The 1,108,677-nt window shown below is 44.5% G+C and overlaps 3 protein-coding genes and 1 pseudogene across 13 annotated transcripts; all 4 read left to right on the plus strand.

Annotated features, from left to right (window-relative positions):
* Positions 1 to 93,740: 93,740 nt before the first annotated feature.
* PTPRM (protein tyrosine phosphatase receptor type M) lies at positions 93,741 to 760,204 on the plus strand. Of its 6 annotated transcripts, XM_070778532.1 has the most exons (34): positions 93,741 to 94,400; positions 257,316 to 257,438; positions 338,683 to 338,954; positions 352,119 to 352,197; positions 366,102 to 366,217; positions 386,124 to 386,298; positions 392,346 to 392,639; positions 472,104 to 472,412; positions 476,961 to 477,070; positions 485,422 to 485,623; positions 488,428 to 488,530; positions 511,809 to 512,082; positions 513,065 to 513,101; positions 520,714 to 520,788; positions 539,941 to 540,073; positions 620,514 to 620,665; positions 625,422 to 625,496; positions 625,728 to 625,754; positions 630,499 to 630,686; positions 676,371 to 676,458; positions 689,265 to 689,338; positions 693,480 to 693,516; positions 717,252 to 717,349; positions 728,725 to 728,841; positions 729,520 to 729,570; positions 734,068 to 734,222; positions 734,460 to 734,595; positions 735,743 to 735,892; positions 736,832 to 737,005; positions 738,072 to 738,203; positions 741,540 to 741,665; positions 743,741 to 743,904; positions 751,486 to 751,621; positions 759,341 to 760,204. In XM_070778532.1, exons 1-34 carry the CDS (start codon positions 94,328 to 94,330, stop codon positions 759,392 to 759,394), a joined length of 4,509 nt encoding a protein of 1,502 aa, XP_070634633.1. In that variant the 5' UTR covers positions 93,741 to 94,327; the 3' UTR covers positions 759,395 to 760,204. The 6 variants fall into 6 exon arrangements, with proteins under 6 accessions (XP_070634633.1, XP_070634635.1, XP_070634634.1 ...); XM_070778534.1 differs by lacking the exon at positions 729,520 to 729,570; XM_070778533.1 differs by lacking the exon at positions 625,728 to 625,754.
* An 86,192-nt stretch (positions 760,205 to 846,396) lies between these two features.
* On the plus strand, positions 846,397 to 866,959 carry RAB12 (RAB12, member RAS oncogene family). The gene is made up of 6 exons (XM_070778930.1): positions 846,397 to 846,877; positions 857,113 to 857,173; positions 861,649 to 861,787; positions 863,780 to 863,869; positions 864,557 to 864,661; positions 865,770 to 866,959. Exons 1-6 carry the CDS (start codon positions 846,412 to 846,414, stop codon positions 865,881 to 865,883), a joined length of 975 nt encoding a protein of 324 aa, XP_070635031.1. The 5' UTR covers positions 846,397 to 846,411; the 3' UTR covers positions 865,884 to 866,959.
* A 34,358-nt stretch (positions 866,960 to 901,317) lies between these two features.
* MTCL1 (microtubule crosslinking factor 1) lies at positions 901,318 to 1,014,767 on the plus strand. 6 transcript variants are annotated; one of them, XM_070778933.1, is made up of 16 exons: positions 901,318 to 902,696; positions 912,828 to 913,052; positions 915,116 to 915,274; positions 969,160 to 969,219; positions 970,431 to 970,505; positions 974,190 to 975,365; positions 976,351 to 976,506; positions 984,731 to 984,961; positions 986,070 to 986,255; positions 995,547 to 995,714; positions 999,406 to 999,660; positions 1,004,566 to 1,004,862; positions 1,006,389 to 1,006,420; positions 1,007,542 to 1,009,018; positions 1,011,333 to 1,011,384; positions 1,013,624 to 1,013,759. In XM_070778933.1, the coding sequence occupies exons 1-15, from the start codon at positions 901,644 to 901,646 to the stop codon at positions 1,011,369 to 1,011,371; spliced, it is 5,589 nt and encodes a 1,862-aa protein (XP_070635034.1). In that variant the 5' UTR covers positions 901,318 to 901,643; the 3' UTR covers positions 1,011,372 to 1,011,384; positions 1,013,624 to 1,013,759. The 6 variants fall into 6 exon arrangements, with proteins under 6 accessions (XP_070635034.1, XP_019842426.2, XP_070635035.1 ...); XM_019986867.2 differs by lacking the exon at positions 970,431 to 970,505; XM_070778931.1 differs by lacking the exon at positions 1,011,333 to 1,011,384 and having other exon boundaries at positions 901,319 to 902,696; positions 1,013,624 to 1,014,767.
* A 53,377-nt stretch (positions 1,014,768 to 1,068,144) lies between these two features.
* On the plus strand, positions 1,068,145 to 1,068,420 carry LOC139179348 (small ubiquitin-related modifier 3 pseudogene; annotated as a pseudogene).
* Positions 1,068,421 to 1,108,677: the final 40,257 nt, after the last annotated feature.

The following is a 1,108,677-nucleotide window of genomic DNA, read 5'->3' on the forward strand; positions in this document are numbered from 1 at the left end:
TTAAAAAATTAATTAATTTATTTTAATTGGATTATAATTACTTTACAATATTGTAGTGGTTTTTCCCATACATTGACATGAATCAGCCATGGGTGTACATGTGTTCCCCATCCTGAATCCCCCTCCCACCTCCCTCCCCATCCCATCCCTCAGGGTCATCCCAGTGCACCAGCCCTGAGCACCCTGTCTTATACATTGAACCTGGACTGGTGACCTATTTCACATATGATAATATACATGTTTCAATGCTATTCTCTCAAATCATCCCAGCCTCGCCTTCTCCCACAGAGTCCAAAAGTCTGTTCTTTACATCTGTGTCTCTTTTGCTGTCTCACATATAGGGTAATCGTTACCATCTTTCTAAATTCCATATATACGTGTTAATATACTGCATTGGTGTTTTTCTGTCTGACTTACTTCACTCTGTATAATAGGCTCCAGTTTCATCCACCTCATTAGAACTGATTCAAATGCGTTCTTTTTAATAGCTGAGTAAAATTCCATTGTGTATATGTACCACAGCTTTCTTATCCATTTATCTCCCAATGGACATCTAGGTTGCTTCCATGTCCTAGCTATTATAAACAGTGCTGCAATGAACATTGGGGTACACTTGTCTCTTTCAATTCTGGTTTTCTCTGTGTGTATGCCCAGCAGTGGGATTGCTGGGTCATATGGCAGTTCTATTTCCAGTTTTTTAAGGAATCTCCACTGTTCTCCCAGAGAAGGCAATGGCACCGCACTCCAATACTCTTTGCCTGGAAAATCCCATGGACAGAGGAGCCTAGTAGGCTGCAGTCCTTGGGGTCGCTAGGAGTCGGACACGACTGAGCGACTTCACTTTCACTTTTCACTTTCATGCATTGGAGAAGGAAATGGCAACCCACTCCAGTGTTCTTGCCTGGAGAATCCCATGGACGGGGGAGCCTGGTGGGCTGCCATCTATGGGGTCGCACAGAGTCAGACACGACGGAAGCGACTTAGCAGCAGCTTCCACTGTTCTTGTAGTGGCTGTACTAGTATGCATTCCCACCAACAGTGTAAGAGGGTTCCCTGTTCTCCATGCCCTCTCCAGCATTTATTGTTTGCAGACACAACATTTTAAAGCCAGTGTTTCCATTACCAGTGAGGAATGAAGGAGTAACACAGAGGTATAAAGAACCTTCAAGGTTATTTTGAAAGATCATCCAGGATCTATGTCATGCACAAGTGTTATTCACAAAAGACTAAGGGGGCACCCTATATATGCTCTTTCATTTGCCTAATGCCTGGGAGGGACAGACAGGGCTGGAGTTGCCATGGCTCTGAGTATTTGAAAGAAAAAGAGGCAAGTGGGGAGACCAGATAATCGCTCTCCCACTTTCTGGTACTTTGGTGAGTGCAGATCTGATAGCTAGAAGCGTTAGTGCACGTGTGTGTGCTGGGGGCGGGGGAGAGAGACTTCCGGGCTAAGCCAGTGGTTTCTACCTGTGTGGTTTCAGGTAAGTGATGCTGCTCCGAATCTCTTTCACTTCTCCAGTAAAGTGAGAAGGCAGGACTGAAGGCTCTCTAAAGACACTTTCAGGTCTACAAATCAGTGTTCAGTCATAAACAGGACTGCTTTTAAAAATTAATGTATTTATTTTAATTGGAGGCTAATTACTTTACAATATTGTAGTGGCTTTCGCCATACATCGACACGTATCACCCACGGGTGTACACGACGTGTCCCCCATCCTGAACCCCCCTCTCACCTCCCTCCCCATCCCATCCCTCAGGGTCATCCCAGTACACTGGCCCTGAGCACCCTGTCTCATGCATCGAACGTGGACTGGCGGTCTATTAAACAGGATTTAAAACACCACTGACTGTGGGTTGTTTTAATCAGTTGGAATAAACACAGAGAACTGAAACTGTGTAATAGAAATACTTTGCAACTCTCTGTATCTCTTGCAGAAATGATCCTCTCACCTGGGTGATCTGGCATAAGCATTAGTTCAGTTGTCTCTTGTAGCTCTTTTTAACTTTTATTTTAATGATTCTGTCATTGCAATCTTACTTTGAGACTTAAGAGGAAAACACATAAAAAGTAAATGACATCAATGACTCTGTGTCTTGCTGCAGATTATTGTTTTCCTGGAGGAAGTATTATGTTTACTTTTAAAAAACTGTGATATTTTAACATAAGTTCTAGGTTACTTTCATTTAAAGAGGCTTTTGAAACTAATTAATACAAAAATTATAATGTTCTACACCTGATTTTAGCCATGAGAAGAAAAACCAAAAAATACTTGAGTTCTTTCAGAATATTCCAGATTACCCATAGACGTGACTGTAATACTGCTTCAAGTTGAGTTATAACATTTATTTTCTTATAATAAGAAAAATATTCGGGGGATGGGCAAGTCAAACTTCAAAACTACTTTTCTGCTTTTCAGAGATAATTTGACTTTTTTCTTCTAATTCGTACATAATGGGTACATGAATCCTGCAAATGTTAAACTCACCTATTTTGGGGTTTCTGATCCAGTTTGTCGATTATATCACATTCTCCCTGCCTCTTTATGATTACCCTCTGATACCTCAAATAAAAACTCAAGTCCATTTTACTACTTATTATTGCAGATGGAAGAAACTTAAGTCTTTAAATTACAATGAAATTCATGAATTGTTGGCAGCAACTTTAATGGAAACAAAAGAAGTCATGTGGGTTTCTTAGAGCCTCTGTCTAAACTAAATGTAAATGTCATAACTTTTTAAAAATTTAACCCAATTCAGCAAACTGAAAATAATGAGAGAATACATTTTAACTGTAAATAAATTTGAATCTTTTCTCGTATAATTTTGGAACATGAAAATAAATTCTGAACCTGAACCAAACTGATAGCTAATTGATTTGCCTCTCAGCTCTATAAATCTATAATTTTATCTTTTCATTATCTCATTTAAAAATTATCATGAATATATCATTTTCAAAAGTGAGCCATATAAATTTTATTTAAATTATTCATGTTAGTGTAGATTGTGTTCATACAACAAAGCTGTATATTGTTTCAATAATTTAAACAGATATGTACATATGTGTATATATAGACATATGTATAATGTACATATCTATAAAGATATAATGTAATGATGCAATATATATCATAATGTAATATTGTTATACCTTACAGGTAGCTTAAAAACCATGATACAAATATTTTAATCATTAAATATTTATAATATATTTATATATATAATTTTTTCTTTGTTTATATATTTTCCTTTTTTAAACCTTTCTTTCCCTGGTGGCAGGCTGTGGAGTGTGTTCTAAATTTTCAGTTAAATTCTTACGTGTCCATTAGTTCATTTTAGATCAGCTCAATTTCAAATCCTGAGCTGATCAGCCTCAGCTAATTTGCATAGCTGTGCATGCCTTCTTAAATGTGAAGGAGATTAGTGGTAGGAAATTGCAGTGTACTGGAGGAGGGGTCAGCAACTTCGCCTGGTCCGTTACCCCTGGGACGAGGGACAGAGGTGTCACAGGTGTTGGATGTCACCTCTGTGACCGGCTGAAGACAGACATCGGCTGAACCCTCACCTGCCAGCCGCTTCAAGTCCCACAGTCACAGGCCCCAACAATGCCTTTATTCACGGTTCCACACACTAAGCGGGGACAAAGTTGCGCTAAAGGTCAAGAGGGGCCATCACAGTCAAGACGGACCAGCTCAAGTGTCACATTGAAGCCAAAAACTTGTACCTGCTGCAATTACAGTGACCAGGGCAGGTCCCCGTGCTGGCAGGGCCTCCGTCCTGAGCGGCACCTTGTGAGGTTCTCTTGTGGTGCCCGGTCTCTGGTTCCTCGGCCACTGCTGATGGCGTGGTTGAGGCAGTATTTAAGCTGTCAGGGAAGAGAAGGGGTTCATTAGAAAACCAGGAACATTCTCTCAAGGTGCTCACAACCTCTGTGCAATGTGTCTGGATAAACAGGATTTAGGCTTTCTGGAATGCATATGGCACATGTGATGAAAAAAATCAATTAGATTTTTCATAGAACTATGTATTGAGTGTTTGCTATAAAATGAGAACATTCATTGGGTATTGGCTATAAAATGTGAACTCCGGGACCTCCCTGTTGGTCCAGTGGCGAAGACTCCATTCTCCCAGCTCGGGGCTGAGTTCAATTCCTGATCAGGGAACTGGGTCCTCCCACATGCCGCAACTAAAGATCCCACATGCTGCCATGAAGATGGAAGATCCTTTGTGCCGCAACCAAATAAATAAACTTGTTTTTTTAAATGTAAACTCCATGAGCTTCTGTGATTGTGTGTGCATGCCTGTGTGTGTGTATGTGTGTGCATGCCTGTGTGTGTGTGTGTGTGTGTGCATGTGTGTGCATGATTTCTGACCTTGGCCTACTGCTGTTTCCCAAATGCTAAGCCCCTGGCCCATAAGCACAAAGTAGATGTTTGTTGAATGAGGGATTGTTCTGAGCACTGCCCATAGGATTTCATATTTTACATATATTATGTCACTTAAATTTCAACAACTTGAATAATACAGTGTGCAGACCTCAGCAGGCAGATGAGGAAACCAGTCCCAGGGAGTTCAGTGGCTTGCCCTCCATCCATACGCAGAGGTGACAGGCTCAGCCTTTGAATCCTGGTTTTCTCTTTACAGGGAGAAGGCAATGGCACCCCACTCCAGTACTCTTGCTTGGAAAATCCCATGGATGGAGGAGCCTGGTAGGCTGCAATCCATGGGGTCGCTAAGAGTCAGACACGACTGAGCGACTTCACTTTCACTTTTCACTTTCATGCATTGGAGAAGGAAATGGCAACCCACTCCAGTGTTCTTGCCTGGAGAATCCCAGGGACAAGGGAGCCTGGTGGGCTGCCATCTATGGGATCACACAGAGTCGGACACGACTGAAGTGACTTAGCATAGCATTTCTCTTTACAGAGTCTGTTCTCTTTATCATATCTCATGATTTCAGAGAGTTGAGGCTTCACGCTTATTCAGCACTAAATCATAACCAACCTTCTTCCAAGTATCTCAGAGCCAGACTGGTTTACCTGCTTCTAGAATGTTCTGACACTTGGGAAGTATTTCCTTTCAGTTTTGTAGTGCTTGTCTGTCTGTTCCTTTAGCTGGCCATGTCTGAGTCTGCTGGAATTGATCAACCTGACAAGGTCAGCCTGCAAAAGCCAACTAACGATAGACCTTAGGATATGGGCAAGCCCTGCACGTGTGGGGAGCCCTGATTCCACCTGCATTACCAGTGTGCACAGGAGGATGACAGCTTACTTTTCTTTCAGTGTCTCTGAATGAGTTTTGCTCCCAAGATAGATATTGTATTGAAAGCCCTGGAGAAACAATTTTTTCAGTTCATGCTTACAGGGCAAGCACCTCGGCTCCTAGGACTGCTTCCCCCTGAGCCAATGGCTTCTGTAAATGGGCGTTTGAATTAGAAGTTGGGCTGAGACCAGGGAGACAGCAGAGTGGCTGTAAGACAGTGTGATTACTTTCAGCTGTGAGAGGATTAACTCTTTCACCCATTAGTGCTTCTCGATTTTATCCATTTTCCATATGAAGGTCTGGCTAGCTTTTTCAAAAATTTTTTCCTTAAAAGATTTCCTTTACATTAATATTGTCTTTTTAAAAAAGTTTTATGGCTGTCTCATTTGCAGTAAACTTCCTTTATGTTCCAGGGTTGAGCATAATAATACAGAATGAAATGGAAGGTAAGGATTATAGTCTACCACAAGGACTCTTTTTGAGTCATAGACAAGAGATATATAGAGAGAAATAGGCTATTTTCACCCACAGAATTCATGCCCCACTGGAAACAATATGAACTGGGCAATAATGCTCACAATAACTATTTGTATTTTGGACACGTTCAATGCATAGAGATTAGAGAAGAAAAATGGATTCCAATTTAGCAGCCCATAGCCATTCAAATAAAGTGTTCTGTCTGAAAGTTGGCCTGAACTATTCTTTTCTATCTTATTTCCCCCAACTGCCTAAAAGTCTAGGAGGGCAATTTAGAAAGTTAAGCTAGAGAAGGGCTAAAGTGAATTCAAGATCTTATGAAATAAATATTGCAGGAACAGTGACAAAGAAACATGGGCAGGCTTTCATCCAGACATAATTACTTGCCTACCAGAGAAAACACAACGCTTGCCATCTTGAAATGGCAGTGTTAGGTGCAGGGGTTCTATGAGCAGTTTTCTGCGGAGAGGATTCATAATTTCATCAGGCTCCCATCGGTCGGTATAATTTATTAGGTTATGAAACATTGTCCTAGCAAAGCATTGAATCTTTCACACTGTGACAACATCTGCTTTCTGGTCCTTTAACTGAATATCTGAAGGTTTAGATTTCCCAGGGCTCCTAACTTCTTCTGGGAAGAGAGTCAGATCTGGTCTGGGTAGGGGACAAACTAGACCGTGGGAGTCGCGTGATGTCAAATGAGGCAACACAAGTAAACTTCTCAGGCTGCTGTTCAGCAAACAGAGGAAAATGTGTTGGATAGTAGTCTATTGCCTAGAAAAGTGTATTTCCTCATCTCATGAGCAGGTCACTCAGAGACGCTTACGAGTCTCATTCTGACTTAACCTGTACAAAGTGCAAAGACGTCTGGAGAGAGGAGGAGTTCTTCTCCCAGCACCACCTGCTCTCTACTGAACTGCAAGGGCCGCCCCACGGTCTGCTGGATCTTCCAGGCCGTCTTTCTTTGTCTTGTTCATTACCTGGTCCATCTCACATCCCCCAAGGCATTGAAGACACAAAACCCCACGTAAGGAGCAGTCTCACTTTGTATCAAGACACAGCTAGAGCAAGGATGAGAACTGATCTGGAACCATAGACCTCTCTGAGCATCCACTGATGGTCAGGGACACTTGCTGCAGAGAAAGGGCACACTTGCCTCAAGCAGACCATGTGATATTTAGGTGGGTTCGTAGATCCCCATAGCCCATCTCTGAATCTGTGAGTCTCAGGCTCAGAAGCCCTAGTTTAAAAGACAAATACCGTACGATATCACTTATGTGTGGAATCTAAAACACAGCACACATAAACATGTCTGCAAAACAGAAACAGCCTCACTGACATGGAGAACAGACTTATGGTCGCCAAGGGGGAAGGGTCTGGGGAAGGGATGGACTGGGAGTTGGGGATTAGCAGATGCAAACTATAATATGTAGGATGGATAAACAACAAGGTCCTACTGTAGAGCACAGGGAACTACCTTCAGTATCCTGTGATAAGCCATTCTAGAAATGAATATGAGAAAGAACATATATATGTATAACTGAATCACTTTGCTGTATAGCAGAAATTAACACTGTAAATCAACTATACTTCAATAAAACACATTTAAAGCAACAAGAAGCCCTCGTCGAGAGAAGGAGTTTTCAACCTCAACACCCATGGTTGTGGCTGGAAGACTCTTTGTGGGGGGCTGTCCTGTGCCTTGTAGGATGCTTAGCAGAATCTCTGGTTTCCACTCGCTAGATGCCAGGAGCCCCTCCCTCCATTTGTGGCTATCCAAAGTGTCTCCAGAGACTGCCCTCCCCAGGTGAGAACTGCTAAGGTGGGCACACCCAGTAGGGCTTTCTGAAATCAGCCCCCAAGCGAAAGGAGGCCCTCTCATACTCTCAAAATGGGCAGACTGTCTGGATTCACAAGAGGAAAAAGAGCCCACATTCGTGACATATTTTTACCTTCATGTACTCACTTAGCCACACAGCTACCCAGTGAAATAGCAGCCACTAGTGTAATAAGCAGAAGGTTCAGGTTTAAAACTGAGTCTTCTGATGTCAAATCCAGTGCTCTTTCAGACGCACAGTAAGGTAATGGGAGTTCTGGCCCTTAATTCAAATTTCTATTGGGATCTGGCCCTTAATCAACCACGGTGTGTGTGCTCAGTCACTAAGTCATGTCCAACTGTTTGTGACCCCATGGACTGTAGCCCGCCAAGCTTCTCTGTCCATGGGATTTTCCAGGCAAGAGTACTAGAGTGGGTTGCCATTCCCTTCTCCAGGGGATCTTCCCGACCCAGGGATGGAAACCATGCCTCCTACATTGGCAGGTGGGTCCTAAACCACTAGGCTACTAGGGAAGCCCTAATCAGCCATGGAAGCCCTTAAATTGTCTGCAACTCATCCTGCATAGCTCAGCTGTGTAACAGGAAGGATACCTCCAAGTGTTTCCAGGGAAAGTTGGAGGAACAGACAAGAGCCTGCTGAACAATTAAAGATGACCCACGCCAGCTTAAATGTAAGGTGTTATTAAATTGAAAAGTATCCATTCATCTATAAGAATTACATGGACATCAGCACTCTGAAATCTTCCTTTTGAATAGAATCTTGAAAAATGATGATGCTCGTGGAATATTAAAAACCGAGATGGGCGAGGGATTGGCTGTCACACTTGACATTAATTTCCTTTTGTGCAGTCCAGTAGAGCAGGCGTATTCAAAACCAGTCCTTCTGCGTTCCAAAAAGAAGCCACTCTAAGAAGAAGTAAGATGAGTTAACAATAAGAGACTATTATTTTTCTTGTCGATTTCCAAACCCTTCAATTGAATTTGCAGCCCAACAATGGTGCTGTTTGAGTAGAATAAAAATACCCTGACTTGAATCTGTGAAGAATTATAAGTGAGTTACATCTTGCTCTTGCTTAAAAACAGAAAGCCCACACTACTGTGAAATGGATGGAAAGGAAGATGAACTGGTAGTCTTGGGTCATGGCTTATATCACCTCACTCCTTGTTATGGAGTCACCAATGACGGTAATTGGTTCTTCCCCATGAAACATGTGGGTGGGAGGCAGGAACGATCGCATCCCTTATTAGCTTCCTGGGTTCGGTGGATGGAGGGCACCAGCCGCCATCCAGGCATCAGATATCGGTCCCTCATCCTAGAGCTGCAGCCTCTTCAGAATGATGATTAGAATAATTCTTTTTCAAATGCTCTTGGGAACCCATGAGGACAGAAAAATTATGCTTAGCTGCAGAGGTCACTTGCTTGCCCAAGTTTCCACTAATTATTTCTTAGTTGCTTTTTTTCCAGAACAGAAAGAAAAAAAGAGTTCACTTCTAGGGTTTTATGAAGAAGGACTTAGAGCCTTTACAGCAGTGCAGGATTCATAAGGCTAGGGCTTTTTAAAAAAGGTCAGGACGTACGTGGTCCTTGATCAATTGATCAAGACAGCAGCACACCTACAATGTACTTTTTTAAAAGATGAGACTTCAGGGGTGAGAGATGGCACGGCAGATGAGGGGTGATAAGTGGCCCGGTAACAGTGTGGGGAGGGGCTTGGTCCAAAGATGGCCACGGGGCTAATTAAGTAGTAATCAAAGGACCCTAAGTGACCTGGATTCTGAGGTTTATTGAAACACTGATGGAGGAACACTTAGTAGGGACTAACTAATCTGAGCATCATGCAATACCACCTGAGCTATTTGTATCTTTGTGTGTGTGTGTGTGTGTGTGTGTGTGTGAGTTCAGTCATGGCCGACTCTCTGCCATCCCATAGACTGTTGCCCTTCAGGATCCTCTGTCCATGGAATTTTCCAAGCAAGAATACTGGGATAGTTTGCCATGTCCTCCTCCAGGGGATTTTCCCAACCCAGAAATAGAACCTGCGTCTCTTGCTTCTCCTGCATTGGCAGGCAGGTTCTTCACCACTGCACTGCCTGGGAAGTCCCCATATCTCTCATAAATTGTTATTTAAGACTTAACAACCCAGACTTTGGCACTTGTCCTGTTATCAGATTGGTACGATTCTACTGTTAGGAACACAGGGTCAGAGGAACCTCTAAGGAGTGAGGATGAAGGGTTCCCTCTATTGATGGTCTTGCTGTCACTCACCCAGCAGGGGGCCTCTCCCGGAGCAGAAAACACAGGACCAGAGGGAGAAGAGGAACCTCTTGATCTCCCTGGCACCAGGAGTGAGTTTGGCGCTGTGCAGCTGTGTGGCACACGGGGTGGTGGCCACCAGCCGGGGGAGTGAAGGCCCAGGAAGTTGAGTCGGTGTAAGTCATACATGGTCATGCTCTTCTGCTATCTTTGAAATTTCAATAAAGCCTGATGGAAAGCATGGCAGGATCAAGTTTTGAGAAAATAAGAACTGTTTCCCCCGCCACATCGTCTCCTGTGGTGTTCACCCTCAATCCATTCCATCAGTGACATCCTCTGCACTGGGGAAAGGCAGACACACCAAGAACAAAGACGTCAGTTGGATGTCTGAATAGAAGTTTTTTCTCTGATAATGGAGATGCTGATGGCTGAGGATATCTATTTCCAGAGCTAGGTTGTTTGGAGGCAGAGAAGGGCTTGTGAGCCCCACTGACTGGGACAAGTCAGAGAGAACAGGAGGTGACATCTCAGCAGTGCTCTAAGCCAAAAGAGAAGAAAGACGGAGCAGCTGATGGGAGGGAAGTTTCCAGAGTGGAGAATGGCCAGGGCATGTGTGACCAGGGATGCCTGGGGAAGGCTCCTTCTCCTAGACCCTCTCTGCTAGACTCCAGGAGAAGAGAGAATGGACCACCTGAGGGTGGGGGCATCTGAGCAGTAGAGCATGAAAAGTAGATGGTCTCGAAGTGAAGGACCAGCCCACAGACAAGGTGTGGCTGGTATTCAGTAGAATCCACAGAGCAGGTATTCTAAGCAGAGGAGCTGAACATATACCTCTTTTCTGCTCCAAACCTTTCCCAACTCCAGAGCAGTAAGAGAGTCCAGATGATTGTATTATTTGCTCAAAATATTTACACTCATAGAGGCTGCCCCTTTTGCCTGGATCCCAATGGTAAGAGGACATTGATCAAAGTCGCAGTTGATACGTAATGTGAGTGAGAATAAACCATTATTATTGCAAGCCACTGAGATTTTAGGAAGGAGGTAGCTTTTCATAAGCTAATGCAGGATGCCTATCCAAAAGATTTCCAAGGGACTTCCTTGGTGGCCCAGTGGTTAAGACTGTGCCTTCCAATGCAGGGGCTGCAGGTTTAATCCCTGATCTGAGAGTTCAGATCCCACATGACTCAAGGCCCCCCCCCCCCAAAAAAAAAACACAGACAGAAACAATATTGTAACAAATTTAATAAAGAGTTTAAAAATGAAAAAGATTTCCAAGACCCAAGGATCCCCAAGAAGGACTGGTGGGCAGGGGGCCCTTGAAGAGACCTTGTGGTTTTGAACATGGTTAAGATGACCTAGAGCCAGACATCCTGGAATGTGAAATCAAGTGGGCCTTAGAAAGCATCACTACGAACAAAGCTAGTGGAGGTGACAGAATTCCAGTTGAGCTATTCCAAATCCTGAAAGATGATGTTGTGAAAGTGCTGTACTCAATATGCCAGCAAATTTGGAAAACTCAGCAGTGGCCACAGGACTGGAAAAGGTCAGTTTTCATTCCAATCCCAAAGAAAGGCAATGCCAAAGAATGTTCAAACTACCACACAATTGCACTCATCTCACACGCTAGTAAAGTAATGCTCAAAATTCTCCAAGCCAGGTTTCAGCAATATGTGAACCGTTAACTTCCTGATGTTCAAGCTGGTTTTAAAAAAGGCAGAGGAACCAGAGATCAAATTGCCAACATCCACTGGATCATCAAAAAAGCAAGAGAGTTCCAGAAAAGCATCTACTTCTGCTTTATTGACTATGCCAAAGCCTTTGACTGTGTGGATCACAATAAACTGTGGAAAATTCTGAAAGAGATGGGAATACCAGACCACCTGGCCTGCCTCTTGAGAAATTTGTATGCAGGTCAGGAAGCAACAGTTAGAACTGGACATGGAACAACAGACTGGTTCCAAATAGGAAAAGGAGTTCGTCAAGGTTGTATATTGTCACCCTGTTTATTTAATTTATATGCAGAGTACATCATGAGAAACGCTGGACTGGAAGAAACACAAGCTGGAATCAAGATTGCCGGGAGAAATATCAATAACCTCAGATATGCAGATGACACCACCATTATGGCAGAAAGTGAAGAGGAACTAAAAAGCCTCTTGATGAAGGTGAAAGTGGAGAGTGAAAAAGTTGGCTTAAAGCTCAACATTCAGAAAATGAAGATCATGGCATCCGGTCCCGTCACTTCATGGGAAATAGATGGGGAAACAGTGAAAACAGTGTCAGACTTTATTTTTCTGGGCTCCAAAATCACTACAGATGGTGACTGCATCCATGAAATTAAAGGACGCTTACTCCTTGGAAGGAAAGTTATGACCAACCTAGATAGCATATTCAAAAGCAGAGACATTACTTTGCCAACAAAGGTTCGTCTAGTCAAGGCTATGGATTTTCCTGTGGTCATGTATGGGTGTGAGAGTTGGACTGTGAAGAAGGCTGAGCGCCGAAGCTCAGTGCTTTTGATCTGTGGTGTTGGAGAAGACTCTTGAGAGTCCCTTGGACTGTGAGGAGATCCAACCAGTCCATTCTGAAGGAGATCAGTCCTGGGATTTCTTTGGAAGGAATGATGCTAAAGCTGAAACTCCAGTACTTTGGCCACCTCATGCAAAGAGTTGACTGATTGGAAAAGACTCTGATGCTGGGAGGGATTGGGGGCAAGAGGAGAAGGGGACGACAGAGGATGAGATGGCTGGATGGCATCACTGACTCGATGGACGTGAGTCTGGGTGAACTCCAGGAGTTGGTGATGGACAGGGAGGCCTGGCGTGCTGCGATTCATGGGGTCGCAAAGAGTCGGACACGACTGAGCGACTGATCTGATCTGATCTGATCTGATCTGAAGATGACACAGGGGCATCCCAGGCAGCTCATTGGTAAAGAATCCGCCTGCCAATGTAGGAAACTCAGGTTCAATCCCTAGGTCTTGAAAATCCCCTGGAGAAGGAAATGGCTATTCACTCCAGCATTCTTGCCTGGGAAATCCTATGGACAGAGCAGCCTTGTGGGCTACAGTCCATGGGGTCGCAAAGAGTTAGATACAACTTAGTTACTAAACAACAACAATAACAAGATGACACGCAGTGACCTGGGTCAACCTGAAGACCAAACCACAGTAGAACACAGGACCCTCAGCAGTAGACCAAACATAGGATAATTTAATGGAAAAATGTTCAAATGGATGTGACATTGGCCATAACCATATTGAACCGAGCAGAATAAAGAACAAATACATGCTCCCTGCTGTTGAAGCTCAAGGATTCTTAGAGGACCTGCGGGGAGAGATAATAAGGGAAAGGAGAACATCCCAAATGATGTACCCAAAATAGAGCAAGGAATCCTTAGAACACATTCTTTTCAATCAGCAATAACAAGTTTTCTGCCATGCATGGAAATGGGGCTCACAATCTTCATTTATAGAGAAGTCAAGTTTCATTTTGACACACTTGACTTTGTGACTATGGGATTCAGACCCTCGCACGTATGTCTGCACCGGGAGTGAATCCCCTGAGGAGAAGAGAGATGCAGACGAGAAAGAGGGCCGGGTTGCAGCTGGGCTCGGGGAACACTGCTCACCACCAGGCCGTGGAGGCCACAAGCAGGGGTGGTGCCCGATCGTGTTCCCAGGGACCCCGCATATCTTCATGGAACGTCTTGAGACCAGTTCCTAGCAATCAGGCTACTGGGGTGGGTGCCACAGTAACTCACGGCAATCCGGTTGGCAGAGTGATAGCAGCCATGCTTTATGAAAGGTCTGCGGAGCACCATCAACTCTGAATACAGAGCCGGTTTGCATCATCTGGCCATTCATTCAAGTATGCAAGACATTGAGCAGGCTTCATTATTCTAGAACTCAGCCTCTTTTTCAGCCCCATTCTGCCTGATGGCAGAAACCATCATCGCAGGCAAAGACAGCTCTTCTCCATCACTTCAGGCGTGAACTTCCTCCCAGTCCCCCTTTCCTTCCCAGGTGGCAGCAGCCATGGTCATCCCTCCACTTTGGAACCCTCTCTGATATGTCCCTCTAGATCTCCCCACTTTCTCCACATTATTTCTGGGGCCCCTGCCCTCTCTCCACCAACCTCTTTCTAGGGCAGAAGAATCCACTTATCCACAGAAGATTCAGGGGGCTGGCCTGGGTCTTCAGCATCCAGACCCACCTGGCCACAACTTGACCTCTACAGTCTCCTCCATGTGCGCACCCAGACAAGAAAGACACGGGGGCGGGGGGGGGGGGGGGCTGGGGCTGCAGTTGCTTTGCTTTGAGATAAAAAGTACGTGTGTGGCTATGTGTGTGTGTGTGTGTGTGTTTTGTGTGTGACAGAGAGGGAATTTGGGAATATACGTCAACTAATACATCTCAAAATAATTTTCCACATATCATATTATTTAATCCTCACTGAAACGCCAGAAGGAAAATATTATTTCTCTAATTTTACAGAAGCAAGAACTGAGGCTCAGTGATACGAAACTGTCAGTCGCTCAGTCGTGTCCGACTCTTTGCAACTCCAAATAAGCATGTGAATAAACACTTCTAAACAGGTCACAGAGGTGGTAGATGGTGTACCCAGACCCCAAGCTCAGATCTGTCAGATTCCAAAGCTTTTGTTTTTTTTTTTTTTTTTCCCACACCCCCAACAGTAGCACATTTCAGTCGTTCCCTTTCCTGGGACGCTTCTTCCGTGGTCCAGAGAGCATGTTGGTACTTCATCTGCCTCCTCCTATTACCTTAGCCTCACCAGCTAGTAGATGGAACATACATCAGAGACCTCACTACCGATGCCATCAGAATGGCCAACAGGTTGTTTTTAGGGAGGAGCACTGGGAATAACCTCTAGCAGGGGTGAGATGGTATTTTCTGCTTAGATCCTATAGCCAGTCCTACAGAAATTTCCTGCAAGGGCCCAGGAGTCAGTGACCACAACTGGTCCAATTCTATAGCATAAATAGTGTCTCAGCTCCCATCAGCGTTTGCTGCCACACACAGGGACACAACCAAAGCCGGCATTCATTCATCCTTTAATCCATCTGCTTGGCAGTCCTTTCTCCTGCAAGAGCAAAAAGACCATCTTAGGTGTCTGTTCACGTTGCTGACACTGAGAGTGATTCGTCCCTGTGAAAATTCTGGGGCACCCCCGAGATGCCACCCACCCGTCTGGAGCAAAAACACCACATTTGCAGACACCTGTGGTTTGCCTAATTACATTTTCACAAACCCTCGGAAACCACTGAGGGCTTCAGCTGCACCACGCGTGTGGTCTAATGAGGTTTCCGAACTCCGTGTTATGAAATTGTCGCAGGTTATTTGTCAGGAAGCAGCTGTCTTGTGAACAGAGAAGACTTAAAATTTGGGGGTACCCACACTGTAATAATAATTCTTCATGGTTACAAAAACATCACATGACTTTAGTTACCTGCAACAAATGTTTTCTGGGCATTTGTTTCGAATGCACCTGAGTTTCCCACGTTTTGTGTTCCTCTGCACATTTCTGAGGGATTGAAAATGACAGGTAGTGCTACTCTCATCCCTAAATTTGAGAAAGAAAGAACGGTTTTCTCACGAAAACAGAGATCTCAACTTGAATTGATCAGTGTTGATTTCCTTTCCTTGTAGATGGATTAACTACTGCTTGCTCCTGTGTTCACCCTTTTCACAAGTTATTGTATTTTATCAGTCATTGCATTCAGTTTTTTCTAAAGCGCATTTAATGTAAGCACATCACCACTTGATTATTACGCAGTGATGATATGGTGAGTGGATTATTCTTGCCCTTGGTGGGTAGGTTGTTTCTCTCCCCTTCTTTCTCTCTGGGCTCCTTGCTCTGTAACCCCGCTGTTGCTAATTATGAGTTCTCTACACCAGCTGGAGCATCGCTACGGCATCATCCATCCCTGCCCATGTCTAATAACAGCTCTGTGGCCAGGGGAGCCTCCGATCACCTGGAGCCATGGAGCCTGAGCCAGGAAGCTTGGTACCAGGGCCTCTCACCCGCTAGCAGGTGGGGCTTGGAAACAAACTTCCACCCGGCTTTGTCTTCAGGCCAGACTGCCTGGGCTTATTCAACTCTCATGGTTCACAAAGCCCCGGTGTGGAACTTACCCAGCCTTTGGAGGAGGGCCATCTCATTGTGCATCTTCCTTCTCCAGGAGTCTCTAGGTTTTCTCTGTGCTGCTATAGGGACAACGCAATCTGTGTACTGGAAATTAAGTTAAATTATTGACACATGTTTTGTGCACCGTGCTCAGTCATGTCTGACTCTTTGTGACCCTGTGGACTGTAACCCGCCAGGCTCCTCTGTCCATGGAATTCTTCAGGCAAGAATACTAGAGAGGTTAGCCATTCCCTTTTCCAGGGGATCTTCCTGACCCAGGGATTAAACCCATGTTTCCTGCATTTGCAGGTGGATTCTTTACTGAGCCACCTTGGAAGCCCAATACACATTCACTGTACAACATTTGGAAAACGAAGAAAAATAAACACATTTGCACAAAATAAGTATAATGTCATGATCCAGAGATATCTCCAGTTTTTAATCTCCATGTGTATGTCTATGTCTATTTTACGTAAAGGGATTATACCATAATACCATTTAATTAACTGATTTCTTAAATTAGCGATAATTAAATAATTAAATAATAAAAATTACTATTATTATTATCACGCAGCATGAAACGCTATGTCAGATAATTGATAAGTAATGCATTGTATGACTGTATCATTCCCTACTTAGCAACTCTGCTAAAGCTGATGACTTAGAGTGATTTCTCTTTTATTATAAACAATGGGCAGTATAAAGAGGTTTCTGGGCTTTCCAGGTGGTGCCAGTGGTAAAGAATCTGCCTGCCAATACGGGAGAATGTAAGAGACTCGGGTTCGATCCCTGGGTCGGGAAGGTCCCCTGGCAGATCCCTAGAAAAGGATGCACACCAAGCCGCACAGGGCCATGTGGGGAAGAATCAGGGTCCATCCAGAGAGAAGAGGACTGGGCAGAGCGTGGCCCAGACCCTGGAAAATAAATTACTAATTCATGTTTCATGAATTCTGCTGAATTCTCCTCTATGTCAGCTCACCCAACGTCAGAGTTTATTCGGAAAGGAATGGCAAGGTGGGGTAAGCCACAGAGTAGACTTAGGGTTGGCCAGTTTGAACAATTTTGGTAGCCCATGGACTCCAGGGGTGGTCTCTAATGGACTGGTGCCTGTTCTGGACTAATTCAGGTCAGGAAAGACTATAGGATTACAGCCTCTGTTGGGAATAAGTATTTACTAGAATTGAATTTGGAGAAAGCAGTGGCACCCCACTCCAGTACTCTTGCCTGGAAAATCCCATGGACGGGGGAGCCTGGTAGGCTGCAGTCCATGGGGTCACTAAGAGTCGGACAGGACTGAGAGACTTCACTTTCACTTTTCACTTTCAGGCATTGGAGAAGGAAATGGCAACCCACTCCAGTGTTCTTGCCTGGAGAATCCCAGGGATGGGGGAGCCGGGTGGGCTGCCGTCTATGGGGTCACACAGAGTCGGACACGACTGATGCGACTTAGCAGCAGCAGCAGCAGTAGCAGAATTGAATTGGACTTCCCAGGTGGCGCTAGTGGTCAAGAATCCACCTGCCAATGCAGGAGACATAAGAGACTTGGGTTCGACCCCTGGGTTGGGAGGATGCCCTGGAGAAGAACACAGCAACCCACTCCAGTATCCTTGCCTGGAAAATCCCATGGACAGAGGAGCCTGGCAGGCTACAGTCCATGGGGTAGCAAAGAGTTGGACACGACTGGAGCAACTTAGCAAGCATGTGTGCGCACGCGCACGCGCGCACACACAAACACATAGAATTGAGTTGGAATTTTGCCAACCTCTCCAGATTTAATTACAGCCCCACCCTCTCAGGTTTCCTAACCACTGACTCTAGGGCTCAGTCTCTCATAAGGCCCAACAGGGTCTCCTGACACCCAGAACAATCCCTAACAGAGTCTATCTCCAGCTGAAACAAGATCGCCATGACTGTGCTGAATTCTTCTCTGTGTCAGCTCACCCAACATCAGGCACAAAGAATGCTAAAGCCTCCGAGCCCAAAACAGGTTAGCTTAGTTCAGCGCTCTATATAGAAAGGTCTGCTGGGAAAGAGGCTGAAATTCTTGGCAAGATAATATTTATGAATTAGCTGTGAATTTCAACTACCCCTGCATCCATCTCACTTCATTAGTATGGAATCAAAAATTATAATTATGGAGTAAATGTTTTTCCAAGACGAGAGAAAAAGAGTTTTTGCCACAGTCCTTGTTATTTCTCTTTTGTAGGGAAATCTAAAATTGGACCAGAAAGAAATGGGACTATGAGCTTTCAACATTCTCCTTGTGATGGGATTACTACATATTATTATTTCTATTCATAGTTTCATTGCTTCTGATAGAGCTGTTATTACTGGAAACAAAACACAACAATAACCCTTTGAAATCTCTTCCAGCAAATTCTCTAAATAGGTAGGCATCTTCCTACCTCATCTCAGTTCTTTTCTAGGGGGTCAGCTAATTTTACCTTTTAAAACCATTGGTATTCAAATCCACTGTTTCTTTAATATCTAGTGGCTTGCTAAGAATTGTCTGATCTCTTCTTGAGCACATGAGCAAAAATGTTCTTATCCACCACTGAGGAAGCACCCTCACTGGGAACGTGGGGCGCTTTCCCCTCTTCATCAGCATCCTAGTCATAGGCTGCGTTTGTTCCTGCCTCACCTGACCCTCCTCAGATGTGTGTAGGAGCATGACAGCCCCAGCTGGGAGAGACATCACTTGCACGACTGCAGGGAGGTTTGGTCCTTATTAGGCTTCTCAGAGTTCCCAGCTCAATTACCTGCCCTTTGGTGTCCAGGCAACAGGTGACATCCTGCCATAGCCAGGGCTCTGAAAGTACTCCTTTCTGAGGGCCACTGTTGTGGCCCTCCTGGTCTCTCACTCTGGCATGGATCACACGGCACAGTTTTTCTTCCTAAGACCTGGGCATCGATTTCATGTTCTGGTCCAGCCCTTTCAGGCCAGGCGCTGGGCTGGAGCCATTCCCCCTCCCCACTCCACCCCCACAACCCTGCATGGAAACCAGAGCAGCAAGGAGCAGAAGGAGCAGCCAAGATCCATTTTATTTTAGCTTTTATTTAATTAATTATTTTTTTGGCCGTGCCGTGCAGCCTGTGGGATCTTGGATCCCCTGCAGCAGGAGCAGTCTTAACCACTGGACCACCAGGGAAGTCCCCAGAGACCCATTTTAAACAAAGCTGAGTTGATGTAGCAATATTCCTGTCAGAGATCAGCTTCTCAGGTCCCTTTGTGTACCCATGGAAAGTTCTGGAACAGTCACCCCAAGAAAGCTTTTCCCTCTGCTGGCCCCCGCCAATCGTCATGTGGATCCCTGGGGTTCTTCTGAGGCTTGGTCTCTCTGTCCCTTTGATGGCCTGCTGAGTGTAGATGCCTCTCTATTCCAGCTGCCCCCTCTCTCAAGACTTTTTCTAACATACTGAATGCTGAACTCGAGCCAGCATGATGCTGTTTCATTTTGCTTCAGCCAGACCCCAAATACTAAAGCTCCGACAAAGACCTTCAAACTGTGTTTTAGAAATGAGAGGAAGGAATCCAAGCTTTAGAACCCTGTGTGGGAGTGAAAGTTAGCTGTTTGCAAAGTTAGGTTTGACTTGTACTCAGAGTGGACACCTTTATTTGGAATTTCTAAAACAGCATGGAGAATAGTCCTAGCAGACTTTCCCCACTGCTTATAAGTACCCCACGCCAAGAGGAAGGAAGGAGAGCAGGACCACTTCCTCTGTCTCTTCACTCTCTTTTTGATGTTTGGCTCTGCAAACACCAGCACCGTGTCAACTGCTTGTTCTTCAGTGAGAAACGCTCTGTACAGATTTCATTGGCGATGTGTATGTACGTGCCAAGTCGCTTCAGTCATGTCTGACTCTGACCCCAGGACTATAGCTCACCAGGCTCCTCTGTCCATGGGATTCTCCAAACAAGAATACTGGAGTGGGTTGCCATTTTCTTCTCCAGGGGATCTTCTCAACCCAGGGATTGAACCCACATCTCTTTACCACTAGCACCATCTGGGAAGCCCAACAAGTCATCAATCAGTTGGCAAAAGCGGGTGCTCCCCCTAATCTGTGCAAGACTAGTTTCTCTGTCTCCTTTGAAAGAATCTCCGTGCTCAGAGAACTCTCGGGTCTCGGCTGCAGCCTGTGTGGACAGGCACACATGTAGAAACAATACATTTTCTTCAAACAGGTGACAAAATTGAGTGATGCTCTGAAGATTGTGCTCAGGCTGGAAGGCGGATTGCTGAAACATTTCCTTTCCTAATTCTGTGGCTTAAGAGAAAGGGCCAGACTGCAGGAGGAAGCCTCTTTCTCTGGAGCTCACTAGTTTGCCAGCCTTGCAATGCAGAGTAATGTTAGTGATGCGGAGTAAGAAACAAGTACTGGGACACATGACTTTTGCAGGCATCCTGATTGGGGAGGGCTCTCCAGCACTCTTTGTCCCCTGGGCTTTTACAGTGGCTCAGCTGTAAAGCATCTGCCTGCAACGCAAGAAACAAAGGAGACTCAGGTTCGATCCCTGGATGGGGAAGATCCCCTGGAGGGGGAAAGGACAACCCACTCCAGTATTCTGGCCTGGGAAATCCCACGGACAGAGCAGCCTGGTGGGGTTGCAAAGAGTTGGACGTGACAGAGCACATACACATGCATATATAGTGCCTTCGAGATTGTCATCTTTACCGCCCAACCCAGCTGGTCCATAAACATGTTTGGATCTGAAGTCCTCATTCTTTTATGCTGTGTTTGGTTACTGGCTGTCTCCATACTCCTGGAGGAAGCCATGCTAAGGAACTCCGTGTTCCTGACTCCAGGAAATACAGCAGGAACTTGCATTTTGCAGCAAGGGTTTGAATATGAAGCAAAAACAAAAACCGAACATGTATTTTCTAAAACTACGTGGTTATGATTTCCATTACTGTAGCAGACTCCAATTATTTTCTTTTTCTATGAATAATTTAAAAAGTGTGTTGAAGAATGGTATCATTTCTAGTATTGTTTTAAAATTTTTCAGATTCAAAACTGATGAATATTTAAATGATGTGATGGCATTGATGATGCATATTTTGTCAGATGAAAGGCGTGAGATTAAGTGCATGTGGTTTTCTCCAGGCAGTGAGTAAACCACATCGTGTCTAGCTGGGAAAGCAGAGTCATTCACATTTCATGGTACCAACCACCACTGAGCACAGTGCACTCTGTGGCCCAGGGTATACTATGGGGTCAGGGCGCCTGCTGAGTGACTGGAGCTCCCACTCAGAGCTTGCAAACGAACCTTCAAGAATGGCAGCTCCATCAGGAGACTGGAGACAACCGGAGGCAGGGGCTCAAGTGTGAGCAGTGCATAATTTGCAGCCAGAGTTAAAAGAGTTTCATTCTATGTCAATTACACCTCTGTTAAAATAATTATAACCTAATACACTGGCAGGATTATGGAAAGAGTGAATGATGTCTGATGTACAAAAATGAGCACCTAGAAGCCAGTAAAAAAGAAATTTAAGCTCTTAAGTTCACAGAAATCAAACCGAAATCATCCAATTGTGTCTTTGAAGGTGTAACCATATCAACATAGTCTGTCATATTTTTTTTAAGTTCAGGAAAGGTTCCTTTGTGTGTTGTCAAAATAATCCAACTAACAAACACTACTGTGGAGTTTTCTATGTATTTGTATTGTTTGGGTTTGTTCTCACACATGAGGCAGAACATATACACAGAATAAAGACGACTGATAGGTTTTAAGGATTTAGTTTAAGAAGTGTGAAAGTCACTCAGTCGTGTCTGAGTCTTTGTGATGCCATGGACTGTAGTCAGCCAGGCTCCTCTGTCCATGGGATTTCCCAGGCAAGAATACTGGAGTGGGTAGCCATTCCCTTCTCCAGGGGATCTTCCTGACCCAGGGATTGAACTCGGGTTTCCTACATTACAGACATTTTCTTTACAGTCTGAGCTACCAGGGAAACCCTTAAAAAAGGGAGTTTCAAAATGTTTGGCAATGGACAGGACAGATTCTCATTTACAGCATCTTCATATCACCTGTCTCCCTTTAATGTTTCCTGATTCGATCTAAATTTGGAACAGGATAAAGACAAAAGAGGGAAATAGGGGATATGTCTAACAACTGGACTGTGTTTTGACAAGTTAATTCTGCTCAGATCTCTGGACTGGCAGTCTGGTTGCTACCTGGCTTCCTTTCAAAGTGCAGTCCCCAGGAAGACCCTCTCTAAGGACAAAACAGAGTGTCATCTTAGAGCTGAAGAAGCAAAGACCTGTCTCTCAAAGCTGCTTTCTTTAGGGACAAAGCAGCTTTATACCCAGGGTTGGAAACACCAGACAGGATTAGGAAATGAATAACTTTTTCCTCCACACAAAAGAGCATGTGACTGTGAACTGCTTCACAAGGCTTAATTTTCGGAGGCATAAATGGAATTTAAACTGTAGGCAATAAATCAGTGACACCTTTGATTCATTATAGATAATCACAAGGAAGCTCTTCTGATGATCAGTGCTAACAGAGTCATAGCTCCTGTTTCCTTCAGACTCCACCATCGGTTGAAAGAAGGGATTGGTCTGGGTGTGGAGGTGGGGGAGTGGTTGGCTGCAGCCCTGAGTGATGGATGGAATTTCCCTCCAGGGTGCAGGCGATGTGACCTGGGCAGTTGTTTACCTTCCTGAGGCCTCTTATGCCTGCCCAGGAAGCAGCCACGTCCAACTCATCCTAAAGACTGCTTGCCACTCTCCCCACTCCCAGCCTCTGGCTCCCTAAAGCCCCTGTTGCCATCAGCAGGTGAGTGGTCCAGCCCCCACCCTCATGCGGGCCTGTCTTCCTCATCACAGGCACAGACTGATAGCACTTGAGTGTGTCCACAACCCCAGAGCTGCAGCCCACTGGGGCCCACGTGGCCCCGGTCCCCTGCTCTGACCCTTGGCCTTTGACTCTTGGCCAGAGACCCTCATGCCACCCTGTGGATTCTTTCTTGGGGACCCCATGGTTTTTCCTGCCACTAAATGTTTGCCTTTGAAAGCCCAGGCCATGCTAAAGTTCCTGCCCCTTTTCTTCCACAAGTTTTCACAGACCAGCTTAAGTTCTATTTTCCTCTAAGATGTTTCTCCACTTCTCCCTGTTTCCATGTGTTCACATCTCTGACAGCTGGTGTGTCTTAGCCTTGGTGGTATTTTATGGTTAGGCCTGGCAGCAACTTTTAAAATCAGTGCTGTATTAAATAACTGTGCATTCTACAGTTGAGGCATCTGTTGTTCAGTTGCTCAGTCGTGTCTGACTCTTTGTGATCCCATGGACTACAGCGCACCAGGCTTCCCTGTCCTTCACCATCTCTTGGACTTTGCTCAAACTCATGTCCATCCAGTCGATGATGCCACCCAACCATCTCATCCTCTGCCACCCCCTTCTCTTCTTGCCTTCAACCTTTCCCAGCATTAGGGTTTTTTCCAATGAGTCAGCTCTTTGTTGCAGATGGCCAAAGTATCAGAGCTTCAGCTTTAACATTAGTCCTTCCAAAGAATATTAAGAGTTGATTTCCTTTAGGATTCTCTGATTTGATCTCTTTGCTGCCCAAGCGGCTCTGAAGAGTCTTCTCCAGCACCACAATTCAAAAGCATCAACTCTTCGGTGCTTGGTCTTCTTTGTGAAAATGTTAGTCACTCAGTCACTCTATTACTCTGTAGCCCACCAGGCTCCTCTGTCCGGGGAATTTCCAAGGCAAGAGTACTGGAGTAGGTAGTCATTCCCTTCTCCAGGTGATCTTCCTGACCAGGGATTGAACCCGGGTCTCCTGCATTAGAGGCAGATTCTTTATCTTCTTTATGGATTTAAAACATCCATCAACTTAGATGCAAAGAAGATGCAAACAGAGACTGGGGCAAAGACCTGCCCCTGTATCACTGGTACAGAGCAGCCAGACCCCAGCACAGCTGTGGGGTCTGGGAGTCACTGCCTCCCACCACTACTCATACCCTGCAGGGCATGAGAACCTCTGCCTGGCAACCAACGTTTCCCCTTATTTCCTTAGGAATTCTGGGCCTGTGAGTCTAGCTATCATCACAAAAAGGGGGAAAGTTGCTATCTAGACAAAGACTATAATTACCAGTATTATTCAAAGTCACTGAAATGCCCGAATTGCAGAAAGGAGCAAAGGGGCGAATGCAAGTCAGAAGCTAATAACAAACACCCAGCAAACACCTCCCTGGGGGATACGACATCTACTCCAGGTTTTGCAGACTTGCTTGCTTGCTTCACTTCAGTTGTGTCTGACTCTTTGTGATCCCACAGACTGTAGCCCGCCAGCCACCTTGGTCCACGGGAGTCTCCAGGCAAGAATACTGGAGTGAGGGGATCTACTCCAGGGCATCTTTCCGGCTTTGCAGGGGGTGCTGGTAAAAGAAGCTGACAGCATCTCTGAGAAGCCTGTATTGGATAAAGCTACAAGAAGAGCTTCTCTAGTAGTGCAGTGGTAAAGAATCCACCTGCCAATGCAGGAGACACAGGTTCGATCCCTGGTCTGGGAAGATTCCACATGCCTCCGAGCAACTGAGTCCATGTGCCACAGCTATTGAGCCCGTGCTCTAGAGCCTGGGAACCACAGCAAGCGAAGCCACCACAGTGAGACGCAACAAAGAGTAGCCCCTGTTCACCACAACTAGAGAAATGTCCTTGCAGCAGTGAAGACCCAGCATGGCCAAAAAAACACCACTATAGGCAGTACTTCTTTAGTAAGTTTTTTTTTCCCTCTTGTATGTGTGCATGCTAAGTCACTTCCGTGTCCAACTCTTTGCAACCCCATGGACTGTAGCCCACCAGGCTCCTCTGCCCGGAGACAGTATCTTAGGTGACCCTAAGAAAGCTGACTCGAGGAGGCAGGGGAGGAGCCAGGCTGTATACAGATTTGCAGCCAGGGGCAGGTAATGTGAATGTTAAAAGATTACTGTTGATAAGGAGAAAACTAAATCTCTCACACGAAGAGATTTCCAGTCAATCCTAAAGGAAATCAACCCTGAATATTCATTGGAGGGACTGATGCTGAGGCTGAAGCTCCAATACTTTGGCCACTTGAGGAGAAGAGCCAACTCATTGGAAAAGACTCTGATGCTAGGAAAGATTGAGGGCAAGAGAAGGGGGTGAAAGAGGATGAGATGGTTGGATGGCATCACTGACTCAGCGGACATTAGTTTGGGCAAACTCTTGAAGATGGTGAAGAAGAGGGAAGTCTGGCATGCTGTAGTCCATGGGGTCACAAAGAGTCGGACATGACTGAGTGACTGAACAAAGACAAATCTCTCACATGAAGAGATTTAGCGATCTTCTGTGTGTGGAAGATGCAAGCATCCAGGCTTACTGAAATCATTTCTTTCATGTGAATCTAGCTATCTGGGGCCAATCCTGCTTCCTTCATTGTTCACATACTAATTCCTTATTTACCTTAAGAGATGGCTGCCTCTCACATCCTCCCTGCTCCTCAGCACTTACCAGGAGGAAGTAGCTGATGGCTTGCAAATAGCTGGCTTTGTTTCATCTAGGCTCAGATATTTGCATTTTGAAGAGGCTTGTTGACTGTAGTCAACAATTCCAGTTGAGCTATTTCAAATCCTGAAAGATGATGCTGTGAAAGTGCTGCACTCAATATGCCAGCAAATTTAGAAAACTCAGCAGTAGCCACAGGTCTGGAAAAGGTCAGTTTTCATTCCAATCCCAAAGAAAGGCAATGCCAAAGAATGCTCAAACTACCGCACAATTGCACTCATCTCACACGCTAATAAAGTAATGCTCAAAATTCTCTAAGCCAGGCTTCAGCAATACATGAATTGTGAACTTCCAGATTTTTAACCTTGTTTTAGAAAAGACAGAGGAACCAGAGATCAAATTACCAACACCTGCTGGATCATGGAAAAAGCAAGAGAGTTACAGAAAAACATCTATTTCTGCTTTATTGACTATGCCAAAGCCTTTGACTGTGTGGATCACAATAAACTGTGGAAAATTCTGAAAGAGATGGGAATACCAGACCACCTGACCTGCCTCTTGAGAAACCTGTATGCAGGTCAGGAAGCAACAGTTAGAACTGGACATGGAACAACAGACTGTTTCCAAATGGGAAAAGGAGTACTTCACGGCTGTATATTGTCACTCTGTTTATTTAACTTATATGCAGAGTACATCATGAGAAACGCTGGGCTGGAAGAAGCACAAGCTAGAATCAAGATTGCTGGGAGAAGTGTCTATAACCTCAGATATGCAGATGACACCACCCTTATGGCAGAAAGTGAAGAGGAACTAAAAAGTCTCTTGATGAAAGTGAAAGAGGAGAGTGAAAAAGTTGGCTTAAAGCTCAACATTCAGAAAACTAAGATCATGGCATCTGGTCCCATCACTTCATGGGAAATAGTTGGGGAAACAATGGAAACAGTGTCAGACTTTATTTTTCTGGGCTCCAAAATCACTGCAGATGGTGATTGCAGCCATGAAATTAAAAGATGCTTACTCCTTGGAAGGAAAGTTATGACCAACCTAGATAGCATATTCAAAAGCAGAGACATCACTTTGCCAACAGAGGTTTGTCTAGTCAAGGCTATGGTTTTTCCAGTGGTCATATATGGATATGAGAGTTGGACGGTAAAGAAAGCTGAGTGACGAAGAATTGATGCTTTTGAACTGTGGTTTGGAGAAGACTCTTGAGAGTCCCTTGGACTGCAAGGAGACCCAACCAGTCCATTCTAAAGGAGATCAGTCCTGGATGTTCATTGGAAGAACTGATGTTGAAGCTGTAACTCCAATACTTTGGCCACCTCATGCAAAGAGTTGACTCATTAGAAAAGACCCTAATGCTGGGAAGGATTGGGGCCAGAAGGAGAAGGGGATGACAGAGGATGAGATAGCTGGATGACATCACTGACTCAATGGACATGGAGTTGGGTGAACTCTGGGAGTTGGTGATGGACAGGGAGGCCTGGCGTGCTGCAATTCATGGGGTCCAAAAGAGTCAGACATGACTGAGCAACTGAACTGAACTGTTGACTGTAGAGCACAGAGCAGAAAACATTCCATCTCACAGAAGGAAAGGCCACATGGGGCCCTGTGCTATCTCTGTTCCCCTAGAGCTGTCACTTCAGCCTCAGACCACGAGACCACAATGGATTCCCTTGGGCCAGGGCTTTCCACCTCCTGCCCAGTGAAAAACTTCACACCCCCATTTAGGAGCTAGATGGCCCGTTTTAGCCATGAGAGATCCAGAGTGCACCAAGCTGAAACTAGTCCCCAGAGCACACAGGGATAGAACCAAGGTTTCAACTGAAGTGTGCCCAACAAAAAAGCTGGCACTCCATGGCATTATAAACATTAACCTGGCATCTATCAAATGGCTGGGTAGACAATACCCACTGGTCTTTTCACAAAGCTGAGAACTCCAACCTACAAAAATAATCTCCAAACCTCTATTTCCCTGCTCTTCCAACTGTTCAAGAAAATGTCAGAAAGCAGAGTCCCCTCCCAGAATCAATACAAAAAAGATAGGGAACTTCCCTCTGGAAAAGCTAATATGAAAAAAGGACTTCATGAGTATAAACTTTAATATTATGAGTGTCATGGATAAGGTTGAGGAACTTTAAATCAACCCTGAACATTCACTGGAAGGACTGATGCTGAAGGTGAAGCTCAGTACTTTGGCCACCTGATGATAAGAGCTGACTCACTGGAAAAGACCCTGATGGTGGGAAAAGACTGAAGGCAAAAGGAGGCGGCGGTGGGGTGGGGTGGGCCGGAGGATGAGGTGATTGCGTGGCATCACCAACTCAATGGATGTGAGTTTGAGAGAACTCCAAGAGATAGTGAAGGACGGCGGAGGCTGGCGTGCTGTAGTCCATGGGGTCGCAAAGAGTTGGGCTCCGTTTATCGACGGAAAAACAACAAACTGAATATAATCTTTAATATTTTGGGTGTCATGGATAAAGTTGAGGTGCTTTGAAACTTGAGACCAATTAAGAAACAAGGAAGTAGAATGGTGGTTACCAGAGGCTGGTAGAGGGTACTGGGGAGGTGCTGTTTAGGGGTGCACACATGGAACTGGTAGATAAGTCCTGGAGAGCTAATGCAATGTCGCAATTACAGTCAACAACACTATAGTACAGACTTCAAAGTTGCTAAGACACTAGCTCTTAATTGTTCCCGTCACAAAATAAAAATGATAAGTATGTGATATGACAGAGATGTTAGCTATGGTGTAATCGTGTTTCAACACACAAATGTATCAAATCAACAACAGTTTACAACTTCAACTGATACAATGCTATATGTCAATTATATCTCAATCTAAAAAGAGGAAAGAAGAGGAAGGAAGAGGTCTTAGTCTGTGACATACAATTAAGGTTAAAAGGTGAGAGTGGGAAGGAGAGAGAACAGATTTAACCTCTTGGACACTTTGAAGAAACTCATGCCTTAGAACCTATTTGCCCCTGTGAGAATGCAATCATGGGCAGGAAGATTTGAATTCAGCAAGATCTGCATCTGAGTCCTATTCCTTATTTAAACATCTCTTTACTCACCCCAGTCTCATTGTCAGCAAATGATTTGTTTCCCTCTGCTCTGAAGACTGGCTTCATTTAATTTGTAAGGAATTATTTATTCGCATCCTTTCTGTTGCTACTTGATAAAGAAATACTGCATCTTTTAAGAAACGGTTGGGAGCTCAGACAACAAAACAATAAAGAGAATAGAAAAATAGCAGGAATGCAATCGAAGTAATTAGACTTGAACCCGACATCACTTTCCATCGCCAATACCATATATTAGTACAAAAGGGAGAATAATAGTTTTTCATTTACCTTCATATTTATGGTCATGATGAAAAAAATCACATAACTTATTTAGGGAAATCTTTGGTTTAAGCCAGTGTATAAAAAGCTTTTTATTTGAAGTGCATTACAGTGGTCCGTTTCTGTGCAAGTAATTTTTCCTGCATAAGAAAAATAGTTTTGGAAAAAAAAATGTTACAAGCATCGTTCTTTTTTATTTTAGAATTATATGTTTTCAAATAATGAATACAGTATCTACTACTATTCCGCAATATTCTCATTATTTCTATGTCACCAGAGGGTGTCCTTTGTGGGTAAAAATTCAGAAATTACCAGAACACTAGAGGAACCCTTTGTTGTTTTGTCGTCCTTTAAACACATTTGGTTGCGTAAGATACAATGGAATCTGGCTTGTTTTTGCTTTCCTTAACTGGACCTGTATTGGGAAATGAGGTTTGCTTCTTACTAGCTCTTACTGGTGTTTTCTTTAATTTTTTTTTTAATTCTAAGTTTATGAATTGAATTATAAGCAGCATAACTAAAACGAGGCAAGACATTATTCCTCAAAGCATTGTGGTGCCTCAGTTGGGGAGCTCCACATTTCCTGCCTGAGAAGGGAGAAGGGACAGACACATAGCTGGCCCTGAACTTACCGTCGAAGCCGCCATGTTGGATGCAGCCTGGCGCTTGTCAGGTCCTCAATCCCAGACTCATCCCCACGTCATCCCCCGCCTGCCCGGGAGCAGCCATCAGGTGGACACGTCAGGCGGCAGCCATTCTTAAAGCCTCTGAGGCCCACGAGTGCCCAGGAACCCAGGACCACTGCAGGCTTGTGGGCGATCGGGACGCCCCACCCACATGCCCCAGCCTCTCTTGTCCCTGACTGAGCCCATGACCACGTGCAGCTCAGAGCCACCCTCTAGACAAACACAAGTTTCGGATCTTCCTCTCTTGACCAGGCGTGGCTGGTAGAAATGTGCCAGCAACAGGGAGGAGGGGAGGAAAAGGGGGGTTCTAGCCTCAGCAGGGTGTTCCCCCACCCTGCTCAGGGTGCTGTAGAGATGAAGCAGCCATTAGCCACCATAGCTGTTAAAATTTAGTTATTAAATGTAAGTAAAATTTAAAACTCTAAGAAACATAAATAGAGTTACAGATGTAGAAAGCAAACTTATAGTTACCAGGGACGAAGCAGTAGAGGGGAGAGAGAGGATAAATTGGGACATTGGGATTGACATATACACGACACTATGCATAAAATGAGTAACTAATAAGAACCTACTATAGAACACAGGGAACTCTACTCAACATTCTGTAGTGACCTCCATGGGAAAAGAATCTTAAAAAGAGTAGATTCATGTATACATGTAACTGATTCACTTTGCTCTACACTTGAAATTAACATTGTAAATCAACTCTACCCCAATTTAAAAAAAAATTGTTTTTTTTAATTTTAAACTCAGTTCTTCAGTTTCACTCTGCCACATAGCTAACACTCACACATGGCCAGTGGCTACCACTCTGGACAGCAAAGGGTGTGGAAGATCTCGGTCATTGCAGAAAGTCCTCATGGGCAACCCTGCTCTAGAAAGCTTCAGATATGCCCCCGCTGTTCTCGGGGAGGAGTTCCACTGGGTCAGTTTGAGTGGATCTTGTTCTGGTCCTGTCGCCAACCTGCTGCACATTGGGTCAGGTCACCTCCTTACCTGTGAGGGCATCCTGGAATTAGATTCTGGTCTATGATAGAAGAAGGGCAGGCCTCACATGACCCAAGGGCTTTAGATTACTCGCTTCTGTTTTGTCTTTTGTGCAATTGCTTTTACTGAACTGTAGTTCTGAGCTTCCCTGGTGGCTCAGTGGTAAAGAATCCGCCTGCCAATGCAGGAGATACAAGTTCCATCCCTGGGTTGGGAAGATCCCCTGGAGAAAGAAATGGCAACCCACTCCAGTATTCTTGCCTGGGAAATGCCATGGACAGAGGAGCCTGGCAGGCTACAGTCCATGGGGTCTCTAAGAGTTGAATACATCTTAGCCACTAAACAGCAATCACTTCTTCTACCTATGAAAGGACAGTCGCATGCAATTCAGTACTGCTTTCATTTTGGGAATTTTGTGGAACATTGAAAAATTATATTACAAACTTTCCTATTTATAATACGTAATTGGAAAACTTCTCTTAAGCCTCAGGACCAGGACAGAATGTGTTCCTCATAAGCAAGTAGTGGGCGGTTAGGTTTTAAAACAACATGAATGTTGTAACTAATCTCATTTTCCTCTTTGTTTTCACGGTGAGAAAGCTCAGAGCAACACCATTAGAAGCAGTTAGACTGACTCTTATGATACTCATTTTTCTTCCTAATTGTATCTCTAATAAAAGCTTTTGGGAAGTCATCAAAATATTTTGGGGAATGAATTGGAGTTGGAATAAGTTATTTTATGAATTGAGGGAAATATATGTTCAGAACCCCCAAACCTTTAAACACATCATGAAAATGCATAACTTAAATCCAGGCTAAGAGAATCCATGTCATGGGATGATATTCTTAGGAAGATGTCTTCTATCCAGACTTGACCTTGGGGTCTGGAAATTTAGTAGACGTGCATTTCTGGAGTATAGCAAAAGACTAAAAGAAATTAGGGGGCTGGGAGTTATAAACTCAGATGTTCTGAAGACTGAAAAATGAAAAGACATCACTGTTTTTAAGCAGAAGGCTTCACTGTTGCTGTTGTTGTCTTAAAAAAAATTTGGAAGTTTCCAAAACTGTCACATTAACAGACTTCTCACTCCTCCTACGTTAAGCATGACTCTATAATTGAAAAACATCTCTTGATCGAAGAATAAATTAGTAAAAGTAAAAGCATCTCATCCTTCAAAACACTTCCATCCTGTTTTGTTTGTTTGTTTTGATCACTGTCAAAATGTACTTTTTCTGTAAAAGGATATTTTTCAAATAAAAAAGTGTTCTTAGAAAATTATAAATATGACAGCTTTCTTCTTTGAAGTTAGTTATATTGTTATGGTATCAGACTTCAGGAAGAAGGAAAACTACATGTTTTGAAATCAAAATGTGAAAGTCCAAACTAGAGTGCACCCAGATATGGTCCATAAGAATCATCTGGACATTACTATTGATAGATATGTGCTTATTCGCAGTACAGGGCCCCAAAAGGATCGAGGGGTCAAAGAGAGTGTAGGGTTCCATCACGAACACGTGCTCTGGGGTAATCGTGTAACGGGGCTGTTTCCAAGAAGCAGTGGTACTCTGCCCTACGTGTGTGCATGCCCAGTTGCTTTAGTCTTTTCTGATTCTTTGGGACCCCATGGACTGCAGCCTGCCAGACTCCTCTATCCAGGGGATCCTCCAAGCAAGAATACTGGTGTGGGTTCCCATGCCCTCCTCCAGGGGATCTTCCCAACCCAGGGATCAAATCCAGGTCTCCCGCATCACAGGCAGATTCTTTACCACTGAGTCACCCGAGAAGCCCACGCTGCCCTGTACTAAAGCACAAAAAACATCCCTGAGTATTCTTTTCACTCAACATCTGAGTCTCTCGCTTCCATACATGTCACACAAATATATGACTCTTAGTATATCCACATCGTCTCAATCATTCTTGCAAGTAAAAGGCACAACAGGGACGATTATTGAAATAATAATAAATGGTCTTTATTGGAAATTTACTATGTACCAGGTACTCTGACCAGCGTCCTGATGGACTCTTTTATCAACAAACTTTGGGGTAGGTACTGTTTCCGTCCTCAATACACAGTGGAGGAAACTCGGGGGGTAAATTTCCAGGCTCCACAGGCACGCAACAATGGGTGGGACCCCAAGCTGAGTCTGCCTAGACAGGACCCTGTAAGTCCCCTGCAGAAGAGAGAGGACCTGGCTGCAAGTTAGTGGCAGGACTGAGAGAAGACCCCGAGAAGGGCACCCAGATGTCACCAACCCTCACCACGAGACCCTTCCAAGCTCCGTCTCTAGCAGCTAGAGAGGACGAGAGGGACCACAGAGCTGGAAGAACGGGACATGAGGACCAGGACAGATGGCTTTCCTAACATCTGTGAGAGAGAATTCAGGCCTGACACCCTATCAGCTAATGTCTTTCATTTTAGTTCTCTCTGAAGAGAGGACAAATTTGTTTTCACGTACACATGATTAATTTGCCGAGAGAGTATTTAATAAACATCACTCTAATTATCTGAGTATTCTGACACCAGATTGCTGTGACCCTGAGAAGCTCAGCTCTCCTATCGCTCTGCTTCCCATTCTATTAAACGAGGATGGATAAAAGGCTTTCTTATCAAAGTACCTTAGGATTTGATGATGAGTGTAACAAACAGCCACTGAGCTGCCTTTGTATCCAGCTTAAAAGGCCAGGCATTTTCCACTGAAGGCTCCGTCCACACTGAAATGCCTTATCCTGATACAGTTTTATACAGAGTAATTAAGATATCATATTTGGGACCAACATTCTAACATTCATAAGTAATTAAATGCTAACAACTGGGAGTTCCCTGGCAGTCCAGGAGTTAGGACTCTGATCTTTCACAGATGTGGTCAGGGTTCAATCCCTGATCAGGGAACTAAAATCCTGCAAGCTGGGTTGTATGGCTAAAAAAAGAAAAAAGTACTAGCAACTGGCTGTGCATGTTCTATGGTTTGCAGTCACTTCAGTTTAGAAGATGCCCTAGTAACATACATATACTATGTATAAAATAGATAGCCAACAAAAACCTATTGTATAGCACAGGGAACTATACTCAGTATATTGTAATAATCTATAAGGGAAAAAATCTGGGAAAGAATATATATATATATATACACACAAGCTACACACACACACACACACACACACACACACACACACACGTATGGGGCTTCCCAGGCGGCACTAGTGATAAAGAATCTACCAGCCAATGCAGGAGGCATAAGAGACATGGGTTCCATCCCTAGTTTGGGAAGAGACCCTGAAGAAGGGCATGGCAATCCACTCCAGTGTTCTCGCCTGGAGAATCCCATGAACAGAGGAGCCTGGTGGGCTATGGTTCATGGGTCCCAAGGGGTCGGACATGACTGAAGCAACTTAGCATGCACACACGCACAATATACGTATAATATGTATGCATGCATGGGTGCTAAGTTGCTCAGTCATGTCCAACTCTGTGACTCCATAGACAGTAGCCTGCTAGGCTCCTCTGAACACAGGATTCTCCAGGCAAGAATACTGGAGTGGGTTGCTATGTCTTCCTCCAGGGGATTTTCCTGATCCAAGGATTGAACCTGTGTCTCTGGCATTGGCAGATGGGTTCTTTACCACTAGTACCACCTGGAAAGCCCTATAATATGTGTATAGCATATATAGATAGATAGATAGATAGATAGATAGATATAGATATAGATATAGATGTGTATCTCCCTGGTTTAGAAAATACATCACAAGTAATTGATATTTATTTGATTAATATGTGGGCTTTCTTGACATCTATTACTTTATCATTCTCTCCTGCATTCCTTGGGCTTCCCTGTTCTTTTGATCTGGTCCAAAAGGAAGCATAACTTGGTTCTCACTGACCAGCTACTGGCTTCCTGGGCTTGCTGATGTGATATCCGGTCCACTCCTCAGCCTCCCACCTCCTGTCCTTGGCCTACACCAGCCGTTTAAAGACAAGTGTGTGGACAAACAGGCCTGGGCTTTCCCTGCGTTAGTGCTGTGTCAAGTCCGGCAGGTTTGTCATAGAGCGAGGCATGATGGAATGATGGGCCAAGGTAAACAAGAGCTAGAGGGTCCTAAGAGGGTCTTCTCGGAGGGTTTGTGGTCCAAGGCCCTGGGCAGACTGGGAGGGCTCCTTCCAAGCAAACGGACAGATCAAAAGCAAAATGATCAAACGGAGTCTTAACAAAGACCTTGAGCCGGAGAGCAGTGAAGTGTGAACTGCAGGAGCTCCGCGTCTGTTCCTGCTCCCCGGGGAGTCAGGTACAAAGGCAGATGTGATTGTGGTCATGAAAAAAGCCTTGGATTTACATGGTTCTGGAAATTCGTCCAGCCAGATGAAAGAGCACAACGGAAACAAGAGCTAACCTGCTCTCCACCCAGCTCCTCCCTCCCCTCGCCTCGTGGATGTGGATTTACGAGAAAACATGATTTGCGGATGTGGCAGAGCACGGAGCCGAACCTCACAGGCTGCCTGGTTCCGCGCCATGGAATCACCCTGCTGGTCGTCAATATGGACCGAGTAGCATGCTGACAGCCTCTTGCCAAGTCTCGCCGCCCTTATCCCAGGTCCTAGTCTGCATTTTTGACAATCACTTGGATAAAGATATAAAAGGCATGGAGAGTGTGCATTTGTCGTTTCTCCCCCTGCTTGGTGTCTGAACCTCCTTCTTGTGTTTGGAGAATTGCTTATAGAACCAGCCCTGTGGGGAGCACGGCTCACCTCCAACATCAGATCCTGAGAGAACCAGAGGTCTGTGTTCCAGGCTGTCCTTGCCCTGGGGTGTGGGGAGGTGAGTGAGGCAGCCATTCAGGCTCACACAAGCCCAAGTCTGAACCAGAAGGCGGGGGTTCAGAGAAGAGACCCAAACATATCCCCACTGGCAGCAAGAGATGGGTTGGAGGACTGGTTCCAGGTTCCTGGGCCACACTAGCACTCCCGCCGCACACTGGGACTGTGTCTCCAGCCCAGGGCCAGAGGCCTGGGAGACTGTACATCCAGGCACAAGGGGCAGGACTGTCCTCCCAGTGGGGTTTCGTGCACTGGTTTGTGACAGCCTCTTTCCTGCAGCTCAGCCTGCCCTTCCCCTGCCTCAGCCCAAGGTTCTCCTGTGACCTTCCCAACAGACTCAGTGGTAAAGAATTTGCCTGCAAATGCAGGAGATGCAGGAGACTGAGGTTTGATCCTTGAGTTGGGAAGATCGCCTAGAGAAGGAAATGGCAACCCACTCTAGTATTCTTGCCTGGAAAATCCATGGACAGAGGAGCTTGGCGGGCTACAGTCCATAGTGTTGCAAAGAGCTGGACATGACTGAGCAACTAACACTTCCTCTTTTTACCACATTTCTAGTTGAATATAAAGAAACATAAAATTAGGTATAAACTCCTTATGATTGTGACTTGTTTACAGTTATAAAACCAAAACAAATTTACCAATTAATTACCAGCAGAACTACAAAAACAATAACATTCAAATTAACCTCATTAATTTAATGTGAGAGAGGATGATGTTTTGCCAGAACTGGATCATTGCTTGCCCCACGGCTCAGCACCAACCGCTGGGGCTCAGGGGGTGTCAAGGCGGGGGCGGCCCCTCTGAAGCCCTGGAGCCAGGAATGCATGGACCCCAGGAGCCCTCCCATCCATCACTCCTCAGCTTCCTCTGGATCTTCAACAACCAGAGGGTTCTCTCCAGAGAGCAGGGCTTCTGTCTCATCACTCTGACTTAACTGCCCTGAGATTCTTTCTTCTTCCAAATCAATCTATTCTTCATCGAGTCCTGACACCCTGGGATTGAAGTCACTGGCCCAGCGTGAATTCAGTATTGACCCCTCGTCAAGCCCAGTGAGGCCGGGAGGCAGCATCGAATGCTACTGAGGTGACGGCTCCCTCAGCATCCATATTCACAATGCAGGGCTGGGCGCCCCTTCAGAGAGTGACTGCACGAGGTGAAGCCCTCCTTTTCTCTTGTTGCTGTTCACTTCCTAAACTGTGTCCAACTCTTTGTGACCCCATGGACTGTAGCCCGCCAGGCTCCTCTGTCTACGGGATTCTCCAGACAAGAATACTGGAGTGGGTATCCACTGCCTTCCCCGGGAGATCTTCCTGACCCAGGACTCGAACCCCTGTCTCCTGCAAGTCTCCTGTATTCATTGGCAGGTGGATTTTTTTTTTTTTTTTTACCACTGAACCACCAGGGAAGCCCCCTCCAAAATTAAGATGCAAACCTATCAGGGGCATATCTGAGGGTGTTCAGTGAAACATTGTTTATGGTGGCAGGAGGCTGGAGGTGACCTGGTTCCTTCACTGGGAAAGTGACCTGTGGTAGATGCATGGTGTGGTCTACCGTGCAACAATTAGACTCCATGGAAGTTCACATATCAACCTACATGGGCCTAAAATATAAGGTAGAATGAGATTTAAAATACTATTTACATTAGCTAAGGACACCTATGAAAAATAATACGTGTTTTGCAAGAAGGCATGCAAATGCAAAGAGGCATGCTACATTCAAATATTTGCCTGTAGGGACTTCCCTGGCAGTCCAGTGGCTAAGACTCTGTGCTCCCAACTCAAGGGGTCCAGGTTTGATCCCTGGTCAGGGAACCAGATCCCCAATGTTGCGACTAAACATCCTGCACATTGCAACTAAGACCTGGAGCAGCCAAATAAATAAATAAATATTTGCTTGCAATAGTATGACAGGAAGGATGCTGATACAAGAGACGAAGTAGAAAAACAGCCAAACTCACTCACTCATGGGCCAATGATCATGTCCATGAACAGTAAGGTTTAATAAATCCTTAAGTCAAAATTCTGTACCCAAGGCAAAAGAAAAAAGAGAGAGAAGGAAAAGAGAAGAGAGGGAGGAAAAAATGAGTGGAAAAAACGCGTGCCGATGCTACAGGTATCTGCCACACAGGCAGATTACGAAGATCCTTTCAAAACTCTTATTTCACATAATGAGAAATTCTTCTGAAAGTCACAATTAGAAAATCCAACTTTAAAAAACAGAATATTTTTTGATGCAGAATACAGAATAGCTATTAGGACTTCAGCAGTGCCTCCCAGAAGACACCATCTGTCCCACAAAAAGTAACCCAGCCTTTACCCTGATTTCAGCTTATCCAAATGCAAGTCTCCCAAGCGTGAGTTGAACGTAATGAACATGGCGCTGTTCTTTACGGCATAATAAGTTTGCACACAGCTTATCTTTTCAAGCCAAAATAGGCTGTGCTACTTCAGTTACATTTCAGTGAAATACCCGTGTCATGATTCATGAAAACATTTCATTAACTGATTATAGATCTTGTCGCTTCAGCGGGGAAGATGAGAAGAGCACCTCTGACCTGAACATCCTTCTGCAGAGACTAAATGACATACAAAGAGTCAGAATTCCTTGCCCAATTGCTAGTCAGAGAGGCTAGGAAAGTGACATGTTTTTCTAACCAGGCGTTGACCACATATTTTAAAAAGAGGTGATTTCCATTGTCATCTTGGGATATGTGAAAATCCTTTTAAGACTTTGCAAATAAGTTTTTAAAATACTGGTTTGGCATCCACAAGAATCAACAACTGTTGATTCTTAACTCCAAGGCATAAAATAAGCTTGTTATGGCTTGGTGTTGAATTGAGCTGTCACCTTAAATGAAATCACAGTAATAAGATACTTATTCTCAATTCTGTAAATAGATGATGTGACATCTCTCAGTGGTATGAAACAGCTACTATCTTGAAACTTACCTACTGTCTGATCCATCCTAGGTGAGGTCAACCAATTTGTGTGACTGTCTGTGAGTTATTCACGATACAAATTTTTCACTTCAATATCTATGTGTTATCCCAAATTTTGCAGTTAGGTAAGGCCATGGGAGTTTCTCTGGGCAAAAGCCTATGAGTGAGGGTGATGAACGTCACATCTGATCTGAGGAACTTAGGCCCTGGAGTGAGTCCCCCACGCTCTCAGCTCCCCACTACGATGACCAGGAAGCTCACCTGTGAAGTGTGCAGCATCTCTTAGCCAGCTCTTTGGGGGATGACGAGGGGCAAGCTCCCCAGAGACCTGAACTGGGTGAGGAGCATGGACCAGAAAGTGCCTGCTCCATCAAGCCACTGAGATCTGAGGCTCACTTCATCGCTGCAGTGTAACCTAGTCTATACTGACTAATATCCATATTGAATGTTTTAATTAACAATAACTTAATTTATCACATTTGGCAAGAACACGAACAAATTTAAAAGATAACTGTCAATGGAGTGTTAAGCAAAAAATTTGTTTAACACAGAAGAATTTCCTGAGGCTATATCATGGGATGAGGAGAGAAGTGAGTGATCCCAAGATAGTAAGGGCTCCTAATTCAGAAGGGGTGTCACTGGGCTGTAGGATTAATAGAAGAAGGTGGGCCCTGAGCCAAGCCTTGCAATTTGTGCCCCATTTGAAGAAGCTGGAGCAAGAATGTTAGGAAGGAACTGGAAATAAGTTTGGACTTGGACTAGTCCAAGTCCATGGAAAGAGAGGTGCAATTAGGAGAACAATTAGAAATAAAATTTGAATATTTTAACCCTATGATTTGAAAGTCATTGAAAGTCAAGCTAAGGATTTTATACTTATATTAAAGGCAATAGAGAACAACTTTTCTGTTTTTTTTTTTTAGAATACTAGGTTATTTTAATCTTTTTAAAATTTATTTTAATTGGAGGATAATTGCTTTACAATGTTGTGTTGGTTTCTACTGTACAACAATGTGAATCAGCTGTAAGTATATATGTATCCCCACCTCTTGAGCCTCCCTCCCACCACCCCTCAGTCCCACCCCTCTAGGTCATCACAGTGCTTCGGATTGAGCTTCCTCTGTTATACAGGAACTTCCCACTTGGCTTTTCAATTACTTGACTGAAGAGAGAAAGACAGACAGAGAGAGGCAGAGAGGTGTGACATCAGCTCATGTCAGTGTTCAGTGTGCATCTGACAGCAAAACGAGGGGAAATTAAGAGAGGCCTGTCTCCAGGCAGAAGGTGCACTGGGTTTTAATGATGACCAGGGAAAGGAAAGGAAAGGCTCCATGAAGAATTTGCAGACATTGGTGAGTAAGTAGATGCAGAAAGCCAAGGAGAAGGATGGCTAGGGAGTCATTCATTCATTCTGCAAATACATACTCAGTACCCACCACGTGCCAGGCACTATTCGAGGCTCCTGGAACACAACAGCAAACAAAATCAAGTTCCTGCTCTTAAGGAATTTAAATATTAGTCAGGAGATGCAAATGATAAACAAATAAGGTACCAGAGGCTAAGTCGGGGAGAGAGAAAAGAACTAGATTGGGGTTGATGAAGAGCAGAGAGAAGCAGGTCTCCCAGGAAAGGTCACAGAGCAGAATCTGCATAAAGTAGGAAGCAAACCATGTGCCTATCTTGGTTGGGGGGTGTATTGAGGAAAGAAAATATATAGATCACCTAGTACTCTGTAGGAAATTACTTCACTGCAGAGGTATTCTGTGCACGTGGATGGGGGTGCATAAGCCAGCATCCCCATGAGGGGCAACCAGTACAGAGAAATGAATGAATGGGTGAATGAGTGAATGGATGCACACATACTTTTTTTTTTTCTGACAATACTTTTCTAATGGAATTTTAAAAAATTATATTCATTTCCATATGAAGGAGGAGGAAGAAAAGAAGGGAGGGGAAGAGAAGGAAGGGGATGGGAGAGAAGCAGAACCCAACCAGTTCTTTCCTCTTCCTGGTTCCTGGAAGCTTCAGGAAATGCAGGCAGGACCCCGGCTTCCCCCGACAGACACTGAGAAGAGGTAGGGGCTCACTCTGGCCTAGAGCTTCCCAGACCTTCCAATTTCGGGGAGGTGGCTGGTCAGAGACCTTTCCAGATCTCCCTGCAGACAGGATTTTGGGGTGAATCTCTCCCCGAAAGACACAGGTTCTGAATCAATTGTTCTTTTAGTAACGAAATAGGAAAAGGAGTACGTCAAGGCTGTATATTGTCACCCTGCTTATTTAACTTCTATGCAGAGTACATCATGAGAAATGCTGGACTGGAAGAAACACAAGCTGGAATCAAGATTGCTGGGAGAAATATCAATAACCTCAGATATGCAGATGACACCACCATTATGGCAGAAAGTGAAGAGGAACTCAAAAGCCTCTTGATGAAAGTGAAAGAGGAGAATGAAAAAGTTGGCTTAAAGCTCAACATTCAGAAAACGAAGATCATGGCATCTGGTCCCATCACTTCATGGGAAATAGATGGGGAAACAGTGGAAACAGTGTTACACTTTATTTTTTTGGGCTCCAAAATCACTACAGATGGTGACTGCAGCCATGAAATTAAAAGACGCTTACTCCTTGGAAGGAAAGTTATGACCAACCTAGATAGCATATTCAAAAGCAGAGACATTACTTTGCCAACAAAGGTTCATCTAGTCAAGGCTATGGATTTTCCTGTGGTCATGTATGGATGTGAGAGCTGGACTGTGAAGAAGGCTGAGTGCTGAAGAATTGATGCTTTTGAACTGTGGTGTTGGAGAAGACTCTTGAGAGTCCCTTGGACTGCAAGGAGATCCAACCAGTCCATTCTGAAGGAGATTAGCCCTGGGATTTCTTTGGAAGGAACGATGCTAAAGCTGAAACTCCAGTACTTTGGCCACCTCCTGCGAAGAGTTGACTCACTGGAAAAGACTCTGATGCTGGGAGGGATTGGGGGCAGGAGGAGAAGGGGACGACAGAGGATGAGATGGCTGGATGGCATCACTGACTCGATGGACATGAGTCTGGGTGAACTCCGGAAGCTGGTGATGGACAGGGAGGCCTGGCGTGCTGCGATTCATGGGGTTGCAAAGAGTCGGACACGACTGAGCGACTGAACTGAACTGAACTGAACATGGAGTTTCTCCCTTACTGTAATAGATGCTCATTAGTTTTTATTTTTCTTAATATATATATATATATATATATATATATTTTATTGATATATAGTTGACTTACAATGTTTCAGGTGCACAAGGTAATTCAATTACACCTATACACACATATTATTTTTCAGATTATTTTCCATTATAGGTTATTACAAGATATTGACTATTTCCCTGTTCTACACGGTAAACCCTTGTTGCTTGTTGCATATCTGTTTTTTTAAAAATTAGAAAGCTAGCATTCTATTCATGCTAAGTCAAACAAGTGGAATCAAAATGGCATAAATTTTTTAGTTAGGCAAAAATTCATAAGTTTTCTAAACTATATACATTTTATATATATATATACACATATATATACACACTCACACAAAAGCTTTTCTACTATACTTGATAAAGGCTTGAGAAAGAACATTAAAAAAAAGAAGAGCTGGAGAAATTGGGAAACATAGACTAAATGAAATGGGAGTCCTGAATATGAAATAGAAAAAGTGAAACAAAGTAGATAAAAATTCAAAAAAGGCAGAAAACATCAGAGTATGAAAGGTACGTGTTATTAACTAGTTGTAAGTCTACCATTTACATAACTGTTTCATATTAAACAATATTTACTTAAATATTGCTATGGCTATGGAGTTAACAGTTGAAAATCAATGAAAGCAAATTAAATGGGAAGGTTAATATCACATTTAATCATCACAGTGAAGTTTGAAATAAAAGTGAAGGTTGAAATGTCTCCATGATTTTCAGTAATTACTAATATGACTTAATAAGCAGGATTTCAAGATGATATTCGGATTCACTTAAGTTTACTGGAGCTTTTGTTGACTAGGATGTAAGCATTAGGGAGTGATAAATATACTCCTTGAGGGATGGATTTTAAAGCAAATCAGCTATGGCAAATAATTTATGGTGTGTGAAGATGGGCCTGTATCTTTAATTGCTGGCATTTAGTTTGCTCTTCTCCTTTACAGAGCTTGCACTCGGGGCTTGCTCCTCTTCTCTTTCTTTGTCTCTGTCCCTTTTCATTCAGAATCAGAAATGAAGATTGTCACTTCACAGGGAGAAAGGAGACAAGGAAGCCAGACCACAGGAAATCATTGTCTGTTTCAAAACTGGGATTAAGTGCAGACAGTGGTGACTTTCCACAGAAGTCTGTCTCCTTTTACTGCTAGTACAAATTAATAGCAGGCAGATAATTCTTATGTGTTCATTGAAAACAACTTTTTAAAATCCTCATTTATGTTATGCAATATATTTGTCTTAGTTTTAAATTCATTTAAAATGAAATGTTTTAGGTTTTTCTTCCAAGTCCAAAATAGTGAGATCTTAGTGTAGCAAATTGTCCAGGAGTTTGCCTTTCTCTTTGTAGTATATATTATACTATATATTCACATCATGTATAAATATATATTTAATAAATATATCATATAATATATTTAAATATTTATATATATTTAATTACACAGATATGTGTTCATTATAGAGAAATAGGAAATATAAGTTTTAAGACATGTAAAAGATTTGAAGGTCTGAACTTGAACTATAAGTGAATAATTGAGATTATTTATAATGAAGATATTCATAAGAGATATTAAAATTAGATTTGAGTTCATCCTCCAGGATTCAGTTAGGTAATTTGAGCACATAAATCCATCTCTGACCTTTATTTTATTTAAAAATGAATGCATAGTGACTGTGACACTCAAAGTTGCTATTAGCTTTTTTCCTCTATTAACCAAACAAGAAGCTATTGTCTAATTCAACCCATAGCTGAACTATACCTAACCGGTCAGAAATAGGGCTTCCTTGGTGACTCAGTGGGTAAAGAATCTGCCTGCCAATGCAGGAGACCCAAGTTTGATCCCTGGGTGGGGAAGATCCCCTAGAGAAGGGAATGGCAGCCCACTCCAGTATTGTTGCCTGGAGAATCTCACGGACAGAGAATCTTGGCGGGCTACAGTCCATGGAATCACAGAGAGTCAGACATGACTGAGCAACTAAGCAATCTATTACCTGTGATGTTCACTCCTCTCCGCGCCTTTGTCTTGATTCCTAGGCTCTTTTGGTTTTTCCTTGCTTCTAGTGAACACATGAGTTTGAGCAAGCTCCAGGAGTTGGTGTTGGACAGGGAAGCCTGGCATGCTGCAGTCCAGGGGTCGCAGAGAGTCAGACATGACTGAGCAACTGAACTGAACTGAAGTGAACTGAACTGAATGCACTCATGGCATTTGTTTGTGACAGCTGTTTGTGTACCTGTAACACATAGGTACAAGTACACACATCTTCAAACTCAATTTCTAAAATGGTTATGATGAGGACGGGGGCACTTTTTGGGTAAAAATTTGTTAGACCTTGTGAAAATTATATAAGAAATGCCAAATACAGTCTTCCTGTAAAAGATTTAAAAAGATAGAGTAAAACACGAATACTTGCTCTCACCTAGCTCTCCACAGACTTCCTGTCCCGCCTCTTCACTGTCAATTGCTTTCAATTACTCGGCATTCTGTTGGCCTATGTTGATTTTTTCCCCCAAGATTCAATTTAGCTTTATTTTCTCTGGGTTACAGTAGAAGAAATACAAAACCATAGAATCAGAATAAATAAAGTTAATCATCAAGGAAAAGGTCCGAGGATAAATTGCTTAGACTTTGTGGGCCATATGGTCTGGGTTGCAATGATTCAACTTTGCAATCTTTGAGAGTTTGAGAGCAGCCATAGGTAGTATACAGGGCTTTCCTGGTGGCTCAGTGGTCAGGAATCCTCCTGCCAATGCCAGAGACTCAGGTTTGATCCCTGGGTTGGGGAGATCCCCTGGAAAAGGAAATGGCAACCCTCTCCAGTAGTCTTGTCTAAGAAACCCCATGGACAGAGGAGCCTGGCAGGTTATAGTCCATGGGGTCACAAAGAGTCAGACACGACCTAGCTACTGAGATTGCATGCATAGACAGCATATACAGGGATGAGCATGAATGTGGACCAATAAAACTTTATTTGTAAACACTAACATTTGAATTTATGTAATTTTCATGCATCACAAATATTATTTTTTGATTTTTTAAAACCATTTAAAAATATAACAATTATACTTAGCTTACATGCTATACAACCTTGGGACAACTTGGTCCATGGCCCATGGTTGGTGGATCCCTGAGGCATAAAGAATGTGATGGTGAAGCTGAGTGAGACTTCCTAAAATAGGAGTAATATAGGAAAGTGCTGTTTTCCAGGATAAATTTTAATCTTAATAATATGATGAATACTTAATGCTCTTCATCAAGTAATCAAACCTCGAAACATAAGATCCCCTAAAAATGTTTATAAGCAACTTTAAACTCCTAATATTTTAGTTAATTGGAGGAAATGGAATCAGACAAGATATAGAGGGGACTAAGATTTAATTCGGGGAAGGCAATGGCACCCCACTCCAGTACTTTTGCCTGGAAAATCCCATGGATGGAGGAGCCTGGTAGGCTGCAGTCCATGGGGTCGCTAAGAGTTGGACACGACTGAGCGACTTCACTTTCACTTTTCACTTTCATGCATTGGAGAAGGAAATGGCAACCCACTCCAGTGTTCTTGCCTGGAGAATCTCAGGGACGGGGGAGCCTGGTGGGCTGCCGTCTATGGGGTCACACAGAGTCGGACACGACTGAAGTGACTTAGCAGCAGCAGCAGCAAGATTTAATTAAAAATTTATATCATCTTTTAAAAACAAAAATCAAAGAGTTCTTTCTTAATTGCTGTACAAATATTTCATTCCATCAGATTACTTGTTGAGAATACTTTTCCCATCTTTTAATAAAATAATTAACAAATAATTTGACATATAATTAAAAGGATGTATACAATTTAATCCCTGGAAGAGGGCATGGAAACCCATTCCAGTATTCTTGCCTGGAATCCCTATGGACAGAGGAACCTGGTGGGCTACAGTCCACAGGATTGCCAAGAGTCAGACATGACTGCAGTGACTGAACACTCACTCACACAATTTAAGCCCAGCGTATTTCACTAGGGTAAGCGAAGACAGCTGAAAGAATTTGAGATTAAGATCTAATTTTTAAAGAGCTGAAGGTTTGAGACCAATGCAATTTCCCAATAATACATGCTGTATTCCTGAACCATTCTTAGAAAAGTCTAAATAACAGAAAGGGCAAGATCTGGTGCTGACCATGATCAAGCCTGTGATGACTCAGAAGAAAGTTAGTGCTGAGGTCTGAACTCTTGCTCTTTGAAATTTTATTTAATCCTTGAAAAGGATGAGGCATACAATTAGGACAAATTATTCTACATATTATTTGTGTTTTCCAAATTGGAAAAAAATTAAATCAGTCTGTTTCCTTTAATGATTACTTAGATGTCATTGCAAGAGCAGGCTGAATGCAGGTCCCTTTAATACAATAATGGGACATAAGCCATCTCCTGGGGAGTGTCTTCCTAACTACTCATGGTCTCAAAGCACAGCGTTCTGAGCTGGTCCCAGGGTCGCTCAACTGATAATGTCTGCAATGGGCCAGATCATCACAGGACCATGCTGCTCATTTCTCAGTCTTGTGAACACCTTACTTTCTGCTTCATCCAGCCACACAAATGTCAGCAGTGGATGTTCTGGTATTTTCCTGATCCCAAGCTCCACGTAAGAGATCTTCTCCCCACTGCTTTTATGGCTGGATCCTAGCAAGGCTACAGAGCTCCTCACCTCTAAAGATTTTCCTCCATTTTGCAGTCAGAGAAACTTAATCCCTTTGTTTCCCCTGACATTTATAATAATAAAACATGGCACCATTTTTCATTCACTTTATGTTTGTTGCTTTCAAATGTATTGTAACAGTATAAGTAGCAGCTGAAGCCAAAAAAAATAAAAGAGCCCAAAAGAACATTCTCATACGGATTAAGAAATTAACCTAATATTTATTGTACAGAAAGAGTTGTTTGTTTGTTGTTCTTGTTGAGTCACTAAGTCATGTCTAACTCTTTTTGCTACCCCATGGACTGTCAGGCTCCTCTGTTCATGGGATTTCCCAAGCAAGAATACTGGAGTGGGTTGCCATTTCCTTCTCCAAGGGATCTTCCTGACCCAGGGATCAAACCCGCATCTCCTGCATTGGCAGGCAAAATCTTTATCACTGAGTCACCTGGGAAGCCTCCCTAAAGAGTTGCCAAGCAATACCTCTGTAGTATTATTAAATTAGGAAAAAACCCCAACGTGGTGCTTTTAATAGTTGCCTTTTAATTACTTCAAAATAGGGTGCTGTGTAATAAGGAAAATACATTTCTGATTTGCATCATTGCATGGCATCCTTAGTTCAGAAACGTGCTCATTCATGGACCGAAGTACTGCCTGGATACAGATTCCCCGGGCTGTTCTCACTTCTCACACCTGGAAACCCAGCGTGGCATTTCAAAGACACGAGAAAAAGTGCCAGGCAGATGAGAAGAATTTGTTCGTACACTGTACAACCATTGTCCGTGATCAGAAGGAGTTGTTTTCGTTGAAGAGACATGCCCAAGAGAGAGTTCTTGATTTTTTACTGATTTCATTCGGTCAGAAGATACACTGCTCTCTGAACCACTGCTTTCATTCTTAGGAGGGAGCGAGATTAGTTAGAAAGAAAAGAAGTATACTCCCTAAAAGACAGATCATAGGAAGCAACATCCCCTTGCTTGGATTACTAACTATCCATTAGAGATCTAATAAAAGTTGCACTTATATATGATGTCTGAGCTGGGGGCCCTTTTGTATCATCACTGCCCTGGATGCTCCCCATGTTCCCACTCAAATCTGTGTGGTCGTTAACTGAATTAACTGAATGTTCTCCATCTCAACCCTCTTTCTGCCCCACTCTGACCTCTGGAAAATTAAGTCTGTTAATACTTTAGGACATTTGTCAAAAGGATAGTTGGAAACTGATTTAATAAGAAAGGACACGCATAATTTTCAAAGATTTCTTTTCTAGGCGTGATGTATTTATCCATAGTCATAAGTGAGTGGAGTGTTATTTTCAAGCAAGGAAAAAAAAAAAACACTTTCCTTAGCGAAAAAATGGGGATATAAATGGTAAGCACCTAATTGTGTAGCAAAGAGACTTGCACAATCTTATTTCCTGTCTTGGAGAAGCTGCCCGTTCAGAGTAGAAATCATGTAAATGAAACCGAAACTTCAGCATAAAAGCAATAAACCAATGCATGAATATTCAGTGCCTTATTTACATCAAATTCAAGTCAAAAATGATTTAACCATAGTGATTAAGAATAATAGTTTTTCTGGGGTGGGACTAGTGAGGTGGAAGATACAATTTCAATTTTAGTCAAGAGGGAGAAGTTTTAACCTCTTCTTAATCCATACAGAATTTTCCCTATGTACCTAAAACTAGCTATAGAAGGGTGTTAGGAAAACTGGATGGCCACATGCAAAAGAATGAAAGTGGACCTCTACTTGTTACACAAGAAATGAATTCAAAATGGATTAAAGACTTGAACTAAGATCTAAAACCATAAAACTCCTAGAAGAAGCTATAAGGGGTGAGATGTTTGACGTCAGTCTTGGCACTAATGTTTTGGATTTGAACACCAAAATTAAAGGCGAAAAAAAAAGCAAAAACAAACACGTGGGATTTCATCAGCCTAAAAAGTTTCTGCAAAGCAAAGGAAACCATCAACAAAGCGAAAAAAAATCAACCTACCAAATGGGAGAAAATACTTGCAAATCATGTGTCTGATGAGGGGTTAATATTCAAACTATGTAAAGAAGTCATACAACCTAATAGCCAAAAAAGAAAACAAGTGATCCAAGTTTGAAATGGGCAGAGGAGCTAAATGAACATTTTTTAAAGAAGACATACAAATGGCGAACAGATAAATGAAAAAAGCAGTGCTCAATATCACTAATCATCAGGGAAATGCAAATCAAAACTGAACGAGAGGAGGAGGAAATGGCAACCCACTCAGTATTCTTGCCTGGAAAATTTCATGGACAGAGGAGTCTGGTGAGCTACAGTCCATGGATTGCAAAGAGTCAGACTGCTGAGCACCGATGAAGACACCACAACAATACATCTTTGTATCCTATGGAGAAAACTGAAAGAGATATCACCTCAAACCTGTTGGAAAGGCCATCACCAAAGAGACAAGAGGTAACTAGGGTTGGCAAAGATGTAGAGAAAAGCCCTTGTGCATTCGTTGTTAGTGGGAATGTGAATTGGTATATCCACTAAGGGAAGTAGTATGGAGGTCCCTCAAAAAATTAACAACTGAACCATCGTATGATCCAGCAATTTACTTTGGAATATATTTCCAAAGGAAACACAATCACTATCTCAAAGAGATATCTGCACCTCCATGTTCATTACAGCATTATTAGAAATAGCCAAGATGTAGAAACAACCTAATTCCATGGTTAGATGGATGGATGGATAAAGAAGATGTGATGTACACATATAATGGAATATTATGCAACCATAAAAAGTAGGAAATCCTGCCATACGAGACAACGTGGATGAACCTTCAGGACATTACGCTGAATGAAATGATAGCTAAAGACAAACTCTGTACGATCTCACGTAGATACGGAATCTAAAAAACCAAACTCATGGGAACAGATTGGTGGTTGCCAGAGGCAGGACAAGAAGGGTTGGGAGAAATGGGTGAAATTGGTCAAAATGTACAAACTTTTAGTTATAAGACAAATGAGTTCTGGGGATGGAATGCCATAATTAACAATATTATATTGTATATTTTAAAATTGCTAAGACAGTAGATCTTTCTTCGGTTACTTTTTTTGGAAGGCTGCACCAGGAGGCTTGCAGGATCTTAGTTCCTACACCAGGGATCAAACCCGTGTACCTTGCAGTGGAAATGTGGAGTCTTCACCACTGGACCCCCAGGGAAGCCCATTCATCACAAGAAAAAAAAGTTGTAACTGTGTGGTGAAGGATGTGTTTAACTAAACGGTGGCGATCATTTTGTAACATATACATATATCCAATTATTATGTTGTACACCTAAAAGCAATACAATGCAATATGCCAGTCACATCTCAATAAACCCTGAGAGCACAGGAAGTCCTTTCCTTGCCTGCTAATCTGCCTTGAAGAGACCAAATTGCTCAGCTGACAGACTTGCTTCAGTTTCCATGGAAGTTTCTTGTGCAGGTTGAAGACATCTTTTACTGAGATTTTCAGCCCATTAGAGCTTAGGGAAGTAGGGTGGATGGGTACCAAGAGTGGTGGTCAGAGTCAGTCCCACTTTTTACCCTTAGCTTCTGAACCCATGAAATCAAGCTATCTTTATATCAGCCAGTAATTCGACACACAAAGCCCATCCTGAAACACCGTACCCCCAAGCTCATGTTTTTCTGGAGCGTTTAGTAAGCCAGTCCAACAAGCTTACTGCTTCCAGGTAATGAGATGTATGCGAGGACCCACTGCATTCCATGGTCACACGCCCACTGTCGTATATCTTTTGCCATATAAAAGGGTTCTTTGGTGCATGACAATGCTATCTGGGACTCTGTGCCTGTAAATGAATCACTCTGTAAGCTCTCAGGGATGCTTGCAGATATACTGCAGGCGTGTATTGCAAACCCAAATCTGAGATAGATGTCGGTTCTAATAAGGACAAGTCACTCCCCCTTCCAGAGTTGAATGTGTCCAATGTAACTAAGCAGCCATCAAATGGCTGGCAGCTCCAACATATCAAAAACAGAGCTCCTAATATTCTCCCTCAAACCTGCTTTCCGTCAATCTTCCCCACCATAATTAATGGCAACTCCATCCTGCAGGCAAGAGATTGAAAATACCCTGGGACTTCGTTGATGGAGGACTATGAATTTCAGAGGGGGTTTGGAATGATTTGGGAGAATGGAAAGGGTGGAGGGTGAGGTCAGATTAGGGCATATTCAGGACAACCTGGCCAGATGGTGATCCTGAGGCTTGGAGTTTCAATGGGGACGGAGGCAGCTGGGGAGGTGGGAGATTCCGTGGGCTGAACCCCAGGATGCTGCAGGTTGGGGTGGCAGTACGTGGGTGGAGGTGGCAGCTGGTGGTGCCAACAGAAACCGAAGACCTTGGAGGGTTTACTTTTACTTGACCTTGGTAGATGCAGGGACATGCAGTCTTGAAGACCCGTGTGGACTGGGCTAGCTAGCCTATAGTCTGGGGGAAGGGCAGCCCCTGGCGAGTGCCCAATTCCTGGAATACAGAAGAAAGAGAGAGGAAGGAGAGGGAGGAGAGAGAGGGCAAAGGCAGGCAGGCACAAGTCATCTGAATAAAAGTTAAAATGGTAACTCTGGGTTATATGTATTAGTTCTAGAAATTCATAAACCAGATAAAATATTAACATGCTTTTCATATTAAAAAGTCTCTTCATGACCTGAGATAATCAAAGTAAGAAATCTTATTATCAGTGCCAAGATCTCTTCCGGGTCCTAAAAATCCATGGTTCAGTGACAGCAAGATACACTGTGCATCTTTTTTTTTCTTTAAATTGAAGCTGATTTATACTATGCTAGTGTCAGGTGTACAGCACAGTGATTCAGTCATACACACACACACAGGCACACACACGTGTATGTACATACATATACGTATGTGTACGTGTGTGCTCAGTTGCTTAGTTGTGTCTGACTCTTTGCAACTTCATGGACTATAGTCCACCAGGCTTCTCTGTCCATGGAATTTTCCAGGCAAAAATACTGGAGTGGGTTGCCATTTCCTTCTCCAGGGGATCTTCCCGACCCAGGGATCCAACCTGCATTTTTTTCATTGGCAGGCAGATTCCTTCCCACTGAGCCACCATGTGTCTATGTATGTGTATATATATATTCATTTTCAGGCTTCCCAGATGGAGCTAGTGGTAAAGAACCTGCTTGCCAATGCAGGAAGATTATAAAAGACATGGGTTCTATCCCTGGATTGGGAGGATCCCCTGGAGGAGAGCATGGCAACCCACTCTAGTATTCTTGTCTGGAGAATCCCGTGAACAGAAGAGCCTGGCAGGCTACACTCCATGAGGTCACAAAGAGTTGTATATGACCGAAGCAACTCAGCATGCACACAGATTGATTTCCAGATTCTTTTTCCTTACACGTTATTCCAATATACTAAGGGTAGTTCCCTGTGCTATGCAGTGGGTCCTTGTTGATTATCTCTTTTACATATAATACGGTGTATCTTTTAGTCCCCAAATCCCAAATCCTAATTTATCCCTTTCTCCTACGCCTTGCCCCTTTGGTAACCGTACATTTGTTTTCTACCTGTGTGGCTGTCTGTTTTGGAAATAAGTCCATTTGTATCTTTTTACACGGTGAATCTCAACTCAGTATTCTTCTAATCAACTACCTACAGCCCTCACTGGTGATTAGAGCATTTAAAAAAAATTTACCTGGACTCTCCTGTCAGAACTCTTGCCGGGTGAATGAGTAACACTTGGCCGTTGGCGAGCTCTGGTGGGGACTTCTCTCCCTGTTAATGACGTCTACCTGCTGAGCCACGGGCAACCTTCCCCATCTTCCATCAGAACAATGACGGGAAGACATTTCCTCTCCCATCTCCGCTCCACTCTGCTAAGATCCACGCCCTGCTGCTCCAAGTCCTCCTCCTTTCCGGCTTCCCAGGAGGATGTACAGTTGTGTTATAGCCTCGAGAAACTTAGCCCAAATTCCCAGTAGGTCGTCAGCAATTCTAGAACATTCCACCAGTTAATGACTGCATTTTAATACATCTCCTTTTCATAAGAGCAGAACAGCCTTCCTCCCTACTCTTTTGGTCTGGGAGCTGCCTGCCTATTTGCAAACTGTTAAATATTTCTCAGAGCTGATGCCTTCAGCAAACAATTTTTTTTTTCTCCTTTATTCTGTGTAAACGTCCTTCTACCAAGGGGCCACCCCTAACAGGAAAAAGAAAAACAAGATTCTCAAAAGAAGATTTAATAGCAATTCCGAGCAGAGTTGATCTGGTTTCATCACAGAATCTCTGACTTTCCACAGGGAAGAAACCTAATTTAAGGGTGGAGAGGGGAGGAACTCTGATAGCCAAAAGTTCTGAGAGCCAGAAATGACATCTAAAAATAATATTTGTCAATGTACCCAGAGGCTATTGCATGATGGGCGCCCACTGGAGCAGGGCCCCAGGCAGCTGCCTCTGCCTCAGGCTGCTTATGTTGATTCGCCAAAAATAGCAACAGTGAGCTCTCACCTAAGGCTCCTGCCCTCATCCCCCTCAGCAACAAATGTAACTCTCAACCCTAGGATCAGACCCCTTCTCTTACAAAGAATGTCTTCCATCCCCTCCGTGGGCAAGTCTGTGTGTTGCTGCAGAGCTGTCTGTTCTCTTTAGAATCAATGAATTTCTATCATTCTAGCTGCCACCTCTTGTGTTACTACATTTACTTTACCTCCTCCTTTCTGGGTGCTTTCTCTACTCTTCCTGCCTTTATTTATTCCTCTCTCTGGGCTCTGGAACCCCGAGATGCTGCAGTTCCAATAAGGGAGCTCTCGGAAAGACTTCATGGAATGTTTGAACTTCTAGGGAAAGAAACAGTACAATCAAAGCCACTTGGGGCCCTTCTGTGCCTGACAGTCTCAGGGACTCTTATCCACAGAGAAGGAGGCCCTAGCAGGAGATAAGAGTTATAGTTGGTAAAGAAGAAGCAGTCATTCATTTTGGCTAGCAAGGGTCAGGGTGCTTGGTACGTTGTGGTGGCACCGTGACCTTGCTTTTGCCTGTTCTTCAGCAAAATTATGAATTGACCTTGTTTTGGCTCCTTTTATCAGGAGCTCTGAGGGCTTCCCAGGTGGATCAGCAGTAAAGAATCTGTCTGCCAAGCAGGAGACACGGGTTCGATCTCTGGGTCAGGAAGATCCCCTGGAGAAGGGAATGGCAACCCACTCCAATATTTTTGCCTGGAGAATCCCATGGATAGAGGAGCCTGGCAGGCTACAGTCTTACTTCCTAGACTTGATGATTATCTATCATATTGGCTTGTTCTGAGGATTCAGGAGTTAACATACATGTATTTAGGACAAAACAGGCATATGATTATTATCATCTATAATCCTCGAAGGACCAATTTTCTCAGAGTGGTGGAAGCCAGCAACCAGGCTGTAATGGCCAAAGATAAATAGCCATTGGTTAGGCAAGTTCAGCATGTTCTGAATAAGAATTCAAGAGAGTCTGATGGAAAATTCTGGAAATCATGCAGATTCAGGAAGGGAATTGGTTTATCTAAAGTCATAGTGCTTCTCGAAGAGTGTTAGCAATGCAAAATTCCAGCCCTCCAGGTGATTCTTTAAAAAAACAGCAGAATTTTGTCAAAGGCTTTCTCTGCATCTATTGAGATAATTACATGGTTTTTGTCTTTCAATTTATTATGTGGTGTAGCACATTGATTGATTTGCAAATATTGAAGAATCCTTGCATCCCTGGGATAAAGCCCACTTGGTCATGATATATGATCTTTTAAAAAAAAATCAGCTGAACTATAATTGATATACAGGAAACTGCATTGACCTAAGACGTACAGTGTGGCAAGTTTTGACACATGCACGCCACGTGAAGCCATCACCACAGTCTACATATTCATCACCCCTTGGTAACCCCTCCCTCTTCTCCCCACCCCCACCATCCCCAGGTGATTTCTGCTGCCAGTGTGTGAGAACCACTGGGATCTTGAGATAAAGTATGCCCTTGGGAGGACCTGAAGTCATGGTCCCCAAAATAGCAACGACGATGAAATGGTAACAGTGGAGAAGGGAAGGAAGGGGAGGCAGCTGGTAAATCGGGGCAGGCAGCCGGGGGCTCAAGGACCAGGCTAAGGAGGATTGTCAGACCCAAGGCCGTGAACAAGCAGATGTTCACTTCTCTGACTGGGTGACAGCGACTGAGGACAGCGGGGATGTAGGGCTTCTCCACCGCCACCATCTGATACTTAGGCTAGGAAAGTGTTTCAACTCCAGGTCTCTGATCATGGCACATCCCTGCTCAGAAACCCTTAATGGATTCCCTTTTCTATAAGATGCAGTAAAAACAGACAGGCAGGGACAAGCTGCAACAGAACCTTCTCAGTTTGGCTTTCAAGACAGCCTACAGTCTGGCCTGAAGCACCCTCCAACATCATCTTCCCTCTTTCCACCCCAGTTAGCTCTGGTTCCGTCCCAGGGGCTTGTTCCTGTTCTGCCTAATTGCTTCTCCCTTTCCTCCCTTCCGAGAGCCGGTCCTCCTCCACCGGTCCACCACCCGCCCTCTGAAACACTGCCGTATCCTGAAATCTCCTCTGATGGTGCACCTGGGCTTAACCTCTTTTTGCTCAGAATGTTTATACCATAAATAGCGGCCTTCATGTTGAAAGTGGCAAATGCTTAAAGGCGAGGCTCTGTGCATCTTACCTTTGCATGCCCACACCGGGCATACACTGAAGCAGACACCAAATGTTTGCTGCTGAATGGAGGAACAAATGAATTTGCCCCCAATTCTTCATCTTTCATTTATATGACTGGGTCAGTGTACCAGGGGCTTCCCTGTTGGCTCAGCGGTAAAGAATCTGCCTGCAATCCAGGAGACCCGGGTTTGATCCCTCGGTTGGGAAGATCCCCTAGAGGAAGGCATGGCATGGCAGCCCACTCTAGCATTCTTGCCAGAGAATCCCATGAACAGAGGACCTGGCGGGCTGCAGCCCATAGGGTTGCAGAGTCCCACACAACTGAAGTGACTAAGCAGAAGCAGCAGCACAATGCCAGGGTTTGTCAGCCACGGCACTTTTGACGTTTCAGTCCAGGTAATTCCTTGGGGTTGGGGGCTGTCCTGTGCATTGTTGGGTGTTTAACAGCGTCCCGGCCTCTGCCCACTGGTTGTCAGTAGCATCCCCTTCTTGGTGTGACAACCAATAAATTTTTTCAGTCGGTGCTAAATATCCCCCGTGTCCCCAGTGTAATGAGGTCAGGAGAGGGTTTGAGTGGGGAAATAACTCTGTTTGAGACACTTGAACATTAACTCCCCAGGTCTTCCTATTAAATATTCATTAAGAAAAGGATAATAGTTATGATCAAATTCAGGTCAAGGAATAAAGGAAAATGATTAACCCTTGGAACTCCTCCTAAATCCTAGGAAACACTCTTTGTGTTCTAAGTGGCTTTCCCCCTCCATCCCTCCGTGTCCTCCTTGTTCCCTGCTACTTTGTTCTTTATTCCGATAGACTGTCCATCAGTTCCTATTCACAGCAACAGAAAATATGTCCTGGATCTGAATAGAGAAGCTTTAAGGATGGAATGACTTCAAGTTGGTCAGCATTTTGAATAGGGTTCTGTGAAATGAAGTATTTCCTGCCATATTGGTGGGCAAGAAAAGTCATAGCCAGGTCTGAAATAGAGACCTTCAGATGTGAATGAGGACTCCCAAATGGGAACACAAGGCCTTCAATCCAGCAGATGCCACGCCCCCATGGGGACTGCTGAGGAGCTTGGGGTGAGAGAGGGGGTGATACAGGAAGCAGCCAACTGCCACACCTGCCACCCCTTATGGTGGACAAGGAACTAAGTGTAGACAATCAAGAAATAGGATTTGGCCCCAGATAGCTGCGGTGCATATGAAAGAAATGAATTCAGTGAGTCTAGAGGCTAATATCTTCCCTAGCCTGCCAGGCTTCTCCATCCATGGGATTTTCCAGGCAAGAACACTGGAGTGGGTTGCCATTTCCTTCTCCAGGGGATTTTCCCAAACCGGGTGTCGAACCTGGTCTCCTGCACTGCAGGCAGACTCTACTGTCTGAGCCACCAGGGAAGCCCTTCCCATACCCAGAAGAACACTAAATTCCTTAACTTGATATCAGGTTTTCCTTACTTAACATCTTTGACCTTCAGACTGCTCATCCTCTTCATTGCAAACTCGTATATAGCCCAACTCCCTCTCCTGCCTCCTGGGAGCAGTTTTCTCAGGACTACTGAGATGCTGTCTCCATGGCTCGGAGTCCTTAACAGTCCCACCAAATAAAATAGCTCTCCACTTTCAGCTTGTGACTACATTTTTTTCGTCCGCAGAACCATTGTGTTCTCCAAACCGAGCCATCCAGGTACCTCTTACTTTCTCTCCTCATCATGCCCACTGTGTATGATCTACAACCATCTGTTCTCAGGAACTGAGGATGCTAAATCACTTCCCCACATTTGTTATGAGATAAAACGTTTACCATCTTGACTTCATGTGGACAAGTTCTGAAAGTGAGAAAGTCAGGAAGTATGATTCATGCTCTGTTTCCCTGAGCTCTCTAGATGTTTACAATCTTAAGTATTTCCCCCTCCATCTTTCAGATGCAGTCTCAGTTTTAATACACTTTCTTCCTTATTATAATATGATCTATGGTGTTCATTTTGCAAGTCTAATTCAATGGACCATTTTCTCAATGCGCTATTAAAACAGAAGAGTGGCATGTAATCTTAAGCCTCTGTCCAATCGGGCTGAGCTCTCAGCGTACCTCCTGTGGGTACCACCCGCTGCCCCGTGGCTTCCCCCTCCCCTGCTCTGGGCAGGTGGCTGCCTCTCTCCCTCACAGCCTCTTCTTCTTCCCACTCCTTCTCTTTCTTCTCCATCTACCTCACGCTGACATTTTCCTTTGATCCTTTCGTGCTTTATAGACCCTTTGTCTCTGTTCTCACACTCCGCTTCTGTCTGTGCTGTGTGCTTCAATTTCAAATCACTGGGAACATAAGCTGTATATCACTCTTCTCCTCCTTAAGTCACAAAAGCAGAGGAAAAAAAAAGTGAAAAAGAGCTCATCTTTCTGCCTGAGCGAAGCCTTCGTCATGCAGTCAGTAGGTCTGTTGCTCAGTACCAGCTGAAGCGGACTCTGGACACGATCCTCTTAATGAGAGAACTTCTGATGCAAGTGAAAAGCATATGCTTGTAGGAAACAGCCTGGAAAATGTGGTAAGATAGCTAGCATCATGGTATTCTTACGGTTTTGATATCGTAAGGATACTTAGCTTTCCATAAAATTCTAGAATGTGTCCTGGAAACAAGGACTTTGGATTTATGTGTTAATTTTGAGTATGTCTTGCACAAATGGGAACTATCTTTGACTTTGGTCCTTAAAAATCAGGGAGAGATTCAACAACGTTGCCTCCAGGAAGTCGGCCCCAGGGTGAGGGATTCTGCCATTCTGTGTGGGTCACTGTGGCTCCATCTGTTCGGAGGACCATCTGTAGGTGCAGATAAACAGAAAAGGACACAAAACCAGGGGGGCGAGTTTGAGCGTACCTATGATAGCGACTCAGCAAATGCTACAAACCAGTTTGGGGAACAGTGATCCCCTATTCCTTCTTAGAAAATCATTTAGCTCTTTTCTGCCTTGGTCTTCTGCTCTCTTTCAGACTCTCATCCACTTGTCCTGTTTCCTGATTTCACATGCAGCCTGCAAACTTAGAAGGAAATACAGTTCAGGTTCTTAAAAACAAACAAAACCTGCTAATTTCTATCTTCTCATCCCAGGGAAAGATGAGAGCTTGACTGATAAGCAAGCTGAGAAAGGCAAGCACACTTGGCCTAAGACAGAAAGGTGCTGGCAACTTTTGCAAAACTGGAATTAGAGACTAGAGCGATCCGAGAACCAGAGGTAAAATGTGGAGACCTTGTGAACACCTTCTGAGTGGCTCTTCATAACTTGGCCTTAGTATTTCATTTGATATGAATTCATTGCATAACAAAGTGAAAGTCGCTCAGTTGTGTCATCGTGTTGACTCCTTGTTACACTACGAACTATATTCTCCAGGCCAGAATACTGGAGTGGGTAGCCATTCCTTTCTCCAGGGGATCTTCCCAACCCAGGGATCGAACCCAAGTCTCCCACATTGCAGGTGGATTCTTTACCAGCTGAGCTACTGGGGAAGCCAGTACCCCAATTCATATTGCCATCCAAAATGTATTTTCCAAAGCCATAGAGAAATAATCTTGGATATCCACAACTCTTTTATTTCTTGATAAAAATGGATATACTCTTCCTTGTGCTTTTATTAATCAAGACATTTAAACCAATCAGACTGTTCTTTTTTCAAATTTTTGATTTCATAACATAATATAAAAGCAGTATTCTTCTGTAAAAGATACCTCATCTTAATTATGACATTGACTTTTCTCTTCCTGAAAAAAGGAAAGATAATGTCAATACTGTTTTAGCCTTCCTCCGTTATGAACTCAATGAATTCATAAAAATAAATGTCATAAACAGAGATCAGCAATCAGGCAATATATATTACAAGGGATTTCATTTTGATCTGGCAAGAGGTATTGCTTTGCAATATTTTAAAAATAATTATAAAATTTTGGAGGTTTCTTGTTTTTAATGTAACTCTTTAGCTGATGCAACATTTTCTTTCTCTGTTCTCTTGCAACTTTTCTCCTTTTTTATTCTCTGAATCATATATGTTGTAACTGCATCTCCATCAGATGTCCATAAATGTATTATCTATGTTTTTCTCCATTTTCAGCCGTAATGGATACTTGAATTGTAACCTTTTGGGAGATAAGATTCACCAATCCTTAATCTCAGGTAGTTTTCACGATATTCTGAAGTAAAACATGGCAACTTGTCAGATCTGGAAGTGAGAGTCTTTGGACAAAATCCAACACTATTTCATGATTAAAAAAAAAAAAAAAAAAAAACTTGATAAATTAGGAATAGAAGGGAACTTTCTCAATAAGAAAAAGACCTTAACTGAAAAACTTACATGTAACATCACACTTAATGATGAAAGACTAGATGTTTTCCCCACCATGTCGGGAACAAGATCAGGACATCTGCTGTCACCTCTTCTGTTCAACCTTGTACCTCATCACAGCCAAAGGGAGGAAACAACCCAAATGCTTATCATCATTTGAATGGATATAAGGAGAATGGATAAACTGTTGTTATATATTCATGCCTGCATGCTAAGTCGCTTCAGTCTTATCCAACTCTTTGCAACCTTATAGACTATAGCCCTCCAGGCTCCTCTGTCCATGAGATTCTCCAAGCAAGAATACTGGAGTGGGTTGCCATTTCCTTCTCCAGGGGATCTTCCCTACCCAGAGATCAAGCCTGCCTCTCTTAAATCTCCTGATTTGGCAGGCGAGTTCTTTACTACTAATGCCACCTGGGAAACCCAATCTCAATAAACCTATTTAAAAAAAAAGAAAAGAAACCTACCCTCCGGAAAAACAAAACAAACAGAAAAACAGCTTAGCATGAGATTAGTACAGCTGCTGCTACTGCTGCTGCTGCTAAGTCGCTTTAGTCATGTCCGACTCTGTGCGACCCCATGGACTGCAGCCTACCAGGCTTCTCCGTCCATGGGATTCTCCAGGCAAGAACACTGGAGTGGGTTGCCATTTCCTTCTCCAATGCATGAAAGTGGAAAGTGAAAGTGAAGTCTCTCAGTCGTGTCTGACTTAGCGACCCATGGACTGTAGCCTACCAGGCTCCTCCATCCATGGGATTTTCCAGGCAAGAGTACTGGAGTGGGGTGCCATTGCCTTCTCCCTAGTACAGCACTAAAAGTTTTACAAAACAGTATTTCATTTCTATGCTCCCATTTTGCAGATGGAGAAACTGAGGCTTCAAATGTTTAAGCAGCTATTCCAAGGCCATCCTGTGAGGAAATGGCCGGGCTGGCATTAGAATAAGAAAACTACCTCCCAATTCACCGTCAGATTTAGTATTTATTGGATGCCATTATGTAGTGAGCTGCTTTTCAATGTATACCATTTAATTCTTGAAACACTTGCTGTGATGTAAATATTACTTTTCTCACTTTAGAAGTAAGGAAGCTGATATTCCTAGAAACTGTGGAAACTGGCAAAATTTCAAAGCTAGTCTTTTTATTGAGATTCCCATGCTTATTTTTCACCTCACCAGAACTAAAGGTCACCTGCCTCTACAAAGGGCAACAGGCACTAGCTGAGATCCAGATACTCAGACCCTCAGAGTGTAATACTCAGATGAAATGGAAATTTTCAACCACATGCAAAAGAAAGACTAGACCCAAGCCCAGCAAATAAAGATACATCTGCAACGGAAACAGTTTCACCAATGTATTACTTCAGTTTATTTATGATTTTTGGTCTCAGCTTAGTGGACCATGTAAATTCAAAGACCACCTTCCTAATAGCCAAAATTTTCAAAGCATTAATTTGATTCAAGAGTAATGTGTTTTGAGGCCGCCTTCTCTCACCACTTATTATTTTTTGTAAAATTTTATTTTATTTTTAAACTTTACATAATTGTATTAGTTTTGCCAAATATCAAAATGAATCCGCCACAGGTATACATGTGTTCCCCATCCTAAACCATCCTCCCTCCTCCCTCCCCATACCATCCCTCTGGGTCATCCATGTGCACTAGCCCCAAGCATCCAGTATCGTGCATCGAACCTGGACTGGCGACTCGTTTCTTACATGATATTTTACATGTTTCAATGTCATTCTCCCAAATCTTCCCACCCTTTCCCTCTCCCACAGAGTCCATAAGACTGTTCTATACATCAGTGTCTCTTTTGCTGTCTCGTACACTGGGTTATTGTTACCATCTTTCTAAATTCCATATATATGTGTTAGTATACTGTATTGGTGTTTTTCCTTCTGGCTTACTTCACTCTGTATAATAGGCTCCAGTTTCATCCACCTCATTAGAACTGATTCAAATGTATTCTTTTTAATGGCTGAGTAATACTCCATTGTGTATATGTACCACTGCTTTCTTATCCATTCATCTGCTGATGGGCATCTAGGTTGCTTCCATGTCCTGGCTATTATAAACAGTGCTGCGATGAACATTGGGGTACACGTGTCTCTTTCCCTTCTGGTTTCCTCAGTGTGTATGCCCAGCAGTGGGATTGCTGGATCATAAGGCAGTTCTATTTCCAGTTTTTTAAGGAATCTCCACACTGTTCTCCGTAGTGGCTGTACTAGTTTGCATTCCCACCAACAGTGGAAGAGGGTTCCCTTTTCTCCACACCCTCTCCAGCATTTATTATTTATAGACTTTTGGATCGCAGCCATTCTGACTGGTGTGAAATGGTACCTCATAGTGGTTTTGATTTGCATTTCTCTGATAATGAGTGATGTTGAGCATCTTTTCATGTGTTTGTTAGCCATCTGTATGTCTTCTTTGGAGAAATGTCTATTTAGTTCTTTGGCCCATTTTTTGATTGGGTCGTTTATTTTTCTGGAGTTGAGCTGTAGGAGTTGCTTGTATATTTTTGAGATTAGTTGTTTGTCAGTTGCTTCATTTGCTATTATTTTCTCCCATTCTGAAGGCTGTCTTTTCACCTTGCTAATAGTTTCCTTTGATGTGCAGAAGCTTTTAAGGTTAATTAGGTCCCATTTGTTTATTTTTGCTTTTATTTCCAATATTCTGGGAGGTGGGTCATAGAGGATCCTGCTGTGATGTATGTCAGAAAGTGTTTTGCCTATGTTCTCCTCTAGGAGTTTTATAGTTTCTGGTCTTACGTTTAGATCTTTAATCCATTTTGAGTTTATTTTTGTGTATGGTGTTAGAAAGTGGTCTAGTTTCATTCTTTTACAAGTGGTTGACCAGATTTCCCAGCACCACTTGTTAAAGAGATTGTCTTTAACCCATTGTATATTCTTGCCTCCTTTGTCAAAGATAAGGTGTCCATATGTCTCACCACTTATTTATTTAGCTGAATTGCAGATCAGCTTAAAAAGTCCATTGATGATGAAATAACCTCTTTCAGAAAGGCGATTGTAAAATATGTGTCCGTTCATTTATAGAAAACAAATGCTTAGTAAGATTTGCCTTCAGAGATTTCTGAAATTTGAGGCCTATGGAGGCAAGGCACGTCTGCCAGTGAAATTCACCAGGTCCACGCCTACAAGACTTTCTAGAGTTTTGTTGAGTAGAACTCAAAAGAGGACCTGAGGCTGGGAGTATGGGGGTGGTGGTGGTGATGGGCTGCTGGAAGCCGCTTCCAGGATAGAAACAGATAGGGTCCTCTCTTACCTGACTTGCTTCCTCCTCCCTCCCCACCCTGAGAAATGAACAAAGAGGCAGAAACAGCATCACCCTCCAGGGAAGAGAACAAAAACTATACCTAAGAGCAGAGGAGCTACAAATTCTACCTGAATCCTTCCTAATGTAGGTCTTGGGCAAGGACTCTTATTGTCTCAGGGTATTGTTCAAGGTATGAAAACACTGGCTTCTGTTTAAAAATAAAATATCATAGGTTTCCGTAGAAGAGTATAAGAACATTATTTAAGGGGCACCAGTCTGAGAGAGTATTTCTGAGACTCCATGGGTGGGCTGCAAGAGAAGACTCCACAGGAGCAGAGTTCTTTGTATGCAAAATATTTTTTTTTTAAAGATTCTATTCTTTTTAGATTCTAGGAATGCCAAATGTAATACAATCCTCTGAGAAGAGGGGAGAAAACCATCAGGAGAGCTGATTAAATGCCCGTGTAAGTGTGATCTGAGAGATTTAGGGTTATTGGTCATTTTCCCCAAAACAGTCAGTCCTCCAGGACTGCTGGCTGGTCAGATTTCCAACCTCAGATTATCCCTGGGGGAAAATGAGTAAAAGTGGTCAAAAGGTAGAAAACAACTGGAAATGTTACTGTACAGACTGGCATCGATGACTGATAATGTTGCATTGTGTATTTAAAAGTTGCTGAGAGAGTAGATCTTAAAGTTCTCATCCTAAGGAAAAAAGCAAACAAACTCTAACCACGTGAGGTGATGGATAGTAAACAGATTTAGTGTTGTGATCATTTCATACTATATACATAGATCAAATTGTTATGTTGTACACCTTAAGCTTGTGTGTGTGTGCAAAGTTGCTTCAGTCTTGGCCGACTCTTTGAAACCCTATGGATTGTAGTCCACCAGGCTCCTCTGCCCATAGGGATTCTCCATGCAAGAACACTGGAATGGGTTGCCGTACCCGCCTCCAGCGGATATTTCTGACCCAGGGATCCAACCTGCGTCTCCTGCATTGCAGGCATATTCTTTGTCACTGAACCACTGGGGAAGTCCCACACCTTAGGTTTATACAATGTTCTTGGTCAATTGTATCTTAATTAAACTGGAAAACTTTTAAATAATACAAAATAGACCTTGAAAACATTCAGAGAAAGATTCACAGCCACTTAAACTTAACCAAACCGAATTGCCCAGGTTACCTACTCTTCTCTGTATTGGTAACAGAAGCAGTCAGAGCTTTTTCTAAGACAAAGACACAATGCTTCTTCATCAGTGCACATACAAAGTACCCTGTGCAAGCACGTCTTTTGCTGGCATCAGCTTCAGCCCTGATTTTGAATAACTTTGAGAGAATAGATGTGCAGGAAGCCTTTCGAGTATCTGTGACTCAGTCAGTATAGGCACTGCACTTGCTGGAAAAGAATGTCTTGCAATCTTTAATAATGGAAAAGAAGCTGGCTTGGCTTACCATCCCTCCTTCTCTCCCAGAACTGTCTCAGTTTTTTTGCAGATGTTTTAACACAGCTTATCTAGACAGCAGCTGACACAGGCCACTGATTCACTCTGGGTTGAAAAAGTGATCTCTTGAAGATAACAATCTCTTTAGTCTGTGATGGAAGAATGGTTACTGGCTCTTTCTGTAATACAAAAAAAAGAAAACTCAACTTGGAAACATATATATATATACATATATATATATATATATATATAGTCAGTAATAAACCTCCAAGGCAGTTGGGTTTCTCTTATTTGTAATTTTTAACATGATGGTTAAACATGACTCGGTTGAGGGGGTGATGTAACTTCCAGCTAATAGCCATTGTTTTCCGGGCTCGTCCCAGCTTGGGCTTCTCTCTTTTTTTGGTTAGACAGCGATTAGTGTGAAAGTGAGCTTCAGTTTCCAGGCCTTCTTTCCACATGTCCTGACACTCTTTGTCCTGATGTCCCCATGAAGGAAATCCATCAGAGTGCAGCTCGGGGCTGCTCTGCCTCCCCCACCTTCCTTCCTTCCCAGGGAAACCTGTCATGTCTTTGTGCTCAGCTGGGAGGGAAGGATGAATCATTTGAACATGCTCAGGGTAGGATCTGCCCATCCACGGAGGCGCTTAACCAGCACCCTAGCTTTCTGGGTGGTTTGCTTCTGTTGAGGGCGCCAACAGGACCAGGAGGATCTGTGATCTGCAAGTAGTTGAATGAGTTGAATTCTAAAGAGTTATTTAGAGTTAGGAAGTCTGTTATGTCCATACGCCTAAGTTCAGCCTCCAATCCAGCATTTATTTATGATAACAGTGATTGAAAAAAAAAAACTCCTTCTACCACAGTCAAGCTCATAGAGACAGAAAGTAGAAAGGTGGTCCCTAAGGCCTGGGTCAAAGAGGAGAAGGGAATGGGGACATTGTTAGTGTTTAATGGGTATATATAGTGTTTAATGAGAATGCGGAGTTAGTGTTTAATGGATGTATAACCTTAGTCCCAGGTTTCCAAGATGAAATGGGGTCTGGTGATGATGATTCCACAATAAATTGAAGTTCTTGGATATGTAATTCCACTGAACTGAACCCTCAGAAATGGCTAATATGGTAAATATTATGTGTATTTTATCACAATAAAAAACTGAGGTGAAAAGTCCTTCTAATACCTATGCCTGTGTTCCCCAGGATTACGTTGTTGTTTAGGCACCAAGCCATGTCTGACTCTTTGCGACCCCATGGACTGCAGCACGCCAGACTTCCCTGTCCATCACTATCTCTCAGAGCTTGCCCAAGTTCATGTCTGTGGAATCCGTGATGCTGTCCAACCATCTCGTCCTCTGTCGAATCCCAGGTTTATATTTAACTGTTAGTTCCCGTGACTTACAGGAATCAAAAGCTGGAATGCTAAAATCAGTTGGACATCCCACAGTGTTTGGTTCTATGAGGGAACTTCCCCCCAGAATAACATTCTAGTGTCTCTCCTTTTTCTCACACGCCCTTTTCCTTGGGAGGAAAACTGTCCTATTAATGCTAGAGAAGCTTTCTCTTTCTTAGGAGCACCCTGACTGGAACAGGCAGACACAGAAGGAAGATCTTTCATCTCTACAGAGAGGTTTGCATTGTGCAGATGAGCCTGGGATTGGATGGGTTACTTTATGTAGAAATAAAGTATTAGGAAGCCAGTGTGGTTGTACATTATTATGTTTTCCAATCTAGCTTTTATTCATTTGTTCATCCAACTATTTAAGGATATCTTTACGTTCCAGGCACCCTCCTACTCACTTGTGGCAGTGTAACAAAGCTGTGGTTTTTATCTCTATTTGCCTAGTTCTTAAGTTGTTGTTTGTTTTTTTTTTTTTTAATTTGGGGCTGCACTCTGTGCCATGTGGGACCTTAGGGATTGAACCTGCCCTCTCTTCACTGGAAGCAAAATCTTAACCACTGGACTGCCAGGGAAGTCCCCTAGTTCCTAGGTTTCAGTGTTTCACTGGGGAAGGAAAAAAACTGTGGGAGGAAAGAAAAGAGAAAGACACTCTGTACTGACCTCCGAGAACCTCTGCAATGAATAGATTCTCACTCTAATTAGGCCAATATGGAATACACATCAAATTCTCAATATACCCCAAACGGAAGTCAGCACACCCTACCACCAAATTCTGGCAAATGCTAGAGATATGGAAATTTAGAAAGGAAGGCTAAGAAAAAAGCAACACCTAAAATTAGGACAGAGTCAGATATTCCCGTGCTCAGAGGTTAGCACGAACAGGAATCAACATAAAATGGCTAAGATTAGCCATCTGCAGAAATCAGCCCAGGAAATAAGCCACCCAAGAGATGATTCACAAACATATTGCTAGCAATTTGAGGGTGCTTTTTAGTCTCACCGGGGGTCTAGTAGGCTCCTCTAAAATGGAAGTCATCAGTTTAAAACGTAACTAGTGGAAGATTAGCAGTAATTTGAGAAATTGCAAACTGTCATAAGGAAATGATAGAGGTTTCGGATGACAGATACAGAATATAGAAAATGAATAGCACAGTAGAATTTGTCAATGTGCCCTCACAATCTGCAGGGAAGGAAATCCGCTGACTCTAAAGACTCCTAGGGAGTATTTTAAGAATATTCCTAGGATCAAGAAGATCAACTCTTCTTGTTTGATAGTTGGATAATTACAGCCAGATCTATCTGTTCTTATTCTGTGTTCACTAATTAGTCTGCTAATCCAACTGTTACTGCTGCCACTGCTGCTAATTCACTTCAGTCATATCTGACTTTTGGTGATCCCGTTGACTGCAGCCCACCAGGCTCCTCTGTCCATGGGATTCTTCAGGCGAGAAAACTGGAGTGGGTTGCCATGCCCTCCTCCAGGCAATCTTCCCGACATTTTCTGCATCTCCTTGCATTGCAGGTGGATTCTTTACCACCGAGCCACCAGGCAAATAAGTTGGTGAAAAAATGGTAAAGGTGGGGGAGGAGGAGTCTGCAAGGAAGAGATAAAACTGTGAACAAGCAAATGACCCAAATATTTAGGGATTGTCAAATGATTGAATCAAGCCCAAGCTGAGTTCTTAGCAGCTGTAGATGGGACAAAACTTTGACCTAGGACTGCAGACTTTGGAAGTAAAATTAATCTGTGAGTCCACAATTCTCTTGGAAACTATATAACTAATTCCATTCTAACTTACATGTGAGTCACTTATTCATTGTTGTTGTTCAGTCGGTAAGTTTGTCAACTCTTTGCAACCCCACAGACTGCAGCATGCCAGGCTCCTCTGTTCTCCACTATCTCCCAGTTTGCTCAAACTCATGTCCATTGAGTCCGTGATGCTATCTAATTAATGCATTGTTTTTCATTTATTTATGTATTTCCATTTACTTATTCAGCCAGTGTATGGATTTTCTACTTTTATGGTAGCCAGTAAAACAAGTTTAGCTGCTGAAATCAATGCAAGTGCATTATGTCAGTTAGGTAGGTTAGAAATACAGGTCAGAATGAAGGCATCAACCAGCCAGGTTCTTATCTGGAGGCTCAGATGGGAGTTTATTTGTAAGACCATTAGGGTTGTTGAGCTTCCCTGGTGGCTCAGGTGGTAAAGAATCCACCTACAATGTGGGAGACCTGGGTTCGATCCCTGGGGTGGAAGATCCCCTGGAGGAGGGCATGGCAACCCACTCCAGGATTCTTGCCTGGAGAGTCCCCATGGACAGAGGAGCCTGGTGGGCTACAGTTGATGACTAAGCACAGCATAGCACAGGGTTGTTGGCAGAATCCAGTTCCTTACAGATATAGAACCAAGTCCTCATTTCCTTTCTGGGTGCCAACTGGGGGCTGCCCTCAGCACCTAGTGCCCCCTTGCAGTCCTTATATGTGAGCCTTTGAACTTCAGAGCCAACAAGAGGACATTGATTCTTCTCACACTTGGAATCTCTCTGACTTCTTGTTACCGAAATAGTTCAGAACAGCACCCACACTAACTTGAGATCCATTACCTTCATTATATCTGCTAAGTCTTTTCTGCCATGAATTGTAACACGTTCACAGGATCCAGGGACCTGGGTGTGAACTTCTTCATGGGGACATTCTGCTTACCACAGCCAACAATAATTACTGTTGATCAGACATATTTTTGCTTTTAATAAATTCTGTACTAAGTGAAAATAGCAAAAAAAGGTGATCATTAACCTTGTTGAAACCCTGCCAAGAAGTGATCTTTTAGTAACAAGGTTCATGAACAACCTAATTTTTTAGCCTTAAAAAAATATCATTTCCAACCCTTAACTGTATTAGAGGTTCTTCACTGGTTACTTTACAGATTATCAAAGTGTGCTTTTTATGATGAAATCATGAACAGTGTACAGAAATTGCACACAAATATATAGCAAGGATATGATCTGTATAACTGATTTACTGCTGAATTTTCTACCATGTGGGGAAATGAGAATTCACATTCAAACTGGTGTTGAGAAATAAATTTCTGGAGGGTGATTTGACGACATATAGAAGAGCCTTAAAATATGCATATTCTTTGACACACAAATTGCCCTTCTAGAAAATTCTCTTAAATAAATAATAATGGAATGGATGAAGCTTTTACTACAACGAGAGCATAACATGATAGTAAAGGATTGCAAGCATGCAAGCTAAGTTGCTTCAGTCATGTCTGACACTTTGCAACCCCATGGATTGTAGCCCACCAGGCTACTCTGTCCATGGGATTCTCCAGGCAAGAATACTGGAGTGGGTTGCCATGCCCTCCTGCAGGGGATCTTCCTGAGCCAAGGATCCAACCTGCATTTCTTATGTCTCCTGCATTGGCAGGTGGGTTCTTCACCACGAGAGCCACCTGGAAAGTCCAGTAAAGGATTAATGCAATCTAAACATACAAATGAAAAATGGTTAATTATACTTATTTCATACAATTAAATGTTTTTTGATAAAATTCCTGGAGGTATTTGGAGATATGACTTCCAAGGTGAGGGCCAAACCTAGAAGAACTAGAAAGGGCTTGGATTTTTCCACACCTAATAAATGCAGAGACAAGAAAAACAACTGCACAATGAGTCCAGGCCAAGTTCCAACACGGAGCAGGGAACATCACATCCCCTGTTCCTGGGTGGTCTTAGTTGTGGGGCAAGACCTCGTAAGGTTTCCATAATTCCAGAGCAACACAGACAACCTGCCCAAGGTTCCTGAGACAGAGTCAGAGCTGGAGATACTGTGGTGGGTGGGAGCATAGGTCCGAGCAAGGTCCCTAGAACTCTTACATCAACCCCACGGCTCTGGAGGGCTTCCCAGGTCGTGCTAGTGGTAAAGAATCCACCTCCCCTGCCCAACCAGTGCAGGAGACACAGGTTCGATCCCGTGGTCAGGAAGATCATCTGGAAGAGGAAATGGCAACCCACTCCAGTGTTCTTGCCTGGAGAACCCCATGGACAGAGGAGCCTGGCGGGCTATAGTCCACGGGGTCGCACAGAGTTGACATGACTGAATGACTACACAGCTGCAGGGCAGGGGAATATCATGAATTAGATTAGTTTCTGCTCCCAGCAGACTGGGAGTTGGAAATAAAAAGATGAACTTTATTCACATGTCTAACACATCTGAGATGTCAACACGTAGCACGTGAACATAGACGGTCTAGATGACGTATACTAGTCATAAAATCCTTCCAGATGTTACATGGTGAGTGGTCCTAACTTGATCCTTTGAGATTTTTTTCTAATATCCATTTGTTAAGATAATGGGATAGGTATGAGTCTTAAATAGGGAAGAAATACAATAATTATTAATTTCTAATATAGAGTCTAAAGAAAAGTAAAAGTGTTAGTGTCTCAGTCATGCATGACTCTTGGAGACCCCATGGACTATAGCCCACGACGCTCCTCTGTTCATGGGATTTCCCAGGCAAGAATACTGGAGTGGGTTGCCATTTCCTTCTCCAGGGGATGTTCCTGACCCAGGGATTGAACCTGCATCTCCTATACTGCAGGCAGGTTCTTTACCACTGAGCCACATGGGAAGCACGTACAGAGTCTAAGCACCAGCCTTATCTAGTGGGCAATTCTGCCCCAACTATTCTAGAACTCTCTCCTACATCTGATTAGGCTTTTCTGGGGCTTATGCTGTGTTGAGGTGTGTGAGTGCCTGGGGAGAAAATGGTCTTTCTTTTTTGAAAATATTTATTTGGCTGTGCCCAGTCTTAGTTGCAGCATGTGGGATCTAGTTCCCTGACCATGGCTCAAGCCCGGGCCCCCTGCATTGGGAGCATGAAATCTTGGCCACTGGACCACCGGGGATGCCCCCCAAATCACCAATCCTATCTATATGTCTGTCCGCACTCGTTCCCACGTGTCATGAATGAGGCGGGAGGCTTGTGGTCTTCCCAGTTACCCACGACTGAACGTGAAAGTCGCTCAGTTGTGTCTGACTCTTTGTGACCCCATGGACTATACAATCCACGGAATTCTCCAGGCCAGGAATACTGAAGTGGGTAGCCTTTTGCTTCTCCAGGGGATCTTCCCAACCCAGGGATCGAACCCAGGTCTCCAGAATCGCAGGTGGATTCTTTACCAATTGAGCTATCAGGGAAGCCCCACCCACGACTGGAACAGGTCTTAAAAATGTGCTTGTCCTAGGGAGACATCACTGAGTAGCTGGGGGCACTTCATGAGTTCTAGATTCTGTTCCAGGAAGAAGCAAAGAGCCCCTCTCCAGCTGATACTATGACTTAGCCTATTTCAGTAACAAAGACTATGACTTAAAATTACAAAAGATGACTTAGGTGGAAGTGTGCCTTTTACAGATGTGGTAGGGATGGAAGTCAGGTTTAATCTCTTTTAATGTTTGCACTGAACAGAAGCTTCTCTTTGGATTCATGCCACACGGCACACTTTCCTCTGTGCTGCAATGAGCTCTTATTTCACACGAGAGGTCTACTGGTTTGCAGATCTGATCAAGTGGAAAAGAATAGATTCTGAGTTAGGATGTGAAGGTTGTAAGAACAATGCAGAAAATGGTCAGAGTCAGGTAAAAATTGTGTTCCATCCTCTGCAAACCTGGGCCTTTTCTGATTAAACAGATCACAGAGAAGGAATTACTAAGATCCCTTCGCTGTGGCTTAGAGTCCACACAGAAAAAAACAGAAAAATTAACTACACTCCACCTCTGACAGGTGGGGACATCTAAGAAAAAGCAATAATACAGGACATGATATATCTAATTGTGATCTTTCTTGATGCAAATAACTCCATGAAAATAATGGCATAGATCTGAATACCTGTCTTTAATTTCTCGGTAGACAAATGTGATAAAACATGAAAAAAAATTTTTTAAATACTTGTACCAAGGCAGAATAAAATTTATAACCAATGCACTTTGATGGCCATTTGTGCAATTAATGTAAATGGATTTTTCTCATGGGGGCTAAATAGAAAATACACCTTCACTCAGTTTGAGTCTATATACACACTCAGAACTTTCTTGGTTCTGTTTGCTTATTATGCTATCTTTGAAGACTTCAGAGCAATAGGGAATAAAAATGTGTCACTTTGGTCTCTTTTGCCTTCAAATGACAAAACCTGTATTATCTGCTAATTTTAATTACTGTGTGTCAATCCTTATCTGGCTGATCTTATGCCTCTAGTCATGGTCTTGGGTGACACTGGTCAACATTCAGAAGACACTCAATGTTTTCTTTTGAGGGCCTAGAATTCCTCTACCCAGATAACAGGGCAACAACCCAAGAAACCTCTCCCTGGAAAGTCTCTCTCCTCCTAATTGGCCTGCTTACTAGGCAACTGCATGCATGCATCACACTTTCACTAGAACTGGACTTAACCATTGGAATTGCTCTGTTCTGTACACTTAAAAATTGCACAATGAGAGAATTTTGAGTTAAATTTTATTTGGAGTAGAATGAGGACTATAGACCGGGAGACAGCATTTCGGCTAGCTCTGCTCCAAAGAGGTGGGGGCGGGGGGTAAGTCAGTACAGGTCTGATTTTGGTGGAGGAGTATGTGCAACCCAACACATACTTTTTGCAGAAGGCTTTCTGCTTTTCACAAGGAGCCGTCATCTCCATGAAAGATTTTAGTGCTTTTCTAAGATATGAGGAGAAGCAAGAACCAGGCTCCTAAAATTGGCTCCTGAAAATATCTAACCATCTGAAGACCTGTCCTGCCAGTTTTCCCCAGAGCACAGACGCCTCATTTCTGCTCTCCACCCTGAACTCCTTTGATGGGGTATTGAAAGTCAGCAGCTGCAGCATGATTTAATCATTGTAGAGGTAGATGGCAAGTGCCCATGGCAAGAGCCAATTTGTAGCTGACAGTTCAATGCTGAGTCCCAATATTTTATAGTCATTCACACTTTTACACAAATCACTTTTTATCCTAAGGGAGGTTTTCTATTTTGATGAATTTGAGCCTTATTTTTATTATTCAAATTCAGAGATGAAACATGAATATTCTACTTTCTCCTGTTCACATTCATTTGTGAATTCCAGATACTTTTGGCTGTAGTCTGAATGTCTGTGTGTCCGTGATACTAGTTTCTCATTATTCAAAGACTCTTTCATATCAAGTTGGCTGTTAGCAGCAAAGTCAGACTGTCAGAAGAGCCAAGAGAAAACGCTAATTGGTGTTCTTTTAATTAATGTCAGGACTTCCTGGTTGGTGGCTCAGATGGTAAAGAATCTGCCTGTAAGGCAAGAGACCTGGGTTCAATCCCTGGGTCAGGAAAATTTCCTGGAGAAGGGATTGGCTACTGACTTTAGTATTTTTGCCTGGAGATCCCATGGAAAGAGGAGACTCGTGGGATGTCAAAGAGTTGGACACGAGTGAGCAATTAACACTTTCACTACTTAAAGTTATTCTTGCTTCTTGTTCATGTCAGCCTTTCAATATGGGTGCTAGAACACTACAGATTTTGGTGAAACCTGGAACTGAGTCAAAAGAATGACTTCTTTGCTAAACAATGTAAAAAAAAATAGATAACTGGGAAAAATAGGTATAAATTTCTAAAGTAATGCCCCTCCTCCATGAATACAAATGCTTATTAAGTAAGGGATAATTGCATTCTATCTCATGAATATGAAACTGTAATTAAATAGTTTTCTGTTCTTGGATATATTTCCAGTTTTAACTATAAAACTAGAATGGCAATGTAAATTCATGATTGTTGTTTCTCTTTAAAAGTTCTTTCTTTCTTAAAATATTAAGCAAAATTTTCATATTATGAATATGACATTTGTTAAGTATAAAAATTTGTTTTAAATGCCTAGGAAAAATTTTTTAATAAGTCATAATTCTGCTACTTTCAAAATTTGGAGGTTTGGAATATCTATTTCCAGAATGTATAGTATTCACAGGTGAAAGCTTGTGATACTTCACAAGGTATAGATTATAAATATAAGATGGGTAAAATTCCCTATTAAATAGTAAATTCCCATTATTTAAATTTTGCAAACATTTCAATTATACCTGTGAAGGTCATCTCTCTGTATTTCATCTCTATGGCTCCCTGAGTCCCTGAAGCTCAGTAAAGTCTAGTCATTTTAGCTGTGGTTTATGTTTGGAATGACAATACCCTGAATATCAGTAGATATTCACTAGGTAACAATGGTCAAAAATCTAATGTTTATGAGGGCTCTGCAAACGAATTCTAAACTTTCTGGGCTATCATGGGGTGATACAAATGCCCCAAACTTGCCCAGCCTGGCCATCAATTTCCAAAACGTCCCTCGGAAACTCAGAGCTGCTGTGGCATCACTTCCCGGCAGACACATCAGTTCAAGGGCAATGAATCAGGGGCTAATCTGTGCCCTAACTGGGGACTCTTTTCCCCATTGATCAAGCAAAGCCAACTTTCCCCTTCCCTCCAGCAAAATGTGCATAAAGAGAGATTATGCCTGACTCATCTACTAGTGTTGAGAGTAAATAATGAAATAGCAAAGGCAAAACTAATAGACTCAATTAATTTAAACCTTCCAAATAAAATCTGACAGTTTCAGAAGAAAGGCAAATGAGCCATCCCAGGTAGGGGAGAGGGCTATGGTACTCGGTCCTATCAGAGACAGTTTGCTAGTGTGGTCATTCTTTGGGAATAAACAAGCAGGTAAATTTCTGCCTGGTTCAACTCTGAAACTGGTATTATTTTCAGTTTTACAAAGTTTCAAAAAAGAGGGGAGAATATGGTGAAATGTCCAAATGTGCACTTGACATTGGGCTTTCCAGCAAATACATGGGCCAAGCCAATAGAAATGACATGTAGACCTTTAAAAAAAACACTTTTTAATTTTATATTGGAGTATAGCCGATTAACACTGTTGTGATGGTTTCAGGTGAACAAGGAAGGGACTCAGCCGTACATATACACGAATCCCTTCTCCCCCAAACTCCCCTCCCATCCAGGCTGCCATATAACATTGAGTAGAGTTCCCTGTGCTCTACAGTAAGTCCTTGTTAGTTATTCATTTTAAATGTAGCAGTGTGTGCACGTCCATCCCAAACTCCCTAACTCCCCTTCCCGTCCTCTTTTCCCTTTCCACTGTAACTGTAACTTGGTTCTCTAAGTTGGTGAGTCTGTTTCTGTTTTGTAAGTCAGTTCATTTGTTTCATTTCTCTTTATATTCTGCATATAAGGGATATCATACACGATTTCTCTTTCTCTGCCTGGCTTGCTTCACTCAATACGACTATCTCTAGGTTCATCCATGTTGCTGCAAATGGCATTATTCCACTCTTTTTAATGGCTGACCTTTTGAAGTGGAGATGAGTCACTGAAAGGGCTTTGGTGTGGATAAAAAGAGGTCGGAATTGTAGGAATAAAATCTAACTTGTGCTTATTGATTACAGATTAATAACACAACATTACTAGCATCTGTTAGATGCTTTCACACCTATTTTTCAGATAATCTTCAAAACAAATCCTGTAAAATGATGATCCTCTTTTTATGTGTGGAGAAACTGACATTAGGAAAGTGCAAGTGACTTAGCCCAGGTCCCTGAGCTCATAAGAGGCAGAGCCGTTCCTGACTCAGTCTGCAAAGGCTGGGCAGTTATTATGCAAGAAGTGGTGTAGAAAGTCATGTGGAGACACATCATTGACTCTGGCACAAGCTCCTACTGTGGCAAACATTGTTAATGCAAGGTTTTGGACGTAATCAGAACATTAAAAATAAATACAAAATATTACCCTAACTTTATATCATAATTCATACCTGTTTGGAATAGTATGTGTGATCTTTATGTCCAGCTTTTCTAAATGGAGAAAGGTTAGAGCTGGAGAAGGTCCAGTTGTTATTGTTCAGTTGCTCACTTGTGTCTGACTCTTTGTGACCCCATGAACTGCAGCTTGCCAGGCTTCCCGTCCTTCACTATCTCCTGGAGCTTGCTCAAACTCATGTCTGTTGGGTCCAAGTGACCGGGATTAAAAACAAAGCTGCTCTGAGTGAGTGGTGTCTGTGCATCTCAGTGTGTCCCTGGGAAGACACTGTCATCACAGCCATAGAACGAGTTCCAGTGCACTGATGTTTGACGTCTTATGTGCTTTAACATTGTGTGCATTAACTTTGTACTCACTTCTGTCTTCTCCTTTCAAACAGGAAGCAGATATCTGCGATCTTTTGCCCCCTCCCTCCCAACCCTCATCCTTTTCTAGTTGTCTTTCCCTTTTGGGGGAAACCTCCTCTTCTTGCGCTTGGAGTACATTAGCCCTTGAAAGGCTCTGCCCATGCTCCAAGGATGAGAAGAACAAACCGATTGACTTGTCAGTGCTCAGTGATTGGCTCAGAGCTGGTCATGTGACTTAGGGTAGGCTAACCAGAGTAAACTGCTTTATTTGACATATTAGCTTCCTAACCAATGAACACAAACCTGGTGGTTGAAAACAGAAACGTGCTCTCTCTCAGTCCATGAGGCTGGAGTCTGAGATCTGTATTCCTGAGCCACAATCCAAGTGTCAGCAGGGCTGCAGTCCCTCGAGTGGCTGCTGCAGTCCAGTGGCTGGACTCCTGGCTGCATCACCTCCCCACCCCACCCCTGCCGTGGTCACACAGCCTCTTCTTCTTCTGTGTGTGTGCTGTCTTCCTCTGCTTCCTCTTGTAAGGACGCTTATTATTGCATTTGAGGTCCACCTAGATAATCCAGGATAATCTCCCGCGTTCAGGTTCTTAACCTACTCATATCTTCAAAGACCTCATAAGAGGACACATACTGGTCTGAGGGGTGAGGACCTTTCATCTTGGAGTGATCACTACTCGGCCTGCTACATGTGGGTAGAATTAAAGAGAGGAAATGTGTCTCTTTCATTCTGGACTTAGGCTTCTGGTGGGTGAGCCTGTAGACTTCTTGCCTGAGAAGGGAATTCAGGAAGAAGTGGAGCAGAACAGAGAGAGAGACAAGATCTGCTGACATTCTTTCAGGATTCAGCCAGGCCCCAGGCGAGGCCAGCCTCTGGATACAGGTTCTTTTAGCCTTTAAATTCCCTTTTTGCTTAAGACAGATTTTTTTTGGTCTACAAATAGACCAATATAAATTTTGTCTCCACTACTAGAATACATCTTCTGAAATAGAATCTCAGATTGGTCCCATTTCATAATCTAGGGGATTGGAAATTTTCTACTCAAAGCCGATGCTTTGGAATATCCATGTATGCATTTTATGATCAAAGGTAGAATCAAGTTGTTTCTGAGAATTCCTGGTATTTTGCGTGTTTTTTCCATTGTCCAGAGATGTTTCTCATCCCCTCCTTCCATGCTGCTTTTCTTTCCACTTCACCTGACTCTCACTCTATTTCTTTTCCTTTCTCACTTCAAAGGTTTCCTAATTGAAATGTGCTGAAGCAATTGAAATGTGGTACCTTGGTGAGTTTCTGCCAGACACCATAACCTTTGGACCTGCTAGCGTCTTGCTGTGAGAAGAGACAGTGTATATTGATGGAAGCTTAGAAAAAAGAATCATAAGAAAGTTCACACTGGTAAAGTTCTCCTATGAAGAGAAAGTAAGAGAAAAGAATTAAGTTGTAAAATGGGCAATGATCTGTCAACAATTAAAATATTTGGTATAAAATATTCTGAGCATATAAAGTGAAATACATGTCACAGATACAGAAATGTGGGGCCATGAAACCAAGTAGATTTCAAGATCAAATTTCAAGAAGGTGGCTTTCAAAAACGTGTTTTATAGTGTTTCTACTAACAAGGTGGAAAAATCTGGGCTGAACAGCTGAATACCTGTTGGGTGTATGGCCAGGTGAAAATTAGATTGAAAGGAGTCATGACCCATGTTTATCCAGAGGGAGGTCTTTGGAAGATTTGCCAAAGGCTGTCTTTCATCTGATGTGTTTATTAGTAACTTCAATCAGGCCAGAATGACATGTTTGTCAAATTCAAATATGACATGAGCTGGAAGAGACAGAGATGAATATACTGAGTGATAGAATCGAAAATGAATCCCCTCAAGCTGGATCTAAATCTAAGGAAACCAAAGTTAAATAGCTTCTATATTAGGATCACATTCAAGTTTACAAACTCAAGATGAGGGAACTACAGCTTAACTGCACTTTAAAGGGAAAAAAAAGTTATTTTTGGCTAACAGCTAGATCAACATGAGCCAAAAATGTTTTCAAGTTGCCAGAAGAGTTCCCTGAATCTTGGTTGTCTGGTGACCAACAGAGTCCAGAACCAGGGAGATAACCAAGACCTTCAACCCAAAGCAGTTGCTATACTTGCAGTAAGAACCAGGTAAAGTTGTTTTGGTCCAAAGGACAGGATCCAGGTGATGAATGACAGGAGACCATGCGACCTGAGGAAGTATTGCAAGGACCCTTAGTGAGCAAAATTAAAATTCCTAAGTCATAAAGATGTGTCTTCAACATTTAAAATGATACAAAGTCCCAGGCTCCATTCTGAGAAATTTAGACTTGGTAGTTAAGAAGGAGACTTCAGTCATTTACCTTTTTACAGATCTCTCCAAGTGATGATCAGACAGATTAATTTTTTTCTTTTGGCCGTGCCATGCAACCTGTGGGATCCTAGTTCCCTGACCAGGGATGGAACCTGTGCCCACTGTATTGGAAACATGAAGTCTTAACCACTGGACTGCCAGGGAAGTCCCCAAGACAGATTAATTTTTTAAACACAGATTTTAGATCCCAGAGCAGCTTCCAACATATTTTATATGCCTGAGAATTTTTTCTTTCCAAATTGTACATATCTTTTAAAGTATTCCTTAAAATTGACCCATCCTCAAACATATATTATGTGTTTATCCTTTGCTAGATATCAGAGTTGGGTGACACAGGAGTAACTCCTGCTGTCAACTCAGCCTGGCCCCCAAGTTCAACCACATCAGGAGCTTTGGGAAATGCCCCACCCCCACCTTCAGCCTCAGGGGCTGTAATTACAGGGAGGACCTGGGCATCTCCTTCCTAAAAATTTTCCCTGATGCACTCACTGCCTGTGACACTCAACAAGCCCTTTCTTTTGCTCCAGAATTCTGTCTTTTATAAATTGACATTTTATTTCAGGGACTGCCAGGGAAGGGATGATGTAGGTAGAAACAAAGGCTATAAAGATGAACCGACGCCTGTGGGCTAATCAGTTATGATTTTGCCTCTCCAGATGTGCAGGAGGCACCCCACCCTCTGCACATCTGCCTGTGACACAGGAGGCCCTGGGGAACCAGACCCATCATTTGTGCCCATAACAGTTGCTCAGAATTTCACACGTGTCACCCCATTTCGGATTGTGTGCACTCAGCCAGGGACACGAGATCTCTAACTGTGGGATTCTGTGTTTGAAAATAAAAGTCACATTGAGTGTTTCAGACTTTTGTGAAACCTTCCTGGCAGCCTTATTAATTTACTCTTATTTTGGTACTCACTGTTCTTTCTGTCTGGGTGGTTATTTTAAAATGGGAAAGGAACCTAAATTAGTATTATACATTTTAAGGCATACATTTGCATCCATCATGAACTTTAATTTATACTTCGGCCAAATAATTTTAACAGTTGCTATAAAATCAGTTATTTAATAATAGTTTTTACTATCATAGTGAATGCAGCAGTAGACAAGCTTAATAGCCTCGTGTCCACAACAAATTTCCAGCTATTACGTTTACATCCCCCACGCCTTTGACAACTCCATGGACCAGTCAAATCCCCACTGATTGCATTATTTGAATCTTGCTAAAATCTAGTTCACCATGTGCCCACAGTAGTTTTTTAGTGAATACATCTGCTTTTCCAACCTCAATCTCTTTTGCTTTCTCCGATTCACATCATTATAAAAACGACTGTTATTTTCAATAGAATAATTTTCTGTAATCATACATGTACCCCTTCATAGGACATCTGCAATTCCGTTCCAAGGCACAAAGAAGAAAATGTGCATAAACGAACTACAGTTAATATTTATACATGTAGTTGTAAACACAAGAGGAAATTTCAAGGGGGTTAAAAAAAAGCATATTTTAGACATATGCCAAGGTAGTTAAGTAAGAAAATTTAAATCGGGCAATTGGAATGTAAAATTAAAAAGGATAAAAATATAACACTAACTTGATCTCTCTTTTTGGCAACTTGCTTTTTAAAATCATGTTCATTTTCTTAAAAGTACGACTATGACTTTTAGTTCCTTAAACTTGAGGTAACTTTGATTATCTGAATTTAAGAAACTCTAAAGCTATCTAATCTAATTAAGTTAAATACTAAATTTATCTAATTTATATTTGTGCACGAGTGCTCAGCTGCCTCAGTCATGTCCGACTCTTTTCGACCCATGGACTGTAGCCCACCAGGCTCCTCTGTCCATGGGGATTCTCCAGGCAAAAACACTGGAGTGGGTTGCCATGCCTTCCTCCAGGCAGTTTTCCCAACCCAGGGACTGAACCCGCATCTCCTGAGTCTCTTGCATTGCAGGTAGATTCTTTACCTGCTGAGCCACCTGGGAAATTCCAATTTATCTTTGTATCAACCTCAACTAATAAGACTTGTTTTTTTGCTGGCTTAATTTTCTATTTATCTAATTTATATTACCAATTTATTCCAAACTCTACCTACAAATATCTAAATCTCCTCCCAGTATGTTTAAAGATGGTGAAGCACAGAAGAGCCTGGTGTGCTGCAGTCCACGGGATCGCAAAGTGTCAGACATGAGCTGGCGACAGAAAAACAACAGTGTTTTATTAATTTCATCTTCTTGCAGACATTCCTCTTGGACTCTTCACTTTGTGCATCTTTCTCTGGATCTTCTACACAGATGTTCTCTTGTGATCTCCTGATGCTTTAATCCTGAGAAGTCTGTCTTTCTCTGTTGCTTCTCTTGTTCCCCGATTCTATGCTGTTTAAATTATTGGTTTACTTATCTGTCTGCAGTTTCCTCAGAAGGAGTTAATTTTTTCTGAAACTTTGCATACTCAAGTAAGTTTTTCTTTCGACCTCATAGTTTACTGCAGTATGGCAGAGAATGCATTCCAAATAGGAAATAATTCGCTTTCGGAATGTTGACAGCTCTGCTCTGTTGCTTTCCAGCCTCCTGAGCGCTACTGAGAAGTTGAAGTCATTCTGCTTCAACGGTCCATTTTCTGAAGCCATTTCTTCCTGTCTGGAAGCTTGCAGGGGTATTTTCTTGATCCCATTGTTCTGAAATTTCACAGTAATGTGCTGTGGTTTGAATTGATTTTCCTCGATTATGCTGTACACTCAAAGAACACTTTCAATCTGGAGGACCTTCTTTCCTGGGAAATTTTCTTGGTTTATTTCCTGATTATTTCTTTCCCACTGTTTTTTCTTTTCCCTTAGAGCTTCATTTTCTGGAAAATAACTATTCCTGGCCTAATAAAGATGATTTTCTCATCTTTCCCCCTGTTTCTCATTTCCTTGTCTTTTTTGTTCTACTTTAATGGAAATGAAATTTGTTTTACTTTAATGAATAAATTCATCAGTTTTATTTTTCATCCTTTCTACTGAATCTTTCATTTCTGCTATTATATTTTTTATTTCTCAGAGTTCATTTTTATTCTCTAGATAGTCTTTCTCTACAGCATCTTGTTCTTATTTAAAAGAAGTGCTATCTCATTGCCCCAAGGATGTTATTCATAGAATTTTTTTTTTTTTTTCCGGCCACATCAGACCAAAGCATGTGTGATCTTTCCCGACCAGGGATCAAACCTGTGCCCCCTGCCTTGAGAGCATGGAGTCTTAACCACCAGATTACCATGGAAGTCATGATAGATTTTTTTTTTTTTTTTTTGTAGATTTCATGTCTCTGTTCCATACCTGGGTTATTTTTCTCATTATTATTAATGGGTTTCTTAGTAGAGGTTTTCCCCTATTTGCTGGTGTTCTCTACTCATTTTTAAAACTGGGGCTTTATCTTATGATCATTAAGTTATACCTCAGTAGAGCTCTAAACAGATAAAAGAGAAATAATGGGGTATTAGGAGGCTGAGGGGAAGTTCCAAGCCCGTGGGTGAGGCTTGTCAAGTTCAGTGAGCCTCTGGTTGGTTTCACTGGACAATTTCAATGTCAGGCTCTAGGGCGTGTCTCCTGGGCTGGTCAGATTGTCCAGAGATTACTCTGGAGGGTAAAAGCCTGGTCATCAAGTGTTCTAGGAGCTGAGTGGGGAAAAATGGTTTTGGTGTTTCAAAATTCATTATTTACACCGTTCCTTAAACTCCATTTTCAACCTGGGACTCCCAACCTCAGTGGTGCTGGATGTCCTCAGGCACTGTCACCTCCTGTCACCACCTTGCCTGAGCCTGACCCTCCAGTCTTCCTCCAGAACCGACGAAGGGCCATCACCTGGGTGAACGGACAAAGGATGGTTTGATTGAGAGGGTCGTTACTATAGTTGAGCAAACTTTTAACCAATCCATCTGCTTGCAGCCCACCTAGACCCCTGTTTCCTAAGTCCTCTGGGACTTCAGGTCCTTCTCGAATTTCTTAAATGCCAACATAGTGTTTGTCCTTGTTCTACTGGGTAGATTGTCATTCTTCCTTCTGCTTTTCCATTTTCAAAATTTTGTTGCCCTTGCGCCCCTCCTATTTATTGTCTTTGTGATTTACTTCTTTCCCCCCAACCTTATCCCTTTTTAAAAAGATTTCCATATTTTATTCTCAAGTCTTATTTTAAGTGATGCTAATTACAGCATTTGAAGGGGAGGATCTAATTCCATACAAAATGGAAGACGCTAAAATGTGCCCATTAAACTGCTAAAAAATAAACTGATGGTGAGAATACACCAGAAGTCCAGTTTAGATTCTGCGTGTTGTCACCACATGATTATCATTATCTGGGCTTTCAGGAGGAGCCAAAGGTGCATGGGTGGGTCCAATACACTGATTTTAACCCAGAGTGGTGATGAATTTATGGGTCTTTCTGCCCTCAGTATTTTTTCCTGTAACAGGGGGATAAAGGCAGGCTCATGATACTATTTATAAGATACAATCATTTCGTCTGTGTACCACTTTACGCTATACAAAGGGTTTTACATGCATCTCCTTTCATCCTCCTGATACATTTATAAGTCAGTTAGGGAAGGTATTGTGAGTCCTTTTACTTCTGTAAACTGAACATCACAGAGGTTCCTGTGCTGGAGGCCACATGCCAGCCAGGGATGGGGGTGGAAACGCAGTGCTTCTGGGTGCCTGGGGGCCTGATGGAGCTATTTGAACAGAACAGATGACAAGGAGAGCGTGAGAGCTGATTCTGGAAGCTGATTGAATGTCTACATAATTTGGAAAAAATGAATGTATTAGGCAGGGATAAAAGACCTCAGTTTCTACCAAGCAAATGGCTAAAAAAAAAAAAAAAAAAAAATTCCAGGTAAACCTACGGTTAGGGAGACAGAATGAAACCCAGAAATTTAATCAAGATTTCAAGAGACTGAATTAGATTCCCTGGTACAGATGCGTATGACACAAGCCATTATCTCAGCACAAAGCCCTGTTTCTTAAGGTTAAATACTGATGTTCTTATCTTGGATGTCCTCTGGGAATCTTATTACTTTCATGGCTATTCTTCTATATTAAAGGAGCACAGAAACACAGAAGGCAGCACACAGTATCTGCAATCACCATCTACAAGCATCTCTCTTCTCTGCTGAGCTGTACGGCCCATTTGGAAGAAATATACTAGAAACCTTGGGGCTTATCGTCCTTTGTTTCATCCTAATTCTGTCATGTTTATCTTTAGCCCCTATTTAATCAATTAACAAATAGCCATGGAGTCCCTTGGCAGGGGGCCCTAGATAAAATACAAAGAGGGAAGAGGCGGTCTCCACCCTGGAGAACTCATTGCTTTTGATGGAGTAAGACATCAAGACATCACGTCATAGCAGTGAGGTCCAGGTCTCAAATCTTACTGAAATAGGGGATACTCACATTGTGTCACAATATGTCATTCAAAATAATTCATTCATTGAACATGATCCAGCTACTTTCCTGGGCAGCTATTGAGTGATGCTGGCTGACCTGGTGGGATTTCAACAAGAGCCATGCCATCTTCTTAGACCATCCTCTGAAACTGGGCCACTGACCCCACTGTTCTTGGGCAACTCTGCCATGAAGTCCAGCCTCTTGGTTCTACTCTCATGTCCTTTTTTCTTCCAGTGTATCACTGTGGCAGGAAGAGGGTGGCTCTCTGCCTTCTGTTCTCTTTGAGATGGACTCTCAAGTATAACCTGCTCCCTCCCAAGGGGACCGCATCCTACCCTCATTACAGAGGACATAATTGGGTACCACCGGAAGGGAGAAAATTCTGCTTAAAATCATCTCTCGTACCCTGCCCTTTGAATTAAGCATCATGAAGGACATACACAGAGTACAAAAAATGGGGATAAGAGGTGAGACCTGGATTCATTCACTAGAGAATTCCTTCCCCAGTGAGGCACTCACTGCAGAAGGCACTCACTGCAAACTGAAGGATGAGAAAAAACCAACATGAAGATGTATGTTCCCAGGCAGAGAGAACCATAAATTAGGTCCAACAGAATAATAAGTCATGTTTGATAAGTTGGTAACGAGAGAGGACAAGCAGGTGGGAGGTGAGCTGGGTCTTCTGGGTGTCCCCAGGGATAGTTCCTCCTTCATGGATCATAGCCTTGCTGTGGTGAAGGAGCTTGCTGGGAATAACTCTTGAGAATCCTTTGGACAGCAAGGAGATCAAACTAGTCAATCCTAAAGGAAATCAACCCTGAATATTGAGTGGAGGGACTGATGCTGAAGCTGAAGCTCCAGTACTTTGGCTACCTGATGGGAAGAGCCAACTCATTGGAAAAGACCCTGATGCTAGGAAAGATTGAAGATAAAAGGAGAAGGGGGCAGCAGAAGATGAGATGGTTAGATAGCATCACCGACTTAGTGGACGTGAATTTGAGCAAACTCCAGGAGACAGTGGAGGACAGGGGAACGTGGTGCACTGCAGTCCCTAGGGTTGCAAAGAATTGAACAGGACTGAGTGATTGAAAAACAGCAACAACTGAGATCAATTCACCCAACAACCATTCCCAGCCACCGTTCCCCTGCCTTCTTCCACGGGAGAGGTAGGAAAACATGCCACTGAACCCCCAGTGCCATGGGAGCAAGGCATGGCTGCAGGACATAATTTTTGCTGACAGGCTGTTGAGACAGTCCTTTTGGGGGCCTTCTCTTCCCATGTAAATGTCAAAATAACCCAAGAAGAAGTCATCTTGCTCCTTGCCATTTCTCTTCCTTCCTACCTGGAATGCAGAAGGAAACACTCACGTTTTGCGAGACTGAGGATGAGCAATAAGACCAGTAAGACAGGAGAAACATGAGCCCTGGATGGTATGGTAATAGGGTTGCCCCATCTGGGCTGGTCACCTCCGGGAGAGAAACAGAATGGCAACTTTTCTTTTTTAAGATGTTCTGAGCAGTTTAATTCATAGTTAAACTTGAATTCATAGTTAATTCTCATGGGAACTTTAAAAAGTAAGTACCTTTGCCATCGCAGTTTTTAGATGAGGAGATTGAGGCATGGAAGGGTTAAACAATTCACCCAAATGACTCATTCAGTCAGTGGGAAAAGCTGGACTTTAAACACAGGCAGTGGGGGTCCTGCCTCCCAACCCTTGACCACTGGCTACGTGGTCAAGCATGCCAGCGCTGGCCAGGTTTTCTGTTACTCACAGATGTTTACAACCCAAACCTATCCATCCTTAAAGGATGAGTAAAGTTTAGATGGGAGTTTTCAGATGATCATATCAACAAATGTTGGTGCAGTGTGTGCCAGAGGGCAAGTGAGACAACTATTTGAAGAATTTATGCTAGATAATGAATCAAAGGTGAAGACAGAAAATACAGCAGAGTGGAAAGACACATACCATAGATATCACTTACATGTGGAATCGAAAATATGGCACAAATATCTATGAAACAGAAACAGACACAAACATTGAGAACAGATGGTGGTTGCCAAGGGGAAGGGGTGATGAGGGAGGGATGGATGAGGGAGTTTGGGATGAGCACGGCTTCCCAGGTGGCTCAGTGGTTAAGACTCTGCCTGCAATGCAGGAGATCTGGCAGGAGCCACAGGTTCAACCCCTGGGTCAGGAAGATCCTCTGGAGAAGGAAATGGCAACCCACTCCAGTATTCTTGCCTGGGAAATCCTATGGACAGAGGAGCCTGGAGGGCCACAGTCCATAGGATTGTTAAGAGTCATACATGACTTAATGACTGAGCACACAAATGAAAACTATTAAACATTAAACAAGAAGGTCCTACTGTATAGCACAGGGAACTAATATCCCGGGATAAACCATAATGGAGGAGAATAAAAAAGGAATATATTAACATATGTGTGTGTGTATATATATGAAGTGAAGTGAAGTCACTCAGTCGTGTCCGACTCTTTGCGACTCCATGGACTGTAGCCTACCAGGCTCCTCAGTCCATGGGATTTTCCAGGCAAGAGTCCTGGAGTGGGTTGCCATTTCCTTCTCCAGGGGATCTTCCCGACCCAGGGATCGAACCCAGGTCTCCCGCATTGTAGGCAGACGCTTTACCATCTGAGCTACCAGGGAAGACCTTTGTATATTATATATGTATATAAAACTGAGGCACTTTGCTGTAACTGGATACTAATACAACACTGAAAATAAACTATACTTCAATAAAATAAGTTTTTAAAAAAGAAAATATAGCAGGATGATCAAGAAAGGGAACTCTGGGATATCTGTTTACCAATCACAGATCTACCAGCTATGACTAGCTATGGCCTAGTTATTAATACATCACATTATCTTTATTAGATGTAAGTCAGTCTGTCTTTGAGCCTCAGTTTCCTCATCTCTCACATGGGCATAGTAATCAAACATGTCTTTTAGAGTTTCATTCCCCTAGCAAAATGCTCTGCTCATAGAAAGACTTCTGCAAATATAGTGAGATCCCCAAACATAGTGAGATAAATTCAAATGTTCTCCTCTATGGCTCGTCTCCTCTTCACAGTAATGATTGGAATCTTCAATTCAAAATGCAACATTTGGAAACTTTAAAATATTAAAGATGAGGAGAAAGTGAAGACGATCTTTTCTTTGATGTTAGCAATGAAGTGTTTTTTTTTTTTTCTCTTTTTCTTCATAGTCTAGTGAAAACCTGGCCTTATTACAGATCACAGGCCCCTGCCCACCATTGTTGCCGTAATTTAATCCGAGAGAGGACTCTGACATTGTCAGAATCAGGTTTCTTAATAGTATTAGTCAAGCAGAGCTTGAAGGAAGGTACCCAGTGACTTCAAAGGATATTTTTAAGAAAGTGAAATAAGGAGGAAGTGAGAATCCATGGGAATGTTACTGGGTACCATGGTTTCCACCCTGAGTTTTGGAAAAGCCGCATAACCTCCAAACTGTGTTCTGAGAAAAACAGTTGTCTGGTACAAAGGCATGACAACTGATATAAAACGTTAGTTCAAAGCCTTTGGGGGAAAAAAGAGGGACCCAAAGACAGTCACTGTCTCCTTTAAAGAACCACCACGTGGAGAGGGGCTGCTGCATGGAGAGCTGGTGCCTTTGAACTGTGAGTCAGACAACGGGGTGCCCCCTCACGCCCTCCGACTGGGCCGAGCCCCCAGACTTCCCAGCTCCGAGAAGCGCCTGCACAAAGCATCTTCTCCCAGGACTCACTGGGGACTTAAACAGAAGACGCAGAGGGGGACTGCACAGTGACTGCCAGTGGATCCTGATAAAATCCTCATAAATCAAGTGTTTCTTCCTTTGTCTTTTTTCCATATTCGATGAAGCAGCTTGCAAATTATGGCTGATGTGTATGTAGGAGGCTGTTACTGTGTCTCTAACACGGCTCTCCCCCCGGGGGCAGGGCGTACAGGCCATTGTGGTCAAGGGGGTGCTTTTGTGTGGGTGGTTGTTGCCCCTGGTCCGGGAGGCAGAGGAGGAGGGGGCGACAAGGATGAGATGCTTGGATGGCATCACTAACTCAATGGACATGAGTCTGAGCAAGCTCCGGGAGATGGTGAAGGACATGGGAGCCTAGCGTGCTGCAGTCCATGGGGTTGTGAGGAGTCGGACATGACTGAGCAGCTGAACAACGACAGGAGGCAGGGCTGGAAGGAAGGGGGACAGCGTGGCCTATTTCCGCACAGGCGCCCTCCCTGTGCACCGGCCCCAGAGTCCAGCCGTGCAGTGCAGGGAAGACCCCAGAAGCTGCATACAAGTTTGGACACGGCCTTAAAACCATATTTTCTAGCATCTTAACATCACCATGCGGGGACTCCATGACTAAGCAGGGAACTTTCTGAGAATATCAATCTACCTAATCATTTTACCTAAAATCGGCAAGAGGAAAAAGCTCCACAGAAACATATTTTTATAAAAATAATGACCTATTTGCAAATTGTGAGCATCTAGTCCCAGCTAGTAAGATGAAATACAAGAGCTACATAGTAAACTGAAAGCTTAGTCACTGGAGGACTGTTTGTAAAGAACTCTCACCCACGATGTTGTTGACACTCTTACAACGCAATAGGGTAGATGGAGCAGAAATTATTATTCACATTTTTCAGAGGAGCAAATGAGAAAGGACTGCCAGGATAAATCTCATGGTTTCCTTGGATGTGGCCTTGTGTTGGGTCTGGCAGCTGTTATAAACTCAACGTGCCCAAAAAAAGAGCTTGGAAGAAGAAAAAGAAGAGAAAGGACGGAAAGGAAACCCTGCTGAAGGTCATCCCATGTAAATGGTGCATGCCTTCCTGCTCATTCACTTCAGTGGTGTCCGACTCTTTGCGACCCCACGTACTGTAGCCTGCCAGGCTCCTCTGTCCATGGGATTTCCCAGGCAAGAATACTGGAGTGGGTAGCCATGCCCTCCTCCAGGGGATCTTCTAGACCCAGGGATCAAACCTGTTTCCTGCATTCGCAGGTGGATTCTTTACCACTGAGCCACCAGGGAAGCTCCCCAAACCTATTACCTCTCCCCTCTTAATTAGGCCTATAGAAGGAATTCCTGGGGCATCTAAAGATTCATCCTAGTGGTTTAAGCCTTTATATGCAAGTGGCTTTGAACTCTGCTTGGAGGAGCCTTGCTTTTTTCCTGTGACAGGTTCTGGCCTCAGGCAGGATCTGAGCAACTTCAAAAGAGGGCACCTGCTCCATTCTTCTGTGCAGGTGTGAACTGGGTTTCACTGGCGAAAGTTTAAATGGCCCGGTTTCTTCTGGCCCCCGTGAACCGCTAATGATGTATTTTCCATTTTCATCCCCTTCTCCCCGGTTTCATGTACACATATTCACAAGGTGAGTGAAGCTGTGAAGTCCTGGGCGAAAAATTCTATCTGCTCCCATCATGTCTGAGACTAAGCAGACTCTGACGGTGAGTGCATGCACCGGGCAGAAATCTGCTTATCACTGGGGCCACGCTCCCCACTGCTACCTCACTGCTCAAGGCTTCTCCAGGTAGAGACAGGTGGGGGCCAGGGGCGGGCGGGGCAGAAACTGTGATGCACGCTGCACACTTAGGGCTTTGCTTCACCAGACAGGTTTGTTCAGTGCCACCGATGCATGCAGAGCCTCCACATTTCTGCAGGAAACGGAAGTTAATTTAAATCATACAGTTGGGACTCAATCAACTGGACTCCAAATTCCAAGCCAGTTCTGTCTCTAACTCCCTCTCTTTCCTCCTTCTCCTTTTCTTCCTTCTATCATGCCTCCTTCCTTACTTTTGTTCTTCATTTTCTCAACCACACACTATCTTTGATCAATGAAAGATAATACATCATTTGATACCTCTGCAAGGGGGCTTATTTATATTTTCCATTTATTATCTCAAAATATGCTTCCATGATCTCAATGTGTCTCTAAAAATGAGATTTCACGATTGCAGCAGAGCCTAGAGAAGAAATTGTGAGTAACAAAAACAGCAACAATCTTCCTTTTCTGCTGGGTCATGTTAGCTCCAATTAAGCCACCCTGGGAGGTATTTAAATGATCTTTTTGTCTACGGTTTTTCAGCAGGTGCTATACTTCTAGTGGATCAGGAAGCTTTTGCCTGTGCATGCATGCTAAGTCACTTCAGTTGTGTCCCACTCTTTGTAACCCCATGGACTGTGGCCCACTGGGCTCCTCTGTCCACGGGATTTTCTAGGCAAGAATACTGGACTGGGTTGCCATGCCCTTCCTCCAGGGGAATCCTCCGGACCCAGGGATCAAACCTGCATCTTTTATGTCTCCTGTATTGGCAGGCAAGTTCTTTACCACTAGGGCCAACTAAGAAGCCATTCTGCCTGTGGTTAACCTCAAAATTCAACCTAACATTGAGGATAGGTAGGAATGGGCTGTGGTCAGATCCGTGTTCTTTTTTTAATTTACATTTTGACTTTCATGGGGTTGGACAAGTGTCATAGGCTTACTGATGCCCAAAACACCACGACAGTACAAACGGTGGGCAGTGTGGGCTCCTACCCTGGGCTTGGACCTTACAGGGTTCTGAGCATTACTAACCTACAAAAACAAACATATCATGGGGCCCGTGGTCATCTTTGTCCCTCGGGACCTGATGCTCAGTGTTGAGAGACCATAAAGCATCCCCCTAAACATCAAAGCTCAAAACCAGCTCTGGTCAGACTCCAGAGAAATGCTTCCCCTTGGCTTTTGATCCCTGGTCTTGGAAGGGAAAGACACTGTCAAGACTTCCAGGGTGGACTGCCACTGCCACGGCAGATGGACACACCTCAGTGTGTATGTGATGTCACCGGCAGAGCCACTTCCTTAAAGGAAAAGTCAAATCAATTAAAAATCAAAACCTTGGGACTTCCCTGGCTGTCCATTGGCTCTTCTTTGTGGAGCAGTATAATTTGAAATCTAGGTTGGATGGAGAGGAATGTGACTACTCAGACCTCAGTCCTGGACAACCGAATTTTTGCCAGGATCCGGCCAAGCCTTTTGAAGTTATGCATCGGGATTTGGGTCAAAACCAAAGGTAGGGACTTCCCTGGTGGTCCAGTGGCTGAGACTCTATGCTCCCAGTGCAGGCGGCCTGGGTTCCATCCCTGGTCGGGGAACAAGATCCCACATGCTGCAACTAAAAATCCCTCTGGCCCCAGCGAAGATGGAAGATCCTGAGTACCACAGAGAAGACCCGGTGCAGACAAATAAATAAAATATTTAAAAAAAGAAAGGGGCTTTCCACAACTGTGGGAAGATTTTTAATTTTCAGATTTCAAGAACCTGAGGTAACATTTTTGACGAAAATATATCCTCAAGTTTGCAGAATCTGAGTACACGAATCCTTTCTCAGTGTTTTCCCAGAGAGCTTTCCGTGATGATGAAACATTCCGTATCTCTGCTGTCCACATGTGGCTACTGAGGACTTGCAAGAACCACTAAGGAACAAAACCAGGTGAAATGTGGCTAGAAACCTTCCACACAGAACAACATAGTTTCCGATCATTGCTGTCACCAGAACACAAATTATGTGATAATCTCCATGATGACAACATTTGAATGATTTTACTAAAATAAAGGGGAAATTATATTTATGGAATAAATACCTAATAATGCATGAATTATGTATGTCTTTATTTTATTACTGATCCATACAGCCAGACTATCAACAGGAAATCTAGATACATACAGTGATATATTCAGTTGTCTTTGATACTTTGCTAACTTTTGACATATGAAAATTATAGGCTTTCTTTTTTTAATATTTATTTGGCTGCACTGACTCTTAGGTGTGGAACTCTGACTCTTGGCTGTGGAATTCGAATCTTTAGTTGCCATATGTGAGATCTAGTTCCCTGACCAGGGATCAAACACTGGCCCCCTGCAGTGGAAGCCCAGAGTCTTAGCCACTGGACCACCAGGGAAGTCCCTTGAAATCTTTAGATATATGATAGGTGATGGCTTTACAGCACCCCTAACTCTGACCAGCCATTCTGCAAATATCACTGCTGTTTCCAGAGAGACAGGAGTGTCATGTGGTTGGATTAAAAAAAAAAATCTTCTCTGCTTGGGGGGAAAAAAAAGTGACAGGAAATATCCCACTGGTAGGACTCCTACAGTATCGTTCCTTAGAGGAAGTCAAGTCCATTCCTTCTGATACAGGTCTTCCATCTGGGCTCAGTGCTGCTTTGGCCAGTTATCTGGAAGAGGGAGCGAATAATCAGTAGCTGTTAGAATGGCCAGGGATTGAGCTGCTGGCAAAAACCCCATCACTGTTTGCAATGTGGATTGAAGGCTAATAAGGGCAGAGTCGGCTTAACACTGTAATATTTAGAGATCAGAGATAATAGAAATTCACTGGGCCTCCTGCTGTTTTAAGTAACCAGGGGAAGGGACGTGGCACTTTCAGGACAGCAGCCCTGGGAGGCCCCTCAGGGCTTTTCTCTCCAATGCTGCGGGACCCCTCTCTGTGTACCTGCCTCCCACGCCCCATCCCCCCAGGCACCTAACACATCCTTGCCCCAGGGTGGGGTGCTCCATGTTTTCTCCTGGAAGTCCCCGAGGGAGTGAGTCCTAGGGTCCCACAGTGGTAACCTGCTCATTCTCTACATTGACTTTTGCTGATTTTCCCCTCTGTCTTACTTTCCTATGCTTTTTGTCCTATTTCCTGGGATTACTTTCTCAATAGAACCTAAGACCACTTACACTTAAATCCTTACCTTCAGGCCTGTTCCTGGGGGAGCCCAGGGTTAAGACAGCCTCCTGCACAGAGCACAGTGCCTGGGAGATACATGCCTTCAGAGATCTTCAAACAAGTTCACATACTACTGTGCAAATGATATCCTATCCTAATATTAACATCTTCACTCAAAGAAATTACTTGGAAAGAAAATGACTAGATTGATGTCTCCCTCCTTATCTGGGTCCATTTCACATTTATTAACGTAACAGCTCCATTGGAAAGCACCATAACCATTTTTTAAAAAATCAAATTTGGGCTCCATCACAGTGCAGGCAGGACCTGGGTGCCAGGGAAACAGACTCTCACTGCTGATCCTCAGAGGTATGTGACTTGCCTGCTTCTCCAGACTTCAAATGTTATTTTGCAATCGAGATAAGATAAGGCTCAACAAGTACAGATTTGCAAGAAGAGGTTGGGTGATGTAATGTCCTTAAGAAGTAAATGATTAATACAGAGCCCCTGAAAAGGCACTTGTGATATATAAGTGGAATATAATAAGTGGAATTGTGTAATATATAATATTATAATATAGGATATAATAAGTGGAATTCCACAAGAAAGAGGGGCTGTTGGCTGGGGCACAAAAGGCAAAAGCCCAGTCCATCAGTTGGCCCCGGGCACGTGATAGCTATGACATATCCCTGTTTGTTGGTTCTAGGGTCCACTGGAGACCTCAGGGTCAAAGTGAGCGTGGGATCAACTCACCTTTTGGGCCTTTGTGAGGAAGGGGCTCGGGGTAGCCCCCGGTACACCTGACTGAGGGGTGTGTCCTCTTGCTGCAACACCTGCTACTCACCGGTCGTTACTTGGTTTCTAATTGAACCTCTACACAGGCCTTCTATCTTGTTCATATAGGTCTCTACAGACGCTCGGTGCTGGCTCCCTGTATCTATTCAGAGGAAAACAGAAATAGTTCTCCTCCCGCCCCGTCCTCCCCTTTTTTTGCAGTCTTACAAAGTGAACCTCTTTACTGAAGCATTAGAAGCTTTTTTATCCACTTAATCAAATAGGCATTCCAGACCCCAAACGGTAAATTATATATTTCCAGACATCATTTGATTCATTCCCCACGCCTCTTTCTCCCGCGTTTCCCAACACTTCGCACCAGGTACAGAAATCACAGGTTCCGTAGGTCCGACCCCTCGTTTCGGTGTGACCACCGCCTCCGGTGCACGGCCGGCGGGTCGCTCGGGTCCCCCACCCCCCCATCCCGGGTCGGCGGGGGCGCCATGAAGGGGCCCGGCGCGTCCCGCTCGGCGGGTGCTGGGCTCCGGGGCGCGTGTGTCCCGCGAGGCCGCTGCGGAGTCTGGGTGCCCGCGGCCGTCGCTCTCCGCCCGGGCGCCTGCCAACTTCGCGTCGCGGAGAACCCGCAGCCCTTCTCAGCGCTCCGGATCTGCCGGCTCGCCCGGCCCGCAGCCGCAGGGGAGCGCCAGCCCCGCGACTCCCGGCCCCGCCGGCCCTGCCCGCCGACCCTGCCGTCCGGCGCCGGGATCGGAGCCGCCGTCTCGCCCGCCCCGCTCGCCAACTCCCGGCAGCCCGTGACCCAGGACAAACTTCTGGTCCAGGCGCGGCCCCGGAGCGGTCACCCTCCCGGAAGCCGGCCGCGAAACCGGGGCCGGGGAGGGAGCGGGCGGGAGGGAGCGGGTGGTACCGCCCGGCCGCCGCTCCCGGCGCGGTGACGCCGCCCCCGCGGCCGCCCCCCGCCCGGCTCCCCCGGAGGCGCCGCGGCCGCCGAGCACCGAGTGCGGGCCGGCGGGGCCGGGCGCTCACGCCCTCTAGCGGGCCGCGGCAGCCGGGCGGCCGTGACGTGGGCGCTCCCTTCAGCCGGCCTGCGGGGCCCCGCCAGTCAGTCGCGGAGCAGGAGCCCCGCGCGCAGCCGGCGCGGGCTCGGCCATCGGCGCGCCGCCGCCCGGGGGCTGGCTCGTCTGCCCGCGCAGAGGCGGCGGGCGGGACGCGCGCGGCCTCGGCCCCGGCCCCGGCCCCGGCCCCGGGCACCGCGGCGCCGGAGGCTCGGGTCCCGAGCCCAGGAAGAAGAACCAAGCCAGCGCAGCCGCCGGCACGGAGGGCGGATTTTGGCTCCGCGGGCGCGCCCTCCGCTCCCTCTCGCAGCCGCGCCAGCTTCAGCGGGGCCGGCGACAGGACAGGGGGACCCTGGCCCCTTGCCCCCCCGGCCCCGGGAGCCGCCGGAGTTGAGACTTCTGCAACTGTTGGCACTCGGAGCGTCTGGTTCTGGTTTTGGCTGTTCACCCTCTTCTCGCCGCCTTGGAGGCACAGCTCCCGGCCGCCCTCTGCCCTCGCGCCCACCCAGCGCCGCCGGGGAGCGGCCCGGGGCGCACTTGGCACCATGAGCCGACTTGGGACTTGCCTGGCCACTTTGACTGGACTTTTGCTAACTGCGGCGGGGGACTCGTTTTCAGGTAAGCGGGGCCTCGCCTGCAGGGGCCTGGGGCGCGCGGGCCGGAGGGGGGCTCTGAACACCGGTAGCTCCGGGGTGGGAGAGCCCGAGCGGCTGACGGCGAGGCCGGGCAGGGGGTGCGGCGGGCTGAGCACAGCGGCTTCCAGTCCCCGGCGCGGGAGCGGGGCTGGCGGGAAGGGTGGGCACCTAGCGCTCGGGCCGGCCGAGCGGAGGAGCCCCGGGGGCTGGCCCAGGAGCCAGGCTCTCATCTCCGCCCCCGCCCCTCCGCGGCCTGGGCGTGTGTCCGCGAGGACGGCGCCACTCGGAGTCCCCGGTCGGCTCCGGGAGCAACAGCGGAAAACTTTGCCTGAAGTTGGGAGCTGCAGCCGCCGGCCGCCGGGCGTGGGCGCTGCGCGGTCCTTTTCGCCGCGAGCGGCTGCCGGGCCGGGTTGCCGTGCCCGCTGCGCCCGCGCGATCGGTGGACCCGGCGGCGGCGATCTCCAGTTCCCTGCCCTCCCGCCTCCGCCCGGCCCGCCGAGGCCGTGACCTCCGCTCGTATTGGCATTCGGGAGGCTGCCCGGGAGAGCCGAGGCGGCGGCCTCGCAGGTTACTGCAGGAGGATCGGGCCCCAGGGTCCGGGCAACCGCGGCTCTGGCCCTCCGGGCTCTTCCTCCGTACCTCTGGCCCAGCGGAGCACCCGGCCAGGGGCAGCGGTCAGCCCGCCCCGCGGCCCGCGGCCGGGGGTGGGCAGGAAAGGGAGTGCGGGGAGGTGCCCGCTGCGCGCCTGCAGTCGGAGCCCGGAGAGCTCCTTGCGGGAGGACGCGTAGCCGGGAGTTGGGGGTCAGGAGGGGCGCGAACCCTGCCTGGTGTTACCTGGAGCACACACGTGGATGGACAGCCAACGCTTGCACACCTGCACACTTGTACACTTTCTCGCGTGTGTGTCAGTTTCATTAAGGTCTACGTAGAATGGTGGAACTGGGCTTTTTTTTCCTTTTAATATAAAGCCTGTTATTTGGCCTTGAACTTGGGCTGCAAAATAGGTTTCTATGTTTATTCGGGAGGAATGAGTAAGTTGATTTTTTTTTTTTTTAATTTGATGAGGGAGAATTTCACAGATGGTAAAACACATATTTTAAAACGTTGGAGACTTTTCCGTCTGGCCTTCCGACCAGAGAAAACTTAAATCTTTACTTCCTGGAGTCTGGGGGACACGCAGGCGCAGAGGCCATGCCCCACGTTGATGAGCCCCGAGACCCTTGACCACAGTTGGACTCCAAGGAAGCCGAGCGTGGAGTTGGCTGCTCGCTGTATGCTGTCAGTTTCAATACAGAAATACCCTTTCCCGAAGTTTAATATGCCCTTAACTGTCTGGTAATTGCACGTGCGCCAGAGGACTTAACAAAACAATCCACTGCTGTCTGCTATAAAATTGATGCCGATTTTGGCCTGCGTTCTTTTTTACTGGTGAATTATGGAGTAGACTCGCTAGTTTTAGAGCCTTGTAACTCATTAGTGTTAGAAGCCAAGGATGAGGGCCTCAGTGATGGTTTTCTCTTTATTAAGATCCATAGCTCCCTGCCTGGGATTTGTTTCAAGTTAAGCTGTGTCAGAAAGCGTTTGGATGGATTTTCAAGAAGTGGGTAAGGGATTGGGGTGGAGGTGGGGAACAAACATTTACGTAGTTTATTTAAATGATCAGTTTCTCATCATTAAAAGGAACTTCAGCCTAAGTAGTACTGACCTATGTCCTTGTTAATGCTTATGTAAATTAATAGTCAAACCAAAGAGACTTTGCTTTTACTAAATTTTATCCAGGTTTTTCTTTCAGAGGAAGTACATCATTCTATTTGTTATCCTACCAGTAATTGAACTGTGCCTTCATTTTTTCTTTTTCTTTTTTTTAATTTGGAAAGCCAGAGTTAACCTAGTATGGAGGAACTGAAGGGCAGTATCCCAGAGAATGCTTAGAAATGATGAAATTAAAAAAAAATTGAAGTTGGCAAATTTTGTGTGTGCAGGGATCAGATAAATTACAGTGTATCATGGTTTTGCCCTCCACTTTGGGTTTTAGGTGGGAAGTACCTGTGGGAAGCGCTTAATGCTTTGGAAAAGTCAGTTTTTTATTTTTGAAAATTTTTTTATGTTGGGAAAGTTAATTCTGATGTTATGAGTGATACCGACACTTATTTCTCTTTATGAGTCTTCTGGATATTTGGTTGCTGGTCACCTGACATGAGGATCCTTTTAGAGACAGAGGAAGTAGATTGTAAGTGGCTTGAGGGCAAAGTCAGTTATTTTTTCTTCTTGATTCCCATAAAACACCTACATAGAGCCCTAGACCCAACAGACACTCACATTTGTTGAATAAATGACTGATGTGAATTCTGATCATTTGCAGACATTCAAATTGTACATGAACTGGCTGACACAGCAGGGAGGGAGAGGAAGGACTATCAGGCATCAGACTGGCTTGCATTGTCCCGGCTTTTGAAATTGACATTTTCATCACAGATTCTTCTCAGCCTCAGTGCAACCAGTGGACTGAATCAGGAGGCTTTATGTAATCAGTGGAGAGGTGTTTTTTTTTTGTAACCAAGATTTGTACACAAGACACTTTGCTGTTTCCCCTCTTTTGGAATGCATTCACAATTGATGTGATTGCTGATTAATCATTTCTGGAGGGTACTGCACATAATTTAGATGCTAGATATAGGAACTAAACACTTTGGAAGAAAACAGAAAAGATTTAGGTTTTGTTGTTGTTGTTGTTCAGGAGGCCTTTTATTTAAACATTTCATTTTAAACGTCACTTTCCGTTTTTACAATTTCTAAGTTGTTAAGCAAGATATTGGAGGCTCACTTTCTGCCTTCTATCTAGGCTCTGTATGATCATTCAGAAGAACTTTTGCAAAAAAGTATGCAAGTAAGAAGCAAGGCAGAAAGTAAAATCATTTTTGCTTCTGCTTAATACTGTCTTTTCCATAGTGAAGCCAAGTAGCTGGCAAGTCATACTTCTTTGACCCATTTTCTTAAAAGCCAGGTGGTAATATATACTATACAAGAAAGTGTTTGGTTTTATATAATAATGAGATTGATGTGATAAATTCTAGTAAGCAAGCCTTGGTTTGCAGAAATAGAAATACAAACAGATTTCCACTACACTGTTTAGAACAGATTAAACCTTAATATAATTTTGTGAGTTTGAAACTCTCCTGAAGAAATGTATTCTTTAAAATACTCTTTTAAGGACAGTTGGGGGGAAACAGCTGAAATCTGAATGGAGTCTGTAGTTGAATTAGTAGAATTGTACCAACATTTAGTTTCTTCATTTTGAATAATTTGAGTAGTTAAGTCAGATGGAGAAGGCAATGGCACCCCACTCCAGTACTCTTGCCTGGAAAATCTCATGGACGGAGGAGCCTGGTGGGCTGCAGTCCGTGGGGTCACTAAGAGTGGGACACGACTGATCGACTTCACTTTCACTTTTCACTTTCATGCATTGGAGAAGGCAATGGCAACCCACTCCAGTGTTCTTGCCTGGAGAATCCCAGAGACCGGGGAGCCTGGTGGGCTGCCGTCTATGGGGTCGCACAGAGTCCGACACAACTGAAGCAGCTTAGCAGAAGCAGCCGCAGTTAAGTCAGATGTCCACACAGGGGAAGGTGGGAGAAACATGTACTTGAAATCTTTGTACTATTTTTGCAACTTTTCTATAAGTTGAAAGTCATTTCAAAATATAAGATTTTACAGTACCCTTTACAGAGACTGTGAATAGATTTGTTAAGCAGTTTGTTTTATTTTTTCTTTTTCAGATAACTAGAGTCATGACATTTTACATTTTTCTGTTGCTTCAATGAGATTGATAATGGATGTGATGAAAAGATTGTAAATTTAAATCACTGCGTGTGAAAGAATATGCCAAGAAATCACTGTACATTTTTAGTGTTATATGGATGTAAAGAAGTATTGCTTGAGCTTAATCAGTTGTTCTGATCTGCAAAATCACAGGTTTTAGTCTCTGATGTTTTCAAAGGGTTGGTTCACAAATTTTCAGTAGAAAAGTTACTTACATATATTGATATATAGATAAGCGTGTATATAATTTGCGTAATTCTAAATGAACTTTCCCTAATGAGCAAGTAATCTGAATTATATCTTCAGATGATATAAAACCATGTATGAATGAAACACAGCCTTTTGTTTTGGGAAAAGTTGATTTTTGAATTTAGGTATTTCTCTGACAATTCTATGGAAGTCGGTAGCTTTATTTAAAAATTTCATAGTTTCATAACAATTGTACATTCTAGGAATTGATAGGCTGTATGTATCTGTTTCAGTAGAGGCACTGTTTGGGGTTAAGTAGTGTTTTTCTCAGTTTTTGTTTTAGGTTTAGTTTTCTAGAATGAGTGTGTCTAACCTGAATATCCTAAGACATAGTTTTCAGTTAGGGGACAGGCATTTTAATAAGTACTTACATACTTTTTCAACAGTATAACATTTCTTAAGGCAGTGTCTACTGTGCTTTGTAATTCTAGGAGTCTTCTCTTTGAAAACCAACTTTCCCACAAACTTTTCTCAGGCTTCTTCTTATCTTTAGGACTATAGCCTGTTAATCGGCTTCTTTTGTAAGTGAGAGAAGGTTTCATTACTTATGTTTTTCAAACTCATTAGTGAAAAGTTTAAGGAGGATGCACAATAACACAGACCTCCCATCATAAGAGGATGCTGTTTCTCCAGTTCCTAAAATACTGCAGTGGTTTAGCATTTAGTCTGATCAGAAAGACTGCTTTTACTCTGTTGCTCTGAAAAAGAACTCAGCGGAGGAAAACAGTATGTAGGGCTGGTGTTAGGTGGGAGGCAGGAAAGTTTTAGTCATCACCTCCATAGCCTGTGGCCCCCTGCCTTCCAGGGGCCAGCTGGCAAGGTCAGGATCTGATGAAGAGGTGGGAACGTGGGGAGGGAAAGAGAAGAACACAGGCCGAGGAGGGTGGGGGGTTGTGTGTGCTCACGTGTAGGAACACAGGTGTGCAGATCTTGTTAGGATCGTGTGCAGGTTAAGGATCCAGAGAGGATCAAGTGTGCAGGAAGATCGGGCTGATGTCCTACACCTGGGTGGCTTTAGGTTGCCTGGGGGGTGGGGCGTGGGAGTGTTGCGCCAGTGCTTCCACTGAGCTGTGTTTATACCCATGCTGCTCAAAACCAAGTGTGCTCGAGGGTCACCAGGAGCAGTCCTTCGCAATCTTGGTCTCTATGGCCGGCCGTGGTGATTCTTTTGTCCAGGCCCCCAAAGCATCCACAGGTGATCCTGGCCACCTTTTGAAAAACATTATTCTAAAAGAGTCATCCTTGGATGAACAGCCTCAGCATCACTCAGGAACAGGTAGACAGATAGACTCCTGGCCCCACCCAGAGGGATAAAAATCTGAAAGTCCAGGGTGGGGCTGGAGGCATGGGGACAGCAGTAGATGCTAGAACTAACCCTCCAGGTGCTTGGGATGCTGGACAGAGCGTGAGTTCTGAAAGGCCTGGGATTCTCAGCCTGCACTTTTCAGCCTCCCTTGACAAGAGCAGAAAGTACTCGAGATGCAACTGAAACTCACATCCATGCACTTAGTAACCCCCACCCCCACTGTGAACACAGCCCAAATTACGAAGCAGGCTGATGTGATGGTGTTGTGACTCTCAGTCTCTTAGCGCGACATTTCAAATAATGTTCTTATCTGCAGAAGATATTGGATCCAGCCAGTTGTAAAATGACAATGAAAAAAAATTTCCTTTAATTTTACTTACCGCAATATAAAGTTTTAATTAAATTTTGCAGTCACTGAAAATTAGCCACTGGAAATTTCTGTGGGTTGACACTGTGTCAAAGATATTTGTTGACTTGTTATAATAAGCACATAGCCCAGTGCACCTATTAAAATGATACTTTCTATTCAAAGTGGATATTGAGCATTACTGCTGGGAAAACCCCTTTAGGGGATTGCAGAAGGCATTGGGGGTGGTCATGGGCAAAGATCAGAAGGATACAGTTACAGTACTTTGGAAAGTTGTCTAATTATTTAAAGTTTCAAAATCTACTGAAATAGAAAGAAACAAGGAATTTCTTAGGCAAGAATGAGGAATTAATGTGCATAAAATTTGGAATTTTAATATGGGAATGTGACACTTTGCCTTTGGAAATGAAGGAGCTTTTTAATATAGATCTTTGTAAAGTATTGATAATGTACTGTTATGAGTCTCCTAAGATAGCACCTCGTTTTTCTATTTTCCGCCAAAGACCATCCCTGCTTCTCTATCCTTAAATACTCCAGGTAAACAAAATGGATTGTGATGTCATTTAACGGATTTATCTTGAAACATTATCAGCAAACTTTCAGAGAATACGTGGCGGGCAGAGTGCTTTCCATACGGCAGGCAGGCCTCCAGCTCCCTACTCCTCTGGCCGCTGTCCCCAGCCCATCAGCAGGTGTAGCTGCCCAGTGGGTATGTAGGCAGGGGTATCACCTAGCCTCACCTGCACAGCTCCCTGGATGCATCCACTGAGAGCTGAAGGAAGGCAAGGTTTGGAGGGAGCCTGCATCTGCTGTGATGACTCGTTCACATCAAATGAAATTCTTCAGTGGAAGTTGCTGCTTTACTTGTAATTCACTTTGTTTTAGTTCAAAACTGACCCCAGGACAACTTCAGACTCTGTGGTGATTATTTCTCCTTTGTTCCTCTTTTTGGTTGTATCCTGTGTGAGTATTCAGTGGTGTCTGACTCTTTTCGGCCCCATGGACTATAGCCCACCAGGCTCCTCTGTCCTTGGGGTTTTCCAGACAAGACTACTGGAGTGGGTCGCCGTTTCCTTCTCCATGGCTGTATCCTAAGTGGCCGCTGTTCTGTATATAGCAGTGGCACTGGGAGAAATAGATTATCTGGCAGCTATCTAAGAGTTCAGGGTAACTTACGGAACTTTCTCCATCAAGTCTTTCGGTAATCAACCAGAAAAGTGGCCACGTGCAGATGTGTGACATAGATATGAAGAGCGTGGGCACCTCGCTTCTGTCTGCAGGAGACTCCTTTCCCAACATTGCTGGTTCAGGTATATAATGCAGGCAGTCATTAAACTTTGCATGGATACCTCATAGCCTGCCAGGCTCCTCTGTCCATGGGATTTCCTAGGCAAGAATACTAGAGTGTTACCTGAGTTAGTCCATTTTTCTGCTTAAAACTGAGAAGAATCCCAAGTCCTTAAAAACTTTTTCTGTGATGTGAAAGGTTTGGGCCCTGAATTGGAGGCAGAGGGATGGTGGAGGATCAGATGGAAGGATCTTACTTACTTTCACGCTGGGGCTGCAAGGGAGGGAAACTGTTATGGTCAAGAATCCAGGACCTGCAGCTGAGAGAGAATGAGGGTCAAATTGTCAGAGGCTTGTGAAAACAGAGTTTTTAGACTCTCCCTTGAAGGAGGGAGCTAGCATTTAACAGAATGATTTATTTAAAAATACAACAGCTAGGCAGAAGCAAAGCATGTGGTTTGTATGGGCCTCAGAACAGAAACACTTAGAGAGCATCCGTTTGTTTTCAGATGGTTGAGTATTCCCTTTCATCTCTTTCCTATTCAATATGCAGAAAGCAGATTTATTGCAGACAGTGAGAATATGTTTTAGTTTGAGTTACCATGGAAGGCAGAGGCCTGGTACTTCTCCCTGATTCTAGTGGTGGAATCACAACAGGGTCTAACATGGGCTTCTGACTGTGGATGGGATGGGGAGGCGCTGGATCACACCCTTCCTGCAGTCCATTCTGAGGGTTTCTGTTTGATCTGTCTTCTCTGGTGTAGTCTGAGATGTTTTAAATAATGTTAAAACCACAAGTTTGAAGTTGCCTCATTGTGATATTCTCCCTAGATACAAATATAAAGTTGTCTAAAGCATTTCTTTTAAAATAAATACTCATAATGTATAGAATCAAGTTACAGTGTTTTGCATTTAGTAATCACATAATCTTTTTATACAGTTCTTGGGGTTGTCATGGCAAGTATACTGGGGTGGTTTGCCATCTCTTTGGATCCTCTAATGGATCACGTTTTGTCAGAACTTTCCACTAAGACCCATGCTTCTTGGGTGGCCCTACACAGCATGGCTCAAAGCATTATTGAGTTACACAGCCCCCTTTGCCATGACAGAGGGGTTACCTGATGCCAAGAGTGGACTCATTGGAAAAGATCCTGATGCTGGGAAAGACTGAAGGCAGAAGGAGAGTAGGGCAACAGACGAGATGGCTGGATGACAAAACCGATGCAATGAACATGAACTTGGGCAAACTATGGGAGATGGTGAGAGACAGGGAGGCCTGGCGTGCTGCAGTCTATGGGGTCACAGAGTCGGACATAAGTGGGCAACTGTACAACAACAATCACATAGTAAATTAATAAACTCAACAAATATTTTGGAATGAGTGAATGATTGAATAAAGTTCTCTTAGGGAAGAGAAAACACAAATTACTTCTGCTTACTGCTGATTTTTTTTCCTATGAAGTTTGATTTTTTAAAAGCATTTGTAGTAATCTTAACGGTATGCTCAGGTGGTGGGTTTGGTGCTTGATACCCTTAGAAATTAATAGGCACATAGAGATTCAGTTGCTAAATTTAAAGGAAAAAGGTTACCTTTTGTTAATTAAATGTGTAAAAATGAGCCTATAATTTTTATCATATGTAATAAAAATTTATAAATCAGTTAGTGCCATAAAGTAGAATTTTGGTATTATACTGATCTCTAAGAAAGAAAAAAGAAATTCACTATGTGGTAGATAAGCATGATTTGATTTTAGTTTCTGGTGTATTAAAAGAACCGTGTATCACCAGGAAGAAGCTGCCATGACAGGGAGTAATAGATATCATCTCCTGCTTTATTTCTGATATAGAGTGAAATTGATTACACCTGCTCAGAGCTCAGCCCGCGCATTCCCATTGCTCGTCTGCGGTACAGCAGGCAGGCTCTCCTTGCTTCTTCATTCACTGTGGCGTATTCTCAAGTGAGGAAACTTAATAAAAAGAGGCTGCTTTGACAACAGTCCCGTGACCTGTGTTCTCCACTGCCTTGACTTTTCGCATCCAGGCATCTGAACGTGGTGTGATGTCTCCCCAACCGTCACTCGTTGGCACATGTCCCGTGTGTATGTTATGGGGATCCTTGCCGTGTTGTCTCTGCTTGTCAGTGACCATTTCATCCTGTTCGGGTGGCTTTTTAGAGAGCCCCTCCCTTTTGTTTCCAGCCCCTGTGGGGAGCTTGCTGAGAGGCCTGTGTTGCTGACCCTCGGAAAGTTTGGAGTGGGGTCTGGCCAGTCCCAGTGGGGCTCGGATCAGTAGAGGGTGTTGTTAATTAAATGGCCTGATGTCGGCTATGGGGTCCTGGAGGGGAGGAAAGAGGGCAGAGACCGCCCCCCAGCAGATCAGGTGTTCCTGATTTTGAAATCTCTTTCTACCACTGAACAGCAGTGTGGCCTTGGACATGGTATTTGATTTTTGAGTCTCAGTTTTGTTTTTTGGAAAAACACTTTGTAGTATTATGGTGAAGACTAAACAAGCAGACCAGCTGTATGAGGTTGGGAGGCACCCACATCCCTTGGGTATAACCACATAAGCTCCCTACTTTTATGTCAGAAAGCCTTGTATATTGACAATTTCATATGGTTCAAACTTCTCTGGGTCCAGGACTTTGGTATTTGAGTGTCCTGGGGGCTCAATGGGTGATGTGTTTGTAGAAGTGCTAAAAAAATATGTATGTTATAAACATAAGGCCAGTATTATATTTTAAAAGAAAGACACCCTGAGAATCACAAAATGACCCCTCAGAATTGGCACCATGAAAAGCCAGGACTGCTCAGTTCCAGAAGGCAGTTCTGGACACCTGCACTGGATTCACCCAAAGCTCTTCTTAAAAAAATAACAACGAAGATTCCTGGCGCTGCATGGGTACTGAGTCACAGCCTCTGGAAGGGGCCACCGAAACTGGTAAAGAAACACCCCGGACCCCGAGATCTTCATACTCGCTAAAGTTGAAAGAGTACCAGCAGGACATTAGCAGGGACTCAGAGACCCTGCCCTTTGGAAAATTTATCACGTCTTTTCTGACTAGTGTTCAGAAAGCGTCTGCGGATCGTGACATGAAGTTTCACGTACCATACTGTAATTGACTGGAGACTGTTTCTCTTAGGAAGCAGAGGCCTTCTGGTGTCGGCAGAGACAATGATTTCTGAACCAAGCTGCTTTGTAGTCGTCTTTCAGAGCTTCCCTGGTGGCTCAGCGGTAAAGAACCTGCCTGTCAATACAGCAGATGCAAGTTCGATCCTGGGTCCAGAAGATTCCCTGGAGAAGGAAATGGCAACCCACTCTGGTATTCTTGCCTGGAGAATCCCATGGACAGAGGAACCTGGCGGGCTACAGTCATGGGGTTCGAGAAGAGTCAGACACGACTTAGTGGCTAACACAACAGCAACAACCCATCTTTCAATCTGATGAACTCCAGTAAATGTGACATCAGTCTGGAATTTTTAGGGTATAATAAGAGAATAAAGATATTTCAGAGAATCAGAACACAGATCATTTTCGATCTCTATATTTGCAGCTGTGAGCCAAAACTTGAGATGACTCATTCAGAGACGGTAACAAGACACGATGATACTGGAGAGATAATTTTCCAGCACTTATTTCTGTCTGATGTTCATTGAAACATGGACACTGGAGAATAATTGGCCTTAGGGGTCCCCTGAGCAGGGACCAAAAGCGTGACATTTTTATTGCAGTAGTTCCTAAAAGACGACCTAACCTCAAGCATGGGCATCCCCCTCTATTAGAGCGCTTGAAATTTCCACCAGCTCATCATTTCGACCAAGGAGGAAAGGTGCTTGTTGAAATGTCATCTCTGGGAGCAGTGGCTCATTAAGTCATCTCAAGTATGACATCCCCAACTCGCTGTCACCTCCCTAAGTTGACATCCTTAGATGTCAGATCTCTCACTTCTAAAATGAAGATGTTTGATTCAAGAATCTATAGGTTCTCGCCAAATACTTAGAAAGCCTGAGGACTGTTACCTGAGTTCACTTGAGTTTGTCAGGTAGCATGGTGTAAAGGAATGAGACCTGCATCCGTAGGTCGTTTTTGATAGAGGAGGATAGGAGAAATGTCTCGAACAGTGGATCAATCTGAGATGCTGCCTCATACAGCAGGAAGGTGCTTGTTACAAGAAAGTGGGTATAGCAGGCATGCTGGAAGGATTTTAGGTGCTTCCTATGATTGTTCAGCTTTTGTTTCTTCCTGCCTCTGCTCAACTATGCACAGATAAAACCCACTTTTTTCCCCCTCGATATTTGGGGAAGAAGCTGCCAGCCATAGCAGCCACCCAAGTCTGCCGCAACTACACCATTTAGGCTGATATTTTTTGTTTAACTCTTGGCACCGTGGGTAGGCCTTATTTCAGGGATTTATACTGGGCACTTATTGTGTGCTGGGTACCATGCTGTTTGTTGTCGTTCAGTCGCTTGTCGGGTCCCACTTTTCACGACCCTGTGGACTGTAGCCCGCCAGGCTCCTCTGTCCATGAGATTTCCCAGGCAAGAACACTGAAGTGGGTGGCCATTTCCTTCTCTAGGGAATCTTTCTGATGCAGGGACTGAACTTGCGTCTGCTGCTTTGCAGGTGGATTCTTTACCACTGAGCCATCAGGGAAGCCTGGGTACCATGCCAAGAGGGTATGGTATTCTCAAAACTGTCCATGCTCAGTAGCTCATCAGAGCTTAGCTGAGATCACTGCTGGGAGCTTTGGTGGGTAAAGCTATCTCTGTTCCTAACAAAGCCAGGCCCCCTGAGCAAGGGCTGTGTGCACTGTCTTCTCTCTCCTCTCCCCACCCCTCCCTGTGCACACAGATGAGTGTGTGATAAGCTGCTTCAGCCATGCAGAAAAATCAGGTTGTCTTTTCCTGATTTATGCCTCGATGCTATCCACCTGTACTGAGATGTGCTCCATGCAAAAGCATTCCAGGTGGAGTGTTGGGTCTGTTAGGAAGGTGCTGAGTGTTTTATTATGTGATGTAGAGTCTTTAGACTTGGAGGAGGGCATGGCAACTCACACCAGTACTCTTGCCTGAAGAATCCCCATGGACAGAGGAGCCTGGTGGGCTACAGTCCTTGGGGTCGCAAAGAGTTGGACACGACTGGGCGACTAAACAAGCACAGCACAGAATCTTTAGAATGACCCTCTGGGGAGCTGTCCTGGGTCTCACTTCCAGGAAAAGGTGTGACTTCCCTTATGAACGTACTTTCTTCTTGTGGGCAAGGCGAATTGTATAACCCATCAAGTTTTCCTCTCTATGTTGGCTGTTTGGATGCCGGATTCAGATGTGTGGGCTGAAGGAGTTAGAACTTTTTTGAACAGAAAGCCTCAGCCAAACTGGACTTCATCAAACAGGATTTGTTGGCTTGTGCAAAGAGAAGGCTGTGGGTGGCCCGGTTGGTCCTGGTGGCTTGAGCCTTTCTCTCTAAGCATCTTTGCTGGGTGTTTCTAAGGAGTTACAGGCTGAATCCTCCAGCCCCAAGCCCCAGGGAAAGAGATAGTCCCTCCTCCAGCAGCACAGACCACGCCTCCCTGTGGTTCATGGCGTCAGCTCACATCACCTGTTCCCACTTTAACCTCGTGCCCTGCTTGGCCAGCACACTGGACCAGGCATGGGGTCAGCCCTCAGGAGCCATGGGGAATGAGAGTGTGGAAACTGGGGCTGCTCCATGGAGGCGTGGGTTCTGTTACCAGCTGGAGGGAGTAGCTGCTGACTGGGCCTAAAACAGAAAAATGCCCAGAGCCACCATCTCTGCAATAGAACCTGAATTCTGGTTCCTTTTCTTGGTCTTGGTCTCCTCTTCACTCATCTTGTGCATTCGTGCTAAGTTGCTTCCGTCATGCCCGACTCTTTTGTGACCCATGGATTTTAGCCCGCCAGGTTCCTCTGTCCTTGGGATTCTCCAGGCAAGAGTACTGGAGTGGGTTGCTGTGCCCTTCTCCAGGGGGATCTTACCAACCCAGGGGTGGAGCCGATATCTCGTAAGTCTCCTGCGTTGGTAGGTGGGTTCCTTATCGTTAGGGCCACCTGGGAAGCACTTGTCTCACCTTATTCTAATTTATCTTGCTGTTTTACGCATCATGATAAATTGATTGAATCTCTTGGAACTGGGTGGTGATAGCTGAAAATAATTGAGTTCCAAAGTCTTAGTGTCTGAGTCAGTCAAAGGCAGCTTTTGTGTGTGTGCATTTCTTTACATCCTGGTGACACGTGGAACAGTCTCAGCTCACTAACAGTGAAGAACATGGGTGTGGGAGGAGGCAGGGAGGGTTTTAGAGCTGAGCTCAGTAGTTTCTCAACTTACTTTTCAAAGCACCATGTTTTTTAGTAAAGTAAAATCTTACATAGGTAGAAAAGCATAAATATCTGTTGGTTAACAAAATTTGTTGTGGGCAGGTTTAAAAAGTGACCCTTCAAATTGGAGAAATAAGTGTTTGATGGACTACTACCCAGTAACAGATGCCCCCATATCTGATGGCAGAAACCAGGGGACCCCAACCTCATTGATCTAATGCCTGATGATATGAGATAGAGCTGATGTAATAATAATAATAGAAATAAAATACACGATGAATGTAATGTGGTTAAATCATCCTGAAGCCATGACTCGCCCTCCCCACCTGCCCCCTGCCATTGTTGATCAGTCGCTCAGTCGTGTGTAACTCTCTGCAACCCCATGGACTGCAGCACGCCAGGCTTCCCTGTCCTTTACCCTCTCCCAGAGCTTGCTCAAACTCATGTCCATTGAGTTGGTGATGCCGTCCAACCATCTTGTCCTCTGTTGCCCCCTTATCTTCGTGCCCTTCAATCTTTACCAGCACCGGGGTCTTTTCCAATGAGTTGGCTCTTCTCATCAGGTGGCCAAAGTATTGGATGCCCCCAGGTGTCCTGTCCACCAGGTCTGTGGAAAAATTGTCTTCCACATAGCTGGTCCCTGCCACCAGATAGGTTGGGGACCACTGGTGCACACTGTTTTTTGCACCTACTGTTTTTTGTGTTCTATGGATGGGGAGCGTGCCTGCTGGTCTGAACTGGGATTGTATGCTTTCTGTCTGTGTCTCTACTCAGCTGACCTTGGCTGGCCTCTCTTGACACTCTAAGGTTGGCTGGCTGCAGGCTGGTCTAGGTTTGGCTTTGGCTGGGGTGGCTGGGCTCCCCTCCCTGGGGTCCTCTGCAGGCAGGGTTTCCAGAGAGACAGCAGAGGGGGCCAAGGCCTCTTGACTTACTCTTGGGGAGGGCACATCGTCACTCCTGCCTCACCCTCTCGTCACAGTCACATGGCTAGCCTTGAATCAAGGGTGGGGGAACATACCTCCCCCTTGATGTATGGGGCAGTTGGGCCACATTGCGAAGGGTAGACGTGGACACAAGGGCAGGGCAGAAGCGGGGCCCCACACAGGGCCCCTGGGCCCTGCGTCCTAGGTGTTTCTTTGCAGAGCACAGTTGAGAAATCACTGGCGCGTGAAAAAAGGAAATATGGGATTGCAAGCCCTGCGTTCCAGGGCCCCTCCGCCACTGGCCATCCTCCGAGGGGAAGCCATTGAACTCGTGGAGCTCAGTTCCTTATCTGTAAAAAGGGTCATTCTGGGATGCTGTGGTTCAGAGGCTGGCCTCAGAGATCGCCTATGATAATGGATGCTCTGCAAAGAGACAAACAACTGTGTCCCGAGGTGTATTCTGGAGGGACTGATAGGCTGCTTGTACCTGAGTCACCCTGGCTGTGTCATTCATCCCTTGGGACAGTCCCCTGGCCTCTCCAAGGCTGGTTTCTTCATCTGTGGAGAGCAGTCCTGTGTCACCCCTGGTCACCCTGTGGACAGCACAGTGCCTGGTGTGTGAAACCAGTGGCCCTGTTCTTAGAGGCCAGTGACGATGGGATAAGCTTGAGGCTGTGTGCTTCCTTTAAGGTCTGAAAACCCCAAGGGGTGTGGTTCTGCAAGCCCCAGGTTTTCTTCCATTTCTGATCCAATTTATTAGCTTATTGCTCTGTCCTCGGGCTTCCCAGGAGGGAAAAGTGAACAGGAATATCACTGCCACACACTGCGGGTCCTGTATGTTAGTTACCTCCCGAAACTATCCTGTGGGGGGCGCTGTCACCTGATGGAGTTTTCTGGAGTTGAGGCCCCAACATTTCAGGATGTGGCACAGACAGTGGGTACAGCTCTTCGTGGACCCAGAGGACTCCATCCGTTCAGAGCCTCTGGGGCCCAAAGCACAAGTCGTCATTTTTAAGTGTGCTGACTTAGCGACTAAATGACAAATATTTGGTACAGTTTCTCATTTTGGTGTTAAAAGGGATTGTAAAGTTGGTACAACCCAGCAATGCACAGTAGTTTATAGCCTCTAAAATAGTAAATTAGAAGGAAAAGTACTCAGCTTTTTAGTGCCTGCATGTTAAGTTGCTTCAGTCATGTCTGACTCTTTGTAACCCTATGGACTGTAGCCCTCCAGGCTCCTCTGTCTGTGGGATTCTCCAGGCAAGAATACTGTAGTGAGGTGCCATGTTCTCCTCCAGGGGATCTTCCTGACCAGGGACTGAACCCATGTCTCTTTTGTCTCCTACATCGGCAGGTGGGTTTTACCACTAGTGCCCCCTGGGGAGCCCTTCTTAGTAACTTGTATGAAATGAATGGATTAGAGACATTGTCTGTACTTTTCACAAGCAGAGGAGGGGTGAATGCTTTCATCTCCAGGGTTTCAAATCCTCTAGAAAGAATTGTATTGTTGTAATATCCTATGTTTAGCATTTGGGGGTCGGATGGAGGTGAAACGTGTAAAGTCCTTTGCAAAGCTCTCGTCTGTGTGCACTCGTGGTCTTGGGCAAAATGCCACGAAGGTCAGTGAGGATTTCAGACCTTTCACTCCAGGTGCAGGTGAACAGGCCTTTGGACATTGATGTTAGTCACCTTTAGAACAAATTGCATTTGCTTTTAAGATTGGACAGAGACACAGAGAGCACACAGATCTGTATTTGAAGGGTTGAACATTCTCCAATGAGTCATCATGGCAAAGGACTATTTGGTATATGAAGTTTACAAGGGTGAGGTAGTTTGCTTATTTGAATCACTTTTTTTGCAATATTATGGGGGAGAATTATGCTGAAATAAACTGTGCATTGGGGTTTCCCTAGTGGCTCAGATAGTAAAGAATCTGCCTGCAATTCAGGAAACCTGGGTTCAATCCCTGGGTCAGAACAATCCCCTGGAGGAGGGCATGGCAACCCATTCTAGCATTCTTGCCTGGAGAATCCCACGGACAGAGGAGCCTGGTGGGCTGCAGTCCATGTGGTTGCAAAGTTGGACAGGACTGAATCGATGTAGCATACATGCACAGTTGCTTTACATTGTTGTGTTAGTTTCCACTGACAGCAAAGTGAATCAGCTATTTGTATACATACATTCCCTCTGTTTTGTACTTCCTTCCCATTTAGGTCACCACAGAGCACTGAGTAGAGCTCCCTGTGGTATGCAGTAGGTTCTCATTAGTTAGCTGTTCTATACATAGTAGTGTGTATATGTCAATTGCAGTCTCCTGATTCATCCCACCCCTTCTCCCCACTTGGTGCCCATATGTTTGTTCTCTATACCTGTGACTGTTTCTGCTTTGCAAATAAGAATAACTTCTTGTTTATTCCTACACTTGGTGTCATGCTCCTGGGGTTTCTTTTCTTCCTTTTCCTCTTTCCCCCTCCATCTCCATCTCCTATAATGGGTGGGTTTTAAAAGAAGATGAGCCATCTTCTTTTATCTTCTGGGCCATCAGCCCTCTTCCTAAGGAGGTCAGGCTGCTTGGCTTCCTGTTTCTCCTCTGAAGGGTGAAGACAGGACAGAGTGTTGGTCCCAGCGGTGAGTGTGAAAGCACAACCACTGCCTTGCCTGTCAGGCACTTGTGGGTGCATTTATCGGCTTTATTTCTAATCAGCACAGCAGTACTTAAGGGTAAAAAGATTATACTACAACAAAGGGACAACTAATGCTTATTGAATACTTAAAGTGTCTAGGCATTATTCTAAGTGCATTTTATATGTATCACCTGGTTTAATGCTGATAAGCACATAAGTGACCCCCATTTTATAGGCTGGGGAATAAGCTCAGGGACTAAGCAAAGTGGCCCATCTTAGGCAAATTGCAAGGGTAAAGCTGGAATTTGACCTTGAGCAGCCTGAGTCTGAAACCACCAAGACCCAGAGCCTGCCAGTTCTTCATGTTGGAGGCAGTCACTCTGAACACCCCGTGGTTGTATCCTGCTTCTGTCTTGAACCTCTGGATCTCTTTGTGTCCCTTTGATTGGTCGGCTGGGAAGCCAGGAGGGTGGGTGGATGCTTCAGGTAGACAGGGCAGTGGCCCTGAATGACAGGATGAAGGACCAGGGGGGAACCCCAGCTCTCAGCAGGACTTTCCAGTCACTGGGTGGGCTTCATTCTGGAGACTCTGTTGTCATATCAGTGGCACAACTGGTAAAAATCAGAAACAAAACAAGGATTTGTTGCTGTTGTTTTTGACTCAGTCGCATCTGACTCTGCAAGTCCAGGGTCTGTAGCCTGCCAGGCTCCTCTGTACATGGAATTTTCCAGGCAAGAATACTGGGGTGTGGGTTGCCATTAGCTCTTGCTTTATAAAATCTTATTTTAGGGAAGTGTTTTCCCTGAACTGGGAGCCAATGCCAGTAAGTTCCAAGATCTGTGAAGCTCATGTGTTCAAAGAATTAAAAATAATCAGACACTTCCTTGTATGTTGATAAATTCACATCTGAAAAAAAATTGCATCATATGTTCATATAGTCAAGAAGGAGAGAATTTATTACCTGTGGTAATTACTGACTTTTACAAAAATCTTATAAAGACATCCATCAGAGACAGAATATAAATACCAAAGGGATTTGATACTGTCCATTGGCCATTTAAAACTCCATGAACATGCTTTTCTTTAATTGAGAGAAACTTGACCTACCTACTTTTTCTTTCTGAGCTGGTTATTTACATTTTATTTTTCCATAGAATATCATCCTGTTATAATATGTTTGAACTTGAGAGTCTTTTAGTGATGACTTACCAGACTTCTCTGCAACAAAAAATATGTATAAGATTGAAAGTTTAATTCTCTGTATTTTAATTTAATTCTATTTTAATTTTTAGCAACAGAAATTATGCTTACTGACCTATATTATTAAGTTGACAGCTTGATTACTTTCATTCCCAAAATGGGTCAGAGCAAAAAATTGGAAACCAGCTAGTCTCTAAAGGATTTATCGTCCAGTCCTGCACCTTCCCATTTGCTGGGAAGTAAACTGAGTGGATCACACCTGTTGTTTTTTAAAGGTCCCTTGTTTAAGCAAAATTAGGGAAATATTCAGAAGTTGTTCTGAAAGCAAATACTATTCATTTAATATACTTTAGTCAATGCATGCTTTAAATATACACATATATATGTAAATACACACATATATACATACTTTTTTTTGGTCAGACCTTAAAAATTTAACCCAATTAGCGAGTGAAACATATCTGTCATATGGATCAAAGCTGTCATTCAAATCAGCCTTACTTTCTATCAGGAAAGGTCTGCTGGTGCTGCCGCTAAGTCGCTCAGTCGTGTCCGACTCTTTGCGACCCCATGGACTGCAGCCTACCAGGCTCCTCCGTCCATGGGATTTCCAGGCAAGAGTACTGGAGTGGGGTGCCATTGACAATTTTTAATTTCAAGTGTGTTAATTTCCATTTTGAGGAAAAGATTTAAAAACAGTACAAAGAAATTATATGACAGATTGCAAAAAGCAGTTTAGTCAAGTTTAAAGTGATGTAGGTTTAATACAATTAATTATATTTTGTTATAAGTTATAAAGCCATGGCAAATCTATACTGCTTCTCATTAATTTATAGGAATGTAATATAATAGACACCCCAAACTGTGAGGTATTATAAATAGAGGATTAGGGTTAGAAAAGCATGCTGTTTTTCTGGTAAATGTGTGTGAATCTGTGTATTGAACTCTGGTGTTTTACCTCGGAATAAAGAACTGTGGACGTACTTTCAAAAATAACTACATCAATTTCTGAAAATTTCAGATTTTCCTGTGGATGTAAAAGAGAGAAGTATATGCTACTTGAAATTGATGCAGCAGCAAACTAAAACAATACATGTTTTTGTTAAGAGAAAATATTAAATATTTTGTTGGGATTGACTTTTATTGGAAACATTGCTTTATGAAGAAATGTTTGATAAAATGGATATTAACTGTTTTACTGTGTAATACAAATAGACTCTAAACTAAATCTGATGGATTTTTATTTGTAAATTTTTCCTGTATAATTTGAAAAATTTAGAAAACGTTAAAATTATATTGAAAAGAATCAGTGCCAGAAATGTCCACACTTTTACTTGTTTGACTATTGTTTTATTTCCAGCTAATGTCATGCTTGAGTGTGACTACATTTGCTAAAAAAGAATCATTACATTTAAGTACATTTAAAAGTATTTATTGCATTATTATTTACTGGTATAGTTTTTTGTTTTTTTTTTTTTAATTTCACTAAGTTTTGGCTCTAAAGTGAGTTCTCTATGGTCAAGGGAAAGAAGTTGTGTGATCATTAAAAGTTTATAATATATCTGATTTTATAACATTCTACAAGGGCTAAACTATTCTCTCTCTAGTACATTGTTTTACTTTTAAATGAAATGTGGATACAACAGGGGAAGTCATAGAGCGCTCCAGAGAGTGGCTGGGGTTTGATTCATCATTAAAAGAAGGCTTCCTTTCCTTGACAGTCACAGCTCACATTGTTTCTTTGAAGCGTGGATGTCTTTATACTAGAAAGATGCGCCTTCCTTTGGTAAGGTGTGACTCTGGAGAAAGGGCAGGCAGGAAGGAGGACCTACATGACGCTAGAATGGCTGTCGGTGCCCTTTTCCCATCAGTGCTCTGTACCCCTTGGTGCTCTGTGGCCTTAGCTGGCAGGGGGTGGGCTGGAGGGCTGGGGTCCCTGCTCAGTGACTCTGTCGGGATTCTGACACTGAGACTGAACAAATGATGGGGCCAGGCCCCATGACTGGGGTTCTGTAGCCTTTATCTTTCTAGATAGAGATATTAATTTTTAAAAAAGACAACATTTTTGTTTTTATTTTTTAATTAATTTTTATTGGTGTATAGTCTGCTTTACAATGTTGTATTCATTTCTGCTGTACAGCAGAGTGAATCAGCTATGTTGTTGTTGAGTCACTAAGTCATGTCCCACTCTTTTGTGACCCCATGAACTGTAGCCCACCAGGCTCCTCTGTCCGTGGGATTCTCCAGGCAAGAATACTGGAGTGGGTTGCCATTGCCTCCTCCAGGGGATCTTCCTGACCCAGGGATCGAACCCATGTCTCCTGCTTGGCGGGCAGATTCTTTACCACAGCGCCACCAAGGGAAGCCCAAATCAGCTATGTTTGCATCTATCCCCTCTTTTTTGGATTTCCTCCCTATTTAGATCACCACAGAGCACTGAGTAGAGTTCCCTGTGCTAAACGGTAGGTTCTCATTAAGTTATCTAGTTTATGCATAGGGGCTTCCCTGGTGGCTCAGCCAGTAAAGCGGCTGCCTGCAGTGTGGGAGACCTGGGTTTGATCCCTGGGTTGGGCAGATCCCCTGGAGAAGGAAATGGCAACCCACTCCAGGACTCTTGCCTGGAAAATTCCATGGAGGCTACAGTCCATAGGGTCATAAAGAGTCATACATGACTGAGTGACTTCACGTTCACTTTATGTGTAGTATTCATACGCATTTCCCAATCAAAAAGACAATGTTTTAGAGCAGTTTTAAGTTCACAGCAACACAAAGAGGCAGGTACAGAGATCTGTCCTATGTTTCTGTCCTTGCACATGCGTGGCCCTCCCTTGGCTCCCACCCAGTGGTACTTTTGTTACATTGGATGATTTTGCACAAACAGATCACTATCACGCAAAGTCCGTAGTTTACACGAGGATTCCCTATTGGTGTTGTGTGTCCTGTGGGTTTTGACAAATGTGTGGTGACATGCTTCTTGCAGTTACAGCATCACTGACCTAAAAGTCCTCTTTGCTCTGTCTTTCTCTCCTTCCCCCAACAGGAAGAGGTAGAAATGTGGCTGGTGAGCTTGGGTTTACAGTAACTCCATCCTGGTCTTGACTGAGTCTGTGACTTGACAAATATTTTATGTCTCTCTGCTTCAGCTCCTCCTCTTGAGATGCAAACAGGTCATTATGACTTAAAAATAATTCAGATGTTAGGACTTGAGCTTCTGAGTCATGAATAATTATACATGAAAACCAAACAGTCAACTCGTGATTTGACCTGAAAGAATCTTGCAAAAACATTACTTTCCCATCGTGTAACTTAAATTTCCAGATGATTGGCAGTTTCCAGTTGAATTCTCACAACTTCGAGGGAATAAGAGGCCCCGGGGGTCTGTGGCCGTCCTTCTGACAGCCTGTGTGTCTCCAAGGCTCTGTGTTTATTTGAGATTTCCTTTCCACTTTATGTGGTCTTTTTGATGTTTCTTTAGTGGGACATGGCTGGGAATTGTCTTACTACTCAGACCTTGAAGCGCAGGTTAAATGGTTTGTTCAGGCCCTAGAGAAAGCCAGGGGCCTGATCTCCCTGAGTTCTAAAGCCAGGTAGCAAAGCTTTTGTGAACCTGCTATTTGGGAAAATGATAAGCATATTATCCCTTTACTAAGAGGAAGACAAATTTCTCGTTGAATTGCTTTCAGAAAATAGAACACCAGCAGCTAGTCATTTTTTCAGTGATTTTCTTCTGTTGTCGTTCAGTCGCTAAGTTGTGTCTGACCCTTTGCGACCCCATCGACTGCAGCATGTTAGGCTCCCCTGTCCTTCACTGTCTCCCGGAGTTTGCTTGGATTCATGTCCATCGAGTCGGTATTTATAATGTCCTTTGAGTGGGACTGGAAAACATGGTAGAATGGCGGGCTATCTGAGGTCAATCCGTGGGCCCCAGTTGTTTCCAGGTGGTGCTCCTCTAAAGCACAGGTCTCTAGAATGTGTACCCTTGAAGTGTGGAAAGATGATGCATTGGGATGCAAAAAGAGGGGACATAATTAAAATATGAAAAAAAATCAATCCTAAGGGCATGAGTAGCAATATATGGAGAATCCCCTGAAAGCAGATTTGGTAAAGCATTATTTAGAGTTGTGAAAAGTTGGGAACTGCTGAAATATCCAACAATAGAGATTGATTAAGTCATGATCTATTCCTGTGATAGGATGTCAGATAGCCACTAGGAGCGATGACAGAAAAGAATGTCTAAAGACGTGACATGATCAGAGTATGGAGATGTGAGACAAAAACCAGTGGTAAAATCAGAAAGTGCTAGTCGCTCAGTCATGTGCTACTCTCTGCACCTCCATGCACTGCAGCCTGCCAGGGTCCTCTGTCCATGGAATTCTCCAGGCAAGAATACTGGAGTGGGTTGCCATTCCCTTCTCCAGGGGATCTTCCCAACTCAGGGACTGAAGTCAGTTCTCCTGCATTGCAGGAAGTGACAAAATCGTGTCTATAGGATAATGCTGATGTTATCAAATGATTCAAAATATTTATTTTTCAAAATTTTTATTAAAAAAAACCCAAACTATGGGAACGTAAAAAAAGAAACACAAGCCAAGATGTTAATAGTGGTTCTTTCTGGATAGTGGCTATATTGGTATTTTTGCTTTCTTTTAATTCTTCTTTGTTTACTTTATTTCCTTAGATGTATTTATATATCCTCTTGTGTTGGGAGAAAGTTATTGAAAATAGTCGTTAGGTAAGAGTTGATGCCATAAGTAATGAACTCAGTAAAGAAGTGTGATGATTTGGAAAGTATGAACCGGCAGAGAGGAACCGAACAGGGAAAAATTCTCAGAGGACGCCATCTACCTCCATTCTTCCTTGCTCTAAAATGTACACAACGCACACGGTAGAGAGGTAGGTGTGAGAATGTACCGCAGTGTGATTTTTAAAACAGATCGTACCCATAGCCAGCTGTCTCCTAATCCACACTTGGCTGGCTTCTCCCCTGGAATTGTTTCTTTGCTGGAGTGTTAATGGATTGGTTAATTTGTGAGCAACATTCCTAATTGTATTAAATCTCTACAACCTTATTAAGCATTTGTGCAGAATTAGATCAGAGAACTTGGGGAAGCAGTGTGCCAGTGGTCGGAGGGAGGGAGGGAAGGGGAGAGGGAGAGAGAACCGGGCTAACAAGTGGGTCTCCCCCCAAAATAAAACAGCACAGAGAGAAAACCCCACTGCTGTAAGTTCAGCAGGATTCCAAGGCACATGAAATAGCCTCCTTGGTGTAATACCACTAACGCGAGAGAGAGACAGAATAGAACACCAGAGCCAGCTTGTTCTTTTTATTTAGATCTGTTAGGGTTTACTTTTATTTGGGGAAAAAGAACAAGAACTAACAAACTTTGAGGAGTCTTAGGTTTCCTGGTTGCCTGTGTTTATATTTAGATACCAGGCTACATGTATTCTGTGCTTAAAAAGAATCAGTTTCAGAAAATAGAGCTGGACCATGTCTATTTTGAAAACTAAAGCCTCAATGGACTGAAATATATGGCTTTTTAAAATTTTGCATTGGAATATAGCTGATTAACAATGTTGCGGTAGTTTCAGATGCATAACAAAGGGACTCAGCCATACATATGCATGTATTTATCCTCCCCTAGACTCCCCTCCCATCCAGGCTGGCATCCAGCATTGAGCAGAATTCTCTGTGTTACACAGGAGGTCTTTGTTGGTTATTCATTTTAAATATAGCAGTGTGTGCATATCCATCCCAAATTCCCTAACTGTCCCTTCCCCCATCCTTCCCCCTTGCTCAGCAACCCTAAGTTCCTTCTCTAAGTCTGTCTGTTTCTGTTTTGTAAATAAGTTCATTTGTATCATGTCTTTTTAGACTCTGAATATGAGATGTCATACAATTTTTCTGCTTCTCTGTCTGACTTCACTCAGTGTGACAAGCTCTAGGTCCGCTCACGTTGCTGCAGGTGGCATCATTTCATTCTTTTTGATGGCTGAATAATATTTCATTGTCTATATGTACCAAATATGTGTGTGCATGCCCAGTCGTGTCTGACTCTTTGCAACCCTATGGACTATAGCCTGCTAGGCTCCATGGGATTTTCCAGGCAAGAATACTGGAGTATGTTGCTATTGCCTCCTCCAGGGGATCTTCCCTACCCAGGGATCAAACACACGTTTCCTCCTTAGCAGTTGGATCCTTTACTACTGTGCCATCTGGGAAGCCCCTATATGTACCATATAAACTGCATTTTAAAAACCATGGTTGGCAGCTAGTTTCTGCCAACCAGGGAGATGGATTTGGCTTCTGAGAATGCTTAGTGCACCTTCCAGCAGTGGCTTTGGGGAGGATGGATGAGGAAGCTTTAACATTGACTTCCAGACATACTGACTATGTCCCATTGCTTATCTGGAACAATTGGTTATCTTTTCCCCCCAATGTTGAACGTTTATTGCTTAGAATTATTGCAATAGTAATGGAAATCCAAGTAAAACTTTTTAGCAGCCTTTGGTTTGATTTCAAGCTATTGATATCCTTATGTACTTTAGCACTTTCAAAGTGAGAAATAATGATGTACTTTTTAGGATGAAGATGATTCAAACTCAGAAGCAGTCAGAATTTTTACTTCATTGATGGTCCCACAGTACCTCACTCAGAGTGTTTGTGGTTTTAAATTGGATGGTCCCACAGGTTTTAAGAGTCACCTGAAAAGCAGAAAAATAAAGGCTATCATTCATTTTAGAAGTTTGCATAATCATGGTTTTGCTGAAAATAAGGCAGAATAATAAGGAAAGAAAAGCGTGTGGGAGGCTGCCTCCCCAGCTCCTGGGAGCTCAGCAAGGTGTGTCTGTTGCACTTGTTCGGTTCCCGAGTCCGACGCTCTGCGACCCCGTGAACTGCAGCACACCAGGCTTCCCTGTCCTTCACAGTCTCCCAGAGTTAGCTCAAACTCATATCCATTGAGTTGGTGATGCCATCCAACCATCTCATCCTCTGTCATCCACTTCTCCTGCCCTCGGTCTTTCCCAGCATCAAGGTCTTTTCCAATGAGTCTAGCGCCTTGCATCATCAGATGGCCAAAGTATTGGAGCTTCGGCTTCAGTATCAGTCCTTCCAATGAATATTCAGGGTTGAATTCCTTTAGGATTGACTGGTTTGACCTCCTTGCTGTCCAAGGAATTCTCAAGAGTTTTCTCCAGCACCGCAATATTAAGCATCAATTCTTTGGCACTCGGAGTCCTTTGTGGTCGACTCTTAACATCTGCACATGGACTACCAGAAAAACCGTATCTTTGATTATATGGACCTTTGTTAGCAAGTGCTGTCTCTGCTTTGTAGTCTGCTGCACACCAGGTCAGGAAATCTGCAGGGGTGCTCCTGAAGTGTTTCTCTCTTCCCCAGGCAGGCTGTGCTGTTTCCTCTGCCGGGATGCTGTGGGGATGGCCCTGCCTTGGTTGCTGTGAGTGCCAGGTAGCCTCGTGGCCCCTCTCTTCACCGCCTGTTCATCCTACCTACTCTGGACCATCTGGACCTTCTCTGCTCCTGACATGGGGAGCATCACACCCAGCTACTGGCTCACACCCATCACAGAGGCCTGGGAAGTGGCTTTATATTTCAGCCCCTGCTCTGGGGCTGTCGGTGAATTGGCCTGACCTGTGCAGTCAACAGGGTCCTAGAATCAGGGAGTTAAAAGATTAGAGAGTGTGTTGTAAAACAGATTTAATTAGTAAATGCAAAGGGGTGTGTGTGTGTGTGTGTGTGTGTGTGTGTGTGCGCGCGTGCGCGCGTGCACTCATGAGAGAGAGCACGTGCTCTGGAGAAAGGGTTTTAACTGCAGATAAAAGGGCCATTTGCTTAGGAGCCCTTCTCTGGAAGGATGCAGAGGCAGAGAGATGCTGGCAGAACTTTCCATGTTTGTGAGAGGTCAGCAGGGGTGTGGCTTCCCTAAGCACCTGGATCTGAACGTTTCCCAGACATGTACAGCAGGTTCCGTCTGGTCCTTGCAGATCTTCTAGGTCCTTATAAAGATATGAACACATTTCATGTTGTTGTTCAGTCAAATATACAGGATGCTTCCTGGAATAAAAGCGGTGGCAAGGAAAGAGTGCTGACCGACCGCTTGGTTAATAATTGCTGGTATGGAGCATTCTGTTACTTTGCCTTTTGCCTCTTAATTGGCTGAGAATTAATAAACTCCTGGTTGGTTTCAAGGGCACAGCCGGTTTTTAATGGTCATGCAGAAATTTCAGAAAGAAAGCTACAGAATTAACATAATAAATAATTATTGCTTCCAGAATTTTTTTTGTTGTTAGGATTATAAAATGTTAAAAAGCAAAGCCTCTTGAGCGGAAAGTAATGGCCCTGACAAGCAGGGCAGCGGCAGCATTCACAATGAGGCCGATCTTCCCTCAATGTCAGGCAGATTTGCGTCCCCCGGAAACGTTTCCTCACATTATGGAAATGTTCTCTTCCCATCAACAGTGGAGAATGAAACTTCAGGCTTCTAATTAATCTCAGCTGACGTTTGATTTCATATCCAAGTTCAAGGCAGGAGGTGGAGTGGTCTCCCTCCTCCCGCCATGTCCATGACCACAGGCAAATTTCTCCATTAATGTCAGACTGCATCTGTATGTCTCATTGTTACTGTCACACGTCAGTCCTTAATGCATTAGCAGTCACTTCCGCCCACTTGCTACCCGCTCGCTCCCTGCTGGAGGAAAAGCATGGCAGGAATCTTATTTTGGAGGCCTTTAACCTTGAACCTCTATGTTCACGGCATAAAGAGCTTACTCAGATATAATGCATTATAGATGATAACTTGCTCATACATTTTCTTCCAGCTGTGAATCACAGCAGTTTGGTGAGAACGGCCCTACATCCATAGTTCACAAATGTGGGAACCAAGATTCAGAAAACCTATGGGCTTATCGGGACTTCCCTGGTGGCTCAGTCGGTAAAGAATCTGCCTGGAACACTGGAGACCTCAGTTCGATCCCTGGGTTGGGAAGATCCCCTGGCGGAGGGCATGGCAACCTACTCCAGTGTTCTTGCCTGGAGAATCCCCAAGGACCGAGGAGCTTGGCAGGCTGCAGCCCACGGGGTTGCAAAGAGTAGGACATGACTGAGCGACTAAGCACAGCACAGCACAGCATGGGGCTTATCTAAGGTTTCCTGGTAAGTAAGTGGTGGACCTGGGATTTGAACATGTAATGTCTCGAATCAGATGGAATGCTTTTGTTCCTAAGAGGGTTAGAGAGCGCCTTCGAGGATAGAATTATCTTCACCATGTCTGTTTCTGATAGCCCTCTCACCTCTTCCCAAGTCTAGTTCTTGGATATTAGGGAAGCACTAGACATTTTTCATTGTCCAAAGGGGAAAAAAATCAGATGTATAAAAGAAATGTTAAAATCAATTCATTAATTTGAAGTAGGACATTAAAGGATAAGAAATTTACTAATGTAAGAGGGAAAAAGAAAGATGGATGTACCATAAGCTTAGTGTTGTGAGTTCCCTGGCTGTCAGGGAAAGAGGGAAACTCAGGTGGTCTTGATCTGGAAGAGGAACCTTTCTTCTGTCCTGCTTCTGGATTTCTTCCGAGGGCTCCGTGTCAGCAGACCGAGCGATGCAGCAGGACCATCCTTCTCATGGACAGTTCCAATGTCTTTCTGGCAGCATGGAGCAACAAGTATAGTTTATCAGCCTGACCTCCTGATTGAAGGAATAACTGCAAACAAGCCAGAGAAAGCTACTCTATGGGAGGTGGAGATGATGTCTGGCTGATGTGAGTGAGGGTCAGATCATCAGCATCCCTCGCAGAGGGAAAAGTAGCTTCTTTCTCAAGATGATCCTTGAAGCCCTCTTCTCTGTGCTGGGTTTTGACAGCCATGAGCTCGGCAGCTCTGTGGCTGTGGGCTGGCCTTCTGGAGCCTTCCCGGTCTCTGAATGGCCAGGCTGGACTTGGGTGGGAGCCGGGGTGCCCTAGAGGGGCAGACAGGGACTTGGCAGTGATCCCAGATCACCCCACCACTGCAGATGGCAGGGCTGGGTTGGCCAGGAGGGCTGGGAACAGGCGGTCACCCCCATGAAGTGTCAGAACTTAAGGCAACAGCAATTCCTTCTTGATGGGGCTCTAGGGAGGACTTGGCTGCAGACAGCCCCTCCAGGAACAAAACGGTGACCTGCGTGTGGAACGGCTGTTTTACTGGCTCTTTAAAAGTGTTGTTTAGCGGCTAAGTCGTGTGTCCAACTCTTTTGCAACCCCCTGGACTGTAGCCCACCGGGTTCCTCTGTTCATGGGATTTTCCAGGCAAGAATACTGGAGTGGCTTGCCATTTCCTTCTCCATTATGTGTTGGGGAATGTCTATCAAACAGTGACTTCTGTTCTGGCGTAGTTACTGTTGAGTGCTTTTGGGAGGCATAATAATTAGGCGAAGGTTGTTTGGGAACACCTGTGGGTGTCAGTGTCATCCTAGGAGATACAGCCTTGCATTTAGATGCTTTTTATCCCACAGTGAAGTCTCTGGTTGGGCTTCTCTGGTGGCTCAGCAGTAAAGAATCCACCTGCCAAACAGAAGACGCAGGTTCAATCCCTGGGTTGGGAAGATTCCCTGGAAAAGAAAATGACAACCTATTTCACTGTTCTTGCCTGGAAATCCTGTGGACAGAAGAGCCTTGCCAGCTACAGTCCACAGGGTTGTGAAGAGTTGAAGACGACTTAGCAACTGAGCACGCACGTTTGAGAGTCTCAGGTGGTTACATGTGTAGAAGGGTGTGGGGGCCAATACTTTCAATAGCAGTGTTACTCTCTCTGCATTTTTCATATGTTCACTGTCAGTCATAGATGGAGGGCCTCCCATGACTGTGTAATAAATGCTTCTGGTCACGTTTTGGGGCCCTCGCCCTGTTCTGCTATTCATCTCTGAATATTTGAATTACGTCTCCTATCCTGAGGCCGCTTGAAGCAGTCTAGTCTTCACTTACCAAGGTAGTAATTAAACGTAATGTTTTCATGGTCTTGCAGCTTTCATTTTTTCCTTTCCCCCCAAACTAATTGTGCCCTAAAAAAATAATTCCATGAGATTTGTAATAGCTCTCACATTTTACATTAGGGAAATATACTTAGGCCTAGCAGGTAACTGGTAACTGGCAGAGCCCAAGATGTGAACACTGGCTTTTGGGGGCCACACCCAGTATTCTTCCCTGGGCCCCACAGAGAATATATCAAATAAAGATCACGGGGAAATTTTCCCCGTTCTCCGTTACAGACTAGTAGAATTAATGCTCATGAGTTAAAGTGTCAGATTCAAGTATTTTACTTCTAAATGATTAAAGATACTGAAATGGAGACTCAAAAGTGAACAAAAGTAAATTGAAATGTAATAAATTATTTTGAGTTACTTAAAAAAATTATTGTATTTTCTTTCTAGATGTCCAGTTATGGAATACTTTTCCACTTCCTATTTAGCCCTCAATTGGGAGTAAATATATAAAATATTGTTATAAATATATAAATATCCTTGATACTTGAGGTAGATAAGCTTTTTTTTTTTTTATCTTACTGACAAAGGTGACTTAGTTAAAATCCCATTTGCCATTTTTAGAAAATGACCTGATTTCTCTCTCTCATTTTGGAGATAAACTCTAGAGTATTGTTATTTCTTTCCATCTGTAGACGTTTTCCGAGGTGTTATGTTTCTTCCCCTAATAAGTAGGAGGGTGCTTCTTGGTCATCCCAATGCAGGTTCTCACCAGACAGTCACCTCGTTTATAATTAGGTTAATTGTTTTTAATTCAACTTGATCGTCTTGTGTCCCTAATCCCTAGAATGACGTGTAGCATGGATAGGAGACTAATTTCTTCAATAAGTGAATGAGTTTCATAAATTATTGCATTGGGCAGCTCCCCCTTTACCCTAAAACATCTCTAGTAGAAATTTCATTATGTAGATAACCTTTTAAAATGCACTTGGCACACATACTTTGAATTTAAATCTTCTAGGAACATTTTTATTAGAATAATTTCTTTAATTTATTTCTTGACTCTTTATATATTGTACAGTTTCTTTCCCCTTTAACTTCTTTTTGTTAAAAATAATATTTCTTTTTTCACAGAGCAAGTTTGGAAAACAGTCGGAATTACAGGAAAAAGAAAAAAGTTTATAATGTTGCCACTTATCCTTACCACAATTCAGTATTTTTCTTTCTAGTTTGTTTGCAAATTGTGAGTGTGTTTTTAAGGATTAGAGTCATGGAAATTCCATCTTTTTTTTTTTTTTTATCTTAACCTTAAATGTGTTAACCTTAGTGTTAGTCACTCAGTCATGTGATCCTATGGACTGTAGCCCACCAGGCTCCTCTGTCCATGAGATTCTCCAGGCAGGAATATTGGAGTGGGCTGAAATTTCCTTCTCCAGGGGATCTTCCCCTCCCAGCGATTGAACCTAGGTCTCCCACATTGTAGGCAGACTCTTTACTGACTGAACCACTAGGGAAGACTTAAATTAGCCTTAAATAATCTTAAACTATTTTCTATATATCCTTAAAACTTAAGACAGGGGATTAATCCCCTGATGGTCCAATCGTCAAGACTGCAAGGGTCAAGGGTTTGATCCCTGGTCAGGGAACTAAGCTCCTACATGCCATGTGGCATGACTAAAAGTAGGGGAAAAAAAAAATTAAGGAGACACTTGAGAGCCTGTTTCCACAGCTTCATACTACTCCTTGCTATTGAAGTGTGTTTTTACACATTCGTGAACACCAGCATGTTCAAAACCTGGAACAATGTATTTCTAAATACACTGCATTTACCAACAGGGATATTTTTCATTTTCAAAATTAGCCTTTATCAAAAGGCTCCTTTTGAAATTAATGAGTTTTAGATATCACATTAGATCAGATTTTTAAATGAAACAAAAGCTTGTATTTGAAAAACTTCTATTTATACCAAAGTAAAACAAAATGATGCGAAGAGCCTACTCATTGGAAAAGACCCTGATGCTGGGAAAGGTTGAAGGCAGGAGGAGAAGGGGGCAACAGAGGGTGAGATGATTGGATGTCATCACCAACTCAATGGACATGAGTCTGAGCAAGCTCCAGGAGATGGTGAAGGACAGGGAAGCCTGGCATGCTGCCGTTCATGGTGTCGAAAAGAGTCAGACACAGCTTAGCGACTGAACAACAACAACAAACAAAATGAAATTCTTTTTATCTTAATCAGAATATATATAGGCTGATGGTTTTTGTTTCTGAGCTCAGAATCACCAAGAAAATCTCTTGGTTTTGCAGAGCTCAGAATGTGTATTTCCCACAGCCAAGTGCCTTCTCGTGAACAGCAGGGCTCAACACTGTGTCCCTGTGTTTATCTAACTGGAATCTGAGTGCGGTGCTGTGATGCGCTTCCAAGTTGTGCATACTTTCATAGGAATGAACACAAACATAATTATGAGGTTAAGATAAACCTGTTTGGTGTTCACAGAACTGTCTCTACTCATCCTGTCTACATGTGATTATTGAGCGCCTGCTATATCCTCAGTTCAGTGCTTAGTTCATTCAGGGGAGAGAGAGGAAATTAGGATCTCAGAATTTTCCAGAATTAAGTAACATTATCTTTCAGTCTTTTTTGCTTACTCAACTTTGGCCTCGTGTTAACTTTTTTTTTTTTCTGCTAAACATTGCTATTATCTTAGCATTGTTTTTTGTTGACTGGTTCTGTGGCCTGAGAATTCAGTTTGGAACCTTTATTTATTTATTTAAGCAACCTAGGGCAAAGCAAACAACTGTGTGTCCAGTTGGTATGGTCACCAATTTAAGATAATTTATACCCACTTACTTCCCCTAGTGGGGAAAATGGCAACCCACTCCAGTATTCTTGCCTGAAAAATCCCATGGACAGAGGAGCCTGGTGGGCTGCAGTCCATGGGGTTGCAAAGAGTCAGACATGACTGAATGACTAAGCACAATCATACCCACTTACTTAGCCGTCAAGTCTCTTTCTTAAAGCTCTGTATTCCTTGTAAGGGACCTTCACGTTGTTGGAACTCTGCACTTGTTAAATCATTAAGTTTGGGGCCAAACAGAAATATTCTGTCTAATTTTTGCCATTCCCAAACACAGTGGCCTTCTGTGGCTCAAGCAGTTTAATCAAGTGTTTAGAATTTCTTGGCTTCAACCTGTTTCTGAGGAGTTTAACTCAGCTTTTGTTGAGAGAGGTCCTTCTTTAGTCACTATGCGGCTTTTGTAAGTCTGATAAGAGCTGGTAAAGAAAAGGAGCTTTGAAGTCTTGATTAGAAAATAAGATGCCTCCTTGTGCTTTAGGTTTTCAGAGGTAACTAAAATACATATTTTAAATTGCTGCAGGGCCTTATTCAAACTTGAAATAAAAAGTGGCTCCAGGGGGTGGGAGAGAGGGATAACTTAAGACGTTGGGATTAACATATACACGCTGCATGTATGCTCAGTCCCTAAGTCCTGTCCGACTCTTTGAGACTCCGTGGACTGTAGCCTGCCAGGTTCCTCTGTCCATGGGATTTTCTAGGCAAGAATACTGGAGTGAGTTGCCATTTCCTTCTCCAGGGGATCTTCCCAACCCAGGGATCAAACTCGTGTCTTCTGGTTGGCAGGCAGATTCTTTACCACTGAGCCACTAGAGAAGGACCTACTATATTGCATAGGAATACCTGTTATATTACTATATTGTATTCCATTAATAACCTATAATGAAAATAATCTGAAAAGAAATATATATTTATTTATATAAAACCAAATCACTATGCTATACATTTGAAACTCTCATGACATTATAAATCAACTATACTTCAATTAAAAAAACGGCTGTACTCCTAGACAGATTGAATTTGTAATTAGGAGCTGAATTGCTAAAGGTATAACATGGCTTGTATTATGAGAATTAATGCTGGTCTGATTAGTCTCAAATGTTCCTTCAGGTTGCCTCTATGGTTGTAAGTTTAATAACAAGTACTAATATGAAGGTGGGGGGAGGAAGGAGAAGGTGGGATGTAGCATGGCGTATGTAAAATAGATGGCCAGTGGAAATTTGATGTATGACTCAGGGAACTCAAATGGGGGCTCTGTAACATGCTAGAGGGGTGGGAGATTCAAGATGGCGGGGACTTATGTATACTCATAGCTGATTCACACTAATGTCTGGCAGAAACCAGTACACTATTGTAAAGCAGTTATCCTTCAGTTAGAAACACATACATTTAGAAAAGAAGTACTGTTAATTTACGGAGATTTCACTGTCTAACTGGGACCCTCCCATCTTTTCCTGGACCATTGCAGCAGTTGTCCCAATTCCTGGAGCAGAGTTTCTCCAGCCTCAGGGTTCACAGTGTGATCTGGGGAACACGGAGTGCTGGACCGCTCTGGATTCAGGAGGCTGGGAGGGGACCCTGGAGAAGTTACAGCTGTAAAAAGCAGTCCAGGTGACTGTGAAGCCCTCTTGAGAGTAAGCGACGGTGTTTTCGTGGTCAGAGTCCAGTCCTGGCCACCCCTCCCATCCTACCTGGAACATTTCAGGGCTCCTGACTGATGGGCTGGGCTGTCCTGCTGCGAGGCTAGCTTCCCCCTTGCCCTGTTCTCCTGTGCATGTTCCCATGTGGGGTCCACCCTGCCTTTGTCCTGGCGATCTTCCAAAGATCTTCCTCCTGCCTTCCCTCCAAAGATCTTCCAGGGTCTAATCTCAGGTCACTGTCACTGGACTTTTCTCCTCCAGCACGCCCCGCTGTGATGGGAAGTCCATCACTCCCTCTTCTCTATTCCCAGATTATTTACCCAAATCTCCAGTCCCGTTTAGCACCTATTACAGTGCCTGAAGGCAGGACTCTGGAGCGTGAGTACCTGGATTTGAAGCCTGCTCCTTTCTAGCTGCTTGACAAAGGATAAGTTCCTTAACCTCTCTGGGCCTCAGCTTCTTCATGTGTAAAGACCACACTGTCTGTTCCGACAGCCGGAAGAAACAAGTGTATAGGATGGAGGGCAGTGACTTGTTGAAGTAGAGCCTGCTGTGAAGGTCAGCCGTGTTGTTTTTTTTTTTTTGTCTCTGATGGTGTCATTTCATCACCATCCTGAAGGGCACACTGGCCCCAGAATCCAGAGGGCAGGGAGATCCCCTCCATTTCCACACACCTGCACAGCCCCAGACCCCCTTCCCAACCCCACACTGCCCCCACACAGCTTGATGTTTTGGGTTTTTGACTTCGAGGCATATGGAATCTTAGCTTCCTGACCAGGGATCGAACCCGCACCCCATGCATTGGAAGACAAAGTCTTAACCACTGGACTGCCAGGGACGTCCTCAAGATCTCTAATTCTATCCTGAAAATCCTTTTTCCAAAGAAGGAAGCATTTTCAAGTTCCAGGGATTAGAGCTTGATAGCTTTGAGTGGCCACGATTCACCCTCTTACATTTAGGTGCCAGGAGTTTCCACGATCGTCATACCAAGTTTATAAACTAGCGTCTGTTAACGATGCTAATCTGGTTGCTGCCAGGAATTTTTCATATTTGAGGGAGAGAGACTAATAAACTACAGAAACAGTACTTTTTTTTTTTTTAAACCCTTTCCTGTATGCTGTTGCTGTGACATGTACTGGCTTCACTGCCCTGGAAGAAAAGAGTTACCATGGTCCCCATTTTGTTACAGAGAAGAACAAAATCTAACTACAGGTTGGATCTGTTCCTTTTTCTTTAATCTTTGCTTCCTGTTGCTTTTGTTACTGTAAGGATACTGTCTATACATAATGGCCTGCCTCAGGGAGCCCTGCTGCTCTGCCTGATTGTTAAACCAAAATGCTTTTGTTCAGGACCCTGTCCACCTGTGGGTGGCTACAGGAAGGAAGAAATTAACACATCCCCTCCCCCGAGCTTGGCCTCTCCAGGAGATAGTTGCAAGAGTTATGGATCTCCTCACCTCCTCCTCCTTTCTGTCCTATAAAAGAAACTGACATCCAGATAGATTCCGATGAGAGGGTTATTTTGAGATACCAGTCTGCCATCTTCTTGGTCTCCTAGCTTTCTGAAAAAGTCGCTATTCCTTGCTGACACCTTGTCTCTGGATTTATTGGCCTGTCTGTCGTGTGATGAGCAGAGGGAGCTTGGACTTAGTGACAGTTTTCCCGATGAGGTGACAGAGGCCTGGAGTGTTTAAGTACCTTGCTAAGGTCTGATCAGCTAGTTGGTGGCAGAGTGGGCCCTCAAGTCCTGGGAGCAGCTCTCAGAATCTGTGCTCTTTTAGATGATCAGGGCTGTAGAGGGTGTGTGTGTATGTGTGTGTGTATGTGTTTGTGTGTCTGTGTGTGTGTGTTATAGAGGTGTGTGTGTGTGTGTGTGTGTGTGTGTATGTATGTATGTGTGTTCGTTCAGTCGCTCAGTTGTGTCCAGCTCTTTGGTACCCCATCCAGAGGGGGGTGTGTGTGTGTGTATGTATGTGCACATGCGTGCGCTGTAGAGGTGTGTGTGTGTGTGTCTTTGTGTGTGTGTTCGTTCAGTTGCTTAATCGTGTCCAGCTCTTTGGGACTCCATGGACTGTAGCTTGCCAGGCTCCTCTGTCCATGGGATTCTTCAGGCAAGAATACTGTAGTGGGTTGCCATTTCCTCCAGGGGATCTTCCTGACCTAGGCATGGAAACTTATGTCTCCTGCATTGACTGCTGCTGCTGCTGCTGCTGCTAAGTCGTTTCAGTCGTGTCCGACTCTGTGCGACCCCATAGACGGCAGCCCACCAGGCTCCCCCGTCCCTGGGATTCTCCAGACAAGAACACTGGAGTGGGTTGCCATTTCCTTCTCCAATGCATGAAAGTGAAAAGTGAAAGTGAAGTCGCTCAGTCATGTCCGACTCTTCGCAACTCCCATGGACCACAGCCTACCAGGCTCCTCCATCTATGGGATTTTCCAGGCAAGAGTACTAGAGTGGGGTGCCATTGCCTTCTCCGCCTGTATTGGCAGGCAAGTTCTTTACTACTAGCACCACCTGGAAAGCCCTTAAGCACTATACAAATGTTAACTGTTTCAGTTACTCAGTTATTCCGGTTTCTGCTTGTACTGAGTTTGGAACCTTAAACTTGTTGGAAAAGAAAGCGTGTTAGTACTTCAATGAGTTTAAGTATACATGTTGATATTTGACATCAAAACTATTGGGAGAAAAAGTATTACAAAAATGTCGAGAACAGTGTCTTTTTTATTGATGCTTAAAAATATTTTAATTTTATTAGAGTATAGTTGATTTACAGTGTGATGTTAGTTTCAGGTGTACAACAAAGTGATTCGGTTATACATACACACATATTCATTCTTTTTTAGATTTTTCTCCCATGTATAGATTATCACAGAATACTGAGTTCCCTGTGCTATACAGCAGATCCTTGTTGGTTATCTGTCTTATATATAGCACTGTACATGTGTTTATTCCAAGCTCATAATTGATCCCTCCCCCTCACATTTCTCCTTTGGTAGCCATAAATTTGTTTTAGATCTCTGTAAGTCTGCTGCTGGTTTGTAAATAAGTTCATTTGTATCTTTAAAAAAAATTAGATTCCACATATGAGTGATACTATATATTTGTTTTTATCTGACTTACTTCAATTCATATGATCATCTCTAGGTCCATCCATATTGCTGCAAATGGCACTATTTTATTCTTTTTATGGCTGGGTAATATTCATATATATACATACGTATATACACATATACCACATCTTTATCCACTTATCTGTCGATGGACATTTGGGTTGCTTCTATGTCTTGACTATTATAAATAGTGCTGCTATGAACATTGGGATGCATATATCTTTTTGAATTATGTTTTGCTCCGGATATGTCCAGGAGTGGGAGTCCTGGATCATAGAGTGACTCTATTTTTAGGTAAGGAATCTCCGTATTATTCTCCATAGTGGTTGCACCAGTTGACATTCCTACCAAAGTGTAGGAAGGGCCCCTTTTGGGAGCAGTGTCTTTGAAGTAACTTTTATAACTTTCGTACATGGTCCCCTTTAATTTTATGGTGAAGAGATAGTTAGGGTTTTCCTTAACTGTAGAATTTGTTTTATGGGATTTATTGCAGAACTCCAAATGTGCCTCCTTGCAGCTTCACCTTGGGAGAGCCATTCTGCATCTTCTTGGGCCTGTGTGATTTGGCGTTAAGCTGACTGGCTGGGAGCCTGTCCCAGTTCTCGTCTGCCGGGCCTCAGGCTGCCTGTCATCGGTTCTTCCCCTTCTCTTAGGCCGAAGGTGTGAAAGATCAACAGGAGATGCTGAGGGTCCAAACCTCCCATTTCTGCCTGCCTCTCTGTTTTGCTCTAGGACACTTTGTCTGGGCCCAGAAATCCTCTCCCTTCCTCCATCTTCCTTTCTTTCTACTGCTTGCTGGTGGGTTTGGCTTTCAAATGGACAAACTGCTCCCCTGGCTCAGAGTTAGTGATTTCTGTCCTTTCAGGGAGCCTCTGTGAACACACAGTGGCCTGTTGAGTTTCTGCTAAGCCTGCGGGTTCACAATGAAGCATTGATCGCGGGGCTGCGGCAGCCCAGCCTGAGCTCCAGCCGGACGCACTTCCAGTGGGTGTTTGGAGCTGTCACGTCGGCTTTTGTTTGTAGTTAAACGGGGGCATCTCCATCCTTTAAAACATGACGATCAGCCACCTTTTAGACTTTTAATGCCAACATAATCGTTTATGAAATCTTCACATCACACACGCTGATTTTATTCCTCACATGAGCAATGGTTTTCAGTGGATGTATTGATTGGTGTAGCTCCTGCATACTGAGCCTGATCTTTTGAGATTTACTAAATCGGCGCTCTCTTTGGGAGGCCGAAAAATGATCCAGGTTGCAAATGCATTGTTCCAATTCTTTTCATGCCGAGCAAGTCCCCATGCTAAATTTGGGGCCTCAGGAGACGGATACGGGATCCCAAGAGTTTGGAGTGAGACACGGGGGCTGCCTGGCCACCTGCCAGATCCTGGGGAGGTAAGGCTGATGGTCCGTGGCAGAGTTTGGATGTCGTGGCAGGGTTTGGACATCATGGCAGGGTTTGGACGTTGTGACTGCTCTGTCAAAACAACAAAAAACAAACTCTAACTTGATTCCTGTGGTGGTACATGCATACTTAGTCATGTCTGACTCTTTGCGACCCTGTGGACTGTAGCCTGCCAGGCTCCTCTGTCCATGGGATTCTCCAGGCAAGAATACTGGAGTGGGTTGCCAATTCCTTCTCCAGGAGATTTGCCCGACTCAGGGATTGAAGCTGTGTCTCTTGTAATTGGCAGGTGGATTCTTTACCACTAGCACCACCTGGAAAGTGCTAAAGTCTAGAAAACCGAGATCCTCTGGTGTAGGAAATGCTGTGGTGTTCCCAGCATTCGTGGAGCATCTAGAAATACTCATTTCCATTCATGGACCTGAAGTAGGCTCTGTAGGGGCTACAGGGGAAATTTGCAAGTGGTGTTCGTTTTGGGAATATTAACTTTTTATGGTGAAGCCAAAAGTAGGGATATTGAAGGAACATGTGTACTCAGGAGGAGGAAATAAGAGGAATTTAAATTTCATTTTGACATTACCATCCTAAGAGATGCAGAGTTGAGCAGAAACTGAAAACAGAAATAGAGGCCTTGACTCCTGGAAGATGCCCAGGAGGTGTCTTGTCCACCTGGGTCCACATTTGTTTCCTTGAGAATGGTGGGAGGTGGGACAGGTATGAGCCAGATAAGGTTTCCTTTAGCCTCAGTTGGAGGAGAAATATTTCTTCTAATTTAGTTTTGGATGGAATGATAAAACAGTTCGAATACACTCATATTTCTCAGTGCTATTATGCAGTACTTTTCAGTCTATATTCCATGAAAGCTGTCCTAGGCCCCCAAATAGAGTTTGGTTTTTCTCTTTGGTGCTGATGTGTTGGTAATGTTCAGAATACCAAGAAAAATCCCACAGGTGAATTTTTAGTGTGATCAACTACTTCAGTTTTATGCACCAGAATCTTAATAAATATGGTACAACAAAAAGGCTGTGCTTATATACAACTTCAGTGATAAAGTATGAGAAATCAGGTGTATATATCACCCTGTCTTTTTCTGAAGAAATCAGTAAAAATGTCCCTCTTCCCCTTTTTCTTTGGTAGCGTGCTCCATAATGAAACATTATAGGAAAGTGAAGGTATTCTTGTTCATAGCGTCAACATCCTTTTCTCCAACAGAAGAAGGAGGAAGGCAATGTAAAAATCAGATTGTCTTTTCAAGACCTGGCAGGAGATCAAGCCAAATCTTCTCTGTTATTTTGAGGATTCGTTCCTTGGTTTCTTCATGCAGTTGAACAGCCCACAGTGAGTTGATGTTGACCAGGCCTAGCTCCTTGTGGTACTGCCTCCTCTGGACAGCATCTGAGGCCTGCGCTGGGGATTCTAGACAGGGTACTAAAAAGCAGAGACATCACTTTGCCGACAAAGGTCCATATAATCAAAGCTATGGTTTTTCCAGTAGTCATGGAATATGAGAGTTGAATCATAAAGAAGGCTGAGTGCTGAAGAATTGATGCTTTTGAACTGTGGTATTGGAGAAGACTCTTGAGAGTCCCTTGGACTGCAAGGAGATCCAACCAGTCCATCCTAAAGGAAATTAGTCCTGAATGTTCATTGGAAGGACTGATGCTGAAGCTGAAGCTCCAAGACTTTGGCCACCTGATATGAAGAGCTGACTCACTGGAAAAGACCCCGATGCTGGGAAAGATTGAAGGGAGGAAGAGAAGAAGGCGACAGAGGATGAGATGGTTGGATGGCATCACCAAATCAATGGACATGAGTTTGAGCAAACTGTGGAAGATGGTGAAGAACAGGGAAGCCTGGCATACTGCAGTCCATGGGGTCACAAAGAGTCAGACACGACTTAGTAACTGAACAACAGCAACTGCTGTGTTGGCATGCCAGCTCCTTAAGGTCTATTTGGGTCCAGACTGAGAGATGATATGCGGGGAGATGGTGTGTGTGGGCATCTGGTCCTCATCTTGTGATGAGCCTTTCAGAACAGAAGAGATAGGAACCAGGGCAGTGTATTGGGGGTGAGCAGGGCTGGGGATTCAAGACAGTGGGATCTCTTCTGGACCCACCCGTGCAGCAGCCACTCACTTTACTTGTCCTTATGGATCAGGGTTGGGGTAGGCCTTCAGCCCCCTCCAAGGATTGTAGGGAGGGTAGCCGCCTTGCTGCTGGATACCTGCCCTTGGTACCTACCTACCCAGCCTTGCTGGTACCTGCTCTTTTTCTGGACTGAAGTCCTGGACCGTCCTTAAACCCCAGGATCTGATAACCTGCACTGAGCATTTGGGAAGAGACTTTGCTGGCTAATGGTGTTCAGACTGGAGAATCAGGCAGTCACCACCCCTAGTGTCCTGGGCACGGGTGATCTGGGGGCCTTTGGTGTTGGCACAGCTCCAGGAAGAAGACGCACCCTGTCCCTGGTTGCTCCCTGGCTCATTGCCCTCCTGCCTGGAAAGATGCAGATCAATCTTAGGCTCTCGTCCGGGATGGGTGGGGGCCAGCTAGGAAGGGGCAGCGGGAACCTACTTCTTGTTCTCCACTAGCCACAAACCAGATGTGCAGGTGAAGAGCACCTGCTTGTAGGGTTCTGATGTCAGTGGGCTTCCCTGGTAGCTCAGCTGGTAAAGGATCTGCGAGCGATGCAGGAGACCCCAGTTTGATTCCTGGGTCGGGAAGATCCCCTGGAGAAGAGATAGGCTACCCACTTCAGTATCCTTGCCTGGAGAATCCCCATGGACAGAGGAGCCTGGCAGGTTTCAGTCCATGGTTTCGCAGAGTCGGACACTACTGAAGCAGCAGAGCATGCACACACGCAGAACACAAGGAGGCTCTTCGCATCAGGTGGCTAAAGGATTAGAGCTTCAGCTTCAGCACTGTTCCTTCCAATGAATATTCAGGGCTGATTTCCTTTAGGATTGACTGGTTTGGTCTCCTTGCTGTCCAAGGGACTCTTCAAGAGTCTTCTCCAGCACCATTGTGGCTGACTAAACCAATCATTTTGAGTACAGTTCTAACAGTCTCCTAGCAGAAAAGGAGTAATGATCTCTCTTGCCTGTCCAGCCTGTCTGGCAGAAAACGGGGCTGCAGGGCTTCCTCTGGGGCAGGCTCTTGACTGTTCAGTGTCAGGTTGCTGACTGCCTGCTAAAGGCTAAGATGTCACTGTCCTAAAATAAGAATCCTGGATGCCCTAGGTAGGTTGCTCTTTCCTGGCTCTGCTGTCCTCAGGGAACTGATCGTCCTGTCCACATATATCAGAGTCCCCCGGGGATGCTTCAACCCCCCCACCCAACCCCCAAAACGTGATTTTCTTCTGCCAAGCCTCTGACATTTAATCCCAAATGGCCTGGCAGTGGTGGTGGGGGGGTGGGGGTGGATAGCCCCATCGCTGGCCTGTTACCATCCTAGCCTGACCAGCTGCCCATGTGCTGGCCTTTTAGGGACATCGGGCCCTCTGGCTCTGCAGGCTTTGACCCCCACCTGTTCAGTAATGAATGAAACCGTAAAGCCTTCATTCCCTAGTTAAAGAAGAGGCTGGGCAGGCCAGCACTCCTGGGAGAGGCAGCATATCGACTGATAGTCACATCATTGGAGCACAAATCCCTTTTGCTTCTAAGTATATTTTTCTGGGGCCCACAGGATAGAAGTGCCCCAGGAATATCAAGAAGGAACAGGCAAGGGAGGTGGGGAGAGCCTGGAGTGACGAAGAATCATTTCTCCCTATTCAGGTTTTCTTTCAGGCTGGCAGGCCTCTCCTGAGGTCACACCAATTTGTGTACAGCTTGTCCAAGATGAGAAAGGGTTCTGCTAATTTTTGTATTCCATTGTAATGGAAAATCTAAGAGTTGCAGGTGTAAGACAGTCTTGTTGATCCGTAGGTTGCATTAACAAACCACTCTATTGCTTATCTGATTTTTTTTCTTCCCCTGAAGCCCCACATTGGTCTCTGGAATTAATGTCTGAGCTTTCTGAGGTTCCTAAAATGATAATGGGATGGAACTGGCTCTTTTCCATTCCTTAGAAGGTGACTGTGGTTGGTGGTCTGCAAAATTCATATTTTCCTTCCGATTTTTCCTTTAACCCCTTGAGTCTAAAAGTAATGAAAATTTCCATATAGGGCTAAAGTCAAGGTGTCAAAGTGTTAGTTGCTCAGTAATGTCTGACTCTTTGAGACTCCCTGAACTATAGCCCTCCAGGCTTCTCTATTCATGGGAGTTACCAGACAAGAAAACTGGAGTGGGTTGCTGTTCCCTTCTCCAGGGGCTCTTCCCAACCCAGGGATCAAACCCGCATTGCAGGTGGATTCTTTACTGCCTGAGCCACCAGGGAAGCCCATATAGGGCTAACGGACTAGAATTTCCTTCTTAGCTCTCATGCTTGAGCCACACAGATTTGAGAATCAGTTGGAGTGCAAAACAGTGGAGTAGTGTTGGCGGCTCTGAAACAGCCTGGAGAACTTTGAGAACTCTCTTGGGAGTTGGGGTGGGGCTGTCTGATTGAGGAGTAACCTCTCCCAGTTAGAACAGACTAAGAAAAGAGAGCAAGTCCAGAAACATCTGGAAAACCCTGGAAGTGCAGACTCATCCCCGAGGGCCTACAAGGTCGGTGTATCAGAGGCTATGGAGGCAGATGTCAAAGTTAGCTATCTGGGAACCTCTTCACCATCCCTGTTTATGCCCCCAGAGTCCACTGATGCTATTATTAAATGATGACATATTTGTTCATGCCTTTCTCCAGTGTACTTTCTAGCTAATGTCATTTAAAACTAAAAATAAGTCTATGTACTCCTTAGATTTGCTGAGATTTTTTTTTTTTTTTTCCTTCTTGGCCCTCTTTCTTTTTCAGAGATTTTGGTCTTCTGAATCATAGTGAATTTTGACCTTATGATCTTTTTTGGCCTTGCTGTAAACGATAAGAGTTTCTGTTTTAAAAAATAAGTTATTTTAAAAATATTTTTATTTATTTTAGTTAATTTATTTTTTATTGAAGGATAATTGCTTTACAGAATTTTGCTATTTTCTGTCAAACCTCAATATGAATCAGCCATAGGTATACATATATCCCCTCCCTTCTGGAACTCCCTCCTATCTCTCTCCCCATCCTACCCCTCTAGGTTGATACAGAGCCCCTGTTTGTGGCTATCTATTTTACATATGGTAATGTAAGTTTCCATGTTAGTCTTTGCATACATTTCACCCTCTCCTCCCCTCCCCCGATGTCCATAAGTCTATTCTCTATGTCTGTTTCTCCATTGCTTCCCTGTAAGTAAGTTCTTCAGTATCATTCTTCTAGATTCCATATATATGCATTAGAATACAATACTTGTCTTTCTCTTTCTCTCACTTAACTCTGTATAATAGGTTCTAGGTTCATTCACCTCATCAGAACTTACTGACATGCATTCCTTTTTATGGCTGAGTAATATTCCATTGTGTATATGTACCACAACTTCTTTATCCATTCATCTTTTGATGGACATCTAAGTTACTTCCATGTTCTAGCTATTGTAAATAGTGCTGCAGTGAACAATGGGATACATGTGTGTCTTTCAATTTTGGTTTCCTCAGGGTATATGCCTAGGAGAAGGCAATGGCACCCCACTTCAGTACTCTTGCCTGGAAAATCCCATGGACGGAGGAGCCTGGTAGGCTGTAGTCCATGAGGTTGCTAAGAGTCGGACACGACTGAGCGACTTCACTTTGACTTTTCACTTTCATGGATTGGAGAAGGAAATGGTAGCCCACTCCAGTGTTCTTGCCTGGAGAATCCCAGGGACGGGGGAGCCTAGTGGGCTGCCGTCTATGGGGTCACACAGAGTTGGACACAACTGAAGTGACTTAGCAGCAGCAGCAGCAGGGTATATGCCTAGGAGTGGGATTGCTGGGTCATATCTTGGTTTTATTCCTAGTTTTTTAAGCCATATCCATACTGTCTTCCATAGTGGCTGTATCAATTTACATTCCCACCAGTAGTGCAAGAGTATTCCCTTTTCTCCACACCCTCTCCAGCATATTGTTTGTAGACTTTTTGATGATGGCCATTCTGACTGGTGTGAGGTGATATCTCATTGTAGTTTTAATTTGCATTTCTCTAATGTTGAGCATCTTTTCATGTGTTTGTTAGTCATCTATATGTCTTCTTTGGAGAAATGTCTGTTTAGGTCTTTTTCCCACTTGTTGATTGAGTTGTTTGTTTTTCTGGTACTGAGTTGTATGAACTGTTAGTATATTTTGGAAATTAATCCTTTGTCAGTTGTTTCACTTGCTATTATTTTCTCCCATTCTGAGGGTTGTCTTTTCACCTTGCTTGTAGTTTCCTTTGCTGTGCGAAAGCTTTTAAGTGATATCAGGCCCCACTTGTTTACTTTTGTTTTTATTTCTGTTACTCTAGGAGTTGGGTCATAGAGGATCTTGCTTTGATTTATGTCATCTAGTGTTCTGCCTATGTTTTCCTTTAAGAGTTTTATAGTTTCTGGTCTTATATTTAGGTCTTTAATCCATTTTGAGTTAATCTTTGTGTATGGTGTTAGGAAGTGTTCTAATTTCATTCTTAAAATAATTAACTTATTTTTAATTGAGGGGTCACTGACATACAGTATTATATTTAGTTAATTCCCTGTGATCATTATAAATTAAGAAGAACCTTTAATTTAAGGGTTAAACACAATTGAACCCTTAATTATATACTGTCTTAGTCTCTTTTGCTTCATTCAGTAGGCACTCAATAAATAATGTTTGCAGCTGAGGCCGACCTGGTCACCTTGTCTCTTCCAAGGAATTGAAACACCCCTGAGAGCTGGGGCTATGTTGCTCATGCAATTATTGATCAGGACGTAAATGCTTGGTTGATTTCAGTGCAACAGAGAGGTGACCTTGTTTGATTAGTCTCCTGGGACCAGCAGATTACTACTGTCAACTTCAATAGGGCTCACTCATAAATTTTTTCACTTGGACAAGGTGAATGAATTGCAGTGTTACTCAGATGGTAAAGAATCTGCCTGCAATGCAGGAGACCTGAGTTTGATCCCTGGGTTGAGAAGATGCCCTGGAGAAGGGAATGGCAACCCACTTCAGTATTCTTGCCTGGAGAATTCCATGGACAGAGGAGCCTGGTGAGTTACAGGCCTGGGGTCGTGAAGAGTCAAACATGACTGAGTGGTGAACACTTTCACTTTTAGATGGAGAAGACTATTGAATGGAAATCTGAATTTTCCCTGGTAACATTGATAGCTTTATTGGGGCTGCTGCGTGGTTACTGGAAGATGTCACACAGAAGCCTCAGTAGGAGATTGATGGGTTTGGCTCACTGGGGCCATAGTGTTTGTGGTAGGGAACGCATCACAGTGAAGAGCAACCTCTGTTCTCTGCAGAATAGTTTAGGGCGAGAAGCAAAACCAAAGAACATGCGTTAAATAGAATCTACATCAGACCTACCAATTGTGCAGATCATTTAAGGGTTATTGTGGAAATTTACTTAAACCACCAACTCAGCATAAAATAGCATAAACAGTAGGCAAAGCTGGTGTTGCTATAGTGATAAAGTACTCACAGGGCAGTAAGCCTGCGGCACATGTAAGGCAGTTGAGTGCATCTGGAATGCTGGTTTCCAAAACAGAAGAGGATGCTCCAAGTTTGATTTGTGTGATCAAAGATCATTTCAAGGCCGAGGAGACGAAGGAATATTAAAGAACCCGGGAATGTTCATGTTTGAGGCAATTAGAGCTTCTTGTATGCTTCGAGGGAGGGAGTGAATGATAAGTGAGCCTAAAAAGAACAAAGTAGCTTGTTGTCACTCTGAAGGGATGTCTTTTTCTTCAGAGAAAATTGGATCACTTATAGGCAATTGATCCAGTTAATAATCTGAATTTTAGCTGCTGCAACCAAATCATATGGATGAACTTTTCTTGTCTTCTTTCCCACCTTATAGGAAACATTAGCTCAGGGTGCTTCTCATTTCTCATAAAGAAATTGTCAGCCACTATTGACAAGCAGCTAATGAGTTTGACACGGGATCAATATTGCCATCAGTCTTTAGCACAGACATGTGTTTATCCGGTAATGTGGCTTTTAAAGCACGGACTTAAAGAGTTGTTTTCTACTCCAGGGGACACATAAACAAATTTCATCCTAACCACTATTTTTGGAAGATTCATCAGTTTTTTTAAAGGGGGTGATCGGTCTTTGAGAATTTAACTCTGACCCTATTTGGCATTCCTTGGCCAACGGAAAATATTATAACAGGATTCAACCAGTGGCCTCTTTTTCTCTTTTAAACTTTGGGGTTGATGTTAACGTTGAGAATTTTAAGGAACTTTATCTTCAAAACCCTTTGTGGTTTAACTCTGATAAATTTTCAATTTGGGGAGCTGGTTTGATTTTGCTTGAAAAACACACCCTCATTTAGATGCACTTATTTTAAATTGTAACTTTAAGGTAAGAGTAGAGAGAATTTGGGAACTCTAAGAGGAAAAAAGAAACATCAGTCATGATCTTACCACTGTAATGAAGTCACCACGGTCATTTGTGAAAGTGAAAGTGATAGTCGCTCAGTTGTGTCCGTCGTTGCCTGCCAGAATCTGTCCGTGGGATTCTCCAGGCAAGAACTGGAGTGGGTTGCTATTCCCTTCTTCAGGGGATCTTCCCGACCTGGGGATCGAACCCAGGTCTCCTGCATCACAGGTGTATTCTTTACCATCTGAGCCACTGCGGTCATTTGTATTCTGGTATTTTTAGGAGGATGGTTTATTTCGTATTTTGTGCTCTTTGGGTTCATTTGTTCTCAGTGTACCTGTATAACATTCAGTGACTGGGTGTCAGGTGTAGCAGTGACGCTGACCTTGTGGATTATCTGTGATTATGTCCCTTCACATATGGCTCAGGAGTGACAGAATTCATAGCTGAAGGGGTCTCTGGCATGTTCTGGAAGCCACCTAGCCACATCAGCAGATATGTGGGGATCACAGTTCTGACAACAGGATCTTATATGGAGATTTTATGGTTTTTCTTTTTCTTTTTTTTTACACTTTTAATTGTTTGGCGCCACCATGCAGCATGTGGGATCTTATTAGTTCCCTGACCAGGAATCAAACCTGGGCCCCCTGCATTGGAAGACTGGAGTCTTACCCACTAAGTTCCAGGGAAGTCCCCAAGGGACTTTTAGTTTTAAGGTGAGTTTGGGAAGGAAAATTTGGGAAACTTGAAGCGATGGGAAAGATATTTTTATTAGTAAGTTGAAGAATCAAAGTTGTCCTCAGTTTTCAAGTCTTTGATAAAAGTGCCACGTCTTCCCTGAAGCCTCCCTGGATTCCCCCTGATTAGCACTAATATCCCTCTGATTTTCAAGTGCCCAGAATATTTGACCATTATACATTGCAGCACTTAAGTGTCATTTGTCACTTCTCCATTTTATCTGTAAATTCTGAGGTATAACACCCCCCTTTCCCACTCTGTTTCCCTGAAACATAATTATGTCCTCAATAAAGATTTATTTGAATCAAAATATATCAGGTAGTATTTCTCTTTCTGTGTATGGTAAAAATGTAGTTTTCCTGAGTAAATTTAGAAGACACTTGTTTCAATGAAAGAACATAGTCCATGGAATTCTCCAGGCAAGAATACTGGAGGGGGTAGCTATTCCCTTCTCCAGGGGATCTTCCTAACCCAGGGATTGAAGCCAGGGATCAAACCCAGGTCTCTTGCATCGAAGGTGAATTCTTTACCATCTGAGCCACCAAGGAAGTGAAGTCACTCAGTCATGTCTGACTCTTTTCGACCCCATGGACTAACCTACCAGGCTCTTCCATCCATGGGATTTTCCAGGCAAGAGTACTGGAATGGGTTGTCATTTCCTTCTCCAAGGGATCTTCCCAACTCAGGGATCAAACCCAGGTCTTCCACATTGCAGGCAGACATTTTACCATCTGAGCTACCATGGAAGCCCAGAGCCACAAGGAAGCCTGGAAAAAAAAATACATAAGCCTTAATTAAATGACTTTCTTTCAAAGAGGCTTTGTGTTTGGCTTTGACACTGGGTGTATATATCTCTATGTCTGTTTCACCATAAGCCGTTCATGAGAAGAGGACCATCCTTCACCACGTGACTTAGTGTGTGTGGTGGAATGTCTGGGAAGTGGGAGGTTCAGGAATGCCACCGCGATGAATAAATTGTGAACATTTCTGGTTTCAATTTGGTTTACCTACTCTTGGTCTGGAAGATCTGGCAAGCTGCCCTAGACTTTGGGTTCTGTGTGCATTGGCTCTGAGGAGGAGGAAGAGGAATTCTGAGCTTCGGGGCTGGGATCATGAGAAGTAAGTGGACTGGAATCTGTTCTCTAAAACGATGCCAATGGAGTCTGCCTTGCTGATGACAGCTGGGGTTGGAATGATTTTTCCACCGTTCATAAAAGATGTTTTATTTTCACATGTGACTTGCTCATTACACAGCTTAAAACCCTGCAACCAACCAACAGAAACAAATCCCACAAAACTTTTTTTGGAAGCTCCCATTGCATAGACAGTTGAATACAATACTATGATAAAGAAAATGTTAGGCGTCCCTGGAGCCTTAGTGGTAAAGAATCTGCCTACCAGTGTAGGAGGTAAAATCTGGTTAGATCCTTGGTCTGGGAAGATCCCACATGCCTTGGAGCAAATAAGCCCACACGCCACAACTACTGAGCCTGTGCTCTAGAACCCGAAAGCTGCAGCTACTGATGCCCACGTGCCCTACAGCCCATGCTCCACCACAGCAGAAGTCACCAAAATGAGAAGCCCCCCTCACCGCAAATAGAGAAAAAGCCTGAGCAGCACTGAAGACCCAGCACAGCCAAAAATAAATAAATAAAATTGTTAAAAAATACATTGTCTTTCTTCCCCTGAGGGAAATGGGGAAGGGGGTAACGACCTGAAATCCGTGAGGGTGTCACAGTCAAGTGTGACGCTTTTAAACTTTCCCTTCCTTCTGCTCAGAATCTGTTCACCACTTTTCTTTTTTGTTTTAAGATTTTTTTAATTTTTTGGATATGGACCATTTTTAAAGTCTTTATTGAATGTGTTACAATATTGCTTCTGTTTAATGGTTTGGTTTTTGGCCCTGAGGCATGTGGGATCTTAGTTCTCTAACCAGGGATGGAACCCGCACGCCCTGCATTGGAAGACAAAGTCTTAACCACTGGACTGCCAGGGAAATCCCTCCATTTCCGTTTTTCTGATTTATTATTTATTGCACGAGAACAATTCATTTTTAAAGTGTATTTTTTTCCCTTGTTTTCACTCTGACTTGACACATTTTGGAACTTCCGTTTAATGTGTTCCTAAACACATGTCAGGTGTTACATCCTGACGAGTCCTCAGTCTAGGATGTAACACCCAGGCAGAGTGAGTGCATCGGTTAAGAATGGTGCCCGGAGAGTTGGTGCTGTTTTGCTCTTGGTTATACTTCTCAGGCTCTTATACAGGAAAGCAAGGCCTTTTCCTTGGCTCCTTCCCAGATCTCCCCTCTTTACTTCTCTGTAGCACGGTGGCTAGCAGAGTCAGGTGGGTGAGGCGAGAGGTGGCCCCCTTCCCGGCAGGAAGGTCAGTGCTCCCCAACAAGGGTAACACACCATGAAGAATGACCACCAGAGCCCTCAGCTACAGAGGGCTCACACACCTCCTGAGTTATTTCAGTGTGGTCTCGTGTTCAAATGATTTTGTCACACCAAAATAGATTAAGGAGAGAAGAATCCCCACATGTGGTAAATGAGCAGGAAAAGGCAGATGAGGATTGCAAATATATCTTGAGGGCATTATGCTAAGTGAAATAAGTGAGACAGAGAAAGATAAATATAATATTGCTTCTATGGGGCTTCCCTGGTGGCTCAGATGGTAAAGAATCTGCCTGCAGTGCAGCAGACCTGGGTTCCATCCCTGGGTTGGGAAGATCCCCTGAAGAAGGGAATGGCAACCCATTTCAGTGTTCTTCCCTGGGAAAGCCCATGGACAGAGGAGCTGGCAGGCTACAGTCCATGGGGTCTCAAAGAATTGGACATGACTGAGCAATTAACACTTTTACTAAATGGCTAACAGCAATAACTGCTTATTGAGAGTTATTTATCTTAATGGAGTAAGAGTAACTTATCCATAAAATAAGTAACTTATCTTATGAAGAAAGACACTAGGTATCCTCTCGTGTAGTTAGGAAGAGCTTGGTTACCTGGTATATAAGGAGTCATCTTCATAAGATGTAGGAATGTGAGTTGGAAAATTCATCACTGGTTGTTCTCTCAATAATCTTGCTCCAAGGTTTTCCATGAAGGAAGTAGTATCTTGATGACTGCAGTGGGTGGTGGTTTATGGTCATAGTGGGTTATGTATGTACTGGAGATCTTAGGGCTGTTGAAAACCTTTGCTTTAAGGCACTGGTTTTTCCAAGTTATCCTCTACTGGTTCTCAGAAGTTTTATAAGCACCTATACTACCAAAGGATAAAACAAAACAAAACAAAAAAGAGTAAAAAAAAAAAATCCAAAAGAAATACCAAATCTTTGGAGCCCATTGCTACTGTCTTTCAAAACCAACTAGTAAGAACTATAGTTCTGCAACATCCTTCTTCATCCTTCTTCATTTTTCTTTTCATAGTTTGGTGTCACCTTTGAGTTCATAGCTAAATGTTGAATGACAGCTTCACACACACACACACACACACACACACACACACACACACACACACACACACACACACACACCGGAATTGTTATTTTGAATCACCTTAGAAAAAGCCTCGTAAAAAACATCAGTATGGTCAGACTTTACCCCTGTGACAGTTAGGTTGTGTGTCATACAAAATCCAGGAGCTGCAGATGAACTCCGTAGCCCTTGTTAAGCCTTTTCTATTCTGCAGGGGCAACAAACTCTGAAATGCAGAAGTGATTGCATTAAATCCTTGGCTGGCAATTTTGTGTGGGATTGGGTATTGAAATGCAGCAAAGCAAATAATGAAGGCATATGTTTACCTATAATTCTTTTTACCTTGGGAGAAGGATTAAATAGGAACAGTTTGGTTGTTGTCAAATTCTTAACAGTTGCTTTCAAGCATGAAACAGTCCCTGGGCTCTCGGAGGATTTACTTAGCAGTTTGAATAGAGAGGTCTTTACTGCTAATGGAACTGAGATGGCAGGCTTAAGCAATGGGGTGCTTTATAGCCTCTTTAGCCACTTGAGAAGATGTAACATCAATAGCTGAAACCAGCCCAGTCTCCATTGGTGTTTAGGAAGTTGTGCAAAATTGGTGAATAAATAATGCAGGGTTGGACGAATGTCTGGATGCCCAAAGTGTGGAGAGTATCTAAAAGCTCGATTCAAGGAAGGTTTCGTTCTGGGAGGAAGTCTGGGAGCGTCTGCTTGAGCATGGCCCCAGGGAGCAGTTACAGATGATGACATTTTCTATGAAAGAAAGAATTTTCGCTTGGGATTGACTGAGCTTTGTAAAGAAACATTTCGCTGGGGACTCCAATCCTGGAAAAGCATTATTCATAAAAAAAAAGAATACTTTATTTTCAAGTGCAGATGGTTGGCAATGACTGCTTGGGGATGGAAGCATGGGTGTATGTTTAAAGTAAGGATAGTGATGATGGCTTGGAGTCTTAGGTAACTGCTGAAGCTCTCTGTTATTTGATGGTTAGGCTTTAAGAAAATACCTTTTGATGGGGTGGGGGAGAATGAGTCACATTTCGTATCGTGGTAACTGGTGGAAGCTTCTGCTTCAGGCTGTAGTCAGGCTGTCTGTGATCATGATGTTCCTGGAACGTGTTCCCTAATGAGTGGTGGAAGACAGGTGTTGGGGACCAGCTGGATGGATGCATGGATATTTGCAAACAGTCCGACTTTCCTTCTTGGCAGAGTAGGTAGGACTACGTGTCCATGTCCTCTTGAACATACCTGGGCTTCCCAGGTAAAGAATCTGCCTGCCAGCACAGGAAACACAGAAGATCCTTAAGGGTCCGGAAGGTCCCCTGGAGAAGGAAGTGGCAACCGAGTCCAGTATTCTTGCCTGGAGAATCCCATGGACAGAGGAGCCTGGCGGGCTATGGTCCATGGATAGGGTCGCGAAGAGTCAGACACGACTGAGCAACTACGCACACACGTGGCCAATTACATGTCACTTCTGGACAGAACCGAGGATACAGTATAAAGAAAGAAGGCCTGGAGTGATTTGCCTGAGACCACCTAACTGGTTCTCTGTAGCTGTGAGAGGACTGCAGTTCAAGGTTGGTTCCTTCCTTCCTGGGTACTGGGCTCCTCAGGCTTCCTGCTGAATAAACAGCTAGGATCTCAGTTCTCTGTTCACAAGGGGGCAGATGACACCTGTGTGAGGACTTCTCCCATGTTGCCGAGTTTGAAATCAGTATCTTGCCAACTTCAAGGGTGGCCAGCCTGTAGCCTGGCTAAACTGGAATTCCAGCTGTACCTTTTCCTGGCCCCGTGGCCTGGGAAAATTGTTTCATTCTCTGAGCCTCAGTTTCCTCTTCTGTAAAATGGAGACCGAAAGAGGATTCCCACGTGGGCTTGTTTTGAAAAGAACACCAGAGACAGGACAGTGGAAATTTTCAAGGACGTTGAAGACATTGTTTTTTTTTTTTTTTTTTTTTTTGCCTCTAACAAAATTTATAGAAATTCTGCAAGGGCTTGAAATACGCCTATAGCTGTCATTGAGAGTATATATTTAAGGAGAGTAACATGATAAAAGTATTTGTGAAAAAAAAAAAAAAAGCTTTTAGAAGACTAAGAAAACTCCCAAGTTCAAAGATTATTTTTAAGCTGGCAGTAGAATGTCATCTCAAATAGGCTTCCTTTTTTTTTTTCCCCCTTATGAAAGTTGTTGGAAAAACACAAAACAACCTCATCCTGTATTGATAAGTCAGAGCTTTCCAGATTTCCTGATCTGATTTCACCTACTAGTAATTTTCCAGCTCTTGGAAATTGAAGGTGAATAAATGTTTTTAAAAGTCTAGCTTCCCACAGGATTTGATTCAATTTGCTATTTTGAGTGTAGAAATGAAGAAGGAATAAGGCCTAATCCTGGCTGGCTGTTGAAGATATACTGTAAAGTCAGAGAAGAGGAAATGGAAGCTTCCACTGTAACTGCTCCATGCCTCCTCCCAGGATGGAGACCCTGGGCCACAGCCAGGGGGCAAGGGGCACCAAGATGCACTTATTCTGTCTTTGTCCGTCACTGGCGGAGTGGCAGTGACACCAGCGGTAGTGGCGGTCAGTGTGTGACCTTGGCAGTTGGAGACCTGGGTTTGAAACTCAGGCCTGCAGTGTGCATTGGGGTGACCTAGAATGGGAAACCTCCATGCATGCCTCCCAGCTTTGTTTTCTGTACGAGAGAGTCCTTTCTCCCAAGAGGACCGAACAAGTTAACATCTGTGAGAGCATCTGGTGGAGGGAGGGCTTCTGGGATTCCCCCTTTTCCTCTGATGATGTTCTTCACCTGGGGAAGGGGGCCCTGTGGGTCAATCATCAGAACTTCATTCTCCACATCAGGACCCAATTCTAGGTTTCCTTTTTTTTTTTTTTTTAATTTAGTGAGGGAAATAATTTTTTTAACTGAAGAATATTATTTAGTTATCATTGAGTCAATAAGCCATGTCCAACCTTTTTGTGACCTCATAGACTGTAGCCCGCCAGGCTCCTCCGTTCATGGGCTTTTCTAGGCAAGAATACTGGAGTGGGTTGCCATTTCCTCCTCCAGGGGATCTTCCTCACCTGGAGATCGAACTCATGTCTTCTGCATTGCAGGCGGTTTCTTTACTCCTGAGCCACCAGGGAAGCCCTAAATGGTGTACATTTAGTTGATGTACACTATTATATAAGTTACAGGTGTACAACAGCGATTTTTAAAGGTTATACTCCATTTATAGTTATTATTTATAATACCTTAATATTGGTTAGGTTTGCTTTTAAACCAGATTCTTTTCTTATACTATCCAGGCAGGGGATGTGAATATGAGTCGGCATGCCCTCTGTGAGACAACCACTCACTCTGGAAACGAATTTCCCCCCAGCCCCTTTTAAAAGGGCTTAACCATCCTTGGACTTTGGCAGGTCCCAGGAGCATATAGAGTATAGGCTTGATGTACAGAGTTCAGGCAGTGAGAAGACTTTCCATCTCAGGCTCATAGGTAGGGGCTGAAAAACTGCAGCTGGCAAACGAAAGGCGGTAGCCGAGGAGCACGTGGCGGGGACGTTGTGGAAAATGGGGGAGGGGAACCCCCCATCCCCATGGTAAAGCTGGGGGCTTCATGAACCTTAGAAGCCTGCTCATCGTGAAGGGAGTCAGATCTGTCCAGTCAGATCCTCCCCTTGCCTCCCCCCCACCCCCCGGGAGGAGTTGATGGTCCTCTGCTGCCCCTCCCTGGAAACCAGACTCTGGCCTCCCCACCCTGTGTGGGCGGCTTAGTGTCCTTCCTCTCTGCGGGGAGTGGAGGGGGGTGTTCTGGATCCCCTGGTCTTCTGGTGGCTCTGGGATGACTCACACTGCAACTCCAGTGGAATTAGGATTCCTTCTGGAAGCTGTGGTCTCCATCTGACACCGTTTCTGCCACTGCCCAACCCCACTGACCCACACAGCCAGCCACTCCGTCGCACCCTGGGCAGGGCCTGCTTCTTCTCAGTGTTTCGGCTGCCAAACATCACAGTCGATTGGAGGCTCAGGCTTGGCCTTGCCCTTGTCAGGGTCACAGCTCCCTCCCTCGAGGCCTGGAAAGCCCCGAAGCTGGACAGGGAGGTGATTTACTCCTCACTTACGTGGCTCCTGTGTCCTGTCCTTGGCCTGCCAGCCCTTGGGAGTGGGATCCTGCCTGCCCAGTGCCGGCCCCTCCCTGTGCACACACTCCAGGCCTTGGGGTCCCCTGGGAGGCAGCCTTTGGGGTGCAGAACGTCCAGGGGCCTGCGGTGATGCTGGCTTCACTCCAGCCAGTGTGTCGGAAGCACCGGCTCTCTGCTGGGCCTGTGCTGGATCCTGCGGGAGGACAAGGATGAGGCCCCTGGGTGGGTCCCAGACGCCTGAGCCTCCCCACGTGTGTGGGCTGTGCTGATCTTAAATGTCATCAGAAATGTTTTAAGCTGGAGGGATTTTGGTGATGGGGGTAGAACTGAACTTTAACCCAGTTATTTTCCCTCTAAAAGGAGCAGTAAGGAAACCTACAGTACTGCTTAGTTAGGAAACAGGTTAGGGAGGAAACCCTGCTCCAGTGAGCAGAGTTCCATTTATTCCAAATCAGAGGCCTTTATTTCTGTAAGTGGGGATCCTGATATGGACAACTCCCCTGGCTCCTCTCTTTGAAAATAAAACACCGACTTATTTTTTTTTTCTAAAAGAGTTTGCAGTATTTTCAAATGGCCCTGTGGCAAGTCTACTAAACACACTTCAATAGAAATGTAAAGAGTGTGTGTGTCCACATATGTGTTCGAAGAGTCACTATTAGGTCTCTGTCGGCCAGACTGGAGTTTTTTCAAGTGTCTGAAGCATTTACTGTTTTTCACTTTAATATCGAAACATTAAAATCAGTCAGAAACAAAAAATGTTAAGTCATTTAATGATCCTACTTAAAATTAATGCAGCCGATTTAATGTATTTCTGTTCGTCCCTGGTGCCCTATTGTTGCGCAGTAGTTATTATCTTTGAAATGAGAGTTGAAAAAGATACCATCGTTTTCTGTGTCTTTCATAACATTGCAGATATGGTGCAAAATCTTGATTCTAAGTCAGACATGTTTTATTCCATTTTATTTAAAAGAATAACATATTTAAATCACTGTGTGGTATGCCAGAACCATTAGTTGGCATTTTAAGTGTCATTTAAAGAAAGTACTTTAATTTACATCAGAAGGAAAACTAAATTAGAATTCAATTACATCTTACTTCTGCCTTTTTTCTTTTACTGTATTCAAAATGAAAATTTTTCTTGTTTTAAATTTTAGTTTTGTCCATGACTATTCATGCCGGTCGTTCAACAAATCATTGGGTGCCTCGATGCTAGCAGTGCTAAATAAACAAAGCCAAGTTGACCCACAACTTGGTCTTCAGGGAGTCCCCATTCTATTTACGTACAGCTCTGTGTGCCAGGCACCAGGCTGTGTGCGTTCCCTGCAGGAGCTATTTTAACCCTTCCATCAGTGCAAAGAGAGCAGTATTATTATTTCAGTTTAAGGAATTAGGACACAGAGCCTTGATGCAGTCGGCAGTCTTGACCTCATGGGTGACAGACTGGTTTTCAGGCTGTCTCTCTGTGTCCTCATGCTGCTTTTGTGATGTGGGTTAGAGTCAGGAAAACCTGGAACCACTTAGATTCGGTGTTAGGAACTAAGCTTAAAAAGAGTTTGGGAAGGTCATGTTCACACTGCTATATTCAAAATGGATCACCAACAAGGACCTACTGCACAGCACTGTAGAGCACAGGGAATTCTGCAGAATGTCATGTGGCAGCCTGGATGGGACAGGAGTTTGGGGGAGAATGGATACATGTATATGTATGGCTGAGTCCCTTTGCTGTTCATCTGAAACTACCACAACCTTGTTAATCGGCTATACCCCAATACAGAATAAAATGTTTCAGTTCAGTTGCTCAGTCGTGTCCGACTCTTTGTGACCCCATGAATCGCAGCACGCCAGGCCTCTCTGACTATCACCAACTCCAGGAGTTTACTCAAACTCATGTGCATCGAGTTGGTGATGCCATCCAGCCATCTCATCCTCTGTCGTCCCCTTCTCCTGCCTTCAATCTTTCCCAGCTTCAAGATCTTTTCCAGTGAGTCAGTTCTTTGCATCAGGTGGCCAAAACGTTTAAGTTTGAATAAAAAGAGGGGTAGACTGTGCACTGCAGGTGTCAGGATGTGTCCGTGCAGGTCATCAGGCAGGGATATTGATCATGGGCTGTCACATGTGGAGGCGGGAGACCTCTGTACCTTTTCCTCAATTTTGCTATGAACCTAAAACTGCTCTAAAAATGGAAATTCTTAAAAAAAGAAAAGAAAAGAAAGTCTGGAAGTAGGCTCAGAGGAAGATTATTAAGATGCAGAGGGAGCCAACCGCATCCTATGAGGGGATTTTAAGGGATTATGGAACTAGGATCTGTGGGTAGAAGGCTCTGGGAGTCTGGATCCAGGTCAATAAGGAAGAGCCATTTTACCTGCCCACAGATGGATGGCTCATGAATGGAGACCCTGAACCAGTGGGTGGGGTCAGGGCTCAAGTATCAGTTGGATGACCTTTTATGTCAGGTCTCCAAGCTGCTCCTCGGAGTCATCCAGCCACTTGTTGGAAGGCTGCATTCTGACCTCCTGGTATCAGTTTTAATGCTTTTAGGATTAGGTCGGCCTGATCCTCTGAATTTCCAGTCGACCCAGGAGATGACCCATTTGTGGGTTGGGAGTGGTGGGGGTGTGGCAGAGGTTACAGAGGTCCAAAGACCGTTTTTTAAAGAGGGTGAAAGTGAAAGTTGCTCAGTCGTGTCTGACTTTGCGACCCCACGGACTATACGGTCCATGGGATTCTCCAGGCCAGAATACTGGAGTGGGTAGCCTTTCCCTTCTCCAGGAGATCTTTCCAACCCAGGGATTGAACTCAGATCTTTACCAGCTTTACCAGATGAGCCACAAGGGAAGCCTTTGAAGAGGGTACATGGATTTTATTAGAAACTGAAAGGCCAACGTGGGGAGCATTGAGTTACAAAAAAAGTAGAGGAGTAGGTGGCAGAAATGGGAGGGTTTCTTGAACCCTGGGAGGAGTCTTCCATGCAATTGGAAGTCTTTTAGCCTCAAACAGCTCAGGATAACAAGATTAAATATATATGTGTAGATGTGCAAACATACACAGAGTATTTTTAAAGTTCATTTGGACTGTGAAGAGGACGGATTTAAAAGTGCCTGTGGGAACTTCCCAGGTGGTCCAGTGGTTAAGACTTTGCCTTTGAATGCAGGGAGTGTGGGTTTGATCTTTGGTCAAGGAACTAAGATCCCACATGCCTCGGGGGCAAAAAACGAGAACATAAAATGGAAGCCATATTGTAATAAAGTCAATTAGGAAAAAAAAAAGTATGGACACAGAGGGGCTGGATGGATGGCTACAGGTGATTCTATAGACTGGGGAAGCACCCCAGGTGAATGAGGATGGAGACTGCGGAGGGTTTGGGAACCACAGTCAGCAGGACTTGAGGACAGATGTGAGTGAGGGAGAGGGGAGAATGAAGGGTGGTGGCTGATGGCAGTTAGTCATGGAGGGAACCCTGGAGGGTTAGGGGACTGTGTTGAATGTAGGGGTTCTGAGATGATAGCGGGAGCTCAGGACAAGAGGTCAAGTGATGGAGGCCCTGGGGGCAGGATGTAAGTGGGGAGTTAGGAGAGCTTTACAGAGGACCAGGAATGGAGGCAGATGCACCTAACGCTGCCTGCCTGGTTTCAAAGTACTGGAGCAGAGAGAGTGAGTCAGGACAGGAAGGAGGGGAGGCCCGGGGGAGGTGGCCTTCGACCCTCCCGCCTTGAACTGGCCAGGGCTTCAGGGACAGTCCTTGAGGGGCAGTGTGCAGGCTGCAGACGCCGGCGCGGACAGCAGCGCGGACAGAAACGCCGAGGACTCTCCTGAGACCCTGGGTTACAAAGGGGATGGAGAAGTAGGGCAGTGGCTTGAAGGGCATGTGGCAGCGAGGTTTCAAAACAGTTTAAAAAAAATGGGACAGACTTTTGGCCTCTTTGCTGATTTATTGGAGAATTGGGAGTGAGGGAATTAAAGAAATTTGGAATAATACTTTTAAAGTATTTTGTCTTTGTTCCTTGAAAATGTTTTCCATCATGGACTCTGAAGCCTGCTTAGAGGGGCTGATGGATTTCTGTCTCTAGACTCTTACTCAGGTGAGCCCTGGAGAAGGGACTTTTTTAAGACCAAAGCTTGGTTTTTCTCTCCTGAGAAAGATAAAGGCACCATGGAACACTTTGTTGTCTGAGGGTGGTCCCAGCGCATATTGTGGTGCTAAGAGGTGCCAGTGATTTTGCTTCTGGACCCTGAGACCAGCTCATGTTACATCCTCTGAAAGGGAAAGCCCACAGCCAGGACCTGATTTTCCTCTTTAACTGAGCATCCCATTTAATTCCAGAGCCCTGGGGACCACCATGCAAAACCATTTGCCCACGTCCCAATTTGTTTTTCTGCTCTACAAATCTATGTCTTGTTTCATTTAAAACAAATGGGCGTCTTTAATTAAGATGGTTTTAAAGTCGTGAGATTACAAAGTAATCTTGAATCCAGTCCTCTGGAATTTTTATCCAAATCACTCAGTATCTTTAAGCTCAAAGAGTCTGTTCAGCTTTAAATTGAAACTGAATCCCACAAGAAAGTGTCACCCAGTCTCATCAAAACCTGTGTTAATTTCCTCCTTTGTTTCCTTGTTTCCTTTCTTAAATAATCAGTGAGCTTGCCTCTCTATGGCGGTGAGTCTCAACTTTGATAACTGTGATGAGATGTAATTCTTCACAATATCTTCACTGTAATAACAAATTTGGGGCTTCCCTGGGGGCTCAGTGATAAACGCAGGAGAAGTGGGTTCGATCTGTGGGTTGGGAAGATCCCCTGGAGAAGGAAACGGTAACCCACTCCAATATTCTTGCCTGGGAGAATCCCATGGACAGAGGAGCTTGGTGGGCTACATTCCATGGGGTCACAGAGTCAGACACAACTTAGTGACTAAACAACAGTCTCTCAAGGGTGAGGCAGTAACACTAGCTATGGATCTTAGTGGATTTTTTCACCCAGCTTTATTGAGGTGTAATTGACAAATAAAAATGGTGTGTATTTAAGGTCTATGCATACATGTACATTTGGTATACACTTTAGAAAAGGCAGAGGAGCCAGAAATCAAATTGCCAACATCTGCTGGATCATGGAAAAAGGAAGAGAGTTCCAGAAAAACATCTGCTTTATTGACTATGCCAAGGCCTTTGACTGTGTGGATCACAATAGACTGTGGAAAATTCTGAAAGAGATGGGAATACCAGACCACCTGACCTGCCTCTTGAGAAACCTGTATGCAGGTCAGGAAGCAACAGTTAGAACTGGACATGGAACAACAGACTGATCCAAATAGGAAGAGGTGTACGTCAAGGCTGTATATTTCACCCTGCTTATTTAACTTTTATGCAGAGTATATCATGAGAAATGCTGGGCTGGAAGAAGCATAAGCTGGAATCAAGATTGCTGGGAGAAATTTCAATAACCTCAGATATGCAGATGACACCACCCTTATGGCATAAAGTGAAGCCTCTTGATGAAAGTGAAAAAGGAGAGTGAAAAAGTTGGCTTAAAGCTCAACATTCAGAAAACTAAGATCATGGCATCTGGTCCCATCACTTCATGGGAAATAGTTGGGGAAACAGTGGAAACAGTGTCAGACTTTATTTTTCTGGGCTCCAAAATCACTGCAGATGGTGATTACAGCCATAAAATTAAAAGACGCTTACTCCTTGGAAGGAAAGTTATGACCAACCTAGATAGCATATTCTGGAGAAGGGGATGGCACCCCACTCCAGTACTCTTGCCTGGAAAATCCCATGGATGGAGAAGCCTGGTAGGCTGCAGTCCATGGGGTCGCCCAGAGTCAGACACGACTGATCGCCTTCACTTTCACTTTTCACTTTCATGCATTGGAGAAGGAAATGGCAACCCACTCCAGTATTCTTGCCTGGAGAATCCCAGGGACGGGGGAGCCTGGTGGGCTGCTGTCTATGGGGTCCCACAGAGTCGGACACGACTGAAGCAGCAGCAGCAGATAGCATATTGAAAAGCAGAGACGTTACTTTGCCAACAAAGGTCCGTCTAGTCAAGGCTATGGTTTTTCCAGTGGTCATGTATGGATATGAGAGTTGGACTGTGAAGAAAGCTGAGTGCTGAAGAATTGATGCTTTTGAACTGTGGTGTTGGAAAAGACTCTTGAGAGTCCCTTGGACAGCAAGGAGATCCAACCAGTCCATCCTAAAGGAGATCAGTCCTGGGTATTCATTGGAAGGACTGATGCTAAAGCTGAAACTCCAATACTTTGGCCACCTCATGCGAAGAGTTGACTCATTGGAAAAAACTCTGATGCTGGGAGGGATTGAGGGCAGGAGGAGAAGAGGATGACAGAGGATGAGATGGCTGGATGGCATCACTGACTCGATGAACATGAGTTTGAGTGAACTCCAGGAGTTGGTGATGGACAGGGAGGCCTGGCGTGCTGCAATTCATGGGGTTGCAAAGAGTCAGACACGACTGAGTGACTGAACTGAACTGATACACTGGGAAATGATTACCACAGTCAAGCTAATTATAGCACACCCATCACCTCACATAATTACCATTTAATTGTTATTGTGGTGAGAACATTTAAGATCTATTCTCTTGGCAAATTTCAGGTATATGATTGTTGTTTTGTCGAAAAGTCGTGTCAGACTCTTTGAGAGCCCATGGACTGTAGCCTGCCAGGCTCCTCTGTCCATGGGATTTCCCAGGCAAGAATACTGGAGTGGGTTGCTCTTTCCTTCTCGAGGGCATCTTCCCAACCCAGAGATCAAACTTGTGTCCCTTGCTTGGCAGGTGGATTCTTTACCACTGAATCACTAGTATTATTAACCATAGTTGTTGGGCTGTAGGCAGATCTCCAGAACTTATTCATTCCATGTAGTTGAGACTTTGGACCCTTTGACCACATATCCGCATTTTCCATCCCCACCCCACCTCACCCTCCTTCTCGCCCAGACTCTGAAAAACACCATTCTATTCTCTGCTTCTGTGAATTGGACTCTTAGATTCCGATGGAAGTGAGACTGAGGGGGTATTTGTCTTTCTGTGCTCAGCTTATTTTATTTAGCATAATGCCCTCTGGGTTTTGGACGTTAATGAAATTTGATTGTCAGTATATACTGTGCTGATCTTGCTCAAAGTTAAACAAAATCGTAAGTTGCAGATCGAGAAAAACCCAAATGTCAAATGCTGGCTGATCAGTTTGCAGTGAGAATGTGATGGACCCTCGTACCCAGATCTAAACAGAGAAGTCCAGAGAGAAACCTGGGTGCCTGTGGAATCAGCACAGGGATGTCAGTAGCCACTTGTCCTCAAGCTCTTTGACCAGTGTGACCATTTCTACTGTAGTGACCTACCAGTGGCAAGAGCCAAACCAGGACACTTCTATGGTGGTGCCATTTTCCTAGCATGTTTTATATGCAAAGACATGAAGTGATGTCTTCAAGTTTATAGATGAGGAAAGTGAGGCTCAGAGAGGTTGTATATTGGCCTGAAAGTTGCACAGATCTTAAGAGTTGGAATTAGAATTGCAGCGCATGTTTAATTCTAACGGCTGTGATTCTGTTGTTACTCACTGCACTGTACTCTTAAGATGTGGGGGCCTGTAGGTCCTCATTGGCACAGATCGTCTCAAAGAAACCTCAGTGTCTCACCACCTGGTGGCCTTTCTAGGAGCAGAGCATCCGGTTCACTCTGCTGAGGCCTTTTCTAAGTTGGGGCAGCTGAGAAAGGCGGCGTGACTGCCACTGGGGGCCATATCTGCTCTATTCAGGGATGTGTGAAATTCTAGCTGTCATCTGTACCTGGAGTCTGGATGCAGTGAATGTCACAGGTGATAAATGATCCCAGGCAGTGTACCCAGATTCAGTATTTGGGAAGGAGTTGTAGAGAAGAAGCAACAGAGGTGTGTCTTAATGGTCTCTCTCACCAAAGCGGTGTGCTGTGTACTGTTGGAATTAGCATGACTGATTAGTGCAGAGCTCTGAAAAGCTGTGAAAATGGCTAGAAAAATTCTGTGATTGCCTCAGTGCCCTAAATAGTCTTATGTCAGCAATTAGCATTAACAGTCCTTCATTAATCCATCAGATTTCTGATGCCGCATGTCCTAAAGCAGAAGATAACAGTGAATGAGGATTAGCCAAGGATGTGTCCCAGGCAGCGGTGTTGAGGCAGCATGTGGATGCCTGTCCCAGAGCAGCAGTGCCCCGCTTCCTTCACTCAATCCAGGGATCCAGAGAACACGGCACGTTACTAAACAGTAGTCTGTAATATTGGAGGAGGGCATGGCAAGCCACTCCAGTATTCTTGCCTGGAGAATCCCATGGACTGAAGAGCCTGGCAGGCTACAGTCCATAGGATTTCAAAGAGTTGGACATGACTAAAGCGACTCAGCAGACATGCACAGTCTGTAATATCAACTCTATATCACGGACCCCTAGACTCCTGTTATAAAGACTACTGTTGTATTAATAAGATGTTGTTATAGAAACAACATTCCAAGTTCCTCCATGGAAAATGGACTCTTGATGCTAAATTGCCAGGGGTTCACTTCTTGTGATGCTGGGTTGTGTCTGCAATGCCCGGCTCCCTATTTAATTGAGGCGGTGACACTGAGCACCCCAGTTACACCCAGGTGTCTACAAAACTCCAAGTTTGCCTCGGCTGAGTGTTTGTTTCCATAGCTGTGAAGGTCTTTCCTCATTTTTGCTTGTTGAAGGCCTAACTCAAATTACCACACACAGATAGATGTCTTAGTTCCTCCAATAAAATTTCTCTCTCCTCGGAAGTCTGCTGTCCCTTATACAGCATCTGTCCCACTGTATAGCATCTATCCCACTGGTCCTCTGGGAAGTGGTGGGTGAGCAGCTGTCTCCTTGGTATATTTGAAAGCTCCCTGATGATGGACTTAGTTTCATTTCATGTTTGAATCTTTTATCTTTAGCTGTCACCTTGTGGGCTGTGTTGACCTAACTTACTGATGAGAAACAGCTCTTAGTTCATATTTCAGATGATCTTAATGAGTATGAAAAGTGCTTGAATTATTTACTTGAACAAGAAATAACATGCATATAATAAATTAGAATGTATTATTTTCTTCTTAAGTATCTTAGGATAATAAGCAATGAATTATTAATGTACCACATCAGCATGTATTTTATTCCATTTTTGTGTGTGTTTAAAATATAAAAACAAAAATTAAATTGGGTTGGTTATTGGTCCTAATAGGGTGTTTTTAGGATTTCAGGGAAAATGACTATTTTTACTTACAAAGGAATCACGAGTTAAAAAAAAAAAAAAACTTTGCACCATGCCCTCTAAAATATTACCATGTATTTGGAATGTATGCTTCAAATATATTTGGAAAGAACATTCAGTGTATATTAGAGTTTTAAATATTTTTACAGAAGTATTTAAAAAATAGAAAAAATGGTCTTTGTTCATTGTGAAATCAACATTTATTTTATCTTCCTAAATTTTGACTTCTCCTGATTTGAATGGCAAAGATAATTTTGTAATGCTGGATCCAAATCTCATTTTCTTATATTTTCTCCCACCACATAAGTAGTACCTCGTGATGTAATGCACTAATATTTGGCATAAATTCAGGTTAGTATAGTACTATCTGCTTAATACATAGTAAGTGCTCTATAAATGTTAGCTTTTATTATTCATTAAAAAGTGACCTTCCCTTTCAGACTCTTTCTTGCCTTAGCGTTCATCGTGTACAGCCTTATATGATACTTATTTTAGTATGTCTCTTCTAACTATCTAATCTTTAAGATGGTAGAGAGTTTTGTACATGGTAAGAGATGAATACATAATTTATCCACTGAATACATAATGAACTTGTGAACATTCTTTTAAAATTTCAGTCGCTTTGATGACTTGATGTTCCATAACACGGAGCCCAAACATGGTGACACGCCTGAGCGCAGACAAGTTAATTCCTAAATGATCCCAGAAAAGCCACTGGAGGCCGAAGCTGCCCCTGGGGACCAGCCAGGAGTCCCATCGGCCTGGCGACGGCTTCCTGGCTGAGAGTTTTCCTAAATTACCAAGGGAAGTGTTACAGTGCGCAGAGACCTCTGAGAAACCGTAAAACCCACAGAAGCCCTCCTCAACTGAATCTGATGGAGTTACCCATTTGGTTAAGATTAGTTACTCAGTTTATTTATGGTGAATGACTCATTTCGCTTCTGTTTGTGCTGGCAAGGTGGGAGGGAATGTCAGAGACGAACAGCAGACAGCGGCTTCTGTTTTCCAATTGAGCAGTTGCAGGAAGGAAAGGGGTCCCTTTCTCAGAGCTTCTGCTGGGGTCCCTCACATTTCAGATGAGAGCTGTTGATCATTCAGAAGTACGAACTGTTGTTCTCTGTGTGTGTGCTCATTAAGCATCGCAGGGCTTCATAGCAGGCATTCAGGGCATCCAGAGGAGACAGGATTCCACGACGGCTCACCTGTTGGAATTGGTCTGTGGGAGGCTTCATTTGGTTCTCCCAAGGCTCTGTTTGGCCTGCAGGTTAAATCATTTTCAGATCAATGAATGGAATTGATCATTGCATTACATTAATTGTATTGTAATGTACCATTTATTTGCAAGTCAAAGCAGTCTTCTCTGTCATTAATTTTATTTATTCTCTTTAATGATTCAAAACTTCTGGGCATCTCAGAATTGTAAGTTACTCTACTGGGTGATATCATGGTTTCCACATGCCCTAATGGTATCTTCTGAGCTGTTTGCAGCCCAGCAGGAGATCAGACCTGCTGAAGTCGCTCATCAGGACAGGATGGCAGGCCCATGATCTGCTGAGAGGTTTAAGAGGAAGGAAAGTTTATGTAGAGCTGGAGAAATCTGGAGGACTTCAGAGAAGAAGGTGCGTTTTGTTCAAGGCTTTGGAAGAAACTTTGGACTTAATTAGTTGGGAGATTTCACGTGTAGACATCATAGTTAAGAGAAAGCAGCAGGCATGGTTATTAGTAACTGTGTGGTCGTGTCAATGCATTTATGGTCATTAAAAGTGTTAAACTTTTAAACATTAAAAAACAAGTTAATTCTTCATCCATATGTCAGTCTCTAAGTACAGTGGTGTATTTTGTCAAATTTAAGATAAATGTAATTTTTCCCCTTCAGTCTTCTTTTGCTGCAGGGTATATTTCAGAATACAGTTTTGAGTTGTTCAGCTTTTTGTGATCTTTTACTGTTTAAGTATTGGGATTCTTCATAATCAAAATGGGAAAGGAACTCTCACGTCCTGTGCTAGCCTTTGAAGGGATGTTGCACGGCATCCCAGGTGGAGGTAAGGACGTTGGTGTTTACTCCATAGTTAGAGCACCCTGCCTCTTCCTCACTGGCCTTGGAGCCATTGCATTCATCTGTTCACTCATTCAAAAAATATTTATTAGGCACTTACTGTGTGCCTTAGGCACTGTCTGGTGTCTGTGAATTGTACTTGCATGCTTTATGGTATGTTTTATAGTCTTTTTCTTTCTTCTCGTTCATTAATGGGGCTTCCCAGGTGGCTCAGTGGATAAAGCATCCATCTGCCAATGCAGGATATGCTGGAGACTTGGGTTCGATTCCTGGGTCGGGAAGGAAGATCCCCTGGAGGAGGAAATGGCAACCCACTTGAGTATTCTTGCCTGGAAAATACCATGGACAGAGGAGCCTGGTGGGCTGCGGTCGATAGGGTTGCAAAGAGTCAGACATGACTTAGTGACTGAGCATATTCCATTAACATTTCTTTGTGGAATATAGTAGGTTCTTAATAATCATCAAATGAATGGTGCATATCAAAAAATCTAGGAAGGGAATTAGGGTGTTAGTGAGCAGGATGGACCTGTTGAAAATGCCAGTCCTATTTTGAATCCGAGTGCAAACACGAAGCACTGTGTTTCATAGAGGTGCATTAGCACAGGATGCGTTGACTGCTTTTGAAGCATTTCTGGTACTTTGCTTTAATTTAGCAGATAATTCCACAGATGAATCAGATCAATGTTCAAAAACTTAATTTTTCATTTTTCACTCATCTTCCTACCTACTGCGGAGAAGGCAATGGCACCCCACTCCAGTACTCTTGCCTGGACAATCCCATGGATGGAGGAGCCTGGTAGGCTGCAGTCCATGGGGTCGCTAGGAGTCAGACACGACTGAGCGCCTTCACTTCACTTTCATGCATTGGAGAAGGAAATGGCAACCCACTCCAGTATTCTTGCCTGGAGAATCCCAGGGACGGGGGAGCCTGGTGGGCTGCCATCTATGGGGTCACACAGAGTTGGACACAACTGAAGCAACTTAGCAGCAGCACCCGAAGAACAGATATTTAAGTTTTTTATACATTTTTTAATGCCAAACTTTCTTTAGCCCATTTCAGCTCTTTGCTGATTTGAAGGTGAGTCACAGACCATTCAGCCAACCGGACAGAAAACAAGAGGTTGGTGAGTTAAAGCTTCATGGGCTGTGTGTCCCCTCAGCTCTACCCCCATGCACCCAGACAGTCCCATTCCTGGAGAGGCCCGGCCAAACCAGAGTAGTAGAAGGAGGTCCAGAATAGAATGTCTGACAAAGAGTGTTGTACCTATAAGAAGAAACTCTTTTGGAAGGCAGAAGTTGAAGGGTAATACCTTTGACTTCATGTGATTAATCTAGTGTGTGTCATTAAAAAAATTTGTGCTTCTTGATATTTTCATCTAGAGCTCACATTTTTGGAAATGCAGAAAGGAAGTATGTGATACAATTAAAGGTTCAAATTCTGTTGTACTAAATGTTTTGGCTGCCCTGTGTTGTATAAACTTCTCAGTGACTTGCAGTTTCTTAAAAATGGGTCTAATGACATGTGCTTGGGAGACACCTTTGTGTCTATTGCAGTTTTTTTTTAAATGATTTTAAGTTCATTTTTATTGATTGAGAATGAGACTGTCTTTTGAGGCAAAATCATATAGTAGTACATGACTCTATTAAGTTATTTAAATTAGAGTCACAGTTTAATACATTTGCTATTTGGGTATTACTAGGTTGATTCTTATGTTAATTCTAGATTTATTAACAGATATGCTTGAGTCTGACAATTATTCATCTTTTTCTGTTGATTCAGCAGTCATTTCTATAGTCCAACATGCAGATGGATTTCTTACCTTCTTTTAAAAAATGATTTTCTTTTGATTTCATCACTTGCTACAAGACATTTCATTTATAACATTTCTAAATTCAATAAAATATTGCATTATTCCATAAGCAATAATCACTGCAAACTCTTTTCTCACAGTGGAAAAGTTTTCTTCTTAAATACACCTCACCATGTTTGTTTCTCTAAAATGGTAGTATTTTACTTTGTAAATTTTTCCCCAAGTAATGCATTTAAAACTAGGTCTCTCATTTCCACTTAAAAAGCATTTTTAAAAAATTTAATCAACTTGTATTGCTCTAAATGCTTTTAAATCTTTAGATGTTGAGCTAGCAAATATTATCCTTATATTGTGAGGGATGCAATTTCTTGCTATTTCCACTGACTGATTTCCTGTGAACAAATAAAATATCCTTGCATTAGTGTTCTTGTTCAGTTAGATTATATCTGTGCTTGAACACTTAGGCAGAAAATGCTGCCACTTTTAACAAGGGAATCAGTAACATAGGAAACAGCCTTGTTATCAGGCTTTATTTCGCTTGTACCCAGATAAAAGTTCTTTAGTCATTCAAAAGAAAGAAGTGAATAACCAGTCTTTTCCACAGAATTTATTTAGTGGGAATAGTGGGAGTGGAGGTGATCACCAGTTAAAGATGAATGAGAGAATGTAAGAATAATTGGCCGTGATGGATATTGACCTAAGAAAGGAAAATGATGCTTCAAATAAGTTCCCTGTATCTTCAAATGTCAAAAAAATGTTATATACTTTATACTTTTTTATACTGATGATAGTGAAGGACAAGGAAGCCTGTCCATGCACTGGAGTGCAGTCCATGGAGTTGCAAAGACAACAGTAATACTGATAATTAGCATTTGGGACTTGTCTTCTGCACTGGTACAGATAAGCAAGGTTGAAAACCCAAACTCGCTGCATTAAGCAGCTTTTTCCCAGTGTCCAGTTGAAGGAATTGATTAATTACAAATATCTATACCATTCCAAATTATCTGATAGTTACCTAATTTGAAACAAATAATTGTATGGAAGAGGCTTAGAGATTATTTTATTGGGAGGAATTCTGTGATCAGGAGGAAAACCGAGGTCCAAGGAAGCTTATTTTTTACAGGTGTTTGTGTATTAGAATGTTTTCGGTTGCAAGTGACAGAATCCCTAATTGAAGCTAGTTTAAGCAAACTGATAACAAAGAGCTGTTGAATTACGTGGCTGGGAAGTCTTTGAGTGGATTTGGAACCTTGACAATATTTCCAGGACGTGTTCCTGCATCTCTTGGTACAGCTATTTTATCCGTGTTTCTACCACTGTCTCATCGGTGACACAAGAAAATTACAAGGTAGTAATTGTGCATCTTGTATTTTCTACACCAGGTCCCTGAGACAAGTATGACTTTTAATAATAGTGGCGATTGTAAGCCAGTTCCAGACTAGCCATTCCAGTAAGGGAGGAGAGTGGCTTTTTCTCTTGTATATTGTAGCTGTGTTTAAATTATCAGGAAATGCCCCGATTTTCCTGCCTTGGGTTGTCTGTGGATCTCCTCGGCAATTGCCATGGCCAGGGGTTGAATGTCATAATTTTAGGCCGTGCCCTCATTCCTGAGAAGGCTTGGGGAGAAGGACACGTAGGTGATGGCAGGACCGCTAGAGCCACCTGGAAAAGGAGAGGCAGGTCTCTGAAAAAGGCAGCGCAGCACCCGGTGCAGTGATGTGATGGCGGATGGAGTCTGGCCTTTCAACTTCCAAGCCAGTGTCGCTGCTGTCAAAACCTCGATACATGGCCAAAGGGATGGATAAATGAGAATGCCTGACTCTTAGTGGAGATTGTTGTCTATTTCATTCTCACTTAAAGGGCGCCCAGAAGTTTGAGTTCCAAAATCTTGACTCGAAGCCAATAAAGCTTGTAGTTACAGTCTTTTGGAGCATAGAGCTTTTGTAAAACAAATTCAGTGTCAGTGATGTGATAAACATAGACCCAGAATAAAGTTTGAATCTGCTAAAAAAAAAAAAAAAAAGTTTCTTTTTCTTTTTTCTAAATGAGAGTGTAAATAACTCCTGAGGGCATGTAAACTGCTCTGTTCAACAGGCAGATCCCTTCATCCTTTCTTTGCTGAGCACACCTGGGCCTGGCCCCAGGTATCTTCTAGGGGTGATGGTCCTTTCATGGTTCACATCTTCATGGGCTACAGCCCACCACCCACACTTTCCTGCTCCAGGGCCCTTTTATTATCTTCCCCACCACTTTCTGTTCATTTCAGTAGATGTTCCTGTTTCTTTTACCAGATGTTCAATTCCTCAAAAGCAAGTGCATCTTGAGTTTTTCTGTAGTCCTCATTTTTCCCAGGGAGGATGCTGAGAATGAATGAGGAGTTTTCCTAAATATTTGTTGTGTTTCTTACTTACCATCAAAGGTCCATATAGTCACAGCTACAGTTTTTCCAATAGTCATGTATGGATGTGATAGTTGGACCATAAAGAAGGCTGAATGCCAGAGATTTGGTACTTTCGAACTGTGGTGCTGGAGAAGACACTTGAGAGTCCCTTGGACAGCAGGGAGATCAAACCAGTCAATCCTAAAGGAAATCAAGCCTGAATCTTCATTGCAAGGACTGATACTAAAGCTGATGCTCCAGTACTTTGGCCACCTGGTGCAGAGAGCCAACTCACTGGAAAAGGCCCTGGTACTGGGAAAGATTGAAGGCAAAAAGAGAAGGGGAAAACAGGATGAGATGGTTAGATAGCATCACTGACTCAGTGGACATGAATCTGAGCAAACTCTGGGAGATAGTGAAGGACAGGGAAGCCTGGTGTGCTGCAGTCCATGGGGTCGCAAAGAGTAGGACAAAGCTTAAAACTGAACAACAACAACATCGGAATCATCTTGTAATTCAAGGGCCCATGCTAGGCTGAATTATATTTAACTGGTTCTTCTTTTCCTTAGTCATATAAAAGTTCCTATGTTATTAATCTACAAGGAAGTATGAATTACTAAGGAGAGTGATTATCCAAAATGGAATTAATAGATAGGTTTCGTCTCAACCAGTAGATTTGTCTTTTAGTATTAAATACTGTGTTAATGTATGTGTATATCTTAAATTTACATTTGATTTTGCCTCACTGTTCACAGTGGGTTTTTATAAATGTGATCAGAAACATTCCATTGTTATCAGGAAGGAGGGAAAGAGACAAGAAAAGCTGCAGTTAATCCCCAAACTGCATAATTTATCAAGATAGGATTGCTATCATGTAAAAAGAGAATGTTTAAGTTCTCACTCAAATGTACATATCATTCAGATATTATTTACAGAAATGTGTATACTTTAATCATACTCTGTATATAAAATCAGAGGAAGAGTGTGAATCTGAAGAAGAGGGTAATTAACCAAGACTGTATTCCTCTATCAGATGGGCTACTCTAATCACTAAACATTCTTATAGGATTTCATATGAATGTAGTGATTAATCAAAGGTAATTTTAAAAATGTAAGCATATCTGAATTACAGTGTTCTGTAATTACTGCTGTACAGCACAGTGACTCAGCTACACACACACACACACACACACACACACACACACACACACACACACACACACACACATCCTGGAGAAGGCAATGGAACCCACTCCAGTATTCTTACCTGGAGAATCCTAAGAACAGACAAGCCTGGAGGGCTACCGTCCATAGGGTCGCAAAGAATCAAACAAGACTGAAGCAACTTAGCATATATATGGCTTCACAGGTGGCTGTAGTGGTAAAGAGTCTGCCTGCCAATGCAGGAGATGTAAGAGACTTGGGTTTGATTCTTTTCATATTCTTTTTCATACTGTTTTCCATTATGGTTTTTCACAGGATATTAAATAGTTCCTGTGCTGTAAAGTAGGACTTCCTTGTTTATCCACTCTATCTACATCAAAGGTAGTTTTAAAGTGGAAAATGTTATTTATAGACATTAGATTGTTGGGATCAGAGAATAGAGTGGTAAAAAATAGGCGAAACTTGTATTGAATGCTTGCTCTGGGTCCTGTACTACGTTTTCATGCACGTGAGGTAATCTTCCCTTCCATCCATGAGGCGAGCACTGTTGCAGATAATACTCCCCCTTACAAATGAGGAAACTGAGGCTTCAAGGGGTCAGCAAATGGTGTAAGGTGGATCCAGCCTTGACCCCTGGCCCTTGGGGGAACGATGAGGGATGTTGAGCAGTGTCTTGGAGCGCTGAACACAGAAGGTGCATACTAAGGGAAGGTACCTGACTTTCCAACCACCTGTTCTGTCTGTACCTATGGCACACATTTCCCCAAATACCTTAGGATCTAAAAGCAATTAGGTCTGCTAGGCTTATTGACTTGGTTCCGTGAAGAAAAGAAAAGTAGACATTTGTCTACTTTTGTCTGAGAAAGATTGCACCGAAGTAGAGAGTGCCCTTAATTTGCATCAACTTTTAAGAAGTGTTTTAGGCATGAGGAGTTTCCAGTTTTTCCCCCTAGGAAGGCTGCATGGCATCGTACCCGGGGAGGAGTGGAATATACATTAACCTCCTTCCAGACGACCATTTGTTCTCTTTTAGAGACGAGGTCTGCTCTTAGAAGTTGGGCAGACTTCACATCTAATTATTCTTCTGTCGTTACCATTTCCTCTTCTAATCCTAAACCCCGTGGAGGTTTTATTACTTGGGTTGGTGGCATTAGCCTGTCAACAGCTGGATGAGACAGAAGTTAGAAAATGGACTTTTCGAGGTCAGGAAGCTAAGCGGCCAGAAAAACCAATTTGTCAACTTAAATCATCTTGGGAATGGAAAAAATTATTCCACAGCATGGGGGAGAAAAGGCTGCTGTGAGCACCTGCTTTGTTTTGTGCTGTCTTCTGTTGGTGTTTTTATTTAAAAAAAAAAAAATTTTTTTTTTTTTTTTTTAATAGCAGCATCATGTCTGCATCGCAGAAGCTTTCTGTGTTGACTTGATTTGTCAGAAGCTGCGGTGGGGTGGTCACTTGGGCTGCTTATCGGAATGTTTATCATGAAAATCATGGTCTCCTTTACCCTCTGGCTCAATTACCTGCAGCCACATCAACCTACAAACACGTAAAAGGTAGAGGGGCCCGAGCGTTCAGTCATAGCCTCTCAATCCACATTTTATTACTTTTAAAAAGACTGTCATCTTTGTAGTCACTATCTTTTAATAATGAGATATGAATGCATTTTCCTATATTTGGGGTGATGGCATATCAGGAATGAATTTCACTTCCTGGCTTTATGAAAATTATGATTTCACAGTATTTAGGAATATATGTGACATAGTGTTTTATAAAATTTGAATGTAATCTCTTAAAATAGATATTCTTTTGAGCTCTAAGAGCAAAGACATGGATTCCTTTTAGAAACTATGAGGTGAGGGAATGCGTGACAGCAGAACACATGTTCCCTCACGATGCTGCCTTTCGGTTACTCGTGCTTTTTTTTTTTCCTTCATGTGAGTCTTTATGAGATAAAAATGTCCATACGGCCGTGGCCAGAAGTAAAAGCCACCATTGGAAAGCCTCTGTTTCTTAAGGCTCAAACCTGTATTTCTTTATTTTCAGTGTGAAATATTTTCAGTTTTTTGGGTTATTTCAATGGACTGAGAAATCCCAATGACTGTAATCCGGGCTTATTGTTTTAGAAGCCCAAAGAAAAGTTATTAGTTTTTACTCAGCTTATCTCTTTCTTTTCCTTTCTTATGTTGCACTTATACACAGAAGTTCATGAATGGATAATCTATTGATTAATTTCAAAATGTTATTCTGTTATTAAAACAATTTAATATTGAGGAAATAAAGAATTTTTGAAAGTTACAAGGCAAGAAAACTTGTAATAACCAGGCAGCATGTAATAATTGTTGGAATTTGTTTTATTTTTAATTGCCTGTACACTAGTATTACATAATTTTTTTAAATTAATTAATTTATTTTAATTGGAGGCTAATTACTTTACAATACTATAGTGGTTTTTGCCATACATTGACATGAATCAGCCATGGGTGTACATGTGTTCCCCATCCTGAACCCCCTTCCCATCTCCCTCCCCATCTAATCCCTGAGGGTCATCCCAGTGCACCAGCCCTGAGCACCCTGTCTCATGCATTGAACCTGGACTGGCTATCTATTTCACATATGATAGTATACATGTTTCAATGCTATTCTCTCAAATCATCCCACCCTAGCCTTCTCCCACAGAGTCCAAAAGCCTTCTTTACATCTGTGTCTCTTTTGCTGTCTCGCATATAGGGTCATCATTACCATCTTTCTAAATTCCATATATATGTGTTAATATACTGTATTGGTGTTTTTCTTTCTGACTTACTTCACTCTGTATAATAGGCTCCAGTTTCATCCATCTCATTAGAACTGATTCAAATGCATTCTTTTTAATAGCTGAGTAGTATTACACAGCTTTCTTATCCATTTGTCTGCTGATAGACATCTAAGTTGCTTCCATGTCCTGGCTATTGTAAACAGTGCTGCAATGAACATTGGGGTACACGTGTCTCTTTCAATTCTGGTTTCCTCAGTGTGTGTGCCCAGCAGTGGGATTGCTGGGTCGTATGGAAGTTCTATTTCCAGTGTTTTAAGGAATCTCCACACTGTTCTCCATAGTGGCTGTACTAGTTTGCATTCCCACCAACAGTGTAAGAGGGTTCCCTTTTCTCCACATCCTCCAGCATTTATTGTTTGTAGACTTTTTGATAGCAGCCATTCTGACTGGTGTGAGATGGTACCTCATTGTGGTTTTGATTTGCATTTCTCTGATAATGAGTGATGTTGAGCATATTTTCATGTGTTTGTTAGCCAACTGTATGTCTTCTTTGGAGAAATGTCTGTTTAGTTCTTTGGCCCATTTTTTTATTGGGTCATTTATTTTTCTGGAATTGAGCTACAGGAGCTGCTTGTATATTTTTGAGATTAATTCTTTGTCAGTTGCTTGGTTTGCTCTTATTTTCTCCCATTCTGAAGGCTATCTTTTCACCTTGCTTATAGTTCCCTTCATTGTGCAAAAGCTTTTGAGTTTAATTAGGTCCCATTTATTTATTTTTGCTTTTATTTCCATTACTCTGGGAGGTGGGTCATAGAGGATCCTGCTGTGATTTACATCAGAGAGTGTTTTGCCTATGTTTTCCTCTAGGAGTTTTATAGTTTCTGGTCTTACATTTAGATCTTTAATCCATTTTGAGTTTATTTTTGTGTATGGTATTAGAAAGTGTTATAGTTTCATTCTTTTACAAGTGGTTGACCAGTTTTCCCAGCACCACTTGTGAAAGAGATTATCTTTTCTCCATTGTATATTCTTGCCTCCTTTGTCAAAGATAAGGTGCCCATAGGTGCATGGATTTGTCTCTGGGCTTTCTGTTTTGTTCCATTGATCTATATTTCTGTCTTTGTGCCAGTACCATACTGTCTTGATGACTGTAGCTTTGTAGTATAGCCTGAAGTCAGGCAGGTTGATTCCCCCAGTTCCATTCTTCTTTCTCAAGATTGCTTTGGGTATTTGAGGTTTTTTGTATTTCCATACAAACTGTGAAATTATTTGTTCTAGTTCTCTGAAAAATACCGTTGGTAGCTTGATAGGGATTGCATTGAATCTATAGATTGCTTTGGGTAGTATACTCATTTTTACTATATTGATTCTTGTGATCCATGAACATGGTATATTTCTTCATTTGTTTGTGTCATCTTTGATTTCTTTCATCAGTGTTTTATAGTTTTCTATATATAGGTCTTTTGTGTCTTTAGGTAGATATATTCCTAAGTATTTTATTCTTTTCGTTGCAATGGTGAATGGAATTGTTTCCTTAATTTCTCTGTTTTCTCATTGTTAGTGTGTAGGAATGCAAGGGATTTCTGTGTGTTAATTTTATATCCTTCAACTGTACTATATTCATTGATTAGCTCTAGTAATTTTCTGGTTGGAGTCTTTAGGGTTTTCTATGTAGAGGATCATGTCATCTGCTAACAGTGAGAGTTTTACTTCCTCTTTTCCAATCTGGATTCCTTTTATTTCTTTTTCTTCTCTGATTGCTGTGGCTAAAACTTCCAAAACTATGTTGAAGAGTAGTGGTGAGAGTGGGCACCCTTGTCTTGTTCCTGACTTTAGGGAAATGCTTTCAATTTGTCATGATTGAGTATAACGTTTGCTGTGGGTTTATCATATATGACTTTTATTATGTTGAGGTATGTTCCTTCTATGCCTGCTTTCTGGAGGGTTTTTATCATAAATGGATGTTAAATTTTGTCAAAGGCTTTCTCTGAATCTATTGAGATAATCATATGATTTTTATCTTTCAATTTGTTAATGTGTAGTATTACATATTATAAGAAGAGTGTTTTTCTCTTAAAAGTTGCATGTTCATTGGCATGGTATAAATAGGATATTTTGTAATACTTTGGGGATTTTTGTGACAAAAGATGCACTGAGATTAATTCTTTTGCAAAACGAAGACTGGGTTTTTTAAAATAAACACTCTTTTTAATTGTGTTTATAAATTTAGATTGTTTTATACTGGATTATCTTTTCTTAAGAGTTATGAGCACTTTTATTTATTTTATTTTCAAATCAGAAAATTCTTTATTTACTGTGGAAATTCTTTCAACTAACACAGATGACCAGTGGATAAGCTCCCTTACTTCTGTAAAATATGCTAACTAATGTCCTTCTTATTCTCAACACAGAATTGTATGTACCAAAGAATCACTTATGTATATCCTCAACCCTGTTTTTTTGTTTAGTTGCTAAGTCATGTCTGACTCTTGTGACCCCATGGAGTATAGCCCTCTTCAGACCAGGCTCCTCTGTCCATGGGATTCTCCAGGCAAGAATACTGGAGTGGGTTGCCATGCCCTCCTCCAGGGGATCTTCCTGACTCAGGAATGGACCTCACATCTCTTAGGTCTCCAGCATTGGCAGTCAGGTTCTTTACTGCTAGCACCACCTGGGAAGCCCATATCACTTAATATATATAAATACAATTTAAGTGTTAAAGTTATATATTTTTGTATGTATATATACATATTCCTCTATAAATAGTTAAATAGATTTGTATACTTACAATATAAAAGTAAAATTTTAAATTATAAAATTTAAATTTATATAAATATATAATTAAATAAATTTAAAATTTATAGACATTTAAATATGTATTAGTATAACTTACTATACATTAAAATATATAAATATATTTAAAATAACCATATATTTGATTTCAGTTAATACATCTGTATACAACTTTTGTCAGCTCTTTCATATAATTATACATCTCTTTAATATTAAATTAGCTAATTGGAAGCAGAATGTGTTTCTGCTGAAAACTCTCCAAAACCTTGTGTGGTAACCTTTGGAGTAGTTTTGTTAGAAATGTTATCTTTATAAGTGAAAGCCAGCAAGTATTTAATTAAATATTAAATATTTAATGGGGATAAAAGCCAGCTTTAATTTAATTATATAAAATCAGTTTTTAAATAACCCACGTCACTTGACACTATTTATTATCAGGTGCATTAGGGGGCCTGTGATTTAATCATGTTCCATTCTACTAGTGGAGCCATTTCAGCCGTTCCAGGAAAATACTTAGTGATTAGAAATGAAATTACTTCACGACCCACTTATTTTATCCAAAATGGGAAGCTTTGTTTTCCTTTTGTTTGGTGCACTTTTAATCACGAGAGAGAGAGAGAAAAAGACACTTTGAGAAAGTGTGCAGAAATAAAACTTAAAGCCATTTTAGTGGTAGGATGCTGACAAGCTTCTTGGCAAAGTATTAAAATGCACACGTGCTACTGTAAGCCATGTGGTAGCGGTGACTGCCTGAACTTCGTCCATGCCCCTGCAGAATGCTGCGCATTTGGCTGTCAGATGACTCAGGAGACAACGCAGAGGAAGGCAAGTAAATCCCTTGTGGATTTATAAATTGCTGAATTTATAAATTCAGAATTTAAATTTCTGCCCCTGCAGAAATTAAAAGTCCTCTAGTGAGTGACATTGTAGAGGACTAGACCATTGGGCTGCCCGGATGATCCTGTGGACAGCATCTCAGATAGAGAGCCTGGCCTTTGATCTTGGAAGAAGCGTTAAGTCAGGTTTTGTCAGTTCCCCAGGACTGTGTCTGTTCCAAGCTAGAGTCATTTGGGTATTTTGTTACTTATCATGAGCAAATAAGGCAGACTTGAAAAGAACTGAGTGCCCACGCCCTTTAGCCAGGGCGGCCTTTGTTGGCAAGCCCTGTGTTGCAGACACGTTAGAATCACACTGTTCCTGGTGGGGCTGGAAGCAGGGGGTGGAATGTGCTGTAAGGCTTAGCTTCCCTTCTGCACTCACAGGCCAGGTTTACAGTGGCCATGTGAACGTTAGCAGGGATGCGTCCTTGTCCCTTCCCTGTGTCTTGCATAGACGAATAAGCTGTTTCAGGCATGTGTGTGTTAGTTGCTCGGCCGTATCAGACTCTTTGTGCCTACATGCACTGTAGCCGACCAGACCCCTCTGTCCATGGGATGGATATTTGAGGTGAGAATACTGGAGTGGGTTACCATTCCCTTCTCCAAGGGATCTTCCGACCCAGGGATCAAACCCCATCTCCTGCATCATCAGGCAATTCTTTACCTCTGAGCCACCAGGGAAGCCCCATGTCATGTATATTTTACCACAATTTAAAGACAGGGAAAAAAATGATCGGATCAGTGAAACTGCCCTAATCAAGGATGTTTAACATTACACATTTGCCAGAACTCGTTGGTTATACATTGCAGAGGGAGCGGTAATGTAAATGTGGACTTAGTTAATAGTAGTGTGTCAGTTGTTAATAACAGTGTGTCAATATTAGTTCTTCAGTTGTGCAAACGTAGCACACCATGGCAAGGTGTTCATAATAGGGGAGATGGAAGGTGGAGGAGGGAAAAGGGACTAGGTGAGAACTGTGTATTTTCTGCTTGATTTTTTTCTGTAAAACTAAACCTGTTCTTAAAAAAAAAAAAGAAATCTATTCATTAAAGCCTTCCCAGATGGCTCAGTGGTGAAGAATCTGCCTGCTAATGAAGGAGATGCCGGTTCAATCCCTGGGTCAGGAAGATTCCCTGAAGAAGGAAATGGCAACCGACTTCAGTATTCTTGCCTGGTAAATCCCATGGACAGAGGGGCCTGGTGGGCTACAGTCCACGGGGTCGCAGAGAGTCACACTTGACTGATCCTGCATGCACGCACTATTCATTAAAACAAAGAAACTTAAAAAACACATGGGGCTAAAGAAGCAAGTAGTACAGCTGAACTAGCTTTTGAAGTAATTCACATACTGGAAAGAGTCCTGGTAAAATCAAGTACCCGAGATCACTGGGTTGTTAATACGAATATATTGTTAAAATGAATATATTGTTAACATGAATATATTGCCAATATGAGTATATGGTTAGTCTTCATCTCACCCTTCCTGCTGCTGTCACTGCACAGATGCCCTGGGAAGAATTTGGTGCCGCGTTGGAAAGAGAACAAGGGCTTGGTTTTCGCCGACGTGCTAAACGGGGACATATGTTTGGAGCACAGAGTGAGAGCTGCTTGGTGGTGCCACTGTTTACCTGCCTTCTTTTTCAGGGCTAATTGGCTGGACCTCCCGTCTCCCTTTCTTCAAGAGAACTAGGAAAGATTTCCTGTTTGCTTATTTCCTTATTTGTGGAGGGGATTTACCCATGTGGCGATTTTGTCTTCCCTCCCACCCGACATCGTGTCCCCGTCCTGCGGAGAGCTGTGGTCCTGCCCCAGCAGCATAGTCATCATAGGGCCGTGTCTGGTCCTCTTCCCATCCTCCCACCGCCCCTCCACTCTCTCAGGGGACCTGAGCTTAGGAAGCAGACGCAGTCACGTTTTCTTTCCATTTCCCTTCAGAATCTTCCAGCTTCTTAGCAGCCTCCCATTTTCAGACTCAACTTTGGATTCTTAGCTGAGCAAGAGGTGCTAGTTGTGTCCATCTCTGTTTCCAATTCTTTGAAAGATGCTGAACACGACCACCTTTATCCCAGGAGCCCAGCCATCCCAGATCGTCGGAAGGTTTGAAGGCCAGGCATCTCCGAGCGCTGCTATTTCTGGATTTCACATTGACAGCCGCCAGATTTCAGTGAAGGCCGTAGACTGACAATTCCTGGCAGGCCTGCGATTGCCGTTGGCAGTCAGAGACAGCGGGCCCCTCCGTGCTCCTGACTCAGGACAAGCATTCCTCCTGAGGTGCCTTGTCCTTTCTGATGATGGATCGAGCGAGACAGGCGGCACATGGGCAGACAGACACCCGCCCAGGCGTTTGGTGCCATTTAACAGCTTCCTCCCACTCCTGACATTTTCATTCCTCTCCTTTGCCCCGTGCATCACTAACTGTTTGCGTCTTTTCTTCTTTACACAGCAGTAATGCAGAATGACAGGAGCCACGTCCAGCCTCAGTTCCTGTCCTCTGCTCTGTTTTAGTCCAATTATACAGTAGGTTTTTACAAGTGCTGAGCCACGCAAGGCATGCTGCAGTTTTGATTGTACCTGACTTGCGTGTTTGGTGGGGGGTGGTGGCAGGGGGAGAGTCATTCAAAATGGCTTGAAATTTACATGAAGCTCAGAAGTGGTAGAACAGGAAAGCGTTTCATCTCTGAATGGCTCACGCCGGCTTGGGCTTGCCTTGCTGGTCAGGAGGTCTCTTTCCCAGGGAAGAAGAATGAGCCTGGATAGTGTAGGGCTTTTCCTCACATACAGAAAGCCATTGCTTTGGAGCCCAGTGCTGTACAGTCTGGCTCACTTTATAAAAAGATCCCTCTGCATTTTTTTTAGAGAACAGATTATATAGGGACATAGGTGGAAGCCGGGTGACCCATTAGGAATCTACTGAATTATTCAGTGCAAAAAGTGTTGATGGTTGATTGGACTGGTGACCACGAGGCAGGTGATGGAATGATCAACCTCGGGGTGTATTTCTCATGGTAGAACCAGAGGATTTGATGTGTTGGATTTGAGTTAGAAAGGACTGGGTCAAGGGTGACTGTAAGGTTTCTGGTCTGAGCAGCTGGAGTGATGGCATTGCCAGTAACCAACCTTCTCCCCACTCTTTCCCATGTATGTACACTTTTCATAGCCATTTACACAAGTCTTGGAAACCTTATTATATTTGGAGGTTCCGATGCAAGTCAGTGTTTTGAGGGGATGGGGTGCTGGGTCAGGGTAGGTGGGAAAGTATTTAGAGGGAGTTAAAAGCAGGGACTCATGATTCTGTTTCTGGGTTGACCTGGGAGGCGGTCGGGGAGGCAGGTATATGGATCTAGGCCAGAGTTCAGGTGCATGCTCATTATTTAATATTGAAGCACATTTTTAGTCAATAATACCAGGCACCAACCCTACAGTATAGCCAGCTGAGAGGAAATGAAGCTCATTTACTTGACTGATAATGTTACCAAACAGTTTCAGGTGTTAGAAGTTCATTAAGACGGCATGTTTCTCTCACTGTACCGTTTACATTGTGTGGCAGGCATTTCACATTAATCTCGAGCATAATTAATAGTTGTAGCAATTAGATTACCATTTGGTGATGATCTGCAGTACAACAGAGAATGGGAGGACACAAGAAAAATGAGGACCTCGCAGATCTGTGTCATTCATGTCCTCAATATGAGAAACTTATCAAAACGGGTCACCTCCGAGCACTCACGTGTTGATGCTTCACTGCAGGTTGGTTTAGTACAACAGCTCAACAGAGAGACAGTTTCAACATGAAGTGGAACTCTCCTCGGGCCCTTGGTCCCAAGCCACCAAAATGGAATTGTTTTATGAGGATATTAATACTGTAACAATAGTCCTTGTTGAAGTATGGGTTACTTTTGATAATATTAGAGAAGTATTAGAGAAACCATAACACAAAATATATGGTTTTGTGTTAAGGATCAATGTGTGTAATTGAACCAAAAAAAAAAAAAAAAGAAGTTTGGCATTTTACAGCTTTAATAAATTGTTAAACATATTTAAGACAGAAGAGTGTTAGAGAGTGTTTTGAATAGCTTTTGTTAACCTAGAGAGACACTTGAAAAACTATCCATAGGCCAGTAGGAAAGGGTATTTGCATAGAAGTCCCTTTTCTGCCATGGTTGGCCCTGGAATGATTTTGGAGGATTGTGTAATGAGGGCAGAAAGTTGCAGGACTACATAGAAACTGCATGCTGCTTAATAAATTATTCATGTTTGCCCAAAGGTGTAATTATTCAGTGAAATGAGAACGAAAAAATTAGTTCTGTATTAATGTTTATTTATACTGGTATGTTTTAAAACATACTCACGTTTTCCTGCTAGACATAGTCCAAAGGCAATCCACATAAAGTGTTGAATCAGGTTGGAATTCCCAGGATCACTTGTGTTCATCCTTTTCTATTTCTATTATTGCATTTTGTGTGCTTTCATAGAAAGTTTCTTTCGTGTAAAAGGAAAATTCAAACTCTGATTAAAGCTATTCTGTAGCTTTAATGAAAAGCTAAGTGAAGGAGGAGAGTGGTAAGACACTTAAGTGCAGTGTGCCTGCCGCCCAGGTCTTACCATCTGCTCTGGGGTGACGAAGGTCACAGTGACACTGTTCTGTGTCTGATGGAGGTGGGGTGTCCTCTTCTCCCCTCTTCCTGGAGTCCAGGTCAGGAACCACGATTCTTTCCCTTTTTGTCTCCACTGTTGTTTCGCTATTCATTGCCACAGTGTTTAACACATTTTAGTTCAATAGTCTGTGCTTGCACCCTTGAACCTGGAGTATCCAGAACCACAGGCTGGGTGGTTTCTACAAAGCAGATGTCAGAGCAGATCTTTCCTCCACTTGAAGCTTTCCAGCAGGTTCTCATCTCAGAGCAACCCATGGCCCTGAGTCCTGCCTGGTCTGGGATTTTTCCTCTGCATCCTTCTGTCACTCGGCCCCTGTGGCCACAGCTGTGGCTGCCGTCCTGCGCATGGACCAGGCTGGCCGTGCTGCTCCCCACAGAGGCCCTGGGGGCCCGAGCCCACACCAGGGTGCCTGTTCAGCTCACTTCCTCACCCTGGACCCCGGGAGGCCAGTGTAGACGCTGCCTTCCCAATGAGGCTCATGCTGACCACTCTCTCCCTATAACTACTGTTCTGGGCATCCTTGGTCCCAGGCCCCCTTATCTTTGTCCTGTGCTAAGATTTTCCTGTTCAGCATTCAGCAATATTGCTCAAATGAATGAATGTATATATATATCCTGAAACTCCTCTGTGGAAAGGCTAAGAATGCTGTCCCCAGTGTTTATTAGAGAGCATCCAGTGCCCTGCTGTGGATGCCCCATGGCCACCAGGAATGTCCAGTTAGAGTAGAAAAGTGGGGAGGCAAGGACAGGAGGGTAGGAGGCAGTTGAAGCAGTGGAGAGTTTTCATAGGCTTAGGGCTGGGACTTAGCCCTTGACCATAACCCAGTCCCCTCCCCACCTCTGTTTGGTGGTCATGATTGCAGGATGAGAACAGCACAGGTGGCTTGAGTGAGTGGCCTGACCTATGTAGACATCCTGCTTATGTTTAACCCGACATAATTTTATGCACAGGTGTCTGTCCCTTCCCAGACCTGTTTGAATACCAGTTTCTAGAGCAGGGGTGGCTGCCATAGCTTGAGTGCATACCCCCTGGGAGACTGGGTCACCAGGCTTTGCTTGAAAGCTTTCACAGCAGGAAGCAGTGAAGCAGAGGAAATTTTTGGAAGATTTAAATGTCAAGAGATGAGGCTAAAGGCAACGAGCTGAATCTTGTGTTTCAGAGACCTTCCTGATGGGCAGCTTTGCAATTCCAGCCCCCTGCAGGATGTGCACACACACACATGTGCACACAAGAAAGTTAGGGACAGAATACATGTTATCTTATACTTTCGCTGGAATTAGTGGATGGTTGACTTGCATCTTAGACTATTTCAACTCTGTCCAATAGAAATATTTTGTGAACCACAGTTACAATGTAACATTTTCTGGTAGCTGCATTTAAAAAAGTAAAAAAGATTTAATATCCTTTCATTATATATTTTAATATATTTTATTTAACCAAAATATTTAAATATTGTCATTTCAACATGTCATCAGTATAAAATTTATTAATGAGATCTCTTACATTTTCTTAGACTAAGTTTTCAAAATTTGGTGTGTATTTTATACTTGCATCTCAATTTGGACTAGCCGCTCCTCAGGTGCTCAATAGCTGTATGAGGCTGGTTTCTTCTCTATTGGACCATATTGGCAGCTGTGAAGAGTTGGCTGTAAGACAGGAAGCTTCCTATGTATGGATTCTCTTTTAAAGTGGATTCTGTCACTCCTTTAAAATGTTTTTTTTTTCTTAAAGTTTGTTTTGATCCAGAGTATATTTTCAGTCTATTAATTGTGTTGTAGCATGCTCAATGTTATGAATCAGACTGTGGAAGACAGAAAAAAACATTTATTTACATATGATCATGAACATGGTCCCTGATGGTGGAGATGGTAAAGAATCCACCTGCAATGCAGGAGACTCGGGTTCGATCCCTGGGTTGGGAGGATCCCCTGGAGAAGGAAATGGCAACCCACTCCAGTATTCTTGCCTGGAGAATGCCATGGACAGAGGAACCTGGTGGGCTACAGTCCATGGGGTTGCAGAGTTGGACACGACTGAGCCCACAAGCACATGAACATGGTTGTTAGTGGTGATGATTCTATTTCGTCTTAATCGTTGGTGAATCAGGTAGCAAAGATGTAGACAATAGGAACAGAGCAGCTAAGAGGGGATCTACGTGCACGTTCACGTAGGTCTGATATGACTTTCTGTTTTAGTACATGTGAATTTATATGGGTCTGGCTTCAGAAGTTGTGTACCAGTGCTCTTTTGTTTACTGCAAGATTATCATCTTTCAAAACTGAGCTGAGGCTTATATAAAGCAGTGACATTTTGGTCCTCTTCCAAGGAATTTTAACTACTAAATACTCCATATGAATTCTGAAAATAATATTCTAAGGATGCGTGCAGTACTGAAATAACTTGAGGGACTTTGAAAGATGATTGGAAGGTGTAACACATGCTAAGGATCTTAGGGTGGTCGTGGATGCCTGTGATATGAATAAGACGCAGAAGGTAGATCTTCACATCAGGAATAAATGGCATTATAGTTTTGTTCTTAACATTCCGAGCAAAACAACGGTAATAGTTGCTATACTTTAAAAAACCGTCACTAAAGGATGCAAACAGTAAAAAAAAATTAATATTGGAATGAATCCCCGAGTCTCAGCAACTTTCAGTTCATTCCCTTCTGTGGACGCTTAGCCCCCCTTGTGCTGTCTTCCACTCCCCAAACCCAATTCAGACAGACAAGTAATTATATACACACCAGCTAAATGTCTGGTAAAATCTCTGGGCAAAACCGAGTTGACTTGTGTGGAACTGAATTTAAAAATATTTGATGGAACGTTGCTTCAGTCTCTGCCTCCTTGTCAGGTTGCATTTCGTGCCTTGCCTGGTTCGCAGGACCTGTGTCTTGGTCCTGAGAGTCGGCCATGGCCTGTCTCTCCTCTTTCCTGCCTCCTGACCGCGTAGTGCTGGCTTCTGAGGGCTCACCACCCAGCACCTCTTCATTTTGTCACTCTCAGTTAGAAAAAAATATACTCATAGCCTATCTGAAAATTTTGTTTCATACCTAAACACTGTCTTTTTAGGAAGAAAATATTTACCTAGTAAAATAGAGGAGTGTTTCATTATTGTGTAAGTGGAATGAAAATAATGCCCTGCATTAAAATTCTGTCTCGATCTGCATGTCTACTTTGGTAAGCTCTTCGTTCTGTTTCTGTAGATGCATAGAGATGCAGCCAGACACTGTCCTTTAGCTCAGTGTCATGGAAAAGAAATGACTTTTAGTTCTAGTGGTTCAAAAACCCAACTAGGAGTAGTCAGAGCCCTGGCTCTCTCCCTAGAGTGACCCTTTTTGTCCTCGATCTAGTGTGTGATTTGTACTAAAGAGCATTGCATGTTGTGTCATCCTGGTGATAATTACATGTTGAAACACTGTACATGCCCACACTGTATCTAGAAAAGTCATTCTCATCAACCTGGAGTAAAATAGAAGCAATAACAGCTTTAGTAAAAGAATTCTGCCTTGTCAGTATTGCTAATGGAAATATATTCTTCTTTTGGGGCAGGGTCCTTAGAGATTTTCGTATTAATTTAGAACCTTCATTTTTTTTAGTGTTTTACAAACACTATTTCACTTGTGCATGTAGTTTGCATTTTATTTTATTTCATTCCGTTCCATTTTATCTTAGTTTTTCATGTATTTTTTTTTCTTCCAGTTTTATTGAGATACAGTTGACCTTCAGCCCTGTGTAAGTTCAGGGTGCCCAGCATAATGATTTGACTTACATATGACATGAAATGATGACCACAGTAAACCTAGTGAACATCCATTGTCTCATATAGATACAACGTTAAAGCAATAGAAAAAAAAATTTTTTCCTTGTGACAAGAACTCTTAGGATTTACTCTTGTAACTTGTTTTTTAAAAAATTTTATTGAAGTACAGTTGATTTACAATGTTGTGTTAAGAATGACTCAGTTATACATTCATATATATTCTTCTTCATTCATAACTTTCATATATAACATATAGCAGTGTTAGTTACTTTTATCCTATGGTACATCACATTCCTAGTACTTATTTATCTTCCAGCTGGAAGTTTGTACCTTTTGACCAACTTCATCCAGTAGTTTGCATTTTTTTTTTATTATTCTTTAAAAAAAATTTTAACTTTAGGATAAAGTTTGTGTTTTAAGTCATCTCACATGACTTGTTGGAAGCTGTGATCAGTGCTAAGGGAGCTGTAACATTTTAAGGGAAAACTGAACAGCATCCAATATGTGAGGGGAGTCTGGTCTACAGACCCATGAGAAGAACATGGTGCTTAAATTCACAGCAAAGAGCCCATTGAGAGCCCAGGCCTTTTTAGGACAACAGAAGTGTACCTAAAAGTTAAATCGAAAATGTGCATGTGGTGTCAAGGATCTACAGAAGCTTCTTGATGTCCCAGCTGCTTTTCATCCCAGTGCTGAGGACAGAATTCAGTTCAGTTCGGTTCAGTCGCTCAGTCGTGTCCGACTCTTTGCAACCCCATGAATTGCAGCACACCAGGCCTCCCTGTTCATCACCAACTCCCAGAGTTCACTCAAACTCACGTCCATCGAGTCGGTGATGCCATCCGGCCATCTCATCCTCTGTCATCCCCTTTTCTTCCTGCCCCCAGTCCCTCCCAGCATCAGAGTCTTTTCCAATGAGTCAACTCTTCTCATGAGGTGGCCAAAGTACTGGAGTTTCAGCTTCAGCATCATTCTCTCCAAAGAAATCCCAGGGCTGATCTCCTTCAGAATGGACTGGTTGGATCTCCTTGCAGTCCAAGGGACTCTCAAGAGTCTTCTCCAACACCACAGTTCAAAAGCATCAATTCTTCAGCGCTCAGCTTTCTTCACAGTCCAACTCTCACATCCATACATGACCACTGGAAAAACTATAGCCTTGACTAGACAGACCTTTGTTGGCAAAGTAATATCTCTGCTTTTCAATATTCTATCTAGGTTGGTCATAACTTTTCTTCAAGCATTAGCTGTTTGGCCATGTGTTCAGAACCACTTGCTTATCCTCTTGTCAACTGGTGAAGAACCACTGACATGGTCCTCCCTGCCTCCAACCCTACCTGTGTAGATAACCAGCAGGACACACACTTTGCCAGCTGGTAGGATGATGTCATTTCCTTTTTCACTCAGTACACTTTTTTTTTTTTTTTTTAGTTATGAAATTGCAATGTGTGTGGCTCTGTGCCAGGCATATCAAGGGGCGAAGAATCTTATTTTCCAGAACTAGGTTCTAAGCTTTTAGACACTACGGGAAGCAGAGGCATTTTTCTTCACTTACTTCTTCAGTGTTTCCACTCTATAGCATTCTTGGCTTGGAGAAAACAGAAATTATTTATTGTTGCAATAGCTAGAAAGATCCCTTAGTCTCTCCATGTGCTTCTTTAGTGACAGGTCAGCAGATAGATAGCCTCTTGGTCACCTCAGGGCCCTGGCATTTGGGAAAGAAAGGTATGGTGACTGCTGATCACCACAACCGTGGGAGCATAATCCTCTCCATTTCCACGGCTTTGATGACTGTGAACTTCCTGTCTCATCCTTTGTACTGTATCTGGCTTGCAAAGGTCAGCCATGAAGGATTAATACATAGCTGAAACCAGTATTAGTGATTTTTGTAACTAAACTCTCATTTCCACCCCTCACCAAAATTTCACACCCTCCAAATGGTTGGTTGGTTGATGTTCCCTTTGGGCAAGTTTTCTATCAGCTGGAAGTTGATTGTAGGCCAGTGTGTGTGTGAAGGATTAGTGTTAAGATAAATCTAAAGCGTTAATTGCATAGATCTTATTGAGAGTGTATTTCCTGTTTGAATGTGTAAAAGTCGAACAATATAAAAAACATTTTTATCTTGAAATGTGAAAATATTTTTAAGTCGCACTTTTTTGGGGTTCTTTCAGAGGCTCTTATAAGTCTCTGTATGCATGCTTAGTTGCTCAGTCATGTCCGACTCTTTGCTACCCTGTGGGCTGTAGCCCACTAGGCTCCTCTGTCTATAGGATTTTCCAGGTAAGAATACTGGAGTGGGTTGCCATTCCCTTCTCCAGGGTGTCTTCCCAACCCAGGGATAGAACTCACATCTCCTGCACTGCATGAGTATTCTTTACCTGCTGAACCACACAGCACATCACTTCCCAGGCTTCCCAGGTGGCTCAGTGGTAAAGAATGTGCCTGCAAGGCAGGAGACACCAGTTAGATCCCTGGGTTGGGAAGATCCCCTGGAGAAGGGAATGGCAACCCACTCCAGTATTCTTGCCTGGAGAATTCCATGGACAGAGGAGCATGGCGGGCTATAGTCCATGAGGGTCACAAAGAATTAGACATGACTGAGCTACTAAGATCTGTAAGTCTCTGAACTCATATCAATTTTCTATGCTTTGCACGATTTTGTCTATGAAGTCATTGCTAAGCCAAGTCTAGGGCCAGCTGTAGATACTATTTAGGGATTTAATTTGGGATTTAAAGAGAGTTCTTTTTCTCTTAATTTTACTCTAGTGGACGCTTTCTAGACAGACAACATTTACTGTTCTACTTGTCCCAAATACCCTTAACTTCTCTTATGATCTTTCTCTTTCCATTCTGATGAAGCAGTTGTATAAACCTATATATCATTTCTAGAACTGATTCGGGGCATCTGGCGATTACTCTTTTCCTGACAGTTTATAAAACTCCACCAGAAGCTTCTCTGAACATGAGCTTTAGAATTGTTTGGAGATTAATACATGCACTGTGTCATGGAACTACTTAACTTTTTACTATTAATATTGGATATTCACAACCCAAAATGACAAGTGATAACTGGTTTAACAGCTGTATGTTTCAGTGTACATAGCAAACCAGTACATTTCAGTCTCTACATGAAGATGGCAGTCCATCAGAGCTTAAGTTTTTTTCCCTCTTATCCTTAGCAGGAGAAGCAGATGGACCACAGTTTAAAAGGGAGCTGATGAGAGGCGCCTTCCTTAGAAGGTCTTTTTTTTTTTCGGGTTGATTAATATCTCACTGCCTGCCCTCAGACGCTAGTTCCATCAACACAGAGGCTGCTCTGTTTCTGCTCACCAAGTGGCAGCGTTCTTGGCACATTTACTTGGCTCATGTCTTGGAGGAAAACCCAAAGTCTTCCCTACGCAAGCAGGCCCACTGCTTCTCGGGGCTCACTCTGTGCAATCCGGGGACCATGCTTGCCTGGCGAGCCCCTTCCTGTCTTTTCTCTGGCCAGAAAGGCCCCGCCCCCTTTCCTTGAATCTCTGCTGAGATGCTAACACATCAGAACCCTTCCCACACCCCATATTCAAGAACTACCTTCATCTCTGTGCCCCTGCTGCTGCTGCTGCTAAGTCGCTTCAGTCGTGTCCGACTCTGTGCGACCCCAGAGACGGCAGCCCACCAGGTGCCCCCGTCCCTGGGATTCTCCAGGCAAGAACACTGGAGTGGGTTGTCATTTGCTTCTCCAGTGCATGAAGGTGAAAAGAGAAAGTGAAGTCGCTCCGTCGTGTCTGACTCTTAGCGACCCCATGGACTGCAGCCTACTAAGCTCCTCCATCCATGGGATTTTCCAGGCAAGAGTACTGGAGTGGGGTGCCATTGCCTTCTCCGCTCTGTGCCCCTAACTGGTCTTATTTTTCTCTGTGTGACTTACCACTCAACGGATGACAAACTGATTCCTTTCTTTATTGTCTTGTCTACCCCAAGCAGAAAAAAAAACCCAGATGCTGGGAAAGATTGAGGGCAGGAGAAGTGGGCAGCAAAGGATGAGATGGTTGGATGGTATCACCGATTCAATGGACCTGAGTTTGAGCAAACTCCAGGAGATAGTGAAGGACAGAGAAGCCTGGCATGCTGCAGTGCATGGGGTCGCAAAGAGTCGGACATGACTGAGCGACTGACAACAACCACCCCACACAGAATGTGACCTCTACTGAGCCAGGGTCTCTGGACTTTGCAGTTTCATCTCTGGTACCTGGGTGCATGGTAGGTACTTGGTTATTCATCTAAGGAACGAATGAAGGATTAGGGGTGTTCGGTGTGTATCTTGGGATGAATGAGGGATGCTGGATGTGTCCCCTGGTCTCTAGTGGGTGCCGACATATTTGGGTCTTGGGGTCCAGCATGAAAAGTTTGATGGCGTTGAAGGGACACATGTGTGAACTGGATCCAGAGTGCATCCTTCAGTTCAGAAGAAAGACTGGCCACTGTGCTTTAGACACCCTTACGTCTTTTAGGGTCAGCGTGTGCAGATAAGAAGGAATTCATCTTGAGGGTGCTTTCCCCTTATGTGAAATAGTTCTTTTTTTATTTAAAGTGAATCTCAGAATTGCCTGGATGATAATAATAATAATGGATAAACTTAATGAGCCCTTCTGATTAATTGTTGTGTATTATCTCATTTAATCCTCATAACTCTGAGACGACGTTCAGGGGGTCCATTTTGTTATTGAAGACACAGATTTAATGATGTTTAAAGTAGATTGCCAAGTTAAGTGTAGCTAGAAAGTAGAGGGTCTGTCTGCCTAGACAGACCCTCCATTTTATAGGACTTTGCAAAAAGCACTTTTTCTTAATGAGTGCATTTGTAATTGTTGGTTAATGGGTAAGTGGAGCCTATTGTCAGATGCTGTCAAATCCCTCTTAATAGTTTTGTTTTTAGCATCGGTTGGGTAATGCCTGTCTCTGCCCTGTAACCTCTTACTGCCTCCGTTTTGAAATTGAAATGGAGTTACATTTTGTAAAATAATGCTTATTTGTGTTCAGAAGTGGTTCCCAAGTGCACTGCTGGTGTAACTAGTCAGTGTTGCTAATTGGTCCTGCCTCGTGGATGGCTAGTCTGAGCAGACACATCACCCACTTGGTCTTGCTTACTTTTCCTTGCATAACAGCTCTGAAGTTTTTAATATTCATTTTACATTCATTCTGAGTTTTCATGTATGTGCTAAAAATGATGGTCTCTCCTCCCAGTGACTGGAGATGAGTGCATTTGTGGTTTCATTGGGTGGATGTAGGGATGGGGGACCCTGGAGGAGAAATTGCCAGAAGTCTCTCTGATCCCTTCTCCTGTACTGTGGAGGAGAGTCTGTGAGTGTAATGGAGCAGAACATTCCGGAACTGAGGCTTAGAACCGTGCCTGGCACCTGGTGAGCCCTGTTACTGCTCACCTTGCTTTCTGCACCCTGCGGTGCTGGGCCTCTTGGGAGCTTCACTTGCCAGGAGAGGAAGCAGGTTGTGTGTCTTTGGAAGTGGCAGAGCTGAGATCCAGTTCAGTTTGGTCAGATACTTGAGCCTATGGTTGTAACCATAGGTTTTTTGCCTTATCCTGGTTCACGTGTATTTATTTTTTTCCAGTAAAACTTTATTTAAAAAAAAATAGGTGGCAGCTGAATTTGGCTTACTTGTCAGTTTTGCCAATCCCTGGAATTTACCTAGCAGCTTTAAAAAAATTTTATTGAAATATAGTTAATTGACAGGGCTTCTCAGGTGGCGCTAGTGGTGAAGTGTCAGCCTGACAGTGCAGATGTGAGTTTGATCCCTGGATCAGGCAGATCCCCTGGAGGAGGGCATGACAGTCCACTCTAGTATTCTTGCTTGGAAATATCCTGTGGACAGAGGAGCCTCACGGGCTCCAGTCCATAGCTTCACAGAGAGTCAGACACAACTGAAGCGATTTAACACACACACATACAGTTAATTGACAATGTTCGGTTAGTTTCAGGTATATAGCAAAGTGAATCAGCTATAACATAAAATCTTTTAAAGATTTGTTTCCACCGAAGGTTATTACATGATACTGAGTATAGTTCCCCATGCTATACAGTAGGACCATGTTGGTTATCTATTTTATGTACGTGAAGTGAAAGTCACTCAGTTGTGTCTGATTCTTTGTGACCCCATGGACTATATAGTCCATGGAGTTCTCCAGGCCAGAATACTGGAGTGGTTAGCCTTTCCCTTCTCCAGGGGATCTTCCAAATCCAGGGATCGAACCCTGGTTTCCCACACTGCGGGTGGATTCTTTACCAGCTGAGCCACCAGGGAAGCCCATTTTATATATAGTAGTGTGTTTAATTGGAGAAGGCAATGGCACCCCACTCCAGTACTCTTGCCTGGAAAACCCCATGGACAGAGGAGCCTGGTAGGCTGCAGTCCATGGGGTCGTTAAGAGTCTGACACGACTGAGCGACTTCACTTTCACTTTTCACTTCATGCATTGGAGAAGGAAATGGCAACCCACTCCAGTGTTCTTGCCTGGAGAATCCCAGGGACAAGGAAACCTGGTGGGCTGCCGTCTATGGGGTCACACAGAGTCGGACACGACTGAAGTGACTTAGCAGCAGCAGCAGTATGTTTAATACCAGACTCCTAGTTTATCTCCCGCCTCTTTCCCCTTTGATAACCATAAGTTGTTTTCCATGTCTGTGAGTCAGTTTCTGTTTTGTAAATACGATCCTCATACTTAAATATTCTTACTGGTATCTCACGTAGAGATACCACAGATCTCATACAGAGGTGTATATATCACATAGGGTATCTCACACAGAGCTATTTTGAAGGAATGTCTAAGAAGATATACGAAACATCTTGATTGAAAAACCAGCATTAGAAACACACAACTGGCAGTTGTATTTGGAATCATTTGGCTGTGGGCTATGCGTCATCAAGATCATACGCTTTCTTGGAAGCAAAGGGAAAAAAGCCTATAGCATCTTTAATTTCACTCAGTGCTGCTCTCTGACTTCTATTGAACTATCTCTGATTTATTCTAGCTTTTCCAGAATATAGGGCAATTACATGATTGGTACAGTGTCTCCTTGGTTTGCATTTGCCAGTAGAAAGTATTTCAACAGCTCTATTTGTTAAAGATGCCAAAAAACAAAAAAAAGACCCATTGTGGTGTAATTGTAGGGTTGATGAGATATATGCCTTCAAGTTTAGTTTTAAAATGTATCTTAAAATTAGTCCTTAGTTATTTATAAGAAATTACAAATTTTTAGGGTTCACAAATACTTTGCTTACGAGCTTAGGTACCATTTCATTTTAAATGGTACCATGAAGCTCCATTTTCCTTCAGTCTGAGGCATTGTGAGTTGCGAAATATTAGCCAGGGGGCCCTGGGACTGAGACATACTCTTTGGGCTTCTTTATTTTCCTTGTGGGTCCGTGTTCTGCAGTAGTTTTTGGGTGAATGTAATTTGGGATCAGTTTAACAGTAAAAACCCAGTTTAGGGACCAGGTATTTCTAGTTTGCTTTCATCTGCTGCCATGTGACTTCGAGGTCCTATGTAACTTACCCTCTGGGGGGCTTAGCTTCTCCTTCCATTTAACAAAGATACACTCTCTGCCACGAGGGTGCTCTTGCAACATCTGGACCCTGAAGCACCGCTCCTTAAGTATGGCCATCCTTCCCCTCATCTCTTCCCTGCCAGTGATAACTATCGTGTTGGGTGTAGGAGACTGGCAGAGGAACTAGGGGAGTGATTTCCCGGAAGAGACCTAGAAGCTGTGGTTTGAGAAGTAAATTTCACTGACCCAGGGTTTCCTGATCCAGGGATGTTTTCACTTGCTCTGGTTGCCTAGCAACCACTGGCTCAGCAGATGAAGACAACCGGCACTTCTTAGCTCATCTTTCTCCGTCGGAAGACCACTTAGGGCATCACCAGGCCGAAATCAAGGTGTTTCCTGGCCGAACATTGGTCTGGAGGATCTGGGGAAGAAGTCACTTCCAGGCTCATTTGTGTTGCTGGCAAATTCAGTTGCCTATGGCTCTGGCCTGAGGTACCCATTTCCTGGCTGGCATTGGGCAAGCAGTGCTCTCAGCTTTTCTAAGCTTCTCTGCATTCCTTGTCATGCCCCTCCAGCTTCAGGGCCAGCAGTGGCTCATTCTGACAAATCCCTCTGACTTCTGCCTTTGCCACCAGCCCTAGACAGCCCTCTCCTTTTAGGACTTAAGAGGATGTGCCATGTAACAACATGGCATCAGCATGTTACCATAATCATCATCGTGTATATCTCGATAAACCTAACAGTGAGTATAATCCCAGGAGTGGCATGTCTTCATATTCACAAGTTCTATACGGTATGGAATCTGGGAGTGGGTACACTTGTAGTATCCCATCCTCCATGAGATGAAGGCTATCTCTGAGCACCCCTGGCTCCATCTGCACCCTGCTGGAATAAGCACCAGCCTGGGCCATTATTCAGTGACCCAGCAAACATCTTATTTCAGTGTGTGTGTGTGTGCTAAGTCACTTCAGTCATGTCCAGCTTTTTGTGACCCCCTGGACTGCAGCCTGCCAGGCTCCTTTGTCCGTGAGATTCTCCAGGCAAGAATACTGGAGTGGATTGCTATGCCCTCTTCCAGGAGATCTTCCCCACCCAGGGATCAAACCCACGTCTCTCGCGTCCCCTGCATTGGCAGGCAGATTCTTTACCACTAGTGCCATCAGGTTTGGCTAATTTCATTTGGTTTTAAGAAGTCTGCAGTCAGAAATTTCAACTAAAGTATGATCATTTTATCTTGATGCCTCAATAGGTATTGGAAGTTCCTGATGGTAATATAAACCTATTAGAAAAGACCGCATCATTCAAGGCTTTTAGTACTGAGGATATGCAGACTCTTAATGTGTCTTGCAGGTGAGACAAAGACATGGGTCAATTCACCGCTCGTTTTATTGTGGGAATGAGTCTGCGGAACTGGCCCACTCGGGGTTCCTGCAAATATAGTTGAGATTAGAGGTCATAAATTAGAAATTAGAAGGTTATATAAATGGGCAGCTGCAGTGTTACCTTGTTGATCAGGTACCGAGTCTTAGGGCGAAAAGCAGCAACAACCACCTTGGATTCAGTTCACCGAAAGTTATTGATTTTTTTTTTTTTAAGTTTGCCTCCTAAGGAGTCCTCAGGGCCACCAGGCAAGGTCAGGCAATAATTCACGTCTGGGAAGAGCCCCTAGAATAGAGTCAATGTCTGTTACTTTATCAGAGAGATAATCTCAGGAAAGGGCACCTGTATCAGTGAGTGTTCTCAGGTTGCAAGCACTAAGATTGGACCCCAGTTAATTTAAAGCAGAAAAAGAGTTTATTGTAAGGGCCTTGGAAAACTCACAGAATCTAGTGGCAGACCAGAGAGCTGGGCTGGGGATAAAGGTCAGGAGAGATACAGAGTAGTTTCAGGGGAAGATTTATTACCTAATGACTGCCCTGTCTTTTGGGGGTAGGCTGTAGGGAACAAGACCGATTTTCTCTCTCTCTCTGAGCACCACACTAATCAAGACTGAAAGCCCTGGAGAGACCCTCCTGTGGACCTTTCCAGAGAACCAGGGACCCAGAGCCTGTGAAGGGGGATGCACACCTGTGGAGGTGGAGGATGCAAGCAAGGAGGGAGTAGATGCTCGGGGAAACCCTAAAACAAAAACACCAACCTTCACTCTGGAGTCTTTGTGCTTAAAATGCTTTTGTGAAAACTATTCTAATAAAACGTATTGGGTGGTCATTTCAAAAACACACTTTTGCCTTAAACGAGATTGCATTTATTGCTCTGTGAACGCTGCCTTTAATCATAGAAACCCAAAAGCCTCATGAAAGCTATAAATTAGACTATTTCAGGCATGTTCCCGTATTTGCATAATATCAATGAAATCCTTTGACTAGGTGGATAAGAAGGACCCACTTAGCATATCACAATGAATACCTATGACTTAAAAAAAAAAATCTGCAAACAAATAACACGGAAGCAGAAATCATTGTTGTCCTGGAATGGTGTTTACTGATTATTTGTAAAGTGAATACAAACTATGAAGAATAATCCACATTCTATTTGTTGCATGATAATAGCTTTTAAAATGAACAACATTTGTGTCTCACATATAAAACCCTCTGTGTCTGACAATTTATGGGTAAGCGATCATGTTGTAATAGCATTGTATCAAAAGCTGCTTTTCTTTGTAAACCCTTATATTTAATCCTTGCGACCAGCCAACGAGCTACATGCTTCCCAGGGAATTAATTTAAGATTGAAGATAAAAAAAGAGGGCAAAGTTAATGACATCAAAGAGAAAGCTCCTGAAAGAAGTAATAGTTTCAAAAAGATTTTGACTGTTCTATAAAACAAATATAAGCTGCTGTAGAAAGAACTGGTGTAAAAGGAGGTTATTGCTTCTGACTTAGTCAAAATTATTTTTTTCTAGTTTATAACCTCAAATAATCTTGTAATAAATGTTTTAAGGTAAAAATTTTAATGGAAGCGTTGGGAATGACACTGACCAGTTTTACTGTTAGATCACAAAAAAGTGTTTTAAATATTGATCATGTAATTTTGGCAAGAGCAAATCATCACTTTTGATAGCATAAAATTTTTATACTAAATATGAGATTTCTAAATTAAAGCTTAGGCAAACCAGGGTTTCTTGGTGAGTTAGGTAAAAATCTAAGATTGAATTATTTACTAACAAGGAAATAAAATAATGGCATGAAAGCACCAGGGGAAAATTAAAAAATGATACTTTTGGTGAATGTTTTCCATTTTAAATAAAAATCTTGCCATGTAATGACTTACACCTATAGTGGAATTGAAGCAACATATTATTTACACATTTAATCTTATTTTGATTTACTCTAATTTATCTGATATTGGCAGCCTGTTAGATGATAATTTAAAAATCCGCTGCTTCCGAAATTGCTTTAGGAAACCTTCCTAATGGTAATTTTATTCCCCAGAATAATTTAACTTTCCATTTAAAATGCACCTGTAAACACAGTGAAGTGTGTATTGGCAACAGAAGATGTTTATGTTCATGTCGAATGATAATCTCCTTAATGGACAGCAATACTCTGCTTCATATTTTATGGTGATGGAGAAGGACTAAAATTACTGTTTATGGCAGGTTCTCTCTGGGCTTCCCTGGTGGCTCAGATGGTAAAAAAGTCCTCCTGCCATGCAGGAGACCTGGGTTCGATCCCTGGATCAGAAAAATCCCCTGGAGAAGGATAATGGCTGCCCACTCCAGTTTTCTTGCCTGGAGAATTCCATGGACAGAGGACCCTGGTGGGCTACAGTCTTTGGGGGTTGCAAAGAGTCATACACGACTGAGGAACTAACACTTTCCCTTTTTTCATAGGTACCTTCTATGTTTTGTGTTAAAACAAGGAGTTTTAAGAGTTTAAAACTTTAAAAGAAAAAATTCGCAGTAGTGCCTTCCTGGAGGCACACTGAGATCATGACGTCACATTTCATCAGCTCTCACTCATATTCCAGTCCAAGCTACTTGCCCAACATGGTTGCATTTTCAAAAACCTACATCTGGCTTTATCCTGGGAAGGTGGGCAGCACTGGTTCTTTCTTGGAAGCATGGTGATCTGTTCCTGAATCTTTGCTGCATGCCTGAGAGATGGAGCCCGCCCCTGCCCCAGGTCCTTCATTGACTTCTCTGCTGGAAGCTTTATTCCACAAGGAGCTAATGCTGGCAGAGTCCTCAAGTCTGCCATCTGTTGAAGAACGGAGAGGGGACGATGGAGAATCTTCCAAGGAAAGATGGTGTTAGGAACACAGAGCTGGCCCTTCCAGAAAAGTTCCGGGGATGGGATTACCTCCAAGCCTCTGAGGGTGCTTTCTGACTTGTTGTTCGGTCCCTACGTTGTGTCCAACTCCCTGTGACCCTGTGGACTGCAGCACTCCAGGCTTCCCTTTGCCTTACCATCTCCCAGAGTTTGCACAAATTCTTGTCAATTGAATCAGTGATGCCATCCAACCATCTCAGCCTCTGTTGCCCCCTTCTCTTCCTCCCCTCAATCTTTCCCAGCATCAGAGTCTTTTCCAGTGAGTCGGCTCTTCGCATCGTGTGGCCAAAGTATTGTAGCTTCAGCATCAGTCTTTCCAGTGACTATTCAGGGTTGATTTCCTTTAGAATTGACTGGCTTGATCTCCTTGCAGTCTAAGGGACTCTCAAGAGTCTTCTCCAATACCACAGTTCAAAAGCATCATCAGTTCTTCGGTGCTCAGCCTTCTTTATGGTCCAACTCTCATACTATAGAAAAACCATAGCTTTGACTATCCTGACCTTGGTCGGCAAAGTGACGTCTCTGCTTTTGAATACGCCGTCTAGGTTTGACATCACTTTTCTTCCAAAGAGTAAGCTTTCTGAATGTCCTCTGCCAATCTTTACAGGACTGAGGCGTCTAACTCTATTCCTGCAAATGTTGGGAAAGGGTTCAGATGTTGGGGATAAAATAAATTCCAGATGATACAGGAGAATCCCAGGGTCAGCCTGTGATGGAGGAAGGTTGAGAAGACTTCATGCCTAAGGTGTCTACTGTAGATGCTTAATCAAATTCGGAAGAGAGGAGCCAGCACTTCCAAATCATGGGGTTTTACTGTCGATTGGAGGCAAAGGATAATAGTGGCCCCGAGAATCTCTCACCCTGTGCTTTTTATTTAGTTGGAGCATTGCAGCCCAGTTGGTTATGGCCCAGTTGGTAGGATATGTTTATCCTGGGAATTTGACTTTGTGGACTGGAGCAAATTTATGCAGATAAAACTGCTGAGGCAGAAACCCTTCTGAAGCGGGCCAGGGCTCCTGGCTGGCCCATGGGCATCGTAGTTGTCCAGCACAGGAAGAAACCTTCAGCTGTGGTGACTGGAGGCGGACTTAGTGACAAGATGCAAATTAGCATACTTCTCCATCCCAGACTTTTAGCATAAAGTCATTTCAGAAGTTATTTGTGAAGTGTTTTTTTTTTTTAAGCCATTCGTCTGACCAAGATTTGAACCAAGAGTATGACACATATCTGTCTTCAAGCATGTCATAATTTTATGGAAAAAAATAAGTTAGAGATTGAGGCAATTCCAGTATAAATGTTATATTCATGGAATATAAAGAAAGTAGAATTCATGTGAAAAAGAGAGCTATTTCCCGGTTGAAGTGAATTGCAAAGAAAATGTATTAGGGTTTCTGCAAGAAACAGAAGGTACCTTTGAAATGGGTGATTGAGGAGGATTTAATAGAGACACTGGTTACAGAGGTGGAGCCGGGGTTAAGGTACGCGGACCGGGAATGCGGGAGCACCCGTCCACCCCTGGGAACTGGAGAGAGCTGTGAAGGGAGTCAGTCATAGGAACATCTGCTTTCTTTCTGTTTGTTTTCCTTTTCTTTTTTCCCCAAGCTTTAAATGTTTTCTTTTGTATTGGGGGATAGCCGATTAACAATGTTACGATAGTTTCAGGTGGACAGCAGAGGGGCCCAGCCATACATATACATGTATCCATTCTTCCCCAAACTCTCCCCCATCCAGGCTGGCGCCTGACACTGAGCAGAGTTCCCTGTGCTCTATAGTAGGCATTGTGGGAACCACTACTACCTTAGATGAATTCAGCTGGTGCTGAAGCAGAGCCTTCAGGAATGGAGGCTGTGGATGAAAATGCCATACATCTCTGTCCCTGGTCCTTCCGACCTCCTCCTGATGCCCTTGCCGAGCCACTCAACCAGAAGGAACCTGTGAGAACTCCTGTGTGGTTGGCTTCCAGGTCATGGAGGGTGGGTTTGGAGGAGCTGGTGGAGAATATCTAGCACAGGGGGTAAGTTTTTATTGATTTATCTGGCTGCACTGGGTCTTTGTTGCGGCAAGTGGAATCCTTGGTTGTGGCACATGGAATCCTTAGTTGCGACAAGTGGGATCTAGTTCCTTGACTATGGATTGAACCCAGACCCTCTGCATTGAGAGTGCAGAGTCTTAGCCACTGGAAAGTCCCTTGCACAGGTTTTATATAAATGTTTGAAGTGCACAAAAAATTTGCATTCCATTCCATGTGATGATGAACGGTTAAAGGCCCAATGGATCATACGTGAGTTGTGCAGATAATGTTCAGCTGGTAAAACCTTAATCTTGTCTCTCATTCTTCTGGCTAGGTAATCAGAGGGATTTGTCATCCAGTGTTTTTCCTGACACTGCAAAGCTCTTTGAGACTCTGTAGCGATCCTAAGCACGTATAGAATTTAGGGTGGAAGTCTCCTGACATTCCTCGGTGTAGGGAAGAAGGATGGGTACTGGGCTAGCTACAGAGATATTAAGCTACAATAACCTCTCTTCATTTTTTTTTTTCTGCATTCTACTCTTAAAAGTTGTGAAGTTACTAGAAGCTGTGCCATGGTAAGCTTTAAAAACGCCGAGGAATCTTATGAACAGACTAGGGCCATGACATTTGAGTGGAATTGAAGACCTCAGACAGAGGCAGAGAGACCGTATAGCTCCAGGTGGTTGTAATGTTCTCCTTTGAGTGTGGTGACCTCATGAATTGTTCATATATAGAGATTTTTTTCTCTTTGCCTCTGTTATTTATAGGCAGGCTGTTAACTCATAGTTTTAGTACGTTACTCAGTGGAGTATCGTGGGCTACTTTAAATTTCAGAGACGCTGCAGAAAGCCATTTTTAATTTCAGAAATAAGATATAAAGTGTACCCAATGTAACACAAGGGAGAAATGTTCTTAGGTAAATAATTTAAGTATCCTGAGAAAATAACTCAGGACATGATAGAACAGTATTAAGGTGCTGGAAGAACGTTTTTATTATTCAGAATAACTTCTGAATAATATCATTTTATGTGTATCTCTTAAATATGCAATAATAAAAATATGACCTTTAAAATATGTGACAACGGAAATGAGGCTAGTGAGCAATCATGCAAGGAAGCCTTGTAGTTTCATGTGGACTGAATCCAACAAATACTGATACCAGGCAGGGGTTATAAATACAGTTATTTGGTTTTAGGCATAAAGGATACTGTTACTGAGGAAGGCAGCCATGCATCACCTTTATCCTAAAAAGAAAATATTACAAAATATGCTTTTAATTCAGCTCAGATACAGTTTGTGTGCTAAATCAGATATTTGTGCTAAATAATGTGTTAGTTGGTCAGTCATGTCCGACTCTTTGTGACCCCTTGGATAGCCTGCCAGGCTCCTCTGTACGTGGAATTCTCCAGGCAAGAATACTGGAGTGGGTTTCCATTTGCTCCTCTAGGGGATTTTTCTGACCCAGGGATCAGGAACCTGGGAACCTGACCCAGGAACCTGGGTCTCCCGCATTGTAGGCAGATTCTTTACCATTTGAGCCACGAGGGAAGCCCAAAACAGAAAGTTGATGCTGATTAGCTTCTTAAATCTTAGTAATCTGAAGCCGAAATAATTGTTGCACTGTGTTAATTTAGTCAGTTCAATTCAGTTCAGTTGCTCAGTCGTGTCCGACTCTCTGCAACCCCATGAATTGCAGCACGCCAGGCCTCCCTGTCCATCACCAAATCCTGGAGTTCACCCAAACCCACGTCCATCGAGTTGGTGATGCCATCCAGCCATCTCATCCTCTGTCGTCCCCTTTTCCTCCTGCCCCCAATCCCTCCCAGCATCAGGGTCTTTTCCAATAGTCAACTCTTCGCATGAGGTGGCCTAAGTACTGGAGTTTCAGCTCTAGCATCATTCCTCCCAAAGAAATCCCAGGGCTGATCTCCTTCAGAATGGACTGGTTGGATCTCCTTGCAGTCCAAGGGACTCTCAAGAGTCTTCTCCAACACCACGGTTCAAAAGCATCAATTCTTCGGCGCTCAGCTTTCTTTACAGTCCAACTCTCACATCCATACATGACCACTGGAAAAACCATGGCCTTGACTAGACGGACCTTTGTTGGCAAAGTAATGTCTCTTCTTTTGAATATGCTGTCTAGGTTGGTCACAACTTTCCTTATAAGGAGTAAGCATCTTTTAATTTCATGGCTGCAATCACCATCTGCAGTGATTTGAGCCCTAAAAAATAAAGTCTAACACTGTTTCCCCATTTATTTCCCATGAAGTGATGGGACCAGATGCCATCGTTAATTTAGCAAATTAGATGAAAAATGTTAGGGTGTGTGTGACAACTGAGATCTAGTCATCCTCTTCCTTATTGAAAAGGGTTGTGAAATATATAAAAGGACACAAACTTGTGCCATAAATAATTACTTAAGAAAATTCTGTGTGTATGTGTGTAACAAAGTGAGCCAAATGATTTCCTTGGATTATTTTCTCACTTTCATCTAAGTCAGAGCCAGTTCAGTAACAGTGTTTGTACTTGCAGTCCTTTCGTTATCATCTGCTTCTATCAGAAGTGTAGACATAGACTGGGTCACATGTTGTCCTGGCCTGATTTTACTCTCTTTGAAGGTTCTAGGGAACAGAGAGCAATATTCAGTGCTATGAAGGTCAGTCAGTCAGTGTTAGCCACTCAGTCATATATGATTTTGCAACCTCATGGACTGTAGCCCGCCAGGTTTCTCTGTCCATGGGATTCTCCGGACAAAAATACTGGATTGGGCTGCCATTTCCTCTCTAAGCGATCTTCCCGACCCAGGGATCGAACCTGCAGCTCCTGAATTGCAGGCAGATTCTTTACCATCTGATCCACCAGCAAAGCCTGCTCTGAAGGTCATGGTCCTCTAATTCATACAGTGCAGATGGTGAATTGATGTGCTGCGGAGACATTTCTGGAGAAAAACAGAAAATACCCAAACTCTCTTTTTCAATTGTTCATGCCGTCGTGTCTGTAAGCATGAAATACTACTTTATAATTCTCAGTGTGAATAAAATATAATGATCAGAGTAGCTTTCCTGATTATATGTAAGTAAATGATGTATAGGTTTTTGCTTATCTTGTTTACTTGGACCAAGCTTAAATGTGCCAGTGTGTTTTAATTAAATGAACATTTAATTAAATGTTTTATTAAATGAACCCCTGCGCCTCATTCTATTTAAATGTTGCTGTGTATGGTGAGTTTCTGGGGGGACCTGTCCATTGAGAAATAATGGATGTCAAGAAGAGAATGGCTAAAGGAAAGAAAATTTACTGAATTTTTAGAGGGAGAAAAACTGTTTCTTCCACGCCTCTCACTGATGATCCCAGTGTGACTGAATTCAGGGATAATTTCAGTGGGATTCAGAGACGACTTCCTGCTCTCTCTGCTGCTCTGGACACACACTGACAGTTTCCATCTTGTATTCTAACCATAGTCTGACTGGAATAATTCGTAAGTACAGATACAGCCCCACAATGACACAGTCAGAACCACTGGTTAATAATATCCTGAGATGTTTCCACATTTACTTGCCAATGAATGAATGCATCTTTAATGTTGATTTTCATCCTATTCTGTTCTTAGATTTTGAATACCAGGTTTTCAAAACTGCTAAATGCTCTGTAATTTAAATGAATTTAAATACTTGGAGATATTTTTGTCTTTCTGTGTTATGTATGTTTAGTTGGATTAGTTGCGTCTGGCTATTTGCAACGCCATGGACTGTAGCCACTAGGTTCCTCTGTCCGTGGGATTCTCCAGGCAAGAATACTGGCGTGGGTAGCCATGCCCTCCTCCAAGGAGTCTTTCCTACCCAGGGATCGAACTCAGGATCTCCTGCATTGCTGGCAGATTCTTTACTGTTTGAGTCACCAGGGAAGCCCTTTCTGGGTTATACTTTGAGGTAAACTTAATAAGCATTAGCTTAACAATGCAAGAGGCTTAGTCTAAAATGTCCTGACTTTAGGGTATAAACCTGGAAATCAGTTTCTCAGTCTGTTCCACATGGAGCACTGAATAGGTATTTCCTCACTGTGTACAATACACAGACCATTTTATTAGGTACAGTGAGGTACAGAAAATGAATTGGACTGATGTAACTTACAACCTAGTCTGTGAGACAGGTTAAGTATGAAGCTTTTATAATTTGAAATAGTAAATTCCAGAAGAGTTAAAGATACGGTTACTCGCTGAACATGCCTGCCTAATGAGGATGCATTTTGTGCAGCACCCTGCTGGACATATAGGAATTGTGTTTACATGGCTTTGGGTGTCAAGAAGTCTGGGGAAGGGTTCCTGAAGAAGGTGATGGTAGACCTGAGCTGAGTTGAACCACGGTGATGGTGAGCCTTTGGGGAAGGGACCAGATGCCAGGGGCTGTGCTCTGTCAACCAAGTGCAGGGGCAAGAGGGCAGGGCGAGAAGAGCACACAGGGAAGATGAAATTGTCAAGTATGCTTGGAGATGGAATGCCCAGGGGAGACTGGACACGTATCCAGAAAGGTCACTTAGAGGCACGATTCAGAAGAAAGCGAAGGGAAATATCATATATTATGTACTTAGCAGACTTTAATATTAGTAATATTTAGTAGACTATAATAGTTGTTATATAATATTATATGCTATAACTGTTTATACAGTAAGGAGTTTAGACTTTAAAGGCAGTGGGAGGGGGGACACTGGATTCTTGAGCAAGATAGTGACGTGATCTGAGAAAGATTAATCTGGATATCCCAGGCTTCCCTGGTGGCTCAGATGGTAAAGAATCTACCTGCAATGCAGGAGACCCAAGTTCGATCTCTGGGTCAGGAAGATACCCTTGAGAACAGAATGGCAACCCACTCCTGTATTCTTGCCTGGAAAATTCCATGGACAGAGGAGCCTGGCAGGCTACAGTCCATGGGGTCGCAAGGAGTTGGACACGACTAAGCATGCACGCATATACATTTATATTGTACTCATTAAAGTTGTAATTAGTAGCAAGTACCTTTTTGTTAAAAGCAATCATTTTCTTAGTTCATATGGGTGGTTTATTCTCAGTGTTTTTACATGAATAATATGCCTTCCTAAGAAGGATTTATTGACCTTGATGGTGATCAACTGTTACCCTTTATCATTGTACCACGAAGAGCCCAATTAATTGTCAGCTCTATTATTTTTCTACATTCGGGAATCTTAGATTTTACCAGATGAATTGACATGCTGTTTGTTGAACCGTTGGCCCCATGGGTGCAATCAGGATCTTTTATTTACAGCTGTGAAATGTCATGTCAGTCAAAGTAAAGTCTGAGTTATGATAGATGACCAAAAGCAACAGGCAGCCAGACAGCCGTCTGCTCTTTCTATCTGGAAAAGCACGTGTAAGGAGATGTAGATTCAAAACGGCCTTCTGGTCACTGGTGGCCCCCAGCATGGGGCAGAAGCTGCATTTCTGTAAGGCTATGTGTTAGTTGTTGAGAACGGGTTTTGAAGGAAGATCATCTTTTAAACTGTGGTTCGGTTCTGAGGCCGGCTCCCAAAGTGCATGTGTAACCACTGTGCCTCTTCCATTGCTCTGCCCTGTATGTTACTTATATTACTACATTCATCACATTGCATTATTCCTGCTTTCATTGGTTGGTTTTGTTTACTGGCTGAGAATTCCCTGTGAGCAGGATGGTGTGTTTTAGGAAGGACTCAGGCCTATTCCTGGAACCTAGGATTCACTGTGAATTTTCCTTTTAGTGAATGAAAGTATAATGTTTAGTAGGTTTTATGGATGTGAGAATTGGACCATAAAGAAGGCGTAGCACCAAAGAATTGATGCTTTTGAACTGTGGTGCTGGAGAAGACTCCTGAGAGTCTCTTGGACAGCAAGGAGATTAAAACAGTCAAACAGTCAATCCTGAAGGAAATCAACCCTGAATATTCATTGGGAGGACTGATGCTGAAGGTGAAGCTCCAGTGCTTTAGCCACCTGATGGCAAAGAGCCCACTCATTGGAAAAGACCCTGATGCTGGAAGAGATTTAGGGCAGGAGGAGAATGGGGTGACTGAGGATGCAATGGTTGGATGGCATCACTGACTCAATGGATATGGATCTGAGCAAACTCTAGGAGATGGTGATGGACAGGGAAGCCTGGAATGCTGCAGTCCATGGAGTTGCAGAGTTGGACATGACTGAGCCACTGAACAACAGCAAAGGTTATAAATAGAGTAATTAGGGATGTTCCTGGTTGTCCAGTGGTTAGGACTCTGTGCTTCCACTACAGGGGGTGGGGGTTTGATCCCTCATCTGGGAACTAAAATCCTACATGCAGCACTACGTGTCCAAAAAATAATAATAGATAATAAAAAGAATAATTGCACCAAAAGTCTAGGAAGGTTTGTAGAGGATGTGGCATTAGCACTGGACTTTGAAAAACCAGGTGGACTCAGGTTGGGGGCAGGAAGAAGGAATCAGGCTCAAAGAGGAAGGAGACTTATATGAGTAGGGAGAGGGAAAGGAAGAGAGGGATTGAAATTTTCAAAAATGAGCAGTGCAGGGACTTCCCTGGAGGCCTGGTGGTTAAGACTTCGCCTTCCAGTGCAGAGGGTGTGGGGGAATGAGAGGTGTAATTGGAACTGTAGTGTGTTCTAAAGAGAGACGTGGTGGTCACGCCAGATCTTAGAAAGCCTGAGGACCTGGGCAGTTTTCGGTAGGCACTGTGTGTCCCAGAAAGCCTTGGGGTTGAGTTGGCTCAGGCACAGCTGGTTTCCACTGTGCCGTCTAATGATGGAGCCTGGGGCCTGAGGTCCCGGAGGCCTGGTGACTTGTGTTCTGGGGGTGGAGTCTTCCCCAGGCTTGTAGGACTCCTCCTCTTGCCATATTGCCTTTCCTTTGTGTTGTCAGCTTCCCTTAAATCTGAAGACTCATCAGCCCCAGATCACAGGAAGTGTGTGCATTGTTGTCTTAATAAATCCCATATGTCTCGTGTTGCTAGAGTCATTTTCCATCTTGCAAGATGTCACCAGAAAATGCACATGATGCTGTGTGACGATGACTCTTCCTCATGAAGAATGCGCTTCGGATAACACTTTGAATTTGATCAGGTGGGGACAGCGAATCATAGAGAAAGCCTAGGAAACTGCTTTCTATAGCAGTGTTAAATCCAGAGGGAACACAACAGTACCTGAGAACGTGTTCATGGAAGGTTGCAGCTCTTTTATAGAATGTGGTAAGTTTCCAATGGCCAGAATAAATATGTTTAAAACAGTATTTTAAAAATTGAGGTTGAAGAAAGAACTTAAAAAAAAGGAGACAGAAGTGAAGCTGTCCTGAAGCCTTCCTGAGAACAGCTTTTGTGCTGGGTTTTTCCTAAGTGTTTTAATCCAGGCAGTAGTCCTGTGCTGGAGGGTTGCATTATCCCCATTTTGCAGATGAGGAAACAGAGGCTTTGAGAGTTTGAGCAGCTTGACCAGCAGGAGGGAAGCACTCACAAGAGGCAGAGTCAGGGCTTGAACCCAGGTCAACTGACTCCAGAGGATACTGTTCCCTAGTTAATTAGACAGCCAGAGTCCATCCTGTCAGTAAGAGTTCCCAGCAAGACACAGAAACCAAAACAGGTCCCACACCCTGTGAGTTATTCAAAAAGATACACGCACCCCTATGTTCCCAGCAGCACTGTTTTTTAATGGCCAAGTCATGGAAGCAGCCTAGGTGTCCTTTAACAGATGAGTGGATAAAGATGATGTGAGATATATATATATATATATATATATATATATATATATATATAATGAAATAATGCCTTTTGCAGTAACATGGGTGTACCTAGAGATTATTCTATTGAGTGAAATATGTCAGACAGAAAAAGATAAATATCATATAATATCACTTATATGTGGAATCTAAAAAAAAAATGATGCAAGTGAACTTCTTCAGGAAGCAGAAATAGATTCACAGACGCAGATAACAAACTTACCTAAGGGGAAAGGGGGGAGGGGCAAACTAGGAGTTTGGGATTGACATATCCACACGACAATGTATGAAATAGACAACCAACAGGGACCTACTGTATGGCGCAGGGAACTCTACTCCGTATCGTGTAATAATCTATAATGGAAAAGAATCTGAAAAAGAAAATGTGTGTGTGTGTAACAAAATCACTGTGCTGTACGCCTGAAACTAACAGCACATTGTAAATCAACTAGACTCCAATCTGAAAAAGAAGAAAAGTGATTTTTAAATGTCAGGCTGGTTTTACTAATGCTGTCCCCTTTTCTGTTGTGGGTTGTGTTTCCAGGAGCCCAGTGAAGCATGAGGTAAGGGCTCCCTCAGTGGATAGAGGTGGCTGCCCCCAATCATTTGTGCCGCTGTATCGCGTGTCAGTCGGTGATGCTTACACTCGTATGGGATGTGCTGGGGCTGTTGGGGTGTGTACACTGTTGTACAGTCATTTCTGAAAGTTTTGAGTGCATTTAGCTGTCCGGTACTCTTGCCTGGAAAATCCCATGGACGGAGGAGCCTGGTGGGCTGCAGTCCGTGGGGTCGCTAAGAGTCGGACAAGACTGAGCGACTTCACTTTCACTTTTCACTTTCATACATTGGAGGAGGAAATGGCAACCCACTCCAGTGTTCTTGCCTGGAGAATCCCAGGGATGGGGGAGCCTGATGGGCTGCCATCTATGGGGTTGCACAGAGTCGGACACGACTGAAGCAACTTAGCAGCAGCAGCAGCAGCTATCCGGTAAGTTTATGACAACTTACCTGATCTTTCTATGCATCGTCATGTAATTTTAAGCTTTAAGAATGCCCTGGTATATTGACACCGTTTATTTTTTGATTTCCTTGGTATTTCTTCTTTAGAGTTTACCTACTTCATAGGGCTTTCATTTAAAGTTAGCGTCTCAGAACGTCGGCTTTTGGAAAGTTAAGAGGAGTGGTGTTCGGCGCCACGCTACCAATAAGGTGGCTCAGGTCTGTGGTCCGTACCTAGTGGTCACCTCCCATCAGAGGGCGGCTTCACTGTATACCTTCACTGAAGTACCTGGGTTTTGACAGGAGTATTGACTTTGCTGTCATGATGGTTTGAAGATAAATAGGTGAAAGTGTTGCTTTAACTCCTTAATGTAAAATAGTTCTTATAGAAGTTCCTTTCTTGGCTCCGATGACGCTGACAGCATTATTAATACTTTCAATAGTCTACTGTCAGCAGTCATTTGATATCAGTTTAATCATTTCACTGGTTATGCTGCCTTTTTAGCACAATCATTTAAATATCCCAAAAGACTGGGTTGATTATTCCTCACCAAGGAGATTCATTTTAAAGTCAAGAAAATTGCATCACTTGTAACATCAGCTATGCCTTTTCCAGGATTCTCCTTTAAATCAAGTCATTATAACTTATTGTTCTGACACTTAGTTATAGATCTATTTTGACTTGTTTTGTTTCTTAACAGAATCATGAAGAGTCCTTTTGCAAAGTAGGCCTTCAGAAAATGAAAACAACCACGTTTCCCCAATTCTAACAACACTCAAAAGTTTAGCGCACAACATCTCGATTTTAATTTTCCTCTATAGAATCAGATTTCCAGACTAGATTTCTTTTCACGCATGATAGTCTGTTGTATCTGTGCTACAGATAATTGTTTGCATCAGATTTGTCACTTTCTGGCATATTTTGAAATAGTAAGGCATTGGAATGTGTAAATGTTTCATTAGCTACAGAAGGTGCAAATGTAGCGTGTAAAAATGATTTGAAAACTTCTAAGAGCATCTGTGTTTTCATAGTTACCAGTTCACGCTGGTCAGCCTGTTGCTGGGTCTTCTTTATGCCTGTTTCTATGCAGAGCCCGTTCACGGGGCTGTCCTAATGGTGCAGGCTTTATGTTTATGGACGATCCATAGACACACAAGGAATTGTAGCAGCAGTATTTCATTCTTAAGGCTGAATGGTGGCAGGCATAATTACTGAGGCTAACATCTGGAGTAGTTTGTTGAAAGGAAACCTGCCAAGATTGTTAGCATATACCAAACAGCATTATCCATATGTGCTGTTTAATCTCTGTTGAATGCCGGGGTGTGTTCATATGAAAGGAAATGGCTAACATCCAGCAGAGCATCATGACCAACACGATACCTTTCCAGAGCAGATTTTGCTTTAGCTCGATGGAGCAGTTTGCTAGAGATTTTCAAGATCATGAGCATAACCCATCTGGAGGGTTTCTAGATAGGCCATAAGTACCTGGTTACTTGGTCTTCCCAGAATTAAAAGGTACGCTTCCTTGAAGTCCTGCATGCTCAGTTGTGTCCAACTCTTTTGTGACCCATGGACTGTAGTCCACCAGGCTCCACTGACCATGGCATTTCCCAGGAGAGAATACTGGAGCGGGTTGCCATTTCCTCCTCCAGGGGATCTGCCTGACCCAGGGATCAAACCCACATCACCTGCGTCTCCTGCATTGGCAGGCAGATTCTTTACCACTGAACCACCTGAGAAGCCCATAGATATCTATATCTGTATTTATTTCTATTGTTGTTGCTTAGTCACTCAGTCGTGTCCAGCTCTTTGCGACCTCATGGACTATAGCTGATGGGATTCTCCAGGCAAGTTTGTTGGAGTGGGTAGCCATTGCTTTCTCCCGGGGATCTTTCAGACCCAGGGATTGAACCCAGGTCTCCTACACTGCAGGCAATTCTTTACCATCTGTGCCACCAGAGAAGCCAATTTATGTGCCTCAAAGTGGTTGTACTTGGGCTGTTAGTACTGTGTGGTTTCAAAATATTCTTCTTCATTGTCTCTATTTTGTTATATTTCCAAGGTTAGATTATAATATTTTAGAAGAAAAATAAGAAAACATCATGTTGGAGGAAACACCCAAGACACCATTGTGAGTATTATGTAGTATTGACCTGTATGTAGGTCAAAAAGCAACAGTTAGAACCAGGCATGAAACAATGGACTGGTTCCAAATTGGGAAAGGAGTACATCAAGGCTGTATATTGTCACCCTGCTTATTTATATATGCAGAGCACATCATGCGAATTGCTGAGCTGGATGAAGCACAAACTGGAATTAAGATTGCCAGGAGAAATATCAATAATCTCAGATGTGCAGATGACACCACCTTTATGGCAGAAAGTGAAGAGTAACTAAAGGGCCTTTTGATGAAGATGAAAGAGGAGAGTGAAAAAGTTGGCTTAAAATTCAGCATTCAGAAAACTAAGATCTGGCATCCAGTCCTATCACTTCCTGGCAAATAGATGGGGAAACAGTGCTAACAGTGACAGACTTTATTCTCTTGGGCTCCAAAATCACTGCAGATGGTGACTGTAGCCATGAAATTAAAAGATGCTTGCTCCTTGGAAGAAAAGCTATGACAAACCTAGATAGCATATTAAAAAGCAGAGACATTACTTTGCCGACAAAGGTCTATCTAGTCAAAGCTATGGTTTTTCCAGTAGTCATGTACAGATGTGAGAGTTGGACCATAAACAAGACTGAGTGCCAAAGAATTGATGCTTTTAAACTGTGATGTTGGAGAAGACTTTTGAGAGTCCCTTGGACTGAGAAGAGATCAAACCAGTCAATTCTAAAGGAAACCAATACTGAATATGCATTAGAGGAACTTATTCTGAGGCTAAAGCTCCAATATTTTGGCCACCTGATGCAAAGAGAAGACTCATTGGAAAAGACCCTGATGCTGGGCAAGATTGAAGGCAGGAGGAGAAGGGGACGGCAGAGGACAAGATGGTTGGATGGCATCACTGACTCAATGGACGTGAGTTTGAGCAAGCTCCAGGAGACGGTGACGGATAGGGAAGTCTGGCATGCTGCTGTCCAATGGATCGCAGAGTCAGAAGTGACTGAGTGACTGAACAACAACAGCAACGAAAATGTAGTTGATCATGTGCAGCAATTTCACGGTACTGGTGATTGGCAGAGTGCAGTCAACTGTCTCTAGTTTTTTCATTGATTGTAAAGATTAAGTTGGAGTTACTTCTGCATTTTAAATTCCAGTAAATAATTTTAACTTTGTAAATAAGTTTCTTTAAAAACTCAAAAGGATAGAAGAGTACTATATTGATCATTCCATATATAGAATGCATGAATCTCATTTCTGTTTATAATTCTCTACTCCTATAATTCCTTATGTGCTTTTTTCTTTCTCCACACCAAAGGACATTGATTTGGGTCCAGATAATGGAAAAGTGACATATGGTGATCATATAGTGATTATAGGCATTAGGGTGTGAGAGATGTCAAAAACAGCGGCATTAATTGAGGGGTTGTAGTTTTTTTTTGGTGAGGGCTAGATTTTTTTTTCCCCTCACTCACATTTTAAAATAATTCAAGAGAGGTGCCTGTTGCAGATAGAAGGTAACTTTAAAAGGGTTGGAAGCCAAGACTCTAATGTGGAGAGACAGACTGTCCCAATGGAACAAAATGCAAACTACACCCTTGTTCTTGCCAATAAATAAGCAAGATTGCTTCTAGCTGTGTAAAAAAGATTATCCTGAAAATAGATGCTACATATACTGAGAATTTTGAGAGTGTTAGGAATGAGTTATGGTCTAAAACAGAAAAAATATGGAAAGGAACTATAAATTATTAGCCATCTTTGCCTTCAGACTTCCCAAAGAAATATATATATATATTTGAGGCTAGCCATGTAAAATGTTTTCAGATTTGGGAGTAGAGAAGAAATGAAGTAGTCAATATAAAATTTGACTTTTAAGGCAGTAATTTGTAAATCATTGGTAATTGGTGACTCCAGATGCCTGAATTCCTTTTGGAGATTATTGTGGAATCTGTTTTAAAAATCCACCTTGTGTCTGAGCAAGCATTTGTAAATCTCCTTGTGGGCAAATACAAAGCACTATTAATTACTTGAGGCCCTATCCCTTTGATTTTATATTATCCAACTTAAAATTATGAAGGAAAGAAAAATATATTTTATCTCCTGCAAACTGCTTTTTAAAACAACTCACAGGAACTTTACTTCTGGGTCTTTAAGGAAAATGTAAATTGACATCCAGTGCCAGAAGGCAATGGCACCCCACTCCAGTACTCTTGCCTGGAAAATCCATGGACGGAGGAGGCTGGTGGGCTGCAGTCCATGGGGTTGCTAAGAGTCGGACATGACTGAGCGACTTTACTTTCACTTTTTACTTTCATGCGTTGGAGAAGGAAATGGCAACCCACTCCAGTGTTCTTGCCTGGAGAATCCCAGGGACGGGGAAGCCTGGTGGGCTGCCGTCTATGGGGTTGCACAGAGTTGGACACGACTGAAGCGACTTAGCAGCAGCAGCAGCAGCCAGCTACCTAAAAATATACTGTGTCATTCTTTTCAGGATATGTCTCAAATTCTTTGTGTTAACTGTGATTTAGAGAGAGAAACAGAAGAAGTGGCGTTCATTCTTGACTGGGAAACCCAAAACTAATCTGGCTCTGCTGAACATTAGACATATGACTTGGAAAATTGCTTATCTTCTTTGAGTTCAGTTTTTTCCTATTATGTGAGAGGGTGGAATTTATTGGTAGGTGATCTTCAAAGTCCTTGCTACTGCAATATTCTATTAATATTTGTGTTTGAACACAGTGATCCCCAAAATTGATACCCTATCTATTTTCCGGCAAGAATTACCTTAGCACTAGAATATTGTTCATCTTCTTTATTCAGCTTTTGAGTTGGCTTTCAGAAAGCATAAAGTAAGATTTTTAAATAGTGATTATCTGGACTATAGAAATATAAATTAAACAAGGAGTCAAGAGTATATATATTTTGGTAGTATATCAGACTTTCACAGTATCATATTGAGAACCTTAATTGTAATCAAATAATGTTCCCAGCCTATGTTTAACTATACATCAGCTCAGTGGATGGTTCGTAAAGGGTATAATTGACAGCTAGTAAAACCCTTGCAAAAATGAATCAGCTTTTAACTTCGTATTAAATTATCCTTTTCTAGAAGACTGAAAACTATAATCAAGTCCTTTCTGTGTAATTTGCGATAGATTACCACTCTAAGAGAATAACATCCTTTGTTAAAAAGGCTTTTCTATTATTGGCTGTGGTGTCCCCTCCTCTCACTGAATTAAAGTGTTAAACCTGCAGTCAGATGCCCAGAGCTTTTCACCTGAACGCTTTTACAATGAGGGCATAATGAATGTTGAAACTGGTACAGTTTATTTAAAATAAGCTTAGATTAGCTCACTACTGCTGTTCTTGACCTCCAGAGAGAGAAAGGAAAACAAGTTCCTTCGTAGAGATGGAATTTTTATCAAACGCTTTAGAGCTTAAACTGTACAGGTGATACTTGTAGCCTCCTACTGCTAGTTTTTTTTTATTTCTCAGGTCTACTTATTAGGTGAGCAAGTATGGATATTCTGACAGTTATAATGTGCCCACTGTGTATCATATACACTAGAAAACAATATAACAATCAGTATGCTATATAGAAGAATTAGGAACTTAGAACTACTATTCATACATTTATCAAAAATAATATTAAACTTTATGTGTTTAGTATTGAACATACTATAGATGGAATGTTGAAAAATGCAACCAAGTTCCCTGCCTTCATGGAGGCTTTTCACAAAATTCAGCACCAATTCCTAACTTTAAGAAAAAACTCAATAAAATACGCACTGGTGATCAGTTATTTAACATGAGCTAAGGCAATGGCACCCCACTCCAGTACTCTTGCCTGGAAAATCCCATGGATGGAGGAGCCTGGTAGGCTGCAGTCCATGGGGTCGCTAAGAGTCAGACACTACTGAGCGACTTCACTTTCACTTTCCACTTTCATGCATTGGAGAAGGAAATGGCAACCCACTCCAGTGTTCTTGCCTGGAGAATCCCAGGGACGGAGAAGCCTGGTGGGCTGCAGTCCATGGGGTCGCACAGAGTTGGACACGACTGAAGCGACTTAGCAGCAGTAGCAGCAAACTATTTAGAGTGAAGAAATAAGGTCTACATCTTACCTCATGCTAAAGTGTAAAGAAGTATGCCACTAGCCTCCAAAGAAGGGAAGGGTGACGCCATCTTCACCTGTTTACCTTTTTATTGGTGGTATTAGCCAATGAGATTAGGACAAGGAAAGATAATTAAAGGCAGAAGATCTGTACATGAGGAAGTGAAGGCTAGCTCTTTGCAGGTGATACCTGGAAAATCCAAAGGAATCAATGAGGAGACTAACACAAACAATAAAAAAAAATTATTAAAGTACCAGGATATATAATTTACTTAAAAAAATCAGAAACTTGCTCATCAGAAGATAACACAGAGAACATTTTATTTATGACAGCAACAATGTGCTTGGTCACTCAGTCTTGTCTGACTCTTTGTGACCCCATGAAAAGCAGCCCACCAGGCTCCTCTGTCCCTGGGATTCTCCAGGCAGGAATACTGGAATGGGTTGCCATTTCCTTCTCCAAGATGACAGCAACAATAAGAACAAGAAAATAAAATATCTGGGACTAATATTAAGCATATGTCTAAAATCTATATAAAGGACATTATAAACCTTTCCTGGAAGGGCAGCAAGTAGATTTGAATAAATGGATAGTTATAATCTGTACTTGGAAGGATTGTTACTGCTGTTTGGCTGCTCAGTCGTGTCTGACTTTTGGGACCCCATGGCCCACCAGGCTCCTCTGCCCATGGGATTTCTCTGGTAAGAATACTGGAGTGGGTTGCCATTTCCTTCTCCACTTGGATAGGATAACTAATCATAAAGATGTCATTTATGTTCAAGTTAATAAATTGAATGCAACCAGAAAAAGTGACTCATTTTTATTTTGAGCTGAACAGTTTGATCATCATATTCACATAGAAACTAAACATACAAGAGTATCTAGGAAAACCTGAAAGGGGGAAAGAGTCATGGGGGATTTCTTTTTTCTGATATTAAGCCTCCACAGTGAAATATAGAGGTGCTAACACACCTGTTGGCTGCTGGGGGCGGGGGGGGGGCAATAAAAATAGATCCTAGAACACATGATAATTCAGGGTTCTGAAAGTGGATTCTCCAATCTGGGAAAAGATAGACTTAAACATTTTAGACTTTATTTACATTGTTTTTAATAGTGGTAAAATACACATAACATAAAATTTACCATCTTAAACATTTGTTTGGTGTATAGTTGAGTAGTGTTAAATGCATTCACACTGCTGTGACCAGTTGCCAGAACTCTTCATCTTGTGAAACTGAAACTCTGTATACGTTAAGTAATAACTACTTATCTCCCTCTTCCCTCGCCTCCAGCCCCTGGCAACCACAATTTTTTGTACTTTCAGTCTCTTTTGAATTTGGCTACTCTAACTGCCTCATCTAAGTCGAATCATACAGTAGTTGTCTTTTTCTGATTAGTTTATTTTGCTTAGCACAATGTCCTCAAAGTTTATTTTTGCTATAATGTGCATTAGCTTTTTGAAGACTGAATAGTACTCCGTGACAGATTTTATTTTCTCAGGCTCCAGAATCACTGTGGACAGTGACTGCAACCATGAAATTAGCAGGCACTTGCTTCTTGGATGAAAAACTATGACAAACCTAGACAGCATATTAAAAAGCAGACACATCACTTTGCTGACAAAGGCCCATATAGTTAAAGCTATGTTTTTTCCATTAGTCATGTATGGATGTGAGAGTTGGACTGACCATTAAGAAGGTTGAGTGCCACAGAATTGATGCTTTCAAACTGTGCTGTTAGAGAAGACTCTCGAGAGTCCCTTCGACAGCAAAGAGATCAAACCAGTCAATCCTAAAGGAAATCAGTCCTGAATATTCATTGGAAGGTGAAATGAATATTTCAGATGCTGAAACTGAAGCTTCGATACTTTGGTCACCCCATGTGAAGAGCTGACTCACTGGAAAAGACCTTGATGCTGGGAAAGATTGAGGGCAGGAGAAGCGGGCGGAAGAGGATGAAATGGTTAGATAAATCACCAACTCGATGGGCATGAATTTGAGCAAACTCTGGGAGATAATGGAGGATAGAGGAGGCTGATGTGTTGCGGTCCATGGGGTCCCGAAGAGTCAGCCATCCCTTAGCAACTGAACAACCACCTTCAAGGTTGACTGCTCCTGGTATATATATATATTTAAAATAAATTTTAAAAATTGTAGGATGATGGGACCCTGGCTCATTTTTAACTAATAGTTGTGTTCCTGAGAATTAAAATGTTCTTATTTTTCATATACTTTCAGTATATGTCAGTTACCCAGGTTGGTAGTATTTTAGGGTTGCATTTGACCCTAGATTTCAACAGACCCAAATGACTTCTGTCAACTAGAGGCTTTCCATCTATGTATGGAAGCTGGTCAGGAGCTTATTGACTCAGCTTCTCCCTGAACTTGTGGTCTTCAGTGGTGAGATAGCTCATTCTGGTCAATGGCCATATCTGAATGATGGACTGTCCTCTAACTCTGTTCCAGATTTAACTTTCTCATCTTTTAGGCATTAATGCTTAAGTCTCTCTTCTGAAATTATAAAGTGCCGTTTTTTGTTCTTAATAAGACACAGTTTTATTGATATATACTCCACACACCATACAATTCACTGATGTAGAATGTACAGTTTGGTGGTTTTTGTATATCCAAGGAGTTGTACAACCATCACTACAATCTACTTTTAAAGCATTTTTCATTACCCTTACAAGTTCTGTACCCATTTTTAGCAAAGAATCCCCATTTCTGCTCCCCAGTCCAGCCCTAGGCAACTGTTGTACTAATGTGCAAAGTACTAATGATTATACTTTGTGTTTCTATGGAGTTGCTTATTATGGATATTCCTTATAAATTGAATTATATAATACCTAGTCTATTGTGATTGGCTTCTTTCACTTAGAATACTGTTTTCCAGTTTCATCCATATTATAGTACTTATCAGTACTTTATTCTGTTTCCTAGCTTGATAATGTATTGTGTGTATATACCACATCTCAATATCTTATACATCTGTTCATCAGTTAACAAGCATCTGGGTTCTTCTCACTATCTGGCTATTTATGGACATTTGTGTATACAGTTTTATATGAATGCATCTTTTCATTTCTCTTAGTGATTTACCTAGAAGTAGAATTCCTGAGTCACATATGACTCTATGTTTATATTTTAGAAGAAGGACCAACCTTTTCCAAAGAAGCTGTAACGTTTTCTTTTTCACTTGCAGTGTACGAGGGATCCAGTTTCCCCACGTCTTTGCCAGTGCTTGTTATTGTTACAGTTCAGTCGCCATCGTATTCAAGCAACCCCATGGACTGGAGCCCACCAGGCTCCTCTGTCCATGGGATTTCCCAGGCAAGAATCCTGGAGCAGGTAGCCATTCCTTCCTCCAGGGGATCTTCTCAACCAAGGGCTGGAACACGCATCTCTTGCATCTCCTGCGTTGGCAGGCAGATTCTTTACCCTGTGCCATCTGGGAAGCTCAACCTCTAATTCTATTCTATGCCAAAGATACTTATGAGAAAGACCAGTTCTTTTTGTGTTTTTGTGCTTTCTGGGATGATATTTTCGTTGTACCTTTTCATCGGATACTTTTTAACCTCAAAAGATTGCTTTTATTCTTCACTGAATTATTTTGGCTTGTAAGGAAAATGCACCATTCTTTGTATTAATCCTTGATGAACTTAAGTGTATGCTCAGATAAATTTTTGCTTAGTTGTGTATTCTCACTTTGTTTTTGTTGTTAAGTCTCGCAGATGTATTTAGTAAAGTCTTTTGAGAGACAGCAGAGTCAGCTGACGTTTTTTGTGGCAAGCCAATAGCGTGTCAAATCTGAATTTATGTTGTAAAGCTGTTTTACAGACATAGAAGTCCAAATAAACAGCCAAATTACTATTTCTTCCCAGTTTGGATGTGGGAAAGTGAGTATGTATTTGGTTTTTGCTTCTAAAATAACTTGAAAATGGATAAATAGGTTTTTCTGTGTGCTGTGTTAAAAATTTGCAATTTTTCAGCAAATCCAAATGTGAAAAATTTGACCCCAAAGAATTATGTTAAGTGGTTGAAAAAATGTCTATTACTTAGGGTCATCTGCTGTGTGTTGTATATTTTACAGATGTTATTTTTTCAAATGTAATCCCCAAAATAGCGCTATAGGTATTACAATCATTTCTATGTTATAGGCACTAAAACCAAAGGCATCAGAATCAACAATTAGAATTTAAGGTTATTTGGTTAAGGTCACAGGGTCATTAAGTATGAATAACAAATCTGAGATTCAAACCAAGATCTGCTCAGCTCCAACCTCAGACCTTTTCTTAAAGCTTCCCCAAGTTATTCCAGTTTCTATTCTGTTGTACCATAACATGAGCTCTTTTAACATTCAGATATTTTGCTATTTTATTTTATTTTTTAAATTTTTTTTCCTTTTTATTTTTTTAAAAAATTTTATTTTACTTTTAAACTTTACAATATTGTATTGGTTCTGCCATATATCGAAATGAATCCGCCACAGGCATACACGTGTTCCCCATCCTGAACCCTCCTCCCTCCTCCCTCCCCTACCCTCCCTCTGGGTCGTCCCAGTGCACCAGCCCCAAGCACCCACTATCGTGCATCGAACCTGGACTGGTGACTCATTTCATATATGATATTATACATATTTCAATGCCATTCTCCCAAATCATCTCACCATCTCCCTCTCCCACAGAGTCCAAAAGACTGTTCTATACATCAGTGTCTCTTTTGCTGTCTCGTATACAGGGTTATTGTTACCATCTTTCTAAATTCCATATATATGAGTTAGTATACTGTATTGGTGTTTTTCTTTCTGGCTTACTTCACTCTGTATAATAGGCTCCAGTTTCATCCATCTCATTAGAACTGATTCAAATGTATTCTTTTTAATGGCTGATTTTAAAATATTTCAAATTCATTACTCTGTTTTTTCATGACTATCCAATATCCAAAATAGCAGCATTTCTCTTGTTTATGGGCTTCCCTGGTGGCTCAGACAGTAAGGAATCTGCCTGCAATTCAGAGACCTGCGTTCTTTCCTTGGGTCAGGAAGATCCCCTGGAGGAGGGCTGGCAACTCACTCCAGTATTCTTGCCATCCCATGGACTGAGGAGCTTGGAGGGCTACAGTCCATAGGGTCAAAAAGAGTCAAACATGACTAAGGCACTGACACTTCAATTTGATTTTTCTCTTATTTTAGTTGATAGAAGCAGGAAGGATTTATTTGTATCCTGGAGTCTTGGTGACTCCCACCTCAATTCCTATGTTTATTCATAAGTTAACAAACTGAAGATTCATCAAGAAACTAGCTATTAAGCATTTTGAAAATGAAGTTCTCTCCAACTTTCTGAGTGTGGTTTTCGTGAATGAAATGCCTTTCTGTTTGTTGTACATCAGAGAAATGGAGAAATACTCCGTTATATAAGCTTAGCTTGTTTTCCCAGAGGACTGTGCAAGGATGTCTGTGTCCCTAATCCAGGGCACACAGGTCCCTTTTGGCAGTAAAGTGGACAGTCATCATAGGGTAGATTATGGACTCATGCTTGAGGCTGATCCCTGGGTACAATATTATTTCTTTCCCAATTTTCCCCTTATTCTTTAATTTTCTGCTACAGCAGAACTTCCATTGTACCTAAACAAAAAACAAAAAACAACAGCATCTATTTGCTAGTAAGTCGAAAAGAAAAGCAAGCAATGAAAAGCAATGGAAAGAAAGTAGTCAAGACAGAGTTCATGTTAGAAAAAAGGTGTAGTATTCATTGAAGAAAAGCAATTAAAAATGGTCTAGGGACTCTTAGTTTTATTTTCCATACTGTTTGTTCTAAAACCACTCTTAAGTGTTTACCCCTTATCATCCCAAAGCACACATTTGAGTTCCTTACTTAAATTATTATCCTTAATAGCTGCTTCGATTTTTTTTTAAATACTTGCAACTTCAAGGATTTTTCAAACCTCTAATCATATGGACCCGATAAAGCTAACCTAACTTTAAATCCTGGCCTTATTTTTGTCTTAATGGTGAAATAATGAATTAAAGTCAAGCTTTGGACATTCTGTGTTGTTGAAGCTGTCTCTTGTGTATTCTCCATGAATGAAACACATATACTCTAAACGTGGTGGTGGTGGTAGTCACTCAGTCATGCCTGCCTCTTTGTGACCCCGTGGACTGTAGCCCTCTGGGCTCATCTGTCCAAGGGATTCTCCAGGCAAGGACACTGCGATGAGTTGCCATGCCCTCCTCCAGGGGATCTTCCCAACCCAGAGATGGAACTCAGGTCTTCCGCATTGCAGGCAGATTCTTTTCTGTCTGAACCATCAGGGAAGCCCACACTCTGAACATGCCTTAATGTTTATATGAAATACCTTTCAAGTGTCAAATATATATGGGAAAATCTTATTTTGACCCTGAATCTTTATTGTGCCTGAAAGCTCACTGTACCATTATCTTTAGATTGTGTAGACATGGAGGGCACTTTATACAGTAACTCTGTTCTCTGAGGACCAGGATGGACCCTTGCCCAGGAAAGTGGGCTGTTAGTATTACACCGAAACATATCACTTTAAAGAGTCTGTATTCCCAGCTCTTTTAGAGTATGTCATCTTTGGATGATTCATGCTGAAAATGAGCCGTGTCTTGCTCACTTTTTCTCTGTTGAGCATTTTAAAAAAACCTATTTAGACATTTGGCACATACATTATTTTCTTAGCTATTTGAATATTTAACTGTCAGTCATCTCTCTGTTTGTTTCTGCGTTCCGTCCTGAAGCTGTAAGTTTGTGTTTTCACAGAGTGGCAGAGAAGAGTCTCTATTATACCTTGGTTTAGTTGCTCAGTCATGTCCACCTCTTTGCGACCCCAAGGACTGTAGCCCGCCAAGCTCCTCTGTCCGTGGGATTTCCCAGAAAAGAATACAGGAGTGGGTTGCCATTTCCTTCTCTGGAGGATCGTCCTGACCCAGGAATTGTCCCTGTGTCTCCTGCTTGGCAGGCAGATTCTTTACCACTGAGCCACCTCTATTACCTTAATTCAGTTCAGTCCCTCAGTCGTGTCTGACTCTTTGTGACCCTATGGGCTGCAGCATGCCAGGCTTCCCTGTCCATCACCAACTCCCAGAGCTTGCTCAAACTCATGTCCATAGAACCAGTGATGCCATTCAACCATCTCATCCTCTGTCATCCCCTTCTCCTCCTGCCTTCAGTCTTGCCTAGCATCAGGGTCTTTTCCAACGAGTCAGTACTTTGCATCACATGGCCAAAGTTTTGGAGCTTCAGCTTCAGCATCAGTCCTTCCAATGCATATTCAGGACTGATTCCTTTAGGACTGACTGGTTTGATCTCCTTGCAGTCCAAGGGACTGGCAAGAATCTTCTCCAGCACCACTATTACCTTAAACTACACATAATTAGAAACACATATGTGCTTAATACACACAGATTAAGTAAATACTACATTGTTACTGTAAGTCCAAATGAGTATCTTGGGATTATATACAGTTTCGCTGATTTGTGATCCTCTTCATTCAAATTTAGGTGGGTGATTAAAAGTCACTTATCTGGGGCTTTTGTATGACTCAGGAAATAGCGGACATGAAACATCAAGTTTCTGTCCCAGTTCCTCACAGTAAATTCTTTCCCTGAAGACAAATAATTACAGAGCCAGAAGCACTTTTTTCCCTGGGGGAGTGGGGGAAGTTTGCTGAGAAAGCTTACTTAGAAGTCCAAAATACTGCAAATTTGTTGAGACAGTTTCACTTCGCTGACAGGTTGATTGCGTGTCCCATCACACACAGTACCCAGGGACTTACTCTGTGAGGTTTCTGGCTTTCCCCTTTATCATAATTGTGGAGTGTCACACAGATCTGATGGAGACAGATTTAGAACAATTGTTGATTGGAAGCTCTTGGTATAGACAGGGAGTTCAAACACAGGCCCTGCCTGGAAATTTAGCAGTGAACATCACTCATCCATCATAATTTGGCAAATGGAAATATCAAGACAACCTGCCATCCATCATATCCGTTTAACTGTACTCCAGAGTGGATTAAATTGTATTTAACAACTTTTCTCATACAAGATTTACACACTCCGAAGAGGGAATAAGACTTCTTCATCAAGCTTTTGCTTTCTGTTTATCAACGAGAGATTTTGAAATTTGTCCCAGAACATTGTCTGGTAAATTCTTTTCAAAGTCTTTACGGCTGTAATTTTCTCCAAATTTTGTTTCTAACAGTAAGCATGAATATCAAGTTAGTAGAGTAGCAAAGGAAACAGATTCTTAGCATACAGTGGTTAAACTAGTAAGTCATTCTCAAATATCAGTGTTCTGAATTGAAATAACTTTGGTATTGCAGGTATTAATTTGGACCCCCTGAAGCTTTGATGGTGGAGGTTTAGTCATTAAGTCAAGTCTGACTCTTTGCGACCCCATGGATTGGAGCCTCCTAGGCTCCTCTGTGCATGGGATTTCCCAGACAAGAATACTGGAGTGGGTTGCCATTTCCTTCTCCAGGGGACCTTCCTGATCCAGGGATCGGACCAGCATCTCTTGCATCTCCTTCACTGGCAGGCAGATTCTTTACCACTAAGCCACCTGGTGAAGAAACTTTAAGGAGTATCATTTTAGACCATAGCATCCTCGTGTTAGAGAAAGCATGCGGCTCTCATCATCCAGTCTCTTTAGTTCACAGATGGGAAGGTGAGGCACTAAGAGGTCATGACCATCACAGCAGGGTCATCTTGACTTCGGCAGTAATGCCAGGATAACAATGCAAGTTTTCTGACTCTCAGGAATAGCATTTCTTTTCATTTTTACTGTACGTCTTCACATGTCAGTTCTACATGGATCCTGTGAACCTCAAGTCTTATCAGTACCTTGGGGATTTAAGGGTGAGGGGACAGATGATAGTGGTGAGAATGAATCTTAAAACCTGATACTATCAGTTTGAATCAAAGAGGAAATGTATTGGAGAATGTAGGGGAAAGGAAGGCATTCTGTTCTTGTGTGTCTGCAGCTTACTTAACACTTGGGAGCTGATGAAAAATTTATTCATGAGTTGTGCTAATGGAGTTGCTGTGTGTTGCCCTCTTGGATAATTTCTACATCTGCAGAGACAAAGACCAAATACTTGAGGCTTTTTTTTTTGAAGAGCAAGAAAATTTGAAAAGAAAACATTTTCTAACATCTTGATGGATGTTATTGGTATGAAATGTTATGTACTAGTTAGGATGAGATCCAGCCCAAGGTGGTGGAAAACACAAAATGAGAATGTTATAAGCATATAGAATTTTATTTTCCCCTTCGAGTAAAAGGAATATGAAAGTAAGTAGACTCTGGTGGTGGTGGTGGTGGTGGATGGGCAGCCTCTTCTTTCTGGTTCCCTATACCATCCTAAAGTGGCACCTCAAAGCTCAAGATGACTGCTCAAGCTCCAGCCATCACATCCTAATTTTAGCTAACATGAATTAAGTGATGAAGAAGAGAAGCAATAAGAGGGCAAAGGGCCAATGTGTGCTGGTTTATAAGGTAGTTTCTGGAAGCAGCCACATAATACTTCACTTGCACTTCATTTTCATTGATCATTGATCTTATATTTCATTGATCTTATAACTTAGTTATAAGAATACTTCTTGCTGCAAATGAGACTGGAAATTTTGGAATGATTTTGGAAAATTCAGTCTATATTTTGGTGGCAAGCAGTTCAGCTGAATCAGAGTTGCATTATTCTATTTGATTTTGATAAATTGCAATTTTTGAATTTGAAAGTTCTATCTGCCTTTTTAAAAGTTGGCTTAAGTTTAGCATGTCAGGTGGGAGACTGACATTTGTGTCCAATGGTGTCATAAAGCTTGGACTGTTAATCGCCTCCTCCCTCTCACGTTCTGAGTCTCTCTGTAAAGTCCATGTTTATAGTCAGTGCATTTTCCCTTGACCAGTACATTCGCCACAGTGGAGAAAGTGAAAGTGAAAGTGTTAGTCACTTAGTTGTGTCAGACTCTGCGATCCCATGGTCTGTAGCCCTCCAGGCTCCTCTGTCCATGGAATTCTCCAGGCAAGGATACTGGGGTGGGTTGCCATTTCATTCTCCAGGGGATCTTCCCCAACCCTGGGGTTGAATCTGGGTCTCCTGCATTGCAGGCAGATTCTTTACCATCTGAACCACCAGGGAAGCCCAAAGAATGAAGAGTATTTGGTAAATGTCCCAGGACTTCTAAGAAAATGGCTTGAAGAGAAAAATTTTGGAACACCTGTATTTATTCTTCAGTTGTCTTTGTGACTTGAGATGAATGGTACAAGCTAATGAGAAGTCAGACTCTGGAAAAGATTTCTGGGTCCATTCCTCTCCCACCCCACACTGGTACCAGCCCATTAGTAGATGGACCCATGCACACAAGATACAGGGCTGTCATACAGAGGGGGACTCTCTTTGAAGCTCTGCTCTGTTATAAAGTATATCCGTTCTGGCTTCCTGTCTTCATAACCAGACCCTTGGTTCCTCTGTGTTCAGACGCTGCCCCTTCTGGCTTCCCAGTAGTTTTGACCTTGCTGCCTCCTTGAAAGAGAAGGATCAGTGCAGCTCAAACCAGTAGAAGACATTGCTTCTTTAATCCATCTGATCTTTAGAAATTCCCAAGGGACATTTTTGCAGTGTGGCATCTTGGGTCTCATACCTGACACTGAATCAGAACCTCTGGGCATAAAGCTTGTGGGTTCATTTCCAGGGTTTTCCCAGGACTTCTCAGGCAGCCAGCTTCCTGCCGTGTTTAGGAATCTTTTCACAACAATACAGGAACTGGACATAGATCCCCTCCTTCCAAAGATAAAAATATTCTCCAGCTAAACATTTCATACCTAGGAAGGGCTTGAGACCCCTATGTACCCAACCTGCGCCAAAGCCAGAGGAGGCCCAGTCCAGCTTTGCATTACAAGTGCCACAGACTTTTCTGAGCCATCTGTGCCCATGAGTCTGGAGGACACATGCTTAGTGTTAACATCCAGAGCCGTGAAGAAGGGCAAGGATGTGCTGTGCTTAGTCACTCAGTTGTTTCCGACTCTTTGCGACCCCATGAACTGTAGCCACCAGGCTCCTCTGTCCAAGGGATTCTCCAGGCAAGAGTACTGAAGTGGGTTGCCATTTCCTTCTCCAGAAGATCTTCTCGACCCCGGGATCAAACCTGTATATCCTGTGTCTCCTGAATTGCAGGCAGATTCTTGGGTGCACCCCAAATCTGCATGCTTCCAGGGTGCTGTGGTTTGGGGAGGGCTTTGGAAGGGGCCCATAGGGAAAGAGGGACCAAGGTAGTGCATTGCTTCTGTCCCAGGCGAACAAGGTTTCAGCGTAAATGCAGTGCATTTGCCCAGCCTCTATATTTCAGCTTTCAATTAGGTTTTGGCTTAGTTAATAAATCTGGAATATTTTTAGGTAATTCTGATTTTAGGTATCCTTTAGAGTTTCATGTTTAATTAGGTCACTATGCATTCATGCTAAGTCACTTCAGTTGCGTCTGACTTTTTGCTATCCCATTGACTGTAGCCCACCAGGCTCCTCTGTCCATGGGATTCTCCAGGCAAGAATATTGGAGAGGGTTGTCATGCCCTCCTCCAGGGGGTCTTCCCATCCCAGGGATCGAACCTGGGTCTATTATGTCTTCTGCATTGACAGGTGGCTTTTTTACCACTACCACTCCCTGGGAAGCCCAATTAAGTCTCTACTAGTGCTTTAAGTACTAAATCAAGAATATCATAAAATTCTGTTGATAGATAAAAATTTGTGGGGAGAGGGCAGGCATGTCTGGATTGTAGCAGAGCTGATATTAAAAATCTAGCAGTGTTTTAGTTTCTTTCTTAAGAAGTGAGGCCGAGTTCAGATCTATTGTGGACGTTAATTAGAAAAGGAGAGAAAATGGTATATGGGGTTTTACTACTGCTTGAAAAAGCCTTAATGGCATTAATGTTCTGGGAAGTATTGTGACATTGCTCAAGTTCAATTGAAAACAGTCTGTGGCGGCCCCGCCGGCGTGCGGGGTAAAGTTAATTGTCTGAAGAGTGATGGTTCTAAATTCATCAGGACAGAACCTTCCTGCGGTCCTTTGGGCATTTATTTCGACTTCCCCTGAGCTCCTGTCTTAGCCATTGTGCTGCTCTGTAGCAAGGACACCTGACGTCTGTTGCAGGGGCCCCAAGCCCAGGTGACTTCCTGGGGGAACAAGTGACACGAGTGGGTGAAGCCTCAGAGAAGAGGCCTCTGCTCAGCTCCAGGTAGGAATATGCACCCAGTTTTGCCAGATCTGCTGAGTTTTCATAAAAGCCCCATGTCTGGAATTTTCAAAGTGAAAATATCCTGATCCATGTGGCCAAGCCATTCAGATGAAATTAAAAAAAAAAAAAAAAAATTGTGTGGACTTCCCTGGTGGCTCAGTGGTGAAGAATCTGCATGTCAATGCAGGAGACATGGGTTCGAAGAGAACTACTTTGCCATATACCCCAAACTAACATGACATTGTAGATTAGCTGTGCTCCAATACAAAATAAAAATTAAAAAAAAAAAAAAAAAAACTAACCCAGAAGCAATGAGCCCCTTTAACAACTAATTTCTGGCCTTGAAACACCATTTCACCACTAAAAGAAGCCAAGTTCTTTAGAGAAATGGTTGATTCTTGGTCTGAAGAATGAGATATGTGAGAGGAGCTCGGAACATCTTGTCGTATCAGATAGTAATTAATATTAGAGACTAATAGCATGGTGTCCGAAAGACTCAAGAGACAAATGGGAGAGAGTTCCACAGGCCAAAGACGGAACATTTTGAGGGTAGTTACTGCAATGGACTGAAACACGTAAAATGCGATGAAATCAGTGAGCGTGTAAAGATACGAAAGGAAAATAACAAATCATCTTGAGAGGATAATAACCCAAAGGATTATTTTGAAAATTAGAAAATGAAGGTGATGTGTTTTTATCTGAACTGCGGTGGTGGATACACCAATCTATGCATGTGATGAAACTTTTCAAGTAAATGTATAACGACTCAGTGGACATGAGTTTGAGCTAATTCCAGGAGATAGCAAAGGACAGGGAAGCCTGGAGTCCTACAGTCCGTGGGGTCTCAAAAGTCGGTCACAACCTAACAACTGAACAAACAACAGCAAGCGTGCAAACACACACACACACACACACACACACACACACACACACGTATAAGAAAACTAGGGAAATCTGAAAAAGAAAAAAAAACTACAATATTGGCAGAAAGACATTTGTTTTCTTGTGCCCTGAAAAACTTATTTTTCTGTTTTTTTTTTTTTTTTTTCCCTAGAACGTTATCTTTGTTGGTCACTAATATTTTCGGTTAATGGAAACACACAGGAATGGCTCTGTGTTTCCCCTTTGGCTTCCATGAAGCACCAAAGGCAGTCATTTCTGATAAAACCGTTAAAACTCTTTAATAAGTGGCTTGACCTTTAAGGTGGGGAAACTGCATCTTAAGGGGTTTTCATCTCGATAAGGTGCCTATGCCTCTGATTAGTTTGGATTCATCCTTCAGGTTCTATTCGGAAAGAAAGCATGAATTCCTTTAGTGTAAATGAAACATTATCCCCAGCTTCATCTCACCAGATGCAGGGGAAATCAGCCTTTTTGTCCTGTAATTGCTTTCCGCAGCTCTCTAAGGCAAGAGCCAAATTATAGATCCCAGGGGAGGAGGTTTTCCTGCAGGGAAGTTCCTGTTTACAGGAATGGCTGTGCACCCATTTGTCAAGAGCTGTTCTTCTCCTGACGTGTCACCTCCATTCCTCCCAGTTCTATAAAAAACACATGATATCTTTTAGAACCCAATTACTTATGTCATTAACACATTGTTTCCCCATTGAAGTTGCCTAGGGATCGGAGGAAGACAAGCTATGAGTGTGTGGGAAATGACGGTCAGAAATCTTCGGATATCTAAAACTGAAGGGTTTAAACTTGGAATTACTGGGGAAAAGATGATGTGTAATAGCACCCAAAGGAATCTCACATGCAGTTTTCATCTTCCCGTTTTTAAGGCACCGTATACATTGGGATTCCCAGGTGGCGCTAGTGATAAGGAACCCACCTGCCAATGCAGGAGGCTTAAGAGATGTGAGTTCAATCCCTGGGTCCGGAAGAGCCCCCCGAGAAGGAAATGGCAACCCACGTCAGTATTGCTGCCTGGAGAATCCCCATACACAGAGGAACCTGGAGGGCTACAGTCCATAGGGTCTCAAAGAGTCAGACATGACTGAAGGGACTTAGCAGCAGCAGCAGCAATGTCAATACTCGATGTGCTTTTCCTGATTTAATTCTGATAAAACTGCCATGAAACCAGTGATTATATTCCCATTTGACTGATGGGAAAAGAGAGGGCAAAGATGTTAAGTAGCATATCCAGTTGTCACCTCACCCTAAGCATCTGAATACAGATCAGAATGATGAGAGTCCAATATTTAGGCCCTAAGTTATTCTGCGCAGTAGAGAGAATGATCCAGGTATCAGTTCTGAATTATCAACTGTGTGGCCACTGATGGTCACCTAACTTTTCTTTGCCTTTTATCATCTACATGAATGGGAACTGGATTCCTTGTCTTATGAAATTGAATACACCATTTTGGTTGTGGGGATGTCTTGGAACAAAACATGTAAAACCTTTGGATGTAACGTCTCCTGTTATAGCAATGAAAGTTAACATACTTATTCCATCACATTTTTGCGTAGAATCTTTCACAACAGTCTAGGAAATTCTTCTGTCCTGGCTCATGGCAGTGACTTGTCAGTTTCCAAAGGTTTACTGGGTGGGAACTGTCAAATACCACCATGGTAGGAATGGACAAATTTTGAATAATGCCATATTCTTAAAAGAAAGGCTGGTGGAAACCTGATGCTTTAACAAACTAGACAAATGGAGCTCTTGCCTTATTTAAGAGGTGCATGGAGGTCTTGCCCCCTATAGGATTAAGTATGTAGCTGGGTGATGTCCATGAATCTCCCCTTGGATATTTTGGACAGAAATTTATATATAGTATAAAGTATTCCTTAGGGCTTCCCTGGTGGCACTGGTGGTAAAGAATCAGCCTGCCAGTGCAAGAGACGTGGGTTTGATCCCTGCTTTGAGAAGATTTCGTGGAGAAAAGGAAGTGACAACCCACTCCAGTATTCTTGTGTGGAAAATCCAATGGACAGAGGAGCCTGGCAGGTTACAGTCCGAAGGGTCACAAAGAGTCGGACCTAACTTGGGAATTAAACAACAACAATAAAATAAACTATTTCTTGCAGATATTTTGGCTTGTGAACTGGTTTACATAGAAATTTATGCTCTTCTTTTAAACTGAGATTGAGTATCCATAGAAGATATCAAAATTAATAGTACTTTCGTTTACATGAAAGCAGGTATACATTATTCAGCAGCTCTTATTCTGGGCTTAGTGTGTTCTTATCTGAGAAGCTTCATGAGCATTCGAAAATTACTGTAAAATTCATCAGACAAATGGCAATGATTACCATGAAATCAGGCTTCTGACTTGGATTTTTCTGCAATTAGTGGGAAAGCCTCATACTTGGATTTATGTTATTTAGATTGACTGGGGAAATCCTTTTTAAAGCCTAAACCACACTATATGTTTTCAAGAATTACTCAGTAGAGCTTCTTTTAAAGGTTTTGTGCAAAATAAGTAAAATCTGATTTGGAAAAAAGTCTCACTCCATTTGCCTGCAGATTTGGGGGCTCAAAAAGGCCTCAGGGTGGAGAATAGCAGATTCTTTTGCAGAAGGATAATTTATGTATTTATTTTCCCCAAGTCATAAAGGCAGGGTAGTTACTCAGAATGGATATTGAGTGCTAAGGGTTTTGCCCGAGGACATTCAGAAAACTGAATTGGCAGGTGAAGAAAGGTGCAGTTACTGTGTAAAGAAGCATATCTTTATGAAGAATGGAGTGGGAGTGAGGTGGAGTAATTATCAACAGGGTTTTAGAAAATCTTTTGTAAAAGTAAATCCTACAATGTGCCCCATATCTCCTGCCCTTTTATATAGCTCTGTTTTCCCCTGTGGAACTTAGGAGCTATAAAATTGTCTTATGTGTGATGTTTATGTTTATATTTTGTCTCATCTATTAAAATATATCCAAGTGCCTAGAAAATTGCCTGGCATGTAGTAGGTAATAGATATATATGCGTGCTCGTACCTCTGTCCATGAGATTTCCTGGGCTGGAGTGGGTTGCTGTTTCCTCCTCCAGGGGATCGTCCCCACCCAGGGATCAAATCCACGTCTCTTACATTTCCTGCATTGGCAGGTGGGTCCTTTACCATTAGTGCTACCTGGGAAGCCCACATCATGGTCAAATTGCTGAAAATCAGAGACAGAGAAAGTGCTAGAAGTGTTCAGAGGGTAAAAAGACATCTGATCTTCAGAAAGCAGCAATAAGGTTTCAAGTTGATGTCTCAACAGAAACAGTGGCATCCAGAAGATTGTGACATGGTGTTTTTGAAATCCTAGAAGCATTCTGCCAATCTGGAATTCCACATCCAGTGATGATAGCCTTCAAGAGTGAGGGTGTGAATCAGCTATTTTCACACATGTACAGACTCAATGGACATGAGTTTGAGCAAACAAAACTCTGGGAAATGGTGCAGGACAGGGAAGCCTGGTGTGCTGCAGTCCATGGAGTCACAAAGAGTCAGACCCAGCTTAGCGACTGAACAACAATTCTGTCAGTCCAAATTCTTTAGAGCCTGGAATACACCCAAAATAGAATAGTATTTTAGTTGTTAGAACCTGATTGCCATAAGCAGTGATCCTTCTGTAAAATGGTGCTCAGAGTTCCTACTTTGGGCACTGGAATGCCTCTTCTGCCTTTTTACCCCATGACTGCCTTGACGGTAGGGTGATACCCCTCTCCTTCCCACATCTTTTTTAACAACTGGATGGGGAGTGGCTGGTGACTATTTCCATGGAGACCTTGGTCCAGCCAAGGAGGATGGAGGCATGTAGAAGGGCATCAGTAGCTGTACCTGTGTGTTCAGGGACAGAGGGAAGATGATGGAGACCTCGGTGACTTCAGGGCCTCTTGCAGGCTTCGCCTTCAGTTGAAATAGTCGCATCTGGCCAGTATCCCAGGATTTGAATGCCCTTCTCCACTGGCTCCATCCATCCATCAGGGATGAGAATGAGCCCAATGGATGAAGTCTGATGAAATGATGTGAGGTCAAGCTCCCTCTTCAGACCTTGGAAGCATGGACCGGATGAATTCGGGTCTCCGGACGTTATGGAGCTTAGATGTCAAATTGGCCCCGGCCACTTACACAGACTTCATCTGTTTTGTTGGGAGAAGCTCTGGTGTCTTGTTAACCCACTGACACTTGACTTTTCTTGCCCTGTTTGACTCATCTAATCCCCATTAATACAGGAGGCAAAAGCCAAGTATAATTCCCCAGCCTCATTAGAGATGGTAACAGGGTACTGTTTTATAGCATCCAGCATCATTGGGGTCACCATGAAGACAAATCAGCTTGCAAACAGGAGGCAGAGTTCTTGTATGGGGACCCTAGGCTTCGATTCCCAGGATTGGAGAGGCTGCTGTGAAGGGAGCCCCTTCCCCCCACCTTGGAAATAACCCCTACCATGGATGTGATATGCTAGAAACTTCTCTTCAGCACAAAGTTCAGAGCCGCTGGCCAGTGTTCCACTCTAAGATGAGGTTAGAATTCCTCAGTGGATATTTCTGATAACAAATTAAATGGCCCATGTCCACTTAGAATGAGACCTTTTCTAGTGAAGAGTCGTTTCACCGAGTGTGATTGCTTTGAAAGTCTTCCAGCCACTCTCACATCTGCCTTTACAGTTCCTTGCCTAAAATCTGCCTCCCTCCAATGGCCTTGTTAAGAACAGGTGTCTCTGCAGGGAGGAGACGGGATGTGGCCAAGTGGATTGCCTCTGGAGGCGTGTCCATGAGAGGGGGCGGCGAGCATCGTCTTGCCCCATCCCCATCACAGCCCCATTAGAGCTGGCATCATCACCACCCACACTTTTTGTTGGCAGCACTAGGGCAAGCTGTGCGTGTGTGTGTGTGTGTGAAAAACCACCATTTTTTAGTCAAGCTATTTTGACATGGGTTTGGTCTTTAAATAGTAATTGCTCATTAATTGCATTTCTTCCTACAGTCCAGAACCTGCCTCATCTCCTTGTATTCTTTGAAATATTCGGGTGTAAACTAAAAAGATTTTTATTTGAACTGAGATGATCAGCATGTGTAAAACCATTCCATGGGCCATGTGGGAAACGCATGGGAGAACTTGGAGCTGTGTTTGGGTATAATCCAGTCTGACCACATTTGATCGTGTTAGCCTGCGCCGTGGTCGTGGGGTGGCACATGGCACACAAGTTTGTGCTTACAGGATCGCAGACAGCAAGATGGGGTTTGCTAGAGAGCCACTCACTTTAATGCTTATTTTCCTGAATGTAGTGTTTTGTGGTTTATAAAGCCTAGGTATATTTTCTCATGCCCTATGTCAGGAATATAAAAAAAAAATCTTTTCAGAAATCCCTTAGGGTTAAAAAATTTTGGTTTTTAGGTGAAGTTTCCTGTAGAGGTCGGATCTGCTTTGCTTTGTCAAGCATTTCCAAAATTCATTTAAAGCAATCGGATAAAAGCCCGTGTTTGCAGAGGGCTTAGAAAGCCTGGTGTCTGGTGTTGCGATGCCTGAAAGTCAGTTCACTGTTGCTTTTTTTACTTCTAAGGCAAGTTCTGAATTCACTTTAGGTTTTAAGACCTGGTATCCTACATGATAGGGTTTCTGTGTAAATCCCCCAATATATAACATCTTTCAAGGTTTTGCTGAGAAAATTGGAATTACAGGATAGTTTTGTGACTAAAGGATATTTTTCTCTGTTACCATTCTAATAAATGTAGAAGGAAATACCATGGAGATAAGTTGAGTTATGATAAGCTAAATTTAAATTTATATCCTTTGTGCACTTTTAGATTCTGTTGTTTTATTTATTTTTTTTTAAAGAACATTCAGATGATTTCCAATTAGTCAACCAAGCTTGCTATAGTTTTTTAACACACCATCTTTTATATTGCCAGACCTTTCTCCAAAGTTCTTTGTGGATCTGACCCTTTCTTCTTATCTGGAAGATGCCTGTGTGTTCTGGGCTATGCCGAGTCTCTTTTTTGTTCTGTTTCATACCGTGTAGCTGCAAGTTGAATACTATTCCTTGCATCCGTCTCTGGGTTTCCAGAATGGCTCTTTATTGGCCATGAGAGCAGATAAAACTCTTCTGTTTGACATGTAAGACCTTCTAGCACTCTAAGACTTGACATTCTTGGACCTGGACTAAGCTGCATACCCATTTTCTCCTGCCCACCTGTTGGTCACTCCTGGAGCAGTTCTTCTCTCCACAAGTCTGGATGGAATGTGTGTCATCTCGTGACTGCATCTTATTTCATCTGATTTCTTCGTTTGTGGATGAGTGCATTTCCACTAGAACTGCAACCTCTGCCCCCAACAAAACTGAACTCGAGTATAACCGAAATGTTCTATGTGCAGGATTGAACGTCCAAGGCCAGAAGTGAGAAAATGGAAGCATGCCCCCTTGGACGCAAGTGTGTTTGGTGAATGAGTGGTTTTTTCCATCTGGCATTTACCAAGCCTAGTAACAACCTTTAGTTTCCTCCCTCCTGTTCTTCCTCCTGATTCCCCTTTGACTATATTGTTGTTGTTGTTCAGTTGCTCAGCCATGTCTGACTCCTTGTGACCCCATGGACTGCAGCACTCCAGGCTTCCCTGTCCTTCACCATCCCCTGGAGCTTGCTCAAACTCGTGTCCATTGAGTTGGTGATGCCGTCCAGTGATCTCATCTTCTGTCGTCCCCTTCTCCTCTTGCCTTCAATCTTTCCCAGAATCAGGGTCTTTTCTAATGAGTTGGCTTTTTGCATCAGGTGGCCAAAGTATTGGAGTTTCAGCTTCAGCATCAGTCCTTCCAATGAATACTCAGGACTGATTCCTTTAGGACTGACTAGTTTGATCTCCTTGCAGTCCAAGGGAGTCTCAAAGAGTCTTCTCCAACACCACAGTTCAAAACCGTCAATTCTTTGGCGCTTAGCTTTCTTTATGGTCCATCTCTCACATCCATACGTGACTACTGGAAAAAACATAGCTTTGACTATACAGACCTTTGTTGGCAAAGTAATGTCTCTGCTTTTTAATATGCTATCTAGGTTTGTCATAGCTTTTCTTCCAAGGAGCAAGTGTCTATTTCATCACTACTGTCAAAACAATCTGCAGTGATTTTGGAGCCCAAGAAAATTAAGTCTGTCACTGTTTCCATTGTTAAAAGTTAATAAAACAAGTTGAATTCTGCTGAATGCATTTCTGTGTTTTCGGGATATTGTCATCTTTGTGGTGTGACTCTGAACATTGTTTGTACTTGGCCTGTATGACATTCTGGAATACTACTTAGAGTGCTCTCTTTTCTTTTTATATTTCTGTGATTTTTTGAAGTAGGAAGCGTGATGTGCTTCAGTCGTGTCCAACTCTTTTCGCCCGCATGGATTATAGCGATCAGGCTACTCTGTCCATGGATTCTCCAGGCAAGAATACTGGAGTGGGTTGCCATGCCCTCCTCCAGGGCATCTTCCTGACCCAGGGATTGAACCTGCATCTCCTGTGTCTCCTGCACTGAAGGCGGATTCTTTACTGTTTAGCCACTGGGAAAGCCCAGGAAACATGACATGTGTGTATGCTAAATTGCTTCGGTTTTGTCCGACTCTGTCCAACCCTGTGGACCGTAGCCCACCAGGCTCCTCTGTCCATGGGATTCTCCAATCAGTATACTAGAGTGGACTGCCATGCCCTTCTCCAGGGGATCTTCCCAACCCAGGGATCAAACCCCTGTCTCTTACATCTCCTGCACTGGCAGGCAGGTTCTTATCACAACCACCATCTGACAGTAATGGTTTCTTTTAGGGTTTATTAAGGTTGGACATGAATGTGTGGGCCTCAGAAAATAATCCTCAAAGAAAACTACCTACTCAGCTCAGATGTCCTTTGGCCTCTTAGCTGTGACCACTTGGCAGAAAGTGATCTTGCTAACTTTATCAGTTACTTAGATAGATGCTCTTGGCTTCAAATCTTTCTTGTTTATCTTTTGTCAGTATTCTTAATTTTCTAACACCTCTTAATCTTTGGTTTAGTAGACAGTTGAAGCTGGTTTGGCCTAGAATACAGCTCTTTTTTCTGGGCCTACAGTCCATGGGATCACACAGAGTCAAACTCCACTAAGCATCTGAGCACAGCTCTTTTTCTACCTATATAAATATGATTGAACATGTTTGGAAATCAGTGATTTTGTAAAACATCCTTGGAGAGGTAGCCAGTGATCTCTGTATCCATCCAACACTCATGAGAAGAAATAAAAAACAGAGTGGGTAAGTTTTGAAAACAGACACGTGTTGATTTGACGGCTATTTCCTGTTATTAACTTGCTCATACATCTCGAGAACTTACCCCTGCCAGCTTTCCTTTGCTCCTCAGTTGAAGGAGCACCGTCCCTCCTGATGGGAGGGTTGTTGAGCATGAGTGTTCAGTGAGGTGTGTCAAAGTCAAAGCCACATAGCAGGGGATCAGTGGTATCAAATTCCCTTCTCATTCCCTGTATGTAATATAACCAGGGTGTAAATCCACAGAGTGAGTTACTTCATATATGGCTACATACCAGCTTTGTGGCCCAATCTTTAAGACATTTCAAATGGTTAGATTTGCTTCTCTTTAAATTGGCATTTTGTTATTTTTTTTTAAACACCGTTCACATAATTTTGTTTTGGCTTTACGCACTCATGTTTTTGGTGGAACCCCACCGTTTTCTGTTAGCTTAATTTATAAATCTATTTTCTTTTTGGCTGTATGCATACTCTTTCATTTTGGGAGCCGTTGCACTGTTGGATTTTTGGCTGCACTCACTTTTTTTTTTCCTTTCCTTCTCTTTGGCCCATCTCCTCCTATTTCATTTTGGCACAGCTAACAAAACTGTTCATGCATGAGCTGTAAGTCTGCCCAGTAGGTCTTTAATGGTGCAGTATTCCTTTTTATTCTTTTTTATTTTCCAAAATGACAAGCTTATATTTCAAATGTGTGAAAATGTCTAAGAACATCATGTTGAATATTGATTAGTGGACATTTAAAGTCTTAGCCAGGGTTGTAGGTTATGTTTTGGTTTTCTGTTTCTTCTTTATCTTTTTTCATCTTATACCAGGTAGTTTTGTCAGCAATGAATGACCACTAAGGATCTTTCTGTGTGTGACACTGTGCAGAGTCTCGAATGAAGTATTTTAACGAGACCCTATACCATTCATCCCCACTTCCTGTGTGTTATTTGTAGGCAGAGTTTCATCGAATATGGTGGTTGTCATCTTCTGGGTGGTTGAATCTAGAACAAATACAGGCACATAGTCCAGGTGAATATTTGAATGAGAGTGTAAATTGTGGGCTTCCCTGGTGACTCAGGCGGTAAAGAATCTGCCTGCAATGCAGGAGACCTGGGTTCAATCCCTGGGTTGGGAAGATCACTTGGGGAAGGGAGTGACAACCCACTCTAGTATTTCTGCCTGGAGAAATCCATGGACAGAGGAGCCTGGCGGGCTACAATCCATGGGGTCACAAAGAGTGTAAATAGTGAACAAATAGACACTCGCATCACTCACCATAGACCATACTCCGGCTCCTCCCTGGGCTTCCTTTCCTTGAAGGCCTGAGACGCCAGGCTGCTGTCCACACCACCTGGGGTAACTGCTAGGCAGCTGTGCCACTTGAAGACGAGGCTACACGTCCTTCGGCTGGTCGGGGAGTTGCACTGCCTGTGATGGACAGCCTTTGCTGCAGTGCTGCTTTACTCTTTCCAGTTTGTTCTCTGGAGAAATAAGCAGCAGGAGTGGACACCGATGGTTCGGGGGGATCTCAGAGCAAGAAGGAGGCACGCTCCCCTCCCTAGGATGGGGAAGAGGGCCCCTGTCCTCCCCTGGCAGCTGAATGTGGACATAATGACATGTAGCCAACTGGAAGCTTATCACAGGAAATGTGAACCTGAAGGGAATGGCCAGGGGTGGGCAGGTGTGGCTTGGCCAGAGGGCAGAGGGCGTAAGAGTCCAGTGGTCCTCGGCCGACTGCCCCGGCATCTGATCCCATCTGTGTCACCTCTCTAGGTCACTGTCAGAGCCTGGCTCTCCCAGATATCCAGTCTTAGTTACCTTTCTCATGAGTTGCTCTTCATTTAAATTGACCATGCTACGCCTTGTAATATTTAGAATCAAGAGTCTGAACATGGTAGACAAATCCAACCATTGGTTGCAGTGGAGGACATGTCCCTCCCCTACAGCAAGGGGTAGAATTGTCAGTAAAAAATAGACAAATCAGATTAGCCTGGGTAACACGGAGAACATCCAGATAGTCACAGTGGGCCCATGAGAGGTGAAAAGGGAAATTTAGGGCTGATTTAGGGAAATTTAGGACTTAACAAAGTCCTGAAATTTAGGACTTAACAAAGAAGACATGTTTGGTTTTTCAGCTCGAAGGTCCTTGGAGGAGGTAGATATTGTGATCTTGTCAATCAGCATGTTTTTTTTTGTTTTTGTTTTTTTTCCTATAGTGAGAAGGACCAGAAGTGAGAAGAATAAGGAAGTGGCAACACACTCTTTCAGAGTAGGGCTTCCAGGTGGCTCCGTGGTAAAGAATCCACCTGCAATATAGGAGACACAGGTTCCATCCTGGGGTCAGGAAGATCCCCTGAAGGAAATGACAGCCCACTTCAGTATTCTTGCCTGGAAAATCCCATGGATAGAAGAGCCTGGCAAACTACAGTCCTTGGACTCACAGAGTTGGACACAGCTGAGGGACTGAGCATCCAGACATACCTTTCAGAGTGTGGATAGAGGTGTTCTTACTGCTCTCGAGAGAAGGGCCCACATGTCAGAGAAATGGGTCCAGAGCTGACGCAGGATTTGAAGACAGTGCAAGAGTTTGGTGCTGTGTGTATCATTTGGTTTTTAAACTGATTCAAAACAGAATAAGGTGAAAATACTCTACACTGTCCCCATCTGTTTTTCTTAAATATCGGTGGCCCAGTTTTTGACCAACCGTTTTATAATGTAGAAAATCCTGCCTTACCAAATGATAGGATGCAATTAGTTATCTTTGTGCTCTTCCACAATTTTGCAAAATTTTGCAGTCCCTTTGCAATTATCTGCCCCTTTCTATGTGGAAGGCTAAGGTAAGAATTTGAAGAATAGGAGTTTTGAGATATTCTGGTCATATCCGTTTCAACACAAACATAGCTCTCTTTAGAGTTTCGCTTGCACAAATTGTTCCATTTTGGGTTCTTTGTAAGATCTGTCTTCATTTCCTCTGTCACTATTAGACTGCCATATTTTCTTGTCTTTTTTTGGCCAAGCGTCATCATTTTCTTCCTCCTGGTGAAACAGTAGCTGCTCTTTCAAGCTCTGATGTTAATTTCCTTTCTCGAATCCCAGCATCTCTTTCCAATTTTGAAGGGAGATTTGATCTCTCAGCACCCTGCCACTGTGTCTGTGTTTTCTTGAGGGTCTTCGTGGCTGCTTCCAGTGCAAGATCTGATTTCTGATGCAAATGGAAGAACAAACAAGCAGTTAATTCTGTGCATCTTTGTATCTTCCTGTAAACACGCCTGCTACCACGTTTTTACCCCCTAAGCACTCTTCCTTAACATACTTCCGTTTGTCACAGATTGATTTGCTCAACAGAATTATTGGTAGTTGATTCTAGGAGTGAATTTTCTCTGGTGTCTGTTTGTAGAAATAAATCTCACTTCTCCGTGTCTTTCTTTACTTAACTTGTTTCTGTTGTCATCAAATATTTATTTAATGAGTCTATAAAAGATCTTCAGTGCTCTTTGGGGATAAAATCCAAGACTGACATCTAACGTGTCCATTTTAGTAAAGATGCAGTTAACTTAAATAGTGTAAATGGAAGGTGTATCTATGGAGCAGTCATTCTGCTATAATCATGTGTTACAATTATACGTTAAGGACACCTGCCTTGAGGAGTTGGGAAATGAAGGGTCATGTTCACCTTTGCTGTCATCTGCCTCTGTCAGAGCAGTGGCCCACCTCTTCCGTTGTCTGTGAACTGGAATAATGGTTTTTCCTTTCTTAGTGGTTGTATCGACCACATGGAATCATGAATGTGGCAGTGTGGTCATCCCATTCTTGCCCTGGGAGGACCCCAGTCTGGGGTTATTCTGCTCTGCTTGGCCTCTGTAGCCTGGGCTTCAGTCCTCCTTTATGCTCTTCATGCTGCAGTGAACTTGAGTCCATGCGCATTTAGTAAGAGACCTTCTTGCTGGGCCCCTCCCTCTCTGGGTTTGTGTTTTTCAGAAGTCCTCTAACTGCCCCTCAAGACTGGAGCCATCTTCCCAGCCACATCTTTAAATGTTTTTTTTCCTACAAATTCTCTCTTGTCCTTCCTGATTTGAAATAACCTCTGAATGATCATAGTCCTCCATCACCTTAGTGATCTCTGGTCCTCCATCACCTTAGGGATCTCTGGTCCTCCATCATCTTAGTGATCCCTGATCCTCCATCACCATAGTGATCTCTGGTCCTCCATCACCATAGTGATCTCTGGTCCTCCATCACCATAGTGATCTCTGGTCCTCCATCACCATAGTGATCTCTGGTCCTCCATCACCATAGTGATCTCTGGTTCTCCATCACCGTAGTGATCTCTGGTCCTCCATCACCGTAGTGATCTCTGGTCCTCCATCACCATAGTGATCTCTGGTTCTCCATCACCATAGTGATCTCTGGTCCTCCATCACCTTAGTCATCCATGGTCCTCCATTGTTACAATGGTGAGTTGTCATTGGTCACATATGTGTCCTGTATTGTTAACAAGATTAAAATTGAGGGTCAGGATTCTGATTCTTGCCTCTCAGTGTCCACGCTGCACAGAACCCTGGGTATGGATTTGGGGTTGCTGGAGGGTGTTTCATAAATTAGGCAAACCCCCAACCTCAGTTTCCTTACTTGCATAGTACTTTGAGTGATCTGTGGGCCTGGGTAGAAATGTCAGTTGGCCATCCTTCAGTCTTACTACAGATAGTTAAGGGGTGGCCACCCTAGGCAGCCGGCTGCCAGGCCCCTGCTTCTGTAATAAGGTCGATGTGCTTGTCACGTGGTTAGGGAGACCAGTGCACAAGTGTGTGCTGTCCAGAGAGCAAAGGGAGGTGGCTTCCTACAGGGAGGTGTTGTGGGCATTCAGTGAAGAGCTAGCAAGCCAAGAATGGTGGGCGAGGGGGAGAACTGGGACCCTGGGGAGCGGTGGGTCTTCATGGACGAGTGACAAGAGTCTGCCGGGAGGGTGGGCAGGATGTGTCCCCTGAGAATGTTCACTTGAGTCCAGGAGCCTGCTATGTGTGGGGCCAGGTGGTCGTGTGTACCAGACCTGGCGCGCAGAGCAGGTGACATGCACGCAGAGATGCCCTTTGGTTGTGTGGAAATGACCATAGAGAACTGGGCTCCTCAGGAGAGAGGCAGGTGAAAGCCAGGGGAGTATGGACTTCAGAACCAGCCGATGCCAGGACAGGCAAGGAAAGTGGCCACAGCAGGGGGTCTTTCCTGCCCTTCAGACTGTGGTGGTGGCATCACCAGGAAGATTGAAAATCCAGTCCCGTTGTCACAGCCTGAGGTTCTGATTCTGTAGGTCTGGGTGGGGCTCGGGGTCTGTGCTTTAGGAAGCTCTCCGGGTGATTCTGATGCTGGGTCAGTGACCTACCCTTTACCCAAAGGATTGTATGCTGGATTGTAAACCCAGGGAGTGATCAGATAGATTTGCATGTCCTCTGTTTGTCCAGGCAGACAGCTCATGGATAGCTCTGTTCAGAGTCTCAAAAGGATCCATAAGTTCCATAAACCTTAAGAATCACTGAGCTAGAAGAAAATAATGTTAAACAAGAACAGTGCTGTAGCCAGAACGTGGAAGAGCAGTAACCTTTTTTTTTTTTTTTGGTGTGTGAACTTAGTTTCTCAGAATCTTTGCAACCCTATGGACTGTAGCCCGCCAGGCTAGTTCTGCAGGCAAGAATACCGGAGTGGGTTGCCCTCCCCTCCAGGAGATCTTCCCAACCCAGGGATTAAACCCTCAACTCCTGTGTCTCCTGCATTGCAGGTGGATTCTTTACCTGCTGAGCTATTGGGGAAGCCAAGAAACATTTTGTGACATGGGGGAAGTTTACATTTACAGGAACCTGGCTATGGCATGTGAGGAGAGGGAAGTCTTGTCACCGTCTTTGTATTAATAATTCAGGATTTATGTTTGGGTGAATATCTCAGGATTTAAAGGAGATACAAGGCATGATGGATCTAGAGATTTCATCAGTTCAGTTCAGTCGCTCAGTTGTGTCCGACTCTTTGCGACCCCATGAATCGCAGCACGCCAGGCCAGAGATTTCATAATTTATCTATAATAGGTTTTTTTTTTTTTCCTAAAGACAGTTTTCCCCTGACCTAATTAAATCGTCTGGTTTCCCCTGAGTTTTATTTTTTTAATTTTGAAGTTAGCAGTGTATTAAAGTTCCATAGAATGGAGGTCTTCACTGAGAATTTTTAGTAACAGTGCCACAAGTTGCTCTCCTGCAGCGAAGGTCATGTCTACATTTGTTTGATAAGCATCTTTCTGAAATTTATGAAGAAAAAATTGATATTGATGCAACCTGGTTTTTACTCCCAGCCTAACAGCTTTCATGTCAGTCAAGTGTACAGGTGAAAAGTGGTACTTCCTCCCTCTTTTCTTCCTGAACTCAAGGGGAAGTGGGCATCTGGTTGATCTTGGCAGCATAAGTGCCATGAGTGGTACGCATTAACTCTGAGGGGAAGGGAGGTCTGATCAGCAATGTATTTCCCAGCTGGTCAAGGCTGAGGGATCCACCTGTTACTGCAGGTGTTCTTGACAGTGAGGTTCAGCTCCTGAAGTCCCATATTTAATTGTTGGCTTCAACGTTACAGAAATTAAACTCGTCTGTGATGTTTCCTCTAGGCAAACATCTGGTCCCATGAAGGATTACTCTTTTGTAAGCCCAGACAATATTCTGTTGATCCACAAGAGTTTTATTCTCCATTCATGGGGTACCTATTCCTATGTGAGATATTGTCTGTATGGCCAAGTGCCAAGGCCAACAGTTAGCTTACTGAAGAGCATCCCATAAGAAAGAGAAGCCCAGGCCACGTGTGATTAAGTGCAAAATTACACACTCAGATTATTCAAAACAACTCCACACAACACTTTAACTAATCCCAGTGATCACAGCTTCTTAAGATAACTCATCCAGATTGAAAACAAAATGTCTCATGAGAAGCAGAATTCTCCACTCTCCTGCATTTATATTAAAAATATCCCAATGAATCATTTCTAAAGCAAATAGGGCTCATCCCAGGCATATTATGGAGTCATTGACCTTGATATTACCTTTTTTTTTGGAACATTTCCCCATCAGCATTTTCCATTTCTAATGTTACCTTTATCAAGATAAGAAATATCTCACATTTTACTATCTGTACTTGTGGATTTTTTGCTTAGGCTGCACGTGATAGGTCTCAATAAATATTTTTTGGAGAGGGTATCGTTAGAGAACCAGTTGTGTGATATGTGTTGGTTAGTGTTTGCTTGAGTTTTAGATTTTGAGCCTCTTAGACTGAAGAATATCCACTGGTTCAGATAATTTTAGACATGAGTCTGCAGATGCTGCAGATAGGGGCTGTTGAGGAGAGTCCTACTAAAATTACATTGGTTGTTCTCAAATGATTCTTTCAGCACAGATGATGTAATCTTTAGGGGGGGTTTGCTTGAATAGGAACAACACCCCAAATCCATCCTAGCCCACAAAGAGTTGAGAATAGTGGGTGCCTGGTCCTGTGATTTTGTGTCTTTGCTCTTCCCAGCCCTCACATACATGTTCACATCAATGGGGCTTCTTCTTCCTCATTTCCTTTTCCTTAACCTTCTCTTCTCTCTTTAACCTTGGCCTCAGCCATCCTTTCACTTACATTACTTAACATGATCTTATTTCATTTTATATTATAATCACCGCTCCCACCCCCTCTCCCCAGCCAGACACCTTGGATATACACCAACACATTTAAACCTCCATTGTGTTCCTGATAAAGAAGTATTATATTTGAGAAGAGCAAGAAGTAATAGAATGTATACTTTTATAATGGAAATACAGCTGACCCTTGAGTGACATGGGCTGGTAGGTGGTTAGGGGCACTGACCCTACACACACTTGGAAATCCAGGTATGATTTATGGTGGGCCCTCCATATCTGGGGATCATCTGTATATGAGGTTCATCTATATCTCTGGTCCCCTAGATTCAACTAGCCAGGCCAGATCATATAGTGCTGTAGTAATTGCTGTCATTGTTTAGTTGCTAAGACATGTCCAACTCTTTGTGACCCTATGGACTATAGCCCACCAGGTTCCACTGTCCATGGGATTCTCCAGGCAAGAATACTGGAGTGGGTTGCCGTTTTCTTCTCCAGGGGATCTTATCCACCCAGAGATCAAACCCATGTCTCCTGCATTGGCAGGCAGATTCTTTACCCCTGAGCCACTGGGGAAATTGTAGTATTTACTACTGGAAAAAAAATCCAGGTAGAAGTGGACCCACACAGTTCAAACCTGTGTTGTTCAAGGCTCCATCCACTGTGTTATCTTAGGCATCATTTTGACCTGGATTTGTTAAACAGTGTTAAACAGTTTTTGATCATACAAGTCTTTTTAAAGTTGAAGCCCCAACATTTAAAATAAATGAAAGTTGAACATAGCAGGCTGAGTCAGGGTTTTAGAAAGACCTGGAGTGGGTCTGGAAGAACCTTCACAACCTAAGGGTTCTGAGGATCACAGTGTGAAAAACCAGCAGTCTAATTCCTCCAAGCTACGTTATATAGATCAGGACACTAGAGAAAGGGAGCCGACATTGACTTGTTTACCTGATAGGAAGGTAGGTAACTGGATAGATAGGTAGATAGCACAATATGTATGTGTATGTATATAAACATGCACTTATATACAAAGCTGTTTAATCCTTATAATGTACTAGAGGGTAGTTGAGTACAGCAGAATAGATGAGAAAAGCTCCTAAGTTGACAGAGTGGGAGCTCACCTTAGGTCTTTCTGGTGGCAAATGTACATTCTTTGCCTCATGTCTCCACACTGCCAGCTGGCAGTTTTCCTGAAGCCACACAGGCACACACAGAACTGAGCCCTCCCAGACCCCCTGCCTCCTAGTCCAGGGCTCCCCCTTTAAACCGCCTTTTCACTTTAGTCCGTACCCGTGGAAAGAATACATCGTATATTGAGGAAACAGTTTAAAAAGAAAGATACTCCAGTTGTGTTGACCTTGAGAAGGGTTAATGTGCTTAGTTCCCTGTGTTTTAGCAAATAACTGGTCACGTAGAATGACGGGGGAGAATCACGGTGCTTTCTGTGCTCTGTACGTCTCATTCTTAGAGAACTTTGCAGGGAGTTTCGCAGTTTCCCAATTTAAAACATTATATGATGAATTAGTTTTCTTCAAAGTGTACTTTCTTTATGGCCTGAGAATTGAAGTTTGATGTTGAGTAAGTATTCACCGCTTTTATGTTTCATAAATTTGAAAGATACAGAACATGTAATCATTAACATTCTTTTTATGTTTGGAACATAAAATCAAACACGAGCGACTGAAGCATTAAACCAGAGTTCCAGTACAATACCCAGAAAATCCCTTGGCTTTTTTGTTGACTTACGCTGAGGTCTGCCAAATAACAGCCTTATTATGCAGATTCTTAGAATAACAGGCCCTGGATAGCTCAGCTTCTTGCCTTTTGTCGAGGACTCCAGTTTTCTTTTTCTGGGACAGGATGTCTTCAGGATGAATTTTTGGTTCTTTCTCTTGGCTCCTGTAGCAGTGTTCATCTTTCTCCTTTGTAACTGCTTTCTGTTCCCCTAGTGACCTTCCTGGAGGATCGGGGCATCTTTATCATCATCCACGTCTTCCCTGTAGCCTTCATTTCTCCTCCACACAGGGTCTGACATAATGCCCAGCACAGAGTGAGATGAGAAGAGAGATCCCAGGACTCAGATCAGAGAGGTGGGAGCTTCCCAAAGCAGCATGTCTTCTTCCTTTGGTGCAGCCATAGTACTTAGAGTGTAGAGTCCATTTGCATATGTTTTTCTGCTTTGCAAATAAGTTCACCTGTACCATTTTTCTAGATTCCACATATAAGCAGTATTATATGACACTTATCTTTTTATGATTTACTTCCCTTTTCATGACTTACTTAGCTCTTTATGATAATCTCTATCTATGTCTCTGCAAATGGTGCTATTCCATTCCTTTTTATCAGAGTAATATTCCACTGTACATAGAGTCATAGATATAGAGAATAAATGTATGGATACCAAAGGGAGAAAGTGAGGTGGGATGAATTGGGAGTTTGGGATTGACATATACACATTATTGATACTAGGGATTGGGGGCAGGAGGAGAAGGGGACGACAGAGGATGAGATGGCTGGATGGCATTACTGACTCCATGGATGTGAGTCTGAGTGAACTCCGGGAGTTGGTGATGGACAGGGAGGCCTGGCGTGCTGCGATTCATGGGGTCGCAAAGAGTTGGACATGACTGAGCGACTGATTTAATCTGATCTGATAAAATAGATAACTAATGAGAACCTACTGTATAGCACAGACACCTCTACTCAGTGCTGTTAGGTGACCTAAATGGGAAGGGAATTTTAAAAAGAGATGGTATGTGTATATGTATAAATGATCCACATTGCTGTACAGCAGAAACTAACACAGCATTGTAAAGCACCTATGCGTGTTCAGTTGCTGTCATGCCTGATTCTTTGCAACCTTATGAACTATAGCCCACCAGACTCCTCTGTCCATGAGATTTTCTAGCAAGAACACTGGAGTGGGTTGCCATTTCCTTACTGGGGAGCTTCCTGACCCAGGGTTTGAACCCCCGTTTCCTGAATTGGCAGGTGTGTTCTTTACCACTGAGCCACCAGGGAAGCCCCAAAACACCTATACTCCAAAAAAAATTTTTTTAAGCATTTCTTTTTCAATGTTTCTGATGAAGATAGAAAAGTAAACAGCTTTCCATCTTGCTTTTGTTACAAAAATCTTTACGAGATTCTGTTGAACCCATCAGGTCTGTAAGGAGTAGGAGGCATCTTTGTAGGACTGGGAATGCAGAGATGACAAGAGCTTCCCAGGCCCATAGAAGCTCACAATCCAGCAGAGAAGACACAGAGGCCACAGTCGTATTGGCCTGTGGGCAGTATGACCTGTGACCTGTATATCTCACAGTTATGGTACCCAGGAAGAGGTGATTGATTTTTACCCCTGAAACAAGCCCCCAGGAGAGGTGACCTGTGAGCTAGGATTTGAACAGCCATGAATGGAGTCTGGCATCAGACTCTGGGATGGGGATGTAGGGACTAATGTGGGACACATGGGCAGCAGCATCGCTTAAGTGGGTCAGCAGATAGTCAGGAATTGCAGGATTATAAGAGCTGACTCACTGGAAAAGACCCTGATGCTGGGAAAGACTGAGGGTAGGAGGAGAAGGAGATGAAGGAGGATGAGATGATTGGATGGCCATCACCGACTGAATGGACGTGAGTTTGAGCAAACTCCAGTAGATGGTGAAGGACAGGGAAGCCTGGCATGCTGCAGTCCATGGGGTCATAAAGAGCCAGACACGACTGAGTGACTGAATAACAAACAACAACTCTGGAAGGGAAATGGTGGCAGGAAATGAAGATAAATAGGTAGATGGGGGTCAAGTCTGGAAAACCTCCTTGGTCACATGATAACATTTGCACATTATCCTATGGGCAGCGAGCTGCCCTGGAGTCGTTTAAACAGGGAGTTTGAACAGCCGTTTTTAGCCATGTGTTTTATGAAAGGCCAGCTTGTTGGCTGTGTGTGGGATAAACTGGAGAGGGCAGAGTCCAGACACAAGAGGGTAGGCCAAGTTTAGTGGGAATGTGAGCTGAAACTCCAGGTGTGGTGTGCAGGGGATGGGAGTTGCATAGGAGAAAGTTTCAGGAAATTGTTTGGAAGGGAAGGTGTTGGGAGGATGCGTGGTTGACTCACAGGGTTTTGGCTTGAGCCTCTGGCCTGTGGTCCATCAGCCAGCATTGGCAGCATCCACACAAAACTGCCTGGCACTTTCATTTCCTGTTTCAGATCCCAGGCCCACGCATGGCCGTGGTCCCTTTTGATGTTCATCATCTTATCCTAACAGTGAGTGCACTTTCTCATCCGCCAGCAAGTCCACCCTCTCCCGGGGGGATGGATAATAAACATTATGAAAGTGTCATGTCTTCTGTAGGCATGAATAAATCCTCGGGGATGTGCTCAGGGGCAGAATTGCCCCCTGGACATCCTTCAGGAACTTCTAAGTGGAGGACCAGCATCCTGTGGCTCAAAGCCTGCGCATCTTTAAACATGAGGGTGATGCTGAGCCCAGTGAGATGCGTGCACTTAGGAGGTGTACAGGATGAAGGAACAGTGACTGATGTTCACCCACTGAGGCACCTGCTTCTGAGGCTCCTGGGCCGAAGGAAAGACTTCTATTTTCATGGTTGAAACTGTGCGTGCTCATTGTACCTATGATGTGTGTATTTCCTTTTTACACACAATCTACACACACAATCTGTGACGTGTCCAAAGATAGAAGAGGTAGCTGATAGGTCCAGGACTTCAAGAATCTGGGCCTCAGTTTCCAACTGAGTTGAATGAGCCTCACAAGTTCCCAGTTTTTGTTGTAGAATAAGTACTCCTAACGACAGGAAATTGGGATGAACATTTTACCAAGAGGATAGAGGAAATTGTATTGACTTTTTCCTTATACATGATTTGATTCTACCCAACAAATGGGATCTGTAGAAAAAAATGTTCATGGAGGGAAATATATTTAGTTGAGTTTGGGTTAATCACTGAAAATAAACCATTGGCTGGCTGTTTTAAGCTGGATAATACAGCTTGGCTGTACTGCCTGTGGGTGAGTTCTGGAGTTTATTTTATCAGCTGTCCCAGATAATGATTTTATGCTAATAAAATCATCAAGAGATGGATTTGTAAATCATACTAAACTGGCAGGAGCATTACGGGGCATAAAATTAAATTCTGTCCTTTATTAATTTCCTGGGTCTCTCTGACCAACACCCAGGATCGTTTTCCACCTAGGGTATCTTCTTGTTGAGTAGTTCCACTTAGGAGAAAAATTACAGATAGAGAGTTTCTTAGCATGAAATTAGAAAATAGAATTCACCACTTTGATCAAGCAGTGTTATTCTGTTGCCCTTATTCACCTGAGAGACATTTATGACTTAAAAAGACTTATTTAGAGCAGTGATCTCTGAAAGGCTTTCTCCATGCCCTTTGAGGCATATAATACACAATCTGTTGATGTATGGAAGAAAATAATTGAACTTCAATTAAATTAATTTTGTAGTTTGTACTTTAAAATGTCAATTATATGTGTGTCTAATAATCTGAATATGTGGAGTACTACATGATATAATTTATAAATAAAATGAGATGATTGTACCTTTTTTTATTTATGTTTTAAAAATCTTAATATTCAGAATGTCTATTTAGCTTATAAAATGAAGCATAGTTAAGTTATAATGTTGTGTTTCATGCGTACAGCAAAGTGATTCAGTTATATAATATATACATTTATGTAATATATATTCTTTTTCAGATTCTTTTCCATTATAGGTTAATACAAGATATTGAGTACAGTTCCCTGTGCTATAGGGGAGATGCTATACAGTAGGTCCCTGTGCTATCTAGTAGGTCCTTGTTATTTGTATATTTTATATATAATAGTGTGTATACATTAATCCCAAACTCCTAATTTGTCCCACCCCCCTCCCCTTCATTCCCCTTTGGTAACAGTAAATTTGTTCTCTATGTCCCTGAGTCTATTTCCATTTTGTAAATAAGTTGATTTGTATTTCTTTTTTAGATTCCACATATATGTGATAACATGTATCATTTTCTCTGTCTTTGCTCTCTATGACAATCGCTAGGGCCATCCATATTGCTGCTAATGGCATTATTTCATTCTTTTTTATGACTGGATAAAAGGTTGTGGCTTTTTGAAAAACTGAAGTTATCTTTACCTTCCTAAAACTGTTTGAAACTACTGATCTAGAGCACTTTTCTAAAATGGGTCAAAGATTAGTTTGTTCTGAGACCTTTTTTCCTAAGAACACAGATTCCTGAAGATTCTGGTTAAATAGGTCAGACTAGAACAATGATTATCAAACCTAAGTGTGCATCAGAATTATCTAGGGGTCAGGCAGAGGATGAGATGGTTAGATAGTGTCACTGACTCAATAGACATACATTTGAGCAAACTCCAGGGGATGCTGGAGGACAGGGGAGCCTGGCATGCTGCAGTTCATGGGGTTACTAAGACTCAGACATGACTTGGCAACTGAACGACAACTGGCTAGCTAAAGCACAGAGTGCTGATTCTGGCCCCAGCCCAGAGTTGCTGATTCTGTAGGTCGGAGGTGGGCCCTGGGTATTTCTAAGTAGAGGGAACAACTCTGAGAACCTCAGTCCCCACGTGGGACTCCGGACACACGTGGTTCCAGAGATGAGGTGATAACTACTGATCTGGATTTTTCAATCTGCCCTGGCCAGTTCTTGCAGATATTTTTCATCATTTATTTTTCCTTTCCTACTCTTGTTGCATTGGTAGAGGCAGACAGCTGCTTTTCACGTTGTATTTTTCAATATCGGTGTGGAGGATAGAAGCACCAGTGTGATATTCAGGGAGATTCGAATTTGCAAAGAATTCGTACAAGTGATTTAATTAAGTCCTCTCTGAGCTACTTATCTGTACGTGGAAAACCGAGACAGTCAGGTCACAAATGAGTTGGCTGCATCCGTACAATATTTTGGAATGGAAATAACACTATTAACCCATTTTTTAAAAAAACAGATTTTGAGATGAATAGGAAAAATACATGGTTGTGTTTTACAATCAGTTCTTTTTAAAAAATAAGGAACCAATAGATTGATATGAAATGAAGAATGCGATGTCATAAGCTATAGAAACTTTAAGAACAAAACGACTCATTTCCTTTGAACTATATAAAATACATCCATTGGCAGATAACACTTCTTATGATAGAGTGTGGCATCAGCCATTTAAATGCCTGTGCAATGTGTAAAAGCCGCTTGCTAGATTAAATTATGTAGAAGTGCATTCTATAATGCTTACTGTCCGATTCACTAACCATCAGTGGGGCATTCAGAGTTTAAGAGGCATTATATACTTTCGTTGTTGGCAGGCAATTAAATGCAGAAGTCACTGGGATTGATTTAGAAGAGGAAAGCAGTGGCTTAGCTATATTGGTGCAGATTTTTTTCCCCACTCTTAAAACAATTATGTATATTATAGCTCGCTTCTGTTTATCCTTTGAAAATGTAGTTTACAGCCGTTTATCTCACAGCTCTAAATTTGAAATAAATGGAAAGGACCACCTGAGATTACATGTATTTTAGGAAAATAGAACATATAACATTAATTCACTTAGTTTTTGGTTTGCCCTCTCTGTAGAGAGTCCCATTTAATACTTTATGCATTTTATAAAGGCTGCCTTAAATGGGGTCATTCTGTATTTAGAACAAATGAGAAAAATGTTCCAGAAATCTCCTCGAGGAGTATTACAGTCTTTTTACAAAATGACTTTAAAAGGACTGTAATTATAACAAGGAGAATGATTGCCTGAGTATATAAGTCAGTTTAACCTGTTAAAGTCAGAACAGTTGAAAATGTATGTGTATCTTCAGTTCAGTCCAGTTCAGTCACTCAGTTGTGTCTGACTCTTTGTGACCCCATGAATCGCAGCACGCCAGGCCTCCCTGTCCATCACCAACTCCCGGAGTTCACTCAGACTCATGTCCATCGAGTTGGTGATGCCATCCAGCCATCTCATCCTCTGTCGTCCCCTTTTCCTCCTGCCCCCAATCCCTCCCAGCATCAGAGTCTTTTCCAATGAGTCAGCTCTTCACATGAGGTGGCCAAAGTACTGGAGTTTCAGCTTTAGCATCATTCCTTTCAAAGAACACCCCGAGCTGATCTCCTTTAGAATGGACTGGTTGGATCTCCTTGCAGTCCAAGGGACTCTCAAGAGTCTTCTCCAACACCACAGTTCAAAAGCATCAATTCTTTGGTGCTCAGCGTTCTTCACAGTCCTACTCTCACATCCATACATGACCACAGGAAAAACCGTAGCCTTGACTAGATGGACCTTTGTTGGCAAAGTAATGTCTCTGCTTTTGAATATGCTGTCTAGGTTGGTCATAACTTTCCTTCCAAGGAGTAAGCATCTTTTAATTTCATGGCTGCAGTCACCATCTGCAGTGATTTTGGAGCCCCAGAAAATAAAGTCTGACTCTGTTTCCACTGTTTGCCCATCTATTTCCCATGAAGTGATGGGACCAGATGCCATGATCTTCGTTTTCTGAATGTTGAGCTTTAAGCCAACTTTTTCACTCTCCTCTTTCACTTTCATCAAGAGGCTTTTTAGTTCCTCTTCACTTTCTGCAGTAAGAGTGGTGTCATCTGCATATCTGAGGTTATTGATATTTCTCCCAGCAATCTTGATTCCAGCTTGTGCTTCTTCCAGCCCAGCGTTTCTCATGATGTGCTCTTCATGTAAGTTAAATAAGCAGGGTGACATATACAGCCTTGACGTACTCCTTTTCCTATTTGGAACCAGTCTGTTGTTTCATGTCCAGTTCTAACTATTGCTTCCTGACCTGCATATAGGTTTCTCAAGAGGCAGGTCAGGTGGTCTGGTATTCCCATCTCTTTCAGAATTTTCCACAGTTTATTGTGATCCACACAGTCAAAGGCTTTGGCATAGTCAATAAAGCAGAAATAGATGTTTTTCTGGAACTCTCTTGCTTTTTCAATGATCCAGCGGATGTTGGCAGATATTAACATTTGGTTGTCCTCCATTAGCTTCTTAGAAACGTTACTTTCAGGAGCTTATTTACAATGCAATTCATGTAACAGTCATTACATAAATATTTCAGGTTGTTATTTGCTTACTTTATGGAGGTGGGTTAAGGGTGAGGATGAAGTGTTAGTTGCTCAGTCCTGTCCGACTCTTTGCAATCCCCTGGAATGTGGCCCACTAGGCTCCTCCGTCCATCGGATTTCCCAGGCAAGAATACTGCGGTGGGTTGCCATTCCCTTCTCCAGGGGATCTTCCAGACCAAGGGACTGAACCTGGATCTCCTGCATTGCAGGCAGATTCATTACCCTCTGCGCCACCAGAGGAGCCTGAAGGGTGGAGATGTGTAGACTTGAAGGAGTGTGAACTCTGGATGCATATCTGGCTTGGACTGCTGGCCCCACACCAAGCTCTCTGTGATGTGGGTGAAATGTTTGGCCACGTCAAACTGACATTTGTAAATATAGGGATGTATCCATAAAGAGTATAACAACAGATTAGAATGGAGAGGTTGGCAAATAGGTAGAGTGTTCTGAAGAGTAGAGAAGTAATAGCACGTTTGTGAGGCAGCCACTGTTCCCGAGCAGAAATGAAGTCCTAGGAGAATTTCCCCCCAGAGCTGAGATCCAGGACGTGGTGGACAGCAGGGAAGTCCCTGTGGGGCCACAGCCATGGAACTCAGAGGAAGTGTCCTCTAGGGTGGCCAGGAAAGCTATTCATGGGAGGTGAGCCACCGAGAGGTGCAGGGGTGAGTGCTGTCTGCTGGACCCTATTGGCTACCACATGCTAGAGGAGCCAGATAGCCCTGACCTTGTGGATCTGGGGCTCCTGAAGCTGTGTGTGCTGGGAGCCTTCTGGGAGCTCTGGAAGCCCCCTCTTTCCTCCTGCCCTGCCTCTCCAGGACCCTCTGCTGGCCAAGCTTAAAGTCTTGTCAAGTGGAACAGAGCATGTAGTCAGAGGGTCTGCATACATTTTCTCAGAGCAAGCAATGAAAAGTGAATTTAGGGCTGAGAGGTAATACACTGATACCTGGGGAAAAAGATATTGATTCTTGACTTTAGGCTTTGTGAGACAGACATTTGCGTGGGGTTTGTTATGTGACGAGTTCTTTGATCAGACATTGAAACTATTGGCTTTCCAGATGGTGCGAGTGGTGAAGAACCTGCCTGCCAGTGCAGGAGATGTAAGAGACACGAGTTTGATCCCTGGGTCAGGAAGATCCCCTGGTGGAGGAAATACTCCAGTATTCTTGCCTGAAGAATCCCATGGACAGAGGAGCCTGGCAGGCTACAGTCTATGCAGTCTCAAAGAGTTGGATGCTACTGAAGTAGTTATGACCAACCTAGATAGCATATTGAAAAGCAGAGATATTACTTTGACAACAAAGGTCCATCTAGTCAAGGCTATGGTTTTTCCAGTGGTCATGTATGGATGTGAGAGTTGGACTGTGAAGAAAGCTGAGCACTGAAGAATTGATGCTTTTGAACTGTGGTGTTGGAGAAGACTCTTGAGAGTCCCTTGGACTGCAAAAAGATCCAATCAGTCTATTCTAAAGGAGATCGGTCCTGGGTGTTCATTGGAAGGACTGATGCTAAAGCTGAAACTCCAGTACTTTGGCCACCTCATGCAAAGAGTTGACTCATTGGAAAAGACTCTGATGCTGGGAGGGATTGGGGGCAGGAGGAGAAGGGGATGACAGAGGATGAGATGGCTGGATGGCATCACCAAATCCATGGACATGAGTTTGAGTAAACTCTGGGAGTTGGTGATGGACAGGGAGGCCTGGTGTGCTGCAATTCATCGGGTCGCAAAGAGTTGGACACGACTGAGCAACTGATCTGAACTGAACTGAACTGAAGTGATTCAGCATCCACACACACATTGAGAGTATAGTCTTATGCTGGTTGTGAGGATTAGATGAAATAATGACTCTGTTTTCTGAAGCAGAACCTGGCTAGCATGTGATGGATGTTCAGGAAATTGGGGTCTTTGCAGATCACAGGTCACTTCACAGAACACAGGGCACTCACATCATAGAGTTGAGTAGTAACTTCAAGCTAAACGAAGGGTCCCAGGTAATGGTTTTTACCCCCACACCTTAAAGGCCACAGGAGCACCTTTTGAAGGATCATAGAGTCAGTTTTCTAAACCCAGACACCACCCTTTTCAAAATCAGATAGAACAGAAATGAAAAAGGCCAGTATATCTCAGTAGAGATAAATGTGGTTTATGAAGTGTGTGTATACATGTGATGGGTTACGGTGTCATGACTATGGGTCACAATCAAAGAATATTTAGATACTGCTCCAGAGGGTGGGTTCTGATCCCTGACGGTTTGGTTTCTTTTGTCTTCTCTCCAGTTCTGGAGCTTTAGTAGGATATGGAGTGATCTTGTGAAAGAATTTTTAAGTTTCCTTTGGGGAAAAAGTGGACCATCCACTCAGTTATAACCTGTGTCTTAATGATGGCATACTACTCTTGGTCCTACTGAATAATTCTCTGCTGTTCCAAAGAAGGGCTTCCCTGGTGGCTCAGTGGTGAAGAATCTGCCTGCCATGAGATGTGGGTTTGATCCCTGGGTTGGGAAGGAAATGGTAACCCTTTCCAGTGTTCTTGCCTGGCAAATCCCATGGACAGAGGAGCCTGGTGGGCTACAGTCCACAGGGTCGCAAAGAGTCGGTCATGACTAAGTGACTAAACAACAGCAGCAAATTCCTAAGAAAGAAGAAAGATAAATCCCCTTCAATATGCAAATGATAATATTTTATTTTCATAAATCATGAATGACCTTTATAGACAACTAGCTTTACTATCTTAATTATTGCCAGAAAGAAAAAAAAAAGACTAACTTTTCTAAAATCAAAAACCATAATTTGAAAGGAGACTTCATTAACATTTAGCTGGCTTATAGTTTTCAGCCATAATAAAAAAAACGAACATGTTCAGTGATTTTGTCACATTTGGAGCTGATTCATCTTGGAACACATCAGGACAGGGCTGGGTGTTTTTGAAAACAATTGAGATTGTTTTCATTGTTTAAGTGGATATTACAGTGAGAAAAAAATGTAGGCAAAATTATTGTGGCCAGATTCTGCACAGAGCTTTGGGAAATTCATCATCTGTGTTTCTGAAAAACCATTTATTGGGTGCCTACCATGTACAGACCAGCCCTCTGGTGACTCAGACAGTAAAGAATCTGACTGCAATTCGGGAGACCCAGGTTCAATCCCTGGGTTGGGAAGATCCCCTGGAGAAGGAAATGGAAGCCCACTCCAGTATTCTTGCCTGGGAAATCCCATGGACAGAGGAGCCTGGTGAGCTATAGTCCATGGGGTCGCAAAGAGTCAGACATGACTGAGTGAATATCACTTTCACTTTACCATGTACTAGCTCTCAGGAATATCAAGATGACTAAGAGTTATAATGATCTAAATGCTTTTTGAGGGGATTCCCTGGTGGTCCATTGGTTAGGACTCTGTGTTTTCACTGCCAAGGACATGGGTTCAAGCCCTGGTTGGGGAACAAAAAGATCCCACAAGCTAGGGCAGCATGACCAAAATAATAAAAATAAAATAACTTTTGAGAAGAATTCCTAGGCTTCTGGACACCTGTTTCTTTTAAACTCTGAAGTTTTTATAAAACAACAACAACAAAAAACCCATGGTTCCATCTTATTTCTAGAACCTATCGTGCATTGCTTCAGTAACAGCACAGGCTGGCTTCAGGGCTTAGTTGAGGAGTAAACATATAAATTCATGGCAGTCCACTAAGACTTTTTTGAGAGAAGCAATATTCATAAAGACCATTTTGAGGGAGGTTACAGTTTTATCCGAGGATGCTCTGAGCTCCCACTTGATCAAGTTTATCTAATTGAAGTTGGATGACATGCTGTCCTGACATGTTAACAAATGGACCCTAGAATCTGTGGCTCCATTGCGGTGGTTGCTCCCGAGAACTGTGTTCATTAATGCATATTGATTGCTTCATCCTGGTGCCCGGGGAAGAGAGGTCCCTCCCTCTGGATGTAGGATTAGGAGTTGTGTTTCTTTCCAGTTTTTAGTTTGGGAGATACTGTCACACAGTGTTAAGAATGTGGGTTTTCAAGACAGGATGCCTGGGTTCAAGTCTCTGCATCACTGTCTTCCACCTTTGGAAACTTCTGTGCAAGCTCTCAACCCTTCTGTGCCTCATTTTCTGTAACTGTAAAATGGGGATCATGGTACCTATGTTGTTGGGTTGGTGTGAGCGTTGAACAAGTCCTTAGAAATTGTGAAAGTGAGAAAGTAAAAGTGCTAGTCACTCAGAAGTGTCTGACTCTTTGCTACCTCACAGACTGTAGCCCACCAGGCTCCACTATCCATGGAATTCTCCAGGCAAGAATACTGGAGTGGGTTGCCATGCCCTTCTCCACTAGTAAATGGAAACCCCTGTTACTAGCTTTAGTATGTATATTATCATCTCCTAGATACTGTGGATTGTGTAATCAGTCATTATTTCCTCTTGGCACTGGCTACCCCAAAGCTCAGAGTGAAATACATGGCCAGTGAATGAGCCTAATGACTTTTAAAAAAATTATTTGGTGATAATGGGGGAGTCCTCTCCATAATCCTGATATCATCTTATTCTTACTTCCCCCCCCCCCCACTATTCTTGCTTTTCAATTTTCACTTTTCTTTAATTGTATTAATTTAATTGGCATGTTACTATGTTGCATTGCCTGTCCTGGAACAAGCCTTATCATCCTTGTTGTCTGTTACCTGGATATTGACACCCGCTGACGCTTCCTTTCACATAATAGCTCCTTATTCCCTCACAGGTTGTGTGTTGTATGCAGATTTGCTAAGGAAAAGCTTTTCTCAAGGTACAATGGAGGCGTGTGTGTGTATTGATGTAAGAGAGAGAACAATAGAGAAGCAGATCACCACCCATCTGGCTTGCATCACCTTTCCTTCATCACGTATTTGACCTTGGGTTTAGTCCTGATTCGGAGAAGGCAATGGCACCCCACTCCAGTACTCTTGCCTGGAAAATCCCATGGATGGAGGAGCCTGGTGCACTGCAGTCCATGGGGTTGCTAGGAGTTGGACACGACTGAGTGACTTCACTTTCACTTTTCACTTTCATGCATTGGAGAAGGAAATGGCAACCCACTCCAGTGTTGTTGCCTGGAGAATCCCAGGGATGGGGGAGCCTGTTGGGCTGGCATCTATGGGGTCACACAGAGTCAGACACGACTGATGTGACTTAGCAGCAGCAGCAGCAGTTAGTCCTGATTCCCCTTCTCAAAAGAGAAATAATTTACCTTGACTGGTGGATGAATATGGTCCAGCTGTGGGCTGTTGGGTGTTTGTCCAATGCCCAGAGTTCTGGAGAAAACTTGGCAATTTGTTGCCAGCAGTATTCCTCTACATGATGGTAAGCTGTCTGTGTTATCCTGAAACTGCAGGTGACTTATTTTTGGAAAGTCTTCATCTCATGATGTTTCTGGGATTTTGCTTCCTTGTCACATTCTTCACTGGCCCCAAGGCACTCACTTGATAAGCTCAGCAAGCTCTGTTCTTCGCTCTTGTGGTGCCATGGAGAAGTCCACACTGTTCATTTCCCTACAGAGTACATGTTACCATTTCTAATTATTTATTCCAGCCACTTGCAGTGCAGTGAACTCCTGAGAGTCCTTGTAGAAGATACAAATGGTAAGGAAGATTTGTTGTTCAGTCACTCAGTTGTGTCTGACCCTTTGCGACCCCATGGACTACAGCACGCCAGGCTTCCCTGTCCCTCTCTATCTCCCAGACTCTCTATCTTCACTCAAACTCATGTTCATTGAGTCGCTGATGCCATCCAACTATCTCATCCTCTGTCACCCTCTTCTCCTCCTGCCTTCAATCTTTCCTAGCATCAGGGTCTTTTCCAATGAGTTGACTCTTTTCATCAGGTGGCCAGACAGAGTATTGGAGCTTCAGCTTCAGCATCAGTCCTTCCAGTGAATATTCAGAGTTGATTTAAGACCTTAGCTTAAATCCTAGTAAGATTATTAGTAATAGCTTTTACTAATTAGTAATAATAATTATTAGTAGTAGTAATAGCTGATACTGGTGGACTTGCTAACTCTGTTAGACCAGCCACACTTGCTGCTGAACTGACTTATCAGAAACACCAAGTGAGGTACATGTTATATTCATTTCGTTGGTAAAGACATTGGGGTTCAGAGAGGCTAAATGATTTGTCTACAAACACAAAGTCAGTGGGACAAGAATAAGGAAGTGCCAGGTGTCTGACCCTGGAACCTGTTCACATCATGTCTACCCAAAGTTGCCTTGAAATCGAAAAGCTTCACTGTGCTCTCTGTCCCATTGCTGTTGACCTGACTCTTGGCTTATTTCATCTCAGTGGACTACCTTTGCTGTTTTAGGGTTCTGTGTCCGTTGGATGAAGGCCAGTGATGGGTCCCTAGGTGTGTAGGGAGACATAGGTTGGGGCAACAGGAAATCCAGTCTGTGCGACTTCCTGGTGGTTCCATAGTCCTGTGTGGATTCTCTGTTTTCCTTCAAGTGGTAAAAGCAGCTTTATATAATAGGGATATTATATCCTTGTACCAGCATTGTATTAGTCGTTGGGGTTTGCTTCAGCCATACCACCTCTCACCATTGTATTTGCTTATTGGAGAAGGAAATGGCAACCCACTCCAGTATTCTTGCCTGGAGAATTCCAGGGACAGAGGAGCCTAGTGGGCTGCCATCTATGGGGTTGCACAGAGTCAGACATGACTGAAGTGATTTAGCAGCAGCAGCAGTGCCAAGAACTGGTTCCTAAACCACATCTTTAACCAGCCTTTCGTTGTTTTGCTGATGCCCCAAGCTATTTCTCACTGCGTAAGATTGCACGGCAGGACTTTCATCAAAGTACTGTCTGTGCTTCCACTGGGGGTCCCTTTTCTGTCAAAATTCATGCTTCTTTCTTTCTTTTGAATATTACAAGTGCTACTGCTGTTTGGGTTTATTCCTGCAGCAGTAAGGCTATTTTCTATATCAAAATTAGGGCTTGCAACCAAGAGAAAATATTTCTCATAAATGTTTGCATAGTCTTCTAACATTTCTTACCCGAAATTGTAAAGTTGTTAGTATTACATGCTTGAAACAAAGCCACTCTGTTTCTGAACTTGTTAAAGCTGAATAAGAGGGAAATATAAATTACCAGTTGTTGTCAAGGTGAAGTATTGAGTTAATGCTGTGTCTTTATAATGAGTTTTCTGTTCCCAACAGAATGTTTAATTGGGCAGTTCTGTTAAAAGCGTTACAGAAGATGGTGTCCAGGGCCACTGGAGCTAGTGACTTAATACAAAGAGTGAAAGAGGAGGGACACTTCTTAAAATGCCCCTATGTCCCTTGAACATCTTTTATCAGTGATTTGGAGGCTGACAGCAAGCATGCTTCATCAAACTTGCAAATAACCCAGACCTAGGTAGGATAACTTAACACCCAAATGACAAAATCAAGATTGCAGAAGCTCTCACCAGGCTGGAGAGATGTACTGACAACAGAGATGGGGTTTAGAAAGGGAAAATGTAGAAAGTCACTTCCCTTATTGCAAAGGGGAGAAGGGGCTCGATGGCAGAGGTATGAGGAAACGTGTGGGATTCCAGGCTCCAGGAATCCCAGGATGGGCCAGCCCTCAGCTCAGGCTGTTGACAGAGCAAGAGGTCAAGGGAAGTAGTCAGTCGAATTGGGGCTGCAGTACTGGGAGTCCCTGGTTTAGATGAGTGTTGATAAACTTGACCGTGTTTAGAACACCTGCCTCCATGGTGAAGGTCTGAGAGCCTTCTAGTGGGAGGGAGGGAGGGAGGGGAGCAAAACATGTTTTGCCTGGAGAAGCAAAAACATAGAACTTGACAGCTCTTTTTAAATAGCTTTCTTGTGTAAGAACGGGGATTTTTCACTGTTTCTTCACAGGGAAGAGCTAAGATAGATGGGTATACATTTCAGGAAACTGCATTTGGGCCTTTTTAAAGGAATCGTCTACAATCAGAGGGATGTTTTCTAAATTCTGGGTGCCCACCTGTTCAGAGGGCTTCCCAGATTCTGCTTGCTGATACAAGGGATGCCGGAGGTGTGGGTTCTATCCCTGAGTTGGGAAGATTCCCTGGAGATGGAAGTGGCAACCCACTCCAGTATTCTTGCTTGGAAAATCCCATGGACAGAGGAGCCTGATGGGCTACACTCTTTGGGGTCGCAAAGAGTCAGACGGGACTGAGCATGCACGCACCTGTTCGGAAGCTGTCTGTCTGTCTAGAAGGTTGTAGAATTGATGTAAGCAAGTGGATGGAAATTGGACTAGGGGACCCTATGTCTGAGTGTGTGCAACTACTTTATTATTATTATTTTATTTATCTTTTTGCTGCCAGGGCATATGGTACAGCCACAGTGAAATTATATTCTTACACTTGTGTTTTCTTGACCAGACCCTCAATTCTCGTCATTGGCAAGTGATTATAATTAATCTTTTAAATTGATATAATTAATAACATTCTATGATAATGGGCAGTAGAATTTTCATGATAATTAAGATGATTGATATAATCCTTCACTTTGGCAATGTGAAACTTGACGCTATAATGATTCAGGGTAACAAGAGACATTTGAGAGGATGTGGGTGGGACTTTTTGAATCATCAGTGTGTCCCCAGATGCTGAAACAGCGGACCTGCTTTGCATATACTGCATTTTCTTTTATTCTTTGTTTCTTTATTTAAGTAGCTTCATTTTTAGCTTCAACATCCAGCAGATGTTTGCCCCATGTTTAATTTTGAATTTATCCTTGCCTTTAAAAATTGTGTGGACTGTAAGCAAATTTTTAATCTCTTTTAATTTTGAGACCTCGAATCTCCAAAGTATTAAAGCAAAACCCGTTTTTGTGTTAGATTTAGAATAATCCTTAGACAAATATTTTTCAAGCAAGGTCTACAATCTCTACTGTTTTGTCCCTGACCAGCATGCCAGTGTTATGATGGAAGTATTTCTCTTTTCATTTTTTGGACAAATTATAATTTTTTTTTCTTTTGAAGACATGTTGAATACCTAGGATGGTTCTATTAAAGTTTTGAACACAAGTTAATTATGCCAACTTCATATGAATCTGGAAAATATGAATTATAAATTTGCTTCATTTTTACTTTCAACTGGGCTGCCCCAGTGCTTTGCGGGTAAAGAATCTACCTGCAATGCAGGAGACACGGGTTCAGTCCCTGCGTCTGGAAGATCCCCTGGAGGAGGGCATGGCAGCTCACTCCAGTATTTTGGCCTGGAGAATCCCATGGCTAGAGGAGCCTGGTGGCCTTCAGTCCAAAGGGTCACAAAGAGTCAGACACAACTGAATGGCTATTACAAAGATGTCAGAGTCTTTTGGGGAAACAATATAATTTAGAATTATTGACAAGGCATGTCTAGTACTCAGACAACACTTACTTAGGATGCAGTGGGGTCAGGGTCAAATTGAGTTGAGCATCAATTGTGGGTTTACGGTTCTCTGCAGTCAATGTAGCTTATCCCAGAGGTCTAGTCATTATTAATATCACTCTCCTTTCTTTTACGTTTTAGGTGGTTGCCTCTTTGATGAGCCTTACAGCACATGTGGATACAGTCAGGCTGTAGATGATGAGTTCAACTGGGAGCAAGTGAACACTTTGACCAAACCAACCTCTGACCCGTGGATGCCATCAGGTTTGCTTTTAGTTTTAAGTTCTCTTTTTATAAACAAAGGTGCAGAAGAGTCTTAATATCACAGTCAGTGTCCCCTGGGTGTTGGTCGAATGAGGGAGGGTATTGGCTTTTGATTTTGGTGGCGAAGGCTGGTTATCTTATGAGGATGGTTCAAGAGAACCAATGACAGAGAGTTGACCCTTGTATCTCTACCTTTAAAGTCTAATTAAAGTTTACTTCCTTTATCTTTGGATTCATCCTTGCTAGATTAATGAGCATCACCCAATGGGATCCTTTCCCAGGAAGCAGAAATTATGGGAAATAGATTGATGTCTCTTCTGGCGAATGTGTCTGGTAGTTAGAACTCTAGCTGGGGAATCCAGATAATAAAGCCTCCATCACAAATAGGAGACCTGGGAAAGTGACTCACCTTGCACCTGGGGAATCTAGGAGGATGCTCGTGGTCTTGAAAGCATTTGGATAAAAAGGTCTGCATACATGTGGATCCTTTTTCCACTGTAGAAACGCTTAGTAAGTTTTCTGATGAGTGAGAAACATTTGACCAGCTAGATTCTACTTCTTTTTTGCAAGGAAGAGCAGGAAGATGATGACTTACAGACTCTGATCAGTTGGAGGTTGATCATTTTAATAGACACCAGTTTTAGGCTGTGCGTTGCCCATCCCTTTAAAATGTTAGATTTGCAGATTCACTTAACAAATGGGGTGATGAGCATACCCCATTCGGGATTCAAGCTGGAAGAGATGTTATTCTATATTGGGTTTCAGATAAAGCACAATTTTTATACTTTTTAAGTGGCTATTGAGGTCTTCATTCATGTATCTAGATTTAGCAGTATTTACATTTATTAAGTAGTCTTGGAAAGGTAGCTTGTGAACATGAAGTAGGTTTAATGGTGTTTGGTGATGCTTTTACAATTATGATGCCCACCACGTTCTTCCCACCTCCTTCCCACATTTAACTCCTTATAACTTCAAAGAGAGGAACCTTGAGCTCCTGAGCCCTGTGGTTTCAACTGGACCTCAAATCTATGCTAGTTCTTGGTGACTTCCCCACAGCTGACCATCTCCTCTCCTGTCTCTCTCTTTCTCGTGTAAGTGCGTGCTTTTGAATGTTGTGTTTGAGTCAGTGGTTCTTTAGTTGTTTTTCCAGTCTAATCTGGTTTCATTCTTGTCAGTGATGGGGAGCTGGATGGGGGACATAGCAGCCCCCCTCGGGGGAGCTGACCTTTCCCAAGAGGCTTCTCACCCTGAAGGCCTTTGCTCTCACCTGCTCTTAATGAAAGAGTATGTGTGTGTGGAGTTAGGTGCTTGGCCCTCAAAAGCCAGTAAACAGGCCAGGTTGGTGAAAAGGAAAGTTTGCTTTATTTAAGCAGCAGCAGCAGCAGATGCCAGCAACTGGGAGGAGGAGGGGGAAGGTGGCGGACATCTGTCCAAAGACTGACTCCCCACCCCAACAAGCAGGGGGTGAGAGCTTTTATAGATGGAGTTGGGAAAGGGGTTACATGCAGAAACAGCACAGTCCTCTCTAACAGTCATCTTCGAATCGGTCATCAGTGGTCTGACCAGCAACACTGTGGTTGTTTTAGGTACAGTTCATCTCAGTTCCAGGGTCCATTTGTTCCCATTTCTTTGCAGTCAGTTCTCAGAAGTGTGGCAGCTCATGTCCTGGGTACAGTCTGGTCATCATGTAGTTAACTTCTTTACCCAGTGCTTTGGTATCTGTAAGACAACTCCTAGGATATGGCTCAGAATATTATCTATAGCCCCTGAGAAAGAACTGAAGGTCCTTGACTATGCTTAATGACTACATTATTATTATTTAGTCCAAGGAGACTGTTTTCCTTTGTTTCAGCATCTCTCACTGCTCTGAATAAACGTATCCTTTGCCTGAAGTTTCCCACAGACAGAAGGCAGGCAGAAGACATGAGACGGGAGAGGGGAGGGGAGGCAAGGACATAGGGTCCTGCTCCATTTCAGTCTCTCTCTCGAGCCTGGGTCCAGGGAGGTTGGGAGGATACTCAAATTCAGTCTTGGGAGTTTTCTCCACAAGAGTGAACCTGGGTTTTCTTTGTTTATTATTTTCAAATTTGGTGAACATTTTGTAATTCTCCACAGTAGGTACTTGGTTTCATCTTCGTGGTCCTTTAGATTGAAGCCTGACTTGAAAACGCCGACTTTTACAAAAGAGCCTCAGTAATGCTGGATCTTCAGCAGCCTCCGTTGGCTCTATTTTTGTTACAGGATGACCTGCCTCTCTCCGCAAAGGAGTGCAAGGAATAGCTTCTTGTTACCATTCATCCTTTTCTTCTTTGTGATGTCCCGTAAGACCATCTCACACCAAGCTGTCCAGGCTTTAAACACAGAAAGGGTGGGTTTCTAGCTGAGGCCATTACAAAGATGATAACACACTTAAAGACCGTCTGTGCTCTGGAGCAATCGGTTTGTAATTGAAGCAACACAGGTGAAGTGACTTTGCAAAGTTTTGGCCTTTGAAGGCCCTTCTGCCTTTGGAAGCATGAAGTGGAGGCATTTTAAATATTCTTCCTGAATTTATTCTGCTTCTGTTGATTAATAGAAAACTTGGGGATTCATATTAGGACTTCTGCGTGTGGGCTCTTAGCTACCCAACTAGGGATGAAACCCACGCCTTCTTCATCAGAAGGCACAATCCTAACCACTGGGCTGCCAGGGAAGTCCCTATAGCAGGTTCTTATCAGTTATCCATTTTATATTATAGTAATGTGTGTATGTCAATCCCAATATCCAAATTTATCCCTCCCCCTCCTCCACCTTGGTAGCCATAAAGTTTGTTTTCTACAGCTGTGACTGTCTTTCTGTTCTGTAAATAGGGTCATTTGTACCATTTTTTTTGGATTCTGCATGCAAGTGATATCATATCCAATCACTTTATGTATTGCAGTGCATCGTGTGGTTTCACATGTAGACTAAAAGGTATTGATTATTTCATGGTACAGAAACATCCACACAAGTTGACAATGGTTAATGTTTTTTTTTTATATTGTTAAAGTATTTGTATTTGGACCTTAGGGCTCCAGTTTTATGAAATGAATATTTGACATGCTCCATATCTTATGTATTAGAAGTGTGATTCTGTTTATAAAAAAATTTAAAGAATAAGTTCATCCTTGGGGCTTCCCTGGTGATCCAGTGGTTAAGAATCCACCTTGCAATGCAGGGAACGTGGGCTCAATCCCCAGTCCAGGAGGATCCCACATGCCATAGAACAGCTAAACCCATGTGCCACGACTACTGAGCCCATGCCCTGGAGCCTGTGCTCCGCCACGGTGAGAAACCCGAACTAGAGAGTAAGTCCCACTCGCTGCAACTAGAGAAAGTCTGTGTGCAACAACAAAGACCCCACGCAGCCAAAAACAAACAAATAAATAAATAAAATTTAAAATAGAAAATAATTTCATCCATAATATTGAAAAATTAAAGGCAGCTTACAACCATAGTGAATAGTGAAAGTCGCTCAGTCATGTCCAGCTCTTTGTAACCCCATGGACTATACAGTCCATGGAATTCTCTAGGCCAAAATACTAGAGTGGGTAGCCTTTCCCTTCTCCAGGGGATCTTCCCCATCCAGGAATCAAACCAGGGTCTCCTGCATTGCAGGTGGATTCTTTACCAACTGAGCTATCCGAGAAGCCCAAGAAGAAAGGCACTTATATCCCCATGGTATAAATAACCTCTAAAAAGGCTGTAATGAAACAAATGGGGCCTTAGTACTGGGAAAACCTCGGTGCTCTTCCAGCTTGTGCAGTGTGCATCCTGGCAACCTCGCGTGGCCCCCACATCTTCTTTTTACGTAACTCAAATTGGGAATGACAGGCTTGCCGATCTTCACGCAGGTGCTGTGAGTGAGGATTAAGTCATTTCCGTGGCTGCCCATGTGAAAGGCAGAGAGAGGCCCGTGCAGGATGTAGGAGCAAGGTAGACTCTTAGCACGATGACCCAGAAAATAGAAAAAATTTGCCTGCATATATTTGTTTTGGGAAAGATGATAGATTGACAGTCAGAGGAACTGCAGTTTCCTCTTGGGGCACATTCATCAGGCATACTTTCCTCTTATTAGGGAAGATGTCCCAGTGTATTCACACTTCAGAGCTTTTACAGGGCTCAGTGAGTGACAAAGACCAGACGACTTTGGGCTTGAAAAGACATGTTTCCTCCTTAAATTTCAATGTGTATCTAGTGGGTAATATTTTTGGCACAGAGCAGTCACACAGTTGTTTAATTATCTCATTCATTCTTTGAGTCTGTCAACATTCACAAATATTTATTGAACACCTGCTATGTACAAGGCATCGTTCTAGAGGCTTGGGCTTTGACACTGAGTGAACCCAATAAGGATGCTTTCCCTGACAGTGCCCCCACATTCTGGTGAGATGATTCTTGCATTGCCAAAAGACCAGATCCTATCCCTCACTCGTTAATGACTTTCTGGATGTAAAAACGTAAAAGGTAATAAACAATTCAGTTCATCAGACTCAGCACAGGGTAGCATGAAATTGAGCTTTCTTGGCTGTGCTGTCTCTTAAAAAGACACAAAAAACAAAAGCCGAGCCCCCCCCCCCCCGCCCCCGCCAACAAAAATAAAAATCTCAGGCAAGTGGCAGCACAGTGTCTTCTCGTAATTCTCCCTTATCAACCAAAGTAATCTTGTGCACCCAGATAACTCCTAGCCATTGCTAGCACTTACTTCTTTGCTGTGCATCCTCTGATTTTTGTGATGGCCTTGGGAGGTCAGATGGCATTATCTCTGTTTTACACCTTATTAGGACTCAAGTTCGGAGAAGGCAATGGCAACCCACTCTAATACTCTTGCCTGGAAAATCCCATGGATGGAGGGGCCTGGTGGGCTGCAGTCCATGGGGTCCCTAGGAGTTGGACACGACTGAGTGACTTCACTTTCACTTTCATGCATTGAAGAAGGAAATGGCAACCCACTCCAGTGTCCTTGCCTGGAGAATCCCAGGGACGGGGGAGCCTGGTGGGCTGCCGTCTATGGGGTTGCACAGAGTCGGACACAACTGAAGCGACTTAGCAGCACCAGCAACAGGACTCAAGTTCAGAGGAAGTGCCCCTGCCCCAGGCTTATAGGTGAGAGGAAAAAAACCCTGTTTGCTGTTTTGAGTGTTGGGGGTAAACGTCCCACCAGAGCACTTGCATCTGGGGGGGTGGGGGCAGCCTTCAACCCAGGTGGGCGCTGTCTGGATCACCTTGAAATGGGCACGGAGGTTCTCCTTGTGGGGCTGTGCCCCTTCTGGGTCAGATTCTGGCTCTGGGTCTTCACAATCATGGACCTCACCAGGCTCTTTAGCTCTTGGGTCCCCAGTCTCCTCACGGGTGTAGGACGAGTTAGTTGTCCGCGTTTGTGGCGTAATGGCCAGGGGCCTGACTGTCGAGGCTGCAGCGGCAACAGTGGAGTCTGCCCTCTGCTGAATGAGTCCCCCAGAGGCAGAAGGCAGGCAGCTGATAAGCGGACAGACTTGGTGGCTCAGATGGTAAAGAATCTGCCTACCATGTGGAAGACCTGGGTTTGTTCCCTGAGTTGGGAAGATGCCCTGGAGAAGGGAACGGCTACCCACTCCAGTATTCTGGCCTAGAGATTTCTGTGGACAGAGGGGCCTGGTGGGCTACAGTCCATGGGGTCGGACACAGCTGAGCATGTTTCACTTTATAGCACCATGGGGAGACATGCTAAGAGCTGTGAAGGAAAACTGAACCAGGACAAGGGCTTAGCGAGGGATGGGAGCAGCAGATAAGAACAGCTGCTCTGTGAGCAAAGATGGGGTGCCCTTGGGATCAAGGAGGCCAGGAAGGTGAGTGACCTCCCAAAGGGAAGAGCAGGGACAAAGACCTGGGGGCAGGTCTGCGGGGAGGGGACCATCAGCTCTACAGAAGCCCCAAGGCCTTGGGAAGGCATCTAAAACCCGCCTCCTGGGGTGATTGACCAGGGGAGCCCAAAGGGTCCACTTCAGGAACTTTGCCTCCTACCTGGCCCAGCACCGCGTTCAAGAAAAGCCCTCCTTTTATCATTATTAAGTGACCTTTCAGGAGCAGTAGGCATGAATCCGTCTCTTAGCTTAATTTGAACTCTGAAGTGGGCAGTTTCTGCTGATTTCTTATTTTCTCTTCTAAGTGATACCAAATAAGAAACAAAAGGTATAATTTCTGTATGGATTAATTAGAAAGCTGAAAGAAGCCCATTAAAATGTAAACCTATTTTGCCAGGATGGTGGGATTTGGGATAATTGTCCTGTCACGTATATATCACACATTTTTCTTTATAAGTTTAACTTCATGGTAAAAAAGATTATAAAGTACTTAAAAAGTCTTCTTTTGAAAAGTGTCTGGATTTTTAATAATTAAGTGTTCCAAGGGGGCCAGTGTATTCTGTAAGACTACTTATTTCAATAATTTATATTCAGTGTTCCCATGAATGCTTTCCTTTAGATTTATTCTAAATTCCTGTCTTGTCTGATTGGAAACTGTTACAAAAAGTTATTTCTGGCTATTTCTTAAATATTTGCTAAAAAGTATGCAAGTCAGCCTGTATCTATAAATATATATATTTTTAACATAGGTTTATTTCTTGGTTAATTTCTCGTAAAATTGTACAGGATGACATCATGAGTTATGTGAGAGCAAGTAATGGAATAAACAGGCAGACCAGTGGTGACAGAAACTGTAAATCTCTCTGAGTCTGAGTGGAGGAAGGGCGAGAGGGGCAAGGGCTGGGGTCCAGGGGGATGGGACCACCAGGCAGCTGTGGTTGCTGGGCTGAGAAATGCCCATCCAGGGGCTGGCGGGCACCCACGTTTCTATGTTCTGTGTGCAGGTGCCCTGGAGCTGGGCCGGGCCCTGTTGTCGGAATGAAGGAGGCTGGAGAGAAGGAATAGTCTTACAGTCTTCCAAGCTACCTTGGACAGCAGAGGGGCAGCGGGTGGGGCTGGGCTGAAGACCCGAGAACCCCTAGCCTGAGGTAGTCTTGCCCTCGGGTCCAGCCGGCGGCAGCCTCTCTTGATGGAGGGTAGGTGTTTGGGTTAGAGGGGTTTTGGGTGGGCTGCTGGGGTGATGGCTGGCAGGTGAACAGTGGCGTGAAGCTGCCCTCACACAGACACTGGCGTGGGAAGCACCTGGGCCATTCTGTGTGGCCAGGGGCTCTGGTCACCCCCGTCTCCAGCCTGCGTCAGGCCAGACCATCACAGGGGCGAGGTCTCCTTTTAGCACCTTCGGGGCCTTCCGTGGTTCAAGAAACGGAAGAGAATAAATATATTCAAAGATGAACTAGTTGAGCATGGGTTGTTCTTTTCATCATAAGCCCAAGAGGGAGATGAAGTCCCTTCCCTTTTTGGGGCTGTAGCCTGTGAGGCCCTGGGTGCGCTATGGGCACTGGATGTAGTGATGACGTGGGGCCAGTCTCCCAGAGCTTCTGCCAGCTCTAGTGGGGGTCTGGCTGCTCCCCAGTCAGAGGCCAGGGGCTGAAGGCCAGCGGAAGGCCTCCAGGAGGAGGCAGCACCCTAGAGGGTCCAGGGGAGCATGAGGAGCAGGCCAGAGCAGGGGGCAGGCCGGGCGGAAGGAGCACCCTGTCTGAGGCAGTGCTGGCCGAGGGCAGGGCACGGGAACTGCAGATGGTTGGGACCGCAGGCATCATGGACAGGGAAGAGGGGACTAGGGGGCGAGGCTGGAGTAAGGACCCCCCAACCCCCACAGAGGCCGCCCTGAGCTGGTGGAGGATTCCCAGGAAGGAGGCAGTGTGACTCTCGATTTCTGATTAGAGACAGCAAGAAGCAAACTGACTATGCACAGAGGGAAAGAATCTCTCATACGAGGGAGCAGAAAAAGATAGAAGAAGAAAACTTGGTTAGTAAGTAAGTATCACAAAGCAGAGAAATGTGTAGGAGAATTCCCTAGTTCTTAGAAGATTAATGTTACAAGTGTGTGTGTGTTTATGTGTGACAGAGTATGTGTGCACACGTGGTAACATCTTGTGTGAACATGCTAAGTTGCTTTAGTCACGTGTGACTCTTTGTGAGTCCATGGACTGTAGCCCGCCAGGCCTCACTGTCCATGGAATTCTCCAGGCAGTAATACTGGAGTGAATAGCTGTTTCTTTCTCCAGGGGATCTTCCAGACCCAGGAGGGATTGAACCTGCGTCTTTTGCATCTCCTGCATTAGCAGGCAGGTTCTTTACCACTAGCGCCACCTGGGAAGGTATTAACAGTTGTCAAATCGGGGTGAAGTCTATATGAGCATTTATCACGCTACTTTTTCAACTTTTTCTATAGTTTCAAAACTAAGCAAAATTTGCAATATAAACAGGAAACAAAAGAAACAGAGAGCTTCTCTGACTTCATACCAACATGATTCTTATCCATGAATGCCTCTTTGGCAAAAAGCTATCCTGTCGAATCTCATTGAAAATATTTATATTTAAAAACCCCAAGTTGACCCCTGTCTTCTCTTCTGAGCATCTCTGGATGATTCCTTGGTCTTTCCTGGAGAGGTTTAGTGGAGCTGACGGGCCGATATAAGTGACACACTTCAGGGAATTAATTTTAGGGCTTTCTAAAATGGGATGGATGCTTCACGCTGCAGTCTCATGCCTCAGTGGGTGAACCAGCTATAAAGATCGTTATCCCATTGGCAGCTATTTTGGTGGCTAACTGGAACTTTGTAAGAAGACACATAAGGAGTTATTACATTTTATTTTTGGATACATACTTGCATTCATTTGTATCCTGCCCATAATCTGGGACTGAGCACAGAAAAATTCATAAAGAATTTCTTGGCAAGCTCTGTGAAATGATTGTGCAGATCATTATTTTAAATAAGTGGCCTTTAATGCATAGTTGACTGAGATTTTATCCGAGGAGATGATGATAAATTATATCTTAAAGTGAAATTTAAAAGCTTAAGTGGCTGAAAGGGAAATAAATACGGCTATTTAATTAATTGTCGGCTGGACATCCTAGCTCCCCTCGGTGGTGGGTGACACATCCAGATAATTCATTACTCTGCCAACTCTATGCCAGATGTACGGGGTCACACGTGAATACAGCGGCCCCCTCCTAGAGGATGCCCTGAAAAGTTGGTTTTTCCAATATCCTGTTCTTATTTGAGTGCTTCAGGTTTTCTAATACAGAGCTGCTTCTTAATTTGATTTTTTCCCTGGCGCCTTCTAGAGAGCATCTTTTCTTCTGTGACCCAGAGAAAATGTACAGAATATTGAAATCTTTGGCATAAGGCTTGGAGGCATAGACTGGGTTTGGTCCAGGCAATTTTGAAGCAAATAGGAGGAATCAATGAGGTCTTGGCAGATGCAGGCGGGCCGGGAGGGCGGGGGGTCGTCATCTTGGGAAGGGATGAGCCCGCTCCCACAGTCAGCCCTTTCACGCTGCTTCCTCTTCCCATCTCTGCTGACCATGACACCTGTCCTGTTAAACACACACCTTGCGGAAATTGTGTCCCATCCCCGATTGTACTGTGTAAGCACAACGTGCCTGAGCTCCCGCGTTGGTCCCCGCACACTGTGGAGTGACAGGCAGCAATTTGCCAGCAGGTCAATGACTGAGCTGATGACAAGTGACCTTTCTAACACTGCAATCAATGCTTGTTATTTGGAAAACAAAATGATACAGTTTGTATTTTTCAGCGGATGGGTCATGGGAGCAGCCCACCATTGACATGTGAATTTGTTACTGGGTCTGGATGAGTCAGTTCAGACAGGAATGTTAATTTATTTGAATTGATCTGGGTCTTGCTCTTATAAAAAGGTGTTGGACATTGGGTAATGGCACAAATGATTATGAATAATTGGTTTTACACGTCAGTCAAACAGGCATTTAGAACATTCGTTTTACACAGTAGTACTGTATACTAGCTTTGGCAACATATTTTGTTCAGGTTTGATGTTTTTCAGTTGTTTTGAAATTAAAAATGATTGAGATACGTGAATGTGTGTGTTTTTTGTGTGGTATTAAATGCCACATGTGTGTGGTATTTAAATAGCATCTCTCTGCATGTTTCCTGAAATGGTTGTTGAGGCCCTGTGAATACATGGTCGGGAGGGCACATAGCTTTGGGGAGAGATACTGGGAGGAGACTGGCTGCCAGCTCTCCTGTTCTGGAAACAGGGCGGCGTGTGCACCCCTGTGCCCTCTGTTGTGAGTGTGGCCGCACCTGCTGTGGCTGGCGGATGTGTGTGCAGGTGACACCTGTCCCTTTTAGGCAGAAGCTTCTAGAATCAGATTCCCCGTGATGTCTTCCCTTTGTCTTGCCTTGGTGATTCAGGTGCTTTTAGCCCAAGTGACAAAATGTAGAAACGATGCCCCTCCTCCAAAAGGCCTCTGCTGCCAACACACTCAGACATACATGGGCACCTGAGCGCTGGGGGCAGATGCCCGAGTGAGAGAAAAACTTCCTGTGTGAAGGCCCTGAGATTTGGGTATCGTGGGTTTTTTTTTTTTTAATATTTTTTATTTAATTCATTTATTTGGCTGCACTGAATTTCAGTTGCAACATGTGAACTCTTAATTGAGGTACATGGGATCTAATTCCCTGCTGCTGCTGCTGCTAAGTCACTTCAGTCATGTCTGACTCTGTGTGACCCCAGAGATGGCAGCCCACCAGGCTCCCCCGTCCCTGGGATTCTCCAGGCCCCTTGCATTGGGAGCGCAAAGTCTTAGCCACTGAACAGCCAAGGAGGTCCCTTGGGGTTGTTTTTGAATGATTCATAAACTTTTTGGTCTGAGGACCCCTTTACACCCTTAAAATTTTTTTTGAATACCCAAAGAACTTTTGATATTCCTATTTTCTGGATTGAAATGTTAAACTGAATAATTTTGAAAACAGAGTACATCAGCATACATTCCATTAGTCATCAGAGCAGTGATGTGCAACTCTTAGTAGTTGAGTGTGAAATAGGAATAATAAAATCGAACAATGCCCTATTATTATCAGGAAAACGGTTTGACCTTGTGAACTCTTGGGGATTTCAGGGGTCCCTAGAAGATGCTCTGAGAACCACCAAGCTAGACCATCTTATGAGATACATCTCCCTTGATGATTGACAGTTAAAGGCTTGGAGGAGTCTGGAAAGAAAAGAAAAAGAGGGAAGGATTTTGTAAATACAGTTGATCCTTGAACAACATGAGTTTGAACTGTGTGCTTCCACTTATATTCAGATTTTTTTTTTTTCAGTAGGAAACACTACAATACTGCAGGAGTCAAGATTGGTTTAATCACTGATTCTGACCTGAATGGCATATACAGAAGGGCCACCTCTAAGTTATACACAGATCTTTTGTCTGAGTGGAGGGTCCATACCCCTAACCCTTGCATTGTTCAAGGGTCAGTTGTATTGCAAAAAAAGCTATCCCTGAGTGTCACAATTCACATTTTATTTCTGAATAAAGACAGTGTAACTAGTTTGTTTCTATTATTGCAGAATATTCTTTCCTTATTCTAATAAATACTCATTCAAAATGAAATAATGTACACAAGTTGCATTGTATAAAGCCACATAACTGTGAATGTTACTAGTTCTCTGAAGTTGGGTTTATGAAGTGTCATGCTGTAGAAAAATTTAAGAGTAGGGTTCATATTCATATATTTGAAATTGTTTGAGTATAGGTTTTCTGAACTGCGGTGGGTTGGATAAAGTGAATTATTTAAACTCTTTATGAGTAAGCCTGTATAAAGTCATTCAGTAGTGCCGCTTCTGAGATTTTAAACTGTTGTATATATTGTTGTGATAAAATAATTTCAACCCCTTTATTATGAAGTGCATAGTGACACAGTGATATAAAGATGGTTGAGCATCATTCAGGGTGACTAGGAATTGTGCTGGATAGAAATGGCATAGGAATTGATGACAAATTCGTAGGTGAACTTACCAGTCACACAGCTCCTATCAATAGCCCTGCTATGTAAGGGGATACATTTATTTCCAAAGACATGAATTCTAACAAGAATTTGGTAATATTTAAAAGGCATTGACTGACTCAATGGACATGAGTTTGAGTAAACTCCGGGAGTTGGTGATGGACAGGGAGGCCTGGTGTGCTGCAGTCCATGGGGTCGCAAAGAGTTGGACATGACTGAGCAACTGAACTGAACTAAAAGGCATGATGGAGAAACATATCCTAAGTTTAATGTTAATATAGTCATGGAAAGAGTTACCAGGGAAGTCTAGTGATCTTTATAGGTTTTTACAACTATGAGAGATAGTTAATACTTAAGCTTGAGGATTCTTTATTAGCTGAGCCACAAGGGAAGCCCAAGAAAATTGGTTGAATGGGTAACCTATCCCTTCTCCAGTGGATCTTACTGACCCAGGTATTGAAGCGGGGTCTCCTGCATTGCAGGCGGATATGGGAGACCTGGGTTTGATCCCTGAGTTGGGAATATCCCCTAGAGAAGGGAGAGGCTACCCACTCCAGTATTCTGTCCTGGAGAATTCCATAGACTATATAGTCCATGGGGTTGCAAAGAATCGGAGATGACCGAGCACTTTTAAGCTTGAGGAAGAAGACAGATGTGGATGACCTTTCTAGTTCTTTCTAGCACTAGAAACTTTTCTCCTTTTTCAGTAAATCCTTAGGAAGCACCTGCTGTGGGCAGGCACTGTTTTTGTGTCCCAAGTGATAATGTCATGAACAACCTCAGTGTGAGGAGGCGATGTTTTCCTTGACAGAAAGTATTTCCTTGATGAAGTTTTAAAATAGAATAACGCACTGAATGGAAGACAAGAAAATTAAACTCGTGCAGTGGCAGGGACTCACTAAGGATTAATTTAATCACTAATTGCCTACCCATTATGGTGGCTTTTGAAGCCTGGGACTCACTTTAGAAAGTCCTTGTTATTCGGAGTCCTGGCAGGCTGTGAATGCTTTAACAGGCTTCCTAGGAAGATCTGATGCAAAGAGCTGACTCATTTGAAAAGACCCTGATGCTGGGAAAGATTGAGGGCAGGAGGAGAAGGGGACAACAGAGGATGAGATGGTTGGATGGCATCACCGACTCAATGGACATGGGTTTAGGTAGACTCCAGCAGTTGGTGATGGACAGGGAGGCCTGGTGTGCTGCAGTTCATGGGGTCGCAAAGAGTTGGACACGACTGAGCAACTGAACTGAAGAAGATCTGATGGCTGTGATGTACAGTCAGAAGCGGCCATCTGCCCACTGGCTGTGGCAGGCACCAACAGCTGCCCTAAGATGCCAAGAGACACCCATCTCCTTTCTTAGGTAGAACTGTATGGAGGGAGGGCTCCTCCACTGATGGAGTCCTCTCTATAAAATGCTTGAGCTTGACTCACACTGATCCAAGAAGTGGAGTGTTTTCTTTCATTTCAACCTTTAAGTAACAGAAGTATATACTTGTGACTGGTGCGGCCAGTCACACTTTCTTACCCCTGAAATAAAGTGGGATAATATTTTGTCTTCTTACTAACGCATCTTTTTAAAGAACTTTAAGTTTTATTTTATATTGGAGAATATTTGATGTCCAGTGTTCCATTAGTTTCAGGTGTACAGCAAAGTGATTCTGTGTATCTTTAATAAGATTTTAATCAACTTGTCGCCAAATCACTTTCTAATTCGGGCAATTCCTCAAGTCCCCCAGCAGGTGGAGACGTGCGGTTTTTTTGCTCTTTGTAGGGGCTGCTTCTTGCCCCTGTGACCAGGCTACACTTCAAGATGCAGAGAAAATGCAGTGTCAGGTTCTACAGGTGAGCTAGCAGCCATGTTCTCTGCTCCCCATCCCCTCCTTATGCCTGGTTAAGAGCTCCTATTTATTTCTGCGTTTTGTAAGGTCTTCATCATTAGCAACCTTCCCCAGCATGTAAGAACAATATTTTCTTGGATGACATACGCACAACAAAGCCAACAGCAGAGAAGCCCCTGCCCCCCAGGGAGGAGGTTTAAACCTTCTGTGATCTCCCCACTGGCCACACCCTGCTGTGTGCTGACTCAGAGTAAACCCCAGAGGTCAGATCTTGTTCAGCCAGCAGGGTTGACGTTGGTCAGAGATTCTGTGAGCTCAGCATCCAGAGTACAGACAGAGTATCCTCATTTGCATCTTTCCACACCCACCCAAACAGTTCAGTTCAGTTAAGTCGCTCAGTCATGTGCTACTCTTTGCAGCCCCATGGACTGAGCACGCCAGGCCTCCCTGTCCTTCATTATCTTACAGAGTATGCTCAAACGCACGTTCGTTGAGTCAGTGATGCCGTCCAACCATCTCATCCTCTGTCGCCTTCTTCTCTTCCTGGCCTCAATTTTTCCCGGCATCTGGGTCTTTTCCAATGAGTCGGCTCTTTGCATCAGATAGCCCAAGTATTGAGGCTTCAGCTTCAGCAGCAGTCCTTCCAATGAATATTCAGGGTTGATTTCCTTTAGGATTTACTGGTTTGATCTCCTTGCCCACACAAAGGAGTGGTAAACAGTCCTGGTTCCAAGGAGTCTTCTGATTCAAGTAATTTGTTTCTTTTCTTTCCTTCTTGATTAACTTATACCATTCCATTCAGGAGTTAAAGAAGAGATCTTTCATCTAAGACAAACTCCATGAAACCTTCCAAAAATATTAACTGTAGGAAAGCCCTTTATGACACTTATGACAAGGCCTAAATCTTGACATTTGTTCATTTCCTGCTATTTCTACTAATCAGTGGGGGAACATGATTGGTTTTCAAATTCTTAAGTCCAGTGCTTTCTGAGCTGTTAAATTTTCCTCCAGTACATTAGAAAGGAAAGAAAGGTAACATTCTGGGGTCATTCATGGGAGCAGCTGCTAATGTTTGAGAACTGCAAGTGAGAATTTGGTTAACAAAAATATCAATAGATGGAAAACAACTCAACAACCAAACAAGTAAAAGAAAAAAAAATCCAATTGTGACCAAAGGCTTTGTTCTTTAAGGAGCTAGTAGTTTATCATATTTTTGTATTATTAGACTTTCTCTATAATTTGAAGATGCAGTTTACAAATAGGTTGTTTTCCAAGGGAAATCATTAATTTCATTCATAAGAGGTATTTTCATTTACTTTGTAAGTCTTTGTACAGCAAATGCAATGATGATTCCATAAATGTCTATTGAATTATTGAATGAGTTCCGAGAATAGGATTCATCCCAACTCAATAGGTCCTGTGATCTACTTCCTTATTTTCAAATTAAAGAACTTTCTAAAGAAAATGAAGCTCTTTGTGTGTGTTTTTTTTTTTCTTTTTTTCTGAAAATGCATAGAGTACAAAGATGTACTAGATACTATGACAAATAAATCTCAACATCTCAGTGTTTCAATACTGGGGGCATTTATTTTCCTTGTATATAATAGTCTAGAGTGGCTCCAGTTTGGAGGTTTGGGGCTTGGGAACTTTGTTGTAGACAGACATTCAGGTTGAAAAGGATCTGCCATCTTTAGCATGTGTTCTTCAAGATTTCCCTCAAGTGAACATCTAGCTGAAAAAGAGCAAAGTCGTGGAGGATGGATGAGGGAGGCTTTTATGGACAGATTTGGAATGGGAGAGGAAAAAGTCATGGGACCTTGATGACCTGCAAATGCCAGAGGGTGTACCATTTAGTGAGTGTCACCCACAAAAGAAAAAAAAAGAACGCTGAATACTCACCTGCAGTCCCTGCCACACTTGGCCTTTTTGTTGTTGTTGTTCAGTCGCTAAGATGTGTCCAGCTCTTTGTGATCCCAAGGACTGCAGCACACCAGGATCCTCTGTCTTGCACTGTTTCTTGGAGTTTGCTCAAATTCATGTCCATTGATTCAGTGATGCTATCTAACCATCTCATCCTCTGCTGCCCTCTTCTTTTTTTTGCCTTCAATCTTTTCTAGCATCAGAGTCTTTCCCAATGAGTTGGCTCTTCACATCAGGTGGCCAATGTGTTTTAGCTTGTGTCGGCATCAGTCCTTCTGTTGCAGGAAGGGGGACCCCTTCCAGGGCCAAAACTGGGCTCTTGTCTAACACTCGGAGATGAATTGTCCAAGGAGACACATGTGCTGACAAAGCAAGAGATTTTATTGGGAAAGGGCACCCGAGTGGAGAGCAGTAGGGTAAGGGAACCCAGGAGAACAGCTCTGCCGTGTGGCTCGCAGTCTCGGGTTTTATGGTGATAGGATTAGTTTCTGGGTCGTCTCTGGCCAATCATTCTAATTCAGAGTCTTTCCTGGTGGTGCATGCATTGCTCAGCCAAGATGGATGCTAGTGAGAGGGATTCTGGGAAGTGGATGGACACGCGGGGTCTCCTTCTGACCTTTCCTGAACTCTTCCGGTTGGTGGTGGCTTATTAGTTTCGTATTCCTTATCAGGATCTCCTGTCATAAAACAACTCATGCAAATGGTTACTATGGTGTCTGGCCAGGGTGGGCGGTTTCAATCAGTGTGCTTCCCCTAACACTTCCAGTGAATATTCAGGGTTGATTTCCTTTAGGATTGACTGGTTGGATCTCCTTGCAGTCCAAGGGACTCTTGAGAGTCTTCTCCAGCACCACAGTTGGAAAACATCAATTCTTTGGCACTCAGCTTTCTTTAAGGTTCACTTGGCCTTAGAGGGTTTTATTTAAGAAAAGGTCATAATCCTTCCTGGTAAATTATTATAAGAGAAAATCACTTTAAATTGAATATAATGATGGATTTCTTTTCCTTTAAAGGAGAAGTTAATTTATCAAGAGTAACTAAAAATTCCAGTTAATTGATCAAAAGTAACTTTGGGGAACTTAACTTTATGGTGTCTTAATAGAAAAGTCAGTGAAGAATTAATCCATAACTGGTAGATCTTGTACATCACGGGCCTTTCCTAAGCCCTATGTTATTAAACAAGATCTTAATATTTCTCTAAAATAGATATTCTCTTACCTTAACTGTGAGAAGATAATTTCTCAGATACAGCAAAGATATATGAGCATATATTGCTACTTAATTCAGTAAAGTAAATATCATTGAATAAATGTCAGCTTTTCCAGGGAAATCACTGTATATAACCTCTCTGGATAATATATTTATCAAAAAAAAATCGATACTGAGAGTAAACAGATTCTTAATACATCTGAAGGAGCTTCCTAATAAACCTGAATGCCAGCTCATAATTTAAAGCTATTGATACCAATGGGTGTTTACAGATGACATCATCGTCACTTTAGCAGATTATTCTTCATGGTAGTCGGGTGCGATGTATCAAATTCACTTTTAGCCTTGGGCTCAGGAGAGGTGGTGTGTTGTAGAGGTGTGTCAGGACCACTCTGGATTTTCTTTCTGCGCAAGAAAACTCTAGTGGGTGCAGAACCCATGGGCACTTCCGTTCCCTTTCGTTCTGTTCTTCTCTGACAGTGCTTCTCTGGGGTCTCAAGGCTCAGCCTATCAGTCCTCTGACAGCAGCTGTGCTCAGCTTCCTGGGGCTCGTTTGTCTCATTATATGGGCTTGTATTTCACAAACTTTTGGTGCCCACGATTATATGGCTGACACACAATACATTTTTTTGAAATTAAAGGTCATTCACAAATTTTCTTTTCAATTTTTATTTTATATTAGAGTCTAGTTGATTTACAATGTCATAGTAGTTTCAGGAGTACAGCAAAATGATTCAGTGAAACATACACATATTATATCTATTCTCTTTCAAAGTCTTTTCCCATTTAGGTGATTACAGAATCCTGACTACAGAAGGTAAATGTTAAAAGGTTGTATTTTACATTGGCAAAAATAAAAGTGGTTTCTTTCCTGATGTCTTTGAAAAGACATTTGTTTTCCACTTACCTACAAACTTTGCCCTTGAGGTTTCTTCCTACAGACCATGCTAGGACCGTATCAAGGGACATCTCACACCCAAAGTCTGGAAGTTTGGATATTTCAAAACTTGGAGATAATAATAGGTAGATCCCCAAAGCATAGTGTGGTTGCACTCAGCTTTAGAAAATGTTTTCTGATTCTATTGAAGTATCAGGAGTGGGTTTATTCTCTCTATATTACACCCAACAGGCAGGCAGCTGTTAGCATGCTTTGAAGACTTTCAACATTATCTTCAAAATAGGATAAATTCTAGCACACAAAGACACGTGAACAAGAGTGAAAATAGACTCTATTCTTCATATGGCCAAATCTATATCTCACTGCTGGATCACATGGCTTACAATGTACCTGAAATTAGTATTTTTAATCTATTTTATTATCTTATGAATAACGTAACTCTACTGCATTATAATATTTTTAGTGTTTGAAGTGTTCACATGTAAACATTTAAATTAACACCATCGAAAGATTATATCTTAGCATCTCTGCATTTTTTTTAATGGGCCAAGGATCTTAAAAATAGCACTGCACTCGTTGACTCTGAGTTTCCGGTGCCATCTGCCTGTGAGTAAATCAGGATGCGGGTTGGTCACCCGAGGAAACTCCCAGCTCCTTAATGGAAGCCTGGCCAGGCCTCTGGTAGGATGACCCGAGCACTTTTCCACTTCTACACCCTGTCTTACAAAACAAGCCTCAAGGACTTCCCTAGTGGTACAGTAGATAAGATTCCTCCTGCCAATGCAGAAGACCTGGGTTCAATGCTGGGTCCAAGAAGATCCCACATGCCGGGGAGCAAGTAAGCCCATGCACCACAACTACTGAACCTGTGCTCTGGAGCCTGGGAGCCCCAGCTACTGAGCCCACACACGCTAGAGCCCATGCTCCACAACAAGAGAAGCCTGCACACCTGCAGGCTACCTGAGAGTAGCCCCTGCTCGCTGCAACTAGAGAAAACCTGCTCAAAAGCAATGAAGACCCAGCACAGCCAAGAATAAATTAATTAAATTAAAAACAAGCCTCAAAAACATCAACCTCAGTGCTTCAACCCTGAAGCTGTAGACTGCCAGGCTCCTCTATCCACGGAATTCTCCAGACAAGTGGGTTGCCATTTCCTTCTCCAGGAGATCTTCCCGACACAGGGATCCTGCATTGGCAGGTGGATTCTTTACTGGCTGAGTCCCTAGGGAAGCCCCAAAGTTGTAGGAAATTCTTCCTGTAACCCAGTCTGTTCTAGAGCTGTTTCACAGGCTGCCTTCAGTGGTTATCTCCCGGCAGGTACTGTGGGCAGCCGTCATCCTTCTCCACTTGGGTTTTCTGTAGCCTTTGTGTCTTGGTATTAGCTTAGTGGCCAACAGTGTCATTAGACGCAGAGATTCTCTTCTGCTTTCTCTCCAGTCGCTAGCCTTGTGGCTGGCTCCTGGAGGACCTCAAAGTGTGATAATGAGACAGTCAATTCCTAGACAGGTTGATAAGAAGTCTGGGGTGCCCAAGGAGGAGAAAAGGGTGTCTGGAGCTCTTGAAGGGGAGATAGAGGTCTGGAATTCTCAAGGAGGAGGAAAGGACAAACATCGTTTTTTTTCTCTACATTTCTTAGTCTTAGTCACATAAAACGTTTTTCTCTTTAAGCCCAGAACTGATGATTACACAACAAACAACTCAGTTCAAACTCTGTACTAGGGATTATACAACAGCAATGTATCCTGCTTGGACAGTTTCTCCTTCCTGAAAACCTGGCTAACCCTGTTATCTTAAAATGTAAATTATGGGAGTGGGTCTAGTAAGATCTTTCCAACCTTGAGACATTCTTTTGATTTGTTGTAATAACTAATTATAAAAGTATGTAACTCCCTTGCTAACACTAGCAGGGGGGCACTCTCCATCCCCCTTCTGATGTCTGTGTCAGAAGCTTTCTGTGTCCCTTTTCACTTTAGTAAAACTCTGCTGCACAAAAGCTTTGCATGCAGGTCAGGAAGCAACAGTCAGAACTGGACATGGAACAACAGACTGGCTCCAAATAGGAAAAGGAGTACATCAAGGCTGTATATTGTTCCCCTGCTTATTTAACTTATATGCAGAGTACATCATGAGAAACGCTGGGCTGGAGGAAGCACAAGCTGGAATCAAGATTGCCAGGAGAAATCAATAACCTCAGATTTGCAGATGACACCACTCTTATGGCAGAAAGTAAAGAAGACCTAAGGAGTCTCTTAATGAAAGTGAAAGAGGAGAGTGAAAAAGTTGGTTTAAAACTCAACATTCAGCAAACTAAGATCATGGCATCCAGTCCCATCACTTTATGGCAAATAGATGGGGAAACAGTGGCTGACTTTATTTTTGGGGGGCTCCTAAATCACTGCAGGTGGTGACTGCAGCCATGAAATTAAAAGACGCTTACTTCTTGGAAGGAAAGTTATGACCAACCTAGACAGCATATTAAAAAGCAGAGACATTACTTTGCCAACAAAGGTCCATCTCATCAAGGCTATGATTTTTCCAGTGGTCATGTATGGATGTGAGAGTTGGACTAAAAAGAAAGCTGAGCACCGAAGAATTGATGCTTTTGAACTGTGGTGTTGGAGAAGACTTGAGAGTCCCTTGGACTGAAAGGAGAGCCAACCAGTCCATCCTAAAGAAGATCAGTCCTGAGTGTTCATTGGAAAGACTGATGCTGAAGCTGAAACTTCAATACTTTGGCCACCTGATGCGAAGAGCTGATTTATTTGAAAAGACCCTGATGCTGGGAAAGATGGAAGGCAGGAGGAAAGGGGGACGGCAGATGATGAGATGGTTGGATGGCATCACCGACTCAATGGAGATGAGTTTGGGTAAACTCCAGGAGTTGGTGATGGACAGGGAGGCCTGGTGTGCTGTGGTCCATGGGGTTGTGAAGAGTCAAACATGACTGAGTGACTGAACTGACTGACTGATAAAAAATCTCTTGAGTGATCAAGCCTGATCTCTGGTCCCAAAGTTAAATCTCCTTAGGAGATCACAAATCTGACACCGTTCACCGTAAGATATCAGTAATCATTTGTTTTTTTCCTGTGGGGATCATTTTCTGTGGAACCTCTGTAACTGGGAGTCTTTCCTTCTCTCAGGACAGCATCATTGATGTTGATAGAGGACATTAATGTGCTCATTCTGGAAAATCCCTGTTGGGTTACACAGAGATGCCACATGGAAAATTTTGCACACTTTTTGTCACTATTTGTGAGAGGTTTATGATGGCCTCCTTCCTGAGAACTGGGGGACAAATGCATTGTGCACAGGACAAGTCAGAGCTGACTTTTCTCTGCAACTGTGCATCTCCATGGACCACTTTGGTGGCCTACCCACTGGGGATCACCAGAGTTCAGTGCTCTCTGAGGCCAGCTGCCATGGGCAGAATCATGACCACTCATCTCTTTATCCCTTTCTACCCTCAGTCCCTGGGGGTCTAGTTTCTCTGCAGTGAACGTGGACCACCTTGTACATGAGCAGAGTGCCCAGGACTGGGTGTTGTTCTCCCTCCTCATCCTTGCTCCACTGACCTGATGCACTTGCAGGTGGCTGGTCCATCTCCAACGCCTTGGCTGCTGGAGACACCCTTGCCCATGAAGCCCCCTTCTCTCCCCATGGCCCCCAATGTTTGCTCTTAGTCCTATGGCCTCCTGCTGCTTGTTGTGGGGGTTTCTGTGGCCCCACTGTTCTTTCTCTGGATAGTGTGATGGCCCCCATCTGATATAGTCTGCCCCCGAGACCCGAGGTGCGTCTCCACTCAGAGCAGCCCCATCTTTGGCCTTCAGGTGTGTTTGTTTAACATGCAGTGGTCCTGTCATTGCAGATGTCAGCATGGAGGAGTGTTAATGAGGCAGACATCGGGGGACATGGAGAGAAGGGGGCTTCATAGGCAAGGGTGTCTCCAGCAGCCAAGGCGTTGGAGATGGACCAGCCACCTGCAAGTGTGTCAGGACAGCGGAGCAAGGCTGAGGAGGGAGAGCAAAACCCAGTCCTGGACACTCTGCTCATGTACAAGGTGGTCCACCTTCACTGCAGAGAAGCTAGACCCCTAGGGACTTAGGGAAGAAAAGGGATAAAGAGATGAGTGGTCCCTGTGGCTTATGAGCTACTCAGATGCATGTGAACTGCTGTAGGTTTGCAGGCTGTTGTCTGGTGCCTTGGAAAGTACTTAATTGGGCATAGACCTTGCTTCCTACCACAGGGAGGATGCCTGTGATCTCAAAAGCAGCGCGAGACCTGGGGCTAAAGCCCCCAGAAGGCAGCCTTTTACTGGTAAAGGCGCAGGGGCTCCTGCAGTAGTCTGAGCAGTTCTGTGGTTTTAAAGCTTCAGTCTTGGGAGCACCTAATCCCAGCTTCAGGGTCTACAGGTCCTATTGTGGTGGCCACTGACAACAACTCCCTCCCGCTGAGGAACCCCAGCAGGGTCCCTGGGCTTGATTTTGATGTTGACTCCCTGTGCTGCTTCCTCTGAAGCAGGGGAGGATCCTCCCATTCAAGCACCGACGTGAATTAGATTCATTAGAAGGTTATCCTATTGTCTGCTGGTTAGAATGGTCTTTCTTAACAAAGAGACAGAATGATTGAAATGAATGAGTTTATGATGCACTCTCAACAGCATATTAGAAAGCAGAGACATCATTTTGCCAGCAAAGGTCCATATAATCAAAGCTATGGTTTTACCAGTAGTCATGTACAGATGTGAGTTGGATGATAAAGAAGGCCAAACGCCGAAGAATTGATGGCTTTCAAACTGTGGTGCTGGAGAAGACTTTTGAGAGTCCCTTGGACTGCAAGGATATCAAACCAGTCAATCCTAAAGGAAATCAACCCTGGATATTCATTGGAAGGACTGATCTTAAAGCTCCAGTACTGTGGCCACCTGATGTGAAGAGCTGACTTATTGGAAAAGTCCCTGATGCTGGGAAAGATTGAGGCCAGGAGGAGAAGGGGCAGGGGGACAGAGGATGAGAGGGTTGGATGGCATCACTGACTCAATGGACATGAGTTTGAGCAAATTCTGGAAGATAGTGAAGGACAGGGAAGCATGACCTGCTGCAGTCCATGGGGTTGCAAAGCGTCAGACACAACTTAGAGACTAAACAACAACATTTAGCATAAAAGGGGAAGTTAAATGTCCATGAAGGTTGGTAGTTTAAGAAAAAATCATGGCGATTGGTTGAACAGCAATGTGAATTATATTTAATACTACTGAACCACCCACTTAAAATGGCCAAGATGGTAAACTTTATGTTAATGTGTATTTTATTGCAATATGAAAAGTATTTTTAATTTTAAAACTCATCTCCAGATCTCTTCCAGGCTTCTGAAGGTTGGTGATGAATGAGGATTTAGAAGGATATTTATTAATCATTTCAGTAGGCTAAAAGAGACTTCTCCAGACCCAATCAATACACATTATAAAAGTTAATTTTTCTACCATTTACTCATATTAATTTTGATGTTTTTGTATTAGCGGGAATTTATGTAATATTTCATACATATTCATTGTTCTTTTACCACAAGTTGGCTTCTGGTGTCTGGTTATAGATATTTAGGCTATATTTCTCTCTGTAATCAGACATTTTTAGTTGCCTACTAGACACACAATTCAAACTCAAGGTGTTCAGTGTTGCACTTGCGTTCATGTCTTACGTTTGCCAGTCTCTGATCCATTCGCTGAAAACAGCTAGTAATCAAGACAACAAAGTGGTTAAAAAGGAATATCTGAAGTACCCAGGTTTGGTTTTGATTTATACAATTAGAGGAAAATTAGAGCACTTGGCAGTATTTTTAGTGGGAGATTTTTTTTGTTTGCTTGTGTTGAAGCTCTAGTATTCATAGTTTTTATTGTGGTAAAATGCATTCACAATCTGTCCATCCATCACTGCTGGCTAGTTCCATAACTTTCTCTTTACCCTAAAGGAAACCCTGTGCCCATCAATAGTCACTTCCCATCCCCTCTCCCACACTGCCTGCCCCTGTAAACCACTAGTCTTTCTGTTTCTGTAGATTTCCCTATTCTGAACATTGCCTATAAATGCATAGTATTAATTTTTAAACAAAATTGAAATCAGACTTCAGGTAGTTAAACCTGTTCTCAATCAGCTTGTGGTTTGATGTTTAAAGAAATCTCAATGTCCAGCTATCTGGGGTTGATTAAACTTGGGGTCTCCCTGAATTAGAAGGTGCCAAAGCCATTAGAGGGCTTCCCAGGTGGCAATAGTGGTAAGAACCCACCTGCCAATGTGGGAGTCATAAGAGATGTACATGGGTTTGATCCCCGAGTCGGGAAGATCCCTTGGAGGAGGGCATGGCAACCCACTTCTGTATTCCTACTTAGAGAATCCAATGGAGAGAGGATCCTGGCAGGCTAAAGTCCATAGGGTCGTAAAGAGCTGGACACTACTGAAGTGACTTAGCATAGCACAAAGCCATTAAAGTGGGCTGTAGGCACACATTTGTTGACATTTAAAACTATTTATATTATTAGCCAAGGTAAAAGTTAGATTACAAAATGATATGGTGTGATTGCATTCTGCAAAAGTTGCAGACACACAGATAGTATCCAGAAAGAGATAACCAAGGTCTTGACGATGACAGTTTAAGGTAGATAGCTTGCTTTTTTTTTTAAACGACCTTTCTGTAGGTCCTTAATTCCTCCTTTGTGTGCTTAAATGAGAAATAAAGGCTTATCTGTTGCCTTAACCAGCACGAAAATGGTTAGTGTAAGACTTCTTGGTATTTTAAAAATCTATTTACAGTATATTACTGTTCATTTGGAAGGAATGATGCTAAAGCTGAAACTCCAGTACTTTGGCCACCTTATGCGAAGAGTTGACTCATTGGAAAAGACTCTGATGCTGGGAGGGATTGGGGGCAGGAGGAGAAGGGGATGACAGGATGAGATGGCTGGATGGCATCACCCACTCGATGGATGTGAGTTTGAGTGAACTCCGGGAGTTGGTGATGGACAGAGAGGCCTGGCGTGCTGCGATTCATGGGGTCGCAAAGAGTCGGACACGACTGAGCGACTGAACTGAACTGAACTGTTCATTTAATTAATATCTTAGACAAAAATTTATTGCTCATACAATCTTGAAAATGAAAATACTGCAAGTGAATTAGTATTAACCATATCAGTCTGTCTTCACGAATGCAGTTGTAGCAAAAAATCAGTGTTTGAATATTTTAAAGTGTTTTAGAAATGGATGTATAGATTAGCTTGACTAATGCAATTGCTAGAAAAGGGCAGACAACTCAACCAAGCAGTAAAATAAAGAAGTTGGACCAGATATATTAAAGCTCTTTAATTCTCCAACTATTTGGCATAGTGATGTTAATACTCATGTTATCTGCTTTTATGACTGTAAAAAAATAATCTTTTAAATAGGTGCCTTATACCATAGTCATAAAACTGGAAAATGATTGAATTGAAAAACAAACTAGTTGAGAAACATATTAAATGACCCTTTTGTGTTATCTTGTTGGAGAAGGCAGCATCTTTTCATAGATTTGAGATGAAAAATCTATTCTTGTCTAAATTCTTCTATCCGTTGTTTGTCTTTAAGATTATTGTAAGTGTTCTCAGGTTCTTGACACAATCTTAGTATTGAACAAACACTAACCATGCCTGTCTTCAGCTAATTTAAATCAATCATGTGCCATGTTCCAATGTGGATTATTTTCACCATATAATACTTGACAATAATGATCATAAGACTGACATATTTCAAGATTTCTGTGGCTATGTATTCACTACCTCTAGTTTGCCTTCCTAAGACTCACATTTCAGCCACTTCTTAATTATGTCCTACCAATGAGCTTATTTAACTTATATGCAGAGTTATGCTTATATACATGAGAAACGCTGGACTGGAAGAAACACAAGCTGGAATCAAGATTGCTGGGAGAAATATCAATAACCTCAGATATGCAGATGACACCACCCTTATGGCAGAAAGTGAAGAGGAACTCAAAAGCCTCTTGATGAAAGTGAAAGAGGAGAGTGAAAAAGTTGGCTTAAAGCTCAACATTCAGAAAATGAAGATCATGGCATCCAGTCCCATCAGTTCATGGGAAATAGATGGGGAAACAGTAGAAACAGTGTCAGACTTTATTTTCTGGGGCTCCAAAATCACTGCAGGTGGTGAGTGCAGCTGTGAAATTAAAAGACACTTTCTCCTTGGAAGGAAAGTTATGACCAACCTAGACAGCATATTCAAAAGCAGAGACATTACTTTGCCAACAAAAGTCCGTCTAGTCAAGGCTATGGTTTTTCCTGTGGTCATGTATGGATGGGAGAGTTGGACTGTGAAGAAGGCTGAGTGCCAAAGGAATTGATGCTTTTGAACTGTGGTGTTGGAGAAGACTCTTGAGAGTCCCTTGGACTGCAAGGAGATCCAACCAGTCCATTCTGAAGGAGATCAGCCCTGGGATTTCTTTTGAGGGAATGATACTGAAGCTGAAACTCCAGTACTTTGGCCACGTCATGAGAAGAGTTGACTCATTGGAAAAGACTCTGATGCTGGGAGGGATTGGGGGCAGGAGGAGAAGGGGACGACAGAGGATGAGATGGCTGGATGGCATCACTGACTCAATGGACATGAGTCTGAGTCAACTCCGGGAGTTGGTGATGGACAGGGAGGCCTGGCATGCTGCGATTCATGGGGTTGCAAAGAGTCGGACACGACTGAGCGACTGGACTGAACTGAATGATCATAGATGAAGATCACTCATTTTTGTTTATTTGTAATAACTTTATATATATTTGTAATAACTTTTAATGTGGAAAGTTGAGGAAACAATATCCAGTATTCAAGCTGCCTCAGTGTAGGCTCTCATTGAGATATCCTATGTATTTATTTATGTGATATTGAAGTTTTGGTGTCTCTAAGACATTTTTATTGTGAAATATACTTACAATAAAATGATTAAAATATGAATGTATCATTAAATATGGCTTCCCAGGTGGTGCTAGTGATAAAGGACCCACCTGCCAATGCAGGAGACATGAGACGTGAGTTCCATCCCTAGATCTGGAAGATCCCCTGGAAGAGGGCATGGCCATCCACTCCAGTATTCTTGCCTAGAGAATTCCATGGACAGAGGAGCTTGACTGGCTACACCCCAGGGATCGCAAAGAGTCGGACACAACTGAAGTGACTTACCGTGCAGCATGCAAGTACCATTTAATACCTATGGTACTTAGCCATAACTCAGAAACAGAGCATTGTCCAAATCAAAGAAATCTCATACCAGAGCACTTATCCTTTCCATTCACAACTGCCTTCCCTGTCCCTGGATGTAACAAGTGTCCTGAGTTTAGCTTCTCAAGTTTATTGCTTTTATAAAGATAATTTTAACACACGCACACCTCAGTCCATTTCAATTTTGTCTGCTTTTGAGCTTTGTCTAAATGGAATCTTCCACTCTGCTGGCTTATATACTAGATTTTTTTCTCAACATTAACATTCAAGATAGTTATGTAACTGTAGTTAGTTCATCTACATCGCTTGAAGATCCTCCTGTATGAAAATACCTCATTTTGTTTATCCATCTTCCTCTTGCTAGATGTTTGGGTTATTTCGACTTTTAAGCTGTCATGGAATGATGCTGCTACAAATACCCTTGTGTCCTACCCTAATGGGCATAATTGTGCAAAGACAGAGTGCCAGTATGTGTGACTTCTGCCTTCTTCTCAGCACTGACCAGCATTTTCTAAGCCAACCAGCACCAAGCGGGGGACCAAAAGTTCAAGGAGAAGCCCTAGTATTGAGTCCCGTGCTCTTTGCTGAGCCCATCTCTGTGGCCAGGGACCACATGTGATACTCAAGCAGGCCAGAGTCATAGTTGTCTACTCTGATTTTTAGACGATGATGTTTTGAAAGTTTGCTTCTGATAGTAACAGTGTGTTTTGAGAGTTGTGAGGAGCTTTGTCACCATATTTCTGTTAAACCAGCTCAGATGGGTGCATTGCTTGAATTTCTTTATCCTGTGTTATCATCAATGTGAATCTGAACTCTCATATTTATTGCTAGTCTCTGATTGCCTTCTGACTCTTTATGACCCTCGGAACTGTTGCCCACCAGGGTCCTCTGTCCCTGGGATTCTCCAGGCAAAAATACTGGAGTGGATTGCCATGCCCTCCTCAAGGGGATCCTCCCAACGCAGGGATCAAACCCTCATCTCTTATGTCTCCTGCATTGGCAGGTGGGTTCTTTACCACTAGATTGCTTTCTACAAATGGACCTGGATTTGAAATCTTAACATGTCCACACTTGTATCCTTTAAAATCAGCACCAAGGCTTTTGGTAATGAATATCATTTGCCTGACATTGAAAAGGGAAATATTTAATTAAAGTTCCTATAAAAGTGAAATAAAATCATGCTTTTATTTGAGATCGCTTTCTTCCCTTAAGCAACTGACGGTCTCTTTCAGTCTCTGTCAGCAGATTTAATCTCACTTCCAGTAAATCCTTCTCAGTCATATTATCTTCATTTAAATACAGATGTGCTTTAGGATAATTCCATGCTCTTCGTACATTGAGGACGTAATGACATCCTGCTCCCAGCGCTTCTGCCGTTTGTGCTTTCACGTTTGTAAATGGGCCATCTCGACTCTTCTAAGGGCACGATTTCCTATTGAGCAAATGGAAAATATACTAGACTGTGGTTATTTCTCTGATTGGTTTTATTTATGTGAAAGTGACAGAAATACTTGAAATCACTCCAGTCTTTACCATCTTCTATTGGGAAGCTCTGCTTTTCCCGACTCAGCCTTCATCCACGTTTCTCTGAAAATGACTCTTAGAAAAACAGCTCTGAATCTGACACCTTTCTCTCGTTCCACGTTCCCAGCTTTTTGTGTGTGTGTGTGTGATATGTATTTATTTATTTGGCTGGGCTGGGTCTTAGTTGCGGTATATGAGATCTTTAGTTGCGGCATGTAGGAACTTAGCTCCCCAACCAGGGATGGAACCTGGGCCCCCTGCTTTGGGAGCTCAGAGTCTTAGCCACTGGACCACCAGGGAAGTCCCCACAGCCTTGGTTTTTAACGTTTAACTCTGGCTAAGGCTTCTTCTGTAAACGTAGCATCTCTGAAACTGACCTCATCATCTTAGCTTCTCCGCTGTGCTCAGTCCCCCTGTTCTGAAGTCACCAGGGTTCCTCATTTACCCATTTCTTTCCAGAATGATTGCTACCAACCTGTTTGACTTTTTAGATTTTCTGAACCTCTTCAATAACCTGCTGTGCTTTTGTCTAAATCTCTTTCACATCAATCTCACTACAACGGAAAGAAAAACTTTCTGAAACATTATTAAAGTCCAAATAGTTTTGAGAATTGAGCTTGTACCCCACTCTTCCTCTTGGGGACACGTTTAAACACAATTTTTCTGAACTTCTTAGCCCTTGTGCGTTATTTGATGACACTTATTCGTTCCGTGTCTTTTTAATTTTTTCAATTTTTATTTTCTTTATCTGCAATATTGTGTTTCAGGTGTACAGCAGAGTGATTCAGTTATACGCACACATACGATACCTGTAGGCTTTTAAAGAGCTTGATTGCTACTGATCCACATGCTCTGCTCTCTTCTCCTATCTTATGTATTCCTCTATCAAGAATGCTTGATTAAAATCTTGATTAAAAGGTGGTGATAGTGGTAAAGAACCCGCCTGCCAATGGAGGCGACATAAGAGATCTAGGTTTGATCCCTGGGTCGAGAAGATCCCCTGGAGGAGGAAATGACAACGCACTCCAGTATTCTTGCCTTGAGAATCCCATGGATGGCCAAGCCTGCCTGGCTACAGTCCATAGGGTTGGAAAGAGTCAGACACGACTGAAGCAGCTTAGCACACACTTATATATTGAAAAGGCATCTGAGAAAAAATTTATCCTTTCCTAAAAGGTGGTTGCCTGATTTTTTTCTTTTTTGTTGTAGTCTTAGTTATTTTTGTGATTTTTTTACCACCCAGAAAGCCCCCCAAATGACCAAAAACGGCACCACTCTGTTGAGAAGTGAAAAATCAGTGCAGCCTGAGCTACTGAGACTTTGATTGTTGTGTTTGGGGGGGTTTATGTGCTTGAGGAAATAGATATAAATATTTGACTGTGTGTAATTTTTGACTTTGTTTTTACATTTGACTCCGCGTGGGTGAAGTCTGCACAAGTTACTGTCTGTCTCATGGGTGTCAGTCTTGCCTCACATAATTAAGTACTCTAGAGGTACAGGCATTGCCTTTTATTTTTCTGTTTCAGATTCTTAACATTCTTTTCTAAGTTTAATGATTGACTAGTAAATTTTTGTGGCTCTCCCAGGAAAAGATGGGTTTTCCTGTGTCCCAGGGCCCCATTCACATTCATAACATGCTGGGAGTCGGTCTGTCGAGGGTGTTGGGAGGAGCTTGGATGGTTTTATTAAAGGCATTTCCCCTAAACCTCCTAATTGCCAGTATTTCTTCCTTCTTATCTATTTCATCAAATCTGTGCCGTAAAAATAAACTTGACAGAGTGGAATTTCATGTTCCCTTTTAATATTTTCTTACACTCCCTTGAAGAATGAGAAATGTATCAGGAAGTGTTTCTAAAGCCGAGAGGAGAAGAGAGGTGGGCGGACAGACCAGGAAGCCACCATCCCTGGTGGCAGAGAGGCGACTGGTGCCTGTGGGGAAGTAGCTCTTCTTCACCGGGAGATTCTGGGGAGAGATTCCAGGAAACTCTGTGTTTCCAGGTAATTGGACGAATGTGGAAAATGTAGAGAAAATGCTGCCTGCGCTTCTCAAGAGAATTCTGTGAGGTTTAAAGCAAGAAGTTGTGTAATTTTTAATTCTTCATTGAGTCTTCTTGGACTCAGGTAGAAAATGGGCCTGAATTTGGTGGAAAGACTTGTGATTCTGTTCCTGCTCTGCTTAATCTTCCTGTTTGACAAAGGACAGAAGTTGAATGGTTGAAAATACATCTGTTGTTTTAGTCTCTTGAGTCACGTCTGACTCTTTTGTAATCCCATGGACTGTAGCCCACCAGGCTCCTCTGTCCATGGAATTCCCCAGACAAGAATACTGGTCTGGGTTGCCATGCCCTTCTCCAGAGAATCTTCCTAAACCCGTGTCCCTTGCATTGGCAGGTGGGTTCTTTACTGCTTAGCCACCAGAGAAGCCCGAAATTATATTTTGCAGCAGCAGATGATCTCAGGTGATCCTACAGCAGGTTTTCTGTCAGTTGGGCATGCAGTTCAATTCTAAACATGAGAAGTGAGAAATTTCTTTGAATAAAGAATATTTTCTTAGCTTTGTTACTATTATGTCTCTAATATTCTATGATATTAAAAGTCAATATGAACTATGTAGAAAGATATTCACATCTGATTTATAGTATTTTCTTCATTGGAAGAAATGGAAGCTGTTCTTAGACGCTCAGATTTAAATAATAATAATAGTAGCCAATTATTAGAATGCCTGCTCTGAGTCTGATGTGCTGTTGTTTTCCTGCACATTTAATTCTCTGTAATCATTACCTACCTTGAGCAGTGAAGGGCCCCAGGGCTTAAGAGGTAGAGGAACAGTCTCAGTCCCTAGAGCCTGTTTTCCCTGACTTCATCCTCCAGGAATCACCCAGTCTTCTCTGGATGCCTCCAGGGCAATGTGGGGGAGGCAGCCTGCTCTGAAGTGGGTCTGGGTTCAAGTTCCTGCTCTGTGGCTCCGGCAGGCTCCTTGGCATCTCTGGGCCCCATTTCTCATCTGTTAGTTATAGCCCTGTCTCTTCCCTGGGGTCCAGGGGGCTAACATACAAAGAGAGCTTGGAAGGGTGGACAGGTCCTATGAAGCACTCTGTCCTCTAGACAGCTGCTCTTGGGCACCGTGTTGCTCTCCCGGGTCTGGGCAGGGCGCACGGAGGTGGAATCTGAGAGTGGGGAATAAAAATGGCAGCTGGAGAAGCAGCTGGAATCAGAAATGCCTACTTTTAGAGACCCACAAGAGCAAAAACACCTCCCACCACCCCCCCGCCCTGCAACTCTTTTTGTATCCCCTCCCTCAGCTCTGGTCCCTGCCCCTCTGGCCTCGGGGACTGCCCTGTGCAAGCAAGCGTTGAGGTGTGGATGGAGCCAGGTCCCCCGAATGCAAGGGCACTTGCCCGGTTGGCATTGTCACTTGGTGATCACGTTTAGTGATGAGTGTGTGACAACACTAACCCTGGGGCACACAGTGGGTCATGTGAGTCATGGTGAATTGCCTGGGGATGCAAATTACCTGAAATACCTAGTTTCCCTAAGAACATTTGTTATGATCTCTAGGTACCTGCTCACAAATGAATTTTCTTGGGCAAAGCCTGTTTGTAAGCAGTTGGCTATGTACTTTAGCACTTGACTCATAAAGCTTCAGAGGTGCCAGCAATAGTGTGAACTGAGTTCCTGAGAAAGACACCTACTTAGTAATGTATGAGTTTGTGTGTGTGTGTGTGTTTGTGTGAGTGTGCAAGAGAGAAACAGAGAGGAAGAGAGGCTGCAAATTGAATAGACTTTGGGAGATGCTGTCTCTGGGATTTGGTGGGGGGCATTACAACTGTGGAATGATTTTAGCAAATTTTCTAAACTACGTGACTCAGTAGAATGCATTGTTCTTGTCAAGCCCATCTTGTTTGAAATAGGCTTCAACCAGAGGATATATTTTCCTAAGCAACTTTTTTTTTCCTATGAAAAGTTTAGATTTTTTATCAAAGTCCACTCTGTTTTTCAATACTTTTTATATTTTATGCTATTTTTCAATGGAGAGAGAAATTTAACTTCATTTTTAATGAATAAAAATCAATACTTATCCACAGTTCACATTTTTTTTTTCCTGAACAATTGAATACTTTGTTCAACTCTGCCTTTGCTCAGCATTTTTTTTCGATCAGTATTGGGCCAGAATTGCCACAAATCAGGTTGCAGCTTCCGGAAACGGTTCTATAGAAATAAAATATGCAAGCATCCATCAGGTTGCATGAAGCATTCTGCAGGGAGCAGGGGAGAAGCAAGAGGGGCCTCTTTGCAACTCCATGGACTGTAGCCCACCAGACTCCTCTGTCCACGGGATTTCCCAGGCAAGAATACCGGAGTACCTTGCCATTTCCTTCTCCAAGGGATCTTCCTGACCCAGGGATTGAACCTATGTCTCTTATGCCTCCTGCATTGGCAGGTGGGTTCTTTACCACTAGTGCTGCCTGGGAAGCCCAGTCATGCATGGCATGCAGTACCATTTAAAAAGCCAAGGTGTCTGCAGCATGGCTGTAGCCAGGCCCAGGCTGCCAAGTGTGGGCTGAGAGCTAAGGCTGAGGGCCCAGGGCCTGTCTTCCCTGTGGCATCGTGACACCAGCAGTGATTTTTTTTGACAGGGAGTACTATCCTCCAGTTATAGCACTTGAAAGAATTTATATAGCCAGGATTTATATAGCCAGCACATGTTTGGCTGTTACCCCCAAACTGGGTTCCCTTTGTTGCAGATATTGACCCAGTAGACATAACCAAGCCAAATCAGGAGAAGGAAGGAATTATTTGCCGCAAGTAAGGAGAACACCAGAGATCTCTCTCAAAGCGGTATCTCCCCGAATGGCGAAATAGGGGAAGTTTTAAACTAAGGGAACATGCATATTCATGAGGGGCCTTGAGCAGAGAATTTGGCATAAAATTGAGGCAGTGGTTGACAAGAGTCAGAGCTTTAGTTGATTGAAGTCAGGAGGATCAGCATCATCCTTCCAGCCTCCACCTGGGTAGGGGCCTTAGTTCCTGCAGAACTCAAAGGTATCGGTTGAGGACCCAGGGCCCTGCCCCAAGGCTGCACCACTGTTTCTTGACTGCTCCCTCCTTGTTTCTCCTTCCCTACCCTTATTATGTGTCCCAAAGAACTGGACGTGACTGAGCTACTGAACTGACTGAATTGACCCTTAAGATCGTTAGGTACTGAGACATGTTCAAGGGCAAGCACTGTGGCCAGGCTTAGATCCCAAACTGGCTTAGATCCCAAACTGGCTTCTCTGTTTCATGAAAGCCATGCCTGGTTCTCTTTCTCCAGGGACCCCCTAGCCCATCTGCTTACATGGCCCATCTGCTTACATGCTTACATGGTCTCTCTAGATGAGAGACCCCAGATGGGTTAACATCTGGGGTTACTTTTTATAAAATGAAATTCTAGCATATGACCTTGGAGTGACCGTGAACTCTGACTCTGAAACTTTTCTTGGATAGATCCTGTCCATCAAGGCCCTTGTCGACTGATTGCCAATCAAGACAAAATGAATTAAATCGTTTCAGGTTAATGGGCTTTCATTAGCACCCCCATCTCCATGATAACATTGTTAGGTAAATGAGATGCGGTCTAGTTGTGGACACTTAGTCCTGGAATCGGAGAAGGCGATGGCACCCCACTCCAGTACTCTTGCCTGGAAAATCCCATGGACAGAGGAGCCTGGTAGGCTGCAGTCCATGGGGTCGCTAAGAGTCAGACACAACTGAGCTACTTCACTTTCACTTTTCACGTTCATGCATTGGAGAAGGAAATGGCAACCACTCCAGTGTTCTTGCCTGGAGAATCCCAGGGACGGGGGAGCCTGGTGGGCTGCCGTCTATGGGGTCGCACAGAGTTGGACACGACTGAAGCGACTTAGCAGCAGCAGCAGCAGCAGCAGTCCTGGAATCCCAGCTTTTCTGTGGACATCCTTTACTTTCCTTAAGGCTTGTTTTTCCCCTAATTTCAGCTTTGCAAGTGACTTTTCAAGTTCATTTTTATTATTTTAATGAGGCTGTTGGTTCTGTTAAGTCCATTGTGTGCTGTTCTTGCTTTTCCTTTTCTCTCTCTCCTTCCGTAAGCAGGAGCCTTTCTTATAAGCTGCTTTTCTCTTTGCAGTCAAGGTTCCTAGCACCAGCCCCATTAAGCTTTGTTGGATGTGGGTGAAGAATGATCTTCACAGTGGGAAGTGAGCCTCTTCTTAGATCTTAAGCTCCCTGGGTTTAGGGCAGAAGGGGCTCGATCTGCCCCTGGAATCTCCTGCAGCTGTTTATCAAAAGGTGGGTTCTTTCTCTTCCCTTAGGGGACAGAATGTGAGGGATTTTCATGGCACGTATGAAAATAAAACTCTACAAAGCAGAATGGGAGAGCTGGGTAATCAGCCCAGAATTTAAAATATCTAGTTGCCAACTTTACCGCTGAATATTGAGACTTCCAAAGTTGTTTTTTTTTTTTTTTTTTTCTTTTGTAGTGATACTTGTTCAAAGTGCACTTACTTGTGAAGGAGAAACTGGGTCTAGCTCTTTGAAGACTGAGTGCAGGGTACCATACACAGTGCGTGGAGGGGTGCGAAATGGCAGTGAAGAGCAGGCGTGTAGAGGCACACATGGAACTTGTCAGTCTGAGGTCGGACTGGACCGGAGAGGAGGGTGTGCTAACACCTGAGCCAGCTCGTTTGTGCTGTTCGCGTAGAATGCAGCTGACAGTGTCTGAGCCACACCTTTTGAGAGACATCATTTGATGCATGAACCCCTGTGACTCGCAAACGATGGCAGATCATGCCCACTTTGGTGAGGTTTCCCTTCTGGAGGATCTCTTATACAATTTTCCCATAAGATAAACAGGTGCCAAGGCCAATCACCAAGGTTTTACATGGAAATGAAAGTAGGAGGGGTCAAGGAGTTGGGGTGGAAGGAGCAGAGAGAAAGGAGAGGAAAGAGAATGAAGGTGGGTGTAACTTTAAAGATATTCAGGAGGTGCTCGTTTGTGTGTTGTGATCTCAAGAACACATCTGCAGTGGAAACTTCATTAAGATTGACAGAATACAAGCTTGGATTCAGTAGCCAGTAAGGCCGTTTTTCAAGGACAGAGTCGTCTTGCTTTCCTTCCATACTCTGGTTTAAGTAGGAGTATCCTTTAAATGCAGCATTTCTGGTATCCACAAAGAAATGCTTCTAATGTTTAAGACAGAGGACCTGGCTCCCAGGATCTTCTTGTCCAGATGGAGACCCTTGATACCTTCCTCCTGCTTGGACCTTCCTGGGTTCTCTTCACTGAGAACAGGTGCCTTCAACTCTGGACGGTTTTCTTCTATTGTTTCTTTGGTCTCTTCTGTTACTTTCTCAGTATTTTTCATAATTCATATTACATAGGTGGCTCAGTTGGTAAATAATCTGCCTCCAATGTGGGTGCCCTGGGTTCGACCCCTGGGTTGGGAAGATCCCCTGGAGGAGGGCATGGTAAGTCACTCCAGTATTCTTGCCTGGAGAATCCCCAAGGACAGAGGAGCCTGGTGGGCTACAGTCCATGGGGTCACAGAGTCAGACACGACTGAGCAACTAAGCACACACAAGCACTCATTAGCTCATTAGATAGATGTTAAAAATTTATCTTAGCTTTTATTGCTCCAGCCGTGGGTGATTTCCTCACGTGCTGGTGAATACTCAGGTGGGCCCTTGAGGGGGATGCGCTGTGAGTCTCCAGAGCTCGCTATCTGGGCAGCTCCCTTTTCTCCAGTGCCCTGTCCTGCAAACCCTAACCACCTTGCCCTCTCCAGACTCTTTCTGTCTGTCCCTTCAACCCAGGGCATGTGTTGGACTCCAGAATGACCCTGCCTGCGTGCAGCCTGGAGACCCTCCCAAGGGAGTAACAGGCGATTGTAGGGTTCACTTCCTTTCTTACCCATCTTTCAAGGACCAGTGTCCTTCATTCCCAGGAATCCAGCATCTTGTAAGCTGTTGTTTCTTGTGTTTTGTCTGTAATTTATTTGTTCCTTGTGGGATAAATCTGGCCTGTGTTACTCCATCTTTGTGGGAAGCAGAAATCCCTTTGTGGTGTTTTTCATATTTTGTGGTGTTTTTCAGAATTTTTTTTTTTTTTTTTGGCTTTCAGGATCTTACCTTAGTTCCTTCTGTGGTGGAAGTGCAGAGTCCTAACCACTGGACTGCCAGGGAAGCCCCAGTATTTTTCAGATTTTGAGGAATGGATCCCTTTTTCCAAAGAGTCTGTAACTGGACTAGTATTGCCTTTGGAAAATGCCCCTGTTAACAGGAGAGGAAGTGGTGTTCTGTTGGTTAAGGGATATTTATCTGATGCTCTAGTGCTTAGAAACCAGAGTCTCAGAGTTGACGTGGCTTGGAGAGTTGACACTGTGAGCCTTCAATCTGGTTGTCTTCAAACTCGAAATTTTTTAAGCAATAATGTACTCCCCTCATGCACTTACAAGTTGAATACAAAGTTTTTCATCATAAATTGCAATATGTATAAAGGATAGAATTCCAATAAATTATAAATATTGACATTTTAATATAAAATGAATAATTATTCTGTAAATGATAATATATCAATAATAATATAAGTATGATAAATGTGTCATCTGGAATCTGAATACCATTATCATGTGAGAACCATTATTTTCATTTTAAGTCATGAAAAAATTCTTTAACATGTAGAGATTTTGTTCAAGTCGGACACGACTGAGCGATCAAGCACGTTTTTCCCTGCTCTCCTCTGGTAATTGACAGTTGACGACTACATAGGCCTAGACTTGCACAGTGGATAAAATACAACACGTGCCTGTTATTATAATGAAAATATAACACATGCCTGTTATTTTAATGAAAGAACCCCTGGGTTTGTGAAGGATTTTAAAAGATTCCATTTATAAATGATGTCTCTTCTGTTGGTCAAATCTACTCTGTGAAGTGATGCGTGCCTGTCCAGGGAAGCATTTTGGTCAGTATGATGGATAGAACCATCTCCAGTAGTATAATTGAGGTCACACTGTAAGGCTGGACTTGTCTTTGTACTGTGTGTTTCTCAGAAGTCGTGCGATTTGGGCTCAGGGCAGCCATCACGCGAGTGCAGCTCTGGGCAGCGTTCATCTCACTGATGTTCTTCTCTTGGAATGAGTTGCAGGGAGGCCATAGGGGCCAAGGCTACCACCCTCCCTACCTAAGCACTTAAGGATGATAAGGGTTTCCTAGGTGGTGCTTGTGGTAAAGAATCCGCCTGCCAGTGCAGAGACTCAAGAGACTGGGGTTTTATTCCTGGGTTGGGAAGATCTGCTGGAGAAGGAAATGGCAGCCCAATCCAATGTTCTTACCTGGAATATCGCATGAACAAAGAAGCCTAATGGACTATAATCCATGCGTTGCACACCACTGAACACACACACACACCTGTATGTATAACTGAATCCCTTTGCTGTGCATTCGAAACTAACGCAACATTGTAAATGAACTATACTTCAATTAAAAAATATAAAATTCAGTTGTACTTTGTAATTTCCGGTCCAATTACTAAGGTTAAAAACTTTTCCTTGCCATTTATAGTAAAAACAAGAGGCCACCTCAGATATGGCTCTCCCTGGGGCTGTGGTGAAAAGGAAAAGGCCTGGTGGCCCTGGGTGCCTCGCCCAGGCCGACTGAGAGCCAGGCAGACACCTGCTGTTGCTTGCAAGTCCCTCCTGGAGGCTGCGGGGAGCCCTGCTGTGTCACGTGGTACAGCTGCTTGCTGGCGCCCCTGGGTGAACGGATCATCACTGGGCTTTCCAGGCTTCAGCCTTTCTTCATGGGTCTGCGCTGCTCGCTCAAACATGTCTGTCTGTCTGTTTTCAAGACACAGAGATACAGGTCTCCTCCTGCTCAGGTTGCTCTAAGGCTGGCTCACTGTTGTCTCACCTGCAGTGGTCATCATTGCTGCACTGCCAAGGTATTTCTCTGGCTATTAAAGGAGGAAGTGGCAGAGAGCCGGGATGTATGGTACCATGTGGCATTCCTGCTTTATGTGCAGTTTATGCTCAAGAGCAGAGCAGTTAATTGCTAAGCCCCTGGTTCCCAATCTGTGTGCTAGGGCACCCTGGAACATGGTAGTACATTTCTTTTCTTTTTTTTTTTTTTAATTTTTATTGGGGTATAGTTGATTTACAATATTGTGTAAATATATGTATATATATATTCAGATTTTTTAAGGTTATTTTCCCATATAGGTCTTTACAAAGTATTGAGTTGAGTTCCCTGTGCTATAGAACAAGTTCTTATTAGTTATCTATTTTATACAGAATGTGCATGCTAAGTCATATTAGTCATGTCTGACTCTTTGTGACCCCATAGACTATGTAGCCCGCCAGGCTTCTTTGTCCATGGGATTCTCTAGGCAAGAATACTGGAGTGGGTTCTTCTGAACCCAGGGATCTAACCCACATCTCCTGTGGCTATGCATTGCAGGTGGATTCTTTACTGCCGGGGAAGCCCTTTATATAGAATAGTGTATATGTCAATCCCAGTCTCCCAATTTATCTCTCCCCCAGTTTCTCGGGTATTGCCAAATATTTTCATTTTCAAGGGAAACACAGTGACATGGGCTGGACGTCATGCAAATGACTGCTATTAAGTTATTTAGATATTAATAAACAGAGCGATGAGCTATTTCCTTTGCCCTAGGTGCACCTTGAAAATTATGGCTGAAACTCTGAGAGCTCGGGAACAGAGAAAGTCCGGGAACTTCTGCTCTACCTGAACAGTGAAGGCCCTTTAACACTGGGTGTGGATGGGATGCAGGAGAGGTTTGGACAGGGCCAGAGAAGGAAATGGAGATTTGGAAGGTGGGACATTGGGTCAGAATGACCAACCTAACATGCTTCCAGGGTGGCTGGTGGCCACTGATCTCCATGGGGCTCTGGACTAGAGATTTCTTCATTTTTCCGACTTGAGGGCCTGACATGCGCACCCCTGCCAGTCACCAGGGCCCCACACCCCTCAGACCAAGCATTTTGCATCTTCCTTCTCCTAGTATCTGTTCATCCACTACAGGTTTCTCGGCTGCACCTACATGGAGGGATGGCAGCGAGCAGAACAGGCAGAAATAAATCCCTAATGTTTTGAAGTGTACATTTTTCTGGAGTAATATCTAGTAGGATGTTATTGGTGCTTACCATGAGCCCGACATTGTTCTAAAAGCTTTGCATATATTAGCTCATTTAATCCTGACAAAACTAGCTCCATAAGTATAAGTAGTATTGCTATTTACGTGCATCTGATGTGATGGCAATTCTCAGACCACCTTAATCCTCCTGCTCATTGGAGAGTGTCCTCAGTGACCTGGCAGCTGTCAGGCAAGACAGCAGTGTTCAGAGCAAAACACGGTCCCATTAGTCCATTTACATGGATCACTGTGATGCTCTGATCCCGTCTTGTGAGCCTGCTCTCTCTTATCTCACAGCAAACCAAACCCTTGGCTTTGTCAAAAAACACATGTGTCTGAGCGTGTCCTCATCTCCATGTGTGGGATTTATGTTTCAGGCATAATGGAAGCTGCTTTAGTGAAATATTAAGTCTTTCTAGTGGTCATGTCCCCTGGTAATGTGTCTTTCTAGGACTTCCTGTAAATACAACCCGGTGTATTTAAGTGGATGCCCAACTAGTAGGGCCACCTAAGCAATTTCTGATCACACTGAGGAGTGGCTTACTCGCCAGGCATGTCCTCCAGGGAAGTCAGGGGCTGTGACTTCAGAAAGTTGAGCTGGACAGAGCTAAATGGTTTTCTCCCATTTGTTGATGGGCTCAGGGGTCTCCTGGAAGAGCCAAGTCAACAGAAACTAAGAAATTAAAGGCGTTGAATGGTGGATTGTTGTATCAAATGAAATTTCCATGAAATAACAGCTCATGCTATTATTCTCTTTCCTGTAATGAATGTAATACTTGATCATCCTAGAAAATACAGAAAGCTGTGTACCAAGAGTAACAGCAATCATGTCATCCACAGAAAACAACTCTCTGCTTTCTGGTTTATGTTCTTTCAGTCTTTCTCCAGGCAAAGCTATGCTTCCCTCTCTTTGACAAGGTCATATTATGTGTCGAAGGTGCACGTGGGGTTACATTTGGTGTAATTTGGTTACATTTGGTTTAACCACTTCATTAATACAGGCAGGAAGAAAGGCACACAGTCATCTCCTGAATCCTAAACAAACTCAGTGCTTCCCTCAAGCCACACATTCCCCTCCGGTCTGCTGTCCTCCTTGGTTGTGGAACCGATGTCATTAAAGATAGCTGTGGCCTTGTGGTCCAGTCACTAAGTTGTGTCTGACTCTGTGACCCCACAAACTGCAGCACACCAGGCTTCCCTGTCCTTCTGTGTCTCCTGGAGTTTGCTCAAACTCATGTCCATTGCGTTGGTGATGCCATCCAACCATCTCATTAAAATTTACCTAGTGACAGAAGCAAAAGAAAGCATCTACTGCTGGTTTTTCCCCATTGCGTGGTGCTTCCCACAGCTGAGCGCTAGTTTCCAAGCCTCTCTCCTTCTCTGGAGAGTAGATTATTTGCAGTTAGGTACTATCCTGTATGTATGGGCTTCCCTGGTGGCTCAGACGGTAAAGCGTCTGTCTGCAATTCAGGAGACCTGGGTTTGACCCCTGGGTCGGGAAGATCCCCTGGAGAAGGAAATGGCACCCCACTCCAGTACTCTTGCCTGGAAAATCCCATGGACGGAGGAGCCTGGTAGGCTACAGTCCATAGGATTGCAAAGAATCGGACACGACTGAGCGACTTCACTTCTCTTTCGCTTTCACTATCCTGTATGGGCTTCCTTGGTGGCTCAGACAGAAGGAATACGCCTGCAATGCAGGAGACCCAGGTTCGATCCCTGGGTCGGGAAGATTGCCTGGAGAAGGGAATGGCAACCCACTTCAGGATTCTTGCCTGAAGAATCCCTTGGATATAGCAGCCTGGTAGCTACAGTCCATGGGTCACAAAGAGTTGGACACAACTGAGTGACTAAGCGCACATGCATACACTATCCTGTGTACATCTTTTACCCTTGAAAAATTGTAACTCTTTGTATGTCCTTCCTGATAGAGCCTCACTCCAGGATACCATGGATCTTGGTTGGGACCCTGAGTGCTCAGGGTCACCTGAACTCTGACAGTGGAAGCCAAAGGGAGTCAGCCCCCATTGAGTTTTCAGGGAGTCCTTGGTCCATCCCTGTGGTCCATCCTCATGGTTGTGCTAGGGTGGTTTTAACTTTCCACGTGAGCACATGTGCCCATGACAGCATCTGCATATCCATCAAGGATACACATGTCCTAATATTGTCAAGAAACAGTTTTCTCTCATTTGTGGATGTTGTCAATTACCAGTCTGAGAATCTGTAGACACATTCCACTTGTATTTTACAGATGCTTCAGGGATTCCAGCCAGAGGAGCCAGAGACTGTCCACAGTCACAGAGAGTTCACAGCCCAAAGCAGGGTGGCAGTGGCTGATATATCCAGGCCAAAGAGCAGAGTCATTTAGGAAGTTTTTTTTTTTTTTTAATCGAAAACTGTATGTGTGTGTGTAAATACGTGTGTGTGTGCATCACATTTATGTCTGGCCCTACCGCATATTCACTGAGCTATCTGGAATTTTAAAGCTTCTCGTGGCTCTGGTGAGTGGCACAGTTTAGAAACTACTGATCTGGAATCCATGGCACCAAGCAGAGTGTGTGGGAGGGGAGGTGGAAACCTGAAGTCCATAAGACTGTGAGATCCTCGCAGGAGGGCTGTGTCTTCTGCATTCCTCATTTGTGTGGGCTCTGGCCTGGACCCCTCCACCCATGCACCTGGGAAGATCCTTCACTCCTGAGCTCTGCTGAACTGAGCTGAGAGCGATGGAATTAACTATGCTGTGCATCTGGGGTGAAGGATGCTCTGTTTTCTTGACTGAAACGAGAAATAAGAAGTGTTACACAGAAGGGGAGCATTGCAGTGTAAAGAGAATTCGTGTGCTAGAAGCCTTCTCAGGACTCAAATGTGCGGCCAGCCCTGTTGGTATTAGGGTCACTATAATACCTGTCCCGGTATATTTAGTATTCTTGAAAAGATAAACGAAGTAAGAGGTATGAAATCTGTTAGTAAAAGAAAAATCGTTCCAGAAATGAGTGATAGTATCCTATAAGTATTCAAAAATGAACCACTTCTCTTCTCTTTTTTGTCTGGCCTTCAGTAAGTTCTAGCAATTCACATTCAGTACTGCTGAGTCCCATGGTATCAGAGGCGTGCATTGACTGTGAAAACCAAATTGTGTTTTGAAATCAAACTGAAATGATTTTCTTATTACCTGCCATTTGGATTATCTGTCCTATTGTTATCCTAAATAATGGAAACCTGAATGTGGATGATAATAGTAGTGATATCTTTGTGACGATGTGTGTGGTTCAGAATACTTCTGTGTTGAGAGGAACAAACAAAATAATGTATATAAATGTTGGAGATATTTTTGTGCATAATATTTTCAGGAAATCTGAAAACCTGAGTACATAATAATTATATATTTGCCTGCCTTAGAATTCAAGTTGACACTCTCTTCACATTCAAGATAACAATCGTTGCATATTTTACTTCCCGGAAAATACTAGTGTATTCTACTTTACCTAATCAAGGTATTTGTATTCTGAAAAAGGTGGCCAAAATTAGATTGCTAATGTAAAGTGGCATGTTTATATCATGGTCTTATAGATGGTTGGAATGTAAATTGCAACATTGTATGTATAAGTAGCCCAACATGTGATTGTGTTTTTGTTGAGATTTGAAAATCCTGGCTGTGAGATCACTCTTAAAGATGTCTCAAGTCAATTGGACATGTAAATCTCAAGAGTATCATAAAAGATCTGCAAGATCATTTGTACGACACTAGGGTTTGTATAATTGTGAGTCTCATGCACTGAAATCCTTTCCTTTGGTCATAAAAAGGAAAAGTTAAGACTTATATGTCATATTTCTAAAATTCTTCTATTTCTGGGGGAAACTAGATAATTCATTCTTGGGAAAAAAAACTGTTTAACCAAGTCCTCTCTCCCTTGGATATTTGTACTTTTCTTCTTTCTCCTTCATTTCTTTCTGTTTATTTATTTACTTATTTATCTATTCACTTCTGCCCTCTTTTTGGTGTTGGACATTTTAATAATTGAGTATTGATTATCTTCATTCTTATTCATATAGTAATGAAATAATCACTTTAACAAATAGTATCTTGTACTTTATAGAATGAATGTTTTGGTTAACTTGGACCTCAATGAAATGCCTCCTTTATTCCCATGGTTGTGAGTTAAATCTCATTCAGTTCAGTTCAGTCGCTCAGTCGTGTCCGACTCTTTGCGACCCCATGAATCGCAGCACACCAGGCCTCCCTGTCTATCACCAACTCCAGGAGTTCACCCAAACTCTTGTCCATCGAGTCAGTGATGCCATCCAGCCATCTCATCCTCTGTCATCCCCTTCTCCTCCTGCCCCCAATCCCTCCCAGCATCAGAGTCTTTTCCAATGAGTCAACTCTTCGCATGAGGTGGCCAAAGTACTGGAGTTCCAGCTTTAGCATCAGTCCTTCCAAAGAAATCCCAGGGCTGATCTCCTTTAGAATGGACTGGTTGGATCTCCTTGCAGTCCAAGGGACTCTCAAGAGTCTTCTCCAACACCACAGTTCAAAAGCATCAATTCTTCGGCACTCAGCTTTCTTCACAGTCCAACTTTCACATTCATACATGACCACTGGAAAAACCATAGCCTTGACTAGATGGACCTTTGTCGGCAAAGTCATGTCTCTGCTTTTGAATATGCTATCTAGGTTGGTCATAACTTTCCTTCCAAGGAGTAAGCATCTTTCAATTTCATGGCTGCAATCACCATCTCATTAACATAGTTCAATATACTTTATTGATAACTGTAATATAATAGGATGTAGCCAGTGTGTTTTGTGGATATGCAGTCCTTGAATAGAAAGGGTTATCTATACTTAATATAGTTATGTAAATAGCTATATTAATAACTTACATAGTCAGTTCTATGTAAATAATTGTAAATACAATGGATAGTTGCCCCAAAACAGCAGATTCAGGTTTTGGCTCTTGGAATTTTTTTTAAAATATAGAATTTAAACTTTTTTTAAATACAGAATTTAAGCTTTTTTTTTTTTGCAGAATAAACTTTCTAGAATTTTTAAAGAATATATTTTCCAGCCAAGGTTGGTTTGAATCTGCAATGCAGCACAGAGGATCAACTGTACTTAAAAATTTCAGCTGAGGTGACAGACTTCGTGAGGGGTTGGCTTAAAGTGTATTCTTTGAAGTTCCAGAGTATGGCTTAGGCAGAATTGTGCCATCAGGTGCGGGAGAACTTAAGTTCCTTAAAAGTCCTGGACTTGGACAGTCTTCAGTCTTACTGCACTTAGTTTGGAGGAAAATACACCCTCTTTTTAGTTTCAACAAAGGCTAGGTTGCAGCTGTCAACTATTGATTCTCTGTACTGGAAAGTGGTGTAGTGGTTTTAAATATTGCCAAAGGTAGTTTATATTTTACTTTGAAATAAAACCTTTGGGGAGCAAGTCTGCCTTCCTTATCCTGTCGGTCTTATACCAACACAAAAATATATTTATTTTCTGAACATTTCAATGAACATTCCCGGCAAGATCCCTGACGTACAGAGGATGGCTTCCCGAGTTTAAAATTTTGTTTGAAATGAATTTGCAAGGAAGCAAAATATACATGTGATTTTCTAAGGAATATATTAAACTAATTATGAGAGAAAATATATGCATATATGGTCATCAGGCAAATTCTTCTTTTGAAGGTGTCATATCTTAAAGCTTTTGGGGGAAAATCTTAGGGGGTGGGACTGTGATAATCTGCCTGTCTGTCTACTTCCAAAAGTCCACAGGGAAAATAATCCAGATTTGTCATAGTTCTGGCAGGGTCTCCATTGGAAAAGCATTGGCAATTGTCCATTATTTTCAGGGTTCAGCTTCCTGTTCCTTCCTCCTTCAGAGCTTGCCAGTAGTAAGAAATTGACAAATGGTCAGAAATGTGCCTTGGGTGAATACATGGCCCTGCAATTTTGTGTTCTCTTCAGACGATGAATTGGTTTTACGCAGAATAAAAGCCATTAGAAACATATGGTATGACAGTTGGCTGCAGAATTTGTTTGTTTTGTTGTAACTCCAGAAGCTGCTACTATTTGGCGTTGACATGCCCTTGAAAATCCAAGATGCTTTGGTCAATGTGTTTGTTGTGTTAAACTTCATGTAAATTTTATTGGGACATTTGTTGTATGAGACAGGCATCCCTTCTTTGTTTTTAAATTTGAAGTTGATCTGAGATGAAAGGACAAGATGCAATTTGTGAAGCCCAACAGTGAAAGTACTTAGAGCAGCTTTGTGCAAAAATCAGGTTCATTGCTTTTTAGTCACGTGGCTTTATTTTAAGCCCCTTGAGTTGAAAAGCAGATTATACAAAAAGTGTTTCTATCGACGCTGAAGCTCATGGTAAATTGTAAGTGATCATAATGTCAGTAAAATTGTATAATTCAGAAAAGATACAGGGATCATTTTGGAGCCATTTTTTCTGCTTCTTTCCAAGAACAGAATAATTTTATTTCTAACTTTAGGTTAGACAGATTAGGGCATTTGGGCTCAAACTGTTGCTTAATGAGAGGCATGATTAGCCCCTGATTATTCAGAGAGCAGTTTGTAGATTTTCTGGCACCAGAGTTGCTTAAAATTCTCTGACATAAACTGCTTCTGAGGCTACTGGGGTAAGTAATAGTTAAACTTTCAAGATTCTGAGAAAGGAGTCACTCCAAGAGTTTAACACCGAAAGTACCAACATTTTGAATTTAGCTTCATTGGGAGGACCTTTTATTTCCTTAAAATGAATGATGCTCAAAACTGAGATACAGTAGACATAATTTGAGTTTCCCTGTTGACTCACGATTCAGATACCCAGTTCTTATGAGGGATGGTGACTGGAGGTCTAGTTCCTGGAGCAGGTGCGGGCACCCAGAGGTGAAGAGGATGGTGTCCTGGACTGGCTTCCTCCAAACCCCCAGCGGGGCCTCTTCCTTTTATCCTTTAGAGTCACTTTCACATAAAGGTGGGTGAAGCGTGAGACTAAATGACCCTCTGGTCTGCAAGATTTATTTGTATGTAATATTTAAGGGACACCTGGGTACTGTTTATAATTGCATAAGAGCTGTAGGTATAAACCAGTGCTGTCTGGGGACTAGTAGTTGGGACTCCCAGGCTCAGTTACCCGGCAGCATGTGGAATCTTCCTGGACCAGGGATCAAACCCGTGTACCCTGCATTGGTAGGTGGATTCTTAACCACTGGACCACCAGGGAAGTCCCTAGATGTGATTAACATCTAAATCAGGGGACTTTGAATTAAAATGAACATTGAATTCAATAGACTGTGAGTAAAACTTTCCAAATGTGGGTGAGTCTCATCCAATCAGTGGACGTTTCCCTGAAGAAGAAATTTTCAAGAAGACACCAGAGAATTCCTGCCTGAGTTTCAAGCTTGCTGTTCTGCAGACTATTACTTGCCATACCCCACAATTACAGGAGAGAATTGTTTAAAATCTCTCTCTCTCTCTGATATATACCACTATATAACCAGTGTCTGCTACTGGTTTTGTTTCTGTGAAGAGCAATGCCTATTATGTAGACATAACCAAGGCCCAGAGAGGTTAATGAACTCATCTAAATGGCAACCCACTCCAGTACTTTTGCCTGGAAAATCCCATGGACGGAGGAGCCTGGTAGGCTGCAGTCCATGGGGTTGCGAAGAGTCGGACACGACTGAGCAACTTCACTTTCACTTTTCAGTTTCATGCATTGGAGAAGGAAATGGCAACCCACTCCAGTGTTCTTGCCTGGAGAATCCCAGGGACGGGGGAGCCTGGTGGGCTGCCGTCTATAGGGTCGCACAGAGTTGGACACGACTGAAGTGACTTAGCAGCAGCAGCAAAGTCAGGTTACATCGTTCATGGATGGGAAAATGGGAGATTTGAGCCTTGATTTCTAGACTCCAGATCTCAAGCGCTTGACCATTAAACTCTGTTGTGTCTTAAGAAAAAACATAAAACAACCACCAAAATCCCTCTTGTGATTTTTGTTTCAACTGGTCTCTTTCTTGCTGAGACTCTTCACTGTTACTGAGAACTTTGAGCTCTTTCTGAACACCCACTGAAGTCTTTGTGATGATTTTTTTTAATCAATATTATAAGTACAGACACTTCTCCTGAAGACTATGTGGTGTTCTTGAATCTCCCTTGTACAAACTTTGGTCAGGGCATATGATGGAATATCCCTGTGCATTTTCCAGAATTTCTGGCATATCTTTCAGGGGAGGTCCCCTCCAGCCTCCTGACAGGTCGTCAGTATTAACATCACTTTTGTGTCAATTCAGAGGTGACAAATAGGCTGGTGTGTCCCAAGCCTTCTGGAAAGGGTGACCCTCTGGACAGAAATTGTACCAGGCATGATAAGTACTCAGACTTTAATTTTTACATTATGGTGAAAGTACATATCTGTATGGAATTTAGAGTTGAGATGAATATTTTGAAGCACAGAAACCTGCAGGGCTCAAAGCCACAATCACTGTGATTTCGCACAGTTTCTGTGTCCTGAATCCAGACAGGACACAAGGGGAAAGGCTTGTCTCTGCCCTGTAATGCTGAGGCTTCGGCTGGCGCTCTCAAAGGTCAGGGCCTGATCTCCTATGAGGGCTTGTCCACTTATGCATCTAGCAATTGATGCTGGGTCAACTGGGGCCCTGGCTGGGGCTGCTGTCTGGAGCACCCACCTTCTGGTCTTGGAAGGAACCCCAGGCCACATGGGGACATCACACGTGAAACAGGTTCCAAAGGCCGGTATCCTAGTTGGGAGGCGTGGGCACTGCTTTGCATTTTATGACCCAGCCCTGGACATGACACAGCATCATTTGCACTGCAGTTGCAAAGGCCCCCAGGTTTAAGCTAAGAGATCATAGAGTCCCCTTAACAGTGGAGGCATGTCATCATCGCCTTTTAAGGAAGAATTTGTGGGACAGGATATATATTGGCGTGGTCATCCTTAGAACATACAGTCTGCCCAGCGTCCTGGGACCACAGCCCTTCATATTACATCCCTCCTGTATGTAAAATACTTTCACATCTTTCCCAAAGACCTGTAAGTTTCAGTTCATAAAATCATCAGTGGAACTTCTCTGATGGTCCAGTGGTTAAGAATCCTCCTACCAGTGTAGGGGACACAGGTTCAAGTCCAGGTCCACAGCAAGATCCCACATGCTGTGGAGCAACTAGGCCTGTGAGCCGCAACTACTGCGCCCGTGTGCCTAGACCCTGTGCTCTGCAACAAAGAGAACCCACCACAGTGAAAAGCCTGAGCACCACACCTAGAGAGTAGCCCTTGCCCCCTGCAACCAGAGAAAGCCTACACACAGCATAGAACATCCAGCACAGCCAAAAATGAATCAATAATGAATAAAATTATTTTTTAAAAATAAAAGCATCAGCTCAAAGCCCAGGGTGTGGGAAAAAAAAAAGTGATAGTTGCTGAGTCGTGTTTGACTCTTTGCAACCCCATGGACTGTAAGCCCTCCAGGCTGTTCTGTCAGCCCGCCAGGCTGTTCTGTCCATAGGATTTCCCAAGCAAGAATACTGGAGTGGGTTGCCATACCCTCCTCCAGGGCATCTTCCCAACCCAGGGATCGAACCTGCATTGGCAGGTGGATTCTTTACCATCTGAGCCACTTGGGAAGCCCAGGATCTCACCATCTATATCAGATACAGGTGCAGAAGAGGCACCTCTGGTGTGGTTTCGTGAAGCTCAAGTACAGGTCTTCTCAGTCTGAAGACCTTTGAACTAAAGGACAAGTTATTTGCCCTCTTCCCACCAACACGCAATGGTGGGGCAGGCACAGGAGAGCCTATTGTGGAACCTCCATCCAGAAAGTGCTGAAGCAGGAAGCACGGCAGGATCCCTGGCGCATAGAAGCTCTGAAACACCACCTGGCCTCTGTAGCCACTGCTTAATCCTGGTGGAGTCCTATGGCAGGCATGATTCTCTGTGACCCTGGGCTTTGATCTGCGCCCGTCTGCCTCTTCCATAAGAAAGGAGTAGTTTTCCCAGCCTGATTTCTGCTTATAGTAGTTTGGGTATCCAGCGGCTTCTTTCCCTTAGAACTATTTCTGTCCAGTTTAGTTGGAGCTGGCAGTTATTTTCAGCCTAGTTTGCTTAAAAATCTGAGTCTTACTGAGATTCCCTCCATAGAACAAAAGCCACACCCATAAATCTCTCTGGGATCAGCCCTGGGATGTCACCCTTAAGGTGTTTAGAGACAGTGTCCTCAGCATCCATGCCTTGTGTCTATGGGCCCAGTCCTCCAAGGTAGTGATTTAAATCTTTCTGAGATCTTATTAAAGAGTTTTATAGGGTGCCGTCAGTTTCATCAGTGAAAGTTGTTTTCTGGTGGAATTTGTTATTATCTCTGCTAAAAGAGGCATACTACAAACTAAAAAAGTTTGAGGCTCTAAAATTACTTTTCCTGAGACAACAATTAGAGTACGACCAGTTGTTTCCCATGAGCTTTCCCTGGCTGAGTCATGGATGAATGTGTGACACCTTGAGAATTTCATGAAAAGGTGACAAAAATGCCCAGACCTATAGGCTTCACAGAAGCTCAGTTGGTGTTCGGTCAGTTTTTCATGGAGTGAGGGACACTTGTATTCTCACTTATGCAAAAGCATCTCACTTTCTCATGACTTTACACATCCTGAAGGATTTGTTACGATCAGTTGAGTCATCATTTGGTATCACACTTTTCCCTTTTCACTGAGATGTCTTCCTTCATTAGAAGAGGGGCGAGTTGTCACTCACTAGGACTCACGTTTGTATGAGCTTTGTATTGGGTCGTGAAAGCATCTACACTGTTGTGTGTTCTTGGCACATTGTCCCAAGACTGTTGATAGATGCTCCAGCTCTCTATGGGAAATGTGGGTTCAACTTTGTACCTTTGAGGCCTTGAGACTCTTTCTTCTCCAAAGCTTGTATTTCAAAATAAGAAACCAGTTCTTGGGTCAAATGTTACCCGTCTGTCAGCTCAGTAAAACCATCAATAATGTCACTGACTCGAAGAAATGTTAATGTTTCAACCACTTGAAACCAAACTGTCAAACCAAAAACCAGTTATTTTATCTTTCCTAGCAAAACTGCCTTATAGCCGGTTTGTCATGCAGTGAAAATCTTTGTAGTGAAAATGCTTGTAGCAAAGATGTGATGAACACTGGGGTACATGTGTCTTTCAGAATTGTGGTTCTCTCAGGGTATACGCACAGTAGTGGGATTGTTGGGTCATGTGATAGTTTTATTCCTAGTTTGTTAAGAATCTCCATACTGTTCTCCATAGTGACTGTATCAATTTACATTCCAACCAACAATGTGGTAGCTTCCCTTTTCTCCACATCCTTTCCAGCTTTTATTATAATTATGACTGATTCGCATTGATGTACAGTGGAGACCCCCACCACATTGTAAAGCAGTTGTCATCCAATAAGTAAATACCATCAAAAAAAGATGCATATGGTGAAAATGCTGGACTGGGATCCAAACTTTTTGTTTGTGAAAATTGTTCAGTACACGGAAGCCCAAATATCTATGGGATCAATGAAACAGCCTGTTTAGTGATATTTTTCTCTAGCTATTGATTTGTCCATTTTACAGTTATAGACAAAACTCCCTTCTACTATAAGGTTGGCAGTACCGTTTTTACGTTTGTCTTTTATCTTTCAATAGCAGACATTTAGAAGCAAGAGTTTCTTTCCTTCTTTCTAGAATCCCTGCATCGTCCATGGTGTGCAGAGACAGGGCACATTGTCGCAGGTTGGGTTCCCAGGGATGCAGATATGCATGCAGGTGTCTTTGGGGGGAATGCTTTTAGGATCAGAGTCTGGGGAAGGGAAGGAGAAGGGAGGGGAGGGAAGCAGCCCTACTTCCCTCTCTGCCCAGTCCTGTGATACAGAATCAACAAAGGCTTCCGTTGGCCCCATCTGAAGCCCTGAAGCCTCAGCCAGCCCTATCTGAAACTTTCAAGTGCTAATGACCTTTCAGAGTTGTCCCGAGTTGGGGTGAGGAGGATGAGTCTTCCTACCCAAGGGCTGACCAGTCACTGGATCTGGTGGATCCAAGTTGTCTTGGATGACATCACTCTTCAATCAAGGCAGTGATGGAGGCTGACAGCTGGTGGCCAGCGGGATTCGCTGCAGCTGGCGTGACATAGGGATCTGGAGAGCACATCGGTCTCCACTGCTGCTGCTGCTGCTAAGTCGCTTCAGTTGTGTCTGACTCTGTGTGACCCCATAGACGGCGGCCCACCAGGCTCCCCCGTCCCTGGGATTCTCCAGGCAAGAACACTGGAGTGGGTTGCCATTGCCTTCTCCAATGCATGAAAGTGAAAAGTGAAAGTGAAGTCGCTCAGTCGTGTCTGACTCTTAGCAAGCCCATGGACTGCAACCTACCAGGCTCCTCCATCCATGGGATTTTCCAGGCAAGAGTGCTGGAGTGGGGTGCCATTGCCTTCTCTGTGGTCTCCACTTTGTGTACCTAAAACACAATGGGGTGGGGGAAGGTGAGAGGAATTATGCGCATGTGGCCATGGTAGAGATCTCATTGGATAGAGCAGATGGTCTTTGGGGTGGATATATTTGTTTCCATTACTAAATCAAGGAAGAATTTTTGTTTGTTTTTACTGAAGCATAGTTCACATACAATGTGTTACTTTCTACTGTACAGCGAAGTGACTCAGTGATACACATATATACATTCTTTTTTGCATTCTTTTCCATTATGGTTTATCCAGGATATTGAATATAGTTCCCTGTGCTATACAACAGAACTACTGTTTTTCCCTCCTGTATGTAATAGTTTGCATCTGTTAATCCCAAACACCTGCGATCGCCCCACTGTTCCTCCCCCTAGACAACCACAAGTCTGTTCCCTGTGTCTGTGAGTCTGTTTCTGTTACGTGCTTGCGTGTCCGACTCTTTGAGTGGACGCTATGGACTGTAGCCCACCAGGGACCTCTGTCCATGGACTTTCCCAGGCAAGAGTACTGGAGTGGGCTGCCATTTCCTTCTCCAGGGATCTTCTCCATCCAAGGATCGAACTCAATTCTCCTGCATTAGTAGGCAGATTCTTTACCACTGAGCCACCTGGGAAGTCATTTCTGTTGCTTAGATCAGCTCATTTGTGTCATATTTTAGATTCCACATATAAATGATATTCATATCATATGGTATATGTGTTTCTCTTTCTGACTTACTAAGGAAGAATTATTTTTATTTCATGGTGCAGGGAATAAAGCAGTATCTTCCTTTGCACAAGAATTATAGGCACTTGAGACACCTTTGACCATTTTCTGTTTTCCACAATGGGTAACAATTGTTTTTCTCTAGAAGGTCAGGGTATCACCTGGTAGCTAGCATCTGATGCTATGCCTTCATCCTTCCACTAGGCTGGTGGGCTTCCCCCACGTCTGAGCAGTAACCTGAGCCCAGTGTCATTGTTACCCCACCAGCTTGCTCATGGTTTACATGTCTTTGTCCTACAGTGGACTGGAAAGCTAGGACCTTGCTTCATACTCACACTGTATTTGCCACCTTTATTCTGAGTTGGTCATGTCCTTCCCTTCCCTCTTCAGCAGACCCTGTATCTCTTGTGTCCTGGCTGCAAGAGACTTGCATAATGTCTGCTGGAGGAAAGTGAAGCCAGAGAGTCAGGTTTTTATTTGCCTCCTTTCTTAAATAAGTCATATATCTCAGAATAAGGTTGGCCTGGCAGAAACAGTAGGAAAAATGGTGAATTTAGTTTAACCGTTCAGATTGTCATGCTGCTGAGAAACCTAACTCATGCGATAAAATGCAAACCACCATATTTCACATGAAAAAAAAAAAGGTGCACTTTACTGTCATTGTCTTTGTTTTCATTAAGTTTTGAATGACAAGGAATTGCTTAAAAGTAAAATTTGCTTTGGGGGTCCTTTTATTATACAGAGGGCTTCCCTTGTGACTCAGCTGGTAAAGAATCTGCCTGCAATGTGGGAGATCTGGGTTCTAGACCTGGGTTCGATCCCTAGGTTGGGAACATCCCCTGGAGGAGGGCATGGCAACCCACTCCAGTATTCTTGCATGCAGAATTTCATGGATAGAGGAGCCTGGTGGGTTACAGAAGTGACTGAGCATGTGTGCAAACAAGCAGGTTTATCCTTACTGTATAAAAAGTGAAGAGAAAGTGAAAGTCGCTTAGTCCTGTCTGACTCTTTGTGACCCCATGAACTATACAGTCCATGAAATTTTCCAGGCCAGAGTACTGGAGTAGGTAGCCGTTCCCTTCTCCAGGGGATCTTCCCAACCCAGGGATCGAACCCAGGTCTTCTACATTGCAGGCGGATTCTTGGAAGCCCACGGCTACACTTACTGTTTCTAAAATGAAATATTTACATTTTTCTTTTAAAACTGGGTTGATTTATTGAATGAAGTAGCACATTAACTTCTGGAAATTAAATAGCTTTCCCTGTAAATGTGGCAAATTTCCTTATAAATGAACTATCAAGGGTGTTTCAGCCTTGATCTGATTTAGGAATAGGAAAGTTCTTGGTTCTTTTCCTCTCTGGTCCCCCAGGGGAGCATGTGGATGACTTGGCTCGATCTGAGATGGCATCTGTCTCATTAATATAAATATATTTTTGTAGAATATGTTGCACCCAGAATGATTCTGACTTTGCCTCTTACCTGTGAAATGGATTTTCCTCCAGTGGCCAACTGTGATGTTTTGCTTATTTCACTTTGCATGGAATCCTTATGCCTACGATTGCAGGCAAAAAGTCTCATCAATTTCAGTGGGGATCCAGACTGTTTCAAGGTATCATGAAAGTGCTGTTTTCTCAGAGAATTCTGGTGTGTCTTTTAATGACTTTTTCCCTATGCCTTTCTCCTTCACCCCATGCTTACCCCCTGCCCTTGCAATCTTTATTAAGGGAAGAGAATGAATCCTAGATTTGTCTGCCTAAGAATATATAGTTGAAAATTTTCAGATTTGGTAGCTCTCTAAAAATATATGTGACTCGAGCTCCAATGCTTGAGTGGGAATCGAGCGTAAATGTTGACCAGCACATTCTTCTGAACATGATGGCCCCAGACACAAGGTGGTCGTTCCGGTTTTCGTCTGTGTCTCAGTTTAAATGAAGCGGATGAAATTGGGTTGTCCATTGATATGTGTGTTTGTGGCTGTGATGTGTGTTTGTGGCTGTGATATTTGTTTGGAAACACCTTAAAATAATGAGGTACCAGTGAAAACTGTGGGGCAAATTTAAAAGCAACAACTGGCCACACTGCAGAAATCAGCAGTTAGATACACCTTTACCCAGCAAGAGCTTTCCTGGTGGCTCAGAGGGTGAAGCATCTGCCTGCAACGTGGGAGACCCGGGTTCAATCCCTGGGTCAGGAAGACCCCCTGGAGAAGGAAATGGCAACCCACTCCAGTACTCCTGCCTAGAAAATCCCATAGAAGGAGGAGCCTGGTGGGCTACAGTCCATGGGGTCACAAAGAGTTGGACACTACTGAGAGACTTCACTTTCTTTGACTTTACCCAGCAAAGATGGAGTGTAAGATATAGGAATGTCAGTCAGTATCACCAGAAGTAAGAAATTCCAAGGAAACTTCCAGTGTAAAGCATGGAACTTTCTTTAAGAATTCATGGTCTAAAGAATGCTATTTATGTTCATATTAATTACGCTAATAATGATCATAATAGTTGGCTAACATTTACTGAGAGTGTACTACATACAGAGAGCAGACTGTACTTTCCTAAAGACTTCCGTATGTTTTGTTTACATCCTCACAGCTCCCCATGATGTAGGTAGTAAAATGATCCCCAGTGGACCAATAATGAAATGAGTGCTTATGCTCTCTAAGTTCTAACAGCTAATTTGAACCCAGTTATAGCTAAAACTATACTAAATATACATGAGGTTGATTCACTTCCAAGGCAGAGATGTCAGAGTGGATAAACAAAAAGAAAAGGGGGGAAGACAGTTTTACTGCTTATGAGCAGCGTATCTTAAATGTAAAAAGAAAGGGTGAAAATATAAAGTTGCGTCTCCTACACCAAAGAAAAACTAGCATATTTGATTGAAATCAGAAAAAAACAGATTTAAGGCATTTGTAGAAATAGGAATCTTTACACTGATGAAAGACTCAAGGTAACCGGAAAATAGAACCCTTTTATATGTTATCTACCTGACAGCATAACTTCAAAGTTTCTGAGACAGCACATTAGCTAATATTCTGGGGGCTTGACTGTAAACAATAGACTTTGCCAAGGGCAGAGCAGAGAGCTGTCAGGGCAGTGGGAGCATATTCGTAATGGCTCCATCCATACATAGCTTTCAAATTCAGCTGTCATTCCTTTCCGTAGTTCCTTTAAAGGAGTTGACTGTTTTCTGCCCCCTCAGTTGTGTCCTTCCAGTAGTCATGTACAGATGTGCGAGTTGGACCATAAAGAAGGCCGAGCGCCAAAGAATTGATGTTTTTGAACTGTGGTGTTGGAGAAGACTCTTGAGAGTCCCTTGGACTACAAGGACATCAAACCAGGCAATCCTAAAGGAAATCAATCCTGAATATTCATTGGAAGGACTGATGCTGAAGCTAAAGCTCCAATACTTTGGCCATCTGTTGCAAAGAGCCGACCCGTTGGGAAAGACCTGATGCTCCACGTCTTTTTGCAGAAGTTTAAGATTGAGGACTGGAGCAGAAGGGGGCGACAGAGGATGAGATGGTTGGATGGCATCACCGACTCAACGGACATGAGTCTGAGCAAATTCCAGGGAGACACTAAAGGACAGGGAGACCTGGTGTGCTGCAGTCCATGTGGTCGCAGAGTTGGACACAGCTTAGCAACTGAATAGCAACAACCACTATGTCATTGAGGACATGGAGGGGAGGGTTCAGGGTGAAGTTGGAGAGAACAGACTTGATCTGCCTTCCCAAGGGTTGAAGTTGGTGATGTGGGGTCCACGCCTGGAGCTTCAGGTAGAGTTCAGTATTGGTAGTAAGGCTGTTTGCTTCTGTGCCATTAATGGAAGAAATACATTGACTCCATAAGTAGCCAGGTAAAAGGAAAGGATGCAAGAAGAGTGGAAATCCCAACTTTGCTCATTTTTTGGCATCTCATCCAGTGTATCACAAATGTGAGAAGCAAGAAAACCACACTGGGTATCTGAATTTTTTCTTCCTTCTTTTTCCTATACTCCAGTTATTCTTTGTCTAAGGAAGCCATCTCCATTGAGTAGAAGTGATGAAGACATGTATATGCCTTTGGAAGGGATATATAGAGCTTGGGGAAAAAAAGTGTTCATGAAAGAGCTTAAAATAACCTTTACCAAGCTGATTCTCATTAGAACTTCTGTTGTCCACCAAGATAAACAGCTTCAATCAGAGAGCAGTTTTTTCTAATCAGGTTGATAGCTTTGAACTTCAATGAAAACTGATTTTGTAAGTTGTTAGCCAGTGGGATTACGTTTTCAGTCTGGTTGTCTTTTCATTCAAAGAAGCCTAGCTAATGAGTGCAGGTGTTGGGAGAAAAATGAGTTGTAAGATTATCTTTCTCTATCTGTTGGACCTAGACTGCTGAATTGGCCGTTTGCTAGAATGCATTTGAGGATTTCCTCCTGAAGTTCTGCAGAACAGAAGATTTAAACAGAAATATTAATCTTTATATGTTGTGGTTGTTCAGTCGCTAAGTTGTGTCCATCTCTTTGCGATCCCATGGATTGCAGGCACGAGGCTTCCCTGTCCTTCACCATCTCCCGGAATTTGCTCAAACTCATGTCCATTGACTCAATGATGCCATCCAACCATCTCATCCTCTGTGGCTCCTTTTCTTCCTGCCCTCAATCTTTCTCAGCATCAAGATCTTTTCCAATGAGTCGGCTCTTCGCATCAGGTGGCCAACAAATTGGAGCTTCAGCATCAGTCCTGCCAATGAATATTCAGGGTTGATTTCAAACCAGGTAGGATTGACTGGTTTGATCTCCCTACTGCCCAAGGGACTCTCAAACATCTTTTCCAGCAAAGCGGGTAGCTAATGGAAATGATGGATGTAGTTGCTTTTAAAGAAATGGTTGTCTACCTTTTTCCTTCATTGTATTTCTTCTTTTATCATGTGATCTCTGGTTTTTATTGCTGAAATATAGGAAAAATAAAAGTGTAGTAGGGAAAGAATTCTGTTAACTTCCAGTGCTGTTGTTATACCTCTCTTTTCCTCTTTTGGCTAAAGTAGAAATAATGAAGATCTAGTGCAGTACCTGTTTAAACTTCTGCAAACATTATCCTTAACTTTTGCAAGGATTAAGTGAATTTTCTATGTAAAATTTTGACAGGTCTTGTCAAAAAAAAATTAGTGTGAAAAATGGAGCCTAATTTTATTTTACCTGAAACTCCATTAAGAATTGAAAGTTTGTAGTATAAGATACTGGCAATTACTTGACAGTACAGGTACCAGAATGGAAATATCGTTTTACTTGCTTCCTAACCTTAAAATACTATTTAAAGATGGACCTAATACCTGGGCATATACACATGAGATGTTAGGGTTTGGTCACCTCTGTGTCTTGGAATTGAGAAAGGTTTGAGAGAGTGGGAGACTTTTTGATTTTAAACTTTTTGAAATGTTAGTTTTGTTTATTTTTACAGTGATGTGTTCTTTTGGGGAGGGATTTTTAATGACCTAGAAGTTTCCTATAAACTTTGTAATGTAAAGAGTATGGAAGAGAAGTTTCATTTCTTACTGCTTCATGCAGCAGACCACATGTGTGGTCTTTGTTTGACAGATTTGTTTTTCTAAGGAGGTGATTTTTGATAGTTAATCATACATGTATCCTTAGAGGTGGGGTAACAACAGTTCCTGCCTTCAGATTTGGCTTTAAAAAAAAATTTTTTTTTTTTCACTGTAGGTATACTGTTCTGTAAATCCCTTAAGACTACGCTTTGTGCTTTTAAGTTTCTGCTTATAAACAGAATAAGGATTACAATGAAACACAGTCAGTTATTTATAGAGATATGAAAAGTAAGTGAGGCTACAATTCCTCACCGAGGATTTTCACATCTTTAATATTTGAGTGCAATCTGGCTTATAGCAGCAGAACCTCGCAAGTGACAGCATAATATTTTAAAATATTTATACTTGTACCTAATGAGCATTTGCAACAGCTTATTTTGGAAGAATGGAAATGAGCCTAAAAACTCTACAAAGTATACCCTCAAGAAGCCTAAAAGCCATCACACTTTGAAGGCTTCTGTTAAATCGGCCCCTGTGTTGAGGTGAGGGTGTGGTGTGTTTTGATGCGGCCAGTCACAGCTGGGCACGCAGACCTCAATCCTCTGGTGGAATCCACACAAAAAGGTCTTTACCTTTGACTTGCAACGCTGCGCACTCTTCTCCTGGAGAAGGCGGTCAGATGGAGAGCGTGTGTGTGTGTGTGTGTGTGTGTGTAACAGAAAGAGAGAGAATCCTCATATATTCTCAAAGCCAAAATCCTGATATAGATAGGCAGAGCATCCACCAGGAAAAAAAAATGTAGAGGAATTTATAGGTAAATGTTCGATTGAGTATTAGAAAATCTCTCCTCCAGATTTATATCTTTTCTAGGTGCCTGAAATTCTGTTTTTTTTTTTTCTCTCTCTCTCAACATTTTTAAAATGCCAGTGGTTCTTAAGGGAAGGCGAATCATAGAAAGGCTTAAGTGTTCAGAACATGGATTCTTAATTGTTTTTGTGTCATGGCGCCCTTGGCAGCCTGGTGAACCCTACAGACCCCTTCTCAGAATGACATATCTAAACAGATAAAACAAAATTCATCAGACTACAGTGAACCAATTAAATTGAAATGGAGGAATCCATATCTTAAAAGCATTATGACATAGTTATAACAACAATGTCTATAAACCATTGCATGAATAAAGTGGTTAATCTAACGTGCTACCTTGGTATGAAAATCATGTGATTTTCTGTCTGATGACTAAGAAGTACTGCTAACATGCTGGTGGTTTATTGTCTGTATTGCATTTGAAGGAAATACTACAGTCAATTAGAAGGTATTGAAATTTCAGAACCAGTTTTATTCTCATCCGATTTCATGAACCTCCTGAATTTTGTCCAGAACGCCTTCCAGGGATTTTTCTAATTTAGTTAAATGCAGCTTTAAGTAAATGAATGCAAAGACCTGGTGATGCAGGAGAAGATAAGTAAAAGGGGACCGGGGAGGTGGGAGAAGAACTTGACACTTCTGATGGCTCCTTCTGCTACGACCAGTAGTTTGGTACCCATCGGAGAGGGCAATGACACCCCACTCTAGTACTCTTGCCTGGAAGATCCCATGGACAGAGGAGCCTGGTAGGCTGCAGTCCATGGGGTCACTAAGAGTCAGACACGACTGAGCGACTTCACTTTGACTTTTCACTTTCATGCATTGGAGAAGGAAACGGCAACCCACTCCAGTGTTCTTGCCTGGAGAATCACAGGGAGGGGAGCCTGGTGGGCTGCCGTCTATGGGGTCGCACAGAGTCGGACACGACTAAAGCAACTTAGCAGCAGCAGACCCTAAACAGGAGGCTTCTCTGATGGTGCAAGTGGTAAAGAACCTGCCTGCCAATGCAGGCAACTAAGCTTCGATCCCTGGATTGGGAAGATCCCCTAGGGAAGGAACCGGCAACCCACTCCAGTATTCTTGGCTGGAAAATCCCATGGACAGAGGAGTCTGGCAGGCTACAGTCCATGGGGCTGCAAAGAGCCAGACACAACTGAGGGACTGAACGTACACACTTGACACTGAACAGTCTGCGTGTTGCAGTTACTAGTAAACGTGAGGAAGTCTTAAGTAGTTTCACCCTCCTTTGAATCTAAGGGGAGAGGATCCTTTGTTTATAAATATATTAATGATTAATTAATAATTATTACTTTCATACAGACTCAGGCTGTCTCCAGCATCAGGCAGGCCTCAGTGGACAGCCTGCCTGGGAAGTTCCATGGGGATTAGGGAGGCAGCCTGTGGCTTTGATAAGTGGGTTAGATTATCAGGGGTTAAGGATAGAAACTTTATCCAGAAAAAAATGAAACATGGACATACTTTATTCAGCAAAATTTCCTTAAAAATTTTTTAAAATTGAAATACAGTTGATTTACAATGTTGTGTTAATTAGTGCTGTATAGCGAAGTGATTCAGTTATACAGTTATATATACACATACACTGTTGTTTGTATGCTTTCCCATTCTGGTTTATTGTAGGATATTGAGTATAATTCTCTGTGCTGCACAGTAGAACCTTGTTGTTTATCCTTCAGCAGGATTTCTGTGAAAACTCTGAACAGCCTCCTGCAGTCATACTTCGTCTGTTAAGTTTGGAATGGGGAAGAGTATAGCAACAGCATTAGTCATCAGAATTTTACCACCCTGTACTTAAGGGCTTGTCTTTTTTTTTTTTTTTAAAGTATAAAAATGTAATATAAACTATGAGTTTGACTTAATTGATCTGGGGCTTAGTGGTTTCAGGTGGGTAGTGAATGAATAGGCTCTAAGTTTTTAAGCTTCCCTAGGTAAGAAATTATCTTTTCTTCCTGAAGTGGCCATTATTAAACTGATGGCTGATTGATATGAACATGTTTCAGTGCAAGTATTTGCTGGATACTTTCTGGGGTTTAAGTACAGATGACACTTTGGTTATCCCACCACGGGTGACATTTCATGGTTATGGATCTAGGATCTCTTTTTGTTTACGTCTCACAGATTCCAGTAGAAGCTAGGTCGTATCTCTTCCTGTGGGTGAGAGGTTGGGGTGCAGGTAGGTTAATCTTTGCCACGTGGTCATGAAAGGTCACGGTTCTGCAATGAAAGTGAAATAAAGGTTGAAGTCACACCACAGATGCTGTGTTCCTCATCCTTCACTGGCTGACGAAGCTGTTCTGGAAGCTCCGTTTCCAAGATGGTTCACAGTTGATCACTGTTAGTATCACCATTTTCACCACTTTTCCAGGAAAATCATCCTGAACTCTGTCAGGCACTCCTCTGCCTTGCTGACATAAGCTGGCGTGTTGGTGATAAGCTGAGGTCATCATTAAGAAAACAGGTTTTCCACAGACTTGCTGCAGCAAAGTGGTTACCATGCTCATAACTGCCATTGGCTACAGAGCTGAGACTTGTCCTGGCTGTCTTTAATGTGTTCCTTAAAAATAAAATTGCTTATTTATTTATTTGGCTGTGCAGGGTCTTACTTGCGGCACGCGGGACCTTTGATCTTCACTGCGACATGTGAGCTCTTTTAGTTGACTGGTGTGGGGTCTAGTTCACCAAGAGATTGAACACAGGCCACCTGCGTTGGGAGTGCAGAGTCTAAGCCACTGGACCACCAGGGAAGTCTCTGTATTCCCTTTTCCCCCTGTATTCTCAGCGATAAAGAATCTGCCTGCAGTACAGGGGGTCTAAAAGGGTCCATGGGTCAGGAAGATCTCCTGGAGGAGGAAGTTGCAACCACCCCAGTATTCTTGCCTGGGAAATCCCATGGACAGAGGAGCCTGGCAAGGCTACAGTCTATGCGGTCACAAAGAACTGGACTTAACTGAGCATGCCTGCATATATCCCTTTGTGATACTCTTTTCCTCATTGTTGCCTACATGTCTGCTTTCAGTCTTCCTTTCTTGTGAATTTTTGAAGGTTAAGAAACCAAACAATATAATTTTCCTGTAATGGCAAGTGCGGGCTCTGGGTCATCTGAATAAATGCAGGCATTTGATGACATCCGTGTGAGATGTTCAGAGTTTTGTTTTGGTGTATTTACTCTCTGGGACTAAAATGTTCATGTTGCTGATTTATGACTCACTTCAAAATACATGATGCCCACCGCCCATCTCTTCATTTCACTGCTCATCTACAAAATGTAAATCTGATGGATACTTTAAAATATTAAATCTACTGAATGATTTTCTGCATTTCATTATATTTTTTCTTTTCCATTATGGTTTATCACAGGATATTGAATATGATTTTTCATTCTATACAATAAGACCTTGCTGTTTTTTCATCCTATATATAATAGTTTGCATCTGCTAATCCCAAACTCCCAAACCATCCCTCTCCTGCTCCACTTCTCCCTTGGCAACTACAACCCCTGAAATAATTTTTATTTGAAAATATAATAAAACCCATTTAAGATTTTTTCCCCTGAACATTTAAAAAGTATTCTTTGCCTTTTGCTGGGTTTTCTCCTCTGGGTGTGGAAGTAATTCTGCGTAATGAAAAGGTTTAAAGATGTTCTCTACAATGCTCTCCAAAAGAACTACCTCTCTGGCAGTTAACTCCCACGGGGGTTAAGGAGCTTTCAAAGCCTTCACAGTAATAGTTTTAAAGTATCTGACCTGTCTGTGAGCCAGGTGGGAGTTCAGCTCCCTGGAAGACCACTTAAGGCAGCAATGCAGCTCTTGAAAGAAGTTTTGTGAAAGCCAAGCCCCACGCTGGAAAGAACAAAGCCTATTAATGTGAACCGCCACTGCTTCCGGAAGAGTTCAGTTGCCGTCCTGGAAAGACATCCTGTGATTCCTGAAATGGGCGTGGATTCGCCACTCTTCCTGTCGTCTAATCACATCTCCATCTTAGCTGTCTGTTGCCTGCAGGTTAATCCTGCTAACATTTGCACAGTGAATAAAGCCAATTACAAGTATTCCTCCATCTTCCGAGATAAGGATGATCATTCTTTGCATTTGTGTTGCTTTAAGATGTCCCCGTGATGGTCCAGTTGGAGTTCTTAATTTATCCTGACAGTTATCCCAGAGTTACATTAGTCAATCTTTTCTTAAGTGCATCTCTACCGCCGAATGATTTGAGTATATCTCTGACATACACTGGGGGTTCCCCAGTGGCTCAGTGGCAAAGAATCCGCCTGCAATGCAGGAGACTTAGGAAATGAGGGTTCGATCCTTGGGTCAGGAAGATCCCCTCGAGGAGGAAAGGGCAATCTACTCCAGTATTCTTGCCTGGAAAATCCCACAGACAGAGGAGCCTGGTGGGCTACAGTCCATGGGGTCGCAAAGAGTTGGACATGATTGAACACAATCTTGTACCTACTATATGTCAGATGATGTGCAAGGCTGGGATATAGAAGTACAACATTTACTATTTTGCTTTTAGTCAGGGAAAATCCAATTGATAGCATGATATAGAGTCTCTGTTCTACATCATTTGGGTTCAAGATTATACTGGACAGCATCAGCTTGTCAGCCTCTCAGCATCCTTTCAGACGTAAACTCCTTTGAATGTAACTCACGATGTCCGTTTTGTCTTTCCCCACTTCTCCAGTGTCGTTGCCTTGGCTTGTTCTGCTCTCATTGGCCCCCTCTTCTTTACACGTGCCCTGTGTGCCACAAAAAATTATATGTTTGTTCACGTCTTTCGTGTTTCTTTGTACGTCTATCCATGGTCTCTTTCTCCATCTAGATTAAGAGCAATATCTTGTGTAAGTGACACAAATGAATTCTTTATACAATAATGATTGTACAAAGGAATTGTACAAGGAATGATTCTTATGGTGATTCTTTTTTGGATGAACTGTTTAAAGGTTTAATTAATTAATTAATTTGACTGTGCGACATGCGGGATTTCCTACCCCTGACCAGGTATCAAACCCATGCTTCCTGCTTTGGGAGTGTGGTGTCTTAACCACTGGCCATCCAGGGAAGCCCTTCATGGTGACTCTGGACAGAACACATGAATGGGGGACTCCTTTTGAGAAGAAGACAGAGTTTTCTAAGCATCCTTGTGCCTCTGATGCATCATGACTGTGTCTGACCCCCAGGTTCTTTTAGCTCTTTTAGCAGATAAAGTTTGTCTCTAGGGTTGTGTAAGCTAAGGAAATTGGACATCTGCTTTAAATAATTTGACCTCAAATCACATTTTTAACTAAAACCACATGGGTGTTATTATATCGTTTTATTGCATTAGGAAGCAACCAGAATAAACAATATCCTCTGGGCTTCTGAAGAGATGCAGGGGCTGATCTAATTGTTTAGATGATATTAAATGTCTTATTTAAAATTCATATTTTCCAGTGAACCCTGGTAGTTTTTAAAGAAATAGATTTCATTTTCATCTCTTTATTTTGGTCACTACCTCTTGTTTACTTAAGGAAAAGTAACTAATTTTGTCCCAATACTGCTGTCTTAAACATGGGGGGTTTTAATTTTTGCTTTTCAATAAGAGAATACCTCATATGATTTTAGAATCAACTTATTTTTAAGAGTTATAATTCAAAGTTGAAGTTGATCCTAATAGCTTCTAGTACATTTTGGTTTCTCTAATTTTATTTTTTTCCAAAGAGCATATGCCACACATATTTCATTATTTTACTCAGAGATGTGCTATGAAATCTTGATTATATGTTGAGTTAAAACATTAGCCCTAGAATCAGACCTTGGAAAGATTTTTAACCCCTCCGAATATGAATTAATATAATATTCCCCCACCCATGGGTTACTGAGAAGATCAAATAAAAGAATGGATATAAAGTTTTTAGCAGGACTTCCTCGGTGGCTCAGTGGATAAGAATCTGCCTGCCAATGCAGGCAACACAGGTTCAATCCCTGGTCCGGGAAGATCCCACATGCTGTGGGCCAGCTATGCCTGAGAGCTGCAGCTGCTTGAAACCTGCATGCCCTAGAGCCTGTACTCCACAACAAGAGAAGCCACTGCAATGAGAAGCCCGTGTACTGCAACTAAGAGTTGCTGCTGCTCGTTGCAGCTAGAGAAAGCCAGCATAGCAACAAAGACCTAGCACAGACAAAAATAAATCAATAAAAAGGAAACTGCCTTAAAAAAAATAAAGTGTTTAACAGAGCGAGTGGCACACTGCAAGTGCTCAGTAAATACTCAGTAACATCAACAGCATTTCTTGTTTAGTCACTGAGTCATGTCTAACTCTGTTGCAATCCCAGGGACTGTAGCCCACCAGGGTCCTCTGTCCATGGGATTTCCCATGCAAGAATATTGGAGTGGGTTGCCATTCCCTTCTCCAGGGGATCTTCCCAACCCAAGGATCGAACCTGCGTCCCCTACATTGCAGGCAGATTCTTTACCACTGAGCCACTGGGGAAGCCGAATACCACCAACAGCAACAGCAGTAATAACATGCAGAGGAAGCCATGGTGAGTGTCTGTGTTTGGAACAGAGACAGCCAAGAGGCAGCTTCCTCTGGGCTCAGACCCACTGTCTCTTTAGCCAACCCACTCTTCCCTGAAGTAATTGGGCCGTTCTGTGCAAACCACTGGCCGTTATCCTTAATAAATAAAAAATTACTCTTTTCATGTCTGCAGCAGTTGTTTAGTATTTTTATTTCATAAATCAAAACACTGAAAACTTAGAAATGCATCTACGTTTTGGCAGCCTGATTTGTAGGGCTCTGTTCCCCACAGTGTGTTCACATGGATTCTATTGGAATCAACATGGTAGCAGCAGCAGGCTGGGTCCATGTGTCTGTATTGGCCTCAAGAGTTACCCATGTTATATTATTGGCTAAGAACAAAACAGACTCCAAAGGAACATGTCACATTATTAATCTTTAAAAAACATAGGAAAAGGCTGAAAAATACATCATATATGTGAATATATGTTTGTATGTGTATAAACAAAGAATTTGAAGGAAATACACATTTTATTGGGATAAGTTTGTGGCTGTTTGAGTGAGAAGGAGTTAATTTTCCTTTGAAATCCTTTATTTTCAACTTTTTATAATGAAATATATTAATTCTATTATTTTAAAAAAATTAAAGGAAAAAGTTAAAGCACAAAGAAAGAAAGATCTGGGTCTCTGTAAAAGAAGAGAGTCTGCAAGGATGTTTAAAATTTGGTTATCCATTTCTTTGCAAATTTATAGATTTTTCCCTGAGCTTTTCCCAAGTACACAGTTGTTTCTCCTGTAAGGAGATCAATTCAGCATCAAGTGAGTACATTTTGAAAGGAGCTTAATAACAATGAATAATTTAAATTGGTTAGAATTTAAGCTAGATTCTATTGACTTAAAAGGAAAAATAAAATATGCTAGAGACAGGGGAAAAAAAGAAACCTCTTCAGAACTTCATGAAAAATGAGAGAGGCATTTTAAAATCTTAGGTCTTAATAGAATTGTAAAAATTTATACTGTATTCTAAAGGAAAGAGCAACTAAAAGCTAAGTAGTGGAACTCGTATAAAAATAATTTTCTACCCAGCCAAACTCAGTGATAGAATAATATATCTGAATTTATTTCTAGCTCACCTACCTAATAAACTAAATCAAGATGTGGTGAGTTGAAGTATTTTAATTAAACTATAGTTCCTACGGGTTGAAAATGCTGATAAAATCGCAGTCGGACATTGACTGAGCACACATATTTACTCATATATCTGAAAATTTGTAAACACAACTCACAGCTTTGGCAATCACCATTAATTATTATAGAATTTTACCCTTTCAATAAAAAATGTACATTTTCAATAAATATGTATAATTCCACGGATTTGGTAAAATTTCAACTCGGAGATTTCATTCCAAGTTACATTCAGATTGGTTAGGCATGTTTGAAGATTAGTGTTGGACACTGGAAAGAATCTGAATGCCATACCTGGTGAGTATTTCTAACCTGTTAAGCTGAAAGCATGAGGGTATAGTCCGTATAATCACATGGTCATTGAGACACATGACCACAGGAGGGCCAGGAATTACCCTGAAGTAGGAATTCGGCTATTCCATCTCCCTAAGCCACCTCATGTGAAGAGTTGACTCATTGGAAAAGACCCTGATGCTGAGAGGGATTGGGGGCAGGAGGAGAAGGGGACGACAGAGGATGAGATGGCTGGATGGCATCACTGACTCGATGGACGTGAATTTGAGTGAATTCTGGAAGTTGGTGATGGACAGGGAGGCCTGGCATGCTGCGATTCATGGGGTTGCAAAGAGTCGGACACGACTGAGCGACTGAACTGAACTGAACTGAACTGAAGCTAAAACCAAATACATTTGGATAAAAACCAGGGCCCAGGCCAATCTTTGGTTAAGTACCTACTCTGTATCAGGCACTCCTCTGAGAAGCCTTCTAAGTGAATTCCCTCATTGAATCAGTTCACTGAACAGCCTCTTTGAGATGAGCACAATTTTATCCCCATTTCCTAGGTTAGGAAACTGAGGCAGAGTGGAGTGAGCTAACTCGCTCATGACTTCCAACAAGTGGCCAAGTCAGGATCCAGATTCAGGCTGTCTGGCTGCAGACCCCCAGCCCTGCCCACCGAGGTCAAGGTGCTCCCGTGTCCTGTCCTGCACCAGAAGGAATCCTTCGCCCACCCTGGTCCACACAGCCCTCAGAACCTCTTTCAAAGTGGGCACTCTTATCTCTGGATGGGTCTACTCAGGATTCTCCCCAGCTTGCTCAGACGGGTATGGTCTTTACAGTAGAAATGCAGGAGTCATCACCGCGCTTCCTTCCTGAGGGCGGGCAAGAGCTTTGCCAGAACCTTACAAGTGTGTGGGTTTGAAATTTTTACGTATTTAAGAAATTTACTCATGTTTTATTTTATTTTATTTTTTTAAATTTTTTATTCCTTTATTTCTCATGTGTTCCCCATCCTGAACCCTCCTCCCTCCTCCCTCCCCATACCATCCCTCTGGGTCGTCCCAGTGCACTAGCCCCAAGCATCCAGTATCGTGCATCGAACCTGGACTGGCATCTCATTTCATACATGACATTTCACATGTTTCAATGCCATTCTCCCAAATCTTCCCACCCTCTCCCTCTCCCACAGAGTCCATAAGCCTGTTCTATACATCAGTGTCTCTTTTGCTGTCTCGTATACAGGGTTATCGTTACCATCTTTCTAAATTCCATATATATGCGTTAGTATACTGTATTGGTGTTTTTCCTTCTGGCTTACTCATGTTTTAAAGTATCCCCAATATGTGCTTTAATTTTCGTGGTGAGGATGAAAGTTTTCCCAGGCATCTCTTCTCTAATTGCATTTCTGCTGATACAAACTGCCTTTTCATATCAATTGCTAATCAATATGAAATTATTGATATGAAATAAAGACATCAGTATCTTTATGCTTTTTCTGATTAATTAATCCAACAGATTCCTTAAAATTCTAGACTGTTTTGATCACTTATAAATTTGACATTGTATCACCAGTGTGATGCAGAGACCAGGTTAATTTCCTCTACTGATTAACCTTGTTAAGTTTTTTTTTGTTTTTGTTTTAATTAATTTATTTATTACTTTTTGGCTGTACTGGGTCTTCCTTGCTGCTGCAGCTTTTCTCTAGTTGTGTTGAGTGGGGTTTACCCTTTGTCGCAGTGCGTGGGCTTCTCATTGTGCTGGCTTCTCTTGTTGCGGAGCACATCTCAGTGGTTGTGGTCCATGACTTAGTTGCTTCGCAGCATGTGGGATCTTCCTGGACCAGAGATTGAACTCATGTCTCTTGCGTTGCCATAGCGATTCTTTACCACGGAGCCATCAGGGAAGCCCCCACCCCTAGTTTCGTTTTAATCATTCCTCCTTTCTGCTCTCTGATCCCAGAGGAATCCTACCTCGGCTGTGTCTTCTGACCCCAGGCAGGCTAATGAAACATCTTACGCAAAATCATTTGTTTCCTCTTCAGGAATATGGGGAGCTCCCTGTTGGGGATGTTAACAGAACCCTTGGAGTTCTTTGGAGGACTGTTTTTTATGGCAGGGTAGCTCCTTGAGCTGAAAATGTCAAAGATGATGCACTTTAAAAAATATTTCAGTTTTGTTTACATTTCATATAGAAGTTTACTGTGTAATATCTTTTTAAAATCTTTTTTTGCTATATATTTATTTTTTTGTTGGGAACGTCTTCTTAAAGCAAGACATAATTTAGCTGGTAGACAGTCTATCACTGGATACACATGTGAAAAAAAATCGTCTCTAAATTAACAGTAATTTAGGGAAAAATAAGCAGTAACTTACATCGTGATGGCTTGTGTCATTCTGAGACTTAGAACAAAAGTGAAGTTGTTTCTAAAGCTGTCAACTGATAAAAAGCCTGACTTATGGGAAATTAAGCAGCCTCTTGAGAACATCATAACCAGCTACCTGTCACTTTCCTATCATAGTACCTGTGGCTCGCTTCCTGAGATACAGCCATTAGAGTCATCAGATGGTTAAAATGTTGTGTTTACTCTGCATTTGTTCTTTACTTATAAATTATAAATCACACACCTAGTATTTTCCAGATAAGTCGTTAGAACAGTGTGTCTAGATGACACACCATATGTGACTTCTCACTGTCATACTTTTTATGAGAGGAGAGATGTTACTTCACTAAATGAACCCACGGAGTTTCTTCCCTTTTCCAGAAACTCTTCTTTGTCTCTCGTATGATAATCGTGTCTCAGAACTCATTTTATATCCGCATCTCCATTCCTTCCCTGCAAATAGCTGCATCAACACCATTTGTGTAGATTCCATATATATGCATTAATATACTAAATTTGTTTTTCTCTTTATGACTCTGTATATTAAATAACAGGCTCTAGGTTCATCTGGCTCACTAGAAATGACTAAAGTTTGTTCTTTTTTAAGGCTGAGTAATATTCCATTGTATATATGTACCACATCTTCTTTGTCTAGTCTTCTGTTGATGAACATGTAGATTGCTTCCAATACACTCTTGTTCATGTATGGCCTATATCATAATGAAAAGGAAAAAGGAAAAAGCTCTTTTTAAAAAAATGAGCTTCTGGTTGATAGTTCTAGGTTCTAAACCTACAAATTTTACAGCTACTTCATGCTGTGGCTATGTAAATATTTTGGTAAACTTAATGGATCTGATCTGCTAATTTGTGGATTTTTTTGTTTCTGTGCTCAACACAAAATATTTAAAATATGATAGACATCTTAGCTGTAAGATTCTTGCTGGAAGAATTGGTCCAAGTTTTGTTTTCTGAAGTTCTCAAAGTGCTTAGTACATAATGTTTGCTCAGATGCCTCTTGTCATGGCTAAAAGTGCCTAGTTAAAGTGACTTAATATTTGGTCACCTCAGTATTTTTATGAGTAATAAAGATAAAAATACCTATTCAATTATGCTGTGAATCACTAAATTAACAATTGCATTATCTTTGAGGCATTTAGTTTAAATGTCCTGAAGCAACTGTTTTATACCCATTTTAGATGTGAGCTGTGCTTTTTTTTTAATTTTTATTTTTTTTGAAGTACAGTTGATTTATAATGTTTCAGGTGTATAGCACCTGAAACATGTATATGAGTTATACATATACATGTATTCTTTTTCAGATTCTTTCCTATTGTAGGTTATTACAAGATATTGACTATAATTCTCTGTGCTATGTATATAGTAGATCTTGGTTGATTATTTTATATTAATATATAGGAGTGTGTATCTGTTAATTCTACTTTATCCCTCCATTCTTTCCCCTTCATTAACCTTAAATTTGTTTTCTAGTCTGTGAATCTATGTCTGTTTTGTAAATAAGTTCATTTATATCATTTTTTTAGGTTCTATATATAAGTGATATCCATATGATTTTTGTCTTTCTTTGTCTAATTTATTTCCCTTAGTATGATAATTCCTTGGTCCATTCCTGTTGCTGTAAATGGTATTATTTCATTCTTTTTATGGCTGAATAATATTCCATTATGGTAAAGAATCTGCCTGCCAGCACAGGAGTCTCTGGAGCGTGGGTTCAGGGATCAGTCCCTGGGTCGGGAAGATCTCCTGGAGGAGGAAATAGCAACCCACTCCAGTATTCTTGCCTAGGAAATCCCATGGACAGAGGAGCCTGATGGGCTGCAGTCTGTGGCGTCACAAAGAATCAGACACGACTTAGTGAATGGGCATGTATGCACACAGTATGCCATTATATAGATAGATAGAATGTCCCCCACTTCTTTATCCAGTCATCTGTAAATGGACATTTAGGTTGCCTCCCTGTCCTGACTATTGTAAATAGCTGAGCTGTGCTTATTGTTAATTTCATAACACTTATGTTGATGTGAAATTCCCTTGAGGAGCACAGACTGCCTTTTACTGGCCAGCATGACTTGCAAGGAGGCCAGGTCACGTGAGTCCCCAGTTTCCCTCCTGCTGAGAGCACATGCTAGACTCTATAGGAGGGAAGAGATCGTGCAGTTGGAGAGTGTACTTGAGCCTCCTTGTGGGCTGGTGTTGCTCCTCTGCCATCTTACTGTATTTTCACCAGCACTTTAGGAGAGTGGCAAAAATCAGTGCAAGTCACAGATGTTCTTCCTGCTCAGTAATTATTGAGAATCCATCAGAAAGGCAAGAAGAGAGAGGGCAAAAATAGAAAGGGAGAGAGGACATTTGGATGAAGGGAGAATTTTTTTGTTAGAAGTTTTCTTCTCTAGTGGTTGCAAAACACATATTTCATAGGTGTGCTCAGGTGACATTTTTGAGAGGAGCACAAAAGAGCCTGTGCCCCAGGAAGGAGGCTTGACAGCTGGTCTGCAGGACAGGAGAGTGGTTGTGGCGAGAGCAGTTTCATCAGGCTGAAATGGGTGCTAATAAGTGTTTCTACAGTGCTGGTGGCACCTCCCCGCAGCGGTTTTGTTCTCTTTGAGATTTGCTCCTGAGTTCATTTATTTCTCTGCAGGCTTCACTTTCCCTATTTCACAAGGTTTCCCATCAGAAAAGACATATTCTTTAGGACCATTTTAGTACCGGCTGAGGGAGACAGGGGAGGGATGTAGTATTTTGTTGTTTAAAGGATGAGATCAAATTTAGAATTACAAATTGACAAGAAAAGGCTTTCTTAACTGAGCAGGCAGAGCTCAGTTTCAGATTGTCTCAGGGGGCTATTTCCGTAAGGCCTTAAAAGCAGTCATGGGCTCTGAAATCCATGTGGGTTATGGCCATGACTTATTCATGTTGCAAAATGAAATCGGGTAGAATAGGAAATTTGAGTATAATGACCAGACACATGCTATAGGGCAGCATACATGCGTGATGCTGTGAGCGCACACACACACACACACATTCAGATGCACATATGGTCAACACAAAACTCTCATGAAAAAGGGCATCATATCAACTTAAAAAAAATGGTCACAACCCAAAAGTTGAGAGTTGTATTTTATTTGGTGGGAATTGTTAAGACTTCAAGCGTGAGAGACAGCATCTCAAGTAATGTAGAGAGAACTCTGAGGAGGAGGCGAGGGGAGGAGCCAGGTTATATAGAAGGTTTGCAACAAAGGGCAGGTCGTCTGAACATCAAAAGAGTATTACGAATTAAGGAAAACTAGACATCCCAAGTTAAGGAATTTAGCACTTTTCTATGTATGGGAAGATGCAAGAGTCTGGGCTGGCTGAAGTCATTTCCTTTTATAGGCATTTTAGCTATTCTGCGTCAGTATCCTGTGTTTTCACATCCTGAGCTCCTTTGGGGCTTACCGTAGGGAGTGGCTGAAGCCTGAAGACTGCTAGATCGCAGGTATTGTTCTCTTTCCTGGATGCCCTGAGGCTCACACTGGAAGGCTGCAATCACTGATGCCTGTGACATCCTTGTTTACTGATACGGCAGGAAATACTCCATCTCTCAAGTTATCAGATGCTGCTTCTCTGTCAGCCAAGGTTTTGAATAGCACACTCTTCCTAACACATCTGTCCTGTGCACCGAGTTTCTCGAATTTTGCAGAAGAATCCCTGCAGTTTCCTCAGTCTTTAAAAATCTAGAGCCTGGAACACCAGTGCAGATTTTAATGATGGGGTAGAAGGGAGTAACTAATTATATGTCATCATTGCCTCCATCACCAACAATGATGGAAGATAGACTAATCACACGCATGTGCCAATGGGTATGATTAAGCTGAATTTAATTCACCCAAAGAGTTGAGAATACGAACATCACATGTTCTCATAACAAAGTTTTCCTTTTCAGAGAAACCAAAATAATGATTCTTAAAGACCTGCCGAGCTGCCTGGTGAGACAGCCCCTTTTGAAGCTAACTCCATTCCGTAGAGATCTTTCTTTCCATTTGCCCTGCAACATTATACTCTCTCATTTCTGTACTTGTGACTTAAGGGTGTTTTTTTATTTGAACACAAACAGAATTTTGATGTTAATTTGAATCCTGATTTCTTTTATTTATTTTCCCAGGTTGGGCATTTTTGTAGGGTAAAAGATTGTCGTAAGGACATATCGACAAAGGGGATCCAATGACTCTTTGAAAATGCATTTTATCACAGTCCAAACATTGAAGTAGACGTTGAAAATTAAATATTCAACCATATAGGGGCATTGTTAAAAACAGACTTAATAGTCTAGAATGTGAATGCTTTGAAGTCTTTAACATCAGTTTGTGAGTTGACTTTACTTCTATAATAGGCAGGTGATACATTCAGACAATTAAAAGGCACCTGTTCCTCTGACCTGCCATCCCTTTAGGCACAACTGGGACTTTACTCCAGGAGTCCAGAGTTGCTAGAAGATGCTAAACATAAATGTTCACACTTTCTTCTGCACACTCACCATATAACACTAGGGCAGGAAGTACTAGTGTTAGCTGAAGTGTAGTCTTCCAAACTTGATGGGCTTCCCTGGTGGCTCAGCAGTAAAGAATCTGCCTGTAATGCAGGAGACCCCGGTTCGATTCTTGGGTCAGGAAGATCCCTTGGAGGAAGAAATGGCTACCCTCTCCAGTATTCCTGCCAGAAGAATCCCGTCAACAGAGGAACCCAGTGGGATACAGTCCATAGGGTTGCAAAGAGTTGGACATGGCTTAACGACTCAACAACAGACTTGAAGCCACATCATAATTCCTCATGACCACATACAGAAGTAAAGGTTTCCTTCCCAAAGCTTAAACGTAGGGGCAAGATTGATTGAGTTGAAAATTTTCTAAAATTTCAGTAATAATGTTCCTCTCCTTTGAAGAAAGGGAACTTAAACGTTACCATTTTGGGTGAAAAATGATAGCACCAGTTGGGTTTTGGACAGGCAGGTGGAAATATGTCGAGCTAAATGCTGAAGACTTGAAGACGATTTAGAGAAGCCTGGCATTAGAAGGTCTAAAGTACACAATAAACGTGATGATAATTGTCAGTAACTCTTGGGCTTGTGTTATATGGCAAACACTGTCCAAAGTGCCTTTATATGTGTTAATCGTTATTTGTGAGGGCTACATAGATGTAGCAGTTGAGCGACTCTGGAGGAAGAAAACAGGGACTTCTCAGCAGACAGTACCCCAGGGAACAGGTACTCAATAAAGAGAGACTTTTTCTTTTAAAATTAGTATTAGAGACAGAGAAATACCATGTGATGTCACTTGTATGTGGAATCTAAAAAATACAACTAGTGAGTGTAATAAAAAAAGAAGCAGATGGAGAACATGGAGAACAGATGGAGAGAACAAACTGGTGTTACCATTAAGGAGAGAAAAAGGTTAAGAGTAGGACTTTGCTTGTGGTCCAGTGGTTAAAGCTCCACGCTTCCAATGCAGGAGTCATAGGTTCAAGCCCTGGTTGGGGAACTAAGGTCCAACTTTGCCTATAGACAAAGGCAAAAATAAATAAATAGTTTAACTTTTTTTAAAAAAGTAAAGGAAGAAGAGGCAATACTGTGTAGGGGATTAAGAGGTACAAATTCTTAGATATAAATAAGCTAAAAGGTTATGTTGTACTACATGAGGAATAGTATTTTACAGTATCTATAAATGGAGTGAAACATTTAAAACTGAGTCACTCTATGGTACACCTGTAATTTATATGACACTGTACAGCAGCTGTACTTCAATAAAAAGAATAATATGTGTGGATGAGCTACTCGGGTAGTTTCTGGACTGTTTAGAGGTGGAAGACCTTTGCCTGTGACTGTGGGGACAGTCCAGACCCAGAGGGTGGAAGGAAGTTAGGAAGGAAGATGGTCCAGGTCAAGCAGGAGCTTAGACCAACGTCACACACCTGTCCTTGGAAACCCTCGGCCTAACTGCACAAAACTGCACTTCAAAAGTGCTAGATCTTGTAAGAAAAACAGCGCTGACCATTCAAATCTATGCATCTTTGTATAACCGATAGCAACAGTTTATTGTTGTTGTTCAGTTGCTAAGTCATGTCTGATTCTTTGTGACCCTGTAGACTATAGCCCACCAGGCTTCTCTGTCCACAGGATTCTCCAAGCATGAATACTAGAGTGGGTTGCCATTTCCTTCTCCAGCGTATCTTTCCAAACCAGGGGTCAAACCCGCATCTCCTTAACTCTAGAATCCGTCCTTTGCCCTGTGCTAAGGACTCTCTCATCCTCCTCCTCACTAGAGGGGGCCCAGGGAGTCACTCCTTTCAGCTGGAGACCGCTTTATGCCAACTGAAACATTAAGATCTCGGGCTTGTCTGAACTCAGGAGGGGAGCAGAACCTTTGCGGCTTTTTCATCTAGGCTCGTAGTTTCCCAGGCAGCTTAACAGAGTAGAAAGAGGAATAGCTCCGAAGAACCACCGAACTTCATGTTGCTTTTGACCCTAAGCGAAGATATTTCTGCAGGAGTTTTAGCTTTGTCGAATGGGCATCACGTTGCCCTTTACTGAAGAGAAAAATTGCTGTTGATCACTCTAAAACCTTCAGTTCAGTTCAGTCGCTCAGTCGTGTCTGACTCTTTGCGACCCCATGAATTGCAGCACACCAGGCCTCCCTGTCCATCACCAACTCCCAGAGTTCACCCAGACTCATGTCCATCGAGTCAGTGATGCCATCCAGCCATCTGCACTTGAGCTGAAGGGACTCTGCTGTTCTATAGATGTCACGCCCCTGTTTGCTAATCCTATTAGCTAATTTGCATTGCAGCAACATGCCATGTAACATGACATTCTGGCTCAAAAAGGGAAAAAAGGAGAAAGTATACAAGTCAGGAGGACTTCCCTGGTGGCTCAGAAGGTAAAGAATCTGCCTGCAATGCAGGAGACCCAGGTTCCACCCCTGGGTCAGGAAGATCCCCTGGAAAAGGGAATGGCAACCCACTCCAGTATTTTTGCCTGGAGAATTCCGAGTACAGAGGGGCCTGGAGGTCTGCAGTCCATGGGGTTACAAAGAGTAGGACACGACTGAAGTGACTCAACACACACATGTAAGTCAGGATCATTTACGTACCTGCAGTTCATAACACCTGAATTTCATCTTGACCTCAAGATAAAAATATTTCTATACTTTAGACCACTTAAGAAGCTGACAGAGCATTCTGTGCTGGGATGAAGCTGAATGGGGTCAGTATTGAAGGACAGGCTGTGTAGTGGGAAAAATGGTGTCTTAGGGAACTCCAGTGATTCCTGAACAACTACAGTAGGAAGTTACCCAGTTTACCCAACCTGTGTAAAGAGACCCTTCATCTACGCGTCCAGATCCAACCTCCCCAGATACAGGAGACCTTTCCCTTGTATGCGCATCAACGCGTTTACCACCTCTGGTCACCACATGAAAGTGATGGAAACACTCCAAGAAATAATATTCTTTCTTTTTTTGTATGTTTTGTTTTGTGCATTTTCTTTATATATTTTTAAAGTTTTCTTTCCTTTTGGCTGCACTGGGTCTTAGCTGATGCACGCATGCTTCCTCTAGTTGCAGTGAGTGGGCTTCTCTTATTATAGAGCATAGATTCTAGGGTGAGTGCCCGTGAGTAGTTATTGCTCCGCAGCATGTGGAATCTTCTTGGACCTGGGATTTAACCTGTATCCCCTGCATTGGCGGGGGGATTCTTTAGCACTGGACCACCAAGGAAGTCCAGAAATAATATTCTTGACAATGTGATGATACTAAAGGTTTTGGTGTTTCAGAGTCGGCTTCAAGTCTATGTCACACCTTGGCCTCATCAGTGGGAACATTGGACATTGTAACTATGTTGCCAATGCCACAGCCCCAAATGACAGAATGTGGAATCAATTTTCTTATTTTACTAAAAGCAACAGAGTACAGTTTTTAAGTCTTGTTGTAAATACCATAGCCAGCTATAAGTTTGTGATGGGGTTGGTCAACCCTGCATCTCTTGAAGAGACCCCCGCCCCATTTTGTAGAATATAGCTAACCCCAATCATTTCGGTCACATTCTCTTCCACACATTCAGTCTCTCTGTCCCCATCTCTTTCTTAAACCACGTTTGCTGTTCTTCCTTATTACTGAAATATATGTTCCCTAGCCCCTCCCTTGTGGCTCAGCTTTCATATTTCCAGGTACATAACATTCATCTCTTGAAAAATTGCTGTATTTTCAAATAGCACTTGTAATTTTCCTTCACTGTCGTGAAGGGGTTTGTTTTCTCCATATGTGCTCGCATGGCACAGGAGGAAACCTGGGGTTATTGGAGTGTAGCGAGATGAGTAATGGGATGGAAACTCAGAGGCTTTAAGTTCGGGGTTTGCCACTGACTCATCCTTAAACCTGGATAAGATGCTTCCTGGTCTCTCTGTGATGAAGTTCCTGTTTTTCTTGAATGGCATTAGCAAGAGCTCATCTAGGAAAGCGGTCTTGAGAGCTAACAACTAGATGCAAACATTCTGTAATATTGATCGCTTAATAATAGCCTATTAATTTTTAAAGGATATATCTACATTTTTTTTTAGTTCTCCTAATAATTCTCTGAGAAAGGTAGTCTCATTTTGCTGTTCTGCTGTTTAAGAAACCACAGCATGTAGATGAGAGAAAAATTCTGCACCTTTTCTAGGATTGTGTATGTATGTTTATAGATATATGTGAGCGTTTACTAAAATATATTGGGTTGGCCAAAAAGTTGTTCAGGTTTTTCTATAAGATGTAATGGAAAAGCCCCAAAAAACTTTCCGGCCAACCCTATACCCACAAGCATTCATACATGTAAATTGAAAATTATGGTTCACAGTGATGGAAATTTTTAAAGGAACAGTCAACTGAGGGTAATAGTCATTTTCCACAGTGGAAACGTCCAACCACCCTGAGCAGTATTTTTTTTTCACTTTGATTCTCCAAATTTACTTGTTCTTCCCTCAGAATTTCAATACATTTTCCCCTCTCTGCTAAAGAAGACTTGTGATGACCAGTTTTCCCTTTTATCTTAGAAGATTTTATCTTACGCATTGTGATATATAAAATTCCTGTCATTATTATAGTTGCCATTTCTTGAACCTTTCAAGTGACCTTTCCTAAGATCAGGGTGCCTGGGAAGCTTGCATCAATATGGAAACTCTTGGTCACTAATGGGTGGGTTAGTGCCCTGGATGAGAAGATAAAAGGAGTTACAGAGACTTCTGTGAATGACCATCCTCCCTGGACACAACCGCTGACCAGACTTCATCACCCTCCCCACCTCTGGGCAAGGAGCCAGTTGTGCCAGCAGTGGGGGAGGAGCAGTGGTGCCGAGCTGCAAGAAAATCATCCTGTATTGACGACAAAGAACATCATCTTGTCTATACAGTTTCTAAGGTTCCTCAAACCAGACCGGCCTGTTCCCTTTCTCTAGATTATATGGAAATTTTAGTGGTGGTACCATGATAGAATCGTGCTGTCTAGAGATGGTGGAAAATTCAAAATCTGCACAGCCCGATATGGCAGCACCTGGCCCCACGTAGCTGTTGAGTACTTGAAGTGTGGGTCGTGTGGCTGAGGACCTAAACTTCCAGTGTTATAGAATTTTTTTTTTTAATCCAGGTGCTGAGTGCTTTTTTAAAAATGTAAATTTATTTATTTTAATTGGAGGCTAATTACTTTACAATATTGTATTGGTTTTGCCATACATCAACATGAATCCACCACGGGTGTACATGTGTTCCCCATCCTGAACCCCCCTTCTACCTCCCTCCCCATACCATCCTTCTGGGTCATCCCAGTGCACCAGCCCCAAGCATCCTGTATCATGCATCACACCTGGGCTGGCAATTCATTTCATATATGATATTATACATGTTTTTTTATTTATCTTTTTGAAATTGAAGTACAGTCAATTTGCAATGACTCTTGAGAGTCCCTTGGACTGCAAGGAGATCCAACCAGTCCATTCTGAAGGACATCAGCCCTGGGATTTCTTTGGAAGGACTGATGCTAAAGCCGAAACTCCCGTACTTTGGCCACCTCATGCGAAGAGTTGACTCATTGGAAAAGACTCTGATGCTGGGAGGGATTGGGGGCAGGAGGAGAAGGGCAAGACAGAGGATGAGATGGCTGGATGGCATCACTGACTTGATGGACGTGAGTCTGCGTGAACTCTGGGAGTTGGTGATGTACAGGGAGACCTGGCGTGCTGCGATTCATGGGGTCGCAAAGAGTCGGACACGACTGAGCGACTGAACTGAATGTTGTGTTACGGAGAAGGCGATGGCCCCCCACTCAGTACTCTTGCCTGGAAAATCCCATGGATGGAGGATCCTGGTAGGCCGCGGTCCATGGTGTCGCAAAGAGTCGGATACGACTGAGCGACTTCACTTTCACTTTTCACTTTCATGCATTGGAGAAGGAAACGGCAACCCACTCCAGTGTTCTTGTCTGGAGATTCCCAGGGACGGGGGAGCCTGGTGGGCTGCCATCTATGGGGTCGCACAGAGTCGGACACGACTGAAGTGACTTAGCAGCAGCAGCAATGTTGTATTAATTTCTGTTGTATAGCAAAGAAAATCAGATATATATATACATATATATATACATATATATATATATACACACACATTCTTTTTTACATTTTTTCCCATTATGCTTTATCTCAGGATATTTAATACCATTCCCTCTGATGTACAGTAGTACCTTGTTATCCATTCTGTATGTAATACCTTGCATGTACCTACCCCAAGCTCCCAAATATTCCTTCCCTGTTGTTTGGTCGCTAAGTTGTGTCTGACTCTTTGAGACCCCATGAACTGCAGCATGCCAGGCTTCCCTGTCCTTCTCTATCTCCCAGAGTTTGTTCAAACTAATGTCCATTGAATCCATTCCTTCCCCACATTATCCAGCAATTTGACTCCTGGGCATATATCTGGACAAAACTATAATTCAAAAAGATACACACACCCTTATGTTTATAGCAGCACTGTTCACAATAGCCAAGACATCAATGTCCATTGACAGATGAACAGATAAAGAAGATGTGATATGTACAGACACACACACAATGTAATACTACTCAGCCATAGAGCAAAATAATCCCATTTGCAGGACCATGAATGCAACTAGAGATTATCATACTAAGTGAAGTATGTCAGAGAGAGAAAGACAAGTATCAGATAATATCACTTATATATGGAATCTTAAATATGACTCAACATTACAGATTTTTAATTAATTTCTTAAAAAAACTGCATGTGGCTAGTGACCATCAGATTGAACAGTGCAGAGAAAACCATGCATGTTTCTTAGGAGACTAATCACAGTGACATCAAGGGGCTTTGCCATCCACTCATCTTGAGAACACTTTGGGGGTAAAAAGAAGTGAAAGAGAGAGGACTTTGAAAGCCAAGGTCAAGTGTGTAGAATTGCAGTGTTGACCCATGGACATGATGATGGCTTCTCAGAAATGAACAGGAAGTAGTTTTTCATATTGTGACCCTCCTTTGATTTTTTTTTTTTTTTTTTTTGCAGGCTCCTTCATGTTGGTGAACACATCCGGGAGACCTGAGGGACAGAGAGCCCACCTCCTCCTACCTCAGCTGAAGGAGAATGACACCCACTGCATTGACTTTCACTACTTTGTGTCTAGCAAGAGTAATTCTGCCCCTGGGTCACTCAATGTCTACGTGAAGGTCAATAATGGGCCTTTGGGGAGCCCTATCTGGAATATATCTGGAGACCCTAACCGTACATGGAACAGGGCAGAACTGGCCATCAGTACCTTCTGGCCTAACTTTTATCAGGTATGCCCTTTATTTTTCATTTCCTGTTTTGTAATATCCTATAACTTCTGAAAATATAAATCATTTTTCTATTAGTCTAATTGGAGAATGGGTAAGAAGCATTGGTATTTTTAGACCAAGGTAAAGAAAGTTTGTGCTCTTGGATAGGGAATATATTAAAGCTTTGTTGTATATTACCTTGAGAAATGAGTAAAAAGCTAAAAAGTTAAACTTGTTTTGTATATATCAAGTTAAGAAAATAGAAAGTCATCTGTAGCAGGGCAGGAAGTACTGTTTGTAAGGATGTTTAACTTTCTGTGTTGTGTGTGTGTGTTCAGTGCTCAATTGTGTCTGACTCTCTGCGACCCCATGGACTGTAGCTCACCAGGCTCTTCTATCCATGGCATTCTCCAGGCATGAATATGGGAGTGGGTTGCCATTTCCTCCTTCAGGGGACATTCCCGGACCATGGATCGAACCCACTTCTCCTGCATTTTCTGCCTTGGCAGGTGGATTCTTTACCACTGCGCCACCTGGGAAGCCAGCAGTACATATGTAAATTGCTAAAATCCTTTCGGCGTGCACTTGGGCAATACATTTTAGAAGTGTTAAAAAATTAGATAAGTCTAATTTTAGCAATCTACTATTAGGAATTCATCTTAAGGAAATAATGAAGACCGGTTGCAACTAATTAGCTACAAGTATATTCATGGCAGTGTGTTTACAATAATGAAAAATCAGAGACAGTATTACATTTCTAACAATAGAGGATGAGTTAATGTATGCCACCTCAATACAAAAAGTCATTTTGCAACCATTAAGAATAACATTACAAAAGATCATTTAGTAATATATATAAGCTTATGTTCTTAAGTGGATTAAACTGGTATAAAATCATAAAGCATCATTTTGGATTCAATTTTAAATTAAATACATATGTATTAATACATAAATATGTATATATAATTGGCCTTCCCTGTTGGCTTAGATGGTAAAAGAATCTGCCTGCAATTCAGGACAGCCAGGTTCGATCCCTGGGTCAGGAAGATTCCCTGGAGAAAGGAATTTCAACCCACTCCAGTATTCTTGCCTGAAAACTCCCATGGGCAGAGGAGTCTGGCGGGCTACAGTCCATGGGGGTCACAAGGGTCAGACACCACTGAGTGACTAACACTTTCACTTTACACATACATAATTAAACTATATGGTGAAATAAATAAATGAAAAAGTAATATAGCCCCAGCTAGTGACTAAAGTTTTTCTTTCCTTCAGATGTCATATCCTAAATTTTGCACAATGCCTATGTGCTATTTTTATGTATAAAACAAAAAAGAGTAAACAGTAATTTTTCCTCCAGAGGAAAATGCTCTACTTACTGCATATCCTTCTTTTTTATAAATGTATTGATAACCTGTCAGGGGCATAATTAAAAAGTATGGCCTTTAGGACAAAGTTTCTTCTTTTGTTGGATTAAAATGGAAGCAAAGGAAGTGGGTTTGGCTAAGGTAGGTGTCAGGAGGGTCTATGTGATGGATGAAGCTAAGGGGCTGAGTGTTTTGAGAAAGTCCTTTTGAAGGAGACCTTCCTACATTAGCACTCGTGGTTAAGAACCCGCTTGCCAGTGCAGGAAACAACAGGAGACATGGGTTCATTCCCTAGGTCGGGACAATCCCTTGGAGCAGGAAATGCAACCCATTCCAGTATTGCCTGGAAAATCCCATAAACAGAGGAAGCTGTGGGCTCCAGTCCATGGGGTTGCACAGATGACTGAGCACATACGCCAAATCTCAACAGTAGAGAAGGCCCGGCAGGTGCCCATCTGGAACCTGCATGAGAGCCTCCCTTGGTCTGCTTGGCCTCGAGACAAGATCAGAAGGAGCATCCTGCTTATCTCTGCCCTAATCTTCTTCCTTCCCCACCCAGAACTTCTAAGACTCAACTCTTTCGGGACCCTCCACAGCTGCCAGAGCCCAGCGCATGGGTTTAGTTTTGGCACTGGCTACATTCCAGTGTCTAGATCCCAGTGCCACAGTTAGGCGTTGGCATGCTACAACTAAGGATCTCAAATGCTGCAACGAAGACCCAACAAAACAGAATAAATATTTTTAAAAAAAATAAATAAAGGAAGTGACACCTTTTTGAGACCCTTTCTCACTGCCCAGGGAATCTGCTTCCCCCAGACACTCCCATTATTTAGGCTACAAGATATTAATACATGATAAAGATCTAGCAAATTAATGTGGAGTGACCATATGCTTAAAATACTACCATATTAAAATACTTTATATTCATATAGTACTTTATTTCCATAAGAGGCTCTTTACACTTTTGAAGGTAGTTTTGATCTCATGAGTAAAGATTGGTGAATGAAGTCATTTAAGGAATTTCATTTTATACTGTTATGATTTCACATTATAATATTGCTTCAAAACGGGTAGCATCATCATCTAGTAAAAGAACACGTGCTTTGCATCAGACAGAACTGGATTTGGATATGAAATCGGTTTTTAGTTTGGGCAACTTAAACTTATGAGCCTTCCTACTTACAGGACTAAGTTAAAGACAGGGCGAGGCGGGAAGAGGAAGGCAAAGCACAATTTGGATGTTCTCATCTCTCATTAAATGGTGGTAATTTATGGAGATTCAGATTTGTGGAAAACAGAAAAAAGGAGAAGTGGATAATAGTTGATACTTTTTCCTGCTCAGTCACTCCTTAAATGTGTTTGGTGCCGTGGCAGAAAGTGTGCAATGAAAACAGTTTCCGGCAACAAATCATTCATTGAAACACTGAAAGGGAAGAACCCAGGGCTTTGCCACCAGAACATTATAGCAAGGTAGCCCTGGCACTGCCATCATGGTGCTCTGCCTACCCCTGGGGGCAGGTGCGCTGGGTGGGGGAGGGCAGGCACGGGGGTGCTGTGCTGAGCGCCTCCTATCTCTCCTGTCTCTGATCCTCCCTTACTTATGTCAACAATGTCTGTTTCTCCCGTATCTTTGGCTGCAAGATCCTGAGTCAGTTCTCATCTCGGTCAGAATCTGAGTCTTGTAAGTTATTGGGTTTGGGAAGGTTTTCAGTGCAACTGAACACCACTGGCCTGTGTATATCGGATAAATATAATCTGTTCTCTTGGGCATCCCTTTGTTTTTACAACCTGTCTGCTCACATGATCTTTATTAGGATGTGTAGCATTTCAAAACGTTTCTTGGCAGAGTGGAGTGTTCTTGCCACGTAGTCGTTTAGTGGAGCTTTTCCTATTTATGGGAAAATAGTATTCTGCAGGTACCCATCACGATGATGACTTGCATGGAACACAGGGACTTGCAGGTTAATTACTGTTCATTAACACACAAACCGTCAAGGGTATGGAGCTTGAAAGTGAGAGTGAAGTTTCTCAGTCTTGTCCAATTCTTTGCGACCCCACGGACTTTAGCCTGCCAGGCTCCTCCGTCCATGGATTTTTCCAGGCAAGAATACTGGAGTGGGTTGCCATTTGATTACCGCGTACTTAATTCCTCAATTAGTGTTGTCCTAACCGCTGTGACGTAGAACCTGCCGCTCTGTTAGGGGCAGCATATGCACAGGCTACCTGCTTTCGCCAGGGCACCTGGGCTGTAGCCCCTGCTTGCTTTGATTTACTCACTGACTGCCATTTGAAGAATAGCATTTTCCTCTCTCAAGCTCCATTTTGCTTTGTTGTGAAGGTTTTGGAAAATACTTCACTTGGATTCCATTCCTTCTCTGCTCCTCTCTCTTCTTCCCCACCCCCACAAGTTTCTGGAGGCCTCTGATGGATTCCTCTGGGTTCCTAACCCTGTGGGCACCCAGAGACACTCCTGGAACCCCACATTCACTGCCCTGCTTCTGGATACAGTGGCTCTGAGTCCTGACTGAGGGCAGTGATCTTTAACAGAAATGGTTGTTTTGAAAAGGAAAAAATGCACAGGTAGTCTAGAAATCCATCACCACCACCCCCACTCAGCTCCTGAAATAAGGGGTCATGCCAGGCAGGGGACAGTGACAAGAAGGATGGGAAAGTCAGGGAAGATGACGGTGTTCTGGTTGCTCCACTTGTTGTCTAGTTGCTCAGTCATGTCTGACTCTTTGCCACCCCATGGACTGACTGTAGCTTACCAGGCTCCTCCGTCGTGTCCAACTCTTGCTGCGAACCGTGGGCTGTAGCCCACCAGACCTCCTGTAAAAACAAATCACTTAGATGCACTGAAGGGCCTGGCAGGAGAGGAGAGGTGGATCCCTGCTCTCTGTTCTCTGTACACCAAGCTTACCAAGGGACTAACATTTCTTGGGAGGCTAAGCCAAGATTGACCCTTTACCCATCTGCCATCTTTCCTGGTGGATGATGGTTTGAGGGACTAGGAAGGACTTGGTCTTTCTTACCTCTTGTCTTCACCTTCCAGCTGGACTCCCACATGACAGCCTTGGTTTCTTACTGGACTGGCCTTCAGCCCACTTTCGAGAAGGTCACGAAAGCCACGCTGAGTGGTAGCAGCTCAGCAGGCACTTGCTGCTAAGTTGTTGTTGTCGTCCCGTCACTAAGTTGTGTCTGACTCTTTGTGACTCTGTGGACTATAGCACGCCAGGCTCTCCTGTCCTTCCCAGAGTTTGCTCAGATTCATGGTCATTGAGTTGGTGATGCTATCTAACCACCTCATCCTCAGCCACTTTCTTCACCTTTTGCCTTCAATCTTTCCCAGCATCATAGTCTTTTCTGATAAGTCAACTCTTCGCAACAGGTGGCCAAAATATTGGCGCTTCAGCTTCAGCATTAGTCTTTCCAATGAATATTCAGGGTTGATTTCCTATATGATCACTGGTTTGGTCTCCTTGCTGTCCAAGGGACTCTCAAGAGTCTTTTCTAGCACCACAATTTGAAAGCATCAGTTCTTCAGTACTCAGTTTTCTTTATGGTCCAACTCTCACATCCATACATGACTTACTAGAAAAACCATAACTTTGACTATAGGGACATTTGTCACCGAAGTGATAGACAGTGTCTGAGGTCTGCATGGGTGAGTGTTTTCCAAACTGCGTTCCAAGGAAGGTTCAAAGGCATTGGCCAACCAAATGGAAAGAAGCACTGATTTAAGGGAAATCGAATCCATCCTGTATCACAAGGCATTTCAGAGCCCATGGGTGACACGGGGCAGGTGCATATACTGGGGTGAAACGTGGACATCCATCTGGGCTTTAGCAGAACATCTCTTGAGTCTCATTGTTTCCTGGAACACACTTGGGGAATCCTGGTATGTACTCATGGAAGAAGAGAAGGCTCCCTGACTCCATTAATTCCTTAGCTTATGGAATTACTTAATTCAATGTGTGAGACCAAGTGTGAGACCATTGAATCGCTTTGTACCAAGTGCAAGACAATCAGCTTGCTTTGTCTGTCTGGGGGACACAGGAAATTAAATATGGCAGTGAAATGAAGCCCTGTCTCAGGCAGGAAAGCTGTTCTAATCAGGTACCCCGCCCCCTGCATTTTGTGCTAAAAAGAGATGAGTTTGAAGAAATCAGTGAGGACATATGAGGCTGTCACTTTACTACAGACACAGAGCTGCTTTTAGGAAGCAGAGGGATTCACATGACAGTTTCATATCTTCAAAGATGATGTTTTATCCATTCATTGTGAAAAACTTGCATATCTCTGAGTTTCCTTCTCAGTTTATACTTGTTATTTGATGATTAAGGACAGGTCCTTCTTCTGGGTGAACATCTTCCATTTCCCTGAGTTCTGTCGCTTCTAGCTTCTCATTACTTTTCCTTATCACTTTCCTATTTCGTTTCCCTGTGCCTTAATTTGCTTACCTAGCCCATTTTGTAGAATGGACATTTGAGCCATGAGTAGAAAAGATTAGAAAAGAACATTTCCACTTTCTAAAAGAGAAAGGGAAAACACAAGAAAATTGAAGAAATTAGTGTTGATTGGTAGGGAAGAACATGGCATCATTTCAGAATGTCCTGAGTGATGTAACAAAGCACCAATAATCAGCTCCACTGTGAAGCTTGTCCTTTGAATGCTTTTAACCTAGAGAAAGTAGGTTTTCACATGACTTCAATATGTGCATCTAAACAAAGGTCTTGGTTCTTTTTTCCTGATTTTCTAAAGTCGTAACATTTGTGGTTTTGCTTTGGCTCTTCTTTATCACAGAAACTTTTCTTTTTCTGTGTATGTTTTAGTTTTAGTTTTTTATTTGGAAAATAAAGTAGCAGTTTTTGTGAACATGATATACTTAGCCTTTGGTGGGAGTGTCAAGATGTTTTTTATTAATGTGTGATGTGGGCAAATATTTTACAGTTTTGTTGAATTAAGTATGTAAAGAAAAATGCATAAGTAATATATATGTATTTTGATAAACGTTTATAAATTAAATATGCTCATGAAGTCATGACACATATTAAGAAATTGAACGCGCTCCACTCCTCCAAAGACTCGCCCCTCTCCCAGCCTCTGCCTCTCTCATATTTAGCCCATCCTCAGAAATAATCATGTCTTAACTTCCACTATAGACTGAATGTTTGTGCTCCCCTCCAAATTCATAGCTTGAAATTCAGTCCTCAATATGATACACTATAGCTTTTTATTTAAATCAAAACCAGAAAGGGGCTATGGGGCTCCGTGTGGGAAGACAGACAGATGCCACGGGAGCCCCTTTGTTCTAGGGACTGACAGATGGCTTCCACCAGCCCATCTTCCATGGAGAGTGTTTGTGTTGTAACCTAAGGCCTTTGCTTTGTTCACATGTGGCCAGGGGAAATGGCAGTGTAGAAAGCTAATTTTGCTCCTCACTGAAGCGGGGAGCACCAGAGATGCTGCCGGGTTAAACCTCTTCCCATCTCCCGTTTGGCGGACTCAGATCCAGGATGAGTCTTCATGAGCGAACAAAACAGCACTCATTAGTCAGTGGTGTAACCAGCTCTTTCCTAACTGAAATTCAGCAGCTTTCCCCCAAGGCTCCAAAGACGCCGGGGGTGCAACATCTTGTCCCCCAGAGACATTGTGTGTTGAGTGATGGAATGTCTATGGGCTCTGTCTCGCCTACATGTCTTTACTTCCCACCACTGCCAATAACATCTGGGAACCAGCAGCAGAAATGAGCATCGAGTCCTTCCAGCGGCCAAGAACTTTCATAGAAGTAGGCCTCGGTGTGAATCCAAACACACTCCTGCAGTTTTGTCCCAAACATCACTGTGAGTGCTGAATCAGTAAACACTGCACCGCTGCTTCTGTGGGGAGCACGGCGTCAGCCCCGCCACGAGAGCCTCTGGCCATGAGGTTTTCATCGACAGGTCAAGGCATAACCTTGGTTTATGTGTGCCTTGTTTAATGTATGTCATTGATTCCTGTCATTGAACATGGCCAAGAGCACTAGCTCAGGCCTGAAGGAAGTTTATTTATTTAACAAATGTGTTTTCTCTGTAAGACACATCACAGCCTTGTGTGCTTGGCACCGACCAGACAGCACTTTAGTGCTGAGCTGGGGGCCGTCTTAAACAGCAGCATCGCCAGTAAAAGGCTCGAAAAGGTGAAAAACGTGGAACATTTAGCCTTGGATGAGGACAGTTGTTAGCAGCAGGAGAGGGGAAACTAGAAGGCAGAGCCCCTTTTTCCCCAGCCTCTGCTGGGCCGCGTGTGTCCGGCAACTCTAGCGTTTGCTGCTCTGTCCTTGTTCTCACATGACCAAGAATGCTTTGTGAGGATTGATCTTGGGATTTCAAATAAATTACAGAGCAGTCAGATTCAGAATCAACAAATACTGAGGATTCATTGTGTTTTCCATTAAGTCAGATTCCCTGCCTCCCCCCTCAAGAAAGGTGATATAACTGTATGGTGACAAAATTATTCTAGAATAATGCAGTTTGACTCTGTGATTCCATCTTACCCACCCCCCACTTCGGCTTTCAACCTTTCAAATAATCATAGCTTAGGTTAGGCTGGAGGGCAAAGGCATTTATCCTAAAAATGCATGTGTATCAGTAAAAACACAAACATTTAGCTGCAATCTAGCGAATGCCAAAGGACTTTGTGTAGAATGAGATGTGAGAGGCTTGAATATGAAATTTTTATTATAAATTCTTCGTAGTTTGGCATCTTTATAGAGGATTTGCCTTCTAAATGAGCTGGGTTTTCTTTCCTTTTTAATAAATTTTTTCTTCTTTATTTTTTTAGTTACTTTTTGGCTGCATTGGGTCTTTGTTGCCGCTTGTGGGCTTTCTCTAGTTGCGGCAAGTGGGAGCTACTTTCTAGCTGTCCTGTGCCGGCTTCTCACTGTGGTGGCTTCTCTTGTTGCAGAGCACTGGCTCTGGAGCATGGAATCAGTAGTGTGGCACCCGGGCTTAGCTGCTCTGCAGCATGTGGGATCTTTCCGGACCAGGGATCAAACTGGTATCCCCTGCATGGCATTCTTAACCACTGCATCACCAAGGAAGCCCTGTTTCATTTTTAGTTTAATCGTTAAGACAGTGTTTTGAGGTTTATCAAGTAATTCATTTCTATGGTTTTGTTTTATGCTTTAAAAATTTGGTAATGATTACTGCAAGGTAATGTGGGTGAAAACACCCACCCCTGTAATAGAGTTGAAACAAGCCAGCCCAGGAGAGGGCTTTCTCCCTGCCATTGCTAGAGGAGTACAAGGCTCCCCCAGCAAGTGCAAAGCATATTGAACTTGCTGTGACGAACTATTGCTATCGACGTATGCTTTCTTGTTAACCAGAGTAATGGCAGCTGCTGGTGAGCCAAGCAGGAAGGTTTCCTCTTAAAGCAGGAGGCTGGATAGTAAATACTTCAGGCTTTTCAAGCCAGATGGTCTCTGTGGCAGCAACTCCACGGTGCTGAGATTGTGAGAGTCACCATAGATAATCCATAAATGAATGGGTGTGACTGCTTTCCAATAAAGCTTAATTTGCAGGCATGGAAATTTGAGTTTCATATACTCATGTTGGGCTTCCCTGGTGGCTCAGACAGTAACGAATCTGCCTGCCAATGCAGGAGACCTGGATTCTATCCCTGGGTCAGGAAGAGATCCCCAGGAGAAGGAAATAGCAACCCACTCTAGTATTCTTGCCTGGAGAATTCCATGGACAGAAGAGCTTGGCAGGTTATGGTCCATGGGTCACAAAGAGTCAGATACAACTGAGCGACTAAGCACACACACACACACACACATATTTCTCGTGTATCACAAAATCTTCTTTTGAGTTCCTGCTACCAATGAAAACTGTAAACACCATCCATGGTTTGTGGGCCAGACAGAAACAAGAGATTAGGGGCAGATTTGGTCCATTTGCTATAGTTTGCTGACCCTTGTCTTGAAGTTCGTGTTGTTAAAACTGTGTCATAAAGTTTGGCCCTTGCAGCTATATTTCTGGGTCAAATAGATGGCTACATTCTTACTTCAATCTAGAAATAAAGAATTTAGAACATATATGCATTTATGCAGTAAAAGTTATATATGTATATTTGTGTGTGTGTATATATGTGTATGGGCTTCCCAGGTAACACTAGTGGTAAAGAACCTGTCTGCCAACGCAGGACACATGAGAGATGCAGGCTCGGTCCATGGATGGGGAGATCACCTGCGGGAGGAAATAACAACCCATTCCAGTATTCTCGCCTGGCCCGGAAAATCCCATTGACAGAGGAGCCTGCTGGGCTACAGTCCATGGGTTTGCAAAGAGTCAGACGTGACTGAAGCGACCGAGCACACACACACGTGTGTGTACGCATGGTTGTATATTATATGTGTATATGCATACATAGGCAGTCGAGTCACATGAAGAAAGTTCAGACTTGGAAATAAAATAGACCTGGAATTACACCCTGAGTATGTGACCTCAGAAAAATCACTTAACTTTGTATCTACTGAGGTAGATAATATTCACTCCAGTGGATATGGTTGACTGAGAAAAATTAGATAATACATACAAAAGGTGCCTGGGACATGGATGTAAATGGTAAATAAATGTTTTTTGAATTGTTGATTTTTTATAAAGAAAAAAATTGGTGTGGTTCCCTTAAGAGGCTCAAGTCTTACTTCTAATATAGATTTTTAATAGGTTCTGTCCTGTTTGATAAAAATAAGCATGGCCACATCCCACATCAATTTTTACACCTTTTTTTTTTTTTGCTTTCCGGTGGTGCTGTCTATGGTCTTGTGTTAGTTTCCTCTGACTTCCATCTTTCTGGCTCTGGGAGCAGGCATCTCAGACACTCCTGTGATCCACCCCCACCCCTTCATGTGTGTTATATTTCTGTACAGCAATACTTGTCTTTTGATAGAGTGGTCCCTTGTTTGAAAAAAAGAGACAAAACTATTTCTGCTTCTGAAGCTTTCTTGGCAAGGGCACTGGCTAGAAAAAAAGTACAAACTGGAAAACTTGCCAGAGAGCAAGGGTTCACGACGAGAAAAGCTTTTCAGGGCATGCTTAAATATGCTTTTAAGAAACTTGTTTAAGGACTTCCCTGGTTTCTCAAGTGACACAGCAGTGTCACTTGACACGTGTCACATTGACACGTCCATGCCTGCAGTGACGGAGACTCGGGGGACACAGGTTCAATCCCTGGGTCAGGAAGATCCCTTGGAGTGGGAAATGGCAACCCACTCCAGTATTCCTGCTTGGAGAATCCCATGGACAGAGGAACCTGGTGGACTACATCATGGGGTCGCAAAAAACTGGACAGGACTGAGCAACTGAGCAGGCGTGCACACTTGCAGTCCAGTGCTTAAGACTTTGCCCTGTCTTTCCTGCTGCTTCCGTGGAGTCGCGAAGAGTCGGAGACGACTGAGCGACTGAACTGAAGTGAGCTCCTGCTCCTTCTCCCTCCATCCCTGAGCCCTGGCAAGCACTCACCTGGCCTCCGTTTCTGAAATGCTGACATTACACGTTGTTACATAAATGGAATCATATTGCGTGTAATCTTTTCTGATGGGCTTTTTCACTCAATGCTGTTCTCTGGGGATTCATCTAGTCAGTGGTTCTGTCGGTAGTTAGTTCCTTGAATTTGAGTCAGTTCTAGTGAGGTGGATGAACCTAGAGGCTGTTAATACAGAAGTAAGTCAGAAAGAGAAAAACAGATGTTATATAATAATGCATATATATGGAATCTAGAAAAATGGCACTGATGAATCTATTTGCAGGGCAGCAGTAGAAACGCAGACATAGAGAACATACTTGTGAACACAGCAGGGGAAGGAGAGAGGGACAGATTGAGAGAGGAGCAGCGACACACACACAGTACCGTGTATGAAACAGACAGCTAGTGGGAAGCTGCTGTGCAACACAGGGAGCTCAAGCTCGTGCTCTGTGATGACCCAGAGGGCTGGGATGCGATGGGAGGGGCAGGGAGGCTCACGAGGGAGGGGACATATGTATTCTTATGGCTGATTCACATTCTTACATGGTAGAGAGCAACACAACATTGTAAAGCAATTATCCTCCAATTAAAAAAAAATTGTCCCTTTTTAGTGCTGACTAGTAACAATGGAAGGCAATAGAACCCCACTCCAGTACTCTTGCCTGAAGAATCCCATGGACAGAGGAGCCTGGTGGGCTGCAGTCCATGGGGTCACTAAGGGTTGGACACAACTGAGCGACTTCACTTTCACTTTTCATTTTCACGCATTGGAGAAGGAAATGACAACCCACTCCAGTGTTCTTGCCTGGAGAATCCCAGGGACGGGGGAGCCTGGTGGCTGCCGTCTATGGGGTCGCACAGAGTCGGACACGACCGAAGTGACTTAGCAGCAGTAACCATGGATGTACCACTCTCTGTTTAATCATTTGAATGGCATCTGGACTATCTCTGGCTTCTGCTTATATTGAATAAAGCTTCTATGAACATTCATGTGCAGGTTTTTATATGAATAAATAAGTCCATTTCTTGAATGGAGGATGCTGGGTTGTGCATTAAGAATGATCCTCTTCATGTGGTCTCCCTGCGACACGGATTCCTGCTGTGTCATGTGGACCTGTTAGCATTAACACTAGCCTGACAATGGAGAGCTTTTGTTAGTGGTTCTTTTTTCTCCTTTAGCCTCAACTTCTCTGAGTCCACTATGTCAAAATGTTATTCGTCTTGAGGACCTCAGAGCATGTTTCCCTTTTTCTGTTGCCCTGCTTCTCCTAGGATCAAACAGTTGTAAAGCCTTCATCATAAGATTTTTATATCATTTTCCTCCCAGTTCATACTCTACCATCTGAATTTCAGCCAGCACAGCTCTTCTCTGTATTTCTAATATGGTGTGTTCCCTATGAGTGGAGCCTCTGCGCCTGGTCACAGCTGACCTTTAGAGCTGTAGGTCCCAGTTTTCCTCTTTATGGTCACGGTCATGTCCACCTCAGGGCCTTTGCACATTCCCTGGAAGATACCTTACACTCTTCTCACCTTTGGCTCGTTCACTGCCAGCTCTCAGCTCAAACACCGCTTCCTCATGGAAGGTCCTCTGGAGTATGTCCTCCTAGTATCCTGTTCTCTTCTTTCATAGTACTTTAAACATTTTAATTGCATGTATTAGTTGTATAAAACCTAAGACCCCATGTGGTTCCAGTTGGTCCATAGAGTCCCCTCAAAGAAGTTGACCAGAAGATATGTCGCATGCATAATAAGTCACTTCAGTTGTGTCCGACGTTTTGCAACCCTATGGACTGCAGCCCACCAGACTCTTCTGTCCATGGGATTCTCCAGGCAAGAATATTGGAGTGGATGTCCGTTCCCTTCTCCGGGGGATCTTCCCCACCCAGAGATGGAACCCATGTCTCCTGCGGCTCCTGCATGGCACGCAGGTTCTTTACTGCTGAGCCATGGGGAAAGCCCAGAAAATATATTATCTTAAAGCAATTTAAATCTTAACATCACCTCTGGAAGATGACTCAACCTCTGTCTTTTGAGTATCGGTTCCTCCCTGGGGTCCCCCCTCACCTTCATGGGGTGAGACCTTGATTGTACTGCTGTCTGCTCCCCACATTCACCTCCCAAAAAACTGAGTTTTAGTCTTAGTTGTTATTGCAGTTTTAGAACCTAGACCATTTGACTGTCGGATTACTAGACATTCGATGATGTCTGTGGGAAACATGAATGAATGGTTGAAATGAGGTATCTTATCTACAGGAAATGTTAGGTCAAAGTTGATAAAGTGAATGAATAATGAAAACCTTTCTTAATCTTTCAGGTGATTTTTGAAGTCATAACTTCTGGACATCAAGGTTACCTCGCTATTGATGAAGTGAAGGTGTTAGGACATCCGTGTAGTAAGTTGCCTCAACTTTTAATCCTTCAGGGACATGGTTGGGGGTGTATTTATGTTATGGATGGGAGAAAGTGCTAAAACCTGGAGGGAAGTTTGTCCTATCTAGAGAGTCCCTGATGGAGTTGTAGGTGGCGCTGTGCTAGCCCAGAAGTTCACATACATGTGTCATGTGTGAGGCATTGTAAGTGAAAAATGACTGAGTGCCTTGAAAGTGAAAATCAGCAATGGGGACTATGGGAATATTTGGTATGTTGAAATATCCAACCTCAAAAGAGAATGTTGGGAGCTGAGCAACCAAAACTCTGCAAATCTATGTGTCTGTGTCTGTGTGTGCTTAGTGCGTGTGTGTGAGTGTGTGAGTGTGTGTGTGTGTGTGTACAGAGCTTCCCATAATCATGTGCTCAGAAAAAATCAGTTATGTTTGCCTTTTATAAATTCTTTTTTTGGTGCCATGCCTCACAGCATGAGGGATCTTAGTTCCTAGACCAGGAATCAAACCTGCACCCTTTGCAGTGGGAATGTGGAGTCTTAGCCACTGGACCACCAGGGAAATCCCGCCTTTGTAAATTCTTCCCCTCTTAACGTTATATTTTTAGGTCAGTCCATCAGATTGCATCATATACATATACTACACTGTATTTTTGTATTCGTCTATGAATATTTAGTTCCCCCTAAGACCCAGTTTTTCTCTGTGACAGACATGGCTGCAGTACACACCCGTGTGTGTGTGTGCACGTGCATGCCTTTGCATGCAGTTTGTGAGAACCTGGGAGATGTGTATTCTTACAGGCAGAGTTGCTGAGATGTCGGTTAGAAACAGGTTTACGAGATGCTGCCAAATTGGTATGAAAGGTGTCTGCCCAGTTCCACACCCACCAGCAACGCGTGGATATTTGAGTTGCCTGAATCCTTGCCCCAGGTTGATATTGTCAGACATTACATCTTTGACCATCTCAGAGATGGTGGCCTGCTTTACTTTTAGGGTCCCTGGCTTTAAAGGGAAATTGGCTCATTCAGACCATTCTGGATCTCTGCTGAAGCATGCATGTGTGCTAAATCGCTTCAGTCCTGTCTGACTCTGTGCAACCATGGACTGTAGCCTGCCAGGCTCCTCTGTCCACGAGATTTCCCAGGCAAGAATACTGGAGTGGGTTGCCATGCCCTTCTCCAGGGGATCTTCCCAACCCAGGGCTTGAACCTGCGTCTCATGTCTCCTACATTGGCAGGCGGGTTCTTTGCTGCTAGCGCCACCCTTTCTGCTGAAGGTCCCCAGCCAAATCCATGGGGGTGTGGTTATAGCTAGGCTGATACTAGAAATAAAAACACTTGCAGGAATGTCTGCTTTTACTGTGTGGGCTGAGACATGCCCCAGTGATTACTCCACACGGTAGTCACAGACAAGTCTGGGTGGCTGTTATCCACTGGGCTATCATGACACCATTGTTTGATTCCACCCCAAAGGGTCTTGCTCTCTGAGATCTTTATCTGGTGTCCCAGTTCAAGCTCGGCAGTCATCTTGCTCATTACCCGGTCAGGACGTTCCTATTGTAACTCAGTGCTCGGCCTTTTCTTCTGTCAGCAATACTAGCGAATTCAACAAGAATTTCAGTCCCTTTTTTCTGAAAAGGCAAAAAAAAAAAAAAAGTTCCTAATGGGAACAGCAGGGCAAATTCAAGAAGCAGAATATAATTACCTGAGTTGGAATTTGGCCAAACGCTCAGAGTCATAGCCTCAGGCTTGGAAAAGTGCCCTGAGATCCTCTCAGGCGCACGAACGTTCAGGGCTTCTGATTCACCTCTCGCCAGGAGAGACGTCAGATGGACCTACTGTGTGCTGAGCCATTTCCTGGAGCAAACCTCACCACCCGGCAAGTGTCTCTGCTGCTCTGGGTGCAGGTGCAGAGGCCTCTGGCCAACAGAACGGCTCCTCAAGTGGACCCCCTCCCATCCAGCAGGATTCTAGTCACTGCCTTCAGTAGGAGAGAAAGACTTAATGCTTCCCCTTCCGTCAGAGCCTTCCTGAAATGTGTCTCCCACAGTTCAGTGCATTCTTCCCAAGACCAGCTGCCTGCAGCCGCAGAAATGGTGTTTATGTCTCTCCTTTGGAGAATACCGGTTCTGATACCTAATTGGCTCTACAAACTGCTGTTAGGAGACAGAATCGCAAAACAGCCTGTGTCCCAAGGTGATGGATGCTACAATGGTGTGTTGAACTGTGAGCTTTAAACGGTCTTGATGATGGCCTTTCTGTCGTTATCTTCTCCTGAATTGCCAAGTTTATGGGGAAAACATGCAAATAAAGATTTTAAAGAAGGCAGTCATTTGGTCTTAAAAGGGAAAGCTTTATAGTTTGTATTCTAGGGGATTTCCTATCAGGGTTTCTAAATAATAATCAATTATTTTGAAATGCTGAGGCTCATTAAATTTACATCGTGAAGGAGCATAAATATTTCATATCCAAAATTCTGCTTTCCCCAAAGATGTAAAACTGCTGAACTTTATTTACTTCACTCTAAAGGCTCCTGTTTGGATTCATATAGGTTTATGAGCAGGCATTACGACACTTTTTTAAAAGTAGCTGTTCTGTTAAGGGTGTACAGTTGCTCATAAAATTGATTTTCGCGTAGTGACAGTAAGATGCCAGATCGTTTTGAAATGTGGAAATGCCTGTGCTGTGGCTTCACACAGCTTCTGATGAACGTAGATAATTTCTGTATTTGGTGTGCACCCTAAAGCTATATTTTGAATTTGGTTCAATAATCCTGGTAGGAGAAACTGAAGAAGCGGTTTTTTCAGCTTCATAATATTGTCTCCTGTTTTTAAGCAGGTCGTAACTTAGGCATATGTGGGTATTATTATTATTATGACCTTGTGATGCCGGTATGTATTTTTATATCTTATAAGCTATGCAGCATTTTAACATCACATATCATTCCGTTCATCCTCTCAAAGTTGTATGGGAACGTGGGATGTTTTTCCTTTTACTCAGGCTTTCTAATATTTCCTTCAATAGTGTTTGCAGTCTTCAAGGTACAAACTGAACTTCTCTCATTAAATGTATTCCTATGTATTCATTTTGATACTGCTCTACAGGAGCCTGGTGTGCTACAGTCCATGAAACTCGACTTGGCAACTGAAAAGCAACAACAAATAAATGGGATTGCTTTCTTAATTTCATTATTAGATTGTTCATTACAAGTGTATAGCAACACAGCTGATTTTTGTACAGTGACCTCATATCCCGAGACCCTGTTGAACTTACTTATTATAAGTGCTACTTGTTTTTTGTAGATCCTTAGAATTTTCAAGACCCGCGATCTTTAGGTTTAGTTTTATATCCTGTTGTTCAGTCTGGGTACCTTTGATTCATTTTCCTGCCTACTTGCTGGGGCTGGAACCTCCTGTACAGTGCTGAGTACAAGTGGAAAGAACAGATGTCTTTGTTGTGTTCATGTCTTTGGAGGGAAATTTCCAGCCTTTCACCATGAAGTGTGATGTTAGCTGTGAGTTTGGGTTTTTCATAGATGCTCACTATCAGGAAGGACATTCTCTTATATTCCTACTTTGTTAGATGTTATTTAAAAATCAACCATGAAAGGCTGTTGGATTTTAGCCAGTGCTTTTCCTTTACTTATATAGGAGAGGGGAAAGTTTTATTTGGCCCTCCTAGGGTCGCTGACAGGATCTGAAACCGAGAAAGACAGATAAATGGGAGAAAAGCATATAGATATACTTCCTGTATGTTTTATGTGACACGGGAGCCTCATAAGGAAATGGAGATGTGCACACACAGACCTGAGTATGTTTATACTGGTTTTCATGAGGAGTGGACATTCATGGAGGAATGTGGTATTGTATAGACAATACTGTGAGTGTGGTAAGCTGAGGAAGACCCAAAGCAGGTGTCTTCACTTTGTTTTCCACCTTTGTCCTTAGAGATAGGGAGCTCCTTTCCTCTGGGCACTGGGAGGGCATCTGTCACGAGGGTTTTATGGCCTGTTTCAAGGGAGAAGGGAAGGAAAGGTCAGAGTGACCTTCTTGCTTCCGCTGTTTTCTCAGACTCCTTCAGCTTAACATATTCGGTGTACCCAGGTGCCATGTTTTTGATGGCATTTCCTGAACTCCATTAACTGTCAGATTATGATATAGTTTTTGTCTTTTATTCTGTTGGTGTCTTTTATTATTATATTGATTAATTTGGGGATGTTAAATCAACCTAGCACTCCTAGGATGAATCTCACTGGGTTATAGTGTACAATCTTTTTTTTAATTAATTTATTTTTTAATTGAAGGATAATTGCTTTATGGAATTTTGTTGTTTTCTGTAAAACCCCAACATGAATCAGCCATAGGTATACATATATCCCCTCCCTCCCATCTCCCTCCCCATCCCACCCACTCTAGGGTGATACAGAGCTCCTGTTTGAGTTTCCTGAGCCATACAGCAAATTCCTGTTGGCTATCTATTTTACATATGGTGATGTAAGTTTCCATGTTTTACTCTCTCCATACATCTCACCCTCTCCTCCCCTCTCCCCATGTCCATAAGTCTATTCTCTATGTCTGTTTCTCCATTGCTGCCCTGAAAATAAATTCTTCAGTATCATTTTTCTAGATTGTGTATATATGCATTAGTATACAATATTTATCATTTTCTTTCTGACTTACTTCACTCTGTATAATAGGTTCTAGGTTCATTCACCTCATTAGAACTGACTCAAATGTGTTCCTTTTTATGGCTGAGTGATATTCTATTGTGTATATGTACCACAACTTCGTTATCCGTTCATCTGTCGATGGACATCTAGGTTGCTTCCATGTTCTAGCTATTGTAAATAGTGCTGCAGTGAACAATGGGATACCTATGTCTTTTTCAATTTTGTCTTATAGTGTACAGTCTTTGTTATTTGTTGTCATATAACACCTTAAATACAAAGATATTTGCATATATGATTCCTTCAATTGTGAAATCTAAAAATTATACAGAATCATGCCTCATTATTGTTCTGCCTATTTTAACAAGTAATAATGAAAAAGATTGCAAAAATCCTCATAAACCTATGTGTCATATATTGGATAAAATGAATGCAAAATCTAAGACAGTTCCGTATTACTACTTCGCAGTATGAAGTAAGTCAGCAATTTCTTTAAACACTTAAGAAATGCTGAGTTCATAATATGGCATTCTTGATTCAAATTTATTCTTATTTTATAAAACAAAATTAATTTTTCAATCATATTTATTTGCATACTCAAACATTGCCTACTTTCAAATTTAGATTTTTATGAAGACATTAAACTGTGTGATTAAAATAAGAATAACAATGACAAATTAAAAAATTGGAACTGTTTTCTGAATTATGTTTGTTGAATAAAGGCAGACCCAATAAAGGCATTGTTTGAGAAATGCACAGAACTCAGAACAGTTGTTTCATTTTAAAGGTAGGAAGTTACTTGGGTTTTTCTCCAATGGACTATCATTTTTCTTCAATATACAGTGACTAATAAAAGTTATCTTTACATAGTGGCTCACTTACTTTTCTGTGATAAGAATGTTGAGTCTGTTTTTCCACTTGACAAATTATTCCATTAAGTTCCATTCTTACAGGACTGCTCTGTTGGTTCAGTGGGTAAGACTCCAATGCGGGGGACCTGGGTTTGATTCCTGGTCAGGGAACTAATTCCCCCATGCCGCAACTAAGACTTGGCATGGCCAAATAAATAAAATTGTCTTACAAAAAGATCTGTTCTTACCTTACAAGCAAAACAAATGTAGCTTTGTCTTGAAACATGTTTGTTAAGAGCTTTCTGCTCACAAGAGTTTTTTGGCCTTTGTGACCTATTATCTTGCTCAGGTAGTGGGGATAATAATAATAATAATGCTTTCCTCAAAGGGTAAACGTAAGGATTAAATGAGTTAATGTACATAATGAACTTAGAACAGTGCTTAGCACATTTCTGCTGCTGCTGCTAAGTCGCTTCAGTCGTGTCCGACTCTGTGCGACCCGATGACGGCAGCCCATCAGGCTCTACCATCCCTGGGATTGTCCAGGCAAGAACACTGTAGTGGGTTGCCATTTCCTTCTCCAATGCAGGAAAGTGAAAAGTGAAAGTGAAGTCACTCAGTCGTGCCCGACTCTTAGCGTTAGCGACCCCATGGACTGCAGCCTACCAGGCTCCTCCATCCATGCGATTTTCCAGGCAAGAGTACTGGAGTGGGGTGCCATCGCCTTCTCTAAGACCTCAGTAAATGTTAGCTGCTATTATTATGCCTGAATTCTGATTGACCCACTGGAATGAATTAGCTGCAGATTGTAACTCTAAGTAGAAATACTGATTGGTTTCTTAGATGGGATAATTTAGCAGTGTCTGTTTTAAAAGTTAAAAAAAAAAGTTTGCAAAACAGATTGTGTTCAGATAGTACCGGGTATTCTCTTTAGCAGAAGTTGGCTCTTTTGTTTGCAATGATGTGCTGCACAAATAGTAGTGTTGACTCTGCATTCTGGCAGGCAGGCATGGCCCCAGTCCATCTCAGCCTTTGCCATTACATTAAAATGTAAATGTAAAGACAAAGGGGTCAGGACACAGTCTGCCCGTTGTCCATTTCGGTTTGCACTTTGATCTTGCAAATTACCATTCTCTGATTTTGTTGTTAGCATTTGGTAGCAGGCTTTGAAGAATCAATGATATGAGACATCTACAGAAAGGTTTGCATCCTGGTCAGTGATAACTCCTGGCTTTGGAATCAAAGGCTGATGTGAGATCAATTAATACCTGAAAACCTCTATTCTTTTAAAAGTTGTTTTCTTAGTAAGAAGCAACAGAATATGGCAGAAATAAAAAAAAAACAGAAGAGTTCTACTCAAAAACCTTTTAATATTCATGGAAGATATTTAGTTTTTAGAACTCCTGCAGATTTTAGAGGAAAACTGGCATAGCATTTTGAAAGGGTACCCAGGAGACAAATGGGCCTATAAATTTAGAGAGAAAAAGAGAATTTTTCTTTTTGAGTATGGGCTAGATTGGAATTTTCCACTCTACTGGTGCTCTACCTGTGTTCCAATTAAGGTGGTTTGGCAAGGTTCAGAGCACGCAGCTCAGCGTGGACCTGAAACTTTTCTGGCTATAGACCTCCTTTTCTTGGGATCTTTTCCAGTTTCCAGTGATAGATCAGTTATTTTAAATAATAATGAACATTTTTGAGGCTAAGTACCAGGCACACAGAATGTCTTCTCCTGGCAGCATCTTCTTTGATCTTTATCCCAACCCTATGAAATACGTACTTTAAAAAAAATCCCAGTTTTGCAAATTGAAAAAAAAAATCCACTAAGGCTTGGGTTTAGGAACTTTTGCATCTATTCAAAGGCAGTGAGAGCTTGAGCTTGAACGTATATACACTGAGAGTGAAGTTAAAGTGTTCGTCACTCAGTCTTGTCTGACTCTTTGCGACCCCAAGGACTGTAGCTTGCCAGGCTCCTCTGTCCGTGGAATTCTCCAGGTGAGAATACTGGAGTGGGTAGTCATGCCCTTCTCCAGGGAATCTTCCCAACCCAGGGATCAAACCTGGCTCTCCTGCTTTGCAGACAGATTCTTTATTGTCTACGCCATAAAGGAAGCCCATATGCTGAAATTCCAACCTTAAAATAGTATTAGCCTTCAATTGCTTCCCAACCAAAAATATTTGTAGGGTTTACAGCACTAGGCAGGGAGAATCCAGGCATCTTAAACCTCTGGAAAGATTATCTATACCTTTAATGTTTATTGAAAAACCTTACAAATGCCTTTAATAGAAATCTTAACCTTCCTGATCTTGGAGGAAACTGATCTGAAACAAAGAATTCCACAGTCCCTTTGTCTTATTTACCCTGGTGGATGAGTTACTATGTTCTGTTGATGTCAATTAATTCTCTTAATTGAAAATGATAATTTGCTTATAAAAGGGTTTATGCTTAGTAGGTTTCTCTGTCTTCATCTAGTTTCCATTTTGAAGTATGGCTTTTATTATTTTAGCCAGATGATTTTTTTTTCCTGGAAGTCTTCATCTCAACCAAGAGACACTGTTGCCCCAACCAAAGACAGCCAATCCATTACAAAGCAGTGTGTGTTTGATCAGTTGCTCAGTCATGTCCTACTCTTTGTTGACCCCATGGATGGTAACCACCAGACTCCTCTGACCATAGGAGTTTTCAGGCAAGAATACTGGAGTGAGTTGCCATTTCCTCCTCCAAGAGATCTTCCAGACCCAGGGATTGAACTTGTGTCTCCTACTTCTACATTGGCAGGTGGATTCTTTACCACTGAGCCATTGTTCCAGAGGCGCCCACGCACCCCCCTCCCCCGCCCAAATACAATTTGAACAAAGGTATCAATTCCTTAGACGCTAACCTTATTGTGCAAATAATAAACCCTGGAGTCTTTGAGAAAGCCATATTGAACATCAGATCCTTTCTAAAGGAGAAAAGATAAGCCCCATTCTGAGAAGCATGTCTTAATAAGGATGAAGATAAAGAAATAATATCACACAGTCTTATCTTTGGCCAGCAAATTAAAAATATAAGTTATAACCTAAAAGAACTCCTAATATAATTAGAAAACTGTATTGATAAATCAGCTTTTCTATATCTTTCTCTTTGGTTCAGTAGCCACTGCTAGAAACAGGGCCCTTAGGAGAGCAGCCTCCCAGGGCAGCTTTACTGTGCATGAACAGACCTATGGCAGAACCATGACAGTTCTGATATTCCTGTTATTTATTATTGTTAGGTAAGCTGATGAAGCAGAGCACATATATTTAATCAACTTCTTCAGAAAAAATACAGAAATTAATACTTAGCATACCCTGCTGGTAGAAATGCAGTTTGTTATACACTTTAAGGAAAGCAATTCAGCAATTTGTGTCTAAAGTCTTTTAAAAATGCTTCTTTTTGTCTTAGTAATTCGATTTCTAAAAATTCACCCTAAGGAAAAAATTAAAAGTCTACATGAGGATTTAATTATGAACTCTTGTGTCTTGGCATTCTGTTTAAGAAACTCAGAAGTCCAAAGTAAAGGAATGTTCCAGTTAACTTTTTTATGTTCATATGATATATACATCTGTGTATGTGTATGTGTGTGTGTGTACTCTTTGTGACCCCATGGAGCCTGCCAGGCTCCTCTGTCCATGGAATTTCCCAGGCAAGAATACTGGAGTGAGTAGCCATGTTCTCCTCCAGGGAATCTTCCCGACCCAGGGATCGAACCCAGGTCTCTTGTGTCTTGTGCATTGCAGGTGGATTTTTTTTTTAACCATTGTGCCACCTTGGACGCCCGTATATATGTAAGGATTTCACGACCTTGACATTATTGACATGAGTATGGGTAATTCCTTTCTGTGGAGGCTGTTGTGTGCATTGTAGAATGTTAACACCATCGCTGACCTCTGCACACTGGGTTCCAGCAGCATCTGCCCCGCCACCTCCCCTACCCCTGTTGTGACAAACAAAAATGTCCCAGATATCATCAGATGTTCTCTGGGGGTGACACGATCCCTGATTGTGAACTACAACTTTTTCTTATAGTTTTAGGTAAATATTTAACAAGCAAAATGCTCACAATATCTTGTTAAATTTTTTTCAAAAGTGCACAATAGTCACAAAAAGGTAAATAGGTAAATACCAATAGACTAAAAGGTAAATACCAATAGACTAAGTTAAAGGATGTAATTTCTTTAATGACCAAGGCCTGCTCTAATAATTTTATGCAGAACCAGGAACTCCCACCAGACCTCAGAGCCGCCCATAAATAATGTAACTGCCAGATACTGGAAGCTTCTGTTGTTGTTGTTCCAGTAGGATTTTTTCTTTCATCTTCATTTCTCTCCTGACGATCACCCCCCGTTTGTATCTGTTCTCATAGTATGGTTTTCATCTGCCTCCTTACTTAGTACAAATAAGCAATCTGTAGGAACATTCCTGGAGTCACTGTGAGCCTTGGTGGATCAAAATGGGTATTTACCAGGCTCTCTCAGAAGGCCCACGCTTAGGTCTGCAGACAGGTGTCTCCGCCACAGGTTACCAAATGCTTTCCATTTAAAAATCATAAACTGTGCGGGCTTCCCTGATCGCTCAGCGGGTAAAAGAATTTGCCTGCAATGCAGGAGGCACAGGAGATGTGGGTTCCATCCCTGGGTTGGGAAGATCCCTTGGAGAAGGAAATGGCAACACACACCAGTATTTTCACCTGAAAAACCCCATGAACAGAAGAGCCTGGTGGGCTACAGTCCATGAGCTCAAAAAGAATCGCATGATAGATAGTGCAGAAAAGCATACCTATTTCCAAAGCTGCTTCTTAAAGGTAAATTTATATATGATTAAGAAACAAAGTAGTTAGAAAATTCTAAATTCAGGTTTTTAATTTAAATTTAAAAATGTTATTTCTTTAATTTTAATGTTTATTATTGAAAGTGGTTTCTAAAGGTAAAAAAATTATTTAAATCAAAAATCTTAGGAAAAAGAATGGAATTGATTTTAAATACATTGGACATCTTTTAATATTTTAGTTCATCTTGGTAGGAGGGATATGTAAATGAAGATGATCTAGGTAAGTCATTTCAGGAGGCAGTTTGGATTTGGATACAAATAAAGTATGCTATTTTTCAGCAGTTCAGAAACAGGCTGTAACATTAGAAAAAGGGAAAATAATATATGTGGCCCACCCTTGCTCTTCGAAAATAACGATCCTGACATGCCTGATAAAGAATGAACTTAAAATTTAAAGATTGAAATTCATTTTCTGTAAATTATTTTAGTCTGTGGGAAACTTATTCTTGATGCTGCAAACTAAATGTTTTTTAGCTTTCCCTGTGTGCCAATTAGAAAGTGTGGGAGCCTTTGAAAGGCTGCAGATCTCTGGGGGAGAGGTCACTCTGGGAAGAAAGACTTTCCTTGCATTCCTGCCTCCCTAGGGGAGAGGAGGGTACAGAGCTCTGCAGCCCCACGACACCTGGATGAGCCCTTCTGGATGAGAGAAGCTAAGGGAGCTCAGTCATCGAGCATAAGGAAAAAGAGGGGTTTTGAGAATGCTGGCAGCCTTGGAGGGTAAGGAGGGTGAAAAGGAGAAGGATCACAGGTGAGGTACAGGGTAGGAAGCCAAGGTCTAAGACAAGCATGAGCAGCACATGGACATTTTGCAGTGGATTTTTAAGGGAGACTTTTTTCATCAGTAATCAAAGAAAAGCAAATTTAATAATGGTGAGTCTTTTCTTGCAAGGTAGTAAACATATTTTTAGCACTCCGTGGTGTGGGCTGTCTTATACATTGCAAATAAGAATATATATTATCAGTACCTTTAATAGTGAAAGTGAAGTCGCTCAGTCATGTCCGACTGTTTGCAACCCCATGGACTGTAGCCTACCACGCTCCTCTGTCCATGGGATTTTCCAGCCAAGAGTACTGGAGTGGGTTGCCATTTCCTTCTCCAAAGGATCTTCCCAACCCAGGGATCAAACCCTGGTCTCCCACATTGTAGGCAGACGCTTTACTGTCTGAGCCACCAGGGAAGTCCTATCAGTACCTTTATGTCTTTTAAAATAGAAATATAGTTGGTTTACAATATCATGCCAATCTGCTGCACAGCAGGGTGACTCACTTATACACATATGTATGTTCTTTTTTAATGTTCTTTTGCATTATGGTTTATCCCAAGAGGGTAAAATTATTTAAATTTTTAGTAGCTTAACTATGTGGGGATATATCCAGGGTGATACTCAAAATAATTAGCAACCCTTCAGCACAGACTCTGGAGAGACCCTGGGTTTAACCAGGTGGGGTGACAGTACCCAAGTGGTCATGAAAGATGGCTCCACACCCAACATTTTGTGTTAGGAAGCCAGTATGTAGGAGTGACTTGCAGCCAGAGGAAGAGGTGGGAGGACAGGAGCTGGACAGGAGAGGGTAACACCAGTGAGATGCCCGACAGAGGACAAGTGATGGTGCAGAGGTCTGACAGCAAGCTGAGGGAATCCATGCAAGCTTTATGGAAAGAACAGCACTGGAAAGGGGCCTTGAAAGGAGCTTGAATTCCAACAGTCAGACCTGGAGCCATACCTGGTGGGATGCAGAGCCTGGGAAAGGCATTCAAAGTTACAAAGCAGTGTTGCCTAGTGGGCAGCATCTGAGCTTTGGAACTGGCCAGACCCAAGTTTCCACTCCATGTCTGGCTCTCATTGGCCAAGTACCCACAAGTAAAATAATGGAAAAAAACCTTCAGAGAACACATGTGAGTCATCAATGGAAAAGTTTCTGCCCCATGAAATGCTCCAAAAAAACGTTACCTTTTGCCACTTTTTGAAAACAATAGTTCTTTCAGCTTCTTGGGAGAGTTAGAAAAAGAAACTTGATGCAAGGACTTTTTGCACAGATCTTTAAAAACCATAGACCTGTGCTGTTCTTGACTAAGGGGAATTTGATTAAGTTAATGAGAAATAGTTGATAGGCTTCTAAGTGAATATAATAGTATTAGAGACAATGACCCACACTTATACTGCTGTTTTAGAAATTACTGAGGACACTTTGCATGCCAGGCATCATGAACGCATTGTTGCACTTATTGCTGGTCTTCAAATGAGTAACGGGGGTTTCCTCTGTGTTATTGGTATCAAACTACATTTTTCTTTGTTTTTGGATAGAAATTCATTTTCACTCCTAATTGTGCTTTTTTAAGTCTTTATTGAATTTGTTACAATAGTGCTTCTGTTGTTTTTATGTTCTGGTGTTTTGGCAGAGAGGCTTGTGGGATTTTAGCTCCCCAAACAAAGATTGAACCCCCAACCCCTGCATTGGAAGGTGAGGTCTTATCTACTGGACTGCTAAGAGAAGCCCCCTAATTATGTTTTTCACAGGCTAGTGTTAGTGCTATATATCATCTTTGGGTGCCCAGGAGTGGTGGACCATTCTTTGAAAGGTGTGATCCAGAGACACGTTGGCTGGCAAGGCATAAACAATGCCTTCTAGCTGTTGTTCAGATTTCTCTGTTTCTCCCAGAAAACATCACCATCCTGTTTTCTTCTTTTCTACTCCCTAACCTCCCCCTACCCCACCTCTTGCTACTCTTTCACTCTATCCTTGTACTGGTAAGAGAGTGTTTCCCTAAAGGAGAAGTTATAAAATTTAATTCCCAACCCATCCCTCCAGTTCCTCGATGGATGTCTTCAGTGTGCTACTGAGATGGATCTGTGCTTCTTAGATCAAATAGAACAATGCTTTGTTTAAACAGGTGTCCCCTATGGACAATGCATGTTCTGAAACTTAATGCTATTTAGCAGTTGGAATCATTCTTTCTCCTTGAATTGGAAATAAGAATCAGCAAAACCCGCCGTGCTGTGGCAGTTCCAGTGTAATTTCGCAGTCTGTCTATGGGGAGAGTATTTTGGTCGCTGGGAAATATTACATGAGGAGTGCTGCATACCAATTACTTGTATTAAAATATATATTACTCACAGCTCCGTACTTGGCTTAAAAAGTTTCCTTGACAACATCATTTAACTTCTTACTGTTCTTTTCATGTTCCTAGTATAAATATCTAATATGTTTTTGTTCAAAACATCAATTAGGCCTCAGTGTAATCTTTATTAATACAGATCTGTTATTACAAGAAGACTGCTGAGCTATGATAATTTGCACAGCAGGGACCATAAAATATCTTCTTTCCGTCTGGTTCTATCCCAGAATGCCTGGCTGTTAGAGAACACAGCAGATCTTTCCAGAACCTCTTTTACAGGCGTAATGAAATCTTTAAAGCTCTTAGAAGCAAAGGCATTCTTTTCTTCAAAGGTAAACAAAGGGAGAGGCCCGAAATTGCAGGCAGATTTGAAGAGACACAAACGGGTTCAGACCTCCACTTTTAACGTCTTTCCTTCTTCGTCTTCCTGCAGCCAGAACGCCCCACTTCCTGCGGATTCAGAACGTGGAGGTCAACGCTGGCCAGTTTGCCACCTTCCAGTGCAGCGCCATCGGCAGGACCGTGGCTGGAGACAGGCTCTGGCTACAGGTACAGTCACTCACGTTCATGGTTCAGAGTGAGTCCAGCAGGCAGAGAGCCTGTCCCTGGGGAGGGCCCCAGAGATCCGGTTAGTGTCAGGACACCAGCAGGGAGGAAGAGGATACTCTGAGCAGTCTCCCCAGTTCTTCTCTTGCTTCCACAGTGTGTAGCCAGGTAACAAAGAGTTCGAGACAAGTTCAATGTTATTCTTCATAAACCTTGCTGTGAACTTCTGGTTTTGCCCTTGCTTCTACTTAGCCATCTTGTTTGGACAATCTGGTTACTGAGTTGCTTTTAGAGCAAGATGTTGGAGTCCAAAATATAATACCCTCTCCCTGTTCATCCTCTTGGAATCACATGGGCATGTCACACACAAACTTATAGGCATTTTTGTTAATTTTCAGCTCCCTAGCCATAGGCCTAAACCTAGAAATTAGTAACACATCTTTTACTTTTAACCATTTTTATTTGTTTTTGTTCTGTTTTCTTTAGTCACTAAGTCTTGTCTGACTTTTTGCGACCCCACGGACTGTAGCCCACCAGGCTCCTCTGTCCATGGGATTTCCCAGCAAGAATACTGGAGTGGAGTGGGTTGCCATTTCCTTCTCCAGGGGATCTTCCCAACCTAGCAATTGAACCTGGGTCTTCTGCATTGGCAGGCAAATTCTTTACCACTGAGCCACCTGGGAAGCCCTTTGAGCATTTAAGTAGACATTTTATTGTCGTTGATGATGATGTTTGGCAGAAACCAACAAAATTCTGTAAAGCAGTTATCCTTCAATTTAAAAATAAATAAAATTTTTTTAAAGAAAAAAATAAGTAGACCTTTTTTAGTGTCATCATCACTTATGTGTCTTGTTTTATTGTCTTAGAAACTCTACCATCTGTATTTTGCACAGCCAGTAGTCTTATGGACAGATCAAGGGTCTCAGGAATTCTGACCAAATGGGATTAAGTGACCTGTCCCCTCTAACCAGTTTGCCGTCCACTTATTTAGACTCTAGGTTTGGTTTCCCCCATGGCATTCTCCAGTTTCGTTCTTGTTGCTTCTTGCTGTGCATCAGTCCACAGGCTGCTCGTTCCCCACCTTGACTCGTGTTGATTTCACCCCTCTTTCCTTAGGGATCCTATAGTGGGTTTTGGTTTGGTTTGGTTGTTTATTTTAGCTTGCTATGGACCTGCTTTATATTCTGACCCTTCTGTGCATCTGTTCCACTCCACTTGGGCTTCTGTTCCACGCCTGCCGACTTCTCGGTACACATCACTCTCCACCTATCCTGTGTCTCCTTCTGCAGCATAGCAACAATTGTCATGTGTCACATTTGCCTGATGCCCTATAAAATGTAAAGTTTTCCCAGGTGGTGATAGTGGTAAAGGACCACCTGCCAATGCAGGAGACGCAGGTTTGATCCCTGGGTTAGGAAGATCCCTTGGAGAAGGAAATGGCAATCCACTCCAGTATTCTTGCCTGGAGAATGCCATGAACAGAGAAGCCTGGAGGGCTGCAGTCCATGGGGTCACAAAAAGTCAGACATGACTGAGCATGCACACATGCTATAAATTTTAAATCCTGTATTCTTTGAATCATCACAACTGAAGTCAACAGTCATTTTTTATTTCTTCTCCATTTCTGGGGGAAATGAAAAACAGCCAACTGTGCTATCCCAGGATTTGTCAGCAGGACAATGACAAATGGGAACAAATTCTGGAAGAGACACCTTAAATGCTTTGGGGGTCCTCTAACATCCATGACTGCATGTTGCCCTGCAGCTTTCGAGAAGGGTTGTGTCAAGAAGGGGTTGATGACAAAGACAGAATAGAATGACTTTGAAATTCTTAGTGACAATGAGATTGTCCTGGACTCAGCCTGTTATTTGGCTTGTGAGTCTTTGTGTTGTTCAAATAGTTTTAGTGTTCAATAATTTATTTCCTCTGTTTGGATAGGCATTTTGTGGGGAAATGTTTATTTTATTAATAGCGGATGAAATAAGACAAATGTCTTTTGCTTGCAAGGATGGCTTCTATTAACCTGGATTTGTATGAGATAGTTCCAGCAGCATAAGGGTTTGTGGCCGGGGGTGGGGGATGGTTTCACAGAGTCCTCCTGCTCTCTTGCCTGGGCCCTGAGTCTTTGCTTTAGGCCATTCTTCACAAGTCGTGGGGAGAAGCAGCCCTGGAAAACTAGACAAAATCCCTCTGGCCTTGGAGGTATGAATATGGGCTTTTCTTCCTTCTTCCTCTAATGTTATAACACTTAAAAAAAAAATGCTTTTCTGCATCTCAATTCACTTGGCTCCTCAAAGTAATTCTAAGATTCAGGCAGAAAATTGAATGAAAGATTGTTTTAAATTTTTCTGTCACTTGAATCTTCCCAGTAGTAAGTCAAGATTTAGAAATGAATAAGACATTCTTTATTTGGGGAACATCCTTTATTTGAGAGTTCCCTGGACAATAGGGAGATTAAACCAGCGAATCCTAAAGGAAATCAACTCTGAATATTCATTGGAAGTACTGATGCTGAAGGTGAATCTCCAATACTTTGGCCACCTAATGTGAAGAGCTGATTCTTTGGAAAAGACCCTTATGCTGGGGAAGATTGAAGGCAGGAGGAGAAGAGGGCAACAAAGGATGAGATGGTTGGATGGCATCACCAGCTCAGTGAACATGAGTTTGAACAGACTCTGGGAGATAGTGAAGGACAGAGGAGTCTGGCATGCTGCAGTCCATGGAGTCTCAAAAAGTTGGACATGACTTAGCAACTGAACAAAAACAACATCATTGTGAAGTGTGATCATTTATACTTACATTACACAGTAATTTGCATCTTTTGAATTCTACCATAATGCATTTTTCGGAGTTTCATGTTGCATCCCTTGGCTCTGTACTTTTTTATGAGTTTGAGGTGCAGGGTTGTTGAGAGTCACGAAGGTAGATGGCATACCTGGAAATAGTCCTGTTTCTTCACTTCTACTGCAGATTAATTCTACTCCGTTGTGTGGGCTTCTTATATCCAGAGCTAGGTGAATAATCTGTGTGCACTTACCACTCTGTTAGAGGGATTTGGATGTAACTGACATCACATGATTTACATCCAGGAGGCATATTGACAAAAAAAAAAAAGTCCATCTGTACAACGTGTACATCTTGATCCACATCTATGAAAAATGGCCAGTGGTTTGATTGCTTAAAAATATAGATTAAATATAATCAATGTCAGAGTCTTTCTCAAAAACATAACACACATAAATCTGAGGATGACACTAATGAAGAAGTGTTTATGGTTAACAGATGGACCCCATCTGCTTCCGTCTTCTCCATCTCATCCGTGGGCCAGGCAGGTTGCTGCCAGCATGGAGCTGGTCTTTCTAGAATACAGAACAACAAAATGAAACACAGCTCATGAGCCTCCTTTATTACAGCTGCAAAATACTTAAAACAGCTTCCAGACAGTGTGCAGGAGGAAGACAGCATCTATCAAAGTATTTTTATGTGGTAAAAAAAAAAAAACAAACTGATGTGCATTGAATCTGCTGAGTGTCCTTGCTGTGTACTATCAGATGTGGTGATCTTTGTATGAACCTGAGCTGTAACCGTGGGAGACACTCAAATGAAACAGATTTGGAAAACCATTCAAGTAACCAAAACAAGAGCACACATTTCTTGTTGTTATCAACTTTCTGATCACTTGTGGAGCCTACAGTTTGAAATATCCTAGAGTAAGTTTATATATAAGATACTGAGAAAATAGAATTTTAGATGTTCTTTTTTATACTTAAATATTATTTGCTGATGGTATCAATTTCTGAGTTATATATATTCATACAGTCATTGACCCTTTGAGTCACATGTAATTATATTAGAATTACTGTTGTTCTTTATGAAATATTTAAAATTTTATTTATCTCCATAGGCTTATCTTGGGAATTAGTATTTATAATACCTCTTTCAGCTTTTCAGTAAGTCACCAAAGCACTGTAACAAAAATATTGTAGACTGGGAGGCTTAACCAACAGACATTTATCTCTCACAGTTCTGGGGGCTGGCAGTCTTAAGATCCAGGACCAGCATGCATGTTCTTGGAGAGGACCAGCTCCTGGGTCTACAGACCAACAACTTCTTGCTGCATAGTTACGTGCATCCTCTGGGCTCTTCCTCCCCTTGTAAGGGCCTTCATCCCACCCTTCGGGCTCTACACACACAACCTCATCTCAGCCTCGTCTGAACATTGAGTGTTAGTTGTTCAATCGTGTCTGACTCTTTGTGATTCTATGAACAGTAGCCTACCAGACTCCTCTGCCCATGGGATTCTCCAGGCAAGACTACTGGAGTGGGGTGCTGTTCCCTTCCCCAGAGGACTCTTCCCCACCCAGGGATCAAACCCGGGCCTCCCACATTGCAGACAGATTCTTTACCATTTGAGCCACCAAGAAAGTACATCTCAACCTAGTTAGCTTCCAAAAGCCCCATCTCCATTATGGTCACAGTGGGGAGTAGGCCTCATCATATGAATATGGAGGAGGATGCAAACATTCTGATCTACAGAACTCAGCTACCACATCAGACTCAGATGTGGGTGGGAAATGAAGGTGATCCAGCTTCCAGGACAAATGCCAGAAAACAAGGAGGTGGTGGAAAGGCCTTTTCTTTGTTTATTTTAATTTTTAAAAAATTAATCAATTTATTTTTGGCTGTGCTGGGTCTTGGGTTCTGCTCAGGCTTTTCTCTAGTTGTAGAGAGTGGGGGCTGCTCTTCAGTTGCTACGCACAGGCTTCTCGTTGCGGTGGCTTCTCTTGTTGTGGAAAAGGGGCTCTAGAGCACAGACTCAGTAGTTCTGGTGTACAGATTTAGTTGTGCGGTATGTGGGGTCTTCCTGAACCAGGGATCGAACACGTGTTTCCTTCGTTGGCAGGCAGATTTTTTACCACTGAGTCACCAAGGAATCCTTGAGATGCCTTTTCAAAAGTAGGTGGATGGAAGCTTTGGTCAAGCCCAGGACTGCGCATTGAGTGAATGGTAGCTGGTGAAGGAAACCTGGAAAATCATCCTTTTCTCTCCATCAATTTTAAATGGCTCACTTTTTAGCATTACAGAATTATGTAAAGCCTGAATTTGGAACAATCTTCAAATTAAATTCCGCATTTTATTAAAAAACAAGCTCAGAAGAGATAGGGAACTTTAACACACTCATCTGTCCAATTATTATATGTATTGTAGATAGTTCTGTTTTGTTAGTGAAAGTCAATTATATGTATAAATGTATTTGCTTATTTATAAATGACTAAATTCTGTCACTTGGACATTTTTCTCCACTGATTGACTGACCTTGTATTTCAGATATTAGCCTGTTAACCAAATATTCTCAGATTTACTGTGAAAATGCCAGGATTAACTTTTTATTTTTTATTGTTTTTAATTGTATTTCATTTAACTTTACAATATTGTATTGGTTTTGCCATATATCAACATGAATCTGCCACAGGTATACATGTGTTCCCCCTCCTGAACCCTCCTCCCTCCTCCCTCCCCATACCATCCCTCTGGGTCGTCCCAGTGCACCAGCCCCAAGCATCCAGTATCGTGCATCGAACCTGGACTGGCGACTTGTTTCATATATGATATTATACATATTTCAATGCCATTCTCCCAAATCATCCCACCCTCTCCCTCTCCCACAGAGTCCAAAAGACTGTTCTATACATCTGTGTCTCTTTTGCTGTCTCGTATACAGGGTTATTGTTACCATCTTTCTAAATTCCATGTATATGCGTTAGTATACTGTATTGGTGTTTTTCTTTCTGGCTTACTTCACTCTGTATAATAGGCTCCAGTTTCCTCCACCTAAAGTTAATCCTGATACATTTGAACCAGGATTAACTTTAGAACCATCATTTTGTTGTTGTTCGGTCGCTTAGTCATGTCCAGTTCTTTGCGACCTCGTGGACTGCGGTGGACCACAGCTCCAGGCTATGTTCAGCAATTTTTCTTCACTTAACTGATCCCTATGAGAATTCTTTTATGCACCCATTTACAGAATAAAGATGTAATAAAGATGTAACTGGGTCTCGGAAAGTTTCAGAGATTTTTGCGTTGACTTGTTGCTAGTAACAAGAACTGGGAGCCAGGCCATCTAAGTCCAAAATCTGTGTTCTTAGCTGTAATGCCTCTTGCATAGAAAGATGATCCAGATCTTTCCTCATGGATTCATAATCATCAGTTGGCAATTTAAGTGATACATCCCTTTTATCGGCATTTAAGATGAAAATTATGGGCTTTGCAGGGGGTGCTAGTGGTAAAGAATCTGCCTGCCACTGCAGGTAGACATAAAGAGATGTCGGCTTGATCCCTGGGTCAGGAAGATCCCCAGAGGAGGGCATGGCAGCCCACTCCAGTATTCTTGCCTGGGAAGTCCCATGGACAGAGGAGCCTGGCAGGCAATAGTCTATGGGGTTGCAAAGAGCAGGGCACAGCTGAAGCAACTTAGCACACACACAAGATGAGAATTGTATTCCTGTGTGTGGAAGGTTGCCTTGGCTTTTGTGTTTCGGAATGTGTATATTTGGTCAACATTTCTTGCTGGCTTTTAGTTTCCTTTATAGATTGTGAGGGGAAAAAAAATCACAGCTGTATATCAGAATGATTTTGTTATTATATATAAAAACCATAAAATGATTTGAAAGGGAGTCAAATTATGGTTCCCTTGTCAAGCCTAACTTGGGTGTTTTAGGCCCTGTGTATTAAAGCATAAATTTAATACCACTTACTGTCATAGAAAATACCAGGAAGGCACAAAAAGGATTGTCTTCAGTTGCTGTAGGAACCACTGGCTCCTTAAAGGTTTTTTTTTTTTTTTCTTAAAGTTTTGAGTGGTTGAAATCACATCCGTTATTGTTTTAGTCAGTTCAGTATCCATCTATATGATATAATATTGAATATTCAGCCTGAAACCACCGACAACCTTGAAAGCTTACATCGTCTCTTTTAACTGATATGATTTTGGGTTACCTCCATTTAAAGGTGAAGGTTTCTTTCACATGGATGAAACAGTAGGATATGTCTATGAAGATTCTGGGAGAAATTGATTAAAAATTGTACTTGGTGATATTACCTGCCTCAGTTAAAGAAGGTGTAAGTGGCTGGTACTTTGAGGAGGACGGGCCAGGAGTTGATGGAGCCTTGTGCAAGGGCCTCGTCCTCTGATGGGATCTGACGACCGCTGGGCCAGGATGTGAGGATGTGCTGTGAAGACCGCAGGTCAGGATGGTTCCTGTAGGAGGACGGGAGAGAGGCATCAACTGCTAACCTTGAGGACTGCCGGCTTTGAACCCAGGAACCACACGTCCTGTTAGAGCATTTATGCTGCCTTTCTTTTCTCATATTCATTAAAGGGTTAGTGTATGTCTCTTGCTTCCAAGGATCCACAGCTGTGTCATGAGAAGGGGAGATGCAGAAAGCCCTGCTCCGGAATTCCCGAGATCGAGAGTTAAGCATCCGCTACCCTGTCTGTCTGCTTTTGGTGTTCTGGGCCCTAGAGCGGGGACCCTGGAGAGTTTGGACACTGTTAGAATCTCCTTCTTTCTCTTCTTTTTGGAAGAGGAGGGAAAAATGGAGGATATTTTAGCTAGGACTTAAACATGCCTGCTTTAGGTAATTTTGAAAGCCCTAGAAGATTTTCAGTCTAGTTATCTGGAATTGGTGGTGGTGTTACTCAGTCACTCCATTGTGTCTAACTCATTGTGACCCCGTGGACTGCAGCACGCCTGTCCTTCACCATCTCCCAGAGTCCATTGAGCCGATAATGCCATTCCACCATCTCTTCCTCTGTGGCCCCCTTCTCCTCCTGCCCTCAATCTTTCCCAGCATCATCTTTACCAGTGAGTTGGCTCTTTGCATTGGATGGCCATAGTATTGCAGCTTCAGCTTCAGTATCAGTCCTTCCAATGAATATTTGGAATTTCTTTTAGGATTGACTGGTTTGATCTTCTTGTACCTAGAAAAGAGAGTAGGGGGGAAATTTGACAATTTTGTATGGGTTTTAATTTCAAAATTGTCTTTAGGACCAGAGAAACGGAATAGAGAAAAATTCATGGTGCTTTTAGTCCTAGAGGGACCCAGTTTGGGACCAGGTCAGAGACTTCTGTGACTGACACACAGTGGCAGTCAGGTAGCTCCTATAGGGGATGAACTTTGAAATCATAAATCATATTGTTATTCTCATCTGCATTTCTCCTATGTGTAAAATGCCACCCACCCTTCATTCCCTTCATTCAAAGCAAAGGGAATTGGCTGTTGTCCAGGTGCAAGAAAATTATGTGTGTCTCTGTTACAAGAAGTGATGTCCACTAAAGACAGGAGACAATGACAGATTAATGGAGTTTCTGTTTATTCTTGAGATGGAAGCCAGGGACTGCTTTCTTTCAGGAAGTGTGTATCCTACACTTCTCATGTGCTGGGTGTATGATGATTAGTTATCGAATGCTGCTACAGAGAGCGCTGCTACCCTGGGCATGTGGCTTCGCCTTTGGCTAACTGCACTTTTTTCACTTCTGTGGTGGGATCTTTGTAGCAGAGTGACTTGCTACTTTTGCAGGACGCAAATGACACCTGGACAAAATGGTTCTTTGATTCCTATAGCTTTGCAGTATTTGTGAGCTAGCAGCAAAACCATCTATTTTTCCTGGGGAAACTGTGATGGTTCAAACAGTTGTTTAAAAATGCAAAAAGAAGAGATTTTCTTCTAATTGCTTCTTAGGATTATTTTCTTTTTATTTTTTATTTTACTTTATTCTTAAAAGATACTGAGTATAGTTCCCTGTGCTACACAGTAAGTCCTTGTTGGTTATTTAGTGTATATATTTGTTGTTCAGTTGCTAAGTCGTGTCTGAGTCTTTGAGACTCCATGAACTGCAACACACCAGGTTTCCCTGTCCTTCACTATCTCCCGGAGTTTGCTCAAACTCATGTCCATTGAGTAAGTGATGCCATCCAGCCATCTCATCCTCTGTCACCCCCTTCTCCTCCTGCCCTCAATCTTTCCCAGCATCAGAGTCTTTTCCAATGAGTCGACTCTTCGCATCAGGTGGCCAAAGTATTGATGTGTATGTGTTAATCTCAAGCTCCCGTTTTTAGTACAGAACTCATAAATAAACACAGAGGTAGAGAGAATGATGTAAAAAACTCGATGTACCCAACATCGACTTCAAAACCAACAGCATGTGAGACCACTTTCTTCCCGTGTGCCCAACTGCTTCCCCTCTGATGATCCCAGTCATCATATTATGTAACTTGTAAATGTTTCTCTAAAACAGGAGTCAGCAAACTTTTTCTGTGAAGGGCTAGGTAGTAAATTTTGCAGGCCAGAGGGTCTTCTCTGCCATCATAGCATGAAAGCATCCATGAACAGCACAGAAATGGATGAATGTGGCTAGTTTCTGGACAGGTTTATACATGGACATGTGAAAAGTCTTTCACATCATTTTCATTGTCACAAAATACTATTCTTTCACATCATTTTCATTGTCACAAAATACTATTCTTCTTTTGATTTTTTTTTTCAGCCATTTAAAAAAACTTAAACACCATTCTGAGCTTGCAAGCCTTACAAAACAAGTTGCAGGATGGACTTAGCCTCAAACTGCTGCTCTAAAAAGATAAGAGCTCTTACAAAAATAGAATAATCACCATGTATGACCAGTGAAAACAGTCAGTGTTCATATTTCTTGTCTGTCTAGTAACTATTTATTTTAGCAGTTTTATTTGATTTGTGATTGTGGTAAAGTTCACACTTTGCAGTTGGGTGATGAGTGTTTTCTTTATATATGTACAAGTGGTAGGTTCTCATTAGTTAGCTCTTTTATACATAGTAGTATAAAAATACACATATGTCAGTCCCAATCTCGCAATCCATCCGACCCCCATGACGAGTGTCTTAAGTCCTTTTTATCTTCAATATTTCTGTTCGTTTCCCTCTGTTTGTGGTGGTGGTGGTTGATGTTGTTGAGACTGGGTTTGTCCTGCACAGCCTCTCCTGTTTTGAGTTTTGCCTGTCGACTTCTGGTAGCATCATTGAGTGTGTTATTCTGACTGTTGTGTGTCTTGCCAATTATATCATGCTATCGGCTACTGATACTCATTTCTAGGGTCACTGATTCATTCAGGGTTGCAAAACAGTCTCATTCTCAGCCCTTCTTTGTTTAGTCACTAGAATACATCTAAAAAGACAAACTCTCCTGTTATTAACCGCTGGGGTGTCCTCGTATATAAATCATATATGGAAGGTGGTATAAATACTTGATGTTTTTATCTTTTTTGGCATATTGTCAAAATAGTGAGGTAGTTCACTAACATCACCTGAAAGTGACCAAAGGGGTTACTGCTGTTACTGTCACTGACACCATCATCTGTCATCATCAACTTGTGGATTTAAACACATTTGATGAGTTTCAATCCATTGCACTTATTATCCTTATCGCTGCTCAGATCTTCCATCCCTAAACAGTGGGCTTACTCAGAGTGGGAGTCCCTTGAGCTGGGCCATCTCCATGGCTTTCTTGCTTTTGGGTATGACTGTGTGTTTCAGGCTTGTATTTTCCATATTGATAATCTAGAATTAGCCATTTTGTCAGGGAGCCCTGGTTCTTTTTCAGGGGAACTGGTAATTAGAAATTACAATCTGAAAAAAAAAAAGAAGAAATTGCAATCTGAGGACAGAGGTGCTTATTACTACTCATTATTGTTTGTGGATCTTCCCATTGGATGGAACTGGTATATATGTGTGTGTGTGTGTGTGTGTGTGTGTGCGCGCGCGCATGTGTACATATACATTTAAGATTAAAGCATGTCTGTCTTGAGATCAAGACAGAGTGATAATTCCAATTCAGTGTGACAATTCAAATTCAGGTTCAGAACTATAGGTCTTTTAACCCTTATGTTGTGCCTTCTTTATCTTTTCAACTATTTTTTTCCAGAAAGACTTGTATGTTTTAGGGCTTCCCTGGTGACTCAGATGGTAAAGAATCTGCTTGCAATGCAGGAAACCTGGGTTTGATCCCTGCTCAAGAAATTCCCCTGGAGAAGGGAATGGCTACCCACTCAAGTTTTCTTGCCTGGAGAATTCTATGGACAGAGGAGCCTGGCAGGGGACTAGAGTCTTTGTATGTTTTAAGGCATATTGATTGGGGAAAAAGTAATGTCCTTTGTCAGCCTCGTTTATGACTAACCTTGCCTTTTAGATCATGGATAATTAGGTAGGTTCTGCCATCTTCCTCATGGTCAAGTGCTGTTATTACAGTTTAGAAGTAACACGGTTATGTTCTAGCCTGGCAAACCCAAAATCTTTAACCCAACAGAAACGTCAGGCACTGTCAGATTACTTAGTTTGGTGTGGCTAGATTAGCCTCATCGACAGATTTTAAGACTAAAGAACTTCTAATTTCTTGGTATTTCTTTTTTTTGGTATATCTAGTTACTGCATTATTATATATTATTAAATAATATTATTCACATATTGCAAATATATATTGAACTGTGTCTAAATTTCAGAATGAAGTTCTAAATTTTCATAATCAAACTTTTTTACTCAAATATGCATGGAAGACTATTATATGTTTGAATAATATGTTATTTTGGCTGTCTGTGGGCTTCCTTCATAACTCAGTTTGTAAAGAATCTGCCTGTAATGCAGGAGACCCCAGTTTGATTTCTGGGTTGGGAAGATCCCCTGGGGAAGGGATAGGCTACCCATTCCAGTATTCTTGGGCTTTCCTTGTGGCTCAGCTGGTAAAGAGTCTACCTGTAGTGCAGGAGACCTGGGTTCAATCCCTGGATTGGGGCTATATCCTGGAGAAAGGAAAAGCTACCCACTCCAGTATTCTGGCCTGGAGGATTCCCTAGACTGTACAGTCCATGGGGTCACAGAATCGGACATGACTGAGCGGCTTTCACTTTGGCTATCTGTATCCCCATTAGCCAATTAAAGAACATTTGTCAATACATATTCATAGTATATGATAATAGGAGTAAGACTTCCAGATGTAGCATTCCACATGGATAAATATTTGTGCTGGCTTGGTTATGGTCTAGAAATCAAAGGTCAGCACTTTTATTAGTTATTATTTATTAAAATTTAAAAATACGTGGGCTCCAGAAAGTAGATTTGTTGAGATAGTCAATTAAGATTTAGATTACAAGAAATGTTTTAAACGAAATTATTCCTGGCCCTACAGATACTGTTAGTGACCCCAGTGGTAAGGATTTCAATCAGTATCTTACAGATGGACATATTTGATAGTGGAATATGTGGATTATTTTCCCTATTAAAGAAATGAAAGTGTGATTTAATCTCCACCTGTATGGCTGAGGAGCCTCCTCTAGCTCCCCTGTATATGCTTAGCTACTGCACTCAGACCAGCTCCTAAATAGGATTAATTTGCTCTAAAGGCGGCTAACTGCTCAGACCTCAATTTCTTTCAATCATTGCTCTGGTTATTGCAAAACTCTTTCTGAAAGACTTAATATGCATCTTTTTTTTGCTGGCAAATTACTGCTCATTTAGAAGTCCTAGAGTTAGCCCACTGCAGAAAGAAGGTTGGAAGTCTAATTTAAATAACTATCAGGACTTTTTCTCAGGCTTGCTCAAATTGAAATGCATGCGTGTTTGAAGATACTCTTGCTTTTATTAAAAAGCTGTATTTAACCCACTAAGATCATTTCCTCGCAGACATGGCTGTTATGCTTGTCTCATTAGGTTGACAAAAGATGGGTCAGAGGTTGCTTTAACACCTGGACACCTGGTGCCCTGCTCTGTCTGGAGTTGGGGGTTTTGTCAGAAGGACGCTGAGGCTCTCTTACAGGAACTCATATTCTAAAGAACATCACGGTCCCGTCCTTGTTGGTGCTTCCTCGTCCTGCTGTGACGATATTAAGAACCAGCTCTCCAGTCCCTGGCAGGGTTGCCTCTTTCTAACTCTGTGAAAACAGAGAAAACTGCCTGACAAAGGTCCTGTCTCTTCCCAGCAGACATTTTCATCGTTTTCTTTTGCCGGAATAACGAAGTCTCCCCGTGGTTTCTTAGATGCTCAGGGTACCCGAGTTTCTGAGCACACTGTCCCGTCTGGCCCTCCCTGTCATGGAGAGGCAGACGGGGGCCGGCCCTCATGACCTTTTCTCACTGCCCTGCATCAGAGAAAATAGGCCAGCCTCGGTTCCCTGGCTTTCCTGTTGAATTCTGACCTGAGGAAGGGTATCTGGGGACCAAAACATCTTAAAAATCAATTTGTTCAGTTGCGCGTTCAATGCCTAAACCCCTTTCAGTATTAGCACTAAAGCCCCCTGGGATGCACTGGCCATGGCTCTTGTGCGATAGATGCAGCAGCAGAAAACCTGGAGAAAGATCCCTGCCTTTGTGGGGCCTGAAGTCGAGTAGCAGGGAGGTGGGCAGTCTTTGCTTTTATCCCAATGTATCCATTCATGTGCCAGTTATTGGTCACCTATACATTTGACAGATGGATCTGTGATGCCATCAAAAGCACTGACAGGCATGTTGGAGGAGTCAAGGAAATAACCTTGAGCCAAGGCTCCAGAAACACCCTCCCTCATCCACGCTGACAGGCAACCACAGCCTCTGCTCGTGCACAGGTTTCTAGTTGGCCCCGCTCTCCTGGCATTTATCCCATGTTACTTCCCCTGATCTGTGCAGGTGTCACAGGTTCTTCTGTCTGGTGCTTGCCAAGGGCTGTGAACGCTGTCCTCTTCCTTTCGTAAGGACCCAGGAAATGGGATCTGACACTATCAGAGTGATGGGTGCACTCTCTCCTTGCCACAGCCCCAGTGCTCTGAGGACTCTCTCTCTTTCCTCTTCATGAACCCAGCCATCCATTGCTTCTTTTTGTTGTCATTGAAGTACGGTTAGTTTACAGTGTTGTGTCGGATTCAGGTGTTCAGCAGAGTGATTCTGATATACATACACATATATGCATATGTATGTATATATGTATCTCCATTCTTCTTTAAATTCTTTTCCCTTATGTTGGATTATGTGTGTGTGCTCAGCTGTGTCTGACTCTTTGCCACCCCTTGGATTGTAGCCCACCAAGCTCCTCTGTCCATGGGGATTCTCCAGGCAAGAATACTGGAGTGGGTTGCCATTTCCTCCTCCAGGGGATCTTCCCAACCCAGGGATCAAACCCACATCTCCTGTGTCTCCTGCATTGCATGCAGATTCTTTACCACTGAGTGACCTGGGAATTAGATTTTTTAGATTTCTTTCCCTCATAAGGTTATTACAAAATATTGCCTGACACAGGAAACCAGGAAAAGGAGCCTCACCAGAAAAGGGACTGAGGGTCTGTTGTCCAGAAGGCATGACTTGAGGCCAGGATGGGGGACACGCAGGACTTTTCTTGGGCAGCGAAGGAAGACAAATGGAAACAGTGAGTGTGCAGAGCTTTGTAAAAGTCAACTAGAACTGTGGGAGATGGTAGTTGATTCTGCTCTCAGTTCAGTTCAGTTCAGTTGCTCAGTCGTGTCCGACTCTTTGCAACCCCATGAACCGCAGCATGCCAGGCCTGCCTGTCCATCACCTACTCCCAGAGTCCACCCAGAACCATGTCCATTGAGTCGGTGATGCCATCCAACCATCTCATTCTCTGTTGTCCCCTTCTCCTCCTGCCCTCAATCTTTCCCAGCATCAGTGTCTTTTCCAATGAGTCAGCTCTTCGCATCAGGTGGCCAACGTATTGGAGTTTCAGCTTCAACATCAGTCCTTCCAATGAACACCCAGGACTGATCTCCTTTAGGATGGACTGGTTGGATCTCCTTGCAGTCCAAGGGACTCTCAAGAGTCTTCTCCAACACCACTGTTCAAAAGCATCAATTCTTTGGCACTCAGCTTTCTTTATAGTGAAACTCTCACATCTATACATGACCACTGGAAAAACCATAGCCTTGACTGCTGTTGCTGCTGCTAAGTTGCTTCAGCCATGTCCGATTCTGTGCGACCCCATAGATGGCAGCCCGCCAGGCTCCACCGTCCCTGGGATTCTCCAGGCAAGAACACTGGAGTGGTGTGCCATTTCCTTCTCTGATGCATGAAAGTGAAAAGTGAAAGTGAAGTTGCTCAGTCGTGTCTGACTCTTCGCAACCCATGGACTGCAGCCTACCAGGCTCCTCCGTCCATGGGATTTTCCAGGCAAGAGTACTGGAGTGGGTTGCCATAGTCTTGACTAGACAGACCTTTGCTGGCAAAGTAATGTCTCTGCTTTTCAATATTCTGTATAGGTTGGTCATAACTTTCCTTCCAAGGAGTAAGTGTCTTTTAATTTCATGGCTGCAATCACCATCTGCAGTGATTTTGGAGCCCAGAAAAATAAAGTCAGCCACTATTTCCACTGTTTCCCCATCTATTTGCCATGAAGTGATGGGACCAGGTGCCATAATCTTAGTTTGCTGAATGTTGAGCTTTAAGCCAACTTTTTCACTCTCCACTTTAACTTTCATCAAGAGGCTCTTTAGTTCTTCTTCACTTTCTGCCATAAGGGTGGTGTCCTCTGCATATCTGAGGTTATTGATATTTCTCCCGGCAATCTTGATTCCAGCTTGTGCTTCCTCCAGCGCAGCGTTTCTCATGATGTACTCTGCATAGAAGTTAAATAAGCAGGGTGACAATATACAGCCTTGACGTACTCCTTTTCCTATTTGGAACCATCTGTTGTTCCATGTCCAGTTCTAACTGTTGCTTCCTGACCTGCATATAGGTTTCTTAAGAGGCAGTCAGGTGGTCTGGTATTCCCATCTCTTTCAGAGTTTTCCACAGTTTCTTGTGATTCACACAGTCAAAGGCTTTGGCATAGTCAATAAAGCAGAAATAGATGTTTTTCTGGAACTCTCTTGCTTTTTCGATGATCCAGCAGATGTTGGCAATTTGATCTCTGGTTCCTCTGCCTTTTCTAAAACCAGCTTGAATATCTGGAAGTTCATGGTTCACATATTGCTGAAGCCTGGCTTGGAGAATTTTAAGCATTACTTTATTAGTGTGTGAGTTGAGTGCAATTGTGTGGTACTTTGAGCATTCTTTGGCATTGCCTTTCTTTGGGATTGGAATGAAAACTGACCTTTTCCAGTCCTGTGGCCACTGCTGAGTTTTCCAAATTTGCTGACATATTGAGTGCAGCACTTTCACAGCATCATCTTTCAGAATTTGAAATAGCTCAACTGGAATTCCATCACCTCCACTAGCTTTGTTCGTAGTGATACTTCCTAAGGCCCACTTGACTTCACATTCCAGGGTGTCTGGCTCTAGGTGAGTGATCACACCATCATGATTATCTGGGTCCTAAAGATCTTTTTTGTACAGTTCTTCTGTACGCATGAATCTTATAAAGATTATACTTCTATGGTCATCTTGTAATATTTTCCTAATGGAATAAGCCTGTGTCAAAAGAACGTTTATTGAAAAGAACCTTCTGATTCCGCTCTGCTGGAACACAAATGCTCCTGGAATGGCAGGTAATGAGGCTGGAATGGCAGAGTCCACACTCAGGAATGGGGTTTCCCTGGTGGCTCAGATGGTAAAGAGTCTGCCTGCAGTGCAAGAGACCCAAGTTCGATCCCTGGGTCAGGAAGATCCCTGGAGAAGGGAATGGCAGCCCACTCCATTATTCTTGCTTGGAGAAGTCCATGGACAGAGGAGCCTGGCTGGCTACAGTCCATGGGCTCTTAAAGAGTTGGACACCCCTGAGTGACTGACACTTTCGCTTTACCTTAATCACCTCTTTAAAGGCCCTGTTTCCAAAAGCAGCCTCATGCTGAGGTGCTGGAGGTTATGGTTTCAACATATGAATGTGTGTGTTGGGGGGTGCAATTCAGCCCCAACAGGGTAAAAAAAAAAAAAAAAAAGGCAAGGGAAGCTATAAACAGAATTCTCCAAGCAAGAATGCTGGACAGAGTTGCCGTTTCCTTCTCCAGGGGATCTTCCTGGCCCGGGGATGAAACCCTAGTCTCGTCTCCACATCTTTTGCATTGGCAGGCGGACTCTTTACCACGGCACCACCTGTGAAGCCCTGTGATTACATGGGATTAAAAAAATAAAAGGGCCCATTCCTGAGGGTTCCTATGAGTCATTGGAGTTGGGTAGAGCTGTCAGTTTCAAGCTGTTTAAAGGATGAATTAGTGGCCTGAAGACCACAGGTATGAAGTAATGCTCCTCCTGACATGTGTATGCATCCAGCACGGAGGTTTCCTTAACCTTGGCTGCCCTTCATACAGCCTTGAGTACTCGTGAGGAATGCATAAGGGCATCCTTTAGAATTCTTTTCAATAAATGTTCTTTTGAGACAGGCTTATTCCATTAGGTAAATATTACAAGATTACCATAGAAGTATAATCTTTACAAGATTCATGCGGCAAGTAAGGAAAGAAAGAAATATTAATAGATAGCCCTTTGGATGTTGTCCTTGTTTTTAATAAACAAAACAAAGAATTATAGATGTGAAGTCTGCCTTTCTTCAGGGCTCAGTTTGTTTTTTTTTTTTCTTTTTAAAACAAGGTTGGCTTTATTTTCAATTTGAAAAAGACAATTTTATAGAGTAGGTGATCTAAGCTTACTCTTAATGGTAGAATTCAGGTTTTTTTTTTTTTTTTAATTTATTTGGGGAAGAGGATGGGAGACTGAATGTGTGGAATACAAAAAGAAATACTCTCTCCTGTTGAATTCATGAATCATACTAGGTTGACGTTGCTTTGTTTTGTTTATCTAACTTTTCGGTGCCCTTTGTCAGACCAGATTGAAGGGGTTTCATTTTCCAAAAAGACACGTAATATATGTAAGGTGTATATTTAACGTCATATTCAGATCTATGACTTTTTAAGCTATCAACAAGGCTGTCTGGATTGCTAGTTCTAAAGATGGTAGGAACTGTAGTTCCCCAGCCCTGATGTTTCCTCTGCTGTGGCAGGAACTGTACTGGCGCAGCACCCTGGTGCCTTTTCTCTGTCCACGTGGAACTGCTGGGCAGGAGGCTGGGAGCACGCATGGTCCAGGCCCTCCTTTGGGAACTCGCTCCCCCTAGCAGCCCTTCCTCCATCCTGGGAGTTTGCCAGCAGCTCCTGACACAGGGAGGCCTTGTGGCTTTCTGTTGCTGCCTGTGGCTGGGTGGGTGAGTCTGTTCCGTTCTGTGCCCAGTTCTAGCAAGCCCATGTTTACTGCACATCAGCTGTAATCTGCATAGTCTGCACGGCCGGGCTCATTGGTAATAAAGGCGGTGTTTTGACAGCCTGTCCACCTGTTTTCTTGAGCTCATCCCTCAGCTGGTCCAGAATCTGGGAGGGGACCAGTCATTAGGCATGTGTCTTAAATTCCCACAACTCCCTGACAGTTGTAGCATCTCTTACAGATGAGGAGGGGGGGAGCCCCAGAAGGGTAAATCACTCTGAAGTTACATGTGGAGTCCTGGTCAGTCTAATTCTCAAACCCATGTCCATTAGGACACACTGACAAAATATCACAGGGAAAGCTATTAGAAGGCTTTACTTATATAAATCACTGAGCTCTACAGAGGAGTTTTATTATTGGTAGCCTGGCATGCTCACACCTATAAACACAGACATTTTCATGCAGCCTGCGAGTCCTGGAATGCACAGATGCTTGTCCACCTCCCCAGTTCCTCTGGCTGCCTTGGCATCCTCCAAAGCTTTACACTCTTTCTAACATCCCAGGCATCTGTTGTCTCTTCTGCCTGGGATACTTCCTTCTCTGCCATCCTCCCCTTAGCCTGGGAGCTCCTGCTTACCCTTCAGATCTCAGCTCCCAAGATCAGTTCCTCAAACCGGCTGCCATATCTAAAGACAACTCCATCATGATTTCTGCCAGCCACCTGACCAGCGATCACTGGTGATCACGTGTGCATTTCAAGCCTACACTTCCCAGCAACTGAAGTGCTATGAGCACTGTGGTCACTTTTCTGTTGTCCACCACGGTGAGCTTAGTGTCTTAATATAGTGACAGTGCGATGGTGGCCCCCAACGTGGTTGCTGGGTGAATAATCAGACAAAATGCATTTGCCTTAAGCTCTTTGCTGGTTGTTTTCTCCTTAATACTTGTAAATAGCATGGTAAAGAGAGCCTCTTTCCTGATAACTGTACTAAAAATATATAGGACTGAAATCTATAGTCGTTTCTGAGGCTTTAAACTATGGGAAGCATAGAATGAATTTCTAAGTGTGCATAAGTAAGGACTTATTTACTGTCTCGGGCATGGAATAAGACAGCTCTGCCCCAGAGATGGAACCGGCTTTGTGTGGTCCTGGCTGTGGAATGTGGAAAGGAACTTCTCCCCTTGCATTTCAGTGTTAAGCGATATTAAGCACCAACTTCTGCTTGCTTTTTGTAGCTCCAGGAAGAAAATTGTAAAGCTGAATCTAGTCCTTCAGACCCTTTCCATAGGAGCTATGCTAATATCTACTTACGTTTTTAATATAGTTCTTGATAAGCTATTTATTGGTTCATATATAAAATGAGGTCAGTCATAGTGTAGTGTGTGAATTAATTTTTTTCTAGCCAAGTATAATATGATTATGTATTATAAAAAGACTAAGTGTTGATAGTTTGGGAGCAAAATAAAGGATTTTCCCACGTGCTTCTTTCTCTCCTCCAATTGCACTAGAATAACAGTGAATATCTTAGAGGTGCAAAACCAAAGACATTTCTTCACACTTAATTTTGCATCTGTCAAATCCTGAAAGTGTTGATCAAGGCAGAATTTTGGTTTCTGGGCAGCTGTTTTCCTGCAACAACTGCCCACAGGTAATTAACAAGGGACCGGGATCTGGGTTGTAAGTAACATTGACCACTGTGCCTTCAGGAGTATGTTTCCGGAAGACAGCTGATATTGTTTCTTTTTGTCCTCTCCACCCCCACGACACAGGGCATTGATGTTCAGGATGCTCCTCTGAAGGAAATAAAGGTGACCAGTTCCCGGCGATTCATAGCATCATTTAACGTCGTGAACACAACCAAACGAGATGCTGGAAAATACCGCTGCATGATTCGCACTGACGGGGGAGTTGGCATATCCAACTATGCAGAGTTGGTAGTTAAAGGTATATAATGTTATTTTTATACCCCCATATAGTCTATTAAAACAGGCATGTGGGACGGTTATGAGCTCATGATTTGTTGAAAGCTCAGACTCACGCTCCTGTTTCTGAACAGTGGTTTGGTGACAGGCTGTATTGATGGATTACATTTTAAGTACAGATTTCGCACGTGAGCAATATTTTTGAAAAATGTATTTTATTTATGTTGGTTCAGTTGCATACAAAGCAGTGAATGTGCTCTTGGCAAGTTCTTCTGCCAACTCTGTATACAGAGATTACAGCCTATAAATTTTTTTTTTTAAGGAATGAAATTTTTTGTACTGATACAAAATCACTTAAAATGCAAATATTCCCCCATCCAGGGTGTTTACGATAGCAGGGTGGTTAATAAAATGAGGCAGTGTCAGTATAGAAATGCTCCGTCATATCACACAGACCACTCTGATAACAGTGAGTTAGCATTCATAATGCTGCCGTTAGGGTCTATTACTATATTTTGTGTGACTGAAGAATTAAGTCATTATAGTCAGGAAGGTGGGAGATGAGTTAAATAAAAGGGGGGGATATAAATTTCCTTTAGCTAGTTTGATGTTTTTTGTGTGTGCACGGACTTTGGAGTTTATAGTACTGAACTGCTAAGGCAGTTTTTGGTCCCAAACAGAATAATTTGGACTTTTAGATATACCATGAGGCATTTTTATACAACTTGTGGCAAGCCATTTCTGCTTCTTCCTAGGGGAACAGAATGATGCCTACTTTTAAATTTTTTCCCCTGCATTTGTTAAACAGGGAATGTAAAATCGGTTTCTTTTGGAGGGACTATTGTCCCTTTTGTCAGCAAATTTCTCTATGCAGGCAGTTCTACAGACTGCGGGGTTCAAACCCCAGCGCTAGCTGCATGGGTGTGGTCCTGTGCTCTGGATGCTTCTCTTTCCTCAGGTTTAAAATAGACTTACTAATGTGTTTGACCCAGGACTCCCCCAGTGGGTCCAGTGGCTAAGACTCCGAGCTCCCAGGGCAGGGGATCTGGGTTCGATCCCCAGGTGGGGAACAAGATCCCACATGCCACAGAACTAAGACCTGGCACAGCCAATAGGAAAAGAATAATAACGTGACTGACCCTCAAGGGCTATCAGGAAGATCAGATGCAGCAAATAGGTGAATGGCACTAAGAATACCTCGTGGGCAGCCCACCGCTGTTCAGTCCATGATGGGGGAGAGGTGGCTCCTTCTCTGCTCTGGTCCATTAGTGGTCCTCATCTGAGAATGCGCAGCTCAATCACCTTTCCAAAAATAATAATAATAATACACCAGCCCACTTCTTCTCCACCCCCACTACCACACCTGTATTGAATCAGAGTCTCCAGGGGCACAGCCTCTGCGATAAAATCTATAGGCGATGTGGGTAAATGCTTCTGTTGTGAAACTAGCCCCACCAGTGTTAGTCATGCCCGGCTTAGGGCATAAGCCAGCAGTGTTTATCTGTAGCTAACACGACTAACGTTCTGCGGAAGGAAACAAGGAGCCAGCCGCACACTGCCGTTTAGACTCGAATGACCTAATTTGCCATGCCTGATCCCTGTGAGTGTGGGCTTGTAGCAAAGCTTTAGCCTGTCTGGCTACTTTTGGAGTTTGGATTTTATCTGTAAGCAGAGGGAACTGTGCATAGATGTGCACACTGTCCCCTGCAGAAGGGTCTCTGGGTAGAAAACCCACACCATTTGCCAACAAGTCCAGAGGACCGGCCGCCTTGCTGGTCCCAAGGCTGAGTTCTTTATTGTCATCGGTGTAACTTCACTGTCATCTTGGCCCAGTTCTTTGTGGTTGTGTCCTGATTTCTGATTTCTGGTTGCTCCAGTGCTTCACTGTGACCCCCCTGGGCCACCTGAGGCATGGTGCTCTGTAATCACTGTGATGAAAATTTAGTCGCTTCTAAAAATTGCCTCCATGGGAAAGTTGATTTGTTGGGAGTTATAAGCAAATCACATGGCAAATAGATGGGGATAAAGTGGAAACAGTGACAGATTTTATTTTCTTGGGCTCCAAAATCACTGTGGATGGTGAGTGCAGCCACAGAATTAAAAGACCCTTGCTCCTTGAAAGAAGAACTATGACAAACCTAGATAGCATATTAAAAAACAGAGACATTACTTTGCTGCAAAAGGTCTGTCTAGTCAAAGCTATGGTTTTTCCAGTAGTCATATATGGATATGAGAGTTGGGCCATAAAGAAAGCTGAGTGCTGAAGAATTGATGCTTTTGAACTGTGATGTTGGAGAAGACTCTTGAGAGTCCTTTGGACAGCAAGGAGATCAAACCAGTCAATCCTAAAGGAAATCAGTCCTGAATATTCATTGGAAGGACTGATGCTGATGCTCCAATACTTTGGCTACCTGACGTGAAGTGTCAGCTCATTGGAAAAGACTCTGATGCTGGGAAGATAGAGGGCAGGAGAAGGGGGCAACAGAAGATAAGATGGTTATATAATATCACTGACTCAATGGACATGATTTGGAGGAAACTCCAAGAGATAGTGAAGGACAGGGAAGCCTGGCATGCTGCAGTTCATGGGATCACAAAAGAATCGGACACATCTGAGAGACTGAACAACAAACAATAACAATAAGCAAGTCAGACATCTCTGGTCTGCCAGAACACAGCTAAGCACAGAGGATGTGTGGGTTCAACTCACATTTCTGTCGTACTTTTTCCTGCCTTAGGACAGCATGGAGAGGTCTTGACTCTTTGTAATAAAATGTCCAGACACCTCTTTTGCATCTCTGCATCCTGCCCGAGTCAGTGACAACTGGCTTGCAGTTACAGCACAAATCTGGAATTTGACTTTTTCTCCACTTATAATTTTTATTGCCATATTTTGCATATATTTTATTTTTTGAAATGTGGTAACATGCCAGATTCTACTAGTTAGGTAAAGAATTGCCTCGACACAGTTACTTTAAAATACATAATGACATGTTTAGGCCACATGTATATGACTGAACACATTTTGTATGTGTGTATTTAGAGTGCTAATATTTTTTAAGATGACAAAATCTTAAGTTGTTTACTGCTTTCTTCAGGTCAGTCTCTGATTTGATGTCCCCAAATGAAGCCCAACTCATTTTAAACTATCATGCTTGTCTTATTTATATCTACCACTGCTTTTGGTAATCAAAAACAAGAAAATATTTCATGTAATCTCTGCAATGCATGTATATATGCATATATATCAGTGTCATATTTAATTATAAAAGACGTATTAAGAATTCACTTATATATATCAATTATATATATGATATGTATCTATATGTATATAAATTCTATTTATATAAATAACTTGATTTAGAATTACTTTTAACATGCCCTTTCACTTGGATTAAATATTTTAAATTGCTTTCTATCACTTAGTAAGATTGAGTGCCTTCCTTCTTTCCCTTTGATAAAATTTATTCAAAATTTAAATATTGACTTATTATTGTAGATTCTTCCAGCAACCCCAAAGTCCTTTTGAATGACTGTCTCACTTATTTCCAGAATCTAGTTGAATCTTTCATTTGACTTAATGTATTTGGTACTCTTCCTAATGGGGAACTAATAGAGAAAATAGTCTTGGGACGAATAAGCATTAAAGTCCTGTTTATTTTAGGAGACTAGGAACAATGTCCTAAATGAATTGTGTGCTCAGTAACCTTTGTGGCTTTGCCCCTGAGTCATATTTTGAATGGCACTTCAGGATGCCTTGCTAGCATGTACAACTACAAAGTAATTAACTGCTTTTTCAGCCTGGCTTCATCAATGCCTTAGGATATACTAGAAAAGGCCCTTTTCATGTCTTGGTTCAAGGAATCGCCTAATGATATAAATTGATGTTAAATCATTATGAGTTGCGTCAAAGCTATCTCAAGAAATGAAGAGCTGGCACAGAGTTGCAGTTCATAAACGATAGGAACAATAATTTAATGAATTTTCACTAACTTTGCGGTCCCCTAAATAAAACTCATCTTGTGTCTTATGTAGACTAAGTCTCATAAGATTTCCCTGACTATTTTATTTTTTGACATAACCCCTTACATTTATTGAGGAGAACATGGCAACCTACTCTAGTGTTCTTGCCTGGAGAATCCCCTTGGACGGGGGAGCCTGGCGGGCTGCAGTCCATAGGGTCGCAGAGAGTCAGACACGACTGAGTGACTAAGCATGTACGTTTATTTATTTTATTTGGCTGTGCCAGCTCTTAGTTGTGACGTGTGGGATCTGTAGCTGCAGCCTGTGGAATCTAGTTCCCTGACTAGGGGTCAAACTCAGCCCCTCTGCATTGGGAGCATGTAATCTTAACTCCTGGACTGCCAGGAAAGTCTCTTCCCAGCTATTTTAAAAGTCAGTATGATTTATCACACTTTGAATATGTTAAAGAAGAAAAAAGCTGCCCCAACTTAACAGAGGGAGGTCGTGTTGTTCATTTCTTATTGGTCTAGGATCCAACTTGGTATCATCTCAGGGGCCACTCTTAGATGAGACCAGCAGTCCTAACGTCCTGATCAGCAGGAAACGTGGGAGGGATCAACTGGCTATGTATGTCACGAAGCCGACAGGTGCATACGCCAGTGACAGAATTGTTCAGTCACTAAGTCATGTCCAGCTCTTTGCGACCCCAAGGACTGCAGCACACCAGGTGTCCTGTCCTTTACAATCTCCCGGAGCTTGCTCAAACTCATGTCTATTAAGTCAGTGATGCTATCTAACCATCTCGTCCTCCGTTGCCTTCTTCTCCCCCTGTCCTCAGTCTTTCCCAGCATCAGGGTCTTTTCCAGTGAGTCAGCTCTTTTCATCAGGTGGCCAAAGCCCTGAAGCTTCAGCTTCAGCATCAGTCCTTTCAATGAATATTCAGCTTGATTTCCTTTAAGATTGACTGGTTTGATCTCCTTGCTGTCCAAGGGACTCTCAAGTCTTCTCTAGCACCACAATTCAAATAGCAGGCTTTATTTTCCATACATTTGTGTGAACTAGATGAGGAGTTGAAAACAAAAACACACCGAAAGGCACAAACCACCTGCAGAAACATGCTCAAAAAAAAAATCATTAGAGCTTAACATTTTTCTCTAATGGAGATTCATTAAATAGAAATATATTATTTCATACAATTACCTTCCTCCCTAATGTCATGTATGGTGCCACTCACAGTGACATTGGCGCATGGAATGTCTTTATTTGGTGCCTGGAGAGCCATTCAAGTGGCCCTTGATATACTGGGAATGTTGTTGAAAACAAGATTGCCTGTTTCTCCCGTCTCAAAGGTCCAGAGAAAGTCAGTCTCGGATTTTAAACAAGGAGGGGGACTTTCTTGAGTTGTAAAGAGTGTTTGCTGTTGATTGCTTAGAGGTTTATCAAGCTGGGCATGTGTTTTGTTTTAGAGCTTTTCTTTCTCTCTGTGGCTTTAATAATATTCATTATTGAAAGTTCCCTTAACAGTGGCTGTGCTGGACTTTATTACCCCAAGTGCTCACTGCTCTGGGAGCAGAAGGAATCCATTGGGATGGCTTTTTTGGGTAAATGAGGCATCCTGGAAATGCATTTATGATGAGATAAAGTGTAATTTCATCTGTGTTTTTCAAGTGATGATGTTCTTGGAATATAAATGTAAGAAGACTGAATTTAATGATGTAAGTAATACCTTGGGTGATGTCAAAGACACTGTTGACAGTGGTGAGCCTTCTAGAGCTTAATTACTACCACTTGAGAGAGTTTTTACAAGTTACTTTTAGTGCAAAATAAAATCCTTTGATGCCTATGTACGTATTCAAGAAAAAATGAATTGCATCCTAAAACAAACTGGGGTTGTACCTACCTGAACAGGCTTGGGCTTTAAAGGTGGCTTATTTCACAGGTTTGAACACTGCAGACCTCTCTCAAGGAGCTTTTTCTTATTAACCTGAGCAAAACCGTTCTCATCCGTTCATCGCTAAATTGTCAGCATCTTCCCGATTTTAGTGATTGATGTGCGTTTAGGTCTTTCCACGTGTCTGAAGGATGGCCCTCTGGTTTGCCTTTCAGAGCCCCCTGTCCCCATCGCACCCCCTCAGCTGGCCTCCGTGGGGGCCACCTACCTGTGGATACAACTCAACGCGAACTCCATCAATGGGGACGGGCCCATTGTGGCCCGGGAGGTGGAATACTGCACAGCCAGTGGGAGCTGGAGTGACCGGCAGCCGGTGGACTCCACGAGCTACAAAATTGGGCATCTGGACCCCGACACGGAGTATGAGATCAGTGTGCTCCTCACCCGGCCCGGGGAGGGCGGCACCGGCTCCCCTGGGCCCGCCCTCAGGACCAGGACCAAGTGTGCTGGTGAGTCTGGGGATCCTGGGGCCGCTTGTCCGTTTCTGATGGGGTCTGACCTGCAGCCTCAATGCAGGTGGCTCACGCTTTTCTCAGCTCTGCTGGGGCCCTGTCTGGGCACAGGAGGTCCCTTCACCTGTGGGCAACCACCTGTGGATTCAGACCTCAAGGCTTGGTCTCACTCAGGACGTCTCCACCCCTGTTTTCCCTGTTCTTCATTTACACCTTCCTAGGATTATCACCTAGTTCTTATGGAAATCATCCCAAAGTCGACACAAACTGTCCACTTTAATGATGTCTGCTCATCGGCCAGCACCTCCCGTCCAGGTCTCTTCAGTTTATGTTCCCCGTTGATGTGCTTGTACCTCGTGGTGAGGGGTGGGGGCGCTTTGGAAGAACAGATTCCACCTTAGCCATGTGTTTTTATGGACGAATATTGAATGGAGGGGCTGCTTGCCAATGACCCAGGGCCCATTTGTAAGATAAGCCAGGGTGATTTTCAGGCTGCACGCAGGCTTTAAATTCTCAGATGATAAAGTTCTAATTGACTATGTGGAGCTGGCTCTGTGGGGTTGATGGAGAGAGAAATGCAGAGTCTTATAAAAATCAAACCCCGAAGGAAGCTCCCATCAGAGGTTCGAGTGCTGTTTCTGTCTGGCTGCTCTCGGGTTGAAATAACAGAGAGAAGTAACAGGTTGGGACACTGAAGTGTTCTTTCATCATTTGAATGAAGATTCTTACACTGAATTGCGGCCTGAGCTGATGAGACTCCAGAAGTTTTTATGGAGACAATTGATTCTTCAGGTAGCATTATATAAGAGGACATTTATCGATAGGTTTCATTTCTTCTTAAGTTTTGAAAGTACTCAGAGCAACAGTCTAACCCTGTCTGGTAGGACAAATGATTAAGCCTTGACAATGGTAACTACTTGGTTCTTTCTTCATAATTTTGAGTATGTGGTTTCCAAAAGCCAAAAACTCATGGGAAAAAAAATTGTTTTTGTAAAAATACTTTGTTGGAAAAGAAAACGGGACCCTTATTCTTCTTGGGGTGTTGCTACTGGGCCTGTCTTGTCCACCTTGTCCACCCAAGTCTCTTTCCTGGGTCCCCCGCCCCCATGGTCATGTCACGCTCAGTGCAGACTCTGGCAAAAGACCTGTGGTGGTCCATAGAGAACAGAGCTGGGTAACAGCTTCTGTGCCTCGCTTTCCTAAACCATGTCATCTCCTCTCTGTTTAACGAATACATTTTCCCTTCTTTCTTTGAAATCGTTTATCATCTTTCATAATGCAAGCAATAGCTTGTAACACTGTTTACATCATTTTAGAATTTAGGAATTGCTTTCAAATCTGTTACTTATTTTATAACTGCCTTGTGAAATCTCTGGAGTCAAGACTATGACCCACTTCCTTATGTTGTTTAGTCACCAAGTCATGTCCAACTCTTTGTGACCCCATGGACTGTAGCCTGGCAGGCTCCTCTGTTGATGGGATTTCCCAGGCAAGAGTACTGGAGTGGGTTGCCATTCCCTTCTCCAGGGGATCTTCCTGACTCAGAGACTGAGCCCATATCTCCTGCATTAGGCAGGCATTGGCAGGCAGATTCTTTACTGCTGCACTGCAAGGGAAGCCAACCCCCTTCCTAGGGACTAGGAGATGGAAGCCCTTGTGGTCTGCTTTCCTCCACACCTGCTCCTTGAGCAATAAGTTTGTGTTCTCTGACTTCAGCGTTATTTGGAGGAATCCTGCTTGGGGGCCATGGTGCTCGTCAGTCTTCCTTTCTCTTCAGAAGAAGGTTAGGACCCCATTCACTGACAACCCCTCCCACCTCATGTTTTTAGTTCTGGTCTTTTCTCCTGATTCTGTGTCTGTATATTTCAGGTATTGACATAATTATTACCTACATTTCCCCTAAACCCTAAGATGTGTGTCTCTGTTTTCAAGAAGCTTTTTTGTTACTGTGATGTAAAGTGTAAATGTAGAGCCTTTCATAATAGATTGGCAGCCCTTCTTAAGACAATAAAACCAGTTCTGAATGGATATTTGCATGTCAGCCCTGTGCCTTAAAGTTTTAACCTCTCTTAAGCAAGTAAGTCTGATGAGAAGGCAAGCTTTTTCCTCTTACCATTTGCAACCCTCCTTGTTCACTGTTGCAGGCGTGTCCTGCACAGGCATTGAGCATTTTTTGAAAAAGCTGTGGTTGAGCAAGTCAGTCTTAGGAAATAGAAATAGGTGAGAGGCTCAAAGCTAGAAATAAGAGCGGAAGATGCCGGGTGGGTGAGCAAAGGGATGTTGAATGAGCCTTCTACTGTCAAAGAAATAGAGCTTCACCCTTTCCTGACCTGAGGCTTTTGAAAAATCTGCAGGAAAGCCTGCCTACTGCTCTGGTGAGCTGTGTGGAACGGTGGTGCGCAGGACAGAGTGAAAAGAAGGAAGACTCTAGACTGAGAGGTGTGCTGGTGGTCCTCTCCTCTTCCTCAGGTGGTTCACCAGCATTTAAGGCTCAGAAAGAACAAGTCATGGACCTCATAACCTGAGAGAGATGCTGAGCACTCTGCAAAGCAGGTGGAAGATGGAAAATGGCCTTGACTGGGCATAAACAGTGGATGAATCTAAGAGGGTGACAGGAAGTGGGAATAACTGAATATTCGTCCCAGGTGGTTTAAAAGGCCAAGACTATGTGTCCAGAATTAGAGAAATTAAATTTAACAGCAGTACATTTAAAAAAAAAGAGAGAAATTGAGGATTAGGTGTAAATGCGTATGAATATACAGTATGGTCCATATTGTGTTAGTCATTCTGTAGTGTTATTGCCTTGCCCTCACCTCCCCCCAAGTGAAAGGTGGTGCTGGAGAAGACTCTTGAGAGTCCCTTGGACAGCAAGAAGGTTAAACCAGTCAATCCTAAAGGAAATCAACCCTGGATAATCATTGGAAGGACTGATGCTGAACCTGAAGCTCCATTACTTTGGCCACCTGTTGTGAAGATCCTGATGTTGGGAAAGATGGAAGGCAAAAGGAGAAGAGGGTGGCAGAGGATGAAATGGTTAGATAGCATCACCAACTCATTGGACATGAGTGTGAGCAAACTCGGGGAGATAATGAAGGACCAGGAAGCCTGGTTTGCTGCAGTCCATGGGGTCGCACAGAATCAGACACAACTTAGTGGCTGAACAACAACAAAACAACTCCCCCCCCGCAAAAAAAAAGTCCCTAATGTAAGTGTAGGTTGCATTAAGAAAACAAATGCCTATGTTGAGGAGGTCAGCTATTATTATTATCACTCATTTTAAAAGAGAGAGAACACAGAACAAGCTGAGCTCAAGGGAATGCATCCTGGATAGGAAATGCTATGAACTTCGCTCAACCATTGAGGAATGGTGGAAGAGTTGAGATGGATGATGGAGAAGAGCAGGGTGTCTGCACATTTGACAAGAAGTAAGTCATGACCAGGAGTTTCAAAACTCCCACAAAACACCCAGTGGCTGGTGGGTTCAAGCGGAAGCCGGTGTTGCAGAAGGAGATTCTATGTTCATGAGAGGATTGAGCTGGCTGAACCTGGAGGCCTTTTCCACGTAAGGATTCTATGGTCTCTTTTTAATGAAATGATCCAGTGTGTTCTTCTAGCTTGAAAACCTGAGTTTACTTTTTTATTTCATCCTTGATGAAATTCTCCGTAATAATGTTTATCAAGTAGTGCTCTGCTGGCCAATGGAGGTCTCCGATGACCTTTGCAAAAGCCTGAGCAGAAGTAGGGAAACACTGAGTTTTAGGGTAGCAGTTTTTGTGCTAAAATATCACTTTTATGAAATGCTTGTGGTTTCTGGAGCCGGAGTCAGCAGTTGAGAATTCAGGCTCTGAGACCAGGCTGCCAGGATTTGAGTCCTGGCTCTGCCTGGAGCTAGACACGTGGCCTTGGGAAGAACTCACACCTTCTCTGAGTTTCTGTCACCTTATCTATGAAACAGGGGTGATACTAACATTGGGCATCTCCTATCTCCTAGTGTGGTTGTGAAGCCTTAGAAGACAGTACATGTGAGGTGCCTAGGACAGAACCTCACACGTAGCAAGTAGTCAATACAAGTTAACTGCCAGTAAAAAAAATTATCTTTTAGCATTTTCATTCAAAAGAAGTAGATGCGGGCAACCTGATTTCCTTGACTTAGATAACTTAATCTGGTAAGTTAAAAAATCAGATGGATTCTGTTTATATTTGGGCTCAGAGAATCCCTTGCAGTTGGGCGTTGGATCCATCCCAGACATCATTCTCTCATTTTTTTTTTTCTATTAAATCCGTTTCTTTTGGACAAACTGTTTTCATTACTGTGCTGCACCCATGAGGCTTGTCCTATCCCACTGCAGTGACACCCACAAAACTGTATTTCGTTTCTTGCATTGAAATGAAATGGTCTCTGTTTACGGCCCGTCTCTGTGCGCTGACATTGATTTTTGCATGTGGCGTGTAGATACGGTTTCATCACCTGCCAGGTTTCTTTCAAGAATTGTAGGGGAGCACACTGCCAGACCTCTTGCTTTCTGACGCTTCCCCAAATTATTTTCAAATGTATGCACAGGCTCTGCATGTGTGACCTTGATCAAATCACTGTTCTTCTCTGATTCTCCAAATAGGCACCGTTGACACCTGCCCAGATCATATCCAAGGTGTTTTAGAAGATCAGGTTAGACATTATCTGTGAAAGTATTTTAGAGATGAGCAAATCCTCTGCCTACATGGGATATTAAAAATGATTATTGTCAAGAGCTAGTTTCAAGATTTATATACACATCTAGTTATTTTCCAACTTTGCCATTCAGCTAGAGTTGGGAAATCTCAGAGAGCTGAAATTATTTCAGTATCCAGTGGAGCAAAATGCAATTTAGTTTGTATTTTCTATTATATCTTATATTCTTGTAATTATGTGCAGCCTGTACATCACAAGTCATTAGCTGGGAGCTCCTTGAAAAATAGAAACAGGAGATGCTGTTAGCTTGATTCTCATAGTGGACTTTTTAAGTGTTTTATTTGAGGATATTGCTTTTTATGTATCCTGGTTATTGTTTAACTGTGGTTAAGTGGCTTGCTAATAACTGGCCCCAGGAGTTAAAGCAGGATGATGATAAACTAATGATTTAACAATTAAGATGGTAGGAGCGAAAAAGAAAACTGAACTGAAATGTGTTCTTTAGAGTTAGTATAACTAAAATTATTTTAAAACAGAGAATGATTGCATTTTTAAAAAATTTTATGCATGTGGTAATTTATTAAGTATCCTATATTTGCAAAGCACTGTCCCAAGCCTTGAGGACAGAGCAACAAGACTAGATCTGACCTTCAGAGCTGATATATTCGGGGGAATTGGAGGGAAGAGGTGTTCAGGCAATAAATATATAAATTATGTATCTATGTTCTTCTGTGTGTGTATGTGTATGTTAGTTGCTCAGTTTTGTCCAGCTCTTTGCAAACTCACAGACTGTAGCCTGCCAGGCTCCTTAGTCCATGGAATTATCCAGGCAAGAATACTGGAGTGAGTAGCTATTCTCTCCTCCAGGGGATTTTCCTGACCCAGGGATCAAACCCATGTCTACTGCATTGCAGGCAGATTCTTTACCATCTCAGCCACCAGGCAAGTCCATGTACATATAAATATATGTATATTGTATATACACATACATATAATACAATAAATGCTATGAAGGGAAATGGAGAAAGGAATAAAGAGCAGAAAGGTCAAATTTTTCTATTATTTTTAGTTTTAATTGTGCCAAAATAATGTAACACAAAATTTACCATCTTAAACCATTAATATTGTATAGTTCAATAGTGTTCTGTTCACCCAGCCAACCTCCAGGAATTTTTCATTTTGCAAAACTAAAACTCCCTACCTCTTCCCTTCACTCCCCAGCCCTGAAAACCCCCGTTTCTGCCTCTCTGAGTTTGAGGACTCCGGGTTCCTCATGTAAGTGGAATCAGTCTTTTGTGTCTGGCGCATTCACTTAGTGCAGTGTCTGCCAGGTCCATCCGTATTACAGCACGTGCGATTGCGCCTCTGTAGTTGCTCTGACCGGAGAAGGCGCTGGCACCCCACTCCAGTACTCTTGCCTGGAAAATCCCATGGGCGGAGGAGCCTGGTAGGCTGCAGTCCATGGGGTCGCTGAGCGACTTCACTTTCACTTTTCACTTTCATGCATCGGAGAAGGAAATGGCAACCCACTCCAGTGTTCTTGGCTGGAGAATCCCAGGGACGGGGGAGCCTGGTGGGCTTCCGTCTGTGGGGTCGCACAGAGTCGGACACAACTGAAGTGACTTAGCAGCAGCAGCAGCAGTTACTCTGACCATGTTGTGTGGTGTATACATGTCTGTGATTACTCTGACAGTGTCGTGTAGTATATAGTTTACGTGGTTCTTTGAAAACCACTTTGAGACTTTAAGCAATTACATTGGTTTTCCATGAGTAATCCTCGAAGTTTAAAAACATTTTATCTTTCTGACTTGGGAACTCATGCCTCCTAGAGCAGACAGTACTTCTGTGTCTTCAGACTTCAAGTGTATATATAAGAGATGTGTCAGGATGCTATAGCCACCCACCAACAGGCAGCCTTCTGTTTGTCCAGAATAATGAGTGAGATAAGCAATTGGAGGGTTTAAGAAAATAATGTAAACGAGTAAGGGAGTGTACATTTTATATTCACAGAGAGCTGTGCATTTGTTTCACACATGCCTAGCTGGGAGCCTTTTCTGTGACTGTGATAAGAAGTTCGAATGTGTATTACATGAAATTGCATTTTTGTTCTGCTCAGGGGCTTGGATCGAAGCAGTCAAAGCTGCCTTGTCTGTCCTACCTGCAGTGACAGGAGAGGTGGGCCATGGTTTTCATCACTTCAGGCCACTTCACCTGTGCCCTGTGGCCTGTGAAAGTGGGTGTGTGCTCACCCTGTTGCAGTGTGCATTTTTGTGCATCTCCTGTTCTTTGTGATGGCAGTTGTCCCGTTGCCCCAGAACAGATGTGTTTGTGTAACTCTCCTGTGCCCTCACCACGTGCTTGGATGATGACCTACAGGTGTGAGCGTGGTGTTCCTCAGAGCAGAGGCCCCGCATCCCTGACCGTGAGGATGTTGTACTGACCACAGGTTAATGTTTCGTGATGTGTTTTACCAGAGACCCTGAGACCATCTTTTCTCTTTTAATTTTTTAAATTAAATAATTTTTGTTTGCTTGTTTTGATTGTGCTGTGCACAGACTTCCTCTAGTTGTGGCAAGCGGGGACTGCCCTCTAGTTGCGGTGCTCGGGCCTCTGATTTCGGTGGCTTCTCTTGTTGTAGAGCACAGGCTGCAGACACTCAGGCTCAGTAAAAAGTTGTGGTGCATGAGCTTAGTTGCTGCAAGGCATGTGGGATCTTCCTGGACCAGGGATCGAACCCACATATCCTGTGTTTCCTGTATTGGCAGGTGGATTCTTTACCACTGAACCGCCAGGGAAGCCCCTTGAGACCGTCTTTAACCTCATTTACATAGCAACATACTCTGTGCTACCAGCCCTAGTCTAAATCTCAGGAGATTTAGGTTAATATAGGTTTTGAGGTGTTAATTTCACTGTGGTTGCTAAATGTGAGACAGGAGTAACTCCTTTTATATTTTATTTTTATTGGAGTCTCGTTGATTTCAATGTTGCATTAGTTTCAGTCCTATAGTAAAGTGAGTCAGTTATGCTTCTGCCACTGCTGCTAAGTCGCTTCAGTCGTGTCCGACTCTGTGCAACCCCATAGACAGCAGCCAACCAGGCTCCGCTGTCCCTGGGATTCTCCAGGCAAGAACACTGGAGTGGGTTGCCATTTCCTTCTCCAATGCATGAAAGTGAAAAGTGAAAGTGAAGTCGCTCAGTCGTGTCTGACTCTAGCGACCCCATGGAATACAGCCCACCAGGCTCCTCCATCCATGGGATTTTCCAGGCAAGGGTACTGGAGTGGGGTGCCATTGCCAATCAGTTATACATATACATATATCCACTCTTTTCTTTTTTTTTAGATTCTTTGAACATATAGATCACTACAGGGTATTGAGTAGAGTTCCCTGTGCTATAGAGCAGGTCCTTATTAGTTGTTATCTATTTTATATAGAATAGTGTGTGTGTGTCAGACCCAGTCATCTTAAATACTCTTGAGTGGGGTTCCCATGTGGGAACTGAACAGTGATGAGATTCTTGGCAGGAGGGCTTTGCATGAAGCCCAAACTGCATGCTACCCACACGCACTAAAGGCCAACCTCTCTGTGTCTCTTTATTATTCTTATTTCCTCTTGTGGGAACAAAACAGACGTTCCAGTTGGAATGGGTCTGATCTGAATTAAAACCCTGCCAAAGCTTGTTTTGTTTTCTTCCTAAATCAAGGTGGGGGCAGATTTGTCTCTTTTATACAAAACTTGCTGGCGACACAACATGTATTTGGACCCACAAGGACGACCCAAGGGCACTGGGGCGGGTGGGAGCCCGACGGATACCTGGCAGCGCCTGAGATTCAGAATGAATATAGGCCAAGGCCTCACCGAATGGAACACGATTTATTTTTAATTTAAGTTTATTTACCAAGGAAAGAAAAATTAAAGTGTGCTAATTCTAATTCTAAAACAGTTCTGCCAAAGGGCAACAGGTTTTTTTTTTTTAATGCATTTCCAACACATTAAACCATTAAGAACCTTTCTTAATGATAAACATTAAAAGGGAATAAAAAGTATCTGCCCGATTAGACTGCAGATATAAATACATGGCTTTGGGCAGCGTGTTGCAGTTGGGTGAGGAAGAGAACACAGCAGCATCCTGGCACCTTTTTTGTTATGATACATTCAGTCCGTGCTGCACGGTCTTCATGCCCCACAGGCTGTGATATCCAAACCTCAACACTGCCTTGAAACACTGAGTCAGCACTTTCCATTGTCTATGTGTGTTAAGTGCTCACTCGTGTCCGACTCTTTGCGACCCCATGGACTATTGTCCACCAGGCTCCTCTGCCCGTGGGGATTCTCCAAGGAAAGAATACTGGAGTGGGTTGCCATTTCCTCCTCCAGGGGATCTTTCTGACCCAGGGATTGGACCCGGCTCTCCCACATTGCAGGCAGATTCTTTACTGTCTGAGCCACCAGGGAAGTCTGAACCCTAAGGCCATGGCTGGGGAGGAGGTAGGATTATAACTTCTGGAGCAATTCTGTGTGACGGGTTTGGAAAGGCTTCTAGAGAAGCCAGCTTTGGCTGCTACTCATATCCAATGGCTCAGTGGATAAAGAATCTGCCTGCAACGCAGGAGACATAAGAGATGCAACTTCGATTCCTGGATTGGGAAGATCCCTTGGAGAAGGAAATGGCAACCCACTCTAGTATTCTTGCCTGGGAAATCTCACAGACAGGGGAGCTTCGTGGGTTACATTCCATGGGATCAAAAAAGAGTCGGACGTGACCTAGTGACTAAGCGTGCTGGAAAAGCCAGACAGATGGAGGCGGTTGCTTTCAGAGTCCTCATTATCCTGTCTCTGCCACTCCTAAGTGCCCTGATGGTTCTAGAAGGTGTCAAGCAGGCCCCTTGTCTGTAAAGAGTAAGCATCGCTCATGGAACTTCTAGGCGTGAGGTTGAAGTCTTTGTAGGCAGCTCCCTGTGTGGCTTGGAATAAACTGAGGAGGCAGAGAAATTTAAAAGAAGGATCTGGAGATTATCAGTCAGTGGCTGCAGCTTTCCCAGGCCATACCTCTGATGGGCCATTTGACGCTTCAAAAAAAAAACAACTTCAAAACCCTTCCATGCCATGTTCTGTATGTCTTGACCAGGTTCCCGGTGCAGTGCTTTGATGGCATCGGTCTCTATGAGAGGGGCTCTGCTGTCCTAGAGAAACATGCCTGTGGTCAGGATTGAGATTGGAGATGTGGGTCCTGATTCTGTGGACTAAGGGACTGAGATGGGTTCTGATACTGTGAACCTAAGGAACTGAGATGGGTCCTAATATTGTGGATTAAGGGACTGAGGTGCATCCTGATGCTGTGGACTAAGGGACTGTGGTGCCCAGGTGCACTCTTCCTCTCTAGAGTGCTTCTGAGACAGGCTCACCTTTATTCTGAGCCCATGACCGAGTGAAAACCTGAAAGGACTAGTCTCAGAATCGCCTTTGTGTTCAGGACATTTCAGGAAAAGTTCCCACAGGCTTTAACTTATCAGGTTGCTGTGGGTTTTTGCCTCAAGTGCAGCAAGTCCCATTTCATAAACTGGGAAGAAGATGGACACTGTCCTTGATCTCATAGGTCCTTGTGCTTCTGTTCATCTTGCCTGGGCAGGCTTAGATTCATCCTCCTCTTCTCCCACCAGCTCTCAGCTCATTCGTCCTTGTTCATGTGGCTAGAACTCATGGAAACAGACTCAGCTACATTTGGGCTCCAATTAGAATTTTCCTACTTCATCTCTGAGGAAAATCCTACTCGTGCTTAAAAACTAAATTAATAAGAAGTTAAATGAGAGCTAAAACTTGCAGAATGATAACAATGAATTATGAAACCTTGATGAAATGTCAAATTTTTAGTTTATGAGGCTGAAACATATTCCTTTGTTTGGATAATATTTTTCTAAATTAATTTTAAGAATATAAAGAACCGGTAATTGCATTACCTATTAGAATAAATTGTAAGTGAATAGAAAGCTTTAAAAATGAATAATGCATATAAATGAAATTAAAACTACAAATACCAGAAATCTTATTAGGAAGCATGGTTATACCTATTATTAAAATAAGAAAGATAATAGAACTGTTTGCGATCAAAACTGCTGGTCTTCCATCCATGTTATTGCCTTTGTAGAAAGAGTAAAATAAGTAATATAACTATTCAGGGAAAATATTTCTATTGACCAAATAGCAATATTTCTTTCTTTCAGATCTAGACAACTGACTCTAGACATAGATTTGTAGCTGGCATTGAAAACTCTTTCTAGCATATATGAGCAGTAGAAAAATACAGATATTAACATATATATATATATATTTCTGTTAGGTGTTATATATTGTTATTTACTATTCTTTAGCTAGACTCTATCACTCTTAAGATGGATCGTGACTTCATCATACCTAACATTTTATTTGTTAATGTTTATAGCTTTTTCATGATCTGTTTTAACTACTGAAGCCAGAGGTACCATATAAGAAGGCAAAATATATAGAAATATATAGTGAAGAAGGTCATGGATTTCCTCATCTTTCAATTCCTTTCCTGGGAGTAATACTTGGGTGTTTATCTTTGCACATCTCTGTCTCTACCCATTTGCACATATATGTATCAGTCTATGTCCCAGGTCTGTTACTTACTCTTTCTAACCATGGAAGAGCATGTTGTTCATGGGTTTCTGCAATTTGATTTCACATTGGTCAGTACTGTCTGAACATCTCTCTAGTGGCTAGAGTCTAGTGCAGTATTTATGTATCTTTCCCTCATCCTTAGCAGTAGCTATTTGTATCCTGAGACATGCTGTGCTGTTAGTCGTTCTCAGTCATGTCTGACTCTTTGTGACCCCATGGACTGTAGCCCACCGGGCTCCTCTGTCCATGGAATTCTCCAGGCAAGAACACTAGAGTCGGTAGCCATTCCCTTCTCCAGGGGATCTTCCTGACCCAGGGATCAAATTGGTTCAGTATAACAAAGGCGGTGCCTGCCTCTGGAGTGAAGGGCAGACAGGCGTGTTTTCTCCCAAGTAAGAGTTTTGGGTTCCCTGAGCTCAGGGTCTCAGCAGTGTAACACACACCTCCTGTGTGCAGCACGGCTTGGACCCTCACTGTCGCCCTCATGAAACTTTGGGGGCAAAGTGTGATGTAACAAGCTTTATGCTCAAGCTACTCACTGTGCTGTCAGTAGTGAAGTCCTCCGTTTCTGACCCAGGAATCTCCTGTCTTCTGCTAACATCCATGAAACTGGGGCCGGGAACTCATTAATGTGAAAGTTGGGTGAAATCTCAGACTCTTCAAAGTTCTTAACAGTATATACTTAGAAGAAAAGAAAAGTTGCTCTTTATAACATCCTCTGACTCCTACATTTTGAGAAGTAGGAGATTGAGCCCTGGATAAGCAAAGCAACTTGCACGAGTGCACAATAAGTCTGTTTACACAAATGCATGGTGAGTCTGTGCAAGTGTACCACCAGTCTGTTTGCACAAGTGTACAGTTTGCACAAGTGCACAGTGAGTCTGTTTGCCCAACTGCATAGCTGCAGATGTGGCTCTCCGAGCCAGCCCTTGGTCAGTCAGCACACTTTGCTTTGCCTGTCACTACAACATCCGGCTCTGTGAGGACAGCCCACAGCCCTGGAATAGATAAGAATTTCCTATTTCAAGAGAGAAACAAGTGACGTAAACCGAGAGGCGTGGCTGTTGCATAGAGCGTATAGCTGTAACCTGACCAGGTGATTCAGCATGGAGAGATGCTCAGAGGATAGAAGATCAATATCGACCAGGGTCATTTTAGCTCTAATTCCCCTAAGAACTGCAAAATGACATTAGTTGGCCTTCTCTCGTGTTTCCCGATTTGTGTGTTTTCTGGTCACTACAATTCTGAGGTTGGGTGCTAGTGCATGGACACCTTATCTTTGACAAAGGGGGCAAGAATATACAATGGAGAAAAGACAATCTCTTTAACAAGCGGTGCTGGGAAAACTGGTCAACCACTTGTAAAAGAATGAAACTAGAACACTTTCTAACACCATACACAAAAATAAACTCAAAATGGATTAAAGATCTAAACGTAAGACCAGAAACTATAAAACTCCTAGAGGAGAACATAGGTAAAACACTCTCCGACATACATCACAGCAGGATCCTCTATGACCCACCTCCCAGAATATTGGAAATAAAAGCAAAAATAAACAAATGGGACCTAATTAAACTTAAAAGCTTCTGCACAACAAAGGAAACTATTAGCAAGGTGAAAAGGCAGCCTTCAGAATGGGAGAAAATAATAGCAAATGAAGCAACTGACGAACAACTAATCTCAAAAATATACAAGCAACTCCTACAGCTCAACTCCAGAAAAATAAACAACCCAATCAAAAAATGGGCCAAAGAACTAAACAGACATTTCTCCAAAGAAGACATACAGATGGCTAACAAACACATGAAAAGATGCTCAACATCACTCATTATCAGAGAAATGCAAATCAAAACCACTATGAGGTACCATTTCACACCAGTCAGAATGGCTGCTATCCAAAAGTCTACAAGCAATAAATGCTGGAGAGGGTGTGGAGAAAAGGGAACCCTCTTCCACTGTTGGTAGGAATGCAAACTAGTACAGCCACTATGGAGAACAGTGTGGAGATTCCTTAAAAAACTGGAAATAAAACTGCCTTATGATCCAGCAATCCCACTGCTGGGCATACACACTGAGGAAACCAGAAGGGAAAGAGACACGTGTACCCCAATGTTTATCACAGCACTGTTTATAATAGCCAGGACATGGAAGCAACCTAGATGTCCATCAGCAGATGAATGGATAAGAAAGCTGTGGTACATATACACAATGGAGTATTACTCAGCCATTAAAAAGAATACATTTGAATCAGTTCTAATGAGGTGGGTGAAACTTGAGCCTATTATACAGAGTGAAATAAGCCAGAAAGAAAAACACCAATACAGTATACTAACACATATATATGGAATTTAGAAAGATGGTAACAATAACCCTGTGTACGAGACAGCAAAAGAGACACTGATGTATAAAACAGTCTTATGGACTCTATGGGAGAGGGAGAGGGTGGGAAGATTTGGGATAATGGCATTGAAACATGTATAATATCATATATGAAACAAGTCACCAGTCCAGGTTCGATGCACGATACTGGATGCTTGGGGCTGGTGCACTGGGACGACCCAGAGGGATGGTATGGGGAGGGAGGAGGGAGGAGGGTTCAGGATGGGGAACACATGTATACCTATGGTGGATTCATTTAGATATTTGGCAAAACTAATACAATATTGTAAAGTTTAAAAATAAAATAAAATTAAAAAAAAATAAAGTGGGGCTCTGTTTGATCACAGATATTAAATATACCTTGTAGCCAATAGACTGTGGAGACTTAACAAGGTGGTGGCTTTGCCCTCAGTTAAGCCCTGGAACATCAGCAGGGCCGTTCTTTTCACTTATTAGGTGTATATATATGTAGAGCCTGTTTTGTTTTTACGTGGTGGCATGCATCTTCCTCTCTTTGGAAAGAATTTCTTTGTAGTATTGTGAGATCGTAACTCTTCTATGTTTTATCAGTAGTATTCATAACCCTTCTAGCACACTGATCACTTCTCAACTTCAATTATTAAACAGGTTTCTATTCTAATAGTGACTTAAGGATATTGACTGCTACAAGGAGTCTGCAAGCAGATGACAGTCATCTTTCATATAAATTCCAATCAGGTTTCATCATTTTTTAAGAACAAAGACACATCTCTCCACCTCAGAATGGCCTTCAGCAAATTTCATAAAGCAGAGCTTCTGCGTGGAAGCTGACAGAACATGACTCTGGGCTCTGCACCTGTGTATTCGCTGAGCCCCAGGCCTGTGGCAGAGAAAATTGAATGTTCCCTGGGTGACCTGTCTCGAAGCCGGGTCTTTAATCCCACGGTGGTTATTGAAGCTCTCACTGTGGCCAAAGTAAAAGCAGAAGTGAGGCCAGAGGTGACTTCTGCAACAATCTGGATCCAACCACAGAGGAAATTGTTGACACCCGCCCCCCGCTGTCATGGCTTCCTTCTCTGGCCACTTGTGTCTAAGTCTAGAAAACTCACAAAACCTTCTGAGAACCCTGCAGTGTCTGAGAATGACTACTGAAGAAATCAGCAGTAGAGGCTGTGCACTCAGGCACTCAGTCATGTCCAACTCTTTGGGACCCCCATGGCCTGTAGCCCACCCGCCAGGCTCTGTCCATGGGATTCTCCAGGCAAGAATTCTGGAGTGGGTTGCCATGCCCTCCTGCAGGACATCTTCCTGACCCAGGGCTGGAACCCGCATCTCTTATGTCTCCTGCACTGGCAGGCAGATTCTTCACCACGACTAGCGCCACCTGGGGCAGAGTAAGGAGTTCATATTTTACTGTCTTTCCACTATTGCTTAGACTTGTATGATCACATTGGACTTTAGAAAGATCTCTAACTGCAGGACAGAGAGACTCTGGAGGGGAGCGAGGGACATCTGGGATGATGAGTGAGAAGGACGCACGGAGAGCCTAGGGGTGAGGGCTGACGCTGGGGCGGCCGCTGTGCAGATAACCTAGGTAAAGCTGCTGAACCCAGGGCTTCTAGGACCAAGGATAGAGAAGATGTAGTGACTGGCTCCCTGCAGAGGGTGAAGCAGTGGAAAGAGCCAAGGGTGAGTCACAGGTTTCCGGCTGGAAGGAGCGGGCAGCTCGTGGAATTCTTTACTGACCTCAGGGACAAGGGCAGAGGAACATTTTATCCATGGGGAGGGTAAGAGAGAGAAGTCTGTGAGGAAGAGGAAGACATGAAGTTGCGTTTTAAGGGTGCAGAGCTGGAGACGCCCAGACATCTAGGTGAGGGTGTCCAGCAGGCAGCATCTGGGGCTCCCTCTGAGCTGGCTAAGGCCACATCCCTTGTCTTACCTCATCCCATGGACAGAGAAGCCTGGAGGGCTATGGTCCACAGGGTGGCAAAGAGTCAGACACGACTGAAGCGACTGAGCACTCAGCCTCCTCTAAACTTAACCCTGGCTTCATCTCTCTCCACCCCTCACGTCTGACCCCCCTGCTGCTAGTTTTGCGTGTTGCTGTCCCTCCCTCCGCTGGACTGTAAGCTCCAGGAAGGCAGCGTGTTCTGTCCTTCTCATTGGCAGCACGGCCAGGGGGACCCTCAGGAAGCAGGAGTGAAGACTGGCTCCCCTGCCCTCACAGTCCGGCTCTGGCCTCCTCACCATCAGCTCCCCCGTCGCGTGCTGTCTCCCCAAAAGCTGCCCTTTCCTGCCTGGAAGGACCATGGACAGGGGACCCCTGCCACCCTCGCTTCCCCAGCGGGTCCCCTCCCTGGGGCTTGCCCTCAGCTCTGGGTTCTGGGCAAGGGAACCACGTGTTCCCATGGGGTTATTTTCGAACAGTTTGGTCTCTGGGCTACATGGGAGGCCTCAAGCCTTCAGGATGAACCTCTGTCTTGTCCACGGATGCACACACAGCACCTGCCTGGTGGCCCTCAGCAGACATTTAGTGGACGAATCCATGTGACTCAGGGTCTGGATTGGCACCTAATGAGCAGCAAGTGATGAGGGTTTTCCCTCCAGAAGCAGCTGCATCAGTCAGAGTATCTGATGCATCATCAGACACTGATGTCTGATGCGGTCATCAGTCTGATGCCGCCTGCCAGCCTCCTGTTCTTCATGTACTGACCCCTCCTTCCCTCCCCGAGCTGCCCATGTTTCCCCCAGGGAGCAGCTGCCCTCTCCAGTGTTTGAGTACAAATGAGTGTCAAGTACATGGTGTCCTGAGGCAGGGGTTTTTATAATCAGGGGCTTTAGGGAGGACTGTGGGGATCTTCACCTTCAGGACCCCCCACCCCCGGCCAGCTCCTCCTGGAAGCTTATATTTCAGTCACCTCGGACTTCGCCCAGCTCCCCGAGCACATCATCCAGTCTTTCCCATCACACCTCTGTGCCTTTCCATCTGTTGTTCCCTGGCTCAGAAATGCCTTTCCTCCTCTCCTTTCTGCTTGTCAAACACTTAGCTCATCCTCTGCGTGCGGGAACCGTGAGGCCTGTTGCTCATGCAGCCAGTATCCTAACCATGTCCTTGGGAAGACACTGACACTGCCCAATCTGCAATAAGACACTGTCTTTCTGGCGGTGATTGTCTCAGGTCCTCAGAACTCCCTTTCGGTCTCTGGCTGCATGGTGACTGCTGGAGAAAGAGGACACGATGAAGACTGAGTTCTCTTCAGGCCGTGACACCTCACCTGGCACACGTGAGGGCCCACGGGTGCTCCGGCCGTTGGTAGAACGGCTCCTGCTTCCTCCCATCCCCTCCAAGTCAGACTCCTCTCTCCCGTTACACTTTTCCGTGCCCTGTCTGGCACCAGCCTCCTTGGAGAACAGCATCTGGGGAAGCCATTATCAGGTTACCTCAGTGCCTATTCAACGCGTGTTTAGCTGCCTTACTGTCACATAAAAACGTAAGGTGGTAAAATAGAGTAGTAAAACTGTCAATAAAAGCTCCACTTCCACCCACTATTTAATGCCAAAGAGCAGGAGACATTTGAGATTTTCATCCATAGTACTAAATTGGCACCATCAAGGTTGGTAGGCAGTCAATTTGCCTTGAAATATTGTTAACTTGATGAATAAAAATGTAAATTTTTAGAATGCAGTGGGGTCTAGAAAGCAATGTGTTGCCGAGTTTCTTACAGAACAGTCTTTGAATAAGGTCAGGATAGGAAGGAGTCCCACACCTTGGGGCCCCTGGGTATTCTTTTGACCTTTTCTTTTGTATTGGGGTGTAGCTGATTAACAGTGTTGTGACAGTTTCAGGTGAACAGTGAAGGAGTCGGCCTCAGCTGTACATGTGCACGTATCCATTCCCCCAAACGCCCATCCAGGCTGCCAGGTAGCATTGAGCAGAGTTCCCTCTGCTGCACAAGAGGTCCTAAATACAGCTGTGTGTACATGTCCATCCCGAACTCCCTAGCTCTCCCTTCCCCCGATCCTTTCCCCACCTCCGCCGGCAACCATAAGTTTGTTCTCTAAGTCTGTGAGTCTGTTCTGTAGGTATGTTCACTTGTAGCATTTCTTTTTAAACTCTGAATACAAAGGATGTCATATGATAGTTCTCCTTCTCTGTCTGACTTACTTCACTCAGTGTAACAATCAATGTCTAGGACCATCCACGACCGAGTGGTTTTAAACACAGAAATGTAGTCGTGGAAGAATCTAGAAAGATGGCCCATTGACCCCACTTTTAGTGCTCTATAGTTTGTACGTTAAGGCCACATGCCTTGTCTCACCTCATCCCCCAGATGACCGTGAGGTGGATAACAGTCTCCTCCTTTTCCAAATCAGGGAGCTGAGAATCTGAGGTGTCAAAGGTCTCACAGAACCAGGCTACAGTTCCTCCTGTATCTGACTCTGAAGTGCTTTCTTTCTGGTTTGGCCCAGCTGCTTCATGGCTGGGGACCTAAAAAAAAAATCAAATTGATGCAAATGCCTAGAGGCTCCCTAGACAGTCCACCATCCTGCTTACTGTCCGAAGGATAACTTCCCTCAGTGTCCAGGGGCCAGGTGGGCTCCAGAATACTTGCAGTCCTTCCACCATCCGGGGGAGGGTATGGATGCCAACAAAGATCTTTCAGAGTCTGGGACTCATTCCTGAAAGCATCAGCCCATTGTCCCTGATGGCACAGAACCTTCAGAATCCATGAGAAAGTCGGCTTATATTTCCAAATTATACTTTGAAGTTGGAAGATAAAAGGAGGGCCGTCTCAGGCCCAGTGTCAAACAGTGGGGCTTGAGACTGTGTTCACATTCTAGAGAGCTTATTAGAACTTGAAATTATTCATGTGATAGCAGATCTAGAGGAGAGTCCTCACCACCTTATAACTGGGTTTAAAGAAGTTTAGCTCAGCCTTAGACTCCTGGAATCAAAGCCATTGGTAGGGTTTTTGAAATGTGTTTTCCTTTTCTCCAGGATGGAGAAAAGCAGATCCCTGACTTTCATATACCTGGTCTCCTGGGAAGGCTTTCCATTCCGTGATTCAGGTCCATTCTTAGAGCAATGCAGAGAAACAGTGGCACTTACATGTCTGAAGGTGGCCCTGGCCGGGGAGTGTTTCCTGTCGTCCTGTGCCCCGGAAGGAGCCGGCCGAGTAGGGTTAGGAGATTCAGACCCAATATTGGGAACAGTGGATGCCCACGCTTGACTGAGGCTCCTGAATGAAGCTGGTTCCTTAGAGATTCAGTCAAGTGTGGGAGTGAGTAAGTACAGAGCGTAGGTGTAGACTGCTGCTGCTGCTGCTGCTAAGTCACTTCAGTCGTGTCCGACTCTGTGCGACCCCATAGACGGAAGCCCACCAGGCTCCCCCGTCCCTGGGATTCTCCAGGCAAGAACACTGGAGTGGGTTGCCATTTCCTTCTCCAGTGCATGAAAGTGAAAAGTGAAAGTGAAGTCGCTCAGTCATATCTGATTCTTAATACTGGAGTGGGTTGCCTATGGACTGCAGCCTACCAGGCTCCTCCATCCATGGGATTTTCCAGACAAGAGTACTGGAGTGGGGTGCCATTGTCTTTGAGCAAATATTATTAAACTCAGAAAATGGCTTTATGCATGTGCATTTATAGTGACCTTCTGAGTTGGCATCGTGGACTGAACTGTTTTCTCCCCAAATTCATGTTGGAGTCCTAACCTCCCACTCTTCAGAATGTGACAGTATCTAGAGAAGGGTCTTTAAAGAAGTAATTAAGGTGAAGCTAGATCATTAGGTTGGGCCCTAATGATCTAATATGATCTTATGACCTAATGATCTAATATGACTGATGTCCTTATAAAAAGAGGAGATTAGGACACAGATACACCCAGAGGAATGGCCATATGGGGACACAGAGAAGACGGCTGTCCACTGGCCCAGGAAGGTGGCCCCAGGAGAAACCACTACTGCTAACACCATGATCTTAAACTCTCTGGCTTCCAGGACTGTGAAAAAATACAAATCTGTCATTCAGGCCACCCCGTCAGTGGTACGTTGCTATGGCAGCCCTAGACATCAAATACAGTCAGTACCCACAATATGAAGACCGTTGGTGAGACACAAGTCTTCCAGGCTATGACTGTACCCCCAAATCTGTCTTTATTTCCCTCCTTCCCACAGTATGTCTCTTGAGAAATGTGTAAAAGTTTGTGAAAACCCTTGTCTGGCTGGGTTGAAATATGACTTTATGAGGTTTTTTCTTTGATGATAATTAGAGGAAGGTTGAGGCGGCTATGAGCAGGAGAGTCTGTGAGGCTGGTTACGCCACTGCTACAGGAACAAGTGGAGAACATTTGCTGTCTTTGTTGTTGCATTATTAACAGCATAAGCTCTCACCTCCAAATGTTTCGTGTGTGATAGACGTGAGCCCCAGTGACCAGGAAAGAGGAGCATGATTCTTCCTCGACTGTCTTCTCATCATCGTCATGTCATCATGTAGCCGATTTGCAAATCCTACAGCGAACAGCTGTGTCAGTGATTCTCCATGGACAAAGGGTGACGCGTGGGGTGCCCTGGACCCCGGGGCACAGCGAGGGCTGGTGTTGAAATCGACCCAGGTGATGTTCTAATTTCTACTTTACCTGGTTTAGATATACCCGAGGAAAGAAAGTGCATTTAACACTCTTGTTACTATTAGAACTATCTCATTTTAAAGACATATCCTAGAAGATTAAAAACCACATTTGCAGAGTGTACACTGCTATGATTGGTCTCTTTTTATTCACAGTGTTTATTGATTTATTTTATTCTAAGATGTTGAGTAAACAAAAACCTCTCCCTCTTCTTTGATGTTCTGAAAAGCAAATATGTGTTTGCCAAGAAAATTGATTTAGAGATTCTTCTGATGATCTGAAATTTTTAGGAAAATAGATGCAATCTGTTCATTAGTTTATGGTTTGAATAGAATGAATAGAAGGGTTCTAGTTTTTATTAAGAGGAATGTCATAGAAACCCCTAGTAAGGCCTTTTTAAAAAAATGTTTATTGTGATAAAATTACCCCCAACTAAAACTCTGTACCATTAAACAACAGCCCCTATTTCTCCCCTCCTCCCAGCCCCTGGCAAATTCTACTGTTTACTGTCTCAGTTGACTTGTTCTAAGTGCTTCATATAAGTGGAATCATACAATATTTGTCCTTCTGTGTCTGACTTATTTCACTAAGTTTAATGTTTTAAAGGCCCATCCTTGTCATAGCAAAATCAAAATTTCATTCATTTCTATGGCTAAACAATATCCACTGTATTGAATAGACCACATTTTATTTATCAGCTCATCTGTTTATGGACATCTGAGTTGTTTCCAACTGCTGTGAACATGGACATAAAAATATCTGTTCAGGTTTTAAGGACTTCTGATACAAGTTAGATTTAAGTCCCATAAAATTTGAGGTTGAAGGTTGAGTTTAACGGAAGCATGAAGAAAATCAGCTAGAGTAAATGACCATCACTAATATCTGAAGATTAGAGAAAATGGTACCTTTTCTTAGATGCTTTTATATACATTGCTTATGGCTATATACATTGGCTATTGGCTTCCCTCTTGGCTCAGATGGTAAAGAATCTGCCTGCAATGCAGGAGAACCAGGTTCAGTCCTTGGGTCAAGAAGATACCCTAGAAAAGAGAATGGTATTAATAGATATTCAATTAATATTTATTGGATTTAAATAAGCTGAAAGTTCACTCTGTATTGTTTATAATAATTATTATTATCATATATTATAGTATATATTATAGTATTAGTTAATATCTGGACTAGCAGTCTTAGAAAGGAATGCATGTCATAGACCAGATATAAGTAATGGTTTTAGTAGCTTCTACTTTTCAGCCTACAGGAGGGGGCACAGTGTCTGCTTTAAATTTGGGCTCTGCCAGTTAACCTCATGGATCACCTTGACTAGGGATCAGTAAACTGCAGTTCACAGGCCAGGCTGCCCCCAACTTTGCGTGGTCTGAGAATCCTCTAGTCATTGAAAAAAAAAAAGATGAAGACAATGAGATATTGTGACACATGAAATTATATAAATTCAAACTCCAGTGCCCATGAGTGAAGTTTTATCAAAACACAGCCACACATATTCCTTTACATATTGTCTGTCTTTGAGCTTTAAAGGTCAGACTGAGTAGTAGCAGCAGAAACTGGTCCACGGAGCCTCAATCTATATGCTCTGGCCCCATACAGAAAATACGGACTCTCTGGCCCTATAACAGGAGCATTCCCCCAGCCCTGACTTGAACATGTTGTTGGACCAGGCAAGGCCTTAGTTTACTAATCCATCAAATGGAATTAGAAATAGTTTCTACCCATCAGGCTGCTGAGAAGTCTAGTTTGACGGTGAATACAGAGCCGCTGGTTTCTCTGGATCATGGCAGACACACAGCCACCAGTGGCGGGATTTTGTTTGGTGGTCATTAAGTTTATTATTGAGATTCCCTGGTGGCTCAGATGGTAAAGCATCTGCCTGCGATGCGTGAGACCCAGGTTTGATCCCCGGGTTGGGAAGATACCCTGGAGAAGGAAATTGCAACCCACTCCAGTACTCTTGCCTAGAAAACTCCATGGATGGAGGAGCCTGGTGGGCTCCTCAATTACGGTTAACAGCCAGCTGAGAGAACAGGGTTAGCTGATGGAACTACCTTAGCCTAATTGCAAACAAAGGATCAGGAAACAATGAATTTCCTCTGGTATGTGGCAGCAGCGTGCTGGACCCTGAGGGTACCAGGGGCTAGCAGTTTTGGCTGAAATCCGAGCTTGTTTTGCTTACCTGTGGTTTTTGTCATCAATGGAGGTCCATAGAGTCAAAGCTGTGGCTTTTCCAGCAATCGTGTACGAATGTGAGAGTTGGATCATAAAGAATGTTGAGTACTGAAGAATCAATACTTTCAAACTGTAGTGTTGGAGAAGACTCTTGAGAGTCTCTTGGACAGCAAGGAGATCAAACCAGTCTTGACAAAGTTTTGTGCACGCAGAAGTTTAATTCCTTTTTCATTGTTTATTTTTATGCAATTGTTAAAGGTTACCTTCCATTCACAGTTGTTACAGAATGCTGGCTCTGTTCCCATGTGGTACAGCACAGCCGTGAGCGTTTGTTACACCCGACAGTTTGCACCTCTCGCTCTCCCACCCCTAGGCTGCCCTTCCCCCTCCCCACTGGTAACCATCAGTTTGCTCTCTTTGAGTCTGCTGCTTTTGTATTATATACACTCGTTTGTTGTGTTTTTTAAATTCCACATATAAGCAACATCATACAATATTTATCTTTCGCTGTCTGACATTTCACTTAGCCTAATGCTGTCCAACAAAGATCATGCATCTGGTCCCATCACTTCATGGGTAATAGATGGGGAAACAGTGTCAGACTTTATTCTTTTGGGCTCCAAAATCACTGCAGATGGTGATTGCAGCCATGACATTAAAAGACGCTTACTCCTTGGAAGGAAAGTTATGACCAACCTAGACAGCATATTCAAAAGCAGAGACATTACTTTGCCAACAAAGGTCCGTCTAGTCAAGGCTATGGTTTTTCCAGTGGTCATGTATGGACGTGAGAGTTGGACTGTGAAGAAAGCTGAGCACCGAAGAATTGATGCTTTTGAACTGTGGTGTTGGAGAAGACTCTTGAGAGTCCCTTGGACTGCAAGGAGATCCAACCAGCCCATTCTAAAGGAGATCGGTCCTGGGTGTTCTTTGGAAGGACTGATGCTAAAGCTGAAACTCCGATATTTTGGCCACCTCATGCGAAGAGTTGACTCATTGGAAAAGACTCTGATGCTGGGAGGGATTGGGAGCAGGAGGAGAAGGGGACGGACAGAGGATGAGATGGCTGGATGGCATCACTGACTTGATGGACATGAGTTTGAGTGAACTCCGGGAGTTGGTGATGGACAGGGAGGCCTGGCGTGCTGCGATTCATGGGGTCGCAAAGAGCTGGACACGACTGAGCGACTGAACTGAACTGAATGCCGTCCAAGTCCATCCATGATACTGCAAATGGCAAAATTTTGTGTTTTTTAATGGCTAATTTCAGTTTTATTGAGACATAATTGACATGAAAAATTGAAAGATATTTGAAGTATATGTCATGGTAATTTGATATATTTGTGTGTTGTGAAAGGATTCTCCCCAGCTGGTTACTCAATGTACCCATTATATATTTATCTCTTTTTTTGATAAGAACATGCAGGTTCTACTCTCTAAGCAAATTTCAGTTAAACAGCACAGTGTTATCAGCTATAGTCAGGATGTTTTACATTAGGTCCTCAGATGTTATTCATCTTGTTGCTGAAAGTTTATACTCTTTTAACACCATCTTCCTGTTTCCCCAACCCTGCAGTCTCTGGTGGCTACTCTTTCTATGAGTTTGACTTTTTTTTTTTTCAGATTTCACATATAAGTGACCCCATGCTGTATTTGTCTTTCTCTGTCTGGCTTATTGCACTTAATATAAATGCCGTTAAGGTTCATCTACGTTGTCATAAGTGGCAGGATTCCATTCTTTATCATGGCTGAATGATATCCCTTTGTATTATATCATATCCCCTTTGTCCATTCATCCATTAATGAATACTTGGGTTGTTTCCATATTATGATCATTGTGGATAAAGGCATAAGTGAACACAGGGGTGCAGATCTTCAAGATCTGGTTTTTGTTTCCTTTGGATCTCTCCCTGGAAGCAGGACTGTTGGATCGTATAGTAGTTTTTAGATTTTTGAAGAAACTACATGCTGTTCTCCATAGTGGTCCCACTTACATTCCCACCAACGTTGCATGAGTTTTCCTCTTCTCCAGATCCTTGCCAACACTTGTCATCTCTTTTCTTTTTGACGATGGTTGTCCTAACAGACAGGGGGTGATACTGGGGATTTGATTTGCATTTCGCTGATGATTAGTGCCTGTTGGCCATGTGTATGTTGGTCAGCACTTTTAATGTTGGCTTCGTTCACTTCTACACTTGTATGAAGTTAAATTTCATGCCCAGAACATGGAAGCTGCATTTCTGTGTTGCTCCCTCCACTGGCACTCTCAATCCCTCCCCCCTTCAACCCCCACACACACTGTCTCCTCCTTCATTCAGCTCTAGAAGCCTTCTCTAACTTATAAGATGGTGTTTTCTCCTGATCTCACCTCCTGGAATATAGACCTTTAACATCTATTCCAACACTAAGCATCCTTCAAAACCCACCAGAGCCATCACATTTCAGCTGTGTGATAAATTGCACGTGAGTGTGATTGTGTGTGTGCTGCCTGTGTTTAGCTTGATTTTCTAGATGGTTCATGGCAGCCTGCTTATCTTGTGGTTTCCTAGTAAGGAAGGGACTATAGTGACTTTTTTTAATAATGTCACATGTAGATCCCTGTCCAGCTAATGACTTCAGTGGTGGTATTTTTGACTGATAACTACTTAGATAAGCATTAAAAAATACGAATGTAAAATGTATTCTGTGTACAGCCAAGCTATTTTAGGGTTAAAAATTTCAGGTGGTCTATTTTCAGGATTCAGCAGTTCTTCCCAGAAGGTCGGCAGTGCTGGCTAGCACTGATGCAGAGAAAAGGTGTGAGCCTTCCACCCTGGAGGGTAAACCCCAGGAGGCTCACACAGGCAGTCTACAGCCATTACCTAGTTGGAGGAGCGCCTCCTGCCTCTTCATAGGTTGTTTGCCCCGTGTTCATGTCAGTCCAGCTCCATGTGTATTAATGATGGTTGGGCCCTGGGGGCAGGACGATGGCAGTCTCACAGAGCTCTTCTCATTGTGCCAAGCTTTACGGCTGGTGTTTTGAATGGTTTCTTACATGAGTGACTGTTGCAGCTGATGGACCTTGTGGAAATGACTCAGATTAAGCTTCTGCTTTGCTTGAAGATTACTGACCCCATGTCATGGAGTGTAACTCATACACTCCAATTACTCATAAGAATAAATTTCTGCTCTTACAGTTAATATCAATATATTCTCAAAAAAAAAAAAAAAAAAAAAACCTGAATGAGATACCTAATCTATTTTTCTGCGCAGGCCCTCACCTCAAGGACAATATCATGAAAGCACTGGGGAAATTTTATTTTAAAAATCCCCTTTAAAAAACCCTTCTCACCCCACCCACTATGAAGGCTAAATACTGTGTTCATGTGTCACCATTTTTAAGTGAGGAATAATGTAAATAAGGGTGTAGGTTTTATTCCAGCAATACATGCTTTCAACCATTTGAAGATTGTAGTGACTTTAGTACTCTTGCCTGGAAAATCCCACGGGCGGAGGAGCCTGGTAGGCTGCAGTCCGTGGGGTCGCTAAGAGTCGGACACGACTGAGCAACTTCATTTTCAGTTTTCACTTTCATGCATTGGAGAAGGAAATGGCAACCCACTCCAGTGTTCTTGCCTGGAGAATCCCAGGGACGGGGGAGCCTGGTGGGCTGCCGTCTATGGGGTTGCACAGAGTTGGACACGACTGAAGTGACTTAGCAGCAGCAGCAGTGATTTTAATGGGACTTCCCAGATGGCTAAGAGGTAAACAATCCACCTGCCAATGGCAGGAGAAGCAGAGATGAGGTTGGGAAGATCCCCTGGAGAAGGGAATGGCAACCCGCTCCAGTACTGTTGCCTGGAAAATCCCATGGACAGAGGAGCCTGGTAGGCTACAGTCCATGAGGTCACTAAGAGTTGGACTCAACTGAGCACTCACGCATGCACAGTGACTTTAGTAGTAATATTAATGGAGTTACTATTCTGTGTCACTGGAAGATGGCTTATGACTGGGGAGGGAGGGAAAGAAAAAGGAAGGGAGGGAGGGAGGAAGGAAATAGAGGAAAATCTAAGGCAGCCTTCAGAATTATTAAAGTAAAACAGAAATGATTGTTTGCAAGGCCACAGCACATAATAGAATCTCAGAGTCTTAATTTCATTAATATCCTTGCGGCCAATAATTCTTCTTCCAGAAAGGAGCCAGCTGACTGGGTTCAGTTCAGTTCAGTTCAGTCACTCAGTTGTGTCCGACTCTTTGCAACCCCATGAACCACAGCACGCCAGGCCTTCCTGTCCGTCACCAATTCCCAGAGTTCACCCAAACCCATGTCCATCGAGTCAGTGATGCCATCTAACCATCTCATCCTCTGTTGTCCCCTTCTCCTCCTGCCCACAATCTTTCCCAGCATCAGGGTCTTTTCAAATGAATCAGCTCTTCACATGAGGTGGCCAAAGTATTGGAGTTTCAGTTTCAACATGAGTCCTTCCAATGAACACCCAGGACTGATCTCCTTTAGGATGGACTGGTTGGATCTCCTTGCAGTCCAAGGGACTCTCAAGAGACTTCTCCAACACCACAGTTCAAAAGCATCGATTCACCGGGTAGATTTATACTTTACAGTAGCAGGCCCCTTCTTATTTTAGAGAGAACATCTTTGGCTTGGTTCAGTTGTACAGTTTTCGATGCCCAATTCAGGAGAACTTGTTCCCACTAGTTTGACACTTAAGGCTTTTGCTGGTGGTCCATGTGGTTCCTGGTTCCCAGGAAAACATAAGCAGTGAATGTGTCAAGGGTCATAATTCATGGGATGTGCATAAGAAGCCCATAACTTGTAGGAATTAGGTAGGAAAGAACTCTTCCTGAGATGTGTGGGTGGTATTTCAGATTCTAAGGATTAACAGCCTCTTTATAAGTGTGATCTTGGTTCAAATGTCTGAGCATCTCATGGTCCAGTCAACCTGACACATAAAATTAACCACCACAATCATGAATGCCACCAAAACCACTGGGCTAATCACTGCCACCTCACTGATTTGAATGGCATGAACCATGAGCCAAAAACCATAGTGTAAATGTGGAGTGTGTGTGTGCATGCACATGCACATGTGTGCATGTGTATGGCCTGAAAGGTTTACTAGAAGTTTGACAGAAATTAACAAGAGCTGCTGAGAAAGAGGATACTTGCCAGGTGGCCCAGTGGTAAGGAATCCACCTGCCAATGCAGAAGACAAAAGAGACCAGGATTCGATCCCTAGGTTGGGAATATCCCCTGGAGTAGGAAATGGCAACCCACCCCAGTATACTTGCCTAGGAAATTCTATTGACAGAGGAGCCTGGCAGGCTACCGTCCATGGGGTCGCAAAGAGTCGGACTCAACTGAGCACAGCACAGCTGAGAAAGGGGACATCCACCCAGGCAGCAGGGTTTTCTGACCCTAGAAGGCTGCATGGAAGGTGAGGGTTTTGATTCCCAACCCCCATCCTCCATCGTCACCAACTTTTGTGACTTCAGAGAGCTCTCCTCAGATATAAATTCCCAAATTAGTAATCACTGTGAAATGATTTCAAGAACCCAGTGGTCAGTCTGCTCCACCCAGGAGCCTCCATCCTGTTCTTCGGGCTGAGCTCTCCTCGGGGAAGCCCTGCACTGCCCCTGTCGACTGCCTTTCTTTGCTGACCCCCAGCAGCAGAAACTGGCCTGATGAGCCTGACTGATGCTCGGCAGCCCTGTCAGGCATCGGGACAGCCTACAGGCAGAAGGCTTTAAGACCGGCGTGACTGCACAGTGATATTCTACCCGTGTTAACGCGTGTATTTATGGCTCAGCAGCCCCGAAGTTCACTGTCAGCACCTGCTGTGCATCAAAATGGATGCTTTCCTTTGGTTTCCTTGAGCAGTTCCACCTCAGCTGGGGTGTCAGGTTTAGAATTTGAAAAGAGTTACTGTTAAATGTTGAGAGCTGCTCCTGATTATTGTAGCCATCACGGACCACGTGGGGTGTGGCAATAGGAAAATTGCAGGTAACGTATCCCCTCATATTCGAGCTGTAATTAGATTTGTGAAGCTCTCCTGGAGGCAGAAACACCACCTAGGGCTGGGGCAGATCTCAGAATAAACACAAACCATGTAAAGAAAATTAGCCTCCACCTTACGTTTCCTGTGCTTCCATGGTGGCTCAGACGTAGGAGCTGCCTGCGATGCAGGAGTCTCGGGATCCCTGGGTCAGGAAGATCCTCTGGAGGAGGGCATGGCAACCCACTCCAGCATTCTTGCTTAGTAATCCCATGGAAAGAAGAGGCTGGTGAGCTACAGTCCATGGGGTCCCAAAGGTTCAGATACGACTGAGTGACTAACACTACTTTTCCAGAAAACTTGAGTGTGTTCCTCAGCTCTCTGTTTTGGATTTGTTGATCACGTCTTCCCTTCTGAGGGTATTTCAATGAGGACTGCTTTCTCGGGCCATGTAAATGATGAGTGTTTGCATCTCCAGAATCTCCTGCAGTCTGATTATGTTAATGGTGAGCACACACTATATTGTACTTCCCACAAGCATGTTTGCACTTGTAAAACTGAGTGTTTAATATATTTCAAAGCTTGTTTAAAGAATGGTCCTTTGGGCACGGCTGGTGAATAGTTGCATGGAAATGCACCCCAAGGCAGGGTAACAAAGTTGTGGAACAGATATGTCTCAATTAAGAAAGTCCCTCTGATAATCAAGGTAACTGTGCTATAGACAAAGCCTCAAGTCAGGAATCCTCAGGAACACAGGTGGGGCCACCTGAGTTCATAACGACACAAACAGAAGAGTTTCATGCTCAGCACCCCTCCCCCACCCAGGCTGGCTTTAGCCTGTTAAAGAGAACAGGCTCACTTTGGACAAAGCCACCTCTCTGGGAGGTTTTTATTTTCTGCCTCTAGCCTTTTGACGTACAAGTGGGGCTTCACTTGGGTCCAGGGCTCCATGTGTTGACAGTGCTTTTCCGTAAGTAATTTCAGCAAACTCCCAGAGTTGTGGTACAGGTTGATATCATTCCCATTTTATATTTTCTTTCTAGGCAGTTAGATTTTTTTTTAATTATTTGTTAACTTTCACCTTTGTATTTTTCCTGCCTTGTCTGACTTGTTTTGGGAACATAATTGCTTCACAGCATTGTGTTCCTTCCTGCTGTACAATGTAGTGAATCAGTTACATGTACATCCCCTCCCTCTTGAGCCGCCCTCCTCACGCCCCACCCCACACCCTCAGGTCGTCACTGAACACCGAGCTGTGCTCCCCATTTTACAGATAAGTAAACTGTGGTTTGGGCCTCCAGGTGGCTCAGTGGTAGTGCCGGCCACACAGGTTCAATCCCTGGGTCGGGAAGATGCCCTGGGCCAGGCAATGTCAAACCACTCCAATATTCTTGCCTGGGAAATCCCATGGAGAGAGGAGTCTGGTGGGCTACAGTCTGTGGGGTTGCAGATTTGGACGTGACTGAGCGACTAAACGACAACAACAAGCCGTGGTTCAGTGAATTGAAGACACTGTGAATTTCATAGCGAGTGAATAGAGCAGGACTCAGATATGTACCCAAGCTCCTGCCACCACACCCAGCGGCATTTATCGCTGTAGAAGAGTGTCCCTTTGTCGCCTTAGGGACAGCGACTCTAATTTGGGGAGCCTAGCCCTTCCCAGGGTACTCACTTTCTTCCTCTACTCTGATACAGCTCTCAGTAGTCACATTACTATCATTATTTTACTGTTGTACAGCTGAAAACTCACTTATGCGTAAACACCACCTCAACGTGTCTTCTGTATGTGAAGCCTTCTCATTTCTAATTGTGGAATATGTGGCTTTTTTCCTTATGAGAATCAATAGCAGGGGCTGCAGTTGGGTAAGCCTGTATCAAAGACTGGGGATATTCTTTCTAGAACCCTCTGGATCCCTGGAGCTCTCTCCGTCAACGGGTACCTAATTTATTCAGTTTTAGGGTGATTTAAAGGGAGGTGAGGTAAAAGGAAGCTTTCCTGGCCTCTTCCTCCTCTGATGGTTTGTCTGTGGCTGCTGGAGACCCAGCTGAGGTTTGCTGGAGCCCTGAACCAGTCAATGAACAAGCTTCTTCCAGGATTGTTGCTGACCAGCCCAGGTTCATGCATCTTGATTGCTAATCAGAAAAATCTGTTTGTACGTGGCCACTAGCTACAGCTCTGTGAATTCCTAGTTCATGTCCTGCCTCTCAACTAAACACTTATAAATACCTGGAAGATGTCAAGGAAATTTAAACTTCCTTATAAAACTTTGTTTTACAAATATAGGCATGCACGGTTCGCAGGAAAAGCTCATAGCCACGATCAGTGTTTCTGAGCCAGAGTGGGAGCCGCGCGAGTCCCATGGTCCTAGTGCATGCTCAGCGAAAACACGTGTCCTGTTACGTTATGAGGCGTCCCTCTCAGCCTTCCTGGGCTCGGTTAATCACAGGGTGCCCTGGGACGTCCCTGCGTGGCTGGGAGTACAGGGCAGGAGAGCTCGTGGTGGAGGCTGGCTCCCTCCAGCTTCTCTCCCTCAGCTGTGGCTTTCCCAGCAGTGGAAGCTGGCATGTATCTGGCCCTGTTTCCAGGAGATGGGAGACAGACCTAGAAGGACCTTGTCTTCCTAAAACTGTGGCAGCCTGGGACAGAGGCAGAATTTTTTTTTTAAACTTTATTGGAATATAGCTAATTAAAGTGCTGTGTTAATTCCTGCCTTACAACAAAGTGACTCAGTTATACACACACACATGTGCACGTGCATATATATATTCTTTTTATATTCTTTTTCTTTTTTAATTTAAATTTATTTATTTTAATTAGAGGCTAATTACTTTACAATATTGTATGGTTTTGCCATACATCAACATGAATCTGCCACGAGTGTACACGTGTTCCCAATCCTGAACCCCCCTCCCACCTCCCTCCCCATACCATCCCTCTGGGTCATTCCAGTGCACCAGCCCCAAGCATCCTGTATCCTGCATCGAACCTGGACTGGTGATTCATTTCTTATATGATATTATACATGTTTCAATGCCATTCTCCCAAATCATCCCCCCTCGTCCTCTCCCACAGAGCCCAAAAGACTGTTCTATACATCTGTGTCTCTTTTGCTGTCTCACATACAGGGTTATCGTTACCATCTTTCTAAATTCCATATATATGTGTTAGTATACTGTAAGCCAGAAAGAAAAACAGCAATGCAATATATTATTTTTCATTGTGGTTTATTACAGGATATTAAATATAGTTACCTGTGTTACACACACAGTGCTTGATTCTGTGTCCTCCCAGCATCATCCAGACGCCCACACAGATTCTAGAAGATGGACTACAGATGGGCAGTGGGCACATGTCTCCTGTATATCAATTCTTTTTTAAAAATAATTAATTTTAATTGGAGAATAATTACTTTACAATATTGTGATGGTTCTTGCCATACATCAGCAGGAATCAGCCATGGGTATACATGTGCCCACGGCACCCTGAACCTCCCTCCCAACTCCTTCCCCACCCTATCCCCATGTGGGTTTCAGTGTGGACAGAGAAGCCATCTGTCTCCATTTGAGACTCTCTGAAGTCTTATTTTAGGAAACTCACCTCAGCTAGAGAACAGATAATATACTCCTTTGTTCTCAACACGGTTTAAGGTTTAATTTCCATTTCACTTCTCTATAGGGTACTTGTCTGCATGCATGCATGCTTAGTCATGTCTGAGTCTTTGTGACTGCATAGACTAAAGCCCACCAGGCTCCTCTAGTCCATGGGATTTCCCAGGCAAGAATACTGGAGTGGGTCGCCATTTCCTCCTCTAGGGGATCTTCCTGACCCAGAGATTGAACCCAAGTCTCCTGCATCTCCTGCATTGGCGGATGGGTTCTTTACCACTGGGCCATCTGGAAATCCCATAGGGTTCTTGTCAACTTGACCCAAATGGAACAATTGGGCCCTAGAACCCCTCCCTCCTTAAACTAAACCATATTACTCCAACTAGATGACTGTGTATTAAGTTGCATGAGAACTAGGATTCTGAACAACAGCACGTTTGTCCTTTTATTCCCAGACTCAATCTCAAGGAGCCAGAATTTTGCATCTTCACAAGTGCCAGCGAGTCTCATTATCAGGCAAATTCAGTTAATGGGACTAGTTCCTTAAACCAGAATCTATTACCTAAGTATCATCCTACATTTCTTCTATGTAACGTGTGCTTCTCCAAGCACTTGGCACTGTGTTTTCTGTTGGAATATTCTGGAATGTGTCAAGTCTCTTTTTCATTGACTTGCCTGTGGGTGCTCAGCCAGTTCCTTGGGGGAATACATCCAGGCTTCTTGACCAGTGCTTATCGGGATTTGACAAAAACAGCACAATTCAACTCATCAAATATTTAAGACAGCACGGTTGAGGTCCACCACTGTAGCAGATGAAGAGAGCTGGCAGGATAAGATAGAGATGCGGGGCCCAGTGTTCAAGATTCAATACCACATCTGCCATTGATCATGGAGAGTTTTAATTCCAAAAATTACATTTTAAAACATTACATATAAAAGTAAAAATACAAATCATGTATGAAAATACAAACTGTAACACTGAGTAGAAAACTGTGCATTAAGTTATTTCATACATTGTGATGATTTCTGGTGGTAGAAGCTTACCTAATGGTTAAAGATGTCAGGAGATCCTCTGGATTAATTTTTTTAAGAAAGTGCAAGTCACTCAGTCATGTCCGACTCTTTGTGACCCCATGGACTAAACAGTCCATGGAATTGTCCAGACCAGAATACTGGAATGGGTAGCTTTTCCCTTTTCCAGGGGATCTTCCCAACCCAGAGATCAAACCCAGGTCTCCCACATTTCAGGTTGATTCTTTACCAGCTGAGCCACAAGGGAAGCCCAAAGATACTGGAATGGGTAGCCTATCCCTTCTCCAGCGTATCTGCCCGACTCAGTAATTGAACCAGGGTCTTCTGCATTGTAGGCAGATCCTTTACCAACTGAGCTATTAGGGAAGCCCCCCCCCTTTTTTATATAATTTTATGTATTTATTTACCTCTGTGCTGGGTCTTCATTGCTGCATGGACTTTTCTCTAGTTGGGGAAAGCAAGGGCTCCTCTCTAGCTGAAGTGCTCTGGTTTCTTATTGCATTAGTTTCTCTTGTTGCAGAGCACGGATTCTAGGCACACGGACTTGAGTAGTTGTGGCTCGTGCACTCTAGAGCACAGGTTCCGTAGTTGTGGCACATGAGTTTAGTTGCTCCACGGCATGCGGGATCTTCCTGGATCAGGGATAGAACCTGTGTCCCCTGCATTGGCAGGTGGATTCTTATTCACTGGACCACCTGGGGAGTCTCCTTTGGATTAATTTGAATTCCCCGGGTAACTGCCTTCTAATGCCTGGGCTGCCCATGCCTCCCTCCTGCAGGGCTGACCTCACCTGTAAATGGCAGCGCATCTTACCTATTCTTTCGGGCCCGTGTACTGTCTAGGAAGGGCTTCCCAGGTGGTGCTAGTGGTAAAGAACCCGCCTTCCAGTGCAGGAGATGTAAGAGATGCTGGTTTGATCCCTGGGTCAGGAAGATCCTGGAGAAGGGCATGGCAACCCACTCCAGTATTCTTGCCTGGAAAATCCCATGGACAGAGGAGCCTGGCGGGCAATAGTCTATGGGGTCGTAAAGAGTTGGCCATGACTGAGCAACTGAGCACACTGTCTAGGAAACATTTCTGTGGGACTCATCCTGAATTCTGTTTGAGTTATTTGCAGTGGGGCAGTTGTATGAACCGACTGAGAGACTTCCCTTTCACTTTTCACTTTCATGCATTGGAGAAGGAAATGGCAACCCACTCCAGTGTTCTTGCCTGGAGAATCCCAGGGATGGGGAAGCCTGGTGGGCTGCCATCTATGGGGTCGCACAGAGTCGGACACGACTGAACTGACTTAGCAGCAACAGCAGCAGTTGTATAAACAGAGGAAAATCAGCTGAGGGGCGTGGTGCTGGAGAGGACTTGCTGCATCGGAGGTTACTGTTGCTGCCCTGCCCCCAGCCAAGCTCAGGTCCTCCTGTCCTCCCCTTGCTTGCCACAGGGTATCTGATGTGTCTGGGGGGAGGTCAGCAGTTCAGCTTTGGACTGTACAGAATAATTTGCTGGGAGATCAATATTCAGCAGCTGATGAGACTGACCACGGGAAAATTAAAGGCTCAGGATGGAAGATTGGTGAAAGGTTAGCTCTTTCAGCTTAAAATTCTCAAATGGAAACCTCTCTTTTCTGTTTTATATTTTTAAATCAACAATCTTTCCTTACTGTTTTCAGGAATAAATAATCAAGGAAGGAGCAAGGAAGTGTTCTCTTTCCTAGCGCTTGAACCCCTTGGTTCAAAACTTATATAACCTGTCATGTTATTTCTTTGTGTTTTGGGTGATTTAGAGTTTAATAATGTGGTTGGTTGATAGAGAAAGATATAATGGATTGTTCTCTTTGACTTCACGTTGCTTTGCATGTTGAGTGTTGTTTTCTTCTCTCTGGAGTTTTGGAGACTGACCCACAGAGCAGCCTTGGAGCTGCTGCTGCTGCTGCTGCTGCTGCTAAGTCACTTCAGTTGTGTCTAACTCTGTGCGATCCCATAGACGGCAGCCCACCAGGCTCCCCTGTCCCTGGGATTCTCCAAGCAAGAACACTGGAGTGGGTTGCCATTTCCTTCTCCAATGCATGAAAATGAAAAGTGAAAGGGAAGTCGCTCAGTCATGTCCGACTCTTAGCAACCCCATGGACTGCAGCCAACCAGGCTCCTCTGTCCATGGGATTTTCCAGGCAAGAGTACTGGAGTGGGGTGCCATTGCCTTCTCCTAGCCTTGGTGCTGGAAGCCAGCATTTCGTGCTCAGCTCCATGGAGATGGTCACGTGCCTGCAGCCCTACGCTTCCAGGGCCACAGCATCCGGTTTGTGGATATGAAAAGATACATGAGCTCTATCCTGCTCGCTCAGAGCTGAGAGTCTAGAAGGAAAAGCAGAGAGGGAAAATTAAATGCTGAATAAGAATGTAAGGAGGCTTAACACTGAGCAGATGACTGGCTCTGGGCTACAGACAGGCTTGTGTTCCCGCCCTTCAGCAGAGGTGTAGGTTAGCTGTGGCACCAGGAGAAGCCTCCCCAGAGGACTGAGCTGTTAGGCAGAGCCTCGAAAAGCAGACAGAGGTATTGGGGAGATGAATGGAGGGAGGAAGCAAGGACACTCCAAACGTGGGAGCATCTCCTGGAGCCTTGCTCCTTCATAAATCCATCTCATGTGCTGAGGAGATTTCATGGTGAGGTATGCAAAACATGGGGCTAGATGCCTAGTATTTAAGGTGCTCAATAAATATTAACAGTCATCTTGAAGGATTATGGTTAAAAGATGAGGTGTCATGAGACAGTGAATAAAGCAGTTGTATTTCCTTGGCTTCTATAACTTTTTTAAGGAGTCCATTACCTACTCTAGTTAGAATCCTGGTTTTGCCACAGAGTAGCTAAGAAACTAAATAAATCATCTTTTGCTTTAAGCCTTGCTTTTCTTCCATGTAAAGTGTGTTAGTTGGAGTACATGACATCTGCTGTACCTTCCACTTTGAAAGAGAGCAGTTGATTTTGTTATAATGTATGAGGGGAACTGGGAACTAGTTTGCCAATTTCTTTTACTGATTTATACTCTTTCATCAGTCATACCTATTTGAATGTAAACTTATTTTACATTCCTAGGGATATTGAAATGCTAAATTATTTGGGAATTAAAATTTAAGAATAGGTATAGAGAGTTGGCTGATATTTCATTTTTTTTAAATTTTCCATTATGGTTTGTTACAGGATATTGAATATAGTTCCCTGTGTTATACAGTAGGACCTATTTTTTTTTAATTTTATTTTATTTTTAAACTTTACATAATTGTATTAGTTTTGCCAAATATCAAAATGAATCCACCACAGGTATACATGTGTATTTTTTATCCATCCTATATATAATAGTTTAAGTAATAGTTATATAACTGTATATAATAGTTATAATTAGCATCTGCTAATCCCAAACTTCTAGTCCATCCCTCCCTCACCCGCTCCCAGCAACACCAAGTTTGTTCTCTATATCTGTGAGTCTCTTTCTGTTTTACAGATAAGTTCACCTGTGTCCTGTCTTAGATTCCACATGCAAGTGATATCATATGGTATTTGTCTTTCTGACTTACCTCACTGTGCGTCACAGCCTCGAGGCCCACCCATGTGGTTGCAAATGGCATCATTTCATTTTTTATGGCTGAGTGATATCCCAGTATATGCATATACCACATCTTTATCCACTCATCTGTCAATGGACACTTAGGTTGTTTCCATGTCTTGGCTACTGTATACTGGCTGGTATTTCTTATATGGAAGTATTGGCTCCATCCTGAAATAAACAGGGTATGAAATCAGAGAAGTCTATCTTTAGAAATGTGTTATGGCAGCTGTGATGGCTGTAGCAGCAGGTAATGCAGATGCAGGAGGACATTCTGAACTACATGACCCACTAGGGTCCCTTTATTGTTTAGAAGACGCTTCCTGCTGTACTCTTTTTCCTTAGTGTTCTTACCAAATTAATTTTCCCCAAATCTCTTTGGTCAAGTCATTTCCGTGCTCAGAGGCCTTCAGTGTGTCTTGTCTCACAGGTTAAGTACAAAAGCATTAGTCTTCCTTGTCTGGAGTCATCTTCTCTTCCCTCTCTCATTGTTTTTCCTTAGAACGTTTCTGTTCCTATGGGTGTAATTTACTCACAGACCTGAAATACGTCCCAGTTTTTCATGCCATCCTGGTTTTGATGTCAGCTGTCTCATAGCCAGCCAGACTCTGTGTTACACGACTCAACTTGAGAAGGAAGATTGTCCGTGTTGCGAAGAGTAGAAGTTGAGCAGGAAACACTAAAATGTTTGTAATACAATTCTCCCTAGGCTGGGTTGCAGCGTGTGGCAGGACGGGCAGATGCAGAGGGTCAGAGAGCTCACAGAGTCATTCATTGGAGATGGAGAGAGAGGTGGAAGCAGGGGTGGGTAAGATGTAAACCAGAGATGCTGGACATCCCATACCCTGAGGCCAAAGATGCCTCTGGAGATGAAGGTCAAAAAAGAAGAGGCAAGAGGGGACTTGGCATTCTTTGAGTCAGATGGACATGAATCTGGCTTGTAGAGGTACAAAGTCATAGGCTGTAGGAGGTGAAGGGAAGGAGGAAGCTGGACACAGAGCGGAGGCTCATTGGGAAGCTGTTTGGATGCTGTGGACGTGATCTGACAACAGGATCTTGAACGTGAACTAAGTGGTACTAAAAAAATCAAAAGTCTTGAAGAAGCCAAGAGATGCCGAAGAGCCCAACCCGAGATCTTTTCCTATAGTCCATGGTATTCAGGAGGAGTCTTTGGATTTGGGAAAACCCAGGCTGAAATAAAGGAAATAGTTTTAATAGAACAAGTTTTCTGGAAAAGGCCAGAGAAATATTGGGCCCTGTAGACCAGGGTGAGCTGAGTTGGGTTTTTTGTTTTTTTAATTTATTTTATTTTATTTTATTTTTTAACTTTACAGTATTGTATTGGTTTTGCCATATTAAATTGTACAAGGAGAGATAGAAGTGGGTGTAGACTGTATATAGTTTAGGCTGGAAGGTAAACTGGAGACAAACGTTGTCAGTGGAAAACCATAGCTGACATATGGACGCCCCAAACTTCTAGACCCGGGCTGCCTGCCGGCAGGGTGTTGGCAAGACAGCAAGTCTTTCTTTGTAAGAGAGAAACTGACCAGGATGTTTTGTGATGTTTTTGGCCAACCATCTATAACCTTTAGTACCAGTAAACAAACAAAAAACAAAAACCTTTGGTGTCATTTTGCTTCATCCCAGTAAGTTTCTTTTAAACTTATGCATTTCAAGGTTTGAGCATCTCCAGTGAGTTCTGCTGTCAGTTCTTGGCTCTGAGTCACTCTTTGCCCAATGTAAACTATTGTAACCTGGAGGGGACTTTCACAGAAATATGGAATTTGTTTCAACAATTTCCTACTCTGGCTCTTCCATCTGAACTTTCCAATGCAAATGCATCCTTGAGATGTTAGTAAATATTATTATAGGGGAAGATCTGCAGGATTTAGGGTGGCTATTCATCTGGTCCCATCACTTCATGGGAAATAGATGGGGAAACAGTGTCAGACTTTATTTTGGGGGGCTCCAAAATCACTGTAGATGGTGATTGCAGCCATGAAATTAAAAGACGCTTACTCCTTGGAGGGAAAGTTATGACCAACCTAGATAGCATATTCAAAAGCAGAGACATCACTTTGCCAACAAAGGTCCGTCTAGTCAAGGCTATGGTTTTTCCAGTGATCATGTATGGATGTGAGAATTGGACTGTGAAGAAAGCTGAGCACCAAAGAATTGATGCTTTTGAACTGTGGTGTTGGAGAAGACTCTTGAGAGTCCCTTGGACTTCAAGGAGATCCAACCACTCCATTCTGAAGGAGATCAGCCCTGGGTTTTCTTTGGAAGGGCTGATTGCTAAAGCTGAAACTCCAATACTTTGGCCACCTGATGCAAAGAGTTGACTCATTGGAAAAGACTCTGATGCTGGGAGGGATTGAGGGCAGGAGGAGAAGGGGACGACAGAGGATGAGATGGCTGGATGGCATCACTGACTCGATAGACATGAGTTTGAGTGAACTCTGGGAGTTGGTGATGGACAGGGAGGCCTGGCATGCTGCCATTCATGGGGTCGCAAAGAGTCGGACACGCCTGAGCAACTGAACTGAACTGAACTGAACTGAAGGAATTCAGTGGAGAGATCAGGAGCAACGTACCATGTTTGTAACACAGCTAATGATCGAATGTTAACAGCTCACTGGTTTGTGAAGAGAGAGCTCTTTCACCGTTAAAAGAAGAAGGTGAATGAAAGTACAGGTCACTCAGTCATATCTGACTCTTTGCAACCCCATGGACTATACAGTTCATGGAATTCTCCAGGCCAAAATACTGGAGTGGGTAGCTTTTCCCTTCTCCAGGGGATCTTTCCAACCCAGGGATCAAACCCAGGTCTCCAACATTGCAGGCGGATTCTTTACCAGCTGAGCCACCAGGGAAGCCCAAGAATACTGGAATGGGTAGCCTACCCCTTCTCCAGGGGATCTTCCCAACCCAGGAATCGAACCGGGGTCTCCTGCATTGCAGGCAGATTCTTTACCAGCTGAGCTACTAGGGAAGCTGGTAGCTCAGTGGTAAAGAAGCTACTTGCCAATGCAGGAGTGCAGGAGAACACAGGTTTGATCCCTGGGTCTGGAAGATCCTCTGGAGGGGGATATGGCAACCCACTCCAGTGTTCTTGCCTGGAGAATCCCATAGACAGAAGAGCCTGGTGGGCTACAGTCTGTGGGGTCGCAAAGAGTCAGAAATGACTGAGCAACTGATGATGCACGTTCCATATACATTTGTGAGCACTAATCCTAAAACCACTCATGGTAAAATGACCAAATTCTAGAGATAGGTGTGAAATGAAATGTTGTTTTTGCCGTGGCACTTCACCTTCCCTCTTGTAGAGAAGATCGGGGTTTGTTGTTGCTGTGGTTTCCGTTTCTGCATTCCTGGGGACTCTGAGGGATCCTTCCGTGTGATCACCACTGCTCTGCAGTAATGTTCATCTGTGTGGCTCATGACATGGTAGTGAATTCTACCTCTTTCAAAGTGGTAATTAGACCTCATCATTTATTTTCTGAAGACACGAAAATTTTCTTCATTGATTCCATACAAATCTGGGAAACGGTACATCTACTTTTATTTCAAACTTAAGGGTTATTTTAGAAACGTCTTTTTATTTTTCATATTTTGTCATATTTTGTTGTTAACAGCATGCTGTTAACATTCGATCCTGAAACTCTAAAGGATATCCATTTTTATGGTACATGGCTAGAGAGGAATTTTCTAAAATGGTTACTTTGCTTCTTCCAGGGGTCCCTTTGGCATTCTACAGCCTTCCAATTATATTGTCTTTGTTCTTGGCATGAACATCTCTGTCGTATTTGGAAAGGAATCAGGATTTGTATTGAATGGTGTATTTCTCAAATCAGTTCAGTCACTCAGTCGTGTCCGACTCTTTGGACCCCATGCACTGCAGCGTGCCAGGCTTCCCTGACCATCACCAACTCCATGTTTTTTGTTGTACCTGGGTCATGGACAAATAGGTAACATTCAAAGGAGGCTACCCATTCGAGGGTGGGTAGTGGGTACCCCCAGCAGCTCCTTGGGGAGGGAGGGTCAGGGCATAGAGATGGGAACAGAAGTCTGTTATCAGACCTGGCACTTGCCTGTGGGTGCAGGTCTCTGTCCAGAAGGAGGGAAGCCTGACTGTGTGAGCAAATACAGATCTTGATGTGAACACTATTCTCAGTGTATTCACGTTTATAAGGACTGGTTCAGTTTTCAACAGCATAAAAATATTCAGAGAGCAGTATGAAAACAATACTAAATGCAGAATATTTTACTTTGTAGCAACCAAAATCCAAGATTTCAATCATTTTTAGTTTAGAAATGACCCACTGCCTTTCGTTGACCCCTCTGATGGAGGAGTACCATTTCTCCTGGAATGACAATTGGAAATGACCACATATTCATTTGGGGGAGAAAATCCATTTGGGCTTCTATAAGTTTTTCTGTAGTTTCAAAAGCATCAAACTGTAGGAGTTATATCACTCTATTTATAGAGATTATACTTCTTAGCATTAAAAACTTAGACCTTTTAAGAGAAAAGTACGAATATATGTTTTAAGTGCAGGGTTCTTTTTCCATCCATTAGTGAAAATTATATCTAAACATACCATCTTGAAATTCAAGATTTCACCATAAACAACAAATTCAACTTAAAATGAAAAAAAAACCCTAAGGTTTTAGTATCATTCCAGTTTTTCTTCTTTAACATAGAAAATATAAGAAAAATGCAATTTTATTTTTGTAGATTTTGAGGAAACTAGGAATTCTTTTCATGATGACTGAAATACAAGAAATTAATATTGGGCCACTTTTTTGAAAATTTACCTGTCTCCAGGAATTTAGATAATCAGACTTTTAATAATATAAAATAGTTAATATTTAAGTTTATATGCATATATGTATATATTTTATTTAGAAAGCCTGTGTTAAGCTAGTAATTCAGTTATTTATTGTAATTAGGCACCCTTTTGACTGGAAATTTTATTTTTCATATTTTGTCATTTCAAAGATTTCTGGTTTTTGAAGAAGTGATATTCTCTTAGATTAGTGAACTGTTAAAAAGAACTGTCTTTTCTATGTTTTTTTCTTTCTTGAAGAATGCAAACATTTGTATACCCACACAGTTAAGGAAAAAAGAGCAAGTGTTACAAGGTAATTAGAACAGTTAGGATAATTGTCTTCTATGGATATGTAATACTTCAGTTGTTTACTGCTAAATGAAATGTAAAACTGTATTAGAGGAAAGAATAATGCATAAAATAGATCTAAATACAAGAGAAATTGTGCTTTGTTTGATAATGTGTAGATAGGTCTAAATTAAGAATAAATGAAGAATGCCTATTTATGTATATGCACACACACATATATATATGTGTGTATGTGAGAAATTACATACACATACATGCTTATATGCATACACACCAAATACACGGAAACAAGTCTGTACTTAGTGTCACAAGTTCGTGGTGAAGAATAAATGTGATTTATCCTCTGTGATAGTTGATCCTTTCCATTGCTTTCCCATAATGCACTGCTGTGGATCCAGACGAGTTCGTCAATAATCTATGTTTCATACTCCAGGAGTTACCTGATTCCTCAGAGAAAAGACTGAACTCATCTTTGCAGCTCACTTTAGATGTTTGGGAGTGTCGTTTGAGCTCATCAACAGAACTCATTCTTGAGCAGCTCACTGAATTTCAGAAAGCATCCTTTTCCATGAATCCATGTTTGCATGCATAGCTTAGTGAGCCACCCACCACTGACTCCATCACACAAAGAAAGGGCACCAGGGTTTCTTACATGATGACAAATCCAGGGGCTGTGGTCTCTGCCCAGTGTAAAGGCCCACTCCAGAGAACAGGTGTAAGACTAAATGAACAGTGGCTGCTAATCAGGCATTTTTATCCCATTTTGTTTTAAAGTTGACAGAGGACAAATATGCTTCTCAAACTTCTGGGGGAATTTTTGGTATTAAAGTCATTGTCTCATTTAAAGCTATTTATACTCAATTCAAAATATGATGCACAGCCTCAAATTGAGCAAAGAAATTTCCCCTGACCATTGAGTAACCTCTGGGAACTTGAATCTCTGGCCATCTAACCACTGTAGTTGACAACCTATCTTACTTACTTGGTTTAACTCCACTTGGAGTGGTCGTCCTCAGATTAATTTAGAGTGAGGGCTTTTCATCCTTTATGTGACAAGAAGGTCTAAATACTTGTCTGAGAAGGAAATGGTCTCTATACAGATGCTCCTAAGTTTTGAAAGAAGATTACTACTAGTTATTTTGGAAATAAGTGTAGAATTGGGCATTTATAATTTTAAAGCCTTTTAATTGGATTTATAATAGAATATGCCACCTCCTCCCTGACCCCCACCAGAAAAACCCTACAACTTTTTAGGTGCCTGGAGATAAGAAAACTGGAATTTACTGGAATTAACCTTAGGATGAATACTAGAGTTAGTTGGAAAAGTAGATTAGTCTTCAAGGTGTATGTACTCGGTCATATCTGACACTTTGTGACCCCATGGACTAGAGCCCACCATGCTTCTCTGTCCCTGGGATTTCCCAGGCAAGAATACTGGAGTGGGTTGCCATTTTTCTTCCAGGGGATCTTCCTGATTCAGGGATCGAACCCGCAATTCTTTCATCTCCTACATTAGCAGGCAGATTCTTTACCATGAGCCACCTGGGAAGGCCAAGATATAATCCAGTTTAAAAAGGATCATGCCGAAATGTCTTCTGAGAAGCATAGCCTGTTAGCTGGGGTGCCTTTGTGTGTGTGTGTGTGTGTAAACATTGAAATGAAATTTTGGAGTAAACTTGAGATGGTCCTGAAATGCTGTTATTGGAAAAGAAATAATTGATGCAGGGGAGTCAGGGGATGGGGTGGCGGGTAGACCTGGAAAGAAGAGAGAAGTGGAAATCTGATGGCTGATGGGAGAAAAATGATGAATAGGCTTATGTTCTTGAGGGTTTGATGCAAATACCCTAATTTGCCTCCCTTGAAAAAATCTTGAGAATAGTGTTCAATGGTGATCAGTTCCTTCTATAAACACCTTCTCTCTGGTGGGCCTAGATTTCTGCTTTTGGTGGGTACAGGACAAAATGGAAGCTAAACACATGACCTAGAAGCTAGAGGACAAGAGGAGAATTGACAACAAGTTACGTAGACAATAGCATAGAATCCATGCAGCTGTGGATAACATTGGATCACTCGAATGGCTTCCCCAGTGGCTCAGTGGGTAAAGAATCTGCTAATGCAGAACATGGATTCAATCTCTGAGTCAGGAGGATCCCCTGGAGAAGGAAATGGCAACCCATTCCAATATTCTAGCCTGAAAATCCCATGGACAGAGAAACCTGGCGGGCTACAGTCCATGGGGTTGCAAAGAATTTAAATTGTTCTTTTAAAGAACATTTCTGTCCATATAAATAATTTGAAGGTGATCCCACATTTTAAACAAAGAGTGTATATAAGTCTCTTTGATCTGTCTCTCTTCCTTTCCTTCCATCTGCATTGCTGGCCAATATTCCTACCTGGGTAGATGTGGTACCTTCTCTGGTCCTCACAGTCACTGTATAGTTACAATAAAGTGTTTGGATGTCCATTATGTAAACTGATACATTCATCTATACTGAATTTTTTTTCCACTACGCTCATCTACAAATTAGACACCAACTGGGTAGTTCTATCACCTGCTGATTTCTGAGAGTGCTTTCTTTAAGCACGTCTTCCTTGAAGTGGATCAAATATGTTATTACATAGACCATGTGTTCATTATTTCAAGTTGTCTTTATGACATAAGACAGTTTATCCTTAAAAAATTACACACACATATAGGTATAATATCTTATACTTGCATGTGTGTGCTCAGTGGCTCAGTCTTGTCTGACTCTTCACTACCGAGTAGACTATAGCCCGCCAGGCTCCTTTGTCCTTGAGATGTCCCAAGCAAGAATACTGGAGTGGGCTGCGATTTCTTCCTCCAGGGGATAGCAAAGCACAATTTACAAAACAAATTTTCAGTTATACTCTGGGGTGGGGAAAACAGCTTCCCAAAAGCAGGTTTCATGGGTCCATTTTACATTGAGGTGGCCGGGGTGAGTGACATCACCTATACAAGGCCATTGGCTCTCTGCACCCAAGTATTTTACAGCTGGAAGGGTCTCTGTGCTGCATTTGCCAAACATTCTGGGCTCACCTGTTTGAGAAGCAAAGAGGGGGATGTCCAAGGTGAAGGACAGACAGAAAATATGTTTGACCACCTGTCAAAGAGTGCACCACCTTAAGCAGGTGGTGTTTAGTCATTCAGCCATGTCCAACTTTTTGCGACCCCATGGACTGTAGCCCACCAGGCTCCTCTGCCCATGGGATTCTCCAGGCAAGAATACTGGAATGGGTTGCCATGCCCGTCTCCAGGGAATCTTCTTGACCCAGGAATCAGAACCAGATCTCCTGCATTACAGGCATACTCTTTACTGTCTGAGTCACTAGGGAAGCCTTGTTGAGGACCAAGCAAGAAATGCTGGTTTCATAGAGGAGCTATTTACGTGCCCTCGGAGCAGGAGGAGGCGGTGTTCAAGCTGCATAGCACGCAGCCTGGATAGCCCTAAGGAAGTGACCCTTATGCTGAGCCTTAGAGGGTACCCAAGAGTGCTCCTGGTAAGGATGCAAAGTGGGAGCGAATTCCAGACTGAGAAAGGGCATTCACGGAGACATGGAATGGTTAATATACTTTTAATTTTTATTGTAGTTTTCAACCATCCAGTGTCCATTACATGAAATGGGTGCCTCATATGTTGAGACACTTATAGCCCACATATGAGAGGTTATAGCCCAACCTTGATATGTGTGTTTTCCTGAATTCATTTTTATTCTTCTTAAGTGACTGCACAGAAGATAGCTTTTTGATCAAGATTCAAATAAAATAGGAGGCTGATTAGTAATAACATTAGGGATTATTGGGATACCTATATAAACCCTAAATAGCAAATTTTTATGTTTGCTGTGCATTTGTAAACTTGGGAAGAAGCCTCCTCTTGAACTGAGCTGAGCAGAGACACAAGTAGCTTATATTTGTCATGCTCCCCTCATGGTCACAGAGCATTAGACTGGCTCTCCAGGCAGAAGTAAACATCTGCCCCTGATGAATAGAGGAGGGAACATTTATCAGAATGACATCACTCTTTTTAAGAATTCTTTAAGGAAAAAAAATAATTAGTCTACAGTGTTAGGGGATCAACTCCTTAAGGAGAGAAAAAAACAATGTGAGCACAAATTGATGGATAAATTCATTTTCCTTTCTCATGTAAAATTGTTGTGACATGTTAAAATAATTTATGTAATTATAGAAGGAAATTGGATTTTCTTTCAACCTTTATGTATGTGTGGTCTTAGGATTGAATATATACTGAATATTACACTAGAAACTGAATGATGACCCAGAAGAGTATAGTTGACATTTGGTTTCATTAAAGATTAATAGGAGCCTGGCCTTGTGAGTTTTACCATATCACAAAAAGCAAGATTTAGTGGCTGGGGCTCTGGATTATGTATTAGGTGGCAAGGCTTCTGGTCCAAACTGCCACTCATTTACTGATGTTCTGATTACCAGGGCTCACTCTAATTTCCCCACCCATAATAACAATAGTGATGCTATTCATAACCACTGTGCCCAGATAGATGGTCCAGACGAATAAGTTAATGTCTACAGTGCTCAGTTGCTTCAGTCGTATCCGACTTTTTGTGACCCCATGGACTACAGCCTGCCAGGCTCCTCTGTCCATAGGATTCTCCAGGCAAGAATACTGGAGTGGGTTGCCATGCCCTCCTCCAGTTGCACACGCCTCCTGTGTTTCCTGAACTGGCAGGAAGATTCTTTACCCTGAGACGCCTGGGAAGTCCAGTGAACGTCACCTGTAAGATCCATTCCCAGGTTGCTCGTGCTCAGTTGTGTCCAACTCTTTGGGACCCCAAGGATTGCAGCTGGTCAGGCTACTCCATCCATGGGATTTTCCCTGCAAGAATACCAGGGCGGATTGCCATTTCCTCCTCTAGGGGATCTTCCCAACCCAGGGATCAAACTCATGTCTTCAGACTCTCCTGCACTGCAGGAGTTTCTTTACCCCTGAGCCACTGGGTCCTCTACAGGCTTTAGACTTCCTAGAAAAGTAATGAATAAAAATGCAATAGAAATGCCTTCCTGAGAGCATCAAGCAAATCACTACTTCGCTCTTCAGAAGAGGAGCACGTTGGAACTCTGGGAGGTGGTGTAAATGCCACTGGGATGATGAGGTGGGGGAATGCAGTGGCAGACACAGTGTGTTGGCCTTGGACTGAATCCATCACTCATTGTTCGTGTGACTTTGGACAAGTCACCTGAATGTGGTGGCATCTCTTTCATTCTCCTTAATGAGCAGTAACGTGCCTGAGAGTTGCAAGAATTGAATGTGGCACATTGATTCATTATAATGTTCAGAAGCATGCGCAGGAAATTCTGCCCAAAGTTCCCTCTTCCGTTTTGGCCCACGGAGAGAAATACATTAAAAGCATCATTATCCTATAGAGTTGACAAAATGATGTGGTACACAGATGATAATTCGGTCATTATTTCTAAAAGTTTTGCCATCTCTCTAGTCTTTACATTTTTAGACTCTGCAGCAGTGGAAAAGAAAACACCTTTTGTCCTTCCTTCTCTTTCTTATCGCTTCTGATTGTCATGAATTCAGATGATGAGGATTGGAGATCGAGTTTTCTCTCTGTTAAATGGACTTGAAGTTCATTGTGTATATAAACAAGGTTGTTCTCCTGAATCAGCCGTGCAACTCAGAGTAAGGGAAAAAAGATCCTCCCAAGAAACCCGATTATTATGTAATATAGGGGCACTGTCACCTTTTTCCTGGAGAAGGCAATGGCACCCCACTCCAGTACTCTTGCCTGGAAAATCCCATGGACGGAGGAGCCTGGTGGGCTGCAGTCCATGGGGTCGCACAGAGTCAGACATGACTGAAGCGACTTAGCAGCAGCAGCAGCATCACCTTTTTCTAATAATTAAGAGCAGCAAGAAATAAGCTTTAAAAATCTTATCAAGGAGAAGCCTGGAAGGCGAGTTTTCTTACACATGAATCATTGCAAGGAACTGTTGACACATTTGCGTTAGCTCTTTTTATTGAAATATCTGTGGCAAAAAGTATCTGAATACCCAAGCTCATTACTCTCCACTTAAAGAAACCACACTTCACCCCATCCTTTTTTTTAATGCATATGGTGAAGTCATCCAGATCCCCTGTACAAATAATATTTAATTTATTTAAATCTCACTAGTGGGATTCTCATTGCAGGTTCACATGTCTTTAGGGCAAGACACCATCTTTTCAGTATTACTGTATTACTGTAAAGTATGTGTCTAAAAAATAATGTATGTGATTAAAGACAATTTTCCTGGTCCTGTGAATATTCAGAACTCAAGGGGGGAAATCTAAGACTTATGCAATACCCTAGATGATGCTTTTTTACAAAACAGTGTTTGAGTGAGGTGAAAGTACTTCTGAAAATATTTATAGATTCCATGGGCATCCCTGGTGGCTCAGATGGTAAAGAATCTGCGATGCAGGAGACCTGGGTTTGATCCCTGGTTCGGGACAATCCCCTGGAGAATAAAATGGCTACACACTCCAGTACTCTTGCTTGGGGAATTCCATGGACAGAGGAGCCTGGCAGGCTACAATCCAGGGGGTTGCAGAGAGTCAGACACAGCTGAGTAACTATCATAGATGCCTTGAGAATTTTTAAACGGTCTAGAACGTGGAGCATACTGTGTGCTCCACGGGGTTTCTAGTATGTTTGCTTTGTCAGCTGAATCCCTTCTTGGTCTTGTAGTACTTAGTGCAACTCCAGCCCAATTATGAGGTGTTTATATTGTGCTACACACTATTCTTGCAGGATTTTTTTCTTCCACTTTTGGTGAATGGGTTTGTTCATCAGTGGTATGAAAAGAAAAAGATGACTATCACCCAGTGCAGTGAACACCCGTTCTGCATGCTGTTTCTGTGCCGTGGATGAGCAGAGCTTCCCTGAGCACAGTGCCAGTGGCCTTCTCCCAGACTTTGGTTTCCACTACAGTGAGAGGACTTTGTTGTAACTGGTAATAAGTCTGTGTCGACCCTAGGCAGAAACACTTGTGAGGAAGCCTTCCAGAAAGTTCTTAGCATCTGGCAGTCTTCTGAATCATGCTTAGTGACCATCCTGCTTTGTCAGAAGATTGCATTGGGCAGTAACAAATACTTCTGTGCATAGTGACAATTCAGCATTTCTGACCTCGGCCTTGGTTGACATGAGCTGGCCGCTTCAAGCCACCTCTTATAAGAGCTGTGATTTACTAGTTAAGCTGTATTGGTTCCAAATAACAAAAACCAATAGCTCAGTGATGAAGATTCCACCTGCCAATGCAAGAGGCGTAGGTTTGATTCCTGGGTTGGGAATATCGCATGCAACCCAGTTCAGTATTCTTGCCTGGAGAATTCCATGGCAGAGAAGCCTGGCAGGCTACAGTCTATGGAGTCACAAGAGTAGGACACAACTTAGTAACTAAACAACTGATTTATACTCTTCTCTATTATGTATAAAACAAAGGACCTTTGCCTGAATTTGATAATATCTTCATCAAAAATCAAAATCTACTTCTAAAGAAACACTATAAATCATTGTCAAAGTTAAATCTTGATCTGTTCACTTAAGGATTAGTGTTTCAGAATTTGAATGTCATAATTCGATATTTTTCATATAAATAAGTTATGTAGACAGTTATTTTGTGTTCCTAGTTACATTCGATTTCTACCCAGAGAGATTGCCTGATAATTAATTTCCTATGTCCTGGGGTGATGGAAGAAAAGAAGAAATTGGAAAGCCCTTTAAGAAAATGGAAGCCCCAGCATCTTTGGCACCTGAGAGTTATGGGGGTTTCACATTCCTCTGGAATGCACTGTGTATGGAAATGTGTACCGATCCCTAACTGATAACCTAATTTTTCTTCTTGGAGGGGACCAGGTAGATCCTAGCAAAATGCTTAGCCCTTCGGATCACTGTAGAAAAAAATTATTAAATAACTGTAGATACAGGATGTACATTTTTAGATTTATAGTTGGTAACTTTGGCATGTTTTTAATTCAAGGACATGATCAGTATGAGTTATTGTCCAGAACTTGCCCATTAAAGCCATATGTGCAACTCAGCTTCAATTAAAAACAACTCATATGAGCATTATTCTCTGTACCACCTCCTAGAGTCCTGCTTAGCAGTTCCCATGAGCAATAAATTATTCATTAATTAAGGTAATATTTATTTAGTACCTACCACCTTAGACACTGGAGTTAGGAGTCTTTGTAATAGTCTGGGGTAAAAGATTGTAGCTCGGTCTGCCATGTTGAAAGTGCATATGGTTTCAGCAGCACGTTTACATTCTGTGCTCATCCACGGCACAGAAACAGCATGCAGAACGGGTGTTCACTGCACTGGGTGATAGTCATCTTTTTCTTTTCATACCACTGATGAACAAACCCATTCACCAAAAGTGGAAGAAAAAAAATCCTGCAAGAATAGTGTGTAGCACAATATAAACACCTCATAATCGGGCTGGAGTTGCACTAAGTACTACAAGACCAAGAAGGGATTCAGCTGACAAAGCAAACATACCAGAAACCCCGTGGAGCACACAGTATGCTCCATGTTCTAGACCATTTAAAAGTTATGCATAGGCATATATATATATATTCTTTCTCAAATTATTTTCCCATGTAAGTTATTGCAAAGTATTGAGTAGATTTTCCTGTGGTATACAGTAGGTCCTTGTTGATTATCTATTTTATATATAGTAGTGATAAAAGTGAAAGAGGAGAGTGAGAAAGTTGGCTTAAAGCTCAACATTCAGAAAATGAAGATCATGGCATCTGGTCCCATCACTTCATGGCAAATAGATGGAGAAACAGTGGCTGACTTTATTTTGGGGGGCTCAAAAATCACTGCAGATGGTGACTGCAGCCATGAAATTAAAAGACACTTACTCCTTGGAAGGAAAGTTATGACCAACCTAGACAGCATATTCAAAAGCAGAGACATTACTTTGCCAACAAAGGTCTGTCTAGTCAAGGCTATGGTTTTTCCAGTGGTCATGTATGGATGTGAGAGTTGGACTATAAAGAAAGCTGAGCGCCGAAGAATTGATGCTTTTGAACTGTGGTGTTGGAGAAGACTCTTGAGACTCCCTTGAACTGCAAAGAGATCCAACCAGTCCATCCTAAAGGAGATCAGTCCTGGGTGTTCATTGGAAGGACTGATGCTGAAGCTGAAGCTCCAGTACTTTGTCCACCTGAGGAGAAGAGCCAACTCATTTGAAAAGCCCCTGATGCTGGGAAAGATTGAGGGCATGAGGAGAAGGGGACGACAGAGGATGAGATGGTTGGATGGCATCACCGACTTAATGGACATGGGTTTAGGTAGACTCCGGCAGTTGGTGATGGACAGGGAGGCCTGGCGTGCTGCGGTTCATGGGGTCACAGAAAGTCGGACACGACTGAATGACTGAACTGAACTGAGTGTGTATCTCTTAATCCCAAACTCCTAATTTATCCCTCACACCCTCAACCTTTCCCATTGACAACCGTAAGTTTGTTTTTTAATGAGTCTGTTTCTGTCCTGTAAATAAGTTCATTTGTATCATTTTTTTAAGATTTCACATATAAGTGATATAGTATGAAATTTGTCTTTGACTTAATTCACTTAGTAAATCAACTGTATGTGTTTAGTCACTCAGTTGTGTCTGATGCTTTTGCAATCCAATATAAAATTTAGAATGTTTTAAATTTTTTAGAAAATCATAAAGGGAATTAACTTTTACACATCTACTTCCATCTGTTAATCATAACATCCAGCATTTCCACAGACAAGAGTGTTGATATAAAATTGAATAAAATTATTTTTTGCCAAAAAAAAGCAAGTGGGGAGTTCCCTGGTGGTCCAGTGCTTAAGAGTCCATGCTTTCGCTGTCAAGGGCCTGGGTTCGATCCCTTGTCGGGGAACTGTGATCCCACAAGCTATGCAGTTTGGGGAAAAAAAAAGAATGAAAGTAAAGAACAGTTGATTAGGTCAAAGGAGGTTTCACAAAATGTAGCACAGAACAATTGCATGTGAAGAAAGAGGAACACAAGTGAGGTGACTTCTGCTCGTGGAGCACATGTCCAAGGGCAGCAGTGTCCACCAAGAGCGCACGATGGAAGAACCCTGAGTGTGCAGGAAGCTTGTGAACTTAGTCATGAAAGCGAGCCCCCTTCACCACTGTGCCTTGAAATGACCAACAATAATATCGCAAGTACTGACAAGGTCAATGCATTTTAATTCACGCTCTGGTTTTTGGTTGTAGAACATTGTCATCCAGCTAAAGCCTCCAGGAAATGAAAGTGTAGGTCCTTTATTCTCTTTTTCCCCAAGGCCCTTCCACATACCTTGGATCATGGGTATATTTCCTAACTGGATCATGAAGTAACTTCTTGTCTGCTTTCGTTCTTCTGGTTTCCCTCAGATCAAGCCCACCTTGATGTCCCTGATATGTGTGTCCTGCTGGGACCTCCCCCACCACCAGCCTTGCTGGCCTGTGCACCCTCTGCCCCCAGAGAAGATGTCACCTCCTTGGGGAGGCTTTTCTGCCCTGACCCCCAATTAGGAATGTATTCCTTCCTTCCCTGAGCTCTTTCCTACTATACTTACGTTATTGTCCTCATGGACGGTTCTGTGCTTCTCACCAGTTTATACATCAGCCTTTACCACTGAACAGGAGCTCCTGGAAAGTGGGATTACATTTGATTCTGTTTTGTAGCCCCAGCATTAAGATCATACTGGAAAACAGGAAACCTATATTTGCTGAATTGAATGTTTTCCTCCTACATCTTTCTGATGTCCAAGGGATGAAGTCCAAGCTCAGCTGCTGCCCAAGGGTGCTCTAAGCTCACCCGTGACTGAGGCAGCCTGTCTGGGGACCTTGGCTCAGGACCCAGAGACATTCAGTTCATGTTGAACTTTTGGCAGTGACTCTGTCCTCACCTAGAATGCCTTCCTGCTTTCTCCTGCCAGTGAACAGTTCAGACCCATCTCTCCCTTTATGCAAGATCCCAGGCCCACTACCTTCACAGGCCAGGTAGCCATCCCAGCCTGTCTGACGTCTTTCTTCTCAGAACCCTCCATGCAGTGTGGGCATTCCTGACCATCGCCACCACCTGTTCCATGTATATTAGATTCATACTCACTGCATAAAGAAACAAATATTTTGAGCCTTAGACTCATACCTCATTCTTTGTGGGTATACTCCACATCCCTGGACACAGCATTGGGTCTGATGGTGGGCTGACTAGTCATTGTGGCTGCAGGTGGACAAGAGTGGGAAATGATTTGGAGCATGGGATCTGATAGACTAGCTTCACAGAGTCACTGCCGAGTAGATGTCCCGTCATTCTTCCCTTGCCACGAGACTAGCTTCACAGAGTCACTGCCGAGTAGATGTCCCGTCATTCTTCCCTTGCCACGTCACCTTAAAGCCAGGATTTATTCAGTCATGTGTATAGAATATGTATACTGTGTTAGTGGTGTTTCTGCAGGAAGAGGGTAGCAGGCTAACCCTGGGATTATCGTTTTTTAATCCTTTTGTTTTAATTGGAGGATAATTGCTTTACAATGTTGTGTTGGTTTCTGCCACATGTCAACATGAATCAGCCATAGGTATACGTATGTTCCCCTGCCTCTTGAACCTTCCTCCCACCCCCGTCACCTGCCTTTAGGTTGTCACAGATTTGAGCTGTTTTGAGCTGGATTTGGATTTGTCACTGGATTTGAGTTCCCTGCCTCATAGAGCAATTTCCCACTGGCTATCTGTCTTACACATGGTAATGTATACGTTCCAATCCTATACTCTCAATTCATCCCACCCTCTCCTTCCCCAACTGTGTCCGCACGTTTGTTCACTCTGTCTGCGTCTCCATTGCTGCTCTGCAAATAGGTTCACTGGGGTTATATTAAAACTCATCTATCATAGTAAATTTTGAAATATTACACCCTTTCATTTCTCTTATTGAAAACTTTTGCTCTGTGTGAAGAATGCAGGGAATTCCTAGATGAGTTCTCCCTTCTCAACAAGTATGGAAAATAGTACCAACCTTATGAATAAGGTGCAGACAACATGAAGTTATTAAAATGAAATTCTCAGTCCAGTAACCAGCACATTAGAGATGGAAATGGCAAACCACTCCAGTATTCTTGCCTGGAAATCCCCATGGACAGAGGAGCCTGGCAAACTACAGTCCATGGGGTGGCAAAAAGTCAAACATGACTGAGCGACAAAACAACAAAAACCAGTGCATAGTAGTTCCTTAGCATGTAATTGTTGAATGATGAATGAGGTCATTAAGTCTTGGTAAGACTCTACCATGTTTTGTATGTGAAGGGATAAATTCTGTTTCATAATATTTTGCAAAAAACAAGACATTTTACTGAAAATGTCAGAAGAAATTACCTGTGAACTATCCAGTCTTTTGTTCCTAAATTGCAATATTGAATACTTGCATTTTCTGCTTTGGAAACTTTTTCTTTTTTTTCAAGAGTGTGTGCTTTGTATGTCTTTTGACTCTTCATGGAAAACAGTGGCCATTTCAGCTGATCTTTGAGAAACTTAAGCAGTCAGTTACTTAATATTTATTTCCATCTTTCTAATTTGGTGGTAAGTGGCAGATTATGTAGGCTGTTCAGTAGTAAACATTTGAGTTAGCTCATGCTGATCACACTGTTAAATCTTTACCCTCTTGAAGATAACTGATGTAACCTGCTGGAAATTAAGGCTATAAATTTTCAGGTAGGGATTTCAGCGTTCCCGCAATCAATACTTTGCAGATCACACTACCAGTTTTTCCTATGAAATATGTTGGCTGGTGGGTGGAAAATCAATGCCTGGGAATGAAAAACAGGTGTCAAGTTTGATCGGAACATCATGCATTTCATGTTTGGAGGCCAGAGCATCCTGTCAACAAACACAGCAGTAATTCTGTCAGATACAATATGCATGAGATTAATGAAAACACCAGAAACAAAGCAGACTGGACTGTGAGCCAGGTCTGCAAAAAGTCAGGGCAAAACATGCATCTTCCTCTTGCATCCGAAGTGAATGTGTTACATTAAGACAACACTGGAGAGGTAAGATGAGGCTCATTTGCATAGCTGCAGTCTCGATACAAAGAAACCAGGGTGTCAGAGGTGGACTTGCCACCCGGGGGCTGTCACAAGTGTCTGGCAGACACGTGGACGTCGTCGTAACAGAGCGCAGTAGTTGAATTTGAATCTTACCAATCTGCAGTCTTTTTTAGACAAGTCGAGCTTGGCCTCATTCTGAAGTTGGTGATGGATGACTAAGGCCTGAATGAGCCAGGATGGAAGGGCAAGAGATCAATGACTGATGACATATTTTTAACATGCAAAACACTTACCAGATACAGTAACCACTGATGTCCTAAAGCAAAAATGACTCAGAGTTATTCAGTATTAGGGACTGTTTACCAGTTCCATAAATTAGCAGAAAAAATGAAATATAATACTGAAAAACAGAGAATAAAATTGTCAGCTTTTTTTCACAAACTATTCTACAGGAAATGTAGAAGAATCCTCTGAAAAATCAATGAAAAATATGTTGAGAGCCCAGTAAAATACACAGTTACAAAGTCAAATATATGAAAATTAGTTACTCTAGAGCCACACTGCTGAATACAGATGCTGTCTGTCATGTAACTTGGGCAAGTCACTTAATGTCTTTGTCTCGGTTTTCTCACCTGTGAATGAAGTAGTACGTCGAAAGCCTTGGAACAGCGCCTGCTAAATCATCAGTAAAATATGTGTTGTTAGTATCATTGTTTTCATTCTATTCCTAGCTATCCTACTGGTAAACAATCCCTATTTGTGTATTTCCTATATAAAATGTAATTAAGAGGATTCCATTTACAGTGCAGCTGAAAAATGTACAATGCCTATGACAAAACTTAACAAGAAACATTCTTTTTTTTTTCTAATTTTATTTTATTTTTAAACTTTACATAATTGTATTAGTTTTGCCAAATATCAAAATGAATCCGCCACAGGTATACATGTGTTCCCCATCCCGAACCCTCCTCCCTCCTCCCTCCTCCCTCCCCATACCATCCCTCTGGGCCGTCCCAGTGCACCAGCCCCAAGCATCCAGCATCGTGTATCGAACCTGGACTGGCAACTCGTTTCCTACATGATATTTTACATGTTTCAATGCCATTCTCCCAAATCTTCCCACCCTCTCCCTCTCCCACAGAGTCCATAAGACTGTTCTATACATCAGTGTCTCTTTTGCTGTCTCGTACACCGGGTTATTGTTACCATCTTTCTAAATTCCATATATATGCGTTAGTATACTGTATTTATGTTTTTCCTTCTAATAAACAGAGGAAATCATATTTTCAAAATGTCAGTTCTCCCCAAAGTTACTTATACCTTTAATATAATTTCACCCCAAATCCCAATAATTTTCAGGGACTGGAAAATACTTGCAAATTATTTTTAAAGTTTGTTTGGAAGATTATAGTTATGTGAAATGAACCCCCCCAAAAATTGTTAACCCAACATATTTGTTAAAGATTGCTAGATTTGGCTACGTACTTTTAGTTCCAATACAAAAATCATTTTTAAAAGGAAGACAAATGACAGCCTGGATAAAAAAATATATATATATATTACAATAAATATTTATATATATAAATATATAAATTAAATTATATATTTAATTTACAGAATTAAAAATAGTATCTTCAATATATTATGAACTCTTAAAAATCAATAAGAAAAACACAGGGAACTATATTCAATATTCTGTAATGAATAATGAAAATAAATAAGTAAATAAAACATTTTTAAATCCATTAAAAAATGAATATCAAAAAAAAAGATCAAAGGACTTTAACAGACAATTTATGAAAACAGAGGAAGAATGACTATCAAACATGTAAAAGTCAGCATCATTTCTAAATAAATGCAATACAGATTAAAATGATATATTTGGAGTATACATCAAATTGGCAAGTTTTTATAAAAATAATATTACCTGTTATGTTACAGTTATCTGATATTGGGCACCATAACAAATTACCACAAGCTTCTTGGCTAAAAGTAGCAAAAATGTAGCAGTAGAAATTTAGTTAGCACTCTGCAAGCCAGAATCCGGAAATCGAGGAGTTGGCAGGGCTCTGCTCCCCTCAGAAGCCATGGGGAAAATTCCGTTCTTGCCTCTTCCAGCCTCTGGGACCGCTGGCGTTCTGTGGCTTGTTCCTGTGTCACTCCAGGCTCAGCTTCCACCTTCACATGGTCTCCTTGTCAAATCTTCACTGTGTATCCCCTACAAAGACAGCGATCATTAGGGCCCATGCGTGTAATTTGGGATGATCTCATTTCCATATCTTTAGTTACATGTGCAAAGGCCCTTTTTCCAAATTAGCTCACGCTTTCAGCTTCTGACCCGTGCGGGCGTGTGCTCGTTCCTGTTTAACTCTTTGCAACCCCATGGACTGTAGCCCGCCAGACTCCTCTGTCCATGGGTTTTCCTAGGCAGGAGTACTGAAGTGGGTTGACATTTCCTCCTCCAGGGTATCTTCCTGACCCAGGAATCAAACCAGAATCTCCTGTGTCTTCTGCATTGACAGGTGGATTCTTTACCACTGAGTCACCTGGGAATCCCTCTGGAACATAGACATATCTTGGGGCAAGCAGGGGGAACACCACTCAACCCATCTCAGCCCACCCTCTGTCCCTAAAACATTCCTACCTACCTCATATGTAAAATGCATTCAACCCAACATCCCCAAAAGTTTCATTTCACGATAGCATGAAATCTAAACCCCAAAACTCATCTTAATAGCAGCAGCTCCAAATTTCCAAATCTAATCACATAAATCATCTGAATCATGTATGGCTGAGACTCTGGGTATGATCCACTCTAGGGCAAAATGCCATTCTATCCACAGACCGGTGAAACTCAGAAACAAACTGCCTGTGGCGGATTCATTTTGATATTTGGCAAAACTAATACAATTATGTAAAGTTTAAAAATAAAATAAAAAAAAAAGAAACAAACTGCCCGCTTCTCAAATACAATAATAGGCAGGCATGGGATAGACGCTGCTGTTCCCAAAAAAGGGGGAAATTGGAAGGAATGAATCATCCCATACACTGGGACTTATCCAATATCCACTTGTTTCTTCCACTGTTCCTTGAGCCCCAGCAACACTGAGGATAACGAGGTGCCCCACTTGAGTGCATATTTCATGTGGGTACATCTGAATTGAGTCTGCAAAGCTGTCCTGTAAGATCGTTATGTTTGTATCTGATCGTGTGAATATAACGCTCTGGTGTCTACCAGCAGGTAACTACCAGGCAGAGGAAAGCTGCCTTTCACCGTGTGCTTATCCATCCTGGGGTTTGTGCTGGTTGAACTTTCTCTGAACTGGAGCTCTGAGCTCCTTGTTCTCAGAAAGAAGTCACACCTGAATGGAAGTGAGTCTCTCAGCATGATAAGTGATGTGGGTGAAATATGGGGATTGAATATGAGTGAAAAATGAAATTGAATAAAACCCCTGGAACAAGGGAGAAAGCCCCTTTGTAGCTCTGCCTTCTCAGAACAGATAAAGGCTTTCTCGATGTGTGTGTGTTTTTGCACAGAGCAGCTTCATACACGGCAACCCTTAAACCTTCATGTGTTCATGTGTTAGAGTGACCATATCCCTGTGTCGCCTCTGTCATGGAGAATGTCTTTCTTACATCTTTTCTAATTTACTCATCAATCTCTCAGGATGTACATATGAAGGAAGATATTTTCTGCCTCTGATAATTTCTTCTTTCCTTTTTAGAAGTGATTTTACTGTTTAACTAAACTGAGGCACCCTACTGTCCATTTTTCTATTGCTGGGTGAAGAGCTCACTTAGTTAACTAAGGTTCTTGAAAAATACTTCTTTCCCTTGAGGTACTGAATATCTCATTTTGAGAAACGAGTTAAATGTCCGTATGACTAACGCAGTCTGAACCCCTCACCGTTTTAAGTATACCTTGTTTCATATGATAGTTTGACAAATCTTTTCAGGTTCCAATTCTCTGAACCCTTTTTTTCTCAATCCAATTCAGATTTGTCAAAATTTTCAGTGGATTATGTTTTCTTCAGTTAATTCTGGGGTGCTTTTTAAAGCTGAGTGTTAACTGGTAGGTGGTGCTCTTCTGACCTAAGGGATAGGCGTGTAGGATGGGGAGACCCAGACACTCACCCCAGAAGTGTCTGGCGAAGGTCCTAAGGCCAAAGTTGCCTTGGTTTGTATTGGCTAGAAATCACTGGCATTTATCTATTGGTACTCGGGGCATTTTCCCCCTCTCGTAGGGCATCATTGAAAGAACTTGGTTCTATTTTGTAAATTCTTACTCTGTATTGAAACAGTCATGTAGCACTGATGCTGATGTAATAGAGTCTGAGCTCTTGGACCCTTCATATATAAATACCCTTGTAATTCATGACTCACGCTTGGTCATTCTTCCCTGGATAGCCGAAGTGTTGGTGGCTTAGTAGCTAAGCTGTGTCCAGCTCTTGCGACCCCATGGACTGTAGCCTGCCAGGCTCCTCTGTCCATGGGATTTTTCCAGGCAAGAATACTGGAGTGGGTTGCCATTTCCTTCTCTAAGGGATCTTCCTGACCCAGGGATTGAACCCAGGTCTCCTGCATTGCAGGCGGGATTTTTACCATGTGAGCCACCAGGGAAGCCCCAAAGATCCCCCCTCAGATAACTCCTGTGAACCTGCAGGATAGATCATGAGCAGTCTCTCCTGCTTCTTCCACAAGACTCCAGAAACATCTCTGGAATTTAGGATAAGGGTTAATTGTCATTTTAATAAAATGTTCATTGGTTTAAGGGTCACAGATAGGAGGGGGGAAAGGTGCCAGCACAGTTTTTTAACAAACACCAGCTCTCTGCTCTTTTTTTTATTCCTTCCCTTTGCAGTTGGCTTCTTGAAATTTTAGCAGGGAACCATATTTCTAGTTGTATTATTGTTACAATATTAGTAGTGTTTCCAGTAGCTGTTTAGTCAGCCTCTCGATGTTTACCAGACAAGTCTTTCTCCCTCCTTTCTTTTAATTCTGGGGAACTGCAGAGTGATTAAAGTTAGATACCTATCCAGAATCAGGTATTTGCTAGAGGTAGTTCTGGGAGCTTAATCCATGATAAAATGTGTTGTTATAACATCTTGAAAAGGTCTTAATATGAATAAATAACCAGGGCTACTTTTTTTTAGTTTATTTTCTGCCAGAATTATGTTAGCAAAAGCGTGGTGCATTTTATGATTTCGTACAATGCAGAAGTAATTACCAAATTCATAATTCTGTAAGGAGCAGATTTTTAATACCTACGTTATTAGAACACACCAGATTTATTGTCTCGAATCCAGCCTTGGAAGTTAATAAAATGCGGTTGTCAGTGTTGCAAATACCCGTTAAATCTTGTGTGTTATTTTGTGTGCATACAAACCATCCATGAAGAAATGAAGCCTAGTAAGAAGGGCTAGGAAGTTTTACAGATGACTATATTTCTCTCTGCAACAGTCTAATGCTTGCTCAATTTTGTGTCCTTATTTAAATTAAAGGAGGTTTGGTTTAATCTTATATTTCCACAAAGTTTTAAGTGTAATTTTAGAATAGTCTCTTCAATATTTAATTAATAATTTTCCCATATATATATACACATACACTCACACACACACACACACACATACCCGACTAGCATACTACTTAGAAGATAACAGTTAAAAATGATAGAATTATCTTAATGTTATATTTTAAAGTGTGGTATTTGACACCTGGCTAGATCCATAGTTATTCCTTTCCAGGATATACTTTCAGACAGTGGGCAGTGGAGATTCACACTAGAGAAGTTCTTGAGAATTTGATACTATTGAAAACAAACCTTCCTTTCATTGTGGATTGCCACACCCTGCTGCTGCTGCTGCTGCTGCTGAGTCGCTTCAGTCGTGTCCGACTCTGTGCGACCCCACAGACGGCAGCCCACCAGGCTCCCCCGTCCCTGGGATTCTCCAGGCAAGAACACTGGAGTGGGTTGCCATTTCCTTCTCCAATGCATGAAAGTGAAAAGTGAAAGTGAAGTCACTCAGTCGTGTCCGACTCTTAGCGACCCCATGGACTGCAGCCTACCAGGCTCCTCCGTTCATGGGATTTTCCAGGCAAGAGTACTGGAGTGGGGTGCCATTGCCTTCTCCGTGCCACACCCTGGTCCCACGTAATCATTGCAAGTGTCAATTAGAAGAAAAAAATTTGTGGATGTATTCCAAACTGGATATACTACAGGCTGATATAACATTAGGGTTGGGAGTTTAAATATTCTTCATTCATAGCTCTACCAAAGAAAAAATCATTTTTTGAGATGGAAGAAGATGAAACCTTTGAGGAAGGCCTTCCGCCAAGGTGAGGGTTGGATGCTCACCCAGTGTGGGTACCTCTTCCCCACAGGGCCATGCATTTCCCTCTGAGGCTTCCCCAGTCTCTGACCCCGCTCCCATCCCCCCAACTCCATTCAACCTCCTCTTGCCCTTGGAGCTCTTGATAGGGTTGATGCTGTGTCTCGGCCCCCACTGCAATCAGTTCTTTTAGTTTTAGCCTCATGGGTGACCCATCCCAAGCATCTAGACTTCAGCAGTAACATGGGGCAAAGCGTTTCAGTTTGTGAAGGTGTATGGGTGCTGGTTGGCACACTCTTTGAATTTGTATGTACCCTGTGCTCTGAGATACAGCAGCCAGGCATGAATTTTACTCTCCTCCCCACCCAAATGTACCTACCTTGTTAGTCGCTCAGCCGTGTCCAACTCTTTTGTGACCCCATGGACTGTATAGCCTGCCAGGCTCCTCTGTCCATGGGCTTCTCCAGGCAAGAATACTGGAATGGGTTTCCATTTCCTCCTCCAGGGGATGGTGGATTCTTTACCATCCAAGCCACCAGGGAAGCCCTTTGTTCCCATTCAAAATTATACTTGTCCATGGATGATTCCTTAGGTCCAGAGCCAGATACTCTGGCTCCCTGTCTAGCAGTGGGTACAATAAGTGCAAGTTTACATTGGGATAAGAACATGTGTGCTGCTGTTAAAATTATGTGGCAGGTCAACCAAACTGACTTGGAGTTGAAGGGATAAGATACAGTTCAAGGTCAGTGGTAGAAGTAAGATTCAAGGGAAAACAGTCATAGGCTTTTTGAGAATAGAGATATGGTGGAGGTTTTCTTTTGGGTGAGGGGTGTTGGTACTGTTGTATAGGGAAACAGAAAAAGAATAAGATTCAGCCAAAAAGTAAAAGTGAATTTCTTTTCGTGTGTTACCTTTTAATCTCAAGTCTTTGAGTTTTTGCATCTGTGCTGTCTTCTGTGTTGCTGCCAGATGTTGAGAACAGTCATCGCATAATTGCCTGGTGAGAGAGCTATTTCTGTGCATTCTGGGCCTGAACACACCGAGCAGTTCTGAGTGAATTCCACCAGTTGATCTGGAGGACATTGTTCATCTATCCGTCTCTGCACGTGAGAGTTAATTTGCCAACTCTGATTGCATTCTACACGCCTTGACTCGGGTTGATCACACGTATTGGAATGTATCCATTTAGAAAAAAATGAACTTGGCTGTTTAGCCATGTAGCATTAATTGATGACATCTCTTGAGCATGGATTTATGCGGCCATGCAGTCTTGTCTCGGGTTCAGTAAAGCCTTGTGTGAGACTGGATTTAGCTCCCATTGTTGGGCTAATGACTGCGAATTAGTGTAGTTTGTCAGCAGCAGCAGGCTGCCACGAGAGCAGGAGTGTCCCGGTACGTCTTCTTCAGACTGATATATGAAATCGCACATCCCATTTATTTCTGTGCAACATTATAAACAACATCTGTGTCTCTGCTTCCCTGCAAGGATGGAGCTGCTCGAATCTGAGATTTATACCGTGGTTTATCATCGTCCCAGGTGATTTTCATGGCAACCTTCAAAGCTTAAACCAAGAGCTTAAAGTATTTATTGCTCAGGTGTGATCATCGATTGACTTAAATAATGTCTTGGAAATCAGTTTACTCTCTCAGCTTCTTGGTGCTGTAGAAACCCATGTTTGACTCTTGGTGGTGTTTGGAATTTAATTAGAGGCATCATGAGGCATGGCCTTGGGTTCGTCTTCGTTGAAATGCCTTTTGTGGGACCGAATTTGAAATGGCCAAGCACGTTTGTCATTTTTAGTACCGGGTGATTATATTTTCTGGTGGCTTAGATGGTAAAGAACCTGCCTGCCAATGCAGGAGATGCAGGTTAGATCCCTGAATCAGGAAGATCCCCTGGAGAAGGAAATGGCAACCCTCTCCAGTGTTCTTGCCTGGAGAGTTCCACGGACAGAGGAGCCTGGAGAGATAGAGTCCTTGGGGTCCCAAAGAGTCGGACATGACTGAGTGATGGACACTTTCGCTTCTGGGTGTTTTTCTGCCTTACACAGTAAGCTGAGGTTCTGCGTTGTATTTGTGCAGCATTTAAACCCAACTCACCCTCCTTTACGAAGACCCCCCGGCCATCATGCTCTGACTGAGTCCAGTTGTGGCTGGGATTCTGAACCCCTGCAGGTCTTTGGCTTGGGGTGAAGCGCAGTTGGCAGACTGGTGACGTCTTGTTGACTTAGATATGAACCATGGCACCTGGGTACAGTGGGGCAAATTGTCGCTGACGTGAGGATGAGGTGAAAAGTATATGTCTGTAGGCTTTTATCTTTCCTTTACAGCTCGACACATGCTTCCTTCACGACAAGGGAAGAAAATCACAAGGACCGGAGCTTGTCTCTCTTTGGAACTCTCTAGAATTAGCTTGTCATGAAATGTAAAACTAATGTGCAGTTGTAAAAACCGTTGCCAGCTCTTTCCTCACTGCTGCCTGATGGCTAAGTAGATTTGGAAATGAAAGGGGTTATTATAAAGTGATTACTGAATAGCTAGGTATGTCATTTTAAACAAGCAGCTAAAATCTCTCTGTTAGATGTTGAGGCTGTAGTCTTGTTTTGTATCATTCATATTTAAGACATGATTTTGATTGTGGAGGAGTAATCAAGCACTAGGGGTAATTTAAGAAAAAAATACATATATGGGGTGATATTTTCTTTAATTCCTTATTAAAATACATTAGAATTTAAATGAGGCATTCTCTAAAAATGTGTAACTATTAAGTAGGTACCAAATACAAAAATACGCATACCAGTCGGCTCTAGTTGAGAGCTGAAAATTCTTCACCTGAGGAAAAACTTTTCTTTTAAAATTCAAGCAAAACCTATTGTAAAATAATGTGTTGAAAGTGGCACATATCAAAGAATGAATGGTTTAAAAATTATAACTCTTAATATCTTATTACTGTCAGCTTCATAGGGGAGAGGACATGCCACGAAGAATCTTAAAAGGAAAACATAAAATCAAAACAAAAAGAGGTCTGTTACTGTAGGCTTTCTTTTGCTTTATCCCCCTCTTCTTTCTAAATACTTTTCCTGGGAATCGCCATCTGTGTTAGTGACTTGAACAGTTACGTAACCTCCAAATCCTTCCCCACTTCCCCCCGACCTTGAGCTTTAGGTTTATCCTGAGGGCCATACCCGCTGTCTGCTCATGGATGGCTCAGGCAGCAAGCAGTCAGGCCCATCACACCCCCCGCTCTCCCCCACTCTGGCCCCTGTCTTGGCAGGACTGCCTTCCTGTCCCTGGTCCCACCCTCCCCATGACCGTCTAATGATGACATTCCGTGGTGTGTGGCTCCAGGATGTTTCCCAAGCTGCCGTTCTTCTAGTACAGGCTGGCTTGGCCATCACCAGCGGGTCCTCTCGGGAGAACCCAGCCTCGCACCCCTCCCTCCAGGCTCTCCCCATCCCAGTCCATCCTCTGCTGCCAACAGGCCGGCCCCCAGATCTGCCCCACAGGCTCAGCAGGCTTCCTCTCCCCATAGAATTCAACTTCAAAATGGCTGAAAAAGCTAAGATATGTGGTATCATGTTAATAACTTATTAGAAGTATTATCTGCGAATCCTCCCGAAAATGTCTAATTAATTTTCAATATGTCAGAATCCTGAGTATTTTTAACACTAAATGGCAAATGGGTGATCTACTTTATTAAGATTATCCAATATGTTCCGTAGTTTTTAAGCCCCTCCTAAGAAATATGCAAATATTCAAGGAAGCATAGATGTTTGTGATTTTTTAAGACAAGTTTCTGTGGCAAATTAACCGAATTCAAAAGGAAATAAATATTTATCAGTGAACTGTGATTTATTTTCAAAAGTTGAATGAGGAATGAGCTGTAATATTTAAAAAAAAAAAAACCCTTATTTGTGACAGTTTCCTTGTCCTTTTATTAAAGAACAGTTCTTTTCTTAAAGATGGAAAATATGGCTGAGCAAATGCCCTGGTGGCCCAGTGGTTAAGACTCTGCTTTCACTGCCGAGGGAGAGCTAGGGTTCAATTCCCTGGTGGAGGAACTATTAATAAATAGGAGGCTCTGAACAGGTAAAAAGTGTTTTAAATAAGATTTCTCTACTTAGTATCAACTAGAGAGAATGGTTCTTATGGGTGAATCTAAAATGGTATTTGATTGGCTTTTTTTCAACACTCATCACATTCTTCCATAACCAGCAGTGACTGGCCTGGGTACGCTTTTCCTCTGGATGAAATAAACAGATCCAAACTTGTAAGATCCTTTTTGTGGTCATCACAGCTTTATGAGGGTTAGAGAAGGTCAATACACATTCGCAACCAATTTTTGACACTTCTGAAAAACTCTGTGAAAATCACTTGCCTCCTCCTTTAATAGAGCCTGAAATAAATACCAAGAAAGTCTTTTACTGGAAGCTCATTTCTATTTCACACAACAGTTTCTTGTAAAGTTCATCTATAGGATGAATTACAGCTCGTTTTTGCAGGGCAGCGGAACAACTGAAGACTCGGATTTGACTGTATAGCTGCAGTGTTCTTCCCGCAGGCGTGAACTTTACACTTCGGAAATGTCACCAAGGAGCCGAGGCAGAAATGGACCATTCCAGTCGTTAGGGGAGCCATGTTTATAAAGCAGAAAGTAAGACAGAGACATGCAAATCGCAGCGCAGAACTTGGAAAGGCCTTTCATAGAAAACTGGTAAATACCACAGAAAAGGAGATGGTTTCTGAATTGACTTATGAAAACAAAGGAACTGAGCTAGATGCTTGGTGTTTATTATACTGTGTTAGCATCCTTTTAACTAATACACTGATAAGTGAACATAGGCTCCTTCTAGGATAAAGCATTTGTGTTAGACATGGGATCAGTAGTCAGTGAACTTGATTGTTACAGAAGACAGGAAAACATACAGAAACGTAATCAACCTGTGAACATGAGGATTTTGACAATGTGGGTGTCTAGAAGCCTCAGAGTTCTTAACTAAGAAAAAGTAGTTATGAAAGAGACTGATTTTGAATCAAGATAGAAAGGGATTGAAGACTACTTTTTTGCAGATAAAAAAGGTGACTAGTACTGTATGTGTATGGACCTGTGAGACCAAAGATATTAATTTTGGAGGGAGAATGGTATTTGGGATGCAACAGACAGATTTGCCTGACTGGTGTGCAAAGCAAGAATGGTTATGACCTGTTTGACAGGAATGACTTACTCATGGAATCATTTTTATTTGGTTCCTATGGTAAGAGGGCATCAATTAGAAGTCCTTAGATTGATTCAGACATACCATCAAAAAGGAAAGTCATGAAAGACAGACAGGATTAGGGAGGAATAGCTAAAACTTGTACCTTCATGAAAATTCAATTTAAGCACTGTATGTGGATATATGGCTGTTGTAGTATTTGTGGTTAAAGGGTAAGCGAGTAAGTGGTATTTGTTTGCTGAAAAAAATCCACATACTTCTGTCAACATGCACACAGCGTATCCACTTCTGCACACCTGCTTTATCTTAAGTTTTGAAACCGTCTGTTAAATTCCTTCAGAATTCTCAGTACATGTCGCATGCCTATATCTTTTTGGTCATGGAACTTGCATGTTTTTGAACAGCACACAAATATACCCACATAGACACACACACACCTACACACACTCTTTCCAGCAGGGCCACAGTGTACAGTTGTGCAGAGTGTGCACGGTGTAAGCATGCAGGGCCCATTCATTGCATGAACCCCATAGATTTATATGATTCTTATGCAGTTTTCCAGCAGATGACAATAAGTGCCTTAAGGAAGGGGTGCTTTTCTGTTGTACACAAACATAGGTCAGAACATGAACAACATGTGTACACTGTGTACACAAACATGTTGTACCAAATGGGTCAGCTGTGGCCTTGGACAGTTACCTTGCTCACACTCTTCCCTCCTCACGTGGCCGTCCTGAGCTCTGCTTTAGGCCTCTCTGAGAATCCAGGAATGAAACAGGGTGAGGTTCAGAGCTGGGGTCGGGGTCAGGAGAAGCAACACCTGTCCCCTGAGTGGCTGAGCTGGGCCTGAGACTCAGCCTGCAGGATCCAGGGGTCTGGTATCTGGGCCAAAAACATCGCTGGTGAGATGCCTGTTACGTATGTGAGTACATGGCTCCATAAAGCTCTTAAGGTCAAAGGCCCCCAGCCATGGATAAATATCCAGAACGTCTTCAGTGAGATGTTATCCTGCTCCCCTTAGGTCTGGCTGGCAGAAACCACAGTCTTTCTCTCCTAAGAACCAAGGGTAGACTGTCCTGCAGGAAGAGAATTTCAAAGAGCCAACAGAATTTCTGGGATATTCATGCATTCCTGTGATAACCTTCTTTTAAGTTATTATATTGTTGTTTTTCAGTCGCTAAGTTATGTCTGACTCTGTGGCCCCATGGACTGCAGCATGCCAGGCTTCCCTGTCCTTCACTATCTATATTTGACATAAACAAAAGAATATATGTCATCTACATAAATTCTGCTACATAGCAACATTAACTGACTCCTTGGCTTCAAAATAGAGCCTCCTTAGAACCTCTGCATCTAACTGCTTCTCATTTTATTCCCCTGCCTCTAGGACTGAGGTCACCAGTATCCTGAGTTTCCATGGATATTTGTCCTGTTTTTCTCTTCTTTCTTCATTTAAGTGGTTTTAACATATATGTATGCTGTAATTCCCTTTTGCTGATTTTTCAGTGTTATAAAATTATATCATAGTTCTCTACTGTGACTTGAGTTTTTCACTCAATTCTTTATTTCCATAATTCATTATTGCTTCATTTATAATCACTAGAGAATACTTTGCCATTGTATGATTATCTGTCTATTTTCTGCTCGTAGACATTTAGGTTGTTTCTGTGTTTTTCTCTCTTATTCTTGTGTCAACAGCGCTGCTAAGAACGTTTCTGTAGCTATCTCCTGGCACCCCCAGGGAAGACTTTCTCTAGGAGTGCGTATGTCCTAGTGCCCCCAGGGAAGAATTTCTCTAGGTATGTGTATCTCCTGGCGCCCCCAGGGAAAAAGTTCTCCAGCAGTGTGCTTCTCACTCTTCTGCTGCAGTGTGAAATATATTTTACATTGTGGACACAGTCCAACACACCCGTAAATTCCCAAGAACATGGGTATGTAAACTAAAACAAAACTGCCCAGTCCTCACCGTCTAACAAAATGCATTTGAATGTTTTAGTTGCTTTGTGTGTGTGTGTGTGTGTGTGTGTGTGTGTGTGCGCGTTCAGTTGTATCCAACTCTTCGTGACCCCGTGGACTATAGTCCGCTGGGCTCCTCTGTCCCTGGGACTCTCCAGGCAAGAATGCTGGAGTGGGATGCCATTTCTCCCTCTAGGGGATCTTCCCGACCCAGGGATCAAACCCACCTCTCTTAGGTCTCCTGCATTGGCAGGCGGGTTCTTTACCGCTAATATTCCTTACTAGTCTTAAGACCCGAGGGCCCAACCTGCATTCTAAAAAACACTCCTCTTTTTTTGTGGCATCTTTGTCAGGTTTTGGTATTAGGGTGATGCTGGCCTCATAGAATGAGTTTGGAAGTGTACCTTCCTCTGCAATTTTCTGGAAGAGTTTGAGTAGGATAGGTGTTAGCTCTTCTCTAAATTTTTGGTAGAATTCAGCTGTGAAGCCATCTGGACCTGGGCTTTTGTTTGCTGGAAGATTTCTGATTACGGTTTCAATTTCTGTGCTTGTGATGGGTCTGTTAAGGTTTTCTATTTCTTCCTGGTTCAGGTTTGGAAAGTTGTACTTTTCTAAGAATTTGTCCATTTCTTCCACGTTGCCCATTTTATTAGCATATAATTGCTGATAGTAGTCTCTTATGATCCTTTGTATTTCTGTGTTGTCTGTTGTGATCTCTCCATGTTCATTTCTAATTTTATTGATTTGATTTTTCTCCCTTTGTTTCTTGATGAGTCTGGCTAATGGTTTGTCAATTTTATTTATCCTCTCAAAGAACCAGCTTTTGGCTTTGTTGATTTTTGCTATGGTCTCTGTTGTTTCTTTTGCATTTATTTCTGCCCTAATTTTTAAGATTTATTTCCTTCTACTAACTCTGGGGTTCTTCATTTCTTCCTTTTCTAGTTGCTTTAGGAGTAGAGTTAGGTTATTTGACTTTTTTCTTGTTTCTTGAGGTATTCCTGTATTGCTATGAACCTTCCCCTTAGCACTGCTTTTACAGTGTCCCACAGGTTTTGGGTTGTTGTGTTTTTATTTTCATTCATTTCTATGCATATTTTTATTTCTTTTTTGATTTCTTCTGTGATTTGTTGGTTATTCAGCAGCGTGTTGTTCAGCCTCCATATGTTGGAATTTTTAATAGTTTTTCTCCTGTAATTGAGATCTAATCTTACTGCATTGTGGTCAGAAAAGATGCTTGGAATGATTTCTATTTTTTTGAATTTACCAAGGCTATATTTATGGCCCAGGACGTGATCTATCCTGGAGAAGGTTCCGTGTGCACTTGAGAAAAAGGTGAAATTCATTGTTTTGGGGTGAAATGTCCTATAGGTATCAATTAGGTCTAACTGGTCTGTTGTATCATTTAAAGTTTGTGTTTCCTTGTTAATTTTCTGTTTAGTAGTTCTATCCATAGGTGTGAGTGGGGTATTAAAGTCTCCCACTATTATTGTGTTATTGTTAATTTCCCCTTTCATACTTGTTAGCATTTGTCTTACATATTGCAGTGCTCCTATGTTGGGTGCATATATATTTATAATTGTTATGTCTTCTTCCTGGATTGGTCCTTTGATCATTATGTAGGCCAATATCACTGATGAACATAGTTGCAAAAATCCTTAACAAAATTCTAGCAATCAGTATCCAGCAGCACATTAAAAAGATCAAACATCATGACCAAGTGGGCTTTATCCCAGGGATGCAAGGATTCTTCAACATCCGCAAATCAATCAATGTAATACACCACAATTAACAAATTGAAAAGTAAAAGCCATATGATTATCTCAATAGATGCAGGGAAAGCCTTTGACAAAATTCAACATCCATTTATGATAAAAACTCTCCAGAAAGCAGGAATAGAAGGAACATACCTCAACATAATAAAAGCTATATATGACAAACCCACAGCAAACATTATCCTCAATGGTGAAAAATTGAAAGCATTTCCCCTAAAGTCAGGAACAAGACAGGGGTGCCCACTTTCACCACTACTATTCAACATAGTTTTGGAAGTTTTGTCCACAGCAATCAGAGCAGAAAAAGAAATAAAAGGAATCCAAATTGGAAAAGAAGAAGTAAAACTCTCACTGTTTGCAGATGACATGATCCTCTACATAGAAAACCCTAAAGACTCCACCAGAAAATTACTAGAGCTAATCAATGAATATAGTAAAGTTGCAGGATATAAAATCAACACACAGAAATCCCTTGCATTCTTATACACTAATAATGAGAAAATAGAAAGACAAATTAAGGAAACAATTCCATTCACCATTGCAACAAAAAGAATAAAATACTTAGGAATATATCTACCTAAAGAAACAAAAGACCTGTATATAGAAAACTGTAAAACACTGGTGAAAGAAATCAAAGAGGACTCTAACAGATGGAGAACTATACCGTGTTCATGGATCGAAAGAATCAATATAGTGAAAATGAGTATACTACCCAAAGCAATCTATAAATTCAATGCAATCCCTATCAAGCTACCAACGGTATTTTTCACAGAGCTAGAACAAATAATTTCACAATTTGTATGGAAATACAAAAAACCTCGAATAGCCAAAGCGATCTTGAGAAAGAAGAATGGAACTGGAGGAATCAACCTGCCTGACTTCAGGCTCTACTACAAAGCCACAGTCATCAAGACAGTATGGTACTGGCACAAAGACAGAAATATAGATCAATGGAACAAAATAGAAAGCCCAGAGATAAATCCACGCACCTATGGACGCCTTATCTTTGACAAAGGAGGCAAGAATATACAATGGAGAAAAGACAATCTCTTTAACAAGTGGTGCTGGGAAAACTGGTCAACCACTTGTAAAAGAATGAAACTAGAACATTTTCTAACACCATACACAAAAATAAACTCAAAATGGATTAAAGGTCTAAATGTAAGACCAGAAACTATAAAACTCCTAGAGGAGAACATAGGCAAAACACTCTCCGACATACATCACAGCAGGATCCTCTATGACCCACCTCCCAGAATATTGGAAATAAAAGCAAAAATAAACAAATGGTACCTAATTAAAATTAAATGCTTCTGCACAACAAAGGAAACTATAAGCAAGGTGAAAAGACAGCCTTCAGAATGGGAGAAAATAATAGCAAATGAAGCAACTGACAAATAATTAATCTCAAAAATATACAAGCAACTCCTGCAGCTCAATTCCAGAAAAATAAATGACCCAATTAAAAAATGGGCCAAAGAACTAAATAGACATTTCTCCAAAGAAGACATACAGATGGCTAACAAACACATGAAAAGATGCTCAACATCACTCATTATCAGAGAAATGCAAATCAAAACCACTATGAGGTACCATTTCACGCCAGTCAGAATGGCTGCTATCCAAAAGTCTACAAGCAATAAATGCTGGAGAGGGTGTGGAGAAAAGGGAACCCTCTTCCACTGTTGGTAGGAATGCAAACTAGTACAGCCACTATGGAGAACAGTGTGGAGATTCCTTAAAAAACTGGAAATAGAACTGCCTTATGACCCAGCAATCCCACTGCTGGGCATACACACTGAGGAAACCAGAATTGAAAGAGACACTTGTACCCCAGTGTTCATCACAGCACTGTTTATAATAGCCAGGACATGGAAGCAACCTAGATGTCCATCAGCAGATGAATGGATAAGAAAGCTGTGGTACATATACACGAGGGAGTATTACTCAGCCATTAGAAAGAATACATTGGGATCAGTTCTAATGAGGTGGATAAAACTGGAGCCTATTATACAGAATGAAATAAGCCAGACAGAAAAACACCAATAGAGTATACTAACACATATATATGGAATTTAGAAAGATGGTAACGATAACCCGGTATGCGAGTTAGCAAAAGAGACACAGATATATAGAACAGGCTTTTGGACTCTGTGGGAGAGGGAGAGGGTGGGATGATTTGGGAGAATGGCATTGAAACATGTATAATATCATATGTGAAACGAATCGCCAGTCCAGGTTCGATGCAGGATACAGGATGCTTGGGGCTAGTGCACTGGGATGACCCAGAGGGATGGTATGGGGAGGGAGGTGGGAGGGGGGTTTAGGATGGGGAACACGTGTACACCCATGGCGGATTCATGTTGATGTATGGCAAAACCAATACAATATTATAAAGTAATTAGCCTCCAATTAAAATAAATAAATTTATATTAAAAATAAAGATAAAATAAAAAACACTCCTCTAAGTCAGAGTTTCTCAGACTTTAATGTGCAAAGGAAGATTCTGCTTCCGGCCATTGGAGGTGGGGCCCGAGCGTGTGTATTTCTAAATGAGCTGCCGGGTGTTACCCGTGCTCACTCTTCACCCCTTGTAATAGGCAACGTGTGGGCTCAGCCTGTCTGCTCCTCGGGAGGGAATACGTAAGTAAACTACAGTTAATTTCCTTAGTGGAATTTGATCTGCATATATGATACATGTATACATTTGATTTAGATGAGTTAAAATGATCTATATGATCCATCTGCAGATCTAAGCCAGATCTATGAATTTCAACTTGGCTGATGTGGAGCCCATCAATTTGCAGAGAGTGGTAGCATTTGTGTAAAATTTTAGGCATCCTGGACACTTGTAATAAAAGTACAAAACCATGTCTGAGAGTGATGTATAATAACCTTGAGGTAGCCTACAGGACCCTGGAAAAGATTTATATCAGCAGTATTTTATTTCTTTAATCAAAAGTGCTCTGAGGCAAAACACCAATGTTAATATGTGATATTAGTAGGTACACAGGTGATTGTTTTATGTTGTACTTTTCAATGTGTTTTTTTTTTTAGAAACTTATTACTTGAAATTTTAAAAACCTTAAATTAACACCAGAAAAGAACTCTTTGTATTTGAAAGAAGAACATCTTTCAACCACTGTTGGACTCCTAGCCTTATTCTGAAAAGTTAATCAATTCAGGCAGAATAAATTATGAGAAACATTACTGTCAGTGAGTCTGTTATCAATGCCAACACTTCTTTATTGTGGAAGATTGTCAGTAGTGAATCGTTTATTCCATCTTTTTTTCCAGTTCCCATTCAACTAACTCTTAAGAATATTAAATCTTAAAATTCTTTAAAAAAAAATATTCTAAAAGTCTCGGTGACACTATCCTAAAATGAGACACCAAAAATGACTAACCAAAGGCCAAATCTGTGTTCTTTTACTGTAGGTTTTGTAATGTACAGACCAAAAACTAAACAGAGCATGTGCACAGCATGCTCTCTTAGGGTCACTTAGGGTCACCTGAAGCACAAGTAGCTGCCCCTCCAGGCTGTCAGCCATCGCTCACGTTCAGAGTGTGGTTGCAGCCCCACCCTCTTGCCTGAAAGGGTCTGCATTCGCACCTTGGTCTGTGTTCTCATCATTTCTTATGTAAGATCATCTTTACATTTCCCATAAATTATGAATAGAAATTCCTGCTTTCATCTGCAATCAAATTAGATTGATCAATAGGATTGATACATGGAGAGTCCAGTTCCCAGCAAGGTTACTTACCTTTAGGATTTAGGCTGAGTACAAACCAGCACTTGTAATACAGAACAGATATGGTAAATAACGCATCCATCCTAAACCAAGAAATACAGGAGGAATTTGCTTCTGTGTGAGGCCTGGCATGGCTGCCCTTTCCTTCATTGTTCAATAAGACTGTTTTCTCAGCTATTAATTTAGTACTGTTTTTGTTGTTGTTGTTGTTGTTGTTTAATTGCTAAGTCTTACCCAACCCTTTGTGACCCCATGGACTGTAGTCTGCCAGACTCCTCTGTCCATGGGACTTCCTAGGCAAGAATACTGGAGTGGGTTGCCAGTTCCTTCTCCAGGGGCTCTTCCTGACCAAGAGATCGAACCCGGGTCTCCTGCATTATAGGCAGATTCTTTACCATCTGAGCCACCAGGGAAGCCGAAACTATGGAAAATAGCAGCTAATTCAAAAACTATAGCTCTGTCACTTACAAACAGGGCGCCTGTGCCTGGAATCTTTGTTGCTTGTGTGTTAGGCATTCAGTCGTGTCCCACTCTTTGTGATCCCATGGACTGTAGCCTACCAGGTTCCTCTGTCCATGGAATTTCCCAGGCAAGAATATTGGAGTGGATTGCCATTTCCTACTCCAGGGATCTTCCCAAGGCAGGGATCAAACCTGGGTCTTTTGAAGTGCAGGCAGATTCTTTACCGTCTGTGTCTTTGCTGCTTAGGAATATTAAATAACTGGGAAGGCCAACATAATATCAGTTAAACAAGCCTTTGCTCTGATTTAACTGTATAGCAAAGTAAATAAAGCTGTTCCTTTATTATTTTGTCACCTTCTTTTGTGTGACTGGCGAGGCAGAAGTTTAGTAGCTGAAGATGCCAGAAGGGACCCACCCTGCCATTCTGGGTATCATTCCTTTTATTGCAATAGACCTCTGGAAAGTCCATGAAGAGGCAGAAAAGAGAAACCTGTTAGCAGGAGCCTCAGTCTGTAATCTGTGTTTTTGATTATCAATGACAGGATTCTAAAATTACACCCAGATGTATCTCACAGCTTCTGAAATTGAGTTTCTGAAAAAGCAGTGTAGTCGTAATGAAAGGTAAAGGGCAGGGTTCCAGAGAAACGAGCTGTGAATTGAACCTGCAGTGGAAATTGATCCTATCACTCAGTTTCTGCCCTTACCCGCGGAAGAACAGGACTGGCTACGTGAGGAGGCGGGGTCCCCAGCTAAATAGGATTGCCAGAGTGCTGGAGGCCAGAACCAGCTCACCAGTCCCTCAGGTCAGGGCTGCAAGTGTCAGGTGTCTCTGCTTGAAACCCGACTCAAAGTGGCAGAAAGAGAACAGAGGGGAAGATGCTGCCAGTGGTGCTGGCAGGGAAACCAGTGAGAAGTCCCTGCTGAAGCTTCAGGCATGACAGCCACCACGCTCCTCAGGGATACCGCTCTGGTCACTTATTGTGAGCCCATGGGCCCAGACTGGGCCCCCTGGCCTCGTGACTGGTGCCAACGATGCCTTCTGGTACCCATTCCACTGAGGGCAAAGGGATTGTGAAGAGAAGTTACTGGCCTTGGAATCCACACACATCCTCCAAAACATCTTTAAGATTGTGAGAAAGGATAGACATATATTCCCCAACTAGTGACTATGACTCACTACCCTGTCATCTGGCTTCCCTGGTGGCTCAGATGGCAAAGAATCTGCCTGCAATGCAGGAGACCCGGGTTCAATCCCTGGGTCGGGAAAATCCCCTTGAGAAGGGAATGGAAACCCACTCCAGTATTCTTGCCTAGGAAATCCCATGGACAGAGGAGCCTGGCAGACTACAGTCCATAGGGTCTCAAACAGTTGGACACCACTTAGTGACTGAGCAAGCACACACAAAATGTGGTTCAGCAAATTGAAGACACTCCCTGAGTTTCATAGCGAGTGAGTACCTGGACTCAGATTAGTACCCAAGGCTCCTACGACCACCTCCAGTGGCATTCGTCGTTACAGAAGAGTGTTTTTTTTTGTCACCTCCAGGACAGCTTCTCCTATTCGAGGAGCAAATTTATTTATTTACTTTTGGCTGTGCTGGGGCTTCATTGCTGTGTGCGGGCTCTCTCTAGTTTTGGAGAGCAGGGGCTACTCTCTGGTTGTGGTGTGAGGGCTGCTCGTTGCAGTGGTTTCTCTCGTTGTAGTGCACGGGCTCTAGGCACATGGGCTTCAGTCGTTGAGGCTCAGGGGCTAATGAGTTGTGGTTTGCTGGACCTAGAGCATACAGGCTTCAATATTTGTGGTGCACGGGCTCAGTAGTGGTGGTGCATGGGCTTAGTTGCTCTGAGGCATGTAGAATCTTCCTGGACCAGGGATTGAACCCATATCACCTGAATTGGCAGGTGGATTCTTATCCACTGCTCCACCAGGGAAGTCCAAAATTAAAATATTTAAGAAAAGAAATATTCTGTTTGGAAAAGCTTCTGCAAGATGGTTTTGTTTGCACTGATCAGGAACAAGATGCAAACCAGTCTGGACAACCCTGCTTCCATTTAAGACTCAGGACTCACACAGCCTCCATCTCTGGTCTCTTAATACCATCTGTGACAATCCGGTCTCTGGGGACTTGGTCATAGAGATGGTTGTTTGTGCTAGGCTTAGCTGTTTGACTTGGCGAGTTTACAGGAAGACATCACTTTACCGTGATGTGATTCTGAGAGGTAATAACAGACGGGAAGAGAGCATGTACTTCAAGACAGCTTGACCAGTAGACAGAGTCTTTGTTGTTTTATCCTGGGGCTTAATTCACAAGTGTGTGTTCTTGGCTAAGGAGTATTAAAATGATGCAGGCTTACTTCTGCAGGAGAAAGTAGTTTTTCTAGTGAAATTAAGTTATAACTGCACTGCTTGTTGAAATTAATATCTGAAGCATTTAGTCATTTAGTAAGTAAAATTGATGAAAACCTTGGAAAAGTGCTTTAGAACAGTCCTTGTGGAGACTTGTGATTAATAGGGAAAGGAGTGAATAGATGCACGTTAATCTGTTTATATAAGGGATCTGGAGTGTATTAAAAGTTTTTGTAAGCATTCAACTAATGAAGCATTATATAAAATTAGACATTGCCTTTAGATGGTCAAAAGTCAGTAGACTGGAAAACACCTTCAGTGTTATCACTAGGTAACTTATTTGTTATATTTTCCCGAACACTAGTAATTTAAATACGAAAAAATTGATTCAGTAAAATGGAACGTTCCATGAGCATCTTCCACTCAGGATTCTCCAGGGAAATTTTTCCTCACTTGTCCTTGCTTCCTAGAGTTATTATAGCACAGAGTAGCATGAATGGTTATGATTAACCTTGTGTTAGGGTTTGAACAGATAACTGGCAGATAAACCCCGTCTCACAAATGCAAACCCAGAACACTATTTCACATGAATCGTTTGATTTGTTGAAGACCACAAGAAAAGGGGGTTCCCTAAGTTCTCTCTAGGCCCTAAATAATGGAGAAAACAAGGAATTTACACACAATGAAAAGCAAGGTATGAACATCAGTGATAGTCCAGACAGGTTTCTGGTGGCTAAAAATTATAGGTGTGGTTGTCTGGAAAACCAAGGCTGGGGAATGTGCCCTGGGGCCCAGCTTCCATGGAACCAGAGGGAGTAGCGGGAAGGGTTCTTCCCAGCACTTTAGTCCCAAGGTTACATTCACAGGACTTTATTCTAGTTTGCATCCCTTGATCTTGTTTCTGGTGGAGTTTTACGGGTCTTAATGTGTGGTTTTTTAAAAAATCTGATTGTCTTTATTTTGGTGGACACACCAGTAGGGTGGCAACAGCGTATGTTTCATTGTCAAACATACAAATGCAGAGCCACGGTCACTCCTTGACCTTGAGCAACTTGTTGACCCCATCATGGTCACAGTGTTTTCATTTCTATCTTGGGAAAAACTGGATTGTTGAGGAGTGGAGATTATATATACAAAACAACCCATACATAGGAAGTGCACACACAGGACACAGTAGCTGGTATTTCTCCAGTTTTCATGGGTATTTCCCCTTTCCAATTATAGATCTCTTTATAGGTCATAAATGGTAACCACCTTCAGGAAAACAAAAATCAAAATATATGTATCAACTGAATGTATGGATATACTAAAGTAAATATTTTGGATTAGGTGCTCCCCAAACCCATAAGAGTCAGACACGACTGAGCAACTTCACTTTCACTTTCTACTTTCATGCATTGGAGAAGGAAATGGCAACCCACTCAAGTGTTCTTGCCTGGAGAATCCCATGGACGGAGAAGCCTGGTAGGCTGCAGTCCATGGGGTCGCACAGAGTCAGACGCGACTGAACCAACTTAGCAGCAGCAGCAGCAGCAAACCCATAAAAGTAAACTTCTTAGAAAGATGCAAGGTATATCATAGGGCTCAGTATATGTTTTATAATTAGTATTATTGTATTTTCATCATCATTTCCATAAATAAGTTTAGGCTTTCTCATAAATAACAAAGTACTACTGTATAGCACAGGGTACTGTATTCAATATCCTGTGAGAAACCATAATGGAAGAGAATATAAAAATAGAATATATTTGTATAACTAAATCACTTTTCTATATGGCAGAAATTACCACAACATTGTAAATCAACTGTACTTCATTAAAAAATAAATATGCATGAAAAAGCTTTCTCTGTATATATTCTTTCTCTTAAGCCAATCAGAATGCTCATATTCCTGTAAATCATTTAGATTTCTAAGTTCCAAACTCTGTCCCTGGAGCTTGGGCTGAGGAACAACACTGAGACCCGATCAGGGGTAGGAAAGAATTACTTCAGTAGTGACTGTGTGGAATTCTCTGTAAATCAAAATCTGAAAAGGCTAGAGTTCTGCTCAGAAGTTTATACTCTTTAATCATTGTATTTCATGCTGAATTTGGAAGCTTTTACTTTTATGTTTTCTAATTCCATAATTATGAATTAATTTAAAAAGATAAAAAGTATATGCATCAGTTAGCATGAAGATTAGTTTTGTGTATCAGAACCCCAGAGGAAAGAGCCTTAAATAAAAGCATTGTATTTCCCTCTAATGAAAATTTTGGGAGTAGACCATTCAGGGCTCATATGGTAACCCCGTGATTACCAGGAACCCCACTTCTTTGTTGTCATTGCTTTGAATTCTTCATGTTTAAGTGCAAAATGGTCATGCAAGCTGTCCTAAGTCAAGCTAACAGGACAGAAGGAGGAACAAAGATGGGGAACCCCTTCCTCTCAAGGAGACCCCCCCCAGAAACCATTCCTGACATCTTACCTTGTATGCCATCCACCAAAACTTGGGTTCAAGGATCAGACTTCACTGCTTAAGAGGATGGAAACTGTAGTCTTTATTCTGGGTGGCATTATGCCCAGCTAAGTTGTAGAGAGTTTATTCATATGGAAGAAGAGAAAACAAGATATTGGAGACCAATATAATTATCTGTGGCACCTAGGCTTCACCAGAACTTTTATTATCCTTTTCTCTTATGTTTTCTTTTTTCTTCTTTTCCTCCTTAGATCCCATGCGTGGCCCAAGGAAGCTGGAAGTCGTGGAAGTCAAATCTCGACAGATCACCATCCGCTGGGAGCCCTTTGGGTATAACGTGACCCGTTGCCATAGCTACAACCTCACGGTCCATTACTGTTACAAAGTTGGAGGGCAGGAACAGGTGCGAGAGGAAGTGAGCTGGGACACAGAAAACTCACACCCCCAACACACCATCACCAACCTCTCGCCCTATACCAACGTCAGCGTGAAGCTCATCCTCATGAATCCGGAGGGGCGGAAGGAGAGCCAGGAGCTCGTAGTACAGACGGATGAAGATCGTGAGTACTTTGAAGTGATGTGTTTATGTGAAACATGCAGTCTTTCAAAAATGCAGCTTATGTTTCTAACTGAGATCTTTACAATGAAAATGGAAGAAAATTGCTTACCATGTTGAATAACGTGTCTGTGCTGCATCTGCTGAAACACTGATTAAAAAAGGTGAAGACAATAAAGATACAGAGGCTTGTTTTAATTTTTATGTCACATAATTAGTTTTCTACATACGATAATCCTACATGGCTCCGAATAGTTCTTCGTTCAAATTTTGTCATCATGTTGGGACTGAGGTGTTGTTTGGGTATTAGATTATATATAGGAAGGACTTATTCATATGGCATTCTGAAACATTTTTCATAATTCAGATTAAAATTCAGCCCCAGATAGAGGCTGCCTTTGCTCTTCAGCACAGTGCTAAGAAATTACCACATGAGGTCAGTGGTCAAGTAATAGTCATTCTTTTCCATAGGAACAATGTAATTGAATATTACCTCAATAACCAAGACTTCAATAAATAGACATCTATTAATATGTGTCAGAGTACTTCTGGAGTACTTAGTAGTAGATCATTAGTATTCTAGAAGCCTTATTAATATGAACAGTGATATTACTGTCTATTTTATCTTTCTGCCTTGAGGGTTTTTTCAAACTATATTTTAAATTGAAGTCTAGTTAATTTGCAATGCTAGCTTCAGGTGTACTGCAGAGTTATATATATATATAGAGAGAGAGAGAGAGAGAGAGATACATAGAAATAAATATATATGTTTATATATATATATCATATATATGATATATATATATATATAACTCTGCAGTACACTGGAGGCTAATAATACGTATGTATATATAAGTATATATACAACTGAATATATATAAATACAGGTGTACATTCTTGTTAAGTTTCTTTCCCATCATAGGTTATTGCAAGATATTAGGTACAGTTCCCTGTTGTACAGTTCCCTAGGTACAGCAGGTCCCTGTTGTTTATCTATTTTATATACAGTAGTGTGTGTGTGTTCATCTCTACTTCCTACTTTATCTCTTCCTGCTCCCTCCTTCCCCTTTGGTAACATAAGTTTGGTTTCTGTCTGTGAGTCTACTTCTGTTTTGTCCGTAAGTTCATGTGTATCGTTTTTTTAATTCCACATGTAAATGACATCATGTGATGTTTGTCTTTGTCTGACTTACTTCACTTAATATGCTGATAGGTTGTTCTTTTCTCTCAACTTCCACTGCCTACATCCAGCTCTCATTATTTTATTCTGAAATTTCTGTAGTAGTTTTTGACCTTTCTTTGTAGTCCCAGCTTCTCCCATTCCAGGGCCCCCTCCCCACTCGCTAAGCTTACATGTAAAATACCTTTTTATCACCTCCCTGTCTGCACAAGAGCCGTCAGTGGCTCTCCCTGCCCACATCTGCATTGTCAAGGCCCTTGGTGTTCCTGGTGCAGACTCTAGACCTGGGAGCCTCTCCTCCCACACGGCATCCTGCAGAGCAGTCCTCTGGGCACGGGTCCCAATGCACACCCCTCGCATTGGAGCGCCCCACAGTCTGTCCTCTGCACATCCCTCCCACCCGCCCGCCTCCATTCCACCTCCTCCACTACCCTCCAGAGTGCTCCTCAGTTTCAGGTCCTTCATGAAGCTGTCTCCAGCTCTTCCCACCCTTATTCTCCACATCCTCTGACCTTATTGCACTTGACAAGATCTTTAAATATCTGAGCCTTAATTTCCTTGTCTGAGGAGCAAGAATCATACAGTTCTCCAGCATTTTAGGGTTAGAAGGCATTTTCATCCAGGGCTGTTTGTGGTTAAGAGAAGAGTCTTTAGTAGGTGAGTGTTATTATTGTTGTTGTAACAGATCAAATCAACTTCTCTTGACTCTTACTTATTCTCTCATTATATTACACGTGATTTTTCCCTCTTAACTGTAAATTACTTGAGAGAAGAAGCCATCTATTTTTTTTCTATAGCAATATGGATGATATTGAGTAGGCAATAAGCACTCAAAATACTTTGTTAGTCATTAAATAGAAGAGTAAAGTTTGCTAATAATCTTTTAATTCAGGCTTAAATCAGCAGTAGTTTTCCATCATATGAGTGGGATGTCAAATTCAGTCTTTCGTAGAGATAAGAGATGTTATGCTGAGGCGTGAACCCACCAAAACTTTGAGGTTTCAAATTGACATGAACGGAGAATTCTGTTAAGTACTGTTGAAACATGAGGTTAGAGTAAGTTACTTATCCATCAGTGTGTTTAAAGTAGCTTGCTAGTCCCCAGAGTTGGGCATGCATGACTTCCAAGCAAAAACCTATTGTTTTCATAGCATACCAGCATCTAGTTAATTAGAAAAACTTTGATTTCAAATTATATTTCTTAACAAGAACAAACGAAAAAAGACTTCAAAAAAGGCAGAAAAGGACAGAAAGAGAAAAATGGATAATACTGAGCTCTAAGAAAAAAAATTGAAGTGTCACTATCTGCCACTAATAAAGGCTACAGTTCATTGTACATTGTGAGTTTTATTATAGTATAATAATTTTGTTGAAATATCATTTATTTTATGAGAAAATATGTGGGAAAGATGTATTTTTTATTGGTGTTATGAGTGTCACTAGACAGGGCTCAATTCCACAAACTTAGATATATTATGGTTCAGTACTCCAAATCATGAATTTCTACAACTTCTAAAAACCAGTGTCAGACCTAAGTTCCCATGAAGTGCTATCTTCCTAATTTAACTAACCTTTCTGCTATTTTATTTTAATCACTTGATCTGTTCTTGACCTAAAAGCAATTATATGAATCCCATTTAGGTTTTCCTGTTGTTAACATTTTCACGGTTAAGGCCTCCAGTACATTTTATTAAGTTTATCCTTTTAAGATACCCTCTGTGCAACATCATTTTGACAATCTATTTTTAAAATTTTACTCCCATTTATACTAATTGAATTAAGTCAAAGATTTGTTTTTTCTAAGTTTTTGCCCTCCTTGCACCTGTACATAGATTAATGAAAGTCAAAGTGTTAGTTGCTCAGTTGTGTCTGACTCTTTGTGACCCCATGGACTATAGCCAGCCAGGCTCCTCTGTCTGTGGGATTCTCCAGGTAAGACTGGAGTGTGTAACTATTCCGTTCTCCAGGGGAACTTCCCAACCCAGGCATCGAACCCGGGTCTGCTGCATTGCAGGTGGATTCTTTACTGTCTGAGCCACCAGGGAAGCCCTGCATAAATTTATACACATTTTGAAGTCAGAAGATTATCATAAAGCAGTAAAACCACACACATCATAATCATCTTGATACTTTTAGGAACCTGATGACGTCAAAATAAACACTGTCAAGGTCAAGGAGAAGAGAATGAGTCGAGCTTTCTCTGGTTTGGCCCATCATAGTCCGACTTCTGACTGTGTGGAACATTTTAGTCTCAGAGCCCAGAATCCAAATTTTCTTGGAATTCACCAGTATCATCACTCCTTAAATATCTTGTTTCTTTGCTTCACTATAGTTTCTCATCAATTCCTTCAATCTGGAACAACTGTAACTATTTTCATATATATATATATATATATATATATATATATATATATATATACACATACGTATTTAGAGTTTTGGAATTAGGGATCAACTTATTCCAACTTCCTCATTTTAGAAATGAGACATCTGAGAACTAAGAAGGGTCAGTGCATTGCCCAGATTTCACTGTTTAATCCCTGGAAAGTCTTAAATCAGAGCCCAGGCCTCCCCTCTGAATCAGTGATATTTTTTCTGCTATGCCCCACTTAGTTCTATTTAGAGTAGCTGTCAATATCCTCCCTCTATAGGTAGCCCATCAACTAAACAAATATGTACAACCTTTGTGTCCTCTTGAGATGCTGGTCAGTCTTTCCAGTTGGCACAATCTCAGCAACTCTTAAGGGCTCCTCATACCCTCCATCAGCTAACAAAACATTTCTCTAGTGTTTATCAAATCATGAGCTGACTTGGGTTGTTTCTCCTCTTTGGTTATTATGAATAGTGCTTCTCTTAATATTTGCGTACAAGCCTTCGCGTGACCAGTCTTTTCAGTTCCCTTGGGTATATACCTAGGAGTAAAGTTGCTGAGTCATATGGTGGTTTATCTATGTTTAACCATCTTCCAAAGTGGCTGCACCAGTTTACATTCCCATGAGTTAATGTGTAGGAATTCCCATCATTCCACATCCTTCTTTATTTCTGAACAATAAAAAAAAGTTTATTTACAAAATTAAAAAAAAGTTTATTTACAAAAATAAAAAAAGTTTATTTACAAGACTTGAATTGTCTGATTCAAACATTTTAGAGAAAAAAATGGGATGAAATTCTTTTCTTTATAAAGACAGTATAGCCAAAATGGTTTTAAATTCCAGGTTTTTGCCAGAAAGTGGAATATATCTATTAATATAATCTTTTGACTCAATAGAGAGTTAAAAACCTATTAAGTCTAGAAAAACTTTTCTTTTTTTCTTTCTCTCTCTTTTTTTTTTTTTTTTTACTGAAATACGTATCGATTTCCCCCACTTCTAGTTCCAGGCGCTGTTCTTACTGAATCCATCCAAGGAAGTACCTTTGAAGAGAAGATATTCCTTCAATGGCGAGAACCAATTGAAACCTATGGTGTCATCACTCTCTATGAGGTAAGATACACCTTGTTAGTAATGTACTTTTTTACTATAACTTGTCTGATTGCTCACCTATCTAGTATTTAAAAATACATAGCGGCATCATGCCTTTTAAGAAGTGGAATGCTTTCACTAGTTATAATGGTTACTGAATAGAAGCAGAAATAATTAAAGATGGGTTTTCAAATTATGAATAATTTCAGGATGTATACTCACAGTGATTTAGATGTGTCCAGATTACCTGTTATTGTATGAAAAGCCACAACATGACATAGTTTAAAAATGACTTTTTTTTTTTTTGCTTTTTTTGCCACTTTATTTTTTTAATCGAAGGATAATTGCTTTACAGAATTCTGTGGTTTTCTGTCAGACATCAATAGGTATATACATAATGTATAATCATCCATAGGTACACCCATGTCTACTCCTCCCAAACCTCCCCCCTACCCCAGCCTTCTAGACTGTCACAGGGTCCCTGTTTGAGTTCCCTGAGTCATACAGCAAATTCCCATTGGGAGACCCTGATGCTGGGAAAGATTGAGGGCAGGAGGAGAAGGGGATGACAGAGGATGAGATGGTTGGATGGAATCACTGACACAATGGACGTGGGTTTGGGTGGACTCTGGGAGTTGGTGATGAACAGGCATGCTGCGGTTCATGGGGTCACAAAGAGTCGGACACAACTGAGCGACTGAACTGAACTGATCCATTTTACATGTGGTAATGTAAGTTTCCATGTTACTCTCTCCATATATCTCACCCTCTTCCTCCTCCCCTCCCTAAAATCACCTTTATTAAAAACAATGTGTTCTGTAGTACATATTAGTTTGGGCTTCCCAGATGACGCTAGTTGTGAAGAACTGCCTGCCAATACAGGAGATGAAAGAGACACGGGTTTGATCACTGGGTCAGGAAGATTCCCCTGAAGGAGGAAATGGCAGCCCACTCCAATATTCTTGCCTGGAGAAATCTCATGGACAGAGGAGCCTGGCGGGCTACAGTCAATAGGGTTGCAAAAAGTAGGACACGACTGAAGCAACTTAGCAGGCATTCGCGGTATATACATTATTTAGGAGGCAACCATGGCCTCCTGTCCTTGCCAGCTCTAAACTCCTCTGAAAGTGAAAGTAAAATTGCTCAGTTGTGTCCAGCTCTTTGCGGCCCCCTGGACTGTAGCCCACCAGGCTCCTCCTTCCATGGAATTTTCTAGGCAAGAGTACTGGAGTGGGTTGCCATTTCCTTCTCCAAGAGATCTTCCCCATCCAGGGATCGAACCCAGGTCTCCTGCTTTGTGGGCAGATGCTTTACCATCTGAGCCACCAGGGAATCCTTAAACTCCTTTACTCCTGAATTATAGAACCCTGATGATCCAATTAGCAGAGTCACTAGACATTGTCTTGGGTTAGCAACAGAATAATTTCTCTTGGTTTCTTATAGACTATAGACTTCTGTGACATAGTTTTGCCTGTTGATAGCAGAGCAGAACCTGATGACTTGTTCAGGGGGAAAAAATGACAGCCCTAGTGGGGTGGCAGTCATCATCACCTCTGTATGAGCATGATTTCACTCTGCCTATTGTCATAGAAACAAGCAGGTGCATTTTTTTCAAGCTAGCACTTATATGAATGCAAATTCAACAAAATTATATGTTGTTAGGTTTCTGAAATTTGCAGCCTTTCTTCCCATGGGACCTTTACCTGAATACCTTTCAAAGCTACTGACAAAGCTGGGAAAGATTTGCTGTCAGACAGTCATCACTGGTGACCCGTCTCCCTGACCCAACTAGCCTCACAGTTATGCTTCCTTGTACCTTTGGAAAATTGGTATTGAAATGCAAAAAAAAAAAAAAGAATGTTGTTCATTGAAAGCTAAACAAAGTAAGAGGAAAGGAAAAAAGTTGATTTTCGTGTGGAATGATTGACACTTTCCTAGGCTGCTTCATGGTAAAAGAATAGAGTGTTATGAAAATTCATGCCTCTGCTTTTGTAGAGTTGTTTTTTACAATCAAGTCAAACAGGTTCTTTTTTAACTCTGTGATCAGAATCTTTTAGTTAATACTTTTGGCCCCATGACCACTTTTTAGTTCTGCCTTCTAGATTCTTATCTTAGGATAACAGAATATTTTACTAAAAAATATACAATCTTTGAAATCAATGTTAAGTTCCAAGAAATTGGTCCACTTTCCTGAAAGCCACATGTTGATATCAAAGCAGACAGAAAATAAAGACAAGATTCTATTTTTCTGATCCCATGGAGCATAATCTTTGTATAAGAAGTAGCTTTTATTTTTTTATTTTTTTAAGAAGTAGCTTTTATATAAAAACAATAGGAATCATAATTCAGAAACAGAACCCATTAATCTCTCTGATTCAATAGCAAAGATGTCCCAGTTGACACTGATCTAAACGCTACTACAAAAGGGCTGTGTGAATGTGTCATAAAGTGAAGTGAAAGTTTCTCAATCATGTCCAACTCTTTGCAAACCCATGGACTATACAATCCATGGTATTCTCTAGGCCAGAATACTGGAGTGGGTAGCCTTTCCCTTCTACAGGGGATCTTCCCAACCCAGGGATTGAACCCAGGTCTCCTGCATTGCAGGTGGATTCTCTACCAGCTGAGCCACAAGGGAAACCCACTGTGTCATAAACCAGGTCTTAAAACTCAAATATAGGTAAGAAGAGGGCTTCCCAGGTGGCGCAGTTGGTAAAGAATCCGCTTGCAATTCAGAAGACGCAAGAGATGCAGGTTGATCCCTGGGTCGGGAAGATCCCTTGGAGGAGGGCATGGCTATCCACTCTAGTATTATTACCCGGGAAATTCCATAGACAGAGGAGCCTGATGGGCTCTAGGCCATAGGGTCACAAAGAGTTGGACATGACTGAGCAACCAAGCATAGTACAGTATCAAAATGCAAACACCACATATCGAGCCTGGTTAAGGAAGTTTATCAGTTATTACTAGCTTCCCTCATAGCTCAGTTGACAAAGAATCCGCCTGCAATGCGGGAGACCCCGGGGTTTGATTCCTGGGTTGGGAAGATCCCTGGAGAAGGGACAGGCTACCCACCCCAGTATTCTTGGGCTTCCCTTGTGGCTCAGCTGGTAAAGAATCTGCCTGCAATGCAGGAGACGTGGGTTCAATCCCTGGGTTGGGAAGATCCCCTGGAGAAAGGAAAGGCAACCCACTCCAGTATTCTGGCCTGGAGAATTCCATGGACTATACAGTCCATGGGGTTGCAAAGAGTCAGACATGACTGAGCAACTTTCACTTTTCCCCAGTGCACAGGAATACATGTCCCAGTATTTTCATTGTCCCCACTAACTGTATATGGCCTCCAGGCTGTTAGTCATGAGAGTAACACATCAACAAGCGTTAAAAAAAAAAGAAACCACTTAGTATGTATAAGATGCTGGAAGAGGACAAACTATATAAGATCCCTCCCTCCTCTTTTAGAAGTAAGCAGTCCCGTCAGCAACTAAGTATAGAAAAGAATGAAATGAGAACCACGTGTTGCTTCCATGCAGCAGTGCGTGCAAGATTGTCAGGCACATAGTAAAGAACAGTCTGGAGTCATCAGCTGATTGGGGATGTAGACAGTCGGAGCATTGAAAATCCCTCAAAACGCCCAGCCTGGAGAGCTGGGCTCAGTGAGCCAGGGTCCCCTCAAAGGAAGAAAGTCAAAGTGTTAGTTGCTCAGTCACGTCCGACTCTGGGACCACGTGGACTGTAGCCTATGTTCCTGGGATTCTCCAGGCAAGAATACTGGAGCGGGTTGCCATTTCCTTCTCCACGGGGTCTTCCCAACCCAGGGATTGAACTCAGGACTCCCGAAATGCAGGCAGATTCTTTACTGTCCGAACCACCAGGGAAGCCCAATGAGACAGATCAAAGGGTGGAGAGAAGGAAAATTGAGGGGCCTGTTTGACATCAGTGTTCCAGGCCTCCTGTGGTACCATGCCAGTTGATATTCATTACTGCTTCTGCCATGATTTTCAACTGGAATGGAAGGAGCTGTGTGTATGGAATTTTCTTTTCCCTGTGAACCTTCTGATCCATCACACCTGCTTCTGCTGATACTTTCTTTCCTCCTAACACCTTCCCCTCATTCTCCTTCTAAGGCACTTCTGCTGATCTTTCCTACATTTCAGTCAAATTTTGAACTTTTCCCTGAAGTATCCTAGGTTCTTGTGTCCTCTGGAATCAGATTGTTGCTTCCTCTGATTGCTTGCGCATGCATTGAAGGACCTAGTTAAGGCTGGCTGGCATTGCAGCCATGGTCGGAGATGGGGTGTTATCCCATTTTGGTTCTCTAGGATTTGAAACTTAGTCATGAGAGGGGAAGATGATGCTGGAGTGCCACCGGCCCCAACCTGCCAATCAGAAATCACCCAGTGTGTGCTCCTTCCATCTCACCTAATTGATCCCATGTGTGGTCTGCCTGTCAGTTTGTTTTCAGCATGGGCTTTGTATCAAGTCCCTGGGTTCACCCTGGAACATCAGGGTTCTTTCTTAATAGAGGTGTTGTTAGAATCGACTTGGCCCTCAGCCAGAGAAATGGCCAAGTGTGAGCTGAGCCCTGGACTTCCCTCCTGGGAGTCCCTGCTGGTCATCCACAGCCTGGTACTTGATAGGCACTTCCCAGACATGCCGAATGAGCAAATGAAAAAATAAATACTGAAAAGGCACATTACACTTGGGTGTGAGCGTGGAGCTGGGTGCCCTTCAGACGTACCACTCAGGAGGAGAGGCACTTACTGACCATTATCAGCTCCTTGCAGGCCGTGGAGTTCAGAGCCAAGTTCACTCTATTTCCAAGGAACCTTTTTATCCCTGGAATTCAGACTCCCAGGGCTCTGGATGAGTTTTAGGATGGAGGAGCCTGGTAGGCTGCAGTCCATGGGGTCGTGAAGAGTTGGACACGACTGAGCGACTTCACTTTGACTTTCCACTTTTATGCATTGGAGAAGGAAATGGCAACCCACTCCAGTGTTCTTGCCTGGAGAATTCCAGGGACGGGGGAGCCTGGTGGGCTGCCGTCTATGGGGTTGCACAGAGTTAGACACGACTGAAGTGACTTAGCAGCAGCAGCAGCATGCACTTTCCAACATTTTGTGTCCACTTGGACACAACAGAGTTGCTCTTTAGGGATTTCTTAGATGAGGGAGAGGGTTCGCTATTTTTTTATTTTAAGAGGAGTTTATACAGGCATTGTAGTGGCTCACTGGTAGAGGATCCACCTGCCAGTGTGGGAGATACAGGTTGATCCCTGGGTCAGGAAGATTTGTTCCCTGGAGGAGAGCATGGCAACCCACTCCAGTATTCTTGACTAGGAAATCCCATGGACAGAGGAGCCTGGCCGGTTACAGTCCATGGGGTCACAAAGAGTTGGACTTGACTTAGCAACTAGACAACAACAAAATGTGCATTGTTATGGGTCAGGAAGAGAGAATTTGTGCTTTTAAATAAATTATTGAGGGGTGTTACCAAAAGAGAGTTAAGAAACCCAGTCTAGCTGATCCTGCAAGGTCATGGCTAGAGGTGAGCCCAAACCCCTCAGCCCTGGTAAAACAGCAAGTTCTCTGATGAAGCCTTTGCTGTTTGCTTTGCCGTTGGCAGCAGCAGAGCGGACATCCTCCTCGCTGCACTGTGAGCGTGTCTGTGAGTGCTCACCTGCTCTCCCTGGGAGTTCTCAGGAGAACATACACTGAGGGCCAAATACTTACCTATCACAGTAGGATCAAAAAGAATAAGGTATCACTCTTTAGAAAAAAAAAAAAGAGAGACAGTTGTATGGAAAGTTTGAATTCCTTTGTCATGTTTAATCACGATTTTAGACCACAAAGAGTTCTTAGCGCACTCCATGAGTTACTGCCAGATGGATGGTGGGGACACCGTCACAACTCCAGGGTTTAGCAGATCCAGAGATCCTCAGAGTGGGATTGGGAAGGATTTATGAATACGCGGAATGTGAGCTCCAGCTAGAGACAGGGTAGACAGGTCTTTGGTTTCAGTCTTGAACTCCCAGCAGTCTCTCTGAAATCATTCCCTTCTTGTTGTGTTCAGTCGTTAAGTCATGTCGGGCTCTTTGTGACCCCCACAAACTGTAGCCCCCAGATTCCTGTGTCCATGGGATTCTCCAGGCAACAATACTGGAGTGGTAGTCATTTCCTACTCAAGGGGATCTTCCCAACCCAGGGATCAAACCCACATCTCTTGCATTACAGGTGAATTCTTTACCACTGAGCCACCAGGGAGGCTAGCATGTTCCAATTAGGCTGTGTCGTAACTTCTAGGTTGCATCTCTCTTTAATCCACCAGATTGCTCCCCCCGCCACCAGTCAGTCATCACATTGAGTCACCATGTGAGACCCCAGCCCAGAGCACCGTGCTTGGCACCCAAGAGACATGCAGTAGAGATGTTGTGAATGAGTGAAGTAATGGACTTGGGGGGAGTGGTTATGTTGTCACAGCTTAGATCTGCTTTCTCTGGGGCTCTCAGGGTGGGAGTCAATGTAAGCAGCTAGGTACACAGAGGTGGCATTGAAGTCACTGGACAGGAGCACGAGTGGACTCAGTCTTACTCTTTACTCTGAGGAACCTTGAGAAGGAAACCAGCGAGAGGGTTAACAGCAGATCTGCTGTCAGACTCTGATGGTGTCGTGCACGGCGGTGATTAATACATACAGCAAACATTTTCTTGCCATTGCTTAGTTGATTCAATCTAAATATTCTCTCAGAGAGGTCTCCTTAATTATAATGACATGGTGTAAATATAAGAAGAAAGAATGTCAGTTATCACTTGGTATAATAACAGTGTTAGTGTTCATGCACATAAATTATAAGTAACTTTAACCTATTCGAAAGCAAGAAAAGTGCTCAGTTTTGCAATTTAAAACTTTTGAATATGCTGCATTTAAAAATTATATCATTACAACCAGGAGAAGTTAGTAATCACCCCTAAAATGCACGTTCTTGAGAAGTTGATGAACTACTTAGAGTGAAATTCTTTCAAGCATCATTTGAAAGGGCAGAATTTAAAAACACCTATGTTATATTTATTTTCACACAATCCAGACTCATCCAGGGTGCTTTGAACACTGTTATGTGATAAACATCATGAAAACTTCCAGAAATGCACTGAGTCCAAAATGGCAGCTCCTAGTTATTTGGGCATTTTAAGTTTTAGTTAATTCAAATAAAATGACTCATAGCCATAGAAGATGAACTTATGATTACCCAAGGGGGAAAGGGAGGAAGGGATAAATTAGGAGTTTGGGATTAACAGACTGTAGGCTCCCCGGATGGTTCAGTGGTAAAGGGCGGATTCATGTTGATATATGGCAAAACCAATACGATATTGTAAAGTTAAAAACTAAAATTAAATTAAAAAAAAAAGAATCCACCTGCCAATGCAGGAGATGTGGGTTCAGTCCTTGAGTCAGGAAGATCCCCTGGAGAAGGAAATAGCAACCCACTCCAGTATTCTTTCCTAGGAAATCCCATGGACAGAGGAGCCTGGTGGGCTGCAGTCCATGGCCTCACAGAGTCAGACACGACTGAGCACATATCCACCTTGTTGTTTAGTTGCTAAGTTGTCTACATCAACTATACTTCATTTTTTAAAGGATTTTTTCAAATAGTAATAAAGTGAAATAAAATGTTCAGCTTCTCAGTCTCACCAGCCATGTTCCCTGTGCTCCATGGCCACTTGTGATTAGGGGCCACCACGCTGAATAGTGCAGAATAGAACCTTCCCGTCCTGACTGTCCTACTGGACAGCTTTGCTCTGAAGAACAAAAGTGAATAGGACACTATCACAAACACCACAGTCATCCATCAAGAGCTGCTGACGAGCGTCTAGGATTTATTTTTGGAGCAGATAACTTTGCCCACATGGAGTAGAACGCTTAAAAGTACTCTTGTTCCCAGTAGACAGTAATCCTCTTCAGTATAAAACCAGACTCTGGCCCCTGGGTGAGAGATGAGGCCCTCTCCTTGTCGGGTCTTATCTGTTTGAGTTGGTTGTCTATTTTGTTATTTTGTTTTAAGCCATCTGTAATGTAGTTTTCCAACATGACATTTTGAAAGCAAACAACTTCAAGATATTAGCTTAAACATGAGCTCATTCTTTATGTTCTAATCTACTGGCTTTCAGTTCGTCTGTCTATAAAAGTAATAACTCGTAACAGTTTTGGCTGAGTTCCTGTGCCCGTTCACTGGGTCCAGGATTTGAAGAGTCCAAGGGAACAGGAGAGCTTATCATCAAGCATCTGACAGTGCATGCATCAGGAGGGTTTATTGGATAAAGACACCATCTTGGTCCATCTGCCCAGACACTTCATCACATTCTTATTCTCTTACAGATCACCTACAAAGCAGTCAGTTCCTTTGACCCAGAAATAGATCTATCCAATCAAAGTGGAAGAGTTTCAAAACTGGGAAATGAAACCCACTTCCTGTTTTTCGGACTGTATCCAGGAACCACGTACTCCTTCACCATCCGAGCCAGCACAGCTAAGGGCTTTGGACCCCCGGCAACAAATCAGTTCACCACCAAAATATCAGGTATCATACATTCATGAGCTTTGTCTTTTATAAGAAGTAGCCTTCGAGTACTTTCTCATTCCCGTTGTCAAGTGTGCAAAGCTCACCCAAATGTACACATAAATTTGTATTTGGGAATGTATGAAAATCAGACTCATGAAATTTGGTAAAATGCTACAAATATTTAGCAGTCAGGAGCTTCAGATCGTCATCCTGGTCGGGAAGTAGGCACTGATTCAAGAGTGTATATTGGAGAACTTTAATGTGAGCAGAAGATCCTGTTCTGAGGACCCTCTGCCCTCCTCCATCCCAAGTTCCCAGAGCAGCCGGGTTGGGAAAATGTCTGTAAGGAGATCTCTCATGATGAAATGCTCAGCAGAAAGGCAGCTTTACGTGGAGTCCCTTCCCGAAGGCTCAGCCTTCCCTAGACCTTGACCATTAGTGGTTTCACAACCAGAAAAGAGAGGTGACTACGGGCAGTGGGGAGCAGGGGGAGCCAGGCACTTATACCTGCCAGCTCTTTTCTTGTAGAGACTCAATTATGCTACCCAACAAAAGACGTAACTTGGGAAATATTTCTGGGCACGTGTGACTGTGCAGAAAATGTCTTTGAGCTTCAGACTAGAGGAAATGGAGTTACCATCTGGTGTGGGAAATGCAGCAGCCATAAGCACAGTTCCAGGAACATTTTTCTCTTCCATTTTCCCCCTTTGGATCCAAGTGCAGAAGTATTTGAGTTTGAGCTGTAACTGGTTGGGGGTTAGAAGAGCAGAGTGGAGGTGAGGGAGGTCACTTCTCATCAGTCAGGGTTAGCCAAGTGATAGCCTGATTTTCATGCCTGTTGTCCCTCATCCCTAGTTTTGTGAAAGGTTTTACGTTTTCCTTTAAAACCAAAGGGAGAAAGATAAACTCAAGTACTGTAAGCATTCTATTAGGTTTTGAGAGAGGAGGGAGGTTTGGAATTTTGATTTTAAGCAGGTATAGCTTAAGGGATAACTTTGCATTGTATAAGAGTTCATTTATGAGTACAAACTTAACTTGAAGTTTAATAGGCACTTGACAGTTGATAGAAAGTTTTAGCTTATAAAAGCAATGTAGAGAATAGTAAAAGAGGAAGAATACTTGGGAGGTTGGGAAAATGACATTAAGTGGTACAGATGGGTGAAGAGAAAGACCACTGGGCATGGAATCAGAAAATTTGAATCCTAGCTATTATTTTCCCAAGTACTTCTTCTCTAACCTTGATCTAGTGAATTTACCCTGTATGTAAATCAAAATGGTATTAATCTGGTGTATGAATTTATCACAGAGATTTAAAGAGGTCATGTGTACCAATGTACATAGCTTCACATCCCCCTTCTGGGGGTAACTTCTCCCCATGGAAATCCTATTTCCAAGGTTATTATCTTTAAGAGGCTACTCTTTTAGAAACTAATTCATTTTTCCCATTTGTGTTAGATAAAAGTTCTGGTTAGCATGAGTCTGATCACTCTTAGCTCATCAAGTTCTGCAGCTCTGTCCCAAAGCAAAGCCAGTTAACATCTTAGTTATGCTGGAAAGGTTCATTAGCAGTAAATATTTGATTTTTATAGTTCAAAAAAATTTTTTATAGTTTATGGACCCCCCATTTTCTCCTTTCATGGACTTCCAAGAACTACTCTCTACACAAAATGTGATTTCTGTGTCATTAATTGGAGTTCATTTTTGGTAGAATTTGAGCTAATTTTAGTGCTGAGAAAATCCAGTAAATGGACCTGAGCTGTAATCCATGTCTTTTACAATAAAAGCTTTTTATATGTAAGAGATTTTAGAAACTATATTTGCAAAAAATGATCTTTAATGTTCTCATCAGGTACGTAGACCTGAGGGTCTTAAAAAGGCCATGTTCCCGCACCCCCAGCATCACAGCCTTCATGAAATGATGTGTCGTGTCCACAGTGATCACAAAATTATTCAAGAGCTCCGTTATCTTGTCGTAATTAGACTTAATCTAGAAAACAAAGAATGCCCAGAAATGGCCTTGGAAATAGGAATTGTGCTGCAAAGAGATTGAACATTTGTAGAATTATATTTGCCCCACTCTCTTTGTCTGTAATCCCTTTGAATTCCTGTAATAACCCTACAGGATAATTTCTCCTGTTTTAAAAGATGAGTAACCTGAAGCTTCAGAGATAATAATTGTCCCTGAGCTTTCATGCTGGTCGAAACAAAATGCAGCAGAAAGTCAAACCCAAGCCTTTCTTACTTCAACTCAGTATCTTTCTCTCAGTCATACTTTCCAGAAGAGCCCACAAGTGGTCATTAAGTCCAGCAAGGCCCTCTGACTCCTAAGGACCTCTTCAAATCTTGGATGAACCTTTGGGACACTAGAAACCTTGCCTTAGATAGGAGAACTGAAATGATCAGTTTTATGATCTTAGCAATTATTTCTTAAATTTGCATTTAATTTTTTGAGAAAAACATATGTACATAAAAACACACAAATTTATTTTACAATTTGCAATATAATTGCAATGATGTGCATGAATGTATGGGTGTAATGGCTACATCCATCAAGGGAGAACCAAAATCAATAAACAGAGTATTACCAACACCTCCTAAGTCCCCTCATGCCCCCTCCCAGGTTAAACTCAAGACCAAAGTCAACACATGCTGGTTGTAACAGTTGTCCCTCTTGTTAAAGGTTGGGCAGATACATAAAGGCTGTTCATGGCAATTTATTAATAGACTAAGTGTACTGTGTTCTTAGTGCTCATTGTAAATGAAAGTAGGAAGAAAAGGCAAACCAGAAATCATGGGTTCCCCATCTCCTGCATCTTCCCCAGCACCCTCCATGCCGGCTTATGAACTGGAGACGCCCTTGAATCAGACGGACAGCACAGTGACGGTCCTGCTGAAGCCTGCACACAGTCGAGGTGCACCCGTCAGGTATGGAGCCGAGAAGGGGTTGTTTTAGGTGAAAACCCAAATCAGATGGGCACATTTCTCCCACGTGCCTTCTAGGGATTTGCCGCAGACCTCACTCAGCATGTAAAACCATGTCCTTATGAGTTCTAATTAAAAGAAAGGACTGAGGGGAAAGAAGGGGCTTTGATGTGAGTGATTAAGTGTTGTGTAGGGAGTTTGATTCTGATGCACGTGGTTGTTCTTTGAAGTTAAGGAACAAAAACCCCAGTCTGTTCAGAGGTGGCTTTCCTCCTAAAAGGTAATTGCTCTCTGCAGTTTAGTTACCCATGGGCAGATGGTATCAGTGTCCTGAGCTGTAGTCCTTAAATAGACGCTGTGAGTTATTTTTGTCTATTTGTTTTGTTTACATGGAGTTTTAAATCTTTAATCTTTAGTAAACCAACTAATCTTTCCATTGAATGTGTACTATATAACTGTACTTTTTTAAAGAAACAGGTGATTGGAAAGACAATTGTGAAGTCTTTATTTGAACAGATTTAGGTTTATTACCACCATGTAGACCCCATTTCTCATCACATGATGATTTATATAGCCAAGAAATTACAAATTATAACTTTTACAGTGAATGAATAAAATAAATGTATTCTTCTTAGGAAGGAGCAAAGGAATGCCTCAATAACTCTTGAATATGAACTTGTCATAAGCTCAATAATTTATATAAATGAAATTTCTAGTCATTTCAGAAGAATTCCGATATTTTGTGCTATCAGAATCACTTCCCTTCAAAATAATCTATTCCTTTGAATAGCATTCTCCAAGGAAACATTTACATTCACAAATAAGGCTGTGTGGGGTTCATTTCCCTGTGCCTTTTGTAGAGTTTTATTTCATTAACCTTCTGAAACCTGGCCGTCTTTGATCACGTTTTCTCTACAGTATCAAAGAGTGAGTCACTGAACTTCCTTCTGCCTGATAAGATATATAAGTTTCAGTTCACAGGCTCAAGATGAAAAACAGACAAGCATTAGTTGATAGAAAGATCAAATTAGTGTAGAAACAGACATTTTTATTTGAAAACCCTACAAAATGGCAAGAGACAATTTTTAATTTACTCTGCTTTCTTAACGTAGTAGCCCCTGAAGGGATTTCGGATGGCCATTCATAGGCCCAGTGAGTGAGAATGCTTTGAAATATGTAAAAGCTCTCTCCAGGTGTAAGAATTATTTCTGCAAGAAAAGCAATGCCACTGACACTACCCAGGCCCTTTGGGTTGATATGTGTGGCACTGATATGGGTTGCACAAACTGAATGACCCAGACTCACCCTCATTAGGTGTCTGTCCAAAACCCAAGCATACCTATAACCGTAAGTCAGACTCTGTTCACTCCAGAACGCTGAATTATTATTAAAGGATAATTCACTCTCCAGCCGTGGCCTTGAGAACATTGTTTTTCTCTGACCAATTTAAGAGCTGCCCAGACTCAGCAATAACAGGCCATGAGGACAGGAGTCAGGGTTGTGTCGAAAGGCTTCATGATGACATGAGGGGGTGGAGGTCATTTACTTTCAGAGCCTCCAAACTGAAGGAGGCTGAAATCCTAACCATTTCTCCCATTCTGTTCTATTCTTACAGAAACTCCTTCACACTTTTTCGGTTCTTGTTGCTTCTTTCCTCCTAACCTTTTCAGCTGGATTGTCACCTGTATCTTTGTGTAGGTCTTTCCAAGTCTTAGGTTTTCCTGTAACATTTCTTTGGGCAATCCATGTTAGTCCTCTCCCCAGAACTCCTTTTCTTGTCTTTCAAAATTTTCAATTGTGTCCCAAATGACTATTCATGTTTTCCACCATCTGCCTTGCTAAGACATGATTTTGTTCTTTTCCTTTACATCTTGGGCTTCCTTGTGGCTCCGATGGTAAAGAATCTGCCTGCAGTGTGGGAGCTGCTGCTGCTAAGTCACTTCAGTCGTGTCCGACTCTGTGCGACCCCATAGACGGCAGCCCACCAGGCTTCCCCATCCCTGGGATTCTCCAGGCAAGAGTACTGGAGTGGGTTGCCATTTCCTTCTCCAATGCATGAAAGTAAAAAGTGAAAGTGAAGTTGCTCAGTCATGTCCGACTATTAGTGACCCCATGGACTGCAGCCTACCAGGCTCCTCCATCCATGGATTTTCCAGGCAAGGGTACTGGAGTGGGGTGCCATTGCCATCTCCGGCAGTGTGGGAGACCTAGGTTCAATTCATGGGTTGGGAAGATCCCCTGGAGAAGGGAATGGCAACCCACTCCAGTATCTCGTCTGGGAAATCCCATGGACAAAGGGGCCTGGTGGGCTGCAGTCCCTGGGGTCACAAAGAGTCGGACATGACGGAACTACTAACACTTTCACATTTGTTTTCAGAGACTCTGGAGCTTTACTAATTAGTTGGAGACACCCTCGGGCTTTTTATTTCTATGTCTATAAAAATACAAATTCAGATGCTGATCAGGGTGTCCAAAATGCAGGTGCCCCATCATTTCATCAGGCCCAGCTCTAACTCTGAGAAGATTTCAGTTTATGTTGTCATATGCTCTTTCACACCTGTTATACCACCTGATTTTCTGAGTTCAGCACTGTTTTGCTTTTATGAAACATCATCTTGTTATTGGCTAACCATCCCTGGGATTGGCCAGGGTCACTTTGCATTCTGCCTCTATTATACCTGCTTTCACAATGTTAGCAACTTGAAATGAACAAATTTACTATTTGTATCCATCAAGGAAATCTATAATGCTAGAATAGAGATCAATTCTTATGGCAGCCTCTTACTATCATTATAAAGAAATCCACTACAGATGCTACCTTACTGGAAGGATGCTTGTCTTAAATGGGAAAATTTTATTGGCACAAGTTTGAGAAAGGAAATTATCTCAGACTCACCTGTCAAAAAGATTTTTTTGCAGAAAAATGAATATTCTCTTCAAGAGATTCATTATTATAGTGCGGCATAATGGGACTGATTACCTATTGAGTAGATAGAAGCCCAATATATCTAGAAAGACTAGTTTGGAAAAAAATTGTCCATAATGCTCTCAGTCTAAATGGGTTATATGAAAATTTTCAATTTCATTTAATGTTTAGAGAAATAAGAACTCTGATTAGGGAATCAGAGGGACCTAAAATATAAAGCCATAATGTAGATTGAAACATTTGAACACATCTGGAAATTTGCAAAATGCACATGTAATCAAACTGCAATACAAGAAAGCTTTTCCCAAATGGTAAGATAAATACGAGAAGAGGAAATGGAAGCGAACATCTGTTAGCTTTCCTGGATTTTGCACAGTATTATGTGTTCAAAAGTACTGTCATTGTGTGATTGCAAAGAACCCATTCTTTCGATTGATTTGATTTTTCTTGAATCCATATTCATTGGTGTTGAAAATTTAGTCATACTTCACTAAGGCACTTCACTAAGTGAGGTGGTTGTATATTGATTCCACTACAGACACTCAGCTTGCTTAATGCAGATTCTTGAAATTGCACTAAACTCTTAGCATAAGTGATTGTTGTCTTTTTATTGATCAACACACCAGCTCTGTCACATAAAATTATTTAAATCCCAAGATGGCCAGGAGGAACACAGAGTCCATCATTCCGGCAGGTAAACAGGCACCCAGGACAGAATTTTAATGTCTGTCCATGGGTTCAATTTTTTTTTCCTTTAATAAGACAGGGAAAAGCTTCATTTTCTTTAACTCATTTAGAATCACCTGCATTCTCTCTTTTCTCTCCACTGTTTATTACACGCAGACACAGTCCGACGGAGGAAACCCTTATAATCTGGCAGTAAAAGAGCAACTCTAAATAAAGAATGAGTTGCACACAAAGTGCTGTGCTTTTCGTGCACCAACAGAAGTTCTGTCTATGATTTTACTCCCGTGATGTATGTGTTTGTCTTGTAATCTGCTCTGTGCAGTAACCCTCATTAATGATGTTTTATACCTTCTAATGGGCTGTAGCTTGAGACTCCATCACGTTGTTGTAATTCCAATGACTCTCATTTTTGTTCTTCAGGCATTGTTGCTTTAATTTGTTCCTAAATGTTTTGGAGCTCTGTGTCTTCTTAATTAAAACTCAGAGCTTGAGTATGTTAACTAATTAAATATTTTGATATTCATTTCAGTGAAATGTTCAAAGATTACCAAATCAGTCTTTGATTCATTCATTCAGGAGAAACTATTGAGTGGGGAAAACATCTATTACAGTTGTGAGTCTGCAGGGAGAAGGGGAAGGAGGGCAGAAATCACATCAGCAACCAGGACATTAGGGCTGAACTGCGTGAATGTAATTTTAATTCATGGCAGCAACTTTGTTCTTCTAATAAAGAGAAAGCCCCAATTTTTTTGTTGTCGTTGAAATATAGTTGATTTACAATCTTGTGTTTAATTTCTGCTGTACAGCAAAGTGACTGTTAGATATTTATATGTATAACTTTTTCAGATTCTTTTCCACTATGGTTTATCATAGGATATTAAATACAGTTCCCTGTGCTTCAGAGTAGGACCTTGTTTATTCATTTTATATATAATACTTTGCCTCTGCTAATCCCAACCTCCCAGTCCATCCCTCCCCCACCCCCTGACCCCTTGGCAAGTCTGTTCTCTCTGTCTGTGAGTCTGTTTCTGTTTCATAGATAAGTTCATTTGTGTCGTACTTTCAGTTCAGTTCAGTTCAGTCGCTCAGTCGTGTCTGATTCTTTGCGACCCCATGAATCGTAGCACGCCAGGCCTCCCTGTCCATCACCATCTCCCGGAGTTCACTCAAACACACGTCCATCGAGTCGGTGATGCCATCCAGCCATCTCATCCTCTTTCGTCCCCTTCTCCTCCTGCCCCCAATCCCTCCCAGCATCAGGGTCTTTTCCAATGAGTCAACTCTTCACATGAGGTGGCCAAAGTATTGGAGTTTCAGCTTTAGCATCAGCCGTTCCAAAGAACACCCCGAGCTGATCTCCTTCAGAATGGACTGGTTGGATCTCCTTGCAGTCTAAGGGACTCTCAAGCGTCTTCTCCAACACCACAGTTCAAAAGCATCAATTCTTCGGTGCTCAGCCTTCTTCACAGTCCAACTCTCACATCCATACATGACCACTGGAAAAACCATAGCCTTGACTAGATGGACCTTTGTTGGCAAAGTAATGTCTCTGCTTTTGAATATGCTGTCTAGGTTGGTCATAACTTTCCTTCCCAGGAGTAAGCGTCTTTTAATTTCATGGCTGCAGTCACCACCTGCAATGATTTTGGAGCCCAAAAAAATAAAGTCTGACACTGTTTCCACTGTTTCCCCATCTATTTCCCATGAAGTGATGGGACCAGATGCCATGATCTTCGTGTCATACTTTAGGTTCCACGTATAAGTGACATCACATAGTACTTGTCTTTTTCTTTCTGACTTACCTCGCTTAGTGTGGTAATCTCTAGGTCCATCCTTGTTGCTGCGAATGGCATTGTTTCATTCCCTTTATAGCTGAGTAATATTCCAGTATATCCATACCACGTCCCTCTTTACCCATTCATCTGTCGATGGACATTTGGGTTGCTTCCTTGTCTTTAGCCCTGATTATTGTAATGCTGTGCATTGGTAGTCATCGGAGACTTATATGTGGTTGGCCTTTCAGTTGAATGCTTCCTCAACAGATAGGTTTAAAAAGCAATTTGTGAATAGTTTATGTGGCTGAGAATTGGGGCCAAAATCTTAAAGCAAATAGGAATTTCATTGCATTAAGAATAAAGAAGAGCAGAGGGCATAAGGAATTGAAGGCATATTTTGCCTTACTTTTTCAATGTGTGTTCTAGTTAATTAAGATTTCAAATGAGATAGGAAATATTTCTTGCTAGTCAAAGGCAAGCATAAATGCTTTATTCATCCAGACCACTTCTGATTTAAAAACGAAAAACCTGCATCATGTAATAGCTGCAGTTTCATATAGAAGTCAAGAATTTGTTTATTTTTATATAACATGTCCAGATTTTTGTTAGACTGGTTTTGCCTTGTATTTGTCATTATGGTAGACTGCAAACGTGTGCTGTTTTCATTTACTCCTGTCCTTTTCCCTCATGCTGTTTTGCCTTACATAGTAAAGTAGGAAACATGTACTGATATTTAAGGCTTGTTGTTAACTTCTGATGTTTATTGTTTACTCAGTTACTCATCAAGGGCTTCCCAGATGGCACTAGTGGTAAAAAAAAAAAAAATGCTTGCCAATACAGGAGACATTAGAGACATGGGTTTCATCCCTAGATGAGGAAGATCCCCTGGAGGAGGGCATGGCAACCAACTCCAGATCCCACGGACAAAGGAGCCTGGTGGGCAACAGTCCACAAGATCACAAAGAGTCAGACATGACTGAGCATGAATACACTCATCAAATACTCTTTTGTAATAAATTACGTAGAAAATTTTAAGTGCATTAAAGGATGCTATTTTTCTCATTATAGAGCTCTTCTCCTCTGAAAAATCCACTTTTAGTCTTAAAAGAAGGTGAAGAGCAAATTTTCATTCCATCGAGAATAAAGAGGCAGTAGAGCATGGGGTCGCTAAGAGTCGGGCACAACTGAGCGACTTCACTTTCACTTCTCACTTTCATGCATTGGAGAAGGAAATGGCAACCCACCCCAGTGTTCTTGCCTGGAGAATCCCAGGGACGGGGGAGCCTGGTGGGCTGCTGTCTATGGGGTTGCACAGAGTCGGACACGACTGAAGTGACTTAGCAGCAGGGGCGGCAACTTTTGGACAGTAGAGTAAGCGTCTCCCTGGCAAGTAGGAAGGGGGTCTCTCTGAGACCACAGACCCCCCCATCTCCTGGGGGACCAACATAGACCACTGCTTCTATCTTAATTTTGTTTGGCTAGTCTTTCTGAGGAGGTGATGTAGGGGCCAAGATTCAAAGTATGTGGATGAGTTAAGAAGGACCAGGTGACTTCACTTTCACTTTTCACTTTCATGCATCGGAGAAGGAAATGGCAACCCACCCCAGTGTTCTTGCCTGGAGAATCCCAGGGACAGGGGAGCCTGGTGGGCTGCCGTCTATGGGGTCGCACAGAGTCGGACACGACTGAAGCGACTTAGCAGCAGCAGCAGCAGCAGAGCAATTGTATTTATTTAAAGAAAATGTGTTCCATTTCTCAGACGTGTTCCATTTGATCTTAGCGCTATATGGGAAATGAGCTTTATTCTCCTTGTGGGCCTGCGCTCACGTCTCCAGCTGGGTATAACACAGCAGTTTTTGTTAAAGGGACTCAGTTTGAGAGCACCAGTGAGTCTGTGACACCTGCTTCCTCTGTCCATGGGATTCTCCAGGCAAGAATACTGGAGTGGGTTGCCATTTCCTTCTCCAGGGATCTTCCTGACCCAGGGATTGAACCCACGTCTCCTGCATTGGCAGGCAGATTCTTTACTGCAGAGTCACCTGAGAAGCCCATAGAATGACTCTAAAAGTCAAGTTCCCTATATGCCAAATCGACAAAAAGTCAATGAGGCAATTAACTTGCTTGACTCAGTAGAATCTGATGTTCTGTGTACCCTCAAAGAGTCTGCTTGTCCTTTCACTCTCTTAAAAGAAAGGTATTTGTGATTCACTGGGCTGGCCTGATCTGGGGATAAGTGTGTTATACTTACAGAGGGTTGGCGTGGCTGGATGGGAGGAGAGGAAGGGAGATGGGGCTGGATCAGGTGACCTCATGCTCCACACCAGGGGGTGAAGGTGCAACTGCTAGGCTGTGAGCAGCCATCCAGGGATTTACAGAAGGAAAACGTGTAGGAACCATCAGCCGGAGCCTGGAGGGCAGGTAGCTGGGCAGGGTGAAGGGCAGATGTGACAGAGGAGGTATACCTGCCCGGGTTTTCATCCACCCAGTCAGATACTGATAACCCTTAGAGCAGGGCTCTTGTAAATGCCAAACGCTATTTCTCCTTAGGAACAGGGCTTCGGGGAACCAAAAACATTTAGTTTTTCGGAAGAAAAATAAAGAGAGAGAATGTATCGCCTAATCAGACTGATTGGTGATATTAACAGTTTAAAGTATTATTGAAGTGAATAAAAACTAGCTCAGCCATGACTCTGATAATTTATTGGAAATTACTTATTGTTTGCAAATATTTTTTAGACCTCAATTTCTGTAAACAGCAAACAGGCAGCATGGTTAGTCCCTCTTACTCAGAAGAACCTTCTGGATCATTCTGTTTTTGCTTCTCTCTACATTCCCTTTGCTGTATCACCCTGATGCCTTTGGCCTGAGCCTGTGCTTGGCACTTTGGGGCTGATTATTGAATATTATACATGTTGGGATGTGTTTCAATGCCTGTGAATGGATGAGGTGCAGTGTCTTGCTTACTGTAAGCCAGAGCACAGAAGGAATGAATGCTCCAGGATGCTGAGCATATACATGTGGCTAACTCTTGACTGGGGGCAGGGGAGACTCAAGTTTTTGATCACACTGTTTCTTCTCTCTTTTTTTTTTTTTCCATTCCTATGCCCAGAGGAACCTGTGTTTGTCTCTGCAAAGATAAATGTCTGAGGTTAGAGCTACAGATTACATGAAGGCCCTTGAGCATTTTTCCTAGTGGAGGTCATACGTTATACGTGACCACCTCCCTGGAGGTGAGGTCAGTAGCACTTTGCACCCCCTTCCCACACTAACCAGGACCCCAGAAGCCCCCCATCGGGGGAGGGAGCCAGACGTACAAGTTGAAGTCACTGTCCACTGATGATAGAGAAAGTTACTTGCTGTTTCTTTCCCTTCATCTATCTGGACCACAAGTAAATCTTACAGGCGAATCTCAGTTGTAAACCCAGAGAGCTCGTGGCAGATCAGTGCTTGAACAACTTACCGCCTGATTGATGAATCTCAGCACTGATCTGCCGCGAGCTCTCGGTACTGTTGATCTTCCTAATCATGATTATTGATTCCACAAAGTTGAAGGGATGGGTTTCCAGACGTGTTCCCAGCTAAGACTGAGAACAGGATCTTGGACATTTTGACAAAGATCTCACTACAGATGCCTCGCTTTCATTTTTTCAAGTGTTACAATCACCTAAGGGCTTCCGAGATAGCTCAGTTGGTAGAGAATCTGCCTGCAATGCAGGAGACCCCAGTTTGATTCCTGGGTTGGAAAGGTCCTCTGGAGAAGGGATAGGCAACCCACTCCAGTATTGTTGGGCTTCCCTGGTGGCTCAGATGGTAAAGAATCCACCTACTGTCTCACCATCCTGGCACTGTGACTTGAACATAAAGATGCTTTGTAGATATTTGGTAAACAAATAAATGAGTAATTGGCCAATGTTGGTGCTCAAATTTCTTACAACACTTTGGCACTGTTACAAAAGGCAGGATTTTCACCAGACTAATAACTTCAGAGAGCTCTTCTCACTGAGCAGGACATATACTGACACGGGACAGGAAACGCTATAAGGAAACGCAGAGAAATGAAAAAATGGGACACAGAGAGAGAGGGAGACCTGGGTTCAATCCCTGGGTGGGAAAGATCCCCGGACACCCCACTCCAGTATTCTTGCCTGGGAAATCCCATGGACAGAGGAGCCTGAAGGGCTGCAGTCCATAGGATTGCAAAGAGCCGGACACGACTGAAGCAACCAAGCACACACACACACACACACAATCTCATGAATACATGAGAAAAGACTACAGGTTCGAAGAGGCCGATACAGTCAATCTCCAGGCAGACAGTAAAAGCCAGTCCAGGCAGCTGCTGAGAGCTCTGGGCTTTGGGAGCCCAGGGTCCACTTGAAGAGGACCTGACGCCTCTCCGCAGGTATCAGCACCTTGTGATCCTGTGGGTGGGGGGTGGGGGGCATGGCCATATAATAAGAACAGGTTTTGTCATTGTCCTCAGCAGAGAACATTTGCTCAACCAGCACTTCTAAATATGCACAGTGTAATTATTTATGATGAGAACAGCAAAGCACAGGAACATGCTGATGTGCCTTCTATTTTGCCAAAAACTATTTTATTAAGTCTGTTATTACATTATGCTTGTGAGGGTTACCTGTACTTGGTTTTCAGATTCTTCATTTAAGTAACACTTCACTCTTCAATCTGTTAGATACAGAATGATTAGGGAGCATTGTTCATTTTTTCCATATCGTCATATCCCTTTGGAGTTGTTCTCCGTGTCCCTTTTTCATTCCTCTGCGTTTCCTTATAGTGTTTCCTGTCCAGTGTCGGTATATGTCCTGCTTGTGAGAAGTGGTAAGAGCTCTCTGAGGTTATTAGTCTGGTGAAAATCTTGCCCTTTGTAACAGTGCCAAGTGTTGTAAGAACTTTGAGCACCAACATTGCCAATTATTCATTCATTTGTTTACCAAACATCTATGAAGCATCTTTATGTTCAAGGCACGGGGCTAGGATGGTGAGCAAGCTATATAAAGAGTTACTGAGGGCATGTGACAGAGGAGGAAACCCAACAAGGAAATCAGGATGTGCTGTTTAAGCTGAAACTCAAAGGAGCTGCAGGAAGTGACCACTCAGGACTGGAAGACCACTGTAGGTTCACTGAAGAGAGGAGCAGCCCATAGAACGGCCTAGGATCAGAGAAAATAAAGAGGTGTAGACAGTGGCCATCTCAGAAAATACAATTAAAACTGCATACGCAGTAAATGAAGTTTGACCGGCACTCAAGAGTATTAATTAAATTTATGAATTTAATGTTGGAATGAGCCTTTTCCTGGGCTAATCATTATGTAAAATGTATGTAAATGTAATAGGAAATCCAAAAAGGTCGCAAAATGATTTTCATAATTTAGTTTCTGAATATCCTTCAGTACCTCAAACCTAATTAAGTGTGCAATAGATGTTTATTGAATTGAACCTCATCTTTTCCTTGTGAGCAGAAGTCATTATCACTGACGCCTTTATAGATGAGAAGCTGAAGGTCTCAAAACTCATTGAACATATAAGGAAGAAGAGGATTTTATATTTATATTCTCATCACTAAATAAAAGTTAAATACTACATTTTTCCATAGAGTACAGAGGCATTAAAAAAAATACTCTCCTTTTTACCCTTGGATCAATCGTATTGTTATTAATAAGATTATATTCAGAAGGACTAACTTCAAAGGAATCATTGTTAAAAATACACATTTCATCGGAAGGTCACTAGAATCTCACATGCCTATGCTGAAGCCTTTGAAACTTCTCCTGCTTCCCACCTTGTGGGGTCACTGAGACCCCTCCTTTTCTCCTTTTCTTTCCATCCCCCCATAGGTGAGAAAGAGGGTTGGGAGGTAGGCAAAATGAATGAAGAGGGTCAGCTGCGTAGTGATGGATGGTAACTGGACTTGTCCTGGTGATCACTCTAGAGTGTGTACAGATGTTGAATTTTAATGCTCTACAGTGGAAATCTATATTCCAAAAAGCTGGGGACCATAGAGAATTATTACAAAGAATTCTCTGAAAACAAAGAATTCTCATCAAAGTCAATTAAAAATGTAATGAAAACTTTAAAAATTAATTTATTACTAGCCTTTTTTTTTTTTTTAAGAACACTCACATGGACCAGAAGTCTTCAGTTTGCATCTGGGCTGCATTGTTTACTCTTGTGTGATCTGGGCATCCTATGAACTCTCTTTCTTTACTTCTGAAATTGGAGTCCAACACACGACCGATCCATCTCATGACACTGTCATGAAGATTAATACGGTGAAAGTTCTTTGTAAGCTGAAGTGTTGAGAAAGTACAAAACTGTAATATCAGACTTTGCTTAGCAGAAATATTGACCGGATTGGTGTTTAGTTTTTATTCCCCTTTTTTCTTGCTTTTGGTAATGTGCCTAAAATTTCTCATCATTATTGCCTTTAACTTTTATACCAATATACACAATTATCACTTAAGTAGGATCTGTGTTCTAAAGGAAACCCATACTTTGACAGTAAACTGATGGTCACTGAAAGAAATGTGTGTGACAATTCTGTAAAATTATCAAAGTTTTAGAAGACCTATTGTTCCATCAAAACCCCACAGTGATGAGAAAGAATTGTTGGTTGGAGTAGTTACAAACAAGGGCCCTTTCCTGGGAAGGCAGGCGTTCAGAATCATCAAATGTGCAGCCAACTCCAGCACGGAGTTTGGTGACCCTGGGTTTAGATCCTGGTCCTTATGTGCCCCATGATCTCAGGCAAGTGGCACAGCTTTTCTGTCTCATTCTCCCCCTGAAGTAGATGTGAGTGAGAACGTCCACCTCCGAGGGCAGCTGGGAGGTGAATGATGGGAAGCAGAGCTCTCAGGACAGCATCTAACACAGACGTCCTCTGCTCATTGTAGGAAAGCTCTTCTTATAACTGTTGATGCTATTCTGGTCTGTGAAGACGGTCATGTCTTATAGACAAGACAGTAGCCCTTGTCTTATGCCTGTGTTGCAGGAAAGCTTCTAAGTCCCAGTAAAATACTCCTGAGCCTCAGTGATGATCTGACGGGAATGATAATTATGATAATAAAAAATGAAGCATTATTGTGACTTAGATGGAGCAGCTATACTGTGTCAGACCCATGCTTGGCCCTTTATGAAATGATTCTAATCGTCAGAGCAGACAGCCTGCTCAGATGCCGGCGCTCCATGCACAGATGAGGAACTGAGGTCTAGGGGTGGGGGGTTGACAGCCATGCTCTCCCTGTACAACACTACGTGGCCTGCAAGGCGCCTCCCAGGAGCCGTCCGCACCGCAAACATCGTCCCAGCAGGATCTCTTTGGAACCAAGGTGGTTGCTTCTCCCTTTGCCAACAAGGGCTTTTCTGAAAATTACTATCTTTTCTTTATTGTCTCTTCCAGGGTTAAGAAAACATATCACACCTTTGTCTTTAGATTATGATCCTTTCAATCTTGGGGGCTTATCAATATTAAGAATCTTAATTCTTAAAAGTTAGAAGCAGGGGTTTGGGGTTGTTGTTTTCATTATTTCTTTGTTATGATCTTTAAACTAAGACTTTGTAAAAACTTTTGCTCAAGTCTAACTCCATCAGAATCTGTTCAGTGTTTACCAGTGAAATACATTTTGATACTTAAAGGACTTGGGTTGAACAGAGTTGCTTTAGTGTTTGGGATAGTTTTGATCAAATTCATCAGTCTTTTTTGTTGATCTGTATGTTCTTTTTTCCCTTTTAGCATCTTGATAGTCCCCAAAGAATAAAGAAAGAAAATACCAATTCTTCTGAAATGCTTATTAATGGTTTTTTAAATTGCTCCTCTCTTTTATTGAAGAATTGTAACCTGCAAAGAGCACCTTAAACCTTTGGGGTTAGAGGTTCTTTTGTCACAGTTGTGGAACCTTTGGTAAAGGTTCTATCCATCGCCAACAAAGGTCCGTCTAGTCAAGGCTGTGGTTTTTCCTGTGGTCACGTATGGATGAGAGTTGGACTGTGAAGAAGGCTGAGCGCCGAAGAATTGATGCTTTTGAATTGTGGTGTTGGAGAAGACTCTTGAGAGTCCCTTGGACTGCAAGGAGATCCAAGCAGTCCATTCTGAAGGAGATCAGCCCTGAGATTTCTTTGGAAGGAATGATGCTAAAGCTGAAACTCCAGTACTTTGGCCACCTCATGGGAAGAGTTGACTCATTGGAAAAGACTCTGATGCTGGGAGGGATTGGGGGCAGGAGGAGAAGGGGACGACAGAGGATGAGATGGCTGGATGGCATCACTGACTCGAGGGACGTGAGTCTTAGTGAACTCTGGGAGTTGGTGATGGACAGGGAGGCCTGGCGTGCTGCGATTCATGGGGTCACAAAGAGTCGGACACAACTGAGCGACTGATCTGATCTGATCTATCCATTGCTAAAATTGGTTAAGGAAAACAGCTCTAAGTACCTGACTTCCACCCTAAAATTTTTCCTTTTTTTCTTTGGTATACATAGTCACAAAGACAAAAATGTCACTTAACAGTAAAACTTCAGTTTTATATTACTATACAGGCTCAGTTTTTTATGGCTTCTTATAGCTGAGTTGCTACCGAGTATGTTCACAGCATCCGTGCTAAGTCTCTTATTACCACCACCACCACCCTTCTGCCACCTGATTTGGAGTGACTTCTATCGTATTAAAAAATAATACTCTGGATCCCTTTACTGCCAGGAAACAAAGATCATTTTTATTAAAGTTGCTTTTAGGATGACAGTGTCAGTCATCTCTTTGAAAATTCATTTTGGAAACTAAGTTTGTTCTTCCAGAACCCTTGAAAGTAACCTGAAAAAATGGCAGGGGAAGATAAAAATAATAGAGTAGGTGTAGTTGAGCTTTTATATGATGGAACTTAATTTAACTTTCCCTCCAAGTCCATTTCAAACTTGTTCTTGTGCATGAAAATATATTGCCTCTCTGTCCTTCCCCTGTTCCAGATTTTCTTTTTCTTGAACGTAATCCCCTCTGAAGGATTCTAGGTATGAGATCCAGCCTGGTGCCCCAGGGCTTGCGGGGCAGGCGCACAAGCCTCGCGTTCGGGGACAGGACCAGGCAGGACCTGTGGCCTGAGAGGCAGCAAGGGCACCCCGCTGCCAGATTCTGCCGCCATCACCCCCCAAAAACCAACATATCTGTAATATTTTGACTTGATCTTCGTAATCACAGTGGATATCAAGTGAAATAGTAGAATTGAGACATGATGGCTCTTGTTACCTGCAGCACGGTTGTAGAAGGTAGGAAAGGTAGTTCCAGGTTTGCCAGGGTGGGGGCCTGGGGAGAGTTGGGGCAGGGGAGCAGAGACCCCGAGGAGCAGAGGGACCTGCTTCTTGTTCCTCCCCTTGGGCATCACGGGGGGTGGGAGTCAACACACAGCCCTGTTCATTAGGCCCTGCAGTGTCCTTCTAATAGGATCTGGGCACCATGGAAACTGAGGAAAACCCAGCTGCTCCCAGGGTTCCTCTTGGGGAAACCCAGGGATTCTTGGGACAGACCTGCTGGGACCCCCACAGGCATCGGAGCCACAGTCCGGCCCATTACCCTCAGTCTTCAGTCCTACTGATGAAGGGTCCCCAAGGGTCTTGGGAGCTTTGCAGGCAGGCTCTGATGAGTCTGACAGGAAGACCTGCTGGGACTTAGGTAGAGCTTTGTACACCCAGGGGGTTGTAGTGAAATAGGGTTTGCGCTGGGACCACAAAGACATTCGGTCTTTTGTTTGTTGTTGTTGCTTTGACTTTAATTTGGGGGAAAAGTTGGTGGCCGTAGGCAGCACAGGACAGTCTTTGGGTGTCACCAGCAGCAGGAGCGTTTGGGCACCAGGTCCAGACCAGACGTTCCTGGAGCAGCTGATGCCACAGGAGGCTTTGATGTAGACAGAGACTGTTTCCTGCTTCCTCCTCCACTTGCTACAAACCCTTATCAGCTTCTCGTCCCAGTTCTCAGTTTGAGGAACCTGTTTCTAACACCCCAAGGCTGTGCTTGTCAAGATGGGGACAGTCTGGTCTTTGTTCCTCTTTTCCTTCCTCCCCTGTGCCTCTTACAGGGCTTGCATGTGATAAATATCACAGAAAGGAAGGAAATATGGATAAAATAGTTTTCTTCTCACTCATCGATGTCACAGCTTGCCTGACCTCATACCAGGAGCTATGAAATATCAGAGCTGAAAGGACCCTAGTGGTCAGGCGGTGATTTGGTGATAGAGCTGGACTGACTCCCCTGGTGTGGGGCTCAGTTCACTGTGCCCTCGCCCCTTCTAGACGATGGCATTTAAGAATCCACCTGCCAGTGCAGGAGACGTGAGTTTGATTCCTGGAGGAGGACATGGCAATGCACTGCAGTATTCTTGCCTGGAGAATCCCATGGGCAGAGGAGCCCGGTGGGCTGCAGTCCTTGGGGTCGCAAAGAGTCGGACACGACCGAGAACATGAGTGCACATCTCACCTGGCCTGCACTCTCGCTGTGAATACTTCTAGAGACTGAAGGATTCTGAATTAAATATAATATAAACACACAACAATGAAGATATTTAGTGTGGCTCTGATAGTATTCAATTTTTCTAGTTTTATTTAAAACCCTACAGCAAGTTAGGAAAACAGCTTTAAAAATCGTAGGGGACTTTGGGTTAGAATTTTTACAGTCATGTGTTTGTTATGCAGTTGTGATGATTACATTATGATAAACATAAGTGAAATGAAATGTGCAAAGGAAAGCATCTTCACTTGGCAAAAGGGGGAGAAGTCACTCTTAAAGATGTTCCATCTTGGGCTAATTTACTTGCAGTTTGGTGCCTGTTGTGAAGATTAATAACACATGGCCTTTTACACAGCTTCTCAGCCCAAGTCTAATGTTCCAGTTGTCCTTTTATTACCCCAAACCTCCATAACTGTAGGATTTTTTCCTCCCTTCCCTGTGTTCACAATATGGAGCAGTAAATGAGTTCATATTTCTCGCCCAACCTTTCAGCTATAATTAATATTTTATGATATTAGATTTATCACTAACTAGCAGAACAGTATGATGTGGGACTACATGCTCAGGCACACATGCACACACATCCAGTACAGAAGTAACTTAGGGATGCCAGGCAAGCTCCTGATGATGAATTACAGCTGCAAGAACATCAGTTTTATTTGTGGCACCCTGCAAGTGTGCCACAGCAGTAGATGGCCAGTCTTATCTAGAACAGAGCAGGATAAAGAGAAATGGAAGTGGCCAACACAGAATACTCGACCCCATGGATCAGTTTATGCTGCACAGTGTTACCCAGGGTCCACTGTCCATGGAAAACTGTGACCAGACCTCATTTGTGAGTCAATAAGCAGGACATGCTCGTTCAGCTGCTCTCAGCTCCCATGTTACATGGATCCTAGGCATGATGATAAACACATTGACCTTACTGAACTGACCTTTTTTCCCCCTAATTTTCAACTGGTGGCAATATTTTTAAAATGTTATTCAGTTGAGCCAGGTCGTTCTGATATTCAGGGTGTCATTTCAGTAAATGCTTGCAGGTTTGGGGAAAGGAAATGACTGGAAAAGGAACAGGAAGGAAATGCAGTCTGTGTTATTGCATAAATAAACCTGAATTACACATTTCTATTACCCGTTTTGCATATAATTTATATTTTCATTTTCCCTCACCCCCCCAAAGAGTTAATCTTCAAGAAGCTATTGATATCAGATTCTATTCTTTTTAAAATTTTTAATTGAAGGGTAATTGCTTTACCCTTTTGTGGTTTTCTGTCATATATCAATAAGAATCAGCCATAGGTACACCCATGTCCCCTCCCTCCTGGACCTATCTCCCATCTCCCTCCCCATCCCACCCTTCAGCCTGTCACAGAGCCCCTGTTTGAGCTCCCTGAGTCATACAGCAAATTCCCATTGGCTATCTATTTTACACATGGTATTGTAAATTTCTCTGTTACTGTTTCCAAACATCACCCCTTCTCCCTCTTCTCCTCCCCCTCTATTCTTTTTTGAAAAGAGAAAATAGATGGCTTTGACCAAAAATTGCAAATCAAGTTAAAGTTACTATTAAGTGTTCCCAATGTTCATCGCAGCACTGTTTATAATAGCCAGGACATGGAAGCAACCTAGATGTCCATCAGCAGATGAATGGATAAGAAAGCTGTGGTACATATACACAATGGAGTATTACTCAGCCATTAAAAAGAATACATTTGAATCAGTTCTAATGAGGTGGATGAAACTGGAGCCTATTATACAGAGTGAAGTAAGCCAGAAGGAGAAACACCAATACAGTATACTAACGCATATATATGGAATTTAGAAAGATGGTAACGATAACCCTGTATACGAGACAGCAAAAGAGACACTGATGTATAGAACAGGCTTATGGACTCTGTGGGAGAGGGAGAGGGTGGGAAGATTTGGGAGAATGGCATTGAAACATGTGAAATGTCATGTATGAAACGAGATGCCAGTCCAGGTGCAATGCACGATGCTGGATGCTTGGGGCTGGTGCACTGGGACGACCCAGAGGGATGGTATGGGGAGGGAGGAGGGAGGAGGGTTCAGGATGGGGAACACATGAGAAATAAAAAAATAAATAAATAAATAAAAATTTTTAAAAAAGTGTTACAAAATGAACACTATTCTAAGCCTTTGACATGACGAGAAACACCAACTTTAAAGGATTAGCAGAAGCAACAAGGAAATAGATCAGGACTTTTCTCCCCTCATCTCTCCTCTTCACCCAACATTCTGCTATCTAGTTGGATAGTGAAAGTGTTAGTCACTCAGTCATGTCCGACTCTTTGTGACCCCATGGACTGTAGCTCACCAGGCTCCTCTGTCCATGGAATTCTCCAGGCAAGAAATACTGGAATGGGTAGCCTTTCCCTTCTCCAGGGGATCTTCCCAACCCAGGGATCGAACCCAGGTCTCCTCCAGTGCAGGTGGATTCTTTACCATCTGAGCCACCATGCAAGTCCATCTAGTTGGATAACCTTTCAATATTTTATGCTGATAAGGAACAGAATAAGTAGGTAAGAAGAATGGACTTACAACTAAAGGCTTAATCTTGAAAAGAATTAGGACACACATTTTAAAGCCAATCTCACACCTGCAGCAGGCTTATCCTCAACCTCTTTAAAGTTAGAAAATGCCAAAACCATTTCATCGCATTTGAACTTTTATGTTTAACAAAGTCCATAAAAGATGTTCAGATGTTCTTTCCTAGGTTATACTTCAAGGGCTATTCTGTATAAACGCAGATTTCTTATTCTCCTTCTAAGAGGCTTAGAGTTTTGTTGTAGGAAAGCCTAGCATCAATTAAATTCTAAATCTCATTCCATAAGAAAGTTTGGATATAATGATGTCACATTTTTGGCAGATTAATCCTCACAATGGATTGTGCTTTCATATTGCAAATGCTGCAGAAAAGTTTTGTGTTACTTTAAATTCCAGAATAGTGGTGGAAGAAGGCTGGCAATGGTGTGACTGATAAACAAAAGGAATATGATTAATACATTAAAAAGATAATAGAATTTTAATTCAGCTCACTAAGCTAGAAACTTCTATTTGGTTTACCATCCTTGAGAATTTCCCTTTTTTCCCAATCATCCTTTTAGGAGAAGCATTCAAACAGTGAGATTTTCAAAGCTGCTTTTTAGCTAACACTTGTGATGGGAAAGTTCTTATGAAAATCATCAGTGGGGATGATGTTATTTGTACAAAAGAAAAACATATCAGTCATCGAGTTCTGTTGAGGTACTGTTGACCTGGCTGTCAATACCATGTTAATTTCCAACCGGGGGCCAGCAGCGTGTGGCCACTGGGCAAGAAAAGGGACTTGGCCATTTTTCATTAGCGCCTGGACTTTGATAGAGGGGGATAGAAAAGAGCTGCCTGACCTTTCAGTTCTTAAATTATTAAAGAGCAAATAGATTTGAGGTCTGGATGCTTGCAAATCTAATTTGTCTTTGGAGCAAGGATGAAAAGACATTCTGGGTTTGAAATTGCTCTGGTCTACTTATTTCTTCCTTTAATATATCTGAAGATGAGTAGATGGTGGCTATTTAAGAAGTAATATTTCTGGAGTAGAGTGTTTGGCCTAACATGCCGACTGGCTAAAATCAAGCCCATTAAATAATCATTTAGTCCTTGAATTTTCATATGATCCTCATAAACTTGCTCATTGGAAAAATTAATTTTTTTTCATTCATATTCCCTTAGATGGCATTTCAATTCCAAAACGAACCTGTCTTTCTCTTGTTGTTGTTGTTTAGTCACTAAGTCATGTCCGACTCTTTGAGACTCCACAGAATGTAGCCCACCAGGCTCCTCTGTCTATGGGATTCTCCAGGCAAGAAAACTGGGGTGGATTGCCATTCCCTTCTCCAGAGGATATTCCCAACCCATGGATCAAACCCGTGTCTCCTATATTGGCAGGTGGATTCTTTACTGCTTAGCCACCTGGGAAGCCTTAGGGAGTGTCAAATATATTGTTCAAGTTAAAACAGGGCAGTGCCTGGCACATACTAGGGGCTCAAAAAATGTTTGTTGAATTAATAAAATAGTAGCATTGGGGAAAACCAGCAAAGGTGGGAGGTGGAAACAGATGAAAAGTGAGAAGTGGCGGTGATGGAAGAGGGGGGAGAAGAAACAGAGATGCAACTTCTGATTCCCTCCAGTTCTTGTTTATTTGTGGGTCGTACAGCATAGACTTGCAATCTAACCAGCATTATCTTATCACAGAACTTCTCCTTAGTAATTTCCTCCTCTCTCTGTCCTTGTATATTTAGGAAATGAATCCAAAATAGGCTTAGTATTAGATTTTAGCAAAGCAAAGCATTTTATTAGCAATCATCAGTATATTTCCTCCCTATATATTACATATAAGGTACATAAAGTAGAAATTACTTCTGGATTATGTTATGTTTTCAATACTTCATGGCCCACTTCATTCTAAGTCTCACAAGATACAGAAATGACTGTCTCGCCTGATGGTCAGGAGACCACGTCAACTATTACTTAACTATGTGCCCCAAAGAGAATGGGCACTTCACCTCTGAACCTCAGTTTTCTCCTCAGTAAAACCCGAAAATAAAACCGACATGTGCAAGGCACCTGGGGTAGTATTTCCTGTATGAAATAATTTCTACAATTTTTTTCTTTGCATAAATCTTCATATATCTACATTATCTATTATAGTATACTAGACTTCCAAGAAGTTGTTTTTAAAGTGGAATTTGGAACATCATGTCATATATCAAATAAATTGGAAAAGATTTCTAATAGAAGAAAGCCAATGTTAAAAGTTATTTAATGGAGAATGTCTTTGCAAAGCAATGAATTATTTTTTGATTTGTCCATCTTGCAAGAGTAGTCCTTGTATGCTGAATAAAAAATATAAAATGTACCTTGGAGATGCATCTGATTGTCTCATTTCATCAGAAAAAATAAGATCCAAAGACATTAATTTAGAAGCCAAGTTTTAGCAGAATTAGGAGTAGAGCTTAAATGGTGCGCATGCCAGTGTCGGCCACCCCAACATCAGGCCCTGCAGAAGAGTCACAGTTTCTCAGTGATGTTTGCACTTCTCTGACTGAAGCCTTGAGAGTTGCACATTGTCCTTATGTTACATTCTGTTGGTTGCATGCCATTATCAAGGTTAGCCAATCCCATACTTGGTGGAGAAGTGTCCAAGAACTTGGCAGATGTATTATAATTGCCACATCTGACTGTAGATGTAAGAAGTCAAAGAGAAGGGGGTGTGAAGTCAAAGTCCCCTTTCACCTCTGTCTGTGTTCCTTGTCCCTGACCCCTATAGAAAGGTCCTCCCTAACTTCTTCCTTCCAGGTTGCATCCATCCTGCAGGTGAGAACACCACAGGGTTTGGTGGAACATCCTGCAGAAACGGTAAAAAGTCTTGAGGTTAGAAAGAGCCCTATTTTCTTTTCTGAGTTTACCTCCCTGTTCAGAAAGCCCCTTATCATTACACTATAATCCTGGACCCCCTGCCTAGTGAGCAGTCTCATGTTCTACAACCATCAATTTTTATTAAAACAGAATTACAAACTGAATGGCTACTGCATGGCATGGCCGTAATAGAATGTGCTAAGTGGTTATACTTCAAGAAACAGGAGATTCACCAGGTGCAGATCCAAAGTTCACAGGGACAGGAGCATAGAGAGAGACCTCCCCTCGCTGACTCCAGCTGGTGGGGGTGGAAAGCACCTCCCTCCTGTTCTGTTTCCCCAGCTTAAACGAGTGTCCATGCTGAGCAACCCCAGAATTACAGACTTGTGCTCGGGGAGTCGTGGTGCTTTTCTGATAAAGTAAGAAAAAGATACATCTCCTTGTCAGAAGAACTTGCAATCTAATCTGGATTCAGTTTTTCAAAACTGCTGCCAAGGTTTCTCTGTATTAGAATCATTTTTTTTCTCCAGCCGAACTGCACAGAAGTTCATCATTCTAGTAAATGTATGCCTCTCAGTAAAGAAATCCATCCCTTCAAGGTCTCTCCCATTCTCCTAAGGCTAATTCAAATTTCACAAACGTTGAAAGGGGGTGTGGAGAGAAAGGTGGGTAGGAACCAGGAGACCCAGTCCTCCCAGGGGACATCTGAACTTACAGCATCTTCTGAGGATACTCAGCCCCATCTTATCTTTATATGTAATTCAAATACCCTGTTCATAATTTCCTCTTAGAAACTGCTTTTGACTCCAAGTTGTTGGCTTTTGAAATGCAAATGCCTTTTTTTTCTGCATTCCTAACGTCCTGTCTTTCCACTGACTGAATACAGTGAATGCAAAGGAATATAAGAAAATATGGGTTCCTTTTTATGGCTGAGTAATATTCCCTTGTGTATATGTACCACAACTTCTTTATCCATTCATCTGTTGATGGACATCTAGGTTGCTCCCATGTCCTAACTATTGTAAACAGTGCTGCAGTGAACATTGGAGTGCATGTGTCTTCTTCAATTAGTTTAATATATGTGGAATGTAGAAAGATGGTGCTGATGAACCTATCTGCAGGGCAGCAGTGGAGATGCAGACATAGAGAGCAGACTTGTGGACACAGTGGAGGAATGAGAGGGTGGGATGAATTGAGAGAGTAGCATGGAAACATGTACATTACCATGTGTAAAATAGATAGCCAGTGCAAATTTGCTGTATGACACAGGGAGCTCAAATCTGGTGCTCTGTGATAACCTAGAGGGGCAGGATTGGGTGGGAGATGGGAGGGAGGTTCAAGAAGGAAGGGACATATGTATACCTATGGCTGATTCATGTTGATGTATGGCGGAAACCAAAACAATATTGTAAAGCAATTATCCTCCAATTAAAAATAGATTAAAAAAATATATATATATGGAAGTTACACCTTGGTTAGCCTGAATCATCACACCTTGTATCTTGTGACCTGGTAAAAATTCACAGGTGTTCATACAGATGTCACTGAAGAAAATATTATGTTACCTTTTTCAATGAACTTACAGCTAATATAGTTTCATTGATTGGTTGAACCAAGTTCATTTTCTACAAATTCATCTTCGATACTGTATAAGAGGAACATTGTCTTGGTGTTCTGCTCACATCAACAGCAGAAATTGCTATATAAAAATGTTTTAACTATGGTGAATTTTCTTTCCTTCCAGAAATTGTCTTATTCGGGGTTAGAGAGCTCTGTGGAAGAACTCTAAGCACTTCCTGTCTCTTTCACGGAGCAAGTGTGGAGTCCATGTCCACTAGGCACTAAGCCCTTATTACTGACTCTGTCCAGTTTGCTGTTTATCTGGGGTGTCCTATGGGTCCGTGCAGTTGAACAAAAGGGATTCGGCTCTGTTTTCCTAAGCCGTCACTGAGAATACTCTCTTTTTTTCTAGTGTCTACCAAATAGTGGTTGAGGAAGAGCGTCCTCGAAGAACGAAAAAGACCACAGAAATCTTAAAATGCTACCCGGTGCCCATCCACTTCCAGAACGCCTCCATACTGAATTCCCAGTACTACTTCGCTGCAGAATTCCCAGCCAACAGCCTCCAAGCGGCTCAGCCCTTTACTATTGGTGATAATAAGACTTACAACGGGTACTGGAACACCCCTCTCCTTCCCCATAAAAGCTACAGAATTTACTTCCAAGCAGCTAGTAGAGCCAATGGGGTAAGTTTTATAAATGGCTGTTTGCTTAGGCTGTTCAGGATTATTAATGCGAACACAGTCAAATCACATATTGTAGTCGTAAGAAGGGAAGTCATGCTTTTGTGTGTTTTTACTTGGAATAAATGTGTTTTATTCTCTCTTTTTAAAAATTATTTTCACCTGGAGAAATTCCTAGGAAAAAACAAATATATTCGTACATGGTTTCAGTAGGAAGAATATATTGTCAATGGGATGGTTTTTATTTTCAGTTTTTACTCGTTACCAAAAGTTGGCTAGTAATTCTGCTTAGCTTACCATTTTACAGGAAAACAGCACAGCTCCAGCACGTACATTCAGCTCATTTACAATTTTGTGAGATTCACAACATCTGTCTTTTCAGCATATTCTGTCCCATTTCTTTGGTGCCACAAGAGTTTATGCTTCTTATAGCTGGGACTAAATTAGTTATCTTTTTTTTTTTTTTTTTTCTTTCCTAAGAGAAAACAGCTTTAGAAAGATAAGATGAAAACAAACTACAAACTATCAAAGTTGTTTTTGAATTTTTCTTCCCTTTCCTGTTTAGACCAACCCAGAGCTCTCACGAGACAAGAAAGTCTCCTTAGAGAAAAGGGTGACTTTTTCAGACTCAACAGTGGTTTTTCCGACTACCTTTGGCCAGTGAGAATCAGGGAGACAGGTTTTCCCCACAAGTGTTTGCACAGGGAGTCAGTGAGGGGTCTGGAGAAGGGAGTTTGGGGCCCCCCACCAGGCGAAGCCAGTTCTGTGCATAGCTGCTACCCACCGCCTGCTGACAGATGCCCACAAGCACCACCACCAGCATCCCTGGAGCCAGAAAATGTATCAGAGGTAATCACATGTGCTTAATGCCACACTTGGAACAATGAGACCTCCCCTTATCTGTGTTTAAGAAGAACTGCAGAGATTTTATTGGTTTCACAGAAAACATGAATAGTGATTTTTCTCCCCTCTTTATTTAACACAGGAAACCAAAATAGACTGTGTCCGAGTGGCCACAAAAGGTAGGTTGAAACTGTGGGTTGTTCTGGTTTCTGTCCTCTCCAATTTTAGATGGTATTTCAAAACTTCTTGAAATGTTCACGTCGCTGAAAGAAGTGTGTTGGACATGTGTGTGTCCCCATGTGTGTACTAGGATTGTATGGCGGTGAACTATGTTTCATGTAGATTTTTTTTTCAAACAAGAAGTCATATTGCTGTGTTTCAAAGCAGTTTTCAGTGGTTATCTTTTTAAAAATTCTATTAAAATAGAATTACTTTTTATATGATCGCCTATCTGTGTTTTAAACCGTAGTACCCTACCTAGTAATACTGTGTTTAGTGAACCTCAGATGCAGGACAGTAAATTACCTCCTGCTGTTTTAAAGCAATTTGTTGTTTAGTCGCTAAGTTGTGTCCGACTCTTTTGCAACCCCATGGGCTGTAGCCTGCCAGGCTCCTCTGTCCATGGGATTCTCCAGGCAAGAATACTAGAGTGGGCTGCCATTCCCTTCTCCAGGATACCTTTCCAACCAAAGGATGAAACCAAAGTGTCCTGCATTGGCAGGCAGAGTCTTTAATGTTGAGCCACCAGGGAAGCCCTTTAAAGCAATTATCTAGTTATAATCTGTAAAACACAGTCTGCTTGGGCTCTTTTCACTGGTGACGTGTGTCTCTCTCAACCCAGGGACCAGGAGATGTTACTGTGGACCTTCTGTTTCCCAGGCCTGGTTATAATCCTGAAAAAATGTGATCAAGGAAGAGATGTAGATTAGAGTCAATCAGCATAAGCTCTGCACCTCCTAAAGAAGAGACTGCAGGGGTGTGTGTGTGTGTATACATGCTGTGACCTCATCTTGTCAACCTTGCAGTGTGCTTTTAACCATCCCGTGGAAGTGTATAAATACCTTTAGAAATGTCCAAAGCTACATGAGAACAAGGCAGCATGCATTAACACTTGTAGTTAAATACACTCTTTCAAATCATTAGACAGGACATGAGGACAATGAGCAAGTGCTGTGAGGCTGAATTTAGAAAGGATGGCAGAAAGCCCCAGGTTTCGTCAGATCACAGGGACTGCCTTGATGACTTCTGTTGGATGAAAACACCTTGTTGTTTTTGTCGTTTGGCGTTCAGGCCACAGAGTTTAAATAGATTACAGGTGCCCATCGGCATTTTCAAAATTCTCATGTCCTGAAGATACATGACCTCTTTATCCCGTTGACTTGACAGATATTCTTGATTTCCATTTATGTGTTAGGCCTTGTGGGATGTACTTAGCTCATTTATATTTTGTTTGTCCTCATGGGCTCATAGCTCAATTTCCAAGAATCTCCTTATATTGATTTTAAAATTCTCAATTCTTTATATTATATTGTACTTGATTAAGAGCCTTTATTTGTAGGGCTAAATTACTTTTTAAAAAATGGAGCTACAGACATTGATGTGTTTTCTAAATTGTAATTCACTTTTAACTATTAATTATTACAGTATGATAAGGCCTTTGAGTGAGGTGTTGACCATCTTAGGCCTCCAGATCATGACCCATGCTCAGATTGCTTTATTGAATTCTGAAAACCCAGTTCCAGAATGCCTAATTTATAATGCCTTGCCTTTCATGTCACAGCTGAAAGTTAAAATTGCTTTCATATGCATGTTCTCATTTATTTCTTCTAAATTACTGTGAAAACAGAGACACAAATTGCTATTTTTCTGAGATGAAAAAAATGCATATTTGGGGAGACGAATTGACCTGCCATTGACACTCATCTAATAATCTGTGGGTCAAGGCTTGATCCCAAGTGTTTGGACTCCTACACCAGTTTCCCTGTATCTCCTGGCTTTCACCCAGCAGATCCTCTGGCCACTCACGCTTTTTGCAGTGTATGAGTATCTGTCCTCATTTTTACTAAAACTGAGTCAGTGCCCAGTTGACTCAAAACAACAAAATATCTGCTATCTTGTTCATTTGCATAGTTAGGTAATTATATAAATAACACACTAGTAAACATGGAAATCTGATGTTTGCTGTTTTCACAATAGATTGAATTAGATGGTGATTTGGATGGTTTTCTTCCATCATCAACTAGATTTAATCAATATTGTAATTTGTTTTTCAATTCACCAAAGGATGATTAAGCAATCGGATGACCTGATTGACTAAATATTTCCCCGCTCAGATTTTCTGAGTCAGTTTGCAAACATTTACACAGCAACAAACTCTATTCTATCAAATAAACTTGGGGAGAAAGAGGGAAATAGATTCTAATATTCATTGCACCCCATTGTTATTCCTGCTCATAAAATCATCACCAAGGAGGGAACCTTGGGAAGTGCACTCCTTGTGGGTGAAACTACAGTGTTTGATACTATTTTACTTCATTAATTTCTACAGTTACAGATTCAGCAACCTTCCTTTACTGCACCGTCTAATGTTTCCTCATCTTTATAATCAGATAATTTTTTCTGATTGATACTAAAATTGATTTTGCAATGAAGGAAGCTATTCCGTCTTGACCAGTCAAAACAGAAACAGGCAGGTCTGATAATGTTACTGACACCATATCGTAAAGATGTTTGAAATTTAAAAGAGTTCAGATGTCTTGACTGTTCCTGCCACATATTGCTGACAGTATAGTGGCTTAACTGAATTTTCAGACACTAAACCACTATCCTAAGCAGCATTTTGAATTTACAAAGATTTCAGTGTTCTCATGAAACAACTGTTGACATGTATCTTTATAGAGCAAGTATGGAAGTAGATTTTTTTTCCACAAGGAACTAATTTGTAATTTCAAACACAGATATGTCTCTTAAAGATGTGTTTCATGATAATTTGAAATTTAATGTAGTGATTATTTTAATCATATTTCAAGGGTATGTTTTGGTACTAGTTATCTCAAATATAAAGCCTCGTAAAAATTGGACACAGGAAAATACCTAAGATGTGTTATTACATGTCTTTATATATTGAAGAATCAACAGCATTTTTATGTATCCTCCTTTAATGTATATATCTAATTTCCTCATAAGTATATGTAGCTTTATTTTGATTATTAGCTATAGGCAAACTCTTTCCAGAATATTCTGTCTCTTACATTAAAAAGACATTGTATGATGACACTATATTAATACTTGATGTTTGAGGGTTAGTCTCCCAATTCATAGAATTCTTTTTAATCTTTATGGTAGAATACATAGAAATTTTCCTAGTTTTTATTTTTTATTTTTAATCACATTCACATGTTTATAGTTGAATTCTTTTTAAGACCACTTGATCCAACTGTGTCTTAGGAATCAGTGTACATCCCTTATGGCTGCCTTATAGTAACTAGTAGGGTGGAAACTCCTTTCTGCTAATTTTGGAAGACTTTGTTGATAATTCTAAACTGAGAGGATACACTTAAAAGTAAAAATCTGTTTTGTTAGTCGGTTAGAATTTTTGTCTTAAATGAGGTATAGTCATTCCAACTGATACAATAATTAGTTTAAACTGTATACTTTGCCTTAATCTCCCATAAAATAATGTTTTCCATGACATAATGCCAGCTATGTTTCTCCTTGACAATATATACATTTGGAAACTTGTTATACTTTTTATTTTTTTAATTTTATTTTATTTTTTAACTTTACAATATTGTATTGGTTTTGCCATATATCAAAATGAATCTGCCACAGGTATACATGTGTTCCCCATCCTGAACCCTCCTCCCTCCTCCCTCCCCATACCATCCCTCTGGGTCATCCCGGTGCACCAGCCCCAAGCATCCAGAGGACATACATAGACTGTAAGTGAGGAGACAGAAAAAGATACTTCATGCAAACAGAAATGACAAGAGAGTGGGAGGGTCGCAGTGCTCATATCAGACAAAATAGACTTTGAAACAAAGTCTATAAAGAAAGATAAAGAGGGATATGTATAATGATTAAAGTATCAATACAGGAAGAGGATATTATAGTTGTCAACTTATAGGCCCCTAATATAGAAGCACCTAAATACATAAAACATATACTAGCAGACATAAAGGGAGAAATTGACGGGAATAAAACAATAGTAGGAGACTTTAACACCCCATTCAAATCAATGCACAAATCTTCCAGAAAGAGAATTGATGAGGCAATAGAGATCCTAAATGATACAATAGGACAGTTAGACTTAATCGATATCTTCAGGAAATATCCGGAAAACCAGAGTACAGAGTACACATTCTTTTCAAGTGCACATGGAACATGCTGTAAGATTGAGCATGTTCAAGGACTCAAAACAAGCCTCAGCAAATTTAAGAGGATGAAAAATATTTGAGGGCCTATTGTATCAGGCAGAGTGTAATCTAAAAGACTTCTAAGTATAGATGTATATCCAAGTATAAATGTATCACTTTTTAAATTTTGAAGATTTTGAGTTAATAAACATTTGGAGGTTTTTGTTTGTTTTTGGTGTTTGGGGGAGGGTGTCATTTGTCTTCCTGTCCTTGCTGTGATTTGAATAACAGCAGTATAGCTAGAAATCAAGACAAAAACTGCATGAAAACATATGCTGAATTCTTTCCAAAAGTATTATAGTAGACAGATATAAACCCTAAAGAAAAAGAAAACAAAACCATTATTTTAATGTCATATTTTAAAGGTGAATTTTCTGTGCACAAATGCTTCACTGTTTCTAAGTGTAGTCTTTCACTTACATTTGTATGGCAATGTGCTTTGCTGGGAGACCTTCAGGAAACTTTGAAGGATTTCTATTGTCCTGATACAATTTCTAACTATATTCAGAAATGTGAATGTTTCTTTTTTTAATCACTAGGCTCTTTGAGAAGTTCCTCTAGACTGTTTTTCTGTTCACTGTTTTGTTCAAAGAAATGCCATCCTTTCTAGGCCACAGTGCTTACAGAATGAAAGTACAGTGAAAAGAAGAACTGAAAAGAATGTCTGTCGAGATGTAAAGCTAATTAAGATTCCTTTTAATTACTCATATTCAACACGCGAGAAAACAAATTATATAGCAAGGCTGCTCATGTATGCTAATCTGCTAGCATTTAGCTATGGATTTAGAAATAGAAACGTAAATATGATACACATTTGCTGCTCTGTGTTTTACAGAGAAAATATTTCCTTTTCTCAGTCTGAAACAGTCTTCATAATGCATGTCTTGAGTGTATGAAGGGTCCCGAGAAGTTCCTAAGAAAAAGAAACCTGTTTATAGCTTTGTTCAACCCCAACGTTTCTAACTTTATTTGACCCAAACTCACTTCTCAAGGAACCCTGGAGTTACATAGAACGTAGTTTGGTGGCTGCTGATTCATCAAATTCCAGAAGACTCCACCACCAGTAACTGACACACCGGTGTGCTGCTTAGTGTGCTGTGTGCACCTCTGTCCCTAAAGGAGACCCTAGGTTTATCAGCACCAGATGCCATCTTTAAGGCACCGGGATTTAGCAGTATTCTCTTCTGTAGTGCATTCTTTTGGTATTTAAGACATAGTACAGCCAGTTTTCCTGTAAAGAGTAGCCGGTAAATATCTTAGGCTTCCTGACCAACCCACAGCACCTCCATTTCAGCCCCTCAGCCCTGCCTCTGATGTGCATGAGCAACCACCATCATGGGTGAACAAGGAACATGGCCTTGTGCCAATAAAACTTTATTTGCAAAGGCAAGCAGTGGGCTGGCTTACCCCTGCTGCTGCTGCTGCTGCTGCTGCTAAATTGCTTCAGTCGTGTCCAACTCTGTGCGACCCCAGAGACAGCAGCCCACCAGGCTCCCCCGTCCCTGGGAGTCTCCAGGCAAGAACACTGGAGTGGGTTGCCATTTCCTTCTCCAATGCATGAAAGTGAAAAGTGAAAGTGAAGTCGCTCAGTTGTGTCCGACTCCTAGCGACCCCATGGACTGCAGCCTACCAGGCTCTTCCGTCCATGGGATTTTCCAGGCAAGAGTACTGGAGTAGGGTGCCATTGCCTTCTCCAGGGCTTACCCCTATTTTATAGTAATTTGTAATAAAATCAAGAGATCCCTTGTAACTAAGAATAATCGTCACAAAGGAACATTTTACAAAGCAGAACATAATCAGATAGAAAATCCTGAACTTTTCCATTTGAGTTTTGAGTCACAGGTTTCAGCTTACCTTCCTTTGAGTTGTGAATGCATGGCTGCCTGACATAGGTCAAAAATCTTTTTGTTCATTATCATTTACCAATTTCAGTATCGGACAGATGTTCAGTTTTTATGGATACAATATAATTTTTCTTAGAAGTAGAGTGGGTCAGATTTTCCTGTAGTTAATGGAAAACCTCACAGGAATGTTGGTTGAACACCAGTATCTATGACCAAGCAAGTGTTCTGTGTATAAACTTGGAATTGGTACCAACTTTTTCACAAGTCTTAGAAATATCATTTTACTATTTGCAATTCATTACATCAGTACACAAAATCTCAGGCTGTGTCAAACCAAAAAGAAAATTTCTTTGTAATACTTTGAGAGTTCTCCCTTCTCTGACCAAACTGTTAAGTTTATTCATATCACTGAGCAACACTAAAAAGTTTTCATTAATAACATGTGAAAGACGATGATACCACTTTTAAAGCCAGTGGCTGCTGCTGTTTGGTTATAAGGAGAAGCACTAGTTGAAGGGTGCAGAGGGATATTTCAAATATTATGCACTGGCAGTTTTGGGTTTAATTGTCTGCAGATGGTAGATGATCTATGTCCCTTACTCATTGCCACATTTCTAACAGCACCCGGGCTGTTCCGTGTAAATTAGTAATCATTCATGTAAGCCTGTCCTTAATTCTCCAATATTTTTTCTTTGCATCATTTTCCAGCTGTATCATGTTAGAACTGACGTTTTAATTTTCTTTATTTTTTTTTCAATATCTATGTGTCATAAATGTTAACCATTTAAACTCAGCTGCTGAGCTGTTTAGGCAAACTGAGCAGCCCGCCTGCTCTGCTTCAAGGCTCTTAATCACACCTCTGGTCACATGTTAACCATGATAACTAGAGCAAAGGCAATGATTAGTCTTTTTGTTTTCAACTGGTGTTTTGAGATGCATTTTTTTTCTTTCCCTGCATGCGACAAAATAAACTTCCTAAATGGAAATGCTCTACACAAAATTTAGTGATCAGAGAAATTTCTCAACATAAAAATGTTTTTAGTGAAGGAAGATAGTATTCTCCACAAAGGGGATTTTAGCAAGAAGAGCAAATATTGTGATTTAAGCAGAAGAATTTTAAATAACCTAATACATTTTGAAAGCTGCAAGTTTGGATCATCAGAATTTGCAATGAATCTTTCTACCCTCTACTCAGTAGCAGTTAAAGACACTATTCAGTCTAGCTCTTTCTTTAGAGTTAATGTTTTTACTTTTTGTTTTTATTTTCTCCTATAGTCAATTTAACCAGAATCTCAGCCCAAGCTTGCAACTATATAGAAAGCTAACTGCCTGATGAAAGCCTGTCTAAGGGAAATGAATTCAGAACATTCAACAGCTCGCTGCGGTTGTTTTCTCTTTTCCTTCTCTTTTTGTTGTTGAAAGAAAGTTGAGACGATGTGATATGCGGATGGAGATTCTCCTTGCTAGCCTAGCTTCAGTCTGGCTTTTTCTTCCCTCATGCATGCTGACCTGGGGATCTTCCTTTGCCATAGCTGCGATAATCGTGACTCAGCTTACGACACCTCATATTCGCATCGCCCCTGCCGCAGGCGACGACCAGCTGACAGGTCAGACGTTCAAGTACAGACGAGTCATCTTGCCCATCTCCTGCTCATTTTTCTCAGCTTTGTCTCCCCTCTGCATCTCCTCCTTCGCTTTAAGGCTTGTTGACAGTGTCTCCGACTCTCGGTGCCGACGTGTGCCCGCGTTGATGCCATGGTGTGCTCATTGTTCTGTGTGCACTTGTGTCCCCTGCATCCAGCACAGCCCCGCCGCATGACCTCATTGTCTGTCTGTCTGTCTGTCGGTATGCTCCTCTCTAGCTTAACGTTATACAGAATGAAATTTGTTGGATTTGCCATGGCAGTGCCATCAAAGTCGATCTCTATCAAAACACATAAAGGTGTTTCCCCAGTTATCCACGTTAATCTAGAAAGGCGTCAAGATTTGAGCATGAGAGGTCTGTTTTCACCTTGCAGGGTCTAGTTTGCACACATTTAGCAATCCACAGGCTCGTCTGCCTTCATTAAATGAAGCCACTCGAAACTGTTTGGGTGACGCTGTTCAGACGGCTTTTTGAGTTCCCACCAGTAGAGCAGAGTCGATTGCATTCCTTACAGAGCCTTGTTTCAAAGCACACTGTTTATAGACAGCAGAGACAAATCTGCAAGTCAAATGCACTGAATAATTTATGGAAGTTTTTAAAAAATTGAATGGCTGAGAGTTGCATAATTGAACTGCATGCTTCTTTATACCAGGAAGAGTTAGCTTGTCCATCCCTCTAAAGGTGTGTGGACAAACACATAAACTCACATAGGAAAGGAATCCGGTAGATTCCTGCACATCAAAGGTGAGTAGTTAGAGCATGCCAGAAGACCAGCTTTGGTCCTGCAAGATAAGCACACCATCATCAAGATTTCTAACACCATCACGTGGGCAGGACTCTAAGTGTGCTTTCAGAGCATCACCAGTGTGGGAGTTCATTGCATGAGTTGTAGGCATGATGCAAGCCGAGTAAGAAACACAGCTGCTCTCCGTAGGATTTCCCACTCCTGCAACTGTTTCATGTGTATGAAATTAAGGAATATACCCTACCATTCAGGGGGAAAAAAAGTAAAGCTTAACTCATACTAAGAATTTTTGATGGAGGTTTAAAGTCTTCTGTGAGCTTAGTATTTTGGAAAATCAAGCAGCTGAGACTCAGGAAAACTATAGACTGCTTTTTAAAGAAATGTAGGATAATTTTACTTCTTTCCCTGCTGTAATTCCATACATGTTTTCAGGCCTCTGTTTTTAGAGCCTAAAAGCTGTAAACTTGTTAGCAGTTCTGCTGCCCTGGCTTTCAAGTTTCTTTTAAGCGGATTTCTTTTACTGCGTGAAGTTCTGATGGTCACAGATACGCTCTTATCCTGAATCTGTGACATGTTCCTCCCAACAGTAAATTTCCTTAGGGGATCATGTCTTTTCTTATATAGATCTTCTCCTCCGAAAACCTTTACATGTCAGGCCTGGCCCATGGTTCTCTGCATAGGGTTCAGTGTCCATCACCTGGAAGGTAATCTGGGCTCTTCAGCAAGTCTGACCTCCCCATTGTCCGAGTTGGCACCAGTCCCTGGCCAGCAAACATTAAAAACAAGTCAGCCCCACCATTGTAAAACCAATACCTGTAGGAAATACAGTTAAATAACCCTTTTTGAGATTTTCCCTAAAGCCGCTACCTTTGAGTTTAGCCCATTGTTTACTAGGAATGAAGTAAGAGACATTTTGAATATCATGTTCTTTCTAAAACTTGCATGATTAAGAAGACACCTCATTAATCAGCCTCTTTCACGAGGCTTTCAGATCCAGGGCACCTTACTATTTTGGAACTAGTCTGCAGGGGAAACAGATGTAGCTGAAGTATAATGGTAGCCATTCTTTTAAGGGCTGCAGGTGATCGCCAGCGTTTACTTTGGTTTATTAGGGATGAAAATGGCAGAGTGTTAGAATAAGCCCCCCAAACTAGTGCAAAACTACTCTTGTCATTTTTTTATAGTAGTTCCTGCTGCTGTTGGTGATGGTTCCTCTTACCCAGATAAATTCAGGCTCAATTAATTTTTTTCCTTTTTCCATTTGCATCAGCCCATCCATTGGATAGCAAGTAGCTTGTGTTCTCTGTCGTTTTTAATAGATTTATTCATGAGTTGTACTGCAAGCTTGAGAGCTCATTCATTCAATCACTGATCGACATTAATCGAGCACCTTCTGTGTGCCAAGTCAAGGGAGGGCACTGACTCCCACAAATACATTTACTTTCTAGGGTTGCCCAGACTCTTGGCATCAGACACATTTGCACACGTGACACCAAAACCTACACACACATGCTTTTATGGATGAAAAATGACTCTCACGCTTGTTGCACAGTTGAGAAGAGACAACAGCTTTGTAGCAATGGGGGAAAGGACATGAATTTCCAAGTCTTTCTTGTGGTATTGAGTTGCTTAGGAAATGGTCCATGGGGCTCTTCTGAATCTTTCACATCTCTGACGCAGTGTTTACCAGATCAATGCAGGCCCTTCCAGAAGTCAGCGGGAAATCACAAGGGATGCATTCTGAATGATGTCTTCAGCAGTTTTCTGGTCTGTTTTGTTTTAATTGTGCTGATGTTTCGCTGCTACAAATGCTGTCAGATGCTGTAGGTAGAGGAAACAGTGATAAGACAGTGAGTCTTCCACAGCCTGGATCCCGGGATGTAATCCATGCTGGCTTGGTCCATCCCGGTGTATATAGTATGCCCCCTTCCTTCTCTGCACAGAGAACATAAGCAACCCACTGACCTCCATGTCAGACACAACCAAATAGCCCATGAGAGTTAGCTGGTTTAATTCACTAAATGAATGGAGCTCAGATGCAGGATGCTGGTCTGGCATCGCGCTGGGACTGTTTCATAAACATTTTTGACTCAATCAACTGTAAGAATACATCACCACCAGTATACACACAGACACAGACATTTAACTGAAGCAAAAGATTTAGAAATCGTTCTACCAGTGCCGCTCCCTGGATAAGCTGCACTCTGACCTGTTCTATTCTGTCCTATCTTATTCTGTTTCATCTTTATTAAAAAAAAATTTAGTTGCTACCTACTAAGCTGATTTCATTTCCCACTAATGGGTTATAACACACAGTTTAAAAAAAAAAAAAAAACAATGCTTTACTAAACCACTATAGTTAGGGAATTGTGAAAGGGAACAGAATATATAATTGGAATAAAGGTCCTGTCTTACCTCAAAATTTATGCTCTAATGAGAGCACACAGAGAAAATTCTAGAAATTGGAAATGCTTCTGCTTTCTACTTGGTTCTCTTAGTTCCTTTATTAATTGTCTGTAATATAGAACTGCTTTGGGAAGAAAGTAACAACTACACATGCTAGATATTTCTCTTTAAGATTTTTTTTTACTTTACTTTATAAATAACTCTAGGCTGTTTATTTTATATTAATATATTTCTGTTTAGGATTTAAAACCCTGGTCAGCTCTGAGATGCTGTGGAGAATGAGTTCCTTCAACAAATACTTCTTATCATCTGTTTTGTTTAAGCCCTACATCTTAAAATGATAAGATCCATATAGTAGAGTGTTTATAAACAAAGTGACTTCTGGGATTTGAGTACAATTGAGATATGTCAGACCATGGAGAATTACTTGCTAGATATAATTAGTACTAAATATAATAGAGAACTAGCCAACAGTTATTTCTACATAAAATTTGAAGTTTTTGAAAAAGGTACATGTACCAGATGCCTGTACTGTCAAAGATAAACACAGCCCAACATCAGCCAAAGTCGTGAAAACAGATTTTATTCAGTAATTACTAACTTGTAAGGGACTGAGCTGAGCTCCAGTCTGACTTGCTCAGAGGTGACTGGGACTTTACAAGGAAAATGAGAGAGTGGGGAGCAGGTGATGGGGACTCAGTAGGGTCAGGGAGATGAAACGTTGGTCCATGTGACACCATCCGGCACTATCTGACTGGCGTCTGTCAGACTTCTGTCATCGCACAGAAGCTGGGAGCTGGGACCCTGTCCTCAGGGGTCTCTGGAATCCAAAGTCAGTTCTTCGGGCAGCCTTGAGTTTCTGTGGTGGGCACTTTGAGGGGCCTAGAGTTCCCAAGGGATGCAGCCTTGAGCTGTTAGAAATTATGTTCGCCTTTGTTCACGTCTCTGTGGGCCCAGGTGGGGTCCTGGTGGGAAGAGACTCAGAGGAGCCTCCTGGGGTCTCGTCCCAGACCAGCATCCTTGTTACTCCCCCTCCTTCCCAAGGGACCAGCGGTGACTCACTGGACGGGCGACACGTGGAAAAAGCCATGAGAGTGTGTGACCAGCCCCTTCTGGACATCATCCTCAGGACACACATATTCCTTGTGTCAGAGGGACTCAGAAGAGTCTGGCTAGGCTTTGGCCATGGAGAGAATCTTTGTCAGTATATCAGCAAAGCTCTCATGAAATAAGCCCCAAGGAATTTCTCTTTCTCCTTCATGTGACACTTAAAGCAGACAGAGATCTTTTTTTAATGTCACATATACCACATGGATGCTTTTCAACTGTGGTGCTGGAGAAGACTTCAGAGTCCCTTGGACAGCAAGGAGATTGAATCAGTCAATCCTAAAGGAAATCAACCCTGAATACTCATTGAAAAGACTGATGCTGAAGCTAAAGGTTCAATACTTTGGCCACCTGATGCAAAGAGCTGACTCACTGGAAAAGACCATAATGCTGGGAAAGACTGAGGGCAGAAGGAGAAGGGGGCGACAGAGGATGAGATGGTTGGATGGCATCACCGACTCAATGGACATGAGTTTGAGCAAACTCAGAGAGATAGCTGACTCAATGGACATGAGACAGAGAGATAGCTGACTCAATGGATATGAGTTTGAGCTAACTCAGGGAGATGGTGAAGGACCTGGAAGCCTGGTATGCTGCAGTCCATGGGGTCGCAGAGTCAGACACGACTGAGCAGCTGAACAACACATAACACATGGAAGCTAGTGAAGCAGGTCCCCACTGAGGAATGAAGAGGCTGCAGTGTTTGTTTATGGAGGACCTTCTGTTCTAGATCCTGGGCAGAGGTCCGACTCCACCTGTTCACTGACTCCCAAGGTAACCCCACAGCCTGCCTTCTTGGCTACTTGTCCTTCCAAGTGTTGCTGGAGAAACAGCAGGAACAGGCTGACTCATTCTAGACTCTGTACCATGACCTGGCCCTCAGTGACCGCCCCCTGCCTAAGCGGTGGCAGAAGCTCCCCGCCCCCCAACATAGCCGGCTCCCCCACTGCACCAGCCCACCGATCCCGCCGGCCCCTCCAGAGCTTGTTCTGCCTGAGAAGTCTTCTCATCCTTTAGGTCAGCCAGCCGGGACCCTGAATTTTTGGTATTTTCTCTGCTTGGCTCTTGAATCCACCTAGAAATTACTCCAGAGTTGGCCTGAAGTGTGTTCAGGATGGAGGTCCAGCTTTTTTTCAGAGAAACAAGCAGTTAGGCTGCTTTCATCATTAGATAAGCAATTACTTTCTCACAGAAAGGCCATACTGTCATATATTCAGTTCTCACCTGTAGTATAAATTTCTAATTTAGTCGCCCTTTCCATTGCAAATAAAATAGACTCATGGGTTTTCAGCCAGTTTACAAAAGCACAGTTTTAATCAGCCATTTCTTTTGGCGTGAGTCATAGAAAGGTTTCACTTTCATGTCACTATTGGAGAGAGGCCGACCCACTCACACCGGCGTTATCTGTCTTGTTCCCAGTCTCAGGCTGCGTCTGTCCACTTCTCTGCCTCAGCCCCAGCCAGTGGGTCCTTGGTGCCCTTCGTGAGCAGGAGTGGAGGAAGAGAGCAGACTGAGCCGATGTGACTAGAAGAGCTAAATGCCAGGAAGCCGATTCAGTCTGAGTTCCTGCCCTGGGTTATTGATCATCTATCATCAGCGTGAAAGCAGACGTGATAGAAACTTCAGGCACAGGCTCACATAGATCATGGAGGCACTTTGTGGACCTTTAAGATGGGGTGGTTTCCTTCAGCGTCTGGCCCCAGGTCTCCATGTGTTTTGAGCGCTATTTACTGGGGTCTTTGTATGAATCAAAACTGGCCAAGAACAAAAAGGATAATAAAGCTCAGCAATATTCAGGCCCTGAGATAAAATCTCACTATCTTCAGCTGCAGACAGTTGTACCTGGCCCTTTCAAGAGTTCAGTCATTAGACTTACAACGTGTTGTACTGGAGATAGTTACCTGTGTCTACTATGAAATAGGTGTGGAAATATTTGTATCTACTACTCCAAGGGCTGTATTTTATATCTCTTTATACTTTCCACAACCTGCCACTCAGAGCTGGGCGCTTGAAGGGCACTCAGAGACCAGCTCTCATTTTTTGATAGAATGAATTCACTTGGAAAAGATGTAATTGCCTTACAGGTATGAGCTAATTTCCACACCACTTTTTAAAAAATAACATCCCCCACAAAGGATCTCCTGTCCCTGCTGTCAGGTCTAGGACCAGGGAGGTACAGAGTGTCCCATGGGCCTCCAATGCCCAGACTCCCATCCAGCACTTTTATTTAATTCTGATAGAGGTAAGTCACAGTGTTTCAGTCTCTGAAGCCCTTGGCTGCAGGGCTGAGCATCTACCGTCAATGCTTTAGGAGAGGAGGTCCTCTCATTCATCCATCACATTGAAGAGCCTCTCACCTCCTTGGAAAGCTTGATGTATAACCAGCTCTGTGTTAAGAGATGGGAATTCAAGGAAGTGTAACGTGAACTCTTTACTTATATTTACCATCATTGTTAGGACTGACATAAGCCGTCCAGTAATTATCCCACTTCAATGAATGCACCAGTATCTTGGGCTCTTTGTAGTACAATAAGTGCATCATGAACTAAGTTAACATATACTCAGTTGTGCTCTAAAATGTAGTATCATATGATTCCAGAGACATTTTCAGTCTCAGGAGCTTCGACTTGACCTTTCGAGGGAATTTTGGGAGAAAATTAAGCAAAGAAAATGCCTCCGTTAGACTTCCTTATGAATTAAAATGCCAAACTCTTCATTAAGCTGATAATTGGAAATAGTGGCTGAATAAGACCTACCGTTTTCCAGCTAGTGAGGTGTCCTGGCTTTATTCAATTCTGTATCATTTCAGTATGGGGGATTAGCAATTCACATGCCCCGTCTTGGGCATTTCATAGTAAACAGTGACCAGGGGTATCAGTGCTGTATGTTTTGGAGGCCAATGTGAACAGTTAACGTGAGAAATTTGGTTAGAATTTCAGCATCTCTTAGAAGTGTGGCTTGAGAATTCTAAACTTTCCTTTTCAGGTAGAAGAATGTAAAGTGAATGGAGATTTTTATTCTTCCTGCAACACCAGCTGAATGCATTTTAATAGGCTGTAGTGTCACTGGTGATTTATTGCCCTTTTTTGTTCTTTTATGTGTTATATTTGTCATTTCGCTGTGGCAGTTTCATCTATAAAATGGTATAGTTACAAGAAAATGGTGAGAGGATACAGCACTGCCATGGGAGATTCTGTTCCTTCTTCCTTGTCATTTTTGTAAGCAAATACTGAGTCAAATGTCAAGCATTTGGTTTCAAACATAATATAATTTAAAGGATATATATTGCACTAAAATAGTGTTGCTTTTTCCATTTTTACTACATAAACTTTGGAATTTCTATGTAAAAGATTTTCAAAGCAAGAGAGCAATTTAATTTTTCAGTATCCTTTTGTGTTTTCTCTTTCCATCAGCAGTGTGATAAAGGAAACCAAAGCAATGCATTTAAGTGCCTTTTATTTGCTTAAGGCACAGAGCTTCCTGGCTTGAAAAGCATAAATTGGAATTTATATTTTAGGAAATCTACCTTTTAATTTTGTTATTAATCTCATGCATTATGCATATCCAAAATGAAAGCTGAAGGTAAAGGTTTGAGCTTAAACGAAAATGTTGGCAAAAGATGCGAAATACTAGGGAGAAAACAATGCTTGTAGTTTTAAAAAATAGAGATTTTGCATGAAAGATTTTATGCTAATGAGTTAAATTATTCTTGCCTTTCCTGTAAGGAATATATAATATCAATTTTATAGTAAAATTATGTTGGTTCATATTTGATGTTAGTAAACATGGAAAAGGCCTGGATATTTTAATTTATTTTTTAAATAAACTTTTTTTTTAAGAACAGTTTTAGGTCTACAGGATTATTGCAAAGATAATAAAAAGTTCCTATATACCCCACACCCAGTTTCCCTTTGGATATTTTAAAAATATTTATTAAGGCTGAAGGACAATAGCTGTTTTACCAGGTCTTTGCTTTTACCCCAATGGCTAGCATGGAACTAGGCAACATCATAATCGTTCATCGACTCTTGTTGATAGATACCAATTGTGCTACTTTCATTTTTAGCCCTTCACTTGCCTTAGAAAAACACGACCATAATTTAGAACAGAAGGCATCAAGATGAACTCCAACAGCTTCATGTCTAAGAAACCAGTGAATTCCATTGAGAATTTGTAGGCAAAGGGCCATGTCTTACTGCTGTGCTTTTTGGTTGACTTTGGACTAGTCTCTCTTACAAATAAGCTTTTTTAGAATACTGTAAAATGCTTAGTATTTGTGAGAGGTTTTTTAAAGTATTTATGGGTGTGATCCAATATATTGAGTCAGAATGGAAAAGAAGTCAGAGTTTCCCCCAATGTCTTAACAGAGCCAGATGTTGAGGCAGCAAATCCAGAAAGCTTAAAGGGTAGAGCTCAGAGAAACAGAACTCTTTTCTGGAGAGAGAATTATTGTTTTAAATACTCTGCTGACCTTGTATTGATAATCAAGGGAAAGTCCAGAAAATTGAAAAAGCTCAGTCCTTTCGATCCAAGTGCCTCATCTTGTTTACCCTTTTGTTGATATCAGTATCAAAACTTGTTCAATATCAGTGTCTCCAGAGGGCTGACAGGGACACCTGGAGCCTATGAAAAGACTGACTCCTAAAGTTCCAGCCTGTTAACCACCACCTCTGCAACAGACAGGCACACTCATGCACTGCTTTTAGAATTGTCATTATTTTCATGTAAGAGAATCTTGGGTTTGGCTTTGAATGTCTGATTCCTTCTCAAGCCATGGCTTTTCTAGCTTAGGAACCACATGTATGCATGCATGCTACGTTGCTTCGGTTGTGTCTGAATCTTTGCAACCCCGTGAACTATAACCCGCCAGGCTCCTCTGTCCATGGGATTTCCCAGGCAAGAATATTGAAATGGTATGCTATTTCCTTCTGCAGGGGATCTTCCCAACCCAGGGATTGAACTTACATCTCCTGCATTGGCAGGAAGATTCTTTACTGCTGAGCTACTGGAGAAGCCCCTAGAAGGGGGCGGTACCGGGTTCGGGAGGAAGGTACCACTTTCCTTGATAGTAAACCATTTCAAACATTGTTTGTATTAAACATCAGTATATCATGGAGGAACAGGCAACGTTTACATGCTATATTCAAAAAAATCAAGCAACAGACTTCAAAGAAATTTAAAGCCAATGATCGACCACTTAGGATAAGGCTCCTGCTTGTCCTTGCCTGCGTGACTCTTGGGGACAAATGGTGGATCATTGTAAGAGTCAGGGCTTCCCTTTGACCAGCTTGGAGGGAGCAGGGAAAGCCCTAGAGTTTAGACTCCAGGTCATCTTCTATACTTCTGAACTTCATCTTCTGAACCACCTGGCACTCTTCCTAGGGCCGTTTTCAAACATGTCAGACAGGAATCTGGGCCTCAGAGTCTCTGTCCTGGATTCAATAGGGCAGTTCTCAGGTAAAGTATGGATCCCACACACCTAATTCAGAAAGTATCTGCTTGAGATACAAGGTCATGAGTTCAGACTTCTTGGGCAAATCTCTTAAATTCCAAGTCTCAGCTTCCATGTCTATAAAACATGGAGAATACTGCTTCTTAACCCCAGTGGGGGCAGTGGGAGAATTACCCCAATGACATATATAAAGGGCCTTTCACCAGCTGAGTCAGGGCCAAGGCAGAGGAGTTGGCAGTTGCTCGTAACTTTCTGTCATGACTTTGTTACTCACTGTTGTCCTGATAAAGGATTGTTTATGCCTCCTAGGACTTTCAGAAGCCCATGGTAATTAATCCAGGCCACTGCTCTTCCCAAGCTTGAATGCAAAATTGAACTTCCCAGAAAATGAATGGCTTTCTTGATGCTAGGTAGGGTATTATTTACATGAATACCATGTGGCTGCTGGGGTCTCCAAGAGCCCCAGAGTGTGGGAGGAATCTGATTATTTTCTTATATGTCGAGACCTGTGATGAGTTCCCCCACGGGTGGTATTTCCCACTTGCCTGCCTTTGAGATATAGGTGCATCAGAATATAAGCTATATTCTCTTGCTAGTGGTGACCATGGTGATGATGCTAGTGATGAAAAAAAAAAAAAAAAATCACCACATTTTCAAAGACAGCTGCTTTATTTGAAGCTGTAATAGCCCAGAGCAGTGTCTAACCTATTCTGCACCTCCCTGTGGCCCAGAGCACGGAATAAAGCGCCAGGCTCCCCTTTGTTGTCCTGGCCACTGGGGCTCCATCGCCCCTCCTCACTGTCCTTGGTGTTGATGTGAGCACCTCTCTGTGCTCGTCCTTCAGTTACGCCGGTTCTCAAGGGAGCCCAAGATGACGCACTTTAGCAGAACTCTATCTAGAGGGATGATAGATGATCTCATTGAGTACCTTTTTTCAGACACTTGCTATGAAGTTGGAAAAATATGGAGCAGTTGGCAAGGGAAGGTGAAGCCACATAAGTTTTCTTCCACATGTTGTTTTCATTTTGAAGAGTGAGCGACTATCTCTGAGAAACATCTTTGAAAATCAGCCTGGCACCTGCCTGGGAGTTAATAAATGACATGTGTTCAACACATCTGTCAGGATCTCTGATGAGTTTTCCCATTTCCTCCAGTAAACATCCAAGCCATACATCACCCTAGCACTGTAATTGATGTTCAGTTTAATCTGTATAATGTATTATTGGTATTGCTAATGATGCAGTTATTAATTGTGGCCTATTATTAATTATAACAGTTTACTCAAGTTAGAGTTCTTGGTCAAAACACATATTAGCATACCAATTTTTGTCTGGAATTTTTGCATATGTGCTGTCCTTGTGGTGGTTTTTGTTGTTTTTTACTCAAGATTGTGTCTAACTTCATAGGAAACATGATAAAAAGTGTGTGATATTGTCACTTTGGTGGGTACTTCTTATATGTCTTTGAATAATTTCTTTAGATATTGGAGTATATTTACATACAAATATGCGCATGCACACACTACATCAGAGCGAGTTATGTGTGTTTTTTGGCCAGTTTAAAGGCTTAAAAAAAAGGGAATTTTCAGATTTCTACCTTATTTCTTCTCTGAGTAACAAAGAAGTTAGAAAATGCTTCTAAAGTAAGGTCATAGGAATGATATAAACATTTTATTAAATAAACTTACAATAACTTTAATCATAATAGCATTATCTTAGAAATTTCTCCTTTTTCGCTTTCTTAAAAGTCCCAGACCATTTTAATTACTCTCCAGCATAAATTTTGGCTCCTTTAAAGACTTCTAAAACAAATTCGACATATGATCATGAAAAATGGTCTACAGCTACTTAATCATTACAAATATTGAGCTCATAACACTTTATTGTTGACAGATACTCATTTCCTGTCTCCCTGATATGTACCCAGTTAACTTTCTCGTCATTGATGGATATATATTTCACTGCTTTGGTGCTGGAAATATAACATTTTGCCACTAGTATTTATTTTCATGCTCTTTCTTTCTAGTAATCTCATTTTATCATTGATGAAAGTTTGGTCAGTAAATTTACTGGCAAAGACTTTTATCTGTCATCAACCTCCTGAGGAACACCTCCTGTGCCTGGCTGGCTCACAGTCCCTGGAGCCCAGGCCCAGATGGTCTGTCTTTCTCGGGGTATTGTCTTAATGGCCACAGAAGGTCATCTAAAGGCAACCACAGACCCCATTTGTCTTAGTAAGCCCTCGATAAATGCTGGGAAGAGGCAGAGGAAAGACCACAAAACAGGACTTGTCTTTACACTTCTAGTTTTTCCTGTTTTCTTTCCTTTTATACCCATCACCCTATGTATGGGAACTCTAGTGCACATGGAGAAAGAATAGGCTGGCTATGAAAAGAGCGCAAATGAGAAAGACAGAAAAATTAAAGTGAGATTTATTGTGAGAGAGCTTTGATTCAGCATGAACTTCAGACACATAATAAGATGCTGGGCTTGGTCATGTGAAGACTAAAAACTAAAACCAGCTTTGTCCCAAGGAACTTATGTTAAGATGTAATATAAAGGACTTACCAAAATAATGGAACTTGCAGTTGAAATAGTCAACAGGGGTGACAAGGAGAGGCTCCATCAGTTCAGCAGGAGAGAGAATACTTCCTGCAAAGCCACAGGGACAGTGCTGGGCTCACTGGCCTTTGAAAGACAAGTAGGCCTCTATGATGTATGAGAGGGGATGGGTCCACAGAGCAGCAGCAAAGGTCCTGAGAAGGGAGATGCTGGCTGTGGAGCTAGAGGGGGAGGAGAGGACTGGTCATCTCCCTTTGGTTGGAGCACAGGTGGATGTAGGAAAGTCAAAAGAGAAGAAGCATGAAGTTTGGAAAAGAGTTGGGAGGCAGCTAATGGGAGGCCCAGCTGCCTTTTGAAATAAGCATTTGGAGGCTTGGGGGTTTTTATTTTGTTTTTTAAATGAAAGAGTGAGCTGATTAGGCCTGTTCTTTAGGAAAATCACTGTGCAAGAGGCTAGATGGGATGTCTCCCTAGGAGACAAGTACAAAATACAGAAAAGAAATAAACCAGGTCTGTGGCAGTGGGAAGAGAGATGAAGAAAATACAGTGTGTTTTTAATTTTTAGAGATTGGGTAGGGAGGTAAACTGACCTGGTGTTAGGTGACTATCCTTCAACCCAAGATAGAGTTTTGTTTTAATGCCTTCAAAGTTTAGTTTCAAACAAACTGTTGGAAATATACACTCTGAACTGATAATATCTTCAAAATCACCCATTCACATTCCCTTTATTGATTATTCAGTTTGTATGAAAGGTGAACACAGCTGATGCCATCTTATTGACAAGCAGTTCACTCATTTTATTACTTGACCATGATTTGAGAAATACAAATGGAAGAAATAAAGCCATTTCATCAGACCAGTAATGGCACTCATAATTCTCTGCAAACTTCTAGTGCCCAGAGAATAAGTGATCAGGATTTGATAGATCATCTTACCCACAGGATGTAGACCCATCAATCAATGAGAGCAGTAACTGTCATGAAATTAGAACAAAAATAAAAAAGTAGATTAATTTTTTAGAGACGGTATATATCAAACAATCCAGCGTCTCAGTTTTATATGAAAAATTATGTTTCTGATTATTACTTGTACGCCGTACATGCTCTGTGCGCCCTGCAGTGGAAATTAGGTACAAGGGAAGAGTTATAAATTCAAAAGCATAATCAGGTTACAAACAATACATAAAATGTGAACAGAGATTATTCCAGGGGTGCTGATTGACTTTGCATTCCCAGAAAGAGAAACAGTGATGTGTAATTTAAATGAAAAATCTTGGAGATATTTCGTGATTATATATAATAATATCAAGGTACAGCCGGAAAAACCAAACACAGATGACAAGGAATTCTAATTTTCTGAGCAATAAGACTTGAGTGAACTACAATAATCTTTAAAACTGGGTGTTGCTATTTTTAAGAAAAAGAAAAGATGTCTGCAAAAGGTGAAAAAAAAAAACTATGATAATTAATTGAAATAGATTCTCTATTCCATAAAGTCATAAAATGCTAGTCCAGAGTGGCTGAGGCTTCCTCGAAGGACGTTTTAGAACATCTTTGAGGACCAGTGCTCTTTGAAACACACTCTGAGAAACAATATCCTCATGTTTCCATTTCATTTTTTCTCATAAGGTTTCTCAACCTCCTGTTTCTCTTTTCAGCACCTTCCCAGGATGGCTGTTCCTGACCCTTTTTTCTCTCCCCCAACCACAAATACCAGAGTGGAATTTTGGTATTTGGTCTTGCATGTTGTGAGAATGGAGTATTTTGTTGTTTGAATTCAGTGCAGGCATTTTACCCAAACACCAGTTCTGTCACCAGGAAGCAGGCCAGGTTCTTCCCTGAGCAGTGCCGGTGTCCAGTGCCCGGCTCTAAGGCCAGAGGGCCTGTGTGTGGCCAGTGGGCGCCTTTTGTGAGCCCCTCCTCTTTGTAGTTCCAGTCACTCCCTGGGGCCAGACACTGGAGGCCCCTAGCCCAGGGGGCAGTAGCCTTCACTGCTCTCCACATGGACTGTCCTTCTCTCCTCCAGTTGGGTTTTGAAGACATAGTCAGACATGGTCCCTCTCTCAGCCTCTTGTGTCTGGCAGAGAAAGGTGAACTCTCACTCGTCTTACTCATCTTGAGTGTCCTGCAGGGCCTCATTATGGGTCCTGAAGCACAGGAGGAGCTGTTTATCTGAGACCGAAAACCAGGCTTGACTGCGTCCCAGGGATGGGTCAAGCAAGCATCCGTTTCGTGTCCGTCCCAGGGACGCTCCCGCCTCTGATGGCTCACGGATCACTTAGGGTGGAACTCGGAGCCGTGTCACCCTCTGCCTTTTCTCCTCCTCTTCCTTTCTCCTCCTCCTTCTTGTTATAAGGAGGGAGGAGGGGGCCAGCTCTGTGCTCCTTGATAAACTCCCAGCCCCACCGCAACCCTCACATCTCCGTTGCCACCTGCTTTGAGATCACCAGGATTCATCTCACGAGGCCCTTTTTCTCATAAAGCCCTGGCGTCCAGCTCCCCCGTGTTCCCTAGGCCCTCATCCCCTTACCTCTCTGTACGACCCTCTCCAGGCCCATCCCTTCCTGTCCCATCAAGGTCGTTACTCCAACAGGCATCTCCTTTCCCTCCTGCATCATCAACTTTTTCCCCTCCAGGGGTCCAGAAGCATCATCATTCAAAATGCCCTCATTTCTCCCATCTTAAAAAAGAGCAGTTTCCCTGGATCCCCACACTCCTCTCTGGCTCCGTATCACACTGACTTCCTCCTCCCCCTCCCTCCTCCCTAGATCAGCAGCTCCTTTTTGTCCCCATTACTGGCCCTTCTTATGACCCACCCTCTCAGTTCACCTCCCAAGCACTCTCCTGTAGTCTCATGGCTTTAAATATCGCCTGGCAACCCCCAAATGTTTGCCCCGAGTCTAGATTTCTCCACTTTATGCCCAACACCTACTTCATATCCTGCTGGGCTGGCATCGTGGGCCTCCAGGGGAAGTTTGTATGGTCTGTGTAGTGGTCAGAACTGGGCCCAGACCCTAGAGCCAATGGCTGAGTACATCGAGTTCTCAACCTGGCGAGCTTCTGTTACTGAATTTAGCATCCAACACTGGGCCAAGACAGACTGGATTCTGCCAAGTTGAAAATCAACCAACCACTGCCATGGATAATCACTCCTTTTCTTTAGAGATTTTTTTCACGTTGGATGTTATATCTGAAACCTGGAACACCATCCTTTTTTTTTTTCTTGGAAATGCTCTTCTTGGTCATTAGAACAGTCCACTTGGCGCTGTCACGAGGAGTCAGCAGCCTGCACATCCGTGGAGGTGATATTCACCCTCCTTCCCCCTGAAATATTTAGCATATTTATCATTCTAGTGACTGTCCAAGCCCACATAATACACACTTTTAGATGCATTTGAATTTATTCTCTTCAAAAGGAGCTACACGTGTGGACATGTGCAGTAACCTCTAAGCGGAATGCACAGTAGAAGAGAAAAAAAAAATGCCTTTCCATGAAGAATTTGAATTTATACCAAGAAAAAAAAAAGGAATAAAAGGTTGTAACATTAGAAACCTGGCACGAAAATAACAAGACAAGGGGAAAATATTGTTAAAAAAAAAACCTCTTGCCAAGCAGTTTGTTAAGTTACACTGTTACATTCGTAGATTTGGGTGAGGGAGAAAGAAGTGAGTGAAGTAGCTCAGCCCCGTCTGACTCTTTGTGACCCCAATGGACTATTTAGTCCATTGAATTCTCCAGGCCAGAATATTGGAGTGGGTAGCCTTTACCGTTCTTCAGAGGATCTTCCCTACCGAGGGACTGAAGCCAGGTCTCCCACATTGTAGGCAGATTCTTTACCAGCTGAGCCACAAGGGAAGCCCAAGAATACTGGAGTGGGTAGCCTATCCCTTCTCCAGCAGATCTTCTTGACCCAGGAATCGAACCGGGGTCTCCTGCATTGCAGGTGGATTCTTTACCAACTGAGCTACCAGGGAAGCCCCCGGGGGAAAGAAACAAGCTACCAACTGCAGCCACATTCTGTCACAGATTATCCTGTCTGTGGCTGACTGACAGGTCACAGCCCCAGGTTTCCAAAGGGACAAAGGGGAGAGAAGCGCGTCCGGAGGGAGAGGGACAGAAGGAGGTCCACCTCAGGCAGGATGGAGGGCAGAGCACGCAGAAGGCAGGGGTGGTGTGTCCCCGAGGGCACCTGCAGTAAGTGACACACTTCCGTGAGATTGTCCTGGGGTTGTGATTTATTTCAGCCCAGTTTGTGTTTATGTTGGTGCTTCTCCAGAGTAGTTGTAAACCCAGACTCCTCACTCAGCCCCTTCACCCAGGTAGTAAGCCAGTGACCGTGTGGGGAAACCTGCAGGGCAGCCCTCCTCGCCCTTTTTGAGTTGCTCCCCCATTTTGCACGATTTCTGCCATGATCACCTTGCCCCTGTGTCCTGTGGAGGCTGAACGTTGCATCTTCTTGGCCTTCAACATGAAACAAGTTGAGTAAGTGCTAAGGAACGATGATGCTGAGCTTTGCCGGCTGCGCGGCAAGTGCACTGGCCTGTTTGCGACAGGAAATGAGGCATCGCTGGGCTGATGTCTCTCCCTGACCCGAGGATGGGCAGAGTCACACCCTGGTTCTCACAAAGCTTAGAGAAGAGGCTAAAGTACAACAAGACTAGTTGTTTAGTTAACAGAAGCAGACATGAGACCATTAATACGACCAACTCTTCTCATGGAGTGTTTACAATCCTTGTAATTGCTTATATTTAAATTTTTAAGCCATATCCAGTTTTTCTAAATAATTTATTCCCTGAGTATTTATTGGCATAATTTAGGTACAAAAAACTTAGAGAATCATTTGTTTAGAAAGTCGTCTACCACCATACCACCCTGAACATACCCTATCTCGTCTGATCTCAGAAGCAAAGCAGGGTCTGGCCTGGTTAGTACTTGAATGGGAGAAAGTATACCTGGATAACTTGTAATCTATCTCTAGTGAGATAAATGGAGTGGCTCCCAGTGTGCCAGCATTTGGAAGAATAAAACCAAATAGCTTTCTTTTTAAGTTTCCAAATTATATTTAAAAAATCAAAATTGAAAGCCATTAGGCTTTTTGTCAAGTTTCGTGAATTTGAGCTATGTTATTTTTACATGGATGGCTGTTTTCACCTATTATTCATTTTTTAAAACATACACATTTTAACTTAAATTTTTTTCTTAGCAGTTTAGTTAAAGAAGTACTATCCTCCAAATATACCACTTGGCTATGTGTTCCAGTATTGGGGTATATACTTCAGATGTTATTACAATAAAAAATGGTAACAGTGATATCTTCAAGGTTCATCTGACACCTGTTCGAGGGACATTCTTTCAAACAGAATAGCAGGACATCTCCCTGAAGTAGTCAGAAATAAAAATGTCCTGTAAAGAGTCATTCTATCCAGAAGAGCTTGTATTAATAAGGTGTGATTTTTGCATCATAACTACTCTCCTTGCTATCGTCGATTGTATTGGAAAGAACACGTGCATGGAACCTCAGGCTATGGTGTTTCCTGCCTTGTGTTTCTCTGATCTTGACCAGTTCCGTCTATCTGATGGCCACAGCCATGTTCAGAGTCCAGAGTCTCATATAAAATCTTAATATGAATAACTTTTTAAAGAAGCGTTAGTACGTTCCCAATGGAAACAGATGGCAAGTTTATAGTCTGACCCCTGTTCCCTGCTGTGACTCAGACCAAGCCCCATGTGGAGCGCGTAGGACACAATGATGGTTAAGTTTTTCAAGAATCAGATGACCCATAAATGCAAAACCCAGTGGAAGGGTAGAAAGGGCTGGTACCAAGAGTCAGTGTTAATTTCATTTTTACCAACAAGAAGAAAATTCTAACGTGGGAGATTTGGACATAAAATCTCCACTTTCCCAATGAGCTATATCAGTAGGGAGAGGGACGTGATGGCTCAGATGCCGAGGGCGGTCGTGTTCTGACGAAAAAGGGAGCAGCCCTTAGAAAATGGATTCTGTTTAGAGAATAGAACGATAGAATCCTAATATTTTTCATCCCGAGCTCATTTAGCAGAGGTAATGGATATTTCATCAGACACAGATATGCCATTCCATTGCATTACACTGTAAACAGGACGGACAGTGTTTGGGAAATGGGAGAGCTAAGACAGTAGCCACTGGCAGGCCCTGGTTATCTCATTTAAACAGATACCAAATGTGGGCAACAGTAGTGTGATCGTCGGTTGCTTCCCACTTTGTGAATAAATTGCTTAGAAGGAGTCTTTGCCTACCAGATGTGACCTAGATTTAGCTTTTCAAAGGCGGGGGGTTGGGGGGTGGGAGTATCTCTATTGTGTTAAAAAAACAATTGCTGGTAAAATGCACAGTAAGTGAGCTTATCTCCCCTCTCCAGGTGTTTGGGCTAATATGTTATGGAATTACTGCTTCATTTATGAAAAATAATTGGGGGAAATGTTCCAGCAAATCAAATTTGGATAAAGGCTGAGGATGTCTATTGTGTTGTTAGCAAGTTTTTAAAAAGGCAGAAAGATCAGGGAGCCCATAGAGATAATAAAAATATTTTAAAAACTGTGTTTGAGAAGAGTCTCTCATAAAAGGGTCAGGCGTGGGTGTACTTTCCAACTTGTGTTGGGGTTTAGTGAAATATGGAAGAACAATGAGAACAATTACACCCCTTTCAGCGCCTGTGAAAGCTGCTGAAAAAAATCAAAGCCCGTCTGTCTGCTGGCTCCGATAAGTCTTACGACTCTGTTAAAGGTGGCGAAAATGTAAAAAGCTAACGTTTCTATTCTCCCTTACCCACCGTGTCTCTTTTCTTGTCTCCCCGCCTCCTGCAGGAGCCGCCACTCCAAAACCAGTCCCAGAACCCGAGAAGCAAACAGACCACACGGTCAAGATCGCGGGGGTCATCGCCGGCATCCTGCTGTTCGTGATCATATTTCTCGGGGTCGTGCTGGTGATGAAGAAAAGGTGAGCCCCTGGCTGTTGCCATGCAGGTGCTGCTGGCCCACTGTTGGCCAAGAGGCTTCTCGTGCGTGAAAGCGTTCTGTTAGTCCGTTGTCTTGGATGACCGAGCCGCACCTGTGGCTCTGGTGGTTCGTATTTTGCATCATGTAGCAGTCAAGGTTATGGGAAAACATTTGGAGTCCGCAGCTGGATTTTGTGTGACTGTGAAGAGCTTCTTATGCCAGGTCAGCGTTAAGGATCAGGTGTCTTCCCACCAGTTGGTACTTACTTAAAGCTCAGCAGAATCAGTAAAATCACTTGTTCACCAGGAAATGTTCAGTATTAATACTTATTACTAACAATAGATCTTGAGGAATACAAGAAAAGAGACTTCTCCTTCTCATGATAAGGAAGATAATGACAATGACAGAGTTTCTTGGCCCTGCGTTATGTGCAGGCACCATGTCAGGAGATTAAACAGCACAATATCCCACGAGAGAGGGACTCTCAGGATCAGACAGACAGCAACTCAGGGCGTGGACACATAAGGACAAGGATGGTAACATGTTGGGTGTAGTAAGGTTGCCCTTTCTAGCCAGGGGTGGTCAAGGCAGGAGAAAAACACATATGGCCGCAGAAAGCAATCGTCACCTCCAATACATGAAAAATACACAGTCTCTTTTGTCTTGTGGAAATGAGAACTTGCTTAATAATACAGTGTTCAGTTTATATAAAAATGATCAACATAAAAGATAGATGGCAAAAAGCAGTAAGATAAATTATCCGTTTTTTATGTAGTTTAAAATTAGTTATAAACAATTATATCCTACTGTATAGCACAGGAAACTATATTCAATATTCTGTGATAAACCATAATGGAAAAGAACATGAAAAACAATATATTGAATATATACATACATATATATATATATATACACATGTAAAGAACCATCACATTTCTATACAGCAGACATTAATACAATATTGTAAATCAACCAACTTCAATTTAAAGAAAAATTTAAAACAATGATAGAGTGTGAGCAAAGTTACAGATGACAAGAAGTGCAGATCGAGAGGTTGACAAAGCCAAGTCAGGGAGGTCTTGTCTGGTCACCTAAGGAGCTAGACCTGGTTGTTAAGTCCACTGGTGGCCTTTAAGCAGGTAGTAATGGGATGTGCTTTTTCTATTAGAAGGATCACTCAGTGTTAAGGTTGAACCCAGCAAGGAGAGAAAAGGGCTCGAGGCAGGAAGACCAGCAACTTTAGAAACATCAGGAGGTTGCAGCCGCTTGTAGGCCGATCCGGGGAGCTGAAGTAACACAGAAAGAACCTGTTGTTGGCGAGGCCGTTGGTGGGGGTGTCCCCGCTCCCCAGTCATGGGGTGCGTATGAGCTAGGCTGTGTGGGGCACGAAGAGGGGAGCTCAGCTCTGCACTTCTATGTCTAGTCTTCCTGTGCCATGGAGTGGACACGTCCCCTGGGCAGGGGGGGGTGTGCTGGCATGCAGTGCTATCCACAATCAGAGTCATCCATCCACGTGTGCCCAGCTGAAGCTGGGGCTCGAACGTGGGCGCTCAGCGCGACTGTCAGAAGGAGGTCGAGGGTAAAGGTCAAACCTTGGGTCACAGGGATATTTAAGGGATGAGCTAATATCTGAATGTATAGGCATACATATACAGCTTTCCTTGCTTCTTCTTTTGTATTTTGTTTACTGGTCCGGTGAGGCCTCAGGACGAGGCCTTGTCCTGGCTCATACAGGCCTGGCTGGTCCCCATCATTTCAGCTCCTCCTCCCTCTTGTCATCCACCTTTTCTTCCTTTCTTGTTGGTCACACATCATTTAATTTCACTCCATTTTTAAAATATTCTTTCTTGTGTTGAGAACTTTGGTGATCTGCTCTCTTAGCAGCTTTTAAATATATAGCACTATAGTGTTGTATATACATAGAGGCTCAGATGGTAAAGAATCTGCCTGCAATGCTGGAAACCCAGGTTTGATTGTTGGTTCAGGAAAGATTCCCCTGGAGAAGGGAACTGCAACCCAGACCAGTATTCTTGCCTGGGAAATCCTATGGACAAAGGATACTGGTGGGCTACAATCCATGGTGCTGCAAAGAGTCAGACCCAACAGAGCGATTAACACTTTCTTAATTACTTACTTACGGCAATGGCACCCCACTCCAGTAATTTTGCCTAGAAAATCCCAGTCAGACACAACTGAGCGACTTCACTTTCACTTTTCACCTTCATGCAGTGGAGAAGGAAATGGCAACCCACTCCAGTGTTCTTGCCTGGAGAATCCCAGGGATGGGGAAGCCTGGTGGGCTGCCGTCTATAGGGTCGCACAGTGTCGGACACGACTGAAGTGACGCAGCAGCAGCAGCAGTATAGTGATATTAACTACAGTCACTTGCTGTAGTCATCCCATCCCCAGAACTTCTTAACCTTGTAGCTGGGAGCCTCCTCCTCCCTCTTCACTTCGCTTATCCCTAGCTTCCTTTTCTTTATCTTCTCTGCATCTCTAGCTGTCAGTCTCTATTTCTTTCTCCCTTACATCTCTGTCTTTTTCTTCCTCTCTTACTTGTTCATCACCCTTCATCCACTTTCTCATGGATGCTCTTTTTCTCTCCCACCTCGATGTTTATATAGAAAGCTTATCTTTGGTACGGGTAGTTTGTACTATTTTTTTAAAATATGATCCAGTATGAATTCTAAGCAGCCCTAGGCCCTTGCATGCCTAGATATTCAAACTAAGCATTTTGGAGAGTTGATTTTTAGTCATGGGAACGTGTTGGATTTTCATGTCATCTGGCAAGTCCTCCATGAGGAATTGCCTGAAACCACCAATCCAGTTGCCCTCACGACCTTAGCTAAATGTTAATTCATCCTCCAAGGGTCTGATTCTGCTGGATTAATTTATTATTCTACTTTGGACTCTCAGGCAGACATGGAGGTTATGTTATAAATTATGCATTTGAAGAAATTGCCGATGGTAACATACGGCCTTGATACAACTTTAGACTAAATTCCAATAACTCATATCAAATTTGTATGATTATTTACTAGATGATAGCCTTAAAAGGGTTATTTTCACAGCATGTGCCACTTTGGTATTTGCTCTTTCTGAAATATAGAATATGCTGCCTTGTAAGGCAAATTTGTCAGAAACTTGTAAGATTTTGACCTGAACAATCATGTGGTTCAGACTATCCTAGTTAATAGAAATTCCGAAAACTTCTGATTGTTCAGGGTTTTCCCTCCAAATTGAAGCCTAGAATTTTAAATGTGTTTTTAACAGACCAGGGAAAACATGATAGTAATCACAGGTAAGTGGCTGGAGAGTTACTGATAAACAAGCTACAGAATTTGGTTAGCAGACAGAGAGTTTAGATTTGGAATTCCTGGATCTGTATTTTAACCAACTCTGTGATTCTGAACTTCTTTGCCCCTTAGTTTATTCATCTGTAAGTTGAGCAAACTGCACTCAACCACATCTGAAGTCCCACCCAGGCCCAAACTCTCAGGCTTTCTATTACGTGGCAGCTGATGCTGGCGTCCTACAAGGGCAGTGAGGACTCCTTATGTATCTCATGCTATAAACATACCCGGCCACTCCTCCAAAGCTCACTTTGTGCAGTGGATTCAAGTCTCCATGGAGTGTTGGCTGGTGAAAGTTCATCTTTCAGCCACATGCTTCCTGTTGTCATACAGTAGGTACTCAGATAAAGGGGAGCAGCAGAAAGATGAAATGAGAGAGAATGAGCAATAAAGAGCCAGCTTTCATTGTAGTGTTGGTCATGTTTGCTGGTACAAGCCTGTGCTCATCAAACTGGGAGACCCACTCCTGCCCAGGCTAGACTCAGTCACCAACATGAGCTTGTGTCATTGGTCATAAAGGCAGCCTGAGCCAAAGAAAAAATGTGGGTGAAGCAAATGCATCAGTACTTCTGGTAATATAGGCGGAAGTCTGTGCTGCCAGGGAAGAGTGAGAATTGACCATCTGGATGGGTCAGTGTTCTGGGCCACGTGGGCCTGAGCTCTTGGGAGGGGGAAACAGCAAATTTCCCTTGAAGATGTTGCCAATTATTGTCTTAACTAAGATCCTGTGGGCTTCTGAAAGGCCAGCCATCTCTAAAAATTAGTTACTGAAGGTAGGCCTGGAACAGAACCTGTAAAATCTGTTCTCTTTGCAACCCTATGCACTCTACAGTCCATGGAATTCTCCAGGCCAGAATACTGGAATGGGTAACCGTTCCCTTCTCCAGGGGATATTCCCAACCAAGGATCGAATTCAGGTCACCCGCATTGCAGGCAGATTCTTTACCAGCTAAGTTACCAGGGAAGCCCAAAATCTGCTCAACTCATACTAGCTCATGGAATCCTTTCACACCCAAGTCATAACGACAGAAAACTGAGATGACCTTCAGTTTTATTTAGCTATAATGTTTTATAACCTATCACAAATTAGTTGTTACCTGTTTGTGAATATTTATATACTGGAGCCTGGCCTAGAAAACAAACCTACTTTCCTTAATGCCCTTTACAAAACCTTTACATGTATTTTTATTTATTTTATTCTTTAGGCAAAACAATTTCTTGGTATTTGCCCATTCCCAGTTCTTTTGAGGGTGCAGTATTTTGATGAAGCAAATGTTAAGAAGGGGTGTTAAGATGAATATCTATGAAATAAAAAGATCTCTTGCAGAGTCACATGACAACACACTCAAAATTAATGTAAGTTGAGTTGAAGATACTTAGTTTTTCTCATTTTCATCCCTGTATAATTAAATATATTTGTATAAATGAAAATGCCTGCATGTTCAACATTTTTTCATAAGGAATAATTTATCTCAATAACATGTTTGACAGAATTTAGTATATAAACACTGTCGATTTTTATCCTGATTAATTATATTTACTATTGTTTCTAAAATTGCTATAGATCTTTTAGAAATTTGAGAACATTTATATCAATTACAGTAATATTTCTGTCTCAGTCATTGTGGTAAATAGAAATTACAGAAGTTTTGACAAAATGGAAATCATTAAAGAGATACACAGTCTTGGTCAAAATAGCAAATGTTAGCTCTCCCACTGCATGCACACCTGTTATAGGTAAATATGACTGTTTCCATTCTGTAGCACAATACCTCACTCTCCTTTCCATAAAGCATTTTAACAGATGTGCGTTTTGCAAATGTGGGCTTCTCAGGTGGCGCAGTGGTAAAGTACCTACCTGCCAATTCAGGAGACGTGGGCCTGATCTCCGTGTCAGAAAGATCCCCTGGAGAAGGAAATGACATCCCACTCTAGTATTCTTGCCTGGGAAATCCCACAGACAGAAGAGCCTAGAAGGGTACAGTCCAGGGGATCGCAATCTTTTGTCAGACATGACTTAGCGGCTAGACAACATTTTGCAAATGCAGCTTATGTCATTAAATATTTAGCACCTTTCTATTGTATTTAAAAAACAGTGTAACTACCAAGAAAAAAAAATTCAATACTGTAGGAAGAGTATCCAAAAACAGGAAACCAAAAAGATAAGAGAGAAAAATGTGATGAAAGTCCACTTTCTAAAGAGATGTCTGCAGTGTATGAGTGGAGGTAAGTTGACATTAACTGTAATTCCCTTACTAAACCTGTTTACACTTGAGATAGAATTTTTTCCACTATATTTAAGGGTCAGTTGCATGTAAAAAATGTCTCAAGTCTGAATGCTTTACTCAAAGTCCTGTTTCAAAATCACATTTTCTGAAACCGTACTGAGACAGTCCTGTGTAGCCATGTCTTTGTGACTGTTTAGACTACGTGTACTTGACATGTAGTCGTTTAGATAATAATCAGGTGCTGAGACTCTTCTGCGGTAGCACATGCTTCAGCACACGTGAAACAGGACACACATGTAACCAACTGGTCTGGAAATGCCCTCCTAATTAATTAGCTAGTGTACTTTAGTTTTCTAATGGTAACTGAATGAGCTCCTTGTTCAGTGGTAAAATATAAATTTATCTTATTTTTAAGATTTGTTTTTGATGTGGAATATTTTTAAAGTCTTTATTGAATCTGTTACAATACTGCTTCTATTTTAAGTTCTGGCTTTCTGGCTGCACAACATGTGGAATCTTAACTCCCTGACCAGTGATGGAGCCCTCACCCCCTGCATTGGAAGGCAAAGTCTTAACCACTAGACCGCCTGGGAAGTCCATAAGTTGACCTTTGTCAGTTCTTTTCTAACCAGGACTTTATGTGGTAACTCTAATAGCTCCCATAGTCGCACTGTTTCTGGATTTGACCTATTGGTTTATTTGACTATGTTCTACTGGGGGCTCCTTATAAATATTTTCTTTTAAAAAGGAAAGTAGGGAATACAGGTACCAGTTTTTTTTTTTTTTTTTAATTTAACAGGAAGAAAGTGTCAGAATGATAAGAGGCAGTCACTGGACTTTAGAATCGCACAACCTGGGTTCACAACTCCACTTGGTGCTGGCGTAAATTCAGGGGTGTCATGTAACCTCATAGTGGCGTAAATTCAAGGGTGTCGCATAATCCCGTGTTGGCGTAAATTCAGGGCGTCACGTAACCTCTCTGAACTCACTTTGCAGATGTGAAATGTGATGATGATGACTTGTACTTCACAGGGCTGGGGGTGGGGAGGTGGGGTAGGAAAATTAAGTGAGAGGACTCAGGCATATAGTTGGTGCTTGATAAATAGTAGCCCAGAAGTTCAGGAAGCTGTTCAAGATCACATGGGTGGTACTCGGAGAGCCTGGGGTACATCCAGGTGTGTCTTACTGTTCCCACCTGCTGCCCTGGTCGCAGCAGTCAAGTTCAGAGGTGCCTCTCGCTCAGTAAACCTCAGCTGCTCTTTGTAACCAATAGTTAGGGACACCAAACAGTCATCGTCTTATTGCCATTTACTCTTGCTGGAAATCTACATGTATTTCGAACTGGCAGCGTGTTTTAATCTCCTTTCTGAGCTATCACTGGAGAATAGCTGCAGGATCACTTTTTCCTCTTAATCCTTTCGAATGTGTGTGTTCATGGCATTCTTGGAGCCATCGGTTTTCTCCTAAGAACTCACAGCAGAGAAGATGCTGTGTCCTCGTCTGATTAGTGAGTGAGAGAGCTTTGTTGAGTTTTATAGTAAGCCTTCAGCAATTGAGCTTCACTCCCTCCTTCTCAGACACAAACTCTAGGGTCTGGGGGCTGTGGAGGATCTGCAGGGCCCTGGAGATGAGAGGCTGACATGGGCCCCTGCGAGCTATGTGGCCCGCAAGCTGCTGGCTTTGTGACCCCAGTTTCCTCAGTGTAATGCCCCCAGCGGGTTCCAGCTGGTGCTAGTGGTAAAGAACCCGCCTGCCAATGCAGGAGATATAAGAGATGGGGGTTCGATCCGTGGGTTAGGAAGATCCCCTGGAGGAGGGCATGGCAACCCATTCCGGTATTCTTGCCTGGAGAATCCTATGGACAGAGGAGTCTGGCAGGCTACAGTCCAGGAGGTCACAAGAGTTGGACATGACTAAAGCAACTTAGCATGCCTGCATGCACAGTGTCCGGAAGTCATAACAGACCTTTCCTAGAGTGTTCGGAGAAGACGATGTGTCATTGGCATTGTGGTGCTGACCCCAGTACTAACTATGTGGTCAGTGCACACACCGTGCTGCTGCACCATTGAGCTGGAGCTGTGTGTCTCATCACAAACTTAAAGTCTTAGTTTCTGCCCCCAGAGGCCAGCAGGACCAGGAGCTGGAGGAAGTGTGGCGTCCACTTGGAGAACATGGGTCTCTGTTGAGAAGGTTACTGGGAGGAAGGCCACCAGGGGCACAGCTTACGGTCCCCACAGCAGGGCCAGGTCTGAGCGGAGACTGTGGAGCCGAGAGCACAGAGGAAACTGCTCCCGACCAAACTGGCCCAACGGTCTTCCTCGTGCAGAGGCCCCTGCTCCATCCAGGGTTTTACTCCCTACAGAGAAGGAAGCCGGGTGCTGGGGCCCCGACAGCACCTCCCTTGGGGGTTTCCTGCTAAGCCCCAAGGTCATGTGAGTGGGCGTGGCCTGGGCACTGAGCACAGATTCTATGGGTATCTGAACCTGTCAGACCCGGACCCGGTCCAGGGCCGGTCATCAGGACAGAGGACGGGGTTCTCTCTCTCCTGTATCTGGAGTAGCACCCTGCATCTGTAGGGATCCCAAGCCCTCTTCACAGCCCAGGCCTCTCAGCTCTCACAGGAGCATCTGAGGGTGGACCCTCTGGTCATGAGACTGGCCCTGAGCTGGGCTCTCTCTGCCACCTCAGGGCACGGCCATCCTACTGATGCCTACCTGAGTGCCCTGGAACTTTCCACCACAGCTCCTTTGTATCTTGTATCCATTAGCACAACTTATTAAAACATGTTCTTTCTCTATATCTTAGCCTTGAGGTTCAAGTCTAACAGAACCTATAAGGGGGTTTCATGTTTACCACTGAAATTGATGGTTCATTCTCTGAGGTGGCTGGCCCCCAAGCCTGTGTTGATGCTCCCAGCTCTGTGCCCCCAGGCTCTTTGTGCTCTGTAGAGGGCGACCATCTCATTCATGTTGACACGACCTTGCATTCTAGTTTGTAGAGTAGGAAACACCCAGGACATGAAAGCTGAGGATGCTTCATTTAGGATGATAGGATGACAACCATCATCCTAAGACAAACATCACTAAACCTGTCTTCTTGGTCAGTGAATCTGTGGATTCAAACTTAATATTATCACTTCTTCAATTCTTTCTAATTTTGTATTAATGACTAAAACAGTAATGAAAAATACTTTCACTATAGGAAATATATATAGGTTAAGAGCAAACTAGTGTCTAACCTGACTTATTTAGGCAAAATTCATGATCTCTCTAACATAAATCTGAATTTCAAGAAGGAAAGAAATTATAGCTGAAATCTTTAATCTTCTTTAATCATTTATGAAGAAGATAAAGAGGAGCTATCGTGTTAATTAGTAGAGGATGTTATTTCTTTTCTTTTTTTTTTTTTGCATGTCTCAGCTTTACAAGGTGCTGCAGTAAATAACGTATTGACAAATAGGAAAGGCATGTTGTTGCCCAGCGTCCTCACAGACTGTGCCCTTCAAGGTGCATCATGCTTCATTAGGTCCATTGGAAGGAGTTTGGGTTATTTTCATATATAGCTCCCCTCTTGGCACTGATGTGGTGCAACTAAAGTAAAACTATGTTTATGGGTTTTACTGCAATAAGTAAAAACTGACTCACTTATTAAGTCCAACCTCCTTCTATTTGTTTGTAAGAACAACACAAAACCAAAACTTGGCCAGATGGGGGAGGAGCCAAGATGGCGGAGGAGTAGGACGGGGAGAACACTTTCTCCCCCACAAATTCATCAAAAGAGCATTTAAACGTCGAGTAAATTCCACAAAACAACTTCTGAATGCCGACAGAGGACATCAGGCACCCAGAAAAGCAATCCAACTCTTCGAAAGGAGGTAGGAAAAAATATAAAAGACAAAAAAAGAGACAAAAGAGGGAGGGACGGAGTTCCGTCCCGGGAAGGGAGTCTTAAAAAGAGAGAAGTTTCCAAACACCAGGAAACCTTCTCACTGCCGAATCTGTGCCGAGCTTTGGAAGCACAGAGGGCAACATAACAGGAAAAAAAAATAAATACACAATTAAAACTCGAAGATTGCGAGTCCTACGGTAACTCCCCCAGCAGACAAGCAGCGCAGACGCCTGCACGCGCCATTAGCAAGCGGGGGCTGGGCAGGGAGGCGCAGCGCGGGCTGCATCGCTTAGAGTAAGAATCTGGCCTGAATACCCTGAGCACTATCTGAGCGAAATAATTTGGGCTAGCAAACCAGACTGTGGGATATCTACCACGCGAAAAGCCAGCCCTAACCTAAGACCGCCAGGCCCACGCACGGAACAAAGAATTGAACAGAGATAGCCGGCTACAGACCTTCCCCCTCCGGTGACAGGCAGCCAGAGCCGGAAGGGGGCAATCGCAGCCCCAGAGAGACATTATCTATAAAACTGTAAGCAGGCTTCTTTGCTAACTAAAACTTCTTGGGGGTCTGGACGGTTAACATCTGCCTGAGAAGGTGCACTGGTTTTACACCCAGATAACCGAGTTGCAGGAAGGCGATAAGTCGCAGCATTGGCGCTCGCCAAACACCTCATCACTTGAGCTGCTCGGACCTGGGAAGAGCACAAAACTCAGGCCCAACTGAGTCTGCGCCTCTGAGGACTACCCGAGTGCCTGAACCGAGCGGCTTGGACCTGGGAGGTACATGCAACCCAGGGCCAGCCTCGGATTGTTCCCAGCGGAACAACCTAGAGCCCGAGCAGTGTGGGCAGGGAGGCTACACGCGCCGTGAGCGGGGGCAGACCCAGTGTGGCTGAGGCACTGCGAGCACACGCCAGTGTTATTTGTTTGCAGCATCCCTCCCTCCCTTCCCACAGTGCGACTGAACAAAGAGAAGAAATACAGCTCCACCCATCAGAACACCGACACAAGCTTCCCTAACCAGGAAACCTTGACAAGCCACCTGTACAAACCCACACACAGCGAGGAAAAGCCACAATAAAGAGAACTCCACAAACTGCCAGAATACAGAAAGGACACCCCAAACTCAGCAATTTAAACAAGATGAAGAGACAGAGGAATAGCCAGCAGATAAAGGAACAGGATAAATGCCCACCAAACCAAACAAAAGAGGAAGAAATAGGGAATCTACCTGATAAAGAATTCCGAATAATGATAGTGAAATTGATCCAAAATCTTGAAATTAAAATGGAATCACAGATAAATAGCTTGGAGACAAGGATTGAGAAGATGCAAGAAAGGTTTAACAAGGACCTAGAAGAAATAAAAAAGAGTCAATATATAATGAATAATGCAATAAATGAAATTAAAAACACTCTGGAGGCAACAAATAGTAGAATAACAGAGGCAAAAGATAGGATTAGTGAATTAGAAGATAGAATGGTAGAAATAAATGAATCAGAGAGAATAAAAGAAAAACGAATTAAAAGAAATGAGGACAATCTCAGAGACCTCCAGGACAATATTAAACGCTACAACATTCGAATAATAGGGGTTCCAGAAGAAGAAGACAAAAAGAAAGACCATGAGAAAATACTTGAGGAGATAATAGTTGAAAACTTCCCTAAACTGGGGAAGGAAATAATCACCCAAGTCCAAGAAACCCAGAGAATCCCAAACAGGATAAACCCAAGGCGAAACACCCCAAGACACATATTAATCAAATTAACAAAGATCAAACACAAAGAACAAATATTAAAAGCAGCAAGGGAAAAACAACAAATAACACACAAGGGAATTCCCATAAGGATAACAGCTGATCTTTCAATAGAAACTCTTCAAGCCAGGAGGGAATGGCAAGACATACTTAAAATGATGAAAGAAAATAACCTACAGCCCAGATTATTGTACCCAGCAAGGATTTCATTCAAGTATGAAGGAGAAATCAAAAGCTTCTCAGACAAGCTTTTGAAGAGAATTCTGCACCACCAAACCAGCTCTCCAACAAATACTAAAGGATATTCTCTAGACAGGAAACACAAAAATGGTGTATAAATTCGAACCCCAAACAATAAAGTAAATGGCAATGGGATCATACTTATCAGTAATTATCTTAAACGTAAATGGGTTGAATGCCCCAACCAAAAGACAAAGACGGGCTGAATGGATACAAAAACAAGACCCCTACATATGTTGTCTACAGGAGACCCACCTCAAAACAGGGGACACATACAGACTGAAGGTGAAGGGCTGGAAAAAGATTTTCCATGCAAATAGGGACCAAAAGAAAGCAAGAGTAGCAAAACTCATATCAGATAAAATAGACTTTAAAACAAAGGCTGTGAAAAGAGACAAAGAAGGTCACTACATAATGATCAAAGGATCAATCCAAGAAGAAGATACAACAATTATAAATATATATGCACCCAACACGGGAGCACCGCAGTATGTAAGACAAATGCTAACAAGTATGAAAGGAGAAATTAACAATAACACAATAATAGTGGGAGACTTTAATACCCCACTCACACCTATGGATAGATCAACTAAACAGAAAATTAACAAGGAAACACAAACTTTAAACGATACAATAGACCAGTTAGACCTAATTGATATCTATAGGACATTTCATCCCAAAACAATGAATTTCACCTTTTTCTCAAGCGCACATGGAACCTTCTCCAGGATAGATCACATCCTGGGCCATAAAGCTAGCCTTGGTAAATTCAAAAAAATAGAAATCATTCCAAGCATCTTTTCTGACCACAATGCAGTAAGATTAGATCTCAATTACAGGAGAAAAACTATTAAAAATTCCAACATATGGAGGCTGAACAACACGCTGCTGAATAACCAAAAAATCACAGAAGAAATCAAAAAAGAAATCAAAATTTGCATAGAAATGAATGAAAATGAAAACACAACAACCCAAAACCTGTGGGACACGGTAAAAGCAGTCCTAAGGGGAAAGTTCATAGCAATACAGGCATACCTCAAGAAACAAGAAAAAAGTCAAATAAATAACCTAACTCTACACCTAAAGCAACTAGAAAAGGAAGAAATGAAGAACCCCAGAGTTAGTAGAAGGAAATAAATCTTAAAAATTAGGGCAGAAATAAATGCAAAAGAAACAAAAGAGACCATAGCAAAAATCAACAAAGCCAAAAGCTGCTTCTTTGAAAGGATAAATAAAATTGACAAACCATTAGCCAGACTCATCAAGAAACAAAGGGAGAAAAATCAAATCAATAAAATTAGAAACGAAAATGGAGAGATCACAACAGACAACACAGAAATACAAAGGATCATAAGAGACTATTATCAACAATTATATGCCAATAAAATGGACAACGAGGAAGAAATGGACAAATTCTTAGAAAAGTACAACTTTCCAAAACTCGACCAGGAAGAAATAGAAAACCTTAACAGACCCATCACAAGCACGGAAATTGAAACTGTAATCAAAAATCTTCCAGCAAACAAAAGCCCAGGTCCAGACGGCTTCACAGCTGAATTCTACCAAAAATTTAGAGAAGAGTTAACACCTATCCTGCTCAAACTCTTCCAGAAAATTGCAGAGGAAGGTAAACTTCCAAACTCATTCTGTGAGGCCACCATCACCCTAATACCAAAACCTGACAAAGATCCCACAAAAAAAGAAAACTACAGGCCAATATCACTGATGAACATAGATGCAAAAATCCTAAACAAAATTCTAGCAATCAGAATCCAACAACACATTAAAAAGATCATACACCATGACCAAGTGGGCTTTATCCCAGGGATGCAAGGATTCTTCAATATCCGCAAATCAATCAATGTAATACACCACATTAACAAATTGAAAAACAAAAACCATATGATTATCTCAATAGATGCAGAGAAAGCCTTTGACAAAATTCAACACCCATTTATGATAAAAAAAAACTCTCCAGAAAGCAGGAATAGAAGGAACATACCTCAACATAATAAAAGCTATATATGACAAACCCACAGCAAACATTATCCTCAATGGTGAAAAATTGAAAGCATTTCCTCTAAAGTCAGGAACAAGACAAGGGTGCCCACTTTCACCATTACTATTCAACATAGTTTTGGAAGTTTTGGCCACAGCAATCAGAGCAGAAAAAGAAATAAAAGGAATCCAAATTGGAAAAGAAGAAGTAAAACTCTCACTGTTTGCAGATGACATGATCCTCTACATAGAAAACCCTAAAGACTCCACCAGAAAATTACTAGAACTAATCAATGATTATAGTAAAGTTGCAGGATATAAAATCAACACACAGAAATCCCTTGCATTCCTATACACTAATAATGAGAAAACAGAAAGAGAAATTAAGGAAACAATTCCATTCACCATTGCAACGAAAAGAATAAAATACTTAGGAATATATCTACCTAAAGAAACTAAAGACCTATATATAGAAAACTATAAAACACTGGTGAAAGAAATCAAAGAGGACACTAATAGATGGAGAAATATACCATGTTCATGGATTGGAAGAATCAATATAGTGAAAATGAGTATACTACCCAAAGCAATCTATAAATTCAATGCAATCCCTATCAAGCTACCAACAGTATTCTTCACAGAGCTAGAACAAATAATTTCACAATTTGTATGGAAATACAAAAAACCTCGAATAGCCAAAGCGATCTTGAGAAAGAAAAATGGAACTGGAGGAATCAACCTACCTGACTTCAGGCTCTACTACAAAGCCACAGTAATCAAGACAGTATGGTACTGGCACAAAGACAGAAATATAGATCAATGGAACAAAATAGAAAGCCCAGAGATAAATCCACGCACATATGGACGCCTTATCTTTGACAAAGGAGGCAAGAATATACAATGGATTAAAGACAATCTCTTTAACAAGTGGTGCTGGGAAATCTGGTCAACCACTTGTAAAAGAATGAAACTAGAACACTTTCTAACACCATATACAAAAATAAACTCAAAATGGATTAAAGATCTCAACGTAAGACCAGAAACTATAAAACTCCTAGAGGAGAACATAGGCAAAACACTCTCTGACATACATCACAGCAGGATCCTCTATGATCCACCTCCCAGAATATTGGAAATAAAAGTAAAAATAAACAAATGGGACCTAATTAAACTTAAAAGCTTCTGCACATCAAAGGAAACTATTAGCAAGGTGAAAAGACAGCCTTCAGAATGGGAGAAAATAATAGCAAATGAAGCAACTGACAAACAACTAATCTCAAAAATATACAAGCAACTCCTACAGCTCAACTCCAGAAAAATAAATGACCCAATCAAAAAATGGGCCAAAGAACTAAATAGACATTTCTCCAAAGAAGACATACAGATGGCTAACAAACACATGAAAAGATGCTCAACATCACTCATTATCAGAGAAATGCAAATCAAAACCACTATGAGGTACCATTTCACACCAGTCAGAATGGCTGCGATCCAAAAGTCTACAAATAATAAATGCTGGAGAGGGTGTAGAGAAAAGGGAACCCTCTTACACTGTTGGTGGGAATGCAAACTAGTACAGCCACTATGGAGAACAGTGTGGAGATTCCTTAAAAAACTGGAAATAGAACTGCCTTATGATCCAGCAATCCCACTGCTGGGCATACGCACTGAGGAAACCAGAAGGGAAAGAGACACGTGTACCCCAATGTTCATCGCAGCACTGTTTGTAATAGCCAGGACATGGAAGCAACCTAGATGTCCATCAGCAGATGAATGGATAAGAAAGCGGTGGTACATATACACAATGGAGTATTACTCAGCCATTAAAAAGAATACATTTGAATCAGTTCTAATGAGGTGGATGAAACTGGAGCCTATTATACAGAGTGAAGTAAGCCAGAAGGAAAAACACCAATACAGTATACTAACGCATATATATGGAATTTAGAAAGATGGTAATGATAACCCTGTATACGAGACAGCAAAAGAGACACTGATGTATAGAACAGTCTTATGGACTCTGTGGGAGAGGGAGAGGGTGGAAAGATTTGGGAGAATGGCATTGAAACATGTGAAACGTCATGTATGAAACGAGATGCCAGTCCAGGTTCAATGCACAATGCTGGATGCTTGTTTTATTTCTTTTTTTCAAAAAAAAAAAACAAAACTTGGCCAAAAATGTAGGGCAGGTAATCCCATCTAAGCATGGCCCATGTTCTCTCTCCTGCACACCCAAGCATGAATACAACTTTTTTATGTTAGTTACATTCCTGAGATGACTTGGAGCCCTATGGCCCAATGCCAGAATTCCAGCGTGGACCTAGTATTCGGTACTTCCCATATCTCCCTTGTCACAGTGCTCAGACTGCCCTTTCCATGCATTCAGCCTCCTGAATTACCTGTGTGCCATCTGCCTCTGCTCTTAGATCCTAGCATGTTACTGGCTGTGATGTGGTCCTTTCTAATCATCTTTGACACCCTTCTCACACCTAGTACAGTCTTTGCTGCTAGTGGACATATAGTATATTTAGTAATTAAAGACTGAAAACACTCCTTTCATGCAAGCCCTTCAGTGCCACCCTGGACTTTGAATTGCTTTTTATTATAGGGATGTGTAAGTTTTATAAGATGCTGTATTAATTTTTCCATACTGTAGGTTTTTTGGTGAACAGATTCCTTCTTTTGAAAAGTATAATTTTTAAACGTCTGAATAACAATTAGGTTTTCAACTTGATGTATTAAAATCATTTAAATGAATAGGGATATATTTAAATTCAGATACAGCTTAATTAAAAGAAAAATGGGCTCATATCTATCATTTACTTAAATTATCACTTATTTTTAAACCACCTTTGAAACATTTTTCATAAACAGCCTTGCATGTTTTTCACAAGCAACATCAATTGAGATAGAAATTATTATATTTACAAAATGAATAAGAGCCTCAGGATGAATTTTTCTCTATACAATGAGCACCTGCCCTAAATAAATTGAATATCCAGTTTTCCAGGTCTTCCATTCAGCGGGTTCACAATGGAAATGCTCAGCTTCGTGTCTTGGTAATTCACGTGGGTCTGCAGCCCTGTCGCCACTGAGAGCACTCCCACTGTATCCACACACGGCTCAGTTCCTTCGAGTGCACTTGATGAGAATTTATGATAAACATTAGCTCACTGGCCTTACGTCAGAAGGAAAACATTAAGAGAAACAAAATCAGGGAACAGCCATTTCCTGAGCGGCTTAATGTCCGTGTGTCAGAACACCCTTCATCCTTTCACCTGATGTGTCTAAACCGGCTGGTGGGTTTGGAGTCAAAAGTAAGTTGTGGAAGAACTTGGCCACTCCTCAGAGTGGATCCTGCCTAATTCCTAGGACTAGTCCTCACCTTTGCTAAACAAAAGGGGAAGGGGGGAAAATCTCAGAAGTACATTAAGACACAGGAACATACTGGTGACGTAGCATTAACTGAGACTCTTGGCTCGGTGGCTGTCATCTGGGAGTGGTATTGTCACCTTAGGGGAAGCTTGGACATGCTTGAGGACGTCTGCATGAGGAATGGCTTAATTGTACACATCTGCCATCTGCATGGTTCCGTAGTCACAATAATCAAGATTCTTCTTTATAATTTATCAAGATGTGGCTGACTCGGAGTTCAGGCCTAAAAGTCGCAGGAGGCCTAGTTTAAGCATCACAGTCAAAACTGCCTCCCGAGGGGCCAGGAAAACTGACCAGGTAGTGAGGGGGGGCCTGGAGAAGAGCAAGTCTAGAGAAGATCTGGGCTGTTTGGGTCCCTTAGGTGTGCTGAAATGTCACAGACAGTCCTCTTCCCTTCAGTCCCTGGAGAAGCCAAAAGTCTTGATTTCTTTTATTAAATCTACTAAAGTTTTTATCATTGGCAACTAACCATTTGTTGATACTCCGTTGGCCAGATAAAATGGGTATCCAATCGCCAATCATCAATTGCTGACTCCCAATTCTATTTTAAGATAAACAAAGCAGGAGACGTGAAAATGACCCTATTTAAAAATTCACCTACAACGCTTCTGGCTGCAGATGATGTCTTAGACCAGGAAAAAACGACGGACTCCTTCCTTGTCCACGTCCTTAGCATCTGTGGTGGTGGTAGTTTAGTCGTTAAGTCACATCCAACTCTGTATGACCCCATGCACTATAGCCCGCCAGGCTCCTCTGTCCATGGGATTTCCCAGGCCAGAATACTGGAGTTGGGTGCCATTTCCTTCTCCACCTCGGCTCCTGAGATGCCCTCAAATAGGTGAATAGGTGGCTCCTGCTTGGAAATACATGACCATTTAAGCTTCGTTTATCTTGTCTGCGATGCTGACAGTAGTTTGGATAGTGGATCCCCAGTTTGTGACAAGAGCAGTCCCCTCCTTCTGCACGTAGAATGGCTGTTGACTTCTGTATCTCTACTCCATGGCTGCACGTAGAATGGTTGCAATGAGAGCAGTCCCGTCCTTCCGCACTTTGAATGGCTGTTGACTTCTGTATCTCTACTCAGTGGCTGTGCATAAAATGGCTGTTGACTTCTGTATTGCTCTTTCTAAGCAAGGTCGGGAAACTTTGGAATCTAGAGGAGCTTCAGATTGCAACATCTATTAGAGCACCATCATTCAGAAGATTAACATTAAATTTATTAAATTCTGTTTCTATTTTAATCATCTTCCTAGTCTTTCAAAACAGTTCCCCTGTATAGGAGAAAGGTTCCTAGGCTGCCCCTGAAGCCGAATCTGGCGGCTGCACTCCGACTCTGAATTAAATCTCAGAGAGAGTTTTGGATAAAGTAGACGAGAGTAGCTTTATTGCTTTGCCAGGTAAAGGGGGGCCACAGCAGGCTAATGCCCTCAGAATTATGTGTCCCACCCTGGAGGGGATAGTGAAGCTCTTTATAGTCATGGTTCAAAAAAGGCATGGTCAGCTTATCAACTTTCTTCTGATTGGCTGGTGATGACATAAGTGGGCTTCAGCATCATCAGCATTTTGGTTCCAACCGGTCTGGGGTCTCCCTGCTTGTGGGCAGTAGACCGTTAACTTCTCCCACCTGGTGGGGGTTTCAGTACCTGCTAAACAGCTCAGAGTTACTGTTATGTGTATCCCTTAAGGGGAACCAGTACCTGCCCCAAGTCTGCACTGGTGTTCTTGGCTATTCCTCCCTTGTCTCTTTATCTCCTCCATTCCCTGATGAGCATCTGTTTGAATCTGCCCCTTGGAACTCTGTCAGGGAAGGTCCTGGGAACTGAATGAAGCCTACTTCCTGTAATCAAGGAATGGGGGACACAGGAAGGCTTTTGTGCCCAAGAAGCCCACAGGGCCTTGCTGGCTTTCACGCCTGGTCATGGTCATGGTCATGATGTGGATGCGATCTCATGACAGAGGGCTGGGGGGAGCCGGCCCCCATCAGTAAGGCCCTCCTAATAGACTGCAGCTGGCTGACCCAGTCAGAGCCCCGAGTGCCGTGGGTTCTCCCACTGCCGAGCCCAGGTGACAGAACCAAGCTGCCTGCTAGCACTGTGGCTGTTGACTTCATAGGCTGGGTTTGAGAAGGAACAGGATTTATGGATCTGCTATCATCTGAGAATACAAAGGTCGTGTGTTACCCTGTGTGTCCTTTACCTCCAACCCAGCACACATCCATCTTTATGACCTGTCTTTAAGAAAGAGAATCCAAATGTAAATAATCTCCAGGGCCCTGGAGTTTCTGAGCTGACCCAGTATCCCTCCCAAGACCCCAGTCGGTGCTGACCTCAGACCATAGTCATGAGAATGTCCTGCTGCTTGGGTTGTGGTGACTCCTGGAGCCTCCACAGCACACCAGGCAGACCTGAGACCACAGCCCTGCCCGCTCTGCTCAGTGGGCATCTAGCACTTTGCCAGGAGCCCAGAGTGACTCCATGGCTGTCACTCCCTAGCAGAAAATTGCTCAGTGCCTGAGCTCCACTGCCTTCGCTTCCAAAGCAGTTTAATGTCTTAATGACCACCGTGCTGGTGTCTGGACTTAAATAATCCATCCATTAGGATCTCCAAAGAGCTTCTAACTCACCCTGAGACTCCTCCCTAAGTTCTAAAATGGTGATTTTTTTTTAAATCTGGAACCTTGGGGTGCTGGCCTGATTCTGTAAACCTCACCTAGCTCTAGATCAATTCTAATGTATTGAACACCCCTCACATGGTGACATGGGCTTTTCAGGTGGTGCTAGTGGTGAAGTACTCGCCTGCCGATGCAGGAAACATGAGATGCAGGCTCGATCACCGGGTCAGGAAGATTGCCTGGAGGAGGAAATGGCAACCCACTCCAGCATTCTTACCTGGAGAATTCCATGGACAGAGGAGCCTGGCGGGCTATAGTCCATAGGGTCACAAAGAGTTGGACACAACTGAACGCATGAACACACACATATGGTGAGATGCCCACCAGTGTGGCAGTGGTGAGGTCTGTCACCCCATCCTGAGCACCCTACCATCCACAGTTTATACCCAGGTTGCCAGTGATAACTTCCAAGGGAAGCCTTCCAGGCACAGAGCCCCTGACGATATTTTAAGGAAGGAAAGCAATATAATCCATGTGTTCTTATTCTGCATACATTTTTACTCTTATGATCTACACTGATGCAAAGAACAACAACAGCAACAAAATTTAATTGAAGTTAGAAGTCACAGAGTAAAATGATGGTTCATTATATGAACGAAGAAACCAACTCAGGTATGAATGTGGTTGATTAATGAGCTTCATTAACAAGTTCACAGTTGCAGAGGTCAAAATTATAGATCTGATGACATACGAGGTGACACTCTTCAGTGGTGTTCAGGTCCTTTTCCTAACACAGAGCATCTAAGGGCATCACCAACAATTATTTTAATACCATGTGTTCTATGACTTATAAAATTTTGGATTCTCTGAATATCTTGTAATTACTATCCTGACCAGTACATCAGCCTCCACGTTGTATAGATTACACTGAGGGCATTCAGCAATCATTTCTCTTTCAGATGTGACCCTGCTAACTTTAATGGTAATATGTGAAGAATCTACAACAGTTAAGCTGGGAGCTTTGAAAAATAACAAATCCAGTGACTGAAGCTAAAGAAAAGAAAAGAGCCGTAACAACAGATCCATAAACTAAAAAAGAAACTAAGCAGGGTAGAGAAAGACAAATTAGATTTTTGGATTCTAAATCATTGTTGATTATGATACATTGAGGGGCTTCCCAGGTGGCTCAGTCCATCCCTGGTCAGGAAGATCCCCTGGAGGAGGGCATGGCAACCCACTGCAGTATTCTTGCCTGAAGAATCCCACAGACAGAAGAGCCTGGCGGGCTGCATTCCATAAGGCACAAGGAGTCGGGCGTGACTTAGTGACTGAACAGCAGCAGCAACAGACAAAGGGTGTCTGGACAGGTTCTGAAGGACTGCCCTCACCACTCTACCCAACAGTCAGCCTTAGAGCCTTGGACCAGTCTTGGCACTGGGGGCTAGGCTGTGACGGAGTGTCTGCCTTGAGGACTCATAGGCCTGGGAAGCTGGGAGGGTTGCTCTGTCTGGCCCACAGCCGGAGAAAACGGATGTGATTGTGCATGTTTACCTGAGGCTAGGAGGGCCGCAGAAATACATCTAGCCACATTGAGAGCAGGCAGCCCGAAGTGTTCCTACATTGTTACTGACAGCAGTGACAGCGAGGAGACCAAATTGCCTCTGAAAAGCACCTCCTGAACTGTCACCTTAATACCCTCCTAAAGCCAGGCAGGACGGCCATCAGCCTGGAACCAGCCAGAACACATGTGCCCAGATTGCTGGGGAGGCACTGCTTATTTCAGTCATAAGTGAAGACAGCAATGTGCATGCCTTATTTTTAGACACCAGCGAGTGGAATGTGGGTCGTGCTGGCGGAGGCTCTCGCAGCTGTCAATTTTTTTTTATTTTCCTGACTAGTAATGGCAACTCTGCACAGATCACCAGCAAGCAGAACGTGAGTGTGTCTAGCGTTCTAGAAGCTCACAGCACTTCAGGTCCAGTCAACATCACTCCCCGGTGCAGGCTGCAGAATTTTTGCAATTTCAGCCTTAGGGGTTTGATTTAAAAACAGAAAACAAAGAAGCCTGTGTGGGCAGGTCCCGAGTTGGTCTTTGGTTTGCCTGTTTCTAAGCAGACTTACTGTCACTGAGTTGACTAGAAGCCCCTGAGGTTAGGAACATAAAATTGAGTGAATAGACAACAGATCCTGCCAACATGAGCCCTGGACCCTCTTCCCACCACGTCCCCCGACTCCTCCCAGAGGTGCTGGTGTTGTTCATTCACTCACTCATGTCTGACTTTGCAATCCCATGGACTGCAGCACACTAGGCTTCCTTGCCCTTCACTCTTCCCTGGAGTTGGCTCAAATTCATGTTCATGGATCCATCAAACCATCTCATCCTCTGTCACCTCCTTCTCCTCCTGCCCTCAAATCTTTCCCAGCATCAGGGTCTTTTCCAGTGAGTCAGTTCTTCCAATGAATATTCAGGGTTGGTTTCCTTTAGGATTGACTGGTTTGATCTTCTTTATGTCCAAGGGACTGTCAAGAGTCTTCTCCAGCACCACAGTTCGAAAGCATCAGTTCTTCGGCGCTCAGCTTCAGCTCAGTGGCTGCGAAAAAAACCCTATGACCTGTATTGTAAGCAGCATTCTCATATTTCCCACCTCATGCATTTGGTGAGAGAAGAAAATTGTGCCCCTCGTGAGACAGGAGCAGGGCGAGGTGAGGCAGGCAAGCTTAGAACTGCCTCGAGAACCCAATTCTGCCACTTGAGCTTAGGAAGCAGAGGGTGGACCTGGGTGGCTCAGGCACCTTTCAGAGCCTTTGACTAACCACGCAGCTCAATGGGCTTGAAATGAGCCACAGAGAATGGCCATGTTCATGCCTACGTAATGTTCAGGGCTCACTGTCCACACGTTGTAGGAATCCAGGTTGGACCTGCAACCTCTCTCAGGCAAACGCAGTGAATACCCAGCTTGGAAACCCTGCTGCCGCCCCTGCTTCTGCCGCGTGTGACATTAGACCTGAGTCCACACAAAGCCTATCCTTGCCAGGCGTGTGCCCCGCGTCACCCCTGAGGCCAGGTCTGGCTCCTCAGCATGCCCTCATCAGCTGGGCTCATCGTTTAGGACACAGTCCACAACGTCGACCCTGATTCCAACCCACAGGAAAGCCCGGACCTCAAGGCTCCAGCTGGGTTCTCGCTTCCCACGTCTTTCCTGTGAGAGCCTCAGAGGACAGGCGAGGCCGCAGGCTGTGGGGACACAGGATCTAGTGTGTCCTGCATGTCGGTGCTGCTGGCCTCTCTTGAGGAGGAGCCGCTTGCGGCTGGTGGAGGCCTCTGGGGTCCAAAGGCAGGGAGGGTAGTGTCCTGAGTGAAGGAAGTCCATGCACTGTGAGGTTTGCCCCTGAACCAACCAGGCACAGGCTCTCCAATGGGGTCTCCAAATCTCCCTTCAAAAGCTGGCAGGCTTGGCTGGAGTCCTGGTGTGTGGAAAGTTGGGTTAGATGAATGTGACACAGCAGCTCTTACGTTTTGGTCTCTGTTGACATCATGTAGCATCCTGTGTAGTAGTTTAGTTACTAAGTCCTGTCTGACTCTTGTGACCCTATGGACTGTAGCCCGCCAGGCCCCTCTGTCGGTGGAGATTCTCCAGGGAAGAGTACTAGAGTGAGTTGCCATGCTCTCCTCCAGGGGATCTTCCTGACCCAGGGACCGAACCCTCGTCTCCTGCATTGGCAGATGGGTTCTTTACGACTAATGCCATCTGGGAAGCCTGTGTAGCATCTGAAAGTGAGACAAATATTACCTTCCAGTGATGCAGAGAATGGGATGGTGAGCCTTTACAGTGGTTTATGTCTCACTATTTTGGCTGGCCCTGGGGCTCTAAAGTGACTTTCATTCCATGCCTGCTTGCTTATCCCCAGCTGTATTTCCCATTCGTATTCTCTTCTGCTGGCGGGAAACCATCCCAGCCCCCCAGCCCTGGACAACACTGCCATGTTTCTAGCACTCAGCTAAAAATACTTACTGACATCTGTATCTATTTCAACATCATTTCACAGTATTAATCTTAGTCTGAAAGGTATTTCCTGAGAGCTATTGCATATCTTAAATGAATTTGGCCAGGACATGTTTTCAGTTTGATCACATCTAATCTTAATTGGATGCCAAACTGTGTGGTTTTCACATTAAACCTGGCAGCCCCAGACCACTTTATAGCCAAACCAAAATAACAGGAAACTTACAACAAGGTCTTTATAACATCTTTTGCAATTCTTACAAAATAAGCTTTGAAGTAGCATCATAAATATTTTAAATTAAACTTAGCAAAATGAGATGCATAAAGCACAGTTAGTGCCTGTGGTACTCCGAGTTTTAATTTTTTTCCTCCCTCTCACTAGCAAATTTGCTAAATTTGGTAATTTGCAGGCTGTTTCTTCTACATTAGTGAGAAAAATAAGTTAGTTTTATATTCATTTTTCTTAAAATAACTATTTTCTCAAGTTCCCTTTCTAAGTAGAATCAGCACTCAATTATTTGTGTTAATGGAGGAGAAAGATGATTCGTATAAAACAATGGATAATCACAAGTTGTTTACACAGGGGGAAAGTGCTGAGTTTTGTGAAACAAAGCTGATATATGGGCTGTTACTAACCCTCTCTTCCTAGCTTATGTGGAACAAGATGTCACTGGTGCAGATCTACAAAGTGACAGAGATCATTACACTAGAATTCCCTCCCTGCCAGGGCCCTGCCAGGTGTGTGTGTTTCATCTCAGGACAGCACAGACCCCTGTCACCATTCGCAGGTATAAGTAGGAACCTCTGTTCTCACATGACCCACATTCATCCGGTATCATACAAGTAAGCCCGGACTCCATGGAAGAAGTCAAATAAAACACAACTCGTTCCTGTTTGACTTTTGAATTAAATTTCTCTATAAACATCCCGTCAACACCCTTAGAGAGAGCTTCCTTTTTTTACTCATTTGTTTTGTCTACGCTGGGTCTTTGTTGCTGTGCGGGCTTTCTGTAGTTGCAGCAAGCAGGGGCTACTCTTGGTTGAGGAGCACAGACTCTAGGCGCGTGGGCTTCAGAAGTTGTGGCGCACGGGCTTGGTTGCTCTGCAGTAGGTGGAATCTTCCCAGTTCAGGGATCAAACCATGTCCCCTGCATTGGCGGGCAGATCTCAACCACTGGACTACAGGGAAACCCTAGAAAGAACTTCCTTAAAGAAATATTGTGAATATGTGGAAGAAGGATCCAGACTGAAAAGAATAAATGTCACTGACATATCACAATAAAAACAGAAACCTCATTCTCCTCCCCTGCCTTTCTGTGTTCATTATTTTCTTTTCCTTCCCCAAGAAAAGTTAACTGAGAAAGGCCTATTGTAATGTGTGACAGGCACACATTAGTTACATCAATAAAGTGAAAGAAACAAAGTGAAGTTGCTCAGTCGTGTCCAACTCTTTGCGACCCCATGGACGGTAGCCTACCAGGCTCCGGGTCCATGGGATTTTCCAGGCAAGAATACTGAAGTGGGCTGCCATTTCCTTCTCCAGGGGATCTTCCCAACCCAGGGATCTAACCTGGGTCTCCTGCATTGCAGACAGACGCTTTACCGTCTGAGCCACTAGGGAAGCCCATAGTTATATCAATGGCTGCCCCAAAATCATACCTCTAAAAATATCTTGCTGACTAAGGCAAATATTAAAGTAATAAGACTTATTAAAGTAATAAGACAAAAACTTTTTGTTTTTCCAGGAAAGAGAGAAGGGTTAAAGTTATAGATTTAAATAGATTTATTTAAAACTACTTTCCTGGACTTAACTGGTGGTGGTCAAGTGGCTAAGAATCTGCCCACCAATGCAGGAAACACAGGTTCGATCCCTGGTCTGGGAAGATCCCACATGCTGCAAAGCAAGAATGCCCAACATGCTGCAAAGCAAGAAAGCCCATGCGCCACAACTGCTAAGCCTGTGCTCTAGAGCCCAGGAGCTGCAGCTACTGAAGCCATGTGCCCTAGAGCCCATGCTCTGCAGTAAGCAAGGCTCCCTCAATGAGAAGCCCGCTCACTGCAACTAAAGGGAGTTGCTGTGCAGCTTCCTTGCACAGCAAGGAAGACTCAGCACAGCCAAAAAAATAAATAAATAAAACTCTCCCCCCACCCCACCCCTGCCACTCCTGGGTGCAGTCTCTGAACAATTCATAAAGCTTCCTCCACTTAACTTTTCCAAATAGCAGTGCTTTAGACATAGAAATACTTAACTTTTCCAAATAACAGTGCCTTAGACGTAGAAACAACATTCTCAACAGCAAAGAAGAAAGAAAGCTTAGCTCACTCATCTGTAGCCATCATGAGATTCTATCTAATTCATAGAACTGGTAAGAATTTCACCCAAGGCAGAAATTCAGTGTGGTGCATGTGTATACTTTTATTCAGTCTTCAGGAATCACAGGGATTGATTATGATTGCTTTTTTTTTCTTGCAAAGCATATATATATATATATATATATATTCATGTAGGCTGAATGAATGTTAATTCCCTGCCACGTGATTTTCCTTTTCATACTGAGTGCAGTTGTGTTTTCTGTGAGTACTTTTTCCTGACACAACAGTGTAAGTAATTTGGAAACATGATTTAGTATGCGAGAATTCACTTTCCTCTCCTATCATTTGGAATGCATTTAATGCACAAGATTGCTCAAACCAAATGATGCATAGAATTTCAAGAGCTGCAAGGAGCTTTGGAGTTCATCTCTTCCTAACCTCTCATTTGATAGATGAGGAAGCAGAGCCCAGATAAGCTAAATGCTTCAGTGGTGGTGTTGGGAGGGTAGAGTGGGGAGCCCCCACAGCTGCACATCCCAGTGGGCAGTTTCTGCACAGATTGCTTTAACTCGACTTTTCTGGTGGCAGCTTAGCTGAGTGATGTCAGCTCTGCGGATCTCGGGATGTGTCACTGACAATGCAAGGACCACAGGATTAATTTGAGGACGTCTGTATTTTTCCGGTGCATCTAGGTGAGCTCCGCTAAGCAAGAAGTCTTAATCTGTGACAGTGCCCAAATGAGGGGACAGAGGGTCCAGCCGGGGACAGAAAGCGTGTGATTGATCACTGTGCCAGCCATGCAATTATAGCCATCACAGTCTGTGCTCCTTGCAACTTCCAAGCCATAAATTTGAACCCGAGCCGAGCATTCACTATTATTAAAGCTTCATCTTAACTGTTCTCCGTAGGCAACAAACATTTAACATTTAATGTTAACTCGAGGATAAAAAATAAATAAATAAAAAGCAGCTCTCAAAATTATATCTAGGCAGTTTGGGGCCTTTAGCTAGTTTATTTAGGGCCTTTAAAAGTAATTTGCAAAGATTTGCCTACCTTTCTGTTTCTTATTGGGCTTCCCCAGTGGCTCAGTGGTAAAGAATCCACCTGCCAATGCAGGAGACTCATGTTTGATCCATGGGTCAGGAAGATCCCCTGGAGAAGGAAATGGCAACCTGCTCCAGTATTCTTACCTGGAGAATCCCATGGACAGAGGAGCCTGGCGGGCTCCATGGGGTTGCAAAAGAGTCAGATGCGGCTGAGCAATGAAACAGCAACAACTGTTTGCTATTACAAATAAAAGTTCACACTCGTAGCCTGGGTAGGAAGAGAAACTCATTAAAGGGGCAACACACAGGAAGATTCCTAAAGGATCAGACTGGGCCAGTCAGGCATTATTAACCGCCACTGGAACTGAGGCTCTTCACTCTCCATCCCTCCTGGTAGCCATCACAGAGGGATGTCCAAGCTTCTCTTTCTTGTGAAAACTACATTTAAAGATGGTGTGGAGTGACCACCAGTTGTCAGAATGAGTTCAGAATGAAGCCACTCATCCCTGTTTACTTCTGAGTCACACAATCTGCAGATGCCCAGCAGCAGAAATAAATTAGCTCTAAATTTTCTATTGAGCAGAGTCTTCTGACTGGGCATCTTTTGAATATTCGTCCATCATTTTGCTGAGGGTGAAGAGAGACTCAGAAGCCCTCCCCACACCCCGTCCCGCCAGGCTACAGGAGTACCAAGAAACTCATACTCCTGAGAGAAGATGCCACATTAAATTCCTGGATAATTAATGCAAAGTACAAAAATTGTGCGTTGTAGACCTCAGTCAACCTTTCTGGCAAAAAACTTTCTTTCTTTGAAGTTCCGGTGTTTACCGTTGGAGGGAGGCTTGGAGGCAAGGATACGCTTCCTGCATCCAGACTGTGTGGAAAGTGCGCAGCCATAAATGTCTTGGTGGCAAATGGGCTGCACGGCGGCTTCCAGGCAGCCCTGGAGGTAATTTATGTGGCTTAGGGACTGTAGTTTTCTCATAGATTGAACTGTTAGTTTTCAGGAGGATTTAATGAAATATTGAACCAGATGCCACTGGTCTGCCATGAGTGGGACTATGAGGAATGAGGAAGTGTTGCTTTGTAAACAGCTCGGACCTCTGTGGGCGGGGAGCCAGCTTATGTGAGCTAGCAAGAGTCACAGCCCAGAGAAAAGGGGGCCGGTTTTGAGTCCATGAGTTTGTGTCTCTGGCCTGTGCTCATTTAGAATAGGAAGCTGTGTCTAGCCTGGGGCCTTTTGTTGTCCAAAACATGGTCTGTATTTGGAGGCAAGCAGCAGGGGCTGAGGTTCTTCTGTGTCATTATTAGTCATTATTATCTGTGCATTCCCATCCGCATGATCCTATAATCCCCCAGATAAGTTAGTGGTGTATTCCCGTTTTCAATAATACTGTCCGCTAATTGGCATCAAGATTGAACTGGACAATTTTTTGCCAAGAAAACAGACTCTTCAGAATGGAATTCATACACATCATTTTAAGAACCTTGACAATTAGACTCTTGCCTTAACATTTTAGGACTTTTCTTCTTTTCATGACTGTGGTCAGGACAAGAAGCTCATTTCTCAAAAACAAAAAAATATTCAACAGGTGAATTCAAATTTTTATTTTTCTCTTTAGGACAGGCAGGTATTGTTAGATATTTCTTCTCTTCTATGAGTACTCATTCCAACTTAAAACACTTTTTTGAGCATCATCTGGTTAATTTTACTTTACTTTTACATTTAAAATGTGCCTCTGGTTGTCTTATTTTAAAGAGGCTTCTTAATTCTTCATAGACTGTCCTAACCAGCACCTAAAAGCCTTCTGCAGAGGGCCACCCACAGTGAGAAAGGTCTGGCATAGGTCTGGGTTAAACATGAAAATGTACTTGCCAATTAAAGCAAAAACTGTGAGTTTAAAAATGAATAATCAAGTCCACAAGGGTTCATGTCCATGGGGAGATTCTGTCTAGATAATTAAATATCCTGTGTAACCTGGATTAGCTTTTAATGAGAAACTGAAAGTCACCCAGTTTTCTCAAACTACCTTGGACAGAAGTAGACAGCATAGTTAGAAACACTGCTTGTGTAATTCTGTCTGGTCCTGTGCCAAGCCTTAACAAGGCCAAGCTGATCCTAGGAACGGGGTAGGAAGCCAAAGGGAAGAAGATACCTCCCTGTGTCAAGTTCCCCATAGAAACCTCCATGCCTGCTCTGTACGTATTAATCTGTACCCATTTGATGATATAATGTAGTAGCTCTTCTTGCAGATTACTCAAGGGAATACCAGTGGAGTAAAATCATTAAAGTTCTCCTCAAAAAGATTGAGCTCATCCTTGTTTGGAAGCCAAAGCCTCAGGCTTTGTCCAGCATCCTGTATCTTGACCCCAGGAGAATAACAAAGTAATCTGTGACCTTTGTCAAGTCCTAGGACCTCTCCTGACTTCTCTTGTTTGATAAGTCTAGGAACTACCGGATAAAACACATGGTTCCTCAGCACCACTGTTGTCTGATTCTGATAGTACCAGCTCTGATCTTTCCAACAAAGAAATAAACTAAAACTCAAGTAGCCTTCGTGAGAACCCTAGTCCACTTACTTGCTTGTCCATTTCTATGACGCTCACTCTAGTCCAGCAGATCTATAGCCTTAGATGTACAGGGAAGCCTGTTTCCATAACACTTTTTGTTTGGCTACCAGTGAGGTTTGCAACTTGTTCATTGTATTCTCCATGCCCCCATCTTGCCCTCAGACACTCCGTGTAGAGTAATGAGGACTTGCTGCTGCCCCAGCCACATATAAACCACATGCTTATAGCTCTGTTGGCTAAAGGGCAAAGAGGAATTAAAAAACAAAGGATTGACTGATAAGTTTTTTAGACATTTTCCCTGAAATCACTCAGATGGGTGAAAGATGGCACGTGGTACAGATTAACCTGACTATCCCTACATGACGTTTCAAGTTTGACCCTCTCTCACTTTCTGGATTACCCTCTCCCTACAGCACATGCAGAGTGGGCACCATCCCAGCCTGTCCGATGGTCTTGCTGGGATTCACAGCCAGTTATAGCGAGGTCTTCAGAGCACTGCAGGGTTCAGTGTTGGGCAGGTCGGAGCGGTTTCCAGACACAGGACTTGCCTCAGTGTGGACACTTTGGGCCACAACCTCGCACGCAGTGGGAAGGAGGGAGGAACGTGTGATACAGCGATGACACTTTCTGACGTTTAAGACCACTGCCCTGGGCTTTGGACCAGCTGTTGACACTCCTTAAATGTGTGAGGCAGGTTCTTGACCATAGCAAATTGGCTCAAACACCACGAGAACTAGCTGCTCAACCCCATGGGAGCCCATGGAAGTGGAAGGAACTTTTCAAGAGAACCTAATCTGTGGTCCTCGTTCTACAGGTACCATGTGACCATCTAATAGCAAACACCTTATTATTTATTTAGTTAGTTTTGGCTGCACTGGGTCTTTGGTGCTACGTGTGAGCTTTCTCTCGTTGTGGAGAGTGGAGTCTGCTCTGCCTTGCAGTGCACAGGCTTCTCATTGCAGTGGCTTCTCTTGTCGCAGAGCACAGGCTGTAGGACACGGGGCTTCAGTAGTTGGGGCACACGGGCTTAGTTGCCACCCTGACCTGTGGGATCTTCCGGGACCAGGGATCGAACCTGCGTCCTCTGCATTGGCAGTGTGTGCGCTGTGCTTCGTCTCTCAGTCGTGTCTGACTCTTTGCAACCCCATGGACTGTAGCCCACCAGGCTCCTCTATCCATGGGGATTCTCCAGGCAAGAATACTGGAGTAGGTTGCTATACCCTCCTCCAAGGGATCTTCCCAACCCAGGGATCAAATCCAGGTCTTCTCCTTTTCAGGTGGATTCTTTACCATCTGAGCCACCAGGAAGATGGATTCTTAATCACTGGGCCACCAGGGAAGTCCACAAACACCTTTTAGGATGAAGGCAGCTGGTCTTGAGTGGCCCCTGATGGACTCACCTGGCATCATAATCAATTGTGACATTCATAAAATAAAGCTGTGTGTACATATGCACATGTATGAATACACAGAAACACATGTGCTTTTGTTTTAATTAATGGTGTACTTAAGGTCTCATCCTTCTTAGTGAAGCATTGTGTTCAGTTCAGGGGTTTGGAGTGGTTGAGACATATGAATTCATTCAGTGAATACCTGAATCCTCCTTATTCAGTGTACTAAGCCAGGTGTCTTGGGGACAGCATGTATCATACTAACCCAAGGACCTCAAAATCATGAGAGTCTAGTAGGAAACAGAAGCCGTGGACGTGAAGACACCATTGGGTTGAAAATAATAAAATGCCTTAGAATGTATGAGTACAGTCTCTGTCAGTTCAAAGAGAAAACTTTTTTCAGCAGGAGGAATCAGGAAGACTTCAAGGAGGAGGTGGCAATTATGTTGTAATTTTCAGGCGTAAGAGTTAAAACAGGTGGCAGCATGTGTTCTGGGAGTAAGTACTATTATTATTAATAACTGTTGCTTTCATAATATTTCATGTTATTGTTCAGTCGATAAGTCGTGTCCAACTCTTTGCGACCTTGTCCTTAACTATCTCTGGGAATTTGCTCAAACTCATGTTCATTGAGTCAGTGATGGCATCCAACCGTCTCATCCTCTGTTGTCCCCTTCTCCTCCTGCCCTCATTCTTTCCCGGCTTCAGCGTCTTTTCCATCTGCTCTAACAGAGCGCCTAGCTTGCTTATCTCACGTACCGAGTGATAGTAACAGGTCAAGTAAAAAAAGTACTGCTTTCCAGGAAAAGGTATTAGTCCACTTATAAAAGAAAATAACATAAGTGTGATTTCAGAAGTAAACTTAAAGATCAAAGCAAAGACAGATGGGATGGGGAGTTTCACAGCCTACCAATCAGAAATATATTATTGTTAATTTGATGAAAGAAGTTATCAGCTAATGGTAGGAAGTAAAATGCTGATGGAGCGTAGAAAAGTGTTCAGCTCAGAAATGGTGAAGCAGAAAAAAGAGGGGAAAAATATCCACCAAGAAAGGGCAATTTGCTGCCTCTTACTAAATTTAAAAATGCACTGCTGCCTGAGTAAGGATGAGAATATCTTCTTCTTAAAAATATCTTTGTCTGAGGATTACCTGTTACTGTCTGAATCATAACTTTCACGACTGCTTTCATTGAAAAGAAGCCGTTAAACTCACATACTTCCTGAATATGCACAGTGTGTGAAAGCTTTAATTAAATCTACAAGTAGAGCCTTAAAAGAACAAGGATCAAATTAATTGCAACATAGGCCATGCATTTGTTTCTCTGACAGTCCCTGTGCTGTAGCGAAAAGGCAATCTGGGCACTCTTATCTGAATTAGTAAACTCGGTATCACTTTCCATTAGCACAGCCAGTCAGGACCATGCGTCTGCCTCCGACACGGCTTCCATGTTAATGCCTCCACGAATAGTCTGTTCCAACTGGTTTCCTATCAGATTCCCAAGCAGTAAATCCACAAGGTGGAATAAGGGGTCTTCTGCTCTCTGCAGAGCTGGCATGTGTGAGTTGTTCTCCAGACTGAGCATCATAATTAGACTGTGGAGTAATTAAGGAAAATTCAGCACATGCAAATAGGGCAAAAGGATTTACTGCTAATTATGGTTGTTATACCACCATCAAGAAAAATCAATTTGTAATATTATTATTTGGCTTTTCGGTGACCTGCAGAGGTCTAAAATGAGGACGTGAGGTTTGGTGCTCGGGAAAGACCTCTACCACTGGAGTTAATGAGCATTGGCCCCAAGAGGAAATTAGAGATAAAAGAAAAATATTTGAAATTTTTAACCAAAGAAAAAAAAAAGACTCCAAAAATGCCTGTGCTCCAAAAGCTTTAATGTATATTTACTTTACTTTTATTGGGGGTGTGTTTTTAGAAGGTGCTGGTTTGTGATATGCCTGTCGTACAGTGGGCTTCCCAGATGGTGCTAGTGGTAAAGAACCCACCTGCCAATGCAAAAGACACAGAAATGCAGATTCGATCCCTGGGTTGGGAGGATCCCCTGGAGGAGATCATGGCAACCCACTCCAGTATTTTTGCCTGGAGAATCCCATGGACAGAGGAGCCTGGCAGCCTACAGTCCATGGGGTCGCAAAGTCGGACATGACTGAATCAACTCAGCACTCACTCATGCATCTTGCAGTATCATCTAACTAGCAGTCTGTACATACCTACTTCCCCTACCGTTTTCAGCATTTGCAACTGGGAATTTAATCAGACAGCATATAATTTTCCTGTTTTAAGATCTTCACCTTTTAATCCCCTCACCAAGATCAGACATTTAAAGCCAATGACCTAAGGTTGGTTATATTCAGCTTCTAAGGAGGGGGTAACCTTGAACATGGTGGCCTGGCTGAACCCCCAAGTCAAATAGGCATCTTCAAGGTAACTTTGTTGGTTGCACATTGTTTGGATTTAGAAATTACAAAGATTCCTACTTTGAAACATTCTGTGTTTGAGCATCAGGATTGTTTCGTGGGCAGAGAATTGCATTTTCTCCCTGGAAATGGAAAGCAGATTTATTTGTGAACTGTCCACCCCTCCTTGCTACATGTTTTCTGCCTTGTTTCTCATCTCTGTGAAGCTGAGGACAAAAACACCAACATGCAATCTTAGGACTAAAAAGGGGGAAAGCAGCATTTTTAAGAGTAAAGGCTTTGCATGTTAATTAAGAGAAGCAATATTCACCAAGTATTAAAAATTTAAGATTTAGTCCATCCAGGGTCAAATTGGGAAATTTAAAAATTGATGAGCTTATATTGTTAATAGTTTCCTGAGGGCAAATCCATCCAGTATTTTGAGCTATTAATGAATTTCTTGTTGTATGGCAGTATAATAGAGAGAAAGCATACAGTCAAACACAATCTAAAGTTCTTTTGGAAACAAGCTAACAAGGGAGCCTTGTAATCTCTAGCTATTGCAATCTCTAAAAATAGACCAGATAACCATCTCTCTTCAGAGATTTCAGAGTGATATGCCTGGAGGCAGGGAGTGGGGTCTGGTGACTTCTGAAGTGCCTTCCACTTTTTGTAATTCTCATGATTATGCGTGCAAATATAAATTCAGACAACATGGTTTTCTTTATGCCAGTTTTCACTGTGTGAAAAAAGCCTAGAATTCAGCAGTCCCATGATAGAACATTGCTGTCAGTTCTTCAGCTTCACCCCATAGAGCTGTCTTTGTTAATGAAGGAAACCAGAGTGTACCTCATCACCAACAGGATGGTCATTTGTGATGTCTTTTAAGTGTCCGGATGACCATGGCATAAAGGGCTGAGAGGAAGGTCGCATAGATTAGCTCCACACATACCCAGTTGTTACTCAAGAAGGATTTTGCTCTGATGAGCAAAACACCAAGGCCAGTCAGGGGAAAAAATCAAGGCCAGGAACCTTCTGAAACTGAAGTCAACTTAGTAACAAACAAAGACTTCCACCATCAGTCAGGCCTCCACGCCCAGCCCACACAGGATTGATTAATAACATCCTTCACTGTGGCTTGAAAACCCTTGTGGACAGTCCTGTCTCTGATTATTTGTGGATCAGATGGGACTGAAATACATCTATTTCTTTGCTACCTTTTCTTTTGCCCCTTCTTCTGCCCTTTGGGGTAGAGGGGGTGTGGTTATTTAGGACTCATTCAAATACTGATAGCCTTTAGAATGAGCTAAATGATTTTTAAGGTTTTTGTTTTTTTAACCTTTATAGAAATACGGAAGCTTTTCTTAGACTCGCGGTCTATATTTTCTCAGCCCGTCATCCACCCAATAAAATAGTTTCTTTAGTAATTCTTTACAAAGTCTTCCATGCCGCCTTCTTTGTTTACTTATTCATTCAACAAGTTTTTGAGAATCTACTGCATGCCAGACACTGCTGTAGACATTGTGAATATAGCAGTAGACAAAACAAACAGAAGTCTTGACCTCTCTGGAGATCCAAAAATTACTCAGAAATTTTGCTGTGTGAGCAGTAATCAAGGAAGAAAAGGTGAGAGTTGAGGGTGCTTTGTTCTTCTCCAAGTACGTTGCAACCTTCTTCATTGTAGTTAACGTTGGCTATATGACCACAGTCCACTAAGACTAGCCCAGAGGAGACATGCAGTTGCTACAGGCAAGGATGAGTCGGAGTTTCTACAGGACAAGGGAGGGATACAAAAACAGAAGGGAAGGGGAGGACCGGTCTGGGAGCAGAGCGGCTCCCCACCTCCAGCCAACCACGGGAAGGCAGCGACCTCTACAGAAGGATAGGGGCCTCACAGAGGAATGCCCAGCACAGCTCTTGTCCTTGCCCAAGGGCACCAGAGCCTGGAGGGGTTGGAGGGAGATGAGGCCAGACTGGGCTAGGCCAAGAGGGCAGTGACCTCTGTGTAGGCCAGGCGACTGCCTCGGGCAGCTGGGGTTCCGCCTGGGTTAGTGTGATTTTCTCCTGCTGATGCATCTTAGAAGAGTGAAATTGTGTTCTCAGATCTTTCCATCTGCTACTTCTCCTGACCCTCGGTTGAATGAGACAAACAGAGAACCTCTGAGGGGATGTGAGCCTGCACCAGATTCTCTCCAGATTAACCCACTCCCTCCATCAGCACTGGTCATGCGACAAAGATCATTCTCTGTGGCTGAGGATCCCCAGAGCAAGTCAGCCTCTTAATGCCTCCTCATTGAGAAGAACTGGACAACGAAGGGAGCTTGTCATTCTAAGTGCTTTGGTACCATTTTCAGATGGAATTGAGTGGCGTTGGTTGGAGGCTTTAATTGCAGTGGGTCTCTGGCTCACCTTCTGAGTCTCCTTTGACGTGTTTAGTGCTTCCTCTGATGGAATTGTCTTTCCTGTGCAATGATTCTATCATGCAAGACAGTCGCTCAGATTGTTCACCATAAAGAAGAACCACACAGGAGCAGGACATGTTTATAGGTGCCGAGCACATAAAAGAATCTCATTTATTTCAGAGATGTCTCACCTCCAAGGTGGGGCTGAGGCTCCAAGATATTGTTTCAGCTGATCTTTGTGTTGTTGTTCAGTCGCCAAGTCGTGTCCGACTCTTTGTGACTCCATGGACTGCAGGATGCCAGGCTTCCCTGTCCTTCACTATCTCCCAGTTTGCTCAGATTCATTTCCATTGGGTTGATGACGCTATCTAACCATCTGTTCCTCTGCCACCTCCTTCTCCTTTTGCCCTCAGTCTTTCCCAGCATCAGGGTCTTTTCCAATGAGCTGGCTCTTTGCATTAGGTGGCCAAAGTATTGGTGCCTTAGCTTCAGCATCAGCTGATCTTTAATGCATTTAAAAAATTTTAAAGATAACGTGAGCTGTTATGAATGCCATACCAGTTATAGGACCTTTTCTCTTTGAGCTTCTTTGTTGCTAAACTTACCTCCAAATCAGAATCAATGAAGGGACTTTCTAGATACACAGATATGTTGCCCCACCCACCCCACATTGCCCCAAAGAGAGAATAATCAGAGAGCTCTATTTTTAAAAACACACCACAGGTGATCCTATTTGGAAATGCAGGAGGCATGGCAGTGCTGCTCACCAAGTTGGCCAAACATAGCAGAGAAGGGAAATCCCAGGTGTGGGACCTGCACCCACCTGCAGACAGGTGTGGACCTCAGCTCAGATCTGGCAGGATCCCCACATGAGTCCCCGTGACCTACTGTACCCTTGAAGGGCAGCCTCCAGTGTGTGCTGAGCAGTAGATTCCACTTTACTCCATTTGCTTTGTGCAGATTTGTGTGCAGGTGAACATTTCAGATGCTTATTAACACATTTCATATATTTTTCCTGTTTATTTCCAGCCATTCTCTCTCTCTTTTTTTTTAACCATTTTTAAAGTCTTTATTGAACTTGTTACAATATTGCTTCTGTTTTATGTTTTGGTTTCTTGGCCGTGAGGCATGTGGGATCTTGGCTCCCTGACCAGGGATTGAACCAGCACCCCCTGCATTGGAAGGTGAAATCATAACCATTGCACTGCCAGGGAAGTCCCCTTTCCAACCATTCTTAAAAGCATACAAAGCTTTTCACTCCATGAGCTAAAATTACATTTCATTTTGTAAACAGAAGAAACTGTGTCAGAAAGTCTAGGTTCCTAAATCCAAAAAAAAAAAAAAAAATTGCTTACATTAATTATTTCTCAGATTCTGATAAAGAAGTGAAAAGGAATTTCCAGCAGAGCATCTCATTTTTATTTTTTTAACTTTTTTTAATATAAATTTATTTATTTTAATTGGAGGCTAATTACTTTACAGTATTGTATTGGTTTTGCCATACATCAACATGAATCTGCCACGGGTATATACGTGTTCCCCATCCTGAACCCCCCTCCCTCCTCCCTCCCCGTACCATTCCTCTGGGTCATCCCAGTGCACCAGCCCCAAGCATCCTGTATCATGCATCGAACCTGGACTGGCGATTCGTTTCATATATTATATTATACATGTTTCAATGCCATTCTCCCAAATCATCCCACCCTCTCCCTCTCCCACAGAGTCCAAAAGACTGTTCTATACGTCTGTGTCTCTCTTGCTGTCTCTCATACACGGTTATCGTTACTATCATTTTTAAAAGGTAAAACAAACCCTGGAAGTCCAAAAGGCACACAGTTCAGATTAAAGCTAACCACAGTTGTGTGTGAAATTTCAATACCATGCTGTCAGAGGGGAGGTTCTTCCTGTGCTTTGTACAGAAGATGTTCGCGGCTGGTGTTTTTACAGACCCTCATTGAAGCTACAGCCAATGTTTTTCTGCATAGTTAACACTGAACTAACTCTTGATTTTGAAGCCAACACTGTAGGAAATATTTAAGTGAACACGGTGGTCCTATTATGTAATGAAGCAAATGCTGAATGCTTCTAAAACCCAATCATGCTCTCTGTGTTTAACTTGGTGAGCAGCATAGAACTTAAGGCTGAAGACCATTACACTGATGGTCTTTACCATGAAATTTTTCTTACTTTCATTGTATTAGTTTAATGGACAAAACTTAATTTTCTTAAAATGAAGGAGTATGGATCAGAGGCACCCAGAAAGTTTTTTTCCCCATCTAAATACAGGGATTTAGATTCCCCTCCCCCCACCACAGACCAACCCAGAGTCTCCGTGGGTGATATGCAAACATGTACTTTAAAATTTTATAACTTAAAAAAAAATTTACACTCCTTCTAGTTAAAAGCTATTGAATTAATAAGAGTAGTGGCTATATTGAATCAATTTTTCAGAAAATGCCTTTCTGAAGATGTTGGTCGTAAGTTATTTTTGTTTTATTCATTCAAAGATCTCAGAGTTCCAGGATAAATGGAGGAAACAGCCTTTGTTCTTGGAGAGACCAGCACAGGGGTGGACATTGTTGTCTTTAAGTGGTCCAGGCAAGGGCATACTGACCCTGCCCAGCACCGAGGTCAGGACCTTGACAGCCCAATACGCCTTATAAAAGCTAAAGCATCCCGCCAAGTAAGCCCACTTTCTTCTTGTCAGCCCGAAGTGAGATGACGACAAAGAAATTTTGAGATCTTGTTCTCTATGCATGAGATCAGTATCCTTCAGAGTCAGTGCGTCGGGTCTTCATTTGTTCAATGGAGTGGAGCAAAGGGCAAGGTAACCCACCTGAAGGAGGATTCGGCGTTTCCCCCACCTCCAGGTCTCCTGACCTGAAGTATCCAGGGAAGTTCTCATCTGGGAGACCTGACCCCAGGGTGACTACAGGGTTGCCCATCACCCTGTAAAGAATCATCTTTTAAGATGCAACAAGATAGTGTCAGTAAATATATCTTCAATATTAATCACTCAGTTGTATCCAATTCCTTGTGACCCGATGGACTGCAGCCCACCAGGCTCCTCTGTCCATGGAATTCACCAGGCGAGAATACTGGAGTGGGCTGCCATTTCTTTCTTCATGGGCTCTTCCTGACCCAGGGATCAAACCAGGGTCTCCTGTACTGCAGGCCGATTCTTTGCCGTCTGAGCCACCGGGGAAGCATTGGCACATAAACTGATTGTGTGGCAAACATTGTAACTAGACTGAATTTTCTTTTAGTGAAAAAGAATTGTGTGTGTGTTGGAGGGGGGCGGAGAATGTCACACAGGTAGGTCATAGGTTAACAGTTATAGCTGGCATTGTTGTTGTTCAGGTGCTAAGTCGTGTCCAACACTTTGCAACCCCGTGGAATGCGGCATGCCGATCTCCCCTGTCCTCCAGTATCTCCTGGAGTTTGCTCAAACTTGTGTGCACTGAGTCAATGATACCATCCAACCATCTCATCCTCTGCCACCCCCTTCTCCTCTTGCCCTCAATCTTTTGCAGCATCAGGGTCTTTTCCAGTGAGTCAGCTCTTCACATCAGGTGGCCAAAGTACTGGAGCTTTAGCTTCGGCCTCAGTGTCATTTGCCTATAAAAACACACATACATTATTATTACAAAGAGAACTCAAGAAGAGTAAGCTCAAAAGGCCTGAAACTGGTTACTATGGGGTAGGTATGTGGGAACAGGGTGGAAGGAGTAAAGGAAAATGAGCAAGAGACTTTTCTAAGTATAAATGTTTATAGTTTTCACTTTTGAAGCATGTAAATGTTTTTTGTGAATTCAAAAAATTAAGTTAAATTGAAAGTATGAAATAAGACAATCTGGAGATTCAGAATAATAGAAACATGAATTAATAATATTATAGGCCAGAAAAAAATTTTAATAACTTTTGAACACAAGTCTCTGTGCACTGTTAGTGGTGCTACCGAACCAAACTTGGGTGTGCTTGCAAGCACACAGTAAAACCAATCCACTGACGCCAGGTTGTGGTGGAGGAAAGTGCAGCGTTTATTGTAAGGTGCTGTGCAAGGAGTGAGTGGCAGCTCGTAGTCAAAAAGCCTGAACTTCCTGACGAGTTTCAGGGAAACATTTTTAGTGAGGGGGAGGAGTTGCACGGTATGTGATCAGCTTGTGCATAGTTCCCTGATTGGTTGACGGGTAAGGTAACAGGGTGATGTCAAAGGTCATTGTCAGGCTCATCATGTCCTCAGGCTGCAGTTGGTTTGGGGATCTACATGGTCCTGGGCCTCATGTAACTAACTTCTTCCATTGGACGGAGGTTTTAGTATCTGTAAAACAACTCAGAAATGTGCATAGATACTGTTAGGGAGGAACTAAAAATTCTGTGACCATCATATGGCTGATTTACTGTTTAAATTGTTACTGGTTCTCCTGGCCCAATTGTTGTCACTACATTCTCACATCCTTTCTGAGGTTAATTCCTGAGCCAGGCCTTTGTGACTCCAGGGAGACCTGGGAGACTAGCTTTTCTACAAACAAAAGGCAGCAGAAGACATGGGGACACCCGTTAGGGTCCTGCTCAGTGACCATGGGCTATATTCCAAGGACAAAAGGAGCTAAAATGAAATCGTGGACTTTTTTAGTCAATGTATTTTTCATAGTAATGTTCATATTGCTATTCTAAAACTATTTTTTATAAAATAGGATAAGCAAATAAGCCCCAAAGTTTTCACTGTAAGAGAAGAGATACAAATACTTTTTAAAAAGAAATCTCTGTAATGTTAATGGAAATATCAGTATGAAGCCATATCAGTATGATGTCATGACTTAATTATGTAGAGTATATAATACATGTACAATTTCCTAAGCTTTATTCACTCAAGAGTTAGAAACAATGAAACTCTGGTGGCAGGGAGCACATGTGACACTGAGATCTTGATTTCTAAATGCTATTCCCCAGTAAAAACACCAGGGCTTCTTGGAGAAATGACTCATTCTAGCTGCAGATCAGAGAAGAGCCAGGTGGGTCTTGTAACATCTAATGCCAGGAAGCAAGGTCGTACCCAGTGACTAATGGGATGATGTCAGAGGGTCACAGAAGCCAGCCTAAAAGGGCTGCTGCATGCCAACTTTGGGACAGTTGGATCATCCCAAAGAATAATGGCAGTAATTGATTATGAAGCACTGACTTTTTAAAAACACATTCATTTGTGGTAAACACTTAAAAACCAAAAAAGAGATAAAAAGAAGAGGACAAGGGAAGTTTTTCTTTGCAGGATAATGCCAGTGAGTAAATGTAGAAATGGGAGGATTAGAAAATCACCATTTTGCTAAGCTCAGTGTAATCATTGATTTCAATAAGAATCATCAGTGTTTACTATTAATAAAAACAAGTGGATGAAAGGTAATCTGAGAGTGAGAAGATTCATGCAATTTTAAAGTGTCACCCTGCAGATGATTTTATTCTGAAGAAAAACTGAGCCTTTACAGTGGGAAGGTCTGTCGGGCCACACCTTTCTCATCAAGTCTAGCAAAGGCAGTGGCGGCTCAGTTGAACATCACATGCCCCACCCCCAAGGGCGTGCAGTGAGCAGGATACAGAGTCACCTGTGCTGTACTCTGACGCAAATGTTTAATCTGGGACAACCAGAAATGTCTGTCTAGATGAGACAGTACAACTAGGCCTGACTCCTCAAAAGTCAACATTAAAAAAAAAAGTGGCGGTGCTTCGCTGGTGGCTCAGTGGTGAAGGACTGCCTGCCAAAGATGCTGGTTCGACCCCTGTCTTAGAAGATCTCACATGTCGCAGAGCAGCTAAGCCCGTGTGCCCCAACTACTGCACCTGCATGCTGCAGCTGCTGCAGCCCAAGTGCCCTTGGGCCTGTGCTCTGCAACAGGAGAGTAGCCCCTGCTCACCGCAGCTAGAGAAAAGCCCTAATGCAGCAAGACAACCCAGCACAGCCAAAAATAAATAAATAGATAAATAAAATTATTTAAAAGAAGGAAAAGAGAGACTGTTCTTCATTAAAGAAGGCAGTGGCAACCCACTCCAGTACTCTTGCCTGGAAAATCCCATGGACGGAGGGGCCTGATAGGCTACAGTCCATGGGGTCCCAAAGAGTGGGACACGACTGAGCAGCTTCACTTCTTCAAAGAAATAGAACCCAAAGCTCTGTCGAGCCTGTGCTCTGCAACAGGAAAGTAGCCCCTGCTCGCCGCAGCTAGAGAAAAGCCCATGTAGCAATGAAGACCTGTCACAGCCAAGAGTAAATAGATAAATAAAATAATTTTTAATAAAGGAGAAAAGAGGTTGTTCTTCATTAAAGGAGGCTGAAGCAATATAACCCAAAGCACTGTCTGAATCTGGATGCCAAATTTTTTTTTTTTTTTAAAGCATTTAGGGGACAGTTGGGGCTATTGGATGAATAGACAACATATTAAATGACGTTACAGAATCGGTGTTTCTTTCAGTTGTGATTGTGGAGGGTCTGCAAAGGCTATCAAAGGCTTCGGGGGAAGGCTGTGTAAGATCCTGATACAGACGTGGAGAACAGCAGAGCCGTCAAGCAAACGCTTGCAGTTGCTCAGTCTGGGGAGAGGGTGTTCGCACGTCCATTGTACTGTCCTTTAGCTTCTACCGTAGACTGGAGAATTTTCAAGATAAGAAGTCATGGGGAAGAAAGCTGTCTGGTCATACAGCAGTACAGCTGCACTTTCTTTTCCAGGTGCTCGTAGATTGATTTTGCATGATTTTTACTCTTCTTTCCAGTATAAAAGTTGAGTCAACAGAATGTGTGTAACTCCCAAAGCCCTTTATAAAATACGATTACGTGGCAGCAAAAGGGTTTGCTGCCCCCAGCGAGCTGGGCCAGCTGTGCTGAATGAGGGCAGCCCACCTGTGGACCCAGCCAAATGCCAGCCCCAAGCGCACCTGTGCAGACACGTGGCGCTGCTATCTTTAGGGCCCTGCGAGGAGGGGGAGGCAGAGAGCAGCGGTGAGTGCACAGCTGGTGGCCTTCTGCCCTTGAGTCAGAGATGCCCAGGGTAGAGACCAGGGCTGCGGCCAGGGTTGAAGGAGGACCCTGCTCCCGTCTCTGGTTCAAACTCAGGGCTGCAGAGACAGGGCCCCCACATGAGGGCCCCCCACCCAGTGGTGTTGGTTTGGGATGACTGCTTTGTACTGACATTGTTTGTTTCCTCAGTGACCCTGGAATGTCACCTTCCTACTAAATCCTCCTCCTTATAACAGGTCAGCTTTGGAACTAAGCAACAGGTGGCTAGGATGGTAAAGGATCTGCCTGCAATACAGGAGACCTGGGTTCAATCCCTGGATCAGAAAGATCCCCTGGAGAAGGAAATGGCAACCCACTCCAGTATTCTTGCCTGGAGAATCCCATGGACAGAGGAGCCTGGCAGGCTACAGTCCATGGAGTTGCAGAGTCAGACACAACTGAGCAATTATCACACTCCTATTGACTTAGCAGCCCTCCAGTGTTGAAGCCATAATGTGGGCTGGGCAGAAGTGGTATTCAGGGAGGTTTGGGGGGCTCCCTTGCATCAGCATCTCTTAAGAACCCTGGGATGGGGCCTCATACATCAGGCTCTTCCTTGGTGTACGTACAGGTGAAGCCTACCTTAGGATGCCTGAGTTCAGTCAAAGGTTTACACCAGGGATGTAATGAAAAGCTGTCAGCTACTGTCTCTTTTCAGGTAAAGTCTACTGGCTGAGTTCACTGCTCTAACTGCAGAGAGATGGGAGTAGGAGGGAGTGAGACGAACTGTGTTTATCTCCTGGAAGAAGAGTGCTGTCGTTGCAGGGAACGTTGAGCAGCCAGAAGACAGGCTGGCATCAGGGGCAGCAAGGCCCAGAAGCTCTCCTGTTTGCAGGCAGCATTTGCGTAGGATGCCAGCCACCTGGCATCAGTGCCCATGTTGGGGGGGTGGGGGTGGCGTTTACCGGAGCTTTCTCATTGGAGCTGCCTTTCAGATCGCTTCTTGCATTTGACAGTAACTACATTAAGAAAGATCATTAGATTATGTGAAAAAGCAGTTTGGACAAATATGTGTCCACTGGAAAGGCTCTAGCACAGATGTTTGCAAATGGTGTGTGATGTTGCCATGTTCCCATACGGGTCCTGCTGTGCTGTCACGAGCTCGGGTTAGGAACCACTGTCCTTCTGAACCATGATGTCACTTGGGGAGCTGCGCAATCACTCAGAAGCTCAGACTTGCACGGAGTGCGTGATGGGACTGAAAGAGCTCCTGGTGTAGCTGTATGGACCTTGGTGAATATCTGACATGAGGATGTAGAAGTAGGCAAACTGAGGGGCCGTTAATAACACTGTTGACTGCTTCTTAGTAATTAATTAGGAGTGTGTCATGTAGAAAGCTAAATCAATGCTGCCTTGCAGCACTTGCAGTGAGGACATTATTTGATTGTGCTTTGATTTGAGAGAAGAATGATTTTTATACATAGTGAAGTGTTAGTAGCTCAGTTGTGTTCGACTCTTTGTGACCCCAAGAACTATAGCCTTCCAGGCTCCTCTGTCCATGGGATTCTCTAGCAAGAATACTGGAGTGTGCTGCCATTCCTTTCTCCAGGGGATCTTCCCTATCAGGTGTCACACCCGGGTCTCCTGCATTGTAGGCAAATTCTTTACCTTCTGAGCCACCAGGTACTTAGAAATATTTGTTGAGTGTTTGGGTGAACATCAAGGCATCAGATAATGTTGCAGTCATGGTGGTATTCGCTCTAAGTGATGATCTGAGTTAATTATTTTCATGATTCATATCATGTATTATTTTAGGTGATAATGTCCCTATTTATGGGGCTTCCCTCATAGCTCCATCGGTAAAGAATCTGCCTGCAATGCAGAAGACCCAGGTTCAATTCCTGGATCGGGAGGATCCCCTGGAGAAGGAAATGGCTACCCACTCCGGTATTCTTCCCTGGAGAATCCCATGGACAGAGGAACGTGGCAGGCCACAGTCCATGGGGTCACAAGAGTCGGATATGACTTAGCAACTAAATGATGACGATGACGTCCCTATTTATGTGTTGTATGTTTTCATGGGAAATAGTGTGTGACACATGCTCTGACACTAAGCCAAGCCTCCTGGCTATTCACCCAATTGATTATTACTTATGAATTTTAATGTGATCATCAACCCCAATTGTTGGAAGGATGTTTTTACAATGAAAGGATAAGGAAAACTAAAAACATTACTTTTTATCACTTTGTGGAATTTCATGAGTCATTACTTGGGCACTTTCCTTTCTGTTCCTAAAACGAGGTTACGATTAAGGGAAATTGAATTAAGAAGTTGCTTAGGAGTCAGCTTTTGTGTTTATTGGGAGCTGGTATTGCACATTCATAAATTTATCATCTGCATTATGTTCCAGCAGTATGTTAATGCTGAGTTCATAAGATTCATCAGGCCACACGTGGTCCTGTGGTTTCACTAATACAGTTCTCAGTTACATCAGCATTTTCTCTGTAACTCCACACACAAAACGCCTTACAGAGCAGTGCATAAGCAGTCCTAACAGGCAAATGTTCAGACATAATTAGAGATGAAGTTTAGCTTTTCTGTTATGGTTGGTGAGCAAGATAATGTTCTTTAAACGGTATGATAGGAAAATAGAGCCAAGGCATTTGGCTGCCAAACCCATGCTGAAAACATCAGGGAGGATTTCTGGAATGACTGGAAGCTCATTCCAGGAATCCCAGCCTCTAAGGGATCAGACTGGTTGAATGAGAAGGTTCAAGGTCTAATGAGTGGAGACAGGTCACACTGTCTCTCTGGCCATGTTTTCCTCCATGTCCACTCTGCTTCTGGAACTCTGAGTAACTGGATATCTGTTGCAAGATCACTTCCTCTGGTGTGAACTCAGAAGAGAGGTGCCTTTCACAAAACTAAGAGGCTTCCCAGGTGGTGCTAGAGATAAAGAGTCCACCTTCCAAGCAGGAGATGCTGCCGGTTGGATCCCAGGGTCAGGAAAATCCCCTGGAGGAGGAAACGGCAACCCACTCCAGTATTCTTGTCTGGGAAATCCCGTGGACAGAGGAGCCTCGTGGGCTGCAGTCCATGGGGTCACACACAGATGGATTCAACTGAGCACGAGCACAGGCACTGAAGTAAAATTTCGCCACTGACTGAGGAATTGGATCATAACTTGAAACTGAGTTGTGTCTTCTTAATTAAAGACAGGCCCCTGTTTACCCAGCCCCTGCTAGTGCTCAGCACCCTCCCAGGTGTGGTCTGGCAGTGGTGAGCAGAAGGACCTAGTATAAGGTCGTCCACAGGGTGACGTCCGCTATTCTGAAGACCACGGCCATCATCCTGTTATTTTTCTCCTGGACGCTGTTCGGCCACTCCTGCTCTTCCCCTTCCCCTGGGCAAGCCCCTCCCTCTTACTAAAGCACAGTTGGAGCTGCAGAGAGTTCCCGCAGGCCCCCCTCTGTACCCGAGACCACCCCCCCCCACGTCACCTGTCAGCTTGCCTCCCTCCTGTACTCAACACCCCTGCAGTCTCCTCTGCCTGGTGAAGGACCTGCTTACCTCGGCTCAGACACCCAGAACTGTGATTACCTTCCTGTTCATCACCCCTAAACATCAGTGTGCACTTTAATTTGCAAATATAAAATATATGTATTTGTTTACAGCGAACTTAACTGAATGTGTATCCATGTGATTACTGCTAGTTCCAGTGATTCTTGGGGAAATGCAGGGAGGAACTCGCATCTGATACAATTGATATTTGGTACAGCTCCCGGCATAGCGTCATTCTGAACTTTTGAAGGCAGCAGGATGTAACTGGTATTGCATATATTAACACTCAAGAGTTTCTTGGCCTCTTAAAAATAACTGGAACTCAGAGAAGTATGATACAAACTACTATGGAGTGAATTCTTCCTTATATGTCATATTAGGAAAAAAAAAAAAAAAACACACAGGTTACAAGAAGTTTTTATAAAACAATTGGTTTGTATTCTTTGAAAGCCCAGTATCATGAAAGGGAAAAATTCAGAGACTGCTCTAGATTCAAGAGACTAAAGAAACATGACACATAAAGAGAGTTTTTGCTCCTTGATGGATTCTCAAGCAAAGAAAAAAATGTCAAGGACATTATTGGAACAATTTGGAAGTTTTGAATATGCCTATATATTAGATAATGTTTTGAATCATGGTTGGGTTTCTTGAGAGTAGTAATAATACTGTGGTTATGGAGAAATCCTCATTTTCAGGTGACATATGCTAAATATTAGGGGTAAATTATCATAATGTCTTCAACCAACTTTCAAATGATTCAGCAAGATAAATGTACATATTACATGTATGGATATACATGTTCATACGTTTGTGTATACACCAGACACACACAGATGGAACTTGCAAAAGCTCATTCCTGTCATCCCTTATTTCTTCTAAAGGAGTGAAGGATAGTTTTCTAAGTTAACTGTCCTACTGATGAGTGAGAGGTTTTTCTTATGCTCTGTGAGACAAAGTAAAGGAGCGACGGCGTAAACTGCGTGCATCCTCACCCTCCGCAGCCATCCCTTCTGTACTATGGGCAGCATTCACCTGCACACCTGCTAACTGCAGAGACGTCCCTCTGCTATTTCTTAAGAAAAGGAACCCAAGAAATTTAAACACTTGATGTCAAATGATCCCCAAAGGGTTGCCAACCTTTGGAATGCCAGTCTTATGCTTGTTAGAGGAGGGGATGGGGAGGGGAATTGCAGTCAGCATTGTGGACTGTCTTGCCGTCTCTGCATCGGTGCCCTCATTAACACTCCTTACGGTCATTGCCTGCCTGACTTTGGAGCATATGTGACCCTCTTCTTTAAAGGTGTGTTGAAATGTGTAGGAAGGTAAATTGAGTCTCAACATTCTGAAATAAAATAGCCTTTTCTTTCTAAATCCCTCAAGTTGTTTAGTTAAACAGTTCAGTTCAGTTGCTCAGTCGGGTCCGACTCTTTGCGACCCCATGGACTGCAGCACGCCAGTCTTTCCTGTCCATTAACAACTCCAGGAGCTTGCTCAAACTCATGTCCATCGAGTCAGTGATGCCATCCAACCATCTCATCTTCTGTTGTCCCTTTCTCCTCCTGCCTTCAATCTTTCCCAGCATCAGGGTCTTTTCCATTGAGTCAGTTCTTCGCAAAAGATGGCCAAAGTGTTGGAGCTTCAGCTTCAGCATCAATCCTTCCAATGAATATTCAGAACTGATTTCCTTTAGGATGGACTGGTTGGATCTCCTTGCAGTCCAAGGGGCTCTCAAGAGTCTTCTTCAACACCACAGTTCAAAGACATCAATTCTTTGGCACTCAGCTTTCTTTATAGTCCAACTGTCACATCCATACATGACTACTGGAAAAACAGTAGTTTTGACTATACAGACCTTTGTTGGTAAAGCAATGACTCTGCTTTTTAATATGCTGTCTAGGTTGGTCATATCTTTTCTTCCAAGGTAGTTCAAAAGAGGTTTTTAATTTAGAGGTCCCCAACCTCTGGGATCTAATGCCTGATGATCTGAGGTGGAGCTAATGTAATAATAATAGAAATAAAGTGCACAGTAACCGTAATGTATTTGAATCATCCCGAAACCGTCCCCCACCCCATTTGTGGAAAAATTGTCTTCCAGGAAACTGGTCCCTGGTGCCAGAAAGATTGGGGACCACTGTTATAATTGATATATAAATAAAGGACAGATTCATTTTGAAAACACAATACCATCTTTACAAATACAAAAAAAGTGTGGGGGTGGGGGGTGGAAAGAAAACAGGGAAGTCTCTGCCTGATGTCAATAATAGCTCTGAGGAGGAAGGAAACAAGGGACGGGTCACAGCCTGTACCACCTCCACTCAGGGCGGCATCAGTGTGAAGGGTGACAGATGGGCCACTTCACCTGTGCCACTTCACGTCAGAGCTGTCCAGAGCTGCGTTTGAGCTTGATATAGAAAGTGACTGGATTGAGAGCATTCTTCTTTTTTTTCTTTTTTTTCCTAGATAGAAAAAAGCTTTATGTCTTTAAATAAGTAATTCTTTTGTGGTAACTAAAAAAAAAAAAATGCATTTTTACGTACTACTTCCCATCATAAAACCAGAAAAAAATTGAGAATTTACATCCTCTTGTTTTCTGTCCAATGTTTTTGTGATTCTTCAGGTCCGAGTGTGGAAAGAATTCAGATTATCAGCACGTGCCGTATTCTATTTGCTACCTAAGCATTTGCAAACATAAACTGGTACTTTACTGTTTGAGTTGCTGTTGTGTGCTTAGGTTTTTCTTTTTTTCTTTTTTCCAGTGGAGTTGTTCTTACATTGTTAGAAGCCAAAATATTGTGTGGCTAAATGATTTCAGTTTGTTTTAATTTGCTTGACAATTAGACAGCCATTCTAGCCTTGGGAAGAAAATATGTTCATCATAAAAAAATTAAGAATGTGTTCTAAAGTTCAAAGCGAGAATATTTAGCCATTTAGTTAGTAGAAAGCTTTCAGAACTCTGCACTTAGTCTGCAAAAAAAAAATCATGACTTCTCACCACTATAAGTTCTGTTTCTGTCCATGAAAGGAAAATACATCAAGTTTAATCATTTGATATCAAAAAAATTCCACTAGGCCACCTTGGGGGGCAGGGGTTTGCCAAACTAACATCCAAATTTTTGCATACATGTATTACTTTAGGTTATGTTTATATGATTTCATTTTTAGAAATGTTTACCAAGCATATGCATGGTTTCCATTACTAAAAATCACCTACACTGAGTTCTATGGATCTGCTTTCTTTATTCTTTATGTTTATTTGGTTATACGTGCTTTTTCATTTTCAGTATTTTAGCATTTTAGAATACACACAGCAGTATATTTACAGATCCATATACAGACAGTCCCTGACTTAGGACAATTAGAGTTGAAATGTTCCAACTTTACGATGATGCAAAAGCAATCAGTTGAAAACCTCTTTGGAATTTTGAATTCTGAGCTTTTCATGCTCTGCGGTATGATCCTTTCTCATGATGTTCCCCCGTGGCAGCATCCCCACTGGCCACACGATCCAGAGGGTAAAAACCTGATGCACTCAGAACCATTCTGTGCCCAGACAGCCGTTCTATTTTTCACTTCCAGGACAATATTCACTAAATTACATGAGATGTTCAGCACTTTATTATAGAGTAGGCTTTGTGTCAGAGGATTTTGCCCAACTGCAGGCTAATAGAAGCATTCTCAGGAAGCTTAAGGTAGACCGATGTTTGGTAGATTAGATGTAGTGAATCTATCTTTGACTTAGGGTATTTTCAACTTATGATAGGTTTAACGGGCTGTAACCCTGTCACAAGTCAGAATGCTCTGTGTAGTTATATCTGGAATGATGTTATGCTTGAGTTACAGAAGTAATTTGACACATCCAGTATGTTCAGTGGATAGCGTGTCTGCCAGAAATATTTCCACTTGCACACGGCCAGCTTCCATACATAATTACTTTCTTGTTCATCTCACGACATAATGTCAGCTTGAACTATGTCATATGAAATAATCTCATCTAGACACATAATGAATTTCTATTATCTTTATGTTTGATGACTTTCTCCTACTTTGGGAAAATATATTTCAGAGAGGAAATTGAGACGTATTTTTAAAACCAGTGTTGTTTTTTTTTTTTTTTTTTGCATTATGGTGTATTCAGCATGCCCAGTGATTAGAATCACTGTTGTTTAGTGGCAACGTGCTAAGCCTGAGAAGTGTGAGAAATGGTTCTTGCCTCACAAATCTCATAAGACAGTATACATATTGAAAGACAATTAATCAAATGAGACAGGCTGAGGTCAAGATAATGACTGCTTTGGAGTTCAGAGAAAAGTGACATCACTGTGGACTAAAAGATTAGATGCATCAAAGAACCCAGCCCTGAAGGATGGGAAAAAATGAGCTGCTGTAGGAGAAGGAAAGAGCAAATGCATGATGAGATGGGAGAACAGTGGAGGCAACCAGAGACTTCGCTCAGTTATTTTGTAACACATGGCTGCTACTCTTAATGTAAGCCATTCAAATCCATGAATGGGTGATGCACTAAGATTGTAATAGAAAAATGGGCACAGGATATGAATCACAATTTATAGAAGGGGAAATGCAAATAGTCAATATATGCATTAAATGCTATTCATTCATTCATTAGCAATGAAATGTAAATTTAGACAGCAAATTACTCTATTTTTCATATCAAATTAACAACTACTTTTGAAATACAGTAAGGTACAGTGAGAAGGGCCTCATGTACTTTCTGGTATAGTAGAAATTAATACAAATTTTTAAAAAGCCATTTATAGTTTGTAGCACTGCTATTTTAAATGGACATTCCAATTAACCCAATATCACGAAGAACTTTTTCAAAGGGAATTTTCGGATTTATAGATAAAGATATTCATCACAGTATTATCTATGACAGTGAAAACTTTAGAAGCTAGCTAAATTTCTAAAAGACACATGTCATTTTGATTAAATATTCAGTTCAGTTCAGTTCAGTTGCTCAGTCGTGGCCGACTCTTTGCAACCCCATGAATCGCAGCACGCCAGGCCTCCCTGTCCATCACCAACTCCCAGAGTTCACTGAGACTCAAACGTCCATCGAGTCAGTGATGCCATCCAGCCATCTCATCCTCTGTGGTCCCCTTCTCCTCCTGCCCCCAATCCCTCCCAGCATCAGAGTCTTTTCCAATGAGTCAACTCTTCCCATGAGGTGGCCAAAGTATTGGAGTTTCAACTTTAGCATCAGTCCTTCCAATGAACACCCCGGACTGATCTCCTTTAGAATGGACTGGTTGGATCTCCTTGCAGTCCAAGGGACTCTCAAGAGTCTTCTCCAACACCACAGTTCAAAAGCATCAATTCTTCGGTGCTCAGCTTTCTTCACAGTCCAACTCTCACATCCATACATGACCACTGGAAAAACCATAGCCTTGACTAGACGGACCTTTGTTGGCAAAGTAATGTCTCTGCTTTTTAATATGCTGCCTGCTGCTGCTGCTGCTAAGTCGCTTCAGTCGTGTCCGACTCTGTGCGACCCCATGGACTGCAGCCTACCAGGCTTCTCCATCCATGGGATTCTCCAGGCAAAAACACTGGAGTGGGTTGGCATTTCCTTCTTCAATGCATGAAAGTGGAAAGTGAAAGTGAAGTCGCTCAGCATGCTGCCTAGGTTGGTCATAACTTTCCTTCCAAGGAGTAAGCGTCTTTTTATTTCATGGCTGCAATCACCATCTGCAGTGATTTTGGAGCCCAGAAAAATAAAGTCAGCCACTGCTTTCACTGTTTCCCCATCTATTTGCCATGAAGTGATGGGACTGGATGCCATGATCTTAGTTTTCTGAACGTTGAGCTTTAAGCCAACTTTTTCACTCTCCTCTTTCACTTTCATCAAGAGGCTTTTTAGTTCCTCTTCGCTTTCTGCCATAAGGGTGGTGTCATCTGCATATGTGAGGTTATTGATATTTCTCCTGGCAATCTTGATTCCAGCTTGTGCTTCTTCCAGTCCAGTGTTTCTCATGATGTACTCTTCATAGAAGTTAAATAAGCAGGGTGACAATATACAGCCTTGACGTACTTCTTTTCCTATTTGGAACCAGTCTGTTGTTCCACGTCCAGTTCTAACTGTTGCTTCCTGACCTGCATATAGGTTTCTCAAGAGGCAGGCCAGGTGGTCTGGTATTCCCATCTCTTTCAGAATTTTCCACAGTTTATTGTGATCCACACAGTTAAAGGCCTTGGCATAGTCAATAAAGCAGAAATAGATGTTTTTCTGGAACTCTCTTCCTTTTTCCATGATCCAGCGGATGTTGGCAATTTGATCTCTGGTTCCTCTGCCTTTTCTAAATCCAGCTTGAACATCTGGAAGTTCACAGTTCATGTATTGCTGAAGCCTGGCTTGGAGAATTTTGAGCATTACTTTACTAGCATGTGAGATTAGTGCAATTGTACAGTAGTTTGAGCATTCTTTGGCATTGCCTTTCTTTGGGATTGGAATGAAAACTGACCTTTTCCAGTCCTGTGGCCACTGCTGAGTTTTCCAAATTTGCTGACATATTGAGTGCAGCACTTTCACAGCATCATCTTTCAAGATTTGAAATAGCTCAACTGGAATTCCATCACCTCCACTAGCTTCGTTCGTAGTGATATTTTCTAAGGCCCACTTGACTTCATATTCCAGGATGTCTGGCTCTAGGTGAATGATCACACCATCGTGATTATCTTGGTCATGAAGATCTTTTTTGTACAGTTCTTCTGTGTATTCTTGCCACCTCTTCTTAATATCTTCTGCTTCTGTTAGGTCCATACCATTTCTGTCCTTTATTGAGCCCATCTTTGCATGAAATGTTCCCTTGGTATCTCTAATTTTCTTGAAGAGATCTCTAGTCTTTTCCATTCTGTTGTTTTCCTCTATTTCTTTGCATTGATCACTGTGGAAGGCTTTCTTATCTCTCCTTGCTATTCTTTGGAACTCTGCATTCAGATGCTTATATCTTTCCTTTTCTCCTTTGCTTTTCACTTCTCTTCTTTTCACAGCTATTTGTAAGGCCTCCCCAGACAGCCATTTTGCTTTTTTGCATTTCTTTTCCGTGGGGATGGTCTTGGTCCCTGTCTTCTGATTAAGTATTGTTAGTCATCAAAACCTTTGTTTTCAAAAAAGTTTTAATGACATTTGGAAGTCATAGAAATAAGTGGTACAGAAAATTCCAAATATTTTAAAAGTTAATATGTATTTTAAAAAAGACTAAATTAAAATACCCTTCTGCTGTTTAGTCACTAAGTCATGTCTAACTCTTTATGACACCACACCATGGACACCTCGATCCTCTGTCCATGAGATTCTCCAGGCAAGAATACTGGAGTGAGTTGCCATTTCCTTCTCCAGGGGATCTTCCTGACCCAGGGATCAAACCCATGTCTCCAGTTTGGCAGGCAGATTCTTTTACCACTGAGCCACCTGGGAAGCCCTTTAAAATATCCTGAATTGTTAGCATTTTTTATTCTGAGTATAAAATTATAAGTGGTTATATTTCCTTTAGCTTTCTATTTTCTAGATTTTGTTCAATTGAAAATGAATTATTTTTAGAAAAAAATATATTAAAATTTCATTTATCTTAATTTTTTGAAACAGGACAAATGATGTAGTTGCGTAAAGGTTTCAAAGAGAGGATTTTGGAAGTTAATAAATGCCAGTGTTAACCTTTTGACCAGCTAGTGAAATGAAGTTGCTAAATAACAAGTTTGTGTGTGTTGGTGTGTGTGTGTGTGTGTGTGTGTGTGCATCAGTGTATTGTAAGACCTACAAAAATTTTCCACTGGAGACTCTGCTGAGGAAAGTCTGGGTCTGGTGTACAGTCCGGGAGCTACAGAGACACCTAAACAGAAGGAGTTTCCACACCCAGGTCAGAAATATTAGTGGGAGCCAGAATAAGATGGAACATGATGTACAAGATTAATAAGAACCAGCACTGTTTAAAATAACTAAAAAATAATGGAGAATAGGAAGAACTGTAATGTAGTCAAGGTGGCAATTATTCTAAGAAACTTCTTGCCATGTGTTTACACACAAAATATGTTCCAATGACTTTGCACTTAAGAACTCAGTGCCCCCTTCAGGGTCATTTTCAGCCTGACCTGCCAGTACGTCAGCCTGGCATGGTCACATCTCAGCACTGTGACATCGGGACTGAAGTGATTCTGGCCTCAGTTTCAGAGAGATTGGGTTCTTCCAAATAGTCACCATCAAATATCAGCAAGACCCTAGATGACAGAGGAGTAGAGATCTCTGTAGAAGTTTTTTAGTTGAAATTCTACCATTCACCTGAAATATACCTGTATGTTTATTATAAAGAATTAAAAAAAAAGACCCTAGTTAATGATCAATTATGATCAGTATGCATGTTGTCAAATTAAACACAATTTTAAAAATTAAAATAGGTAAAAACTAAAGGAAAGGGATAACCTTTGGATAAACACAATTTTTACTCTAGAAAATGTGTATAGATAATAAACTGAAGAGCAAGATAGAATTAATACTAGTACTATATGGTTTTCCAGCTTTCACAATAAACAGTAAAATTTGTAATAAAGGATGTTAACTTTAAAAAAGTGTTTGACAACTGGAGAGGAACACTTGGGTATTTGATCAACAAACTCCCAGAAATTAGATGTTATGTCTAAAGACCTTAGGCGTTGTGTCTGAATAGAAAAACAAGTTCAGAGGAGATAAACAGCGTTAGGGCCACAGGTGAGGGCCCCTATCAACAGCACGGTCACAGGACAAGATCTGGTCACACACCTGCCGGTCTAGACTTGCAGGTGCTCATATGTGTAGCCTCCTCTTTCAGTGTACAACCGCAGCACTCTACAGTGCAAGTGAGTTATTTCAACCCTCCAGTGAACAGGCTCACATTGGCTGGTACTTATGTGGATAGAATATGGGTCTCTTCATTCATCTAGCAGATGCCAAATGAGCAGCTGTGAGCAGCCAAGTTCTTAAGTTCTGCAGAAAGGAATCAACAGAATTTCTTCTCTCATGGAATAAGCTTGCTTTCTGATGGGAGAGATAGACCATGAAGGAGATAAGTAACTTAAAGCTGCAGAGGCAGCCAGGGAGGGGCAGCGAGGGAGGGAAGTTGGAAGAGGCTAGTCTTATAAACAGAGTGGTCATCAGACTTCTGTCTTGAAACAAAAGTGTTTTCTACACTTGTCTTCAGTTCCTCTTGAAAGACTAAATGTGGCCGCTGTGCTAAAACCAGACTACGATCGTGTAGACATTGAACAATATTAGTTCTTCCTATCCACGAACATGAAATGTCTTTCCATTTATGTGTATCTGCTTTCATCTCTTTCCTGCGTCTTTTCTAGTATCTTTTGTCGGTACATACAAGTCTTTCACCTCCTTGGTTAGGTTTATTCCTAAGTATTTTATTATTCCCTAGACTGCAGAATGTGACCTTATTTAGAAATGGGATATTTGTATAGGTAATCGCATTAAAATGTGGTCATTGTGCTGGGCCCTAATTCAGTGTGACTGCTGTCCTTATAGAAGAGGAAATTTGGATGCAGACGATGTGAAGGGAGATGCCATGTGAAGACAGAGACACAGCCTGGACTGACATTGCTGTGATGGGGATCCAGGGAGATAAGAAGCTGAGGTCATGAGGAGGGACTGTCATGACTCCCAAGGGACATGCCTGAGTCAAAAGAGAAGCAAGAACACGAGAAAATATGGACAGCTTGCTGAAAGAATAAACAGAGATTTAAGGAAAGAAGAAAACTGTCATCTCAAACAATTCAGTCTCGTAAAGAAAAGAGTCATAAAAAACAAGTTTATGCTCAGGTATACAAAAGGGACCACAGAAGAAGTGACAGGAATATTCCCGGAGGAGTGGGGTCACCTGTGCCAGGGGTGCAGGACCAGGAGTAACTTCAGAAGGAATTCATCAAGAATGGATGAGGATAGACAGATGGGCAGGTGAGCAAGGGCAGGCACGCGGAGAGGACTCAGTGCAAACGGGACCCCCAGGGGTGACAAGGAATGCTTGGCAGGCAATGCGTTGATTAATAGACCTGGAAATTAGTGTCTTCTCTGTCTTGGATTGTGACAGTAGCTGTTATATTTTTTAATTACAAATTTAATGATTCTCCATCCTCTCCAGTATGTGTGCATTTTTGTGTATATATAATTTGTTATGGACTTCCCAAGTGGCTCAGTGGCAAAGAATCCGCCTACCAGTGTAAGAGAAGCAGGAGACTTGGGTTCAATCCCTGGTCAGGAAGACTCCCCTGGAAAAGGAAATGGCAACACACTCCAGTATTCTTGCCTGGAAAATCCTATAAAGGATCCTGGCAGACTACAATCCACAGGGTTGGACTGTAGTCCAAAGAGTTGGACAAAATAGAGCATGCACGCATGCACTGATAATTTGTTATATGTAACTCACATACAAAACTGATTGTATAAATTATATATGTAATATATATATATAAGATTTTTAACTAACATGAACAGCTCATAAACACAGAACAAAAACACATCATTTCCCTTTTCCCCCTGCCCATACACCAGCTGCTTCACCCTAGCCTCCTATCTCAGACTTCCTGAGCACCCTTCTCACCATTTCCAGGATAATTCCTCTTCTTCTGGCCTTTATGCAACTCCATGTGCCAGTATTCCAGAAGACCAGCTTGAAAATATGACTCAAAACTCTAGTGTTTCATGTGGGTTCCCAGCACATAACACATACCAATATTAAGAACAGTATGATGGAGCTTACCAGAGCTTGGCGCCCTAACCTTTTTCTTGTGAATTATGAACACGTCACTGGGAATTTAAAGTTTTCGTTTTGGATTGTTGAATCACACAGATAACAGAGGTCCCTCATGCTAAGTATATTCTGTGAGCACAGTCCTTGCATGAAAATGTTTTCCTAAATGCTTAAGCAGTGTTAACATGATTTACTATGGTAAGGTCTCAGCGTAGTGAAACCTAGCAGGCTGTGGGGCGTCATGGTAGCACGAGTGGGTCCTCTGAGACCTGCAGTCCACTGATGACAGAGTTCTGAAACTCATTTGGTTACTCTTTTCCAAAATGTTATTTTTTAAATACCAGGTATGTTCTGATTTAATTTTTTGCCTAACTGGTTTACAAGCCGTCTCTGAGTCATATGGCAACATATTGTTTCCATGGGCATGCCTATGCCTAAGCATTTTGAGGGTAATTATAGGCATTTCGTAGAAGTGGTTGCTCTTTTTTTGCAAAGAGCTGGCAAAGATTTTTTATTTCAAAGATTGTACGCAAACCAGTACGCTGTTGATGTCCATCAAGAGTTCTCAGGGAACTCCTCCAAAGCAGCTGACATGGATGCCCAGGAGATTAGCCGACTTCTCTCTGGAACATGGATTAGGGAGGGTTGGTATATATATCCCTCATGTAAGGAACTGGCTGTGCTTCCCTCTGACCCAACCATTTGCTGATGAACGCCCCTTTGTGGAGAGTGCTGGACTCTCAGCCACTTAGAAACCTTTTGCCTTGGCGATATCTCTCTCTTTCGTTTATGGCTATAGCAAGGTTAATATGTACCCATAGTTTTCCTTCTCTGTGTCGCGACATGTAAGTTGGGCCATGCCGGCTTGTCAATTTCTAAAGTGAATCCGTTTATCTTTGCTTTAGCCTGAAATTGCAGTAGAGTCTGTTTCCTCCTGGGATGTGGATGCAAAGTAACTGAAGCAGATTGAAGCTGGCAGTGACTAATGAAGTCTCTGCACACGTCAGCGAGTCAGTGGGTTTCTGCATATCAGGGAGGATGAGCGGGAGTAGCCAAAGCCTCTGTGAGATCAAGGCGCTTCTTCCCTTTCCCCTTGAGCCCAGCTCCAGAAGGGGAGGGAGACTTAAACATCCCTCCTCCGCTCTTTCTAAAGACATCAGATTTGCAGTGTACAAATTTGTTACATTACTGATAATTCCCAGCTAGCTTCCTTGTTTAATGAGCCATTTCAGCTGCCTGAAGGTATTCTACATACAATCATTTTAATCAGTCACATAAAATTTATGAAGCTGCGATTCCAGTGAAAATTAGCACGAATTAGAGCAGAGTTTCTTTGAGGACTCCTTGAGCTGCTGGCCACCTCGCTCCACCGTTAGTGTTCTGGAAAGGATTCTGGGCCAGTGATGAACATCCCAGGGACCACCTTACTCCTATTTTTGTTGTTTGTTCACCAAGTCGTGTCTGACTCTTTGCAACCCCATGGACTACAGCATACCAGGCTTCTGTCTCTCACCATCTCCCAGAGTTTGCCCTAGTTCATGTCCATTGAATCAGTGATGCCATCCAACCATCTCATCCTCTGTCATCCCCTTCTTCCCCTTATTCCCCTGCCTTCAATCTTTCCTTAGCATCAGGGTCTTTTCCAATGACTTGGCTCTTTGCATCAGGTGGCCAAAGTATTGGAGCTTCAGTTTCAGCATCAGTCCTTCCAAGAATATTCAGGGTTGATTTCCTTTAGGATTGACTAGTTTGATCTCTTTGCTCTTTATCCAGCCTCAGTTTTCAGGAGTGTGGGTGGCTTTGCTTGTTTTGTTTTGTTTGTGGTCAGTATCTGCGTATATTCTCCTGTATCCCTTACACCGACACGCCTTTGCTTTAGAAAATTAACTAGAGTAATTTCTTTATTTCTCTCTCGAGATGTTTTATTTTTGCTCCTATTTTTTAAGCCTTAAAGCAGTTTCAGGAACCCATAGCATCTCATTGCATTGATAAGTTTACACACTTACTCTTTGCTTGGTGTATTAGAAATATGTTTTGAAAGACATCACTGGGCTTCCTCCCCTCGGTTCATCTCTCACAGTCTGTGCCCACACGGAGAGGAGCAAGATTTGTGTTTTCCAGCTCATTAAACTGACAGCAGAAATTAGTTTGTGGTATTAAAAACTAAAAAGTTAAATTACAGCTACATGTGTCCTTTACGCAATGGGCCGTGCGGAAGATGTTTGATTTTAATGTTTGCTATAATGGAGAATTTAAATTACAATGTTTGTCAAATCTCTAATCTTTGTTACAGGGCGGAATATTAATTACGCTTTTAAGTACGAGAGGTAAATAAAATGGGCATCCACCACACGCCCAGGGGTAAATTGCACATTACCCACAACACGACAGAACACACTAAATGTCAGTTTCGTCAAACAAATTTAGAGGAACAGTGAGGCCATTAGCTTCCCGTCGTTCCTAGGCCCTTCTTGCAGCCAGCGACCGTTTAGAGCAGCAGGGACCCTGAGCCGTCTGGAAGATGAAGGGGGTTAGATCGAATCAGCAAGATGAATGAGGAGACCCCACACTCAATTAGCTGATAACTGTCTATTAACTTCTGCAGGCGGTTTTGACTAAATAGCCGATTAACCATTGCACTTCGTGGGGACTCGGGGAGCCAGGGCACAGGGGCCGTGAGATGCTTAGTGGGGAGGAAATTTTCCAGCTCTGTTGTTTTTTTTTTTTCTCCGTCTTCTACTTTCTCTGTTTGGGTCTGTTGAAGTAGTCAGAGTTTTCTACGGGTTTTGAGGATAAGCCACGAGCAGCAGCCCCGCCCTGATGTATCTCTTGGTTGGTCTTGCCGGGAACACTGGTGGAAGGCTCTCTGAAGAGTGAGCCAGGTCCAGACGGCTGGGTACCTGCCCTGGGGAAGAGAACTCTGACTCTGGGTTCTTAGGATTCACAAGAAAAAGTGTCTCCATCAGTGATCAGAGCCAGGATTTCCTCCTGAGAGTGTGGAAGGGATGCTGAGCAGGGAGTAACCCCCCATACACAGCCTCACAGGGTGGGTAAAGCTTTCCAGGGAAGGCGTCATTCCTCAGCTTGGTGTTTTGTTATTGTTGTCGTTGTTTAATTGGAGTACAGTTCATTTACAATGTTGTGTTAGTTTCAGATGTGCAGCAAGCACAGTGATTCGGTTAAGCATACATATATCTATTCTTTCTCAGATTCTTTTCCCTTATGGGTTAATACAGAGTATTGAGCAGAGTTCCTGGTGCTCTATAGTGGGTCCTACTGCTTACCTATATTGTAGCTCATCTCATGCTCACCTTGTGCTGTGTTGAGAAAGCATTACATGGTATGGTGATGCCATTCCTCTTGAGAAGACCTGCATGTTTCCATATGAAATTGTTCAAGAAACAGTGTGACTTAAGGGTGACTTAAGGGGAAACAGGGAGACCACGATGGGAGAGGGAGGGAAAAATAAGACCAAGAAAATGTGGAAACTGAGTGTTAACTTCAGGAACTTTGAAGTATTTCTACCGGTTCTGAACTTACAGTCTTCACGTATGTGTATCACCTTGCCTTTTTTGGCGGGGGCGGGGGGGGGGGGTGGGAGGTGTGGAATGCAGACATTATATAAAACAAGCAATTTATCAGAATCCTTGTGTATAATACCATTCCTCATAAAATACTCCTCCTTTTCACTATACACACACACACACAGAGATTCATTTTTCTTTTGCTATTTTGAGAAAGCTAAACAATGTATCAGAGAAGGCAATGGCACCCCACTCCAGTACTCTTGCCTGGAAAATCCCATGGATGGAGGAGCCTGGTAGGCTGCAGTCCATGGGGTCGCTAAGAGTCAGACACGACTGAGCGACTTCCCTTTCACTTTTCACTTTCATGCACTGGAGAAGGAAATGGCAACCCACTCCAGTGTTCTTGCCTGGAGAATCCCAGGGACGGGGGAGCCTGGTGGGCTGCCGTCTATGGGGTCGCACAGAGTCGGACACAACTGAAGTGACTTAGCAGCAGCAAACAATGTATACTTAGTGCTCACTATGGCCAGATTGGGGCATTGCTCGTGTAGAAATCTCTCATTGGGAGCAACTGTCAAGAGGGAATCAGGAAAAACACAGCATGAAGTGGATGGATTCCCTGTGTGCTCAGTCACTCAATCATGTCCAACTCTCTGCAACCCCCTGGACTGTAGCCAACCAGGCTCCTCTGTCCATGGGATTCTCCAGGCAAGAATACTGGACTGGGTTGCCATGCCCTCCTCCAGGGGTTCTTCCCAACCCAAGGATTGAACCCACATCTCCTGCATTGGCAGGTGGATTCTTTACCACTGAGCCACCTGGGAAACCTGAATGGGTTCCCTAAATCCATATTGTTATTTTGAGTTAAAAAAGCTGTAGTCTCTCCTGAAGAAGCCTCCTTTGAGGAAGAGTCAAGACTTTCTCTAGCTCATGGTTATCTGTTTTGATACCTTGTGACTATAATTGCTGCTTCATTTTATAAGATGATAAAGGGATCTTTGATGATCTCTTGCATTATGTATCTGAAGATCATTGATGTCTCTAATACCTAATTGCACTTTGGATGATAGTGAGTGAAAGTCACTCAGTCATGTCCGACTCTTCAAGACCCCATGGACTATACAGTCTGTGAAATTCTCCAGACCAGAATACTGGAGTGGGTAGCCTTTCCCTTCTCAAGGGGATCTTCCCCACCCAGGGATCAAACCCAGGTCTTTCGCATTGCAGTCAGATTCTTTACCAGCTGAGCCACCAAGGAAGCCCAATTGCACTTTGGATGATATGTAAGCATTGATGTACTGATGGATGCTGCATCTTCTTTATAATCACTACTAGAACCATCTAAATGAGGGCAGTTCGCTCATCAAATACTGCACGACACTCTTAGGAGATAAGATCCCAATGAGCAAAGTTATAGTAATCAAGTGAAATAATAGTCGAGTGATTGCCTTGAAAAATAGGGACATGTTGCTTAACCTGAACTTGAACTCTCTTTCTTCTGTGCATCCCTCCAAAGCTGCCGCTGATTAGAGAGGGTGTTTATTTTGCAAGCTACAGTTAGAGGGACTCGTAATAGAAGAGGAGGGTAGGAGTAGACTTGAAGAAGAGCACTACTGAAATGACGGTCCAGAGTGTAATCCATCTGCCTGTGCTGTCTGCTGCTATGTAGAGTCTGCATCGAGCACGCTTCATCACTGCTCTCATCACTTCTGTGCTGGTCTTTTGTGCCCATCTATCTTGGCAACTTTGAGTTTCTTAGACATGAGAACTGACTTCTTCACCTATCCCAAGCTGCTCGCACATGATTGGGCTCACAGAGAGTGCTTATGAGCTGCTGAATAAATAGATATTAGAAAAGAGCAAAAGATGTCTTTTATGGATTCTTAAATACCCAAGAACAGCCGAGTTATTTGAAGTAGCAATCAGCTTCTAGAAATGGATCTGTCTTGTTTTCCCGTAACTGTTGAGTCCTTCCCAAGCATCAGGGGCTGCACTTCCCTTGTTATTCTCACTTAATCCTCAGAAGCACCCTACAAGTAGGTGGTTTGCTCTCCCCACGTGGGGAGACCCAGACTTGAGAAATGTTCTGTGTCTTTCATACAGAAACCCAGAACTGGCAAACTGTGTGTGGGGTGGGGGAGGGGAGGAAGGAGTAGGGAGTGGGGTGTGGATGTCGTGTCCTCTGATTGCTACTATTTAGTTGGTGAAATGAGAGGCATTCGCCTGACAGAAGAGAGGGAGAGACTCGTGGAGGTTTGAAGCAATGAGAGAGAATTCCCTGGTGGCTCAGATGGTAAAGAATCTTCCTGCAAGAAAGAACCAGCAAACGCCGGTTCGATCCCTGGATCAGGAAGATCCACTGGAGAAGGGAATGGCAACCCACTCCAGTATTCTTGCCTCGAGAATCCCGTGGTCAGAGGAACCTGGCGGGCTACAATCCATTGGGTCGCAAAGAGTTGGACACAACTGAGCAACTAACTCTTCCATGCTTTCACTTTCATCCCCTATAGTAGTTTTCTCTGCTCAGCGTAACTTTTCTTGTCTAAGTATTACATCTCAACTTCTCAGCTTCACCTCCAGAGCTTTCCATGGAATGACTCCAGGCCTTCACTGTGTATGTAGGAAGCTCAAACCCAATGTGTTTGGTTAAAAGTTGGTTGACTAATTATAAACTCTGAAATGCATAGCCGTATGATAGTAATTATAAGAATTAATGATTGTATTTTGTCAGAATGAAATGTTAAGGGAGCTTCAAGTCAGTGGCCTAGAGATGCTGAGTAGAAATTTAACCCATCTTTCCAGCAGATGTTTTAGCAAATAGTTTTCCAGGCTCTCCATCTTCATATGAGCCCCAAATATTGCAGAGAATTTTCACATAGTTTTTGTAGGTCTCTACCTCCTCAGCAGATGAAATCCTGAGCATTCTCCCTATGACCCAAGGAGCAAGACCCTTCATGGTAGAACATTCCTTTGCACACAACCCCAAATCACAGGACTGAGAAAGAAATATGTGTGTGACTGAGGATGATTTGGACTGTTTTTGCTATTCCCCCCACCTCCAAGGGGTTTTCCAGGTGGTGCAGAGGTAAAGAATCCACCTGCCGATGCAGGAGACACAGGTTCAATCCCTGGGTGCAGAAGATCTTCTGGTGAAGGAAATGGCAACCCATTCCAGTATTCTTGCCTGGAAAATCCCATGAACACAGGAGCCTGGCGGGCTCCATACAGTTCTTGGGGTCTCAGAGAGTCAAAGAGTTGGACACAACTTAGCAACTGAGCACAGCAGGGCACCACCCCCAAGAGGTCTTCACTGTCCCAACTGCTCATGACAGTACCCCTCGCAATACCAGTTGTGATTTACGTCAAGTGCCGTATAAGTCTGTGTCATGCCATTCCATGGGGAGGTAGGTGATCTGTAAATTAAACAAAGCCACGAACCTCTTCTGTGTGTATAATCTATGAAAGGGAAGCTTTCAAATACCTCCCACCCTGTCTCTTCCCCCTTAACTCTTTGAAGTGTGTGAGGCACACCATAGCACCACACAGATAGGTCACTATGTTTGAATTAGTTGGGGGTGGGAAGGGGGATGGCCATCTTTCTCTTTGCTTCAGAAATCAAAAGAAAATGCAGTACCTGCCAGGTACGTCTCCCCTGAAAGTTGCCAGCAGTATTCACTAGACAGCTCCTGGATAAGCAGATGGCTTCTTTAATGATTAAACCCAATTTTTCTAAAATGCTAATTAGTTAGAGGAGGATAATTTGAAAGTCTGTCATACATTGCAGAAGAATGTCTTTCATGTCTGCGTTATTTGCTCCTACGAATCATACAGCCGTCACCTGAGCTGGCTCAGTTTCTCGATTTTTATTTAAATCACGTGACTCTTCAATCACAAGAAAAGGGGAAAGACGGTTAATGAGGAAAAGGAGAACCGCCTTTCAGGATGAGTGCTCAGTTAAAAGGAAGGCTATCTTTCTGTTTGCAGAAATCAGCCTCTTTGTTACTTCTGAACTCAGCCTTCGGAACAGTCACTTCAGAGGCTTCATATGGCAGATGCATCTCAATTCATTTTTCTATGAATTTCCACAGAAACACAGAAAAAACCCAGTTGTCCCCATGAAAGTTAGTTCTGACTCTGAGCTTGTCAAGCTGGAGGTCTTGGTCAGAATGGTTTGGAATAAATGAAGTAAAGGACTGGAGACCTGGCTTTTGCCTTTCACAGGTGTGTCTTCATTCACAACGTGGACTCCCCTGTTCTGCCCGCCCTCGTTTGTTTGTTGAATGAGCCCTTCATCCTGTGGAATCGCCCATGTTCTGAGTTGGTTGACGTGTTCTCATCTAGGCTGCCCTCTCATCACCCGTGCTTCCTGTGATCTGGGCGAGAGCGGGAACTGAATCGGCTCCTTGTTTTGGTTGGAACTGCTCACGGTCATGCTGCATGGGAAAGCACGCAGCACTCAGATTGATTACTGGGTGCTGTTTTTGCCAACCTGATCCATGCGTTATAAAGTTCCACGTCAGCCTTTCACTTAATGGTTTTTAAAGTTACTGATGATGATTGCCTAGATCTATTATTTTTTAAGGGGTTTCAAAACAGTGACATCCTAATTCCATCACTGCATCCATATTTATTAAATGCTGTCTTGGCTCAAATGTTTGGTTATCTTGAAATGTATTTTCTATAGGAAACTTGAGATAAACATTTAATTCATTCCCTGTATGTTCCAGTTTCAGAATGAATTGGTGTCATAACAAGTAGTACCATTATGGGCTGAGGGATTTTAACATATTTAATGTGTTTGAACACTTTACAGTAACTAGTGTTTGCATGTTCAGAGCATCTCCTCTTTGGCCGGAGGAGCCCCTTCAGGTTGTCTCTTGTGTCCTTTCAACATGACTCCAGAAATCTTTGTGAGTTCCCATGTTGTCTGGTCCAACAGGATGGTCTCAACTCATCTAGTGCGTTGTCTGCCCTGTGAAAATGGACATTTCCCCAAGAAACCTTAGGGTTTTTCAGTGGGTGATGGCATTTAGACAACACGATCTGGCTACAGGGGTGCTTGGTGAATCTGGTTCCTTCTAGACCTGTGTCAGCTGCTTTCACCACCTTCTTGAAAGTTGTTGTCTGCTTATCTTTACGCAGAACCTGAGAAGCCTCACATCTAATCCATCCCCTTTGTCTCTGTCACTAAGAAGAGAAAGAGCACTGCATATAATAAAGTGATCTCAGAGTAAGGAGTGCCCTAAAACCATCATGGAAATAATCGTAAACTTCTATATACCCAAGCACACCATAAACAAAACTTTAAAACAAGCTACAGATTAGAAGAAAATATTCTTAATATTTATATATTGAAGTACTAGTGGCCTAACTATAAAAACAAATCTAGACATCAATAAGAAAAGACAAACTGAAATGTAAAAATGGGTATGAAATATACATAGGCAACTTACAGAATATCAATGTATGGCTAAGTGACATTTGAAAATGTATTCAACCTTACATGTAATCAGGTACATGCTGATCTATACAACATGAGATGCCATTGTTTTACACATCAAATTGGCAAATGTTTTTGACTGAAATCGAGCGTTAGTGAGTATGTGGGGAAACACAACTTGGTTAAATATGATAATTTAGTACAACTTTTGTATTCCTTTGAAGAATTCATTTTAATTTTGAAAAAAATTCCAGTTTCACATCATACCCCCCATATACACATACATAATAAAGAAATAGTATATAAAAGCCAGATTATTTCCTTTTCACATCTCTCATAACAAGTAAGAACCTTTCCCTACCAATGTACCAAAGTACTAAAACAAAGTAGTTAGCCTTACCTTGTTCTATACAAAAGAGAAACTTAATTCAAAACCGGGAGTTGGTGATGGACAGGGAGGCCTGGCGTGTTGCAATTCATGGGGTTGCAAAGAGTCAGACACGACTGAGAGACTGAACTGAACTGAACTGAATTAAAAATCAGATGAAAAATGTTTTAAGAATGACTTTTATATTTTCCATGAGGAAAATGATTGTTTTCAATAAAGTGACCATTGTTTAGAATCAGTTAATAAGAAAAGATAGACCTGAATTGGGAAGAGTGGTTGGTATCTAAACTGATGTTTTAGAAAGGTCAGATGACTAGTCAGCTGACCACTGGTGTTGTTGCTTAGTCTCTCCGTCCTCTCTGACTCTTTGCAACCCCATGGACTGTAGCCTGCCAGGCTGCTCTATTGGTGGGCTTCTCCAAGCAAGAGTCTGGAGTAGGTGCCCATTTCCTGACCCAGGGATCAAACCCCCATCTCCTATATTGGCAGGCAGGTTCTTTACCCCTGAGCTACCTGCACAGTCCCAACTGACCACAGTAATGCCTGTAAGTGATGAAACAGTAAAGCTGGCGCTTCTCAAACAGTTGCTCTTGGTTGTTGTGTTCTGTGCAGGTTGCTAGAGCCCGTAAAGGATCAGGCTGTATTTACCCCTGAATAAATTAACCAGCAGCTATATTTTATCTATATTATATTTATTTTTTATATTTACATTATATTGTATTTCTATTATATTTATTTAACTTTGAATAGAGTTATTTTGTGGAAAATGTTCATCCTGCATGTTTATGAACTTCTTGGATACTTAGCTCTGTGTCTCCAAGAGGTCACCTGGCTTTTATGATAAAGTCCCTGCTTCATTCAGATACAGAACACACTATTTTCTTGTTTATTGAACTTTAGTTTCCCTGCGTGCTGACACCAGTGGCTTGCTCTGTTTTTATTAGACAAGCACTCCAATTTTTTAGTGAGCTTAACAAACTTCTTCAAGAGGAAACTGGAGGTGCTATTCTGGTATGACACACATTAAAAATTCCTCTTTCTCACTCTTATTTATAGTCTGATGGAGGATAAACAGTATACCAATTTAGTCTTGCGGAAGAGTGACATTTTTGAAAGCATTAAATTTCAAGATAATGTGCACACACGGAATTCAGCAACATTAGCCAACTGAGCAGGGACCGGCTCGCACTAATGCCACGTTATTCCCATCTTGCTCTGTTGAGGGCTGCACCCGCTTCCTATTTTCTGTGCTGTTGCTGGTCCCTGTCCCCCTGGATTCATATGGCCCTGATGTGAGAAATAAAACTAAACAAAAATATTACTAAGGATGACAGATCCTGCATCTATTATTTTTACTGCTGACTTTTTTTTAATGTTTCAGAATCTTCAGCTGGTCTGGGAAAGTACTGTAGATGCTTGTATGAGTGTGAGTTACTCCCAAGTGGAAGATGTGTATGTCAGAAGAGCAGAGTGTGTGTGTGCCTGTCTGTGTGTCTGTGTGTGTGTGTTGGTCCTCTCTGAAGCCTCTTTTCAGAGGAGGCAGCTGACACTGTCATCAAACAGTTACAAAACAGGAGCTCTCACGCTCCAGGCCAGATAGAGAGTGGGGGGTGGGGAGTGTAGGGAAAAAGTTGGGCTCACAGGGAATTTCTGTTTGGTCAGAAAAATAACCAGGGAAGTGGGGAAGAGACCCGAGCAGATAGGAAGAATGGAGAGTGATCATTAAGTGTATTTCAGGTTTTACCCAATGGTTTTTCCTTCTGGGCTGTTATAGGGATAATGTTAAGTTCAAGTTAGCCCAAAGCAAGAGTTGTGGGAGTTTTTTCAGTTCCTCTTTATCACTTAGAAAAATTCAAGGAAAACATCTTCATCCATGTTATATGTTTTCAAGCTGCTACATTTGCCAAGGGTCCTTTCCATTCTTAACATGAACTAGAAGCTAGAGGATTTAGCCATGGGCAGCACGTGTCAGTTCCAAGTACTGACCCGGGGACCTTCAGATTGATTAGATGTGCATCAGAGTCAGAGTCTCTCTTATCTGTCCCTCTCACACACAGTAATGTTCATCCTATATTTCTATAATTAGGAAATAATATGTTGAATCAGATAACTGGAATTTGACAGAAAACAACAAAATTCTATAAAGCAATTATCCTTCAATTAAAAAATAAATTTAAAAACAAGCAACCAAAAAAAAAAAAAAAAAAATACATGACCCCAACGTGCATGGTAGCATTATTTACAATTGGCAAGATATAGAAGCAGTGTAAGTGTCCACCAACAGATGAATGGAGAAAGAAAATGTGGTGTGTAAACACATGCATATACGAACATACAGCTGTGTATATATTATGGAATACTGCTCAGCCATTAAAAATGAAATCTTGCCATTTGAAACATCATGGATTGATTTGGAGGGTGTTACGCTAAGTGAAATAAGTCAGGCAGAGGATAAATACTGTATGACATTACTTATAAGTGGAATCTAAAAAATACAACAAACTAGTGAATATAACAAAAAAGAAATAGATTCTGATACAGAGAAAAGCAGTTACCAGTGGGGAGAGGCAAGATAAGGGTAGGGGATTAAGAGATATTAAGTACAGTGTATAAAATAAATAAGCTGCAAGGATACCTTATACAGCACAGGGAATAGAGCCAATATTTTATAATAACTATAAATGGAGCATAATCTTTAAAAATTGTGAACTGCTATGTTGTATACCTGAAACATATAATACTGTAAATCAACCATACCTCAATAAAAAATTTTTTAAAATAAATAAAAAGAACAAATATAGACAAGTATAAGTTGAGTATGTTTTTTTTTTTCTTAATTGCCTTTGATCGACAGATCTTAGCTGACAGTAGAACCTGATTTCTAGTGGAAGACAGGTCTTTAGATTTCTAGTAGAAGACAGCTCTTTATTTTATGTTATTATTTTTTGGCTGCACCACACAGCATGTGGGATCATAGTTCCCCAACCAGGGATCGAACCCATGCCCCTGGCATTGCAAGCATGGAGTCTTAACGACTGGATCACCAGGGAAGTCCCCTAGAAATATTTGTCCTAGTATAGTTCTAGGACAGGATATACAGCAAGCAAAAGAATTAAAAGCCTAGCCCTCATACAGTGGACACTAACATTTGCTGAGAAGCACGGTAAAATACCTGTTGGCTGAGCATAAAAATGATGGCTCCCTAACCATATCCAGATAATGCTTTCCAATCAGAGGTTCCTTTGAAATTCAAGGGGGAGGACAAGTTTTATCAAACACTCTACTGTTAAAAAGCTTTGGGTATTTGGACTCCCTCCAGAAAATAGCAGATTCCATTCCTAATTCTGTTAATGCCAAAAATAAAACACAGGGTATTGGAATTATTTTGTCCCCACGTGTTTGTTCAACATATGAGTCTGTGAATTTTCTCACAATAAACAATACTTTCCTAGTACCTTTTTAATTGTAATTTGTGATAATTGACATCATCAGAGTCATATGAAAGATATACATGATTTTTGAAGTGATTCTAGATTGTAATACATGTAATTTCAACTTCTTTTAAATGAAAGTCAACCTTTTCCAAATTTTTCTTTTACAGCTTCTAAGTTTGAGAAAGGCTAATTTTTCATCATGTTTGTATAATATGACTCATTATTTGAGCCTTTTCACCATGAAATGCTTATGGTTATGTGTGTGTACGTGTGGACAGATAACCTAACAGCTACTTGCCTAAGAGGTCCACTGAGTTTGTTCCTCTTTCCTGGCCTGTGTCCCTTGCAGACACCCTGACCAGTCAGTGGAGCAGTCTAGGTCATCTTTGCCACTGGGTGACCCAAAACAAAGCTGTAGTCTTAAGTGATAGGTTAATGAAATCATGAACTCAGATCATGAACTCCTTATTGCCAAATTCAGACTTAAATTGAAGAAAGTAGGGAAATCCACTAGACCATTCAGGTATGACCTAAAGCAAATCCCTTACGATTATACGTTGGAAGTGACAAATAGATTCAAGGATTAGATCTGATAGACAGAGTGCCTGAGAACTATGGATGGAAGTTCGTGACACAGTACAGGAGGCAGTGATCAAGACCATCCCCAAGAAAAAGAAATGAAAAAAAAGCAAAATGGTTGTCTGAGGAGGCCTTACAAATAGCTGTGAAAAGGGGAAGCAAAAGACAAAGGAGAAAAGGAAAGATAAACCCATTTGAATGCAGAGTTCCAGAGAAACGCAAGGAGAGATAAGAAAGCCTTCCTCAGTGATTAATGCAAAGAAATAGAGGGAAACGATAGAATGGAAAAGACTAAAGATCTCTTCAAGAAAACTAGAGCTACCAAGGGAACATTTCATACAAAGATGGGCACAATAAAATACAGAAATGACATGGACCTAACAGAGGCAGAAGATATTAAGAAGAGGTGGCAAGAATACACAGAAGAACTATACAAAAAAGATCTTCATGTCCCAGATAATCACAATGGTGTGATCACTCACCTAGAGCCAGACATCCTGGAATATGAAGTCAAGTGGGCCTTAGGAAGCATCACTACAGACAAAGCTAGTGGAGGTGATGGAATTCCAGGTGAGCTATTTCAAATTCTGAAAGATGATGCTGTGAAAGTGCTTCACTCAATATGTCAGCAAATTTGGAAAACTCAGCAGTGGCCACGGGACTGGAAAAGGTCAGTTTTCATTCCAATCCCAAAGAAAGGCAATGCCAAAGAATGCTCAAACTACCGCACAATTGCACTCATCTTACACTCTGGCAAAGTAATGCTCAAAATTCTCCAAGCCAGGCTTCAACAATATGTGAACCATGAACTTCCAGATATTCAAGCTGGTTTTAGAAAAGGCAGAGGAACCAGAGATCAAATTGCCAACATCCGCTGGATCATGGAAAAAGCAAGAGAGTTCCAGAAAAAACATCTATTTCTGCTTTATTGACTATGCCAAAGCCTTTGACTGTGTGGATCACAATAAACTATGGAAAATTCTTCAAGAGATGGAAATACCAGACCACCTGCCTCCTGAGAAATCTGTATGCAGGTCAAGAAGCAACAGTTAGAACTGGGCATGGAACAACAGACTGGTTCCATATCGGGAAAGGAGTACATCAAAGCTGTATGTTGTCATCCTGCTTATTTAACTTCTATGAAGAGTACATCATGAGAAACACTGGACTGGAAGAAGCACAAGCTGGAATCAAGATTGCCAGGAGAAATATCAGTAACCTCAGATACGCAGATGACACCACACTTATGGCAGAAAGCGAAGAAGAACTTAAGAGCCTCTTGATGAAAATGAAAGAGGAGAGTGAAAAAGTTGGCTTAAAACTCAACATTCAGAAAACTAAGATCATGGCATCTGGTCCCATCACTTCATGGCAAATAGATGGGAAACAGTGGAAACAGTGACTGACTTTATTCTTTTGGGCTCCAGAATCACTGCAGATTCTGCAATGACTGCAGCCATGAAATTAAAATACGCTTGATCCTTGGAAGAAAAATTATAACCAACCTAGAGAGCATGTCAAAAAGCAGAGACATTACTTTGCCAACAAAGTCTGTCTCGTCAAAGCTATGGTTTTTCCAGTAGTCATGTATGGATGTGAGAGTTGGACTGTGAAGAAAGCTGAATGCTGAAGAATTGATGCTTTTGAACTGTGATGTTGGAGAAGACTCTTGAGAGTCCCTTGGACTGCAAGGAGATCCAACCAGTCCATCCTAAAGGAGATCAACCCTGAGTATTCATTGGAAGGACTGGTGCTAAAGCTGACACTCCAATACTTTGGCCACCTGATGCGAAGAACTGACTGATTTGAAAAGACCCTGATGCTGGGAAAGATTGAAGGGGGGAGGAGAAGGGGAAAACAAAGGATAAGATGGTTGGAAGGCATCACCGACTCAACGGACATGAGCTTGAGTAGGCTCCAGGAGTTGGTGATGGACAGGGAGGCCTAGCATGCTGCGATTCATGGGGTCGCAAAAAGTCAGACACGACTGAGCAACTGAACTGAACTGAACTAATGAAATCAGTCCCCACTTCTCAGTTGCTGGGGAGGAAAGCCATGTCTAAGGCCCTCTCCCAGTCTGCCAGCGGCCACAGCAGCCTATCAGGTCATCCCATCACAACGTCAAGAGGTGAACTCTGAAAAAGACCTAACCAAGATCCAAAGGCTGACTTGTCTCAATGTGAAACTCTTTTCTTTGTGATTAACACAGGCCATGTGTACTAGTCAGTGAGAACTGGAAGGCAGCTGGGTGGATGATGAGCATCTACAAGACATGGATGTAGTGGTTTCTCAGGGGATGATGCAGTGAGCAGCCTTGTTAGAAGAACAATCCAGGGACTTCCCTGACTATCCTGTGGTTAAGACTTTGCTTTCCAGTGCAGGGGACACAGATTCAATCCCTGGTTGGGGAACTAAGATCCCACATGCCTCGCAGCCAAAAAACCAAAATATAAAACAGAAACAATATTGTAACAAATTCAATAAAGAATTCAAAAATAGTCCACATCAAAAAAAAAAAAAAAAAAATCTTTAAAAAAGAACGCTCTTACCTTGGTTGACAGCTGCAAATCCTAGCTGGTAAGGAAAACCAGCCTTTATTTTCTGTGTCTGAATTTAAGCAACCAATAAAGTTTGTTTAGTGATGCCATTGAGTCTTATGAAGATGGTTTTATCTCAATGCAGGAAACTATGCCAGAGGTCTCAAGTCGTCTGGCCATGTGGTCGTGGGCAACTTAACACCACCATGCCTCAATTTCCCTCTCTTTAAGACTGGGATAATAATAGCAATTTCCTCACTGGTTGTTGTGAGAACTAAGAGTTAACGCATGTAACATCTCTGATTTATCTCAAGTCCTACAGAACTTTCGGTAATTGTTACCCTCATTGTTTTTCTATCAGCTATTGTAGTGATGGTACTTTTGCATTGAAAATATTGATATTTAAAACATAGGACCATTTGTTTCCTTTTCCTTAACATTTTACCTTTAAAAACAATATCATCTGGTAGCCCTCACAGATCCATCTTTGAGGTGACAGCTCCCTATTCATTGAGGTTTATTCAGCTGAATCCGGGCAATTTGGTATAATGTATGCATTCTTTGACTCAACCAATATCTATTTCTTCCCTACTGTGAGGAAAAATTAAATACTTCTTCTCCGTTCCAGCCTCTGCCCCCATCCTTAATTAAGTCGAAGCACACACTTAATTGTAGAATCCAGAACCAGAAAGCCTTTTGCCTTTCCCTTATGTCTATATGCGATCTGCAAATCCTCAAGTTTTGCCTGCCCTGTAGAATTTCAAATGACAGATCATTTTAAAATGAAGACGCCTTTTTTATAACCAAGCATTGACCTTCAGGTCAGTGTTACCAATTTTTGTCTGTCACAGTCTCTGTTGGTGTAACCCAACATGGCAGGGCCTCTAATAGAGATGGACAAGTCAGGCTCGTTGGAGAATCATGTCCTATAACCCTGAGTTGCAATTAACCATAGGTGAGACTAAGGTCTGAACTGAAGTTGACCTTTGTATTCCTTCCCCTTAAATCTGCTCCCATCCTGATCCTCTGAGAAACACCACTCAGTTCAGGTTCAGGGAGGAAACAAGGAGAAGGAAGAGTTATTTCTGTTTTTCCCCCACCCGTGCTACACTTGGGTCTCCTAACTGGTGGCCATTGTCCTGCTACTCTTCTCCCATAGGACATGATGCTGAAGACATCGCTCTTCACCATGTTCTCTTTACCGACTCTGATTCATGCCTGTCACATAGTTAATAACTTGCCAAGGATTTCTCTTCCCTTTCCCTTGCCCTTGTTTCTTGTTTTTATTTTTATGCCAGGAAAGAAATATAAGAGAAATATTTGAATAGAATATTCATGAAGGGCCATCCTTTTCATTTGACTTCATCCCACATTTCTTTCCTTCTCTTTTGTTCTAGTTGGGAAATTTAGGGCTATAACTATGTTTTTCCTCCCTTTTAATTTTTTCCCAAGCAGTATTATAGGGTTTTTTGTTTTTTGTTTTACATTCCCTCCCTTTTATTTTATTTTTTATTTTATTATTATTATTTTACTTTACAATATTGTATTGGTTTTGCCATATATCAACATGAATCTGCCACAGGTGTACACGTGTTCCCCATCCTGAACCCCCCTCCCACCTCCCTCCCCATACCATCCCTCTGGGTCATCCCAGTGCACCAGCCCCAAGCTTCCTGTATCCTGCATTGAACCTGGACTGGCAATTCGTTTCTTATATGATATTATATGTGTTTTAATGCCATTCTCCCAAATCATCCCCCGTCTCCGTCTCCCACAGAGTCCAAAAGACTGTTCTATACATCTGTGTCTCTTTTGCTGTCTCGCATACAGGGTTTTTTGATAGAATTTATTTTTTAGAGTAGTTTTAGGTTTACAGCAAAACCAAGCATAAAGTATAGTGAACCTTTTCAGATTGGTCTCTTTCACTTGGTAATATGTTTTTGCTTCTTTTGTTTTCCATCTATTCTTGAGTGTTGTCTTCTTATCCATTAGAGGCTTTAGCCTATAACTCATAGTTATTTTAAATTCCCAGTCTGATAATTCCACCATCCCTGCCATATGAGCCTTATCCCAGTGGTTCCTCTGTCTCTAAACTGTGTTGTTTGCCTTTTAGTCTGCCTTGTAATTTTTTTTACTGATGTCCAGACTTGATGTACCAGGGAAAAGGGATTTCTGCAAATAGGTCTTTAGTCACATGATAGTAAGTTATTGGAGAGGCAAGGAGACCCACAATTGGGTCTCAACCTTTTAGTGAATTTGTGTCCTGAGCTGTGACCTTCACAGGCACTTCAGTAGCCCCCTCCTTGGGTGGACAGGATGGCTGGAAGGGGCTGGGTTTGGATAACTTTCCTTCCCCTAGATTGGGTAGGGCTCTGATAAAATCACAACAGGTTAGCCTCTAGGAAAATAATATTCTTGAGGGCAACTATTTTAAAAAGCATAGAATGCTTTGAACATATTCAAGTTGGCTACTTTCCTCCTCCTGCTGCTGAAAGCCAGAGGTGATTTTTTTTCCTCCAGTCTTTACTTTGAGAACCAGGTAGGGCTCCTGAAGATAAAATTCAAAAAGGTGTGAGGTCCCCGTTAAGTCTGGACCCTGCTGGAGTTTTTAAGTCTCAGACTGATCCACACTGAGCCTCCAGTAATTCAATTACAGTTTGGGTTTTTCGGCCTCAGTGCTGACTCTCACATAGATTTCTGCTCGTGCGTTTCTGCTCTGGTGAGTTGTGATTCTCCATATCTGCATGTTTGTAATTCGAGGGACAGTCATTTGCCCTGTGACATCAATTATCTTACAAGTTAAGTCAAACAATTGTCTGTTCAGCTTTTTTACTTGTTTTTAGGACAGAGCAATGACCTCCAAGCTCCTTCATACCCAACAAGAAACCGAAGTCTTCTCCTTAATTTTTTATGCTCCATTGACGTCTATAAGAACATTTTGTTCTTGTTGTTATTACTAAGGTCTTTGAGATTCATGCAATCCAAATTTAGAGATTGGAGGTTTAAATATTTCAGACAAACCATTTCTTAAAAATCAAAATGGAAAATAAATTTACCTGTGTCTTTAGATAAGATCGCAAAGAAAAATTGCCTCCACTTTAGGAGTTTTCCTGCACAAAACACTATTTCATTAAGTTCACAATGTTTTTCTGACAGTTTTAGAAGTTTTCACTTGAGAAAAAAAAAAAAAAAAACCAGATCTGAAACACAAAGTCCAAAAGAGAAATAGAGAAAAAAAGAAAGAGAATAAATTTCAATTTATCCAGTCATTCCCAACCCTCAATTCTAAATCTAACCTTCCTCAACCATCTTAATTATGGAATACAGTGTTTAATTGTACATGAGGAAAAACCAAAAATCCCAAGCAGTGACTCATAATGTCTGTGACCAAGCAAGCTACTTTTGATTAGTAGGTTGTAGATAAACTCTTTTCTAATGCTTTGCTATGACAATTGTTAATTCAACTACTTTTTTTTGTTAATTTCTACTTTTTACAGTGCATAATATTTAGTCATGAGGTGATGGAGTATTCACACCTGAAAGCAATTTGGTGAAAATTATAATGTAACTTGTATGGAAATGTAAATTAATGAAATACTTTGTTAGACAAAGCACATTGTTCTAGAATAAGTACCTTTGGGGTCAAGAGAGATCTGGGGTGTGATTCCAGCTCCTCCACAATTTGGACAGTTTAACTTCTTGAGACTCAGCTTCATCTATAAAACGAGAAGAATAGCTCTTACCAGGTTGAAAAAAGTAAAAGTCAGAGTGTTAGTTGCTCAGTCATGTCCTGCTCTTTGCGATCTCATGGACTTTAGCTTGCCAGGCTCCTCTGTCCATGAAATTCTCCAGGCAAGAATATTGGAGTGGGTTGCCATTTCCTACTCCAGGGGATCTTCCCAACCCAGGGATCGAACCCAGGTCTCCCACATTGCAGGCAGATTATTTACCGTCACTAGAATTAAATTCGGAGAAAGCAATGGCACCCCACTCCAGTACTCTTGCCTGGAGAATCCCATGGACGGAGGAGCCTGGTAGGCTGCAGTCCATGGGGTCGAGAAGAGTTGGACACAACTGAGCGACTTCACTTTCACTTTTCACTTTCATGCATTGGAGAAGGAAATGGCAACCCACTCCAGTGTTCTGCCTGGAGAATCCCAGGGACGGGGGAGCCTGGTGGGCTGCCGTCTATGGGGTCGCACAGAGTCGGACACGACTGAAGCAACGCAGCAGCAGCAGCAGCATTAAATGAGAGAGTGCTTACAGAGCAGTGCCACACAGTAGCTGTGCATTGTATGGCGGTTTCCACGCTCTTCCTTTCCAACACAATTAAGTTCCTAAGTGTGTATTAGTGGCGAGCAGAAGTGTCCAAAAACATCTTTCTGTGGACCACATAGTCTTTTTAATTTTTTAATTTGAATTATTTGACAATACTTAAAATTCAATTCCTATAAAATCTGAATTTGGGGTTTCTCCTGATTTACAACGTCTGGGCCCTCTATGGGGCATCCAGCCTCTGGAGCTGAGTGGCTGTCTCCCCTTCCACTTTTCCAGCACCCACCACTCCTTATCATCTTAGACCTGTTTCACTCCCTTGTGAGGTCTGCCTGGCTCCCAGTGACATCTGTGTCTGTGGTCAAATGGTGAGGTTAATGCAGGAAGGCTTGCTGAGGACATGGGAGGCGGGTTTTAACAATTCACAGGCACAGAGTGTATGGTTAATGGACATGAGCTTAAAGCTGTGTCTCCAGACTGGACCTCTGCTTGGTTTTAGTAGGTTCTCACCAGTCCTTAATGGCCATCTTTTGTGCTTCAGGAAGATCAGCAGTGGGGTGTGTAGCGCGACCTCACTGAAGTTAGTTCACACACGGGGAGGTAAGAAAGGAGAAAGATCTTTCTGGTACAAGCTTGGCTTTTATTGTTGCACACACACCCCCTCCACCACCTCATCTCACCAGGGGTAAGAAGCACTTTCACTGCCATCTCCTAACCTGAAAGGATTAGAGAAACACAAGAGAAGACAGAGAGGGAGGGAGGTCTGGCAAACTTGACCGTGTCTCTCTTCATAGGCAGAACAGAAGAGAATATTGAGGCAATTATCTGCATAAATCAGCCCGAAGCACATTAAAGAAATTCCAGCAAAAAGGGGACGTTTATGCCTGAATAATGGCACTAATTATCTCCGGCCTCCACTTTAGCGCTCCTGGGGAAACCTGGCTTAAGAGTGCTTTTCCAGTGAGCTGGCAGACTTGGAGGTGGAGAGAAATCGTATTGTCATAACTGCAGCTGTGGACCTGGAGTCAGTGCTGCCTCTGCCCAGAACACCTGTTGAGAATATCCAAGCCCGCATTCTGCCTCTCAGACTCACTTGATGGTCTGGAGAAAAGGGGGGCCCTGGGGAAGACAAGCAGGTTCAGCAAGCTGGCACCTAGAGGAACCATGCCGCTTACTTTGCAAAATCTTTACAGCTTTTTACTGTAAAGGCATAATCTCAAAAATTTTTTTTGAAATATAGTTGACTTACCATGCTTGTTAGTTTCAGGTATACAGCAAAATGATTCAGTTTTATATATATATATATATATATATGAAGATATGAATATACATATTCTTTTTTAGATTTTTTCCATTATAGGTTATTATAAGATACTGACTATAGTTCCATGTCCTGTATAGTGGGTCATTATTGGATACCTGTTTTATATATAATAGTGTGTATATGTAAATCTCAAACTTCTAACTTATCCCTCCCACCTTCCCTTTGATAACCATAAGTTTATTTTCTATATCTGTAAGCCTATGTCTGTCCTACAAATAAGTTCATTTCTATCATTTATATATTCCATGTATAAACTACCCCCTGGACTGTACCCCGCCAGGCTCCTCTGTCCATGGAATTCTCCAGGCAAGAATACTGGAGTGGGTTGCCATTCCCTTCTCCAGGGGATCTTCCTGACCCAGGGAGCGAACACAGGTGTCTCACATAGCAGGCATAGTCTACACCATCTGAGCCACCAGGAAATCCCCATATCAGCGATACCATGTGATATTTGTCTTTCTCTGACTGATTTCACTGGTATGATAATCTCTACATCCACCTATGTTGCTGCATAATGGCATTATTTTATTCTTTTTTATGGCTGAGTAATATTCAGATATTGTGTGTGGTGGGAGGAGTTCCCTGGTGGCTCAGATGGTAAAGAATCCACCTGCAATGCAGGAGACCCAGGTTTCAATCCCTGAGTTGGGAAGATCCCCTGGAGAAGGAAAAGGCAACCCACTCCAGTATTCTTGCCTGTGATTATGTATCTCTATTTATCCATTCATCTGTCAATGGACATTTAGGTTGCCTCCATGTCCTGGCTGTTGTGAATAGTGTTGCTATAAATATGGGGCGTGTGTATCTTTTAGAATTGGAATGCATACATCAGCTATATGCCCAGGGGTGGGATTGCTGGATCATATGGTAGCTCTATTTAGATTTTTGAGGAGACTCCATACCATTCTCCACAGTAGCTACACCAATTTATATTCCCATCTTTACAACTTTAACGTTGTCATAGAAGTTATAGATCATTTTCATTTTTCTGTTTAAAAATGTATCTTTTTTTCACAACAACTTTTAGCAATAAAAAAGGGGCAACTTATTAATGTTCTGCCTTCTAAGTATGAATCAAAAGATTATTATAACTACAGGCAAGAAAGCATTTGGATTATGTGGCATTTGGAAATGAAAATAAAGGTTATCCATATGGTCTGATATTGTCAATGCCTCACACTGCATTAGTAATCACCGAATATGGGGGTGATTTTGATTATGCGGCTCATTTTAAATTGTGCCGTGTCCTGGGTCAGTCAGAGTCAAGATGATTTACTGGAAATAGCTGCTGTTTTCTTGTGTAAACGCTGCTAAGTGCTTAAGCAGAATTAGAATATTTAGGACATCGTACTTTTGGTTTTACGGTGTTATGGTCTTCTTAAAGCTTCTCGCTTTATACCTTCTTAAGCATCACTAATTCTATTCTTGTCTGTCCTGAATGCATCAAAAACCTCCAGTAGTAAGAGCTATAAAGTGTGTTTTATGCATGTATGTGAATGTCAGTTTCCCTTCGGTTTTATAGCTTTTGTCCTGGTCTCTGTAACTTAAAAGATTATGAGCTTCTGGTGGTTAATGAGAATGATTCAAAGGCCAAGGTTTAACCTTTGTCTCCCAAAGACCTGGAGCTCTCCCTGCCTTCCAAGGCCTTTTTGCATCTCATTCACCAAGGGGCTGGGGGAAGCCCGGGGATTATTCTTCTGCGGACCTGCAGGAAAGCCAACAACTTGCCTTTTCTTTTCCTTCTGGCCCTGCTGACCAGCATTGCTGGAGAACCACTCTGGGTTCATTTGGGGTTAGGTCCATGTCACAGCCATCTGAGGGTCAGAGGCTCATGCAGGCTCATGCAGGGTCAGAGGCTCATGCAGGCTCATGCAGGCTCCTGGCAGCCTCCTCCTTTCACTCATGCACTCCAGCGTGAACACCATTGGTTCCAATCGTCAGTCAGGGCACATGGTCCATCCTTGCGTGTGTCTACATAATGAACTCTCTGTCCCAAGGAAACTGGCCCAGAAGCGGAAGGAGACAATGAGCAGCACACGGCAGGAGATGACGGTGATGGTGAGCTCCATGGACAAGAGCTATGCCGAGCAGGGCACCAGCTGCGACGAGGCCTTCTCCTTCATGGACACGCACAACCTCAACGGGAGATGTGAGTGGGCGCCCTTCCTGCCTTCGGGGCACCTCTGGGGTCCGGGGGTTAGGAAACAAAACCTCCCTAGACAATCCTTAGGCCCTGTTGATTTCGCCAGTCCCTTCAGATGATGCTGGACACATCCCCATGTGCCACGGCGGCTTAGGAACGATGCTGCGGGAGGGGGGAACGGGACCAGGTCAGAGCACAGGCAACCACGGCCACGTGTCTGTAAAGACCTGAGAGCTCTGACACCAAGGCGGCCCTCCCCGCCCACAGAAGCACCTGCTTCCCACCCTCCCTGCTGTTCCTCAGCTCCTGTTTGTGAGCGAGCCAGGTGTGGAACCACACGGGGGAAGCCTGTTATAAAACAGCTCACTAAATGGCAGTAACAAGCTAATTGTTTATTTGTTTAGCTGACACGTTCTGCCTTTATTACAGGGCTATTAGTGGCAATTAATAAGTTAAACTGTATTTCCACTTCAGAAGGCTTACATCTCACACCAGGTGGGTAAAGGGAGCTCAGCTAACACCTTCCCGTGCTACCACCTGCCATCCAGGTACAGGGCACTATTTGAGGAAGCTAACAATGACAAGGATTGTTGGAAATACAGACAGTATTTCTGGCCTCATCCCCTGGTGATCTTTTTGGGGACCTAGATAAATCCACAAGCTGTGCCTGATGATGTGGTTCCCAGCCCTGCTGGGTTCAAGGTCAGAGGTCTCCTCATTTCATGAAATTCATGCCCAAAGGCTGCTGCTGACCCTGGCTGCATTAAATCAGGATGCTGGACAACAACGGGATGGATTAAGGGGAGCTGTCACCAACAGTAATAAAAATACAGGCGGGGGCTTGGCACAGACCCTCAGCCTCCGCTGGAAGAGGGCTGGTCCCAGTGCAGTGCTCACGCCTGTCCTGACCACCCTCCTGGGGTGTTCCGATCAGCATCTCCGCCAGCGCCCTCCCCACATCACACACAATGTGGTTTCTTCTTCTCCGTCTCCTCCCACACCTGCCTTTCCCCCCAACATTCAGCAAAGCTTCATAGAAAGGCCTGCTTTTTTCTTTCCACAGTGGCTACGCTTGTCCACCTTGTACCAGGTAGAGGTCCTACATTTATTTATCCACCTGCAACCCCCACTGTCTGGCATGGGACTTCAGCACACGCCGCTCTCACCTGGGCGGGTGGGACGCACTCCTCATCCGTGGTCACTGTCCTTTGCCCTTTTGTGTTATTTTCAGTGTAGGTGGCAGAATCTGGGGTACTTAAGTGAAAGTGAAAGTGAAGTCGCTCAGTCGTGTCCGACTCTTAGCGACCCCATGGACTGCAGCCTACCAGGCTCCTCCATCCATGGCATTTTCCAGGCAAGAGTACTGGAGTGGGGTGCCATTGCCTTCTCTGCTGGGGTACTTAGGTTTACCACAAATTCCTTCCTTAGGTTCACCACAAATTCCTTCCTTTTTTGGAGACTTTTCTCTGCTTTTTTGTAGCAAATACTATCTTTTTCATTTCGAAAGTATGTAATGCATTTCACTGCCAAAATAAAGCAACTGAGGATGCATTTGTTGGGTGGAAGGGTTGAGGGGAGAAGTCCTTCCCACTACACACAAGATGAGAATTTGTGTTGGGGGGTAACAGAAGATGAGATGGTTGGATGGCATCTCAATGAACTCAATGGACATGAGTTTGAGCAAGCTCCAGGAGAAAGTGAAGGACAGGGAAGCCTGGTGCGCTGTAGTCCATGGAGTTGCAAAGAGTCAGATAGGACTGAACGACTGAACAAGTTACTTCTTGAACATCGGTGTGGAGGGACCGTTCGGATACACGTCCTCTCTTTCCAGGATCACCTGTTTATGTTCCAAATCTTCTGTGTCATGGTGAAATTGCTCACAAATAAATTTACCTGGGCTTACTTACCCAAAGAGCAGAAACCTACGTTAAGAGTTTCTAGGCTTTGGAAGTTTGAGCAATAGAAGGTATTTGCCTCTGGGTAGGGTATTTAGTTTGGCATTGCCTTTTTTAAAAATGAATGTATCTGTGGGAATCCAAAACTGCTCCTATCGAGAGGGCTGCTGCAGACTTGGGGGCAGCTTGGGGCTTGCTGGCCATGAGGGATTACTTGTTTCTCCCATCAGTGCAGCCAGTGGAGGAGATACAGGAAGAAGCTTTTTTTTCCCCACTCTCTGAGCAATGGGTGGGTCTCATGGAATCCCATCCACAGGGACCCTAATGGTAAACTCCATCATCACCACATTCTCTTAACGCCTTTAACGTGTGCTGTGCGTGCATGTGTGCTGCGTCACTTCAGTCCAACTCTTTACGACCCCATAGACTGTAGCCCGCCAGGCTTCTCAGTCCATGGAATTCTCCAGGCAAGAATACTGGAGTGGGTTGCCATTCCCTTCTCCAGGGGATCTTCTCCACCAAGGGATCAAACCAGTATCTCCTGTGGCTCCAGCATTGCAGGCAGATTTTTTACCACTGAGCCACCGGGGAAGCCCAATGCCTTTGTTGCATAAGAACAATTACTGGAGGAGGAAACTTTCAGGAAATGTACTCATTGGACCACTAGACTTCTAGCCTTAAACCACTGCAAGCCTGGGCAGGTTTGAGATCTTTCAGGGTTGGGAGGTGAGTACCTTTTAGGAATGAGACAGTGAGAAAACTGAGGTTGGAGAATTTAAAAATAAGTCTGAGCACATTTATAACAGTGTGGAATAATCTGTCCACCAAAGCAAACAGGAGATGTGCAGAAAGCAAGGGGGAAGTAGTTATGGAGAGTGGGGGTGGGTTTAATCTTTATACAAAGAAGTTTCTAAATACATTTTTTAAAGGTGAAAATAGACATAGTTATTTTGTATCTGCACATTGTATTTTGCACATTTTTACGAAACAAATACAAATGTCAGCAGGTAACAGGCATTTTACTTCCTTATTTTTATCAGTCATTCTCTTTTTTTTTCCTGGAGATTTATCATAAACATGCATCATAAATGTGACACTTCTCTATTTTAGCAAAGTATAAATGACAGGCAGCCTAGTTTCCAGTTTCGTCATTTACTAATTCGGTACTTTTAAAACATAAACACAGGAAAAACCATTGTCTGAAAGGGAAGTACTCCAAGAGAATGAAAACGTATCAGCGTGTCCTCAGAATAAAGATAAGATGCAATCACCACAGGGACTTGGTTGGTAGTGGCCCGTTTAACACCTGTTTAAGCGGCATTAAGGGATTCCCCAGTGGCTCAGCAGGTAAAGAAACTGCCTACCAATGCAGAAGATGCGGGTTCAGTCCCTGGGTGGGGAAGATCCCCTGGAGTAGGAAATGGCAACCCACTCCAGTATTCTCGCCTGAAAAATCCCATGGACAGGGGAACCTGGCAGGCTACATACAGTCCATGGGGTCACAAGAGTCAGACATGCCTGAGCACACACACAAGTGGTATTAATTAGTGTTCTGATCAGGATGTCAGCATCAAATAAGCCATGTAACTACATTGGAGGAATTAAAGTTTAGACTTACATCAACCAGCCTGTGCACTTAAGCACATTCAAATCATTTATCCTTATGCTTTAATGAAATTAAAGTGTTTTTAAAGCACTAATCAATTAAGATGTTGAAGAGAGTTAAACTACTTTAAAAATAGGAAATATCCACTTTCAATGGGATCAGATAAATTGGATGGGGTTGGCTTTACCTCTTAATAACAGTGGAAAGAGAAGGTGTAAATAGTTAAAGCTTGAGTGTTTCAGAGGAAGATTTCAAAGGAAAATAAGCAGGTTTTTAAGAATTTAAGGCCTAATAGGCCAACATGTAGGCATGCAGCTTTCATGTTAAAAATAACACATATGGAACATCTTTATTTTTCATAAAATAGAATATTGTGAAATGTTCTCTCAGTGTCTACAATAGGAGAAAGGTGAGGATTTAGAAAATTGCAAAAACATTGACATTTGGAACATTCTCCAAAAGCCATGTGTAGACACATTCTCATCCTCTTAGTTGTAAATAATCAGCTGAGCATTTGGTAAAATTCTACAAGCAAAGTGAAAGTGTTCATTGCTTGAGTTCTGTCCGACTCTTTGTGGCCCCATGGACTGCAGCCCACCAGGCTCCTCTGTCCATGGAGTTCTCCAGGCAAGAATTCTGAAGTGGGTTGCCATTCTCTTCATCAGGGGATCTTTCCAACTCAGGGATCCATCCTCGGTCTCCTGCACTGCAGGCGGATCCTTTACCAGTGTGAGCCACTAGGGAAACTCCCTACAAGCAAAGGCTAGGAGTCAAAAGGGAGAGTAATGAATTTCTGCATCCAGAAAGGGGCTGTGGTTGTGGGTATTTTCCTTCATTTGTGGGGTCAGAAAATCTTTTAAGTGGTGAAAGGGTACGTGTCCTCTAAAGTAGGTGTCCCCAATCTCCAGGATGATGATCTGAGGTGGAGCTGATGTAATAATAGTAGAAATGAAGTGCACAACGAATCCAGTGTGCTTGAATCATCCCCAAACCATCCCTCCCACCCCCAGTCCATGATAGAATTACCTTTCACGAAACCAGTCCCTGGGGCCAAAAAGGTTGGGGACCGCTGCTCTAAAGCACAAGTAAGTCCGCAGGGCAGGTGGAGAGGGACAATATCCATCACAGAGACGCAGGTGAACCTCTGATGTTTCTGTGGTCCACAGTCCACCCAGCCCAGTTTCTCATGCGTGACCTCAGGGCCGTACTTTCAGGTTATTGCCTCTCTGCCCCCACTGACACGCCTGTCTCTCATTTACAGCTGTGTCTTCACCATCGTCCTTCACCATGAAAACCAACACCCTGAGCACATCGGTGCCCAACTCCTATTACCCAGGTAACAGATCTTTCCGCTGTTGCATCTCTTCATCACCCCGAGCACTCAGAGTCACCCAGGGCTCACTTTGCTGCCCAAGATGCTTGAGGAGCTTACTGTGTTTGATGTGCTGTAACCGGATGCTTTCTGTGGCTTCTACGGGAAGACTGGGAGGGGGGGCCTTTCATCAATCATTCACTGTTCTCTCTCTTTTTACTTTCTCTGCATTGACCTGCTTACGGTGTATGACAGACCCATTTGTGCCAACTGCAATTTTAGGTGAGAACATTTCCCTTTATCACAGTTCATTACAGGAGTAATTTCGAAAGTCAGTGGCCGCTCTATAGGAGACGGGAGTTTGATGCAGGAGTTGTAACCAGGACAGCGGGTGGTGGCTGGTCTGGAGGGGCGGGGATGGGCGCATAACAAAAAGACTTTCTCCAAACAGTCCTCATTGATAAGAAGGGTTTGCTGCGTGTGTTCTGGGAATGATTCCGAAAGGTTCCAATGAGTGAACCCAGCTCTAGCATTCTCCTTTGCCAGGTTCAGACTTTGCAGTCAGTTTTGATCCCAAGGAAAAATCACAGCATGTCCAAACTCAGCTATAAGACCTGAAGTCTGTCCAGTGTGACAGCCATAAATGTGGAAATAGCTCATTATTATTGTCACTTACTGCTGAGCACTAAAAACAGCTGTTTCAAAAATAGCATTTTTCTAATTATGCCAAACATTATGCAAAAAAAAATAATCACAGTAGAGTTTAGGCCCCCTGCCCCTCCTCGGAGCCACCCAGGGCACCCCCAGCGTTTCCAAGTGTCTGTCACGCAGTGGGATTTCAGAGGAGCCGATGGTCTCAACAGCAGAATGACAAGGTGACACTTTATAATCACATGGTTTACGAGGTGTAGGATGTCACTGGAAATGAAATAAAATGTTAGCCCCTTCGGGCAGAATGCAATGAAAGTAGGAAGTGTTCCCAGTGGGAGATAAAGAAAAAAATCCCATTTGTCCAAATACAAGGAGGGGGAGGAGAAATGGTGTTACCTAGCTGTGATGGACCCAAACAAGCATGAGCCACTGTTGTCTTTGAGACCATAACCGGTGTACCAGGCTGCTTTCTTCCTATCACTAACCTTCCCGAGAAGGAGCACCATACGGATGACTTCCAGGTGCACAACCATCCATCGTAGACAGGGCTCCAGCCTCCACTGTGCCAGGCCTGCTTCCTAGTTCTCCATGCTCAGTCACTCAGTTGTGTCCGACTCTTTGTGACCCCATGGACTGCAGCCCTCCAGGCTCCTCTGTCCCTGGGATTTTCCCAGCAAGACTACTGGAGTGGATTGCCATTTCCTTCTTCATAACTCTCCTATCCAGGGTTTATATCTTGGCAACATAATTTTTCCCCCTGTGCTTCTCTTTCTCTTAAGTTGTTACGATTTTTATGTAGAGGGTGTTTTTTTTTCCCCCGTATGATGTTTTCTGGGCTTGATTAAGCCAGTTTGTTGCCTGAGGGAAAAAAAATAACTCAGACAGAAGGTGAAGAATAGACTAAACCAGAATTTTTTTTATCTGCGTTGTTTTGAGGGCTAATAAGCAAACCCCACTAATGCCAGCACCTTTGACTAGCGACAATAAGGGAAAGAAAGCTGCATTTTTAGCCTTTTCGTGAGTGAGGGGCTAATCGTAGGCACCCGAACAATGCAATCTATATGCAGATGACATTTGCAGAATCTGTTGATAAGCAAAGATTTGCAATTTCTTTGTGTGGCTGGCATTCATTCCTCGATTCCTCTGGTAGATGTTCTGACCTTGGGGGAGCTGTGAGGGGGTAGGGCTGAGATGCACATTATCAGAGGCAAGACAATGTTCAGATTTCACAGCAGGATTTAGATAAGCTTATTAAACAAATGCCATCTTTTAAAGTCGGGGCTTTGTTATTACAAACACTAATGACATCTTTTAAAGTTGGTTAGGCTTCTTTACAGGGAAAGAGTCACTGGAACAGATGATTCAAATAGAAAAAAAAAAAAAAATACACATTGGGAAAAATAAGTCAGCCAGATCAACAAGTAGCTGTTTACCGTGTTGAACTGGTACCAACATGCCAGTGTGTCAAACAGCAGTGCTTGGGCACTGTCCGTTCCCCATTACTGGGTGCAAAGGTGAATCTGTGTCATGTAGGTTATCACTTGAAACCATGCAAAGAAATTAAGCTGTGCATCTACTCTGGCACTTTGGGGGAATAGTGGTATTATAATTTGCAGGAAGGCATGTTTTGTTGTGACTCAGAGCTTGGCACAATTAAATCCTCTAGTGCTTTTTATGCACACAAGCTAAGGTGCTCAGCCCTAATATATAAAGCTTTAGTATGCCTTTGTATCATTTTCTTGCAAAACGTAGATAGATGATAGATAAGTAGGTAGGTAGATAAGTCGGACCTCTCCCTACCTCAAAAACAGCATTCGTTTGGAGATTTTTCTAGCTGGCTCATTGAAAATTCTAGAAAGTTTACAAGAGAATGTAGGTAGAATGAGTTCTCAATTCTTTGAAAACCATCAGAAATGTTAGTGAGAAACTTTATTTCTGATTTCCTCTTACACATAATTTCTAATTTAAAACGTATAGGTGGGTTATTTTTAACAACTATAGGAAGTTAGGGACAAATGATATATTTTATCTGTAATCATTCTTTTTGAAGAAGGCAGAGGTAACTGATGAATCACTCATTTCAGTGGAATCGAGATTTTCTGCTGGTGTGGGTGACCTGATTTCAGAACAGATATCACACCAGAAACCTTCTATTTCCCTGTCAGTATCTATGTACTTGATAATAATATTCTCATTTTAGATGTTCTGGGTCGTGTGTAGATCCTCTGAGACATGTCCACGTAGTAGTGAGATCACACTGTCCTGATGCAGTGTGGGTGACACACACAAGGTGACAGTGGTGGCCACTCTGTAGACCTAAAACTTCAAGAATGCCTCACCTTGGGGTCTGAGCACTGCCTGGTTGCCAGTGGATCTATGTGAAAGACTCACATGATTCATTTAAGAGAGGTTAGAACAGAAGGTCCATCCACAGTGGAGGACATTTAATTATGTTCATCCCAAAAGGTACAAAACTGAGAGGATGAGAGGCACGGGGGGAAACTAATTAATGTTCCATTTATTTGAGTATAAAGAGCAAAGCTTCCTGCTGGAGCAGCTGAAAGCTCCAGGGATTCAGGGCTTTAGGAGGGAGACTAGCGCCCCTTTGTGAGCTTGGCAGTTGCCAATGAACAAATCTGATGTGAACATGTCCTGGTTTATTTGCGACTATTCTAAGAGATGGGAACAAATAAATTTCTAAATCTCAAAGCAAATCCAAATGGAAAAAGATCATAAAATCAACTGACCACCTTTTTTATTTCGTCTTTGTGTCTGTAGCCACCTTGCAGTGATCAGGTGCCATTTCAGCAGCAGCGCATAGCTACACACCTGTGTGCCACCCTTCATGCCATGCCTCCCGGGGGCTTTGCGATGCAGATAGAAGGTCCCAAACCCAGGCCCAGCTCACCAAGTGCCCTTGAACTAAATTTCCCTGGGAGCTGAACTTCTCAGTTTAAACAGACAAAAACCCGCAGCTGAATTCTCTATTGATAAACAATCTGGTCATTTTCTTTTTAATTGAACACATCTTTTCTTATATGTTTTCACTCTTTATGCCTGAAACCAGTTTCAATTTAATGTTCTCATTTTAAGTGACTTTCTCATTATATTTTGATGTGTCATACCCTGAATCAAAATGGCTAAAGAGATTCAGCATTGTAATGAGTTAACCTGTAAAATGTGGAACTCTTAACCTAGTAACATCGTCCTGCCTAAGACATTTTTTAATAGCTACAATTTCTGCAATTCATTAATCTAATTTACTAGGAGCCTTCCATTAAAATATAGCCTCTTAAGGCTTATTTGACCAAATTCTGACATTAATTTCATAGTACAATTTGGTTGACTTGTTCAAGAAATTTAAGTGAGAAAATGTGTCGAGTACAACTAAGACTTATTTAGTCATTACTTGGTTCATAGGGGATGAAAAGCAATTATGATACTGTTTTAACCTCCTAATGTTATTGAGTGCTTAAATTAAGCACCTTCATCCTTATGTGATGGGAGAAATGAGGCTTTGCCCTCTGACCACCTATGAATAGAAAACTGTAAAATTAAAGCACAAAATAAAAAATACCTGTACTTATTCACGTAGTATTATTGCTTATGCCCTGTTTCCTTTTTCTCCTCCTCTTTTCTCCTGATATGTATCTTCTTAAAAGTGCCTATAAATGGTAAGTTCCCCCATGCACCCACCCCATGGAGAAGGTGTGGAGGGAATGGGGGTGTGTGTCTTATCTGTAGATCCAGACAAAGCCAGCTGGTTCCGCTGTGCGTTGGCCTGCATGTTCGCTCTCATAGAACATCCCATGAGTGCTGTGTCCATTCACCGTCTTTCCAGCTTTGTGATCCTGGAGCATGCAAAGTGACTCATCCAACCCAATTCCTTTCTTCCCCCCACCCCATTCATCTTGGATCTCATGTATCAAGTTCACGTTTTCATCGCTAGCTTTATAAGCCAACCCATTCTGTGCACTTTTTCTTTGCTCACAGAACATTTGTACTTCGTTGATTTCTATCTTCATACAAACTAGTTCATGAATCTTCAGAGGACAACAAGACTGGTTTGGAACCAGGCCTTGACGAAGTTTCAGAGCGAAACTTCGGTGAACTTTAGTGCCTGAAGGCTAAAGGATTCTTACCGATCAGCTTTGTGAAAACTAGAGATCGTTTGGACTGCTTTGTAAAAACAGATTCCTGCCTCATCCCCACCAGTACCGCCAACCCCATTTAAACCTGTAGACATTTAACTTTTCTTTTTTGCTGAATCATCGCGGGGATTGTGGCAGCTGTAGGTTGAGGGGATATCAGATTCTCAGCAACCCCGGCATAGCCACTGGTTCCCCTCACTTTCCCCATGACCTTCTTTTCCCAGACGAGACACACACGATGGCCAGCGACACCAGCAGCCTGGTGCAGCCGCACACGTACAAGAAGCGCGAGCCGGCCGACGTGCCCTACCAGACTGGACAGCTGCACCCCGCCATCCGGGTGGCTGACCTGCTCCAGCACATCACGCAGATGAAGTGTGCCGAGGGCTATGGCTTCAAGGAGGAGTATGAGGTGAGCACACACCCCGCCTGCACCCAGGCTCCCCTCTGCCTCCTTGGGCTAGGCGCCAGGGGCTGTGCATCCATCTCCCCCCTGCCAGGGCGCCCATGAGACGGGTGGGGAAGGATCAGCTGTTTCAACCCTGGATCCGTTTCCATCTGCCGGTTAGACTTGGGAAGCTGGCCTACTTTAAATGGAAAAAGGAGGACTGCTTCTTCACCTCTTTCCTTATTCCGCACAAATACGCCTTGAAAACAGAAGCCTGCAGGCTCTCATCCCCCTTCCTCATACCTTTCCAGGTTTTTCCTGTAATGAAGTCTGATGTTAAAGTCCAGGAATTTTGAGTGTTAGCTCAGAAAGAAGCTGTCCAGCTAGAGCAGAGCCATTGTAGGCCAGCCAGTGATGTCTTGTGCTGGAGATAAGATGAAAGTAGAGGGGCCAGCTAGGGTCATGGAGTGACAGCTGTCACTGCCCCGCCAGCTCAGTGAGCAGGTCACTGTCCTGGGACCCAGTGTGGGCAGCCCTTGAGGGCCTTTCAGGAGCAGTGGTTTATACTCTGACACCATATGAACAGAGTAGGCTTTACCCCTTTCACAGCCTCTGTCCTTAGCCAATTCTGTTGGAAAGTCTTTGTCGAACTGGAGAGAATTAATTGACTGGATGAAGACTGGTTCAGAAGAGCACAGCGTCAGTGTCAGTGTGTGTATGTGTGTGTCTGTGTGTGAGTTTGTGAACTGGGTGAAGGAGGAGGCTTGGATTTCTCTGTTACCTTATTAAATAAAATGAGTTCACAGTCATTGGTGAAGATAAAGTAGCAGTGTGCTTATAGTAAAAATAGGATTATACAACCATGTGGCTTTTTAAATCAGAGATGTTTCCGTACTTTGTCTACCTGGCTAGCTCCAAGTTGGAAAACATCATGTCTGAAATTAGAGTATTTTTAAAATCAGTGTCTACCACCTCCCTGTACTTCAAGGTTCAAACTCTGCTTCTTTCTCCTCTTGGGCGTCCCTCATACCGCAATTTTAGCAGTGCAGATGCTGTACTGTTCGGTTTAACTGTCAAGGACTCATTGCAGCAGTCAGAGCCCCACCACTGCTCTGCTTCTTTTAAGACTGGGTCTTTGACTTTCCTCGTGGTCCAGTGATTAAGACTATGCCTTTCCAATGCAGGGAGCATGGGTTTTATCCTCGGTTGGGGAACTAAGATCCCACATGACACCCAGCACAGCCAAAAAATTTTTAAAAAGAAGAGCAGATCTTTGTCCACCTCAAGCAAATGCACAGACACACTTTCTTCTGTTAACGCATGTGTCTCACATGTCGCCAGTGACCTCAAATCAAAAGTCTGCAAAACCAAGGACAGAAACTTGGACCAGGCCCTCATAGCTTAGTTTAAAATATGTCCAGATGAAAGTCGATAAAATATGTCCAGATGAAGTTCTGCATTTTAGCCATGCTGAAATTCTGAGGTTTACCTTTTGTGATTTAATTTATAATTCAGTGAAATTGACTGCCTTTGCATATTTCCTCCTGCACTTTAAAAGGCTGGCTTAGGAATTAATAGGATTAAGAGCAAGACTTCCAAAAGCATTAATATTTTATGAAAGACAAAATTAGGTTATTGAGAAAATATAAGCCTAATGAATAGAGATGACGTCTTTAGTTCTCTCCAGTCTTCCGAATGCAGATATTGCTCTAAAGTTTATTAACGACGTTAATGTCAAAGAGATTAGTTATAGGCTCAAATAACAATTTATGAAATAACCTGAGTCCAATTTTTCACAGACTATTTTAAAATACCTACCTTAGGACTTCCAATAGCACACCATAGATGATGCATATTTGAAAATATGAAGAAAATTATTTCATTTTCAGATATCCTTATCCTGAATAAATATGATTTATAAGTGCAAACTGAAACAGTGTATAATTTTTAAGCATGTTATAGTTTAATGATTCAATAAGAGTCGTCATACTCTGAAATAAAATGTTTTAGTAATTACATTTCAAAAACCTCTTTTTCCCATGCTAGCTATTCAGTGAATCAGAGGGGACTGTTCGTTTGTTTTTTTTTTTTCATTTATTTTATTGAAGTATAGTTGATTTACAATGTTGTGTTAATTTCTGCTGTACAGCAAATTGATTCCATTATGCATATACACATATATATATTCTTTTCCATTATGGTTTATTACAGAATATTGAGTATAGTTTCCTGTATAGTAGGATCCTATATAGTAGGATCTCATTGTTTATCCATCCTGTATATAACAATTTGCATCTATTAATCCCAAACTCCCAATGCAACCCTCCCCCAGCCCCCTTCCCCTTGGCAGCCACAAGTCTGTTCTGTACATCTGTTTTGTATATGTGTTCATTTGTGTCATATTTTAGATCCACATGTAAGTGATATCATATATTTGTCTTTCTCTGACTTACTTTGCGGAGTATGATCATCTGTAGGTTCATCCATGTTGCTGCAAATGGCATTATTTCATCTTTTTTATGGCTTAGTAATATTCCACTATATATATGTGGATTACATCTGCTTTATCCATTCATCTGGTAATGGACATTTAGGCTGCTTCTGTGCCTTAGCTGTTATAAATGGTGCTGCTGTGAACACTGGGGTGCGTGTTTCTTTTTGAATTATAGTTTTGTCTGGATATGTGCCCAGGAATGGGATTGATGAATCATATGGCAACTCTGTTTTTAGTTTCTTGAGGAACCTTTATACTATTTTCCATAGTGGCTGCACCACTTACATTCCCACCCACAGGGGAGAAGAGTTCCCTTTTCTCCATATCCAGAGAGGCCTGTTTAAAATGAATATATACAGGTATGCTATCGTCACATTATATACCCTCAAGCTATACAATGTTACATGTCAATTATATCTCACTAAAGCTGAGGGAGAAAGTAAAAACTTTTCAGTGACAAAACCATTATCAGCTTTCTTTTTTAAAAAGAAAGGAAAAAAACGCAAAGAGAATATGTACCAGAGAGGTAAGCAGGAGTACATGGGAACGGGCTCTTGGAAGAAAGACGAGGTGGGAAGTTCTGTTAGGAAGGTTCCCGGTGCTCAGGAATCTTCAGGTTACTAAGTGCTCGCTCCTGGGGGCAGGGAGTGGATGTCGGGGGAGGACTGTGGTGGGACAGAGTCACCGGGACGTGATGAGTAATGTGCACCGGGGCAGACCTGCAGAGTGGCCTCAGGGAGAAGGAGGTGCCTGCTCTGTGTCTCACCTCCATCCCCAAATCTGGGCAAGGATGGCTTGTTCCTTGAAGGATGATTTGGAGTGGGTCTGGAGAAGCGAAAGAGCACGATTCCAGGTAGACATGGAAGCCAGAGAACCTGAGCAGTCAGGGCTCTGTGAGTCCCTCCCAGAAGCTTGGACATTATTCTGGCTGCCATGGGAAGAGAAAGAGGTTCAGGTAACGCGTGCATCTCATTCTCATCTGTACTTGGATGGAGTTCTGTTCATACAAACAGCTTAATTTTTAAATGCTGTCGTACAAGGCCCACAGGCACAGCTTGAAAGATAATCCACACCCCAAAAGTGAAGGGGAGATGGGAAATGTATTTACTGTAAAAGTGTAACAGCAACTGCATCCCTCTCTCCCCATTCAGAAAGCAAAGTGATGTGAAAGTCACTCAGTCGTGTCTGACTCTTTGCAACTCCATGGACAGTAACCCACCAGGCTCCTCTGTCCATGGGATTCTCCAGGCAAGAATACTGTAGTGGGCTGCCACGCCTTCTTCCAGGGCCTCATCCCAATCTAGGGAGTGAACCTGTATCTCCTGCACTGCAGGCAGATTCTTTACCATCTGAGCCACCAGGGAAGACTGCAGTGTGAGAGCTTGGCTTCCACATTTGTCCTAGCCATGAGTTACTCCAGTGCCGAAACATTTCTAGGGGAGGAATGTCAAGAAAGCCTCAGGTTGCCCCCATGACTCAGTACCATCACCCAGCCAGTGGGTTTCCTTCAATTCAGATGTCAAAAAACACCAGCCTCATAAACTGTAAAATAATTGTGAAACAGTGAGTTTCTCTCCGTTGACACTGTCTGAACCAATTCATCTTTATCTTTTCCAAGAAAGAACTGTCTGAAAACTGGCCTCAACCCTGGAAGGGTTCATTACCACTCGAGGAGCCGACACAGAAGTGTGTCCAAACCGTAGGGAAGACGTGGTGGGGACGAGAGAGAGCAGCAGCGGGTGCAGATTTTTTTTATTTGATTTTGTTCTAACAAGATCGTCATATGGCATCTCTCACCAGGGAAATGCAATAATTTGATTCCAAAGAAACTCAGACATGAATCACAATAAAAAAGTAAACAGGCAGAATTGAACAGAAAACGGCACATTGTCAGCGGAGATGGGACGGAGGGTCTCAGGAGACAGACTCAGCGGAGAGGGCAAGTTTGTTTACATTGCTGCCAAAAACGAGCTGGTTATTCTTCCCCCAGAGCACAGATCAGTTGGTGCTAAGCCCTTGGGGAGGAGCCATGGGTCTCCCAGCAGTGGAGAAAGGAGGGGACTGCACTTGGGGAGCATTGGAACCCTGCGCTAGCCGCCTCTGCAGACTCCCAGGCCTTCATCACCTGGAATGAAGGTTCTCCAGCTCTGCCCCTGGCTGGGAAGCACTACCCCAGACATGGGGGCTGCTCCTCCCTACCCTACTGGTATGGAGCGGGGCCCAGCCTCAGGGGTGACCCTGCAGAGTCAGAGAGGGAGTTCCTGTCCCTCTGTTGTCCCCCAAAGGCCTTCTTTGGCCCTCAATTTTTGAACTGAATCCAGGTGTTTTCCACGATCCAAGCAGAAAAACATTAACCTGAAGTGGGAAAAACAGTCGTGTAATTCTGAAAGAATGTATGTTGCTATCATCGTAAAATTAAGATAAAGGAAGGACAACAATTTAAAACTACTCCCACCTAGGGCCTCCTGGAAAGCACAGATGATATTGTTTTATCAGCTGACAACTAATATTGCTCTGGTGCACAAACATTTATTTTCCAATTACTGGATCTGAAATGTATGTGTGTGTGCTCAATCGCTTCAGTCATGTCCAACTATCTGCGACCCCATGGACTGTAGCCTGCCAGGCTCCTCTGTCCAGGGGATTCTCCAAGCAAGAATTCTGGAGTGGGTTGCCATGCTCTCCTCCAGGGGATCTTCCCGACCCAGGGATCAAACCCACGTCTCTTACGTCTCCTGCATTGGCAGGTGGGTTCTTTACCACTAGGGCTACCTGGGAAGCCTTCTGAATTACCTAAGTAATTCATGGAAGCTAATCCTCAGAAAAAAATGTGTGTGTGTACATATGTCTAAATTTATTTAGCAAAGTATTATCCTCACCCCACCGACTTTTCTCCTGTGTGTTTCTCTAGGGCACAAACACAGATGATTAATTTTGTAACTGAACATGGAGACTGGTTTTTTGCTCAGTTTACACTGGGGAATTGGAGACATTATGCCAAAACCTTCAGGCTCAAGTACAACCTATGCGTTTTCCCGAGGAACCTGCATTTTTTTTTTTTTAATGTGTCTTAACACCTTACAGCTCCTTGTAAATCTTTTAAAAATGTATGGATTGTAAATTCTCCCCTCTCATCCTTCCCTGCTTTCTGAGTAAAACAGCTGATTTTTTTTCGGTGTAAGCACAATGTTATATTTGATGCCTTTTTCTGTATTTGACACAGACCCAGTAGTTGTGGCACATGGGTTTAGTTGCTCCGTGGCATGTGGGACCTTCCCGGATCTGGGTTCAAACCCATGTCTCCTGCACTGACAGGTGGACTCTTCACCACTGAGTCGCTGGGGAAGCCCAGCATCTTTTTGGAGCTTCCCAGGTAGCCTAGTGGCAAAGGATCTACCTGCCAGTGCAGGAGATGCAGGTTTGATCCCTGGGTTGGGAAGATCCCCTGGAGAAAGAAATGGCAACCCAGTCCAGTATTCTTGCCTGGAAAATCCATGGACAGAGGAGGCTAGTGGGCTACAGTCCATGGGGTTGCAGAAAGTCAGACATGACTGAGCACACAGGCAACGTATTTGGCAAAGAGTCACAAGCTAAGAAGGAATTGTCATTAAAAAGCCTCACTCGCCCTCTCAAATCTGGGTATCTTTTCTTGCCTTTTTTTTAATTTACTTGATTCTCACGTCAAGGAAGCCAGTGAAAACTAAAAAGGGAACACCACTCCCTGAAAACCCACCTCCTCGCCTGGGAGAGTGTCACTCGTTCAGTCGTGTCCAACTCTTTGCAACCCCATGGACTGTAGCCCCCCAGGCTCCTCTGTCCATGGGATTCTCCAGGCGAGAATACTGCAGTGGGTTGCCATTCCAGTTCTAATTCCTGTGGAGAGGCCGTGAGACAGGAGACAGGCTGCATCCTCAGGTGGGCGCAGCGGGTCTGGTGAGGAGAGCACCCCGGGCCTGGGCCCTCCCCGTAGGGGAATAGTGGGCACAGTTGCAGGTACCTCTAGAAAAGCTCTAAGAATGGTGCCCAGCGCCCCCTTTGTTGGGTTTTGAAAGCAGAGGCGGGCAGGGGGAATGAGAGGTGCCTTTTGTGTTCTTACCTGGTGGGACTGTTGCCAACGCAGCTAGTCCATGCTTGTGCGCTGTCCAGGGTGGAGGCGCCCCCGCGCTCACCTCCAGCCCACACACTCTTCAGATGCGATTTTCAGTTCCCGTTTCATATTCTAAGGCACCAGCTGAGCCCATCAATTGCCACAATCAGTGCAGGTTCTTTTCTGTCCCACAGGGTACAAAATAAACAAAACAAAACCATTGAAAGCCAAGGATGGGGAGACGGGGAGCCTTGGCGAGCGCTGCAGATACATTAAGAATCACAACAGCTGCGCCTCCAATGGCTGCCGCAGCCAAGTGAGTTCTGACGTGTTTTTTTCCTTTAATTATTATGGGGCTGCTGAGCCAGGTCCATAAGAAGATAAAAACTTGCATCTCAGATTTCGAGGTTGCTTCAAGCTGTTTGGGGCAAGTCGAATGTATGAGTTTGAGAATACTTTCTTAGTAGGTGAAAATTTCAGCATAATTTAAATAAGAGCAGCAGTTGGTTTTTCTTTGAATACTTGGTAGATTGTTTTCCCCTAAACTACAAATATAAAAGTGTTGTTGTTTGTCACGGGCTCCATTGTGTCGTATTTGCTTTCAGGACCTCTGATGTGTTAGGTTAATTTTTTTAATCTGCTTCCTCTTGCCCACGCCCCTGATAATAGCGTGGAATCAGAAAATGTAGTTTGTTGTTGTGTTAGTTGTTCAGTCATATCTGACTCTGAGACCCCATGGAGTGTAGCCCACCAGGCTCCTCTGTCCATGGGATTCTCCAGGCAAGAATGCTTGAGTGGGTTGCCATTTCCTTCTCCAGGGGATCTTCCAAACCGGGAATCAAACCTGGGTCTGCTGCATTGCAAGCATTATTATTTCTTCTGACCCTCCATCCTCTTGCTGATTTCAATTCATGGTGGGAGACAGTTTCCAGTTGGTTTGAAGTAGTTCCCATCAGCTGTCTGGTTTCCACGTTGAAACCGGTGATTAGAATTGTTTTCATCTCCCCTGGGAGGGGGAGAGCACTCTCCCCACTGGTTAACATGCTTTTAGTGTCAGATGCTGTTAGATCTCAGGACCTGGCCCAGCAGGGACATCAGGAGCTGGTGTCCCAACACCTCAAGGGTACCAGGCATCAGCTGGATGCTGTCACCGCCCACTGACCTGGCCCAGTTGCTTCAGCAGAACTGTAGTGCCCCTCACCCACCTCCACTCCCACCTCCCAGGTCCTGCCTGCTTCTCCTCCCACCGTGTCCAACAGTAGCCCATCCTCTGTGAGCCCACTGGCTGCCCCCCACTTCTTGCAATAGTTCCCTAACGAGAGTCTCTTGGCCAGCAAGGAGATGAAGCCAGTCAATCCTAAAGGAAATCAGTCCTGAATATTCATTGGAAGGACTGATGCTGAAGCTGAAGCTCCAGTACTTTGGCCACCTGATGGGAAGAACTGACTCATTGGAAAAAAACCTGATGTTGGGAAAGATTGAAGGCGACAGGAGAAGGGAGCGACAGAGGATGAGATGGTTGGATAGCATCATCAACTCAATGGACATGAGTTTGAGCAACTCCAGGAGACAGTGAATGACAGGGAAGTCTGGCGTGCTGCAGCCCCTGGGGTCTCAAAGAGTCAGACACAACTGAGGGACTGAACAACAACTCATCTCTTGACATTTAATCTCCCTGTTCATATCCACCCTCCACTCTGCAACAAGTTTTCTTTGGGAAACACAGATGTTATCCCATGTGAGACTAAACCACCTGCTCTGGATTCTGTACAGAAATGGGCACCTCCTTAGCAGAGGTGCCCGGTTCGCAGGTCGTGGCCCCAGCGCATGCTCCGGGCTTCTCTGTAACTGCCTGCAGGGGCTACCTGCTGTGCACCTCAGGGTCAGCTCCTCTGAATCCCTGCCCCTCTCATCCCCTCAGCACCTCGCTGTCTCTGAGCCACACTTCACATCTTGGTTTCTGCCTGGAGGGACTCCCGGCTCCCTCTCTACCTGCCAAACCCCTTCAGACCCAGTGCAGATGGTACCTCCTCCTGACATTTTCCCCAACCTCCCAGTCAGAGACACCAGTCTGTCCAGGGTCTCATAGCTTGGCATATGAATAACATAGTGGGCAGTAATAATACAGTGGGCAGGGTATTAACAAAATAGGGTAAGCTGTATATTAATTGATTATCCAATAGATACTTAAGAAACACTGATGGAAACAGTGAGAGGCTATTTTGCGGGGCTCCAAAATCACTGCAGATGGTGACTGCAGCCATGAAATTAAAAGATGCTTGCTCCTTGGAAGAAAAGCTGTGACCAACCTAGACAGCATATTAAAAAGCAGAGACATTACTTTACTAACAAAGGTACGTCTGGTCAATGCTATGGTTTTTCCAGTAGTCATGTATGGATGTGAGAGTTGCACTATAAAGAAAGCTGAGTGCCAAAGAATTGATGCTTTTGAACTGTGGTGTTGGAGAAGACTCTTGAGAGTCCCTTGGACTGCAAGGAGATCTGACCAGTCCATCCTAAAGGAAATCAGTCCTGAATATTCATTGGAAGGACTGATGCTGAAGCTGAAACTCCAATACTTTGGCTACCTGATTCAAAGAAATGACTCATTGGAAAAGACCCTGATGCTGGGAAAGATTGGAGGCGGGAGGAAAAGGGGACAACAGAGGATAAGATGGTTGGATGGCATCACCAACTCAATGCACATGAGTTTGAGTAGGCTCTGGGAGTTGGTGATGGACAGAGAAGCCTGGCGTGCTGTAGTCCATGGGGTTGCAAAGAGTCGGACACGGCTGAGCAACTGAACTAAACTGATAAATATGTTCCTTTACATTTGTTGAATTGATTTCTGTGTATTTCAACACATACACTCCTAGAAGGGAAAATGAAATTACAGATGGATGGAACTATTAAAAATACATGCTCAGAATGGTACACATCATCACGTAGAATCCAGCAGGTTTAGCAACATTCAACCAGAAAAAAACTCTGCTGGATAACTTGAACCTTATCAATACCGATGGCTTTAAAATGGGAAGGTGAATGGCATGGTTCCATCTGATGGTTTTACTCACTGTATGCCAACCACATATTTTAAAAGTGAGAGTATTTTATTCTATATATGCTTTCGTGCTTTTTTGGTCCTTAATAGAAACAATGTAGAATTATCTAGTGACTTCAGTACATTTCAAAACATTACTATTGCAGGAGAGAAACTGTGTATTATCATAGACTGTATATATCACAGATTCAGAGTTCAGAAAGGTAATTTGTGTTACCGTGGGCTTATGAAGGCTTCCAGGGGTGGACTTTTCATGAAATTTCCCGTGGTTCCTAGAATGTCAATGAAGATGTTGATGGCGCCTACCTTGGTCTAACACCTTACGTAAACTCGCTCTACAAAGACACACACACAGGTAAACAGGGAGAAAGGTGTATCTTTCTAATCACAATGCTGTTGTCATTATCACACCCATTTTAGAGATGAGGGAGTGACTCAGAATTCAGTCTCTTGCCCAAGATCGTCCCGCTCTGGAGTAGGGGGATTTCCCCCAGACTCTGTTGGCTCCCTGCTGTTTCCCCTGCACCGCCAGCTTCCTCCTGCAAAATTCAGCCCTACAGAAGGCAACCTTGTGTTTTATTGATTAGATTTGTGATTTCATGGCAGGAGCGTTGTCCTCCTCTGAGCAGTTCTTTGTGCTTTGAAGTGCTCTGTCCTTTGGCAGAGGATCCAACCAGCCCCGGGGGCCCTGCTGACAGCGCCAGCTCTGGTTCGTTTCAGAATCTCCGCATCAGCAGATGCTGCCTGTTAACCTCTCTCAGTGTCTCCACTCTGAGAGCACGGTCACTCTGACATCTCTCCTCTCCTGCTCTAGCTTTTCCTTGTAATGAAATGCACAGAAATTATCCTGCACAATATCAGCCACCTGGCTCATCAGAGACCCACCAGGACCAGGTGTAAGTTCACATCGAGCTGCCACTCTTGAGAGGCTTGGACCCCATACCCTGCCTCCCTGGATTGTTGCATGACCGCCAACCAGCCCAGGAGAGGGAGGGAGAAGAGGAAGTGTAGACGCGAGCTGTGCATAATTTTCTCAGAGATCCTCTGATAAGGTTCTGGAAATGGTGTACTCTTTTTCCAATGAGGTTATACAATACAGCAATGACCACCTTGTGAACTGGATCTCTGACTGCCAGGCAGAACCAAGATAACACCTCTCATCTTTGACTAAATGCTGCGAAAAATAACGAGTTGAAAAGACAATTACTTTTTTTCACAGTAGTTCTGGGAAATTCAAAGGACAGTGGATTGGCAATGAGGAAACTGGGTCCCACGTCTTCAACCTTGCATGTCACTAAAAAGTACTTGGGAGACCCTGACCTGGGCCCTTGAGTGAATCATCTTCACTGAAGCAACTGGATCGGTTCTGAAGACCACGTGTTCTCTAGAGTCTCTGTAGACCACGTGGTCACTAGAGTCTCTGTAGCATTAGGCGAGCTGTTGCCTTGGTGATGCTGGCCTCCCAGCTTGGTAGATGTACCTCCATGAACGGGATGTGTTTGGTTGATGTATCTCCATCGCCATGGATGGGATGGCCTCTAAGGGCCGCCCTGACCAGCTGGCACTGGTGTGTAGAGGACCATCACCTGGGACCCACGGGCACTTCTCTGGCCCCTCTTTCCAGTTTTGAGTTTATTCAGCATTTCTAAATGAGGGCATTTCTATCCTGGTGTGCCCTTCCTTGCTTTTCCTCCTCTCCCCATCTCCTACTCCCACTGCCAGCCCCCACCCCATCTCCAAAACCCTGGGAATGCCAGCTGGAGAGGATGCGATAGTGATGTCAGACATTTCTGTATCAAGTTCTCACCACGCCTGTAGAATGTCTATGATCAGAGTTCCATTCCATCTCTAACTCCCACTGTCCCCTGAGTAATAAATATATGAATTAGATGTTTGGAATTAATTCATTTCACACTTTATGTAATGTAAATCCACATTATTGTTACATGTATTATTCAGACCAAAATAATATTGAATCAGAGGCTGTGGGTTTTTTGACCTGTCCTGCCTCTGAAAACAGAGAACCTGCTGACTTTTCTAACTTCTTCTGTTGCATCTTCTGAACAAAGTTTTATGTCCACGATGGCCTTCACCTATTATTCAGCATCTTAGAAAATTTTTCAACACCTCTTCACTCCCTTTATCTTGTATTGTTGCCCTTTAGGGGCACGCGGAAAACCTTTTATCTGTTTACTTCAGGGAAATTATACAAGAGATACTGAATAATTCTAATGCATTCAGTGTTAATTGAAATGTACAGCATATGTTTTTATATATATTGTATTTATGCTCTTTAAGTAATTATGCATTTGTGTTCCTTGCCAATTTTATGGCCAAAATATTTCACTTGGCTGATTACTAAGTGTATTTTAAGCTTACTTCTTGAAACATGAAGAGAATATACTATAAATCCAATTAACATAATTTATCTGCCTAAAGAGAATGCTTTCTTTTATTTTTTCTCTATTTTAATGATGAAAAACACTTGTAGGGAGGCAGAGTCACAAAACACGCTTTTATAGGTTTCTGAGTCCCAGTTTTATCATTGTTTTCCTCTAAAAACAACACATAATTTTTGAAAGAAATTTGGAAATTTTAAGAAAAGTGTAAAGAGAAAAAGACAATAAAAGCCACCCATAAACCTACTCTCAGTTTTCAGTAGCTTTCCATCCAATATGTTAATGCACTAGAATCTTTATATAAATAGTGTCATATCTTGTCTTTGCTGTGAACACTGCTATGGATAATTCTTTGGATTTACCTCCACTATTTTTTACAGATAGACTTCAAGAGGTGGAATTAATAGTTCAAAGTATATAAAATGCTTATGATTCTTTATGCATATTGAAAACCTGGTTTCCAGAAACACTGAACCAATTCACACTCGTAAACAGTCTCCACGAGAATGTTAACCTCAACACATCAGCTCTCAAATAAGTTTTAGTCTTCTTTTTTAAAATCATCTTTGCCAGTTTGATAGGTGGAAAAAGAATATTTCATTCTTGTTCCATTTGAAGGTGGACATGTCTTATATGTTCACCAATTGGGTGAAAATGTTCTTTTGTCAACCGTTCATACACTGTGCCTCCATTTTTTTACTTGAGTGTTAATATCTACTACTAACCTGTACAACCTGTTCCGTGGTTGCCTTGTTATTCTCAAGAATGGATTGGTCATCCTTAAGCCTTGTGTTCCATCATTTTAGGGTCACCTTGTCCATGAAAAATGTAGACATTTTATACAGTCAGCTTCCTGAAAAGCTCTATGTAATGTTGTTTGGAACTGAATATATAAAAGCTTGAGGAAACTGACTTCTTGGCAATATTGGATCTTCATCTCTCAAGATGGTTTATGCCTTGATGTATTTGGGTCTTCTTTTATATTTTTCAGCAGAGTTTCAAAATGTTCTTCATAAAATCTCATACATCTTTTATTTATGTGTCCTTTTTTGTTTTGGTAGTTTTGTTTTTTATTTGCAAGTAGATAATAGTATGTGTATAAATATATAGAGATGTGGGTATGTAAGTATATGTGTGTATAATATGTCCACACACAAGCACACACACACATGCTATGCCCTTTGTATATTGCTCCTTTGTCCAGAAACATTTCTCATCAATGTTGATTTCAATCATTTCTCTGTAGATTACTCTGGAGTTTTTCATGGAGAAACCAGGTCAACTTTCATTATTGACACTTTTCTTTATTCTTCATCCTTATATGTTTTATTTATTGTTTTCTTATTTATAAAGCTGACTAAAATCTCCAACACAACATTGTGAATGAAACTTAGGTTGGCAGGCATTCTTGCCTTGGTCCTGATTTTCAGAGAAAAGGCTTTTAATGATTAACAACTAGTTACAATTAGTTTGAGGGTATTCCCTTCCATTTCTGATTTATTAAAACTGTTTATTCCATTGGATAAATATTGAATTTGATAGAATGCTTTTTTAGCATTTATTGTTATGTGAAATGATTATTTTATTCCTCTTTTTTAGTATGTTAGCGTGGCAGGTTAATTAATATAATTAACATTCTAATATTGAACCAACCCCTCTTTCTTAGAATAACCTTAATTAGTCATGGTATGTTTTAAATATTGCTGACAACTGTTAACTAATGATTTTTGCATCTATGTCCATGAGTGACTAGTCTCTTAATGATCCTTCTTATATTTCTATTTTCCCATGTTAAGAATGAGCAACGTATCTGCTTTTTAAATGAATTATGTAGCATTCTGTATTCTTTCTATTCTCTTCAAAGAGTTCATGTAAGTTTCAGATTATCCTTAGAAGTCACCTATACAAGACTGGCCAGGTCTGGCGTTTCCTCCTGGTAAAATTTTCAGTTACTATTTTTTCAATAGTTATAATACTATTCTGGATTTGTAGTTTTTCTTAAGTTAATTTTATAGTAACTATCTTTCATAAGAATTGTGGATTTTGTCTAATTCTTTTGCTCAGGGGTACACGTTTGTTTATATTTTCTTATTGTTAACTTATCTGTACTTGTGTTCCTTTTTTCCTTTATCATCATTAGTAGTATTTATTTGTGCCTTTTCTCTTTCTTCTTTCTTAACTTTACTTGCCAGCATTTTGTTGGTTTTATTAGTTTTTTCAAAGAAATAACCTCTGGCCTTATTGATGCTTCATATTGCATTTTTTTAACTTCTGCTATTCCTGATCTTTACTCATTTCCTTCTACTTTTTTTTGAGTTTATGCTGTTCTTATTTTCAAACAGAACGCTGAATACATTAATTTTCAGTCTTTTCTATGAGAAGCATTTAGTTAAAACTATTAATTTGCCCCCTATGTAACAGTCAAGTATCATTATCATTAATTAAGTATTTTAAAATTTTTATCACAATTACTTCTTTGACCCATGCATTATGTAGAGCATATGAGTGCTTGAATGTGTGTGCTTTAGTGCTCAGGGCATGTGAGATTTTGGGGTTGTCTTTTTATTAATGATTTCTAACTTAAATGTATGATGGTTAGAGAAGATTCATTGGGATTTGTGGACATTATTTAGAGGAATCTGTGGACGTTAAACTTCCTTGTAGTCAATTTTTAAAATATTTTATGTATTCTTAACAACCTTCTTGAGTGCCAAGTTCTGTATATTTTTTAGATCAACTTTTTAAAAAATTTGCTGTTCAAATTTTCTGTATACATGCTAGCTTTTTGTCTGTTTAATCTGTTACTGAAAAAGGTTCAGGTCAGTTCAGTCACTCAGTTGTGTCCGACTCTTTGCGACCCCATGGATTACCGCACACCAGGCTTCCCTGTCCATCACCAACTTCCGGAGCTTGCTCAAACTCATGTCCATTGAATCAGTGATGCCATCCAACCAACTCATCATCTGTTGTCCCCTTCTCCTCCTGCCTTCAATCTTTCCCAGCATCAGGATCTTTTCCAGTGAGTCATCTCTTCACATCGGGTGGCCAAAGAATTGGAGCTTAAGCTTCAGCATCAGTCCTTCCAATGAATACTCAGGACTGATTTCCTTTACAATTGACTGGTTTGATCTCCTTGCAGTCCAAGGGACTCTCAAGAGTCTTCTCAACACCACAGTTCAAAAGCATCAGTTCTTTGGCACTCAACTTTCTTTATGATCCAACTCTCACATCCATACATGATAACTGGAAAACCATAGCTTTGACTAGACAGACCTTTGCAGCAAAGTAATGTCTCTACTTTTTAATATGCTGTCTAGGTTGGTGATAGCTTTTCTTCCAAGGAGCAAGTGTCTTTTAATTTCATGGCTGCAGTCACCAACTGCACTGATTTTGGAGCCCCCCAAAAAAAAGTCTGTCACTGTTTCCATTGTTTCCCCATCTATTTGCCTTGAAGTGATGGGACCAGATGCTGTGATCTTAGTTTTTTGAATTTTGAGTTTTAAACCAGCTTTTTCACTCTCCCCTTTCACTTTCATCATGAGACTCTTTAGTTCCTCTTTGCTTTCTGCCATAAGGGTGCTCTCATCTGCATATCTGAGGTTATTGGTATTTCTTCCAGCAGTCTTGATTCCAGGTTGTGCTTCCTCCAGCCCAGCATTTCTCATGATGTACTCTGCAGAGAAGTTAAATAAGTTGGGTGCCAATATACAGTCTTGACGTATTCCTTTCCTAATTTTGAACCGGTCTGTTGTTCCATGTCCGATTCTTGAAGCAACAGTTGTTGCTTCTTGACCTGCATACAGATTTCTCAGGAGGCAGGTAAGGTGGTCTGGTATTCCCATCTCTTGAAGAATTTTCCACAGTTTGTTGTAATCCACACAGTCAAAGACTTTGGCGTAGTCAATAGAAAGCGGGTAAGAAGAAGTCATATATTTTGAATCTAAGTTATTAGGTAAATATAAGTTTAGAATTATCTCCCCCACGTGAATTGACCATTTCCTCATTAGGCAGTAATATCATTATTGTTCATTTATTTTGTCTAATTTCAATATAACTATGCCAGTTACTTTCTAATTAGTATTTTCCTAGATATATATTTTCAATCTTTATATTTTAATTGTGTCTGTTATAAATAGCGTATTGTCATTTTTCAGTCACTAAGTTGTATCTGACTCTTTCTAACCCTTTGCAAAAATAGCATGTAGCTGGATTTTATTATTTCAATTTTTACTTTTAAAAGTCTTACAGCTTTTACCTTTAAAACCTACTAATTTGCCACTTGATATATTTTGAATTTGTTGCAGTTATTTATTTGAATTCATTTCTGTCTTGTTACTTGTTCCATCTTTTTATGCTTCTTCCCCACTTTTTACTGCCTACTTTTAATTAGTTGAATTTTTGTCTCATATTTTCCCACCTACTAATTTGGAAATTACACACTTTTTTCTTTTACTAGTCACTATAGAAATGTTAGCTTGTATGTTTTAAAATCAAGAATTGTTTAACCTCCTCTCAGATATCTTTTTTCCCCTCTAAATATCTCATGATAAGGAGAACCCTTGAAAACAAAGATTTCCTGGGATTTGTAGCACCTACAAAGTAGCATTTCTTTAATTTGCTCATTCATGAATTCAGCAGATGTCTGCCAAGGACCCTCAAAAGTAGACCCTAGGATTAAAAAGATGAATAGATATTGGTGTGTATCCTGCAGACCATCTTTTTGTTTTCTTCTCCAGGAGTAATTAGACATCTACCCATGACCACATGGCCACCCACTCCAGTACTCTTGCCTGGAAAATTCCATGGGCAGAGGAGCCTGGTAGGCTGCAGTCCATGGGGTCACTAAGAGTTGGACACGACTGAGCGACTTCACTTTCACTTTTCACTTTCATGCATTGGAGAAGGAAATGGCAACCCACTCCAGGGTTCTTGCCTGGAGAATCCCAGGGACGGGGGAGCCTGGTGGGCTGCCGTCTATGGGATCACATAGAGTTGGACACGACTGAAGCGACTTAGCAGCAGCAGCATGACCATATATCTTTCTTGATCCTGAAACCATATTTTCAACCTGGTCATCATGTAGTTTCAGCAGCTGCAGGGTTGCAGGCTCATGACCATGATGGCCATGCTTCCTGTACCACGGGGCCCCATCCCCCTTTGCTGTCGATTACTGATGGTGGTCATCATGCTCAGTCACCATCTTCCTGTTACCCGAGATGCTTTCTGCTGTAGCACTTGCGTCTCTCCTCTCTGACTGCAGACCCCTATTTCTGCTCAGTGCCTTTGCGCACAGGACGGACGTGTCGATGGGCTGAGCTTCCCTATCGAATTTCCCTTTAGTACATGGATCTCCCTAGTCTTCATCGTTCACATTAGCTCTGATGTTCCTCTGAATTGTGGTGATCCTGAAAAATGGGATTATATGTTCCACTCCCTAGGCCCTGTCACCTCTTCTTTCCTGCTTTCTTGGACTCATCTGTCTTCCTCTCTCTCATCTCTGCCCTCAGCCTGGACCTCAGCCAAGCCCACTTGTCTCTCACCGCAGATTCGTTTCTTCCTCTCTTCCTTCCACTTCTGGGTCTTCACGCTGTGTCTAAAAGCTCTAAATATTTTTGGTGTTTTCTTCTTTTTTTAATTGACTTTATTGAAGTATAGTTGATTTATAATGTTGTATTAATTTCTGCTGTACAGCAAACTGACTCAGATATATATACACACATATATATTTATTTTGTTGGTTTTTTAAATTTTTTAATTTTTTATTTTATTTTTTAACTTTACAATATTGTATTGGTTTTGCCGTATATCAAAATGAATCCGCCACAGGTATACACGTGTTCCCCATCCTGAACCCTCCTCCCTCCTCCCTCCCCATACCATCCCTCTGGGTCGTCCCAGTGCACCAGCCCCAAGCATCCACTATCATGCATCGAACCTGGACTGGTGACTCATTTCATATATGATATTATACATGTTGCAATGCCATTTTTTTAATATTCTTTTCCATTATGGTTTATCATAGGATATTGAATAGAGTTTCCTGTGCTATACAGTAAGACCTTGTTGTTTATCCATCTTGTATATAATAGTTTGTGTCTGCTAACCCCAACCTCCCACTCTCCTCCTGTCCCATCTCCTCTCCCCCTTGGCAACCACATGTTCTTTATATCTGACTCTGTTTTGTAGATAAGTTCCTTTATGCCATATTTTGGATCTCACATAGAAGTGACTGCCTATGGCATTTGTCTCTCTCTTTCTGCCTTGGCTGAGTAGGCCAATCTCTAGGTCCACCCATGTTGCTGCAAATGGCTTAATTTCTTTCTTTCTTTTATGGCTGAGCAGTATTCCATTGTATATATGTACAGACCATATCTTCTTTATCCATTCATCTGTTGATGAACATTTAGGTTGTAAAAGCTCTAGTTTTTAAGCGAGATTGTCCTGAAAATATCTAATCAGTTGTCAGAGGTTGAGGGGATCAGCAGGTATGCTGGTAACAGCTGGTCTAGGATTGGTCTTTTTATAAGTTATATGTGTAGGTCAAGGCTGCCTGCATTTAGAAATAATCCAGCCTGTACTATAACTGGTGAGCAGGAAGGAGAAGAAAATGGAGCTGGATAAGCAATTTAAAACTGACAGAAAAGTGCTTTGCTCAGTAACCCCTTGGAGTTTGCCTATTTTCCCCTGCCCTTAGTTAATTCTTTTTTTTTTTAATATTTTGAACTTTATTTTTTTATCTTTTTTTATTTAAATTTATTTATTTTAATTAGTCTAATTACTTTACAATATTGTATTGGTTTTGCCATACATCAACATGAATCCGCCACGGATGTACACGTGTTCCCAATCCTGAACCCCCCTCCCACCTCCCTCCCCATACCATCCCTCTGGGTCATTCCAGTGCACCAGCCCCAAGCATCCTGTATCCTGCATTGAACCTGGACTGGCGATTCGTTTCACATATGATATTATACATGTTTCAGTGCCATTCTCCCAAATCATCCCCCCACTCCCTCTCCAACAGAGTCCAAAAGACTGTTCTATACATCTGTGTCTCTTTTGCTGTCTCGCATACAGAGTTATCGTTACCATCTTTCTAAATTCCATATATATGCGTTAGTATACTGTATTGGTGTTTTTCTTTCTGGCTTACTTCACTCTGTGTAATAGGCTCCGGTTTCATCCACCTCATTAGAACTGATTCAAATGTATTCTTTTTAATGGCTGAGTAATACTCCATTGGGTATATGTACCATAGCTTTCTTATCCATTCATCTGCTGATGGACATCTAGGTTGCTTCCATGTCCTGGCTATTATAGACAGTGCTGCAATGAACATTGGGGTACACGTGTCTCTTTCAATTCTGGTTTCCTCAGTGTGTATGCCCAGCAGTGGGATTGCTGGGTCATACGGCAGTTCTATTTCCAGTTTTTTAAGGAATCTCCACACTGTTCTCCATAGTGGCTGTACTAGTTTGCATTCCCACCAACAGTGTGAGAGGGTTCTCTTTTCTCCACATCCTCTCCAGAATTTATTGCTTGTAGACTTTTGGATCGCAGCCATTCTGACTGGCGTGAAATGGTACCTCATAGTGGTTTTGATTTGCATTTCTCTGATAATGAGTGATGTTGAGCATCTTTTCATGTATTTGTTAGCCATATGTATGTCTTCTTTGGAGAAATGTCTATTTAGTTCTTTGGCCCATTTTTTGATTGGGTCTTTTATTTTTCTGGAATTGAGCTGCAGGAGTTACTTGTATATTTTTGAGATTAGTTGTTTGTCAGTTGCTTCATTTGCTATTATTTTCTCCCATTCAGAAGGCTGTCTTTTCACCTCGCTTATAGTTTCTTTTGTTGTGCAGAAGCTTTTCATTTTAATTAGATCCAATTAAAATGAAAAGCTTCTGCCCTTAGTTAATTCTGACCATCACTGGGGTGCCCACTAACTGGAGCGTCTTTTGGTGCTGACGGATGGAGCTAGTGGATGGAGGTGGTTGTTTGAGCTGGTGGGTGGAACTGGAGCTGGTGGGTGGAGCCAGGGGGTGGAGCTGGTTGGCGTCGCTCATTGTCGTGCTACTCCATGCCTGGTTCAGTTCGGTTCAATTCAGTCACTCAGTCATGTCCGACTCTTTGCGACCCCGTGAATCACAGCACGCCAGGCCTCCCTGTCCATCACCAACTCCCGGAGTTCACTCAGACTCACGTCCATTGATTCAGTGATAACATCCAGCCATCTCATCCTCTGTCGTCACCTTCTCCTCCTGTCCCCAATCCCTCCCAGCATCAGAGTCTTTTCCAATGAGTCAACTCTTCACATGAGGTGGCCAAAGTACTGGAGTTTCAGCTCTAGCATCATTCCTTCCAAAGAAATCCCAGGGCTGATCTCCTTCAGAATGGACTGGTTGGATCTCCTCGTAGTCCAAGGGACTCTCAAGAGTCTTCAACACCACAGTTCAAAAGCATCAATACTTCGGCGCTCAGCCTTCTTCACAGTCCAACTCTCACATCCATACATGACCATAGGAAAAACCATAGCCTTGACTAGACGGACCTTTGTTGGCAAAGTAATGTCTCTGCTTTTCAATATGCTGTCTAGGTCGGTCATAACTTTTCTTCCAAGGAGTAAGCATCTTTTAATTTCATGGCTGCAGTCACCATGCCTGGTTGGTGGGGAGTAAATCTTTCATATAGACTTTAGTGGTTTATGCTTTGTTTAGGCTCTAGATGTCCAATTGTCTCATCCAGCTGTTTTTTATGACTTGGCACAGATCTCATTAACACCACTGACCCCTTAACCGTTTTAAAGGGCATAGGGTGGGTTGCATAACACGGCATTTGATCTCTTTCACACTAAATAAAATTTTTAATTTATGAGTTTGAGTCCTAGTCATGATTACTGCCTTGGTCAGGTAACTTTAATACTTTTTTTATTTTTAAAAAAGGCCAATATTTGACATCAGTGTTCCCATAAAATAAGTGATTCTTTATAATTGCCTTTCCAAAGCTTTTCCCATGCGACTCTCCCCAAAATTGTCTGAATAGTGGTTGTCACAATTCCTGTGAACTAGCACTTAATGTCAGATAATTTAATCAGTGCTTGAACTGGGCTGGCGTTACTCTTAGAAGACCATTTTTCAGAATGACATCGCTCTGAGCATTTGTTCTATAATTAGACCCAGAAACCCTTTTGCCTACAAGGACTTTCAGAAGTATTTGTAGACATTCAGAGCCTTCAGGGAGAGCCAGGGCACCACCGTAAGTGCCTGAGCACCGTTCTGGGCAAAATTAGAAAACGTTGAGCAAGGATGGGTAAGAGTTGGAGTTCTCTGTCCTTAGGAAACCGTTCCTGCAGCGTCAGCGTCAAGGCAGAGCTCATTGGGATTTTGATTGACATCAGACACTGCTCCACCATCACGTGTTGAAGGACCACTAGCAGGGTCTCCAGTAATTTGTGGGACATGTGTGATTCTCCTTCAGTCCAAAATCATTGTGGAAAATGTGTTTCTTCTGCAGCCTTCAGTGGTATGTTCTGTGGGAAGGTGATGCTTCAGAAACTGGGACTTGGGACTCCCCTGGTGGTCCAGTGGTTAAGACTCTGCACTCTCTATGCAGGGGGCCCAGGTTGGATCACTGGTCAGGGAACTAGACCGCACATGCCGTCGCCAAGAGTTCACATGCCGCAACTAACGATCCTGCGTGCCGCAACTAAGAACTGCACAGCCAAATCAATCAATAAAATATATTTTTTTAATTAGGACTAGACTTTAATGTTGTGATTAAATTGATAGTAAAAATTACAGCATCTTCTTTCATATATGTCCCTTGGCTTTATGAGGAGGCTAATAAAGAAAAAGGAAAGACTTTAATGCCTCCCAGAGACGCTCTTGTGTTTAGACCTTTGCAGGAAAGCAAAGAGAATAACAGGTGAGTAAAGGAAATGCTGGCCATTCGGGTGAGACATAAGTGAGGGCAAGAAGTCTGAACATCTCAGGACACTTAAGCAAGGCCCATGTTACATCTGTTTGGGCCTATGTCGTCTCGCTGTCTCTCAGTCACCTTTGCTGTGCTGGTTACTAAATACAAGACACACCCTTTTTAAATTTTTATCATATCAGATTATAGTTGATTAACAATGTTGTGTTGGTTTAGGGTGTACAGCAAAATGACTCAGGTATAAATATACAAGCTTCTTTTCCCATTTAGGTTATTACAGAATATTGAGCAGAGTTCCCTGTGCTGTACAATGATAGGCCCTTGTTGGTTATCAATTTTAAATATAGTAGTGAAGACACCCATATTTTTAAAGAAAATTTTCCAGGTGTCCTGTGTGTGCTGCTGACAGAGGATGCCCTCTGTGATGGGTGCCCTTCACAGGGTGCCTCTCAAAGCCTCCAGCCCCTCCTTTAGAAGAAGGGATGTGTGTCTCCCCACGGGACTGTTGTGGAAACAATATTCTGTGTGTGCATCCATGTTATGCATAATATGCAAGTAGATCTTTCTGCTGTGACCTGGAACTGAGCCCCTACATTCTTGAGTCACTGCCAGAGCTTTGAGCCACCATTTCTGATGGAATCAGTTACTTGACCACCGTCAGGCTTGGCTTTCCTAAGTCACATTGAAATAGCACTCACTTCCCTCTGCCGGGAAACCCCCAGCGTCTAAAGCCCAGGGTGGTTGGGCTGCCACCAGCAAGCTTCAGCTCAGCTCTCCTTGTAGCCTTTCTCTCTGTGATAAAAATCTCTCGCTCTATCAGACCATCTCCTCTTCCCTCATTCCCACGCCGCTGTCTGTGTTGCTGGTGTCATTCACCTGTGCTCTGAGTCCAGTCCCGTCTCCCTGAGGCCTCCCTGCCCGCCCACCCACCCACCCACCGAGTGCTCCCTGATTTCTCCAGACCTTAACAGCACATGAGAGTCCATGCAACATGACTCAGTGTCTCTTTGTACATCCCTTTTACTCTTTGCTGTCTGTCTCATGACTGTGACCCTCCAGGGACGAGGCCACTGGCTCTTTGGTGTGGTCTCTGCACTGTTCGGCACTGGACTTAGACCCCAGGAGGCAGGCTGGTTGGCTGGGACAAGGAACCCTTTACAGGACTTTCTTTTGGTGTGTCAACACAGGCCAGTGGTGCCCAAGTTCGACAACCAATCACTATAATTTCATGGTTTTGAAAATCATGAGAAGCAGGTAGTGGGCATCGTCATGGTGGTGGTTAGAGTAATCAACCTTTTATCATAATAGCAGCTGACATTGGTTGGGCATCAGCCATGGGCTGCCCTGGTCTAAGCTCTTCCACATACTATCTCATTTAAAGCTCACCACACCCTCCCACTCTGGACAAGAGGAAACTGAGGCTTAGAGAGGTCCATCTTTTACACATGTCACAAAGTCCACGTGGGGAGCTGGATTTGAACCTGGACAGCCACACCTTTTAGGTACAGTCAGGGTCAGAATCTCCCTCCCACCATGCTTTAGCCCTTAAGACATGAAGAGGTGGAGATCAGACAGTTGGGATAGGGATCCTATATATGTCAGGTACCCAGAAAGCTTGGTAACTTGCTACTAATTGGGACAAATGTCAGGTCAGCATTTCCTAAAGCATAAAGAAATGATGCTTTCGAACTGTGGTGTTCGAGAAGACTTTTGAGAGTCCCTTGGACAGCAAGGAGATCAAACCAGTCAATCCTAAAGGAAATCAACCCTGAATATTCATTGGAAGGATGGATGCTGAAGCTCCAATACTTTGGCCATCTGACATGAAGAGCTGACTCATTGGGAAGGACTCTGATGCTGGGAAAGACTGAGGGCAGGAGAAGGGGGTGACAGAGGATGAGATGGTTGGATGGTATCACTGACTCAATGGACATGAGTTTGAGCAAACTGGGAGATAATGAAGGACAGAGAAGACTGGTGTGCTGCAGTCCATGGGGTCACAAAGAGTCAGACAGGACTTAGTGAAGGAACAGCAACAACAGCAAAGAAATGGTAGAGAGGTTGGAAATTAAGTTTATTGACTGCATGACTATGTGGTGTTGATGTAAGAACTTTCACCTTGTGGACTGACCTTGCTTTATTCATACCATGTTTATGATTTCCAGTTGATCTGAAAATGTTAAGAGTTAGACGAAAGTGTAGATTTGGTCCAGTTAACACTCAAGGAGTCAGAGGAAGGAGAGTTAAAGAGACCCAAGAAATTTGTCCTTTGGCGCTGGCCATCCAAGGGATGCCATATTACACTTAAACCTTGTAATACTTTTTCGGGACAAGTGCAAGAGGTGTGATCAAGTAAAGAAACAGTGGGAAAGAGACATTGAAATTATTTGTCAGTGTTCAGTATGTAAAAATAAATATTTCAAAAATCAGTCTTCCAGCTTTACAACTTTCAGAATGTAAGACAAATCCTCAAGACTAAAGGCAAAGCTCAAAGTGATCAGGATTTTTAAAAAGCATGCTGTTTCATGTGGATGTGGATGTGTGTGCTTTGTGTGTTTAAAGTTCTTGTGGCATGATAAGCCAGGCAGTGGTCTGTGGGATCACTCGTAGGTGGGCAGCCAGAAGTGCTACAGCTTTTAAAATAGTTTCTGCCTCTAGCACAGTAAGTATTTTTAGAGCCTTCAGGTAACAGTGATTTAAATGGAAAAGACAACATATTTTGTGTGCCTATAACTTGACATGTGTAGGCAGAAAAGTGGGACAGGGAAAAACTATGGAAAACCATGAGCATGTCTGCACATAGGATTTGGTTTCTTGATGTGTAAATGTTTCGTCGTGACATTCTGATAGGCAGTACATGTTCATTCTTGAGCTCTTTTTTGGACAACATCCTGTATCTGCATCTCAATGCATACCTCCTATCCAAGCCAAGAAACCATCTAAATGAATCTCTAATGGACCTAATGAATAGAAAAGGCTAGAGTCTTTGTAAGATAATATTTATATAACAGAGCTTCCCTGTTTGGTTGTTCATTTGCTCAGTCATGTCCAACCCCCTGTGACCCCATGAACTGCAGCATGTCAGGCTTCCCTGTCCTTCACTATCTCCTGGAGTTTGCTCAAACTTGTGTCCATTGAGTTGGTGATGCCATCCAACCATCTCATCCTCTGTTACCCCCTTCTCCTCCTGCCCTCAATCTTTCCCAGCATAAGGGTCATTCCCAGTGAGTCAGCTCTTCACATCAGGTGACCAAAGTTATTCAAGCTTCAGCTTCAGCATCAGTCCTTCCAATGAATATTCAGGGGTGATTTCCTTTAGGATTGAGACTTCATTAGTCTCCTATTTGGGGTGCATTGCAAGAAAATCAGAAACATCTGCTGTCTCCTGGGCTCAACGTTGTAACATTTTAAAGTAGCTAATTTAACCTGAGTACACAGTCCAAATGAAAGAAGTCACATGACAAAAACGCAGAGCTGAAATACATGTCTTCAGTGTCCTTGTAAGTCTGGTAAGGTGCCATGCTCTCCTATGCTTCTGTAGAACAGTAAGTGAGGGGCCCATTGCAGAAAACTAAATTATACATAAAATCATTAAGCCTCCACCTTCCCTTCTGATTGAGGGATTGTTGCAGGAGTCGGTGAGAGCAGAGGCAAATGAAAAAATAAATAAATGAAAGACCTGATCACATTATGCATTTCAGTGGAAAGGTAATTGCTTATAAATTCATTTGAAGTTCTTGGGTAGCTGCTAGAAATAAGGGAAAAAAAATCATAGCTGCTAGAAATAAGAAAGGAGCCGTGGGACATAGCATCCTTGTGAACTCTGCATGTGACCTTCAGACATGGTGGGCCTGAAAGTCAGAAGTGGGTTCCCAGTGATGCTGGAGTCTGGATGTCCTGGATAGCCCCAAACTCTCCTATAGATTGAAATGATCACTCTTTCTTAGTGTGGCTTTCCACCCAGAGATGTACTTCTGTAGATAGCACCATTTATTTCTCTTTTTTTGTTGAAGTATAGTTGACTTACAATGTTGTGTTTCAGATATATATGGATATATATATGGCTTCCCTGGTGGCTCAGGCAGTAAAGAATCTGCCTGCAATGCAGGAGACTCAGATTTGACCCCTGGGTCAGGAAGATCCCCTGGAGAAGGGAATGGCTACCCACTCCAGTATTCTTTCCTGGAGAATTCTATGGACAGAGGAGCCTGGCAGGCTACAGTCCATGGGGTCACAAAGAGTCAGACACAACTGAGCAACTAATACATGTGTGTGTGTGTGTGTGTGTGTGTGTGTGTGTATATACACACATATATATATATGTATATATTTCAGATTCTTTTCCATTATGGGTTATTATAAGATACTGAGTAGAGTTTCCTGTGCTGTACAGTAGGTCCTTGTTGGTTATTATATATATATATAGTAATGTGTGTACCTTAGTCACAAACTTGTAGTTTATCCCTCCCTGCCTCCTCTGTTGTCCCCTTCGGCAACCATAAGTTTGTTTTCTGTGTCTGAGTCACTCACTGTTTTGTAAATAATTTCACTTGTGTCATATTTTAGATTCCACGTGTAAGTGATATCATACAGTTTTGTCTTTCCCTGGCTTTCTTCTCTTAATAAGATCATGTCTAGGTCTATCCACGTCCATTTACTTCTTTTCCAAAGCATTTTTGTAACTGCTGCTTTGGATGCATGTCTGAATAGACAGACTCTTTAGGAAGGTTAGAAAATCTCCTCTTCCAAGATCATATATCCTGGAAAATGTTCTCATCTGTCAAAGCTGATCTAAATGTGAACATTTTGAAAGGATGACGTGCAGTAATGACATCTGTTGAAGTCACCATCTACTGCCAGGAATATGAAATGTGAAGGTCACTTACATATAAGCCTTTGTAGCTTGGGGCCCCTCATAGCTCACAGAGCTGGAGAAAGCCGGAAGACCCTTGATTAATAGCCAGGACTCTGCAGATGACTGCTGCCTCTTCAGCAGCCCGGTATAGTTCTTTTAATTCTGGCTGTCAGAGTTGCCCACCCTGTGTCACTGCAGATCATGCCCCAGCCGAGGAGTGGGGCGACAGCCACGGTAAGCCTGTTGACAGCCTTTCCTCTCGATTTTACTTCTAAGCTTCCTTGTTGCTTTCTCGGCCTTTCCTGGGCTCTTGCATGTCCTGGCAAGTCCACAAAGGTTTCTTTCCATCCACTGTCTTCCTTTAGAAGACGGTGTTCTCCTTGCTCTCTCCTCCTCAGCCTGCAGTAGGATGCGTGTTGCAGGGGTTGCCTCCCTGACCCCACGACAGCTGAGCGTGATTCTCCCCGGGAGGACAGAAGATGCTCCCTCCAGTGCCGTGGTCACAAGCTCTTGTGCTGCAGATGCTTCCTGTGTGGCTGGTGCCCCCAGGGGACCGAGCGGACAGGATGCAGCCACTCTGCCTTGTTTAGGGAGCTCGACTGAGCCAGGGACTGAGGGTCAACATCTTCTTTTCCCTCAGCCTTATCTACAGCATCCTCCTTTCCCCAGAAAGGATGCAGGTCACAGACAGTAACCCTGGCAAAGGGGACTGCCTCCCAGTTCATTCAGGGGCAGAGAAAGAAGCAGAGAAGGGAGGCTCCTGAGTCGCCCTGGAGAGCTTTGTGGGGTCCACATACGTCCTCACAAACGCCTCCCAGCTTACGTGCTGACACCAGCTCTGCAATGTCAACTTTTCAACACTCATTACTGTTCATTTTAGTAACTGAATTATTGGACATTACAAACTCCTGCAATGTTTTCAATCCAATAAAAGTAATTTGGTTTGGGGGGACCTGAGGTTTGGTGAACAGTTTTTAGACATCACATCAAAAGCACGATCCATAAAAGAAATACCGTCAAGAGAATGGACTTCATTAAAATAAAAAATGTTTGCTCTAGAAGATGATGTGAAGAGGATAAAGAGACAAGCTCTAGTCTGAGAAAAAGTATTTGCAACCCACATATTTGACAAGGGACTTGTATCTGAGAAAATAAGAAGGTCTCTGAGACTCAACAGTAAAAAAGCAAATAATCCAACTAGAAAATAGAAGACACTTCACCAGAGAGGATAATGGAGGGCAAATAAACACATGAAAAGATACCATGAACAGCCATTAACAAAATGCAAATTAGATCACAAAGAGACATCACTATGTGCAGATTACAACAGCTGAAATAAAAAGTAGGGACAATACCAAATGCTGGTTAGAATTCAGTTGTAAATTGCCAGAGAATGTCAAATGGGACAGCCTCGCCTGAAAATAGTTTGACAGTTTCTTTAAAAATTAAACACACATTTACCATACAACCCAGCAGTCCCATTCTGGGCATTCATTCTAGAGAAATCAAAACTTAAACTTCTTTCATAAAATGGCACCTACATTGGTCCAGCTTGTGTTTCCTGGTTTTAATATTGCACTGAAGGTATGTGGTAACCATTGGTGAAAGTGAAAGTGAAGTCGCTCAGTCGTGTCCAACTCTTTGCGACCCCATGGACTGTAGCCTATCAGGCTCCTCCATCCATGGGATTTTCCAGGCAAGAGTGCTGGAGTGGATTGCCATTTCCTTCTCCATTGGTAGCCCCTGGGAAAATTAAAGGGTACACAGGGCCTCTCTGAGCTATTTCTAGGCTCCCTGTGAGCCTAGAATTATTTCAAGATAAAAAACGTTTTTTAAAAAGTTATTCTTTGGTATAGTTTAAAATTCAAAGTTATTGATTATTAACATAATTATTCCTGAACTCACTGGTGATGGTAATAATCAGGTTGACTTTCATGAATATGCCGAAATCTCTTCCTTGAGCGTAAGTTAAACTATAAGAAGAAAAGGAATGAAGGAGTCGCATCTATAAGGAGGAGACATCTATGAGATGTTTTAGATAAATAACATATGTGTTATTATGCATAATAATAAAGCAGTAATGTTATGAATAATAATATCTATGAGATATTAAGGACTTTTCTGAGGGTCCACTGGTTAAGACTTTGCCTTCCAGTGCAGAAGGTACAAGTTGAATACCTGGTCAGGGAGCTAGGATACCACATGCCTCACAGCCAAAAACCCAACACATAAAACAGAAGTAATACTGTAACAAATTCAATAAAGACTTAAAATAATAATAATGTCTATGAGACATTATGGGTAAAGCACCTAGAAGAATATTTAGAACTTAATTAATATAACAATAATGTCATCTATTGGAGAAGGCAATGGCACCCCACTCTAGTACTTTTGCCTGGAAAATCCCATGGATGGAGGAGCCTGGTGGGCTGCGGTCCATGGGGTTGCTAGAGTTGGACACAACTGAGCGACTTCACTTTCACTTTTCACTTTCATGCATTGGAGAAGGAAATGGCAACCCACTCCAGTGTTCTTGCCTGGAGAATCCCAGGGATGGGGGAGCCTGGTGGGCTGCTGTCTCTGGGGTCACACAGAGTCGGACACGACTGAAGCGACTTAGCAATGTCATCTATTATCTGTTGCTCTTAATTAATATTGAAAGTTTCTTGTGATTTCACTAAAAGAATTGTTATGTAATCAAAATATTTTGAACCAAAGTTCTTTTTCCTTACTACACTTCTTTTTGGCAAAAATTCAGCTTCCCTTTCAGAAATCTTCTTGGCTGCAACACCAGTGTCTGCCTGTTATGTGAAAGTTAGTTCTGTCTTGTGAGGGAGATGGTAACATAGGTCCTCTGAGGGCATTGGATCTTTGCTCTCTGCATTTCAAAAGTGACCCTTGCCTTTACTTTACTTTACTTTCAACTCTCTTGCCTTCTCTAAAATGTTTGGAGGCATTACTTCTGATAGCATGAAGCGTCCCATTTTTAGTTTAATCCCAAACCTTGTAGTTCTAAATAAAAAATGAAACTCTGTGCCCCCAAGGCTTTAATCTAATATCTGGTTCCTTGAATTAGGGCCAACTCGTCATTTTTCAAAACATCAGCAGATTCCAAATACACTTTTGGGTACTTCCTTTTAATACCTGACCTTGGTTCACTTAAACTAATTCGTGTCCTTTAGCAGATTATGATCCTAAAAAAAAAAGACTTACCCTGTAGAACACTGATGGAGTTTTTAAAATGCTAAGTACAATGCCCTCCATGTGAGCAGTGCCTCTTCAGTAGTATTCCCTTAGTTTCATAATTGAAGTATAGTTGATTTACAGTGTTGTGTTGGCTTTGGTGTATAGCAAAGTGATCCATATACATACATAATCCTTTTCATATTCTTTTTTCATCATGGTTTATCACAGGATGTTGAACATGGTTCCCTGGGTCAGTAGCACTCTCTTATTTAATCATGATAGTAATTTATTTAAATCTAAATAAAAGCATATAATTTAAGAAAGAATTTTAAGAACGAAGCTTCAAAAATATTAAATTCATATACCCTTGTAATGTAGGAATCTTCTGATTTATAAGTGTCACCTGTGCATTCACTAACACAGAACACCGCCTACCTGCCAGGATGCAGAGGGGCTCAGCTCCACCATGTGGGGCACCCGGTCAAGAAAGAGACAGACCTTCATGCTCTGCTTCCTTGTACGTGACATGCATTATACTGATGACATGACAGTTGTGTGTGTGTGTGCATGCATGCTCAGCTGCTGTTCTATGTCCAACTCTTTAAGACCCTATGGACTGTAGCCCACTAGGCTCCACTGTTATATGGCTGGCACTTAATGTGTAAAGGATCCTTTGTGTTCTTGTGACTGATATGCATTGGTTTGAATACTGAAAGCAATTCTGTTAAGTAATTTAAATTATTAGAGTATTCCAATTAGGTAAATTAAAAAGCAAGTTCAGGAACTGGCCTGTGGCTTCGTGCTCAGGAATCCGTCAGACCTGGGGTTTCAACACCACCTTTTGAGTCCTGGATCCCAGGCTCTATCTTCTCCTGCAGCCTGTGTTGGGAGCCAAGATTGAGGGTGAATTCAGAGATCCCTGTGCCCCAACCACAGTGTGAGATGCAAATGATAGATGGTGTGCCTGGTGGCTTTGGGGAAGCCCACTCACGATGAATGAACAGGCTGAGACACAGGGTGAGGAAGTGGTTGCCTATCCAGCCGGTTCTTTCGCTCCTTCAGTTCCTCTGTGACCTAGATTGGGGCTAGTGCGTCTCTCTCATCTGAGAAGCAGAGACCTCAGGCTCCAAATGTGGCCCAAGCACTGCCAGGCGAGGCCAATAGCTCTGTTGTGGTTTCATTGCCTTTCCTTTTTCTGTTGCCCATACCTGTGGTGTATGTTTTGACTTTCCACTTACTGAAGTGATACAAAATCTCATTTCCAAATAGACGTATTTAAATATGAAAAATGTGTTAGTCGCTGAGTCGTGTCCAACTCTTTGCAACCCTATGGACTGTAGCTGGCCAGGCATCTCTGTCCATGGGATTCTCCAAGCAAGAATACTGGACTGGGTTGCCATGCCCTCCTCCAGGGGATCTTCCCAGTCTAGGGATTGAACCCAGGTCTCCTGCATTGCAGGCAGATTCTTTACCACTGAGCCTCCAGGGAAGCCCATATTTAAATATATGCTTCTTTAACTAAATAAATTAGAGGGAAGAGGTGAGAAGACAGGGGAGATGGTGAAGCGGGGACACACAGACCAAGACAGGACCAGCTTATGGAACGATGCTGGCTGCTGGGTCATCCTCACGAACCTTCCAGATCCTTGTTTCATCTTCCCCTCCACCTCCCTGCAGCTCCCCAAACCCAGAGCATCTTCAGAAGATAACAGTCTGTAGGGAGCACATTCAAATGAATGAAGCATCCCACCCCAAGGTCGATGGTAAGGTGGTCGTAGCCAGTGATGTTTGATCTGCTTTAAGATGAGTTAGTTCTTTCAGGATCCCCTTTCTCTGGAGGAGTGGTCAGCACGTGGAAAATTCCACCAAGACTCCCACCCTGCCTGGTGCAGGCTCGCTGTTTTCACTTCGTTTCTAATCTCCCCCTCACACCCAGAGTCTAAGGCAAGGCTCAGAGCCAAGTCTTTCATCACAAGAAGTCTCCAAATGTGTAGGATGATGGTGTCACCAACTTTCTTTTCTTTATTATTAATTTTTATTGGAGTATAGTGGTTTTATAATGCTGTGTTAGTTTCTGCTGTACAGCACAGTGAATCATTTCTATGTAAACATATGTCCCCTCGTTTTTGGTTTTCCTTCCCATTTAGGTCACCATGGAGCATCAAGTAAGGTTCCCATTAGTTATCTAGTTCATGCACAGTATCAATAGTGTGTTTACGTCAAGTCCAGTCTCCCAGTTCCTCCCACCCTCTTCAGCCCTGGGTAACCATGAGTTTGTTCCCTACATTTGTGACTCTGTTTCTGTTTCGCAAATAAGATCATCTGTACCATTTTTTCTAGATTCCACATATAAGCCATATTATATAATATTACAATATTTGTTTTTCTCTTTCTGACTTACTTCACTCTGTATGACAATCTCTTAGTCCATCCACATCTCATTTCATTCTTTTTTATGACTGAGTAATATTCCCGTGTGTGTGTATGTATAAATCATATCTTCTTTATCCATCCTACTGTTGATGGACATTTAGTTTGCTTCTATGTCCTGGCTACTGCATAATACCGATTCAGCAGCACCACTGGCTACTAAATAATAACGGCAATGAACACTGGGGTCCATGCATCCTTTCAAATTATGGCTTTCTCCGGACATATGCCCAGGAATGGAATCGCTAAGTTATCTGGTAGCTCTATTTTTAGTTTTGTAAGGACCCTCCACACCCAACTCTCAATAAGAAACAACACTTGGCCAAACATCAGTCAGTAAAGGAAAGCAGCTATGACTCCAATTTCAAAATAGATTATAATTTTCACTAAAAATATTTGCTTCTAAAAGAGTGTGGACTTTGTTACAGAATACATTGAGATGTAATTATTCTCCACTGCCTTGATTTCCAAGTTTCTAAAATAATCCTCCCTTCTAAATTTTTACCGTGAATCTCCGTGTCTCAGGTTCTACAGGAAGAGCCTAGGAATGGTGCTGATAGGTTTTGTAAATGAATAGATGTCAAAAAGAGAGTTGGAAACCTCTCATTAAAATTCCCTTTTCTGCTACACTTGTTCATTCTTAAGCCTGTCATGTCTAAAAAAGTATCCTTAGATTTTCCATCACATTTGATGGAGCTTCTGTGCTGTGATTTGTGAGGTGAGGACAGTTTAAAATTCACAGCCCTCCAAGAAACACCTTGGAAAAGATGTTTGTTAACAGACGGGAAAGATGAAACAATAATCACCCCACTTCTAAATGCTATACAGAACCCGTGGAGGAAAGACGGATGGAGAAGAATGGAAAGGATATTACCAGGGAGACAGTACCAAAAAAATGGCTGCAAAGTCAGTAAGGATTGATTACCAAGGAAGTTTGGAGCTCTGATGTTAGAACAAGGACAGTAACTGCTAGAGCTGACTGAGTACTTCCTGTTTCCTGGTGCATTGCACATGTGGAGCCTTGAGTCCTGTTCAGCAGGGAGACTTCTTAGGTATTCAAATAGGACAGAGGCAGGTACCCAATGCTTTTGTGAAAGCTCACCCAGGAGAAGAGTATAAACCAGAAGGCAGTGGAGTGGCCAGGTAGGACGCTACTGCAGTGATGCAGGCCAGAGGTGCGTGGAAGTCAGAATTTCTGGCTGGTCTTGAAAGTAAAGGAGCAGCTCACTTTCTGCAAAAGCATCCATTTATTCTCTAGACGTTTCAGGGATTCCTTTTTTCCAGAAGGGATGCTTGCTCATCTCTGAAGATGTGGGCACCATTAGCACAGGCTTACCAACAAATCACTCTTCCAAGGCAGGTACAGAGGTGGAGGAAATTACAGTCCTTGAGTGGTATTATCATCTCAGACCCCTGCAGTATCTGCATCTGAGGGGAAATGAAAACCGCTCTCTCAGAGATGCTAGCAATCTCCAAGGAAGACTCAAACCCACAGTGACTTAGACAGTCTGCAAGGCAACTGCTTCAGGCACTCTCCCCTACCTGGGAAGCAGAGCAGTCCACTTTTTAGTGTGAGCTGTGACGAGCTGCTCGTTGGCATCACAATTTTGACACCCCATGCACCAGGATAATACAGCGAGGACAGGCCAGGTCCAAGTTCCAGAACCTTTGCAAAACTGCTTGATCTCATGATGTCCACCATGATCAGAGATAGGCAGTGTCGAAGTCAGAAAATGAAGTTCTGACCAAGTTCTTTGTAGTGACTATGAACAGTGCTCTAAATCCCTGCGGTGCAGCCCTGCCGCGCCCCCCAGGGGGGCAGGTGCACAAGAGGCAGCAGAGGCCCCATCAGGACCATCGAGGAGAATGAGTCTGCAAATGCAGCCTTTGACCTTCAAACTGAGGGATGGCCTCCTCTGATGGCCCTTGAGAGCCCCCTTCAGAGACCAGTGCCACAGGACCAGAGATTCCCTGAGACTCTGAGCTGCCTCTGCAGCATCAGTGGGTGACAGCATCCTCATGAGGCTGAAAGTGGGGTCCGGCTGCTTTCCCCTTGAAAGCCAGTAAAGAGGCCAGGTTGGTGGAAAGAAAAGTTGGCTTTCTTTCAGAAGCCAGCAGCCTGAGAGAGGATGGACTCCTGTCCAAAGACCAACTCTCCTCCACTGACCACCAGTGGGCTAGAGCTTTTATAGATGGGGGGAAGGGCTCCATGCAGAAACAGCACAGTCAGCTCTGACTGTCATCTTAAAATTGGTCATCAGTGGTCTGACCTACATCATCTTGATTGTTTTAGGTACAGTTAGTATTCAGTTCCAAGGTCTGTTTGTTCCCATTTCCTGAGGCTAGTTCTCAGAACCGTGGCAGCTTATGTCATGGTTACAGTCTGGTCATCAAGTGATTAACTTCTTCCACCTGGTGGGGTTTCAGTATTTTTAGACAGCTCACAGGATATGGCTGAGAATATTATCTATCGCCCTAAGAAGGAACTAAAGGTCTTTGCCTTTGCTTAGTAACTAAACTACTATTGTTGAGTCTTGTTGAATTGCTTTCCTTTGTTTCTGCATCTTCCCACTTCTCTGATTAAACTTATTCTTTGGCTAAAGTTTTTCTACACACAAAATGCAGGTGGAGGACACGGTGGGGAAGGACCATAGAGGCCCTCACGTGTGTGGAACAGGGGTGCCCAGGCCTTAGAAGGCTGCCCAGATGAGAGGGATTGCTGGGCCCTGCTGAGCACCAGGAATCTTGTCACTAAGCTTCTTCCAGGGAACAAAGGAAGAGGAATGAATGCCAGGAAGAGAATAAATATCCCTGAACAGCTACCCTCTGCCTCTTAGAGTTAGTACTCAGCTGAATCCCCAAATATATCAAAATAGCCTCCTTTTATGTATGTATATTTTGTTATTAAGGTACATCTGATGTATAATATTTTGTAAGTTTTAGGTGTAAACATAGTGACTCACAGTTTTCAAATGTTATATTCCATTTATAATTATTATAAAATGTTGATTATATTCCCTGTGTTAAACAATACATCCTTGTAACTTATTTATTTTATACCTAGTAGTTTGTACCTCTTAATCCTCTACCTCATCTTGTCCTCTTTTCCCTCTCCCCACTGTAACCACTATATCCGTGAGTCTGTTCTCTTTTGCTGTACTCACTGGTTTGGTTTTTCCACATGTAGATGATATCATACAATATTTGTCTTTCTCCGATTGACTCATTTCACTCAACATAATGCCCTCCAAGTCTACCCAGTTATTTCAAATGGCAAAATTTTATCTTTTTTTTTAATGTCTGAGTAGTGTCCCATTGTAATACATACCACATCTTCTTTGTCCATTCATCTGTTGATGGACACAGGTTTTTACATGTCTTGCCTACTGTAAATAATGCAGCTATGAACATTGGGGTGCACATATTGTTTCAAATTAGTTTTCATTTTTTTTATACATAGCCAGGAGTGGAATTGCTGGGTCATATGGTAGTTCTATTTTTAGTTTTTTTGAGAAAAAACGTCCGTCCTGTTTCCACAGTGATTGCACCAACTTACATTCCCACTAACAGTGTACAAGTGCACACTGTTGGTAAGAATGTAAGTGCCCCACAACCTCTGTGTTTGATATTTCTGTTCTTTGTGATGAGGCCCATTCTGACAGGTGTGAGGTGATATCTCATTGTAGTTTTAAGGGATTGGGGGCAGGAGGAGGAGGGGACGACAGAGGATGAGATGGCTGGATGGCATCAATGACTCGATGGACGTGAGTCTGAGTGAACTCCGGGAGTTGATGATGGACAGGAAGGCCTGGTGTGCTGCGATTCATGGGGTCGCAAAGAGTCGGACACGACTGAGCGACTGATCTGTTCTGATCTGATCTGATGACTAGCGATGTTGAGCATCTTTTCATGTGCCTGTTGGCCTTCTGTATATCTTCTTTGGAAAAATGTCTATTCAGATTTTCTGCCCATTTTTAATCAGGTTGTTTGTTTTTGTGATGCTGAGTTATATGCACTGTTTATATATTTGCATGTTAACCCTTATCAGTCATATCATTTGCAAATAGTTTCTCCCATTCTGTATGTTGTCGTTTCATTTTGTTGATGGTTTCCTTTGCTGTGCACAAGCTTTTAAGTTTAATTAGGTCCCATTTGGTTTTGTTTCTGTTTCCTTTGCTTTAGGAGAAAGATCCAAATAAATGTTGCTATGATTTATGTCAGAGAAAGTCCTGCCTAAGTTTTCTTCTAGGAGTTTTATGGTTTCCAGTCTCATATTTCAGTCTGTAATGCATTTTTTACAAAATAGCCCCTTTTTAAAGCCATCTTGGAGAAGGCAATGGCACCCCACTCCAGTACTCTTGCCTGGAGAATCCCATGGACAGAGGAACCTGGTAGGCTGCAGTCCATGGGGTCGCTAAGAGTTGGACACGACTGAGCGACTTCCCTTTCACTTTTCACTTTCATGCATTGGAGAAGGAAATGGCAACCCACTCCAATGTTCTTGCCTGGAGAATCCCAGGGACAGGGGATCCTGGTGGGCTGCCGTCTATGGGGTCGCACAGAATGGGACATGACTGAAGTGACTTAGCAGCAGCAGCAGCAAAGCCGTCTTACTATGCCTCGGTCTCTATAATCCCAAAGGACACTGGCCATGCCTGTGGAATGTTTAGCAGCAACCCAGGCTTCAAAGTGACTGTTTTTACCTCTTTTTCTCTATCACTCAACTGAAGAGTATTTTTTCCTCTGCCCACTTGATCAGTGGTTTTCAGATTTTTTTCCTGCTTCACTTCACTTGAGGGATATGTCGTATCATTAGCAGGAACTTAGTACTTCAGTGATTTTCAAGGTGGAAAAAAGGAGGGTTTTGAAATTGGGCACGCTGACTGAAAGGCAGGTAGGTCGCGGGTTCCTCCAGGGTGCACCTGGATGCCCGGAAAACCAGTGTGCAGACAGCAACAGAGTTGTATGTCATCCAACAAGCTTGCTCCATTGCTGAGCCGTGTCTGACTCTTTGTGACTGCATGAACTGCAGCACGCCAGGCTTCCCTGTCCTTCACTATCTCCTGGAATTTGCTCAACTCATGTCCATTGAGTCGGTGATACCATCCAGCCATTTCATGCTCCGTCATTCCCTTGTCCAACAAGCTTATTCCACAAAAAGTGGGAAGCAGAAATGCCTCACAGCTTATGACCCTCGGCCAGATGGCTTCAGAAAGCTACACGCACAGTGAGATGTGGCCAGCTTGGTGGCCAAGTGTGAGGGACAGAGTTCAGAGCCAACAGCCCTCAGTCTCGGCTTCTCCACTGTCTGATCTCAGACAAGCCACTTCACACCTTTTGATCCTAAATTCCCTTCTTCGTACAGTAGAAATAAAAAGACTCACCTGGTAGAGCTTCAAAGATCCCATAAGCATATATTATTCATATATGACATTGCTGTAAAAAGTCACTCATTCAGAGCAATATTCAACAGAATAAAAAACATTTTTAAACTCAGTCAAATGTCAGGGGTAGTGTTTCTGGGCACCGAAACATCACATAACTTTTTTAGGCTTCAAACGTCAATTCCATTTTCACATGAAATAGAGATGTTAGAGAGCAGGAAGGCCATAGAGCAACCACTGAGAAGGTCATCACCCACTGAATCTCGCAAAATAGAAAAATTCTTCAAAAATGGAGTTGAATTAAATTGCAAGAAAACATGGCCATTTGAAGTCCTGAGATTAATTAGCAACTTTTTTAAAGATATCAGAATGTTGACATTTAGATTTCAATTTGTTTAGAAGTAACAGTACATGAACTAGACAGCATATTAAAAAGCAGAGACATCACTTTGCCAACAAAGGTCCATGTAGTCAAAGCTACAGTTTTTCCATACATCATGTACGGATATGAGAGTTGGATCATAAAGAAGGCTGAGTGCCGAAGAATCAGTGCTTTCAAATCGTGGTGCCAGAGAAAATTCTTGAGAGTCGCTTGGACTGCAAGGAGATCAAACCAGTTAATCCTAAAGGAAATCAAGCCTGAATATTCACTGGAAGGACTGATGCTGAAGCTGAAACTCCAATACTTTGGCCACCTGATACAAAGAGCTGACTTATTGGAAAAGACCCTGATGCTGGGAAAGACTGAGGGCAGGAGAAGGGGATAGTAGAGGATGAGATGGTTAGATAGCATCACCAACTCAGTGGACATGAATTTGACCAAACTCCAGGAGATAATGATGGCAACCCACTCCGGTATTCTTGCCTGGAGAATCCCATGGACAGAGTAGCCTGACAGGCCACAGGCCGTGGGGTGGCAGGGAGTCAGACACAACTGAGCGACTAAGCATGCATGCATGCCAGGAGATAGTGGAGGACAGAGGAGCCTGGCATGCTGCAGTCCATGGGGTTGCAAAGAGTCAGACATGACTTAGTGAGTGAGCAAGAACAACAACAGAACATGAGTCAAGATTCTGGTCCTCCCAGTCCTCACCTCTCTTGAGCCCCACACAGTCCCTTTGGCTGCCTCCATCCAGGACATTGATGATGGCAGTAACCGGTGGCCACCGCTTCTCTGGCCCTGAGCTCCCGGCCCACCTTCCCATTGGCACTCCACTCTGCGGCTTGTCCAGCAGCCATAGTTGTGTCTTCAGTTGCTTTCATGCAATAACAATAAATAGTTTATATGGACCAAATAAAATACAGCACTTGGAAGAACCCAAAAAGTCGTATGGACAGAAAACAAAGAAAGTTCAGAGACTTGGCACACACCAGAGAGTGAATCTTCCTTCTTTGAGCATGATGATCTTAGTCATTTTATGTGCCCAGTTTAGTTCATATGAGAAAGGGAGAAAAAATTTGATTTCAGAAGCTTCAAAAAAAACTCGATTCCACACTGCCTGAGAACATACCATGCATTATGTACAGCCCTGACCTGCATCCTGTTCTTGCAGGCAGCTTTTCTGTTCAATAGGGGTTTTTTCCTCCTTTTTTTGTATGTGGCATTTTTAACAGACTGCAGCATTTTGGAGTCACATTCTCTTTAGGTGGGCAACTGAGATGTACCATTAAATCCTGCGGAAAGTGACGGTGGGATGAGAAGTGGGGAGGAAGTTACTGAATCGCAAAAATGTGTTTCCTGTTCAGACAAAAACGGCTGTGTGAGAGATGTCCCTTGTCCTTCTGCTCTGTGCCTGGGGACCACGTGGCATCTTCATGTGGAGTCATTGGTATTCGCTGGAGCTTGCCTGCCTTCATTTTTATTGTTTCTGAGACTTATTACTCTTTCAGAGTGTTCCCCGGTTTGCTGCCTCTTCTCAGTATATATGAGCTAAGGTAGTCAGAGGAAACACTTTAATTACATTTTAAGTAGAGTCAAAGCCTAAGTCTATTTATGAAAATTCTAACAGACGGTATAGCAAGGCCATTAACTTAAATCCCCAAAATAACATAAAGTGTTTTTTTAAATAATAAAAAGTCCATAGTTGGTGCATTGAATTGTATCTGCATATTAAAAATAGGCCCTGAACATTAAATATTGCCTAACTGTGCAAATTGTATTTAAAAAGCCCTGCTGTGAAAAGCACCCTGGGACCTGGACTGTCGAGGTGTCTCCCAAGCTGGTCTTTATGCGGCTGCTCCGAGGACAGGGCCTCATCAGCAGCTAACGATGCTCTCGCATTGCCTTCGCTATGTCTCACTGGGCCTCTTTTTTAAAGATGCTCCTGTGCTTTGGTTAAATTGGATTTTAACCACAACCTGCTCATAACTTTAGTCAAGCAAAGACTGGAGAGATTAAGGAGGATTTGAAGGTTGTACTTAAATGTAAACTTCAGGGTGGGTAAGCTGAGTATCGCCCCCAAAATTCCTGTGCTCAGGAATCCTCGTGTTTCGTCAAGAACCCAAGCTCTCTCTATCTCAGCCACTGCAGGATTCAAAACCTGGTTGGCTTTCCTTCCAGTAAATGTGAGGGGAGCAGCTCTTCTCTAGAGCCTCATAAACGATGTGATTTCTTCCTTCTCAGGAAGACTGGTTCCAAGTAGGATTCTTCTGAAAGCATTCAGTGATTCAGTTGATGTAGCTTTATTGGAACACGTACAACTTTTGACCTCCTTGCAGATAAAAGAGATAGCCAAAGAACCTTTTGTTCTTACCCCCAAGAAAAATGCCCAGCAGAAAATCTTCTAAAATGTGTGTCGATTTGCTTCATTTATTAGAAGATATTTAGAAGCCAAAAGGGCTGTGAAAAAGGACATAGTAGAATGATTGTGTAGCAAAATTACTTAATTTTCCTTGGGCGCATTTCACTAGTGGGTTTATTAGCAGCTATCTGTCCAACTCATGGTCTGCAAAAAAAAAAAAAAGTGGTATGTCACAGAGTAGTCAGAAGGCTCGGTGCCTCAGGAAGACAAAGCCTGGAGGAAGAGCCACATCTGCCTCTGGAGTCTTAGATCTATGCTGGGCCTCGCTGGGGGCCAGACAGGAAACTGTGTTCCATGTCCCTGATGACCTGCATTTCTGCCCTGGTTATTATTTTGCTCAGACTTCCCAAGCCAGGAAGGCAGCCAGGGACTCACTGTCAAAGACCCATCTTCATGTCACAGCTTCTCTGAATGCCAAGTGGCTCTAGAGCTACAGACAAAGTTTTATTTTCTAAGTAGAAATTTAAAAAGTTGACTTTCATCCTACTGCAGGAATAAGAGGGAATCCAGTCTAAGGTAAATATTTTCTCAACTATTTTGTAAATGTACGCTAATGGAAAGCAGTGACATTTACAACTGGGTCCATCTTAGAAATTTTTACAATGATCATCTCCATAACAAAAAGAAACAAAGCCAAGTTATCAATCTAGAAAGTCCTTTTGTACTCTCTGAGTTCCCCATTAGGTATATTACTGATGTTACAAGCCAAAGACAAGAACACATGGTTTTCATCATGAGTGAATTCCGGGGGAGATTGGCTGCGTAATTGGAAGCAAAACTGTGCCAGAATATGCTAGACCCGGTCAGCAAATCCACGAGTTAGGAGAGCATGGGTGGCACCAGCCATCTGATCATTTCCTTGAAGCAGCTTTTTGGTTTGCTTTGTTTTGCTTTTGTTTAAAGAAAATACATCTTGCCACTTAAACTTATTCATATTATTCCTGGATAGGAAGCTGGAAGGTTCATGGCAAGAACTCTCACTTCTGCTGTCTCACTCTTGCTATCCCTTCCCTGTGACAACCACATTATACCTGGAGTTAAAATTTCCTGTTTTGGGGAAGCAATTCAACATCTCATATTCTCTTGTTGTAAACCTTCATTTAGAGACAAGGAGATATGGCCTAGATTGGAAAGCAGTCCTTGGTCATGTGTGGATTTAACTGTTATCCCCTCCAAAGTCCTTGTTGGGAGGGGCACTGGAAGAACCATGGATTTATAGTCAGGAAGCACTGAGGTCTGACCCGGGCTGGTCTGTGATGAGCTGGTCTGTGGTAAGGTCTCTCTGTTTCTCCTATCCTCAACATAAATCAGGAAGGCAGTCCTCCATGGCTGCCGTTCTCATGAATATTAGTCAAGGCAATGGACTCTTCATCCTGCTCACTTATCGATACCCCTACCCGTGTGGTCAGTGCTGGGAGATGGAGAGCATGGGCCCCACCCTTGTAAAAGCATGCAGAGCTCAAGTGCAGGGAGATTGGTTATCATCTCATTGCTTTTGTCTGTTTCCTGGTCACCAGGTACACGAAAACAGCCAAATTAAGATAACTTTTAGATTCACAGACTTAGAGAATGAGAATTTATGGTTACCAGGGGTGAAGGGTTGGGGGATGGGGTATAGATTGGGAGTTTGGGATTGACATGTACACACTGCTATATTTAAAATAGATAACCCACAAGGACCAGCCATATAGCACAGGGAACTCTGCTCAATGTTCTGATAAATGGGGAAATGAGGGAAAGAATTTTTAAAAGAATAGACATATGTATATGTATGACTGAATCGCTTTGCTGTACACCTGAAACCAACACAATATTGCTAAATCAGCTACGTTCCTGTTGTTATTCAGTTGCCCAGTCATGTCTGACTCTTCAGGAACCCATGGACTACAGCACACCACTATACTCCAATATAAAATAAAATGTTTTAAATAAATTTTTTTTAAAGCAAGGGCTATTGGAATTCCTGTGATCACCACCAATGCTAAAGAAACACAAGTGTGATGTGAGCGCTGTCTCCACAGGAGAGCATCTGTCTGTCAAGAGTGGGGAGGAGCTGGCATTAGTGGCTCAGGGTGGCATTGCCTCCCATGGCCCAAGAGCATCTCCTTGTACTCATGGAGCCAGTGCCTCCTCCCTGTGCCATAGTTGCCTCCCTCCTATCTGTCTATCTCTTATCCTGTGGTGAGTTAACTAGTAGCCAGGGATCTCCTGGAAGACACCCGGGTCTTTCCCAGAATCAGGTCCCTTCTTCATCTTCCCGTGAAAAAAACAAAGTGAAAAGTTTCACACGTGTGGAGAAGGCAGAGGGGAATGAAATTGGTAATTACATCGCGACAGACTCAAAGTATTAATAGAATTAAAATGTCATAAGGGAAGTCAAATAATAGTCATTACTCAACGGTAAAATAACTGTCACTCATAGAATAACAATGACACAATTCAGAAAAAGAGGATGACTTTTAAATCCCTGAAGCTATTTTAAATGCATATTTTATGGAGGAACAGAAGTTACATGTCTGAATAAATCCTTTATCCTATAATGGTCTTGTTCTAGATGGAATTAACTCGTGATTTTACTGTATTATTGATTTAATTTATTAATAACCCTTAACATGTTTTTCTTGTTTTTGCCCTGCATTGCATGGCATCCTACCCTTCAGTAGCAGAATACATTGTGAATCTGTGGTTGTTATTCAGTGATAAGTCGTGTCCACCTCTTTTCCACCCCATGGACTGCAGCACTCCAGGCGTCCCCGTCCTTCACCATTTCCCAGAGTTTGCTCAGAGTTCTGTGCATTGAGTCAGTGATGCTGTCCAGTCATCTCATCCTCTGCCACCCCTTCTCTTCCTGAATCTCTGAATCTGTTAATACAGCTCTTAGTGTGTAGTTCATCTAATCCTTGTCTGCCTCCATGATTTTTTTCAAAATGATAAATACAATGTAAAAACTATTAAGATAACGAGGAGTCAACAATGACTGTGACTAAGATACCTTAATTTTAGATGGGCAATTTAATATTGTTGATGCGAATGTGAGTTGGTGCAACTGCTTTGGAAAACAGTATGGAGGTTCCTCAGAAAACTAAAAATAGAACTACCATATTAGCCAGCATATACCTGGGCATATACCTAGACAAAACTACTATAATCCTGGGCATATACCTAGATAAAACCACTGTAATTCAAAAAGATACATGCACCCCCTACGTTCATAGTAGCACTATTTATAGTAGCCAAGACATTGAAACAGACTACATGTCCATCAACAGATGAATGGATAAAAAAGAAATATATAAACATATTTGTATATGTTTATATATACATATATATGGTGGAATACTGCGGCTGCTGCTGCTGCTAAGTCGCTTCAGTCGTGTCCGACTCTGTGCGACCCCATGGACGGCAGCCCACCAGGCTCCCCCGTCCCTGGGATTCTCCAGGCAAGAACACTGGAGTGGGTTGCCATTTCCTTCTCCAATACATGAAAGTGAAAAGTGAAAGTGAAGTCACGCAGTTGTGTCCGACTCTTTAGCGACTGTCCAGGCAAGAGTACTGGAGTGGGGTGCCATTGCCTTCTCCGGTGGAATACTACTCAGCCATTGAAAAAGAACAAAATAATGTCATCTGTAGCAAGTCAAATGCAACTAAGGATTATACTGAGTGGATTGGGAGTGGGGAGGGATGAACTGGGAGTTTGGAGTTAGCAGATGCAAACTGTTGTGTACAGAATGAATAAACAACAAGGTCATACCATATAACACAGGGAACTATTAATAGATTCAATATTCTGAGATAAACCATAATGGAAAAGAACATAAAAAGAATGTGTATAACTAGTCACCTTGCTATACTGTAGAAATTAACACCACATCGTAAATCAGCCATCACTAAAAACTGTTTGCCATGGGGTCTGTGAGCAGATGTGTCCCCACCACAATCGTACTAAGGAGCAGTTCAACTGATCGGACACAACTGGACCCATGAAAAGGGATCATAAATTGTTTCCGTTGAACCCCAGACTGATCACTTAATAGTAGCTACTGGGGTAAATAGCCAAGATGGCCAAATGCTCTGGGGGGATGGAGATTAAGGGAGCGGAAAGGAGCTTTCTGCTCTAAAGAGGGAAGTTGGGAAGCCGCCCTGAGGTGTGTTTGAGGATGTGAGTTCCTGGCAGCACGTGCTCTGGCCCTGGAATGTTTCAGTACAATGCTTTCAGGCACCTGCTCTGCCTTCACGTCTTCCTCCTGCTCATCTCTTCTTTCCCAGTTGCTGCCAGAAATGTAAAAGTAGGTACAGGAGAAACAACAGATCAGTGTCACCAAATGCTGCTCGCTACCATCCTTCCTCCCAACACTTCCTCGTATCGTCGACTACATGAAGGTGAAACAGAATGTGGACTAAAGTGGAAACTAAAATCCCAGATTTTTTTTCACATGTCAGCTGATAGCAGAGGACATTTTCATTATAACTTGAATGGAAAAATGTATATCTGACTACTAACCCAAAGATTAAAGACCCTGGGCTTAATAATGCCAAATCCTTAAATAAATGGACATCTAAGCTCCATTGCAAATGAAGGGAAAACTCTGGCAGAAGTTCTTAGAGGATTTTAAGCTTGAAGTTGTGAAGTCTTAGCTTACCTACTTTCAATTTTAACCAAAAATAAATCTTTCAGTTTGCAATTGGGAAGAAAAATGATATCTTTATATCCCATAGGAGAACACTGAAGGATGATAACATAATTAAGAAGTTGAAAGAAATGTTAAATTTTCTCTATTAAAGATTCAAGTACAATAGAGATAAACACCCAGCCATTTTTAATACATCCTACAGATGAATTGGGGGCTTATTCTTCAGTCCCCATCCATATTTGTAACATTTTAACTAAAGGAAAACAAAAAAACCTAAATATTTAATATATAAAGTAGTTTAATAATCCATTATCTCTTTCCTGTGAACATTCTTTTCCTTCCTTGACCCTCGTACATTTTTTAAGAACACCCTCCGTCGTTAAAATCCCTGCGTTTGTTTACTGCACCGAATTGTAATTCGTCATGTCACTTTTCTCTTTCTTCCAGAGCTTCTTTGAAGGGCAGTCTGCACCATGGGACTCTGCTAAGAAAGATGAAAACAGAATGAAGAACAGATATGGGAATATTATTGCCTGTAAGTGTTGACAGCATCATTGCACTGTGATGTAACTTTCTTTTCACATCTGCTAAGATTGACCACCGGCCTCATGCGGCGAGAATTTGCAGTGCAATTACTGCCTTCATCTCGCCGGAAAAGCTGGTGTGATGCTTTTCCTTAAGGAAAAGAAAAGCTACCTAAATACCCCCGCTACGTCCCTGTGTCTTGCTGTGGGACTGGTTTTACTTTTAGATATAAAGTTTGGGTAACTTAGGTAATGTGCAAATGCTAAGAAAATGCATTCTGGAAGGAGTAAACAAAACAGATCTGATGATTCCCAGCTGCTTCTTGGGAAGGAATAGAAATAACAACTCGAAGCACGCCTCGATGCCAGGAGCCCGGGACTCTCAGCAGACACGAGCTCATTAATCCTGGGACACTTGGGATAAGGAGGTCAGTAACAGCCCCATTTTGAGGACAGGAAACTGAAATGCAGAAGTTAAATGATCGTCCCCGTATCACAACACTCATTAGCAACAGAGCTGAGATGATAACTCAGAAATTCCCAGTTCCCATGAAGCGGAATGCCACCAATCCATAATGTCTCAGTCGGTTCTTAAATTGAGCCCAGCCTCATTAATGTTCCGTAACGATGCGGAGAGGCCTGGTAGATTGATGAGCTTCCCTCTTCCAGGGCTGAAGCCATCCATCCCTGCATTGCACTGCTCAAAGCCACACGAGTACCAACAGGGTACTCACAGAATTAATGCTGTTTCTAAAGATACGTTAATTTAAAGAACAAACACTACCAGTGTGAAATACAAAGCACCTAGCCCATCCAGCCCTATTATTTATAAGAGAACAAATTTGAAAGGTTCAGGTAGTCCCAGGGAGCGATGTATTAGCTTGCTTGATGGTGTAAGTGCAGTTAGATTTCACCTGCCTGGGTTAATGTTTCTTGGTGGGACGGTTGAGATCCTGTAGCAGTGTCACTTAGCACAGTGAATGTGCTAAGTCATGTCCAACTCTTTTCAATCCCATGGATGGTAGCCCAGCAGGTTCCTCTATCCATGGAATTCTCCAAGCAAGAATCTTGGAGCGGGTTGCCATTCCCTTCTCCAGGGGATCTTCCAGATCCAAGGATCAAACTTGAGTCTCCTGCAGCTCCTGCCTTGCAGGTGGATTCTTTACCACTGAGCCACCAGGGAAGGCCACAGTATGGTGACTTACACATCTATGAATAGCAAAATATGACTGCAGTCAAGCTAGTGAAGTACAGTATCGTCCCCTCGCATAGTTGTCATGTTTCATGTGTGATGAAAGCACCTGAAATCCACTCTCTTGACAAATTTCTGGATTCAGTACAGTATTAGTAACCCTCGTCATCATGCTGTACATTTCCTCTCTAGATTTAGTCATCCTGTGTGGCTGTCACTCTGTCCCCTTTGACCAGCAACCCCCATCAAAGCTGTTCCCCCACCTCCCAAGCTCCTGGTAATGACCCTTCTACTCTCTGTTTCTATAGATTCGACATTTTTTAGATTCCATATACAGATGAGATCATGCTGGGGTTTTCTTTCTGTGTCTGGTTTATTTCACTCAGCATAATAATGTTGTACAAGTTCATCCTTCTTCTTGTTCAGTCACTAAGTCATCTCCAACTCTTTTGTGACCCCTTGGACTGTAGCCCACCAGGCTCCCCGTCCATGGGATTTCCTGGGCAAGAATACTGGAGTGGGTTGCCGTTTCCTTGTAGTTACAAATGGTTACCTTTTCTTCTAGTTTTTTATTGCCTTCAAAAAGAATCCCTCTAGAACTGTCTGGTTGTTTATATAATTGTCTGTAAGCATCTACACTGGCACATTCTGAGACATTAACCACTTAGACCACCTACAAAAGACTATTAGGGCTCCCAAAATAGGGTTTGCCGATTTTTAGATGCCACTGTTCATCCACCCCAGCTAGCAGGAGTCTGATACTGCGTGTCCAGTCTGGTGCTGGAACTCACATCTGAGCACTGTCTCACTGGGGGGCTTGCGCTCCTGCTCAGTTGTGTCCAGCTCTTTGCAACCCCATTGACTGTATCCAGCCAGGCTCCTTGGTCCATGGAATTCTCCAGGCAAGAATACTGGAGTGGGTTACCATTTATTCCTCCAGGGATCTTCCCATCCGAAGGGTTGAACCTGCGTCTCCTGCATTGGCAGGCAGATTCTTTACCACTGAGCCACCTGGGAAGCCCCTCACTGGGGGTGTGGGCAATTCAGCCTGAGCTCCGCGGTAGGTCTGATGAAGCCACTGCCATGCTGAGCACCCTTCTGACAATCACCATTTGGAACTGCTTCATCTGAGACTCTGTATGTCTTTAATCAGTCTTCCCTGGTGGCTTAGACGGCAAAGAATCTGCCTCAATGCGGGAGACCCAGGTTCAATCCCTGAGTTTGGAAGATCCCCTGGAGAAGGGAATGGCAATCCACTCCAGTATTCTTGCCTGGAGAATCCCTTGGATAGAGGAGCCTGCTGGGCTACAGTCCATGGGGTCGAAAAGAGTCTGACACGACTGAGCAACTAACACACATGTTTTTAATTATAGCAAAAATGAATCTTTGATATTGTTGGTGTTGTAGGAGGACTTGAAGAATAAAAATACTTCCCTAAATCACTCTAATGTATATACTCATACTGGTTGTTTCTTTAAAGGCATAGAGAAGAGTATTACATCTCCCTTTCACCCTAAGAAATCCTGTGATTGTAGAAAACTCAGTTTCTCTGGCTGGGAAGCCTGCTCCAGGGAGCCCAGGCTTTGGGAATAGCACTCTAACTAGGATGAGGAATTGGGGGATTCAGGGAATGGGTCCTGGAGATTCTTGTTATTGCTTTTCAGAGAACATAAAAGTGCTTTAATGATCACATTCATTGTTTTACAACAGTGTTTGCATATAAAATGGTTTTAATGATGCTTAAAAACTGTTTATTGGCTGTTGTTCTTAAGTAAGTTGAACTTTTCCCTTATTTACACATTTGCTGAGCTAGCCCCTCCAAGTATAAACGAATACTCCCTCCACCATTGACACACACACAGACACATGCATACAGACACACAAGCAGAGCCCTCCTAATACTCTCAGCAGTTCTTTTTTTCATTCCACTCTTTTTTTTTTTATCTTTTTTAATTTTTAAATTGGGTTTCCCTGATAGCTCAGTTGGTAAAGAATATGCCTGTAGTGCAGGAGACCCCGGTTCAATTCCTGGGTTGGGAAGATCTGCTGGAGAAGGGATAAGTTACCCACTCCAGTATTCTTGGGTTTCCCCTGTGGCTCAGCTGGTAAAGAACCCACCACCTGCAATGTGGGAGACCTGGGTTCAATCCCTAGGTTGGGAAGATCCCCTGGAGAAGGGAAAGGCTCCCCACTCAGTATTCTGGCCTGGAGAATTCACAAAGAGTCAAATTTAAATTTTTTGTATTTTTACGATAACACATCTCAGCAGTTCTTAATTGTGACTAACAATTACAATTGAGAAAATAAGATGCAAGTCAGAAGAAAAGAATGAAACTCTGCCATTTGCAGCCACTTGGATGGCCCTAGAGGGTATTTGGCTAAGTGAAATAAGTCAGAAAGGAAAATGCAGTATATTTTCATTTATGTGTAGAATCTAAAAAATAAAACAAACGAATATAACAAAACAGCAACAGACTCACAGATACACAGAACAACCTGTGGGGTGGGGGCGAGGAAGGAGGGAGGTGCAGGACAGGGTAGAGAATTGGGAGGTATAAGCTACTAAGTATAAAATAAATAAACTACAAGGATGTCACATACAGCACAAGGAATGCAGCCAATATTTGATAATAAGCTTAAATGGAGTATAAGCTATAAAAAATATTGATTTACTATCTCTATTTTATATACCTGAAAGTAATATAATATTGTAAATCAACTATACTTCTACTGAATAGATGATAGAATAATGGATAGATGTGCAGATAAATGGTAGGATGAGGATATGATATGATACGACATGATGTAATAGAAGAAATAGATGGCTTCCAGGAAGGCATGGAGTCAGAAGCGGCTCCTGTATTCCTGACTTGGGTGGATGGAGAATGGGTGAGCGAACAGATAGACAGACGGAAGTACGGGCCGTTTACAAGCTGTGTAACCCTGGAAGGGAAAGTGACTTGGAGCTCAGGGGTAGCATGGAAAGCTTGTGAGTTTAATCCAAATACATATTGCCATGCCTTTGACATATTCAGATGGGTTTCAAGTAGGCAGCCATGTGGACAGGCCTGGAACCCAAAAGAGATGTAAAGTAGTGAATCTTCAGGCAAAGGACTGGTGGTTGTCAGCTTGTCTGTGGAGGAAGCGTGGAGGGCGTGGAGGGCCTTGGTCCCAGCCTAGAGGGGCTTTAATAGTGAGAACTACTGAGACAAAAGCCCTGACATGTGCAAAGGAGCCTGTGTCACAGAGGGGCGGGGCAAGCGTGGTGCCGGCTGGGGGTCTAGTACTAGGAAGATGAGGATGTCACAAGGTGGGGAGTAGCCCAAAGCTACTTTGAAGTTGCCCACAGCTGCTTGGGGTGGGTGGGGAAGGGGAAGGGGGTGCAGCCCTGACAGTGGGGGACCCTCGACTCTCACGTGAAGAGGAGCCCTTCTGAGGTCTAGTTTTCATCTGCACTCGGGGTCCCCATGCTTTGTGAGGTGACTAAGAGGACAATGAGACCCAGTCTGTCCCGCCCAGGTCCTTACCAGCAATCTCGTCTCTGTGGCCCGTGCAGAGGGCTGCACATCCCCAGGACTTTGTCTTAAATCAGCATGCTTCTTCCTGCTAATGGAGCGACTCCAACAGTCCCCGTGTCACTTCTGAGGGACAGACTACTGTCGCGATCCAGGTTAGGTGTAAAAGCAAACAAGGGAAGGAGAGAGAGAGAGAGTTGGAGGTGAGTTTAGAAGGATAAGACTCACCGGGAGAGCTGCTGCTGCTACTGCTGTGTCGCTTCAGTCGTGTCCGACTCTGTGCAACCCCACAGATGGCAGCCCACCAGGACCCCCATCCCTGGGATTCTCCAGGCAAGAACATTGGAGTGGGTTGCCATTTCCTTCTCCAGTGCATGAAAGTGAAAAGTGAAAGTGAAGTCGCTCAGTCGTGTCCAACTCTAGCGACCCCATGGACTGCAGCCCACCAGGCTCCTCCGCCCATGGGATTTTCTAGGCAAAAGTACTGGAGTGGGGTGCCATTGCCTTCTCCGTACTGGGAGAGCATCCAGCATCAAAAATCCAGCAGATGAGAGTAAGACAGAAACACACCCACCGAACACATGTAGAAAAGAAAAGGATAAATTATAGGAAAATTAGGCAAAATAAAATTAGAGTCAAGGGATCTGCCAGGAGCCTGAAAGGAGTAGGCATCCCTGACAGAGGGTCTCAGTTAAAAAAGTCAGGCACAAGGCAAGACTAAGAAGTGAGCAACACAAAACCCACAGCCGCACGGAGCCTCCAGCACTCAGCTCAGAGCTCCTTCTTCTCACCCTGATCCTGTATGGCTGGACCTGGGCCCCCCACCCCCTAATGGGCAATGGCAAAGACCCCAGGTTGGAGCAGGGGGCAGGGGTGGCAGGATGCCCAGCACTTCTTCTCAGTTACCTCGGCCCCTCTGCCTCTTGTACCTTGAAACCAGTACAGCACCTGCCCTTGGCAGGATGTATCCACTGGGAGAGCAAAGCTGTTATTTGCAGCAATCAATAATAATTAAAATTAATTTTGAGTCTCCTGTCAGAGGGCAAATGTTACTTAGATCATCGTGATTCCAGTTTGCCTTAAACATGTCATCAATATTTAGCAGAAGGGGAGAACTGGTTAGAGATGAAAGATCGTAGTGACAGACGCCATCTCTGCCGCTGCAGTAACAGCTAATCACTTACAGGTTCCAGCTGCAAGGCTGTGACCCAGATCCATCGTATTCAATATGAAAATGTTAAAATATTTGAAGCTACATGGAGGTGTTTTAAACATAATATTACTTGATAAAAAGGGCATAAATAACGTGGTTTAGGGATTGAGGGACCTGCTTTAAATCTCTAATGACCCCGCCTCTGATGTGCAAAGGCAGTCATACACACACACACACACACACACACAGACATATATACACATAAACACACATATATACACATATATATGGTGTGTCTATGTGTGTGTGTACATGTGTACACACAGATACACAAATAAGACTGACTTATGTACACACAAGTGCATACATACATGGGCTTCCCAGGTGGCTCAGTGGTAAAGAATCCGCCTGCCAATGCAGGAGACGCAGGTTCGATCCCTGGGGTGGGAAGAGCTCCTGAATGAGGAAATGGCAACTCATTCTAGTATTCTTCCTTGGGGAATCTATGGACAGACGAAGCTGGCAAGCTATAGTCCATGGAGCTTCAAAGAGTTGGATGTGACTGAGCACATACACACCCATACATACATATATAAACACACATAAATACATATGTATATACACACACATAAATACATACATACACATTCATAATGTGTATACATATACATGTATATATACTCATGCCATAAGTATATACACACATACATAAATACACGCATGCAGACATACACGCAGGAAAGTACAAGCAGATCATAATTTTTCAGCAGTAAGCAATGGTTTGTTATGACCAAGTCTTAATGTACCTATCTCTTAACCAAAAATATCTTTTTGCCCTATTTCATGTAGTAAACAGGGAAGAACTTAGAGGAATGGCACAGACATTTGATGCAGATCAAGCTTCTCAAAATGGCAGCTTATTACCCTTCTGGATGGGGTAACATTGAGTTGTGGCTATTATATAAACATTAGTTGGAGTTTGATCCTATTCCATTCATCCATGGCTAAATAGGTTTCTTTTTCCAATTGAAAAACAATTCGTACACAGTCAAGAAAATGTGTGCAGTAAAGAGGGGGAAATTGGCCAGCACCTCACCCAGCAAATTCAAATTCTGCTAACATTTTATTTCTCTTTCCTTCAAATCTCTTTTTTCTATGGCTTGACGTTGCTGGCTTTATTTTGAGCAATAAAAACAGATTTTTATTGTTTTCTTTCTGATTCCTAAGACAGTGCAAACTATGTAGACAATTGAAGTGGTGCGTAAAATCATAAATGGAAGAAGAAACATGCCTCCCAATTTTGCCACCCAGCAGATGTCCCATCCCTCTGGTTGCTCACGATGCTCCTACACACACATCCAAGTGCATTCGATTATTTCATAGAAACAGACTCTCAGGAGACATGCTGCTTGCAACTCACTCTCCTTCACTTAATATTATGTCACAGAGATTGTTCCGAGTAAAGAAATTTAGAATAATCTTTTACAGTGATCGTTTCAGATTCCATTGTTTCATAAGATCACTGAGGATCAATTCTTTGCTGATAGTGAATGGTTTAAACTGGGTGGGGCTAGAATAAATTGTGTCTTAGAAAAGGAATTTGGGGCTATCATATGACCCTGCAATCCTACTCCTGGGTATATATCCAGAGAAAAACATGATCTGAAAGAATACATGCACCCCAATGTTCATTGCGGCACTGTTTACAATAGCCAAGACATGGAAGCAACCTGAATGTCCATCGACAGAGGAATGGATAAAGAAGATGTGGTACATGTATACAGTGGAATATTAGCCATAAAAATGAAATAATGCCATTCGCAGCAACATGGATGGACCTAGAGAGTGTCATACTGCGTGAAGTAAATCCAACAGTGAAGAATATCGAATGACATCCTTTATATGTGGAATCTAAAAAGAAGTGATACAAATGAACTTGCAAACAGAAACAGACTCACAGGCTTAGAGAGTGAGCTTATGGTTGCCAGGAGGAAGGATGCGGGGGAGAGGGCGGGGAGATAGGGAGTTTGGGATGGACATGTATACACTACTCTATGCCATGAAATTAAAAGACGCTTACTCCTTGGAAGGAAAGTTATGACCAACCTAGATAGCATATTCAAAGGCAAAGACATTACTTTGCCAACAAAGGTTCATCTAGTCAAGGCTATGGTTTTTCCCGTGGTCATGTATGGATGTGAGAGTTGGACTGTGAAGAAAGCTGAGCGCCAAAGATTTGATGCTTTTGAACTGTGGTGTTGGAGAAGACTCTTGAGAGTCCCTTGGACTGCAAGGAGATCCAACCAGTCCATTCTGAAGGAGATTAGCCCTGGGATTTCTTTGGAAGGAATGATGCTAAAGCTGAAACTCCAGTACTTTGGCCACCTCATGCGAAGAGTTGACTCATTGGAAAAGACTCTGACGCTGGGAGGGATTGGGGGCAAGAGGAGAAGGGGACGGCAAAAGATGAGATGGCTGGATGGCATCACTGACTTGTGAGTCTCAGTGAACTCCTGGAGTTGGTGATGGACAGGGAGGCCTGGCGTGCTGCCATTCATGGGGTCGCGAAGAGTCGAACACGACTGAGCGACTGATCTGCTCTGATCTGATCTGATCTAACATGGATAACCAGCAAGGTCCTATATAGCACAGGGAACTCTGCTCAGTGTTATGTGGCAGCCTGGATGGGAGGGGAGTTTGGGGGAGAATGGATATATGTATAGGTATGGCTGAGTCTCTTCCCTGTTCATTTTAAACTATCACAACATTGTTTGTTGATTGACTATACTCCAATACAAAATAAAAAGTATAAAAAGAAAGGAAAAGGAGCTCTTGGCATGGATTCACTGGAGAGGGAGGAATCTGAAGGCAATTATGAAATGGTTCAGGTGAAAATATCAGGTCTTGAAGTCACAGCAGTAATGATACGAGTGACAGAGCTGTGTACCCATGCATGGCTTACACTAACTCAGTCTGAACAAAAGCACTACAAGGTAGGCACTATGTCATTTCCATTTTACAATGAAAGAAACTGAGGCACAGAGGGTAAATACTCTGTCCAAGGGCATAAACTAGAAAGTGACAGAATTAGGAGCAAACGCAGAGATTTGTACTCCAGAGTCTGTGATCTTAACCTCTGTGCAACACTGCACACAAACAGGGGTGGGAAAGGAAAGCTGTGGAGCAGATGCCAGGGGAGTCAGACGAAGGGGCTGTTGGGAAGGATTCAGCCTGTTTCCAAACCTTTACCTGCTTATGCTTTAACACTCGCTAAATCCATCTTCCCCAGAAAGTGGCTATGTGGAGTTTTCAGTTCTACCCTGCTCTGCTGGTCCCCAAACAGGCCTACAGGGCTGGTTGTGCTGTGAATTGCCAGACTCCTGCAAGGCTATTGCCTTTATTCGTAGAAGAGAGTAATTTCCCTTTTTTTACTGAAAAATGGTTGATTTTCAGTGTTTCAAGTGCACAGCAAACTGGTTCAGTTATACATACATATATACTATTTTTCAGATGCTCTCCATTATAGGTCAGTACAAGCTACTGAATGTAGTTCCCTGTGGTATACAGCAGGTCCTTGTTTAATTTTTATACCCTATTGTGTATCTGTTAACCCCAAATCCCTAATTTGTACCTCCCCGCTGTCCCTGGGCTTCGCGGGTGACACTAGTAGTAAAGAACTCAGCTGCCTGTGCAGGGGGTATAAGAGGTGAGAGCTCGATCCCTGGGTCAAGAAGATCCCCTGGAGGAGGGCACGGCAGCCCACTCCAGTATTCTTGCCTGGAGAATCCCATGGACAGAGCAGCCTGCTGGGCTACAGTCCACGCGGTCGCAAAGAGTCAGACACCACCGAAGCAACATGCACAGCACTTCTACTTATCTATCTGTAGCTCTACACCTGTATAGATCAGTCTCTATGTATCTATCTAGATGACTAGATCAGATAGTCTTTACATCTGCTATGTAAATTCTCCTTGAATCAGTTATAACATCTCCCTGATTCTGTCATTAAGTAAATAAAAATCTTTGACATGTGTTCGTCTTTAAAAAAAAAAAACAAACTGGAGAAATAGCAGTGAAGTTTAAAAAACACAAAACTTTCTGTGAATAGTAGGAGATGGTACGAAAATTATTTCAAAGGCTCTGTTTATGGGAAATGAGAGTGCAGTCTTTGCAGAGATCGAATTCCCTAATGAGAACGTTCCAGAACTACTTGAGATGCCCAGTGGCAGTAAATTGTGGGGAATGGGCAGTACTCACCCTGAGGCTCCCAGGGAAATAAAGCCTGGAAAAGGAGGGATTCTGATAGGGAGCACAGCAGATTCTGAGACAGCCCCAGGTCAGAGGCTTGAAAGGCTCGGATGTGGTGCCTGCCTTTTAAAGCACGGCCCGGGGAAAGTCAGGGAGTAAAGCTGAGCATCAGAGGAGCTGACTGAAGGCCAGGGGCTGCAGCAGAGCGGGGTTTGGTCCCATTGTAGCATCTTTCTTTTCGGAAGCTCAAATGGCTTTACCCGGAAAACTGCTCGGCACTCCCCTCTGACATCGTGTATGGGTGCTGGCTCTTCCGACACAGACGAGAGCCGTGACCATCCACATGTACCCCGTTCCCCAGGAACTCCCCTCCCCATGACCCAGGCCAATTCTGGACCACAGCCTCTGGTTTTAAGCAAAACGGATTCCAGGATACTAGTCCTTAGAGCATGTCCGCCGCGGGAGAATTTCTGCTCGCCCGGGGTCCATTCCTAGGTCACTCTTGTCAGTCTGGGCAGCAACTGTAAAGGTGGTGAGAAGAGATGCCCGCGCATCTGACCCCAGCACGTGGTGACAGCGACAGCGGGCATTCTCCATCACTCACTTGACACCAGGCTCTCCGATCCTCTCTTCCTGTGGTTTAGTTTCATGCTCACAGTAACCCCATGGGGAGGCACTGTGACACCCCATTTGCAGGTCAGGGAAGAAAAGCCCAGAGAGATGAAGCAACTTGCCTGGAACCACAAGGAAGGGTTCCCCTGGCACTCCGGCCCCAGAGACCACACACACGCCCACTGCCCAAGTTCTCGAAGCAGAGCAGGGGGACGTGGTCCCTCCAAGCTTCGCCCATGTCTGACACATCTTTTCCCCACTCTCCAGATAAAGGCGTAGTTACTGTTTTTGTTGTTTAGTCACTAAGTCATGTCTGACTCTTTGTGACCCCATGGACTGTAGCCCACCAGGCTCCTCTGTCCATGGAATTCTCCAGGCAAGAATACTGGAGTGGGTTGCCATTTCCTCCTCCAGGGGATCTTCCCGACCCAGGGATAGAACTAGCATCTCTGCGTTGGCAGGTGGGTTCTTTACCACTGAGCCACCAGGAAAGCCCAAAGGTATTGAGCCCAGGCTGATTACAAGGCTCGGACAGAAAATGGTGTGACCATCTTTCAGGAACTGGAGTGAGAAGTCCCACCCATGAAGGAAAGCTAGAAACTTGACACAGAGCTCCTCCTGTGGAATCAAGTACAGCAGTCCTCCACAGGGGGTTGAACTTGAGGGACCAGCTGAAATGTTGGCTTTCACCCATTAACAGGTCACGACAATAAATAGGTTCCCGTCAGCCGTTCATCCGGTGATCTCGGGTCAAATGCCTGTCACCTGCAGGCACCCTGACTCTCGCCTCAATCTGGGGGTGTCATTTCTCACCCACTAACCCAGAAGAAATATCAACAGTGTAGAGGCAGGACCTCCCCTGCCCAGGGTCATGGCAAGTGGGGTCTCAAAGCACTTCCCCCAACCCACCTCTCGGACCCTGCAGTCCTTCCTTCTCAGAGAGGCTGGCCTTATCTTCCAAATACAGGGTGGTAAGAGCTTTCACTGGAAGGAAGATTCCTCTACCCCAAAGAACATTAATTTAGAAAAGCAATTTTTAAAGGACATTAAAAAAAAAAAAAGTTCACTTTTGACTCATTTAAAAGACATCTGGGGAACTTCCCTGGTGGTCCAGTGGCTAAGACTCCACAGTCCCAAGGCAGGGGCCCTGGGTTCAATCCCTGATTAGGGAACTAGATCCCACATGCCACAATTAAGACCCAGTGCAGCCAAATAAATAAATAAATATTTTAAAAATGAAAGATATTTGGGAGTAGGAGAAATTCAATGTTCCAGACACAAACATAGGGATTGGGGGTGGGGCAGTGAGCAAAACACAAAAATCCATCCCCTTTTAGGGCTTCTAGCACTTTCCTTTTTAAAAGATAGATTTTCAAGGAAATAACTGAGGTGTCTGAGTAGCATTTATAGAGAACATTTTCCATGCAGAAAAAATGTTTAATGTGGCTAATTGATACCACCAGCACGACCCCTAGATGGGACTTGCTATGCTTGAGAATTTATGTTTTTGTTTAATCATTAAAACAGCCCAGTTGGAGGCAGGCGCTGTCGTCCCTCGCCCAGATGAGTGGCCGAGACTTGGTGGCATGGCTGATGGGGGCCAGCCTGGCTCCACCAGCCATGCCCTTGATGCAGGAGGAGAGAACCCTGGTCCAATGATTGAGTTTAGAACCGTGTCCACAACTCCCAGAAAGCTGGGTGGTGGTTTATAATTGTTGTTCATCAAGGTGGATGTCAGAGACAGCCTTCAGAATCTCAGGGCTCACGTGTGATTTAATGGAGTTGCTAAACTTCCAGTCCAAGAACTCGTCCTGCCGTGATCCACAGGACTGAGTAAAAGTTTCAGACCTCTGCCGGCGTTTCACGTCTGTAAACGATCAAAGAATGTGTTAATGAGATTTGCTGTGAAATGCAGAGGAATATAAACCCTTCCCCGTATTAACAGAAGTGTAAGGGTGTAACGTTTAATTCTTTGTTTATCTCTAAAGCGGCAGAATGTGGATGCCCTCTCTATAACATGCTCACGTTCTGCAGCTCTGCACAGCCCCACAGACAGCGTGTGTTAATTGCTATTTTCTTGTCCTTTTCCTTCTGCAGATGATCATTCCCGGGTGAGGCTGCAGACCGTAGAAGGAGACAACTCAGACTACATCAATGGAAATTATATTGATGTACGTATTCTGGGGCTCAGATGGTAAAGGGTCCGCCTGCAATGCAGGAGACCCAGGTTTGATCCCGGGTTGGGAAGATCCCCAGGAGATGGGAATGGCAACCCACTCCAGTATTCTTGCCTGGAGAATCCCATGGACAGAGGGGCCTGGTGGGCCACAGTCAAAAAGAGTCGGACACAACTGAGTGACTAACACGTATTCTGACCTGTCAGTAAACCCAACAGTTCTGGCACGTAGCATCCTGTGTATCTGCTCCAAGACAGGTAGACACAGGTTCGACCAAACATAGCAGCCCTGTCCCATACGTGCAGAGCTTGACCGTGAAGACAGGTCAGCCTCAGGCTGATGAGCCTCCCCCACCAACCCCCATGACAGTCTCTGCCCTCTTGGCCACTCCATGCTTACGCAGACTAAGAAAATTGCATTTCCATTTTTGTCAATAACTTGGATTATTTGACATTTAAAGAAATCTGTTTGCATATTAATAGGACAAAACTCTCTAATTCCTCATTCGATGATTTGCCATCTCCTGTCATCACGGCACTTTTAAGTTGCCTTCAAAGTCGTCTGCAGCTGTTAACCAGGACTTCTGACACACGCAAGACGTGTCATTAAATATGTAGGCTGCTTAATTATTGAAGCCTGCTTCTTTGTTCATTCTGCATCATGTTAACTGAATGTCTTACATTAGAATAAATTCTTTGGGAGACAGCATGTTTTCACTTGAAAGAATGAATGAAATCAAAAGTAGACTGAAAATCAAGGGAAGACTGCCGTTACCTCCAAGGCCCAGTTTAGACTGAAGAGATCTCAGCTCCTGAGGCATCGTCCTCTGCGCTTGGACTTCATGCTGGTTCTTAATCCACAAGCATCTCTTTGCACAGGTTTTATTCAGATGTGTGGGTTCCTTTCTTGTCTTTGTGGAGTATTACTAAGAATATTAGCATCACAATCACTAAGAGTTATCTAAAAATAACTCTTTGGAAAAGACCCTGATGCTGGGAACAATTGAAGACAGGAGGAGAGGGGAATTACAGAGGATGAGATGGTTGGATGGCATCGCTGACTCATGGACATGAGCTAGTGGGAAATAGTGGATAACAGGGGAGACTGGTGTGCTGCAGTCAGTCCATGGGGTTGCAAAGAGTCCGACATGACTTAGCAGCCGAACAACAACAATATTCTACAGGATATTTGGGTAGTGCTCATTGGGAAGGTTTGGCACTGGGGGTTATAGAGTTGAGGGTGGGGCTGACGGAGGATTATCTGAAGAATAATTCATATCTCAGTCTTCACACACCCCTAGACTCTCCTTTTGCTAATGACCAGAAACATAGCTAACCCAAGGCAGAACTTCTTATTAACTCACAGTTTCCTCCTAGGGCACACTGACTTATTCCTTTGTTCAGGAAATGTTTAGGGAGAACTTGACAGGAATGCCCAGAGGTGCCCGAGACCTGTTACCTTCTCCCCGAGGCCTCACAACTTAGAATCTGAAGTAAGAACAATCTTTGCTGTGATGCTCCTTCCCTGGGGAAGAGTCCAGGGGAGCCCTGTTCATACTGCAGTGCAGCCCTCCAGCCCTTGGGGTCCTTGAGCAGAGGGACAGTGTCTGGTCGGGCTGTATTCTGCCCCATCACAGGCTAGGATGCCGTAAGCCCTCAGCGTCTTCTAAGTCACCATCTGAGCAGTAGCTGTGATCAGATTAGGCTTGTCCTGGGGGCCTTTTGTGGAGAAGGCAATGGCACCCCACTCCAGTACTCTTGCCTGGAAAATCCCATGGACAGAGGAGCCTGGTAGGCTGCAGTCCATGCTAAGGGTCGGACACGACTGATCGCCTTCACTTTCACTTTTCACTTTCATGCATTGGAGAAGGAAATGGCAACCCACTCCAGTGTTCTTGCCTGGAGAATCAATCCCAGGGACAGAGGAGCCTGGTAGGAGGCGGTCTATGAGGTCACACAGAGTCGGACACAACTGAAGCGACTTAGCAGCAGCAGCAGGGGGTCTTTTGAACTAAGCTTTAAAGAACAGCTGTGTAAGGCTTCAGGTGGTCCAGTAGTGAGCCGCAGCTACTGAAGCCTGCAAGCCCTAGAACATGTGCTCCGCAACAAGAGAAGCCACCACAATGAGAAGCCCACGCACCACAACTAGAGAAAGCCGTGTGTAGCAACAAAGACCCAGAGCAGCCAAAAATAAAGAGAAAGAGAAAAAAAAAAAGAACGGCTGAGTAGGGACACAGAGAGGAGAGGACATAAAAGTCATGAACATACTAGATTCATTAGTTTTTGTTTTTAATAGAGAAAGAGTCAGTATTCAGGGCCACTTTTCACTTAATCGGTGAGATTTTATTGAGCATCTATTACATGTCAGTAACTGTTTGAGTTGCTGGTGTTCTAATTGTGAATAATTCAGGCCAAGACAGAATACTAAGCACTGACATAAGAGACCTAATGATCTAATGGGGAGAAAGAGACCATAAATGAAACAATCACTGAAGTCTGGTATTTTGGACATCAGGTGGAATAGAGTGGGTATCTCCACTGAGAAGGTGGGGGTCCGGGCCAGCTGGGTATCTCAGGGGGTGAGCCTCCAGGCTTGGAAGCAGCCCCAGGAAAGGCCTGGCTGAGGAGCACGCCTGGCAGATGTGGAGTGATCTGGAGGGGGTGGCGTCCAGGTGGTGGGGTGAGGAAGGTAATGGGCAGGTGAGTGCGTGGCGGTGAGGAGTCGGGCTCTTCCTGTGAACCAGGAGGTCAGAGGGTCAGCACAGAGGAGTGACTGGATCTGGAAGTGAGAGGAGAGTGAACTGTGGGTTGGCGGGAGTCAAAGTAAGGCTGGCTGATGGTGACCTGGCCCATCAAATGACCCTCCCCTCTCCCAGCACCTTGCAGCCCCACACAGACAGTGGTGAGTCCCACCAGGTCCTGTCTCGTGGAGCTTATCAGCTGACAGGAAATGCGTGCCCATCAAAATAACCCTGCTTAGTATCTGTTGTGACTCTGTGTCAGAGACCTACTCCCAGTCGGGGTAGAGAAGAATGTGTCTGCTTTTGTTGTTCACTCTTCTAGACTTGCTTTCAAGAGCAAAAAGACCTAAGTGGTCTGAGAAGTTGGCATTTCCTCTCCAGTCTCTTTGCTCTCTTTTCCGTCTGGCTTTGGGCAGTGTTTTGTGCCTTCTCAGGGGAGAGAAAGAGAAAGTGTTAAGATCTGTGGCAACATTATACGTTCGTGCACCCGCTCAGTCGCTCAGTCGTGTCCGACTCTTTGTGATCCCATGGACTGTAGCCCACCGGGCTCCTCTGTCCATGGGATTTCCCAGGCAAGAGTACGGGAGTGAGAAGCCATTTCCTATTCCAGGATGTTGTGTGTTACCTGTGTGTCATTTTCTCTAAGTTGACTTAACTTGTTGACTAACCTGCAATGTCCCTGTTCCCTTCTTGCTTTGGTCCCAATTTTCATCTTTCCCCCTTCTTGTAGGGTCATGATAAAAGGAAGGGGTCTTGCAGAATTTCTGCTTCTTTAAATTCCTGGTCCTGGTACAGCATCATGTCTTGGTATCTGTAATGTTTAAAAATGATGTTTGGTATACCCACTCCAGTATTCTTTCCTAGAGAATCCCTTGAACAGAGAGGCCTGGCCAGCTGTAGTCCATGGGGTTGCAAAGAGTTGGACACGACTGAACGACTGAGCACAGCACACAGCACATTACTATTGATGTGACTGTCTATACCAATATAACAGAATATGAGTTAAGGCTTTGTCACATTGCCAATAGCATCCGAAACACAAATGAAATTCTATTGCGTATTCCTAGCCGGTTTGCACTCTAATCAGAGTCGTGGTCATGTTATTTCAGAAAATCCATACGTTGTTAGTGTTTATTGCTCATCCGTCATCTCTTAGCTTGTGTGTGATTAAGTTACTCACCCACTCCTCACTGTGCAGGCATCAGAACTGTTACACACTGATGCGCCTTGGCTTATTAAGAGATGCTCAGTGGTCCCGAGTCTGGTGATATAACTTCCTGGTAATGCAGCTGTTGATATTTGAAAGTGCATTCATTTTGGCAGACTTAGTATGTACTTCTGTGCTGCTTATTGATTTTCAAGTTTGTCTAATATTCTTTCTCATTTATTTTTTAGGGTTATCATCGACCCAATCATTATATTGCTACACAAGGTAAGTTGATTCCAGCTTTGATGTCTTTTTTGGTTGTTTGCCCATTCTCTGTCATTTCATACCCAGCTCACCCTCCCCAGGAACTCTGTCACATGCTGCTGTAGCCCCGGGGGCTGATCGCATTTCCAGCCATCAGCACGTGCACTCCTGGTTTCCTATCAGAGGTCCTGGCGATGTAATCATTCAGTTAGAACTTCATACTGAGATCAGTAGAGAAAATGTGTCCATCAATTAATTATTGAATTAACTCTGCCTGCCTTAGCAATTAATCTGACATTTGCTAGAATAGATTTATAGATACTTGTTGAAGAAATAGATACTGGATATTCTGTGTATAAAGACCTGAGCTGATCGCTGCTGGGGATGTGAGCCGAATCCAGCAGGCACCCTTATTACATCGGTGTGAGTTAGTAGGGAAGACGTGTGCACAGGCTGTATACTTAAAACCTTGTGTGAAACCAACATGCCGTTGTAAAGCAGTTATCCTCTAATTAAAAAGTTTTTAAAAGCCTAAAAGAAAACAAATGCCAGCATCATGGGTCCTTTGTGAAAATTAAATAAGATAAATGACACCTATTCAATACTGTTATTATTAGTATAATATTTATATGATTAATATAAAATATATGATTGGTATATGATTATAAATATGACTAATATAATAGATATTACATAAATACATATTTATATTAATATAGCAATATAAAATCAATATATTAAATCTATAAAGTTAATATCTACTAAATTTATATTGATATATAAATATAATATAATAAACATTGATGTAAATATTATAATAAACATTAATATTATTATTTTAAAAACACCTTTTGTGAGAGGTACAGATAAGGTGTTAAGGAAAATATAAACATTAATGTAAATATTATAATAAACATTAATATTATTATTTTAAAAACACCTTTTGTGAGAGGTACAGATAAGGTGTTAAGGAAATTCAGAAACTCAGACAAGAAAGAGGTCGTTTTCAGGTGGGATGGTTCAGAAGCAGCCTTGTGGCAGAGGTAAGCCTGGGCAGGGAAGGTGTGACTGGCAGAGACATCACGAGCAACAATCTGAAAGCAGCAAGTCCATGCTCCTGGGTAGAAGACAGTTGGTGTCTCACCGTGGCTAAAGGAAATGGAAGGCCAGAGGAATGTGTCGGGGAAGTCCATGGCGTGATTTTTTTAACTTATTTAATTCAAGAACAGTTGACGTCCAGTGCTGTGGTAATTTCTGCTGTACAGCAAAGCGGTTCAGTTGCACACATTTACATGGCGTGGTTTCGGTACCGTCTTCCCCACCAGTGATGGGGCGGGTCATCTGTGGAGAGTGAGGATCATGAGAGACTGAGGCTTTCAAGAAGAGGTTGCTGAGCCAGTACAGGTGAACAGAGGAAGTGCTGGGAAACAGAGACACCCACTCGGGTTGAAGCGATAGGGACGAGTGAAATGTGAGTTCTCTGTGTTGTATCACTTAATCATTGTTTCGGTAACACATCATATCCCAGAAACAGGCATGGGGAAACCAAACGGATACAACCTGCAACCAGTTAGGAGTTGGCAGGGGGGTGCGTGAGAAAAAGTCAAGGATACCAAGAAATCATGTGTGTAAAGTCTCAAATTGGAGACAGGGAGGCTTGAGTGTCCACTGGGCCCTGAGGAATGGGGAGGCGCTGAAGGATTGAGGCCAAGGTCAGTGGCGAGTCAGGAGGGAGAAGAGGTGGTCGTAGCCAGACACCAGAGTCCCGGCGCCTAGAGCAGCAGTGTCTGGCAGAGCTCTTTGCTCTGGTGGAAATCTTCTCTGTGTCGTCCGGTATGGTGACCTCTAGTTATCCATGGCCACTGATACTCAGAGTGTATCTACTGAAAAGAGGAACTGGATTTCAAGTTTAAACAGCTGCAATTGGCTTTTCCCCATTGGAGGTGTCAGGCAGCAGAGCTCTGGGGCAGACAGTCTCTGGGTGTGGCCGGAATTATCCTCCTGATCCCCACGGCCACAGCAAAATCCTGGGGGGCACCACTCTCAGAGTCCAGTGCTGTGTCATCACGTCCAGATGCTGCACTTGGTCCAGTGTGCGTCCTTCCAGAATGAAAGCAGCAGTGCCTCACTCCATGGTCGGAAGGAGAACCGCACAGACAGTGCCCACTGTGAGCCTGGCAGAAGCCTGGCCCTTGGTAGGAAATGCTAAGGGCTCCAGAAAGCACGCACTTGGTTTGTCTCACATCTGGGACAGAGTGAGGATGTCTGGACCCGACAGCCCTGGGAGCTTCCACACAGAGTGGACCAATACTGGGGCTTCATACCTGTCCTCCAGGCTGCCAGAATGTTCCCAAGTCAGGTCATAACAGCTCTGATTTATACATGGGATGATTATCGGACATTTGCAGTTTTTACAAATTTACATGAACATTTTGTTGCAAAATATACAAAACACTTCTGAGTTCTTGTCGAGCAGCCCACGTTCTCATAGAAAGTATAACCAGAAAATTAAATCTGACTTAAATGTCCACAGTTGAGGGCTGTAGATTCATGTGAACAAATAGCCAATGGAAGTACAGATTGAAGACCCCAAAGTCCTATGTGGGGCCCCTCCCTCGTTCATCCTCTCTGCCCCTCTGTCCCCAAGGGGAGGTCACCTCTGGAAGAAAAAAATGCCATAACAGAAGTCACTTTCTGGCCCCATTAGAAGTAGTTTGAATGATACTTATTTGCTCTGCAGCCATCGTTGGCAGCCTTCACCCTATCAAGTATTAATGAACAGATATATTTGCAGACAGATGAGAAATGGCAGATGTCCTCAGTTTGAAGGAGACCCCCACGGTGCCCTTTAGCGGAAAAGGGCCCCCCCACACCCTACAGAGCATGGCCCTTTCCTCGGTGACTGGTGGGCCACAGGCTGGACTTTAAAACCTGGCAGTTCTTGCATCACTGTTGCTGGTGCAGAAGAGGAGGAAATGAGCTGATTTTTAATCTAACGTTCAGTCCAGATAGTACCCGTCCTGTTACGAGTGATACCTTCAGACCATGATGTTCGGATTAAAAAGTCAGAATGTCTTTCCTCCAGTGCACCACAGGCACAGTGTAACTGGTGGCCTCGGGTAGCCGGTGATAAAGATTTCTGCTCATCTGCAGTAATCGACCGGGACAAGATGGAACATGTTCGTGGGTGGCCAACAGAATCACGAACAGCCTGATTCTAAATTCAACAAATGGAGTGATGAAGACTAACAGGCAGATGCCATGTTTAAATCCCTCCTTGCTCTTTTTGCCTCTCTACTTTGCACTGAGACGAGTCTTTAAAAATCTGTTCACAGCAGGAACCCCTGAAACTACACGAATGGTCCATTTTCCTGACAACCAGTTCTATCCCCAAGAGTTGGAAATACATAGATTCCTAGCAGGTCCCCTCAATGCAGAGGGCATGTCATGACCGTATCCCTTCAGCCTCTCCCCCTCCCTCCACTTTATTGATTTTTCTACGAGTAACTGACTCTGACCTTTGGTGATAACGGTAATGTTTCTGCAGATTGAAGGGACCACATTCAAGCCAGAGTGGTGGCTTTTTTGAGTGTGTTCTTCCCGTCTCCCCGCCCTTTAATTGTTCTTCATCTGGCAGCTAATACATTGATGCCCCACTGCATCACATCTGCCTGGCCAGATATTAATACAGTTATAAACTTAGGACTAAGGACCTGCCACACAGGGGTCAAAGGACAGACTCATGTTTGTAGCTGCCTGTCCACACTCACGGAGAAGGCAGTGGCACCCCACTCCAGTACGCTTGCCTGGAAAATCCCACAGACAGAGGAGCCTGGTAGGCTGCAGTCCGTGGGGTCACAAAGAGTCAGACACGACTGAGCGACTTCACTTTCACTTTTCACTTTCATGCATTGGAGAAGGAAATGGCAACCCACTCCAGAATTCTTGCCTGGAGAATCTCAGGGACAGGGGAGCCCGGTGGGCTGCCATCTATGGGGTCGCACAGAGTCGGACACGACTGAAGCGACTTAGCAGCAGCAGCAGCAGTCCACACTCAGAGCCAGGGTAGAGCTGGGGGTTCAAAAGCTGGTTCACAAAGAGACGCAGTACTCACTCAGGTGGGTGGAGTCACCCAGAATGGATCATAATCAATCAGAAGATGCCCCATAGAGACCACGGAAGAGACCACCACACAGGCCGTGAGCTGGAGGAAGCTGTGCATATCAGAACTGCTCCTCCACAACCAATCATGAACTCGGGGTGATGGAGAAAGGAAAGGGAAAGGGTTAGTCACTCAGTTGTGTCCACTCTTCGTGACCCCACAGACTGTAGCCCACCAGGCTCCTCTGTCCGTGGGATTCTCCAGGCAAGAATACTGGAGTGGGTTGCCATGCCCTCCTCCAGGGGATCTTCCCAACCCAGTGATCAAATCTGGGCCTCCCACATTACTGGGCCTCCTTATCGTCTAAGCCACCTGGAAAAAGGTTCTCTTTACTATTATTTAGGTTTATTTTTCAAACTGACTCAAGGGTCCTGCTTCAGAGAACTCAGGAAAGGCGGTGCAAGGTACTTACCGAAGAAATGGCTGTAAGTCTGTGGTGGACACGGCTGTCCGCTCCCTCTGACTCACGTCCAGGTTCCTCTGTGGGCTGGAGATGCATGGAAACACGGGGGGATCCAGAGGATCCTCCTGCATCACAAAATCTGGGGTTCACGTTGCAGTTTAGGGGTGGGGCACCTGCACTTGGCCAGGGTCTCGGAGGAATGGGGACGGGTGGATAGGGAGACAGGTGTTAGTCCAGAGGGTAGGCCGAGTGGGAGGACACCCGAGATCCAAGAGGAGTGGGGGCCCGAAGGAGACGGCTGAGAGGGGCGTGGCACCTGGGGTGGTCTTAGTTGCTGGTTGAAATGGATCACCACTCAGGAAAAGTTCACACAGACACACAGCTTTACATGGAAGTTTAGGCATGCTCTGACTTTCTACAATCCAGCCTGAAAAATTCTATGCCCCCCAGATTAAAACCCTTGAATTGGGGAGTTGGAGGTGCTACGAACAAAGAACCAACAGGTGAAGTGACGACACTGATTAAAAGGCTTTGAACAAGGAGCTTTGTTTAATGAATGGCAGAGACGCAGGGAGGGAAAAGGAAGGGTGTTTCTAAGCTGTGTGGTGGTGAGAACAGTGCTTTAAGAAGATTAGTTAGTGTGGAGTTATCCTGGAAAGAAAAACCTGGAAACAAAGAAAGCAGGGAGTAACCATAAGAAAATTTGGGGTAGAGATGAATAGTTCAGACAACAGTAATGACAGTAATATAGCTGTAGTTTTTATTTTATTCAACAATCCAGGTTGCATATGACTAAAATATGTTTTCTAATATTAAATACAATATGTTCTGGTTTCAAAACTGTTCATTTTTAAGCATGATTCCTTCTCATTTAAGAAAATGTAATCAGTATATTTCCTTTATGTTTCAGTAGTTAGGGTTGATACAATACTATTCTTCCTGAAACACAGCTTTTTTCTTTGTCCATTCGCTCAGTCAATATCAAGTGCCATTTATGGACTAGGCTTTGTGCTATAACTAAGTTAATGTAATTTCCATCCTTCGACCATTTAAGATATTACTTGTCTCATTTCATAAATAAAAGACTTGAGGCCCATGGAGAGAAGCAGGGGTTGAATACAGAGCTAATGCATAGCTGAGTGCCTGTGCCGTGTATGTCTCTCTATGTCTGGATAATGTGTGATCCCCACTGGGCACTGTGTGCTGCCGCTTACGTGGGCCTCATGAAGGTCACCCCTCAAAGTCACATGATGAATCTTTTATGAAATGAATCTAGGATCCAACCCTTTCCTTCTAAGTAACCAGTCATGTCCAACTCTTTGTGACCCCATGGACTATAGCCTGCCAGTCTCCTCTGTCTGTGGAGTTCTCCAGGCAAGAATACTGAAGTCGGTTGCCATTCCCTTCTCCAGAGAATCTTCCCAACCCAAGGATCAGACCCAGGGAATGAACCCAGGTCTCCCGCACTGCGGTCAAATTCTTTACCATCTAAGCCACCAGGGAAGCCCTTTCTATGTAGCAGTTCTCTAAAAGCAAATTTTCTATGATATGTTCATATCTGAAAACACCTTTTAATTAAAATGGTCTTAAATGTCCTGAAATATGACTCTGAGTATTTGAAATTGCCTTGTTCCCAAGTGGGCCTCTGGACACCTGTCTGGAAGACCTGCTGGTCCAGGGCTTAGCTGGTCCAAGGAGCTGACGCTGCTGGTGGCAAAGAGACTCGACATGGCCAGATCAAGGCCAAGTTCAGAATTCCAGTCAGGGGGCCAACCCTGTCGAATTAGCACAATTCAGCAAAGAAGAAATAATGAAGTAGCTGTCGGGAGCCTAACTGTATGGATTTTCACAATCTAGGGTTAGAAAGACATTCATCTTTCCTACTCAGAGACTCTGAACACTCAGAGTTCAGAGTTTCAGGGCACCAAGTCATACTGGCATAGACGCAGGAACTGATAGAGAAAACGCGATACCAGATACTTACTGTCCATCAGACAGAACCGCTTGTCAAGGGCAGTCTGCGTCTCAGGCCAGCCAGAGAGGCAGATGCTTCAGCAGAAGGCCACTTCCTGGCTTGCATCTGAAGAAGAACCACAGAGTTCATCCACTGATCCACAGGCATGTATCTGCCCATGGCCTGGTGGAGGGCGGGAACGAAGCAGATGACCAGTGGGTTGGCAGCAGCCAGGGAGGGAATGAAGGGAAGAACAGACGAGCAAACGGGGGGCTGCCGGCCACGTGCCCGACACCAGTCAGGACTGGAATATTCCACCCAGGCCACAGGACGCCTCCTGCTGGCTGGTGACGTGTCTACTGACACAGGTGGATATTTGTCTTCGGTATATGTGATTCCGCTCTAAGTTAAGGACTGGTCAACTCCTATTCTGGTGGCCACTTTTTCTTTCGACGTGTCAGTAAATTGAGGCACTGTTTTTGGAGACAGTCCATCTTGTCAAAGCCACTGTTTAGCTCCCCTCTGACTCTGTTGGTGCTCACCTCCATCTACACCTTAGATGGTCAGTCTTATTTGTCCATAATTATAATCTGTTACTAACTTGGAGAAACCTGAGACAGATTTTCTCCCAAGACTTTGAGCTAAGGGCAGACTTTCACATGAAAATAATAGGGGCTTCCCTGGAGGTCCAGTGGTTAAGAATCCGCCATGCAATGCAGGGGACTCGGGTTCGATCCCTGATCCAGGGAAATCCCAGCTGTCTTGGAGCGACTAAGCCCGTGTGCCACCGCTCCTGAAGCCCACGTGCCCTAAAGCCTGTGCTCCACAAAAATAGAAGCTACTGACATAAGAAGCCTCCCCACTGCAACGAAGAGCAGCCCCTACTTGCCGCAACCAGGGAAAGCCAATATGCAACAACAAAGACCCAGCACAGCCAAAAAATAAATAAATAAGGCTTTTTAAAAAATAAAGAAAAGGAAAATAACAAAAATGTGGGTCATGAAAGTTTACAGTGAAAATACCTCCAGGTCCTCCACTACTGTAGAACAGTTGAAACTTTGCTGCTGTTGAAACTTTTCATTCTGTTTACTCTTCATCTGTTTTTCTTCTGAATTTCATCCACATACCCTGTGTGGTATGAACATTGTTAATAAGGGTTTTCAGAAAGATGACTATGGGTTATGTTTTCCCAGGCATCTGAAGCAGTAAATACCATTGCTTAGAACAGAACACTGCTTTGCTCAGCAGGTCAAGACTTGTCAGAGGGTCAACGCAAGTCCCACACTCTGTAAAGAGCTTTTGTCTCCTGGGTTCTGGCCTCCAGGTGGAGATGAACACTTGAAATTATTTCTCAATAGAACTGAAACATTTTTTTATATCCAAAGCTAAGCCTTCAGGAAACATCTTTTGTTTTTATCCCTCCAAGCACCAGCTCTGCACGCTCCTCAGGCACAGATTTTCCATTAGCTGCTATTGTTCTTCCTGCTGAGCTGTTCCCCCATTGTCAAGGGTTGTAGGTTACATTTGGATTCACTTATCATATCCTACTGAAGATTGGTTTACAAGTATTGGTCAGTAAAGTGGAATATTCTCTGGTCTGCAAACTTCAGGAGGAAGACCGTGAGGAAGTGTGACTTATATGCAGATCTCTGAGGAGGTGTCAGTATCCCTGACACCCAGGGCCATGCCCTCCACGTCGGGCTCACCTGCCTCTTACTCTCCATCTGCAGATCTTCAAGGCAAAATGAATAGGCGCAAGCAACAGCTTATCCACAAACTTCCTCTGAAACAATAATTTTTCTTCACCAGGTTAATTTCAAATATACTGGCCAATATGCTCAAAGGTCTGATCACAGACATTGCTCAGCCCCGTGCTCTTCTTAAACTCAGTCGTTAGAAGGGAGAACATTTAAAGCCGGCTTGCGAATAAAAGGATGAAACCGAAATTAGACCGTGTTAGATACCATCCACCGTGTTGTCCTAGGTGCTATGGCAGAAACACGTCCCTCCAGGAAGGGAACCTAAGTTGATACAGAATAACTGGAAGACAGATGATGTCCTGCAGGTTCTGGATCCTTGAACCAAATGTTTTTTGAATCTTTCAGAGTAATTTAGAAGCGTTCCTGTTTTGTTTTTTAATATTTATTTATTTGGCTGCACCAGATCTTGGTTTTGGCACGTGGGATCTCCGTTGCAGCACACAGACTCTGTAGTTGTGGTACGCAGGCTCAGTAGCTGTAGCAAGAGGGCTTGGTTTCCCTCCATCATGTGAGATCTTAGTTCCCCGACCAGGGATTAAACCCGTGTTCCCTGCATTGCAAGGTGGATTCTTAACCACTGGACTACCAGGAAGCTCCCAGAAATGTTCCTCATTTAAAGTAGAAAAATTATAGCACCTTTTAGAGCTGGTAAAAACTTTAAAAATCTTCAAGTCCAACTCCCTTCTTTTGTCATCAAAGCAGTTGGAACTTAAAGCACAAACAGCTTTAAGTGACTCTCATCCATGTCAGCTCAAATGAGTCACATATGCAGAAGGCTTTGTGAACTACACAGGTGAGCATTCGTACTCGAATAGGGCTTATGCCGGGTTCATCTTAGGAGGAACAGCCTGGGTTCCTGGCCTCCTAAGGTGCCTCAGTCAACAGTGAGGAAGAGATAGAAGGTCTCATCGTTCTCCCAGGTTCAGCCCTGAAAGAATGGAGCAGTGACTAGTGCCCAGGTGTTTTTCTCCAAGGACTGGCATTCCCCCACCTTCACCCACTTTTGCAGAGCCAAGCTGTTGCTTTCAGGCCTAGTCCATTGAAAACTGAACCAATATTTCTGTGCATCTACCTAGGGCCTGCCAAGTGTGGAGTCGGGGACAGAGCATGACTCAGGAATTAGACAACGTGGCAGCCAGCTGTTACCGACCTGTTTGGTAACAGGTTTGCTGCAGTGTCAGATTTGGGCAGGACTTCAGCTTTTTTTCTCTCCCAGCCCTAAACTGTTGAGCGGGTGGAGAAGTGAGCCCTGATTCAGCCCAAGAATCACTCTTCCTGAGTCTCGGGACCAGGATCCTTTATTGCCCATCAGGGTGGTTTTGGATGAGTCTCTCAAGGCAGCAGACTTGAGGAAGTGTCTAGCCATTGCGAGCTCTCTTTCTCCCCTTCTCACTCAAAAGGATACTTCTGGAAACTTCCCAATACCATTGAAAGCTCGAGACTGCCTTCACTCTGCTCTGTCTAGGGAGTCAACTTACCTCTATTTTGTTCATTTATTAGATTTATTCTCTTTTGTCTCAAATAAAAGAGGATCCCACTTGTGCACTGAGAAAAGCTTAATTAAAGAAGAGAGTGACTAACGAAAGCCTTAATGTCTCCGACAGTGGCCCCTGAAGCATGTGCAGGGAAGTTTTTGCCTTCGTCTTGCTTCTCCTTGACAGAAGGCAGGCGGGTCCTCTGGGTCACCCAGCCCCTCCACGCTGAACGCTGCCGTTCTTTCTTTTCTCCTTGATTGCTTCTCTCTGTGCCCCTCTTTGGAGCGTGAACAAGCACTCAGAATGAGTACACAAGGCTTCTCTTTGGAGACAGGCCTGATGGATGTTCTGCGACTCAGCCTGCAGGAGACTCTTGTGCTGTGAGCATCTGTCATGTTCCTCCCTCCCGAGGCTGCAGACACTTTCTCAGCTGCCTCTTCCCAGCTCTTCGAGTGGTGTTTCCATCCAGCTTGCTGCGGGGATCAGGGACCAGCAGATCCCCAGGAGTGCGTTTCTGTACCTGAGCGTGGGCTCTTGCCCTTCTCTGTCAACCACCTGTCCGTTCTCCTCTAGCACGAGTTCTTCTTCGGAGGCCTCATCTTTGCCGCCACTCAGATCTGACTTATCTGCTGTATCCTTCAGTTTCCATGTCAAGAACAATAGCAGCTTTTGCATTCTTTCACAGTGGTAGGGCTTCCCAGGTTGGCACAGTGGCAAAGAATCCACCTGCCAATGCAAGAGATGCAGGAAGGTACAGATGCTGTCCCTGGGCCTGGAAGATCCCCTGGAGTAGGAAATGGTAACCCACTCGAGTATTCTTGCCTGGAAAAATCCCATGGACAGAGGAGCCTGGCAGGCTGCACTCCATGGGGTCACAAAGTCTCAGACACAACTGACCACACACCCAGACTTGCATTCCTGTTCACAGTGGTACCACTGCAAGATGGAAATGTTTATGTAACTGCTGGGAATGTGTGATTCTGGAGGAGGGCTAGGTTTAGTCCAAAAGGAACAAAATCCAGTTTCAGTTCAAAGTGAAACCTGTGGCAAAACAATAGTTAACAACCACCCTTGAAAGATGCAGCTTCCCAGATGACTCAGTGAATCCACCTGCTAATGCAGGAGACATGGGTTCAACTCCTGGGTCGGGAAGATCCTCTGGAGAAGGGAATGGCTACCCACTCCAGTATTCTTACCTGGGAAATCCCATGGACAGAGGAGTCCATGGGATTGCAAACAGTCAGACAGGACTAAGCGACTAACACTTCCACTTCACTTTCACTTCAACAGTTCACTTAAGCAAAGGGGGTTTCAGAAATGCCTTGGAACATTCTAGTCCTGGCAGGAGTCACCCTGTTACTGGTTTTTGTTTGCAAATATTCCTTTGTTTTTGCAACATGGTCACAATCCAATTTTTTAATTCTATGGATTTTGTTTTGGCCCTAAGATTCTTTCATATACAAACATGTTTTATGTCAGTAACCAGGACATGGATTTTACCCCTCCCAGAGATGGTGGAGCAGAATGGTTAGTTAGAGAGTAGACACTGACGTTACACTGTTGGAGCTCAGACACCAGCTCTGCCAGCAGCAGCTCTGCCAGGCATTAGCTGAAATTCTTGTCATCATTCCATTGATTCCAAAGACACAGCTCTCAAGGCACATAGGCAGCCAGGCTTTAACCCAAGTGTAGCGTATGCTCACGTCGTCTTCATAAAAGCTAATACATCCTACACCTGTTCGTGCTTCTTCCAGGATGTTCCAAAGGGAACCACTTAGGTTTTCACCAGCATTCCACATTCCCCTCCAGGGTACAAAAACGATCGTCACTGTTATTGACTTTTAAACAGATGTGGGTTGCAAAGACAATAAGCTGTCATCCACTGCAGAAAGCACATTTTCCTTTGGTTTTTGAAGTCTTGCAGACATTGACCATTTCTGATTGCAACAAAGGACACCAGCGTGGGGTCCTGCAGGCCTCTCTGAAGCATCCTTAGGGTCAGGTTACAGGTAAGTGAAACAGCTTAATTCCAAACTGAACAAGTCCCTCTCCAACAGGCTTCATCCAAAGCAATTTCTGATCGAAGAGTCACACAGGATACCTTAGAGAGAAGCTTTGGAAGCCAAGAAACCACTAGAGAAGAAAATGGAGCTGAGCAGTGATCTGGGAAAGAGAACAGATGACAGAGAAGCAGAGCGGGAGTTAGAGGAAGACGTAGGGAAGACCTGTGCTCTAGGCCTGTTTCTGCAGCCTGTGTTGGGTGGAGCCGGCAAGGCAGACTCCAGCTTCTGTTTGGCTGACCAGATGCCTCAAAGTGGCCAATCTGCACCAGGAAGCTGGGAGACAGAGTAGGGCTGGAGAAAGAGGAATTCTTGCTCCAGGCCACTGGGATCAGCATCACATAGTGGAGGCCCAGGAAAGGTGGGGGTTCCTTGATCCCTGCACATTAGCTTAAGAGAAAGACCATGGAGTCCATCATTGATGTGTGTACAGTGATTTTTAAAATTAGTGTTCTTTTTAAAGTGCAATAACATTATCATGGTTAATATGTTCTTTAAAATAAAAAACCCAACGAAACATTTACATGCAAATAATCAAATGCAAACATTACACTAGGAGGTAATTGTGGCTTTGAGTCCTTGCAGGTGACCCCACCCTGACCCCACACCCCAAGCCCCCCTGTTCGCACAGAGGAAAGTGAAAGGGATAGTAACAATTTTTCCAATAACTTATTAGCAAGTTTCCAAAACAAATTTTCTAGCAACACAGAGACTAATTTTATTCTGCTTTTCTTTTCTAACAGAGATTTTGTTGTAAGTTTTCTTAACGTTGAGAACATTGGTACCACATTGAAGAATCTCTTAATTTTGAGTATGTCAGTGTTTTATAATTAAAAATATGTTTGTTGGTTTTAACAAAACCCTGTTAGCAATTTAAATCATCACATGGCAGATGTGCTATGGGAGCACCAATGTTATTTCTAATATGACTTTTTATTTTTTAGCCTTTATTCAGGATTTTATTAACACTTGAGTGTATCTAAATGGTTAGGACTATTTGTGTATCAGAAATAATTTAAGGATGGTCTTGTAGATTTTTTCCTTTGAAATGTCTCATACAAATTAGTTTTAACCCATTGCTTTTGTTTAAGAAAAAAGAAAACTTCTAAAAATATCATTTCAAACTTTGGTCTCAAAGCCACTATTTTCATTTATTTTTGTTTCAAGGTCTTAAAGTAGTGGATAAGAGAAAGAAAGAGGGTATTCAGAATACATGACTCATTTTAAGTTTACTTTTTTTGGAAATGTGCTTCTTTATCTGTTTTTGCTGTTGACTTGAGACATAGTTAAAAGTGGTATGGAAATGCATGAACTTTGTCCTTATAAAAATAAATTAAGGAAAACCACAATAAAAATTATGAAAGCTATTAGAAAATTATAACAGAAAAGAAACTATAATAATGACTAATCAAGGTAGGATGAACTCATATTGGAACTAAGATACTAGACAACACAAAGATGAAAAATGGTAAGGTGACGATTAGAATTAAATAGGAAGTTCCTGGCATCTCTTTGGAATATAGTAGGTATTATTTAACATATCTTTATTCATGCTAGTGTGCTAGTATTAGTTGCTCAGTTGTGTCCGACTCTGCAACCCCATGGACTGTAGCCTACCAGGCTCCTCTGCCCATGGAATTCTCCAGGCAAGAATACTGGAGTGGGTAGCCATTCCCTTCTTCAGGGGATCTTCCAAACCCAGGGATCGAACCTAGGTCTCCTGCGTTGCAGGCAGATTCTTTACCTTCTGAGCCATCAGAGAAGCCCCATATTAAATAATGCCTACTATATTATTCTCTGTTGTTCTTAAATATTTCATAATTCCTTCTAGCTGAATAAGTGAATAAGATGAGAGTCAGAGTATTAACCAGAAAAGAGCCAGAGATTGAAGGGTTATGACAGACACTACAAAGATTTCCAGGCTCTTTTCGATTTTATATGTAACCTGTCCATTAGTGTTTGGTTTATACCAGTTTTCTCATAAGTAAGTCTGACATGATCTTTTGGGGTCCAATCAGGATTTCTTATGTTCTTGTGCTGCACCTGAAAACCGACATCCCATGACTAGTTATCTAGAGAAACCCACGGATATTTGCGCAGCTCATATTGGCACACTTTCTTGTTTCAGTCTGAAAGAATTTTAAGGCATGGTTTGAGTGCAGTGTACCATCTGTGAGAATGGTATGTCCCAGAGGGCGGAAGCAGCACACACGGTAGATGCCGAGTTTTCTCAGATGTGAGAGGAGTACACGTACCTTGTGAGCCAATTCAGGAGAAACAGGGTGATCAGCAAGTTCCTGCTCACCAATCAACTGGGCTTCAACTTAAAAAGGAAAAGAAAGGAAAACAAGTAGAAAATTAAAAAAAGAAAGACTTGGGCTGTGTAAAAAGGGATTTGTTATTGTGTGACAGCCACGTAAATATAGGAAAGATAGTAACAAAAAAGAAAGGAAAAGAGGGAGGAAGGAAAAGAAAGGAAAAAAGCACTATTTGACATCATCAATTTAGTCATCACGTTTGACACTACTTCTTAGCAAGGCATATTTCATAATAGCGCCAATGCCAAATTTCTCTTCTTTTTACTACATTCAAATTGAAATTCCACTGGACTGGTCACTAAGTAAAACTTCTAGTAGACTGGTGAACATCCTTATTCTATAATTCTGGACATGAAGGGTGTTTCACATAAGAGTTGCCCTTAGAAAACGCTGCCAGTTATATTTTTGAGTTGAGATTACATAATGTATTCTCATGTTTTCCCCATCATAGAATAATTCTGTGTTTGCTTCAAAATCCTTAGTTGATTTTTGTTGTTCCTTTTAAATGATAATCGGGGGACAGGGATGCTCTTAACAATTCAGGAAAATAAACAGATTGAATCCCATGCAACCAGCCATCTCAGCTTTGCTTCTCTTTTTCTGCAGCTGAAACCAAAAATTATTCATAAAAATTCCATGGTTTTTGCTTATCTAGCTTCAGGGGAAAGCCAATGCACCTATCAAATAAGTGTTGTTAAGGTTTATTAATTATTAATATGAAAGCCGACTGTTTTCTGTGTCGCCCTTATGCCTTTTGCGACGTACCAGATTCAGTCCGTAAAGCATGGTGGCATATTTTAACTTTTACATTTCACTACTGCAAAAATGAAAGGCTACTAAATGTAAAATTATAAATGTAAGTGTTACGGAAGCATCATAGTGAAAAAGCATGTAAAGTTTTGTAATAAAAACTTACTCAGAAGCCGCTGAAGGGACGTCTAATGCTCCAAACGTTGAGTAACTGACTTCATAATACTTTATGTAGATTATCTCCAGCAGCAGTGAACAGAAATTTAGGGCCAGTTTTATTTATGAGTAAGAGCTTGAAAATGAATGCATAAATCCTAGACCCCTGTTTTCCATTCGGTGTCCCACCATCGGGGCCTTCTCCTCCGATGGAGTGAGCCAGAAGCCCCAGAGCCTGACGCGGGCCATGCCCGGCCAGCGCCCAGAGCCCTTGGCCTCTTTGCTGACACCACAAGTCTTGTGCTAGACTCCTGCTCGGTTTTATCCAGAACTGCCCTCTAAGGGCAGCCCCCGTCATCCACAGTCTGACTCAAAGGTCAGCTCGTCCATGACCCACCAGTTCCTGAGCCCACCCAGATCAGGCCCGAGACCCTGCTCCACACCTGGAGCCTGGCAAGTGGCACTGGGGAGGCCAGAGGGGACCCTACCGCCTGCCCAGCCCGCGTGACCTTCTTGTCCCGGAATCACCGCTGGGAGCCACGTGCTGTGAGCCCTGGGGTTCCAGGACTCTCTGCCCAGATGTCTCTTTACTGTTGTTTGCTGTTCTTAGTCAGTGTTTTCCTGTTTCCTGGGAGCTTTTGTTCAGTAGGCTAGATCCGTCCTTTCTGGACACTCATCCATCTGCACCTTCGGGGAGCTCAGAGGCTCCTCTGGACTTGGCCTTTGGATACTTGGCTCAGCTTTCCAGCCCACTGGGTCCCCTCCTCTGGGCCCTCTTCCTTCCCCCTCTTCCTTCTTCCCTTCCTCCCTCTTTCTTCCTCATGGTTGTAGACACCTCATCACACGTCAGCCTGAGACAACCAGACACTTCCTCCTCTGCATTCTTCCTGGAAGGCAGGCTTTCCATCTAAAAGATTTCTTCCTAGTTGTGTTTTTCTACTACTCATGAAATCTGAACCCAAATTTTTTGTAAAATTTTTGCATTCTCTCTGAAGATGGCTCCACGTGTGTCCCCTCCCCCATCAGGCGGCACTGAGTCACCAGTACTGGACGTTCCACCCAAGGGCCTGCCCCCCATATTCCCCCCGGCAAAGTCACATCCACTCTACAGTTCAGCACTGCAGGAAAAACAATATTGCAAGAAGAAATACAACTTCCTCCTGACTTTGACTACTGTAGACATAAATACTGGCTTCCAGGTGGCACTAGTGATGAAGATGGTGCTAGTGGGAGAAGGCGATGGCACCCCACTCCAGTACTCTTGCCTGGAAAATCCCACGGACGGAGGAGCCTGATGGGCTGCAGTCCATGAGGTCGCTATGAGTCAGACACAACTGAGCGACTTCACTTTCACTTTTCACTTTCATGCATTGGAGGAAATGGCAACCCACTCCAGTGTTCTTGCCTGGAGAATCCCAGGAACGGGGGAGCCTGGTGAGCTGCCGTCTATGGGGTCGCACAGAGTTGGACACAACTGAAGTGACTTAGCAGCAGCAGCAGCAGCAGTGGTAAAAAAAAACCCACCTGCCAATGCAGGAGACATAAGAGACTCGGACTCAATCTCTGGGTGGGAAGATCCCCTGGAGTGGGTTGCATGGCAACCCAGTATTCTTGCCTAGAGAATCTCATGGATGGAGAAGCCTGTTGGGCTACAGTCCATAGAGTCACAAAGAGTTGGACATGACTAAAGCAAGTTAGCATGCATGCACGCAGGCATAAATACGTCACAGGCTGACAATGGTCTTCAAATGGTTTTGCTTGTGAATCCCCAAAAGAAGTTTGAAAAAATTATGTACCCACTTTGAACATTTTAAGTTGCTATCTAAAATTTTCATCATAAGTTTATGTAAGTTTACTTGTTAATAGGAGATAGACAATATTAAATTATTTTCTAAGGTAAAATGAGGATGGAAGAAATGAGAATAAATATTTTATGATAGTACAATAAATAGACTTTAATCACCTTAAAGATTAAAGCATGCCAAATCTGAAAGAAAACACATGAAACTTTCATCCATGGGTTGTATCCAGGAAAACTTCAGGGGTCCCACAGAACAGCCCAGCTGCAGTTAAAAGAATAAATGTTCCCAGGCTCTGCCACTTTGGATGTTGTGAATTCAGAACATCTCAGCATGAACCAAAATATCCCATTTTTAACACCAGATTTTGTCCTTCACAGAGATAAGAGAAGGCGGGAGCGTTGTGGGTTTCTGCAGTCCGTGTTTCTGTCCATCCCTCAGTCTCACACTTGCAGGTCTCTTCACCTGGGCAGCGCCCCGTAGTAATAGTGGAGACGAGTGAGGGCTTTGTCATGTTTGAGAAAGACCCCTGTTCCTAGACTCCTTCTCATAAAGATCAGTATAGGCAGAGTCCATAAAGCCACTGAGTGTATAGAAATTATTAATACTATTTTGGAAACTATCCACATCCCGCCTGGAAAATATCCGTGTGTCTGCAGAGGTGTGCACATCTCCGTTGAAAGTTAGGAGTCCAGGGTTGCTGACCTCACCACACTTTATGTGCACACGTGGCGTGTTCTTGCCTTATCTGCACCTGGTAGAGCCTCAAGCTTCTGTGAAGCAGGGGCTGTGTTGCCATCATTCACCGTGGCACCCTCACCATCCCAGGATCCTGGCATGCAGCAGGCTCACCTGTGGATACAGGTCACACCCTCAGATCTCCCTCAGGAGCTGGGAAGGGGGTGAATGAGTGAATCAAGTTCAGAGGGGTCCTGGTGGGGGATCCTGCAGGGGGTCCCAAGGACACAGCACCTGCAACAGCCAAAGCCAAGAGTGGAGACCTGGTCCAGGCACAGAACTGGGGGACCAGTCTGCCTTATTCAAGAATCTGGGATTTACTCAGTGGAAACCCCTTGGAAGGTTTTTAAGCAGGAAAATGACACTTTGCAGAGGTGAGCTGTGGCTGAGATGGAGAGAACAGAGTGAGGGGGGCCGAGTGTGAGGCTGGGTTCGTCATTCGGGGCATGTGGCTTGGACTGGGATGGTGGGGGATGGAGGGAGTAAACCAGGATGTGCTGGGTTCTAGAAACCCAGGGGAGGGGAGGTTGGGACTGCCAAGGAGGGCAGTGCTCATGAACCTGAACTTGGGAGGGGCCGTGTTCATGAACTTGGACTTTATTCTGTAGCAGTGGGATCATGGGACTCTTGAAAGAACATTGATGTCATAAAAAATGCGTTTAAAAGGTGGTTGACGGTGGGTTCCTTCTTTTTTATTCTTGCTGGGATCGTGATGACTTGTACACGTGCACCTGTCATGCCCGTGGATGCTTACCTGGCAGCGTTGTGACTGGTGGGGCCAGACCTCAGGCTCAGCCCCGTGGACAACTCTGCCGACTTCTCTCTGCCTCAGTGTCCTTCCAGTAAAGTGGGGGAATGTGAAGTGAAAGTCGCTCAATCATGTCCAACTCTTTGCAACCCCATGGACTATATAGCCCATGGAATATTCCAGGCCAGAATACTGGAATGGGTAGCCATTCCCTTCTCCAGGGGATCTTCCCAACCCAGGGATCGAACCCTGGTCTCCCGCATTGCAGGCAGGTTCTTTACTAGCTGAGCCACCCAAGTGGGGGAATAGTAGTGCCTATTAAGTAGGGCTGTGATTTTTAAATTAATGACATAATGTATCTTGTAAGACACTCAAAGGAGACCTGAGAAATAGGAAGAGCTCAAAAGAAGTTAGGTTTTATCCTGTTTACAGTGGAATACTGGGGCATATCTGAACTCTTTCTTCCCTTCCAAAAACTCTCGTGCGTCACTGTGAGCTCCAAGGACCTTGACTTCCTGTGGCTCTAATTAACGCAGAAAACATACTGCATAGAAATGAGAATGTGAAAGGGAGAGGGCAGAGGCATCTATCAAGACCTTGACATTGTAATTTTTAATATCTCTCACTGCCCATGAGCCGGAGAAATAGTCTCACACAATAGAGCCATCCTTGGATGTCTTTCACTCATGGCTTTTCATTGTTTTTATTCTGCTCTCATTCTTTCTGCCCCTTCTTGTTGCTGCTCCCCTGGGGGCTGGGTGGTGTAAGAATCACCCATCTGCATGTCTCCTTCTCTGCCAAGAGAGGTCTATGTGTGCCGATGGTCATCAGGGAAATGGGATGTAGTGCCGGCCTGATGCTATTGAAATTTCAAGACCTTACTTTCAAATGCTTTGGTCCCCCTAGGACAGCTGCTGAGAATAACCTTCCCGCCTATTGTACCAACGTCTGTAAAAGCGTAGCCACACTGATCATGGGCCCCTACCCAGCCAGCAACTGCAGAAACCAGATACCTTCCAGGGTTGTCATCCCAGCTGTTGATGCCGGAGGGACAGGGTTTATGTCATCCTTTGCCTGCTGTTTTGGATTCCTTGTCATAGGAATTTAGCTGTTTGTCCACCCCGAGAGCAGTCACCAGTGACCTCTCCATGGATCACGCCCTTTGCTTTGAAGATACCCCGAAAGTAGTTAAGTAAACATCGTAAAAAACCTGTGTCACCTTGACTACTGCTTTGCCCCTCAGTAAAATGGTGCAGCCATGTTCCTAGATGATATCTTATGAGTGAAAGTGAAAGCGTTAGTCACTCGATCATGTCCGACTCTTTGCAACCTCGTGGATCATAGCCTCCGGGCTACCCTGTCCATGGAATTCTCCAGGCAAGAATACTGGAGTGGGTTGCCATTCCCTTCTCCAGGGAATCTTCCTGACCCAGGGATCAAACCCAGGTCTCCTGCATTGCAGGTGGATTCGTTACTGTCTGAACCACCAGAGGAGCCCCCTCTTATGAGTCAAGTTCCTTCTAAATCAGAAAGAATTGGGACTTCTTGATTCGAAGAACTTATATGAGGGTTAGACTGTTCAGTAGATTCAAAAGCCACAGATCTTGGGTGTTCCACCTCTGAACAAGACCACCTGACAGGTCAGAGATGTAGCCAAATGCCTGGATGCTGACTCTCTGTGGTCCTTCCCCACGAGACCAACCCTCCCAGGCCAGTAAACCCAGAAACTCTTGGGTTAGGTCATCAGAATTTTGTAAAGCTGCACAGTGATTATAATATGCAGCCAGAGTTGAGAACCGTTGGTGGAAGCCAGAATTGCACTCAGGCTCCAAATGATGGATTGGGTTGAGATTGGAGGGAAAGTGTTGGGAGCAGGGGGACTCCAAGGAGCCACCGGCTCAGCGGTTGGAACCAGCTTCTGCAGCACTGCCTGGCAGCATTCTGGAGACCGGGGGACCCTCACGCTCACTCTAAAGAAGCCCTCGCAAAAGATGCCCCCCTTTATAATAAATCAGGAAGAACTAGAGGCAGTGTTCTTTCAAGCTTCTACAGATAATCTCCAAAAGATGTCAAGAAAGAGACTCCTACAAGTATTATCTATTAATAGTACTTAATATTTTTATGGGGCTTCCCTGGTGGTTCAGATGGTAAAGAATCCACCTGCAACGCAAGAGACCCAGGTTCGATCCCTGGGTGGGGAAGATTCTCTGGAGAAGGGAATGGCTACCCACTCCATTATTCTTGCCTGGAGAATTCCATGGACAGAGGAGCCTGGCAGGCTACAGTCCATGGGGTGGCAAAGAGTCCACACTCTTAATATAACACTTTAATAGTAAATAATATGGTTTATAGCAATGCATACAGAAGTACTCATTCATTCATGTATTTATGAGCCCATGCTCTGTGCTGGGTACTCCATGGACCCTAAGGAAAGAGCAATAAGCACGACAGCCTCGTTCCTTCCTCCCAGGGGAACTTGAGATAAGTGATCACAGGGGCTCTAGAGTCGAAAAAAGGCCAGTGAGTTGTACCTGGGAACTTGCCCAGCCTTGAATGTCTCTGTTGGGCACTGAGGGGAGAGGAAGATTTCTTTCTGAAAGCACATGCATCTGCAATGCTGGGGCACCAGATTCATCCACAGTAGCCATTGTCATCAGAACTGGTTCTGGAAGTTTCAGAGCAGGTGGCACAGGCCTGTGTGTCCGGCGGAAGCAAAGAGTGTCACTCCTTTGTTTCAGGGTCGCAGTGGAGAGACTGTGTGTGTCTGCACAAAGATGGACTCGGGTTATTTTTTCCTTGTGAATAAGTAACAAGCCGTTAAGTACACAATGGAGACACCTCTCTTCCCGTGAGCTGGAAGCGTAGTGATTGATGAGATCCGATGTTTACTTGTGTCCCCGGTAACCTTGACTGAAGTCACTGAAATCTTCAGCCCGTCCATCAGGAGAATGGCACGCACACGCCAAGGGACGGGGCAAGCAGCAGGCAAAGCTTCGTGGGGGGCAGCGCTCAAGGTCCCATAAAGGGACTCGACGCAGAGGCTCAGGAGGTGGAGGGGTTCTCACGAGGAGGGGAAGAGTGTCGTCACGGCAGCAGGAGGAACAGTAGACATTTGTATTCAGAGAAAAGGGAAGGAAGCTTGACAGTGAGGAAGAAGAAAAAGGAGAAACTGATACTTGGTCAAGAGGAACGGGCAGTGACTGAAGGGGCCAGGTATGCCCCCTTTGCTCAGCCAGCAAGTGACCATCAGTAAATAACTTTAAATGCACCCTTTTTTTTGTTTCTTTGTTGGCTTTTCTGTTGTTTTTTTGCATCTTCAGCTCTTTTATGGCCTTGGGCTTTAGAAGCTTTAATTTCCGTAATGTTCATTTTGTAAGGCAAACGAAGATTAGAAGTTCTTCTCCCTAACCTATGGCTTAACCTACTGATTTCTGCAAAATAATTTGTGGAGAAATATCTCTGTTTTTACTGACCAGATTCTACAGTCAATGATAGTATATCTCTTGGTGAGATTTTTTTTTTTAATCTTGACATAGAAAACTTCAAATATGAACAAAAATCGACAGAATTGTACAATGAATCTTCACGTAGCCATCATCTGGCTTAAAAATTGATCAACTTACAGCCCAAATTGCTTTAAATATACCTCCAGTTTATCCTCTCCATTTCTCATTCTATTTTAATGTAAATGCACCTTGGGTTGTTGTTGTTTTGGGGGTTTTTTTGCACCTGGTTTTTGTTCTGACATGTGACTGTATAAAATGCCTGAGTCAGCGCTCATTCCACAGATTCTCAAAATAACCCTCAGCCATGTTCCTGAAATCAGTATGTAGATAAAGAGAGATGCAGATACTAAGGTCGCAGTGTTATTTTCTGGCTTTTTTCTCTAATTATAACCATCCCAGGGGGTATGAGATGGTATCTTACTGTGGCTGTGGTTTGCATTTTCCTAATGACTAATGATGATGGGCATTAGAGAAATGTCTGTTCAAGTGCACTGCCCATTTTTATTGGTAAATTGGGTTGTTTGTCTTTTTTCATGACCAAGTAACTTGCCCCACATCACACAGTCGGTTCAAAGCCAGAGGCAGATCCCAAACTCACATATTCACACTCCAAACCTGGGCATCTACAACGTCCAGATCCAAGAGCACAGCTGTCCAGCCCGTCCACCTCTGACGGCGTCTTCCTCTCCTATCCCCACATGTCTACTGGTCGTATAAAGACTTATGCTGTTAAAATGGAAGCCATAGAGTAAACGTCACTCTAGAAATGCGCACCCAATAGAACTGTCTAGATATGTTTTCAGCAAATAATTCTGAGAGCTTGCCACCAGCAGAACCTTAAGAAATTCCTGAAGAATATATTTGATGATTGTGAAAAATTAAAAGATGAGCTAGACAAAAGTTCTAAAATTGTTTGAAAGGGAGCAAAGAAGTTGACAAATGGGAAAATATAAACATTGTATTAAAATAGCATCCATGGTGGGCTTCAAAAAGTGATAAACACTATAGAAAAATTGCATGTAAATTGGGAGTAGTCAGAGATAAGTCCTTTGTAATTTTAGTAGAAAAGGCTAATATGCTAATTAACCTTAGATTTTTAATTATGTATTACTGACACACTGAAATAAATAGGAACCATGAAGATTTATCCAAAAAAGATTTATTCTATTACATGGAGACCCTCAAACATGTTTGAACATAGAGTTTGGGTCTTTTTTTAAAAATCTACATTTAAAGAAAGTTTAAATTCCAGCTTTCTGTGCCTTTACAGTGTATATAGCACTGGCAGATTTTCCCTCTTTTTTTCCAGTCCATAAAAAGAGCTCCTTAATGCTCAGATCCCAGGAGCTGGGAAAGCAGGTCATGGTCAGTGACAGGAAGTACAAGTGCTCGAAACTCCGAACTCGCTGGAAGGTGTTAGGTGAAAATTCTAGAAAAGATTAATTTGACAGATAGCACAGATTAAGAAAAATACTAGAAACCAGAAAAGGCCATCTTTCCTATAGAGGCTCATTTCATTCTATAGACTGCTTCCCTGGATATCGCCAGTTGTTAGCAGAAAGAGGGATGGTACCCCTTTTTTTTTTTAAATCACACTCTCGAGTATTATAGAGATAAATAGCTAGATGATGAAGAAACAACTTTCTTTCACAGCAGTCATTTAAGAAGGGCAAAAAGGGCTCAAATACAGATGCGTTGGATGACATGAGAAAATTAAGCCATGAGTGAAAAATCCTGTGTTTCTAAGGGTGCTATTATAGGAAGAGTGCCCCCCACCGCCACATCAGCACTAGAAGGGAGAGCTCTGTCCACCGAGAGGGATGAGGGGACTGCCTGCGGCTGTCCGGAGATTTCTTTGTGAGCTGCAGAAGTGCCGCAGGTGCAAGCTCCCAAAGACAGCACACGTCTCTGCTGTGTTTTGCTGCAGGGCCGATGCAGGAGACGATATCTGACTTCTGGAGGATGGTGTGGCACGAGAACACAGCGAGCATCGTCATGGTGACCAACCTGGTGGAAGTGGGGCGGGTAAGTGGCCTCTCCACCTCCCAGTCATCTGTTCCTTCCTTAGACACCTGTGTGAAGGAGGGCAGGAGCCAGCCCTGGATGCAGTGTTGTGTCCTTCTGAAAATGCTAACCACTAGGCTCCTCCTCTGGCTTGCTGTCCTTGCTTATACATTATCAGTAAACATAGCCTGAATTGCTTTCATGTGTTGCGATAGCAACAGACAGGAAAGGCACTCAGGATTTAAAAGCAGTTGTTACCCGGATATTTTGAGCACACAACAACACAAAAACGTAGTGACGCACGCGGGCTGGTGGTTGGGTGTCAGAGCACAAGGGGAGCCCCAGGAGGCAGGCCTGCACTCCCCACCTGGGGGAGAGTCCTCCCTGAGAACAGCCGGAAGCCCAGAGTCAATCCCAGGCTTAGAATTCCAGCATCTCCTCTCGCTTAGATCGTCCCTTTCCTCCCTCTCCTGACCTGTGAAGTGGGGACCACACGCCGCCCCCGAGGCCTTGGGTTGCTTCATCTGTATTAACTGCGGATGAGCTATTTTTATTTAACCAGGAAATTCTTCAGTAGTTAAGATCTCGGTCATAGGATTCAACAGGATTATTCCCAAAGGGGAATTTGAAAGAGAGAAGACACACAGGATGCAGCTGCTCTGCTGAACAGTGAGGCCATTTCCATGGTTCTGCTGAAGGACTGTCACTTCTTAGAGACACTGACATTGTGAGATTTACTCTGTGCCTAGAGATTAGCCTCCAATTGAAATATTAGGGGCAGAAGTGATAGAGGGGTTGTTTCGTAAGATTCTCTGTCAGCCTTAAAAACGAAATCCTGCCACTGACAACTCAGTTGCATCTGCAGGATGTCAGGTCAGGTGAAGTAAGCCACTTAAACAGGGCAGGCACTGGACTATTCCACCCATAGGCGTGAGTGATAGAGAAGAGTCAAGTCACAGAAGCAGAAAGTGCAGGAGTGGGTGCCAGGGATTGGGGGAGGTGAAGCTGGGGTTGATGTTCAGTGGGTATAAGGTCTCAGTTACACCAGAGGCACAAGTTCTAGAGATCTGCTGTACAAAGCTTGCTTGTAGTCAGCAATACAGCGTCACCCACTTAATTTGTTAAGAGGGTAGACCTCATGTCAAGTGCTCTCAGTACACACACACACACACACACACACATGCACAAAGCCCAAAGGCATATAAGAAACCGCAGAAGGTGGTGGATATTGCCCCTGACCTGGGTTGTAGTGATCGTACCAAGGGCATTCACTATGTCAGAAGCCATCCAGTTGTGCGCCTGAAGGTGTCTGTATTGGGTTGGCCCAAAAGTTCATTCGAGCTTTTCCTTAATATCCTACGGAAACCCGAACGAACTTTTGGGCCAACTCAGTACATCAGTTACACTTCAATAAAGCTGTTCTTACAAATGGATTTTCAGAAGGTCTCAGGAAGCACAAACCAGGAAGAAGAGAGACTTAAAAAGTGGGATAGTTAAAATTCTAGCAAAGATGACAAGCCAAAGAACCTGAAAATCCTCCTCTTACAAACATCCTGAAATTGTAGATAAAATGTAAATGAGTTTTAATGTATTTAATATAAAATATAAATGTATATGTAAACATAAATGTTAAAAATGTTTCACTTAGCTCTTAAGAAAGTAAACTACTAGAGAACAGAGAAGAAGCAAGGACTAGAGACCAGAGAAAGGGGGGAGGGGGCAACAGGCTCCCACTAGAGGCTGACGTAATGGTGCCCATGGGTCCTGACAAGTGGGGTAGGGCTTTAGTCTCATGAGCTTGGATCTTGAGTTCTAAAGCCCACCAAGAACAGGAGGTAACACCTTGGACATGTACAGTGCTAAGAATTTGAACTGAGACGGCCACATGAAACCTAAACTCACAAAGGGTAGATGCTCAGATAAAGGGCCAAGGGGGAAATAGGGGAGGGGCAAAGGAGAGGGAAGCCAGCCGGGCACCAGAACAGGGAACTGACAGAGGCAGATGGGTCCTCACTTAGGCTCTGGTGAGAAAACACTTCCACTAATTCACGGGTCAAAGCACAACACCCTCATATCACTCAGAAAATACTTAGAACTGTGAATCATGAAGCATCATGTAGTAAACGTGTAGGATGCCAAGCAAATGGTACCCAAAGTATATCTATGTTCTTCAGGGTTGTTATTAGAAGACTAATTAAGCATCTAATTCAAGAAGATAAATGAGGAACAGGGTAAACTAAAAAAAGAAAACAGTAACAGCAGAGCAGAACGTTATTAAATAAAAATCAAAGAAACAATAATGAAGATCACCGTGATCAAAAAGGTTTTGTGGAAGGACTGATGAAATTGACAACCATCTGGCAATCAGAAGAAAAGAAATCAGAAATAACAAATAGTGGGAATATGATACATTTTTAACATAACAGATAATATGAATCACAATAAATTTGAAAATTTAGATAAAATCAACAATTATCTTAACAAATTTGATTTTCCAAAACTGACTCAAAAAGAAACAGGAATTCTGAAGAGACAAAAATTATTTAAAAAGTGAATTATAGTTAAAAAGTGACCCATGGAAAGCATTACTCCCAATTGTATTATAGATATATTCTGCTAAATACTCAAGGAATGGGTAACTCAAATCTTATAAAAATTATTCTGAGAAGAGAAAAAGAGAGATTATTTTCCCATTTTAAGAGGCTAGTATAACCTTGATATCAAAACCAGATAAGAACATAGCAAAAGGGGAAATGATAGACACCGTGAATCAGGAAGAAATAAATATATCAACAGATCAAAAAATGAGAGCCCAGATGTTGATGTAGGCATTTGTAGGAAAATGTGTAATTAGTGGGAAAAACATGAGCTTTTCCATCAGTTGAACTGGCACTTTTGGTTATTCATGTGGACTAAAAGAAAAGCCCCAAACTAAAAGAAAAGCCCCAAATTGAATACCAAATAAAACCAAAAGTTTTAAATGTTTTAAAACTTTTAGAAGAAAATATGGAGGGCACATTTATGTCCTTTGTTTTAGAAGTGTTTCAAAGAGACCATAAGAAAAGGACAGGGAAAATTGACCATTAAAATGTAAACGTTTCTGTAAAGGATATTAGTAAAGTGATGAGACAAGAGGGGAGAAGCTACGGGACTATTAGGTAAAGTATAAAAACTGAAAAAGCACAGGTTTACTGCCAACCGTGTAAAAGCCATTTACGCCTTTGGATTCCCTGTCTCTTGGGAGATGCTGAGAGCAGGGAAGCTGGCCTGGGGGGATGCGGGGAGCTCCTTGTATGACCAGCCTAGAAGGGGTCGCTGAGCTCCCCACCACTGGCCCCCACCTGGGCAGTGTAGATATCATGCCACTGTTTTATAGGGATTTTGTAAAGATTAAATGAGTCTCTAGATGGCAGGTGGTTAGAGAAGTTCCCGCCCCATTCTGAGGACTTCCTAAACGTAAGTATTAAGGTAACCCTTACCTTTTCTCCAGCACAACTGAGACCTCTAGTGGCATTTATGAATTATCTTCCTTGGGACTTCCCAGGTGGTCCAGTGGCTAAGACCATACTCCCAATGTAGGGCCCCAAGTTCCATCCCTGGCCAGGAAACTAGATCCCATGTGCCACAACTAAAGATCCTACATGCTGAAACTAAGACTGGGCACAACCAAATAAGTAAACAAATAAATAAATACTTAAAAATAAATAAATTACCTTTTCACCCCCAAATCAGTAGTTTCCTATAAAAGCAGTAATGACTACTGAAAAAAACAAATTTTCAACTCTGCCATAAAAGCAACAAACTCCTTTCAGGGAGGAGACAGCATTATAAATTTGTGGTCTCTCCCTCCTAGAGCTTAGGAAATGCCCAGCAAAGCTAACAAAGGAGAATTTGCCCCACCTACAGCAGTTGGTATCCACCAGGTTCACTGCGAAACAGCCCAGCTCAGTGTTTTACCTGTTTCTTCCCCTGAAATGTATGATTGATTCTGAGTCCTCACTCATCTCACACACACGTGTTGACTGCCTCGTGTGCTGAGGAGGAAGAGATATGGAGACTGCTTCACACTGCTTTGCTTTCCCGATAACAATATTCATTGAGTTATTTACCAGATTTTATGTATACTCAAAGCTATGGTCTTTCCAGTAGTCATGTGTAGATGTGAGAGTTGGACCATAAAGAAGGCTGAGTGCTGAAGAATTGATGCTTTTGTACTGTGGTATTGAAGAAGACTCTTGAGAGTCCTTTGGACAGCAAGGAGATCAAACCAATCAATCCTAAAGGAAATCAACCCTGAATATTCAATATCCCTGGAAGGACTGATAGTGAAACTGAAGCTCCAATACTTTCGCCACCTGATGTGAAGAGCCAGCTCATTGGCAAAGTCCCTGATGCTGGGAAAGACTGAAGGCAGGAGGAGAAGGGGGCGACAGAGGATGAGATGGTAGGATGGCATCATTGACTCAATGGACATGAGTTTGAGCAAACTCTAGGAGCTAGTGAAGGGCAGGGAAGCCTGGTGTGCTGCAGTCCCTGGGGTCACAAAGAGTCAGACACGACTTAGCGACTGAACAACAACATATTTGCATCAGAGCTCACTTAAAATCCTCTGGAGAAGGAAATGGCAACCCACTCCAGTATTCTTGCCTGGAAAATCTCATGGACGGAGGAGCATGGTAGGCTACAGTCCATGGGGTCGCAAAGAGTTGAACACGACTGAGCAACTTCACTTCACTTCAGTTAAAATAATCCCAAGATAAATTATTTTGAAAAGTAAGTAATTATTAAAAATAACAACCACTACTGGATTTTTCTTTAAATAAAGGCATGTGCGTATTTTTTGCTTAATTGAAATTTCAAAATGTGCTGTCTCAGGACCCAGTGACTAGATATGAGCTGTTCTCATATGATAAACCCTCTTTCTTTAAGGAAAGATCGGGACAGCATGGTGTTTGGCTAACAGATCAAAGGAAGACCATGCTGTGAAATTATTCCAGTGAAAAAGCCGCAGACCCTAGAGCCCACTGTCTGTTGGACGCAGCACCTTTTAGTGGGATGCAGGCTTCACTCTGAGTTGCCTGCCTTGGAATAAATAGGTGGCCTCTGTTCCTTCCATCAGGACCCGTCCCATGCAAGGTGGCCCCTATTGACATTTTTGATGGAAACAATTCTTTCTGACAAATAGCCATGGACACTTCAGCTAATAGTGTGCAGCTGAAGGGGAGAGCAGGGGCCACGGTTCAAGTTCAGCCTTAAATGGAAGCCCACAGCCTCACAGAACTCAGGAATTTTAGGTCTGGTAAGCTTATTTAAAAAAAAAAAAATCCTTCCAGATCCTCACCCAGTTTGCAGGGACGTGGTAAGCTCTAAGAGTCCTGCCCTGCCACCATCAGCCCCGTGGACTGGCCTGAATTCAATTAGTGATGTGCTTCATGGCGTCTGTCCTTGAAACGTCTGGTGCGATCTGGGGGTGTTGACAAGAGGTCACATGCCCTCTGGGAAAAGGTCATACCTCATTCCAGGCCATTTCCCATTGTTCATCCTGCACATTTGTCAAGAGACGACATGCCCACGTTCCACGCTTGGAAACAGCGACGACAAACCACTGAAGAAATGAAAATGACATGGTTTTTAAGGGCAGCAACTAGCTGCTTACCATGTTGAGTGCAAGCAGCGGGTGCTTCATGAATCAGGCATGAGCCAGGCCGACGCTGTTTGTTTACACAGACTTGATTCATTAAGTCAGAGCCCAGCAGCTTTCCCCGGATCTCTGCCCCGGAGCGCCCTGCATTAGGCCGCTGTAATTGCCCCTGTTGGAGCCTCTGGGAGGCCTCCGGTCCCAGCACCTGTGCAGAGGACTCAGAAACCACACTTCCCTCCTGCAGGGCTCCCCCCATACACCTGCCAGGACCCGTCATTATCTAAGGCTTCCTGGTCGCCCCTGCGCATCCCCCGCAGCCCGTGTGTTGTGGGAAGGGACGCTTGTCAGTTTCCTTGGCACCTGCCGACAGCCGCACACCTGGCATGTAAATTGCGTCGGATGTTGTGGTTGTTTTCCCTCTTTAATGAACCCACCGGAGGGACCCCAAGCTCTTTATCCAGCGCCTGGTTCCCAGGAACTCCCACCGACTCCGCTGTGTTGTTGTACTAATTCATCTGCCAAAAGTCTGGGAACCCAGTCTGGGGCTCTCCCAAAGGAGGTTCTTTTTTGCACTGGTAATTTAAGCTAATGATTTCTAAACATATTTAGTCAGTTTGATGAAGACTTCATTAGGATGTAACTGTTTATTAAAAATCCAAATGAGGTCTCGGAGTAATGTAGGAAGATGATTGTTGAGCTGCCCTGAATAGTTCTGATAACAGGTGGTAAAGGGTCTTGGAGCCAAGAAACCAGAGATGCTCACCCCCATCAATATATAATGGATGCAAGGGAACTGATGGATGCTTTAAAGATTATCATCTTCCCAAAGAGATTGTCTTGAAATTCCTTTCACGTGTGTCACTAAAAGAGTAACAAAAGAAAAAAGTTAAGATGAACACTGGATGTCAGAATAAGCTCTAATGCACATACAAGATGGGCTTCCCTGGTGGCTCAGATGGTAAAGAATCTGCCTGCCAATGCAGGAGACCCAGGTTTGATCCCTGGGTTGGGAAGATCCCCTGGAGAAGGGAACGGCTACCCATTCCAGTATTCTTGCCTGGGGAGTCCCATAGACAGAGGACCCTGCCGGGTTATAGTCCATGGAGTCACAAAGTGTCGGACATGACTGAGCGACTAACACTTTCACTTCTTCACCTACAAGGAAGATGTATTAAGGTTCCAAGTGCACCTGGAGCCTTAATACAAAGAACACTTGCTTTTCTACAAAAACCCACCAGATCCAAGGTCAATGGAAGAAGTAAGAGAGAGGAAAGATTTTCCCCTTAATAACATGTGGAAATAGTTTAATAGTAAAATAATAATAATAATAACGTAGGTAATATGTAGCAGTACAAAATAATAGTTTTTTTACAGAATCTCTTAAGTTGTTCCAAGACATCCAGTTCGTACGTGAAAGGGAAGAGAGATTATTTTTGTAGGCATTACTGAAATTTTTCTGTCTTGAACTCTCATGATTCAAAAAGATCGAACTTTCATCGATCTTTTTTTTTAACGAATTGGGTATTTAAGATTGACATTTTGTGACCTGAGTAAAGATAGCCTTAACCTTTGATGAATTTATACTCATTCAGTAAGTATTCCTCTGCATTTTGATACACCATCAACCATCATATTAATGTAGCTGATTCAAGCCTTGCCTTCCTCTGTAACTTTAAGATAAAACTAGGAAAACAGGCAAAGTCTGCACTATCCCATTTTACAACTGAAGAATGGAGGCACCAAGAGAGGGACACACGCCAATCATTGTCCTCGGTGGTAGCAAGTCTCCATCCTTCCGCAGGATGATTTAAATTTCAGGAATGGCTAAAAGTCAAGGCCAATCTGCTGAACAAGGTGAGGAACAAGCAGCCTGGGTATATGTGTTTCTTCAAAGTGCTGATGATTTGTCATCGAGTTAGGTAGGAGAGAAAAGGAACAGGACATTTACCAGGGAGGTCTGCAAGATGACACTTGGAATTCCACAGGAGGCATCGGGCCACTTGTTTCTTTACAGCAGATGAAATGTTACGGATAAGGATGTGATGTTGTATGTATTCTAAGTATTGAATAATCTCTTCATTAAGAGATGCTAATGGAAGACCAGATAGAAAACCAGAAGCCCTGCAGGAGGAGGTTGAGGCAGGAGCCTGAAGAGGGACTTGCTGGTGCCGTGAAGTGATTCTCCCAGATTCACACCATCCAGACCTCTAGCAGTTAAAGCAGGCTTCAGATGTGCTTCCCAGAGGAGAGGGCAGGGCCGAATGTGGCAGGTGTCGGAGGGAGGAGCTGGGAACCTAGGGCAGGCCAGGTACTGTTTTAGGCAGACGGTCTCACTTACTCTCCAGTCTCCCTAAAAACAATGCTACAGTCCCATTTTGTGCATGAGAAACCTGAGGCTCAGCGGTACCCATCATCAGCTGCAACACAAGTCAGCAAGAAAAACGCAAGTGCACCTCCATCTGACTTCATCACACAGGGGCCAGAGAAATCTGGATATTTAACCGAGTGAATGTTCTCATTGCTGTGGGATCTCTGTTGAAGACAAAAAGTCCTGCACACTATAGACCTGTTCTCTTGGAAGCTTCGCTGGCAGGTGGCTCTTAACCAGGGCTCTTCAGTCACTGTGCTTCCCTGCAACGTCCCCACTCTTGTCAACAGCGTGCCCAGCAAAGCCACGCTCAGCTGGCCCCTGACACAGCTGTTAATAGAACTGTGGTCACTCTCTCTGGATGTCTTTTTAGAAAAAGTCTGCCCGAAAATCCCTTAGTGGATCAAAACTTGTACCAGTGCCTTTGTCTTTTTTCCTGCCTGCCGCCTCCTCGATGGTTTTATCTGTTCAGTGGGGCAGTGGTGGCCAAAATGAAGGGCTGACTTCATCCTCCATGATCACAGACTCTTTATCAAAATGAGTCCTTGGCCCAGCACAGAGCACAGAAACAGACCTTTACGGTCTGCCCCAGCCTCCGTCCTGCCGCCCGAAGAGCTGGTGATACAGGAGTATCCATGAAACAGAGCCACTTGTGATCAGGGATACGAATGGAGGATGCTGCCATCGGATGTGTCTTTTCTTCCTGCCCCTTGCCCTCCTACTCCCTCCCACCCCAAGAGGCAAGACAGCTAAAGTATTTCAGGGCTGTCTGTTCGGTATCTGTCCCTGAAGCCGGGCCTGGAGAGACTGAAGACAGCATAACTGACCGTGAGCCCCTCCTCCAAAGAGCTCTGCTCTTGGGACCTGTCCGCAGCCTCTCCCAGCCACCATCCACTCGTCTCTGGAGTGAGTCCCTCTCAGTCCCTGGGCCGGCCTCTTGTTCCCTCCTTTCAGGACTCGAGCCAGGGTGATAAGGAAGCAGGGGGCGGGTAGGCCGGCTCTGGCCCCTGCTGGCTTACCCCTCGAGCTGGCCACTGATGAGGTCACGGTGATGAGAACCCAGGGTCTCAAAGCAGAGTCCAGGCAGGAAGAGCTGGGTCTGACAGTTGTGATACTCTGGAAGAGAAGTGTTTGGAAACTGTCTCTGTGGCTCCTCTCAGCTCTACTGGGTGGGAAGCTCTCCCCACCCCCAAGTCACAGGACGCTTTCCTAATTCCTGCGTGCATGCAAGCATGCTCAGTCATGCCCAACTCTTTACAACCCCACCAGGCTCCTCTGTCCGTGGGATTCCCCAGGCAAGAATACTGGACTGGGTTGCCATGCCCTCTTCCAAAGACACCCTGAAGGTCACAGTAATGTGTGGCCAGCCTGGGAGCTACAGCCTGAGTGTCCGGGGGTCTCTGATTTTATTGTACATGGGATCATTTGGGCTGCTGGCTAAAAATGACCCTTTGTGAAGGCAGTTAGAAATCCAGGAGTTATTCTGCTTCCTGTACTGTTTCACGTTTGTGAATTTTAAAGCCAGCAACCATGCCCCGTTGGAGGCAGGAGCCCATCATGCACCCCCGCCACCCTCCACAATGACGGGCAGGCAGCAGCCTCAGCCACAGGGTGCCTGAGTGATGGCCGGATGGAAGCGGCGCTGAGACGCCGGGTAACTGGCATTCTGGGCTGAAGACTGTCCGGTGCCTTAGGTGGTGAGGCCGTGCGGGGAGCATTGGGCTGCAGCGGGGCAGCATGGTCAGAGGAGAGGAGCATCTGGTTCTTCCACGCCTGGGCTCCAACAGACACCCGGTAACCACTGGTCTAAACATCCATGTCCGCAGAACATAAAGGCCAGGAGGCGACTCAAGCCCCGACTCCTCCGACTGGAGAGCCTGCATCCAGAAGGAAACATACTTTCCTCTTGACACAAGTCCAAGCAGTTAAAAAGATACTAAAGTGAACCCAATTTAGAAAGCTTTTGAGTAGGCTGAAAACAGATGTGGCAAGCCATTTCAGGATATTTTGGGAGATGAGATGGGAGGGCGGGATGCAGAATGGCTCCGCTGCTGCTTCTGGACACGCCCAGCCAGGTGCCTCTGCTCGAAGAAGGCTGCCCACAAGCATCTCTTTGGAAGGAGGCTTCCTTTCTCCTAATGACCGCTCCTCTGGACCCCAGGGGCAGAAATAAGCAATAGAAAGCCCTCTGCTTGCCTGCAGGTAATAAGCAGGCCCTCACCCGGTGTCATAGCAACAGAACTGGCACGTCCTATCGGACCATCAACAGAGAGCTCACACCCATGGAGGAAAGACTTTGAAGGGGTGTGGCATTTGAGATACTCTTCAAAGAACAGATGAAATGTTCAGCTGGACAAATTGTGTGACTGGGAGGGGCCTGAGTAAGAGTCTGGACCGTGAGGTCTGCTGGGGGATCAGGCAGACCACTTGTCTCTGAACATAAAATACATGTGGCTCGAAAGAAGGGTAATAAAAATATAAGAATGAAGATGCTAGTCTAGTTGTAGCCAAGTACAAAAAAGACCTGTACATGCCAGGCCAAAGTTAATTTCTCTTTAATTTCATGGGCAGTCATTGGAAATAGAAGTTTACTGAGCAGAGCAAGTCAGTGCCAGAGGGACCACACTTGGAAGGGTTTTTGCAGCTTCTTGAGGAGGGGATGTCCACACAGGAAGTTAGCAGAGCCTTAACGAAGATGGTGGCGGAGGGAATAAAAAGCTGGAAAACGTATTTGAAAGCTGTTTCAACCGCTTGCTCGACTTGGCACTTGGTTGGGTTTTGGAGAAGGATCTCCAGGTTTTATGCTTGGGTGACTGAAGAAATCATTAACACGGGGAGTTCACCAGGTTTTGTACACTGAATTTACTTAGACAAAAAATGAATCTGCAATTGTAACTTGAGAAAAACACATAGTTATTGCCTTCTTCAGAAAAAAAAAAATCTCTAATCTTGACTTTTGGCTCCAATTTCCTGCTCGGTCTCCTCCAAAATGTTCCATCAATTTCTAAAACTAGAAGAAATTTAAAGTTCAGAGGAGCTAAAATATTGCAAGCCACCTTTTGTAGTTTATTTTTCCAGGCCACTCCTGAGTAGAAATAGACAGGAAATGAATGGTTACTGTAACTGGGATATTTGCAGTATAAATACAATCTGTTAACTTTAGACCATTTTCCTAGGTTTTATTCCTCCCATGACTCAAATTGTGTTTTATTCTGGGGAGAGAAAAAAATATACAGGTGATCTAAAAAGAACAAAGTTAAGCTATATTTCTGATTTTGTGCACAAATTGTATCCTATAAATTATACTGTGACCCATCATTTAGAGAACTCCAAAAAAAAAAAAAAAAAAAACCCACTTTAGCCTCATTTCCTTTGTGTTTTCTAAAGGTCAAATGCTGCAAATACTGGCCAGATGACACGGAGATCTATAAAGACATTAAAGTTACCCTAATAGAAACAGAGCTACTGGCAGAATATGTGATAAGAACATTTGCTGTTGAAAAGGTAAGCTTTCACACTATTTTTGAAAAGCTACAGTCAGACATTAGTGATACCAGCCTCATTAACTTATCCGGGATAATTCATCTGTGGTCTCACCTGAACGCAGGTAGGCTGTAGCCAGTGATGACTCAGGACTGCATCCTACCTTCTGGTCCTGCAGCACCTCACTTCCATCTTTGAAGCAAATCATTCCCATTTCATAGGAATATGTATTTTGCTGCTAATCCAAAAGATACACCTAGGTGTCCACTTCCTTTTTCTTTTCAACCTGGTTGGTATTGTTCAGCCCGTCTCTCTCTCCTTGTTCAGAGGCAGTTGATAAATGTCCTTCATGCTGTATGTCCATGTGGGTTCCCCGGTACTGAGTTAGCATCAGTGTGGAGACACGGGTTCTAACTCCTCCTGGATACCCTTCACGTCCTCAAGCCTTTCTCAGCCTGTGGTTTCATGCAGATGATGGACTTTCCAGGTGGAAGTGTCTGCCTGGAAACAGACACTTTTTCTGTAGACGTGGGATGCTTCTGCATGAACCAGCTTCTCCATTCACTCACTCCCATGCTGGTTTCAGCCCTTGGTCCCTGCGGGTGCGGCATCCCAAATGCTCATCCCATGCGCATGGATGGGGCTGCTGCTCTGAGCATAACAGGGAATCTCCTTACCCCCCTCTTTCTGCCGACATAGGGAGGGCCCGGAGGAGAAGCACACTGCAGTCCATCCCGAGAAGTGTCACAGGTAGGCTGCGGGGGGCGGGGAGTGGAGATGATGTGTCCGGCGAGTTCTCTGCCTTGCTGTCCTCCAAGAAGGGGACCCCTGGCGTTGTCTGTGGAGTCCCCAGGCTTCTGTCCAGAGCTGGTTCTCTGCAGCCAAGCCCTACGCTGCACCTAGCGATGCTGGCACGAGTTGCCCAGTGGTGGGTTCCCTTAGAGACCCCAGCGTTGTAAGTGAACCTTTGGGCAGTTGGTTCCAGCCCTTATTCCCCCTGGATATCAACGCAGTCTCCAGACTAACGAGACCAGTTGTGGGGAATGAAGAAATGGCAGCGTTTGCTTCCTGGCTCATTTACCCCAATGTTTTTAACACCTCTCCTGACTTTCAAAACCCTATTTGTCATAGAATCACAAGGCTGAAGAGACTTTCGTTTATTTTAATCTGTTTCTCATACTATTTAGCATTTTTTTTCCCTTAGCCTGTCTTTTTTAATAAGCAGACAGGAGGCTTGAAGACTTCAAAGAATGGAGTTCTGGTTGACTCAATTCTTTAAGTTCTGAACCTCACACTTTGATGTCAGTTTTTTTTTTTTCCTTTTTAGGCAGAATCAGGAGGGAAAAAAAGAAAAGCATATGGAGGATTTTTGTATGGCTCTTGGCAAGAGCACTCATGAATAACTGCATTAAAACAGATAGTGATAAAAGACCCCGAATATTTTTTTTCTTTAAAAAAAAAATCATCCGAAAGCCATCACTTAAACATGGAGTTCTTTGAACAATAGTCAGCTCTCTAATAAGCTGAAAATGCATCTCAGTGGCTAAAGGAAGGATTTGTTTGTTTCTTTGCTCTTTTTTTAACCTCTTAGTGTTCTCTATCCCAGCTGCACAGAAATGTTTCTGAAACACCCAGGTATTTTAGTCCTAAGACAGCCAGCAAAGAGCTGGTGGAAGGAAAGGAAGGATGAGGAGCTTGTTAAAGCATTTGGGGAAATCAGAATGACATGTTAGTGATTTTCTAACCAGCAATTGGAATCTTTAAGGAAAACAAATCGTTAGTACTTCTGCGGAGCACTTCTTGTAGGTTTTAAACTTCCTCATTAGAAAGGAAACTTTAAAAAAAAAAGAGAGAGAGAGAGAAACAGCCAAGTGAAGTGTGTGCTTTGAGAGTCCTGCAGTTCTGATTCTATTTTGAGAGGATTTACATCAAGGGACCTAAAGGTGAAAAATAGGTTTGGGCTTCATTCTGCAAACAAGCAGGAAGGTTTGCAATTTGAAACTGATCAATGCCTGTTTTGCATGGGGTGGTCCTCTCTCCTTTCCCATGAGGCTGATGACCCGGAGCTGAACAGATGTTAAATGACAAAGTGCCCATCCTGGCTAGAGGAAGACAGCTGAAAAGCTTCTGTGGATCTAAGCTGTCAGGGGAATCTATCCTCACTGATGCTGGCAGCAAGGAAGTTGGCTACAGACACCAAATTCCCTCTGCAAGGAGGTGCCTGGGGCTCAGAAAAGCAGGAATATGGCCTGAAACCTGTCAGAAAGAACACGCACCTAGGGATTCATTATCCCACACTTATTTATCAAGCACACTCTCTGGATTAGGCTCTACTAGGCGTCTTCCTTCCCATTAAAGTACAAGGAGAATGAAGTAAATACCACACCTTCTGTTGTTGTTGTTCAGTCACTAAGTTGTGTCCAACTCTGTGACCCCATGGACTGCAGCAGATTTTCCTATCCAGACTTTCCTATCCCTCACTATTTTCCGGAGCTTGCTCAAACTCATGTCCATTGAGTCAGTGATGCCATCCCACCATCTCATCCTTTGTCGCCCCTTCTCCTCTTGCCCTCAATCTTTCCCAGCATCAGGGTCTTTTCCAATGAGTTGGCTCTTCACCTAAGGTGGCCAAAGTATCGGAGCTTCAGCTTCAGTATCAGTCCTTCCAATGAAGATTCAATTGATTTCCTTTAGGATTGACTGGTTTGATCTCCTTCCCAAGGGACTTTCAAGGGTCTTCTCCAGTACCACAGTTCGAAAGCATCAACTCTTTGGCGCTCAGCCTTCTTTGTGGTCCAACTCTCACATCCATACATGACTACTGGAAAGACCATAGCTTTGGCTATACAGACACCTTTACATAGCATTAATATTTATTACAATTTATATATATAATGATGATACTGATTTATACCACATTAAGTCTTGTTGAGCAAACTCTGGGAGACAGTGGAGGACAGAGGAGTCTGGCATGAAACAGTCCATGGGGTCACAAAGAGTCAGACACAACTTAGTAACTGAACAACAACAAAATCTTGTTAATGAAAAACAAAAATATACTTGATGTCAACTTGCAACATGTTGGGGCTGTGATCACCAATCACATCTATGATCTATCCCCCCAAATATATTACAAAACAGCATAAGAGGGAACTGCCGCATCCGTGAACAAGAGTGAGAAGTGACTCAGAAGCCACTCCATTGCTCGTCTCATCAGTAGTGAGCACATTAGAGATCAAGGTTTATTTTGGAAAGAGGTTTGCTGCATCCCAGACACTGACATTTACCCTGCTAAGAGAATAAGCCTTGCATCAGTTGGCCGCCCCTTTCCCACCCCATGATGGATGGAGTTCAGAATCTGGGGATGCTAGATCTGAAACCTAGAAAAAGAAGTGCTCAAAAAAATTAAAATTAACAGTGTATCGGGGACATAAGTGCTCTCTTGTCCTCTTTGGAATGAAGAAATATTTGTTATAGGCTATCCCCTTTCCTGGGACCACCCTTGTGCCGTCGTCCTACGTAAACCAGGGGAGCACTCGGGTGGCACAACCTCACCATTTGTCTTCTGATGGAGGCTTTGGCCAACTGTCATCATGGTTTCAGCAAGAGGAAATGTGGGCTCCTAACCACCTAGGAATCTTGCTCTGAGGTCACAGAGCGTATTTAGCAGATGACAGTGTTGATTTTCCTTTGTGAATCCCTGACGGCTTAATTCCTTAATGCTTAAACCAACTAAAGAACAGCATGATTTTCTAAGAGAAATGAAGCTTCCACACTTCTGTGTTATTAAACCAAGACAAATGAACGCCCTGATAGCAGACAACTCTTATCTTTAGAACATATAGTTGTTGGCCTCTTCTGATCTTTCAAAGCACATAAATTTCTTCCTGGCTAAGTTTCCACAAACTGTGACTGATGGTGAACAAAGGGTTCCTGGACGGTTTGTGTTGAGATAGTAAGACCACCCCCAGGGCCTAACACAGAGATGGTGTCCAGGAAACAGTGCTAGAAAGAGAGAAGGGGGAAAGTCAAGTTTTATCTCAGGTTACCTGCAGCCTTGATTCTGGAAGTAATTGTTTTCAAAACAGACTCTTGTTTTAAAACACAGTCTTCCTGCATAGATTCATAGTTAGGAAGAAAAAAATGGATAAAAATCAATTTAAAGTACTTAATTGCTCAATCACATCCAATTCTTTGCAACCCCATGGACTATAGCCCACCAGGCTTCCTGTCCATGGGAGTCTCCAGGCAAGAATACTGGAGTGGGTTACCATTTCCTTCTCCAGGAGATCTTCCTGAACCCAGAGATGGAACCCATGTCTCCTTCATTGGCAGCTCAGATTCCCTGAGCCATCAGGGAAGCCCATAAATCAACTTAGTTATTCTCAAAACAAAAGTAAATTTTAAAAAAATGCTTGAAGTCTGTTTCCTTCTGCCTCCCCTTCAGTTGTATGGCAGACCACCCTCCCTCTTCAGTTTACTGATCTAACATAGAATTCCAGCAAAAATATCTATTGGTTTCCATGGTCCGTATATGCTAACATGCCTACTTCCTGAAAGCCAACCACTGAAGACACCTCTGTCACTCTAGACCCTGGAGTCAGACCTGAAGAGCTGCGTTTGCATCTGATTGTTGGTGACCAGATGCATGGATTCAGTGTTTACCCCAATTAGAAACAGAAGTCTAACAAACTTGAGTTCCAATGAAAAGTGGTCCTCTGGCCTGTCTGGATGGAAGCTGTCCTAGGAGCCTTCCTGTACACATAGGCGTGTGCACAGCCCAAGTGCCCGGCACAGATGGCACCAGGACACGGAAGAACTGAGCAGGAGTCTGCATCTCAGCTGCTTGTCTTGAGACATAAAAACACCTTAGACCCCTCCCACCCCCAATCTGTGTCTCGGGGCTTGCTCCTCACACCATAGGGTGTGAGTGACACACAAACGGTTAACAGAGCCTATGGCTTAGAAAGGAGGCTCGAGGAGTCTCAGCGCCCACCACTATCCATTCACTGCCGTTGCACCTGTAAACTCGCGTGTTCCCCAAGCATCACCTCCCCTTCCACCCCTACAAACATCTTCCTCCCTGTGATGAGCTCTCAGAGTCTGTGTTACCTTGGAGAATGACTTTCTTCCCAGCAGTCAGTTACCCAGCCCCAGGCTCCCTGACGCTGAGGGTCCTTGGCGCTCTCCTGGCCCCTCATTGTCTATTTCCCTGTGTTCTCTCCTGTGCTGACCGGCCCCTGGCAGCGAGGCGTCCACGAAATCCGAGAGATCAGACAGTTCCACTTCACGGGCTGGCCGGACCATGGGGTCCCCTACCACGCCACCGGGCTGCTGGGCTTTGTCCGGCAGGTGAAGTCCAAGAGCCCACCCAACGCAGGCCCTTTGGTGGTGCACTGCAGGTGAGTGGGGGCCGAGTGAGGGCAGTGGGTTCGAGCCCCCTTGGGGTGATGGAAATGTTTGGGAACTAGACAGAGGCAATGGTCGCACAGCATTGCAAGGGTGCCAGGCGCCACTGAGTTGTATACCTTCTGGTGGTCATTCCACGTTCTGTGAGTTTCACCCCAGCAAGGATCTAAGAGGAAGCAGCAGCGGGGGTCCCTTCTGCCCCCCCTTACTGAGCCCCCCTGTCCGTGCAGTGCTGGTGCGGGCAGGACCGGCTGTTTCATCGTCATTGACATCATGCTGGACATGGCCGAGCGGGAAGGGGTGGTGGACATCTACAACTGCGTGCGGGAGCTGCGGTCTCGGAGGGTGAACATGGTGCAGACCGAGGTACTGAACCCCCGTCCCCCCTCCTCCCCCTGTCCTCCTCCCCACCCCGTCCACGCCCACCGCCAAGGCCCACGTCCCAGGGCCAAGGGGCGGGGGGAGAGAAGCCACGGTTCTGTTTTCAGAAACCCCCAGCAGAAAAGGCGAGGCACATGGCCATCCTTTCTTCCCGCCCTCCTCCTTCCTTCCTTTTCTTTCTTTTCTCATAAACACATGAAAAAGGCCAGGAGTCTGCCAGGTAACAGAATCTGCTCCCCAAGCCCAGCTTTCCCCTTGCTTCTGCGTCAAGGGTCCCCGTCGAGGCTCTGCTTTGAAGCCTTCAGGATTTCGATACCGTTTCTTTTTATTGTGTCTTTTAAACTAGCTGGTAACCAGAGCGAGACCACCCCTGAGAATAGGCAGGCATTTGCAGAGTGATTTTTAAGGGTAATCTCTGTGCATTTCCTTCTCTTTTGACTGTCCTTAAAAATTCTGTCCAGTGAGTGGCCTGGCATCGTGGGAATTTGCCCACTTTCTGGAAGCACTCTGGAACTTCTCTAAGTTAGAATTCAAGGTGTTTCAGGAACTTAAGTGTTTGAGAAAAAGTATTCCACCCTGCTCCTAGGAAATTAATGTTTTTACTAATGTGCGTGCATGTTAAGTCGCTTTAGTCGTGTCCAGCTGTGTGCGATCCCATGAACTATAGCCCACCAAGCTCCTCTGTCCATGGGATTCTCCAGGCAAGAATACTGAAGTCAGTGGCCATTCCCTTCTCCAGGGGACCTCCCTGACCCAGGGATCGAACCCACATCTCTAATGTCTCCTTCATTGACAGGCGGTTTCTCTACCACTAGTACCACCTGGGAAGCCCCAGTGTCTGAGTGGTTTCCATCAGTGTGTTGAAGCCTTCTGTACTGAGCCCCTGCTTACCTCTCCTCCTGCTGGCCTCCGCATATGGCCAATCACTAATGCCCTGCCCTTCCGTTGGAGGATGACAGGATTACTGGCCCTGAGACAGCCCCCTCCGAGCAGCCAGGTCCCCTCCCTGACCTTCTCTCCAGAAGGAAGGCGTGCTCTGGGACGGGTGAACCATTGTTCTCTGGTCCGCGAGGGGCTACCTCCCCTCTTCCTCTGGTTCCTGGGAGTTACCTTGGTTTCTCTGCTTCCCCAGGAGCAGTACGTGTTCATCCACGATGCCATTCTGGAAGCCTGTCTCTGTGGGGACACCTCGGTGCCCGCTTCCCAGGTCAGGTCTCTCTACTATGACATGAACAAGCTGGACCCACAGACCAATTCGAGCCAGATCAAGGAGGAATTCCGGGTAGGTCATGCTAAAGGGATAAGGCTGTGAACTTGCTCCTAAGAAGAGCCTCAGAGTCGGCTCCAGAACCTTTGAGCCCATGCAGGGCTTCTCAGCCTCAGCACTGTTGACGCTGGGGGCTCAGTTGTCCGTGGCCGAGGGGCTGTCCTGTCGGGTGTTCAGTGGCATCCCTGGCCGCTGCCCACTGAATGCCTGAGCCCTGCCCCCTACACACCACCCTGACGGCCAGACCATGTGCTGATGTAGTTAGCGTCCCCACATCAAGACCCACTGGTCTGGCAGAGCCAGGCCCTCCCCACCCCTACCCCTGCTCAGGGAGCAGATGTCAGACCAACCCACAGTGTAACCCCGACAGCTAGACCAAGCCAGGCACATTCAGGGTGCTTGCTGGCAAGAGTGCACGCATTCTAAGTCATTCAGTCGTGTCTGACTCTTTAGGACCCCGTGGACTGTAGCCCAGCAGGCTCCTCTGTCCATGGGATTCTCCAGGCAAGGATACTGGAGTGGGTTGCCCTGCCTTCCTCCAGGGGATCTTCCCGGCCCAGGGATCAAACTCGCATCTGTTAGGTCTCCCGCATTCGCAGGCAGGTTCTTTACCACTAGTGCCCCCTGAGTGCCCTGTGCCATTTCTCATGCTCGCCTTGGGTCTGAATGCACCTGACTCCCCACCTAACTCCAGCCTGACCCCTGCCAATCTCTTCCTCCAAACCCCGGTGTCCAGTCCTAGCTGGACTCATTGGCACTTGATCTGGCATACGCACAGCAGTCCTTGTGTCTGCCCGTGCAGAGTCCTAAAGACTAAAGAGAAATAAAAATCTCATTGTGTAAGTGGGGTCCAGGGAGTGGGGAGTGGGGTCGTCAGCTCCAGGACACAGGGTCCCCTGAGGTCTGCACACGAGACGGGGTTCTCTTCCCGAGCGTGCCTGCTCTGTCCCCCAGACCCTGAACATGGTGACGCCTACCCTGCGCGTGGAAGACTGCAGCATTGCACTCCTGCCGCGTAACCACGAGAAGAACCGCTGCATGGACATCCTGCCGCCTGACCGCTGCCTGCCCTTCCTCATCACCATCGACGGCGAGAGCAGCAACTACATCAACGCGGCCCTCATGGACGTGAGCCCCCCAACCCCCGCACCCCCTCCCTGGGCAGGGCACGGCGGGATGTTCCTCTGGGGGCAGCACCTGGGTCCTCTCCCTGGTTTCCTTTAAAGCTGTGAACTGTGTTTTCAGCGAAGTGCACTTCTGCCTCCGTATCTGCTTCTGTGTCGGGACCGACGTCCTTGGTCTCTGGGAGACCCCGGTCCAGGAGGACTGATAAATGAGGGGTGTGTCGGCGGCGCTCTGAGCACTTCAGTTTTTTAACCTGCTGGCCAGAGAGCAAGAGACAGCTATTAAGTCAGGAAGGCAGTGAAGTGGGATAATATGGTTTGCAGCATTATTTTAGTTCCCATTCCTCCTAATTTAGGCAGTAATTAACATGGGGGAGAAATTGCCTGTCAGCACAGATAGTACACAACCCATTACCTCCTGTCAGTCTATTTACTTCTAACTGAATGAGCATTTGCTATTCAATTGATGGGAAAAGTGAATGGGGATTTTCAGTGCTAATGCAGAAATTTTAATTCTATTGGTGTGATATTGGTAAAAAGGTATTTAAGCTTGTCTGACGCTCTGCAGAGCTGTCAAAAGCGTGTGTGTCCTTGGATGGCAGGAATAAGTAACACCATCTCACACATTTAAACAATAAGTGCACAGATTTTAGGAGAAACAGAACTATCTTAATCATGCATATTTTTTTTCTAATTTTATTTTATTTTTAAACTTTACATAATTGTATTAGTTTTGCCAAATATCAAAATGAATCTTTTAAAGTTAAGTTTTCTCCATTAAATTAGTTATGTGTAGAGTCGACATTGCCTTTCTACCAGAAATACCAAACAAATTGTAGGAGGTACTTATTAAGTTTTCTGAGTATCAAAGTGAGGTGACTTTAGCATTGTTTTTCTGCAGATGAGTCTATTTTTGGCCTGTTTTGGCATGGACCATGGTGATGGAATTCACCAGTTGTTAAATATGTTCAGTGTTTTGTGTCACGAGCTCCCATGTGTACAAAATAACTTTGCTCCCTCCTGTCGCATTCTCCCGGGTCCATTTGGATCTCTCTTGTTTGCGTCTGCAGAGCTATAAACAGCCCTCGGCTTTCATAGTCACCCAGCATCCTCTGCCAAACACGGTGAAAGACTTCTGGAGGCTGGTCCTGGATTATCACTGCACGTCTGTGGTGATGCTAAACGACGTGGACCCTGCCCAGGTGAGATGCATGGACTGCGGCTGCCAGAGCCCGGCCCACAGTCCGGTCTGTGTTTTCTGTGTTTGCACATCGAGAATGCAGTCCCCTGGCAGCAGGTTACAAACCCCAGGCGAGAACAGGGAGCCAAAGATGCCTGTGTTACAAACCAGACGGGGGACTTCCCTGGCAGTCCAGTGGTTAAGACTGCACCTTCCAATGCAGGGGCTGTGGGTTCGATCCCTGGTCGGGGAGCTCAGATCCCACATGACTTATGATGAAAAAAAAAACAAAATACAGAAGCAATGTTGTAAAAAAAAAGAACTCAGTGAAGAGTTTAAAAATAGTCTGCACACACACACACAAAAAAAACTTTACAAAAAATAATAAAAACCAGGTGTAATTAGGGATGGCAGCAGAAAATAGTCTGAGACCAAAAAGATGGACTGAACTCAGAGACAGTGTGAGTGACGGGGAAACAGAGGGTCATAATCTGGGCTGTTCTCGAAGGATGGAAATGCTGACTGGAGAGAGATGCAGGGTAACAGGCAGTCAGGACTGACCCGGGGGCTGAAGGACATAAAGCAAGCCGACCAGAGACGATGAGAAAGGCCGTCAACCTCTAACACAGCCCCGGATCCGGGCTGGGAGTGTCTCCGAGCCTCCTGGCATGGCCCACCTGGAGCCCACAGGTGGCAGTCAGCCTAGCAGGGTGAAAAGAGTGGAGACTTTTTCACATCTAAGGGATAGCAATTACTTTTGTCAACTCTTTGGTAAAGATATATTAAAGAGAAATGAAACTGAGACTGGAAGATAAGGAAAACTGAGAATGATGAACGTGATTTGTTCGTAGCTCCTCTTCTTATACAAAGAGAGATAGAACTGGGCGGTGGTGACTCAGTATTAGTAATGGGCTTAGAAGGATTTTCCTAAAGGGAATTGTCAGGCCAGAGTGAGCCCGGGGGCCCTGGGAGCTGGATTTATCACTTTAGAGCCCAGCTATTCTAGTCACGGGCTGACCTACCGTGACAGAGGCCCTTGTGGGAAGTTTGAACTTGGTGTGTTGTAAGAATAAACTTGTTCTGGAACAGAATTAATTTTCTGTTTCACAGAGACAAATTAAAAAAAAAAAATGAAAGTCTGACATATTGCAGCAGCCAAAGTGGACAAAAATTTTCCTTCCTAAAATCCACTTTATTGTCATCAATCTGCCAAAAATGCCATGGACCTTCACTTCAGTCCTGTAATGCTTTTCATTGCATTTGAAGCAATGCATTGTCTCGTTAAGGCTATAGCCCAAAAGCTAGTTAATGAAATAATAATGATCGTGCTTGTCCTCATCTAGTCCTTTTTACTTAAGAAGCTTAAATATTTCAGTAGTCTCCCTTGGTGATCCTCTCCTCTCCAAAGAATGGGTGGCAACCATTTATAAAAGCAAGCAGACACCACAGCTGGGGACCCTCCATGACACAACCAGAAATAGGACAGAGGGTTCTGGTTTCTAACTCACAATGCCATGCGTGCGGCTCCACTCATTCAGGGTTGCTTAGTCACAGACAGAGGATAAGCGAGTGTTCCCTCTTCAGAATCATTTTTTTCCCCTAATGTGAATACTGAAATGCAGTGATAGACTGTTTTTGTTTTTTTTTTTTTTCCCCGTATGAGTGAACCAGACATCAGTGGTTTACACACGTTCTTTCTGGACGACACTGTTGAATTCTAAAGCATGTTAGTCACTCAGCCTTGAACTCAGATAGTAAAGAATCTGCCTGCAATGCAGGAGACCTGGGCTCGATCCCTGGGTCGGGAATATCCCCTGGAGGAGGGACTGGCTACTCATTCCAGTGTCCTTGCCTGGAGAATCCCATGGACAGAGGAGCCCGGCAGCTACAGTCTATGGGGTCGCAAAATATTGGACATGACTAAGCAACTAACACTTGAATTCTAAAGTCGCGTCCTAACCTACAGTTGTCTGGGCTCTTACCGAGCCTTGGCTGCCCTGGTGGGAGAGACCAAGGTTCCCATCCCGCTCAGCAGATGGAGCTGGTGCTGGTTTGGAGAAAGGATGCTCTTGGGATTCAGCCTTTTAGAGAGCACTAAACGGAGCATTTGAACCGAAAGTCTCTGCAATCGCGCAAGAATAGCACTCAGCTGCTTTAAGTATTTATAGGCCCAGTTCATGGATGTGTTATGCACTATTTAAGCCATTTTCCGCACGGTTTCCTTGGGCAGGATGCAGAATGCCATAATCCAGGGGCCCGTGCCAGCCGGGCCGTTCGTGTTTCTCTGGTGAAAGTGACGAGCTTTAGATTGAGGGCTGAATTGGGAGGACAAACAGAAAGTAAGGCTGGCTCCGTCAGGAGAGAACGGGCAGGACGGTTCAGATGTGCATGCTAGGGCTTCTCTCCCCAACTCAGCTTCCCATCATATGCCTGTTAATTTTAACATGGGTACCCTGGGGGTCAAAGAGAAAATAAACTTCAGCGAGCTGTCTTTTGACAAGGCAGTTTTATAACTTGTCACCGGGAAGCTCTGGTGAGGAAGGAAAAGTTTCGTGGAAGCATGCATGCATGCCTGCAGAGCTTTAGAACAGATTTGTGATAACAGACAGGGGTTTTTTCTCACCTGTCTCCCAAGTTCAGTGTTGCTGCAGGGCAGTGGCAGTGACATCTGCCATCGTGCTTGGCACCCTGCCTGCCACACTCATCAGCTGCGCCACGTTTCAGCAGAACTCCTGGTTCCCCAGTGTCACTAATACCTGGAGTGTGAGACGCTAGGAAATTGAGTTTTTAATTGAAGCCCAAAGCGGTTACTCATTCCGCCGTGTTTTCTAGGTCTGAGCTGGGAGGGTTTGGACCAGAGCATGAGAAAATGCAACCCAACACTGTTATCAGTATTTTGTCACTAAACAGCCCTGTTCTCAAAGTGATTACATACTACTAGGTGGGCCCAGATGGAAGGCTGGAGACTCGGGTGTCAAGTGGGTCATCTCAAATGTCTTTACTTTTGTAACGGCAGCTCAGGGCATCTCCCCAGGGCTGGAAAAGAATGCCTTTCAGCAGCAAAAGAGATCTTACAGCGATGGTATTCAGGAGGCCCACATGACCTCCTTGGGAGGCAGAATTCCTCGTGGCTTAGTGATGCTTTCACAGAAAATAGAGAAAAAAGTACTAGATGGACAGGGAGAATTAACGGCTCAGCCAACAAGAAAGTCAACCGGTCGACTGGGGGGAAGGAAAAGAGAAAGGAAATGAAGTGAATGAGGGGTGTTGGGGCCTGATGCTGGTGGTGACCTTATCCAGACGTGAGCAGTAAATGTATTCGGACCATTAACCTCGCGTTTCTGCGTTTTGAATCCAGTTGTGTCCACAGTACTGGCCAGAGAATGGAGTCCACCGACACGGCCCCATCCAGGTGGAGTTTGTTTCTGCTGACCTGGAAGAAGACATCATCAGTAGGATATTCCGAATCTACAACGCAGCGCGAGTAAGATCCGCAACCACCATGGCTGGTGTTGCGGTTTCATTATTTTCTCATCCATTGACTGGGTAGATGGTCTGGGTCAGTCAGTGTTCTGGGAGCCTGAAGGCCCATCTAGGAGTCTGTGAACAAAACAACGTTCCCTGACCCTGTGGAGCTTACGTTCTAAAGGGAGGAGACAGGAGAGGATGGACACAAAGATTGCCTGCTAGATTTGCTAGAAGGTACTGTGTGCTGTAGGAGAAAAATGGGAAAGCAGAAGGTGCCAGGCCTGGACAAGAGTGTGAGCAGAGGGGCCGTATGAATGCAGCCTGGCGGGCGTGAGGGGCAGCCACATGCTCTCGTGCAGTTGGCTTTAGGGGCAGAAATGACAGTCAGTGCAAAGGCCCTGAGGTGGGGGGATTGTCTGGTGAGTCCCATAACAGCAAGGTGGCTGATGTGTCCGCAGCCCACGAGGAGAAGGCGGGAGTAGCTGCTGGGGCCGAGGTTGGGGTCCAGGGGGCAGAGGTCACTTAGGGCCCTGCAGGCCACCACCAGGATCGGGGCTTCCACGCTGAAGGAAAGGAGGTGCCATCACAGGGTCCCGAGTGAAAGAGTCTTGTGCTCTAATCTAGCTTTTAGAAGGCACGCTCTGGCGTCTGTGCTGAGGACAGTGAGAGAGCGGGTCGGGAGGCTGTTGTAATAATCCAGGTGGGAAAGGACAAGGGTAGGCAGAGTGGCAGTGGCCGGGGGAGGTGGAGGGACTCGGGTACAGTCTGGCCTCAGAGCCAGTAGGATAGGATGGGCTGATCAGGGACTCGGGTACATCCTGGCCTCAGAGCCAGTAGGATAGGATGGGCTGATCGGTTGGATCCCAGGGACTCACGAGCAGCTCTCAGCGTGTTGGTCCTGAGAACTGGGTGGAACAGACATTAACCAGGTTAGGAAAAGCTGTGCAGGTAAGATTGTTAGGGGTCGGAGCACGCATGGACAGAAGGCAGGTCAGCTGGGTACATGCTGGGTTTGAAGTGACTGTTTGATGCCTGCATTGGAATATTGTGGAGACCTTGGAATCTGTGAGGGTGAAATTCAGGAGCAAGGTCTGGAGACCCAGATTGAGGACTCACTGGAATAGTTAAAGCCATGAGACTGAATGAAACCTTCAAGAGAGAAGTGGAGAAGAGAAAGGGACCCAAGGACTGAGCCTGGGGCCTGCATCAGCAAGAGTCTAACAGGAAGGGAGGCCAAGAGCTGTGGGGTTTGGTGGGGGTACAGCCAGGAAGGAAATAAGAGTGATCCCCTGTGTCGGGTTTTACCGGCAGCCACAAAAGATTTAGCCCAAGAGAGTCAGACTAAAATCATGTGGCCTGGTTATTTCTTGACTCCTAAAATTCTATTTAAATCCTCCTGCCAGTGCAGGAGACTCAGGAGACACAGACACAGGTTCTGTTCAATCCCTGGGTCGGGAAGATGCCCTGGAGGAGGGCATGGCAACCCACTCCAATCTTCTTGCCTGGAGAATCCCATGGACAGAGGAACCGGGCAGGCTTTAGTCCATGGGGTTGCATAATTGGATACGACTGAGCAACTGAGCACATACACATAATTCTATTTAATTACGGTGAAAGATCAACTATTGATATCTTAGCAAGAGTCATGCCAGTGAGCAGAACCGTGTTATACTCCCAGGACACAGGGTGTCATCTGTAACACTCTGAACTCACAGACATTGCCAGATCACAATTTATCCTTTACCTTTAGTTTACTTGTAATTAAAGTCCGGCCTATTTACCACTCTCAGCCCAGTGTGGTCAGTGCTCAGGTCGTGTGCTGTTTTTCACATGGCGTTTGCAAAGCTGTGAGCATTCCACTTCGCTTCTGTCTGCCCTCCCATTGGAAACACCTGGTGTTTTATATCAGCTCGCAATTCAGACTCCTAACTCCTTGGGCCATAGATGGTCCATTCGTTAACTACAGGCAGGCCCTCCTTCCCTCGGGCCCACTGGCATGAGGAGGTGGGGTCAGCGCGCTGGAGCTTGGCCCTGAGAGTAACGCCTGCTTTTTTTCTCTCCGCTCCCCTCCGATCACCTGGCCCTCTGCAGCCCCAGGACGGGTACCGGATGGTGCAGCAGTTCCAGTTCCTGGGCTGGCCGATGTACAGGGACACGCCGGTGTCCAAGCGCTCCTTCCTGAAGCTCATCCGCCAGGTGGACAAGTGGCAGGAGGAGTACAACGGCGGGGAGGGACGCACGGTCGTGCACTGCCTGTGAGTACACACGTCCACCAGACAGACACCAGCCCCAACGCCTTGGCTCACTGCCTCTTGTTCATTATAGGGGAGAAGAAGTAAGCAGATCTGGGCGACAGCTTAGTTTGCAGAAAACAAGCACATGCGCCTTTTACCTTTGGAGGGAATGTCGCTGCTATAAATTGAGCCCCAACCTTGTGACTGGAAGCCGCTGCCTCCGGAAAAAAATACCTGGGTGGGTTCAGTGAGCTCCTTCCAGCTCTTGAGAGCACGTTGTTAAGCTTCGGGGAATTTTCTGAGCTGATTGTGAAACTGTTGGTAACCTGAAATCCTCAGCGGCAGACATGTTTATGTCACGGACGTCAGCAAATGCCACAGTCAAGGGCCCCTCCCCGTTACGGCAGAACTGGTTTACCAGCGCACTCATTGGTGATTCTGTTGGATTTCATGACAGAGGTTTCAAAGGAACTGTTTCCTTCTTCTTTGTGGCTTTAAGAGAGTTTTGTTTTGTTTTGTTTGCCTGGGGACAGATATATATTGGGAAGATTTGGTTACAGCCAGGGTCTGCAGACTGGTCTCCAGACCAGCAATTTTAACAAGTGCTAAAATGGGAGATCCTTGGCTGCAGAATAATGGTTCCCAACCTTGGCTGCACATCTGGGGAGCTTTAAAAAACAAACAAACAAACAAACAATGCCCAGGCCACAGCAAAACAATTAAATCCAGATCTCTGGGGGTGGGAAGACTGGGCAACAGTGCTTTTTTTAACTCCCGGATTATTTCAGCACGAGGCCGAGGTTGCGAGCCTTGGCTTGAGTCTGCGTGCTTTTCAAAGCACTTTCACCTGCATCTTCTCATGGGCGAGGAGAGGAGCTAATCAACCGGCTGGAGGTGGCTTAATGGGCAGCGATTAGAAAGCCTGGCAGTCTGGGGAGATGGGGAGAGAGTCTGTGGACACTGAGTATGAGCTTCCTTCTCTTTTCAGTGGAGCGTTGTTAACAAGCTCCCAGGGAGCTCTCTCCCAAATTGAAGGGAAGACAAAGCTCTGCTCCGGGGACACCGACCCTGGTTACAGCAACCAGCATGGCCGAGGGCTCGTTACTCTCTGCTCGCTGCCGTATCTTGCGAGATGCCCCACCCTCAGCCCCCACCCCGGGTCTGGGAACCCAGGACTCTGCCACCTCTCAGCACCGAATGTGGCAAGAAACCGCTGTCCCCTCAGAAACAGTCTTATGAAGCAACCAACACTGGCCCTTCATCAGAAGTCCCCCAACTCCTCCCCTCCACCTTCCCCTTCTTTCTCAGGGACCCAGTTCATTAAAATCATCTCCACCGGGAAAACGTCCAGAAGGATCAATGAACTGCTCCCATCCCCGTTTTTATTCCTCTACTTGCAGACTTAACTTCTGATCAGAATAAGATCAGAGGGTCACCTGTGTGAGGTGATACAGCCCTGGCGAGGATAATCGACATTTTAGTGAGAGCTTGTATTCGATCGGTTAGGTTTTCTTGGGGATGCAAAAACAGTTTGCAGTTACCAATTTCTGCATCAGGAGCCTGCTAGCCTCTGGAACTAGGAACATCACACTTCTAGAAGCTTCCTGACCAGGGCCAGCCCTGGGACCCAAATGGCTGCATCCCACATGTATTAAGTTCACCTTAAAAAATGCATTCCGGTATACAGTAGGTGCAGACAAATACTGTTTGATTCCACTTATACAAGGTGTACCTAGAAGAGTCAGACTCATAGAGTCAGAAAGTATTAGTCCCTCGGTAGGTGCCAGAGGTCGAGGGTGGGGTTGAATGGGGAGCTAGCATTTAATGGGGACAGAGTTTCAGTTTAGGAAGGTGAAAGTTTTCAGGCTATGGACGATGGTGAGTTGTACATTGTGAAGGTACTTAGTGCCACAGAACTGCACAGTTAAATACGGTTAAAATAGTATGTTTTATGTCATGTGACTTTTACCACAATAAAAAAAACTTTTTTTTAATCATAACAGGAAAAAAGGAGGGGGCTACATCCCAGTAGTGGGAGATCTGAGGCCCCAGGAGGGGTTTGCGGGGAAAATTCAAAGACCCATTAAGTCACTGCACCTCGTAGACCACCCTGTAGACACTCTCCCAAGGCACAGCTATGACCCCAGACTGAACAGTTCCACCCCCTGCCCACGGGATACCTAAGACAGTGGCTGTTCTCTCACCCAGTGGACACTGCGGGCACCTGCTGCTTCTGCCCTCCTGCCAGCCGAGCCCCCGGCACCTTCTCCTGCTGAGAGATCCTGGACTTCTCCCTGGGAACCATCCTCCCCACAACTCTGAAGTCCCAGCTGTTGCCATGGGGCTGCCATTTACTCTCTCCATATCACGGGGGCAGGGCGTGAGACCCAGGCTGGGGTCAATGCTGACTGTTGTCAAGATTTTAAAATCTTAATCTTAGGTTTTTTAGTTGTAGGAACAGAGTTAGGTTAAATCGGTATCCTTCAGTTCAGGCCAGGAGACGTTGCCTTGACCCACAGGCAACCTGCTGTCCACCCCACCACCTCCGAGATGAGACCTTCTTCCTATTCAGTATAGCGCAGTGCCACCTACTGGCCATGGGCAGAGTATCCATTCCCGGGACGCCCTTCAGGGCTGTGAACTGGATGGTTCACAGAAAGCAAGCAGGGAATTCTTTGTCTTTATACATGTCTTCCAGCTGATAAAACTAGTCAGAATGGGTAGAATTAAGGTCTCATGCTTTTTCAACCCTTGATGAAAGTAATGGATGTAGACAGTGGTCATCGACAGCTGCTGAAAGCATTAGATGAAAAGCCAATGGAGGAGAAACATTGAGGTGTCAATGCAGAGAGAGATAAGAAACTGAAGAGCAGAAGAGAAAATTCAGGAACAACCACACCTCGGGGTCCCCTGACTCACAGCAGGGTCCCACAGCAGCACACCACCTGCAGGGCAGTGATCTCCCTTCTCACGCTACCCAGAGAGCATCTCTAGTGCATGCTGTCTTCGTGCAGACCTGCAAAGGAAGACAACAGAGCTTCTACAGAAAATCTTCACCTGAAGGAGTAATCAGAGATGAGTTACGCAGGACACAGAACAGCGGCCATAAAGGAAGACATTGGTAAATTGGGTCGTTAAAGCTGAGCACTCCCGTTCATCCAAGGAGCGTGGAAGCACAAGACGGGACACTGACATTTGCTCTCCATACATCTGACAAAGAATTCCTAGCCAGCATGCCAAAGAACTGCTGAATTCGACAAGAAAAGGACAGACAATCCAACTGTTGGGCAAAATGCTTGATGAGAACTTCATTTTTTCAAAAAAGAATATCCAAATAGCCAATAAGCATAGAAAAGGCATCATTAGTTTTCAGGAGAATATGCATTAAAATACAGCAAAATTGGGTGCCCCTACATTCTCACCAGAATGTCTAAAATTTAAACAAATAAATGGTTCTAAGTGTTGGGAGACTGTGGAGTAACTGGACTCCCAAACACTGTTGGAACAAAGTAAGCACGTACAACCATTTTGGAACCATTTAAATAGCATATGTGTGTGCATGCGTGCATGCTAAGTCGCTTCAGTCGTGTCCAGCTCTTTGTAACCCTGTGGACTGTAGCCCACCAAGCTCCTCTGTCCATGGGATTCTCCAGGCAAGAATACTGGAGTGGGTGGCCATGCCCTCCTCCAGGGGATCTTCCCAACCCAGGCATCAAACCCATGTCTCTGTCTCCTGCATTGGCAGATGGATTCTTTACCACTAGCGCCACCTGGGAAGCCCTTTAACAACATTTACCAAAGCTAAATATAAATATATCCTCTGAGCTCTTCTGCTGTGAGGTCTGTGACTGCAAAAATGACTCATAAATGCAATAGGAGACGTGCTTATAGCAAACATACTCATAATATGGAAAACTGCAAACAGCCCAAACATTCGTCAGCTCCTAGATAAAGAAATTATGCAGTAGTACATGCACTCAATGGAATTATTCTCAGCAACATAAGAAGAAAAGGCTTCCCTGGTGGCTCAGATGGTAAAGAACTGCCTGCAATGCAGGAGACCCAGGCTCAATCCCCGCGTCCAGAAGATCCCCTGGAGAAGGGAACAGCTACCCACTCCAGTATTCTTGCCTGGAGAATTCCATGGACAGAGGAACCTGGCGGGCTGCAGTCCATGGGGGTCCCAAAGAGTTGGACACGACTGAGCGACTAACACACACAATGTAGGAGGGCAAACTGCTGATACAACGTGGGTGCTTCCCACACAGTTAATGTTAAACAAAATAAGCCAGACTCAGAGAGTACATGCTGTATGATTCCATGTGTACAGAATTCAAAAACAGACAAAAGAAACTAATGATGCCAGACCTGAGAACAGAGATTATCTTGAAGGTGTTGGTGGTTTTGGTGAGGAAGGAATACTGGGGAGAGGGGATCCAGGGGGCTGATCGTGGTCAGTATCTTGATCCAAATGGTAGTTAATGGTATATGCATTTGCAAAAGTTAACTGCGATCTATACTTAACCACTTGTGAGCTTAATTGTAGGTATCTTATACTTTATTTAAGAAACTGATTTGGAACTTAAGCATGGAATGATCAAGCTGGCATTGGAACACAGTGATCAATCTTAAAATCACAAGACAAGGTGATGTCCTATGCCTGCTTCCTAATGAAAGTTCACTTATAAAGTATATTTATCCAGAAAGAAAAAAATCCTGAATTTCTTATGAAACTCTGGAGCTAAATCCCAATTAACAGAAAGCACAGGATTAGAGATTGGTGAATGTGGGGCTGTCTGCAGGGAAAATGACCCCATTTCCTCAACAAATAAATTGCCAAGAGGAAACAATGAGAGAGCAAAAAGAACCCACAGATTAAAATAAACTTGCAAGACTTGTCAACCGAATGCAGTGTAGACTTTGCTTGGATGAGGATTTGAAAAAGTCAACCGTAAAAAAAAGTCTAAACAACCTGGGAAATGTGGACAGTACCTAGAAATTTGATTCTGTTAAACTGTAGTGTTTATTTTAGGTGTAATAACAATGGTATTGTGTTTATTAAAAAAAAAAAAGTCCTTTGCATCCTTGGAAAAGTGGTTGATTCCAGAGCTGGTACAAGGGAGAAGTTACAGGACCAGTTAGAAAATCTCATGGTTCTAGAAAGTAAGGACGTGCTTGAAAAAGGTTGGAGGAACCAGCCTGATGGAGCTCCTAATGGCCAAAGCCAGAACAATTTCAGCAACAAAATAAACATGGATACTATTTTAGCTCAAAGAAATGATATGTATAAGTCTAAAGTGACATAAATAATAGAAATAAATAAGCAAATAAAATTTCAAACAGTGCCTGAGAGTTCTCTCTTTAGAGCAGGATGTAGAAGGAAAGAGTGATGTGGACACCAATTAGACAGGTGTCAGAGACGTCACTTTGCTGACAAAGGTCCGTAGAGACAAAGCTGTGGTCTTTCCAGGAGTCATGTATGGATATGAGCGTTGGACCATAAAGAAGGCTAAGCGCCGAAGAATTGATGCTTTCAAACTGTGGTGCTGGAGAAGACTCTTGAGAGTCCCTTAGACAGCAAGAAGATCAAACCTAAAGGAAATCAACCTTGACTATTCATTGGAAGGACTGATGGGGAAGCTGAAGCTCCAATACTTTGGCCATCTGATGTGAAAAGCCGACTCATTAGAAAAGATCCTGATTCTGAGAAAGAATGAAGGCAGGAAGAGAAAGGGACAAGAGGATGAGATGGTTGGATGACATTACTGGCTCAATGGATGTGAGTTTGAGCAAATTCAGGGAGATGGTGAAGGACAAGGAAGCCTGACGTGCTGCAGTTCGTGGGACTGAAAAGAGTCGGACACGACTTAATGACTGAAGAACAAGCAGCACAGTGAACACTGTTGCAGACAGGATCCCTAAATGGGCATGAATAACAGCGGATGAAGCTTTGAGGAGAACAAGATAGTTACATAATCCCAGTGTATTTTTCCCAAGATACTTATTAACTACAAAGAGAAGCATCATGAGTACATGGTGAAAAAATCTGCCAGACATCCACCATCTTAATAAGCAACCAAGGCCAGCATCGCCAGCAACAAGACAGTCAACACCATGAACCTTCGAAGGAGGCGACAGCCTTTCCATGGTTTTCTTACCAAAGTGCATAACCTCATGTTCAATGATAAGAAAGCATCAGAGGAATCAAAATGAAGGTACTTTCTACAATTTGTATTTTGTGATGACTTCTCAAATCGTGGATAGGGGACCATGGCTCTTTTCTGCATCTCATTCTGTATTCCATATTCTGCAAAACAACTGACCAGTCCTCTTTCAAAGTGTCAAGGTCAAAAAAGACAAGGGAACACTGAGGACGCAGCTCATAGGAAACACTAAATGCTAGGTGGGTCCTGGACTGAATCCTGGACCAGGAGAAAGGACAGTTGTAGAAAAACTGGACACCCTGACCAAGGTCTGTAATTTAGTCAATAGCATTATACCAGCAGTAACTTCCTGGTTTTAACCGTTTGCTACAGTTATGTAAGACCTTCACATCAGGGAAGGTGGGCATACAGAGAACTCTCTGTGCTATTTTACAGTGATTCTGTACAATTAAAATTAATCCAAAATAGAAAGTTTTATTTTGAAAGAGCCCTTATGAAGCCGTTTATCTCGAATTGGGACTGGAACCCAGCCAAAATCCACGGTCTTCTGACTGAGATCACAGACCGAGTTTCAGGACCTAATGAAACTCAGGTTTTCAGGTTTCATTTCTCATCGCAGAAAGTATTCCGTGAGAGACAAAGTGATAGGTAGGAAGTGTATTTATTCAGAGAGAAACACGCTCCACAGACAGAGTGTGGGCCATAGCAGCAGCGAGTGTGGCAGTCTCAAACTATGGTTGTGATTACCTTTTAAGGGATGGGTACTTTCCTAGGCTAGTGAGTGGGAGAATTATTCCAACTATTTGGAGAAGGGGCGGGGATTTCCAGGGATTGGGCCATCGCCCACTTTTTGGTCTTTGATGGTCCACTTTGGAACTGCCATGGCACCTCTGGGTGTCATTTAGCTTGCTGATGTTTTGCATTGAGCTTGAACTGAGGATCAAGGTTTAGTCAAGTTGACTTGTCTGCCTTCTAGTACCCATTTGGATCGAATCAGTTTTTGCTGTGTTCTCTAGCTGTGTCATTCTTTCCAAGGTTGTGTGCTGCCCTCTTCCCTCCTGTTTCATTTATTTTAGAGACAAAGCATGAAATGCTAATAGATTGTCTGAGGCCAAATCCATCTTTGAGCATAACCCACACCCATCCCAGTTTTCCTGCAGACACTGCATGAGATGTTTGTATATTGAAAATTTTCCTGCAGGTCTTATGCAGCCGTGGGGGCAGAGGTGGAGCTGAGAGAGCAGGCCAGGTTCCCATCACCTCTGGTCAGGTGATCTGTGGGCTCTGGGTTCTGGGCTCTGTTTGCATCAGGTAGAGGGACTTGCTCGGGTGAAGCATCCCGGCCAGGAGGGCTTGGGCAGCAGATGTGACCAGGTGGTGTGAGCCATGTGCTGTGATGGTGACCCAGACCCACCACCTGCCTCTCCTCTTCCTACAGGAATGGGGGCGGCCGCAGTGGGACCTTCTGTGCCATCAGCATCGTCTGCGAGATGCTCCGGCACCAGCGAACGGTGGATGTCTTCCATGCCGTGAAGACGCTGAGGAACAACAAGCCCAATATGGTGGACCTGCTGGTAGGCCCCGGTCCATCTATCGTCCCACTTGGAGTTGGGGGGGTGATGAGGAGCCATCCCTGGTTAGCTCAGTCTGATCCCTGGTGGGAGAGGCTCGTGCTCACGGTGCATTCGCTGTGCTTGTCCGAGTTGTTCTCCTTTCTTCTCCCTTCCTCTTGCCTTTTCACCAGTAGGCTTCTCTCAACACATCTGACACGTAGAAATAGTTGAAACTCACAAGCGCACATTCTGATTAATTGCCATTCTCAGCAGCACCTTCCACATGTCTAAGCACTTCGTCTTCACAGAGAAGAAATAATCATAGCACATGAAATGCCAGATTTTCAAATTACAGATTTTATAAATAGCTTAATCACCTAATATTTATCAAAGCTGGGAATTGGAGTTTGACATCCGGACGATTGCATTTAATTACGGCGGGTATCTGAGGAGAGGATGAAAGAGGTGGAGAAACAAAGGACGAGGTGGAATGGTTTTCTTCGGGAATTTCGTGAAATCTCTTTATTGTGCAGAGCTGTTGAAATGCCGGCTGCTGTGACTCCAGAATAGGAGAACAGTTTAAAGGAGGAAGCTTTTCAATGAGGTTTTTGTATTTCTCTGTTAGTGGAGGAAGGATCTGAAGGAGACAGGGGGATTAATCCCAAGGTGGGGAGAGTGGCCTGGGATGGGGAGGGAAAGACAAGGTGGAGTCCCTGAGGAGCTTGGAAAGCTGCTATACATTGTAAATACCTTAACGGGACTAAAGAGGGAGTGGAGAGTCACGCTGAAGCTGAGGAAACAGCGATGGCCTCACCCATGATGGCCAGCTCCTGGGACCCACCCGAGCCCTGCTCAGCATCCAGGGCCATCTGCTTCCCCCACAGACGTGCTGGGTGCTTCATGAGCTGTTCTAGTTTCCAGATGCATGTGCTGCCCTGGGAATTTAACAAACAGGAACCTCTTTGGCCAGGTGCAGACTCTCAAAACCATCAGCAATTACCATGTTGGCTTCTGCGAAAAAAGGGCTGTACCCCCCACACCACTACTCCCCACCCTCCCCTGGGTGGTTGTTGTTCAGTCACTAAGTTGTGTCCGACCCTTTGTGACCCCATGGACTGCAGCACGCCAGGCTTCCCTGTCCTTCACTATCTCCCAGAGTTTGTGCAAACTCATATCCGCTGAGTCGGTGATGCTATCTAACCATCTCATCCTCTGTTGCCCCCTTCTCCTCCTGCCCTCAATCTTTCTCAGCATCAGGGTCTTTTCCAATGAGTCGGCTCTCATCAGGTGGCCAATGTTTTGGAGCTTCAGCATCAGTCCTTCCAATGAATATTCAGGGTTGATTTCCTTTAGGGTTGACTGCTTTGATCTTCCTACAGTCCAAGGGACTCTAAAGTGTCTTCTTCAGCACCACAATTCAAAAGCATCAATTCTTCGGTGCTCAGCCTTCTTTATGGTCCAACTCTCACATCCATACATGACTACTGGAAAAAACCATAGCTTTGACTATATGGTCCTTTGTCAGCAAAGTGATATCTCTGCTTTTTAACATGGTATCTAGGTTTGTCATAGCTTTTCTTCCAAGGAGCAAGCATCTTTTAATTTCATGGCTGCAATCTCTGTCCATAGTGATTTTGGAGCCCAAGAAAATAGAATCTGTCACTGTTTCCATTTTTCCCCCCATCCTGCCCTGGGGATGTCCCTCAAACCTGCCTTCTACTCTCAGCTCTACTCATTCAAGTGAAGTGACCTCAGACAGATAACCTTGACATCGCCTTGGGCATGTCACTCTCCTGAGCCTGAGTTGTAACCAGGGATGATGTTGGTTTGTTGAGATCATCCCCTGTGACGACATGCATGAAAGTGTTTTGGAAGTGCCCCAGGTGAGAAAGCCCGTCCCTAAGACTGCAGGTGTCTACAGGGCACAGTGTGACCAGCAGCACACCTGATGCAGGTAAAAAAGCACCAGGTGCAAGCGAGGAGGCTTCAGGAGCAGGAGCATGTGTACACGTGGCACTTACAAGTGCCTTTCACACAGTCCAGACTTCACGTGGATGGGCCAGGTGCTGTGCCCAGACTTCACTGGTCAGAGGACCGTCTCACTCCCCGGGTTGTTGTTCAGTCACTAAGTCATGTCCGATGCTTTGTGACCCCATGGACTGACTGCAGCACACCAGGTTTCCCTGTCCTTCACTATCTCCCAGAGTTTGCTCAGACTCACATCCATTGAGTTGGGGATGCCATCTAACCACTCCTCGGGACCCCCCTGAATTTTAGAGTTCCCCCACCCAGAATTCTCCATCTTCTGGGCTGAGGGCAGTTAGAGGGGGCCCGAGTTTAGGACAGATAAGCAGATTGGCAGAGGCTGGAAACAAATGCATAAATGAAACCATTCTGAGACATCATTCGGTATTTAATGCCCTGATTCAGGGACAGGCATGTAGCTTCCAAACATTAGTTGGCATCTGAGTAAAGTGACCTTGACTTTTTTAAAAAAGTGTAATCCCCTTCTCACTGCAGCCTGACTTAAGCACATCGTTAGAAACAGACCCTTCCAGGTCTTTCCCTGAATGGTTCTGCTGAGCTTCCTTCACTCACGAGTTTTTTGGGCAGAAGCAGCGAGGCTTTTCCCAGATCCATGGTGCAGACTGCAGGATGGGGTGCTTTTCCATGAAGGCAGCTCCTGACTGCAGCCCACGTTCCCATCATAACCTGGGCGTTTCTCTATTCATGTGCGGTTCTGAGGGAGAAACAGGATTCTTGGATTCCCAGAACCCCAGAGATCCACACCAGTTTTATGATAAGCTCCACGGCTGAGAAATGTAAGAAAGTCCTGCAATTTCCTGAGGAAAATGTCTGATGAATCTGTCACGGTGCCTCCTGACGGGATAATAGAGCTTATCTGGTAACCAAAGGGAAAATGTCACGGTCCTCTTTTCAGTGGGCTTGAAGATTCTTGAGTTGAATCAGGGCTCTTGTCGCTGGCATATTTGTTTTTGCTGTGAGTATAGTTCCTGTTTAGTTTGGCACTCGTGTGTGTGTGTGTGTGTGTGTGTGTGTGTTGGCTGAGATAACTAATTCAGGTCAGGGTGATAAAACCTGGTACAGTTGTATTGGACATAAAAGACCACCCAAGACTTGAGTCTTTCCTAAGTAGAGAATGTGATACCAGTAGCTGAGAAGCTGGCTTCTAGCTGTCTCTTTGCAGGAGGAGGCTAGAGCCAGGGCACCCTAGAGCAGACCCCATGCTGGCCGCCAGGAGGCAGGCAGGTGGGCGTGGGGAGGCAGGAGGGCCAGGCCCCTCTGGGTCTGCTCATCCTTCCATTCAGACCCCAAAACATGCTGCCACAACCCCCATCCCCCAATCAGGGCAGGATGAATGTTCCGAGGGGATCAAAGTGGTCCCATCTCCATCTCCCCTTGAGGCTCTGATTATTTTTCAAAATTGTGTCTGAGTTAGAAACTTCCCCGTCCATTTTGAAGCATGGCACTTTCAAGGGAGAGTCAGAGGGCCTACGGATTTATTTCTTCAACTGCTTAGGTCTGGAGGCTCCAGGGAAAAGGCAGTGGATTGCCAGGAAGCAAAATCATTCTAACACAAGACTAGATGTCTTGATGGGCTTCCCTGGTGACACCATGGTAAAAGATCCAATGCCAATACAGAAGGCCCAGGTTCGATCCTGGGTCGGAAAGATCCCCTGGAGGAGGAAAGTGACAACCCACTCCAGTATTCTTGCCTGGGAGATCCCAAAGACAGAGGAGCCTGGCAGGTTACAGTCCATAGGGTTACAAAAGAGTCCAATAGGACTGATCGACTAAACAGCAGCAAGGTGTTTTGACGCAGCAGGGCCACTGGGTTTGTCTCCTGACCCCTCTTGCTGCCGAACTTCTCAGTGATCCACCTCTTCAGCCAGCCCCCAGCCCTCATCAAAGGCCTGGATCCCCGAGGGGCCTCCTGCCACAGTGCAGCCTGAGACTGGCGCTACTTAACTGGTCAGATGCAGACGGGGTCCCCCACGCTGAGCCGCTTTGCCTCTCGTACGGTTGCTGGGAAACCAGCTGCTTCAACACACAGTCCGCTCTCACCTTTGCTTCTGCACTTGGCTTTGAAGTTCCCAGGTCTCTGTGTTAACAGAGAAACAGCCTTTAGGAGCCAGATCTTACCCGAGAAAGTTACTGTCCCTGGGAGGCAATGGGAGCTCTGGCCAACGTGCTGACTTGACACACTCACGTTGTGGAGTGGTTCCCTAGACCACGGTGATCAGCACAACTGTGGGCTCTCGGAGTGAGTGCAGCTGACTCTATGTGGTCAGAATGCTTGTGATCCATGGTCAGCAAGTTTCAAGGGTACAGTTCCATATCATTAACTCTGGTCGCCGTGCTGTATGGTAGAGCTGTGGAATTCACTGCTCTTATAACTGAAAATTTGTACCCTCACCAGCATCACTCCACTTGCCCCTCCCCTGACAATGACAGTTTTAGTCTCTATCTCTATGATACTGACTTCTCTGTAATGGGACCTTTAAAAAATTCTGAGCCCCAGGCCCACCCCAGAGACTGATCCAGGTGACATGGACCTGGCTTCAGCAGCCGTGGGACAAGCGCCCCAGGTGACCTGATGTGCAACCGAGGATAAGAAAGTTCATGGGTGGTCGAGAAAGGCCCTCGGCCCGTCCACACGTTGGATCAGCTGGGGCACTTCACAGATACAGGAGCAAGGCTGCGCCCCCGAAGATGGGGGTAGACAGAGCCTGTGTGATATGCCACAGGTGAGAAACACAGCTCAGGAGGACGAGAGGCCAGTCCTGCAGTATGGCCACAGTGGTGGCGGGGCAGGCCAAGCCCACTTCCCATTTCTTCTCTTTACTGGACCCAAGAACAGGGATCTGAGCTGCTTCCAGGACCAGGGAAGGCAGTGGCCACAGGCCAATGGGTCTGACTAAAGAACCAGATGCACAGACAGCATGTGGCCTTGGAAAGGGAGAAAGTGCTTCAGACTCTTTCAAAGCTATACTGAGTGCAATGACCCATCCATCTATCATCAGAGACAGGCAGCTGCCCCCCAGGGGTCTCATAGGCTGGTCACCCAGTGCGACCCCCTGGGAACACTGATCCAAAGAGTCCCGCCTGAGGGTATTGGCACATGGGCCCACTTCCCCTCCTGGCAGGCATGTCGGGCAGAAGCGTTTTTCTGCTTGTCAGCAAAGATCCAGCTTAGACTGAAGCTGGTGTTCATTTCCAAAAGCAGGTGTGTGTGTGCAGGGGTGGGGAGGGGGAAACTCTGCCCCAGGTGAGTGCACAATCTCTTTGAAACTTCTCAGGCAACGTGGAGTGTTTGAAGTGACAGGCTGACTATGGGGCCATGTTCCGCAGACAAAGGCACTGTCCGGCCTTTGGGGGAGCCGCCTGCAGCCACCAAGGCCTCCCATGCCCTCCCTGAGGGCAGGGACTCTTACAGCGTGACCTCATGTGGGGTATCCTTTCAAGTTTCACTTTCTCCCTGTTTTGTGAGAGCAAGGGGCATCTGAAGTGAAGGTGGGGGCTTGAAGAGGAGTTGCCAGTTACTCTGGTTGCAGTCTAGCACAAAGATGCTCACGTCATCAGCTAATGTCACCCAGATTGGGAAATCCTGGGACCAAAGCATAAACGCCCTTTCTCCCCTGAAGCAGAGATGGTTCATGTGGCTTAATTATACTGTTCAAAAGAGAGAAAACCGCCAAAGATGGGCTGTATCTGGTGATCAAGTGTAATCAGGTTCCAAGTGGGAGGATTTCAGGTGTTTTTCGAGGTGCCTGGGGGAGGGGACCAGCAATTTGTGATCCTTCTGCTCATTCCCTGTACGGAACCAGTCATCACAGTCTGTGGAGCTAGCAGCCTATTTAGGAAGGATGAGATGAGAGAGACAACTCATTTTGAAAAACTGTAGTCATGCCTATGATGGGGCACCTTCAGTGATTCCCCCCCCAACAGCCGACCCTTGGGATGAACCCGAAACCCCTTCCTGGCTTCCTCGTTCACCTTTGACCCAAGGCAGCAGCCACGTGGCCCTTTAAGTGCATCTTACTATGTTAAGGATCAGCAGTAAAAGAGCTGCCTGCCAATCCAAGAGGCGTAGATTTGATTCCTGGATCGGGAAGATCCAGGAAATGGCAAGCCACTCCACTATTTTTGCCTGGAGAATCCCATGGACAGAGGAGCCTGGTGGGCTACAGTCTATGGGGCCGTAGAGAGTTGGACACGACTGAGCAACTGAGCATGCATAACACTCTGTTAAGAAGACGGTCCCTAGTTGGCATTGAAACTAACTGCACAGCTAGCTTTGTACAAAATCATGTTTCTGCAAGAAGGAACTGATCTCTTAGGTTTCCACGAAAAAGAAAAAAGAATTGTCTGTGCGATTCACAAAAACAGCAATGATTGGAGCTCGCCTTAGCCAGTGTCAGCCATGAGCTGACAGCATCAGGATTTTGAAATTCGAGTGATTTCTTGTAAATATTCTGAAAATAGAAGTATCAGATCCCAAAATAATAAATCCTAAAATGTGGATTGAAAGCTTGCGCAGGTGCTGGTCCGGGATCTGAGAAAGCTGCACTCAAGAGAAATGAGTTCACTGCCCCATTAAGAACTGGGATGTGGCTCCCAGGGGGCATCAGACGTTGCCCCCAGTGCCTGTCCCTGTTCTGCCATCTTTACCCGGGCAGCCTGCCAGGAGGACCACAGTCAGGAGGCCCCCAGGCTTTACCATTCAGACTGGGACACTTTTGAGAGCAAACAAGGCTTCAACTCTCCATTCCGCCAAGATAACAGGCATCAGTCAAGACTGTCCTGGGCAACCCAAGGCACTTAATATCCACCTCCCCCAGTCCACATGCTCCTCCTCCAGCTCCCCATCACCTGCCACCCCCTCACATCTCCCCTGAGAACTGCTGCTCCCCGCTCCACTGCACCCATGTTGGGGACCATTCGTGGGCCCCACTCAGCTCTGCCTCTTGGGGGCCCTTGGGTCCCTGTCTCATCCTCCTCATTGGACCATGGACTTCTCAGAGTCAGGGGCCAGGTCAAGGTACTTGGTATTTAAGAGGTGCTTAATAACTGTTCATAAACCAGAGGGAGTCCTGCTGACTGACAAAGGTAAAGCCAGGCCAGGCGTGAAGCCACGTTTATTCACTGAGCAAATCAGGAAGGCGCATCTCCAGCCTCCCTCCCAGTACACCTCTTGGCTTTCCCATAATTTGTCCTCAGGATGTTGATATAACAGGTGCACTTACACGTGTGGACAAGCAGATGTGTTCCAGTTGTCTGGAACTTTCCAAGAAGTCTCACAAGTGTAGATGTCAGAATATTTCTTTCATTGGCCTTGTGTGTAATATCTACAGTGAATACGTGTGTGGTCCAGGATTGTGACGTCCTAGCTCGTTTCTGATTCACCTCCTTCTCAGGTTGATTGCTTCCAATTAAAGCCCTAACTGGGGCTTCTGAGCAGTAAAGAATCTGCCTGCCAGTAGAGCAGGTGCAGGTTCGATCCCTGGGTCTGGAAGATCCACTGGAGAAGGAAACGGCAACCCACTCCAGTATTCTTGCCTGGACAGTCCCACGGACAGAGGAGCCTGGCGGGCTGCAGTCCGTGGGGTCACACAGAGTCAGACTTGACTGAGCACGCACTCACGCACAGCATCATTGCTTTCAGAGAAATGGGGCCCGCTGTGGCCGCGCTGATGTTCTGTCCCTTCTGTGTTCCAGGATCAGTACAAGTTCTGCTACGAGGTAGCCCTAGAGTACTTGAATACTGGCTGACGGCGTGAAGAGCCCCGCACACCAACCTTCCATCCTGCACAGCCAGGAAGTGCCACGGTGTTTGTGCCGATGAGATGAAGACAGCTCCATATGCTTATTTTGCTTTGCCTAATTGGCTCTTTTTAAAAAAGAGTCCAAGAAAAAAAAGTGTTTATAAAACTGCTTGCACTGCCCGATTCCCAATAGTGCTGTTGCCTGACCGAAACCCACCCACAGCACCCAGCGGTCCAACCCCGTCGTCCTGGGCACCGGCCCCTTCGAGCAGCGCGGACAGATGGTAAATTGAAGAGCACAATTATATTCTTATGAAGGAATTTGTACCTTTGGGGTATTATTTTGTGGCCCGTGAACGTTTCTTATTGTCACAGCTGAGTGTACATTTTCGTTCTGTGGAGAATGCTACCTGGCATTATGATAATATATTATTTTAGTTAATATTTGTATTTTAACATGTCGCATAATATATGTAGCTTTCCAAGACTAACAGATAAACGTATAATGAACCAAGAGATGTTGTATGAGTTGTTGTTTCTATCAGATTTGTATCGTTTCCGAGGGAAAAGCTCGGGAGGCGTTCGGTTCAGGAAGGCGGAGGTCGGCGATCAGGTTCACAGATCTGAAGTTCTTCAGTTCTTCCTGTGTGTTTATATTGTAAATATTTTTGATTTCATCAGATTATTTATTCATTAAAAGAAATTTTTGTGAAGCGCGGTGAGTGACAATCATTTTTATCCAGCCCTGGAAATCATTCACTGTATGATGCTACCTGTGTGAATTCTCAGCTCAATAAATAAAGACGCGTGAGCAGTGTGGTGTCTGCCTGGTGTCCTGACACCCCGCGGGGCAGCTCTGGTCACTCCTGGCCTCGGGCAGAGAAACCATGGCTGGTCTGCTGGATTGGAGCAGGTGGAGTTAGGATTTCGGAGAGATCTTTTGTCAGGGAGAAATCGAGACCCATCCTGAGCTGCTCCTCTGAGCCCCAGAGGCCACCGGCCAGTGAGCTCTGACCTGGCGGGCAGGCTCTGACAGGAGCTCTGGGCTGGACTCCAGAGTGGTGATTTTCTGAGCAGGAGGAGAAGCCTCTGCCTTTCTCTGGGGGATCATCTCCATCCTTTCCAGGCTTCATTCATGCCTGAGACTCACTGCCAGAACACTCTTTAGAGAGTGGCAGGACCAGAGTGCATTTGAGCTGGACACCACGCTGGACAGACGTTTCTTGCAGAAGGGACTGCAGCCTGAGGGCTCTGCTGGCCTCTGAAGGAGGAGGAAGCTGGGCGAGGTCACACACCGAGTGCAAGCTGAGCCCCAGCCTGTGTGACCCGTGGGTGACAGGGACAGTCCTTCGAGAACACCCGTCTGTGCTGAAAACTGCAGGGGCTTCCTCTAGTGGCAGCAGGTCCTTCCCCCCAATGGTAGGACTGGACATAGTTTGGAGCCATTGAGCCATCGGATAGCTGAGAGACTTGGTCACAAGAGACTGAGCAACGTGTCCAGGGTCACCCGGCCTGGTGGGTGCCGGCTGCCTGCAGGGCCCGGGGGAGGTAGGGGCAGCGTCCTAGCATCACACCTGTGTCATTTATACAGCACTCGGGGTAGGACCTGCCCAGGGGCTTCCCTGGTGGCTCAGCTGGTAAAGAATCTGCCTGCCAGTGCAAGAGAAGTAAGACGCGGGTTCGATCCCTGGGTCCGAAAGATCCCCTGGAGAAGGGAATGGCAACTCACTCCAGTATTCTTGCCTGGGAAATCCCATGGACAGAGGAGCCTGGTTGGGTACAGTCCAAGGGGTCGCAGAGTCAGACACGACTGAATGACTACCACAAGGTAGGACCTGCCCCTCCTGTGAGACAGGACACAGCCCACTGCCCACTCTAGGCATCTCGGTGACTAAGACTGACAAGGTCAGAGGTTGTCCATCAAGGGCCCGAGGTTGACCCTGAATCTGAGACCTGCCGTCTTCTGCACTCTGAGTACACTGTCCCCTAGCCCCCTTGAAGGGGAAGGAAACCCATACGTGCTCGGGAAGTGCTAGCTGCCACCGATTGGGTCTGGACCAGATAACTCACTACCCAGGTCCCCCAGGTCCCCGTAGAAAGTGGCCTCTATGCATCACCACGCCAACCCTCTTGGACGAGCTCCTGAAAGATGAAAAGCCTCTTGCTGTCTACCTCTCTGGGATTCAGGAATGGGGACCATTCCCGTGTCCAGGGCGCCCTTGTACCAAGGCTGGGTTGTGAGAGAAGTGGTGCCCTTGGTCCTCTTGGACAAGGTCGTGGTGGTCTTTACTCCACGAAGCGTGGGAGGAGGAATCATTCCAGGAGGGCCCAAGATCATGGGTGTAGGAATGCTGTTAGCTCTTGGTCCCTCCCTTTTAGGTCAAAGCCGTCTCACCTGGGAGCAGTGGTTTCCACCAGACTTCTGAACCTGTTAGATTTTCACCCTCCTTTCGCTTGTCTTTAGCCCTTAGCAGAAATAGTGCTGGAGGAGCAGTGACATTTGGAGACTGTTTCTCATCCCGTGAGGCGGGCTGCAGGGTCAGGATTCCTGCCGCTTTCTGGACACAGCAGAAGTCCCTGCCCTTTGCAGATGAAAGAGGCCGACCGCTCAACTGTGTCCCTTCTCTGTCTTCTCTCAGGACCCGGGGTCCCCCTCCCTGTGGCGTCCGGTGACAATGAGGTCCAGGTCCCTGACTTCTGATACGGTCCTGCTCAAGGACAGCCTCATCATAGCGTTGGGTCTGGGTGCTGTGGTGTCTGTAATGTGTAAACTTGGCCTCAGTGGACCGCGTTTCCCAGGATTCCATTCTCTGTGTTTCCAGGTAGGTGGCCCCCGGAGTCACCCAGTGCCTGATGCAGAGGCAGGAGTGAGGTGGCAGCTCTGCTGTTTTTACCCTCAGAGGCCCAGCAGTTGCCCCAAACTGACTGGGTGACCCCGCAGTGACTGGCACCCAGCATGAACTGCTCACCATCTGGATCCAAACCTATGCCTGTATGGTTAGGTTTTTCTCAGACCTCCCAGTTCTGGGTACCAAAATCAGCACCAGTTATCTACTGCTGATTAACAATCATCCCAAAATCCAAATGCTAAAAACACCAAAAAACAGTGATTATCTCATGCAGTTTCCATGGGTCAGAAATCCAGGAATGGCTTTGCTGGATGGTCCTGGCTCTAAGTTCACTCATGCAGAGACTGTCCAAGTGTTAGGTTAGGGCTGTGGTCATCTGAGAGCCTGCAGGGGACAGGGACCCGCTTCCAGGGTGGCCCCACACACCTGACAAGTTGGTGTAGGAGGCCCCAGTCCTCTCCACATGGGCCTCTTCACAGGCTGCTCTTGTCCTTGCAGCATGATGAGGTCTTCTCCCAGTGACCCAGGCAGCAATGCAGAGGTCTTTCATGACCTGGCTTTGGAAGTCATGCCGTCATTTCCACTGTATGCTATTGCTTTCTAAAGTCAGCCCTGTTTCGTGTGGGAGGGGACACACCAGGGCACCAGTCCCAGGATACAAGAGTCCTTGAGGCCTCCTGGAGGCTGGCTATCCCCCTGCCAGCCCATCTCGGACCCCCACCTCAGCTGGAACCTCTCCAGTGGGCTGGTCAGCTGGACACAGTAAATCTTATCCCCAGATGCTAAGCCTGTCAGTCAAGGTCACTCCTCTCATGTGTGGTACACTCCCTGTTGCTGTACGTCTTTATTGTACCTGCTTCTTCTGCTGACATTACCTCTAGTCGCCTTTGCTGTGTCCTAAGGAACTTTTATTTTATTCCATTGTAAAGGAACTTACTCCACAGCCTGGATTCCCATGAGGCGCTCTTTTCCCACCTTCCGAGGAAGCACCCCTCCCCCCAAGTAGAAGCAGCTCATTCTTCCACATTCCAGGTGCTTCCTCATCTTCAGCAGCTGCCCTTCATATGCCACTTGAGCTAACAGATGGCCACATCCTGCAGCTGGTCACCTCGTATGGCCTCGCCTCTGAAATCTTCCAGCTTGCCAGACTCTGACCCCAGCCTCTTCGGCTGCCAGCTTCCCCTTGCCCTGTCACCACCTTCCTTGCTCTTTGAATGTATGAAGCCCTTCAGGTCGTTCTCTGAGCAAGGCTCCCCTTCTTACCTTCTTTCCCAAAACAGCCTAAGCCTCATAATGCAGTGCTTCATCCAACAGCCTCGGTGCTCTTGACTCCTTACAGTAGCATCATGTCTGTCCTACAAATGGTCAGCTTTAGAGAAATCTATCCAGGACTTCACAGAGAAGGCAATGGCACCCCACTCCAGTATTCTTGCCTGGAAAATTCTATGGAAGGAGGAGCCTGGAGGGCTGCAGTCCATGGGGTCACTGAGGGTCGGACACGACTGAGCAACTTCACTTTCACACGCTGGAGAAGGAAATGGCAACCCACTCCAGTGTTCTTGCCTGGAGAATCCCAGGAACGGGGGAGCCTGGTGGGCTGCCATCTATGGGGTTGCACAGAGTCGGACACGACTGAAGTGACTTAGCATCCAGGACTTCAAGTCCCAGACGAGCTAGAGTAGCAAAGACTAGATTTATCCTCCTAATTGAAACCAAAAAAAGCGGTGGGGATGGGGAGTGGAGTGTGAAATATCTTTTAAGATAATTCTCAAGGGACTTTCCTGGTGGTCCAGTGGTTAAGACTTTGATTTCCAACACAGGGGGGGTGGGTTCAGTCCCTGGTTGGGGAGCTAAGAACTCACATGCCTTGTGGTCAAAAAAGTTGAAGTGTAAAACAGAAGCAATATTGCAACAATTCAATGAAGACTTTAAAAATGATGCACATCAAAAGAGAATCTGAAGAAAAAAGAAAAGATGGTTTTCAAGACACTGGACATCAAATAATGCTGGGAACAGAAAACATGTTAAATGAACCCTAGGATCACCCAGCTTACAGACTTGAAAGAATATCCAGATAATGGATGCACAGAGGGGAAGTCCAGATGGAGCCCAGTGGTTCCCCTCATTGTGTGAACTGAAAGTTCAAAATAGCCAGAATGCCTAGTTTGCAGAGCAGAGTAGCAGAGATAAGAATGCTGCATACAGAAGGAATTCTGAACATCTGCAAAGTCCCAATCAAGTCTTCAGCTAAATATTGATCAGGATAAACATCAGGAAAGGACTTGAGGCTGAAGAAAGAACCACCCAAAAAGACAAGAGTGAAGAATACTCAGTTCACATGGGGCCATACAGCTCCTGTTCCCACTGGACAGAGAACCCAAGAAAGTTTGGCCTCGGTAGGTGGGGAAATTATCTCTAGACTAAACACAGCTGTAGTCCTGCCTAGCAAAGCAATAACCAAAAGGATCAAACTGTTTCCAAGTAACTTAACTCACCACAGAAGAAAACTCAAGAATATTTATAGGAATACAAAAATACCCAGTACCCAAGAAAGCAGACATCCAATTCAAAATTACCAGGCACACAAAGAAGCAGGGATGTATGACACACACAAAAAGAGGAGAAAACTAATCAATTGACACTAACTCAGAAATAACATGGATGACGGTAGGCAAATACATTAAAGCACTTATTTTATAACCTTATTCCAGGTGACGAAGAATCCAGAGAAAATATTTAGCATATTTAAGCAAAAAACATGGAAGAACTTTTAAAAAGCCAAAGAGAACTTCAAGAGATGAAAACTACAAAGCCTGAGATTTTAAAAAATATTCCAAATGGGATTAACAACAGATTTGACCACAGAAGAAAAATATAGTGAATGTAAGACATCAATAGAAATCATTCAAAATAAAGCACACAGAAAAGACTGAACAAAAAATGATCAAAGCACCAGTGAACTGCTGGTGTCTCCCCAAAGTGGAGGGAAAGAAAGAATGGCAGATTTTTTCCAAATTTGATGGAAATTATAAGCCCATAGATCCAAGAAACCAAATCAGCCTCAAACACCAGATATATAAAGAGAGCTACACCAAGGTACATCATAATCAAATTGCTTAAAACCAATGACAAAGAGAAAATCTTAAAAGATTTTCTTAAAAGAAGCCAGAGGGGGTAAAATGTTGTGTGCAGAGAAAGATGAGACTTACAGCAGACTTCTCTCTGGACACAATGCAAGCCAGAACATAGTGGAGCAATAATGTAAACACTGAATGAAAATAAAAACTGTCAGCCTGGAATTCTATACCTTGTAAGAATATTTGCCCAAAAAAAAGTCTAAATATAGATGTTTTTTGACATTACAAAAGTTGAAAAATTCATCACCAGAAGATCTATGGGTATAAGAAATGAAGCTACGTTGCAGGTGGAAATCTGCATCTATACAAAGAAATGAAGAGCAGTGAAAAGAGTGAGTACCTGGGTAAATCTAAAAGCCTTTCCATATTGTTATTTAGATATCCTTAAAAGATAATTGACTGTTTAAATTTAAAACATGATAACAGTGTATTATGTAGTTTATAACATAGGTAAAAGGAAAAAGTATCACAAAAATAATAGAGTGAAGATGGAGGGGATGAACAGCAGTTCTGCTGTAAGATTCCTCTGGTGCAGAAATGGTAGGAAGTCATTTAGAGGTAAACAGTGAGAATTTAAAGATCAAACTCTAAACCTTATGTCAACCACCAACATGCCACAACAGAAAGCTATGACTACAACAAAGGAGATAAAAATGGAATCATAAAAAAAGGCTCAATTCATCCAGTAGAAGGCAGGAAAAGAGAGAAAAATGGAACAAAGAACAGATGGGACAAATAGAAAACAAAGAACAAGATGGTAGATTTAAATTCCACTACATCAATAATCACATTAAAATGTAATTGGACTGAATTGCCCCAATTAAAAGATTGTCAGATTGGATTAAACACAGCAGACCCAATTACATACTACCTACAAGAAACCCACTTTAAATATAAACAAAGAGAAATCGATCCATCTGTTTTCTTTAATATAACCAAACTACTGAGAGCTGCTAGATAAAATGTATGCATATATTGAATATATGCAAATAGGCATATTATTGCTGCAGTATATCCAAAGTGTCCATCTTTCCTTTCCAATTCCCCATCAATAATCCAGGACTGTCTACACTCAACTGTATTCACTCAAGTTGTATACTGCAACAATGGCTTTATTTCTTCCTTCAAGGGAAAAATAAATTGTCCACCCTCATATCTATAGAAGCATTTATCTCTACAGCCATTTTCACCTCCTTTTCACCAAATTCAGAGAAACAAGCCTTCAAGAGACAGATTCTGGAGGGCAGGGACCATCTCTGAAGTCTCAGGCATAGGACTGTATCAGGGATGAAGCAGTGGGTTTGCTTTCTCCTGGGGAGATCCTTCTCACTGTCTTGGTATTTGACCCTCTGTTCCCCAAGTTGTTTAATCAGGAAATCTGAGCTTTTCAGAACTACCCACCTAAGCAGCTCCCAGGTTCTTGACCCTTGGAAAGTTTGTGAGATGATACATATTTTAAGCTACTGGGTTTCAGGGATAATTCTAGTACCTAATAGGAGCTTTCAGAAAGAGGTTCAGTTCAGTTCAGTTCATTTCAGTCGCTCAGTCGTGTCCAAGTCTTTGCAACCCCATGAATCGCAGCACATCAGGCCTCCCTGTCCATCACCAACTCCCGGAACTGTCCATTCACTCAGACTCACGTCCATTGAGTCCGTGATGCCATCCAGCCATCTCATTCTCTGTCGTCCCCTTCTCTCCCACCCCCAATCCCTCCCAGCATCAGAGTCTTTTCCAATGAGTCAACTCTTCGCATGAGGTGGCCAAAGTACTGGAGTTTCAGCTTTAGCATCATTCCTTCCAAAGAAATCCCAGGGCTGATCTCCTCCAGAATGGACTGGTTGGATCTCTTTGCAGTCCAAGGGACTCTCAAGAGTTCAAAAGCATCAATTCTTCGGCGCTCAGCTTTCTTCACAGTCCAACTCTCACATCCACACGTGATCACAGGAAAAACCATAGCCTTGACTAGACAGACCTTTGTTGGTAGGGCAAAGCTGATTGTTTAATATCTAAAAAATGCTAATTGTCTAAAGTACCTCAGGAAGAGGTACTTGTAGCCAAGAAATTTAAGGTGTAGATCACTGCTCTTTATTACCCCCTAGGTTCTAGAACCTTCTGCTCAGGGATTATTTCCTGAAGTATGGCACACAGACCCCAGGTGGTTCACATGACAATTGTAACTGGTACAAAGATGAGCATTTATTCTGATCACAGTTCTGAGTATTTCAGTATGTACCAGAAAAGTACTGGCTTTCCATTTTCAGTGCTGATGGAATTCTTAGTATTGGAGGGGCATCTGTGCAAGGAGAGGAATAGACACTGCTAACTGTAATTTAGGCTACACCCCAGTTATTAATCTTAGGAATTTATTAGACAATTAGCATTTTTTAGATATTAAACAATCAGCTTTGCCCTAAATATTTATATTCACTTACAACTAATAAATAACATATTATAGATTCAACAAAATAAATGTTCCCAATCAATAAAAACCCTAGATTACAAACTTACCCCAGAACTTTTAGGCATTTAATTAAAATCTCAACTCCAACATATTAATTCCCTTCAATATGCTAAGACTCTTTAAATGCAAAATGGTCACACAAAAAGTATAAAAGCTACAGAATCAATTAATGTCCTTACACTAAGAGAGGTTACAAAGATTTGGTGCTATGGCTTTCACTGGTTTTCTTTTTTGGTCCTCACTCTTTTTATTGTATATTCCCAGTGTCACACGCTTTACACTGTTCTAGGATTTCAATATCAGCTCAATAACCAATATTTTGCACCTTTCTAGAATTTTGGAAATTTTACCAGACCCCAAAGTAAAGGACTATTGCCTTGACTGCCCTGAGGGATCCAGGCTTTGAGCTGGAGACCTATTGATTCTTAGTGGGGACTCAGTTGAACAGACCAAGTTGATTCAAACCAAAGCCAGTGGTCTTTGGGGTGAGTTTCCTTTTCTTGCAAGGAAGCTGCACTTGTTCTATCAGGGAACGTTTAGGTTCCTTTCTTTCTTAACCATGCTGACTTTGAGATTTGGAGTCTTTCCAGGAATAAAGTGGCCTCTAAGATTCATGTGCACTCACTGTGCAATCATTGAGATGTACCAGTCTGGTCTATTACCATAATTGGACATATGTCTTATCTGTTGTTGTTCAGTCGCTCAGTTGTGTTAGGATTCTTTGCAACCCCATGGACTACATACAGCACAACAGGTTTCCCTGTCCTTCACTATCTCCTGGAGTGTGCTCACTAGGATCTCCCTGTGCTGCCAAGGGTTTCATTCCTTGAGAAAAGACAGAGTAAGTCTGGAGTGGGCTTTCTTCTGTTAAGGACATTTGGCTATTCTGTTATCTGGGAACACGTGTTTGGATATTTGTTAACTGGCGAGATCAGTGACGCTCACTGATGGCTACTTCACTTCCCACGTGCCATCCACTCTTGCTCTCGGCACCGTTCCTTTATTCACTGGGGTTACTGTAGCTGACTCACCAGTTTTAGTCACTCCTTCTGCTTCTGCTGGTCCATATCTAACATCTGATAAACAGACAGGAGCTTTCCAAAGAAACATGAGATCCACAGGTAGCATAGATAACACTTTTACATTATGAAAAATAACGAGGGTGAGACATGTTCCATCAAATTCACTTTCTTTGAATAACTTCATTCTTTCATCTTTTATATTGCCTATCTGGATATTTTTTATATGCGTGCTCCAAAACATGCCTTCAATCCCCAATTCAGTTTTTTTTTTTTTCTTTCCATTGGAAAAGAGTGTTAGAGACCAAAATCTGGGCCCCACAAGCGTCCATGAGCTTCAGATATTCAAAGAAATGCCGTTTCTCTTGTTGTTGGGACATTTTTTCCAACAGAAACGTCAATGGTATTTAAGTCCATATGTATATATGTTGACTTCTCAAAGTTAGTGTATAATCAAATTACCCAAATCTCTCTAATAATAATAATGGATCTAATTGATTCCATCAATCACCAAGACTAGGACTTCCCTGGAAGTCCAGTGGTTATGACCCTGTGCTTCACCTGCAGGGGACAAGAGTTTGAACCCTGGTTGGGGAACTAAGATCCTATATGCCACGAGGCACAACAAAAAAATTAAAAATCACCAAGACTGTCTCTCCAGGATTGATGTACAGTGGGGAGATAATGCTTCCTTTTATAATATAAAGCAATTAAAAAGACACTGCAAATAATATTACTGGGGTAAGACAAACACCCTGAATGTGGATTGTGACTGAGGGAGGCTCTGTGCTTGCCCACCAGTCTGTCCACCTATGAGGTACTCCCACCCAGCCCAGGTGGGTGAGGGTCCTGGACCTGCTGTAACAGACACCACAGACTGGGGGGCTTAAAACAACAGAAAAGTACTGTCTAGGCTCTGGAAGCTAGAAGTGTGAAGCCAAGGTGTCTGCAAGGCCAGACAGTCTGAAACCTGCTCAGGGAGCATCCTGGCCTCCCGGGGAGAGCAGGTGACGGTGCTTCGGGATGGCACTGGGGCCCATATGTGACTTCCAGGGGGTGAGAGCCAGCAACATGAGGAATCGGCCTCGAGCTCCCCAGAGAGGCGGCTCCAGCAAGAGGCCAGGACTGCGGGACGAGCAAGCAGGTGAGGCCACCCCTTCCGCCACCCCCAGAACCCCCATGCTGGAGCCCGGCCAGCACCCAGTCCAGGCCAGCCTGGATAGCTGTGCTCCTTGGAGGTCTGCTCCCGGCTGGCAAGAGAATCTGCCATTGAGGAGCCATTCGTGAGTGTTCTGCATCCTTTCAGTGCCATCAGGTCCCAGATCATCTGACCTAAGGGCTCCTGGCTGCTTAGCAAAGCCCAGAAACTGGTGGCAGCCTTCCCTGGGCTGAAGAGAGGTTGTCCCAGCACTAGAAACTGACTGGGTTTGGGGTGTGCATGACCCAAGAGCTGGCTCCCCAGCCCAGCCTGGGGCAGGACACTGGGTTTCCCATCACCTGCTGATTTAGCGAGGGGTCTGTGTCCATCGAGGCTTCCCAGGTGATGCAGTAGTAGAGAATCCACATGCCAGTGCAGGAGCCACAGGAGACATGCATGAGGAAGATCCCCTGGAAGAGAGCATGGCAACCCACTCCAGTATGCTTGCCTGGAGAAGCCCATGGACAGAGGAGCCTGAAAGGCTATAGTCCACAGAGTCATGGAGAGTCAGAGGCCACCGAGTGACTGAGCACACAGGCATGCTGTGTCCATCTGCCGAAGTCCCCTCCCTTCTTCATGCTATCTTAGCATCTCCATCTATTTTGTAAAACACTAATTTATCAGATATTACCCTCATTTTCAATTATGTACATTGGTTTAAACATAATTCACCTTCTCTTTCCAATCCCATTAGGTTATAAAAGCGTTAGCAAATTGTCACACATTTAAATGACCGCGTAATGGGTATTGGTTTTAATTGTCAGTACTTAAGTGGCCATTAGAGCTAAGTGTTGTGCTTTGTAAGTCAGGTAAGCCCCTCACTCTCCAAGGAAAAGTGCCTTAGACTTGGCGGCTGCAAAGCTCAGAGCTAAGTTTGTTGTCCACACACAGAATAGGACATTTTTGACTTCAGCTTAAAAAAAGTCAGAAACTTAAAGAGTTTTTTGTTGTGGCTGTTGTGAGAAAATTTACATAGCATCAAAACAGAAATAGATTCATAGATACAGAGAACAAGCTGGTGGTTGCTAGAGAGGGCAGGGTGGAGGGTTGGGCTAAATAGGTGAAGGGGATTCACAGACACAAACTGCCAGTTATAAAATAAGTAAGTCACGGGGATGTCATATACAGAATAGGAAATAAAGTCCATAATATTGTAATAGTGTTAAATGGTGATAGATGATAACTGGACTCATTGTGGTAATCAGCTCATGATGTATATAAGTGTTGAATCACTAGGTGGTACACCCGAAACTACTATAATATTTTATGCCAGTTATACTTCAACTTAAAAAAAAAAAAAAAGCATTGGGAGCATATTGACCTCAGTTTTAACTTCCCATGGAGCCTAGTAGGATACTTGGCACATAACAGGCACCCAAGTGTCTTTTTATCATTGATTGTGAGTCTCATTAAGTTACAATCTGTCTCTTTATATTTAAAAAAAAAATAGTTGATCAGTCGTGTCTAACTCTTTGTGACCCCATGGACTGCAGCATGCCAAGCTTCCCTGTTCTCTGTCTCCCAGAGTTTTCTCAAACTCATGTCCATCAAGTCAGTGATGCCATCCAACCATCTCATCCTCTGTGGCCTATATTAGATGTACAGCTGTAAAGAGAGAGATAATAGATATATCCAATATAGATAGAAATATAAAGCATTGACTCAAACGCATCTCTCCCCCAGCTTAAGTGTAGAAATAGGAAGTTTGCTGCCTCTCCTGCCGGACCTGGCCCTTCGAAGTCTGGACTGGACATCCCACGTCCTTTCTGTGGGAACAGACGTCTGGGCCTTCCTGTTCTGTAGAGGAAGGTGTTAAGTCCGTCTTCTTGGGGGAAGTGTGGTCTCCACAGTGAAAGAGGTTCAAGACCTACTTCCCTGCTTCTCTGTGCTCAGGTTTCCTTCCCAGGAAGGAGAGAACAGCCCACAGCTTCCTCTTGCCACACTCTACGGCTAGTGTTCCCTGTAGGAGGCCTAGCCCTGCTGCAGCGGCGGGGGGCTCTGTGGCCCAACTCCGTTGTAAAATCACCTGCTTTGCTGGAATCATGACAGTTGCATACGCTGTGTCACCCAGAGGCCACAGCATCACTGATGTGGTTTAGAGTCCAGTTCCTTAGTGTGTGTGTGGCGGAGGGGGGCGGCAGGGACGGGGTTAACGGCAGTGGGCGGGGGGGCGGGGCGGTTAGTGGGAGAAAGCAGGGCTTCCACTGGTGAGAGTAGGAAACACCTCACCATGGCAACCAGGAAGGATGGCTGCCAATATAAATTTTCCCATCAACAAGCATAGAACTTACCCATAACTTGATCACTGTACCCAAGGCCCTGCTCCAACTCCTATCTTCCTTGTGGTTAATAACGTTTTAGCCACCAGACGCCCCATGAAGCACTCCTCCCTACGGGGAAGTCTGCTGCCCAGAACTGAAAAGCAGAGTAATGTAAATATAGAGTGATGGGTTTTGTCAGTCAGTTTATGTCAGAATGAGGCGATAATGTTCCCACCCAAATTAATGTATCTGAGCAGATGTTTAATTTTTGAATATCCTGTTTTGAATATATATTACCTGATGACGTATAGATACTGAAACTACTTTTTATGTCCACTCATTAAATCTCAGTCAAACCAGTAAATAGCCAAACTACAGAGGCACAGAGACCCTGTTTCGCTTTTTGTCACGTGGCGGCAGTGTGTTGTGGTGTAAGACGAATGAACTGCTGGTACAGTTTTAACATAACGGCAGTGACACAGCCAAGTGTGCAGGAGTCCTAAGTGTGGGTTGCTCAAAGACTGGGAGGTGGTTGCGGGGAGAGGGGGAGAGCGCCAGGTTGAACTCTGGTTGAGCCAATCATCGGGTGACCTTCAGTGGCTACTTGGTCTCCCCAGGCCTCTGTCCCCCTCTGCAGACAGCGACAGTTATTGTGCTATTTGGGGGGATCCACTTGAAGAAAAAGAATGCAACCTAGGGATACAGAAGGGGCCTTGGAAGGGGCCCATGCAAGCAAGGGGGCCACCACCCCCCAGGGTTTTATTTCATGAGTTTCATAGTAAATCTGCACTGGAGTCAATAAATAAACCCATCGGTTCAGTCAGTTCAGTCGCTCAGTCGTGTCCGACTCTGCGACCCCATGAATTGCAGCACGCCAGGCCTCTCTGTCCATCACCAACTCCCGGAGTTCGCTCAGACTCACGTCCATCGAGTCAGTGATGCCACCCAGCCATCTCATCCTCTGTCGTCCCCTTCTCCTCCTGCCCCCAATCCCTCCCAGCATCAGAGTCTTTTCCAATGAGTCAACTCTTCGCATGAGGTGGCCAAGGTACTGGAGTTTCAGCTTTAGCATCATTCCTTCCAAAGAACACCCAGGGCTGAATGAATAAATGACACTTGGTATCAGGTTGTCTGAGTTTTAAAAATTGGTTGGTATTTTTATTGGGATCGTGTTCAATGTATGAATTAAAATAGAACTGGCATATCTATGCTTCCCTGGTGGCTCAGACAGTAAATAATCTGCCTGTAACACAGGAGACACAGGTTCAGTCCTTGGTCGGGCAGATCCCCTGGAGAAGGGAATGGCTACCCACTTCAGTATTCTTGCTATATTGCTCAGTTGTACTATTCAAGAGCCAGGGGTGTGTTAGTATTTGTTCCAAAGGTGAGAAGTCTGTGTTTAGAAGTCTGAAATTTAATAATTTCAAATTACTTTATGTTCAAATGACCACATTATGTGAAAGGGGCTATGTTTCTTTTTCTGTGATGTGTTTTCTTTGTTGCTTTAGTTTTTCATCTTCTTTTGCTATTTAGGAAGGTTTATAGTCTATTCTAGGGCTTACCTTTGTAACTCACACCTTTTTAATTGTCCCCAGTCTCCAGTTATTTTATTTATCTTTCACTTTGTCTCCCGCTAATTGCCTAGACAGCAGTGAGGTTATTTTGCTTTCTTCTTTGCTGCTCCTTTCTCCTTCCACTTTTGATTGAATTATGTCTCCTTCGTGATAATATATAGCAATGTACCTGCGTGCTCAGCTGCTTCAGTCATGTCTGACTCTTTGCAAACCCTATGGACTGCAGCCTGCAAGGCTTCTCTGTCCCTGGGATTTCCCAAGCAAGAATTTTGGGGTTGGTAGCCATTCTTCCCAACCCAGGGATCAAACCACATCTCTTATATTCCAGGCAGAGCCACTGGGGAAGCCCATATATATAAAAATAACATGTAGCACATAAAATATTATTCTTCCACCCTTGTTGTGACTTTTCTGTATTCATGAATCTACGTTTATATATATTAAGTTGCTTTACTATAAGTCCTCTCATTGAAGTTTTTCCCTTCAGTTCTTTCTTTCTATTTTGTTTTGTTTTTTTTTTTTTGAAGGCCATAACTGGGGTTTTTTGTTTGGGGTGTGTTTTTTTTACCTTTAATTTGCTTTAATTCATTGAAAATCAGAATCTTTAAAGCATCTTGTAGTCGCTCAGTCATGTCTGGCTCTTTGCGACCCCATGGACTGTAGCCCGCTAGCCTCCTCTGTCCATGGGATTTCCCAGGCAAGAATGCTGGAGAGGGTAGCCATTCCCTTCTCCAGGGGATCTTCCCAACCCAGGGATCAAACCGAGATTTCCCACATTGCAGGCAGATTCTTTACCATCTGAGCCACCAGGGAAGCCCCGGGGGGAGATGGGCTAGGGAGAAACAAATTCTCGGAGGATGCTATGGCTCTCTTTGACATTATACCAGGCTGCCTCTGAGGCCCCCTTCACCTCCTCAAAGGGGTAAGCCTCTCCTGTGAGTTCTGCAGTTTTTGCACCATCATTTTCCAGCACTGCCTCAGGTTGAATATAGGGTTTTCTGGGCTGGATTTTGGATGCAGTCCTCTGGGTTGTGGGTCAGGAGTTGTGGCTGGAGATGAAAGACCTGACCTCAGCACTGTGACGTCCTGTGGGATTTAATGCATTCCACCTGGTAATCTCCTGGCAGGAGGCCAAAGAAGTTGGCTACTTGCTGGATCACAGAAGCGATTAGATTGCGGGTTTGTTGTGAGAGGATTAACTCAGGAGCAGTGAGATGGAAGAGAGGCACAGGGCAAGGTCTGGGGGAAAGACACGGAGCTGCTGTGCCCCTGAGAGCAATAGAGCATCTCCTTAAATCTCCGTCTGTTTACCAATCCTGACGCTCTCCCCTTAGTTCTTTCTCTTTTACAATATTTGGGTACACTTTATTTTTATATGGGTTAACATTCTGCTATATTTCATTTCATTCATTCTTTCTAAGAAACTGAAACTTGAAGATCATTTCCAACCAGTATCTGAGTCTTACAGTATCTCATTATGCAGCCCTTTCTTCCCGTTATTTATATATATATATATATTTTTTTTTGCAAATAATAGTCATTTTGACCCATATCCAGCATAAATAACTTTTCACCTAACTTAAGACAACTGAAATTTACAATCATGTGGCAGTATAAATTTTTAAATTATAGTACATATACTTTACAATCAAGGTAGTCTGAAGTAGGAAAAGTAAGCTTGCCTTTAGCTGAAGTACCTTTTTAAATATTAGACCTGCTAGCTAGTCTACAAAAAAATACAAGTTTTGGACGTTCTTCAAATACCTTTTGTATATGTCATCTGCTAGTAAACAACACATGCGGGTTTCTAGATTTCCCTCTCCCCTTAATTCTTGACTGATACAGTTTATCCTGTGGTCCATTCCTTAGACAGAGGATTTGCTACATGCTTGTTTATTTAAAATTCTCTTTTCTGTAAACTTCATACGTAAAGAATGGCTTGGCTTGATATAAAATCATTGATTCCTACATTCCACAACTTTTTCTGAAAATAACAGCCTTAAGGCTATGTCGTTTTTTAGGAACAATGATGCAATTCTTACACTTCTTGCCCTTTTAAATTACTCGATCCTTCGGCTTGGAAGCCTTGAGGATTTTATTTTTTCCTTTCTATTTTTTAAATATAATTTTATTTATTTATTTATGGCTATGCTAGGTCTTCAGTGCTACGCGGTCTTTTCTCTAGTTGCAGCAAGCGAGAGCGGCTCTTCATTGTGGTGCTCCAGCTTCTCATTGTGGGGGCTTCTCTTGTTGTGGAGCCTGGGCTCTAGGGCGCACAGGCTCAGTAGTTGCGGCTTCTGGGCTCTAGAGCACAGGCTCAATAGTTACAGCCGATAGGCTTAGCTGCTCCACAGCATGTGGGATCTTCCCCAAACAGGGATGGAATCCATGTCTCCTGCATTGGCTGCTGCTGCTGCTGCTGCTGCTAAGTCGCTTCAGTCGTGTCCAACTCTGTGCGACCCCATAGACGGCAGCCCACCAGGCTCCTCCGTCCATGGGAGTTTCCAGACAAGAGTACTGGAGTGGGTCGCCATTTCCTTCTCCGCTGCATTGGCAGGCAGATTCTTTACCACTGAGTCACCTGGGGCCTTTATCTTTGAGTGCGTGCTAAGTCACTTCAGTAGTATCTGACTCATTGAGACCCCTGGACTGTAGCCGCCAGGCTCCTCCATCCACGGGATTCTCTGGGCAAGAACACTGGAATGGGTTGCCAGGCCCTCCTCCAGGGGATCTTCCTGACCCAGGGAGCAAACCCACGTTTCATTATGTCTCCTGTATTGCAGGCGAGTTCTCTACCACTAGTGCCACTGGGAAGCTCTCCTTTGTCTTTAAATTCCAGTAATTTCACCAGATGTGTCTTGGAGTTTGCTGGTCTTGGTCAATTCCCCCAGGGACTGAGTTCCTTCAATATGCAGATTCAGGTTTCCTCTTGCTCCTGGCAGGTTTCCTCACATTCCAATTTAAATATTAGGGTTTTTCCGTTGTTTTGTTTTCCTTTGTCATGGTTTCTGATGATGTCTGTTGGTTTTTGTTTGCCACATTGCCTTTCGATGGCTTTCTCTCCGAGCCTTTTTGTTCTTTTCTGTACATCTGTTTTTCTTCTTCAAGCAATGTCCCCACCTTTCTTCCATGCACCTTATTGAATATGCATGGGCATCTTTCTCCCCTTGCAACTCATTTTTCATTTCTGAGGTCATTTTGTCTTTTTCGTCTTTTTTTTTCTGGAGATCAATCAACTCTTCATTTCTTCCTGTGTCTGCCTGATTCTGGCTTTGACTTTGGAACTTCTGATTCAGAGTGGGATTATAGATCCTAAAATGCTTGATGACATTTAGTTCAGTGCTGAGGATGATGTTACAGTTATCTTCTGCTTTGGGGTCATTTGGTGGAAGCAGATTTTTAGCAGCTGAGGACTTCTTTATGTTATGGTAGTTTTGCATATGTTTAGTCTGTTTCCCTATTCATTGTCCTGAGTGGCTTAAAGATTCCTCGTTAGCCCTACGGACTTCTCTGGTGGTCCAGTGGTTAAGACTCTGCGCTCATAATGCAGGGACCTGTGTTTGATCCCTGCTCAGGAAACTAAAGGCTTCCCAAGTGGCTCAGTGGTAAAGAATCTGCCTGCCAATGCAGGAGATGCAAGCAACGCAAGTTTGATCCCTGGATGGGCAAGATCCCCTGGAGAAGGAAATGACAACCCACTCCAATATTCTTGCCTGGAGAATCCCACAGACAGAGGAACCTGACAGGCTAGAGTCCATAGGATCGCAAAGAGTCAGACACGACTGAGCACACACGCAGGAAACAGATCCAACGTGCCTTGAAGTGCAGCCAAAAAAAGAAAAAGATTTCCTCATTCAAGAGCACCTCTCCTGTCAGTGTGGGGAAGTGTGGCTTCTGTAATGAATAGTTTTTCTGGATGGGTTTGAGTAAGGGATTGTGTGAATGTTTTGCCTCTTTCCTGCCCTTCAGAGCCCATAAACTTCTTGGGCTTCTTCCTTCCACCCTGCCTGTCCTCCAAAGTGTGCCTCTTCCTTCCTTTAGAACTTCTCCCCCAAAAAGAACTTCTCTCTCACCTTTGAAGACTGCCCCTTCCAGTCACATTCACTCCCGGGGCATGTTTGTACCTCAGAGCTTTTAGATGACTTCCCTGGTGGCTCAGAGGGTAAAGAGTCTGCCTACAGTGCGGGAGACTCAGGTTCGATCCCTGGGTCGGGAAGATCCCCTGGAGAAGGAAACGGCAACCCACTCCAGTACTCTTGCCTGGAAAATCCCACAGACAGAGGAGCCTGGTAAGCTGCAGTCCATGGAGTCTCAAAGAGTCGGACACAACTGAGCGACTTCACTTTGGGTCCTACCACTAGGCTCCCAGATTGTCATCCACTCAGTTTATCCCAGGCTACTCCTGCCTTCAAGAGTCTTGAGGCGGGATGTGGAAACAGGCTACAGAGGCTGGGTGTTTATTTTGCTACTCAAAGTCATTTGTGCTTTGTTTTTGTGGGATTTCTTTTTTTTTTTTTTTTTTGGTCTTAAGGTATGTGGGATCTTAATTCCCTGACCAGTGATTGAACCCACATCCCCCCTGCTTTGGAAGGCAAAGTCTTAACCAGTGGACACCAGGAAAGTCCCTCAAAGCCTTATTTAAAGCCCAGGCATTCCGTTGTCCCTCTCTGCTGGCAGCTGGGTTCCATTTGCCCTTCTTGTTGTCTGCCTCTGGCTTGGGGAGGACATACTGGAAGATCTGGATGTGTGAAGCTGCTGTTACTTCAACTGCCCAGAATCCTTCATATTTTCTGGATGAATATAAAAGGAAAAAATTTACCTTGTATTTTAAAATTTTAAAAACCTTCCAGCAAAATGAGATGTATTAGAATGATTTTCAGCTTATTGGAGGTTCTGGGAGGGTCTTTGGTTCTAACATAACTCAGTGCCATGTGATAAACAAAGCTTCCCAAAACCTGATGTCCTCAGAGGGAGAAGCAATGAGATGTGTCCCCAGTAGTGTCACCGTCAGGAATCTCTGGAGGGACCCTTCCTGACTCTGAAATGCCACGACTCTGTCCACCCCACCATGAAGCCGAGGCAGGGGTGCCCCAGGCACTGAGCTCAGGGGAGTGGACATGGTCCTGTCCCAGCAGGTGGCCCTCAGTCTCTGCTCCTGGGGGTGTCTGGGTGTCTGGCTGGGGCGTTTCTGCTCTCATAGGCACCAAATTGACCTGAGCTCGATCCCTGGGTTGGAAAGATCCCCTGGAGGAGGGAATGGCTCCCGTATACTTGCCTGGAGAATTCCATGGACAGAGGAGCCTGGCGGGCTACAGTCCATGGGGTCGCAGAGAGTCGGACACGACTAACTGACTAACACAAGACAGGGCGCCAAATCACGGTCCACTGCATCCTGCTATTTGTCTCAAAGAGAAGAAAAAGCATGAGTCTGTGACCGGGTGCAGTAAAACAGTCTGCAACTTCTTCACCGTTTTTTGCCCTTGCCCTTAATCATCCTTCCTGCCAGATGGAGATACATACACAGACTCAGACAGAGAGGCTCAGGAAGATGAACTGGGCCAGGAGTCACCCAGGTCTCCCGGGGGCCCCCTTCAAGCACAGTGGGGACCTAGGATATGACAGTCCTTAATCAGAGAAGCAAACGGAAGCTGTGGGCATCTCTTCTACTCCAAGGCTCCCAGCTGACGGGGCTGCACAGAGGGCCTGCCTCTCGGCCATCACTGCATCCCTCGGGGCCTCCATCAACCAATTCCCCTCCATGGGAACTGGCTCTCTCTTTGTTAGAGAACCTTGATCCTCGTGGAGTCATCCTGCATTGATGCAAGGAGTATGAGATGGAATATGTCTCTGTAAACATCTGGTTTCGGATGCAAATTGTGACCATCCAGAACAGAGCATGGGATGGCTCCCAGAACCAGTGGCCTCGGCCTGCTTGTCCCCTTTCTATGGAGCTGGTCCCATGCTGTCTCTTTCCCCACCTCCTGTGAGCAGCTGCAAAGGGCAGCCTTCCCAAAAGAAGAAAATTACAACACGGAATTCCACAGTTATAGCTGCAGCTCCAAAGATTTCTTTTGTGTGCAAAAACAAAAAGGAAAAAAAAAAGTCTTTAATCTGCCAAGATTTTTACTTATCACATATGAAAGGGTACCGTCTTCTACACATTTTGAAATGCTTTAAAAATGGGTATCAAAGAGTCCGAGGCCCATTAATCTAAATTGCTTTAACACTTAGAGAAGAATAAAAGGCACTTTCTAAAATCTGCAAATGAGTGTAACCTACAAAATTATAGATTAAATGCTGGGGGCTGTGGGGTGAACCTGAGTTTCTCAGCTTGGAACAAGCATCTTTAAAGGGAAAAAGAAATATTACTTCAATATTTTTAAATCATGTTTTGAAATAGATGAGAAAAAGAAAGATATGTACTTAGACATGATGGAAAGAGGGAAAAAATTTTTAGTTTGGCTAAAACTGGTCGCCATTAAGTTCCATTCAATAAAGATTCGCAAGCAGGGCTGAGCTCCATAAATGGTTTATTTTTTACCACCTTTGCAGAAACCCTTGAATCTCAATTCTCTCCCCAGAACAAAAGATGCACAGTTCTCAAAATTCTCAGACCTGAATTCTCAACTGATACAGTTGGCAGGAAAGAAGTCATCTCACTTTTCTGTCTCTCCATTTAAATTTATTATCCAGTACTGTGATTGTAAAAATAGGACAGAAAGCCTATAATATTTGATTGTCTTGATTTCACAGCCCTAGCCGGGATGAGAAAGCCATAATCATGTAATAACACCTTCAATTTACATCCTCTGTGTCTCTAAAGAACTAATTGACTCTTACCAGGCAATTTTAAAATCTGATTAATCCCATCGTCATCCTGACACGTAGGTTCTGTGGAGAAGGTGTCTGCCGTCCTCAGTGAACAGCCCGTGAAGTGTCATGGGTGAGGAAGACCAGGATACACGTGTGCCAGGCTGTGTCTCGCCATTTGCATTTTTTCTCTCGTTGAATTCTCCTGCCATCACTTTATGGTTGATGCTTGCGACAGATTGTAGATAGCCTCAATTCTCCAGCCTTCCTGTAAAGCAGGTCCAGGCCCCAGCCCCTGAGGTCTGGCTGACCATGGGACTTACTCTGGTGAATGTGAACAGGTGGGATATAGGCAGAGACTTGGAAAGGTGTGCACACTGGGCTTCTTGAAACATCATCACCAGGCCAGCCTAGGAGACATGGAGCCTAGTCACCCCATTATGTCCAAGTGTCAGACTTGAATGCGGCTACCTTGGACCAGCCAGCCTGCAGCCAGCCTGCCCACTGTCCTCACACACAGGTACAAGCCCAGTGGAGACTTGCCAACTCTGTCTAAACCAGAAGAACCACCCACCAGAATCACAAGCTTAAATAAATGCTTTTTGGAGACTCCCTGGCAGTCCACTGGTTACAACTCAATGCTTCCAGTGCAGGGGGCATGGGTTCCATCCCTGGTGGAAGAATTAAGATTCTGTATGCTACATGGCATGGCCAAAAAGTAAAAAATAAATGAAATAAAATCTTTTTCACCCATGACATTATGCAACAACAACAAAATAATAATAATCAATACAGCACTAGCCCCACTTTACAAAACAGAAATGTTGGGCTCAGAGAGACTTTGTAATTGGCCCAAGGTCTTCAAACTCAAACTGTCTGATTGTAAAGTGTATACAGAACCCATGCCATGGGAAGAAAAGTTGGGGAAACTCCATGTGTTAAACTTGAAAATATTTAAATTTTATGGCTATCCTCAAAGATTTTGAAAACAATTGAACAGAAGAAAAGTAGACCTATATTTTGGGTTGATTCATTTGGGCCAAGGAATAGAACTTTAAAGAAAGCAAAATTTAAGTTTAAAAAGAGGAATCACATGACAACATCCAGGGTGATTTACAATACCATGGTCGACCACAGAGGGAATTACCTTGGAGGCTAAGTGACACCCCCAGATCAGTGATTCCCTCCCTGGGAATGATGTGTTGTAGGGATGGAAAATGTACCTTGCCTACTCCAGGGTCCAGAGTGACACCATGCTTCAGACCTTCTGTTGGCATCTGCACAATCCTAAGATGTTGTGTGTAAGACCTCTGGGATGTGAATGAAACCTGGCCAGATTGGAAATGCATGTCACCTCTGATGTGTCATTTCCCCCTGGAAGTCTTGTCACCCACTTCCTTGGGTCCTGCTGTGATGCAGATTTTTATGTCCCACAGGTGAAGTTTGGCCACATGTCTAATGGGGCTGGAGTTCTGGTCCTCTCTGTCACAGGGAGCCTTGTCACTGTCCCCCCAACCCATGCAGTGCAGCAGAACTGTGGCTGGTGTCACCACAGGGAGCTGTGCTGTTAGGGGTTACCCCCCACTTTCCGTTCTCTGTCCGAATTCACATGGGTCTGCAGATCAGAAGTCTTTTGACTTACCCTGGTGTGGGTGAATGTAGGCTCACCTCTCAGGATGGGGTGGGAGTCAGCTTGACCTTCCTCCCATGGTTTTGTGCATTTCATAAAAGGCCACCCGAACACCTCTGTGCAGAACCTAGTCAACACCTTTCAGTGATGCTGGTCTTCGCTACATGCGTGCTAAGCACTTCAGTTGTGTCCAGATCTTCGCAACCCTATGGACTTAAGCCCACCAGACTTCTCCATAGGATTCTCCAGGCAAGAAAACTGGAGTGGGTTGCCATGCCCTCCTCCGGGGGCTCTTCCTGACCCAGGGATTGAACCCAAGTCTCTTACGTCTCCTGCGTTAGGAGGCATGTTCTTTACCACTAGTGCCACTTAGTGATCTACAAATCTTTTACATGTTAACCGTGTTCTAATATGATTCTGTGTTACACAGTGTCACCCGTTGGTGAAGAGAATTATATGATTGTCAAGCATTTTGGGGGCTTCCCAGGTGGCGCTAGTGGTAAAGAACCCGCCTGCCAATGCAGAGTCACGGGCTCGATCCCTGGGTCAGGAAGATCCCCTGGAGGAGGGCACGGCAACCTACTCCAGTATTCTTGCCTGGAAACTTCCATGGACAGAGGAGCCTGGTGGGCTACAGTCTATGGTGTTGCAGAGTCAAACACGACTGAAGTGACTTAGCACACATGCATGCAAGCATTGTCAAGTGTAAACCTGATAATGTGTAAAACATAAATGAGACATACCTATCTGGACTGTGTGGAGAAATTGGGGGTTGGGGGAGAGTGACATAACTGTGAGGAAAACTGCTTTGGGTAAAAATAACGATCACTCAGAATGTTGATTTCTTTGCGCTGGATGCTGGTTTAAGGAGGAAATCTGGCTCTGTGGAAGCCTGTTGTGATATGACCCAGCCACTAAGAGGGCTTGTAATTCTCTTCTCATTAGTTTATTCAAGTATTTATTTGCTTGAAGGCTGCTTCCTCTAAAGAAAGAAATTTGCATGCAGCGACCAAAGCAAGCAACCCAGTCTCTGTACCTACTTCCCGTTGAGTTTCTTAGTTGTATATTGTTTTTTAGACTCCATCCATCAGTGGGAATGGCTCTGGGGTCTTCTGTTGAACCTGAGTTTATATTTCACATTTGAGTGAGCTGTTTATGTCTGATGTAAAGGAAGTTTGTGCAGTGACCACCACCCCGCCCCCGCCATAGCCTTCTGATATGCCCATCAACATAAAAACCTGATGTCATTTGGGGAAGAAGCTGAAACCGAGCACACACTCCCCGTGGCTTAGAGATGGGAGGTACTCTGTTCCATCCAGGAAGCTTCCCCCTCATTTGTCCCACACCACAGCCATGCACCCCCACCCCCTCTTCCAGGATCTACACAGAAGACTAATCACTTTTGGTGATGCTTATAAACAGCATGGAGCTCCATTTAGAAACTAAAGTACAGAACAAAAGCATGACCCTAACAATTTTCTGTACCGCTTTTAGCTCCTCACGGCAATAGAACAGACATCACCACTATTAGGCCCTTGTTGGGGTCTGAGCAACACACCTCTCACATTTTGGGATGAGAGCAGCAGAGTGTTGAACCCTGACTGTCACTTCTGTTTATTCCTAATGATCTTTATCCCCGGAAGGAGCCGCCCCTGACTTCTTCTCCTGGGTGATGGTCATTTAGACCCCGTGGCCCACAGCTTCTCCATTTCTCCAGTTGTCACTTCAAGGCAAGTGGATTCTCTTCTCGCTAAGCCAGCATTCCTACTCCATCCTTCTCGTCCTTCTTCCTGGGCTCAGAGTAGAGACCTGCACACCTCTCGCGATAGCAGCTACTTCTTTCCCACGAGATGTGGGCTGGTCCAGCTCTGGGGCCATGAGCATCAGGTGAGAGGAGGGAGGAGGTAGGTGAGGGAGGCGTTCAGAGACAGCGCCAGCTGGAGGGTCCAGATTTAGGATGAGACGAGGAAAACCTGTGGTCGTGCAGCCCTTAGCTCAACCCTCTCCGCAGGGTGAGAGCTGGCGCCATGTTGAGAGGAAAGGAATCCTACAGAGAACTTGCTGGTGACGGGGAGATGGAGGAGGTCTCAGGAAGAACCCTCGGAGAGCTTGACCCTCTGGACTGCCCTGAGTGCTGCAGGCTGACACCTGGCCGGGAGGTAAGTGGGGGCTGAAAGCCCTGTTCCCTCACCAAGCCCAGCACACCCCGCTATGTTGCCGGGAGGAAAGACGCCTCCTAATTTGCCGAGAGCATCACTTACACTCCCCTGGCCTGGTTATTTGCATCTCCAGCCAGCTCCCAGGTGATGCTGAAGCTGCTGGCTCTCAGACCCTCTTAGGGGAGCAAGGGGGGCAGAGAAAGGAGGGCTGCAGTGTGGGCCACAGATGGCTGCATGGCCTAAGAGCCTGCGTCCAAGCCCAGCTGGAGAGGAGCAGTAGGTGTGGGCCTGGCTTGGCTGGCCTGGCCTGGGGGCAGCAGTCCCTGCCTGCGGGCCTGTTCTGGATGGTTGAGGAGACCCTCGAGGAGAAGGCTGGCTTCCCAGAGCAGAAGAGGGTTGAAGGGCAGATGCAGGGAGAAAGTAAAGCTGTCCTGGTGTTATGCAAAGCCCACCAGGCCTCACTGTGCAGCAAGGGGCTGGTTCACCACTGTAGAGAACAGGAACGGATAGACAGGCTGCATTTCATCACACCAGCAAATATCAGTAAAAATCCCACAGACAGTGGTACTCGAAACTGGGAGGGTGCCACGAGATGGGCGCCCTGATCTAGGAGCATTCCAGTTGTTCAAAACCTTGTGAAAAGTAAAGTGGCAACAGATAACAACAGCCTCACAGGTATTGAACCAGCACGGCTCAGTAATTACTGTAATTATACTTTTAGGGCTCCATCCAAGGGAAATAAGAAATAAAGATCTTCTTTGCACATAGAGGAAAAGCATTTTTAAGTGACCCAAATGTCTAATGTTGGTATAAAATGTTATTAATTTTTGTTATTTCAATAGAGTATTTATAGGCATTAAAATTATGTCTATCAGGCACTTTTAAGGCCTAAAACAATACTTAGTGAAAAAGTGGAATTCTAAGAATGCGTAGGAAAAAAACAGGCCAGAAGAAAATGCACTGAAATGGAGTGGTTCTCGCTGGTGATGGGGTTGTGGGGGGCTGTGTTTTCTTTTCACTTTATATTTCCCACAATAGACATATATTATTCTTCCAACTAGGAAAAAAAAAGGAGAAAAAGCATATTGAGTGAAAGTCCTGGTGGCTTGTGGTCTGGTACTTGGTGGGCTTGTGGCCTGTTGGCTTGGTGGCTTTGGGGGTCTTGGTGGCCTGTGGTCTGGTGGCCTGTTGGCTTGGCAATCTGGTGGCCTTGTGGCCTGTGGCCTGGTAGCCTGGTTACCTGGATGCCAGTGCCCGTGGGCTGTGGCAGGTGAGGCACGTGGCCAAGCGTGCGGGTGACCCTCTGGGACCTGGTTTTGCCCGGCAGGGAGGCTCAGTTCTGAGCAGCCTGGGTGCTGGCAGGAGGCCATCTCGACGGACCTGGAGTCAAGGCTGAAGCAGGCTGACACAAGCAGGCTGCATCGCCACCTCAGGCTCAAGTGGGTCCCCACCCTGAACTCAGGGGTTGTGGGAGCTTTCCTGAAGCTCCCATTTCTGAGGAGCAGACCAGTCACCAGAGGATCTTGTTATTAAATAAAATGCAGACTCTGATCCAGAGTGTCTGGGGTGGAGCCTGAGACATCCATTCCTGCTAAGCTTCTGGGTAACAGAAATGCTGCCCATCCAGGATCCCTCTGAATGGTGTGGCCCCAGGGCAGTTCCTCAGTCCTCAGTGTCCATGAGAGTCCCTCCGGCAAGTTGTAGACTCTGAGACCTGGGCCCACAACCAGAAACTCCAGACCCCTCAGTCTGGGCGGGGCTCGGAAATCTGCATTTCTAACAAGCTCCCAGGTGATGGGCCCACATTGCAGTCCTCTCCTACTTCCCCAAGAGGGTCCAAGAGCCAGCAGCATCAGCATCACCAGGAAGCAGCCAGAAATGCAGATTATACCAGACCTGGGGAATTACAGCTGCATTTTCACACCATCTTGGGTGATTTTCTGCACAGACTTCCCTACTGGCTCAGAGGGTAAAGAATCTGTCTGCAATGCAGGAGACCGGGGTTTGATTCCCTGGATCGGGAAGATCCCCTGGAGAAGGACATGACAACCCACTCCAGTATTCTTGTCTGGAAAATCCCATGGACAAAGGAGCCTGACAGGCTATAGTCCATGGGGTCACAAAGAGTCCATGGGGACATGACTGAAGAGACTTAGCACGTATGCATGTACAGGAGACTCTCAGAAAGTCTCATCAACCAGGGTCCTGCCATTCCTGCCCTCCCTCTCTGGGTGACCAAGGCTCTCCTCCCTCTGAGACCAACAGGGCCACTTCCCAGTCTCCCTGCTGGTCATGCCATGATAGTCCCTAAATACCAGTACAGGGATTATCCCTGCCCTCAGGGACAGTGTCTGCCCTCGGCTCACTTCCTTGTGGTGCTGGGCACCACAAGACTGAAAAACATCTCAGTCACCATGGAGTTCTTGCAGCAATTCCTTAAATCTGAATCCTTGTCTAGATTGTTGTGGGTGACCAATGGAAAACATTTTCCAGGAAGGGGAGATGGTACAGGATTGCAACAAGGAATTCTGGGAGCAGCTAGAAACATAACTCGTCAGTTGCTGCTAGAATAAGGGATTGCTTAAGATCCTTGGCTTTGGGATTTCAGAACCTGGAGTGAGAGAGAGACTTCTTATGTTCTAGGAGACTTCTTATGTTCTAGGTAACTTCAAAGCAGTGCAGTGCTACACAGAGTTGTGTCATTTCACTAGCATGATCTCCTTTGAAAAATATCCTGTCCCCTGCTTCCTTTTAATATACTCTAACTTTAAGGAAGAAATCTTCCCCAGGAAGGTAGGCTAATAGAAAAGAAAGAAAAACTGCTCTATTTATAGGGGACATTTATTTGCTAAAGTATTTTTCTTAGCCCTGGGCAGAATAAAATATACAATCTGGACTTTTCTCTTGGCTTGAATTTAAATGCAGTTGTCATATTTCATGCTAGTTGAAGATTTTGGTGTTTTTTTTTTTTTTTTTTTTCTAATCTGACAGGAAGAGGGGGAGGAAAGCTACTACTCACCAGTGGCTATTTGAAGTTTACTGATTGCTCAGAAGGGGGAAAAAAAACACTCTGGTGTTATTTTTAAGCAATGACTATTTTGCACCAAACTAAGAAATTACTGCAATTTGACACATGGAATCTAAGACATAGATAAGGGTGATCTTTAAAAATTGTCTTTTGGGAGCTTGATAGTAACAAAAAAATAATCATGTCAATGCTACAGGCATTTGGTCATGGTTTAGTGAGAAATCAGCCCATGCAGCAGGCACTCTCTCTGCGTTGTAACAGGGAACGTGGAGCTGACTGCTAGAAATTACAAGGGCAGCCACTCTGCCCTTTGGACATGGCAAATCCTGGTTGTCGCCTCCTTAAAGAAAATCACTTCAAATGACTTTAAGGTGAATTATGCAGTCTGACGTACTTAAAATCCTGCCTCTTTATACAAGGTGTAGAATTACCCCATTAGTGTTCTCGCTCTGATTTTCCTTTGGAGAAAAATCCACTTGTTCCCTAAGTTAAATTGAACACATTTACACAACCATATCGATTTTTAAAACTTGCATTTACTGATAGAAATACCAATACAGGGACTGTCACAGCAGTCCAGTGGTTAAGACTCTGCCTCCCAATGCAGGGGGCACAGGTTTGATCCCTGGTCAGGAAACTTAGGTCCCACATGCTGCAGGGTGCAACTGAAAAAAATTTTTTTAATTAAAAAAAATACAAGATACAAATCTCTGAATGTAACTGTAGCCTTTGAAAATGCTTTCACACAAATTACTTCTGGGTTATCGTGTAAGCTGTCACTTTCCAAAGGTGATGTCATAGCAACTTTTGATCCTACACCGTCAGACAAGGGTGGAAGTGCATGGCAGGATGCAGGGGGATGGTCTCTATGCCTCTTGGATATGAAGGCATAAGCACAGTAACCTCTTTAGATTTTGAGAACTTTCACTGTGGAATGCATGAGTGTGCGAATGTGGTGGGGAGAGTGGGTTTTGTCTAGTTTTGCCAATTAGAGTCAGCTCTTGTGAAAGTTTCCTACAGTGCCAGCTGGAACCTGGCCTTAGTGGAAAAGGAAGCAATCAACAGTTGACTCCTAGTGACAATGACCCAGGCCTAAGGGGCAGACAGGTCCATTGGGTCCATCCTGCCCTGCCCCTTGAACCGCAATCCGAACACTTCCAGTGGCCTTTGAGCATCAGAATGAAGACTTCTCACCAACTGCTCATCCTTTCTTTGCTGTGTCATCAACTCTGTTCCTTTCAGAGATAATGTTATTTGAGGAAATCACAAGCCTTTGCACTCTCCATAGAATGTACTTACAAATATCCCCATCAAGTGGAAGAACTGATTCTAGAAACTGACTCATGGTGGGCAGAGACCCCACAGGGACCACTCCTACCAACAGTGTTACCTTATGGAGTTGTGGGGGTTTGTCTTGTGAGACAGAAAGAGGAATAAAAATGGTTTTGGAAAAGACCTTGATGCTGGGAAAGATTGAGGGCAGGAGGAGAAGGAGGTGATGGAAGATGAATTGGTTGGATGGCATCATTGACTCAATGGACATGAGTTTGAGCAAACTCTGGGAGATGGTGATAGACAGGGAGGCCTGGTGTGCTGCAGTCCATGGGGTCACAAAGAGTTGGACACAACTGAGCAACTGAACAACAACAACAATTCATCTTTTGTAACTTAAGAAAAATGTGTAAAATAAAAGCAAAAACTTTCTGTGAATTTCACGTATCTGTTGTGATCAGTTAAGAGTGGACACAGATGAGAACAGTCCCAGGGAGGAGGAATCAAGAGAGGAAAGGCATGAACGGGATGCAGAGAAGCTGAGGCAGCCTGAGAAAGATGAAGACCAGCAGGAGCATCAGGATTTCCTGGTTAAAAAAACAAGCAAAACAAAAACTGGTTTCATTTGGCCTTAAGCTCAAAGCACAGACCGGAAAGTCTTCTCTCTCCCACACTGAAACATACTGAGGATTCTCAGCAGGCGTTTGGAGAGCTGGCACCACCTGTCACCTGTCTTCCAAAGCCCGCCTTTTCAAATAAAAATGTTGCACGTAACAGTGGGACCTCCGGTAAACTTTATCAGATCCTCTGGAACCCAGTGCATAGACGCTGATACATGTTGAACAAATCATGAAAGGTACATTTACATTGATTGTTTATTAATGGGGGGAAGAGTCCCTAAACATTGGCACAGCACTGCTAAAGAAATGTAGTGAAAATCGTCAGGGGCTGTTTGGATGTGTGGTTTCAGGGGTGCTGGGAAGGCCAGAGGCTCCTCAAATGTTCCCTGGTCCCTCCTGACCACAGCGGCCACTCTGCTCTTCACAGCCCCCAGATCCTTCTTTTCTGTGACTTCCTCCCTGTGAGGTCCAGAAGTTCCTCCCTGGGAGATGTATTCCTTTAGCTTAACACTTGGACTCCTTTTCACCTAGAACTAGTATAATGTTATATGTTAACATTCTTTTTTTTTTTAATTGTTTTTAAATGTTAACTATACGTCAATTAAAAAAAAAATAATGGTAACATTTATTGAGTGTTTGCAAAAAAAGAGACTTGTCTCTCTTTAAAATTGCAGGCAGCAGGGTCAGAGTCCCAGGAAGGAGAGCTCCAAGCCCTGAGTGCAGGCTTTCCCAGGGAGCTTGTGGGCACCCAGGGATCAGGTCTCCACTCCAAACACGCCGTTCGCCTGCCGTCCCATCTCTGTTGCGACTCTGCCCTTTGACCCAGCTTTGACAGGGCGCAGGGACAAAGTGACAGTGGTTCTAAGCAGGACCACAAGTGGTGAGAGCCGACTGGCCTCGTGGGTCAGTCCTCTGACACTGTCCCAGACTGCGGGACCTGAGCTCTGTAACAGAAGAGGAACCTGCCAAGATCCCAGGCGCCAATCCCAGCAGTGGCTCTGCAGGCTGGGGCGTGACAGGTGGATAGGGCGAGGGGGACAGTGAGCGCCTGGAGTCCTGAGGATGACCCAGAGGAGGGAAGAGCAGAGGAGGCGGCTCCGGAGGCTCCTGGCGGGTGACCAGAGAGGCGGGGCTGGAATGAGGGGGGTGCGTGGTGAAGGGACATATTTGCTCCCCTATTCCTCCTGCCTGCTGGCTGCTCAGAGGCATTGCTTAACCTCTGGTATTCCTACCAGAGATCTGTAAAATGGGGAGAAAGACCCAGTGACTTGGCCAATTCCCCCAGCGGCTGATGGTCACACAAAGCTTTCACATCACTCGGGGCAACTTCCAAAGTCTCAACCAGAAAGTTTTTTCAGTGGTAACAGCTCCCAGAGAGGAGATGAGGTGTGATGTGTCCTGTTTGATGGAGGGACATCCGGATTGTGGTGCCAATAAAAGGGTCGGAGCAGAGAGCAGTGGGCAGTGCCCGGGAGACCAGGAGGGCCAAGCTCCTGACAGGCGGCCTCCATGTCTCCGCGTGATTTCTGATTAGCATTCTACTGCGCTTGTGGTAACGGTGGCCCAGAGGATCAGATTAATCAAAGAGGAAAGCCTTTCTCTCTATCATAAATTGCAATTACAACCATTATTTATGTTATTAAAATTAATTGATCACTATTGATAGCCTTTACTATTTTTATATCACCTTGGGAGAGCCGGACAAACCAACCTCCGGTCCCTCCCAGGGGAGGCAGCTGCTGGCCAGGAGGCAGGGCTATTCTCCTCGCCACATGATGGAAGAAGAAAGAAAGGTTGTGCAGTTATTAAAATTTAATGTGCAATTTCTATGTAAAGCAACACTTGATTTATGTTCTCATATTTTCTTGGCCAAGAGCTTAGGCGCTCTTTAATAGACCTGTGTCCCAGACATCAGTCTCCCACATCAGCATCACACTGGGGAGGGCCTGAGGACACTTGCTGCCCTTGCCCCTCTTCAACCCATAAACCAGGAGGTTTCTCAGGCCCAGCACCATGACTGAAACTTAGCGGGATTGTCAGTGTGTTGAACTGAACTGTTCATAGAAGTGAAATACCGTGTCTACAAATGTTGCCAACGTAAGCCCTTCATCTACCCACTTGGTTCCCTGGGTTTCTGTTGGGTAAGAAAGTGAGTGATACACTGAAAAGCAGGTGAAGAGTAAGATCAACAACAGCCTTCAAAACAACTTCTCCCCGTCTGTGCACTTCTGCCCAGACACCAGGATCATTTCAGCCTTGGTCTCAGGCCCAGTTGGTTAATGTTACAGATAAAAAGACTTCTTGGCTCTCAAGTCCTGTTTGACTTTGAAAGCCCCTGCTAGGATGCAGAGCAGAGCAAACTCCATTTTCGGCTTTTTCCTGGGATGTTTTGTGTTTGGCTGTTGAGCCAAGAGAAAAGCTTCCTTGAGGTTGTTGATGATCAAGTGCTGACACCAGCAAGCACTTCCCCGCTTCCCTGGCAGAACAAGGTACCCAGGATGGAAACCTCGCGGCTGGATGAGCCCACTTCCGATTCTACCCTTAGTGCTGCTTTGAAACTCTACAGTTCACCGAGCAGCGTTGTCTGAAGTCTCGGCAGTCCAGTGGTCCATCTACCATCACAATTGCGAACAGTCCTGCCCTGATTACCGTAACCTAGATGGCCACGCTTTCTGCTGTACGGGAGAAGCTAATGACATGGAGCACTCTCTCGGAGGCGAACCCGCTGGCCCAGTGCCTAACGTGCAGTGTGGGACCTCGGGGAGCCCGCCTCCCGGATTGCCGACGTGCCTGCTCAGAGCCGAACTTGCTGATGTGCATATCGATCTCAGTAGGGTGGAAGTGGACTGTGAAACAGAGCAGGAGATGAGCGGAGACCCTGGGGGACACAGCTGAACAGTCCTCTCAGCACATGTGCTATCGCTGTCACCTCAGAAAAGCCTCTTCCTGGGAACAGAGCTGTTATCTGCCCTGTGGGTGCGGGAATGGTGGGCTGCTCCAAACACGAGGAGCAAAGCCTCAGGTCTGGACACCCACATCAGTGAGCAGAGTTTTCACTTATTCTCAGAGATGCTGTGCCTCCCAGCAGCTGGCTGCCTTGTTGTTTTTGTGATTAAGGTGAGTTCAGATGATAGGAGTTGCTGGCAATAAGCTCTTCACTGAACTTGCTCTTTTCAGCCCAAAGGGAAGGGGATAAAATAGACCGGAGATCCAACCAGTCCATTCTAGAGGAGATCAGCCCTGGATGTTCTTTGGAAGGAATGATGCTAAAGCTGAAACTCCAGTACTTTGGCCACCTCATGTGAAGAGTTGACTCATTGGAAAAGACTCTGATGCTGGGAGGGATTGGGGGCAGGAGGAGAAGGGGACGACAGAGGATGAGATGGCTGGATGGCATCACCGACTTGATGGACGTGAGTTTGAGTGAACTCCGGGAGATGGTGATGGACAGGGAGGCCTGGCGTGCTGCTGTCCAACAAAGAGTTGGACACAACTGAGCAACTGAACTGAACTGAACTGAAGACACGGATGCTGGTTCCTCTGCACCAATCAAACACTAACAGAAGGGAAGATGTGATGACAAGAGCCTGGGTGGATACCCTGATGGTTCTCCGGAAAGGATCAGAAGCTTTCAGAAGCAAGAGTCCAGCTGGCTGTCCCACACACCCTGTCCACCTCCCTGACACAGGGTACCGTGCTTGATGGTGGGTCACGATCATGATAAATGCTGGAACTGCAACTGCCTTTTCCTACGTACTACCTATAACATACAAAGCTATGGTTTTTTCAGTAGTCATATACGGCTGTGAGAGCTGGACCATAAAGAAGGCTGAGCGCCAAAGAATTGATGCTTCCAACTATGGTGCTGGAGAAGACTCTTGAGAGTCCCTTCAACATCAAGATCAAAGGAGTCAATCCTAAAGGAAATCAACCCTGAATATTCATTGTGAGGACTGATGCTGAAGCTGAAGCTCCAATACTTTGGCCACCTGATTAGCAAAACTGACTCATTTGTAAAGACCCTGGTGCTGGCAAAGATTGAAGGCGGGCAGAGAAGGGGGTGACAGAAGATGAGATGGTTGGAGGGCATCACCGACTCAGTGGACATGAGTTTGAGCAAACTCGGAGATGGTGAGGACAGGGAAGCCTGCAGTGCTGCTGTCTGTGGGGGCTGCAAAGAGTTGGACAGGACTGAGCCACTGAACAACAGCAAACAACACATACGATACATTTTATTCAGTCTACTTCTCTGCCAGGATCCGACATCATTAAATGAGGCGAACAAGAGAAAGAAATGCTTGGCCCTGGATCTTCCCTCAGAGACACTGAAACCACTTTCTCCACTCTGCTAAATCCGCGTGAGACTCCATGGGAACGGCAGACCTAACACCTGTTCTCCTCCCATTTCCGTCTGCTGGGCTGGGGGCCAAATTAAAACCCTGCGAGGGAGCAGCCATCAGCACACCTGTGGCCTGTTCTGTCCGGATGCGCTGTCGCCTGCGTTTAGTGGTGGCACCCCGCAGGTACGTGGGCTGGACTGGCTTCCCCAATCACAGGGTCTCCTGGAGAGCTTCCCGTGCTCTCAGCTCTGTGGCCTCCACTCTGGACTTGGAAACCAGAGCTAAGCAGGTTCAGCCCCATACGTGAGAAGGAAGGTGACGTTCTGTGCAAGACGAGGCACAAAACAAAGCAACCCCAGTGAAGCACAACCTGGCACTGCTGCAGAGATCGGGGGGCGTCAGAGCCAAGTGACCCCTTCTTCCAGGCTCCCTTCTGAGCCAGCAGAAGGACCCCTGCCATGTGTGTGGCAGAGACCAGCTGCAGGCACTTGTGCTTTTTTAGCAGCGGTCTTCCCGCTTGACTCCAGGCTCATTAGATGCAGACATTCTGGAGCACTCTCCTCTCCCCCGTAGCTTTGTCATCCTCGTCACCCCAGCCTTCTTCCAAGTTCCTGATCACTGCTTCCTGCTTTCACCATGAGAGGGACACTTTGACTCCAGCCTGGGGACTGATGCTGCTCTGCGCTCTGCAGGGTGGTTGCTCACAGGGAAGGGCTGGGCTGGGCAGGAATGGGACTTGCCGATGCTGGTTGGGCCACCTGGACTAAGCTCTCTTACAGCAGGGTTATCTCAGCATGCTGTGATCTGCCTCCAGTCACAACAGAGAGGTTTTTCTGTGTGTGATGCTTCTGAGCTGGAAAATTGAGGCCAGCACCAAACCTGTCTAGGTCCCATCAAAGCTGGAAATAGGTGGCACGGTGGTAAAAGAATCCACCTGCAATGCAGGAAACACAAGAGACACAGGTTTGATCCCTGGGTCAGGAAGATCCCCTGGAAGAGAAAATGGCAAGCCACTCCAGTATTCTTGCCTGGAGAATCCCATGGACAGAGGAGACTGGCGGGGTCACAAAAATTCGGACATGACTAAGCAACTGAGCACACATACCCTCACTGAAGGGCATCTCTGGATTGACTTTGATGGGCCCATAACTGTTTTCTGAGCCTGTCCTTCGTGCTAGATGCTAAGCTGGATGCTCAGAAAGTTGGTCCTCTGAGTCCTTCCAGGAACTGGGGATCCACAAGAGGGCTAACCTTCAACACCAGGAGACAACACACAGCGTGAGACAGAAAATAACACAGGGACAGAAGGGCCAGAGGAGGGGAAGGCACAGGGCACTGAGACAGAGCTGCTCAGCTGGTCTCTCCATCCCCTGTGCTTGGCAGCCACTTGTGTCATCACAGGTGGCAGTCGGGCCCTCAGTGAAGCCACACAGTCCATCCCTCTTACATGAGACAGAATCCTTTCACAGGAAATGAAATCCTGTCGGTCTCAGTGATTAGGTGAACTGCCGAAACAGAGTAAGTGTTTGTTATCTGAATTAGTGAATTGCAAAGCCTTCATTCCTGCATGTGGCAAGAAATGGCTCCAAAGACGGATCTTGCCCTCAGCAAGCCCATGTCCACCTATGCAGAGGGCCAGCATGGCGTGTTGGTGCCCAGGGATCATTCAGAGGTGGCTTCGTGCCCCTGGGTCCACCCTGTCAGCTTAGGGGAACAGATGGTTAAATGTGTGTGGACTTTGTAGCCGGTGGTAAACCACTGGTACCTTGAAACTGACCAGAAGTGCAATGTGACACCACGGAATTCTACAAACACTGTCGGGTTATCTTACTTTGGTGTGTTTCTATGTGCGTGTTACCAGTGCACTCTTGGTTTGGAAACTTAGCTTCTCAAAGCCTCAGTCCCCTCATCTGTTAATCTGAATAATGATACCAGTTTCAGTTTTGTTGGGAGGGGTGAGAGAGAAAACGCACATCATGAGTGAAGTTCTGTGTCCAGCCCACGGGCTGGTCTCACTCAGCACAGAGGAAAGACTGTCCCAGGGCACAGTGGTTTCCAAGCCCCCGTCCTTCCCAGAAGGAAGCGCACCCCTGTGCTAGCGGCTTTGGGCCACCTTCTGGGATGTGCCAGGCCTGAGAAGTCTCGCGGTATCAGAAGAACTACAGGATGATTCCCATGACCGGGGCGGGTGGCCCGAGAGTCCCCACCGGGAGGATGAGGCATCATGTGAGTCACTGAGCCCTTTGAAGCTGCAGGAAGCTCAGCCACTCCTGTTTCTCCGATTGATCAACAGGAAAAATAGATACTGTGCCCTTTTATAAAAACCTGGCCTCCGCTCAGCCCATCATCCCCTCCCCAGACACGATGTCAGCTGATCTGACACACTTCTCCAGCACATAAACCACCATGATAAAAAAAATAAATAAAAAATAAAAACTTAAGCCTGAGTAGTACGTTCATGGTTGATGAATGTTGTTAATGGTGGCAAAACCCCGTGTGTCCCCATGTCCCTCATGGGACACCCTCATGGAACACACCTCATGGAGGGCCAGGTCACGGGTAGGGCAGATTGCTCTGGTCTCCCCCACCTGCTGCCCTGGGGAGTAATTCCCTTCCACTCCCTTGCGTCAGGGTTCCACCAGCTGCTGCCAGTTGATGAAAAGAGTGAGCTAATTTTAAGATTCTTGGAAGGGAACTTCATGTCTCTTATCAAGTAGTGTGCTCTAGTCTGCTGCTATGTATCAGGAGGCCCTCTTATTTGGTGTTTTTCACATTAAAAAGCATTTTTTTAATAAAAGGAAATCCACAATTCTCTATAGAAAAATAGGAAACGGGCTCTCCTTTTAGGATAGATGATATTTGTATTGTGAGTCTGTTCAAAAGGGGCCATACCAGTGTGTGTATCAGAATTGGAACAAGTAAGACAGGAAGAAGCCAGTTCAGGCCCCTGCTGTTCAGGGGTCTTTATTAGAAGGGCCAGGAATGAGCTGGTACATTGAGGGGCACTTATTTTGATGATGAGACTATGTATTAAATTTTTTCCAGTGCCTTTGATGACAAAAATGGCCCCAGACCATTTAGACCGCTTTTCTCTGTTGACAGATTCTTCAGGCTGACACAGCCCTCCTCAGTGGGCACCCAGCTTCCAGGAGGCAATGAGAACCTGACCGTCCTTTGCACTCAGGAATACGATTTCCTTTAGAGTCATCAGAAGACTAGTTCATTAAACTAATCAGAGACCGGAGGCTGTGCTATTATATCTTCAAATATGCAAGTTGGTCAGCTAGGGCAGCCTAGTTTTGATTATTTGCATCTTCAACCCCGCTGTCATCATCTTGGAAAATCAGGTTGAGTCTTTTGAGGATGAGAGCCAAATAGCATCAGGGAAAAAATACCAACAACCCCGAGAAAAATGAATATATCTGGATTTATCTGGAACAGCCATTGAGTTTGAATTTTACTTTATTTTTTGGTTAGATAATCCCTAGGAGGTGATACTCAGGGATGTTGATGGAATGAATGGGTAGACAGATGAATGGTGAAGGCCTCTCTGGACTGACCCGAGCCTCGACGGTAAGTTCGTGGTTGATGAAAGTTGTTAACGATGTTATGGGACACACCTCATGGGGGCCAGGACCCGGTTAGGACAGGCAGCTCCGGTCACCCCCACTGGCTGCCCTCAGGGTTATTCCCTTCTATTTCCTTGCCTGCTGGTACTGCTAAGTCAGTCTTCTCCGTATTTTCCCACTTGCCATCTGCTCTTCCTTTTCAGCAAGCATGGCGCTGTGGCTGGAGAAGGAAGTCCAGAGAAGCGTCACTGCCCCCTGATGGTCCCTTGAAGGCTGAGGAGTCAGAAACAATGAGTCTCTCTCCTACCGAGTATCTTGATTGACAGCAGGACAGACGAGAAGACGCAGTCTCATCTTAGAAACCTCGGAGTGGCTCCGGGTGGTGGTGAGTCATCTGGCTTCCCAAATCCCACCTGCTCAGGTGGGATGAGTCCAGCCACCCCTCGGAATGCTGCAGTCTGGTTTCATGTGGAAGGTGGTACAGCTTGATATGTCTCAGTGTCATTGTCCCAGTAAAGCAAAAGGACGTGGGTCCAGTGTGGCATCAGCAATGTCCATACCACATGCCTCGGCCCTAACAGTCAGGGTATCTTGAAAGATAGTCCCGCAAATCTAAGAGAGAGAAATTTTCTTACTTTTGTTGGTTCACTGTGTTTTTATTTTTCCATTTATTTTTATTGACCTATAGTTGTTACAACGTTAGTTTCAGGTGTACAGCAAGATGATTCAGTTATACATATATCTATATTCTTTTTCAGATGCTTTTCTCATAGGGACTGGGGGTGTTTTAATCTGAAAAAAATAATCCACAAGTGGTCACTTTATGAAATACCTTCTACATATCTTTGATCCATTTTATAATAGAGCCATACACAATGACTTCTTATCAATTGTTTCAAATGTTTGACTCAGATTCCATTTATTTTTTATCATTGTTCATTATACTTTAGTGTTCTCCCAGCGTCTTTGATAGCCAGTGGGAAAAGGATTAAAACGTATTTTAAAAATCCAACAAGATGCAGAGTTTGAGGCTTACAGGCTTGACTCATGATAATATCACTCTAATGCTCTATTCTTACTTAACACCTTTCAAAAAGAGGTTGAGGAAAATCTTGAAAACAGTAACTTAATTCTTGCAGTGTCTCTATAAAAGGAGCATTATAATCCCTGATTTATAAATGAGGAATTAGGGCTAAAAGCGGTCAGATCACAAGCTATATCCTGTTACAGATTTATGCCCACACTTCAGATGTCAGAAAGCCTGTAGTGCAAACTGGGTCATTTACACACACACACACACACACACACACACACACACGTACACACACACACTCACATGCGCACGCATGCCCCAGGATAGCACTGGGAAGAAGTGGGAGTTCTTGCTTTTCGTGGTTCAGTTCAGTCACTCAGTCATGTCTGACTCTTTGCCACCCCATGGACTGCAGCACCCCAGGCCTCCCTGTCCATTGCCAACTCCCAGAGTTTACCCAAACTCAAGTCCATTGAGTCAGTGATGCCATCCAACCATCTCATCCTCTGTTGTCCCCTTCTCCTCCTGCCTTCAATCTTTCCCAGCATCAGGATCATTTCAAATGAGTCAGTTTTTCTAATCAAGTGGCCAAAATATTGGAGTTTCAGCTTCAGCATCATGGTTAAAGATATGTTATCCCCCCATTTCCCCAGAGCTCACCCTGGGCTCCCTTCCCTTCCCCCCTCCCCCATTGAGCAGAGCTGCCTCCCCCATTCCCGGCACAGGTAGATAACATACCCCTACTCTCAGAACCTAGATAACACCCCATCATATACTGCTTGCTAACTTCCGGCCACCAATGCACCACTCAGCAAGCACTGACTCAGTGAAAACCACCATCCCGCTCTATGGAATCAGACATGAAGACCCCCAGCCAAGCTGCAGAGCCAGGACCATGCGGTCCTCCCAGCTGGGCTCAGGCCCCTCGAGGGGAGGCCAAACTCAGTCCTTTGCTCTGAGCCAGGCGCTAGGAGGCAGGAGTCCTGAGTTGCTCAAGAGGCCCCAGGCCTCTGTAGGTACACACACAGCTGGTGTTAGGGGAAAACGTGAGGGGCACTCCGCCAGCCAGGATGGGCCCCTGGAGGCTTCACAGACGCCATGCTGGTGGCTGAGTCTGCAGGCTGTATGGGAAGGGCCACGCTGGGTAGGTGGGATCACCCTGGCCACTGGGTGAGCCCCAGGGGGCTGTCCCCCGGGACACAAAGCCTCCAGTGGGGGTGGGTGGGGAAGAGGCCCCACAGCTGGTCAGATGGAAGGTCATGAGGCCTTGGGGCCCACCCTACCCTGAAGTAGGAGTTGGGCAAAGCTGAAGCGCGCTCTCTTTTGTTGGGGTTGACTGTGGGGGCCAAATTCGGCAGGTCAGTTCTGAGTTTGGTTGAGGTGCCTCTGGGACCCCAGCTGCTAAATCTATGATCCTGGCCCTGGGGGTGCCCTTGGGCCATGGGAGAGGCTATGCTCGAGTGAGGAAAGGGGGCAAGGTGGGAAGCAGAGGGGACAAACGCCACCCCAGGGGACACCACCACTCAATGGGCAGTGAGAAAAAAGGGAGGATTCCCAGGGGTCAGGGAAGCAGAGGTCAAGCAGTTCTCAGGAGGAAAACCTGAGAAGGAAATGATGGAGTCGGCTATAGGAAGCAGATGGTTTGGTCAATGGTGTCAAGTGCTGTCAAGTCAAGAAGTAAGAGAAGCGTTAAAAAATGAGCCCCCAATTAAGCCACAAGGGGGCCAGTGGTGGCCTTGGAGGAAGCAGCTTCACCTGATGGTTAGGGCTGCAGGCAGGATGCAGGTGGAAGAGGGGGCAGGAGGTGAGGAAGCGGAGAAGGTGAGAGGCTCTTCCCAACATCCAAATGCTAGGACAAGATGTCATATTTAATAGACCCAGGCAGGAAAGACAAGAGATGATAAAAATGTGGAAGGAGGCAAACAGGAAACTGAGGGTTTCATGGCCATTATGCAGCTGGTGATGGGACCACCTTCTGAGAACAGGCAGGACATCAGGACCGACAGTGACGAGACTGTCAGCAAGTCCCCTCACATGCCTGGCACAGCCCCCTCATCTCTAACCCTTGGACCATCCTCTACTGGGCAGTTACCATCACCCTTTGACAGATAGGACCACTGAGGCCTGGAGGACATTGGTGGCATCTGAGCAGAGCGCTCAAGGAGCTGGAGAAGAAAGTTCTGTGGCAGGAGCTGGGAGAGAGCTGACAAGGGAGCCACTGGGGGACAGCTGAGCAGTGCTGAGTACCCGGCAGGGACTGGAGACACTGTGAAGCTAATGGTCCGGAACCCAGTGGTGCTGTGCGTTCGGCAATCAGGTTTCAAAGTGGAAACAGAGAGTTGGACGATCGGGGGCTGGGGTTTTGCTGCCTTGGCAGAAGCTGAGGGGACGGACGTGGGGTCAGGATGGAGCAGTCTCCATTCTGCCTGCATTGCAGAGTCACCTGGGGCACTTACAGTGCTCAAGAACACCTGTCTCTAGAGATTCTGGCTTAATAAGCTCGGATGGAGCCCTGGGCTTGTGGGCTTTAAAGCTCCCCAGGTGATTTGAATCTGCAGTCGGTGCTGAGAAGCCCCCAAAGCTGAGCTTCTCCAGGGCAACCCACATCCAGAGCGTCAGCACCACCTGCCTGCCTCTCAGAAATACACAGTCAGTGGCTGCATCCCAGCCCTTTGGGGTGGGACCCTGCCATCTGTGTCTTAGCACATCCTCTAGGAGATCCTAATGTCCCCTGGAGTTTGAAAGCCATGGGTTTAAGGGGTCTGAGAAGAACAGTGGCGTTTAAGAGCTTCCCAGCTGGGGTCAGCCAGGTTTTAGGTCCAGGATGACTCTGATGTGGAATCAAGACTCAGGTCCCTGGGGTTCGTGGCACAGGGATGCTGGGGCAGGGATCTGTCATGGTGAACTGAGCTCATTCGAGTGATGTGGAACTTTTTAAAAAAACTTTTTTTCAAGTCTAGTTGATGTGCATTGCTGTTAGTTTCAGGTGTAAAGCAAAGTGGTTTGGTTATGCACACATATATGTGTATGTGTATATATATTCTTTTCCAGATTCTTTTCCATTATAGGATATTACAAGATGTTAAGTAGAGTTCCCTGTGCTCTACAGTAGGTCCTTGTTGTTTATTTGTTTTACATATAGTACTGTGTATCTGCTGATCCCAAATTCCTAATTTAGCCCTCCTTTCCCCTGCCACCCCCCCGCTTCCCAACTGAGCTCACTCAGGTGATGTGGGACTTTCCATAGGTGCAGAGCTTGGACATGAGTTTAAGCAAACTCCAGGAGATAGTGAGGGACAGGGAAACCTGCATACTGCAGTCCACGGGGTCACAGGGTTGGACACGACTTAGTGACCGAACAGTAACAACAGAGTTTGGATCCTTGGTGCCGGGGGGGTGTAAGGAGGTGAGAAAGAAGGCTGCATGGCAGGTGCTGTGAGCAGAGAGCTTTGAATGGGGTCGGGGTGACTCAGAATAAACCCGAGACTGCTAGCAGAGAATATGAGGAATAACTCGAGATCCACAGTAGTTGTGATAGAGAGATAGGGTGATGGTTGAATTTTTTGATTAACTTTTAAAAGTTCAGTATTTGGTAAAGGTGTTTTCCAAAAGAAAAACTGTTTCTTCAAAAGTTTGCATTGGGCCAGCCAGGGCCTCAGTAAAACTAAACATGAATTCACATGTGTTCTGGTTCCCGGGAATGGCCCTGGGACCAGTCAGACCCAGCCCGGCCTTGCCTGGATTGTGGGTTGATGGAGGGACAGAGCTGGAAGGAACCATAGCATCATTCACCCACCCTTATTCTGCAAGCTCAGGGGTCAAGGCTGTGTCCACATTCCTATAACCAGGCAATGGCACGGTGGTGACTGGTCTGTAGACGGTATGATGACCAGCAATGTCTGGCATCGGTGCCCCCAGCAGAGGGTCGGCACTTACTGCCCACCCTGACTCCACAAGCCCTGGCACCGTGGCTCCACAAGCCCTCGAGGCAAGACAGCTGCCAGGCCCCCTCAGCGATAACCCTGTGCCCCACCAGCCCCCAGGTTCCCTCCGTCCTTCAGATTCAGCATCACCTTTGCTGCCCTGAGCCTTTGAGTTGCTGATCTCATAAGTGCATCCTGCCTATTAAGAGCAGAAAACAACCCATTTTTTAAATTGCCATGAGAAATGTCTTTTTGGGGATTTACAGGACAAAAATTGCTCATTTAAGCACAGCTTCTTTTTCTATTTAAACAAAGTTTGTAAGAAAAAAAAAAATGGTGGTTCCTAGAACAGCTGGGTACAAGATACCTGTTTCCAGACATGCTTTTGTATAGCATTGGTATCCTGAGGGTTAACCCAGTAAAGCCTCCTGGTAACAAAGGAAGAAACCTTTCAAGGAAAAGAGAAAAGCACTATCTCTAGACCGGGATGGATAGCATCGTCATTTGCCCCACGAGCACCACCCACAGCGCCGGCCAGCGCCTGGCTCCCGCTGGCAGCCTCTGACCCAGACATCGTGGGCTCTAGAAAACCTTTGCTGTAGCTGCAGAGCCATCTCGTGGTGCTGTGCAGTATTAGGGCCAGGAGACACACTGCACCCAGCCCGTCTCTGTGTCACAGCTCTGCTCAAATGCAGCTGAGACAAATCCCCGTTTGTAATCAATGACATCCATCCCTCCACGCACAGATGCATGTTTGCAGACCGCTTCCGAGGAAGGGAACATGGATAATGCGGAAAAAGGGTGCTTATAAGCCGATGAGAACTTGAGCCTGGGGAAGTCTAATGTTGGAGGAATTAGATGCTCTATCCACGGTCCTAACAACTGACACCTGGCCAAGGCTGGGAGAAAATGCTGCCTAGCCTTGTCTACGAGACGAGGAAACAGTGATGGTAGATATAGGACATTGCACTTTTTTTTTTTAACAATTCTCAGAGCCCGAAGCCTGGCTGCCTTTGGGAAAAGAAATTTCAGCAGGATGCGTTTGCATTGCTGTGTTTCTGTCCGTAGCACAGGTCACCATCCTGGCTCTGGGACTCAGGCTCTAGAGGTTCCTTGCTTGGTCTGGATCATCTCGCTTTTTGGGGGGACACATGCAGACTGCCGGCCAGTGTGCTCTCTGGCCTTCTGATCTGAGGGATTCCAATTTGAGTGACAGCTGGTTTGTTAATTATGACTGCTGTGAAGCCTGGAGAAAACCTAATAAAAACCTTTATCAAATAATTTAAAAGGAATCTCATGGTAACTTCTCGAACCACTTGAAATAATCCCGAGACTGCTAGCAGAGAATACGAGGAATAACTCAAGATTCACAGTAACTGTGATAGAAAGATAGGGTGATGGTTGGACTTTTTGATTAACTTTAAAAAATTCAGTATTTGGTAAAGGTGTTTTCCAAAAGAAAAACTGTTTCTTCAAAAGTTTGCATTGGGCCAGACAGGGCCTCAGTAAAACTCACCATGAATTCACACTCCCAGGAACGGCCCTTGGTGTGGAGCAGCCAGACCCAAACCCACCCTTGCCTGGGGTCATGTGTTGACGGAGAGACAGAGCTAAAAGGAACCATTATATCTTTCACCCACCCTTCCCCTGCAAGCTCGGGGGTCAGGGCTGTGTCCAGATTCCTTTAACCAGGGAGTGACACCGTGGTGAGTGGAACAGAGACAGTGCAATGACCAGTAATGCCCAACATCAGTACCCCCAGGAGAGGGTCAGCACTTACTGCTCAGGTGTCCGGACACCATAAGCCCTCAGGACAGGACAGCTGCCAGGTCCCCTGGGCTATAACCCTGTGCCCGCCAGCCCCTGGGTCTCCTTAGTCCTTCAGATTCACCATCACCTTTGCTGCCCTGAGCCTTTGAGATGCCAATCTCGTTAATCTTTGGTTCTGATTTGCATTTTAAGATGACTTCCCTGGTGGCTCAGATGGTAAAGCATCTGCCACAGTGCAGGAGACCAGGGTTCAATCCCTGGGTCAGGAAGGTCACCGGGAGTAGGAAATGGCAACCCACTCCAGTTCAGATGGTCAGTTTTGCGGCTTTTCGGCAAAAGGGTAGGTACCTGCAAGACTATAAGTGTGCTCCTCTGCTTGCCCAGGGACTAGAGGACAGCGACTCGGATGACATAGAGACCGTGGCCGTGGAGAGAAGGGAACGAACTCAAGATGTGTTTTGCCGGGAGAACTGACAGGACTGGCAGCTGGATTCGCATGCAAGTGAGGAGCCCAGTATGGGGCCCGGTTTCCAGTCATGATGTCATTTGCTGTCACAGGCACAGCTGGGGAGTGCAAGCTGGTTTGGGGGAAAAATCAAGAGACTTTGAAGACATGTTAATTTTGCCCTGTTTCAGACAGGCATAACTGGAGGTTCTCTGAAGATGCCAAGCAGACAATCTGAATCCTCTCTGGTCTCAGGTTCCTACTCTGGAAAATGAAAAGATGGGGTACAATCCATCGCCCCTCACCCACCCGAACAGCCTTTACCCCAGCTCTGCAGTCGAGGATGGTGTCTCTCTGTGGAAGTTACAGCTGGACTTGTTGGGGTTTGTCTCAGAGAAGTCCAGGGTGTGACATGCACTGGGGAGATGGCGGCATAAGGATGGGACTTACATTCAGGAGAACTTATGTGCTCATCTGAAGAATTGATGCTTTTGAACTGTGGTGTTGGAGAAGACTCTTGAGAGTCCCTTGGACTACAGAGAGATCCAACCTGTCCATCCTAAAGGAAATCAGTCCTGAATATTCATTGGAAGGACTGATGCTGAAGCTGAAACTCGAATACTTTGGCCACCTGATGCAAAGAACTGGCTCATTTGAAAAGACCCTGATGCTGGGAAAGATCGAAGGCAGGAGGAGAAGGGGACAACAGAGGGTGAGATGGCTAGATGGCATCACTGACTCAATGGACCTGAGTTTGAGTAGGCTCCAGGAGTTGACGATGGACAGGGAAGCCTGGTGTGCTGCAGTCCATGGGGTCACAAAGAGTCGGACACAACTGAGCTACTGAACTGAACTGAACTATGTGCTCATCCAGAAAGAAAGTGTGGGTAGAAGAGACCATGTGGTTCAGGATGGGCTGAGCCCCGAGGGAGCCCACGTGAGTGGTGAGAGAGAGAGGAGGCCCCTAGTCATTGCCGTTCTTCAAGCATCTCCAAAAGAAAGTGGACAAAGTGATAGAAAACATAGTAAAATGCACGTGACTCACCATTTCCTCTGCTGCTGCTGCTGCTGCTGCTGCTAAGTCGCTTCAGTCATGTCCGACTCCGTGCGACCCCATAGACGGCAGCCCACCAGGCTTCCCCGTCCCTGGGATTCTCCGGGCAAGAACACTGGAGTGGGGCCCACTATTTCCTCTAGCTGTGAGTAATAACCAAGAAGTTCCTCTACCTATGAGGCCAGGGACCTGGTTAAACCCAGAGGTGCTCCAGACCCCAAGGAAAGGCTTGTTTTTTTGTTTCTAAGACATTTCTATTGAAACTCCTGGAAACTGAAGATATGATTTAAAACAGCCTGACAGCTGATTCCATGGTGGAATGTGTTAATGAAGCATAAGCAAACAGTTAATGATAGAAAACATAATCGTTTCTGAAGGAGGGAATTACCAAAGGTTGTTTGTGCCTCAGTAATTCTTCAAGAGGCACCAAACACAAGCTAATGGTGAGTTTGCCCACATACAGTGAAAAGCTGCAAGTCCAAACAACAGTGGATACAGATCCAAATTACGTAATTCATACAGTGAGCAATTCTGTCATTTTTTTAATGTAAAATTGGGTGGCTTCCCCAGCATCTTTCTTTTTCTCATCAAGATAAGTCAGTTTTCTGCCCCATTGGGTATCCGGCTAACTTCCAGCTTCTTTGTATATTAGAGGTAAATTTAGAAACTACAATTGGATTTAAAAGAAGACATGCTGCTTACTCACGCACTTTCATCTTAAACAATTCAATTTCTGAAACTGCTACCTAAACGAAAACGAACAAGATCATTTTCATTTTCAAATTACAGGTTACTACAAAACACAACCAGTAACTTCCAGCTCAGGAAAATCCTCTAACTAGGAGTCTCCACTAACCATTTGTGATGATGAAAATGGTTGAGATTTTTTTTAATTGAGATTTTTTTCAGACTCTAAGTACTACTGCTGCTATTCTTTGCTAAAAAATAACCTCAGTGGTATTCTGTCCTCCAAAACAATAGTTTCTGTCTCCATATCAGACCTCCCAGAAATATATCAGAAGCCAGTAAAATAAGAGCATCCTTTTTTTTGGCCATGCTGTGTTGCAGATGGGATCTAGTTCCCCTACCAAGGATTGAACCCATGCCTCATACAATGGAGGTGCAGAGTCTTAACCACTGACCCACCAGGGAAAGCCCAAGAGTATAGTTTTAATGCAAATAATTCAGATCCTTTTTGAAAAAGATTAATATCCAACTTCTATAGCATAGCATTTTTCTGGCATTATTTTAGTTTGCTGAAAACTAGAATATCATATGTTCTATAAAAATGACTAATACAATGGAAAATAATTTGGCTAGCTTTATTGTTTGGGGAAAAGGAATATTACAGGTTCATTGTAAATTAAAATATAAACAATACAGAAAATAACAAAAGGAAATACAGCTCACCTACAATGGTATCACCCAGAGATAGCTACAGTTGGCATTTCCGATGTATACTTCCAATCTGTTCCTCTGCAGGTAACTATGTACTCCACACCCATGTGCACTTCATTCCATGCACACAAAGTTAGATTGTATTGTCAATACTCCTTGAAATCTTCTTTCATTAATACAGTGATCCCTAACCTTTTTGGCACCAGGGACCGAGTTCGGGGAAGACAATTTTTCCATAGATTGGGAGGGGGGCAATAATTTGGGGATGATTCAAACACATTAAATTTACTGTGCACTTTATTTCTAATTGAATGCTGCTGCTGCTCCGACAAGAGGTGCCGGTCTGCAGCCCAGAGTTTGGAGACCCCTGCCTTAATAGATCATGAACCCCTTCCTTTGTCACTTAACAGTCTGCTCATGAGTTTTCATGTCTACTTAGTATCCCATCAGAGAGCCATAGCAACATCTACTTGCCATGCCCAAATTGTTGAACCTGGGGTGTGTATTTTTCCAGTTAAAAATAACGGTGCAATGAAGACACTGTATATATAAAATTTTGTTTACAACGCTGATGACTTCCTTAGAATAAATTTCTAGATATAGAGTAATTATATCAGAGAATGTTACCCATGTTAAAAAATTTTTTTTGTTAAAAGACTTTTTTATAAGGTAGGTCCTTATCCGTTATCCACTAATTTTTTTCTTTAAATTCTTTTGTATTAGAGTATAGCTGCTTAACAATGTTTCAATAGTTTCCAGGTGAACAGTGAAAGGACTCAGCCATACATATACATGTATCCATTCCCCAAACTCTCCTCCCACCCAGGCTGCCACATAACATTTAGCAGAGTTCCCTGTGCTCCACAGTAGGTCCTTGTTGGTAATCCATTTTAAATATAGAAGAGTGTACATGTCAACCCCAAACTCTCTAACTACTGTATATCATGGGAAACTCTGTTCAATATCATGTAACAACCTAATTGGGAAAAGAATTCGAAAAAGAATAGATACATATGTATGTATAACTGAATCACTGCCTTGTACAACCTAAACCCAAGACAATATTGTCAATCAACTATCCTCCGATATAAAATTAAAAAGCTTTTTTAAAAGACAAGGGCAGTTTTAGGTTCACAGCAACTTGAGAGGAAGGTACAGCAATCTGCCACACACCTCCTGCTCCCCACAAGCAGAGCTTTCCTCATCATTCACACCCCCGTCAGATGGGACATTTGTTACATCTAATGAATCACATTGTGTGTAAGTGTGCTAAGTCACTTCAGTGGTGTCTGACCCTTTGCAACCCCATGGACTGCAGCCCTCCAGGCTCCTCTGTCCATGGGACTCTCCAGGCAAGAATACTGGAGTGGGTAGCCATTCTCTTCTCTGGGGGATCTTCCCAGCCCAGGGATTGAACCTAGGTTTCTTGCATTGCAGGCAGATTCTTCACCACTGAGCCACCAGGGAAGTTAATCTGGTTATACATATTTTTTTTTTTTTTCACTTTACAGGGTCTTTATTTTTGCTTTAAGTAATTAGTTGTCTTTTAAGCAAGTTATGAGAAGAAAGGAAAAAAAGTCTCTCATGTTTCCCATTATTTATCATTTCCAGTGATCTTCATTTTTTCCTGTGGATCCAACTTTCCATCTGGTATCACTTCCCACTTGCCTGAAGGATATCCTTTAGGATTCTTTTATTATACAGTTCTGCTAGCAACAAATTCTCTTAACTCTTCTCTATTTGAAAATGTCTTTATTTCATCCTCATTTTTGCAGGATATTTTCCTTAGATAAAGAATTCTGGGATGACAAGTTCTTGGTATTTTCTTTCAACATTTAAGGAGCTTTCATTGTGTTCTTTTTGTTTATGGTGAAAAGTCAGTGGAATTTCTTACCCTCATACACAATGTTTCCTTTTCTCTGTCTTTCAAGGTTTTCATTTTTAAATTTCACAAGTTTCTGATGTACCTAGGTTTCCTCTCTCCCCCAATATTTATCCTTATTACAGTTTGCTGAGCTTCCTAGATCAGTTAATTTGTTTCCACCAAATTCAAGAAGTTTTCAGCCATTATTTCTTTTTTTTTTTAAACTTTATTTAAACTTAAATGCATATTGTCACAAACATTACTTCTCATCATTTTATTTCTCAACAAAGACAAGGTCTTGCTCTAACTTCTCCTTCCCCTCACCCAAGTTGCCAACCCCAAGACTCACTACTGTTTATTTTCACAGTAATTTAGCTTTCCAAAAGCCCAGAGATTAGACAATACACTCTGATAAGCTACATATTTTAAAGGCAATTTAAAAATTATCTAGGAGTAGACCAATTCATATTCTACCAATATACATGAGAGTTTCTATGTACCTAAATTATAATACTAAGAATTATAAGAAAAAAGCAACCTTGCCAATTTGATAGCTTAATGGTGATATCTTATTTTTTAATGAATTTTAGTGGTACATACGGAGAAGGCAATGGCACCCCACTCCAGTACTCTTGCCTGGAAAATCCCATGGACGGAGGAGCCTGGTAGGTTGCAGTCCAAGCGGTCGCTGAGAGTCGGACATGACCAAGTGACTTCCTACTTTCACTTTCAACTTTCATGCATTGGAGAAGGAAATGGCAACCCACTCCAGTGTTCTTGCCTGGAGAATCCCAGGGACGGGGGAGCCTGGTAGGCTGCCGTCTATGGGGTCGCACAGAGTCGGACGTGACTTAGCAGCAGCAGCAGCAGTGGTACATATAGTTACTGGTTATTTGAATTGTATACCTGCTCATGCCCTTTGCCTATTGTAAAGTTGTGTTACCATTTTTATTGCTTTAAAAGAAATATTTTTATTAGCTATTTTCATGTACATCATAACTATGTTTTTTCCTAGTTTAGGGATGACCTTTTACTTCCTATATTTAGTGATGGTATTTTATTTTTTAACATACTGAAGTTTTCATTTTTATGTTGTCAAATTTGTGGGGAAAAATATAGCTATAAATGCTTATATTTTTTAAAAAATCGAGGCTACCGAGAAATATCAGTAGCCTCAAATGTGCGGATAACGCCACCCTTGTGGCAGAAAGCAAGGACGAACTGAGGAGCCTCTTGATGGAAGTGAAAGAGGAGAGTGAAAAAGCTGGCTTAAAACTCAACATTCAAAAACCTAAGATCATGGTATCCGGTACCATCACTTCATGGCAAATAGATGGGGAAATAATGGAAACAGTGACAAACTTTATTTTCTTGGGCTCCAAAATCACTGCAGATGGTGATTAAAGCCATGAAATTAAAAGACACTTGCTCCTTGAAAGAAAAGCTATGACAAACCTAGACAGCATATTTAAAGGCAGAGATGTTACTTTGCTGAGAAAAGTCCATCTGGTCAAAGCTATGGTTTTTCCAATAGTCATGTATGGATGTGAGCATTGGACCATGGGGAAAGCTGAGCACTGATGAATTGATGCTTTTGAACTATGGTGCTGGAGAAGACTCTTGAGAGTCCCTTGGACTGCAAAGAGATCAAACCAGTCAATCTGAATGGAAATCAGTCCTGAATATTCATTGGAAGAACTGATGCTGAAGTTGAAGCTACAATACCCTGGCCTCCTAATGCAAAGAACTGACTCATTGGAAAAGGCCCTGATGCTGGGAAGATTGAAGGCAGGAAAAGAAGGGGACGTCAGAGGATGAGCTGTTCGGATGGCAACACCAACTCGATGGTAAGAGTTTGAGCAAGCTGCAGGAGTTGGTGATGGACAGCGAAGCCTGGTTTCCTGTGCTGCAGTCCATGGGATCGCAAAGAGTTGAACACGACTGAGCAACTGAACTGAACTGGAAAAAAAAAATCTGAAATCCACAACCGAACTTTACACTTAAGAAACTAGAAAAAGAACAAACTAAATCCAAGATGGCAGAAGGAAAGGAAATAATGAAGATTAATGCAGAAAGAAATGAAACAAAGGACAATAGGGAAAATCAAGGAAACCTAAAGCCAGTTCTTAAAAAAAAAAAAATTAACAAAGCTTTCACTATATGGACTAAGAAAGAAAAAAGACTCAAATTACTAAAATTAGAAATGAAAGCAGGGACATTACTACCAATTGTATAGAAATTAAAAAAAAAAAATTCTGAGAATCCTATGAATAATTGTACACCAACAAATTGGATAACCTAGATTCAGTTCAGTTCAGTTCAGGCGCTCAGTCGTGTCCAACTCTTTGCGACCCCATGAATCACAGCACGCCAGGCCTCCCTGTCCATCACCAATTCCCGGAGTTTACCCAAACTCATGTCTATCGAGTCAGCAATGCCATTCAGCCGTCTCATCCATTGTCATCCCCTTCTCCTCCTGCCCCCAATCCCTCCCTGCATCAGGGTCTTTTCCAATGAGTCAACTCTTTGCATGAGGTGGCCAAAGTATTGGAGTTTCAGCTTCAGCATCAGTCCTTCCAATGAACACCCAGGACTGATATCCTTTAGGATGGACTGGTTGGATCTCCTTGCAGTCCAAGGGACTCTCAAGAGTCTTCTCCAACACCACAGTTCAAAAGCATCAATTCTTCGGCGCTCAGCTTTCTTCACCGTCCAACTCTCATATCCATACATGACCACTGGAAAAACCATAGCCTTGACTAGATGGACCTTTGTTGGCAAAGTAATGTCTCTGCTTTTTAATATGCTATCTGCTGCTGCTAAGTCACTTCAGTCGTGTCTGACTCTGTGCGACCCCATAGGAGGCAGCCCACCAGGCTCCCCGTCGCTGGGATTCTCCAGGCAAGAACACTGGAGTGGGTTGCCACTTCCTTCTCCAATACGTGAAAGTGAAAAGTGAAAGTGAAGTTGCTCAGTTGTGTCCGACTCTTCACAGCCCCATGGATTGCAGCCCACCAGGCTCCTCCACCCATGGGATTCTCCAGGCAAGAGTACTGGAGTGGGTTGCCATTGCCTTCTCCAAATATGCTATCTAGGTTGGTCATAACTTTCCTTAACCTAGATTAAATGGACAAATTCCTAGACACAAAACAACCAAGATTAAATCTCAAAGAAACAGGAAATCTGAATAGATCTATAAGTATTGAATCAGTCATCAAAAATCTCCTGATAAAGAAAAGCCCTGGATCCTGTGGCTTCTACTGGCAAATTCTACCAAACAGTTAAAGAAGAACTAATACTAATCCTTCTGAAACTTGTCCAAAAATATGAAGAGAAACACTTCCTAATTCATTTTCTGAGGCTAGCATTACTCTAATACCAAAGCCAGACAAAGACACTGTAAGAAAGGAAAACCATAGACCAATATTACTAATGAACATTGTTTCAAAAATCCTCAGCAAAGTACTACCAAACCAAATTCAGCAGCGTGCTATCAAATGCACAGAAAACACTGCTAATTGTTACACAGAGAAATATCTAAGTGCAACTTTGTCTTAAGTATGTACAATAATGGTTGCTGGAAAGTATGAGGCTTGGAGTTAGACCTAGCTTCTCACACTGCCCTTAGCAGGTAGGCTCTGTGATTTTGGGGAGAAGAGGGGGTTATCACTCTTCTGATGGAGATGGCATAATAGTGCTTCTCTGCAAAATCAGAGAGTTAATGTATGGGAACATGCCTGGCACGTACTTGGTAAGGACTTAATGTGTTTTTCCTGCCCCTGCTTTATGTCAACCAATTACTCTTTTGACACATGTAACATAATATTTACATTCCATCTGTCAAATCAAAGTGAGGTGGTGTGAATATTTAAGATATAATAATACAGCCTAGTTACTGCGTGTCTGCTGTTTGTATTAGGTAGTGAAGAAGATACAGAGACATAAGAGAAACTAAAACTGCACCTGCTTTTAACCAATTTAAAACGATAGTTGGAATGTAAGAGGTATGTCTTAGAAAATAACAGCAGGAAAAATTAGAACGTGATAAATGCTGCAAAGGACGATGGGAGGAAGGAGAGGAAAGAAGACAGCTGACATGGAGGGTGGCTCAGATATGCCATTTCTTATTTTCTTAAAGAAATGAAATCCAAATCAAGCCTTCATCTCCCTGGACTAGCAGGAAATTTCATCCCAAATATGACCTATTCCTCCCCCAGACTTTCCTCTCTTGTAAGTTACACCCCCACCTATAACTGCTTAAATCTACACTTAAGGGGAATTCCCCGGTGTCCCAGTGGTTAGGACTCTGTGCTTTCACAGCCAGGGCCTGGGTTCAATCCCCTACACTCCAGCTAGACTCCTTGATGCCTGTCCCCCTCCCATCGCACTTCACATCAATGCTTATCAACAAATTTGACCCTCCAAAGCCCACCCAGCCCCTCTGTGTCCTCACCCTATCCATCCCTTCACCTGGACCACTTCTCTGACTGCTCCCCCCAGGTTCCCTCCTGCATCATCCGTTCCCACTGCAGCCTCCAGAGAGTCCAGAATAATCTTTGACAAGAGTATCTCAGGTCCCACCATATTCCTGCCCAAGTTCCGCCTGTAACTCTCTGTTCTCCTTGGGAAGATGGACAATGGTCCCATTTCTCCTAACCAGCTTCAGAGGCCTTCGTGGTCTCTGGCCCTGCCTGCCTCCTGGCCTCCCCACCGCTCTCCCTGTGGGAGCCTCCTTTTTGTTCTTAGCTGTCTCCCGTTTGCCCTCCCTGGGTCTGGACCGCAGCATAGCTGCCTCTGCAGCTGAAGTCGTTCCCTCTGAGGCCATGCCCTGCCACATCATCTGAATTGTCTTTAAATTACTTTCCATAATAATAAAAAAGTTAAAAGCAACCTTAACATCCACCAGTAAGAGATAACTTAGAATGGTGAAATACAGGCAGACCTCAAAAATTATATTGTAGAAAAACACTTCATGTTATGAAAAACTGTTCACTATTTAGACAGATTTTTAAACAAAAATTAAAAAGGGGAAAGTGCCGGGAGCCGGCATATTGCATATTGAGTGCAGCACTTTGCACAGCATCATCTTTCAGGATCTGGAATAGCTCAACTGGAATTCTATCACTGCCGGGAGCCAGCATGAGGAACTCCGCCCATGACAAAGGTCATGAGGAAGGAGGCTCGGCATACGCAAAGGCGGGATCGAGCCTCAGGAGTCCCCCTGGAAATTCTCAAGCATCTACCCCCAAAACCAGAGTCTGTCTACTTTCTGCTTTGTGCTCTCACCTACACCTCTGACTTTATGGGGAGCTGTCCCCCACTACCTCTCTCTGAAAAAAGAGTTAGCTTACAGCTCCAGTTAACAATTCGTGGCTGTGACAGTGTTTCAACCTACAAACTCCTTTGGAAGTCCTCTAGCCTGCCTGAATAGGTTTTTCCGGCCACATGTGATTGTTCAGAGCCTCCCAACTGTGAGAGGCAGGAGATGTTCTAAACTGTCTAAACACAGATTCCTTTGAGTAGTTAAAAGATTGATTAGAAATTGTATTGGTGAAGGGTTTTTCACTTATTGGGCCAATGTTTGCTGCTAAGTCTCCATACCCCTTACCTACTGTGTTCTTGGCAGTGTATTGATTGATATAATGGGTGTATAGAAATGTAAGTAGTAGCCTCAATGTTTGTAACCTTGGACCCTTGAGTTAATTCTTTTCTTGATCGAGCCCACCTCACCTTTGCCCTATAGGAATGCAGCTTTGTCCAATGCTTTTTTGGAGGCTGGTGCCTGACTTTGGAATAATCACCTTTAGAGAAAAATAAGTTTCTTAAAATGTTAACAGGCCTCCTGGCCAGAAGATGATGTAATTCACCTGAACTTTTGCATATGATACGTTTGAAAGCCTGGCTTCGATTAGGACCATGAACTGCTGTCCTTGCATGACTCCACCCCTTCCCCCATTATCCTCTATGCACAACTTAAGGTATAAAAACTACTTTGGAAAATAAAGTGCGGGCCTTGTTCACCGAAACTTGGTCTCCCCATGTCGTTCTTTCTCTTACCTTCTGGCTGAATTATTCAGCCTCTTTTCTTCACTGAATTTTCCTACTGAGCTATCCTTATTTCAGCCTCTTTTCTCCACTGAATTTCCTCACCGAGCTATCCTCATTCTATTACTTTTTATATCCTTAATTAACATTTAATTAAGCAGTTGTTTCCTGATCCTCGCCTACGCCGTCTCTCCTTCGAATACCCTGGATCAGCCAGGGCTGGACCCCGGCAGGAAAGATTACAAAACAAGAGCTCATTTCGGAATATACATATGTATATTTAAGAAAAAAACACTTCAGAGTATGTAGCCAAATTTTAGCCTTAATTATGATTCAATCATGGTATCAAAGGTCAAATTAATTTTTTTGTGCTTTTCTTTTTCCTTTTTTTTTTTTGGATAAAAAACCCACAACAATGAACATTATATATTATTTTTCCAGTAAGGAAAAAGATAGGAATAGAGAGCTTACTTGTATGTATGTGTGTGTGTATGTGTGTATATATATATATACACACACATATATATATATTTTTTAAGACCCTTGATGGTGGAGGGCCAGCATCCCAGCTGAGGTCCCCCAGGAGCCCTTGCTGGAGGAAGGAACAAGGGGAAGCAGGACTACAGCCTGGACAGGCCCAGGACTTGGGGCACCTGTGGTTTCCTGTTACCTAGGTGCTGGCAGCTGAGATGGTTAGTGAGAACCTCTTAGTTAGAACTTCTTCCAGTCCCTTTGCCAGGATGCCTTGGGGAGCCCAGTACATTTAACTGAAGTATTGAAGAAGCAGTTACCATGTGCTGAGCATGGCTTTTGGGCTTTCAGCAGGCGAGAAGTGGCTCCAGCTAGAGAATCACATGAGCCAGCTGGGTAGACTGGATCTCAGATGCAAGCCGCTGAAACCAAGAGGATAAAGCTAGTGCTGAAGCAGAGAGCTGACGGCTGTTCTCACGATGGGATGAGAATTGATTTAGGATCTCGGTACTTCGATCTTGTGTCAACATCCTGGGAAGGTAACGCACGGTGACTTCATCTGGCCTGGTCTCTCAAGCTGCTGAGAGCATGGGTTGACAAGCAGAGACTTGGGCACATCTATTAGCTCTGAGACTCAGGCACGTTCTTAACCTTTGCATGTTCAGTTTGTGCTTCCATAGAGTGGAGCAATGGTGCCTGCATCAGAGATGATGGGATGCTGGCAATAAATGAGGTAGCTCCTGTGATGTGCTCATGGCTTTACTCCTGGAGCATTACAGCAGTGGCGATGACAATAGCATGGCCGTCTGGGATCGCCTCCAGGGGCCCGGCTCTAACCACAGTCTGCGCTCAAGCAGGGCCCCAGCGGCCAGTGTCTTGGGGCTTGAACCCAGTAACCTCAACCGCCAGGAGCCAGGAAGGTCCATGTGGCCTGGGTCAGGGTCACTTTGCTCCTGATTTCTGGAGGGAGGGCAGGCAGTGACTGACCTCCTGCCTCACAGGGCAGCAGGGCCCCCGGTCTGGCCAGGACAGAGCAGGAAACCCCACCCTCTCCCTGGCTTGGCCTGATTACATGCCGACTGACGTCAGTCTCAGCTGCCTTCCAGCGGGTCTGGGAGGTCTGTTTCTCCTGTGAATTACAGCCTCTCCCTTGCTCCTCCTGCCTGTGTCCCTGGCTCAGCCATGCTGCTGTGGCCCCTCCCCACCAGGGCCTCTTGGACACCAGCTGTGCGCTTACAGAGTGCCCAGCCTCCTGTCTCTTTGTGTCCCAGGCCACTCACGTGGTCACAGTGTTAACTCTGTGTGTGTGTGTGTATGCGTCTGACCTAGGATCTTCTGCCAAATTAAGCCCTGTCCATACTATCTTTTACACCTTCTTTTCCATTATCTGTGACCTTCTTGGGTTCCATTCACCTGGAGTTTTGATATTTGGTGCCCTGGGCTGGATTTGAACCCAAGCCTGGCGGTGTGACCACCACTTTGCCTCCCACCCTGAGATCCTCTCCTTCAGAGTGATGGAACAGTACCTGTCACAGGGGCTGCCAAGGGGATTAAATGAGGCACAGGGACTCACCTGGTGTGAGATCTAGTATACAGCAGGTGCTTAATAAATGCTCTTTACTTCCTAGTTAGTTTTACAGGCCGCCCCCCCCCCACCCACCTTTTTAATATTTATTTGACTGCTCCGGTCTTAGTTGCAGCACAGAGGATCTTTACTTGCAGCATGTGGGATTCGGTTCCCTGACCAGGGATCGAACCCTGACCCCCTGCACTGGGAGTGTAGAGTCTTAACCACTGGCCCACCAGGAGTCTCACAAGCCCCTTTAAACTTTCCATGCAGGCTTTTACCTCGGATGCCATCGGTCAGGGTGTATTGGTTGCAGAGCCAGGCTGGGGCAGGAAGAGACACGAGCCTGGGCTAAGCTCATGCTGCCCCTTCCTTCCCCCTTCCCAAGGAGGGGGTGGTGGGTGACATCCCAGAGCTGCAGGCCCTGGAGGACCTAGTGACCTTGGCTCTTGCACTAGCTGAGAGGACTCCTCCCCTCTCGGCCCAGGGGCAGCCTCATCGGGAAGACAACCTCCAGGACACAGACGGAATGATGGGGATGATCTTGAGTAGCTGCCTCCAACAGAAGGGGCTTCTAATACACTTTCCATCCGCACTCACTGAAGTGTGCTCCATGGATCTCAGTGGGTGATGAAAACAAGAGCCCTGAGGAGGGAGGAGGATGGAGCAGGTTCCACGTGTGTGGGACATCCTAGGGGGAGGGCAAGCTGGGTGGGTGCCCTGGTCCCAGGCCTTTCCGGGGACCCTGCCAATCTCTCAGTGGGAAATAGCTATAGTCTGCCCCACGCACAGTTGACTGCAGAACTCCTCTTCACACTTTGTAGAAATAGGATCCTGCTGAGAAATATTGCTGGAAACATTGCTTCTTTTATACAACCTTATTGAAGCATATTTTACAGATCATATAATTCACCCATTTCAAGTATACAATTCAATGCTGTTTAGAAAATGGAAGTGGTGCGATCATAAATCAGTTTTAGAGCATTTCTGTCTCCTGCTACCCCATCCAAATTCTCCTGCCCATTGACTGCTCATCCCTGTTCCTAGCCCCCTGCCCCAGGCAATCACTAATCTGCTGCCTGTCTCTATAAGTTTTCCTTAAGAACCTTTGCTTTGTTGTTACCATGGTAGAATAAGTTGATACATACTGAAATTTACCTTTTGTTTTAAATTTGGCTGTGCTGGGTCTTACTTGCAGCACATGGGATGTAGTTGCGCCATGCAGCCTCTAGTTCCCTGATCAGGGATGGAACCTGGGCCTCCTGCATTGGGAGCCCAGAGTCTTCACCAGCCTAATGAGTGTGAAGTGGTAGGTCATTGTGGTTTTGATTTTCATTTTCCTTAAGATGAGTGATGTTGAACATCTTTTCATGTGTTCATAGGCCATCTGTATATCTTCTTTGGAGGAATGTCTATTCATTTCTTTGTCTATTTCCAAATTGGTTTGCTTGGGGCAATGGCACCCCACTCCAGTACTCTTGCCTGGAAAATCCCATGGGCGGAGGAGCCTGGTAGGCTGCAGTCCATGGGGTTGATAAGAGTCAGACACGACTGAGCGACTTCACTTTCACTTTTCACTTTCATGATTCGGAGAAGGAAATGGCAACCCACTCCAGTGTTCATGCCTGGAGAATCCTAGGGACAGGGGAGCCTGATGGGCTGCCGTCTGTGGGGTCACACATAGTGGGACACAACTGAAGTGACTTAGCAGCAGCATGTGTTGTAGGAGTTCTTCATATATTCTGGCTATTACTCCCTTGTTAGATATACGATTTTCAAATAGTTTCTCTCATTCAGATGTTTGTCTTTTCATTTTCTTGATAGTATCCTTTGATGTACAAAATTTGTACTTTTGACAAAGTCCAGTTTATTTACTTTTTTTTCTTTTGCTATGTGTGATTTTGATGAAAGAAATACTGCTTTTTAAAATTCAACCAGAAAAAAAGAGAGCTTACCTTGAAATTAAACAAAGAGGAAATCCCCTGCTATGATAAAAGACATTCTTATCTTTCTTCTAGATACAGTTGGTTTTTTTAAGCTAAAAACTCCTGAATATTATGCTGTTTCAACCTTGTGACTTGGCAGATAGCTAAACAACAGTTGTTGCTGTTATTTAATATTCGTTATGCACCAACAGCTTGTCAGACACCATCAGAGATGAAGATTCAAGCAAGTCTCAGCTCTGGAGCTGTCTGTCTTAAGTGGGATGAGAAGCATATTTATTAGTAAAAACTTTCAGTTGCAAGTGACAGAAAACCAATTTAAAATAGCTTTGATAGGAGAATTCACCAGAAGAAACTCCTGGACAAGGAGGAGAAGGACAGTCACTGTAATGTTCATGTCTTAAAAACATAATAATTTGAAGGGAATATGACAAAATATTAACACCCATGTTCACCTGGAGTCATGAGTAAATAGATGCCTGGTTTTTACAAAGTATTTATTCATTTAAATTAATTTCCTGTCTTTAGTGGGACTTCCTGATGTATATCCATTAATTACACATTAATTCTCTAATGACATACCACCGTTACATGAAATTTTTAAATTAGAGACAGAAAGGTTTTTAAACTACTTTTCCTTTCCAGGCAAATGAACAGAACTGGCAGGGGGAAAAAGGGGAATTCACTGGCTCATGTTGAAGAATATAGTGCTTTTATCCAAATCCAGAAGCTATATCTCAATTCTCTGTCTCTCTGTTTATTGGCTCTGCTTTTCATCCTCCTTTTATGCATTGGCCTCTTTCCCTCCTATGGTGTATAACTTTCTTTATGCATCTCTGGTAGGGTCATGAACATATGTTACCATAGTGTACAATTCTAGTAGTTTAGATCTTAAATCCCAGTGAAGACACTGAAAGAGCCTCTTTGGACCTCATGTCCACCCCTGAATCAACCACTGTGGCCACAGGGAATAGACTACTCTGACTGGCTAGCCTGGGTCATGTGCCCAACCCTCTGGCCTGCAAGTAGGGACTCAGAGATGGTGGACAGGGGTCTCTAAACGGGAGGGTCCGCACTGTGACTCTACAGGGATATACAGGACCACACCCGCTGGGTATTTGCTGGATTCCTTTTAGTGCAATCTTTCTCCCAATTTTTCTCATTTGTTAGGATTTTTGTGGATATGAGTGTGAGCATTATGGTTTTATAAAACTGAGGACTATCCTTTGATCCCTGAAAGTTCCAATTGGAATATTTGAGGGGCTCTTTGGACTAGAGGATAAATCACTTTACAGATAGCAGAAATGTACATGTGAGCAGCACAGCTGAAGGGGCACAACACAGTCAAGTGAGAGGTTAGGACAGAAAAGCTGAATGATGATGATGAATCTTTCAGGAAACAAGATTGAGAGAAATAATCGTGAAAGTGGCTAAAAGAAGGAAATGTCAGGATTCTTTAGGTTGCAAGTGATGGACAACTGCTCTGGTCTAACTGGCTTAGGGCAAAGAAGGCAGTCTTCCATTCACATAACTGCAAAGTCTGAGGATGCTTTCAGGTATAGCTTGATCTAGGACTTACTGTCAGCAGGAGCCATCTCTGAGCTCCACATCCACTGGCTAGGCACCTTCTCAGGGTTTCATTGAACCTCCAATGGAGCTCCAGGCACTCCACCTTATGGGTGCAGCAGCTCCAAGCCTCCTATCCATGCACCCCTGAGCCCAAGAACAAAACATGTAGGTTCCCCAAAGTGGGCCTGAGTTCTCTATGATCAGGCAAACTGAGGCCGTGGGCCACCTCTGGGTGAGTCAGCATGAGAGGGGGACCTCGTGGCCTCTCCTTGAGCTACATCCCTGGCACTGGGATCTAGTGGGGGGCAGGAATATTCAAATTGACCCCTAGACTGGAAGATGGAGTCAGGCCCACTCAAACCCCATGGCTGAGAACAGAGGAAGGGCTGGTTTTAAATACCAAAACAAAACAAATGAAAACTTAATACTTACCAGGAGGGAGGTGGGGGGCAGTGGAGGGGACAGGGAGGGCTCTGGCAGCAAACAGGTGTCCACTATAGGGACCATAATCTGATTACTGAAGATGAAGGTAACAACAGAAGACGGAACCGAAGGACCAGGCAGGTCAGTGTTGAGTAACAAGGCACCTCCGGGGGCTAATTGCAAGATCAGTCCAGGTTCCCAGGGACTGAAAATGTCATCCATGCCTGGCTTTGAGGAGAGTCAGATGAAGAGAGAGACTTGTATGGCTCGAGGTCCTGAGGATGAAATCCCCGCCAGGCACCCCCACCACAGACACCAGGCCAGTGCCAGGTGGGCCAGGATGACCAGGTGGAACCCATGGATGTCATCAGGAGGCGGAAGCTGCAGCTGGGAAGGAAGCACAGGGTGGTGTCTGTGTCAGTGCACGACGTATCAGTGGTCCTGTGTCCTCCCTGCTCCTCAGTGATGGCCCTGTGCCGGATGAGCGAGGCGAGTGTCTTAGAGCAGAGCAGCTTGGAGCAGGGCCACGGGCCGTGCAGGAGGGGACGTTGCCCAGAGCAGGTGTGCAGGGCGTCACGTGGAGAACTTCTAATCCGTTATCCAGCTGGGGTACCAGCCCAGGCATCCGGCTAATTGATGGACTGAGGTCCTTCTAAAGTACCAGCACAGAGCCCATTCCCCAAAACTGGTCCTCTCTTCCTTCACTGGCTTGCCATTTTGATTGAAGACCTGTGCCTTTGATGCCAAAGACATATTCCTAACACAGTTTTCCTGGAGCATGTGATTTATTCTGTTATTTTAAAAATCCAGTCCATCTCATCATCTATTATTGTTGTCATCATATATATTTAAACACATTGCTTCAGTGGATTTAAAATGCTTTTATTTTATTCCCTTAATAAATATTCATTTCAAGGTGACAGCCAGATGGGCTTTAAGCAGAAAAAAATAGTTTATCCTTTGAGCAAATTTATTATTGGTGCATTTTCTTCTATGCTGTCATAAAGGCCAATCTCTCACTGCACATTAATTTTATGACTTTATTTGTACTTCACGTGAACGCCAAACTCCAATTCACTTTTCTATTTACTCACAGACAGAATCATTTTATTCTCCCGTGCAGAAAAGAAATATTATATTAGGCATGAATTTATAGCAGGATTAAAAGTTAGTTTGCTTGGAGAGCTCTTCCAGGAGGCAATGTCTATTTTAAAAAAACGATTTCCGCTTCATTGTAGGACAAGAACTTTCATATTTTTAATCATGGGATTTTTAGTAGAAGCCTTGCTTTTATGTGCTCCATCTTTGTTTACTGGCTGTGTTGGGACTAATTATGATACCAGGTACCCCCTAATCCTTACTCCTCCAAGTCTCAGTAGCTCACGTCCATTTCCTGCCCTCATTCTGCTCCATCCTCTGCGTCGTGATGATGCCGGCAGTGATGAGTGTAGAAGTGATTGGTACTGACAGCACAGGTGAAGGAGCCGTGAGGGTCAGGAGGTGCCCAGCCCCCACCGCCCCCCCACCCCCGCACCACAGACTCCACAAGCATCTCTTTGAGGGCTCTCGTCTGCATCGAAAATCAGATTTCATCTCTTCCTCCTAATCTAATCTTTCTTTTCTTTATTTTTGGCTTTGCTGGGTCTTTGTTGCTGCGAGGGCTTTACTCTAGTTGCAGGGAGCAGGTGCCACTCTCCCGTTGTGGAGCACAGGCTCGAAAGTGGCGCACGGACTTAGTAGCTTTGAGTCATGTGGGATCCTTCCTGACCAGAGATTGAGCCCAAGTCTCCTGCAACGGCAGGTGGATTCTTTGCCACTGTGCCACCCATGAAGCCCTCCTGATCTTACTGAACAGTTTCTCCTTTTCTCTGTTCTCCAGCTTCAGATGTTTCCATCCTAGGGGCTGTGATAATTTGTACTGCAAAAAATAAATAATATTTACTATTTAAAACATGATGAAGATTAATGCCATGCAGAGATAAAACTGTTGCATTTAACCAGCCTTTTAAATCTTGGGATAAATTATTGGCACGATCTGAGAGAGGGTCAAAGGGCACACATAAACCTTAAATCCACAAGCCTGCCTTGGGGTTCCCCTCCTAGCAGTGCACTAGACCTGACCTCTGATACAGCCCCCTCCCCAGGCTGTAGCTGGAAGGTGCTAAGGCAGAGTATCCAAGGACCCCCAGAGTGGGACCCTGCACGCGGCCCAACCTGCTTAGCTATTGGTGCTAGGAGTTCCCCCTATGAGAGCTGCATGGGTCCTGTCGTGATGGACTGAGTATGTGGGTGATCTGGAAGGAAAGCTATGACAAACCTAGGCAGCACAGTAAAAGCAGAAACGTCACTTTGCCGACAAAGGTCTGTCTAGTCAAAGCTATGGTTTTTCTAGTCGTCATGTACAGATGTGAGAGTTGGACCATGAAGAAGGCTGAGTGCCAAAGAATTGATGCTTTTGAACTGCGGTGCTGGGAAGATTCCTGAAAGTTCCTTGGATAGCAAGGAGATCAAACCAGTCAATTCTAAAGGAAATCAACCCTTAATATTCATTGGAAGGACTGATGCTGAAGCTGAAGCTGGAGCTCTGAGAGTGTCCCTATATATAAAGATAGATACAGATATCCCTATATATATATAAATATATAGAGATCCATTTAAAAAGAATGGGCTTCAACTTCAGTTTTCAGAAATCAATCACTTTAGTCACATTCTCAACACTGCTTTCCGGTAACTCCCCCTCTAGTCGAGTCCAGGCAGAAGCTATAGCAGCTGACCTTGATTTCGTTACACCCTTGGATGCTCAGGGTGGGGAAACTCAGAGGTCTAGGTCAGTGTGTGCTCTCTATGCAAGCCCAGCTAAGAAAGGATTATCATTTCCACTGTCCATAAAAGCAATATACATAAACATTGTAAAGCAACTATACTCCAATTAAAAAAAAAATAGAAAGCACAGTGAAATGTCACTGAAGGGTTCAGAATCGACTGACTATTGTCACTTAGGGTATTATAATTTCCAAAATAAAATCTTAGGACAATTTTGTAAAAAGCACATAACTTCCAAATGACAATACTGAAGCTGTTATCCAGTACTTCGACTGCTAAAAAGTTGGTTGTGATGGAAAACCAGCCATCTCTGTTCTTTTATAGTAAATCAGAAATGATTTAAACACACACACACACGCGCAGTACACTTAAACTCCCTTCTACTACTACTAAAACTTAACTTTTTTTTAATGGAAACCAGGAAACAGTGAAAGATGAAGAGCCAGCTGCTCATTGTGCTACGTGTGTGTGTTCCTTTTATCCCTTGCCTAAAGCCACTTTGCATTTAGAGGCTTAAATCCTGAGGCTTAAATGACCACGTCAAGATCTTCCTAAAGCTGTAGCCTGAGCAATGCGCTGTAATTTTCATCTTCATAGTGAACTGAAGCAAGAAATCTCCGCTGCCACATTCACACTCTGATTAGCTCTTATTCACTCCTCCCCATGGCGAAGCAGAAAGAGAGTTTAAATGAGTGTTAAGACCTGAGTTTTTAATCATAAGTCTGCTCCTTCCTATCTCGGCTTCAAGCATATCACCTGATCATCTCTGCAGGAGATGTATCTCTTCCACTGTCCCCAGCCCACTCCACACCTTCTCCACACTGTTCTGTGTCCCAGGGGCTGACCTGGAAGCCAACATCAACCTCCCTCCCTGTTGTCTGGCTTTGTGTTAGGTTCAGCCACAAAAGGGAGGTCATCACAGGTCAGAGGGCCAAGGGGAAGAAGGACAGGCGTGTGTATTTCCACCAAATTGCTCTGCTTGGCTGGGTCCCTCGACGAAAAGCTCCCACCGGGCAGCCCTAGTAGCTCAGAGCTACCTGCTTTGGGCTCTGCTAACTGCTTCCCTTTGCATCTTCAGACAGGGAGAAGACAGCAAAATTTTCTTGGGAAAATTTCATGAGTTGCCAAAATTAAATTGCCTACCAAGTAAGTGCTTAAGTGAAAGTCGCTTAGTCATGTGAAAGGAAGGTTATTTAACTCTAGCCAGTGTAGGTTATTTAACTCCAGCACAAAAATAAACTTCTAACTTTTTAAGCCCCTTTTACTTTAGGGGTTTGCTATTGTATATAGCAACATCTACTCCTAATTATAGGACCCAGATAAAAGTGAATTTCTCATCAAGCAGGTACATGATATTTCCTTTGCAATACTGTGTTGGCTCACAGATGTAAGCCATGCTCTTCCTCATACAGGCTTCAGCTGCCATATACCTTACCATCCTCAAACCTGCCCTCCCATGAAGTGGCACTTTCTTTTTTAAAATATTAATTAATTAATTTGGCTGCACCAGATCTTAGTCGCTGCATGCAGAATCTTTAATCTTCACTGTGGCATTCAGGATCTTTAGTTGCAGCACGTGGGATCCCTGATGAGGGATCGAACCCAGGCCCCTGCCTTGGGACTTCGGAGTCTTAGCCACTGCACCACCAGGGAAGTCCCTACTTTTTTTCTTAATGTTGCTGCTGCTGCTGCTGCTAAGTCGCTTCACTCGTGTCCGACTCTGTGCGACCCCATAGACGGCAGCCCACCAGGCTCCCCCGTCCCTGGGATTCTCCAGGCAAGAACACTGGAGTGGGTTGCCATTGCCTTCTCCATTGTGTGAAAGTGAAAAGTGAAAAGTGAAAGTGAAGTCTCTGTCGCGTCCGACTCGTAGCGACCCCATGGATTGCAGCCTACCAGGCTCCCCCCTCCATGGGATTTTCCAGGCAAGAGTACTGGAGTGGCTTGCCATTGCCTTCTCCATTTCTTAATGTTAACATTTGGCAATGATTAAAGTCTGCCACAAGTCCTGGATCCTCCTGGAAGCTTACCACAGCAACTGGCTGGTGTATTCTGCTTGGATGGTGTCCTCGAGGGGCCAGAGCTAAGCCTAGACTCTGCTCCCCAGGAGTCTGTGTAGGAAGTGGGAAGGACTTGGCATGGGGGATCAGGTCTGGCAAACTTAGTGCCAACCTCCAGTGAAAAAAAGATCAGAAAAAAAAGAATTATCTGTTAAACGGGTAAAAACAGTGATACAAACAAACACCTTTTCCTGTCTCATGTTACCGGCTGTGCTATTTTAGGACCAGAACACAGACTGTACCATCCTATTTTTAAACAATGGGTTAATGTAATAAAAATGTAGTCTGTCTATAAGGTAATTGAACTGGGTTTTTTCTTCTGAATTAACCAACTTTTAGGTATTATAAGCATGATCTTTAAGTTTACTAAATAGGTCCTGTGAAATAAAAGTAGCTGAATAACCACAGAGATCATCTACACAGAGACAGACATCACCTCTTGAAATCTGTCAATGTGTCTATCATTCCAGGACAGTGGTTTTTGGAAATTTGTATTTAATGCCTTTTATCAGTTACAACTCTAATAGAGAAAGGAAAGAGGAAAATGCCTCTTTTCTTCTTCTTGACTGGGCTAATTTAATTTTTATTGTCGTTCAGTCGCTCAGTTGTGTCCTGATTCTTTGTGACCCCATGGATTGCAGTATGCCAGGCTTCCCTGTCCTTCACTATCTTCTGGAGTTTGCTCAAACTCATGTCCATTTAACCTGGTTAATTATAGAAAAAGTTTTTGCTGTTTTAATGAAACAAATATGATCTAGCTGTGTAAATCTAAGTAGAATTGCAATATTGTATTTCAAATGTAGTGTATCACATGAAAAGATGCTCAACATCACTCATTATCAGAGAAATGCAAATCAAAACCACAATGAGGTGCCATTTCATGCCAGTCAGAATGGCTGTGATCCAAAAGTCTACAAGCAATAAATGCTACAGAGGGTGTGGAGAAAAGGGAACCCTCTTACACTGTTGGTAGGAATGCAAACTAATACAGCCACTATGGAGAACAGTGTGGTGATTCCTTAAAAAACTGGAAATAGAACTGCCTTATGACCCAGAAATCCCAATGTTGGGCATACACACCAAGGAAACCAGAATTGAAAGAGACACGTGTACCCCAATGTTCATCGCAGCACTGTTTATAATAGCCAGGACATGGAAGCAACCTGGATGTCCATCAGCAGATGAATGGATAAGAAAGCTGTGGTACATATACACAATGGAATATTACTCAGCCATTAAAAAGAATATATTTGAATCAGTTCTAATGAGGTGGATGAAACTGGAGCCTATTATACAGAGTGAAGTAAGCCAGAAAGAAAAACACCAATACAGTATACTAATGCATATATATGGAATTTAGAAAGATGGTAACGATAACCCTGTATGCAAGACAGCAAAAGAGACAGAGATGTATAGAACAGTCTTTTGGACTCTGTGGGAGAGGACCAGGGTGGAATGATTTGGGAGAATGGCATTGAAACATGTATAATATCATATATGAAATGAATCGCCAGTCCAGGTTCAATGCAGGATATAGGGTGCTTGGGGCTGGTGCACTGGGATGACCCAGAAGGATGGTATCGGGAGGGAGGTGGGAGGGGGGTTCAGGATGGGGAACACGTGGACACCTGTGGCAGATTCATGTTGATGTATGGCAAAACCAATACAATATTGTAAAGTAATTAGCCTCCAATTAAAATAAATAAATTTATATTTTAAAAAAACAGATAAAGAAAAAAAACATAGTGTATCAGAAAAGAATGCGTTTGAAGCCAGAGCAAATGCTTATTATTACAAAGATAGTAAGCTGCGTTTGGTGTCTTTGAGGTGTTGCATATTAGCATTGATCCCCAAATGGAATTAATATCTCTTGCCTTTCATATCTGGCTGTGGGAGTGCCCTGCTGCTTAACTTGAAGTTTCTTCAGATCAGATCAGATCAGTCGCTCAGTCGTGTCCGACTCTTTGCGACCCCATGAATCGCAGCACGCCAGGCCTCCCTGTCCATCACCAACTCCCGGAGTTCACTCAGACTCACGTCCATCGAGTCAGTGATGCCATCCAGCCATCTCATCCTCTGTCATCCCCTTCTCCTCCTGCCCCCAATCCCTCCCAGCATCAGAGTCTTTTCCAATGAGTCAACTCTTCGCATTAGGTGGCCAAAATACTGGAGTTTCAGCTTCAGCATAATTCCTTCCAAAGAAATCCCAGGGCTGATCTCCTTCAGAATGGACTAGTTGGATCTCCTTGCAGTCCAAGGGACTCTCAAGAGTCTTCTCCAACACCACCGTTCAAAAGCATCAATTCTTCGGCGCTCAGCTTTCTTCACAGTCCATACATGACCACAGGAAAAACCATAGCCTTGACTAGACGAACCTTTGTTGGCAAAGTAATGTTTCTGCTTTTGAATATGCTATCTAGATTGGTCATAACTTTCCTTCCAAGGAGTAAACATCTTTTAATTTCATGGCTGCAGTCACTATCTGTAGTGATTTTGGAGCCCAGAAAAATAAAGTCTGACACTGTTTCCACATCTATTTCCCATGAAGTTTCTTAATTGAGATCAATTCTCTCCCTTTGCACAGGGCAGGGTCTCAACCTCCAAGGAACCACCAGGGTCAAAGGTGGTACAGACCCACATAGATCCCCACCCGCTCCTGCTTTCCAACACTATTGTACAATTCGCTGAGCTAAATTAAGATGTCCTTTTTAAAATAGAAACATCTATTTTTCTGTCTCAACGTTTACTTCTTTAACAGAATTTTTCATAGAAATAATTTTTGACTTAGTTCTAGAAATAATCACATCCGCTTATAAATTGTTGGAGGCTTTTTAACTGAAGCATATTGATTTACAGTGTTGTGTTAATTACTGATGTGTAGCAGTGTTGTTTAGTTCTACACACATATATATTCTTTTTTAATATTCTTTTCCATCATGGTTTATCATCGAATACTGAATATAGCACCCTGTGCTATACAGTAGGACCCTGTTGTTTATCCAGTCTGTGTATACAAGCTTACATCTGCTAACCCCAACCTCCCACTCCTTCCCTTCCCCAGACCCCCTCCTCCTCGGCAACCACGTCTGCTCTGTATGTCTGTGAGTCTCTCTCTGTTTCATAGATATGTTCATTGGTATCGTGTTTTAGATTCCACATACAAGTGTTGTCGTATGGTATTAGTCTTTATCTTTCTGCCTTACTTCACTTAGTGTGATAATCTCTAGTTTTGTCCATTTGTTGCTACAAATGACATTATTTTATTCTTTTCATGACTGAGTACTATCCCATTGTATATATGCTCCACATCTACCTTATTCATTCATCTGTGGATAGACATTCAAGTTGTTTCCATGTCTTGGCTGTTGTGAACAGTGCTTCTATAAACACAGGGGAGCATGTATCTTTTTGAAGTACAGTTTTGTCCAGATGGGGCTTCACTGGTGCCTCAGACAGTAAAGTGTCTGCCTGCAATGCAGGAGACCAGGGTTCAATTCCTGGGTCAGGAAGATCCCCTGGAGAAGGAAATGGCAATCCACTCCAGCACTCTTGCCTGGAAAATCCCATGGACGGAGGAGCCTGATAGGCTACAGTCCATGGGGTTGCAAAGAGTCGGACACAACTGAGCAATTTCACTTCACTTCACTTCACTTGACTTTGTCCAGATATATGCCCAGGAGTGGGATTACTGAATCATACGGTAATTTTATTTTTACTTTTCTGATGAACCTTCATACTGTTTTCCATAGTGGCTGCACCAACTTATCTTTCCAGCAGCAATGTAGGAGAGTCCCTTTTCTCAACACCGTCTCTAGCATTTGTTACATGTAGACTTTTTGATGATGGTGATACCTCATTGTTGTTTTGATCTGCATTTCTCTAATAATGAACAATGTTGAGCATTTTTTTCATGTGCCTATTGGCTATCTGTATATTTTCTTTGGAGCAGTTTCTATGGAAATATGTCTTCAGCCCATATTTCAGTCTGGCTGGTTGTTCGTTGTTGAGTTGTATGAGCTGTTTGTATGTTTTGGAAATTAAGGCCCTGTCAGTCACATTATTTGCCAACATCTTCTCCCATTCTGTAAGTTGTCTTTTTGTTTTGTTTATGATTTCCTTTGCTGTGCAAAAGCCTGATAGTTTGATTAGGTCCCATTTGTTCATTTCCATTTTTATTTCTATTGCCTTGAGGAACTAACCTAAGAAAACACTGGTACACTTCATTTCAGAATGATCTGCCTATGATCTATTCTAGGAGTTTTATGGTGTCGTGTCTTATGTTTAATCTTTAAGCCATTTTGAGTTTATTTTTTGTGTCTGCTGTGAGCGTGTGTTCTGACTTCATTGGTTTACATATGACTGTCCTGCTTTCCCAGTACCACTTGCTGAAGAAACTGTCTTTTCCATATTGTATATTCTTGCCTCCTTTGTCGAAGTTTAATTAAGCTGTTTACTGAGTGTTGGATAGGATTAGTAACTTGGAACCAGATGCCAGCAGTGGCCTCACAGCCCTTGTTATCATTCACACAACAAGAATAAATCATTGCCTAGACTGTCTTCAACTCAGGAACATATCTGATGCCCTCACAAAAGAAATTATTTTGAAAGTGAAATAAGCAAGTGAGTGACTGTTCTAAATTTGAAAGGTAATACACAGGGAATTCCCTGGTGGTCCAGTCACTGGGACTCAGGGCTTCTAATGCAGGGAGCGTGAGTTCAATCCCAGGTTGGGGACCTAAGATCCCACATGCCCTTTGGTGCGACCAAAAAATTAAAGAAAAACAATAAAATAATATATGTGTAAGCTATATTATTACTATTTTTTAAAAAGAACTAAAAAATAAGAATGTTAAAGTAACGATATATGTTAATGTAGAAGTGACTTACAGCATATAGATATTAACAAAAGTGATGTTACTTGAGAAGCATCATTGCTCTCAAAGTCCGTTGGTCATTTCCTCCCAAAGTCCACCCCTAACCCCTTCCCCCAATAGCACCCTTCTGCCCTCCTAACCTTTCCCCATTTCTCCTCTTCTCCACCTACCAGGATCCCCAGACTTCATCTGCCAGGAGGAAACTGAAATTTTCTGGTTCTTAGACATCCAGAGTAATCTACCTGTACCTTAACTCAACCATCTTCTCCCAGGCAAGACAGACACACACGCAAAAAGCAAACTACTGTCAATGGGCCCGTCTTCCCACAACAAGTGCAGATGGAAACAAGAGGGCATGGAGACCTAGGTCAGGCCCTAGTGTTTGCTCTAAGCAGACCGTGGTGGCTCGGGCTGCTGGATGGTCTACTCTGGCTTCCTAAGCTGTGGGTGCCTCTTGGCATCAGGCTTGACATCGTGCTGTAGAGGGTCACACAGGACCACTGTGGCCCCTGCACTGGCAGAGGCAGCAAAGCAGAGTGCAGTCTGAATGCTCTGATCAGGTATGCGCCTTGCGACCTGAGTCACTCTGCGGAAGGGAGAAGGCCCTCTGACTTGTATACGTGAAAGCAGAAGGCATCAGTATTTTTCTTATGATATCTAATAACATGAGGAAGGTGTCCCCGGTGGTTCAGTGATAAAGAATCTGTCTGCCAATGCAGGAGACACAGGTTCGATCCCTGACGCAGGAAGATCCCACATGCCAAGGAGCAACTAAGGCTGTGTGTCACAACTACTGAGCCTGTGCTTTAAAGCTCTGAAGGTGCAGCTACTGAAGCCTGTGCCCCCTAGAGTCTCTGCCCCAAAACAGGAGAAGTTACCATGATAAGCTGCTGCACACTGCAACCAGAGATAGCCCCCACTTGCCACAACTAGAGGAAAGCTCGTGCAGCAGTGAAGACCCAGCACAGCCAAAATAAACACCTAAAATTATTTTTTTGAGAAAAGAATAACATGAGAAGAAAATAAAATAATGACACAAAAGAAGTGAAACAGGATGAACCAACAAGTTAAAAGAGCAATTGCTTTTTGGTAGGGAATTAAAAACATTAGAAAGGTACACGAGCCCTGTGGAGTAGAAGGTACTGGGCAGTATGGATGGGAGGGAAAGCTACTCTGGAAAGAGGAAAAGTCCCAGGACTGAGGAGCAGAAGCAGAAAGCCTGGATAGTTGCCAGTTTGGGCGGGGAAGGAAGTGGCAGAAGGGGGAGCAAGGCCAGAGGGGAGCCTGGAAAGACCAGGAATGACTTGCATTCTTGTGATCACGAAGGTGAGGTCAGCCGGGAGCAGACACAGTGGGAGTTTGACTCAGTGAAACATCATGAGTCAGAATCTAAACTGGACCTGGCGAGGGGCCCCTCTCATTATGTAGATGGGCTGTCACGAGGGGAACCACAGAAGTCCAGGTAAACAGTAATCACAGGCAGGGCTCGGCCAGGCCTGGTTAATCCCACCAGGGGGCCCGTCTGGAGAGAAGTTCAGTGGTCACCTGTCCCTCAGGTGAACAAGGGGGAGGACGAATGGGACTTCTTTTCCCTAACTGAGGTATAGCTGATTTACAATGTTGTTAGTTTCAGGTGTACAGCAGTAATCCGGGCATACATATTCTTATTCTTGGATTGTTTTCTATTATAGGTTCTTACAAGGTATTGATTATAGTTCCCTACGCTATATTTGCTTATTTATGTTGGTTTTTTTTATGTTTACAATTTTTTTAATTTACTTATTTTTAATTGCAGGATTATTGCTTTACAGAATTTTGTTGTTTTCTGTCAAACCCCAATAAGAATCAGTGATATATATACATATATCCCCTCCCTTTTGAATCTCCCTCCCATCTCCCACCCCATCCCACCCCTCTAGGTTGATACAGAGCCCCTGTTTGAGTTTCCTGAGCCACACAGCAAATTTATATTGGCTGTCTATTTCACATATGGTAATGTAAGCTTCCATGTTACTCTTTCCATACATTTCACCCTCTTCTCACCTCTCCCCATGTTCGTAAGTTTATTCTCTATGTCTCTTTCTCCACTGCTATCCTGCAAGTAAATTCTTCAGTACCATTTTTCTAGATTCTATATATATGCGTTAGAATACGATATTGATCTTTCTCTTTCTGACTCACTTCACTCTGTATAATAGGTTCTAGGTTCATCCACCTCATCAGAACTGACTCAAATGCGTTCCTTTTTATGGATGAGTAATATTCCATTGTGTATATGCTTATCTATGTTATACAGAGTACTGTGTATCTGTGAATCCTTAATTTATCTTCCCCTCGAGGATCTGGCTTATTGAAGTTGTGTGCTTCAGAGAACCGCTGGGCTCCACTCATTGGCTCTTTGCGGAGCTGTGAGCTTCAGGGATATATGTGCCTGTGGTTCCACCTGCTCTCACCATCTCAGGGGAAATTGGCTAAGGCCGCAGTGCACACTCCGGGAACCCAGGGGAAGTTGTCAGGGATCCAAAGCAGTGCAGGCAGCCACAGCCCTCCCTCTGTCCCTGCAAGGGAAGAGCTGACCCCAGGACATCTCCCTAGACAGTGGAAGCAGCTGCAAATGACATCATCTTTTTAGTCACATCCTCTTCCTTACAGTTACAGGTCCAGCCCAATCCAGTCTCTCCTTGTAGCCTTGATACGACATTCCAGAAATTCTCTGAACTCCGTGTTCTCTTGTTGAGATGTTCTCTGTAAGGCACTCCAGTTCCTTCAAGTGGAGGTGAAATTGCCTTTCTTGAGCAGGAAAATCTTCTCACTGTTTTTCCTAAATTAGAAAAGTATTTACACCTCATTTAGGGTAGGACAGGCAATCCCACAAAGCAAAGCAATTTTCTACTAAATGTTATTTACCATTTTCGGTGAGAATTCTGACGTGCTGGGATAAGCACAATTTAAATTTATTCAGAGACCACATTTAACGCTAAGCAAATTGAAAACATCTAAAAAGATCTCTTGAATATTCCTCTCTTCTGTCAACATGTTCCACCTGGCACAGCAACCATTCACACTCGATTTTGTGTAACTCACAGATTCAGAGCACGCTCGGCAGTCGTTGGGATCTGCTGCTTCTCTGCACATCAGCACCAGCATCGAGTGGTCAGGATTCTCTGCACAACCATGTTCAAGATGTGTTACAAAGAGCATTTGTGCCCAGCCTCCTAATAGGTAGGGAGAGTGCGGTTTTGAAAGCATACAAAAAATTAACTTTTGTGGCAGAAAACCCCAGTTCCACATTAACAAGCCATTATTCCAGATGAAATGACCAGTCCCCATGGAAAGCAGTGACCTCTGCCTTGGGAAATGAAGTTAAAGCAGCGATAAGAGAAGCACATGTGGTCTGGGTGACAGAAGGTCCTGCACCCAGCCTTCCTGCAGACGCCCTGCTGGTCACTGGGGGCCGCCCTCACATGGAGAGCAGACAGGCCACACCTCTGACCCCAGCAAACACGTGCGGTGTTCACACACAGCGCTGTCCAGTTTAACCTTCAAGTTCAAATGCTTCCTTTCAAGGAAGGAAAAGAGAAAGCTGTTTTTCTTTTCTTTAAAACATGAACATCAGTACGTACATGTAAAAGAATATTTGAGACAAAGAAGAAAACTATACGTAACCTCGATTGAGGTACAGTCTTCCAAAGTTTTAAATTCTTTGTGTACCTTCTCATTTGCTTACTTGCCGGACACAAAGGGATACATTATTCATAAGGCCATCAGCAGTCCTTTCCTGCCTTCTGATTCTGAACAGCTGAGTGTAGAATAAGCAGTTTCGATGTACTCCTTTTTAAACCCCAGAGTGCAGACATTACAGGCATGCTCACTTCCGTTTGAAGCACCGCAGGATGCAGCCCTCAGCTGTCCAATGTTCAAGGATGGATGGACCAACTAACAACCAAGTCAGTTTGCATTTAACATTTTTCTAGACTAAAAGCAGCTTGTAAGGGTGCATCTATATCTACTTTTTAAAATTAAAGAAATAAAAGGGGGAATTCCCTAATGGTCCAGTGGTCAGGACTCCACACTTTCACTGCCAAGGGCACAGGTTTGATCCCTGGTCAGAGAACTAAGATACTGCAAGCCAGAAGGAAGGAAAGAAAGGAAGGAAGGAAGGAAAGAAAGAGAGAGAAGAAAGAAAAGAAAAAAAGGGGGTCAGTTTGAAGTGTATGTGAGTGTGCGTGTGTGTGTGTATGTTCAGTTGTGTCCGACTCTTTGCAACCCTATGGATTGTAGCCGACCAGGCTCATCTGTCCATGGGATTTTCCAAGTAAGAACACTGGAGCAGGTTGACATTTTCCACTCCACAATTTCCAGGGGATCTTCCCAACCCAGGGATGGAACCCATGTCTCTTGAGTCTCCTGCATTGGCAGGTGGGTTCTGTATAATACAGTATAAAATTGCGGGTTTGGGCCGAGACCCTAAGATGAGAAGGAACACAGGCCAACTTGAGGTTCCAGACAAAGATGCTGACCTGTAGGGTTGGTGGTGAGAAACTGTCACCCTTTCCCCAGCAGCATGCTTCCCACCTGCTAGAGAAGAGACACCTTAATGATATCAAGGTTGAGTTTAGAAAATTACAGGCCACTGGAAATACTCATTTCTGTATTGAGACAACTTGCATGACTAAAGTGACTTCCAAAAGTCAGAACACTGCTCGGCTGCCCCAGCTTTTACCCAGGCACAGAGAAAAGCTAGTTCCACTGGAGAAATTTAAAAGAACAATGACAGATAAAGTTATTTCATGATGGCAGTTCATGAGTCATATGTTCTATGCATGATTTATGTAACTGGTAACACAAGTTACAAGTGTTCAGAAAACTTGGCTGTCTTTTGAAATACCTCTCTTATTTTCAAATATAGATTATTTTTTTAGATTATAAAAGTGAACTCTTGAGAATTTAGAAAATACACAAAAATGTTTAAAAGAAAAAACTTTAAAATACCTTCATTATCCTATCCCTATTTCTTAAAGTCTGAATAGAAAGTGCCCTTTCTCAGTGAAAAAAAAAAATGGCATTCAAATGCTCCAACTATTATCTTTAATGGTGTGATTATAGGTTTTTCCCCCTCTGTGTTGCCTGTTTGCAGAAGCGGAGGGCTGTAATTTTGTCTCCCCAGCTCACCGCCCCCAGCATCTCAACCACCTGTCCGCACTTTCCGAGAATCAGCCTCCCCATCTGTGAATCTAGTTACATCACGGCCGCCAGGCTCCTTGGTGATGCTGTGTCCTCTGTGCCTCTTCGTGGTCTAAAGATGGAGCCCCAAGGAGCCAAGAAAGTCAAGGGCATCCCTGTGAATTTGGCAACAGAACAAAGAGATGTAAGTTTATACTCTTTCTTTCTGGGAGCAGCAGATAACAGCCCCTTCCTGCTCTGGGGACTGGGAACAGAGCGAGATAAGAGATAAGCCCTGAAATCAACACCCAGAGTGGGGCCTAGGTGAGGTGGGAGGGGCCTGACAGACTTGGAGACCTCCCCAAGGTCCACATGGCCTTTCTGAGTTTCCCTGTGACTGGCCCACATCCTAAAACTAAATTCGCCTTGTTTACCAAAGCTGGTCAGTTCTGTCATCTGAAAGTCAGTACAATAGTTAATATCTTTACATTGTCTTTAATAACTCGTCATTTCCTTTTCTGAAAAGAAGCACATACCCTTGGGCTTCCCAGGGGGCGCTAGTGGTGAAGAACCCACCTGCCAATGCAGAAGACACAGAAGACAGGGGTTTGATCCCTGGATCGGGAAGATCCCCTGGAGGAGGGCGTGGCAACACTCTCCAGTATTCTTGCCTGGAGAATCCCACAGACAGAGGAGCCTGGCGGGCCACGGTCCGTGAGGTTGCCGAGTCAGACACAACTGAAGCAACTTAGCACACAGGCAGGCACGCACACTTGCTTAGGAAACTTTTCCAAGGACCTGAGACTGTCCTTATTTACATGTGGGATCTGCATCCACTCTTAGAGGCGCAGAAAAAGCACACTGGTGATTCCATTCTGCACCCATGTGTGTGCATTTTATCTGTGCTTAAAATAAAAGTAAAAATAACAGTACTGTATTTTAAAAGGGAAGAAGAATCACAAAAATGACAGCTGAGAGGCTCTGTGTGTGCATGTGTGTATGCATTCATGTGTGCATATGTGTGTGCTTGTGCATACATCCATATGTGTATGTGTGTACACATGTGATTGTGTGTACATGTGTGTGCATCTGTGGCTGTGTGTGTGTGCGTGTGTGTGCTTTGGTGTAACCTGTGTACCTGTGTGGTTATGTGTACATGTGTGTGCATCTGTGGCTGTGTGTGTGTGTGCATGTGTGTGCTTTGGTGTAACCTGTGTACCTGTGTGGTTATGTGTACATGTGTGTGCATCTGTGGCTGTGTGTGTGTGTGCATGTGTGTGCTTTGGTGTAACCTGTGTACCTGTGTGGTTATGTGTACATGTGTGTGCATCTGTGGCTGTGTGTGTGTGTGCATGTGTGTGCTTTGGTGTAACCTGTGTACACATGTGATTGTGTGTACATGTGTGTGCATCTGTGGCTGTGTGTGTGTGTGCATGTGTGTGCTTTGGTGTAACCTGTGTACCTGTGTGGTTATGTGTACATGTGTGTGCATCTGTGGCTGTGTGTGTGTGTGTGCATGTGTGTGCTTTGGTGTAACCTGTGTACCTGTGTGGTTATGTGTACATGTGTGTGCATCTGTGGCTGTGTGTGTGTGTGCATGTGTGTGCTTTGGTGTAACCTGTGTACCTGTGTGGTTATGTGTACATGTGTGTGCATCTGTGGCTGTGTGTGTGTGTGCATGTGTGTGCTTTGGTGTAACCTGTGTACACATGTGATTGTGTGTACATGTGGTGCATCTGTGGCTGTGTGTGTGTGTGCATGTGTGTGCTTTGGTGTAACCTGTGTACCTGTGTGGTTATGTGTACATGTGTGTGCATCTGTGGCTGTGTGTGTGTGTGTGTGCATGTGTGTGCTTTGGTGTAACCTGTGTACCTGTGTGGTTATGTGTACATGTGTGTGCATCTGTGGCTGTGTGTGTGTGTGTGCGTGTGTGTGCTTTGGTGTAACCTGTGTACCTGTGTGGTTATGTGTACATGTGTGTGCATCTGTGGCTGTGTATGTGTGTGTGTGCATGTGTGTGCTTTGGTGTAACCTGTGTACCTGTGTGGTTATGTGTACATGTGTGTGCATCTGTGGCTGTGTGTGTGTGTGTGCATGTGTGTGCTTTGGTGTAACCTGTGTACCTGTGTGGTTATGTGTACATGTGTTTTCTGTGCATGTGTAAATATGCATAATGATATGTGGTTTCTGTACTGTGTGACTGTGTGTGCATGTGTGATGTCATGCATGTGTGTGATTTGTGTACATGTGTGGTTGTGCACATGTGTTGCCTCTGTGTACATGTGTATGGTTGTGTTTACATGTGTGTTGCATTGTGCACATTGTGTACATGTGTGTAATTGTGTGAGGAGCTCAGTCCTGCTCCCTGGTGATGGTTAAAGTCATCACCAACTTCTTTTATGTCTAGTGGTGTCCAGCTTTGGGGGTAGGCTTCTGGAGCCATGTCCTTTCCATGTCCATTTGCCAGCCAAGAGGAGGGGGGATGTGAAGTGTGGTCCAGCCCAGAGGGCCATGCTCTGCTGGCCTTGTCTGGTCCTTACACCTGAATCTCTGTGGGTTGCTCACTTCCCAGGCTGCCTGCCTTCCCCCTGGGTCTGGGGGTCCCTCCTCATGGGCATTTCCACTGGATCAGGGGGAGGGTCCAGAGGGCCCACCCTGCACACATGACCCTCCTCACCACCAGCTACAGCTCTTGTTACACCAACTGGACATTGGACCCAGCTGGGTGGGTCAGGTGCCCTCTTTTGGAGACTCCAGATAAGCTGGTTTTAGGCACAGGAGCTGAGAGTACCACCCAGAATCAAGCTGCTGAGACCACCTGTGACATATGTACCTCACATCAGAGAAAAACACCTGCCTGTTGACACAGAGAATGAAGCAGCTGAGCCAAAAACATGGAGAAGAGCCTGTGGGCCCCACAGAGCAGGGCTTTCCAGAATGAGAGGACCAGGAATGTGACTGCTGCCTCACCTGTGAATTTAAACAGCAACAACTTCCAAGCTCCTCTCTGGGTTCTGATTTTGAGCTAAGCCTCACCTTTTGGAAACATCTTCTTCCAGCTGAAATCTGCCTTTGGGCTCCCGTCTGAGACGCCAAGCCCAGAATGCTGTCCTGGGCACCCCTGCGTCACCAAGGCCACCTGCACAGACACGGAAGTCACCCTGTGGGTCTCAGTTTCTGAATTTGGGGGCCTTGAATGTGCTGTCCTGGTTCGAATTTTTACTTTCTCAAGGGAAAATAGAGGATAGATTTTGGACAGAGGAGTGTAAGAAGGTTCAAGAGATTTCAGGGTTGAGCAAGTAAATAGACATGACCACCAGGTGGCAGCAGCCCACACAGACTCTGCTTGGACAGGTCTGCACCAGGGAGTCCGTGGGGTTGGGACCACCCTGAGGCTCCTGTGCAGGAGACCACAACTCGGAAGACGAGGAGGGCAAGGAAACTCCACCAGGGAGACAGGGTTTACATGGTAGGTGACATTTCCAGGCAGAGAACTCCAAAGGGTACAGCAGCCTGCGGTCTTTATATAGTTGCTGGAAGCTTTATCTTATCTCTAGTGAGAAGATGTTAAGCACAGTTTCTCAGGGTATGCAAAGCAAGTATGTTCTAAATGGCTAAAAATCTGCTTACTGGGGCTATGTTTAAAACAACTGGATGTATAAACATTTGAGTTTGGTTCCAGCAGGTTTCTGAGCTAACACGTCTCAGCTGCTGTGAAGAAATGAACAAGCTAGGGCCAACATACCAAGGCCTCCTGTGGCTCAGTCCTGTAACAAGGAGGCAGGGCATTCTGCAAAGAAGAAAGAAGGTTGGTGAGTCATACACATTTCATTCTTTTAAAAAGAAAGCCAGTAATTAGTGAAAAACAAAGTATTATGGAGCTTCTAATTAAATGACGGAAGGAATTCTGATTCCGCAAACTCCCTGGGTGGAGCTGAACTGCACTATCAACCAACTTTGTCGTTCAGTCATGTCTGACTCTTTGTAACCCCATGGGCTGCTGCACGCCAGGCTTCTCTGTCCATTACCATCTCCCAGAGTTTGCTCAAACTCATGTCCATCGAGTCGTGATGCTGTCCAACCATCTCATCCTCTGTTGCCCCCTTCTTCTATCATCTATATTTATCTCCTTTGAAGAAAAAAGACTTACATTTAAATCATTTGACCCAAAGAGGGTTCCTTTGAAACTCTATACAGGAGTTTCTTTAAAAGCATCATGTGTGTGAACACATTTCTTTTCATAATTCAGAGTGTTAGATTTTGATGTAGACTGCACTGTGTCAGTTACTTCCCAGATGTCTAGATTTCCCATTTTTTTGTCAGGAAGAAATATGACACCATCACCCCCACAGATATGCATTCCAAGGGACACTTGCTTAGGCATCGTAATTTGCAGTGATATGTTATTAAATAATAAAAGGGAAATAAATATTGTTTTCTTGAGCCATTTCACAAAAGTGAGAATATTCAAGTCCAGTGAAAGATAACATCCAAAATTTCACCTGAAAATATTGACATGTGGAAAAAATGGACATACTGATACAACATAATCAAATATGCAGACAGCGTGTCATTAAGAGGGCTTGAGGTGACCTGCAGAAGTCCAACGGGGGCAGAACTTAAGGATAAAAATGCACTCTGACTTCCTTCCTCTGATCACCTCCTGTTGCCTCAAATGGCCCCAACCCACCAGGAAGGGAGCAGGGGGTAAGGGGTGGGGGAGGAGGGGCTGACACATGGCCCCGACAGGTCACCTCCCAGGCATAGCAGGGAGGGTTGGAGAGGGCTCTGGGAACGTCTGCCCAGCGACTGGTGTGGCCGTCTTGTCCAGGATCACGGCCCCCAGATCTCACACACCAGCAGGCCCACGGCAGGTGCTCGACCTCAGGTGTTCTGAATAAGTGGGTCGATCTATCTGCTCTGTAGTGTGTCTCTTCTTCCAAAATTCCCAACCTGCTCACTGGTCCCAGAACACATGCTGAGTTAGCACTTCCATCTCCGCATCTTGTCGGGGCCTTACTGTCCACTCAGGCTGTTCTTTTCCATCTCACTGTGGGGTCAGAGTTAGGGGTCCCAGCCAGGAACCTGGGACGGCAAGAGGGGAAGCCTGAAACAGAAGGAAGGCGGGCAGTCATGCAGGCTGGGCCTTTTCAGAGGATGGGCTGGCCAGGGTGGGTCTCAGACAGACAGGACACAGGTGTGGAAGGAGGCTGACCATGTGCTTTGAGTCTGAGGCTGAAACTTATCAGTTGGGGAGTGACCCAACATCCATTCTTCCCTTCTTCTTTGCTGGCAAAGCCCCAATTTCATCTGGGTGTCCAGCGCTCCCCTAGAGATTCATGGAGACTGACCGTGTGCCTCACTGGTGGACCTATTTTTGGCATCAGAACTGGCATTAGAATGGGCATGTGACCTCATTCCAGCCAAAGAGAGTTGAGTTGAGCCCTGCATCCCTGGGACCACACCCTCCCATTGCTTCCAGGATTTTGGTCTATCAGTTATTCCCACAATAAATTTCACACTCTTTCTTGTCAAAATCTTTTACAGAATTCCCAAATATGAAACAGATTCTTTTTAGTGTATACATATTTTATACATTCGTATTTAAATTATTGAGTCATCGTAATTGAGTAAAGAAGAGGAAAAGCTTACTTCGAGGTTGGTTATAAAATTGTGGGCTTCCCTGGTGTCTCAGACAGTAAAGAATCTGCCTGCCAATGCAGAAGTTGCAGGAGCTGTGGGTTTGATCTCTGGCTCAGGAAGATCCCCTGAAGGAGGAAATGGCAACCCACTCCAGTATTCTTGCCTGGAGAATCCCATGGATAGAGGATCTTGGCAGGTTACAGTCCATGGGGTTGCAAAGAGTCAGACATGACTGAGCAAGTAACACTATAAATTATAAAATTGCAGCTCTGGTATTTCTGCAGCTACAGACTTATTGTAAGTCATGAAGCTTAAGCCTCAAGGCCCTTCATCTGCAGGCTGATCTCTTCCTTGAGTCTTTTCTTAAAGCACATTTTAACCAGATGCTCTATTTTCCTGAAGATTTCCCTGCGTGTCTCTTTGGCCAGAGATTGGTCATATGTCATTGTGGTGCTGGAGAAGACTCTTGAGAGTCCCTTGGACTGCAAGAAGACCCAACCAGTCCATCCTAAAGGAAATCAGTCCTGAATATTCATTGGAAGGACTGATGTTGAAGCTGAAACTCCAATACTTTGGCCTCCTGAAGCAAAGAGCTGACTCATTTGAAAAGACCCTGATGCTGGGAAAGACTGAAAATGGGAGGAGAAGGGGATGACAGAGGATGAGATGGTTGGATGGCATCACCAACTCAATGGACATGAATTTGAGTAAACTCCAGGAGTTGGTGATAGACAGGGAGGCCTGGCATACTGCAGTCCCTGGGGTGGCAAAGAGTCGGACACAACTGAGTAACTGAACTGAACTGAACTGACAAGGAGAATAGAATCTGAGTGAGTGACTCAGACAAACCAACATTCCCCCCAGATCCTGACGCTTGGATAAACTCTACCCGGAACAGATGGATTCACAAAACAACGTGAGTCCATGGACAAAAATCCATGTTCAGTTAATGGAGAAGAACAACGCAATCTGATTCCCACCCTCACTGTGATGAAAGCTTTTCAAAACAGCCCCTTCAGTGTGGTTCTGATAAGCAGGAACTTTGGTTACCTCAATTTAGTTAAATAGCTCCAGTTATTAAATAGCTCCAGTTATTATTAAATAACTCCAACATCAACAGTTCAAGTTTCTATGACCATGGTATATTAACTACGAGTGATTGCAAAATGCACAAACTTCACAGCTGGCTCTTCAGGGTGCTACATAAGCACCAGGTATGCGCAGTAACCAGTGACCATCATGTCTGCTGTGGCCACTCTGAGGAACAGGGATGGATTGCCCCAGAGCGTGGTTTGGATGTCAAGATCAGTGACGCCATGCACACACCAAGAAGGCATGCTTGACGTTGACATAATCAGAGCATTCCAGGGAGTACAGGGTGGGTCTTCTAAGCTATATAGTTTGAAAATGACTTGAGAGCAGGGGGAAGGAGGTGGGTTCAGGGTTTGCTGTGCTGGGGTAGGGGTCAGGGACAGTGGCTAGGGTGACATTTCCTGCACATGGCAGGGGCTTGCATGGTTTGAATCTCCCACCAGCTCCACAAGAGGGAGGGCCCAGACTTTCTTATCACTTGCCCGGACATGGAGCACGAGGGCAGGAGGCAGGGGTGAGGCTTAAAAGATGTCAGTAGTCAAACATCAAAAACTGGAGTCAGAGCCTCCTTTACGATGTCACTTCTTTCAGAGTCTGTTGGTGACTGGTCGCTGTGGGGTTACTCAGTGCCCCACACTGACTCAATGGACATGAGTTTGAGCAAACTCCAGGAGATGGTGAAGGCCAGGGAAGCCTGGCGTGCTGCAGTCCGCGGGGTCATCAAGTTGGACACGACTTAGAGGCTGAATAACAATGATGACAACCTTCCTTTGACAGCAGAGTGTGTCATTGTATCGCCTCCTTGTCTCCCACGCTAAACCCACATGACATTTCACAAAAACAGGTAGTCGAAAGAGGAAACCAGTCACCAAAAAGGAAGGTGCATATCAAAGAAATAAAAAGTGATCATATGGGAAGTGAAACTGAATCTGTGTGAGTGGAGGTAGAGAAGAAATGGCTGAAGGGGCTGAGGTAAGGGATAGACTGGGAGTCTGGGATTAGCAGATGTGAACTGTTACATATCGCATGGATAAACACCAAGGGCCTACTGCACAGCACAGGGAACCCCAATATCTTGTGATAAACCATTATGGAAAAGAATATGAAAAGGAATGTAATACATGTGTAACTGAGTCATCTTGCTGTGCAGCAGAAGTTACCACAACATTGTAAATCAACTTTACTTTAATAAAATAAATCTAAAAAGAAACAGCTGACTCTGGGATGAGTGACCCTGCCGCCTTTCAAGAAGTTTCAGACACGCTGACAGAGGAGCTCAGGGAAGACTGGTTTATTGACACAACAGAGGAAAATGGTTGTGATGAAAAAGATGAAGCCATCCCAGAGGAAGTAACGCCAGCAAAAAAATGTAACATTTAATGAACTGTTGGAGATAATTCATAACATTGAGCATGCAAAGAACAAAATACTGGAAGCTGATCCAAGCTTTGGAAGGATTGCAACAATTCACCACACCATGGAAAGATGTCCACGGCTTATCCTGAGTCTCATGACAAGAAGATGAGCACTGTTCAAGCTATTCTTGATAAGGTTTCTACAAAGACACAAAGCACTTTATCAACATTTCTGATGTGTTCAATGACACTGTCCTAAATAACACTAGTTTTATTATTTCTTTCATTTCTTTATACTGATAACTGATGATGTTTTTCATATCCCAAGAAAAAATGTGTGAAGGTCGTGGAACAATCCTAATTTTCCCATTCATTATGAAGATCATTTCAAACTGTTTGAATCTGCACAATCATTCTCACGGTACCTCAATGCCACAAAAGTCGCGGCATGACTGTACTACTGTGACGCGGCTGGTCTGCAGGATTTGACTCTCGTGATCAGTGCTACCTTTGTAAACCACAGTGCTCCCTGCGTTTCCAGGACCCACTATCTCGAGTCCTCCTGTCCCCGCCTTCCCCAGGTTCTTCGGCTTCTCTTCTTTGCCTGTCTTTTGGGGATTGGTGACCCACTTTCTATGCCCTTCCAGTTCTGGTCCTTTGTCAAAGTTATAGCTTCTCTGGTCTTAGGTGGTGATGATGGCGCTAAACTGGTAGTGAAGGAAGGGGGTCTTATAAAATGATAGGGAGGAATTTCCAGGGGAAAAGCAGGTGGGCAGGGTATCCCCTTTATTTCACAATCTGCATTTAGGACAGCCTACAGAGCCCGCTAATTATATCAATAGGAAATGTCCTTCATTCTTTTACAAACAGCTACTGAATTGTACTATGTATCTGGTTCTACGGGCTGGAACATTATGTAATAACAGATAGTGCAAAGCAACACTAAGGATTTTATCTAGGCCCTCTGGGCGGGCTACCCAACTCCCTGCCACTTAACCCATTAACTATCCCAGTGGAGGACATATTACAGAGTTGCTTCGTGAGGAAGATACTATATTACAGGCAAGAGGGTCTTTGGCTACACAACCCACACCACAAAATGTTGCCTATTGGGACAGGAAGTGCTACAAATCAGGATAGACCGAAGTAAAAATCTTGAGATTACCTCTGCAGATGTGTCTTGCTTTGCGAAACTGAAATATCTCTAGAAAGCCTTGAGTAAACCAGGTTCTTTAATTCCTTACATTAGTGGAGTAAGTTACTGTTTGTAACAAACGCTGCATAGGTTGTCAGCAGGTGTTTTCCTGACAAGGCTGAATACTAAGAGGAGTCACTCTCATTCCTATAGAAGGGGAGAGAAATCTACAGCTCAGAAAGGCTCATTGACTGTTAGGTGATGGAGCCATGCTTAAAATAACAGATCTGGTCATATTTTAAACATCCTAAGTGAAAGTATGTTAGTTTGCTCAGCCTGTCAGACTCTTTGTGACCCCATGGACTGTGGCCTGTCAGGCTCCTCTGTCCATGGGATTATCGTGGCAAGAATACCGAAAAGACTTCTATTGTGATTGCTTTTGGAGAGCTAAGAATTCTCTCATACGTGTGAGCTTCCAGTTTACCCTGTGGGCAATGCTGCACTTTCACAAATCAGGTTAGTAGAGTAATACCCACATGGACTAAGCTGGTACTAAACCTAGTTCTAAATAAAGCTGAAATTTGGTGAGTTACACGATCATGCTGGGCGAATGTGCCAGCTCCTATCATGTTTAGAACCCTGTGTTCTGAGGTGCTCAAGTTCACGCCGAGGAATTTGCTAAACAGATCCCTGGCGAGGGATCAGAGCAGTGATTTTCTGAATCCTTAAATCCTTCCAAACAGAAGTGGCCAAACACACAGCCCGAGCTCAGAGTCCCTAAACTTCTGGAGTGTCAGTCTTGGAGTTCCTTACTACTGTTTGAACTCACGGGCTTCCCCAAAGGAGTAGCCTATTTATTTTATTTACGAGTTAAACGGACTGAAAACGTATGCACTTTGCATTAGGCAGAAATCAGGACTAAAAATAACTGATTTCGGCGAGTTTCCTATGGAAAATATCAGACGTGGTCAGTCTGCCTTCCAAGAGGGGTGGGTGGGTCCGGGCCTGAGCCGGGGCGGGGGTGCAGGGGACACCCCCCAGGGGGCGGGGGTCGACGCGGGGGCCGGTCGGGGACGGTCAGTGCGAGTTTGCAGCGGTGATGTGGGGCAGGGTGGGGAGGGGGACTATCTCAGAGTGCATGCAACAGGTTTGGGGGAGACGGCTATCGCACGGGCCTAGTGTTTGTGGGCTGCGCTCAATGACAGCAGAGACAGGAGGAGGGAAGAAGGAAAAGAGGGGATGCGGATGGAGAGGAAGCAGAAGGTGAAAGTCGCAGAAAGAAAGGCAAGGGGGCCAGAAAGCAGCGGAGGCCAAGCAGGGAGCGCGAGCAGGCAGCGGGAGGCGCGCGCGGGCGGTCCTCCGGCCGGCAGGGGGCGCGCTCGGGGGTCTCCGCCCCGCCCCGCCGCCCGCCCACCTGCGCCTGCGCCGTCGCGCCGCCTCGCCCGGGATGCTGCTGCCGCTGCTGCGGAGTAGCTGCTTCCCTTCCTCCTCCCCCGGCGGCGGCGGCGGCAGCGGTAGGGGCGGCGGCGGCGGGGCGGACGCTGGGGGCCGGCCGGCGGCGCAGCTGCAGCGCGGAGCCCACGGCCCGCTGGGGCCGCTCGAGCGCGCGCTCGCCCAGCCCGGGGCCGAGCCGCGGCGCTTGGCGGAGGCCGAGGGGGCGCGGGGGCTCGGGGGGCCGCATGCGTGCATGGATCCGGGCGCCGCGCTGCACAGGCGGCCCGCGGGCGGCGGCGGGTTGGGCGCGGGCTCCCCGGCGCTGTCGGGCGGCCAGGCCCGCCGGCGCAAGCAGCCCCCCAGGCCGGCCGACTTCAAGCTGCAGGTCATCATCATCGGCTCCCGCGGCGTGGGCAAGACCAGCCTGATGGAGCGCTTCACCGACGACACTTTCTGCGAGGCCTGCAAGTCCACCGTGGGTAAGGCGGGCCGGGGGCGACCCCGGGGGGCCCCTGCATCCCCGGACCGACGGAGCCCCCGCCCTGGCCGTCTCGAGGCCGGGGATGCACGGGGCCCGTCCGGCCGGGGACGGTGTGAGCATCTCTCCACGGGAGCACCCCCCACCCCCCCCCCCCCGCCCAACTCATCAGGAAGAGGAGCGGGGGCAGGCGGGCAGCGTGGTGGACACGAGCTTGTGCCCTGGCTGGATGGCCGGAGTGGTCCCCTCTGCAGAATTTTGATGCCTTAGTTTTGCCTTCCTAGGAGGAGGGGCCTTTCCACTGTCCGCGCGACTTGTTTTTCTAATTTTGAACTCAATTTTATGTTGTGCTGAAATAATGGGAATTTTAAATCCCTTGTGGAGGAGAGTCTGTGGTTAATATTCGGAGTAAGACTAAGAAGTTTCGTCTTTTAACTATAAATGTGGGCAGAAGGACTTCAGCTGTGTTTTTCTGTGACTTCAAATAACCTAGGGGACCCGCAAGTGGGAAGGGCAACCCCCCTGCCCCGCCCCCCGCACTGCCAGGTGGGTGAAGGGGGCAGCCAGGTAACTACAGGAACCCCCTGGGCCTGGAAGTGGCCTGTCCTCAAAATGTAAAATTGAAACTGCAGGGAAGTTTTCTGATGGAGTCACATGTATAGGCCTTGGCTTTGAGGTCTGTCTGGGCACTGTGTAACAGTAGTTTCTCTGGAAAACCCCTTAAAAGCTGTCAAAGATAGGGGAACCGCGCAGATGAGATAGTTGTTTGAGGGGAAGATCAGTCACCTTCAGTAATGGGTAGGTGGGGGGGAGGATTCCCCTCGGGGAGGTCCAAGAAATAATACATAGTATATAAACATGAAATTCAGAACTGAAACATTCATTCCACACACCACTTGTGTATTTAGATAGTTCCAAGGTGATACAATTTGGAGATTAATTGGCCTTGTTGTCCTGTTACAGAAGACCCCTCCATTTGAAATGGCTTATTGAAAGATTAATCTTACACTTCTCATGTTGTCATTTTGTTTGTGAGAACTTGTTTCCTTTCATACTTTTTAATAATAGACCATTTTGGATGTATTTGTGCTCTCTGTACCGTTTGTTGTTAAGATCTTGGCCTTGAAACCATGAGATTAAAGTTCAGTAGTGTAGCTTAAACCTGTTTCAAATATCCACTTTTGGATCATATAAAGTACGTGAAGTTATTCAACCATCAAAAGAGGGTTTGTGCTGTTAATTTTAGTACCTGGCATAAGTAAAATAGAACTAAAAGTAATTCAGCATTATCCATCTTTTATGGCTCAATACTTAAAAATATACAAAAATGAAGAATAACACAGTTGTACTATGTGATGTAGAGGAAACCAGCACAGGCCTTCTGGGTGGATAATAGGGTTTGGTGGATGGAGAGTGAGATGGAGGGTGAAGATGTGCTGTAAAGCAGGGCAGAGGGGAGGTGGGGAGGGGTTTCCTAAGCTGGGGCCATGTGCAGCAGCACCCCCACATCATTAGGGGACTTTGGGTGAATGCTTTAAGTCCTGGGCTGCCATGAAGCATGGAGGGTGGGCCTTCTGTATCAGCTGGAGCCATAAAGTGCCCTGGGTACGGCCCTGGCAGGGAGGCAGTTTCTTCGGGCACTTGGGAATTAGGAGGGGCCCAGGCAGTCAGTTTCTTTGTCCCCGTAACAAACAAACATAAATGCACATGTATACACGCCTCCCCACACCCCTGCCGCTGGGGTCCCTTGTGCCCTTTGACTTTATCTCACTTGTTTTTGTTTCCTCCATACAGAGCCTATAGTCCTTGGCTTGATAAGTGTTTATTTGTGGGAAGTTCAGAAAAGGATGATAACTTCTGGTCTGACCCAGACTGTGAGAACACTTTGAGAAAGTCAACTAAACCCCCTTCTATCTCTGCCTCTGAGTCGCTTTTCCCTCCCACGGATCAGATCACTTATCGAGCACCTACTGTGCGCGGGCGCTGTGCTACCCATGGGGGCCTCAGTGGTGAGGAGGACAGCCTCTGTCCAGATTGAGGGGTGGGGAAGAGGGGTCCTGGGGATGCCCAAGGGCGACTAGGGCAACGTGGAGATGTGTGCAGACCATCTGGGGAGCGCAGGGAAAGCCCCCTAGTCTGGGTGGAGTGGGGGCTGGTCAAGGCCTTCCTCCACGCTGGAATGTTGTAGAGATAAGTTCATTCCTTGAGTTCCTTAGAAAAGCAAGTGAACGTGCGGCACTGGGTGAGGTGTAGCTGATGTTGCCTCACCTGAATGCCCCCACCTGAGCAGGTGGCTCACAGGGTCCTTCTGGGCGCACTGTTGAGTCTCATCTCCACAGACTCCGCACAGATCCTGTTCCGCCGGCCTCACCCTGTCCAGCTGCAGAGTCTGGAAAAGACCACCCGCCTTGTGCAGGTGCTGCTGACCCAGGAGGGTCACTCAGGTGATGCCCCCAGCCGACCTCAGACTGGAAGTAGCCCCTCCAGTGAGCATTTGATAAAGCCAGGCAGGCTCACCGGACTTTCTGTAAAGAAGCATAGCAGAAACCCTGAGGGATTTGAGATAATAAGCCTATTTTATCAAATTACAACTGAACAAAATGTTGGTTTTGTTGTTGTCGTATTACTGATCAAACCAGAAGTTGTTTTGGTTTAAAAGACACACAGAACTCACCAGGGTATGAAACTGAAAAGACTTTTAATAATTGACCTATTTAGTGAAAATTGTCCAGGTGCAACATTACTTTCAAATGGGATTTCATATTCATGGAATTGAGTTAGTCTGATGTGGCTAGCATGGTTTGTCAGATAAAGCTTTTCGAAGTTTGAGAAACAGGAGAAAAAAAAAAAACTGGTTGGCTGTAGAAATTCACAAGTCTCTAAATACCATGTCGACCTGTGTTTCTTATATAACTATTGGAAGCTCGCTGTTAATTTTGTTTGGATCAAAATGTTTTTACCAGGCAGCACCCCTTACCCCACTCCCAGCAATTTACATTTCTAGAAAAGCACTCTAAAAAACCTAGGCTCTTGATTTAAGCTTTTCCATGAACTAGTCTGTGACTTTGGATAAGTAATTTATTTTGTCTTTGTGTGTAAACAGTTACATTCTGTTAGTGGCAGCTACAGTTTCTTGAGCACATACATTGTACTAGCAAGAATACACTCTTTCTAAAACTCACAACAATCCTGAAAGTTTCCCCATTTTATAGATGAGGAAGCAGAGTCCCAAAGGGTAGACAGCTCGCCCACAGTGGCCCAGCGGTGAGTGAGTGGTCAGGGCCAGGGCTGCAAGTGAGTTCCTTCTGTCTGTCTGTTCCTTAGCTTACTTTGGGATTTAAGTTCACTTTACTCTGAAAATATGGATGAAACTCTTTCCTGCTTATCTAATTTGGCCCCACAACAGCCCTGTGAGGGTGGAGAGTGATGCCATCAATGGTAGCACTGAAACTGATTCTCTGTAACTGTGCCCCCATTATTTGTCACTTTCCTCTGGGAGGAAAAGGTTTAAAAGGTTCATTTCTAAATATTTAATCATTCAACTATCTGAAACTTTTAAAATATTTACTAAAATACATTTAAATACAGGAAAAGGAGGGGTAAGACCATTTGGACCAGAGTATCAGTTTCCTGAACAGTGAAGTTTCTTCCAGAATGCCAGAGGCCAACAGAGGATTGCCAATTCTTTTATTATTTTGCCACGTAAGGACATTTTTTTAACAATCCACTGTCACCAACTTTTCAAAAAACAACAAACAAAGATAACATGAGGTAGACCCCCAAAATAGGAAAGAATTTAAAATATCAGAATATCAGAATTTAAAAGTTCTTTGAACTCAGTTTGAGGTCCTCATGACCCTGTCAACATTTTTCTCGTTTTGCAGCAATAACTTAACCTCACAGCCTGGCCCTGATGAGAGTGCTCGGTGGAGCCCTGTTTGTACTCAGTCACGTGCCGGGGTCTCAGTTCTCTAGCCCATCCCTTCAGGCCCTGTGTTCACTGTTCCCAAGGCAGGGAAGCCTGGTGGTGCAGGTGACTGAGTCATCCGGCCCCGTAGTAGTAGAGCCAGAAACAGAACCAACGGGTCCGAGGTGCAGGTGGCTGTAAATCCCATGCAGGAGTGGCTGTCTGTGGGTTGACCTTGAACGTTAGCGGGCAGGAGGCAGGAGATCCCACCATTAGGGTCTACTCTGCTTTGCCTACACGCGGTGAGTGGAACCACTGGCAAGGGAAATCGCTTGTACTTTATTCTGGAAATTTAGGTCAGAGATTTTTGTTCGAAACCCAGAATGAACATTTCATACTGGATTAAAATTCTGAGCTGTGCGTTTTGTGTTGCTCTTCTGTGATCCTGGGCAGTCTTTGAAGCAATGGCTGAGCTGCTCGACTATTTCACTTACAAGGGAATTAGGGAGAATTGTCCCGAATTCCCACTCCAAAGCCCAGACCTTCCAGCGTCAGCCCCTCCCCTGCCGGGCTGATGTAACAGGATGACTCAGGGAGACGGGAGTGGGCGAGGAGCGCCAGTTTTTATGCCAGCCTGTGCTGTGTGTTGTGCGGTTTGGCTTATTTAATGAACTCAGAGCACGCTGATAGACTTATGCAGAACGCATTTGTGGAATAAAGTAGCTGTCTTTCCCAGAAAGTGTGGAGAGTTGGCGATCAGGTTGTTGGGGCTGATAATCTATTTAAAGACCTGGCTTACGTGCATTTGGCCTTTATTTCACCATGGAGCTCCTCCTGGAGAAGAAAGGTCTGCCTCTGTAGGATGAGAGGGACCCAGAACCTTCAAGTCTGCCTCCCCTACAGCTGTGGGGGTGCAGGGACGGCCTTCAGAAGGCAGCCTGAGTTCCTTAGACTGCTGGTAGGGCCAGAGCTTTCTCCAGCCTCACGTGCCAGGAGCAGCGTTCTAATTAAGCATTTGTTTGAATCTGCAAAGAAAACATAGCTTTGTACACCATTCAGCAAGTGTTTTCTGAGGGGCGGTGTGTATTTGTGTGAGACTCCATCCCACTGGCTGTTCGTGGGGCTGGAAGCCCACCTGCCTGCCTGGCTGGTCCCTGCAGAAGGGGAGGCAAGTGGTGGAGACGCCCTGACGAAAATCGGGGCCCACGTGCTCCGTGACCTCGGCTCCCCCCCCCCCACCCCCCCGCCTCGCCTGTGAAGTTCGTGTGCGGCATGTCTGTTCCAGCCGGGTGCAGGGCCATCTCCTGTGTGTATGCAGGTGAGGGACGCAGATGGTCTTTGTTTGCAGAGATACAGACCGCCCAGTCTGGACTGGGGAGGCAGGTCTTGTTAGACTCAGGGCAGACGCTGATATCCTCAGGCCTGCAAGCATTGCTTAATGACATGCAATCATTTAAACTATTCTAGTAGCACCTGCTTCTGAGGCGATCCAAGTTTTACAGTTACATTACTTCGGTCCGTTGAGTTCTCATAGCTCGGCTTAAGTAGGAGAAGCCCCATGGTATTAAACTGTGGTTTGGGGCCCCTCCGGGGCAATGCGGGAGGATGGTCTGCCTTGCCTGCCCTTTGTAGGGTGCGCTGCTGGGGGAATGCGTCTGTGCTCTCCCCCAAAAGACAGTGGTCAGGTGGAAGGCTGGCCTCACGGTCAAGAGACCACTTTCTGATAGTAAATGTTCCTCCATCTGGGTGACCGTGACCTTGGCACATTTCTTAGTTTACTTTCTCACTGTCAACTCAGTGGAAATGCAGGGAAGCCTCCATCAGGGGAAAGATTACATCCAGGATGGGGTGACACTGTGAAAGATATATGTCCTTGGGAGAAAGGCCAGCCTGTGATCTCAAGATAGTTGTTATAAATCGGCAGCAACAGTTAATAATTGTCACCACTGCTTGAACTGAGACTTGACTTCAAAGTGTGAAATCCTACAGCCTCCAGAACCTGTTTTGTTGTTGGTTCTTTGCTGAGTGGCGTCCGACTCTTTTGGAACCCCATGGACTGCAGTATCTGAACTGAAGTCAACTAAAATCATACTCTCACACCAACTCCAAGTCCTTGTTGTGGGGGGCGGGGTGGTGCGGGGGGACGAATACTCAGCTCTATCCCAGGCATGGGCCACTGGTCAGTTCTGCTTTTATTAAAGTTTGTGCTGGAAGGGGATGTGAAGAAAGAAACTTCTGTTTATTTTTGCTATTTTCATTTTTATGACTAGTTCGGTTCAGTCGCTCAGTCGTGTCCGACTCTTTGTGACCCCATGAATCGCAGCACGCCAGGCCTCCCTGTCCCTCACCAACTCCCGGAGTTCACTCAGACTCACGTCCATCGAGTCGGTAATGCCATCCAGCCATCTCATCCTCTGACTTTTTATGCCTCAGCAAAAAGTAACATGGTAATGTTCTTTTGGTTATGTTTTGCCTGCCAGGGAGCCTCGAAATCTTATCAGCACTGAGGATGACACTTCTTTATTCTCTTGCTGAGATTTATGAAACATGAGTACAGCGGTGACAGGACCAGGTGAAGCTCTGTTCTTGAAGAGCTTGGTTATGGTGACCCTGGGCCACTTGCAGAAGGTTTCACACTTTTCCCTGTTTCCACATGCTTGACTTTTATAACAGCCTTTGGTTGTGAACAGTGTTAATTAATTTGAACCCAGGTTCTGCCGCTCAGCTAGCAGAAGTGATCTGACCTTGGTCTCTCCTCTGTTCTGTGAGGGTAGCACCCAGCTTGCTGGGCTTCTGAAGGAGTCCTCATGTTGCACGTCAGGCTCAGGGCATCTGATAGACACTGTTATCATTATTAAAGGGAATTAAGATCAAGAAAGACTTGAATAGTTGTGTCTATACAACAGAGGGATTACAGCCTGTGACCTGTGTCCTTCCTGATGGAAATATGTTTAAGAAGACTTAGACCCCTGTCACCCAGCAGGACGTTCCCTTAGTGGATCACTTCCAGTCTCAGTGACTGAGTGAACGGTTACTGTAATAATCCCCTGGGGGACGGGAGTGGCGTGTGTAATGGAGAGGACCTGGGCATGTGAAGACTGACCCTCCTCTAAGGATGGTCCACCAGTAACGGGTTGTAAGGGCTCCCCTGGTGGCTCAGTGGTAAAGAATCCACCTGCTGATTCAGGAGACATGGGTTCAATCCCTGGTTCAGGAAGATCCCCTTGAAGAGGAACTGGCAACCCATTCCGGTATTCTCGCCTGGGAAATCCCATGGACAGAAGAGCCTGGTGGGCTACAGTCCATGGGATTGCAAAAGAGTCAGACACAACTTAGGGACTCAACAACCGCAAGCTGGGATTGTAGGAGAAATTAAATGCTCGGGTTCCAGGGTGATGCATGTGTTCCAGGCACCCTGAATCCTGCTGCTCTGCCAGCCAGATGGGCTCACGACAGAGCACCTGTACTTCCTTCCTACGATTTAAATATGTGTGTGCTTGTTTCCTCATCAGTCCTGAGTTACCTCCAATTTCCTCCTCTTTAGTCGCCCTTTCTCCGTACACACCCAGCGTTTGATGGAGAAGAGGGGCCGGTCTCCATCAGATTTACTGGACCGCTGCCCTGTGCCAGGCAGCCTTCTTGGCTCCGGAGGCCAGAGGTGACTGTCCTGAGAAGGCACCTGTTCCTGTCACCTGGGGGAGACCAGCGGAGCCACGGGTCAGGGCTGGACGGGCAGGGCTGGAGGGAGGGGGAAGGTGAGCCGTCAGGAGGCACAGAAGGGAACCCCTGGACCTGAAAAGGCTTTTGGGCAGATGGGGAGGTTCTCCAGGAGAGGAGAACAGAGAGGGCGTTTGACCAGGTACCTGTCGGTTTAGGTCTGGATGCCTCAGGTCTTCAGGCAGGACTGTCTCCACCACCTGACTAGTACTAGCTGCTTGCTTCCCAGGATGGTCAGGACACTGTAGGAAATGGGTTTTCAATAAGAGCTGCCACTTTTTTTGTCCCTTATCTGTTTATAAACATTGATCCTGGCCGCCCCCTGCTCAGTCAGGAGACTCTGTGCTGACTTTTCCCGAAACTAATCCCCTCCTTGAGGCGGTTGGTGACTTGCTACCTTTTATTCAGGATCATTATAATTTCTGTGACCTGCAAATGTTAACAATGGACACTAAGAGATACTTTTTACCTGATGTAAAAAAGCTTTTTAAAAACGTGTAATAGTATACTTTGATGTTAGGATTTGTTTCCAAGCCATAGGTTGGAGTAAGTTTCCAGCCATCACCAGCTAACCTAGTGGCTCTTACTATATGGTAAAAGAGATTTCGTTTAAGAGCAAGCACTGTTTTAATGAGCTGTTTCCTTTTGTGGAATTTTAGATTTAGCCACTGGATATTTTTCTCTTGTTGTTGATGTCTTTAACCTATTCAATAAAACTAAGTAGTTTGGGCTAAACACGTTCTTCATCCTGTTTGCTGTTCGTTCATCTTTGTTTAACAGTGTATTTATAATCACGATAACATTACCACTTATTCATACTTTTGACTATTAATACCCTTTCCTTTGTCTTTATTCATTAAACTTTGTGATTACAAAATAGCTGTAGTGCAGGAATGCTAAAGTCAGGAAGTTGTTTAAGTTGGTTGAAGAAAAAAGACTTGACATGATCAGACTGAGAGCGGTTCTTAGCAGAGAAAACAGCCTAATCAAAACAAAAGTTATTTGTGCTGTTTCTAGAGATTCTTGTAGTTAACTTGAAGCAGAGCTCACAAGAGAAGTATCTGCTAGTTCTTTTCAGTAAGATGTGGCAGCCGCTGGAACAAGTCCTAACGAAAGTGGCAGCTCCCTTAAGTGAAACTAAAAAAACAGACTAGAAACAAAAGTGAACCACAAGAGTGGCCGTGGTGCAGTGTGAGTTAGATTTGTAAATCACGTGGTGAGGCCCTAGCTTTACGCTGATAGCAGGAAGAAGGGGTTTTGTCTGAGTTGTGCCTTTTCAAAATCAGAGCATAGCACATAGGTGCAGGCTGGTTTCTGTGCCTCGAAGAGTATCGTGTTAGGCTCTGCCCTTCCCTGTGATTGAATCACAAAGGATTCCGCTTGGTCTCTGCTTGAGGATGTTGGTCGTGTACAGACATGCTTCCTGTTCCAAGGCTGTCTGAGAGTCATCTGACTCGGAAAAGCAAAGCTGTTCCAGAACTGAAAGTGAAATTGGCTTCCCCAACATGTGCATGAGCTTTGAGATCAGGGCTGGGGGAGAGAGTGCAGGTGCTGTGGCCTCTTCTCCAGCCGTGACTTGTATATTCCTGCCACGTTTCTCTGTTGTGCAGACCTCAGTCCCACCCAGGCTTGTAAACACATCTTCTGGTTGCATTGATGTCTGCAGCATGTTGCTAATTATAAACATCAGTCACACGCCTTGCCCGTCACCTCAGGAACATCATCTGACTTTGAAGAGCTATGTCGTGCCCCCTCCATCCTCCACCTCACAGCATCGGGACCCTGGATCCATAAAGCAGCCAGAAAATATTAATTGTTCCCATAGAGATTAGGTTTCCACTTCCCACATTTAGTTGGTGTTATTTTTTTTAGCTGGTTATTTTTTTTCTTAGTTGTGAGAATTGTGTAAAAAATACTGTTTTATATTTTTTCACAAATATTGTGACATTTGTATTAAAAAAGTATTGAAGTTTTCTGTAACTGACAAATAGATAAGGAAATATCCACAGGTGAAACTTTGCTTTAAAAAATTATCTGAAGCCTTGAAGGCTGAACTAGGGAGGGATGGGGATTTGTCATGGTTTGCTTGCTACTATTAAAGCAATTTAAAACATGAAATTAATTTGTATGAGTAAAATTTTTCAAAAAGAATTCCTCTTCCACACTACTGGCAATATAATAAAGTCACTTTTGTGAATGCTAAAGAATTTATTACGATAATTTCTTAATTCAGACTATGGCTGTTTGAAATCAAGATTGAGTGCTCCACGTAAGAATTCCCCCCCAAGATAGCATGTGTGTAAAGCCATTGTTTGTGTAATGATTCATTGTGATTTTTAAGTGGATTTTAAGCTGCGTCTCTAGTAGTAGTAAACTCTATTATGAATATCAAGTGCTTCATCTCCAGTTCCGGGTAGAACCTAACATACGCTGCTCGTTGTGTGGAGAAGCACAGAGTGGTGGTCGTCTCGGGGACCTGCGGATTTCTTCTCTCTCCTTTTGGGATTCAGTGTGGTCAGTTTTTTGGTTTTTCCAACAATGGCATACAAATAGTACTGCTCTTCTGACAGATTGCCTTGTTTTTGCTTCATCTTCGTCCGTTTTATTTACAGGTGTTGACTTTAAGATCAAAACCGTAGAGCTAAGAGGAAAGAAAATTAGGCTACAGATCTGGTAAGTGGGGCCCTGCACCCAGTTATCACCGTGTGTGTTCAGCAGTCCACACGCTCGTCTAATACAATTAACCGTCGGAGCGGGTCTGTCTCTCCTGCGTCTCCTCTCCTCTGCTCTCGTTCAGGTGAAATGAACGGAGCTTCCTTCTAGAGAGCATTCAGGAAAGAGCCCCTGTAGCTCAGCCCCGCTTGCCACGGGGGTGGAGATGCATGGTCGTGTTATACTTCCATGGTGACTGGCTTGGAGCCTTTAGTCCCTAGTTTGATGTCATCCGACAAACCGTCATCACTGAGACAGTCGCTCCAGTGCTCGTCTACACGTTTTCAGAGTTACTTACTCTGCAAGCGTCCAGAGAAAGGCCAGCGTGCTCCCTCCCCGGAGCTGCGCATCTTGGGCAAGGCCCCCTCAGGCGTGTCCTCGGTGGCACGCTCGTGCCCTGAGCCCCTCTGTGCCCCATGCGGGGAGCCCAGAGCCCCCTCCCCGCACCCCAGGAGCGTGTGAGAGACTAACCCAGCCGTGTGGGGGCCACTCAGCCACCTTCCTTGGGGACCCGGGAGGAGCCCCTCTGGAGGAGGGACTGTGGGAGCCCCCGCCGCGTGTCCACGTCGCCCTTGTCGCTAACACAGTCACGCCGCAGCGTCTCAGCCACTAACTCCTCTCGCAGGTCGACCTCAGCTCTGTCTGTCCGCCGTGTGTGTGTCGCTTCCATCGCGTTCATTGCTGCCGCACCGGCGGCTCCATCGTCACCTAGCGCTTCCGTGTTAGTGCCATGTCTCATCCCCACCCGCGCCCCCGTGCGGGGCGCCCGCCGGCCGTGTCAGGTAACGTCCCCATGGGTCATCGCTGACTGTTTCACCCGCTTGAAGAATTGGGGGTGACGGGGGTTGTTTTTTTGTTTTGTGTTTTTGTATTTCATATCTTTGGGATGTTCCTTGATCATCTTTGGTTAGGAAAAGAACCATTTTCCCATCTCTGCTTAAAGTGTGTCTACGTGTGCGTATATAGAACTTGGTGTAAGTATAGCTAAAATAAGATGTCAACCCGAATGTAGATTCATGAATTTATATCCACATGGTGACTCAGTGGTAAAGAATCCGCCTGCCAGTGCGGGAGACATGGATTCGATCCCTGGGTTGTGGGTTTGATCCCTGGGTCAGAAAGATCCCCTGCAGAAGGAAAGAAGGAAATGGCAATCCACTCCAGTATCCTTGCCTGGGAAATCCCATGGACAAGGAGCCTGGCAGGCTATAGTCCATGGGGTCACAAAGAGTCAGACACAGTTGAATGACCTCACAGCAGCAGCAGCAGCACATATCCTGGAAATCACGCACAGAGGCTTCCAGCTGTTGTGTTGAGATAGACTTAAAGCTGAGAAACTGGCTTCCTGCCTTAAGGCAAACACGTAATTAAGATGCTCTGTATGGGGGGCTTCCATGGCAGTCCAGTGGAAGTCCCCCATACAGAGCATCCTGTGCAGGGGGTGTGGGTTTGATCCCTGGTTGGGGAGCTAAGATCCTGCATGTTGCATGGCATGCCCCGCCCCCCTCAAAAAGATGCTCCACGTGAAGGTCTCTTGTTCGGTCCAGTGCTCACTGTTGGTGAATTTGGTTTCCACTAGAGTCCCTGTGTCGACATCAAGCTTGTTTCCTTTCATTCTCTGCTTGAAGAGGTGGAACTTTCATACACTGACGTTGATTTCTGTAAATTAAGAATTGTGTCATTTCACCAGATACATTAAATACAGAAAAATGATGGTTTCTCAAAGCATGGTTGTAGTACCAAACTGGGGGGAAAGGATGGCAGGAAGTTTTCAATTTGCCCCCAAAGCAGAGAGAGACATAATAATAATATCATATTCCACCCACAATAAATGATGATTTGGCTGATGTACTGCAAATCTCTAGAAGTCAGCTCTCGGTCATTACAGTGGAAATTAAGATTCATTTAGATAAAAGGTGGGAATATGAGGATTCTACATCTTGTTGGATAGATAAAAGCCCGATCGGGGCATTGGTATTGTATTACTGTCCAGCTGTGTGAGATGTGGAGACTGGGGTGAAATTTTTGTGGTCCTGGCTCAGAGTAGGAATCTAATAAATACTTGTTGAACTGAATCGGATTCTATTTACCTTGTTCTCTGACCATCTGTGAGAGCAGATAATTCAGTGGGGAAATGATCAAAGGAGGCTTGGAGAGGCATAGCCTTGGCAACCTAGATGTTTTGGAAATGTGGATTATTCTCTTCAGTGGAGATGCTTTTCTGCCTCACACAGTCAAGAACTGGTCACAGAGAGATGGAGTTTAGGGACTGGCCTTGATGTTTCCTCGCTGGTGTCTTGAACGCTAACTGTTTGTTGTTATTGAGTCGCTTCAGTTGTGTCCGACTCTTTGCAACCCCCTGGACTATAGCCCGCCAGGCTTCTCTGTCCATGGGACTTCCCAGGTAAGAATACTGGAGTGGGCTGCCGTTTGCTTTTCCACGGAATCTTAATATCAGAAATGCCTATTACTATCCTGATTCTGATTGTTGGGTTTTATTAAAGCCTCTCCTGGGTGTGCTGTGCGTCATGCTTGTAAGTAGTGGTGCTGTGTTGTTCCTGCTTCCGAGGTCAGACCTCATGTTAAGTGTTCTTACCACAGCAGCCTCAAAATGATTTTCCAAAAGCTTGTATTATGTCTGATGTCTCTGTTCTTCAGCCCCTGATTTCTGAATCCTAACTGAGTGAATGTTTAGAGAAACGAATGTGAAATTGTTTTACGCTAAAAGCCACCATAAAACTGCTTATCATAAAGACTCAGGAGAGCACGTAATTCCCAAAATGCTCAGTGAAGACCTTAACCCAGTTGCTGTTCAAATTTGTGGTGCAGCTATAATGTGCTAACCACAGACTTCAGAGTAGAAAAACATGTGTTATTTTTGCTTTTTAAAGAAGTAAGTGAGAGCTGTTTTATCAAATCCTAAGTTGAACAAGCCAGCACTGTGATGGGAAGAGAAACCACAGTCAGGAAAATACTTTTTTTTTAAAGTATTAATTACGCCCCTAAATGCCTAGGGTCCCAGGAATAATTTTGTTCACTGATTCCTCCTGTGAATGAAACGGTATCTGAGTCAGTTCTTTCTCACCTGATTGGAAGGTGCCTTTTAGTGTCTGCAAGTTGGTTTTATTTAATTCTGAATTCTTCAGGAATCCAATTTGGGGGCAGTCTTGAGTCAAAAAATAAAGTTTATTTTGCCTTGAATTGGCATCCACTTTCTGCATTTTGCCCACTAGCCTTTTGTTTTGCACATATAGATGGAGGGCCTGTGGTAGGCCAGGCCCCTGGGCCCTGGTGGACAAAACAGACCAGCCTAAGGCCCTGGGCCTTCCAGCCAAGAAAGAGCACAGGGGAGCCTTACATCCCCTGGGCAAAGTGGCAGCATTGCTTTATGTGAAAATGAATTTGCCAACAGGCTTCATTGTTTGGCATGATGACACATCCCTAAGGGGAGCTAATTTGGTGGCGAGTCTAGTCTGGAACAAAGGCGTAAACTATCACACCTTTGCCAAAAGTGTGTTAGGGACACGGCCCCACAAAGTTCACCCCATCCAATGCACTTGGAAGAGGTTTCAGTGTCTCCCCCTTTGGGAAGCTTAGGCACTGTCCTGTGAGAGTCTGAGCATCTTGCAAGGAAGAACCTCGTTTTCTGTGTACCCCACTGCCCCTCGCTTTCTCCACCACAAGCCACCTGTGTCACGGGGCTCCCAGAGTGTGCTAAGAGTTACGCTTCTTCGGTAAAAGCTAAATTACAGATCGGCTTAAAAGAAATCATTTTGCTGGTCAGAAGGCCTGCTCTCTTGAGCCTCATTTGTAAATTTGTGATAGTTCTCACGCACTTTCTCAGCTTCTTAGGTGGAGAAAGTGGGTCTTGGCCAGCTTGTGTGCACTGTTAATACATGTATGTCTTCCTGTGGAAACATCAGCTTTTCCTGGAGAAGAGATAAAGCTCTAGATTTCAAGGTCACAGTTGGAGAGTAGTCAACTTGACCGTGTTTGCAAAGTTGTGGGGTCCTTTTCCTCCTTTACCTGTTTGAAGGACTAAGAAAATGACAAGACTACAGCCTTTTTCATTAGTGGGGACTGTTGGTCGTCTTCTAAGCAAAATCAGATAAGATACTCACCATTGAGGTTGGTTAATAGAGATTGCCAGGCTTAAGTTGTTTAAATTAAATATCACCCGTATATTTTGTCATTGATAACCACCAAGTTATGGGGTGTTGCCCTTTCCACTGTTACACACGGCATTTATTTACTTTTCAGAATCTTGTTGTGGGAGAAATTGGGGCTTCCTTAAGATTTTGTTTGGACGCACCTAGCTCAGAGAAGCTGCCCCCAGTAATATTGAATGTGCACAGACCTGTGGGGAGTTGCCACGGCTGGGCCAAGTCTTCCCTGTCCGCCCTGTTCGGGGACTGACTTTTGCTGCTCTTTCTCAGGGACACGGCAGGTCAGGAGAGATTCAACAGCATTACCTCAGCTTATTACAGAAGTGCCAAGGGGATCATATTAGTCTATGACATCACTAAGAAGGAGACATTCGATGATTTGCCAAAATGGATGAAGATGATCGATAAGGTAGGTGTTGGCGTTTCTCTCTCAGAGGTGGACTCTCCGCTGTGGGTGTTAATAGTGACAACAGGAAGAAGGGAAACATTCACAGAGCATGCTTTTCCGTCCCGAATGTCATTTAATCCAGATGACAGCTTTCAAAGTAGGTGCATAGTCCTGCATCACAGGTGAGGCAGAGAAGAACTAGAGTGTCTTCAGGATCAGCCTGCACATGAGAAAGCCTGCTTGGTATTCTGGTCCCTGGGCTGTCTGACATCAGAGCCCGCACACGGTCATCCCACATGGGCAGGCTGCTTCCGTGGGATCAGGTGCAGGGAGTGTCTTCAGGATCAGATTGCACATGAGAAAGCCTGCTTGGTATTCTGGTCCCTGGGCTGTCTGACATCAGAGCCTGCACACGGTCATCCCACATGGGCAGGCTGCTTCCGTGGGATCAGGTGTGGGGCCACTTTTATTATTTCTGCAGAAAGTTCATGTGAGTGCTCGCTTTGTGTGTGTCCACAGAGTGACAGCCTCCCAGGGACTGCCTTCTCCACTGTGCCCAGGGACACGCCAAGGCCTTGGTCACCAAACTAGAGACAGCCTTCACCCCCTCATTTTGAACTAAAGATTTTATCCTTTGGATCACAGTTGACTATGTAGAATTAAACTGAGTTTATAGAACCTGTGGGTCCCCCGCTAAGAAATGAGTAGCCAAAATGCGCCTGTAGACACAGCCGTTGAGGGTGAGATGTGTGTAGACAGTGGCCACATTTGAGAGTTGTTTCCCCCTCATTTAGTAATTTGAGGTTTAGCTCCTTTGCATAACGAGCACACTTAGTATATTATAAATTTGATTTCGTTTACAGATGGTATTAAAACCATCTGTTAGATGATGGTGGAGAACGTTCCTCTGCAGGTCTTACCAAGCACATTTTCAATGTGTGTCTCTTTAAAGTGAGTTGGAGACCCCGGTTGCCAGGGTTTCAGAGATGGTCAGAACCAGGGTTGGGTCTGGACTCTGGGATGCTGGGGCCATGGGGTGTGCTCCCGAGGACCCCAGACAGGGGCGTCCTCGCTGCCAGCTCAGAACCCAGTGATGGAGCTACCGGGAGGCGGTGGCCTCCGTGTGAAGGGCACCTCAGTGGGGAACCTGCCCTCCTCCATCTGATACCTGGCTCTCACCTCTCCCTCTGTGCGGCCGTGCTCCCATTTCTTCCCCTTACCAACCCCGTTGGGGGCACTGTTAACTGTCACCCCGTTACTGGCAAGGAGACCGAGCTCCCTGGTTAACCTGGCCAAGGTCGCCCACTTGGGTACCCTGTGTAGAAGTCCGTCTCCCATCATGTGTGAGAATGCCCCTGTTCAGGGAGTTACTTGAGACAACTTTGACCTTTTTAAAGAGAGAGAGTCTACTGTGCCTGCATGTTTTTTTAAAACTTAGAAATGCAGCTTAACTTTTCCTGATCATAAAATTAACAGTACCCTGTCAGTATAGAAACTTTAGAGAACCAAGTGAAAGCACAAAAGTGAATTGAAACAGTCTAGCTGTCACCCAGAAAACCCAGATTGTGTCTGGACTCCATGTCGTTTCATGTCATGGTTACTTCACTAAAAATTCTATCACGGGTGGCTTCCTGTGTCACCTTCATGTTCTTCCAGGTCATATTTTCTGGTTTTTTATGGCTTCACTCTTTTATGTACCTTATTTCATTCTTCACCCACTTTGTGGGATCTTTAGATTCTTTTCAACCGAGTATAAATCTTTGCCTGTATTTTGAGTCATTCCTCAGGGTAGATTCCTAGGAGTCATGAGACCATCCGTGCTTCCTCGTGCCTGTGACCACATAAGTGCCCAGCAGGAGCCCTCTAGGTCAGAGCAGATACTCAGAGAAGGAGGGGCGAGTGGACAGAGGGGCAAGTAGATAGAGGGACGAGAGGTGTGGCCTGGGGTTGTGTCTCCCTCGGGTGTGACGTGCCCGGCTTTGAGATTCAGCTTCTCTTGTTGCGATCCCACAGTACGCTTCCGAAGACGCGGAGCTTCTCTTAGTTGGAAATAAGTTGGACTGTGAAACTGACAGAGAGATCAGCAGACAGCAGGGTGAAAAGGTGAGGAGAGTGGGCAGTGGGCAGTGGGGGGGAGACACCCATGGATGCAGCAAGCACGCTGTGTGCTTGCCCTGCTAATAAATTACGGTTCAGAATTCTGAAAATGCAGTCAGTCACATCCTTCGTCTTTGTTTGCTTTGGTTCACTTCCTGCTCCTTTAAATTCATTTTTCAGATGGAGGGGAAAAGACACATGAGAATACACAGCATTGTTTACTGTCCCTCCTGACGTCTTATACAGAGAGATCTTCTCTTAGCCCATGTCATTGCGTTCATGACGTTCTCCTATTTTAACTCTGCCTTCCTCAGGACATCGATGACACTCACATTTATTTTTTTGGACACATTTTTAAACGTCAGATACGCTACAGTTTAGACGCTTGTGCACGTAATTTGACTTGAGGGTCCTGGTGTCGCCTCACAGCTTGTGTTTTGCTGGTTTCTCATCATGTAGGAAATTGCTGGACTTTCCTGCATTAAAGTTCAAATGTAAATGAGCTTTACATCTGAGGATAAACAGGACTCTCCAGACCTTTCGCCCCAGCCCTTGTCTGAATCCCAAAGCCCGAGAGCTATTCCCCCTCCCGGTTACGGATCCTGTACTTATACTAGGCACGTGTCGTCCCCTCCTCCCCCAGCGTGCACGCATGCACACACGCACACAACAATAATGTGTGCTTGCTCGCAGTTTGCACAGCAGATAGCCGGGATGCGGTTCTGTGAAGCGAGTGCCAAGGATAACTTCAACGTAGACGAGATCTTCCTGAAGCTTGTCGATGACATCCTGAAAAAGGTAAAAAAAAAAAAAAAGAATCCGTGTCCTGACAGCATGTTACCTGGAACCGCTTCGTCATGTCCTTTGCTGTTTGTGGTTGGGAACCTCTCATGTAGAAAGCAAACCCCAGGGATTGTCAGGCTGGAGACCTGGGGTTGCAGACCCGTGCCAAGGACTCAGCCCCCCACAGCAGCAGTCTCTCACCACATCCTCAGGGCCATGTTGCCCATCCTCGCTCAGCCTCGCACACAGGTGGAGTGGGTGTGATCATTTGTGGTTGGTTTTTAGTTGCTCAGTCTTGTCCGACTCTTTGTGACCCCATGGACTATAGCTCACAGGCTCCTCTGTCCATGGGATACTGGAGTGGGTTGCCATTTCCTTCTCCAGAGGATCTTCCAAACCCAGGGATCAAACCCGTGTCTCCTGCATTGGCAGGCGGATTCTGTACTACTGAGCCACCAGGGAAGCCCAAGGGAGACTGTGGGCTGTTTATTTGACAGTCGCTCCTCTCCTGCTCGAGTTTTTCCACAAGGACCCTGTTAGGTGCAGACACTGAGGGTCTTGCCTCCCATCGAGGCTCTTGTGTCTGGTGGGGCCTTTCGTGGCGCCAGACCAGGAAGATGACCTCATTGGACAGCAGCACATTGTTCAAGCATCTTTGGGCTTAATATCCAGAGATTCCTTAGATCTTTAAGTGTTTTTATATTATTATTACACATAATCGCCTCGATGCAATGTAATTCAGAAGCGTTTAGTACAATGGCTGTCTGTATAGCTGCCAAGAGAAGGTACTTCTTCCTTTAGTAATGATATGCTCCCTGAGAACACAGAACCGTTTTTTCATTTTTTTGATACTTTTAAGTTTCCATCACACTGGGCTGTGAAAGGAAATGTCGATGAGGTCTGTCTGCTCTCTTTGCTGAAGGGTGCGAGATGGGCTGCACAGCCTTTGTGTATTGGTTGAAGCTCCCTGAACCTGGTTCTAAGGTTTTGGCTGAATGGCTAACTGAACTCTGATGATTCGAGTTTCCTATAAAAAAACACTTTGGTCTTCTGTAACTGTATAGTCTGCAGAGTCTTTACATTGTTGAGTTACAATGCGTTTGTCTTTTCCTTTATCCCCAAGATGCCCCTGGACATGCTCAGGAACGAGCTGTCCAACAGCATCCTCTCGTTACAACCCGAGCCCGAGATCCCCCCAGAGCTGCCCCCGCCCAGACCACACGTGCGATGCTGTTGACTCGCCGCTTTGGAGGCGAAGTTGGCGCGATTCCTGGACGGGGGAAGGTCGCATTCTGCACTACAATCATTTGACAGTTTCCTCTCGCACTTTGTAATCCACGTCAGAGCTATACACTAACTTGTAAATATGCAGATATGCAGTCCTGGGTAAGTTTGGGTTATAAATGCCATATTTCCCTCCAAATTATTATATTTCATTCATCATCCCAATACCTAGTGTGTGTACACTGGGGAACGTCGTACTTCTGATACGAAGAACAGGAGAAATGAGAGTTCCAGTGTTTCTGGAAACACATAATATAGTTGTCCTTGTTAACTATGTTATGAGGATGGGGATACTCTGATAAGAAGAAAGAACGTGGTGCTTTGCTTACTGTTTTAAAGAAAATTTGTAAAACTAAAGACTTTGGGGGAAGAAAAGCGACCTTGAATGCTTTTTCTTTATTTACATTTCTCCCAGCTGTAGCATCTTTGAAGTATTGGAGTGTTTCCCACAAAGCAAGCTCCATGCTTGCTTAAAGGTCTTGAAGGTTATTTATTCACATTAATGGTAGAACATGACTAGTTAGAATGTGGGACTTGACTTGGTCCTGAGGCCTGGGAATCCCTTTGGTTTCCTGATGAATGCACTCTGTGCTTTTAAGAACTACAAAGATTCAATAAAAGAAATGTTTTTGAAACTATAGAAGATTTTAAAAGAACGCTGCTGTCCTACACAAATCCTGTTTAAAGGAATTTTAAAGAGATGCATTTTACTATATCAAAGAACCTACACGTATTTGCCTAAACATTCTATATACCTTTGTAATGATAAAACCTCCCCCCTTGACGGTGAAGCTTATTCCTATTAAGCCTAGACTGTGTTCTTTTTTTTTTTTTCCTGGTCTGATGATGAATTTGTGAACTCTTATCTTTGGTATATCTTTTATTAAACTGCACTGTTTGTTTAGTCAAGGTAAATAAGTCATTATGTATTTGAATAACTTGGCGTGTCTTGAGTGTTGTGATATGAGAAGCATTGTGGTCCTTCTACACTAATGAAGTGCAAATAAAATTTTGTATTTATGAATGACAGTTGAGTTGCTACACTTACTCGTGCAACCGTAAAATTACGTATCTGATGATATTCTTCCAGAACTCCACATCTTAATCTTTTGAGTGTTTTTGATAAGGAAAATGTAGCCTCCTTCACCATGGAAAACATTTCGATACTTTCTCAAAAGATTTAGGCATAGACCCAGCAATTTCCAGTCCTGAGTGTACACCTCTAAAAGTTGAAAGTTGGGGCACAAACAGATGCTGTACACTAATGTTCACAACTTTATTCACAGTAGCCAAAACGAAGCATCCCAAGTGTCCATTGGCAGGGGAATGGACAGCATGGATGAACCTTGAGGACATCATGCTGAGTGAGATAAGCCAGGCACAGAAGGGCAGACCCTGTACAGTGTCACTCACGGAGGGGTCTTGAACAGTCAAGACCAGAGATGCAGCCTGGTGGGACGAGGGGGCCGGTGTTTACCTGGACAGAGTTTGCCTTTGGAAGATGAAAACGTCACGAGGGATGGCCGTAATGGTTGTACACCCTCGTGCATGTGCTTAGTGTCACTGGGCTGCACACTTTACATGATGAAATACGTGTGTGTTTGCAGACAGCATCATCATGAAAATGTTCTTTGTAACGTCTGTGCCCTTTACTATCAGACAACTAGGCATGGAGCGTGTCGATTACTCACCTGCTGCCTCACTCCACATCACCTTCCAGTGCTCTGGCCCTCCTCTGGAGGACCCCCGCCCTTCCCCTTAGACCGCTACCTGGAGGGGCTGGGAGGAGAGAGATGGGACCTGCACTCCTACTCCTCTGGACCCCCGCCCTTCCCCTTAGACCTGCTACCTGGAGGGCTGGGAGGAGAGGCATGGGACCTGCACTCCTACTCCTCTGGACCCCCGCCCTTCCCCTTAGACCGCTACCTGGAGGGCTGGGAGGAAAGGGATGGGACCTGCATTCCTACTCCTCTTGGGCCCCTGCGGTGACCTCGGACTAGCCGCTGCAGCTCCTCGAGGACCCTCAGCTCAGCCTCACCGCAGGCACCAGTGGTTACTCCGCTCCCTGCAAGTCTTCTGTTTCTCCTTCCTGGATCCGTGAAGTGCTGGGTCAAATCGGTAGGTGGTTTTGTTTAACTAACGGTTTAAAGTTTTGAATATGAAACTGACAGGTGGCACTTCCTGATGGTCCAGTGGTTAAGACTCCCCACTTCATCACAGGGTTCAATCCCTGGTCAGGAACTCAGATCCCACATGCCAAGCAGCTCGGCCAAAGATTAAAAAAAAAAAAAACTCAGAGGCGTGCCTATTAGTTGAGCATGCAACGAAACAAGAGATTCATCTTGCTTGCCTCAAGCTGTAAAACCACCTAAAGTTAGTTGTTTTTTCCTCTACAAGTGACCTGCATTAGCAGGGAGAGAGAAAGTACTTGGCTTACAGATGATTGCCCAAAACTGGTAAGTAGACCACAGACTGCAGCTGAGGGTGGTCAGGACATGACACGCAGGCTGGAGTTGACGCTGTGATGCTTTGGTGAACAAAGGTGACGTTCACGGGTGGTTGCTGTAAGGCCGGCCCTGTGCTTGGAGCTGTGGGGGCGTGATAACCATCAGGTGCCCCAGACCGACCCCTCACGGGAGTGCAGGGCAGAACTTCCGACATGGAAGGGCGGGTGCAGAGCTGGGGAACCGAGGCAGAGGTGGGGGCTCTTCCTCACCTTCAGGAAGGAGCCGCCTCCCGGCCAGTGGCAACACAGACTGGAAGGACAGCGTGTCCACAGGCTTTCGATCTGGAACCTCTGGAAAAAGTAGACCTTGTAGTTACAGCGCGCACTGCCGTCCTCATGGCTTATGGTTTCTGAACACCTGGCCCCTCCGTGGAAATGGGTGATGTTCTCGTGCTAGAGACCAGGCAGTGCCCCACAAATGTAGTGAACCATCTGCACGCAAAACCTGAAGCGGGTCTCTTCCCGTAACGGGACAGTTACTACTGAGAAGCATTCTGAAGCCTGCCGCTGGGAGGTGATGCGTTTAGTCCGTTTGCCAACAGATACACTCCGTTCCCTAGGCTTAAGTGATAACCCTTTATGACAGGCTGAGAACAAGATGAAACAGCCCCAGTCCACCCACTGTTGACAACAACCCACCGCACAGCCCAGCGGGGGGAGGTTCCTCCAAGAGAGACAGCAGGGCCCCAGGGCAGCGAGGAGGAACTGGGGATTACGGCTCGATGGGCCAGGCCAGCACTGCTGCTGCTGCTGCTAAGTTGCTTCAGTCGTGTCCGACTCTGTGCGATCCCATAGACGGCAGCCCACCAGGCTCCCCCGTCCCTGGGATTCTCCAGGCAAGAACACTGGAGTGGGTTGCCATTTCCTTCTCCAATGCATGAAAGTGAAAAGTGAAAGTGAAGTCGCTCAGTCCTGTCCAACTCTTAGCGACCTCATGGACTGCAGCCCACCAGGCTCCTCCATCCATGGGATTTTCCAGGCAAGAGTACTGGAATGGGTTGCCATTGCCTTCTCCAAAGGCCAGCACTAGGACCCCTAAATTCTGCTAGATTTCTTTCTTTGAAAACCTGCAGACTTTTCTAAATACAGCTCCACAAATGCTTGCGGTTATAATGAGGGGATTTTATTATACGAAAAATTCATTTTCCAAAGGCAAGTCAGGGGTGCTCTCCTCCCATCCCCAGATGCTGAAGCCTCTGGGAGAGGCTCAGGGTGTGTCTCAGACTCAGCAGGCCCACGAGTCATCAGCTCTACTTGTCGGGTCAGCCACTGAAGCCCATGGTTAGCTCGGGGGCCCTCAGCCCATTAAGGATCTGTCCCAACTTGTTGAAATGCTCTTCAGCCCTGAAAACAGCTCTTCACTCCATAATTTGAAACAGAAGACTTCATAAAGATAATAGACTAAAAATTGTATCCACACAACAACAACAACAAAACCTTTTATTTTTAAATGGGTAGAAAGTGATCATTAGAGAAATGCCACACTGAGATGTCTTCACACCCTTGAGGATGGCTGTTGCCCAAAGAACAAACAAGTGTTGGCAGGGATGTGGAAAAACTGCCACCTGTATGCGCTGCCAGTGGGAATGTAAAACGGTGCAGCCGCTGTGGAAAATGGTATGCAGTTCTTCAAAATATTAAACATAGAAATACCATGGGATCCAGCAATTCTTCAGGGTATATGCCCCAAAGAAGTGAAAGTAGAGACTCAGTAGATACTTGTACAAGTTCATAGAAGCATATTTCAGAATAACAAGAAATTGGGAGGAACCCACATGCCTATCGATTGATGAATAAACGGTGTGTTCTGTGATACAGAAATACAATGAAATATTACTCAGACTTAAAAGGTAAGGAAATTTCTGACATGTGCTACAGAATGGATGAACCTTGAGGACATTGTGGTAAGTGAAATAAGTCACAAAAGCTGACTGACAGATACTGTATGATTCCACTTAGATGAGGGGCGTAGAGTGGTCAGAGTCACAGCAACAGAAAGTACAAAGGTGGTGAGCAGAGACCAGGGGACGGGGGTGAGGAGTTAGCATTTAAGAGGTGCAGAGCTTCAGTTTGGGAAGATGAAAGTTCTGGAAATTGATGGGGTGGTAGTTGCACAGTAATCTGAATGTATTTGATGCTGAGCTGTACACTTACAAATGGTTGAACTGGTAAGTTTTATGTCATGTATATTTTACTACAATAAAAAACTTAAGTGTGGGGGAAAAGGGTACCTTTTAAAAGTTCAGCGAAATTGACAAACCTTTAGTCAAGCTCACCAGGAATATAGAGAAGAACAAGTTACCCATGTCTGGACTGAAAAAGGAGACATCATTAGACACTTCATACATCAAGAATGACAGTGAAGCATCACAAACTGTTCTGTGCCTGTGCATGTAATAACCTGGATAAAGTGCACAGATGTCTTGAAAATACAAACCCTTTTGTATTTTCTGAAATACACAGCTTTCAGAATGAAAAAAACGGCACTTTCTCAACCTGCCTAGGGTAACCTATAAAAGCCAACAACTAACCTGTACTTGGTGGTGAAAGGCTGATCACTTTTCCTCTAACATCAGGAACAAGGCAGGGGTATTTGTTCTTCAGCATCACATTAGAGGTCCTAGCCTGCAGTGGGGCACTAAAAAGAAAAGGAAATAGAACAATCTCTGTTCTCAGATGGCATGATTGTCTATGTAGAAATTCACAAAGAATTTACACCCAAACCATCAGAACTACTATGAGATGACGGGTGAAGGTGACTGTCCCTCCCCTCCACGCCTTGTCAGGGCCCTTCATCTCCCCTGGGACTGACCCGAAAGTAACTTACTGCAGCCTGTTGTAGAAAAGCCGATGAAGATTCTGTGAGTGTGCCTAAACTGAAAGCCAAGAATGGTGACGAAGGGGCCACCCATTATTAGGCTTTTTATTTTCCATCAGAATTGAAGGTACCCTTCCCATCTGCTGGTGCCTTTGAACATATGGACTGCTCTTCATCAGCTGCGCTGTTAACCAGACTCCAGGCTGTTAAAATTCAAATATCTGCCGCTCAACTTATCAAAGATTATGTGGCGCATAGGGGACAAATCATAGGCCCAGTTCCCTTTCTTCATGTGAATAAATTCCCCAAGTCAAGACCCCAAGGAGAGCTGGATAAAGAACCCGTGGTCTTGACTTTAGGGAATTATCCTCACTGTGCTCTGATGTCCTGGGCAACCCCAGGAAACCTGGGGAATCCATCATCACCTCCAGTGAAGGGATGTGGTTTGGTGTACTGTTAGCTGAATTTCTCCCCCACCCACCCCGCCCCGCCCCGCCCCAGGGAAAGCTACTTGGACCATATTATACAATGAAGCATCAGTAGTCCCAGGATAATCTCAGAAGGGCCTCCGCAATGATGCAACTGTCCAGTAGAGGGAGCCAGAGTACGAATGGAAAAAATACTTCATGTTAAAAATATCCCTTACAAATTGCACAACTGTTTCTAAATTAGTGTTTACTATTTTCACGTTTGCCACTATATATATAAGGCATACGTAATTTAAAAGTATCATTTGAATATATGGTATCATTTAGGAGAGGAATGCAAATCTTAAAACTTAATGCCCTACTTTTTAGCAGTTCTTTGAACACACCTAATGAACTTGGTTTGAACTCGGGAATTTTTCTAAATCAAAGACTGAAGTTTTTTTAGGCCTAAAAAAGTGTTAGAGGCAATAGTACAGTAAGAGTTTTGAAGATAATTCTTCTGGTAAAATATATTGCTGGCTTTTCATCTGTCACTGAAGGAAGACAAAACTGTTTTAGTTACTAAATCTACCTGTGTTTGCTTTTTAAATTGTAGCCATCGACCAGGCTCAGAGATTAGGACTCACAGCTGTGGGCATTTATTGAAGGGCCTTGAGGAAAGGTGGGGAGGTGAACACAGAGGGAAGGTGATGGGTCTGGACTTCGCAGACTCCTGAAAGGGAGGGCAGTGAGGGGCCGGTTTCAGCAAAGTGTCAGAGTCCCTCTGAGCTCGGGGAAAGAGTTTAAAGAGGACACATCAGTGTCGGGTCCAGTGTCGGGAGCAAAGAGGCCGGAAGCACAAAGCCTTCTCGGAGGAAGAAGAGAGGTCGAACTCGCCTGGAAGCCAGCGTGAATTTTCCAAGTCCGTGGCCTTGGCAAGGTTGGAGGGTTGTGCTCTAACTTATACCCGTGGGAGGTGGAACAGAACCCCTCTGGCTAGACTCGCGTTTGGTGATGAGTCAGTTTAGGGGGTAGGAAGAGGAGGAGACATTTGCTCTGGTTTCTGACCTCGGCAGTTGGGTTTAGGTAGAGAGAGTACTTGACGAGGCAAACAGGAGAAAGAGGAAAGAAATGGCAGGTTCCGAGGAAAGGTCGTCGTCTCCTGGTCTCTTAGAAGGCAGGGCATCATCACCAAGTGGCCAGGGATGGGGGGACTTCAGGGGGACGGGGGTCCTGTGGACTGGGCAGAACTGGCTTCTTAGCCAGCAGGCTCTCCTGGAGACTTTCTCGTTTGGTTCTGTTTCTTTTTTTGTGGGGGCCGGGGTGGGGGTGGGGGGGGTGGTCTTTTTTTGTTGTTGTAAATTATTTATTTTAATTGGAGGCTAATTACTTTACAATATTGTAGTGGTTTTGCCATACGTTGACATGAATCAGCCATGGGTGTACATGTGTCCCCATCCTGAATCCCCCTCCCACCTCCCTCCCCATCCCATCTCTCAGGGTCATCCCAGTGCACCGGCCCCGAGCACCCTGTCTCATGCATTGAACCTGGACTGGCGATCTGTTGCACATATGTTAATATACATGTTTCAGTGCTATTCTCTCACATCATCCCACCCTCGCCTTCTCCCACAGAGTCCAAAAATCTGTTCTTTACATGGTTCTGTTTTATATTCAGTTGTTTCTATGGCGGAATCACATACAGAAAAGGGCACAAGGGACTTCCTTGGCAGTCCAGTGGTTAAGACTCTGAGCTCTGAGGGGGCGTGTGTTTGATCCTTGGTCAGGGAACTAAGATCCTGCATGCCATGTAGCTGATAAAGGACACAAATCATAAGTTGTACAGCGGATAAAGTGGACAAGCAAGAGTAGCCTCAGAACCCCCCCAACCCCCCGCCCCACACCATCCTAACCGCTAATACCAGACCCCAGACTGCCTTCTGTTGAACTTGACAGAAACGAGTCCTGTGTAAGGTGCTGTGCTGTGCGGACCTCTTCCACTCGGTGGCAATGTGAGTTTCTCCGTGTCATTGCCATCGGTCGGGCACATTCATGCTAGTAGCATACAAGGATTCATCGTGTGAACCGACCACGATTCATCCACTCTGTGCAGAAGGCCGCTCGGATGGCCTGGGGTTGCTCAATGCGGGGTTGATGCAGACATCATTCTTGCTGTTTCTTCTGGTGAACACAGGTGTGCACCCCTGGTGGGTACACCTGAAGGTGGCTGCTGGGTCCTAGGGTGTGCTTTATACTCAGAGGTACCAACCAAGACGTTTCCCACAGGGCTGGGACCGATTTAGGGTCTGTGTGTCCTATGACTGGAAGTGGGGTCTGGCTGCTCGCTGCCCAAAAGTCAATAAAGAGCCCAGGTTGGTGGAAAGGAAAGTTTGCTTTATTTTGGAGGCCGACAACCAGAGGGGAGGGTGGAATCCTGCCTAGAGGCCAACTCCCCCCTGACTTCAATGGACAAGAGCTTTTAGAGGGGAGGTTCAAGGATGTATAGATGGAGGAAGTGGGTTACAACAGCTCTGATAGTCATCTTGAAATTGGTCACCGGTGGTCTGACCGTCATTACCTTGATTTAAGTATCATTTAACAGTACTTGTTTTAAGTACGTTAGTCTTCAGTTCCAGGGCTCCCATTAGCTTGAGGCCAGTTCTTGGAATTGCTGCAGCTTCTCTCATGGCTACAGTCCGGTCATCATGTGGCTAACTTCTTCCATCTGGTGGGGTTTTTCAGGGTCTAAAAGACAGCTCAGAGGAGATGGCTCAGAGTATTATCTATAGCCCTGGAGGAGGAACTAAAGGTCCTTGACTGTGCTCAGTGACTCAGCGATTATTTCTTCTGTTGGACTGCTTTCCTTTGTTTCTGCGTTTTCTCACTTCTCTGATTAAACTTATTCTCTGACTAAAGTTTTCCTACAGACAAAAGGCAGCTGGAGGACATGTGGGGAAAGGACCATAGGGTCCTGCCTTGCTTCAATCCCAGCAGCTCTATAATCAAGCTGCTGGCATGTTCATATTACTGTAATAATAATTACTACTTTATAACAAAATGCTATAATTATTCAAATAATCAGATAAATATTCAAATGATTAAATAATCATTAATGATAGTTATATTAGTATAATCTCTTAACAACTTGTGTAGGGTCAGGCCACTCAAGATGGCTGCCCTCTTGTCCGAGCAGCCCCTGCTTCACCTACATCCTGTGCATAGACTGACCTTCCTATGTACTTGGCTCAGGCCTCAGCTGGTGCCCGTTCTTATCAAAGGCGCAGCGAGGGGCATGAGCCTCTGCTGGTTGCCCTGGTAACCAAGGAGCACACCTGGCGTCAATCCCCTGTAACTGGTAACCTCGCCCTGCTCCCGTGCCGCCGTGTCCTGCCCGCTGTCTGCCGCACACGGTGGGGTATGGCTCCAGGACCCTGCTTCAGACGTGTTGGCTCCTCATCAGTTAAACCGTCGATGTCTCTGTTTCCAACTCCGTGCTCTTTCTTTGGTCTTGAAGCTGGGCAAGTGCAAGCCTTTCAGGCCTGTGGGGTGCGGTCCAACAACTTGAAATTGCCTGTGTTTTTTCATTTTATCTGTTCTGACGGGTGTATTGTGGTTTTCATGTTTTTTTTTTCTCTCTCTCTCTCTTCTTTTGCCCTTTTTTTTTTAATTGAGTTGACCACCTTTTGCTTACTGATTTGTAGACACACTTTACAAATCCTGCATACCCCACTGAGGAGGTGGTGGCTCAGTGGTAAAGAATCCTCCTGCCGATGTAGTAGATGCAGGTTCAATCCCTGGGTCGGGAAGATCCCCTGGAGGAAGAAATGGCAACCCACTTCAGTATTCTTGCCTGGAGAACCCCATGGACAGAGGAACCTGGTGGGCTCCAGTCCGTGGGGTTGCAAAGAGTCAGATACAACTGAGCAACTGATCACAGAGTCCCCTGAAGTATTCTTACAGAAATATAAATGCAGACTCACAATATGGAGAAACCAGTGTCTCTGAGCAGACAGAGCCTCAGGGAGAGAGTTGTAGATGGTGAGCTCTGCCTTGGCAGCAGCTGGGCTTCCCAGAACTGGAGCAAAGGTTGCAGGTGCCAACGCCACTGTAGGGTCACCTCCATGAAACATGGGCATAAGTTGAACTCACCCCAAGGGACATATGAGTCTGTTACTTACTGGACAGCTTTTTTTTGTTGCATCTTCCAAAGTGTGTTTGAGAGCAAGTTGTGGAAGGAGGCAGCCTTGAGGGTGTGGTCCACATTGTTTGTGTGAGCGTCCTTAGTCACTCAGTCGTGTCTGACTCTTCGAGACCCCGTGGGCTGTAGCCCGCCAGGCACCTCTGTCCATGGAATTCTCTAGGCAAGAACACTGGAGCTGGTTGCCATTTCTTCCACCAGGGGATCTTCCCGACTGAGGGATCAAACCCGTGTCTCTCGCGTCTCCTGGGTTGGCAGCCAGGTTCTTTACAACTAGTGCCACCTGGGAAGTCCATGTGATTTGTGGGCAAAGCAAGCAAGTTTCTTGTCTGGCTGATGACTTGCTTTAGAAGGAGCCCCACCTGACACTAAGCTGAATCCAGGCCCTGCTTCACTGTTTGGAAGCAGTGACAGAGGTTCACTCAGATGAATATATACATTCTGGCCGGGGTCACTCCAGAGTTCGGCCTTTCAGCTTAGGCTGCTGAGCATCAGGAGGGCTGGAGACTCTCAGGGGTGCCCTCAGGCTCGGGTTATAGAGCCGGTGTCTGCAGCATCCAGCAGGCTGCCCGGGGGCCCGGTTCCTTCCGCAGTGACAGTCACTTACCCACCTGACCAGCTCCTGGAGGATACGAGCAGTCGCTTGGAGAACAGACTTGATAAAAGGCAGGAACACCTGCAGGTTTGGCCTCATCTAACAATAAAGCAATGGCAACCCACTCCAGTGTTCTTGCCTGGAGAATCCCAGGGACGGGGGAGCTTGGTGGGCTGCCGTCTATGGGGTCGCACAGAGTCAGACACAACTGAAGCGACTTAGCAGCAGCAGCAGCAGCAGCAACAATAAAGCAAAACGGCTCAAAACCAGCCTGACACTTTTTATGCGTTTTGACCCTGGCATAATTTGTGATGACTGTTTAAAGCTGTCATTTAAACTGAAGCCATTTTCACATTGCAAGAAAGGTCTGAGTTCATAAGAAGAAATACTTTAAGTTGAAGGCAGTGCAAAATCCCCAGGCATCACCCGCACTGATACAAAGCAGCCGGTGAGTCCCTGGGTGCAGGGGGCCGTGGCGCTTTCATTTCTGTCACAAGCCTGGCTTTGTCATCGCCAAGGTCAGTCCTGGCCCCTCGCGGTCACATGCTGCCCCAGGCTGCAGGCTGAGCAAGCTGCCTCAGACTCTCTCATTTCCTTTTGCCTTTGGCTCCAAAGACCCAAGTTCCTTTTTTCCTTTGCCTTTGCTCCTTGGGTAGGGTTTAAGTTGTGCCCTGAGGTTTTCTCACTGTCCCACGCCTTCATTTTTAGTACCCAGCACCTGGTCCCTTTCAAGTTTTTCTCTTACCTCTCCTTTTCTTCACCATTCATGCAATATTTTTCATCTTCACAATTTTATGAATTCTTCCTTAAGGAAAAAAAAATACTGGAAGTCTTACAGATACTTGAAGCTCATTTGGGACTGATAAGCCCACCATGCCCTTCATCTCTCCCCTACCCCTGCCCCTCTGCTTAGCAGCTGCCAGGCTTTTTCCTTGTCCTGGGACCCCACCCTTGGCAGGGGTTGCACTGCCATGACAACCAGCAACCTGCCAGTCAGCTAGCTCAGAGTGTGCTTGCTCACGCCTGGGACTCGGGCCCAGCCTGGGGACCCTCCTCGGCATTACCAGAATCATACCCGTTCAGTGCCCCCCAAGTCCTGGCTGGATCTGCCAGCTCCGTGCACACTGGTCTTGGCAGCTCCATGGCTGCGTGAGGGTCCACAGAAAGTGATGAGTCTTTTCTCTGCAGGGAATCAGTCAGCACTTTGTCCTCAGAGTAAGTTTATCCGAAAGAAGGAAAGCCTTAAGCAGCCATGATGGTCACCACTTGTTGGAGGTGGGGTGGGGGATGGGGGCCTGGAGAGGAGAGAAGGACTCTAAGAAGGTAGAGGGGGAAAAACTGGACTGATTTTGTGCCTCACTTGCAGGGGCAGTTTTTATTATGTTTTGACATTTTGCCATCTTAAACCATAGTAGTTTTGATCTCAGGTGGCCTCGGTCTGCAGCAGCATGAGGTAGAGCTTCAGTTCCCAGCCAGAGATTCAGTCCCAGCCAGGTCCAGCAGCAGCAATAAGAGCTCGGAATCCTAGCCCTTTAGACCAATGGTCAGTGACAACGCCCTGGGCCTTCAGCTTTGCAGAAATGAATGCCCACAAGGAGACAGAATGTAGTAAAACAAGTGAAATATTTATTAGGAGGAAGAAGGGTACCTGTGGATAGACACCCCCAGGCAGGCTCAGAGAGCATTGCACCCTCGTGATGGTTTAAATCACTTTTGTGGGGCATTTCTTCCGGGTATCCTTTGGCCAGTCATCTTGCTCCACCTGGCTCTGAGTCTGTATTTGGTTTAGCTCAGGGTCCTCCCCTGTGTGTGTGCATCTCTCAGCCAAGGTGGATGCCAGTAAAGAGGGCTATGGGTAGTTGACATCACCTCCTATGGGGTGGCGCCCCCCTCTTTCAACATCCAAGGAGACTCGCTGCACGTGTGGAGTCAGGGAGGTCTCCTTGACTTTGACAGTGAGGAGCACATGGTCTCTGTCTCTTACCTGGGCAGGACAAGGCTCCTCGCTGCTCCTGCTCTTTGGGAGTTTCTGTCCACGGGAGGCCACCCCAGCTGCCTGGCCTGGGGCCCGTCTGTCTCCAGCCTCAGTTTCGCCAAAATAATAGTTTCTCTGAGGGAGGGGTTCCTACTGGGGCCCAGTGCAGTGTCTCTCTTGAATGCTCCTTATCAACCACCTTGAACACAACATGGATGGATCACATGTAAGCCACTTTGTTACTTTGTAAGCTCATGAGCCAGCGCTGGTCACTGGGGATACTCCAGAGGCTGCTGGGGGAGCAATCAAGGAGGGAGGTCGCCTTTGCAAGGACAGGTTGTCCTGTGCCGCCCCAGCGGCAGAAGCTGATGCTCTGACCTGAAGATAAAATGGCTATTGATTGACGCTGTCTGGGTACTTATAGATCAGGAAGCAAAAGGCCTTACACTTCACCTCATGTGACTTTGCTGCTAACAATGCTGAGATTAATAGCCAGTCTCAGACTGAAACTCAATTTCCTCCCAGGCTGCAGAGGGAAGCAGGGGCGGCTGGAGACAGGGTGGCTGGGGCTGGTGCAACTCAGGGACGGCAAAACCAGCCCAGCCCAGCACGTCCACCAACTAATTAGGAAAAGGCCCTGGACTCGACAGAGCTTGGTGGTAGTTCTCAGCCACTCAGGAACCATGAATTTGGAAAATTCACTCAGTTCCCCAAAGTGTCGATTTACTACTAAATGAGATTATAAGGATGCCAGGTGGCACTGGTGGTAAAGAAGCCACCTGCCAGTGTAAGGGACACAAGAGACATGGGCTTGATCCCTGTGTCAGGAAGATCCCCTGGAGGAGGAAATGCAACCCGCTCCAATATTCGTGCCTGGAGAATCCCATGGACAGAGGAGCCAGGCAGGCTACAGTCCATGGGATCGCAAAGAGTCAGACATGACTGAAGCAACTTTCATTTTCACTTCAAGATCATATACGTAGGGGCCTGCCAGAGACAAACACTGGCTGGGAGGGTACGTATCCCCCCGCATCTGGGGCCGAAAAGAGGACGAGTCCCTGTTGGGGACTCACCCAATCGGGTTAGTGCCGTTGCCAGGCCTGGATCTGGCCGCCCGGCCGCCCTTGCCCGCACTGTGCCCCAGGTCCTCTGAGGCCCCTCTTTGAGCGCACTCAGTGTCCCCTGGTCCCTCTGCGACACTTCTTGCCACCCGCAGTCAGGAGCCCTACATGAGCCCTACGTGAGCCCTAGATGGCACAGGCAGGCATACCTAGCCCATGGCACAGAGGAGGACTCTCAGGATAGTCTGGGGGCTGAGTGGTGACAAAGGCCCAGGCTCCCCCGTGCTCTGGTGGCGGGAAGCTTGCTTACTCCTTGCACGGCAGCTCAGATGTATTTCCTCCACCCTGGCTCCCACGTTCCCTCATCCCGGGCGGTATTTCTCAGCCCTGGGTTGGTCTCCGCGCTCAGCTCTCCTGTAAAGGCATTTCTCACGCTTGGTTTTGGACGGCTCGTCCCTCTCTGACCCCTGCCACCGCAGACCAGCTATGCAGTTTCTGAACATCGCACCACTGATTCGCCAGGTGTACTCTTGGTGGACTTTGACAAAACGCAGTGCACCTTACCATCCGCTCTGGAGTTGGAGGCTGGTGAGCTCCTCGCTCCTGGAGCCTGACTGCCTGTAGGTTCAGACAGGACCAGCTTCCGGAAGGAGAAGCCTTGAAAAAAAAAACTTTCGACAGACTGCCTGGCGAGAACGGAACACAGCCCGGCGGGGACTGTGGCGACTCAGGTGGCCCTGAGCTGGCTTCTGGGTGCCTCAGATTCGACGTGGCTTCCTGGGTGGGTCTCGGATGTTATCAGACCTGTGGACTCAAAGCAAATCCATATGTGAAAATCCAAGGTGGTCCAGTGGTTAAGACTTCACCTTCCAATGCAGAGGGTGCAGGTTTGATCTCTGGCCGGAGAGCTAAGATCCCACATGCTTCATGGCCAAAAATCCAGAACATAAGACAGAAGCAATATTGTAATGTTCAATAAAGACTTTAAAAAATGGTCCACATTAAAAATTTAAAAATCTAAAAAAGAAAAAAAACAATTAGAGAGCACTTGAGAGCAAGGGCAGTTTCAGTTTCTGTAAACGTCTCTGACCCGGAGCAGACATTCAGTGACCCTGACAATAAACGTGTCTGGCCAGAAAAAAATGAAAGTAGGGGCAGGAGCAGGGAGCGAGGGAGAAAAGGGAAGAAGAGCGAGCAGGGCCTGTGCAGAGCTGTAGGCGTGTGGATGGATACCCAGACACTCGTAAACCACAGCCCTGCGAAGTCTTTGAAGAAATGCTCTGTTTCCTGCGGAGACAGAGGTCTTTACACTCACACAAGCTTCACGTCATATTGTAACTTGAGAATTTAGCATTAACTGCTGCACAGAAAGCAAATGCAACTCACTCGTGGAAACTCAAATTGCACTGCTGTGCTGTTTCGACCTATGAATGCAAAGTGCATAATGAATGGTGAATAGTCAAACTTGCCATTGACTGACATGGCGACCAACACCTGGTGCAGCCAAGTGAATTTTTAAAGTAAATGCATCGAAATAAACCTGCATGTCACTTACTTAAAAAAAAGAACACTTGCCATCGATAGTTTTGGTCGGGAGAAGAATTAAGGCCCACGATCCTCAGTGATGGCTGGAGGTCAGCCTTTACCCACTGAGAGGTCAGCCAAGCACACCCGCTCATTTTTATTTTCAGCTTTTACTTCCTTCTCCTCCCTGTGACTTTACCCAGGGAAATAGCCCTGCCTGTCGCCCAGGAAACTGGCTGTCACGCTGGCAGGTGGAGATGGGTAACCCCCTACCAGGTCGCATTACAAACTCATATTTGCAGCTGGGCTCCAGTGACCAGACAGAAAACAATTCTCTTGATGCCCAGCCCTACCCACCTGGCCTCCAGAGGGCCGGGCTGTCGGCGGGATCTGCCTGTTTAAGCTGTGAACACGCCGGTCTCTCCTCTGAAGAAGCAGGCCGCAGAGTGGTTTTGTTCTGAACAGAAAGGAGAAAGCAGCCTGAGGCCCCGGGTCGTGACCTGCAAGGCCCTGGACTGCCTTCCTGACCACTGGTCCCAGGTTAGCCATGAACTTGAGACTGAGTGAACTGAGGACAAAGGCCTTGGGTCCCACTTTAGTTATGTTAATTGAGAGGAAGGACAGGGTGAGCCCCTGACGGTGGGGCCAGGCTGCGGTGTCTGCGGCTGAGTCTTTATTCTGCGGCTTTGGCGGCGGTGGCTGGGGACAGGGCCGAGCTCCAGCTGTATGCAAAGTGCGGCAGGGGGCTCCGGGAGGGGCCGGCCCATTGTCGCTGTGTCACCACCGCCCTTTAGTCCTCTCCGCCTTTCTGTAGCAACGGCAGCCAGCACCTGTGGCTACTGCTGCTGTTCTAAGCCCTGCGGCTGGTGAAAAGTACAGCCAAGGGTGGGCCGTGTTTGTGCTCTGATTTCAGACTTGGGACCACAGGCTCCCAGTCTGCCAGGCTCCCCGAGTGGGAGGTGGGCCCAGTGGGAAGCGTCCAACTCCCTCCAGGTGGCTCTTCCATCGTCACTCGCTGTCGACCCATCTGTCCCCTGCCATCGAGGGTGACCAGCCAGGTCTGGACCCAGAATTGCCGCCCTGCCCTGCTTGGCACTTCCAGTCCTGAGCACGGCCAAGGCTGGTGCTTCCTGTAGGACCATCTGGATGCCAGGTGAAGTCACCTCGTCCTTGTCTAAAGAGAGACTGAGGACGTCCTGGTGGTCCGGTGGTTAAGAATCCACCTTGCAGCACAGGGGACGTAGGATCGATTCCTGGTAAGGCAACTAAGATGCTACATGTTACGGGGCAACTAAACCCTCAAGCCACAAAGTGAGCTGAAGCCCACGTGCTCAGGACCCCATGTGCCTCAAGGAAGATCCCGCAACTAAGACCTGACATAGCCGAACAGTAAATTATAAAAAATAAAATAGAGCTATATGTGTGTCTTATACAAGGAGAACAATGATGGAACCAAGGAGTTTAACAGGCATTTTAGGAGCAGCTCTGAGCCAGGTGATGCTCTAAGAAGACGGCAGCTGGGATTCCTGCCCGGGGGGCTCACCTTCCCAGCGCGTGTGTGCTAAGTCATGTCTGACTCTCCGTGACCCCATGGACTGTAGCCTGCCAGGCTCCTCTGTCCCTGAGATTCTCCAGACAAGAATACTGGAGTGGGTTGCCATTTCCTCTTCCAGGGTATCTTCCCCACCCAGGGATGGAACCTGAGTCTCCTGTGACCCCTCATTTGTCTCATTGTATCTACTGCACTACAGGCAGATTCTTTACCACTGAGCTACCAGGGAAGCCCATAAAATGTGACGTGTTTCCCTAAATTATGCATGCTGAGTTGATTCAGTCGTGTCTGAGTCTGCCACCCCATGGACTGTAGCCCACGAGGCTCCTCTGTCCATGGGATTTTCCAGGCAAGAATACTGGAATGGGGTGCCATTTCCTTCTCCAGGGGATCTTCCTGACCCAGGGATCAAACCTGAGTCTTCTGTGACCCCTGCATTGCAGGTGGATTCCTTACCGCTAAGCCACCAGGAAAACCGTTCCCTAAATCAGTGGTTGACTAAACTTCCTTAGGTTAAGGAAAGGTTTTAACTTATGAATTCGTTAGACCTTCCTTTACAAAATTGCCATCTTCCCTTTATAAAAGAGATGGGGAAACTTACAAAAGTGTTTCAATCCTGGATGTCAAACCTATGCATTTCATCATCCCTTGAAATTCTCGCCTGGAGTTATGGCCACAAGTAGCAATGTAGGTGGGATGCAATAGCTGTTGCTTCCTTTTTTCCTTCTAGAATTTCTCAGTGCTTATTTATTTATTTTTGCTACACCATACAGCATGCAGGATCATAGTTCCCTTACTGGGGCTTGAGCCCAAGCCCCCTGCAGTGGACGCACAGTCTTAACCACTGTACCACCAAGGAAGTCCCTAGAGAGGCTTTTCAATGTCAGCAGTGAACTTGCACTTACAAATAAATGGGGGCTGGCAAGATCTGGTGGAAAGGAAATTGTACAGAGATAAGGAGATACAGGAGGCTGATGCATAGCTAGGAGAAGGCAATGGCACCCCATTCCAGTACTCTTGCCTGGAAAATCCCATGGACGGAGGAAAAACCCTCATATGCTTTGTGTACTTTCATTTCTGATTCAGTTCAGTTCAGTCGCTCAGTCGTGTCCGATTCTTTGTGACCCCATGAATCTCAGCACGCCAGGCCTCCCTGTCCATCACCAACTCCCGGAGTTCACTCAGACCCACGCCCCTCGAGTCAGTGATGCCATCCAGCCTTCTCCTGCCCCCAATCCCTCCCAGCATCAGAGTCTTTTCCAATGAGTCAACTCTTCGCATGAGGTGGCCAAAGTACTGGAGTTTCAGCTTTAGCATCATTCCTTCCAAAGAACACCCAGGACTGATCTTTAGAATGGACTGGTTGGATCTCCTTGTAGTCCAAGGGACTCTCGAGAGTCTTCTCCAACACCACATTTCTGATTATGATGCACAAAATCTTTATTTTTTCCCATAATTTAGTGAGAGTGTTTGTGAATGACTGAAAGAGGGATTTACATATACAGTATTTTCCCCCTTTTTTAAGACATCAGGTCTAAGCCCCTGCTCCTCCTCTCTGGAGCCCTCCCCCTTCCAAACCCACCCCCAACCCCGGTGCCAAGTCCCAAGAGGACTTAGGATGCTTCGGGGACGGAGGCACTGGTAGGGAAAAAGGAAAGGAGTCCTCCCCAGGAGAACGCATCCCAATGCCTCATGCTGATTTTTATAAGCCATTGTCTCTGTTTGTTGGGCCTAGGAAAGTTTTTTTTTTCCCCTTAAATTGGCCCAAAATGACACTCATGCTATGAATTCCACACCTTCAGTCAGCATTTGGATCACAGTTAATGATATGGTTGAGACCCTTGAGAGCAGGGTATAATTTTACACAGTCATAAGTTTTCTGTCACCTTTTCTGCAAAATAAAAAAGTCTGACAAATTGTGAGGAGGAGAGATGTGTGGCTCTTCCCTGGTGCCCTGAGCTGGCAAACCTGCTCCCAGAGGAGCCAGGTCTGCGGACACGCCCAGGTCCTGCGGTGACACTGTGGTGTGGCTTTAAGGGGCGGATGGGGGCTCTGAAGACCATCCTACCCCCGCCATCCTCCCCACAGGCTTAAGCAGAAGGCTCTTCCCGGTTCCCTAAACCCACCCACCCAGTCAAGTAAAACAAAAGTGATCTTTAAAACAAAAGTTTTGATTAAACAGCCTTTTCTTATCATATCTGGTTGAACAACAATCATCCAATAACCTTTTCCTTTTCCTATGAAACATCCCCGGCAAGAGTGAAATTGCACTAAATTTCAGACCCTGATCGTGACCATCTGCAGAGCTTCTTTAGGCACAGGGATCCATCTTGCCCTGAGGCAGCCATGGTCAACCTCCATCTCACCTGGGAAATAGATTCTCCAGGCCCATCGCAGGCCTTCCCTGGGAGACGGTGAAGGACGGGGAAGCCTGGCGTGCTGCAGTCCATGGGATTGCAAAGAGTCGGACACGACTGAGCAACTGAACAACAGCTACAACTGTAGGCCTACGGCTGGGCCCAGGAACGGCCCCCCGGGTGATGCCGCCCCAAGGACTCAAGCTTATAAACGTGGCACCTTCCAGGCACATCGCTGGGCAGGTTGTGTATAAGTGGAGACACCCATCCATAAACCACGATTCCATATTCTTCTTGACCCAGGGAGGCCTCGGTCTCCTGGATTAATTCTCCCACTGAAAGAGGCCTGGACAGGGACCTAGTGAAAAGCTGGCCTGCAGTTCAGACTTAGCTGGCAGATGTGTTTGGGGAGCTGCCGCCCGGTAGTAACCTCAAGCTGTCAGCTGCCCGGTTCCCCACTTGGAGGAAGAGGTTAACAAGCAGCCTGCCAAGACCTTCTGGTGGGGAACAGGCCTCAGCAGGTCAGCGAGGCTCCAATCTGCTGGCAGTTCTCAGCCTTGCAACACCTCCCCTGTCCCCAGCTGCTCCAACACCTTTAGCCTGGGGATAACGTCACATCCCCAGCTCTTCCCAGGTGGTGAAGTGGTAAAGAACCCGCCTGCCAATGTGGGTTCAATCCCTGGGTCAGGAAGATTCCCTGGAGGAGGCACTGGCAACTCACTCCAGGATTCCTGCTGGGGGAATCCCAAGACAGAGGAGCCTGGCGGGCTACAGTCCATGGGGTCACAAAGAGTCACACATGACTGAGCCCCGTCAGGAAGCTCCAACTTGGCAGGTGGCAAAAGCTAACATTTTTCTTTAGAATGAGGAGCAGGAAAGGGATTTGATGGAGGGAATGCAAATTTGGAAGAGACAGAAGGGGCCACCTCCTCTCTAGACCATCCTTCCCCAGCCCCTCCCCTTTACCAGGGCAAGCTGTTGGCCCTTTCCTCTGCCCCACAGCGCCCCCTCCCTGACACGGGAGCACGCCCACCGGGCTGACGCGCAGGCTCCTTAGCAAGAGTCTGTGAGGCCAAAGCAATGATTAGTCATCTTTGTGTTCTCTGTGCTTGGCAAAATGTATTTGCTGAGTGAATGAGGCTTAACTAGGGCTGATTCAGCTGTTTGGATGGAAAATGGAGCCAGCCAGCAGGTCTGAGACCCGTTTCGGCAAAGCTTCGCAAATATAAAGGTTCCTCTTGGAGTCAGCGTGCTCACGTGCGTGCACACACGTGCATAAGCACACACACATACAAGCACTTCTTTTAAAATTGAAGTCTAGTTGATTTACAATGTATTAGTTTCACGTGCACAGCAAAGTGATTCACTTCTATACACGTATATTATTTTTCAGCCTTTTCCATTATAGGTTATTACAAGATACTGAATATAGCTCCCTGTGCTATGCAGTAGGTTATCTATTTAATATATTGTAGTGTGTATATGTTAATCCCAAACTTCTAATTTATTCCCCCCCGTTTTCCCCTTTGGTAACCATAGGTTTGTTTTCCATGTCTGTGAGTCCGTTACTGTAAATAAGTTCATTTGTATCATTTTTTAGATTCCACACATAAGCAATATCATATGATATTTGTCTTTCTCTAACTTACTTAGTATGATATAAATCTCTAGGTTCACCCATGTAGCTGCAAATGGCATTATTTTGTGCTTTTAATGGCTGAGTAATATTCCACTGTATATATATATACCATATCTTCTTTATCCATCCCTCTGCTGATGGACGTTTGGGTTGCTTCCATGTCTTGGCTATTGTACACAGTGCTGCTATGCACTCCTATGAATAGGAGTGCATGCATCTTTTCAAATTATAGTTTTGTCTGGGTGTATGCCCAGAAGTGGGATTGCTGGATCATACATATGGTAGTTCTGTTTTTAGTTTTTTAAGAAACGTCTATACTCCATAATGGCTGCAGCAATTTACATTTCCACCAGCTGACACACACACACATCTTGATGGTGGTTTCAGGTCAGTGAAAATTCCTTTAGCCTCCAAAAGCTTCAAGAGGGTGTCATAGGTAATTGCAACTTGTAATTGTATAATTAGCTTCCTCTGCCTTCCCTCCAGACCATATGTGGCTACTACTCACATGTGGAGTCATTGCTGTCCCCATCACTGAAGCAAAGAAAAGTCTTGAGAATTCAAGCTGCATCATGTTAATCTGGTCAGTTCCTTAGGGGCTGGTCAGACATAGACTGCTGTGTTCCCAGCGAAGTGAATTTGCTAAGGAAGGGAGGAGGGTCAGTAAATGGGATATTGCGTTCTCAGTTGAGTTCCAAGTTACCACCCAGGGACTGGCAGTGCCGTTTACATATAAACAGTGTAATTGCAGTGAGTCGGAGCTGGCAGAATTAGGCTGGCGCTTGATATGCTAATTACAACTCTCTCTAATCCCTGTAGGCTGTTTGCAAAGAGAATTTAGAATTGGAAAGAACTGAAACCCAGTGAGGATGACTTGCCCAAAGGTCACAGACAGGCCTAATTAATTGGAAATTTTCTGTGTGTTTCAAATGCGTGAAAGGTCTTATATACAACATCTCATTTAATCCTGTAATGACTTTTGGATGGTATTTCAGCATTCTTAGTATCATGCTGTTGATGGAGGAAAGCCATGGATAGTGAGTGAGATCCAGTATGGTCCTCTGAGATTTCAGCTGAGGTCCATCTTTGCTTACAGGGCAGAGCTAAGCCTGGGTGTCCCAGTGCTTGAACAAGCAAAGAACATATGGTGCCTAGTTTCCATTATTCATATACATTAAAGCTGGTTTCTTAAGCCAGAAGAAAAAGAATCTGTATTTTCTATAAATTCAAGTTAGCCTTCCAGTTAGTTCCTGAACAAATTTACTACCCACAAGATATTTCTATTTCATCCCATTCAAAAGCTAATTGGCAACAAAGGTCTTATTAATATTACAAATCAGGAGCAAAAGCTGTGTATGTTTTTTTTTTCAATTTCCCCCTTCATTTGAGATTTGCAGTGTATTCAGTCGGGACTGATGTGACATGTTCTCTGTCCTTTTGAAAATTCAAAAGGTAAACATTCACATCTACATATTTGGAGAGGAGTCCTTATACTTTTGTATAGCAAAGGTAATAAACACATAAATGCATGGGTAAATAAATAAACACATTTCTCCTTCAATCAAGACATTTTTCAGCGACTAGCTGGGCATCTCTTAGACTTACCCTGAAATTTGTTCCCACCCTGGTCCTGGTCCCAGTCCTGGTTTTTCATGCAGGATAAATACAGGAATAAAGGAAAACCATTCACGTGCCACAAGTCCTGGGCTGGCATTCCCTCCCTGAGCCAGCTAGCTAATGAATGGAAGCAGGAGGCAGTCATTGCCCAGAGGCCTGAAGAGAGCTGGATGGGGTTGTCAACTGAAAAAGAAACTACTCGACCTAAAAGTTGAGAAAATGTTTTGCTGAAAGATTTACTTTTGTTTTTGTTTTGAAGGATTCATTAACAAAAGAAACCACTTGTCACACACAATAAACAATTTCAGTACTTACTAGAGGATTATTTGGCTTGATGAAAGTGAAAGAGGAGAGTGAAAAAGTTGGCTTAAAGCTCAACATCCCGAAAACGAAGATCATAGCATCTGGTCCCATCACTTCATGGGAAATAGATGGGGAAACAGTGGAAACAGTGTCAGACTTTATTTTGGGGGGCTCCAAAATCACTGCAGATGGTGATTGCAGCCATGAAATTAAAAGACGCTTACTCTTTGGAAGGAAAGTTATGACCAACCTAGATAGCATATTGAAAAGCAGAGACGTTACTTTGCCAACAAAGGTCCGTCTAGTCAAGGCTATGGTTCTTCCAGTGGTCATGTATGGATGTGAGAGTTGGACTGTGAAGAAAGCTGAGCGCCGAAGAATTGATGCTTTTGAACTGTGGTGTTGGAGAAGACTCTTGAGAGTCCCTTGTACTGCAAGGAGAGCCAACCAGTCCATTCTGAAGGAGATCAGTCCTGGGTGTTCTTTGGAAGAAATGATGCTAAAGCTGAAACTCCAATACTTTGGCCACCTCATGTGAAGAGTTGACTCATTGGAAAAGACTCTGATGCTGGGAGGGATTGGGGGCAGGAGGAGAAAGGGACAACACGATGAGATGGCTGGATGGCATCACCAACTTGGTGGACGTTTGAGTCTGAGTGAACTCCGGGAGTTGGTGATGGACAGGGAGGCCTGATGTGCTGCGATTCATGGGGTCGCAGAGTTGGACACGACTGAGCGACTGAACTGAACTGAACTATTTGGCTTAATTTCAACATACAATCATTAAAATAAGAGAAATAGTAACATTAGAGAAAAGTTAACAGCACATACATCACCAAATTGGGCCGACCCACATTCAGACTAATATCATCATCAGTTACCGGTTTGTGAGCAAAAATGCAGCTCTGGTTTTACTTTAACCTTGTTACAATGCTATTTGTTTCACCTTGTGAGTCACAGGATGGCGTTAGATCCCAGGGGGTTGGCCAGACCTCCAGGGGCTCAAGAGCTCCAAGACCCATTCCTTTCTTATCTAAATTGCCTCCTTACTCGCTGTGCTTGTGGCTGAGGGCCTAAGAGCGGGCATCCCGTTTTGATCCCGAGTTCCCTCAGGGCTCGATGTCGGGTGGCTATAAAGCAGTGGCTTGCTGGCTACAACATCCTTTGTGTACTGACATGGCAGCAGTATTTTTCATTCAAAGGGTACAGAGTGGATCCAAGAGGTTGGGCTGGGGACAGATAAGAGAGATAATGTCTGTGCCTGGTGTACAGAACATGCTCATTGAAGTTTTGAGGGAAGCAGAAGGAGAATATTTATTTGGCTGCAGTGGGCTACAGTCCATAGTGTTGCAAAGACTTGGACACAGCTGAAGTGACCTAGCGCTCTCTCGTGCCGAGTCTTAGTTGCGGTATGCAGGCTCATAGTCGTGGCATGTGGGGTCTAGTTCCCTGACCAGGGATTGAACCAGGGCCCCCTGCATTGGGAGCATGGCGTCTCAGCCCCTGGACCACCAGGGAAGTCCCTGAATTACCTCTTTTGTCTGTGCTTTTGTTTCTTCATCTGTAAAGCTGAGAACAAGCATGTCTAGGACCCATCGTTCCTCTTGATAAGGTTCATTTGCTTCCTCCATTAACACCATTCTTCCACTATTTTAATATTTAAAATGTCTTTCTCTCCATGGCCTTCTCAACAGCAGGGCCCAGTTCTTTCCACCTTTTAGGTAAATGCAATGCCTGTTGCAATATCTTTTGAAAGAATACATGAAAAGTGTGTAGAAATGAATGAAGGAAACAAGTATTTACAGAACGGGTCACAGAGCATCTCTGCATTGTTTTCCTGCCAAGAGTCTGTCACTGAGCCTCCACACTCTAAGGTGGTTGGCTGTCAGTCACATTCATAAACCAGCGAGTTCAGTATTTGTATTTTCCATGTCAGACAGCTTCTGTCAACTTTAAATGGTTTGGCTATCTTAACTTGGCTGAATTTTTGTTTTTGTCTGTTTCTTATATGTTGTTTTCCCAAGAAGAAAGCTGGGGTTGGTGGATTCCAGTTGGATGAAAGGGTTCTGGCATCTTGAAGCTTTGCAGGAAGGGCCAAATGCTGTGAAAATACCAGCTGTGGTTTAATGAAGAAAGCAGTCTCTCAGTGGCATCTTTCAGTCCACTGTATGTCCATTTCAGGAGGTACACTGCCCAAAATCCACGCAAAAATCACACACAGGGACTCTCTGTACATTTCAAACCTCTCAAAAAAATGCCTGCTCCCAGCATTTCTGAATTTACAAATTCTTTAAAGGGTATGAATCGCTTTGTGGTTCATGTTGGAACGTTCCAGGCCTAGAGGAGGCGGGAACTGCTGAAGCATTTGATTTTGATTTCTCTACACTTTATCAGTTGAGATTAAAATGAGTTTCTATATGAAAACAACTATAAGATAACTGAGCTTGTGGTCCATCGTCTCTCCCTGGAAGGATATACAGAAGTGATGTAGACGAAAGCTTTGGTTGCCATCGTTTTTATTGATTAAAGCACAAATGAAATCCAGAATGTTCTACGGGATAGAATATAGTCTAAGATTCTAGAATCTTACAGGATGACTAGTTGGAAGGAGAGATTTAAGCAGAGGACAGTTCTAAGTTGTTTTAAGTAATAATTCCTTTGAACTTGATACCTTTGTAGAAACTTTTCAGGGTAGGAGCAAGGAAAAAAGAAAAGGATTCATTTCTGGGAAAAAAACAAAAAAAAAAAGAAGCAGCAGTGTAGGAGCAAGGAAAGTGTTGTAGCCACACGTTCCGGGAAACAAACTCACTCAGAAGGACAATGTGGATAATGGAGTGCAGCTTATTACACCGCCGGGCCTGAAGTAGAGTCTCCTCTTAGCCAAGGACCCTGACCAGTTTTTGTAGAAACCTTATATACCCTAAGCGTGTGTACCCAAACCCACCTCCCCAAAATTCCTTGAAACTAGCCTGAACAAAGGAAAAAGAAAGATACAATCAAAGTTAACCCATGATTCATATGCCTTAAGCCTAGGTAGTTAACAGTGGACAATTATCAATAGGCTTGTGGTCATACCCCAATAAGCATAGTAGAATGTATGATTCTATTAAGTTACACAGATAATTAGGGTATTAAATAGGGTGTTCTTTTGGGAGACTGAGAGCCCTGAGGCTCTTCCTTCTGGGGACCTGGTTTTTCAGTTGGTATGTCATTTCCATAGATACTGGGCATATCGCTCAAAGTCCACAATCCGGCCCAAGATGGAGTCCTGTTTTCAAGATAGAGCCTGTTCTGTTTCCTCCTTCAAAAGAAAAGAAAGGCGACTTTTATGGTTGTAAACATTGGATTGCCCAAAAAGTTCATTTGGGTTTCTCCATTAAAAAAAAAAAAAACTCAGAGGAACATTTTGGCTAACCTGGTACTTTTTCCCCTGGGGAGTTAAATCAGTTATTATAATAGGCAAAGACCCATTAACCAACCACCTGTTGTGTGCAGATTTCTGTACTGCCCCCTGGCTCTGCGCTACAGAAGGTTACAGTCTATGCGAGAAGTGTGAATAAATCTATAGCTCTGAAAGCAAACCCTCTGCCCAGATGAGAATTTCCTCTACAGCATCCTCGAAAGGTGACCCCTGCCTAGACTGACCAGAGACACCATCCAACTGTACCTCTGGAGACAGCCCTATTTCACTTATCTTTTTATATATATGTATGATTGGTTGACTGATTTTTGGCTCTGCTGGGTCTTCGCTGCTGCGTGGGGGCTTTCTCTAGTTGCAGTGAGTGGGAGCTACTCCCCACTGTAGTGGCTCTTCTCTTGTTGCAGAGCACAGGCTCAGCTACTCTGCAGCACGTGGAATCCTCCCGGACCAGGGATGGAACCTGTGTCCCCTGCATCGGCAGGTGGATTCTTATCCACTGTACCACCAGGGAAGTCCTTTCACTTATCTTTGTAGGGACAAAAGCAATTACAGCCTTCAAATTCTACTTAAGCCGCCTGCAGAAAAAATAGAAATTAATAAACACAACTTCAGTGCAGAGCAGAGAGGACTTGGGAATTCATGAAATCACAGACCTAGATTATAAAATGGCATCATGTTGATGCCAAAGATGACATCCTTGCCTCCCTGTGGAACAAAGGACATTCTCAAAAGACATGTGGAGCTAAAAGACTTTCTCTTCATCCCCAAAATAGGCTTCAGTCTGGGCAATGAGTAAGCAGATTTAGCTGCTCAGAAGATATACAGCCTTTATATATATCGATAATGTTTTTTTCTATATGTATGCAGCCTTCTTCAAGGAGACACAAGGCCCCTTAAATCACAAAAACTGTTTCACACATTGACGTACTTGCAAAAACAGAGAACGGGTGGTATGCTCACTTTCATCTGGATTCCTTGCCTTGTGCAGACAGTCATAATTATCAACTCACCAGGAGCTCACACACTGTGGCTGGTTTATTGTTGGGTTCATCACTCATGGCAGTGGGCACCATGGGGAGTCCTCAGTAGGATTCTGATCCTTGTTGGATGACTTGGAGAAGGTCCAACCAGGTGGGGCTTTGTTGTGGACTGGATGCTGTCAGGAAGTGGGGGCAATTCTATAATTGTGTATCTTAATAAATCTTACCTGGAAGGAGGGACCACTTGAGCAGGCCAGAGGCTGTAACTGGTAAGAAGCAGCAGGTCATATAGCTGGGAGAAAGAAGTATTTGGTCATTTCCATGGTTTAGGAAATGTTCATGCTTTCATCTATGTTCAGACAGACTACAGAGTGATCTTGTCTTGATCCATCTCAGTCCCAGAGTGGTCTTCTCTGATGCTGAGGTTCTGTGACACTCTGTGTTTAACAGGAGATAACAGGGCTCGGCTTTGAGAGCCAGGGCGGATCCTAAGAACCTGGAGGCCGAGGTGATCTAGAGGCTGGCTCTGGTACCTGGACAGCTTTCCTCTTCCTCATAACATTCTCTATATGAGATGCTGAGCCCCATAAAGGCAGATGCCACTTTTTTCATCCCTACGATTCCCAGTCTAGCATTTAAGACTAGCATTTTAGAAGGTGCTCAATGATAATCTTAGCTTTTTTTAATCGAAGTATAGTTGATTTACAGTGTTGGGCAATCTTCGTAATCTCTGAATGATTGAGTATATACATGAGTGAGTGGATGGGCAGGCTATGCAGATTCTTGAATGGGCTTCTCTCCCGATTATCTTTTTAAAAAGAGGTAAACAGTGTGAAAAGAGTTCCTGTTTTCTTAGCATTGGTGGATGTAAACATGAGTCAGTCTGATCCGATATGGAGACATTCTTACCTTGAGGAATGGATGTTAACCACAGGCAACTCTATAGCCTGAGCCACCTGCCTGGGTCTGATTCATGCCCGTTGCCTCATGTAATTAATAAATGCCCCCATTCATTGTCAAATATTCTACGCTCTGGATGATAAGTTATATAATCACCATAAATATAGTTATGAACCTCTTAACTATGGAAAGGAGGCCTGCTTTGGAACGCAGCGGTGGATACCAGGCATGGGGATTTCTAGATAGTGGCTAATGGACGAGAGGATTGCAGTGCTTCCTAAGACCTCTCTCTGAGCTCAAATTCCTTGTTTGTTGTTGTATAGTCGTTAAGTCTTGTCTAGCTCTTTTTGACCCCCATGGACCATAGTCTACCAGGCTCCTCTGTTCATGCTATTTCCCAGGCAAGAATACTGGAGTGGGTTGTCTGTCGTTCCTTTCTCCAGGAGATCTTCCTGACCCAGGGATCAAACCCGCCATCTCCTGCATTGCAGATGGAGTCTTTACCACTGACCCATCAGGGAAGCCCTCAAAATCCTAAATCCTGATATTTAAATTTTTAAAGAGGGAGATATGAAATGGACTTATCCTAAGGAATAACACTATGAAGTAGGGTAATCAGGAACATGTCTAACATTTGTCATATTTATTCCATGCTTGAATTATATATTATTATTCTATGAAAATTAGTTTGTATATTTTGTCTGAGAATGAACAAAGGTGACTTATAGTTTCCTATGGATAATCCCATGTTGATAATTAAAATGGCACTGAATTAAATTTACCCCAGTCCTTAGATACATACGTAAAGCTTCAGGTCAACTCTCTAATTTTATAGATTATGCCTCAAAGGCCCAGGAAGACTGAATTGTCCAAAGTAACTGAACAAACCACTGTGACCAGGCAAACCCACAATGTTCTATATCCTCATTCCTAAAATGTGCTTGACGGTAATTTTATATAGAATTAATCATTAACATGTATTTTGGGGACTTCCCTGGTGGTCCAGTGGTTAAAACTCCACAGTTCCGATGCAGGGATCCCTGGTTGGGGAAATAAGATCCCACAGGCTGTGTAGCGTGGCCAAAAAATAAAAAATATACCTTGTGTGTGATTTTTTTTTTCCATGTGGTCTGTTAATTCTACAACCAGGGGCTGAACCTGGGCCATAGGCAGTGAAAACTCAGAGTCCTGGCCGTGGACAGCCAGGGAAGTCCCTTGCACGTGTGATCTCACACATTGTTCTGTCTCCTGAATTAATCAGGAAATTTATCCCATAAGTACTCTCTGCTATGAAACCTACAAATGCCTGTTCCATTTCTGCTTTCCATGTGAAACTACTCTTATTTCGTATGAAACGATGAGGATTGAAGTTGGGCTGAAATGCCTGAGTCAGCAAGAGGAAAGTCGTTATTGACATCATATCTCCATTTCTGTTCTGAAAGGTTGTAACTAAGTAGGTAAATAAACAATGGTTAATTACAATAAAACAAGATATGCCTTACATTTCAAAATCTGCATGAGGAAATGAGCGACATTCTAAACTAAAGGGTTGACAATGTAAGTCATTAATTTCCCCAATCAGGAAAGATACTTTGATCAGTTTTCATTTACTTATTCATTATTATTATTATTTTGGTGGCACCAGGTGGCATGCAGGAACTTAGTTCCCTGGCCAAGGATTGAACCCATGTCCCTATATTGGAAGTGCAGAGTCTTACCCACTGGGTTGTCAGGGAAGTTCTGAGCTTTCCTTTTTTTCAGCAATATATTTTCAATGTACATCAAGCTGAGAATCTCACAATCATTAAAAAAAATAATTTTACAAATTTTAGCAGTTATGTTGTAAGAGGAAAGGAGTCAGAATTTTTTTTTTCAAGTTTAGCAAGCATGCATAAGGGAACACTGCTTCCTTTATTTAAAGGACGTATCTTAGAATCACCAACCTCCTCTTCCTCTCTGCTTGGAGGGGACACCTAGATTGTGCAATTTTGTTCCTGCGGGGAAGAGGTGCCATCCCAGAACTCACCACGAGGGGGCACCCTCCACAATAGCTCAGCTCTTCAGAAGTCTCAGCACGTTGCCTAGCTTGCTCTTACAAATGCCCTTTACTTTTGTCAAAGAATCAGTGTGGAATCTCTTCCCAAAACATGTATGATTTTAAAAATCAATACAATTCACTATAGTAATATAAAAGATAAGTAAGAAGAAAGTCATCTATATCATGTATTTCAACATAGTTGTTGTTCAGTTGTGAAGTCGTTTCCAATTCTTTGCGACCCCATGGATTATAGCTCACCAGGCTCCTCTGTCCATGGGATTCTCCAGGGCAGAATACTGGAGTGGGTAGCCTTTCCTTCTCCCAGGGATCTTCCCAACCCAGGGATCGAACCCAGGTCTCCCACATTGCAGGCAGATTCTTTACCAGCTGAGCCACAAGGGAAGCTCAAGAATACTGGAGTGGGTAACATCCTTTCTCCAGAGGATCTTCCCAACCCAGGGATTGAACCGGGGTCTCCTGCATTGCAGGCAGATTCTTTACCAACTGAGCTATCGGGGAAGCCCTGCTGCTGCTAAGTTGCTTCAGTCGTGTCCAACTCTGTGCGACCCCATAGACGGCAGCCCACCAGGCTCCCCCGTCCCTGGGATTCTCCAGGCAAGAACACTGGAGTGGGTTGCCATTTCCTTCTCCAATGCATGAACGTGAAAAGTGAAAGTGAAGTCGCTCAGTCGTGTCTGACTCTTAGCGACCCCATGGACTGCAGCCCACCAGGCTCCTCCATCCATGGGATTTTCCAGGCAAGAGTACTGGAGTGGGGTGCCATTGAAGCCCAGGTCCCACTAAACCTCATGTCAAATTCTAGTGCCCAAGGTGAATGGTGTTAGGAGGTGGGGCCTTTGGGAGGTGATTAGCTCAAGATGGTGGAGGCTGCAGGGTTGGGATTAGGGTCCTTATATACGAGGCCCCAGAGAGATCCCTTGCCCGTTCTCCAGGTGAGGACTCGAAAAGATGATGGGCTCTCCCCAGAACTTGACTTTGCTGGCATCTTGAGCTCAGACTTGCAACCTGCAAAAGGTGAGAAGTAAATGTCTGTTACTTACAAGCCCCTAGTCTGTGAAATTCTGTCACAGCAGCCCGTCTGGACTAAGACAAGTAGTTAGGCCCTAGGCTCAGATGAGGGTAGCAGATTTTTTTTAACCTTTGTGAATGTTTCAGGAGGACTTTGGGAAGTTGTGCAGTGATGGTTGAGGGAGGGGGGCAGTTCTCTGAGAATATTGCAAAACATACAGCATCCTGACTCCCCTCAGAAATTCAATTTGTGCTCCTGATCCAATTTTTGCAACAACAAAAAATACCACAAAACTTCCCAGATACTCCACCAGGGAACTCCCTCCTCATGAAGAACCACTGCTCAGGAGCAAAGAGCCTCCTTCCCCCTGCATGTAGCTCCTCGCTCTGGATTCTCAGATCAGAGGGATGCCTACCACCTCAAGACTGGGTCTAGGACAGGCCTGGACACTGCACATTGTCTACAGTTGGGGCTTAAGTGGCTAAGCCTTCATCATGGTCTTTGCATCTCTTATCAGCCAGAATCTCCCACCAGCTTCAGAAGGACTTTCACCTGGAACCAGGAGGAAGTGCAATTGACAAGCGTGTGACGCTTGGAGCTGTGTTAGAAACTAACTCGGGGCTTCTCAGGTGTGGTCAGAGGGTCATCTGCATCAAAGGAATTTGTTAAAAGTTTGGATCCCAGGCTCCATGCCACACCTTCCCAATCAGAGCTCCAGGGCCTGTGGCCACAGAGCCTACATTTATAACACACTCCCCAGGAGACTCTGATGTCCTCAGGGTTTATGGGCCTTGGAAGTCATCAGGAGCTACCACGCCACACACAGGGGCCAGTCTGGTCATGTGAAGGCGTCTGGGGGCCCCTGTAGGGCTGGCCCACATCAAGCCCCATGTGGCATTTGGCTGTAACCCTGCAGAGGCAGCTGGGACGCACCGGGACCCCCACGTGGGCCCCTGACTTCCCATTGTCCCTTTTCAACCTCACCATTCCTGAAACGCCAAAAAAACAGCCCCCTCTGTTAAGTCTCTTCTTTTCACTCTTTTTAAAGAGGCGACTTCTGACTAGATCAGACGAATTCATATTCTGAATGTGCTTTTGTATTAAAATAAGAGGGAAAAACTGGAAAAGAGGTAAGTGCTGTGGTCAAGGTTTTGAGGCTACAGATGTTCTTCAGGTGACTGTTGGCTACATATGTTTTCCCCTCTATGAGTCAAAAAAAAATTATTCCACTTTATATAACTCCGCAAACAGACTAGAATTCTCTCACTCCAAATTTGCTTTGCTTGCATTTTAAGGTATTGGAGATTATTCCACTGGTATTGGTGGCTCAGATGGTAAATCTCCCAGCCAATGCAGGAGATGCAGGTTCCTTCCCTGGGTCAGAAAGAGCCTCTGGAGGAGGAAATGGCACCCCACTCCAGTGTTCTTGCCTGGAGAATTCCAGAGGCAGAGGAGTCTGGCGGGCTACAGTCTGTGAGGTCTCAGAGTCGGACACGACTGAGTGACTGAGCATTCATTCCAGAACAAAGTGCTTTAAAGGCTCCTTTAAATAGCAAACCCCTAATGCCTTTAGACTAACTTGATTATCAAGAAAAAAACATTATTTCAAAATCACCTGTGACTTTAAAACTGTTCATGATGCAAGCAGGTGTCCATGTGCACCTGTAACGCACTGCCTGCTGGGAATAGAGACAGCGTTCCTCCTCACCAGTGTCCAGCGGAAACAGTCGCCAGGCTCATCGTTCAGAGGACGAAGTTTGTTTGACTTATTACCTGAGGGAAAGGAAGCAGGCGACAAAGCTGGCTGATATTTTTAGAAAACTAGCAACATTTTGAGCTGGCCCTTAGCAAGATTAGATGTGGTGTGAGGAGCTGAGTCCTGGATATAATTCTCGAGAAAAAGGAGGGTGCTGGAGACGTCTGGGTGTTTGCAGGAAGGTAGAGGAGAAGGTCCCGGAGTTCAAGGCGGCTGAGCTCCAGGAGGACTGACAGCGGCCACTTTGTGATGATCAAACCACCTGCAGCCGGGAGCGTTAGAGCGCCCTCTGGGGACCGCTGGAGGGACCGGCGTGGGGGCAGGGCGCCGTCAGCCTTTCTCAGTGTTGTCACCGCCTGTGTCCTTTTTCTGCAAATACCCCATGGTAGATGAGTGTGGTCTTCATAGCTATTGCATCAATGATGACTTTATCCTGCATTTTTTGAAGGAGGTGACTAAGTAAGGTGATTTAAGGTTAAGATCACAGACTTTGGAGCCTAGTTTTCTTTTTTTTTTTTGCATTTTGTTTTTAATATTATTGGAGTATAGTTGATTTACAGTGTCATGTTAGTTTCAGGTGTACATCACGGAGATTCAGTTATACAGATAGATTCTTTTTCAGATTCTTTTCCCTTACAGGTTGTTTTTCCTTTCTCTTCACAGGTCTGTCCCCTTTTCCTCTATTCCTACTACCACTTGCCCTCACTGTACTTTGGGCCCCAGCCACTAACTACTCCCTGTCACCTGCCTCCCTCTCCTGGCTGCTGGGTTCCTTCTAAGCAGAGATTCCCCCAGTGGCTCAGATGGTAAAGAAGCTGCCTACAATGCAGGAGACCTAGGTTTGGTCCTTGGGTTAGGAAGATCCCCTGGAGAAGGGAATGGCTGCCCACTCCAGTATTCTTGCCTGGAGAATTCCATGGACAGGGGAGCCTGGAAGGCTAGGTCCATGGGGTCACAAAGAGTCAGACACGACTGAGCGATCAACACTTTAACTTTCTTTCACTTTCTTTCACTTTCAGCATCTTCCAGCAGCTCCCTGCCTTGAGAATAACGTCCAAATTCCCCTTGGGACAGTTGGTCCCATCCACCCTAAGGGTGGTCTTACCTACAACCTCTGCCCTGCACACGTCCTGGGCACTCACTTACACATCCTGGGCACTCACCCGGACTCAGGGTCCCTGCCCACCCCAGCAACTTGTAAGCACTGCCTGCCTTTGCCTCCAGCTAGACTGGCAGACTGACCCTTATTCCCTGGATATTTACCCATCATCCTGTTACTGAGTCCCAACTCTCTCCACTCACCGCCTAATAGGCCAGTAAGTCCAGAGATGAGCTGCTGGCACAAGGAATAGTGAAAAGCTAGCAGCCCCAGAAGTCAATGGCCTACTGTCCCAAAGAGCCATCTCCCCCAGGTTAGGATTCAGACTTCTTTTATACTAAAAAGGGGAGGGAATAGAGATGAGTTTCTGGCCCAACTCTGGAGGAGGCGGGGTGTTATTTCTTCCTTCCAGCAGCCACTCTACAGGTGGGGCCTGGCCAGGGAATCTTCTGAGAGCTTAACAAAGGTGTTGGAGCCTGAAGCTCATTCCCTGGCAGGTAGGGCTCCCAGAGATGGGCAAGCCATTATAACTTAAGTTCATAGCAACATGCCTTTAGTGATTAACTTGTAACAGAACAGGAAGGTTTTTCTCTACAATCCAACGCCTGGGACAAAACCTGCACTCACTGGTATTGAAAAGCACTTTACAGTTGACACAGTGCTTTCTCATCCTCGATCAGACCCCACATTCAGGTGGAGGTACTTTCTAATTGGACAGGGGCGGAAACAGAGGTTTGAAAAGGTCAGTGGCCCACGTTAAGACTCTCCAGTGGTCTACCGGCCTCATTCTCCGGGGGGTGGGCGTGTGGGACTGAGGATTGCACAAGCCCGGGTGTGAGTCCGGGCCAGCATGCACGGGCCACTGCACTGACTTCACCTCCCGCACCCACGCCTTGTCCTTCAAGAAGACAGGAGTTCAGAGTCAGGCTTGTTCCGAGGGTGAAATGAAACAATGCCTGTGGGGCGTCTACTAGGGCCTGGCTCGCAGCCGACACTACATGTGAGTTCCCTTACTGACCTCGGCGAGCTGCGTCGGACAGCGGCTCTTCCCTGGGGCTCCAGAGGCCACTGGGTGCCAACTGTGGAGCCCCGTGCGCCTTCGGACGCGACAGGGCGGTGCGGGGCTGGGGGGGCGGTGGTCACACCGGTCCTCAAAGTAGTGTGGACCCCGGCCCAGCTGGAAAGTGGACTTCGGCCCAGCTCCGGCGGGGCGTAACTCGGAGGCCCTGGGAGGCCGGGCTGGATGCGGGGGCCTGTGGAGGGGGCATTGTTCCACGCCGGCACCCCGAGGCGCACTCCTCAGAGGGCACACCGGCTGCCTCCCCCGCCTCCAGCCTCCTCCCACCACCACCTCGCCTCTGCGCCTGCCCTCTTCCTCCCTCCGCCAGCTCCCGCACTGTCCCCTGAGCCCCCACAAGCAAGAGGGTCCCAGGCGGAGAGGGTTGGGGGCCCGTAGATCGTGCGCCGCCAGGGAGCGCAACCCCGCCCCCACCGCCGCGCCGGCTGGCAGGAGGCGGGACATGCGCACCGGGCGGCGGAGGGCGGGGGGGCGCAGGCCGGGCGGGCGCGGAGCAGGGCGGGCCGTGGGCGGGGAGCAGGGGCTGGAGCGGGGAGCGCGCAGCCAGCGCCGCCGCCGGACTCGGGCGGGTGTGCGAGCCTGGCGCGTAGCTTGCCGGGGATGCGAGAGGCTGGGAGCCGCCGCGCCGGGAGAACGCGTGCACTGGTGACCTCGGCCCGGGGAGAGCCGGGGACGGCGGCGAACCCCGCAGGGATCCTCGGGGCCGGGGTGCGGGGCCGGCGGCGGCGCGGGAGCGCGGGGCGCAGACCGGGCGGGGCTAGCGGACAGTGATGAGCGGGCACGCGGGGAGGCTGCACGCCGCCGCCGCCGCCCGGAGCATCCGCCGCCCGAGCTGCTGCTCGCGGCCCGGGCCCCGGCCATGGAGACGCTGAACGGCCCCGCGGGCGGCGGCGCCCAGGACCCGAAGCCGCAGCCGCCCGGCCAGCACCACCGCCAGCACCACCACCTCCACCCGCTGGCGGAACGGAGACGGCTGCACCGCGCACCCTCGCCAGCCAGACCGTTTCTCAAGGACCTGCACGGCCGGCCTGCGGCCCCCGGCCAGGCCGCCCCCTCCTCGGGCCGAGCCCCGGCGCCCGCCGCCCCGCGCTCTCCCAGCCTCGCGGGCAAGGCGCCGCCCTCGCCGGGGCCCCCGGCCGCGCCCGGCCGCCTCTCCCGGCGGAGCGGTGGCGCTCCCGGCGCGAAGGACAAGCCGCCGCCGGGCGCCGGGGCCAGGGCAGCGGGCGGCGCTAAGGCCGCTCCGGGCCCCAGGAGGGTGGCACGCGCGGCGCCCGCCGAGCCGCTGCCCCGGGTAGGGAAGCCACCGCCCGGGGCCGAGCCGCCGCCCGCCGCTGCCAAGGGCCGCAGAGCCAAACGCGCCTCCGGAGCTGTCCCCGCCCGCGCCGCCGGGCCCCGGGTCCCCGCCGTCGCGGTCCCGGCCGTGATCCTCGCCGTGACTTCCGCGGCCGGCTCCCCGGCCCCCGGCTCGCGCATCAGCCACACAGACAGCAGCTCCGATCTCTCCGACTGCCCCTCCGACCCTCTTTCCGACGAGCAGCGCCTGCTCCCCGCCGCCAGTAGTGACGCCGAGTCCGGCACGGGCTCCAGCGACCGGGAACCTCTGCGAGGAGCCCCCACGACCAGCCCCCCAGCTCGGGGGCCGCCGCCAGACAGCCCCGAGCCCCCGGGACTCCTCGCCGCGACCCCCGCCGCCTGCCTTGGGGGTCGGAACAGCCCCAGTGGGGTCCCCTCGGCGTCCCCGGGGCCGGGCGTGGTGGAGGATGTCGCGGGGCGCGCACCGCCGGAGCGAACGGGTCCCGCGACCCCCAGGGAGCACGGGCTGGGCGAGCAGCACCGGTTGGTCCCGGCGGCGGAGGAGGAGGAGCTGCTGCGGGAGATGGAGGAGCTGCGCTCGGAGAACGACTATCTCAAGGTGCGCAGCCTGCCCCGCCGCAGGTGTCCCGGCGGCAGCCCCAGGTCTGGGTGCGGGCTGGGACCTGCGAGCCCCGGCGTCCCGGCCCCGAAAGCGCTTCCTCCAAGTGCCAGTCACTTTCCTGCGCCCGACACGCCGGGCGCTGGGAACTTGAGCCAAAGTTGTGGAAGGAGCAGCGAGACCTGTGGGTCCAGCCGCTTCTCCACCCACTTAGCTTGTTTCTAGAAAGTCTCGCGTCTTCCCTCGGATGCCTCTGCCCCAGTTGACGCTGCGTTAACTAGAGAGGCGGCTATGACCGCCTTTTGGAGACGCAGTCGACCCCCTGCCCCCTCACCTGTGGGCGCGGCTTGTCCCCAGCCGAGAATCTCTGAGCGGGACCCCGTGCGCCGAGTGCGGGTCTCGGAGGGTGCAGACTCGCCTTCCCCTTTTCCCGCAGTTAAGAAGGCCGGGTGCTCTCCGAGTCTCCCCCGGGCGCAGACAGCCGGGTCACACCGCTTTCAGTGATAAACCTACAGCTCAGGAGTCCCTTGAGCGCGGCCTGGGCGGAGAGGCCACGCAGTCTTGCTGGCCGGTCCTTTGTACGTGTCCACCAGCCGGTTTTTCCGTGTCAGGAGAGGCCACTCGCGCCCGCTCTTTCGAGGGACTCACAGCCTGTGCGTCCATTGAGCGCTTTGCGGCGCGGCCTGCTCTGAGTGGCTTCTGGGTCTTGGTAGCTTTGGGGCACAAGTCTGACTCCATGTTTTCCAGGAGGAGGAGGAGAAGAGCAGGCGCTGCAGAAAAGAGGATTTAGACCGTATGGGGTGGGGAGGTCAGGGCACGCCGGGTGACTCCAAAACAAGGAGGGTGGTACTGAATGCATCTGTCTTAATTTATTGTGATGCTCAGGTTAGTCAACAGCTCCACCGTGTAAATCTCCTCCTTCTGTTAAGATGGTTAAATATATATCTCCTCCCAAATGCAGCGGCCCTCCTCATCAGTACGTTTTGTGATTCTCCCCATTTTCTCAGCAAAGGCTGACTCTCCCTGATGGAGGTCCCCGGGTGGCTGGTGGGACACGGATGTGGGCTTTTAAGGTGCGTGGAGGTGATCTGTGTAGTTAAGCTGGGGTCAGAGCAGTGGACTGAGGAGTGTTCCTATACCCAAGCTGCAGAGGCTGCTCTAACCCACTGAGCCCCCATGGTGGTTTTTATCCTGTTCAAAGAGGCAGAGGAGGATCGCGGTGGGAAAAGAGAGCAGATGGGGACTCCGAATAAAATGTTTCCAGTAGTACATTTGCTCTGTTCACCGACTCTTACGTAATAGACAGCAGAGTGAAATGTGAGAGTATGGAAGAGAAAGGGCCACGGTATTAGCATTACTCTGATGTGAAACCAGGGCTTTTGTAAATCTGCCCTGGAGGTAAGCTCCCTGAGGGTGAGAAAGACCATCTTTGAATTTTGTAGCCTCAGAGCAAATAGATGTTTCTCATGACATCTGATCTCAAGGCAGGCAGTTCAGCATCATTTCAGGGCTCACTCAGGCCGCTGGTTATTTGCTTTATTATTATTTTTTTCACATCATTGGATTCTCAGTGAAGGAAGTAGGTGTCTGACCCTGGAGTCTGCTCTGGTGTGTTTGATATTTCAGCGAATCTCGCAACACAGGGTATCTTTGTTGTGTTTATCACAACCCTAATTTCACTGACAAGGTCGCTGAGATCCGAGAAGATATACCTACGTGTCCAAGTTCACCCAGCTAGTAAGTGATGCAGCTGGTATTTCCCCGGCCTCCAGACCTCGGTTCTCTCCCGGCTCCAGGCTGCATCCTTGTTTCCATCAAGGCTGAGAAGAGCCACGCCTGCCTTAGAGTTGTCTTATTAGCTTGGGCCATACCCAGCATTTAGCTTTTTTGAGGAACCTCTCTTTTTAGGCCAAAGGGCCACAGTGAGCACTTCTCTACTGGACTGTTTGGGGTCCCATAGACCCCCCCTGGCAGTGTTTAATCTGTGGGAAATGTCAGTTGCCATTTCCTGTGGTGGTCATGGCCGAACGTTTCTGACCCGAGTCCATCTCCCAGCAGTTCCTCTGACAGCAGGAGAGAAGAGGCAGAGACAGTCTGGGGAGGCTGGGACATCAGGCTGATCACAAACACATGCGTGAGTTACATGGTTGGCACTTCAGTAGCTTAAGTGACAGCCATTCAATTTGGGGATGAAAGACAACAGTCCTGCTAGACTTTTCTTAAGGTCAGTGAGCCTGCCCACATGTGTGGGATCGGGCTGGGGGCATCCCTGACCTCACAAAGCAATGACCTTTGCTGTAAGCCTGCTTTTGCACACGGATTTTAGAGCCTGCGCCAGTGGTGGTGTTTTTTTTTTTAGATGGCAGATAAATTAGTCCCTGACCTACTCCTTCCTTAGGGAATGTTGCATAGGACTCTGGAGATTAGGAGACTCCACCCAGAAATTTTACTTTGATATATTCTGGAGGATGGTGACCACAGTATTACAGGCTTTCCTGAGTCAGTTCTGTCACCACTATTGTATGAAACTCAAGTGAGAAGAATGAACCGAGAGTAATCAAGCAGAAGACTAAGGATGATGTGTTATTGATTGGGAAATTCGAGTGGAATTTTGTTTTTTAGCCAGACTGCTGTGTTTTTCCAGAAATCAGCTGTCAACAGAGAAGCGCCCGCCTCTGTTGTGTGGCGCTGAATGGGGCCATCCTCGAGTCATTCTGCCATCACCAGGCACCACGGTGACTACATGATGTTGTTTAGTCGCTAAGTCGTCTCTGACTCTTGCAACCCCATGGACTATAGCCCGCCAGGCTCCTCTGTCCATGGAGTTTTCCAGGCAAGAATACTGGAGTGGGTTGCCATTTCCTTCTCCAAGGTATCTTCCCAACCCAGGGATCGAACCATCATCTCCTGCATTGGCAGGCAGATTTTTTACCACTGAGGCACCAGGGAAGCAGGGTAACTAGATGATGAGTAAGTACTCAGTCCGGGTAGTTGGCTTTTTGCATGAAAGCAGTCAGAAAAGCCCTGTTGGCCCTTGACTGCAGATGAACTTGTATGTAATTTGGAAGGCTTCAGGAGTGAAGATAGGAGATTGAAGTCAGTTGTCCAAAGGGCTTTGCTTCTTTCTCAGACCAGACTCAGGTCCATCTTAGTGACCAGGGTGTCTGAGAAACGCTGGCCATCGTGATCTCTGCCTGCCCACCATCACTGTGTTTTGCTCCAGCGCTCAAAGACAATCAGACAAGCCCTGGAGCTCATTGTGAACATATTAATTATGTTCTGTTTCCACAGGCTTTTCAGGAGGGTTTAATTGCTTTGCATTTATTGGCCTATTTCGGAAATGCTTCTCACATTGGTGGGGGATGCTAGCAGGACACCCTTCCCCCCACCCCCAAGTAGTGTACTTCCAAAGGGCCCCAGTCCTGGGGGCTCCAAGGTCGGCCTGGGGAGGGCTGCTGAATTTGCTCTGCCCTTTCGGTTACCTCCTAAGAATTATTTTTGGTGAAAACAAGCAAAGTGCCTGCTAGCTCAAAGCAGACACCATGGGAATGTGGAAGAGCAGTGAGTTCTCAAGGGGGCTGCTGGGGAGGCCATTCGGGTGGAGCGGTTGCACTGCCTCAGCACTGGCCCAGCCTTGGCCTCGGCATCCTGCTTCTCTCTTGGGGTCTTGGGAGTTTCAGGATCTGCAATGATTTGGTTAAATCCAGCCGTGAAGATTCCAGGCACTCTGAATGGCCAGGAAGGGGTGGGGGTGGGGTGGACACTGAGGCAAGAATAAACAGTTCTGGGCATAAAGTGCTTCAGCTCCTCCCTGCCTACCCCCCTCCCTCCTGGAAGGTTGAAGCAGACAGTGTCCCTATTCTTTCCTGACCTTCTGCTTTCCACACCCATTCTTTATTCAGCCTGCAAACAAGCGGCTGTAATCATCTTAGGTGGCGAGATAATGTGGACCAGGGCACAGGGGGGCCGTGGCTGCTGGATGAACTGGCACTTGTAAACAATGGCTGAGCCCCCCTGTGTCTTCTGAGCCTCAGCTGGGACTCTGCAGAGCACATTTCCATTGATGGGAGGGAAAGGAGGTGGATTATTTGTATATTACAGTAGACAATAGTTAAGGGTCTGCAACTCCCAGAGGAGGGAATTATTGCAACAGTAGCCAGCTGACTGCTCACTGTCTAAATTGAGTGTGTTTAAAGAGGGAGTGATTAAAGTAGGACTAGTTATTGATTTTAAGTTGTTTAAAGGGAAGCATTGGAGGAGGAAATGGCAACCCACTCCAGTGTTCTTGCGAATCCCATGGACAGAGGAGCCTGGTGGGCTGCCGTCTGTGGGGTCGCACAGAGTCGGACACGACTGAAGCAACTTAGCAGCAGCAGCAGCACCAAGATCATCAGTATGATCAAGGGTTTTCATCACTTTTACTATGAAACCAAGGATTTGGTTTTTATATTTGTGGATAAACTATCCTCAAAGAGATTTTCTTTGACATTTTAATCTTGGTTTATTTTAGTGCACACATGGTACCTCATTTTTTCTTAAATCTGATGTATGTATATGTATGTGTGTGTGTGTATACACACACACACACACACACGGGGCTTCCCAGACGGCACTAGTAGTAAAAGAATCTGCCTGCCAGTGCAGGGAGATACAAGAGACGGGTTTAATCCCTGGGTCGGGAAACTCCCCTGGAGAAGGAAATGGTACCCAGTATTTTTGCCTGGAAAATTCCACGGATAGAGGGGCCTGGTGGGCTCCAGTCCATGGGGCTACAGAGAGTTGGATATTCCTGAGCACACATATACACACTCACGAGTATAAAATAAAGCTTGATTTGTTATCTGCAGGTGAAGGGGAATAGTTGGGGAGCTCTCTAGTACTTCAAGGTTTCATGCTATACAAAATTCGAAAAGTATATTTAGTTAAAGCTAAATTAGCTTTTTAATGAGATAATGATCTAACATTTGAGTATCTGACAGACCTGTTGTTAATTCAATATAAAACTTGATTAAGGGAAATTTTCTCATTATCTGTATTAAAAACCAACAGTTTTCTGCTCTTACTGTGTGTAAATTTAGTCTAGCAGAAACATTATATGTTCTGCTTGATTGGGTTTGTTAAGCATTTAAATGGCAGACATCTTTAAGGTTCTTTGATACAATGTTTTCTACATTAGAGCATGCTGTCAGAAAATTAATGTAATGTTCGTTTGAAAAATCACTCTCCCATCATGACCCTAATCTGAATAATCACAGTTTTTGCTTTTCAAATGTCTGCTTCCTGCCTACATGGTTTGTAATTTGCTTTTCTTATAACTTCTTTTCACTGAACCTGAAAATTGTTTTTTTCAAGGCTTTTTGAAAAGAGTTGAAACCCTGGCCTCATCCTGTCTCTGCAACAGACAAGTGTTTGGAAGCCATTTAAACGTTTAGGGTTTCAGTATGCTCATTTTAAAAATGGAGGGTATTAATACCTTTTATGCACATTGCGGTGCTTTGGTGAGGACCAGTTGTGAAAACGAATATACCCACACATTGACAATGTCAAGTTCTAAACGTTAGCTTGCTGTTATTTTGCGCCGACAGGCTTTTTGCAAGTGTGATTTAAAGCTTCTTGTTTCACGTGTCCTGGTGGTTGCTGATAATTTCTCCCATTTACTGGAAAGAGTATGTGTGTGGAAGCCCTGGGTTTGTACCTGGGCTTCCAGTTATCAGCCGAGAGGCTTTGGGTGTGTTCACCAGTGTGGGTTTGGCCTCTTTGTCCATCTTGTGGGGGCCGTGTGTCCCTGCAGGCTTATCGTAGGCTTAGTAACGAAGGCGAAATGCTAAAGAAAGGGTGTCTGCTGGTCCACAAATTTAGATAAAATATGAGTTATAAAAGCAGTGATTCAAATACATGCAATTACAATCTCTTCCTAATTTTCTTTTCAAAGCGACTAATGTTAGTGGTTATTTATGCCAAGAGCTATTAGCTGTTTACATCTGGCCTGCTGAGTGATCTGGAGGTGTGGGTACATCGAACCCTGGAACAGGCTTTTTCAGTCCATAGCATGGGTGCAGGCATCTGTAGAGCATAACTAGCGTTTAATCGTAGGGTTGATGAGGGGCCCCCCATTACAAAGTCTGAAAAACCAGAGAACATTTTTTTAAGTGGAAGTCCTACCATATGTTTTTTTATGACTACGTCACATTTTAAAATTCATGTTTGAGTAATAGGTAATTTTCAGCATTAATGACTTGACAAGCTTTCTAGAAAGGGCTGCCCTGCTGGCTCAAATGGTAAAGAATCTGCCTGTAATGCAGGAGACCCAGGTTCGATCCTTGGGCCGGGAAGATCCCTTGGAGAAGGGAATGGCTACCCACTCCAGTATTCTTGCCAGAGAATACCATGGACAGAGAAACCTGGTGGGCCACCATCCATGGGGTCACACAGAGTCAGACACAACTAAGAGACTAACACTTTGAGTAGAAGGAAAAGCCTTCGCACACAGTGCCTTCATAAACGGAGTGCCAACGCCACTGGATATTTGTGGGTACCCCTGGATATATACAGTGATTACTGCTTATGTTGAAATATTTTTATTAGTTACCCAGTGTAATAATTAACTAACTGTATTCAGATACCTAGATTAAGCTTTTTCTCAAAGTCAAATCAGATTTGCAGAAGGGACCTGAGAAGCTTGACCTTGATTTTGAAGATTCAGGACTAACTCTCTTTATGGGAGGATGGCATGCACAGGCCTGTTTGAAAGCTTGTAGGCTGTGGTGGCTGGTCTCCTCTGGCAGGGGTTGGGTCAAGGGCAAGGCTCTCATGGCTCAGTGCGGGGATTCGGCATCAGAAACAGTCTCTCTGCTGCAGGTTGAAAGGCCCTTCCAGAAGTCAGTGTGTTCTCTAGGCCCTTGAAGAGCCCAGCCTGTCCATTCTGTCCACTGTCTGGCCTCTGTTCCACCCAGTAAACCCCAATTCCAGCAAACTTTCCTATTGGAACAAGATTTATAGGAAGGGTCCTCCATGAAGAAGAAGAAGAAAAAAGCCAATGAAACTTGCTTATATGTCATAACATTTTCAACATTAAGATTTACCTTTTTCTAAAAGATTTTTTAATGTGGATTATTTTAAAAGTCTCTATTGAATTTGTTATAATATTGCATCTACTTTACGTTTTGATTATTTGGCCTCGAAGCACATGGGATCTTAGCTCTCCCCAACCAGGGGTCAAACCCACACCACCTGCATTGGAAGGCAAGGTCTTAACTACTGGAGGCAATTCCTTAAGAGTTACCTTTCTTAAGACACATGCTGCTAAGTCACTTCAGTCGTGTCCAGCTCTGTGCAACCCCATAGACGGCAGCCCACCAGGCTCCCCCGTCCCTGGGATTCTCCAGGCAAGAATTTTGGAGTGGGTTGCCATTTCCTCCTCCAATGCATGAAAGTGAAAAGTGAAAGTGAAGTATCTCAGTTGTGTCCGACTCTTGGTGACCCCATGGACTGCAGCCCACCAGGCTCCTCCATCCATGGGACTTTCCAGGCAAGAGTACTAGAGTGGGGTGCCATTGCCTTCTCCGCTTAAGACACATAAGAACACCTTATTTTTTTTTTATATATAATTTTTTTTTTTGGCCCCACTACATGGCATGTGGGATCTTAGTTTTCTAACCAGGAATCGAACCCGTGCCCTCTGCATTTGGAAGCACAGAGTCTTAACCACTGGACCATCAGGGAATTTCCAGACATCTTTTATTTTTAATGAGATTATCGCCACTGGTACAGAAATTCTGTAAGAATCTTTAGCAGACAAAACATTTTATTCGTTTGGCTACTAGGAAGTTGTTAAAGCTTTCATTTTTAACATCCACTTCCCTTCGTGGGCCATTGAAATGGGCCCCACTTGGAGCCATGGTCAGCTGAGTGGGTCATGTCCTTGGTCAGGTGGTGTGGACAGAGTGGAAGAACCTGTAGGCGGCCTTTGGGAGAATCAGATGCTTCACATGTGCCCTTTCCCCTACAGGTGATGGCTGCATACAGGTAGGGTTGGCTGGACAGTGGTTTTCACGCTGTTCGTGCCAATTTGTTATTTTTCCACAAGGGTTCCCAGTTCGTTTGGTACACATCTCCTATGTGATCTTATCCAGGATAAAATAATCTGCAGGAGGTTTACTACTAGTCAATTTCTTGTCTGCCTGAGGCTCTGATGTTGGGAAACTCTTTTCTTTATTGTAAGTAAATCCCTGGTTTTTGAGAATAAATGCAGGATTAGCGAGGGTGGCCAGACTCCAGGAACAAACTGAAAAGAATGAGAGCTGATGAGTTAGGGTGTCCGTGTCTGGGAGCATTTTTTCCCTTTGAGCCTCAGTGTTAACAAAATAAATGAGAATGAGGACTTCCCTGGTGGTCCAGTGGTTTCACTGCTGAGGGCCTGGGTTCTATCCCTGGTTGGGGACTAAGATCAAACAAGCCACATGGCACAGCCAAAAAAAAAAAAAGATGACCAAGAGTATCCTAGTCTGGAGGCGTTTATGCCGTCAAATATGAAACTAATCAAGACAATTCCTAGAATGCTTTTCTTAATCTCCAACCTTCTAAGTTGCTCCTCGCTGAAGCGTTTATTATAGAAAATATACCCTGCATGCTACTGCCTTTTCTGTGGCTTTTGGAAGAGTTGTCCATGATCAGGCTACAAGACTGGAACAAAACAATGTGAGGTGATGTCCAGTCTGCACTGCGTTCAGGAGCTGGTCTTTCTGGGTGTTGACCGAGGTTCAAGTGTATTCATTCCACAAATATGTATTAAGGGCCTGCTGTGTGGCTCACGCTGCTCTGGACACTGGGAGACTCCAGGTGTCTGCTTTCCTGGTGCTTACCTTCCCGTGTGGGTGACAGATGAAGAGTAGGAAGAAACCGATAATATTTGATGGTGGTAGGAAGTCGGAGGGGCTTTAAAGTGGCGCTCGTGGTAAAGAACTTACCTGCCATGCACGAGATAGAGAGGCGGGTTCAATCCCTGGGTTGGGAAGATCCCCTGGAGAAGGAAAAGGGAACCCACCCCAGTATTCTTGCCTGGGAGAAATCCCATGGACAGAGGAGCCTGGCAGGCTACACTCCATAGGGTTGCAGAGTCGGACATGACTGAAGCGACTTAGCACTATGCAGATATGAGGGGCAGGGCCTGGGGCTAGAGACAGTGGCGGTAGGGGGCATTGTGTGCCTTCTGACTGATTTACCTGCCATGAGCTTGGTCACGAGCTGGGGAGGAGCTTGTTAAGGAGAAACCATCACAGGTGATCTGCCTCCTGCACCTGGACCCTGAGAGAGGGCAGGCTGGCCCTGAGGGGAGGGGGCAGCTGTGGCTCCCTGGAGAGGAATGGAGGCGGAATGAGCATGGTGTATGGAGCCCTGGGGAGATAGCCCCGTAGGTTGGACGTTGAACTGACAGCACTGCATTGGCTGGGCTGGGAGGGAAGGAGGGAGCCAGGAATAACTCCCGGGTTTCTTCTGTATCCCAGCATCTTCATGTCGATCCCAGAGTGGAGTGGAGATGGGAGATGAAGGGCAGGGGAATGGAAAAAACCAAACCGATGTGTATTTGAAATAGCGCACAGGTTTTATCTTTAGAATCATGAGTCACGTAGTTCCAAGATTGGTGTGGCGGGACAGCATTTTAAGGACATTTGCGGGTGTGTTATGATTCCCGGGCAATTCATAGGGATGAGCCCCCTGAAGTTTGTTCTTTGCAGGCAATGTCTGACTCATCTTACTGCCTAGCTTGTGTCTTAGGGACACAAGTTCAGGTCAGCGTTTGGTTTGTATCTAGGGTTTGATTACCTGCAGAGACGGCGTCATTTATGATGAGGATTCTGTAAGGAAAGATTGGGAGCGGGGTAAATGCTGAGAGGCTGCGATGACTAAGCCGTGCTCGTTTTTGGTTTCCGGATCCACGAGACCTGAACAGACATCTGGTGATGCTGTCTCGTGTGAGAATTTCCGGAGTCCCTGGGCTGTATTGCACACGTGTTTCCGGAAGTCTACAGGTGACTGCAGAAAGTTCACAGTACTGCAGGGCAGGAGTGGACGGGCGACTCCGCCCTGTCCCATAGACCTGGCTTCTCAGTGCCCTCTGTCTGGCTTGTGTAGGATGAGTTGGATGAACTCCGAGCGGAAATGGAAGAGATGAGAGACAGTTACTTGGAGGAGGAGGTTTACCAGCTGCAGGAGCTGCGGCGGGAGCTGGACCGCGCCAACAAGAACTGCCGAATCCTGCAGTACCGCCTCCGGAAGGCCGAGCAGAAGAGGCTGAAGGTGGCGGAGACCGGGCAGGTGGACGGGGAGCTTATCCGGAGTCTGGAGCAGGACCTGAAGGTGAGCACAAGGTGGACAGTGGGCGGGACTTGCCTTCCCCAGAGAAGCCGGGGGGAGTTTCCATACAATTTCACAAGTTTGCCTCGAAGGTGTCTTAGAGATCCAGTTTAGGGCAGCGTTTGGTTTGAATCTAAAGTTTGATTGCCTGCAGAGATGGCATCATTTATGATGATGATTCCGTAAGGAAAGATTGGGAGCGGGGTAAATGCTGGGAAGGCTGTAAGACCTGAAGTGCAGCCCTCAGGATCCACTTACACGTGGTCTTTTTTTTTTTTTTAATTAATTTATTTGGCTGTGATGAGCCTTAGTTGTGGCACATGAGATCTTCATACTCTCACATGAGATAATCTTCATAATCTCATGGGCTTCTCTCGTGGCTCAGCTGGTAAAGAATCCGCCTGCAGTGCAGGAGACCTGGGTTCGATCCCTGAGTGAGGAAGATCCCCGAGACAAGAGAAAGGCTACCCACTCCAGTATTCTGGCCTGGAGAATTCCACTGACTCTATAGTCCATGGGGTGGCAAAGAGTCAGACATGACTGAGTGACTTTCACTCATTCACTCACATGAAATTTTTAGTTACTGCCCCAGGGCATGTGGGATCTTAGTTTACAGACCAGGCACCCCTGCCAAAAGAATAAGTAAATAAATCATAGATCTTCAATTAAAAAAAAAGAATTAACACCTGCCCCCTCTGGTCTGATCATTCTTTAGAAATTGTGCAGAAACTCCTAAAGATCTGGAATGTGTAAAAAATTGATTCATTATCAATTCAGTTTTAGTCAAAGATCACTTTTAAAAGTTGACCCCAGTCACTTAACATTTTTTGTTATTTCTAGGGTGCAAAAATGCTGAAATTACCGTAACCCAAGTAAGACTTGTAGTAGTGACTTAACTGAAAGAGAAATAGGGTCGCATTTAATTGTTTAAAGTGTCTTTGAGAATCATCAGCAGAAGTGGGAATAAGGTGAAAATACCCCAGACTTTCTTCCTTTGTCCTTTCCACTGAGGCCTCTCTCCTGCCCCAGTTATCAAATCATTTATCTAGAGATGAATTATGTATAATGTCCTTCTTATTATCGGAGTCCCTATGAAATCTCATTTAGCCTTTCATTACAATAACAGAAAAAGAATCTTTGTAACTCAGATTTATAAACCAATAACAAGATGTCATTCAGTGTGATGTAAAGGTGATTTATATTTCTGTTACAAAATCTCCTTAGTTCCTTTTAGAAAGTGAAAATGTTGAACTGCCTTTATAGCATTTGAATGTTTTATTAGAGTAGGCAATTTAAAACCTGACTATATTAAGTATGTACTGAATACAGAATTATTTTTTTAAGCAAGTAGGGTTCTTTAAAAATTATTTTGAGAAACAGAAATGTTTATTTGATGATCTTTTACAAAATTATTTGTTATTCATTTTATTTATTTATTTTTGGCTGCGCTGGGACTTCTCTGCTGCACGTGGGTTTCTCTCGTTGTGGAGAGCAGAGGCTACTCTTCGATCCAACATGCAGTGTGGGCTTCTCTGGTTGCAGAGTACGTTTCTAGGTGCACAGGCTTCAGTAATTGTAGCACGTGGGCTTGGAAGTTGCAGCTCGCAGGCTCTAGAGCGCAGGCTCAGTAGTTGTGGTGCATGGACTTAGTTGCCCCGAGGCATATGGAATCTTCCCGGACCAGGGATTGAACCTATGTCCCCTGCCTTGGCAGGCAAATTCTTAACCAGTGGACCACCAGGTAAGTCCAATGATCATTTTTAATTGATCATTTAAAGCATGTGCTCCTGGGAAGACTTGGCATTCTAAGCAATATTCCAGAAGGAACAGGGCTGTGGCAAAGTGGCCTTTTAATCCAGATGAAAGTCATACTTCCCCTTAATGTGGATTTCATGTTTTAAACTAATACCCCTTCCTTTAAATGTAGGCTTGTTAATATTGCCAGGATCTTTGCTCTTTGGTGTAACACAATATTCCTTAGTGATTCTGCCTCTGAAGTGGTTTGGAGGTGCCCTTAGCACACAGAAGGCTTCCCATCAGATGACTGTGTCTGTGGGTTGATGCAGGTGGCCAAAGATGTATCGGTCCGATTGCACCATGAACTTGAAACCGTGGAGGAAAAGAGAGCTAAATCGGAAGACGAGAATGAAACTCTCCGACAGCAGATGATCGAAGTGGAGATATCAAAGCAGGCCCTGCAGAACGAGCTGGAGAGACTGAAGGAGGTGAGTCAGGTGGATGGGGGTTGCCCCTTGCGAACATGGGACTCCCAAGTGTCCTTTTTTTTTTTTTTTTTTAATTAATGTATTTTTATTTTGGTTGCACTGGGTCTTCATTGCTGCGCGTGGGCTTTCTCTAGTTGTGGCGAGCAGGGACTCTTCTCTAGTTGAAGTACACAGGCTTGTCATTGCAGTGGCTTCTCTCGTTGCCAAGCACAGGCTCCAGGCCAGCGAATTTCAATAGTTTCAGCATGCAGGCTCGAGAGCTCCAGTTCAGTAGTTGTGGCACGTGAACTCAGTTGCTCTGTGGCTTCCAAGTGTCCTGGTCTTACTGTGGTTTAAGGCAGGGGACGGCCAGCTACTGTTTGTATGGCCTGGAAACTAAGAATGGTTTTTACATTTTTTATAGAGTTGGGAAAAAAGTATGAAACAAAGCTGAAAAAGCAATGACGATGTGACCGAAGCTGTGTTGCTTGTAAAGCCTGAAATATCTGCTCCCTGACCCTTTACGGAAAAGGCTTGTTGAACCCTGGTCTCAAGCTATTTTTTATAATTTCCATTCCAATGAGCTGGCTGTTAGTTCCCTTTATGGGTCCATGTGGGGTGTATTATTACTAGAATACAAAATTAGGCAGTCTCTTTTTTCTCGAGAGCCTTCTCTTCCAATGAGCTGGAAAATATGTTATGCTTGTCCATTATCTGTGTCAACAGATGTGGGTGTGTGCTGCCTGTGTCTGTTATGCAGCCAATATGATTTAAATATAGATTTCTTTTACATTTCAGAGAGTGACTGTGTTCTAGCAAAGCGGTCTAGACAATGCATATGTATTTTTTTCATTTGCAACGGTAATGCAAATCCCGTTTTGTTGTTGACATCCAGTATAAGATTAAAGCTGAATGTCCTCTTGGAAAATATCCTGCATATTGATGAAGGTACAAATTGTGGTGAGGGTTTGAGATAATGGCTAAAAAGCCAGCATGTTATGTGCCAACACTTAGCACTTCATGGTTCCTTTGGATTCACTTCATGATTCAGCTGCTAATCCATCTACTGCTCCACCCACACTTCACTCAGACCCTCGACTGGGCCCTGGGGAGGCAGATGCCCTGCCTTCAAGGTGTTTACTGAGCCAACATGTTATGGATTTGTGTAAATTCTGTGTATGTTGCCACTTCCATGAAAACACTGCATGTTCTATTTATTTGTCTTGTCACTGTCCCCCTTTGCGAATGGCCCCATGAGACTTGGGCTCTATGGACCAGGTTCTGTCTGTCTGGGTCACTGTGGGGGGTTCCCACAAGGGCCTGAATCCCAAGGGTTGTCGGGGACTTTCCGGGTGAGTGGGGGATGCAAGTGAGAGCTTCACAGAGGAGGAGATGGGGAGCCTGGAAGGTTCTGTCCTGCTTAATGACCCTCCTCTGGCTGTGACCACTCGCCTCTACACTTATGCATCCTAATAACTTTTTTTCCTTCTTTTCTTTTTGGTCCGAATTTGCTAGGAGGCAGGCTGTAATGATTTCTTTTCCTGAGATTTCCAGTTTGAGCCTGACCTTGAGGGTACAAAAGACAACTTTGAAGTATATTTTTAAGTTTTATACGCGTGTATGTTTTATGTATGGACTTCCCTAGTAGCTCAGTGATAAAGAATCTGCCTGCCAATATAGGAGATGCAGGTTCAACCCCTGGGTCGGGAAAATCCACTGGAGGAAGAAATGGCAACCCACTCCAGTATTCTTGCCTGGAGAATCCCGTGGACAGAGGAGCCTGATGGGCTACAGTCCAGGGGTTGCAAAAGAATCGGACATGACTTAGTGACTAAACAACAACAACGTTTGTGTATAAATATATAAATTATATATATAAGTAAATATGTGTATTTAAAGCAGGCAGGGATTCTTTTTCCCCAGCTGAAATGGATTTGTGAAGGACCTGACATCAAGTCACAAATAGCTCTCTGGGGAGAGAAATGACCACTGATGGTGGAGGCTCAGGCTGGTCTGAGGAGGGAGTGGGGGGTCAGCCCCTCCCTTTCTTTACGGCTTAAAATTACTCAGAGGGGTCGCTCATCTGGAACACAATCACTGTGCTCTTACCTCCAGAGTGGCAGTCAGACTGGTGGGGCCGCATTCTGACACCGAAATGCTCAAGGAGTCCCAAGACTGAGAGTCTGAGGAGGGTCGGGAGCTGGTGGGCCGTTCTGGGTGCAGCAGGGTGCACCAGTTCAGAGGTCGCAAAGACAATGTTCATCGGAACATTCGAGCCGGGGTCTCCGTGAATGGCTGCTTTGTACCAAAGCCAGCATAGACTTAGCCGTAGGTTTTGCTCTAGAGAGAGATAGTGTTTTCTCCGTCTTGAGCCGTGCTGGTGATCGTTCACCCCTGAGGGCTGGTAAATGGATGATGAGCCACATTCTGAGACGGTCCAGGGCGGTTTGTGCATCTCCACCACAGACCTGGGTGCGGATGTGTCTGCACCCCAGCCTCGGAGGACGGTGAGACGGTGGATCTCGGCGGTTGCGGCTTCTCTCTGCAGACCGTGCTTTCAGCGCCTGGGGGACTCCTCCAGGGTGTGTGTCTCCTCGCTCTGCAAACTCACTCTGTGCAGGAACAGACTTGTCCCCTTCGCCCCCTCCTGTACCACACTCTTGTCTTTCCAGCTGTGTTAACGGTGCCACTGTCCTTTAAGTCACCCAGGCTTAATGGCTGGCAATTATCCTTACCCTTCCTGCTCCCCCTGCTGCTCTGAGTTCACGGTCTTAGAAATTCTTTTTCATTGGTATGTGCTACAGGGTTGAACCTTAAAATTATACCAAGTGAAAGAAGCCAGGTGTTGTACGAATACATTTATCAGAAATGTTCAGATAGGTAAATCCATAGATAGCAGATTAGGGGCTGGGGAGGAGGGAGACTGACTGGGGTTTCCTCTTGGGTGATGACAGTGTTTTGGAACTGGGTGGAGGTGGTTTGCACAACATTGTGAGTGTGCCAAAGGCCACTGGACTGTACACTTTAAGACAGTTCATTTTAACCTCATTTAAACTTTGTGACTTTCTTCTATCCGTCCTTTCACCCATCTCTCCAGTGAATATTTTGAGGGCTGACACTCCAGTCACCACATTCAGGGATGCAGCACTTCTAACTGCCCCTTCTGTTTTACCTTCTGTATCCCCCCAATCCGACAGTTTGCACAGGACTTAAACAGACAAACTTGCCTTGGCACGTTGTCTAGCCCTTTAGCATGACACAGGTCCTTTCCTGCTTGGTCCATCTCGGTTTCCCATCCCAAGGCACTAACCTCTGCAATGAACTGAAAGGCAGTTGAGAAGGATGAGAAGAGACATGCCCTCTGGGCCTCGAACTCCTAGAGGTGTGTCACTTTCTCCATGGATAGAAGAGATGCTTAAAGAGGCCTGGCAGGATTAACCCTCTGGAATTGTCCCTTCTGGTCAGCCAGCTCACTGACTTCCTGTGTTGTTCACATCCTGTCCATGCACCCAGATTCCCATATACCCCTTCACTTGTGCAAAACTCGAATTTTTTGACCCCCCTTTTGGGTACATTTCTTCTAGTAGTCTCTGTATGGTGGAATATCTCAAAAAGGTTGAAACGGTTAACCTTAGTGGACTTTCAGCTTCGTAAAGATTGCCCAGGTGCTTTCACTGTATTTCTTTCTACCAGAAAGTTTCTTAAATGCACGCTAGACACAAATAATAACCGGCCAGTTAATCTGCACTTTCAAGAGAGGCAAGTTTTGGATCATAACAGGGAACTAGGGTTGGTGGATGGAGCCACAGGAAACCAACTAGCTGTCAGATAGCTCTTGTGGGACATCCTTCATCACTATTCAGGACATGATATTGATTCTCTGGGTTTGGCTGAGACTCCTTTGTGCCAAATAAATGGTCAGATTTTATAACTGTTTCTGTTTTTAAATTAGTCTATTTTAGTTGCACTGGGTCTTCGTTGCTATGCATGGGCTTTCTCTAGTTGCAGTGAGTGGGGGCTACGCTTTGCTGCACGGACTTCTCATTGGAGTGGCTTCTATTGTGGAGCAGCGGCTCTAGGGCTGGTGGGCTCAGTAGCTGTGGAACACGGGCTTAGTTGCTCTGCAGCGTGTTGAATCTTCCCGGATCAGGGATTGAACCCATGTTCCCTGCCTTGGTAGGCAGACTCCTATCCACTGTACCACCAGGGAAGTCCTTGCAACTGTTTTGTGAGTGCTTGAGAGGAATATGTATGCTCCAGTTTTGGAATGAAGACTTTGAATCCATTAGATTGAAGACTTTCCAACTTGAACTATACTTACAGCAGAAAGAACATTTTATATCATCACTTAATATACAGATCAAAAGTTTTTACAAAGTAATGCTTATTTTTTGCCATATGGGATATATTCTGGTATTTTCAGTTCTGTTCTATTTTTTTTTAAATGGTATTTGTAAGTTCAAATCCATTACTAGATTGCCACAATTTGGGAAAAAATGTGTATCAGATCACTTGTTAATTGTGTTGTTCAAATTTTCTATATCCTTTACAGTTTTGTCTGTTAAATATCTCTTTAGGATAAAGATGTATTAAAATCACCCATTATAATTTTACATTTAAATTTTCTTCTTATATTCTGTCAAACTTTGATTTATAGATTTTGAATATGAATTCATAAAGATTTAGAACCTTTATTTGGTAATGAATTGTTCCCTTTATCATTTCATAATGACCTCTTTATTCTAATGTCTTGCTTTTTCCTGTTAAGCCTATTTGTCTGCTTTTATCATCCATGCCAAATTTCTTTTAGTTAGTATTTACCTCCTACAGACTTTTCGGTGATTCTCGTCTATTGTTTCCGCACCACTATGTTTTAGGTGTATTTTTTGTGAATGGACTATAGCTACCTTTTAAAAACTGGAATCTGGGAATCTCTTTTTTCAAAACTTGTGAATTTAATCCAGTTACATTTTTTGTGGCTATTAATGTATTTGAACTTATTTCTGTCATTGTATTTTCTGCTATCTTCCATGCCTTTTCTTTTTTCTATTTTTTTTCTCTTTTTAAAAACATTTTTATTAAAAAGCATTACAGCCAGCTGCAACAAGAGCAGAAAGAAAGGGGAGGGGTCGGTAAGACCCAGGGGACCCCATCCCAGCTGCTCCCAGGGGTTGGAGGGCATGACAGACTAGGGAGGGGCCTGAGTGGTGGCGATGCAGGGAAAGGCTGCCTACCATCTTTTTTTCTATTTTTAATATTGATTTCTCTTTAATTAAATTTGCAATTCTCACGTTCTCTCTCTTGGTTAGGAAACCATACATTACACTTTTGCTGATACTTATATTTTTAACATGCATGTTTGTCTTAATATCCCAAACTAATCACTGTCCATATTCTTTTCCTGAATAATACAAGCATCTTAGAAAGCTTCAACTCCAGTCAACTCCCATCTTTCATACTATTGTTACCTAGTACCATTCTGGTTTCATCTTTTTAAAATCAGCTGCCCCCCAAGTTGACTAATAACTCATGCTGTTATTTAGATTCATTTGCACATTTTCCAACCTGCTATCGTTGCTTCTTGAGTGTTGCTCCTTCTAATTCAGTTTCCTTCTCACTGATCTATTAATATATCTTTTAGTCATTCCTTTTTCAGTAAACGATATTGTCTAATATGCTTTTATTTCATACTCAGTCTTGAAAGCTATTTAATTGGGTATAGAATTCTAACATTTTGAAGATAATATTTTTATTATCTTTTGACTCTAGTTTGCTATCAAGAGATCTGCTGTCAGATACTCTCATCTTGGTAGATAACCTGTCTTTGCTTCCTGGTTGCTTTTATACTATTCTCTTTGTGTTTGGTATTCTGCAGTTTGAATCAGATGTATCTCGATTTATTTTTATTTGGCTCAACATTCTTTGTCAGTCTGAGTGTGTGGCTTTCATAAAATCTGAAAAATTCTCACTCTTTGAATAGTGTTCTATAATGAAACTGTCTCTTTGAATCATGTTTCTTTCCCATTCTCTGTGTTTCTTCTAGAATTCCTTCCTATTAGTCTTTGTGGGACTTTCTTATGATGGCCATTCTTACTCCATCCTCCATCTTACCCACCTATATATTTTTTTAAGGCATTTTTATCTCTGTATGGTACATTCTGGATAATTTCTTCACTTCTTATCCAGATTATTAATTCTCTTCTTTACATAATAATTAGTTTTATTCATCCACTAACTTTTCATTTCAGTGAGTTTACATTCCAGAAGTTTAAAAAAGCTTGATCTTTTTCATATATTATCTTTTTCTCATCATCTCATAGTTCTTGGACTTTCCGGGTGGGTCAGTGGAAAAGAATTTGCCTGCAATGCAAGAGATGTGGGAGACGGGAGTTCAGTCCCTGGGTTGGGAAAAATCCCCTGGAGAAGGAAATAGCAACCCACTCCAGTATTCCTGCTTGGAAAATTTCATGGACAGAGGAGCCTACCAGGCTACAGTCCATGGGATCGCCAAGAGTCAGACACGACCGAGCACACACATACACATGGTTCTTGCTTTAAATCTTCAAACATTTTAAAGTCATAGTCTTTTTCAGTTTGTTCTGTTTATCTTGAGTTCTTGGTGATACTAAGTGTTCAGTTTAGATCTGGTGACTGTTACGTGGATTATGAGCCCTTCTGAGTGGGAATTCCATGAAGTTTGTTGCAACGTCCTCCTAGTGGGTTTCAACGTTGATCTTTTTTGGAGGCCGTGGTGGTATCATTGGTCCAAATACAGCTCTTAATTTTGGCCTCATGGATCTGTGTACCAAATGGGTGTGTCAGCTGAACACTGACCTTGCATGTGGCACAGACCTTCCCCCCACCGTCCAGTGTCTTGAGCAGACGCTTTCTGTCCCCATCTCCGGCTGATTTTTAGTTTCCTTTCAGGAAGGGTGCGTCTCTGCAGTGGGTTGCTTGGACGCGTTGATCAAAGCCTCTTCTCATGCCCCTGGCCTATTTCTGGTAACTCTCGGCCTCCTCTCCTCCCCCTTAATACACACCCTTGTGCTCATGCTCTGGTTATCCCTTGGGCGTTGTGGACACTGGGGAATCTTCTTTGTGTGTGTGAGTTCAGCTGTGCAAAAATGTTTGCTCGTTACATTTTCTCCAGCATTCTGAGCTGTTTACTGGGGGGCAGGGCTCACGATCGCTCCCTGTGCCACGTTGCCAAAACAGGATGTGACCCTTCAGGGTTTAGCGGAAGCGCCGGGGTTGCAGCCCTGGGGCCCCAGAACGACCCCATGTGTCCTCCTCCTCCTGACCCATCACTTGTATCCCTGCCTCTTTCTGTGGCTCCCCCGCTGACCTCAGAACCTTTCCTTAGCAATAGCTTCTCCACGTCTTGCCTTCGCCTCACTGTCTTCTCTTGGGTGTCTGCTGTAGGCTGAATGTCTGTGGCACCCCCAGACTCAGGGTAAATCCTAATCCCCGATCTGACGCTATGAGGAGGTGGAGCCTTCAGGAGGTGACTGGGTCATGAGAGCAGAGCCCCACCCACTTTCCGAGGATCAGAGTCCTCATCAGAGGGACTTCGTCCGGGGGCCTTCTCCTGTCCGTCATGTGAGGACACAGGGGGACCCGGCTGTCTTAAGAGTCAGAAAGTGGGTCCCCATCAGAACCGAATCTGGCAGCACCTGGATCTTAGATTTCTCATCCTCCAGGACTGTAAGAAATAACGTCTGTTCTCGAAGTTCCCCCCGTTTTTGGTGTTTGTCAGAGCAGCCCGAATAGACTATGACGGTCTTTCTCGTTTTGCTCACCCAGTGGGTGAGGACTTTTCTCTGCGTGTCATAATAAACTCAGGCAGCCATAAAGTCTGGAAACAAAGGTGTACAAACATAATAAATGGTTTTATTGGTCTCATGCTACGCTTTAATGAAATAGCATTGTCTGTAGTTTCAGAGTTCATGGTTCCCCTTGTAAGGGAAAGATGTTCGTGGGTGAGGCTGTGTGAAGCATCTCTGGGCAGAGTCCTTGTGCCAGGGTGTCACCCAGACCCTGGCCGGGCTGTCATCAGCCTCCGTGGCTTCGCTCAGGCCTCAGCCCTGGCCAGTCAGCAGTGGGCGGGAGGAGGAGCAGGCTGTGTGGACGCCTCAGGGAACACGCAGCACCTGCTGTCCTTTGCTGAGTTCGGGGAGAGGATAACAAGCTGAAGAGCAGGACAGGGAGAGCAGTCTGGTGTTCTGAGTGTCCTGCTACCTTAGTAACGCGGTGACATGGGATGAGAGAGAGGAGCAGGGGGAATCAGGTTGTCTGGTTAAGTCTGCTTCCCAAATGTGAGACCTGAGAAGAGCTTGGGGTGCGTGTGTGTGTTAGGGTTAGGGCATGTGTGTGTGTGTGTGTGCATGTGTGTGTGTGCATACAGTGTCTGCACAGGGATCTGGGAAACGGTCTTCCTGTGTCCTGCCCACACCCGAGAGCAGGGGTGGGATGGACTAGAGCCCCATCCACAAGGGCACGGGCCCCAAGCGGGGAACGCAGAGTTCAGGGGCTGGAGGGTGAGCAGCAGCAGCAGGCATGAGGAGCTTTGGCAGGAGCCGCTTTGAGGGCTTCAGCTGTAAATGGCACCATTGGTGTCTGGGAAGAAAGGGGGTGTGTGTGCAGTTAAACAACCATAAATAGTGCTAATGGCTGATTCACTGTTGCTGGAAGGGCTGGGTGAGGGCCTGTTGGGGGCTTGCTGCTCCCTGGGCCTAGCCGTGGAGCAATTTTTTGTGGAAACCAGGATGGGAATTAAATTATGGGTTTTCTATGAGGCAAGTGAAGGTCAGTGACCCCCTCACCGGAGTCCTGGCCAGGCTGGACTGACCCAGGCCCCTGACCCAGCAGCTCTCCTCTGTCCTCTGGACCTTAGCTGGAACCTGGCCACCTCCTGCGCTGTGTATGTGCAAGGAAGAGGCTGGTGGCCAGGTATGTACTGGAAGGAAGCTCTGTGCAGCCCCCAGACCAGGGCACCATTGGGGCAGCCGCTGGAGGAGCAGGGAGTCCATGAGGAAAGGCATCCATGTCTTTCTGACTCATAATGCTTCTTTATAAAGTGAATTTCTGCTTCTGGAAGTATCCATTGCACTGCTTCTCTGCTGAGAAAATTATAGAAAGGAGGGCAGAGTTCACGTTTGACGAGAGAGGGCACGCCCCCTCCCCCTGCACCCCTCCAGGCTGTACCTAAGTCTCGCCTTTACTGGTGACACGGGGCCCCGCGTCACCTCCCAGAAGTGCTCCCAGAAGTGCTACCTCCTCCTTGAAGCCTTCCTAGCACCCTTTCTCTGAACTCTTTCCTGAGGCCCTTGAAGATTCTCCTGCAGTTTGTAAGAAATAATTCAGCAAGGTCCCAGGTATCCTTTATCCAGTTCAGACTCTGGTATGATCTTGAAACTAGGGTGTCAGGTTGATTCAGTCAACCTACAGAATGGTTTCAGGTTTCCTGACCATTGGGGTCCCTCATTTGGACCTTTTATGGCCACACCCACTTTCCTCTGTGACCATGCCCACTTCTCTCCATAACCACACCCACTTCCCCTCCTGTCCCTACCGCCACCACGCACCCCCGGCACCCACGGTTGGGTCCCCGTTTCCATAGTTTTGTCATTTCAAGACTGTGACATGAATGGAGACACACAGCATGTAACCTCTGAGGATTAGCTTTTTCACTCCGCATCAGTCTCTTGAGGTCACCCAGATTGTGTGCATATCCATGGTCTGTGCCTTTGTATAGCTGCGGGGTGGTCCATGGTGACCATGCATCACAGGGGCTTTAACCAGTCGCTAGTTGAAGGACATCTGGGTTGTTTCTAGTTCGGGGCTGTATGAATACAGTTGCTTGGTTCCTGGGCCATATAGGAGTTGAATATTTCGTTGTTGTTGTTTTAAAGAACGTGCCCAGCTGTTTTTCTATTTTCCAAAGTGGTTGCACGACTTCAAGTTCTCACCAGGGGTGCAGGAGTGCTGCATCCTCATCAGCATTTGGCATTGTCGCTGTTTTGTTTCGTCCATTCTCATAGGTAATACATCATTGTGGCTTTAATGTGCATTTCCCTAGTGGCTAATGACATTGGTAACTTTTCGTGTCATATGCACCATCTTCATGTCCTTTTTGGTGTCTTCATGGTTTTTGCCCATTTTCTAATTCGATTTTCTTGGTTATTTTACTGTGTGTGTGATTTTTTTTTTTTTAAACTGTTGAGTTTTGAGTTCTAGATACTAGCCCTTGGTTGGCTATATGGTTAACAAATAATTTTCTCCCACTCTGCCATTTGTCTTTCTTCCTTTCAGCAGGGTCTTCCCCAGGGCAAGTGTTTTTAATTTTGATGAAGTTCAATTTATAAATATTTCCTTTTATGGTATCAATTCCAGAGCTCTTTGCCTAGCCCTAGATTCTGAATATTTTCTCCTTGTGTGTTTTTTTTTTTTTTTTCTGAAAGTGTTACATTTTAATCCATGGTGTCCGTTTTGGGTTCATTTTTGTATAAGGTGTGAGACTCAGGTCAAGGTTTTTTTCTTGTCTCTGAGCCTCCATTTTTTCTGGCACCGTTTCTTGAAAAGGCTGTCTTTGCTTCGTTGAATTCCTTTGTACCTCTGTCGGAAATCAGGGGATGTGTGTGTGCAGATCTCTTTCTGGATGTGGTGCTGTTCCCTTGATCTCTGCCCACACAGCCTTGACCACTGAGCGTATAGATCTTGAAAGTGCTTTCTTGGTGGGTGTCCACTCCTCCAACCAGCAGTTTGAAGGTCTTGCAGGATCCCTCCATGGCATTTCTGATTTATTGAATATATACGTGTGTCTGCCTGTCCTTGCCTTTGTCAAGCACTCACTAAATATTTGTTGAATGAGTGAAGGTTTTATCACCTTTATCTTTTCCTTGAGAAAAAGCTATAACAGTCTTAAAATCCCTTGGCAAGGAATTTCTGACTGTAAATGAGTACCTCAGGGCAGGGCGTATAGACCTGTGGTTCCACTCGAGGTCAAGTACTTGGACGATGACCGTGGGCCATCTGATCACCTGTTGGGTCAGTGATGAGGGACCTTCAGCCTGGCTTGGGGGTCCACCCCTCCCCGTGGTTGTGCCACACCAGTTGTCCCTGTGAGCAGGGGCCTCCTCTCAGCCTGTTTCCTGTGTCCCTGTGGGCATTCAGGTGGCCTTTCAGACTGCAGTGTGTGAGAGCAGTGATGCTGTGCGAGTGGCCATCAGCATCAGGCCACACTCACTCCCCCAGAGAGGTGAGACCCCTGCCCCTCCTCTGCCATCAGCACAGATTTCCTGGCATGTGGGAGTCTTTCAGAACTTGGAGGGCGGCTGTCTGCTTGTCACTTGCTGTTGATGAAGGGAGTTTGTGAATTTCAGTGAAATGGACACCGTTCACATTTTTCTTAAATAATGCAAATGTAGTGAGAGCACATACTTCTGGATAATTTTAATGCCCCTGGGCAGTTAAGTGCATCCAGTTTGTGCTACGGGAATGAAAAAGTGTAAAAATTCTCATTGCTCAGTTGTGTCTGACTCTCTGTGGCCCCATGGACTGTAGCCTGCCAGGTTCCTGTGTCCATGAGATTTCCCAGGCAAGAGTACTGGAGTAGGTTGCCATTTCCTTCTCCAGGGGATCTTCCCAGCCCAGGTCTCCTGCATTGCAGGCAGATTCTTTACCATCTGAGCCACAAGGTGCTACAGGAATAGATAACAAATACTTCTCTTTTTAAAGTTTACTTTTGAGGTGGGGGTCCGTCAAATTTACATGCCGTGTGTGTTGTTAGTGACGTTGTATGACTTGGGCAACTTTTATCCTCAAATGAGGAATCAAGAGTCAGAGAAACAGAAATGCTTAGAGGATGCTGACCGGTTGGTGTGGCTGTTTCTCAAGTATCCTTTCTTGGCATTTCTCTAACTCAAGTGAGAACCATTAAGTGTTGAATGGTATGATTATGAGCCAAAGAAGCCACTTTCATTTTTTTCCCTTTAGTTGTCAGAAATTAGTCAGCATTGAGAAGGCGCCAAGTTATCTGTGTATTTACGCATCTGTGCAGAGTGTCTTCCTGCTGAGCAGTTGATCGCCAGTGTTTGAATCTCTGACTTAGGATGAGCCTCTGAGAAAGGAGTGGGAGGCCTGAGCCCCCAGGGCGCTTCCCCTTGGGTTGGCCAGTTTTTGTGCAGAGAAAAGGCTCGTGTGGGAGGCTTGGCTCTGAGTTTTCCCCCAGCATCACAGATACTCTCCTCTATGACCCACAGCAGAATGGCCGGGATGAGGGAATGTCCAAAACGTGGGAGCACTCATCAGATGGCTGGCACGTGAGCACAGATGCTGTCTGTCTGTAGAGGCAGATGGGAGCCGGGCGCCCAGGCAAGGCCGTGTTTGCTCATCAGGCCTGCACTTGTGTGATTGATCTCACCCTGAGGACCTCAAGGAGCCCCAGTCGGTGGTCCTCCCATCACACACGGCCTCTTCTCTTGGGCTGGAGGTCTCTTGGAATTTGAGCAGGGCTGGGAACTGGAGGGAGAAATTATGGGACATTGGGGCACCAGGCAGCCCCACAGGACTGATGCATGAGGCACTGGGAGGGGGGCTGCGAGGAGGCTTGTGAATGTTCCATCCTCTGTGCTTATTCGCAACAGTTCTCTTCCATGAGTGAAACAAAGTCACTTCCAAAAAAATCCTCCATTTATTACTTCCTGTGAATCCTAGTAAACAAGATAGCTTAAAGATATGATTTTATGCAAGACGTGCTTGTCTGTTTTGTTCTAATGCGTGTGTTTCAAACACTTTAATGATGGAGGGCTTTACACGGTTCTCCTGGAACCCTTCTGAAACAGAGACGCCTTCCTTCTGGCCAGCTGAGTCCACGGTCAGGCCGCTCGCTTCCTTTTCAACTTCAAAGTGTCACTGGGATAGTCTTTTGTTTCCAGGGGTTCTCGGGTGTAGGGTTTTGGGATTTGTTTGGATTTATTTTAAACCAGGTTACTCACAGCGTCACTGAGTGAGGGGCCCAGGTGCCACATAACCCCCTGTCGTCTATTACAGTGCGGTCTGCTCAGGGAGGGTCATCAACTGCAGCTCTGCAGTGTTTGAGGGGGACATCCTGTGCCCTGTTGGACATGTAACAGCATCTCTGGCCTCTGCCCACTGGATGCAGTGACAGTTCCCCATTTGTGCCTGTGTCTATGGGCAAAGGCAGGTGTCCTTGGGGTGGGGGGTAGGTCACCCGTAGTTGAGCTCCGGTGGCTTGAAGAGACACCAGATGCACAGGCTGTCTGGACATCTCCCTGTCCTTCCACCACCCCGGACCCTGGAGCTTCGGAGGGAAGCATATGAGCTGACCCGAGGGTGTGTCATGCTGTTCACAAGACCCTGACCTGGGCGACAGAGTCCGGTTCTTCCTCTCAAGGGAGTGTGCGTGTGTGATGTGATCATGAGGGGCTGCGCAGGTGATTCTGATACGTTCGGAAAGCTTCTTGTCTCCTATCTCACATCTCATTCCTCTGTCTCCCCAGCAGTGTCTGAGCTTGGCTCATCATTAGATTTCCCCTGGGATGGGCTGGCGACAAGGCGGGCAGACAGCAGGCGCTGCACATTCGCCTCTACTCTTGGCCTCTCGCAGAACATCTCCAAGGTGCCCTGTGAAATAGGGGGTAGACGTTTGCATCTTTCTTTGCAAGAGGATTAGAGACCAGCAGTGCCCAGAGCAGGGGGGATAAGGTGTGCCCTGCTCCCCAGCTTTTTTCAGGTGATGAAAGGGATCATATAAATGCATGCGGAGGACTGAGCTCTCGAGCCCAGTGATGCTGTTCCCGGCTGCCTGGTAGAACTTCCAGGGGGTGCTTATGAATCCCGATGCCCGGGGCACCCCCTGGCCCGTTACATTCGAACCTCTTCAGGTGGGACCCAGGCATTTGAGGGTTTTGTTTTGCTCCGTTTCTCTGGCATCTGTGTTTTATAAAACTTCCTGGTGCTTTCAGATCAGCTGCGGTCACTGACCGTGAGAGGATGGTGTCTGGAGAAGCTCCATAAATGTGGCTAGGTAGTTCCCACCCAGGACTGATGCTGAGGGTGGCTCAGGTTAACAAGGGGTGAAGTCAGAGTTTGCAGGACAGGCGTCTGGGGAAGACAAGGCCTTGGCCTGACCTCTTCCCATCAAAGCGGAGGCCCTAGACGAGTGAGCAGCCAGGTAACTGCCCGCGGGGGCGAGTTGGTGCCCTGCCTCAGGTGTGGATTTATGACCACAGTAGCCATCAAGGGCCGTGACTGTGTGGCTTCCTGGCCACTAATGATAGTTTTCCTAAAACACATCAGAGGCCGGATTCTAGCCTTCCCATGACAGGGGCCTTCATCTGTCTCAGGTTCACTAGATCCTTCCACTCATCAAATTCACTCCGCCCCTCTCCGCGCCTTTAATTTCCTTTGCCCTTGCCTGTTCTTCCCCCTTTGCTTATCTGCAGTGTGCACACGTCTAGCTGTTGTGGATTGTGTTGTTTGTATGTAACTCTGCTATCCCAGGTGACCAGCGGGGTAGGAACCCACATTAGAGGGCAGGTGGCCATGTGGTCATCTCTCCTGTCCTCCTGGGGGCCTCTGAGCCTCTCTCTGTTTTTTAATCAACTGAACATACTGTCAGTAAAAGGCACTCTTAAGACTTTCCTGATGGTCCAGTACAGGGGGCATGAGTTCAATCCCTGGTCAGGGAACTAAGATCCCACATGCTGTGAGGCACAGCCAAAAAAAAGGAGGGGAGGGTAAAAGGGCGCTCTTGAATTGAATGTATATAAAGCTATGATTTTTACATTAAACAAATGGGAATCAATCAGGTGAAACCATAAAATAGCTGATTTTCCCCACAGTTGGCTAATTCTAATTTATTCTATAGGTCTAGTCTTTTGAATGAAGTCTAGATCCATGATTTTTTTTGTCACTCTTGAATAGCCCATGACCTTCCTGTTCACTTTTATTTATCAGTATATATTTTTAAAAATTCATTTTTGGCTGCACTAGGTCTCTGCTGCTGCATGCTGCATGCGGGCTTTCTCTGGTGGCATCGGGCAGGGGCTCCCCTCCAGTTGTAGCGCCCGGGCCTCTCACTGCCGTGGCTTCTCTCGTTTCAGGGCACGGCCTTCACTAGTTGTGGCCCACGGGCTTAGTTACCCCATGGCGTGTGTGATCTTCCTGGACCAGGGACTGAACCCATGTCCCCTGCATTGGCAGGTGGATTCTTAACCGCCAGACCACCTGCTGCTCACTTTTAACTCCCCCAGATCATCTCATTTCTGTAATGAAAATAATGATTTTTTAAAAAATAATGATTAAACTCACTCAAGGCCATGGTATGTCCCACCTGTGGACTGGTCTGACCACTGGGCTGACTTTTCTTGTTTCTGGCTTTTGGGGACCATTTCAGCAGAATGAAGTGAATTTGGTTTAGGAAAGTGTTTGCTACTTTAGTATTGGGTGCATAAAAATTCATGGTCATCATAGGTTGGCTATGTGGGCTCCTCCATGTGGCGCATGGACCCTAGAGCACGAAGGCTCAGTTGTCCCAGGGCACATGGGATCTTAGTTCCCCGACCAGGGATTGAACTACATCCCCTGCACTGGAAGGTGGATTCTTAACCCTTGGACCACCAGGGGAGTCCTGGTTGTTCTATTACTAAATGCATTATCCCTGTTAGTGCTTTTGCCTTGTATTACAATATAGTCTGATGCTGCTGTCAGGGTCATATTGTACTGATTTTGCTGCATCAGCTTTTTTGAAGCATTTTTTGCCGGTTTAATTTTTCTGCTTTTTTGTTTTCAACTTCTCTGTGTCATGTTTTAAGCAGTTTAAGGCTGAGTGTGTGTGAGAGGCAATCCATGTTTATCTTAGTGAGTTTGTTCCTCTTAGAGTTATTGTGATTGTACTCAGAGCTGGACCTGTTATTTTTCCTGCTACCATATTTTTTTTTCTTCTTTTTTTTAACCTACCTGCATTCCATCAGAAATACTCGACTTGTTTTTAATTCTCTCCATGGGTTTAAAGTTTATATCTCTGTTCTTTCATGGATTGCCTTTGCAAATTTTAACAAATTTGGATCACAAATTTTAACACACTTAGGATCATATTTACCATTCTCCTAAAGGACACAAGCTTCTTCTGACACCCTGACTTGCTGACAGTCATTTAGTGTCAAATCACCAGTACCCCGTTTGAAGCGTCCATTTTCTTTTCTTTTAATTGTAAGTACTTAACGCTGATTTGCCATTTAAATTTAGGTTCACCAACTTTGGTACCACTTCCTTCTGGGCTTCTGTTTCTTCTTGATGGGATACATTTCATGTTATTTCAGTAGGTACAAGGCGGAAGTAATCCCTACACAGAAGCCTTTGTATATTTAAAAAATGACTTACTCTCAAATGGTAATTTAATTGGTAGAGAACTTTGAGAAACAGCTGTCTTCCTCCACACTTCTAAAGATAACAATGTCATTACCTTTTGGTATCTGTTGTCATTGCAGCAACCATCTGCCTAATTGTCTATCTTTGCTGATAATCTCACTTTCCCTATGGCTCCCTTTCAGGTTTTCTTGTTACCACTGCAATTTCACTGTGATTTGTCTTGATGTGGATTTTTTTTTTTTTTTGGGTAACTTTTTTTTTCAGTTTTAATGAGATGTAATTGACATGCAGCACTGTATAAGTTTTTGTGCAGAATAATAATTTGACCTACATCATTAAATGATTAGCACGGTAAGTTCCATAAACACTCATCACCTCATACAGTTGCAAAATTAAAGAAATTTTAAAAGAATGTTTTCTCTTGTAATGAGAACTCTTAGAATTTACTCATAACAACTTCCATGTATAAGATGTGGCTTTCTTCTTCTTTATCCCCCTTGGGACTTGCAGTGTGTTTTCCTTACTTCTGATTGACTGTGGTGGCCCCAGCCTGTTTAGCTCAGGGATGTTTGCTGATGTTTGGGGCCCACTGCCTGGCAGTGTCTGGCAGGCATAGCTGGTGATGCAGAGACTGGTAGAAGATTTCAGTCAGAGCTTCTACAAGTTGAGATCTGTGTCCACAAAATACAGGCTTTCCAAGGCGGCCACCACGTAAATCTTACTGCAATGCACTGGTCTAAAAGAATAAATGTATTTTTCACTTTTTAAATTTCATCATTAATACTCTTTAAGAAACAGTCAGTGATTTAAGAAACAGACAGTTCAGTCAATGATTTCATAGTCAACAGCATTTCCCTCCAGAAACATTTGGCCCGGTCTCCCGTTCTTATGCTGGATGAGTTTCCTTTCTCTCTGTAACTGCTCAGTGATGCTGCAGCCATCTGACTGAAAACGTTGGGAACCCTCGCTCTGAGCTTACTAGTGCAGTTTTTAAAAGAGAATTTTATGCATTAACCATTTGCTATAGGGCAATATTGTTATTCTTGTTAAGTTACCTGGTACACCAATAATAAGTCTTTACCTTTGTGGGTTTTACAGATGTATTTTTTCCTTTCTTTTTCTTCTTTAAAAAAAAAAAAAACAACAACTTTGTTTTGTATTGGGGAATAGTGAATTAACAACGTGATAGTTTCAAGTGAACAGCAAAGGGACTCAGCCATACACATACACGTATCCAGTCCTCCCCCGAACTCTCCTCCCATCTAGACTGCCATATAACATTGAGCAGAGTTCCACGCTATATAGTAGGACCTTATTGGTTATCCATTTTAAATACAGCAGTGTGTGCATGTCCATCCCAAGTTCCCTAACTGTCCCTTTCCCCCGTCCTCCCCCAAGCCTGGCTACCGTAAGTTCATTCTCTAAGTCTTTGAGTTTCTGTTTTGTAAGTAAGTTCATTTGTATAATTTCTCTTTTGACTCCACATGTAAGGGTGTCATAAATATTCGTCCTTTGCTGTCTGACTTAACCTCACTCTAGGTCCATCCATGTTGCTGCAAATGGCATTATTTCATTCTTTTTAGTGGCTGAGTAATATTCCCTTGGATATACGTACCGCATCTTTACAGATGTAAACTTTGTCCCCAGTTTAAAGTAGGGAACGCAAAGAATGAGTGAATAGGTGATTTTGTTTTTCTCTTGCAAAATTATTTTTTATAGGTGCTTGGTTTTTTAATTGAAGTATAGTTGATTTGCAATGTGTTAATTTCAGGTGTACAGAACAGTGATTCAGTTTATATATATATATGTATGTTTCAGATTCTTTTCCCTTGTAATATGTTATTTCAAAATACTGAATGTAGTTTCCTGTGCTATATGGTAGGTCCTTGTTGGTTATCTAGTTTATAGACAGTACTTTGCTGTCTGCTAATCCCAACCTCCTAATTTATCCCTCCCTGTCCCCCTTTTCCCTTTGGTAACAATAAGTTTGTTCTCTGTGTCTGTGTGGTCTTCCCTGGTGGCTCAGATGGTAAAGAATCCATCTGCAATGTGGGAGACTTGGGTTTGATCCTTGGAGAAGGGAACAGCTATTCTGGCCTGGAGAATTCCATGGACCGTATAGTCCATGGGGTCACAGAGAGTTGGACATGACTGAGTGACTTTCACTTTCTATGTCAGTGTATCTGTTTCTATTTTGTGTATAAGTTCATTTGTACTATTTTTTAAAGATTCCACATATAAGTGATGTCATATGATATTTGTCTAACACTTCACTCAGTATGATAATCTCTGAGGTCATGCATGTTGCTACAGATGGCATTATTTCATTCTTTTTTATGACTGAGTTATATTCCATTATATTGTATGTATATGCCACATCTTTTTTTTTAACCTGCAGATTTTTTATTTTATTTATTTTTGAATTGGAGGCTAATTGCTTTACAAAAGTATTGTGGTGGTTTTTGCCATACATTCACGTGAATCAGCCATGGTATACCACATCTTTTTAACCCATTCCTCGGTCAGTGGACATTCAGATTGCTTCCACACCTTGACTATTGTAAATAGTGCTGCAGTGAACATAGGGGCGTGTGTGTCTTTTTAAAGTATGGTTTTCTCCAGATATATGCCCAGGACTGGGATTGCTGGATCATATGGTAGCTCTACTTTTACTTTTTTTAGGAACCTCCATGCTGTTCTCCATAATGGCTGAACCAGTTTACATTCCCACCACTGTATAGGAGGGTTCTCTTCTCTCCACACTCTCCAGCATTTTTATGTATATGGCCACTCTGCCCAGTGTGAGGTGGCACCTCATTGTTTGGACTTGCATTTCTCTAATAGTTAGCAGTGTTGAGCATCTTTTTCTGTGCCTGCTGACCGTCTGTATGTCTTCCTTGGAGAAATGTCTATTTAGGTTTTCTCCATTTTTTTATTGGATTCTTTGTTTTTTGATATAGATATGTATAAACTGTTTGCATATTTGGGGGACTAATCCCTTGTTGATTGCATCATTTATCTCCCATTCTGACGGTTATCTTTTCATTATCTTCATGGTTTCCTTTGCTATGCAAAAGCTTTTAAGTTTAGGTCCCATTTGTTTATTTTTGCTTTTATTTCCTTTCCTCTGGGAGGCAGATCCAAAAAGCTATTGCTGAGATTTACGTCAGTGTGTTCTGCCTATGTTTTCCTTTAGAAGTTTTATAGTGTCCAGTCTTACATTTAGGTCTTTAATCTATCCTGTGTTTATTTTCGTATGTGGTGTTTAGGGAGTGTTTCATTCTTTTATGTGTAATTGTCCAGTTTTCCCAGCACTACAGATACTTGTAATGTGAAGCCCTCTGGGTTGGTAGCATGATTTTTGAGGTAGCTAGTCTTTAATATTTTGAGACTTGTTGGCCAATAAGCACAAATAACTAGAAAACTATCTTGGGGAGATTCTGGAAGTCTCACTGACCTTTGGCAGAGAATGAAGGCACAGGTGCTTTTGAACTGTGGTGCTGGAGAAGACTCTTGAGAGTCCCTTGGACTGCAAGGAGATCCAACCAGTCCATCCTAAAGGAGATCAGTCCTGGGTGTTCATTGGAAGGACAGATATTGAAGCTGAAACTCCAATACATTGGCCACCTGATGCGAAGAGCTGACTCATTTGAAAAGACCCTGATGCTGGGAAAGATTGAGGGCACGCAGAGAAGGGGACAACAGAGGATGAGATGGTTGGATGGCATCACTGACTCAATGGACGTGAGTTTGGGTGGACTCTGGGAGTTGGTGATGGGCAGGGAGGCCTGGCATGCTGCAGTCCATAGGGTCGCAAAGAGTTGGACAGGACTGAGCAACTAAACTGAAACTGAAGGCATGGGATGTTGTTTGTTTTCGAAATGGGAACTAGAGCTGTCTCTTGTGAGCCTGCTCGCCCTCTCCTCCCCTCCCCCCGCACCCCAACACACAGGACACAATTCTGCCTTTTCAAGTCAGGTTGGACTGACCCAGCCCATGCGCATGTAGAATGTGATGCTTTGAGAGCCAGGAGCCAGGCTCACCGAGCCCTTCTTGGCCAATTCCCAGCCTGCATGGCTTGGTCATGGCTACAGCACATCCACAAAGCAGGCTCAATTGAGTGAGAAATCAGATGAAGATCTCAGCAGCAGGTGGTATGTTGGAGGGAGCGTCCAGCTAACTCGTGGAAGACAGCACAGAAGCCTGGAACTGGTGGGTTCCAGCACATATCATGCTCATCCCCCCAGATGCCTGAAATGTGGGAGCTAAGCGATGGAGCAGCACAAAAGGAGCAGGCTGGGGGCTGCTCCCCCAGGAAGCAGGGCCTCTGGCAGGACTGGAGGGTGTGCACAGTGGGGGAGAGGCAGTAACCAAGAGCTGTCTGCCAGGAACATGAACGTGCCTTCCTCTAGAAATCCTTGTGTGCACCTGTGGTTTGTAAGAGATCCCACGATACCCGAGATGTTTTTCCCCTTGTTATAAAGGATGAGCGTTCCAGAGATGCACACTAGCATCTGTCAGGGCATGCGCGCTTAGTCACTTTAGTCGTATCTGACTCTTTGAGACCCCATGGACTGTAGCCCACCAGGCTCCCCTGTCCATGGGATTCTCCAGGCCAGAATACTAGAGTGGGTTGCCATGCCCTCCTTCAGAGGATCTTCCTGATCTAGGAATTGAACCTGCATCTCTTACATCTCCTGCATTGGGAGGCAGGTTCTTTACCTCTAGTGCCACTTGGAAAGCTCAGCATTTGTCAGTGAAGTGAAGTCACTTCAGTCATGTCCGACTCTTTACAACCCTATGGACTGTAGCCTGCCAGGCCCCTCTGTCCATGGGATTTTCCAGGCAAGAATACTGGAGTGGGTTGCCATTTCCTTCTCCAGGGGATCTTCCTGACACAGGGATCGAACCTGGGTCTCCCAAATTGCAGGCAGCCTCTTGACCATCTGAGCCAACAGGGAATCCCAGCATTTGTCAGAGGTTGGAGTAATTCACAGGGTGAGGCAGAGTATCAGCTTCATGAGGTCTGATCACAGGTCTCTGGTCAGAGAGGGCTGTGCGTGTGTTGATGGTGCTGGACAGATCCCCCTGACGTCTGTGATTGTAAAGAAAAGAAGGTAACACTGCTTGTCTCTGGGTTATAAAAGCAGCCCTCTCCTCGGAAAACATCTCAGTATCTCCCACAGCCTGGTCTGCTGAGCAGGTTTGGAGACCAATATGTCATAGTAATTGGTTAGCAAAGAAATGGTTGTATGTTGCTTTCACGAACCTTCATCTGGCTTGTTCTTCTGTTAACAAAGTCCTATCTTCAGAGCTTTTACTGCATTCAGGGAAGCAGAAACCTACCCAAGTCTGAGAAATCCTTGAGAAACACAGTCATGGCCATTTTGAGGTATGCTTCATGCTTTGGGTTAATTTGCACCTTTTAGTCCCTGTGAGGTGAACTGTCTCATCACTCGCATGGGCCAGGTGCCCCCAAGCCCAAGGAGATGAAGGCTTGTAACCTTATTCAGTGAACATTTTAAAGTGGGGTGAGTGGAAGTTTGCACGGTTGTGGCGTTTTTGCTGTAAAACCTTGGTCAGGGCTGCAAAAATCAAATGGGTAGTGACAGCACACCGCACAACTGAGACAAGACTGCAGGATGGGAAACGTCAGGGGAGTAACAGCTAAAGAGAGAACTGAGGGATGGCCCAGTGCACACAGGATCCAGGAAGGGCGCAGGGGGAGTAAGCAAACATGATTTACTCCCGGCCCCACAGTGGGGACCATGCATCAGTTAATAGATGCAGTAAATTGCCCGGCACTTGCTGCTGGGAGTTCATTTCTCTGTGCTCACCCCATCAGGTTAATGGGGAGTTAAATGGCTCTTGAAACAAGCTGACTGGAGTTGCTGGGAGCCGGGCTTGTGTCCTGGGCTGGGTCGAGCTCTGTGGGGAAGCTCAGGGCCGGGGGAGCTGATAAGGCCCCCTTGTTCCTGCTTCAAGCTGTTTGCATCGCCCTGTCCGGCTTCCCCCTGGGGTGGAGGCAGGCTCTGCAGCTTCTGTTTACTCCAGGACAGAAGACCCTGCTGCTGGACCAAGCCCAGAGCCTCCAGGAGTAGAAAACTGCCTCCCGGGAATTATGGAAAGTTTTGAGCATTTGTGGGGATGAGATAGTGAACCTTCACATCCTTGGCCTTTATCCACATTTTGCCACTCTCTTTAATCTTCCCCTCTGTGGTATTCCTGCTCTTCCTTCCTCTACGTTGAGTATTTTAAGGCAAATGGAAAATGTAGAGCATGTGATCACAAACTGAAGGTGTCCATAATTCACGCAATTTCCCTTAACAAAGCCCATGGACCTGGACTTTACAGGGAACAGGTATGCCACCGTGATGCCACAGGTTTTCCAGATGTGGATACTACTCACTCACCTGTATGCCTCAGACTTGGCCTTGGGGCTGGTGAGAGAAGCTGTTTGTATTATTTTTCTGTTTATCATAATTAAAGCTACATCGCCTTCTTGATTTAAAACCATTTGGGGGGTTTGCATGAGTTACTTTTTTTTTTTTTTTTTTTAATTTTTTTTGGCCACACAGCTCTTGGGATTTTAATTCCCCAACCAGGGATCAAACCCTTGCCGTCTGCAGTGAAAGCTTAGTTTTAACTACTGGTATTCCTTGCATGAGTCACTTTAAGTATTTGGGGAAAATTTCCTTTGGAGCCAGAGGTGGACAGGCCCAGGGTGTGGACAGGCCAGGGAATCTGTTTCAACCTTGACCATAAATCTTTTACTGTTCTTTAGTATAGAATGTTCTCGCAGGTTAGTAAAGCTTGTTTTTCTTGTTCTTTAGTTGCTTAGTCATGTTTGACTCTTTGTGGCCAGGCTCCTTTGTCCATGGGATTCTCCAGGCAAGAATACTGGAGCAGGTTGCCATTTCCTTCTCCAGGGGCTCTTCCCAACCCAAGGATCGAACCCACATCTCCTACATTGAGCCATCAGGGAAGCTGTGTGCAAATAGATAGCTTTTGTAAATGAAGTGGTAATCACATGTTACATTACTGGTTTGTTAGTGTTTTAGAATAATTTCTCTCTCTCTCTTTTTCCTGGCTCTCCCTCCCCAGTGCAGTTTGGGTTCAGTTCCAAGCATAGCAGGTCTTAGCACCACACAGAGTTGTATTCGGTTCCTGTACTGCTGTAACAAATAATCAGACTTAGTGGGTTAAAACAAGGCAGATTTATTATCTCATAGCACAGTGAGTGGTTCAGAAGGCCGGGCTGGGCCTCACTGGCTATGATGAAGGTTTTACAGGACTCTTTTCCTTTTGGGGAGCTCTGAGGGAAGAATCTACTTCCTTGCACTTTCCAGCCCCCCCAAACACATCCTCATTTCTGGGTTCAAGTCCTCTCCCTCCATCTTCAAATCCATCAGTGGCAGGATTCTCTCTCCTGCCTCCCACTTCCATCCCCAAGGTCCCCAGTTACATGGAGACCACCAGGAAAACTCAGGAGAGTCCCCCTATTTCAAGGTCAGCTGATTAGCAACTATAACTACCCTTTGGTATATGGCATTATGCTGCTTTTATTTCTCTTTTTTCACTACTACACTCAAAGGGAAAAACAATATTTTTTTAATCAGTCATTCAATAAAAGCATGGGTGTCCATGGTGCTAGGCATTCTCCCTAGATTTAAAAACTCAGTCTGCCCTAAAGGGGGCTTCCCAGGTGGCTCAGTGGTAAAGTATCTGCCTACCAGTGGAAGAGACACAGGAGATATAGGTTCAGTCCTTGGGTCAGGAAGATCCCGTGGAGGAGGACATGGCAACCCACTCCAGTATTCTTGCCTGGAGAATCCCATGGACAGAGGAGCCTGGTGGGCTACAGTCCATGGGGTTGCAAAGAGTCGGACACAACGACAGCTGAGCGCACACGCATATGACATCATGCACTCATGGTTTCCATGGCTCAAGGTAGTGGGTGTTTGGGGGAGGAGGGAATTGTTCTGCCTTCCACAGCAGGGAAGCAATTTTAGAGCTAGTGAGACCAGAGCTCATTTCCTCCTTCTTGCAACTGCATGGTTGGGAAGTCGAGACTCGGGGCATAGCGTTTATTAGGAGGCTATCCTGTGTCAGGCACCCGTAAGTGACAGAGCTGGCCTCTCACCCCACAGCTGTCGAGGGCCCCTCCCCGCCCTCCCTCCCGCCTGCTGGGTGGGTGTGGCTCCCTGCAGACCTCCCGCTTCCTGTCCCTCCTTCCTTCTGCCAGCTCACATCTTCCTCCAGTGATGGGAGCAGTAATGCATTTTCCAGAAGTTCCTTTTTGAAGGAAGGTTGCAGCGTCATGGGTAGTTTCGAGCCTTATAAACTTTTATAACTCCTTGTCTTCTCCAAGGGACACCATGTTTTTCTCATCCCTTCGGAGCATGAATTTTTTTTTTTTTTAAATCACTCAGTCCGAACACATCAGAAGATTTATGTGGAAATTCTAAGACAGAAACTTCAGCTTGTGCCCATTCCTCTCCCTGCCCCCTGCTGCTTAGGACTGAATCTCCTATCACTTTCTTTTTGTCTTTGGCACATTCCGTCTGTCTGTCCTGGTTTTCCCTTTAACAAGCTTGTGTGTGTGAGTCACTCAGTCGTGTCCTAGTCTTTGCAACCCCGTGGACTGTGTCCCGCCAGGCGTCTCTGTCCATGGGATTCTCCAGGCAAGAATACTGGAGGGGGTTGCCATGCCCTTCTCCAGGGGATCTTCCCAACCCAGGCTTGGATACTTGTTTAAAAAAAAAAAAGTGTGTGAACTCCGATGTGTGTATGTCCCATTTGAACCCTAGTGTGATATCTGTCGGGTTTTGGGAAAGGTTGCAGCAGCCCTTTGTCAAGACTTGGGCCCTCACATCTTGTTTTCTGTTCTTTTTGTCCTTCATAAAGCTTCGGGCTCCTCGGGCCTTTTCTCTAGCTGTGGTGTGGGGGGCTATGCTGTAGTTGTGGTGCGTGGGCTTCTCACTGCAGGGCTTCTGTAGTTGTGGAACACGGGCTGTAGGGCACAGGCCCAGCGGTCATGGCACACGGGCTTGGTTGCTTCTCGGCATGTGGGGTCTTTGATCAGGGATCAAACCCATATCTCCTGAATTGGCTGACAGACGCTTTACCACTGAGCCACCAGGGAAACCCAAAAGGTATTTTTAAAAAAGATACAAACTATATTATATACAAAAATAATGTTTTTAAAATATGTATACATATGTGTGTGTATATATATATGTATAACTTAAAGAAGAAAAGTAAAAAAATACCCATCTTAGGCAGTAGAATGTTAGCAGTTGGTTTGAAAATCCATGTATGACAGTCTCTTACCCTCAAGTCAGCATTATTGTGATGTCATTTTTTTCTTGCCTGCCTTTATAGTTTTCTAATTGTGTGTGTGTCCCAAAGAAGTATACTGTTTAGTTTTGCTTACTTTTGAATAAGCAGTGAGATGGAGTCATACTCTACATGTTCTTCTGTGACTTATCATATTGCTCAAGGGTACATTTTTGATATTCGTCTGTGCTGATGCTGGTTGCTGTAGTTTATTCATGGTCAAATTCAGGGTCATCAAAACCCTGATGCTGGGAAAGATTGAAGGGGACCACAGAGGATGAGATGGTTGGAAGGCATCACTGACTTGATGGACATGAGTTTGAGCAAGCTCCAGGAGTTGGTGATGGACAGGGAAGCCTGGCGTGCTGCAGTCCATGGGGCTGCAAAGAGTCAGACACAATGAGCAACTGAAGTGAACTGTGCTGATGCAGGTCGCCATGGTTTATTCGTGGTCACTGTTCTTCATTATCGGCACTGTCTGGATCTCCTCTTTTGTTTTCTAGGTTGTTTGGTTGCTTCTTCTTCTTATAAAACCATGTTTCTGGTTATTATGTAACCATGTTATAAAAGTATGCCTGGTTCCCGTGTGCCGTAACGTCTTCAGCACATATTCCTAAAAGGTGTGCTGGGCTATAGGGTGTGCATATGTTTAATTTGTTTAAATTTTTAAATTGTGGTAAAATATGCATAACATAAAATTTCCCACTTTGACCCTTGTTTGGTGTCCGGTTTAGTGGCGTCAAGTTCATTCACACTGTACATCACCACCATCCATCTCCAGAGCATGTTTTCATCTTACGAAACTGAAACTCAGTACCCGTTAAACCATAATCTCCTCTTCTTCCTCCTTCCAGCCCCTGGCAGCCACCATTCTGCTTTCTGTGTTTATGAATCTGGCTACTCTGCGCACCTCATATAAGTGAAATCATACAGTATCTGCCCTTTCCTGGCTGGCTTATTTCTCTTAGCATTATGTCCTCGAGGTTAATGCATGTTATAGCATGTGTTGAAATTTCTGTTTTAAAGCTGGATGATATTCCAGTGTATTAACCACATTCGGTTCACCCATTAATCCGTCAGACCCTTGGTTTGCTTTTACTTGTGGATAAAACTTGTGCTCTTGTGGATAAAACCGCTGTGAACACAGGTGTACAAATATCTCTTCAGGTCCCACTTGCAGTTCTTTTAGGGTGTATACCCAGAGGTGAAATTGCTGGATCAGATGGCAACTCTGTTTTTAGTGTTTGGAGGAACCTCCGCTCTTTTGCACAGTGGCTGCGCTCTTTCACATCCCATCAACTATGCACAAGGGGTTTGTTTATCCACATCCTCACCAACACATTACTTTCTAGGTTTTTCATGGCATTCATTCAAATGGGTGCAAAAAGGTATCTTGTGGTTTGTTTTTAAAATTTTCAATTAGAGGATAATTGCTTTAGAATATTGTGCTGGTTTCTACCATACAGCAACATGAATCAGCCATAGGTATACATATGTCCCCTCCCTCTTGAGCTTCCCTCCTACCTCCCTCAGGGTGGTTTTGACCTGCATTTCCTTAATGACTAGTGATGTTGAGCATATTTTCATATGTCTAATGGTCATCTTTGTATCTCCTTTGGACAAGTGTCTATTTAAGTCATTTGCATATGTTCCATTTTACTAAGAAATGCTGAATGGTTTATCAAAGTAGTTGTAACAGCTTATAGGTAACCAGCAATTTTTGAAAATTTCATTGATGCCAATTGTTTGTGCCAACTGTTGAATGGTCAGACTTTGAATTTTTGCCAGTCTGCCAAACAAAATGACGGGTCCTTATGGTTTTAACATGCAGATGCTGTAAAGTGTCATCTTCTGGTTTGTGATGTATCTTTCTCATTTTGGGGGTAATAGCTTTTGATGACCAAAAGTTTAAATTTTAACATGGTTAAATTTATCAGTCTTTTCTTTTATGGCCCCCAGGTCATGAACACATTTTCCTATAATTTTTTGTAGGTTTACCAACTTTCATGGTTAGGTTCTTGATCCAGATAGGGTTATCTGTGAGGTAGGCTGTGAGTGGAGCTTTGCTCGTTTCCCCACAGGGATGACCTGAGGAGTCAATTCTTAGAGCAGGCGCTGGATGTGTCAGTGATGATCAGGGAGCTTCTGCAAATGGTACCCTCCTTCCTCCATTCTGACAAGTGACTCCTGAATTTGTGTGTGTGTGTGTGTGTGAAGAAACATCCAGTGGACTCTGACCCCTGCCGCTACCAGGAGACTGTCTCCTCTGTTGACGGGCTGCTGCGGCACATTAGCACAGCCTTCTGTTAGTCACGTGTCTTCAGCTCTGCTCACAGCTGCCTGGCCACCCTCTCAGGGTAGGACCTAGAACCTGATCTTGTGTGATATACTCTTACATATCCATGTTCTGAATAAGTGAAGAGGGTTGACGGACAGGTTTATCACAGATGACATGAGGTGGATGTAAGGGGGCAGCACACTGCACGTGGCAGAGGGTGGATGGTGCTGCTGTTCCCACCCGGCAGGGTCTTCTCGACCTGCTCCCCCCATGTCCTTCCTAGAGACGATAATTCCTGGGAGCCAGCATTTTCTTTTTAACAAGGGTCGTGCCTACCCCTCTGCCTGGGCAGGTGATTGTGAGGACTTGGGAGGCATGTTTAGTTGCCTAGGATACAGCCAGTGCTATCACTGCTGTGATCAGTGTTGTTATCCTGGGCGGGAGTGGGGCGAGGAAAGTGATTGTAGGTGGGGGGTGGGGAGCGTCCCATGCAGTTCTAACCCATGAAACCCTGGAGATGCTAAAGTGGGTGCCCCCCTATATGGTTCCTTGTGCTCTTTGGAGTAAAATAAGGTTGGGGGTAAGTCGGTGGTTTTCCTTCTTATGAGGAGGCCTCTCTCCTGAGGTCTGTTAGGGACTACAGACCCTGCTGTCCACCCCTCTGCCGCTACCATTGCTAACCCCCCAGAGAGCTGAGTCCTCACTGTGGTGGAGCCCCGAGCCCCAGAAGTGATGGGTGTGGGTTGTTGATGCCAAATGATTAAACAGGTAATTCTCTCATTATGTCTGGCCATAATGAATAAATACCTGAGGATCAGGTGTGCCAACAATGGGGTTTTTTCTTTAACTGGGCTGACTGCTCTGGGTTTCCCATGGGAAAACATTGTACTTAAGAGACTTAAAATGCCAGGTTCCATTGACTGTAAATGCAAGAAAGGGGGTTTTCTGTTCTCAGAGGAAGCCACAGCAGCTGAATGGACTGGGAGCCAGTTGAAGGTTTAGCTTGGGAATCTGGACCTGCAGGTTCTCTTCTGTCAACTGGGCCTTGTTGCCTGGGGCCCGGTGATGTCACAGGGGTCCTTCTTCCCAAGTGTCCTGTGAGGGGCTGGCTCCTCCCAGCAGAAATCAGAGAAGGTGGTCAGCTCTCTGGAGTGACCAGGTCCATAACCCCAGGCCTTCCCTGGTGGGTCCCCAGGTTCTACCGTCACAAAGTGGCACAAACTAAGCACTGGCTTAAAAGCCAGAAGTTGATTCTCTTGCAGTCTGGAGTCTAGGATCAAGGTGTTTCAGGGCCGAGACATCTCTTCAGGCCCTGCAGGGGTGGTCTATCCAGGCCTCTGTGCCCTTCTGCTGTTCCTGGGCCCCCAGCTGCAGCTGCGGTCTCTGCCTTCGTCTTCACAGACATCTTCCCTTGTGTGCACACGTCCCTCACATACTGTCTCCCACCCGCCATGGATTACGGCCCACCCTCCTCCGGGTGACCGCATCTTACCTTGATGACATCTACGAAGACCTCATTTCCAAGTAAGGCAGTGCACAGGTCCTGGGGGCTAGGATTGAACAGATCTTCGCCAGGACACTGTTCACCCTGCAGCACTGGGCGCCTGCAGAGATAGGAGGAAAGCCCTGCGAAACCCTTGTAGGAACGTGACATCCACACACAGGGTCAGCGGGCGTGTGTGTCTGTTTCTTTTCTTGGTAGTTCGTTTTATGGTACTTTTCTTAAACTGGAGGGGTAGGGTGAGCAGCGCTGCCTGGGCCCCAGGTCTGTCCTCAACGCCTCTCCTGGGTCCCCCATGCTGGGGTCCCCCAAGAGAGGCCTCCCATGGGGATCAGGAGAGCAGACTGGACATCACCCAGCTCCCCTTCCTCACTTCTGTCATGGTGGGTCCACTGATCTTCAGTTCCCAAAGCCAAACCCTCAGAACCACCCTGTATTCCTCCACCGCAGAGTCCTTGGGTCCTACCATTTCAGCTCTAGCCTCCAAGCCTCTCACAAGCACAGCTGTTGCAGGGGCCCGCCCCACCCCTGTCTTGCCCCCGCCCCACCCCTGTCTTGCCCCCGCCCCACCCCTGTCTTGCCCCCGCCCCACTCCACTGTGGCCCCGCCCCACTCCACTGTGGCCCCGCCCTCCAAGTAGCTCTGCACGTCCTCTTAGGCCCAGCAGTCACTGGGGACTGACTTTCCCATGGATGAAGGAAACCCTGTAGCCCAGCATCAGGCCCCCCTCAGTCCAAGCCCCTTCCACCTGAGGCTCGGGAGCCCTGGGGACAGGCTACATGCCACACACCCTCCTGCTCCTGCGCTGGAGCTCCCTGGTCCATTCCCCTGCAGAGCCCTGTCCCCCTCCAGGCCCTAGAGCAGAGGCTCCCAGATCCCGGAAGGGCCAGCTGGAAGTGAGTGCCCCACCCTGGAGCTCCAGCACGCATCACTCGCTCTCTGACCCCTCTCTGTTTCATTTGGGTGCGGGTCTCAACATCTCTGCTGGACCCTAAGCTCCTTGAAGGCAGGCACTGTCTTACGTATTTTTATCTCCATCACAGTGGAATTTATTTAATATATAGTAGAACTCAAATGACTGAATAAATGAACAAATATCTGTGTGAACTAAAGCCGAGACCACTCACATTGAAAGTGAGGGCCCCTGGCACCCACATCCCCAGGCAGGCAGGTCAGGGCTCCTCTCCCTCCCCCATTGAGAATGCTGGACCTTCCTACATCACCACTAGACTAGCTGTTGGCTCCCACATACGAAGTTGATAAAAATAATTTTTTTTAAACTATAAACATTTCTACTCAAGGCCCTTAAAACTCCCCATGTTTCTGCTTTTTATTGACAGTGAGTGAAATGTTTTGACTTTGGTACAATACATGAGCAAGGTAAACTCCCATTTGGAGAAAATACTAGGCAAAAATTTCAACAACCTTAACGAAACCAGATATCCATAACCAAGAGGAAGAAAATTAAAGAAGTTTTCTTATTTTACTAAACTAAAATAAGGTATAAGTTGATGGCAGCTTATAACTGAGAATGAATGAAAATGCAGAGATACAAAAAAATAGCACTGATTCATATTTTCAGATGCGAGGGTATGAGATATATACCATACATATAAGATATATATGTATATCTATAATATATATAACATGAATTTCTGTTAGAACTGTGGAAATTGATACATTCAGATTCTTCAGAAATTCCTTTTACAGTAGATCAGGGTCAGCCACTTCTCTCTTCTGGGTGGAATCACTGGGCTATTGGTTGGTGAGGGAGCCATGTCGCCTGTAATTTGGAGACACCATTCTTTCGTCTTACAGCCTGAGGTCATAGGTGGTCAGGCTGCTTTTCAGGGGCCATCAAGGACGTAAGAGGTTCCGTCCTTCCAAAGCTCTTTCTTCTGCACAAGGACAAAGGCACTGTCCTCTGTTGGCACCACCAGTGCGTGACGCCACCCTCACCGTATCAGGCCTCATCTCTACTTTTAGTCCTATTATAAATGGAGGCCCTGGGCTCGCCTCGGGTGACCTCAGGAGACAGTTGGCCACTTACCTTCTTTGGCAGCAGTAAAAGGTGGGGTTTTTGACTACCTGCAGCATTTTTGATTTCTGAGGCTTCCTTCCCTGTGCAGTATCCCCAAACTCATGTCATAAAGGCGTTGAAAAGCAACTAGAGAACCACAGCTGCTCAGGGCCGCAGCTGCCTGGCTTCAGGCCTGGGCAGTAATGGAATTGTTTCAGAGCAGGACGCACTGAGTGAACGAAGGGGTCAGACTGCCTGGGGGACCTCAGGCCACACGGTATGACCACCCCAAGCACAGGGCGTGGTGTGGTTGGATCGAGCTGGCCAAGAGCAGACCACATGAACCATGTGTCTGGGTTCAGCATGTTGGCTGTTGTTCGGAAGGCAGTGGCACACCCCAGGAAGGATTTAAAAGGGGAATGACATGATCGGAATTGCATCTTTGGGAGATGACTGGCAGGCGAGTGAAGCCAGAAGAGACAGGTCAGTTTGGAGGCTGCTGCAACAATCTAAACCGGAAACAACAGCCTGGACCAAGGCAGGTGTCATGGTGACGGGTCTGAGCTCGAAAAGGATGTGCCACCTGCTAAAACCCACGGGAACGGTACCTCCCGCTGGTGGTGGCACCGGGCCTTGGCCCTCAGTGCCAGGGAGCTGGAGTCAGCCATCCTTCCCTTGTCACCTCCTAACCCTGCGTCTCGGGCAGGTTTCTTAACTGTTAGGACTTAAGCAGGTACAGTTGTAAAATAAACTTGTACCTAAGTTTGTCCTGACAGTTAAATGAGCTAAAGCTTTGCTCCAAGGGAAGGTCTGGGCTAACATAAAATTATATTTTGAATTCGATGCTATTAATCTGCAGGAATATTAAAGTTGTCAGCTGGTTGGCTGTGTGTGACTGCCAAGGCCAGTCCAGGCTGGAAGGAGCCCAGCCCCAGGGGCGGGGCCCCACCTGCTGCTCTCAGAGGGCTGGGCACCCAGAGCTTGGTGTGTGTGTGCTGCCGCCAGGCTGGCTGTGCCAGGAAGGACGTTTCTATCTTCCTGTCAATCGAGTGGAGAGCAGGGCGGGACTGCAGAATAGACCAGCTCTTCCTTGGGTTGCAAACCTGGACCTGGAATGCATGCATCCAGAGGGTGCTGCTCTGCTATAGGCCTGAGAAAACTTTTTCTCAGCGTGGGAGGAGCTGTAGCCAGGTTATTGACGTGCTTTTTGAATGCATTGCAATTATAATCAGATTATCCATCTGGCTGGAGGCAGTTCTTGGTTTATTAAAGTGCTTTTTCTTCATTACACTGAGCTACTTGCCAGTAGAACTTAATTTATTTCAGGAAGTCACAAGATGAGCACGTTTGGCTTTGCTGGGGTCGAGGCCTGCGGAGCTGCCTTCTGTTTGTATGTTGATGTGTTTATTGGATGGGCATCTGGAGAGAGTTACTAGGGAGGGCAAGGGCGCCGCAGCACAGCGCTCACTGCGCATGCGCACCGCCAGGGTCCCTCCACGGCCTCCACGTGGAGGAGGATGCGCAGGCTTCTGCGCACTGGATCCAAAGCAGAGCAAGTGTATGTGGACACGTGACTGTGCCTGTTCATGTTCCACGCACACCCCTTCAGCACTGGAATTGTGTGTGTCTGGATTCTGTTGAGAAGATAATATTTGTGCAAAAGAGATTTGTAAGGCTCATGCTGCCGCTGCCTTTGTGCTTTGACTTGAATGTTTATAAGGAATTTTGAACGTGTTTGGACATAGCTTGTGTGTGTTCTGTCAGAAGCACGCTCCAGGAGCATATTCGACCAGGCGCTAGATTTGCAAATGTTTTAAGTTTTGTGTGTGCAGACATTAAACACATCTCCAACAGTGACCACCCAGGAGTGTAACATGATATTTTATCTGTGCGTTACTACTGTTCTGGGTTTTGCTCAAAAGTTGGCCAGACCTTCAAGAATAGGTTAGTGGTGTTTCGGAACAAGATCATTTAAATTCTGTGCTGGGATTTCTCACCGGGAAGCTGTTTTAGACACTCATTTCCCATATGTCAACACTAACAACAAGTGCTTTTGTTCTCAGTGGATTTTGTTGCTGCCCTTCAACAGTCAGAGACAGGTGGCAGACTTCCTCATTGTCTGAATTCCACAGATCCAGTGCAGGAAGTGTGAGTCTAGGGATGAGGTTCATAGGAGGTGCAGCAGGTAAGGTTGGCTGCTGCTCAAAAAGGGGCCACTGCTTTCTGAGAGGGGACATCATAAAGAATAGCCCTTTTTTGGTTGTCATGTTGAAGGCTAGGTGAAATTGGAGTCACTTGATGTTGGGACAGGTGAAGTCGATGATATCATCTCTGGAAGGCTGTCTCATTAACCTGGGTGTAAGGTGTTAAAGATGGACTTCCCTGGTGGCTCAGAGGTTAGGAACCCGCCTGCCAAGCAGTAGACTCGGGAGATACAGGTTCAATCCCTGGATGGGGAAGATAGCCTGGAGAAGGGAATGGCAACCCACTCCAGTATTCTTGCCTGGAAAATCCCATGGACAGAGGAGCCTGGTGGGCTACAGTCCATGGGGTTGCAGAGAGTCAAACATGACTGAGCAACAAGGGGTTGAAGGTCTCTTGTAGGGTAGTGATGCTGGGAATGAGGGGTGATATGTATGAGGGTGTCTTGAAAGGAGTTCTGATGATGAATGGATAAAACCAAAAGGAAGGGGAGAGGCTGTAAGGACTCCAGTGCTTTTGAGTCTGGGACATCTTGGTGACAGAAACAGAGAGGGCTGATTTCGTGAGAAGAGATTCAGAGTTGCTTGTAAATGAGAAAAGCTAACATCATGTATTGCTTTAAGTGAGAACAGCTAAATAATGTTGTTTTAAGGAAGAGGTAAATTTCATAACTCTGTATAATCATCATTTATATGTTGGAAGTTGGAGAAGGGATAGGCTACCCACTCCAGTATTCTGAGGCTTCCCTGGGAGCTCAGATGGTAAAGAAACTGCCAAAAGAAGTACTGAATGATAGTTTCACAGACTTTATTAAACTCTTTTAAAATATTTAAGCTTCCACATACTAGCTGCATAATAACGGGAAGAGCTGACAGTTGATAACCTCAGTAGAAAAAAACCTTCAAAAAGTTTTTATAGTTGTCTCTAGCAACTGTGACTTGTTCTTCCAGGTTTATTTGGAGGAAAGTTTAAGAAAGGCCTGGGCCTGGCTCTTTGTCTTAGGAGAACCACACAGAAGAGCAGATTAAACAGAGTGAAAATACGGCCAGTTTTAGGTGCAGTGTAGTTTTTATGCCAGATGCAGACAGTGCTTCTAAGTTTCTGGTCGTAACTGTTTAAAAATCTTGCTGCTTTCCCATTTTTAAACCCAACAGAATGTTACTGAAAAGAGTTGTCACAGATGAGTTCTAGAAATGATAATTTTTTGAAAGTCTTTTTTAATATAATTTTATTTATTTGGGGCTGTACTGGGTCTTCACTACTGTACATGGGCTTTCCCTAGCTGCAGTGAGCAAGGACTCCTCTCTAGTTGCGGTGCTCAGGCTTCTCATTACAGTGGCTTCTCTCGCTGCAGCTTGTGGTCTCTAGATCGAGGGCTTCTACAGGCACAGTAGTTGCGATACACAGACTGAGTTGCGTGGAATCTTCCCAGAGCGGGGATTGAACCCATGTCCCCTTGACAAGTGGATTCTTAACCACTAGACCACCAGGGAAGTCTTGGAAATGATCATTGGTTGAGGCACTCCTCAAGTATGGTGGGGCTGCTTCGGGGTGCACGCGCCGCCTCGCTGAGGGTAAAGGCTATTCCAGGCCCCCGCTCTCGGCCCCTGCCCTGCAAGAGGGGTGAGACGGGAGGCTTTGCACAAGACACGGTACGCCATGGGGGAGGCGGAAGCACCAGACCGTGAGAAGCCTCAGGGATCATGGAGGGTGAATGTGGGCAGCACTGCCACACCTGCCGTGCCTGTTCTGACCTATTTCTGCAGGGAGCGGGGTGGAATGGAGCCAAGGCAGAGCTGGCTGCACTTGAACTTTTACTACTGGTCCCTAGGCCAAAAAACTGGCTGCTGTGGCAGAGCCAGGGAGCCCTCGGAAGGGGATGACAGTAGAGGCAGTGAGGCCAAACCCCAGGGTCCCTTGGCCGGGGCCGCTGGCATCACAGACGGGAGACCCTGGGGGGCAGCACTCGGAGCTGCACGTGGAGGAGCCCAGGGTGGCCAGGTGGTTTTCAGCAACAGTTCGAATCCCTCTGTAAAGTATCAGATGATGGAAATTCCCTGGTGGCCCAGTGTTTAGCCATTTGGTCCTCAGTGCTCTCCCTCATCAAGTTCAAGTTCAGTCAGAGGGTTGGGGCAGCGGGGATATGCACAGTACTCAAGGTTGTCATTCTTTACCAGGGTGTGAAGACCCTGCAGGGCTTCTCTTCTGGCGGGGACACTCCAAGGGCATTTCACAGCCGTCTCCTTGGCTTTCCTGGGCCCAGCTCTGTCCCAGAAAATCCTCCCAAAGCCAGTGTGGCCTCCTAGGATTCCAGGACACTTCTCTGGGGCCCCCAGGACGACCTGCCCTATTTTGTGAGTGGTCAGGACTATTTTTAGTGTCTAAGCCCTGTCTGAAGGGCACACTGTCCCCTCTGAGAAAACATGGTCCTGTGAAGTCACAGCAAGCAGCATGGGGAGCAGACCGGATGGGGCTCAGGTGGCAGGATGTCACGCATCACACAAGCGTGATCACCGTCCTCTGTTGTCACTGGGCTGTATTCAGAGTCAGATCCAACAGGCGGGGAGGGAGGGTCTGTCCTGGGGGTGGGTGCCTGGGCTTCAGCTCACGAGGGCCCTGGTCCCTTCTATAAGGACCTGAGCCTTCCCAGAGGGCATGAGGTGACTTGCTGAGTCTGGCCTTTGTCATGTTTCCATTCCACACAGTGTGGGGGTTTCAGCCCTCGCCAGCCAAGCAGGGCTGGGGATTCAGAGTTTTAGACTCTTGCCCCGAGTTTCAGGACTATTGAGGAGAGATGCACAGTTTTTGGATAAAAGAAAAATGTAGAGACTTTACTAGGCAGGAAGGAGGAGGTCAAGGGTGAAAGAGGAGAGGGCATCTTTGTCTGGAATTCAAGTGTCAAATCTGGGTGCACCTGGAAGATGGTCAGGAACCCCATCGTGCTTTAAAAAATGCTCCCAAGCCCCAAAGTTGCGAATGCCACAGGATGAATCAGTGAGCGAGCGCACCTTCCAGAGCCCTTCTCCCTGATGCTGGCCCCCAGCCCCTAATCAGCTGACACCAGCCTGTCAACTGGAGCTGGGCAAAGGCTCCTCTGATGTCCTAATGACCAGTGAGGGCACAGCACTGGCCCTGGGCACAGTCAGCCAGAGAGCCAGCGACAGAGCCTGTGAAATTCAAGTACTGGTGCCATTGGGGGTTAATCAGAAGCAATGAGGAGGGTCTGGGAGGTCACAGTGGCTCCAGGCCAGGAAGGGTCATGGCTCCATGTTCTAACACATGTCCTGGGGCAGAAACTCATCTGTGATGAACACAGAGGTATGTTGGAGATGCACCTACAGAAAAAGGAGGGTGTTAGCATGTTTGAAATGGTTTGTGAGTATCTCATTCCAGCACCAATTACCAGTTGATCGTTTCCCTCTCCCTCCCACTCCCCACCAAGCACTTAGCTCAGTTCTATCTACCCAGAGGTGGCATCGGATCTCACTGGGTAAGAGCTCAGTGAGTCGGACACAACTGAAGCGACTTAGCAGCAGTAGCTGCTACAATGCTGCTCCTCCCTCCCCCCATTTCAGACGCCCTGCAGAAGTCCAGGGGGTCACCTGTGCTTCTGATGGACCAGCTGTAGATGGAAAACTTCGACCCCCTCCTCCAGTTTGATCAATTTGCTGCAGTGGCTCACAGAACCCTCTGGATTATAGAAGAAAGGATGGAACTCAGGAGTAGCCCAGGGAAGAGATGTCCAGGGCAGGGTGCAGGGGACGGAGTCATGGCTTTCTGCTCCATCTAGGGCCCCCCTCTCTGAATCTCCATGGCTCACTAGCCTGGAGCTCTCTAAACCCCATCCTTTTGGGGGTTGTGAAGGCTTTATTACGTGGGCATGAATGATTAAATCATGGACACTAGCAATTGATTCGATCTCTAGCCTCTGTCCCCTCCCCAGAGGTCAGAAAATTGGGACAGGAAGCTCCAACCCTCTAATCACATGATAACCAACCCCCAACCTTAGGTAGGGTCCAAAAGTCACGTTATTAACACAAACTCAGGTGTGGTTGACAGGTGTTTATTACGAATATCACGACACTTACTGCTCTCAGCACTTAGTAAATTCCAAGGGTTTTAGGAACTTTGTGCCAGAAAGAGCAAATATCAGTGAAGACCAAAATATATATTCTTTATTAAACGTCATAGTACCCCAAGGGAATATTGCCCTCCAATGAAGGGCTTCTGATAGTGTCATCATTCTTTTTTTAAGCAAAATGTTTGTACTATATTAGATACTATCATAGTCTTCCTTTATTGTTGTTGGTTTTAATCAAATGTGCATGCTCTTTTGGTATAGACATTCTTCCTATAACTGGTTTTCAACTATGGATTTGGCTAAACAATATTTTAAAGACTGGTTCATCAGCTTTTTATCCAAGGAATATAGAGTGTTTTCAGAAGTGACTTATAAACTAGATGGTAGCACCTCTCTGCTAATCCCTCCTTCCTTCTGGAATTATGCCCAACAGCACCAAAAGGCTTTCCTGATTTTCTAACTGTGGGGAAAATAACTTCTTCTGTAGCTCACTGTGGAGCTATCACCTAGGTTTTCTTTAATCCTCAGAATTTTGGATCAAAGGTGGTTTTCAGGCTGATTAGTCTCACCTGTGATGACTGTGGCATTTCTGCCTTCCGGTGCTAGTTAGGCTCCTGAAAAGATAGTGAAAGAGTTAGTTGTGTCCATTCAGTTGTGTCTGACTCTTTGCAACCCCATGGACTGTAGCCCACCAGGCTCCTCTGTCCATGGGATTTTCCAGGCAAGAATACTGGAGTGGGTTGCCATGCCTTCCTCCAGGGGATCTTTCTGACCCAGGGTTTGAACCTGAGTCTCCTGCATTGCAGGCAGATTCTTTACCATCTGAGCCACCAGGGAAGCTGTTAGGCGCATAGGACTTGATAAAGGGATAAGTCTGATCTTGCTCGAGCTATGACTGGGTGACTTTGTGCTGTTGACATTTTCCTGAAAACCATTTATGCTAATTACATAATTAGGCACTTTATCTCTCAAGAACCTGGCAGCTCAATGAATTGTGCATTCTTGTTATCAGCTGTTTGTGATCAGACAATAGAAAGACGTTCATAAGTAGCAAAAGGAAGCAAAACCCTATTATTGAAAATTGTGCTGATACCTGGGGAAGCCAATTCAGGGCTTTCAGAATCGAGATGAGGGGCAGCCAAGTATACTCACATGGTAGATTTCTCTCAAAGATTCCCCCTTTGACTGCAGACACTGAAATATGGGGAAATACTTGCTCCAGAGCCTCAGTCCACGATAGTAAGGGGAAAGGAGTGGGAGGAGAGGGCCCTCAGGGGTGGGGAGAGTGTTGAGGGCTGGAGTAGTTATTTTCTTCTGCCTTTGGGATCACTTTGGAAGGAAGAGTGCCGATGTGGAGAGACTTAAGTAGCAGATGACACACACAAATGAGAAGTCCTTTTTTTTTTCAGTTCAGTTCAGTCGCTCAGTCGTGTCCGACTCCTTGTGACCCCATGAATCGCAGCACGCCAGGCCTCCATGTCCATCACCATCTCCCGGAGTTCACCCAGACTCACATCCATAGAGTCAGTGATGCCATCCAGCCATCTCATCCTCTGTCGTCCCCTTCTCCTCCTGCCCCCAATCCCTCCCAGCATCAGGGTCTTTTCCAATGAGTCAACTCTTTGCATGAGGTGGCCAAAGTACTGGAGTTTCAGCTTCAGCATCATTCCCTCCAAAGAAATCCCAGGGCTGATCTCCTTCAGAATGGACTGGTTGGATCTCCTTGCAGTCCAAGGGACTCTCAAGAGTCTTCTCCAACACCACAGTTCGAAAGCATCAATTCTTCGGCCCTCAGCCTTCTTCACAGTCCAACTCTCACATCCATACATGACCACAGGAAAAACCATAGCCTTGACTAGACGAACCTTTGTTGGCAAAGTAATGTGTCTGCTTTTGAATATGCTATCTAGGTTGGACACAACTTTCCTTCCCAGGAGTAAGCGTCTTTTAATTTCATGGCTGCAGTCACCATCTGCAGTGATTCTGGAGATGTTTTAAGTTGAAGTGTAGTTGATTTACAATGTTGTGTTAATGTCTAATGTGAAATTATTCTGTTATACATATATGTATTCTTTTTCATATTTGGTTCCTCTATGGCCTATCACATGATATTGAGTATAGTTCTCTGTGCTTTACAGTGGGACCTTGTTGTTTATCTGTCCTGTTTGGAATAGTTGGCATCTGCTAATCCCAAACTCCCATTCCGCCCCTCCACCGCCCATCTCCCCTTGACCACCACAAATCTGTTCTTGATGTCTGGGAGTCTGTGTTTGTTTCATAGATAGCTTCATATGTGTCATAGTTTAAGTGAAAGTTGCTCAGTTGTGTCTGACTCTTTGCAACCCCATGGACTATGCAGTCCATGGAATTCTCCAGGCCAGAATTATTGGAATGGATAGCTATTCCCTTCCCCAGGGGATCTTCCCAAGCCAGGGATCGAACCCAGGTTTAGATCCACATATAAGGGCTATCATGTGAATTTTCTTCCCTTTCCAGCCCCACTTAGTATATAATCTCTAGGTCCACACATGTTGCAGATGGCATTATTTCATTCTCTTCTGCGACTGAGGAGTGTCGCACAGTGTGTGGACAAGTGAGGTGGCTTGCATGTCTTGGCTCTTATGAACAGTGATGCTCTGAACATACGGGCTGCATGTATCTCTTTGGATTATACTTCTGTCTAGTAAATGCCCAGGAGTGGGGTTGCTGGGTCATATGGCAACTCTCTCCTTAGTTTTTTCGAGGCACGTCTACAGCGTTCCCACCGACCGCCCTGAAACTCAGCATAATGCCTGCCAGGCCACCGAGCAGACCCTTCTGAGAAGCACCTTCATCCACGAGGCTCTCGGTCTGGAAGTGGATGCAGCTGCTGCTTCTCCAGGCAGGAGGAAATCATGATGGGTCCTCAGGACTCTTCCTGAGCTCAGCACTTCCGTCCATCCTCCGGGCCTTGCTGGTCTCCCGCTGCTGAGGCCAGGAGGAGTTCTGACGGAGCCGCTGGGCCTTCTCCCATCTGTTCTCTGTTCTTGTCAGTCTGTTGTGAGACTGTCTGCCCCCCAGCACCCCCAAGGCCCCGCTGAGGGGCAGGAAGAGAGGCTTCTGTTTATCTCCATGTGGAAACAGTCTCCTGGGAAGAAAGGATGTTTACACAGCAGAACATTGGCCTCATGAGACCCTGATTTGAAGGCGGTGGTCCTCTCGAGTTCAGGATTTGTGGCGATTGGCATAAATTTCTAGGGCCTCGTGTCCATAAATGATCAGCTATTCTTATAATAGGCTCTCTGTGCCCACAAGTAAGTAACCCAGAAAACGGTAGACTCAGGTCTGCAGGGTCCCTAAGCTGGGAGTGGGGTGCTGTGGGAGTCCCAGAAGAAGGCGGTGCGTGTGGTGGGACCCAGGGGCTCCTCGCAGGGGGCTCTGGTCTGCTCACTGGGCACGTTGCATAGTGCGGTCTTTTCCCATTTGTATGAGAGGTGAACGTAAAGTGACTCTGGTCTGACTCAGATTGCCCCTGGTCCCTCTGAGCCCCAAGTTGTCAAGAGCAGAGCACTGGTCCTTGTCATGTCCTCTTCTGGAACAAGGCCTGGCCTCCCAGGCCACCTGGAGCCAGAGAGCGATGGGCACCCCCAGGCGGCCCTCCTCAGAAAGAAGCAGGGGCTGAGATGGCGCAGGTCCTGCAACGCAGGTTCTCTGAGGTCCCCTCGCATCTGAGATGAGAACGGTGACCCCGCCCTCCCTCGTGGAGGTGCTATGGGGAGACGCTGATCACGCTGGCTCTGATGGAACTCATCATCAGATCCAGATACCTGCATGATGACCCACCAGTGGGTGTACTGGCCCCTCATCAGGTTTGCCCAGCTTCCTGATCAGAAACTAGGGTCCCCATCTTGACCTCTCTGACCCCCGAGGATAAGGTCCATGATATCAGCTGGAGCTCTGTGTGGGGCTACAGCGTAAGGCCTGGATTCACTTCCCTTCATTCTTGCCAATTTTTTTCACTCCATTCTTTTTTCTTCCTGTATTTCCATGAGGAGCAAAATATGTGTGTGTGTGTGTGTGTGTATACAAGAAGCAAATATACAATATCGTAAAAGGTACTCCTGCTTTGCCTTTACTGAGTTTTAAGATTTTGAAGTCCTGTGAAAAAATAAAAATTTCTCCCACTAGTATTTTCTAGTAAATTTTAGATATTTTTTTCTACAAATAAATTATCACCAAGAAAAGGTATTGACTTCTTATGAAGAAACCATTCATGTAGTAGTGATGTTGATTAAAATATAGTGACTTGAAACATAAGTAGAGGAGAAACTACCTTTTGAGACATAATGAATTTTTTAATGTCTGCCCACCCCCCCCCCTTTTTTAATGTAAGGCCCTTGGAGAGAAAAACTTGCTAGGATTTTGGTCACAGTTTAAAAGCTGCCTTCAACACACTTATAAACAATTTGAGTCCATCTGAATGTGTATTTTACAGGTTAAAAAAACAGTACTGGCTAATCTTAGCTTCTTGGCCATAAAAGGAGAAAAAGAATGTATAGTAATGTACACACGGAACATGAAATTAATCAAGGGACCTCAGAGGGACACCCAAAATATAAGCTATAGCAACCCACAGATTTGATTTGAGGTACTTTATCACGGCTCCTAAAATAGACTGTTTTGGATATTCTTTACTGTCTGAGCCACCAGAGAAGCCTGTTTGAATTTTTTTTTTTTTTTATTGTGGTTGAATAGACATAACACCAGATTTACAATTTTAGTCCTTTTTAAGTGTATAATTCAGTGACATTAAATACATTCCCAAAGTACTGTTTCCAGAACTTGTTCATCATCCCAGTGGAAACTCTGTACCCATTAAACAGTATCTCCCCTGCTGCCACCGCCACGCCCTCATCCTCCCACCCGGTTCCTGGGAGCCTGTGTTCCACTTTCCATCTCTATGAATGCGCCTGGTCTGGGCATCGCCTATAGGTGGACTCATACGGTACTTGCCTGTTTTTTGTGTGGCTTATTTCACCTGGGTGATGTTTTCAAGGTTCGTCCGTGTATCAGAGTTTCCTTTTTATGTAAACTGTGTGTAATGGACAGAGCAGAGACCCTCAAGCCCGAGCTCCCGTTGGCTCCGTCGTTGCCTCCAGGCAGCTGTGGTGGTCCAGGCAAGCCCAATACCCCAGGTGGAACTGGGAGTCCCCATTTCCCCATGTCCTCCAGTGTCCTGGCAGCATCGGGCAACCTTCCAAACCCTGCTTTCCTCCTTGTCCTGCTGTCCATCCTGGTGTGGTGCCAACACCCCTGTGGGTCTGGGCCCACATCACTCGCTCCCACCCCTGTCTGCTTCAGGTGGGAGTGCTTTTGCTGAACAGCAGAAGCAGGGAATCTAGACGGCAGAAGGACCTGGCTCACCTGCTGTCATCCTTGGGCAGGGCAGGCGCACATGCTTGTCAGGGATAATCGATTACCTGTCCCAGCGGAAACGGCCAGGGGAGCTGCATCTGCGGAGGATGAAGGATGAAGCTTTCAGGCAGATGGTGCTTCCTGATCGAGCCTCTGCTCTGTCAACTCAGAAGCTGTTAGAACCAGGCTTGACTGCACAAATGGGCTCATATGCAGTCCGCAGAGGAGCCATCTTCATAAGATGTTCCCAGAGTCTGAGTCAAGAACTTCTTGCCCTTTATACCTAGAAGGGAATGGCAGCTTACTTCAGTATTCTTGCCTGGAGAATCCCATGGACAGAGGAGCCTGGCAGGCTTACAGTCCATGGGGTCACAAAGAGTCATACATGACCTAGCGACTGAGCACACACACACACACATACCTAGATGAGATCATCTCAGTTCGGATGGCTTGTGTGTAGACATCTAACACCGGATTTTCTCCTCCGGGCATTTCATGGGAGAGGCTGGTCATTTAGGAGACAGGCAGCTAGACTGCAGAGGCTCTAACAGCGCAGAGCAGACCCTGCACACAAGAGGGATGCAGGTAGTGAGCATTGCAGGGTCGCATGTTCCCAGGGCCACGTCTCGGAACGATGCTTCCGGGGCCACCTCCATTGTTCTCAGCGTAGCTCCATCCTGTGGGTCTCACCTTTGGTGCTCCGGCCTCAGCAGGACACCAGCTGTCCTTTTTGGGGAGAGGAGAGCTGTCCTCAGTGAGCACCTCGGGGCCACCCCTGGGGCTTTGCAACGTTGTCCTGAGTCAGAGCCCGAGGTCCGGAGGGCCGAGTGGGGACTTGCAGGCGGTGGCAGCGCTGACCTTGGTTGTGGAGGGGCTGCAGTAGGAAAACCTGGTCTGGCAGCTGATCAGGCTCATAGAGACTGGGAAGTTCTATGCCATCATGTGCTGGCAGAAATGCGTGGTTTGGGGGCGGGGGCAGCTTCTTACAGCACTGAACAGACAGTAAAACTGGCTGCTTTTAATCACCTGAACCAGGGCTGTTCTGTCTTCCACTGGAGGCCTGCTCCTAGCTCCAGCCCTGCCCAGGACTTTCCATAGGCCAGGCTGGGCCCAGGGAGCAGGGCCGTGGTCCCTGTGCTGCTCCGCCCATCCTGAGTCCTGGGTTCATTCAGCTGGAAGCACGTTGCTCCCGCAGCACTCACTGCTGGCCCAGCTCAGCAGGCGGGGCGGCCCCATCCACAGGCCTCGCAGCCTCCGGGCTGTTCACATGGGGCGAGAGCAAGCAGCGTCCTGCCCTCTTCCCGCGGCGCAGTGACGGGTCTTGGCTAACTGACTCATCCGAGATTCCCCAAAGGTGCCGGAGGCTCAGAGAGAGAATACAGAGAGCCTTTGACCAAACCGCAAGGTTCATGAGATCCGGGTGCAGGTGACCCCTCCCTCCCTTACGTCACTCAGAGTGTGCCTTGGTGTCAGAGATGGGAATCCGGGTAGGCACGGCTTGGAGATGACGGTCGATGAGGATGACTGAAGACGTGCCTGGGGGCAGGAGTGGCTTTGTCTGCAGAGCACGAGGAGAGGGACTTCGGAGGTTTCAGAGCCTTTTGGTGGGTGATTCTTGGAGCTGAGCGGTAGCTCCAGATAACAGAGCTCCGGGCAGACGTGGCTCAGTAGGTCGGCCTCGGTCTTCGGGGAGCCTCTAGGACAGAAGCCATCAGACTGGCAGGGCGATTACGATAGGAACCATTTGCTGTCCCCAGATGTCCGTCAGGCCCTTCGTTGTCCTCTGTGTGAGGCTGTGCTTGATAAGCCCTGGCAGCACAGCACTAATCCTGCCTGGGTCTAATCCTCCTGTTCCACTTCCTGTTCATTTCTCTCTGGCTTCAGGGCTCCCAGTCCGACACTACAGCATTAGTGTATTGGGGGGTGTTTGCAAGTCAGTTCTCTTGTTTTCCAAATATAGCATCTTTTCTGACTCAAAACAGTAGCATATTCATTTTGACTCTCTCAGAGAAATTTTTAAAATCTATAAAGTATGAAGTCACCCATAATTCTACCACCCACTGATCAGAACTGGTAGCATCTCAGAGTAACATTTGCTTCCAAACATTTCAAAGACAAAAATAGTTAATCTCGATGAGATTATATTAAATTTACATTTTTCATCCTGCGTATCAAGGGTTGGCATTTTATGGAAAGTTTCTCATGTGATTAAAATTGTTTAGTAATCACTTATAATGGTGATACAATATTAACTATTCTCAATGAAATTGGAAACTTGCATGTTTTTCTTCTAAATACTGTGAAAGTTTTCAATCATATAGCAAAGCTTAAAGAATTTTCTAATGAGCACCTATATAGTCACCACCTATATTCTCCATTAACATTTTACTATATAATATCAAGCATCTTCACCCACTTATTAACCCGGCTTACTTTTTTTTTTTTGATGCATTTGCAAATCAATTGTCAACACCAATTCACTTTTCCATCAATGCATGTTGACTAGAGCTTAATTTTTACTGGCACTTTTTTTGTTGTTAATCTGTATATACTGACTGCACCCATCTCAAGTTTATATTCCCTAGTTTTGACAAATAATGTGCATACATTTGAATAGTATAAAGTGCGATCTATTATTTAGTACAATACTCAAGTCATATTAGAAGGTCCAAAGGGTGTGATGGCAGATTATTATGAAATGGTATCTCAGGTTAATCAGAACATTTCCCGAGGCTCTTTTTGTTTGGGTGCTAAGTATTTTCTCACGTTACATGCACCTGAGAAAAAAAAAAAAAGTGAATGTTCTCTGAAAATGGGGCAACATTTAAATATATCATTATTTTTTTGATTTGTTTTTCAAAGTACTTCTAACTCTTCTGTGTTGTGTGTGGGTGTGTTCAGTCATTCAGTTGTGTCCATGGGATTTTCCATGGCAAGAATGCTGAAGTGGGTTGCCATTTCCTACTCCAGGGGATCTTTCCAACCCAGAGATCCAACCCATGTCTCTTCCATCTCCTGCACTGGCAGGCGGATTCTTTACCACTGCAGCACCTGGGAAGCCAACTCTTTTGTATTATTTCATCAGAATAGGAAATAATTTGCCTCTCTTAAAGGATGGATGGATATGTTTCTTCCCAGTAGACGAGTGGGAGCCAGGAACAGAGTATTTTTTAAAAGACACAAACTTGATCTTCAGTTCTGACTGGCAAATGGCGTGCATTTCTACAGATTTTCAGCTTTCATGAATGCCCAAGGGCCCTATTGATTACCTGCTAAGTGAGTCAATAGAAGCTTCTGAAATGTGGATTCCAGTGCAGTATTTCATATGATGCTTGGTGGTATGACTGAGTGCCTGTGTGTGTTTGCGCACTTTGAGAGGTAGGATTTCTACAGTTTGGGAAACAGACACTTTTTGCTGCAGTCGTCATTTTGGGCTTGCAATGATCATGATTTTCCGTGTTTCTTTTTGCTTATTAATAACCTGCAGTTTAACCTCCTTAGTTCATTTTGTGATGTCCGACTGAGAGCACAGTATTGGGACATGTTTTAGCCAGCAATTTTCTGATTACTAGGCCTGCAGACATGTGTCTCTAAGGTTTAAAATGAATCCACCAGCCCTGTTACAGAGCACGGATGTGTCCAAGTCCCCAGATGTGCCTGTGCAGTGACCTGTCATTTTCGTCATCGTGCTCTTTCTTCTCGCAGGAGAAAGTGGCGTCTGCTAGGCTGGGTGTGCTGGCAGTCCCTCTCTGTCCGGGGTGGGCCTCGGGGCCCTGGGCAGTGCAGTGCTGGGCTGGACAGTGCCCCCTGGCTTCACACTCTGTGCCTGGCTGTCTGGGTTCCCAGGCAGCTCTGACTTCCATGGCTGTACCTTTCTTCCGCCAAAGTGTCCCAATATAACTTTCCTGCTCTTCTCTTCATTTCCTTTGTGGTATTTTGTCCTCTGATAATGGTTTTCTGTCTTTTCCAAATAAGGACTTTTGCCTTCTGCAGTCTCAGATCCTTCAGAAGGCATCAGAGTGCCAAGAAATATTTCCCTGCCTTGAGGTGCCTCGTGAGCTGAGCAGCTTGCCACCATTCCTGTAATAGTCTTTGTGCTCTTTGGCTAAAGGAAGGAGAGAGCTCTTCAGATAATGACCCCAGCAATTTGAGGTCAGAAACTTAAAGAAAACAAGCCCAAATGGGGAGATTGGGGTCTGAGGGCTTAAGAGTGCAGGTCAAGGGGGTGCCCCACTTCCGAGTTTGGGGGACCTTGAAACATGACCTGACTTCAGTGTTTTCTTGTCTGTTAACCAATGATAAGAGTGTGTCATATATATATACATTGTGATTCTCCGGGCTCCCGAGAGAAATACAGTAGGTTACATGTGACAAGAAAGTTGAGCATCCTGCCTGGCACAAGTAAACATCCAATAAATGGCAGTTGTTAATCTCGTCACTGTCCTCCCAAGTAGGCGAGAAGAAAGGTGGCCTTGCCACTGTGGCCTTGCAGCATTTCCCACCAGATCCTGGGGGGTTTTTTCTTGTGATGGACCCGGCAGCATATCTGTGGTACTGCTGACTTCAGAGTGAAGGACCAGTCTCCCTGGGAGATGTTTAGGGGTTAGAGGAGAGAATGAAAGGGAAGGAGGTGTCTCCCAGCTGGGACCTGGTGCTTCTGCCTGAAGGAGAAGGTGGTAATTCCCATCCTTCATGTCTCATAACATAGTGAGAATGGTAATACAGGTAAAAAGGTGTTAATAACGTCCTCCTAAAAGGAAGAAGGCCCAGGCACCTTCATTTTCTTGCTCTGATGGTACAGCTGTGTGCTGCAAATCAGCACTCAAAATCCAAACAACTTGCAAAATAATAAGAATTTGTATGGGCTTCTCTGATAGCTCAGCTGGTAAAGAATCCACCTGCAATGCAGGAGACCCCAATTCAATTCCTGGGTTGGGAAGATCCCCTGAAGAAGGGATAGGCTATCCACTCCAGTATTCTTGGGCTTCCCTGGTGGCTCAGCTGGTGAAGAATCCTCCTGCAGTGTGGCAGACCTGGGTTAGATGCCTGGGTTGGGAAGATCCTTTGGAGGAGGGCATGGCAGCCTCCAAGAATACTCCAGTATTCTTGCCTAGAGAATCCCCATGGACAGAGGAGCCTGTTACATGACAGTCCGTGGGGCTGCAAAGAGTCAGACACGACTGAGCGACTAAGCACACAGCAAGAATCTTTAAGAATTCTGACACTCCTCTGCCTCCATCCATACTCTCTCCCATGCTGACTCATAATCTACAGCATCCGAAATTTCATTTGCTGCCTTTTATTCGCAATATAAAATTTAAGCCCAAAGTCTGTATCTGAAATGTTGTTGCAATTGAGAGCTTGATAGTTTTTCTGAAATCACTGGAAAGAAACTGTCTTACTTAAAATGTTAAGAATTGACACGCAAGTCCAAATAATTGCCTGACTTCATGTTTATTTAATCATATCCAATACTCAGCAAGTAAAAAAAAATGGCTTAAAACTCAACATTCAGAAAACAAAGATCATGGCATCCGGTCCCATCACTTCATGGCAAATAGATGGGGAGACAGTGGAAACAGTGACAGACTTTATTTTCTTGGGCTCCAAAATCGTTGCAGATGGTGACTACAGCCATGAAATTAAAAGACTCTTGCTCCTTGGAAGAAAAGCTATGACAAACCTAGACAGCATATTAAAAAGCAGAGATATTACTTTGCCAACAAAGGTCTGTCTGGTCAAAGCTATGATTTTTCCAGTAATTATGTACGGATGTGAGAGTTGGACCATAAGGAAAGCTGAGGGCTGAAAAATTGATGCTTTTGGACTGTGGTGTTGGAAAAGACTCTTGAGAGTCCCTTGGACAGCAAGGAAATCAAACCAGTCAATCGTAAAGGAAATCAATGCTGAATATTCACTGGAAAGACTGATGCTGAAGCTCCAGTACTTCAGCACCTGATGCAAAGAGCTGACTCATTGGAAAAGACCCTGATGCTGGGAAAGATTGAAGGCAGGAGGAGAAGGGGACAACAGAGGATAAGATGGTAGAATGGCATCACCAATTCACTGGACATGAGTTTGAGCAAGCTCCGGGAATTGGTGATGGACAGAGAAGACTGGTGTGATGCCATCAGTGGGGTTGCAAAGAGTTGGACACAGCTGAGCAACTGATCTGAACTGACTGAATACTCAGCAAATGTATCAGCCATAGATGGATTCAATTTGGATCCAAACTCAATTTTTTTTCCTTCTCAATAGGAATTTTAGAGTTGGTCTGATGGCAGTTGGCCAGGCTAAAAAGGAAGAGTGGACTGAATCACAGGGGAGTCACCCTTCTGGGTTCTGTTCATTCGACAGTCAGCATTCACCCCTTTCCTTATTTGTTGAAAGACTCTCCACTGGATCTGAGTCATCTGGAGGGGTGAGCTGGCCATGATGCTCATACCCCTCCTCCTGCACCCTGGGTCCCCACCAGTGCACCCAGAGCATGGAGCCCTACCTGGGCAAGACTTGAGATGTGAGTGCAAAGGGACCTGTACCCTAGTCTGGGACTCATGACAGCTTAGCACATGTCTGCAGTGCTGTGGGGTGCCTGGCCAGTCCCCCTAACTCTCAGAGGGCTTCCTGGTCTCTTTCACCAACCATATGTGTACCATTTATACCTCAAGGACCAAACTAATAAAAGCAGCATCACCTTGTGAAAAGAGACCCCAAACCTGGCTGATAACTTCTGGTGAGGCCATTGTCATCCCACACAGACACCTGTGATTCAGTGATGGCCTCTTTCCTCTGACCTCTTTAGTGGAGGAAAATATGTTGATATGTGGATCCTTTATATGTTTATCCTAAAAAATATGTTGATCCTTTATTTCCCAAAGAGATGGAGACCTCAATAATAACCATATTTACAAAACCCATGTCTTAAAACAAGGCTTACTTACCAGACATAACTGAATGTAGAAAGCCCTTTTTCAACACTGTATGCAAATTAGTTAGGTTTTTGCATGTATATTTAAGACTATACTTCAACTAGTGTTTGTATCTTCAGCATGTGTACTTTAATCAGGTGGTGAATTATTCTTTCAGTCTTCGGTAGTAACTGGAAGTTGTCTTATGCTTTTGGTATTGCTTTGTAAAAGATTTTCATTTCAGAGAGGAGTGTTCACCTTTACCATTTAGCATAGTGATTTAAGTGTTGATCATTCCATTCAAGGAGAGTCATAATTTTTAATGGTAAATAGTGAGGTTTTGGTGGCTCAGACGGTAAAGCGTCTGCCGACAATGCGAGAGACCCAGGTTCAATCCCTGGGTTGGGAACATCCCCCTGGGGAAGGAAATGGCAACCCACTCCAGTACTCTTGCCTGGAGAATCCCATGGATGGAGGAGCCTGATGGGCTACAGTCCATGGGGTCGCAAAGAGTCGGACACGACTGAGTGACTTCCGCTGTAGTGGACAGAATTTCATTTCCTGTTTTTTTAACTGCAAAGGAAACAGTATTCGCTGCCGATAAATTTGGAGACTTTGAAAAGCCATGCAAAAAATTAGAATCACTTGTAATTCTATCATCCAAAGGGGATCACTGTTCACATTTTGATAAACCTTTTTTCTAGTTGACTTTTATCACATACGTATGAAATACATATGCATACTTATAATTTATAGATATAAGTTGAAGTCACAAAATACATGCTATTTGTAGTCGGCATTTTCCTCTTAGTATATTTCCTGAATCTTTAAGTGTTCTTCAGAAACATCATTTTAATAACCTTCACAGTGTTCATTTACTATTATGAGAGGTACTGTGATGAGCGTTCTTGGTTCATTCATAAATCTTCACACAAGGATCAGTGTTTTTCTTTAGGACACATTGCCAGAGGTGGGATTCCTGGGTCACATATATGCACTGGTCAGGCTGCACTGCCCACTGGAAGTCCACTCATGCTGATCCGTGTGGGGGGCTGGTCTGGGGACACTTGCTAACACTGGGCGTCATACTTCTTTTGGTTCATAAATCTCTTAAGGGAGAAACTATACCTTGTTGCTTTAATTACTAGTCATCATGTTTATTGGCCGTTTGTTTATTTTCTTATTAAGATGGTTTTCCTTTCCCTATTGCTTGCCAAATATTGTTCTTTTGTATGTCTTGTGTTCAAAAAATCCTTTTTTCCCCATTTTATCATTTGCTTTTTAATACTATTAAGTGTTTTATTTTGATAATATAAAAATTTTTAATCTTACAAATCCACTCATCTTTCCTTGGATGTTTCAGCTTTCATTTCTTGTGTTTATAAAGTCCATGCCCCCAAAACAAATAGAAATTCATCTCTCTCTTTCTGAGATTTTGTGTGCATGTCTTCTACATCTAGATTTTTAATTCATCTGAAATTTTTAAAAATACATAGTGTGGATCTGTTTTGGTTTTTTTTCTTCCTAATCCATAGATGAGGCTGTGCTCCAGTAAAACTTAGTCACAAAATAGGCTGTGGGTTGATTGGTCCTGATGGCCTTAGTTTGCCTATCTCTGTTTTAGCTGAATTTTTGAATCTTTTAAGTCCTTCATCCTCGTCTCCCTTACAAATACAAAAAAAGTACTTGTGTTTGTGTATGTGTATATATATATGTGTGTGTGTATATTGTCACACACACAAATACTTTTTATGTGTGTATATGTTACACTGTCCCATGGGCAGAGGAGCCTGGTAAGCTACAGTCTGTGGGGCCCCAAAGAGTCAGACACTAGTGCAATGATGATGGTACAGTATATATATATATATAGAGATAGAGAGAGAGAGAGGAATTTGGCTAAAGAGTCTTATAAAATGATTTGGGAAAAATGTGACATGTTTATAACATAGGATTTTCCCATCAAGCAACACCCAGCGTTCATCTGTGTCCATCACCAACCAAAATTTTATAGTTTCTTTGCTGCTGGTTAATTTCAGTCCTTGTGGTGTTTCTCATTGTAGTTGCCACTGTGACTAGGATCTGTGTCAGGGTTCCCACAACCCCCTGCCTGTTCCCTGGTTCACTGGAATGATCACAGGACTGGGCAGTTGTGTTCAGGGCAGGACAAGGGAGAAGACTCCCCACCCCCCAACCAGGCAGGTCAGTGGAGGAGCTACTGCAGCTGGGGTTCTGGGACCAGCTTCCACCCTGCTCCCCACCCGCTCCCCACCCACACCAACTCTAACTTCTCATCTCTTCTCTCAGTTACCTTTTCACCAGGCCACCAGCCTCCAGGAGGCTCAGGGCAGCTAGAGTTTTAGTTGTTTCTTAACCCCGAGATTCATCCAATACATGGCATGATCTAATGTGACACCAAGACACCAAAATGTACACAGAACTGAGTGAATTAACTTTAGATCCGACATGATGGAGGCGGCCTGCAGAAGAGCCTCCTCCCCAGGCCAGGTAGAGTGAGAGGTGCGGCAGAGGCTCGAAGCCCAGAGGGCACTGCCACGCTCTCCCCCTACCCCATGAGCTCCCCTGGAGGAGGGGATTTGTCCCTTCTTTCAGGGGGAGCTGCAGAGGGAAGGCGGCAGCTGTGGGGGAATCCTTTCCGCCACAGGCTCCCTAAGGTCTGAATGATGCCGGTCTGAACTCTCCAGACTGCTTTCTTCTGAAATGTGCTGTGACGATGTCCATCCTCTCAGCTCCTTTGTCGTTCCCTCGGAGCTCCTCCCTCTCCTTCCAGCCGTTCTGTCTCCTCCCTTTGCCCAAGGGGGGACTGCCTTGGCTTCCTGCCCCTCCGTCTCAGACACTCCTTGGCCCTTTGATTGATACATATGCTTGTCTTTCAGACATACTTCTTGCCCACAGCAGGCCAAGGTGCTCTGTGATGGGTGTAAAACTAGCTACTTCCCATATGAATACATGATGAGCTTGCTAAGACCTCTAAGAGGGAGGTTTAATCAGGAATTGCAGTGGCTTCGTGGGGAATATTGCGACCTGGATTCTCCATAAACCAGGACCACCGTCTCTCCCTTCCGACCACTTTCTGTCTCACCGCTTACCCACAGGGGCCCAGGAAACAGCAATTATTTTTTTTAATTGAATTTATTTTTGGCACTGCTGGGTCTTCATTGCTGCCTGAGGGCTTTCTCTAGTTGAGTAAGTGGGGGCTCCTCTCTAGTTGTGGCGCACAGTCGTCTTGTTGCTGTGGCTTGTCTGGTTTCAGAGCACAGGCTCTGGAGCGCGGGCTCAGCAGTTGTGGTACACAGGCTTAGCTGCCCCACGGCCTGTGCGATCTTCTTAGACCAGGAATTGAACCCATGTCCCTTTCGTTGGCAGGTGATTCTTAACCGCTGGACCACCAGGTGAGGCCAGCAATTAGTTTTGATATTAGCCCAAACAAAACATAATTCAGAGGAGAAATCACCCTCAGAACATTACGTATGTGTTTTCCAACGCTTCCTACCCTCTTCCCCTCCCCCCTCCTCAGTCACAATGATCCTGGCGTCCCTGTTTATGAAACTGAACGATTGGGGAAAACCCCAAGTTCAATAATCAGGACTTGAAGCCTCTCAGGAGGCAAACACCTCCCAAGCTCTACTTTGTTTTGTGATTCCAGTGACAAAAGAGCCTCCTTCCACTGTGTGTGTGTCCCCTCCCGGGGGCGAGGGGACATGCTGCCTTGAGCCGGTTCCTACATGTGACCCCCCCACTTTGTAACAGAATGTCGCCTGGCTCTGTTTCAGAGTTCCTTGAAGAGAAGAGGCAGCCGGGAAGCGTACAAAGAGAAGAAAGCCTTCACCCAGGTAAGCAGCATCTCACTCTCATGTGATGTCTCCTCATTTTGAGTTTTCTTGAAAAGTGTGAGCATCACCTTGAAGGTCGCCAAAGAATCACCACCTGTGCAGTCATCTGAGCTCACCCAGAGCCTCCATGGGTGAATTGTCTTCCCAAACCAAGAGCTCTTCCCTTTTGTTTCTTTCACTGGTCGGCTGGTGGTTTCCTCAAGAAGGAGGGGAACAGACCGACTTCCTGGGCAGCATAATCGGTGCCGTTCGGGGCTCTGCTGTGTTCTCAGATGGTGACGGGCATTCTGGCCGTCCAAGTCAGTCACACAGTAAAACAGTGAGATAGCACAGCTGCCGTCACGTCGGGTTGTCCAGAAAGCATCGTTTTGAGGGTTGGAGTTTTTTTTTTTTTAATGCACAAGCTGAATAGTATCTTAAATTGCCCTAATCGAAAGCAAGGTGTTCTCTGCAAGGTGGTCAGAGTGGGGCCCTCTGCGCACAATGCATTGTGTCCTTCAGAACTTCTTTTCTGAACACACTGCATTTCTTTCTTTGTTTTCTAAATTGCTACTAGTATTAGATGTTGGAAAGAACAAGGCCTCTTTGGGGTGTCTGCTCCCTGGAGACCCCAGAGCACAGAGTGATGAGAGAGACACCACGGAGAGTCCAGGAAACTACGAGGCCCAGTGCCCACCCCTCTGTGAATCCCCCGTCCCCATTCCCTTGGGTCTCTCCTCTCCCTGAAGCCCCCATCCCCACAGCAGCTTTCATGGAGGGCCAGGGAGAAGGAAATGGCAACCCACTCCAGTGTTCTTGCCTGGAGAATCCCAGGGACGGGTGATCCTGGTGGTCTGCGGTCTATGGGGTCACACAGAGTCGGACACGACTGAAGTGACTTAGCAGCAGCAGCAGCAGGCCTGGTGAGCCGGAGAAACGGCAAGGCTTAGCTGTTTTCTTCCTTGTCTCTGCTGCCCAAATCTCACTTTGGAACTGCTAATAATGGGGACGTTAAAGCCTGTTGTCCCCAGATGCTGGGCGCTTCGGCCCCTGGCCTTCAAGACTGTTTCAACTTCTGGCTTCTGACCGGGGAAGAGCTGTTCTTTAAAAGCGTCATCTTTGCATATCGTGGGGTGACTAATGCAGTGCACTCACCAGGGGTCAGTGAGGCTGGGAGCAGGACGGGGAGACCTGAGAGTGGGGTCATTGAGCGGGGAGTTTCTGTCTGGCAGAACGGAGGAGCCGAGCACCTTGGGAACTGCAGGTCTACAGCCAAAGCTCAGAGGAAACTGCCGCCCCGGCGCAAGGTAGGAGCGCGAGCAGCGGTCGGCGGCGCTGGGGTGCTGGCCAGAGGCAGACTTGCAAGCCAGACAATATACACCCGCAGCGTTATATTTCTGTTGCTTGTCAAGGCTTTTCCGCTGGTGGCGGCGGTGGTGGTCCTGTGTGCGTCCTCCCCCACCCCGGGCCGTGCTGGGCTTCTCTGCCACACCACAGAGAGTCACGTGGGCCGGCTACTGGATCTGCTTCATGCTCCTTCCTGGAGCTGTCGGACCGTCTCCTGAAACCAGAGCTCGAGGTCGGCCTTGCCCCTCCCGGGGAGTCTTGGCAGAGTTCTAGAAAGTCTTCAGTTACCAGATAAGATGGGTGTCCAGCCTGTGCTGCTACAGCTGAGGCTGTGATTCCCACATCGTATCAGAAGAAGTTGGCCTCCTGCCCCAGAACAGGCCGAGCCCGGCTCCCCCCAGCCTCCCCTTACCTTCATGCCGGCTTCGGCTGCCCCCACTGAGCAATGAAGTTGACCACACACTCCCTCGGTTTCAAAGACGGCCTTTTTTTTTTTTTTTTAATCAAAACTTGCATTAGTCCTGGTGGCAGGGCTGGCTGTGCATGGGTGTTGCGTAGAAACAAAGCATGCTTTCATCATATGTTAGAATTCCTGGTGTGGGGGTAGTTTCTTTCCTTAAGGAGCTGGAGCCTTTTTGGATATTTGGTCAATCCTCAGGTAATCTATGAATCGGACGCTTACTAGGGTATGTCGTAGAATCCTGCTTTTTTACCCGGCCTGGGTTTAAGTTCGAGGAGACGGGAGGAAGATGGTTCTGATTTAGAATCAGATTTGTGGGGAATGGCAGGGGGTGGGGGGACAGTGTAAGGTTTCCAGAAGTCAAGGCGATTTGAGGGCTTGCTGGGGTTTTGTACCATGTAGGGGGCTGCAGATAAGTGCTTCTATCTGAGCACAGAGCCCTGAGGAACACCAGACTCCATGTGCATCCTCCAACAGTTCAGCTCAACTTCTGGGGGGAACAACCCTCAGGAGAGACAGCCTGAGATGCCCTGACCCTGGTTTGAGATAGAAGCGTCCTGAACTGTGCAGGGGGCTCTGCCGCTCGGCCGCCACCATCTCAAGGGCTCACCAGTCGTGAGATTCCAGGGAGGGTGGGTCAGGACACTGGTCCCGCCTGGGACTCTGCCCAGGCTTGAGTCCCGGGCTGAAGGTGGAATTCCCCTGGGACAGGTGACATTCCCCTCCACTGTCTCCACGGCTGTCCCCAGCACTGAAGTGAACTTCTGTGCTTAAGTTGGAGACAGGATGGTGTAGGTGATTCTAGACTCAGGACAAGCACTAGCTACCAGGTTCACGATGGGGCTAAACATCTTTCTCTCCTGGGCTTGTCACCCCTGAAGTGATTCATTTACAAAGTACTGACACTCTGTCTCCACTGACACCTGTTTTAGTTTATTCAAACCCCTTCTTGTGACAACAAAGACCTCTCTATATTTGGACACATAGATTTCTTATAAATCTATATCAAAAAATTTAAAAAGATGCTTTTGATCTGCTTTCGAAAGTTCTAAGAACCTGGGTTGTTTAACATGCCAATTTCTGGTACACAATATGTCTTCAGTATTTCCTGAAGGAATGAATAACAAATAAGTAGGCTTTTCCCCTTAGTGTTAAGTTAGGATTAAATACTGTATGTGTTTTATGGCCCATGTATTCTGTGTAGGCCCTGTACATCGTTACCCCAGCAGTGATGGTAACCTATCTTGCTCCATTGCGTGGCCAGTCAGCTTTACTTCCAGTTGTCGCAGACCCCTCGTTACGTCCACCTTTGTTGTTGTTCAGTCGCTAAATTGTGTCTGACTCTCTGCGACCCCATGGATTGCAGCACACCAGGCTTCCCTGTCCCTTACCATCTCCTGGAATTTGCTCAAACTTACGTCCATTGAGTCGGTGATGCCATCCAACCATTTCATCCTCTGTGGCCCCTTTTCCTCCTGTCTTCAATCTTTCCCAGCATCAGAGTCTTTTCCAATGAGTCAGCCCTTCGCATCAGGTGGCCAAAATATTGGAGCTTCAGCTTCAACATCAGTCCTTCCAATGAATATTCAAATTTGATTTCCTTTAGGATTGATTGGTTTGATCTCCCTGCAGTCCAAGAGACTCTTAAGAGTCTTCTCCAGCACCACACTTCAAAAGCATCAATTCTTTGGTGTTCACCCTAACCAAAACCAAACCAGACCCTTAATGTGAGAAGTTCTAGATCATGAAGACTGTGCCCTCCTCCCAGTGACATTTATATATCACTCCTGATATGCAAAGAGGAAGAAAAAAAGTTACTTGCTCCTTTCCCCCAAATTCATTGAGTTTCAGACAAAGCAGAAAGTTGGCTTCAGGTCTAGTGGTGAGAGGAGGCAAGGTAGGGGCTCCCAGGGAGGTCTTTCTGCCTAGTGGTGAGTGTGCAGCAGGAACCGGTGGAGAATGAACCATGTTCTCTTGCTGACCCGTCTGCACAAGTGACCAGCTGGAGGAGCTCCCCCCACCCCCAGGGTTGATTTGCTGGTTTGATGACTCTTCCTCCCTGGTGATGGGATGTGACCACCAAATAAGGAGGGAGACTTTGTCTAAGTCTGGGTTCCCAGGAATCTTTTGGAACTTGATGACCAATCACAGAGAAATGAGTCATGACACTGGCCACTGTTGCCAGCCACCCAAGTGTCATTTATGAAGCTGTAGCATGAGCCCAGATCCAGAACTGATGCAGTTCCAAGGTGTGGAGACCGCATGGGGAAGGCAAGGGTCCCTCTCTAGTTGGTCCTGAAAGGGCCTTCTGGACCTTGGTCGAGCAGTGTGGGGTTTTAGCAGACAGCCTGCTCCCGTGACCCTCCAGAGTCCTCTGGGTACCTGAGGAGCCCTACTTTTTAGATTTTAAACCGCTTAACACCTTGCCTTGGGTTTCTGGGATTAATTTCCTGCTGTCATAGCCACTAAAACGTGCTGAAGTCGAGTTTGCATGGAGAGAGGGTGTGAGTCATCCGGGCCTTAAGTTTACAGTATCCATCTCATACTAACCGCCAGAGCCGGGTGCTTACTCTGCAGCTTAGCATCCAGAGGCCCTCATGCCCATCATCTTGAGTCATCCTCACGTCATCCATGGGATGAGCTGGGGGAGGAGGATGGTGGGGGGGTTGCCTTGTCTTAGGTTCTCAGATTTGTGGAAAGCCAGGCTGATTTGGGGTCACCTGGCCTCCCCATCCCGTTAGGACCTATGAGGTGCTGGCGGCCCCTCTGTGGAGGGAGGAGGTGAGTGGCAACAGGTAGAAGTTGGCACAGAGGCCTGTCCACCTGTCCCAGGCTAAGCCTGGGGTCTGGGGTGTCTCACAGGTCAGGATGGACCCAGAGAAGTGGGGTGGGCCGCCACACTGTGGCGGTGCTGGGCTTCATTGCTCACTCCTCTCCATTCATCTCCTGGGTGATGGTTTTCATGTGCACCTTTGCCCAAACAGGCCTTGGTGCCCCCATGAAGGACCAGGCCTGCCCCGTCTGTCATGGCCCCTCTCGGTGGACCCCATGCACTGACGGGAAGAGTGGTGTTTCATGTGTGGTGTGTGTGTGTGTGTGAGGGGTGAGGTGCGAGGAAAATCGTCAAAAACAGGAAGGTGTGATATTTTCAAATAACCCTGGTCTGGGCTCTCTCTCTGGGCAGGATGACAGCGCGGATCTGAGGTGCCAGCTCCAGTTTGCCAAAGAGGAGGGCTCGCTGATGCTCAGGAAGATGGCCAAGCTGGGGCGCGAGAAGGACCGGCTGGAGCAGGAGCTGCAGAGGTACAGGGCCCTCTACGGGGACGCTGACAGCCCCCTGCCCACGGGCGAGGCCGGCGGGCCACCCAGCACCCGGGAGGCGGAGCTGAAGCTGCGGCTGAGGCTGGTGGAGGAGGAGGCCAGCATCTTGGGCCGGAAGATCGTGGAGCTGGAGGTGGAGAATCGGGGCCTCAGGGCTGAGATGGAAGACCTGCGCGGCCGGGAATCCCTGCCCGGTGGGCCGACCTCGCCCTTCGGGGGTGACTCCCTGGAGTCCTCGGCTGAGCTGCGCCGGCACCTGCAGTTCGTGGAGGAGGAGGCGGAGCTGCTGCGGCGGTCCATCTCCGAGATCGAGGACCACAACCGGCAGCTGACCCACGAGCTGAGCAAGTTCAAGTTCGAGCCGCGGCCCGAGCCGGGCTGGCTGGCAGGGGGCGGGGCGCCCCTGCAGGACGAGCTCCAGGCGGTGCGGCTGCCGATAAGCGAGCTGAGCGGGGAGGTGCTGACGCTGCAGCCGGGCCCGCACGCCCCGAGCCCGCGGGACAGCGATGCTGACAGCGACACGGGCCGAAGGAGCGACGACGGTGAGGACGGACGCGTGCAGCCTCGCCGGGAGGGCCCCATTGGCGGCGAGAGTGACTCGGAGGAGACCTTCGAGAAGACGTCTGGCTTCGGAAGCGGGAGGCCGTCGGAGGCCGGCGAGTGCCCGGCGGAGCTGCTGCGCGCGCGGGAGGACTCGGAGCGCCTGGCGAGCATCAGGCACGAGGCGGAGCGGCTGGAGCGCACGGTGGAGCGCATCATCACGGACACCGAGGCCGCTCTCCCGGGCGGAGAGGCCTCGCCCGGGGCCTGCGGCCAGGGCATCAGGGAGGAGCCCCAGCTGCTGGGGACCCTCAACGCCAGGATGAAGGCATTCAGGAAAGAGCTCCAGGCCTTCCTGGAGCAGGTGGAGCGACTGGGGGAGGGCCTGTCCCCGCTGCCCCAGCTCACCGAGTCATCCAGCTTCCTGTCCTCTGTGACCTCCGTATCCCGGGACTCCCCGGTGGGGAACCTGGGCAAGGAGCTGGGCCCGGACCTGCAGGTAAGGGGGCTCCTGGCTCTGCCTCCCTGCTCCGTCCTGCTCCTCCTCCTCCTCGCTGGCCTTGCCGCGCTCCAACTCACCTTGCTCACAGCTGCTTGGTTATGATCGCAAACCTGCATTGTACTAAAGCCTCAAGTTTCAACCAAAGCCTTTCTGTTGGTTGGGTTTCTCTCTCTCTTTTTTTTTTTTTTGGTTTGGTTTGGTTTAGCTCTCTTTTGTTTCCTTGTTTCTTTCCCCCTTTCCCTTTTATTTTTAACCACGCCACTGCTCTTGGCTAAGAGGTCCTCCCTCTTGACACGAGGCTAACCCACTGGCAGCACCAAGGATGGACGCATTCTGTCCCTTCTCCTTTTTTTTGGCGTCCTCAATGACCAGCCATCTTGATGAAGAAGCAAAGAGGAGTTTGAAGCGCAGTGCAAGCGCTCTTCGAAGTCAGGATAATTAGCAGACTCCCGGGAGCGGGTGCATCCGTGCCTGGGTTCACCGCCCCAGGGACAGTCCAGCCCACCGGCTCCCTCTGTGACACAACTGGGGCAGGCAAGGAGCGTGGTGGAGAGAAGGATGGCTTTGACAGCATCCCGGAGCCGAGGGCGGCGAGTGGTGTGGCCCAGACGGCTCTCCGTGCACCGCCCTGGACTGTGGCGTTTGGTGCCCGATGCCTGACTGCGGGCGAGTCTCGCTCCCGCGTCCCCATCGCATGCGCCTCGTGACCAGCGTGTTGCATTCTCCCGTTTCTCTGTTTGCCTTTCAGATCTTTCAGCCTGCCGTTTTGCTGCTCCTCCTCCTGGCTCTGTTCTCTCCTCTCTCTGACGCCGCTGTGTTTACGTTGGTTTCTCTGGTCATGCTTTTCCTCATCCCATAGATTTCCAGCTGTCTGTCTACCTCCCCCCTCCCCCACCTCACCCTCTTGTCCTTTGTGTTTTGTTTAAAATTGTAAGACAAGAACAAAAGCAAAAAAAACAAATCCCTCCCATGCACCTCACAGTCCAAACTGAGAGATCAGATGGAGTGGCAGCCGGGGCAGGAGCGAGGGGAGGAGCGGGGTCACCTCCATCTCCGCACCGCACGGGAGCTGCACCGCCGAGCCGACGGGGATGCCGGGAGCTGCCGGCCTGGAGCCCAGAGCTGCTTCAGCCTCGAGGTGAGCAGGGGTCCCCCTCACCTTCCCACTCCTCCTTTGCTGTGTGTTTGTGTGACGGTTCCCACCTAGGTCCAAGGCCCCTAGGGAACATGATGGGGATATGGGGCATGTGGGATCAGAGGGGTACTTAACTGAATCAGAATCCATGGCATACAACTGAACTGGGGGATTCACACGGTGAGGGCAGGGGGCCTGGAAACGAAGCGAAGCGACTGAGACTGATTCATGAGGCTCTGTGGCTGCTTGTCAGGCAGTGAGGAAAGCAGGACTGAAAACCAAGAGTGTCCCGCCTGTGTGTCTTGCCCCGCCCCCACCTGCTCCTTTTCTGGATGGTGCTCCAGACATAGGGCAGAACCCAGGGATGCTCTTCTGACCCGGGGGCTCTTCCGCAGTCTCTGTTGCCATAGCAACCCATGTCCACAAATCTCACAGTCACTGTGGATAGTACTGCTTTTCCTCATCCTATAGTTTTCCAGCTGCCTGTCTACCTTCCCCACCCCACCCCACCCCACCCTCTTGTCCTTTGTATTTTGTTTAAAATTGTAAAACAAGAACAAAAGCAAAAAAACAAATCCCTCCCATGCATCTCACAGTCCAAACTGAGAGATCAGATGAGTGGCAGCCGGGGCAGGAGCGAGGGGAGGATCGGGGGTCCTGTTGTAGGTCACAGTTGTCCCGTCAGCGAAGGCTCCTCCCTTTAGGTAATTCCACCAGGACAGAAGGTAGGTGGCCCTGAGGCGGGTGTCTGGCTCTGGTACCGCCTGTTGAGGAAGTTGCCGCAAGGTTAGAGCTGCGTGTTCTGCATTAGGAGAGGTCGGGGTGTTTGCTTCCGGAAGCAAACAGAAGCTCACTTCTCAGTCAGGTGAGAAAGTCCCCTAAGAGTGCTAGGTGCTATGTAACGAAGTATGAATAGTGATCAAGAACCAGAAGGAATATGTCTTGCTGTTGAAGACTACCTGGCAGGAAGGGGTGTCACGGCTCCAGTAGCTGATACCAATGTTCTGTTTGTTCTGGTGTGATTTTATAACTGTCAATGTACAGTAAAAATGGGCAAAAACTAGCCAATCAGACTACATCGAATGACAGCACGTGTAAGGCCAAAACCAGCCCATCTGCATCCTGTCCTGCACACAGGTTACTTTGGCCCGAAAACTCATGGCCAGAGGCCGGGCCACATTGCCAGTCTTCTCTCCCCCCAGAGGCCCTTTCTCTGGGTGGTCCGGTGCCCTCCTCCCTCTATACACCGTCCGGGGTGTCCTGTCTACTAAGCGTGTCCCGTTCACTGTGATGAGGTCAGAGGACTCTCTGCCCTGCACCCCCAGGTCCTGCTGGTTCCCCAGGAGCAACAAGTCTGCCCCTGACTCTCCTGGGCATGTGTGCTCTGCAGAGCTTCAGAAGCCACAGAGAATCTGGAGAGAGGAAGATGCTTAGCTGAAACAGTGCCGTGGGAAAATAAACCTTCGTAAAAGGGCACGTAGCAAAGTTAGCTAGTGCTGTGCGGTGACTTTGGGTCACCAAACAATACGGCTCAGAAGGGATCTTCAGACAGACCCCCTCATTCTACAAGTGGGAAGAAAGCACGAGGCAGTGTCAGCAAATTCTCCCCCACCCCAGCTGACTGGTGATGGAGCTAGGGCCAGAACTGCCTCCTCGGGCCTGGCCTGTCCTCTCCCCACCCCCGCCCCTCCCATGAGGAGTGCTACCTATTCAGCAGGGACTGGCCCCCACTGACCACTCCCCACCAGGCCTGGACATTCCAAAAGGCGCTCCATCTCCTTGGGGGCCATTTCCAAACCCAGATCACTCGGGTGACTAATCCTTACGCCCACTATCTTGCCATGGAATGTTTCATCTTTCAAGCGTCTGTCTGGTTTCCTTTAATTTTATACCTTCTAATGAGACAGTAAAAAAAATAAAAAACAACTCTGTAAAAGGCAAGGTCCAGGAGCATCATTTCCTAGAAGGGGAAACTGATTTACTCAGGAGTTAGACACACTTCATTCTGACTTTTTATTCACCAAGGCATTTCACACAGGAGAGAAAACTCATGTATGCAGACACAATTTTAAAATACTTTCTAAAAGATGACACCCCTCTGGTTTCTGGCCCCTCTGACAGCTCCATAGTTTTTCCTTTCATGATGAGAGGAGCCCCATGTTGATCCCACGTAGGGTCTGGTTCTCCGTGTGTGTCCCTGGCATGGATGTCACCCTGGGGCTCAGCTTGGCCTTTGAATGTGAAATTGGGTTAAAGGATCGTACTGTGGACAGTTCTGGGGGGCAGAACCCTCAGAACCCTTTAGTGAAGACTTCGCTGGCAAGACATTGCCAACACTTGGTTTCCCATGAGGCTCTACTGGAAATTGTACACACAGTAGCAGGGCAGCCGGCCAGAGAAGTGACTCTGGGTTAAAGACTCGGCACAGGGCACGGATGCCATGGAGCGCCGTGTAACTGCGGGGAAGGCAGACGGAACAGACGTTTTCGTCTAGAATGGGGCTGAGACTGAGGCGAGGTGTACTGCCAGCAGGGTTTTTTTGTTTTTAAATTGACGCATAGGTGATTTACAATGTTAATTTCTGCTGTTTGGCAGAGTGACTCAGTTACACACATATATACATTCTTCTTCATATTCTTTTCTGTGAAGCTTTATGACAGGATATTGAACTATACAGTATGACCTTCTTGTGCATCCGTCCTGTGTATTCTAGTTGGCATCTGCTAATCCTATCCTCTTCCTCCCCTTTGCTAATGGTGTCTGGACTTCCTCTTCCGTTGCCCTTGACGTGACCTTGGTCTGTCTGCAAACACTAACTACTCTTAAACACATGTGAATTTCCTTCAGCCCTTGGCTCCTTGGAGGTGCTAGTGGAGGGGTTGACAGAAGCCACCTTAGATTGGTGGCTTCAAAGAAGAAACAACTTTCTGAACTGAAGCTGAAGTTTAGAAGATTCTTCAAGTCCCATTTATGAAGTGCCTTCTGTGTGTTTTACGTTATAGATTTCACGTTTGGGGAAAGGGGACAGAAGCTAAGTGCTTATTTGGGAAGATTTGGGTAGACACCAAATCTTAGTAGTATGTTTAACTACTACTAAGAAGAAGGCAATGGCGCCCCACTCCAGTGCTCTTGCTTGGAAAAGCCCATGGACGGAGGAGCCTCGTAGGCTGCAGTCCATGGGGTCGCTAGGAGTCGGACATGACTGAAGCGACTTAGCAGCAGCAGCAGCAGTCACAAGGCGAAAAAGAAAATAGCTGCCTCTTATTCAGTAGCGTGTTAGCAGATCACAGGTCTGCATGGTGGGAGGCCTGCCCTTTGGGCTGCACATGCTGAGCCCCGGGGGGGCACGGTGTGTCCATATCCTCGCCCAGCCCCTCAGAGCTGCCGCAGCCAGAGAGAGCCAAAGTCCCAACCTGCCAGCACCCATGAGCCTGCTAATGCAGCTACAGAAAAGTTAACCGCTCAGAGGAGAACAAAGCGAGCAGACTTCAGAAAGGCCAATACTCTGGTTGCCTGTTCCTCTCGGTGGCTGCCAGCAAGATTCCCATGTGGCACGGGCGTCTTCCCGGGCTTTGCTCCCTGAGGCTCCCGGCAAGTCTGCTGAGAGCTTCCATCTGTTAAGAAAGCAGGATACGGAATATGTGGTTTGGAATGTGCCGGGCGCCTTAAAAATAGTGCTGAAGAGGAGCACAGGCATGGGTCAGATTACACGTAAATATGAGACTGAGCCTGTGCCCAGAGGATCGAGTTTCTGGGTCAGAAATCCCGGAGTCCTTCTCTCAAGCCCCTCCTCCTGTCCTTTCATCAACGAGAGCACTCTTCGGCCTCAGCTGTGACATACCAGCCTCGATGAAAGGATGTGGGGTTTATATGCCAAGTACGCAGGCACAGGTGCTGACCCGATAAACCGCTTTGGAAAGAAGCAGTAGCAGAACTGCCCCGAACAAAATGGAAGTCATGGGAGATGAGGTCACAGGGAGGGAGACAGAATGGAGTCCTGGTGAATGAGTAGCGTTGTTGTTACCTAGTAAGTAACCATGTGGAAAGATTTTTGATTTTTTGGTTTGATTTGGTTTTTGTTTGTGTATTGAGATAGCGAAGTTGTCTTTAGTGTGGAAAGTAATTTATATGCCACTTTCTCTGAAGATGTCCAGGAAATGAGCAGTGTAGTCGTTGTGGCACAGGCCATGTAGGGGAAGGCTGGAGTGTGGATTCCCAGTGATAATACAGGGAGGTGGTCGTGCTGTCGAGATGAACACGTGTCCATGGCATGGGGACCACCGGGGAAGGCGTCGGTGGAACGTAAACGAACTGCATAGGACGAGGTCAATGTGTTTGGTGACTAATCAGAATCTTAGGTGAGTGGGATGGTTTCTGCAACTCGGTGATGAAGGGGAAGTATGTATGTTTGGTGGGAATCTCTGTGTTGTGTGAAACCTTTCTCACGTATGTGATGTGTATGAGCATGTGCAGTTGTGTGGCGGTGGTGGTGATCCTGGATGGCAGATTCTGCCATCGCCTGTTTGTGTTTTGGTTTTTCCAACACTAGAGTGGCAGCGTCCTACCTAGGAGCAGTTACTTGTCCACAGAGCTTTATTTCTTTTAATGTTTGCTTATTTTTATTTTTGGCTGTGCTGGGTCTTCGTTGCTGTGCGCAGGCTTTTCTTTGGTTGTGAGCACCAGCTACTCTCTTGTTGGGGTGCTCGGGCTTCTCCTGTTGCAGAGCACAGGTTCTAGGGCGCACGGGCCTCGGTAGCTGTGGCACACAGGCCTAGATGCCCTGTGGCATGTGGGATCTTCTCCGACCAGGGATCGAACTCGTGTCCCCTGCATTGCAAAGGTGGATTCTTAACCACTGGACCAGTGGGCAGCACATCATGCTTCAATGTCAATGATGCCTAAGATTTTTAATAGGACAGTGTTTCCATCTCTAAAAAACATGTCATAAAGGAGCTCGGCCTCCTCTGTCATTGCCATTTGGACATAAAGGTGTAAAAGATGGATTTTACCAGTAACCGTTTTATTGAAGATTCCTGTAGGTATTTTAATGTAAAATGTAGCAGGCAGACCTTGTGCAGCTCCTCCGAGGCACTGGCGTCTGTTCAGTGAAGGAGCCCCAGGCCACTCACCCTAAGCATCTTGGGTGGGGGGACTCTGGGGAAAAAAAGAGAGGCCTCCCAATGGGGCAGGAAGAACTCTTAACAAGGAAGTATGAACTCATTAATTATGTAACTGAGGGAGACACTCATGGACTTGGGCAGTGAGTCCAGAAAGCCGTGTGTGAGGCAGTCATGCATGATCGCCAGCTCTGATGGCCGCAGCTTCTAGAAAGTCATCTAGAAGCCGCCTATGTGGGGCTGCCTCCTCTTGGCCTGGTTTGTGGCGCTGTGGTGGCCGAAGCCCAGGTGATGGCACTGCTCACCGACCCGGCTGCCAGGTTAGAGATGCGGGCGGAGCTCTGGGGGGGCTGCTGAGAGTCACTCTCTGCACCCCGTGGGTGTCTTGTCACTCTGTGCCCCTGCCTCGTGCACGGGTCTGTCCCGTGTCTTCAGCTTGGGCCAAGTTCTCACTGCCACGAAACCCCTTCCTTTGTCCCACCAATCAGCTCTGGGGCTCCGCCAAACAGAATGTATCCACTAAACCCCTTCTTTTGTCCCACCAATCAGCTCGGGGGCTCCCCTGAACAGAGTGTATCCACTAAACCCCTTCCTTTGTCCCACTGATCAGCTCAGGGGCTCCCCCAGAGTGTATCAATAAAGGAGCTTCAGGGTCAGCTTGCGCAGGTAGTCAGACTACATCAGAAAGAGGCAGTGAGATTGACAGACACTATCTGGAAGGTAAATATGACCTGGATCCAGCACCACCTTCTCTGTTCGTAAGCCCCGAGAGAGAGAGGCTGGGCGGTGCTTTATAGGGACTCGGTCTCATGCACCAACTGGGCAGCCTGGACTTGGAGCTGGAGGGCACATGGATAAGGGCACCCAGTCAAGCTGCCCACCTCGGGGTGTCTCACAAAGATCACTGTCTACCTTCCTGCTGGAAAGCACACTTTTCCATCCTGACTTCGGTCAGTATGTGGTCTCAGGAGATGTGGGTTTGATCCCTGGTTCGGGAAGATCCCCTGGAGAAGGGAATGGCAACCCACTCCAGTATTCTTGCCTGGAGAATCCCCATGGACAGAGGAGCCTGGAGGGCTGCAGTCCATGGAGTTGCAGATTCGGTCACGACTGAAGGAGTAACGCGACAGACAAGCTTGCCTACAGCCAGAACCAGTAAAAGGCCTTCCAGGCCGCTGGACATGAAAATGTGTCCGTAATGTCCAGTGTCTGCAGATTGGTACATTTCGTCAGTATCAGGTCAATTTTCTGCTAGATCAACAATTCACCCGTTGTATTAAAAAAAAGCTGCCACTAATTGGACTGTGGCCTTACAGCTCTTTAAGCCATTTTAGAGTAACCTGGTCCTGGCTCAAAATCCTCATCCATTAAGCACCTCCCCAGAGTTCCCAGGACCTGGGATCACTGTCCCCAGGCCTCCAAGGTACCTGCCACCCCTGACACACCCGAGACGCAAACCCAGGCTCGAATGGCCATGACTGCTTCTCAGACCCTTTTGTGTTTGTTCCTGGAAGACATCTGTTATCTTTGAAAACAAAAACCAGATGATCTTGAGATGGCACCATGGTGTTTCAAATGCATGTCTTATGCACAGTAAGGTATCAGTATGTACTTACTCTGGCAAGGAATGTGCATGCCACTTAAGCCTCATGTTGTCTGTGGTTCTGCTCATCTAAATGGGTTAAAAACTGATCAAGGGAGCACCTTCTGCCATGAAGCTCAGGGAGAGCCAAGCCAGGTACCACTAGACGTGTCCCTTTTTTTAAACTTATATTTACAGGTCAAGTTTCACATATTATCACCAAAGAAAAGTAATTTCATATCACCTGAACCTAATCCCTAGAGAATTTAGCTGTTTGTTTGTTTTTTACATTGCTCCAAAAATCATGTTTGAAAATGAGTTTATCCCTGGAGATGCTGTCAGCAGAACTGCAGGTTCCTGGTGTTTCTAGTACTGGATTCAGGATAAAGGGCTGTGGGGTGAAGACTCTCCCAGCCTTGGCTGGAGGCTCTGAGCAGTCATCTGGGCTTGTTAAAAGGGAAAGGGGATCCTGGAACAGGAGAAGGGCCTTGGAGGAAGAGGGAGCAGAGCAAGCCAGTCAGGAAGGGACATTTCCAAGAGGTTATAGATCAAAAAATAAACTAAAAGAATAGACCCTCCCAGGGCTGTGCCTCCCGGAGCCAGTCCTGGGGCACCCGCCTGGCACTGGGCATGCACGGTGGGGGTCAGCTGTACTCGCAGCTGAAACCTCACAAGGATCTGTCAATGGCCTGAGATAACACACAAATAAATGGCAGACACTGGGCTTCCAGCAGTCAGGCTGCCCCCTCCTCTCCCTGTCCAGCTCCATGTCCACAGGGGACAAAGCCAGTGCTGGGACTCAGGGCTGCTGAGTGTGTGAGTGAAATTCCCAGCTTCAGGTGCCAACGAGGTCTGGTGTCAGCACCCAACTTAGTACTTTCTCTAGTACTTCAGGGAAACAAAACCAAACCCACCTGTTGGTTTTTGACACAAGATGGGGTGTTAGGGTAATAGCAAGACTGGCATTCTAACCCTTTCTGGTCAGTGGAGCAAAGACTTTCAGCCTATATATCACTTGAGCCACCATGGATGCTATTCCTGTGCCCTTATCTGCACCCCATGTGCAGTTGAGTACTAGCTTGTCATCTTTCTGTCGGGGTCTGTGGGAACCCTAGGGCTCAGTGAGTCAAGGGGGAAGGACTCCCACTTACTCTGCCTGGACACCTGCAATGTGCCAAGGCACAAGGTACCAGCCCCGGAGTACAAACAGGGTCTGCCCCTGGGTCAGCTGTGAGCCCTGCCTCCAAGAGACAGTGCTCCTGAAGGGGCCTAAGGAACATCAAAAAACCGCACGAGAAACTCCACGATGAGAAATGATGCCGACCCCTCCCCTTGAACGGGGAGTCAGGAAGCGCTTGGGGTTTTGTGAAGAGTGAGCCTCTAGAGGCGTTTACTAAACTCAGGGAGTGGGGGGCGGGGGGGAAGTTTCTGAGTTTCCCATCCCAGGCGGAATGGCCGCTGGCAGAGGCTCAGTTGGGTGGCAGGTGGGGACAGCCGCCCGTCACGGCGCCTCTCTTCTTCGTCCAAGGCGGAGGAGGAACGCCGCTGCGCCCTGCGGAGGCGCGACCGGGAGGCAAACGGCCTGGCCCTGCAGAGCTCGCTGCACGAGCCCGCCTGCGACGACGAGAGGCACCTGATGCAGCAGGAGCTGCGCTCCCTGAAGCAGAACATCTTCCTCTTCTACGTCAAGCTCAGGTGGCTGCTCAAGCACTGGCGCCAAGGGAGGCAGGCGGAGGACGACGCGGAGGACTTCATGGAGGTAGCTCGGCCCCGGGAGTTCCTTTGTATGGGGTTTGTTCTTGAGCCCCAGGCCCTGCTGTCCGCCTACCCACTCCGCTCCGCACACAGTCATGTTCTGATTATCTCAGGTTATTTTTCAAGCCCAGTCCAGGCAGAGCAAAGGCAGTGGGGTCGTCCGGTGCTGCCCAGGGAGCTCGTTTGAAGAACACGCTGGTCTGTAAGCCCCTGCTGCAGCCATGCTTTTTGCTGCCATGTCTTTTTGCTGCCATGTCTTTTTGCTGCCATGTCTTTTTGCTGATGGATGAATTTGTTATCACCCCCAAAGTCCTCCACTGGTTCATTCCACAGTGATGGTTGGCAAACCCGGCTCTAACGCGGTCTCTCTGAGCTCCAAGAGGAGCTTTCTCACAGCCTCTGAAATCAGTATGAAGCATATACCTACTTAGGCCTCAATTCCCAGGTTCATGGCAGAACCAGAGCTATTTGCCCTCTGATTGATGGTTATTGATTAAGGCAGAGTGGCCTCCAGCTCTGCAGGCTCCTCTCTGGCCATGCTGTCTGGCGAGCACAGGGCTGGAGCTGCTGGTGTCTGCTACTCTGGCTGCCTCGTCAGCTGTTTCAGGGCCCCGTGGTGGTTGGTTCCTCTTAGCCCCCAAAGACCCTCTGCTCCCACTCTCCTCAGCAGTGTGTGCAGTTTTAAGACATCCTGGGAATGGGGAGATATGATGCTCTTCCCTCGGGGTGGAGAACTTCTTTAAAAACGAATTCAACCTGCTTCAAGATAGCCATGACCTAGAAAACCATTGTTAAGCAAAACTGGAAGTAGTTGTCAAGTTTTCTATTGATCAGTACTTTGGAGGCCCTCCTCCTTTCACTGTAACTGAGAGCAGGAATGATTTACAAATAGTAATATTTCTAATCTCATCTAATAAACTGGGCACCCTCTATGTCAGGTTTAGATGGAGAAAGTGGCCAATGAGTGAAGTGGTCACTATGAGCCTCCTAGGGAGAGAGGGCTGAGAAGTGAAGTTGTGATAACCCCTGAAGTGGGTGATGAACCTCAGGCATTAAAACTTAGGCTGAGGGCAGAAGAATTCAGCTGTGATTGTCCCCTCCTGCCATTTCAGAGCGAGCTTCCAGAGACCTTCCCCAGGCTCGGGGAGCTTGGCGTCCAGGGGGACACAAAGGCGGACAGTCCAGACCGCGACGACGATGGGCCAAGCTGTGGGTTTTCCCTGGGAGAGCGCTCTCCGCAGATGGGTGACCACGGGTCACGGCTGCAGCCCACCGACGGGGGACAGCTCTACAGGCAGGTGGGTGCTGGTCTCAGCTCCTCATTCTCCCTGCACTGGGAGAAAAGACCCCCTAGCCTGCCCCTGTCATCTGTTCACGCGCTGGTGTTCCCAGGGGCAGAGAGCTCTGGTTTGCTTGGCTCATTCACATAAGTGAGGACATAGTAAGGGCACGTCAATTGAGTCCCCTCAAGGCCAGTGAATGTGCCTCAGGAAGAGGAGAAAACAGTACTGGATAAGGTGGCCTATGTCTTATATAGAGGGTGACACTCTTCCAAGGAGATGGTGCCCTCATCACGACCACGTAGGGCTTTGTTGTTTGCTGGCGGGCAACATAACACAGGAGGAAAACCAAGTTTGTCTGTCTTTTTATCTCCAAATGTGTATGAAGTATTTCATGTTGTTTTTAAGCTACACAAAACATAATGTCCCCAATACAAATATTGGATGACACTTGAAGCAAAAATGAAAGCGTGTGTAAAGAGAAGTGAGGTTTCTGTGTAGAACCTTAAGTAACTATCAGTGTTCCCAAAAGCCCCATTTATCTTTATAAGCAAACAGGCCCCTGCTGGATAAGCCAAGAGATGCTCTGGGTGCCCCAGGTTGGTTGTGCTTTTCTGCAAAACGGAAGCTGTGATGGGTTTGGAGTGCCAGGATCCTGCCTGCAAGGCTAAAACTTTTTTGCTCCTGGGCTTCCTGGCCTGAGACTCTCCTGACCTCATGTTGCTTTTTTGAGTGTCTGGCAGGGAGAGCCTGGATCTGGGGGTAGGCGCAGGGTGGGGTGACCCCAGGCGCAGCTGCAGGCGCACCATCACAGCCAGTCTGGGCCCTCCTTGCACACCGCACTCCACAGCTGCAGCCTCTCCTTCTGCCCAGAGCATGTGTGTGTGTCGGGGCGGGGGGGTTAGGATGGTTAGGACGGCAGCAGAGCGTGAACTCAGGTCAGATGAGGAAAGTGACGCCTCCCTAGCTCACACCTGGGGGAGCGTTCCCCCTTTCCCCACCTTCTGTGTACAACTCAGATTTTCACAGTTGAAGTCCTGATTTCTAAGCATAACTTCACCCTTCATTCTCCCAGAATAACAGGACTCAAGAAAGAGGTTATATTTTCAAAGGAACTTTTAATTACCATTATTAGGAAGTCTGTCATGAGGCCATGGGAGAGATTTTTTAGCTCATGGAATGAGTTTTCCAGCGTTTTCCAGCAAAGATCGTTAGAAAATAAAATGCTCCTTTGCAGAACATCCCCAAAAATCGACCAGTTTTACTGGTTTTTAAAAGCGGTGCTGTCAGGCAGTCCCATGGTATTATCTGTGACTTACATAGAATTCCTTGTTGGCTGCTTAGCCACAGACCCGCTGCCTCCGAGAGCACGTGTCGGGTGTTTCCCACGTGCACATCCAAATGCTTTGGGAAAGGGGGAAAATGTAACACAGCTGGTTTCCCAAACAATAGTCATGGAAGATTTTCCCTGTGAGGTGGAGACCTATGGAAAGTCACTCAGCTGGAACCTCCTGTTCTGTGCGTCTTAACGTCATCTTTGCTGCTGCCTCCTTCCATCATTCATGTCTCAGCATTTCCGCTTGAAAGTGGAGGTGGACCATTGTGTTCCCGCTTTGTACACAGGCATGCAGATGGGCTAATGGGGGTGGTGTCCACGTGGGCAGAATCAGATCTGCCTTTAATGGGCCTGTCTGCCCATGGCAGTCCAGTGCCATCCATCTGAGGACACAAGATTAATGAGCTCTACTGTAAGCGACAGCTGGCACCCGGCAGTGCACTTCTCGGGAGGGAGGTCTGTCCATCCTGTACCAGCCAGGCAGCCTGGACGCGGGAGCTGGGCACGTGTCGCAGGGAGCGGCCCCTCAAGCCGCACCCGCCTCAGAAACTCCGAGGGCCTCCCAAGGCGATAAGCAGAGTGGGAAATGTGGCCTGACTTCTTTCCCAAGGATAAATTAGCAGGGGACAGAATTTCCCAGGCCTTGCCTTGTGTCACAGTGAACAATCTCACAGCTGAACAGGGTGGATGGCAACATTTATCATGTCAAAGGAGGTTTAAAAAAATTGCATGTATCAAGTCAGCGTTGGAAATACTTCATTAAAAACCATCAGAATGGAAAGTGTTTGGCTCTGCGAACATTGCCCAGACTGACGAGGCAGCAGGGACCCACCTGTCCTGGAGGCAGTGAGCACTTGAGTTCACCCAGCCTTCTGCAGGGTCCCAGGCTGGGGACAAGCACCAAGATGCCTGCAACTGCGTTGAGCTTCTGAGGCCAGCACTACTACAGCCAAGTATGCCTTTGATAGTAGTAATTCCTGAAATCAGGTTTTTAAACATAGGGTGGTTAATAGTGCCAGAAGTATGACTGTGGGGTTCCAACAGCCAGTCTTCCCCCAATTGGATTAAGTCATTAAAAGAAAAGTTACTTTTTCATTCAGGGATGTGACGTAATACTCTTTTTTAAAGCGTCTAAGTGTAAGTGTGGAGAGGGCAATCTAATGCAATTATGAAAAAATGAAAGTGTTTAGTCGCCCAGTTGTGTCTGACGCTTTGCAACTCCATGGACTATAGCCTGCCGGCTCCTCAGTCCATGGAATTCTCCAGGCAAGAATACTGGAGCGGGTTGCCATGTCTCCAGGGGATCTTCCTGACCCAGGGATCGAACCCAGGTCTCTTGCATTGCAGGCAGATCCTTTACCATTTACTATGTTCTGTGTTCAAATCTTCAAGTCTTCAACTGCCACTGGTCCCTAAGGGCCCTCCTCAGGATCCAGCCTGAGGACTAGGGGCAGTCTGCTCCCTGGGCCTTTTGTCACTGACCTGGGACTCGGAGGCCCCCCAGATCAAAGCCAGCCTTTCCCTGTAGACAGAGTGCCTTTGGCTCCAGGGCATCCTGGGCCTGCACTCACCTGGTGCCCAGTAGCCTACTTGCTGGCAGCCCATTCTTTCTACTCTGCCCAAGATACAGAAACTTCCAGAAACAGCACTTCCACACATCTGATTTTATATTTTAAATAAGAAGGCAATCCTCTTGAGCCTTGATAGCTTTTATGTTTCACTTTCATATGTTGCACCAGATTCATTCTTCAGACTCTGCAACTTTATAGCCTCACCTAAGAGACATGCAACTCTGTGGAAGTAACCTGACCAGAGTTTATGATTAGGAAGCACTTTATTTTTGCTGTTTATTTTTTTTTTTTTTTTTTCCTGTTACTGTGAAAGTAGCACGTGTTCAGGGTGTGGAAAGTCACAAGTAACAAAAGTTTCCTGAAGAAATACTCTCGGCCCCAGCCCTACCTCCCCGACCTACCTTTGGGTGGCAGGTAGTTTGTGACACACCTTTCCGAGTCTTGTGGCACAAGTTCTGATACACTAATGAGCTTGCCGGTAATCAGTTCATTCTTCCCATCTGGCCACTTGACTTCCATCACACTTGTCCATTTGCCCTTCCATCACACTTTGAAGCCTTGGCAACAGTTCTGGGTCTATACCTGTTCAATCTGTGTCCATATGTCCTCTCACACATCCACCTTTACTCTTCCGAGGCCTTCAGTGAAAATGATGGGAGACCTGCAGGCATGGAGTCCGCCTGGTCCAGGTCACCCAGTGTATTTGCAGCCAGTGGACACGTGAGTTCTGGCCACAGATGAGTCCGTCATCTCTGCAAGCTTCCATAAGAGATTATATTTTCACAGCCAGTCTTTAATGACTCATTCTCCTTTATCTGTGGGGATGATGGTTTTAGAAAATAATCTTTAATCTGTATGTAATAATGAAGATAAGAATGACAAATGGCTTACTTGTTAAAATGTTGCTGGATTAAAATATTGTAGGGGGTTCCTAGGTGGCGCAATGGTAAAGACTTTGCCTGCCAATGCAGGAGACAGAAGAGATGCAGGTTCGACCCTGGGTCAGGAAGATCCCCTGAAGTAGGAAATGGCTATCCACGCCAGTCTTCTTGCCTGGAGAATCCCATGGACAGAGGAGCCTGGTGGGCTACAGTCTCTGGAGGGTTGCAGTTGGACGTGACCGAGACCAAGCACACACAGATATGTAAAGATAATCTCAGTAAAGGATGACATGGCACCCCTGCTGGTGAAGGAGTTACTTTTATTGAACCTGCAAGAGGCCCCCCTCCTTATGTGTCAAATAGGAACTATGCATGGGTGTGTATGTGGAAGTGGGCGGTGGGTGGTCAGGGCAGCCAACCACAGCATTGCAGGACTCTGCCTAAGTGAGGATAAGGCAGAGGCCAGCACCTCTATTGTGACTGCCTTTCTGTGGGTCAGCCCGTAGCAGCAGGTCAGTACCTCTGTTCCAATTTTAGATTACACCATCTCTAAAGGCAGTGGCTCTGATGCAGCAGAGTGGTTGATGTTAAGTATAGCTTTCACAGAATTACTTATGTGCATGTCTTAGAAATCTTAAGCAAAAGTGAGTCTATAAAATAGCTGGTGTTGCCTCACCAACTGATCTGCTACCTATCTATAAACTTCTTTTCAATTTCTATTAACATGTGTCCTATAATTGGATAGGGCTTCCCTGATAGCTCAGTTGGTAAAGAATCCACCTGCAATGCAGGAGACCCTGGTTTGATTCCTGGGTCAGGAAGATCTGCTAGAGAAGGGACAGGCTACCCACTCCAGTATTCTTGGGCTTCCCTTGTGGCTCAGCTGGTAAAGAATCCGCCTGCAATGTAGGACACCTGGGTTCGATACCTGGGTTGGGAAGATTCCCTGGAGGAGGAAAAGGCTACCCACTCCAGTATTCTGGCCTAGAGAATTCCATGGACTCTATAGTCCATGGGGTCGCAGAGAGTCAGACACGACTGAGTGACTTTCACTTATAATTGGATAACAGTCCTACTGGCCAAAGCCCAAACTTGAACCTGTTATTTTAACACTTTATAGCACAAACTCCTGATGGCAAATGGAGGGTTATTCGAGCTTAAAAGGGCTGAAATGTCCTTAGAATTGAGAAAGAAATTGTGGAAACATTTTATCCTGCTGCTTTGTAAGAAGACCAATAAGCCTCTTGATGAAAGTGAAAGAGGAGAGTGAAAAAGTTGACTTAAAGCTCAACATTCAGAAAACGAAGATCATGGCATCTGGTCCCATCACTTCATGGTAAATAGATGGGGAAACAGTGTCAGACTTTTTTTGTGGGGGGCTCTAAAAGCACTGCAGATGGTGATTGCAGCCATGAAATTAGAAGACGCTTACTCCTTGGGAGGAAAGTTATGACCAACCTAGATAGCATATTAAAAAGCAGAGATATTACTTTGCCAACAAAGGTCCGTCTAGTCAAGGCTATGGTTTTTCCAGTGGTCACGTATGGATGTGAGAGTTGGACTGTGAAGAAAGCTGAGCACTGAAGAATTGATGCTTTTGAACTGTGGTGTTGGAGAAGACTCTTGAGAGTCCCTTGGACTGCAAGGAGATCCAACCACTCCATCCTAAAGGAGGTCAGTCCTGGGTGTTCATTGGAAGGACTGATGCTAAAGCTGAAACTCCAGTACTTTGGCCACCTCATGCGAAAAGTTGACTCACTGGAAAAGACTCTGATGCTGGGAGCGATTGGGGGCAGGAGGAGAAGGGGACGACAGAGGATGAGATGGCTGGATGGCATCACCGACTCGATGGACATGAGTTTGAGTAAACTCCGGGAGTTGGTGATGGACAGGGAGGCCTGGCGTGCTGTGATTCATGGGGTCGCAAAGAGTCGGACATGACTGAGCGACTGAACTGAAAGAAATTGGGAAGTTGGCCTTTTTAATTACAATTGCCCATACTTACCAGAAGGGCTTCTCTGGTGGCTCAGAGGGTAAGGCGTCTGCCTGCGATGCAGAAGACCTGGGTTTGATCCCCTGGAGAAGGAAATGGCAACCCACTCCAGTACTCTTGCCTGGAAAATGCCATGGAGGGAGGAGCCTGGTAGGCTACAGTCAATGGGATCACAAACAGTCGTACACGACTGAGCAATTTCACTTTTTGTATACTTACCAGATATATAAGCTAAAAGGTTATAGAGCTCAGCACCTGGCACAGAAGGTTCTGAAAGCTCTGTATCTAAGATGACTTTGACCTGAAGACTTAGTCTTGATTCCATCCTTGACTTGATTTGGGTCTTTCTACCAAAAATATAGCCCAGCAAACGGCCACCACTTGGAGAAGTGAGAAGAGTAACGTCTAGATGTTCTTTCAGGAGGGCTACTGTTATTCCCCTTGATGTGGGTAATGGAGTTTGCTTCACAGAGATTAGCCATCTTTGTTTGTTTATTTTTGGCTGTGCTGGATCTTCATTGCAGCAAGGAGGGGCTACTCTCTAGCTGTGGTTGCTCGGACTTCTCACTGCAGTGGCTGCTCATGTGAAGCACAGGCTCCAGGCACGCGGGCTTCAGCAGTGGCAGCGCTCAGGCTCAGCAGTTGCAGTTCCCAGGCTCTAGAGCACAGGCTCAGTAGTCACAGCACATAGACTTAAGTGCTCTGCGGCCTGTGCCACCTTCCCGGAACCAGGCATCAAACCCATGTGTCTCCTGTATTGGTGGGCAGATTCTTAACTACTAGATCCCTAGGGAAGCCCTAGATTAGCTATCCTTAAAATTACGGCTTGGGCAGGGTTATGCTGCCGGAATTCACATATGCTGGCAGGCTTGTCCAGTCTTGGGTAGCGCAGGCAGACCTGGATCGCAGTCAGGCTCCACGCTTCCTCGCGGCCAGACAGGTTCCCCGTTGCTGTGCGTCCTCCCCTGTGACAAGGGCATGTGCCAGCGTGCACTCAGGCTCGATGTGAGATGCAAGCACTGTCCTGTAGGTGAAGGATCATCACACCCCTGGCCCACTGGAAACGAGTGTTAGTCACCGTCACTGGGTTTCTGTGTGTGTAACAGTCAGTTGGAAGGATCAGTGCCTGTCTGTGGCTCATTCGGGGTCTTCAGTTTTCTCTTGGACATAGTTCTTGCCGTTGTTCTCCAGTGGCAGAACTAGGTTGGCTGCGTGCCAGGCCACATGCTGTGCCCAGGTGACGGTGGTAACAGCTACCAATAGCATCGATTCTCTGGGCTCTTGTCCCCTTTGGCCACCTTCACCCCAAAGCAAGTTTGAGCTTATCCCATGATGATTAAATATAGTATTGGTATAACAGGACATTATGTTGATTGCTCTGGCCCAAATGTGCATGAAAACATTAAGACTTGATTTTATTTAATCTGATATCTATTAATGCCAAAAAGTACTTACTTCCAGCAGAAGCAAAATTTTAATCTGCAAAAGGACAGTCATGTGAACCCTGCTTTCAAGGAGCACAAAACTCTGGTCCTGATGTTGTCAGTGCTGTTAGAGAAGAACCCCAAAGCTGACCACATACATGACTTGTGGTTCATAGGAAAGTACTGATCATATGTGATTTATTATGTGGTTTTCTGCTTTTTCTTCAATGAAACAGAGACAACTGCTCTGAAGTTTGGATAAAAATTACCGTGATTTTATGTTTAAAATAGTTTGACTTGAAAAGTAGTAATTTTTTAAAAATCTAAAATCCAATGATGAAAAATCAAGTCTACCATAAAATAATTTTTTAGCAAACAAATTCTATACTTAGGAAGATGTATATCTGTGAAAAGACTAACACCTCACTCATACATACCTTTAAATACTTTTGGTGTAGAGTTTAAAGAAACTTCTGCATTGATTACAGTTTCACACATTTTATGAATATATTGTTGAGAACAGTGGTAATTTACTTATATTCTCATAGTTGGAAAGAACGTACAGGATTTTTAGGTTTTCTATTTGCCAAGTTTTGCAAATGTTAACTGAATTGTACTCTCAGTTAAAAGTGAAAATTGGTTTTCATGGTGAGGAAAATCAAGGAGCAATAAATGCTAACAGACCTTTTAACCTGACCAAAAGTCTACTGTATCTAATACTAAAACTTTTCATATAAATTATGGAGAAAACTATGGCGTTTTCAGTGATAAAGTTCATGTTAAGGAATTTCTCTCTTCTAACATCCAAACGTATATCCAGAGTATCACAAATTCTTCCCAAGCATGGCTAACCATTTTTGCATACGTACATGTGTGTTTCATTGATTTGACTAGATGGTTTTAAAAGCATGATTGACTCTCAAGCTGATGGAAGAGAGAAGGCTGCTGGGCATGCAGATCCCAGGCTTGCTGCCCTGGGACAGGAGGTTTACCAAGGAGGGGGGATTCTTCTGAGCATGAGGGGCTCTGTCTTCCCATGGTACAGACAGAGTGCCTCTGGTAGGACTGAGAGAGCTTTTAAGTCCTCCTGTCTTATAAATGTACCAAAGAGGATTGCCTTGAGACCATTCAGGGAGCTAGCAACGGGCTTTAGGTGTTCTCCATCTGGTTTCTAGAGATGGACTGATGTGGCTTTTATTATCCAGGTACCATCATTGATTCAGGGTGTATTAATTCATTTGGACAAACCTTCTGATATAATGCCCATGCTGAAGCATACTGAGATAGCAATCATGGTTTTGAAATGTGTGTTCATAGAACTAAATAGGTATTATTGGAAAATACAAAATCTTTTAAGTTAGGTAGAGCAGGTTAGTAATAAGAATCCATTCTTCATTATCAGACCTGTTTGCATGCTTCCATGAGCTGAGCACCAGAAATGTGGGAGGTGGTCAGCCTTTGACAACTTGGAGGTGGGGGGACAGGGGAGGCACAAGATAAACAAGTAGTTACAGTAGTTATTCCTGCCATTAGCGAGCAGAAAAGAGATTCTGGGCAGTGACTGTATTTCGAGGGAGGACAAGGAAGCCTTCACCAGCATGTTAAGCCTTTACTTTTAACTGTTAGACCTAAAAGTCACCCCCACCCCACGACTCTGCTTTTTTGCATATATGACCTCTTAGTAACTACAAATCGGAGACTAACCACCACTTTGATGAGACACACGAGCCCTTTATTAATTCCCTCTGGTTCAACAGCTGGCACTCAAGTGACAGCACACAGAGGTGAGTTTATCTCATTACTCCTGTTGTCAACCAGGGCTGTGAGGTCTGAAGTCATGCAGAGCATCCTGGCAGCCCTGGCTCGGTTCCCCTCGCCTCCCTCAGCTTCTTCCCATCTCTGCTTCAGGTGTCCGTGGTACCAGCCTCCTCATCCAAGGAGCCCTTAGCAGCATCGGCCCAGTGGCCCTCGAGCAGCCAGGGGACCTACTCTCCCCCTAACTGTGCAGATTCCCACCATAGCCCCAAACCAGCCCCCCTCCCTTGCTGGCCAGGCCCCTGTCCTCACCCTCATGAGATGCAGAGCTGCCCTCATGTCCCCACAGGTGGCAGAGACCCAGCCGCTGTTCTGCGCCCTCAAGGCACTGCTTGAGGAGCTGCGCGCAGAGCTACGGGAGGACGCGCGCGCACGCCAGCGGCTGCAGCAGCAATACGCAGGTGACAAGGCTGCCTGGGATGTGGAGTGGGCCGCGCTCACATGCCGCCTGGAGCAGGTATGGCCTGGCCTCCTCTCCAACTGCGGGGAGGGTCTGGATCCCAGGGCCTGGCTGGGAAAGGGGGGCGAGGAGAAACCCACAGCAAGGGCCTCGGGCACCTGGGAGGTCCCCCGCCTTCCTGTGGTGCCATCCTTCCCTCTTCTTCCCTCTCCCAAGGTGTGAAACACGGCTCCCACCCAGCAGTGTTTCAAAAGCAGCGTCTGTTTCCCCATTCTGTGTAGAACAAGGTTGTCTCTTTTTTATTACTATCCAGTTTATTTAAACTAAAAGCAGAGGAGTTCACCCATTCCCTACTCACTTCCCCCTGGCAGCTCCTTATCTGTTAAGTGTTACCTATGAGCTTGGTTTCATCTGTTTACTTACAGATTCCACATCTACTTCTGATCACACAGTATTTCTCTCTCTCTGATTTCAATTAGCATAAAGCCCTTGAGCTCCACCCACTGTTGCTGCAAATGGCATGATTTTGTTCTTTTTCACCACTGAGTAGTATCCCATTGTATATATGTACCACATCTTCTTTATCCATTCATTCATCCATGAACATTTACATTGCTTCTGTAAATGGTGCTGCTGGGAACATGGGGGTGCAGGTGTCTTCTTGCCTGAGTTTTCTTTGCCTTCAGGTAACAGATACATGAAAAAATGCTCTGTTATTGATCCTCAGGGAAATGCAAATCAAGACCACAATGAGCTGTCACCTCACAGCTGTTGGAGTGGCCCTTATCAGAAAGACTAGAAATAGCGAATGTTGGTGGGGAGAAAGGAGCAAGGATGTCCTTAGTGCCACCAAAGCCTGACCAGCATGAAATGGTGATCAGTACACGGCCATCATTCAGACAGAAGCAAAGAAAACGCAGGTTGTGGTTTTGTTATCTCTAAAAAAAAAAAAAGCAAATGAATGCTTTCCGTTAGATTTCTCCCAGTGCTGGGAAGACCTTGTAGACCTCCCACTACACATGCCCTGACGAGTCGTGCTGTCCTTATTCACACAGAGAAATGAAGGCCAGAGGAAGCATGTTGTCTCAGATTGCAGAGGCTTCACTGAGAGTGGAGACGAGAGCACAGCGGAGCACAGGGTCTCAGAGACTTAAGACCACACCCCTGGTCACTAAGATCAGGCTGCACCGGAAATGCTCTTTTCTGTGGGCTTTCTCCCTGGAAACCTTTGAAAGCGGTCACTTCCTGTGTGGTATCTGCTTGCTCAGACTGCTTCTCTGGGTGTCTCCCCACTCCCCCATCATGGTGCGCCATCTCAGATAATCTCTTTTCTGGGCAGATTGTAATCAAGATTTTCTATCAGTTGGCCCCATCATGAGACAAAAAAAAAACTTGCCTGGAAAGAAGACATCTTCTAAATAGTCTTGATAAAAGCTGAGAGGGCTTGTCCTGTCAGAAGACAGCTTCCGCAGTGCCCACAGGTTCACCTGCACTGCCACCTGGCCCACAGGGGCAGAAGTACCAGGCTCTGGAGGGGCCAAGGTACAGCTGCCTCTGCAGGGGCAGCAGCAAAGCACAGCCAGACCAGAGCTCCTGGCCAGGCTGGACAAGGATGCAGCCGCTGACCCAGTTATGAATCCTGCCGACTGCCTGGTAGGAGCGTCTTACTAGATATTCTGTTTATCTTCGTTCACAGCCTGAAGAGCCAGCTGTGGAAGAGAAATGAGTAAGGACGTTCTGATGAGCTGCCTTTAAGCTTACTTTAAAAATATGTTTATGGGGGAAACAGCTAAATATTTTCAGAAATATAAGCATAGCCAAAAAGAGAAGGCATAATCTTTGAAGCCAGCCAGCTTCAAAACATTTCATCTTTGTTTTAGAGGAACCTGGTATCCACCCACACATTTGCTACAAATAAAGCCTCAGGGATAATCACTGAACACCATGAAGTAAAGCTAGAACTTCAAACCTGGAAGCCAAGTGGGTAATACGTAAAGATTTCATCTTCTGCCCCCAAACTGTTTAAAGTTTCTCAAACATTTGTGGCCTAGGGAACAATGAATGTGGGCTGATGCTAGTACATTTATAATAGTGCCATCTTTGCCCATTTCCACTTAAATGCAAAACAGCTGAATTCTGTCCAGAGGGAAATATTTTCTCTCAGTGGAGGCCATGTTGTGTCAATCCCCAAATCTAATTCCTTCAACTGACTCTGAAGTCAGAGCTTGCTTTGCCAGGGATCCCCCAACAGAAAAGACAGATCCTTAGGGGGTTCTCAGTACAGTGGGAGAGCAGAAAAGGGCCAAAGTTAGTAACAGAGTGATTAAGTGCCCTGCCAGACCTGTACACAGGCTCCCAGGAATGGGAGTGTGCAGGGCACACACCTCAGTCCGCAGGCTCAGGGCAGGGTTGTTTGTCAAAGTCCTGCTTAGAATCTTGGAAGATGAACAGGAGTGGCTACATGGAAAAGGAGAGAAAAGGACATCATGAAGACAGGAGGATGGCACACCCGAGCAGCTGCACCTCACCATGGACGAGTGGCAAGAAGAATGTTCAAAGAATCAAAACACTGATCCTGATTTCGTCATGGGAGTAAAGCATTTTGACCTGCATTTTTAAGAAGTTATTCTGGTATAGAGGTAGAGAATAGATTAGAAACCATTAGAATTCAGTAGATTAACATGGGGCCATGGATGGACGTCAGGGATCTGCTTATCTAGAATAGGAAAAAGGGTATATATTTGTGCTCATGAATCTGGCACTAAAGTCTATCACAGTCACCAACAGTACACCCCAGTTCCCCCCTCCGGTCCTTGGCACTGCTGTCAGTTTACTTCTACACATCTGTAAACACAAAACATGCTGCAACCATCTTTACCTTAGACACTGAGTAGTATTTTAAAGCAATTAAAAATAGAAAATGAGTTATATTTGTATTTATTCAGGATTTCCAGTCATTTCCAGTGTTCTTCATTTTTTGTGTAGATCAAAGTGTTTGCTGGTATATCATTCCATCTGCCCGAAAATGTCCTCTGTCATTTCTTGAAATGCAGGTCTGCTGACAGTAATTTTTTTTTTAAGTTTCCATTTATTGAAAAACCTGTATCCCCCTGTATTTTTGAAAGATGTTGCCGAGTACAGATTTCCCCCCTCCAGCCCTTTCACTGTGTTACTCCGTTGTCCCCTGACTTGCATAGTTTCCAAGGAGAAGTCTGCTGTCATTCCCATCTTTGTGCCTCCATGGGTGGTTTTTTTCTCTGTCTGCCTCCAAGGTTTCCTCTTTGGTTTTCAGCAGTGTGCATGTGGTGTCTAGATGGGAGTTCTTCTGCTTGCTTGTTTGTGGTCTTCAACCTCCTGGGTGCTTGATGTGTGTTTATTATAGACTGCTAGGTTCCATCGCTGCCCTATTACCAGGTTCCACAGAGGGGCAAAGGATGTAGGGATAGACATGTGCCTGCCTTCAAGGAGCTGTACAGCAGAACAGGCAGGAGACATGGTGACTCGGAGTCTGCAAGGGGATTGAGGAGTGGACCGTGGGAAGCTGGGTGGATTCTCTTATTCACCTCTGTATGACTCTGTCAGATATTCATAATTAAGACTTTAAAGACGAAAATTATTTCCTCTGTAAGCTTGGTCAGATCTTGATTTAAACACGATTCCAGGGATAATACATGAATGTGCTGAGGTTTTCTTCACCTAATAATGTGAGACTGTCAGGGACTAAGTTCCCATGTCTTATCCTTGACAGCTGGAAGCAAAGAATGAAAAGAGCTTGGGAGACCCAGGCTCCTGCACCGACAGCAAAGGGGCATTCAGGAAGGAGAGGGAGGTGCAGCAGAAGCTGCTGGCGGACAGTCACAGGCTGGTCATGGACCTGCGCTGGCAGATCCACCACAGCGAGAAGAACTGGAACCGGGAGAAGGTGGAGCTTCTCGACCGCCTGGACCGGGAGCGCCAGGAGTGGGGGCGGCAGGAGAAGGAGATGCTATGGAGAATTGAACAGGTGAGGGTGCCCCTAGGAGGAATGGGGATGCCTGGCCTGGAAACCAGGGAACTCAAGAGGGGAAACTGAAATAGCTCTGGAGTCTCTGCCATATCAGGCTGATCTAGGGGCTTCCAGAGGAAGAGGAAGAAATCCTAGGGGCTCCAGGTTGGAGACCTAGGGTCAGCCCTCCTACAACACAGGTCTTTTCATGCAAAGTCAGTGGGTAACTTTACTCAATGTGTCTGGTTGGGGGTGGGGATAACTTTTTTAAGGTGTTAAAAGACTAAACTTGAAAGGCAAGGTTATTTCATATCTTAGAAAGTGATTTCTGCCAAAAAGCAAACTAGCTTTTAAGTCTGCCACTAAAGATGTGGTCACAGTGACTGCTCCAGCTTGAATGGAATTGTCCATTAGTGAAGAAACTGCTGAATTCAGTAGGAAGTCAGACTGTTTGCACCTGCTGTGGATCTTGCAGAGCTGTGATTAGACAGGACACGGTCAGGGGAGGTGACTGGTAGTTCATTATCTTCAACTAAACAAACGATTCAAAAACACAGATGAGTTCAGTGGGAGAGGCAAGTTTTCTGCAGATAATCATTCCCTGCCTTGCGTCAGATGTAGGACAGTTTGCATAGCTGTGATCCTGCTTGAGTGGTGCACAAATTAATTTCCACATGAAAACGATGAAAGATTGGGATTCTTTCCGGGCTGAGTTTTGACATCGCATACAATTTCAGCCTGTCACACTTATAAATTCAGGTGGCCTCAAGGAAATGTATTAATAAGAAACTGAAAGCAGGAAAAATAACCTATTATTTTACAAATGCCCATGCTGCCTTTTGGAGAAGGCAATGGCACCCCACTCCAGTACTCTTGCCTGGAAAATCCCATGGATGGAGGAGCCTAGTAGGCTGCAGTCCATGGGGTCGCTAAGAGTCAGACACGACTGAGCGACTTCACTTTCACTTTTCACTTTCATGCATTGGAGAAGGAAATGGCAACCCACTCCAGTGTTCTTGCCTGGAGAATCCCAAGGACTGGGGAGCCTGGTGGGCTGCCGTCTATGGGGTTGCACAGAGTCAGACACGACTGAAGTGACTTAGCAGCAGCAGCTTGCTGCCTTTTGGAAAATGTGCTTATTCCTGAGACATGGACCTCTGTTCTGCAGGTGCAATGGCTAAGGTCCGTTTCTGCTTACTGGTGGGGAGGGAGGGTGGAAGTGAGAACTGAAAAGAACCAGGAGCTTTTGGCTCAAGAACCCCTGAGCAGAAGCAAGTGCATTTGCAGATAGAGAGGCCTGACGTCCTTCCTGGGTTTGGTTACTCACACAGCTGAGTCACCCAAACTGATAGGTGATCTGGCTCATTTCAGAATTCCCCAGAGTCTATCAAAGGAAGGTTGGCCACTTCCTGTTTGGCCTAGAATGTGACACTTGAGAAGACTGTCCTGTCTTAAACCCTCGGTGTGCCTGTGCTTCATGCAGAGGATCAGCTGTTGGGTGGGAGTCACGGGGCAGAGGCAGCATGTACTCTGACAGAGTGCTTATAGATTCACCCAGTGTTAATTAACTAGTGTCATGGCTGTTCCAGGCCCCTCCCTGGAGGGTCCCTCCTGCACCCCAGCAAGACCATGGTCATCATCTCTTTGCCTGTCAGCTCTAAGCTCCTTGCTCTTGTCTTGGCTTCACTGTGGATATAACCTTGGATGTAAATGAAGCGAGTCTTTAAGGGCTTCATTTTACTTTGAGGAATGAGGGTAATTTCTAATAAAGGAACGATTAGTAAGACTTCTGGTGATGTTCACTTTTAAAGAGTTAATGTCCTGGGGATGAGCAGCATTTTAAGACTGTCTTTGGGAAGGTGAGTGAGCAGGGGCTGAAGCCCATTTGCAGCTTGTCACTACTGTCACAGTCCTACCACGATGACGGCCTCAGAACTTTAGTCTTCCAGGTTAACACGTTTGAGCAAACGGACTTGAGTGAGATGTGGGTTCTGGGTGTTCCTTCATCTGTTTCTGAAATCTGTGGTGGACCCCACATATTGGTACCGTGAGTTCACTGCTGTTTTTAGAAGAGGGTTTGTTGATGCTTTAGATATACAGTTGTGGCTTTAAAAAATAACTCCAGCCCAGTATTTGACATTTTTAAAATCACAGTACCCAATCCTGAAAATTAGGAAAAGCAGTTAAAGGCATTTTTTATAAAAGGAAACTGACTTGACGTGTTTAGCGTATGTAGGTCTGTTAGTTATTGTTCGTTCATTTAACTTTTAGCTGCATGTTCCACAGATGAACTGGACATGCAGGCGAGCGCTCTTCATAAAGCATGCCCCTCGATATCTGACTACGTGGTGGGCCGTGTGACCTTGTCTATGATGGCCTAGACAGATGGTGAGAGGAGTAACAGTAAATCCATTTTCCACTGCGAGAACACATGCTTCATACTTGTGCAGGGGCACTGAATTCCTACATGATTTCTGTGCCTCGTGAGGAGTTTTATGTGATGAATGACTGTGGGAATGTGGTAGAGGTCATGTAACACACACTATCTATTGCATCGGCAGCTCGTCTCTGCCCAGACCTAATGGTGAGGGTTAACTTCTCTGGAGTCACATCACATTTCTCCTGTGAATCATCAGGTCCCAGTTAGCCTGCAGAGAGACTTTAGGTTCTGTTAAAAACCTGAAGGAAAGCTCCAGCGTCATTCTGTTACTCTTCCAGTGACTTCCTTAAATCAGTTGCCTCTACAGCAAAAAAGCCTGTTCTTTTAAAACCTGTGTACAAAGTAACGTTTTTTCTTGGAAACAGTTCAGGTAAGGGGACACTCTGAAGGGTGCTTTGCTGCCTATATTATTTGAAGAAGTGAAGTCACTCAGTCATGTCTTTTAGCAAACCCCATGGACTGTAGCCTACCAGACTCCTCCATCCATGGGATTTTCCAGGTGAAGGTACTGCAGTGGGTTGCCATTTCCTTCTCCAGGGGATCTTCCTGACCCAAGGATCGAACCCAGGTCTTCCGCATTGCAGGCTTTACTGTCTGAGCCACCTGGGAAGCCCCAAGGCACATCATTTAAATTTGGTGTTTGCTCTAGAAGTTGTTCTCCTGCAGGATTCTAAGTACAGTAGGTGCTGGTGGCTGGTCTGAAATGACTCTCCTAGGAAACCCTATCCTTTTAAGGGCCTTTTACTCTGTGACAGCACTGCAGAGGCATCTTGGCAGCAGACACCTCCAGCTAAAACCACTCCAGTTCATTTTTAGGGAACCTAACACTTACCAGCTCTAGTGCATGCTGCTCCTGGCTGCCCAGGTTTATTTTTGACACCCCGCTTTGCCAAGTGAGAATGTGCTGGTTCGTAGCTCCCCACTGTAGTCATTCTCCCCCTCTTCACACGCACCCTCCATGCACATTTACAGTTTCAGATGTGATTTTAATCTTAATTCTGTGCCTGAAATAGCTTGGAGATGATATGTTGAAACTAAATCACACTGACATACATAGATGAATAATAAAAAGCTTTCCTTAAAAAAAAAAAAAGGATTTATGGTCTTTGAAAATGACAAAGAACTATGTCAGCGGGGCTGGGGGAGAGCGCAAAGGGTTTTCAGCTGAGCTGATACCCGGGGTGACTTTGCTTGTTCCCTGATTCAACTGGAATGCTGCGTCAAACTCCAGCATTTAAGGTCTGGCTGCTTTCTCCTAAAATAAAGGTGATACCCACCTCAGAAATTACCAGAAATGAGGAGAAGCCCTTTGTCCTCATCGCTCCATATGGCTTTGTTCCCAGTGACACACTTGTGGCTGAAGGCTTGAGTTAGGACACAAGATGTAGTTTGTGACAGAGGCTTTGTTAAAACAGAGGCTTTGTAAATGAATGCGCTTCAGAGGGAGGGTCAGTGCTTCTGGCTACCATCTCAGCACTCTGCCGTCCTTGGAGGCGAGTCCAGAGGCAGGCATGGTGGAGCACGGGAGCGGATTCTGTGAATTTCCCTACTGCCTCAGGGGAGGCTGGGAGGGGAGCACGGGAAGAGACAGTGCTGCCTGCACACATGTCCCTGCCCGTCCCCATGGTTCCATGGGCCCCTCCGGAAGGCCCCTCGCGCTGTGAAGAGATGAGGCATTTATCAGTGTCCCAGGCCCAAGGACTCCCACAGGCCTGAGGGGAGTTGGTGGTAGTCCCTGATGAACACTGCCCTTTAGGGTGGGCCTGGCCCTGCAGTCCTCTGGCAGTCCCAGAGGGGAAGCACCCTTCTTACAGGTGGGGACACTGAGCAAGAGAACTAGCCACATACAGCAGCTCCACTCTCCTGTGGTTTCCACCTGCTGCTTCCGTTTACCAGGTCAGGGAAAAGTACGACTCCAGCCTATGTGGCTCACATGCTTGCTTCTTCTAGTCATACCAGATCTTTAGGTTACCTCTGTAGCTAAATTTTCATCCTCTCAAGCAAAGTGTGAGCTGTTTTCGACACCCAGTGATTGTAACCCAGGCGATCACGCAAGGTTTATTTAGGACCCATTCCAAATGACTTGGACACCATGCTCTGTTGTTAGGAAACCTTGCTATTTAAGAAAACTAAATTCACCCCAGAAGTCTGCTGTCACTGATGGCTTTCCACTGAATGTGTCTTACATTCGGAAGGTTAACTACAAAAAGCGATTTCTCAATGTGTCATTTGGCATTGTTAGATTTTAAAAACAAATGTGTGATTTCCCGTGAGCACAGCACTCAGTTACACATACAATAACATTCTCTACAGAAGGGGTTGACTTGCCTGGGGTTAATGCAGACGTTTCCAGTCCAGATAAAATTGTGATTTTTTTTTTAAAGCATTTGTGGTGTTATTTTTTAAATTGACGCCAGAACTTTAAGAACATAAGATGTCTCACTGTCTTCAGGCTAATTGTTTTCACTTTTAAAACCCTTAAGTTGCAGAAAGAAAACAGTCCCCGGAGAGGTGGCAGTTTCCTCTGTGATCAAGAGGAGGGGGACACCCGCCCCTGTACCCACCCAGGGAGCCCTCGGGCGCCCCGCCCTGCGGGGATGTGGCCCTGTATGGACACAGACTCCAGTGCGTTTGAGGACCGGCCGCTGTCAAAGCTGAAGGAATCGGACAGGTGCTCAGCGCGGGAGAACCTCTACCTGGACACCTTGTCCCTGGACGATGAGCCAGAGGAGCCCCCGGCCCGTGGGCCCCAGAGGGAGTTCAGGAACTGCTTCCGTGAGGTCAGCTTGGGTTGGGTCTAGTCACCTGCGAAGGAGGGTGAGGGGTTGGGCAGCTGGCTGAGTGGCTGGCAGGCTGTGGGCTCTGCATATCGTGGTCCTGAAGTTAGTAAAAATGAACCTTCCACGATGTGAGAGCTTTGGGGTGGCTCTGACCCCAGGCTCCCTGCTGCACTTGGCCGCTTATCTCAAGGTCAGAAATTCACAGCCTGTGTCCCATGTGAATAGGAGTCTCAGGAGCTGTCCAGTGAAATCCAGGAGGAAAAAGATCATCTCAGAAGTGCAGAACTGCCAATTTCCTTAAAATGACAGCACAGTCTCTGGTTTCAGAAAACATATTAATAACAGAAAAGTCTTTTTTTAAAGAAAGTACTTCACATTGGAAGTAGCAAATGTCAGTAACCAATGACATACAATAAATACCTTCTTTATGTAAAGGGAAAAAGAATCCAACACTAGAAACCTATGGGACTTAGATCAGTGAAGGGGAAAGCTTAGCTCTGTGCAGAAATCCCTACAGGATGGCAGTGGGTTTTCCTGGTTAAAGACTAATTTTAAGAATCACTCCCTGTGAGCCGGTCTCACAGTGGCTGCACCTGTCATCTGACCTGTCCCACATGCTCAGCAGATAGGGGTGCCTGTCAGGCAGTGTTGCTGAAGTGGGGACCTCCTCCTTGGCACCTGAACCCCAGCAGAGGTGACATCGCCAGCATGCCACCCCAGGTGACCCCATGCTGACCACTGCAGTAGCCAGGGCTCTCTGGGGGATCCTTGAGGGGTTTGCTGGCTGGGGCCTCACTCCATCTGGACTGGGTCCGCACAAGGGTGTCCTCTGCTCAGGAGAACCATGTATGCAGTTCTCTTCTTTAGTGGAAGTCACTGTAGCTTTCCCAGTGCCCAAGGGCGACGTTTAAACACCAAGAGCGCTCTATCTAAGGACGTCACACTGACTTCTTTCATTTTTTATTGCGGTACAGTTGGTGTACAATGTTGTGTACGATATAGTGGTTCAGTTCTTCCAGGTTATATACTCCATTTACAGTTACTATAAAACACTGGCAGCACTCCCTGTGCCACACAGCATATCCTGTAGCTTCTTTATTTTCTATGTCGTGTCTGTGCCTTTCACCCTGACTTCTCTACCAGGCTGAGGCCAGGGGACGTCTACCCCGACTTACCCTCCTCCCAACCCTTACTCCTCCTCTCACTTGCACACGCTCGCTCTCTCACACATTGTCACTGAAGCAGCTTTGAGGCTCTCACACACAGCACTGCCTTCTGAGAAACACAGAAGAGCCGCCTTGGGACAAAGCTTACAGCCAGTTTTTCTCACTCACGTAGCCCCTCCCTCATCGCCCCTGGATGCTGGTGTCATTACTGACCTTCCAAGGGCTGAGGGGCAGAGGCACTCCTGGCCCAAACTTGGCTTCCACGTACGTTTTAAATGTTTTCCTAAGAGCAAAGCAGACCCTTAGCAGCCCCAAATCTGCCAGTACTGACTGATTCTGGTGAACTTATTTTCTTTATAGGAAGAAGAAAATCACAAGGGAAATCTTCAAAGGTAAGTAAAGTTGATGAAATGACAGTAGACTACCTCAGGAAAGACCTCCTGGTCTTAAAAGTCTATCTGTAGTCAGCAGTGCACTGTGACGCTTCAAAAATGACTTAGAGTAAAACTTCTGGAGAAGCAGTTGCTTTAGTACACAGTATTTAGATCGTTAACAACAAAAAGGCCAGTGCTGTGTTCATGTGTGTTAGTGTCGTGGCAAGAGCTGTGTATGTAAGGGGATAACTGTGTTAAACGGTTTTTGAAAAGTTCATGGAAACCCCTCTCTCCTGATTTAAAGGCTGGAAAAAACTCCCTCTTGATATGCTATGAGACATTTTAGACTGACCGTTTAAAAGCTCTCCTAGGATGACTTATTACAGTATTACCAAGAGTAATCCTTGAAGTAAATATAAAGTAGCTGGTGTTTGTAATCATTTTCTAGTAACCCACATATGTAATGGTGGGGCATGTCTGAAAAGGCCCATATAAACAAATTTGTTTAAATGGAGCAGAAGGCAAGGGGAGGAGTGAGCCCGGAGGGGACTTCTCTTTGAAACGGTGTTGATATCGTGCACCAGCCTGCTCACACCGTCCACTGCCCTTGGGAGACTGGTAGTGCTTGAGCTGAGAGAGATGAGGCGAGCGGGTAGAGGAGACGTCAGATGACAGTTACTTTGTCGTGGCCTCTCCTCCTCCCCACCACGCCTGTATCTGGGTTGGACTGTGGTGCAGTCACGTCTGCTCTAAGGCGAGAACTCAGGAAACTCCCGCAGATTTGGCATCAAGGGTGCCTGTCAGTAGACGGAGAGGCCAGGCCACAGCCAGGCTTCCCGTCTGCCTGTGGACCCACTGTAGGCTGAAAACAAAACAGTGCGAAGTAGACCTGGAACTTAACTCCAACTACCCTGGAGCACCACGTCCACCCCCAGTTTTGAAAGTCAGCCGTAGTAAATTCTGACCAGTGCAAGGCTCCTGCATCAATTCCACGGCCATAAAAACCCAAAGGGTCAGCCCAAGCGGAGACTGTTGGCACAGTACACAGGGGCAGGCCATGGGCTGCGCTGGGTTGGGGGTCTTGGGGCCATGGCTCCCTAGCTGGTGACGGCTCACACCGCTCCTCTCCCCTTCCCCAGGGCCGTGTCTGTGTCGTCCATGTCTGAGTTCCAGCGCTTGATGGATGGCTCTCCCTTCCTGCCGGAGAAGGGCCTGCCCCCCACATGTAGCAAGGAGGACGTCACCCCACCCCTGTCCCCTGATGACCTCAAGTACATCGAGGAGTTCAACAGCAAGAGCTGGGACGACAGGCCTCCAGACCCCTGGGCGGACAGGACCGAGGTGGGGCGGACGCGGCCCGAGGCCAGCACTGAACCTTTCTCTGACGCCGCCTGGTACCTCACCACAAGCATCACCCTGACCACGGACACCGTGACCAACCCCGAACACTGCCAGAAGCAGCCCCCGCGGAACCTTGTCTGTGCTGAGCAGGCTGGGGGGAGGGGGCTGCACAGCCCACCCGCCATCCGGAGGCTGGAGGGCATCATGGCGGGGGTCGGCGAGAGCAGGGTCCGAGGGGGCCCCGGGGATGCCAAGGGGAGCCCTTCTGAACATGTGCTCAGCAGGTGGCCCTGTGCCCCCTCCAGGCACCCCCGAGACTACACGGAGGTGGGGCTCCGGCCCCTCGATAGCACCCTCAGCTTCTCCTCCCCATTGCACAGCCTGGAAATGCCCAGAAACCTGAGTGATGATATGAAGGAGGTAGCCTTCTCGGTCAGGAGCGCCGTCTGCTCCAGCCCCGTTGAGCCTCTGGTCAAGGACATGGCCTGCCAGACCAATGGGTCCCGGACAACAGGAACACAGACAGTCCAGACCATCAGTGTTGGCCTACAGACGGAAGCCCTGCGGGGCAGCCCACACAAGTGTCTCACACCCAAGGCGGGAGGTGGTGCCACACCCGCGTCCTCTCCCTCCCGTGGCCTCAGGAACAGGCAGGTGGCCCCCGCCATTGAGAAGGTGCAAGCTAAGTTTGAACGCACATGCTGCTCCCCCAAGTACGGGTCTCCCAAGCTGCAGCGGAAGCCCCTTCCCAGAGTGGACCAGTCAAGTAGCAGGGCCTCCCCGGGGGTGGCCCAGAAGGGGTGTGGCGAGTCAGCCTGGGCCCGCTCCACCACCACGCGCGAGAGCCCGGTGCACACCGCCATGAACGATGGCCTCTCCAGCCTCTTCAGCATCATCGACCACAGCCCGGTGGTGCAGGACCCCTTCCAGAAGGGGGTGCGGACTGCGAGTCGGTCTCGCTCAGCCGAGCCCCGGCCGGAGCTGGGTCCAGGCCAGGACACCAGCCCCAGCTCTCGGGGCCGCTCACCCAGCCCCATTGGGGGTGGCTCAGAGACATGCAGGGAGGAGGGGGGAGAGGGCACGCCCCTGAGGCAGGACTTATCTGCTCCCCCTGGCTACACACTCACCGAGAACGTGGCCCGGATCCTCCACAGAAAGCTGTTGGAACATGCCTTAAAGGAGGAGCGGAGGCAGGCTGCCCACAGCCCCACAAATAGCAGCAGCGACAACCACATGGGAGAAGCGGTGGTCAAGGCCGAACCAGGGTCCATCGAGGTAATGGAGGTTGAGTCTTCCCCCGACCATGCCCCCACCACTGGTCTTTCTCAAAGTGGGCAAGGAGGACCCTGGGGCTGTGTACCGGATCACCTGAGTTCAGGAGGGTGTTGGGAGGACAGAATAAGCAGGAACACAAGCCCCGAGCTGCTGCTTAGAAACTCATCTTACCACCTTCAGTGATCCTCTGAAGACAAGGAGATGGTGGTCTTTAAGTAGCTCTGGGACTGACTCAGGTCCTATGCTCTGGCTCAGTGATCCATGGTTGTCTATTCAGTGCTGACTTAAGTGCAGAGAGCATCCTTATGTCTCACAGATCCCCTTACCCTCTCTGTGTGCAAGAGTTCTCTGAGCAGTAAAACCAGGTGAGACGAATGGATAAAGTCAACAGCGTGCCTTCATACAACTAGATTACTGTCGTCATCCCCCTTATACCTCACCTATTGTTATCATGCTACCTATGACCACACATTAAATATTATCACACATTACTATTACATTATCATTATTATATGCCCCTTAAAGTTATTCACAATTCCACATGTGGTATAATTGGACCACACCACTTAAAAATCAATTCCTGTTTCTGCGGCAGGAATGAGCAAAATAAACAGTCAGATGATAATGCCAGGCATGAAAATAGTGGGGCTGGAGGACAGTTCCAGCTCTTGGTCAGACCGTTGTGTTATAGACCTGGGGAAGGCCTGACCCACTAGGAAGCCAGATGCAAAACCTCCCCAACGGTGGAGTCCAGACACCTGGGGGCACTCTCCAGGCCAGGCAGTCAGCCGATGGCAAAGGTGAGACACAGAGACACCCTCTGGCTCCCTAGCTGCTCCCTCCCGAGGCCCTGCAGCTGCACAGGTGAGGAGAGGAAAGCTCAGGAGGGGAAGAGGTGTATTTCTCTGTGTCACCTGAGGCCCCTGCCATCCACACATCCCACAGAGGGATAAGTAATGTGTGGCTTCCCAGTGTAATTCAAAATACAAAGTTAAATCTGAAGTAGATAAAACCATGAGAAATTGCCAGTGACCTTCAGAAACGGCAATGCTATGTGGTTCAACCTAATATTGATCATCTGTGGCCTACGCCTGTCAAAGGTACGTGTCTTTGTGGGAAAGCTGTTTGTGTGCTCTGAGGAGGAGGCTGCCTGTTCTCAGGTGACAGATGGTGCCCTCAGGTAAGTGGTTTGCTGCTGCAGGGGATCTAGCAGGGCGAGTGCCCATCTCCTGGGACTGAGATCTTGGTCCCAGAGCATTACTCGGCTTGGCTGCAGTGTTCATTTGTATTAGAGACAAAATAGGTTTTGTTTTGGAGGCTAAAAATGCTGAGTCACAAATGAATGTGAGACTATAAAGGAAATGGCTCAATAATGGGATCATACCACTCAGACACAAAGATGGCTTTACCCGCACAAAGCCATGCCCCACTCTTTGGTCCTCCATAAAGTCTCTTTGCTACCAGAAAAGGTGACGGCTGATTTAAAGGGGGCCCAGGGCCAGTGTCAGGGGTTCAGACTGGCATGGAGCTCCCTGGGCAGTATTGAGATATCATGGTCTTCTTCCTTTCACTGTGGAAAATAGCTTATTCTAGATTTCAGGGGATGATTCCTCACCTGAGCTGTCTTACTAAATGAGTCTCTCTCTAGATGGTGTGACAGTTCTGGGTTTTCATTCCAAACTCCGCAGAACAAGTTCTGTTCCACCCTGCTCTCTGAGCCCATGGGGCATCTTCCCTGAGTGCTCATGGCGACCCCAAGACACGGTGTTGGAGGACCCCTGGCCAGGCATGGGCACCGCAGTAAAGTCCCCTCTCTCACGCTCACCCCACAAGCTACTTGCTCCTTTGTTTCTCTTGGAGTCGTAGCACGATGCAGAGAGAGGCTATGAACAGGAGGGCTAAGGTAGAGAGAGAGGAGAATCTGGACATGTCTCAGTTGAAAATCTGAAGGGAAAGTTTTAGTCTGGGCCTCAGTCATTTGGTCACTGTGACTAAGACAGTCCCGCTGTTTAATGGGCTCTGTTTCAAAACCTGTAGTTGTGGGGCACTGGAAACACTCTGTGCCACGGGGCAGCTCAGGAAGAACAGGAGGACAGGCAGCACAAGAGAGAGGCTGCTGTCGTGAGGCCCCTCCTGCGTGGCTGGGCACAGACCGGCCTACGCACCCACTTCTGCTGAGCCTCACTTCTCAGGATGGCTATCCCTGGAGCTGCCACCTGGGCCTGTTGACTTTAAACCTTTACTGTTGTTCTTCTTGTAAAGTACTTTCCAACCTACTTGCTTTTCTTTTCTTTTGTCTGTCTCTTCTGTCCAGAACCAAACTGTCTTACTAACTGCCCCCTGGGGACTCTAGCCCGCCTCACTCCGTAAGTGCTTTCTTCCTTCTTTCCACTGTCTGCAGAGCTTGTTGTGTAGCTCAGGGCTGGCCCAGCATCCATCTGAAGGGACAGATGGCCAGCCTGGACAGGCCCACGTGCCCCCACACACACCGCTGGGTGCTGAATGCTCTGTGCAGAGACCCCTCTGCTGTGCGGTAAAGGCACACCGGCCTGCGAGGGGACTGACGAGCCTGTGGGGTCTGAGCAGAGCACGGTCTGTGCCTGCTCACCGACAACTGGCACTGCGGTGGCAGTGTGCACTGCCACGTGCTGTGCAGGAAGCTGTCCTCTGTTTTCAACAACCACACTAGAGGGAAGAAATACAAATGTATCTTGACCTTCCAGGGGTCACCACAGCTGACCAAGTGCTCAATAACTTTGTCAACAAAACAGTCATTCCTGCCCCAAAACTGTAGAACCACCTTCAGAGCCCCGGTCGAGGAGCATGAGAAAACACCAGCCTTGTTTCCAATCGAGGATGGTTACCTCCCCTTATCTGCTGGCCTTAAACACACGTGGCTCTCAAAGACCAAGCATGTGGCCCACGAAACATGACAGAGTGGCTACAGCGGCCCTTTCTAGAAGAGGTGCTCCAAGGACGAGAGCCCCACTACTGCCTGTCTTCCCATTATTGTTGGCACTGGCCAGGTGTGTTGAATTCTTACCTTTTTAACTTATTCCACTGCAGGGGCTTCTCAGGAAAAGAGAGCATCCGCTGCTCACAAGTGCTGGTGTGACATGAAGGAGAACTTGGTCTCCTTAACTCATGGTCACACAGCCTTTCTTTCCGTAGGAATACACAAATGCGAGAGAAGAGGTAGCACAAACAGACCCCTGTCACTCAGCATCAGCTAGGTAGAAATGGGCCACAGTGCTGTCCAAAAACCTACTCCAGCAATCTACCCCCACCACACACATCTCGAGACACCAAAAGACCCTGAGCAGTAGCAGACTTCTCAGCCGCCGTCCCACGTACGCTTTTATTTCTGCTGTTTTGGTGCTGACGTGCTTTCATAGGCAAGGTATCGCTGGTTGCCATGGTTTCCATTAGTATAAGAGCTCTGCTGCTGGGGCTCGTAAAAAGTTGCAGTCATGTAAAAAGCCACCAGAACTAGCAATGTTAGCATCATCGTGTGTCAGTGCTTCTTTTCTGCTGGCCCCAGGCAGCAGCCACTCCCCACCCTCCTGTGCTCTGCCCGACACCTTCTCCTTCCCTGTCTCTTCCTCACTCTGCTGGCTACATGCTCCTTGTCTGGTCTCTGCTGTGCTCATCACATCTCTTCACATCCCTCCACTTACTTCTGGAGTGGCTCTGAGGGTCCTTGTTCCATGTTCTTCACAACAGTGGTCTCCCTCCTCAGCCTCCTGTTGTGTGGGTGTCTGTAGACAGAACTCGTTTCCTCCTGCCACAGTTGCCCCACCTTTGTGCCCGCAGATCCTGAGTCTGGGTGTCCTTTGTCCTGGCTGCAGAGTAAGGACGAGTGGCTCAACAGTCTGTAAAACCAAAAAAGGAGCAGTGGCCTTGAGAGGACATACTATAGGTGACCAGCCCCAGGGTTCTTCAAAGGTGCAGGAGCCCGGAGCACAGCAGCACGAATGCACTCGGGCTCCCCTGTTTTGACGCTGCTGCCAGTAAGAGTCATTAGATAAAACTGCCTCCATCAAAGTTTCTGCCTGCAGTGTTACATCACTGTTGTGGGGGCCTCACCCAGTGCCGGTCCACCTGGAACAAGCAGCAGCAGAGCTGATTTGAAGGTGAGCCCTGCTGCTAATGCAGCCAGATGGCATCCTGGGGCCTTCTGCGGGTGCCCACAGACCAAGGCGCAGGGAGGCTGACCTCCCAGGACTGGCCGCGGCAACTGACTAGATGCTTCAGAAGGCTGAAACGATGTGCACGGCCAGGCGAGAACAGGCCCACGGGGTCATGCAGACCACTCGCCCCTCTGACTCCCCTTTCCATTTGCTGCAGCCCAATTCCAAAGCCACTTACACCCATCTCATGCCACATTTTCATCACAATTTGCTATCTTCCCATGACTGCTGGCAATGGTCATTCGTGTTGAATTCGTAGTCTTTTTTTAACACATTCTCCGTGAGCAATGTGTGTATTAGCATTCAGACCTGCTGGGCTGTTGCACTTGTCTTAGAGAAGTCTGTGTGGGGGGTGTGCCCTCCTGGAGGACCTGTCCCTCTCGTAACGCTGTCTTTCTCTTCCTCCGCTCTGAAGGAACTACCTTGTTCTGCACTTGCTCCATCCCTAGAGCCTTGCTTCTCCAGGCCCGAGAGACCAGCAAACCGTCGCCCTCCGTCCCGCTGGGCCCCACACCCCGCCACTGCCTCACCAGCTCCATCACCCGGAGAACCCACCTCCTTGGAGGAGCTCGGTGATGAGGAGCCACCTGGGGAGAAGCCGCACGTGTGATGCAGGTTGGCATGGATTATCCGGAATAATTCACTGTAATTTGCATAATCACACCTTCGTCATCAACAGAACTCTGCCCCAAAAGGAGAGATCTGATTTTCCCAAGGTCAAAGAATGTTTTTTTAAAAAAACAAAAACAAAAACACAGCTGCTGAATGTTCAACCTGTGAACCTGAGATGTTTCTAGAATGAAACAGTAAATGTGCCTGTAAGAACTTAATTTTTTTCATAGCTCAGAAAACTATTTTTGTCTCCATCTTTTTTACACAAAGTATATTAAACAGTAAATATGATATAAATAAATTAAAAATGAAAGTTTTAAAAATGTACATTATAAGACATTCTGAACACCCTCACACGCAATACTGACTGCCTGTTAAATCTGCACTGTTAACATTTTGCTTTGGTTTGTTTCCACGTTGAATTAGTGTGTTTTAAGTTAATTTTATTTTGTCAGCGTTCTTGTTTCTTAAGAATTTTTGAAATGCTTCAGCCTGTCGAATTCAGTGAACTTTTCATAATGAAAAAACCATGAAGCCCGTAGACAAGGCATCTCCTCTGTCCTAGAGGGGAGAGACGGCAGCGTCCTGGAAAGGCACAGAGGCCACAGCTGGGCTGCAAGTCCACCTGCTCCTCCTGCCCTGCACGTCTCTGGGTGCATGTCCATACCCCTGCTGTGGTCTCACCCACCTCCGTGAGTCCTCTCCCGCCATGACGTTGTGTGACCCCCTCGTACTGTACTGTTGGTGTTGTCTTCTTGCATTGACGATACAACAGCATTTAAAAATTACTGTTAGAAGACTAACTGGCAATACACAGTGTTTACTCCAAATTTTCTTGTTTAAGGAAAAATACCACAAAAAGTCACGAGCATACCAAATGGAAAGAGAGGGTGGTACCTCAGCATCTGTATGAGGTGATGATGAAGAAATAAAGTGTTTATAAAACAGCACCTGTCCCAAGCTCTTGTCTCAAGCACCCTCCACCTTAGTTCCTAATGGCTGGAGAGAGGACGCAGGGGGAAGGCGAGTCAAACAGCCACTCACGTATCTGACTGGGATGCACTGTGAGTGCACAACAGCCTTTGCAGCCTCTCCGCAACAGTATGTTAGGATTAGAAGGTGACTTCATTTTTGCTAAAAACACCAAAATGGATGGATGAGGGGGTGTGAGGAAACAGGTTACCCACAGTCAGGACGTGCCTACCCACTCCCCTCCCTGGAAGGTGGGAGAGGCCATTTCTACCCTGGACTGAGGTGCGACTGAACTGTCAGAATGACAGACCAGGAGTTTATGAAGTGGTGCTGGTGAAGACAGAACTGCTTCAGGCCGAAGCGTCTAGCTAAAATGTTTCAGCAGCAAATGGGCTAATGGCTTAAGCTCTTTTCCCAGCATTACCACAGTTCCATTAAAAAAAAAAAAAAAAGTTGGACATTGGAGCCTGCTGTAGTAGCTGTGGAGAACAGCCTGACAGTTCCTTAGGGAGTTAACCGGTTACCATGTGACCCAGAAATCCCACCACTGGGTGCAGGCCCCGGGAGAAAGCTGGGCCTTGGACTGGGCAGGTATTTGTTCACCCATGTTCACAGCAGCTTTACTCATGGTAGCCAGAGAGTGGAAACCACCCAAGTGTCCATCAATGGTTCATCCACACACTATTCAGCCTTAGGAAGCAAGGAGATTCTGGCACCTGCTGCAGTGTGGATAAACCATGAGGACAGCATGCTGAGGGCCATACATAAACCAGTCACAAAAACAACAAATGCTGTATGATTCCATTTACAGGAAGTACCCACAGTAGTCAAATTCATAGATACACCAAGTCATGGTGAGCAGGAATTTGAGAAAGAATGAGGATAGTTAGTGTTTAACGGGTACAGAGTTTCAGTTTGGGAAGATGAAAAGTTCTGGTAATGGATGGAGCTAATGGCTGCTCAACAATATGAATGTACTTAATGCCACTGAGCTCTACGCTTAAACACCACTAAATGGTGAGTGCTGCATGTATTTTACAACATTAACAATTTTTAATGCAAAAGATAAATACTTAACCCCAGAGACACTGCAAGTTGACAAATTTCTTTCCCGGTCAGCCTCTGCCCACCATGAGTGATGGGAGGCGCATTAACACTTCCACTTGCAAGCAAGCAGGCAAGCTGCTGGTGCTCATAACTGGGAAAGTGCCAGCATCCAGCGCAATTACAATCCGGGACACACACACATCAAAGCTGCCCTGTGCAGCTTTGTTCTCAGACAGGATCCTAAGAGTTGGCAGCCCTGGCCCCCAGAGGCTCTCACTAGTTCAGCAACTCCGAGAGAAAGACGATCTCTTAGCAGCTGCACCAACAGAAGCCCCAGGACTGAAGACTCTCGTGGGTCTGCTCTCATTTACACGTCGCACCCTGAGATTGTCACTACCAGACTGGTCCAGTAAAGGAAAACCACCAGGGCAGTGAGAATAGAGAAAGGGTGACTGGAAGGCGGCGAAGCCTGGACGTGATGGTGGGGGGCCCCTGGAATCACAAGGAGAGGTTCTGGTCACCACAGAACTGCTCTCTGCCTGGAGATGAGTCCTAGACACAGAAACAAAATATAGAGATAGTACAGTGTAAATCCTAAGTTAAGCGGGGCTTGAGCTGGACTTGAGAGGAAGAGCAGGATTAACTGGGAAGGCAGGAGAGACTGTCAGGGGTGGGGAAGAGGAGTAGAGGTGTGGGGAGGGGCAGATGAAGACCTGGCACCCGGGCAGTGGTGTGGTCACTGCTGGAGGAGAGCCTGCAGGGACGTAGCCATGTCAGCGGCACCAGTGCCTCAAAAGTGGTTTGGAGCCCCTCTGACCATCTAGTTCTCTAAGGGTCGGGCATATGTATTCTTGAATCCATCTACTGTGGAACCTCTCCAACTTTTGCACGGGCAGGACAAGAGGATGAAATTAGTTTCTACACTCCCGTCCAAATGGAGTGAGGCACGAAGTGGGTAAAGCGCAGCTGCTTGTCTGTTCTCGTCCCCACCCGCTGTCCCTCATGTGCAATTTGCTCTTATGTCCTAAACAAAGAGGCAGAAGCAGATTCCTCCAAGCCAGCTCAGAGTCCTCACACCCACCGGGTGTGCCCTGCCCAGTCCTTGCTACATTAAGGTTTTCAGGATTACGTGTCTTTTAAAAATATATATCTGTGCGAATCATTATTCTAATTCCCTTTAGCACATCTGTGTCTCACTCACTTTACTGAGCTTGTCAGAGTTATGCACATTTATTCTGTCCAGAAACAGCTGAGAAGTGCAACTATCATTTTCTATTTTCTAATTCATTGACTTTTTTTAAGTTGTGGATTTTAACTGTGTTTCAAAAACCATTTTAAAGTATACGATCCCGTGGGATTTGGAACATTCAGTGTTGTACAGTCATCACCACTGTGTAATCCCACAACATTTTCATCACCCTACAAGGACATACACATTAAGCAGTCCCTCCCCACAGGGCCTGGCACCCGCAGATCTGTTTTCTGTCTCTGTGGTTTTGCCAATTCAAGACATTTCATGTAAATGAAATTGCAGTGTGAACATGTCTGGCCTCTTTCACCTAGCCTGTTATCATGGTTCACCCACACCACAGCCTGTCAGTACTTTCAGAATATTCCACTATATAGATTACTACATTTTATCTGTTCATTTTTAAAACAAAAGAAAATGCTTTGTTTACCTTAAATAGCCTTCATGATTCCCCAAAAGGAAGCAAGTCACAATGAATAATCGGACACTCAGTCCAGTTGCTCAGTCGTGTCCAACTCTTTGGGGCCTCGTGGACTGCACACCAGGCTTCCCTATCCACTCAGTCAATTCGCAAATTTGAGGCACTGCAGTGTCTTTACAAACACAGTCATTTCCTGGGGCCACCAGTACGTGTTATGCTTTGTCTGCCTTTAGTCCTCTCAGCACCATTCTTTGAGGCGGCACTGGAAACAAGTATAGCAGGAACTCAGGCTGAGTCATAAGCAAGTTGCCCATCTAAGTGAATCTGATGACATCAGTCTTTAGTAAACTCTGGGCTACTCCACTCAGACTAGAGAAAGCTGGATTTGAATCCTGGTTTGAACACAAAGGACTGCAATCTTAAAGGGCCATCTCTTGAAAACTCATTTGAGTGACAATAATACGTAATTCCCAGGGCATGTAAGGATTAAGGTTTACTGTGTACCTACTATGTGCAAGATCCTGTACTAAGATCTGCCAACAGCAACTTTCAACCAGGACCAAACAAAACAAAAAGAGGCTCCCTGCTCTCTCAGAGCTTATGTCATGTGATGAGAGACCAGAGTAAACAGGTGTGAGTGTGATGGAGAACAGTGAGCTAAAAGGCTTTCCTGGGAGAGACCCCATGAACTGAGGTCTGGGCAAGAAGCAGCTGTCGGGCATGCAGAGGAGGTAGCTGGTGAAAAGTGGTGATGAAGAGCTGAGCCTGTGTGTCCCTGGAAGTGAAGGATGGGTACTGTGACCTGAGGGGGGCGGGGGAGGCCTCACAGTACACAGGGAAGAGGGAATTTTACAGTAGGTCAGGGGGCAATCCATGGAACGATATTAAGCAAGGAAGAAAAGAACTTTCTAGAACACTACTGTGATGTGAGGATAAGGTCGGGCCAGAATGAAGGCTTCCTGACAAATGGCTGCTGCGCTGACCCAGAGCAGCCTTGCTGATAGCTCCAGGGTTTCTGTTGCTGCTGTTATTATTAGCATCGAGCCACCAGGCTGGCCACAGGCCGCTCATCGAGAGCTGGGCTGTAGGACCTGCTGCTGAGGCTCCCACAGAGCCTACCGCCACACTCCAGGATCTACCGCAGCTGTTCAGATAAAAACCAAGCCAGGCCCTCACTGGCTCTGCGGCTGCCTCTCAGGCTGGGCCAGCAGCCCTGTGAGTGGCCTTGGATCAAGAACAGGCTTCTCTCTTAACCCCCCACACTTCGGGCACAAAAATCACACAAGATTCCCATTCCTGTTCTGTTTCAAAGGTCTGCTTCTTCTCCAAAAAGAACCTGGCACTTCTAAGCTATAGTCAGTTATCTGCCATTTAGCAAGAATGGGTTCCTAGTCTTTAAAGGTGTCTTTATAAGGGGACCACAGAGGACTCTGGGTATTTGGATAGTGTGGGAGGGTTGGGGAGGCACCCATTTATAAGCACTGCACAACATAAAAGTTGGATAGGAACAAAAAGATAGCCAACTTTGTTTATTCTAGGCTCAGTTCTGTCCAGTACACCGAATGAACCCAGTCTATTTCAAAGACAGACGCTTCTGTAACTTCCTAGTGAGCTAATAAACTTCAACAGGGCACCAGGAATCCAAACTTCACGATCCCCACAGTAATCCTGGAACAAATTCACCACTCATTATTCAACTCCAGTCTTCCCCATACAGGTGATTTTAACTGATTAAAATACAAAGTGCTGAAGATAGTATGATGAAGTGGATGCATCTGAAAATAGATGGTGGAATTATAAATTCTGAGTTCCAAATTTCTGGAGAATGACTAAGCAATAAGCAATTATACATAAAACTGTTTATAAGCAATAAGCAATTATACATAAAACCATTTGTACTTATTGAGTCACTTCACTTAGGGGAATTTACCCCAAATTATTCCAGTGACATCAGTGTAATTTGTACAATAGATTCACAACAGCACAAATTATACACAAAAATTTGGAAACAGGCCAAACAAGTTATGGTCCGTCCACAGGTTTGAACACTGTGCTCCTTCACCTATAAAACATTCCTAGTGACCAGAGGCTGGATGGACCTGTGGGGACTCAAACATAGTCATGTACCTGCTCCCACGAGGCTTATCCCCTGGTCAATAGTGTCCAACTACCTCAGCTCAAACCCTGCTTCACCACTGTCTACCCAAACACCCTTGGGAAAATTACCTGTGCCCCCCAAGTCTGAGTTTTCTGCTCTGCAATGTAAACAATGATCACCTTATAGGTACGGTATGAGGTCTGGACAGCTAATACTTGTCAAGCACTTAGACTAGATTTGTGAAGTAAAATGATTCTATAAATGTCACATCATAAAACAATATAATATGTGCTGTAATAGTATATTTAAGTATAGAGTGAGCATAGACATGGGACTGATTCTGCCCAGGGCTGGGGCGGAGGGTGTGCGGTGGGGGCGGGTGGGGTGTGGAGAGGAAGGTCTAGGAAGACCTCATGCTGACCTGTTTGGGAAAAGTCTTGAAGGAAACAATGAGGAACCAGACTGAGAAAGAGAACTTGCAGAAGGACTGCCTAGGTTGTACATGTAATACTCCTTTCAAGTTTCTGAAGAGAGGTTCCAATTTATTTTCAATTACTTTTGTATCCTGAACTGGTATTTTCACTGAATGTGACACCATGCTACGCTTTATTGGAGAGAAAAGCAAAGGGTTAAAAAGTAGCTCATCCATCCTGACCCCCAGGACCCTGCTATCCACCTCAACACAGTAATGCCATAGTAAGGGCTGTCCTAGCCAAAAAGCAAGTTACCCCTCCTGAGGCACCTATCCACTATGGCATTTCACAGGAAGAGCCACTCTGATCCACTAAAAGACTCTCACTGCTGAAGTGTTAACGTGACACCAGGAGCCACGGTGGCACTGTCTTCTTGTGGCTCATGCCCATCTATGAGCTAGAATCCAGACAGGCGCCAGCATTCTCACGGCAGTGCCAGTAAAAATGAGATACATATGAATTTTGCTGTGTAGTCACTAGAACTGTTCATGATTAGTCCACCTACTTCTGAGCACATTATAAAAATCACCCCCATTTTCCCTTGAAGTTAGGCGTGGCTTTTTGCCAATGAATGATGAACCAGAGTCACATATATCACTTTCTGCTGGCAGTTTTAAGAGCTAATACACCACTTACTATGTTGCTTTTCTGCCTCAGCAGTTGGGAGACCACTGACGCTTCATCTGGGCCTCTGAGTGGTGCCATACACAGACCCACTGCAGCATGAGGAACAAATAAGTCCTTGTGCAGTAACACCATTGAGACTTGGGAACTGTTCATTAAGGCAGCACAACTTAGCCCATCCTGACTGGAGTAACTGTCAAAAAATGGGAATGCATAGGTAAGTAATATGAAAAACCAAAAACTACATGATCATCTCAATGGGCACAGAAAGAGCATTTGATAAAATTCAACATCCATTTTTTATAAAAACTTTCACCAAACTGTGTATAGAGGGAACATAACATAATAAAATAAACCCACAGCCAACATACATAATACTCAACAATGAAAAGCTGAAGGCTGCCCCACTGAATTCCAGAACACAGCAAGGATGCCGACTCTCACCACTCCCCTTCAACATAGTACTGGAGGTCCTAGACACAACAATCAGGCAAGAAAAAGAAATAGAAGGTATCCAAGTCAGAAGGGAAGGGGTAAAGCTGCCATTATGTACAGAAGACATGGTGTCTATACAGAAGATTCCACACAAAAACCATTAAAACTGATCAACAAAGTCAGCAAGGTAGCAGGACACAAGATCAACACACAAAACCTGTTGCCTCTCTTTACAGTAACGAAATATCAGGATGAGAAAGTTTTAAAAATCCAATTTAAAATCACATCAAAAAATAGGGATAAAACTAACCAAGAAGGTGAACAATTTACATACTAAGAGCTATAGAACATTGCTAAAGGAAACTGAAGATGATTCAAAGAAATGGAAAGATATTCCATGCTTTTGGATTAGATGAATATGGTTAAAATGGCCATACTATTTTTTTTTTAAATCTACATTTTTTTAAAATGTGATCCCTATCAAATTACCCATGAAAATTTTCACAGATTAAAACAAATAATATTAAAATTTACATGGAACCATGAAGGACCCATAGTTCCCAAAGCAATCCTGAGGAAAGAGAATAAAGCCAGAGGTATAATCCTTCCAGACTTACAATACTACAAAGCTACAGTAATTAAAACTGCCTGGTACTGGCACAAAAACAGACATGGATGAACAAAACAGAACAGAAAGCCTAGAAATAAACCCACATATCTACAATCTTCAACAAAGGAGATGATAATATACAACGGAGAAAAGATAGTCTCTTCAGCAAGTGGTGTTGTGAAAGCTGGACAGCCACATGTAAATCAATAAAGTTAGAACACACCCTCACACTTAATACAAAAATAAACTCAAAATGGCTTAACGACCTAAATATATGACAAGATATCACAGAATGTAAACAAAATATTCTCAAAAAAATCACAGCAATATTTTCCTAGTTCAATCTCCCAAGGCTACAGAAATAAAAGCAAAAATCAAGTGGGACCTAATCAAACTTATAAGCTTCTGCACAGCAAAGAAAATCATACACAAAACAAAAAGACAATCTACAAACTGGGAGAAAATATTTGCAAATGATGCAACCAACAAGGGCTTAACTTCCAAAATATACAAACAACTCATACAACTCAACGACAAACAGCCCAATGAAAAAATAGAAGACCTAAATAGACATTTCTTCAAAAAGCACACACAGATGACCAATCAGCACATGAAAAGATGCTCAACATCACTAATTATTAAAGAAATGCAAATCAAAACTACAAGGTACCACCTCACATTAGTCAAGAATGACCATCATTAAAAAGTTTACAAATAACAAATGCTGGAGAGGATGCGGAGAAAAGGGAACCTTCTTACACTGCTGATGGAAACGTAAACTGCTGCAGCCACTATGGATGTTCCTCAGAAAACTAGATATGCCATATGCCATATGATCCAGCAACTCCACTCCTGGGCGTATACCTAGATAAGACTATAATTCAGGTACCCTCTATGTTCACTGCAGCACTGTTTACAACAGCTAAGACACGGAAACCACCTAAATGTCCATCGACACAGATGAATGGACAAAGAGGATGTGGCACATTTATACAACTGAATATTACTCAGCCATCAAAAAGAATCAAATAGTGCCATTTGCAGCACCAAGGATGGACCAAAAGATTATCATACTTAAGGGAAGTAAATATGAGAACGACAAATACCATGTATCACTTACATGTGGAATCTAAAGTATGACACAAATCAATGAAATAAAAACAGACTCATAGAGGACGGAGTGCAGGATGACTGAGAGTTTGGGATAAGCACATGCAAACTATTATATATATATGATGGATAAACAATAAGGCCCTACTGTATAGCACAGAGAACTATATTCAACACCCTGTGACAAACCATAATGGAAAAGAGTGTGAGAGAGAACGTGTGTGTGCATGTGTGCACATATGCATGTGTGTATATGTATAACTGAGTCACGTTCCTGCACAGAAAAAATTAACACAGCACTGCAAATCAACTATGCTTCAATAAAATCTTTTATAAAAATTTAACTCTTTAAAAAAACATCTGCAAATAATAAATGCTGGAGAGGGTGTGGGATAGAACCCTCCTATACTCTTGCTGGGAATGTAAATTGATACAGCCACTACGGAAAACAGTATGGAGGTTCCTTAAAAAACTTGAAATAGAGCTACCACGTGATCCTGCAATCGTATACATATATCCCATATATATATCCCCAGGCATATATATGGAAAAGTGAAAGTGTTAATCACTCAGTCCGACTCTTTGTGACCCAATGGACTGTTGCCCACCAGGCTCCTCTGTCCATGAAATTCTCCAGGCAAGAATACTGGAGTGGGCCATTTTCTTCTCCAGGGGAACTTCCCCACCCAGGGATCAAACTCGGTCTCCTGCATTACAGGCAGATTCTTTATGGTCTGAGCCAAATCATAATTAGAAAAGAAACACACACCCTGTGCATAGCAGCACTATTTACAATGGCCAAGACATGCAGGCAATCTAAATGTCCACTGACAGATGAATGGATTAAAAAGATGAAGATGTGGTATATATACACAATGTAATACTACTCAGCCATAAAAAAGAATGACGTAATGCCATTTGCAGCAACATGGCTGGACCTAGAGAGAATCATACTCAGTCAGAGAAAGACAAACATCATACGGTATCAGTAATATGTAGAATCTAGATGATACAAATGAGCTTATTTACAAAACAAAACAGAGACTCAGACATAAAAAACAAACATGGTTTCCAAAGAGGAAACAGGGAGAGATGAATTAGTAGGAGTTTGGGATTAACATATACACACTATTATATATAAAATAGATAAACAACAGGACCTACTGTACAGTACAGTGAACTACACTCAATATCTTGTAATAACCTGTAATGGAAACGAATCCAAATAATTACACACACACACACACATATATATATAACTGAATGACCTTACCATCCACCAGAAACACGCTATAAATCAACTATACTTCAATAAAAAATAAGCACACATTTTAAGAAAAAAGAGATTAAATTTTCACAGCATATAAAGCTGCTCTAGGCAAAACTGAAGTCACTCAGTCGTGTCTGACTCTTCATGACCCCATGGACCGTAGCCTCCCAGGCTCCTCCGTCCATGGGATTTTCTAGGCAAGAATACTGGAGTGGGTTGCCATTTCCTTCTCCTATAAAGCTTCTACTTCATGTTAACAGAGTTTAAAGCTATGCAAAGTTATTATTTTCTTCCTGAACAGAACTTTCAGTTCCTTTACCTCAGAGGATAGACAGTATTACTGAACTGACTACAGGGATAAAGCACAAGCGAACAGCTAGAATATTCCAGTGACACTGCTTCCTGACCCCTTCCCTTTTCTTTCCAGCTACATTTGCTGGAAAAGTCCAGACGGAGTTCCTCCCCTGAGCCAGCAAACTGAGACAAAGGTGAAGAGTGGCTTCCTAGGGAATTACAAGTGCACGTTGAAAAAGACTAAAAGTGTCCTCACCAAGCCCTCATTTAATATATAATTTTAACCATGGCAATCATTTTCAGAGGGTGCTTCCCCTGAAACTTAGCACAATGGTCTCTGCCTCACAGCAGTCGCCCGGAGTAACTTAAGGCCCTTCCCAAATCAAATAAATCAGACTCCCGTGGGCATATCCTTCAGTATACTTAGATGGGTCCCCTGCGGGTCTGGGCAGCTAAGATTGGGAATTAAGAAGCTAGCAGAGCAGAAGTGCTTAACCTAGACATCCCCAAACCTTCCTGCACACTGGGATCACCCGGGGGCCTTCAGAAACCCCATCCCCACCTCCTGCCCCAGACCTCACGATGTAATTGGTCTGGGGCGAGACCTGGGCACTAGAATTTTTTAATGAATCCCCTTTGGTATTAATTCTATTCTGTAGCATTGTTCAAGAGCCCATCTTAACCACGTGTAAGAGCTCAGGGGCTGAGTCAGAGAGACGTGGGTACAACACGGTGCAGTCATGGGCATGGTCCTCACCCTGCCAGGGGCTTGGTTTTCTAATTCTGTGCAGTGGGAATCACAGCATCTACCTCACAAAGTGGCTGTGAGGACGAGCGGCGACACTGAATCAGCACACGGTCTGCCTAGAAACAGGATTGTCTCATACAGACTGACAATCTTGGAAATCAAGGTGACTGTCCTAATGTCCGGAGAAGACAATGGCACCCCACTCCAGTACTCTTGCCTGGAAAATCCCATGGACGGAGGAGCCTGGTGGGCTGCAGTCCATGGGGTTGCTAAGAGTTGGACACGACTGAGCGACTTCACTTTCACTTTTCACTGTCATGCACTGGAGAAGGAAATGGCAACCCACTCCAGTGTTCTTGCCTGGAGAATCCCAGGGACGGGGGAGCCTGGTGGCTGCCGTCTATGGGGTCGCACAGAGTCGGACACGACTGAAGTGACTTAGCAGTCCTAATGTCATAGTTAAAGGCACCAGGAAGCCAGACTCAGCCCAGGCATCCCTGAGCAGAGGGGCTGCAGGGGGGCCCACCCATACAGCCTGCCCGCAGAGCGAGTGGGGCTGAGCTGGTCCTGCTACGGACATGCTTAGGCTGTCAGGCGGACCTGGCCCGTCTCAGTCCAGCTGCTTCTGTCTTGGACCTTAAAGAGATTAAATCACGTCTTGAATGTCACCAAATTCATTTCTTTTCAAGGTTGTAGAGTAGCCTCAAGCGACCTGAGTGAGTGATCGTATCCGACTCTTTGCAACCCCATGGAATTACAGGCTCCTTTGTCCCTGGGATACTCCAGGCAAGAATACTGGAGAGGGTTGCTATTTCCCTCTCCAGGGGATCTTCCCGATGGAACACTCTTTTCTCAGGGTGTTCTCCAAATGCAGTGGTCACCTACCACTGCTTCTGCCATTCATGTGGTGTCCTTTCTGACGTTAACTGACAAGGAGGAGGAACTGAGGCATGGTGACACTGTATTTATATTTGCATGGATGGTGGAGAAGGCAGGGAAATTGCCTAAAGCACTGCCACACTTGAAGTGTAAGACCTCGGCCCAAGTGAAGAAACACAGAATCATGGATTGGAGGGGCCACGGGGCAGCCACAGATGTGACCACAGGAGTGATTTACTTAAAACATGTTTGTCACTAAGGAGGGGTCATCTGGGCACTGTCCCACCCCACAATTCCATGAGCAAGAGCTGACACCACGACTCTGGCGGAGGCAGCACCAGGCTTGGCTGGGGTGGGCTGGCAGCGGGGAGGACAGGGCGTGGAGCCCACCTCCCCTCTTGTCCATCATCTCCTCACACTTTATTCAGATATGAATAGCTGACTTCTTACTGCTAGCAAAGTGACGTGAACAGGTTCAAGGACATTCCTTAGTCCCTGAAGTTGCTTCCCTTTAGGAATTCTGGAGCAGCTACAGCCTGGCTAAGAGGCAGGATCCCCCATGGGCTATGGGCTGCACGTCCCAGGAAGGCAGAGGGATTTTTGTTGTAAAAAGCCTCTGCTCTCCAGGCCACAGTGGACCTCTCCTGTCACTTCCTCCTTGTTGGCTTAACCTCAGTCCTGAAGGAGGTCATAATCAGAGCAGACTAGTTAAAGCAGAGGTTCAGAATAAGACTGGAACATCTTCCCCCTGAGAACTGTGTCCTCAAAAGTCAAGTCCAAACTGAACTGAATTCTCAGAGCCATTAAAGATCTTGTCTAAATTTACCCTGACCCACTTAGGGGAGGAGCCAGAACAAAGCAGGCCTTTTTAAAATGACACTTGGGACACTGAACTAAAGGCACAGAGGCTCATAAAGTGGCTAGTGACCAATCTGGAAGTTCAATCCAACACTAAGTCACCACCTGGGAGACCAGATGGGCAGCAAACTGCTTCTGTGGCAGCGATGTTCACACCTGGTCAGCACCTGTGGACAGTGCCACCTGAAAGGGAGCTGTGGGCTGGACCATGATGAAGGTGTTCGATTCGTTGCCTAGCAACACCTCACAGAGGACACTCAGGAGCAGCAGCACCTTAGCTGGTGAGGATGTCCCTCTGGCATTTCAACAAAGCATACAGTAGGTTCTGAGTCACTGCTCCAGGTAGGAGATCCAAGAGATGAGGCATATGCCTTAGAGGCTGGAACCCTCTCTCTTCCTCAGTATTTAAAATGGCCTGAGCTCCCTTCCCCAGGCAAGAGCTCATTCCACACGGCCTGGGAGCAAGCAGGCCTGGTAGGTCACTGCGTGCTTGCCCAGGAAGGCTAGTTTATATTCCCAGCCTCCTCCAGTCTGCCACCGGCCGTGAAGCGATGTTCAGGGGACTTCTTCCCGGCCTCGAGGAACCTGAGTTAACACTCTACAGCTTCACAGGCACAGTGGGTGGTGAGCCTCACAAAGGCAGGGCCCTCTATGAGCTCACAGTGCACTCAATGTAAAAGTGGGAAAAAAGTGTTAATTGCCCGGTAGTGTCTGACTATGCCTCTGTCCATGGAATTCCTCTGGTAAGAATACTGGAGTGGGTTGCCATTCCCTTCTTCAGGGGATCTTCCTGACCCAGGGATGGAACCTTGGTCTCTTGCATTGCAGGCAGATTCTTTACCATCTGAACCACCCCGAGCACAGCATGGTTCACCCTGAAGAAATGCTTGTGGGAATTAGAAGAATTAGAATTAGGATTAGAAGAAGTACATTAAAATTTAAGAAATATAGCTAACCTAAAAGAACCACTGCCCAGCATAAACACTCATAACAGGAGGATAAGCATGTTGTAATGCTAGTTAGGCAGCATACAAATTCAAGGTTTCACAAAGTGCTGTTACTCACATCTTTCCTTTAATACAGTTAGGATCCGGATGCCTCCTTAGTGCCTCTTTCCCTTTGCACTCTTTTCCGGCCCTTTCTACAACTGCATCCCACACCATGAACTGCTCTCTCCTGAGCCTCTGAGGCCCAGGGTCCATCCACCCTGCCTCCAGGTGATGCAAAAGCAGACCTTGAGCTATTTTAGGGGAAGGATGGAGTAACCAGAAGAGAGAGATGTCAGAAACCTCATGTCTCCCCTCTGCCTCCAATCTGTAATCTTCCTCCACCTTGGCCCCATAATTATTGATTGGGCCTAACACAGCTAGGAATTTTACTTAATAATAAACATGATAACAGTAATTAACCATGTCCCGGGTATCGTCTCATTTAATACAACAATCTGAGGCATCTCTCGGATGCAGCAGAGAGGTTAGGTCATTCACAAGCCGTAAGAGGGGAAACCAGCTCCTGGATCATCTGACCCAGCCCTCAGCTCCTGCACTGTTTATCCCCTGCCCCAGCTCAGTGCAGAACCCACTCCCCCCACCCTCTCAGCAGCATCTCTGAGTATCTCCAGAAACACATCACTGGTCATCTGTTTCCTATCCATGCATCATCTGGGGCCCCTGGTGAGACTCTGCAGCTGTGCATTCACTCAGCAAACACATGGTGAGGACCCACCGTACTGGCCACTCTGCTGGACTCAGGATATGAGTCACGTCAGATACGGGCTGCCCTTGGGAGGAAGAGACAGAGACACAGCAAATCTGTTCAGAACAGCATCTAGACAGGACAGGAACAGGCTGAGTGCCACAGGGCCTGGGAAGGCGTGGCCGTGGGCAGGTGGCTCAGCAGTGACATCACAAAGTGCAGAAGATCAAGCCTCTGACATCACAGAAGACTGACAGAGCCCCACAGAGGGTACACAAGGAGCTCAGACCCAGAGACCTTCCACCAGGCAGTTCCCTTGGTCCTGAACACACAAGGCCATCGCCTTGGTCCTTTTCATTCAGCCAGTCAGCAGACAGATGACCTCCCCCAGGTACAAGGCACTCTGCTAGGGGCTAGGCCTGTCACAGAAGCAGGACAAAGCCACTCCTGCCTTCACAGGGAAGACAGCTTTGTTACCAGACTCTTCACACAGAGAAGCTGCCCAGATGGCATTTGCTACAGCATCAACACACATGGAGATTTACTGCAGGACAGTCCATGAGTGCTGGCTCACAGGAGCTTGCAAACAAGCTGCTCTAAACTGGAGCCACTGCACCAGCCACCAAGGGTGACTGAGGACAGAGACGCCAGTATCTGTGGCAGCCTGGGGCCAAGAGCGGTGATGTGCTGACATGTGTCAGGCAGTGTGCTTCTGTGGGATGGCATTTGGTCAAAAATAGGTGATCCACTTAAATAAGCCCGTTTCTCAAAATCTTCCAGGAAATATAATACATACAAATATGTACATATTTGTATACATATACAGAAATATATTCCTGTCTTGATCACTACCCTCCAAGGTCTACTCTTCTATTAACTCACTATAGACCACGGGATTTTTACAGAAACTAACGCCTGTGGCCAGGAATTTTTATTTTGGCAAGCCAAAAATTAATTCTGTTATTTCACTAACATTTTGCAGATTATCACACTCATTAGTTAAGCCTGACACACCTGTAATGTCTTCTCCGGCACGGTGAGTTTCATTTTCAGTTTTCTTATCAGAATCAATCACTAAGGTGGTTTTTGTCTTTCTGTTGTTCACACTGTCTTAATATTCACACTGTCTGAGTCAGAATTACGTTCTGAAGAACTATCATCTTCTGAGACAGTAGTACATATGTTGCTCAATCAAAGCAAAAACTCTTCACTCAAAATTTTGTGATGCATCATTTTTGAAATTTTATGGCCACAACCTTGCATTTATAACATACACAAGGTTGGAGCAAAAACCTAATGGAGCAAAATGTGAATGATAACAACAATCCTAAATTGTGTAAGGGACCCATGATGAATTTTAAGCTCTAATGACTTTGCACAGTGATGTCAATTGCATCACTCTCTAAAAATATATTGATACATATATGGTCAATAACACTGGGGTTAACAACTGATGTGCTGATTGATATGTCTCCAGTAAATAACGTGTTAATTCTGCTGGCAAATATGTGTTAACTGTGCGGGTTGAAGAGTCCAGAGAGTGGAGGAACAGTAGGACATGAGTTCACCTCTCCTCACAAATGCATGAAGAACATATCTACACAAGGATTAATCTCACAGGGCACCAGCTGAACACTAGCAGAAGCCCTGAGACACCTAAAAGAACAAGACAGATCTCTGTGTAACTGGGTAGGATGAAAGAAAGAAAAAATGAGGAGGAAATGGGATGGGACCTGCACCCCAGGGGAGAAGCTAAAGCAAAGGAGAAGTTCCCGCATCCAGAGAAGCCCGCTCACTGCTCACCAGCAGGGAGATCAGCTGTGACAAAAGAAGAGCTTCGCAGCTATGAGAGGAGAGCCCAGAAACCGGTCTGTGCCACAGCCCTGCACGCCCCAGCCTGGGTAGGGTGCCTGTTGGTGTACAAAGGGCTGGATGCTAGAGTGTGGAGTTTGGAGAACAGTCTCTGGGAGAGGACTGCTGTGGGCTTCAAAGAAACAGTCTTATGGAGTGCGAGTAAAAAGTTCCACAACTGGGAATGCTTGAGGAGGAAGCCTGGACCGCTACGGAAGCGAAGTGCCATTGCTGAGTGACATGCAAGGGGTGTGGCCACCACTGCCCCCGCAGCCCCCTCCCCCCACCCAGCCAGGGCAGGCTCACGAGCTCCAGAGCAGGTCAGGAGCAGATGCCTATGGGTGGCCCACAGGCACAGATGGGGCTGAAACGACAGCTGAGCCCCAGAGGCCACGCGACTAAGGAAGAGGAGCCAAAATCTCTCCTCAGGGTTGCATGAACTTTGGATTTACACCCCAGTGACTGGCTTTGTAACTTCAGGGCCTTCAGGACATTGGAACAGACAAGTGCCCCCACAGCTGAGACAAGTCTAGCTTTAGCAGCTACAGACTTCGTGGACATGGACACACAAGGGTTGGCCAGGCCAGAGTCTGAGCTGCCGCCACAGCAGGTCCAGATGCATGATCACTGCCATGCTGGGACCAGACTTCAGTGATCTCTGTGGTGGTCTGCTGAACACAACCTGAGAGACAGCAGAACCGACTGCCCACACACCCACGGCTAAGGCAGAGCCAAAGCCAGCACCAACAATCATGCAGCCTGGAGCTCGCACAAGGGGCGAAAGTGACACAACAGAGCACGCCCACCGGTGGGCAGTCCAGAGGAGGAAGACTCAGTGACTGCACACCCCATGGGAATGATCCAAGCCTGCCAACCTAGCCCCGAGGAACAGAAACACAGCTAAAGGGAACGGAGTCAAGATGGCAGAGCAGGAGGACTCGGAGCTCGAGTCTCCTCACAGTCAGGGCACCTACTAGTGCTAGTGAGGGTCCTGAGACACCTCAGGGGATGGGGAGAATCCCTGTGCAACCAAGTAGGATGTGGGACAGAAGGAGCGGGGGAAGAAAAGGGAAGCAGAACAGGACCAGCGCCCTGAAGTGGGGCTGGGGAAGGGGAGACATTCCAAGCTTGGAGGGGCCCACTCAGGCGAGGGGATCAGCGGGGACAGAGAGGGACCTCGGGGGCGGAGGGGCGTCAGAAGGGAAGGTGGTCAGTGTGTTCCCTGCCCAGTCGGGCCCCAGCAAGCCTGCTGGGGTCTCGGGCCTGAGCCTCCCCATCCCCAGCCCTCCTCTGGCCACACAGGTCAAGGTGAGCCAAGGGTTAACCCCCTGAGGCTGCCTCTGGCTGCACTGGCCCATGCAGACACACCTGTGGAGGCCTGGGTCCCTGCTGGCCTGCCCGGCACGTGTGCTCTGGGCCAGCTCCACAAATAGACGCTGGTGAGAGGAACACACGCAGAGATGGGGCTGACACAGCGGGTCCAGAGACCCACCTAGAGGTCTTGGAGGCTTACTGAGGAGGCAGGAGTAGGGTTTAGCTCACTATTCCACTGGAACATAAAAATATTCCATCGTTTACATGTACCACATAATTAAAACAATTTTTTCCCTTCTTGGCTATTTTTTAAAATATGTATTTATGACTGCACTGGGTCCTCATTGTTATGCATGGGCTTTCTGTAGTTACCTTGAGTGCATGTTCCTTTTGGGGTACATTTAAAATTTAATTTTAAAAATTAAAAAAATAGAACTACCACACTGTGCTGTGCTGTGCTTCGTTGCTCAGTCGTTTCCAACTCTTTGTGACCCCATAGACTGTAGCCCACCAGGCTCCTCTGTCCACGGGAATTCTCCAGGCAAGAATACTGGAGTGGGTCACCATGCCCTCCTCCAGGGGATCTTCCCAACCCAGGAATCGAACTAGGGTCTCCTGCATTGCAGGCGGATTACCATATGACCCATCAATCTCACTCCTGGTCATATACCCAGAGAAAACCATTATTTCAAAAGATACATGTACCCCAAAAGAAACATGCATTCAAGGCAACTACAGAAAGCACATGTGCAGCAGTGAGGACCCAGTGCAGTCATAAATTATTTCAATAATGTTATTTAAATAAATATTTTTTAAAAATAACCACGAAGTGAAAAAAAATTTAATGATGTGGTACATAAAAACAATGGAATATTAGCCATAAAAAGTAACAAAACTGTGCCATTTGCAGAGACGTGGATGGACCTAGAGACTGTCATACAGAGTGAAGTAAATCAGAAAGACAAAAACAAACACACGTAGGTGGAACCTAGAAAAATGGTGCAGATAATCTATTTGAGAAGCAGAAATAGAGACACAGACATAGAGAACAAACATATGGATACCAAGGAGGGAAAGGGGGGTGGAGGAACTGGGAGACGGGGACTGACCTATCACACCACTATGCATAAAAGGGACTGTGTGCAGATAACGAAGGAGAGCCTACTGCAGGGCACAGGGAACTCAACGCTCTGTGCAGACCCAAATGGGAAGGCAATTTTAAAAGTGGGGGATATATGCGTACATATACCTGACTCACTTTGCTGTACAGCAGAAATATAACACTGTAAAGCAACTACACTCCAATAAAAAATTTTATTATATACAATGCAATGTTACTCAGCCACAGAAAAAGAACAAAAACCACCATCTGCAGCAACATGGATGGGCCTAGAGACTGTCATACTGAACGAAGTAAGTCAGAGAAAGACAAATATCATATGATATTGTTTATATATGGAATCTAAAAACATGATATACATGAATTTATTTACAAAACATAGTCACAGATGTAGAAAACAAACATGGTTACCAGGAGGGGAAGTGGGGCAAGGGATAAACTAGGATATTGGGATTAACATACACATGTTACCGTATATATAAAATAGGTAGCTAATAAGGACCTACTTATACACAGGGAACGCTACTCAATACTTTGCAATGAGCTACAATGGAAAAAGAATCTAAAAAAGAATGGATATATGTATAACTGATTCCCTTTACTATACAGCTGAAACTAACACCATAAATCAACTATACTCCAATAAAAATTTTTAAAATAAAAATAATTAAGAGTACATACTGCTTGGCTTCACTTCTATACTCCTTGAGAAGAAATACAGTAATTTTACGGCTTTGTTATATACTTTGTATAAATGTAATCCCCCTCACCTCCTTTTCTTTACTTCTGAAGGTAATGTGGAATAATAAATGTAACTTCAGAAGGGAAAACAATTGTGTGGGTTAAGCCACCCCAAAGATTTTTACAATTCCTGGGTAGCAAATGAACAGGGTTTGAACTAGGGTGTGTTTCAAATTCCAACTGTTTTAAGTTACTGTGGGCTTTGATAACCTGAGGTGCCCAGCCTGCCAACCAAGTCAAATGATAAAGATATGTCTGATGTCTCTGCATCAATTCCTGGTTTAAGCACCATCATCATCACTCATTTCCTCCTGTTTGTCCAATCATCTCTCTGTCCACCCATCCATCCTCCATTCATTTCAAGCTCTGTTCATGCCAGGGCTCCAGTTAGTAAGAGATTCCCCAGTACATGTTCCCAGCTCAGAGTAAGAGATGAGGAAGGTTATAGTGAGGAAGCACATGTGAGTAACAGAAGAGCACGCTGATGAAGCTTATCAGGTGTTTTCTGGAAAGCCCTAAAAACAGATCAAGGGTTACCACAAGCAAGAGTCATATGGTCACCTCCACCTGGGCATCAGGAGTCATGTCCCTAACATGCCTCCCCCAGAGACCAAGTCTCACCTCCCTCCTGAGTGGGCCAGCCCATCTCTCAGGGGGCCACAGCTCTGGGCCAGGCAACTGCCCTGTCCTGAGCAGCTGGGGCGAGCCCTTCCTCTTCCTCCAGGTGTCTTCTGTTCGTGGGCTCCTGGGGCCAGGAGCTGCCTGTTTGTACCATGTACTCTTTCTCACATGCATGAAGTACAAGAGTCATTAATACAGCTCATGCAGGCCCCTGGCGCCACTGTGCATAGTAACACAGTCCAACATGGACTGCAGGTCCAGTGATAATCCTCCCAACTTCTGGTCACATGCTTTTACTAACTTAGTCCAGGAACTGCACTGTGCACCTGTCTGACAGAGCCTGTGTGCAGATCCTTTTCAGTAAATCTAGTCAGCTGGATTACTACATGCTTATGTTTTTAGTGTAAAGTCTATTACAGGTACATACTGTTGGCAAGCTTCTTCCACTCAATCATCTAATCCATTAACCATCTAATACATCCCAGTCTGGATTCCAGGGATGTGGAGATGAGTCACTGGGGACCCTGACTCGAGCCCGTCATAGTCCAGGGGAAGAGAAAGGCACAGCTGTACTCACTCCACTACACCACAGGGTATCGTGAGCACAGAGGAGGTTGGGCCCAGTTCTACCTCAGGAGCAACAAATTCGAAGAAATCTGAAACCCACCAAGACATCACTCACTGTCTCAGTTTAGACCTCTTTGAGGATGAGACTCTTTGACATTCCCTTCTAACTCACTCTTTCTGGAAGTTATTAAAAGTGTCTGCTGCTGCTGCTGCTGCTAAGTTGCTTCAGTCGTGTCCGACTCTGTGCGACCCCATAGACGGCAGCCCACCAGGCTCCCCCGTCCCTGGGATTCTCCAGGCAAGAACAATGGAGTGGGTTGCCATTTCCTTCTCCAATGCATGAAAGTGAAAAAATAAAGTGAAGTCACTCAGTAGTGTCCGACTCCTAGCGACCCCACGGACTGCAGTCCACCAGGCCCCTCCATCCATGGGATTTTCCAGGCAAGAGTACTGGAGTGGGTTACCATTGCCTTCTCCATTAAAAGTGTCTAGCTATGTTCAACTCCAGAACTTTATGAATAGAAACACTTATAAGACTGACATCTAAATTATGAATTCACACCTAAATTATGAAATGTTACAACACAGCATCCATGTTAGAAGGCACACGTGACTCGTGAACACCGGCTGTGGGTCGTGGCTGCCTTTTAGCTCATCAAGGAGGCAGTGACCCTCCTGCCCAGAGTGGCAGGGGCAGGGTCAAGTCCCATCGTATTCTCTACAACTCTCCCTGCTGATATCACTACAGAACTGTCTTTATCCACTGGTCTCCTTGAATCAGTGGCTCTACTATGCTCTGTCAATACAGCTGCACACCCCACCCCACCCCCAGTGCTGCTTGGTACCCCTCTGCTGCCTCTGCAGGATCAGGGGTCCTGCCATCCTCTGGGCTGTAGCTGCAGCCATGAGAGAAGCAGCGCTTCCCTTTGGAATCTGCTCTGCAGACTGATCCCCTGCTGCACAACACAAGGAAAGTGGAAACAACATCTGTGCACAGAGTGCACATCTGTGTACAGACTTACATGTCACTATACAACACTGGGCCGCTTCCTGATGTGTGCTGCACCGAGACTGCAAAGAGTAAGGCCGATGAAAGAAATAGTACCAAGAGAAACTGGAAGATGACAACTGAGGTCTTGATAAGGTTGATATATAAACACAGAGGAGGAGAAAAGAGCTATAAATATTAGGACTGAAACGTTTCAAGGGACAGAAAACCCAAAAGAAGAGTGCTTTAAACAAGACTGAGGCTTGTCTCTCAAGGGAACACAGGCAAAGCAGGGCTGACGTGGGGCACCACAATCACTGGGAACCCAGGATCCTTTCAGTCTAGTTCCATCATCCGCAACACGCTAGCTTCTAACTCATGTTCCAAAATGGGTGCTCAATCCCATCATCACAGTCGTATTCCACCCAGCAAGCCAGAGGAAGGAGTAAAGGATGGCATGCTCCCTTCCTAGGAGGATGGTTCTCAAAAGCTGCACTGACTGCTTCTGCCTACATCCCATCGAAGCAGTATTTAGTCACTGTGGTACACTGAGTTGGAAAGGAGACTAGAAAACACAGGCTTTCTTCCAAATGGCTCGTGCCCTTATGTGGTAACTAAGGGCTTTCAAGCAGTCTCGGCAAAGGCCTTAAACAAAAGTTTAGGATCTCAGAGGTGAAGCACTTCCAGGTACTAAGACAATGACAATATGACCCCAGGAGTAGGCAGTTGAAAGGCAAAGTGAAGGTCTTGGATATACTGAAGTTGGGGACAGTGAGGTGGATTTAGTGGGTAGATCCTTAACAGTGCAGAAGATACAGCCACATGGTTTGGCTGAAGGAGTCAGGAAGAGAGAAGGACCCTGAGAACACTGATGAAATCCAATCGTGGCTGCAACCATGTGACCACTAGTTTATGTTTATCCTATAAATACTTCATCTAATTGACACAAAATCCTCTTAAGGAATTAGGCACTGTCTCTGCTGCATCCCCTGTGACTTCCTGCAGTTCTAGACGCATGGCACACGATACACACAGTTGAGCCAACGAATCCCAAACACTTTGCTGGGGCCCAGATGATAACCTAATATGTTCTCTTTCCCACACTGACTGAGCATTCTCCTTTTGTTGGGGTGAGAATTCTAAGTGTATTTGACAAGCTGATATTAGAAACAGGAGAGAAAAAAGTCCTTAAATCATCATGTGCTTACGCTCCAAAGAAGACTCTTTCTTTCATTAATCACTTAGCCTGGCTGCACTGGGCTCAGGTGCAGCATGCAGGATCTAGTTCCCTGGCCAGGGGTCGAGCCTGGGCCCTGCACTGAGCGCACAGTCTCAGCCACTGTGGAGTAGTTCCTTTCTTTGAACAGCAAAATAGAGACAATGACCAAGAACAACATAACAATATTCATGTAACCATATTCAAAATGAGTAACTTTGTTAATATTTACATATTATACACATTACAGCTGATTCTCCTTTACCACATTATGTTCTACAAGCTTACCAAAAACCCTTAATTACGTAATACTGAACCATTGCTCTTAGGGAGGAATACAGTTTTTCTAGGGGGAAAAAAAAAATCATTCCTGGGAGCCTCTGGGGTGTATACCCATAAACTGAACGTGGTATAGTTCTGTAGGTTAATACTTTTTTTCTACAAATGATATCACATTCTTCCATGCTCTGCAACTTGCTTTATCCACTTACGTTTTTAAGATCTATCTACATGGAAACATGGATCTAATTCATTCACTGAAAGTTTAGTATAGTAATTCCAGACTCAGGATTGGAGGATATCAATCATCAAGGGTTTCAGGCACTTCCAATGAAAAGCTGTTATTTCATCTTTCTCTAGAAGAGTTGTCTTAAATGTTAGCAGGAAGTAAGCTGAGAGCAACAAGAGGCAGGCCCTTCAGCTAAACATCCAGTGGCCACCTAATCCCGCCAAGCAATTTACCAGCCCCCATCAATACTCCAAAATAGTCAAGGGGCCAGAAAAATGCCCCACCAGTGACTGGCCAGACTTTCCCTACTCTGGCACATGCACACACCTCACACTCTCCTGTACTGGGGCTCATTAAATATTCCATGACTACAAACATCTAATCATAGCAGACTGAATTATGGGACGGACATGCGCAGTAGAGTACCCTGGTATATAACTTGCAGCTGTCAATCAACAACCTCAGGGATTATGCAAATGACCTTGTCTTAAAAACTCTGTACCCCTGCCCTCCTGGGCCACTGCCTCCCTTGGCGTGGCCCACCTCTCTCTCTCTGCTTTTTCTTTCCATATCATCAGTAAGCTTTCTTGCAGTGGTTAAGACCTCCGATTCTTCTTTGTATCCTTACCAAGAACAGAGGCCCATGGGAGGTGGGGTCTTCAGACTCTCCTCTGCTAACATTTTGGTGCCATGACTTGGGTTTTCTGTAAGTAAGAGAGATCGTCTCCACAGATCTCTACCACTCCTTTCCTTTGTGTGGGCACAAAGGACCTAATCATTTCTCTGCTCCTACTTTCTTTCTCAATCCTCTATCGGTTGAGCAGACTCTTGCTCCTGATCTCCTCCCTGTCTGACCATCACTCAATCTGAGCCTGCCTCTTTGGACCAACACTGGAGATTCAGGTAAGCACCCATTTTCCGACTGGAGGAAGGATGGCCCCAGGCCCTGATTGGCCACCAGGCATCTGGGGCATTCTTAGTTGGATACAAGCAGGAGACAGACTCCCCAAGTCCCATGTAGTGCTGGACTGTAAGCCAGACAGCCAATTATGACCCTGGGATGCCAGGCTCTCTAATTATCCCACTATTTTCCAGACAAGAAACCAATCATCTGCCCCAAGGGGACACCCCTGAGATGCATCCTCCAAAGCTGGTGGAGATTTGACCCCACCACGCTAAGAAAGAGGAGACTCATTTTCTTTTCTAACATGGTCTGGACCAATCACCTTTTGGATGGGGAATCTTGGCCTCTGAATGGAACCATTATAATATTAACAACACCATCCTCCACTTAGACCTATTTTATAAAAGGCAGGGGAAAGAGTCTGAGATACCATATGTACAACTTTTCTTTGTTCTATGGCATACCCAGCATTTCCTTACAACTTGTAAACTTACCACCCTTGCCACCTTGCTGCCTACGGAAAAATCCCACATCACCTCCTAGTGCTGCCTCACCACCTTAGTAGGGAGGGACTCCATTACCTCCATCAGCTAAAACCTGTCCCTTGGTGGAAGCACCAGGAGGCAAAATTGAGCCACAACTAGTCCATAAGCCCTTCTCACTGACAGAATTAAAACACATCAAGGCAGAACTGGGTAGCTTTTCAGACAATTTACTCAATATATCGAGGGATTCCAACATATTACTCTGGCTTATGAAATGACCTGAAAAGATATCACCATAATTCTAAGCCAGATCCTCTCTGATACTGACATAGAAAGAGTTAAAAGAGAGGCAAAAAAAAATTTGATGATGGACTTCACCTTTCTGATACTAAATACCCACCTGGGGAAATAGCAGTCCCCACCAGTGATCCCAAATGGGACTATAATCAGAAAGAACATCAGTGGGAAACCATTTTATCATCTGTATCAAAGTAGGGCTTAAGGTAGCCCAACATAGAGTCATAAGCTACTCCCAAGTAACCGCAATCAGCCAGGAGCCCAGGAAAAATCCAACAGCCTTCCTAATAGGCTGAGGGAAGCATTCATTAAACATACTAATCTAGACCTGGACTCTTAAGAGGGACAAGTGATTATAAAAGATAAAGTTTATAACTCAGCACCTGATATTAGATGCATATCACAAAAACTAATTTAAGACCCTAGTGTCACCTTAGATGAACTGGTGAATACTGCCTCCACGGTCTTCTGTAACTGAGACCAAGAGGCTGAGGCCAAGGTCAGGGAAAAGAAAGAAGGAAGGAATCCAGGCATGCCCAAATGATGGCTACCCTACAGGGTAGGGCTTCCCCCAAGAGTACCCTGACTTTACAGCCCAAAAGACACTGTGTGTTGTGTTGTGTTGTGTTGTGTTAAACCCCCATGGGGTTTGGATATTAGCAGTCAAGAGGGTTCCTCTGTCCTATGGAACTCTCCAGGCAAGAGTGGGTTGCCATTTCCTTCTCCACCAAAAGAGATTAATATCACATTTGTTGCTAGATGGGCCACTGGGCACAGAAATGTCCCAATCAAGATAAACCACCTAAGACTGCCTGCTATAAACGCCATCAGCTAGGACACTGGGCAGCCCTATGCCCCTCAATCCAAAGGGACCGAGGACCAGAGGCTGCTACTCAGACTGCCCAAGACTGAGGAGGCCCCTCCAGTCGGCCCCAAAACAACAGATCCACGACATGGACTGGAACTGAGGGTACAATTGGCTGTGGCCCATAAGTCAACATTTTCTTACTCAATATCGGGGCCGCCTGTTCTGCCTTGACTTCCTCCTCTGGACCCTTCTCCTCCCAGACCTGTACCACCAGGGGAGTCACCAGTGAGCCAATCAGCAGGTCTTTTACCATGCGCCTCTTCCGTGCCTGGGAAGGATTTGGATTCTCCCACAGTTTTTGACATATGCCTGACTGTCCCAGCCCACTCCCAGGGAGCGACCCACTACAAAAATAGAATGCCTCTCTCTCTCCCTCAAGGAGGGTCACATGGACGCCATCCAGGGGGCAACCTCTGGGAAATTTCATGCGCCACTAATGAAGATAAAAATTCCTCCAGGCCAGGCTGGCTTCAACAAGTGAACCCACTGGCCCGAGACCAGGGAAATTCCAGGAAAAGCTGAAAATGCAACATCAGTCACAACAGCTTTAAAGAACCCACATAAATTTCCCCCAAAGACACAATATCCCCTTAGGCCTGAAGCCCTCATGGGACTTCAACCCATCATGTCCAAATTCCTGTCCCACAGACTCCTTATCGCCACAAATTCACCATGTAGTACCCCAATATTAGCAGTCAAGAAAAAGGACAGCACTTACTGCCTGGTCCAGGATTTGTATATCATTAATGAGGCCAACAGTGAGGAAACAGTGGCAGACTTTATTTTGGGGGGCTCCCAAATCACTGCAGATGGTGACTGCAGCCATGAAATTAAGACTCTTGCTCCTCGGAAGCAAAGTTATGACCAACCTAGACAGCATATTAAAAAGCAGACACATTAGTTTGCCAACAAAGGTCCATCTAGTCAAGGCTATCGTTTTTCCAGTAGTCATGTATGGATGTGAGAGTTAGACTATAAAGAAAGCTGCTGCTGCTGCTAAGTTGCTTCAGTTGTGTCTGACTCTGTGCGACCCCACAGACGGCAGCCCACCAGGCTCTGCCGTCCCTGGGATTCTCCAGGCAAGAACACTGGAGTGGGTTGCCATTTCCTTCTCCAATGCATGAAAGTGAAAAGTGAAAGTGAAGTCGCTCAGTCGTGTCTGACTCTTAGCAACCCCATGGACTGCAGCCTACCAGGCTCCTCCGCCCATGGGATTTTCCAGGCAAGAGTACTGGAGTGGGGTGCCGTTGCCTTCTCCGAAAGAAAGCTGAGTGCCGAAGAATTGATGCTTTTGAACTGTGGTGTTGGAGAAGACTCGAGAGTCCCTTGGATTGCAAGGAGATCCAACCAGTCCATCCAAGAGGAAATCAGTCCTGAATATTCACTGGAAGGACTGATGTTGAAGCTGAAACTCCAATACTTTGGCCACCTGATATGAAGAACTGACTCATTGGAAAAGACCCTGATGCTGGGAAAGATTGAAGGCGGGAAGAGAAGGGGATGACAGAGGATGAGATGCTTTGGATGGCATCACCAAATCAATGGACATGAGTTTGAGTAAACTCCAGGAGTTGGTGATGGACAGGGAGCCTGGCATGCTGCAGTCCATGGGGTTTCAGAGTCGGATACGACTAAGTGACTGAACTGAACGAGGCAATACCTCCCCTATACCCAACAGTCCCCAGTCATTTGGGGGAAGGTACCCCAGACAGTGGCTGGTTCTCAGTCCTGGATTTAAAATATGCTTTCTTCTGCACCCCTTTGGCCCCAGAACCACAATACTTGTTTACATTCAAATGGAAGCTCCACCACAAGCCCCTCAACAACTGACCTGGACTGTTCTGCCCCAAGGCTTTAGGGATAGCCCCCACCTCTTTGGATAGGCACTTGCCCAAGATTTACAAGCTTTAACACTGGAGGGGGGAACAGTCATATTGTGTGTAGACAATCTCTTGATTTGTTACCCCTCCAAAATCCAGGCCAATCTACATGCCATTCAGGTCCTTAATTTCCTGGCCCAGTGGGATTACAGGGTTCAAGTACAATAACAACCTTCCTGTCTCAGAACAACAATGACCCCTGGCAGGCACAGCCTTTCAGTAGACCCTATAGAGGCTATATTCGACCCACAAACTCCTACCACCCACAAGCAGCTGCAAGCATTCCTGGGCCTAACCGGGACTGTAGGATTTAGATAACCAACTACAGTCTTATTGAGCAGTCCCTATATGAAGCCCTAAAGATAATCAAATATGCCTTGCAAGGAGGCCATCCCAACAGGAGGCCACAGAAACCTTAAAATATCTCCTTTCCAGAGTTCCAGCTTTAGGATTGCCCAACCCTTCCAAGCTGTTCCAACTTTACATGCACAAAAAAGGGGTTTCTGCCTTGCGGGTCCTCACCCAAAGGCTAGGAGAACTCCAGAGCCAGTAGCCTACCTTTACAACCAGCTGGATCCCACTGTGAAGGGCTGGCCCCATCTTAGGGTACTAGGGGCACCATCCCTCCTGACAGAGGAGGCCTGTGAGTTCGCCCAGGTGCACCCAGTCGGGTTCTCAGTGCCCATCAGGTACCAGATTCGCTTAATAACCAGGCCTCAGCTTGGCTTTCAGACAACAGGATCCTCATATATCAAATTCTTTTTTCTGAAAACCTGCAGATATCCGTGTTTGTAGGACTCTCAATCCAGCAACCTTGTAGACCATAACCACATTTGTTCCAAGGTCTTGACAGCTTCCTTAAATACCCTGCTGGACCTCTCAGATTAGCCTCTGGCCAATGCTGACAAGGTGTGGTTCACTGATGGAAGCAGTTATACAGCAGAGAGAAATGCAAGGCTGGATATGCCATCATGTCCCTCAATGAGATCACCGGGGCCCGGGCTCTGCCTCAGGGCTCATCTGCACAACTTGCCAAAGTCACTGCACTCACCCAAGTGTTAGAACTGGCTGAAGGAAAATGGGTCACAATTTACAATGATTCTAAATATGCTTTCTTGACCCAACGTGCCCATGCAGCCCTCTGGAAAGAAAGATGATACCTAGCCTCCAAAAGCAGCCCATTAAATACTGCCCTCAGATTAATCAGTTACGCCAGGCCATCCACCTGCCTAAAAAGGTAGCCGTGGTTCACAGCAAAGGCCATCAGCAAGACTCATCTGACATTACCAACTGGTTTCCAAAGGGAAACCAATCTGTGGACCAAGCTGCTGAGCAGACTGTCTCTAAAGAAGCCCCATAACAGGAGCTCTTGTTCCTGCTCCACTGTCACCTCCTCTACCTACCTGTATGGAGGAAGAGAAGACATGCAGCCTGGAAGGGCTTCCACCTAGACTCATCCGGATGGTACGCCTCTGATGGGACTTCTTGTCCCTGAAGCCTCCAACGGAAAGTCATTAAGATTCTCCGTGAATTCACACATCTGGGGAGAGGTGCCCTCTCTGTCTTGGTATCTAGAGTCCTAAAAGGCAAAGGACTTAATCAAGTAATCCAGTAAGTATCCAGCCCTTGTCTGACCTGTTCCTGTAATATCCCCCCAGGGAAATAAACATCCTGCCTTGGTTCAACCCATCCAATGACATGGGACTTCTCCTGAGAAGACCGGGAGATGGATTCCACCCAGATACCTCCCTCCCGGAGCTACAAGTACTTACTAGTCTCTGCAGACACCTTCACAGGATGGCCTACCCAACAAGGACAGATAAAGGCCCAGAAGTTAGCAATAAACTTCTACAAGAAGTTGTTCCCCAATTTGGCCTTCCCCACTCCCTTCAAACTGATAAGGGGTCCTCATTTATTCCTACTATAACCCAGTCCATTGCCAAAGCCCTCGACAAAAGGTTTGCTCTACATTGCTCCTGGAGGCCCCAAACCTCAGGAAAGGCAGAAACAGCCAATCAATTCCTCAGAAACAGCCTCTGAAAACTAACCCAGGAAGCTTCTCTAAAATAACCCTTTTACCTATTTGCAGTCGAGTAACTCCAAAGGATCCCCTCAGACTGAGTCCATACGAAGCCTTATGCAGACATCCTTTCCCAACATCAGACCTCCTTATGGACAGGGAAACCCTAGGGTTACCATCTTATGTAACCAAACTCTCAATGTCTCAACAGGTCCTTAGGAAAACTGGCCTAAAAATCAACTCTCCTAGCCCTCATTCATCTGTTCTTATCAGAACCTGGAAGGACAGGTCTCCCAAGTCCCAACTGGACCTTATTGGGAAGGGACCTCTTCCAGTCCTCCTTTCCTCACTTGCAACTATCAGGGTTCCAGGAACCTCCAGCAGGATTCACCATTCCAGGGGGAAGCCTTGGAAACCACCCCTGAAGATAGAAGCACTCTGACATTCTACACCTGTGAGCCATTTGAAGCCCTTAAGTTCCTCTTCAAAAGGACCAAAGATAAGTAACAATCTAACTCTTCAAATACATGGCCAGTTACCCATGTGATAGTCTTGATATCTCGACTGAATTTTCCTTCTTCTGAGCTGGGCCCTCCTGCGGATAATCCTACCTCACACTTGCAGTACCCAACCTTGGTTATCCTGTCTCTCTGAGGCCTCCATCAGACATCATTGTTAACCAAATGCCACCCAAACTCAGGCTCATCTCACCCTTCCTCTGGTGCACCACACAATCTAAACTCTCTCAACATCCCTTAGACCCAAAGGACTATTCATAGACCCGAGCTGCTGCCCACAACCTATCGCCCCACTGGCCATGCAACTCCAGCAGCAGCCTTCAGACAATTTTACCCTTGCCAACAGAAACTTGGTCCAGAGTCTCAGCTTACTCAGATGCCCAACTTGATCCTAGGACCACAAGCTTTAGGTCAGATCATGTAGAGCCTATCTTTTTTCAAGTTCTACGAGAATGTCTAAATCTCATTCCTGCCACTCTATCAACCCCACAACCTCGATGTGTTCTAACAAACCTCACCGAGGCTCTCATGTCCCCCCTGTGCTTTCAGAGCAATCACCCATGGGGTATCTTATCGGTTACATCGCCACACGATGCAACAACACCTTCACCCTGACCCTTCCCCCAAAAGTGAACAACACTGGAACACAACCAACCAAACTATCCAAGCAGCAGTTAAACGATACAAAAAACTACTAGCCCTCCCAAATGTCATGACTTTCTAGTCTCTAAAATACAGGTGCCAAACAAAGCCCTCCCACAGACGCCAGCAGGGCTTCCACCTCCGCAGGATGGGGCTCACTACACACCTTTGGTCACCCCTCACTTCTTGCACAATTGCTGCTCTGGGAACAACAAACTCACTTTTCAAAATTCTATGCTGCTTTCGGCATCCACACAGGCAAATTCGGACCTTCTGTTCCCCCTAGAGGTCGGCTGGGAGTCCCAGTGGCCAGTAACACCAATCCTCAACCACATTCTACTCCTAAGGAAGAAACTTACCACTATCTCAAGGCCTCTTTTTCATCTGTGGGACCTCAGCCTGCCCCTAGGGTGGAAAGGAAAATGCCCCCTGGGTCACATCATACCAAACATTAGCTGGGTCAGTGGATCCTCCCAGTGCCCCATGGGAGTCCACCTCTGAACAGAAGATGGAGGGCAGCAGTGGGCCTGTCCTCTGTCCCCTCATCTCTGTCCTAACAGGCATCGCCAGCACGGCAACAGGGTACCTCACTTCATATATTCACTCAAGTAACCATGGCCATGTCCAAAATTCCTGGAGGAGGAAACAGCAACCCACTCCAGTATTCCTGCCTGGAAAATCCCACGGACAGATGAGCCCGGTGGCCTGCAGTCCATGGGGTCACAAAGAGTGGGACACAACTGAAGTGACTTAGCATGCACACGTGTCCAAAATGTCTCCCACCTTGGGTGAACCTCACACACAAATAAATTCATTGGGAGGTGTAGAACTCCAAAACTGGCAGGCACTTGACCTTTTAACCAAAGCCCAAGGGGGCACATGTTCCTTCTTATGGGAAAAATCACACAAACCTATTCAAAACAAATTAAATCTTAAATGGGTAACCACAGTTATGTCCTGGAATTATGTCAGAGAAACCTTTTTGTGTGGCTCTGGCCCCTATTTATCCCATTTATATGTATTTTCTCAATTCTATTGCTTGCTCCCTGCCTCCTCAACTTACTATCCCAGTCTGTTTCCTCCCAAGTTAATAAGATACAAGCCTAACTCCCAGTGCAATAAGGATACCAGCCTTTAGCCTCTTCGACAACCTCCTCCTATCATTACCCCTCGGACAGACATGGACATCCCCGTTTCCAACCCCTCTCATTCATAATTACCAAGTGACGGACACCGAAGGCCCCTCTTTGTCCCTGGATGGCAGGAAGTAGCCTGGATGAACAATGCCCATCTCCCCTATGAATTGGGCTCCATGCACTTGATGGGGAAATTTCAGCCAGGAATTTAACTGAGAGCAAGAAGAGGCGTCCCCTTAGCTCAATGGCCTCCTAATCACACCAAGCAGTTTACCAGCCCTGCCCCAAATATGCCCCCATCAATACTCCAAAATAGTCAGGGGATGGAAAAAAAATCCCCCACCAGCCAGCTGGCAGAACTTTCCCTACTCTGCACATGCACACACCTCACACTCTCCTGTACTAAAGTAACCTCTGGTGGTCATTAACAGCCCATAAATATTCCATGAATACATACATCTAATTATAACAGACTGAATTATGGGAAAGACATGCACAGTAGAGAATCTTGTTATATAACCTGCAGCTGTCAATCAAGACTCCCAATCAACGACCCCCCTAGATTATGCAAATGACTTTGCCTTAAAAACTGTACCCCAGTCTTCATAGGCCACTGCCTCCCTTGGTGTGGCCCACTTCTCTCTTGAGATGCCCTCCCTATTCTTTGTTTCCTTATTATCAATAAACTTTCTCTCAATGGCTAAGATCTTGGATTCTTCTTTGCATCCTGACCAGGAACCACGTTCCTGGAGAGGTCTCCAGACTCTCCTCCACTAACATTAAACAAAACAGATCTGGTCATATTATTCCTTTGAGTAAAACCCTCCTAAGCACATGACATAGACTATAACCAAAGCTTCTCAGTACACCAAAGCTATGGTCAATCTGTCCCCAGAACAATTCCACTGACATCAATCACTCCATCACTCAACTCCATGTAATCAATGCAGTGATGCACACATCACTGTCACATCTTTGGCACTTGGGAATACTAATAGCTTTTCCAGGTGGGTTATTCCTTCTTTGTCTGCAAACTCTTAGACAACCTTCAAAACCCAATTCAAATGTTATCTCCACAGGTAGATTTACTGTGAAGCCAATGAAATTTAAACTCCAGGCCTTGCATTTCCATAGACTTCTGTTGAGACCAAGGCAGGGATTCCAGCAATGTGTTCGCATGGACATTTGTTATCTATATAAAGTTATAGGATTAAAATATTTTCTGTTGAAGAGCCATCCAATTGTATAACCTTCAGACCCTTCCAAGGCTGGATCTGCTCTAATCACTACTTGTGAAGTTTTCCAGGACCTATTTATGGAAGCTGTCTGAAGTCCCTGAGCACGCATACTTGTGCTCAGGCATGTCCAACTCTCTGTGACCCTATGGACTGTAGCCTGCCAGGCTCCTCTGTCCATGGGATTTTCCAGGCAAGAATACTGGAGTGGGTTGCCATTTCCTTCTCCAGGGGATCTTCCTGAGCCAGGGATTGAACCCGGGTCTCCTACACTGCAGGCAGATTCTTTGCCACCTGAGCCAGCAGGGAAGCCCTTTAAATAGGGAAGGAGATAATAACATGAACCTGTAATCTGGGAACAGTTCGTGTTTTAGGTGGTGGGGTGGTTTCATTTAAAAATAAAGGGAAAATACAGAGGACATAGAGTGGGAGACATAAAGAAAATGGGCATTTAGCTACAGCTGGAAGATTAGACTTGACGCACCAGTGAGCCCAGTGCCCCGGCACCGCTGCTCGTTCTCCAGGAGGCCAGACTCCGTCGGCACTCTCTCCACCTCCAAGAACCCGCCTCGCTGTTACTTCTCTGGAGCCATTTCCATGCCTTCCCACCCCAGATCTCTTTTCTCCTTCAGCTCTGCAACCACAACTATCAATAAAGTCTCACTATAAATAACTGCTGCTTTACTTATCGTAAACATCTGAGGAATTACTGAACTGTGCATATACAGAGAAACTCTTTTACATTTCACCTGATAATCTAAACTTCTCCACAATTAACTTCTAGTTTGAAAATTGTAGTATTTTTGATCTCAAGTTATCTTTCTCTCCCATGTACTCAAGAGTGAGCTACATTCTGGAAAAATATGACATTTTTCTGCTGGCAAGAGGCAAGGAGCAGAGGAAAGCAAAAGGCAGAAACAAACACATTTGAGAGTATTTCCCATGGGAAAGAATGTCACGTTTGAAAACATTTGTCACATTTGTCTCTATTGTTTCCTCAGTTTAAGCCTAAGTTACCTGCTCGCTGCAAAACCACAAATGGAACCCGTGCTGCAGAGCAAGCAATTCCTTACCCTCCTAGGTAGAAGCTGAGATCATTCCAGATTACACAGTGAAAGCCACAATTAGAGCGTCACTGGGCGAGGGAGTGGATGAACAGTTTAGCTCACTAAAAGGTAACAATTAGAAAAGACAAGGCCTGGGTCCCAGAAGGAAGTTGGATGGAGTAGATGATCTCTCTTCAACTGAAAATAAACGACCCCAGAATCTGTATGTCAACCCCCTAGATGTTGCACTTTTTTGGCAGGAGCACCATTCAGACCCAAAGAGCCAGAGAGGGGTCCAATCATCCTGACAGGATGTATAGGAAAGGTATTTGATTCCAGTTTACCCAGCACTTTCTGGGCTTGTGCCAAGGCAGGCACTGGCTGGGCACTGTGGATGGAGGCGTAGGAAAACCCTCACTGCCCCTGAGAGGCATGCAGTCTGGTGGGATGATGAGAAGGACACGGGGCTGGCACAGCACAGGAGTGTGGACCAGGCTGTGACGAGGACAGTGGGAGCCCAGGGAGGCCCACTTGCCTCTGCGCGTGTGTGAGGTGCTGTCTGGTAGAAAATCAAGACAGCTGGGTGGCACCCAAGAAAGGCCTGGTCTCTGAGGCAGTGACCATCAGGGAACTTCCGCAGTAAGTAAACCTGGGACTCAGGGCTAGGGCCCCCAAGGACAGCCACGCCCTTACATCCCTTGGTGCCTTCAGGCAGGGTGCTTCCCTGTCCAGGGTGTGCTCACCCCCCCTGCCCTCCTGGAAGCCACTGCTCCGCCGTGAGGTGAGACGCTGGCTCTGACAGCCCCACAGGCCCCGGTGCTGTCTCCTCTGTTTCCAACATTGTCATCACGCCAGCAGGGAATACATTCTGCTGGAACCAACACTCACCCAGTATACTAGATCCTCCGTGAGCAGACAACAGAGACCATGCCTTTCTCCCCTCTGCACGAGCATAACCTGGAAGCAAGGCTCTTGGTGAGAGTTTGTTAAAATGAGTAAAGAAGACTCCACCCTACTCACTGAGAGAGAGCTCAGCTTCGGCCCCAACAACAGGAAAAAGCCAGACATGCTAAGATACAACAGCTTCTCTGGAGCCCATCAAAGAGGTGAACATAATTCTAGAGTGACAAGATCCCCAAGGAAGGACAGTACACGCTGCTGATCACCTTTGGTGGAGGGAAGACATCTGCCACAGAAAGCAGGGCATTCTTAGAAAGCAGCTAAAACGTTGAATGAATCCTTTTTTATTACTATTTTTAAGTGGGGGATAGTTGGTTTACAATTAAATAAACTCCTAAGTTTGGCCTCAGCACAGTTTAGAGTAACCAGATGCCTGGGCACAAGATGGTGGCTGAGCAGAAGACCTGCCCAACACAGAGGAAGGACCAGAGGGTCAGACAGCCCCCACCTCCCCCTACAAGCCTAACACAGGGTATGGAGCCGCAGTAGTCTTGGAGAGAGGGCACCCCACCCCAAGGCAGACCTCTGGGGCTCGATGGAGCAAGTGGAGGAGGGACACCAAGGAAACCACGACACCACAGACCTCACAGGAGGCACAAGTGCCAGCAGACCAGTGCTGGAGGGCAGAGCAGTGCAGCCTCCGGGAACCACAAGCCCAAAGCCAACCTGCGCTGATGATGCAGGCTGCCCCACGGCTGGCCAGTGCAGCCCCACCTCCAGTCCCTCTGCATCTCCCAGAGCCCCTCTCCCCTCCTTGGCATTCTGCCTTGGAAACTGTAGCTGCCTTCACCTTCCCTCTCCTCTGACTCCTCAATTAAGGGAGAGACCACCAGGCCCTGTCTGGGCCCTCCCTGTGCTGCAGCTTGGACACCCTCCAGGTGGTCAGTGGAAGCTGTTGCGGGCTCACCTCCCTCATCTCCCCTCATACAGGGCTGCCTTTCCTGTGCTGCCTCTTGTCCAACATGGGAACCATCGTTTCCCTAGCGTTTTACAGCTCTGATAAATCTGGTGCCAGTCACACCATCTTGGACAGAGGCCAATGTTCATTTTACTTTTGACAAAGGTGCCAAAGCAATGCAAAGGAGAAAGGAAAGTCTTTACAACAAATGGTATAGAAACAACTGGATACTCATACAACAAAGATAAACCTCAACTACCTCCCAATATACAGACAATGTTAATGCAATAAGCTTTCAGGGTAAAGTACACATCTTTATGACGTGAGAATAGGCAAACATTTATTATTCAATACCACTAGTTGTCAAGGAGATGCAAATAATTAATACCAAAAGAGATAGCACTACACAGGCACCAAGATGAGTAAAATCAAACTCACTAACACCAAACGCTGGGGAGGAAGTGAAGCAACTAGACCTCATGTATTGTTGGAGGGTGTAGAGTGGTAGCTAGTAGTTTCTTGTTAAGACTAAACAGACACCTGCCCTATGGCCCAGCAATTCCATTCCCGGCATTTATCCAATGAAATTAAACACATCTACAAAAGACCTATGAAAGATTGAGCATACTGGTAATATCCAAAACTGGAAACTTTTATGTTTCCAAAACTGGAAACTATCCATCAGCAGGGAGATGGATACACAAAGGTATGCAGTATGTTCACACAATGTGACAGTTCTCAGCAAGAAAAAGAAACAAATTCGAGCTATACAAAACACATGAATGACTCTCAAAAACACCAAGCTGAGTGAAAGAAGTCAGACCAAAAAGAACATGTCCTGCTGCTGTGCATACTGAATGATCCCATTTATTTGAAATCCCAGAGCAGGCAAAAAAAACTACTGAATGAAAAGAGAAGGATCCATCAAAAAATAAAACTCTACAATATAAAAAAGTATCAGATCAGTGTTACCTCTGGGGAGGGAGCAGCTGGGAACCACGGGAAAGAGCATGAGGGGACTTTCTGCGGTATGTGAATGCCCTGACCTTGACAAGTTGGGAGTTTGGGTTACATTTCCCTCATAGCTCAGTTGGTAAAGAACCTGCCTGCAATGGAGGAGACCCCAGTTTGATTCCTGGGTCGGGAAGATCCACTGGAGAAAAGAAAGGCTACCCACTCCAGTATTCTGGCCTGGAGAATTCCATGGGGTCACAGAGAGTCAGACACAACTGAGCAACTTTCACTTTATTATGTAGGCAGTTAGCAAAACCCCACAAATGACAACCACAAAGATCTGAATGTTGCATTAATTGTTAAGTCTTATCTCAAAAGAAAAAAAGCATAAATGCATCCAAAAATGTAAATGAATTGATAGATGGGAAGAGGGATGATGAAAAAAAAACAAGAATGGTAAAATATTAATAGCAAAGTCTACATGGATGGTAGATACGTGGTCACTAAAATCCTTCAGCCTTTATGCATAAACATTTCACAATGTAAACTGATGGGGAAATTTTTGTTGAATGAGTCAGGGGAGATTCTAGTTTCAGATAGGCCAGGATACTAGGGCAGAGACTCAAGCACCCAGGTTAAAGGACTGGACCAGTTAAATAAAGACGGGATAATAGCAACAACAGCCATCATTTATCAGACACTCATCATTCGAGGCCGTGAACCCAGCACTTCTCAGAAGTCAGTTCATGAAGGCCTCCCAACAAATCCATTTCACAGCCAAGACACTACAGCTTAGATAGGTTACTTCCGTAACCGATCCAAAGTCTCACCCCACAGCTGGTAGGGAGCTGAGCCATGGCTGCAGTCCTGCCTGTCAGGTCCCAGGGCTCACACCACGAGGTCCACCTGCCATCTGCGAGTGAAGGGGAGCTCCTGTTTACTGAAATCAGCACTCAAGGTCAGAGCGGGACTGACAGTGAAGATGACATGAGGAGTCATCCAGGTACTGCTGCTGTTAGTTACTAAGTCATGTTCGACTCTTTCCCAGAGATTTCCCCAGGCAAGAATAACGCAGTGGGTTGCCATTTCCTTCTCCAGGGGATCTTATCCACCCAGGGATCAAACTCATGTCTCCTACTTGGCAGGTGAATTCTTTACCGCTGAGCCACCAGGGAAGCCCATTGAGGTATTAGAGTGCTTTAAATTTCTCCTGACCAGCAAACGGTGGACTCAGGTGGTCAGGACCAGGAGGACGGCCTGAATTCCTGCACAAGCGCCCTGAGGGAGGGGGCCGCATCTATCGTTCGTGCTCCCACCTCCACAGGCACTGCGCATGCAAACCATTTACTGAGGGGATGAATAAATACACACAGAAAGAGAAATGCAGACAGACATCATAAATTCACAAGCAAAAATGTGACTATATGAAGAGGAAAAATCAACTTTCTAGGTCAAGCTTATTTCTCATCAAAACTGTATCTTTCAGATTCCCCCACAAGAATATAAACTTCTTTTAACTGATATATTCTCAGAAAGTTTAAAAAAAGTTCAAGGTGTCATACAATGTGCCCATTTCACTTGCTACAAAGGTAATGCTCAAAATCCTTCAAGCTAGGCTTCAGCAGTACCTGAACCAAGAACTTCCAGATGTATAATCTGGATTTAGAAAAGGCAGAGGAACCAGAGATCAAATTGCCAACATTTACTAGATCACAGAAAAAGCAAGTGCATTCCAGAAAAACATCTACTTCTGTTTGACTGACTACACTAAAGCCTTTGACTGTGTGGATCACAGCAAACTGTGGAAGATTCTTAGAGATGGGAGCACCAGACCACCTTACCTGCCTCCTGAGAAATCTATATGTGGGTCAAGAAGCAATAGTTAGAACCAGACATGACATGGAACAATGGACTGGTTCCAAATTGGGAAAGGAGTATGACAAGGCTGCATACTGTCATCCTGCTTATTTAACTTATATGCAGAGTACATCATGGGAAATACCAAGCTGGATGAATCACAAGCTGGAATCAAGATTGCCAGGAGAAATACAAACAACCTCAGATATGTAGATGATACCACTCTAATGAGAGAAAGCTAAGAGGAACTAAAGAGCCCCTTGATGGGGGGGAAAGAGGAGAGTGAAAAAGTTGGCTTAAAATTCAACATTCAAAAAACTAAGATCACGGCATTGGGTCCCATCACTTCATGGCAAATGCGTGGGGAAAAAGTGAAAACGGTGACAGATTTTATTTTCTTGGGCTCCAAAATTATTGCGGATGGTGACTGCAGTCATGAAATTAAGAAACCCTTGCTTCTTGGAAGAAAGGCAAAGACAGACAGTGTATTAAAAAGCAGAGACATCACTTTGGCGACAAAGGTCCATACAGTCAAAGCTACGGGTTTTCCAATAGTCACATGTGGATGTGAGAACTGTACCATAAGGAAAGCTGAGTGCCGAATAATTGATGCTTTCAAATTTTGGTGCTGAAGAAGACTTGAGAGTCCCTTGGACAGCAAGGAAATCAAACCAGTCAATCCTAAAAGAAATCAACCCTGAATATTCATTGGAAGGACTGATGCTGAAGCTCCAATACTTTGGCCACCTGATACAAAGAGCCAACACACTGGAAAAGACCCTGATACTGGAAAAGACTGAGGGCAGGAGAAGGGGGCAACAGAGGATGAGATGGTTGGATGGCATCACCAGCTCAATGGATATGCATTTAAGCAAACTCCGGAAGATAGTGAAGGACAGGGAAGCCTGGTGTCCTGCAGTTCATGTGGTCACAAAGAGTTGGACACGAGTTAGTGACTGAACAACAATTCTTGGAAAGATTCTTCTTTTGCTGACACTGGAGGTAGTTTCTGCACATTCTAACACAGACCAGAAAATCTGTAATAGTTCTGAGACAGTTCTGGAATTTTAACTTTTGAAAAATTTTTAGAGATGGTTTAGATTAGCAACTTATCAAATGTAGGAGGTAAGAGTCTTGGAATCACTTTTCTCTCTTTTTCCTGGGGAGGTTCTAACCCGAGTAACATGAATGAGGACAATAGAACCTTCTTTTTGCTTTATCCATAATCCACAAGGAAAGAGCTCCTGAGGGAGCCTCAGCAGGGGCTGAGGGGCTGGGAGGTCAGGGTCCAGGCCCTGGGCTGCCGGTGAAGCCTGCTCTGCCTGCACGAGATCTATGCTTGACTTTCTTAGTGTTCTGGGGACCGTGGTGTTTGATTGGCTGGGATACAGAAAAGAACACCTCCCCTAAAGATACGTTCAAAATAAAACAGTAGATGCTGGAGAGGGTATGGAGAAAAAGAAACCCTTCCACAACATTGTGGAAATGTAAACTGAAGCCACTATGGAAAACAGTATGAAGGTTCCTTAAAAAACTAAAAATAAAACATGATCCTGCAATCCCCCTCCTGGCATTCATCTGGAAAAAACCAAAATTCCAAAAGATACATGCACCCCGGTGTTCCCTGCAGCACTATGTACAATAGCCAGGACATGGAAGCAACCTAAATGTCCACTGACAGACGAATGAATAAAGAAGATGTGATATATATATATATATCCTGGAGTATCACTCAGCCATAGAAAAGAAGGAAATTATGCCATCTCAGCAACATGGAGGGACCTAGAGATTATCTTGCTAAGTGAAGTAAGCCGGAGAAGAGAAACACAATATCATATGCTATCACATACATGAGGAATCTCAAATACCATAGAAATGAACTTATTTACAAAACAGAACAAGAATCAAAGACACAGAAAACATACGTATGGTTACCAAAGGGGAAAGGGGGGAAGGATAAATCAGGAGGTTGGGCTGAACATACACATACTACTACGTACAAACAGATAACCAACAGGACCTGATATATAGCACAGGGAACTCTCAGTATTCTGTAATAACCTAGATGGGAACAGAATCTGAAAAAGAATAGATACATAACTAAATCACTCTGCTGTACACCTGAAACTAACACAACATTGTAAGTCAACTATACTCCAACATAAAATTCTGTAAAAATTTAAAAGATACTCAATAAATTTAGTCCATTCCCATGTTCTTCACCCAAAACTCTCAACCCACTCCTGGAATAAGATGGAGGCCTATTTGCTTCTTGGTACAAGAGGAATGGGCTCCTCTTGGCATTTATCTGAGGGTCTCGTGGGCTCTGCAGATGCTCTTATGGGCCAGGAGTCTGCCAGTGGCTTCGGGTGCTAACTGTGGTAGAACCCCATCTCGGTGGTTCTGTCCATATCCCTATATTGTGGCGTTTTTTAATCCATACTGTGCAAATGAGAAACTGAGGCTTAAATCAATGAAATAATTCATCAAAGTCATGCAACCTGTCTGCAGAAGAGTACAACACTGGGCTGACTATAGACAAGGGGTCCTGCCTCCAGTGAGCTCTTCTCTCTGCTGAACTGGGTTTCTGTTGCACCCAACCCAGTCACTAAAGCACACCTGCTAACACTCATTGGAGGATGGCCTGGGAGTCTGTACTCAGCACTGCTGGTTGTTGCTGTTTATTTCACGACTTCCTTGGGAGCATTCCCTGAGACTTGATGTTAGATTTGGGGTCGAGGAGAACATGACCTGTCTCCATATATTTCCTGTGTGTCTGGGTAGGGTGGAAAATGTAGATCCTCACACCTCCACTGAGTTCTTAGTGTGTTCAGAGTGGCCCAATCTTCTTTTCCCCTTCCATCTTTTCTCCATCACTCACAGGGAGGTAATGTGAGAGTCCTGGTGAAGCTGACTCCCACCACGCCAGTGAAGGAAGAAGGGAGCTGGTCTTTGAGGGGAGCAGGCCTACCTTTCCCTTGCCTCTCGCTTCTTCACTAAAAAGTCAAGACTCTGGTGCTGGCCAGGGAGGGATCCAAAGCAGGAGAATTCAGAGGAGAAAGCTGCTTTTTGTTTTGTTTTGTTTTTTTAGTTCTACCAGTTTATTGCTACCAACCCATCTCCCTCCACCTCATGCACGCATGCTCAGTCATGTAACCCCATGCACTGTAGCCCACCAGGCTCCTCTGTCCATGGACTTTTCCAGGTAAGAATACTGGAATGGGTGGCCATTTCCTTCTCCATGCTTTTTGTTTGATAAAGTTTGGCAAAGCATACGGAGAGTCAGACTAAAATGGCAGCCAGGAAGGGATAGAAAGGGACCATAACCTTTTAAAAACCTCAATACTTGGCAAGTTTTCCATTTTTAATGCAAGCGGATGATAAATTATTCAAATGAAATAATCTGGCTTCCACTCTCCATGGTACAAGCATATTGATTTTCCCATTACTAAGCCACAGAGGCTTTCACTGTAAGATGCCAGTGCAACAGAGCAGCACAGTATTTCTGCTTTGGATTTTTTACCCTGAATTTTGTTTGCTTTTCCCCAGCCTCCAAAAATGAACTGTTCTTCCAGTCACTTCAGAAAACAATGTAAAGATCCAATATCTATACACACACTCCCCTACTGTGCTCAGGATTTCAGGTAACAAAGGACTGATTCAGACCCTCCCACTCTGTTCCCACCCAAGACCATGATTTGATTATCTCACATGTAGACCAGTGCTTTTTAAAACTTTGATGATTACCCAGGGATCTTATTAAAATGCAGAGTCTGATTCACTTGGTGACTGACTGGATAGTGGGCCTTTCTAACAAGCTCCCAGGCGATGCCAGTGCTGCTGGTCACGGATCATTCTTTGGGTAGCAAGACACTAGATGGCCACAAAAGCAGCCATAGTGACCCCTCACCAAGGTCTAACCTGCACACTGCACCAGTGTCACATCTCTGCTGAAAACCCTTCAGCTGGAAATGCAGATGGCCAACAGGTTCATGAAAAGATGCTCAGCATCGCTGATCATTAGGGAAATGCAAATCCACACCGCAATGAGACATCACCTCCCATCTGTCAGAAGAGGGATCATCAGAAAGTCCACAATAACAAATGCTGCCAAGGATGTAGGGGAAAAAAAGGAACCCTTGTACACTGTTGACAGGAATGTAAATTGGTGCAGCTACTGTGAAAAACTGCATGAACGTTTCTCAAAAAGTTAAAAGTAGAACTACCATATGACCCAGCAGTTCTACCTCTGTGTATCTATCCCCAAAATACCAAAAACACTAATTTGCAAAGATACATGCACTCCAATGTTCACAGCAGCATTATTTACAAATGCCAAGACATGGAAATATCTAAATGTCCATCAACAAATGAATAATAATATATATTATATATATATAAAATATATATTCACAAGGGAATACTACTCAGCCATTAAAAAGAACAAAAATTTTGCCATTAGTATGGATGGACTTGGAGGGCACTGTGCTAAGTGAAATAAGTCAAAGAAAAACAAGCGCTGTATGATATCACTTATATGCGGAATCTAAAAAATACAACAAACAAGTGAATAAAACAAGAAGCAGGCTCACAAACAGAGAACAAACTAGCAGTTACTGGCAGGGTCAGGCAATATAGGGGTAGGGGAGCAGGAAGTACAAACTATCAAGGGTAAGACAGGCTCATGGACGTATTGTACAACGCTGCAATACAGCCAACATTTTGTAAAGACTATAAATTGAAAATAACCTTTAAAATTGTATAAAAACAAAACTGCAATCCAAAAATAAAAACCTCTTAGTTGCTTACTAATAAAATCTATACTCTTGCCTGACGTTCAAGACACTATACAAATGGATCCTACCTGCTTCTCCACTTCCTAATCTTTCTTTTCCATTGTTCCCATCTTATGACCTATGTCTCAACCAAAGGGAACAATCTACAGTCTCCTAGACATTCTCTCACTCTGCCTTTATTCTGCTGCTGCTTCCACCCAGAATGTTCTTGCCCAACTCCTTCCAAGTCCAGCTCAAATGCTGCCTCCTCTATGAAGCTCCCCATGACGGAAGTCATCCTCCTTCTCTGACACCATTTTGTACTTACCTCTCTTAGGGATGGTATTACCAGCTTTTTCTTAATTAAAAAAAAAAAAAAAAAGAACCATAAGGGCCAGTCCAGCCTCAACACTGGCTCCAGTTGGGGAAATGTATACAGGGCTCACCACAAGTAGTATGGGCCCAGGTGAGTGCCCCATGCATTTTTTTCTTTTGTCCATGCCCAGCTGCTTGTGGGATCTTAGTTCCCCAACCAGGGATCAAACTTGTGCCCCCTGCAGTGGAAGCCTGCAGTCTTAACCACTAGACCACGAGGGAAGTCCTGGATATCCTGTACAATGACTTGTGGGGACCACGTCTTTTATCTTGTCTACACAATTATCTGTTTCCTACTTCCTTAGGGTAGATTCTTATTTGATTTATTCTTGTAGCTTATAGACACCCAGCACAATGCTCTGTACAACTGGACATATCTGTGTATTTATCAATTTCCTGGGGCATAATTCAAATCAGTAAAACACATTGATTTTAAGTGTACTGTCTATTGAGTTTTACACCCAGGTAATGCCCATCTCATAGAGACGGGGAACATTCCCATCAGACCAGTCAGTTGCACACACTTCTGCTAGCCTAGATTTGTCTCTTCTTGACTTTCATCATAAATGGAATCACACCACACGTACTGTTCTATCTTCCTTCTTTCATTCAACATGTTTCTGAGATTTGTCCATGCTGCCACATGTTAGGAACAGCCTTGTAAAGAACTCACTAATGGTGGGAATGGAACCCCTGCTTCCCTGGTCGTCACACCAGCCCAGGCTTCCCTGTCAGTGGCACTTGGACTTTCTAGGCTTACCTGCTGTCAGGCTGCTTACAAACTACAGAACTCCCTTAAAGCGCTATCACTCCTTCCTGCTGGCACTTCTGCCTCCTGCACGCTGCCTTCTGCCTTCCAGCCACCTGAAGCAAGGAGACAGCTCCTGACTGCTTTTCCCACCATCTCCCCAAAACCCTGCTGCCCAGCTCCAAGGTTCTGGGCTCCCAGGGAGGGCCCCCATCTGTCAGGAGGAGACGTCATCTCCACTCTTCCTTTGCTGTTTTTCCTGAGGCCTAGCTAGAAACACCTGTCCAGGGACTTTGGCCCCACATCCTACTATGGCTCATGTCCACTCACTGCCAGGAGGCACGTGTGACTAGAACTGCCCAAGAGGGAGGCTGCTGGCTCTGTGGCGCTCTCTGCCAGCTGCATCTTAAGGATTCTCAGGTGATCTCACCTGATGACAACGGACTGACTCCCACCTGCCCATGCACACGACACAGGGATGGTGGCCACCCTTCCTGGCTGATACAGTCACTCCATCTGGTTCTCAATGTATGTCTGGGTGGACAAGCCCAGGTGCTGCCCCCTCCCATCACAAGGCCCACAAAGGTCTTGTTCTCACACCTGTAACAACTCTGCCATCATCGAGGTCAGAACCACCACTTCAGGGTGAGAACGAGGCCCAGGCAGGACAAGTCCTATATCACCACTCCAGAAAAGAAGACCTGGCCTACATCCCCAAAACTGTGACGTCTGCCTGAGATGTGACGGAAGGAGGCAGCGGCACTCAAGGAATTATTTTAACTGGGAAAAACAAGGAAAGAACTTCAGAAGGTCAACTGTGTTGCGAGGACTTTTGAAACTGTGCCAAAACGCCATCCTCATCAGTGCGGGCGCCATAACAGATATACCACAGACGGCGAGGCTGAGACCAGACACTTACTTTTCACAGCTCTGGGGGCTGGACATCCAAGATCAAGGTCCGGCAGATTCAGTGTTCCATGAGCTCTTGTCCTCATCTTCCCGCTGAGCCCTCACCTAGTGAAGAGCAGAGACAAGCAGCTAGTTCTTTCCTGCCTGTTCTTATAAGAGCATGAATCCAATCATGAGGTCCTTGCTCTCAACTTAATTACCCCCTCAAGGCCCCACTCCAAATACCACCTCATTATATCATTAGGGATTAGGGTTTCAACATGTGAATCTGGGGGGGGCTCAAACAGTCTGTAACATACATTAACACAAAAGGTGGACAGTGCACTGGCATTTGGCACTTTCTGAGACGCCATTTGTTGGGCATTCTTCCAGGATACCTGTGACTAATCATGCAAAAGAAAGTGAAAGTGAAGTCGCTCAGTCGTGTCTGACTCTTTGCGACCCCGCGGACTGCAGCCCACCAGGCTCCTCTGTCCATGGGACTCTCTAAGCAAGAATACTGGAGTGGGTTGCCATTTCCTTCTCCAGGGGATCTTCCAGACCCAGGAATCGAACCCAGGTCTCCCACATAGTGGGCAGACGCAGGCAGACGCTTTAACCTCTGAGCCAAGAATCCCTTAATCTTGCAGACCTGTGAAGTAAGTAGTAGTATCCCTGTCTCATGGAACTAAGGCCCAGAGAGGGCGGTGGCTGTCCAAGGCAGGGGTCCCCAACCTCCAGGCCAATGACAGCACCTCCTGTCAGATCAGTGGTGGCATCAGATTACAAATAAAGAACAACAATAAATGCAATACACTTGAAACACCCTGAACCCACCCCACCCCACCCCTGGTCTGTGGAAAAACTATCTTCCACAAAATCAGCCCCTGGTGCCAAAAAGGGTTGAGGACCACTGGTCTAGAGCATAGGTAGATCTCAGATTTAAACCCCATCTGCCTGTTCCAGGATGGTCTCCCGCTGCTCTGTCCCCCTGTCTTCCTGTCTGGCTCCTTCAAGGTGATGTCAATGTCTCTGATCTTATCAAAGTGCTTAGAGTGCTGACCAGAGTCCTTCCATCTCATCACAGTACTTAGGGAAAGGGAGTCAAAAAAGAGAGGATGGCTTCCCTCTCCCCACCACAGGCCATCAGCACTGTGGTCCCCGCCCATTGGCACTGGTCTCTGCTATGTGACCATAGATCTGTAGGGATATCAACGAGCCCCAGGCAAAAAATATTTCCCATTCCAGGGCTGTTACGTACCTTGAATTCCTCCCAACAGTCCTCAGCGCTAGGGTTTTGTTTAAGTGCAAACACTTTAATAAAAGGGAAGCTGTCTGGAGTCATTATCTCCTATTGACACTGCAGCCCTTTTGCTCTATGAATGACCCAGTCCAGCCCTAGACTGCCAGGATGGCCCCGGGACCAATTATTTCAGAAAGAGGAGAAAAATTAGGAGGATGAACTGTAATTTAGGATTCTACCCAAGATCCCAGAGCCAAAAGAGGCCCTGGAGTGAGCTGCAGCTTCATGAATGGAGTGAGGGGGAGGTCGGGGAGTGCTGAAAGCAGCAGAGAAGAGATTTTCCTACTTCAGCATTTTGCCAGACACCTGTGTGGTGGGGCGTGAGAAGATGAGCTTGGGACCAGGCAGGGCAAGGACGGCCAGCCACTGGCTGCAGGTCCCTATGTCCTCAGGGAAACCACTTGAGCTTTCTGGATCTCCTCCCACTGACCGCAAGTCGGGGATTTCAACGGTTCCCTCCAAGGGTCGTGAACAGGAGCCAGTGTCTGTCCACCGTGCACGGGAACAGCCCCTCGTGAGCCGCGCCACCCCCCTGGGAAGTCTGGGCGCTGGGGACGGGCAGGAACCACGGGTGCCCGCCTCCCTCCACCCCCTCCCAAACCCCGGGGGTGGACACATGTGGATGGAGGGCCCTCGTGGAGACGACTGCTATGACTGGTTTGCTGAGTTTGGCTTTTGACCGCGAACCTGCTGACGAGACGCCCAGCCCAGAACCTCCAGACATGGGCGGCCCTGGGAAGGCCAACTCCCCAGTGCAGAGTCCCCCTGAGGCCGACTGGACCTTTCACAAGTGGACACACGAGCTATACTACGACAATGGGAAACAGAACCCCAAACACAAGAAGTGCCGTCGGGGGCCGCGGAGGGTCCATTCAGGTCGTCACCGCAAAGCCCCTTCACAACTCCCGGGAAATAAAATAGAACCTGGGTGATGAAATAAGAATCTGACCTTGTTTCCCCTGTGCTGAGTCTAGTCGGCTGGCTACCCAGGCACCACGTGCAGAAACCTCGTGCCACACACCTCCGACAAGGAAGCCTGGTGCAAAATTGTGGCCCTACACCTCAGCTCAGGGCCGTGTGTAAGAAGCTCCGCCTCCAACACGCAGTTGACGATGGAGGGGCGGGCCACGTGTGCAGAGATGCTCCGCCCCCTGTGCAGTGATCTGCCGTGGGAGCGGAAGCTGCGCCCGCAGTAGGTGAGCACTCCCACCCGCTTGCCTGTGATTGGATCCCTACAAACCAGCCCCACCCACGGCCTGACCAGAGAGCACATGCTGTAGACCCTCCTATTGGCAGGAGGAGCCTTGTTAGGGCCAGACTGAACCGGGTGGGCAGTGAGACCCGGGTGGGCAGTGAGACCCAGGTGGAATGTCAGAAGGGATTTGGGAAGTTATCTTCCACAGGAGAGACTAGGATGTCCCCAAAGGAGCTCAGCCCTGAGAAACCAAGCTGCATCCAGGGTCAATGTGGCAAAGTCCTATAGTCTGAGAACCCTCCAGAATGGGCTTCTTAGCCAAGGGGGAGGTAGGACCTTGCCCCACCGCAGCCTGGCGCACACGGGTGGGAGCCGGGCAGCCCAACAGTTCATCAGGCCAAACCGAGAAGTTAATCTGAAAGCAAACCAAGTCTCAACAGATAACAACCCAAGAACGAAAGAGCTCTGGCCATCCAGAAGCCAAACCACAGGGAGAGGATCTGAGGCCAAAGCCACACCGAGGTCGGAAGGCCAAGGTCTCCCCAAAGAGAAGCAGGACAAGGGCAGACGAGGAGTGATTCTGAACTCCACAAGCCTGGGACCCACACCTGTGGCTCGTGGTGGAGTCACACTAGATGCTTCTTAACTGGCGCGCTTAAACCTCTTGCACCTGCAGCGTGGGATAAAGCATCCTTGTGGTGACGACAGCACACCTGCTACCCGGCAGACGGGCAAGCAAGAGCTCTGCTGCTCCCACAGATGACCTCTGTATCCAGGGAGCACACCTTATGAGCGTCTTGCCATCCTGGAAGTGATTTTATTGGTATAGATTCATATTTTTAGAAATAAAAATGGCTCTGCACCTGACGCTCAATATCACTGGTCCTCCCCTCCTAACCCACGCTCCCTCACCCTCCCAGCAGTCAGTTATGACACAGGAGGTGGAACCAGCTCTGTGTTACCGAGAGGGGTTACTCGATGTAATCGTTGGGTGATATAAGAATTTTAAAGACTAATTTTAACTATAAATTTTACCCCAGGTACTGACCAGACAACCTAAAATTTACTCTATATTTGGTTCCTGTGATTGCAGGGAGTAGGAGAAGATCCCAAAGGTTAAAAAACACAGTCACACCTGCAACAGGGACATAAATCTACCAAGAGCTACATGGAATCTGTGTTTAGGGGAACAAAGTCTATCAAACTCAAAGAAGAATGGTTACTACCCCCCAAAGACAGGACAGCCTTTTCAAAAACGGTGTTGGGAAAATTGGGTATTCACCTGCAAAATAGAGAAGTTGGATCCTTACATTATACCCTATACAAAAAATAACCCAACTGGGTCAAAGACTGAAACTTAAGAACTAAAAGTATTAAACTTTTAGAAGAAAACAAAGGGAGAAGCTTCATTACATTGGATTTGGCAGTGATTTCTTGGATATGGCAACAGCAACAACAAAAATAGATAAATTGAACTGCATGAAAATTAAAAACTTTCTGCATCAAACGACACTATCAACAGAATGAAAGGCAGCTGACAGAATGGGAGAAAGTATTTGCAAATCATCTATCTGTCAAAGGATTAATATCTAGAATATGTAAAGACTTCTACAACTAAAAGACACAAACAAACAAACCCGATTAAAAAAAAAATTGAGCAATGGGCTTGAAGGCTGTTTCTCCAAAGATATACAAATGGCCAGTAAGCACATAAAAAATGCTGAGCATGGTGAGCCATCAGGGAAGTGCAAGTCAAACCACAGTGAGATGCCACTTCACACTCCCCAGGACAGCTATCATTTTTTAAAAGAGGTGTGTGTAGAACAGAGAAAAGAAAATGCGGACAAAGATGTGGGGAAATTGGAACCCTGGTGCTTTGCTGGCAAGAATGTAACATGCAGCCCCTGTGAAAAACACCACAACAGGTCCTAAAGATACCAAACACATAATTACTGGAGTGGATTGCCATTCTCTTCTCCCATGGGATCTTCCCGACACAGGGATCAAACCCTGGTCTCCTGCATTGCATGCAGATTCTTTACCATCTGAGCCACCAGGAAAGCCCATGATTACCACACATTCCAGCAATTCCACTTCTGGTTTATATTCAAAAGAATTGAAAAGAGGGACTCAAAAAGATATTTGGACACCCGTGATCATGGCGGCATTTCGGTATTCCCAATAGCCGAAAGTTAGAAACAACGTAAGTGTCCATGGAGAGATGAGTGGATAAAGAAAATGTGGTATAAACATGCCACAGCATAGTGTGCAGGCATAACATTCTGACACAAGCTACAGCATGGATGAACCTTGAGGTTCATCATTGAGGACAATACGCTCAGTGGAAAAAGCCAGACACAGAAGGACAAATATATGAATCTACTTAACTGAGGTACCCAGAGTAGTCAAACTCATGGATACAAACAGGAGAAAGAAGGCTACCAAGAAAAAAAAGAAATTAATTAATTAAATGAATAAATAAAAAATGTTATACAAAAAAAAAAGGCTACCAAGGGCTGGGGAGGGGATTGTTGTCGTTTAATCTCTAAGTCGTGCCTAACTCTCTTTGCGACCCCATGGACCATAGCCTGCCTGCCAGGCTCCTCTGTCCATGGAATTGCCCAGGCAAGAATACGAGAGTGGGTTGCCATTCCTCCTCCAGGGGATCTTCTGACCCAGGGATCGAACCTGCATCCTCCTGCATTGGCAAGTGGATTCTTTACACTGAGCCACCAGGGAAGTGAAGGGGTCGGGGGGGGGATAGAAAGTATTTAATAGAGAGAATTTTCCTGTCTGAGAAGATGAGGAAATTCTAGAGGTGGATGTGGGATGATGTTTGTGTAGTAACGTGAATGTACTTAATGCCATTGAACTATCTACTTAAAAGTGATTAAGATAGTACATTTTGCATATGTATATGTATATTTTACCACAATCATAAAAAAAGGAATTGTACTCTGTAATCAATAGGCCTCCCCACACTCCCCCAGGAATTCTCTGATCTCTGAATCCCCTAGGCCTGCAGTGTTCTCTGCCCTGGCCTCAGGCTTGGAGCGGAAACCCCACAGGGCTAATCCGGAGGTGAGGGGCAGTCTCATCCAGGAGAATTGGGGAAGGCTGAGACCAACCTAGATAGCATATTCAAAAGCAGAGACATTACTTTGCCAAAAAAGGTCCATCTAGTCAAGGCTATGGTTTTTCCTGTGGTCATGTATGGATGTGAGAGTTGGACTGTGAAGAAGGCTGAGCGCCGAAGAATTGATGCTTTCGAACTGTGGTGTTGGAGAAGACTCTTGAGAGTCCCTTGGACTGCAAGGAGATCCAACCAGTCCATTCTGAAGGAGATCAGCCCTGGGATTTCTTTGGCAGGAATAATGCTAAGGCTGAAACTCCAGTACTTTGGCCACCTCATGCGAAGAGTTGACTCATTGGAGAAGACTCTGATGCTGGGAGGGATTGGGGGCAGGAGGAGAAGGGGACGACAGAGGATGAGATGGCAGGATGGCATCACTGACTCGATGGACGTGAGTCTGAGTGAACTCTGGGAGTTGGTAATGGACAGGGAGTCCTGGCGTGCTGTGATTCATGGGGTCACAAAGAGTCGGACAGGACTGAGCGACTGATCTGATCTGAGGCCACAGAGAGGCTTTTGAAATGAGCCCTTTGCAGCTTTGAGACTTTACTCCTCACCCTGACTTCCCCAGAGAGAAATTTGCTCATCCAGTGCCCGCACCCCCCCGCCCCGGCCACCCCACCACCAGTCTGGTTCTCCCTCAGCTGCTTTTCCATGTCTGCTGCCTCAGACATGATGTCAAATTAATGTCAGATTGTCAGTCCAATATTGTGCCCAACTCTTCTTCCTCCGTCCTCTTCTGGGGTCTCTGCTCCTGACTTAGGCTTGTGCTGAAGGATTCTAACGCAGCCAGACCATGGCTTGGGAAGGCTGTCGGTAGGTGTTCCTCAGCACTCACCTCATCCATCACCCGGGAGGGGCTGGGACTGCATCCTGGCCAGCGGTCAATGGCGCTAATGGCTTCCGGTCCATTAGGGGCGGAAGGATTCCAGACCGTGCACGGCAGCAGCAAATTACTTATCAGCCCCACTAGGCAGAGATACTGGGAACGCTCCTCGCAGTCCCCTGAGCGCTCACGACGGGCCACAGTGGAAGGAGAAGGCTTCTCTCTGAGCCCTCTGACTGCTCTGTCCTGAGCCAGCCTCCTCCTCCTCCCTGGTCTTAAGGAGACGACGCTTCACAGAGAGCTGCCCCATGAGGAGACTTATGAGGAGACTTTCTCATCTGCTCCTTGAACGAAACTGTCTAAACAGTCATCTTTCTGTACCCCCAGACTTCCCAGTGCACCCAGTACCACATCGTGCTTCACTCCAGAGGACCTCATAGTCTCCAGGCAGCAAGATCCTATGGACCATGTTGTACTTATTTATACTCATCTTTTAGCAGCTGTGAGGTATGCAAATCTTTGTCTCTAGTGCTGTCAAAATCCAAGATCCCCAAAGCAAATGGAGAAGGGGGCAACAGAGGATGAGATGGTTGGATGACATCATCGACTCAATGGATGTGCTTTGAGCAAACTCCAGGGGATAGTGTAAGACAGAGAAGCCTGGCGTGCTGCAGTCCATGGGGTTGCAAAGAGTCGGACACATCTGAGTGACTGAACAACAACCACCAGAGCAAATGTGGGCAAAGCCTGGAATTTCCCTCCCCTCTGGGCAGTAGCTTTTGGGAACCTTAACAGAATTGACTGAACTGAACAGAATTGAATGAGAAAGGGCTGGATTCCACCTATGTCTCAAAGCCAACAGCTTTGAGCCCTGACTCCCCACTTCCATCTGCTGCCAGGTTGGCATCATGCTGGCCCTGCCCCACCTCTCAGGTATAATAATGGGGTTTTGAATTGTTGGGTTGCAGCTCCGGGATTAAAGCTGAGCTGAGTAACATAGCTTCTGTTAAGGCATGCCCTCAATAAACACACTGTTCTTCTCGGTAGAAACCAAAGCCCAGACAGTTCTTTCTGCTCATGGTGAATCCTTTCTTCAGATCAATGCTAAAAGGGAAATAATCCTTTCTCTTGTTATTTTAATAGCAGTGACCTTCCCACCTCTATAAACTAAGCATTAAAATGACCTCATTGATATTTGCCATAAATACTGCAATTATTTTTTTCCAAAATGGTCTTGACTACAAGCAAGGAAATACAGCAAAAACCACCACCCTCCCCAATGCCAACTAAAAATATTTTGAACAATTTTCTCACTATTCCAGCCCAGGGTCTTTCACCCATCCTATCTGCAAAGCAAAGCAGAATTCTGAAGACTGTGAACTCCATGACTCAGACATACCTGGATTCATATCCCAGTTCTGGAAATTACTATGGGGTGTGGCAGTTATAAACATGTCATCCAAATTTAAATACTCCTCCATCAAGAGATGAAGTCTGTGTTACCTACTCTTGAATCTAGGTTCTTTGCTTGACCAAAACATGCAAATGAAGTAATGGTGCCAGTTTCTAGAGTCACGCCCGAAGAAAGTAGCAGCCTGTCTCTGTGCTTGTTTGGTACCAGTCTTGATACCTGTTCTGTGAAGTAGCCACAGAGAAGACTCTGGGGCTTACCATGGCCAGTGAAAAGCCCCAAGAGGAAGTCAAGACAGAGGAGACAATCTTAATGTGAAAATAGCAGGGAAGAATAGTTTGATGTCGTGGTTTAAGGCTCAGAGGCATTACCACTTTAATAAAAGCCTAGTGTGAATGGCAGGGTTTGTCCATGAAGCGGATCTGATTCTGATTTGATGGGCAGTCGATCAATGAAACAGACACACCTGCACAGCTGTAAATGGACGATGAAGATATTTCTGATGTGTCCTGGCAGCAGACAGGAAGTGTCTTCTAAAGAGAGGACCTGCTTTACTGCAGAACCAAGAAGTCACTCTCCATTAGAAAACCACAATTTGGTTCCATAGCATACTGACTGCTGCAATCTTTTTCTCTGGTCTTTCATTTCCCCTCCCCCTTTCCTTTGTTGTACATGAAGTAATGGGAGTATGTGCACAAGCATATTGTTTTTTTTAACTAATTGGTCAATGGTATATTTTGATCAACATCAAAAGGAATGAGGTGGGGGAACTACTGCTTCTGTGAAAATTGCCCCTTTCTCCATAACTGGTTGCTCTTTGAGCTCTTCTGACGCTAGGAAAGATTGAAAGCAGGAGGAGAAGGGGACAACAAATGATGAGATGGTAGGATGGCATCACTGACTCAGTGGACATGAGTTTGAGCAAGCTCTGGGAGATGGTGAAGGACAGGGAAGCCTGGCATGAGGACAGGGAAGCCTGGTATGCTACAGTCCATGGGGCTGCAGAGTCGGACATGACTGAGTGACCAAACAACAGCAACAGGCCAGTAAGTTCTTTGTTTTCCGTTTCACAAAACAAGAACAACAACAACAACAAAAAGTCATTGCATACATTGTTTGATTGGAGAAGTTTAATGTTTTTCATCCTCATTATAAAATCAAGAATAATATATATATATATATATATATTTGTATATAGCTATTACAAGCAGAGAGCTTTGTTGCTATCAGGACAAATTACTTCAGAAGAAGTGACTCCTAGATAGTTTTTTTCTTCAAGTGAAGCTTCTTGTTTAAATGCACTTGGATTTTTAAAAAATGCTTTTATACTTCCGCTTCTCAGCTCGAGTATAAAAGTTGCTCACGATGCTGTCTTCAGATCTCTGTTAAATAACCTTATTTTAAGGAAAACTAAGGCAGAAAGCCTTCCCCAGATGCTCTTCTTGAGAAGAATTCTACTCCTCGGGCTATTTCTGAACAGGCTTTCAGCAAAAAGATTTCAGTCACAGCATTTGTGAATTTTGAGTTTCTTCTTTGCTGGGAATAATTAGAAGAAGCATGAAATGGAGTTCAGAAATAGAAAAGAAAGATGATGTGAAGAAAGAGTAGCAGGAATTCTGCCCAGAAGCCTTGGGAGGAATGAAGGGAGCTGGGAAAGGCCTCTTGTACCGCTGACAGTGCCTGCCTGGGGAGGAGATGACACTCAGAGGGGCTCAAGTGCCCCCCAGGCACAGCCAGGCTGCACTGCAGTCACCCCAACCAGAGTAGAACCGACGGGTTTTCTCTTCTCGTTAACAGGAAATTACAAACAGGGATTTCCCTGGTGGTCCAGTGGCTAAGACTCCGAGGTCCCAATGCAGGGGGCCCAGTTCAATCCCTGGTCAGGGAACTAGACCCCACGTGCTGCAACTAAAAATCCCACGGGCCACGATGGAGACAGAAGATCCCAAGTGCCACAACTCAGACCTCATGCAGCCAAATAAGTTAATTAAGTAAATAAATGTTTTTTAAAAGTTACAAGCACACAAAATAAAAATGAATTAAATATTTGTCATAATGCACATATACAAAGAAATCCTATGGGCCCCCACACCCCAGTTTCAGCAATTCAACAGTCATCCACTCATGGCCAAACTTGTGTCTTCTGTAAACCAACTAATCCCCCACCCCAACCCCAGATTCTTTGGAAGCAAATTCCAGACATTATATGATTTCACCCATACACTTTGTTTTTTTAATAGAAAATTTTATTGATATTTCTTCATGAAGTAGTAAGCAGAACTAAGAAATATACAGCCTAAAACAAAGTGACCTAAAATTTTTGTGACAATTATACATTTATAGCCAAAATAAAAATGAACAGTTTTTAATGATTAAATAAGTTAAAAATTTTGCTCAATAATTTATCTGAAATTAAGCCAATATGAGGCTAATTGGGAGAATGTCACTTTATCCTTCTCCAAAGAGACTGTCATCCCAGTAAAACAGTGGTTTGGTTCTGCAAGATTCCACAATTTTTTTTCCCCAGCACGAAGGGAAAGAAGAAGAAAATAGAGTGTTAGTGTATTAGTCGCTTAGCCATATCTGATTCTTTGCAACCCCATGGACTGTAGCCCACCAGGCTCCTCTGTCCATGGAATTCTCCAGGCAAGAATACTGGAGTGGATTGCCATTTTCTCCTCCAGGGGATATTCCTGACCCAGGGATGGAACCCAGGTCTCCTGCATCACAGACAAGTTCTTTACCGTCTGAGCCACTGGAAAATAGCAGAGCTGACAATCAAAGAATAAGATTCTGCCAATCCTGACCCATCCTGATCAAGAGTCCATGGATCCTGCTGGGAGGAAGTGGGTGATTCAGTCCAGGGCAAGATGCCCGGCAGGTGAGATGCTCTGAGGAAAGCGTGTGCCCAGCTCATGCCACAGCTGACCTTTGAGAGGTCTAAAGGCTCTCATTACATCAGAGAGCAGGGGCTACAGGTGGCTGGGCTCTTTCCAATACAGGTAAAGTTGTCCACGTGAGTCTGAACAGCTCCTTAGACAAGAGGAATGTATGGGGCACAACCGTGTGTGTTCCCTTCTGTCCTGGCAGAATTGCCAGAACAGTCACTCATTTCCTCCCAGCGGGATCCATGGACTCTTGATCAGGATGGGTCCAAGTCAGCTTGTCTCCCTGCTCCAGGGTCGGCAAAATCTGATTCTTCGATTGTCAGCTCTGCTATTTTCCAGTGGCTCAGAGGGTAAAGAACTATTCTGTGATGCAGGAGACCTGGGTTCGATCCCTGGGTTGGGAAGATCCCCTGCAGGAGGAAATGGCAACCCACTCCAGGAACTAAACAATTCCTTGGAAGCAATTCCTGCTTTAAGCTGTTCACTGACTCACAAGCCAGGTCAATGGACTGCTGTCTACTCAACTCACAGCTCTACTGGTGTCTTACCTCCAGTTGGCATTTGTTTTTGTTTGTTTGTTTTTAAGATTTTTTTTTATGTGGGCCATTTTTAAAGTCTTTATTGAATTTGTTAGGGAGAAGGCAATGGCACCCCACTCCGGTACTCTTGCCTGGAAAATCCCATGGATGGAGGAGCCTGGTAGGCTGCAGTCCATGGGGTCGCTGGGAGTCGGACACGACTGAGCAACTTCACTTCCACTTTTCACTTTCATGCATTGGAGAGGGGGATGGCAACCCACTCCAGTATTCTTGCCTGGAGAATCCCAGGGATGGTGGAGCCTGTTGGGCTGCCGTCTATGGGATCGCACAGAGTCAGACACAACTGAAGCAACTTAGCAGCAGCAGCAGCAGGGCTTCTCTAGTGGCCCAGCTGGTAAAGAATCTGCCTGCAATGCGGGAGACCTGATTTGATCCCTGAGTTGGGAAGATCCCCTGGAGAAGGGAAAGCTACCCACTCCAGTATTCTGGCTTGGAAAATTCCATGGTCTGTATAGTCCATGAGGTCGAAAAGAGTCAGACACAACTGAGCATTTTTTGTTTGTTTGTTTTTAAGATTTTTTTTTTTTTGATGTGGGCCATTTTAAAAGCCGTTATTGAATTTGTTACAATACTGCTTCTGTTCTGTGTTTTGGTTTTTTGGCCATGAGGCATGTGTGATCTTAGCTCCCCGATCCAGGATCGAACCTGAACCCCCCTGGATTGGAAGGCAAAAGTCTTAACTACTGGACCACCAGGGAAGTCCCTGGCATTTAGTTTCAAGTCCAGCTCCAAAAGAGCATTTTGTATAAGTTTAAGAAATTTACTAGTGATGTCAATTAGAAGTAATAACTTATAAAACTGCCAATAATTAAGACTGTGTGCTATGAACACATGAAAAACAGATCAACGCTCTAAATTTAGAAGTAGATCTGTATACATATGGGAATTCAGTATACAATAAATCTGGCATTTCAATTCAAAGAGGAAAAATAGTTTATTCAGTAACTGGTTTGCGGACAACTTATCTAGAAAAGATTTAAGTTGAATCTGTATCCTATGCACTAGAATAAGTTCCAGAGGAATGACAATTACATTTCAATAAAGCTTCCCTGGTGGCTCAGTGGGTAAAGAATCTGCCTGCAATGCAAGATACACAGGAGACCCAAGTTCAATCCCTAGATTGGGAAGATCCCCTGGAGAAGGAGATGGCAACCCACTTCCGTATTCTTGCATGGGAAATCCCATGGACAGAGGAGCTTGTCAGGTTACAGTCCAAAGGACTGTAAACAGTTGGATATGACTGAGCGACAAAGCTGAAAAAAATACATTTGGGGGGAAAAATGAAATCATTCAGCTACCAGGGCATGGTACAGGAATCATGAGCAATTTGTTTTTGTAATAATTTCCCTTAGGAAAGGAAAAAACCTTCTATATAGAATACAAATCCTAGAATCTGTATCCTGGGTGATAAAGAATTGGGCTGGCCTGTCTCCAGTTCCTGGGAGGTAACCTTTCAATACTTGAAATTTCTCCAGTGATAAGAATGTCTGTGTCATTCTTAGTGGACCCCAAAAGTTTATACTAAGGAGATGACTCAACTCAGGGCTTCCAGAACAGGAAGACCAGCAGGTGATTAGAGGGCTGGCTCTTTGAGTCACATGTGTCAGCCAGCCTCTGGGGACGGATGGGACAGGGAGCTAGAGGTTGAGTTCAATTGAATGGCCAGTGATCCAGTCACTCACACCTACGTGATGAAACCATGGAAACTCAGGACACTATTGCCCAGGGGAGGCCCCCTCACTACCAATCTTCAGCATGTTGTCACACGTCACTGCGCCAGGAGGGTGTATGTCCCGACTTCACAGGGATAGCACCTCGGGGCCCCTCCCAGATCTTGCCCTCCATGTCTCTTCTTCAGACTGGTTTTGATTCGTATCCTTTTTGCTATAATAAAACTGAAGTTTAAAGAAAAAAACTATATAGCACTTTCCTGAGTTCTGTGAGACATTCTGGCAAATTATTGAATGTGAGTGGGGCATGGGGACCCCAAACTGTAGCCCATTGGCCAGAAGTGTAGAGGCCCCGGTGCATCTGAAGCCTGGAAAGAGACAAGACCCTCACCTTCAAGGTTTGGCCTGACTCTGTAGTTGGAGTCAGAAGTCATGACACCATTAACAAAGAGACTAATAACTGCTTACGTTAAACTCAAAAGTTTTCTACATGTGAACAATGTAGAAAATACAAGAAGAGTGTGAAAATACAAACAGGGAAAAATGTTTGCACTCATACAGTGGAGAATGACTATATTTTCTAACAAGGATTATGTTCAATACAAAAAAAATTACAAAAAGAAGCTTAACAAAAAATGAAATACAAAAATCTTTTAAACTTATAAAAAGATACTTAATACCACTTATAATAAGAAAAATGCAAAATGATACTTTTTTAAAGAAATTATTTGTTTTTTGACTGCACCACATGTAGGATCGTAGTTCCTCAACCAGGGATTAAATTGATGCCTCCTGCAGTGGAAGGATGGAGTCTTAACCACTGCTCTGCCAGGGAAGTCCCAAAATGATAATTCTTAAGACATGATTTTTTTTACCAACCCCAGGTTGGGAAAGATCAGAAGTTTGGATCACAGACAGCTTGTGGGAGAAGCTGGAGGTGTTTCCTCACCCTTCCTGGTGGAAGGTCTATCTGTGAAACCCCCAGGAAAGGCAGTTTGCCAGTGACTTGCATCTGACCTTCAGCCCAGTGATACTACTTTTGGAAATTGATCCTGCAGCTAGACCTGTCCACGTGTAAAATTATTTATGTACAAGCTTCTTTATTTATTTATGACAGTGCTCTTTCGAACAGCAAAATACTGGAAATAATCTATATGTTCATCAGTAGGAGAGAGGTCGAATGAACTAAGCAACATCCAGATGATAAAATGTATATCCAGATAATAAGATGAAGTAGAAAGCTTCTGTGTGCTTCTTTAAAACACAGCAAGTGAAAAAGAGGGCACACGAAGTGGGTGGTTTGTCAAAGAAGTGTGCCTGGAGCGGACAGGATGCCTGTCTGCTCCAGCTTTCTTAACAAAGTGCTACAGGCTGGGACTTAAATATCAGACACTTATTTCTCACTGTCTGGAGGCTCGAACATGGATGTCACAGTGTTGGCAGGGCTGATTTCTCCTGAGCCTCTCTCCTTGGCTATGGACACCCCTCTGTCTTCACGTGGTCTTCCCTCTGTGTGTGTCTGTGTCCTAATCTCCTCTTCCTGTAAAGACATCAGTCATTTTGAATTAGGGCCTCCCTGTAAGACCTCATTTTTACCTTGTTGTTGTTTAGTCACTAAGTCATGTCCAACACCTTTGCGACTCCATGGACTGTAGCATGCCAGGCTCCTCTGTCCATGGGATTTTCTGGGCAAGAATACTGGAGTGGGTGGCCATTCCCTTCTCCAGGGGATCTTCGTGACTCTGGGATCAAACCTGCATCTCCTGCATTGGCAGGCAGGTTCTTTACCACTGACCCACCCATATGATCCCATTTTACCTTAATCACCTCTTTAAAAGCCCTGCCTCCAAAAGCAGCCCCATGCTGAGGTGCTGGAGATTAGGGTTTCAACATAAGAATGGAGGGGTGCAGTTCAGCCCCTAACAGGGTTTTTTAAAAAGCAGCGAAGCTGTAGACACAGATACATGTTTGTGTATGAATCAAATACCTATGGAACATACACAAGAAACCATTAACACTATTTGCCTCCAAGGAGAGGACCTGAGTGGCTGGAGGACGGGGCGGGAAGGGAGAGGTCTCATTCCTTATCATTTAGAACATTCTGGGTTTTGTATCATTACTTAGATTATGAATTGAAAGCTATACGAGTTTTTTGAATTTCGAATCAAGGAGTTGAGTTGGCATGTGGGACTTCGGACCACATCCAGCATTCAATGGGAAGACGTTTCTCTGTTGATGAAAGTAGTCCTTACATCCTTCAAAGACAATAATTGCCTGCCTGGCATTTATGTGGTGGCTACTGGAAGCCAATGTTGTCACAAGATGAATGCTTCCTATTTTCAAAATAAGCACGTGGACATTTATCTATTCTCAGAGTCCAATTTTCAATGACAACAGCATTTTCCTGTCGCTAACTTTAACACGGAGGATAACATGTTTGTAGCTGACAACTATTGAACAAATAGTAAAGTATGGTGCATAATGATATATGTTTACTCAGACTAAAATGTATGTATTTAGCTAAAGCTAAATAATACAGCCTGTATTGCTGCCAGATAGAGAAGTAAAGCAGAGCTTTAATAAATCTCAGTAATAAGAATAAATTTCCCAATTTCTTTCTCTTAAGAAGTTGAAAAGATGTATCATATAGACAATAAGACTGATAAATTCACCAGCATATTATGAGGGATAAAAGTAGCAATGAGTAAAGGGTGTAGTCCTTCAGGGCTAGATGTTTCCAAGGTGCTTTCACACAAAGTTTTTTTAATTTTTATTTATTTAATTTTTGACTGTGCTGGATCTTCACCGCTTTCTCTAGTTGCGGTGAGCAGGGTCTACTCTTCATTGTGGTGCTTGGGCTTCTCATTGCAGTGGTTTCTCTTAGTTGGCAGAGCACGGGCTCTAGGCATGTGGGTTCCATAGTTGTGGTGCATGTGCTTAGTTGCCTCGTGGCACATGGGATCGAACCAGTGTCCCCTGCATTGCAAGGAGGATTCTTTACCACTGGACCATCACGGAGGCCTCAGAGGTTTGTTTGTTTGTTTTAATGTTTATTTATCTGGCTGCACCAGGTCTTAGTTTTGGCATGCAAACTCTTGGTTGTAGCATGTGGGCTCCAGTTCCCTGACCAGGGATGGTACCTGGGTCCCCTGCATTGTGAGCTTGGAGTCTTAGCCACCGGACCACCAGGAAGTCCCAGCTCATTTATTCCTCATAAATACGCTTTGAAGCTTAAGTTTTGGCTCATATTTTACAGATGAAAAATGTGAGTCAGTGTAGCAGGAAAATGGCCAGCAACAATTCTGGGTCTTCTTACACTGTTGCAGCCTTGCAGCAGCCTTCAGAGGCTGTTTGTTTGGTATTTGTATCTAGAAATATTGCCAATTTGCATAAACTGGTCCAACTTCAATTTAGCCAATGGGTCTGCCCAAATAGCAAGAATATGCAATTCAGGAACCAAATCATGAAGTTTAAAAGCACACAAGAGAAGGGAAAATCTCCAGCCGTACATGAGCACTCATTTACTGAGTGATAATTGCAGTATGAAAACATTTTCACACAGCTTGTCTCATTTAATCCCTACCATGGGAAATATGTAGGCCAGTTCTGAACACAAACCTTCAAAAAAGCATTATATTAATAATATAAAATCTTTAATAAAGACTAATGTAAAGTCTTTCATAATCTGTCTATGCCATGGAATGCTTCAATATATATCCACAGATGCACCTAAAACCCTACAAAGTGTAAAACCTAGGGACATGATAGACCCCCATGACAGAGGAGTAACTGAACATGAAAAGGTTCATTTCCCCAAGAATTAAATACAGAGCAATCAGCTCTGTAGCGCTGGAAGGCAGTCGAAACCTCTCTCCAAGGTCCTGAGCACCTGACGGGGTGTCAGCCCACCGTCCACTCAGCAAAACATAATGGACTCCTTAGCTTTGGTTACCAAAGATCTGATTGCAACTGTAACTGCAGGGTTCACCTGAATTACCTACAGACTTGTCAGTGATAGGAAGCAGGTTCGGGAAATAAAATAAACTAACCAAAACCGTTCTGCTTCCATGCTTAGCCTAGACCCAAGTTCTGAAATAGTGGTTTCTAACTTTTGTTCCCTAAGACATTCTGGGTCATCTCCAAATTTCACAGTCAGCAAAACGGACCTTGGCACGCTTACCTGAATTCTCTCTCTTTTTTTTTTTTTTTTTTGTACCAGAAAGTCATGACCAATACCTAGACATCAGGTCACTTTGCAGAATGCCAGGAAAATGTAGTTTTAGGGTTTTTTTAAATATTTGCTTGTTTGTCTTTGGCAGAGTTGGGTCTTGGTTGTGGTACATGGGATCTTCGTTGCAGTGCCAGGGCTTCTCTCTAGTGTGGTGCCTGGGCTCCAGAGCTACAGGCTTAGTTGCCCTGCGGCACGTGGGAGTCAAACCCACGTCCCCTACATTGGAAGGTGGATCCTTAATCACTGGGCCAGCGGCAAAGTCCCCAAACTGGAGTTTTTAAAACGTCATGTGTATGCTCATTATGTTTCATTCTGCCTGTCAAAGAGAAATAAAGCATTGTGGTAACTTATTTTGGAAATAACACTGACGAACTTATTTGTTGACAGAAGTATCTGAAGAACTTAATAGTATTTATTTACTCAAATAGTCTATGTTGACAACCTGTGCAAATCACCACATGATAAGACAATGAGTTAATTGGGAAAGCCCCGTCTGCAGAGTCACGGGGGCTTAGGTTGAATCCTGACTCTGCCACATACTACCTGCGTCATCTTGAGCAAGTTACATCACCTCCCTGGGCCTCAGTCTCCTCATCAGTAAAATGGTCACATGACGTGACCCCTCCAAAAGGGGTGCTGTTCTATCTCTATAAAACTGGAAGGGAAGAAAAGGCAATGAAATGGACCAAGAATATTTTGACACATTTGAGACTTATCTTTCTTTAAAAAAAAAAAGAAGTTCTATTTATTTTTGACTGTGCTGAGTCTTTGATGCTACACAAAGGCTTCCTGTAGTTGTGGTGAGCAGGGGACACTCCAGTTGTGGTGCTTGGGCTTCTCATGGTGAAGGCTGCTCTTGTGTGAGCACAGACTCTAGGTGTGCAGGCTCAGGAGTTGTGACTCGAGGGCTCTAGAGCAGGGGCTCAGTAGTCATGGAGCACAGGCTGAGTTGCCCTGTGGCATGTGGAATCTTCCTGGATCAGGGATGGAACCTGTGTTCCCTGCATTGACAGGTGGATTCTTATCCACCGGACCACCAGGTAAGTTCCACATTTGATACTTATTATTTATTGTTCACTTCATTTCCCTGACCTTGAGTTTCCATCTCCTGAAAGCCTTCCTGCCTTCCTTACATAGTTATTGTGAGTTCAAAATGGGATAACACCCATGAGAATTCCCCGGAAACTGTATATGTTGTTAAAACCCATTCCTCATTTTCTGCACATTTCCCCAGTAACAGCCAGAATCGCTGCCTCCAAAGGTGACCCCCAGTGACCCACATTCCCAGCATTCCTGCTGGGAGAGTCCCCTGTCACACTGGATCCAGAGCAGCCTGTGACACCATCAACCAGGAGAACAGGAGGAGTGACTGGGCCAATTCCAGCCCCCAGAGGCCACGGGCACCCACCTCTCAGCTCCGCTTATGCTCTCGTAGGGGCCTTGCGTGGAGTGTGGGAGGTCTGGCCACCTCCACACCTGTACAAAGAGAGGGGTGGGGGAATGGCTGCCCCACTTGCTGGCTGAGCCCCAACTTCCCATCGTCCCCTCTGAGGCTTCACAGGCAAGAACCACCCTCCTAGGGGCAACTGACCTGGATCTCTCCAGCCACCGTGGACCGAGCATTCTGCCTCTGTGGACTGGTCTCCTCCCCAGCACGTGAGGCTGGAAGGGCCCCGTGTTGCCAGGGAGTGCCAACGGGAACTGGGAATGGTGGTGCTGAATCAGTGGGTCACGTCGGTTAGGATGAGCCTGAGCTACCATGGTTCACAGAGACTGTCAGGAGTTAATGGCACAAGGTCGCTGGCCATCGGCCCCTGGGATCCGAGCAGCGGCCTGGCAGGCAGAAGCATGCCATCTACTTACTTGAGGGGAGGCTGAAAGTCTGCAAAAGGAGCAAGTGAAGAGCTGGGAGGAAGGAGCGATGGGGAGGATAACGAGGGGACTCTGTGTGTACTCCTAGCCTGCAGGATGCCCCACTGTGCTATGATGTCTTCGAAGCCACCCTCCAGAGATGGGACCCAGTCCCGGTTTACAGTTGAGGAAATGTAAGTCACAGAGCCCAGGGACACAGAACCTGCAAGAGGTGGCACGAGAATCGGGCCCAGGCCGCCCCAGCCCACAGGGCAGGCTGATGTGTCCAGATTCGGGGCCAGCACTCGACCTTACTCAGGCTTCCCGACACAGCCCCCACATACCAGCTGGGGTGTGATCCCGTGACCATTGTTCTGACTACACCAGGAACTGACATACCTTCTCTCTCTTTTTAAAAAATTTTTTATTTATTTGGCTATGCTGTGTCTTAGTTGCGACACATGGGATCTAGTTCCCTGACGAGGGATTGAACCTGGGCCCCCTGCATTAGGAGCAGGGGGTCTTAGCCACTGGACCAGCAGGGAATTCCCCAGGTTCTCTTGCCGGCAACCCCTCCTCCACTACCCCTGTGCAAACATCTCTAGTGAAGGCAGGTAGCAGAGGGATGGGAGAGGCTGCCCAGACCCCAGCCCCGCTCTGCTGCCAGCAGCAGTCCTCAGGCCTTAGTTGCTTTTCTGCCAAATGCATCTGGTTGACCCCAGAGAGCTTGCAGCCCTGACAGCCCACGATTCAGGAACTGCTGCCCAAATGACTCCCTCTCACAGGACTGTTGTAGCCCATGTGGAAGTTATTAACCCCAACTTGTTGTTGTTTTAGTCGCTCAGTCGTGTCCAACTCTTTGCGACCCCATGGACTGCAGCCCACCAGGCTCCTCTGTCCATGGGATTCTCCAGGCAAGACTACTGGAGTGGGTTGCCATTCCCTTCTCCAAGGTATCTTCCCAACCCAGGGATCGAACCCCAGTCTCCTGCATTGGCAGGCGTGTTCTTTACCACTGAGCCACCTGGAAAGCCCAACTTGGCTCTGTTTAAAAATGACACACCAGAGATGTGTTCTTAGAAATAAGCATGTGTGATGAACAGCAGATCTGACTTCCAAATATGGAAACATTAAACACAGTGCACCGAGTGCAAGAACCTCACAACTGGCCACAAATATCACAAACACCCGTCGGGCAAAACAGCAGCCGTCTATCTGGCAGACCTGCAGCTGTGACTCACACCCGCCAGGGCAGGTGTGTTCCCTCCACCCAGAAATCTCAGGAAATCTCTTCATTCAGCCCCCCAGACAAATGGTCTCAGCACTCCGCAGCACACAGACTCCCCAAAGGGCAGCACGATGCAGGGAAGATTTATTAAGGGAACAAAACACCCAAACCTGCTGATCTTACGCCACAGGCAAACCGTGCCCTTTCCAAGCACCACATACATTTCTTCCAACGCACATCCACGTACCAGCCCCATACTTCCTGGTGGGTGGTGGAGATGGGCACCCTACCTGGCCTCAGTGTGCAGCCCCGGGGCCTTGACAAGCAGCACACGATAGAGGGAATCACATCAACACCCTTCACACCCAGTTCCGAAACCAACAAGACCCCGAGGAGAATCAGCAGCCGATTTCTACTTTACAATCTTCTCAAGTCTTTAGCAAATCTAGCCAAATTCTTACAGCAATGGAGACATAGAGAACAGACTTGGGGACACAGGGAGGGAAGGAGAGGGTGAGACAAATCGAAAGAGTAGCACTGAAACATATTCGCTACCATATGTAAAATTAGTTAGCCAGTGGAAATTTGTTGTGCAATGCAGGGAGCTCACATTGGGTGCTCTGTGACAACCTTAGAGGGGTGGGATGGGGTGGGAGGTGGGAGGGAGGTTCCAGAGGGAGGAGATATACGTATACCTATGGCTGATTTATATCACTGCTGCTGCTGCTAAGGCGCTTCAGTCGTGTCCAACTCTGTGCGACCCCATAGACGGCAGCCCACCAGGCTCCCCCGTCCCTGGGATTCTCCAGGCAAGAACACTGGAGTGGGGTGCCATTTCCTTCTCCAATGCATGAAAGTGAAAAGTGAAAGTGAAGTCGCTCAGTCGTGTCTGACTCTAGCGACCCCATGGACCGCAGCCCACCAGGCTCCTCCGTCCATGGGATTTTCCAGGCAAGAGTGCTGGACTGCGTTGCCATTGCCTCCTCCTGATTCATGTTGATGTATGGCAAAAACCAACACAATATTGTGAAGTAATTATCCTCCAATTAAAAATAATTTTAAAACGTTAAAAAAAAAGATCTGGCCAAATTCTTAGTTTTTTAGCAGAGCAACAAGAATTTTTGACTCTTCCCAAGCTCTAAAGAACCCATGGAAATTGCTCAACAACCAGAAATAGAGGGTGAGTGTGCAGGACATCTTAGAAAATCAAGGGTGTGGGTTCTGCTTTTCCTTGCATCAGGTCGAGAGCCTGCGTATCCCAGGGCCCCGGCTCATCACCAGATGCTAGGGGCGTCATGAGTTTAGGGTCCCTTGACAGCCCCTGTCTGTGATCTGGGAGGACGTGCCAGCTGCTCTCCTGTCCCTCATGCTGAGCACAGGGGACAGCCAGCCCTCAGCCCTCAGCCATCCCCTTCTTTCCAATCCATGTCCTCCTCCCCATACCCCAGCACACATACACACACACTCACTCACACAACTCCAGGAGACAAATGAGCAGTCAGTTTAATTCTCTGCTCTCAACAAGATCGCACACCAGATGGGAGGCCGGCCTGGATAGTGCCGAGTGCCTGGGAGGGGAGGGGCAGGTGTTTGGGGGGCTGTCACCATGACAACAGGAAGAGCACTGCTGAGGTTTCTATTCTGGTGCTGCCACTAATTACTACGAATGTTCCATCCGGCCCTGTGATCAGCCGTCCCCAGAGCAGCCTGTTACCGGCAGACGCTGGTTTTCTTCTCTAAGAAAGTTAGCCAAAGACCACAGTTGTGTTTGGTTGTTTTTCTTTTTAAAAACACTGACAGGTTTAAGGATGCTTTGTTTTCACACTGTATTGTAAGAGCTCAGATGCTTGAGATTCTCTCCAAACAAACATTGTTCCGTGGAATTAAAAGGCAGGCCCAGTAGCATTAACTAACTTCGTGTTTAAACATGTTCGGGCCAGGGTGGGGAGAGCACTGTGTGCTCACTCAGGGGGAGAGAGAGACTTAGCAGGTGTCTCTCCCACCCCGATGTTAACGAGTGTGTGGAATCAGGCTGCTGGCCGCTCAAAAGCCAATAAACAAGGCAGGGTGGTAGAAAGGAAAGTTTGCTTTATTTCAGATGCTGGCAACTGGGGGACGGGAGGGTGGCGGACATCTGTCCAAAGGCTGACTCCTCCCACCCCCCAACAAGCAATGGGTGAGAGCTTTTATAGACAGAGTCGGGGTGGGGGGACCTACACGCAGAAATAGCACAGTCGTCTCTAACAGTCATCTTCAAATCAGTCATCAACGGTCTGACCAGCAACACTATGGTTGTTTTAGGTACAGTTCATCTTCAGTTCCAGGGTCCGTTTGTTCCCATTTCTTTGCAGCCAATTGTCGGAATTGTGGCAACTTATATCCTGGATGGAGAAGGAAATGGCAACCCACTCCAGCGTTTTCGCCTGGAGAATCCCAGGCACGGGAGAGCCCAGTGGGCTGCCGTCTCTGGGGTCGCATAGAGTCAGACACGACTGAAGCGACTTAGCAACAGCAGCAGCAGCATGTCCTGGGTACAGTCTGGTCATTGTGTGGTTAACTTCCCCACCTGGTGTTTTGGTATCTATAGGACAGCTCACAGTATATGGCTCAGAATATTATCTATAGCCCTTGAGAAAGAACTGAGGGTCCTTGACCATGCTTAATGACTACCTTATTATTATTTAGTCTCCTTGGACTGTTTTCCTTCGTTGCCACATTTCTCGCTTCTCTGATTAAACTTATTCTTTGACTGAAGTTTTCCACGGACAGAAGGCAGGCAGGGGACGTGGTTGGGGGCAAGGACCATAGAGTCCTGCTCCGTTTCACTGACAACTAGAGCCATAGGAGATTCTTTTTGGAAGTCAACCTTCCTCTGTTTATACATTAAATCTTTTACTAAGATTCAGCCCAGAAAAGCTTAGGCTTGAAATGTAGCCATCCTTCAAAGCAATGCAGGATTGGGCGGGTTTGCTGTGGCTCTGGGAGCAAATGTAAGACCAAGTTTCACTGAAAATAACAATTCAATCTATTTCTTCAAATCTATATTAAGGCTGTTCTATTAAGGTTTGAGGCAGCTTTACCAAAAAATACATATATTTAGAGACAAATGGAGAAGGCGATGGCACCCCACTCCAGTACTCTTGCCTGGAGAATCCCATGGACAGAGGAGCCTGGTGGGCTGCAGTCCATGGGGTCGAGGAGAGTCGGACACGACTGAGCGACTTCACTTTCCCTTTTCACTTTCCTGCATTGGAGAAGGAAATGGCAAACCACTCCAGTGTTCTTGTCTGGAGAATCCCAGGGACGGGGGTGCCTGGTGGCTGCCGTCTATGGGGTCACACAGAGTCGGACACGACTGAAGCGACTTAGCAGCAGCAGCAGCAGAGACAAATACCTGAGACAGTTGTTGTCAGAAAAACAAAAGGTAGGAAAACAATGAAACTAGGAGGAGAAAATGTGCACCATTTGGTTCTGCACCCTTGATGGAGGGGGAAATGCCATATTGTGAGACATTTATTTGTTCCAGAAGCTGAAATAAACCAGATCGTCACAAGAAGCACAGGGACCTGAGGGAGTGACTTCGTTTGTCCCCATGGAAAGGTTGTTAAAGAAAAAACGTTGATAGCACCCTTCAAAGAACAGTCAGACAGACTTCATTCAGGGAAGTGTGGTGAGGGGTGAGGGACCACGGCAGTGGGGTTTGTAATGGGGGGAGAGGAGAGGTTGGGCTCAGCTCCAAATTCAAGGAAAAGGGAAATTTATAGCCAAGGAGTAGGATGATAGAGGAGAAGGGGTCTCTGGGCAGCCCACACGTTTCTTAGCAAGTACCTCAGAGCCAGCTCTTATCTGAGGAAGCGAAACACGTTGACTCCAGTCACGGCCCTCAGAGGATTGAGAGCCTGCTGTCGGGAATCGCTGTCCACAGTGGGGTCCAGCTAGTCCTGCAGGTGAGCCGTTCTAATGGAGGAGGGCCCGAGAATCACTGTATCCCTGAGTGGGAACCAAGGGGGTGTCATTTTAAAAGCATATTTATGGGACTTCCCTGATGGTACAATGTTTAAGACTCTGTTCCCAATGCAGGGGACTCGGGTTCATTCCCTGGTCAGGGAACTAGACCCCACATGCCACCACTAAAGATCCTGTGTGCTGCAACTAAGACCTGGCACAGCCAAATAATTTTTTTTAAAAAGCATATTACTATAATACAGTGCTATATTTAAAGTCAGGGGAAAAAATATTTTCAAGCCAGAAACAAAAGAAATGTCAACAACAAGCTTCCAGGCTCTAGAGACACACAGAAGTCAGTAATTCCCAACTCTGTAGGGGGTGTAATCTTATCTTCAGGGTATGTGAAATTTCTGTTCATCAAAAGGATGAAGAATCAAAAGCAACAAGGTGAACTGTTGGTCAGTTGGTTTAATAGAGGAAATGCAAAGCATCAAAAAGAAGCCACATTTTTGAATCCCAGAATATGCTTTGGGGGCTGTGTCATTAAGTCAAGCAGTATCACTAATTCTAGAATTTATTCGGAATCTCAGGGGATCTCAAATAGCCAAGACAGGCTTGAAAAGCAAAGGAAATAATGGAGAATTTGCACTCCTTATTTCAAAACTTACTACAAAGCTGCAGTTGTCAAACAGTGTGATGCTGGCATGAGGACACACACAGACCAACTGAAAAGAATGGAGAACCCAGAAGTATGCCTTTACATCAAGCGACGCTCGATAAAGACACTGTCACAACTCATTCCTGCCTCCCAGAGTTCTCATGAGGTTCTCACCATGCAACACAGTCCACAGCGAGCTCACAGCCTCAACAAATACAAGCTGCACTCGTGGCCCCGATGACCTCGTCTCCGTTGTCTCTCGAGGCACTCGGTCTCTCTAATTCTGAGTAAGTCCAATGCAAACCACCCAGCCAGTTCCTCGGGGCCTCAGGGTACTGAAACCCCCCCACCAGCTGTCCTTAAACCAAAGACCTGCTGCAAAAAGAAAAGAGGGAAATCTCTTGGCTTCCGTTTTGGATTTCAGCGATGTTTGTTTTTCCCAAAGCCCTCCTGACCTTTGCTGGCGTCTGGAACCTGATATTCCCTGCAGATTAGCTCGTCCCTGCTCTGATGAGGAACATGAGAGAATAAGGTCACTTCTGCAGCAACTGCACTTTCAGTCCGTTTAATGGTGATAAAACGCAGGTTCTCATTTATTAACTATAAGCCATTTGTTCACAACTGGGGGTTGGATAGGGGCGATTCCCCCCACCAGGGGGGACATTTAACAATGTCAGGGGGCATTTTTAGTTATCATGGTATACGAGAGGGGTATGCTATGAGCACCTAGTGGGTGGAGGCCAGAGATGCTGTTTTTAGTTGCTAAGTCATGTCCAACTCTTTGTGACCCCCATTAACTGTAGCCCACCAGGCTCTTCTGTCCATGGGATTTCTCAGGCAAGAATACTGGGGTGGGTTAACATTTCCTTCTCCAGGGGATCTTCCAGTCGCAGGGATCAAACTGCATTGGCAGGCAGGTTCTTTGCTAACAGCGCCACCTGGGAAGCCCGAGGCCAGACACACTAAATAAACATCTTATGCTGGGGGCAGCACCTTCGGCAAACACCAGCTCACAATGTCAACAGTGTAAAGGCTGAGAAACCAACCCCACCAGAGACTAAAACAAGAGAAGAAAGGTATCTTTGTTAGAGAAAATGTCCAAAAAAAGATAAAATCATGACTCTCATACAGATAAAAAAAAAAGGAATTCCCACGATAAAGATTTTATTTAACTCCTGAGGGAAGCAAATATTATAGCCAATTAAAAAAAAACCCTGAAGAACAATTTATAGATCAGGTATGTTGAAGTTAATATTTAAATCGAGGCAAAACTAGGTTTCTGCTGGGGTGATGGGGAAGGGAGCAGGCTGAACCCATGTCAGACAGGACAGCATGTGTATCCATCAGCCCCTAACATAGTGAAGAACTGTGAAACAGCTCTTATAAGACCAGGATTACAAGGAAGGGTGTGCAATAGACAGTGTGAAGCCGAAACACAAGTGCTTCTCAGGAGGAAATGTTTGCTAGGTCAAGGTCAGGTTTAGAGCCAGTTGGGGATTACAGGCTAACTGAAAGAAAAGTTTCAACGTGAGAGCACTGAAGTCTCTTCCTGTGCTGTGCAACAGACCCAAGCCCCAAGGCAGGCCCAGATTCATTAAAGCCCGAAGTTCACAGGCTTACTGAGATCTCATCTGCTGACAAGCGGATGGCATTCAGCCGACGTGGGGTGGACAGTTCCTTCACAGGCTGCAGGCTTAGGAGTTCTATCCCATTGTCAGAAACGGAGCCTCACCTGAGTGGAGTGAGTGGAGCTTCTTGAACTTGAACACGCATACCAATTTCCTGGGGTACTCTGAAAATGTCAGCTCTGATTGGGAGATCTGGGCTGGAATTTGACATCAGGGCTTTCTAATGAAATTAGACTACTCATTTAGTGACACCCTTTGAAGAGCAAGGGTTAGAGGGAGGTGAGAGGAGGTGAGAAAACTCTAGACATTAAACTCCCCACATAGATGTGATGACAGATCTCACCAGCATCCTGAGCCAAGAAATAAGCCTTTGAAATTCTGCAAACACCCAAAGCTGAAGTTTCAATACTTTGGCCACCTGATGCGAAGAGCTGACTCATTGGAAAAGACTCTGGAGCTGGGGAAAATTGAGGGGAGGAGGAGAAGGGGATGACAGAAGATGAGATAGTTGGAAGGCATCACCAGTTTAATGGACATGAGTATAAGCAAGCTTCTGGAGATGGTGAAGGGCAGGGAAACCTGGCGTGCTGCCGTCCATGGGATCGCAGAGTCAGACACATTGAACTACTGAACAGCAACAAACACCCGAAGCAACAGAATTTTCAAGACCCAGAACCAGACCAGGTCCTAGGACTCCCTCTGGTGTGAAAGACAAGCACACTGCGGGGGTCGGGGTGGGGGAGTTGCTAGTATAGGGAAGACTTAAAGAGCAGGATCGGAGAAGGCAATGGCACCCCACTCCAGTACTTTTGCCTGGAAAATCCCATGGATGGAGGAGCCTGGTAGGCTGCAGTCCATGGGGTCGCTAAGAGTCGGACACGACTGAGCGACTTTGATTTCACTTTTCACTTTCATGCATTGGAGAAGGAAATGGCAACCCACTCCAGTGTTCTTGCCTGGAGAATCCCAGGGATGGGGGAGCCTGGTGGCTGCTGTCTATGGGGTCACACAGGGTCGGACAGGACTAAAGTGACTTAGCATAGCATAGCAAAGAGCAGGATAAGGCGAGGAGGCGAAGGGCTGGTCTGGTAAGCCAGGCTCCTCCAGAGTCAGCCCGGGAGCAGACAGCCACCTACTTCTCTGATCTCCTCCAGACCAGCTGTGTGGACCTCCTTTGGGAGCAGCGTACTCCGAAGGTGGGCAGGGCAGTTCACACCCTCACTCTGAGTCATCCAGAAGCATCACTTGGTGCCTGTGGGCATCCAGAAGATTCCACCTACCGACAAGTTCTCAGCTGGAGAAATGGAGGATGACTCAGCTTCCACCTTCCTCTCTGCAGCAGCACGCCTCCTCCCACCAGCACCGAGGATGCGATGGGCAGACTGCCTCCAAACATGGATTGGATTCTACTTGGGACACCTGAAGCCAGAGCTGTGAATCCAATTCTGCGACCCCATGGACTGAAGCAGGCCAGGCTCTTCCTTTACTATCTCCTGAAGTTTGCTCAAATTAATGTCCATTGAGTTGGTGATACTATCTAACCATCTCATTGTCTGCCGCCCCCTTCTCCCTTTGCCTTCTGTCTTTCCCAGGCAGCAGGGTCTTTTCGGGTGAGTCAGCGCTTCATATCAGGTGGCCAAAATATTAATAGTAGAGCTTCAACTTCAGCAATTGTCCTTCTAATGAATATTCGGGGTTGATTTCCTTTAGGATTGACTGGTTTGATCTCCTTGCAATTAAAGGCACTCTCAAGAGTCTTCTTCTGTGTCTTGGCTATCATAAATAATGCTGCTGTGAACATAGTGGTACATGTGTCTTTTCGAATTAGAGTTTTATCTGGATATATGCCCAGGAATTGGGATTGCAGGAATATATGGCAACTCTATTTTTAGTTTTTTGAGGAACCTCCATAATGGCTGTTTTCCACAGTGGCTGCACCAACTTACATTCCAACAGTGTAGGAGGGCTCCCTTTTCACCACATCCTCTCCAGTATTTATTACTTGTAGACTTTTTGAAAGCTTCTTTTAAATAGCACAATTCATCTAAATATATTAATAGATTATCTGACAATATTTTTATTTGAAATATTTACTATTATTCTATTATAGTTTTATAATTATGTATTTTATTTAATAAATAATATAGTAAATAAAATAAACTTTTAAATAGAACTTTAAATGGTATTTACTTTAAAATGAGAGAACGTTCATCATTTTGGAGGCATTTTCTCTCCACTAGGCCTGGTACAAGCCAGACCAGGCTGAAGTCAGCAGCAGCAAGACCATGTCCCAGGGGTGCCCTTGAAGAGGACTCGGTGGGTTCTTGATGTCTTCCCCCACCCCACCTTCACCGTCCCCAATGAGTTCACCAGCGCAGACCCTTCAGTGATGCACTTCCCACAGGGACCCGCCCCACCGGGTCTGATGACGACCGCAGGTGCTGAGTTTTTCAATCCACTCATCTTTCAGTCAGCCCACTTCCAGACAAGAGCTTCCTTGAGAAAGTCCCTGATGCTAAAAATGACCTTTTCTTGGTTCACAAATTACAGGTCTCCGTTCCCATGTCTGATATGATCACCTTCCTAAGAGGCTTACATGCCCCATGCTGCCTTCTGCATCCACTGGCTCCGGTCTGAATCCTTGAAGGAAAATGGGCACGTGTATATGAATGCGACCCTCCCGCACAGGGAAGAAGGAAGTGAACTCCCAGGTCAAGGGGAGACACAGAGATTTCAAAACCATAGTACTGTACGCCATAGAGTCACCCTCAGCTCAAAGCTGTTTTATCATCTCCTCTCAATCTCTTAAGAATATCATGAAAGACCCTCAGCCCTTGGTTTGTAAATCAGAGGACAGCGTTTATCACTTGTGCCAGAGGCACAGACTGCCTTTCTTCCACGTGGGTAGGGGTGGGGGGAGGCGTGCGTTACCACGTGAAAAACAGTGTTAGTGGCTCACTTATGCCTGACTCTTCGTGTCCCCATGGACTGAACCCACCAGGCTCCTCTGTCCTTGGGATTCTCCAGACAAGAATACTGAAATAGGTTTCCATTTCCTACTCCAGGGAATCTTCCCAACCCAGGGATTGAACCTATGTCTCCTGCATTGGCAGGCAAATTCTTTACCACTGAGCCACCTAGGAAGCCCAACTTCTGTAATAATTGGCCCCAAATGGCCAGAACTTAATTAACAATGGACAGCTTCCCTGATTTTTGTGCCTTATTTTGTGCCTAATTTTCCAACCTAGGACCAACTGGAGGAAGCCAGGTCTGCACTCCTGGCTGCATGGGATGTCTAGTTAGCCTGCCTACACCCATGCCTGCAGCCTCCAGTCAGGACACCCCCGAAACCTTCCCGTTTTTCCACTCAGAAGCTTTTTCACTCCTCTGCCTGCCTTTGAGTCTCTGACAAAACACTAGTGACAATGGCTGACGCCCGTGCGAGCTGGACTGAACAGCTTTCACTCGTTCTCGTTTGTGTGGGCTTCCTTTATTTCCACGTGAGAAAGGGGTAGGTTAGGTGACCAGTCTGGCCCCAGAGTTTTGGAATTCTGCTGCTGCTGCTAAGTCGCGTCAGTCGTGTCCGACTCTGTGCGACCCCATAGACGGCTTTGGAATTCTACAGGAACTTAAATATTTATTCAGCAAATATTTGCTGCACAGCTAGTTCATTCCAAGCACTGTGCTGGATGCTGGAGTTATTTGTTGAGTGTCCGGTCTCGCTAGGGAAAATGTCATAAATCGAATAATTATCCAAACAAATGTAAAACTGCACTGTTAGCAGGAGCCTAAGGTAGATGATGTCATTAAGGAGGGTGGGGAAGATTTCTCTGAGATTTACACTGAGATATTACACTAACACTGAGATTTGAAGAGGATGGGAGTTTACCGGGAGAAGAAGAGGAAAGAGAAGCAAGGTGCCAACCAAGGTGACCGGGTGGAAGGAAGCCCAGAGCATATGAGGGCCCAGGGCAAGGTGGTCCTAGATGGAGCCAAGAGCAAGGGGGTGCTGCCGGATGAAGTTAGAGGGCCAGAAACCAAATTACACAGGACACACAGGTATTTTGTCTCCACCTGAAACAGCGATACAGCAGCCAACACTTACTGAAAGCTAACTCCACATCATTCACACTTCTGAAGTCTTTAGAGATACATTACACCTGTAATAACATCTGTGACTTATTAAAAGTCAAAATAGTAGTAAGAGGTGAATTGGACTGGTTGAAATGGAGAAAGTAGACAGACATGTGAACTTCAGGGAGTAAAAATCAGAGGACTTGATGATAAATAAGATGTCAAAGGTGAGAAAGGGGGCGATTTCTACTAGGATGACTGTAACAAGAATAAAAAAGGAAAATGACAAGTGTTGGCAGGGATGTAGAGAAATTAAAAACCTAATAGGGAGGTAAAACGGTACAACCACTATGGAAAATGGTTTGGCAATTTCTCAAAAAGTTTAACAGAGTTATGACCCAGCAATTCCATTCCTAGGCACATACCCCAGAGAAGTGAAAACATGTTTTTACAAAAAGTTGTCCATAAATGTTCACAGAAGCATTACTCACAATAGCTGAAGATAGAAACAACTGAAATATCCATCAACTGGGGAATGGTAAAACCCGGGGTATAGGCATGTTATTTGGTCACAAAGAGAAGTGGAGTGCTGTTACATGTTACATGTTACAACGTGGTGAACCTTAGAAACATGCCGAATGAAAGAAGCCAGCATGAAGATCACATACGATTCCAGTTACGGGAAATGTCCCAAACAGGCAAATCTGTAGAGACAGAAAGTAGACTGGGGGTTGCCAGGGAACGGGGAGCTGGAGGGGTGGGGAATGACTGTGAACAGGTACCTGTTACCCTCTGGGGATGATGGGAATGTTCTGGAAGTAAAAGTGGTGGTATTCACACAGGGGGCTTCCTAGGTGCTTCAGTAGTAAAGAATATGCCTGCCAATGAAGCTGACACAAGAGACACAGGTTCAGTCCCTGAGTTGGGAAGATCTATCCGCTGGAGAAGGAAATGGCAACCCACTCCAGTATTCCTGTCTGGAAAATCCCATTGGCAGAGGAGCCTGGCAGGCTACAGTCCAGGGGGTCGCAAAGAATCCGTCACAATTGAGCATGCCCGAGCACATGAATGTACTAAAATCCACAGAATTGTATACTTTAAAATGGTGAGTTTCATGTTGTGTGAATTTTATCTCAATTTAAAAATTGCAAAAAAAAAAAAAAGAAGAAGAAGAAGAAAAAGAAAGAAGTGGAAAATTTTCTCTGACTGATTACAATCAGAACACAAGTGGAGACGGGACTGGTCCGAGTAAATGGCAGTCAGAAGCGGACGTGGACTGCTCCATCCCCTCCCAGCAGGTGAGCAGCTCTGTCCAGGTAGGCAGGAGGGCTGCCGAGAGCCCCTGGCATTAGGCGGTGACTTGATGGCTCAAGATGTCACCAGTGGGGAACTGGGAAATGTTCAGGTGTTGGGGGATGCTGTGGCAGGTGCCTTGGTGCAGGTGTTTAGAAAGTACAGGTTGAAAAATGCCTGTGAAAACGGCAGCCTGGGCTGGATGCCGCTGAGCTGTTCTGATGCCCAGCAGAAGAATGAGCGACTGAGGCCTGTCAACTTGGGGGCTCTGTGACAGTGAACAAAAGCGCCTTTATCTCTGGCAGAGGAAAGACAGACCCAGGCGGGATGAGGGCTAAAGACCTCATTGTTGGAGTCCTGGCGCTCTGGAGAGGTGTCAATGCTCAGCCAAGGCAGGGCCTGGCCAAGAAAACCTGGGACCTTGACATGGGGCCAGCTGGGTGGATGCCTTTTGTATGCTGATCTCACGGTGCCCCAGGTCCCTCCCTAATGAGGGGATGCTGCAGAGACAACCCCCCCAGAGGACAATAGGTGCCCGTACCCCTACCCCAGGGAGCAGCCCCGCCTCTTCCCCTGGCTCCCAGGGTGTGTATTAACGTGAAGAAAACAAAAATGTCAGTGAGAACTGCTGCTTTTTTAAACAATCTGGGGAGCCATCAAAAACACCCTTGAACTTGCTCCTAGAAGATAAAGCTGTGACGCAATGAAATTAACCTCTTATCAAAATGAACAGCTTACTCCTCAAAAGTCACTTCAAGACCCTTGTCATGCGCTTCTCAACTCAAAGTCGTAACCTTTGCCCAACCTCATCCCATTTCTGGCCTTCTGAGACAGCCCATAAGATCCCTCACTCCAGGCTGAAACGCCCTCTGTTTGCCCTGATTCCTCTGTTAGGGACACTGCTGACACACTCTGAGGTGTTCTCACTCCTGCGTTAGGTCTGATACACTTAGCTTTGCTTGATTAACAAGTGTTTTGGGTGGTCTCCATAGGAAGACCACCATCAACACAGGAAAGACCTGGATAATTAACACATTAGTCATTTCTCAGTATGCTGCTGGCTGCTTTGGGTTTGGTTTTTACTTTATTCACCTGTGACATGAAACTGACCTGAGTCAGTTTCAACCAATCCCTTTTCTCAATAGAGACAATGTAGAAACATAAAAGAAACAAATCAGGAAATGCACCAATAAACGCACTCCACATTTGAGGCTCAAGAAAACAGTGGCTGCCTCACCCTAGGGAGGGAAGAATGACTGTTGTTAATGAATTTTCTCCTGTGAGCTTCCTTGGATGACTCTGCCCTATTTCCTTCACCTGGAATCCAATATCCTTCATCTAGTTCATCTACATTTATCTGGTTGAATAAGATTTATCTTGGATAGTTAAATGCCGACCTTTCCAGGTTCCAGAATAGTTGCCAAATATGCAATATGTGTATTGGAGATGTGAAAAATGATATCAGCACACTGGGGCTGTTAGGGCACTGGAGGAAAAACCAAATTTTGATAGGAATGTCCCTTTTCATGGATGCAGACTTCAGCCTTGTTGGCACAAGCCCTCATTGTCCATGTTTGTTCTTTGGGAATCATTGTGGTTACACCAGCAAAGAAAAGAGCTAAATCTATTGGAAGATTTATCTATTTGTTGTTATTCATGCTCAGGTTTTTAAATGAATTTTTATGGGTTTAAAAATATACTCATAACGAGAAACAGGCATACTTTTCACACATACTGCTTATGTCTCAAACACAAATTCAGCTCTAATTCTACTCCCCACTCAGTAGACAACTGAGTACAAATCAAGGGCCCACAAATCCAGGGCTTTTCCATTGGTTTCCGTTTATTTCATGTCTCCTCATTTCTTATAAGAAATACATCCTGAGTGTTTAACATGCATTATTTTTTAATTTATTTATTTTTGGCTGTGTTGGGTCTTCACTGCTGCGTGGGCTTTTCTCTACTTGCAGCAAGCAAGGGCTACTCTCGTTGTGGCTCGCAGGCTTCTCATTGTGGTAGCTTCTCTCGTTGTGGAACATGGGCCCTAGGGTGTGTGGGCTTCAGTAGCTGTGGCTCCAGGCTCCAGAGCACAGGCCCAGTAGTTGTGGTGCATGGGTTTATTTGCCCCATGGCATGTGGGATCAACCCAGACCAAGGATGAAACCCATGTCTCCCACATTGGCAGGTGGATTCTTTACCACTGAGCCACCAGAGAAGCCCTACCATGCATTATTCACTGACTCTTCCAGGAAGTCTGTAACCTAGTTACCTGGTCATAGGTCTCAGTACACATGAGATGGTAATTATAGACCCAAAGAGCAGGTGATCAATACCACAGGTGCAGTCAGCCAGTAAGGGTCCTGATGATGTTCGTCCTGAGATTATGTGCCCAATGCACAGTGAGTCCAACAGACCGAAATGCCAGGGTTTGGTGCAGCGAAAGGTTTATTGCAGGGCCATGCAACAATGGGCAGTTTGTGCTCAAAAGACCTGAACTCCCCAAGGGAAGTGTGTGTAAAGGCAACATTTGAGGGGAGGGCTGCAGGGTGCATGACCTTCTTCTGATTGGCTGGTGGTGAGGTAACAGGGCGATGCTTCTGGAATCTTAATCATCAGCCTTCTGGTTCCAACCAGTCTGGGGCCTGCATGCTTGTGGTCAGCAGGTAGGCACCATCCTCCCCCTGAGTGCGGTGGGGGGTGGGTGTCTTAGTTCTGGGAGAACAACTCAAAGATGCGCCTCAGATTGTCGTGCGTATCCTTTGAGAAGGAGTTAGGACTGATTTATGTCTGAACTCGTGTTTCCTGACTGCTTTTCCTTGGTTTCTGCATTCCCTCACTTCCCTGATTAATGACTGCCTGCACCTGCCCTTTGGAACTCGGAGAAGGCCCAGGAGACTAAGATTTTTTCCCAGAAACAAGAAACGGGGGACACGGAAAGGCTTTTGTACCCAGGGGGCTCTGCAGTGTCCTGCCTGTTTTCACTAGCAGTGGTTGCTAGGCCTCTAGTTCTGAATGTCTGCCTCATCTCTGCCAAGCAGCTAATCTGTAAATAAACTCTTGAATATTCTCAGGGTGTTTCTATTCTTAAAGCCCTATTCTGATTATATTACTCCCCTGATTACAATTCTCCTCTGCCTCCTGAAAAAAGTCCAAAGTCCTAAGAATGAAATTCTAGGTTTTCCAAAGTCAGGGCCCTTTTTTATTTTTCTGGGTTTACCTCCTGCTATTCCCTCCAGCAATTCAGAGACTCCCAACCAAACAGAACCCATCCACATGCCCTGCCTGTTGCTGGCTTCTTCCCCTCAGGCCTTTGCTGATGTCTCTTACTGACCGTCTTCCCCTACCCCCAGAGGCTCAGCCAGGTGTAATGTTTAGGAGGAGCCAACCCCAGGGCTTCCCAGGTGGCGCTAGTGTATGTCAACGTAGGAGACATAAGAGACTGGGTTCTATCCCTAGCTCAGGAAAATCCCCTGGAGGACGACATGGCAACCCACTCCAGTATTCTTGCCTGGAGAGTCCCATGGACAGAGGAGCCTGGTGGGCTACAGCCCACATGGTTGCTAAAGAGTCAAATACAACTTAACGGCTAAACAACAATAATATAAACATATCTTTAAAAAGCTTTAAACGTGCTTAGGGAGAATGATTGCTCCCCTTGCTTTCCACCCCAGAGATAACCTAGTCGACTGTATCCCACCTGCTCTCTCTCTGCCCTTTGGTAGCTGCCCTCTTCAACCCCAGCTCCTCCCCTCCACCCATTGAATTCCATGGACTTTCTTTGTACCCAGTAATATGGTGACACAGTCCTCACACCCACAAACACGCTGTAGGTGTCTGTCCCCATTTTTCCAGCAAAGGGTTTGCAACATTGTGTTGAATCATTCAGAGACAAGAACGAAATAGTTCTGCAGTCTCAGGACTTCACTGAAGGATGATGAGAACCACTGTTCGTAACTCTGTAAGTGTCCAGCTCTGAGAAGTGGAGCCCTGTGTATAGATCATCAACTTGATTATCCTTCCTCCCTGGATTTTTTTGTTCACTCCCTGTCTTAATTTTTACATGAATCTGGAGAAGAGAAGCAGAATTCAACACCCCAAAATATGCCTCTTTGGCATAAGGATTATTTTGAGCTGGCTATTTTTAAGAAACTGCAGACACAGGAGAAACTCTGAGAACTGATTAGAAGTCACCCTTTTGTAAGAGACATTTATGTTCATAAGAGAAACCTCTGTTTGTAAGGATGTTTCCTTCTATACCAGAAAGAGGATGACAAAGTCTCCAGAAACTCTATCAATGGATAAGGCAGTACTTAAATCTTACCCTCCTTCACTGTGCTTTGCCTGAAAATCTCCACAGCTGGCTCCCCACCCCCAACATCTTTTGTGTTACGCTGAAGAGAATATTTAAGGTGGTGGCTTGGGTCATTTCAGGGAGTTACTCAGTTTCCCTGGCTATCTCCCATGTATTTAGCTGGTATGCATGTTATTAGGCTTCTCTTGTCTTTCTCCTGTAGGTGTCTTTTTTTGTTATTGTTACAAGGGCATCTCAGCCAAGAACCTAGAAGAGTAGAGGGGAAATTACTTTTTCTCTCCTACAAAAGCAAGTGTCCACTTTGGATCCATCTCACCTAAACTCTAATAGTAGAGGTTGTCTGTAATTCATGCAATACATGGTCTTGTCATTAGAGTACCAAATAATTTATTTCACTTGTTTTTTAATCACTGAATTGACTTAAGGAAAAGATAGTTTGGGTATCTCAAAACAGCCTGAATTGACCAAAAAGAAAGAATCGTTGAAACACATGTGAATTTCATGTAGCATATGAGGTTTTAGCTTTGAGCAGGAAGGTTTCCAGAAGTGCCAGAAAGCAAAAGCACTGAGGCATAGGTCCATAAAAGTCAGCAGCAACAAACTCTCATCCTCATTTTAAACCTGACGTTCTTAGACCTTCATGAGAAGAGTCCTTGGCTGAGACTCTTCTCTGAACAGGCAAACGCTAACAGGTCACCTTCCCATGGCTCATTTGACCTCAAAAGACTGCCTCGTAGACTCATAATGACGATCAAGTCCTCCCAACGAACAGGCCGTGATGACACCGGTGGTTTATTTCTTCCTGCACCTGCTTCTGCTACCTTCCAGGTCTCTGGAGAACCAAGAGTGGTTTCTGCCGCTCTGAGAAATTATTCTGTCTAGAATATTTGATCACACACCGGAACAGGTGCCGAATGGAAAATAGGACACCAGATGTCCACACGGGCAGCAGGAGGCTGGCCAGAATGGGGTGTCTCCTAATTTAAAGGCCCAGAACCTCACATGAATCCTGAGCCAGTCTTCTCAGCAATCCCACTCTTCTCGGACCTTAGAATCTCAGTGTGCTGAGCTAACTTAGAAATCCTGCACTTCAGCACACTCACTTTGCAGGGTGAGGTTCAGACTGTCTGAGACCCAGACAGGTAAAATAATATTCCCATGGATTAATCACTAGCCTGGGGTAGGAAATAGTAACCCACTCAGTATTCTTGACTGGAAAATCCCATGGACAGAGGAAACTGGTGGGCTAAACTGGGGTGATAAAGATTCAGACACAACTCAGCAACTAAGTACACAGTGGCAGATCTGGTTCTAGAAGGAACCCAGGTGAACCGAGGTGTTCTACCTGCAAACTCAGCAAGAGAAAGGGATCCTTATTCATTATTGCATGAGTGCTCAGTCACTTCAGTCATGTCTGACTCTTTGTGACCCTATGGACTGTAACCCGCCAAGCTCCTCTGTCCATGGAATTCTCCAGGCAAAAATACTGGAGTGGGTTGTCGTGCCCTCTTCCAGGGGATCTTCCCAACCTAAGGATCGAACCCACATCTCCTGTGTCTCCTGCGTTGCAGGCAGATTGTTTACCACTGAGCCACTGGGGAAGCCCTTATTCATTATTACATTCCATTATTTCAGAACCTAGGGTGAAGACATTTTAGTTCAGAAATCATGACCCACTCCCAGCCAATTTCAACAGATAACAGGGAAAAGATTTGAACCAGCTGAACCTATTACAGAAAAGTCCGTAATGTTTGTCATACTCAGGAGAGATGAGGTTTGGATGCTCATTAAGTTAGACTCTGAATTTTTCACCCTAAGAAGTTAGTTGAGAATAGAATCACACATTTGACAGTCATGTTACAGAGCTGTCTATTAAAATAACATCTTAAGACAACCTGGCTATCTTTAAGGAGGTTAATTATATGAGCAGGTTTCTATGATCAGCTGGATTTTTCTCCCAGATGCTTTTGTTAGCCAGCAAACCTGCAGGTCACCGTGACTTTTGCCACAGGAAAATACCAACCATAGAAGGGAGACTTCCGAGCTGATCCATCAAGGCCTACTGGACTACAGGGCCAGAGAACTATGGTCCTTTAAGGCCTGAGTCATCTCTGGGATACCAAGATACCACCACTGCAGTAGCGTGGGACAGTATCATCACCAAACCAAAATCATGTCCATTCATCCGACACACAGCAAAGAGAATCTGCAGACACCCGCTTGTGGGGAAGGGAAGCGCTGAACTCCCTCATGGCTTTCAGGGGACGGTTTTTACATCAACATTAGGAGTGAGAGTTGTGGGCGTGTCCTCAGCTTGTGGACATTCTGCTGATTGGTTGGTGGGGGTGAGATAACAGGGTGATGCTCAAATCTTCATCACTAACATTTGGGTTCCAACTGGCCTGGGATCTGCATGCTGTGGTCGGCATGTAATCACCATCCTCCACCTCGTGGGGTCTCAGTTTCTGCAGAAAAACTCAGAGATATGCGTCCGATCGCTATGCACCTCCCTTTAGGAGGAACTAGCAGTCCTTGACCCTGTTGTTCAACCTATCATTATTATTATTTTTTTTTTGCTTTCCCACATTTTTGCATCTTCCACTCCTTTAACCAGTAACGGTTTAAGTCTGCTCTTTGGAACTTGGGAAGGCCTAGGAGATGAAAGCTTTTTCTCCAGTCAAGAAGTGGGAACATGGAGGGGCTTGTTTCTTGGAGGGTCCTGCAGGTTGTTGCTCGGTTTCAAGAGGTCAGTGACCACAGGAAGGTGGCATTAGGGAAAGAGCATGAAGCCTTTAATTCCTTCTCTGACCCTTGCCAGACATCTGAACAAATTCCTTATCATCTTTGAACCTCAGTTGGTTGTAGATTGTTGTTTTTAGTCACTAAGTCATATCCAACTCTTTGTGACCCCATGGACTGTAGCACGGATCTCCTGCATTGCAGGCAGACTCTTTACTGTCTGAGCCACAAGGGAAGCTCAAATTGCAGCCCACCAGGCTCCTCTGTTCATGGAATTTCCCTGGCAAGAGTACTGGAGTGGGTTGCCATTTCCTTGGTCAGAGGATCTTCCCAACCCAAGGATTGAACCCACATCTCCTGCGTTGGCAGGCAGGTTCTTTACCACTGAGCCACCAGGGAAGCCCTTACTCTTCTCCCTGTACTCCCCACCATCTGAGGAGCAGTCAGCACCAGACAAAAGTCTGAACAGCCACCTCTCTGGATCACTGTCTTTTGTCCCCCAGACTCTCAGGTTGCTAGTGGTACCCCAAGACCTTTACCCTACTGGTCCTACTATCCCCTGCCTTCCATCAAACCCCTCTCCCCAAACTCAGCAGGGTGTTAAGAGAATAATATCTGATCAAATGGGTCCACACTCGATGACTGGCGGCTTCAGAATCCTCTGAGCTGTATGTATATTTTTGGAAGAAGCAGCCCCCAAGCCAAGGTTAATCTCAAATCTGTTGAATTGCAAACATGACAACAAAATCCGAAGAAATTCTTGAGACAATGTTAGGAGAAGCCATTATGATGGCAAACCCAGCCCTGCCTCAGAGCCAGCTCTAAATCACCAACCAGGAAATGCTTGTTTTCACAGCTAAAATTTCTCTGAACACTGCCTCTTCTCACCCAATTTCAGTTGCCAGGGCCAGGAGTGGGGGCCCTGGCAGATACAGTGAGGTGATGGTTGCTAAACCCTTGATGGGAGGGGTCACTTGTGATTCCTGCATCTGCAAGTTAGCTCTGTCTGACCTCCTCTTCCTCTGGGCACGCACTCTCCATCTTTTAGGAAAGAGCTAATCCAAATGATGTCATTGTTTGAGACCGGGCCGTCAAGTTCTCAAACCTACCTTTCTATATACCTGAGATATAGTGTCTACTGATTCTAAGGGTGAGTGTATTTAATACGTCTTTTTATCCTTCTGGGACACAGTGAAGGACAGGAAAGCCTGGCGGACTGCAGTCCATGGGGTTGTAAAAAGTCAGACATGACTTAGCGACTAAACCACAAAACAACAACCACAGTCCTTCATGGGCCTAGAATTGAGTTTGTGCAGGCTCTTTAGATGAATGAATGAGTGAATGAATGAATGAAGTTATAAAATCTGATTGATATTATCAGTGCTCACCTCAAAGTCTCCTCTTCTCCAGGTACGTGGAAGACCTCATGTCAGCCTCCCTGCCATTAGAGGGGGCGGTGTGACTGGTCCTGACATGATGTGTCGCTTCTGGTCTGCACCACAGATGTGAGCGCTCCAAGCAAACTCGCCTCTCACATAGGCCACAGGCCACCTCGAGGCGGGCAAAGCCTCTGTGAGCCTGAGTGACCCTGGGCAAAACACGAGTCCTACACACCCACTGACCTGGGCTGCATCTTCACCACAAACAAGAAACCTGGGTTTGTTGAAGGATTTTTGTTCTGCAGCCTAACTTGGCCTATTCTGACGAATACAGCCAATGACCACTTACAAGGGGACGACAAAGGCTTGCATACGTTATAAGACACACAAATGCTCCACTGTGTGACTGTCCTGTGGCCTCATCACATTAGTCAGGCAGGATCTAAAGGTCAAAAGCCCCTTGGGGGAGGCTGCCCGCCTGCAGGTTCACTTGTGTGAGAGCTGGAGCAGTGAGTCAGTGCCCGCTGCACTGCGAGTTGGAACGTGGAAGAGCATCAGGAGAATACGCAAGACACGCGGTGAAACAGCGTCACCATCACATTCTCGGAGCCCTGTCCTCGATTGATCTGTGTTTAAATGTTTAAAACGCACCCTATTTCATTTTTAGGTTTTGAAGTGACGGGTTGACATTTGCAAGAAGGAGCACCATCTGTGGCTCGTCGCGTTTGCAGTGTGCATCGGGGTGGCGCCCACTGCACACCTCCCAGGACACCCTGTTTCTCCTCCACAGACAGCATTTGGCCAGATACGACAGGCCTTCGGGCAGGGGCAGGAAGAATCTATTGTTTGGCAGCGCCTCCAAATTTACCTCCTCCAAAAATTCCACTTGTTTTTGGTTCCTGCCTTGGCAGCAAATTTTACTAGGATGGGTACCATATGCTCTAGTGTTTCTGAAACCATCCCAGTTTCTAACATTTTGCTTGTCTCTGTAACCCATTAAAATACCCCAGAAATTCCAATATTATAGCATACAAACAACATCTATCAGACAGCTTTTCAACCCTATGAACTATAGCCCACCAGGCTCCTCTGTCCATGGAATTCTCCAGGCAAGAACACTGGACTGGTTTGCCATTTCCTTCTCCAGGAGATCTCTCTGACCCAGGGATTGAACCCAGGTCTCTGGCATTGCAGGCAATTTCTTTACTGCTGAGCCACCAGGGAAGCTCCTGAAGTGCATGGTGGAGACCAACTGCTCAGTCGCTGCTGTCTGGGGTCAGTCCCCATGTCTGAAGCACCATCACCGAGGATCCATCCTCAGAGTGACAGCCTGCGCCCTGTCAGAAACCAAATGCCCAAGGGAGCTCCAGGCATTGAACAATACACCACCCACCCCTCAGTGAGATGTGTTAGGGGCGCATTTCCAAGTGGCCCCTGCAGACAGGGAGGCCTGGAAAGAGCGGGGATGGGGGTTCCCTAGAAAAATGCAGCAGAACGAGGGGAAGGGACCCCAGGGTGGAGAGGGCGTGGCACACAACGCAGAGCACTAAGGCGTGGACCTCCGCTGAGGCTTCTTTCTGTGCCAGGCGCTGCACAGAATGCCTCCTCTGCATTTCATCTGCCTTGCTTCTCTCCGTGAACCCGGGAAGTAAAGCACTGTGCTCCCTTTGCAGGTGAGAACACAGCCCGTGAGTTAAGTGATTTCCGCAGGGTCTGCAGCTAGGAAGTGATGAACCCAAGTGTCCTTCTAAAGTGCTTGCTGTCCCACTCTCTAAATTGGCCTGGGTCTCAAAGCCCTTTAAAAAAAAAAAAAAAATAGACATTGAGTTGTTATACTTCCAGAGCTGAGAAGTCCAAGATTGCAGTGCCTGCAGACTCGGTGTCTGGTGAGGACCCTCCTCCTAGTTTGCAGATGAAAGCCAACTCTAACAGTAACCTAACAACCCCAGAAACAAAGCTCGTCAGTCCAGACTCTGAGACAGTAGACTTGAAACCATCAGGAGTTAGGAAAACAGTGTTGCAGTGTCTCCCAAAATTAAACACAGTGTGACCAAACGGTCCAGCAGATCCGCTTCTAGGACTTGAGGACACAGCGAGAGGATGGCCAGCAGGGAGGGGAGGGGCCTTACCAGTGACCGAACCTGCCGGAACCTTGGCCTTCCCACCTCCAGAACCTCAAGAAAGAAATTGCTGCTGTTTACGGGTCACCCAGTGTGTGGTGTTTTGTTAGAATAACCTGAGCTAAGATAAGTACACGAATAAACACATAGTTGGAGAGAGAGAGAAATAATGATGAATTAATTAATCTAATTAATCAATTAAAGGAGATCAAACCAGTCAATCCTAAAGGAAATCAGTCCTGAATATTCACTGGAAGGACTGATGCTGAAGCTGAAGCTCCAATACTTTGGCCACCTGATGCAAAGAACTGACTCATTGGGAAAGACCCTGATGCTGAGAAAGATTGAAGGCAGGAGGAGAAGGGGATGAGAGAGGATGAGATGGTTGGATGGCATCACTGATTCAATGGACATGAGTTTGAGCAATCTCCGGGAGTTGGTAATGGACAGGGAGGCCTGGAGTGCTGCAGTCCACAGAATGGCCAAGAATCAGACGTGACTAAGAGACCGAACTGAACTGAATAGATGAATAGATGACAGATAGATAGATAGATAGATGATAGATAAGTAGGTGACAGATAGATGGATGGATGATAGTTCTGCGGGCAGGACTGCTCTCAGGCACTTCTGGGAGCCAGCTGGGCAGCTTCTGGAAGCCCTGTCTTCACATCTGTGGCTGGAGCTGAGTCCACAGGGCAAGCAGTCAGGGAAGGAAAGATGATGAAAAGTAGGGGAGGGAGGAGGCCCTCTCGTTGCCTCTGTCCCTGACGTGGGGCCTATCAGTGGTCTGGGTGTCCCTGTGTGGGTGTCCAGCACTAGCCAGGCCATGACAAAGATGGACACAATCGTACATCTGGCCTTGGAGCACGAGGGGCTGGAGAAGGGTCCTGGGAGGCAGAGCAGTGGGAGCTCAGCCCGGCCTCCCGCCCACAAGGGGAGCAGCAGGCCATGCCTCACCTCCAGAGGGCCTGTGGCCCACCTCCACCCTCCTCATCTCCTTTGATAAGAACCTCTTCCCTGGGTCATCAGCATGGGAGACACACAATGAAGTGAGTTCTGAGAGATGTGGCTGCCGGGCCAAGCTGACAGATTTCAAAGCCACCACAGATGGTGAGCTAACGGGGATGCAGCTCGAAGGATGACATCTGAGCTGAGGCCCAGAGGGCGGGCAGAAGTCAGCCAGATGGAGAGACAGGAGAATCTTCCTACCAGCATTGGAATCACGTTAAAAAACAGCTGCTGCAAGTTCTGTATTATTAAAAGGAAATGGAAATAAAAGGGGCAGAGGTGTGTTTCCAGAGAATGAACTTATTCAAAGCCAAGAGCACAGCACATTCATTCATTCAGTACCTAAAACAGCGAATTGACACCAATGAGCTGGCAGAGTTGGTGGTTCACGGCTCCACCCCCTTCCCTCCATCCATCTTTCTTACTTCCCCACCCTTCCCAATCACTGCCTGCCTCCTCATTGCCAAGGAAACCACAGAGTGGGATTAGCTTGTGTTCCTAGACCTCATCCAGTAGTAGAATCAGTCACAGGATAAACATCCTGCAGCCCAGGGCCACAGGTTAGCTTCCACACCACGTTGGTCTGCATCGCTAAGGTACCAGGCGTGGAAGAGCCTCTGACCACTCCCCGTGCCCACAGGTCAGATCCAGCACCCCAGCCCCAGCAAAGCAGGAATGGACACCACATGTCTGCAACCCTGGGTCAGGTTTAACTCAATAATCAACCACAGTGTGTCCTCCAGGGTCGATTAGTCCATTTCCCCAGGGAAAACAAATACCCTGGAAGAGAGGCAGGCTTCCTATCTTTCCAGCCCAGGGCAGCAACTTTTAGAAAGGTGGCCCTTTCTAGGAAAGCCAGCCTAACGGGGACCATGGAGGCAGCCTGGGCCCAGCCAGGAGGGAGAGATGGAGGAGGCCGAAGGCATAGGAGGCAGCAGTTCAAACCCAGACACAGCACCCCAGGTACCAGGTGTCTCCTCCCCGCTGTGAGGCAGGTCCCCCATCTCCACCGCATCCGGGGTCCCAGTTGAGAGCCTCAGGCTCAGCAATTCTTCAGAAGGACTCCCAGAAATGCCCTTGTACTCATGGCCGTGGCTCATTACAGTGAAAGGATACAGAAGACAATCAGCAAAGGAAATAGGGGTAGAGGACAGGGCCGGGGAGAGTCCCAGGAGTGAGTGTCCTGATGATCCCCCCCGACCGTGGAGATGCGCAGATAGCAGAACACGGTGTGATCGTTGGTACAAAGCATTGCCCACCGGGGACGCTCATGTGAGCCGTGCTGCAGGGGATTTTATTGGAGTTGGTCCTGTAGGCATGGGGTGCCCTTGTCCCTGATCTTTGCCCCTCAGATTCCAGCATCTCCCAACAGGTGCTGTGCGTCCAAGACCCACCATCAACCCAGCTGTGAGCACAGGACCTGGTGGGGCCCAGCGCCCAGTGAACCAACACTCTTATCCGGCAGGAGACTCCGTGGGCTCCAGTGATTACCCAGGAACCAGCCAAGGGGGAGACCTGTCTGGGGAACAACCCCAAGCCTGCTCTGGCTCACCCCCACTTTTGTTCCTCAACCCCCAGTTTCTAGTCTCCAGTGTAGAGTCTGAGAGGGAAGCCAATGGGAACACTATAGTTAGGAGGCTTCCTGTCACTAACTAGCTGGTGACCTCAGGTTAAGACCTGGTCTCACTGACTTGCCTATGCACCCGGGAGGTGGTAGTGGTGGAGGGTCCCACTCTGGGAAGGTGTACTGAGCACCACAGGCTGGGGTCCCCCCCAGCAGCGGGTACTTGCACACCAGGGCGACGGGCACGGAAGCCACACAGCCTCTCCAGGGACTTCTGTCCATCAGTGGCCATTCCAACTCCCCCCAACAGGTACAAAATGCTTACTAGGTGCCAGATACTGTGTCAAGGGCTTATGCGGATTATCTCATTTAATCCCCAAATAATTCTCTTCAAATAGTATTATTATCACCCTCATTTCAGATGACTGAGGTCCCGGAAGGCTACCTAAGTTCACATCTCTCGTTCAGCAGCTTTGCAACTGCACAGAGATACACTCTCTCACCCCCATCCCCTTGGCAACCACCGCAGACTGGCTTTAAATGCACATTTTGTCAGTTTTTAACAGGATTGTGTCGTAAGGGAAACCATTTCCATAAGAACTGCAGAAGTAAATGCCACCATTTGGCAGGGTTTCTTCTCCGGCTACATCAGCTTATATGCTGTTCCTTGTCCTCCAAGATAAATCTAGAAGACACAACAGCTCAGTTGTTACAAATCATAGAAGCACCCTGGTGCAAAAATCTCCATAAAAGTCGTCAAGGAAGATCTATGTCTGGAGGCGGAATTCAGAGCAAAGGCAGAGGACTTGGCAAGAAGCAGCAGAAGGCATTCACTCGGAGGCAGAGAGCCGCAGGGAGCAGACGTGAAGCCCATGGAAAGAACGTGTGAGAGAGGAGGACCCGGACTGCAGGCAGAAAGGCCGGAGTCCAGGGTCACCTGGGGCTGACCCAGCAGCATCACGTGCACCAGAAGGGCAGGAGCCAGGCCTCTAAGACAGCCAGACCCAGAAAACATGCACGACCAGGAGCTTTTGGAAGGCAGCCACGAGGTGGAGACCGCCATCGGCAGAAGAAGGTGCTTTAGAGGTAAAAGAGCTTAGAGGTGTCCCCAGCATTCAGGAGAGACCAAAGAGCATCACTTCTCAGTCAGCCACTCTGGGCATTAGATGCAATGCCTGCTATTATCAATATTTTAATTCTAGAAAAAAAAATGGACAAGTCCTCGGAATATGTAATGTTACACACGAGCAGAAATGAAGACGTGCTTGGTCTACTGCCTCTTACTCCCGTCTGCCCCTCCTCCACCCACCTCCCTCCCTCAGAGACCAAAAAAGACCAAGGACTTGGGTCTCTCACTGAATCTGGCTTGTTTTTCCTTCCCCCACGACCTAGAATCTGGCCCTCGGGGAGGCGTTTGTCTTCTGGCGGCTGGCAGCCAGGCAGCACCTCATCTGATGACAGTCAATTCTGCCGAAACACCTGGAGTCAGCTCGGACCCTGCAGGTGGGTCACCGTCTCCACCAAGGTGGGTCCTCACTTCAGACACCAGCTGAAAGTCTGGGAGTCCCTCAACCCTCCTCAGACTTCCCTCGTAGCTCAGTTGGTAAAGAATCTACCTGCAACACAGGAGACCCAGGTTCGATCCCTGGGTTGGGAAGATCCCCTGGAGAAGGAAATCACAACGGACACCAGTATTCTTGCCGGGAGAATCCCATGGACAGAGGAGCCTGGCAGGCTACGGTCCATGGGGTTGCAAGAGTCTGACGTGACTTAGTGACTAAACCACCAGCAACCTCCCTCAGGTGCGGTAATTCACTAGAATGGTTCACAGAACTGAGGAAGGGCTCCACTTACAGTTACAACCTTATTACATAGATCCCGGGCGGGAACAGCCATGTGAAGATACCCACAGGGTGAGGCTGGCGGTCGTGGACACTGGACTTCCACACCTCTCGTCGTAGAATCAGGACATGTCGTCCTCCCACACATGGACTAGCACCCACGTCAGGGCAGCATCAGGTGTCCAGAGTTTTTACTGCGGCTTCACAGCACTGGGGATTTACTCAACCCCCGGTCCTCTGCCCTGCCACCCTGAGAGATGTGAGGCAGGACTGATATCACAACTCGTCCATCCTGAGTCACCTCACTGGCATAGACTCAGGTGTGGTTCAAGGACCACCGGGAATAACAAAGATGCTCCCAGCATCAGGAAATTCCAAGAGTTCAGAAGCTCAGTGCCAGGAATCTGGGACAAGACCAGATGAATTCTTCATCACAGCACCATGACGACGACTGACATTTAACAAAGGTTTCTAGGTGCCAGCCTCCTGTGCATGCTTTCTTCACTTCTCGTATGATCCCCAAAACAACCTTCTGTGCTAGACACCCTGTCATCCCATTCCACAGGTGATAAAACTGAGGCCCAGAGAGGGCAAGTACCCGGCTTAGATTCACATCACTGGATAAGATATTACACCATGTCGTGTAAGCAACCAGAATAGATAGCGCAGCGCAGGGATTGATAGCCATTCTCTTGTAATAACCTGTAACGAAACAGAATCTGTAAAAATGCTGAGTCACCTGCTCACCTGAAACAAATACAGTACTGTCAATCAACTAAGCTTCAATTTAAAAAAATCCATATAGCTGTGAGTGGCAGAGCAGGCGGCTGAACTCGTATTTGTCATGTGCGCTACTAACTCCCTCTAAAATTGACTGTGAAAAGGGAGAAGCTAAGAGGGTGGCCATTTTTACTCCAGAAGAACAAGTCAGATAGAACTCAAGGACCCAGACTTCCTGCACATGCTCAGAGAAAAACTGTCTAGGTTTTGCCCTTGAAAGAGCTCAGTCTTTAAAATCAGACAGCTCCTTTAAATCCTAGCTCCATCACTTACAGTCTGCCCTCCTTACCCAAAGGTGGGTTCTGAATCTACAGATTCAACCGACCTCAGAAGGAAAATATTTGGGAAAAAAAATACCAGAAAATGCTAAAAAGCAAAATTTGAATTTGCCATGCACTGGCAACTACTTACAAAGCATTGACATTGTATTTGCAATTATTTACATAGCATTTATACTTTATTAAGTATTATAAGTAATCTAGGGGTGATTTAAAGTATCCGAGAGGATGTGCATAGGTTATATGCAAATACCACACCATTTTACACAAGGGACTTGAGTTGGATTTTGGTATCTGAGGGGCGTTCTAGAACCAATCCCCCGTGGATACTGAGGGATGACGGAAGCTAGTTGTGTGGTATTGGAGGGAAAAAATAGCACTAAAACTCTGATCTGCAATGCCTCCATCAAAGGGTGGAGATTCCAAAGACACCTGCTTCCCAAGTTTGGTTGCAGAATAAAGATGACTTATTTGAAGGTGAAAAACACCGCACCAGCTAAATCGTCTCTTTTTTCTTTTCCACTCAGTCTGACCCTGGCCTTTCATCCTCAGAATCTGTCTTCTATCCACCTGATGTATTTATTCCTTGCATTTCACATGGTGCTCTCAAAACTCTCTGACCACCTTGGATTGTATTTTCGTTCCCTTAGCTCAATTATTTTGACAAGGTTCACAGGGACTATTACTTCAGAAGCTTCAAAGAAC

This window comes from Bos indicus, chromosome 24, assembly GCF_029378745.1.
Source record: "Bos indicus isolate NIAB-ARS_2022 breed Sahiwal x Tharparkar chromosome 24, NIAB-ARS_B.indTharparkar_mat_pri_1.0, whole genome shotgun sequence".
NCBI lineage: Eukaryota > Metazoa > Chordata > Mammalia > Artiodactyla > Bovidae > Bos > Bos indicus.

Excerpts from the sequence above, each read along its gene's own strand:
- PTPRM (XM_070778532.1), top strand. The coding sequence starts at position 94,328 with ATGAGCCGACTTGGGACTTGCCTGGCCACTTTGACTGGACTTTTGCTA. Across the intron at positions 386,299-392,345 it reads TGCAGAGTTGGTAGTTAAAG|AGCCCCCTGTCCCCATCGCA; the intron begins GTATATAATGTT and ends TTTGCCTTTCAG. Across the intron at positions 717,350-728,724 it reads ACCTGGTGGAAGTGGGGCGG|GTCAAATGCTGCAAATACTG; the intron begins GTAAGTGGCCTC and ends TGTTTTCTAAAG.
- RAB12 (XM_070778930.1), top strand. The coding sequence starts at position 846,412 with ATGCTGCTGCCGCTGCTGCGGAGTAGCTGCTTCCCTTCCTCCTCCCCC. Across the intron at positions 846,878-857,112 it reads GGCCTGCAAGTCCACCGTGG|GTGTTGACTTTAAGATCAAA; the intron begins GTAAGGCGGGCC and ends TTTTATTTACAG. Across the intron at positions 863,870-864,556 it reads GCAGACAGCAGGGTGAAAAG|TTTGCACAGCAGATAGCCGG; the intron begins GTGAGGAGAGTG and ends GCTTGCTCGCAG.
- MTCL1 (XM_070778935.1), top strand. The coding sequence starts at position 901,644 with ATGGAGACGCTGAACGGCCCCGCGGGCGGCGGCGCCCAGGACCCGAAG. Across the intron at positions 902,697-912,827 it reads CGGAGAACGACTATCTCAAG|GATGAGTTGGATGAACTCCG; the intron begins GTGCGCAGCCTG and ends TGGCTTGTGTAG. Across the intron at positions 999,661-1,004,565 it reads TGCTATGGAGAATTGAACAG|TTGCAGAAAGAAAACAGTCC; the intron begins GTGAGGGTGCCC and ends AAAACCCTTAAG.